At 36.9% G+C, this 1,153,433-nt stretch overlaps 6 protein-coding genes, 3 long non-coding RNA genes and 2 pseudogenes across 23 annotated transcripts; 4 read left to right on the top strand and 7 right to left on the bottom strand.

Moving 5' to 3' along the window:
• The first annotated feature begins 299 nt into the window (after positions 1-299).
• ITGA4 (integrin subunit alpha 4) lies at positions 300-80,519 on the top strand. Of its 2 annotated transcripts, XM_059928265.1 has the most exons (28): positions 300-569; positions 893-1,014; positions 19,085-19,191; positions 19,288-19,417; positions 21,708-21,775; positions 23,076-23,205; positions 24,408-24,493; positions 25,250-25,312; positions 25,404-25,541; positions 28,563-28,674; positions 32,399-32,493; positions 33,712-33,802; positions 34,410-34,455; positions 34,828-34,982; positions 38,106-38,260; positions 49,053-49,202; positions 55,585-55,661; positions 67,118-67,268; positions 68,562-68,657; positions 69,330-69,409; positions 69,812-69,901; positions 71,630-71,720; positions 74,554-74,661; positions 75,478-75,603; positions 76,349-76,468; positions 78,362-78,460; positions 78,837-78,956; positions 79,440-80,519. In XM_059928265.1, exons 1-28 carry the CDS (start codon positions 373-375, stop codon positions 79,536-79,538), a joined length of 3,102 nt encoding a protein of 1,033 aa, XP_059784248.1. In that variant the 5' UTR covers positions 300-372; the 3' UTR covers positions 79,539-80,519. The 2 variants fall into 2 exon arrangements, with proteins under 2 accessions (XP_059784248.1, XP_059784249.1); XM_059928266.1 differs by lacking the exons at positions 300-569; positions 19,288-19,417 and having other exon boundaries at positions 927-1,014.
• A 1,672-nt stretch (positions 80,520-82,191) lies between these two features.
• CERKL (ceramide kinase like) lies at positions 82,192-221,814 on the bottom strand. 4 transcript variants are annotated; one of them, XM_059927282.1, is made up of 15 exons: positions 221,709-221,814; positions 221,333-221,599; positions 220,744-221,024; positions 177,106-177,348; positions 115,445-115,576; positions 107,645-107,708; positions 101,117-101,259; positions 95,770-95,844; positions 94,819-94,996; positions 94,680-94,739; positions 94,075-94,100; positions 93,871-93,979; positions 90,506-90,602; positions 83,169-83,347; positions 82,192-82,337 (listed from the first exon to the last, which is right to left on the bottom strand). In XM_059927282.1, exons 3-15 carry the CDS (start codon positions 220,979-220,981, stop codon positions 82,256-82,258), a joined length of 1,626 nt encoding a protein of 541 aa, XP_059783265.1. In that variant the 5' UTR covers positions 220,982-221,024; positions 221,333-221,599; positions 221,709-221,814; the 3' UTR covers positions 82,192-82,255. The 4 variants fall into 4 exon arrangements, with proteins under 4 accessions (XP_059783265.1, XP_059783264.1, XP_059783266.1 ...); XM_059927281.1 differs by having other exon boundaries at positions 221,333-221,814; XM_059927283.1 differs by lacking the exon at positions 220,744-221,024 and having other exon boundaries at positions 221,333-221,814.
• Positions 221,815-237,236: 15,422 nt separating this feature from the next.
• On the bottom strand, positions 237,237-238,307 carry NEUROD1 (neuronal differentiation 1). The gene has a single exon (XM_059927285.1). It carries the CDS (start codon positions 238,305-238,307, stop codon positions 237,237-237,239), a length of 1,071 nt encoding a protein of 356 aa, XP_059783268.1.
• Positions 238,308-264,636: 26,329 nt separating this feature from the next.
• On the bottom strand, positions 264,637-463,669 carry LOC132369068 (uncharacterized). 3 transcript variants are annotated; one of them, XR_009504241.1, is made up of 8 exons: positions 463,562-463,669; positions 461,156-461,200; positions 460,271-460,339; positions 413,994-414,047; positions 401,279-401,370; positions 392,235-392,387; positions 293,097-293,172; positions 264,637-265,462 (listed from the first exon to the last, which is right to left on the bottom strand). It is a non-coding gene; the product is annotated as an uncharacterized LOC132369068 (long non-coding RNA). The 3 variants fall into 3 exon arrangements; XR_009504239.1 differs by lacking the exon at positions 293,097-293,172; XR_009504240.1 differs by lacking the exons at positions 293,097-293,172; positions 463,562-463,669 and adding an exon at positions 461,484-461,567.
• On the top strand, positions 405,836-463,566 carry LOC132369069 (uncharacterized). Its single transcript, XR_009504242.1, has 3 exons — positions 405,836-405,907; positions 457,974-458,075; positions 463,410-463,566. It is a non-coding gene; the product is annotated as an uncharacterized LOC132369069 (long non-coding RNA).
• A 156-nt stretch (positions 463,670-463,825) lies between the features above and the next one.
• ITPRID2 (ITPR interacting domain containing 2) lies at positions 463,826-502,212 on the top strand. Of its 5 annotated transcripts, none has more exons than XM_059928267.1 (18): positions 463,826-464,347; positions 464,706-464,751; positions 467,714-467,763; positions 468,602-468,658; positions 471,343-471,382; positions 471,468-471,566; positions 472,795-473,003; positions 473,884-474,584; positions 480,268-480,340; positions 483,979-484,067; positions 485,440-486,648; positions 489,129-489,206; positions 489,285-489,412; positions 489,803-489,953; positions 491,024-491,089; positions 491,779-492,240; positions 500,404-500,521; positions 501,127-502,211. In XM_059928267.1, the coding sequence occupies exons 1-17, from the start codon at positions 464,137-464,139 to the stop codon at positions 500,506-500,508; spliced, it is 3,774 nt and encodes a 1,257-aa protein (XP_059784250.1). In that variant the 5' UTR covers positions 463,826-464,136; the 3' UTR covers positions 500,509-500,521; positions 501,127-502,211. The 5 variants fall into 5 exon arrangements, with proteins under 5 accessions (XP_059784250.1, XP_059784251.1, XP_059784253.1 ...); XM_059928268.1 differs by having other exon boundaries at positions 491,024-491,077; XM_059928270.1 differs by having other exon boundaries at positions 489,803-489,914.
• LOC132369067 (uncharacterized) lies at positions 469,323-551,535 on the bottom strand. Its single transcript, XR_009504238.1, has 2 exons — positions 551,437-551,535; positions 469,323-469,761 (listed from the first exon to the last, which is right to left on the bottom strand). It is a non-coding gene; the product is annotated as an uncharacterized LOC132369067 (long non-coding RNA).
• A 4,215-nt stretch (positions 551,536-555,750) lies between these two features.
• On the top strand, positions 555,751-686,143 carry PPP1R1C (protein phosphatase 1 regulatory inhibitor subunit 1C). 2 transcript variants are annotated; one of them, XM_059927286.1, is made up of 6 exons: positions 555,751-555,872; positions 557,546-557,606; positions 624,900-624,937; positions 626,907-626,967; positions 685,513-685,603; positions 686,010-686,143. In XM_059927286.1, exons 1-5 carry the CDS (start codon positions 555,792-555,794, stop codon positions 685,575-685,577), a joined length of 306 nt encoding a protein of 101 aa, XP_059783269.1. In that variant the 5' UTR covers positions 555,751-555,791; the 3' UTR covers positions 685,578-685,603; positions 686,010-686,143. The 2 variants fall into 2 exon arrangements, with proteins under 2 accessions (XP_059783269.1, XP_059783270.1); XM_059927287.1 differs by lacking the exons at positions 685,513-685,603; positions 686,010-686,143 and adding an exon at positions 680,343-680,625.
• Positions 686,144-693,677: 7,534 nt separating this feature from the next.
• PDE1A (phosphodiesterase 1A) lies at positions 693,678-960,520 on the bottom strand. Of its 4 annotated transcripts, none has more exons than XM_059928274.1 (15): positions 960,087-960,520; positions 802,603-802,716; positions 780,825-781,007; positions 775,450-775,516; positions 772,375-772,491; positions 771,389-771,529; positions 763,119-763,219; positions 757,195-757,320; positions 753,036-753,137; positions 752,805-752,925; positions 731,801-731,882; positions 729,659-729,779; positions 728,532-728,677; positions 699,009-699,125; positions 693,678-693,865 (listed from the first exon to the last, which is right to left on the bottom strand). In XM_059928274.1, the coding sequence occupies exons 1-14, from the start codon at positions 960,137-960,139 to the stop codon at positions 699,052-699,054; spliced, it is 1,548 nt and encodes a 515-aa protein (XP_059784257.1). In that variant the 5' UTR covers positions 960,140-960,520; the 3' UTR covers positions 693,678-693,865; positions 699,009-699,051. The 4 variants fall into 4 exon arrangements, with proteins under 4 accessions (XP_059784257.1, XP_059784256.1, XP_059784258.1 ...); XM_059928273.1 differs by lacking the exon at positions 693,678-693,865 and adding an exon at positions 694,577-697,084; XM_059928275.1 differs by lacking the exon at positions 693,678-693,865 and adding an exon at positions 698,642-698,662.
• On the bottom strand, positions 740,831-743,677 carry LOC132368393 (tigger transposable element-derived protein 1-like; annotated as a pseudogene).
• An 86,207-nt stretch (positions 960,521-1,046,727) lies between the features above and the next one.
• On the bottom strand, positions 1,046,728-1,074,478 carry LOC132368785 (transforming acidic coiled-coil-containing protein 3-like; annotated as a pseudogene).
• Positions 1,074,479-1,153,433: the final 78,955 nt, after the last annotated feature.

Raw genomic sequence — 1,153,433 nt, forward strand, 5'->3', positions numbered from 1 at the left:
CGTGGAGACGGCACCGGGTCCTGCGGCTCCGCACTGCGTCCGGGACCCCACCCAGCGGCCCGCGCCCCGGGACCACGTGAGCACCGCACCTCCAGACTGCAGAAACGGGGCGTGGGGGCCGGCGGGCGCGCAGCATCCCCGGCCATCTCTGATCGCTCCGCCCGCCGCGGCCTGACTCCCCCTCCCTCCCTCCCCCTGTCCCTCCCCCCCCCACCCCCGTCCCTCCCGCCCGCCCGCCCGCCCGCCCGCCGGCGCCGGACACGCTGAGCCTCTTCTCTTGGGGCGCTCTTCCCCTTGGCCGACCGTCTCATCCCGCGCAACTCTGGGACGGACAGTGGCCGTTTGGTGTTGAATGTTCCCCTCGGAGAGCGCATGGCTGCGGAAGCGAGGTGCGGGCCGGGCCCCCGAGGGGCCGCCGTGTGGGAGGCGGTGGTGCTCCTGCTGTGCTTGGGAGTCCCGACCGGGCGCCCCTACAACGTGGACACCGAGAGCGCGCTGGTTTTCAAGGGCCCCGCCGACACCCTGTTCGGCTACTCGGTGGTGCTGCACAGCCACGGGGCGAACCGCTGGTGAGTGGGGTCGGAGGCGGCGCCCTCGGCATCTCAGAGCGGCGAGCGAAAGGCGCCTCGGGGATTCCCTGCCCGGTTCAAACTTTCCTCCCTCCGCGGGAGGCAGGAGGGGAACCCTGCGACGGCCAGCTCGCTCGAGGAGTGCTCGGGAAACTAACTTATCTTGGGGTGGCAGCACCCGGGCTGCGTTCTGGCGCCAGGCCCTGGAGTTTGGGGTGGCGGGTTGGGTGCGCGGAGTGGTGGGCGGAGGAGTCCGTGAAGACCCGGAGTTCAGTGGCCAGCACGGCTCACGTCTGCGCGCACGTGCCCATTGCTCACTTTAGGCTCGTAGTCGGGGCGCCCACGGCCAGCTGGCTCGCCAACACTTCAGTGGTCAATCCTGGGGCGATTTACAGATGCAGGATTGGAAAGAACCCAGAGCGGACGTGCGAACAGCTCCAGCTGGGTGAGTTGGACCTGGGGCCGGGAGCTCGTGACCCCCTCCCCCCAACACACACACACACACACACACACACACACACACACACTTGTGAGCCCCACGGTAGCAGAAGTCCTGGAAACACTCGTGTTGCCCATTCTAGTTTAAAGCGAATGATTTTCACTATTAACTCTACGCCATCTTCCCTTCTAAACATAAACGTGGTCTCCTTTCTGTCAATATTGTGCTCCCTTTTGCTTATGACAATGATTGCAGTACTCTGACCAAACTATGTGGAGAAAAATTTCTTATAAAACTTTCTCCTCACATCTCCCCTCCGCGCCCCCCCCCCCGCCCCCGCAAAGTGTAAAACACATCTTAAAGTCTCTCAGCACGTTAAGGACAGGATCCAGCTAAGCCAAGACTTGAGAATTTTATTTCTATCTTTGACCTATCAGCCTTGTTAAAGAACAGGCTAAGGGGCAGATCAGGAATAGCAGTTGGAATTGATCCCATACCCTGTCATTTAGCCCAAGGGCTTTCTGAAAAAGAAAATGATACAGTTTTACTTAGATATGAAATGTAAAAGGAGAGCACAAGAAAAAATTGGCATCTCCACTGTTAATATGATTAAAATGAAGTTTAACATATAATAATTTTTCTTTCCAAAAACTCCGATGTTAAATGGTTACCTCTATTTGAAATCATTTCTTAGTGTCTCTTCTTAGATTTGTGACAGCTTGAAAAATGCGTTCTGATGGGGGAGAGCAGAAAGTTCATGTTTCAAAGCCAAAAGCAAATTTGCTTTGCATAGACACATGGGGGAGGAAAGGGGAACTAATATCAATTCAGACCCTATCTTGCTTCAAACATGGTTAGGAACTGCTATATATGTTGCTTGTTTTCCACAAAACACCACTGGATCATGGTTGGCATTGTTCTTACTTTACACGTGAGGGCTCTGTGACTCAGAGAGTTGCAAGGACTTTTTCTAAAGTTATTCAGCTAGTGAATGGAAGATGGGACCTCAAGTCAAAGTCAGGTCTGCTTGGGTCCAAAGTCCAAGCCCTTTTCTCTCATGTGTGCATCTTCAGTGAAAATAAAATTCAATGACGAGTCCGCTATGTTGTCTGCTGCGCTGATGAGTCATCTGTGAATGGTGAATAAAAGGTCATAATTGGTACCTTTTTCCTATTTATCTTTGCTATCAATGGACTTTTGGGATAAGCTAGTTACTGAATCTTTAACACTCCCCTCCCCCCATTTTTGGTAGTAATCTTTGCTTTTTCTCAAACTGGGAAGCGGCTTCCCTTCATTGAGAATGAAGTCAAATAGAGTATGCACATAATGGAAGTTTATTTTTGACTCAGCATCCGTAAGAGTATAGTAGGAGTTGTCTGCAGTGTGTACAATAGGCCCCAGCCTCTCATTAAGCATCTTCCATCCCCAAAGGCAGACTAGGAAAGCATAACATATTCACAGACCTATCCATTTGGAATAATTCTGCAAAGCATAATTTTCATTGCATGAGAGACTTGTAGGATGAAGAATTAGGGAGCGGAGCAGACAGCCTTGATCTGCCAGAGGATCTTGACAAGGTCTCAGGAGGGAATGTTTTATTTTTGTTGTCCTGTCATAGTTTTCTGATTCATGACATTATAACTACTGGTATTTAGCTCCTACTTCCTTCCTGGAAGGGCACTGAATCTATTTCTAGATGTCTGTATTTAACTGGAAAGATCCTGTCATAATATTATATAAAATTCAAAATTTAAGATAATAATACCTGCCAAAATTGAAGGAAAATCTAAGTTGATTGGGCACGTGGAGCATAGGGGTTGACTACAGAAATATCCACAGAAAAATGTGCACATGGTAGATGTTCAACAAACATGAATTAAGTGAAGATGTACTGGATGGATAAATGAATAAAAGCAAAGTGAAAGTTTGTCATCGACCTGATTGGTGAATAAGAGAATTAATTAGAAATGACAAGCCAAAGGGATATTTTTAACTTTCAAATTTTTGATCAATAAAAAGGTTTCTACTGAGATGAAAGGCAAAAAGGAAGACAAGATTTCTAGTCAGTCAACTGGTTGAAACACTAATAGCTGTAGTAATAGCTATGAACATTTGCAAAAGAGTTGACTGAAATTACTTCTCATATAACATTTCAAACGATATATCTTCTCTTCCTTATATAAAGAAATCGTGTGTTTCAATTCAGCACAGACTCAGAAGTAACTTGAAGCTGTAAAATAAGGGATTGAGGATAATGTCTAGAAAGGAAACACTGAAAACGATACATCGGTAACTAAAGACATTTACAGATTCTCAGGTTTGTGGACTATGTAGTATTCTTTATGAAGAATTTTCAAGGAAAAAATACATACACAATCGTCTATATAAGGTGGCTTCAGTTGTTCTGTCTCAAATATGGGTGACTATAACATATGCAAAATGCTTAGCTCAGTACCTGACATACAACTGACATTCAAAAAATATTTATTTTTTGTCTCTATTTTCTACTTAAATCTATATCTGCATGTTATCTGTTATGGTAGGCAGGTTGAGGTTATAAATAGGGACAGTTAATAGATGAAACCAAAAGTTAAATGTGTAAATGAAAAGGTAACAGTTGAAACACAATGAAAAATATTTTTTGTTGGCCCAACCAAAAAATCTTATAATAACTAAAGATTCAGCTATGACTGCCATGTCATAAAATGTTTTCTTTCATTCATGGCCTAATTTGCTATCAAAGAGATGAAGTTGAAAGATCTCTTAAAATGGTGCCAATCTCCTACACAATTCAAAGTGCTATCTACATGGACTAGTCTTTAGGTCTCAGAATTTCAGATCAAAGTTTGATTCAGACAGACTCCTTCCCTCAGAAGAGGAGTCAATACCCTTCCCCCCTATCTCCTAACCCCTCTTCCCTGCAGTGGCTAATGTTGTCCCATACTATGGTATATTCACTGTAGTCATAATCAGAAGTGAGCAGCAGATGCCTATTTATCTAGAATGTTCAGGGTATGAGATGTTGAGAATCAGATACCCCTTTTAGTGAAGTGAATTGACTGTAGAAGAGGTGCATTTCTTCCTGTGTGCAAACAGGCTTCTTCCACCTTCCTGCCTGACTAAGAAGTGTCTCTCCCCTCACTTCTTGGTACTGCTCTCTGTGAACCAGAGGAAGGTAGTCTCTCCATCAGGAGGGTTTGAATCCAAACTTGTTCATGAAGACTCCGTGTCTGGGGAGGCCATAGTGATTTCCACAGGTTCAGTTGCTTTTTCCACTCAGGTGCTTTGTATCCTTGCTAAGTTTTTTAAAAGGAAACTTTGATCACAGATGGTTGCTAAATTAAGGCATCACAAATAATGACTTCATTAATGTATTTATCCATTTCCAGTATTTGAACAATTAGAACATAATAAAATACATAAATGGCTAAAAAATTATACTAAAAAGATTACCTTTATTTGGTCGTTCAAAAGGCATACTAGATCTTTCATTACTTTGAAGTTGCCACTAGTAGCATTATACATGTGTGTTTGGGCGTGCACATGCGTGCACACACACACACACTTGTCTGGGTAATAGAGGCTAAAATTATACAATTACACTGTCCAGTACAGTAGCCACTAACCACATGTGGCTATTGAGCACATGAAATGTGGCTAGTTTGTAGTGAGAAGTACTGTAGGGCAAATTACATTCTGGATTTTGAAAACTTAGTACCAAAAAAAAAAAAAATACATACACACACACACATACATATACGTAAAATCTCTTAATTTTTTTAAAAAATTTTTTAATTTTATTTATGGCTGTGTTGGGTCTTCGTTTCTGTGCGAGGGCTTTCTCTAGTTGTGGCAAGCGGGGGCCACTCTTCATCGCGGTGCACGGGCCTCTCACTGTCGCGGCCTCTCTTGTTGCGGAGCACAGGCTCCAGACGCGCAGGCTCAGTAATTGTGGCTCACGGGTCTAGTTGCTCCACGGCATGTGGGATCTTCCCAGACCAGGGCTTGAACCCGTGTCCCCTGCATTGGCAGGCAGATTCTCAATCACTGCGCCACCAGGGAAGCCCCTCTTAATTTTTTAGATATGGATCACATGTTGAAATAAATGTTTTGAAACTAATATTGATTACATTTTTAAATGAAAATATTTTGGATGTATTAGGTTAAAGAAAATATATTATTAACATCAGTTTTACTTTTTAATGTGACTACTGTAAAATTATTTCATATGTGACTTGTATTATGTTTCTTTCGGACAGCACTGTTCTAGAGAAACATAACTTCCCTATGTAAAATAACACTAACTTTTTATCAGGTGCCTTCCCAGTGTCTATGCATAAAATGATTGGAATTTTCACTTTTCTAGACCAATGTTGTATAGTTACTAGACCTTTAAGCTCTCTCCTTGTACCTCTTTTTCTTACTAGAAAGAACAGTGGTTTATTAAGTTAGTCATCATTATTCCCCTTCAGATTTCTTTCTGGAAATTATATTGCCTTAGCCAGCCTCCTGGTTTATATTACATAACCTACTTGGAGGAGGTTCAGTTAATTAGCATTTGTGTCATTAAACTAATGATTACCTCACTCTCACTTCTGCCTGATTTGTAGGAATTATTAGCTTAACATTAAAAGGCAAACCTCTCACTGTTGAAACTTCAAATATGTCCTTGATAACTTTCCTTTTCTTTCTCCTTTGTGATACTCTTTAAATTGTAGCTTATGAAGATGACGTTGATACAGACTGGTCATTTTGAAAAATCACCCCTGAACAGAGGTTGTTATGCTAATTATGCACAAAATTAAGACAGAGAGCTTCATGAATAAGCCATCATATTACAAGAATTGTTTCCTTATTTCCAGCAATTTCCCAAACTCCATCTCTAAAAGAATGGTTTCCACCTAATTTAAGAGATGAGATTTTCTAAAATGTATTTTAGTTTTTGCCTAAAGTTTACTTGACCACTGGGTGATATTTCTAATGACTAAAAAATCTCTCCCTTTGGCAGCAGTTCTTGGGCCAGATATGGTAATCCACTGTGCTTGTAGGTCATTTATTGAGGGATGTCAAAGGGTGAGAACCTGGGCATACAAAAGAAACATGGCCCTTGCCCCAAGGGGTTTACAGTCTATAGGTTAGGTTATTATAAGAAAGTATGGTGAGAAGATCTAATCTATTTAGGAGATTAAGGTGATGTCTTCCTAAGAAATTGATGTTCTAGTGGAAAACTGAAAAAAAAAAAAAAAACAACAACAACAAAAAAATCAAGAGTCAGCCAGAGGAAGAGGTTATGGGAAAGGGTGCCAGACAGAGCAAACAGTGTGTATGAAGACCCTGAGGTCTTTGAGAGGGCAGCGTCTTTGGACTGAAAGAAAAAATGCATACAGTTGAACTGTGGAGTGTGAAGTGATGATAGGTTGGAGAAGTAAGCAGGGATTATTTGTGTTACAGCTTGGTAAGCTCTCTGGCAGCTGAAGAAGCCCTGGCTGTCAGCATGCTCATGTGTGGTTTCACACTCTTCCTCGGCGTGTGCACAACGCAGTGGAGGCTGGTGCTGGGTGTGGGGCTGGGGGTAGCAGATGCACAGTTGGAGCTGTTGGCTGCAGATGGGCGTTGTGGTGCTGAGCAACAGAAGGCAGAGCCTGACGCAGGCCCACAGAAACTTACAGGGGCCCCGCTGTCCATGTGCTTCCCCATGGCTGCACACTTTCCCCTGGGCGTGTGCACTGCAGTGAAGCTTGGTGACGGGCAGCGGGCTGGTGGCATGCAGATGCACAGCTGTAGGGCCGAACCCTGAGCCCGGGCGCAATGGTGGGGTCCGCCACAAGGGTCTAGGCTGGTGTCTTGCACTTGGGCTTTGGTGGGTACAGGGAGGGGCTCAAGTGGCTGGCTTCTTATACTAGGGTAGCCATAGAGGCCTGGGATGACTGGTGGTGTGGTTTCTGGGCTTTTCAGTGAGAGAAAAGGAAGTAGGGAGGAGCCCAGGCATCAATTAACACTAACACCTGTGTGGCAAAAGCTGGCAAGATCTGCAGGGGGTCCACAGTGGCTGTACTGGCCTTTGGCTTAGCCAGTGCTGAAATCTGCTCTTGTCTCCGTGAACTGGACTTTGTAATTATTAAATGAGAGAGATGATAAAGAAGGTTTCAAAATGTTACCCAAGGTTCTGACTTGGGCTGTTGGATAGATGATGGTGCCATGTCCTGTGAGATGTGAAAGTAAATATCTGGAAATCAGTTGGATGTATGGGTCTGGAGGGCAGGAGAGGTCTGTAGGGGCAGTTCAGAGTTGAAGGTAATTGGCATAGAGACGGTAATCAAAGCCATGGAGGTTAATGAGTTTAACCTGGGAACTCTCTAGACTGAATAGATCATCAGGCCCAGGAGAGATCCCAGAGGCTTCCTACAGCTTGAGAGGCGACTAGAACACTGTTGCTCAACTCTGGCTGCAAGCTAGATTCTCCTGCAGAGGTTTAAGAATACCAGTGCTGGTGGCCTCCTCCTGAACTAATAAAATCTCTGGGGGTGGGTCTAGGGTAGGATATTGTGATTTGTAATAAGAATATATTGATATATTTGGTCTTCACCCTCATTTCTGGCACAGAGATCCTAAAACCCTTGGAGTTTTCTAGAGATAAAAATATCTTTTGTTATGTCAGTGAGGTGACTTTAGGACCTAAGGATGTGGCTGGTTGCCAGTGGAACCAACCATATGATTAGATGGTTGGAACTTTCATTTCTATCCCCCTGACCTCCAGCAAGAGAAGAGGGGCTGGAGGTTGAACCAGTTGCCAATGGTCAATGGTTTAATCAATCATGCCTATGTAACGAAACCTCCATAAAAACCCACAAGGACAGGGTTGGTGAACACGTGGAGATTTAGGACTAGTGGTGCATTCAGAGAGGACCTGGAAGCTCCCTGCAAGTTCCTCATGCCTTGCCCCATGTGTCTCTTCCATCCGGCTGTTCCTGAGTTACCTCCTTTTATAATAAACTGGTAATCTAGTAAGTAAAATGCTTCTTTGAGTTCTGTTAGCCGCTCTAGCAAATTATTCAAACCAAAGGAAACTTCAATAGCTGGTGGACTTGAGATTGGCATCTGAAGTGTGTGCGTCGGAGGGGGAGCAGGGGTATGGGAGGAAAGCAGTCTTTTTAAATTTTTCATCTATTTTAATCAGCTATTAAACAGATACACCTGGTGCATTTTTACCTTTCAGGTTTCTTTTAAAAGTTCTATTACCCATGAAGGAAGTTTTGTGTTAATTTATTAAAGTTGCCTAAATTTCCTAATACTATAGAAGATAGTCACAAATTACTCAATGATAGTAAGCTATTTTTTGGTGTTGCTCAGTAATGCACTGTATTTATTTATTTTTCTCTTTGTACCTTTTGACTCCCTTCACCCATTTCTCCCTCCCCACCTCCACCTCTAGCAACTACATATCTGTTCTATCTACGAGCTTGTTTTTTTTCTTTCTTTTTTTTTTAGATTCCACATATAAGAGAGATCATACAGTATTTGTCTTTCTCTATCTGACTTATTTCACTTAGCATAATGTCATTTGGGTTCAGTCATGTTGTTGCAAATGACAAGATTACATTATTTTTTATGGCTGAATAATATCCCATTGCATATATGTACCACAATTTCTTCATCCACTCATCCTCAGTGGACACTTAGGTTGTTTCCCATCTTGGCTATTATAAATAATACTGCAATAAATATGGGGGGTACATAATATTTTTTTGAGTTAGTATTTTCATTTTCTTCTGATAAATACCCAGAAGTGGAATTGTTGGATCATATGGTAGTTCTTTTATTTTTTGAGGAACCTCCATACTGTTTCCATAGTGGCTGCACCAATTTACATTCCCACCAACAATGCACATCCTTTTTCTCCACATCCTCACTAACATTTGTTATCTCTTGTCTTTTTGATAATAGCCATTCTGATAGGTGTGAGGTAATAGCTCATTGTGGTTTTGATTTGCATTTCCCTGATGATTAGTGATGTCGAGCATGTTTTTATGTACTTCTGGTCCATCTGTATGTCTTCTTTGGAAAAATGTCTATTCAGGTCTTCCACTCAGATTGTTTGCTTGTTTTGCTATTGAGTTATATGAATTCTTTATATATTTTGGATATTAGCCCCTTATCAGATATGTAATTTGCAAATATTTTTTCTCATTCAGTATGTTGCCTTTTCTGTACAGAAGTTTTTTAGTATAATGTAGTCCCACTTATTTATTTTCGCTTTTGTTGCTTTTGCTTTTGGTGTCAGATTTAAAAAATCATCACTAAGACCTATGTCAAGGAGCATGTAGGACTGAACCCTTAACCTGTGGGATCTGACATTATCTCCAGGTTAGATAGTGTTACAATGGAGTTGAATTGCAGGACACCCACCTGGTATCAGAGAATTGCTTGTTTTTTTTTTTTTTTTTTTTTTTTTTTTTTTTTTTTTTTTTTTTTTTTTATAAATTTATTTATTTATTTTAGCTGTGTTGGGTCTTCATCTCCGCGCGAGGGCTCTCTCCAGTTGCGGCAAGCGGGGGTCACTCTTCATCGCGGTGCGCGGGCCTCTCTTGTTGCGGAGCACAGGCTCCAGACGCGCAGGCTCAGTAGTTGTGGCTCACGGGCCCAGTCGCTCCCCGGCATGTGGGATCCTCCCAGACCAGGGCTCGAACCCATGTCCCCTGCATTGGCAGGCAGATTCTCAACCACTGCGCCACCAGGGAAGCCCAGAATTGCTTGTTGATGATGTGGAAAAACTTCACACACATACGTTGGAATTGGGTGCAGAACCCTTAGTAGTGCATCAGGAATTTCCAAAGGTCCCCACATGATTCCAATATTCATCCATGGTTGAAAACCATTGGAGAAGAAAAAAGAGCCTGAAAAATAGATTGAGAAGGAAAAGCCAAAGAGGTAGCTAGGAAATCAGGTCAATGTGGCACTATGGAAGTAGAGGAATGAGAGATTCTATAAAGAGGTGAGTGGTTGGCATTATCAAAAGTTGCCAAGAGGTCAAGCTAGGTAAGAACTTAGGAGGTTTCGTTGGATTTGGAGAGAATTGGTTCATTAGTAACCTTGGTAAGACCAGTTTTAGTGGTGATACCAGACTTCAGAGGGTTGAGAAGTGAGGAGTGTGAAAATATTGTTGGCAGATGTCAACTCTTAACTGGGTTCTTCCTTTATTTATTAAATAAATTTTATCAATTACTTATGCTGGTACTGGGAATAGAAAGGTGGCTAAGATGGCTAAAGCCCTGAAAGAACTCAGTGACAGGGGAAACAGGGAAACATAATTACCTACAAGAAAATGTAACATGCATAATGATAGAGACACACAGTGGGGAGAAGAAAATGTTTGGATGATGAGAGAAGTTTTCCTGGAAGAGTAATTGAGCCAGTTCTGACCAGTTTTGATGAGCATGTAGTAGAATCTCAGTGAATGTGAAATGGATGGGTGCATTTCTGAGATTTGGGTGGGATCCTCTGGGGTTTGCTGTATATTTCAATATTGTTCCAAAAGGTCTAGGCCAGCCTTGGGTTCCAGACTCTGCCTACTCATACCAGGCAACCTAAAGAATACACACTCCTGAGATAGGAAGCTTGGAACTGACTGTCTTTAAAACAAGGGGATTTTAATTTTGGGAAGAGCTGGAGGTATCAAATTAAATATGGAAGTGGACTTGCAAGTGACAGAACTGGGCTCAGTAATGCAGTGTGTTGGTTCTGATGCTCTCAGTTTATCCCCAGGAATTTTTTTTTAATGATTTGAAATCTTTTTCATATAATTTATATGAAATACTGTAATTCTCAATGAATATGTTCAGAAGTAGTAAGAGTATAGATTTAGTTATCAAATCTCTTTCGCAGGAAATATTTTGTGAAGTGGATTAGACATGTCCTTTTAAAATGATACCCTTTGCAGAAGTCTCTTGTCAATATCTACCCTCTGTGAAATCTTTCTAGGTCTACCTCACCCCAGTGCTATTCTCTGTTTTCTTGTGACCATTTTCTAGTATTTATTAGAATATCATTATTTTGTCTGCAAATCATTGTCTCTGCAACATCTTATCCCACCGTTTAAACTTTGAATGAAACGATGTCCTCTGTTATTGGTAACCCCTCATCTCAGTCGATCCTACATTGATTGGTACAGAATGATGCCATGGACTCCCTGACTGATTTTGACGTTTCTCGCATATTTTTAAACCTTGTTATTAGCCTGACCTCCTCCTCCATCCTACCCTGTGAATTCCAAAACCAGGCTCAGAACTTCAGTATTGACCACTGAGCATTAAGTGAGGGCAGGTTTCCCTGGAGTTTTTTTTCTGTTTACATTTTTGCTTTATTCTTGTTTCAAAGACACTCAAAATGGTATCTATATATTAGTGATACTTTTTCAAATGAACGCATAAGTCTAAGAGATTAGTTGAAAACCATGGAAGTAGAGAATTTTCTTTCCTTATTTTCTAATGCTGGAAGTTAATGTTATATAATAAGTTATTGTAGAAATAGAATTAGAATAGGATTATTAATAATGTTGATACTTGGATTCACTCCCTGATTAACAGTTAAAAGTACTAATAGCAAATCATTGTAAAGTGGTGTAGGGTGGTGGATAACAGTACGGGTTTGAATCCTTCCTTCCCCCCTTATAAGTAGTGTGACTTTGGGCAAGATGCTTAATCTCCCTTTGTATCAGCTTCTCCATCTGTGAAATTGGGATAATGATAATAATACCTGCCTCATAGGGATATAACGAAAATTAAATGACTTAATATACATGTTTACATGTATTAAAAGTGTGCCTGGCACATACAAAGCATATAATGTGTTATTTATTATATAAATAATTATATAATTATTGTAAGACAACATTCCTTCTTTAAATTTTGCACAGCAAATATATCCGTTGCTGTACATTCTTCTGCTGTACTTAGTAAAAATACTTGTATAGGTTTTCTGTAGGAATTTAAAGAAGTTTGGGCCTAAGGCACCTGGAGGAAACCCCAATCTTAGGTTCAAGCTCACAAGCAGGATGGTTTTCTAGGGTTCTGAAGTCTAGTGATGTCTCAGGATCAATTCAGATTCATAAAATTGCAACCATCAAGCTTGCCTCTACTGCCAGAACTTGTTCACCTCTGTGTGGAACTCTCTTCCTAAATACAACACAGTAAAATAAATACAATTATTAAATTAAAAAATGTAATTAAAATAAAATGAAATAGAGGACTTAAATAGCTGGCTTTTTCAGGCCTATGATTATAGGAGCTGTTTCTCACATACATTGAGCATGATTATCAGCCATTATCAGAGTTTTATTAGGAAGTCAGAGAATATGACACTTAAACATATTTTTCCAGAAAAAAAATACTTCGAGAATGGTTTCTAATTTTGATGTTTAATTTGATATTTTGACTTTTGTTTGCCCCTAGATGACTTGGAGGAAGTGGTCTTGGAAGTTTAGTACTTTCATGTCCCATATCTCCTGTAAAACTTGGGTATTTTACTTTTCATTACTCCAAGTTATTGTTATTGCTGTTAAATTCATGAACATCACTGCTACCTTTCAGAAACATCTCCACCACATTTTATTAGATGTGTGGGAAAAGTACACAGTTTAATATAATAAAAATAATATAATGAATTTAATAGTAATTAGTGTTTGATAAGAAACAAAAACAAGGAAGGGGCCATTTGGCTTAAAGAGCTGAAGGCAGGCTGCTGATCCAACCTCACAACATTGTGAGCTCCCTCTGCTGGTGTGTCCACATCAACGCAATGTGGGTACCCTGGGGAGCGGAAGCATTTACCATTTAATGAACACCTACTAGGCGCCAGGCAGTCTTGTATGCACAGGCACAAACTTTCTGTAATTTTTATAACCCTCCAATGGTAGGCCTTGTAATCTGGTCATATTTGAATTGGTTTATTTGCTTTTAATCCCATATATTTTTCTATATTCTGAATCTTGGTAAATGAAGGAATGGTATGATTATTTTCACTCGGTAATTATTGCTTCTACAAATAAAGATATCTTGCATGAATGAACATAGAATCTTCACAGAATCTTTATAGAATCTTTATAGAACATAGAATAGAACAAGGGTCATTTATTTTTCAGGATTATTTAAGAAAACTTTCTAGTGGAAGAGTTTGAAAATACAGGACTCATCTTTCAATGGAATAGAGCTTCACGTTAAAAAAAAAAAATTGGTGAAAGTAAGGTCTTTCACTATTTTTCTGAAACTTGAAAATTATGTCACATCTTTTGAAAGATCAGATAAATGCATGTGTTGTCTTAGTAGCCAGAAGGCCAGTCTGAGAGCCCCAATCAAATGTCTGAACTGATGAAGCCACAGCCCAGTGATGCAGGCAGATAAACCAAACTTGTCATTGCATCCAAAAGTCCCAGGCTCCCCTACCCACAAAGTGTGTCACTCAAGCTGTCAAAAGGTTACAGAAAGAAGACCTTTGAGTCTGGTCTTTCCCCTTGGTCCTTCCTCAGTAGAAATGCCAAAATATTGAGAACTGATCTCAGTTGAGGAAAAGGTCAGGGTAAGATAGGGACCAAGTAAGTAACATTTTTTGTGAACACTAGAAAGTTGACTGTATAGTCTGTGGGCAGACTTGTGATATTTTACACACTTTCAGCTGAAAAAAAGGTTTAGAAAGTAAAATGTATCCAGATATTTCATACGTCTGAAATATATGTACAGTTCTATTGTATATACTCCAGATTAGTGGAAAGTAACTACTTTTAGATCTTCAATTTCTAAAAGTTTTTGATTTCCTTTTTTTAAAAATTCTTTTCCATTATGGTTTATTACAAGATATTGAATATAATTCCCTGTGCTATACAGTAGGACCTTGTTGTTTATTTTATATGTAGTATTTTGTATCTGCTGATCCCAAACTCCTAGTTTATCCCTCCCCGCCCTTTCCCCTTTCGTAACCATGAGTTTGTTTTCTGTGTCTGTGAGTCTGTTTCTGTTTTGTAAAAAGTTCATTTATATCATATTTTAGATTCCACATATAAGTGATATCATATGATATTTGTCTTTCTCTGTCTGGCTTACTTTACTTAGTATGATAATCTCTAGGTCCATCCATGTTGCTGCAAATGGCAGTATTTCATTCTAAAAGGTTTTGATTTTTGATTCTAATCTTTTCTATTTACCAGCCCCATGGATTTGGGCAAATTACTTTACTTCTTTAAGATTCTATTTCCTCACCTGTAAAATGGGATTGATAACACTGTCCTCTGTTGCTACTGTGAGAAATAAATGAGTTAATGTGTATGGTAAGGGCTCGCTGACAGTGATATGCCACAAATATGTCATGGAGGAGGATATATACCATGACATATGCGCAGCTTAATCGTATCTTTAGCTTAATCCTTAAAATAATAATGTCAACATCAGCTAACGTTTGCTTGCTTTCTCTGCCAGGCTCTAGCCCGAGCCCTTCACATATACCTCATTTAGTCCTCAGAATCCTTGCAGAACCCCTCTGAGACAGGCACTTCCTGGAGGCCCAGCTAATTCTCAGTCCTAAATCATCCTACTCACATATCGCACTTTGTAAAGATCTTCAAACCTGCAAACGCTGTTTTCCTTCAGACCATCTGTTACTGTCTTAAAACTTAATGGACTAATATTTTGGAAGTAGGAGAGAATAGTAGAGAAGGAAGAATTCTCCAAAGCTTAGCTCCCTGAGAGTTTGGTGAAAATTTTGTAGTAGTATCCTCTAGTAGAGGATTTTGTGGTGGTATAAGGGGTTTCAGAATTCCCTTCCTCAGCAAATATTTTGTTCCTGCCTACTGCATGTAAGGCCCTGTTCTGTGCTGTGAGAATGCCACAGTCAACAAAATAGTCAGTCTGCCCCCATGGAGATGACAATCAAGAGCAAATATCTAGTCTTCCATAGTCTCTGTCACATTTTGGCACTTGGAAAAATGGCACTAAAACAGATGATGTGAATAAGAGCAAAAAAGACAAAGGGAGGGGGGGGAAGTGGTAAAGAATGTACCTAATTGGCTTTGTACTAACATCCTTTGTATCCATCTATCAAAATTACTGCTTATTCACATTTATATACTCATGTATGCACTGAAACAAAATCAGTAAGTGGAAATAAAAACTGAATAGTAAGCATACATCTTTATATTTTCTTTCCCAAATGAAAATTGAAAGAGAAAAAAAAGGAAAGAGAAAGATGGGCTTAATTTTTAGAATAAGGGGTATGGTTTTTATGTGCTTTATATTTTTAATATCTACTGGGAAAATGCGTTCAACTGTGCTAAGAATTAGTCATTCTAGTTATGTAAAAGCATGGAAAATTATCACATGTTAATTTCTGCTGACGTCTTTTATGTTAAACCATGTAAAGTACTTTTTTCAATTATGAAGCTGATTTGATTTTCTGAGTTTAGATCAGTAATGTATGAGCTGAATTGAAAACCAGATTATAAATCATTTCAGCATGACATTTGGATAAAATATAAAGATAATCTGCATTTATTTATGGTGTTCTGTCAGGGAAATTCATGAGAATTAGCTTTCTCATGACAGTTCTAATAATCATCATTTCTGACCAAATTAGAAATACTGTATTTCCACATGAAGAAAATTGGCTTAATATTTGATATCCTATTACAATATTTAGGTGAAACCAAGGAGGGCAAAAAGGTATTACTACTATTTTTCTAAATGGAGTAGTTCCTTTCAAATATAACACAGGAAATGGTGTAACCATGTACATTGCAGAGCAGTTGCTCACAAGCCCAGCTGCACACTACTGTTACTGAGGAGATGTTTGGAAAATTCTGATGTCTGGCTCTCAACCCAGGCACATCAAATTGGAGCCTCTGGGAGTGGGACCAGGTGTCAGTATTTGTTCCAAACTTTCCCCCCCCACCATCACCCCAGGTGATCCTCATGTCCAGCCAGGGCTGAGAACCACGAGAAAAGGCGTGGCCTCCAGAGCAAGGAGGTTAAGGAAAAGCTCTGGAGGGGCCATGAGCATAAGCTGGTGATGTGAAGGGCTGACCTCGCTGCCAAGATTCTGCAGGCATTACAGAAGTAAAGGTGAAAAGTTGCTAGAAATGAAGACCCAGATCAGTAGTGGGGATTTATAGGCTGTTCTTTGAACTGATTTCGTCTGGTAACCAGTGCTGAAAGTACCTCAGGATTCTCTTTGCTGTTGGGTGCTACTCTGTGGCAGAAGCGGTATTAGAAAGTGGAAAGAAGAAACCTGTATAAGCGTGAGTCTGTATGTCTGTCCACATACTAGAGTTATCTAAGTGTGTGACTCTAAGTGTGAGAATCTGAGCAGTGATGACATTGTGATGTCACCTGGTGAGGCTAAAACTAAAACAGAAAGGATGCAATGGGGAATAATCTGTGGACACAGAAAACAGTTTAATAACATAAGAGTTTCTCTAGTTTTCATTTTAAATTTTTATTTATTTATTTATATTTGGCTGTGTTAGGTCTTCGTTTCTGTGCGAGGGCTTTCTCTAGTTGTGGCAAGCGGGGGCCACTCTTCATCGCGGTGCGCGGGGCTCTCACTATCGCGGCCTCTCTTGTTGCGGAGCACAGGCTCCAGACGCGCAGGCTCAGTAGTTGTGGCTCACGGGCCCAGCTGCTCCGCGGCATGTGGAATCTTCCCAGACCAGGGCTCGAACCCGTGTCCCCTTCATTGGCAGGCAGATTGTCAACCACTGCGCCACCAGGGAAGCCCTAGTTTTCATTTTAAAATCTACAAATAAGAGAGCTCAGCTAAGAAACAGATGACAGTTCACAGCTTTTGTGCATAAGAACTTTTGGGCCATTTTCTTCAGCAATTTACATGGTATTTTTTGGTTCCAAACTGTTGTATGTTTACTACGTACATATTATTAGATGTTTTTAGACATTGGGGTGGCATCTCTAGAACAGTAAATTTGTTTCTAAATATTGGCCGTTATCTTAATGAAACTGTCCATTAAATATACCACATTTTAACAGAGATAATGTGTTATTTGTGAACTCTGTCCTCTCCTGTCCTTAATTTTCCTCCTGCACAATTGCTTACTTAACTGAGTGTTGACTATAATTTTAGAAAGACTTTGGTATTTTCAGAGAAGATACTTTGTTGAAGTATCTATTGGGATAAGTAATAACTTCACCTTCAGGTAGACGAATCTACCATTTATCATCTATTTTTGACATTAGTTAAAAAAAAAAAAGCAACTGGCAATTTTAGTAAAGAGTCAAACTGAAATTTGCATCACAATGAAAATTAAAATTTGTTTGTCATTCTTTCACTTTCTTTCAATTATGTTGGCATTGTGTAGCCACAGTAACAACTTTCTATGTTAGACCTTACCCATTCAGTACTACAATATAATTGTGTTTCCCTTCCTTCTCCCTTATTCCTTCCTTTCTTTATTAACTTGAATATAGAAACCTAATGCTTCCGCCTGGGCCATCGTTGATCAAGGTTTGGGCTGCAGCAATCTCCCCTTCCCATTCCAAGTAGACATTGCTAATCAACCCCAGCATTCTTTTTCCAGACAGATCCTTAGTCGTATTCCTCTGTCTCATGCTCTTGGCGGGCACTACCAATAGGTGGGAGTTGACATTACTATTCTCCAAGAAAATTGGCCAAAAAAAGATTATCCATATACCATCATAACAATGTTCCAGATCATGAGAATCACCTGGGGTAATCAGGGCCTCACCTGGACCAACTAAATCAATCTCCAGAGATGGGGCTGGGAAACTTTCTTCAGTTTAGCTGTGTTGAAGGGTTGGTTTGTCCTGAACAACATTTTAAGAGAGTGAACAAATGTTCATAAAATGTATGCACAAATATCTTTCCACACTCCTTAAAATCTCTCTTAACCCAGGAGACTTACTGCAAATAATTTCACTTTCTAATACTAACCTCATCTATGAAGGTATTCTGAGTTTGCCCAGGAAGCATTATCTAGGGGTCAAGGTTATAAGTGCTTGATGATTTAGAGTGTGGTCCCTATCAGTGTATGAAAACTTGGTACCAAAATTAAGTTAAAAAAAAAAAAGTTCCATGTCCTTATCCAGTCAAATTGATGCAAGTGTATTTATCTGCCTTTGGCACGGAACTGTCATGTGGCAATTGAAGTGGGTGGAAATAGCGAAAGGAATCTCAATATACTGTATCTTATTCTCCCCCAAAATCACTTACTTGAAATCACATTTAATACAGGATCCCAGCTACAAAGCAAATAAGTCACTTTAACAAAAACAAAATTACTGGGATGATCACTTTTTCTTGCACAGTTTAGAAGTATTACCCGTGTGTAATATTTTATTTTTGGCTTTCTGGCTATTCATGCCTTTGTGAAAGTGCCTATTGAAGTTTTTTCTTTACTAAAATAATCCAGTTTTTCAAAGTCTTTTTTTCTTTGTTGAAAACGTCACAATCCACTAAATGTAAACCATAGGGCAGTTTGTTTTAAATGCTGGCATTATTAGTATGTTAATTATACACAGCTGCTTTCCACATGCTCAATCATCACCTCCAGCTTCAACAAACTGTGACTTAAATGCTGAGGACCATATTGTAGTCCTTCTATTCGTAATGTCTCTGTACAAGAAACGTTTAAGAAAAGTTGTCTGGAAATGTTGCTTACATTGCTAGATAAATGATCAAAACAAAGATGACATTCTTTGCCAAGTATTACACAATGCAGTTGGACTTGCACAGCCAATGTTGTTTTAAACTGGTTTCCCCTCTCTTAGTCATGTTGGTCAGCTATCTCCTATATCAAGGCCATCTCTTCCTGGTGTTACCAGTCAGAGGGCATTCCTACAAACAAAAATCACCTGTGAGAGAACAATTATGTTGGCACAGATTAACTGACGGTTACCCCAACAATGTGCACCAAATATATGGTGACAGGGAAGCAGGGAAAGGGGGTATTCCACAGAGCGCTGAAGGAAAAAACACTGGGAATAAGCATGCGTGTTTGTTTGCTCTTGTAGAATAATACTGTTTTCAAGATAACTGATGATAAAATTATTTTCAAATGCTGTAGGTAGCCCTAATGGAGAACCTTGTGGAAAGACTTGTTTGGAAGAAAGAGACAATCAATGGTTGGGGGTCACGCTTTCCAGACAGCCAGGAGAAAATGGCTCCATCGTGGTAGGTTATTGAAATTAGTCCACTGATCACATCGTGAAATCAGATACCCTGGGTGTGACTTTCACATCATGTGGTCTACTTTTATGTTTTATTCAGACTTGTGGGCATAGATGGAAAAATATATTTTACATAAAGAATGAAAATAAGCTCCCCACGGGTGTTTGCTATGGAATGCCCTCTGATTTACGAACAGAGCTGAGTAAAAGAATAGCTCCATGCTATCAAGGTAAGGCATGGTTTTGATATTAACTGGATCAAGAGAAATAAGTGAATGCCTTTAAAAATGTTTCTTCAGTTTTCAATTTTGGATGTTTGGTTTGGGGTGGGAGGATCTTTGAAATAGCTATGTTTCCTTTAACTACTCAGAGTATTATTTCCTTTTTTACCCAATTGCAGTTGTTTTAATTTTCAAAAATGTACTGTGTTTTTAGGACTAGGAATTCTACAATTTAATTTGAATAATTCTAGCATCTAGTTTAGCATTCCCACTTTAGCATTAAGTATATTCTTTATTCAGTATAAGTGAGTCTAATGCCCAGCAAGTGCAGGACACTTAAAATCATGAAATAGATTGAAAAATATGAGCAGAAGCAAGAAAATTGTTTAAGTTTCTTGCTTTACCTTTAGCTTCCAGCAAGATTTAGAAAGATTCAAAGTATAAATGTAAGCAGATCTTTCCCACTCACTGTCTTTTTTATTTCCTCAAATTTACTTGTTTTCCTTGAAATTGCAAGGGATTGGTATCTTAAGTTTGAAAGGTCTTTCCCATAAAAATTTTAGCTCATGGTTAGTGCATGCAGAGCTAGGGCATAAACTGAAATGAGCAAAGTTAGAGGTAAATGTCAACAGAGTATTGAAAAAATGATACCTGCAACAGAACTAAAATTCTGAAAATGTGTCTTTGGAAAGAATAAAATATATATGAATGCCAAGTTCCAGTTTTTCTGACCAAAATGATTATCCCAGTGTCCAAAGGAGATTTCTATTACTTGACAAAACTTGGAGCAAGTATGCAAATTGAGTTGGTTTTATTAATATTGGAGTCTTTCCTCCCTGGAATTTGATATAATAGAAAAGATTATATCATCTATATTCCTAATTTGCCTTTGAATGCCAAGAAGAAAAAAGGTGAATTTTAACTTCTCCATTGCAGTAAAACTTACTCTGGCTATTATCCTCTTTTTCATAATAGTTTATGGTTTACACTTTAAAACATTTCACAGTAGAGGCCTCTCTCCCTGGCTGTAGCGGCCTTCATGGTCATTTGGGGTCTTGCAGTCTCTCCATAATGCAAACGTGACCAGCCTGAGTCATAATCTCCAGTTCAGATGAGGCCTTTTCCCTTGTGAACTTGGTTCCCTTTAAAATCAAGTGTGCAAGTGTTCGACAATAGGAATTAGCTGTATAGGCTGAAGGAAACCTGTCAAAAGACAGTCTAGTAGAGATGCAAGCTAAAGACACCCCTCAACTGCAGCACCCCTTCCCACCTAGCTGGCCCCATGTCTGGGGCTTTTAATTGCCCCAGCAACCACTTCTGACTATTCTACTGGTGTGAAGTGATGCATTTCACCACTTAACGTCCTGCAACTCTTGTCCTGCTGCTGGCTGGTCCCTTCACAAAATGCTGGTGCCTCCCTGGGTGTAGATTTCAGTCCTGTACATTTTCTCATGTGTTCTCTGGGTGACTTTGTACATGGACATCCAATGTCCATGGATGACAATGTGCACCACCCCCAAATAAATATATATATATACATATATATATGTATGTATGAATATATATATATAAATAAATATATGTATAAATATATACCTAGCCGCATTCTATGAAAAAAAAACATGATGGCAGAAACCTAAGACACCTAAAATTATGGTAATATTTTTTAATTTAAAAAATGTGTATAGGACCAGAGAAGATATGAAAAATAATGAAAAAGCATGACAGGGAGTGGTCATTATAAATGACTTAGCAATTTATTTAACATTTCTGGTTAGCACAGCCAAAACGAAGATGTGGTCCTGTATCTTCATAGAGGTTTACTTATGTCAGTTCTTCAGGAAAAGCAAGTTTTGTGCCCTTAGTGAGTTTCACAAAGCAACCATTCATGGGGGCTTTGTAAGAAGAGATCCTCCATCTCCATGCAGATCTTGACTCTGTTATTTTCAGCCAGGCAAAAATCTAGGAAGCCTATTTTAAATGGAAACCTGAACTGGAAGCCACAAATCCTACCTCTGTCTTAGATACTCACCTGACAACTTTTTGAGTGTATGCTGCATGTTCTTCCCATGGAAAAGAGGCTGGGTAGATTTTTCTATTGCTATTTCACAAGGATATTTTGAAGATCAACATGGAAGAGATTTGTGACCTTAAATTTTGCCACTTAACTATTTTTTTAAATAATACTGTAAAAGAGCTCTTGAAAGGTATACTTATAAGGATTTATAAATAAACAAAATTATGCAGATTTTGTCGGTTTTAAAATGAAATCTTGAATTGTTTTTCTACTTTATTTTAGATTATGTGAGAAAATTTGGAGAAAATTTTGCATCATGTCAAGCTGGAATATCTAGTTTTTACACAGAGGTAATTGTCCCAAAATAGCTGCTATGGATGTTTACATATAGAATTTTAATTTGACTTAGAAGATTGATACTGTGCGTTGAAGAAAAAATTTTATAATACCCAAATAATATGTCTCTTAAATTTGAGTGTAATACAACTTAATTTTCACCACTCAATATTCGACATATGTATTGATAAAATATTAATATTTAGATGGCTGTGTCACGCAAGACCAACTAAAAGTCTATACTAAAGAAGGTTACTTTTATGAAGAATTTAATAGAAATCAAAAGTAGCTGTAGTTAATTGTTAATTTAAGCATTGAAAATATCTAGGTATGTTATATATAGTTATTAAATTGGGGGGGGAGGAAGCGTATGAGTTAACACTTTTCATTAGAAGTGTGAGAACTGGGAGATTTAAGAACTTAATAATATCCTCTTAAATGAGATATGGTCCCAAACTCTATTTTTCTTTTTCTAACACTATCACATACACAGTGAAAGATCACAATTGTACTCAACTCCTAAATCTCCCAGTTTCTCTCAACAACCCATTATGAAGTTATAAATGTTTTCTAAATCTTTGTAGACAGGTTGTATCAAGCCTTGGGTTAACAATTTCCATAAATATTGCCTAGTATGGAAAAATAATAATGTTTGCTTACTTTATATTTAAATTGACTTTTTTTTTTCAAAGTTTGGATTGTTTAGGAAATTTAGAAATGTTACATAGCTTTAACTGCTGAAAAGTTTTCATATTTCACCAGACAAGTGTCTGCTCATTCCAATCTTCCCTCTCTTGCCTTTCTTCTAAATTCCTACGTTTATCATCAAGTATGCCCCAATTTCATTTGAGTTGTTTTTTTTCCAAGCTAACATTATTAAGGAACCTATTCATTAGCTTTTTGCAAATTGAAATAAATTAAGTCCATTTTTTACTCTTTGGCAGCACACAATTATCTCTGTAATGAGCACTAATGAGTTACCCAGATAGGGTTTACTTTAATAGAAATCCACATTGCCTTTCTCCCCAAAGCTTACTCTAGAGTTCAGTGATTCTACCTTTGATTTTAAAGTCTGCTGATGAGCATGAAGTGAGAGTTTCAGCGTTTCTTCTCTGAAATTCTCATTTTAGCTGAAAATTCATTAGCTAGCTTCTCTGGCTTTTTTTGATGTGCTTTTAAACTCATAAAATGCTTACATTTCGGAAATTTATAAAAATGTATTTTTGTCACTATTTACTTAAAGCATGTATCTGGAGGAGGTTTCGGGTGGTGAGATTAAACTTTTAAATGATGATAAATTTTTTTTTCTTACAGGACTTAATTGTGATGGGAGCTCCAGGATCCTCCTATTGGACCGGCTCTCTTTTCGTCTACAATATAACTACAAATAAATACAAAGCTTTTTTAGACAAACACAATCAAGTGAAATTCGGAAGTTATTTAGGTACTATAAAAATGGACAAACTCGAATTATCTCTGCCTTACAGATAACTAGTAATTATAAATAAGGGAAACTGTATCTTCAAAAGATCAAAATGGCCAGTAGTAATTAAAAAGCCTTTTCAGAAACTCCCTTTTTAAGGATATAGTCTCTGAAACTTCAGTTAACTTAATATTTTACGTATGTAACTATTATCATCAATATATAATTCTTAGATTGGAACTCCTGGTTTAGCTTCCTCTTTTGCAGTAAATCACTTGTAAGCTTATATCTTTATGCAGTCAACTTGTTATTATAAAGATAGCATCTATTGAGTGCCTGTCATCTCCTAGGAACTTTTGTAAGCACTCTACATGAATTAACTCATTTAATCATGCATGGATGAATAAGTATAGTTTCTTCAAGGACCAACTGAAAGTCAGTGGGACTGCGGACAGCATTCTAGACAATGGGTAACATTATGAAGAACATGGGTCTAAAAACAGCCCATTAACCTTTGCCCCATAAGTTCTTAGAATATTTCCCAGAGCATAACTATTTTTATCATTCTTATTGTAATTATTTCTGAGTATAGGCTGTTCACATTTGAAGTGAACCCCCCCCCCCATTCATACAGAAGGAAGTTATTTTAAAATGGAGGGAATTCATTTACAGTTCAGCATTTACTTGTTTATGGTTGAAGGATATCTTGAAACATTATTTTTAAAATGTAACTTAGTATTATGCCTTTTATCACATAATGAAATAAGAATATTTTACCTTTTGTGTAATCATACAGTTTTATCACAATAGGAAGGTTTCAGGGCAAGAAAAGTTGAAGTTTAAGAAGACTTTTTTTTTTTACTTAAAGTTCAAAATGTTATATTTTATATACGCTAAAATATTTCTGTTGTAATCGTAGAAACTACCATGTCCTAATATACAGAGACTAACAAACCACGTGTAAAGGTGCTATCTTTAGTTTCTAAGACTTAAACATATAAGCCACATTAACACACAGATTAATAATTGCTTAAAGCATGTAATAACCAATTTTGAGTATTGCTATTCTAAATATTCTTAAAACTCTATTTACTGTAGTCATTTTGAATTCAGTCTCATTTAATCATGAATGGATTTATGATCCATTCTATAAGTGGATTTATGATAATGAATTTTACCCATTGCGAATGATGATTCTCATACTTGTCTCCATTTTCTTGAAGGATACTCAGTTGGAGCCGGTCATTTTCGGAGTCGGCACACTACCGAAGTAGTTGGAGGAGCCCCTCAACATGAACAGATTGGTAAAGTAAGAGTTACATTTTTATATTTATTTCTTCGAAAAGGTTCATATAGATTGCATGAGAGGATACGATATTACAGGAGGAACTGCCAAAATTCTAAGCAGTGAAGCTGGAAATGATGAGCAGTGTGCCGCATTTAGTGGTAAAACGGGTGAAAGTCGTATGGCTTTTAGATAAAATTGAGCAGGAAAGATTTCAGGAAGACTACATAAGTCAAATGAGGCTCTTCTTTCCTATGAGTAATTGTTTCTGAGATAGAATTGTCTCAAGATGTCCAAGGAATACTTTTATTGGTTAATAAGTTTATAGCTGAAGGCAAATCAAGGCAGCTACATTCCTGGTACAATTGTGTTAAGACTAGAAAGAACAAAATGTTATTTCTCGTTCTAGTTTTTGTTACATTGCTGCATGAACATTACTTTGAAGACTGAGACAAACAACGTTTTCTTTTTTTTTCTTTTAATTGGAGTATAATTGCTTTACAATGTTGTGGTAGTTTCTGGTGTACAAGGAAGTGAAGCAGCTATATGAATTTTCTGTGCTCTCTAAGGAAACAGTAAGATTGTTCCTGAGAAGGTAGTTTTTCAAGGAAGGCATCTTAATGTGAACTTGGTTCCCTAAACCTTTTGTATCACTCTGAAAAGGATTTTTCAAAAATATATTTGAGCAATTACAAGTTATGAAAATTAATGTTTTGATTGACTGAAACATTTTTAATGTGATAGCAGTCTGACCTTTCCGAATTCTTTTCCCCATTGCAGGCATACATATTCAGCATTGATGCAAAAGAACTAAATATCTTACATGAAATGAAAGGTAAAAAGGTAATATGTCTCTACCTTTGCTATCACTGAGGGCTTTGGTGAGTAATTCTGCTTTTTTCTCAATGACTGGATCTGGTTTGCCTTGGAGCAGCTTGGGTCTTATTTCGGAGCTTCTATCTGTGCCGTGGACCTCAACGCAGATGGCTTCTCAGACCTACTTGTGGGAGCTCCCGTGCAGAGCACCGTCAGGGAGGAAGGAAGAGTGTTTGTGTACATCAACTCTGGCTCTGTAAGTCTGGTTGGCCGCAAATTGGAAGCCATGTATGGGATTTTGATCGAAACTGATGCTTTTCTTATTCCAAAGTTCTGAGACTATAGATTTTAAGGCTTATTTTACTGATGAAAGTAAAAATTGTGGTATTGTACTGATGCTTTAAAAATGAAATGGAATATGGTGATGAATGGGCCACTGTCCCATTCTGATATCTTGCAAGTATGAGATCAATTGTCTGGAGTTTCTCTATGCACAGCTTGTATGTGTTTACTCAAGTAGTTGCAGTTTCTTCCAGTTTTATTATGATGCAACTCTAATTTGAAAGAATGATTTTTATACAGCCCTAAAAATGTGAATGTCCTATTGGTTTGATGGTGAATGTCCCAATGTAATTTGGTAATTATAAAACACTACTAGAAGTAGAAGATAAAGTATGAAATGTTTTTAATTTCTTGATTTGAAAACAATTGGAAACAAGATATGCTTTGATAAGATGTTAATTTGCACAATTTATATAGATTATATTCCTGATAAGAATGTAAAATTGACATAGTTTATTCCAAAGTAGATATAGTAGTTGTAGAAATAGGTGTTTACTTGCTTATGGTTGAGTTTTCAGTTCTGGGGGGTGTTTTGGAATAGAAACTGACCACTTGACAATTCAATTTAAAGAGTTCTGCTGGCCTTATCTTGACAGTCTATCTTCCTGGCATCAAATCAAAAGAAATAATTGATAGGGCCTTAATGGGGTCTTGTTGGCCTGTTTCTTTGATTTAAGACCAAGAACAGGTTTGTGAGACCATTGGTTCATTTCTTAAGTCATAGCATTTTCATTCGGGATTTAACAAAGTAAAATCTGTTTCCAGAAGGTATTTTTTTAAATCAGTTGTTTCAGAGCATTTAGTAAGTATTTACATTAAGCACCAGGCTAAACTCTTTACAATTTAAGAGAGAAAATACTCAGTCTTACAAAGCTGAGAGATTCTTAATGTTCCAAATATAGAGCAGGAAAGTTATTTTCGTGCTGGGAGTTCCTAGACTGTTTAAACCTTAATTTTAATAGTAAAAGCATATCATTTATGAAGTGATCATTCATATCTCATTAGTAGTGAAATCAGGCATTACTTTTTCTTATATAGATATTTCACATTTTCCTATCCATAAATGGTCTTCCTTATGCTAGCTGCATACTTTTCTTTCTCTTTAAAGTTTTTGAGAACAGTTTAAACAGTAGCATATATGCCTAAAGTAAGGCAATAATAGAACCGTTTTTCCCCTTGAAATCTTAAGCAATCCCAATATGAAAAACAGATAAAAGTGAATTGCCTTTGCTTAAAGGGCAAGGGAGGAGATCTACCCATTAGACTATCCTCTTGTTCGCCCCTCACTTCTACATCACTCAAGAGAGGGCATCGCTGTTGAATACTGGGGTTAATTTTATAATTGATTTCAGCTTTTAAAACCTCTTGCGTAAGTTACTCTTCTTTTGTTGCCTTCCAACTTCCTGTTTCTTAACTTTAAAAAGACACTAACCACTACCTGACATTATATTATATATTTATTGGTTTGCTTTGCTGTTGTCTGTCGGTTCTTCCATTGGAGTGTAGACACCGTGTGGAGAGGACTCATCTGTTTTATTTACTACTGTTTCCTCAGGGCTTGAAAGAGCCCTGGACAAGTTGGTGCTCAGTAATTGTTTTTGAATGAACTCAAGAAAGAATGATACTTGAATGAATCTGGCTTCCACCTACTTCTGCTAAAATAGCTCTCAGGGGTCCCCAGTGGACTCTTGGTCACCATTCTGTGCCTGGAGAATACTTGAAGAATAGTGATCACCACTTCTTGAAACTCTCCCCCTGGAACTTCAGTGCCTTTGTGTTGTCTTAGGTCTGCACCTTCGTCCTCGCCTCTTCTGCTTTCTGCTCTTTAAATTAGGCATTTCTCTAGGAGCAAAGCAAGTATAGGAATTTTTTAGTTGGAAAATAAAAGGCAAAGGGCACTTCACAAGGGGAAGAACATGTGTGCTATGGGAATGAATAGACTTGTTTGAGAAGAGGGAAGGATCTGTGACGAGTGGTGCATGGGGTTTGTTTTTGTTTTTGTTTTTAATACAAGGGAGTGACATGATCAGAGTTTGGAAAGAGGTCTGGCAGCTGTTACTGCAACAGCTCCTGTTGAAACATTATTGAGTGTCTAATTGTAATAACTCATCTTCCAACTTCAGAGACAACAGTTGACCAATCCATGCTTCAGTGCTGCTGGAAAAAGATCACCAAGGCCAGCTTCAGTCATGTCACTCCTCAACTCAGAAACCCTCAGTGGCTCTGTCTTGTTTTCTAAATTGAGAGTAAATTTCTCCCAGCCTTCAAAGTCCCACCCCATAAGACTCTAGTCTGACTTTTTTCTGTCTCATTCATCGCACATACTGTTGATTTTAGCCAAATTCTTTGCAATTTGTGTTTTGCTGTTTATTTTCTCTGTATATCAAAACTTTGCCCATCCTTCAGTAGCCACCTTGACCACCACCTCCTTTCTTGAAATCTCTGCTGGCTCTCACAATTAGATATGCTCTCCTTGCTTGTCAATATTGCAAAGCAGTCTGTACTTCTAAGTCATTTACATGCTTGTACTATGCCTTCCCTGTAACTGGGGGCTTCTTCTGGAAAGGGAGCGTCTTATACACACACTGCCTTGTCCCCTTTCACCCATTCAGTCTTTGCACAGTGCATTGCCTTTACTAGGAACTCACTAAATATTTGCTAAATTGAATTATCAAAATGATTTATTGGATTTTCAAAGCTAGGGATCATGAGTTTGACGATTTTTTTTTGTCCTCTGAGCTCTAATCATACTATTATATGTGTTGACATACTTGATAAATATTTATTGAATTGAACTGAGATGTGTGTACTAAAGCTCAGGCTATAGTTTGTCCAACCTGTTTGAAGCATTAAGAAAAAATCCATACCCAATTACAACAGTAAATCATGTGTAAAGTTGTGTGATAATGACACCTTTCTCCCCCTTTCTATCTAGGGAGCAGTAATGAACGAAATGGAAATAGAGCTCATTGGAAGTGACAAATATGCTGCAAGATTTGGGGAATCCATAGTCAATCTTGGCGACATTGATAATGATGGCTTTGAAGGTAATTAAAAGTATCCAATTTGGTATGTGATTTCCACTTTTAAAGTGGCACATGGAAAAGAATATAATTGGAGTTTTATGTTGTTTGCCTTTCTATAGAAAATGGAGGCAGACTGGCATGCTAAATTTTTTTTCTTTAGTGTTATCCCTGATTTCTTCTCAGTTGTCAGCTATTGATTCTTACTACTGTTAATAAAGAATGATATTCAACATACCTTATTTCATTGATTCTAAGGCACCATTGATTATAAGTTGTTTTACTATAAGTCATTATTTTATGTGCCCCTGAAAAAATGGTGCCTCTTAAGCTGCGACTCACTATTTTTCTATTTTAAGAAGGACCCTGATTTCAGGAATATGAAAATGTGGGAAAAAAATGTGCATCATAGATTCACTGGATAACAGTATTTAACTATCAGTGTAGTAAAGACACTGACAAAACCCAACAGAGGCTGGCCACAGAGCTGGAGCCGGGCTCTGAAAGCCCCCCCTGCTGTGCCAGGCTTTCCTTGTTCAGCTGCCCTGTTGTGGGAAGATTTGGGGATCCCAGGAGAGAGTCCTGAGCGGTGGTAAGGGGGCAACTGGCAGACTCATGGACAGTGGATATTTACCACTCGATAGGGGTGCGTTTCAATAATGGAATAGATGGTCTCATCAGAACTGTGACTGTTGCCTAGATATCAGTCCTGCTGTTGAAGTATCTGTCTCTCCACCAGCCTTCCCTCTCAAACTTTGCTTTTTTTTCAATCTAGTTCTAAGTGGTAACTAAGTCTATTAAAACTGTGCCTAAAATGATGAATGGGTTTGAAGGGAGAGTGTATAATTCCTCGAGTTCAGCAAATAAGTATTCGATATTTTCAGGACTCAGAATTGTCTTCTAGATATGGTCATTGGCAATTGGTATATGGTAGAAGTAGGTCAAAACTTACTTGGATACTGGACATAAGTGAGGGAGTACTGTAAATTCTCACTTTCTTAATATCTTCTTATGCCTAAATGCTTCATTCTACTTTAAATGTATAAAATATGTTATTCTACAAGGAGAAAGCTAGTTGGTTATTGAATATATGCTTCCAGTGAGCCCTCTTAAATAAGATTTTTTTGTCAGTTGTACCATGCCAGGTATAGAGTATGTGCCATAATGAATGTAAATGTAGGAAATAGTGGCACTCCTTTTTATAGTTTTACAATCAAATGGAATATAAGATTAAGACATGAAAAAATAAACATTATATAAGTGGTAAATTTAGACCCAACCTAATAAATATCTGTGAAAAAAACATGTTTTTTGCACTTTGATATTTCATATATATTATATAAAATAGTAAAATTCTTTCTTTTAAAAACAAAATCATCATTTAGTAAAATACTTATTTTGTTTACTTATGATTCCTTCCACATCCTCTTTTAATTGACACATCCGAGGAAGAGTATTCACTATTTTGAATGTATTAAAATATTTGAGAATGATTTTTCCATTTCTCATGTGCACATACACAGATGGTTGTTGCATATGACAGGATTTCCTTCTTTTTTATGGCTGAATAGCATTTCTGCTTTGCCCATGGCTATGTGTTTTCTACATTTTAGATATTAGCCAAGACCATGCTGATTTGGAAGTAGGCTCAGTGTGTCCTAGCTCTTTACTGAGGTCTTTAATTCCGCCGTCTCACGCTATCTGCCTGGGTGAGCCAGCAGGGCATCTATGTTTAATTTTTCATTATGTGATTCCCTATTCTTTTTCCCCATCTTCTAACTTAGTTTGTTTTTCTGGGATATGAGTGAAGTTACTTCACGTTCATGGCAGAGTGTGTGGGATTGTGTAGAAAAGAGATGAAAAACCCACGTGTTCTTTTTCTTTCCTTCTCCAGTCTTAGATGCAAATCAGACTTAATGTCCTTTTACTATGCACAGCTTTGTGGTGTTTTGCATAGTAGACCTCAGTAATTTTGGCATTCATGACATCATTTTTTTATTCTTCAAAAGAAAAAAATTAGAATATATTTTCTGTGTCCTTAGAAAAGCAAAACAAGCCATTTTCTAAGAAGATAACCAATCAATTTGGCAAGAGTCCAGTATAAAAATTTCATCAAAAGTATGAGAAAGTTAAATAGGTAATAGACAAACCTATTCAACCAATGTGACCAGACAGACAGATGATAGCATTTTAGCCATGAAATGCTTTTGGCAAGACCACTTATTTTTCGTGTAGGTTTTTTATGTTGAGCCCTGTCATCTGACTTCTGGACTATATGTTTGAATATTTTTTTGAGCAGAACCATAATAAAGTTCTGCAACTGTAAACTATATGCTGTATTATTTTATGTGCTCCTGAAATGCTTATATATTATCAAATCATATATTGAGCACTTCTTTCACACAGAAGAGGAGCAGGTGCTAGGAGGGGAGAATGTTGGTCATAACTTTATTGTTGATGATTTTATAGAACATGGTGATGGAGAGCACAGGTTGTGGAGCCAGACTGCAGGGTTTAAATCCCAACTCTACCACATCCTGGCTCTGCGACCTTGAGTGAGTTACATTCTGTGCCTCAGTTTCCTCATCTATAAAAAGTGAGGATCAAAAAGAATTTGATAGAGCTGTTGTGAGAGTTACACTGGTTACAGTGGGTTATGTGAGAATAACATGAATTACGTATGTAAAGCCTCTAGTGCAATGCCTGCATTGTAAACAGTATATAAATGCTAGGTGATGTTACGATTATTATGATCATACTAATGATAATTGTTACGGTTTAAACTAACAGTGAAATAAATGTTCAAATGGAAAGTAAAAACAGTTGTCAAATATCTCTGTTTATTCTCTATGTTTTGTCCCAATGGTGTTGCTTAGGCATGGAAAAACATTATTATTAATAACGTGTATTCTCCTTATTTCTATAATGATAGCTAGAACTTTAGGATATTATATAATAGATCCAAGTGTCATCTTAGGAAGTAAGAGTTTGGATCTATATATTAGATAGCCAAAGACCGAATATACTTCAATATCTTCTGCTTGGAATTAAATTGAGCTGGGCCTTCTTAATAGTTCAGTACTATATGTACTTTGTATTTATAGCACTTAAGCAACCATGTTATTCATAGTTTCTATTTTCTCTTGGTTTTCTTATGTGAAAACATACCCTTAACAGATACTTTAATTACTTTCATTGGAACAGGAATTAATTCAGAAGTCATTTTGCAAATAAAGTAAAACTTAGAGCTCAAAATAAGGGTTCTTGTGGTTATAGTATTTATAGACGATAATAACTTATTATGTGCTACACACTGCTCTAAGCACTTCACATGAGTTACATCTTTCTATGCCGAGGATGAGTTCTCTTACAATCCTGTGCTGAGGTGAGGGAACTGAGATACAGAGAGGTTAAGAAATGGGCCCAGCATAGCACAGCTGGGCACGAGGGCAGTGCTGGGGTCAGGCCTGGCCATCTGGCTGTAGGACCTGTGTCCTTAACCATTCTGTTAGCCTGCCTCTAAGACCCTAAGACTCTAAGCTGCTTCCACACACAGACTTATCTGTACAATCCACTACATTGTTATGACAGTAACAGTATTTTATAATTTTTTTCTGTCCAGTGAGAAAAGTGTTTTTTGATAAGGAGTTTTCTTATGTGATATTAATTAAAGAGGATGAAGGTTAGTTTTCAGAGTTGCATTCTTTGCATTAAGAATTTATTTTCTGTCATTTACATTCTTGAATAGATGTTGCTATTGGAGCTCCACAGGAAGATGACTTGCGAGGTGCTATTTATATTTACAATGGCCGAGCAGATGGGATCTCGTCAGCCTTCTCACAGGTAGGATAATACTATTCTATTAATACTTTCAAAAGAATTATTGGTAATAAAATCCTTCTTAAAACTTCCAGCGTTAATGTGGACTTATTTTTTTTAATTTAGTCTTTCAAATACTTAATACTGTTTCACCATTTTCTTACAATAACAGTAGATGGCCTCATTTTTAGGGTCATTAATAACTCTTTGAAACCATTTTTTTTCATAAATAAGAGTTCTGGTTCACTTCCATTCTAGCTTGTATTTAACCTATTAAAGACATTCTCTCTGCATTTCATCAAATTTATGTTCTGAGGTAATACCCATACTATTCCAAATAAGCCCATTTGGATTTGATTAACTGTGTCTTGCCCTATGGCTAAAGCCCCATGTTCCATGGAGATTGCACAGGGAGAGCAAAGACTCATATGATACTCTGTGTTCCTTTTAGTGCAGAGCAGTAAGATGAGAGCACTTTAATAAAGTTCCCTGATCTAACTCTGACTTTACTTTCACATGTTGAAAAATCAGGGCATGTCACTGCGTAGAAAAAACTACATACACATGCAGAGAAGAGAAGTTTTTCCGAAGGTACTCTTACGGAAACATTAGCTAGTACTGTTATCTTTGATTAGGCAAAAATAGGTAAATTGTTCTCTAGATAACACGAAAGATATATACTTGTCTAGTAAAGAATACTGATTCTCTTAGAATGGACAACCCTGATACTTGTAAATCAGTATCTGGACATGAAATTAAACACATGGGATAGGAAGCACATATCAGACTTGAGTTGTCCTTGTCAAATACTAGGAAGCAATCTGGCTAAATGAGGTGGTTATTATAAACCTAAGTAGTAGGCTCCACTAAGTGATCATAGATGTCTTATTTTCTTATTATTTGTTTGGTTACTCATGTTGCTCAGGGAAATAAACACAGAGCCTGAAAAAAGACTGGGGAGAGAGTGTCAGGACTGTTTTAGGAGATCTTTACTGCATAATTTTCCCTTTGCTCACAAAGTAAAGAAAGTGATTTTTTTCTTGTCACAAAATAGATGTCAACTTCCCACTTCAAGCTGGAAACTACTTTTTCTCTTAGACATGTGTATTTGACTTAACTACGATGCATTTGTTAATAATGTGCCAGGGCATGTACCAGGACTCATTATTTAACTAAATCATTGTTTCTCCGGGATATTAGGTGTTCAAATCCTGTTTCCCACTCAACTTTACTATTTTTCAGAGAATTGAAGGGCTTCAAATCAGCAAATCATTAAGTATGTTTGGACAGTCTATATCTGGACAAATTGATGCAGATAATAATGGATATGTAGGTGAGTATAAAATTTACCGTATTTTATAAATTGAAGTAAACTCTGTTGTGGATGCTGCTTTATTGTGAAGTACATAAAACTGGTAGAGAAAAGTTCTAATTGACTAATGAGTTTTTTCCTTCATTTTTAAAGCTCTTTTGAATTCAAGGATGGGTCAGAAATAATCAAGTAATTCCTGAGCTTCAAGCTGTTAGTTACTTAACACTTTATTCCTTGTTCCTGAAAACATTAAAAGCATTCATGAAAATAAATCAAACACACAATGATGAAAAAGGAAGAGGGGTTTTTTGGTAATTTAAAAGGAGATTTCTGGGTGAATGTTTATAGTCCAAAAATTGAATCTGTTTCAGTAAGGCTGTCTTTATAGCATATGTTTATATCCTAATGTTTATATTTATACTATAAAGGGATGAATGTCATTGTAAATGAGCAGATTCAGACATATGTGAAATGAATCTTAAGATGTAAGCATACCTCTTCTAATTAATTTTCTGTAAATAGTGTTTTGATATAGTCGAAAGGTGATATGTAGTTAAGTATTTATGGCTGAAAGTAATTCTCTTTGACTAATGATGATCATTAATCTGTACTGTTTTTTATCCTCCAGATGTAGCAGTTGGTGCTTTTCGGTCTGATTCTGCTGTGCTGCTAAGGTAAGGTTGATACATTTCACTGCTTAATGACAGTTGGGCTTAATTTAAATGATGGGAGGCAGTTTTTAAAATCAGCAGGGTGGTGACCTCATAACACTCCTTTTGATACTCTGAAATTTAATTATTGAACTTTAGGATATTTTTCCCACCTTACCTAGATATATACATAAATCATCAAAGTCAATATTTTTAGAAATTTAAATGAAAATTTTTTTGATTCACACATGGAAATGTAATTGGGTATATATACACTTATTATTAAAGAGTTTCATGAAATTACTTGATCACTGGAAACTGACAAAACAAATGTAATTGTCATCTTAAGGAAAAATAATTCTGCAATTAATATTGCTAATTTTATTTCCTTCTTAGGACGAGACCTGTAGTGATTGTCGAAGCCTCTTTAAACCATCCTGAGTCAGTAAATAGAACACATTTTAACTGTATTGAAAATGAATTGCCTTCTGTGTGCATGGATCTAACACTCTGTTTCTCATATAAGGGCAAAGAGGTTCCAGGTTATATCGGTAAGGGTGCCCTTACGAATTAATGCCTGATAGAATGTGCACTTCCCTCATAAATCTCATGGTCATCTTTCGAGCTCTCTCTGTATCTCACCATGGAGGGGTTTTTAGGGCAGGAGAGAGCAGCCATCTGATAACCTTTCCTCTTCATCTTCCGGATTCTCGCTTTGTTCTAACCAATGAGCTGGACCCATTAAGGCTTTAGTTGTTTAGAGATTATGGCAGGAAGTAGAGCAAGAGTATCACTTGCCATCTTATTTAAGGTAAACTAATTGAGCTTAATCTGTAAGATCTCTTTAGAATAAAAAGAACATCACCACAGTTCCTCCTGTTTTACTAGGCTCGCTGAAGTCTTGAGCTGGCTTAAGTTGGAGGCCTGAGAGGGGGAAGATTCTTTTTTTCTTATTCTCTTCTCTTTGAGTAATTGAAGAAGCTTATCTGGAGTCTAGACCCTGATTCTAATTTCCATAAATAACACACATCTCTTAAGGATTTACTATGACTATCGGCTCCTAAGAGCCATGCCCATTTGCCTGTACATAGGCAACTCTCAGTGATCTGCTCTGGAGAAAGTATCTTTGATATGGCTTATCCAACATTGTGGTTAATCTCAAATAATGTATAGGTGACTTCATAATCATTACATTTTTTTCTAGCAGGTTAATGTTCCTAATTATGTTATATTTAAGCTAATATTAGAATAACTACTAATGAAACTAGCCCATGGTAGAAGAGAAGCATAACGGAGCTTACCATTTGGAGATTAATAATTCATATATTTCCTGAGCTCCACAGGCCTATCAAGAGTTGTTTGTTCCCATGACCCTGCAGGGTGTCATCTAAACATCATGAAGGGTAGCAGATACTTACTGAACCAAGCTATAGATATGTAGCAGAGGCCTCAGGCTGAATTAGCCTGTAATAAGAAGTGCAGAATGAGCCTGGTATTTCTATTTTAGATCAGATTAATTTTTTTTTTAATTTTAATTTTATTGGAGTATAGTTGATTTACAATGTTGTATTAGTTTCAGGTGTACAGCAAAGTGATTCAGTTATACACATATGTATATTCATTCTTTTTTAGATTCTTTTCTTACAGATATAGATAAGATTCATTTTTAATGATACTCTGCAGAAGTCCTCATTAAAGATGCAGTGATAGGCCAGTGGGCAAAACCTTCATCCGGTTATTGATTGAAGAAGTAGCAGTTGGAGAGCATGACCCTAGTAACACAGTGACACAGACAAGCTGATGATTATCTGAGAGGCACACGTTAAACAGAACTATTTCCCTTTATGGAAAATCAGTATTTGTCGTACTACCGATTTCATTGTGACCAAATATTTCTTTAAATGATTGAAATCAAATATATGAAAATCATAAATAATCATAACATTGTTACAAAACATGCTTTATAGTTGTCATAAAATGACTCCTTGGGAGAAATAATTCACATAGTAAGCATATTTAATAAAACCAGGACATTTTGCCACTTAACTGTGAACGGATTTTTATTTCCCTTGTTTCATGTGCTCTTGTCTGAGCTCAGGGTGATGAATTTGTAGATAGCTGTTTCAGTTGCAACTCTATCTCTGAGGCATTGAACCTCAGTTATAGTAATTTTGAAGCCAATTGATTTGGACTTTATTTTCTAAATAAAAGGAAGGTTGAAAGATTTATTTGACGTTTGTAGGAGTGATGTAGGTTTTATACTTATGTTTCCTTGAAGTAGATAAAATCCTTCCAGAAGAGTAAGATACTCCTAAAATGTAAATGAACACTTGAGGAATAATATAAATTATTTTAAATATCACTTATGAATTATTTCTCCTATATAATGAATGACCTCTCAGTGGACTACTAGATGTAGCTTGTTTTGCAAAGAAGGCTTTTATTTTTCAATTTTTTAAATTGAGGTATAACTGACAAACAACATTATATTAGTTTCAGGTATAAAACATGAGATGATTCAATATTTGTGTATATTGTGAAATAATCACCAAAATAAGTCTAGTTAACATCCATCATCATATGTAGTTGTAAATATTTTTTTCTTGTGATAAGAAATTTTAAGATCTGCTGTCTTAGCACCTTTCAAGTGTGCAATACAGTATGATTAACTGTAGTCACCATGCTGTACGTTACATCCCCATGACTTTTTTTGTAGCTAGAACTTTGTACCTTTTGATCCCGTCACCCATCCCCCACCCCTCACCTCTGACAACCACCAGTCTGACAAAGAACCCTTTTAGATTCAAGAAATAGCTCTTTCTTTCTTGGTAAGATCGGTCCTGGAATTTTTTTTGGTTGTTGTAAATTTTCCTTAATTTTTTGGTTATTGAAGATCTTCTTTAGCACATCATTTACCATGTCAGATTTGAAATAAGTTCTTACCAAACTGCCAGAATATTTATTGACAGAATGTCTGTATATATTTGTTTATTTTTACATAAATCAACACTGGAAGATCCAACCAGAAACCAATAAAAACAAGGAAGAGAAATCATCAGGGTCTAGGGCTGGAAAGGAGATGTCTGTGAGTCAGCTGTTTATGTAGGTTTGACTTTTAAACCATGTGTTCACTTCACGTTAAGAAAAAAAAATCAAAAGAAAAATAGCAACCCCTCAAATTGGAAACAAATAGAAATAAATGAACCCAACCATATATGAAATTAGTTCTGTAACCACACAAGATAAAATTATTCCAAGTGACATTTGGGTGCCTGTACTTCCTCAGTCAGACGTTCTACGGACAAAAGGACTCGAAGAAATCTGAAACTTTACTCAAGACTTTGATTATTAGTAACAACTTTGGTAGTGTAGCTGTGAAATGTTGATATGTAGGAGGATTAAGCAAGCAACTAAAAATGTTAATTTTAAAAGTAGAAACCTAGAGAAAAGTTTATAATTCTTTTTTTAAAATTTATAAAAATAATTTTTGAAATGTGTATTTTAAGTTGTTCCCTCTTTCATATTTCAGGTTAGTTTTTAGAAAGTTATTTAATGAAGAGAATTTAATATATTTCCAGTATTTTATATAACTTTGACTATTATCACTTTAAAAATAACAAAACAAATGCCTTTAGATAATTATACTAATTGCAATTCTCTCTACATTTTTGCAGTTTTGTTTTATAACATGAGCCTGGATGTGAACCGAAAGGCAGAGTCTCCATCGAGATTTTACTTTTCTTCCAATGGAACTTCTGATGTGATTACAGGAAGCATAAAAGTATCAAGCAGAGTGGCTAACTGTAAAACACATCAAGCATTTATGCGGGTAATGTAAACTTGTTTCTTTTTGTTTTTGTTTTTTTACAGTGCAGTGGTTTTTTTTTTTTTTTTTTAACATCTTTATTGGAGTATAATTGCTTTACAATGGTGTGTGAGTTTCTGCTTTATAACAAAGTGAATCAGTTATACATATACATATGTTCCCATATCTCTTCCCTCTTGCATCTCCCTCCCTCCCGCCCTCCCTATCCCACCCCTCTAGGTGGTCACAAAGCACAGAGCTGATCTCCCTGTGCTATGCGGTTGCTTCCCACTAGCTATCTATTTTACGTTTGGTAGTGTATATATGTCCATGCCACTCTCTCTCTTTGTCACATCTTACCCTTCCCCCTCCCCGTGTCCTCAAGTCCATTCTCTAGTAGGTCTGTGTCTTTATTCCTGTCTTGCCACTAGGTTCTTCATGACTTTTTTTTTTCCTTAGATTCCATATATATGTGTTAGCATACTGTATTTGTATTTCTCTTTCTGACTTACTTCACTCTGTATGAAGTGAATACAGATGGAGTATTCCATGTATGTATGATGGAGTCAGACTCTAACTCCATCCACCTCACTACAAATACCTCCATTTTTTTTCTTTTTATGGCTGAGTAATATTCCATTGTATATATGTGCCACATCTTTATCCATTCATCCGATGATGGACACTTAGGTTGCTTCCATGTCTTGGCTATTGTAAATAGAGCTGCAATGAACATTTTGGTGCATGACTCTTTTTGAATTATGGTTTTCTCAGGGTATATGCCCAGTAGTGGGATTGCTGGGTCGTATGGTAGTTCTCTTTTTAGGTAAATTTGTTTTTATTAACAGATATGTAAACTTCAATATTATCAATACGTTTAAATCTTATTGCATTGGTATCTTTTATAAAACATAGTGAAAAGCAAGTGTTACTTGAACTAGCTGATCTGTTGTTCCAGAGTCAAAATGTTAGATGATCCTGTGACAGACCTAGATAATTCAAACTCTACTTTTTGCCTCTTCCTTATTTCACATTTATCACATTTTACCGCATCACTGTTTTTAAAGATTTGCCTTTCCCTCTTCACAGTTGCTGTTGTCCCTCTCTGTTTATGCACTTGCCTAAAAATGTAAATGTTGAGTAGCTCTGCTGAGCCCTGGATCTATTCCTGGTAGATATTGGAGGGTGGGGGGGAGGCAGGGCAGCTGGTTTATTTTTCATGTGACTTTAAGAAGCAGAATCCAACGTGACTGCTTTTGGATCGTGCCTTTGTCTCCATGCCAGCATTGTCGGTGATGTCAGTGGGAACTTGCACAGTTGTAGCGTGATGGGGATCATCTGTGGGCCAGGATGATAACCTCTCATGATGGTTTGGGGTATATCCTGCCAAAGCACAGCCAATTTCATGTTTCTTTTATTAAACCACTCATTCCCAAACTGATCATCACGTTCCTTGCATTGATCACATTTTATCGTATGAAGCAGTGCCAGGTCTTTTTCATTAGGGAATGGTGTACTTCATCAGAAAAACTACTGTCACAAAAAAGCCAAACTATTCCCAGGAGCCTTTTCTGGGATTTCAAATAGTAGCCTCAGTTTAGAACTTAATTTTTCCTTAGATACTTATTCCAAGCAAATGCAAACAAGCATCAGGACTATTAAATGCTAACAGCAATAGTCCCTATGCTATTTCCTCATTTCCCTTAACAGTTTTTATTGTTGTACTAGAGTAAAGCTATTAGATGGTTGAGAGCCAAGAGTATAGGATGATATTAGTGCAACCATCATTGATGTGGTGGGGATTAAAGAGGGTTTTTTTTTTTAATTCTGCATAGTTGATTTTACTCAGGTTAATCAATTTTAGAGACTAACATTGAGACCATTTTAAAGGGCAATAAAAGGACCAACATCAGGCATTGACAGACATATTGTGTTGAATTTGTATAAATGGCAGCACATTGATCTGATTTATTTAGTCCCGTTTCTTGACATTGTTCCTATGACTACGGGTTCATCAAAATTGTGCACTTTCTTCAGAATAGATTTGTACCAGAAATGACAATTTACCAGAGGTTTCTGTGTTAGTTGCATGTATACTTGTCACTACCATGGTAACACAACAACAGCAGGTTACAGCCATGACTTTGGGCCATACTGTCAATGTCAAAAAAAAGCACTTAGCTCTGGGATTGGTACATAGAGGGACTGTTTTTGAAAAAGTGATTGTTTCTTGCAATATTTTTTTTCCTTCCTAACTTCCCTTGCTTTTGTTTGGGACGTTTTAAAACTCATACATAGAAAGGCAAAAGGCTACTCCAACACTCGCCCTTGCAACAAATCCAAAGGCAGGTGTAAGAACCACAGAAACAGCTGCCCTAACCTTGAGTTTTGTCAAGGACCCCTAGCTGTTATTTAGGAGGAGATGAAAATATAATGAGTGCATTTCCCACCCCCACCAGCATGGTACCCGAGGCTTTCGGAAACATTAACTGGATCGTTCCTTTGTTCTGTAAAGCATGTCCGGTGTCAGGAGTGTTAATATACGTGTGCGTCCTACCTCAGCGCCCCTTACAGTGAAATAAGATGACACTTGTTAATTATGTGCTCAGGGCCACAGCCCCCACCTCTCACAGGACTCCCTGCCTGCTAGCTGGGCATGCTTTCTTTGCATAGCTCCCGTTGGCTGTACCAACTAAGCTCCACTTCTTCCAATTAATAGATATTGAGTACCTACGTAGTGTCAGGTTCTCTTTGAGACATTTATATAGGTCAGTGACTGAAACAAAAAGATTACCACCCTCATAGAGCTTATAGTCTAGTGTGGTGAGACAACGGCACAAAATGTAACAATACACAATAGTAACAAATAGTAACACAATAGCACAATAGTAACAAAATGTAAATTTTATAGTATTTTAGAGCAGCAGACCCCAACCTTTTTGGCACCAGGAACCGGTTTCATGGAAGACAGTTTTTCCACTGGGTGGGGGGGGGGGATGGTTCAGGAGGTAGTGTGAGTGATGGGGAGCGATGGGGAGCAGCAGATGAAGCTTCTCTCGCTCACCCGCTGCTCACCTGCTGTGCGGCCCAGTTCCTAACAGGCCGCAGACCGGTACCGGTCCATGGCCCGGGGATTGGGAACCCCTGTTTTAGAGGATTATATGGGTGACGGAAAAAGGAAAGGAGAGCAGAGCACAGGAAATTATAGAGTGCTGGGGAAGGAGTGAAGAATGCAATTTTAAATAGGGTGGGCAGAGTGGGCCTCATTCAGAAGGTAACATCTGAGCAAAGACTTGAAGGAAGCTAAGAAGTTGCCATGTAGATGTCTGGGGCAGTGGTCCGCAACTTCAGCATGCAACAGCATTGCCTGGGGGGCTTGTTGAAACACAGATTGCTGGGCCCCACCCAGAGTTCTTGATTCAGTGGGTCTTCAACAAGGCCTGAGAATTTGCTTTTCTACAAAGTCCCCAGGTGATGCTGCTGCTGCCAGCTTGAGAGCTGTACTTTGAGAACCCCTGATCCAGGAGGAGAACATTACTGAAAGAAGAGCTAGGTAAAAAAAAGCATCAGGAAAAGAATGAGCCTGGTTGTTTTAGAAAACCATGATGAGGCAAGGATGGCTGGAAGAGTGAGCGAGGGGGAGAGCAGTAGAAAAAGAGTCAAATCACATAAGACCCTGTGACTTTTTCTCCAGGTGACGTGGGGATCTATTGTAGAGTTTGGGGCAGATAATTGACATGATCTGACTGAGTAATAAAAAGCAATACTCTAACTGCTATGTTGAGACTACCCAGTAGGCGACCACAGGTTGACGCGGGAAGAAGAGGACACTGCAATAAGCTTGGTGAGAGATCATGGCTCCAGTGAAGGTGGTAGCAGTGGATATGGTGAGAAGTAGTAGAAGACAGATTCTACAAAATTTACTGACAGATTGGATGTCTAGCATTTGAGAAAGAAAGGCTCCAAGACTACTCCAAAGTCATTAGCCCAAGCAACTAGAAGAATACAGTTTTCATCAGTAGGGCAAGGGAAACAACTTTTGGGTGTAAAATGTTGGAGTTCAGTTGTGGACCTGCTGAGCTGGAGAGACCTATTTTACTTTTAAGTGTAAACAGCAATTAATCATTTGTATTGTATATACTCATCTGGAGTTGGAGAGGGGCATGGAACTAGAAATATAACAATGTGTCTTTGGCATATGAATGGGTTTGAAAGTCATATGAGGTGGTTGAGGTCATCACAGGAGGAGAAAAGAGCTAAGGTCTGCACTCTGGACCCTACAACATGAAGTGGTTAGAGAGAAGAGAAGGCTTACAAAGGAGATGAGAAGGACTAATCAGTCAGGAAGAAAAACAGGAGCTTGTGGCATCCCGGAAGTGAAGTGAATAAAGCAGGGAAAGGAGAAAGGCATGACAGTGTTTTCAGTGCTTTCCTCTTAGTTGAAGAAGATGAGGGCTAAGAACTCACCATTGGGTTTAGCAATGTAGAAGCTATTGGTGATCATGACAACAGCAGTTCAGAGGAATAGTGGAGGAAAAGGAGGAGAGGAATTGGAGACGGAGTGTAGCTTATTCTTTCACAGATTTTTGCTCCAAGGGGAGCTAAAGAAAAGGGGTGGGGAGTCAGTAGCTGACAAGAGAAGTGAAGAGACTTTTTTTTTTCTTTTAAGATGGGAGGAATAGCATGCTTTTATGCTGATGGTGTGTTCCAATAGAGTAAATGAGATAGATAAGAGGAAAGAATCGTTGGCGCAAAGGGGGCAAAAAGGGTGAGATTAATTGTACAAATGAAAGGATTGATTCTAGATGGGCACATGCATAGTTCATTTGTTTATGTGCTTGCAGATGCTGGGCAGATGTGGTTGAGAGGACTGGAAGTTCTCTTCTGATTTCTTTAATATTATCAGCGAAGTAAGAAGCAAAAGCATTAGCTTCCATTGAAATGGGAGAAGTGGTGTTTAGAGTTCGGGAAGAAGATGTGAAGTAGTCTTCTAGGAGAGTGGGAGAGTGAGAAAGTACAGTATGGTCCTGAGATGGAGTTAGGCTCTAAGTTGCATCAGAAAGTGAGACGAGTCAGTATGGTGGTGGTTTTTTCCAGTCATGTTCAACCTTACAGCTGGGAGTAGATGAAGAGTTACAATCAACCATGGTTGTGGTCTGCCAATAGAGTGAAGCAAAGAAGGAACGCACGAGAGAGTGGAGGAGTATGCAAGGGAGTGGTTATATTTTTAGCCATGAAGATTAAGCAGGGTAAGGAGAGGAGAGAGGACAGCAAGAGGGTGTGTGAGGGACAGGGGAACAAAGTTGAATTGGAGGTCCCAGTGGGAGCAGCACATTGTTGGACTTGAGTGTTAAAGAGAATGAGCCAGAAAGATTTCATCAGTATGACAACATGTTAGAGCCACTGGGAACCTGAAGGTGAGGAAAAGAATTGAATTTTATTTCTATTCTTGCTCACAATCCCTTGATGATCTCACATAAATGAAAGTCTTTAAACCTACTTATATTTAAAAAACCCATCACAGTCTTTGATAGTAGAGAATTTGGCTATTTTAGAAAATCCAAATCTTCTCATAAAACTTGGCTTTTATTAAGTCCTTCTCTTTTAATCACTCATTCTCTAGTGTCATGTATTGGATCTTCTTGGAATATAAGAGACATTGTTAGCAATCTAATAAGTATCACATCACTAGCATATACATTTGCTGGTATGTTATTTTTCTGAGACTATATGGTCATTGGTTGGTAAGCACATCAGTTTTCTCAAGTCTACTTCATCCACTCATAATTAAAACAGGTATTACATAAGATTGTTTTATGTGAATGGTCAAAATGTATTCCTCAGAAAATAAGAAGGCAGAAATTATTTTTTTCCTTATAGAACTCCATTTTTTGGTTGTTTATAATTATGCCAAGCTTTAATTTTTACTGTTAGAGCCTTAAAATTATTAGATGTTATGAAAAGAGAATCTAGAATTCAGAGTTGGGAGTTAATAAAAGGTTTCTATGATAGAAGGCAAATGGTTAATTTTTTATGCCTTATAGTGTTTTATCTATTGAAATTCTGTTCTATTGGACCTCGCTTTTCCCTTAATGAAAATGTTTCCCCATCCATGTAAGCATATGAAAATGAATCTTTGTTATCTTCAAAGGTACAACTTGATTAGGTCTTACAGATTTCTTAGGACAAGATTTTAGGACAAAGGATAATTTTGAGGCTGTTTTGATTTAGAGAAATCCATTCAACAATTGGCAACAATTTTTAGAAATGTTGGAGCAGCCATGGTAGTGAGACTTACCTTCAGGTTTTTAGAGATATTTCTTGATTGATCTTGATGGAATCTCTGCGTCAAAATACTCTCTGATGTTTGAGAAGAAAACAAATATTCCCTTCCTGTCTACAGCATTCCATAAAATCTAGAAATATTTAGCTTAGTCATTGGAACAGGAATGCCTGTCTCTACTGGTATCTGAGATCCAGTGAGTTCAGTGGCCTTAGTATGTTGTACAATAATCATGGAATCAACCTGCCTATGTATTTAGTAGATTAGTTTATTCTTTCTTTCCTTTGGTTTCTCTAAATTCTGGATTTTGGATTTCTGAAATAAAGGAATTTTATTTTGTTATCTAAGTCTTTAGGTGACTTATAAAACCCATCATTTTCAGTAATAACTTCAATAAATGAACGTGTATTTGATTACTAAATATATGTATTTGTATTTTATTTGCTTATATTTTTAAGCTATACAAACACATAGTTTAATGAAGTACCATTTGCTCCGAAGTAGTTATATTTTAACCACTGTGGACCAATCCATATATGCATGCATTTCTGCTGAAAATCTAAATGCAGACAAACTATATAACTATACTGATATTATGGTATCCTAGAAGACGATTGATTATTCCAACATATATTAATTCTTTGTTAGATTACAAGGTCTTTGAAGACAGGATATTATCTTTTCCATGTTTGTATTCTTCTTAGAGCTAGCACAACTCATTACATAAGGCCCCCAATCAATCAATATTTAATAAATTTATAGATGATGTGTTCTCAGAGCTTTTTAAAGAATTCTGTGAGGGAAAATCTGTAATGTTCTATTCGTGTAGTGGTGAGGGCACCTGTCTTGGGGGTGTTGTCTTTTCTCAGGAAGTTGTAGTCCCAGATGTTTGACAGTTCACCCTCTGAAACATACTTACTAGATAAAGTGGTTATAATTACATGGGGCCTTGCTGGCTCAGATTCCAGTCTATGCCTCAGTCTTACCTTCTCCCACCCCAACCCATTCCCCACATTGGCACCAGAGAGGCATTTCAAAAACACAAATCTGATCACATTCCTTGCTTAAAATTCTTCTATGTAAGAATTTTCCCACACCCTTTCGAGTGTAGGTTTGGTGGCCCTCCCTCTTCTGTACTTGTGTCTGCATGTATCAGAATGCTCATCCCTCCACCACATGTGTGGATTTATGGCTTTTAAAGTGTAATGTAGGCACCGGCTTTCAGTTTTGTATCCCTAGATCCTGCCTTCTACAGAGTAGACCCATGAATAGATATTTTCACATGTTTATTTATACCTCAACATCATTGTTCATTAAGTAATATTTTATAAATATTTCTGGCTCCACCCTTTAAATAAATTCCCTCACTACATAAACACAATAGGATGACGTGGGCCTACAGCTCAGTTCTCAAGTTGGCCATAATAAAAATTTCTGTGAAAGTCAGACAAGAAGGCAGACTTTGTGTAATTTCAGGCATGTGCTAGTTTGCATGCTGTGGGTGCCCTGTTTTATGTAATTGTCCATAAAAATGTGGCATGGAATCTTCATTATTTTTAATATAGATAGCACATGCCCATCCAAATTAAAAATTTTAAGCAAATCTACTTTTTCCTCCTGTATATTAATTAGTCACTTTAAGAATTTTTGATATTATAGTTTTTGTCCTTAGATGGAGCTGTTAAGGTTAAGTAAGTGTGAATATCTGTCAAATACAGTTCTTGCAAGAGTGCACGTACATTTTATATATTGTGAGAAAGGCATAATTAATAGCTAATTAGGATAATGAAAGTAATATACACCAGATGTAGAGAAGACCTTGTGGAAAATTAGTATGAATTAGATAACATGTGATGTGGTCAAAGCAAGCTTGTTGAGAAGAATTAAAGCAGTGGACATGTGGAGGGACAGTCAGTGGCTGTCTAGCTCCTACACCTAGGGAATAATTTAATCAAGTTTGCTATTGTAATACTCAGGGCTTCAAGCTGTTCCATTTTCACAAGTTGATAACTTGGGATTTGGACCTTGATTTGCAGCATTCCTATATGGTCAAGGTTTCGAGTTGAGATGATCACTTACCAAGTAATCTAATAAAAACATCTCCATGTGTGAGAATGGAAAAGCCCTGAGAGATCTTGAGTACTCTGAGTCATGCTACACATCTTCCAGGTACCACTTAATTAATACAAGTCTAATAGTTTTATTAGTAGAAAACATAGCTCATTTTCTATTTAGTGTTCACTGGTTGGCAATAGACTAATTTTCTTTTTTCTTATTCCTTCCAAATAGTCACCAGAATTTATTATAAGAAATTGAAATTCTGTAATTCCTTGGTTGGCTTATATAGCTACATTTTGCAGTAATATACACATAATAATTATAATATTTAACATCTATTGAGACCTTAATACGTACCAGGCATTGTACTAAGTGTTTTACATATGTTATGTCATTGAATCCTCACAATAAGGTATAGGTGTCATAATCATCATTTTCATTATCATTATTACCAACCATTTTCAGATGAAGTAATTGTTCCATAGACAGATTATGTAAATTGCCCAAGGTTACATATAGATAACAAGTGAAGGACCGGAGGTTTGAACCCCTGTACTCTACCTTCAGACCACTTGCTTTTAACCAATTTATGAATATATATATATTTATATTTATATAATTTATATATAATATTGTAAATGATGAGAAGAAACAATTACATCCTTTTTTATAATTACATAAAAAACATAGAATAGGTGTAGTCTTATGTGAATGTGAAATTTTTATCAAAAGTTACTATAGGCATAAATAGCATAGCAGTAATCTGTATGATAGGTATTTTTTTCTATTCAGTAGGGATTGTTAATTTATGAGCTTTGGAAATCTGCTTTTAGGCAGAAATGTTTAAGCTATATTCCAACTCTGAATTGTCTAGATAAATAGAATTCCACTGACATTATTCAATAGGAGGTCTGTCAATTACAGTGTCATGGATCTACTAAGGAACTCACTAAGTGTAAATATAAACCTCATAAATATAAAACTCAATTATGGTTAAAATCAATATGTCTAGTCCCAATGAAAACATTTGAGTTTCTTTAGTGGGACTTTGATGAATCTATTTTTTTAAAATGAAAAGAAATGTAGCTTGAAACGGGCATATGAAAAGTAGAGTCAAGCCAAGCTTTACATTTAAATTGTTAGTGTGAAAGACCAAGTGTGTGACCAATCCTTTGAATATCTTCTGTGTATAGTAACAATTATAATACCAAAAAAAAAAAAAAGAAAGAAAAAAACTGCATAGTTCCTGTGTAGGTGGACTATATCTGCTGATTGTGAGCTTCTCTCTCAAATCCTGAGATAATATCTACTTTTAACTTTTGGTGTGCATAAGCTACTTGTTCTATATAGATTTGCCATCAACATGTCTTATTTCATGCAGTTTAAATTGTCAACTGAATTCTGTTATAAATTCTCATGGATTACTTTATAGTGGAATCTTATTTGCCCATCCTCTTAGATAGGGAGAGAAATAAATGAGTCTGCTTTGTTCAGTATATTTTGAAAATCTCTTATCTGTCTAGGCAGGGCTGCTCTGAGAAGCACTTTCTAAGAGATGCCATGTTTTTTTAATCTTACTTGACTTCCATATTTTTTTTTTTCACAGACTTGTGATTCTAGAACACCTTTACTATTTAAGGAAGTGTTTCCTTAATTGAATGCCAAACTATTTCAAAGTTATTTTCTTGTCAGTTATTTTAGTGTTTGTGCATGTTTATGTTAGCAAATAATTTTGATAGTAATGTTGTATATTCCCATTTAATGCGGGGGCTATTGAATAATCGAATGAAAAGATGAAATAAATTTTAAGTTCATGGGAAAATGTTTTTAAAAGAGAGAAAAATAATGCCTGCATGTAGAAATAAAGATTAAAATATATGAATTGACAACCAGTGTAATAAACTCAAGAGTCGTTTCTTGGGGGACAGAAGACAATAAATTTTAAAAATCTAATTACTCAAAGACTTTTTGACTACATATAAAGAAGATTAAGAATGATAAATGCTATGTAAAAAATTAGTAAGATATTAAACTTAAAAGAGTGTCATACAGAGCAGAATGGATTCCAAATGGGTTACAATTCCTGTATCATTGATAAATAATTCCAGGAACTCTTTCTTTGTAAAGTGTAAAAGCACAATAAATGTAGAAAAACTGTAACAGCTAATAAGAAAATTGTATGCATAGAAAATAGCATTGAAGAAAATATGCCAAAATGTAGACCTCCATAACTATTATTGGATAGTTATGTTTTTTCATTTTTAATACCTTTTGTCTTTTTCCTAATAAATGTGATTGCTTTTGTAATGTGTGAAAATAGTTCAATTTTTTAACAATTTAGCTTAAAAGGAAAGGATTTTCTTTGACTTCTATATATTGTGTTTGACCTTATGCAGGAAAGGAGGGACTTTATATATTTTTTTTATTTAGATGCTTATTTTTGTTATTAATTCATGTGGTTTTCAATTTCTTTAGAAAGATGTACGGGACATCCTCACCCCAATTCAGATTGAAGCCGCTTACCACCTGGGGCATCATGTCATCAGTAAACGAAGTACAGAGGAATTCCCACCACTTCAGCCAATTCTTCAGCAGAAGAAAGAAAAAGACATCATTGCAAAAACAGTAGGAATTTTTTCCTTTATTTGAAACATCATGTGACATATAACTGATGAAATTTTTTTGAAATAGTACATAGTTCTGAGGAAATGAACTCTCTCTGAATTTTTTTTATATTTTAATGAATTTTTTTATAAAAAAGATTTATGGTATGTCTTGTTTTCCATTTTTCTTTATTTTTTATATTCCCTTTAGGATATTGAACTGAATACTTTTAAATATGCATTTAGTCATAACAGTGGTTTCCCATATACATAAAATGTTAATTTTCTCTCCTCGATGCCTTGCCAGTGAAGAAAATATATTTCCAGAGAGCACTCCTAATGGAAGTGAGTTGCATTCATGAGTTATTCAGCATTGTCATGTGTGTTCAGCTTATCTTTCTCATTTTCTGTCTCCTTCTTTTTCAGTTTGTCTCCCTCTCACTCACCCTACCTACAGATTCACTCATGTCTTGTCAGATTTTACTCATTTATAAACATGTATTTATATTACACAACAGTTTCTCTTTTTAACTTAAATGTGTGTGCATTTTGAGATGGATCCTGCATTCTAACCAGTGAACTGCTTTTTAAAATGTATCCCTAAAGTGATGAAAGGGAAAAACCTACAACCAAGATTACTCTACCCAGCAAGGATCTCATTTAGATTCGATGGAGAAATTAAAAACTTTACAGACAAGCAAAGGCTAAGAGAATTCAGCACCACCAAACCAGCTTTACAACAAATGCTAAAGGGACTTCTCTAGGCAGGAAATACAACAGAAGGAAAAGACCTACAATAACAAACCCAAAACAATTAAGAAAATGGTAATAGGAACATACATATCAATAATTACCTTAAATGTAAATGGATTAAATGCTCCAACCAAAAGACAGAGACTGGCCGAATAGATACAAAAAAAAGCCCCGTATATAGGCTGTCTACAAGAGACCCACCTCACATACAAGGACACATACAGACTGAAAGTGAGGGGATGGAAAAAGATACTCCATGCAAATGGAAATCAAAAGAAAGCTGGAGTAGCAATTCTCATATCAGGCAAAATAGACTTTAAAATAAAGACTATTACAAGAGACAAAGAAGGACACTACACAATGATCAAGGGATCAATCCAAGAAGAAGATATAACAATTGTAAATATTTATGCACCCAACATAGGAGCACCTCAATACATAAGGCAAATACTAACAGCCATAAAAGGGGAAATCGACAGTAACACAATCATAGTAGGGGACTTTAACACCCCACTTTCACCAATGGACAGATCATCCAAAATGAAAATAAATAAGAAAACACAAGCTTTAAATGATACATTAAACAAGATGGACTTAATTGATAGTTATAGGACATTCCATCCAAAAACAACAGAATACACTTTCTTCTCAAGTGCTCGTGGAACATTCTCCAGGATAGATCATATCTTGGGTCACAAATCAAGCCTTGGTAAATTTAAGAAAATTGAAATCGTATCAAGTATCTTTTCTGACCACAACACTATGAGACTAGATACCAATTACAGGAAAAAATCTGTAAAAATTACAAACACATGGAGGCTAAACAATACACTACTTAATAATCAAGAGGTCACTGAAGAAATCAAAGAGGAAATCAAAAAATACCTAGAAACAAATGCCAATGAAAATGACACGAAGACCCAAAACCTATGGGATGCAGCAAAAGCAATTCTAAGAGGGGAGTGTATAGCAATACAAAATCCTACCTCAAGAAACAAGAAACATCTCAAATAAACAACCTAACCTTACACCTAAAGCAATTAGAGAAAGAAGAACAAAAAAACCCAAAGTTAGCAGAAGGAAAGATATCATAAAGATGAGATCAGAAATGAATGAAAAAGAAATGAAGGAAACAATAACAAAGATCAGTAAAACTAAAAGCTGGTTCTTTGACAACATAAGCAAAATTGATAAACCATTAGCCAGACTCATCAAGAAAAAAAGGGAGAAGACTCAGATTAATAGAATTAGAAATGAAAAAGGAGAAGTAACAACTGAGACTGCAGAAATACAAAGGATCATGAGAGATTACTACAAGCAACTATATGCCAATAAAATGGACAACCTGGAAGAAGTGGACAAATTCTTAGAAAAGCAGAACCTTCCGAGACTGACCCAGGAAGAAATAGAAAATACAAACAGACCAATCACAAGCAGTGAAATTGAAACTGTGATTAAAAATCTTCTAACAAACAAAAGCCCAGGACCAGACGGCTTCACAGGCAAATTCTATCAAATATTTATAGAAGAGCTAACACCTATACTTCTCAAACTCTTCCAAAATATAGCAGAGGAAGGAACACTCCCAAACTCATTCTATGAGGCCACCCTGATACCAAAACCAGACAAAGATGTCACAGAGAAGGAAAACTACGGGCCAATATCACTGATGAACATAGATGCAAAAAACCTCGACAAAATACTAGCAAACAGAATCCAACGGCACATTAAAAGGATCATACACCATGATCAAGTGGGGTTTATCCCAGGAATGCAAGGATTCTTCAATATATGCAAATCAATCAATGTGATACACCATATTAACAAACTGAAGGAGAAAAACCATACGATCATCTCAGTAGATGCAGAAAAAGCTTTTGACAAAATTCAGCACACATTTAAGATAAAAACCCTCCAGAAAGTAGGCATAGAAAGAACTTACCTCAACATAATAAAGGCCATATATGACAAACCCACAGCCAACGTCATTCTCAATGGTGAAAAACTGAAAGCATTTCCTCTAAGATCAGGAACAAGACAAGGTTGCCCACTCTCACCACTGTTATTCAACATAGTTTTGGAAGTTTTAGCCACAGCAATCAGAGAAGAAAAAGAAATTAAAGGAATCCAAATCAGAAAAGAAGATGTAAAACTGTCACTGTTTGCAGATGACATGATACTATACATAGAGAATCCTAAAGATGCTACCAAAACTACTAGAGCTAATCAATGAATTTGGTAAACTAGCAGGATACAAAATTAATGCACAGAAATCTCTTGCATTCCTGTACACTAATGATGAAAAATCTGAAAAAGAAATTAAGGAAACACTCCCATTTACCATTGCAACAAAAGAATAAAATACCTAGGAATAAACCTACCTAAGGAGACAAAAGACCTGTATGCAGAAAATTATAAGACACTGATGAAAGAAATTAAAGATGATACAAACAGATGGAGAGATATACCATGTTCTTGGACTGGAAGAATCAACATTGTGAAAGTGACTCTACTACCCAAAGCAATCTACAGATTCAATGCAATCCCTATCAAACTACCAATGGCATTTTTCACAGAACTAGAACAAAAAATTTCACAATTTGTATGCAAACACAAAAGACTCTGATTAGCCAAAGCAATCTTGAGAAAGAAAAACGGAGCTGGAGGAATCAGGCTCCCAGACTTCAGACTATACTACAAAGCTACAGCAATCAAGACAGTATGGTACTGGCACAAAAACAGAAGTATAGATCAATGGAACAGGATAGAAAGCCCAAAGATAAACCCATGCACATATGGTCACCTTATTTTTGATAAAAGAGGCAAGAATATACAGTGGAGAAAAGACAGCCTCTTCAATAAGTGGTGCTGGGAAGACTGGATAGCTACATGTAAAAGAATGAAATTAGAACACTCCCTAACACCATACACAAAAATAAACTCAAAATGGATTAAAGACCTAAATGTAAGACCAGACACTATCAAACTCTTAGAGGAAAACATAGGCAGAACACTCTATGACATAAATCACAGCAAGATCCTTTTTGACCCACCTCCTAGAGAAATGGAAATAAAAACAAAAATAAACAAATGGGACCTAATGAAACTTAAAAGCTTTTGCACAGCAAAGGAAACCATAAGCAAGGCGAAAACACAGCCCTCAGTATGGGAGAAAATATTTGCAAATGAAGAAACTGACAAAGGATTAATCTCCAAAATTTACAAGCAACTCATGCAGCTCAATATCAAAAAAGGAAACAACCCAATCCAAGAATGGGCAGAAGACCTAAATAGACATTTCTCCAAAGAAGATATATGGATTGCCAACAAACACATGAAAAAATGCTCAACATCACTAATCATTAGAGAAATTCAAATCAAAACTACAATCAGGTATCACCTCACACCAGTCAGAATGGCCATCATCAAAAAAATCTACAAACAACAAATGCTGGAGAGGGTTTGGAGAAAAGGGAACCCTCTTGCACTGTTGGTGGGAATGTAAATTAATACAGCCACTATGGAGAACAGTATGGAGGTTCCTTAAAAAACTAAAAATAGAACTACCATACGACTCAGCAATCCCACTACTGGGCATATACCCTGAGAAAACCATAATTCAAAAAGAGTCATGTACCAAAATGTTCATTGCAGCTCTATTTACAATAGCCAGGACATGGAAGCAACCTAAGTGTCCAACGACAGATGAATGGATAAAGAGGATGTGACATATATATACAATGGAATATTACTCAGCCATAAAAAGAAACGAAATTGAGTTATTTGTGGTGAGGTGAATGGACCTAGAGTCTGTCATATAGAGAGAAGTAATTCAGAAAGAGAAAAACAAATACCATATGCTAACACATACATATGGAATCTAAAAAAAAAGGTTATGAAGAACCTAGGGGCAGGGCAGAAATAAAGACGCAGGCGTAGAGAATGGGCTTGAGGATACAGGGAAGGAGAAGGGTAAGCTGGGATGAAGTGAGAGAGTGGCGTGGACTTATATACAACTACCAAATGTAAAATAGATAGCTAGTGGGAAGCAGCCACATAGCACAGGGAGATCAGCTTGGTGCTTTGTGACCACCTAGAGGGGTGGGATAGGGAGGGTGGGAGGGAGACACAGGAGGGAGGAGATATGGGGATATATGTATATGTATAGCTGATTCACTTTGTTATAAAGCACAGACTAACACACCATTGTAAAGCAATTATACTCCCATAAAGATGTTTAAAAAACATTTAAAATAAATACAATAAAATGTATCCCAAAATATATCAGTTTCACTCACTGTGTGTTTATTCCCAGGAGTCCAGTTGTTCAGACTTTTACTGTCCAACAACACAAAGACAGAGTCAACAGGATGTTTGGGGCCATGGTTAAAGCATTCATTAAAACCTTCAGTAATGGCACACAGAATGCAAAAGATGAAAGGGACATTTAAAGGTCTAGTTAATATCCTGTCCAGATAAAATTGCCCCTAAGTCGTTTTAAGATATTTGAGCTTACAATCAGCAGTGTCTGGTCTACAATACTAGATCAAATGAAGATAATAAATTAAGAGCAAAGTCTCTCTATAGCCTTGTATGAAAATATTTATGGAAGTCAGGTTTTTTCACTCTTCTGTTGAACTTCAGTTTTCAATATCAACTACTTTTAAATGTGTTTAATAATGAACATCTCAATATTGTAAGTACATAAGCCCAAACCTTAGCAATTTGTAGTTATATTAGAATGAGCTACAAATGAGCTACATTTTGATTCTTCAAACAACCTGCTTTACGAATAAGAGAAGTAGAAAAAATTATATTAATTATCTAGAGAACGATTTACACTTTCCCTCTGCTCCCGCTGGTATAGGCAGTCTCTGGTCTGACGTGCCATTTGACAACGCTGTACCCACTTCACATTTCATGTGTCTGCCTCCTTCTCTGACTTTCTAGATTTCTTTCTTTTCTGCATCTCTTCTTCTCTCACCTGTTCCTCTCAGCTGCCTTTCTTTTTATATCTCTCTATTTTTCCTTTGTCCAGCTTATACCTCAGGGCTTCCTGTGTACCTTACAGTATCTCTGGGTCCTATTAAAATGCTCAGAATTAAATAAATTCTGGAACCTGTTGATAAACTATCATTTATTTTTATTCACTGTATCCTCAAAGTAAAATTTCTAAATTTCTACATTTTATTATTTTCAACAAGTATAAAATCACTGTTCTGCCATCTGTGAAAATTGTCATGCGTATGCATAATAAGCAGGATCAAACGGCAGCACCAGAAAATCGAGAGGGACTCAACGAAGAAAATCTTGGCAGCACAGGTTCTAAACACTTTCAGAGGTTACTACCACAGTCTGATTAAACTTCTTTTTATACAACTATTATGAAAGAAAGAAATTATTTCTTTCACTTAACAAACTCAGGCTTTAAATTTACCTATTGAAAGAACGTGGTTCCTTTAGCCCTGGAATTGTCATCTGAACCTACTAATACTCAAATTGAACTCTTCAAAAGGTAGAAAGGAGTTATCAATTTGCTATATTAATTTTATTTTTTCATGTATCGTAGATATTTTATCCTTTAAAAAACATAGAAATATACCTACTGATTTGAACTAAGATAAAAAAATACTGTCATATTTTATTTCCAGATAAACTTTGCAAGATTTTGTGCCCATGAAAACTGTTCTGCTGATTTACAGGTTTCTGCAAAAATTGGATTTTTGAAGTAAGTGTAGTTGGCTCTCTGCTTATTTATCAGGATGGGGTAATTGGTGTGTGCATGTGGGTTCTAAAGAGTAAAGGACTAAGAACTAATCCTTGGGGGTTAGCAGCATTTAAAGACCTGGAAAAGAACAGCAGTCTCATTCTGCTGAAAGAGACTAAGTGTTCTGTACAGCGGTCACATAAGTATACACTCAAAGATTACCACTCTTCAAAAGAATGAGAATGTGTGAGCACCATGGTTTTATCAAGCATGATTTTAACCTTTTACTGATAACTCGGAAGATATTTCAGGATTTAAATGTGCTTTGGGTTATCGTTATCATAATTGTAGTTATTTTTCAGACATTTGTAAGTGCCTGTTAATAGAGTTTTGGTTCAAAATGAGCTAACCTTTACTACATCATGCTTAGTGTTTTATCATCCAGAAACTGGTTACATAATTCAGATTGATGTACAAAACAAAGATATCCCTAAATATATGTGTGACCCATTTGAAAGGGAATAAATCATCTTCGTCTTCTAAATTCATAGAAGGGAAACAGGAAAAAGAAAATACATGTAAACGTGCTTAGAATAGTGCACACAGTGCAAACTGGATAACTGTTGATTGCTGTTATTATTTATGTTGGGAAATAAGCCATTGTAATTCTATATCATGTCTATATCGCCTCTGTTGAAATTGTTCTGCATGTCGGAGGGAAGATGTGAAAATGAGGACCAGAGAGATAGAACCCACACTTCAGGTTAAGAGCTGGTTGTGTATGGAGAGTGAAAGAGGGCAAGGAGGCATCACTGATAGGGCAGGAATATGGGAGACTGTTTGGGGGAGGTAGGGATATAGAGGAAGCAGGTTTAAATTGGGGTGTGTTGAATTTGATGAGACTTCTATATGTAGCTCTGCAGTGGAAAATCTAGTTCAGGATTATGTTTGGAGGTCCTCTTCACGTTAGTTATGAGAATGCCTGCGATGGAAATGTGAATTTCACAGAGAACTAAGGATCAAATCTTGAGAGGGGTGGGTAAATTTTATTTAAAGAGCTTAAAAAGAATAAGGACTTACTCCAGGAGACTGAAAAAGTATCTTCATAGAACTAAGAGGAAAACCAACTCCACGGTGAAATAGCCAATGGAGAATGTAAAAAGAGGGACTTAATACTGTGATTTTGTAGCAGTCAGAGAGCATAATGACTGAGGAAAGGTCATGGAAGTTGGCACTTAAAATGTGACTGGTGGGGGAGAAAAAGGATGTCGCTGGCAAATTTTAACAGGAATTTCTGTGCAGTCATAGCTAAATGACAGCATCAGTGATTAAGGGAAGGAGAATTTATTAGGAACAAGTAGGTTCAACTGAATTTTTATGTATTTATCAAATGTTATTTAATTATGGGAAGTTACAAACAAGTATGAGGATCAAAGGCAGGGAAAAGAATAAATTGCACAAAGAAGTAGTCTACTGAAATCCAGGGGACACTTCAGATATTACTTGAACTGTCCTGTGAAGAATTTGACAGCTGTTCACTTCCTTTTTTCCAATGTCTTTTGCTTTAATTTCCGGGATGCCATCCTACTCCCTTTTAGATGCCATCCATATCCTTTTACTTCTCTAGCCCCTCCTTCTCAGTTGTGTTTGGAGGACCACTGAATTTGGCTCTTTTGGCTCCCTTAATAGCCCTCTCTCACTCCTTCTCACACTCCCATATTTTCCCTGGATAATCTTGCCCACAACCATAACCTCACCTGGTCTGCCTCCACTGCTGATGCCCAAATCAGTGTCTCTGAGTTCCACACCCCCCCATCCAGTTGGCTATCAGACATGCAGTCTTGGGTGCCCAGTCACTTTGCACCAGTGACAACCATTAGTTAGTTACCAAAGCCAACAACCTGGAGCTCAACCTGCATTCTTCTCTCTTTCTTATCCCTGACATCAAGTAAATTACCAAGTCTTATAACACTACCAACCCAGATGTTTTTTTTTCCCTCCTTAAATTATTTATTTATTTATTTATTTATTTATTTATTTATGGCTGTGTTGGGTCTTCGTTTCTGTGCGAGGGCTTTCTCTAGTTGCGGCAAGCCGGGGCCACTCTTCATCGCGGTGCGCGGGCCTCTCACTATCACAGCCTCTCTTGTTGCGGAGCACAGGCTCCAGACGCGCAGGCTCAGTAGTCGTGGCTCACGGGCCCAGCTGCTCCGCGGCATGTGGGATCCTCCCGGACCAGGGCTCGAACCCGCGTCCCCTGCATTGGCAGGCAGACCCTCAACCACTGTGCCACCAGGGAAGCCCCAGATGTATTTTTTATCCGTCATACTTCTCCATCTCTACTACTATTGCTCCAAATCAGGCACTCAATATCCTACTGAGCTTTACCACTTTCTGGGCTACTGGCCTCTGATTTTTACATTATTCAAATTCCTCTACCAAGATGTTTCCAGAGTGGGCTTTCTAACTTACACTTCTGATAGCAGGGCTTCAGTAGCTCATTAACATCTAAAGCCCTTAGTGCTCTTCCTCAGCAATTCTACAGGACTTTTTTCCATTGATTGTGGAATAGTTGTGTGGCCATGCCATGCTCTCCTGAGCCTCTGTATCTTTTCACTTTGACTTATCTATCTGATTAATGCTTATTTATCTTATAAATCTCAGCTGTTTCCTAGGTAAAGCCCCCCCCCCCCCACTTTGTCTCCAACTACATAAACCTAGTCCTGCTGTGGCCCTGGTCCCATTGCACCTGTGCTCAGAACTATTATTGTCTGTCTCCACACTATCCTGTACACTGCTTCAAGGTGGGTTCCTGTCTTTTCATCTTTGCGTTCCCCATAGGTAACACAGTGCCTGGAACACTGTAGGTGACAAGTGGATGTTTGCTGAGGATGTAACAGGGTCCTAAAGGAAACAGCATGTACCTGGGATCAGACTCAGGTGGAAGGGTTAGCCTTAGAAAAAAGTTAAGATTCCCCTTATCTTGAGCTAAGAAGCTGTGAATAGATGCTGGCATTGATTAAGAAATTTTAATGTGGAAGGAAGGGAAATAGAATTAATGGATGGCCAGAATAAAAAGTGTGTTTGTATATGGAAGGTGAGGGCTCTGAGGTTGGGTTTGGGACCTTGTGAAGGGAATGGGAAAAGATTCAAAATAGCTGTTAAGATAAATGGGGTAGGGAACCAACCAGGAATGAGTAAAAAGGTTGACAAACAGCACAGAGTACCCTGCTGGGGTGGGATCACATATGGCAGAGAATAAATTAATTCTTTTCACCTAGCCAATGCCAGGATAGCCTTGAGCATCCACAGTTGAGGGCCAAGAAGCCCTAACCTATTTGACTGATAATTGGACTTTATACTTAAATCATCCAGATTGGCTGCTTAGATAGTCCAAAAACAGCAACCGCTAACTGCTTTGTAGTCCAGCATGTAATTGTGGTGCCTTTGTTGAATTATTAGACGAATAATTTATAACCTTCCCATTCATGTATTTATTTTCTTTCTAAAATGCTTAGTCTTCCTGGTGCTTTTGCTCTCATGGGCCTTTGATAAGAAGAAGTATTTTGTGTGGGAAAGATTATCTAAGCTACAAATAAGTGGTGTTTTCATCTTGTCAAATCAGACACTTCCATGGTCACCTTGTCATCTTTCACTGCAATCCCTCTGGCCCGTGAAAAAAATGAGATGTTGAAATTTATATGGAAATATTACTGAGAATGCTTATTTCCTGAAGAATGAAAATATATCTTACTGAATTAAGATATTAAATCATTAATGTAATTGAATTATCAGTTTTTCTTCATTACATATTTCTCACGAGAAATTACATTACCTACATTGCATTTTTAATTTGAAGTGATAATGTTTCCTGTAGTTGAAATATCAAGTCCATTATGATTTTATATGGCAGCCAACAGAAGGTAAGGCAGTTTTTCTCAAGGTGTGGTCTTTGAGTCACCTTCATGAGGATCACCTGGGATGCTTGGTCGAAATGCAGGCTCCTAGGCCCCTGACCATCCAAATCAGAATCCATGGGGACCAGGCCAGAAATGTTCATTATTAAGAAGGCTGTCAGTGGTTCTTATCAAGCTGAAATCTGAGAACCAGTGTTGTGGTGGTTTAGAGTTTAGATTTGAAGTCAGACTAACCTGGTTCAAGTCTGTCTACCATTAACTAGCTGAATGACCTTTTCAGAGAAGCCTTTCAACCTCTGTAAACTTCCTTCCTCATTGGCAAGAAGGTAAAATAGTACTCTGTAAGGTTGTTTTAAAAATAAAATGCAATAATGCAGGCCAGTGCATTGCATAGCACAAAGCCTGGTACATATGAAGATTTGAGAAAAGTTGTTAGTTTTGATAAATTGTCGTTGGAATAGTTATAGACCACGATGAAAATGTTTTCATTTGGATAAAAAAATTAAATATTGCCAGTGAATTCTAAACATTTTCTGCACGTGTACTGGTTATTTGTCCAGAGTTTATTGTTTCTTTATGTCCCGAGAAAGTTGCTGACTGTGCCTGGGTCAGTTGTTTTCAGTTCTGTGAGGTTTGTAGTGGCCTAAAGGCCAGTGTAAAGTATAAGCCCCACATGTTTTGCATCAATTAGGAAGATTACAGGCTATTTCCATTAGGTAAATGACAACTTATTTGAAGAGTTTTCAAATGAAAACTCTTCGAATTAATTTTTAGGCCCACGGGTGAAGGGTTCTGACAAACTACTTTGCATTTTAATAAATGATACTCTCTCAGAGAAGAATCTGCCTCTCCCGCAAAGGAGTCCTCTCTGCCTTCTCGGTCGTGGTAGGCAAATTACAACCATATGTTCTATGCCTTCTCCCGACTGTAACTCCGCTGGCACTAATGGTATTTCTGTGTCTCAGAGCTACATACCTGCTTCAGGTAAATGTAGTTACTCCATCAAATACATGAGTTTCTGATGACTGCACTAACAGACTGCCGACAGCAAACTAAATAGTGTTGGTGCACTCCATCTCATGTTTTCGTTAAGTGGAGGCTTCCTCCTGAATCTCTAAATTCTCAGGACAGTAAACCACATTCAAATGGACTTACAGTGCGAAATGAAAATGAACAAATATGACTTTATCTAAAAGATTACAAGTAGAAGAGCAGGTGTTAACCATCACCTAGGCAATTTAAAATAGAGTCTTCCGCAGAGATGACTGATCTAAATGACACTACTTCTCTTCTGTGCCTCCGTCATGCTTCCAGGGTAAGTGATGGAGGCTTTTCCTGAACAGAAGTGCTTTCATATCAGTGAGGAATGCTTTTAACTGTGAGTAACAGAGTACGGGACTAATAGTAACTTAAACAAAGGTGTTTAATTATTTTGCATCATAAGCAGTCTGGAGAAGGTGGTTGCAGGTTTAGTGAGAAGCTACCAAAATCTGGGCCTTCATGGTTGGTTCATGGGTATCTTTCCAGTTCTCTTGGCTTTTCCCTTGTGGCTGCTGGGGCACCAACGTTCCCAGTAAACCGAAAGGGGCAGGAGCAAAATGCTGTGTCCTCTTGAGGCTGCCTTTCAAGGAAGGGAAGTGTCTGGGCAGACGCCTTATTCTGATTAACCAGAGTGGTGTCGCATGCTCCCCCCCGAACCTATCCTGGTTGAAAGAGGATGGAGTCGTCATGATCATAGTAGATCAATCATAATTCACTCCCTGAAGCTGAGCTGGGGGCTTAGCTTCTGCAGTATCAAGGGGATACTGCCGACTGCCTGGCTAATCCAGGGTTGTGTCAGCAGCTAAGAAGGGACCTCACTGTTGGGTAGACAGTGAGCGGTGTGTAACCGCACTGTGGTTACCCCCAAAAGAGTGAGTGTAACAAAACTGTCCATTTTTAAAATGCAGATAGTAGGAATATATGCCTCACTGATGTCACAGAGTTTGGGGAAGAGGAATTGTATGCTTCATACACTGAACATTCTAATTCCTAGTTCTGTCTTCCAATCCATGTTCTTCTGCTATCCTCCTTGGGATCTTAGTGAATTTGTCTTTATTCAGTAAAATCTTCTTAAATGTCAAGTATCTGATATTTCCCAGTAGATGAGAATTTTCCACTATTTTATTTTTTTCCCCAAAGTCAGTAATAAAAAAAGAGGACAAAATTTTACTTGGGCCTGAGGCCACTTTGCCACAGGCTAGTCTTTTGTCAAATAAATGACTCGTGTTACCTTGACGTGGGTACATATCAATTTCTGTTATATTTTGTTCTAGCATCTTGATTAAAACCATGTTAGCTATGAAGCAGTCATTCATCTTATCAAGGCAAAATGCATTCATTATGTGAAGACTTAGGGAGCATTTCTCACAAAATAGAACAGTAGCGTTCATTCAGGAAAAACATAGAGCCTGGTGCTGAAATACATCATTTTTCTGTTTTTCCTTTCACTTATTAAGTTATGATCCTGTATGTACACAGTATCTTGATTTGTGTAAATTACGTGGCTTCTAGGCTGCTTTGTAAATTTCAAGTCTGCATTATGCATGTTTTAATAAAGAATGAACTGTGATTCCCGGGGAAAGCTCTGGTTCGGCCTTGTCACACTTCCACATGTGCACCTGGTCCTTTATTATGTCTCATGTAAAAAGCTAGTGGGTATCTTTCTGACAGCACCTTGTTAATGAATCGAGATACAGTCAGATGTATACATATATATATATATATATACACACACACATAAGGAGTAGAATTGTAATTATGGTAATGTGGCAAAATAGCTTAAAAATGGAAAACAGACCAGGAGCCTCGCTGTTGAAATGTGAATACTGTGTTTCTCTTTCATTTGCTGTTGTCTTGGAACCTAGCTGTTTATGCAGTGCTTTCACCTTCTGTTGCTTGTCTAAGTGCCAACTTCTTTCCCAAAGGTGTTCAGTGACTAATGCTTTGGTTACAAGCCAGAATATTTTATAAATGTCTATTTCTAGGCAGCTCTTCTACAAGTCTTAATTAAACTTTAATGTCAAGCTGAAGTTTACTTTTAGAACCTCTTAGTTTCCTTTAGTTGTGACATGGTTCTAGAGAAGTAGAGGGGATGTGGGGCAGCTGTGCACCCGCACGTCTTCCCTCTGCCCTTTAACCCAGGGCCACCAAGCAGATGCGTGCTTGTGTAACGCAAAGGTTTACAACACAAGAATGAGTAAGTCACAGCCATCCCCTCAAACGCTGGGAGGAATAGCACGTTACGACTGAGTCAGATTCTTCCACCCTGAAATGATAGCCATGATTCAGAAGAGTTACTGCCTTGTTACTTATCATACATCCTTCCAGAAATATCCAACTTCTCAAACCCGGAGATCAGAGCTAGAAATGCTACAAAGGGACATTTTCTTCATTCCTTTCTCCTCGATGTCTTTAGTACCAGGCAAGGAATTATGAGGTCTGGGGGATCGTTTCCTCTAAGGCAGCATCGGGTGCCATCTGAAATAATGAAGCTTCTGTTATTGTCAGAATAATACAGATTTTAAATATAGTAATATGATGTGGTATGCTTATTTTGAAACTAAGTATGCTCCTCAGTCAGATTGCTCAATGGCAGAGCCAGCAAACTTTTTCCTTGAAGGGACAGACTGTAAATATTTTAGGCTTTGTGGGACAGAGATGTCTCAACTGCTCAGCTCTGCTGTCATAGTGCAAAAGTGGCCACAGACGAAAGAGCATGGCTGTGTTCCAGTAAACCTTTATTTACAAGACCAGGCAGGGTCCCAATTTGGCCTTCAGGCAGCAGTTTTTGAACCCCTCCTCTCTGGTATGCTTGCTTTTATATGATAATCCTGTAGGACATCTTTATTTTTTATTATTTAAATATAGTTCCTTATAGTATATTTTATTTTTTAAACGTAATTTGTTAGTAAAATTTAAGCTGGTTGCCAAAATTATCCAGATTTAGAGGTTGTTTTCGGGAATTAGTCCTGGGTTAATAAACCTTAAGGGCCTGCTCATAGATAGACAAACAGACTGACACAACAGAATTACATATATATGTTTACTGAAAAACTATAAAGGCTCCAAACTGTAATTGCCAAAATTCCCAATGATAGTTGAAAGGATAAATAAAATGTGGCATATTTACAAAAATTAGTATACACACCAATGAGAAGAAACGATTTACAACTCCATGCGTCAATATAGATTAAACTTAAAAACAAAATTTTGAGTAAAGAATGTCGGATACTCCAAGATTACATGCTCAGTGATTCCATTTGTGTGAAATATAAAACTGGGCAAAGCCAGTCTATACTAGTAAAAGCAAGATAGTGGGTAGGGGCAAGAATTGGAAGGGGGCACAAGGGTATTTCTTTGGTGCTGACAATATGTTTTTCTTGATCTGGGTGCTGGTTTCACACATGTATTCAGTTTATAAAAATTTGCTGAGCTCTCTACACTTAGGTTGTGTGCATTTTTCTATATGTATGTCCTACCTTGATAAGAAGGTTTCAAGTGGAAAAACAATTAGGATAAGGGAAGAACTTTTAGGTATTAAGTGAAATGTCCAATTTCTCATAGATATATTATTAGAGGTATCAAAGTGGGGGGAAGTGTTCAAAATTATAATAATTTTGTTTGTACATTCTGAGGTTCATAATAATTTGCTTCTCAAATTCAAACTCAAACAGTATCCATGTTGCCATTAATTTATTGGTCAACTCAATAGTTGTATTGCCACTAAAACATTAGGTTGTATGGGCGGGGTATAGATCACATGAATGTGGTAGTAGTAGATGTTTACTTTATCTTAATGAAACATTTGGAATTTGCATACCATCACAGAACAGATAAGCATGGCTCTAATTTCACAGAATGTATAATGAGTTCATGAACTTTTAACAGTCACTTATCCAGTAATTTCCTCAGTCTTTCAGACTTTTTTTTTTAGTGTTATCCAGCCCTTTTTAATGTTTGATACACTTACGTACCACACATATATTTTGAACACTGTGTTGCTAGCCTCTGAGAAAACAGTGATATTCATGACCCAGCACCTTTTCTCCAAGAGGACTTATTCTAGTGGTGAGAAAAGCCAGACAGTGTGAACATATTGCATTAGAGGGTTGCCCAGTGTGTGGGAAAGTGGCAGAGAGAGAAGCCATTTCTGTTAGGGAGGGGCAATGCTGGGTGAAGGGGCTTAGCAATAAGTATCAGCTGGAAGAACTTCTGAGGACTCTTAACATTGACACTCAAGCTGAGTCTTGAAGAACAAGTGTAAGTTAACCAGATAACATGAAGAGGGAAGAGGTTGAAGGCAGAGGGATGTCTTGAAGTAAGACATAAAACACAGGTGTTTGGACCCATGTTTGTAGGTTAGCATGGCTAAAGGGAAGGAAAGGGTTGTGCAGTGGAAAGTAAGGCACGACCAGCTCTCTCAGGCTGCGTCTGCTGCACTAATCAGAACTCTATCTTGAAAGCACTGGAGGAAAGGAAGCAGACACGTGACATTATCAAGTTTGCTTTCTGCAAAGTGACCACCACTCGCCCCCAGTAGTGTGAAAATTGGAAGAGGACTTGACAAATCAATTAAGAGTATAATCCAAGTTAATGCCGGTTCAATCATGAAATTTTCAGATTTTCTTTATTTAAAAAAAGAAATGTTAATCTTCATTCAGCTCAACCTAAATAACTAGAATAGTACAAAAGCAAGAAGCAACATGCCTTTGCTACTCCCAGGCGAAATGGGTTCCCCACCCTGGTCCCAGAGCCCTTCAGTCATGTCTTTTCAAGTATTTCTAATATGTGTTTACATCTGTTTATAAATCTGCCCTTTATAAGCTCTACAAAGCTGGGAATTCATTACACTATTTTTGTATGTGGGAGTAATAGACGTAACGATTATTATACAGGGGCTTTCAATTAAAATCATTCTTCATCTTCAAGTAATGCTTAAAAGCAGCAATCTTGAAACTTGTTCTTTAACCCTGTCCTTAAACATTCTGTCTTAAATCAACTCACAAATAACTACTAAATGCCTACTATGTGTTTAACATTTCCATAAATAGTTTATTCAAACACAAATACAGATGTTGATTAGAATGATACAATGTAAGCATTTTTTTTTAACATCTTTATTGGAGTATACTTGCTTTACAATGGTGTGTTAGTTTCTGCTTTATAACAAAGTGAATCAGTTTTACATATACATATGTTCCCATATCTCTTCCCTCTTGCATCTCCCTCCCTCCCACCCTCCCCACCCCACACCTCTAGGTGGTCACAAAGCACAGAGCTGACCTCCCTGTGCTATGCGGTTGCTTCCCACTAGCTATCTATTTTACGTTTGGTAGTGTATATATGTCCATGCCACTCTCTCACCCTGTCACATCTTACCCCTCCCCCTCCCCATATCCTCAAGTCCATTTTCTAGTAGGTCTGTGTCTGTAAGCATTATTGAAGAAACTTTTTCTAAACTCTAGTTGCTAGGTGAATGTACCTTTCTTATTGTTATGATTATCCTCATCTGATATTTTGCTTTGGGTCATATTCTTCTCTGGTTGAACTAATTTTTTTTTTAATTTAAATACTTTGATATCTAAGAATGTCTGTTTTTGAGGACAGCTTACAGAACCATGACATTCTGTAGCAGGTTCTGAGCTCTTCTAACCATCTAATCAGTAAAGGGAATGGGTTGCCTTGAGACTTCAGAACATTCTAGCTGTGGTACCTTGAATACATTTCTTAAACCTCAGGTTCCTTGGGGTTTCATGGAGTGTGCATGAGCCAAATCTTCACTGAACAGTAGTTATTATTACAGATGGGGTGACTGAGTCTTTAAAATGCTAAGTGACCTCTCCCCCGGAAGAACGGGGGCCAGAGCCAGAACTTGAACTCACTTATGTGTTTGCATTTGCAGCAGTGTTCTCTTTCCAGTTCACAGGATGGTGAAACGCTTCTGCAATTCTATCTTTAATTTGGTCTAGTTATTGGTAGAGGTGACCAGCCTGCCTTAAGAAATTAATTCTAGTTCAGCAGATTTTAGTGGCACCCACATGCTGGCTGTAGCAGTCCTTTCCCATGCCGTGCTCACTTCCACCAAAGCATTCTCTATTTTGGTGGAAATAGTCTATTCTCCTTTTCTCCCAGTTTCCCCCAGTTCCCCCTTTGGCTTTGGCAGCAGCTAGTTCAATGTCTGCTCAAGGATGAAGAAAGAAAAAAAAAAATCTTTTAGGAAAATATTTTGAAATAATGAGAAAAATATGCTAAAATAATAGAAGCAAGAAGTTAAACAGAAAAACAGAAAGTAGACAAGTTTAATTATAACTAAATTAAAAAACTTTTCCTGTGTAATGACTAACTGAATTTATCTGAAACCTGGGAAACTGAGTTCTTTTTAAAATGGATTTACATCTACTTGCATGGGGTCATCTCCTATGGTTGTGTTTCCAAATTAGTATTTTATGTTCAGGATACATAAATCAAGAGATGGGATTTTTAGTTCCAAATGAAAACTAAATCGTACTTAATTTTTAGGCCACATGAAAATAAAACCTATCTTGCTGTTGGAAGTATGAAGACATTAATGTTGAACGTGTCCTTATTTAATGCCGGAGATGACGCATATGAGACAACTCTGCATATCAGACTACCCACTGGTCTTTACTTCATCAAGATTTTAGACCTGGTAAGGATCGAAAACTACAGTAGCATGATACTACATGATATTTTACTTAACTTTTAAAGAATGTAAATGTATAAGTCACTTTATCATTTGAGGTATAAATATTTGGCGTATGAGTCTTAATATTCAGACTTATCACTCGGGCTTCCAGTGATTTTTTTCCTCTGTGCCCCTAATCAAAATGGCAAGTTCCTTGGGATCTGACTGAGATCAAGAGAGTCAGCTTCCTGCTTACAAATGCTACTGTGAGACTGAAGCGATTGTCCAGTTATCCAAGCAAGCTGCCTGGGTGTCATTGCTTTTCGCACTGGTACAACCTCATCTGGTGCTGTGATGGTGCTCTCCTCATGGTTGGGGTCTCTACATGGGCAATATTGGTCCTTCATGCTGGGCTCCCAGAGTTACTGCTCTGCATTTTAAGTTCACATACACTGTCTCGATCCCAAAGGACCTCCAAAATGCTAGAACCAGCGTCAAATTCCAAAATCCTGGCGTCAACCAGATTGTAGGCAACTTTCCCCTTTCCTGCAAGAGTTTGGAGCATCTGGAGACCTTTTCCTTTTTTTTTTTCCTTTTTACCACTGTGCCTCAGTCATGAGCACTTAAATCCATCAGTGAGGTATTAATAATGTTGAATTTGAAAGAGAAAAGTCTCAATCACTTTCTCCTTGGATGCTCCTCCGCCTCTTAGAAAATTTACCCATCTCTTATCCAGAGACCATTTCTTCACACTAAGGCCACTTAGAAAGGCCTTTGACCTCCTGTAAATATCTACTACCCACTTTCTTTAGAGCTTTGGGAGCCTGTTTGCAGTGGTAAGAGGGAAAACTCAGATATTCAGGGAAATATACATCTGTGAGATGTATATAAATGTATATTTCTCTGAATATTTGAATATATATATATAATTGGGATTACAGTTATAATTAAATACCTTTATCACATTCTCACAACCCAGACAGAAGGCAGCCAGTGAAATATAGACCTTATGAATTCCTTGCTTCATGATTTTTCAAGGAACCTTAGGGAACACAGAAACATGGTTGAAAGCTACAAGTCCAGGAATTATTCTGTGGAGAATTTATGTGAATATTAGAATAAATCTATATTTGTACACACATATTTATGTAGTGTATTTATATTCCTGTTGATTTATCCCCAAAGTAAACAGAAAATAGTCTTCCAAGAAAGTAAAGTCTTCAGGGATGATTTTCTTTTCAAAAACCATCCTTAAACATATGCTATGAACTTCTCATTCCCTACCTACTTAAACCAGTTATTTCATTTTCCTTTTAGGAAGAGAAACAAATAAACTGTGAAGTAACAGACAGCTCTGGCATAGTAAAACTTGACTGCAGGGTTGGTTATATATATGTAGATCACCTATCAAGGGTAAGCATTTAGCATTTATACTTTTTGTTACTGACATGAATATAAAGTATTTTGTTTCCCTATGTTTGTGCTGCATACAAATAATTTGTTGTTGTCGTTTTTATTATTTACTAAGAGTAAGTAGCTAAGTGAAATAAAACCCAAACCAACTGGGCTTGAGATCTTTGAGATTGTGTTTATATTCTTGGCAATGTTCACTGTTTAAAAAAAAGAAAAAGAAGGGGGCACCTGTTTGTGTCAGGACGGGCATGTGAATGTGTCAATTACAATTCTGCTCCCAGCCTCACCCTTCCCCAACACTCCCCCAACTCCACCCCGGGTGGTGTCCTAGCTGCCAGGCATGTTACCTCTGCTCTGCTAAAAGGTGTTTCTGGCAAGAGTGCTCACTCAAGTTGTTAAAGCATCTCTAATTTTGTCAGTCTGGACCTGCCTATCTTTACATTCAGAGGAGGCTTTGTCTCTGAACGTCACTCGTGGAAAAGCTGCTGCTTTAAAATTGCCGCAGACCCGACAGCTTCCCCGTAGTTCTCTGAGTGAGGGTTAGCCTATGCTTCTAGGACATCATTTCATATCTGTATTTCACAGAACATAAATAATGAGAAAAAGTAAAATTCAGATTGTAAAAACAAACTTTAGATTATTTTAAAAATGGGCGTTCCCTGTGTTTTTCAGACAGATGTTAGCTTTCTTCTGGATGCCAGCTCAATCAGCAGAGCAGAAGAGGATCTCAACTTCACAGTGCATGCCGCCTGGTATATTTCGTTATGAAAAAACAATTGTGTTAAAGGAAATGAACCCCTGACTTTTGAGGGGAGAAAGGGGGGTGAGCTTAGGGGAACCGTGGAGCTGTGTTCCATTGTCTGCAGGAGAAAACTTCCTTTATGTGATCTGTTAAACAAACCAAAAAACCTTCTAACATAGGGTTTTATAGCATAGAAGCAAATAACAGTGTAAATAATGAGAGCAAATTTCTGCCAACTCTGACATAAAAATTTCATACTACCTCGTCTACTTTTATCCCCGCTCCTCAAAAAGCATTTTTTAAACCAACCTCCAAGTACATTAGGGTATACATGGGGCGTAATTAGTTCCCTCTGAAGAGAATCTTTGTGCTGACTGGATTCTAAGAGGGTGTTTTCTATTTGCTTCTGTAGTGAAAATGAAGGAGAAACAGGCAACGTGAAGCGTAACAAAGTGACTTTAACGGTACCTCTCAAGTATGAAGTCATGCTAACTGTTCATGGGTGAGTAGATATGGAGGACTGCTGTAAAATTCTGAGCTGATTTTGAATTCTGTTGCTTCTTAAACTACTGGTCAAAAGCATATTTGAAGTTTTTTATGAAAAGATCATGTGCTGTTTCTGTCTCTTAACAATTACCTCGGTGTTGCAGCCCATTGCTTAGGTGTTCGTTATTTTAACCCACTCTGTAGTCATCACCGAGACCACCTCAAACTAATGCCCCAGTGGAGGAGATTTCTTACTGGAAGAGCCCAATAGGAGGCCATGCCCAACTATTCAGCGGTACACCGTGTGGGCCGGGGCCCCAGAGTGCCAGCGTGCGCTTTGTGTGGTCAGGCTCAGTGGCCAGGGCAAGTGTGAAGTTCAGAGAAGTGGAAGGTTGGCCAAATCGCCCTTGTCCAGATCTACCTGCGTGGCAAATGAATTGAGATACAAGAGAGCCGGCTCTCTTGTCCCCTCTTTATATCCGTGAATTACAGAGTTCCTTACCCACAGCCCCACAGCCAGCAGTCACTGATTCCTCACAATTTTAGTACTTGTTTGAATGGACCCTCCTATGACTTAGGAAGGAGATGTGAAGAGAAAGAATTAAAGAGTATCGTGAAAACTTTTCATGATTTTACTGGAAATTATTGAGCCTACTAATCTTTGTTTAAAACCACATTTTTAAAGCAATAGACAATATGAGACACAGAACAAATAGATGAGCTTTTCTAGTTGCCCTAACTATAAAGCATCCCTAGTCACTTGTAACCACCCATAAAGGTGGCATATAGTTATATAAAAATAGTGTCCGAAACTGATGGAACTGATTCTCCAGTTTGTGAGATAAAACCAGCGGAGGAAAAAGGAAGCCATGCAAGGGCGAGTAGTGGGGAGCAAAGAGAAGTCAATTGCACGCTTCCCGGGTTTGAATGCTTACCTCGCCTCGCCTCCTTGATTTTGTTATAAGTGTGTCCTCCTGCTTTTCCATTATCCACATCTTATTTTGAGCAAGGGATGCTCTGCCACTATTAAGCTGCCTAAATCTACAACATTTGAATATTTCTCATTTCTTTCCTTTGTGAAAGAGTCTCTAACATATTACCTCATATTAGCCGCCAAATATGAGCAACCTGAGGAGTCGGGATTTTCCTAGAAAAATATTTCTTAAAGTTCATTACTGACCGTGCATATGTCTCAACTCAGGTAAAGGAATGACAACCTTGTATTCTTAACAAAAATTTGCCCTACTTATTGATGTTTGAATTGTTCCCCAGACTTAGGGTTCATTACAAATAGCCAGCAGGAATTGGGCGTGGTAAGAAATAACTCAAAAATCTGTCAGATAGATTGAAATACAGGAGGATATTGGAGCCCTAGGGAAAAGCTAAGAATTTATCTCATATTTGTCAAGTTTGCATGAATCATTTGAGGGCTGAGAGAGAAGGAATGGTCACTAGAGTGAGCCAGGCAGTATTGGGAAAGCAAGCAAAGGATATTGGCAGGAAGAGAAATTGTCACCCCAGTCAGAGCACGTGGCTCTCTAATTTCATTACATTTTCACTAAAATTCTTATCTTTACAAGAAACCAAAAGTATTCCATGGTACTTTAGAGGCACCTGTAGTCTGAATTATGGCATATTTAAGAGAGATTTAAGAGATACGCTATATTTAGACTATAGAGAAAGACTGTTTCTAATACCTCATCAAATAAGACAGTTAAATTAAATCTGAATTCATTTCTGGCAGGTTTGTAAACCCAACTTCGTTTGTGTATGGACCAAAGGAGGAAAATGAGCCTGAAACGTGCATGGCAGAGAAAATGAACTTCACTTTCCACGTAAGAAAAGTTGATTGTGCTGATATTTGTAACAGACTGAAAGGATGTTACCGATGCATTGCTACAGAGGACATCACGTATGTGTGGTGTCCCTTCAGCTTTGGGCCACCTCAGCTGGCTGAGGGCGAGAAGGGAGCTGCAGCAGGGCTCATGCCCTTGCCTGGTGGCCTCCTGCGCCTTCTCTCCCATTCATCTTGTCCCTGTTACTGAGCCCACTCTCCTTATAGTACCTCTCCTTATAGTAAGTACCTCCTGGGAACACAGGTAATGCCTGAAATAGGCAAAGCTATGGGAGGAACTGAACCTGCTAAAGATGCATGCAGAAATCAGAATAGGTCAAGAAAAGGCATCTTTGGGTGCAAATCAGTGAAACCTCTTCGTGGTCCAAGCTTCATACAAGTCCTAACCTTACCAGGTAAAGGAAGCTTTTACCTCCGCATCTCCATTTAAGGTCTGCTTGGTCAGCCTTTCAAGCCATTGGTATATGACCCATGACGAGTGATGCATCATTTATTAAATAATCTTTTTTAAAAAGGAAAGAGTATTATCATCCAGAAGTATTAACAGACTAATATAAAGCTAAAAATTCATTAAACACTTATTACTGTCAAACTGAAATCTTTGTTACAGCATGGATGTTGATGATGAGCAAATAATTGGAGATAATGTCCACAAAAGCATTTTTTGAACCAAAAGCACTGCTCACACATTCTCAAGAGCTATATAACAATCTACAGACTGTGAGTGAATCTGCATTAGGTACATTATGATATTTAGTAAGGCAAGGCTTTTCAAAATGTGTATCAGAATCACTTGAGGTGCTTATCCAAAATGCAAACTCCTGGGCCACTGCCCCAATCTGTGGAAGAAGAATGACCTCCACAGGTGACCTTTGAGTCCATACTCAAGTTGTTGTTATGCTAGTATACCCTAGTGTTGGAAGAATGTAGCCCTCGACTCCGACGTCCCACAAAATGCTCCTCTCACAGTCCAGTGGGGGTTTGTACTCCTGACAAACAGAAACTGAGTTGGACTCCAGAAGGCCTATTTATTAATTTACAAATAATAGTTAACAAGTATTGTCTAGTTAAATTACAATGGAGTGACGGGGCATGGAGATTCTTTCAGTCTGTAGGCTTGGTGACTTGTCCGAGTATGAAGATGTTCTCGGAGGTCTAAATGTTATTAGGCAAACACGGATAAAGAATATTGTAAGTGAGCTTGGTTATTTGCTGGCGTCAGGAAGACCTTGTCTAAAGGTCTGGGCAGTGCTGGGTCCCCATTGCTGACATTGCCTTTTGCAACTGCCCTGTGCTTCCAAGGCCTGGCAGTTACCACCTGTCCCAAAGCCCAGGGATACTCTCTCTTTATCTACGTCGTATGCATTCAGAAGATTATTGCACGTCTTTGAGTCACGCTATTTCATTTAGATATTGTAGCACATCTTTTTTCTGACTTACTGTATTGGTTTTATAGTTCTCAGGAGGCAATATTTTGGCCCAATTTCCTTCTTCAGGGTTCTGCAAACCCCAGATTTATCAACAATAATGAAATATCTTCCCCTTATGCATTATTAAAAACCTGTTTTTTTTTTTTCTAAAACCCAATAACCTACCCTTTTCTGATTTTCTGAGTGCATCAGCATTATAATTTTCCTGAATTTAAAATATTTTTATTCACTTACTGCTGCTGATTATCCTCTCAGCACAGAGTGACTCTGTGAAAACAACATAGAATTTAGAAGTAGAATACCTGGGTTTTGGCCCCACTTCTTGTCACTTTTTAACTTTCATCTTGATTACAACATTAACACCTCAGCATTTTCCTGAGATGGAAAATAATAAAATGTCAGCCCACCTCATGGGATAGTTATAAGGACAACTGATCATGGTTTTTGTTTTGTTTTGTTTTGTTTTTAATTTTTATTTTATTTTATTTATTTTTGGCTGCGCTTGGTCTTCGTTGCTGCGCGCAGGCTTTCTTTAGTTGCGGTGAGCGGGGGCTACTCTTCGTTGCGGTGCGCGGGCTTCTCACCACGGTGGCTTCTTTTTTGTTGCGGAGCACAGGCTCTAGGCGTGTGGGCTTCAGTAGTTGTGGCATGCAGGCTCAGTAGTTGTGGCTCGTGGGCTCTAGAGGGCAGGCTCAGTAGTTGTGGCACACAGGCTTAGTCGTTCTGCGGCATGTGGGATCTTCCCAGACCAGGGCTCGAACCCGTGTCCCCTGCATTGGCAGGCGGATGCTTAACCACTGCGCCACCAGGGAAGTCCCTGATCATGGTTTTTTTAGATCTATAATGTGCCATACCAAGGTACAGTTGGCCCTTGAACAACACAGGTTTAAACTGCATGGGTCCACTTATATGTGGATTTTTTTCAATAGTAAATACTATAGTACTACACAATCCACGGTTGGTTGAATCTGTGAATACAGAGAAACCACGTATACAGGGGGCCGACTATACATTATATTCGGAGTTTCAACTGTGCTGAGGGTCAGTGACCCTAATCCCCCTGAGTTGTTCAGGGGTCAACTGTATATTATTGATGTCTTTTTCCTCAGACTATTTCTGCAGTAAACCATCAGTGTAGACAGTTTGGTCTCATCGGCACCAAAAGGAGAGGTCTAGGAATAATGACTAGTTATATTATTAACAAACGTTTTAAAGTTCTCACTATGGGTATTCTGTCTCCTTTTGCCGTGCAGCTGCCAACTACAAACGTCCACCATTATAAATGTTGCATGAAATATATGGGTTCACCTGAAAAGTTCATTGGTATCTGTACTTTTATAAAAAGTATTTTTTGAGTGTTTAAATTTTCTTTCTTCTCATCAGGTGATCAACACTGGCCAAAGCATGGCTCCAAATATTAGTGTGGAAATAATGATACCAAATTCTTTTATTCCCCAAACTGATAAACTGTTCAACATTTTGGATGTCCAGGTAAAAATGTGTTCCTTCCTTTATTCTAAGTAATATTGCTAAAATGGAGATTTCTGTTACTTCAGTCACACTTAGTCTAAACTATGAATGCACCATGCATTTATTGTGTACACTTTGAATATTGCATTAGAATGGCAGGATTACAGTGGAACCTCTACATGTGACTTAACACAATAACAGAACTATGCTCTACCATCTTTGGTAGATTTTCTTTGTGATAGGGACCTGTGGAAGTAATTTAATTGGTGGAATTCTCCATAAAGCTTAAGACCACTGTTGAAAAAGCAATACTTCAGCCTTTTATTAATATTCAAATAACTACTTAAGAATCAATATTCTTGTGTTGATGATTCTATCAGAATTGGTTTTACCTTCCCAGTTTTAAGACAGTCGACAAAGAAACCTACTCAGTAGATTTGAGATATAATCCTTAAAAATCTTACTTGAATTCCAGATTTAGATGGTAGGGCATGCTGTTAGAACACTTTGTTGTATGTCTAAAGCCAAAGAAATGTTCAGTATCATGCTAATGTTCAAATGTCCATTTTTCATATTGCCCTAATTTCTGTAAGGTTAAGGCCATTTGATCAATTTAGGACCTATATCCAACCCTCTAAAATTTTTCTGGGTTTTTGTTGCGTTTTTTGCCACAGAGATTTAATCTCTCCCAAATAAATCTATCAAAAAATATTTTCACACAATTTTAGAAGTACTTGATATATTTCAGGAAAGGTAAGCTTTAAAAGGTAAGTTTTAAAGCCATGTAGCTGTTGTTCTTTCCAATATTGGATAAGATTTTTCTTTCTTTCTTTGTAGACTACTGCTGGAGAATGCCATTTTAAGAATTACCAAAGAAAGTGTGCATTAGAGCAGAAAAAAGGCACAATGGAGACCCTGAAAGATATATTCAAATTTTTGTCAAAGACTGATAAGAGGCTACTGGTAAGTTTCAGTTTTTCAGGTTGTAGTTTTTGCTTTCCAACCTACAGAACTGAAACACTTAAACCCATGAACCAAGGGGTTTTGAACTGTCAGTTGAGTATAGGAGAGAAGCCAGTTCAGGTAATGTTCTTGTGTGTGAGAAACAGGCATGATCGGAGAGTTGAGAGACACCCTGGGTTAAATATATACTATATACTTTTATTATTTATGCAACAAGTGCCCAATTTATGCCAACCAGACGTGTGTCAGACCCTTTGCGGGTCAAGATGCTGTCCTCAGCTGAACGACCTTCATGGCATGAAATTAATTTTCACTATTTTCATTTTAGTGAATATATGGGAAAAAAACCCCAAGAAAGCCCTTCAAATGATCCAAGTTTTACAATGAACGTAGAACATGTAACTTAGCAAGACTCTGATTAGGTGTCTTACTTTTTCTATCCCAGAAGATTAAGTTCATAAGAACAATGAAACCATGTGATCTAGTTCGAATACTTTGTTTTTGTTAATTTACTAAACATTTGTGTTTTGTTTAAAACAAGATAATTTTTTAAGTGCCACTAATGAAAGCATATCTTTAATTCCATGTTTATATCAAGATAAATTTTTGCAAAATGCCACTAAGTGGAGCAGATCTTGAATTCCACGTATATTTAGCCATCTAAATATTTAGCCATCTAAATATTTTAGCCATCTTTTTAAAAAATGTTGAAATTTTAACATAGCTCTTTTGTATTCTTTTCAAGTACTGCATGAAAGCTGATCCACATTGTTTAAATTTCTCATGCAATTTTGGGAAAATGGACAGTGGAAAAGAAGCCAGTGTTCACATTCAGTTGGAAGGTCGGCCATCCGTTTTAGAAATGGTAAGTCTATGATACAGTGACAACTTTGTGGATAAGATTTCATATAGAATCTACAAATGCGACCATCTTATACAGGTAGGATGGTATGTAAGGAGGCATTCAACAAATTAAGAAGGTATGAATGAATGTAAAATCTGGAGTGAAACTCCAAAACTGTTTCCATTTATCACTACAAAATACATTGTCTAAATGACATGGCTTTAGTAATTAAACAGATAACTAAGACTGTAAAATAGACTATAATTAAGAGATTTTAGAAAGCATGTCCAACTATTTATGAACCTTGATCAAATTAGCTGCTTTAACATTTCATATATCCTTAAAGTTCTTTCCAAATTACTTTATGCTTAAAAACCTATTGTATATCATATACATTTATTAATATATATTTACTAAAAATTAAGACTTCCAGAAAATCAAACTAAAACATCAAAATTTATCAACAACAGTAAAACACAAACACGCTTTTAAGAAGATGAACTTTGAAAGGTTGAATTAATAATTAACTAAATACACGTTGGACTTCTTCCTAAAAAGCAGTATGCATATTTATGAGAAGTACTTTGAGATCATTGGTTTTATCTGGAGTTCTGTTCTTCAGTTTCCTTATCAGATTAGTATGGGTAATAGCTCTCTTTCAGGGTTGCTGCAGAGTAGATGATTTTCATAAAGCACTTAGTAATAGTGCACAGCACATAATAAGCCAAAGGAAATGAGAGCTATTATGTTTTGTTAAGAGGAGTAGTTGAAATTACCACAAGGTGGTCAAGAGGAAGACGCACCAGACAGGGAAATAAGAGCTGTCTGTTTTAGTTGCAAGTTATTTAAACTTTTGCAGCCTGCCTTCATACTCTCGAGGTTCAGGTTTCTCAACAGTGGGCACTAGTAGCATTTTGGACCAAATACTTCTTTGTTGTCAGGGGCTGTCCTGTGCATTGTAGGATATTTATCAGCATAGCTGGCTTCTCCCCACTAAATGGCAGTACACCCCCTCCCAAGTCCTGCCAGCCAGAAATGTCTCCAGACATAGCTGACTCTCCTCCAGGGTACAGAATCATCCCTGTTGAAAAACACTGCTCCAGATAAAGTATATAATTTAGTTTTAGCCCTAAAATTCTACATGTTCTCTCCAAAATGTTAAATAACCTTTACACAGTAGTTTTAACTTTTGTTGGTCATAGTCCTCTTTAAGAATTTGACAAAAGAATATATTCTCATCTACCCTAATGAACGCACATGTGAAAAATACAAAAAATCTCAATTTTGAATACAACTTCAAAGATCCTTCGAGTCCACAGATGCCCAAGCTCTGGATTCTGGGTGATAAAGCCCTCTGTTTGCTAGACAGTAAAGCTCTGAGTTCATCCACTGATTTTATTTTTGAATGCTATAAATATTTGTACCAGATTTTTTCATTACGATATTTGGTACACTAATCTGTATTTGATCAGAGCAGAAAGAATGACAACACTATTAAGAAAAACAAGCCCAAATAAAATTAATTTGAGGAAATGTTTATCAGACAAAGAAAGTCTTCTTTGGGAATAAAAATTCAACAGCTAAGGTAAAAATACACTGGTAATTATCAAATAGTATTTAAATATTAAATATTATAAGCATTTAAATCAAGTTCTCTGCAAAGCAGCCATGTTTAATAAAAGGATTTCAACAAAATGATGCCATATAAATTAATACCAAGGACATGCCTTTGGAACCAAAGGAAGCATTGCATTGCAATTAACTACAAATGGTGAAACTGGAGAAGATAACTTGTGAAAACCTTTAGAGTAGAAGTAGTTTCTCATGATTCTTATTACCTGCTCTGTGTTTTCATGAAACGAAACGATGTTATCAGGCTACCGTGATCTTTTTTTTTTTTTATTTATTAAACAGGATGAGACTAGAGCCCTGAAGTTTGAAATAAGAGCAACAGCTTTTCCAGAGCCAAATCCAAAAGTTATTGAACTAAACAAGGATGAGAATGTTGCACATGTAAGAAAGATTTTACCTTTTTAACCAAAACATAAACATTGTGGGAAAAAATATTGCTAGTGTTTGGCCAGGAAAATCATGACGAGCCGAAAATACTCTACTGGGGATTGGTATTTTCCACAACTGCCAGGAAGGCATGACATAGCTCTTTCAGGAGGTGATTTTGGTAGGACGGATGGAGGAAGAACCACAGATATGGCCCATTACACTCCCTGTTTCTGCTAAACAATTACCAATGTTTCCTATGGTTTGGGTTAGACCAGCAAGAGAATGGGATGGATTATTCTGAATACTATTGGGGATCATGGAGGGGTTTCAAATGAAATAGAGGCAAGTTTTTAAAGTGGTGTTTCTTTATTTTGGTTAATTTATGTAGGTTCTACTCGAAGGACTACATCATCAAAGACCCAAACGCCATTTCACTATAGCAATTATTTTAAGTAGCTTGCTACTTGGACTTCTTTTACTTTTATTGATTTCATATGTTATGTGGAAGGTAAGCCTTTAATAATTACCATTGTTAAACCACTCAAAATGCCATTCTTGATCTTCTCAAAGCCAACTTGTGACTCCCACGTTACTAGATTTAAGCATTTCAGTATTTTTAATGTTAAGTCTTATACTGATTGATTGCATATTTCTCTTAACTTTAGTACCACAGTCTTTCTAGAAAAATATGCCTTCTTAAAGCTTATCTTCAACAAATGTTCAAACTATAACAACAGTTTTGAAAGATGTTCTTTCTAACTAAGCATTTGGCAAACACTGCACGTTACATGTTGAATTTGTTTTGGAGAGTGTGCATGCATCGCTGAGAAATCCTGCAGTAACAACAAAACAATGCTCTTTAACCCAGTATTTCCCAAACTAATTTTTACTGACTACATTTACTGACTACAATTGGCATTGACTGTTTTATTATACTCATATCAAATATCTAATGTTCATGACTATAGTGATTATGTAATGCTATTTTCAGGCTGGCTTCTTCAAAAGACAGTACAAGTCTATCCTACAAGCAGAAAACAGAAGAGACAGTTGGAGTTACATTAACAGTAAAAGCGATAAAGATGATTGAAGACTTCTTTCAAATTGAGAGAATAACAGACTCAGGTTACAGTATACTAAAAAATTTTAGACATTGTTTACAAGAAACCATGAATTTTGCTCAGACTTCTTCTATGTACTTCTTTTAGTCATGACCTTGTGACATGTTATGTCTTAATGCAGATGAAAAATCCAAGCAATGATTATTCTGAGAGAAAATAACTCCAAAAGTAACATTTTAATATATCCAAAAAGATAATCTTTCAGCTCTTAAATGGATAGAAAAACACTAAAGCATCAGCTTATCCAAGATACGTAATCCCTGGACAATACCTTGAAATGAGTACATCTGCATTAAAATTATGTTTGTTGAGGAAGTAAACAACTCGACTGGAGAAAACTTGGACTTTGAAGTATCATTCCTTTAAGAGGAATACTATTTACCATATGTGCTGGCTTTGGTAAAATTAATTCCTCCAAATAATAGGTAATGACTCATTTCTAATAGATCTTTGAGACTTGTTTGGAATATGTTCTCTCTCTAGAAATATTTAGCAGAATTTTTGAAAGCGCTGTTCCCAAATTTTCTAATGACTAGAAGCAGAGCATTATCATTTTAAAGCATATTTTATCTTTAAAGACCTTGATTTGTAATATATTTCCTATAAGCTTTGATCAACAACCATTTATTCAGCAGTCTGTCTATGAATAATACTATGGCCTGATGAGCAAACTTCAGACTGAAGTTATACACTGGTTTGAGCTTAATGGGATAATTATTGTTTATACAGCTATGGATTTTTTTCTTTCTGTACATATATAAAGTTTTTAAGAGAAAATATATGTTTATATAGGTATAAATCCAGTAAGTCCTTCTATAACAATTTTATCAAGGGAAAGGTACTGAAGAGTAAATTGTAAAAATCCATCTTTAATCAAATTTTTTGTTTATAAAAACAACAGTACTTACTTAGAATTCTAATTTATATTCTAAAACAGAGCGAATGTTGCACTTTAGCTGATATATGTAAAATATGAAAACTGTACCTCACTAATTTTTAAAAATCAAAGCTCTGCAAAGACCATATTGGGGACCAGTATTTCATACAAATTAGATGCTGTTTAAAATGTTAACTATCAATCAATCAAATTCAGCAAATAAACAAAAATTCTTGTTTGGATGTTACTCCTTTCTCCTCAAATGTAAGTATGAAATGTGTTTTCACCAGTACTAGAAGAGCATTCTCTTCTTCATGGAAATAGAGAAGCAAATTTAACTGTAAAATTGAAGAATATAGATTTAGCTTGTATCAGGTAAAAATGTGACATCAAAATTTCCATGTTTTAGTGATGACTGAAGTATTTTAAGTTTTTTGTTGGTGTTTGTTAGACTTCTTTTTTTAATAATGAAGTAGTTTCTTTCTGCGTCTAAAATAATTTATCTTTAAATACCTCTTCACTTGCAAATACAATCAATCACTTTTTGTAATATTTATTCACGCATATGAACTAAATGCTGATAAACGCAGAATATAATTTCATCTGATTTGTCCCTACATCTGTCTTGATATGAAGGTTGTGGCCAAATTTTCAAAATCTGTTATGGGAAGTGATAGGTTAGAGGGCAGTCTTTACCACTATGGAAAAGGATTTCTTCATACGAGGTCACTGCCAACAGCTGTCTTCCTCAGACTACTTAATTCCTGTAAGTTAAGTTATCTGTTCACAAATTGGTGGCTGGAGAATGAAAAATGCACAGAAATTTGTGAAAGACATTTTAGCAGTGGGGCCCAATGAGCACGAAACCTCCTGAACTCGGGGGTGTACCAATAGAAATTAATTCAATTTTAAAGAACCCTTTGAGCAAAAGATACTATGTTTTTTTATTATTAAAAAACAAGTAGTTCTTTCAAGAAGATGTCTAGGCTCATTGGTGGAAAATCAAATCCAAATTTAGAATTGCTTTTCAAGGATGATCCCTGAGGAAATTTAAATTTCAGGTAGCACTGAGTACACTGAAAACGATGTGCTATTATTGTCAGATAAAATGACGTTTAGGAGCAAGAGGAACACAGCTCCCTATTGGGCCAGATTCTAACCAGTTAGATATTTTGCATAGTTTATGTGTATTATGGATTTCAAAACCCTACCACTTTGAGTTTTCAACTTTCAGAGACTATTCACAAGAATGGTACTATAACAACTTAAAAAAAAAAAATCCATCTTTTTTCTTTTTGGCAAGTACTCTAGGTATTAGAGAGCTTTTGAAAAAATAGTACTATTTCTGGTTATATCATTTCCTAGCTGTGTAATTTAATATCGCTGGATTACGTACCTCATCAAGAAATCAGGACAGTCTTTCTTACATGAACTCTGTGGTCTGTTGGCATCAGGCTATAGGAAATTTAACATCGAAATTGATGGACTCAAATCCAGGAAAAAAGAAAAGAATCCAAATTAATTATTTCACTTTGGAATTAATCTAGGTTAAATATTGATATATCATTTTTAAATTTCAAGTATATGAAATATTTACTTTCCATTCCAATAAATACTTTCAAAAAACCAGAATTTAAATTGTTTTGTATATATTTCATGTCTTATTTTTTAAAGCCTAAAAGCTAATTTTTAGTAACATCAAAAATAGCAATTTTAATTTCTTTTAAAAATAGTTTTTTCCTTACTAAAATATCTGTTTAAAACATGACAATATCCCTTCATATTAAAATTCTAATTCGCACATTCCTCTTATAAACAACTACATGTTACTTTGGAATCATTCATTTCTTCCATGCTTTTTCCATAAAGATTGATAAGTCTTGGGTGTACTCTGTAAAGAATATAAGAATATGCATGATTATTTCATCAACCTATCAATCATTCTGTTATTTTTCACACATAACCCCTATCGAATGTGATAATGATAGCCAACGAACATACATTCATGGCAGAGCTGCCATCTAGGAAAAAATGCGGGGCCTAATAAATCAGCAGCAGTAAAGCCCAGTCAGTCACCCGTGCGTGTAGAAAGCTCACATCTAGCAGGCTACTCAGGGAGCCCTGCACACTTCTTCTACCAACTGAGTCATAATGCTTACCAACAATGAGTTTGCATGTTCCCAAGCCTGTTTATAACCCATTGCTCTTGTTAATAAATAATATGTAAAATTGTTCTTATGTAAAGTATGCTTTGGAAAGACGATAAAAGCAAACTGCTGAACACAAAGTGTTACAGTATTTGTTGTGGGTAAAAGGAAATTTTAAACGACTGGGGGATTAAATTGTAACCATCTGCTATTCAGATGGCATCACAAGGTTGGAGATCTTAATCCATTTTTAAAAATTCAAAATGGAAATTGTAGACGTACATTATCTGTATAGTTTGTGAAGAATGGTAATTCAGAATGCCAACGTAGAGACTCATAACCAAAGAAAATGCTTTGGTTCTACATAACAATTAGTGAATAAATACAAAGTTACACTTCTTTATTTATTAAAATTGTACATGTGTCTTTTTATGCTTCCCTGACTTACGAATTTAAAAAATAATTTATCTAGCCAACTGCCTGTTTTGATAGTTATAAGAAGGCAGCTTCCATTTATATGTCTATCAGACACAAAACTGATTGATAGTATAAGATGGTGAAATAATTAGACTTACCTAACATGGACCTCTGATGCAACTTCCATTAAATCACCATCTACATTCCAAGGGAAACTGCTTCCTGTAGCAGTTTCATGTGGTCCATCTTCTTCCTCTGGATTGTGTCCACTGCTGTTACTCCTTGGGTGAACTTTTACTTCTTCAACAGTGTAAGTCTCAACAAATGGAAAATTGAACTAAAAAACAAAAACAAAAAATAAATGCAAATAATCTTGGTACTTGCTTTATCCCTAACTGTAATGCAAACTAGGAAAGTTCACTGTGCTCTCACTTGCAAGTAAATATCAATGTGCATGCTGATGTTTTCATAGCTTTGAAACTCTAATTAGTTCCAATTTCTTTGGAAGAAGGAGCCCCTTTTCTGAAGCTTTCCTAGCTCATTTAGATCTAGAAGCTGGCAAACTTGTTTTATGACAAATAGTATATGTCTATGAAATTGTATACAATAATTTCCAATAAAAACTAAATCTTTAATATTGGTCTATTGTTATAGAGGATTTATATAATCCACTGACTTGATTATTGTCAACTAGTTTAACTGATGTAGAGCAAACTCTAGAATAAGTTTCACATTTGGAATTTAATTAGGAAGAACTAAATTTATGAAGGTAAAAAGAAAGTCCATCCCGTGTGATTTTTACAGGTGTTTGCCTGCCTCATCCTCACTTTATCATGCACCTTGTGTCCATCTTTAATTATGGTTGCTTACTGACCACTCTAGCATGATACAAAGTCAGCTTCATATTTCAGTCTTTCTTGGCCATGCTACCCAAAGCAACCTACAGATTTAATGTGATCCTTATCAAACTACCCATGACATTTTTCACAGATATAGAACAAATAATCCTCAAATTCATATGGAACCATAAAAGACCCAGAATTGCCAAAGCAACCCTGAGGAAAAAGAACAAAGCAGGAGGCATAACCCTCCCAGACTTCAGACAATACTACAAAGCTACAATAATCAAAACAGTGTGGTACTGGCACAAAAACAGACACACAGATCAATGGAACAGAATAGAGAGCCCAGAAATAAGCCCACACACCTATGGACAATTTAATCTTTGACAAAGGAGGCAAGAATATACAATGGGGAAAAGACAGTCTCTTCAGCAAGTGGTGTTGGGAAAATTGGACAGCCGCATGCAGATCAATGAAGTTAGAACATTCCCTCACATCATGGACAAAAACAAACTCAAAATGGCTTAAAGACTTACATATAAGACATGACACCATAAAACTCCTAGAAGAGAATATAGGCAAAACATTCTCTGACATAAATCATACCAATGTTTTCTTAGGTCAGTCTCTCAAGGCAATAGAAATAAAAGCAAAATTAAACAAATGGGACCTAATCACACTTACAAGCTTTTGCCCAGCAAAGGAAACCATAATCAAAATTAAAAGACAACCTAAGGAATGGAAGAAAATATTTCCAAATGATGTGACTGACAAGGGCTTAATTTCAAAAATATACAAACAGCTCATACAATTTAAAAACAAAAAAAAACCCAATCGAAAAATGGGCAGAATACCTAAATAGACACTTCTCCAGAGAAGACATACAGATGGCCCATAGGCACATGTAAAGATGCTCATCGTTGCTAATCATTAGAGAAATGCAAATCAAAACTACAATGAGGTGCACCACCTCACGCTGGTCAGAATGGCCCTCATTAAAAAGTACAAATAACAAATGCTGGAGAGTGTGTGGAGAAAAGAGAACCCTCCTACACTGTTGGTGGGAATGTAAATTGGTGCAGCCACTATGGAAAACAGTATGAAGGTTCCTCAAAAAACTAAAAATAGAGTTTCCATATGTTCCAGCAACCCCATTCCTGGGCATATACCCAGACAAAACCTTAATTCGAAAAGATACATGCACCCAGTGTTCAGAACAGCACTATTTATAATAGCCAAGACATGGAAACAACCTAAATGCCCATCGACAGATGAATGGATAAAGAAGATGTGGTACATATATACAATGGAATATTACTCAGCCATAAAAAGAATGAAATAATGCCATTTGCAGCAACATGGATGAACCTAGACATTATCATACTAAGTGAAGTAAGCCAGACAGAGAAAGACAAATACCATATGGTATCACTTATTCGTGGAATCTAAAATACAACACAAATGAACTTATCTACGAAACAGAAACAGACTCACAGAGAACAGACTTGTGGTTGCCAAGGTGCGGGCAGGGGAGGGAAGGATTGGGAGTTTGGGATTAGCAGATGCCACCTATTATATATAGGATGGATAAACAGCAAGGTCCTACTGTATAGCACAGGGAACTATATTCAATATCCTGCAATAAACCATAATGGAAAAAAATATGAAAAAAATTACATATATGTATAACTGAATCACTTTGCTGTAAGCAGAAATTAACACAACATTGTAAATCAACTATACTTCAGTAAAAATTTTTTTAAAAATTAAAATTTTTCTTACTTGCCAAAGGAAACTATAGTGAAAAAATATGTATTCTCCGAAATAACTAAGATAGCCAAATAACTTTTTAGTAGAAATGCACAACTACTCATTTATTTCAGTTTTCAGATAAATGGCATGAGGTTTATCACAAATATATTATCTACATGTTTTTTCCCTTCTTTCACATAAACCTCGATGAAGCACAGAATTTTAAAAGTTGCCAGAAAACTATTTCCCCCAACACCCTTATTTTGCTATATGTGGAAACATCAAGGTCCAGCAGATCTTACAGTTTATACTGAATAATGCATGGGTTACATGGTGGATAATACTGGGTTACATGATGGCAACAGTTGTTCTATTTGAAGTACAGGGTTAGCAGCCCCCAAGCAACTCTCTGTTGGAAAAAGCAAGGCTCTCTCTAAAACTTCCCAACAGTCACTGCATTAGACTTCCCATCTCAGGTGTAAGGTTTGAGGCCACCCTTCACACTGCACTTGTAAAATGTTCTACATTTTTCATTCATTGTAAAAATAATGTGTTTTAGTTGTTTTTTTAAACATTTTTAAAAATTTTATTTATTTATTTGGTTGTGCCGGGTCTTAGTTGCGGCAGGCAGGCTCCTTAGTTGTGGCATGTGAATTCTCAGTTGCAGCATGCATGTGGGATCTAGTTCCCTGACCAGGGATCGAACCCGGACGCCCTGCTTTGGGAACACGGGGTCTTAACCACTGTGCCACCAGGGAAGTCCCAAAATAATGTGTTTTAAATGAGTCAGTGATCACTGGCCATTATGGGTTAAACTGTGTCCCCCGTAAAGATATCTAGAAGTCCTAACTCTTAGTACATGTGACTGTCACCTTATTTGGAAATAGGGTCTTTGCAAATGTAATCAAGTTAAGATAAGGTCATTTGGGTGGCCCTAGTCCAATATGACTGATGTCCTGGTTAAGAGAGGAGAATGCCATGTGAAGATAGACACTCAGGGAGAATGCCATGTGATGAAGGGGTCAGAGACTTGAGCCATGCAGCTAAAGCCAAGGAGTGTCAGGAACTGATGGCCATCACCAGTAAGTCTATTATCTTACATCATCAGTTTTCATGTGCACACTTCACAAAATGAAGCTCCATTCATCCATGCATGCACATTTATTACCTAGGAAGCCACAGACATTGTTAGATGGGACTTAGGGAAGCCAAGAGTGTGATATCACGTATGAGGGTGTGTTTGGGGCATGAGGAAGGGAAGTTAACAATTAAAGTTGTGATATATATAAGTGCCATGATGGTATAAGCACAGAGAAATGAGAAGAGGCAAACAGGCTCAGGATATTGGGTGAATTGCCCTCTTGAGCTGAGTCTTAACACAGAAGAATTAGCCTGGAGGTGAAGAGAAGCTCTGGAGAGAGGAAATCACGTTTGCAAAAATACAGAGATATGCCATGATCAAGCATAGTGTGATACTGATGGCAACACTGGTATTTTGGCATTTATTTTTCAGAGTATGTTAATGCCTATATTTGATTTTAAAACATAGACATATATGGTGTTATGGGCTGAATTGTGTCCCCCCCCTTCCCAATTTATATGTTGAAGTCCTAACTCCCTGTACCTCAGAATGTAACCATATTTGGAGATAAGGTCTTTAAAAGGTGATTAAGTTAAATGAGTCTTTTAGGGTAGGCCCTAATCCAATATGACTGGTGTCCTTATAAAAGGAGGAAATTGGGACACACAGAGAGACCCCAGGAATGTGCATGCACAGAGAAAAGACCAGGTGAGGACACAGCCAGAAGGCAGCCATCTGTAAGCCAAGGAGACAGGTCTTGGGAGAAACCAAACCTACCCAGTCTGTGGTATTTCTTATGGCAGCCCTAGAAAACGAATTCAATGACCAAAGCATGAGAAATCTGGTAGAGGATGGCAAGAAGCGAGGCTGTGACATAGGCAAGGGCTAGAATACAAGGGGCCATGTATTCCACACTGAGGAAATTTGATGTCATCTTGATGACAATAACACATTGAAGAATTAGGCAGGAGATAAATCAGATACGTATTTTAGAAAAATCCCTCTAGAATGCAGTATGGAAGATAAGACCAGAGAAAAGAAAGATCAGAAGGAGGCTATTGGAAGCAAGAAGGGATTAAGGTTTGAATTAATTGGTGGATTGGTTGTGAGGAATGAGGGAGAGGGATCCAGAGTAACTCCAGGATGGGTAGAGAGTGGTGCCATTGCCCTTTGTAGGGAAACACGGAAGGAGCACCATCGGGGAATAGGACAATAAGGTAAGTAGTGGACATGCTGGACTCAAGATGCCTGTGAGTTTTATAACCTTCTCAGCACACAGGAAGGCACAGTGGTCCTGCAAATCAGAAAGGAAGAGAGAACCCTTGGTAGTGTGCAAAGTTCAGATAGTGGTTCCAGCAATGGGAAGCAGTGAGATCACCCAGGAAAAGGTATCATGAGAAGAAGGTTACAAACAAATCCCTGGGGAATAACAAGGGTTTTTAAACCCCCTAAACAAAAATGATGGTCAAAGCAAACATAGAAATGTTTTCAATATGAACAGAAAACAAAGGCCAGCTACAGGATGGAGTTGAAAGGACTTGAAGAGTAATTTTTACCTCGATCTATTTCACACAGAGATGGGAAACGCAAGATGCGTCACCTACAAATGATGGTTTTCAGTACATTCTACAATTGTTCAGATACATGAACATTCAGTTCAACCTGGAAAGATGGTTCAGAGACCTAGACTGTTGCTCTCCTTAGGCTGAAGTGCCGCACTTCCCTTCCTGGATACCAGAACTGCTACTAATTGACAGTGGATTATATAATCTTATATTTATCTGGTCTTTATAATATTACATAATTTATATAAATTTATATTTTTGAACATGTCACCATGAAGGAAAGAGACTACATACACATGTATATGTGTATATGTATGTCTGTGATTTTTTAACAAATGTATCAGATTAACATTGCTTGAAAGCAGTCACCTTGGGAATCAATCCAATTATTCTTACTATATACCATTATGCAAAACATTTTAGAATTTCTTTGCAAAAAATTACAGAGCAGTAGCATGGACTTGAATTTTTGGAAAGAGCTGAGCCAATCAGTTAAGCCTAATGAACACCACACACACACACACACACACACACACAGGCAATAGTTTTTTTGTATCAAAAGCAAGATATGACTGGTTGAGTACCTGAGAAAAATGGTTATGTCTTCCATAACATGGTCTCCTTTTGAAAAAAATTACTTTCCTATAGATACAGAATTACATTCACTACTATATCTTTGTCTTTATTTTTTATAGTAAGCATCTATTACTTTTAAAGTCAGAAGAAAGCTACTTTAGTAATGAAAAAAGGATGTCTACAAAAATTACCTAAGACATTTGCCCCTTAGGCAATTCCAAAAGAGAACTTCTGTAAGTAATCTGTGCAATCGTGCCTCCCTAAAATAAATATACAGCTTCTCAGGGTAAGTACCTTGAGGTTATTACTCCTTTAAGTTCTCATATTTATTTAATAGAAAAAGAATAGGAAAAGTTTATACCAAGGTAATGGCACTCATTATCTCTTGGAATATAGAATTTCGAGAGCTTTTTATATATATTGTTATCTTGTTTCTATTTTCTGACTTACAAAAAACCAATGAACATGTATTGCTTTGGATTAAGAAAAATAATAAAGTTGCAAACAAAATTAGCAACATCTGAAAAGGCATACATTCCTTTAAAAATCAATAAATCACTGTATTTTCCCAAACACATATACATAAAGTTATTAGTTAGGCTTACAACCTACATTATATCTGCTTTTGTTCACTTTGTCTCCTTAGAGATTTATATTTAAAGAAAATAGGACTGTATATAATTTTATGACATAATTTCCTAAACATTTCATTCAATTGGTTGCTCAATAAACATTGATCAAATAATGTAGTAGGCAGAGGAGAACTGAAACTTCATGAAGCCTGCCTGAGGAAGTTTAAAATTATAAAGAAGCAAAAATGAGAGCCTTGCAGTGGCTACCTATGTAAGCAAGATTCAGCTGCTCGTCACCGGCTGGATTTACTCTCCTCCTCCCATCTGTTCTCCCCCAACTACATCCAGGCACAATTTTATACCTGTAAGAAGGTGTGAGACTGTAGGGTTTTACATGCATACTACATACTTCAAGATTCATAATTTCAGAAATTCACGTATTTCTGGATCAGTTTCCTAATAACTGGCTCAAAATGTCTGCCAAAAGAATATGGCTTATAATAGTTATTGCTTCTCTTTAAAACAAATCCCTTAAGAATGGAAATCCAGTTTTATCTATCTCTACAAATAGCACTACACATCCTAAGTTGAGAATAAAATAAATAACATCTATATAAAAGTAGCGTATTTTAAAATATATTTCTGCAAATCTATTTCAATCAATGTAAGTAGGCTGATCTTAAAGAAACAATAGGAAAATCCAAAGGTCATAACTTTAGAGGGAGTCTGCTGCCATAAAATCAAGAAGGCTAAAAATCTCAGATTTCACTAATCTTCATTCTGAAGAACAGCTGAGTATGTCATTTTATCCTTAATTTACTTCACATTTCAATATAACACTACCTTTTCTATTTTCTCTTTGCACACACACACATAAATGTATATAACCACCAACCCACAATTCAAAAAAGGCCAATCCATATTAATATGGGTGGATACTTTTCAGAATTTGAAGAAAGAACAAATTGAAAAAACAAAAAAAAGGTTAATGCATTCAGAAGAAAATAAAGCCTTCTTACAAGGCAGGACTTGGTGTCAACTCCGGCAGCATCTCTCTCCCCATGATTAATTGCTTTGCACACAGGTAATCCAAATGGTTTACTGTACCTGGTTTTTAACACTTGCATATCTTTTCAGGTGTTTTATAAATTCTGGTCGAGAAGTGTTTCGTGCAATTATAAGAGCCATGCTTCCATTATTTAACCTGAAATTAAATATTTGTATTTGACATTAAAATATTTATTAAGAGAGTACATCAGAAATTACTCTGTATCATTCCTCCTAACAAATAATGTTTACTAGAAGTTGTAGGCAAGCTAGATAAATCACCATCACATTAAATTTACCTAAAATTATTAAATCATATCTTGCTGTGTTGTCTTTTAAATGAAACAGCCTTTCAAATTAGTTTTATTAAACAACTGACTGATTTCCTTCTCACCAAGCACTTACACCAAGCACTTTTTAAAAAATGAATCATCATGCATCCTATTCACATATCAAGACATAATTTGAAATCCAATGTACTTACTTAGGGATTCGAAGTGTGAAACCGTGTATTTTTTTTAAAGATGTGTTGTACGATAGTTAATAAATACAAATGGTCTAACGACTAGTTCAACACTTTTTAAAATCTAAAGTGTGATTTAAATATTTATTTATGGGCAGGTCTAAGTGACATAGGAAACCAAATAAATCAGAGGCTCTTGGATGGATGAACTGGAGTGAACAAATGCTACCACACATGTTCAGTTAAATGACTGAACATTTTAATCTTGCATAACTCTTCAGTTCAATATAAGAGGCTGCAAATTTAGAGGTGTGATTTAGTGCCAAAAAGCCACTCACAGATGCATCTAGCTTTAGAAGGCAGTTTGCAGAAATATGTGCAAATGACTTCTAGGCTCAATTTCAGTGCAAATATAAAGTTATTCCAAGAATAACAATGACGACATAAAAAAGAGCTCTTTAAATCTTATGGAACCTCAGGTTAGAGCTGTAAGGGACCTTGGAGATTTTTCAGTCATTCACTCAGTTTATGTAGAAGGAAAAGAAGCCCCGAAGTTTAAGTGATTGTTTCAAAGACAGAGAAAAACAAAATAATCACTGGAACTAGAGCACTTAATCCAGGGTCCACCATTCCTTTTACCCATTACATCACCTCTTCCCAACTGGAAATAAATAGTACCAAAACATTAGTGTTTTGTGCATTCTTGATTTTTTTTTAAATTACTTAGTTTTTACTGGTAAACATGAAAAGCATTTCATGTGTCTACCTTTCAATACTTATTAGTAATTGAAACACATGCTATGTGCCTGGCACTGTTCTAAATATTTTCCATACATTAATGCATTTAATCTTAGAAAAATTCGAATATAAAAAAATTAGTTCCGGGCTTCCCTGGTGGCGCAGTGGTTGAGAATCTGCCTGCCAGTGCAGGGGACACGGGTTCGAGCCCTGGTCTGGGAGGATCCCACATGCGGCGGAGCAACCACGCCCGTGAGCCACAGTTGCTGAGCCTGCGCGTCTGGAGCCTGTGCTCCGCAACAAGAGAGGTCGCGATAATGAGAGGCCCGCGCACCGCGATGAAGAGTGGCCCCTGCTCGCCGCAACTAGAGAAAGCACTCGCACAGAAACGAAGACCCAACACAGCCAAAAATAAATAAACCTAAAGTTTAAAAAGAAAAAAAAATAGTTCCTATCAGCAACTTGCACTGAGGTATTTTGAAGTAAATTATACTTTCTTGTGAAAAAATAAATAAAGCTGGAAGTTGAAACTCCTTTGCAATTTCCCTGAATCATTCAGAAGCTGAATTTTTGAATACCTTGGTCAGCCGAGGCTCTGATGTAAAGGCCTTTAAAAAAATGGCACGTTTGCTTACAATCCACAGAAGACATCTCTAACTAGTGATCCTCCTCTGAAAAATTCATCAATGCAGATTGAACCTGGAGGGTAAGCAGTGGAATTCCAGGCCAGCTGGAAAACGACTGGAGCAGCTTGGAAGGAGGCATGAATCTACTGCTCCCAGGAGAGCGGGACTACCTCCCATGAAGGTCCTTGAGCAAACACGAGAGTCAGAGATGGCGTAGGGTTAGAGCAGCATTGTGTCAAGTTCTGGAGCTCTAGTCAGCCAGCCAGATCTTCACTTTTCGTGGGGGAAGCTACATTAGGGAGGTGCACAGCTATCTAGGGTTTCTGAGGGAATGGGGAGGAAACAATCAGCCTCAATTTCTAAACCACACAAGCTTCAGCACTAGAGATAATTAATGAGACTCTGACATCTGATTTTTAAAATAGTTTCTCTTCTTGTCTAACTTTGGATATTTCCCTCTTTCTTACCTTCCTATCAATTGCCAAGGAAAACATTTTAAATCAATCCCTTTACCAATTGTTAATCCTTCAGGTTAAATATTTTGCAGGGAAGTTGAAACTAATCATTAAAATGATGTTATGAATTGCCAAAGTACATACATAAGTCATTCTTTTATTCCACTTCTGGGGAAAATCTAGAGGTGACGATATTATGCAACATTCATCACCCTTTCTTCTGTGCTCTACAGGAACGCAAGAGAAATATTTTCAGACCAATGATGGACAACTACATGAAAAGGATGTGCAAGAGATGGAACAGCTATAGCTTGTGGATAAAATGATATATAAAATGTCTCATGAAAATGTGGGCAGTAGATTCAGATGTACGACAATTCACACTAAATATAACTAAAATGTTTCCTTTGAATAAAAGTATCATACACACATATATGCTATTCCTGCTAAGGATGTATACGTCTGCTCTAAAATCGAAAGGCAGAGATGTGCACAAGGAATACCAGAATTAAATATAATATTCTCAATCACTGGTAAATAAATAAATAAAGCAAAGTAGACAAAATAACACAATAAGATCATGTCAATAAAACCCAAGGAATATTATTTTAGCCTCAGTGATATTAAAAAATCAGAGTAAATGATTATTTTTCCAGTATAACAGTTACTCTCAGCCTACTTGAAGACAAATCCCTTAAAATCAACTCAAAAATGACTACCTCTTGATAATATTCTACTTAGCCAAGAGTTAGCAGGGTATTCTGAAAGATAAATGTGGTTTATAGAAAAGTTTCAATGGGGCTTCCCTGGTGGCGCAGTGGTTAAGAATCCACCTATCAATGCAGGGGACACGGGTTTGAGCCCTGGCCCGGGAAGATCCCACATGCCGCGGAGCAACTAAACCCGTGCACCACAACTACTAAGACTGCACTCTAGAGCCCATGAGACACAACTGCTGAAGCCCGCGTACAAGAGAAGCCACCACAATGAGAAGCCCGCCCACCCCAACGAAGAGTAGCCTCTGCTCACCGCAACTAGAGAAAGCCCGCGCACAGCAACAAAGGCCAAAGTCAGCCAAAAATAAATAAATAAATAAATAAATGAATGAAAAGTATCAGTGATTCAATAAAAACGCTTACTAACCTGGTATTAGGTGCCAAGCCTCTAGGTGCCACTGAACACAGGCACGGAATTGCCATAATGCTGACATTCAAGAACTGACCCTGGATCATTTGCCACTGATCATTACAGTCTAAAGGTAATGGAAGGGATTGGTTACTTTCCCCCACCAGAGCAAAATGTCAATACAGCCCTGCTCAGTTCTCAAGGAGGTAACTTCATACTCACCAGATTTCGGAGATCCCTGTGCCCTCCTAAAAGTAAGAAAACAAGACAAAGAAACATCACATCACACACAAAAAAATAGCATCTATTAAACATGAGATGATTAGAGAACCCAACGTTATATATATTAGATTCAGCAGTAAGTAAAAATATGTGAACAATTCTGTCACTGCATTAGTCGTTGATTCATTGATTCATCAGTAATGATGATTTTCAAAATTTCTTTTAAGACTAGAGCACTTCCTTTGTGTGGCTTTGAGTAATATTTTTATTCCACATTAGAAATTCTCATGAGGGCAGAAACTATGAATTTTGTTTGTTTGTAGGCGTATTGTATCCAAGGTGTCTGGCATACAGCAGGTACTTAATAAACAGCTATTGAATGGATGGATGGATGGATGGATGGATGGAGTGAATAGTTGTTTCTGAAGACAGGTGCCAAACTACGTGGCCTAATAGAATCTGTAGGACCCCATGATTCTATATTCTTCACTAATATGATAGAATAACAACCAAAGATCACAAGTCTAATAAATTGTTTATATCAAACTGTTTTATGCTTCAAAGAAAGATATAGACTCCTGTATTACTTTGAGCTTTTCACGTACCTTTCTTCTAAATCCTGAGGGTCGTTAAATGGTAAAAATGATATTTCACATTCCTCTGGCCTAAAATATAATGAAATTTGTTATTAGCACTCATTGACTCTGGGATATGAAATTTGGGGTTTAAGAAAAAAAGACTTACCTAAGTTTTGCCAGTGCCTTAATGACAGCAAAATCCATACGTTGGTTAGGGGACATCCATCGATGTTTTTCTGCCAGAGCCAAAGCTCTTCCACCAAAGCCAAACATGGCTGAGAACCCAAAGCGAAGAAACTTGCCAGTGGTGCTGAAGGTACAGACATCGACCGGTTGTATGTGCCCTTGAATGTTATATTGAATATTAGTCAGTCAGCAAGTAAGTAGAGCCAGGTGTCAAAATGGCAAACATAGGAGAGCATATTTATTTACTCAGAGAAGAAGAAGAAGAAAATGTCAGGCTACTTTATACCATAATATCCTATTTTCTCTTCCACTCTCACTACCTACAACTACTGCAATTGCCATTTATAACTTTTTCAGGTACCAAGGGAAGAGACACAAAGTGGTAAATTTTGCAGCTTACTGCTATTTTAAACAAAACATGGCTAAGGAAGTGAAGTTGAAGTACATGTGCAGAGTAAACTCAGATTTAACAGATTTGCATTTATTAGAGCTTACATGTTTTACATCAGTTGAGATAATAAAAGGTCTAGTGGAAGTACACTGGCTAAAAATTTTTTTCTTGTGCTTTTTCTTTTAATAACTAGTGCTAGAGTTTTGGTAGTCAAACAACAGTACCTGATATATTTAATCAGTATGCATGGATTTTCTTGACCTGGTTATAAAATTGTGATCTTGAACATTATTGTATTATTTTCTATCAAGATTATAATAAAACGTCACTTACTACTCTTCATAGCACCTGTATTCTGAAAAGATCAGCAGTCAAAATAGTGAAGCTTTGCCTAACTGACTTTTGGTTTTTAGTCAAACATTTCTCTGCTTTGAGAGATAAAGAATCTGTCTTAGACAAGCCTGACGGATATAAAATAGCCTTCCTTATATAAATAGAAACTTCCTTATAAAACATAAACTTCTTTGGAAGAATTCTTACCCATTATAATGTGCAAAGTTGCAGTTACCACATGAGAAGTTCCATGAAGAGAATGTGCCAATACATTAGTAGATCCTGCCAAATCAAATTTAAAACATGTATGATCAGTATAGCAAACATTTTAAATTAACCATTTGCTCTTACTTTATAGAGATGTCACTATGTAACGTTCAAATGAAAAATTAAATGGAAGTTTATAAGTTTTTGTTCACATCATAGATGCGCATTGAATGGCTACTGAATTATTATTTAATCTTTAAATAACTTAAAAATTAGGAAACAAGTTATAGTATCTAATTGCTCACAGCTTCTTCCATCATGAATGTCTATTTTCTACCTGAAAAAGTGCTAGTTATATCAAAGTCTGCTCCATTCAACTTTAATAAACAGGCTTCTAACTTCTTTACCAAAATGAGTGCCAACAGCAGAAGGATGGCTCTGGAAAGCAGAGACAAATGCATAAACACAAAAAAGCCAAATAATAACTAAGAAAAATGTATAAAATCACTATAAAATACAAAAGATATGCTTTAAATACATTTTAAAGCTCTCAACCAAATGGAGATCCCTTCTATTATCTGAAAAATGGTACCCTAGATGAAGAAAATTCTTCATCCCATGGTATTTGCCATAGTATGAGAATCTGTATTGAGACATTATAGGTTTCTGATTTCCATAATCACTAAGATAATTTAAGATCCACATGAATTTTTTCCCACCAGCCTACAGAGAAAAAGAGCTTTCTCAAGTCAGGCCCCTATGACATTTGTGTGTGTCTGAGATCTTGGGGTAATGGCCTGGCTTCGAAGGGGAAAATACCAGCTAGCCCCTGCCATTCCCAGGAGGTAAAAAGCATTTAAAATTGAGAAGCTACATTTTTCTTGATTTAAGTCCAGTAATAGCCAAGAACTGTGAAAGCATGGATGTACTGTGTACAATAGCTATCAAAGCAAAGGCCAGCTAATCAGGAACTTTCCTGTGTGGTCATATGTAATCCCATCGATTTGTGTCACTTCGAATGGATGTATTATGCTTGGGCTGCTCAGTTGGAGAAGCTGAGGCAATGAAGCCATTATCAAGCAAGACTGTCATTAAAACAATAGTAATCGTGAGGTACCTATCTAAGCATTCATGATTTCCAGACCTCTAGTGAAACCAATGCAAAGAAACGTCCCCCGTAACCAATTGGTAAACTGGTTTTAACTGATTCATCAAATGGTAGTTTATGTTCTGACCCTTGTTACTCAGAATATGTCCCACAGTCCAGCAGCAATGGCCACACCTCCGTGTTTATTACACTGTTGATTCTCAGGCCCCACTCCAGACCTAACAAGGCATAGTCTGCATTTTGTAAGATCCTCAGGTTATGTATATGGAGAGGGCCTCCTCCAGAACGTATGGGTCAAGGGTCAGCAGCATCAACATTACTTGGGAGCTTGTTAAGAAGGGAAATTTCTGGGTTCCACCTCCAACCAATGGAAAGGGAGTAGCTGGGAGTGGGGCCCAGGTGCCCATGGCTTAGCAAGTCCTCCAGGTGATTTGTATGCACCCTAAGGTCTGAGAAAAAGTGATCCAGAAACCTGTTCCTCAGTGGATCTTTACCAGGAGTCAATTACCTAGGCTTTTCCAATTATTCTTTGACCCTCTACAGCCTGCCCTTTGGCCGTCTAATACTAATTAACTTGGAATCGGTGGGGGGAAAAAAGCAAAAACAAATCAATTTTGCTTCCCAATCAGATTTATGGTAAAGGTTTTGGAGGAGGCCATGTAATTAGAGTGAGATATTTAAGATTATCGATGGATTACAGTACTCCATGAAACACATTTCCTCCATTACCATGGTTAATTAAGAGTAGACCATAAAAGCATTCCTCTAGAAAGACTATTAAAAAACAAAATGTAATGTTGTCATGTGCAATAGAGAATGACACATATCATGACTCAAGAAAATAAAGACCATTTATTCCCTGTGAGTTTGAAGTATGCTAAGTATGCCAAAGCACAAATCCTCTTAGAATGCTAGACGTTGCTTTTTTATTTCTACGTCTTCTCAGGCTTTGCAACTTTGCCACTTTTCTTTAATTCCACTGAACTTGGCAGTGATGACAGACATGACCAGAAATCAGAAAATCATTTTAGTCATCTTCTACTCTGCTTGACCTGTACCTTAATCCTTAAGAACGTTTTTAACACTGAATTTAAAAGGAAAGTTCATGAAGAAAGTAGATGTAAAATTATAAAACTATAGATTGCTCCATATTTTTGTTTGAATAATTTAAAAGAGTACAATTTCCAGAAACAAAATGGGATCCATCCAAAAAGATATCTACATGCCAAAAGAACATGCTGTTCACATAAATAAAAACTATGTAATTTTAGCATTCTCACAAAAGCTATAAATGTTCTACCTCAAGGTAAACATTTTAATTATCCTGAAAAGTTATTTTTCTTAACACTACCAGCAACTTTGCTCACCACTGCCTCCCCAAACCTGCTAAAATGTGCCACATCCAATGAGTAAGGACAGAAGTAGCAGCTCATGTAAAGCATGACTGATAGAAGAACCAGGCAGAAACTACAGAGGCAAAAAGAAAAAAAAATTGTCCTTGGAAGTGCAAGCACTTCTGCAGAACAATTAACTTAATTAACCAGACATCATGAATATTCATAAGGCCATTAATGTCTCCCACATCCAAACAGATAAATGTGATGTAACGACTTCCTAGTCAAGCATATCTAAAATTCTCATGAAAACTGCACCTACACTTTGGTTCTTTGCCTGAAATATGATAGAAATTAACAGTCCCTTGGCAATATTTTATTCTCCTCAAATTAATTGGAAAGCATGAATTTATTTATGTGAATTCTATAGAAATATATGGTTCCCAGTCATCAGTATGTGGATTGAGCCTTGTTTTACAACAATTGGATTGCTTTTTTATTTTTATGTCCTCTCTGGCTTTTTTCTCTATCCTCCCCCTCATCCCTTTAATCCGAATCTCTCTGTATAGTTCCTTAGCACCAGTTCCCATAGCAACAAACACCGTTGCTAATGGCCAGCAGTTCAAATACAGGCTTCCCCACATCTGATCCATCTGAGTCTGACCATAATTCAGCGGCTTAGTCTGTTGGCTCAGTGGAGTAATTTACTAAACACTCTCCCTCTGGGTGTCTCTCTCCAGGAGGCAAATGGTTTCAAAGGCAGACTCTCTTCTGCGTTAGCTTAGAAACTTCCTGCCTAGCTCTTGTTCCCATTCATTATCAAAGCCCTGACCAGAGATAGAGTCCTCATATTAAATACATCCTGCACATGACTTCCTCCTCTTATTAGATGGAATCCACAAGCTAGAACTCTATACAACCACTAAAGTTTTGGCAACAGGCTGTATCTTCTAAACAAAAAGTATTCCAATGGCATTTCTACATATCCACTGTATCTAGAAAATGCTTTCAAACTCAGAAATATGCTTAAAAAGTATAATGCTAATAAAACTCACTGCTGTTCCTTTAAAACATCGGAGTTACATATTAAAATGTAAGCATAACCACCAATTTTTCTAGCTAGCTATTCACTTTATGTCAAATGAAGATCCGTGGGGACACCCATCTTTCCACTTTTGATGCAGAGCAGTGAATGAGTGACTTCAGGGGTGTAAGTACTAAGGAAGAGAAACAGTGACCTAAGCACATCCACTCTGTACAGAGGGAAATGTTGGGAAATTTCCACCATTACAGATGGCACTTCTAAAGTGACACAGAAAGGTCAAAGTGCAGCCCAAATGCATCTTTTTGAGTTGATGCATTTTGTTCTCTTCTACCTAAGGGGGTCTTTCTCACAGATTTTTCTTAACAGGTTTTACAATCATCAGGATATATCCCAATATCCCTCTCCTTTTAAATTCTTGTTTTTATGAAAGACTTTTTTCTCTAGAAGGGCATTGGTATGTCTTTTGCTCTTTGTCAATTAACAATACTAAATATACTGAAATCCATACTAAATGACTCTGGTCATCAAATGGATAGAATGTTGCTTTTTTTTCAACCATGTGCAACCATGTGTCTTCTATTTTCATAGGAAAGAATACAGTTGACCCTTGAACAACACGGGTTTGAACTGAATGGGTCCACTTAGACGTGGATATTTTTCAGTTGTAATTACTATAGTACTTCATGGTCCCCGGATGGTTGAATTCAAGGATGCAGAGGAAAGGAGGGCCAACTGTAAATTGTTCAAGGGTCAACTGTAATTGTTTCTGCTTTTCTTGTAGAGATAATAACGTGTGATGTTTTAAAACGAAAAAAAAGTCACTTTCCTTCACTATTGTTTGTTTCAATAATAATTTGAGAGGAGGGACTCATATAATAAACCTGCAAAAGATACTTTCGTCTTTTCTGGATCCCAGTGTTGCTCTGGCGGCTCTCCCTGGCTCTGATCTCCACTTCCTTTTCCTCCCTTCCCCTAATCAGGAATCTTTCTAGAACAGGCTCCCAGCAGGTTGCTCCCTTGCTCTAAACCTCCCATTGTTCCCTACTGTTCATCAACTGCAACTCAGACCCCTTCCTGTGGCATCCAGGAGCCACCATGATTTGGAACTATTTTGACACCAGTACTACCAAACAAATGGCCTGTTTTCTATTCCTCAACATTCCTGGATTTTGCCTTGCCATTTATTATTTTTGTAGCCAAGAAAATAACTCATTCCCATCTTTCAGGCCAGAAAAAAATTGTCCTACCTATTTTTAAGTGCAATTCAAGTGGTACTTGCTCTATAATGTCTTCTTTCCATTTATTCACTTAAACTTTATTGAGTGTTCACTGTATCACATTCTGTTCTAGCTGTTGGAAATACAGCAGTCAGGATGAATCCTTTTGGCATATCCAAGCTTATCTGTTTACACTTCAACTATGGGAACTGAGTTACCACATTTTACCCCCCAAGAAATTATAAGCAGCTTGACTGGAATGGCCCTGTTTCAAAATTTCACATCTGGGACTGTGTGATCATTAGACCTTTATATGGGAAGGTAGAATAACGGTCCCATTTATTGTTTGCTTAACTATGTATTAAACCCTGCACGTATACTATCTAATTTAATACTATAATAACCTTGTAGTAAGGTGAGTGCCATGTGTGTTATCTCTCTTTTATGAATTAGAAAAATAAGGCTCAAAGAAATTAAATAACTTGGTCAGAGTCTCACACGTGCTAGTGGAGATGCCAAGCGTGGGTCTTTCAAACTCAAAGTCTGTGCGTTTAACTCTGTGTGACACTGCCTAGGTTAGGAAGTAAACCAGGGGAAGATGGGCGAGGGGTTCCATTTGGCAAATCCATGGCCCCTCCCTTGCCTGCTGGTATCACACCAAGTGGAAGCTGGGCTCGGACAGGAGTCAGGATGCTGTCTGTTTCCACCCCGGCGTTCTTCTGGGCACTAAGAAGCAAAGCATGGGCTACTTCACTGGCAGATCCATCTCCACCAACACAGACCACACTAGAAAAGAAGAAATTAAGTCAAAGAACGAACAACATCAGAACAATTGGTGATAATTCGTGAAATTTTGACTTTAAAATATTGGGTTGGCCAAAAAGTTTTCGTAACATCGTATGGAAAAACCCGAACGAACTTTTTGGCCAATCCAATATTAATTTTATATATTCTGTGTGTGTGATTACTCACACCTTCAAACATTTCAACATGTGTCGATGGACAAGAAGACACTAGCACTGCTCTGATAAAGTTTACTTCACAAATATCACACCTAGATGATACCCCATAGGCAAAATATTTTTAAATGGGTTAAGAGGCATTAAACACTTGAACGTGGTAATTCACATCTGACCTGAATTTTGCTCTGTTAATATCCCAAAGCATATTATCCTCATCTTGTTTATGTTAATAATAGTCGTTGCAATTCATTTAACTAACACAAGCCAAAGTCATAAAATCCTGCTAATTTTCAATATAGCTCTGAAAAGACAGACAGCAATAAAAATCATGTAAAATATGAGGCTTTAATTTAAGGAACTGCTAATTATCATTAGTATGTAAATGTTAATTGCAAACCTGAACTAGTTTTCATCTCCTGGACATTACTGCGATATGGCGCTTTTAAAATTAGTGTTACTACCCTTTGACCCTAGGCAGTACTACTAATATTTTTTTAAGACCTCACCATATGTACACTACAGGAGTGATGGGGTGGGAATCCATGAAAGTCATACAAGATATCAGAAGTTTTGTCATAATCATTTGTGTTTAAAAGATGCAAAATAATCTTAAGTATCAAAATTACATCAATTTACCCAAAAGGAAAAGATTTTGTGTTACTGAGAGCAGGTGTCACACCCCAAGGCCTCCAAGGCCCAGCAGGAGCAGAGAGTCTGCTCAGTCTAAAGAAGAGGCAGCTTCTCAGCACCAGCCCACTCCCATCATCCAGGAGGCAGGCTTTAGAGGACCACATCTTCTGATTTTTCTAGGGAAGCCACGGGTCCTGATTTTGGGGAGAGTCTCCTAATTTATAAACACTCACAACTAGCATTCAATATATTTAAAAATTGTATGTGCCAAACAAAACAGCCTATGGGCCATAATCAACAGGGGGTCCTGGTTCCCTAAGTTTAGGAAGCTCCAGAAGTTGGTGAATCCAGAGGCTGAGAATACTTTTTGCATCAACTCCCTCTACCTCTCAGCCTTCCAGCCCTGGCACCTAGGTGGGGTTCAGCGCTAGGGCTGCACATAGCCTGGGTGATCCAGGTCCATCCTAATTAGAAGAAACTCCAGGATATGAGATATGACCCAGGTCATTTTTGGCTGGGGGTATTATTTTGTCTGAACTGATTCCAGGGGCCATCAGTGTGGTCACTGATTCAGAGAAAAGTGATTATACGTACTGAGGACCAACTTCACATCAGGTAATACATTGGCTCTTTTCTGTTAAATTCCCAGAATTCTGTTAAGTAAGCATTAGCCTCCTCCTTATATATGGGGAAGCCAAGGTTTCATTTGAACCTTATCTGTATGATTTCAAAGACCTCTATGAGCAGATTTCCAAACATTCTGTGAATTTAATTATAACTCCCAGTTCCATGCCTGTCTACCAACCGAGGTGTGTGTGGCCTAAAAGGGAACCGTAAAGTCTTCCAACACAGCATCTAACTTAGTACAAAGAACTTGTCTCTTCCATATAGTATGTCAACACGTGAACCCTGGAATCGTGCATCCAGTTATAGCACATGTTAACTCATTGCTAGAGTTAGTAGAAATGGCCTTTCTATGAACATGCTCTGCTACAAAAACCTTTGCAATTTTGTCATAACACATTCTGTGTTAAATATTTTGAAACTATAACTAGTGATAATTACAACAATAAAGTAACATTTAGTGAACAATTACTATGTACCAGACACTGTTGTCAGCACTCTCCATGTATTAGCTTCTTAAATTTGAACAATAACTGTATGCAATAGATACTTTTACTCCCAATTTACAGATTAGGAAACTAAGACGTAAAAAGATTAAGCAACTTTTCCAAGGTCATACTATAGTAAGTTATGGAATGAGACAATTTGGCCTTAGAAACTACACTACACTACTATTTGATATATTAGACTCCTTTCTTATATATAAAACCTAATGAAAATAGCCTTATGAGAGTTTTATTATTTTGGAAATCAGTTTACCAGTTGAATCACTGTGGAATTAAATAAGTGAGAAAGGAATATATTTATTTATCTTGACAACTACTAGATCACTAAGATCATCTCAAGATATAGTTACTCAACCTAGGGAATATGCTTATACAAACACATCGCAAGAGTCTAGATATTACAAGAAAAGGCAAAAAATAAACTTTTTATAATGAGTTAATTTAACCACACTTAAGAGCTACCCTAAAACATAAACCTTTACAAGTGGTACACCTTGTGTTTTCAGAATAAGTAAACTCTTTCTTGCCATGACCCAAAGTAGAGCTTTTCTGTCTAGAAAAGTACAACTGGGGGCTAATATCTTACTTCTCTTTTTTAAAAACTGACAGGAAAATTTTTAAATGTTTGTGTATTTGTCTATCAACCCATATCATTATTGAAATGTTTATTATTGCATTTTTGACTTAAAAATTTTTTTGAAAAGAGATACTTTTTTTAAACCTTATTTAGTAATACAGATATCATGGTGGTGATAAAATGTTAGTGCAAGCCAAATAATGTCTAGATTCTCATGAAATTAAAAGATGGAAAAAACTATAATTCAACAAATTAAAATTTAAAAATGCTGTGAAATAAAACAGGAAAGTATTAGTATATGTATAATTACATAAGAGCTACAGATTAGCTTAACCGTTTTCACATTCATAAATCCAACTGTTATCGCTTCAAGTCTATACACCCAATACTACACTTTTCTTTGCCTTTACAAAACTTCCTATTCATGCCCAGTGTAAAGAGGGGTCAATATGGAAATGGACGCTCCTGCAAGCTCTAGCAGTGAATCTGAGAGTATTTGCTAGAACACACTGGAGCTGCACACAAGCTGTCATGAGAACTGATACACTGTTCCTGTTGGCATTAGGAATATATCACAATGTGTCTTCATAGAAACATACGCAACTCATTAAAAAAACTCCAAAAACTTAACAAATAATCTTCTTAAACATTATTTACTAATCATTTTGCCTTACTGAATAATATATATAGAATTTCTCTTGGATCTTAAAACTCTCTGTCTGGTCTGTGTCTAGAAAGCTTTAGATGATTTCCTAATCACTCCCTACCAACAGCTCCACTAGAGTCGGGCAGAGATGCTTCAGGCTCAAGTTGAGCTCCTCTTTCATCAAAATACCATAGAATCCTGGGGTTACCTTATCCCGTCCTTGAGTCTTTTGTATCAATTTCTCAAAAAGTCCTCCTATAGCCACTCTTTGAACAGATTCAGGAACAGGGAACTCATGAATATAGTGTCTTCCACTTTCAAACAATTCTACTTGTTAGAGAATTGTTCTTTAGAAGTGCCTACAGAAACTGTTTCCGTTGTTCTCCTCATATGTATACTTCTCTATGTAATTCTAAGTAGAGTGACTTAAAATTACTATTTTATTAAGATAGTTATCCCAACCACCACTTTGTCTCCTAACTGGAAAGGCTGGGCTCAAATAAATAAATAAATAAATAAGCTATTTAAAGGATCTTAGAAATATTAGACAACTTGCAATAGAAATTTTAGATTATTATAAGTTCTAATTAATTCAACATGCTGTAGAGCAGTGGTCCCCAACCTTTCTGGCACCAGGGACCTGTTTTGTGGAAGACAGCTTTTCCACGGACGGGGGCCGGTGGAGGTGGGACGTGTTCAGGTGGTAATGCAAACGATGGCGGGGATGGAGAGCGGCAGACGAAGCTGCGCTCGCTTGCCCGCTGCTCACCTCTTGCCGTGTGGCCCAGTTCCTAACAGGCTGCGGACTGGTACCGGTCCTCAGCCCGGGGGCTTGGGGACCCCTGCTATAGAGTTTAGAAACAGTGAACTCACTGGAACTCAATTCACATAATGGTTAGGCCAAACTACTTGGTTTAAAAAAATGTAGGTAATAACTAAAGGATCTATATAACTTGCACCGCCACACTGCAAACTAACAGCACCTGCCGTGTGGAATAAACAAGAAGTAAGTATGTTCAGGTAAAGAGAAAAACATTACTTGTTGTGCCTAAGCTAGAGTCTTTCATCATTCTGCAAAGTTCTTCTTGATCCTTGTATAGTTAATTGCCAATGGAACTTATTTATAGACACCACATTTATCAAAACATTTCATAATGTTGACAGGCAAGACCAGGTCTAATACCTACAATACCTGTTATTCTTATTATTTATATAATCACGTTTTGAAGCAAGGACTTATTTGCAATGCAACATCTCTTATATGCTCACAAGCTGTGCTTCAGGACTATGCAGCATATTAAGGTAGGTAGCTGGTAGGCATGATTCCCCCACTTACTTTTCTTAAATTGTCTACTTGCAAGATAATTTCCTAAATGTAGCCTATTAATCACTCTGTCTAGCTCTAAGTATAAAGCTCTGAAGTAATCTCCTACCTCATATTCTTCATGTTCAGTATTTATACAACGTTGCCATCTAGATTTGCTCTCCTCAATTAAATTCAAATGCTCGAGAGGGTGTGGAGAAAAGGAAACCCTCTTGCACTGTTGGTGGGAATGTAAATTGATACAGCCACTACGGAGAACAGTACGAAGGTTCCTTAAAAAACTAAAACTAGAATTACCATATGACCCAGCAATCCCACTACTGGGCATATACCCAGAGAAAACCATAATTCAAGAAGACACATGCACCCCAATATTCATTGCAGCACTATTTACAATAGCCAGGTCATGGAAGCAACCTGAATGCCCATCGACAGATGAATGGATAAGGAAGATATGGTACATACACACAATGGAATATTACTCAGCCATAAAAAGGAACGAAATTGGGTCATTTGTAGAGACGTGGATGGATCTAGAGACTGTCATACAGAGTGAAGTAAGTCAGAAGGAGAAAAACAAATATCATATATTAAAGCATATATGTGGAACCTAGAAAAATGGTACAGATGAACCGGTTTGCAGGGCAGAAATAGAGACACAAATGTAGAGAACAAACGTATGGACACCAAGGGGGGAAAGCCGCAGGAGGGTGGGGATGGTGGTGTGATGAATTGGGCGATTGCGATTGACATGTATACATTGATGTGTATAAAATGGATGACTAATAAGAACCTGCTGTATAAAAAAATAAAATAAAATTCAAAAATTCCAAAAAAATAAATAAATTCCTTTTTGAAAAATTATGTTTTACTTACCAAACTTTCTTCTTCATCCAATAATACTTTTCTCACCAACAAATATTAAGCATTTCTGAAAAACAACCCTACTAATTCTGATTGCATCACTTTCCTCTCTAACACATTCTAATAATTTTTCAGGAAGAGCAAAGCCTTTCATTTCAGTTGAAAAACCCAAATGCCCTTCCTGATATTGTGAGTCTATTGTTGCCCCCCTGCCCATTACCATGTTACACAAATAATTCACATACCTGCCACCTTTTAAAACTCTGAAATATCCACCCTTGCAAAAAAAATCTTCCCTAAAAGAATATGATTTTAGTCTTGTACATCAATCCAGCACTTTAGCAAACTGATTCACCTAAATTTTAAAAATGTCAATTAAAGTATATGTCACTTGCCTTGTTTCTAATGTTTGCATGCCAGTGAACAATTTCTACACACTCCAGCAATGTATTGCAAACAACAGTTTCTAATGCCTACTGTGAATAACATACTTATTTGGTAGCTACTAAATTATAGAAGATAAGTAAAATTAGCATATTTTTCATCCTGAAAAAAATATATTTGTTTTTACAGAATATTTACACTCAGTCAATCATATCCAAATTAACCAGTGGGTAGCTATTAATACAATCAATAAATTTGCAAAAAAGGATCATAGTATAGTTATATCACACAATCAATATAATATCTTCCATCAATGCTTTTCTATATACTCACAGGGTTAAAGCCAAGAATTAAGGACTACAGAGGCAAATGTATACACATTAGGTAAGAATAAGGTGATACACTGTGATTTCTCAGTACTTATATTTATATCCCTCCTTTTGCTTTCCTATGCCCGATCCTGCGAGGTGGGTGACTATGCCGTAGTACATTATTAGCATTAATTGTTATTACACAGATACAAATGAACTAGAGCCTAATTACATACATCACAAACATTTAAAAATTGTAAGTCTCAAATATGTGGCTAAAAACTAATGAAAACATTTAATAACATACGCCATATGACCTATATAGATTAATAATACAACCTACCCATCAAATCCCTGTAGTTCACATTCTTTTAGCAGTGACACAGCATGCCCTTCATATTCTGTTACTATATGAAAAAAAAAAAACAGAAAAAGATGAAAGTTTTAAACAAATGATCTACACTTTTTAACTTGGTTTGGCAAAATAATATGCTAAACATATGGTCAGGTCGTAAAACAACATTTATTCTTGAATATTTATATTTTAATCATGGGAAAGAGGATTAAGTGTCACTTGCCTGTTGTGTTTTACAGCTTTATGTAAAAGAGGGTCATATATTTGTTCCAACTACATAAGTCATTTGGGGATATCCCATTAGATAATTTATCTTGGTGCCTGTCTGTTTAGTGTTCCCTAAATAAGACACATTTCCTTTAAATCAGAAGCCTAGGAGCAGCAGTATTTTGAAAATAAGGCATATTAGCTGGCACCAAATAGTCAATGTTAAATCACTTTGGCAACCTTACATGAATAAATTAGTTGAAAGGTTAGTGTAAGATTTACATACTAGAAGAATGTGTGTCTGGAACTGCTAGACTAAAAAGAGGAGGAGTTGGATGTGAAAATGTGAAGCAAAGCCAACACCAAGGATAACAGACCCAACGCCAAGGAGGGTGGCACACAGGCCCACCAGAGCCCAGATTCTCTGAGGAAATGAATCTGTCACTCCCTATTGCTGCCTCTACAGTCATGATGCCCTCTGCAGTGTCGCAAATGCCAGAGAAAACAGGATAAACTGGCACACTGCAGATGGCACCAAGCATCCCAACCACATTTAGCATTTTCTAGGGCAGCTTTGCCAGAAGAGACAGCCCAGCTGTACCCACCCATCAAAGATTTCTGCTGACTGACATGACACTGCAGATGGATGTTTTTGTGTAAGAATGTGCATCATTATATGCAAGATTACATTAATCTTTCATGCCTGTCTGTCCCTGGTACCAGCATGGTTCAAGCTTTCCCTACAATGTTTTTAGATATTGTTAAAAATTATCAGTCTTGGTGTCTAAAAGAATCATTCCGTATCCAGCAGCATTACATTGTAATTCTCCCACAGCTTATTCAAATGCTGTTAACATTCACATAAATAAAACCTCTCTCTATTAAATTCTATTCAGAAGAAAGCTACAAGAAAATGAAATATAAAATATTAATATTAATAAATTTAGGTTATCATAAATGATTGCGTGCTGATCATTCATCTATAACTTCAGCAAGTAGTTGCAGCCTTAAAAAGCAAAAATAATAAAATGTCTTACAAACACACATTAAAAATAATTAAGGATATTAGGAAGAAATATTTATGCTGAGAATCAGTTTATCAAGTCTCGCTTTTATTCCAAAGCTTACTTTCGTAAAGCTTTTCGAATCCAAAACAAAATTAGCCTTAAAATTATCTTGTAGCTGAATGCTATTTTTACTTAGGAGAAATTTTGAAACAATAGTCTATTTCTTCCTTTCATCTTGCAGGTGAAATGTGACTATACACTGATGCAAATTATCCAAGAACAGTAATTTTTTTAAGTGACATTGTAAAAGTTAAATAAGATGACTGATCCGGAAAAAACAGACGGAAAAGATGACTGAAACCTGACCACAATATACTAGGACAATGAACAAAGTTTATCAAGTCCTTGGCCTCAGGGAGGTTACATTCTGGAGACAGAGGATATGCACTAGTTTTTTTCAATGAATGTACAATATAAAGTAGTATTAAGTGATTATAAAGAAAAATAATATAGGGGAAAGATAGAGAGTAATCTGAACTACTACTTGGAAGGAGTAGAAGAAATCAAAATATGTGTTTAGACAGTGTATTATGGGCTCTGGAAGCAGAAAGAACCAGATTCAGATCACTCTACTTCACATAGACATCAACAGTGGGCTACTGGGCAGCTGCAGTTTCAAAAGAAAGTTACTAGCCTCTTCTTTCAACTACTTTCCTTTGCCAATGAGACTGACACCCCTCTAACATAGGAAATTTGGAGTTTTCATCGTTTACAACTCTTTGAACACACAGTTCTCACTGCTGGGATCCCCCATGCACCCCAACCTTCAGTTTAAATATTACTACCTTCCTCCAATGTTGTCTTTCTGAGGAAATGTCTTGAGGTTGATACTGAATGTTGAGGAGACAGGCTGAAGTCAAATCAGATGAGTTCTGATTTGAACATAAGGAAACATTTCTTGGTCTGGTGATAAAATTCTATAATGGGATAAGGTACTGAGATGTCATTTTCTTTCCTGTCCCTTAGGTACTTCAAACTTCGTAAGTTCAAAATAGAATCCATCATTTCCACCTTCAAATATACTGCCTTTCAGTTACACTGTTCTTTTTTGTGTTCCATCATCCACTCCCCATTACCCAAGATAAGAAAATGTCTTCTTTCTAGAGTATCCCTTTCTTTTACTCTCCAAAACCGCTCCATGCCCAAAGCCAGTGGTTTCTGTCTTTTAGTTTATGCGACTGCATCCAACATTCCTCAGGCCAATGCCCTAGACCTAGTCACCACCATCTTTAATATGCAAACTACATCAGCCTCTCCTCCAGTCTCCCTCTAACATTTATCCCACTCTAGCCAGAATGACCCTTCTCAAGCACATGTTTAACCACATCTCTTCCCTACATAAACACCACTGATGACTATTCATTGTCCCCAGGGATAAAGCTCCAACTCCCTAACTGAGATCCTATTATTAGAAATGGGATTGGTCATATATATACATAATTATCCTAGGGATAATAAAAAGAACTTTTTACCCATAATTCTCTCCCTCTCTAGCTGGATCTGATTCGTGGAACATTTACGATCCAGATTTTTATTAAAATGTAGGTAAAACTGGAAGTGAGTAATGCCTCCGCGTACTAGCATCTTTTGTAACAGTTTTATCAGATTACCTAGGCTTCTGCTCTGTGAGATCAGGAACAATTAGAGGCATCTCCATGGAAGGGAGGGCTTCAAGTAGAGACATAAAGAGCCAAAGAGAAAGAATTCAAAGAGAAGACTTGGTAAAAGTGTCAAAAGTTAAACACATGGTTCTAGAAGGAGGAAAAAAAGTGAAAATAAACCCCACTCTTCTGAAAACTCTGCCCAGGGTCAGAAAGGAGGTAAAATTATCTGGTGACTAGGCACTCCCATGGGCCCTGAGCTGGCAGAGATCAAGGCTACATTCAGAGAAGTGTCTCTGACCACGATAATGATAATCAGCACGATAAGGTCTAGCAGCTTTGTTACTACCAAGATTGACTGAAGGAGGTGGAATTGCCTGTCTTGAACAAGAGAGATCACGGGCAGACATGAAATCTGTTTTCAAATACCTCAAAGCTCATGGAAAACATATTTCATTTATTTTGTATCACTACTAAAGATAACATCAACACTGAAAGTCACAACGTGGCAAACGTCAGCTCACAAGTTCTCCTTGCAGTTTATGCCTTGCACAAAGGCATTTGGCAAAGGGTCAGGTAGGTTTGCAATCCAGCCAGTACTCCTACTCAGCATGCGAGGTGACCTTGGGCTACATCAGCCCAGAAGAAAGATCACCTTTTTGTAAGTTAGCACAAAGGAGGTGCTCTTTTCTAATATGACCCTGAACTCCAGTTGAGAATATCCATCAGTATCGTCCGGTAACGGCACACACTGACTCCATCACAGGGCGCCCAGGCCGAGGCTGGGTGTTCTTCCACCAAGAGTGCCACGTGACTACACTCCACTGTACGAGGGGAAATGAACTAGATGGCCTCCAAAGTTCTTTCCAGTTTAATTTCTCTGCTGCCTTGACTTTTTCACTTTATCGTTCTATGAATTATCGTATGAATCTATGATGTCCAAAATTCCTCTCACACCTTTAATAGTGTAATTCCGAAAGTCTGCTCTGAGAGGAAGAGAAAGAAATGGTATCATATGCCATTTGATTCACGTATCAAGTTATTAGGAATAAATAACTCTCTTTTTTTTTAGGTTCTTCTGACACCCTGCCCCCCCCAACCTCTGGAAATCTGTTCTCTGTAGCTACATGTTCTGGTTTCTTTGGGGGAATTTTAAAAAAATATTCCACATATAAGTGAGATCATATGACATTTGTCTTTCTCTGACTCATTTCACATAGCATAATGCCCTCAAGGTCCATTTATGTTGTCCCAAATGGCAGGATTTCCTTCCTTTTTATGGCTGAAGAGTATTCTGTGGTATGGCATGCAAATATATATATATATATATACATATATATATATATATATATATATGTATATATATATATATATATACATACATACATACACACACACACACCACATCTTCTGTATCCATTCATCAACTGATGGACACTTAGGTTGATTCCATGTCTTGACTGTTGTAAATAATGCTGCAATCAATATGGGGCACAGATACCTGTTTTGAGTTAGTGTTTTTGTTTCCTTTGGATACATACCCAGAAGTGTGGAATTGCTGGATCATATGGTAGCTCTATTTTTAATTTTTTGAGGGGCCTCCATAGTGGCTGCACCAATTTACATTCCCACCAACAATGCATGAGGGTTCCCTTTTCTCCACATCCTCACCGACACTTGTTATTTCTGGCCTTTTTGAAAATACCCATTCTGACAGGTGTGAGGTGATACCTCATTGTGATTTGATTTGCATTTCCCTAATGATTAGTAATGCTGAGCACCTTTTTATGTACCAGTTGGCTATAGGCATATCTTATTTGGAAAAATGTCTACTCAGATTATCTGTGCACTTTTTAACCAGATTCTTTTGTGGGGGGTTTTGCTATTCATTTTTTTAAGAATGTATAGAAAAATTCTTTATAATGTATTCATCTAGCTATAGTTTTTACATCATGCCTCATTTATACAGCACTCTCTTAATGAATTCATCATCATACAGAATTTATTACATAATTCATATTCCATTTGGACTCGGCAGTGCACAGAAGATATGTTAAAACAATGGTCATACTGGACATGCAGAAAATATGTACTCTTTCTGCTTTACTCTTTCATAGAAAATACTTTTTCAAAGTTTCAGTTGAATCTTACTGTTACATTATTTATGAAACTGAAATCAACTGCATTATGACCATGTTTCTATAGTACTTTATAGTACACAAGGTAGTTTTAAATATACTACCTTATTCAAACTATAAAACTATACTGTGAGATAAGCAGGAAGATTCTAAAACTTTTCAGATACACACATGTTTATTCAGTCCTTCACATAAAACAGAAGACATTTTTAATATAAATATTTAGCCAATATACATATCAAAATGGTTTTATAAGCAAAAGATGCAATTTCATAATTTTGCCTGTAGGAGGAGTGTTAGGCAGCTAATAATTAGCCATGTTGCACAAATATATAAATTCTATATTTGCATTTATGTAATATTCTAATTTTATCTTAAACTAAATATAATAAGCAAAAATATCTAAAATTCAGGGGGAAAAAAGTCCTAGAACATAACATTCTTCTCTCCAATATACTTGTTTTAAGAAGGAAAGCACATTCCTATCATTTCCTCTACCTTAGTTCAGGCCTCATAGGCTGGTTTCCTTTCCTGCAGTCTCTCCCTCTTCTCTTCCAATATTTATTCTGATGACATAATCATCTTTGCTAAACTAGATTGCAACACTATGGTAAAAAATGTACACCACCTCCGAATCAATGCACGATGAGTAAACTCCTGAGCGTAGCATAAAGATTCATCCTTAATCTGGACTCAGACTTCCGCCTGTGCACTTTGTTGGGAGCCTTCCCAACTTCAGTTCAGGTGTCCTCAGCCTTTAGGAGAAGGGAGTCCCACCCTCATCCCATGGGAAGGGTCTTGATGCTTAAGAGAGTAAGTGCTCCAGGTGGGGTATATGTACTACATTAGGATAGTCAAACTGATAGGAAAAAATTTTTAATCCTTGTTCAGGATTAAAACATGTTGAATCTCTTGCATATACACACCTCTCCCCACCTCACTAGATTTGAATAAAGAAGAATTGAATTCACTGGCACCATTTTACGATGATGGAAAGGACCATATTTAAGATAAAGCCAACGTTATGAAAGAACTACCAAAACACTATGGGTACAGCGCACACAGCCACACCCACTTGTATGTGCTGCTAGCGTGCCTGCCTTCTCTCACTTTTCTTTTCTGCTATATATATATAGTAAATATGTATATTTACTATAACAGTAAACCATTATTTGCCTTCTCTGACTTTCTAAAACTGTCCAGTTCAAATTCTTTTCTTGGGTCTTCTGATCAAAATAAATAAGACCCCCGAGACACCATAATTCCTTTATGTATATCCCAATTATATCTACTTTAAATATCTATTTTAACCCCTAATAAATTAACGGTCACTCAAGAGCAGGTAGTAGAACTTATCCATCTTGCATTGTGCATAGTGTTGAACACAAAGCATTCAACAAGAGTTTCTTGAACTGAATGATATGTAGTAATATCCATGTAAAACTGTTTTGGATACTAAATCAATGAAACAACAATTAAATGTTATTGGGTTCACCAATAAGTTTATTCAGCTTTTAATTGGCTCATCCTAATATGAATTTCAAACTTTCCCTTCTTCCAATCCTTGAAAATCTTCAGGGAAAGCAACAATAGATCTGAATCGTTTCTTTTTCTCATAAATCACCTCCAAGTAAGACAAAAGCCACAAAGATGAAAGATTAACTCCTTCACTACAATTTTATTTTAATTCAGAAACTCCTCTTGAGTTTTTCATGGTAGTTTCTCTCCAACCTTCATTGTAGTAGATGCCTTTTGGGGTGGATGACCTTCTCACAAAGATTATTGTTGCTGCTTTTTTTTAAAGGAATTTCCTTCTACCCCATCCATCAAGTCATGAGATGTAGGTTTATAAACCTTATTTACATTGTGAGACCCATCTCCCCTGGTGACAGCTGAGCAAAGCCAGGTCACTCTGAATCCCTTCCCTAGGAACTTATAATTGGGACTAGGAGATTCCAAGTACATTCGGGCCTTGTATCCTGAGTAGGCTTATTATGCAATATTCTTCATCAATTAAAATTTACTACAAATTTACACTGTGTGTTAATGAAGCTACACAGAAATAAAACCAGAAGAACTGAGGGTGTGATTCACTATAACATCAACCCTCCTCACCCCACCCCCGTGGGAAAAATAAGAGTCTCAAGGAAACAAAGGAATCTGGTCACCAAATTTTAAAAGCTGAAAAGAATTTTACTAATCTTCTTTATATGAACTTTAGCATTAGCAAATTTCTGTCTTCCTGGGCACAAACCTAAGCACCCTTCTTATTTTAGACAATGAATTTAAGCTTCTGGCTTCTCTAAATTCATCTAAAATCAGCAGTTAAGTGCTTAGTTTTGACCTAACCAGCAGGGGTCAGAGTCAGAACAAAAACTACCTAATGAAGGATTCCATGGAAAGACATCAAACATTTAAGTGAACAAAAATCAATTGCTGCTGAACTGCAGAGATAATGTTTAAATAGCCAACATCTCAATGAAGGTATCAAAACGTGTGCAGCCCCCTTAAAAATGATACCTAATAATTTTTAAAGTCTGAAAAAAGGTTTAAAGAGAAAATACTGATATTCTAATAAAAATAACACAATTAAAAGAAAACAAAATAATTGAATTATAATCCTGGAGCTGGCTGCAGTAAGTTATCGAAGCACATAAACAAGCTTTAGATATTACAAGTAGCTTCCTAAATTTGACTCAAGAACAAACTCAAGGTTATTTTGCTTCCTCAAGTATGATTTTTTTAGAGATGAAATTATATTCTGAAAATACTTACCTGTTACATCCGTCTTTATTCCCACAATCTTCAACAATGGTTCAACCTTCTCATAATAGACCTGAGTAGCTTCTTTTTTGTGGCTTTGGGGGTTAAGGACTATTTTTAATGACTTCGGTCTGTCTGAAAAACCTAAGAGGAAAATATAAAGACAAAAATTATAGTCTCTGTCAGCATTTATTTTTTCTTTCCCTTTAAAACCATACACTAAGGCCAGTTAGAATGTTATACACCTATTTAATTAGTATTTGCTATTTTTATTTGAAATTCTTCCAAGAGTTTTCCTGAATATGGCATTATTTTAAACCATTTCACAGTTCCTAGCAGTGAAATAAGAATATCCCTCTTAAAGTAAGTCATGAGTTATAACAAAGCATTTAATTTATGAAGGAAGGTGTGAATGAAAGCGACTTCATGAATATTAGGCAATGATTAAGTATATTTACCAAATCACTGATAATATATCCAATGTTCCTTTAGCATTTGTTTCTGGGGAAGAAAGCAATGGACTATAACAGATTAAAAAGTCCGGTTCCTCTCCTTGGATAAATATGCTCATTATTGGAATTGGGCATTCCAGTAACCCCAGGGCTACCCAGGGCTGACCTGCTGATGAGCCCAGAGTGGAGTGGAGGATGCAAGGCCAGGTCAGGGCCAGCACCCAGAGCAATGCACGCTGGAAGCTAAAAAGAGGGCTTAGGTCAGAGTTCAAGCCTGAAAAGGGGCCAAGGGAGAAAGAACTCTTCCCTGGGGAATTGGGAAAGCAACGCCTCTCAGCGGGGATTCAGGAATATAGTGCTGCCTCACAGCTGGGGCTGAGATTTGATACTACAATTTTCTGGGCTTGCAAGATGCTTATCACTTAGAGCCCAGTTGGAGCAGGTGCAAAGCAAATTTTCCGTTGTTAGGAAGGGGCAGGAGGGGACAGAGGAGCCAGAAGAAAGCTGACGACTATTTCTTTCATGGTAAGCTCTTCTCACAGGGCCATGCTTCAAGGTTAGAAAAGCAGTTAGTAGCATCCGTTTTTAATGAAACCGTTACTAAAGCCAAAAGAAAAATGTCCATTACACCCACGTCAGTTTTTGTGCCTCAAGTAGAGACAATATTTTATTTCTTACCATATTTGAAATAATAAAAAATTTTCAACAACACATATTGTTTGAATTCAGGGAGTGTCTTGGCTGAGGACCAGACAGGACAATGCTGAACTCCTTACCTCTTCTGTACTTGGCCCTGGGATCCCATTTTGGTGAGAGACTTCTGCCAGTCTCCTAATCACCCAGTCTTGAAACCTCAAAGCCATACTCAATTCCCTTTTTTTCTTTCAATTCCAACATTCAAATGAGTGCCCAGATTCGTGAGGTGATAACTATTTGCTTCCACGTCTCTGCCCTTCCTGGCTGTCTCACTCTGGCTCGGCGTTCTCCAGGACCACTCACGGGTACCTTGCAGCCCCCCTTCCACCATATCCTCAGACATCACAGCTCCCAGCAGCCCTGCACTGGTCCAAAGCACCGGGGCTCATCACTGCCTGTGGGGCAAGCCCGACCCCTGAAAATGACATGCAGAGCCTCCCCCAACCAACTCCAACCTATCCTCTCTCCTCCCTCTCACACATATTCAAGAAATACTTATTGAGCATTTGCACTGAGTACTGGGAAGAGGTAGAAAGTGATTAACATGTGTTCCTGCTTTACAGGGGGAAGACGTATCCACAAATAGAACCAGTACAAGACAGAACAGATTTGTTAACACGAAGGCACAAAGTGCCCTGGGAGTGGATGAGGGGAGGATGGTTAATTCTTATTAGGGATCCGGAAAAGGCTTCCCAGAGAAGGGAGCATGTGAGCACGGCTTTGGGCTCTGGTTGTTTTCACTACTTGCAATTCCCTCCTGCCTCACACTTCATCTTCCCCTTAGTGAAACAGCAGGGGTAGGGTCAGGGAGGAAACACCAAGCAGTGAGACCAGCACAGAAGATGCTTGAAGCAAACTCAGTGCAGAGGGTTTTCTGTTCCATTTCCACTTCCCCTTCACGACCCAGACCCACTGTATCACTTGCCGAATACCAGCTGCTAGGTCTTCCTCTGTTCAGACAGTTCACTGTTTCCACTCTGCCTCATCTCCAATCCTGTAAAAATCTGACAACTTTTTCAAAGCTCACCTCAAATACCACTTCCTCACTGATCACTTCCTGAGCACCAGCAGAATTCACCTCTCTGGCTTCTTGCTCCTATGTTACTCTCTGTACCTCTATTATCTATTTTTTATATCATTTATACAGAAAACTCTGATAAAGGACTCAGTGTCTCAGGACTCCCACTGGCCAAACCTGGGACAACACAAAATGGAATAAGGACAGTAACATATCATACATACTACAGTGACTTTTTAAAAAACCCAGCTCCGGGAGTCAAACCGACACTAAATACACATAGAAATAAAGGAGGAAAAGGAAAAACGTCATCTTAGAGTAACAATTAATAAATATGGGAAAATTACAGAGTTAGAAAATCACTATTTTCAACCATCATAATAATGATGGATTTAGGCAAGAATCAGCAATGGATGCTAAAACCATCGGTGACAGTCAGTTGGGGAACAAAATATTTACTTATTCTTAAACTCTGGCCTTCCCTATTACTCTATTTACAGAAAGTAAAAAAGGAATATTTACAGTAGGGAAGTCAGGCAGACACGTCCTCAGTCAAGTGGTCAAAGTTAACAACACTCTGAGTGATACAAACCGACACATGTGCCTCATGTACAAGATACACAGCACTAAGGACACACAACTTCTGTGGGATTCCTGCCCCAAGCGCATACATAATGTGGACCTAACAAGATGAAACACTCAGACAAACCCAAGTTGAGGGGCATTCTCAAAATACCTGCCTTAAACTTTTCAAAAATGTCAAGGCCATGAAAGACAAAGAAAAGCTGAAGAACTGTTCCAGATTAAAGGAGACTAAAGAGTAACAACTAAATGTAGTATGTGACTCTGGATCAGGTTCAAACAAAACAAAACTGCCACGAAGGACAGTATTAGTGTCCTTTAACCAGGAAGGACGAAGCAGATTAATCTAGGACTCACTTTTATTAAAACACGAAAAGGACCAGAAACTTGTTCTAAACCCCAGAGTCCAGACAAAAGATCCGTTTAAGTTTCCCTTCCCTGGTAAATTTGTTGGAATACCCTCATTTCTCCAGCAGGGACAGACCCAGTAAGGAAGGTGTCTAGCCACCAAATTGCAGTCCCCCAATGCTGTCATACAAACCAACTTTTATTTCCCCCTTTTCCTGTATCATGACTGTGGAGGAATAGATGTTTGTGGAAATAAGAAACAGTCATTTGGGGTTTGTGTGGATAAGCACATTGCAGTCGAAGGCTTGTAGACCTTAAACATAGGTATAAAAGTGCACGCTATACGTCCCACCCAATCTTTGTGACACAATCTTCTTAAAATGGCAGGAAAGGGGCTAAAATTATTTTTAAAGACTTTCTAAAAGGATTTAAGTAAAATAATTTTATTTTTAAGCCTCAGTTAACAACAACAGCAATGAAAACTAAATTAATCAGAAAGTCCCATTCCTTAGACATTCTGGTCAATCAAGGGGTTTTTAAATACAAGTCAACAAAGCCAATTTTTTTTTCTTTACCAGAGCACGTATTCATTTCCTCATTTCTCTTTTTCTTTTAGATGCATCTAATATGATGACTATGAAGATAGAGTCTAAGTATATATGAATTAGGTAGCAATTTGAAATCAATTTAGAGATCAGGATGGAGATCTCTACTGAATAAAGTAGGATTTTTTAAACGTTCTTAATTAAGTGGAATAAAGAGACATAACAAATCTCCATCCCTCTCTCCTTCCATGCTCCCTCCTCAAGCCTCCTCCTATTCCATTCAGTTTCTTGAACTCCTATGTTCCCTCTACCACAGTGTCCTTGCACCTGCTCTCCCCACTAGCTGCCCACCTACACCAGCTGCCACCATAGCCACTCTGCCCAATTAACCCCTTCTTCTCTTTGTCTTGATCTTACCTCAGTCACTGTTTCTAGGGAAAGCCTACCATGGCTTCCTTGGCTTTGTGACTTCAGCTAGGTCATTTCCCCCTTATCATTTGTTCTCACAAGTCCATACACTTCCCAATCTTGATTCTTACACTGCTGTTATTTTATATCTATTTATTAATTATTCTTCCATATTAGACTGGAAACTCTCTGGGTTTTTCTCCACATTCTATTGCCTTAGTTCAGGACACATAATAGATGATCAAATACTTGATGAGTGAATAAAAGGGCAGTGTTAGCTTTGGGTCATCTAGATAACAATAACATCCATTCATTTATTCACAAATAACTACATTCCTGTTATTTGCCAGGCAGGGCTCTAGAAGCTGAGGTTCTATCAGTGAACAAGAAAAGCCTCTGTCCTCATGAAGCTTCCATTCCAATGGTAGGAGATAGAAATAAACAAGAGAATTCAGAGCATGCTAAGTGGTAAAAAGTTCTAAGGATGAAAGTGAAGCTCAAACTCAGGACCTAATGAAACTTAAAAGCTTTTGCACAACAAAGGAAACCATAAACAAGACGAAAAGACAACCCTCAGAATGGGAGAAAATATTTGCAAATGAAGCAACTGACAAAGAATTAATCTCCAAAATTTACAAGCAGCTCAGGCAGCTCAATATCAAAAAAACCAAACAACCCAATCCAAAAATGGGCAGAAGACCTAAACAGACATTTCTACAAAGAAGATATAGAGATTGCCAACAAACACATGAAAGGATGCTCAACATCACTAATTATTAGAGAAATGCAAATCAAAACTACAATGAGATATCATCTCACACCAGTCAGAATGGCCATCATCAAAAAAATCTACAAACAATAAATGCTGCAGAGGGTGTGGAGAAAAGGGAACCCTCTTGCACTGTTGGTGGGAATGTAAATTGATACAGCCACTATGGAGAACAGTATGGAGGTTCCTTAAGAAACTAAAAATAGAACTACCATACGACCCAGCAATCCCACTACTGGGCATATACCCTGAGAAAACCATAATTCAAAAAGAGTCATGTACCAAAATGTTCATTGCAGCTCTATTTACAATAGCCAGGACATGGAAGCAACCTAAGTGTCCATCGACAGATGAATGGATAAAGATGTGGCACATATATACAATGGAACATTACTCAGCCATAAAAAGAAATGAAATTGAGTTATTTGTAGTGAGGTGGATGGACCTAGAGTCTGTCATACAGAGTGAAGTAAGTCAGGAAGAGAAAAACAAATACTGTATGCTAACACATATATATGGAATCTAAAAAAAAAAAAAAAAAAGTCATGAAGAACCTAGGGGCAGGACAGGAATAAAGACGCAGACCTACTAGAGAATGGACTTGAGGACACGGGGAGGGGGAAGGGTAAGCTGGGAAAAAGTGAGAGAATGGCATGGACATAGCTACACTACCAAATGTAAAATAGATAGCTAGTGGGAAGCAGCCTCATAGCACAGGGAGATCAGCTCAGTGCTTTGTGACCACCCAGAGGGGTGGGATAGGGAGGGTGGGAGGGAGGGAGATGCAAGAGATATGGGGATATATGTATAGCTGATTCACTTTGTTATAAAGCAGAAACTAGCACACCGTATAGTTTATGGTGTATACAAAGCGATTATACTCCAATAAAGATGTTAAAAAAAAAAAGTGAAGCTCAGTTGTGGGAGAGAAGGAGGGCAAAGGTAGAAGAAATGACTTGCTGGCCAGGGAAGGTCAGATCACCCAGAGCTTTGTAGGCATTTACAAGGATTTTAGCTTGGGTTCTGAGTGAGAGAAGAAGCATGGAGAATTTTGAGTAGTGTTTACAGCAACGTAGCCTTAGGTGTTAAAAGGATCACTTCAGCTGCCATATGGAAAGTAGACACAGAGTAAGGACTAACAAAGTAAAGAACACTAGCAATATTCTAACACTGTGTGCTTAGACACAGTGGTTGAAGTGGACATTATAAGAAAAGTCAGATTCTAGATATACCTCCTCATTGAAGTATAATTGACATACACATTATACTAGTTTTGGGTGTACAATATAATGATTCAACATGTGTATCCATTGGGAAATAATCACCACAATAATTCTAGTTACCATCTGTCACCACAGAGTTACAAAAAAATTTTTTTCTTGTGATGAGAACTTCTAAGATTACTTTCTTAGCAACTTTCGAATGTATTTTGAGTATATTTTGATATATTTTGAAGAGAGAATGGACAAGATTTGTTTCCTATTTTGATGTGGTATATGAAAGAGAACAAAGGGTAGTCACATGTGTGGCTGAAAAAGGGAAAAGTAAGGACATAAGAGGGTTAAGGACTAGTGAAAAGTGGCAAAAACAGTAAATTGTGGTCTCAGTGGGGCTGAAGGATTTTAGGGGTTGGGAGAGTTGATCTGGTGAGCTAGGAAGACAGAAGGCAGTAGCCACATGGAGGGTAGGATGATTAAAATTGAGACAGAGAGTTATTGCTAATGACAATAACAAGATCTGATGAACTTCCACATTCAACAGAATCACAAAAAGGAGCTTCTTAAAACAGAGACTTCTGGGTCCCAGCCCCAGAGTTCTGAACTCAGTAGTCTCAGGTGGGGTCTGAGAATTTATATTTATAACTAGTTCCCAGGTGACGCTGATGATGTTGGTCCAGGGGGCCACACTTTGAGAACTACTGTACTAGAAATATGATTATGGGAGAAAATGGGGAAAGTGAAATACAGGTCAAGATCTCTGAAGGAGAAGAGGTAAAAACTGAGAGAAATGTACAAAAAACCACATAGAATTATGACAGCAGTAGTATTGGAGGGAGTGACAGTGAGGCAGGAGCTAAAGTCTTCAAGGACCGGCAGAAGGACGCAGTACGCTGTACAGGACTGTGGGTAATGCTAGCAGGTGGTGTCTGATGGACTGAGCTCCAATGCTGAGGATTTTTAAGAGAGTACGCTGAGAAAATGGTCCCCAAATATCAGTGAGATGCAAGGAAGACTTCAAGATGTCAATAGCATCTCCAGCACCAGTTGTATGAAAGGCATGGCAGAGAAAACAGCTACCACTCGAGAGGACGGCAGGGGACGCTATAAGCTCCTGGAAGAGCTGTGTCTCTCTACTAAAGCAAAAGGGGGATATTTGGACAAGTGGTTGACAATATAGATTTTGCTAATGATGAATCATTCGTTCCACAGGGCAAAAATAAAATGGTGCCTGGAGTTGAGGAGAGTAGGGGATGGTGTCAGGTTAGGCGGTACAAAGAGAGGGCCTTAGAGGGAAGAGAGTCTAGGTGATGAAGGGCCTCAGGCAGCAACACAGTGTGTGTAAGAGATAAAACTTGTGTGCAGCAGTTGGGATTGGAGAGTGGGGTGGTGATGAGTCTTACCCCAAGCACAGAGAGCTCTATGGATTCTGTCTTCCCTCTGGTCAATATCCAAGTTAGGGAAGAAGCAAAGTTGCCCGGAACTACAGTTGTTCCAAAGCCCCTTTCCCCTCTGGTAACCATCCAGTGTTGGAGTCTGAACCCACGTCTGTCTATGGCACTTGGTTACACTCTTCACCAAGTGACCACAATGCAAATGTCTCTATATTTGAGAACCATACACACAATTATTTTCTGTACAAATTAAAATACACACATTGTACAGAATTCAAAAATCTCATTATTCAGCTCATTCCCTGGTATCTAGTTCCCTTCCTAAGGGACAACCACTGGCATCATGTCAAGAATCTATTCTCTGCATATACAAAAATGTAGGTTTATGTTCTGTGACTTTTTTACATAGATGGTAGCATCCTAACCCACTATTCTGTGCCTTGCTTTTCCTTTTACAATATTTTGGAGATAATTCCATATCACTACATAGAGTGCTATCTTACTTTATTTAAAGCTGCCTAGTTTTCTTTGGATGAACCTCAATTTAATTAACTAGTTCCCTGGGGATGGGTATTTAGGTTGTTTCCAATCTTCCTTTACTGCAAACACTGCTGCAATGAATGTCATTTTGCATCTATTTACATAAAACTGCAGGACAAACTTCTAGAAGTAGAAACACTGAGTCAAAGGGTATGTACCCTTGAGAGTGTATATTGCCAAATTACTTGCCATAGAAATTTAGTTGTGACTAAAAAAAAGTAAATGCTAGAGTAAAAGTAATTGATCTTAAATCTTGGCTTTTCCATTGCCAACTGTGTGACTGCGGGTTATTGTTTAACTTCTATGTTCTTCAGTTTCCTCATCTGTAATATGGGGATAATAAGAATGCATCTCACAAATTGTGATGATTAAATAAGTAAGTGTAAAGTACTCAGAAAAGTGCATGGCACATAGTAAGTACTCAGTTTACCTATTATTTTTACTACCAATTTATAAGGGTGTTTTCTTACACCCTTGTAAACCTTGTAAATTTTCAAATTTTTTTTATCTTTGACAATCTGAGGGGTGAAAAACCCCATATCACTCTAATTTCAACTTACATTTCTCTTATTATGAGCCAGGCTGAGAAACTTTGCAAATGTTTAAGAGCTACTTTTATTTTTTCCATGAACTGTCAGTTTATATCATTAGCCAATTCTTTCTTTGTACTGTGTTTGTCACGTTAATTGTAGCAGTGCTCCATACGGTATCAACCTTTTACTTGTTGTGTGAGTTACAAATATTTTTCCCAGTGTGTCATTTAGTGCTTTTAATTTTATTTATGCTGTTTTCTCTATGTCAAACGTTTTCATTTTTATGTGCCTATGGTTGAATTTATCACTTCTTTTATGGTTTCTGGGTTTTGCGTCATATTTAAAAGCTCCCTTTGTGACAAAAAAAAAATCCCCTACATTTTTCTAATAATTTTATGGTCTCAATTTCATATTTTATTTAATACTATCTGAAATTTATTTTGATAGATGATACAAAATTGGGAGTTGACTTTACTTTTTTCCAGGTAGCTATCTATCTGTCCCAACATAATTCATGGCATAATCAGTCTTTCTCCTACAGATTTCAAATGCCACCTTTAGACACACTAAATTTCTGGATGTGTTTGAATCTCTTCTTAAGTGTCTAGTCTGAGATCTATTGATTTATTCATATGCCAGTATCATAATGTCTTAAATATTATAGTTTCATAACATGACTTAGTAGCTGATAGAGTTCCTTACTACTTTTAAGAATTTCCATGTCTATTTTTACACATGATCTTTAAAATCAGTTTGTCTAGTGTGAAAAAATTCTCCTGGTATTTTATTCGGATTACGTTAAATATATATTATCTTAAGGGCTGTAACACTTTTATGAGATTCAGTCTTTCTTTACAGAAACATGGTATGCTTTTCCATTTTAAGTCTCCTGTGTCCCTAAGTACCATGGTAAACATTTTTCAGATAAATGCTGAATAAGTCTAGGTTTTTCACCTTTTTTTGCTGCTGCTGTCAATGTTTCTAACTCCATCTCCCAACTGACTCTTGAAGCCATATATCAAAACCATTGATTTCTACACCTAGCACTTAATTTTCTCATTGTTCATCATAGATTTTCCCTTTATTCTCTTGGATTTTCCAGTCTAATAGTTATTTCATCTTCAAATAATAGTAATTTCACTTTCCTCTTTCCAACTGTCGCACAAATTCATGTTCTTCTCTAGTCTACTTGCATTGGTGGGTTTCACCAGAAGAATGTGACCAACAGGGCTGTTGTCAGTTCCAAAATTTAATGGGACTCCCTCACATGTTTCTCCTATTATAGGCTTTAAAATGAGATATATATTTATCATGTTGATAACACAGCCATCTATTCTTATTTTATTAAGGGTTGTTTGACACTCATAAGTAAAATCAATCTATACTTTTCCTTCTTTGGACTTCATTGTCAGATGTTGGTATTAATTTCATGCAAGCTCTAGAAATAAAATCTGGGAGTTTTCCATATTTTCCTATGCTCCAGAATAATTCAAATAGTATTGAAGTTTTCCTGTTCCTTAAAGGTATGGTGCATATCCCTGTGAAAATATCAGAGTTGGTGATTTTTTTTAGGAGTACCAAAAAGATTTCTGCTTCTTTGGTGATAGCTGGTCTTGAACATTGTCTATGTCTTCTGGAGTCAGTTTGGCCGTTTTTATTTTCCTAGACAATGTGTTCATTCATTTCATCCTGCTCCTAAGAGGCAGCCCAGGTTGCCTGCTGGGTTCTAGATATCATCCTCCTATTGAGTAGTAGTAGCAACACTATTTCCCACTGATAATCAGAACTGATTACCTTTGCCAGCAGAGCAACTTCATTATTATTTTTTCATTTGCTGGTTCAATGATATGGTTCAATAATGTGGCCAAGTAGTTTTCAATGTCCAATTCAATTGAACCACTGTCATGTTCCCATATGAACGTATTCTTTTAAACTAAAAGCTCTAAATCAGCAGAGTTCAAAGTTGTAGAGGCCGGAAGCAAAAATATTATGAGTGGGTCACAAAAGGTGGAGATAAGAAATGACACTTTTACCTTAACTCATTCATTAGTCCATAGACCCATGTATTCTGTTTATGGAACTAAAAACTACTTTAATATCACAAGATTTAGTCTCCCAGGTGGAAGACAATATTATAAAATAGGAAAAATGGTAAGACTAGTGAATCCCATACTTGTCAGCCAACTGTTTCACTATTTTTGATGTGAATGAGTCCCTTGATCAAAAGCAGTATTGTATAGGATGCAAATTCACTGAACACGGCATTTAGTAGGGCCACCAATGGTAGTGTTGGCAGAAACATGGTGGACAAGAAATGCAAATCCATACCAGAAGTAAGCATTCATAGCAATGAGGCCAAGCCACTGACCTTTCACAAAGGACAGGATTCAATGTATCAACCTGCCACCAAGTGGTGGACTGGTTGCCCTGGGATATGGGGGTGTATCCAGGGCTCAAGGCTGATCTGCTTGCAGGCAGAGTACTCAGCAATGGTGGTAGTCAAATCAGCCTTGGTGAGCAGAAGTGCTTATTGCTAAATCCCTGTATTTTTCTCCTTCCTGCTTTAAGGCCACTTTGTTTATATGTTCATTGTGCAAGCCCTGGGTTTGCTCTGAAAAGATGCAGACAAACATCTATAGAATGGAGCATCTTACATACCTGGTTATTTCCTGGTTATTTCTAGAGAATAAATTTTCTTTGGTGAGCATTTACATAAAACACAAATCTCACATTCTGTTCTTATTCTGTGAAAGTCATCCATATACTTTTGCTTTATACATCTTTGCCACCAACACTCCAAATTTTGGCTTCCAACTATTTGGCCAAGCTCTTCACCACTGTTCACGCATTGAGATACTTCAATCCCTGTGGCCATCACTCCTTAACAACTAGTATCAACTGTTTGAAGTTCTGACTACCAGAAGGATCTCCCTTCCCTACTATCTTTTAGGAACACCTTGAGCAGGGCTGTAATGCTTCAGGAGCTCACTTCTATTATACCAGGCAGAGCTGTCTCTGAACTAGGCCCCATTTAGTTCCCTTAGGCAACTGGTCAGAGAAAATGTCTCATGAGGCCATATATGTGGGGTGAGGGGGAAAAAAGCAATCAGCAACAGTTGTAGGCCACCAGCACATTCGATGCCCTAGAACCTTCTCCTCTAGCCCTTTAATAATATTATCTGTATAAAACAGCTTACTATTTAAAATAGCTAGAGTATTTTATGTTTTATATCAACTGAACTTTGATCAATACAAATGTTTAATAGACATCTCAAATTTAACATATTCAAAACTGAAATTCTGCTTTTCCCCACTAAACCTGGTCTGTCTACCCACCATCTTCCCCTTCTCACTAAATGACAACTTTATCCTTCCACTCACTCCAGTCAGAAACTTCACTTTACTTTGAACAACTACTTAAGCATTTATCCTGCCTTTCTAATATGCGCTATACTTCTAGCTAACCAAACAGTACCAGTTACAGAAGCAACATCATTTTTTAAAAAAAGAATAGCACTCATTTAGGAAGAATGGTTGAATTAGAAAATCTCCATGATCTACCCCTAGTTAAATAATCAGTTCAGGCAAGGATAATCAATGCATGTTAAAACCATTAGATGAAATATTTACTGAGGACTAGACATTGCCTTGGTCCCTGAGTACCACCCAACAAATTATCTGCTAGTTTCAAATAGAGACATTACAACAGAGGGATCAAGCTTTTTCACCTCCTTGATTCAGGGATCAGTTTTAGCCTTGGGGAAGTCATCTTGGCCTCATTAACAGTAGGGAAGTCAGACATTCATTATGTACCACCTGAGATGATAAAAAATGAAGTACACATACCACTTATGAAGTATCCTTGCCCAAAATTTATAACATAAATCTAATTAAGTCTTTAGATTGAAAATCCAGTTTATAGTAAATACAGAGAATAGAAGAACAAGTTAAATGATGCCCCCAAGAAGCAATCAGATAGGGGCATAGCAGTACTGCTCAAAGTCTGTGGTCTCCACAATGACACCCCAGTATCACGCAGCAGCTCATTAAAAGGCCCACACCAGATCCATTGAATCATAATTTCTGGGAGTAAGGACCAATAATCTATATTTAAAATTTAAATGGGCTAAATGTTTCTTATGAACACTAAAATGTCTACAGGATAAATAATCCAGTCTCTTCCATAAATCAATGTCCGAGAGAATATAAAAGATGAGAAAGGGCCTGTTGTAGTGTTGTAGTTTAAATGCATTTAATTGACTGGACACTGATGGTTACAAATCAGCTATAAAAGACATTCTGGAAAACGGGGGGAAATTTCAGTGTGGACCAGGTATTAGATGATAATAAATAACTATAGTTCATTCATTTTGTAGGATAATGATATTTTGTTATTTGTAAAATTTCTGTTTTTAGAGATGCATACTGAAATATTTCTGGGGAAAATATAATGATGTTTATAATTTACTTTAAAACACATTGACAGCATAAAATGTTTGAAGTCACTATGGAAAAATCTTAAGAACTGTAGAATCTAGGTAACAGAAATATAGAAAATATAAAAACATTATAATGGGCACCTAGATGTTTGATCATTTTTCATAATAGAGTAAAAAATATCTTGGTGTCATCCTTGAATTTTTTTTTTAATATCCCCCGTATCCACTAAGTCAATAAATCCAGCCAGCTCTATCTTCAAAAACAAATGCAAAGACAAACCACTTCATACCATGTCTCCCGCTCCTACCCTGATTTAAGCCACCATCTCTTGGCCGGACTATACTAATTTCATTTAACCGGTTTCCTGCTGCACCCACTCATCCACTCGCAAAATCTACTCTCTACTTGGCAGCCAGAATAACCATTTTGAAAGTAAGTCAGATCATGTCGCTCCTCTGCTTAAAAGTCCCCAATTAGCCCCCATTCTTCTCAGGATAAAAGTAAAAAATCATACAAATCTTGCAAGATCCTTCATGGCTACTCCCAGCCACCTCTGTGACGTCATTTCCAATTATTTGGCTCCCTGTTGACTCTACTCTGCACATGACTTTCTTGCTCAAGCTTTTGCACTTACTGTTCCCTCTGCTTGGAACATTTCCATATCCATATGGCTCCCTGTTACTTTCAGCTCTTTTCTAACACTTCACAGCCCATGAAGTCTTCCTTAACCACCTGTGTACACTTCACATCATAGAAATATATTTGACTTTTTTTTCAATTCCCTCTTCTTATGAATTAAGTATTTGTGTCCCGCCCCCAAATTTATATGTTGACATCCTAATCCCCAATGTGAGGTATTAGGAGGTGGGGCCTTTGGGAGGTAATTAGGTGATGAGGGTTGAGCCCTTATGAATGGGATTAGTGCTTTTATAAAAGAGACCCCAGAGGGCTCTAGCTTTCTTTCTGCCATGTGAAGACACAAGACGAGGGCTCTCACCAGAACCTGACCATGCTGGCACCCTGAGCTCAGACTTCAAGCCTCCAGGACTGTGAGAAGTAAATTTCTGTTATTTATAAAGCCACCTTCTCTATGGTACTTTGTTATACCATCCCAAACAGACTAAGACACCCCACTACCACTAGAATATAAGCTACCTGAGGTCAAAGACTTTGTGGTTCTGCTCTCTGCTATATTACTAGCCCCTGGAATAGTATGTGGCACACAATAGAAGCCATATGTGTGTGTGTGTGTGTGTGTGTGTGTGTGTGTGTGTATTCTTTTTAAAAATAAACCAAAAATTAAAGAAAAAATAAATTATAAAACTGTAATTCCAATTGCATTAAAGAAAACAAAAGATCAACACTGCAAAAACAATCATTTAAGCAAAAAGCCTTCCTTTTAAAATTGCTGTGATATAAAATAAGTCCAGAAACATAACCACTTACATCAATTCCTAAAGTAAAACAAAAAGACTAAGGCAAATACTTCACAAAGAACCAAAGATTCATCAACAGTAGGTTTTGCAATAGACATTTACATCCTTTGAAAGAAACATTTAGCATGAAAAATCAAACAACCTCTTATTGCTGCCAAGTTAAGCTTTTAAAAAATAAAAAATAATTCAATCACTAACTCATATTTACTTCCTATATATACAAACTTATGACCAGTAGAAGAATTCTTTAAGAGCTGGGGAAATCTTTTCTAAATTAAATTTACAGCAACAATGAAAATAAATACTAACCCTTTTGCTCAGAATTTAAAATAAATCAGTTTGCCTTCTAAAAAAAATCATCAGTTATTAAAAAATCAGAAAGTGGGCCAGAAGGAAACTGCCTTTAGTGCACAGGGTACTAGTTGGTTCTGAAAAACAACCTCAGTTGTCCCATCTTAGGCTTGGACTGGGAGTGCTGTCCTTCAGCCCCATCAGGGCACTTGTGTGCCATCATCTCACATGAAAAAGGACAACGCAGAGAAGCAGGTAGCCAAAGGGATGGCACCACTGTGTAAAGATGATGACATACAGCTGGCCAACAAACACATGAAAAGATGCTCAACATCACTAATTATTAGAGAAATGCAAATCAAAACTACAATGAGATATCACCTCACACCAGTCAGAATGGCCATCATCAAAAAGTCTACAAACAATAACTGCCGGAGAGGGCATGGAGAAAAGGGAACTCTCCTACATGTGTGGTGGGAATGTAAATTGATACAGCCACTATCAATTTACATTGAGGAAAACAGTATGAAGGTTCCTTAAAAAACTAAAAATAGAACTACCATATGATCCAGCAATCCCACTCCTGGCCATATATCCAGAGAAAACCACAATTCAAAAAGACACATGCACCCCAATGTTCAAAGCAGCACTATTTACAATAGCCAGGACATGGAAGCAACCTACATGTCTCAACAGAGGAATGGATAAAGAAGATGTGGTACATATATACAATGGAATATTACTCAGCCATAAAAAGAAATGAAATTGGGTCATTTGTAGAGACGTGGATGGACCTAGAGAGTGTCATACAGAGTAAAGTAAGTCAGAAAGAGAAAAGCAAATATCGTATAAAAATGCATAAATGTGGAATCTAGAAAAATGGTATAGATGATCTATACCAAGACAAAATTCATCAGGTGAGACTGTCAAATAAACCGATAAACCTATCTTCCACAAAAATAACTGTAACGGTTAAGAAAAGAATTTGGAGACTTTGAAAACTAGGTTAGGAAAGTAAAAGAGAGGAGGAAGTTCTCTAAGTTTTATGAAATTTAATTAATTTATTTATTGATAAAGAAAAAGGAGACAGCTTAATTTCGCTTGTGGGAAGACAGACATGCATCCTAGATCTCTTGCCCAAACAATAAACATTCTCATGTACTACAGAAATATAGTTCACTGTAAAGATTTATGTAAATTACTAGCTACAAAGAACTCTACGGAAGACATTTTTAGAATGAGATGATGTGAAGCATCAGGCAGTCACAACCTTGCTCTTCTCTCGTCCAATTATGACAAACTGTTTAATATGAAAGCTGTATAGAGACACATAAATCCCCTGAACTCTTTGAAAAAATGAATCTGAAAGTGATAATTATCATTTATTCATAATTTTACAATAGTATAAGCATACCCCCAAAAGATAATCCAAGATTAAACTATAGATATGATTCAACATTAATATGCAGCTGACTTGGTTCTCAGTCTTTTGGTAGCCTCTCAATTCAGACTCTGGAGTATAGACCTTTTCAGCACGCCAGTTTGCAATGAACAAGCAATGTAAAACAGAATGGCCAACTGTTCCTCCGTTAGTAACAAATGTGCTAATATGTACTAGTTTAAACTTGATCTATCAGTGAGTCAATGAACCATGAAGGGTGGGGGTTAATCAGGGTGTTCTCCAAACAAAGACTCATGAGAGCAGTGGGGACGCCACTCTCAGACTCACATCTGTGCTGTTTTGAGTGCAGCATGATGGAAATGGCATGGTATTCATCAAAATTAAGAGCCCAGAACCTTGTCATAGTCTTGCATATAGTCACAACCATTTTATACAGAAAAGCAACCAAATTGTTGCAAATCAAAAATCCATACACAGGAAATAAAGACCTCAGTTAGCCACAATTCTCAGACACTATTAATATTAAACTATGCCCAGTTAATGTGTAACAGTGATGGTAAAAACCTTTCACACATAAGATTTGACAACTTCCCAGCAGCACTCAGAGTTGGAAGTATTTTATATTACACGATATATATTAAAGTGCATCAATTTCACTTTATTATTAGCAAAAGCTTATTGATGTGCATCTTTACACATACCAATGAAAACAATCTAAATGCTATATAGTCTACTTAAAGTAACAAACAAGCTCAATAACTTCTGAATGCACATGCAGCCCACCAATGTGACATATCTCTATTTCTAAGAGCTGAAATGGACTGAGCAGCAATTAGTAGAAAGAATCACCTGCTGCCAGGAATAATCACCTCAATACTTCAGTATTTAAATAATAAGGGAGTTAAGACTATGTAGACAGAGCAGAACAAACAGAAAGAAGAGAAAAAGAAAGAAAAGTTAATAAAATATATCATCCATTTATTTTTACCAGATTTTTGTAATAATCTTGATAAAATAAATTTTTATTTATTTTGTTCACTATATCACTTTCCCCAATACAAAACCCAGACTGAAAAGAAATACATGTTACTGGCTTCAGGAAAGTTTTTTTATTCCCTTCCTCTGCTTAGAAGTTGACCACAGAATTAGTTAAAATAATTAGCATTTAAATATGACTAACTTTATGAAAATCCGATTTGATGAAATAATTGTACATTTAATCCTTCACAAGCCATGAAATTATGAAAATATTAGAGAATAATATTATAAACTTTTTAATTTTTTCATTGAATTATAACTGACATACAATTTTATTACTTTCATGTGTACAACACAGATATGAGACATTTGTATATACTGCAAAATATTCACTGCAATGAGTCTAGTTATCATATTCAACATAGAGTTAATAAAATATCACTGAATGTATTCTCCATGCTGCACATTATATCCCCATGACATATTTATTTTATAGTTGAAAGTTTGTACTTCCTGCTCCCCTATACTCATTTCACCTTACGCCTTATACCCCTCCCCTCTGGCAATCATCAATCTGTTCTCCATATCTATGAGTCTGGGTTTTGTTTTGTCTGATTTTTTAGATTCCACATATAAGTAAATCACATAGTATTTGTCTTACTAGGACTTATTTCGCCTAGCATAATACCCTCAAGGTCCATCCATGTTTTCGCAAATGGCTAGATTTCATTCTGTTTTTATGACTGAGTAGTATTCTGTTGTATATATGTACCACATCTTCTTTACCCATTCATTCATCAGTGGACACAGGATCTTTCCAAATCTTAACTATTGTAAATAATGCCATAATGAACACAGGGGGGCATATACATTTTCAAATTACTGTTTTTGTTTTCTTTGGATAGATATCCAAAAGTGGAATTGCCGGATCACGTCACAGTTCCATTCTCAATTTTTGAGGTACCTTCATATTGTTTTCCATAGTGGTTGCAACATTTACATTCCCACTAACAGTGCATGAGGGTTCCCTTTTCTCCACATCCTTGCCAACATTTTTTGTCTTTTTGATAATAGCGATTCTGATGGGTGTGAGGTGATTATCTCATTGTGGTTTTGATTTGCATTTTCCTGATTATTAATGATGTTGAGCATCTTTTCATATGTCTGTTGGCCATCTGTATGTCTTCTTTTAAAAAAAAGTCTATTCAGATACTCTGCTCATTTTTTAATCAGAGTGCTTGTTTTTTTGTTACAGTGTGAGTTCCTCATAAATATATTTTGGATATTAACCCTTTATTGGATATAGGATTTGCAAATATCTTCTCCTATTCAGTAGGCTGCCTTTGTATTTGTTGATGGTTTCCTTCACTGTGCAGAAACTTTTTAGTTTGATGTAGTCCCATTTGCTATCTTTGTTTTTCTTGCCCTTGCCTTTGTATTCAGATCAAAAAGAAAAAAAAATATCGCTAAGACCAATGTCCATGAGCTTACTGCATATGTTTTCTTCTAGGATATTTATAGTTTCACGTCTTACATCCAAATCTTTATTCTATTTTGAGTAAATATTTGTATATGGTATAAACAGTGGTCCAGTTTCATTCTTTTGCATGTAGCTGTCCAAGTTTCCAAACAACATTTATTAAAGAGACTGTCCTTTCTCCATTTCATATTCTTGCCTCCTTTGTCATAAATTAATTGACCATATAATGCATAGGTTTATTCCTGGGCTCTCTATTCTGTTCCATTGATCTATGTGTCTGTTTTTACGCCAACAATAGACTGTTTTAATTACTATAGCTTTGTAGTATACCCTTCTAACCTGCAACGTTTACGCTGAAAAATTTGCTGATAGCCTTATGGGGTTTCCCTTGTATGTTACCAGTTGTTTTCTTCTTGCTGCTTTTAAGATTCTCTCTTAACTTTTGAAATTTTAATTATACTGTGTCTTACTGTGGATCTCTTTAGATTCATCTTATTTGTAACTCTCCAGGCTTCCTGGACCTTGATGTCTGTTTTCTTCCCTAGATTAGGAATGTTTTCAGCCATATTTCTTCATATAAGTTTTCTGCTCCTTTCTCTCTCTTCTCCTTCTAGGACCCCTATAATGCAAATGTTATTCCACTTGATGTTGGCCCAAAGGGGGTGTGTGTGTGTGTGTGTGTGTGTGTGTGTGTGTGTGTGTGTATACATGCTCTTTCTGGGTGAGTTCCATTGCTTTGTCTTCCAGCTTGCCGATCTTTTCTTATGCTTCATCCAGTCTGCTGTTGAACCTCTGTAGTGTATGTTTTCAGTTCAGATATTGTATTCTTTAATTCTGTCATTTCTGTTTGGTACTTTCTTGTGGTATTTTCTTATGTTTTCTACCTCTTTATTGAAGTTCCCACTGTGTTCATCTATTCTTTTCTTGAGTTCAGTGAGTATCTTTACAACCATTACTTTGAACTCTTTATCGGGTAGATTCCTGATATCTCCATTTCATTAACATCTTTTTCTGAGGTTTTGTCTTGTTCTTTCATTTGGAACATATTGCTCTGTCTCCTCATTTTTGCCTGACTCCTCTCTGTGTTTGTTTCCATGCATTAGGCAAAACAGCTACTTCTCCCAGTCTTGAAGGAGTGGCTTTTTGTAGGATAAAATCTCTGGGGCCCAGAAGTACAACCGCACCCCCATTGGCCACCAGAGCCAGGTGTTCAAGGGGCATCCCCTGTGTGGGTTGCATGAGCTGTGACACAACTGTGGTGGAGAGAGTCCTGGCAGATTCCTGCCTCTCCAGCAGACGCTTTAAGATTAGTATTCACATGTGGTTTATGCATTTTTCAGACTGATGCTTTTGCATTGGAGTCCCTGAGTCTGCATGCAAGCCCTTCAAGAACAGGTCCTCCATTCCCTACAGTTCTATGGTTCTCCTGGACATATTTCCCATTGTTTTCTAAGGCCAGATGTTTTGGTGGCCCATCTCTCCAGTGCTGTGCCCCTGATGTGGGGCACAAACTGCTTGCTCCTCGGGGAAAAGTTCCATAGTTTTGAGATCCCTCCCAAATGTGGGTTGCTGTACCTGGGTTGGGATTTTGGCAAGACTGTCTCTGCCTCTTCTGTCTCAATGTAGCCCTTTTACCCTTTGTTGTGGAACTGTTATTCATCTAGCTTTCAGGGTGTTTTCAGAGAAAATTATTCCATATGTAGTTGTAGACTTTTTTTGTCCAGAAGAAGAGGCAAGTTCAAGATCTTCTTATGCCACCATCTTGAACTGCCTTCTCATGAACATTTTTTAATTCAATGATTTTATAAGTTAGAAGGCTTTTACAAAGTATCACCTCTGGATCACATATAAGTAAATAGGTATGACTTTTAAGAGAGTTTTTAGTTATCTGCAGGGCTCCAAAAAAATCACATAGTCTTTAACACAGTCCTTGACTTACAATGGTTTGACTTATTATTTTTGTCTTTACGATGGTGTGACAGTGATATACATTCAATAGAAACTGTACTTTGAGTTTTGAATTTTTATCTTTTCCCAGGCTACCAATATGTGGTAAAATATGCTCTCATGATGCTGGGCAGTAGCAGCTCTCAGTCAGCCACATGATTACTAGGGTGAACAATGACACACTTACAACCATTCTGTTTTTTACCTTCTGTACAATATTAAATGAATTACATGAATTATTCAACACTTTAACACCTTGTGTTAGATAATTTTGCCCGACTCTAGGCTAATGTAAGTGTTCTGAGCATGTTTAAGGTAGGCTAGGCTAAGCTATGATGTTTAGTAGGTTAGATGTATTAAATGCATATTTGACTTAAAGATATTTTCAACTTGTGATGGATTTAGGACACATCCCCATCATAAATCCAGGAAGATCTGTATTCCGAGAACATATGTTCCACTGTAAAATGAAGGTTCCTGAAAAAGTTTACGTGCTATAATATATGTTGTCAAAGAAAAACCTGAGCTGAATGGTAGTGGAAGTGGTAAAAACAGATTTTATTCAGAACTATTGCAATAGGAGGAAAGAGACCTCAGTACAGGACAAGTCTTATTTCATTATACAGCATGAGAAACTGGGAGTTTACATCCAAGGAGCAAGATAGGGGTCAGTGGATAGAAAATTACTAAGAGGAAATATCAGAGGTAAAGGGTATTCTGGCTAAACCGACCTAACAGGATTCTTTGCTGAAGACAGGCCAGGATGATCAGATATTACCAGGAAGACGGCAGAGAATGAGAAACCTGATCAGTTACTGTGGGTGATCAGATATGGAGGGTGGGGGGTCCTAGATTAACTGACTTAGCAGGGTCTTGCTAAGAGTGGATTTTACGAGGAAGTGCACAGATGGGCCTAGGAAAAGGTTCAGGAATCTGATACTTACATAAAATTAGCCCTGCATTATAAATGATAATCATAATGTTTTTCCAAAAGCTTAACATTTCAGTATAAGAAAACTGAGAAAGAATTCTGAGGGATACTCTCCATCAAAATGATACTGCTTTGGGATTACCATTTTGGAACACTATAGCAGCTGCCTGAAGCCGAATTTTGCTGCACGAGTTCTGGCCCAAGATGTCAGTTCTTCCTCAGTTTATTTATAAATGTAATGTGCTCTCAATAAAAATATCAATTTTTTTCTAGATCTAGATAAGTTGATACTAAAATATATATCTAAAATTAACTTTCAAAAATAGGTAGGAAACACTGAAAAAAAAAAAAAAGATCTAAGAGAGAAACTAGTCCCACCAAATACTGAAACATACTATTTACAAAGCCTCTTTAAATAAACCACTGGCATATGACTAGACAGACCAACCAATGGAATAGAATAGAAAGCCCAGAAATACACCTGGGTTCATATGGGAATTTAGTGTATGATAAAGGTGTTAACTCAAAACTCTGGGACAAAAATAGACTTTTTAGTAAATGGTATTGGGACAACAGAATAACTATTTAGAAAAAAGGTCCATTTTTTACCACACAAAAATTAACCCCAAATAGATTAGAGATCTAAAATTAAACTATGCAAGTACTAGAAGAAAACATTGATGATTTTCTCTATAACCTGTGTATAAAGAAAGGCTTCCTACTATGATTCAAATACCATATGCAATAAAGAAAAAGAATGGCAAATTTAGCTACATAAAAATTTTAAAATAAAATCTTTGAATCACAAAATCACTATAAGAAAAAGTCAGGAGAAAAATATTTGCAACATATATAACAGCAAAGGGCTAATGTCCCTAATATATAAAGAACATTTACAAATTGAGGGGAAAAAAGACCAAAAGTATTATAGAAAAATGGGCAAATAATATAAACACAATTCACAAGATATTAAAATGGCCATTAGACATATGAAAAGGTACTCAACTTTACTCATAATTTTTTAAAAATGCAAATCAAGACTATATTGACACAACATATCTCACCTATCACACTGGAAGATTTCCAAAGCATGAAAGTACAGTTTGTTGGTGAGGCTGTATGGAAACAGACACTTTCATACATTGCTGGTAAACATGAAAAATGGCACAAATCCTATGGAAGGGAACTTGGCAGTATCTAACAAATCTACAAATCTACCCTTTAATCCAGAAATCTGCTCAAGATACAATATGTACAAAACTACTTATTGCAGAATTATTTGTGATTACAAATATTAGAAACAATCAAAATGCATAAGTATGTAAAAGTATTGAATAAAATATAGTACACACCACACAACAGAGTTTTATACAGATTTAAAAAAAATAATGAAGTTCTCTATGCGGCAACATGGAGTGATTTTCAGCCTATGTAGTTAAGGTGAAAAAAGTAAAGTGCAGAAGACTTCATATTGTATGTTACTTTTTGTGTAACAAAGAATATTTTAAAATATACATACAAGTCCAGAAACAAGATGGTGGAGTAGAAGAATGTGAACACACCTCTTCTTACACAAACACCAAAATCACAAATAACTGCTGAGCAACCTTCGACAAAAGAACTCTGGAAACACCTGCTGCTGCCAGGATGCTCCTCGGCCGGTCATGCCAGCCCAAGGGCTGGTAAGGTCCCCAGGTCTGGCCCGCCACACCCACCCATGGGAGCTGCTGCCACCACCACTCAGGGCCGGCTGTCAGCCCTCAGCCCTGTGGAGTTCCAGGCTCCCTTGTCAGCTGCGCCACCCCACCCTGCCCTGCCCCAATCTGCAGCGCCTGGCTGGCATGCACTCTACCTCCCCTGGTTGAGCCCCCCACTGCCACAGGACCAGTGTGGATGTACAAGGTACTAGGACTAGATGGTAGAGTAGAAGGACATGAGTTCACCTCTTCTTACGAAAACACCAAAATTGTAACTAATTGCTGAAAAACCATTGATAGAAAAATGCAGGAACCTACCAAAAAAGATATCCTACACCCAAAGACAAAGAAGAAGCCACAACAAGACAGTAGAAGGGGCACAGTCATGATAAAATCAAATCCCATACCTGCTGGGTGGCAACCCACAAACTGGAAAATAATTATATCACAGAGGCTCAACCACAGTAGTGAAAGTTCTGAGCCCTATGTCAGGCTCCCCAGCCTGGGGGTCTGGCAGAGGAGGAGAAGCCCCCAAACAACCTGTCTTTGAAGGCCAGGAAGGTTTGACTGCAGGAAGTCCACAGGACTGGGGGAAACAGAAACTCATAATTTTGAAGGGTGCAGACAAGATCTCGTGAGCACCAGGAACCAGGGAGAAAAGCAGTGACCTCATAAGAGCCTGGGCTAGACATACCTGCTGATATTGGAGGGTCTACTGCAGAGGCAGTGGGTGGCTGTGGCTCTCTGGGGGGACAAACACATTGGTGGCAGTAGTTCAGGGGATTACTGATTGGCATGAGCCCTCCTGGGGGCCACCATTTTCTCACCAAGACCTAGCTCCACACAACATCCTGTAAGCCTCCAGTGCTGGGATGCCTCAGGCCAAACAACCAACAGGGTGAGAACACAGCCCCACCCATCAGCACACAGACTGCTTAAAGTCTTCCTGAGCACACAATTTCCCGTTAAACACGTGCCCTGGAAAAGCCCTGCCCACCAGAGGGACAAGACTTCACTCGCCAGTGTGCAGGAACCAGTTGCTCTCACCAGGAAGCCTGCACAGCCTCTTACACAGACTCATCCACCAGGGGGCAGACAGCAGAAGCAAGAAGAACTACAACCTTGGAGTCTGAGCAACAGAAACCACAATCACAGAAAGTTAGGCAAAAATGAGACAGCAGAGGAATATGGCCCAGATGAAGGAACAAGATAAAACCCCAGAAGAACAACTAAGTGAAGTGGAGATGGGCAATCTACCTGAAAAAGAATTCACAGTAATGATACTAAAGATGATCCAAGATCTCAGAAAAAGAATGGAGGCACAGATTGAGAAGATACAAGAAATCTTTAACAAAGAACTAGAAGAACTAAAGAACAAACAAACAGAGATGAACAAGATGACAAGTGAAATGAAAAATACACTAGAAGGAATCAGTAGCATGTTAACTGAGGCAGAAGAATGGATAAGTGAGCTGGAAGACAGAATGGTAGAAATCACTGCCACAGAACAGAATAAAGAAAAAAGAATGAAAATAAAGGAAGACAGTCTAAGAGACCTCTGGAACAACATTAAACATACCAAAGTGTGCATTATAGAGGTCCCAGAAGGAGAAGACAGAGAGAAAGGATGTGAGAAAGTATTTGAAAAGATAATAGATGAAAACTTCCATAACATGGGAAACTAAACAGTCACCCAAGTGCAGGAAGGGCAGAGAGTCCCAGGCAGGATAAAGCCAAGGAGGAACACGCCAAGACACATAGTAATCAAATTGACAAAAATTAGAAACAAAGAAAAAATATTAAGAGCAACAAGGGAAAAACAACAAATAACATACAAGGGAACTCACATAGATTATCAGCTGATTTCTAAGCAGAAAATCTGCAGGCCAGAAGGAAGCGGCATGATACATTTAAAGTGATGAAAGGGAAGGACCTACAATGAAGAACACTGTACCCAGTAGGGCTCTCATTCTGATTCGATGGAGTAATCAAAGCTTTAGAGACAAGCAAAACCTAAGAGAACCCAGCACCACCAGACCAGCTTTGCAACAAATGCTAAAGAAAATTTTCTAGGTGGAAAAGAAAAAGCCACAATTAAAAACTAGAAAATTACGTATGGAAAAGCTCACGGGTAAAGGCAAAAATACAGTAAAGGTAGGAAATTAACCACACACAAATATGATTATCACAACTAGCAATCAGGAGAAGAGGAGAGTACATATGCAGAATATTGGAAATGCATTTGAAATTAAAAGAACATCAACTTGGGGCTTCCCTGGTGGCGCAGTGGCTGAGAGTCTGCCTGCTAATGCAGGGGACACGGGTTCGCGCCCTGGTCTGGGAAGATCCCACATGCCGCGGAGCAATTAGGCCCGTGAGCCACAACTACTGAGCCTGCGCATCTGGAGCCTGTGCTCCGCAACAAGAGAGGTCACGATAGTGAGAGGCCCGCACACCGCGATGAAGAGTGGCCCCCGCTTGCCACAACTAGAGAAAGCCCTAGCACAGAAACGAAGACCCAACATAGCAATCAATCAATCAATCAATAAACCTTTAAAAAAAAAAAAAAAAAAAGAACATCAACTTAAAACAACCTTGTCTCTATGTACACTGCTGAATCAAAATCTCACGGTAACCACAAACTGAATATCTACAAAAGAAATACACACACAAAAGAAAAACGAATCCAAACACAACACTAAAGTTAGTCATCACATCACAAGAGAAGAAAACAAAGGAGAAAGGGAAGAAAAAAGACCTACAAAAACAAATCCAGAGCAGAAGCAAGAAGAACTACAATCCTGCAGACTGTGGAAAAGAAACCACATTCACAGAAAGATAGACAAGATGAAAAGGCAGAGGGCTATGTACCAGGTGGAGGAACAAGATAAAACCCTTGAAAAACAACTAAATGAAGTGGAGATAGGCAATCTTCCAGAAAAAGAATTCAGAATAATGATAGTGAAGATGATCCAGGACCTCGGAATAAGAATGGAGGCAAAGATTGAGAAGATGCAAGAAATGATTAACAAAGACCTAGAAGAATTAAAGAACAAACAAACAGAGATGAACAATACAATAACTGATATAAAAACTACACTAGAAGGAATCATTAGCAGAATAACTGAGGCAGAAGAACGGATAAGTGACCTGGAAGACAGAATGGTGGAATTCACTGCTGTGGAACAGAATAAGAAAAAAAGAATGAAAAGAAATGAAGATAGCCTAAGAGAACTCTGGGACAACATTAACTGCAACAACATTCACATTATAGGGGTCCCAGAAGGAGAAGAGAGAGAAAAAGGACCAGAAAAAATATTTGAAGAGATTATAGCCGAAAACTTCCCTAACATGGGAAAGGAAATACCACCCAAGCCCAGGAATCACAGAGAATCCCATACAGGATAAACACATAGAATCCCATACAGGATAAACCCAAGGAGAAACACGCCGAGACACATAGTAATCAAATTGGCAAAAATTAAAGACAAAGAAAAATTATTGAAAGCAGCAAGGGAAAAACGACAACATACAAGGGAACTCCCATAAGGTTAACAGCTGATTTCTCAGCAGAAACTCTACAAGCCAGAAGGGAGTGGCATGATATACTTAAAGTGATGAAAGGGAAGAACCTACAACCAAGATTATTCTACCAGGCAAGGATCTCATTCAGATTCAATGGAGAAATCAAAATCTTTACAGACAAGGAAAAGCTAAGAGAATTCAGCACCACCAAACCAGCTCTACAACAAATGCTAAAGGAACTTCTCTAAGTGGGAAACACAAGAGAAGAAAAGGATCTACAAAAACAAACCCAAAACAATTAAGAAAATGGTCATAGGAACATACGTATCGACAATTACCTTAAACGTGAATAGATTAAATGCTCCAACCAAAAGACACAGGCTCGCTGAATGGATACAAAAACAAGACCCATATATATGCTGTCTACAAGAGACCCACTTCAGACCTAGGGACACATACAGACTGAAAGTGAGGGGATGGAAAAAGATATTCCATGCAAATGGAAATCAAAAGAAAGCTGGAGTAGCAATACTCATATCAGATAAAATAGACTTTAAAATAAAGAATGTTACAAGAGACAAGGTAGGACACTACACAATGACCAAGGGATCAATCCAAGAAGAAGATATAACAATTATAAATATATATGCACCAAACATAGGAGCACCTCAATACATAAGGCAACTGTTAACAGCTATAAAAGAGGAAATGGACAGTAACACAATAATAGTGAGGGACTTTAACACCTCACTTACACCAATGGACAGATCATCCAAAATGAAAATAAATAAGGAAACAGAAGCTTTAAATGACACAATAGACCAGATAGATTTAATTGATATTTATAGGACAGTCTATCCCAAAACAGCAGATTACTTTTTCTTCTCAACTGCGCACAGAACATTCTCTAGGATACAGCACATCTTGGGTCACAAATCAAGCCTCAGTAAATTTAAGAAAATTGAAATCATACCAAGCATCTTGTCTGACCACAGCTCTATGAGATTAGAAATGAATTACAAGGAAAAAAATGTAAAAAACACAAACACATGGAGGTTAAACAATACGTTACTAAATAACCAAGAGATCACTGAAGAAATCAAAGACAGAATCAAAAGATACCTAGAGACAAATAACAATGAAAACACAACCATCCAAAACCTATAGGATGCAGCAAGAAGTTTATAGCAATACAATCTTACCTCAAGAAACAAGAAAAATCTCAGATAAACAACGACTTAAGGAACACCTAAAGGAACTAGAGAAAGAAGAGCAAAGAAAACCCAATGTTAGTAGAAGGAAAGGAATCATAGAGATCTGAGCAGAAATAAATGAAATAGAAACAAAGAAAACAATAGCAAAGATCAATAAAACTAAAAGCTGGTTCTTTGAGAAGATAAACAAAATTGATAAACCATTAGCCAGACTCATCAAGAAAAAGAGGGAGAGGACTCAAATCAATAAAATTAGAAATGAAAAAGGAGAAGTTACAACAGATACCACAGAAATACAAAGCATCATTAAGAGCCTACTACAAGCAACTCTATGCCAATAAAATGGACAACCTGGAAGAAATGGACAAATTCTTAGAAATGCACAACCTTCCGAGACTGAACCAGGAAGAAACAGAAAATATGAACAGACCAATCACAAGTAATGAGATTGAAACTGTGATTAAAAATCTTCCAACAAACAAAAGTCCAGGACCAGATGGCTTCACAGGTGAATTCTATCAAACATTTAGAGAAGAGCTAACAGCCATCCTTCTCAAACTCTTCCAAAAAATTGCAAAGGAAGGAACACTCCCAAACTCATTCTATGGTGCCACCATCACCCTGGTACCAAAACCAGATAAAGGTACTACAAAAAAAAGAAAATTACAGACCAATACCACTGATCAATATAGATGCAAAAATCCTCAACAAAATACTAGCAAACAGAATCCAACAACACATTAAAAGGGTCATACACCATGATCAAGTGGGATTTATCCCAGGGATGCAAGGATTCTTCAATATACTCAAATCAATCAATGTGACACACCATATTAACAAATTGAAGAATAAAAACCATATGATCATCTCAATAGATGCAGAAAAAGCTTTTGACAAGATTCAACACTCATTTATGACAAAAACTCTCCAGAAAGTGGGCATAGAGGGAACCTACCTCAACATAATAAAGGTCATATACAACAAACCCACAGCAAACATCATTCTCAATGGTGAAAAACTGAAAGCATTTCCTCTAAGATCAGGAACGAGACAAGGATGTCCACTCTCACCACTATTATTCAACGTAGTTTTGAAAGTCCTAGCCACGGCAATCAGAGAAGAAAAAGAAATAAAAGGAATACAAATTGGAAAAGAAGAAGTAAAACTGTCACTGTTTGCAGATGACATGATACTATACAGAGAGAATCCTAAAGATGCTACCAGAAAACTACTAGAGCTAATCAATGAATTTGGTAAAGTTGCAGGATACAAAATTAATGCACAGAAATCTCTTGCATTCTTATACACTAATGATGAAAAATCTGAAAGAGAAATTAAGGAAACACTCCCATTTACCACTGCAGCAAAAAGAATAAAATACCTAGGAATAAACCTACCTAGGGAGACAAAAGACCTGTATGCAGAAAACTATAAGACACTGATGAAAGAAATTAAAGATGATACAAGCAGATGGAGTGACATACCATGTTCTTGGATTAGAAGAATCAATATTGTCAAAATGACTATAAGACGCAAAGCAATCTATAGATTCAATGCAATCCCTATCAAATTACCAATGGCATTTTTTACAGAACTAGAACAAAAAATCTTAAAATCTGTATGGAGACACAGAAGACCCCGAATAGCCAAAGCAGTCTTGAGGGAAAAAAACGGAGCTGGAGGAATCAGACTCCCTGACTTCAGACTATACTACAAAGCTAAAGTAATCAAGACAATATGGTACTGGCACAAAAACAGAAACACAGGTCAATGGAACAAGATAGAAAGCCCAGAGATAAACCCACACACCTATGGTCAACTAATCTACGACAAAGGAGGCAAGGATATACAATGGAGAAAAGACAGTCTCTTCAATAAGTGGTGCTGGGAAAACTGGACAACTACATGTAAAAGAATGAAATTAGAACACTCCTTAACACCATACACAAAAATAAACTCAAAATGGATTTGAGGCCTAAATGTAAGACCAGACACTATAAAACTCTTAGAGGAAAACACAGGAAGAACACTCTTTGACATAAATCACAGCAAGATCTTTTTTGATCCACCTCCTAGAGTAATGGAAATAAAACCAAAAATAAACAAATGGGACCTAATGAAACTTAAAAGCTTTTGCACAGCAAAAGAAACCATAAACAAGACGAAAAGACACCCCTCAGAATGGGAGAAAATATTTGCAAATGAATCAACGGACAAAGGATTAATCTCCAAAATATATAAACAGCTCATGCAGCTCACTATTAAAAAAGCAAACAACCCAATCCAAAAATGGGCAGAAGACCTAAATAGACATTTCTCCAAAGAAGACATACAGATGGCCAAGAAGCACATGAAAAGCTGCTCAACATCACTAATTATTAGAGAAATGCAAATCAAAACTACAGTGAGGTATCACCTCACACCAGTTAGAATGGGCATCATCAGAAAATCTACAAACAACAAATGCTGGAGAGGGTGTAGGGAAAAGGGAACCCTCTTGCACTGTTGGTGGGTATGTCAACTGATACAGCCACTATGGAGAACAGTATGGAGGTTCCTTGAAAAACTAAAACGAGAATTACCATATGATCCAGCAATCCCACTACTGGTCATATACCCAGAGAAAACCATAATTCAAAAAGACACATGCACCCCACTGTTCATTGCAGCACTATTTACAATCGCCAGCTCATGGAAGCAACCTAAATGCCCATCAACAGACGAATGGATAAAGAAGATGTGGTACATATATACAATGGAATATTACTCAGCCAGAAAAAGGAACGAAACTGGGTCATTTGTTGAGACGTGGATGGACTTAGAGACTGTCATACAGAGTGAAGTAAGTCAGAAAGAGAAAAACAAATATCGTATATTAACGCATATATGTGGAACCTAGAAAAATGGTACAGATGAACCAGTTTGCAGGGCAGAAGTTGAGGCACAGATGTAGAGAACAAACGTATGGACACCAAGGGGGGATAGCTGTGGGTGGGTGGGTGTGGGAGTGGTGGTGTTATGAATTGGACGACTGGGATTGACATGTATACACTGATGTGCATAAAATTGATGACTAGTAAGAACCTGCTCTATAAAAATATTAATAAAGTTAAATTATAAAAAAACAAAGAACAAAAAAAAAACCCCAAATCCACAACAAGTGAGAAAATGGCAACAGGAACATACATTTCAATAATTACCTTAAACATAAATGGATTAAATGCTCCAACCAAAACACATAGACAGGCTGAATGCATACAAAAACAAAACCTGTATATATGCTGTCTACAAGAGACCCAATTTAGATCTAGGGACACATACAGACTGAAAGTGAGGGGATGGAAAAAGTTATTACATGCAAATGGAAATCAAAAGAAAGCTGGAGTAGCAATACTCATATGAGACAAAATAGACTTTAAAATAAAGACCGTTACAAGAGACAAAGAATGACACTACATAATGATCAAGTGATCAATCCAAGAAGAAGATATAACAATTATATACCCAATACAGAAGCACCTCAATATATAAGGCAAATGCTAACAATAAAAGGAGAAATCGACAGTAACACAAAAATAGTGGGGGGCTCTAACACCTCACTTTCATCAATGGACAGATCATCCAGACAGAATATCAATAAGGAAACACAGGCCTTCAATGATACATTAGACCAGATGGAATTAATTAATATTTATAGAGCATCCCATCCAAAAGCAGCAGAATACACATTCTTCTCAAGTACACATGAAACATTATCCAGGATTGATAACATGCTGGGCCACAACGGGAGCATTTGGTAAATTTAAGAAAATTGGAATCATATCAAGCATCTTTTCCAACCACAACGCTATGAGATTAGAAATCAACTACAAGAAGAACACTGTAAAAACCAAAAACATGTAGAGGCTAAGCAATATGATACTACACAACCAATGGGTCACTGAAGAAATCAAACAGGAAATCAAAAAATACCTAGAGAAAAATGACTACGAAAACACGATGATCCAAAACCTATGGGACGCGGCAAAAGCAGGTCTAAGAGGGAAGTTTATAGTAATACAATCTTACCTCAGGAAACAAGAAAAATCTCAAACAACCTAAACTTACACCTAAAGCAACTAGAGAAAGAAGAACAAACAAAACCCAAAAGTTGGAAGGAAAGAAATCATAAAGATCAGAGCAGAAATAAGTGAAATAGAGACTAAAAAAATAATAGAAAAGATCAACAAAACTAAAAGCTGCTTCTTTGAAAAGATAAACAAAATTGATAAACCTTGAGCCAGACTCATCAAGAAAAAATGGAAGAGGGCTCAAATCTATAAAATTATAAATGAAAAAGGAGAAGTTACAATGGACACCATAGAAATACAAAGGATCATAAGAGACTACTACAAGCAACTATATGCCAATAAAATGGACAACCTAGAAGAAACGGACAAACGCTTAGAAAGGTACAATCTCCCAAGACTGAACCAGGAAGAAATAGAAAATATGAACAGACCAATAACAAGAGCTGAAATTGAAACTGTTATTAAAAACTCCCAACAAACAAAAGTCCAGGACCAGATGGCCTCACAGGCGAATTCTACCAAACATTTACACAAGAGTTAACATCAATCCTTATGAAACTATTCCAAAAAATTGCAGAGGAAGGAACACTATCAAACTTATTCTACAAGGCCACCATCACCCTGATACCAAAACCAGAAATATATACCACAAAAAGGAAAATTATAGGCCAATATCACTGATAAATAGGCACAAAAATCCTCAACAAAATACTAGCAAACCAAATCCAACAATACATTAAAAGGATCATGCACCATGATCAAGTGGGATTTGCCCCAGGGATGCAGGATTTCTTAATACCCACAAATCAAGCACTGTGATACACCACGTTAACAAATGGAAGAATTAAAAACCATATGATCATCTCAATAGATGCAGAAAACACTTTTGATGAAATTCAACATCCATTTATGACAAAAACTCTCCAGAAAGTGGGCACAGAGGGAACATACCTCAACATAATAAAGGCCATATATGACAAACCTACAGCTAATATCATACTCAATGTTGAAAAGCTAAAAGCATTTCCTCTAAGATCAGGAACAAGACAAGAATGTCCACCTCTGCCACTTTTTCAACATAATACTGGAAGTCCCAACCACAGCAAACAGAGAAGAAAAAGAAATAAAAGGAATCCAAACTGGAAAAGAAGCAGTAAAACTGTCACTGTTTGTAGATGACAGGACACTATACATAGAAAATCCTAAAGATGCCACCAGAAAACTACTAGACCTCATCAATGAATTTGGTAAAGTTGAGTTACAGGATACAAAATTAATATGCAGAAATCTGTTGCATTTCTATACACTAACAACAAAAGATCAGAAAGAGAAATTAAAGAAACTATCCCATTTACCATCACATCAAAAAGAATAAAATACCTAGGAATAAACCCACCTGGGGAGGAAAAGACCTGTACTCTGAAAACTATAAGATGCTGATGAAAGAAATTGAAGATGACACAAACAGATGGAAAGATATACCATGTTCTTGGATTGCAAGAATCAATATTGTCAAAATGACTGTACTACCCAAGGCAATCTACAGATTCAGTGCAATCCCTATCAAATTACCAATTTCATTTTTCACAGAACTAAAACAAAAAAATTTTTAATTTGTATGGAAACACAAAAGACCCTGAATGTCCAAAGCAATCTTGAGAAAGAGAAACAGAGCTGGAAGCGTCAGGCTCCCTGACTTCAGACTATACTACAAAGCTATAGTCAACAAAACAGTATGGTACTGGCACAAAAACAGAAATATAGATCAATGGAACAGGATAGAGAGCCCAGGAATAAACCCATGCACATATGGTCAATTAATCTACAACAAAGGAGGCAAGACTATACAATGGAGAAAACAGAGTCTCTTCAATAAATGGTGATGGGAAAACTAGACATCTACTTGTAAAAGAATGAAATTAGAACATTCTTTAACACCATACACAAGAATACACTCAAAATGGATTAAAGACCTAAATGTAAGACCTGATACTATAAAACTCTTAGAGGAAAACATAGGAAAAACACTCTTTGACATAAATTGCAGCAAGGTCTTTTTTGATCTGACTCCTAGAGTAATGGATATAAAAATGAAAATAAACAAAAGGGATCTAATTAAACTCCAAGGCTTTTGCACAGCAAAGGAAACCATAAACAAAATAAAAAGACAACCCAGTGAATGGATGAAAATATTTGCAAACGACATGACCGACAAGGGATTAATCTCCAAAATCTATAAACAACTCATGCAGCTCAATATCAAAAAAACAAACGACCCAATCAAAAAATGGGCAGAAGACCTAAATAGACATTTCTCCAAAGAAGACATACAGATGGCCAATAGGCACATGAAAAGATGCTCAACATCACTAATTATTAGAGAAATGCAAATCAAAACTACAATGAGGTATCACCTCACACCAGTCAGAATGGCCATCATCAAAAGTCTACAAACAATAAATGCTGGAGAGGGTGTGTGGAAAAGGGAACCCTCCTACACTGTTGGTGGGAATGTACATTGGTATAGCCACAATGGAGAACAGTATGCAGGTTTCTTAAAAAACTAAAAATAGAGCTACCCTATGATCCAGCAATCCCACTCTTGGGCATATATCTGGAGAAAACCATGGTTTGAAAGGATACATGCACCCCAATGTTCACTGCAGTGCTGTTTACAATAGCCAAGGCATGGAAGCAACATAAATGTCCATCGACAGATCAATGGGTAAAGATGTTGTTGTACATATATAGAATGCAATTTTACTCAGCCATTAAAATAATGAAATAATGCCATTTGCAGCAACATGGATGGATTTGGAGATTATTATCCTAAGTGAAGTAAGTAAGACAAAGAAAGACAAATATATGATAATGCTTATATGTGAAATCTAAAAAAAAATGATAGAAATGAACTTATTTACAAAACAGAAACAGACTCACAGTCTTAGAGAAACAAACTTATGGTTACCAAAGGGGAAAGTTGGGGGGGTGGGGAGGGATAAATTGGAAGTTTGGGATTGATATATACACACTACTATATTTAAAATAGATAACCAACAAGGACCTACAGTATAGCACAGGGAACTCTGCTCAATATTCTTTAATAACCTAAATGGGAAAAGAATTTGAAAAAGAATAGATACATGCCTATGTATAATTGAATCACTTTGCTGTGCACCTGAAACTAACACAACATTGTTAATCAACTATACTCCAACATAAAACTTTTTAAAAGCCAAAAACAAAAACAAAAACATACATATATCTGGCAGTTTTGAAAAAAGAAATATAAGTAATACAAACCAGAAATCAAACCTATAAGATGGATGCGGAGTGTTTTTTTTCTTTTGGAAACATGTTTATATTCTACACATTAAAATATATATGTAATTAAATCAATAAAGATGGAGGGGAAAAACGCAAACTGAATACAAACAGGAACAAAGCCAACTGTATTTCAAATTAATAACATATCTATCATGAAGGGGGAAAAGCTAATCCACGTAACTTTTGAACAGAGTACTTGAAATATATACCTTCAATCTAGGGGTCAAAAAAGGAACTGCCAACAAATCCTGAACTCATTTTAGTAGGTTTCCTGTTCATAGTGGTGTGGTTGCAGCTATTCTGAAACTATTTTTTGTATATTATATGATGGAGCAATGGGAAAATGTGTTGCTGTCACTGGGAGTCAGAATTCTTCCTACAGAAGAAGCAAGATGCAGATATAAAAAGGAGAGAACCAAGGAATTAGCCTATAGGATTGGATTAAAGTTATCAATATAAAGTCCTGATTTCTGATCAATGTTTCCTAGCTCTGTCTACTGCAAGAGCCTATATATTATGACATCCTAAGAGCAATGTGTACACCTAGCACCCAGATTTTGGTTTCTCAATACCATTCCCTACCAAAAGGAACCACAACTCCTTGGAGAAGTGGGTCATTCCATGGCTGGGGCAAGGAAGTTATAGTTAAGCCTGGAATATCCTATTGTGCCAAGAAGTGAAGAAATGCTCCAAAATTGATGGAAGAAGTTTGAAAGAATTTTAAGGGGCTCCTTAACATGTCTTCACCTCTGTACCTCAAAGGAAACTCAATTTGTATGAAAGGAAATTCCTTATCCTTCTCCCTAAACCTGCTCCTTTATTTCAGTTCCAGGCACTCAAGTCCACCAACGCAAGAAATCAGAGTCATTTCTTTTTCTCTCTTTCACACACGTGAAGGATTCAGCTGATATCATGACAAAAACATTTACATTTTTTTCTCTTACCTCCTGGGCCTGATAGATCTAAAATCACCAGATCAATTTCAGATATACTAGTCAACAAGAAGAAATAATAACAATTGCATAACATTAATATGACCAGAGCTTACTGCTTTAACTAAAGTCCAAATATTATATGGTATTTTAGAACCAACCAGCCCTCAAACATATAGAACACAGATAACATATGTCAACTATAAACAACTATTGGACTGGCCAAAAGGTTCACTTGTTTTTTTCTGTAAGATGGCCCTAGTGACACTTAGTTTTCTTTAACTTCATTTGAAACAATTTTGTTAGATTGTATGTGACAGCTATCATATCATCATTCATTTTAAAAAATTACTCATCAAAATTGGTGAATTTTTGTGTAGCCATTTTAATATTGAAGATAGAAGAAAAAAAGCAACATTTTCGGCATATTATGCTTTATTATCTCAAGAAAGGTAAAAACGCAACTGAAACAAAAAAAAGATTTGTGCAGTGTATGGAGAAGGTGCTGTGACCGATTGAACATGTCAAAAGTGGTTTGCGAAGTTCTGTGCTAAAGATTTCTTGTTGGACAATGCTGGTCTCAGGTAAACCAGCTGAAGTTGATAGCAATCAAATCGAAACAATAATTGAGAACAATCAACATTATATCATGCGGGAGATAGCTGCCATACTCAAAATATCTAAATCAAGCACTGAAAATCATTTACACCAGCCTGGTTACGTGAATCACTTTGATGTTTGAGTTCCACATAAGTTAAGCAAAAAAGACCTTCTAGACTGTATTTCTGCATGCTATTCTCTACTTAAATGTAATGAAAACGTTCCGTTTTTAAAACAAATTGTGACGGGCGATGAAAAGTGGATACTGTTCAATAATGTGGAATGGAAGAGATCGTGGGGCAAGCGAAATGAACCACCACCAACCACACCAAAGGCTGACCTTCATCCAAAGAAGGTGATGTATATATCGTGAGATTGGAAGGGAGTCCTCTATTATGAGCTCCTTCCGGAAAATCAAATGATTAATTCCAACAAGTACTGCTCCCAACTAGACCAATTGAAAGCAGCACTCGATGAAAAGCATCCGGAATTAGTCAAGAGAAAATGCATAATCTTCCATCAGGATAACGCAAGATCGCATGTATCTTTGATGACCAGGCAAAACCTGTTACAGCTTAGCTGGGAAATTCTGATTCATCTGCCATATTCACCAGACAGTGCACCTTTGGATTTCCATTTATTTTGGTCTTTACAAGATTCTCTTAATGGAAAAAATTTCAATTCCCTGGAAGACTGTAAAAGGCACCTGGAACAGTTCTTAGCTCAAAAAGATAAAAAGTTTTGGGAAGATGGAATTGTGAAGTTGCCTGAAAAATGGCAGAGGTAGTGGAACAAAAGGGTGAATACATTGTTCAAGAAAGTTCTTGGTGAAAATGAAAAGTGTCTTTTACTTTTACTTAAAAACTGAAAGAACTCTTTGGCCAATCAATATTTTGTTGGCATCCATCAGTTTTTGAGTTTTTATATATTTGAGGCCAAATTACACATGCAACCAGGAAAGGAGTTATTAGAATAGCAGATCTGACAAATATACCAAAAATAGCAGCTAATAGACATTACCAGGTTAAAATTAGATTCTCTATGAATCAACATTACAGACTACGGAATATGCCTTCTAACTTAGAGTGTTGAGGTAATACGGTGGGCTAAGAACATAAGCTGTGTACATTTTGCCCAAGTTTGAATCCCTGTTCCACAACTTTACTTATGTGGCCATGTGCAAATTCTTTACCCCTCTATCTCCTTTTCCCCAACTGAAAAATGATAGTAATGATAATAGTACCTGTCTCAGGAATGTTGGGAAAATTAACATCAATTGGTATACGTGAAACACTTGGTACACTCCCTGGCACACCAAGAAATCATGGTGATGATGGTGACAAAGATGAATTCTATTAGTATATATTCTATTAGGGAATTGACAGTTCCCCTCACTCTCCCCTCTGCAAAGATGATGCTTAAATGTAGTATTGAAGGGCTAAAGGGTTTGGAACTGTGAATTCTCAAGAAGTGCAACACTATTTACAATAGCCAAAACATGGAAGCACCTAAATGTTGATCGACAGATGAATGGATAAAGAAGATGTGGTACATGTACACAATGGAATATTACTCAGCCACAAAAAAGAATTTAATACCATTTGCAGCAACATGGATGAACCAAGAAATTATCATACTAAGTGAAGTAAGTCAGAGAAGACAAATATCATGATATCACTTATATGTGGAATCTAAAAAAAAATGATACAAATGAACTTATTTACAGAACAGAAATAGAAAACAAACTTATGGTTACCAAAGAGGAAGGTGGGGAAAGATAAATTAGGATCTTGAGATTAACATATACACACTACTATATATAGATAACCAACAAGGTCCTACTGTATAGCACAGGAACTATACTCAGTATCTTGTGATAATCAATTATGGAAAAGAATCTTAAAAAAAGAATATATATATCTATATATATAGATATATATGGATATATATATGGTGGGCCAAAAAGTGCCTTCGGTTTTTTAAGTAAAAATAAAAGACACATTTTTCATTTTCAAGAACTTTCTTGAACAACGTATTCATCCTTTTGTAGCATTACCTTCTGCCATTTTTCAGGCAACTTCACAATTCCATCTTCCCAAAACTTTTTATCTTTTCGAGCTAAGAACTGTTCCAGGTGCCTTTTACAGTCTTCCAGGGAATTGAAATGTTTTCCATTAAGAGAATTTTGTAAAAACCGAAATAAATGGAAATCCGAAGGTGCACTGTCTGGTGAATATGGCAGTTGAATCAGAATTTCCCAGCTAAGCTGTAACAGGTTTTGCCTGGTCATCAAAGAAACATGTGATCTTGCATTATCCTGATGGAAGATTATGCATTTTCTCTTGACTAATTCCGGACGCTTTTCGTCGAGTGCTGCTTTCAATTGGTCTAGTTGAGAGCAGTACTTGTTGGAATTAATCATTTGGTTTTCCGGAGGAGCTCATAGTAGAGGACTCCCTTCCAATCCCACCATATACACATCACCTTCTTTGGATGAAGACCAGCCTTTAGTGTGGTTGGTGGTGGTTCATTTCGCTTGTCCCACAATCTCTTCTGTTCCACATTGTTGTACAGTATCCACTTTTCATCGCCCGTCACAATTTGTTTTAAAAACGGAATGTTTTCATTACATTTAAGTAAAGAATTGCGTGCGGAAATACAGTCAAGGAGGCTTTTTTCACTAAACTTATGTGGAACCCCTGGACTTCCCTGGTGGCACAGTGGTTAAGAATACACCTGCCAATGCAGGGGACACAGGTTCGATCCCTGGTCCAGGAAGAGCCCACATGCTGTGGAGCAACTAAGCCCATGCGCCACAACTACTGAGCCTGCATGCCACAACTATTGAAGCCTGCACACCTAGAGCCCTTGCTCTGAAACCAGAGCAGTCACTGCAATGAGAAGCCTGCACACCACAACGAAGAGTAGACCCCACTTGCTGCAACTAGAGAAAGCCTACACACAGCAACAAAGACCCAACACAGCCAAAAATAAATTTAAAAAATAAAATTAAATAAATAAAAATAAAAAGTAAACTTATGTGGAACCCAAACATCAAAGCAATTCACATAACCAAGCTGGTGCAAATGATTTTCAATGCTTGATTTGGATATTTTGAGTATGTCAGCTATCTCCCGCATGGTATAACATTGATTGTTCTCAATTATCGTTTCAATTTGAGCGCTATCAACTTCAACTGGTCTACCTGACCATGGAGCATCATCCAGCGAGAAATCTCCAGCACGAAACTTCACAAACCACTTTTGACACGTTCGATTAGTCACAGCAACTTCTCCATACGCTGCACAAATCTTTTTTTTGCATTTCAGTTGCATTTTTACCTTTCTTGAAATAATAAAGCATAATGTGCTGAAAATGTTGCTTTCTTTCTTCCATCTTTAATATTAAAATGGCTACACAAAAATTTACCAATTTTGATAAGTCCTTTTTAAAATTTATTTATTTTTAATTAATTAATTAATTAATTATTTTTTGGCTGTGTTGGGTCTCGTTGCTGTGCGTGGGCTTTCTCTAGTTGCAGTGAGCAGGGGTACTCTTCGTTGCGGTGCGCGGGCTTCTCATTGTCGTGGAGCATGGGCTCTAGGCATGCAGGCTTCAGTAGTTGTGGCACGTGGGCTCACTAGTTGTGGCTTGCAGGCTGTAGACCTCAGGCTCAGTTGTTGTGGCACACAGGCTTAGTTGATCCGTGGCATGTGGGATCTTCCCGGGCCAGGGCTCAAACCCGTGTCCCTTGCATTGGCAGGCAGATTCTTAACCACTGAGCCACCAGGGAAGCCCTAATTTATTTTTTCTAAGTTTTTTTTGATGTGGAACATTTTTAAAGTCTTTATTGAATTTGTTACAATATTGCTTCTGCTCTATGTTTTTGGTTCCTTGGCCAGAGGCATGCGGGATCCTAGTTCCCTGACCAGGGATCAAACCCACACCCCCTGCATTGGAAGGCAAAGTCCCAACCACTGGACCACCAGGGAAGTACTCTGATAAGTCCTTTTTTAAATGCACATTGATATGACTGCTGTCACATACAATCTACCAAAATTGTTTTGAATGAAGTTAAAGACAACTAAATGCTACTAGAGCTTGCAGAAACAAACAGACCAACCTTTTGGCCCACTCAATATATATAACTGAATCACCTTGCTATACACCTGAAAGTAACACAACATTGTAAATCAACTATATTGCAATAAAAATTTTTAAAAAATAAAAAAATTTAAGAAGTGCAACACTAACTTGGAGAGCTATGTGATAGTAAGAAAAGCTACCCTTTATTGAGTGCCTGCTGTTTGATACACATTACATATTTAAGTGTCACAATAATCTTGCAAGATTGGTATCACTGACTTCATTTTAAAAATAGAAAGCCAAAGGCTCAGAGAAGACATGAAGATAAGGTACATAGCTAAGTAAGTAGCAAAACTAGGAACCAAATCCAGATTATCCAAATTAAAAACTCCACGGGTCTTAATAACTCATCCATAAATCCAGCAATGATGGATTTTCCATTCAAGTAAAAGGAGAATAAAAAGAATTGAACCCAGCCATGCTACCCTAGGGTGATGATCCTTTCCACCCTTCTTGGTGGTTAGGACTAAGTCACCTTGTTTCTGACAGATTTAATGGTATCTGTGGTGAGTTGTTTAGGATGTTTCAAAACAATAATATGTGGTGTTTGAACTTGAAAGTCTTTTGATTCTTTATATATTACCAAATGGAAATTTTTATTTTTGATAGGACATTCAGACAAATCAGAAGTTTCTAAAGAATGACACTTTCCTCTCCTTCTAGATAGAAAACCACTGGTAAAAGCTGGGCATGCATCCTGTCAGACTATTTTGAGCCTTCCACTCTTGAAGGTCCAAACTTGGGGAACAGGAAAGCCTTGTCCCGTAAGATCTCAAAGGGACCCTGCCCTTTGCCAATATCAAGATTCAGTACAAGCTGCTTTGCTGGATCACTGATTTCATCAGTGTCTCATCTTCTAGAAATTCTTCAACCACATGGCCCAGTGATGTTATCCTTTCCAGTGCTGCCACAGATTTTTTTTCAATATACTTGATAATAATATATTTAGTTCCAAATACATAACATAATCAGTTATACTCTGCCTTTTAAGAAACTAATACCATTCTTTAAAAATAGATAGACAGATAGGTAGATAGATAGATAGATAGACAGACAGACAGACAGATAGATAGATAGAAAGTTTTCAAACCTTTCTGTTGGGAGGCAGTTTGGCTTAGGAAAAAACAGGTGGATTTTTGAGTTAGAAAAGCCTGAGCTTGAACCTCATTCCACCACTATTTTTTTTTTAACTTTATTTTTTAGTTCTTTTAATCAATTTATTTTTGGCTGCATTGGGTCTTTTTGCTGCATGCGGTTTTTCTCTCGTTGCAGCAATTGGGGTCTACTCCTTGTTACGGTGCACGGGCTTCTCATTGCGGTGGCCCCTCCCGCTGCGGAGCATGGGCTCTAGGCACGCGGGCTTAGTAGTTGTGGCTCGAGGGCTCTAGAGCACAGGCTCAGTAGCTGTGGCACATAGGCTTAGTTCCTCCACGGCATGTGGGATCCTCCCGGACCAGGGCTCGAACCCGTGTCCCCTGCATTGGCAGGCGGATCCTTAACCACTACGCCACCAGGGAAGCCCCCACCACTATTTTTTAACTGCATGACCCAGGAGTCAATCCATCTCTCAGAGTTCTATTTCCATAGCTATTTGTGAAGATTAAAAAAAAAAAATTCTTGACCACAATCAAAGTGTTGTGATTAAGATTCAGTGAGTTGGGGCTTCCCTGGTGGCGCAGTGGTTAAGAATCCACCTGCCAATGCAGGGGACACGGGTTCAAGCCCTGGTCCAGGAAGATCCCACATGCCGCAGAGCAACTAAGCCCGTGCTCCACAACTACTGCGGCTGCACTCTAGAGACTGCAAGCCACAACTACTGAGCCCGTGTGCCACAACTACTGAAGCCCACGCGCCACAACTACTGAAGCCCGCGCACCGCAACTACTGAAGTCTGTGCGCCTAGAGCCCGTGCCCCACAACAAGAGAAGCCACCGCAATGAGAAGCCTGCACACTGCAATGAAGAGTAGCCCCCACTCACCGCAACTAGAGAAAGCCCATGCACAGCAACAAAGATGCAACACAGCCAAAAATAAAATAAATAAATTTATTAAAGAAAAAAGATTCAGTGAGTTGGTTTATATTAAAAGCAGCAAAGACAATGCCTAACACATACTAGATAAGAAATAGATTCAGTTCACTTCACCAACATTGACTGAGCTATGTACTATTAGAAATAAAAAGAATAATAATAACAAACATTTATAGAGTACTTACTATACTTGAAACTCTGTGTGCTTTAAAAAACATCTCTGTGCTCAAGAGAGCTCTCAGTCTAATAAGGTATCATCTATATAAGCCAACAATTAGAATGTAAGCGACTGTGTGTTTTATCAGAGGTATAAGAAGTGGTACAAAAACCTAAAAGAGGAAGTGCCTGGTTTTGCTATGTCAGTTGGCTTTGCAGAGAATTTGGTGGTTACATCAGGCCTTGAACTGCAAAATGGACCTCACTGTGCCAACAGGACATGAGGAGCAGTCCAAACAGATGGCAGTTCCTAGCTTTGCCACTTACTTTGCACATGGGCAGGCAATGAGGGATGAGAGAACAGGGCCCAGCGTTAGATGCTGCAGAGAGCCCAGGAACCCAGCCATGCAAGCAGCTTCATCTTTGCCCATCTCTTCTCTTTTCATTAAAAAAACAACTGAAGTGTATAACTAGTAGAAACAGAAAATACGCTTTACCAAGTTACATAATGTTGCACTTAAGGTATTTTTTTCAAAGAATAAAATTTTTAAAATAGATGTTTTCTCTTTAACAATGACAAATAAGGAGAAAAAAAATGGTTGATCTGAAAAATGTTATCTCAACGCTTCAGCATGTAGTCATTGCAAACATCCACCTACCTGTCTCAAATAGTTAATATATTCATATAAGTTTATAATAAAATTCCTGGAGTTACATTTAATATCTATATAAATACCACAGAATTTCATTACCACTAATGGTAGTCTAATGAATACCAGGGGGCTTAATAATAATTTGTCATAATATGAAATATTATGTATTTACTAGTTATGCATACTGTGAGAATGCTGCTTTATTACTTTTTACTTCATTTCTTTCCAGTGAAAAAGTTGTTAAATGACAATCCATTATACTCTCATCTAAGGATTGATCCAAATTTTAATATCTCCTGTAGGCTAATAGCATTTGTGATTTGCTTAGGGAACTCTGATAAACATAGAGCCTGGAAATCAGTCGCAAACCAGTGTGTTTATATGTGTTTTTAAAATTCCTTTAGGCTAATAGAAATAACTCTTTGCCATCTTTTTCATAGTGCATTCCTAATCCACTCCAAGTCATTTGAGAAATCTCAATTAATAATGGTGACAGTCATGAGGAGGAATTTTTTTAAGGATCGAGAAATGCATTAGTGCATTACTGCTCACGCTGAATGCAGAGGGTTACCTTTAGAACTCAAAGAATCCAGAGTTCTGGATCATCATTTTTGGAAAAGAAGTCTAGAAAGGAATAATCTTCAAACAAGATAATGTAGTTCCTTCCTAACAAGAAAAGTGTTTGAAGTCCTTTTTTCAGGATAGAGTCTAAACTATATAGTGAATATAATATACTTTAAGAATTGTAGAGTATGTATATGACAGACCAGGTAGGCAATAGCACATCAGTCAAAGGTTCATGTTCCAGATTCAGGCAGTTATGAATTTGTTTCCAGATCCTCCACCACACAGTAGGTGTGTAACTTCAGACTAGCCAATTTTTAAACTATTTAAACCTTAGTTTTCTAATGTATAAACTAAGATGAAGAGTATATTAACAAAAATAATTTACTTAATTCTACTATTTGCTAAGTCATGCATTATTTTAACTCAAACCTCGCAACAAAACTCATAAAATAAGCAATATCATTCCCCTTTTCACATGAGAATATATTTATATTTCTTGATGCTATTATTACAAGGATTTAATGAGATAATAAAAATTATTTACAAGAGCGGCACATAGTAAATGCTTAATAAATGTTAGCTATTATCATTAAGATTTAAATAATGATTTCTCTATAATTCAGTAAAGGGAGAAATATTAACTAATTCATTTAACAGCATGAAAACTTAATTCAATATTTTACTGGAAATATTTAGAAAAGTTCTTATTTAGTCTTTGATATCATCACATGATAAAATGTGACAAAGCATACCTAATTTTTTTCTCCAGAGAAGAAATTTATTTACACAAAAGACATAGTCAAAAGAACTTTTATACAGCAAAAGAATTAAAAATATATTAGAAATAACTTGAGAATAAATATATCTCCTAATTTCTTTTCTCAAGGTAGTCTGTAATGACTGAAGCAGGAATATAATTTTCTTCTATAAGGCATCAACAACTTATTTTTAAACATAATTATCATCAATTATATGCAAAATATATCCCGCTCTTAGGATAAAAATGTTACAGAGGCCTGTGAGAAACCCTTGGGAAGGTGGACTTTTGTCACTCATCTCAAGTATAAACAGCATCAATAGCTTCTAAAGAACTAATGCTAGCTTGCCTTCAGCTGAAGGAGTCATGCCTATGAGTTAGAGCTGATGCTAATAAGAAAAGAAACTGGAAGGAACAAGAGAAACTTGGCATGCCTCTGTCGGTCTTTTCCGGGCTCTTGTGAACCAGGCCCAAGGTAATGGTCTTGGAAAATAAGTGATAACCTTACATGACTCAGGAATGGGTATTGGCTAACCTGTAGGAATACTTAACATAACAACAAGAATATAAACTATACCTATAATTAGTCATTGCAGAGATACCTTTGGTAAGTGTGGAGTGCAGAGTTTTACAGATGTTCATCAAATTAAAATTATGTTGTTCAAATCTCCCACATTTGTGGTTCTTGGCCCTGGCAACACATTAGAATCATTGAAGAGACTTCTCAAGGAAGCTCATGCCTGGGTCCATCCAGACCCATTTAATCAAAACCTCTGAATTCTCAGGCTCAGGAACAGCAAGTCCTGGGGAGGATGAATTTTTTAAAGTAACATTCATACATACATATGTCATAGCAAAAATGTTATCCTTTTTTATTATACCCTATTCTTTTATATTTTCAATTTCTCTTTTTGTTTGATAATTTTCAATTTATTTATTTCATATCCTCTGCTTGTTCTATTATGTGCAGTTCTTGGGGATCTACTGCTATAGTGTATGTCTGCAGACTCTTATTCATGGTGATTTCTCACACTGTTAATTTCTGGAATGGAAATGGCTTGAAATGTTAAGCTGGTACTCTCCAGGTTCAAGATAAATAGTATTTTTTCCTTCTCTTTATTAGCAAATTTTGCAAGATAATGATTTTTCCATATATTTATATTTTCAGTTACAAATTTCAGGAAATGGGAGGTTTGGCTTTTAAAAGTTTTATGTACTATCCTTTGAAAAGCTAAGCAGTGTTATTAGTCATTAAGAATTTAATAAAAATTAGTTTACTATCACAGTTTTCCTCTGAATGTCCAGATTAGAAAGCAACAGAAAGTTCAAGGAAGAGAAAAAAGCCAAATCTTTGAAATAATTTAGTTTTTGACTCAATTTCAATCTTTGATAACATAATTTTTCTTATTTGCAAATTGATTTGTATTCAATAATTTACAGTTATAGAAAAGAAAAATACAAAATACATTTAAATATATATTTAATAAGTAACTTCTATTGAAAACAACAAAATTACATGGACACTCAGTTCAAAATATGTGGCTGCCACAGTGACTGTATATTTGGAAGCTTTCTTTAAACAAAGCTTTACTCAGTACTACTGAATATAAAATGTATCAATTAGGAGCTACACTCACTCAAGAGTGAGTGACAGATATGAATTCTGCACAGTGAGGCAACTCCTGGGGGATAGGGTGGTGATAATCTACAGAGCCCAGTTGGAAACCACTACAGGAGGCATACATCACATCATCTTTGTTGGACACAGTGTTTCAAATGGGATTGGACTTTAATATTTATATGTAAATAAGGTAATACATATTTAATCAGTTTCTACATTATTTCAATATATATTGATAGTAAAAATACATTCAACAGTGACACGCATGGTAGAAGGTGGAAGCTCTCAGTGGAGCAGCCGTCCCCCACTGCCTACTCATGCCCACTTCCTCCATGCTGCTCTGCCCCATCCCTGGCATCCCCATCTCCCTCCACAAGTGACTGAGCGTAGAGTGGCCCTAACACCATCCCAGCATGAAGCCTGGGTCCCTGCGGAGGCTGAACTCAGCGTCTCTTCCCTCCACCATCACTGAGCTGCCCCGGAAACCAAGGAGAAAATAGCACGACCACCAACCCCACCCACGACCATAATGCTGCTATACTCATGAGGGACCCCACTGGCTGAAGCCCCATCTGCCCTCAGGTCCGTGCACCAGGAGAGAAGATAAGATGGCAGAGTAGAAGACCTTGAGCTCACCTCCTCCCAAGAGAACACCAAAAACACAACTAACTGCTGAACAACCATCAGTGAAAAAGACTGGAACCTACCAAAAAGAGATATTCTACATCCAAAGACAAAAAAGAAATCACAACAAGATGGTAGGAGGGGCACACTCATGATATAATCAAACCCCATAACCCCCAGGGGTGGGCAACTCACAAACTGGAGAATAATTATATCACAGAAGTTCTCCCATGGGACTGAGAGTTCTGAGCCCTACATCAGGCTCCCAAGTCTGGGGGGTCTGGATGAAGAGCCCCAAGGGCATTTGTCTTTGAAGTCCAGTGGGTCTTGATCACAGGAGCTCCACAGGAATGGGGGAAACAGAGACACCACTCTTGGAGGACACACACAAGGTCTTATGCACAACAGGACCCAGGGCAAAAACAGCGACTTCATATGAGCCTGGGCCAGACCTGCCTGCTGGTCTTGGATGGTCTCCTGGGTTGAAGGGAAGTTGGCTCTGGCTCTCTCTTGGGACATAAAAGCTGGTGACAAACATATCTGGAGTATTCATCTGAAGGCTGACACCTTGCCTGGGATATTAGCACCAAGACCTGGCCCCACCCAACAGCCTGTAGGCTCCAGTGCTTGGATCCCTCAGGCCAAACAACAAACAGGGTGGAACACAGTCCCACTCATCAACAGACAGGCTGCCTAAAGACCTCCTGAGCTCAGAGCCACCTGTAGACATGCCCATTTACATGGCCCTGCCCACCAGAGGACCAAGACCCAACTCCACCCACCAGTGGGCAGGTACTGGTCCCTCCCACCAGGAAGTCTATAAAATCCTCTAGACTAGTCTCACCTACCAGGGGGCAGAAACCAGAAGTAAGAAATATACAGTCCCACAGCTTGTGGAATTGAGTCTACAAACACATCAGAACCTACCCTGGGACCAGCTGGTACCTGAAGATTGGGTGATGAGAGGGGGGTGTACTGCTTGAACACATAGGACATCCCCCACAGAGGGACACTTCTGCCAGGTCAAGAAACATAACTAACCTTCCACATACATAAAAATACAAATAGAAGTTCAGACAAAATGAGATGGCAGAGGAATATGTTCCAGACAAAGGAACAAGATAAAACCCCAGAAGAACAACCAGTGATGTGGAGATAGGCAGTCTACCTGAGAAAGAGTTCACAGTAATGACCGTAAAGATGATTCAATAATTCAGGAAAAGAATGGATGCACAGAGCAAGAAGTTATAAGAAGTTTTTAACAAAGAATTATAAAAAATAAAGAACAACCAATCAGAGTTGAAGAATACAATAACTGCAATGAAAAATACACTAGAAAGAATTAATAGAATAAATGAGGCAGAAGAACAGATAAGTGAGTTGGAAGATAGAATGGTGGAAATAACTGCCTTGGAACAGAATAAAGAATGAAAAGAAATGAGGAAATCTAAGAGACCTTTGGTACAACATCAAATGCACCAGCATTTGCATTATAGGGATCCCAGAAGGAAGAGAGACAGAGGGCCTGAGAAGATATTTCAATAGATAATAGCTGAAAACTTCCCTAACATGGGAAAGGAAGCAGTCACCCAAGTCTAGGAAGTGCAGGGAGTACCATTCAGGATCAACCCAAGGAGGAACATGCTAAGACACACTGTAATCAAACTGACAAAAATTAAAGACAAAGAAAAAAATATTAAAAGCATTGAGAGTAAAGCAACAAAACATACAAAGGAACCCCCATAATGTTATCAGCTGATTTTTCAGCAGAAACTCTGCAGACCAGAAGGGAGTGGCATGATATGCTTAAAGTGATTAAAGGGAAAAACCTACAACCAAGAACACTCAGCAAGGCCCTCATTCAGATTTGACAGAGAAATCAAAAGCTTTACAAACAAGAAAAAGCTAAGAGAATTCAGCAACACCAAACCAGCTTTATAACAAATGCTAAGGAACTTCCCTAGGCATAAAAGAAAAGGCCACAACTAGAAATAAGAAAATTATGAATGGGAAAGCTCACTGATAAAGGAAAAACATCCAGTAAAGGTAGGAAATCATCCAAACACATATGTGATATCTAAATCAATAATCGTGAGAATAGGAGAGTACAAATGCAGGATACTGGAAATGCATTTGAAATTAAGAGATCAGCAAGTTAAACCAATTATGTATATATATAGATTGCTATATCAAAACCTCATGGTAACCGAAAAACAAAATATAGATGTACACACAAATAAGAAAAAGGAATCCAAACACAAAACTAAAAATAGTCATCAAATCACAAGAGAAGAGAACAAAAGAGTAAAGGCAGAAAAAAAGCCCTACAAAAACAAATTCAAAACAGTTAACAAAATGGCAGTAAGTACATACATATCAATAATTACCTAAAACATAAATGGATTAAATGCTCCAACCAAAAGACGTAGACTGGCTGCAGGGATACAAAAACAAGACCCGTATGTATGCTGTCTACAAGAGACCCACTTCAGACCTAGGGACACATACAGACTGAAAGTGAGGGAATGGAAAAAGTTATTCCATGCAAATGGAAATCAAAAGAAAGCTGGAGTAGCAATACTCATATCAGACAAAATAGACTTTAAAATAAAGACTGTTACAAGAGACAAAGAACGACACTACATAATGATCAAGTGATCAATCCAAGAAGGTATAACAATTACATATGCACCCAACATAGGAGCACCTCAATACATAAGGCAAATACTAACAGTCATAAAAAGGGAAATCAACAGTAACACAATCATAGTAGGGGACTTTAACACCTCCCTTTCACCAACGGACAGATCATCCAAAATGAAAATATATAAGAAAACACAAGTTTTAAATGATACATTAAACAAGATGGATGTAATTGATATTTATAGGACATTCCATCCAAAAACAACAGAATACACTTTCTTCTCAAGTGCTCATGGAACATTCTCCAGGATAGATCATATCTTGGGTCACAAATCAAGCCTTGGTAAATTTACGAAAATTGAAATCGTATCGAGTATCTTTTCTGACCACAACGCTATGAGACTAGATATTAATTACAGGAAAAAATCTGTAAAAAATACAAACACATGGAGGCTAAACAATACACTGCTTAATAACCAAAAGATCACTGAAGAAATCAAAGAGGAAATCAAAAAATACCTAGAAACAAATGACAATGAAAACTCGACGACGCAAAGCCTATGGGATGCAGCAAAAGCAGTTCTAAGAGGGAAGTTTATAGCAATACAATCCTACCTTAAGAAACAAGAAACATCTCAAATAAACACCCTAACCTTACACCTAAATCAATTAGAGAAAGAAGAACCAAAAAACCCCAAAGTTAGCAGAAGGAAAGAAATCATAAAGATCAGATCAGAATGAAAAAGAAATGAAGGAAATGATAGCAAAGATCAAAAAAACTAAAAGCTGGTTCTTTGAGAAGATAAACAAAATTGATAAACCATTAGCCAGACTCATCAAGAAAAAAAGGGAGAAGACTCAAATCAATAGAATTAGAAATGAAAAAGAAGTAACAACTGACACTGCAGAAATACAAAGGATCATGAGAGATTACTACAAGCAACTCTATGCCAATAAAATGGACAACCTGGAAGAAATGGACAAATTCTTAGAAATGCACAACCTTCCGAGACTGAATCAGGAAGAAATAGAAAATATGAACAGACGAATCACAAGCACTGAAATTGAAACTGTGATTAAAATCTTCCAACAAACAAAAGCCCAGGAACAGATGGCTTCACAGGCGAATTCTATCAAACATTTAGAGAAGAGCTAACACCTATCCTTCTCAAACTCTTCCAAAATATAGCAGAGGGAGGAACACTCCCAAACTCATTCTATGAGGCCACCATCACCCTGATATGAAAGCCAGACAAAGATGTCACAAAAAAAGAAAACTACAGACCAATATCACTGATGAACAGAGATGCAAAAATCCTCAACAAAATACTAGCAAACAGAAGCAACAGCACATTAAAAGGATCATACACCATGATCAAGTGGGATTTATCCCAGAAATGCAAGGATTCTTCAATATATGCAAATCAATCAGTGTGATAAACCATATTCACAAACTGAAGGAGAAGAAACATATGATCATCTCAATAGATGCAGAAAAAGCTTTTGACCAAATTCAATACCCATTTATGATAAAAAGCCTCCAGAAAGTAGGCATAGAGGGAACTTACCTCAACATAATAAAGGCCATATATGACAAACCCACAACCAACGTTGTTCTCAATGGTGAAAAACTGGAACCATTTCCTCTAAGATCAGGAAGAAGACAAGGTTGTCCACTCTCACCACTATTATTCAACATAGTTTTGGCAGTCCTAGCCATGGCAATCAGACAAGAAAAAGAAATAAAAAGAATACAAATTGGAAAAGAAGAAGTAAAACTGTAACTGTTTACAGATGACATGATACTATACATAGAGAATCCTAAAGATACCACTAGAAAACTACTAGAGCTCATCAATGAATTTGGTAAAGTTACAGGATACAAAATTAATGAACAGAAATCTCTTGCATTCCTATACACTAATGATGAAAAATCTGAAAGAGAAATTAAGGAAACACTCCCATTTACCATTGAAACAAAAAGAATAAAATACCTAGGAATAAACCTACCTAAGGAGACAAAAGACCTGTATGCAGAAAACTATAAGACACTGATGAAAGAAATTAAAGATGATACAGATGGAGAGATATACCATGTTCTTGGATTGGAGGAATCAACATTGTGAAAATGACTATACTACCCAAAGCAATCTACAGTTTCAATGCAATCCCTATCAAACTACCAGTGGCATTTTTCACAGAACTAGAACAAAACATTTCACAATTTGTATGGAAACACAAAAGACTGCGAATAGCCAAAGCAATCTTGAGAAAGAAAAATGGAGCCTGAGGAATCAGGCTCCCAGACTTCAGACTATACTACAAAGCTACAGTAATCAAAACAGTATGGTACTGGCACAAAAACAGAAATATAGATCAATGGAACAGGATAGAAAGCCCAGAGATAAACCCACACACCTATGATCACCTTGTTTTTGGTAAACGAGGCAAGAATATACAATGGAGAAAAGACAGTCTCTTCAATAAGTGGTGCTGTGAAAACTGGGCAGCTACACGTAAAAGAATGAAATTAGAACACTCCCTAACACCATACACAAAAATAAACTCAAAATGGATTAAGGGCCTAAATGTAAGGCAGACACTATCAAACTCTTAGAGGAAAACATAGGCAGACACTCTATGACATAAATCACAGCAAGATCCTTTTTGACCCACCTCCTAGAGAAATAGAAATAAAAACAAAAATAAACAAATGGGACCTAACGAAACTTAAAAGCTTTTTCACAGCAAAGGAAACCATAAACAAGACGAAAAGACAGCCCTCAGAATGGGAGAAAATATTTGCAAATGAAGTAACTGACAAAGGATTAATCTCCAAAATTTACAAGCAGCTCATGCAGCTCAATATCAAAAAAACAAACAACCCAATCCAAAAATGGGCAGAAGACCTAAATAGACATTTCTCCAAAGAAGCTATACAGCTTGCCAACAAACACATGAAAGAATGCTCAACATCATTAATCATTAGAGAAATGCAAATCAAAACTACAATGCCATATCATCTCACACCAGTCAGAATGGCCATCATCAAAAAATCTACAAACAATAAATGCTGGAGAGGGTGTGGAGAAAAGGGAACCCTCCTACACTGTTGGTGGGAATGTAAATTGATACAGCCACTATGGAGAACAGCATGGAGGTTCCTTAAAAAACTAAAAATAGAACTACCATACGACCCAGGAATCCCACTACTGGCCATATACCCCGAGAAGACCATAATTCAAAAAGAGTCATGTACCACAATGTTCATTGCAGCTCTATTTACAACAGCCAGGACATGGAAGCAACCTAAGTGTCCATCGACAGATGAATGGATAAAGAGGATGTGGCACATATATACAATGGAATATTACTCAGCCATAAAAGAAACGAAATTGAGTTATTTGTAGTGAGGTGGATGGACCTAGAGTCTGTCATACAGAGTGAAGTAAGTCAGAAAGAGAAAAACAAATACCGCATGCTAACACATATATATGGAATCTAAAAAAAAAAAAAAATTGGTCATGAAGAACCTAGGGTCAAGATGGGAATAAAGATGCAGACCTACTAGAGAATGGACTTGAGGACATGGGGAGGGCAAAGGGTATGCTGGGACAAAGTGAGAGAGTGGTGGTGTATATATGGACATATATACACTACCAAATGTAAAACAGATAGCTAGTGGGAAGCAGTCACATAACACAGGGAGATCAGCTCAGTGCTTTGTGATCAGCTAGAAGGGTGGGATTGGGAGGGTGGGAGGCAGGGAGATGCAAGAGGGAAGATATGGGGATATATGTATATGTATAACTGATTCACTTTGTTATAAAAACAGAAACTAACACACCATTGTAAAGCAATTATATTCCAATAAAAATGTTAAAAAAAAAATTAAGGTAAAGAACAAGGTGTTAAAAAAAAAAAAAGGACACATGCACCCCAATGTTCATTGCAGCACTATTTACAAGAGCCAGGTGTTGGAAGCAACCTAAATGACCATCGACAGATGAGTGGATAAAGAAGATGTGGTACATATATACAATGGAATATTACTCAGCCATAAAAAGGAACAAACTTTGGTCATTTGTAGAGATGTGGATGCATCTAGAAACTGTCATACAGAGTGAATTTTGTCAGAAAGAGAAAAACAAATATCGTATATTAACGCATATATGTGGAACCTAGAAAATGGTACAGATGAACCGGTTTGCAGAGCAGAAATTGAGACACAGAAGTAGAGAACAAACGTATGGACACCAAGGGGGGAAAGCAGAGGGGGGGTGAGGGTGGTGGTGGTGGGATGAATTGGGAGATTGGGATTGACATGTATACACTGATGTGTATAAAATGGATGACTAATAAGAAAATAAATAAATAAATAAACTTTTTTTTTTTGTTTTAAGTCTATAAACAATAAATCCTGGAGAGGGTGTGGAGAAAAAGGAACCCTCATACACTGTTGGTGCGAATGTAAACTACTATGGAGAACAGTATGGAGGTTCTTGAAAAAACTAAAAACCGAGCTACCATATGATCCTTCAATTTCACTCCTGGGCATATATCTGGAGAAATCCATAATTTGAAAAGATACATGCACCCCAATGTTCATAGCAGTGCTATTTACAATAGCCAAAACATGGAAGCAACCTCAACGTCCATCAACAGATGAATGGATAAAGAAGAAGTGGTATATATATATACAATGGAATATTACTCAGCCATAAAAAAGAATGAAATAATGCTCTTTGCGGCAATATGGATGGACCTAGAGATTATCATACTCAGTGAAATAAGCCAGGCAGAAAAAGACAAATATCATGATATTGCTTATTCATGGAATCTAAAAAAATACATACAAATGAACTTATTCACAAAACATAAATAGACTTACAGACATAGAAAACAAACTTATGGTTACTAAAGGGGGGGGTAAATTAGGATTTGGGGATTAAAATATGCACACTACTATATATAAAATAGATAACCAACAAGGACCTACTGTATTACACAGGGAACTATACTAAATATCTTGTAATAACCTGTAATGTAAGAGAAATTTTAAAAAGAATATATATAAAACTGAACTGCTTTGCTGTATACCTGAACCTAACACAACATTGTAAATTTACCGTATTTCAATAAAAATTTTTTAATTAAAAAATGTTAAAAAATTTTTAAAAATGTTTAAGTGACATTCATAATTTTAACGTCCAACTCAACTGCTCATAAACCAAAGTCTTAAATCATTTTTTTGGTGCTTCAAAAGAAAAACTACCCATACTTCAGACAAAATGTCCTTGCAGAAAATAATTTGTCCCTAGGGAGACAGGTGTTGCTAACTCAAATATTGTACAACGAAATGTCTGAAGCTATCATACTTTTGATATATAACAAACGCTCATCTTAAGATAACCATTATACTGTTGATTTCCAGTTTATTTATCCTTATAAGTACATCATCTGGCAGCATATCCTAGTAAAACTTCACATCATTATGTTCTCCTCCTAAGAAAAATTCTACCTGGTTCATGATAATATAAATCACGATACAGTTTGGATTTTTAAAAACCCCAAAACATATTTCACCATGAATTTCTTACACAAGACAACATGAATATTAAACAAAATATTGTTTAGAAGCCCTGGTTTTTACTACTGAGGAAAGGATCCTATGAAAACCATCATTATTATCACATGGAAAACAGATTTGATGTCTTTGGGAAACTAGGAAAACTTGCTCTTCTTAGGAATAAAAGCCAAATATTTATTTAAGTAATTTTTCTATTTTCTTTGTTTTTCATAACTGAAAACCTGGAGGCTGTTGAACTGGAAGCTAAGAGCAAATTATATTACAAGGACAAAGTGTATTTAATCAAAATGGTTTGTGAAGTTAGCATTTAAAAATGAAACAGAAAAATATGATAACAGAACTAACTCAATCAAATATGGGCTAAAAATACCTTTGTCAATTGTCTCTGGGTAACAATTAAATATTACAAATAAATTAGAAAAACCAAAATATAATCACAAAATTCAATGGTCTTATGATAAAAGGGTTCTTCATTTTTTTTTTTTTCTTTTTACCATTCCTTCTATTTTAGTTCTGGCTTTTGTCTCCTCTGCCTATTTTAATATATGAGTATCCCCCAAGATTCTGTATTTAGCCCTTTGCCTTTTTTTTTTTTTTAACTCTATACTACTTCCCTGCAGTCTTTCATCTATTTCCATCACATCAGCTCTTCTTCCCCTCTTCATGCACTCCTCTCAAACTGCCAGCCTGCTGAACATCTCCAACAGATGTTATACATGCCAAATGTGTCTGCAACAGAACATCTTTCCTTCAAAGCAACCAGTGTCCGGATTTCACTCTGTTTATGACTTTACCATTCTCCAAGTTACTTGGGCATAAGGCTTTAGATTTTTTTAAAATCTTTTTCTTCATTTCCACACCATTCTCATAAGTCCTCCACTGAAGATCAACCAATTCAACTCCTGAAAATCTTTCAGTTTTGAGTGGTCTTAAATGTCACCTTAGGGATACTTTGTTTCGTCCCCCTATATGGGATACCTGTCAGAAAGCCTATGAATATGCTTTAAAGTATAGATTATAGTACCTAGAGAAAAGGTTGGTTCAGGGTCCAGAGAAGCTTGCAATTCACCATTTCCAGGAAACTCAAATATGCAGACTGGATCACACCCTAATTGAATAAAAATTAATGTATCTAGTGTACACACATGCTATAGTTAAAGGTTGTGCGTGTTTATCTTTGCATCACAGGTATAAAAAAAAAGCAGAAAAGACTATGTTAAATGACTTTCACCACAATGACTACATATTAGGCTTATCAGTGACTACATTTCAGCCTCAATTTTTTAAGATTTAAATTTCTGATTCAATGATCAATGGTTATGTTCCCTACTAAATTTTTCATATCTTCATTGTGGCCCTTAACACATTTATAATACGAGTTTTCTTGTCTGTCTCCTAGGGCAAGAGTGTTCTATACAGGATTACATTTCATTCTTTTTTGTATTTCCAGCACCTAACACAGTGCCTGATCCAAAATGTGTGTTGGATGAATTAACTTATATTGACTATTAGCCAATAAAGTTATGGTGACTTTTCTATTACTAAGAATAAAAAGATACTGTGCTCAACTGTGTTATTAAAAATTGGAATGTAAAAGGAGTTAACTTTTTTCCAAATAAAAATAGAAACAGTTCTAAGACTCCTTTTTTATATTTATAAACCCTTTTTAATCTGGCCACTCTTTGTCAATGTCTTAAAACTTCAAGTATCAATATTTGAGAGTTGGCTTCAGCCTCCTTTTAGTACTGCCAATTTGTTCTTTCCTTAAAAATTCATCAAATCTTATTCATTGCTCCAGTTCAAAATATAAATGTGCATATTTGAAATTAACATTTAATATCCAAATATTCTAAAATTATAATTGTTAGACTAATCTCACTAAAAGACCAACTAGTTGAGGTTTTCAATACCTTCTTCATGTTTGTCTTAATAGAAGAATAAAGGAGAAAAAGATGTAAAAGCTTACAGGAAAAAAATCCATTTGTTGATTAAAAACAATATTCAAAATCAATGAAAATATATATTTTTAAAAAATTCACTGTTTTGCCACAGAACCAGTTAAAGCAAGATCTTTGGACTTAAAATAGTAATGTCTAAAATTCAAATGTAGGGCATTTATATTTTTGTGATGTAAACTTCTTTCATCCCCTGAACTTAGGTCTATTTCAAACACAAATTCCTTGGTTGGGGACTTTTAAAGTATTTTTTTGGAAACCAGCAATCACTATCTGCCAAACGTGATGCAGTATATATGGTACAGAATAGGGACAATGAATGTGAGATACAAAGATAATCCACAAATAGACCCAACTCTGCGGAAATAAGAACAAAAGAGGACCAGGAAGAAGTAAACAATCAACCTCATCCCAAAAAGACTGGGAAAGACACAGGCCACCTCCATTTACGGAAAGAGCCTCGAGCCAATTGTATTTGACTCTCAGACAATAGGCATTTTAATAAACACCTGGATTACCTAGCTTTGAAAGTAAAAGAATTATGAACAAAAACGCTCTAAGATTACAAACTTAAAAAAGGAAGTGTCAGTATTATGCAGCATTTGGCAGAGATCTTTGGAGGCTTGAGTGTGCATTTGTGTATGATGAAACTGACCCAGAACTGTCTTTGTGAGGCATGGGGATGAGGAGTTGGCTGCTCCTGTAGGACCTACTGAGTCAGTCTACTGAGAGGCAGAAATGGAACAGCCATTCATTCAGACCATCCTGCTTCGGTTCCTTCATCTTTATTAGATGATTGCAAACCTGTTTTGTTTGTTTGCATTGGTTGATTTCAAAAGTCAATCTATTTGCTTTTAATCAGCAAAATTACTCTGTCCTCCAGGACCATGGCAGAGAATATGATCTCATATATTTCACTACTTCCAACTGTTATCAAAATCAAAGTTACAAAAAGTAACATTCCCAAAGGATGATAGCCTAAAAAATATGTAGTTTATTCATCTCTGTAATTTGCCTAGATTTTAATCCTGGATCAAACCAAAACATCATTCACTAAGCTGAAAAAATATGTGGACAGTATTTTTGTGGTGTGTGTGTGTTTGGACAAGTTGCTCTACTCCAATAAAATTGCTTTTACTGAATTGGGCTGTGTTGTGATGCCCTCTGCTTACTCGCTTTTGGTTTTATGGGTGAGATATATTGCGGAAGTTGTCTCTCACATCACTCAGCCAGCCCTTCATAAGCCCCAAGGGAGATTTCCTCAGCCCCTCAGTGCAAGGAAGAGCTTTGCCTCTCCTAATCAAATGATACATTCTTATTTTATAGACCATTCAAGTCCCACGAGTACCTGCCCATGTAAGGAAATTTATTCAATTAAGTTTTCATTTTAACTTCTTTTATCTCTTCTCAAATGAATTTAAAATAAGAACACTGTAAAAGACTCACCATTAAAGTGGAATGCTTTTAGTTAAATATATATATGTATATATATTCTGTATGTTTCCAGAGAGATGAACCAAACTACGGCCTCTGTAGTTTCCTGCCTTCTTAAAACAATCAGGTCTCCTTGAAGGGACCACTTTGTAACAATTCTCCTAGTTCTAATATTTCACTTCACCTCATCTTTTGTGCATAAAATCGTATCAGTTGGCTGCCCTTGACCAACTTGGGTCCTCAGTCTTCTTGATCAATGATTCCTGGCCTGAAAATTTCTAACATCGCCATGTGCCTGCTCTTTGTCTGGCACCCATCTCTGTCCTGAGTCATCTTACCCCAAGCTGTGCATCAACTACACCAGCTGCCTCTACCTTGATCAATCTGGCAAACAGGAAGAAATGGCCAAAACAAAAAACAAAAAAAAAGAAAGCAAGACTTACAAGTTTATGAGAAAAAAAAAAGTCCTAAAACTCAGTTTGATTATACTTTACCTAGATACCTTTAGAAATCCAATTTGCTTTTGTGTATTCATGCACTTTATTTAAAATGTAAAATATAAATGCCATTCAGAAATTTTAGATACAAATGAATTCATAAGGAGATAATATTCTAGTAAATGCTCTCTTTTCTCTGGATATTACCTTCAGAAAAATCTACCCTGAAATATAGACAATTTAAATATTATCTTCAAAAAACTGTTATCCTCACTGGACAGCCATGTGTAAATCAATGAAGTTAGAACACTCCCTCACACCATACACAAAATATAAACTCAAAATGGCTTAAAGACTTAAATATGAGACATGACACCATAAAACTCCTAGAAGAGAACATAGGCAAAACATTCTCTGACATAAATAGCACTGATGTTTTCTTAGGTCAGTCTCCCAAGGCAATATAAATAAAAGCAAAAATAAACAAATGGGACCTAATCAAACTTATAAGCTTTTGTACAGCAAAGGAAACCATAAACAAACAAAAAAAGACAACCTATAGACTGAGAGAGAATTGCAAATGATGTGACTGACAAGGGCTTAATTTCCAAAATATACAAACAGTTCATACAACTCAATTTCAAAAAACAAACAACCCAATCCAAAAATGGACAGAAGACCTAAATAGACATTTCTCCAAAGAAGACATGCAGATGGACAACAGGCACGTGAAAAGATGCTCACCATGACTAATTATTAGAGAAATGCAAATCAAAACTACAATGAGGTATCACCTCACACCAGTCAGAACGGCCATCATCAAAAAGTCTACAAATAATAAATGCTGGAGAAGATGTGGAGAAAAGGGAACCCTCTTGCACTGTTGGTGGGAATGTAAATTGGTGCAGCCACTATGGAGAACAGTGTGGAGGTTCCTGAAAAAACTAAAAATAGTTACTGTCTGATCCAGCAATGCCACTCCTGAGCATATATCTGGAAAAGATGAAAACTTTAATTCGAAAAGATACATGCACCCCAATATTCATGGAGGCACTTTTTACAATAGCCAGGACATGGAAGCACCCTAAGTGTCCATCCACAGATGAATGGATAAAGAAGATGTGATACACACACACACACACAATGGAATATTAGTCAGCCATAAAAAAGAATGAAATAATGCCATTTTCAGCAACATGTATGTAGAGATCATCATACTAAGTGAAGTAATTCAGACAGAGAAAGATAAATATTATATCACTTTTATGTGGAATCTAAAAAATAATACAGATGAACTTATTTAAAAAACCCAAACTCACAGACATAGAAAACAAACTTATGGTTACCAAAGGGGAAGTGGGGGAGGGATAAATTGGGAGTATGGGATTAACAGACGCACACTACCATATATAAAACAGATAAACAACAAGAATTTACTGTATAACACAGGGAACTATATTCAATATCTTGTAATAAACTGTAACAGAAAAGAATAGAAAAAAGGAATATACATATATACACATATACACACATATATATATATATGTATAACCAAATCACATTGCTGTACACCTGAAACTAACACAATATTGTAAATCAACTATACTCCAATTTAAAAAAAAGCTGTTATTCTCAAGCCACCCAGTACATATATGCATTTGCCATCAATGTGTAGGTGGAAGAGAAGCAAATTCTAATACAAGCTCAAAAGAAACATTAATAGAAAAATAACAAGTGAAAAAAAATATTTAAGAACTGTTTTATTTCAGATTATCAAAGTTTCTTTAAGGAAGCGGTCATTCAACAGTTACTTCCTAAGTCATTCTATAAGGTTAGCATCACCTTGATAGCAAAGTCAGAAAAAAGATAATAAAAGCAGAAAAAACAACTACACACAAATATCTCTCACAAATATCAATGTTAAAATCCTCAACAAAATACTAGCAAACCAAATTCAGTAAAACATTAAAAGAATTATATACCATGACCATGTAGGATTTATTCCTAGAATGCAAGGATGGTTCAACAAATGAAAATCAATCAATGTAATACACCACATTAATAGAATGAAAGGAAAAAGCCATATGATTATTTCAATTGATGTAGAAAAAGCATGTGACCAAATTCAACACCCTTCATGATAAAAACACTTAACAAACTAGCAATAGAAGCAAATGACCTCAACATAATCAAGGGTTATTGTACTGATAAATACAGTGTCATGTTTAGATTAATAATCTACGTCAAGGAAACTAGACTCATTAAAAATCTCCACAAGGAGTACTTACCTGCCAAAATTTTCTTGAACTGTCTAAACCATATGTCACAGTGGTCTTCACTTAAATTAATAAGATCAAGTGTAGAATCCTTTAATTTATTTTGTTCCTTTTTCAAACATATGAAGAGTGTGATTCCTAATAAAGTACCACTTCTCTGCTGTTTAACTGAATAACGCCGTTTCAGTTTGACAGAGAATATGTCTTTGAGTTCAATAAATTCTTCTTTATGTAGAAAATTATACTTGGAATCACCTGAAAAGAAATTAAATTTTCCAATCAAAACCACTGTGTCTATATCTTATATGTATGAATAATAAATAGTGAAAACCCAGAAAATCTTTATCATCTGTTATTTTACTGATTATGCTTTATGTCAAGTCCTGTATGAGATGGGGAGGGGAAAAAAAAAAAGGAAAATTGGGTCAATTTTCCCATAAATAGAAAAAATGGAAGGGAGTCCCTGCCACACAAGGCCTAGGACATTCAGAATCTGAGAATATTCAATGCATGAAGAATTCCAGGAACATAAACAAAGCAACATTTCATTAATAATAAATTAGTATCATGCAAGAGGCTTCCTGGTACTTACAAGGACACAGTAAAGTAATGGAAAGAAGAGAATTCACTAACAGAAGTGAGTTTATAACAGGTTGTTGAAGGCAACATGTAAAGGAAAGAAAATTGACATTCTAGGTAAAGTAACACATGTGCAAAAAGGAAACAGAGCAAGATTACTGTGAGTAGAAAGCATTATGAATTCCTGCTATTCTAAAAAGAAAGATCCACCTGAATCTTACTATAGTCAGACTTTATTTTATAGTGGCATGAAATTTTACTGGTTATGTTTAAACACAGGTCAGAAAATACTTGTTGTGATAATGGATTATTTCAACTGACTCTCAAAGTAGAAGTGTTTTATACTTTAAAAAAAGTACTTTCAAAACTTCCACTCTGGCCAACATGGAATCACAGGGAATGCTTTTACCTTCTGCCTGAAACAACTAAAAGAGCACACCAGAGAGAGGAAACATCAGTTTCAGACATTGGACATTAGGTAGCACAGGACAGTGATCCCTGAGAGAGGGAAAACAAAGAAGCCATATGATTACAAGCCGACTGTCCCAGGCCACAGGTAGGGGAACCCTGCTGGAGCCTGGTTGTCTCCCTGAGTTGAGGAGGATTGAGGAGCCAGGAAAGCCAAGATGACTTAGAGTTCACTTGGAAAATTATTATAAAAAAGAGAGCTGCACAGAAAGAGAACTCTGTAGGTCTGCCCCCTGAATCTTCAGCTGAGCATGGATGAGTATATGTGTGAGGCCAGGGAAAGAATTACCCAAAGGATTAGAGAGAACAACACTCAGAGATCACACAGGTGTTTCCACCAGCCAAAGTGGAAAAATAATGAAATTCGTGGGACTTTGGGGAGAGTACTTAAAAAAGTATTGTCTCGTTAGTGAGCTGACCAAAGGCTGCTCTGATTCCACCTAACAAAGCTTAAGAGCAAGCCTCAAAAGGATTCAAGTGTTTCCAAGTAACTTAACATCCTAGAACAAAGCTCAAGAGTATTTACAGGAGCTGCAATGAACATTGTGGTACATGACTCTTTTTGAATTATGGTTTTCTCAGGGTATATGCCCAGTAGTGGGATTGCTGGGTCATATGGTAGTTCTATTTTTAGTTTCTTAAGGAACCTCCATACTGTTCTCCATAGTGGCTGTATCAATTTACATTCTCACTAACAGTGCAAGAGGGTTCCCTTTTCTCCACACCCTCTCCAGCATTTATTGTTTGTAGATTTTTTGATGATAGCCATTCTGACCGGTGTGAGAGAATATCTCATTGTAGTTTTGATTTGCATTTCTCTAATGATTAATGATGTTGAGCATTCTTTCATGTGTTTGTTGGCAACCTGTATATCTTCTTTGGAGAAATGTCTATTTAGGTCTTCTGCCCATTTTTGGATTGGGTTGTTTGTTTTTTTGATATTGAGCTGCATGAGTTGCTTGTATGTTTTGGAGATTAATCCTTTGTCAGTTGCAGGACATGGAAGCAACCTAAGTGTCCATCAACAGATGAATGGATAAAGAAGATGTGGCACATATATACAATGGAATATTACTCAGCCATAAAAAGCAACAAAACTGAGATATTTGTAGTGAGGTGGATGGACCTAGAGACTGTCATACAGAGTGAAGTAAGTCAGAAAGAGAAAAACAAATACTGTATGCTAACACATATATATGGAATCTAAAAAAAAAAGAAAGGAAATGGTCAGAAGAACCGAGGGGCAAGATGGGAATAAAGATGCAGACCTACTAGAGACTGGACTTGAGGACACGGGGAGGGGGAAGGGTAAGCTGGGACAAAGTGAGAGAGCGGCATGGACATATATATACACTACCAAACGTAAAATAGATAGCTAGTGGGAAGCAACCACATAGCACAGGGAGATCAGCTTGGTGCTTTGTGACCACCTAGAGGGGTGGGATAGGGAGGGTGGGAGGGAGGGAGATGCAAGAGGGAAGAGATATGGAGATATATGTATATGTATAACTGATTCACTTTGTTATAAAGCAGAAACTGACACACCATTGTAAAGCAATGATACTCTAATAAAGATGTTAAAAAAGGAAAAAAAAGAAAAAGAAAAAAAAAAGAGTATTTACAGGAATATGAAAATATTTAGCAACTCTAAATGGTAAAATTCACAATTGCTCTCATTCAATCAAAAATCACTACACATGTAAAAAGGCAGAAAAATACCAGCCATGATAAGAGACAAAGAAATCAATAGAAACAGATGTAGAAATGGTACCAGCGCTAAAATAGCCCCAGGAAGCAGAGGCCCTCTCTCAGCTTTCTTAGCCCTTAAGCAGGCATAAAGATATTCTCAGACTGGAGCAAAAATTTTCAGGTGCTTTAAGAAGTTCTTTCTCTGCATTCTCAGGGAGTTTGGGGGCCTTTCCCAACCATTCTGCAAACAACAGCCCAATTGCTCACAAAGCACATGTACCACTGAAAAAGAAACAAAGACAAGTTCTTCTCTCAGTGTTTATGGCAGTGGGATAGGGTGAACCCAAGGGCATATTTTCAGGCCTGTCATTTCCTCAGAAAGCTCAAGCTTCAGGTCTGCGTATTGTCTACTTCTATTGTCACCCAGTGACCTAAGAATCAATACCCTCAAAGTATCACTTCAGTGGGAAACATTTATATATTCTAGAAAGTAAAACAGTCATCACTATTACTACAATCATCACTTAATCAACAGAGTGAAAATAATGTATCATCAGAAGCCAAAATGTCCCACGTGCCTTCATGAACAGAGTGAGTCAACCCACCCACTTTTCTGTAAGTACTAATGGATTAACCCATGTTGGTAAGATTGACTTTTCTCTAGTTCAATGGCCCTCAATCTCTTTGGTCTCGGAGCCCATTTACATTCTTAAAGACTGAGGGCCCCAAATAGCTTTTGTTTATGTAGGTTATATCTATTGATATTTACTATATTAGACATTAAAACAGAGACTTTTTTAAACACAATAATACAAAGCACACACAGTATTAGCCATCAGGGCAAAGATGTCACCACATATCTCAGCCTCTGGAAAACTCAACTGTACCCTTGAGAGAGAAGAAGAGTGAAAATAACAAGTTCTTAATAAAATTATGAAAATAGCTTTGAACTCACAAACTCCCTGAGAGGGTCCTAGAACACACTTTGAAAATGCAGCTTTAGCATATTTTAGATTGTTTGTTCCCTTTGATCATATAATAAAGTTAGGACCTTTTACAGACTCAACTTTTCAATTAACTAAAATTCTTGTTTCCACTTGAATACTCCAAATTGGTACAGAATGACCAGTGAGAGTTCCTCCAATCTGCCTCCTTTGTTACAATATCCCAATAGCTTTGAAAATAACCTTCCTTTCTTATAACAGCATAGTGTTTCAAGCTCATCTGGTTTCCTCAAGGAGCCCTGGTTCCTTCTCAGGAAGAATATCTTAGAAACTAAAAGCTGGACACTATGTGTTATATACGAGGGAAACCAAGCTCTTTCACAGTAAATCATCATTAAGATATCTGCAGCTGGTGGGCTTAGTACAAGTTATTTGCACTTGTTGAGCAGCTAGGCATATGGCCAGGGTCTCTAGAACAGTTGGGAGGGGCCAGGGAAATCTTACATCCTTCCTCTACCTTCAAGAATGGAATGAAGCAGCCTTTCAAAGGTCCCAGACAAATCCTCACCCTGTGGAATGTACTGTCTGTATGGCAAATGATACCTTGTGAAGTGTAAAGAAACTGGCCTCCCATATATGGGTGCTGCTGGCTGTCTGCTTCATACAGCTAAATGTTATAGATAGGTCATATCACTTACCTACCCTAAAGGAATTTATATTCTTGATTATATCTGTGAGTACTTTTCCAAAAATCAGTTAAACAATTAATAAAGTTGAACATCTTTTATTTTTCATTTGTATTTCTTAAAAGAGTTGCCTCTACAAATGCATTTCCCTATTTCTATTTGGTTGCTTGTCTATTTCTTACTAATTTGTAGGAGTCCTTCAAATATTCTTGAAATTAATCCTTTATTATATATGCATGATACATGTTACAAATAATTTCTTCTAGCCTAATCTTATAATATTCGTTACAACCTTGTGTCTCATATCAATTTGATTATTTACATAGTCAAACATACAGCAAATAAGAGCTCCAAAGGAGGGAAGTAGAAAGGGAGGGAAGGACCACTGAGGGAAAAAAAAAAGAGGGATGAAATATATACTTTTCACTCGAAGTCCTATATTAGTCTGAATTCCTTGCCGTGTGTGCTTTACTTTGGCAGTAAACAATTCAATGACTATTCCTAGTTAAAATCTCTTGTAAACTGCAAATTTAAAGATACTAAACCAACAGCCAAGATCCAACTTAGTAGTAAAAACTAGAAAAATTTATGGAAACAGGGCAAGAATACCTATTATCTTTCTTACTATTCTCAATTATTCTGGACATTCTGGTCACTATCATACATAAGGAAAATGAAATAAAAACAACTGATGGTGAAAGGGGTAGAGGGAGAGCTGAAACTATAACTCTTTATAGATAGTATCACAATATATTCACAAAACTCAAAAGAATCAACTTAAAACCATTAGAACTAATAAGAATAGCCAGTAAGGGGGCTTCCCTGGTGGCGCAGTAGTTGAGAATCTGCCTGCCAATGCAGGGGACACGGGTTCGAGCCCTGGTCTGGGAAGATCCCACATGCCGCGGAGCAACTGGGCCCGTGAGCCACAACTACTGAGCCTGCGCGTCTGGAGCCTGTGCTCCGCAACAAGAGAGGCCGCGATAGTGAGAGGCCCGCGCACCGCGATGAGGAGTGGCCCCCGCTTGCCGCAACTGGAGAAAGCCCTCGCACAAAAACGAAGACCCAACACAGCCAAAAATAAATAAATAAAAAAGAAATTAATGTGTTTAAAAAAAAAAAAGAATAGCCAGTAAGGAAGCTGGTTACAAATATATCAATACCTAGCAAGAAAGCATAATGGAGATAAAGAGATCCTATGCAAATTATTATCCAGGAACAAATTTAGCAAAATGATCCTGGACTTGCTTCGGTGGAAAAGGCCATTCAAAATAAACTGAGAGACAAAGAATTGAATAAATGAAGGCATACCAGGTTCGAAGATTACATATTTTTATGCCAGTATTCTCATTATTAATAACTACTTTAATGCAATTCCAGTCAAAATCTCAATGGTATTTTTTATTTTTTGATGCAAGGGGCAAGGAACCTAATCAAATGGTTTGCAAATTTTCTTGGAATAAATATATTAATGAAGAAAATGTTTTAACAGTAATGAGGGGGAGTACATACCCAGTCAGATAAAATACTATTTTTTAAGGCTATAATAATTTAAACATCTAGGAATAGATAAATGAATGGTCCAAAGAAATACTTGTAAATATTTTAAAACTCACTAATGTGATAATGGTAGTATCCAAGTTCAGTGGGAAATATTCACTAAAAGGTGATTTAGAACTGGTTCATCTTTAAAAAAGAAAAGAAAAACTAGATCTCTATTTCATAATATACACCAATATTCTTAGATTAGAAAGAACTTTATATAACCATAAATTAGTAAAGCCATAGCACGGCAATAAAGGCAGACATTACAGAGACTGAGATACTCAACATAAAAGTTATTTAATGCCAATAAAGTCCTAAAGACCCATAAGCAGAAGTCACAAACAAAGGCCAACTGGGCAGAAATATTTGCAACATATGACAGTTAAATAATCTATTTAATCAAGAAAAGAAACACTTTAGTGGAAAAGTACATAAAAGACCCAGGCAGGCATTTCGCAAAAGAAGAAATGCAAATTGACCAATAAACATATGAGAAAGTTCAATCTAATTAGTAATCAAAGAAATGCAAATTAAAACAACAAGATACCATTTTTTGCCTTTTAGATTGGCACAAGATCAAAAATAATGCTCAGTGATGATGTCGGTAAAGGGAACCAGTCCCAGCACTGGTGGGAATGCAAAAATGGTAACTGCTGGAGAACAAGTTGGGAATACGTATCAAAAGATTTCAAAATGTTAATTGCAGCATTTATAATAGCAAAAATATTTGAAGCAATATTCATGTTCTTCAATAGGAGAATAGTTTTATCATAATCTTCAACTCACAAATGAGCAAATTAGATCTTTGTGTTCTAATCTGGAAAGACACTCGTGTTAAGAGGTATGAATAATAAGTGGAATAAAAGCAAGTGACAAAATAATCTGAGAGATTTGATCTCACTTTCTTTAAAAAGAGAAAAAACCCAAGGGGAAAATAAACAGTGGTTACCCATGAAAAGAGAGATATGAGGGAGTATAAGATTAATTTTTTCTTAAAAACCTCCCTCTCTGTAGTCAGCATTACATTTTATATTTTTTTAAAATGGAGAGAAGGGAAAATGCTTTAAAATATGCATATTTTTGATCCAGCAATTTACTTCCAGGAATTTACCCTAAGGGGATAAGTAACATGCACAATTTAGCTAAAAGAATGCTTACCCAAGCATTATTTGAGTGAAACTTGGAAACAACCTAAATATGAAATAACAGAGTATTGGTTCTGATAAATGAAGTACAGTCATATACCAGAATGCAGTTCAGTCATTAAAATGTAGAAATCTGACTAGAAAAGTGTCTAAAACAGTGCACCACATTTCCATTACTGTTTTGTATATATTTACTGAACACATAATGCATGTGGAATATATTTCCATATGCACATATGTATGAAGATGCATATGAAAACCTGGCAGGAGAATGAGTTTGCGATTTAGTTTGCGTATATGAATTTCTAATTTTCCTACAATGAAAGTATTTCTGTAATTAATTGAAAAAGATGATTTCCTTTGCTCATCCTAAAATAGTTCCTGCTCATAGTTTTAATTGTTAAAATCCCATTTTCTAAAATGTAAGGGTAGCTAATATTTAATGAGCATGTGCTATATCATTGCTATAAGCACTTTACATCTATTATCTCATTTAATCCTTAACCTGTGGATCTACTAACCTGAGGTAGATGCTTTTTCCTAAAAGAGAAGGAATTCAGGCCAGAGTGTTTACATAACTTGTCCACAGTCATACATCTGTTAGGGGCCAGATCCAAGCAATTTGGCTGGTCTTTACCAACATTGCACATTAGTAAGGACCTTCTTCAAGTAAACACACACTGGTCTGACCCTTTGGATCTGTTTTTTATTCTAGTCAAACTTAAAACAGTAGGCAAACCATTGTTCTGTCTCTAACTAGTCTGTAGGAAAACAGCAAACCACCAAGGTGTCTTTTTTATTTATTTTTTAAAATAAATTTATTTATTTATTTTTGGCTGCATTGGGTCTTCATTGTTGTGCATGGGCTTCTCATTGTGGTGGCTTCACTTGTTGCAGAGCACGGGCTCTAGGTGCACGGGCTTCAGTAGTTGTGGTGCATGGGCTTCAGTAGTTGTGGTGCATGGGCTTAGTTGCTCCGTGGCATGTGGGATCTTCCCAGACCAGGGCTCGAACCTGTGTCCCCTGCATTGGCAGGAGAATTCTTAATCACTGCACCACCAGGGAAGCCCCACCAATGTGTCTTAACTGAGTAGTAGAGTTGATCCTTAAACAACTCAGGGCTTAGGGGTGCACCCTCAGTGCTGTCAAAAATCCGCATATAATTTATAGCCGTCCCTCCATATCCACGGTTCCCCCCATTCGTGGTTCCACACCCAAGGATGCAAACAACCACCCACTATTTACTATTAAAAAAAAATCTGCATATATATGGACGCATGCAGTTCAGACCCATGTTGTTCAAGGGTCAACTGTATTTCACATGAAGCTTCAGGGTAACCTTCAAGGAAATGGAAAGTTAGGTTGTAGCAACCAGGAGCTGACAGAAGTGAAAATTCTGAAAATCCCTGTAACTCTCTGAGTGGTATTTCCTGCTTTCCCTGCTCAGGCTTCTAATCTCTTCCCACATTTGCCCACGGATTCAAATTTGGGGTTTTCACCTGACTGGTCTGTTTACCAGGGTGACAACTGGAAACTAAGAGGAAGAACTACAGATTTAGAACAAACATTTTGTTTTTATTTGAAATGAAAATAAAGATAATTGATCTGTGAATAAAATAGTTTTTGTTTGTTTTACAAACTTCTAACAATATGCAAATGTTCTTCAGCACCCTCTTTTTCTCAGCAGCTATAGAGATCTCTCAGGTGCCAATTTCCTACATAGTAATTCTGGTCTATTATTCATTTCTCCAATGTTAATCATTTACATGACATGAGTAAATCTGCCCAGTTCTCTCTAATCACAGGATACACCTGATTTTGAATAAAACTGTTTCCTAACATATGTGAAGATGTGTATACTAGTTTTATAGAAAATTATTTTCTTCTTCTGAATATGGTCTTTAGGATTAAAACTTGTTAGAATTCTGTGAACTTGAATTTAAAATGGTTTTATTTAATGGCTTGGAACTGTCTAAATATTGTTTAATCTATCATCAGATTAGATGGTGCTTGTCTATGTCTTTGTTTTTCGAAGTTCTTACAGCTGTCTCTGAGGGGCAACAGGACATTGGTTTCCAAGACTTGAAAGAGAGCTAAGGCCAAAGGGTCCTCAGGTTTCTAGGTGGAAAGCCCTCAGGCTAACCCCCAGTGAAGGCTGCAGGTTCTAGAGATCATCTGATAGGATAAGCTAAAAATCTAAGAAGGTCATTGTCTCTGCTCAACCCCCATACCAAAACACTTCCCCTTTGGGACACATTTAGAAAATACAAATATTTATGAGAAACATGATTAAAGAGAAAACAAAGAATATAAACCATATTCAGAGTGAAGACTACTGTTTTGGGGTCTATAAAAACTGACCACTTATCTATATCCCTTTACAAGCAATACCTTAAGAATGACTCAGACTCTCTTTATTCTCTACGTGAATCAGAAAAATACTGCTTTTGATTTATAATCTATTTTATTTGTAAATTTATAAATGCTGAAACATATTTAGGTCTTTTATCTCTGCTTACTTTTTCATCTGCAAGATAGCTGCTTCGATCCCCATACCAGCCACCTCTGTTGTAGTATACAACCAGTTTCTGCCATGTATAAAAGCAAATGTTTTCATAATGTGGCAAAAGCCACATTTCCACGCACAACCTAACACATGCAGACAGTATGTAAAAGAGGAGTTAAAAAAATTTTTTTTAATTAAAAAAAAACATACTTTGGGGGGATGTAGTTTAAATATAACTTTAATTTTACCTTAATGTTAAAACATAGCTTTATTGGTGAAAAATATGGTCAAACTTTATCCATAAAATGATATTTGATAATAGTAGATAAAAATATAAGAATCATTTATAGACACTTTCTTAGATTATGAGAATTAAAACCTTACAGATGATATATATTTATATATGTTTTTCTTTGTGGCAAGTGGTTTATTATTTGAAATCCATTGGTTCATTAGGATCATATTGGTGATAGCTAGTTGTTTCAGAACATTAACTGTCCTCTCACATTACCTTACATAGATGCTGGGGACCATCTGTTCCAGCACGGGATTTAAGTATACGTCTATTGGATATCATGCTATTTATTTAATTCAGCACCCACTTCCTATTGTTGTATTTTCTTGGGGGGAAAAGTCAATTTAATTACAAGGAATAAAGATAACCTCTCCTGGCAGGTTACCCTGTCACCATGAGAGCAAAGCAGGACCTGCTTAAAGTAGGTTACAGTGGTTAACAAGAAGAGTGAAACTAACAACACTTAAGAATATTTAGCAAAGGTTTAACAGAAATAGAACAGTGAATGGCACTTTTAAAAATATTACTGTAAGCCCAGGGCTTGTCTAAATCAATCTTGGCACATCTGTCTGATGCAGACCGTAAACAGGATTAGAGATGGATTTATCTGCTTGGCGCTAATTGCGCTCACAGCTCCTGCACATGTCCACTCCTTAAAATACTGCCTGAAAAACAAGCCTGCCTGATAGATGGCTCCCACAACAGAGTGTAGACACACACTTATGGTATATTAGATGGTTAAGCAATGTGATGTCTAACAATTTTTTTTCCAGCTCTTCAGAATTACTTATCTAATCCCCTAATTAAAAATACAAAATTCTGTTTGAATACACCACATACTGAGATAAATCTGTGAAGCAAGGGACCAATAAATTTGAATACACTTTAACTGTAAGAAGAAAACACAATTTAATTGTTAATAATCAGGTTAAAGCAGGGTTTAAACAAATAGGGCTGCGCCAGTAATTTACTGAAAAACCATCACAATGCATTACTATCCTCAAGAATTATGACTTAACAGGTTAGCATAAAAGTTTAAGTTCCTAAGTACATACACTTATCAAGAGTGACAAGAAATAGAATTATCTAGTAAAAGAATTATAGAGGAAATTCTAAACTTATCACTTACTGAGAGATAAATGCCAATCCCATACCAAAAAGTCACATTTTTGTCATGCCAAATAAAAAAATTAATGCTCAATTTCTTATCTGCAATTTTTTTCCCACTTAGTTATTTCTATCATGTGTAAACAGCTTAGGTACTTCTCTTAAGAACTAAGCACCTGGAGATACATAGATACTTTTGCATGAAGTCCAAAATGAACTAATCAGGCAAACAATTAAATATTATTTTTGTTTTGATGATTTGAAATACAGACAATAAATATGTAATTCTTTATTCAAAATAACATTTAATGCCTATGATACAGAGTGACATTAACAATTTTAAATTACATAGTCTGTTTAATCACGAATACCACATAAAATCAGTATTTTAAAAATTAGTGTAATTGAAAATTTAGGTTGACTTCCAATCATAGACAATCTTCTGTTCTAAAGCTCTTTTCTTGATGCATAATTTACTCATGTTCCATATAGCTTAGCGAGCTCTTAGAAATCAGGTTTTTTTTCCTATATCTACCATTAACAAAAGTATATCTATACTTACACTGTTGTTTTATACAGACAAATAATGGAGAAATTGGCAAATTAAGTCAATCAATTAGATATTCTCAATGTGTAGTCTCAGAAGGTATATAGGGTCAAAATGATTTTTATAATAATACTAGAGATGTTATTTGCCTTTTTCACTGTGCTGACATTTGCACGGATGGTGAAAAGGCAATAGTGGTTAAAACTCCTGGTGTCACCATGAATCAAGGCAGTGACACTAAATTCCATTAATAATCGTTGCATCCTTCATCACCTCAAACTCACAGTTTAAAAAAAAAAAAGTTTCACTTAACTGTCCTTGATGAAGCAGTAACACTTTAATTTTTTTTTAAAAATCTCTGCTTTTTAGTATATTTCTTTTTAATATTATGTGTGGTGAAACAGGAAATGTGCAAACAGCATTTCTGCTACAAATGAAAGTGATGGCCCTCTCCAGGAAAAGCACTTATACCCTTCGCATTATGACTAGCTGGATTTTGTGGAAGACCATTTTTGCTTGAAAGATGGACTAACAGACTATGGTATTCAGACATGAGTATTTGGTAAATGTGTTCTGGGAATTGAGCAAAGTGAGCCAGTCACTCAAGCAAAACAACTGAGAATATTTGTTGTCACTGATAAAATTCCAGCCTTCAAGCAAAAATTAGAATTTTGTAAAACTTGTATCTGCCACGGTGAGCTTGACAGCTTCTCAATATTTAAAGAATCTTATGATGAGATTGGCAGTGCTGTTAATGTATCTGATATTTTAAACATATTACATAAAATGTGTCAACATTTGGAAGCTCTATATAACTCAGTAGACCAAATTTTCCAAAAAGTCAATGCAGGATATTATAAAATCATGCATAATGAAAGATTCATTCAAAGTGCAAGACGGACCAATAAATTTTCAAATAGCAGACTACAAAAGGTTAATTGATGTCTTCAGATCCTGCTCTATAACTAACATTTAAGAAATTAGCACTTACCAAGTTTTACTGTAGTATCAAAGAAGGATATCCACAATTACCTGAAAACATTATTAAAATACTTCTCCTTTTCTAAGCAAACATCTGTGTGAAACTGGATTTTCCTTATACACTTTAACAAAAACAAGATATTCAACAAACTGAGTGCAGAAGCAATCTTGAGAATTCAGCTGTCTTTTATCAAGCCTTCTATTAAAGAAGTCTGTATCTTCTATAAAAGAGATTTGCAAACTGTAAAGCAGTCAAGAAAGTGGCATTGATTTTTTATTGTTTTGGAAAATAGTTATTTTTAGTCAAAATATTATTTATGTTAAAATGCAATGGACTTATTACTGTTATTTTTAATGAATTAATATTTTGAATGTTTAATCTTTAATGTGATAAATACCAGTGGGTATAACTTATATAAACAAAAGCTCTTTGTGGTTTTCAATAATTTAAGAGTGTAAAGGGGTCCCAAGACCAAAAAGCTCAAGAACCCCTGGTCTATCTATAATGTTGTAAAGATAGGCCTAACCTTAAGAAAATGCAGCCTAAAGATGTCATGATTCACACATTTTATATTTCATGATCTTGTATCAAACAACTAAGATTATATCATTAATTTTTTTAGACTGTCTATGCAACAAGTCCCTATTACATATGAAGCCTAGTGAAATAAAAGAAAAATTCAAAATTTCATATTCTGTATTTCATATTCTATAGCATGACTTTATCACGCAGTTGATTGGGTTTTGTCATTTTCACTTCAGCAAGAGCACTCACGTGCATCTATTGGGACTATGTATTACTCAATTTTACTATCTACTTATATATTTACCCCTGTCATTTTATACCTCTACTTCCATTTCTATTCCTTAGGAAAAACATTTATAAATGGGGAGTCTCTGAGAACGGCACCAACAGAAAATGACATTAATTGAGTCATCTTAATCTTATAATGTAGTCTTTTTTGGCATTATCAGTTCAGTTATGTATATCAATTCACAGGATTTACAGTTCATATATATCCTACTAGATGACCTTTGCAGATTCCCCATGAACCTCAGAAGTACAGTAATCGGTCTTCCTTTTTCTAGTTTCTCAGTAATTCACTTCAACAATATCTTTACCGTCCTCCTCATCTCTAATCTCTGTATCCCAGCATCTAGCTCAATGCTTCAAACACAGGCTAGGTTTCCAATAAAAGTTTGTTATTGACTGTATTTACCATCAATCAGATAATATCTTAATGATAGTGTATGCATTTCCACCTCTGAACCTTTGCTCCTTCATTACCCAGCAAATGGAAGGCCTTCTTGACTCTAGTCTTTTCAAACATTAACCATCTGTCAAAGCACACTGAGCACCTCCTCCGATAAACATCCTTCATTTTCCAGTCTCTCTGAACTCCTATGGCCCAGTACTACTCAGTTGAAATGCAGTCACATATCAGAAGTTCCTAACTTCAGAGAGGTGAAGGCACAAAGATCCTTCAAAGCCTTTTAAGAACTTATCGATAAGTTACATATATATTTTTTCCCACACTAGTTAAATGGTGGTTTTAAAAAACAGCAATGGGGGAGGGATTAGAGAAAGATCAGACTGTAATAGTTTAGGATAAATCCAAAAGCTTATTTCTTCAACATGTCTGAACACCTAACATTCCAGGCACCTCTGTGTGGATATTAAAATGCTAATATTAACATAGCAATCTCCATGGACAACTGTTTCTAAGAGAACAAAGGTTAAGGAGTTCTTCATCTTTCATGGCCTGGAACTTGCTGGACTGTGGAAATAGGACCAAATCTAAGCTACAACGATGGCTTCTATTGCCAGCATCTAAGGACAATGCCTGCATATGGGCTTCCTGCCTGGTAAAGGCCCTTACATCTCACAGTCCAAGCTGGCTCACTGATACTCTTTTTTCTGAGGACCTCAAAGACAGTCACAATGACTTTGTTTTCACCTCTGCCGTTACTAGCAATCAATGCCCTACCTATGCAGGTCCCACCCCCCCATCACCTCATGGTAGTCACAGTGAAGTTACCACACAGCCCTCCAGATTTTCTAAAGGGTTTTGCTACTGAGAGCCACTAAAAGGTTCACTTTTATACCACTCCCATTCAGTTTTACCTTCAAGACTGTCATTATTTGCTCCTAAGAAGCCAAAAAAGTATTCAGAATAACTACTGTAAATCCGGGGTATCTGAAATTAGCACATGCAGATCCGTGTTGCTGGTAGGAAACAGAACCATTACATGAGAGACTAAAGGAAGTAATAATTTTCACTTGATGAAGATTGATCTTAGTACCAGGAAGGGAAAAGTTCAGCTGAGGAGCCAAGACAGCTAGGAAGAGAATGCCACCATCCTGACCATCCAGAAATGAACTGGAAGAAATTCACCTATCAGCCTCCAGGACACCTGAACTTATCATTAGTCCACCTTCCAGATGCCAGAAATGGCACATCTGTGGTCAAGGAACCACTGTGTGTGTGAAGGAAGCAAGAGGGGAGAATAAAGAGAAATTGCCAGAAGCTACTTTTATACTGAACATACAAAAGTAAACTTAAATACAAACATATTCACAATAGCCAAAATATGGAAACAGCCGAAGTGTCCATTGATGGATAAATGGATATAGAAAATGTCACACACACTCACACACAAACACAGTGGAATATTATTCAACCATAAAAAGAATGAAATCTTGCCTTTGGGATAACATGGATGGAACATTGAGGGCATTATGCTAAGTGAAATGTCAAAGAAAGACAAATACTGTATGATCTCACTTGTATATGGCATCTTAGAAAACAAAAACCACAAGCTCATAGACAGAAAATGGACTGATGGTTGCCAGAGGCAAGGGGTAGGGGGTAGGCAAAATGGGTGAGGAAGGTCAAAAGGTAAGAACGTCCAGCTTTAAAATAAGTCATGGGGATGATGATACAGTCATTCAGCATGGTGACTGTAGCTAATAATATTGTACTGCATATTTGAAAGCTGCTAGTAGAGTAGATCTTAAAAGTTCTTATCACAAAAATTAAAATTTTGTGACTATGGTGATGGATGTTAACTAGACATTGTGGTGATCATTTCAAAATATAAACAAATATTGAATCATCATGTTGTACATCTAAAACTAATATATGTTACACGTCAATTACACCTCAAAAAATACGCATTTGAGATATCCTAAAAATATTTGTAAATCCTTATTAATTTGATGAGGATTTGTAGGCCTAGACTTAGTGGAGACAAAGGAAAAGTGATAAACAATTTTAATGTAGCTGATCATGGTTTTACTAAAAAATTCCAACTTAATAACTTTCAAGACAAAGTTCATGTTTATTTTTAATATGCTAGGCACATGGGCGATGTAGCCCTTTATCTCATTTCTACCATTAAAAGCATATAGTTGACAAACATGTTTAGTTTCTGTTTTGCTTTTGGCATTCAAAAACTCTAGATAAGTAAATTCAGTGAGAATTGATTCACTAAGAAAGAAATATTAAAATGAAGTTACCAATAAAATGTAGTCAAATATCCTAACTTTTAAATTTATTTTCAGTTGGACTTAGGCAAAATGTAAAAAAAAAAAATTACATCTTAATAAACACACATACGAAAACTATAAATTATGCTAGTCAGTTGATACCATTTAGGCTCCTCTTCACACAAAATATGACCTTCTATCTACCTATTTGAAATGAAATTTTAAAAGCCATTTTGGAGTAGAAATTAGAAGTTAATTTTTTTTCTGAAAAAGACTTAAATTGATTCAAAGAGTCTGATATGAAAATAAGCTCAATGTTTGACCTTGATGTTCTACATATATGGTATTTATTCAGTTATGTTCCCAATTAAAGAGTTTTAAAGTAATAGTTTCTTCTCCATGCCTTTCATTATAATATAATTTTTACCACATAATTAGTATTATGATAAAAGGCCAAAATTAAAGGTAAAGGTAAGAAAGTATTACTTTGAAAATGTGAAAATTTTAGAGAAAATTTGAACATTTTAGATCAAGTATATATTTAGTTACACCGTATAGCATGTAATCGAAGCAAAATAGCTTGTAGGACTACAGCAAGCCATCTTCTCCACTGTGCTGTAATACTACTGTCAGTAATTTTTTTAGAAAGATAAATTTGATATCAATACGATGTGACACAACTGCATCAAACCTTAATTTCACTCACAGTAAGAAGTCACAGGATTAAATAACACTGTGCAGTCTTTTAGAAAAGTTTATTGCTTCCAGATGGATTCAAGTTTCCTTTCAGCCCCGATTACATCTAATATGCACAGGGTGCCAACATTATAAAGGACAGAGTCAAAAATATCATTTATATAGATAGCAAGGGGCAGGGTGGAGGAACACTGGCTTCTAAGTAGGTTGTGCTGATCAGGTTTTGACTATTTTTGAGAAATTATAAGAAACATTAAAAAAACAAACAAACGTCATACTATGTAAATGTCTTGAATGATGGCTGTTCCACAGAAAAACACAAATCTACAGCGAAGTATCCATAAGATGACTCCTAGCTCAAGCTGCATGCTCTCTGCCCCCATGTTGGGTTGTGCCATGTGTCACACCACATGAGGCTTACCACCAAGATGTCCACCTGTGCCTCTGTGGCAGAAGAGGCAACTATGTTTATTTCATTTAATAGCACTGTTGAATATAAGCCATGGTGATCACATATAAAGACCTTCAAAAATACTGACTACTTAAAGGCACGTTTGATAAGTTAAAGGATGCAAGTAAGTCAGTACTTATATTTAAAATAGTATTTTCTTAAGCAACTGAAGTATCAGTACCATAATAAATAAAATCCTTTCCATAAAACCCAAACAAAGAAAGCTCTCCCTGTCATGTGGATTAAAAAATAAAATCACATCTGCTCTATCTAGTCTATGAGAGAAAAGCAATAAAAATTCATGATTGAAGAAGGATTTCAGTCTGTACATCAGGAGCCAACTTTTTAAAATACAGTAAAATTCTAGTAACACTCCCATTTTCTTAAATTTAATTTTTCAAATGTTCTGAAAGTGCTATACAAATTAGGAATTTGATTAAATATAAATGTTAAGCAATTTATTATGTATTCTTTAAACCAGATTAGAAATTTAAATACAATTATGGTCTCACAGATCGAAAGAAGAGAAAAATGATTAATTTCTGGAAGGACATAAAATTTTTCTTGTTGGAGAACCACTGGGAAAAGTGGTACTACAATAATTCCTACTCATGCCTAACTATCTCCAGCGGATACTCAACCAAAACTAAGACAAAAACCATTACAGCCCTTTACTACTCACATTTTCTTTAGAGAGAAATAAGTTCATTTATATAAGGGTTATAAATGAATGTTAAGATTTCGGGCGATTTTAATGCAAGTTCTGCACTTTTATTTTCTATTAATTTTATACATGATACTTTAAATGTATATGAGAATTAAAATTTTAAATTTTACTTACATTCAAATAGTGACAATATATCCTTGATCAACTGCATGAAAATGCTCTAAGACACAGGGTGATCAAAAAGGATGAAATTATACTAAAATTTTGACTTAAAGTTACATGCCAAATAACAGATCAATGAAACAGAATCCAACTGATTAGGCTACCAGGCACTAAAGTAGATACTGGGTTTTGTGTCAGCAGATGATTCAGCCATTAAGTATTTCTGATATTTCAAATACTAATACGTGTTTGAGTTAACTATCACTTATCAAAGAGTACTTTATTTTTGATAATGGTTAACTGTTCTTAAACGGGTCACACTGTCTCCTAAATAACATATATTTGAGTGAAAAATGATTTGAGCTTCATTCCTTCTTTCAATAATTGTTAACTAGACACTTTCCACATGCCAGACTTGCTCTTTTAGAGAGAGATCTACCCTGACTACCCAATGATCATTGAATAAAGATTGGAAAAAAAAAAAAATAAGGGAGCAAGCCATGTAGTTACAGGTCCAAAATCTCTCATCTGCAATTCTAAAATCCCCAAAGCTCTGAAAATTGTTTATTTTTTCTTAAATCATTTGGCAACAAAACCTGAGCTGACCTCATTTTGCCCCAAAATTGGACCTGAACTGACCATGAAATGTTAAGTCTTTATTTATGCCACTTATCATAGATATTCTTAATGTTTCATTCAGAAATACTAATGTTTGAATATGCAATGCTACCTGAGGCTAGTTGTGAGTTTTACATACGCATAAACATATGCCCCGTATTAGCTTTCTAAAATCAGTAAATAGCTGAATTTTCACACAGCTGGTTCCAAGCGTTTCCGAACAAAGGGAACAGTAAGTATAAAGGCCCCATGGCAAGAGCATACTTGGTATATTCCAGAAACAGCAAGAGGTGGCTGGAGTTAGTGAGAAAGGGGGGAGGGTAAAACATGAGAATACAAAGGTCGGAAGCAGGCAGACTTTGGGTTTTAGCCTGAAAAAGATGTGAAGTCACTGGAAGTTTTGGAGCAGAAGATGTAATCTGACATACAGTTTAAAAGTATCGATAACATTCTATCTGATACATAGAGAATAGACTGACAGGAGACATGGTTAGAGACAGAGAGACTAGTAAGGAAGCTTATACAATACTCCAAGGGAGAAATGATGGTGTCTCATACTAAGATGGTGGCAGCAATCCTGTTCAATTTTGAATATATTTCAAAGAAAGAGGCAACAGGATTTGTTAGTGGATTGGACGTAGAGTGAAAGAGAGAGTGGAATCTAGCAGATCTCCAGTGTTTTTGGCTTGGGCAATCAGAAGGATGAAGTCTCCATGTACTGAGATCTGAAAATCTATAGGAAGTACCTAGTTGGAGGTTGCAGCAGAGAATGTGGAGTTTATTTTAGAATAAAAAAAGTTTGAGAAATCTGTTAGACCTCTAAGTTGAAATTTAAGTAGGCAGTTAGGTTTATAAATCAGGAATTCTGAGGAGAGGTCTGGACTAGAGATATACATTTGAAGGTCATGGGTATTTAGATAATATTTGAAGCCAGAAACTAGAGGAGGTTAAACCAGAGAGAGAATGGAAACAGCCAATGGGGTCAGAAGACACTCATGGAAAAATGAGGATAGCCAAGAGATTAGTCGGAGAAGGAGCAGGCCAGTGGGGTGGGAGGAGAACCCAAAGAGTGACATCCTAGGAGATACGAAAGTTGTATCAAGGAGCACAGTGTGATTTAGCTGTCAAACCCTGTTCATAGGTGAAGTCAGATGAGGACTGACCTTGACAAGTGAGCTGTGGAGTGATGGGACTCAAAAGCCTGATCATAGAAGATTCAAGAAAGAATGAGAAACAAGGTAAGACCTTGAATGTAAAGTAAGTCTAACTAGACTAAAAAGTTGGTGGTGGGGAGGGCCAAAGAAATGGGACCAAGCACTCTACATGGATTACCTAAATTCATCCTCGTAATAGTTCTACAAGGTAGAAATTTTCTCACTTTACAGATGAGGATGTGGAAGATAAGCAGTGTGCCAATGATTTTAATAAGAATGCTAGAATTTTATCCAAGCATGTCTGATTATCAAAGCACATCCTCTTATAGTACTATACAGCTTCCTATGAATTTATCATATAAAATAAATATTGAGAAAATGACATCATCTTCTCAGAAAGGACACTGGTGTGGGAGTTAGGAGACCTCTGTTTCAGCTCTAGCTCTGTCACCAATCTTGAGGCAAATGCCATTAACTTTTGAGCTTGATAGCTCATTCCTAAAATAAGGGAATTGGAATAGATTCATTCACTCAGTCAGTCAACAAATATGTATTGAGTACTAATTTGCTGGACACAACTCTAGTTGTGAAAGAAACAGTGGTGAAGAAAGCAGGAACTTACCCTTTAGTGAGGAAGATGACAAATATTCAATACAAAGATTTCTTTCAACTCTAAAATGCTACGATAGTTGTTGAATAAATATTAATAATAGACAAAAATTCCATTCCAGGCTAGTGCAAAGAAGTTGAGATTTATTATATCACTGAAAACTCACAGCACTGTAAGCTGGGCACTATTACTATATCCCATTTTACAGGCTGGTGGGGGGCAAGGAGAGACGAGCTTAGAGCTTAAATAGTGTGCCCCACAGTTACATAGGAAGTGGCAAAACCCAAATTCTAACATATAGTATGGCTCAAAAAACCCATCTTTCAATCACTCTCAATAGTAAGTTACTACTGTAATATCTCATTTTACTGGTGTTTGACTCTCCTCTCCTGTTGTTTTTTCTTGATGGGTGTTTGAATGTTCAAAATGGGAAAGAGTGAGGAGTAAGAGAGAAAAAAAGAAAAACGGTGAAAGAGAAACTGCAGAACTATAAGTGAATATTGATATAAAGACAAAAATCAAGAAAACCAAAGCAGTGAAGTAACATGAACAAAAAAGAGGTTTGCGAAGCACATGAAGGAAAGAGAACAGCAGCCCTTGGGGTCCTGCGTCAGGTCAGTAACCCACCAGGTGCCACATGCCTAACTGTACAGGACAACGGACAGGCCTGGTGAACCGGGGCTCCTCCGAGGGGCCTGGCCTCTTCCATTCTATCAAACTCGCTGCCTGCTTATCAACCCTACTGAGAATCGACACTTCTAATGAGCCTAACAGAGTAAATATGCTCTGTAAAATATTTCAGAAAGGAGCTCTGGATACTTTCTCATATTTTTTGGTACAACCATGTTGAAAAGGAAAGCAGTTCTTGAGGGTTCAGAGGTGAAATCCTTACAGAAATCCGAGAAGGACAAAGGAGGCAGAGATGAGTCGCCTGGTCTTAGGACCACTGAGGTCACCCTCTGATTTTCAGCAGACAGCTAGTATCTGGCTCCGCTCTTGGCATCGGGGATGTCCAGCCAGGACCAGGTGCCAGGGACCCTCACAGGCTGGGAGCCATTTTATTTTCCCGAGCTTTCCACATAGAATGGTGATATTAGAATAACTGGATTTTTCACTTTGAGGAACTATTCTTATAGCTGGCATTTTCCCCCAGTATTCTGAAGATTATTTGGAGATCATCTTGCTTTATAAATTGTGGAGACAAGAAATGTATCTCCCATTAATAATCTATCTGGTTCCAAAATTTAAGTGCCTACTATATTTAGGTGTTTTCTGACCTCAATATTGCAGATTTAAGGATGATTAGATATGGTCTTTCCCTCTAGTGGTTCAGTATATTGGGGAATGGAAGCACAGTAGATACTAGCCATCTTGTGGAACTTCACCAGATTCATATTTCCAAATTATTCCTTCACAAAAGGATACTGGAACCCATCAGAGATTTTAAGAAACAACTACCCAATCTATTTCGTCTTTCTGGTTTCTACCCAGAGCGCCTTCTCAACACAGATTCAGATTCATTCAGATGTATCAATACTATAGGCCTCTTATAAAAAATAGTCCTGCATTAAAAGGTGAAATTAGAACTAAATTTCCCTCTGAAAAGTGTGCTTTTGTTTATATTTTCTTTTACATACTCTTCTATATTAGCTAAATTTCTACAAGTACAATTTATATGTATAATCAGGAAAAAAAAATTTTTAAAGCTGTAGTTTTTACTTGCCTGAAATTAGTTCTCTATTCCAACTGCTTCCCTTCCTTCATTAACTTCTATTAAGCATCTAAGAATGACTGACTAAAGAGGAAAATATTGTGTTCAGAAGCTCAGCTCCTTCCCAAGTTATCAGTAGGTATAAAGCTAATACTAAGTAGTAAAGCTTTTCTTTACGTATTTGCCAAATTACCTTACTATACATATATTCCATTAATGGAATGAAAATATGTTTCATATGTATTCCTGGCAAGGAAGCAGTCAGTTTTTTTACTGTAAATGGCACGGCACAGAAACACAGGCAATTGAAAGCCAGATGACATGCCTGCTGAGCTAGGCACTAAATCAGATACTCCATCTCATTTAATCATAAATTATCTTCAGGTTATGGTGACAATGAAAGGAGATAGCATCCCTGTTTCTTGATTTTAGAGAAGACCAAACAGATCCTCAGAGAGGTGAAGGGGCTTATCAATGACAGATGTCAATGGCAGAGCGTAAAACTGAACTTTAAAGCTCATACTCTTTTCCCCTGTTCTACAGACTAGAAGGACTTGCAAAGAACCACCTTGTTATTACAACAATAGTATTATGTGCTTTATAATTAGGCTTTGAGAAGATATGGTTCATTCCATAGCATGGGTTCACACTTCAGCATATCTTCTGCTGTCTTTCTGAAACTCGAAGTTTCAGAAGCAGCAATTCAGGTTTTGTTAAGAAAAAGGTCCCAAAGAGAAGCAGCAGAGATAAGTGATTAAAAGCTATGGCTTCTTATATAAAATAGATAACTAATGAGAACCTACTGTATAGCTCAGGGAACTCTACTCAATGCTCTGTGGTGACCTAAATGGGAAGGAAATCCAAAAAAGAGGGGATATAGATATACGTATAGCTGATTCACTTTGCTGTACAGGCAGAAACTAACACAACATTGTAACTCCATTGAAACACAACACTGTATACTCCAATAAAAATTTTAAAAAAAAGAATTTGGTATTATCCAACCTAAAAAAAAAAAAAAAAAGGTATGGCCTCTTAGAAAAGGGGCTGGAATCTAGGCTCTGCCTCTTACTACCTGTGTGACCTTGGAGAAGTTACTTAAACTCTTTTTTTGCAGTTTTCTCATCTAGAAAATGGGGATTATAATAGCCCTTACCTCTGAGGATTGTTGTGAAGATTTAATGAGTTAATATGTAAGATTCTGGTAACAGTTCCTGGCACGTACAATGTGCTATGTAAGTGTTCACCACTATTATTATTACTACCTGAACTAATTCAACAAATCTTGCAGTCACCACACCAGTAGCTGAACTAGATAAACCATGAAAGTAGCATGTGTGACAGAATGGTACTAGGCAGGAATGATCAGAGGAGACCTCTTCTGTACACTTAGAATACAAAAATGCTCCGGGCTTGTTTTGAATTTATAAAGGTAGCTCCTAATATTAGGGGGGCATCCTGATTGCCTTCCCTAAAGCAGACTTGGAAACACCTCCCTTGTTACAAAGGGTCTACTAAGAAATTTATGGAATAGGTTAGGAGGAGAAAAGTAGGAATTGAGAGAATATAGACAATATAAGGAAGATAAATTAGAAATAATAGTAAGACTTATGTAGACTTTCATCACATAATCAAGACAGAACATCTTTTAATTGGTTCATTATGTATCCACAGTGGTCTCAAATGAAATGCTCAATTTATAGTGGCTTTATCCCATGAGAAATAAGATTGTTATTCCTATTAGTTGACTTAAAAGTCTTTCAAATTAAGCGAAAAGAAAGGGGAAAAAAAAAGAAATAATAATAAAAGGAGAAAATTACCAGAAGTTGACTCACATGTCACTACTACTCTGATTCTAGCTAGGCACAAATATTTTCCCAAATATTTTGGGAAATATATCAAGTTCAGTTTGTATTCATCCTGAAAGGGTTTATGTGCCCCACTCACAATGCAAGTTCTTCATCAATTCCACCCCAGGATGGGACAACAATGTTTCTGACAAACACTAATGATGATGTAGTGTGGAACAGAAATTTGATCACAATCACCTGGTTTCATCACCTTGTGGTATTTTCTTTGGATCCTGGATTTTGTTACGGAAATGCACAGACTGTGCTGAGGAGGAAAATCTTAGCACACTCTATTACTAGCAGGAAAGGCTGTACACATCACTGCCCTGAGTACTGAAACACTAGATGGTGTGAGAACACACCAGCTCTGAACGTTACATTCTCCTTATTCACCATTTCAGTTCCTCAACAGATTTGAAAACTATGCCACAGCAACAGTTTACGGGTGAAGGAGTTGCTAAGAATTTTAGACTAAGTGATGACCTATCTGTAAGCACATCTACGGCAACAAAAACACATGCTAATAACCTAAGATACAGAAAATAAAACCCATAGCATAATTATTCCAGAATATTCTCAAACTATAATGTCTTGTCCTGAAGGTTTCATTTGTGTTCAAAATCTTTTTGGGAAAAAAAAAATGTAAACAACCCTATATTTAGATGATCTTGGTGATAACTTGCTGTTTAGACCATGACTATCAACAAACTCTTATTTAAAAACTTCAGACTCCAAAAACTGACACCATCAACTTCAGAAATTTCTGTAAGAACTTCCACAACTTTGTAGCTCCCTATTTAAGCAATGGTTTATACAGTGCTTCTCAAACTGACCTCCAGATGATTCTAGACCTTCTATGACACGAACCTAATGAGCTCTGCTTTGTTTTATCTACTGGGGAGGGAAGAGAAGGTGTTTTAAGATGCCCTTGGAATGAAGAGATCAAAATTACAGAAACCACTGCTTTAGTACGGTTGTTGGTTCAAGTAACTGTGCTCTCACAGTGCCCAGTGTATTCAGAGATACTAGGATGCTTGAAGATCAGGGATCCATCCATTTGTTTAAAACGCTCTATTTTCAGTGGACATTATATTAAAAAAACAAAGGCAGTAACCTACAGAGACATGCTCAAAAGCCTTAGTATATTAGGATTTGGACTCTTCGAAACATTTTCCAAAAAGTTGTTGAAAGAACTTTCTAAAAAATAAAAGTGAGATCTTCTTCTGCTCTTTAAGGGGATAGATGAGCTAAAATTGACACAAGTTCAATTTCCTTGTAATGTATTTTACAATTACATTATTTTTCCAATACATGCATGCAGTTACTACCAATACAAGATTATTATAATCTATCCCAGGTAATTAGTGCTGAGATCAGCAGTTTAATGCCCTTTGTTTGCCAAATTTTTGTTTTCCCAAGGACCAATCCCACTCTATAAAGATGTGTTTCCAGGATACATATAATTACGCTGGGTATAACATCTGTTGCTTTGCATGTTCAGAGGCTTACCAAACCAAGGTAAGGACACGCTTCTATACCTATTTTAGGAGAATGGCTGAAGTATTAAAAGCTTAAAGATTCAGCAGAAATTTTTTTAAAAAAGGCAGTATTTATCAAAAGTAAAAGCTAATTCTAATTTAAATAGTTCCAAATAGAATTAACTCATTTCAGCCCTCATTTAGCTAAATGTTAACATGGTTATTATATCATTTTTCAATTTATGTTTCCTATGATTTCATATAGGAATCCTAGCGAAGTTTCTACTTCAGATATCTTTCAGAAGCAGACCATCTAACCAAAAACAAACCCCCTTACTCCAGGACAACAGAGAAAATAATAATGGTGACCTCTTTTTTGTATTTCACCCTTTCATAGCACAGTGGATTTAGATAACAGAACAGCATTGCACTTTCAAATGTAGGTCAGTACTCTGATTGTACCACAAAAGTGAATTGTTCAGACTTAAATAAAGCAGAGTAATATCGACCCAAATCACTTCTCTGTGTGGCCTTTTAAGGTTGCCCAATAATATGATAGTCCTAAGAACTTCCAAATATGCAAATATTTATTGGCAAGATTTACCAGGAAGGTACAAAATGAACACTAATTTCAGTACTGAAACCTGAAATAAGCCCTTAATAAACGGGGGGAAAAAATCCGACACAGTCATCTCTCACCAAACATTTGCAGTCATAGACAAAAATATTGAAGTTATGAGTTCATCATGTTTTCAGAAAATTTTAGGACAAGCAAACTCATGAGTATCAGTGTATTCAGATGTATTTTACAATCTTTGAGATCTGCGCTTAACTATTATATAACTAAGATTGCTATTTGGCCTGCATTTAGACAGATTAGATATGCCAAGTTCATACAGATTTAGAGTTGAGGAAACCTACTTAAAATGTTAAAAAAAAATTTTTTTCCAAATCATTTTAATATGTTTTAGCTCACTTGACTCTTCTAACAATTCTTATTTCCTAGCGTTATATATAATTTGATGTAATCAACCATACATTAACTATTCTATTAAAAATCAAAAAGAAACAAACCAAAAAAACCTCACCTGTTAACAGGAATTTGGGGGGAGGGGGTAAAACCCACTTTCAGGATTGGAAAAGATTTAGCTAAAGGAGTACTACAGTAAATCCACTTGTTTTGGACTGAACTGTGTCTCTCCAAAATTCATATGCTGAACTCTAACCCCCAGGGTGACTATATTTGGGCCTTTAAGGACTAATTAAGTTTAAATTAGGTCATAAGGGTGGTCCCTAGTCTGATAGGACTGGTGTCCTTATAAGAAAAGGAAGAAACACCAGAGATCTCTGTCTCCATGTGTGCACAGAAGAAAGGCCATGTGAGGGCACAGTGAGAAGGCGGCCGTCCATAAGCTAAGGAAGCGAGGCCTCACCAGAAGTCAACTCTGACAGCACCTTAATCTTGGACTTCTAGCCTCCAGAACTGTGAGAAAAAAGTAAATTTCTGCTGTTTAAGCCACCTCATCTGTGGTATTTTGTTATGTCAGCCCTAGTAGACTAATATACCTTCCTTCTTTAACTTGTCCTAAGTTTTCATTTCCTCTATAGAATCTAAATTTTCTACACTGGGTGGTGACCTTTTGTCTTATCACAACATCAAGCAAAGTATGGCAAACAGAGAAATGAATCATTTTCCTTTTTTCCCTTCCAGGTTTCAATATTTCCAAATGTGAACACTGAAGACTATTGAATGCCAAATGGAGGAAAAACTTTAAATAATTACTTAGGTTATCATTAATTAGAATGCTAGAGTTATATTAGGAGGACACTAAATTATTTTAGGTGGGAATTAATCAGAATAGCAAGGGACGCAGTGCAGCCCAGAAACGACAGATGAGGGTAACTGAGAAACTTGTGTAAGATTTGAAAGTGCCATTTACAATATTTTTCATTTTGCCTTCATACGGGATCAAATACAAAATCTCTCAAGAGTGCTTGACATTTTTGCTCCCACTGGTTCTTTAAAAGTCTGTACTGGAACTAGAAACACTTCCTCCCTGAGCTTCAAAACTTAGGAGGACCCAGCATGGCTACACCTGAAAAGTTAAGGGTCAAGACTGACTCAGGATTAAGTGGAGAAACAGGTCAGTTTGAAAAGGTTCACCAAAGTCCAAAAGTGACCAACTAGAAAAATGGCCCTTCATCTACCACCACACCTCCCCACCCCCACCCCCACCCCACCCCCAGTCTCCTGCTAATGCTGCTCCTAACACGGCTCTTGCCTGGGAGCTTAAGTTCTGATTTAAGGGGCTGAGGGAGGGCTTTACGAAGGTCCCATATGGAGGAAGAGTTTGCCCCAAGCAAAATGCTCCCCCTTCTTACCACTCACCCTAATGCTTGTCCTCTCCTGCACTCACACATGATTTAAGAGTCTCAGAAAAGGGCTCTGGAGTATGGAAATCAAAAAGGGAAGAGAAAGAAAGGGGGACAGAGCTTATTCTGGGAATTTTTCTAAAAGTAACAACTAGACATTTACATTTTGCTTTTCTCCTATATCATTTTAACCCTAACCATTTTTAAGCTAAACCATCTTCAGGGCATTAAAATACCATTTCATGAAAGCATTTGTCCGACATTAAAAATACGTGGTACTGAATTTAGTACTTTGATGGCAGAGTTGAATAAAATTATACAAATAGTTTATTTATATTTTTTAATAATTTATTGTGAATATCAATATATCATCATTTAAAAAGAAAGTTTCCACAGCTTCTGTTGTTCTTAATTAGCTTCTGTATCTTTGCCTTTCCCAAATCTAAAGTAAGTTCCTGATATTACATTGGTTTCTATATTATCATCTGTAAACTTTGAGAGGCATTATTAAAATTCAGTGGTTAACAGAACTATTTAATTTGGAAATATGTATTAGCCGAAGACACCATTAGATTTATTCTCATATACAGGGATCAGGCAAACAAAGGAAAGAAATCCAATTATTTAAAACAGTAATCCCTTAACACTGGGATTTTGTTTTAATTATAAAGAGTGTGTCTTATTAGAAACAAAACAAAGCCTTGTCCTTTAAGGGAGAAGCCCCATGTTTCTCTAGTGAACATGCATGCAAGATTTCCTAAAGAATGCTTCAACAAATTAATTTTGCTATTCTTCAATTTCCCATGATATAATTGACTTCTTAAAAAGAGCATCAAGTAAACAATTATGAGCCCACCTGTTCATGATATCATACGAGACACCAGACGAAGTTAATGAAAATAGATTTCATTTTGTTTCCCGCTCCACTCCACCATTGATAATATGACAAAATTCTCTGTACTAAAAACTAACAATAAAAAGTACAGGCAGCGATAAGTATTAAAATGATAATTGCTAAATAGTCTTTATCCTTCAAATAGGACTCCAGATATACCCAGTACCTGAAAACCCTTTTCATGAATGTCTTCCCCCATCCCCATGCTTCCTCCAGAGCCTTGCATAGGGTAGAGGTGTCAGAGGGGTAAGAAGCCATGACTTAAAGTAAATGGCCTGCCCTACAAGAGGCAAGAAAAGTCATTAGGGACTTCCCTTAGTTGGATCTACTCCCATGATACACAGAGCAAAACTAAAACACTATTTGAGGAAATTACACCCCCTTTGGGTCCAGCCCACTAACCCACTTAAATGGTTCAGTGTTGAGCCCAGAAGGCTGAGGGAAATCTTTCTTTCTCAAGGGACATTGAGGCTCCTGGTTCTCCTATTTCAGACCTAAGAGAAAGCTATTTAGGTACTCAATACAGCCTCATTTGGGCTTTATCACTGAAACTAAAGCTTTCAGTCATCCTGTCACCCCTCACAGAATTGAGTTTTGGCATGGAAGGCACACAGACATCACCAAGGCCAAAGCTGAACACCAGCAGGTCCAGCACCTAAGGTACCTGGCAAGGGCATCAGCTCAGTTTCAGCCAAGAGATGGTAAGCAGGAGACAGAAGGTTGTCCTAATGACATAAGTTACCCAAGGGACAAAGAGAGAATAAGAGCAGCAAGGGCTACTGAATGAGCATGGAGATATAAATGATGACACGCTTAGAGTCTGAAGGAGTGCAGCAGCTGATACATAGAAAGCAGATGAGTAGAAAATAAAACTGAGTGTTCTATTATCTTAATAACGTAGGCAAGATTAAGGACTATACCTCATGTATATTTACTTTATTGGGTTGAGAGTTGGTATCAAGTATGTAGGTAATACAAAATTTTATAGACAATGTCCTCTGATACAATAAAAGGAGTTGGAAAAATCTATTTATATATTTTCCATTGGAAAACATGGACAGATATTGCTATTCAAAGTCCTGTTTTTCATTTTGTTGATGTTCCAGGTTTGTTTAAGTACCATGAGTACATGGTCACATTGCTTTCTTTGAATAAGTAGCTATGACTTAAGAAAGACATTTGAGGAAACAGAGAGGAAAGCAGGAAAGAAAATGCCAGACAATGGGAATCTGTGACCATTGCTTCTTAGTCAAGGTCATACCAAAGCAAGTAAAAGAAGGGATCCCACCCGTAACATAATCATTGGCTTACGTTCTCTAAAGTTTTTCCAATCTCCTAGAGGAAAGATTTCACAACTTTATTGAAAGTTCATTTTCTTTTCCTTTGTCTGTCCTTACACATCCATTGAAGATTAGCAATTAGCAAAGGATATGAACTGACCAATGATACACCACAACTACTGCACACTTTTGTAAAATTGAAAAAATAATTTCAGAACCATTAGAAAGCAATTTGGGACCTAAAATTTTGGATGCTAAAGGATCCATTAAAAGGGCACTTTTCTATTTTAAAGTATCAGTGACACAATCATGAAAAGAGATTTTTAAAATAATGTGCACAGGCAGTTCAATTACTTTCTGAATTATGTCATAAAGCTGAGTCAAAATGTTGTTAATTAATATCAGTAATAAAAAAACAGAAAGTGAGCGTATTCTAATGAAATACTGTAGATTTCACATTAAAAAGTGACTGACAGGTCAAATTCTAAAAAAGAAACTGTAGATATCACCACAAAACTAGCAGATGTTTCTTGGGGTCATTTGTACAAAAACATAAGCATATGTTAAAGAAATCTGACACTATCATGGAATCAGTTGGTGTCTAAAATAATAGCAGCTCCTTATGGCAATATGGTAATATCCGTATCAAATGCACAACACATTATGTTGCAACAGTATGTGCAGACAAAAGAGCATCAGTGGCAGCAATAATGACCAGTGCTTTCATTAAGGTAAAAAAATAAAATTAGAAGGTTATATCCAGGGCATAATTTTATTTAACAGTAAACTGAACGTGATAGTATGTTGAATTTTCCGAGTTTCCATTTAACTGATTTTATTGAGATTCTCATAAAGGCAGAACATTAACCAAATAAGAATACTAAAGTTTTTCTACGGGCCTCCAACATAGGTTTTCTTCAGTCTACCCTAGAATACTGAAGATAGTTGTTATTTTCAAAGCTAATGATAATACTTGGTTAGTTTAGAATATGACCAAGAATTCTTCACTTCAAAATCAATGGTTTCAACCTGGTGTCCTATACTCAGTAAAGAAATAGGTAACTGCTGAATCTTTTTAATGTAAAGCAGCACATAATTTAGTAAGTGTATTATCAGCTTCAATCTCAGAAGTCTAAGATCCTCTAGAATATTCCTTGTTACTAGTCATATCACCCCGAAGTATACAATGTACACAACGAACGGATGCTAATTAAATGTTAATGAATGAAGGTCTTTGAAAAGTCAAAATGAAAAGGCATTTCATAGCTTTACATTGTTGGGACTCATGTTGCGCTCTAGGAAATTAAGATTTGAAAAAGCACTTAGAATTTCAATGTACATATCTTCCCATGCAGATGAATTGGATGCAAAGTGAGTCTGTATGCACCTAACAAAGTATTCAAGTACCAAGAAGATTTGAGTAAAAGAGGTTCCCCCATAAGATGTTTCCATGGCATGAAGCTCAATAACAGAGTAGGTTTGGTCCCAGTATAAAACATTCAAACAATATGGAAAATGATACATTTGTCTTCCATTCAGAAGCTAGGATATCAAGATATTTTTCCCCAAAATATGAAAAATGCTAATTCAAAGAAATGGAAATAATGATTTTTAGAGAAGGATGTATTTTTACTTTTAAAATGAGTGTATTATAAATCAAATCTCATGACAAAAATGTATCCACATTATTTAGTTTAAATATTTAAATATTATCTAAAATAAGTGGGCTATGAATGGGACTTCAAAAATGCGTTATATTCACCAAGATTTCAACTGTAACAAGTTTTCATCTGTATAATGAAAACCACAACAAAACATACTATCTAGACTTTACACTTTCAGTGCATGAAAACATGCCTAAAATATAAGGAAACCAGTATACTCTAACAGTTGTTCAATTTTATTGATCCTATTCTTCCTGCACAGATGGGCACTAGAAAACACTTTGAATTATGTGTTTGTAACATTTTACTAAGCTTGAAAGTTTAATTTGGAACAAATATTATTTGCATTAGACAAAAAGATTTCATGAAATAAATGAATTTTTTTTAGTTTAAAATGATATAGAAACAGTTTTTATACATATAAAAATTGACATTTAAAATTATTTCACTGTTTTTTTTATATTTCAATAATACCTAAACATTATGGTTGTACAAAGATCATAACTTTATTTACCAATTTTTAATGAATAGTGTTTTCTGAAAATAGCTTTAAACTCTTTTTTCCAAAGTAGCCCCAACCTAGTAAGAAAGGGCACAGAAGGAGAGCCCGAGGCTCATGGAAAACATAGATCTTAAACTTGATAGGGTTCAACTTATAATCTTTCAAGAGCAATTTCTCAAGCTTATGCATTTTTCAAGCTTTCCATTTCCCTTCTGTTTGGACATTTTGCTAGTCCTTGGCATATTTGATTCTTGGTAGAATACATTTTGAGTGAGAAAATTCTTAGATTGGCAAAATAGGAAGCAATTTTAGCTGTGTCCACTATCCATTCCATTGTCCAAGCTAAAAATCTCAGCTTCACCATTGTTTCTTCCCTTTCCCTCAAACCCCACATCCTTCAGGTTCTATCTTTGACAATATCCCTTTGCACCTGGCCTCACCTCTCCTCTCCATTCTCCCTGCCAAATACACACCACCTCCTGGATCTTCTGGGGTACTGGCCACTGAAATTGACTCCATTTATAATCCATCCTACCCCCACGGTTGTCTTTCTAAAACCCAAACTCACTTACTTTAAAAAACAAAAACTTGATATCCTCTGACACTTGGACTTTGCCACCCTTTACTCAACCATCAGTTTAAGACACCAACTTCCTGGCATGATATTCAAGGCCCTACGCAAACTACTGACTTACACAAAGGACTGTCATCTCCTCCCATTAACATACACTCTCCCCACAGGCTATGGTCTTATTTTCCACAAAGTTCAAAGCATTCTTTCCTGATTTTTCCAAAATATTACTTTCTTATAATGGTTTCCTTATTCTTTTGTGCTGCCAACGCCTAATCATGCTTCAAGGCCCACATTCAAGTTTCCCCTCACACCTCTCTGCAGCTTTCCCTGACCTCCCCCCAGCCCACTCAGACAAAATGATTTTCTCCTTTAACTACATTTCCTTGGTTCTTTATAATGCCTTGTAAGTAATACCTCAATTGCACATAAAATAGACTACCTAGTTATTTTGCTGATAAGTCTCCCTGCAGATTGTGAATACTTTGAAGCAGAAATTGTGTCAAATTGATTGCAGCATCCCTGAAACCTATCAGATACCCTAGCACATAATAGTTGCTCCCTAATATTAGGAGGAATAAGCTAAAAAAGTGAATTATTTAAAGAGGAAAATACAAGTTAAAATTATGCCGAGATATCATTTCTTATCTCAGATTGGTTTTTTAAAACAAGGTCTGAAAATATACTCTTTTGAAGAAACTGCACAGAAACAGGTACCCTCATACAATGACAAAAGAAAAGCAAAACAGCACCATCCTTTTGAGGGAACTTGGAAATATTTAGCAAAATTATATAGGCAGAAAGTAGATGGGAAACCTCTGTACCTTTCACTCAATTTTGCTGTGAACCTAAAACTGCTCTAATAAGTAAGTCTATTTAAAAATTATATAGATATTTATTCTTTGAGTCAACAATCCCACTTCTAGGATTTTAGTAGTTTATTCCAAAATAAATTTTAGTAATTTATTCCAAAAATATACTAAAAAAAAGACATGACAAGGTTTTTTTTGTTCACCACTATTTGCAATAGCAAAAATGACTGGAAACAACCCAAGTTCTTCCTATAGAAAGATGGTTCAATAAACTATAGTACACAAATAGATTACTGTGCAGATATAAAAAGAAATGATGACTCTCGCTATATACCTCTATCAAGTGATATACCAGGTATACTGTTAATTCAAAAAGAAATCAAAGCGCAAAAAGTATATATGGTACACTACCAAGCACTTAAGAAGATGGGTAGGGGTGAGATAAGGATAATAATATATGTACATGTTCGCTATATAAGAATAAACCAAAAAAATTTAAAAGGCTTACCAATAATAGGAAGGAAGAAAAAGGGTAGAAGGGGCACAGATAAAAATTATACTTCCCAGAATATAGCTTGTTTAGCGGATTTGATTTTGGAACCATATAAATATTTTACATAATTACAAAACAAAATTGGATTAAAAAGAGCAATGCCCAAAAATAAAAGCAAAAATGAAACAAATAATTCTGCATATTGAGTTGGAGGCATAACATCACAGATAGGAATGATTCCAAGTGTCTTTAAGACATAGTAATTTGACTACACATAGCATATACTCTAAGTGGTATGTCCCTAAGAGCTACAACAAAATATTACAGAATGATCTTAAATGGTTCTGATTAATTATATTATTGATGGTGGCATTGGTGTTGGTATCCTGTGATGTACATTTATTGCAGGATAAGGCAAATCAGTAATGATACTGTTGCAGTCAGAACACAGGATTTTAAGGGTAGGAGCAAGAAGACGAAGTAAAAACCTTTCAGTCTTGAACTTTTACTGGAAATAACAGCATGATTCCATGGTGCATTTTTTTCTTTAGGAACAAAAAGACATACTTCCTAGCTCTGCTTTCAGAAAAACCTAGGAAACAGGACCATATAAGGGAAGTTCTAGCAATGAGCACACAGGTGCTCAAATTGTGGTCTCTAAATACCATTAGTCAATTTTAAAAATTAGGCTTCCTGGATGATAGGCATAAAATGTCCAAGATGAGCCTGGAATATCTTGCCATTCCAGAAAGCAAAGAAGCTAATAGAGACAGCTGAGAGAATGTCAAAAGGTCTCAGAAGTCAGCCTGAAGGGGTTCCCATTGGTCCAAAAATCCAGAATTGGGGCAGCTTGAGAATTAGCAAGAACAGTCATTGCTGTGAATTGAAATATATTTAATATATTTAAATAACTGAGCTCATAATGATAATAATAAACGTTATTGGTCACTGTGGCTGCTGTGATTTCTCCCTTGGAGAACTTGCTTTTCTGCTGCAATGAATGCAGTTAGCTGACAGCCTCCAGATACTGGTGCCTTTAGGATCCACCTCAACTTCACTCTTCCCAGGCAGCCCCCAGTCTATGACTGAACACAACTAGATTTGGCCATTTCTGCCTAAGACAGGACATATAATGAGCAATCTTTTCTCCCAAGCTCTCACCATAGGTAAGCAAAGACTATCAGATAAGCACCATAGACTGAGGTTCTCCCTGACCCTGCCTGCTTCATCCCCTCTTTACAGGTGTCAGACTGGCATCACAGTCTGAAGGTTATCCCTCCCAACCTGCTTCCTGCCCCTTTTATCTTTCACAGACATTCGCCCCCAACAAACCTTTCATTTTCCGATGAAAAACTACAGTCCAGACAACCCAGTTTGTTCAGAAAGTAACTCATAAGGAAAAAATAAAAAATGGAGAGGAATCTGTGGATTCGAAGATATAAAAGACATAGCAACCAACTGCAATATGGACCTTATTTAAACGTTGATTTGTATAAAAGAGAGAAAGAGGGCTTCCCTGGTGGCACAGTGGTTGAGAATCTGCCTGCCAATGCAGGGGACACGGGTTCGAGCCCTGGTCTGGGAAGATCCCACATGCCGCGGAGCAGCTGGGCCCGTGAGCCACAACTACTGAGCCTGCGCATCTGGAGCCTGTGCCCCGCAACAAGAGAGGCCGCGATAGTGAGAGGCCCGCGCACCGCGATGAAGAGTGGCCCCCGCTTGCCGCAACTGGAGAAAGCCCTCGCACAGAGGCGAAGACCCAACACAGCCATAAATAAATAAATAAATAAAAATTAAAAGAAAGAGAAAGAAACAATCAGGAGACAATGAACACTAACTGAATACTTAAGGATACAGAGGATTATTTTAAATTGGAATAGCGGTATAGTGACTATACTGGGTATCATATTGTGTACTCTATTTTTTTAATCCTTATCTCCTAGAGATACATGTAAGATGTTTATAGGTGCCATTATATGATGTCTAGGAATTGCTCCCGATTATTCCAGATAGAGGGAACTGGGTAGGGCATAGACGGAATAAGACTGGCCTTGAAAACTGTTTAAACTCAGCGTGTCACATAGAGCCTCACCACTCATTGGGTTGAACATGGAGGCTTATTATATTATTCTTTCTACATTTGGATATGTTTGGTGTTTCCCACAATAAAAATATTGGGTTTAAAAAACGTTGTCTGTCCCATTTGGTCATTTACTCAGGAAGCAGAAGTGGCAAGAGAAGTGGAACACGCTCTCTACAGTGGAACTGTCATGAAGGCCTGAAAGGAGTCAGGTGATTTTGTTGTATTAAGGTTTATTATCTTGATTTACCCCTTAAATTATCATTTCTCATGTCAAATTTCATGTGCTATTTCTAGAGCAATATTAATAGTGGAGATGGTAGGCATTACTATCTAATTCTTATTCTAGATATGAAAATAAAACTTTTAATGTTTTACCATTAAAAAAAAAAAAGGTTTATTGTTTTGGTTTGGACCATGATGCTACACCGTCAGTAACTGGGACATCACACAGACTCACTCTTGAAGGCATTAGGGAGAACTCTTTCTTACTGGACTGAGGAAACAGCATAACCTCCTGGGTACAGCGTAGACCCTGGAGTCAAGCTGCTTGGCTTGGAATCCCAGCAACTCCATTACTAGCATGACCTTGGACAAGGAAGGTCACCTCTGGGCCCTAGGAATAAAAATCCTATCTGGACTACATAGTCTTGTTGGGAAGATTAAACAAGATAAGACACTTAGCATAGGACCTGGCAGGGTAAATATCAATAAACGTTCACTATTTTCAGCCAAGCACCGGACACCAGTGCATAGCAGCAGCAGTAGTTTCCAGAACACTGTTTCTGATGAAAATCTTGGAATGTACATAGGAATTCCCCGATGCCAGCTGGTACATTATTTTAGACTTATCTCTAGGCTTCCCATAAGTCCATAGCACTACGCCAAATGTTTTTTAATATACACATACCTGCCCGCCTGCTTGTCTCTGGATTCTGGCATCCATTATACTAAGGGTCCTCGACTTCTGGTTCACATGCCAAAAGTCAGCAGAAGGTTTAATTTCCTTCAAACTTCCATTTCCCTCCCTACTTTCCCTTTTAACTCATCACTTACTGATCTTGGAAAACACAAGAGCATATAAAAAGCCATGGCTACCGAGAGTTTCTTCCCTTTGCCCACCACATACACGATCAGAACTCACTTGCTCAGCATACACTACCCCCATCACTGGCATAGTACTTCTAAAACTCGGGCAGGAATACAGTCATATGGAAGGAATTAGAGAGAGGCCTATGCTGAGGACTTTGATGATGTTTGTAGATTTGTCAATATTTGAAATGTAATCTAATAACCTAGTCAACTAATGGACTAGGCAGGATTAGCAATAAGGTTCAAAATGAGCATTCTAGTACTGAGATCACAATGAATTCTATATTCTATATCCCTGGCCCTTTAAACAAGGATGTAATTTCCCAAGTTACAGAGGGCACAAAAATGTCCAGTCTAGGCAATAGCATCCTCCTGTGTACCCAACCTATCTGTCAATCCCTATTATCTACTGCCGTGGCTCTTTGGTTTTTAGCTTCATCATGTTCAGACTTCTGCAGTTTACTTCAGGTCCTCCTGCTATGGCGGATCCCACCTGGATCAGCCTCTACCGACCTTGATCCAGTTTATCTGATTTGCAGTTTGTACGGCCCTTGCCTTCAATGCAAGTACCATTCCCCACTTCTAGGAGGATATTTTTGTGCCAGTTGCAGCCTCAAATACCCCCACGTGGAGGAGACCGAGAGGAAGGGGACACAAAAGTAGACCAGTTTTTAAAAGTGTTTGTCTTCAGATGGTGCCACATGGCTGTGGTATATTTATCAACAACACTGGGATGCAGACTTTCATGGGGTCAAGGTATGCAGGCTAGAACAGTTATTTCAAATTTACTATCCCTATAGTAAGAAACAGATTTTTTGCCAAATTTTAGTTTAAATAAATCATGACCGTGAGGAATAAGGCTATGGTTTTAACAGACAAGACTTCAATTTTACTGTCAGCCAATTAATTCACAATAATAAAAGCATGTTTTTGTACTCACAAAGTATGTTAAAGGGTTCTGCCACTTGGGCATCTCTGGACTCAGTTGTTTTATCTTTAAATCGGCAGCTCAGATTATATGGTCATATCAGTTCTAAGTTGAGATTAATTACTGAAAACTGTACCTTACTATAAAGATACAAACCCATGCCTGGGAATAAAGGGAATAAACATTTTCAACGCTTCATGTGTCTATGCATTAGAGCTACATTGTCCAACGCGATCGCCACTAGCTGCATATGGCTATTAAATTTATTAAAATTAAATAAAATTTAAAATTCAGTTTCTCAGTCACACTAGCCATATTTCAGGTCCTCAGGTGCCCCAAGTGGCTGGTGGCAACCATATTGGACAGAGCAGATTCAGAGCATTCCATTAGTGCAGAGAGTTTAACCAGTCATGCTTAGAGATTTATTTTATATTTTGTTTTCCTGTGTGGACCAATTTAAGAAAAAGCTAATATTTATACAATATGAGCTTTATACAGTATTTATACAGTAGGATAACAGACCTGTAAAAGCATTTAAAAACTTTATAAACATTACATGCAGTTGCTTGTTAAGCTTGATTTTTTGTACCCAGCTTTTAAAAATTCCTTCAAATTTGACAGCTTAGGAATACACTAATAATTTTTTTAAAGAAGTATTTTTCTTCTTCATATGTAGACTGGTGAATCAAAGCATCATGTTTTACTGAGTAATTAGTCCTTCAATAATTCACATGAGTAATGGGTCATTTTGGGGTTTAACCCCTGCTTCCATTATTTCTGACCAACGGTTTACCGACAGATGTCTCACTTTGGATATACACAACAGAAGCCTGGGATCTGTTTCACGTACATCTGTTCCCAAACAGCTTAGGCAGATTAATACTTAGAATGCACCCAGCTCTGCTAAGTCCCATGTAATCACTAACTCTTGTTGTTTTAAAATTGATTGGTTTTTTTCTCATTTTCACATTTTTCCACATTACCTTTCACGTTGCAAAGTCTCCAGCAAATGAATGTCTATATAAACTTAAAGGACAAGAAAATCATGAACTCCCTTATAAAACAAACACTTTCAAGACCTTATTTTGAAGCCCAGCTTTTTCAGATTTTTCTGGTTACTGCTCTAATTAAGCTGAGCTCAAAGTCGTGGTAGGAATAACCCTTTGAAAAAAACACAACATGAAATGGTGTAACCTGAGGTAGTAAGTCTAAGGATAATAAGAGAATTGTAAACCATAACTAAGATTTGAAACCTTCACCGTATTTTTAAAAATATTTAAAACATAACATTCTCATGCTAATCAAACATATTGTAAGTAAAATCCTTGCCCTGAAATTTAATAAGAGGGTACAGGAAATGAAATTGAAGAAAGGATAAGCTAGTCCTTTTGTCCATCATGAAAAATCTGCTCATGACTAGCCTTATCCCACTATTTTCTATCAGAAAGTGGTTTCTTCCTTTCCAATGACAGAACCTGTGCTGAGGTGACTGCCCACCTCTCATTATTGTGTCGTGAAGCTAGGGAAGGGGAGCAAGAAACTTGGCCCGTAATTCCCATGCGGTTCTTCTAATTAGAAATTCATTAGGGCTGTGAAGCTTTGGTGTAAAATACAAGTCTTCCACACACACCTGGCAGCTGATCATTAAAACTTTACTCAGGTTTATTATGATGTCCTAACACCAAAAGTCTATAAAAATAGGTATTTTCTTTAAAATGCAACTTCACAGAGTTGATGGTTCTTAGAGATCATATAATGATCTATAAATGCCTCATTTTGCAGAGAATAAACTGTCACTCAGAGCAGTTAAATGACTTGCCTTAAGTCAGTTACACCCGTTAGTTGTAGACAAGACCTCAGGCCCCTTGGTGCCCACTCCTGAAACCCTTCCTACACCAGATGGGAGATTACAGACAGCCGGAGTGGGGAGCCTGTAAAGGATCCTGTAGTGCTTTTCATACTTCAAGGTGCTATTCATTAGTAAATGATAAAGGTGCCCAGTGTGAGATAACAGAGATTTGTGGGCACTTGGCATTCCAGTCATAGAGATCCCTAAATTAATCATTCTTAAGTGTACTAAAATATGAGCTTAACATAGACTAATGCTATGCATTACTGACTCTCCTTTTCCTTTATGGGAAAATCTCATAACCAGGCCTCACAGTACAGTAAGCAGATTCTGCATTGGGGATACACAAAAATGCTTGTACCTTCTGCTTCCATCTAATGTTTCAAATAGAAGTTTACCACTTGATAAGCGCACGTTCTTAGAAGTCTGTCCTCGGTTGAGATTTAGAACAATGCCAACAGGCCATCAGTGATAATTTTGAAAATGTTGAACTCTGAAAATATCTGATCCAGTAACAAGCTAAGGGCTAAATGACAAAATACACATATTGGTCTATGGCATCTGCCCATACCCCCTTTCTGAGTCTCTTCTCAATTTTTGACACCTTACGCCTGGTCCCAGGCACCATGTAGGGGGCTAACAACACTGTGGTCTGCTCTGCCTAGACAGGGTCCCAGGACCCAGACGTGCCTGACCTTTCTCATTTGGCCTTAAAATCCTCATCTGACCCCTCTCCCATTTCTTCACGGTTTCGCTCTTTCCTAGAGCACAGAGAGCTAACTTGGTAATTAACATGAATAAACTCATACGGTTCCACAAGTAAAATGACTGTAATTTGAGATTCCAATAGAAAGATCATTAGGCACCATAGCAGGCAATAATGAAGATATTTTCTGAATGGATGATGCCCTTTTGTGTATACAGTTTGCTTACAGATGTGACATACTGGTCAATCTATGCCCTGGTCATAGATTGTTTTCTTTTTCCATCTTACAGCTGAGCAAGATGGAACCTTCTCACCATGATGCTAACTAACAACGGAGAAGTAGGCCAACATTAGCTGAAGAATGTTTTGTAAAAAGAGTTCTAATGCTTTAACAAAAGGGGAGGGGGGATACTCTTACAGGTGATGAGAAGTCACTATTAAGTAGCAGTGTAGTAATCAGATTATAATGCAATGGACAAAACTAAAGTTCATGAGACCAGTTAACAAATTCATTCATGTAACAAATGTTTATGTCAGGCACTCTTCAAAGCGCTGAGAGTAAACAAAACAGGTGTCCTGAACATCTTCCCTCTTCTCATGTAGATCCCGTCTCTGGGAGCTACACCATCAGTTCCCCCCAGTTCTCAGGCCTTCAGATTTGGTCTGAATTATACAACCAGCTTTCCTGGTTCTTCACTTTGCAGATGGCATAGAGTAGCATATCTCAGCCTCCATAATCCCATCATCTCCAATTCCCATAATAAATCTCCTCAAATATATATTGTACTGTGTATTTTTCTCAAGGTTCTATTTCTCTGGAGAATCCTACTACATGTCATTATAAATAAGCCAAAACCCATAGAATGCAGAACACCAAGAGTGAACCCTAATGTAAACTATGGACTCCGGATGATAATGATGTGTCAATGTTCATCAGTTTTAACAAAGGTACCACCTTGGTGGGAAATATTTATAATGGGGGAGGCTATGCATGTGTGGGGAGGAGAGGGTATATGTACCCTCTGCTTAATTTTGCTGTGAACCTAAAACTGCTCTAAAAATAAAGCCTATTTAAAAAAAAAAAAAAAAACAGCTACTAAGGCACTATGAGGTTTAAAAACTGAGTGGTCTTGCAAACATCTCATATGATCTAATAATGCCCAGCAATCCGACCCCACCCCTACCCTTTCCTGGAAGATCCAGGCACTGGCCAAGGAGTAACAGACATGGTCTCCTCCACTACATCCTCCCACACCACGTCCTCCCAAGTATGGCAACCTTAATGTAGTTTTTCCTCCATTTTCTGGACCAATTTCATTTGTCTTTCACCACGCACATCCAAGCTAATTCCACATCAGAGAGTATGTCTCACATTTAAACATCTCTCTCAATATCTCCTTTTCTTTTCCCACTCTTATTATTCTACTAAGTAAAACATCTCTTGGTTCCTTCTACAAATAGAAGTGCTTACTAAGGTGCTAGGCTTCTGGACCTCCAATTTTCGGGGCCCAAAGTGGTTTGCATACTAGGTGTTAGTTACAAAGAAAGGGTGGTATATCTAAATGAAGGAAAAGAAAACCAAAGTGTTTTAGGTCAAAATTAAAGATCAACACTTGCAACCTTTAGAGTTATAACTGTCGGGATGTCTTTTTAAACTCTACAGCCAGGAATGCTGATTAAGCCTATTTTTCCTCCATCACCGCTCAGTATATAAAAGAGCATTTCTTGTTTTCATGCCATTATTTGACTTTTCGTGTACCAGTATTGCAACACTGATTTGAATACCTCTCGTTGCACAATGTCTCATTTTATTCCTATAGTATTTCAGCTTCATTGTAGGTTAAATCGACTCTTGCAGGCCAATTTAAACTCTAATGGTAAACTTCTATGTCCCCAAATTCAAACAGACTTAAAAACTAAACAGAATAACTCTACGTCCATATCCCTAGCTTTTAACTCAAAGGTTCTAGAAAATACTCCACACCTTGGTTTTCAACACACCTGAAAACATTTTTAATTAAAGTCAAAGGCAGTTTTAGTTAAGTGGGCCAGCAGGACACCTGCAGCAGAAGCAGAATTCCCACTCAGAACCAGCACTGGGTCCCTGACTAGTCTGTTTTGCTAGGTTTTTGTACACGAAACTTGAAAACAGTGACATTTTTCTATTCTTTAAGGTAAACAGCGCATTGTGTCTTGTTTTCCAACAGGGGAAGGCATTTTTAAAAATTTCATAAGTTAGCATTTAGAGGCGACATGTACCACATCCCAAGGTTTTCCCCTAAATCATCTCTAAGACTTGAAATAGTTCTATTGTACAGAATCATAACCCTTTCTAAATAAAGGTTTAGGTCAAAAGGCAAATGCACGTAAACAACAAGATGATTCTAAAGTCAATATTAAACACCAAAAGTTTCTAGACTGACTTTTAGACTTGATTCTAGACAATGGCAAGAAATGTGAGGGATGGAAAAGTCCAGAGAGACCAAAAGTTGGGGTGAAACTTTCAGAAGTCAGTAAAATGAGAGTTGGATTCGGAACCCACGTGTAGGTATACTCGGTAAAATGCTTATACTTTCAGCGTTACCGTCAGAAGTTGACGGAGTAAAACTTCAACTTGGAGGGGAGGAGTAAGTGACCTTCCCGCATCTGGAAAACACCTCCCCTTGCGGGGCTCAATTCTTTTTTCGGAGTCACAGAGCAGAAGCGGAGTGTGACGCAGGTCCCGGGATGGCACCCCAGGCGGAAAGCCAGCTGGGAGGGGACAGGTAGCGGGAGGCCCCTGGGGGCGGCTCGGGTTCTCCCCCGTCGGGAGGGAGGAGGCGGCGGCTTCTGGACGCGGTAGCCCGCTGTGGCAGAGGCGGAGCTTGCGGAGGGCGGAGGGACGGCGCCGGGAGGAGGGTGTGGGGCCGGGGGAGCGAGGAGGCGCCGCGGGGGGGGGGGCGGGGCGGAGGCGCCGCGGGGGTGGGGGGGGGCGAAGGCGCCGCGGGGGGCGAAGGCGCCGGGACCTTCTAATTGGGACCACTCACCTGTGGGGCGCTCGGGCTGGATGGGCTGCCACCTCAGGGCCCGCTCGCTCAGCACCACGTCGCAGCTGTCCCTCCCGATCTCGAAGATGCCCCGGAGCAGAATCAGCTCGGCCGCCGCCTCCGGCTGCTGCCCGGACGCCCACAGCACCGAGGGCACGGCGTCCGCCGCCGGGGGCGCCTCCTCCTCCCGGCAGCCCTCCAGGGCGCTCACCCGGCCGCCGCGCCTCCCCCGGGGCATGGTGGAGCCACCGGCTGGGGCCGAGCCAGGGGTCCGGGGAGGCCTTTGGGGGAGGAGGTGGAGACCGCGTCAGCCGCGGCTCTGGCTGCGTCCGGCGCTGCCACAGCAACAGCGCGCGGGGCAGAGACCCAAGAGAGAGGCGGGGCGCGCAGGCGGAGCCGCCCTGACCTAGTCCAGCACCTTGGCCCGCCAGCCTCCTGCCTCTGCCACTCACTACAAAAAGACCCCAGTCCAGGAAGAGGAATAAGTGGCTCTCTCCACCTAGTCCCTACAGTGGCTTGAGATTCTGCGCACTGCGTTACCCGCCAAAATATAGGCCAGCGCTTCTCAAACACTGACTTGCATACTCACCCCTTGGCATCTTGTTAGAATGCAGATTCTCATTGAACAAGTCTGGGATGAGGCCCCCGACACTTGTTTCTAGGAAGCTCCCAGGTAATGCCGCTGATCCTCAGAAAGCACTTTGATTTGCAAGGGTATAACCCTCTGTTTTTCCACCTTCTTTCCAGCGGGCTTTCCTGGAGCGCAGAGGTCGTGCTTTATAACCTTGCTTGCATGCCCCCAGTAGTTAGCTGATCTATATGCAGCTGGTAATAGAGAACTCAGTTCCCAAAAGCCCTGAGAGGAAGCCAAAGACAAGTCCCTGGTTTACATAGACAAATTTTCGTTCTGACAAATTTAATGTTAAAGGAAGGTGCCTCCATGCTGTAAGTATTAAGGGTCCTACTTTCCCTCAAGATATCTCCTCTGCAGTCTTGTCTCTGCCTGGATCTGACCTTCCCTGGAGAGAGATCACAAGAAGCAGAGCTTGTTCTCCTGAAGGCTAATGCAGCGTTACCTGGAAATGGAGAAAGCCCGGGCCGGGGCGGGCGTGGGGGGGTGGTCAATCCTTCACTTTCTCGCGATAGCTGAGATTCATGAAATTAGCTGTTAATTTGGAAAGCACAGAGTCTGGAGGCCAATGGTTCTCAATCCCATTAGAGTTACCTGGGGAGTTCGTTTATAAGCCAGATGCCCAGGCTACACTCAAAGACAGTGAAATTGGAATCTCTGGGGGATGGGACCAGACTTCAGGAGTTTTTAAAGCTCTCCAGGTGATTGCAATGTTCAGCCAGAACCGAGTGTCGCTGCTTTAAGCAGTGTATTAACAGGGAGCTGACAACTTGTGAAAGTGAGTTCTCTGGAGGAGGAGCCAGAGTGGGAAGTGAATCAGCAGGCTTATTTTTTATATACATAAGGCCAGAATAATTGTATTGAGAAAAAGTTAGGGAGAGGAAATTAAATTCATAGAGTTGTGAATCGAGTTCCACTATGCTAGTGCCTAACCAGTGACTTCTGATAGGTAACCACTTCTCTTTCTGTCCTCACCCCTCGTCACACTGCAAAGTCAGACAGAAGAGCTAATGGTAGCAGGAGCATCTCAAGGGTCTCTGCTCAAACTTAGATTTCAAAAAACCGAGGATGGAGACCACAGACCTAGCCAAATCCCTTTCAGACATAAAGCGCCTGTGTGCCAGTTAAGCTAGGACTCTTACTGTTTAATGCTCTGAAAACAAATACCCAAGCTTCCAGGTGAAGTGGGGAAGAGCCTCAGTGTGATCTGGTTGCAGCGAGCTGTTTCTTGGAGCAGAAGTGCAGCTGCTGTTAAACCCCACACAGGCTTCAGGTGGCTCAGCTCAGCAGTCATTAGAGGGGAAGGCTGGTGCCCTCCGCAGAATGAGTTGCAGTTCTGGAGTCAGCATCTTGTATTCACAGCTGTCAGGCAATCAACACAATTAGAGCTCGCTGGCATTTTAAAAGCTCACTGAAAGCCAGGGCAGATAGGCCAAGGCAGTGGCTACTTCTTAGGACCTTTGCAAGGGGCAAGTTGCCATTTTTCAAGCTTCAGTCAAGCCAGACAGCCAAAAACATTGGCTTTGGCTTTCTTGAAGATGACAGTACTGGCTATGTTCCATTCTTTCCCTTTGATGATCTGTTCTCTTCCAGGGCTCTAAAGGTTGCAGTGCCCTGGAGCTCTAGCCACAGGATCCATCTACACGAGCATCAGTGCCATGGCTTTACATACTATTCAGGGCTCCTCCAGTGATGTCATCAGCCCCAGTCAGTCCCCTGAACTTCAGACACTATGTCCAACTGCCCACCTGACATTGCTAGTTGGCTGTCCAACAATCATCTGAAACATAACATCTAAAACCAAACTCAAGATTTTCTATCGCAAACGTGTTCCTCCCAGAATGTTGCAAATCTCAGCAAATAGTGTCATCAAAATCCTTGACATCATCCTCGTTTCCTTTCTCTGTAATGAGAAAAAAGAAAAATTCATGACATATTTAATGTCTGCACGTCAATCTATATTTTGGGTGAAGTGAGCTTTAGTTGCATCCATCTCTCAGTCATTTCTGATGCTAAATGAGCACATTGTCAAGCGGTCTGCTTCCCTCTCATGCTGAATGGAGATTTTGTCAGAATGTTCCTGCAACTCGGGCTCCTACTGCCTAAAAGGTAGAGGGTCATATGTCCCTACAAGAATTACAGAGAAGAGAGAAAAAATTGTAGAATCCCACCAAGTCAGAATATGACATCTTCTTCATATGCCAGTTTTTTGCACTCACATTGAAACTCTGTTTAAAATGAATTGCTCACCTGTGTTTTAGGACACATCTCAAACGATTATGGGATGACAATGACCAGGTAATCTCTAGCTTCTCAATAAACAATAACAATAAGTAACAGAGGAAAGAAGAATAGGCACTTCTTTCCTTTCCCTCAAGCTTTTAAAGCCCCATTTACAGGTAGGTACTGATAGTCATCAACTTGGAGCAATTTGAAATGTATTTCAACCAAATAGAGAGCTTGAAACATTCTCACAGTATCTGCTAGCAACACTGTAGTGCAGAATCTTAAGTTAGGTATAACCAGATACGCAAATAAAACAGACAATTTAAATCAGAAACATATTCTCATTTTCTAGAGCTCACACTATTGTAACTGTGAAAAAGGCATTATACCGAGGAGGCAACACCTCTTCCCACTGTTGAAAACAGCCCACTGCTTTCAGACCTCTTACCCATAGGCACCAAAGAGTTTGGCACTGGATTCAGTCTTTGATTATTACATCATTTTCTGTCACCATTTTGGGCGTGTCAGTGTCCTAGTCCCAAATTTCCATGACAGTCTCACCCCAACAATCTATGGTGTCCTCTGTTGCAGGCTCCCATTCTTACGACATCCTCTGGACCTTGTAGAACTTCTTGAATGCTTAAACTCAAAAAGCACTCTTTCAGAACGCAGACTCTTGTTCTTTTCAAACTTGGATATGCTTAAGAATCTTTAGTTTGTTTTAAATGTAAATTCCCAGTCTTTACCCCCCACTGATGCTCTGAGATTTTGAATCTGTAACTGAACTCTTCCTAGAAATATGTGTTTTAAACAGGTACAACAGGTCATTCTGTATGTTTTTGACAACATGCACAACACTTTGACAATCAGTGAGCAGATCCTTCCTCTTTGTCCTGCTCTTGTCCTCTGCCGTTTTACCACAAGGCTTGTCCATGTGTCTATCATTTACAAGTAATGGAATATCCAGCTAAAAGTGTTTCAAAATACAATTTTACTTCTCATGTAAACAGAGCTCTGGAGTCAGGCTGTTCTGGGTTGGCCTTTAAGAAATTGAGGGCTTTTTAACAAATGGGACCTAAGCGAACTTATAAACTTTTGCACAGCAAAGGAAACCATAAACAAAACAAAAGGACAACCCACAGAATGGGAGAAAATATTTGTAAACAATGCAGTGGATAACGGCTTAATCTCCAAAATATACAAACAGCTCATACAGCTCAATATCAAAAAAACAAACAACCCAATCCAAAAATGGGCAGAAGACCTAAATAGACATTCCTCCGAAGAGGACACACATATGGCTACAGGCACATGAAAAGATGTTCAACATAGCTAATTATTAGAGAAATGCAAATCAAAACTACAATGAGCTATCTATCACCTCACACCAGTCAGAATGGCCATCATCAAAAAGTCTACAAATAATAAATGCTAGAAGCGGTGTGGAGAAAAGGGAACCTTCCTACACTGTTGGTGGGAATGTAACTTGGTGCAGCCACTATGGAAAACAGTATGGAGGTTCCTTAAAAAACTAAAAATAAGAGTTGCCATAGATTCCCGCAATCCCACTCCTGGGCATATATCCAGAAAAGACAAAAACTCTAATTTGAAAAGATACATGCAACCCAACATTCATAGCGGCACTATTTACAGTAGCCAAGACATGGAAGCAACCTAAATGTCCATGGACAGATGAATGGATAAAGAAGATGTGACATATACATACAATGGAATGTTAGCCATAAAAAAAATGAAAAAACGCCATTTGCAGCAATATGGATGGACCTAGAGATTACCATACTAGTGAAGTAAGTCAGACCGAGAAAGACAAATATGATATCACTTATGTGTGGAATCTAAAAAAAAATACAAACAAACTTATTTACAAAACAGAAACAGACTCACAGACATAGAAAATAAACTTATGGTTACCAAAGAGGAAAGGGGGTGGGGAGGGATAAATTAGGAGTATGTGATTAACAGATGTACACTACTATATATAAAATAGATAAATAACAAAGATTTACTGTATAGTACAGGGAACTATATTCAATATCTTGTAATAACTTATCATGGAAAAGAATCTGAAAAGGCTTACTTTGTTGTACACCTGAAACTAACACAATATTATAAATTGTTTTTTTAAATTGAAACTATATTTCAATTTTAAAAAACAACAAAAAAGAAATCAGGGGCTTTTCAACTTTCTATTTTGCTATCCCCAGTTATCAACAAGGACCCCACTGGTGTCTCCCAGATGGCTGCATGGTCCCTAATCATATATCATCTCCCCAAAATGTCCAAAAGCAAGTACAGAAGTGGCAAGGGCAGCTTCTATCTGTGCACTTCTATTTCTATCAGGGAAGACCATGTTTTCCAAAATTCCACCCAACAGATTTTCCTCTCAGGTCCCATTGACTAGAATCGGGCAATATGCCTGTGCTCTAGCTTCCAGGGAGCCTCAGAACAGTGTCTTCAGCCTGGAAGAAGTTGTGGATGACTATTGGTTAGGCAACTAACAATGTCACATCTTCCTTTTCTTCCAGGCTGTATCATTTTTGCCTACCAAGACACACACCCCCAACTTATTGACTTAAAGCAATGATTATTTTTTCTTGTGATTCTGTGAGTTGGCTGAGCTCAGCTGGGTAGGTCTTCTCCTCCATGGAGTATCAACTGGATGCACCTGCATTTAGCTGGAAGCTCAGCTGGGGCTGAAACACCCAAGATGGCTTCAGTCACCTGTCTGACATCTCAACTGAGATGGCTGGAATGGCTGGAGCCTAGCCGGGTCTATCTCTTTACATTTGGCTTCTCATTATTTGGTTGTGTTGCCTGAGCTTTTTAAAATGGGGGTGAATCCCACAAAAGCAAAAGCGGAAGCGTCCAGGTCTTTTAAAGCCTAGACCTGGAACTGACATAGCATCACTTTTGCCACTTGCTATCAGTCAAAGCCAGTCACAAAGAGAAAGGGAAATAGAGTACGCCGCTTGGTGGGAGGAGCAGCAGTCACATTGAAAAGGGTACATATATGGGGGCAGAAGTCACCTGAGCTGATAGCCCAACATAGTCCTCCCTCTGGCCACAATGGTTAACATCCCTCCCGTATATAAAATACACTCACTCCCTTTCAAGACTGCTCAAAATCTCACCTTATTACAAAATCAAAGTCCAGAATCTCATATATGAGGTTCTTTGGGTGTGCTTCTCTTATTCTAGGAAACTGTGAACTAAGAATATGTTATCTTCCCACACACATCAACATACAATGATGAGACAGGCAGAGGATAACCACAATAGATGCTCAAAAAGTGGGAGGGGGGAGGGACCAGAAAACACATCACAGTCACTGGTCCATAGCAATTCTGAAATCCAAGCAGATATGTGTTACTAGTTCCCCATACTCTGAGAAAGAGAATGTTCCTTATCTTTCATCCAGTTCTGCTCCTTAGGAGTGGTCCCCTAATTAATTGTTCTCAGCAGCTCTTAGCTCCAGCCTCCGGGCTTTTGGTTCTGCCCTCCATACCATCTTTCTTTTCAGTAAGAAATGGTCTGTGATGGCACCTGAGTAGTTTTTCAGCCTTTTTCTATCCATAAAAATGTGGAGGTCCAGAGGCTTATTTTAATTTGGACTGTTTCTGTCTATTTTAGTCTAAGTGGATATAACTCCTTTAGTTATACTTTGACACAAAGTATTTCTTTTACACAAAGAAGACTTTGTGAACTTTATGTATTGATAGTTCATATATATATATATATATATATATATATGTATATATATATGTAAAATCATATTAGGTCATACCATACGGAAGCCATTCCCACAAATCTCTTCAAGATTGGCCCCTCTGTATTTTGGATTCCAAGTCAGGGTATTAGGGTATAATGTTCCTAATGTTCTTAGAAGTACTTTTGTCCAGGTAAATTGTGTCTTCTAACTACATCCTTGATTAGGGCTTGACCTAAGAGCGTGTTTAACTGGAAGCAGCCTACATTTCATCTTTGCTTTGAGGCCATTTTTTGCTTTGGAATTGTTGTGTCTTTTTTTTTTGCCAGAGTATCTGTCTTGGGCCATCTTTAGTTCCTCTAAATTATGCTGGCTTATTACTCCTTTGTAAAACCCTAAAAGAAGCCAATCATCACTTACGATATTCTGCCAAAAATCTCCTTAGCCAGATTCACAAATTCATTTGGTGCTTTCTATCTAACAAGCCATTGCAAGATTGTTGGGGCCATCTTTGTGCATCTACCAGGTGGATTCACTCTTTGCTTCCCAGGCCCCATGGTGCACCACTTCAACTTCTCTCTTAACAGCACACCCACTTCGTTTATCCAAATGCCATACAATCCTGCAACTATCTTCTGTTTCCACTCTGAAGTGTGGGCTGTTGAGAGATTTCCACTGAAGCATGTGGGTTAAGGGCTACTACAAACTACTGCAGTATTACAGTCTCCAAACTTTGCTTGGCTCTGAGTCCTGCTATGCTACTATTGATTAGTCTTGATGGAGCGTATTCTCCTTATTCCTGGAGAGGCTATTTTAAACCTTCAGTTTTCTCATTCAACTCCCTCTCACTTAGCGTGTCATCATGCCTCCATCTTCACGTGAAAGAACCTGGTGAGAATAAACTCCCACTACTTTCTAATCCTTACTCCTGAAATTCTCTTTCTCTACCCTGACTCCTATCACTAGAAAGAAGTATCTCTCCTGTCCCAAGGAACTGCCTGTGTTCCAGATCTTCTACCCTCCACTCTGCCCAACAACTTCCTCTATCAAACATACCCATATCTCACATCTTATTGAATTTCATCTTCACTATATACACAGTTTTCTCCATCTTTCTGTATAAAAAAGACCAAGCAACAACAAAATCACAGTCTCTTTTGTATCAGGCGATTCTCCTTATGTGACAGAAAAACCCAACTCAAACTGGCTTAAAAAAATGAAACCTAATTAGCGAGGTGGGGTAGCTTATGAAGAGAATAATACAAATAACACAGCGCAAGAACCAGTTCCTCTCCCCTTCCTCACTCTGCCTTCTGTAGTGTATCACTCTCTGCTTGACATGTATCCTTCTACTCCACTCTCCTCTTTCTTCCCAAGAGCCACATGGCTGCCACATTCCAGACCTCTAATCCACGTACCACATTTGTCAGAAGAGGAGCCCATATCTCTGTTGCTACTTCCCACATAAACCAGGGAAGCCTCTCTTTTCCAGTCACAGTAAACTCTTCTTGCATGTCATTTTTTCTTAATAAGGTAACATCTTTATCAGTCAGCAGAGACAGAGTTCTGATGTGGTTTGAAAAAACTCGGTGACTTAAAACAATAAAAGTTTATTTCTTACTGATGCCCGCGTGAGTAACGGTGAGCAGGAAACTAAAACCAGAATAAGCACAAGAGACACGAGTACCAACTGTTCAAAAACAAGAAGAAAAAAAGTTAAAAACAAGATAGTGTCCCAAATCTACGTAAACTAAAACTTCTGATTAATTAAATACCTTCAGAAGAAACAATCACTAACTGGTATTTTGAGCAGTCAAAACAGTCAAATAATGAGATGTATAGCCCTATATAACTAAGGTTGGCATCTTAGCCCCTGGGTTTTAGGTTCACAGAAAGAGTCCTGGCTCAAGGCCCTATATAACCTAGAAGAGACAGAGCTTTTAGAAGTCATGGTACTTACATTCACTTGGATCACAATCATTTTTTTAATTATGTAATTTTACACATCATAAAATTGTGTGTTGAATGCGTGTTTGTGAAACCAAGGAAAATGCTATGTTTGTTTTTTCAGAGGTCTATTTATTAGTATACATATTGCGCCACATAGGGAATAAATATGGCATATTCACATGAAGAATTAATAACAGTCTATAGCCTACGCTTTTTGTGAATTCTATAATCAGGCTTTTAAACAAAATCACCCTTAGTTTATTGGCTGTGTCTATTCACACTTCACTAAATCTGGATGTCAGTTTAAGTTAATTCACAAGAATAAAAACCAATAAAATTTTACATAATTCAGATGCCTATTAAATAGCTATAATTTGTCAGCTTGTTTAAATATCAAACCTGGTACTAACTAAAATATGCTGGTAGTTGTATACAACATTATGTCACTAAAACTTCATGGTAATATTTTTATAAGATTTTAAACGAACACTTTTATATTTACATGTATTTAACATATCTATTCATTGTCAACTTATGTATTAGTTTCTGAGGACCGCCATAACAAATCACAAACAGGGTGGCTTAAAACAACAGAAATGTATTGTTCACAGTTCTGGAGACCAGAAGTCCAAAATCAAGGTGTCTGCAGAGTTGGTTCCCTCTTGGGGTCTCAGAGGGAAAATCTGTTCCATGCCTTTTTCATAGATTCTGGTGGTTGCTGGCAATTTTACAGTCCCTTGGCATATAGACCTGTCACTCTAATCTCTGCCCACATCTTTATTCTCCCCTTGTGTTGTCTGCATGTGTGCATGTTCTGTCCTCTCCTTATAAGGACAACTCTAATCCCATATGACCTCATCTTAATTTACATCTTACATCTTAAGATATATTATTTGGACACTATTCCAGGTAGGATCACATTCTGAGGTTCTGACTGGACATGAATTTTGGGGAGTGGGGGGAAGGCACTATTGAACTCAGTACAGCATATATATTTTTTTTCCTTGAAAATATATTTTAAGTAAGATAAATGCGTTGTTAGTTAATTAAACAAAAATGAAATTTTGGGAAGCAAAATATCTCTTAACATTTGTTATATGCTAATCAGAGTCAAGGAAACATTAAAATAGAGTTTCTTTATCCAAAAATCATATGTTGGGATTTAAAAATATCTAAATAAGTAGCCTTGCCCTGTGTTAACTAAGAAATCCTTTCAGAAAAAAAAAATTTAATAAATATCCCTACTTAGATTCTAGTTATAACTTACATGCAGTTTTTACTACTGTTTATTGTGTACTTAATCATTGGCTGAAATAAAGATTATTCAGTTATCTAGCAATGACAAGTGAGATTATCGCAAGTCTCCTTTTTAGAATTCTACTACTTTTTCTGCTCAATTCTTGGATAGGAACAATTCATGGACACACACTTGCAACCTACCGCAGATTATAAATTTATAATTCCCTGCTATGAGTAGACAAGCACTGAAATCATTAGTGGCACTGGGGGTAATGAATTAACAGTTCTCTTAATCATGGTCATATCCTTTCATGGATGTCATAACTGACATCATCCAGAGAGAACACTAAAGAAATCTTACTGATGTGCTAAGTTTATACAATGAACATTTTGAAGTAGATATTATAGTTAGGTAATTCAGCAACATTTATCTCAACCAATAACAAATTCTGTATATAAATATGATAACTTTAAAGAACACTAGTTATTCTTCAGTTTTCAGTGATTTTATACTAAATCACCTTCCAAGAATATTGATTCTTCCAATGTTTCTATTCCCTAAACAGCTCTCCTAATAATTCACGTGTAGGGCCAAAGTGAATACCTGATGTCACTAAAAATAGTAACTCTATGTTCTTCTTTATTTGTGCTGTATTGACAAGGAAGATCATATTCCCCGTAAACTTATCACATTTCTATTCTATTTGATGTGTTGGAGGAAGATGAATTTAACAACTGTTGTGACTATCAAGTACTCTCTTTCACATTGTGGATTTCTATTTCATTGCCATCATCTAGCTATATGTAGCCTATTTTTACCTTTTAATTTGTCAAATGCTACTCAAATTCTCAAACTTATTGCTGGAGTACATAGTCATGATGGATTAGATTCTGATCTGCTGTAATCTCAACTCCTCAAGGATGATAAGGAAGTTTGGTACAATTTTACATAACACAAACAACAAAACCAGAACTCTTGCTGAAAGAATGATGAACAGAAAGGGAAAAGGTAGCATGCTCTGAGTTCTTAATGAGTGTACAAAAAAATGGCATGGTCTGGAAAGAGCCTATAACATTTTAGTTCTTCTCTTATTCAAATTCCAAATTATATCTAACCAATTGATATCAATAAAAAGAAAAGATGACTGGTAACACATGATTACTGATGCTCAGGGGTGCGGGGAGGGGAGTTTGGTACCATGGTGTCACAGGAAATTAATTTCGATTGTTGTCTTTTTAGAATTAATGCTTATAACGTTCACTGGGCTGAGAATCATTTGTGGCCCTCTCCATTCTCCATACTTGACTTGTAGCATAGTGGTTAAGGAACAGGCTTTGGTATCAGATTAGTATGATTTGATTCCTTTAGAATATCCATACTTATTGAGGACCTGTAGGTCTTCTAAGCACCAGAGAAACAGCAACAAACAAAATAGATAAGGTTCCTGTTCTTGTGAAGCCCACATTCTACTGAGGGAGGTAGATAATTTAAAAATAAACAAAACAAATAAATAAGCAAGATAACGTCAGATAGATAAATGCTCTGAAAAACAGGAGGGAACGTATAATAATGATTCTGGTGAGGTTTAAGGTGGTTGCTACTTTAGATCCGAATCAGGAAAATCTTGAGGAACGTTGCTTTTGAATTAGAACCTGAATGAAGAAAGGAAACCAGTAATGAAGTATCTAGGTATCCCAGCTTCCTGAAGTTTCTCCATCTGTAAAATAAGGCACAGGGCTGCTCTGATGATAGAATGTGGGAATGAATGAAAAAAACTTAGCAATAACCTAGTAAGTGTGTGAAGCCTTCCTTGTGGCTGGCTGTCCTTATGACATCAAAGCATAGAGCAGGGTTTGTTTTAACCTTGTTAACAGCAAAGTTAAGTTACCAAGTTACCTCAAGTATGTGAGGTTAAACTTATTCTCTCATCTCTAGATGTCATTTCACAATCCATCCCTCTGGATTAGTCCATACCTGGGGATCCATAAATATGGTTACTCTCACTATCCATCTACCTCTAAGTTAGCTGGGCAAATAGCACAATAATGTTTAGATGGCCAAATCCACATTTAATGCATCTTAAGATTTAGTCCAGGATTAACATAATACTCTGCATTTTAAGATATTTTAAGGTTAGCAATTTAAACAGAAGTCCCCAGAGGCTGTGGCCTTGTCTTGTTGATGCCACTAGTTTGGTTACACAGCTAATTCCATCAGAGCCATTGAACCAAGTGTTAGTGTGTGTGAAGAGAGTCCATGAGTCAATTGCCAGCACAGAATTCTTCCTGACATAGGAAGGCAGATGATCTCAACTTTTGAGTGTATACAGTGCAGATTTCTGGTTGAATGGTTCTTGACAATAGTGTCCTCTGTAACATAATGCCTGGCCAGGAGCCAGTGATTATGCCACCATACAAATCACCGTGCATCTGACGCCAGAACGCCTCTGTGCGTGGTAACAACAAGAGTTCTCAGTCCTGGTGTTCCACAAGATGTTGCATTGGCTCTTTTATTCTTTATCAGACCCTGGAATTAAAGATTTTATTTAGATGGTTTTCAGGAAATAAGTGATGGCAGTGGAAAAGGAAAAGAGGAGATTTTAGTGTAGTTTAAGAAATAGCTCTGCTATTATGCAATTCCCATTAGGATGAAATCAGCCTATGTTTTGAAACCTAGTTTTATTAATTGTTTAATAGATATTTTCACTTTAAATCTCTTGTTTAATTATAGAACAAAAACAGCTTGGTTCAAACTGTTAGCTAATGATCCATGTATCATTTTAGTAATTGCTAGCTTCTTTCAGAAATGCATTAATTTTGTAAGAATTATAGACTTTCAAATGTGAAAACAGATTTTTTAAGATCAATAAATTAGAACACATAATTCATTTCAAATGTTATTTTACTGTAACATATTATAAACCTAAAGTTAGTAGAACACTCAAGATATTATAATCCTCTAACTTAATTTACATTTAATTGTATTTTTTAGGATTAAAAGTAGATAGATCATACTGTATTTGTCATTGATGATGTAAATGAAATTTAAGTTACGCAGTGTTCTATTCAAAAGGACTTATGCACCAGTTAAAATATTTAAATATTTCATCTCCAGCTATGAAATTGTCTACTGATTTTAAATACCAGGGTATTCTGGAGATAACTCATCAGAGCACTTTCACATTAAATAAGTAGATCTAAACATCTTATTTGATAGCAATAGCAATTATTCAAGATGAGGGAACACACAGAACCCTAAATATTACTCGTAAGTGCAATATGTAACACAAATATTTTTCCCAATGAAGCTATAGTTGCCGATGTTTCTTCTTTTTGGTGGTTTTTCACTTAGTAACACATTTTCTTTTCTTATTAGCTAGATATAAGCATTGGCCAACTACGAAAACTCTAAGAGTCTCTTGGCTAGCCATTCCAAAAGAAAAGAAAAAGGTAATTGAAAAGGTTTCTTGTGGTTTGAAAATGTCTTCCAAATATTCATTAAACATTTAAGTGAGTAAATTTGTAGAATATGTTTCTGACATTGGCACTGGTTCTGTGGTATTTCTCTGATCAGATGGAAGCGCTGTGTGTTATGCAGAGTGCATTCAGTTCATTCATGCATAAACAATATCATTTTCATAAATTAAAACCTCCCCTGCAGAAGGAACATCTGTGCCTGCCTTTGAATAAAAGATGGTGGCATGTGAGTTACTCCTTGACTGACTGAAAGAATCTTTATGTTTAGAATGAAGTTATACATGCAAAATGGGGGGAAGAAAATCAAAACTAACTTGCAGTCTTCTTTCCTACCTTACGAAAAAAATCCACAGTTAGATTTCCCTGCTTGCTGTTTTAAAAGCTGAATTTCTTAAAATGTCATCCTCTCATTTCTTTTGTTCACTACAGCAACAGTTTTTAGTTTGCATGAAGATGTCTCATTTTAATTACAGGTGAAATTGAGCTGCTGAATAGATCACACCAGATCTGAATGTTCACTTCATGGTCTCCTAGGCTGGAAGGTTGTCAGTGTTCAGATATCATATCAGTATTATGTCTCTTAAAGAAAGAACAGTGAAAGCAATCTTGGATATAGGAAGCAACAGCTTGATTCCAAAATAACAACTCTGTTTCACTTGGAATGAGATTATTGCATTTTGGATAAAGTTGGGACTAACTTAAAAGTATTTCTGCCATGTGATGAAGGCTGATGGAAAACATGCTAAAATGATATATTTTAAATTGCACTCAAACATTTTTTTAATGTTGAAATATTCCTTGCTGCTACTGTCACAGCTTGACATAGCCCCATTGGCAATGTTATTAGTATGGCTAATCGTTCCTGTCCATTAGATTACTCACATTTTTCTGGAGCAGCTTGCTAAATGAGGTCAGCTTTCTGGAACCCCTAAATCACCAATGAGAAGGAGATTAAAGGAACAAGCTTGGGAAGGGAGGTAGTCATCCAATGTGGCATCCGAATCAGAGGGAGAACAATGGAGTTACTAATGACAGTAATCAGAGCACCACAGTAGAGCCAGGGCACAAGTGCCAAAATGTTATTCCCTAGAAATTGTTCCTGTCAGTCAATACATCAGAGGGAGAGAAATGCCAAACTTTTTTAGTGGCCTTACCAATGGACAGAATCATCTCTAAGTTTTTCCAGTGAGTTCTGTTTATGAAACAACAGAATACTCCAAAGGGGGTGAGGAAACAATTACACCTTCCAGAAACATATCATAGTACAAACAGTATGTCTTGAGTACAAGTAGTTCATTACTATTTTTTCCTGAAAGAATTATTGAAATCACATTTATATTACAATGATAAAATGCCACTTCTTCGATTCTTTTAATTAAATCATTTCTCCCTGGCATATTCTAAAGGTATATCATTTTCTCTTTGGGATAGGACTGCTTTGCAATAGAGAACATTTCAGTTCAGGAAAAGGTACAGATAACAAAGCACCAAGAAAATGGTAAAAAAATTTTTAATATGTTTTAAAATATGTAGACAAACTAAGCTAGGTTACTTGTGTCTTGCTTGTTAATAATTAACTAAAACCGTCTTTTGAAAAAAATAGAAGAAAACACATAACATAATCATTTAAAGGAATGGAAACCAAAACCAAAACCAAACAAAAATACAACTGTTTGTCTCTCCACAACCCTTACTCCACCCAGCCTCATATTCCAAGTAATGAAATACCAGTGTGGTCCTTTCATTATCTACAAAGAGCTGGTGACTCCCTAAGCAAGATAAACAGACTAGACAGTTTGTGCTAAAGTAAACTTTTCTCTTTTATTTTATTCTACAAATAGAATTTAGTATTTTTTTTTAACTCAGCAAGTAAAGCAACTATCCTGCTTAGGAATTATTTATACTTTTTAAAAAACCACTTTAAGAAGAAATGCAACAATTGCTCTGATTTTCAATACTATTTTATTGCAACCGGATGAGTGTTTTCTAAATTGTGCATTACACCATAATATACAGGATTACAAACAAGATTACAGTACAGATCGATTCCAGTGGTACCAGTATCACATCTCAAACAGCACTTATTCTGGACTGCATTTTACATGCAATAGCTATTGTTCTAATTATGAATTAAATGGTTTGAATTTATTTAAGCTACTGTACTAATTGACTACAATAGATATAAAATCCCAACATCAACAACCTGATTAGATTTAGGCTCAGATTCATTACATGAATATATGACAAACCACCATTTGTGTGACTATGTATAAAATCATGCATTTATATTTTCTGGAAACATCGATAGCTTCAGATTCTCTGTAAAATCATGGAATGCGAAGGAGTAAAAGACTAAAAAGAAACAGTGCAAATTGTATGTGATAGTCAAGCAGCTTTTGATTTAAAGAAGGGTATGTTGGCATTTGTTTATAATATGTATATACAAGCTTGTGCAAGTAATGTATTGAATTGATATGTTTTGATAGGGAATACATCTCTTGTTTTTATTCATCCTCTTAAGAATTATGGATCTGGTTATCATTTTAAGGAGAGGGAAAGACTTTAAAGTGAAATGAATTGCTCAAATTGTGCAATTTTTTTTAACAATTAGAGAAGAAAGAAGTGCTAAGGCAACACAATAACTTTCTAAGCACTTTTCTGCTGGTTTAAATTAGTTAAATTATTTTGTATAAATTAGATATAATTCTACTTTTCTGATATGTATAAAAATTGATGAAGCTGCATGGTTTTAAAATAGGAAATCCACATTATAAAAAGTCATTAAAAATTCTGTACAAAATCACAACAAAATAATTCAGCATGGGAAAGGTAACAAGTAGTAAAATGCTGGTTGAAAAATATATATTTATATATATTTTAATTGGCCCATTACTAGTTTAAAAATTGCATAGATCCTAATTATTGCTTGTGATTTTGTTATCCCGATCAGATAATTAATATGCTCTGAATACAGCTGCACCAAATTTGTGGTGCATTTTTTTTTAACTTTACTGTATTTTTTTTAAAATAGAAGAGCTATAGAAAATAATACATAAAGTGAACAGGAACTTTGATCCCCTGTTTCTACCAAAGGCAGTAACGACAATAAATACATATATCACTTGAAGCTTGGAGTATTTGCACTTTGCAGCAGTAGTACCCAAAGGGCTGCCTTTTGTAAACACGACAGTCACTGTAAGCCAGTGGGGTTCGTTTCCCAGGGACGGTGAAACTGACGTGCCTCTAATCGTGAAAGATGGCATTGAGCTGGGCACTCATGACTCGCTCATGATGTGAATGGCTATCGAAGGACATAATATTGTCTATAGGGATCTCACAGCGAGGGGCAGCGGCGCCCGAGAAGATTGATCCGTGGCTTTGGGCCCCTGCCAGGGTCGCTGCAGGATAGTGCATGGTAAAGGCATAATTTTTCTCAAACTCGGCGGACGGTTCGTGTTTGAAAGAGAAGTTGCCATTGATGCTGAGCGGCGGGCTGAGGGGTCCGTCAAAGGAAGGGCTGGTGCAATCAGTCAGAGGGCTCTCAAAGAAGGGCTCGAGCGCGGCGCTGTAGGCATGCGGCGGCGGCTTGACGTGGAAGACGTGGGAGCTGTCCATGGTGCCGTAGGGCGGGCTGGGCAGCCCCGGAGACTGGTAGGCGTAGGGGTGCACAGGGAAAGAAGCGCTGGCAGTCGGCAGGTGCGGAGGCATGTCCTGGTTCTGCTCAGGCAGGAAAGTCCGAGGATTGAGCTGCAGGCAGCCGGCAACCAGGTTGGTGGTGGGCTGGGATAAGCCCTTGCAGAGCGTCTGTACAAAGGAGACCAGGTCAGGGCTTTTGCCGGAACGCAGAATCTCCGACAGAGCCCAGATGTAGTTTTTGGCCAAGCGCAGTGTCTCGATTTTGGACAGCTTCTGTGTCTTGGAGTAGCAGGGCACTACCTTGCGCAGGTTGTCCAGCGCCGCGTTCAGCCCATGCATGCGGTTCCGCTCCCGGGCGTTAGCTTTCATGCGTCTCAGCTTAAAGCGCTCCAGGCGCGCCTTGGTCATCTTCTTCTTTTTGGGGCCGCGTCTCTTAGGCTTTTGATCATCGTCCTCCTCTTCCTCTTCTTCCTCCTCTTCCAGGTCCTCCTCTTCTTCCTCCTCCTCTCCCCCGTTCCTCAGCGAGTCCTCTTCCGCGTTCATGGCTTCGAGGTCGTCCTCCTTTTTGTCTGTCTCGTGCTCCTCGTCCTGAGAACTAAGACACTCGTCTGTCCAGCTCGGAGGACCCTGCGGCTGAGGCTCTCCCATCAGCCCACTCTCGCTGTACGATTTGGTCATGTTTAGCTTTCCTACATTCAACAGGGGAGAGGGGAAAACAGAAAAGGAGAAAAACGCTACATTCAAAAACTGCATATGCCCTCAGCTCCTATCCACTAACCCTGTGGAAATGCATGTGAAGAGAATTACCAGCTGATTACAAAATGGATGACCCTGAGGAAAAGTTAAATGCAGTTTTATAGTGGCCTGTGTGTGCCCTGCTGGTACGAAGGAGGCTGGACAGGGCTGGGAGGAGGGGAGACAGTACGTGTTATAAGTACACTTCCGGTGTATGTTTCCTTGTGATTAATTTAAGTGTGTTTATGGTGATTACCCGGTAGGATAATGTGTGTGAAAAGGAGTGTACATTTTGGCGACTTCATGTTTATTTGCATGAGTTCAAAGTCACTCACAACTCCACAAAAATGACGAGTTTGAAAATTGCAATCGTTTCCATCTCTGTTCTGGCCTCTGGGTACCCGGCGATTAAAGTTGAAGAGCCATTACGTAATTTACTAACGCTGGCAGTGATTTTTAAGAAGATTATACTGAGTGGGGATTGAAAAGCAAATGCATGGCGGAGGAAAAGTATTTTCCACCAAATTATTTCACCATCAACGAAACATGTGGTAACAAAAGTGGGCAGGGGTTTTCCATCGCACCCTTGCCTTTATTTTCTCGCCTCCCACCCCGCTGGCCCTCTGCTGAATTTCCACCTTGTATAAAAGCGCTTACTAGAGGGCCAGGGCTGGGGGCGCGGCGCAGAGCGCTCTTCCACGCGCCGGGGATCAGGTGCGGAAGGCTCCTCTCTAATAAACAGCCCATTGAAAGGGCCGCCCGCTCTTTATTGGGGCTTTTCAAAGTTCGCCTCAAACCTCCCTTTAAAAGATTGAGTAATTATAATGGTCAGCGATTGGCAATGGCGAAGTTGCCGCTTCTAATAAGGAAAATAAAAAGCCTTTAGTGAGACGACTGAATTTCTGGCACCTGCAGTGGTTGCGGGGGGCTTGGCCGACTCTGGAACAGTAACAGGTAGCAGAAGTGGGTCTCTCTCCCTTTCTCTACATTTTTTCCCCCTCTCACTTAAACTACCTCTCAACTCGGTTTATTTTCCAGGGTGTGTATATTCAAAGTATCAATGCCCCTTTCATTCACTGAAAAAATAAGTTGGCACTCCCAATGTGTATAAAATACACGTACACAAAATAAATCTTGGTAACGTGGGGGTTTTGCCCCCCTTACTGGAGGAAGTGAAATAGTTAAGTAGTTGCTTGCTTTCAGAACTTTGAAATCACCACTAGCAAATAATCACAGAGTTAGTGGGCATTATATTTTTAAAAATCCAAAGATGCTCCTATACTTTCCCCCTTAAAAAAAAAAAAGTAAAACAATTTTTTTTTTTTAATTAGAAAGCCCGCAGTGGGTATTTGACCGATGCGAGGCAAACTGTATGCGTATTCGCCTGCAATTATGGAAAGGAATGCCTGTCTCAACACATACACGCGCTCACAAACGCACACGTACAGAATATGTGTCCATCTTCAATTGCTGCTTTTATTCCCAGCAAAAATGAAAGGATTGTAATTACCTGTAGTTGTTAGTAAGTCCTGAGCAGTGATGGTCTCATAACCCTGGGGCCTCCAGACGCCGTGCCTTCTGCGTGGGGCGAATTCCTCGTGTCCAGGCGGCGCGGGCGCTCAGGTTATATAGCCGAGTTGGTGATGCTGAGCGCGGGCGGGGCCGGGAGCAGAGCGGCGAGCAGGTTCCTGCGCTCCGCGTCTGCGCACGCGTCTGGGCTTTGCGCTCCCTTCCCTTCCGCCCTCCTCCGCCTCCCCCGCCCCCGCCCCCTCCCCCTCAGCCTTGCTCCTCTCCCACCCTCCTCCGACCCAGCTCCCCACTCCCCCACCCCTACCCCCGCCCCATCTCCTTCCTCCCCGGCATGCGCCATATGGTCCTCCCAGTCCAGCCAAGAGCCGGGAACCACGTGACCTGCCCATTTGTATGCCGCGGAGCGCTCCATTCCGGCCCCTTTGTGGCCAGAAGAAAGTGGCCCATCTGTCGCCAGTTAGAGACTCCGCGGACCTGTTTTTACCCGCAGGAGAGATTAACCCTTTCAGGCGGCAGAAGGGGAGAAGGGGCGCGGGGGGGAAGGGGGAAAGGGGAAGGAGTTTGAGAGAAGGGAGCGGGAAAGCTAACACTGACTGGGTTTAGGTCAGACTTAGTGGCCGGCGCTGGCGCGGTAAGTAGGGCACAGGTGAAAGGGGCAGAAGCGGGAGACTTCTTTGGATTCCTCGCCCAGGCACTGGCTTCCCGGGCTCTCCCTGCCCTCTCTGCGGTGTCCATCTCTTGGTTTCTCCCCCTTGGTAGACACTTTGCTCATTGGCGCCAAAGGGTGGCTTCCCCCAATCTCCATCAGCCCCTTAAGCTAACATACACTATTTATGATACGTATAAAGACGGCTTCATCTGTAAACGCATGCGTGAAAGTAGTCCCTAACCTCTTTCACTGGATCCCCCACGCCCGGCCCCAACAGCGTAGAAAATTTCGTAGCTGTCATTCTACTCCACCGTTACGTGGAACCCGGCGCGTCATGACCCTCGGCTACCCATATCCCCTGGAGACTCCTCACTAGGTCGGTACCCCTCTGGCCTGTGGTCCTTGTCCTCAGAGCGCGCTAGTCCTTGGCTTCTTTGGCCTCCGGAGCTCTCTTGCATGAAACCTAGAGGACCTCTCTGAAGCTCGGATTCTGCCTTTTAACCAAGGCCATTGGATCGATGTAAAGCGTGCCCTTACCCTGGTTCCCTAACACAGGCTGCCTTGCCCCCCTTAGTTCCCACTTTCAGACCTGTAAATAGAAACTTGGTTGAGACAAGACTTAAAGGGAGGGTGCAAAGGGCCTGTGCTAAAGGGGTCTTTTTCACTCCTCTTCCTAGAAAGGTCATTAGTACAACTCTGGGAAGGGCTGATGGCCACAACTTCTCCAGACCTCAAAGACTCTGATGTGACCTCCACCTTGCAGGTCAAGCAAAAACCACAGAGCTTCCTGACTAATTCTGAAGGAGCCATATTTGTGTTTAAATGGTGATCATTCACTCGTTCCCACCAAGGCATGTTTCAGAATGATACACTTTTTAAAGTTGGCTCTATCGCTTCCCTGCCCCCTTTTCTCCACCAGATTCGCCTCTAATCCTCCATTAACTAACCCCTTATTCCCTCCCAGACCCGTGTCCCCTTACAATGAAAGCGTTGAACTAGAATTGCTTATTTAAAGGCAATTGCTCTAAAAGCCCCTTGAGTTTGAAAACAGTGTCAGGGTTGAGCGGTGCATCTGGAAACCAGAGGGGGGATACGGAACCGGAGGGGAAGAGAGTCCTAACGTGATAGCTGGTGTCTAGAAGGCTGCGATGCAGGCTTCCCGGTCCAGTGCAAATCTGAAAGAGGAATAAAGGGGTGTGAGACCCGACCCGTTGCCCAAAGTGTGGCATGAACCGTGCTGAGTTTCCAGGGCAGAACTGTACAGAGTTCTGGTTTTTGCGTTCACTCGTCGGTGTACAAACATCACAGAAGAGGATCAAAGAATTCACCCAGGAGCCTAGTCTCAGTATTTACCCCTGTACAGTATATATCTTAAATGAAGGGTTAAAACTCGAGGGGCATCGGAGTAACAGCCTGCAGAGGCCGGTCCACAACTCGGAAGTCCCAGGACACGAGGCGGGTGGACCAAGTGCTGCCACTCTCCCGGCAGCTGCCCCTACGGCCTATAGCCCACCGTGCCCACGGGGACGTAGAACTTGTGCCCTGGCTCTCATTTCTCAGTCTTAGGGGAGCTTCAGAGGAGATGTTGGGGGCAGGGTGGAAGAGGGTTCCAGCTGCCCCGAAGGCCTGGGGGGGCCTAGGGGATTCTCCCCCACCCCCAGAAGCGCAAACTTCCCCAGTTCGCGACACCCTGTGGAACACAGGAGATTCTTGGTGGAGCCAGATGTTCCTGGGCGGGGAAGGAGAGGAAACGCGGGGGTTTCGCCAGCCGAGATTCTAATGCGCAGAGTGCGGGAATTACGACCCTCGTTCCCTCCTTCCCCTCCTGATGAATTCACCCGTATCCCTCTGCTTATCGTTGGCCCAGGCCTGGGGATCTGTACAAAGAAAAGACCACTCCGGGTTGTCCCAGAGACCTAGCGAGGTTCGGTGTCACCCTGGCTCTCAGTGAGCTTCCGGGCCCTCAGCGCTCAGGTGGGGACCCGCCTGCGCGCCGGCAACGTTGACCTCCTGTGCCATCGTGGCTGAGATTGCCCGCGGGCCTCCCGGGAGGCTGCAGCCCGGCAGTCAGACCTGGAAGGGAAAAGCCCAGGTTAGGCCTGGATTGAGATGCTTTTTGTTGCGAGGGGAAGGGGGCGAGGAATTGGGGCCAGAGGATGGTGGCAGCGGAAACGCCGGGAGTGGACGGACTGCCCGCACGGCGGGGCTCAGCACCGCGGATGGTCGCCACGGCACCACCCGGCCGCCTTATTTTCTTCTCCTTCTCTGCACTTTGTTTCGACGGTTGCACACTTTCCCCCTCCCGATTCCCTAAATTCTCTCCCTCTCCCTCTGTCCCCACCGCCCTTGAGCGGTACACCTTCTCCAGCTCCGGTCCCCACTGGGCGCCGCAGGCTGCTGCGCGGCACGCGAACCGCACGCGCGGGCAACAAAAGCCGCTTTCATGACTCACTGCCCTCGAGCAATGGCCCAAATCTGTCGCCCCCCGGGTCCCCGCTTCGAGCGCGCGGCGCAGGCCGGGCGGTCCCGGCCGTTACAGCGGCTGCCAGAGCGCCGGCGGGAAGGGGGGCGGCAGGAGGCGAGTGGCCCGGGGTGGGGAGAGGGGAGTGTGGCCTGGGCGGGGAGGCGGGGGAGGGGGAAGAGGCGTGTGGCACCGCCGGTGGAGGGGAGGGGACGGGGGGGATGGAGGCGTGAGGCCGGGACTTAGGGGGTGGGAAGCGTGTAGCTGGCGGGGGAGGGTGGGTGGTGCGACGCATTCACAGGGCTAAGATAAAGAGCTGGGGCCGGGCCGGCGTCAGCGGCGGTGACCTGTTTCTCGGGGAAACAGATGCTCGCTCTTGCAAAGGGAGGTCTGCGTTCAGTGAAAGAATTAAGTATGGCCAGGGCGGCCCCACCGACCTCGAGCGGCGCCCGCGTCCTCTCTCCACCCCTCCCAGGAGAGGGGTATCCCGGCCTGGGCATGATCGAGGGGCGGGAGGTGGTGGGGGGGCTGAGGGGCGAGCCAGCCCGTAGCGTGCTAGGTCCGCAGGAGGAGGAATGGGAGCTACGCGTTCCTCATAGGCCGGGTAGCTCAGAAGCCCGTGGGAGGCCGGAGGGGGAGGTTGCGGGTTCTGCCCAGACCGCGGGCTCAGCGCGGAGTTTGCGCCCACGCCTCCAGGGAGGCCACTGGGCGCTCGGATCCTGCCCAGAGGCTGGAGCTGCCCGGGCTCGACAGGCGGGCGGAGGGGGAGAGCCGGGAGCAAGAGACAAGCTATTAAAATGCCTCGCCGTCGCCCCGAGCGCAAAACCCGTCCTCCCCAAATCTCCTGGGCTTGCGGCATAATCTTAATTAAGATAATTGATTCATATTGCACCTGCGAGAACGGAAAAAAATTGATTCCAACCCCCAACCCCACAAATCGCTTAGAGCTATTGGATGGAGTACGACGCGGCTGTGATTTGGGGAGTGATTTAGCGCCGGGCTTCCCCAACTCGGCCTGCCTGGGCTCTTTTATTTATTATTTACGAGCTCCTAATCCCTCCGGGGCGTGGGTGGCTCCCCCCACGGCGCCTACAGACCTCGAGGGACTTCATCTCTGATTCCGGGTCAGAAGTGAAGGGCTTTCCTTAAACTATCCCATCCAACACTCGCATCAACAACGCAAAATCAACGCAGCTCCAAGCATTGGCAGGCGCGGGTCACTGACACGATTGTTCAAGGCCTCATAGCTTGGACATGAGCTATGTGTGTGACTGTGTGAGTGTGCTTAAGTGTACAAGTGTGTGTGAATCTGTGAGTATACACGTGTATGAAAGATTGTGTATGAATGTATGAGCTCTATGAACGTGTGTGACTGTTAGTATGTGAATGTATAATTTGTGTCAGTGAGTGTGGATGTGTGTGTAATTTATGTGAGTGTAAGTGTGTGGGGTGTGAGTGTGCATGAGTGATGAGTATGTGTTTGTGGGAGTTCCTGCTCTCAGGTGAGGAGTGTAAACAGAGGGCTCACACCTGTTTCAGTTGGCTTGGGAAACAGCATGCGGTCTAAAGGGGACGGCAGTGCGCGTGGTAACTGACAAACGCCCGGTGTTTGCCAACATTTGCCTTAACAGAAATCAACAGGCCAACAAAAATCCCCGGTAGCTGTTGTTGCTGCTTGTGTGGAGAGCAGAGACACACCGACGGCACTTGAGCTTCTCCTGAACAATGGCTGCTGCAGTGGGTTGGGGGAGAAGATCGAGCAAGTTCCTAAAGGCGAGAAGCCTGGCAAGCCAGGTTTAGAGCCCCAGGCAGCTTGCAGGAGAAATGGCTTCCTCAAGGTATCAGCACCGTGGACAATTCCTACTGCCTTGGCCCTGGAATTTGCAGTATTAAGGTTCAGCAAAACGACTCCCCTTCCAGTGGCTTTCGCTTTTTCCTGTTTGCCTTCTTTCACAACACCACTGACTACCACATCCCGAACTTTTAATCAAAGAGCGCTGTTAATCTGCATTTAATTAGCCACCTTCTTTTCAGAATAGGTTTCCTGGAAAACTAGATATCCAGGTTTAGGGGTGGGGGAAAGCTTAAATTATAATTTGAGCTAGCGAGTCTGAAACAAAGAAATCGTATATTGAATAACTTTCAGAAAGATAGTCATTGTTCTAATATTTGTACTTATTTAGCACACAGCATCGAAACCAAAATGAACTCTTATTTGTTGTCCACAGAAAATAAAATACGTAAAAGTGATTTTGCTTTTGTTTTATTGAGCATACATTTTATTGGTAATAGAATTCTCTTTCCATCACCGTCATCCTATCAACTCTCCAGTTATTTCATATTATAAGCAATTTCTATTACATTAATGGGAAAATAAACCAACCAAAGTTAAATGGCATTATTTGCTCAGATTTGGTGAGCCACAGAATTATCTAAATCATACCAGATTTAGAATATTGCTTTACTACACGTGACATCCAAAATACTGGAAAAGTCCCACAGAGAAGAGCAAGTACCTTTGGTAATTTAAACATCTTAGAAATATACACTATACACCTCCCCCAATTATTGATGTAATTTTCAAATATTATCAGCAATAGGAATCCTTATTAAATATTATTCAGACTTTGCTGAAATGGAAAATATAATTATTTTTAATTCAAAAATTTACCCCTAGAGGCTCATCTTTTTAAAATAAAATGTTTTCTTTCCTCTTTAACTAATACATTTTCACATGAATTATATATTGATAATTTGACCTTTTCTGTCTTGAACTAATCAAAGGGGGAAAATTCCAAATGTAGATCTCAGAGTTTGGCCCTGGTGGGTCTTTCCGCTTGAGTAGGCACTGAGATTAAAGGAGTTGAACTTCCTCTTTCACTGCTCTCTCCTTGCACTAATTGCTTATGCAAAAAATGCAGATTTGTATTAATTAGTAACTCCACTGATTAGTTCTGTGGTATTTTCACATAATAAATCATGCTGCAGACATGAATTTTGGCACATCACCCAGTAGAGGCTCAGGCTGCAATACGGATTTCATATTAAAATAAAATCTCTAACTAAATCTACCTTTCTGATGCAGGTACCATGAGCAGCCACCTGCTGGGAGCACCTGCCATGGGAAATTACTTTCACTCAGTGACAAGCCATTTTGGGGCCCAAATAGGACAATCTGATTATGAGGTTAGGCTCTAATAATAAATAAACAAATAAACAGTTAAACACAAATGTGCCTAAGCTCTAGACGTTTTGCAGACAATGATGTTGAAACAGAGGATCTACTCATAATGGGACCAGATTTTAAAAACAACTTCCCAGGTTATGGATAAATACCTCAGTCTATTTTCCTCCTGTGAGGTGTTTGCTCCTTTGTGAGATGGCCTGATAGTCTGACACTCTTTCATCACTCACCCTCATTGACTCATCTTCTCCCTAGGCAGGCAAGCTAGTTCAGGAAGAAAAAGAGGGACCAGAAAAGCATCAGGGGGACAGGTATGAATGCCAAGAGCCTTCTCGAAGGGAACTGGCCACCCCTGAGATCCTAGCATATGGTAAGAAGCTGTGAGGTCAGACACCCACAGTTGCCTGATACGAGACAAATTCTTCACTCCCCATTGGTAACTGTATGAGCTTCTACACAACTTCTTTTCTGTTCCTTGAAAACTGTTTAATTTGATGAGGCAGATTACAGTCAATATTGCCAAGATTATAAATTAGACCCAGGTGTCTTCTGTGCTCCCCACCAACCCTTTACATTCCCTTGTTTTCTTGCCATTGGTGATACCTTTCCAAGTCCCCTCAGGTGTTCTTGGCACTTTTATGCTCTTTCCTGGTCCATGCCTACTGTGGAAAAATATCCATAAGTTCATGCTTCTTAAGAACTTAAAAGAGAGAGAAATGATGAATCTGATGCCCCTACCTGGAGGGCTTGCAAAGTCACAGGGCACAAAGAAAAAGGAATGAGTGCTTAATATTGGCATTCAGAGATGAATGAAGGCTAAGGGAGGTGTATTCTGGATGGAGGCTGGGGCAACATGCTCTGCTGCAGTTGTGCTATGCAGGTTGCCGCCTCTCTGCCTACCATCGTGACGGGTCCTGAGGCAGCAGCGTATGTGGCCCGGGGTGAGGAGGTTGCAGCCTCTAGGGAGACTGTCTCTCTAACCATCATTTATTGACCCTTTTGATGCTTTGTTGGTGAAAGAAAAGGTCTGCATTTTGTGATCTTTATTTATCTTAGATGTGAATAACTTTTTTTAAGGAACTAAAAAAAAAGTCAGGAGAGCAGATATAATTTAAAGCAGCCCTCTATTAAGTCAAATATACCTTTTTTCTCCTTTGAATTCACTCCTGAATCCCACTTCATATGGCTTGACATGGACAAGATTCATCATCTCTGATGGGAAAACAATTCTATACTTTTCACATTGGTCCACAATGCTGGGGTGTAGAGGCTATGTAGAGAGCCAGGGCTGGGCATAAGCAAAGGCTCTAAAGTTGCTTCTGTTTATTATTGGAGAGCTTGTCTCCTCATTCCCTTCCTTTCAGAAACTGCCTGCTTCATTGAGTAATAAATGTATTCATCAAATCTATATTGAGGGCTACTGTGTGCCAGGCAATGTGCTGATAGTACCAGTCATATGGGGTAAATAGAAACAGACATCGGTCTCTGCTTTCTCAAAACTTTCTATCTAGTGAAAGAGACAGACTTTAATAAGATTCACTCACAAGTGAGTATACACCCATCTGACTTGAGATAAGTACAGGAAAGGAAAACAAACCCCACCAATCCGTAAAAGCTGAGGACAAAGGAACCTGGCAAAGACTGAGGTGGGAGGACTCCCAAGGAAGTGGAGTCCTAAGGTAATGAGAAGGGTGTTATCCAGTGAAGGGGGTTGACCTGGTGAGAGTCTTCCAGGCAATGGGAAGAATATATGTAAAAGTTCTGAGCAAGAGAAGTGTGGAAAGTTTACGAACCTGAAAACATCCAGCGTAGCACTAAGAAGAAGAAGGATAATGGTAAGAGGTGAGGTAACAAAAAGGAAGTCAGGATCCAGAACCTGCTTCCCATTGAGGAGCTTTCAGCTGTTGGGAGGAGTGCGAACAAGACATGAGTAAGATTTGTACTTTTAGAAGATTGTTTTAACCACAGTATAGGAATCTGATTGCAGAGTGGATGAGTTGGGTAAAGGAAGGCTGTTGCAGTTTTCCTAACAAGAGAAGATGGTGCTTGGATTAGGCTGGTTATAGAGGAGATGAACAAAGTTAGAGAACATAGTTCAAGATATTTAGAAAGACTGAAATTATAGCCTAGTTTCACACAAATTACCCAAAGGCCATCAAAAAGGCATGATTCTTTAAAACCTTGGATGAATGGTATTGATTTCCTCAGGAGTAACAGGAATTTAATTTAAATCAACAAGGACTTGTTAACCCATAAAATAACTACAATCTAAAAGTATTGTTGGGTTTCCCTGGTGGCGCAGTGGTTGAGAATCTGCCTGCCAACGCAGGGGACACGGGTTTGAGCCCTGGTCTGGGAAGATCCCACATGCCGCGGAGCAACTGGGCCCGTGAGCCACAACTACTGAGCCTGCGCGTCTGGAGCCTGTGCTCCGCAACAAGAGAGGCTGCGATAGTGAGAGGCCCGTGCACCGCGATGAAGAGTGGCCCCCGCTTGCCACAACTAGAGAAAGCCCTCGCACAGAGGCGAAGACCCAACACAGCCAAAAATAAATATAAAAATAAATAAATAAAAAACATAAACAGCAAATTTTTTAAAAAAATAAAAAATAAAAGTATTGTCTACTTTGCAAAGCAGGTACTAGAACAATAGCACACATTTATTGAGCACTTAAGACATTCCAGGTGCACTGAGTTAACACCTATGATAATTCTCATTTGACAGTTGAGGGAAATTAGGCTTATTCAGGTCAGGTAATATGCCCAATGTCATCTAGCTAATTAATGGCAGAACTGGAACCCAAACTCAGGTCTACTTGACTCCGAAGCTTGAGCCTTTATACTATGTTGTACAGGAAAATGATATGATCAAGATTTGTTTATAAATTATGTTTTATAAAATCACACTTTAATTTTGTTTTAAAGGAATTGTTTAAAAGCTCAATGTTTAGTAGTTCAATTACTCGAAAAATAACATTAATAAATACAACTGTAATATAAATTGCTGAGTCTTTCTGGAAATAAGAATGGGAGAATGGTAACCAATAATTTAGTAAGTTAAATCCATCCGAGTTTTGCAGTAGACTAATTTAATTGATGAGAAGCAATCAGGTTGGAGGAAATAATGCAGATAAATTATTCTACATCATAGAAATAACCTTTCTGATAAAAAGCTCACTATTCAAGAATTACACTAAAGTGTGTTCTCCTTGAATGGTTCAAATTGTTTTGGCTCTGGACATATGTAGTTCAAAATAAGCAATCCTTATTGAGCATGATCCTACATTAGCCTTTGATAAAGAATTGAAGATTTTTGTTTTCATTTGGAAAAACTGTCATATTTAATTATAACTCAGCACTTATTCCTTGGCATATTCATTGCCTAAACATTTATAAAGGAGTGTATTGTCACATGGAGATGGGGAGAGGGCAAAGTGAAAGGTTGGCATCTCTTATTTATATAATTAAATTATTGCTGGGGGAGGGATGGATTGGAAGTTTGGGACTAGCAGATGCAAACTATTATATATAGAATGGATAAACAACAAAGTCCTTTTGTATAGCACAGGGAACTATATTCAATGTCCTGTAATAAACCATAATGGAAAAGAAAAAAAAATAAATTATTGCTGATCTTCTTAGCTTCTAAACATGGGGAGATTCCAATTGTCAACAATACATGCATTTAAATCTGGGTAATAAACAAGTAGATGCATCAACTGCATAATTTAAAAGCAAAAAAATAAAGTTTACTTTTCCTTCTCTGAAGAAAGTCATTGTCAGAGAGGAGACAACATGGCAGAGTAGAAGGATTTGAGCTCACCTCCTCTCACAAAAACACCAATCACAACTGACTGCTGAACAACTATTGACAAGAAAGACTGGAACCTGCCAAAAAAAGATATTCTACATCCAAAGACAAAAAAGAAGCCACAACAAGATGGTAGGGGGGTGCTTTCGCAATATAATAAAATCCCATACCCACTGGGTAGGTGACCCACAAACTGGAAAATAATTATATCACAGAGCTTCCCCCACAGGAGTGAGAGTTTGGAGTCCCACATCAGGCTCCCCAGCCTAGGGATCTGGCATTGGGAGGAGGAGCCCCCAGAGCCTTTGGCTTTGAAGGCCAGCGGGGCTTGAGTGCAGGAGCTCCACAGGACTGGAGGAAGGAGAGACTCCACTCTTGGAGGACATGCACAAGGTTTCACAATCTACCAGGGCAAAGCAATGACTCCATAGGAGCCTGGGCCAGACCCCCCTGTGGGTCTTGGAGGGTTTCCTGGGGAGGCAGGGGTTGGCTGTGGCTCACTGTGGGGCAAGGACACTGGTGGTGGAGGTCCAAGGGAATATCCATCAGTGTGAGCTCTCCCAGAGGTCACCATTTTGGCACTGAGACCTGACCCCACCTGACAGCCTGCAGGCTCAAGTGCTGGGACACCTCAGGCCAAACAACCAACAGAGTGGGAACACAGCCCCACCCATTAGCAGACAGGCTGCCTAAAGTCATCCTGAGTGCACAGATGCCTCTAAACACACCCCCTGACACGGCCCTACCCACCAGAAGGACAAGACCCATCTCCACGCACCAGTGGGCAGGCACCAGTCCCTCCCACCACAAAGCCTGCACAAGCCCCTGGACCAACCTCACCCACCAGGGGGCAGACACCAGAAGCAAGAAGAACTACAAACCTGCAGCCTGAGAAACGGAGACCACAGACACAGAAAGTTAGACAAAATGAGATGGCAGAGAAATATTTCCAGATGAAGGAACAAGATAAAACCCCAGAAGAACAACTATGTGAAGTGGAGATAAGCAATCTACCTAAAAAAGAATTCAGAGTAATGATAGTAAAGATGACCCAAGATCTCGGAAAAAGAACGGATGCACAGACTGAGAAGATACAAGAAATATTTAACAAAGAGCTAGAAGATTTAAAGAACAAACAAACAGAGATGAACAATACAATAACTGAAATGAAAAATGCACTAGAAGGAATCAATAGCAGATTAAATGAGGCAGAAGAATGAATACGTGGGCTGGATACAGAATGGTGGAAATCACTGCTGCAGAACAGAATAAACAAAAAAGAATGAAAAGAAATAAGGACAGTCTAAGAGACCTCTGGGACAACATTAAATGTACCAACATTTGCATTATAGGGGTCCCACAAAGAGAAGAGAGAGAGAAAGGACCTGAGAAAATACTTGAAGAGATAACAGCCTAAAACTAACATGGGAAAGGAAATACTCACTCAAGTCCAGGAAGCACAGAGAGTCCCATACAGGAAAAAGCCAAGGAGGAACATGCCAAGAAACTTATTAATCAAATTGATAAAAATTAAAGACAAAGAGAAAATATTAAAAGCAACAAGGGAAGAGCAACAAATGGCATACAAGGGAATCCCATAAGGTTATGAGCTGATTTTTTCAGCAGAAACTCTGCAGGCCAGGAGGGAGTGGCATGATATATTTAAAATGATGAAAGGGAAAAACCTAAAACCAAGAATACTCTACCCAGCAAGGCTCTCGTTCAGATTTGATGGAGAAATCAAAAGCTCTACAGGCAAGCAAAAGCTAAGAGAATTCAGCACCACCAAACCAGCTTTACAACAAGTGCTAAGGAAGTTCCCTAGGTGTAAAAGAAAAGGCCACAACTAGAAACAAGAAAATTATGAATGGGAAAGCTCACCGGTAAAGGCAAACATATAGTAAAGGTAGGAAATCATCCACACACAAATATGATATCACAACCAGCAATCATGAGAAGAGGAGAGTACAAATGCAGGATACTGGAAACACATTGGAAATTAAGAGACCAGCAACTTAAAACAATCTTGTATATATATAGACTGCTATATCAAAACCTCATGGTAACTGCAAACCAAAAATCTACAATAGATACGCAAAATAAATGAAGAAAATCATTGTCAGTTTTATGGAAACCATGTTGTAAAAGTTGTATATTTCAGAAAGCACACTGAATGTGGTCTTCAAGAATATATGGTACATTAAATGCCAGTATTCTTTAGTTCTACATGCACACATATAGGCCCAGTAATATCCTCTATCCACTAGCCTCCCCCCACACATATGTGTGTGTCTTATCTTGTAATCTTTTTCCCACTTATCCACTGATCTGGTCAATAAAGGCTTGCCTTCCCTCAATTCAAGTATAACTTCTCTAGCTATTCTTGAGTGTTTGAATAAACCACAAGTTTAGAAAAAGTTTTGTCTATTTAAAATACCTAGGCTATGGGAACTTACTGGTTGTTTTTTTGTTTTTGTTTTTTTTTACATTCATAATTGAACTGACAATCGTTTGTGTTTCAATGCAATGAATGGAATTCTTTCATTGACAATAACCAGATATGTGACAGGAATATTTTTCTATTTGAAGATTATAAACCCATGTTTATAAATATTTTAAAATGAGTTTTAACGATTGGATTTTGACAGTTGTGGCTTCTTTGATTTCTTATTTTTTATTATATGAGTATCTACAAACCACTGTACTAAACCATCAACATTAGTACACAGGAGAGTCCTAGAAACTACTAATTTTGAAGCATTGTGATCTGAGCTATACCAGAGACCATGAAAAAAGAGAGTCCTGACAAATCTAGCCCAGATCAGCAGAAGCATTCAGCTGACCCACAGAGACATGAGAAATAATAAATGTTACTTTAACACACTAAATTTTGGAGTGGTTTGACATGCAGTAATAGCTAAACGATATACTGCTATGAAAAAATGCAATTTCCTCCAGGTTGCTTAGGGATTTAGACGTTGTAATTAACCAAAAAATACCTGTTCAAGTGAGATATCAATATCCTACACTTATAAGTGTTTCAAGAATTTTAAGACTGTAACTACACCTGCTAGTAAGCATTAAACCCATGTTTATGTGCTAGGGATTGTGCTCAATAATATAGAAAAGTTCTGTCATTTAATCGTCAAAACAGCTCTATGAATATGCATTATTGTTTTCTTTATTATTGACATTCTATAGATGAGGAAAGAGAGAAGGTAAGTAACTTGTTCCAAATTACACATCCAGAAAGGGGCGGAGTCTTTCACTTTTATTCAGATTACCTGACTACCAATTTGATTAAGAATGAAGAATAGCAAATATTTGGGGAAACGCTGTGGCCCACCACATTCTGGGTGCACTTTCCTTTTCAGCAAGATGATCCTCTCAATTCTGCACTGTTTTCGGCAGCCATGCACAATCATAATGCACTTTCTACCTGTAGCAGATACTATGGATTGCTTTACTCAGCACCCAACTCATTCCCTTCTTGCAAGCTTTTCTAGAGGGAAAAGGCTGGAAAGCTACCACAAGGAATAAATTTACAATGTTTTCTATATGCCCTAGATATGGTACATGTTTTGCTAATCAGATGCATTAGGTTTTTATTTAGAACCAAGTTACAAGGAGGAGTCAGAAGACAGGGGACTTATTCGGCTGGCAAAAATTCTGGTGCAAGATACTGAAGCCTGCAGATGTGGGGATAACTTTCTGATTTGTCAATTTCCTGACTCTAGAAAGGCAGTAGTTTTCTTAATAGCCTACCTCTATGATATAGTTTTTGATATCACACCTGGAATCTCAGGCTAGAGTCTGTTTCTTCAGGCCTCCTAACATTTCTGTGAGTTGTCTATACCCATCATGAAATCCATTTGTACAGATTCCAGCTAGAGTTGATTATACTGTCTGTAATTAAGAACTCCTTCCTGTTTGGTAATTGGTACCAGAAGGGTTTGTGGGCAACAGAACATGAAGAAAATGGAAATAAGTGATCAGTTGATTTTTTAAAAAATATGATTGGGTTAAAGCTATTAAAGGAGGAGATGACAGTAATCCATGACACCCAGCAATGGATTAGTTGATTATAACCTATCACCTGTGGTCACCTGGAATGAAGTACCACACTGACTGGCTGCTGCAATGGACCATTATGGGAGCACAGGAATATAAGGGATGTAGAGGTGGGCTGTCTGCCACGAGCTACACTGAGTAACTTCAAGAAAGAACATGACTTACACAAGACACAGTCAAGAAGCTAAGGAATTTCTGATATCTCTAAAAAAATTCCATCACTTATAACTACAGAATTGATATAGCCAGACATCACACAGAGGTTGCTAAATTACAAGGGAGTACAGTGGTGCTCCAAATGTGGTCCCTGGGTCAGCAGCAGCAGCAACAGCTGGGAACTTGCTGGAAAAGGAAATTCTTGGGCCTCATCCTAGAAATACAAAAACAGAAAACTGGGAATGGGGCCCGGAAATCTAAGAAGCCCTCCATGTGATTCTGATGCATAATAACTTTTGAGAACCATTAACGGTTCCCAATACTCCACCACAACCACCTGCAGAGTTCTTTTGTAAAGGAGCAAAACAGAATTATAATGGCAACATTTGGGAGAATTTAGATGGCTCCAAGTACTCTAAATACTCAAACTACACTGAGATCCTCCTTGGCCAACTTATGTCCAACTTATAGCACCTCCTCCTGCCATATCCAGCGAGGCTGGTCTGGGTTTACTTGAAGGTTTGCCTGAAGTACTCAACTTGCAACAAATGGAAATTCTCTTCATGCTCCATTCCTCCCACTTGTCACTGCTTCCAGCTATGACTGGTGTCAGACCCCAGCAGGGCTCCGTTGAGGCAAGAGCAATGCCATTCTCAGGAGAAGGCTAGTAAATAATTGCAAGGGTTTTGCTCATTAGTTCCCTAAATAAGGGGCAAATGCATAGAAATAAATTCTGAACATACTAGTCTAGGCAGGATAGAATATTACCTTAGATCAGGCTGGATTTATGGATACTGTTATAATTATTAATAATTTTCAATTCAAATTGCTGCTGAAGCCCCTGGGGACAGTTCTCATTGTTTGCTCTAAGGTTGACTAAAATGTACATTCAAAAATGATCTACATAGCATGAAGCTGAAATACACAAAAATTCTTGATGTGATATAGAAAAATCAATCTCAAGTTTTAAGCAGAAAAAGAATGAATTCATTATGTGCAACATTCTTGCTCACCTCCTGACTATGCCTACCTATGCCTAACACGTGTGCATTGCTTTGGGATCAACAGCATCTTCAAAAAAATCTTCTTTCCAGGCTGGGAAGGAAGGAGGGGGGATGTTACTTTTGGAACTGAGATTCCTGACAATGTTTGTGATCATGGGTTTCTAGGGTGACAGGCCATGGAACATCATATAAGAATCAGAGGCAAAGTGAAACTTTTACCATAATGTAAAATTCTAGCAGCGGAGTTAGAGTGGTGATAGGGATGATTTAAAAGAGAAATCTGGGGTAGTAGCTTAACCCTTCAGGGGATTCCAAGGAATGAGTTAGAGCAAAATGATAATAACACATGAGTGATAAAACCCAATGGTGGGGGCTTCCTTGGTGGCGCAGTGGTTGAGAATCTGCCTGCCAATGCAGGGGACACGGGTTCGGGCCCTGGTCTGGGAAGATCCCACATGCCGCGGAGCAACTGGGCCCGTGAGCCACAACTACTGAGCCCGCGGGTCTGGAGCCTGTGCTCCGCAACAAGAGAGGCCGCGAAAGTGAGAGGCCCGCGCACCGCGATGAAGAGTGGCCCCCGCTTGCCGCAGCTAGACGAAGCCCTCGCACAGAAACGAAGACCCAACACAGCCATAAATAAAAATAAAAATAATTAATTAAAAAAAATAAAACCCAATGGTGGCATAACACAAGTCACAATGATGTCATCATGGCTGCTCACCCAATTCCCAAACTTGAGTCCGTCCTAAACCCACAGTTCTTTGTATATAGAGGAAGCCAGCCAACCTTGAAGAAAGACCTTGTGGTATCACAAGCATATACTATAAATCTTTCTCTCAGCCTCCTTTAAGAGTAGCTTTGACTATTTACCAAGGTAACTGTGCAGCTGTAAAAGGGAAATAGCTGGATCTTTCAGGAATTATTGGCCCCTGACTCTAAAGTAACACAGTCCAGGATGTCACAATTATATACCCAGCAGAATAGGGACATATTAAAGCAAGATGACAATTGAATTTTGGGGTCTAATTCTGCTACAGTGGTACCCGTGGGTCTGCAAACCCATACTGTGGTTGTTTCCACATTTTCTGCTTATAGAGTTGACTGAATGTCCATGTTGTCTCCCTGATCCCCGGAATGAGAGTTATTATGCAACAGAGGGCTCAACAAAACATCTTGAGCTTCCTGTCCTTATCCAAGGTAAAGCTGCACGCTGGGGGAATTGCAGAGGCTAGTCCAGCATCACAGGTTTGAAATGTGTAAGGTGTTGTGGCAGTAGCTACTACTTGTCTCCCAGTGGCTGTGCTCCCTTTTCTCTCATAGAAGTAATATCTCCAACTTTTAACTATGAAAATAGCCACTCAGAAAAAAGGTTACATTTTCCTGCCATACATATTGTACCTAGGTACAATCTGACTAAGTTTGGGCCAATGGGATGTGAATGAGAATGATGAGAGCAATTTCTGGATCTTGCCTTTATAATGAAGTGATGCATCTTTCCCTTCTCCTTTTCCCCTTTGTGCCAGCTGAAATGCACACCAAGATACCACCTGAGTGACAGTGTAAGAACAAGATAGGAGTTAGGTCAGGGATAGTACCACTATGCCAGCTCTAGTCTGGTTATACCAGGACTTTCATTTAGTGAGAAATAAATTTTCATCTTGTTTGTGCCTGTATCATTCTGGATCTCTTTCCAGCAAATGAACTCATATGCTTACAAACACAGGTAGTGACTCCTGTCATATCCCCATAAAAAACAGCAGCAGCAACAACAACGAAACCTTTCTTTGGTTTGTGCAGATGACCGCTGGGTCTTGGAGAATGTCAGTGGATTACTGTAAGTTTAAACAAGTGATGATTTTAAATGCAGGTGCTATTCAATATGATCTCTTTAGTTGAGTAAGTCAACACAACCCTGCTATCTGGTATTCAGCTTTGTTCTCACAAGTGTCTTGTTTTTTTCTTCACCCCAATAAACAGAGAGCACCCAAAGGAGCTTGCTTTGACACATTCTATTTCAGGTGTATGCAATAATTTAGCCTTCAAGGATTTGATCATCTCACCCTTCTACAGAACATCATGCTGGTCCACTACATCAATGGCGTCATGCTGATAGATGTTGAATGTAGGAAGTGACAGACTCTAGACGCATTGAAGAGATTTATGCATGCCAGAGGATAGGAAGTATATCCAAGAAAAATTTAGGAGCCTGACACCTCAGTGAACCTTCTGGGGGTCCAGTGAAGTGGAGAACACTAAGATACTTCTTTCAAAGTGAAACGCCATTTGCTTCACTTTGCACCACCTACCACAAGATTATTATGAAGATTGTTTATCCCAAAAGTATTGAACTGGATTAAATAAATTTAATTGAAGAGAAAGGGAAGGTAAATAAAGTCAGGGTTCTTATCCATATTAAATCAACTTTGGAAATGTTTTGGGTGGTTATAAACAGCTTGGACAAATATGTGAGAGACCTTATGCTCTGCATAGTTTAAATTAATTGCATACAGTATGGGATAAGAAAGCCATCAGTCACTTGCAGTATGAAGAAAATTTATTATTTGCCTAGTTAGAAGGTAACTTTATCAAATGTAGGATATGGAAGTCAAAGATGCAAGGAGGAAATGTGCTTGGTGAGATGAGAAACTAGACATGCAGAATGAGAAGAAATATGCATATATAAGCCTTTTTTTAAAAAAGAACTGAAAGAACCCTCACACTTTGCTTGGAAGATAAAATGGTGGAAATGGTCTGGTGGTTTCTCAAGAAGTTAGAGTTACCATATGGCCCAGCAATTCTATTCCTAGGTATATCCCCAGGAAAATTGAAAACATATGTTCACACAAAAACTTTTACACAAATATTCGTCACAACATTACTCATAATACCCCAAAGGTAGAAACAACTCAAATTTCCATCACCTGATGAATGGATAAATAAATATGGTATGTTCACACAACAGAATATTATTCAACCACAAAAAGTAATAAGTACTGATAGATGCTACAACACAGAAAAACCTTGAAGATATTACGACAGAAATCAGATGCAAAAGGGCATATGCTGTATAATTCCACTTATATAAAATGTCCAGAATAGGTAAATCCATATAGACATAAAGTAGATCAGTAGTTTCCAGGGGTTGGAAAGAGGAGAGAATGGGTAGTGATTGCTAATGGGTATAGGATTTCTTTTTGGGGTGATCAGAATATTTAGGAATTAGATAATGACGATGGTTGCACAACTGTGTGAATATACTAAAAACTACTGAATTGTACACTTGAAAATGGTGAATTTTATGGGATGAAAGTTTTATCTCAATTTAAAGAAGTGGCAAATGCGATTGCAATCTCTTTTCTTGCCTTGTGTGATATCACGTGCTTCTGGTTTTCCTACTACTTCTTTGGCCACTCTTTATAAGTTATTGTACACGTTTCTCTTCTTTTGCCATCCATTAAATATTGGTTTTCCTCAGGATTCTCTCCTAGGCTTTCTTCCCTTCTTTTGTTTTCTCTTATACAATCTCTGTTGGGTAGTAAGGAAGTCATTGCTTTGAAGAGTTTTGACATGCACCAATGTCATTGACCACAATTTAGTTAGGTAACCTAGTCCCCCAATAACATGCTTCAGATTTCAGTTACACAGTATATTAACTGTAAGTAATTGCATAAAATATAAACTTCACGGCTAGCTCCACAAAGCCCCACGTAAATAACAGACATGCTTCATAATCAGTGACCAACCACATCACTTCTTTCAAAGTCTGTTGGTGATTGCCATTGTACATCATTTATTCAGTTCATGCACAGACAGCAAAGCCTGTAGTTGGGTTGTCTCCTTGCCTCTCAGTGATAAACTCGTATGACATTTAACAAAAATGAATAATAGAAAAAAATGAAAGTTCAGCAAAGAAAATAAAAGTGATAATGCAGAAGTGAAATTGGATGTGATTAGATTTGAAAATGGAGACAGCAGAATAAAGCCAGGATGAGACCTGGGCTGCACGAAGCCACTGAATGAACAATATTGAAAAAGTCTGATAAATCAAAAACAAGGTAAAGTGGCTTCAATATTGTTTAGTTTAAGTTGCCTTCAGAACAAGAAGCCGCTAATGGTGGAAATAGAGAATTTACTTCTACTTTGGATTGAAGACTGTAATGAAAAAATCCAAACAGTTTAACTAGCATTTAGGCCAAACATTAAAGTTGGGTGCTGCGTTGAAAAAGACGTAATTACAAGAAGACTGAAGAAGAACCTTTTACTGACAGTAAAGGCTGATTTCATTGTTTCAGAAATTGACATGATTTTGCAGAATTCGAACTGAAAGCAAATGGAGTTACAAGAGAAATAGCTGACTGTGGGAATGTTGAGCCTGTCACTGTTCCAGGGGCTCTAGACATGCAGTCACAGAAATTTCATAAAGGGGACATATTAATATAAATGAGGAAAGTGGCTGTTGACAAAAAGAATGATGTCCCAGAGGAAGTGACACTGGCAAAAAAAAACAAAACAAAAACAAAAAAACCTTCATATTAAAGGAAATCATGGAGATATTTCACAGCACTGAAAGTACAAAAGACAAAATATTGGAAGCTGTCTAATTGGGACCAACCACGGTGTTCTGTAGGTTTGTGTTTTAGACTACCTGAGTCCTAACTGAGATCTCCATCAGCAGCTAGAATCAACCAACTGTTGTATAAGTGACAGTTTTTGAGGAGACATTAGTTCCAGTCACCATCTAACTGCAACTGTATGACAGACTTCCAAGGAGATTTGCTTAGTCAAGCCCTAGAGCTGTGAAGGACAAGATTAAATATCTGTTTTTTTACAGTATTAAGTTTTGGTTATATTTGTAATTCAACAGCAGATAACAAACACCATCTCGGGTTCTGTTCTTTCTGAGTTTTCTTCCCTTAATTTCTAGCTGCTCTGTTTACCCTAAACCCTGACCTCTGATTCTTCAAGTCAGTAAAACTGCAGGTTTCTATGCAACTTTAGCTGCTCTTCATGGTGCCAATTACAGCCTGCTTTCAGGTCAAAGACCATGACCCATCAAGTGTCTTTCCTTTCTTTCGAGTGTAGAACCTTCTCCAGATTCTGCCCATTTTTGTTGTTGTTTTTGTTCATTTTATAATAGCTTCAGGTAGTTGTTTTGTTTTGGTTTTATTCAGAATTTATAGTGTTTCCCATGTCCAATAGAAGCATCTGTGTCATTGCCAGAAGTAGAGTCACCGATATCAATAGATCTTTGAACACACTAATTTGTCAAGTTTGTATTTTATATTATTTCAGATATACAAAGAAATATATGTTCTAATATACCTTACACATATATAGCCCCCATTTCAGTTTATCAAGTCTTAACAGGTTTATTAAATCCAAGTTGCGTTGAAAAAAAAAAAAAAAAAAAAAAAAATATTGGAAGCTGATCCAAACTTAGTAAGGAGTATGATAATTTGCCAAGGCATAGAAAAGATGCTCACTCTGTATCTTTTTTTAAAATTAATTAATTAATTTTTATTTTTAGCTGCGTTGGGTCTTCATTGCTGCACGTGGGCTTTCTCTAGTTGCGGCGAGTGGGGGCTACTCTTCGTTTGGGTGCACGGGCTTCCCATTGCGGTTGCTTCTCTTGTTGTGAAGCACAGGCTCTAGGTGCGCGGGCTTCAGTAGCTGCAGCACGCGGGCTCAGTAGTTGTGGCTCGTGGGCTCTAGAGCGCAGGCTCAGTAGTTGTGGCACAGGGGCTTAGTTGTTCCGTGGCATGTGGGATCTTCCAGGGCCAGGGATGGAACCCATGTCCCCTGCACTGGCAGGTGGATTCTTAACCACTGCACCACCAGGGAAGTCCCTCACTCTGTATCTTAAGTTATATGATAAGAAGGCAAAGACTATTTAAACTCCTTTTGATAAGTTTTGTACAAAGAAATAAAACACTTCAATTCTCAATATTTCTAATGTTTTAAATTTTCATGTACTAAATATTATAAAACTAATTTTTTTCAATTCCCCCAAATAGAGTTTTTAATGTTTTGATTAAAACATTTTAAAGGTCATAGACCAATTGTAATTCTTCCTATTGATTATTAAGATCACTGCATGGTTTCAGCTTGCAAAGTCATTTTTATGGTCCTGAACTACCATGCAAAGTGAGGACTGCCTGTATTCATTATGACACAGATACCGAAAACTCAACTCAATCTAGCTTAAGGTAAAAAAGGCATTTTTTTTAGCTCACATTTTGAAATGTCCAGGGTAGGTCTTATTTCAGCCATGGCTGGATTCATGGCTGAAATGACATAAAAAGAACTCAGTTTTTCTTCACCTCAAATCTATGTGTTGGTTTTCTTCTCAGGCTCTATGTGATGACCTCCAGTGACTGTCACTTGCATGGTAGCAAGATGGCTGCTAGCTCTAGTTTCTTATTTTTCCAGGTTCTAGTCCAATGGGATCAAACAGAGTATGCCTTCTTTACCAGTAGCTCCTGTACAAGTTTTTAGGTTCCCACTTATTTTACTAGCTTAGGCTGCCACTCCTATACCCCAATCACTGTGGCCAAGAGTATGAGATCTTCTACTTGACTTAGATCTGGGTTTCCTATTCTATCCTTGGGGCCAGAGAGGGACCCCTACTCAAATCACACAGACTGTTGGTGAGGAAGTGCAAAGTACTCAAAAGAAAACCAAATGTGTTGGCAGACAACATAAACGTGCAGGGCATACTCCTTGGACATCATCCACTCCTACAGCTTTCATTATCCTCCATTTGAGAGTGGCTCTAAGATCTGTCTCCAGAAATTATGACCTATATTCCCAACTCCTTGCTAGACAGTTCCCCTTGGGTTCATTGCAAGCAACTGAAAATCCATGTATCTGAAGGTGAACCCATTTCTCCTCACCCCCAGCCCCAGCCAAATCTATGTCTCCTCTTGGTTTCCTGTCTCAACCAGTATCATCACTCTCCACACCAGTTTTTCACGCTAGAAATCTGGGACATAGCTTGCCTCCTGACTCTCCCTTACACTTGATTAAAATCCATCACCAATAAATTCTTGTTAATTGTACCCCTAATATCCTTGAAATCAACCCACTTCTTTCTGTCCATATTTCTCTTACCCCATTTCAGCTCCCATCTTTACCTCTTGACTGCACCACAGTGTTACCATATTTTAACTTGATGTCCAGCCACTTTTTTATTGTGGTAAAATACACATAACATAAAATGTATCATCTTAGTCTTTTTCAAGTGTTCAATCCAGTGGCATTTAAGTACATTTATATTGTTGTGCAACCATCACCACAATCAATCTCCAGAACTCTTTTCATCTTGCAAAACTGAAATTCCACGCACATTAAACAATACCTCCGTATTCTCCCCACCCTGCCCCTGGCAACCACCATTCTACTTTCTGTCTCTATGATTTTGACTACTCAAGATGCCTCCTGTGAGTGGAATCATATAGTATTTGTCTTTTTGTGATTGTTTTATTTCACTGAGCATAATGTCCTCAAGTTTCATCCATGCTGTAGCATGTGTTAGAATTTCCTTACTTTTTAAGACCTAATAATATTCCACTGTAGATCTATCACATTTTGCTTATCCACTCATCCATCAGTGAATGAGCAACTTGGGTTGCTTCCATATTTTAGCTTTTGTGAATAATGCTGCTATGAACATGAGTGCACAAATAGCTCTTCGAGAGCTGCTTTCCATACTTTGGGGTATATGCTTCTAATTTAATTTTTAATGAACTTCCATACTCTCTCCCATAGTGGTGGCACCAATTTACATTCCTACCAACAAAGCACAAGGGTGCAAACTTTTCCAACTCCTCACCAACACTTGTTATTTTCTGTTTTTTGATAGTAGCCGTCCTGATGGGCATGAGGTGCCAGCCATGGTTTCTGTCTTCTAAACTTTTTTCATACTGTAGCCAGAATGACCTTTAATAAGCATATGGTGATCATGTCACTACCCTGTTTAAATCCTTCAGTGGCTCCTCCTTGCCTTCTGGATAGTCTGGCCCCGTTCACATGTGTCACAAAACCTCTCATGATTTCCTCCCTTGCTTACTTGTCTAGCCTCCCTCTCAACTGCTCCCTTTTCCACGTCTTCCTTTCTAACACATTTTCCACTTGTTACACACACATGTACCCTCTGCATTTGTCGCTCTGAAACATGCTCAGGTCTGTGAAAATGCTACTTTTCCCCTCATCCAGCACCATTTCTTCCGTCAGACGCTCTTTCCTCTTTATCACCTACTAGCTCCTTCGTATCCTTGAGATCTCAGAACAGACAGCATTTTCTCCAGGAAAATCCCCTTCATAAATTCCGCCTGCCCAAGCTATGTCAGCACCCCTACTATGTGCTCCCAGAGCACTCTATTCTTGTCCTAACGTAGCATTTCATCACATTCTATAATTGTCCGCTTACTCATATTTTTCTCTGGTCCTGTGCTGTCCAATATGTGGCTGTTAAACACTAAAAATAACTAGCGTGACTGAGGAAGTTAACTCCTAATTTTATTTAATTTTAATAAATTTAAATTTTAAAATGATTGGGTCATTGATTGAAAAATTATTAAGTATATTTAGAACAACTTGGATATGTGTCTACTTTTTCAACTGTAAGTTTATTCAATCTAAATACAGTTTCAGTAACAGATGAAAATTAAGCATGTGAATTGAGATGTGCTGTAAGTATAAAACAGTCTCTGGATTTCAAAGACTTATACAAAATAAAAAAATGCAAAGTATCTCATTAATAACTTAAGAAATTGATTACATGTTAAAATGATAATATTTTGATGTGTTAGTTTAAATAAATTCTTAAAATTAATTTAAATTGTAATCTAATCACTTTTAATCTGGCTACCAGAAAATTTTAAATTATATATGTGGCTCACCTTATATTTCTATTGGACAGCACTGACCTCTACTGTAAGTTCTGTGGGGACAGGAATCATGACTGTCTTATTTACTTATTTAAAAAACATTTGTAACATTTATCATGTGCCAGGTATTACTCTATGCATTACTTACAATTATAAGCATTAACTTTTAAAATTCTTATTACAGTCTTTTTAGTATTATCTACATTTTACGTATGAGGAAATTTGCACAAAGAGATTAACTTAGCTAGTTGAAGGTCACAGAGCTGACCTTGTGGAGATGGTCTGTAAGGATCCAGACTCCACACTCCGTAATTTTGTTATGCTGTCTCTTGTTCATTCTTTTATTACAGGTGTCTACCTAATTAACAACAATATGCAAGTATTCTTCTTCAATTAATCAACCTGTTATTCAATAAGCATTAACAGAATGCTTATGTGCCAGGTATCGTGCTGGGTGGTACGGACCCGGCTGTGAATGAAACAAAAGCTTTAATTTTAAAGAAACTCTATTCAGTAGCAATGACAACGATATGAGACAATAATAATACAGAATTGTATTAAACAGAACAATTATACAATACAAATACACTATTTGAGAACACATGAAGTTGCACCTACCTTAGCTGAGAGATGAGCGATGTGATGGGAAGAGTGAGAGAAAACCTTAAAGGATAACTAGGAATTAGCTACACGTGGGTAAGTGGGCGTGGTTGGTGAAGTGGTTGGTCCCAACCAAGTGGTTGGTCCCCCCCCTACTACGCAGGGGGGACCAGATGAGCAGAGGAAAGAAATAGCCTGGTGTTTGCCGCTGAAGTGGTTTAAGCCAAATGAATAACAAGTTCAGATTTAACTCCATGAAAGATCACACTGGATAAAGTTGGAGAAGAAATTGGAAGGAAGAAACAGTATTATACAGCAGAGAAACAATGAAGAGTCTGATGGTCTGATCCTGAGCATAGATGATAGTAATTTAGGTTAAAGTGGGGGTAGTGATAAATGAGCCGCATTTTAGAGATATTTAAGGGCTAGAGTAGACTTAACCTGATGTCTGATTGGAAGGAGGATGGTGTTTGTTGCAGATGTTGCAAATTACTTAATCAATATCTGTTTTCACTTTCTTCTTGGTTTTTTGAGGTGCCAATGTGCCCATCTCGAGTCAATGGATCTTGATGGGGTAATACAATCATAGCGATCCTGTTCCCCACTTTCTGGTCTCCCCTGCAGCTGGGTCAGTCATCTGGCTTGTCTGACAAATGAGCCGTACAGAGAAGTCTGCTCGGAAGTTCTTCAGGGAAAGCTTTGTTTCCTGGTGGACTCATGGTTGCTCCTGCTTTTTTCTGTTTTCCTGAAAGAGAAAATGATGCAGCTCTATCTTGATTCCATTGGGCAATGCCAAGTGAATTGCAAAAATATTGTTAGGCATTTTAAAGTTATTGAATCAACACCACAGCCGCCTACCTTGAATCTACATGTTATGTGAGAAACATAAAGCAATAGCACTTAAGCTGCTGTTAATAAAGGATGTGTAAACTGAGTTGTTTACTGCTTGTAGCTGAACACATGTCTCTTTGATAATGGGTTAAATGAGAGTTGTCAAGGCTTTTCCCTGGTTTCTGACTTAAGCAACTGGGTGCATCACTGGAAAGCCTGGGGGCAGAACAGGATTAAAAGGAAATTTCTTGAGCTAAAGATTGCTTATGCTAAATGTGATGGGAGTGGGTATATCCAAGTGACAAGTAGGCCATTCAATATACATGTGCAAAAATCGAGAGAGAGAGACAGAGAGAGGGAACGAGCTCTGGCCTGGAGACACAGACTTACGAATCATTAACGTATTAGTATAACAGGTCAATTTACCTAGGGAGATAAATATATAATAAAAGAAAAATATATTGCTAATGAGATCATACCTTTCTAGTATAAATATGACTTCTAATTCTCAGCCTTGCCCTAAAATGTTTAGGGATCCAGGATGCTGGAGCTGGGATGTTATCTGGCTGGTAGTTTGAACATAGAGTATGACATCACTTAAATATAGGATGAAAGCACATAAGAAAAGAATACTGACAGTGGCAGTATCTTGATTAAGGTTTCCCAAAAGCAGGCCCTGGGACAACAAACCAAGTAGTTCTTTGGGAGGTTATCCCAGAAAACATAAGTTAGCGGAATGGTGAAGTGATACAGGAAAATAAAGGAAGTGAATAAAGGATGTGTTATCAGGGAATTACCACTGTGGGTACCTGGAGCTTAAAACTGCCAGAGAAATCATGAAGCCACTGTAGAACATATACCTCAGAGTTATTCCACTGAGTGCGAGGGAGCTGGGAGCTGGGTATGTATACACCAATTTCCTTTCTTTTCCACTCAGCTTTACTGAGGTATCAGACAGATAAAACCATAAGATAGATCAAGTTGTGTCCACCAATTTCTGTCAGCCATTGATGAGGGCTGCTCCCATGCACATGGGCAGAGCGGGCTCTACAATGAGATGCATGTGCTGGCAGCTGAAAGTCTGGTCAGCATGCGCTAAATGGCAAGGTCCTAGGGGCTATGGGAAGGGTGTCAACAGCATCTAAGATGGAGCATAATTAAAGCCAAGAAGGCCATGGGATACAATGGAGGCAGCCAGAAAGGAGTAAGAAGAGTTGAAAGAGGAGACGAGACAGAACCTGATGGAATTTTCTGAGCTAAACAAGGTGTCTGCAGTCACTTGAGCATTCCAGCAACCTTGGGCACCAGCAAAAGGGGATATTAAAAGTGCTCACCAGCTCTAAACATAAGGGATGCTATGTTATAGAAGGGCCATTTTAGTGGTATTTGAAGAGCAACTCCTGCTTTTACTACTAACTCTTAATTCTGAGTAAACTAAAAATGCATTTTCCCCTCTTAACAAAAAATAACCCTTGGGACTTCCCTTGGTGGCGCAGTGGTTAAGAATCCGCCTGCCAACTCAGGGGACACAGGTTCGAGCCCTGGTCCGGGAAGATCCCACATGCCGCGGAGCAACTAAGCCCGTGCGCCACAACTACTGAAGCCCGTGCGCCTAGAGACCGTGCTCCGCAACAAGAGAGGCCACTGCAATGGGAAGCCCGTGCACTGCAATGAAGAGTAGCCCCAGCTCGCTGCAACTAGAGAAAGCCCACCCAGCAACGAAGACCCAACGCAGCCAAAAATAAATAAGTTAATTTATTTATTTTAAAAGATTTATTTAAAAAAGTAACCCTTGAGAGAAAATGAAACAAAGCAACCGAAAAACTGCCCGCTGCTAAAATATTTTGCTCCATCTGTTTCAATGGAAGGAAAATTTTTTAATAAGAATTCTCTGGAGACTTTGAAAAGTGAACAGAAAATATTCATATTTTTTGGTGATAATTTGTCAGTGGGTGACTTCTTAGGTTCAATGACTATCTATTGATGATCTTGAATGTAAATGACCTTCCTAGGCCAGAAAATGCTGTGAAATCCCTGGAAGGACTAGTGCGTTGTGATGTGAATTATAAGGAGCCAAAGGGGTGTCCCATCTGTAATCAGAAATGAAAATATCCTGCAGGCAGTCTTGTTTTTCACAGTTTGCTTGGAAATGTTTTTTTTAAGAACCAGAGAGTCTATACGCAGTCATATTTATTTCTCATTGTGTTGGAGCTTTCACCATGTAGGAATCCAGAAGAGGATTATGTTAAAGGGCGGCTCATGTGCCCTGGGGATTTAGAATTCATCAGGCCCAAATGACCTTGCACTTTATACAGTGTGTCCAGCGTCAGGGTCAAGCTTTCCTGCTCACTTCTCAGAGGCTTTCTATGAATGCAAATGACCCCTGAATATGACAGAGAACTGAGAGTTGGTTGATCCAAGAATATTTTCTTCCAGAGAGACTATATTCTGTTAGATCTGGTTATAAAACACAAAGAAATTTAATTGGCTGTTCTGGAACATTTTACATTTTTCTTGTAATAGCCCATCTGGCATGGTGATGTTTGAAATGCCATTGTAGGATAACATGGTACTGGTCCTTGAAGTAGCATAAAACCTGATGTATGTGGAACATGCTGTAAACACCACAGAGAAAGACTTTTTTTTCATGGAAAAGCTTAGTTTCCTGTAGCACAATGACCTGAGTGCCTAGGACACATAACCTTTTTTTTTTTTTTTTTAAGAAAGCAAATACAAAAACCCCTAGTTCATTCTCTCTGAATAACTTTCCCCAAATGGTGATGAGAACATAGCAAAATCATGTACAAGTTAAATAACTGTGGTAGCAGCTTCTAGAAAGTTGTGACTCAAGTAAAAGCATTAGAATATGCATGGTTTTCAAGCAGAAACTGTTATAATTGAAAGAATTATTGAGCCATACTTACTATAAACCTCCCAGTTTCCTGCTTAAAAAAACAAAAACACGTAAAACAAACAAAACAACCACAGACACCAGACTAGCAAGACTGGCATTCAGCAGAGTCGGGAAGTGTAAGGATAAAGCCTTGGCTTCTGCTTATCCTGTTGGGGCCCCTTGAAAAATGTCCTCAAGGGATGAAGAGTTTGTTTTGAAAACATTTGCCCAATAGCCTGAAAGTTCCTCTCCTGTTCTGCTAAATGATGCTGACTCAAGCCTCCTCTAAAAAAAACTAATATCCAGATTTTTACCTACTCATTTGGTGGGACTGACAAATTTGCAGTTCAGAAGGAAAAAGAAGACATTTAAGAGAGAAGAAAGGGGCAAGATAAGCATTTCGGTAATTCATTTAACACATAAATTCTGGCCCAAAGTACTGTATTTGGGGAGAGGATGAGAGGAAAAAGGAGGACTCATCACTACAGTGCTTCTGTTTTGCCTCTTCTGCCCACACACGATTTTAATCCCAGGACCTTTCCAAACTTATAGCCCACCCTCCACTTCTCATCAGAGGCCAACTCCCTCTTCAAATCTCCTCCATGTTAAGGTATTAATCTAAGTTAAAGCATTAATATATTCATGTACCACACCTCCAGGTAATGTGTTTGCATTTTAATAGGAAACTTCTGGAAAAAATGCATTTTACCAATGGAATCATTCAAATGGTGGGAATTGTGGGTAGCATAGCAGGCCATTGAAAAAGATGCATCTGGGGTGGGGTGGTGGGCAAGTCTTTCTGCAGCCAAGGAATTCTCCTCTGAGCTTGGGGAATCTCCCTCTTCTCTAGCAAGTCTGCTCCTGTCCCAGAGGGAGACTTTACCTCCTTCCTCAAGGTTGCATGCTGCAAGTTGCTCACTGAAACCCAGCCATGACAAATGGGCCAGGAAAAGAGTGATCAGAGTCTGCGTCCTGTACATATTTCACCAAGACCTGCATCAGTATTCTTAAAATAGGGTTTCCCAAGGTATGTGTTGCAAAATTATATAGGAGAATGAATTTACATGATCAAATAAGTTTGGGAAATGATTTGTACCATGCCATCTCCTTGGACGGTTGTCCTAAGAAATCCTATAGTAAGTGTCAGGGTCAGGGATTTTACCTCCCTTCCAACTAACAAGATAGCTTGTCCCCTTTTTATGGACGCTGGGGGAAGACATGAAACTCCTGGGTCAGAGACAAAGACCTTTATTACAGCAAGTAGCATGAGTAGCGTGTTTGCCTTTGTTCCCCTCGTCCCCCAAAGCCTGGAAGGAAATGCAGAGGGGACCCAGGGGATGCTGTGCATCAGTGGATTTGTGTTACAGCTGAGGAATTCACCTAAGAACTTGGGGAGTCTACCCCTTTTCTCAAGTCTGTTCCCAGAGGGAGACTTTACCTCCTTCCTTGAGGCTGCGTGTTGCAAAGCCTCTCACTGCAATACAACCATGACAAATGGCCCAGGAAAGGAATGATCAGGGTCTTGCAATGTTGGCACAGCCAGGAAGAATGTACAGGGATGCCCAAGGACTAGAGCAGGTTGCTTCTCCTAATAGTAACTAAACTTGCTTAATTCTGTTAAACCCAGAAATTCCCAATGTGTATGACCAGACAACAGCACTCAGTGGAACATATTTTGAGAGAGTTGATTTCTATTTGTTCACACTTTTGGACTCCACATGGTGGAAGTGGGTCAGAGTGTTTCATTTTAGGTTCCTCCATGGGGTTAAAAAAATTTATTTTAATAGTATCAATATAAGGGAGAGGTTTTCCAATATGGGACCAGGCAGGTATTTTATTTTCAGGATTTACCATCTCCTTCCAATCAGTTTTCCTTTGAACCAAATCTGGGACTCACATACACTATTTTTTTCTGATCAAGATAATCACTTCCAAGACCAAATAGGAATGGCTGTAGATTTCTCTATTATTAATCATAGTCCTAGTTCTATCATTTAGGCTTCTGTTGAGCAGAATCTCCTCTGGAATTTTAAGGAACACTTCTTTTCCAGAAGGTCTATTCCATTATGTTTGGGCTTCATCTCTCTGTTAATTTGAAGAATCTTTGAAAATATAATCCCTTTAACAAATTTTGATGATCAGTCTTTTGGAAAGGAAGACACTTATACAGCTTAGTTTTTGTAACTTTATTCATTCCTTGGCCACTTTTTTTCATTCTTACTTGTGAATGCTGACCATGCCTCTGCTCTTTCACCCTTATCTCTCCCAATTATGGGGAATTCTTCTGGAAGTTATCTTTTCTCATTCCACATCTCTCTCTCATTCTCCTCCATTTCTGCTGGTCTGGATGCCTATTTTAATTAAATTACCATGTAGACTTTTTCTTTTCTGCTGAACTTCACTCCAGGAACATGCAATTGATGACTACTATTCTCTAGCTTCTTTCCTCAAACTTTATCTTGACCATTTACAGACTAAGTGTCACCCAAATCCTCACAAAGGTGACTAAATAGCAGCCTCTTCAGCCCCCTTTTCTCATTGTACCCACATGATTTCCTTTTTGCTGGCAAGACTTTTGCTATTTTGTAATGGGGAAAAAACATGAGCTGCTTTTTCAAATCTTGTGTTTATATTCTCAACCAAACATAGCACTAAACGTTCTCTTTCCTTTGGCTTTAATTAACTGGAATCTTTGTCTTCTGTCAAAAATTCAAATTTTGGTATAAGAGACTTTCTTTCACTCCTATTTTGTATTATAAATGATCATTCTCAGTTTTCTCTGTAACAATATTTCACATGTTCATATAGAAACTGGGCTTAATTGCAGTTGCAATATGATATTCCCTTGAAATCAGAGAGTGGTAAGCATCTGTTTACTCATAACTCTGAAAATGGAAGCCGAATCAAACATCCGTGATAAATCATTAGCCATGAATCAGCCTAACATATTGTGAGAATGAATGCCTGGAGTTGCTGATCATTGCAAGGTGTTAAAATATTACAAAATGACTATGTACCCATATTGCAGTCATTTAACCTGATTCTTCTTTGCCATTTCCTGCTCAGGAAATTGGGCTCCATCTAACTGCACAGCTGGTTTGGCTTTAGAAACCTCACATTTCGACCCAAATGATCAGGCTGGTTGTACAGCTAGGCAAATCCATGGGATTCAACATAAAAATCTTTAGCATGTGCCCCAGTGATGTGAGGGAATCAGAGTTTTTCTGAGTGTCTCGTCAATTAACAGAAAGATAAGGAACCACCACCCTAGGAGCTGTTCAGGAGGAGATGTTTTTAACAAGACTGGTAGATCTGGCCTCACACCGAATGTTCTCCTAGTTTTCAGGAAATTATTATTTGGAAACAACTGAAACTTAAAGGACATCAGTACATTTCTACTTTTATATTTTCATGGGAAGACATTTTTAGTTCTGATTCCTCTGACCCCCACCAGAAAGACATACTACTTCTGAAAGTGGGAAGCTAAAGGAATCAGGAAGAGGGAAGACTTTCGGGGTGAAGATAAAATTCCTCCCACCCATAAATTAGAATGACTTCGTACCAAAAAATATGAAAAAACTTAGTTTATGAAATCACGAGGGCAGGACTAGGATGAAGAGTTCCACTGACTACTTTGTGCTGGGCACAGCTCTAGGTGCTGGAGATTCAGTAAGGAAGCAGAGAGACAAAAGTCCCTGTCTTCACAGAGTTTACATCCTAGTGGAGGGAGGTGGATAATAAACCATGAAAGTATATTAGACAGTGACAGAGCTAAGGAGAACAATAAAGGCAGGAGAGGGACTGGAATGTTGGGGGGGGCGGGGTGTGATACACTGGGTGGTCAGAGAAGACTCCACTGAGAATGTGGCCTTTGAATAAAAGTCTGAAGCAGGTTCGGGACAGAGCCACACACAGAACTGGAGCAAGTGCATCCTAGGTGGAGGGGGAGCAAGGCCTTGAGGCAGGATCGTGCCTCTAACATTAGAGGAGCAGCAGAGAGGCCAACCATGGGGAGCGGCAGAGAGGAACAAGCAAGGAGGTTGAAGCAAAGAAACGAGGCAGAACTGCAGGCAACCAGGGCAGGAGATAAGGTGACAGAGGCGGATGGTGAAAGGCCTCAGCGGTCATTGTAAGGATGTTGCTTAGGGACAGACACTGCTCCTGCTTTCTCAGAATGTATCATCTGGCGGGGGAAAAATACATGGATGATGATGATGAAATGAGATGACTATTAAAGGTTGGAAAGAACAGGGTGTTACAGAATCATAGCGTGCTGGGTCCTAATGTACTGGATGGGTCTCTCCCATGAGGAAAGTGTGTTTGTGCTGAGACCAACAGGAAGAGCATGAGTTAGATGCCTGGAGGTGGTGATGACTCCGGGTGTGAGCTGCAGCTGTTTCTGGGGCCACAAGCAGCAGCAGTGGGAAGAAAGAGCCCTGAAGCGAACACATCAGGAACCGAGAAGACATCTGTTAGGACGAAGGCCGAAGAACAAGCGGGATGGTGTTGCAAGATGAAGCTGGGGAAGGGGGGCCATGGCAGGAGGCAACTGGATTATAAAAAGGGTTTGGATTTTACCTGAGAGCACTAGGGAGCTGTGGAATATTGTGAACAGGGAGATTACGTGATTGGGTCTGTCTTTTGAAAGATCACTCTAGGTCGAGGGTAGAGAGCAGACTGAGAAGAGCAAGCTGTGAGAAAGGGGAAACAGCTAACATTCTCCTGCAGTGGCACAGGGAGGAGGGGACTTGGGACTTTCGGACTTTGCTGGTGGTAGAAGGAATGGAGAGATGGGAAACACCTGAGAGACATTTACGGACTAGAATAGATAGGACTGGGTGATATTGGATGCGGGGTTGCTGGTGGGGAAGTTTAAAGTGGAGAGAAGGATCAAAGATGTCATTCAAGTTTCTGGCTCTGGCAACTTGAGAGATGGTGGTGCCACTGACTGCAAAGAGGGGACAAAAGAGAAGGAACAAGGTCAGAGATGGATTTTGGCTTTCGGAATGTGCCATTCGTGTAACCCAAATAGCATTTGCTGTATTTTTTCCTGTAACTCCTTTACCTAACTGAAAATTTTAAAAAGATCTGTTCAGATTATTCCTTGAGTGACTTAGATTAATCTTTATGTTTTACTATAGGAATATCATTTCAAGGTAGCATTTCCTACAGATCTTTCTGTAAATCTGTATAGCTATTAGGGACTTGGTTTCAGGCGGAATCACACAATGACGCAGGTTGTAACATAGCTAAGCATGTGGCGCCATCTTCAGGACAGTTATTAAAAAGTTATAAAACCAAACAGATTGAAAGGCAAGCCTCTGCCCCAGAATTCTTTTCTAGGGAGCGAGTATGACTCCATCTTGTTTGGTAATAAGGAGCTAAAAAAACGTTTCTTCCAAATCCAATTGTATGCCTAAATTCTTGTCTTCCTGAGAATTATAGTTCATCACAGGATATAGGAAAGACGGTGACCATTTTTCCTTTGAAATCATTCCAGTTTGAAAGTGTCTGTGAGCTAGACAACTGAGCTTTGCTGTGGAAAAGCCTGGAGAGGGAAATTAAGGCAGTATCCCTTCAGGTTTTCTACCTTGGTGCCCAGATTCTCTGGGGCTTTTCCAATTTCATGTCATATATTTATGTTCTCCACTAGGTGCCTCATTAAATGTATAGCCAAGGGAATTTAATTCTTATGCATTTGTAACAGTGACAGTTTGCATGAATATAAAAATTAGAAAACAATTGTTAGTCTTTGCACCTAAATTTTTTGGATAGGAAATGTAGTAATAGAGTAATATAATCTACACTTTAAAAATATAAGGTTGTAAATAAAACTCAATATTGTACCATAGCTAAGCACAATGAGGAGGAATAATATAGCTCACGAGATGACTTTTATTTTTAAAATCCTCTCAGCCTTTACTTATTCTATTTGAAGAGGCTCCGCCCTTTCTTTTTGCAGGGTTTGGTTATGAAAACATGCATATATGTGTTTCTCAGAATGTATCTGCCACCTTCATGTACAGGATATACTGTTTAACCTACACCGAGCATTTAGCACAGTCTCATGAATAACTGGGAGATAAACAGGTTGGCTTTTACGTGGAGGCAAGTGGTTTCTACCATCTTGTGGTACCCTGCTTGCAAATGGGCTTTCTTCCTAGACTGCTCTCATTAAAAATGCATATCAATTTACATTCCCACCAACAGTGTAAGAGGGTTCCCTTTTCACCACACCCTTTCCAGCATTTATTGTTTCTAGCTTTTTTGATAATGGCCATTCTGACCAGCGTGAGGTGATACCTCATTGTAGTTTTGATTTGCATTTCTCTAATAATTAGTGATGTTGAGCATTTTTTCATGTGCCTCCTGGCCATCTGTATGTCTTCCTTGGTGAAATGTCTATTTAGGTCTTCCACCCATTTGTTAACTGGATTGTTTGGTTTTTTTTGATATTGAGCTCCATGAGCTGTTTGTATATTTTGGAGATTAATCCTCTGTCTGTTGTTTCATTTGCAAATATTTTACAACCACTATGGAAAACAGTATGGAGGTTCCTTAAAACTAAAAATAGAACTACCATATGACCCAGCAATCCCACTACTGGGCATATACCCTGAGAAAACCATAATTCAAAAAGAGTCATGTACCACAATGTTCATTGCAGCACTATTTACAGTAGCCAGGGCATGGAACCAACCTAAATGTCCAGCGAAAGATGAATGGATAAAGAAGATGTGGCACATATATACAATGGAATATTACTCAGCCATAAAAAGAAATGAAATTGAATTATTTGTAGTGAGGTGGATGGACCTAGAATCTGTCATACAGAGTTAAGTAAGTCAGAAAGAGAAAAACAAATACCGTATGCTAACACATATATATGGAATCTAAAAAAAAAAAAAAAAAAAGGTACTGATGAACCTAGTTGCAGGGCAGGAATAAAGAGGTAGAAATAGAGAATGGACTTGAGGACACGGGGTGGGAGGGGGAAGCTGGGGCAAAGTGAGAGTAGCATCAACATATATACACTACCGAATGTAAAATAGTTGGCTGGTGGGAAGCAGCAGCACAGCACAGGGAGATTGGCTCGGTGCTTTGCAATGACCTAGGGTGATGGGTTAGGGAGGATGGGAGGGAGGCTCAAGAGGGAGGGGATATGGGAACATGTGTATGCATATCGCTGATTCGCTTTGTTGTGCAACAGAAACTAATACAGTATTGTGAAGCAATTATACTGCAATAAAGATTTATTTTAAAAAAAATGGGGCTTCCCTGGTGGCACAGTGGTTGAGAATCTGCCTGCCAATGCAGGGGACACGGGTTCGAGCCCTGGTCTGGGAAGATCCCACATGCCGTGGAGCAACTGGGCCCGTGAGCCACGACTACTGAGCCTGCGCGTCTGGAGCCTGTGCTCTGCAACAAGAGAGGCCGCGACAGTGAGAGGCCCGCGCACCGCGATGAAGAGTGGCCCCCACTTGCCACAACTAGAGAAAGCCCTCGCACAGAAACGAAGACCCAACACAGCCAAAAATAAATAAATTAATTAATTAATTTTTAAAAAAATGCATGTCTTTCCATTAAGGAATTGTGAGTCCCAGAGTTCCTGTTAATCTTGAAAGAGAACACACTAATCTAAACTCAGTTTCTCGATAAATGGGGGCCCAGACCACCCCATCAGTGACAGGTTTGGGTTTCCTGGGGTTCAAACTAGGCTTATAGCGGGGGGAGGGGAAGGGTGGGACATACAAAACATGTGTCCAATAATAGTATCTACTAGTATTTACGTGTTTACAATGTGCCGAGTGCTCTTATGTGGACTATCTCACTTAATCCTCATAACCTATGGATACTTTTTTTTAATGAGTGGGTACTTTCATTATCACCTGTGTTCTACAGATCAGGATACTGAAACTGAGAGAGAATTTAAAATAATTTGCTCAAGGCTCACACTCAGTGTTTAGTAAAGCTAAGGAAATAAATTCTAATCTAGGCGTTCTTTCTCCAGAGGCAACAAGCTTGACCAAAACCTCATACTACCCCTTAAAGGGAAAATATTTCACCAAAAGGAAAACAGCCCTAACCAAGAGCCATGCGAATAGTCTGAGCAAAACATTCAGAGAGCAGAAGGGCAGGGATTGAGGGCAAGGGCAGAGTCTGGAGTGATGCTCTGAGGTACAGAAGTTTCTCTTCCCTTCTTGATTGTTCCAGAATCTTGGCACTGCCTGGGTAGGGGAGCCCTGGGCAGGATGCAATAACATAGGGCCTTGAGACTTCTGAGGGTGAGTCTGGGAGACACTGGGACTTGCAGAGATGAGAGGGTGGGGAGCCAAGGAATTCACTGTTGTCTTCTTTCCATTTTGTTTTAGGATCAAGGCTCGAGACAAAGGGCCACAGTCCCTGATAATAGAAGCCACTGCGTGAGGTTAGTAACACACACTTAGCCCACTGAAAAGGAGCAGAAATGAATAACATCTTCACCCTCTTCAGTCAGGCAGAGGTTGGTGCGCAGAGCACGGCGTGGGCATAGCTGAGGTCTGCTGAGAGGCCAGCAGGCAAGTCAATGGGATGATGATGACCCGCACAGCAGCGCCAGCTACAGGGATGAGAGCATAGGGCTTGGAGTCTAAAGCCCTGGTTCCAGGCTGAACACGGCCACTAACTGTGTGACTTTGGGCAATTCATTAAAATTATTTGATCTTTAATTTGCTCATCTGAAAAACAGCAGCAAGAGCTACTGAATAGGATTGTTGGGATATCAAAGAAACAATGTATGAAACACTGTACGCTATAATACTACTGAGTGCCTTGTATGTGCTAGACATTGGGGATAGAAAATTAAGCTACAATCTTTGCTCTCAAGGAGTTCACAATCTAATGAAATAAATATTGGTTATCTTTAGTATCTTGAACCCCTCCCTTCTTTCTAATTATCCCTTTTACCCCACCATTTGGATATTGTCTTAGTTTGGACAATGATTTGAGTGCAAAAGGTTTATTTGGAGGTGCAAGGAAACAGAGGAGAGGTGTGGAAAGTGATACAGGAGAGGAAAGATCCTCAGCACAGGGGGCCAGCTACCACCTTAAGCCACTCTGGAAAATGCTGCAAAACACACAGCTCAGAGGTTTCCCACCTAAGGAATGGGGGAGCCAGAGCAATTTAACACCAACTTTTAACAATTATTGGTTGAAGATTTCTTTTAGTGGGTGTTAATTTCTTGGCACCTGCCAGGGGTCCAGGCAGAGTGTCTCACAGCAGCTTCAGAAAAAGGCCTGGGGCAGAGAAATGGAGACACTGGCAGTTGGAAGATGGCTGGCGCACATTGAAGTCATCGAGCCAAAGATGTGGGCAGGGCACTGACAGCATCTGCAAAAGGTGGTCCATGTCTGAGGGTGCCTGGGTGGGCTCCCTCTCTCCCAGGACCCAAGGCAAAACCAGGAGAGAGGACTCTTCCCAACACTTAGCACTGTAGATGAAGGGGAGAAGGAGGCTAAAGATATGCTAACACTTTCTAAAGGCAGAATTTACCCTTGAACTGTTGTACATTTGCAGAAATTTGGCACAGGTGTGCAGCTCAATAGAATAATTGCTCTGCTGTTGAACTTTCTGTGATGGTGGGAATATTCTATAGCTTCACTGTCCAGTGCAGTAGCCAACAGTCCCACGTGAGTTGCTGAGCACCTGAAATGTGGTGGGTGTGACTGAGGAACTACATTTTTACTTTTTTTAAATTTTAATTAATTTGAATAATCCCATGTGGCTAATGGTTACCATGTTAGACAACATAACTTTAGAGCAGTTTAATTATATTTTATTATTCATAAGAAATTGTTCAGAAATCATCCTAATCATTTTCTTCATTAAGGATAGAGGTAAATCAAAGATGTCATATGGCTAACTGTTAAAATCAATATTAATTTTGAATTGAGCACAACTGAATATCACCACCAACTTAATAGAAACTTCTGGGAAATGGGAATAAACGTGAAGTCTTACCAACATTTGTTAGAAAAATGTATTATAAAAAGTTTAGTGGTCAGATTTCTAAAGTTTGACACAACAGTCCAGAAACAATAGTATCTCAGCAGCTCTAGTGCATATGATGATTTTAAATGATGGACTGTACTGAAGTTGGTGGAGAAGCAAGACATTTTGGGGTACATGATTTTTCTTTACATTTATTTCTTCATATATATATAATTTTCATTAATTATACTTCATATTATTGTTTATATTTCTATAAGTATTTATGGACTCAAATTCCATATAACGTGCTTTACAAAATTAATTAGTTAATACATCCTCTAAATCAGATTAATTATTATCTCTTTTTCCCTTTTTTTTTTTAAACTGTTTAAAAGTTTTTCCATCAACAGAGGAATGGATAAGGAAGATGTGGTACATATATACAGTGGAATATTACTCAGACATAAAAAAGAATGAAATAATGCCATTTGCAACATGGATGGATCTAGAGATTGTCATACTAAGTGAAGTAAGTCAGACAGAGAAAGACAAATATCATATATCACTTATATGTGGAATCTTAAAAAAGGGTACAAATGAACTTATCTACAAAACAGAAATATAGTTACAGATGTAGAAAACAAACTTATGGTTACCAGGGGTAAGGGGGGGAGGGATAAAGTGGGAGACTGGGATTGACATATACACACTACTATATATAAAATAGATAACTAATAAGAACCTACTGTAGAGCACAGGGAACTCTGCTCAATACTCTGTAATGGCCTATATGGGAAAAGAATCTAAAAAAGAGTGAATATATGTATATGTATAACTGATTTACTTTGCTGTACACCTGAAACTAACACGACACTGTAAATTAACTATACTCTAATAAAAATGTTTTTAAAAGTTTTTAATAATTGTTTTTGTACATAACCAATAGCTTCCAGAATCATCATTTTCATTGTTCTTGACAGTTTTTCTGCTTTAATGTATGTTCTGCAGTGTGACTCAGCTCCTGTGTAACTGGGATCGGGAATTGACGTTAGCTTGGAGGTTGTGTTGGTTCAAGTGTGATTTTTCCCCAGCATGTTAGTGCTTTGTACCACTGTGTAACAGCAGCTGAATGCAAAGTGCACTAGGACAGCTGAATGCAAAGTGCACTAGGACAGCTGAACATCTTGGGCTGGGCTGGCCTGTGCTGTGCCAGATCATCCACTGTCCTCTTGGTGCCATCTGGTCTCCTGCTCTCCTGGAGGTGCTCATGGCATGGTGCTCCCTGACCTTTGTGCTCTTGGTCCTCATCTCCATTACTCAGCAGCCCCAGCACTTCTATAAGCTACCTTTAGTTTTTCGTTTTTTATTTTTTTTATGTAAGTGTTTTTCTAACTTTTATGCAAGGACCTATTTATACAGTAGTATTTTTTAATTTATTAACTATGTAATAGTTTTTTTAAACTGTGCTGTATTTTTATTAGAAATACCATTCTTTTTGTTAGCTCATATTGTAAAGTTTTGTATGTTTTGAGTGGAAATTGCTTATGTTTTGAGTGGCTTGATGCTGATACTAATTTGCCAATAAACCCTATTATGTTTAGCGTGTGATTTTGCAGATTTGAGTAGGCTTTTCTTTTTTCAGGAATATACATGTTGTATTCAGGCAAAACCACCTGTACATTGATTTTGCAATTGAATGAGAGAATAACCACAACAAAACAAACCCACAAAGAGATTCTGACTCCAAATTGCTTTTAGAATGATTAGCTATGTTTGGAAGTGAATATTCTCATATGAACAGTATTCCAAGCAATATGCGTTGTTGCTTTGTTTATATTACGGATTTTGCTAAACCAGTGATATATGATGGTAACTTTGTGACAATCACTGGTCACACACAAGTCCTGGGATGTCAGAAATGACAATAAAGGTGGTTATTTGATCTTCCAAAGACCTAGGCCAAAGACAAAGGAAAGTATAGATTTTGGCTGAATAGCCAGACCAAAGATGAAGTTCCATGTCTATACTAGAAAGAAGACATGTACATTGACCTATATAAATCATATAATTAATTTCTTTGAGATTTTGGTGTGTGTGTTCTTCAGGTCCTAAAAAGCCTGAAGAACATGGCACACTGCTTTCTACCCTCATCTCTTCTTTGACCCAATATAATACTCCTTAGAATATATGTAGGAAAAGGGTTCATGAATGTCATGTCTACATTCTGGAGCTAGGCTACTTCTCTCTCATGTAAAAGAAGTCAGCTACCAAGTGGTACTTATGGAGAAGTTGCTCCTGATTGTGTGTTTGTAGAGAGGGAGTATAAAGATCAATTCATATATACCCACCCCAGCTTAGTGCCCTTAAAGTATTTGTTTCTTAAAGAAAGCTATAATAAATTACATCTCTTAAAATATATGTGCATTCTATTTACAATAGCCAAAATATGGAAGCAACCTAAATGTCCATCAACAAAGGAATGCATAAAGAAGATGTGGTATATATATATATACACACAATGGAATATTAGCCATAAAAAAGAATGAAATAATGCCACTTGCAACAACATGGATGGATCTAGAGATTATCATACTAAGTGAAGTATGTCAGACAGAGAAAGACAAATATCATATGATATCACTTACATAGGGAATCTAAAAAATGATACAAATGAACTTTTTTGCAAAACTGAAACAGAGTCACAGACACAGAAAACAAACTTACGGTTACCAAAGGGGAAAGCAGGGGGAGGAATAAATTAGGAATTTGGGATTGACAGATACACACACTACTGAATATAAAATAGGTAAACAACAAGGTCCTACTATATAGCACAGGGAACTATATTCAATATCTTGTAATAACCTATAATGGAAAAGAACCTGAAAAAGAATAGATATATGTACTTGTATAACTGAATCACTGTTGTACACCTGAAACATTATAAATCAACTATACTTTAAGTAAAAAAAACACTCTGGCTCTTAGATAGCTTCATCCACCAGAGGGCAGACAGCAGAAGCAAGAAGAACTACTATCTTGCAGCCAGTGGAACAAAAACCACATTCACAGAAAGACAGACAAAATGAAAAGGCAGAGGATTAAGTACCAGATGAAGGAACAAGGTAAAACCCCAGAAAAACAACTAAATGAAGTGGACATAGGCAACCTTACAGAAAAAGAATTCAGAATAATGATAGTGAAATTGATCCAGGACCTTGGAAAAAGAATGGAGGCAAAGATCGAGAAGATGCAGGGAATGGTTAACAAAGACCTAGAAGAACAAAAGAAAAAACACCTAGAAGAATTAAAGAAGAAACAAACAGATGAACAATACAATAAGTGAAATGAAAAATACACTAGAAGCAATCAATAGCAGAATAACTGAGGCAGGAGAACGGATAAGTGACCTGGAAGACAGAATGGTGGAATTCACTGCCATGGAACAGAATAAAGAAAAAAGAATGAAAAGAAATGAACACAGCCCAAGAGACCTCTGGGACAACATTAAATGCTCCAACATTCGCATTACAGGGGTCCCAGAAGGAGAAGAGAGAGAGAAAGGACCAAAGAAAATATTTGAAAAGATTATAGTCAAAAACATCCCTAACATGGGAAAGGAAATAGCCACCCAGGTCCAGGAAGGGCAGAGAGTCCCAGGCAGGATAAACCCAAGGAGAAAAATGCTGAGACACATAGTAATCAAACTGACAAAAATTAAAGAAAAAGAAAAATTATTAAAAGCAACAAGGGAAAAACAACAAATAACATACAAGGGAACTCCCATAAGGTTAACAGCTGATTTCTCAGCCAAAACTCTATAAGCCAGAAGGGAGTGGTACGATATATTTAAAGTAATGAAAGGGAGGAACCTACAAGCAAGATTACTCTACATGGCAAGGATCTCGTTCAGATTTGACGAAGAAATCAAAAGCTTTTCAGACAAGCAAAAGCTAAGAGAATTCAGCACCACCAAACCAGCTCTACAAGAAATGCTAAAGGAACTTCTCTAAGTGGGAAACACAAGAGAAGAAAAGGACCTATAAAAACAAACCGAAAACAACTAAGAAAATGGTAATAGGAACATACATATCGATAGTTACCTTAATGTGAATGGATTAAATGCTCCAACCAAAAGACACAGGCTCGCTGAATGGATACAAAAACAAGACCCATATATATGCTGTCTACAAGAGACCCACTTCAGACCTAGGGACACATACAAACTGAAAGTGAGGGGATGGAAAAAGATATTCCATGCAAATGGAAATCAAAAGAAAGCTGGAGTAGCAATTCTCATATCAGACAAAATAGACTTTAAAATAAAGAATGTTACAAGAGACAAGGAAGGACACTACATAATGATCAAGGGATCAATCCAAAAAGAAGATATAACAATTATAAATATATATGCACCCAACACAGGAGCACCTCAATACATAAGGTAACTGCTAACAGCTATAAAAGAGGAAATGGACAGTAATACAGTAATAGTGGGGGATTTTAACATCTCACTTACACCAATGGACAGATAATCCAAAATGAAAATTAACAAGAAAACACATGCTTTAAATGACACAATAGACCAGCTAGATCTAATTGATATTTATAGGACATTCCATCCAAAAACAGCAGATTACACTTTCTTCTCAAGTGCGCATGGAATGTTCTCCAAGATAGATTACATCTTGGGTCACATATCAAGCCTCAGTAAATTTAAGAAAATTGAAATCATATCAAGCACCTTTTCTGACCACAACGCTATGAGATTAGAAATGAATTACAGGGGGAAAAACGTAAAGAACACAAACACATGGAGGCTAAACAATATGTTACTAAATAACCAAGAGATCACTGAAGAAATCAAAGACAGAACCAAAAAATACCTAGAGACAAATGACAATGAAAACACAACGATCCAAAACCTATAGGATGCAGCAAAAGAAGTTCTAAGAGGGAAGTTTATAGCAATACAATCCTACCTCAAGAAACAAGAAAAATCTCAGATAAACAACGACTTAAGGAACACCTAAAGGAACTAGAGAAAGAAGAGCAAAGAAAACCCAAAGTTAGTAGAAGGAAAGGAATCATAGAGATCTGAGCAGAAATAAATGAAATAGAAACAAAGAAAACAATAGCAAAGGTCAATAAAACTAAAAGCTGGTTCTTTGAGAAGATAAACAAAATTGATAAACCATTAGCCAGACTCATCAAGAAAAACAGGGAGAGGACTCAAATCAATAAAATTAGAAATGAAAAAGGAGAAGTTACAACAGACACCGCAGAAATACAAAGCATCTTAAGAGACTACTACAAGCAACTCTACGCCAATAAAATGGACAACCTGGAAGAAATGGACAAATTCTTAGAAAGGTATAACCTTCCAAGACTGAACCAGGAAGAAACAGAAAATATGAACAGACCAATCACAAGTAATGAAATTGAAACTGTGATTAAAAATCTTCCAACAAACAAAAGTCCAGGACCAGATGGCTTCACAGGTGAATTCTATCAAACATTTAGAGAAGAGCTAACACTCATCCTTCTCAACCTCTTCCAAAAAATTGCAGAGGAAGGAACACTCCTAAACTCATTCTGTGATGCCACCATCACCCTGGTACCAAAACCAGATAAAGGTACTACAAAAAAAAAGAAAATTACAGACCAATATCACTGATGAATATAGATGCAAAAATCCTCAACAAAATACTAGCAAACAGAATCCAACAACACATTAAAAGGGTCATACACCTTGATCAAGTGGGATTTATCCCAGGGATGCAAGGATTCTTCAATATACGCAAATCAATCAATGTGACACACCATATTAACATATTGATGAATAAAAACCATATGATCATCTCAATAGATGCAGAAAAAGCTTCTGGCAAAATTCAACACCCATTTATGATAAAAGCTCTCCAGAAAGTGAGCATAGAGGGAACCTACCTCAACATAATAAAGGCCATATATGACAAACCCACAGCAAACATCATTCTCAATGGTGAAAAACTGAAAGCATTTCCTCTAAGATCAGGAACAAGACAAGGATGTCCACCCTTGCCACTTTTATTCAACATAGTTTTGGAAGCCCTAGCCATGGCAATCAGAGAAGAAAAAGAAATAAAAGGAATACAAACTGGAAAAGAAGAAGTAAATCTGTCAGTGTTTGCAGATGACATGATACTATACATAGAGAATCCTAAAGATGTCACCAGAAAACTACTAGAGCAAATCAATGAATTTGGTAAAGTTGCAGGATACAAAATTAATGCACAGAAATCTCTTGCATTCCTATACACTAACAACAAAAGATCAGAAAGATAAATTAAGGAAAGAATCCCATTCACCACTGCAACAAAAAGAATAAAATACCAAGGAATAAACCTACCTAAGGAGGTAAAAGACCTGTACTCAGAAAACTATAAGACACTGATGAAAGAAATCAAACATGACACAGACAGATGGAGAGATATACCATGTTCTTGGATGGGAAGAATCAATATTGTGAAAATGACTATACTACCCAAAGCAATCTACAGATTCAATGCAATCCCTATCAAATTACCAATGGCATTTTTTACAGAACTAGAACAAAAAATCTTAAAATTTGTATGGAGACACAAAAGACCCCAAATAGCCAAAGAAATCTTGAGGGAAAAAAAATGGAGCTGGAGGAATCAGACTCCCTGACTTCAGACTATACTACAAAGCTACAGTAATCAAGACAATATGGTACTGGCACAAAAACAGAAATATAGATCAATGGAACAGGATAGAAAGCCCAGAGAGAAACCCACACACCTATGGTCAACTAATCTATGACAAAGGAGGCAAGGATATACAATGGAGAAAAGATGCCCTCTTCAATAAGTGGTGCTGGGAAAACTGGACAGCTATATGTAAAAGAATGGAAGTAGAATACTCCCTGACACCATACACAAAAATAAACTCAAAATGGATTAAAGACCTAAAAGTAAGACTGGACACTTTAAAACTCTTAGAGGAAAACACAGGAAGAACACTCTTTGACATAAATCACAGTAAGATCTTTTTTGATCCACCTCTTAGAGTAATGAAAATAAAAACAAAAATAAACAAATGGGACCTAATGAAACTTAAATGCTTTTGCACAGCAAAGGAAGCTATAAACAAGACGAAAAGACAATACTCAGAATGGGAGAAAATATTTGCAAATGAAGCAACGGAGAAAGGATTAATCTCCAAAATATATAAACAGCTCATGCAGCTCAATATTAAAAGAACAAACAACCCAATCCAAAAATGGGCAGAAGACCTAAATAGACATCTCTCTGAAGAAGACATACAGATGGCCAAGAGGCACATGAAAAGCTGCTAAACATCACTAATTATTAGAGAACTGCAAATCAAAACATTGAGGTATCACCTCACACCGTTTCGAATGGGCATCATCAGAAAATCTACAAACAACAAATGCTGGAGAGGGTGTGGAGAAAAGGGAACCCTCTTGCACTGTTGGTGGGAATGTCAATTGATACAGCCACCATGGAGAACAGTATGGAGGTTCCTTAAAAAACTAAACATAGAATTACCATATGACCCAGCAATCCCACTACTGGGCATATACCCAGGGAAAACCATAATTCAAAGAGACACATGCACCCCAATGTTCATTGCAGCACTATTTACAATAGCCAGGTCATGGAAGCAACCTAAATGCCCAATGACAGACGAATGGATAAAGAAGTTGTGGTACATATATACAATGGAATATTACTCAGCCATAAAAAGGAACGAAATTGGGTCATTTGTAGAGATGTGGGTGGACCTAGAGACTGTCATACAGAGTGAAGTAAGTCAGAAAGAGAAAAACAAATATCGTATATTAACGCATATATGTGGAACCTAGAAAAATGGTACAAATGAACTGGTTTGCAAGGCAGAAACAGAGACGCAGATGTAGGGGGAAACTGGGGGTAGGGGGTGGTGGTGGTGGGATGAATTGGGAGATTGGGATTGACATGTATACACTAATATGTATAAAATAGATAACTAATAAGAAACTGCGGTATAAAAAAATTAAATTAAATTAAAAAAATAAAAAACATTCAGATTCAATAACTTTCAGGAATTAGTTAAAAATGAAATATGCAATGAAAACAATAAATTCTCCCTCAAAAATATATGTGCATTAATTTGAGTTATATGCTTTTCAATGCTTCCATCAAATTTGTGCTTTCTCACTGCCATTATAACCTAGGAGTGCTGGCCAGTGACAAACAGAAGAGTCCAAGACACCCTCACAGCTTAATACAAAATGTTTTCCAGGTTGGCATCCACTGCTCCAGGTGCCAGCCACTCCAGGTGCCTCCTGCAGATCAGGTGTTTGGACATTGCACTCCGTGTTTTTGCATTGTTGGGAAGGCAGGCTCTGGTGCCAGACTCTAAGTTCAAAGCTGGGTTATATTACTTCCTTACTGTGTGACCTTGGTAAATTACGTAGTGTCTTTGCTTCAGTTTTCTCATTTTTAAAAGTAGGGATAAAATAATTCCAAACATATGGGGTTACTGGAAGGATTAAATGTAATATATGTAATCAGTATAGTGCCTGGCACATAATAAGTGCTTGATGCAAGTTAGCCTTCATGATGATGTTTTCTCAGTGGCTTTTGTTTCTAAATTATAAGTAAAATTATCACTGTAAAATAGCTAACATTGCAAGGAGGCTTCCAGCTGAAAAAGCAGAGACTGCTTTTGGCATTGGAGAACTGAGGTAATCAGTCACGCTGAAAAGGGCTAACTGATGACCAGAATGCGTTGGCTGCTTCTCTTTCTCTGAAGCAGAGTGTCTGTCTCTACAGACAAGAGGACATTACACATTACCGAGTGAGAATCCTCATCAAAGAGAGCATGGGAAATCATGCAACTAATGGCTGTAGGCTAATGTCTAATATGCAATTGGATATTGCCAGGGACTTTTGGTCTATCTCATGAACAAGCGCTTTTATATTCTTTTTTCCATAACCTATTTTCCATACACTTCCATGCAGTACACCGTAAAAGAACATGGTGCCTATGACCAAATGCTGAGAAGCCATGGAGGTTATAATCAAGAGTACAGGCTCTAGCTTCATGTTTTCTGTCTCTTCCATAAACCAGCTCTGTGACTTTGGCAAGTTGCCAAATGCCCTGTGTGTTGGTTTTCTCATCTGTACAATGGAGATCATAACCATACCTACCAGACAGGTAGGCCAATACAATTTAATTGACATAAAATACTTACCTAGTGTCTTGTGTGTAAAATAAGTATTCACTAAATGATAGCTATTACTTACTCAAATTTTTTATTTATGTTTAACCATTTAAGAATAATCCACCATTTTACAGAAAAGTAAGCATCACCTGTATCCAGAGACCCTGCTATGAGTAAAAAAGAATGGAAATGGCAATAAAGAAGGAGAGGAAAGGTAAGTTTCTATTTCCATTTAATTGGAGGAAGCTCACTGGGGAAGAATCTCTGTAGCTCTTAAGGAGGGAAGGTATATAACTTGGTGGCTTTGGGGGAAACAAAGTAGAGAGAGAGAGAAGAATGCACAATTGAGAAGGGAAATAATGAATGAAATAAAAGGTGATTAGGTTTACTTTTGTGGAAAAGAAGGCTGGATAGTGGGGGCAGTGAAATAATAAGATAAATGATGCTGGGCTATCACAAGAATACCATTAAAACTATTAGTTACGATAATAGTAGCTGCTATAATACAAAAATGCTGAACTACCAATGGTTTAACACAAAAGAAGTATTTCTAGCTCACGTCACAGCCCAGTAAAGTAGTTTCTGGTTGGGCAGCCCTCCTCTAGTGCTGTTTTGGGATCCAATCCCCTCCCATCTGCGGATCCACTATCTTTATACATGGATCCCAAGGGTTACCCTGTAGGGACCTCTGTTCCAACCAACTGGAAGGTGAAATCATGTGGAATATTAGAGGTGGGAGGTTTTTATGGGCCAGGCCTAGAAGCGGTGGTTATTTTGGCCAACATCCCACTAGCCAGAGTTAAGTCTCAGGGCCAAACCTACATCTAACTGTATGCTCAAGAGGAAAGGACATACATGGGTTTTGAAACTCATCACAGCCTCTGCCCCAGACACTTTCATGCAAAATGACCATGACACCTTTCCTAATACAAACCAATACAAGTTCATAACCTAACTGGGAACAAGATAAAACTGAACTGTACCTGGAGATTCAGGGACAAATGAAATGAACCTATCTCATGGCTACAAAATAAAAATCTATGAATTAATTTTTACGCAAGTCAAAATCATCTTCTTCAGAAATCCCTTCCATGATTATTTTATAAGAACAATAGCCAGTACTGAGTCCTTAATTTGTATGAGGCACTGAGCTGCATTGTATTTACCTTTACCATACTACTGTGAAGTAGGAATGATCATTTCTATATTATAGATTGAGAAAGTGAATCCCAAGAAAGGTCCTGACTTACCAAAGATTGTAAAGATAGTAAGTGGTGGGGGTAGAGGTTCAAACATAGGTTTTACTACTAAAACTGTCAGACTCTACTGCCTCCTATGACTTCTCATTACTCCTTAATTCAGAATTCCTTGCATGTACTCGTTTTGTTGCTCTCACATGGCTCTCTGCAAATGTTGGCGTGTATGTTGATTTGTAAGTTGTATCAGTTAACTATTGCTGTGTAACAAATTCCACCACCCCCAGCCATATAGGGGTTTACAACACAAATAACTTGCTCTTTCTCACAATTCTGTAGGTTGACTAGATGGTTCTTTTGTTTCACTTGGTATTCACTGGAGTCACTCAGGAAGCTGCACCCAGCTGGTGGCTGGGGTGGCCAGAAGGTCCAGGAAGGCCTCTCTCACCTGCCTGGGGCCCTGGTGCTGTCAGCTGTGGTGCCCCACTTCTCCTTCATGTGGCCTCATTCTCAGTGGTTTTTCCTCCTCCAGGACCTCTCCACACGGCCTCTTTCTAAAGGGACAGACTGGACTTCCTTAGAGCATGGGAACTGTCTTCCTAAAGGAAGAAAGCAGAGGCTCCCAGTCCTCTTAAGGGCTAGCCTAGAACTGGCTCAGCATCACTTCTGCCACATTCTGTTGGCAAAAGAAGCCACAAGACCTGCCCAGATTAAAGGAGTGAGGAGAGAGACTTCACTCCTTGGTGGGAGGAGCAACAAAGAATTTGTGGCCATTCACAATCCACCACACTGCATTCTTTTTGTCTGTCTGGCACTGTCATCCCAGCGAAACTCCTGAAAGCAAGATCTGGGTCTTCTTGATTTTGTAATTGGTTTTTAGCACCTAGGACTATGCTCTGCATACAATGGGTTTCAAAAATGTCAATTGACAGAGTGTAGAGAAATCATAACCTATAAAAGTTAGGTGGGAGAAAAAGCAACCTGGAACACAACAGAACACAGGCCCTCAGGGCATCTTAGGCTCCCCACTAGTGAAATTTGGTAACTCTTTCCAACCATTTTCTTACGAGAGAAACTCTGGCAATGCGCTGACATCTCTTTACAAGCTCTCTGCTTCTGTGCTCACTTATTTTCAGATGCTTACCCACCTGTCTGAGCTGAAATATGGAGTCTTTATGCTGATTTGTATCTAAAAGCCATGACAAATGGTACATTTGGGATTCAGGGCAAATGATGATTTAACGTTGTTCAACAAATTAACAATTGTATAAAAAGATTCTGCCAAAATAAGATCTGTGTCCATTTTTGGGGGGTGTGTTTTAGAAAATGAATTTGCCTCAGGCATACGTAAACAGTATCTTGGTTCTCATAACACGTTTTGCGAAGCATAGGTGCTATAGGTCTCACCCTAGGCATACACAGAGGCATCACCATGTACGTGTTCACTACTTTAGAAGAGGATTTCGCTAGGTAAGGTGCATGTACACATGCACACACACGCCTGTACAAGCCAATAAACAAGACGAAAAATGAAAGATAAAATTGTACAAGCATAAAAGAATGAGACTGATTAGAAATCAGCTGTTAGGTGATCTTATCAGTAGAATACAAGGATGGCTCTAGGGAAGGTGAAATAGCTCAGTTAAATTTACCCTGCCTTTCTTTGTAATAGATATCCTGAAACAGACACTCGTATTTGTTTACTGTACTAAAAGTAACATCTTTTTCTTCCATTCAGGCCTCTTTCTCTGCCAAGATCCCTCTAAGTAGGAAATGACAAAAATTTATGAGGGTTACATCCAAAAACAAAGGCCTAGGGTATATTGTGGGAAAGATAAAGACTGTTCGTTTGGGAGTTCTCTGTTCCTTTATTATCTGAGAAAAGATGGAGTAGTAATTGACATGTGGTTCTTGACAGATGTTGACAAGGGAAAAACATGTAACTGAGCCCCTTGGAGTTTTTGCAAAGCATGATTATGATGCTTGTCTCCATGTTCTGTAACCTCAAGAGCACAATCAAATTTCCCCCCTTACCCTAAATGCCAAGCAGACATCCAGGCAGATGTTATAGGACTATATCAGCATCTGGCCAAAGAATAGAATTCTCTCATCTCACATCAAGGGCATGCACGATAGAGACCATTGAACGTGGAGTGAGTGCTTTGGTATATTCTATTGTTAATCTCTCTTGAAATAGATTGATTGCTGTGGAGAAAGAATTCACCAAAAAAATTTCCTTTACAACTATCAGAGCTTGTATGTGGGCATGCACCATAACATTAAACAATTCATGCTCCAAAACTGTATCCATATTTTATTTGATAACATAATAGGATGATAAGAATATTTACAAATATGCTTTTAGAGTAGCATTGCAGAAGAATAAGAATTAGATTTAGAAAGGAAGTATTTTCTCTGTATTTGCCAAACATCCAGATGAAAAGTTGAAAGATTGTCAGTTGTGCAGATGTTCTATATATCCAGGTGTTATGTAGAGAAGATATTTGGCAACAAATGAAACTTTCTTTTATCATCCATATGTTTCATTCTAGTTTCATTTTGTATAAAATTGTAGAATAATGGAAATTACCAGCATATTTTAGTTTTTAAAAATAAAAGTAGAGCAAAATCTTAGAATACTGTTTCTATGTTTCTTTTAAGTACATCTACAGTAGTAAACTGAGAATTCCTAGAGCTTTAATGAAATAGAATTGCTCATGACAAGCAAAATATACACTGATCTGATTTCAGTACACCCTGCATTCTTTTCTCACTTGATATTACTCCGTACTTTAAGAGTATGGCTACATAATAATTTGAGATTTGTTTGTTTTCCACTTATATTTTCCAGTCCTCCTGGTACATTCACTTCAGCAACAGTCTCTGTGGGTTGTTAGCAGAGAGGGGTGCATATCAGAGTAAAAAGCACAAATAGCCCTAAGGCTTCTTAAATTTGGTTTCCAAAAGCTTAAGCTTCAAGAAAGGAGTCCAGTTAATATACAGAAAATAAAGACACATGCTCTTTCTTGCACACCCAAGTTTGTGGACTGATACACACACTGAAGTTGAACAGTGCACTTAGACAATATGCTATTGTGATTGGATCAGTCAGCTTAGGTGGGCTCAGGTAGACTTTAGGAATAATCAAGTGCAAAATCTTTTTGCAACACCGAAGGGTTATTTCTCTTTCACATGGTATGTCTGCCATGGGTTCTCTTTACTGGATACCCAAGCTGAAGGAGAAGCCCCTATGTGGCACACTGGCTTTCTCAAGTCAAATGAGGAGCGCAATGGTGGATCACACAATGGTTCTTCAAGCTTCTTCCTAGAAGAGGCTTATGTCACTTCTACTAATATATCATTGGATAAAGCGAGCCTTGTGGCCAAGCCTGATATCTTTGGGTAGGAAATATAATCCTGTCACTGGGAGGGGCTTCACTGGGAAGACCCAGCAGTGAGGGGCAGTAAATGTTTTTAGCTCAATACAACTTACCACAATTATCATTTAAGCATGCGTCATGGGCTTAATTGTGCAGATCACTGGGTTAGATGTGTGTCAAAATAATTATTCATTTTGGGTATTTTCTTTTTGAAAGATTATAAAACATGAGAGAAAACACCAATTCAGACAGAAAACAGAAGGAGAATAGTGAAGCAATTTTGGATGTTTCCAGATAGGTGTGCAGTATTGTGCTTATAATCATATAGAGAATGAGAGTAAATTCATGTTCTGAGTGGAAAACAAAGAATTGAGGAGATTGATCTCCATCTAGTCAAACTGGGAAAAGTTTGTGGTTTAGGATCTGTTTGAATGGGGAGGAAGTAATAAATAATGATGACTAATATTTGTGTGTCCTTTTATAATTTATAATTATAAATTATAATTATTATATATAATTATAATATATATAATTATAATTATTATATAAAATTATATAATTATAAAGTTATAATTTATAATTATAACTTATAATTTATAAGTTATAATTTATAACTTAATATTTTTAACAACCACCTGATACTTTTAACTACCATAATTTATAAGTTATAATTTATAACTTAATACTTGTAACAACCACCTGATACTTTTAACCATCACTTCCATTTAGCAATAAGGACACTAGGCTCAGGTTAACTGAGTGGCCTATGTTTTCAGAATAAGTGTCAGAGCCAGGATTTAAGCAGTCTGCTCTAATTCTATACACTGTATGCCTTACATGTGGAAAAGAGCAAGTGAGGAACAGCACTGAGTACCTTGTGAGAGGCTCCAAAATGAAGGGCCAGACCGGATGCAGGTAGCCTGAGCGCAATGTAGGAATCTGTTGTCCTCCTATGGAAAATAAATGAAGGAAGTGCAGTCGCCTGGCACATGCCACCTCGAGTACTTTGAAGCCCTTAACTGATGATACGAGCAGAAGCACAAGAAATATTTATTGATGACCTACAAGTTGGATGATAGAAGAGGATGGACATTGCTGATACAGACTGTGGATATAAAAGAACTTACTTGGGCCTAAAAGTTAGATGTAAAACCAGCTTAACTATTTACTCATATCTTCCATCTCCCACACTGAACTCCCTTAGGCTAGGAGGATATTAAGTGGAAAATGGGTTCTTGGTTCTCTTTGGAGAAGGATCTATTGTTCCCATCATTGGTGGAACGGGGCATTGTTGAAAAACATTGTGATGCGGCCCACTTCTGGTCAGAGATGACAGTGAGGGATACTGCAATGATTTTGGTTTCTATGTTAGTTCAGGTCTTCTGAGAAGCAGTCACCAAGGTGAGACTAGATAGGCAAGAGATTTATTCCCTGAAAAAGCTATGAAGGATAAAGGGGAGGGAGCAGGAGAGGATAGAGAGAGCATCAGACTATGATGCAGGTCTTCTACCTGTGAAGGATTGCGGGGAAGGAAGGAGGATTGGGTAGAAAGAGTCTCAGGTTGAAATATAGTTCTGATATCACTTATATGTAGAAACTAAAAAAAAGATATAAATGAACTTATTTACAAAACAGAAATAGACTCACAGACATAGAAAACAAACTTATGGTTACCAAAGAGGAAAAAGGGGGGATAAATTAGGAGTTTGGGATTAAAATATACACACTACTACACATAAAATAGGTAAACAACAAGGACCCACTGTATAGCACAGGGAACTATACTCAATGTCTTGTAATAACCTATAAGGGAAAAGTATCTAAAAATAGCTGTACCCCTGAAACTAACACACCATTCTAAATCAACTGTATTTCAATAAAATTTTTTAAAATGTAGTTCTAGGAAAGTTTTAGCCTCGCTTGAGGACTTGGGGAATTTTCAGACTCAAATGGCCAGTCCTAGGAATTCTGTGTTTGGTAGGAATGGGCTGGGAATAGTCCCCTCATTGTCCTCAGCCATTGGCTGAGAGCACCCTGTGGAGTCTGGCCTTGGTGTGAACACTGTAACGGATCCAGAGGAGCAGGAACTGAAGGGGCCACAGTCAACTCTGCTCCCCACAGCAGGAGATCTGTGCCACCACAGCCCACCCCTTGTACCACCCAGATCTACTTCTCCATTCAGGTTTGGGCAAAGTTCCTCCATGGGTCCCAGGGGGCCTCTCTTCATGAGGGGGAACTTACAGAGAAGCTAATGGGATGAATGAGAGTTCTTATCACCGCAGCTGATCTCAGGACCGGCACCCTCCATAGGCATCCTAAATTCCCGTCACTCTCAACTACCACCTTGGAATGTCTAAGTGCCTTACCTAGTAGTGTTACCTGAATCTTTATTCCTTAAATGTCTCAGGCTTTGGCAATCACACGTTTTTCAGACCAGGTTGCTGCACACATCTGTTAACCATTACAGTGGAGCAAGGAGGTATCAGTTGGTGCCCAAATGGATCACCTGGGTTCCACACATATTCCTCTCTGACCCTATTATATACAAGCAGCTCTACCTCCTCCTGTTGATCAAGGTAAATTACCCTGCCGGGGACCTGCCGTGGCCTTCTTCTGGCCTGCTGGTCCATGGTGCCCCGTTGGCAGCCATAGCTAATAGTTCAATGGGACCCTTTCATTGTTCCCTGAAAAGAGTGTTCTCTCTCTGGGGACCAGTACCTCTAACCTTGCAGAGTTGATAGTTGTGGGAAGCACAAAATCCCCCAGTATGTCACTAGGAGGGATGAAAAGTCAGTCCTGCTTCCAGTCCTTTGTTCCCAGATCCAGGTATTCTTCCTATCAGGAACACAGCACCATGCAGAAGGTTCTGATTCAATGCACTGACTGCATCCTGAAGGAGGGAACCCTCTCCTTGCAGAGGACTGCCTCTGAGCTGAAGTTTCAACTGTGCCCTGAGAAAGCTGTTCCAGCACTCTCTGAGGCTGGTTGCTTCTGGATGGTGTAGTAGATGATAAGAACAGTGAATCCCATGGTTATGTCCTGTACCTCCTTTGCTTTGAACTGGTTCCCCTGGTCAGATGCTATGTTGTTCAGAAACCATGCCTGTGGATCAAGGCACTTCGTAAGTCCCAAAATAGCAGCGCTGGCTGAGACTCTGCAGGCAGAAAAGGCAAACCTATACTTGGAACAGGTATCTATCTCAGTGATGACGAACCACTGACCTTTCTAGGCTAGAAGGGGCCCAATGTAGCCAACTTGCTATGAAGTGACCAGTTGGCCTCATTGAGGAATAGTATCATTCAGTGTTGAAATTCAGAGGCAGCAGCAGTTACCCATGCTGCTGGGCTCATATACAGTCTCCATGACAACCACTATAGCCACTCTACTCCAGTACCCACATGCTGGTTCTAAGGTGGCCAGTGACAAAGAATGGCTGACATCAATCAGGCAAGTCATTCTGTTGATTTGGTTGTTCAATGCCTCTTCAGGGGTAGATGTTTTCCAGTGGCCATTAACATGTAATACAAAAATGTCACACTTTTTCCCACTCCCTTATGTCCATCCACATGCTACTCCTCACACCTTCTTGCCTCTAATTTTCTAGTCCGTTTCCTTGCAAGCCCCTGACAATGGGCCACTGCCCATGAGTCTCTATCTATCTTCACCTCTGGTCATTTCCTGTTGCTCAATAAAAGGCTGGTCAAGTGCACTGCTCTCAGCTCTGCCCATTGGGAAGGTTTCTCCTCTCCACTATCTTTTAAGGCTACCCCTGCCATTTCCATTTTCAGTTTGCTCCCCCGTATCAAACTATGTCATACTTTGGCTCCAAGCTATATGGTTCCCTCAGTCTCGGGCCTATCTATACCATACGCCTTAACTATGAAAGAAGTGTTGAAAGCCATAAGTTATGCTTTATGAGAGCAGCTCTTATCCTCATCTTTTACATTTATTTGATGCCTCAACAACTAGAATCATATATTCTAATCAATACACAGGACAAATACATGTCTTCTTCCAAGATGCCAAACATGGCAGGATTCAGGAATATCTTATTTGCATGCACATTTGCATTTGTTCTGAATTTTTAAAAAAGTAAATATATACAAGCCCAATCCTTGCTTGCATCAATATCTTTCTCATTAATTGTTTTCCAATAAACTACTTCCATCCATAAAAGCAGGTAACTGAAATCATATTCTCTGGTTAGTAAAGGGACATCATTGTTATATTTTTCATTACACAACAAACCATGATTAGAAATCAACAATTTCTGTAATACAGGAATGTTTTTAAGAATTAGGGATGTTGAAGCATGGCAATCCAGTTACCTTCATATATTTCGAAGATTGTTGTTTGTATGAGCAATTAGACTTGTTCTAGGTTGTCCCAGGGTGCAGAAACAGGAAAGAGCAGAGGTTACAGGGAGGCAAATTTTGACAATAGAAATAAAAGTTTTATGAAAAAGCTATACAAAATTGGAATGGGTTCTATCTAAAGGTAGTGAGTATTCAATGGAGGGTTAAACACTGGTGTGTCTAACAAGAGGCTACTTGACTAAATTTAGGGATGTTTTAGAGAGAATTCATGGACTAGACGTGGAGAGATTACCTCTGAAATAATCTAAGAAAGCAGCACAACACAGTGAAAAGAACATAGGTTTAAACCAAAATCTGATAGCAATGTCAAATTTGTCAAATTACATAATTTTCTCCTCTATAAATAGGAGTAATAATACTACCTACCTTGCAGGGTTTTGTGAAGCTCTAACATAATAAAGATGTGTCTAATAGAATGTCTAGCACATAGCTGTGTTCAATGAAATTTCTTATTATGCTCTGATTTTATGTAGTTAAACCTTATGAAGTTGCCAACATTTTACCTTTATAATGTATAAAAATGGTAATTACATGTGATTTAAACTGATACGACTAACAAAATTAGATATAATTAAATCCCAATTCCTAAAATGTCTAAGATTATAAGATTCAGATTTAGGATCTGTTATTTACAAATTCTTTGATTTCTAAATATTACTTATTGCTTAATCAAAAAAAAAAGTATAGCATGATGATTTAGAGGTGAGAATTTGTTTTGTTTTGTTTTGGTTCCATGCAGTTCCAAATGACTAGGTTGACCTCTGATCTATGGTTCATACCTTGGGTGCAAAATTGCTGGATTAGATAGAATTCCAAAATCCATGTAGCCTGGAAGCCTGTCACAAATTTATGGGGTGGGGGAGCATGTATGGATTAACAAGTCATTATATCTTCCATACCTTACAGATATGCTCTGACAATTAAAGCAGATTACCAAGGAGACATTAGGCAGACATGTTAACTGGTGATGTTCTTATCAACTTGCTCTCTGGAAGCAGCTGAGAACAAGGAGGGGAATTAATTGACATTTCTATAAATCAGAGAATCTCTATAAGTTGTGTCATAATTTTAGCAAGTGTTAGAGCCTTAGTATTTCTACTTCACCATAGTTTAGAACTGCAATTTTCTATTATAAGTACTTTCTGCTACTGAAGTCACATGAGTCCTCTTCAGGCATATTCATAGGTATATTTTAAGGCAATCTATTTCCTGACATAAGTAAGCGTTGGTACTTTAATTATAACTCATCAAGAAAGACCATCTATTTACCTGTCTGTTGATCAAAATTTCTAAATTATAGAGGGAGGAAACATGTGAATGCCAGCTGTACTTAAAAGAAATAACAATAATTTACTTAGGCAAGAAAATTATAGAGTATACATAATAAGTTATGATGACTAATGCCGTAGTAAACCAATTAAACCAATTGGATATATCAGTTATATGATTATTCTAGAACCTATATTTCTAACCACTCATATTAAAACAAACCAAAAAATCCCACTACCACAATTCTTTGGGAAAAAAAAAAAAAGCATAATTAGTAAAAGAAAAAAAAAACCCTTACCTGCAAAAGTGACTACTGTAATAATAACTAATAACTTACGGTTTAAATGATAATTTAAACTATATTACTTCAGCAGAGATATCACTGTTATTGTAATGATTCCTTTATATTTAGAATGGCAAAAGAAAAATAGGTTTCCACATGACAAATACTTAGGTACAGGTTTGAAAACTAGAAAAAGGTTTTGTCCCAGCAGAGCTGAGCAGATTAAGCCTGAAACAATTTTTTTAAATTATCCCCTAAATCAAAGCAAAGGTTAGGACAAAGTTCTACAAGTCAACATCAAGGTCATAGCCTAGGTCTAGGAGAGGAAAAAAAAAAAAAGCCAGGAAACCCAAAACAGTGCAGCCAGTTGTCAGTCTAGGAACAAGGCAGGTGGTTAAAGTCGGAAGTCACATAAGTAACTGAAAGAGCCAAGGTCCAAACCACAAGGCAGAAGTTATGAGAATAAGACAGCTGGTCTCCGATCCCCACGCTGGGAATGGCAGCCAAGCAGAGGTGCCTAGTCACAGAACCCAAAGGGCAGTTGCTGAAACAACAGAGCTTTTATGTTTCCTGCCCTTTAAAAAAGGCAACAGAAGATAATTAATGTCTGTGCCTCTCTGGCATGGTCCGATTAGAGGCAAGTTTGGGCTGATTGAGAGTTTGCACCTGTCCAACAAGATCAGAAAACATTCTGATTCCCTGAAGGTCATTGTCACGGAGCATGAGGAGGCAGACAAGTCAGAGGAAATCAGACAGACTGAATGCTCTTGAACTAACTCACCTTGGCCAGGTGACTTTTTCTGCATTAGTTCCTTATTTCAGGACAGGAGAAAGAGAACCCGGAATTTGAACTGTTCTAACTAGCAAGCGTGACTTCTTTTAAACAACATCTCCTGTGTTATGTCTAGTTAATGGCATGAAGGACTGGAATTCAGTTGTCTCCTCAGAGAAGTAGAGTACTGGGCCTGTTTACCTCCTTGATTCAAACCAATGGGAGAGAAACAGCAAGTGAAGGGGGAGAAATGGTTTCATTGGGTAGTTTGCAATTTTGAAACACTCCATAATCTATGTCCACGTTACAGTAAGAACACACTTGCTTTTCCTTGACCCCTTCTTGTGGTGATTTTCCATTCCTATCCTTAGCATTGGCAGAGTGTAAATGAGAGGCTGAGAGGGGTCCAGCCCATTGTCCTCCTGGGGGACTAAAAATACACACCCCAGAGCTCCAGTCAGTGGGTTCCCAACAGAGCAACCAGTGGAAAGTCTAATGTTTTCCTTGAGTAATGGTATTAAGTTAATGATGTCCTCTGACAGGAAGCTTTCTTTCTGATACTGCTAAATTTTCCTCTTCCTAACTCCACTTACTGCTCACTCCCATGGTTATCTCTATGTGTCCTGGAAAACAATACCAACCCCCTCATCAATGTTCTATTCTTAGGCCTGGTTTAGTCCCTCTATATAGGCAGATGGTTTATATTTAGCTCCTCTTAAGTTTCTCCCATTAGTCATTCAAACTCATCATTGTCTTAGTCATTTTTGTTTGATTGGCTGGCCTTCAGTTTATGATGCTTGGCCTAAGAATGAAAACAGCATTTCCAGGGACAGCTCACATGGGTGGGGTCAGATACTTTAGTCTATAGATTGACTTTACATTATTTCTTGGAAACTGATCTAATTTTTCATTCTTTTACAACCCATGTCTCCTTTAGCCTCACACAGTTTTGAGTTCCTTCCATCATTGATACTCTCCCTACTGGGAGAATAGTTTCTAAGATATGCTGTTATCCCTAGAACTTAGTACCATGCCTGGCACATCACTGGAAATCAAGATACACTTAATATATGAATGAATGAATAAATGTTTTAAACATTACTTGTAAGAATTATTTCTAAATTAACTTTTTCTGGAGTTAGGAGATATTTCTATTTTTCATTTTTTTTGGTAATACCTCAGTGTTTTACTTCAATTTATAGATGTTATTAATTAGACTATTAGAGTACAATCCCATTCTATACAAGAATTTATATGCATATCTTTGCATAAAATTTGTTGAGCCACATACTTGGAAGTGATTCTTGCCACAGGATTTCTGGCCTGGTAAGTCACTTAGAAATCATCTAGTCTGATTCAAAAATTTTGTAGATGTGTAAACTGACCCCCAGAGAGGATAACAGACTTCTCAGATTATAGGAGACGAACTTTAAAAGTTCTGTACAATAATTTTCTCTTTTGTTCACACTTAATTCTTCATGCTGGGAGCTGACACCATCTTGTATGTAATGGTCAACTCTTTCCCATCACTCTAGCATACATTTTTTTTCTTACATTTGAAAATGGAACTCCTGTTTAAGGGACTAATCTCCATCTGTGATTCAAGTTCTGCAAATTGCAGGCCCTCTGGCAACCCACTGCTGATTTGTAGTGGTTTCCCAGCTGAACCTTGTAATTCGAGAGAGCTGGAAGTTGATTTCGTAGCGTTTTGAGACTCATTACAGGTCAATACCAGCATCTATCTGAGGTTTTTACTGTGGTCTCTTTTTTACGCATACCTATTTTCCTTGGTGTATTTGCACTTTTGCTTCTACATGGAATTTTGAGGTTGGCCACGTGGTGGCGCTGTAGTTAACAGCTTGATTTTCTTGTGTATTTTTCCGTTGCCTTTTTAGCTTTGTTTTTAAATTGAAGTTATGTGAAATATGCACATCTTGTAAACTCTGCTGCAGGTGAAATGACTTAATGGCTCGTGACTTCTAGATTAATTTAAACATTAGAAACATTGTAAAAACAGACTCTTGCTAATAATGATCATTATCTTAATGGCTTGAGGCATAATCGTTTACCAACATTGACCAAGTGAATAAAATGCATCATGAGTTGAATTTGAAAAGATTTAAGTTCCTTTGCAATAAATGGCCAATGCTATTAGCTTAATCTTTGTGAGGCCTAAATTTGTCATTATATGACTTAGTATTTCCACTGCTAGACAGAAAGGAAACCCACTCTTGTTAACACAGGCCACATTATGCCTACTGTTTACCAAGCACGTGGCATTCCCTATATTAGTACTGAATTGGGCCATGTGGTGCACCACGTACAGGCAATCGTCACTTTTTTATTGCCTTGCTATTTGATAATTTATTATTTGACAAGGCAAGTGACCTTAACAGATGTCTAGATTAATTTCCATGGTCAGTAAAACCTGTAAGGAAAGAGAAACTAGTTTCATCAAAACTAGGTATGATCTTTATAACAATCAGATCTTTTTTTGATATAATATTTTCATAACTTTTTATTAATGTCTTTAAAAAGTGTCTTATCCAAAATTTAGCAATAATCATCCAGAAATATTCTGTCTCAACTGACAGAGAGAAGAAAAAAAAAAAGATTCAGCACCAAAATTTTTTCCACAAAGAACCTGCCTCTGGACTTTAAGTTTTGTCACCTCCTCATTATTTCTTTTGATGAGTCATGAACAAAATCTTGACCTGCTACCCAGCAGCTACCCCACGAGGATAATGATCTTACTTCCAAAACTCTGTAAGAAAATTAGAAGGAGAAAAAATAAACCCACAATAAACAACAATCCAAAAAAACAAACTTTGGCAACCTTGGAAGGAAAAAACCCATATTAATAATGGGTACTGTTTCATTTCCAGAAGCTTTCCCCAAAGGAAACAACCAAGTAAATAACTCTCACTGACTGATGTTAGAGATTAGACTTCCACAGGCTTACTGATGAATTTTGATCTTTATGGCTTGTTAGCTGTTTCCTCCTCAAAATAGGTCAACGTCGTTATTCCCAGTTTTCAAATATTCCCAGAGACCCAAGATGGAGAATTGACGTGCCCAAGATCCTTTAGTGAGTGGGTAGAAGGCATGTCCGCTGGGCAATAAAATGCTAATATGAAAAGTAAATTTCTGCTTTCTAATTAGTTTCTTTCAACTGTTTCAAAACTCCATTTCTTTAGAATGCTAGTCTGTGGGTAGGCCAGAAGGTTTGGATAGGTAAGGAGTTAAAAAATTTCCCAAGGAAAATCAGGTAATTTAAAACTCATGCATAGAATTTGCTACAATATTTTAATGAAGTAAAAATCACAGATTTTCAGTCAAATAACTGAAAGCTTTGGTAGCTTCACCAAGTTTAAACTATTCATTCATTCATTCACTCATTTATTTAAAATGGCTGTGGAGCACCTACTCTAGATAAGTTGCTGGGCATAAGGCATCCTAAAAAAAGTTAGTATCTCAGGATGAACCCTCTAATGATTCACAGTACTGCCATTCCCACCCCTGCCAAGTACATGTGTTACATCCTTAAATAACATGTCTTTTAGTTAAGAGTAAAGACAAACTATGAAATTTAGCATAGAATATTAAAATGGAAGCAACCATAAGAGAGAACCTAGATAAGGAAACAGAATCCCCAAAAGTAAAATTACTTATTCAAGATCTCATGGTTAGACAGTGGCAAAGAAGCTGAAAACAGGATTTTGGAGATCATGCCATTATAGGTTTTGCCTCTCAAAACCCTTTTAAACATCTCCTTTGTATACCCAAAATAGGAATTTTAATTCCCCAAACCTAAATACAATAACTGTGTGCTGAGATACGCATGGTTTGGGTTTTTGTTTTTGTTTTTGTTTTGATATCTGAGAGATAACATAGTAGAATATAATAGTGATTTATGTTTGTATTTATGTCCATACCGACTATCCAGTGAAATTTTCTGACTTAAAGACATGAAAATTGTGCTCCCTAGGTTTCATGGAGATTCAATAATAATTCTAGTGCTTTTATGGACTGAATTTTTTCTCTTTTCAAATACAGAAAGGGGAGATAATACATCCTTCTACAATAATTAATGGGTATAAATTTGTGCTGTAGTTTACAGATATATTATCCCTAATAATCCTTTTTTTTTTTTTTTAAAGTGCTTTAGTTGTTGTTGCTATGGTTTGAAAATTCCTTGCTGTAGTTATTTAGCACCTTTTGGCCAATAAAAGTTTACAAGTTCCACATTTGAAGTTGTGTAATATTTCTCTCTCCTTGCTTGCTAAGCTGTTTTTAATAGTTATTTTAATATTTTATAATGATTTAAATATTTTAAAGTAATTAAAATAATATGTAATGATGATATGAAAATGGTACTAAGACAAAATCTAGAGTCTGTGCAGCAAAATAGAGGATCATGTACAGGAAGCTAGGTATCCAGCTGCCGGTCCATTACAGCTTGCGTGTAATGGTCTGACCACTTATCTGCTTAATTTCCTGCTAGCTAGACATGATCACATCAATTTCCTTTACAAGCAACTATTACATAATTACAACTTTGAGGGGGAGCAAAGTCATTTTAGCCTTTCAACACACCAGGACCATGAGTTAATTGAGCCCCTTCATTGGGAAGAAATAATAACGCCTACCATGTTTAGAAAATTTAATTGTGAAGAGTGTGGGGCAAGCTACATGGTAGAAGGCACCTCATAAAAACCTCAGAAACCTCAAATTAAACCATGTCTTTTTGTCTTGTTTTGTTTTGGTATTTTATAGAGAGAAATTTTGCCAATGGAAGAGAATTTAAGAATTTTTTTTAATCCTCAAACAGAAAGGTCAGCCCTTGTCCTTATGGCCATACTATTGATACTTACCTCAGCCTGGGGTAACAATTACACTGTTATGTTCATTGTTATTATTTATTTATTTATTTATTTATTTTTGAATTCTTAATTTAGTTTTTTATACAACAGGTCCTTATTAGTCATCCATTTTATACACATCAGTGTATACATGTCAATCCCAATTGCCCAATTCATCACACCCCCACCCCCAACCCCCGCCGCTTTCCCCCCATGGTGTCCATACGTTTGTCCTCTACTTCTGTGTCTCTATTTCTGCCCTGCAAACCTGTTCATCTGTACCATTTTTCTAGGTTCCACATATATGCGTTAATATACGATATTTGTTTTTCTCTTTCTGACTTACTTCACTCTGTATGACAGTCTCTAGGTCCATCCACGTCTCTACAAATGACCCAATTTCGTTCCTTTTTATGGCTGAGTAATAGTCCACTGTATATATGTACCACATCTTCTTTATCCATTTGTCTGTCGATGGGCATTTAGGTTGCTTCCATGACCTGGCTATTGTAAATAGTGCTGCAATGAACATTGGGGTGCATGTGTCTCTTTGAATTATGGTTTTCTCTGGGTATATGCCCAGTAGTGGGATTGCTGGGTCATATGGTAATTCTATTTTTAGTTTTTTAAGGAACCTCCATACTGTTCTCCATAGTGGCTGTATCAATTGACATTCCCACCAACAGTGCAAGAGGGTTCCCTTTTCTCCACACCCTCTCCAGCATTTGTTGTTTGTAGATTTTCTGATGATGCCCATTCTAACTGGTGTGAAGTGATATCTCATTGTAGTTTTGATTTGCATTTCTCTAATAATTAGTGATGTTTAGCAGCTTTTCATGTGCTTCTTGGCCATCTGTATGTCTTCTTTGGAGAAATGTGTATTTAGGTCTTCTGCCCATTTTTGAATTGGGTTGTTTGTTTTTTTAATATTGAGCTGCTTGAGCTGCTTATATATTTTGGAGATTAATCCTTTCTCCATTGATTTGTTTGCAAATATTTTCTCCCATTCTGAGGGTTGTCTTTTCGTCTTGTTTATGGTTTCCTTTGCTGTGCAAATGCTTTGAAGTTTCATTAGGACCCATTTGTTTATTTTGGTTTTTATTTCCATTAATCTAAGAGGTAGATCAAAAAAGATTTTGCTGTGATTTATGTCAAAGAGTGTTCTTCCTATGTTTTCCTCTAAGAGTCTTATAGTGTCCAGTCTTACATTTAGGTCTCTAATCCATTTTGAGTTTATTTTTGCGTATGGTGTTAGGGAGTGTTCTAATTTCATTCTTTTACATGTAGTTGTCCAGTTTTCCCAGCACCACTTATTGAAGAGACTGTCTTTTCTCCACTGTGTATCCTTGCCTCCTTTGTCATAGATTAGTTGACCATAGGTGCGTGGGTTTATCTCTAGGCTTTCCATCTCGTTCCATTGATCTGTTTCTGTTTTTGTGCCAGTACCATAGTGTCTTGATTACTGTAACTTTGTAGTATAGTCTGAAGTCAGGGAGTCTGCTTCCTCCAGCTCCGTTTTTTTCTCTCAAGACTGCTTTGGCTATTCGGGGTCTTTTGTGTCTCCATACAAATTTTAAGATTTTTTGTTCTAGTTCTGTAAAAAATGCCATTGGTAATTTGATAGGGATTGCATTGAATCTGTAGATTGCTTTGGGTAGTATACTCATTTTCACAATATTGATTCTACCAATCCAAGAACATGGTATATCTCGCCATCTGTTGGTATCATCTTTAATTTCTTTCATCAATGTCTTATAGTTTTCTGCATACAGGTCTTTTGTCTGCTTAGGTAGGTTTATTCCTAGGTATTTTATTCTTTTTGATGCAATGGTAAATGGGAGTGTTTCCTTAATTTCTCTTTCACATTTTTCATCATTAGTGTATAGGAATGCAAGAGATTTCTGTGCATTAATTTTGTAACCTGCAACTTTACCAAATTCATTGATTAGATCTAGTAGTTTTCTGGTGGCATCTTTAGGATTCTCTATGTATAGTATCATGTCATCTGCAAACAGTGACAGTTTTACTTCTTCTTTTCCAATTTGTATTCCTTTCATTTCTGTTTATTCTCTGATTGCCATGGCTAGGACTTCCAAAACTATGTTGAATAATAGTGGTGAGAGTGGACATCCTTGTCTTGTTCCTGATCGTAGAGGAAATGCTTTCAGTTTTTCACCATTGAGAATGATGTTTGCTGTGGGTTTGTCATATATGGCCTTTATTATGTTGAGGTAGTTTCCCTCAATGCCCACTTTCTGGTGAGTTTTTATCATAAATGGGTGTTGAATTTTGTCAAGATTTTTCTGCATCTATTGAGATGATCATATGGTTTTTATTCTTCAATTTGTTAATATGGTGTATCACATTGATTGATTTACGTATATTGGAGAATCCTTGCATCCCTGGGATAAATCCCACTTGATCATGGTGTATGATCCTTTTAATGTGTTGTTGGATTCTCTTTGCTAGTTTTTTGTTGAGGATTTTTGCATCTATATTCATCAGTGATATTGGTCTGTAATTTTCTTTTTTTTGTAGTATCTTTGTCTGGTTTTGGTATCAGGGTGATGGTGGCCTCATAAAATGAGTTTGGGAGTGTTCCTTCCTCTGCAATTTTTTGGAAGAGTTTGAGAAGGATGGGTGTTAGCTCTTCTCTAAATGTTTGATAGAATTCACCTGTGAAGCCATCTGGTCCTGGACTTTTGTTTGTTGGAAGATTTTTCCTCACAGTTTCAATTTCATTACTTGTGATTGGTCTGTTCATATTTTCCATTTCTTCCTCGTTCAGTCTTGGAAGGTTATACCTTTCTAAGAATTTGTCCATTTCTTCCAGGTTATACATTTTATTGGCATAGAGTTGCTTGTAGTAGTCTCTTAGGATGCTTTGTATTTCTGTGGTGTCTGTTGTAACTTCTTTTTCATTTCTAATTTTATTGATTTGAGTCCTCTCCCTCTTTTTCTTGATGAGTCTGGCTAATGGTTTATCAGTTTTGTTTATCTTCTCAAAGAATGAGCTTTTAGTTTCATTGATCCTTGCTATTGTTTTCTTTGTTTCTATTTCATTTATTTCTGCTCTGATCTTTATGATTTCTTTCCTTCTGCTAACTTTGGGTTTTGTTTGTTCTTCTTTCTCTAGTTCCTTTAGGTGTAAGGTTAGATTGTTTATTTTAGATGTTTCTTGTTTCTTGAGGTAGGCTTGTATAGCTATAAACTTCCCTCTTAGAACTGCTTTTGCTGCATCCCATAGGTTTGGGTCGTCGTGTTTTCATTGTCATTTTTCTCTAGGTATTTTTTGATTTCCTCTTTGATTTCTTCAGTGATCTCTTGGTTATTTAGTAACGTACTGTATAGCCTCCATGTGTTTGTGTTTTTTACGTTTTTTTCCCTGTAATTCGTTTCTAATCTCCTAGCGTTGTGGTCAGAAAAGATGCTTGATATGATTTCAATTTTGTTAAGTTTACCAAGGCTTGATTCTTGACCCAAGATGTGATCTATCCTGGAGAATGTTCCGTGCACACTTGGGAAGAAAGTGTTATCTGCTGTTTTTGGATGGAATGTCCTATAAATATCAATTAAATCTATCTGGTCTATTGTGTCATTTAAAGCTTGCGTTTCCTTATTAATTTTCATTTTGGATGATCTGTCCATTGGTGTAAGTGAGGTGTTAAAGTCCCCCACTATTACTGTGTTACTGTCGATTTCCTCTTTTAGAGCTGTTAGCAGTTGTCTTATGTATTGACATGCTCCTATGTTGGATGCATATATATTTATAACTGTTATATCTTCTTCTTGGATTGATCCCTTGATCATTATGCAGTGTCCTTCCTTGTCTCTTGTAACATTCCTTATTTTAAAGTCTATTTTATCTGATACGAGTACTGCCACTCCAGCTTTCTTTTGATTTCCATTTGCATGGAATATCTTTTTCCATCCCCTCACTTTCAGTCTGTATGTGTCCCTAGGTCTGAAGTGGGTCTCTTGTAGACAGCATATAGATGGGTCTTGTTTTTGTACCCATTCAGCAAGCTTGTGTCTTTTGGTTGGAGCATTTAATCCATTCACGTTTAAGGTAATTATCGATATGTATGTTCCTATGACCATTTTCTTAATTGTTTTGGGTTTGTTTTTGTAGGTCCCTTTCTTCTCTTGTGTTTCCCACTTAGAGAAGTTCCTTTAGCATTTGTTCTAGAGCTGGTTTTGTGGTGCTGAATTCTCTTAGCTTTTGCTTGTCTGTAAAGCTTTTGATTTCTTCATCAAATCTGAATGAGATACTTGCCGGGTAGAGTAATCTTGGTTGTAGGGTCTTCCCTTTCATCACTTTAAGTATATCATGCCACTCCCTTCTGGCTTGTAGAGTGTCTGCTGAGAAATCAGCTGTTAACCTTATGGGAGTTCCCTTGTATGTTATTTGTCATTTTTCCCTTGCTGCTTTCAATCATTTTTCTTTGTCTTTAATTTTTGCCAGTTTGATTACTATGTGTCTTGGCGTGTTTCTCCTTGGGTTTACCCTGTATGGGACTCTCTGCCCTTCCTGGACTTGGGTGGCTATTTCCTTTCCCATGTTAGGGAAGTTTTTGACCATAATCTCTTCAAATATTTTCTCGGGTCCTTTCTCTGTCTCTTCTCCTTCTGGGACCCCTATAATGTGAATGTTGTTGCGTTTAATGTTGTCCCAGAGGTCTCTTAGGCTGTCTTCATTTCTTTTGATTCTGTTTTCTTTAGTCTGTTCCACAGCAGTGAATTCCACCATTCTGTCTTCTGTCACTTATCCGTTCTTCTGCCTCAGTTATTCTGCTATTGATTCCTTCTAGTGTAGTTTTCGTTTCAGTTATTGTAGTGTTCATCTCTTTTGTTTGTTCATTAATTCTTCTAGGTCTTTGTTAAACATTTCTTGCATCTTCTCGATCTTTGCCTCCATTCTTTTCCCGAGGTCCTGGATCATCTTTGCTATCATTTTTCTGAATTCTTTTTCTGGAAGGTTGCCTATCTCCACTTCATTTAGTTGTTTTTCTGGGGTTTTATCTTGTTCCTTCATCTGGTACATAGCCCTCTGCCTTTTCATCTTGTCTATCTTTCTGTGAATGTGGTTTTTGTTCCACAGGCTGCAGGATTGTAGTTCTTCTTGCTTCTGCTGTCTGCCCTCTGGTGGATGAGGCTATCTAAGAGGCTTGTGCAAGTTCCCTGATGGGAGGGACTTGTGGTGGGTAGAGCTGACTGTTGCTCTGGTGGGCAGATCTCAGTAAAACTTTTATCCGCTTGACTGCTGATGGGTGGGGCTGGGTTCCCTCCTTGTTGGTTGTTTGGCCTGAGGCGACCCAACACTGGAGCCTACCCGGGCTCTTTGGTGGGACTAATGGCGGACTCAGGGAGGGCTCACGCCAAGGAGTACTTCCCAGAACTTCTGACGCCAGTGTCCTTGTCCACACGGTGAGCCACAGCCACCCCCCGCCTCTGCAGGAGACCCTCCAACACTAGCAGGTAGGTCTGGTTCAGTCTCCCCTGGGGTCACTGCTCCTTCCCCTGGGTCCCCATGCACACACTACTTTGTGTGTGCCCTCCAAGAGTGGAGTCTCTGTTTCCCCCAGTCCTGTCGAAGTTCTGCAATCAAATCCCACTAGCCTTCAAAGTCTGATTCTCTAGGAATTCCCCCTCCCGTTGCTGGACTCCCAGGTTGGGAACCTGATGTGGGGCTCAGAACCTTCACTCCAATGGGTGGACTTCTGTGGTATAAGTGTTCTCCAGTCTGTGAGTCACCCACCCAGCAGTTATGGGATTTGATTTTACTGTGATTGTGCCCCTCCTACCATCTCATTGTAGCTTCTCCTTTGTCTTTGGATGTGGGGTATCTTTTTTGGTGAGTTCCAGTGTCTTCCTGTCGATGACTGTCCAGCAGCTAGTTGTGATTCTGGTGTTCTCGCATGAGGGAGTGAGAGCACATCCTTCTACTCCGCCATCTTCGTTCCTAATAATCTGTTCATTTTTATTAACAGTTCATTGCTTTTCTTGATCACTTTGCTACATCTCTAGAGAAATTACTACTTCAGTTTGCCTGGATTTGAACACTATTTTAATAAATTCACACACTCTCTTCTGTGATTTCCTTCCTTCACTCAGCATTGTATTTCTAAGGTTCATCCAGGCTGACACGTGAAGTGTGGGTCTTCCCTTGCATTGTGGTACAGTATAGTTTTCCATTGTGTGACTCCAGTAAAATTCATTTTTCCCTTCTATGATTAATGTATATTTGAGTTGTTTCCAGCATTTTGTTGTTGTGGGAAAAACTTCTATATTGCATTCTTGTACATGTCTCTAGATATACATGTGCAACAGTTTTTCTAAGGTATATACCTAAGAGTGAAATTGTTGGGCCAGAGGTATTTTTTTCTAAAGTAGTTGTACCAGTTACCCACCCACAAGCGATGGATGAGAGCTCTGTTGCTCCAAACTTGCCAAGACTTGATGTTTTCCAACTTTAAAAAATTTTGGCCAAACTGAAAAGTAAAAAATGGTATTTCCTTGTGGTTTTAATATGCATGTCTTTGATTTATAACAAGGTTATTTATTTATGGTTTTTTGCCCACTTTTGTATTGCCTTATTCGTTTTTTTCTATTAATTATAGATTCTCTTTAAATATTTTGGATTCTAATCCTCTGTTGGATATATATATATATATATATAAATATAAATATCTTCTGCCAGTTTGTGACTTGGACTTTTTCTTTTTTTTAAAGGTATACATTATGAATAGATGCTCTTAATTTTAATACAGTCAAAGTTACCAACCTGATCCTTTATAATTTGTAATTTTTCTGTCTTGTTTAAGAAATTTTTCCTTATCTGGAATTTTAAAATAAATTCTTTTTTTTTTTTTTTAATTCTAAATTTTCACTTTCACTTCCAAATCCTTAATCCATTTGGAATTTATTTTTTGGTACAAGGTAAGGAAGAGATACATTTTAAAATTTATATGGATAAGAAACTATCTGACTTTGTTCTACAGCTTTGTGTCTTTTTGATATTAAGGGAATAATGTGTAGGATGAGAGACTAAAAGAAATCTGATTTGTTGGGATTCAGCTCTTTCAATCCTAGGCAAATTTAGGAATAAGAGAAGCTGGGGAAAGGGAATAAAATTACTTTATTGAATAATTCATCCTTTCCCCACTAACCTGTATTGCCAACTTGGTCATATTTTAGATGTCCTTATATGTGTGAATCTGTGTCTGTGTATTCAAAACTATTGCATCCAATTACATTAAAATATATTGAGTAATTATTATATAATAGGTGGCATTGTATACCCTGGGGATAAAGCAGTGAATAACAATAGGAAATCTCTGCTTTTGTGTAGTTTATGGGAGACAGATGATAAAGAGATACACAAGTAAAATATATAGTATGTCAAAGGGTTATAAGTTGCTGTGGAGAAACTAAAATAGAGAAGGGGAATAAGAAGGGGGCAGGGGTGGAGAGAGCAGACATTGCTAGTTTTCAAAGGAAGCTTCACTATTAGGATGGCATTTGAGCATTGACCTGAAGGAGGTGAGGTGAGGTAGTGAGCTCTGTTGATAGACACTATACCAATGATATGCCATTTGCTATTGGTCTTCTTGTCTATTCCTGTGTGAATTACTGTCTGAATTCCAATATCCTGACTTCTAATACCACGTGTTCTTGAAATTTACAAAAACGGAATCATATTGTATGTACTTTTTTTAATGTGAGCTTTTTTTTTTGCTCAATAAATGTAAGATCCATTTAAATTGTTGCTTGCAATTGTAGTTTATTCCTCATTACTGTACAGTATACATTTTATATATTCATTTTACTGTTGATAGGCATTTAGGTGGTTTCCAGTTTGGAGTTATAGCAAATAGTGCTGCTATGAATATTTATGTACATTTCCTTTAGTGAACATACATACTTATTTCTGTAGGTATATACCTAGGAGTAGAATAACTGGATCATAAGTTATATACATGATCAGCAGTGGTATATATTGCCAAAAGTGTTCCAAAGGATTTGCCTGGAAAACAGTTTTACTCCTTCTCTGAATTATAAAGAGAGTAACACTCTAATGACAATTTCAGGTTCTATAACAGGCAATTGGAGGTTGTTAGGGATGTGGTATATTTCTGAACAAGGGGCCTTTCTAACCCAACCTCAATCATACCTGTTCATAGAATCAGCCATGATTAAAGCTCTACCAATTTTTGTTATTGTTTTTGATCTTTACGTGGTAAATTACTGAAAAATAGGTGAACTATAAACAAATGGTAAGATCTTTATGAAAATTTACAGTCAATTCTATAATATGGGGTATGTTTTTATATTAAAGGAAGTAAACTATGCATATCAAACAACCGTTTGATTTTTAAGATATTCCATTCTTTCAAGGCCAAGCAAATCTATATAGGAACAAAAGAAGATGGAAAAAGAAGAATTCATGAACTGGTTCTTGCCTATATCTGTAGTCTTATCTCACTTACCACTCCCCTGGTGGCCCCGACACTCCTGCAAATTCTGAACTCCTTTCATTTGCCCCAAAGTTGCCATGTCTCTTTTGCTTTTATGCCTTTGTACAGATTGCTTCGCCTCCACCTGTAATGCTCTCTTGTCCTCTTCCTCTTTCACCTAACTCAGGCTCACCTTCCAGCCCTGGTTTCAGCCTCATCACCTTGGGGAAGCCATTCCTAACAAAGATACCTATTCTCTGTTGCCCCTAAATTCTAATTTTAGTCATTGCTCCAGCCTGTGCTATAACTGCCTTTTAAAAGTCTTTGGATTTTTTATACACCCTGGTATCACTGTGATGATGACTATCTATTGCCAAGTTAAGAAGAGTTGTCCTGGAGCCCCAAGTACTCGGAGTTCTTGGGAGTTTTCCTCTTTCCATGCTGGACTCACTGGCACCTCTGAGGTTGCCACTCCTTAAAGCTTTTAGTATATTCTGCCAACTTCTGGTCAAATTACCATAGGGTGCCCCACCCTGTGCTCAGGAAGCTAAGGGTTAAAATAAGAAGAAATTCTGTATCCAGAGATGTGTGCTTCTGGAAATCTTGCTACATTTCTGAGACTCTGAAACCTATTTAGGTAGATGTGAAGGATGGAAGGTTCCTTAATTAGGGAAGCTTTCATGGGTCATGTTTACTGTCATACCTTATTGCTGATAAAGATGAGAATATCCTGAGGTAAAATTTTGTGCATTGTAGAATGACTATGATAAAATAGCTTTCTTTTTTCTGCCGAGTCACATGGTAGAATCTGAAATTTCACTTCTTAGCATTTCTGCCTTATATTAAAGCAACACTCCCTCTCCAAAAGATGCAGACACATTTTTGCTTGTCTTTGCAGGGAGCTAGTATAGTTTGCATAGTTTTCTCTGTTTCTTCCTGATCAGTAGCTGGCATCTGAATGCCTTCTTTGGACTCCTTATCACTGCTGCAATGCTTTCTTTCACCAGCATCTTGCAACTTTGATTTTTCTTGCCTCCCTAGAGTGTGTGATTTGGTGGAACCGTATCAGCAATATCACCACCACATTTGCTTTGGTGGTTGACGTCTTAGGTTATCAATGGAAGCATTGTGAAAAACCATATGGGGCAAGACCCATTTAGTTCAAGACCCATTTAGTTCAGAGAGTTTGTATAATACAAGGGTTGAGAATTCTCAAAGACCATGCTTCACTGGATGTAAAGAGAACCTCAAATATTATGTCCTTAAACTCAGTACTTAAGCCTCTCTGTTATTTCTCCTTGGGGGTTGGGGTTGAGAAGGAATTGATATAAAAACAAAGATAAATGATGGAATACATTCTCTTTAATGATGTGTTACATCAGATAAAACAACCTGAGAACTAATTGTTCTCAATCTTGGCAGGCCACTGAGTTTCAAATACACCTATTGAAATGATGTGAATGAAACAGCCTTGAAAGTATTGGTAGCTGCTTTTGATGCAGTGGAATGTATTTGTTTCTTATACAGCTCTGCCTATACTTTCAGACAAGGCTATCTTCAGAAACTGACTAGGGATCATAATTCTATAAAACCTCAGAGGTACCTTTTAATCTTAACTTTGATAAATCACTCTGTATCTTTATCAAACTTTGTTCAGAGATTTTCCTCATGGCTTTGTAAAATACCAGACAATAAGTTTAATTATGAATGGGTAAGGAACTACCTAAATATTTACATATGGAAATGGATACAAGACCCACCTGCTTTGAAATACCTCCTTCATCATATGCTGAAAAGAGCCTGGAATTCCCAGCCTTTAAAACATTTCTTTGAGTCCAGATACAGTCTCTCAATGTTCCCACAAGAGGTTCCCCCTAAAGCACGGTGATAGAGAGGAGAAGACATCAGGCCTAGCCCTCTCACATCAAACTTATTAATAATCAGAATATATCAATGTATTGGTTTTGGTTCAGTTTGGTTTGGTTTTAGTTTTATGTGTAATTTATTGGAATCACTAGTTGTTATCTTGGAAATCAGGGAAGAATACATGTAACAGAACAGATAAGGATGAGTTCTTCCACTGCTTAGAAACTTGTTCCACTTCTTAGGGTTGCACTAACACCAACAAAACAATATTGAAACAGGAAGATACGTGGTATCCACAGATTAGTACCCCAGATATGCCCTTATAAGGAAGCACATGAGGACACGTGTGCTGGAAATGTGATCTAGAAGCCAACTGAAATCAACACTACAATCATTTGGGGAAAAGAAACCAAAGAGAAATAGCACATCCCTAAATTGGATTGTAGGACCTCAGACAAGACACTAAATTTGGTTTCTTTGTATTGTTGTTGAAATGGCTTCCATGACCCACCAACTTTAAGGTGAAACTTGAGCTCTTAGTATGCTGGATGTTGAGTACCTCCTCATTTTTCTGAGGAGGGTTTTTGTTGGTTCCACTGCCCCAGGCATTTTAAACAAATGTTTTAATTTTGAATTTAGGCTCTGATCAAGCATCTACCAATATTACAGCTATCTTTAAGACAACTATCTTTCCCTGTCTCTTTACTTTTACGTAAAAGTATTAATCAAACTTGCAAAGTCAGGCACAGAGGTGTGCTATACACCATGACCGTGAATTCAGATGCTAAGTCTATAAAGTGGGTTGCTGGAACTCTTCAAAGCCTTAACATTATCTCTGGGGTAGATCTTTACTTTTATATAGGCAGGAATATGTGTAGAGGCAAAAATGGGGTGTTTCCATCCAGAGTCTGTTATCTTGCTTCACCTCCTTGCTAGATACATTTCTAATCTGTTGACCATGGCATGGCTCATGTTTCATTTGAAGGAGTTGCTTTTTCCTGAGAGGGAGGGACAATCCTTTTTCCCTGAGCACAAGTTATAAATCTTGTTTTTTCTTGTTACATTTTGCAATTTTATTTGAATCTTTATACAAGGGATTTTACAGTAGTACCAATTAAATCCACATAAGGAAAAAAGAAACCACGTTTAACTCTATGACTCCTAAAAGATAAGAAGTATCTAGTTAACACAATTTTGCTTCTTTCAAATAAACATAGTCACAACTGCACCCTAGTTCTTTGGGGTAAGCCACTGAATAAATCCAATAAAGCTTAAAGTTCATAACCGTGTCCATTTTATGCATGGTTTGTAAAGCTTTAAATGTTTCTGATGGTCTGTTTGTTCCATACTTACAAATCAACCTCCCCCCATAAAAGAATCCCAAAACTAAGGTTAATTCATTCCAGGGGAAAAAGCAAGAAACCTAAATAAGACATTTGTGGTTAAAAAAAAAAAAAAAAAATACATGTCAAATTTGATACATTCAAAGGGGAAAATTGCAATTGATAGACAGAGATTTCTGAAGTCTAATAGATACATGCATCCAATTAAAACAGCAACTAATTTTAGCAATACACTAAATTCCTAATTCTGTTTTTCTATGTATCTATGAACATAATTGTCTAGCGTAACCGAGTATGAAGAAGGAAACAGAAGCAAAAGATCAAGACCTCAACTAACTTCTTAAATACTGACTCTAGTGTTTTCTTGAAGACTGTACATAAGAAGTGCTGATTTAAAAAGTGATGACTGAAAAGTAAAAGCCATGCTGAGATCCTCCTCTAGCCTGAGGTGTTTGAATGCACATGCATATAAGAGAAAAACTTCACCACAGACCGCATGTGAAGATGCATCTACTTGTGGGAATGTCAACATGAAAGTGCTGTCATCTATGATTGCTGGCAGCTTAGGGGTCATGCCGTGATTCATTACATTGGTGTCCACTGCCATTTTGCAGTCATCCCTACATAACAGAATGAAGGCTTTTCTTGAGAAAATGTGGCCAAACAACCCATCAGTTATGACTTTCAGAGGTAGAAAGTGAAGCATGCAGCATTTTGGCATGATGAGACAGGTCAAACGACTTCTACAAAGTAACGATGACAATAACTTAGATTATACACCTCAGCCTTTACCCTCTATCCTTTCACTATTCTATCTGAAGTCACATTTTCACACTATAACTCTGGACTCACAATATTTTGCATTTTTGGATAGATGCATAAAATGAAATGCCAGGGCTCTCTGTATTCCCAGAGCTGATAATAGGGTTCTGAAGAAAACGTAATTTATCATATGGCCCTGAGAATGGCACAGCCATTGGTCAAAGAAGGTTAATTTAATATGATCTACCAGTCATAGCGTATCGGATCCCTTCTTAAATGATTCTCACTTCCAGTCTGTAAAACCCTGCAGGGGAGTTTGTTGGACAAGTTTACAATGTTATACCTCTTTTAGTTATATTAAGACTATCCCCTTCAGGCACCAGGGAAGACTCATTAGCCTCAAATTCCAAGACAGAATGAACAAGTCTATCTCAACCTGTTGTTATCCTTCTGAAATAATTTCAGAGATGTCAATGATCTCATGCTCCCTACTCCATGGAGACTTGAGTTGAACGCTCTTTCTTCTCCTCTCTGGCTCTCCATCAACCAGAGCACTGCACCAATGACCATTTAATCAGCCAAATCAGTTCAATGTATGCAAGACACAAAATACATACAATTTAGCTTTCTGCAAAAATTTTATAGGTATTCCTTCTTAGAAAGGGGTGCTGACAGTGGAATAGGAGGAAGATGGAAGGTAAAACATGAGAAGGGGAGAGGAAAAGGGGACTTGGAAAGCTGGTGGGAGAAGAGCAAGAACACAGATCTGGAGAGAGTGGAGAGCACGATCGGGTGTGCAGAGTAAAGAGAAAGGTACAGAAGGTCAAAACTAGGAAAGTAGGGAGTTGGAGGGCCAAGTTGTGTTCTTAAGGGCCTGGTGTGAAAGGAGAGAAAAAGCACAAACATTTTCAGTCATTCTTCTCTTGAGGGCTGAGTAGGTTTCAGAATATTGATTAGTGCCCCATCTCAGCTGGGTGCAGACATATTTGTCTCCAAAATGTGTCATGGAACTTCCTGGATGAAGGGAACTACAGCCCCTATCATGACAGCCTCTTGCCCTGAGCTCCCACTGGCATTTTAATTGGGACAGGGGAGGGAGGTATGTGTTCAGTGTCCACATTTTTAACTATTTGAGGACCATACAATGGAACGGGAACCGTCAGATTCTCCCACAAAACAACCTCCAGTGATAGATTCGATACAATGGGTTTGGATTATAATAGCTAATGTTAACTGAGCCCTATGAGCCGGGTACTATGCTTTCCTCTTCACAGAGAAGATCTCATTTAATTCTCAGACCTAGAGACGATGTACAGTTTTACAGCCCTCCATTCTACAGATCAGGAAACGAAGTCTTAGAGAGCTTAAGTAACGTCTCCCAGCTGGCAAGTGCTGAAGCCAGATTTTTCTCTCTTAAAATGTAGACTCGATAAAGCGTATGTATTTGATTGTCTAAGCCCTAGTACTGCATCAAGAACGAAGGCCCAGCCAACAAATGTTTAACAATTTTGTAATTAAATTGGCCATCTGTTCATTATTAGAAAGAGGTTTGGAATCTTTTTAATTATGCAGTGATCATGTCTACTGACACATTAACATTTTAATGAAACCAGTGGATTTCCTGACCCTTCTGAAGCAGTGTATGAACTATCTTTCAGAAGTCACTGGAGAATAAAAAAGCAGAGTGTCATCTCTAACAAGGGCTTCTCTATAAAAGGGCCAGTTGAGACCCATACTTTCAGGCCTCCCTTGAATCCCTCCCTTGAGTCCTTCCTAATGTCATCATCTAAAGACAACTGAAAACTCCATTCTTCATTGTAGGACTGTCCCTTTTCTCACTCCGTTTCATGAAGCCTGGCCTGGCGTAGTGTTCCCATTGAATTCAAGAGAGGCTTAATGCTTAGATTATTCTAAAGGGTGCAGAGTAAGATTATGAGCTGACCATGATTCGATAAGCAGATAAACAGGAAGAGTAAGAGTCTTAATCAGAAAAGTCTGCCATATTCTTTCACACTCAAACCTGTGCACAGCACTTGTACACTGAAAAAATATCCTATGGATGTTTTAATTCCATGATAGTAATACTGTGCTCAATCTTTGCAAATGAAAAAAGAAAAATTTTAAATGCCCAAATGTTTTGCCTTTAACAAACAACTTAAAGTGCCACTATGAGGGCATTATGCTAAGTGAAATACACCAGACAGAGAAAGACACATACTGCGTGGTGTCACTAATACCATGAGTTGAAAAGTGGTTGCCAGGGGACCTGGAGGGTGGTGGGGGAAATAAGGAGAGGTTGGTAAAAGGATACAGATGTTTATCTATAAGATAAATAAAGTCTAAGAATCTAATGTAAAACATGGCAACTATAGTTGATAACACAGTATTGTATAATTGAAATTTGCTAAGAGGGTAGAAAATGTCCTCCAACAAAAAAAGGTTAAATATGTGATGGATGTGTTAATTAACTAGGTGGTGGGAATCTTTTCACCGTGTACATGTATACCAAATCACTACAATGTATGCTTTAAATATCTTACAATTTTATATGTCAATTATGCCTCAATAAAGCTGAAAAAAATAAAGTTCCACTATGTTAACGTTGTACTTTTTGGATCTGGATTTTATCATAATGTCTCTGTTGCTAGATAAAAATTTTCAAGATGACGCATATAAGAAACAATGCCCTTTCCTTTAGTGAAATCTTAACGTAAAGTCAATAGTAACTTGCATTTCAACTTTTCTGTATGTCTGGTCTCTGCTGAAACTGGTCACTACAGTTCTGAATATCTTATTAGTTTGAATTTTGCTCATGTTTTTTAAACACTTCCTATATGCCATTGTACTAAATGCTTTTGATTAATCCTTAGTCTTTCTTTAGTCTCCACACCAGTGCCATATGCTAAGAAGCACCTTCTCCCATATTTTGTAGGTGAGGAAACCACAGCTTACACGTCACAGCAGTTAGCACAGGGTGGGGGTGAGATCTGAGTCACCAGTCTGAGCCAGAGCCCATATTCTCACCCACCATGTGAGGTGATCTTCCTGGGTTAGCCACCTTATTAGATTTTTCAAGCCAAAGAGCACTGCAATCTTGCGAAGATCTGAGGAGCCCTGTACCATGCAGCCAACAGAGAGCCTGTGTGTGCTAGAGAATTCGGGAGGTAATATACTAAGTGATTTGTCATTATTCCTGGTATGGTGTCGTCACCTTCCCTAGAATATCTCATCACAAAATCATAATCAAGTTGGTAAAATTGTTATCAACTGAACCCAAAGGACTGCTTAATCCCAGTTCTCTCTCTAGAGTAGAACAGCTGACACAGAACAATTGGGGTGAGTTTTCCTTGGGTCTGAAAAACAGTATGATTTAAGGCAAGAACATTGGGCCACAGGGGATCAGGGTGTTAATGCCCATAAAGTAGATGTGTCAGGCCTCTTTACTTCTCTGGACCCAATTCTGTTCATCTCTGTACCAAAGGAATTATTCATTCATTCATTCAAGACAGATTTATTAAATGCTTATTATGAACCAAGCCCTGTGCTAGATGTTGGGGTATCCAGACTGTAAGAGACAGTCCTTCCCATCTAGAAGCTTGTAATTTAGTCAGGGGAAAAAAGACAAATTCGTAATTCTGGGTGATGAGTACAATGATGGAAGTATACAGAATGTTCTGTGGTTGACACCTATTAAAGGAACCCAGCCTAGGCCTGGGTGGGAGTGTTCAGGCATAGCTTCCTGGAGGAGATGAGTGAGAACCAACATGAGTCCTGGAAGGATGAGAACAAGTTATCCAGATACAGAGAGGAGGGAAGGAGTGGGTGAGAAGGAAGGGGCAAAGGCATTTTAGGAGGAAGGAACAATGTACAGAGCTTAGGGATGAGAAGGAGCCCATAGTGTACCTGCAGAACTGAAAGGAGATCAGAATGGCTGAAGCTTTGTGGGTGTGCAGGTTGTGGAGGTATGTACCTGTGTGTGCACGTGGGCTGGCAGGTGAGGGGGGTGGAGTGATCAGGGGAGGTGGGGAGAGCCGCAGAGCTAATTAGGGACCAGGGGGTGAAGAACTTTGAATACCATGAATATCCTGACCCAAGAGCGATGGGGAATTGGGAAAGAGTTTTAAAGAAGGGGCTGGCATGATTGATGAGTATTTTTAAAGGACATTCTGGAGACAGTGTGGAGAATAATTTTTGGGAAGCAAGTCTAGAGATAAGCAGGTTGGATAGGAGGCTGCTGTACTGATCTAAGCCAGTGGTTCTCAACCTTGACTGGGCAATAGAATCACTTGAAGGGCTTGTTAAAATACAGATTGCAGGGCTCCAGCCCCAGAGTTCCTGAATAGGCAGGTCGTTAGTGTGTCCTGAGAATGTGCATTTCTAACAAGTTCCTAAGTGACGCTGATGTTTCTTATCCAGGGACCACACTTTGAGAACCACTGTTTGAAGCACTGTTGATTGCTAATTGTAAAATTCTGGGATTCTTCCTTACCAAAAAGAAGCTTTTCTTTCATGAATATATATTTTGTACAACACACTCATTCTATGCAAAAGCATTTTTCATTTTTCATAGACCTGATAAACCAAATTCATTATCATTGTCCTAGATATTCTCACTTGTTTCCATTTCATCTCTTCTATTTTCTCAAGTTGAATTTTATTTGATACAACAGAGAAAAATCTCATGGTACATCCAGTAATTTGCAACGGGATTAAAAAGCTTAAATGTCACTGCAGTTGACTAAATCCTTTGTCTGACTGAAATACAATAGACCAATTGAAGGCTGTAATATTTGGGCTCAAATTTTAGAAATGAAACCTTGTAGAGGAAAAAAAAAGTCTTATCTGCTTTACATGGATTTAAAAACCCACTCCTCCCATTCTGAGACTGGGGGAAAAAAGAGGTTATAACTGCAAACTGCATACAAACCCATAATTACAAATTCCTTTTCTTATCAAGTATCTAGAAAGAACATTATATCAAGGAGAAACAATGCCTCTTCAGAAAGGAAAAAAAAGGAGCTCTGTTACTTTAGAACAAGGCCTGCATGTCCTAAGAATCAGTATAATTGAAACAAAAAAGTTCTGTGTTAAATTTTTTCATCTAAATGACAGTGAATCTGAAAAACTATCAGGCAGCTGCGACTTAATGGTGGACTATTCATGCTGCAGAATTATTTTAGCAACACACTGAGTCTGTTAGTGTTGAAACATACACCCACGTCGTAAGAAAGATGTGGTCAAAATTGTCCACATGTAATGATTTACTGACACCATCTCTTAGGAGTTTACTTCCAGTGATTCTGCGTGGACTCTCTTTCCTTCATTAAGATAACACCTGAGGTGCGACTTTACCAATTCTTTTATCTCTCAGTATCAGCTATTTTCTTCAGAAAGCCCTGCCTCATTATGCTTGTCCGGAGTGTCCCCGTTACAGTTTGGTATCATCAAAGTTGCCTTGAAAATGTAAGGATGCCTCCTTATTACTGAAGAATGTTAATCACCTGAATCTTAACAGAAGGCTAAGAACAGCCAGAATCGCCACTAAAAGGGACAAATGAAGCTGATTCTATCAATTCAGGCATTCTCTCTTTGCTAAGTAACTCTGTGAACTCGCAATTGGTTTCACTAGAAAGGATTACAGCACCTCAAGCTGTGGGCCATAATTATAATTACAGGTGTGGCGCAGACTGCAGGAGCAGATGAGCTCATAAGAAACAAAGATTTGCTCTGCTGGATGATCTATCTTCACTCAAGAACAAAGAGCAGCAGCATAAATGAGTTACCATGTAAACAAATTGAGCAATCGCTAACAGACATCAGAGCGCGCATCTGTCAGCCGATATACACACCTCTGTTATGTTGAACCTCTCTCCACCACCTCCGTCCTTTTCCCTGTTGGAGGTGAGTTTTGCTTCTCTGTCCTTTCCAGACCGCCTATTGGTGGGCAGGGGCTGACTGGGTAACAGTAACAAAGCTTTGCTCCCTTCATCTTTCACCACCTGCCCCCAACCTCAGTCTATTCTGCTACCACCACAAGAGGACAACACAGCCAGTGACCCTGAATGAGAATATTAAGGCTTTATTTCTATCTCAGCTAGAAGGAGGACAGTCAACCAAACTTTTCTTTAGGGATTGAATACTAAAGTGATAGGCACTGATTTTATCTGTCTTTACAAAGTCCTCTTTGGGTCCAACAGTGAATTAGGTTGGATTTACAGCTAATTGGAGCCACATGCTTTACTTCTTGACTTCCAGATTTATATGAAAGCAATTTACAGGGCTAGCAGCCAAGTCTCCACCGGCAAAGTGAATCAGAGGAGAACTGCAATTATGCAAATGAGCAAGAAAAGAAAAATAGAAAAGAGAAGAAGAGCTACAAGATCTAGTTTGCCTAATTGAGGTGGGGCAATTGTATCCCTTTTCCCTGCTTTGCTTGACTGCGCTCTCAAAGACTGGTCTAATCTGTGTGGGCTGGATGGCGAAGGGCAGTGTTGTGGCCCACAGGGATTAGGGTTTCAGTATGGCCTTTCAGAAGATCATGAAGTGGATTAAAAGCGTTTTCAGCCAATCAAGGATTTTAACTTGGTATTTATAAGCCAACATAGGGCAAGGCTGAGGGGTGTGGGCACGATTAAGGAAACTTAAGGGATGACATTTTAAAGTAAGAGTCTTTCATCTTTCCTCAACTATTTTTATTGTTGTATGTGAATCAAAGTCTTACAACAACTTTCTTCATATCAGAAGTTTGGCTTTGGATACAGAACTGCTAACCTGGAGGGTGACAGCTGGTAAAAGGGCGTGTGTGTGTGTGTATGTGGGGGGGTGTCATTTGTTAAAGTAATGAAAACATTTTCAAATGATGGGCAGCACTTTCTTAGGACTGTGTAGGGTGGGGAGGATCCTGAAAACATGCATAGAACGAGACTATGTCTTTTTCTACGTAGACTGTAGAACATATGATAGTCTATTTCTATGTCTTTAGTGGCTAAAATTGCATGCCCTGTACTACTTTGCAGACATTGGTTTGGCAACTTGGGACTTCGGGGTTAGAGGAGAAAGTTCAGTGTGTACCGAGTATGGCTGATCAAAAGCGGATGGCAGCAAGCACGGCCTTGGCATTGTAACGAAAACAATCGCAGCATTTTCCCCTCAAGCCCGCGAGACAGAGACGAATGAGAGGGTCAAGCCCCTTAAACGTTATTAAAGTTTAGAGTCACTGACAGGCAAGCTCTTTTTCAATAGTGACCTCTGTTGTTTGCCAGGACTAGCCGTCCGGTTTTCTGATCACAGCGTGCTCAGGGGCCTGCAGAAAAGGGGCTGAGGTCGCGGGGCTGCGCCTGGAGCCCCGCACAAAGCCGGGTCTGATGTGCGTGTCATGTGAGGCGGAGGCCGGGCAACAGCGCGACACGTGCGGCGCGTCTCCCCGGGAATGTCAAGGCTCCGGGTTCGGTTTCAGCCTCTGTGTGGGCGGAGAGGGCAGAGACAGGCCCCGCTCGGCACTTTGAAACCTTTATCCTTCCTAGCTGTTTGCTTGACTGCGAGGTGCTGTGAAAAGCAGGCGCCCTGTGGATTCGCTGCCGGTCATTTAAGGGGGCGGTTGCGGGACGGAGGCGGGGGAAGGCGCGATCCCCACCCCATCCTTCCCCCCGCCCCCCGCCGACCGACCTGGTCTGTGTGTCTCACGTATAATGCCACGCGGGGCCGTGGAGACGGTGTTTTGATGCCGGGTAGAAAATCAGATAAGGCATTCAGACATGGCGGCAAATGGTTCATCCAGATCTTCTGCAAGTGATGCCTGGGTGGGATTTTTGCCTAGCCCACGTTAGCTGGAGATGAATTACCAGGAAGTGTTTCTGAAAGGGCTATAATAGTATTGCCCTGTGGAAAGTATAAACTAGAAGCCAAAAGCACAGAAAGTCAGGGTTGCCCTTAATTTAACCGCTGGCACTAAATAAATAGCCGTGGTGAAGGTGGTTCCATATGCAATGTTTATTTCTAGTGCTTTGTTGACAGTGAGCAATAAAAGGCCTACGTAGGTGAGAATCATGGTATTTTTTCAGATACGTACACTTGTACAAGTATGGATTTGGGAGAACAGCCCTTTAAAAAGAGGCTTTCTTGATTTCTAGATAGGTATAACCTACAGTTCAGCATCAGGGTTAAGGAGGGAAGAGTTAATTTACGTGGCCATGAGAGTCCCTCTCACTTCTGAGATTCCTTGAGGCCAAGGATTAATGTGAATTTCATAAGGACCTATTTCTTTTCATTTTCAGTGTTTTCCCTTTTGCATCTTTGTACTCCCTTTTCACTGGCCTTGGTGCCCTAAGCACTTCATAATCAAGGTTAGAATAAAGTAACTTTGCTGCGCGGACATTACAAAACACAATACTTCTCAACAGCAGGTGGGTCCCCTCTTATCTACAATAACCAGTACTTACTATGTACTCATTAAACAGAGCACCATAAACATGAAATGAAACTACCTTTATTTATTGTCTTTAGTTATTGCTAATGGTTAACGTACCAAGTATTTATTTCTTTCATTTCTTACAACTCTGAGGTTCAATGCTATTATAAGTATCCACTTTAGAGATGAGGAAATGGAGGCAAGAAGAGGAGATAAAGCCATAGAATTAATAACGGGGGGAGGAGGGGTTAAGATTTGAAGCTAGCCAGATCTGTGAGTGTTATGACATAAGAAAATGCTTTCCCTTCCACAGAATTTTCCTCTCAAACTCACCCCTTCTCCCATCTACCACTTTCCCCTATTAAAAAAGTTTATATTTACTAGGAAGTGATATTTTAAACTAGAGTTAGTTTTACTTTCTAATTGTAGCCATAATGCCATCAGACCTTGTGTGAATAGCTTTACAGTATCTTTGGTGCAACATAAAGAATGCTGCAATTATACTGTTTACACGCTTGTGTTGCCCAAGATACTGGATCTGCTCCCTGAGCAATCTGCATGTGACGTCAAACTTCCAGAGGCAGCAACTATACAACACTTGGAGAATGAGTCACAACTTAATGGGAAGGGTGGGAATGAAGTGTTTTTATGTTGCCTTGATTTTACAACTAATTCCTCTCTTCTGATGTTTTCAAGGAAGTCAGGCCCACCCAAGAGGAGGAAGAAGTAAAGCCTTTTAGAAATGAGCCAGTAGGCTTTATGTCTCTAAAAGATATATCATGACACCTTTTCAATTGGTTATCTAACTGATTCTAAGTGTTTAGCAGAGGGAGAAGATATACATCTCTCTATTTAGGTGATGAGATAGTTAAGGATTAATAGAGTTAAATAACTTAAGTCCTATGAGGAGAAAAAAAAATGTCATTATCTATCCCTCTATCTATAGTTTCTAGGCAGAAACATAAAAATATCTTCCTATATTTCTGAAACCACTAGGTTTTCTTACCCCTCTAGAGACCGTGAAGTTTTGTGCTCAAAGTCTTTTAGTTTAAATGGACAATTATAAGATTGTTGAAGGCATCCTATTTCTTTAAGGCATCAAAGGCCTTCTTGTATTAAAAATTGCTTTATACAAATAGTAAATAATAGAGCACCAAGGGAAGCCATTGAAGGTCTTGGTTTTTATTCTTGAATCTCCTTCTACTTTATGTGTGGAAGAATATAGTAGTATTTCTCAAATAATAAAGAAGTTCTTTTTAAAATCCCTTCAATGTTGTGAGAGTCTGCACAGGTCTTTAATAATAGACATAGGTGGTTGATGGTAAGAGGCCTTTAGGCACATACCTAACAGGGCCTTCAGCCTTTCTCTGTTCCCTAATCTCATAGGATCTGTCATGTTTTATTGGCTTCTCATTGGTTAGTCATTGTATGGTGTGGCACCATAGTGAAACTTCACATATTTGGAAACAATAGTGTGAACAAAGACCAGCTTTTTCTCTCTGTTATATGTCATTTAATTTGCTCTGAGTGCTTATAAAAACCCCTACATATTCAGCCAATTATATATTCTCTCCTATACTACTTCAGTCTTTTGATCAGGGAAATTATAATCATGACTTCTATTTGAGGGCTTCGGGGTGGGAGGAGAGGTGTCACTGAAGTCACGGGGGGAATAAGGCCGAGCTAGTAGCTTGGAGAAGAGAAGGGACAAGGGCGTTCATCAGAGGGAGCAGAAAACTGATTAGAATGATTTGGCAGGTCTATTATATGCTGTAGCTAGGTATGTGTGTGTGCTGCGTGTGGCATGGCCTATTAATTCTTTAGCATGTAAGCTGTAGGCACTGGTGTATTGGTATAGGCAATGCGTTTAGCACAAAATAGAGCCTTAAAAAAAGTTAGGAATCCCAACTTAGATTGTTTTTAATATGAAATTTTCTCTCTTTTTTTTTTTCTAGGTAGTCAGCTGAAGATTTATTCTTTCCCTCACTTCAAAGAAAGGACCATCATAAAAATGTTCCACTCTTCTTATACCTTCCCAAAGAAAACTTTCAAGAATAATGGTCTGTTGTTTTCTTTTTTTTTTTTTAATTTTAATTTTAATTTTTGGCTGCGTTGGGTTTTTGTTGCTGCGCATGGGCTTTCTCTAGTTGTGGCGAGCGGGGGCTACTCTTCGTTGCAGTGCATGGGCTTCTCATTGCAGTGGCTTCTCTTGTTGCAGAGCATGGGCTCTAGGCTCGAGGGCTTCAGTAGTTGTGGCACACGGGCTCAGTAGTTGTGGCTCGTGGGCTCTAGAGCGCAGGCTCAGTAGTTGTGGCGCACGGGCTTAGTTGCTCTGTGGCATGTGGGATCTTCCCAGACCAGGGCTCGAACCCATGTCCCCTGCATTGGCAGGCGGATTCTTAACCACTGCGCCATCAGGGAAGTCCTTCTTTTTTTTTTTTTAATGGTCTGCTGCTTTCTAGTTCTCTCTGACTTTAGGCAAGGACATTTCTATTTCAATTTTTTTTTTAACATATTTATTGGAGTATAATTGCTTTACAATAGTGTGTTAGTTTCCGGTTTATAACAAAGTGAATCAGTTATACATATACATATGTCCCCATATCTCTTCCCTCTTGTGTCTCCCTCCCTCCCTATCCCACTCCTCTAGGTGGTCACAAAGCACTGAGCTGATCTCCCTGTGCTATGCGGCTACTTCCCACTAGCTATCTATTTTACGTTTGGTAGTGTATATATGTCCATGCCACTCTCTCACTTTGTCCCAGCTTACCCTTCCCCCTCCCCATCTCCTCAAGTCCATTCTCTAGTAGGTCTGTGTCTTTATTCCTGTCCTGCCCCTAGGTTCTTTATGAGCATTTTTTTTTTTTTTTTTTTTTAGATTCCATATATATGTGTTAGCATACGGTATTTGGTTTTCTCTTTCTGACTTACTTCACTCTGTATAACAGACTCTAGGTCCATCCACCTCACTACAAATAACTCAATTTCGTTTCTTTTTATGGCTGAGTAATATTCCATTGTGTATATGTGCCACATCTTCTTTATCCATTCATCTGATGATGGACACTTAGGTTGCTTCCATGTCCTGGCTATTGTAAATAGAGCTGCAGTGAACATTGTGGTACATGACTCTTTTTGAATTATGGTTTTCTCAGGGTATATGCCCAGTAGTGGGGTTGCTGAGTCGTATGGTAGTTCTATTTTTAGTTTTTTAAGGAAACTCCATACTGTTCTCCATAGTGGCTGAATCAATTTACATTCCCACCAGCAGTGCAAGAGGGTTCCCTTTTCTCCACACCCTCTCCAGCATTTATTGTCTGTAGATTTTTTGATGATTTAAAAATGTTTTAATTTAGCATCTACTATGTACCAAACAATGGAACAGAGAAAAATGTCCCCTGGTTTACAAAACTTGCCATCTCAGTACTGGACAAGATAGGGTTTTTTTTTATTTTTTGATATTATAAATCATATTTAAAATTTAAGCTTAAGTGTTATAAATTTTAGATTTAATTCTTTTGTTATCTTGGACATATTATATAGGTTTCTAGAAAAGGGACAAATAAGGTCTGAGGAATCCAGTGCTCCTATTTTTTTATCGTGTCAATAAACAACTATAGTTATTGTATGTAATTATTTCTTCTTAGTTAATATTTGTTGATTAGTTTTTCCAGGCTATAAACAAAGATGAATGTGACTTGTTGTGAAACTCAGTGTTTTAGTTTCTTTGGTTTTTAACAAAGTAGCTCTAATGCTAAACATCAGAAGCTGCAGCGTCCTCCCAGAACTTAGAAACAGCAAACATTACATTCCCAGGGCTGATGTTTTGAAACCTTTAACAAGTGTCCAATGTTTCATTGAGCTATTCAGGATCTCAGCTACCATTGTCAGCTATGAAACAAGTGGCTCAGGACCCCAGGAGAGAAGGAGCTTCCATCTCAACTTAGAGTCTAGGAAGCAACTTGAATGTTTCTCAGCACGTTCATCTGGAGGCTTTTCGTAGTTGCCTTGATGGTTTTGAGTAAAGAGAACTTGCTGATTTATACGTAAATCATGATTTCCTAGAAATCATGGCTAACTTCAGGCTATATTAGGGTGCCTAAATAGTAGCTGAGCAAGCTTTTGGGGGGAGGCACTAGGAAGGAGACAGGCACGCCTGGTGAAATTCCCTGATATACTTGGGTAGAAGTTTAATAGGTGAGGAAACTACAGAGAGGTTCATTATTGATGCTCATTGGTATGCATTTAGTGTAGGTCTTCTTCACTAGATCTAAATTCATTTTTACCACTGTCCATCTTTTGAACTATCTTTCAAAATCAAAGAAAAGATCTAAGTACTGCCACTCCCTTCTAGAAACCACCAGGAAAACAACATTTCTAGCCTTATATTGTATATTCTCTTCAGTTTGCTAATTGTATTTTGATTTGTAGCTGAATTTGTCACTGATCGATTTCTGTGTCCACAACTGAGCATTACTGGGTTTTTTAAAGTTTATGGATATTCTACCTTTCCCCCCAAAAGAATTTAAGGCAGCTTGTAAAAATAAATCTAATAAAAATTCTCTACTTCAAGGCTGTGTCCAAAATACAAGAAGTCCTTAGGGTTTATTTTTCAATTATTATGCAAAATGTGAAATAACCAATAAGCAGCAAAAGCGCATTTTACTTTCTGTGTTGATTTTGTCTCCATATTAGCATCGCAGTAATAATCAAGAGGAGCCTGCCACCTGAAACTAGGCAGAGCTCTTGGGCTCGCCAAAGTCAGTACAACATGCCCAGGAGTGTTCTCAGAACACCTTTGATTTCACCACCCCTGGGTCTTCACAGAGAAGGGATGACACTAAAAGGTATGCAGCCAAATGGTAATTGTTAGGTGTCATCTTCTGCTGGGAAATAAGATAATTAAGTAATTGCTTTCATGCCACCACTTACAGATACCGCAGCCTCTCTCTGGAAAATAATAACCCTTTAAGTGGACCAAGCCCATACGTTATAGCATATGACTTTTTCGGGTTCTGCAGCGTTTAGCATTTGAGATTGTAGTTTGGATACATTTCAGAGGAGCACAGCCAACTTGGCATTACTCCGTGTCTGACCAGCCAACCTGGACCCCTTCAGAAGGTGATTTTCCAGTCTGAATTTTTCAGGGCCTTGTTTTCCCCCTCCTATTTCCTTCTCCATTATGTTGCTTGCATTCATGGCTTATTAGCAGTGCCAGCAGAAATGTTGGCTGCAAAAGTCAGGAAAAGTACAATCAGTCCAAATTGAAGGTCGCTAGGCATATAGATGAAAGATTTAGTGGGGAAGAAATATGGTTTTAAACGAATTTTTTGAATGCTTTCAGATTTTATTAATCTATCATATCTTTGATGTTACTTATCAAAGGAAATGGATCTTTCTGTGTTCCTCTCAATCTATGAATGTGCTCAAGTGAATCCCATTTATTTTCCTGTTTTTTTTGCTTTTTTTTTTTTTTTTTTACGACCAGTAGGCAAAAACCCACTTTCCTCTCAGTTTTCCTGTGGTACCATCATGGATTTATACCTCTCTGAAGAAGTTTCTCCACTTGCTTCCTCCCCATTGACTTCTCAGCCCTCTTCATCTGACATGCTCTTCCATCACTTTGATGCTTCTGCTCTCTGCAGTGTCACCGATGTCTTACTGATTGCTACATCCAGTGGATGCTGTCAGTCCTTATCTTGCCGAGCCCCTACTACATTTGGTGCTGTGGGTCATTCTTTACTTCTTGAAGCTCTCTTCTCCTGTAAGATCCATGAGGCTATATCCCTCTAGCTGTTCTTGTAACATTCTGACCATCCCCTTTCTGGCACCTCTTCCTCCATCCACACAACAAATGTTGCCATAGCCCTGGGTTATGTTCTTTGTAAGCTGCTTTTCTCACTCTATATGTTTCACCTGAGTAAAATTCCCCATTTTGATTGAACAGATACCTACTTGCTAATGACTCTATTTCTCTCTCTCTCCAGTCTCAACTCTCATTCAAGATTTGGATTTGCACATCCAGTTTCCTGTTTGTGGTTGCCACCTACATAGTTCATTGGGCTCTCAAACGGAATTGACTATGTTGAATTTTTGTCTTTCCTCTTTCATTGGCTCCTCTTAGTGTATTCTTTTTCCTTTAGTGTCTTTCACCATTTACCCAAATTAGAAATCCAGAATTTCACTTTACATCCCTTACTCTATCAGTTGTCTAGACTGGCTAGATTTGCCTCCAAATACTTCTTGAATAAATCCCTTTTCTCCATTCCTATCTTGACCTTAGTTCTAGTCTTTGTCATCCCTTGCTTGGATTTTTTTTTTAAATTTATTTATTTTATTTGATTTTTGGCTGTGTTGGGTCTTCGTTGCTGCGCACAGGCTTTCTCTAATTGCAGCCAGCAGGGGCTACTCTTTGTTGTGGCATGCGGGCCTTTCATTGCAGTGGCTTCTCTTGCCACAGAGCACAGGCTCCAGGTACACGGGCTTCAGTAGTTGTGGCACGTGGGCTCAGTAGTTGTGGCTCACGGGCTCTAGAGCACAGGCTCAGCAGTTGTGGCATATGGGCTTAGTTGCTCCGCAGCACGTGGGATCCTCCCAGACCAGGGTTCGAACCCGTGTCCCCTGCATTGGCAGGCGGATTCTCAACCACTGCGCCACCAGGGAAGTCCTCTTGCTTGGATTAATGCAACAGTTATTCTAATTGTTCTTTCTCCCACTAATTGTTTCTCCTTCTCAAATCTATCCTCCACAATACTACCCAAAGTATAATAAATCTTATCTGAAGTAAAATGCAAATTTGACCCCTGTTACTCCCTTGCTTAAATCTCTTCAACTCTTCATTATCTACACTATCCTATAGGCCCTAAAGGTTTGCATTTAAGATTCTTAATTTATGAAAATATTTCCATTACTCTAGGAGATGTATCCAAAAAGATATTGCTATGATTTATGTCAAGGAGTGTTCTGCCTACGTTTTCCTCTAGGAGAGGAAATAAAAACAAAAATAAACAAATGGTCAATTAATCTACATCAAAGGAGGCAAGAATATGCAATGGAGAAAAGATAGTCTCTTCAATGAGCAGTGCTGGGAAGACTGGACAGCTACATGTAAAAAAATGAAACTGGAACATTCTCTAACAACATATATGAAAATAAACTCAAAATGGATTAAAGACCTAAATGTAAGACCAGATACTATAAAATTCCTAGAGGAAAACATAGGCAGAACACTCTTTGACATAAATCACAGAAATATTTTTTTGGATCCATCCCCTGGAGTAATGGAAACAAAAGCAAAAATAAACAAATGGGACCTAATTAAACTTAAAAGCTTTTGCACAACAAAGGAAACCATAAACAAAGCAAAAAGACAACCTATGGAATGGGAGAAAATATTTGCAAACAAAACAATGAACAAGGGCTTAATTTTCAAAATATACAAATGGCTTATATAGCTCAATATTTAAAAAAAAACAACCCAATCAAAAAATGGGCAGAAGATCTACAGAGAACATTTCTCCAAAGAAGACATACAGATGCCAACAGGCACATGAAAAGATGCTCAGCATTGTAATTATTAGAGAAATGCAAATCAAAACTACAATGACGTACCACTTCACACCGGTCAGAATGGCCATCAACAAAAAGTCTACAAATAATAAGTGCTGGAGAGGGTGTGGAGAAAAGGGAACCTTCCTATACTGTTGGTGGGAATGTAAATTGGTGCAGCCACTATGGAAATCAGTATGGAGGTTCCTGAAAAAAACTAAAAATAGAGCTGCCATATGATCTAGCAATCCCACTCCTGGGCGTATATCCAGAGAAAACCATAATTCGAAAAGACACATGCACCTCAATGTTCACTGCAGCACTATTCACAATAGCCGAGACATAGAATCAGCCTAAATGTCCATTGACAGATGAATGGATAAAAATGTGGTATGTATATGTATATACAATGGAATATTAGTCATAAAAAGAATGAAATAATGCCATTTGCAGCAACATGAATGGACCTAGAGATTATCATACTAAGTGAAGTAAGTCAGACAGAGAAAAACAAGTATCATATGATATTACTGATATGTGGAATCTAAAAAAAAAAAAACAAATGAACTTATATACAAAATGGAGACAGACCCACAGAAATAGAAAACAAACTTATGGTTACCAAAGGGGAAAGGGGCAGGGAGTGATAAATTAGGAGTTTGGGATTAACATATACACACTACTATATAAAAAATAGATAGCCAACAGATATACCTACTGTATAGCACAGAGAACTATACTCAATATTTTATAATTTATAAGGGAAAAGAATCTGAAAAATTATATATATATATATATATATATATATATATATGAGCTATTTTGCTGTGCACCTGAAATTAACACAACTCTGTAAATCAACTGTACTTCAATTTTAAAAAAAGATTCTTAATATGAAAATAATATCCTCCACAAATTGCATCCTGCTCTTCTTTCTCACCACCCTCTGCCATACTCTAAGCTTCTGTACTGACTAGTTTTTGTTCCCTGCACGTGCTGTATTTCACCTCTAACACTTTTTCATATGGGCTCACATTCTTGGAATGACATTTCCTTCCTTTTTTACCAGTGGCTAACTCCTTTAAGACTCAGATCCAGTGTTATATCTACCAGGAATCCTTCTCCAATAACTCCCAAACAAGATTATGTGCCCTCCCTTAGTGATCCTATAACACTATGTCCACAAATGTGACTGTTTTACTGCATTACAAAATCATTAATCTTTAATGTGTCTGTGTCCACCACTATAGACTCTAAAGACAGTTCCATACTAGTGTATTCCATGCGGCTTCTGTAGTACCTTGCACATAATAGCTACTTAGCAAATGTTGACTGCATGAAGGTTGTGTTGACTGGATATTGAAGTTTGCCTCACCTAAGACTCTTAGGTACCAGTATCTCTTGATTTATCATTGCTAGATCTTTCAGTTCTTTATGATTTCTTCCCAAGTGCTATGTATTTAAAATACCTTAACAATTACAGTTCCTTTAATGGAACTTTATAATAATAGTTCTTGGAAGGTTTAACTCTTTCTTCTCACAAGGGCTTTAAGTTATACTTTTGTAAAAAGTTGTATGTTCTCTGCCAGCACCCTGGAAACCCCTGGGGTGGGAAGGGGGAACACAAGGAAAGCAAGCTCAACACACATCTCTAGTTCATGGACATGCCAAGTTCCTTCTGGGATGATAAAGTTGCCAAGCACCAAAGTACTGTAACTCGTCATCCTCAGTGAATGAGAGGAAGAGGTGGTGTGGAAAGAACATCCTGTTTTGCAGAACCTCAGTGACTAAAATGCTGTCATCTCACGTTATTTTCTTCTTTCTCATTAGTGCATCTGTTTAATCTTGTACAGCCCCCAATACTAACATGGTTGATTTAGGTCATTAAAGTCTAGTTTATGCAAAGAAGATAGAGAATAAGAAAAGCAGGACAGTGAATCCGTTGTTTCACAGCCCTAAGAGGTAACAGTAGCATAAAAGATTTCACAAGCACCGTCTTCTCGTTTCTGGAGATCTTTGAATGATGTGATGCCAATCATGATGACTTTTCATTAGCCCTCCTACCTGAATCATTGTATTACCAGAAGCAATTTATTTCTATTTTATAAGGATACTTAGTTTGAAAACATCCACCAGTATAGTGAAGTTCTCATTAACAACAATATTGGGGTTATACAAGAAGAGAGTTCTACTATATCAAGAATGTAGTAAATGCTTTATGTATGTTCTCTTACTTAGCCTGAACAATTACATTCTGAAATAAGATCCATTATCTGATTTTTAATGTGTAGAAACTAAGTTCAGGGGGCATAAGTAACTGTCTTGAGGTTTTACAGTTGGTAAGTACCTGAACTTTGATGAAACATCAGTCTGTTTTTGTCTCAGTTTAGGTACTCTAAAAAACTCCTTGTTCTTTTTGCTAAAATATAGCTTGTTTAATTTGACTCTAACAGCTATTTTGGATGTTTTTAGCTTTAATAAGCTATGTATTGAAAGCAGTGGATGTGTCATTTCAAATTCTTGAGTGATGAGTACATTTATTACTATTGGAGGCTCAAATGCCAGAACTTGACAAATGTCAGCAATAATTGTTAGTATTTGTTACTTGTTATTTAAGATATGAGCTACAGCAGTATTTTTATTCACAAGGAAGGATGAGAAATATCTCTTGCTTTCATGGGTCACGTAACCTGTTCAGGTTAGTTAGTCCCTATGTTTGTGACGACAGCTTAACAAGTTGATAGCACTTGTCCTTATGGCTCTTCAGTCGAACTTGATTTTGATCTTTGAAATGAAAGGATTAGAGGAGTACTAACTTCACATTGCATGCTTACTCATGAAACATGATTTTATCAAACATATGAGGAAAACTACTTAAAAATGACATTTCTCTTTAAGACCATTTGAAAATTCTGTATAATTTTAAAGTCTGCAGGTTGCTTACCTCTTCAGAAAGTCACTCAGAGGAAGCAAGTCTTGAATTAGAGACAAATATTGCTAATTAGGAACTCCTACCCGAAGGTTCCAAATCCTTAAATCTTTCTAATAAAAGGAGATACACACTCTCAATATGAAATTCAATTGTTTTTCTTTTCTAGTAAGGGCAGAGATGGTTTTACCATGTTTGAGAAAGTATTTTGGATTTCATCACTTTAATTAAAACATCTGGCTAAATCCCTTCTTTGCCATTTTCTGAAGTTCATCTTTGGGTGTGTAAGATTATCTTCTAAAATGTTAGATTAAAATGTGATTAACTGCACTCTCCTACATATTATAATCTTTAAAAAAAAATCAGAGAAGAAGAGAAATGAGCTATGTCATTTCCCTTTTAAAAATAAAACGTATGTTCTTTATTATGGGAAATACCATAGTGTCACACCCTTCTAGAATTGTGTCAGGATTATATTTCAGATTGCCAAGAAAATATCATATCAGCTTAATACTTAGATCCAATCAAGTAGGCAAATACAATTTTATGGGATAAAATAATAACAAGTTATACAGCTCAAGAATGGCTTTCGAATTCACGTACACCAAGCTGTGCTATATAAAAGCCAAAGGAGGCGGTGAGAACTTAGCTGGGTTCAAACCCATAAAGCCAGCTCTCAGTAGCATGAGTCACTCAGAGATAAAGGCATCCAGTGATTTACTTGAATTATTCACTGCCAGCCTGGAAAAGATTTGGGAAATAAGCAGTGTACTCACTTTTTTGATGGCATGGCAAAAGAAAGGCTAATTCATAAAAAGGAGAAGCCCCTTTCATTTGACATTGGATTTCCTCCTAGCTCAAACACAAATGGCATTGCTAATAACAAAGCAATGTGCTGGGAGGCTAGATGGAGACTGTGGGACTTAAAAGAATTGGCTACCAGGCTTCCCTGGTGGCACAGTGGTTAAGAACCCGCCTGCCAATGCAGGGGACACAGGTTCGAACCCTGGTCTGGGAAGATCCCACATGCCACGGAGCAACTAAGCCCGTGTGCCACAACTGCTGAGCCTGCACTCTAGAGCCCGCGAGTCGCAACTACTGAGCCCATGTGCCGCAACTACTGAAGCCTGCGCACCTAGAGCCCGTGCTCTGCAACAAGAGAAGCCACTGCAGTCAGAAGCCCACGCATTGCAACGAAGAGTAGCCCCCGCTCACAACTAGAGAAAGCCCGCACGCAGCAACGAAGACCCAACGCAGCCAAAAATAAATAAATAAATAAATAAATAAATAAAGATTTTTAAAAAAAGAATTGGCTACCATCTTTTGAGCATAATAAAGGCAACCTGGGTAATTTTCAGTCCACAAATGGTCTCATTTCACAGATTTATTTCTCCTTCTCCTCCTTATTCTTTGAACATCAATAAGAGTTCATTAATTTCCCAAGCAGCTGGGCTTTGTAATAAACTTGACAGTCACCATTTTTACCCTGTGAATGATTTCTTGGCCTGGTTAGTATGATTCAGGTACATGCAGATTCTTTATGGAGCTTTAGGATGATGAAGTTTGCTTACAATGAGAAAGTACATTATCCACCATCTTTTCTCTTGGAAGATATTGACAGTCTGGTTATATAATCTGGCCCAGCTGAGAAATTGGGCCATGCTAAATTAACCACAAACTCATCATCATGACACTAGATGGTATTTGAGTCTCTTCCCCAGTGCTGGCATTGCCTCTTCTAAATTCAGGAAAGGGGTCAGGGCTCATGAGAACAGCAATCCATGGTTCAGCCAGGCCCATACAGGGTGTCCTCGCCAGTAAAGGAATGACATAAATTGTTTGCTGGGAACTCCTTAGAGATGGAATAAAAGAAACAGGAAACGGTTTCTTAATACCAAGAAATTGTTTATCCCAGGCTTCAGGAAAGTCCAGAAGGTGATCAGTCATTTTCTGTAACCTGAATGCATGAATTTGTCAGGTTATATCTGTAATAGCTGCAGCCATGCTTTTTGGCTTCTTTGTCTGATTCCTTATTCAGAAAGCACAATCTTTCTGATAGCTGCTTTTGCCCGCCATGGTTGCTTCATGGCTGAAACTTGAATGTGTTTCACTGTGTCCTTAAAAGCAGCTTTTGCTTCTGTCTTCTAGCTGCCCACTTTCACAGCCTGGGCAGCAGTTGTTACCGCTCCTTCTCCATGTCCCTGCCCAAGGGACACTGATTCTCCAGGAGGACGATTCCAATTCTGGCTTTGGTTTCCCTCCCACATAAAGTGTCTCTCTGTTTAACTGGCATAGTCTCCTGATACTTGGATTGGAGGAAACTCATTTTACAACCTTGTTTCTGCTAGTGTGCTCATATCATTCCTAGTTTAATAATAAAACTTTTTTGTTCTCGCTCTTAGCATAATTTGTAAATTACTTCCCAGAGCCGCCATTACTAAATGTCTATGACCTTATTGTCCAGAAAGGCTTGACAAGCAGAAGCTGCTGCCTGGGGGCTGGAATGTACCACTTCCTGTTCTTTCTCTCCAAGCTGAAGCATTCTATCCAAACAAAAACTCAAGTCCCTGCACATGTGACCCAGAGTTAGTTTGAAACGAAACTCTCGGAAGATGAAAAACTTTACACATTAACTTCTGGTTTCACTCCATCTACTTAACAGTGCCTAAGACCACAAAGAGGGCCTTTTTAAAAGAACCAAAATAAAGAAAAGGATGGCTCAAGCTGTGGACTAAGGCAAACAAGCAAGCAGCAGCCACAGATAGCATCAGATTAATTGCTTCTGAGTCCTGACAAAATGTAAGAATCCAGGACAATGGCGTTGTCGCCTTTGAGTCAATGACCCCACAGCCCTGACAGGACACTCCTTATTCCTCCTAGGGTATTTCAGTGTAAAGAAAATTAGTACTTGGACCCCAACCCAGGGTGTTTATGACCAGAAGGAGCAGAAGAATCCCACGTCTTACTACAAAAAAACCATGACAACAGTATGGTCCTTCTGTTATAAAAATCTGGGATTCATTTTTATGTGTTCCTTATAGCCATGTTCCCAGTGTTTCTATCAATAATTTACTCAAGGTACAATGTGAGCCCTACCAAAAGGGACATACAGCCAGATAGTGCACTGACGGCTGCTTTTTTTCTTTAGGAGATGAATTAACAATAGGTCATAACATGAATGGAGACGGGAAATCACCAGCCAATCACTGAGGTGCCTTCCCTTAAAAGGGCAGATGTAAGGGGAGAAAATTCATTTTATCAAAGAGGAGATGCCTTTGCAGGGCAGAAATAGAGACACAGATGTAGAAAACAAACGTATGGACACCCAAGGGGGGAAAATGGCGGGGGGGTGGGGGGGTGGCGTGATGAATTGGGAGATTGGGATTGACATGTATACACTGATGTGAATAAAATGGATGACTAATAAGAACCTGCTGTATAAAGAAATAAATTAAATTAAATTCAAAAATTCAAAATAAATAAATAAATAAATAAAAAAGAGGAGATGCCACCCAGGAGAGGGAAGCCATTGGGAAGAGGGCAGGAGTTGGAAAGATGGTGATTCTGGGTCTCGGAGGTGACAGTAAGTACCTAGCAGATGGCTGTGGGGAGAACTGAGAAGGCTGAGCACCAACCAGAGTTATACATGCTTTGGGTTCTGGACAGGCAGGGCATGAAGACTCATGAATGAGTGTGACAGCGGTGGGAGGCTGTCTTTCCCCTAAGGACTTCCATGGCAGGCTTCTGCTCCAGCTCTCGTGGTGGCCACTGGAACAATGGACCTTGCTTCTGCCCGGTTCTGGGCCAAACTTTAGGATGGTTGATTTTGTGGCATGGGCAGCACTTCTCCTTTCTTAAGCCCATGTCTCTCCCCTGGTGAGATCCCTAGCGCCCACATTCATGAGATGTCTGATGGCTAGTGAGCAGCATAGCAGTGTCCAGCAGAACAAGTACAATACAGCCTTAATTTGTACTGCTTAACATCTCTGGGGTGACCAAGACTTGAAAGAGCTGTAACTCACAGGCCTGGCCTGCTCAACTGCAAGAATCCACTGGGATATCCCCACGTATCCCTGGGGGGTGGGGAAGTCCCCATTCCTCACCCTGAATATTTGCTCCCACAGAGGAGGATGCCATCTTGGCCCCTCTGGTTGCTACAGAAGCCAGGGTTTGCTCTCAGATCATATCGTTCACTCACAACTCTCCAAGGCCACATTCTTAAGCCACTAGCATGACTCTCACTGTCAGGGCTTTGCAAGAGACAAAGCCAGGCAATATTCCCCCTCCCCTGACTCCACCATTTTCATGTGCATTAGGGAACCCTGCATATACAATCAGGAAGGAATGGGAGCCTTGGATGAGGCATGGAAAGGATTTTCTTGCAGGTGGAAGGAACATCAAGAACATTAGTTGTACGCTGGGGTGATTAACTAACTGAGGGGTCCTCATGATATGGAACTTTTTGGTGCTAAGACTACAAAAGTCTCAGGCCAAAGAAGATAAAATAAATTGGTCACCCTATTGCACACAAAACTGTATAGGGAATCACCTCATTTTCCCTTATATGACAAAACTTTAATTTGGATTCTGTTAATTTGGAACTTGTTCCAAAGGCTGAAAAATGCATGCTTGACAAATTATTATAATAGGCATATATGTAGAACACAATCAATTTTAGAGCAATTTTTTAAAGAAGTCTTCTGCAAGCACTTACATATTGATATAGATCTGTCAACTTAACACTGTCCTTAAGTTGTACTTTAAAGTGAGATTCAAGGCCTTCAACTGGATATTGCTGTTAGAATAATGGTGCTAATTATAACTAGGATTTATATAGTACTGTGTAATTTGGAAAAATTTTTAAATCCATTTTCGTGTTTGATCCCTGCACCAATTTTGGGAATGTTACTTTCATTCACATTTTTTTTTAACGCAGAAAGCGAGGCTTAGAGAAGTTCAAAGACTGGCAAAAGGCCACACAGCTCATAAACAGAATAGGATGTCAAATGCAGTACAAAGCCTGTGCTTTTAAGTTCTTAAGCAATATACCAGGCAAAGGGAATAGCATGTGTGAAGGCCCTGAGGTAGGTTAGAGAGAGATTGATACCGTCAAGGAACACAGCTTTGTAGAATGTGTGTAGTAAGAGATGAAGCTACAGAGTTTTGTGGGGTCCAGAAGGCAGTGTGCCATGAGGGCCTTGGTAAAGAGTTTAGCCTCTAAAATAAAGGAATGGGATGATACTGAAACAGATGAGTGAAATGATCAATCTTGCATTTAGAAAAGCTTCTGCTGTTGCTTTGTGAAAGATTTATCTGGGGAGGTCAGTTAGGAAACTATTGAGGTTGTTCAAGCAGACAAAGATGATGGTTTGGATTAGGGTTCTGGTAGTGAAGGTGGAGAGGAGTAGATGGATTGGAAAGATATGTAGAAGGTAGAATCAGTGGACTTGATTGGATGTAGGGTATGAGGGGGAAGGTGATGTCAAGGATGACCTTGGACCGACAAGGTTCCTGGGAAGACCAGCAGGACAGCTGTCAGAATGCTGATCTTTCAAACGCATTACAACTCCACTGGGTAACTTAGCAAACTATAAACACAGCCCACTATATACAGTGCTGAGGTGTACAGTGCCCATGAGTGGAAAATGAAAAATAGAAATGCCTTCTCCTACTGCAGCCTCTTTCTGAACCTATTTTCAGAGCAGTCAGTTGAAAATTAGCCCTTAGATCCAGTTAAAATCTTTAAACCAACTAGGCCTAATGCTATTTACTGGAACATGTTGTTTGTTTGTTTAATTATAAGAATTTAAATATTTTGTCATCCACCAAAATAATAAATCATTAAGTTTGGAGCAAAGGAAAATAAAACAGCTGAGGAGAACTAAAACTGAAGAAACGTGAGAAGGGGGTTTTGTCATTTTCCCCCCAAAACATTTTCTTGCTTTGGCCAGTGGAAGTGAATTAATAAGTGAATATGTTCCTATCTATATTTTTTGAGTTATGAAATTTGTTCCTCTCCATTCCCCTGGTAGTAAGTTTCATAGTATCCCCAGAAATTCATGTCCATTCAGAACTTCAGAATGTGACCTTATTCAGAAACAGGGTTTTTGCAGATGTGATTAGTTAAGGATTTGGAGATGAAATCATCCTGGATTTAGAGTGGGCCCTAAATCCAATGACTGTGTTCTTATAAGAGACAAAAGGGAAGACCATGTGAAGACAGAGGCAGGACTAGTTATAAAGCCACAAGCCAAGGAATGCCTGGGTCCACCAGAAGCTGGAAGAGGTAGGAAGACGCAACTCAACCCATAACAACCTGAAGCTTTCAAAGGGAGGATGGCCTTGTTGACACCTTGATTTCAGACATCTCGCTTCCAGAACTATGAGAGAATAAATTTCTGTTGTTTTCAGCCACCAAGTTTGTGGTAATTTGTTATGGCGGCGCTAGGAGACTAATACACTCACTAAATAATGTTGAACAATTGGTTTGTTGTTGTCTGTGTTTTGGTCCAACCTAGTTCCCTGGTTTCTGGCAGGAGCAACAAGGAGTATGTGATGCACATTTCAAAAGGAAACACTGGCAGAAAGGAGGTTTAGCTGGGAAAATGAATTCAAACTCAGACATGTTGAGTTTCAGTTGTCTGTGCCATATCTAAGTGGAGATGTTAAACCGTCAATTGGTTATATGGTTCTGGATTTCAGAATGGTGGTTTGGGCTGGGTTATATATGCTGGGAGTTATCTGTGCACAAGTGGTACATGACTCATAGGAGTGCTCGAGATTGCCGAGGATGTGAGTGTTGTGAAAGAGAAAAGAGGAATGCTTCAAACACTTCCCTGAGAACTTCCATCATTTAAACATGAGTAGAAAATAATAAATGCTGGAGAGGGTGTGGAGAAAAGGGAACCGTCCTACACTGTTGGTGGGAATGTAAATTGGTGCAGCCACTATGGAAAACAGTATGGAGGTTCCTGAAAAAACTAAAAGAAGTAGAGTTACCATATGATTCTGCAATCCCACTCCTGGGCATATATCTGGAGAAAACTATAATTCGAAAAGATACATGCACCCCAATGTTCATTGCAGCACTATTTACAATAGCCAAGACATGGCAACAACCTAAATGTCCATCGACAGATGAATGGATAAAGAAGATGTGGTAAATATATATGATAGACTATTAGCCATAAGAATGAAATAATGCCATTTGCAGCAACATGGATGAACCTAGAGATTATCATACTAAGTGAAGTAAGTCAGACAGGGAAAGACAAATATCTATGGTATCACTTATATGTGGAATCTGGAAAAAAAAGATATAAATAAACTTATTTACAAAATAGAAATAGACTCACAGACATAGAAAACAAACGGGAAGGGGGGGATAAATTAGGAGTTTGGGATTAAAATATACACACTACAATATGTAAAAGAGATAAACAACAAGGACCTACTGTATAGCACAGGGAACTATACTCAATTATCTTGTAATAACCTATAATGGAAAAGAATCTAAAAAAGAATAGGTATACAAATATATGTATAACTGAATCACCCTGCTGTATACCTGAAACTATAGCTGATTGTAAATCAACTATATTTCAATAAAAATTAAAAAAAATAAACATGAGTAGAGGAGGAAGAGATGAGAAGAGATGCTAAAGGAGACGGGGAGGGAAGAGTAGAGAAGATGGAAAAGAAACAGGAGAGGAGGGTGGCCTATCTGCCAGGGGAGGAGACTACCTGCCTGTGTTGGATACTGAGATGTCAGACAAGACACAGAGTGAACACGGCCATTGGATTAGCAACGCGAAGGTCATTGGTCACCTCAGCAAGCATATTTAGGCAGAATGGGATTCAGACTGGAGCAGCTTGGGAAGCATGGACAGACTTGAAATATTCTAATACATTTTCTAAAAGGAAGCAAGTGAATGGGAAATGAGAAAATCAAGATAGCAGGGTTCACAAAGCTTGGCTGTGAAGGACAGTGGACTAAGAGAGTGCTCTGTGTGTGTGTGTTTTAAGATAAAAATGTCTTAGGCATAGTTAAACGCTGTTGAAAGGGAAAGCTGAGGGGGAGAATTGTTTGTAGGGAATGAGTTTGAGAATACGCAGTGGAGAGAGGAGATAATCACTAGTGCCAATTTCCACAGGAGGGGATTGGAGATGGGATTGGTAGGGCACGTGGAAGAAGTTGGCTTTAGATAGGAGGTGTGATCTTTCTTCTGTTGTGACAGCAGGGAAGGTGAGGACAGGTGGGCAGAGCTGTGGATGGGCAGGTATAGATGTTGTGGTGGGAAGCTCAGGTTGGGAGTTATCATCTAATATATGTCTTTTCCCAGAAAGTTAAAAGTTCATGACTTAATTTTTTTCTAGTTCAGATGCTACTTTACACAGAGATCCTCTTCAATATCTACAATTAAGCCAAATAAGTGACATTTTGGGATTGTGGTTTCTCTAAAACTTTAGACCACATGACTGTATTTGGCTACAGGGTCAGGACACTGTACTGTTCTTATAAAGTCTTGCAATTATTTTTGGTTATTAACATCTCCAGAAAATGGCACACATATCCATAGAAATATAATGTTTTGTTACTTTCCTGAGAGAGACAAATTACAACAGTTTCCAAGAGGAAAAAAATATGGCATATTCATGAAAAAATTGCTTTGGATATTTCCTAATGGATTCAACAAAACTTTAAAAAATGTAAGCAGTCATATATATAATAGCATAACTGCTGTTTTGTCATTATTCTCAAAGGTAAAACTGACTAAATACTGGAATGTCATACATTTGTCATACATACAAATGCTCATACAACTACCCACAGTATACAGCAAGTGGATAGACAGACATGTAGAGAAGTGATTTGGTAGATGGGTTGGTAGTGAAACCACTTAACTATTCTATTGCTCCTATTACCAGGCACATAATAATCTGAATTTAGCAGCTGGCTCTTAACTTTACCTTTGAGTTTTCTGGCTCTTGGCATGTAAGAATTCTAATATCATGCCTGAGCAACACTGAATAATAAACCAGATGCTACCTTGAAAATGTGTGTGGTCCTTTGCATATCCTTTTCTTTCCAATGAGCTGTTTTTCTTCTGAACTTAATCCTTTTGTCCCTTGTTAAATTCCTTATGGCATATTTACCCTTGGGAATGGCAAGAGGTACGGAGCATCCCCACTGTTTTCTCTGACGTAGCAATTATTGCCTGATAATGATGTGGTAGAAATAGCAGCATACTTGGAAATAAAGCCTGAACTACTAATGGATATTAATTCACTATTTAATCTAGTACATTGTTTAGTTGCTGTACATGTTAGCTTTCTGATCTATGGTTAATAAGCCATTCTAATCAAGCATATTACTGTTGGAGCTAGGGGAATTGGCATTCCATCAGCAAAGTTAAGTACGTCTTGCCACACTTTATGTCTTGCTTTATAGATCACGGCAGGTACCATAATTCATTCCATGAATGTATTCATAGGGCAATTATATGGCTATAAATATAATAGTAATAAAGGTTTTCTTTTAAAGCCTAAGAACTATTCATTTAAAAATATTCTAGATTTCATCAGTCTTCTAATTAACGCCTCCTTGGCCAGAAGTAACTTTCTTTTTTTTTTTTGGCTGCGTTGCGTCTTCATTGCTGTGCACGGGCTTTCTCTAGTTGCGGCGAGCGGGGGCTACTCTTCGTTGTGGTGCACGGGCTTCTCAATGCGGTGGCTTCTCTTGTTGCGGAGCACAGGCTCTAGGCATGCGGGCTTCAGTGGTTGCGGCGTGTGGGCTTCAGTAGTTGTGGTGCACGGGCTCAGTAGTTGTGGCTCAGGGGCTCTAGAGTGCAGGCTCAGTAGTTGTGGCGCACGGGTTTAGTTGCTCCGAGTCATTAGGATCTTCCCGGACCAGGGATCAAACTCGTGTCCCCTGCATTGGCAGGCGGATTCTTAACCACTGCACCACCAGGGAAGTCCCTCATCAGTCTTCTGATAATAGCAAAGTTACTTTTCATTTACTTGTGAAAAGTGATACTCCATTTGTATATATTTTTTTCAGTTTCTGAATTTTTAGTTGAGGACTTATAATTCAGTTTTTACACTGTTATTTAGAGAACATTGGGTTTCACTGTTGAGACAGAAAGGTTAAAAAATGGTGATACACAGAACATTATAAATTAAAATTTTCAGGATTGGCAAATTGGGTTCATACTATAGATCCCTAAAAATTTTTGTGAAGACAAACGAGCAAACAAAAACCAGAATAAGAATTTGGAAAACAAGTGTTTGGGGTTCTGTCCAGCTCACTGCAAGGCCTTCAGCAAGTCACTTAATTCCTCTGAACTTCTGTTTCCTGATCATAAAATGAGAGTATCAGACTAGATGTTCTCTCCAATGTCTTTTTTAGCTCTAACAGTCCCAGGACAACCACACGTTATGGGTCAGAGTATAATAACTATAAATAATGATGTATTTCTTCTGGAAAAAAAAGCAGGCACACTAAATTACTGTATTACAAAATACGGGAAATAATACAGGCATAACAAAATGGACATGGAATGAATCAGACTGAGGGTCAGATCCTAGCTTCACCATCACTGGCCTTAAACAGTTCACGCAATGCTCTCTGCACGTTCCCTCACTTCTAAAATGGGAGTGATCGCTCTTCCTCGATGGGGCCATGACAGCAAATAACCAGACAGATGTACAGAGCTTAGCACAGTGCCAGGCACAGTAAGTACTCAATAGAGGCTAGTTATTACTTTTGTTGTTTTTGTCACAGAGGATTGCTACAAGGAAAAAGGCGTCCAGTACAATAGGTGCTCAATAGGTAGTACCTATCCTTGACTCCTTTGAAAAAGTATCAGAATTTAGGCAGTAGTCATCTAGGGGTATAAACTAGTCATACCGTATGAGAAAAGAAGCATTAAAAATGGTCAGAAAAATTCCCGTCATGAGAAGGAAGCAAGGAGTTTCTCGGTAAAGTCAGTAATCCTATACTGGGGAAGTGGACTAATGATGTTGACTCAAAGTAGAAATTCATCATGGTTACCATTAAAAAATACACCAGTTTAGAAAATTAAGTAAGGGGAATCAAAGGAAATAAAAACACCTCTGACAGCCAGGAAGCCAATTCACTCATCAGCAAAAATCAGTGAGGTGGGAAGAGCTATTGAGGAAAATCAATGAAGCGAGAATTCTTCCTTGCATCCGGGTTCCAGCAAGATGCTGTGCTGAGCTCTCATTAATACGCCCGCCCTGAACTTCCTTTACCTCCTCTGGCTGCTTCTCCTCAGTATATCTTGTCACAGAAGATGCTTGACTTGTAAACCGAATGCTCACTCTGCCGTGCTGTAGAAATGTGACTGTGGAAGCCTCTTAACCCCTTAGGAGTTTGTTTTCTCCCAGCTGGGGGATGCATTGTAATGCAAGAATTATGCAACGTAACCTGTTCCTATGTAATCTATCTCAAAAGATACACCCCTTTATTTCCAAATTATAATTTTACAGTTGAACCTTCCAATGGCTAATTTGCGTGAAATGAGCCCCTCTCAGTGTCACCCCACCTATTTCTGAGAGTTGCTCAGGGGTCTTGTGATCTCTGGCAGGATCCTTTTAGTTTTTTCTGTTCTGATCTCTCTCTCTCCCCTGCTCCTCCTCCCCCTCGCTCCCTTCCTCCCTCCCTTCTTTTCCTCTCTTTTTGGATCTCACTGTTGATCTTCCTGCTTCTAACGCATACAATGTTGCCATTTGGGAAAACTGTCATTTACTGGCATTCCTGCTCTTAGAACTGGGCAAGGCACCTGCTTTGACCTACCTCCAGCCATGCTCCACCCCATGGGGTTGGGGAATCCACTGGGCCGACCTACCCTTTTCTAGACCATGTTCTGGGTCCCAGGGACTCCAGAATCTCCTGCCCAGAGCAATTTCAGGCTGCAACCCTGGCCCTTCATCCTGAAGCCTGAACATGCAATGGGCACACCCTCTAGGCTCCAGGAGACCACTAAGGGTGGCTGTTTGCTGTGGGAGGGCGTATGGAGATTGGAAATGCGGCCTGGGATATCCAGCCATGGATGAGGAGGATGGGTCATATTCTGGACAGTTAGGTAGCTTGATTCATGATGTTTAAATATTCAGGCGTGGGTGTGCACGTTTCCTGTGCATTCCTGCCTGGCCCGAGGATGTTGGGGTAGGCCTGTCTGAGTGAGGTGATCCCACTGATACCTCTTCGTCAGCTCTAAGGAGGGCTCTGCCCTTGCTAACTCTACTCAGCACAAGTGATACCAGTCAGTGACTTTAACATCAATAAGATGTCACTGAAGTCTAATGCAGAGTAGCCAACAGCTGCATTCAGTGCTGGTTATTTTTAGGACCCACAAACACAGTTGCACTGCAGGGTCCCTGACCAGCTCCCACAGCCTCTGGTATCATGGAGACCAGCTCAGTCCTACCAGTGAGAATCTCCAAGCAGCTCCAAACTCCAGTCTAAGCCCAACTATTAGGTGTTTTTCTTGTTCTTGTTTTAAATGAAATCAGACTTGTTTTAGTGACGCCAGAATGATAGACAGTAACACTACCTGTTTCCTTGAGATAAGATCCCACCTACCCATCCAGCCCCCACTTGTGTGTAATTGGACCACAATGGCCTGGAGAGTTCATCACAATTGTTCCCTCTATTTCTCAAAATCCTGATTGTTCTGTCTTAGCCAGCACATGTTCGGGTTACCAATCGATCAGTCCAGGCAGCAGAGCATAAGCCCCAGGTCAACTTCCCATCACAGCTCAACCCGCACTAGGAGGAGGAGCAGGGTGGCGGAAGTGTGAGACTTGTAAGTCCCTCTGTCGTAACCTTGACTCAGCTCCCAGAATCCTGTGAATAACTATCTAGACAAAAAAAAAAACCACAAACCTTCTAAGAACAAGGCATTCTTGATTTTAAGGCAGTCTAAATCAAGACTGGGGGCAGAGTCCTGCTAATATTCCCAATTATAGGATTGGATTTATAGCATTATAGCATTCCCAAATATAGAATTATAGAATTAAATAGAACTCAACATATCAGTTGGAAGTAGCAGCATTTGGGTTAAATTTTTATAATCCAGGGATTTCTAAAAATATGGGTCTCCATCTATATCTGTATCTGCAAGATTTAAAAGGCTGACCAAAGTCAATTCTCCCAGAAGAAAGTGTAAACCACTTGCTACCCCCGACTTGGCAGTTTTCAGTTTTCAAAATTATTAGAATCAAATCTCTAACAAACATTATCAAGTACGTTTACTACTAAACAGATTAGTGTTTACTACTAAAAATGAATAATAAATCTGTCCTATCTAAATCATGGACTATTGTGAAGACTGGAAGAGAAGAAGGACGGTGAGCTAGGGTAACACAGTAGCACCTTTAAACACCATAGAGTAGGAGTGGCTTGGTGGCATTACCGTTAGCTGCTCCACAAGCTATATGTATGCGTGGGTTTCAAAAGCAGACTGCAAAGCATAAAATTATAATCCAAAGGTTAGGTAATTCTGTTACCCTTCCCTTCATACTGAGGCTAGCTGTTCTGGTGAACATATTTAGATTCAATTCAATGTCTTATTGAGTGTCTTCTAAATATAAGCCAGTATGATAGGCACTGAAACTCAAACCACATTCTCTTGGCTCAAAGCAATATTTCAACTACTCAGCTGTGTTTATACCCACCCTAGAAAACCTGTAAGAGCTCCCCTGCTGCTGAAGACCAAGGATTTCTTTTGTTTTTCTCCACTTTCCTCCTTAATCATTTTACATGACCAGGGAGAGAGAATGTTAAGACCTACCTTCATCTAACAAGTGAATCACTGTGTTTTGTTTCATTAGCATGAACACAATGTGTAAGACACAACTATCACAGTGAAGACCAGATTCCAGAATCAGCAGACCTGCTTTTAAACTCTAAGTGGTAGAGTTATTTAACATGATCAAATCAGACTTTGATCATATGTCAAACTGGATTAAGAACAGTACCTACTTCACAGGAGTGTTGTGAGGATTAAAGGGGATAATGAATATAAAGCATTTAGCCTAGTAGACCCAAATGTTAATAATTTTAAAATAGTAATTATATTATTTCTGAACTTGGTGCTAAAGAGAATACACAGATTATAAATTGAGACCCCTAATGCCAAGCATAGAATCCTGACAAAGGCAATAAACTACTACACATCAATAATGTGGTTTACAATAAGAGACAGGGCAGAACACTTTGTTATCCAGAATTCCATCTATGCAAAATGTATCTGAGAATGGGAAGTAGAAAATGAACCCATTAGGTATCACAGCTAAATTAGGTATCACAAAGTACATATATACCCTGTACAATAATGAGCACAAAATAAATCATGAGCAGCTGGCAACAGATTGTTATTGTAATATTCTACAGTGGTAATCATGAATTTTCTCACAAAGCTCTATTCTATTATTGATCTTTCATACAGAGGGTTATATTTTCCATGTTCATGGGCAGTGGGAAAAGCTATTCCAACTTGATCCTATTCTAGAAGTTACATTTTAGAAGTTATTCCTGAGGTCAGCATGCAGTACATAATCAAAGAGATACACAGATTTCAAGGCCACACAAGCAGACCAGCCATTCCCAGACAATCACTAACTCCCTGCCCCCTTCAGTACAGAACATTGAAGGAAAGCAAACTCCTTCCTGAGAAGACAGCTTTTACAGTCTAACACTGAGCACTTGTAGACTGAGATAGAGAATGTCCTGGAAAATAGCAATAGAGGCCCTGATGAAAGAAACATGAGTTAATACACATAAGGAATTTAGAACAGTTCTGCAAATGTGGTATGTCCTTAAAGAAAGTTAGTTTGGGGACCTCCCTGGTGGTGCAGTGGTTGAGAATCTGCCTGCTAATGCAAGGGGACACGGGTTCGAGCCCTGGTCCGGGAGGATCCCACATGCGCGGAGCAACTAAGCCCGTGAGCCACAACTACTGAGCCTGCGCTCTAGAGCCCGTGAGCCACAACTACTGAGCCTGCGCTCTAGAGCCCGCGGGCCACAGCTACTGAGCCCGCATGCCACAACTACTGAAGCCCGCGCACCTGGAGCCTGTGCTCCACAACAAAGAGAGGCCACCGCAATGAGAAGCCCGTGCACCACAATGAAGGGTAGCCCCCACTCGCTGCACCTAGAGAAAGCCCGCATACAGCAACGAAGACCCAACGCAGCCAAAAATAAATATTTAAATAAATTAAAAAAAAAAAAAAGTTAGTTTGTATTATTTTTTTGTCCAGGAAAAGAACAACTTGGACACACAAAAGAGTATCAGTAGAACCTAGACAGTTTGAAAATGTATAAAACAACTTAGAAATTTAGACCCCAAAAGCATATAAGGATGTTTTGTTTATTTGTTTAAAAGCATTAATTCCTTAGTAGGTAAGGGAACACATAATCCTATTGAAAACCTTTTGTAGTTGGTCTCATGTAAGTTAACTCTGTAGTAATCTACATATATATTTATTTCTGAGTTTTAAATTTGTCATATCCATAAAGTTCCAATCTAAAACCATGCCAAGGGACTTCCCTGGTGGTGCAGTGGTTAAGAATCCGCCTGCCAATGCAGGGGACACAGCTTCCAGCCCTGGTCTGGGAAGATCCCACATGCCATGGAGCAACTAAGGCCGTGCGCCACAACTAATGAGCCTGCGTACTGCAACTACTGAAGCCCGCGTGCCTAGAGTCCGTGCTCTGCAACAAGAGAAGCCACTGCAATGAGAAGCCCGCGCACCACAACGAAGAGTAGCCCCCACTCACCGCAACTAGAGAAAGCCTGCGCGCAGTAACGAAGACCCAATGCAGCCAAAAATAAATAAATAAAATTTTAAAAATTGTTTAAAAAAAAATAAAACCATGCCAAGTATTATGACATCTGACAGTATCTGGACCTACTACAGCTGCTGGAGTTCTAGGGCCCACCCAGAGTAGGCAGATGAGATAAGCATGCCACCTCACATAAAGCCACCTTAAGATGTTTGTTGGGACATGCTTGTGGTATCAGTCACACATTTTACTCGAGGCTGAGACCTCCTACGCCCTTATTCAAAGCCTATGTACTTTTCTTTTTTTCTAATTCAATGGTAAACATGTACTGAATTTCATATATCCACAAGGCCATGAATACATGTCTGGACAGCCAGAGTAAGGTCAATTTCCTAGGGGATAAATTAAATGGCAAACGTGTTAGGGAGCACAATGAACACCTTCAAGCCCCTGACTTGAGACCTGTGCTTCAAGATCTGTGCGAGAGTGAAAAAAACAGTACAGTTGCTCATTAGAGAAAGTTTTATTTTTCTGGTTTGGAATATACAATGCCTAGGTTTGTAAAGGAGGAAATGCTGCTTTCCTGTTACCTATCACTTGACTTACCTGAACTTTCAAAAGCACTCACTCATATACATTCTCTGCTAGTAAACTGACTCTGAACGCACAGTCTCTGCTAGAACATTGATTTGATGACTCACAAGGCAATCTGTGTGACTTAAACACAATGGCAACCCATGCAGGTGATTGCTGTGTGTCACATACTGTTTCTACTGGGTATTTTTTTTCTAATTAGTCCTACATCCTGAAGCAGTTAAGGATGTCTGTGGGAAGAAATATGAGTTATACTAGCACTGCTCTTAGCCTGACCTATAGTGAACTTGAATGAGTAGAATACTCCTTGGAGAGAGAATTTCTCCCTGTATAAGGTAGGTGTATTCGTTTCTTTCAAGGCAACAGGATACATTTAGCAGCAAGGAAAAGAGAGTTTATCAAATATATCCTGAGTAAGACTGTTTGGTGGTTTGTTATTTTTCAGGCTCAATTTCTTGGCTTCTAAAATGTGTCCCTTATAAAGAGAGCAGTCCAAAAGCTGAAATTGATCAAGAACCCAAATTCTGTTCACGGAGTCTTCCCAGTGAAGGAATAAAAAGGAATTTAATTTAGATTTTAGTAAGCAGTCTAGGATAATTTTTACATAAACTATAAGGCCATCGACTTGTATTTAATTTGCCCTGATAAAATTTAATTACTCTCAAACAAAGCAAGTTCTTTCTAATTAGACTTGATATGAAAAAATGAAAACACAGCAAATTAACAAAGGAAAGTAATCTCCAGATAATAAAAGCCAACAAAATTACATGTTGTATTTAAGGAGTGGTCTGCAAAAGGTACTAACAACTAAACAGAGGAGCTTTAGTGTGGGAACGGTAGGAGGAAGGTAGCCAAAGAAAAGAATACTGTGGCAATGAGACTCTGGTCAGTGCCTGACACTCTAGGGGAGTAAAGAATAAAACCAGACTGTTAAAAGAGACCCTTGGTTATCTACAATCAAGCCATTATACACAGATGAGGATGCTGAGGGCTCACATATTAAAGTGACTTGTCCAAGGACACAGAACATGACTATGTGATAATTGGGGCAGATGTTGGTCCTCTCCTTCATTGTTAGGTAATATATACTGTTGGGCACTGTCTTCCTTCTTGGATGCAGAAAGAGGAAGTTTTTAATTGTACAAATATTTAAGATTATTATGTAGAGTGGCAATAAAATAACTTACTAAACATGCATAATAGTCATTTAAAATAGACTCCTTCTACAAACAATGTCAAAATTGGTAATGTATGGGGGATATATGTCTGTGTAATCCAAAGCCAGAAATTTTAGGAAATTTTCTTGGGTGAGAACATCTAATACATAAATTGAAAAACTAGATAATATTGTGATCCTACTTCAACAATCAAATTATCTAAGTATTTAAAAATGTATTGGGGGACAAGCATGTGAGAAGATACTCAACATCATTTTTCACTAAGTAATTAAAAATTAATCAATAATGAGTTTCTTCTACCCACCTATTAGAATGACTAAAATCCAAAAAACTAACAATACTAATTGCTGGTGAGGATGTAGAAAAAGGAGCTCTCATTGATTGCTGGTACAAATGCAAAATGGTTCAGCCATTTTGGAAGGCAATTTCTTACAAAGTTAAACATAGTTGTACCATATGATCCAGCAGTTATGCTCCACGGTATTTACTCAGCTGATTTGAAAATGTACATCCACCTAAAAATCTACATGCAAATATTTGGAGAAGATTTACTCATAATTGACAAAAAATGGAACCAACCAAGACATTCTTCAATAGTTGAATGTATAAACAAACAGTATACTTCCAAAGAGTGCATGATAGAAAGGGGGGATAAAAGAATAACCTCACAGTGGAGACACCTGACAAACACCATCTCAGCCAGGTGATCCAGGTCAACATCAAGAGTGATTTCAGTGTACTGCTATGTTGATAGCATACACTCAATGTGATGTGATGAAAATGGCACTTTATCTGGGTGGTCTTCCTCCTCACAATTATAACCCCAGTCTACTCATGAGAGGAACATCAGTCTAATCCCAATTGAGGACATTCTACAAAATACCTGACCAGTACTCCTCATAACTGTCAAGGTCACCAAAACACGGAAAGTCTGAGAAACTGTCACAGCCAAGGGGAGCCTAAAGAAATGTAATGACTAATTGAAATGTGGTATTTTGCATGGGACTCTGAAACAGAAAAAGGACATTAGGTAAAAACTAAGGAAATCTCAATAATGTATGGACTTTACTAGTTAATAATAATGTGTCCATATTAGTTCATTAATTGTAACAAGTGTACAATATTAATGTTAGATGTTAATAATAGGGGAAACTGAGTATGGGGTATATGGAAACTTTCTGTACCATCTTTGCAATTTTTCTTTAAAACTGTTCTAAAACAAACAAAATAAGTTTATTTTAAAAAATGTGTTGAGCAGAGTTTCAGAATGGTAGTGAATTTTGCATGTTTTTAGGAGAAATAATGAGATAGGTTTTCCACAATGTCCAGAATCATCTTGATCTTGTCAAAAGTTTTTAAGTAAGTTTTTAGAGGTGAAAGTGTAGGAATTGTTTCAATAGGAACACACAACGGTTTTTTTTTAAAAATGCAATGAATTGGGAAACACTGTTTATTTTACCTTAATTTTGGAAGATATTTATATCATAAAAAGTAACATTTTTAACACACGCTTTAAATTTTTTCAGGTTTCCACTTCACACTGATAACTAACTAGCAACCATGGAGCAGATTAAAGTAGAAGAATCTTGATGCTCTCTAAAATGCTAAATACTGAAGATAGGGTCTCTCTCTTTAGGGTTTTTCCACACTAAAACTCTATCTGAAATGCATATATTTTCAATGCATTCAATTGTTCAGGGTCAGATCATCCAGTTTGTAAATTCTTCATTTCTTTTGCTTCTCTCGCCCTCTTTCTCCCCGCCAATCTCTCAGTAGATGGAAAAAAAATTATTTTTATGGGGTGGAAAGAAAAAGTATAGAATATCAAAAGTATTGTCCAAAATGTGCCTTTTTGATTATCTGTAGATTTGATTTTTATATGATGCTTTGTCTCCTACTTAATGCAGTAACACCCAGCCATATTATATATTTCCAGAAGTTCAGAACTGAGAAGAATAAAGATTGTTAGCAGCAAGTAGTCTTGGCAAGTAGACTGCATGGTCAGATGTCTCCTGTCCTGTGTTTCCTTCTGAGTCACAGGCTTGCTCATGGCCTTGGGTTTGTCAGCATTCCCAAAGATCTGTCTTAGCTGTGTGCTCAGAACTGAGGCTGACTTCCAATGTGACCTGGTCACTGGGTTGCTGTATCCAATAAAGGATTTTATCACCTTAGAGGAGGATTAATCATCAGTACTATTTCCTCCCACACCTGAGTCCTGCTTAGAGGCCTTGGCCCCAAACACTCCCTTTATAAGCTCTTGCAAGAGTGTGAGAATCAGCAGCAAAGCCTTGGGCCATTTATTGAATTTACAATGTATTTGAGAGCAAGAGAAACAAAGAGGTTTTTACAAAAGCTGGACCAATCTGTAAGAACAGTTCTGGTCAAATTGCAGCACACCTAAACTAGATGGCACACATACTAATTATCCTGTAGTTTTGATACTCTCAATCAACAAGGAACAGAGTTCCTGCTGAGTGCACAACAAAACAAAATTATCTTTTACTTTCTGTTCTCTCTGTATTTACTATGCATCTGATATATGTCAGTCTTACAAATACATTATTCTTCAAAGACGTGTGCTAGCCTGTTCACATATCACTTTCTCAGCATCTTCTAGACCACCAATTACACTCCCATGCACTGTAAAGTTTGCTATAGTGTTTGTATGTGTGTGTATTAAAAGGGGGCAGTTTATTTCATAAGTCAACATAAAGGAAAGGCTCTTATTTTTGTTGAGAGAATTTCAGCCCTTTTGGTTAAAGGTGGGGGCAGTTGCTAGGGTAAGGGGCCCATTCCCGTCTAAAATGAGAACCCTAACTTCCCAACTAAGTCAGAAAGGAAAAGTTATGATGAAGGGCTGGCTTATTATAGGCAGATAGCCAATGGGGCTCACCTGGAAGGCTGGCTATGCTTTCCCTCTGTAGAGGGCCTGAGCTGAGAAAGGCAGCAGTAGTTTTCTTGTGGAAATCATCTCTGTGCTATGATGACAAGGAGTCTGGGTATGTTGGAGGGTCAGAGGGTAAGGGCAGTGGAGTGAATGAGACATGTCATGCTTCTTCTTCATGATTTTTCTTTACCTGGTCTGACATTCTTGTGACATTTGAAAAGGGGAGCAAAACTGAGAAGAGTAAAAAAACAAAAAAATTGATACCTATATTACTTCGCTAGGGCTGCCATAACAAAGCATCACAAATGAGGTGGCTTAGAACAAGAGAAGCTTATTGTCTCACAGTTCTGGAGACCAGATGTCTGAAATCAAAGTGTCAGTAGGGCCATGCTCCCCATGAAGGTGCTAGGGGAGAATCTGTTCCAGCCCTTTCTCCTACCTTCTAGTAGTTCCTTAGCTTATGGTTATATAACTCTGATCTTCACATGGTATTCCCCTACGTGCCTGTCTCTGTCCAACTTTCCTCTTTTTATAGGGGTACCAATCATATTGGATTTTTATAAAGACCAGTCATTTTAGGGGCCCACCCTACTCCAGTATGACTTCATCTTAACTAATTACACCTGCAACAACCCTATCTCCAAATAAGGTCACGTTCTGAAATACTAGTGATTAGGACTCCAATGTATGAATTTGGGGAGGGAACACAATTTGACTCATAACAACATGAAACTATATACAAGGATTTGGCAATTGTTATGAAAAGAGCTATTCTTGATGCGCCCTGTGCTGGGAGCTTTCCCTTTGATTTGTGAAATAATTCAACTGGTCTTCCAGCCTAGAACATGTTGAAATCATAACAATGGCATGGACTGGACTGCATTCATTACAAATATTTTCAGAGGTAAAATATTTATTAATAAATATTTTAATATTTCTTTTTAGAAATAACTCATTTGTTGATCAAAATGCTCATCTTATTTCGATGTGCCTGCCATTTCCTTTAGTGTACTTCCAATATGCTTTCTGTATAATTCTCCATCCTGGTTTTCCCTCTAACTTAGTAAAATCCTTGAGGAATGGTCAGTGGAAGAGACTAGGTACATGGTAATTTTAAAATCAGTAAAGGCATTTAGAATTATCTTTTTTTTTTTTGATGCTTTTATCTTTGTGGAATTCCTACATTTCTTAAAACATGAGTAAAAATAATAAGTTTAGTTGTGTGATACAAGACAGAGAACATTTCTGAATTAATCTTGGATTGAATTAGAAGTTCAAGAGATGCTACTACATGGGATAAACTCCAAATCTCTGATTCCATACAGGTTTTAATAGTACCAAGTTATTTTTATCCTGATAAATGAATCCATCAAAGATTTCCCCTAGTGAACATTCTTATTGTTAATTAACAATAGAATGTAGCACACAAAAAGGAAAGTAAGGGCTGGGAAAAAGCGTTCGACTGTTATTTTTTAAATAGAAGGGAATAACGTGTTTTAATTTTTAAACCTCACAATAAACCCAGGATTCTATACTTTACCTCACTGACAGAAGGAGTCTGAGAACCTTGATATTCTCCAGATCATATAACAGATGCAGTGAGAATTTTAAGCCTTAGACATCTGGCATAGTTGAGGTTTTATGACAAGGTATTCTGGCAGAAGAGAAGACCCTAATTAGCAAAATATCCTTGATAACCTTTTAAGTATTGTCCTTTTGGATCCCATGAGGTTTTTCTGATAGATGCATCAGTTGTTTAGATCATTTCAGTTCTATGACTTGACGTATTTCCAAAACTGCCTTCAAGGCCTTACTTATTTATCTTCCAAATGAGCCTAGCAGAGAAGAAACATAACTGCATTATGGAAAGTCTTTTGTTGTTTGCAAACCTTCTCTGTGTTCCTTTCTATAAGAAACTACAGTCGTCCCTCCATATCCAGGGCAGTTTGGTTCCAGGATCCCCCATGGACACAAAAATCCACGGATTCTCAAGTTCCTTATATAAAATGGTGTAGTACAGGCCCTCCAAATCCAAGGATTCAACTAAGGGACTGACTACACTTAGTAGCTAAGGTTTTTCTTTCCATAATATATCACTGTCCATCAATGCCACATTTCCTTTTGGAGGTTCTGAATATGGGGTGGCTGCGTGGAATAAGATGGTATCTGACCATCTGTCCTGGACTTGCCCTTTCCTGGTTTTTGCACAGTTGAGAGGCTGAGAGTTAAACAAAGGGAAGATGGCGATGAAGGCCTGGAGAGGGCTGGTTAAGTCTGGTCTGACCTTGGCTGCCCAAAGTTTTCAGGGCCTTCGTGTGACCTACTCCATTCCAGGTCTGAGGGGAGTCTGGCATCTACCTGCCTCAGATATAGACATCAGACATGGAGAGAAGAGGGCTTGAATTTGGCCAGGGCATTTGCCCAGAGTGTTCCCCTTACATTCTGAGATGAGATAAATGGAGGTCCTAGTCAACTCGAATCACAGTGGGTGCCAGAGGGAAAGCAAGGATTTGGTAGCTCTTAGGAGTTTCATTGTTACTATAAGGGAGCTGTTAAGCTCGGTGCCCTTACGCTTGGCAGTCAGGACTGAGCACTCTTTCCTCCTGTGGCCAGCTTGTCCAAGGAGGCCCTGAGCTGCAGACCACTAAGTAACAGTTTGCCAAATATACTAATTTCCTTTCAGCTATTTGTTCTCTAGGAGCTTGGCATTTCTGAAATCACTAAAACTTCACAATCTGGAAACTATTACATGCATTTTAAATTTTTGCCTCTTTCTTCATTACAGGGATAAGAAAGCAGTATACCGGGAGGGTTTTACCTCTGTGGCATTCGCGGCTCAGAGCCCATTATGTAGTAAAAGCAGAGAATATAGGCAGAAGGAAGTATCAAGAGAGAGAACAACAATATTATTAGGTATTAGCCTTTCCTGAAGGTTTCCTCTGTACCAGACATTGAGTTAAGCATTGTACAGGTATTATTTTATTTAGCTCTTATAATAGCCCGAGAAGGTAGGTTTGAGAGGTTAGGTGTCTATAAGGTCATACAGCTCTTTCGTTGTAGAATGGGATTCAGACCTAGGTCTGTCTAATTACAGAGTCAAGTTCATGAGAATTGTGCTACACTGGCTGCCATACTTTGCCTCCCCTATTCAGTTTAGGATGGAAATAGAAGTATGGGAAGAAAATGAATGATTACAAATCATCGAGGCAAGTAAAAAGTGGTTATAATGTGTATACCTTCTACTTATTGGCTGTAAACTGTTATTTGCTACAGTCCTAGTTTGTGACTGCTCACTACCATGGTTCATGAGTACACAACTACTAACACTGATAAATCTAGCCTGGAGAATGTAGCTTTCTTTCTTTTTTTCTGGTCCAACACTCATTTTATTAGTTATCTATTTTATACATCTTAGTGTATATATGTCAATCCCAATCTCCCAATTCATCCCACCACCCCCACCCCACTTTCCCCCCTTGGTGTTCATACATTTGTTCTCTACATCTGTGTCTCTATTTCTGCCCTGCAAACTGGTTCACCTGTACCATTTTTCTAGATACCACATATATGTGTTAATATACGATATTTGTTTTTCTCTTTCTGACTTACTTCACTCTGTATGACAGTCTCTAGGTCCATCTGCATCTCTACAAATGACCTAATTTCATTCTTTTTTATGGCTGAGTAATATTCCATTGTATATATGTACCACATCTTCTTTATCCATTCGTCTCTTGATGGGCATTTAGGGAGAATGTAGCTTTTGATGAATGAAAATGTGTGAGACAGAGACCTCAGGCTGTTTTCCTGGCTCAAGACTCTTCCTGAGATATGCAACCTGAAACACTTGGTCAACTTCCCCCCTATGCATTTCCAGACTGAAGCCCACGGGACTCCTATGCAGAATGGGCTGGTTCATATTAGCATCTGCTCATGGCTGTAGGTTTGGGTGCTTATGCTCTGCCCTATAGCATCCACAACTGATTTTCTACCCTGAAGCCTGGGGTCCTGAAGACGTGAGTTGGTATTGAACTCAGGCAGTGAAATCTGACCCAATCTGGCTATAAGGACAAAAATAAATTTACAATTGGGGAAATGAATACTGTGCAATAGGATTGATTAGCCACTATATTACAAGTGGGAAATGAAACTTGGATGCCCTGAGATTATTTGGACCTCTGTATTGCCTCAAAGAAAAGGGATCTGTACATGTGCTTTATAGAAGTACACTTACCATTGCATCCAAAAAACAAAATACCTGGGAATAAACCTACCTAAGGTGCCAAAAGACCTGTACTCTGAAAACTATAAGACACTGATGAAAGAAACTGAAGACCACACAAACAGATGGAAGATATACCATGTTCTTGGGTTAGAAGAATCAATATCGTTAAAATGACCATACTACCCCAGGTGATCTATAGATTTAATGCAATCCCTATCAAATTACCAATGGCATTTTTCACAGAACTAGAACAAAGATTTTTTCATTTTCATGGAAACACAAAAGAAGCCGAATAACCAAAACAATCTTGAGAAAGAAGAATGGAGCTGAAGGAATCATGCTCCCGGACTTCAGATTATACTACAAAGCTACAGTAATCAAAACAGTATGGTACTGACACAAAAACAGACATATGGATCAATGGAACAGGATAGAAAGCCCAGAAATAAACCCACGCACTTATGGTCAATTAATCTATGACAAAGGAGGCAAGAATATACAATGGAGAAAAGACAGTCTCTTCAATAAGTGGTGCTGGGAAGACTGGACAGCTACATGTAAAAGAATGAAATTAGAACATTCTCTAACATCATATACAAAAATAAACTCAAAATAGATGAAAGACCTAAATGTAAGACCAGATACTATAAAACTCCTAGAGGAAAACACAGGCAGAACTCTTGACATAAATCACAGCAATGTTTTTTTGGATTCATCTCTTAGAGTAATGGAAACAAAAGCAAAAATAAATAAATGGGACCTAATTAAACTTAAAAGCTTCTGCACAACAAAGGAAACCATAAAGAAAACAAAAAGACAACCTACGGAATGGGAGAGAATATTTGCAAATGATTAAGCCCTGACAAGGGCTTAATTTCCAAAATGTACAAACAGCTTATATAGCTCAATATCAAAAAACAAACAATGCAATCAAAAAATGGGCAGAAGATCTAAATAGAACACTTCTCCAAAGAAGACATACAGATGGCCAACAGGCACATGAAAAGATGCTCAACATCGCTAATTATTAGAGAAATGGAAATCAAAACCACAATGAGGTAGCACCTCACACCAGTCAGAATGGCCATCATCAAAAAGTCTACAAATAGTAAATGCTGGAGAGGGTGTGGAGAAAAGGGAACCCTCCTACACTGTTGGTAGGAATGTAAATTGGTACAGCCACTATGGAGAACAGTATGGACGTTCCTTAAAAAACTAAAAATAGAGTTATCATATGATCCTGCAATCCCACCCCTGGGCATATATCCTGAGAAAAGTCTAACTCGAAAAGATACATGTACCTCTATGTTCACTGCAGCACTATTTACAATAGCCAAGACATGGAAGCAACCTAAATGTCCATTGACAGATGAATGGATAAAGAAGATGTGGTGTGTATATAGAGAGATATATATATATATATACACACACACACACACACATACACACAATGGAATATTACTCAGCCATAAGAAAGACTGAAATAATGCCATTTGCAGCAACATGAATGGACCTGGAGACTGTCACACTAAGTGAAGTAAGTCAGACAGAGAAAGACAAATATCATATGATATCACTTATATGTGGAATCTAAAAAAAATGATACAAAAAGAACTTATTTACAAAACAGAAGTAGACTCACAGACATAGAAAACAAACTATGGTTACCAAAGGGGAAGGTGGGGAGGGATAAATTGGGAATTTGGAATTAACAGATAAACACTACTGTATATGAAACACATAAACAACAAGAACCTACTGTATAGCACAGGGAACTATATTCAGTATCTTGTAATAACCTATAAGGGAAAAGAATCTGAAAAAGAATATATATTTATGTATGTATATATATATGAATCGCTTTGTTAAAACACTGTAAATCAACTATACTTAAAAAATAATAATAATAAAAGAAGTATACTTTTATTAGATAGTAACAAATATATGCTTTTAAAATACAGAATGAAAAAGACAAACCATAGTTCCCTTACCCAAAGGCAAATACTGCAACAGGTATATTAATATCTAGTCTTTTTTCTAATTTTACTGGAAAGTGGTGGGTATGTTTTTGTGCTTTATGTAAAAAAATTAATATTTGTGCCCCAAATAAATAAAATTAATAAATATTTGTTGAGTAAATTTAAAAATAACATTTAATTAGTTTCTGAGAGCTATTTTTTCAGAGGGCTTTTTAAATGAACAATTATAGTGTTATCCCCATAATGAGATATAAATTTATAATAAAATGATTGACTTTGAATCCAAATGCCATCATGAGAGTAATCTGGCATTGAAAACTCCACATTATTGAAAGAAAATTTATATGGTCAGTTCAGTCAGGTGTGGTTTGTTCCTTAGGACTTCTCTGATGTGGTGAATATTTGGCGTGTTGATGATAAGAATAATAATAATTGCTCACATTTACTGAATGCTTTGTATATGTCAGGAAAAAAGTTCTAATTGCTCTCCATTTTTTAATTCATTTAACACTCAACACAGCACTAGTATTATCGACATGTTACAGAGGAAGAAACTAAAGTATTTTTCCCTGGTCACACAGTTAATAAGTAGTGGAATTGGGTTATAAACCCAGGTCCAAAGACTTTGAGTTCGACTATTACACTTAACCAGGACAATCATTCAGTCTTAGTATACCATGACTTCCCTTTTTGAATTTTTCACTTTAATTAATCATAAGTCAACTTGAGCATACTTACAAGAGATCTTTTCAACATGTATATGATTGATATAAATTTACTAATCTATGTGTTATGTTTAATATATTTTGCCTGCAATTAACAGAAAATATGACAAACTGGCTTAAATCAGTGGTTCTCAAACTTTAGCCTGCATCAGAATCATCTGGGGGCTTCTTAAAGCACAGACTGCTGAGCCACACCCCAAGTTTCTGGTTCCACAGGTTCAGCATGGGGCTCTAGAATTTGCATTTCTAACAAGTTCCCAGGTGAGACTGATGCTCCTGGTCTTGGACCAAACCTGAGAAAAATTCATTGACCTTAGAAGTCAAGATTCAGGCCTTACATTGGCTTAATCCAACTTCTCCAGTTCTGCTTCTCTGTGTCTTTCTTAGTTATTATCTCCTCTGTGTATCTGCCTACTCCTCAAACAGTACCAAGATGACTGCAGCAGTTTTAAGCCTTGAATCTATGCACAAAAAATATCCAAGAGAACACAGCTCTTTCAGCAATTTTCATAAGAACAAGGAAATTTCTTTACCAAAGCTTCAGAAAATTTCTCTGAATCTTGACCAAAATTAGATCACCTCTTCATTCTTGACCAAGTTCTAATAGATAAGGGAGCACTGTTTGCAGATTGGCTTAGTTAGGCCTGTGCTCCTTAACCAGTCATAATCTTAGAGGCACGCTTCTTGATTCATCAAGAACTACTACGAAAGTGCAGGAACTGTAGTCTTTAGATGGAGGAAGAGAACTTTGCTTTGGTGTCTGCATTCCCACAAGGTGAAGAAAGGTTTAAATTTATTTTCTCGCTACCTCTTTCTCTCTCTCCCTGTCTTTGCATAGGAGAATGTCAGACTTTCTGAAATTACTGTTTCTGTTTTAAATTGAATTTTGTTTTTCTTTACACTGACTTTGAACTGAGTTCTTTTTGAAAGAATAACATAATAAAATGCAGGATCTTTGTATCAAAAAAAAAAAAAGAAGGAAGAGAACTTTGTTATTTTACCTTCCTTTCCATTGTTTTGGCTCAAAGTACAAAATAAGATATTAAAAAAAGTCTTCTTTCAGGAGAAATCTTCAGAATCTATCTTTGGAAACTTGTAGACAATAAACTTTTACCTTCCCAACTCAACCTTAAAGCTACTATTTTAAATTTACATATTAATAACAATTTAACAATGTTTACAATGATAGAACAAGTGTACATATTTTTAAACAGTGCCTTAAACACATAATACTGGCCAAGATTTTTCTCCTAAATAGAAGTCTCATTGTAGTTATGAAGAGGATGTCATTAATTTATAGAGGGCCTGAGATATGCCAGAAGCTATATTTCACATGTATTATCTAATTTTATCTACTTGGCAGCCCTAATAATTAGGTAATATTATTATCTATGCTTTGCAGATAAGAATTAAACAGCATCTATACTATAGTTGTAAATAACAATATATGTTGTCTATTCCAGTTTAAGTGAGTATAATAATGTATTTTTGATAACTGTATAATGCATACCCCTGTATAATACATACTACTCATTTGTTTTGAGAAACTATCTCTACTTATCAAAAGTAATAACTAATTGTTAAGGAAGCCATGGTGATGTATGTGGTTATTTCCATGTCTGACTTAATTAAATTTGAGGGTATATTTAAGTGTTTATTATGTATAAGACATTATGCAAAAAAAAATACACATAGTGTATCCATATTTAGATATATATATAAATTATATATTTAGATATATCTATGTCTGCCTATATCTATCTATATATATATATAGAGAGAGAGAAATAAAGATAATTCTCATAAAGCTCTTAATATAATGCCTGGCTCATAGTAAGTACCCTATAATAATCTTAGCTTTTATTGGTATTTTTATTTAAACTCAATATAATAGATCTTTGTTGAGGAAGTATTAGCTGTGAAGCATTGTTCAAGGAAATGAGAACATTACTCACTTATACAGACATTAAACACCAACTCCTTTAACATAGGCTGCTCTTAATATACTCATTACAGAGGTAATTTCTCAAGCAAATTAGTCAAGTAACTTGTTTCTTGATAACAGCACAGGGAATTACTAAGACTGCCAAAATCAACAGTGTATTTCAGAGGCTTCCAGGTTCTCTGTAACAAAGGCTGAGTAAGCCATGATTCATAATCGGGAAACTTCTATTTGAGGGCCTTATTATCCCTCTTCTTATCTAGGGTGTGGGAAAGACTGGTAGCAGTGGGCAGCAGGCAGGGGAGGAGTTCCCTTCCGTTTCCAGTGCCACAAAGTGAGTGAGAAGCACATAGAGAAAGTTTCCCTGGAGTAGTATTTTCTTATTCAATAGAGCCCCCAAGATGTGTATACAGGGCTCTGAGAATGTATTTGGGACAATGGAGCTGTGTTAGAATTTATGATCTAGGCCAGTGTCTGTGGTTGAGTCAGTCATGCTTCATCACCCAGGAGCAAACTAAACTCTGTCTTAATCTTGCCACTCTGGATTGCTTGCTGCTTCAGTCCGTGTGTTTTATTTATTTATTGTGGGTGGAGGGGAATATGTTTTTAAGGCTCAATTTTGAACCTGCACATAATGTAACTGAAAGAGAAGGTGTTTTTCAATTGCCTAGAATATGTTTAAATTGTGGCTGTCGTGTACTGGTTGCGTGGCCATAAGCAATGCCTTAGTATTTCTACACCATAATTTCCTGTCTTTTAGAAGAGTGATATCTACCTAGTGTCTTTGTTGTGAAAAATAAATTAGATTGCAAATGAAAAAGAGTCATCACAACTGGCACACAGTAGGCTTTCAAAAAGAAAAAAATGAAGAATTACCAAAAAAACCCACAAAACCTATCAAGTTGGTGTTATGCTAAATGCCCATTATTTTTAGGAAAACCACATAACATAATGTACATCCCAAAGACATTTTTGAGAGTGAAAGGGTCATTAATAATTAGCCCAGGACAGCAGGCCAAACAAGGACTATTCTCAGCAAATCTGAAGGTATGCATTCGAGTTATAATCATGTTGCTTTGTTGATGGGGCTCAAGGGAGAAGTCAGAGCTCCTTATCTCTTAATATCAATTTTGCAATCATTTAAATTTTTTATTGTTGTTGGCATGAAAGGCCAAGTTTCCTCTGAGACACTTCATGGTTATTTATCACTGAATCAAGCATATACAACACTGTCTGTGGTCAGTGGTAGAGTAGAACAAGGAAACTCTATGACCCCGTTTTCTTCTTCCCCTATTCTACCCACTTTTCCCCCTAAGCTGAAGGAAACCAAGGTCTTCTTATCCAAGCAACCACTGCAATGCTTAGAACCCACAAGAACGGCACTCACCCCACACATCACAGAACTGCCCTTGGGGTTAGTGGGTTAAGAGTAGGGAGGGGACTTTTCATAAATTTTGTTTTGGAATTCTGTAATTTAAATTTGTTATGATCTGGAAAGAATGTCCTCCTTTCTGTTCTTCTTTAATCCAATATATACTTTGATGATATACTTGATGACATTCAAGACACTGACTAAATTTAGAGGCTGTGGAATGTGGTTATACACCCTGCTTTAAATTCCTAGTTGATAAGGAACAAATAATAGTCCTGTTATTCACCTAAGGAAAGATACTTTTTTAAACTGAGGATAAAAAGGAGAAATGTAACCATTTTAAATGCTTTATAAAATTCCAATTTGTAAACATGGAAGATGTGTAATGTATAACACATGCGTGAAAAGTCTGACATTGCCTATTTTTTATTTTGAAGACTAATTCTGAACTGTCTTAATGTTTGCTGTTAAATCTGGACTTTTCTAAGAAACCAAAGGCAGGCACTTTGAGCCCTGATCCAAGAAATTGTCTAGTTTCTACCATGTACATATTGGGAAAGAGGTCCAGAAGGAGTTAACTCCAGACCTTCAATGACAAAAGGCTGAGGGCTGCTTCACTGACAACTGGCAAGTTTCTTGCTCACAAAAGAGCATCTGGGCAGATTCTTTATTTGTTTATTTATTCATAAGAGTCTATTATGTTCCTACTAAGTGCCATGTTCAAGGCCAGATGCTGGGGATTCAAGCACTGTCACTGTTATCCCAGGCTTAAAGTCCAGTGAGGCAGATAGCATTGCTATACATAATTACTATAAATTGAAACAAGTATTAATGATAGAGGAAGCTCAAGGCACTATGGGAACCTATAGTGATCTAGAGGTCAGGGAAGCCTTTGTGGTTTGTTAAGCTGAATAGGAATGGCCATGTTATAATGGAAATGATGTCCAAGGTAGGAGGGACAATCTGTGAAGGATGGGAAGAGAGAGCTTGGAGTGAGGGTCTGAAAATAGACTAGCATGGCTAAAATAAAGATAATTAGTCAATATTATGGAGGCTTTGTAAGTCATATTAGGAATTCAGACTTTATCTAGTACGTAGGTGGGAAGCCATTGAGAGGTTTTATGAAAAGGTTCACATGATGCATTTTATAGAGATAATTCTGGCTGCAGGAGACCAGTTAGAGAATGATATAATGGTCAAGATCAAAATAAATAGCATTTTCTACAAAGATGTTGGCAGTGGACATGGGGAAATTTAGGAAGGAGTATTAATAGAACTTGGTAATTAATTGGATATGGAGAGTGAAGTAAAAGATGCCTAGGTTTTTGGCTTAGGAACCTGAATGGATGGCGATGCCCTTAAATGGTTATGGGGAGTATTTAAGGAGAAAAGGGGGATTTGCAGGGTGGTGATATTGAGTTCCATTTTGGACAAGCTGAGTTTGAAATACCCTTGATATATTCAAGTAGAGATGTCAAACAGAAAGCTGACTGCATGAATCAGGAGCTCAGGAGGGAGCATGGTGAAACTTATTTAGAGATCTTTGGTTCATTAGCATATAACTGATCTTTGAAGCCCTGGGATGAGACACCCTGAAGAAATTTGCTAGAATGACAGAAGAGGGGGTGGTCAAGGATAGGCTCCTAAGAAACATCATCTTATAAAGGAAGAGGAGGGCTGCTCTTAGATTTCTCTGGCAAGAAAATGAGGTTTCAACAGGCTTCAGGAAACGGGCAGCATGTGACCACAATCTAACTTGTGATGATAAGATAAAGTGTATGGGTTAGAGTGTCAGTTGATATCTAAATATAGTTTTCAAGTCAGATTCCAACTCAAGAAAAACATCTCTTGAGCTTCTCTGGATGTGAAGAGCACTCACAGCCTATCTCACTAATGTTATTACAGTTTCTTTGCTTTTCCTTCCCTTCTTTGGTAATGCTCTATCCAGGATATGCTTCCCTGGTAACATGCCAGGCAGGAGCAACTTGAAGACTGCCCTCATTTTATTCTTAGATAATATTCTCACTCATATTATAGAAAAAGGAAGTTTTATGATAGGGGTAGTTGGAAAATAAAGTATCTGCTTACTCCAGCCGTAAGCTATAATTAGAAAGGCCAGAAATACCCTGAGTAGTAATTCAACACTCATTTTTCTCAAGAATCTCATAAAACTTAATCAAGGAATGCAAAGATCCTGATAAAAATTTTTAAATGTACACTGACAATGAAATAGATGCTCTTGTTTTCTTCTCTGTGTTTCCAGTCTGCATCACATCCACTTACACGTGCTGTCTCTTCATTTTAAGAGATAAATCTTAGAATCATGGCATAGTAGATCTGAAATGATCTCAAAGAGAAGCCCTCTCTCCACCGGCCCCTTGCCCACTTTATAGATGAGGAAAGTGAGGTGCAGGATGAGGGCACTTAGAACTTACACTTGCATGTTGCTATGTACTTAAATAACAATGTTTACATTCAAGAGAATATCAATTGATTACACTGGTTAAGATCCCAAGCTCTTGGAACTGACTGTCTGGGTTTGAATCCAGCTCCACACAAGCCTTGGGGCAATTTACTTAGTCTCTCACTTCCTTAGTTTCTTAGTTGATTATAGTTATCTACTTATGGGCGTTGGTAGACAATTCTCCATAGGTTTCTCACGTTTCTGCCTATCTTTCAAACAGAGACACTGACTACCTTTGTTCTGGACTATCTTTTCCAAGATGTTTGTGTAGATAACAGCCTTGAAAGACAGAGATAGTGTCTGCCTCCAGAGCAAAGGGCAGGTTTGCTTACTGTCCAGCAAAATAAAGACAATGTCTCCCTGTGGAGCAATGGTGACGTATGCTTACTGTCTAGGCTAAAAGATTTGGGTTCCCTAATCTCAGGATTCCTCTCTTGTAACACAATCTATATCATGTATAGGCACTACCTGGCTCTCAGAGAACTCCAAATGCTGATACTCTGAGTGTTAATATTGATGTGAGTATAAAGACCTTGGTCTCTGACCAAGGAGTCTCATATCTGCTGTAAACATCCATGCAATTGTGGCAGCCACATTTATTAGCCTCCAAGTAGGGTAAAATCTCAGACCCTTCACAGTTCTTAACAACAGATTTCTGTAAGAAGTGAGTAAAGCAGATAAACATAAAGAGCTTAAAAGAGTGTCTGGCACATAAAGACTAAAAACTGAGTAAATGTTGGTTGTTAATATTATTATATAATTATACTTGCCAAATGTCTGTGGTTTATTAGTGGCAAAGCCAGGACTAGAATCTAGATCTATAAAAACTCAGTCGAATGTTCTTTTCACCTCTCCGTTCTATCAACATTATATTTTTTGCGTATTTAACTTACAAATAACGTTTAAAATAATTATAATCTAAGAGAAATAACTAAAAATCTTATAGCAACTTATTTGGTGTATACTTTAAAAGTATTATGAGAAAGGCAATAAACCTGGTAGTCCCAGATCCATATATAAAGCATTAAAGTGTTATTTTAGGAGAAGAGTGGCCTAAATCATGGCAAGCTCTAACACACAGAAAAAATATAATTTGCTCAGAAATACAATATGAGCAAAATATTATAAAGTTTGAAAATTACCCAATGATAATCGACATTTTAGTGTCTACTTTAATTTCTGAAAATCCACTACTGTTTTCTGATACAGGCTCAAAGTAAATTTCTAAAATGTATATGTTACAGATAGAATCTCTGAAAAGAATGGTTCCCTAGTGCTAACTGTTGGATTTTGAAACATTTCACTAAGACATTTTCTACAAGTCATAGTTCAAGATTTGGTACCTGTACTACCACAGGAATAAAAGCAACTAATATCAATCAAATACTGGATTTACAGCTGACCCACACTTAGTATTTTACATGTTTTCATTCACTGAATCCTTACAACAATCCTATGTGGTACAAATTATTAGTAACTTAGTTTATTGATGAAAAAATGATTCAAAGAGAAGTTATCCAAATTTACACAGCTAGTAAGATTTAACAGACCAAAGTGAACTAAAGTCTGATGGCTAGCGACCCTGCTTTATTAAATCCTAGTTATACGGCCATAAATCTATAGCTGGATTTACCAAGTATATGAATACGGTAAGATGAAACACTAAAATAAAGAAACTAGACTTTTCACTCCAACAGTAAAACAATTCAATAGTATTCATTATAGTCCAATAATTGCAAATCACAAATCAGTCCTATCCCTTTAATAAGCTATTCATGGACAGCCTGGTTCTAACTGTATGCTCTTGGATGGAATGTGAAGTTTTTGAATATGTATTTATTCATATTATTATGTAACTCAATATTAAAAGAAAAACAATTTTATAAATCAATCAGTCTTCTTCCAGAGATCCTTGAAGATTGCAATTTTACTGTAAATACAAATATTACATGAAAATAATCAACTTTTACAATTTTCTTTATTTCCCTCACTCAAACTCTCCCTGCTTCACTACTCACATACCCGAACATCGTTTCCAACTGTGAGAAGGTTAAGATCAGTGAGTAGTTTGACTAATGTTTGAGTTAGAATGTTTCCAAAAATTCAAAGTTTTCTCCAGCATTGTCAGTTCATTTTTAGTTACTTCTCTTTCTGATTCACTCAGTTCATGAGCTCTTTAAAAACACTGGGGTCTTTTTTTCTCTATGTGTCTTCTATGCTATTTCCGGAGTTCTGTTTTCTCTCCTTAAGTCTGTCAAACATAGCAGCTCCATTTTTAAAAAAAATAACATTTCACCTGTTCTTTTTCTTTTCTACAGTGCACTTTATACTTTTGAAAAGTAGCATGACCTTCTATATTCTGATCAACACTTGCTATAACAGCTTTCCCTGAAGCAAAAGGAAGTAACTAGTACAGACAACATGCTGAATGAGCGAAGTGGGGACTAAATCTAGCCTGATGCCCAGCTGGTGTACTTGGATACCTACGGTATGTAATTTTAGTTAATTTTTATTTAATTTTAGGGATTTCAAAATGATCTACATGTCTCCAGATCTTTTGAACACTGATTTGCCATGATCCTTGTTCACTGTAGTTTAGAGAGACAGGGCCTTGTCTTTGGTTGGCTGTTGGTAATACCCCGTAATTATGGTATCAACTTGGGCTCTGAGGACAGAGTATTTTACTATGTAGCAAGGAAAGAACATATCAGGGATGAAATCTCTAGAGAAGCCAAACACAGGAGGGGATCATGCTAGGGAAGTCTAGAGTTCTGCAGGGCATAGGAACTTGGAAGATGTATTTGTCTCCCTATGTGTCCATCATTGGGACAAGCACTGAGGGGATGATAAAAATGATAAGATGTAGACTCTGCTTTTAAAACACTTTCCATCTAAAGGGGAGATTAGGCCCACACAACCTAAGTAGAACACTGTATATAATCACTATATTATGTTGTATAGATAAGAATGTTAAGAGTTCAAAGAAGGGACACATTAAATACTTCAGGATTATTAACAACATTCTTTAGAGATGATAATGATGAATTAAAGAGGAGAGTGAGAGCGAAGGGTAAGGAGAGTGGTCAAAGAAGGAAATAGCAATGTATCAGCAGCACACTCCACTCACTGATAGAGGGGTTGCGTGGAAGCAGTTCTTAAAAGATTGGGCAAAACTATTTTTCAGCACAATGTGGCTCTGAGCTGGGGACATCTTAGAAGGGAGACTTGGAGTCCATGTGTGGCCATGATGCATACAAAGTATTCGATGTCTATATTTGTAAAAGCAAATTAAATGGAATTTGCTTATTTCCCTCCTAATTCATGATGTGTTTGGCTCCATTCAATTATAGCAGGTAGTATCTAAAAGTATATATTAAGTGTCAAGGTTAGCATGGAATTAAGGACTGAATTAAAAGAAACACATAAATGCTGTTCTTGCCCTGTAGATCATTATAATATTATGCTGTAATCTAAGGAAACACTGATAATGGGGATATCATCAGCACATTTGTTGTAAGATAACTGAAAAGGAGTGGCTTAAGCTGAAACATTTGTGTTTTCAGTGACTTTTTTTTTTGTCTCTCACCCTTCTCAAAGTTTTTATCTCTTCTCAAACTTCCTGAGCGAATCTTGGCAGAAAGTTTAGCAAGCTATATCTAAGAGGTGGTAAAAGAGTGGCATTTAGTGATGTGGGAAATCTTGAGTTTGGCTTTTTGGAATCCTGAAGAGATACTACTTTAAGGAGGAAAGGCCAACTCTATTCTTGGAAACATTTCACAGATAAATGCCAATGGCATTTATGTTACAACAGAACCAGAGTATTCAATATGGAATAACTCAATTGGTTAGAAGGAGTATTTCAAAAAGAATAAGAACTAAAGGATTTAGGGAATTTTGACCTTTTTCTCTCTTAGAGAAGTTACTGCCAACATTGCTATGTAGAGGAATCTACTCTTAATCAAAAAAAAAATTTAGCTTCGTATCACGGGTTGAAAAATTACAAGAACCAGAGCTGGCTCCTCTCAAATTTGACTTCTTATTTTGATGTTTAATGTAGAATTTTGGATAACCCCTGGATTCAGTGTAATGAAGAATCATCTGGTGTAGTGAAATCTAAGAGAACAAACTTGACTTGGAAATAACTTACTGGTTTATATGGAGTCATCTACAACTATAACTTTGGATGTAAATAAGGTATGATGTTATTGCTTGTTCTATTTGTTATCCCAGTTTTTTGTTAATGAAAACTGATGTTGAATAAGAATTCCTTTATCATGAAAGCTTTGGTATTATTAATATAATTGACTGGGACTTGGAATTTTATGAAAACACCCTTTCACCTACTCTTGCTTTGAATATGTGTATTCATTTAATGTTTAGTTGAGAAAATAGGATCTTGTTCACTATTGTTCTTTAGGGTGCTTCGAAGAAAATTTCATTGTATGAATCCATGAAAGGTATTAACAACTAATATCTTGGCTGTTTTATGAATACTTATGTTTTATGAATATGCAAGGTTGTTTGAAATTTATTTTTTCCATTTTATTTTCTTAAGTAGAGATTTCCATATTGAAAAGTATAAGACTACAAAGATTAGAGAAACATATCAAGGGAGAAGGATGTCCCAGTGACTCAGTAGATATTTTCTCTAGACATTAAAGAGATGATGTGCTAGACAGTTCCTGGAACATGGCTAGAGCTTTGACATATTATTTTCAGTTGATGACATGGATGTGAAACATAGGATGTGAAAAGTAAATAAAGTCTGAAAGAGCAGCTTGTGCTGTAGCATTTAATAGTCTTTCTCTGTCAGCACTGACCCAGCTTGTTTTCTAAAGGCCTACAGCATGGTGAAGCATCAGAAGGAGGGAATAATGGAGTGTCTGAGCATGGGAAAAGAGAAAAGAAAGATGAGATCTGAAGTGGGAGTGAGGCTCAGAGTTGGAAGCAAAAGTGTACTTTTGTCAGTTAACTACTTGGGGAAAGTGGTATAATCTGTGGGACTAAAAGAAAAAGATATAAAAAAAGAAGAGCTGGAATCTAGGGATTTGGATGCAAATTGTATATACCATTGGTTTCTCCAATATCAGCTCTGTGTTCCCAGCTCATGGCTGGGAAGAGGGCTGTGAGGGCATCTGATCATTACTTACTCACCTTGAAATAGCTGGGTCTCCGAGGATGAAAAGCAGTGACTGTCTCCTGATACTATATAACCCTACACTCTTTGCTTTTATTTTTGGGGGGGGGGGGTTTCTGGTATGGTGGAGGGGCCATTTCTGTGGTATGGTTAGTTCTTCTAGGATTACTACAAATTGCTAATTATTGTTATAAACTATCATCAAAAGCTAATAAAGAATTCCTTTGGGCTGAGCTTTTGGAAAACCAGATTCTAATATCAATCTCATGACTAATGGGATATGTGAAATATTAGATAATAGCCTATGTACATCTCAATTGACTCTTTTAGTAAATAAATCAATCTCTACTGATGTCCTGCTGTTAAGACTAAATGAGACCAAGTATACACAACACTCTGAGAGGAATAAGGCATACAATCTGTATCTGAGCTGTATAACTTATTTTATGCTAAGCATGGAAAGAGCCTCAGCCAAGGCACCTATGTGAAGCATATCCCAAGAGAAAAATAAATCTTAAGGCTTGGTGCCTATATTTATTTGTGGGTGCAAGGGAGGGAGGAGGAGTACAAAAAATGGGAACAGAACTAAGTGAAGTGAAATAATGGCAAAGAAGACCACAGACTCTTCTTATGTGAGTCTCTTAAACATTACATTGGATTGTACTTCTGTTTTCTACATTAAAACAAAATGGATCCAGTCCTAACCACTGGACTTCCCTGGCAGTCCGGTGGTTAAGACTTTGCCTTCCAATGCAGGGGGTGAGGGTTCAATCCCTGGTCAGGGAGCTAAGATCCCACATGCCTTGCAGCCAAAAACCCAAAACATAAAAGGAAGCAATATTATAACAAATTCAATAAAGACTTTAAAACAGGTCCACATTAAAAAAAAAAAAGACTAAATGCCTTTAATAAAAAAATAAAATGGATCTTTAAGGGGACCTTTCTTCCTTATGAAATAGATATTTGTATAAATGTTTCTTCCCCCTTATTTACTTACAAACTCCTTGAGGGTAGAAGCCATGTCTCATATTTTCTACCTGTGTAATACACAGCATAGAGCTTTGCACACAAAGAAAAAAAAAATCTAGTGAGCAGACACTATTTGTTGATTTTCCAACTGTTATATGGAGATGAAGCTCTGTTTACATGTTATTAATGACATGTGTCACAGCAGATAATAAAAGAGACTGGATAAGTAGTTCAGAGGGGTATGGCTTCCATTTCCAAAGAAGTGCTTTGAAAGGCAAAAAAGAAATAATAACTGCCTACATATCCATTATTTATATTTGGCCATCAGCCAAGTTTCTGGGAATTAAAAAAAAAGTCATTCACAAAGTACATACTCCTTAACAAGGAAGCCTAAATTTCATCATCTGCAAGACACAGAATGCCAGTTTTTAAAAATGTTTTTGAAATACAGCCTGTGATATAATTATAGATGTAAAATTATATCTCCTAGCTCAAAGAGAACTGTTGAAAGAACAGCAGCTGCTTTGTTTGTCGAGAATGTCAGTATCACTATTTTTATGTGATGCTTTTAAGAAACACTAATTTGTGAAAGAAAAGCATCCCAGAAGGCAAATTTGACAGTTTAAATTCTAGCGCCTAAAGTGTTCCAAGGATCATCATTAATTGAAAGATAATGAAAGGCTGAATACAGCTTTGTTTAACTTCTTCAAAGAGTCAGTGAAGTGATTCGGGATTAAATTTTCAAAATCTGAAAGAAGAAAGTGTGCTATGCTTTAGACAGAAAAACACAAGCTGGTTGAGAGATTATGAAATGCTGATGGGCATCTAAACAGCATTCCAGTATAGTTTCAACTGGGTCTAGACTGTCAAAATAAGCAAAATCCCTTCCCACACTGATAAACACATACTTGTATATGGCATTCCATTTCTTAGGCAGACTTAAATAGTATGCTAGTTTATTATTGTCTGGAAAGTGAAGCCAAGGAAAAACTGCCAATTTGGCCCTTTTAAAAAAATCAACACCTAATCTTGTCTCAAAGTTAATCATTTTTGCTAGGTTTAATAACTAAACAAATTTGTGGACAAAACTTAAGAAATGGAACCTTTTACACTGTGGAGGAGTTTCAAGTAAAAAAAAGTGCAGCTGCAATTAAAATCAAGGAAGAACAGAGACAGCCTCATCCGCCAGAGGGCAGACAGCAGTAGCAAGAAGAACTACAATCCTGCAGCCTGTGGAACGAAAACCACATTCACAGAAAGACAGACAAAATGAAAAGGCAGGGAACTATGTACCAGATGAAGGAACAAGATAAAACCCCAGAAAAACAATTAAATGAAGTGGAGATCTGCAACTTTCCAGAAAAAGAATTCAGAATAATGATAGTGAAGATGATCCAGGACCTCGGAAAAAGAATGGAGGCAAAGAACGAGAAGATGTAACAAATGTTTAACAAAGACCTAGAAGAATTAAAGAAAAAACACCTAGAAGAAGAAAGAACAAACAAACAGAGATGAACAATACAATAACTGAAATGAAAAATACACTAGAAGCAAACAATACCAGAATAACTGAGGCAGGAGAACGGATAAGGGACCTGGAAGACAGAATGGTGGAATTCACTGCTGCAGAACAGAATAAAGAAAAAAGAATGAAAACAAATGAAGACAGCCTAAGAGACCTCTGGGGCAACATTAAATGCACAAACATTCACATTACAGGGGTCCCAGAAGGAGAAGAGAGAGAGAAAGGACCTGAGAAAATATCTGAAGAGATTACAGTCAAGAATTTCCCTAACATGGGAAAGGAAATAGCCACCCAAGTCCAGGAAGAGCAGAGAGTATCAGGAAGGATAAACCCAAGGAGAAACATGCTGAGACACATACTAACCAAATTTACAAAAATTAAAGACAAAGAAAAATTATTAAAAGCAACAAGGGAAACATGACAAATAACATACAAGGGAACTCCGTAAGGTTAACAGCTGACTTCTCAGCAAAAACTCTACAAGCCAGAAGGGAGTGGCTTGATATATTTAAAGTGATAAAAGGGAAGACCCTACAACCAAGATTACTCTACCTGGCAACGATCTGATTCAGATTTGATGGAGAAATCAAAAGCTTTTCAGACAAGCAAAAGCTAAGAGAATTCAGCACCACCAAACCAGCTCTACAACAAATGCTAAAGGAACTTCCCTAAGTGGGAAAGAAGAGAAGAAAAGGACCTACTAAAACAAACCTAAAACAAGTAAGAAAATGGTAATAGGAACATACATATTGATAATTACCTTAAACGTGAATGGATTAAATGCTCCAACCAAAAGACACAGGCTTGCTGAATGGATACAAAAACAAGACCCATATATATGCTGTCCACAAGAGACCCACTTCAGACCTAGGGACACATACAGACTGAAAGTGAGGGGATGGAAAAAGATGTTCCATGCAAATGGAAATCAAAAGAAAGCTAGAGTTGCAATACTCATATCAGATAAAATAGACTTCAAAACAAAGAATGTTACAAGAGACAAGGAAGGACACTACATAATGATCAAGGGATCAATCCAAGAAGAAGATATATCAATTATAAATATATATGCACCCAACATAGGAGCACCTCAATACATAAGGCAACTGCTAACAGTGCTAAAAGAGGAAATCGACAGTGACCCAATAACAGTGGGGGACTTTAACTCCTCATTTACACCAATGTACAGATAACCCAAAATGAAAATTAATAAGGAAACATAAGCTTTAAATGACACAATACACCAGATAGATTTACTTGATATTTATAGGACATTCCATCCGAAAACAACAGATTACACTTTCTTCTCAAGTGTACACGGAATATTCTCCAGGATAGATCACATCTTGGGTCACAAATCAACCCTTGGTAAATTTAAGAAAAATGAAATCATATCAAACATCTTTTCCGACCACAACACTATGAGATTAGGTATCAATTACAGGGAAAAAATGTAGAAAACACAAACACATGGAGGCTAAAAAATACATTAGTAAATAACCAAGAGATCACTGAAGAAATCAAAGAGGAAATGAAAAAATACCTAGAGACAAATGACAATGAAAACATGATGATCCAAAACCTATGGGATGCAGCAAAAGCAGTTCTAAGAGGCAAGTTTATAGGAATACAATCCTACCTCAAAACAAGAAAAACCTCAAATAAATAATCTAACCTTACTCCTAAGGGAACTAGTGAATGAAGAGCAAACAAAACACAAAGTTAGTAGAAGGAAAGAAATCATAAAGATCACAGCAGAAATAAATGAAATAGAAACAAAGAAAACAATAGCAAAGATCAATAAAACTAAAAGCTGGTTCTTTGACAAGATAAACAAAATTGATAACACTTTAGACAGACTCGTCAAGAAAAAGAGGGAGAGGATTCAAATCAATAAAATTAGATATGAAAAAGGAGAAGTTAAAATGGACACCACAGAAATACAAAGCATCCTAAGAGACTACCACAAGCAACTCTATGCCAATAAAATGGACAACCTGGAAGAAATGGAAAATTTTTAGAAAGGTATAACCTTCCAAGAATGAACCAGGAAGAAATAGAAAATATGAACAGACCAATCACAAGTAAGGAAGTTGAAACTGTGATTAAAAACCTTCCAACAAACAAAAGCCCAGGACCAGATGGCTTCACAGGTGAATTCTATCAAACATTTAGAGAAGAGCTAACACCCGTCCTTCTCAAACTCTTCCAAAAATTTGCAGAGGAAGGAACACTCCCAAATTCATTCTATGAGGCCAGCATCAGCCTGATACCAAAACCAGACAAAGGTACTACAAAAAATGAAAATTACAGACCAATATCACTCATGAATATAGATGTAAAAATCCTGAACAAAATAGTAGCAAACAGAATCCAGCAACACATTAAAAGGATCATACACCATGATCAAGTGGGATTTATCCCAGGGATGCAAAGATTCTTCAATATACGCAAATCAATCAATGTGATACACCATATTAAACAACTGAAGAAGAAAAATCATATGATCATCTCAATAGATGCAGAAAAAGCTTTTCACAAAATTCAACACCCATTTATGATAAAAACTCTCCAGAGAGTGGGCATAGAGGAACCTACCTCAACATAATAAAGGCCATATATGACAAACCCACAGCAAACATCACTCTCAATGGTGAAAAACTGAAAGCATTTCCTCTAAGATCAGGAACAAGACAAGGATGTCCACTCCCACCACTATTACTAAACATAGTTTTGGAAGTCCTAGCCACGGCAATCAGAGAAGAAAAAGAAATAAAAGGAATCCAGATCAGAAAAGAAGAAGTTAAACTGTCACTCTCTGCAGATGACATGATACTATACAAACAGAAATCTAAAGATGCCACCAGAAAACTACTAGAGCTAATCAATGAATTTGGTAAAGTAGCAGGATACAAAATTAATACACAGACATCTCTTGTATTCCTACACACTAACAACGAAAGATCAGAAAGAGTAATTAAATCCCATTCACCATTGCAACAGAAAGAATAAAATACCTAGGAATAAACCTACCTAAGGAGGTAAAGGCGTGTACTCAGAAAATTATAAGACACTGATGAAAGAAATCAAAGATGACACAAACAGAGGGAGAGATATACCATGTTCAATAAGTGGTGCTGGAAAAACTGGACAGCTACATGTAAAAGAATGAAATTAGAACACTCCCTAACACCATACACAAAAATAAACTCAAATGGATTAAAGATCTAAATGTAAGAACAGACACTATAAAACTCTTAGAGGAAAACACAGGAAGAACACAGTTTCACATAAATCACAGCAAGATCTTTTTTGACCCACCTCCTAGAGTAATGGAAATAAAAGCAAAAATAAACAAATGGGACCTAATGAAACTTCAAAGCTTTTGCACAGCAAAGGAAACTACACACAACACGAAAAGACAACCCTCAGAAAGGGAGAAAATATTTGCAAACAAATCAATAGACAAAGGATTAATCTCCAAAATATATAAACAACTCATGCAGCTCAATATTAAAAAAACAAACAACCCAATCCAAAAATGGGCAGAAGACCTAAATAGACATTTCTCCAAAGAAGACATACAGATGGCCAAGAAGCACATGAAAAGCTGCTCAGCATCACTAATTATTAGAGAAATGCAAGTCAAAACTACAATGAGGTATCACCTCACACCAGTTAGAATGGGCATCATCAGAAAATCTACAAACAACAAATGCTGGAGCAGGTGTGGAGAAAAGGGAACCCTCTTGCACCGTTGGTGGGCATGTCAATTGATACAGCCACTATAGAGAACAGTATGAAGGTTCCTTCAAAAACTAAAATTAGAATTACCATACGACCCAGCAATCCCACTACTGGGCATATTCCCAGAGAAAACCACATTTCAAAAAGATACATGCACCCCAGTGTTCATTGCAGCACTATTTACAATAGCCAGGTCATGGAAGCAACTTAAATGCCCACTGACAGACGAATGGATAAAGAAGTTGTGGTACATATGTAAATGGAATATTACTCAGCCATAAAAAGGAACAAAATTGGGTCATTTGTAGAGACGTAGATGGAAATAGAGACTGTCATACAGAATGAAGTAAGTCAGAAAGAGAAAAACAAATATCATATATTAATGCATATATGTGGAATCTAGAAAAATGGTACAGATGAACTGGTTTGCAAGGCAGAAACAGAGACACAGATGTACAGAACAAATGTATGGACACCAAGGGGGGAAAGTGGCAGCGGGGGTGGTGGTGGGATGTATTGGGAGATTGGGATTGACATATATACACTAATATGTATAAAATAGATAACTAATAAGAACCTGCTGTGTAAAAAATAAATAAATAAATAAAGTTCAAAAAAAATTTAACAAAACTAAGCCAACTGATTAAATATATCATTACAAGAAATGATTTTGGTGAGTAAATGAACAATAAAGACGTAAAAAATAAAATTAGGAAGAGTGGTGAACTTCAGAACCTAGATTCCATAATACTATCAGGATAATTTATCTTTGAGGGCTTTTTGCAGGGAAGGAGTATTGGGGTTTCACTCTTCTTTTGCTGTCATTGGCCCTTGCTTCTTACCCCACTGATGCCAGTAAAAAAGTGTAGTACTTTCTTGGAGATATTTAACTTGGGTGAGAAATTAAAGCTGAATTATCGGGGCTTCCCTGGTGGCGCAGTGGTTGAGAATCTGCCTGCCAATGCAGGGGACATGGGTTCGAGCCCTGGTCTGGGAAGATCCCACATGCCGTGGAGCAGCTGGGCCCGTGAGCCACAATTACTGAGCCTGCACGTCTGGAGCCTGTGCTCCGCAACAAGAGAGGCCGTGATAGTGAGAGGCCCACGCACCGCGATGAAGAGTGGCCCCCGCTTGCCACAACTAGAGAAAGCCCTTGCACAGAAACGAAGACCCACCACAGCCATAAATAAATAAACAAATACTTTAAAAAAAAATTTTGAGAGTATGAATTATAAAAAAAAAAAAAGCTGAATTATCTTATGTGGATAAAGATGGAGGTAGGCAGAAAATTAGTAGTAAAAATATTGTCAGTAGAAAATTATCAGGAGAAACCAGCTTGAATCTGAGAAATATCCCCGTGTGTAGGCTTTGCTAAAGCCATGGAACTATTTCCAATGTTAGGAGGTGAGGAGGTCTAAAAGGCTACCACCTGACATGTTAGGCGGTGGGCACTGGGGTTGGGGGGAATGTCTTGGTATTTCACTTAGAGCTTCAGTGTGAGAGGATTTCATGAATCTGAGTATATTCTCCTGAAGGAAATTATCACCTATACATACCTAGTAGCTGGCAACAAAAGGTGATGGAAAATAATAAGTTCAGTGCATGAGTAGGTAATGAAGAGAGATATTCCATCCCTCCTCCATGAGAGTTCAATCTTTTTTATTAAGACAATTTTATGTAGTCAATCTAGGTGTAGAATGTAATTTATATTTACTAACTTTCTATCTGTTCTCTAATATGGTCTGGGAATTAATTCATCCAGTATGGATAACATTGTAAAGGGAAACCATTTTGAGTTTTAAATAACTGATTTAAAATGGGATTTCATAAATATTAATAATTGTAATAACTGGCACTTGAATACTTACTAAGTCTCTTATGCTCTGCCATGCCTTGTACATGTGTCACCTCTTTTTGGGCTTACAAAGAACCAACAAGGTTACTATTAGCGTTCCCATTTTATACAGGAAACAGAGGCTCAGAATGTTAAATCACATGCTCATAATTACACAGCTAGTAAAAGGCAGAACCAGGAGTCATACTCAGTCTGATTCTAAGGCATAACTTCTTAACCTCTAAATTGTCTTATGAACAGCCAATGAACATTTTAAACTTTGAGACATAAAACACCTTTCAGAATATAGGTCTCCTCCTGAGACTAAATATAAATATGTACATTGACAGATAATTTCCAGGACATGTAGGCATACATGCTGCCAACCCCCATTCCCATTATTAATCCCATGTTTACTCATATAAATACTAGAATTGAGAAGCCAGAAAACTGGCCAAATCCTGTAGAGAATTAGGAAGAAATATGAAAATTGCAATAAAAAGACTTCTAAGGGCTTATCACAAAAAAAAACAAGTATTAAAAGAAAAAAGGTGGGGTACTGAATTTTTGAAAGTAATCATACATTCTGTAACAAGAAGTATGGAGTTCAATGCAACAAAACTTCAAATACAGTACCTATCATTAAACGTCACCAAAATTTTATTGTGAAAGATTTCTCTTCCCCTTAATCTTCTCCCCGTCCCACCTCACCCCATTCATCCCTTCCCTTGCCTCCTTCCTTTAGTGCCTCAAATACTTATTTAGTGCATACTATGTCCCCTGCACTGTTTTGGCTGTTTGTGATATACCAGGAAAAAAAAAAAGAAACCAAAAAACAGAACACCAGGACAAAATGAAAATCACTGTCCTCAAGGAGCCTATATTTTAGTGGGAGGACACAGATGATAAAAATGATATAACAGAAAGTGATAAATGCTATTAAAAAAATAGGGCAAGTATGGAGCTATGTGAATGACAGAGGCAGGTTGTCATTTTAAATGGGATAGTCAGGATAGCCCTCATTGAGAAAAGCATACTTAAGCAAAGCTTTAAAGGAGGTGAGGGAGTTAACCAAGTAGCTTTCAGAGGAAAGACTGTTCTAGACAGAGGAACAACCAGTGAATAGGCCCAAGACAGGAGTGTGCTTGATGAGCTTAAAGCAAGGAAGGAGACTGTGTGGCTGAATGGAGTGAGTGAGGGGGTAGAAACAGGAGATAAGGTCAAAGAGATAATGGAAGCCAAAACATATAGGGTCAAGTTGGCCTCATAAGGTCTTTGATGTTTACACTGAGAAAAATGGATAGCCAATGTAAGCTTTTGAGAGTGACATGATCCGACAGGATTTTTTTTTTAACATCTTTCTTGGAATATAATTGCTTTACAATGGTGTGTTAGTTTCTGCTGTATAACAAAGTGAATCAGCTGTACATATACATATATCCCAATATCTCCTCCCTCTTGTGTCTCCCTCCCACCCTCCTTATACCACCCCTCTAGGTGGTGACAAAGCACCGAGCTGATTTCCCTGTACTATGTGGCTGCTTCCCACTAGCTATCTACTTTACATTTGGTAGTGTATATATGTCCATGCCACTCTCTCACTTTGTCCCAGCTTACACTTCCCCCTCCCCGTGTCATCAAGTCCATTCTCTAGGTCTCCATCTTTATTCCTGTCCTGTACCTAAGTTCATCAGAACTTTTTTTTTTTTTTTTAGATTCCATATATATGTGTTAGCATACGGTATTTGTTTTTCTCTTTCTGACTCACTTCACTCTGTATGACAGACTCTAGGTCAATCCACCTTACTACAAATAGTTGAATTTCACTTCTTTTTATGGCTAATATTCCACTGTATTTATGTGCCACATCTTCTTTATCCATTCATCGGTCAATGGACACTTAGGTTGCTTCCATATCCTGGCTATTGTAAATAGTCCTGCAAAGAACACTGTGGTACATGACTCCTTTTGAATTATGGTTTTCTCAGGGTATATACCCAGTAGTGGGATTGCTGGGTCATATGGTACTTCTATTTTTACTTTTTTAAGGAACCTCCATACTGTTCTCCATAGTGGCTGTATCAATTTACATTCCCACCAACAGTGTAAGAGGGTTCCCTTTTCTCCACACTCTCTCCAGCATTTATTGTTTGTAGATTTTTAGAGGATGGCCATTCTGACGGGTGTGAGGTGATACCTCATTGTAGTTTTGATTTGCATTTCTCTAATGATTAGTGATGTTGAGCATCCTTTCATGTGTTTGTTGGCAATCTCTATATCTTCTTTGGAGAAATGTCTATTTAGGTCTTCTGCCCATTTTTGGATTGGGTTGTTTGTTTTCTTGATATTGAGCTGCATGAGCTGCTTGTATATTTTGGAGATTAATCCTTTGTCAGTTGCTTTGTTTACAAATATTTTCTCCATATCTGAGGGTTGTCTTTTCGTCTTGTTTATGGGTTCATTTGCCGTGCAAAAGCTTTTAAGTTTCATTAGGTCCCATTTGTTTATTTTTGTTTTTATTTCCATTTCTCTAGGAGGTGGGTCAAAAAGGACCTTGTTGTGATTTATGTCATAGAGTGTTCTGCTTATGTTTTCCTGTAAGCATTTTATAGTGTCTGCCCTTACATTTAGGTCTTTAATCCATTTTGAGTTTATTTTTGTGTATGGTGTTAAGGAGTGTTCTAATTTCATTCTTTTACATGTAGCAGTCCAGTCTTCCCAGCACCATTTATTGAAGAGACTGTCTTTTCTCCATTGTATATTCTTGCCTCCTTTATCAAAGATAAGGTGACCATATGTGTGTGGGTTTATCTCTGGGCTTTCTATCCTGTTCCATTGATCTATATTTCTGTTTTTGTGCCAGTACCATACTCTCTTGATTACTGTAGCTTTGTAATATAGTCTTATGTCCAGGAGCCTGATTCCTCCAGCTGCATTTTTCTTTCTCAAGGTTGCTTTGGCTGGGCTTCCCTGGTGGCACAGTGGTTAAGAATCTGCCTGCCAATGCAAGGGATACAGGTTTGAGCCCTGGCCCGGGAAGATCCCACATGCTGTGGAGCAACTAAGCCCGTGCACCACAGGCTGAGCTCTAGAGCTTGCAAGCCACAACTACTAAGCCCACATGCCACAACTACTGAAGCCTGCACGCTTAGAGTCTGTGCTCTGCAACAAGCCACGACAATGAGAAGCCCGTGCACTGCAACAAAGAGTAGCCCCTGCTCACCACAACTAGAGAAAGCCTGCGCACAGTAACAAAGACACAACACAGCCAAATATAAATAAATAAATAAATAAATAAATAAATTTACTAAAAAAAAAAAAAGACTGCTTTGGCTATTCAGGGTCTTTTGTGTTTCCATACAAATTGTGAATTTTGTTCCAGTTCTGTGAAAAATGCCATTGGTAGTTTCATAGGGATTGCACTGAATCTGTAGATTGCTTTGGGTAGTATAGTCATTTCCACAATGTTGATTCTTCCAATCCAAAAAAGTGGTATATCTTTCCATCTGTTTGTATCATCTTTAATTTCTTTCATCAGTGTCATAGTTTCTGCATACAGGTCTTTTGTCTCCCTAGGTAGGTTTATTCCTAGGTATTTTATTCTTTTTGTTGCAATGGTAAATGGGAGTGTTTCCTTAATTTCTCTTTCACATTTTTCATCACTAGTGTATAGGAATGGAAGAGACTTCTGTGCATTAATTTTGTATCCTGCTACTTTACCAAATTCATTGATCAGCTCTAGTAGTTTTCTGATAGCATCTTTAGGATTCTCCATATATAGTTATCATGTCATCTCCAGAGTGACAGTTTTACTTCTTCTTTTCCGATTTGGATTCCTTTTATTTCTTCTTCTTTTCTGATTGTCATGGCTAAAACTTCCAAAACTATGTTGAATAATAGCGGTGAGAGTGGGCAACCTTGTCTTGTTCCTGATCTTGCAGGAAATGGTTTCAGTTTTTTACCATTGAGAACGATGTTGGCTGTAGGTTTGTCATATATGTCCTTTATTATGTTGAGGTAGGTGACCTGATAGGATTAAATGAATTACCCTTACTCTGGCTGCTCTGCTAAGACCATACTGCAGTGGACAAGGGTAGAATCAAGGAAATAAGTTAGGCTTTACAATAGTCCAGGTGAGAAAGAGTGACAGATCGTAAGTAGGACTGAGAAATAGTTAAATTCTGAAAGTACTTTGTAATATAAGCATTTAATTCTATATATTTCCCTCTAAGCACTGCTTTAGCTGTATCCCATAAATTGATGTGCTGTGTATTGTTTTCATTGAATTCAAAATGATTGCTGATTTCCTCTGTGATTTTCTCTTTTGACCCATGGGTTATTTAGAAATAATTAGTTTTATTTTCTAATATTTAGGAACTTTCTAGATATCCTTCTGTTCATGATTTCTAGTTTAATTCTGTTAAAGTCCCAAACATACTTTATACAATTTCAGTTCATTTAAATGTATTAAGGTTGTATGACCCAGAAGATGATCTATCTTGGAGATAGACTCATCCACCAGAGGGCAGACAGCAGATGCAATAAGAACTACAGTTCTAGAGCCTGTGGAATGAAAACCACGTTCACAGAAAGACAGACAAAATGAAAAGGCAGAGGACTTTGTACCAGATGAAGGAACAAGATAAAACCCCAGAAAAACAACTAAATGAAGTGGAGATAGGCAACCTTCCAGAAAAAGGCAACCTTCCAGAAAAAGATTCAGAATAATGACAGTGAAGATGATCCAGGACATCGGAAAAAGAATGGAGGCAAAGATCTAGAAGATGTAAGAACTGTTTAACAAAGAACTAGAAGAATTAAAGAAAAAACAAACAGAGATGAACAATACAGTAAGTGAAATGAAAACAACACTAGAAGGAATCAATAGCAGAATAACTGAGGCAGAAGAACGGATAAGTGACCTGGAAGACAGAATGGTGGAATTCACTGCTGCAGAACAGAGTAAAGAAAAAAGAATGAAAACAAATGAAGACAGCCTAAGAGACCTCTGGGGCAACACTGAAAGCAACAACATACGCATTATAGGGGTCCCAGAAGGAGAAGAGAGAGAGAAAGGACCAGAGAAAATATTTGAAGAGATTATAGTCGAAAACTTCCCTAACATGGGAAAGGAAATAGCCACCCAAGTACAGGAAGAGTAGAGAGTCTCAGGAAGGATAAACCAAAGGAGAAACACGCCGAGACACATAGTAATCAAATTTACAAAAATTAAAGACAAAGAAAAATCATTAAAAGCAACAAGGTAAACATGACAAATAACATACAAGGGAATTCCCACAAGGTTAACAGCTGATTTCTCAGCAGAAACTCTACAAGACAGAAGGGAAAGGCATGACATATTTAAAGTGATGAAAGGGAAGACCCTACAACAAGGATTACTCTACCTGGCAACGATCTGATTCAGATTTGATGGAGAAATCAAAAGCTTTTCAGACAAGCAAAAGCTAAGAGAATTCAGCACCACCAAACCAGCTCTACAACAAATGCTAAAGGAACTTCCCTAAGTGGGAAAGAAGAGAAGAAAAGGACCTACAAAAACAAACCTAAAACAAGTAAGAAAATGGTAATAGGAATGTACATATTGATAATTACCTTAAACGTGAATGGATTAAATGCTCCAACCAAAAGACACAGGCTTGCTGTATGGATACAAAAACAAGACCCATATATATGCTGTCTACAAGAGACCCACTTCAGACCTAGGGACACATACACACTGAGAATGAGGGAATGGAAAAAGATGATCCATGCAAATGGAAATCAAAAGAAAGCTGGAGTAGCAATACTCATATCAGATAAAATGGACTTCAAAACAAAGAATGTTACAAGAGACAAGGAAGGACACTACATAATGATCAAGGGATCAATCCAAGAAGAAGATATAACAATTATAAATATATATGCACCCAACATAGGGGCACCTCAATACATAAGGCAACTGCTAACAGCTCTAAAAGAGGAAATCGACAGTAACACAACAATAGTGAGGGACTTTAACACCTCACTTACACCAATGGACAGATCACCCAAAATGAAAATTAATAAGGAAACATAAGCTTTAAATGACACAATAGACCAGATAGATTTAATTGATATTTATAGGACATTCCATCCAAAAACAGCAGATAACATTTTCTTCTCAAGTGCGCATGGAACATTCACCAGGATAGATCACATCTTGGATCAACAATCAAGCCTTGGTAAATTTAAGAAAACTGAAATCATATCAAGCATCTTTTCCAACCACAACATTGTGAGATTAGAACTAAATAACAGGGGGAAAAAAACGTAAAAAACACAAACACATGGAGGCTAAACAATACATCAGTAAATAACCAAGAGATCACTGAAGAAGTCAAAGAGGAAATCAAAAAATACCTAGAGACAAATGACAATGAAAACACAACGATCCAAAACCTATGGGATGCAGTAAAAGCAGTTCTAAGAGGCAAGTCTATAGAAATACAAGCCAACCTCAAGAAAAAAAAAACATCTCAAATAAACAATCTAACCTTCCAACTAAAGGAACTAGAGAAAGAAGAACAAACAAAACCCAAAGTTAGCAGAAGGAAAGAATCCATGAAGATCAGAGCAGAAATAAATGAAATAGAAACAAAGAAAACAATAGCAAAGATCAATAAAACTAAAAGCTGGTTCTTTGAGAAGATAAACAAAATTGATAAACCATTAGCCAGACTCATCAAGAAAAAGAGAAGGACTCAAATCAATAACATTAGAAATGTAAAAGAAGTTACAACAGACACCACAGAAATACAAAGCATGCTAAGAGACTACTACTAGTAACTCTATGCCAATAAAATGGACAACCTGGAAGAAATGGACATATCCTTAGAAAGGTATAACCTTCCAAGAATGAACCAGGAAGAAATAGAAAATATGAACAGACCAATCACAGGTAATGAAATTGAAACTGTGATTAAAAACCTTCCAACAAACAAAAGTCCAGAACCAGATGGCTTCACAGGTGAATTCTATCAAACATTTAGAGAAGAGCTAACACCCATCCTTCTCAAACTCTTCCAAAAATTGCAGACAAGGAAAACTCCCAAACTCATTTTATGAGGCCACAATCACCCTGATACCAAAACCAGACAAAGATACTTCAAAAAAAGAAAATTACAGACCAATATCACTGATGAATATAGATGCAAAAATCCTCAACAAAATACTAGCAAACAGAATACAACAACACATTAAAAGGATCATACACCATGATCAAGTGGGATTTATCCCAGGGATGCAAGGATTCTTCAGTATAGTCAAATCAATCAATGTGATACACCATATTAACAAACTGAAGAAGAAAAACCATATGATCATCTCAATAGATGCAGAAAAAGCTTCTGACAAAATTCAACCCCAATTTATGATAAAAACTCTCTAGAAAGTGGGCATAGAGGGAACCTACCTCAACATAATAAAGGCCATATACAACAAACCCACAGCAAACATCATTCTCAATGGTGAAAAACTGAAAGCATTTCCTCTAAGATCAGGAACAAGACAAGGATGTCCACTCTCACCACTATTAGTCAACATAGTTTTGGAAGTCCTAGCCATGGCAATTAGAGGAGAAACAGAAATAAAAGGAATACAGATTGGAATAGAAGAAGTAAAACTGTCAGTTTGCAGATGACATGATACTGTACATAGAGAATCCTAAAGGTGCCACCAGAAAAGTACTAGAGCTAATCAATGAATTTGGTAAAGTAGCAGGATACAAAATTAACGCACAGAAATCTCTTGCATTCCTAAACAGTAATGATGAAAAATGTGAAAGAGAAATTAAGGAAACACTCCCATTTACCACTGCAACAAAAAGAATAAAATACCTAGGAATAAATCTACCTAGGGAGACAAAAGACCTGTATGCAGAAAAGTATAAGACACTGAGGAAAGAAATTAAAGATGATACAAACAATGGAGAGATATACCATGTTCTTGGATTGGAAGAATCAACATTGTGAAAATGATTATACTACACAAAGCAATCTACAGGTTCAATGCAATCCCTATCAAATTACCAATGGCATTTTTTACAGAACTAGAACAAAAAAATCTTGAAATTTGTATGGAGACACAAAAGACCCCGAATAGCCGAAGAAGTCTTGAGGGAAAAAAACGGAGCTGGAGGAATCAGACTCCCTGACTTCAGACTATACTACAAAGCTACAGTCATCAAGACAGTATGGTACTGGCACAAAAACAGAAATATAGATCAATGGAACAGGATAGAAAGCCCAGAGATAAACCCACGCACCTATAGTCAACTAATCTATGACAAAGGAGGCAAGGATATACAATGGAGAAAAGACAGTCTCTTCAATAAGTGGTGCTGGGAAAACTGGATAGCTACATGTAAATGAATGAAATTAGAACACTCCCTAACACCATACCCAAAAATAAACTCAAAATGGATTAAAGACCTAAATGTAAGACTGGACAGTATAAAACTCTTAGAGGAAAACATAGGAAGAACACTCTTTGACATAAATCATAGCAAGATCTTTTTTGATCCACCTCCTAGAGTAACGGAAATAAAACCAAAAATAAACAAATGGGACCTAATGAAACTTAAAAGCTTTTGCAAAGCAAAGGAAACTACAAACAAGATGAAAAGACAACCCTCAGAATGGGAGAAAATATTTGCAAACAAATCAATGCACAAAGGAGTAATCTCTAAAATATATAAACAGCTCATGCAGCTCAATATTAAAAGAACAAACAACCCAATCCAAAAATGGGCAGAAGACCTAAATAGACTTTTCTCCAAAGAAGACATACAGATGGCCAAGAAGCACATGAAAAGCTGCTCAACATCACTAATTATTAGAGAAAGGCAAATCAAAACTATAATGAGGTATCACCTCACAGTAGTTAGAATGGGCACCATCAGAAAACCTACAAACAAGAAATGCTGGAGAGGGTGTGGAGAAAAAGGAACCCTCTTGCACTGTTAGTGGGAATGTAAATTGATACAGCCACTGTGGAGAACAGTATGGAGGTTCCTTAAAAAACTAAAAATAGAATTAGCATATGACCCAGCAATCCCACTACTGGGCATATACCCAGAGAAAACCATAATTCAAAAAATGTCATGTACCACAATGTTCACTGCAGCACTATTTACAATAGCCAGGTCGTGGAAGCAACCTAAATGCCCATCGACAGATGAATGGATAAGGAAGATGTGGTACATATATACAATGGAATATTAGCCATAAAAAGGAACGAAATTGGGTCATTTGTAGAGAGAGACGTGGATGAATCTAGAGACCGTCATACAGAGTGAAGTAAGTCAGAAAGAGAAAAACAAATATCGTATATTAACTCATATATGTGGAACCTAGAAAAATGGTACAGGTGAACTGGTTTGCAGGGTAGAAATTGAGACACTGATATAGAGAACAAACGTATGGACACCAAGGGGGGAAAGCAGCTGGGGTGGGGGTGGGGGTGTGGTGTGATGAATTGGGAGATTGGGATTGACATGGATACACTAACATGTATAAAATGGATAACTAATAAGAAACTGCTGTATAAAAAAATAAATAAAATAAAATGCAAAAATTCAAAAAACCGAAAAAACACTGGTAAAAAAGATGGTCTATCTTAGTGAATGTTCCTTTTGAACTGAAAAACAATGTCTATTCTACAGTTGTTGGGTGGAGTGTCCTATAATTACTAATTAAGTCAAGTTGTCAGTAATGTTTAGGTCTTTTATATCCTGAACATACTTTCTATTTGCCCTATCAATTGCTGAGAGAGGAGTGTTGATCTCCAACCATAATTGTGATTTTTTTCCTTTCTTTCTATCAATTTTTACTTCATGTAGTTTGAAGGTCTGTTGCTAGATACATACACATGTAGGATTATAATGCTTTCCTGGAGAACTGACCCTTTTATCATTATGTAATGCTCCTCTTTATCTCTGGTAATATTTATTATTCTAAAGTCTACTTTGTCAGTTATAAACATAGCTACTCAGCTTTCTTTTGATTAATATTTTCATAGCATATATTTTCCCATCTCTTTACTTTTAACTTATCTGTGTTCTATATTTAAAATGGGTTTCTTGGAGACAGCGTATAGTTGAGTCTTGCTTTCTTAGCCAATCTGGTATTCTGGGCTTTTAGATGGTGTGTTTATTTCATTTACATTTAATATAATTATTCCATGGTTAAATCAAACTCTTTCTTGCTAGCTGTTTTCTAATGTTTTATCCGTTCTTTGTTTCTTTTTTCCTTTTTCTGCCTTCTTTTGAATTCAGAGTGTTGTTTTTATTCTAGTTTATTTCTACTATGGGCTTTTACCTTTTTATAAAAAAGTCTGTCGTTGCTATATGTTTTAAAATATATGTTTAATTAATCACGTAATCATGATCTAGCTTAAAACCATATTACATCACTTCAAATGTAGTGTAAGGACCTTAAAATAGTATATGCCCAATATTTAAAAAAGAATATATACAATGTATATGTATAACAATCACTTTGCTGGACAGCAGAAATTAATACAACATTGTAAATCAACTATACTTCAATAAAAGTACTGAAAAAAATAGTATATGCCCAATTGCTCCCTCGCATCTGCTTTTGTCAGACTTATGTTTACATTTGCAATAAATATATAATACATTACTACTGTTTTTGCTTTAGATAGTTATCTCTTGAAGGAACTAAAATAAGAAAAATTAATTTTATATTACCTTGTTTTACTCCATTTCCCATACTCTTCATTTCTTGATGTAGATCCAGGTTTATGGTTGGTCTCATATTCCTTTTTGCCTGAGGAACTTCCTGAATTCTGAATATATTTTGAAGGTAGAGCCAATGAGGTTTCCAGACGTACTGGATATAGCCTTTGAGAGAAAGCAAAGTCAAGTATGACCTCAATGCTGATAAATCAAAATAACAGCACCAAATAATTTTTCAAAAATGCATTTAGGGGGACGTCCCTGGTGGTCCAGTGGGTAAGACTCCAAGCTCCCATTGCAGGAGTCCCGGGTTTGAACCCTGGTCGGGGAACTAGATCTCTCATGCATGCCACAAGCTAAGAAGCCCACGTGCCACAACGAAGACATGGCGCAGCCTAGTATTTTTTAAAAATTAAAAAAAAACTTTAAAAAATGCATTTAGGAAGAGATACTAGTGTGAAAACAAATTCAACTCTAAAAGAATACAACTTGATACACCTAATGTATTTTATAATCTGATATCTGCCATGGATTTTTCTGCCTCTCAAAGTTCCAGTTTCAAAGACCTGTAGAAGTTCTGGTGGGGGGGGAACCACAGATCCTGTCTGTGTGACTCCTGTATATATATATATATGCCTACTTTCTTTCCTCCTTGTCAACCTGGATGCAAAACTCAATCCCTTCACCAGTTTCAACAAGAAATCTACTCCTCCCACATTTACCAGGTTTCCTCATCTTTCTTTCACTTTCTCATGTGGTCTTTGTTCCCTCTCTATGAAATTGCTTCCTGTGAATTTTGAATTCCTCTTATTTTGTGTAGAATATAAAGATCTCCTACACTCAGCATTATATACACGAAACTGCTTAGGGAGGTTATCAGAATAAAGGAGGCTTCAGGAGCTGCCTTTCTTAGAAATTTAGGTATATAAATACACCATACTGTTCTAGGTAAAGTTCACCTGGAATTTGCATGCAGGAGGTTTATCAGAAGTGCTCTTGAAAACAGAAGTGCTCTTTGAAGGAGCAAGGGAAGCTAGATTGAGTAAAGGTAGAATTTGAAATGAGATACAGTTGAAACAGTAGTCTCAGTGAATGCCACAGAGATCCCTCAAGAATGAGATGATCCTACAAAGATGTCCCACATTAAGGAATGTACCCCACAACAATCAATCATCAGATATGGCTGCCCCCAGGAACTAGAGCTGAGACTTGAGCATGGCAGTTTCCTTCAGCTGAGGGCAATTCCCAGAGTTGGATGCAACTGTAAGTAATCAGTAGTCAAAACTCCCAGCATCTGGGACCATGAAGCCTTAATCAGGAAGGGGAATCTAGGAGGTCTCCAAATGCATCCACTACAATCCATCCCATGCCATTTAGTTCCACTTGCTTTGCACAGTATATTCCCTCCACAAGGAAACAACTCCTCCAGGATTATAATTCTCCTCCTTTCCTCGGAAAGCTTTTAGAGGAAGTTTAGTGGGACAAACTAGTGTTGGCCTCCTTCTCCCTTTCTCCTTCCTCCCCCACCCTCAGCGGCCCTCACCCCTCCAACTATTATCTAGGCTGCACCTGATATTTATAGTCTCCCTCATCTATTAACCTCATCTACTAGAGTTCACCCACCCTTGACAATCAATGGGTAGTTAGCTGGTCTCCAGCACTTACTTGGTGGATGACCCAGGCCCCTTTCCCTGAGGGGGTCTGGGCCCATAGTTGCTGTGCCCTTTTCAGGTTGTGGCTTCTGCACATGTCCATTTACCATTAAAACTGGTTAGATCAATACCAGGAACCCCCTTCCCTTCACCCTCTTCTCTAAGCAGATCACTTGTGTGCCAAGTGTATTATATTTAATGTGCCATTAAAAACCTACAGGATGTAGAGTTGTGGGGATGGGAAGAACAAGTTCCCCAAATGGGCCATTGGAAGTGATAATAAGCATAGTCCCTTCTCCTTGCAACCCTTAGTTCCCAGATCCACGTATTTTCCCTTGGGGAATACAGCAGCACATAATGGTTGATGATTTAGGGTGTGCTCTTGATTCCGTAGGCTGAAGGTATATACCACATTCTTGCACAGTATAATTTCCAACTTTCCACCTTAGGTGTACACCTTCAAAAAGCCATTCCATCACTATCAGGCCAGCAGAATCAGGGTGGTAAAATGTGATAGGACCAGTGAATCTCATGGTCAGATGCCTACTGTCACACCTCATTTGACATAAAGTGCATTGCTTGGGCCAATGAAATTTATGTAGGATCACATATTGGTAGATCAAACATTTTGTTTGCTCATGGATAATGGTGCAGCCTATGAGTCTAATGAGCAGGAAAGGCAATCATATAGAGAATACCACTCAAAATAAATTTCTGCCTCTCGAGATTTCACAGACACAGTGTCATCAACTTTGTCTAGTTGGTCCCCTCAAGGTACGGTGCCATATTAGAGGGCAGCATTAGTCTTGCTGCTGGTAGGTTAGATGATCGGCAGCAGCAGTATTAGGTCTGCTCTGGTGAGTCCACGTTGTTGGGCTCATGCCCAGCCTCCATCCTTGTCTCCATAGTTTCTCCTGTATAAACCCTTTGTGCAACACTGGAGTGACTTTCAACAAAGACTGGCTAAGTTATTCTACATGGTTATTTAGTGCCCCTTCAACAGATTCTCTCTGGTGGGCATTTTGATGTGAATCAAAGATATCCACACTTTATGCCCATGTTTATATGTCAATTCACATACCTCTTCTCAAAAACTCTCACTCTTCTTTCTCATTCCAAGCCCCTGAACAATTAACCAAACCGTTTGTCACTGCTAATGAGTCCATGTATAATTTTATATCAACCTGCTTCTCTTCTGACACAAAATAGATAATCATGCACACACCCAAACCTCCGCCAATGGTGAGAGACTGTCCCTCACTGCTGTCTTTCAAGGCTACCCTGAGTGAGGCTTTTGGGCGAAAGTCCAAATTGTGTATCAGTTGTCTACTGTTGTGTAACAAACTACCCCAAAACCAAGTGGTTTAAAACAACAACAGTTTATTATTTCTTAAAGTGAGATGACAAACATGGCCAAGGATGGAGACAAATGAAATGGAACGAAGGTGAGTCATAAAATGAGGACGTCTAGTACAGTGATCGTGATACCACCATCAACAAACAATGGCATGACGGGGGATAGAGACTGAGCTAGACAATAAAGTTTTAAGTAAACATAGGAGATAAAGAAGAAATCTTTATGCTTCCTACTAAACAAAACCAGAATTCCTTACCTTTGTCTTCAGGCCTCTCCTCACTTTAGACTCTCTTTTCCTGTTAAATATTCTCCTCCGGTGCCAATTTTAAAAGACCCTATCAGAAACCATTGTGAGGAAACGGCCTTCTACCTACTGCCTTCATGTTATCCCTTCATCCTGGAGTTTCCCTTCTACTCCATCACACTCCAACCCTTTGTGAAATACTTAATTACTTTTTCTGATCCAACTCAAATTCTTTTTCCGAAGTAAGCCACGACATATGTAAACAAACAAATGGAGCCTCCATGAAGAAACTCCTGTTAAGAATAAACCTTCCCTCCCCTGAACCCACTGAAATCCTTAAAAGCAGCGTCTAACCCTTACTGACCTTTATTCTGCTGCACAAAGCACGTACAGGTGTTTACGGTTTAATGATTGAATGACTCAGCACCTTCATGCTTAGGCCGTACAGCCTTGTATGATACTTTGGAGTCATTTATCATTTCTGTAAGTTAAAATCCCTTTGAAGTCAGAGACCAGGTCATAATTTTGACTTTCTTAGCATGTAGCAAAGTGTCGCGACACTTAGTATCAAAATGTTTAAGTTAATTTGTTATGGGAATTACTGCTAATCAAGGACACGTGAAAAGGGAAGGTGCTCTGTTATAAGAACAGCCTCAGTGGATTCCATGAATCCACTTTTGAAGGTGGAATGGCCCTTTAGAGATGTCTTGAGAATCAAGGTAAGGGGGACGAATCTTTGTATTCTGTATGACCCAGGCATTGAATGTGTGCTGCATCCCAGGAAGAGGGCATAACTTTGAGTGAAGCCGCTTCCTTGAGCCAGGGGCAGTGCCTGAAGAAGAACACAGCTGTGAGCTGTCAGCATCCAAAATTCCAGTCAACTTGGAGAGAACTTGGTTCTAGAAGGGGATGTGGGTGTGCACAATAGCATCAAATACAGCATCCTGAGGGGGAAATGGAGCCTCTCGCTCACCTTCTGTACAAATCCTCTTCTGAGGCATGCGTGAAAAAACAGGACTGAATTTACTTTTGGCACCTAAGCCTCAAACTCCTTTGTGAGCCCAAACAACTCTTTTTTTTTTTTTTTCCCTTTGAGGATTTGAATTGGCACCTGAGCGACTTATTTCTGACTCTGCCCTGTCACTTGGATACTGGGAAGGTTTTTCACACTCACCTACACAGTGCTAGTCACTTGTGCCAATACCGCTGCTGCCCCAGCCTAATCAGGCAGGGTCTTCCTGCATCAGCAGCCATCTCTGTGGCATATTGCTTTCTGGGTGTTATACAGTTGTCCCTAGCCTGAAAATCACAGCTTTAGAGAATATGGGCCTGAAAAAAAAATTCCCACCAGCGTCCTCTATCATCTTTTCCACTCTCAGAATCAAGGCTGACTTTTGGGTTAATGACTTCTACATACAAGGAAGGAGCATCAGCTTCTGTTGTCTTCAGCCCTTACATGCACGATCTCTGCCTCCTACAAGAAGAAGGAGCCAGAGTATCTATTGGGCAATTTTGCTTGCAGGGATTAGCTGTCTCCTTGGTTCCTCCTTGTTTTCTGCTCTTAGTTTCTGGATGGCTAAGGAAAGTCTCCCATAGCAAGTGTTGTTTGCTTAGAAATACCCATCTTTTCTATAACAACATTTTAAAAGGGGTGGGGAGGAAGATACTTCCACCTGGCAACCTATGCATTAAAAATGTACCATATAAATGAGTAGCTCCTAAGTTAAAGGTGGATGGTCCCAGCTGTTCTCTCTGAGATCAGGCTTCATACACTAAGTTAATGGACACAGTCTCTCACCAGGTTTTCTGAGTTTTAGACCCGAGCTGGAAGTTGGAAACAACTTCCTGGGACCTTACTTACAGGGAAGTTGATTTTACTGGGAAGGCTGTTAAACCAGCATCCTCGGCTGCAACTCCCCAAATCTCTACTAAGGTCTCCAGTTCAAGTCTGCCATTTGGTTGGGTTCCATCAAGACAGCATCTGTCACCTTTCTCTCTCCTCTTCTTGAATAAATCTTTACTAACAAGGTGAATTTAGATCTCCCATTCTAAAGCTTCTCCAATAATGCCTTACTGTATGTCGCTCTTGTAATAACATGCTTTGACTGAATCTGATTTTCCAAACTGTTCAATAGCACCTTGTCATATGGCTCATTGCAAAAGACTCTCTAGCATTAACACATTTCCAGAGAACTTTTCTCCTTCCTGTTGGTGCATGGTAGGGGAGCAGATGTACCAGTCTCTGCAACTTTCAACATTATCAAGTACACCTGTCGATGCTGTCAAGTATTTCGTCACAGAGGTTAAGCTCTGGCAGGACTGAAAACACGTGTACCTCCTAATGCCAAGCCTGTAAATTTTCTTTTAATCTCCCTCACATCTCTGCCTCTGAAACCTGCCACTATTGCAACACAGCATGCTCTCTTCAAACTCACAATCCCGCTGTCTGTTCCCTAAAATTGGACTGCTTGAGAATGCAAGCTAGTGTATGGTTAACAAATTAGCAGCCTCTGATGGGGATTCCAAAGCTTGCTGACAAATGATTCAACAGTAGATGTCCTACATCTGGGGGACTCTGTCTCAACAAATGGAGGTTGGTAGGGGACTTTGGTCAGGCAAACTCACAATGGCCATGTACACACTTCCCCTTCCAAACGGAATGTTATATTTTAGAGTCTGTTGAGGTAAACTTCAAAGAAAAAATCCTCATTTGAAACTTGGGTTGGTTTTGGCTTATGTAATGGTATGATAGCTTGCTTTTTGTTTAAAATATTCAATCTTGTACAGTGTATCCCTATACAAAAACTGAAAATTTGACCTAAGAGCAGACCTCTACTTTGGGTTCCCTATGAGACTGTTTAAAATTCTCAGAAGGGCTGTTGCTCAACTGAAAATAGAGATGCCGTGAGGCACATCCTAAAAATCCATAGAAGGCTTTTGAAAGGGTCTCTGAGAAATCACCTTAAATCTTTCTATGTCTTAAGAAAGGATTTTACAGTTATACATTTTGCTTCATATTTACCCTAAGACCATGTTTCCTGATAGCACCCTGGATTTACTCTTTGCCCTGAGGCTCTTCTTTACTTTTGAGAGTCTTCTTCTGGGAGAGACTAGGGATGAGAATTGGTTTTATTTTTAAACCTAGCAAAGCAAGGGCCATTTGTACTTGTTCTACATTCTGCTTGAAAATGGAATAATTTCTATTTTAACTTATATCTCTTTATCTTCATTTTATGATAGTAGCTAGAAAACCTTAATTGTCACTTTCAACATTTAGCCTAGAAATATCCTTATCCAGATCAATTAGTTCACTAGGTGCAGTTCTATATTCTGCAGTGATAGTTTTCATAAACTTCCCACCACTACATATCCAAGGTCTTCTATCTTCCAGCCCCCAATAACATTTCACTCACTCTCCTTCAGGCCTTCATTGACAGTCACTTTGATGCTCACTGGTCCTGGTAACACCCTAGTTCCAGGTAACAAAATCTGTTACTTTTGCTACATAGCAAATCCACCTAAAACCTACTTATATAAAACATGCATTTCATTTTGCTCATGATTTTGTCTGACAGGAATTTTAGGAAGGGTTCAGCTGGGCAAATCCTGCCTGCAGTCTTTCATGCAGTTGTTGTCAAATGTTGGCCAGGGCTACAGTCATCTGAAGGCTCAGCTGGGCTGGATGTCCACGAAGGCTCCCTCTCACGGCTGGCAGTCGACACTAGCTGTCAACTGGGAGCTGAGCTCTGCTCTCCACTGAAGCACATACAGGTGGCCCCTACATCTGGCTTAGTTTCCTCACATCTTGGAAGCTTTGGGTAGGTGGAATTCTAACACAGCAACTCAGGGCTTCAAGTGTGAGTGTTCACTGAGGTTGGATGAGTTTCTGTAAATGCACTTTTTACATATCATACAAAGTTACAGACTGGAAAAAGGCCTTAAAAGCCTTCATTATTGTCCCTTAACACCCCTACCTAACAAGTTACCATATTTACAAGTAGAAATATCTTCTGAGAAATGTCAGGCATCTTGTTTGAATCCTCTGAAACAAAACAATTTCTGTGATGCGTGTAGAGTTATGCCAAGAAGTCCATCTGCCAGCCAGAATTTCATCCTTTAAATACCTTGTTATGGCAGCACAAAAGAACACAATGAGCTTTGTTTAGAGTGTCAGTCTTCCATCTCCGGGCTAAAAGGATTAGGTCTAAATTGCACATCATTACATAAGACCACATGAAAATGTTTGCTTCTTTTGTCCTTAAAAGTACTTCATGGTGTTTTATAAAAAGCCAAAAAAAATGTTAATTGAACTAAAGAAATCTATTCAGAAGGTCATAAGCAGTAGATTTGCCAGGCATTCTAATTTATGTTATTATTTGTTTAACACACAAAAGTCAGGGGAATTTTCAAATATAATCATTTGTTGGATATGGCAGGGGGTTGAGGAGAGCTCATATAGCGTGATGATTCAAAGTAAGCATTTTGGAGTCAGATCTGGTTTTAGCCTCTCTGGTTAAAAAGTATGACTAGAAAATTTACTTAACCTCTCTGTGGCTCATTTCCCTCATTTGTAACATGGAGATAAAAGTATTCACCTTCTAAGGTTGTTTTAAGGGTTAAATTAAATAACACATGTAATTTACTTACCAGGGCTTGGCACACAGTAGATATATAGTTAACAAGTCAGATAAGAGTGAGCATACACTTTCAATAGGTCGTGTGTGTGTGTGTGTGTGTGTGTGTGTGTGTGTGTATGAAAGAGAGAGAGGGAGAAGGGAGAAGTGGAGAAGGAGAGGGAGGCAGGAAGGCAGAGAAAGAGAATGAGGGAAATTGAGGGAGAGGGAGGGAGAATATTTTGGGAAGGGCATATAGATAACATTGTTGGAAATGCAGTATACATGTGATGGTTATTTGTTAATGCTAATTTACTTGTTGAAGAGATTTTGAATTTTGAAGATGTTGGAATGGAAAAGGAACGGAATGTCAGGAAGTATTTGGAGATTATCTGACTTTGAGAGAGTCACTTGTCTCCTGTACACAGGACAAAGCAGGAAGTTGGAAACATTTCTCACCTCCTCCTCCTCCTTCTGTTCTCATGTCAGTTCTAATTTTGTACCCAGCCCCTCTCCCAGCACTTCTATGCACCTGCAGTCAGAGGTTGTCCTTTGAACAAGACTCAGCTGTCTACTAGGTGAAACAGTTGGAAAGCCACTAGGCCATTACAATGTCACTGCAAATAACTTAGAGGTATTTTCATATTATTATGGGAGAAAAGCCCAGTCTAATATACAAACAAAAGCGAACTTTCCTAAGGAACAAGAGTTGCAGAAGGAGTGAAAGAAAGATTTTGAGGTAGGCAAGGCCTTGCCTCGCTTTTCAGATGAACTGGTGAGGTCATTCCTGTTTTAATCTGTTGAGTTAGGCCATTTGGAAGAAATGCACTCTGCAATATAATGCGGTAATCTTGCCATTATTAATTAGAATAATAAGTTCCATTGCTTAAGGCTTATTTCTATAGTGGTTTTGCTCAAAAAGTAATATTCAGCTTAGCCATGTAAGTAAAAAAAAAATAGGGTATCAGTGGCCAGTTTCCAGGTTTTTCAAAAAAAATAGAATTTTTATTTTACATTAATACAGGTCTGTTCAAAAGCAATTCTGTTAACACCCTTCAAATAACCTTTTAAAATATTACTTATGAATCTATGCACCTTGATAAAATGTTTCCTGTTTTTCATTTCCCCAAGGCTAAAGTGACACAATTATTAGCTTTTGATAGGGTTAAACAATAACTACCCATGCTTACCTCTGTGAAAGAATGGAAAATAAATACACCTTGAAGCGTTGTAATGGTTGAAAAGATTCCCATACTTCAGTTCCTTCTTATGTTTCTTTTTCCTAGAACAGCACAGGGAGATTTAAATGAATCTTTTAAATAATTTTCTCCTCTACTTCTCATGCTGAGTAAAGTCCTTTCTGTCTCTAAATGTTAACAATATCATCCTTTTTAATGGGGACCCTCTTTAATCCTGTGTAGTAGTAGTTATAGTGTACCAGGAACATTCTATCAATAGATGCTGGGGATATACCAGTAAACAAAACAGATAAAAATTCCTGCCATTATAGAGTCTATGGTCTAGTGGGGCAGGGGGGGTGGTGGGGAGACAGAAAATGAACACTATAAGTATCGAATGTGGTAATAAATGATAGAAAATTAAGGCAGGAAGGGAATAGGGAGTGTCAGTGGGGTTGGGCAGGGGTTGTGGTTTCAGATAGGGTGGTCAGAGAAGGGTTCTTGAGAAGATGACATTTAAGGAAAGATGTGCAGGAAGTAGAGGAGATGCTGTGTTTTAAAGAATAGTTGGCAGGCCAAGTAGAGTCAGTTAAGGGGAGAACAGTAAGAAATGAGAGGTAAGAGGGGCCCAGTCTGGTAGTCTATTGTAAGGACTTTGACTTTTATTACATTAAATGTCGTTACAAGTAGGAAATGGGAAGCCATTACAGGTATGTCTACATCTTCTGCCTCTCAAGATTCATTCTTCACCCTGCTCTATCCTATTCTCTGGCTCAGGGAAGCTGAGTTGTATTTTCCTATTTTTCCTCAGGACCAATCACATTTCTCCCTTTCGGTTACCTTCCTCCTCTTTCAATTATCCAAGTGTTCCCTCTGTCAGAGAAGCAGAGACCCAACTACCTGTATTTCTCAACAGCAGCCCTAAGCCCACTGTTGCCAGTGCCGGGAGCCTACCTAAAATACATATCTCTTGGCTTCCCTCAAGACGTTCAATCAGTATCTCTGGGATTGGGGTCCAAGAATCTGCATGTTTAACAAGTTTCCCAGGTCAGTTCTTTCTTACTGGAGGCTTAAAAACTAGAATCCTGGATTATGGAAACCTTACCCTTCTGATGGGAATTTGGGCAAGTTCCTTATACTGGCCTCAATTTTTTTCTTAGCTCCAAAAATGAGAACTCAGAAATATTCAGTTTGACTGACTGTACTCTGCTAAACTTTTATTTCTATTTTCAGTCAATGCTTATAAAATACTTTATTTTGTAAAATATTTCATCATTACTGTCCGTAAAAATTATTTTGCAGAGTCCTCATCAACCTGTGTCATATGAGATTTAGTGTCTTGCTTGCAAATTTATAAGCTGTAGAAGGATTACCTGTGACTTCTATATTTTTTGTGTAAGAGCATTGATTTTATTTTTATTTAAATTTTAGTATTTCCCATGATGAATCATTTTTCAACATTATATTGCATTAGAAATAAAGGTACTCGAAAGTTACTAATAAATGCTATATATCATGCTATGTTTTGTGTTGTTTGAATTGGTAGCACTGAACTTTGAGGACTTTCTCAGAGTTACGGAAGGGAAATGACTCTATGACTTAGACTGTTATAGAATTTGTGATGAGGAATTCACACTTCCCAGTAGCTTATGCAGCACTGTTTTCACATTACATCCAATCTTCTGTGAAGAGAGACACTAGATTGATGTTTTCCAGAGTATTTCTGTTACTCTCCAGAGTTAGGTACTTTTAAACAAATATTGGCCTTTCAGTTTGTTTGCACATTTCATAGGTAATTTCCCCTATGCCAGAATTTGCTATTTCAAGATACTGAGGCAAACAAGACTGCTAGAAATAAAAAACAAGGGAGGCACTTTCATGTACCAAGCATACGATGGTAAATATCTACTCGAGTAGCTGAATCCAATCCCTCCAAAGAAGGTTGGTTCATTTGGCCTCTTAGAATAATGTTGAACCTTTTCCTAGCAGAGATATGGCGTGGTATTCGATTGAGGAAGCTGCACAGTGCATTTGGCCAAGACCTAAGGTTAAGCCTGCCTTTTAAGCTGGAGAGGATCAGATGGAGTCTTTATGGCCACTCTGGATGGACTGTGTTTACAGCGAATACTGAAAAGCATGCATTTCCTCTCAAATACTAGGATCTGCAGCTGCTGGTTAAAAATACATCCAAATGGATGCCAAAAGCTGAAGCAATGGTCCATACATTTTAAGAATATAAGAAGAAAAGCTTGTGATTCTTTTATAATTGCATTGCACATAATAAATGTCTTAGAAAAGATTCTTGCAGAATTTCTGCTTCTCTATGCATTTGGTTAAATTAAATCAATCTGTTTAACAGGAATGAATTTTTCAGAAAGATAAAGAGATTTTTAACTTTTCAAAATAATTGTGCATTTTTCTTTGTTAGTGAAAAAGGCATACAAAAGCTCTAAATATTAGACATATTAGATGATAAATGAGGTTTTATCTATAAAAAAAGAAGAAGAGTAATTTTATATTATATGCCTCAAGAGCCTTTTTTTTACATTACTTTAGATTTTTATGTAAGGATTACATAGGAGTTTGGAAATCCTAAATCTGAAAAGGACCTTGAAAGTTATTTAGTTCAGAAATGTTAACAACAACAACAATGATGTTAATAATATAGCTAACCTTTGAGCACTTACCATTTGCTGGGCACTGTTTTAAGAAGCTTTACATATGTAATCTTAGTCAATCCTCAAAATAACCCTATGATGTAAATATTATTAACTTCATTTGACAGATAAGAGAACTGAGACACAAAATGTTTAACAAATCTGCCTGAGGTCATGGAGATAGCAAGTGGACGAGTCAGTTAGAAAGCTGAAGAAACACTTACAAAATTATCCCAGCCAGTTCTGTCCATGGAAAGTGTACACAGCTGTCAAGGAATGTGATCTGAAGGTGCCAGAAGGTCTACCCAAATACATCACCTTCAACAGTTTACGACACTGCCTCAAGTTCTCACCAACAGAGAAAGTGCTTCGTGTGAAGATAATCCCTCCAAAAGGTTATATTTTAAAAAATATTACCTAAGAAGAATTGCCCATAAATGATAGCATGACCAGATTGACACATTTTAGGGAGAATTGGATGATAAAAGGAAAAAAGAAAAGAGCTGCTGAAAGTAAACACCATAACAGACACTCTTGGTCAATCTTGGCAAAATGGCGGGCGTGGGGGGAGGGAATGAAGACAAAATTCATCCAATTTGGCTTTAGTTGGATAGTTCGATATGGAAATTATCTATCTTAAAATGTCTTCTCATTTGGGAGATAGTCATACTTGATAGTTAAAACTTTACCATTTGCACTGCTAAAGTCTGATTAACAGCAAAAATTATCTCTGTATAACATATTTTCCTTACCACTGCCTTTTTGAACAGAGATTCTTAAATAAGTGTCCCACATACAGACCCCTATTAATATATTAAACTTCAAGTATGTATGGAAGAATGCAAAGCACCCTAAGAAGATTATCCAAAGAGTTCATCAGATTCTCACAAGTACAGTTGGTCCTCCATATCTGTGGGTTCTGCATCCATAGATGCAACCAGCCACGGGTCAAAAATATTTGAAGAAAAAAATTCCAGAAAGTTCCAAAAAGCAAAACTTGAATTTGCTACATGCCTGGCAACTATTTACACAGCATTTACGTTGTACTTCCAACTATTTCCAGAGTATTTATATTGTATTAGGTATTATAAGTAATCTAGAGAAGATTTAAAGTATACGGAAAGATGTGCATAGGTTGTGTGCAAATACTATGCCATTTTACATAAGGGACTTAAGCATCCATGGAGTTTGTTATTCTCAGTGGGGGGTGGGGGGTAGGGGGCTGGAACAAACCCCCCCAAGGACGACTGTATATATGAATCACCCAAAATAGTTAAATCAGCACAAAATTAACCTACCCCAGCGGCACTTCCTACCTATCACCTAAAATTAATGCCTGCTGGAGGTGGTCTTTAACAACGGAGAGACTATAGCATACAACTGTTTTGAATTATGTATCCTAGTGAGTATCCAGGGCTACATTCAAGCTGATGTTTTAGGAAGCAACATATGGTATGCAAAATGGTAGGCAGGATAACATTACATACCACTGGTTTGCTAGAATTATCTTTCACCTTTTCACTAGGTTGCTGCAACAATAAATGCAACTCTTCAGGACTGGGGTTTTAGGTAAATAACGCAACAAGGAAGTGAGAAAGGTAGGTCAATGAAAGTTCTTAGCAAAGGGTTAGGCAAATAGAATGGGCAGTCAATTAATTAAAATGCTTTTCAAAATGAACAGACTGACCTGGCTTTCTTGGTGAGCTATCACCAGGTTCTTTTGAGTTCTTAAAACATTTTCTTTACTCTCTGTTTCACAACAAACGTGGGCCAATTGCTGTGAGTTAATTGAAAAGGATTGTTTCCTAGTTGCCAAGAAACGGCGCTTTCTTACATTATGCAGGCCATTATGTGCACAGATCAAGCTTCCTGATTTTTCTTTCAGGGTTTAAGAATATTGGCTGCTGTGATTTAGTTGTCCCTTGAGCAGAGGAGCGCAAGTCAAGAAGGATTTCAGGGGTATTGTTCCATTTCAATTTACCAGGTAAGATTTGGATTTATTTGAAAGTGCTATCTTCTCCCTTATGCTTAACTTTTCCTAAATCACTTAAATGCTTTTATGAGTGAATGGGTGAATATGAAATGATGATTTTACTTGGGATAGCTTCAAGTAAAATCGTGCTAAATTGATTTTCTTCCAGCTGAAGGTTCTGAGGGAAAAAAATTTTTTTTAAAGAGGTAGCCCTAATAATTGAGGTCTGTGAGACAGGCTCTAGAGTTTGTTTCTCATTGTTTTCAGAGTAGTAGATACAGGTAAACCAAGAAGTTGTGAGTGAATTTAGGGTTGAAATTCTAAAATCATTGCTATGGAAGCAAATATCATTATTTCTATTTGGAGAAAAGATTTCAAATCTGACTGGTTCCAGCTGAGACATGGACTTTATATTTGTTAACTTCAAAAGGAAGACTTGTTGATCTTATAACTTGGTTACCTGTCTCTCTTAAAAACAAAGCCTCTCTGTTGGCTATTTTCCTCATGTTTTTGTCTTAAAGATGAAGATAAAATCAGGGTCCTGTACTCAGTGTAGCTTACTAATACATATGATACAAACAAAAACTGCACCCTTCTTTCTCAGGAAGGAAAATATCATTTCTTGATTCAAGGTTAGTTGCTCCCAGGCAAAATAGTGCTCACTGTGGGTAATAATGTGGGATAAGTGTTGGACAAGGACCCTGTGTATTGAGTTTGTTAAGTCAATTCATCCTCCCACTCTTAAAGAGTTCACACTTTCACCGGGTTAGGTTGAACCCTGTAATCCTGTGAACTTACACTCACAACATCACACAGTTTACACAGACTCTACGTTGAAAATAAGTTTTGTCAAATTTGCAGGGAACCTAGTTGAGCGCTGTTATTGATCCTCTCTTTCAAAGTCATATTTTACCTCCTCTGCTGCATGGCTCTGGATTTCCTAGGAATATATTTCCTTTACAAGGAAGATCACTGTAATGGATACAAGTCAGGTCAAATATTTGTTGTCTCATTAAGTAAGTTTCCATTTGTTCAGAGTTTGAAGACACCTGAGTATAAAGATGACCTGTGCAATATGAACCCTAGCTGATGCTGGAAAGAAAGCATTGCAGCATGCCTTTAATGATAATATGATTTGGGTTTTCCACCAGTGAACCAATACTCTGGTTAGGAAACTATTTTGTGCAATAATGTGAATCATTATCAATGAAGGGATAGTTGAATATGACATTCAAACCATCCATTTATTTTTAACTTGCCAAATTGGAGTCTCCTTTCTTGAATTTCTATACATTTTAAACTAAAATAACAAATCACAGTATCATCAGTTATCACAAATTCATTACACTGTATTTTTTATTTACATAATAGTAAAATTAAGCAGCTGATTTAAATAAATGCATGGTTTGTAGTTATGTATATTTGGTGTGACTTAGTACCATTTTTGGAACAGTGCATTTCTTTCCAGGTAAGATGTAATTAAACAATTCCATTCTAGCTTACATTCCCTTTTTTACCTTGTCAAAAAGTTCTCTTTGCCCTGACAATATACTTTTGATATTATTGGTATTATGGTGCTTAAAATATCTATGCTGGTAAAATTTTTGCCTAGTCATTTTGTATTTATTGGAGCAGGATGACAGATGAATATGTAGAATGGGTGGAGTAGAGCAGAAGTCAGACTGATAAAATATCTTACAGGCAGATTTCTTCCCACCTAGCTCACCTAGTTCTTCTTTGTCAGTATAACAGAGTGATTGTGACATTAATAAACTATTAAATATATTTATTAGTGTAACAATAAATCTTGTTTTTATTTCTGAGTGGTATTTTTTTAAATTAAATATTAACTGATATTGATTTGCTTCTCTGTGGATTAAGAATTTTACAAAAAGAGTGATGTCCACCTAGGCTGGGATGGGAATCAGTCTATAAAATTTTTGTTCAACCTTAATTAAGAAGAGACTGAATTGCACTGATAATTTGTAGATCACAGTGACTGAAATACCATAAAATGATAGACTTCGAAAGGCACTTATTGATTATTGAGTCTAATGGCTTTGAAACTTTATTTTGAGGAGTCCTACATATTCCCAAAAAGCATTATAACAGGTGAGCCTATGAAGGTAGGAGGAATAGTTAGCTGGTGGTGTAGGGAAAACAAACTGTATTATCAATCAGCCCATGCTTTTCCAGTTTGTCTGCAAGAACACAGATAGCCTAAGGGTATTTCACAAACCCTTTGTGGAAATCAAGATACATTGCATTTATAGCATTACTCTGATCTACAGTTCAAGAAACTCAGTCAAATATGAGATTAATTTGACATATCTCATACCGTGCACTCAAGATTTTTGACAGTCAATTCTTCTATTACAGGCACTCAGCATGTCTTTGATTGTTCTAGAATTATTTCAGGGATCCTTACTAAGTAGCTTATCAATTTTTTTTAACACCACCTATTTTTAAATTTTTCTGAAAATTGGGATTGTTTATTTTATGGTACAACTCAAAATAATTTCAAAGATTTCTAAAAACATTATTGTGCCTTTGATAATTTTCCCATACTCTTTTGATATGAAATTTACCTAACTTTAGAAATCCAGAATAATGTATAAAGTATTACAGTGCTTTCTTACTGTTACCTAAAAATGGTCTGTTTGTAATATCAGAAGATTATTTGTCTAAATGGAGAAGATTATGCAAAATATTTCAGTAATTTTAATGGTCCTATTGTTTATCTATACACAATCAGCACCAAACTTTATCTTGCTCCAATAAGCCAGAGGAGACATTTCTTTCTTTTGCTCTTAATTTTTTTTTTTAAACTGGGATTTTAAATTTCTCAACTGCAATGATATGATTTTTGAATCACTCTTATAAGTTCCTTTTTCCATGTTTGCTTTTAAGTATTTCTTTCTTTTTTTTTCATTCTTATCAATTTATTTGGCAGAGATTTAAAACAAAGTTTGACAAAACAAGCTATTTTTGTGGAAACTAAATTTCTATTAGGAGAGGAAAACAGAATAACCCCCATGGAGAGCAATCAGTCAACGTCACAAAAATTACAAATGTCACTCCAGCAATTGCTACCTGTTTATAAAACTAAAGGATTGAAAACAATTTAAATGTCCATCAATAGAAAACTCATTATTTAAATTATGAAATATTTATATAATAAAATAGTATGCATCCCTATAAAGGAATGAAGAAACTCTATATGTGTAGTTGAAGAATCTTCAAGATATGCCGTTAAATGAAAAAAATCAAAGTGCAGAACAAGTGTGTGGTGTACAACCATTTATACTAAAAATAGATTTTAAATATGTGATTTTATCTTCATAAAATACCTTTGATAGAACACACAAGAAACTGGTAATGGTGGTTGTCTCTGAGAAGGGGAACAGAATAGCTGGGTGTTCCAGTTATCTATAACCCAGAACTTAGCAGCACAAAACCACATCTATTTTATCACACTCACAGATTCTGTGGGTCAAGAATTTGGCTAGGGCACAGTGCAGGGGATGGGGGCAACTTATCTCTGGTCATTGATGTCTGGAGCTCCAGCTGTGAAGAACTGATTGGCAGCATGTGACTTGAATGGCCGGAGCCTGACACATCTGAAGACTCTTCACTCCTTGTCTGGCACCCAGGCTGCCGACTCAGCTGGCACTGTTAACCAGGGTGCCTACAAGCAATCTCTCCAAGTGACTGGAGCTCCCTCACAGCATGGTGGCCTCAGAGTAATTAGACCGCCTATGTGGCCACTCAGGGCTCCAAGAGCAAGTGTTCCAACAAGCAAGGCACACGCTGCATGGCCTTTATGACTAGCCTCCAAAATCATATCCACTGTCCTCTATTGGTTGAAGCAGTCACAAACCGTATTTGGTTTATCCATTCATCTCTCGGTGTGCTTATAAGTATTTCTAAAACCTGAGAATACTGTCTATCTTTTCTTCCTTCCTTTTGAGCAGTTATTCTCAATTTGGCAATGTCTGAAGATATTTTTTGGTTGCACAACAGAGGGGGTGTGGTACTCCCAACATCTAGTGGGTAGAGGCCAGGGTTGCTGCTAAACGTCTCACAATGTACAGGATACTCCCTAGAACAAAGAGGTATCAGATTCCAAATGTCAATAATGCTGAGACTGAGACTGGCTAAATACATGATTATGGGTTAGAGTTTTTGTTTTCAAAAATCTGAAATCTCATGTGCCTTCATTCCTTTTATTTATAATATTGGCCTACAGGATCACACCTAATTTTTAATTGAACTTTCTGGAATCTGCCTATATAAAGTCTAGGAATCATGATCTAACTGGATTGTCCAGTTTTCCCTTCCTTGATTATTACCAGAATAAACATGACAATGGTCACATTATCTTTAAACTCATGTCACGTCCATATTACTGAATAGTGCTTTGTCTGAATGACTTGTACAATATTTCCCTCATTGCTTCTACTTGTGAATAAAGAAGGACTCATTAAGGCAAGACAATAATATCATCTGTTTAACTGTTGTGCTCCTGATTTCATGTCCAAAGTCACTCTTCAATAATCATTCATTCATTCTATAGATACTTACTGAGCACCTATCATGTTCCAGAAACTGTTCTGGTTGGGAATTCAGTAATGAATAAAATAAAAATCCCATTTTTGTTGTGATTACATTCTATTGGAAATCAGAAGATCCAAAATCCCCCTTTCTTCAACCATTTTTGATCCTGGTCTATTACGTGTTCAAAACAAAATAACAGAATCTGATGCATTATAACTATATAAATAGTTGCAAAAGTTTGTTCATACTTTTTTAAATTTTTTTTTTCATGTAAACTCTCTGCTTCTTGGGGACTGCCAAGAACCTTTTCATTCATTTTTGAATTTCACTTTCAGGCAGATGTCTCTCTTTTCAACTTGCTTGATGTGTATTCTAGAGAAGACTGACTTTTGAAGTAAATTTTGAATGAAGGGAAATATAATGTTTGATGAGTTGAAATAATGTTAGTAAGAAAAGTCAACCTGGCATTTAGGAAAAAAAGACATAAAAGTAAAGATGGAAAATTGTGAGTGGAAAGAGGCTAGTCATGCCTGAAATTTATTTTATTTGCTATGCCAAGAAAAAAGGGAAAAGAAAAGAAAAAAAAGGATAAAAGAAAAAGAGCTGTAATGTATCTTTCCAGTGTAACCATAACTCAGAGTAATTCATTTTCTTGGGTGGATATTTCTATCCCTGGTGAATTCTTCAGAATTTCTTACCTATGTCATAGTTTATTCCTCAGTAGCCACTGATGAAGTTATTGGTTTCTTCTTTGGATAAGGAATGAGAAACATAAATGAAGCAAGGTATTATAATTTTAATATTCTGATCCAGACATTTCTTTTGATTTTACTTTGTAGTTTCTTTCCTTCCCGAATGCTTTTTTTTCTTAGTGTATGCAGAATTGTTTTCTTAGTATATATAGGAGTTAAAAGTTCTGCTAATATGTTAAAATGTGAAAAAAGGGATTTGATGCTCTAAAATTCTCAGACTTTGTAAAGTTATCAGTTTTAAGTAATCAGTTAGCTTATGGAAGTTCTGCTTACCAAAAGCTATGATTCTCACCTTCTTCTGCTCTTCTATTTAAAAATAGAGATCATACCCAAGTAGGAGGTTATTAGTATAAAAAAATTCCAAAGAAACAATATAAATGTAGCTACAAAAAATGTTTAAAAATTAAGTGAGTATATTTTCTGGAGTTTACTGAAAATGAGAGAAATTCTAATATTATGCCTTACAACTAGTTTTCTAGCAATAAATTTGAAAAAAAAATTTTTATAAATTTTTATCTTAAAAGTCTTAGTGGTACTGACAGATTACAGCGAAATTACCTTTGTTGTGTGAGCGAAACAAAAAGGCATCTTTTCATCTTTGTCCAAGTCCAGGCTTTGCCATCTATAAGTGTGCTGAATGCGGGCAAGAACCTAGATTGTCTCAACCATAAACTCGGTAAAAACACTTATCTCGTAGTGTCATTATGGAAACTAAATGAGATATTACAGTTTAGTACTTGTCACAGAGGAATTATGTGGTAATACGATGTTCCCCTTTCTTTGCAACTCCTAGACTATCATAATTCAATTCATAGAAAAGATTCTTAAGGAACCTTAACAATCATCTAGTTTGTCACACATCTGATGCTTGAATTGTTTATGTTTTCCTGGTCACTGGCCTATGCTTTATTGTTCTATTAAAATAAGATTTACCTCCTAGGACAACAGACATTTATAAATATTGTGCTGAAACGTATAAAATTGTCACTTTTATAGGTCAAACAGTCTAATACTGGCAAATTTCTTATGTCCCAATCTAATACATATAATATAAAAAGCAAATTTTATTTCTCAAAATATAATTTTATATGATAAAGTCTGACATAACTTGATAATGCTAGAATGTAAATATAGTTCTATTAGCTGTTTTAAAAAAAATTATAAAAAGACACTACTAGAAAAATAGTCCTTAAGAGCTTTATGCACAGATCGACAAACTAGTCTGTGGGCCAAATCCAGACTGTCTTGTGGTTTTGTACAGCCCACGGGGTAAGAATTGTTTTTACATTTTGAAACAGTTGAAAAAAAATTCAAAGAAGGATAATACTTTGTGACACATGAAAACTATATGAAATTCAAATTTCAGGGTCCATAAATAAAGTTTTCTTGGAATAACCCATACTCACTCATTTACATGTTGTCTTAGGCTGCTATTGTTCTGCAAAGACAGAGTTGAGTAGTTGCAACATAGGTGTTATGGCTTGAAAAGCCTACAATATTTATTATCTGGCCCTTTACAGAAAAAGTTTGACTACCCCTGTCTTAGAGTCAAGCTGCCTACATTCGAATGCCATCGCCACCACTTCTTGGCTCTGTGATTTAGATAAGTTAATTAATCTTTGTGAGTCTTGGTTTCCACATTTTAAAATAGGCATCCTAACAGTACTTACCTCACAGGATAATTATGAGTACCTAGTACATCATAAGTACTCTCTAAATGTTAGTATAATTATTAATATTCTTCCAGGGTGCTATTGTAAATGATTAGGGGGAAAAACTACAGAAGCTTGAAAGTGCAGGTAGGTGACAATTGTTGCATCATCATATCATGATATAACACCAGTTGTCAGCATTCTATGGACCTAATAGTAAAATGTAACCACTTGCTCATAGGAATGATTTTAATACTTACATCTCACTCATACCACATGGACCATATCAAGTTAAAAATATTTAAGTTTCTAAATTTGCAAGTGCTAAGCTGCAAAGTAGGGGCTGCTTTCTCCCTGGGACAATGAACATCTGCTGAAACAATTTGTCCAACAGAGCTTTTGCCTCTGCCAGCCTTTTTTTTTTTTTTTTTTTTTAAAGAAATGGAAAAAGGATCATTGTTTAACTTCAATTCTTCTCATCTTCTAAACCAAGAAACAATTTCTCTCAGGACTAGATGTTTCTAGGATTTGGAAAAGTAAAGGGGCCTCAGCTTTTTATTTATTTTTTCCTATTTTCAAGTAAGGCTAAGTAGAATTTTACTTAGAGCACCATATTATCTTTTCCTTCTTATTTGAGTATTGTTTGAAAGACCACAGGCTTTTCTAGATGATTTAAGATTTCTGTAGTGAATTGAGCTCCACAGCACTTTCTAAGTCTGAGAGAGACTGGGGGGTGGGGTAGTGGTTATCACACAGCAGAAAAGGGGTCAAGCTTTAAATTAGAAAGGCTTTTAAGAAGCTCATATCTTATTACTTTTTGTATGCAAAGTCAGAGTGGTCTGAAGGGAAGATGATCCAAAATCTTGAAAATAAATTAAATGTTCCCAAAGCTAAAATCCAATAGCATCCTAGAGATAATGGATGGTTAAGTAGAACTGCTGATAAACTTCAAGTCTAAGACTTATCAGTCAGGTTACCTCTCCAGCTTTTCTGCATTGGTTTCCCCAGGGAAAGGTGGAGAGAGGACACTTCAAGCACTCAGCTTTATAATGCACACTTAAGAAGGCAGTGAATAATAACCATTAGAGTTCTCTGGGTAAACCAGGTTGAATTAAAGGTGCTTCTTTTGTTACTTACTTTAAAGTAGAGCTTCTGGTCCTTGGGGATTACACCAAGAGCAATGAGTCATATCTGAAATGAGGAAGGGAAAGTGTTGTCAAATTTCATGTTGATTCATAAGAATAAGCATGAAAGGTTGTTCACAGTATTTTGGTGGGGGCAGGGAGACACAAGGGGAGACCAGAGAATCAAATACTTGAGCACTGAAGAGTTTCTATTTGCTATAAAAGATTGAAGAACCTTGCTGTTTTCAAATAGAGGACTTCATCATATATAAATTATTCCTGATTTTTTAAAAATTTATTTTATTCAAGTATAGTTGATTTACAATGTTGTGTTAATTTCCACTATACAGCTAAGTGATTCAGTTCTCTCTCTCTCTCTCTCTCTATACACACACACACACACACACATTCTTTTTCATATTCTTTTCCATTATGGTTTATCACAGGATATTGAATATAGTTCCCTATTCCTGATTTCTTATTGTTTTCTAATTATTATTGTTATTTATAAAATGGTCAAGTATGTAAAGAAAAAGAAAATGTTTTAGCTACCAAGTCAAAAATATTTTGCCACCTGCTATGTATTTTGCCAGCCAGTTAAAATCTTTAGCATTCTTTGGTACAAAGCCTTAAGATGATTGTGGGGTGGACAGAAATTTTCCTCTGTTAGAATCTTTTGGATGATAGTCAAACACTTCTGTAATTTCCTTCACCACTTTTAGCTCCTTTTGGCATCACTTATTTCAAGTATGCCTCTGGAATGTCAAGAAAATTGCCAGATACTATTTTGAATGTTGTATTTTAATATAATATCAGGCTAAAGTTGTTCCTAGAGACTTCAGAAATAAAGGTAGAGTGCTTCTTTCTTATCTTTTAGCAAAATGGAAAACTTTAATTAAGACCCCATGGAGCTTTTGGTCAGTCTCCTACCTGTGAAAGTAGATTAGAAAAGAATTTTTATCCTCTGGCAGTAACAGATTTACTTTGGGGGGATGAGGGGAGAAGGAATTGAGTAGAAGGAAAACCAGAAGCTAGACTTGTCACTTAAGTTATCAAATGGTCCAAATATTTGTTCCAAAGCCACTGATTTCACTGGAGTTGTTTTGTCCTGGATATTGGCATTTGAGCCCTCCTCAGTTAAACCTTTTAGAATAATGACTCTGGCAATACTTTGGAATAAACTTTCCATGGTTATTTCCTCAGTTGAATAAGTTTACAACTAGAAATTCTATCATTTCTGGCTACTCTAACTCCCGATACAAGTATGTGAGGTTTGTTGTCCTGGCACCAATAGGGAAAGAATGGTAGAGCAGGGAGAGACCTCATGGGATCATCTAATCCATACTAAAATCATTCAAAACAGATGGTTCTTTAGTCAAAAGTTTTCCAAGGAAATCGTTACACTGGCAATTGCAGTATGACTAGGCTCATAACAATAAAAGAGGCTTGCTTGCCTTTCTGATCAAGAATCATTGCAATATCAAACAAAGGGTGAATTCTTTCCTAAGAAGCTTATGAGTAATTCAGGTCTCTACAAGCATTCCAGGAACAAGATTCTTTTTGGTTACTAAGATTGTAAGTGTGATTTTAGCCCTAAGGCTTAAAACCAAAGCACATATGCTATGTCTCACTTGTTCTGTGGACCACTTCCCTTTTCATTCCTCTAGATATTTTTTTTTCTTCTATCTTTGTTATGTTGAGAAACAATAAGTATTTTTAGCCGGCTCACCTGAATTAATCTCTTACAGGGCTAACGTATTTGAACTAACAACCACAAAAAATAATTTACGGGGAAAACTCTTCCCTGCTCTATATTTTCTAGCTCTTATCCCATTATTTTTAGCTTTGAGACCTTGGGCAAGTCATTTAAATTCTCTGGGTCTCAGTTTCCTCTTCTGTATAAAATAAGAACGTGAATCTAGATGACTGAAAGAGTCTCTTTTAGCTCCAACAGTCTATAACCCAACCTATCATAAAGCAAAATTGTGACCTTTATCACGAAGAAAGGACAGTGGGAGGGAAACGCGTGAGGAATTTTTTCTCATTTCTCTCACTCCTACAAATGCTGCAAATGGCTGAAGTTGGAGACTCAAAACTTTATTAGGTATGTTAATTGTCTGGGTAAAGTTCTGCACAAAGTTTTAGAAGCTGAAGGGGTGAGAGATTTTAAGCTACAATCTTTTATTTTTCCCATTTTTGACTAATTTCAAGACTTGAAACCTGTTGTATTTTAGAATACTGAATAACATATCATGTGTTAGTTTCTTGGGAAATAACAGCTAACTGAATTTAATAGTTCACATTAGTATTGACATCTTCCTTCTAATTAACAAAATATAACTTTTTATTTTTCCCCCCAATTTTTGTGATAAATGTGCTTACTTCTGCAAATGGCCAATATTTCCTTCTAATACTCCTTTGCTGAAATCCTCCAAAAAAGTTCAAAATACTTATACTCCAGGGAGAAAATACTGCTAAAAATTTACTTTTAATGATTCCATTCCATACATGCAAATAGACTCTTTTAGAATCCAACTCTATCTATGGCACTGAGGGTCAGAGGGGAGAAGAATATGTTAATAAACCTCCTATTGCTCTTGAGATTTCCTCAAATGGCAGAGAGAACTAAAACTATGAGAAAATTACTGGAGAGCTCTAACTAATAAAAATAATAAAATATCCAATTTTGGTTATGCAATTTAATTAACATACTGGGGAAAGGAGCTAAAATAAAAGGACTAGTTATGTTTCATTTCCTGAATTATTTCCAAAAACAGAAACATTTTGTCCACTTCCCAATTTGTGGAGCTATTGCAAAAATTTTCTGCCATCACAAATCTTAGAGACAGTGAATCTTACTTAAAGTTGTATGTGGACAGCCTACTGCCAAAGTGCCAAAGTAGACTTGGTTTCCTGTGAAAGATCTAGGAGCATAGCTGTTCTATTAGATGATGTTAGGAACCAGCCTTGGTGACAAGTTAAGTCTTTCAAAGATTAAAAAATACTTCATTTTAACTGTCACCTGCTTAGTATGTCAGGCTGATTAAGGTTAGGTTAGCTCAGTGACACCACTGAGCGTTACCAAACACTACAAATAATTGTGCATGGAGAGATAATAGCTGCAAGAAGAGCCGGTGACCAACTACAATGCTTATGTTTGTATTTTTCTATCACTGCTGAAAAAGTAAATAAATTTAATTTAAAAATTTCCACAGAATTTATAAAACCTGATTTATTCAAAGTTTAAAAATTGATCCATATTACAGAACCAAAATAATGTAAATAGTTTTATACCTTTTATTGGTAGACTATACAAACTCAGAGAACCAAGAACCTGCGACTTTCAACTTTAAAAAACCCTCATTTTCCAGTGTGTTTTCATGCTAAATTCTATTAGATCTTCTTTGAAAATGAAAAGTACTCTACTACAGATTGCACTGATCTCAACAGGAGGAGAAAACAATCTATTTTTCATTAGAGTTCCTGATGGTAACAACAGAGAGAGCCAGTAATTTGTTAAGTGCAATAACGTCTCCATGAAAATCATGAATGAGGGACTTTCCTGGTGGAACAGTGGTTAAGAATCTGCCCGCCAACGCAGGGGACACGGGTTCGAGCCCTGGTCCAGGAAGATCCCACATGCTGCAGAGCAACTAAGCCCGTGCACCACAACTACTGTGCCTACACTCTAGAGCCCACAGGCCACAACTACTGAGCCTGCGTGCCACAACTACTGAAGCCCACAGGCCTAGAGCCCGTGCTCCGCAAAGAAAATCCACCTCAATGAGAAGCCCACGCACCGCAATGAAGAGTAGCCCCCGCTCACTGCAACTAGAGAAGGCCCATGCACAGCAACGAAGACCCAACGCAGCCAAAAAAAAAAAACCACAGGAAAAAAAAAAAGAAAAGAAAATCATGAATGAAGGACATGATTTTTAAAAGATTAACTCATGAGGATAATTCCCAGGTACATAATTTTTTTTCTAAGCTGCCTTGCTTCAAGGAGGCCTCTCCAGAGAATAATTGAAACAATAAGAAAATAAACTTTAAAACATTATATAAGACATTCAATATATTTTTCTTCAAAATACATTTCACTGACTTAGTAGATATTCCAGGTAAGAAGGCACTAGTTTTATACTGGAATTTAGACATTTTCATTGGTTCAGAAGTCTTCATTAAGAAAAACCTATATCTCGCTGAAGCACTGAGTCATAAGATTAATAACTGTCCAATATTATTTTCTGCTCCAGACAATATTATCTTTTGTGTTCCAACACTCAGCTCTTCCACCTAGTTGGTACGTCTCATATGTGATATAGATAACAGCTCTTTTAATACTCCGAACCATTAGTTGTGTGTCCAAGATAACCTACATTCACAAATAGAGAAGTACTTTCAATTTTGCATAGAAATGAAGAATGAGGAAATTTAGAAGTTAGATTTCTGAGAAGATAATTTAAAAGGCTCTCATTTAGCTATTTATCCATGTATCAGCAGCCTGGTGGCCCTAGTCACCCCCTTTGCTCAGAGTTGCCTACAAGGGCTGACTGGAAATGGCCCCGCTTTTGCCCCTTCCCTGGGTCTCACATATAGTGTGAACCATAATTTTCTTGTTTTTTTTTTTTTTTGCAGCCACCCCCGCTTCCCACCCTACTTCCCATTAGATGTGGTAAAGGTCAGGGGGTTCATCCTCCCCACTTTACTCTTTGTTTTCAGTTCCTACTAATGCTGAATTATCTCTTTCACATCCTTCCTCCTATGGCTATCCTCTTCTATCCATTTTGCATAAACACAAATGTAAAACATGTGTTTTCATTTATTTCCCTGAAACACAATCACACCAGGCAGTTGGGTTAAAGGTTTGGGTGGATATCTTGGTATACGAGGGCATTATATCACAGCACAGCATGGCAAATAATGTGAAACTGAATGTCAGACATCTCTGTTCATTGGCAGTACTTGCCACTAACCAGCACCTTTTCTCAGGACCTAGCTCCTGATGTCTTGCAGCCATCTTCCCTACCTCCTATTATCCTCCACTACTTTTCCTGGTTTTGGAACACTTGCTTCATCCACCTCTGGCTAAAGCAAAACATAACATTCTTCTTACTTTATTATGCAGGTGATGTTTTCTTTGTCCAATTTTTAGCTCATTTTAGACAAGCCCCAAATGCAGAATCAAAGATGGCTCACCAAAATGCTTTTGCTAAATAAGACATTTTTCTCCATGAGGAATTCCTTTTGTTTTAAATACATTTATTTATTTTATTTATTTATTTTTGGCTGCGTTGGCTCTTCGTTGCTGCGTGCAGGTTTTCTCTAGCTGTGGTGAGCGGGGGCTACTCTTTGTTGCGGTGAGTGGGCTTCTCATTGCAGTGGCTTCTCTTGTTGCGGAGCATGGGCTCTAGGCATGTGGGCTTCAGTAGTTGTGGCATGTGGGCTCAGCAGTTGTGGCTCACGGGCTCTAGAGAGCAGGCTCAGTAGTTGTGGCACATGGGCTTAGCTGCTCTGCGGCATGTGGGATCTTCCCGGATCAGGGCTCAAACCCATGTCCCCTGCATTGGCAGGCGGATTCTTAACCACTGCGCCACCAGGGAAGTCTCCATGAGGAATTCTGTTACCTGCTTTTGAGCTGCCCACCCACCCACACGCACACAAGTTTTGTGGCACACTCTACATTTTAAAGGCCATTCAGCTAGCAAGGTATTAAGTTTTTGAAGGGCCCTGGGAAGAAACCTAGGGTTCATTCCCATGTTCTTCCTATTCCCTCCTGACCATAACCAAATCCCAAGCCCTGTTGATTCTGCTGGAAACATCTCTCTTCCTTCTACTGCTACCCTTATCCAACACAGCACTGTCTTTTCACCAGTATTAGTTAAACAGCCTCCTAACCCATTGTTGGGAGGAGAAACTTATCCTCTACCAACTTAAGTCCAAGTGGTTGGGAGCCTACAAATTAATTGATGACAGATAGATTAACAGGAGAAAAGTTAATTTTCACATACAAGTGAGAGGACCCCTTATGAAGTGGCTCCCCAAACATTTAGGAGTAAGGGTTTATATACAAGCTTAATGAAGGGGGGTGGATGAGTTTAGGAATTCAAAGGATGGAAGGTTCTGATGAGGCTTGTGCATACAATTTTCTGGAATGTCCCAGTGCCTAAGGCCAGTCACCTTCCTTACTAGAGACTTCCCCAGAGACTGGGTCTGGGGCAGCTGACTCTCATAAAGCCCTGCTTTAGTCAGATAAGGGAAGTCCTGATAAGATTACTTTCTGCAGACGTTTTCATTTTGAAGTAATCCGCATACCATTTTGGTGGGTTGATGATCCCTACACTATCTCCCTACATCCAGTCTTGTTTCCACACATCTGTTCACATTGCAGCCAGAATGATATTTCTAAAACACCTGATCATGACACTCCCTTTCTTAAAAATACTTCAGTGGCTTTTCACTGCCAAGGATTATGATTTATAATCCTAGATTTACCAGTTACCTACTAAAGCTTAAAGAACCAAAGAGTAAAATTGTGTAAATCTACAAAGTTGATTTACATGGTAGGAAAGGTAAGGCAAGGTGGGTAAATTATGATATACTAAAACATTAGTATTTAGTGCCATGCCACATTTTGCATCTATGTTTCTCAGATTTTACTTCTGAAATTCCTACTTGGGGCAGTGTGCCAGGTACCAAATCTTTTTCTCTTTCCTCCGATTTTGATTAACATTTAATTCCTTTAGGGCCTTACTGAAACGCCTGGCTAAGTTAGTTCATAAGCTTATTCTTATTAGTGTTAATAAGTTAATGTACTATGCATTTCCACATACAGTGTTTCTATTTTAATAAGGTCATTCATGACTTATACCACGGGATGACCTATAAAAGGCATTTCAGACCCTGAAGCAACAAGCTGAGGAGAAAATCTGAGCAAATGGGCTTTGAATACCTCTTAAACCCAAGGTTCTTGCTCTGCTTATGAATAGAACTGGCCCTGAAGGGAAGAATTCTATTGCCTTTGTATAATCTGTACCCCTCAGGAGAAGGGTTCATGCTACTCTGTATTACTCTATTATGTAGCACAACCTCAGTGTACCAAATGGGATATTTTGCTATCCAGCTGTGATTCCTACATACTTGAATTGTCCATATGTATTTTTTAATAGCTTTATTTAGATATAATTTACTTGCCACAAAATTCACCCTTATTTAAAGTGTACAGTTGAGTAATTTTTAGTATATTCTTAGGGCTGTGCGACCAACACCACTATCTAATTTTCAAACATTCTCATCGTCCCCAAAAGAAACACTGTACACATCAGCAGTCATTCCCTATTCCCACCCCCATTACCTCAACCTAGCACTAGGTCACAATCTATTTTCTGGCTCTACAGATTTGTCTATTCTGGACTTTTTGTACAAATGGAATCATACATTATGTGACCTTTTGTGAATGGCATCCTTCACCTAGCATAATGTTTTCAAGATTCCTCCATGTTGTAGCATATATCAGTACTTCCTTCCTTTTTGTTGCCAAATAATATTCCATTATATGGATGTGCCACCATTGTTTATCCATTCATCAGTTGATGGACATTTGGGTTGTTCCCACTTTTTGTCTATTGTGAATAATGCTGCTATGAACATTAGTGTACACATTTTTGTGTGGGTATATGTTTTCAATTCTCTTGCTTGTATACCTTGCTGTAGAATTGTTGGTCATAGGGTAATTCTCTGTTTAACATTTTGAGAAACTGCCAAACTATTTCCAAAGTGGCTACAGCAGTTTATATTCCCATCAGCAAGTATAAGCATTCCAATTTCTCTGCATCTTTGCCAACCCTTGTTATTGCCATCTGGTGGGTATGAAGTAGTATCTCATTATAGTTTTGATTTGCCTTTCCCTAAGGACTACTGATGTTGATCATCTTTTCATGAGCTTATTGGCCATTTGTATATCTTCCCTGGAGAGATGTCTATTCACATCCTTTGACCATTTTTTATTGTGTTATTTGTTTTTTTTTTATTATTGAGTTGTAAGAGTTATTTATATATTCTAGATATAAATTGTTTGTCAGATATATGATTTACAAATATTTTCTCCCACTCTGTGGGTTGTCTCTTCACTTTTTTGTCAGCTTCTTTTGAAGCACAAAATTTTTAAATTTTGAGGAAGTCTAATTTGTCTATTTTGTCTTTTGTTGCTTATTCTTTTGGAATCATATCCAAGAAAATATTGCTTAAGCTAAGGTTACAAAGGTTTGCTTTTATGTTTTTTTTCTAAGAGTTTTATAATTTTAGCTTTTAACTTTAGGTCTAGGATCCATTTTTGATTAATGTTTGTATATGGTGTGAAGTGGGTATCTAACTCATTCTTTTTCATGTAGGTATCCAGTTATCCCAGCACCATTTGTTGAAATTGCATATACTTTTAAACCATATACTAGGAAGCTGTTGAGTTAACAGTTCTGTTAGCCATCTGTTACTGAGTAACCTAGTAAGCAAATTCAACTCTGAGAGACTTCAGGTATCAGTATTTGGTTCTGTAGATTTGTATATACTGTATATCTCTTCTTGCTTTTGAGTATTTTGTGAGTTTTGTTCTGTTGAATATTTCAGGTATTTGGATGCATTTCTCTTCCCTAAAGTAAATATATGATTTACTATATTTAAATAGTGATTTACCATATTTAATAGTGGGAACTGCTACATGTAATTAATCTTGACCTGCAAAGACCTAGCAATTCATCCATTTATTTCCTCAAGAAAAGTTTGTTGAGTACCTATGTGCCATGGATATAATGCTGGGAATATAGTAATAAACAAAACATAGTCCTTGCCCTCAAAGAACATATTCTAGAGAGAAGAAGCAAACAAACAAACAGAAACCAAAAAAAAAAAAAAATATGTGAGGTATGGATGTTGATACATGTTAAGAAGAAAATAACAGCCAGAGGAAGAGGGTAAAGAGTGATGCAAAAGTGTTGCTCGTTTGTATAGTCAGCGGTCTCTTTGATGAAGGCAACATTTAGTCAGAAACTGGAAGGCTGCATCGAACTATCTATGGCCGATATCCTAAGGATGAGTGTTCCATGCAGTGGTAAGAGCAAGTGCAGTGACCTGAGATGGGACATGCTTGGCTCAGCTCAAATTTTCTCCCTCCCTCTGTAATTCTAATGCCAACAGCATAATTTCTGTACACATCCCAATTTCACCATAGTTTCTCTTCTAAAAACATTTTGCCATAATTGATTATATATTGTACCGTACCTAAGAAGATTCAGTTTGGATGTTTCAAAATTAGATAAATTTAAACAAAATAACAAAACAACAAAAAACCCCAAACCTTTTCCTGCATTACATTTTGCATCCTTGCTGAAGCACGATTTCTGATGTTGCAACTTCAGTTCAATTCAGCAAACTTAACTGAATGCCTACAGTGATATTTCCCAAATCGTAATTTGTGGACCATATTTGTGGTTCAGAACTTTCACTAGGACTTGACAATGGTTTGAATAATTAAAATTAGGCCTCAGTAATTTATAACAATGCCTGTATGCTTGTTTTCTGACAATATGGAATGTAGTGAATGCCACCAGGGTGACAATTCCAAGGAGCTCTATGTTGAGGAATCTTATGACTTATGCATAGCCTACCTTGAGCGTCATCAGCTATGACACACCAGGTGTGTATTATGGGGTCAGTTTGTCACTTATGCCACATATGGCTGTAGTAATTTAATGACTCACTGGAGTTACTGTTAGAAAATCAGATGTTGTTGCCTGTACGCCACTGAATATCAATAACCAAAGAGAAGATACATTTGCCATGAAAATTTCAATGCATTTTACAGTACTTTTCTTAAAAAGTCATCATTTTTTGACAGTAATACCCTGAAAATCAATGCCCCACCTTTCTCTTTTCCTCCTTGCCTATGTTCGTGATCTCTGTTTCAGACTACTTTAGGCAGTTGGTAAATCTTAAGTGGCCTGGATACGTGAAAGCAAGGTGCTTTGATATTTTCAATATTTAAACTCAGAATATTCCAGAATGCCCTAAATTAAAATGCAATTATGAAATGCCCTTTTGCCTTTTCACCAAATATATTCAATTCCTACCCACTGACTAAGGTAAAATAATCCTTTCTGCCCCTTAACTCACATTAAAACTCTTTCCTCTTGCCTAGCATTTCTTTTTGTTTGTTTGTTTGTTTTCCAACTGGCAAATAACATGTACATTTTATTTTTAAAGAAAAATATGGCCTAATATAAAATAAAATTGGGATCAAGCAGTTTTTTTTTTTAAACATCTTTATTGGAGTATAATTGCTTTACAATGGTGTGTTAGTTTCTGCTTTATAACAAAGTTAATCAGCTATACATATACATATATCCCAATATCTCCTCCCTCTTGTGTCTTCCTCCCTCCCACCCTCCCTATTCCACCCCTCTAGGTGGTCATAAAGCACCGAGCTGATCTACCTGTGCTATGCAGCTGCTTCCCACTAGCTATCCGTTTTACATTTGGTAGTGTATATATGTACATGCCACTCTCTCACTTTGTCCCAGCTTATCCTTCTCCCTCCCCGTGTCCTCAAGTCCATTCTCTAGTAGGTCTGCGTGTTTATTCCCGTCTTGCCCCTAGGTTCTTCATGACCTTTTTTTTTTTTTTTTAGATTCCATATATATGTGTTAGCATACAGTATTTGTTTTTCTCTTTCTGACTTACTTCACTCTGTATGACAGATTCTAGGTCCACCTGCCTCACTACAAATAACTCAATTTCGTTTCTTTTTATGGCTGAGTAATATACCATTGTATATATGTGCCACATCTTCTTTATCCATTCATCTGTCGATGGACACTTAGGTTGCTTCCATGTCCTGGCTATTGTAAATAGAGCTGCAATGAACATTGTGGTACATGACTCTTTTTGAATTATGGTTTTCTCAGGGTATATGCCCAGTAGTGGGATTGCTGGGTTGTATGGTAGTTCTATTTTTAGTTTTTTAAGGAGTCTCCATACTGTTCTCCATAGTGGCTGTATCAATTTACATTCCCACCCACAGTGCAAGAAGGTTCTCTTTTCTCCACACCCTCTCCAGCATTTATTGTTTGTAGATTTTTTGATGATGGCCATTCTGACTGGTGTGAGATGACATCTCACTATAGTTTTGATTTGCATTTCTCTAATGATTAATGATGTTGAGCATTCTTTCATGTGTTTGTTGGCAATCTCTATATCTTCTTTGGAGAAATGTCTATTTAGGTCTTCTGCCCATTTTTGGATTGGGTTGTTTGTTTTTTTGTTATTGAGCTGCATGAGCTGCTTGTAAATTTTGGAGATTTAATCCTTTGTCAACTGCTTCATTTGCAAATATTTTCTCCCATTCTGAGGGTTGTCTTTTCATCTTGTTTATGGTTTCCTTTGCTGTGAAAAAGCTTTTAAGTTTCATTAGGTCCTTTGTTTATTTTTGTTTTTATTTCCATTTCTCTAGGAGGTGGGTCAAAAAGGATCTTGCTGTGATTTATGTCATAGAGTGTTCTGCCTATGTTTTCCTCGAAGAGTTTTATAGTGTCTGGCCTTACATTTAGGTCTTTAATCCATTTTGAGTTTATTTTTGTGTATGGTGTTAGAGAGCGTTCTAATTTCATTCTTTTACATGTAGCTGTCCAGTTTTCCCAGCACCAGTTATTGAAGATTGCCTAGCATTTCTTATGCCGTATTTTCCACACTGTGTTATACATACGTCCCTTGACTGCCATCACCTAGGAGCATACCCTAGGGCTGTAGAGGGTTCTCAGTAAATATTTACGAATGTGTTATTATTATGGCCTGGAAGTATTAGGGAGATAAATATCAGAATGATCCCATGGGGTTCAACTTTGTTTCTATTTTGGTTTCTTAGTTTTGTTTCTTTAATTTGAAAAGCTTTGATTTTAAAAAAAAAAAACAGGAGAGAATGAGTGGGAAGAAAATTTTAAAGTATGTCATTCCTTTAGGGATATTTTTTTTCATTGCTTCTACCTGCCCAGTGGTTAGATATAGAATTCAAGTTAAAAAACAAAATGAAACAAATGTTGTATTGAGTCCTAATGGCTAGTTCCTTTGAATGTGGCTGGAATGATGGTCTTTAAAGGGTGTTACCAGATTACATCTTTGCCAAGTAAGGAAGGTGGAGCTGTGTGGGAATGACGCTTTGTTTAGTCAGGTTGTATAATGTTTTGCTGAGACATGTTGGGAAAAGCAATCCAAAGTAATGTGGACTCACTATGAAGTCACAGTCTGAAGCACACCTTATAAAGTTTAGAGATTTTTTTGCGATCCTCTTGGAAATTTGCATACCATAAATGTTAGAGAAAATTAACTCTAATATATGTGTGTGTATGTATATACAGTCCCTTTCCCTAACATTTGTGGGACTTGAAGAAGAGTACAAATAAAGGCCCATATACAACACATCAAGTTATAAATCATAGTATCTTCAAATAAAGTAAGTTATTTCCTCCCACCTTAAAAATATGTCTTCAGACAAAGTTAAAATTTAAAACTCTTCGATAACCTTGGAGCTTCATGTTTAAAAAGTGGAGATCCTGGAAGAGCCTGGTCTACAGCCCACAGCCCAGCTCCCCCACCCTTCTCTTCCCATCCCCAGCTCCATCCCACAAGGTGAGAGGTCTCAAGAGGATGCAGGTGGCCACATCTACTCACACATCCATATCAGATCCATAGCAAACAGCTGCCTCTTGGGCCTCCCTTGGGCCTAGGGGTGCGGAACAATCCATGCCTAGGGACTGGGGAAGAAGCTGAAGCAGGCTCAGGGCCTTTTGGGTGGAGAAGTCTGGAATTCCAGGTAACCAGAGAAGGCATAGGGGCATGGTTCAGGCTCTGGGTAGGCACAGTCGTTTAGTTCCTGGATTCTTTGTCTTGTGCAAAGGGCTGTAGTCAGAGGAAGGGCAGAGAGATTCTCTGAAACAGAAGGCACAGAACAGATGCCCTTCTTGCCTGAGTCAAAGAGCCATACCGTGTGTATATAGATTTGTGTGTGTGTGTACGCCAAGCTCTGATGCCTATATATCTTTTAAAGATATAGAAAATTTGACATATACTCATGTATCGAGGGAGAGATATAACCTTATGGATGATCTGAAAGGATGAACAATACAACATACTTGTCATTGGGTACACTACAACAATTAATTGACTGTGGACATCTAAATACTTCAAATAATGATACGTTATAAAATGAGATTGAAGCCCCTTTCAGAAAGGCCTAGAAAGCTGTCATTTCTCTCACCCATGTACTGAAGGATCAACTTCATCTCACTCCCTACTGTACAGCTCTGCCCTAGGGAAAATGAGGATTATCTCTTGCTGAGCAGAGCCCAGCAGGGGACTAATGTGAGAAGCCTCCTTCAGCTAGGCTCCCCTCATCCACCCCCCCAACCTCCAACCCTTTTGGTATCTTCACAACCTCTTACCTTGAGCTCCCTTGCTCCTCTTTTATGCACTTTGGAAGGGATTTTCTTAAAATTTCATAGCCCTTTAACCTCATGAGCTGCTGAGTATCTTAAGCAATAGAGAGAGTTGAAGCTCAATCTTTAGTCTTTTGAACAAAAAATACTGAAGCCCTAACTATATTTACTTTTGTGGTATGGGGATAGTGAAAGGAGATATTCAACAAAATGAAGCATGTGAATAAGAAAACATTACTTTTTGTATGTGAATGTGGCTTTTAATTTTTCTGAGAGGCAATTTTTCAGCTAGTGTCTGTATTTCAGAAATGGAGAAGTCAAAGACTTGCTTCTAGGTAATAGGAGAAGCCACCAAGGTATATAAAATGCAGTAAAGTAGTTCTTAATAAAATGAATCAGACGTTTGAGCAGATATTGCAAATACACATATATGAACCACTGAGGTTTAACACTGTATTTAATAGTCTTGGATAACTTGAAGTAGTGAATTTAATCTGCCATGATCTGATTTATCAGAATTTGAAATGAGACAAGGTATTTTTCTGATATTTTAAGTGATCTACACCAAGGATCATGACTATTTGTAGGTTTCTTTACTACCATGTTCTCAAATATGTTATTACTCTGCAAAGAAGAAAGTGGGTAATTGTCCTATGTAAATAAACAGAGGGAGGGGGCGAGCTTGCACGCTGCCTGAGGACAAGGACATCTTGCTGGCTCACCACCCTTTCCAGAATTTAGAATCCAGATGGCCCATAGTAAGGTCCTTGTAAGTATCTGGTGGCTAACAAAAGAATAACTGAATTAATGTAAGTAATTTATATCAAGTATTGACCATGGCCCAGAGATTAGTGTTTTAGTTTGATTAGTGTTTGGTATATCGTATGGCATTAAATCTTGCGTTGTAAGTAAAGAAAAAGAGAATCAACAAGGTTACATAACCTGCCCAAGATAACACAACTTGTGAAATGATGGACTCACCTACCAACTATACTGTGATTGCATTATTTTTATTTCCTCATAATATTTATACATATCACAGATTTAAATCTTGTTAGCTGTGATTGGCATATCAAGAATATGATAGTTATACAGAGTCAGTAACTTCCTTTCAAGGCTACCAGTATAGTTTGAAAGAGGGAAGCCAGTAATCTGTGGTCTAACATGGCAAAATTCTGTGCACTAAGTAATCCTGGCTCCTCTACCTCAGGGAGAGGCAGAATTCCTGAGCAGACTTCTGACCTCTTTCTAGTGGCAATCAATAATCAGGGACTTCTGATGGCCACACATAGCAGGAAGAACAAAGTATTACTTGTTCTCCAGAGCCTTTCTTTTCAACTTGCTCTGACTTCCTGGACTCTGGGTCTTGATTACCTAGAACCATGGCTCTTGCCATCTGTGCTTGGCCTTACCTGACTTCCCTGGACTCCAGCCTAATGTATAACAACCCTGTGCCCCTCCCAGCCTTGTGTCTACCTCCCCTGGCCTACCTGAAGCTCTCGAAGGATGGTATCTGCCAGAACCTACCTGGCTCCTCTGCATGTTCTCTTGGCCTGTGTAACCTCATAACCACCTAAGCAGTGAACTGCAGAAAATCTTAGGAGTCCTAAAAAATAACTGGAAAATAAATTAGCTCTTATTCTAAACTGTCTTCTTTGTTACTATAACACTTATGTGGGACTTCCCTCTGTTCAGATAGGCCTGAGAGATGAATCTTCGAGAATATAACGAGTATTGGGTGACTATTTTCTTCTATCTGCAGGTATCCAACATTTGCAAAAGGACTGCAGTGTGTGTGTGTGTGTGTGTGTGTGTGTGTGTGTGTGTGTGTGTTGTGGATATGTATTGGATCAAATTTGGGTTGTTTTGCTAAGATGTTGTTCAATGTTAGTTTGAACTGAAATGAAATGGTCTTGTGAAAAATAAAATGAAATCTAAACTGTAAATACTGATGAAAACCAAACCCATATCAGATAGTGTTCCTGCCATTAGCAGTAAGCATCTTTGTATGGGATGACTTAGTGGCTGCCACGGTTTACAGAGCAGTTAAAAAACTGTCACATGTTATGTCTTTAGGGAATTGTTTTACTTGTCAAGGACAAAGATGGAGAGGGAGACAGATAGAAAATGGTAATTGCCTTTCCCTAACAAGAACTTGAGCTAATGTTACCTATACTGTCTCACTGTAAAATGATGTGTATTAAAAAAATATTCATTCTTAAATGTGAATTGTATTAATCATTAAAGTCATTTCAAAGTCCTCATGGGAAAGGTAAAGTGTTTTCTAGTTTCTAACCCGTGAAACTGAACAACAGGCAGATAAAGTCCGGGAAGTTGTTCAACTGAACTAATTTGTTTTAAACACCTGATGTTAAATATTTGATTAAAATTTTCCTTACCAAGACTCAGTCTGGAATATAGAAAATGTTCATTTCAGAACGTCTCAGACACTAAAGGTACTTGCATGTTGTAACCAGATTGGTGTATACAGAAAAAAGGTATTTTTAGACTATGTCAGAGCTAAAACCGTTGGCAACTGGGAGTTTTGTGAATTCATGTGAAGGCGGCATGGCTTATAAAATGAGGGCACTGGGAAAAAGAATTACACTTGCTTTCTGGTTCTAGCTTTGCCAATAACTAGGTTTGGTGAGCTTGGGCAGGTCATTTGACTTCCTTTGGCGTTAAATTTTTCTCACTGTAAATGAAGGACTGGGCTCTGATTTCTAAGGTCAATTAAAGGTATGAAATCATGTGATTTTTTTAGAAGTTTCTTTCAAAATACACATTGCCTTTTTAAAAAAATATCTCTATTGGAGTATAATTGCTTTACAAGGGTGTGCTAGTTTCTGCTTTATAACAAAGTGAGTCAGCTATACATATACATATATCCCCATATCTCCTCCCTCTTGCGTCTCCCTCCCACCCTCCCTATCCCACCCCTCTAGGTGGACACAAAGCACCGAGCTGATCTCCCTGTGCTATGCGGCTGCTTCCCACTAGCTATCTATTTTACATTTGGTAGTGTATATAAGTCCATGCCACTCTCTCACTTCGTCCCAGCTTACGCTTCTCCCTCCCTGTGTCCTCAAGTCCATTCTCTACGTCTGCATCTTTATTCCTGTCCTGCCCCTAGGTTCTTGAGAACCATTTGTTTTTTTTAGATTCCATATATTTGTGTTAGCATACGGTATTTCTTTTTCTCTTTCTGACTTACTTCACTCTGTATGACAGTCTCTAGTTCCATCCACCTCATTACAAATAACTCAATTTCGTTTCCTTTTATGGCTGGGTAATATTCCATTGTATATATGTGCCACATCTTCTTTATCCATTCATCTGTCGATGGACACTTAGGTTGCTTCCATGTCCTGGCTACTGTAAATAGAGCAGCAATGAACATTGTGGTACATGACTCTTTTTGAATTATGGTTTTCTCAGGGTATATGCCCAGTAGTGGGATTGCTGGGTCATATGGTAGTTCTATTTTTAGTTTTTTAAGGAACCTCCATGCTGTTCTCCATAGTGGCTGTATCAATTTATATTCCCACCAACAGTGCAAGAGGGTTCCCTTTTCTCCACACCCTCTCCAGCATTTATTGTTTGTAGATTTTTTGATGATGGCCATTCTGACTGGTGTGAGATGACGTCTCACTGTAGTTTTGATTTGCATTTCTCTAATGATTAATGATGTTGAGCATCCCTTCATGTGTTTGTTGGCATAAAATACACATTGCCTTTTTACTGGACCTATCCTAAAGGTATTACTGGACCTTATCCAATCATAGCTTCGGCAAACAATACGGCCACTGAAAAGCTACTTGCGTCACTTGATTTTATTTTTTCACACTCAAACAATACCTGGCAAATAAAGAAAGGTTCCTGAATTGTGATTGGCACAATGATACATGGTCAGCTGCACTGAGAATTTAAGCAAACTATATATATCATCAGGGTGCAGAATGAAGGTGAGGGCTGATCTGCAATTACCGGCATTTGTGAATCAAACCAACGTTGTAAATTGTGGGTGTGGAACAAATGCCAAAAGCCCAACTGTGTCACACACTTTCTTTATGCCTGTATCCAGTGTTGTTTTTAGCACAATTTCCATCCTCTCCTACTCACTGGCTTTTCCACTAGAATGCACACACAGCAATTTTTTCTAGCCCTCCTCCTCCCAGATCTTCTATCGCAGCGGTCCCCAAACTTTTTGGCACCAGGGACCAGTTTTATGGAAGACAATTTTTCCACGGACCGGTTGGGGCGGGGGATGGTTTTGGGGTGATTCAAGTGCATTACATTTATTGTGCATTTTATTTCTATTATTATTACATTGTAATATATAACGAAATAATTACACAACTCACCATAATGCAGAATCAGTGGGAGCCCTGAGCTTGTTTTCACTTGCCACTCACTGATAGGGTTTTGTTTTTTGTTTTTTTAATATTTATTCGGTTGCTTGGGGTCTTAGTTGCAGCAGGCGGGCTCCTTAGTTGTGGCATGTGAACTCTTAGCTGCAGCATGCATGTGCGATCTAGTTCCCTGACCAGGGATCAAACCTGGGCCCCCTGCATTGGGAGCGTGGAGTCCACTGTGCCACCAGGGAAGTCCCCTCACTGATAGGGTTTTGATATGAGTCTGCAAGCAATGGATTTATTATGGTCTCTGTGCAGTTAAACCTCTCTTCTAATGATAATCTGTATTTGCAGCTGCTCCCCAGTGCTAGCATCACGGCCTCAGCTCCACCTCAAATCATCAGGCATTAGATTCTCATAAGGAGCGCACAACCTAGATCCCTCGCATGCACAGTTCACAATAGGGTTCACACTCCTATGAGAATCTGATGCCGCTGCTGATCTGACAGGAGGCGGAGCTCAGGCAGTAATGCGAGCAATGGGGAGCAGCTGTAAATACAGATGAAGCTTCACTCACTCACCCGCGCTCATCTCCTACTGTGCTGCCCATTTCCTAACAGGCCACGGACTGTTATCAGTCTCATTTCTGTGACACTACCCAACCTTCTTCCTTGGCTCTCACTCTTCTCTCTATACCTTAAATTTGGCTGTAATACAAGATATATTCCTAGACCCTGTGCTCTTCTGTATTGGTTCTCACTCCCTCAGAGTTTTTCTTGACTAATTGTCACTAATATGTGGATAGCTCCAAAGTTGACATCTTTATTTTTGGTCACCTTTATACAGTTTAAAAATAACTGCCCACTAGCTATATATTCTTATTCATTCATTCATTCATTCATTCACTAGGCAGAGAACATACTTTGAAAGGACTATTTCAAGGCAAATGGAGCATTTGAGGGATCATTTGTTAAACATGTCATTTCTAGAAAGAAGTGTTATGCTAAGTGTCTCAATATTTGCTGGATATTCAAAAAGCATTTTCAGTTTTCTTATATGACTAAATTAGATGTCCTAGTTTTAAAAAAATAACGACTCGTGTTTTTTATGATTTGGAAATTACTTAGGAGAAACAGAATTTAAGAATAAGACTTTCAGGGCGGGGGACTTCCCTGGAAGTCCAGTGGTTAAGACTTCGCCTTCCAATGCAGGGGGTGCAGGTTCGATCCTGGTCAGGGAACTAAGATCCCACATGCCTCACAGCCAAAACAAACACCAGAAGGTAAAACAGAAGCAATATTGTAACAAATTCAATAAAGACTTTAAAAAATGGTCCACATCAAAAAAAAAAAATTTCTTTGAAAAAAAAAAAGAATAAGACTTTGGGGTTTTTAGAATATATTAATTTTCAACTCAAAAAGAATCTTATATATAACATATAAGATGCATATGTAATGCCCTTACATGAAACAGTCTGTAGTTGAATTACTCATCCTCCTCCTCATCTCCTGTCTAGCACCCTAAACCACTTCCCATACCTGCTGCCCAAATCAGCTCTCCCCATCTCTGTTTATATCATCCTTTCTTTGGTTTTACAACAGAGAAACCCCTTGCTCTTCCTGTTCCCTCTTCCCCTGGATTCCTTTATCTTGTCAGACAGTCCATGGATTCTTGCCTCACAGTCTTTTTCAAAAGCAGCCCTCTGTGTTCTCTCTGCCCCTCCCCAAGTGAGAACAAACTACATCTGCAATATTGCAACTATCTGTTCCTGTGCAGTCTCAATTCTCTTAACTCTCTTCTAAATCCCTCCTAAAACCTGCCAGCTAGATCTTCATAAAGCATTTTATACCATGCTTCTGTATCATCAGTAGCTTTCCAGTGACTACAGGATGAAGTCTAAACCCTGCACATTCAAGACCCACCACAACTCTCTGATCCCTTCAAGAAAAGTTAAATTGCTATGTTTTGAAATAGAAGAGGGAATGTTTAGAACTAAGAATTTTAATGTAAGAGGAGTTTTGATTCTTAGCAGAGTTTGTTTAATCTCTTATCTGTAGATCTGTTGGGAGATAATCTTTTTCTGCAAACAGAAATAAGAACAAACAACTCTGGACATAGATTTTTAGAGAAAATATATTGACGAAGGGAATAAAGAGGGCTGAAAGCAGAGGGATTTGGCTTCCTGTCTGAGTAAGGTTGGGGCCTCCTAGACACACTAGGATGCTTTCGAAGCCTAGGGAGGTAATATCTCACATGAGACCATTTAGTACCAAAGTCAGACCAGAAGTGAAGCAAGAATTTGATATGTTTATGTATTAAGGCCTTTAAGAAAGACAGGTTAAGGCAAGAATCTGTAATTATTCTGAATATTTAATATTGTTCTTTAAATTGGAATAACATACTTTGAAAACACATTTTAAGAAGGACTTGTCCTTATTACAATAGTTTTTGAATCTATACAATTTACTTTAAATATACTCTAAATAGAAAGCAGAAGTACTGCCTTGTGAGACTTTCTGAAAGCTGAAAATACATGCAGATGAAGATCTTCAAATACAACCCTTATGTTATCTAGTAGAATTGGCAACTCAATCCAGTTACTTGAACCACACTCCAGAAGTTATGAAAGAAAGTGAAATGCAGTACAGAGCTTATAAGTGTTCTGGAGTCAGACTGCCCAGGTTCAAATCCGGGCTATGCCCTTATTAGCCAGGTATTTGTGGGTAAGTTACTTAATCTTTCTATTGATATGTTTCAGTTTCCTTAACTATAGAATATGAATAATAACACTACCTACCTCATTGGGTTGTGCTGAGGAATAAATGAAATGATGCATGTAAAGTGCTTAAAAACGGCACCAAGTACATATTAGAGTACTTATTAAGAATGCTGCAAAGTAGACAGTATTATATGTTTTACAGATTATGAAACCAAGCCATAGAGAAATCTCTCTAAACTTGCCTAAAGTAACACTAATTCTAAACTCTACAGCCTCAACAACTCCAAAATCTTAGCTCTTCCTCCATGCTGCCTGCCTCCTTGCTTTTGTATTGCTGGAGGTATGATAATGAATCAGACACTGGTCCTGTCATCAAGAGTGACACTGTTAAAAGGGAGAAAAACAAGAAGTGAATGGACAATTCTGCACAGGTTCTCCAGGAGCACTGATAAAAGGACACAACTCAGTCTGGAAGGGCTGCGGATGGCTTCTATAGCAGTTTCCAGCTAAATCAGGTCTTGAAGTGTGGACAGGAATTAGATCATGGGCTTCCATGGGTGGGAGACTGTCCTAAGGAGAGGAAACAGCAAACAAAGGAGTGGAGAGGACTCTCTGCAGGCAAAGGTACAAAAAGGCTATGAGAGAGGACACAAAACATTCAGTATTTACAATAGATCAGCTCAGCTGGAATGTGGAATTTGGGGTAGGGCTGGGGCCTGGTTTTAAGGGGAAGAAGTTGAAGCAGTTCTCTTCTACCAGCCATGAAAATACAAGTCAAGAAGAGGCAGCACAAATGCTTGTACACAATGCACAGGCCCCAAACAATAAGTACCCTTAGATGGACAGGCTGGTACTCATTTACTTTGAGGCATAAGTCAAAATACTTCTAAATATAATGTATGCCTCAGGCCTGGAGAGGTCCGACATGTCTATAGGTAGTGTATATTTTATACGGAAAATAACCACATTAACAATTGAGAGAAATCTCCACTTCCCTCTTCCAGGTATTCTTTCTTAAAGAAACTTATCTGCATTAGAATTATATGTTAAAACTCCTTTGTTTCTAAAGGAAAAACATCTTCATGGCTTCTTGTGTGAAAAATACTATCTTTGGTGTTTTAATCTAACCATTCTCACAGCAGTAGATCATCTATAGAACATCTTAATGCCCCATAGATGGGCTACAGAGAAGTGATGGTTTAAGGACCTTTTAAATTTTTTTTTTCTAGTTGTTACTTTTATATTTTCTTAACTCTGAAATTGAACATATTTACATATATTTATGGTATATTTTGAATTAAAAACTTAATATAAACATATTGATATCCTTTACCAATTTTTAGTTGTTTTGATATTCTTCTTAAGAGTTGTAGAACTTTATTTTTTTAATTTTTATTGAAGTATAGATGATTTACAGTGTTGTATTAGTTTCAGGTGTATAGCGAAGTGAATCAGTATACACATACATATATCCACTCTTTTTTTTTTTAGATTCTTTTCCCATATACACCATTACAGAGTATTGAGTAGAGTTCCCTGTGCTATACGGCAAGTTCTTATTAGTTATCTATTTTATATATAATAGTGTGTATGTCAATCCTAATTTCCCAATTTATCCCTCCCCCCCTTATGTCCTGGTAACCATAAGTTTGTTTTCAACATCTGTGACTCTACTTCTGTTCTGTAAATAAGTTCATTTGTACCCTTTTTTTAGATTCCACATATAAGTGATATCATATATTTGTCTTTCTGTGTCTGATTTACTTCACTCAGTATGACAATTTCTAGGTCCATCCATGTTGCTGCAAATGGCATTATTTTGTTCTTTTTTATGGCTGAGTAATATTCCATTGTATAAATGTACCACATCTTCTTTATCCATTCCTCTGTTGGACATTTAAGTTTCTTCCATGTCCTGACTGTTGTAAATAGTGCTGCAGTGAATATTGGGGTGCATGTATCTTTTTGAATTATGGTTTTCTCTGGGTATATGCCCAGGAGTGGGATTGCTGGGTCACATGGTAGTTCTATTTTTAGTTTCTTAAGGAACCTCCATACTGTTCTCCATAGCAGCTGTACCAATTTATATTCTCACCAACAGTGTAAAAGGGTTTCCTTTTTTCCGCACACTCTCCAGCATCTCTACTGTTTGTAGATTTTTTGACGATGGCCGTTCTGACCAGTGTGAGGTGATACCTCATTGTAGTTGATTTGCATTTCTCTGATAATTAGTGATGTTGAGTATCTTTTCATGTGCTTTTTGGCCATCTTATATCTTCGTTGGAGAAATGTCTATTTAGATCTTCTGCCCATTTTTTAATTGGGTTGTTTGTTTTTTTGATATTGAGCTGCATGAGCTGTTTGTATATTTTGTAGATTAATCCTTTGTCGGTTGCTTCATTTGCAAATATTTTCTCCCATTCTGAGGGTTATCTTTTAGTTTTGTTTATGGTTTCCTTTGCTGTGCAAAAACTTTTTAAGTTTCATTAGGTCCCATTTGTTTATTTTTGTTTTTATTTCCATTTCTCTAGGAGGTGGGTCAAAAAGGATCTTGCTGTGATTTATGTCATAGAGTGGTCTGCCTATGTTTTCCTCTAAGAGTTTGATGGTCTCTGGCCGTACATTTAGGTATTTAATCCATTTTGAGTTTATTTTTGTGTATGGTGTTAGGGAGTGTTCTAATTGCATTCTTTTACATGTAGCTGTCCAGTTTCCCCAGCACCATTATTGAAGCGGCTGTCTTCACTCCACTGTATATTCTTGCCTCCTTTATCAAAGATAAGGTGACCATATGTGTGTGGGTTTATCTCTGGGCTTTCTATCCTGTTCCATTGATCTATATTTCTGTTTTTGTGCCAGTACCATACTGCCTTGATTACTGTAGCTTTGTAGTATAGTCTGAAGTCAGGGAGCCTGATTCCTCCAGCTCCGTTTTTCTTTCTCAAGATTGCTTTGGCTATTCGGGGTCTTTTGTGTCTCCATACAAGTTGTGAAACTTTTTTTTCTAGTTTTGTGAAAAATGCCAGTGGTAGTTTGATAGGGATTGCATTGACTCTGTAGATTGCTTTGGATAGTAGAGTCATTTTCACAATGTTGATTCTTCCAATCCAAGAACATGGTATATCTCTCCATCTATTTGTATCATCTTTAATTTCTTTCATCAGTATCTTATAATTTTCTGCATACAGGCCTTTTGTCTCCCTAGGTAGGTTTATTCCTAGATATTTTATTCTTTTTGTTGCAATGGTAAATGGGAGTGTTTTCTTAATTTCACTTTCATATTTTTCATCATTAGTGTAGAGGAATGCAAGAGATTTCTGTGCATTAATTTTATATCCTGCTACTTTACCAAATTCATTGATTAGCTCTAGTAGTTTTCTGGTAGCATCTTTAGGATTCTCTATGTATAGTATCATGTCATCTGCAAACAGTGACAGCTTTACTTCTTCTCTTCCAATTTGGATTCCTTTTATTTCTTTTTCTTCTCTGATTGCTGTGGCTAAAACTTCCAAAACTATGTTGAATAATAGTGGTGACAATGGGCAACCTTGTCTTATTCCTGATCTTAGTGGAAATGGTTTCAGTTTTTCACCACTGAGGACGATGTTGGCTGTGGATTTGTCATATATGGCCTTTATTATATTGAGGAAAGTTCCCTCTATGCCTACTTTCTGGATGGTTTTTATCATAAATGGGTGTTGAATTTTGTCGAAAGCTTTCTCTGCATCTATTGAGATGATCATATGGTTTTTCTCCTTCAATTTGTTAATATGGTGTATCACATTGACTGATTTGAGTATATTGAAGAATCCTTGCATTCCCGGGATAAACCCCACTTGATCATAATGTATGATCCTTTTAATGTGCTGTTGGATTCTCTTTGCTAGTATTTTGTTGAGGATTTTTGCATCTATGTTCATCAGTGATATTGGCCTGTAGTTTTCTTTGTTTGTGACATCTTTGTCTGGTTTTGGTATCAGAGTGATGGTGGCCTTGCCTTGTAGAATGAGTTTGGGAGTGTTCCTCTCTCTGATATATTTTGGAAGAGTTTGAGAAGGATAGATGTTAGCTCTTCTCTAAATGTTTGATAGAATTCGCCTGTGAAGCCATCTGGTCCTGGGCTTTTGTTTGTTGGCAGATTTTTAATCACAGTTTCAATTTCAGTGCTTGTGATTGGTCTCTTCATATTTTCTATTTCTTCCTGGTTCAGTCTCGGAAGGTTGTGCATTGCTAAGAATTTGTCCATTTCTTCCAGGTTGTCCATTTTATTGGCATAGAGTTGCTTGTAGTACTCTCTCATGATCCTTTTTATTTCTGCAGTGTCAGTTGTTACTTCTCCTTTTTCATTTCTAATTCTATTGACTTGAGTCTTCTCCCTTTTTTTCTTGATAAGTCTGGCTAATGGTTTATCAATTTTGTTTATCTTCTCAAAGAACCAGCTTTTAGTTTTATTGATATTTGCTATCGTTTCCTTCATTTCTTTTTCATTTATTTCTGATCTAATCTTTATGATTTCTTTCCTTCTACTAACTTTGGGGTTTTTCTGTTCTTTCTCTAATTGCTTTAGGTGTAAGGTTAGGTTGTTTATTTGAGACGTTTCTTGTTTCTTAAGGTAGGCTTGTATAGCTATAAAGTTCCCTCTGAGAACTGCTTTTGCTGCATCCCATACATTTTGGGTCATTGTGTTTTCATTGTCATTTGTTTCTAGGTATTTTTTGATTTCCTCTTTGATTTCTTCAGTGATCTCTTGGTTATTAAGTAATGTGTTGTTTAGCCTCCATGTGTTTGAATTTCTTACAGATTTTTCCTGTAATTGATTCTAGTCTCATAGTGTTGTGGTCGGAAAAGATACTTGACACGATTTCAATTTTCGTAAATTTACCAAGGCTTGATTTGTGACCCAAGATATGATCTATCCTGGAGAATGTTCCATGAGCACTTGAGAAGAATGTGTATTCTGTTGTTTTTGGATGGAATGTCCTATAAATATCAATTAAGTCCATCTTGTTTAATGTATCATTTAAAGCTTGTGTTTCCTTTTTCATTTTCATTTTGGATGATCTGTCCATTGGTAAAAGTGGGGTGTTAAAGTCCCCTACTATGATTGTGTTACTGTCTATTTCCCCTTTTATGGTAGTTAGTATTTGCCTTATGTATTGAGGTGCTCCTATGTTGGGTGCATAAATATTTACAATTGTTATATCTTCTTCTTGGATTGATCCCTTGATCATTATGTAGTGTCCTTCTTTGTCTCTTGTAATAGTCTTTGTTTTAAAGTCTATTTTGTCTGATATGAGAATTGCTACTCCAGCTTCCTTTTGATTTCCATTTGCATGGAATATCTTTTTCCATCCCCTCACCTTCAGTCTGTCTGTGTCCCTAGGTCTGAAGTGGGTCTCTTGTAGATAGCATATATATGGGTCTTGTTTTTGTATCCATTCAGCCAGTCTATGTCTTTTGGTTGGAGCATTTAATCCATTTACATTTAAGGTAATTATCAATATGTATGTTCCTATTGCCATTTTCTTAAATGTTTTGGGTTTGTTATCGTAGGTCTTTTCCTTCTCTTGTGTTTCCTGCCTAGAGAAGTTCCTTTAGCATTTGTTGTAAAGCTGTTTTGGTGGTGCTGAATTCTCTTAGCTTTTGCTTGTCTGTAAAGTTTTAATTTCTCCGTCAAATCTGAATCAGATCCTTGCTGGGTAGAGTAATCTTGGTTGTAGGTTTTTCTCTTTCATCACTTTAAATATGTCCTGCCACTTCCTTCTGGCTTGCAGAGTTTCTGCTGAAAGATCAGCTGTTAACCTTATGGGGGTTCCCTTATGTGTTACTTGTTGTTTTTCCCTTGCTGCTTTTAATATTTTTTCTTTGTATTTAATTTTTGATAGTTTGATTAATATGTGTCTTGGTGTGTTTCTCCTTGGATTTATCCTGTATGGGACTCTCTGTGCTTCCTGGACTTGATTAACTATTTCCTTTCCCATATTAGGGAAGTTTTCAACTATAATCTCTTCAAATATTTTCTCATTCCCTTTCTTTTTCTCTTCTTCTTCTGGGACCCTTATAATTCGAATGTTGGTGCGTTTAATGTAGTCCCAGAGGTCTCTGAGACTGTTCTCAATTCCTTTCATTCTTCTTTCTTTATTCTGCTCTGCAGTAGTTATTTCCACTATTTTATCTTCCAGTTCACTTATCTGTTCTTCTGCCTCAATTATTTTGCTATTGATCCCTTCTAGAGAATTTTTAATTTCATTTATTGTGTTGTTCATCATTGTTTGTTTGCTCTTTAGTTCTTCTAGGTCCTTGTTAAACGTTTCTTGTATTTTGTCCATTCTATTTCCACGATTTTGGATCATCGTTACTATCATTATTTTGAATTCTTTTTCAGGTAGACTGCCTATTTCCTCTTCATTTGTTAGGTCTGCTGGGTTTTTGCCTTGCTCCTTTATCTGCTGTGTGTTTCTCTGTCTTCTCATTTTGCTTAACTTACTGTATTTGGGGGTCTCCTTTTCGCAGGCTGCAGGTTCGTAGTTTCTGTTGTTTTTGGTGTCTCTCCCCAGTGGCTAAGGTTGGTTCAGTGGGTTGTGTAGGCTTCCTGGTGGAGGGGACTAGTGCCTGTGTTCTGGTGGATGAGGCTGGACCTTGTCTTTCTGGTGGGCAGGTCCACATCTGGTGGTGTGTTTTGGGGTGTCTGTGGTCTTATTATGATTTTAGGCAGCCTCTGTGCTAATGGATGGGGTTGTGTTCCTGTCTTGCTAGTTGTTTGGCATAGGGTGTCCAGCACTGTAGCTTGCTGGTCGTTGAGTGGAGCTGGGTCTTGGTGTTGAGATGGAGATCTCTGGGAGATTTTCACTGTTTGATATTATGTGGAGCTGGTAGGTCTCTTGTGGACCAGTGTCCTGAACTTGGCTCTCCCACCTCAGTGGCACAGCCCTGACACTTGGCTGGAGCACCAAGAGCCTGTCTTCCACACGGCTCAGAATAAAAGGGAGAAAAAAAAGAAAGAACGAAAGAAGAAGATAAAATAAAATAAAGTAAAATAAAATAAAATAAAGTTATTAAAATGAAAAGTAAAAAATAATTATTAAGAAAAGAAAATATTTTTAAGTAATAAAAAAAAAACAAAAACGGACAGACAGAACCCTAGGACAAATGGTAAAAGCAAAGCTACACAGACAAAGTCACACACAGAAGCATATACATACACACTCACAAAAAGAGAAAAAGGGGGAAAAAAACATATATCATTGCTCCTAAAGTCCACCTCCTCAATTTAGGATGATTCGTTGTCTATTCAGGTATTCCACAGATGCAGGGTACATCAAGTTGATTATGGAGATTTAATCCGCTGCTCCTGAGGCTGCTGGGAGAGATTTCCCTTTCTCTTCTTTGTTGGCACAGCTCCAGGGGTTCAGCTTTGGATTTGGACCTGCCTCTGAGTGCAGGTCGCCTGAGGGCGTCTGTTCTTCGCTCAGACAGGACGGGGTTAAAGGAGCAGCTGATACGGGGGCTCTGGCTCACTCAGGCCGGGGGGAGGGAGGGGTACGGATGCAGATCAAGCCTGTGGCGGCAGAGGCCAGCATGACGTTGCACCAGCCTGAGGCGAGCCGTGCGTTCTCCCGGGGAAGTTGTCCCTGGATCATGGGACCCTGGCAGTGGCGGGCTGCACAGGCTCCCGGGAGGGGAGGTGTGGAGAGTGACTTGTGCTTGCACACAGGCTTCTTGGTGGCTGCAGCAGCACCCTTAGCATCCCACGCCCATCTATGGGGCCTGCGCTGATAGCTGCAGCTTGCGCCCGTCTCTGGAGCTCCTTTAAGTGGCGCTCTGAATCCCCTCTCCTCGCGCACCAGGAAACAAAGAGGGAAGAAAAAGTCTCTTGCGTCTTTGGCAGGTCCAGACTTTTTCTCGGACTCCCTCCCGGCTAGCTGTGGCGCACTAGCCCCTTCAGGCTGTGTTCACGCCGCCAACTCCAGTCCTCTCCCTGGGATCTGACCTCCGAAGCCGGGGCCTCAGCTCCCAGCCCCCGCCTGCCCCGGCAGGTGAGCAGACAAGCCTCTCGGGCTGGTGAGTGCTGGTCGGCACTGATCCTCTGTGTGGGAATCTCTCCGCTTTGCCCTCTGCACCCCTGTGGCTGCGCTCTCCTCCATGGCTCCGAAGCTTCCCCCCTCTGCCACCCGCAATCTCTGCCCGCGAAGGGGCTTCCTAGTGTGTGGAAACCTTTCCTCCTTCACAGCTCCCTTCCACTGGTGCAGGTCCCGTCCCTATTCTTTGTCTCTGTTTTTTCTTTTTTCTTTTGCTCTACCCAAGTACGTGGGGAGTTTCTTGCCTTTTGGGAGGTCTGAGGTCTTCTGCCGGCGTTTAGTAGGTGTTCTGTAGGAGTTGTTCCACATGTAGATGTATTTCTGATGTATTTGTGGGGAGGAAGGTGATCTCCGCATCTTACTCTTCCGCCATCTTGAAGCTCCTCAAAACGTATTTCTCTAAAACTCTGAAGCAATTTTTTTGTTGCCTTTGAAGCAGAAATATTTTCATGTAATAAATCTGTGAGCTATTTGTCATGGTAATCTGAATTCTACAATCTATTATGGATAATTTATTATGGATAAATCACAATTTTTAATATGAACAGTCTTCACGTTAAAATAATTTAAAGGAATGTCTTTGTCTAGCCTGGGTCAGAACTTATATTTCCCACTTTACATGGAGAATTTCAGATTTAATACTTCCTCTGCTTTTCCATGTGAGGGTGATATCAGCTTCCCTTGTCAACAGTGCTGTTACCGTTCTTTAGCTCATTTCTTTTTATCCTAATTTCCTCATCCCCAATAATCATATGGCAGTCATACCAATTTTAATATACTAATGGGATTTATATTTCATTTAAAAAAATTAGTGCCTTCCTATTTTTTAGGTGTAGAAGAAGAGAAAAGATATAGTGCTGGTTCCATGTATTTGAAATACAGTGCCCAAGTATACCAAATTAGTTTCAAACAAAATTCCTATTTATTATAGAATTAACTATAATAGAGGATCATAAATAATAGATATTTCCAAATCTCCCCAACTGTTAGAAACATGAAATAATTCTTGCTGACTATATTAGAAAAGGTATCCTGATATGTTTGCAGGTAGATAATGCCCATTTAACATATGAATATTTGAACATTTCCAGTTTATAATCATAATGCGTTTCACTTATAGATGGAAATGCTTCTAGTTTTTTTTTCACCCCCCAGATTTATTGAGATATAATTGACGTATAACATTGTATAAGTTTAAAGTGTACAACATGTTGATTTGGTACTTAGAGTATATTGCAAAATAATTACCACCCATAGTGTTAGCTAACACCTCTATCATGTCACATAGTCACCATTTTTTTGTGGTAAGTACATTTAAGATCTACTCAATTAGCAACTTGCAAATATATAGTACAGTATTATTAACTATAATCACCATTCCATATATTAGGTCCCCAGAACTTATTCATCTTTAACTAGACGTTTGTACCCTTTGATCAATACTTCTAGTTTTTAAAGTCCTTTCCCATGTGTTTGTTTGGTTCTCACAAATCTCAATATATATCGATATATATAACAATATATTATATATTAACTATATATATAAACTATAGAGAGTGAGAAGTGTGGTTCAGTTATCTTTGTTAAACAGAGAAAATGTAAAATGTTTATATGTTCTATAACAGTGGTCAGCAGACTATGGCTCAGAGGCCAAACCTGACCCACCACCTGCTTTTGAAAATAAAGTTTTATTGGAAGACAGCCCTGCTCATTCATTTATGTATTGCCTATGGCTGCTTTTGTGGTGCAATGGCAGAACTGAGTAGTGACAGAGACCATTAGGCTCATAAAGCTTTAAAACATTTACTATCTGGCCTCTTAATGAAAAAAAAATTTCTAATCCTGTTCTACAGCAATTTTTCCTTAAGAACCATATTTAAATAACCAATTTAAAAGTTTTTCCAACTTTATGATATCAAAATTAATAGTGTCCAATACATGGCATATACATTTTCTATGGGAACTCTGCATACCACAAGCAGTGAAATACGGAATTTCACAGCATTTAATGCTACTATTTTATAATGTAGGAAGCAGCATATCAAGATATGCATGTTAATAATAAAATAATTAGGGGAATTTTGACTTATTGATATTGATGTGACTAGACTGAACCAGAGAAGTTCAGAAAAAGTCTCCTCTTAAAAGTGAAACTAATACAGTTCTAATTTAGTATGGTGTGCAAGTCCATTCCTATCAATATTTCAGCTTAGCTTGCGTGTAGCTAGCTCTTAACAGAAGCAATTATCAAATAATTCTTATAGTCTTAAAATAAACACTAAGGCTGATTTAACCTTACCTTTGAACATCATTTCCTACTATGGAGTTTTACACTTGAGCACAAATATCTGGCTCTTTCTTTAGAAACATCGTCTTCAGACAAGATGCGCTCTAATTCTATGATATGTAATGTAAAAATGTACCAATGATAATAGATTCTCACCAGTTGAACATACAAATGAACTAAATACAGATTCTCTGGAAGGCATACATAACTTCAAATTATCGCCTACCTCTTGTCTTTCTACTCTTAAGATATTTAACTTGGGAGAAATGGGAAAAACCAGACTCCCGTTTATTACTGCTAGAAATTTGAGGGAAATTTATTTCGGAACATAAAATAAAGAACTGGTGTAGATAAATGAAACACAAATGTATAGTAAAGTTAGAAGTTGTTTTTAAAAATGAAACAACATTTTAACTGTCAGAATGCTTTCCTTTGGGGTTTTATTTTGATGTATTTCAGCTATCGAAAAATAATGGGATCTTTCCCTTAAAGACCCAAAACTCAACATCTTTCTAAGAAGAAATATGCAACCAACTTTCAAGTGTCTTTTCATGGCTATACTATACTTCTTGTGGGTCTTATCAGTAGCAGTTATATTCAAGTGCTTATGGGTGGCATCTATTCCAAAAACGTATTTCATAATATATCTTCTGAGCATTACCTTTATTTACCCATTTTCCATTGTAACTTATAGCTTAATTAAACCAAATTAAGGGACTTCCCTGGTGGTCCAGTGGTAAAGAATCTGCCTTACAATGCAGGGGACGTGGGTTTGATCCCTGGTCAGGGAACTAAGATCCCACATGCCACAGGGCAACTAAGCCCGCGCCACAACTACTGAGCTCGCATGCCTCAATGAGAGAGCCTGCATGCTGCAAACTACATAGCCCACATACCCTGGCGCCTGTGCACCACAGCTAGAGAAGAGAAAACCCGCACACCACAACTAGAGAGAAGCCCACACACCACGACGAAAAGCCCGTGCACCGCAAAAAAAAAAAAATCCCACATGCTTCTATGAAGATCCTGCGTGCCACAACTAAGACCCGACGCAGCCAAAAAAAACCCAAACAAACAAATTAAAAACACTGATGATCTACTAAATTCAAGGAATGAATACAGTTTGAAAGAAAATCTTATTTAACATTCTCTATTAGTTTGGGGCTAGATACTCTTCCCTCAAGGACTGGTCAACTGCAACAAAGTTGAATAGAGCCAAGATAAAAAAATTCTATTCTATTTGTTCATTTTCCATTCCTGCTTATACCTCAGTGGTTTCAATAGCTTTCTAGCTGGTTTCTTTTAAGAAGAAACATAATGTCATAATAGACATAAAAGTTCAATTGCTAAGTACTCAGTGAATGTTCGTTCCCTTTCTTTCTTATCTTACTTCTTTACCCTTCCCCTCTCCATCAGGATTTCCCAAGTCAAAATCACTCTCCTCACCCTTGCCAGAAATTTTTTTCCTTTTTTAATAACAGTGTTTTTAAAGCTGGTTGATGTTGGTTCTACAGGAAAAGGGAAAGAAAGTGTGAACAGGAATCTCTCACTGCTTCTCCAGGCAAAAAAGTTTCCCTTTGATTCATTTTCTGACCTTACTTGCTTTTCAACATTTTTTTTAAGTGACATTTTAAAGCACTTGCCTGTACCACTAAGATGATAATAACCTTATACTGAAGTTCCTCATTATGACCCTCATTAGTTTGCAAGTTTCTGAGTATCAGAAACTAAATCTTAGTACTTAATTCCTATCTGGGTCAAGTAAATCTCCTTGTACAAAAGCATGACACAACTATTAATTGAATTAAAAAAAGTGTACATGGATTGAATGATTCTTACTTTAAGTATATTTAAAGTTTTATATAATTTGTCAGTAACAAGGGCACTCCAGTCAAAAAATTAAATTTGCAGTAAGTTTTATAAAGGTATTACTTTTATTTGCAAAGTTTAATTCACTAGAATAACTTTACTTAGCAATAAATATTTCTAAAATTATGTCTATTCATATATATATATATATATATACATATATACACACACACACACACTCACACATGCACATAGATGAACTGGGTTTTTCACTGAGATTTTCACATTATAAATCAATTTTGTAAAATGAAGAGTTTTGGTAAAAAGATTAGTAGTATAAAAAGTTGTTTTGATCAAGCCAAATTGACAGCTAAGTCACTTTTATATTGATAGCTGAGTCAAGTTTGTCTGATGGAGAAACCAGGAATTCTAAAAAAATTATAGACTTTGGCAGTCACATTTAAGTACTTTGCAGTTAAAAGCAGCAACGGTTTATTTAACAGGTTGCTCGGAATCAAGTGGAACTTACTGTTTTGGTGTTTTGCCCGACTTTTTTTCCATTTACAAGTGAATCAATGCCCCGTAGAAATAGTTTTTTAAATACAGCCAAAATGAAATGGCTAATTTCACCAATATATTTTATTAACTGGAATGATAGTACTCTTTAATGGCATTTGTCTGACACCAGGTTTGTGTATTTCTTCACACATTCTGTTAAATGAACACCTGCCAAAGCAAATATCTGACTGATATTTATACCAGACTGTTTCTATGTAGGAACACTATGTTACACTGCTTGCTTCCTTGAAGGAATACAGAAGATTAGAAGTTGTGAATGTTGAATACAAACTTTGGTTTCTTTTTTTGAAATGCTAACTCAAAGTAGAATTTTCAAAACTGAAATTTACTGACAATAAAAGGTACTCACAAACCAGAATCTAAATAACTCCCCCCAAATTGTTCAAATCTTTAATCAATCCTCGATACTAATTTTTATCAAACATCAACCAATTTTTTTCATAAGAAAGTTTCTAAAAATATTGACTCAATACAACAATAGAACACCAAAATAGTCTAGGTGTGAATCTTTTTTGATTCACTTGAGTACTGCTTGCATTATGAGGCTTTGTAGTTTATACGAATGGTCTCTGATGATCAAATTCATTGTTTTTAAGGTTGAGGAGACTCAAGCGCAAGTCTGAACAGAGAAAAGAGAGCAGAGCCAAGGTCAGGTTTTCTCCTGTTTCTACACTGTGCCTCCAGAATTCCTCCAAGGAGCCCTAGGAGCTACTGGTGGGGCTGTGGAAGGGCCAAGCAGGCAGGACCCCTCACTTTCCCCTCACACACTGCACTCTCTTTAATAAGGGTTATTCTGCTGCACCTCTTTTACATATTTGAAATTCTAGGTAAGAATGAGTTTGAAAAAAAAAATCTGTCCCTAAAAAACAAATTTGAAAACCACTGTATTACCTTGTGCACCATAAGGAAGAGGGGGAATATCAGACCCAAATTTGAAATGACGTCCCTGTTGGTAGCCAGCATGAGAAACACTTAGAAATTGCATTCCAAAATAAGGGAAAAGGGATCCTGAATGTAGTTTTTTTGTACAAGTAAAGCCCTGTTTTATTATTATTTTTTCTTGTACATCGGTTGTTGACTTAGTGTTTCTAGAAATTTGAATTATACAAAAATGAACAATGAATAAACAAAGTTTGGTAGAGAAACTTCCAATGTGTTTCAGAATGCAAGAACAGGTGAAGCTTACAGAAAAGCATAAGAATAAACTGGTTAACAGAAATCAGAACAATGGAAAGTTAAATGACAGTAAGAGCACCATACGGACTAAAAGACTCAGGAAGAGCTTTCTGGAAAAGAGGCACTCAAGTCAGAGTAGAAGATAAGGGAGATGGCATTCCTGGTGGCAAGAACAACAGAGATGAAGGGGGGGAAAAATCATATTTATTGAAGAGAAAGAAGATACAACCAAACGGAGAGGACTGTTTGTGTCAATGGGATATGAGCTTGAATTGGTAAAATGGGGTTTTATTGAAGAAGCACCTGGAAGGTAATTGAGGACTGTACATTTAAAGTATGCATAAGGACAATATGGTACTACCTTTGGTACTCAACAGAAGATGTGCTTTAGTGCTAGCAGGCTGGCAGTGCATTTTGAATATTCAAGGAAGTTTCTTTTATTGTGTTAAATTACTGGTGGTGGAAAAAATGTAGGTGGTACTTCAAAAGATGCTAGATTGTTTTTAGAGATTTAAAATCACATATGCAATAGTAGACACACAGGGACATTTTATACTGCTCTCACAACTGTGTTGTCTGGAAAAAAAAAGCTTAGGAAGTGTACACCATGACCTAATTTATACCTTTCATGTCATATTTATGTAATATGAATAATTTAAAAATTTTATCATCCCTTTAAAATAATTTGTAAAATAAATTAAGAAATTTTGCTTAATGGTAAGCACTACGTGTTTGAGAAATGATATTTGAAATAAACTTGTTTCTCATAGAGTAGAAATACTATTGGATATAGTAGAAAAACAATGGCTATTACTAGATAATTAAAACTGAAGAAAGAACTTCCCTTAAAAAGATTTGAATTAAATGACCCTGGAGAAGTGTTCTTTTCCATTTATAGCTTTTATTTCTGTTTCTTCATTATGCAAGACATGGAGACAAAATTTTACCTAGCATAAATGAATAATATAAAGGAGGAATCAATGGACCAGAAATATCCTTCCAAGGTCAATTCAGTGAATGGTCCCTATATTGCATGACTATTAATTTTTAGGCGGAAGCAGATAAACCATCATTTTTTATAAGCAACACATCCTGTTATATAGGTTAAAATCAATCTCAAATGAAAATTATCCTACAAAAATATTTTTAACCTCTAAATATATTTCTTCAATCTCCAGTGTCTCTGGACCACCCAACTGAATGTTAAATGTTTCCATTCTTCTTTTCTTTTTCTTTTACCAAGTCCACTATGGAGGTGTGTGGCTATGCATGCATGTACCAAGGTTCTCCTTTGCTAAAGTCTGATATGGAGAAAATTATTTTTCTAAGGAGAAAAAAATTTTCCTTCTTGGGAATTACCTGGTTTTGCTGGATACTTTGATATTCTTATTGAGGGGTGTGCATGGGAAGTACATCAAAAGGTAGGTTTGAGTGAGAATAGTGGTAACTGGACAGTTTTCTAAAATGAATGGCTTCTATAATGCAGTGTTTTAGTTTTTAGTTTTTAGTTTTTAGAAGGCAAGCTTGGAAAGAGAGCGGAATTGCATTTAAATAAAACTGTGTTAAGAAAGGGAGGGGAGAAGAGTGATGAGATGGCTAGTTTCAGATAAGAGCATAATTTTGAAGAGTACTGATATGCCAGATAACAATGTTGATTATAATCTTCTCCTTGGTAGTCCCCCTCCATTTTCCAGCCCTGTAAATCTTAGTAGAATTGACTTCACCTGCTCTGGTATTGTGTGGGTGGACCTGCCTTGAGGATGGGCGTTGGGGAAAGAGCAGAGGCTTCTTGATGTAATAACCTCTGGATGGCTCACAAGCATAAGGACACATACACATTCACAGACATGCACACACGCAGACCTGTGCATACATGCACACAAATGTATATCGCCACGTAAAAAGCACCTGTCAGCTTAAGCCATTTGCACACTGACCGGGCGAGGTCAGTTCAGGTAAAACTTACACTGGTTTTGAATCACTGTGGTTGTACTCATGGTAGAAAATAGAACTTTAAGAGCATTCATAAACTAATTTGGCCCTTTGATAAATCTTTGGAAATGGACAGAAAATTCAGAACTTTTGGTACTTCCAGGGCCACACAGCCTGTGATTATAATCATTTAGACATTTTCCATCATTTATCTTGTTTTCTTTTGCTGGAGGTTATTTTGTACTTTGGGGATATTAAGAATCAAAACTATGCATTTATATGGATAAAGGACTTCATTCTAATTCATATTCATAACTCAAGAAACTCCATGTCAGAGTTGTTGAATTACTGCTTTTCATCATGTCTCCCTCTGCACAGTTTAGCTGGATTGGATGTTCTCTAAGACCTATTCTAGTTCAGAAAATATTAGTTATTATAGGACCTCTTAGTATTATGTGTAGATGCTAATATCCAGTGGCATAAAAAGGATTCTGTTGGTAAGGAAGAAGATGGAGCAGTGATGGTTTGGCAGGTAACCAACAGTATAGGTCACCAAGGCAAATCTGAATTTTTGTTGACTAAAACATAATTTCCTCTAATATTAAGTACTTAGTTCTATAACAGTATGTAATTTAGCCTGCCTTCTGATTCAGGGATAGGATTTTTTTTCTATAAACATTTATTTTTTGTTTCTGAGGCTCTTAACATTGTTAGAACAGGGAAAGCACATACCAATGCATGTGAAATTACTAACATAATTTTTATTGAGTATTCTGAACTAAGAGAAGGAGATAGCTCGTTTGCACATTTCCCCTTTTCTACATCATTCCTAGGGCACATGTTAGAGGTTCTCCATGTACATGGTTGCTGGCTCTTTCTCCTTTATATTAGTTGTTCACATTACCCATGGCCAAAACCTCAATTTCCTGTGTTCCCTTCCTCCTTCCACTTTCCCACATTTTAAAACATATCCATATCCTTGGGGCCCTATTTGTACTTACGTGATAATGGTTTTATATGGGCTAGATTAACTGTGCTAATATTTACTTTGCTAACGTGTTGGACCTCTAAGGTAATTTAAGGCTTTAATCATTTCAAAAGTTCAACCCCTTTAAAAAGCTCTTCAGGAATGCTGCCAGTTTACACATCTTGATGGAATGGCCATTTTGGCTTCCCTATCACACTCACAGAAGCAGGTGGCTACAAGAAAGGTTGGTTGGCCTGTATGACTCCACTGTCTGGAGTCTGTTCGTTATGTCAGCCTGATCTCTCATCTTACGCCATCTCTCATTCCCTCATCAAACTCACATTGCAAATTGCTGGTTTCTGCGCCATTTTCTCCACCCTGTTTCCTGTGTCATCTTGAGTGATTCATATGTGACTTCAATATTTATAGAGATGCCCCACCCAACACCCTGAACTCATTATTTCTTGACCTCCTCTGCTGCTCAGGCCTTTTAACTCCTTTGGACCTCAGTGATCTACTACCAGTGCTATACCCCAGTGCTACCTTGTCTTCCCCAGAAACTCCTCATCTCTCTTAATTACATTTCATAATCATACTGTCTTAATCTGAGCTCCTGCTTCTTCCAACTATCCCTCTTCCTTACTTCTAGCAAACTAACTCTTTGGCTTCATAAAGAATCTAAAACCTTAGGAAAACAGCAAAGATTCAAGTCTCTGAGCCCCTCTATGACCCTGCTTCTTTATCTTCTGCCCTATCTCTTCCATCCAGTCTGCATTCTGTGGTTTATCTCATCAACTAATCTCTCTATACTATCATCACACTCAAGCTCTGAGCTCCTCTCCTGGAGGAATCTAAAATTTTGTCTCTTGAAATTCCACACCTATGTACCTAAGCCTGCCAAATAAAGTTATATCATTGCCATCAGCATTGTAAAGTGGTTAAGAGCATGGACTCTGGAGCCTGACCACGAAAACTCAGTTCCTGGCTCCTCCACTTACTAGCTGGGTGCCCTTAGCAAAACAGCGTGACCACTTTGTGCCTCACTTTCTTCATCTGTAAGAAGGGAATAATAACTGAACACATCTCATACAGATGCTATGATGAATAAATAAGCTAATATTTATAAGGTGCTTAGAGAGGTATGTAACTGTTAAATAAACAAGTATTCTACTTCTCCCTTGTAGTTTTTATTCCATTTTTAATAACAGCTATTTCAAACCTTCACTCTCTTTAATTCTCCAAAAAGCTCACTCTCCATCACTTCAACAGATGATCTGGCCTCATTCTCAGAGTACATATAGGACAGTAGGTGTGAATTCCTTTAAATTATCTTACCCTGGAAATTTAACTACATTGGTGCATTTATATCTCTTTCCAATCTAAAAGAAAGAAATCACCTTCTAAAATTAAGTTTCCTCCCTTCAAATACCTAAGCTTTTCTGTGTATATTTAACCTTTCTCTGTCTACTTGTTCCTGTCTTTAACCAGTAAACATGTTTTAATTCCCATGCATTCCCCTCAAAAAATAACCAAAAATCCTTCAACTCTACATTTCCTTTTAGCTATTTTCCTATCTTCGTCTTTCTCTTCATCAGATGCCTACATTTCCTGTTTCTACCTTTACCTCTTTCATGACTATGTTACTCAGAAATGACAGTAATTGTAAGAAGGTCTAATATTAAAATCAAGTGGGAATAAACTGCAAGGGATCAAAACTTTAGAACTTGGCTTTTTCCCAACCTTAACCAGACATAGATATTCATGATCTTGAATGCTCGTATATTTATATAACGGCTTTCCTGCTCTTTTGTTCTATCATAACGAATTAATTGTTATCATTTGACTACCCCTGCTATTTCCTGTTTCCCTCTTCTAAAAGGAATTAGCCCTACAGACTCCCACTACAATCAAGGCTTCACTCTTCACCATTCCACCACAATTACTGTCAAGGTCAGCAATAACATCTCGATTTCCAAATCCAGAGGTCAATTCTCAGTGTTCATCTTAATCAACTTCTCAGGAAGTTGGTAGAATTTACCATTTCCTCTTCTTTAAAACCTTTTTTCTTCAGTTGCCTTCTCGATACCACTTTCAGTTCTCTTCCTACCTTGCTAGTTGATCTTTCTTAGCCTCCTCTGATGGATGCTTCTCAATTATCTGCCTCTAAAATGTGAAGTACCCCAAGACACTATCCTTAGATAGCTCATCTTAACATTCTTCACCAATTCCCCCATGGTGGCCCCAGCTAATTTTTTAGCTTTAGATACCACCTATATGCTGATGACTCCAAAACTTATGTTCTAGTCCAGATTTTCCCCTTGAACTCTACACTCATATATCCAAATGCCTACTCAATATATCCACTTAGATGTCCAACAGGCTTTTCAAACTTAACGCACTGAACAAACTTTTATTTCTCCTCCACCTTCAATCTTCCTCATTTCAGTCAGAGAGAGTGTATGAACTTAATAGTTTATACTGGTAAAAATATGAAAGCTGGTGAAGGAGACTGGGAAGTAGTAAAATATGCAAATGTAAGATCAAGAAAGAAATGTGAGGCATAATCAATCCTGACAAGAGCTATAAAGATACCTATAAAATGAGGGCTGAAAGGATCCACTAGACTTGGCATTTTAGAAGTCATTGATGACTACTGCCTCAATAGGCTTAGAATAGCTTACTTGGGAAACAGGAAGAAGGCTGACCAGAATCATATAGAAAAAATGGCTGTCTGATGTTAATGATCACACACACACACACACACACACACACACACGCTTATAATATTTAAGCCAAACTTTCATCCAGAGTTCCACCTTTGTACTGTAATTTCTCTTTTTTTTTTTTGATGTGGACCATTTTTAAAGTCTTTATTGAATTTGTTACAATATTGCTTCTGTTTTACGTTTTGGTTTTTCGGCCATGAGGCGTGTGGGATCTTAGCTCCCCGACCGGGGATCGAACCCATACCCCCTGCATTGGAAGGCGAAGTCTTAACCACTGGACTGCCAGGGAAGTCCCTGTACTGTATTTCTGACTGCTTGGGGCTATATCTCTTATATGTATCATAAGTACCTCATATCTAATATGTCCAATAATGAACTCATTTCCTTTCTTCTCTGTTCTCCTTACTCTCAAATTAATGCCTAATCATTCTAAATTCTCTATCATGTTGAATGACACCAATATCTATCCATTACCTAAAGTACAAAGCAAACTTGGGGATCATTCTATTTCTTCCTCCCCACCCACTTCTAATCTGTCAAATCTGATTGCAGCCCTTATCTCCACTGGTCTAACTCAAGTCTTTATAAACCTCGGTCCTCCAACCCCTGTCACCAAACTAATAAGCCTCCTAAATGGTTCCCTTGCCTGACGCTTTCCCATGCACTCTTCTTTCAACTGTATAGTTACAGTTATCTTTCAGTAAAGCACTTTAGTTAAAAACTGAAAGCTGCTTCTAACTTCACACTGGCAGTAATACATTCCCTTAAAATAGCACACCAAGGCCTTGAAAATTTGGCTCCCGCCTACCATTTCAACCTCAGTTTATGACAGTTCCTCACTTGCCTTAACATAATCAAACTGAAAAATACACTGCATGGGGTCAGACACATACTTCCCACACTTCTATCTCTGGAATACCTAGAGCTTTCAAAGTTCAAATAAGTTTTTATCCTTAAATTGTAAATACAATTTTAAAAAGTTTGAAAAATAAAAGAAAAAAAATTAGCCATAATATTGTAATTTAACAGAACATCTTTGTTTCCCTCCTAACGTTCCTCTCTGAATGTACATATTTGTATAGTAAACATATAATTTTGCTTAAGATTCTCACATATTTTGTTTAGCTATTCCTTGTTATGTTGCAGAAAAGAAACAACAAAAATTATAAAATTTATTTTGATAAAAAGAAATAAATGAGAGAAAAAAGAGAAAAAAAACAAGGGTGGGGACAGAATCGAGCCATGAATAAAGTTTAAGATGCATTCCATGATGACCTACTCATCTACCATGAGTGAGCCACACATTTGGCTCTCACTTTTCTAGCTGCCAATGTGAAAAGAGAAACTTTGTCAGTTATCTAACTCCCAGTGCCCGTGAGGTTAACCAAAAATGTCCTGGTAATTTTAACTCTTCTTGGAACAAATATTGTAAAAAGATATTTCTCCTGAGGTTCTCCTGAAGGGAATACAGGGTGATATACTTAACAACCTCTGGGAAGATTCTTTATTGGAGATGGTACATCTCATTTCATGTCACTGCTCAAATCAAGAATCAATATAGGCAGATGCTATTGCACAAATCATAGAGTAATTCTGTAGAAACCATCTTCTTGGAAATCACTTGATACTATCAAGGCACCCAGCTCTTTGCTGGTCTGCTTTAAGTCATGAGTAAATATAATATATTGAAATACTGACATATCATATGTGTTAGTCACAGTAGTGACTGAAGTTTATCCTTTAGAAAAACTTTCTGAATATTGTTTCTCTTCAAGATAGAGTTTAAAATAGTTCTTAGGTGAAATCTTAAAAAGTCATGTCCCATACTGGGCAGTTGAAGCTTGCTTGGAAGACCAGATTTTAGGTTGAGAAGCAAAAACTCCCTCTTTTTGATCAGTAACATTGTTCCCTTTGAGAAAGTCCTCTGAGTGCAAGAATGTGGCTAGGCCAGGGATGTTACAGTCTTGGGCTTTTGCATCTAATAGAGAACAGAATGTTATCCTAGAAGGACTCAAACATAACCTGAATAACATACTTGTTTGCAGAGATTCTCACTGTCTCCAACCTTGAGTCCTCTCCAGAAATATGGATAGGTGGAGCTACAGATTTTAGGCCATAAGTATCAACTTTACTTCTGTAATATTACGTGCTAGTAAGAAACCTGAATATTCAAATCTTTGTTTTTACATTCTCTGAGTTTTTCAGAAGATTTGGTGAGATAAAAGCAATTTTTCTACCTTTGCCTTTGTGTTTGCAGGACTGTTGAGTTATGGATTCTCGTCCCTCAATAATTCTGTCACTAAGATGGCTGACCTTAGGCAGGCTTCTTAAAATTTCTGAGCTTAGTTTTCCTACCTTGTGAAATGAGGGAGTCTTAGTAGGTAATCGCCTCCCTTGAATTCCCTCTGCCCATCAGCTGTAAGTGAAGAATCCCCTCAGCCCATCAGCTGTAAGTGAAGAATCCCCTCAGCCCATCAGCTGTAAGTGAAGAATCCCCTCAGCCCATCAGCTGTAAGTGAAGAATCCCCTCAGCCCATAAGCTGTAAGTGAAGAATCTCCTCAGCCCATCAGCTGTAAGTGAAGAATCCCCTCAGTTTGATGACAGTAAGTGGTTGCTCATGTTTCTCTAACAGCGGACCTGGAGTATCTAAGACAGTCACACATCTTGGCTAAGAGCATGGGCTTTGCAGGGGAAAAGTCCTGGTTCCACTCTGCCCCTTACTAGTATGTGGCCTGGGGCAAGTATTAACCTCTCTGAAGCTCAGTTTCCCTATCTGTAAAGTGAAAGTAATATAAGCTCTTATAGAGTTGTATTAAATGAGACACTATAAATCCAGGTATAAATACTGTGTCTGGAACAAAGCAAGTGCTCAATCCAAACTATCCATTTTCAATATTATTTCCCTGGGTCCACTGAAATAATTGCCCTTCTAACAGCATTTCTCCAAGTTGAATATCAGCACTAGTGTAATTACAGTGTTTAAAGGTTTTAAGGTGCCAACTTGAGTTGACTTGTTTTAAAAAAAATTGGAAAGACGTAGGCTCAGGGAAATTTTTAAAAATTAAGCAAAACAACCTGTGTGCTGACCTTTACCCTGTAGTTCTTTTATTTAATAACAATCTGTTAGCAAACACCACTTTAAGCTGTTTGATTAGTCCTAATGTAATCCAGGCCAAATATGCTACCTAACAGCAATAATAAACTTTTTTGCCTCAAAGAAATTTTAATGGCGTTTGCTTTACTTTTCTGTTTGTTTTGAAACAAGATTGTGAAGAAGTTCTTAGTTTGGGGTTCCCATCAATAGATGTTTAGTCCTTTTAACCTTTGATCGTATGTAGATTATATTTCAATATAACTAAGTACAATAAAATCATTTTTAGATAGCAGAGATAAGCTTTGAAGGCTAAGTACTTATTTTATAATTTTAAAGCAATTGTTTACCCACAAAAGAAAAGGAAAAAAATTCCCCCAAATGTGGGAAACCGGAGTTCTTTGCTGTGCTCTTAACTACAGCAGGAAATATGTGTTTGTTTATTATGACCCTAGTGCTTCCATAGCCAGATTAACATTCAAACACAGAGTTTTCATTCCTCTTAACCAACAATTGTCACCCTGACTGTGGAAACTGATAATTTGCAGGGAGTTTGAGAAGAATATTTGTATAATTACATCCACTAGAGCCTGGCTTGTACCCACAACTAGGCAATAAATTCTTTGTGAACAGGGAACACTTCTAAGAGTAGGTCCCCCTACAGGGTGTATTAATTAACACGCAGTAATATGCTGGGTCAATCTTTGTCAAACATGACTTTCAGGGACTATCAAATTTTATAGCAAAAGAGTTCAGAATTACCATTATATGTTAAGGAAGTCTCCTTGTTGATTCTAGGTTTTTCCTCATTCATGAGATGTGAGCCTCAACTGATTTGTAACCGGTTGTGAAACAGTAATCACTTGTATTGCTGCCAGAAAGTTCTCTGCAGGATAAAAGGTGAGTAATATGTTTTTTTTTTTTTTAATAAATCTCAGCTAATTATTTTTTTTTTAATTATTAGCACTTTAATTATTATTTATTTATTTGGCTGTGTTGGGTCTTTGTTTCTGTGCGAGGGCTTCCTCTACTTGCGGCAAGCGGGGGCCACTCTTCATCGCGGTGCGCGGGCCTCTCACTATCGTGGCCTTTCTTGTTGCGGAGCACAGGCTCCAGACGCGCAGGCTCAGTAGTTGTGGCTCACGGGCCTAGCTGCTCCGCGGCATGTGGGATCTTCCCAGACCAGGGCTCGAACCCGTGTCCCCTGCATTAGCAGGCAGATTCTCAACCACTGCGCCACCAGGGAAGCCTGAGTAATATGTTTTATAGATAGATAAATAAGACTCTATACTGATGCATAAGTCCTGAATACCTGCATGTTAAAACCCCAAATTTATCAAGCCATTGTAGAGACATATTAATTCAATTTTAAAAGTTCTTAAGAACTAGCTTATTATTTTCTGTCTCTATAGCTGTTATTTCCTTCAATATTTTATTATTGGATTAACTCTCATAGAACTTCACTTATTTTAAAAGCAATTTTAAAGGATTGCTTACTGAATTTATACACAACTTTCTTTTTTTTATACACAACTTTCTAAAAATTGCTTATAATCATTATTTATTTGCCAAAATGATTTAATCAGAGGAAAGAGATTATTAAGTGGATACATCTTATAGCTTCTGAATTAAGGGAGACACAAAGGGGGATTTTAAACTGTCACTAAGCTCTAAGGGATCTACTGGCCCTGCCCACCAATACAGTGCTGGTTGAAATTGAGTGTCCTTGTTTTGATGGCCTACCTGCTCAATCTTGTACTTTTTGGTTAGTGATGGTAAGGAAAGTTGGTGGAGCTGAATGTAAAGAATAGCCAAAAATGGTTTAGCAGAATTCTGTCTGAATCTGGCAGAAACCCCGCTTTCTCCCCATTTTGTCCACCCTCAAACTTGCCAAGCCTTGTTCACTTTGGCTTTATTTTAAAAATGCATTTCTGGTGAGTGAGGAAAGGTTTTGTACTGTGTTTTCAATGACTCACCCAAAATAACTCCATTCAACTTGTAAACGGTCCTGTTCTGAATGCAGATTGTGTTTGTTCTGTGATGGGCATGAAGGGGCTGCAGAAGGGAGATTAGCGAGGGGAAATGTGGCGGGAGAGGCCAGTGCAGTTTATATTTATTCAGGTTCAGGAATACATCAGAATTACTTTTTTAAAAGACATTGTGTGTGTGTGTGTGTGTGTGTGTGTGTGTGTGTGTGTGTGTGTGTGTGGTGTGTTTTAAAAAAACATTTATGAGGTCTGTACCCTTTAAAGCTTTTAAAGATACATCGTATTACATAGATACGTGGTTCATCTAGTTACCAACCTCTTTTTCTGATCCTCATAAAATGTGGAAGGGGAGATTTACATGTAAATATATAATTCCAAATACATGCATAGTGAAATCATTTTTTTAAAGTTCTAAATGCCTTCAAATAGGAAGAATCACATAGGTAACATAAGAGCTAGAAATTAATCTTAAATTAGGAAAAAAACGTGTATCAATAAACTGATCACACAAAAGTAGTGTTAAAACTAGAAAATGCAATAATGACTCCCTCCTGTTTTGTTGTGTACCGCAGAAAAATGTTTTATATAAAGTGGCATAGATTGAGCATCTGATATCAATAAATATACCTTTTCCAAAGCTTTTATGATTCAAAATATCAGAGACCTTTAAAAACAATATTTTAGGGCAGGACTGAAAAGAAAATGAAGAAAAGGACTGATCTAAACATGAACATTAAAGCTTCACAGATGAATTAAAAACATTTTGGCTTTCCCATGTGTTACTATGTCCAGTTATGAGGATTTCAAAACCTCCTTTGAGTTGTTTCATGAATTTATGAAACAGACCAAATAAAGCTTATTCTGTTATATAATCTTGCTTCACTCCATTGTTGATGAAGAATAGATGAGCCATTCTTACCTGTTGCTCAGAAACACCAGAGAATTGAGCCACTGAAAAGAAAACAAGCAGTCTAACAAGGTTTTACCATGGAGAGGGTAAATTTAGTACTATGTGGCAAACTGAAGAAATTGTGATCTGGGAACGGTGAAATGAATGATAAACGACAAGTTTTAGCGCCCACAAAATCAGAAAGTATATAAACTTACCCAGATTATGTAAATAATTTGCAAGGCAAAGTTCCAGTGGTATTAACACCTGCTTCTTCCGATGTGTACCTGGGAGAATGAAGGAAATCAAAATAGATTGTTTTGCTATGTTAATGCTTACTTATGAGGACAATGAACTAGTATAATAAGAGTTTTTGCTACTGTGGAAAAACCCAAAGTATAGGTAATAGATTTATAGACCTTAAATATTCAATTTTATTACTTTAAAATATACACAATAACCAGAAATACTTTAATGGTTAATAATGACAAAGAAATATGTCAAAAAATCAGTCTAAGTCAGACTAACCACCTTTCCTCATAGTTCAATTACATGATTTGTAAATAAACCTTTGAAAGTTTATGAAGAATTCATTCATTAACATTTTCCTTTTATCCTCTTTTATCCTATTGTAAATCATCCCACTGGTATCCCTGGAAATGTTAACAGTTATGTTGAGGGGGCCCAAAACATTACATGTTGACATGAATTTTAGAAATGCTGGGTTAAGCAAAGTTAAACAGTTTTATTTAAAAAAAAATAAATCTTGAAAACTTCGCAAGTCTTTAACATTCACTGCGACTGGGATGGGGCTGGGGGAGGCGAGAAAATGCAGAGTTTACCGAACTTACTTTATCCAGAATTCTTTCCTCCAGGCAATTCTATTATTAAGACAAAAGGGATCTCGGAGGTGTAAGGTAAATAGAATGGCAGATTAAATAAAAAGTGTAGCATTTTATATTTCAATTTGGTAAACTGCAGCACTATACCACTCTCTGATCAGATTCCTAATTACTAAGATTTTGATGCACAAAATAAAATTTTTAATTACATAAATACTAAAGAAACAATACCTTAACTAGAACCAAAATGCCTTAGCTTACCTGGTAGTAAATCTTGTTTTGTAATTTGGAGGCATGTGTTAAGGCCTAGAAAAGCAAAAAATAAGTAATTAATTAAACTGAGCATAATGTTTCACTTCTGATACATGCTTTACCATTTAAAATTGCCTAATTTAACTAGAGTCTGTTTTCTGTCCTAGCCTGAATTTATGCCATTTAAAAAATTCAGCTGCATAAGCGTGAAGATAGATGCCATTTACTATAAGAATAATCCCCCCATATGAAATTAACTGATTTTTGTCTGCTGCGATATAATAATGCCAAGAGCTATATTGAGCAACCACTTTATTTCATATAATCCTCACATCACCTTGGGAAGGTAGTTATCATGATTGCAACTTCACAGATGAGGAATGTGATGGCCAGAGATATTAGCTGTCTTACCCTAGGCCACACAACTAGAAAGAGACAGAAACAGATTTCAAACTTCAGTCTGACACCAAAGACCCTACTGTTCCCACTACATCATGCTGGATGGGATTATCCACATCTAACATAAATGTATTTCTTCCTCCACCTTGTAGGCTTTAGTAACTTAGACATTATTCTTTATGTAGAACTTCTGCAACGTTGATTGGCAGTAGGTCTACAATACAGTACTTGTTTGGAAAAAAAAAAATCCTTGAAGAAGCAAGCAAACAACCAGACTCTCCTCAGGTGTAGTATGGCATTCATTTCTGAATAAATTAAACACCTTGAGCAGTTTTTTAAAATCTCAAAGTTGAGAATACAATTAAAACCCCTTACTTTTCAAAACAGCTTGCTGTTTCAAGGATTTCCTTCTTTATTAGTTCTGTATCCTCAACGTTTTACATTAAAAATTATCATGTAGAAGAAAACATATGATTGTGCTATTGGTGATTCAAGAATTGCTGTACTCTATTCTAATGTTACCTGCTGGCAATTTTTCCCCCTTTCTTTATTATTTGACTTGGTGGTTTGGTTTTTAAATATAAAATTGTGGTTCATTATTCTCAAAGATTCTTTATTGTCTGAAAGTATTTAAACAACAAAACTAAGTAAAAGATAATAGGCCATAGAGAAACAACATAAAGCAAGTAAATATTTCATCCATTTGACTGTCCATTCTGAAGAATGTAAAGCATAGAAAATTTACCTCAAGAGAACTCAATGTTCCTTGTGGGATTAGCACTGTACTAAAAGTGTAAGGTGTGCAAGAAGAATATAGAATAATGTTCTTTAGTCTCCATTTACAGTCTGCCTAGGAAGTCAAACATACCCTCAGAAGCCAGTCATATTATTTACTGCACAGTTCAGCCCCAAAATAAATGAGACAGACATTCAGTTATATACCAGGGAATTGTGGAAAAGATGTGACCAGAGGTGGTGGAAAGATGTCGTCCAGGCAAAGTTCTGCATCAGCTGGATCTTGAAGATCATTAAGGTATTGGACAGAAAGAACAGGAATGAAATGAGAGGCTAGGATAGAGGGTCAGCAACAGCATGTGGAAATGATGGAACTGGGTAGGGTGGGATCCATCAGGGCCCTGAATGAAACTGAAGACAGCATACTTTGTTTTCTGTGGCTTCTGACCAGCCCTTTCAGTGTCTTTTCTCCAGGTACCTCCCTCACTTGCTTTCCTGCTCACCTTTCCTACAGGCAGCTAGACTCTGGCCTATGTTGAAGGACCATTAAACTGTTAGCTGCATTTTGCTATAGGACTCTTGAAGGCTGGAAAGTTTTTCAGATTCAAAGAAAACATTTTTAAGATTCAAAGAAAAAATAGTGAAAATTCAAGGCAATGAGCTACCAGTATCCCTGTTCTAGCTCTCCCTCACATTTCACAGTATAAGGCCCAGAATGATATTATGATGGTTCTGGGAAGTTAGTCTGGATCTTGGATATGATGTTGAATAGGATTTTATAGTCTTTCTGCTAATAAGATTTTAAAAATAACAAAAGGGACTGCTCAAACTCATTTTTAAAATGTTCTAAACCTTGACATCATTTGTATCTTGTAGCACCAAAATCCAAGCAAATATTTCTACTTTTTCCCAGCTGTTCCCTGCTGTATTTTCCTTCACCTCCCTATGTCCAATTTCAATGTGGAATTTCCAAATTAAATCTTTCATACATAACACGACCACAATAAATAACTTTCTTAAGCGTGAAAGGAGCACTCCACGAAGCTTAGTCTTTTCCAGTTTTGATATTTTGACAAGAAATACCAATTACGCGCCTTTCTCCCATCTTTCTCCACCATTTCTTGGACAGAATTCTTTGGACTCCTCGAAGAATAACTTCCAGCGAGCCCAAGCAGACACTCGTTTGGACGCAGTGAAGAAGGGCGTTGAGTGAAACTTGGCCTTTCCACATTCCTTCTGTTTTGGGGTGAGAGGGGAAGTTAATAAGCAAAGATTACTAACCAACAAGCAACCAAACCTCTCCTGCTCCGCCGGCCGCGGCGGGGGACGGGGGACAGTGGGCGGGGGGCAGGGGGCGGGTCTTTCCACTTCGTGCTCGCCGCGCCCCGCCCCGCGCGCCCCCGGCCGGAAGGGGGCGTGGAACGCCGCTGAGGGAGGGGCGCGCTGACGCGCGGCTGCCGGCCAGGCCCCTGGCGCGTCAGGCTGAGGCGGGAGGCGGGAGGCGGGAGGCGGGAGGCGGGAGGCGGGGCGGGGGCCGCGGGGAGGGCGGGGCGGTGAGCCGGGACTGGGGCTGGCCGGCGCTCGGCTCCCAGCCGCGCTCGCTCGAGTCGCTCGCGCTCCCGCGCCGCGCCCGGCCGGCTTCATGTGAAACGCTGGCCCTCCGCCCCCTCCCTCCCCTTCCTTCCCTCCCTTCCTCCCTCCCGTCCCCTCCTCCTCCTCCTCCTCCTCCCCCCGCGCCTGCTCCAGCTCCCCGGGGCCCCCAGCCCGGCCGGGCGCTGACCGCAGGGGCTGGGGTCCCAGCCGCCGCCGTGTCTCTCACAGGCTCCAGCTGGGGCTGCGGAGCCCCCGGTGCAGCCATGGACCAGCCCCTGGTGGCGTCGGCGGAGGCGGAGGAGGAACTGGAGTGGCAAGTGGCGAGTTGCAGGAGGAAGGCCTGGGCCAAGTGCCGCGGCTCCTGGCAGGCGTCGGAGACGGAGGACCTGTCCACAGAAGCGACGACGCAGGACGAGGACGAGGACGACGAGGAGGACCTCTCTGGAGCGAAGCTGCCGGCGGCCGCGGGGAGAGGTCCGTGCGCCCCGCGGGGCAGCGGCGGGCGGGGAGCTCGGGGAAGTTCGGGCGGGCGGGGAAAAGTCTCGTGCGCTTTGGGCGACTGCTGTGAGTTCTGGAAGATCCTCCTGGGCTCGAGAGGCCGAGGGGAGAGGGGACACTTCCGACCTTTAAACGTGCGTGCTTGGTAAGGCGTCTCCAGCGTCAACAGAGACACCCCGGTGCTATCTTTTCCCTTCAGATGGTCTCTAAGCCGTGTTGCTTAGGCTGCATTTTGCCCCCAGTAGATTTTCCTACCTGGGGGTATCCAGGGTGACCCCGCAGTCGGAGTCCTCCTGGGGTCGGTAACGAGCTGTCCCCTCGCTCTGCCCCGCAGGAAACGTGCCCAACGAGAAGATCGCGATATGGCTCAAGGACTGCCGGTGAGTCCTCGGTTGCGCCGCTCGCGTCCCGGGGGAAGATCAGCGCTAATGGGACGCCTGGGCGGAGTGACTCGGGCCGCCGTCCTTGCGGGTCCCTTGGACCTCGTAAGCCATAAACCGGAAAGTGAGCCGGCGGATAGCTTCCTCCTTTAAGCGATTAGAAATGGAAGTGCTGTGACCGCCGATTATTTGGTGACCAACAGTTATTAGGACTTCAGCTCCGGTGCGTGATGTTAGCATCAGAGATCAGAAATCTGAAACAGATAATCATGCCATGTTATTATGCTTGCCCTGTTTTTCTTTGAAAGGATTGTCACATTTCACACAGTATTTTATTTTGCTTTTGTTTTGACATGTGTATATCTGGCAGAAGAGTCATTTCCCTTTCAGATGTGTTTTAGATGAATGTAATTTACTTAACTACACTAACCGGGCTTTATGTTGGTGCCTTAATTCTGTTTGGAGAGCTGTTAAAACTAGCTAACTACTTTGTTCTAGCTTACTTCTTGGACATGCATTTGTCAGATGGCCCTGGAATTCACAGAAGGGAAATAGAGCTTTGAAGACATTCAGGCTGCATAAATCTGTTTAATTACACGCTTTGGTAGCTGGTACAGAAATGTTTGATAAAGTACAGAGGAGATTAATCGTATCTTACTACAGTAAAATGTACTTGTTTCATATTTTAATTATTTTTTTCCAACTTATTTGCTACTTATAAAATCTCATATGAAGAATGTTGGCTTTTTAACTTTTGTTAAGGTGTTTGCTTCTGTACATATTTTTTGCCATCTCAATTTGGGCTTTTCTTAATCTTTTGTCCAAGTACCAGAGTTTGAGAAGTCTTTTCTGGTGGGGAGAGAGAAATGATTCTTACATATGCCAGTTTATTTTTCTTTCTTAAAGACATAAAATATTGGCCATTACTCTGTTGCTATCCTGTTTTGGTGAATTGCCTGGAGCCTTACTGAACACTCTTTATTATAGAACTCTTTAACCTTTAATGAGAATGTCATAGACCTTTCTGAGATATGATGAAATATATGGACCTTTTCTCTAAAGATTCACAAAAAAATGTTTAAGAGCAAGAGAAGAATCATGTTATGTTTATTTTATGGTGTATGGGAGTTAAGATTATATAAGAGATATATCAAGTAGACAGTAAATAAGTGCATCTTTTAAGATAAATGCAGTGGGCAAATGTTAACATTCACCAGGACACATGATCTTTGAAAATTCCAGGAGTTTTGTTGCTAATCTTGATTTATGTAGGTAGATTCTATAGTCTGTTGCGGATTTCCTACATAGGTTTCTTTCTTGTTCCCTGCAGTTTCACCTATTCTGTACAAAAGGGACATTCATTTATACTCTGGAGAGCTAGAACAAACAGTCTTTTATTGTTAGTTTTATTATCACAGATTTGACTGCTAGGATATATGCAAGTTTTTTTTTTTTTTCTATAACAGTTTAGGGTCCTTCCCAGAGTCAGGCATCTGTCTACTTTGTATGTTATGTACAATGATCTGAAGACAGCATCCCCCCCCAACTCCCGTGATAAGTTCTCAAATATTCTTTGTTTTCTTATTGCTTTCCATATCCTGAATAAAGATACCATGTAGTTTTTCCTTAAAGGGAGTCTTTATTTTGGTAATTTTTTTTTTTTTTTTTTTTTTTGTGGCTAAGCAGAAACAAATTGCTTGAATAAGTAGCATCTAAGAAGGGATAGAGTTTTTGATAAGATTTGTAAGAGGGCAATTATAAGAGTGAGAAGCTTGTTTTTGAAGGAGAATGCCAGTTATATTCTGCTCATTTGCCATTTTCTGTTGGTGCCCAGGCCAGTTGAGACATTTACAGAAGGAGTAATGCAATGTTTTGTCCTACAAAAGTAACCACCAGGGAAGAGGAATGACTTTTTTGAGGGCATAAAGTATAGTTTTATTAAAATATATGCAAAAACTTAGAGGTTTTATTATCTTTATGGTCATGGCTTATTCTTTTTCATTTCAAAAGCACTAATTTTTAAAGAACTGCCATTGCTTGTATATTTGTTTGTAGAAACTTTTAACGTTTAAGTGGCATTTCAGTAATATTTCTTTGAAACTGATATTTTTATGATTGATCCCATTTCTGATGTGAATTTATAACAGGTATAAATTGTTGCTGATGAAAGGCTTATAACACAAAGTAGAACTTTTATAATAAAACAACCTGTTTCTTTCTTAACTTAGTTTTGAGAAAGAAATGAAAAACATTTTGCATTAAAAAGATTTCTAAGTTATGTGTGTTTGAACAACAAGAACGTGAAAGAATCTTAGTAATGGCTAGTTCTTAGGGTTGATTCTCAAGCCAACTTTTTAGTAATTTTCTTTTCAGAGTTAAATGAAGAATACATGTATTTTTTTAGTTTAAAAGCCTAAAATAAATTCCAAATTTCTCCATTGTATCAGAAAAGATAATAGTTGGGGTAAGGGAGGCATTGAGTGGTGCTCTATAATGCTTGATGGGATTTGAGAAAACTGTTGAGCCTTATTTCTTACTATACTCTGACTTTTTAATTTTATTGAGATAAAGATTTGTTTTCTCTTAATTCTCTTTCCTGTTTCTAGGGAAGGGATTGAGGGGAGCAGACATTTTCTTAAGGCCTGTTGTCGTTCTCTTTTCTTTTTCTGTTTTTGTAAAGAAAATGCCAATTCATATCATTTGTAGTTGCCATTCTTGCTCTTAATTGCTGGCAGATCAGACGTGTGATTAAATCATTCCTGGTGAGCTGACTTGATGATAGGTATTTGCTTAGTAGGATACTACTTATGTAATTCACTTGCATTCCATGTGCGTTTGGGAGGAAAGTTCAACTGTAATTAGAAGCTTGCTTAGCTATAACCCTTTAAAGTGTAAGGCTGTGCAGTGACAGCTTTCCAGACAGCTTTTCAAGACTAAGGTTTATATGTTTATGTGGTTTCAGTACCCCTTTGGGAGCCTCACTGGATGAGCAAAGCAGTAGTACACTCAAGGGTAAGAGAAAGTTGCCTTTCTAAATCTGTTCTTTATGAGGGTCCTACTTTATATGTCCTCTGAGTGAAAGAGTGTGTGTGTGTATAAATTATAAAAGTGATGTTCATGTTTATAAAATACGGTGTTTTAAGATAAAAGCCTAAAGGGAGAAACCTTGTCATGAACCATAAAACAGTGATGAGTTTAAACAAATTACCAAACCTTTCCACAATGTGAAACTCATTTCTTTTTATTGTCCAGTTAGATATTATAAAGACTAATTAAATACAGAAATATGATATGTAAACATAAGGAAAATATATATTGAGTGAATCAGGTCAGCTTTAGTGTAGCATTTCTTTGCTTACATTAACTGAGATTGCCACACCTGTGCAAGGCAAAATTCTGAAGTTCAAAGTACAACAAGAATGTGCAGGTAGTGGCAAGGCATATGAAAAACATTTATAGTATCAGGAAAATCTAGCTTGAGCTCCTGACTTAATATAAGGGGGTAAAAGGAATGATTGCGCTGGGATCTGGTTTTCCATGAAACTGTTGGGTAAGATATGTTATCTCACTGAACATCTTAAAGGCTTATTAAGTATAAAATAGCCTGTAGATTGGGGCTTCTAATAACTTTACCTGGCTGCAAATCATGGTTTCCTTTACAATAAAGTGAAAACTTATATTTTCTTCCTGAAATTATATAATCAGAATAATCTGTGAGTACATTCAGGTCTGAAATGCTTTACTGTGTCTTATATTTTGCTTGGTCAGTTTGTTTTAATTAAAACAGTGATTTTCTCTGGGGGTCAGGAAGAACAGAATACCAGGATGAATCTTCTAATGTTTCTTTCAGGTGTGCTTGTGAGAAATGGAGGAAGTTTTGAGGATGATTTGTCCTTGGGAGCTGAAGGTATGTTTGGAAGAACTGTACCTTCATATAGTTTTTTTTTTTTTTTCTTTTTTTTTTTCATATAGTTTTAAATTTAAAAAAAAAGAGAGAGAAAGTCACATGCCTTCATGTTTATGATCCTCAGAGCTAAATTTAAAGTTCTTGAAAGTGGCTCAGACACATTTTACAGAACCTTTTATGTGTTAATAATCTAGTAAGAGCCTATAGGAGACCTGTAGGAATGGCTCTGGAAAACCACTGTGCAATGTCCAAAGGTCTTCCTTGGACTTTGAAGGTTACAGGAACTATTTGGGGGCAAACAATGGTCATATAACTGAGGGAAGAATTGTCCCTCAAAAGGAAGGAAACTTAAATATTTATACGTGAGAAAACTAAAGTGAAGCTTATTTTAGTGTGAGGTAGCCTTATGTCAGACTTAACAGCTGCAGCTTGTCTTTCTCTTTGCATTCAAGTGCCTCCTGTCTTTCCCGCTTCCTCTTTTTCCAGATTTTTAGAAGATTAAAGGACAAAGACAAAATAGAGTTACGAGAAGTTAATTAGAAAGCATTATGCTGATGTCTGTTCGAGGCTTCATTAGGATTTTAAAAGTGTATTGTGCCATGTTTAAATTTTCACAGATTATATAATCTTTTCCTGTGGATTCATAATAAAGCTTTCCACAATGTAAAATTAAGAATTTTTTATTGTTTTACTGGTATTTTAAAATTATTGGTAACTGTATAGCTGGGTTATTAATGTGTGCTTATTTTTAAAAAAATTAATTTATTTATTTTTGGCTGTGTTGGGTCTTCGTTGCTGCCTGTGGGCTTTCTCTAGTTGCGGCGAGCAGGGGCTACTGTTCGTTGTGATGCGCAGGCTTCTCATCGCGGTGGCTTCTCTTGTTGTGGAGCACGGGCTCTAGGCGCGTGGGCTTCAGTAGTTGTGCACATGGGCTCAGTAGTTGTGGCTCGCGGGCTTTAGAGCGCAGGCTCTGTAGTTGTGACTCACGGGCTTAGTTGCTTCATGGCATGTGGGATCTTCCCGGACCAGGGCTCGAAGCCGTGTCCCCTGCAGTGGCAGGCAGGTTCTTAACCACTGTGCCACCAGGGAAGTCCCAATGTGTGCTATTTATAAAAAAAAAAGAATTAAGGATTTTATTAAATCTTTTTGAATTGTAAGTTGATGAATAGTGAATTTATCCACTGAATTTAATATCCTTGATCTTTTGCAGTTTGAAGTCAATCTGTATGATAAGATTACTTATTTAGAGCCTTCTAACATTGAACACTCTAGAATATGTGTATATGTTAGTTTTTATATTTCTGTTAATATGCTTTTAAGGAATAAACTCTATAAAATAAACTCAAACTTACTGCTTCCCCATCAGGATAGTTGAACATACTGTTAACCCCTTATTAAAATTCATTTTATTGTTATTGTAAATAGCACTTTTGATATCTGCCTTAGTAGTTTCACAATATAGAATTTTTTTTAAAAGACTTAATTTTTTTAGAGCAGTTTTGTTCACAGAAAAATTGAGGGGAAGGTACAGAGATTTCCCACATACTTTCTGCCCCACACGTGCACAGCCTCCCCCATTGTCAACATCCCCCAGCAGAATAGTACATTTGTTACAATTGATGAACCTAGGATAAGGCATCATAGTTACCCAAGGTCCATAGTGTATGCTAGGGTTCACTCTTGGTCTTATACATTCTGTGGGTTTAGACAAATGTGTAATGACACGTATCCATCATTATGCTATCATGTAGCGTATTTTCACTGCCCTAAATATCCTCCGTGCTCTGCCTGTTCATCCATAGTGAATGATTTTATTGGAAGCCAGACCCAAAAAGGAAGTCTCAGAGAAGAATGGAGCTATTATGTTGTTTTACTGAAAATTGTTTCAAGATTATTTTCATTCATTCAGTAAATATTTATTGAATGCTATGTGTTAGACACCTTTCTGGTTGATAAGAAATTGCCATGGCTCTGCAGATCAGAAGTGAAAAAAGAAAAAAGTCTGGTGTGCAGAAAAAGATGTGTTTTTAATTAATTTCATTCTTTATGTTTGTCTATAAAATTTAAATGCAGTAAATTTAACTCACTGTAAACTTAACGTTAACAACATTTATTTGTTTAGAATTTGTAAATCTAGGATAAACTTGAAAGGCAACTTTTGAAAGAAAACTTATGTTGAAATGCGTAGGAATTTTCAAAGTAGGTGCATGAAAAATTGGTTGTAACTGGAGTGAATTACCAGCCTTAAAAAAACCACATGTTAGGAATAGATATTGCCACACTTAAGTAATGCTAAATCATGTTTTTGCTTTTGAGGTATTCTTTATTAACAGTTTTTAAATTTACTAATTAGAAGCACATATACCACGTATCTTCTTACTACTTATTTCAAACTGTTAAATTTAATTGGTTATTTATACATCTTTTTATTTTAAACATTCAGTGGAGGTAGTTTTACATTGCTAACAAACAAAACCTAAAACACCCTCCAAAAGCTGCTGACTCTGTTCTTATCTATCTGTATATTACCTTTAATGGTGCAGATTTAATGAGCCAGGACAGGAGTTTGGCATATTAGGCATTTAGCTATAATAATGTGGTTAATTTGCTTTCTTGTTGATTGTATCATAGTAGTTATTGTCCTACTAACAGCTGTGCTTTGCATATATTCTTTTTACCTTTAGCCAACCACCTCCATGAAACTGATGCTCAAATTGAAAACTGGTACGTAGCTGTTTGTTTTTTTCCTTTCTAAAAATGAAGAACAGTTATGGAAATAAGGTTTTATATAATCTAATTTTGTTTATAGCAATAATATCTTGGCCAAAGAGAGAAGACTACAGTTTCATCAGAAGGGGAGAAGTATGAATTCCACTGGATCCGGGAAAAGTAGTGGAACAGTCTCAAGGTAACTTATTCTGAAGTTATACTGCAACTACACTGTGTTGTAGATGACCTACTCTTATCCCTTTTCAGCCTTGGATTTGACTTGGTATGAAGTCAAAAGGAATCCACAGTGTTTTGTGGATCAGCATAACTGAGAGAAGTGTCTTCTTTTTTTTTTAATTAAGATTAAATAAAAATTAACAGATATGTTAAAAATGCTGCTGGAATCCATTAATGAGTATTTTGAGTCCTATCAACAGCTTGAAAGAGGAACTCCATAGTGGAATAATTTCTCCTTCCCAAATTCTCCATTCTGCTAGGGTCTTGAGTTACTCTGACATAAAAATCAGAATAAACCTTTATAATTTAAAGCTTGATATTTAAGTGTAGATTTATCTTCATATAAAACCAAAGATCTTTAAACTATATATTAAAATAAGCAAATACATGTGCATAATGAACCAGTTTAAACTATTATCCAAATTATTGTTTTGGAATTTGAACATTTTCTCTGAAACAAATTGAAATTTCCTTCTGCTCAAGTTCTGTCTCTAACATTCCTATTTTCCCCAGTGAGTCTCAGCTTGGATTATCACTGGTATGAGAGATAAGGGTTAATAAATGTTCAATGCACAATAGAATTAGAGCAAGAATTTACCTTTGTGTAACCCATACTCTCATTACTTTACTCCTCCTACTTCCTGAGTGCAAGTGGTTAGAGGGAGGTTGAAAGTAAGCTCCTCCTTCACTTTTCTGAGATCAGTTGTTACCTGTATTGCCTCTTCTAGGACAGCCAAAGATAGCAGAAAAACTCAAGCTCTGCAGAATGTCCCTTGGTACCAAAGTTGTACCAACTTCCTAGTGCATTTTCCCTTTTCATTTTTTCCTAATCTGTTTACTCCTTATTCTCCCTTATCTGTCCTCAAATTGTTTAGCTGCTTTACTGGAAATCTCTTTAAAATGACAAGGAAAATAAGGTGAGGAATCAGAGTTTCTTACTGAGGGTGTTCTTAGGGCTTAGCTCTTTTTCCCAAAACTAGCTTGAGAGAATGGACCCTTTTTAAGGGTTATTTATTGCATTTGGTACCCAACGTATAAAGATGCTGAAATAAATAATGGGTTAAACAGCAGAAGCTGTAGAAGACTTTTTCACAGGAAAGCAGAAATATGAATTCATTTATAATGTGATATGGACTATTATAAACTTATTTTACATCTTGCTGTTTCTTTTTTTTTTTTTTTCTTTTTAGTGTTTCAGAATTGTTGGAACTTTATGAGGAAGATCCTGAAGAAATCCTTTATAATCTTGGATTTGGACGAGATGAACCAGATATTGCTTCTAAAATTCCTTCCAGATTTTTTAATTCATCATCATTTGCCAGAGGAATAGATATTAAAGTATTTTTGAGTGCGCAAATGCAACGGATGGAAGTAGAAAATCCAAATTATGCTTTAACAAGTAAGGTTTTTAAATGTTAGCATATTATTTTTAAAATTATGGCATCTACAGCAAGATGGTCTTGTTTTTAAAGCCTTATTAATTTCTAGGAATAGCGGTGGCAGTTTAATTATTGAGGTTAACACAATAGCTGTTTTGCATATTATAAAGTTTTATTATTCTATTTATAGAAGTTAATTTACCTATTCCCCCACCCGCCCACCCCATTCTCCACTTACTTAAGTGTTACATCCGTAGAATGTAACTTGTAGAACCTTATACTTATCTCCAGATTGCTTTTGTTCCAAAAGGAAAGAAGTAGAGGAGGGGCCTTGTTACTATTAGTTGAAGTCAGTCAATTTCAGATGCTTTCATGTAAATCTACAATGGAAAGGCTAATTTGATGATTTTTCAAGTTAAATCTTGCTTATTTTTCTCTGCTGACCAGAAATCCCCAAAATGGCATCCCTAGGTGGTCCTTGGATTAGCTTTAAGAGATCTATAAATCCAACCTCCCGCCCATTAGGTATAAAATATGTACTTACATATACTTCACATTAGGAAGAGTTCAAGACCTAAAAACAGATCGCAACTATAGATCAATAGCTAGTCCTTTCTGTTTTATTCAGCGTTGTCATTATGCTTTGTCCTTGCTTTTGATTTTTTAAAATGTAAATTCTAGTGCTTAAGAGTGAAAAATCTTTCTCCCTCTCCACAGTAGAGAAGTTTTAAGTGATAGATAAGGAAAAAAATCTGGTTTCATAATCTTTGTGATTTAAGTAGTCCAGTAATTGAAATTCTGAACAGTACTAATGGTTTAATTAATGTATGTGTGTGTATATGTGTGTATATACACATATAAATATAAATATATATAATTCATGTTTTTTTCCTTTTATAGGCCGTTTTCGTCAAATTGAAGTGCTTACTACTGTGGCCAATGCATTTTCTTCTTTATATTCCCAAGTCTCTGGGACTCCCCTGCAGAGAATTGGGAGTCTGTCCTCGGTGACCTCTAACAGGGAGGCAGACTCGCCTCCACCTTTAACCCGAAGTAACACTGCAAATCGTTTAATGAAAACACTATCAAAACTAAATTTATGTGTTGATAAAACAGAGAAAGGAGAAGGTAGTACTCCTTCCCCAGCAGCTGACAAAGGAAAGACTCTAAATGTTTCAGTGATGGAAGAAATTGGCAATAAAAATGATCAAAAGTCTCAAAAAATTGTGAAGAAGAAAGATTCATCTTCTATGTTGGCTACAGTTAAAGAAGAAGTATCAGGTAGTTCAGCAGCTGTTATGGAGAATGCTGACATTGATAGACTTTCTGATGAAGCAAACAGTAATTTTAACGAAGAAACTGAAAGTGGACAAAGTAAAGAAACTCAAAGTCATGAGAATAAACTGGGTGAGGAAGCTGGTATTATAAAAACTCATTTAGATAGTGATTTCAACGTGTCCAGCCACAGTGAGCTGGAAAATAGCAGGGAGCTGAAAAATGTCCCTTTGTCCACACCTGAAAAAGAGCCATGTGCACCGTTGACAATCCCATCCATAAGAAATATAATGGCACAGCAGAAGGACTCCTTTGAAATGGAAGAGGTAGGTAGAAAATTACTGAGAACTGTTTTAAACAGTGAGTTAGGGGAAAAAGTGCCAAAAAATGTTTTTAAAATGAAAGGTGGTGAATAGATTTATACTAGAAAAAAATCATCCTGATTTTGACTTTCCAGGTTTTTTGTTTTATGTTTCACAAACCAAGAAGTCCCAGGACTATGGGATGTCAAGATAATGGCCCCTCTAGATCTTCTGTAATCCATTGCTCATACTTGAACTTTAACCCCTTTTCTCTCTCAATTTAAGATTTTGATTCTCTGAGAAAGCCCTGAGACAATATATCCAAACTCAGATCTATATTGCATAATAGTTAAAAATACAGGCTTTGAAATCAAACAGGTTTGAGTTCTGTTTGGGCCACTGAATTGCTGTGTGCCTTTGGGCAAGCTTTTCTTAATGTATCTGAGTGGAAGGGTAGATGTGAAGAAGGCTTTGAGGGTAGGTCTGGGAACATGAACATGAAGATATTTCCTGAAGGGGGGAGGATAGGGAATCTCGAGGAAGAAGGTTTGAAAGGCCACTGAAAGGATTTCTGCAACCCCAGAAGACCAGTGTTTGGTTACTTTTTTTTTTAACCTAGTGATATTCTTACTAGTTTACATCAATTTCAAATTGGACAAGATAAAAATATTCTTTTTGATGAGGTTCACCTAAAACTGCTTTTGAATAGTCAGAGGGTAACTTATGCATTGGAGCTATATACCTTGGGGCAGGAAACTGAACATTATCAAGCACCTACCTTGTGGCAGTCACTGTACTAGGCCCTTGAAGTACTGTTCTCTCTTCAGTGTGTGAGGCCAGCAGTGCTGGTCTTATTTTACATCTGAGGAAACAGTCACATATGTACTGCTAACGATTTGTGGCTATAAATTATACAATGTGCAATTTTTCTTTTTAAAATTTATTACAGAGTAGTTTTAGTAATAGCTCACAGCTGTTTTAGAATCACTCGCCATTGTTTTAGGGAACTAGGAAACAGGATAATTGATTCTGCCCATAAAATGTCCTCTTAGGTGCGTGTGTATCTCTCACATCAGTTAAGATTTTTCATTTATTGCAAAATTTCAATTGCTGATACAGCTTTTTTTGTGGTCTTTGAATGCACCTTTTAATACTTTAATTCTGACTAAAAAGTGAAATAAAAAGGGAGCAAGAGCAGCCCTTTGAAATATTTTACAATTTTTGTAAGCTTCTTTATTTCTCATTATAATGAGTTCAGAAAATGACAACTTTAATTAGAACCTTTTTGTTCCATTTCACTGTTCGATTCTTTTTTTGGCTTTGTTTTGGTCTAAACTTGTCCTAGCATTCATAATTAAAGTGTAACCTCTTGCCTTCCTTTAGGGCCCCTCTTCTGATAATTGGATAGAGTGCAGATACTTGTTAGACACTTGCAGACCTGATTTGGGGACTCAGCTGAGAAGACACTCATATTTTGCTTTTTAATTTCTAGAATTCCTGAATTCGAAGCCAGAGTTGTGTTTTTGTTTTTTAAGTTACTGATGCCATACACGAAAGTTCTTTACAACATTTATAAAGTGCTAGATAGATGTACTTTGGCAGCAGGTGAACATTTAATAATAGGCTGGTGTTTTGGTTTTTTTTCTTTTTTTTTTTTTTTTTTTGCTCCCTCTGCTGGCAAAAGCAGTTAGTGAAGAAAGTAACAACACTGAAGTGAATATTTTTTTGAAGTACAAAATTATAGGCATTGGTGGTTTAAGGATAATGGAAGATTTTTGTTTTCAAAAAAAGAATATATGGTCAACCATAGCTACATTGTAAATAATAGGGAATTTTAAGGATAATCCTTATTCTTCAGACATATTTCAAATATGGATAAAAACCTCCTAGAATTGTGTTTTTAATCCCTTTGGGAACTTTAAAGAAAGCTTGTAGAACAATGGATAAAGAAAGGAAATAATGTGTTTCTTTAATTTCCTCTTCTCCCAAGCTTGTTGAATCATACTGACAAATGAAGAGAACAATCTTATTAAAGCAAACTTTTAGATCCCATTCAAAGTAGGTCATTACTATTTTTCTTTTGCACTCCTTTCCCTTGAGGTTTGATTCCTATTGGGAACTTTCTTCCTTTTGTAAAAATAGCAAATAAATATAAGCCAGAGCACGCACACGCTGTCAGTAAGCCAGTTTTTAAACAGATTAACTGAATGCCCACTGCTTTGGGTAACTAGGTAGGAGAAAATGTTGCAGATGTGGCTCTGTGCATGAAGCTGCCTAGTCCCTCTGAAGCAGAAGGTAAGATCTGACAGTCACCGGGAGCAGAGAGAACTATTTAAATGTAAAAAGAGTTAAATATATGACAAGACTGACCCAGGCCTTGGAGAGTGAAAGTGACTATCTCTTACGATCAGCAAAAAAGGCCAGACATTATTTTCAATTAAAAGTCAGTTTGCCATATAAAAAATATCTTGCAGACTGTTTTGGTGTATCTAAAAGTTGTAAAACCCCACTCTTGAGTTTTCTAATTCTTAGTGACTTGCTTGGATAATTCTTGTGTTCTTCTTGAAATGATTTATTTTGAATAAATACATCATGGTAACTCTCTAGAGCCATAAATTAGTAGCATGAATGATTCACAGTTAAACCAGAATGATTTTACTCAGTAAGCAATTGTTCATCTTTTAGGTGTAAAGGAAAATTTTCTCATGCTTAAACGCTAGAGGAAGGAGAACTTTTATCTGTGTGTTTCTGTAAATAGGTTGTCCTGTGTCTCTTACTCTATAAATAAATTTATATTTAAATGAAGATATTATTGGCAGCATATACAATTTTTTAAGCTACCGAAGTGTTAGTAAATGTTTCTAATCCTGTCTTCACACTGATTGTTGATTTAACTAATATACCTCATTACTTACTTTTAGCCATTAAGTTTCAGGATTCTTTTTATTCTATTTACTGGCCTGAGTTAAAGTAATCCCAAATCAGTCAAATACCTGACAGGTAGTTAAGTTGTTCTGTTGGCCTTTCAGAATGAGACTTGAATTTGAGTCTTTTTATAAACCTGCTCCTTTTGATTACACCATAAAACTTGGTATGGTCCGACTGGTCGATAGGGTCAGACATTGGACAAGAACTCAAGTCATCCCATGCCCAGCCCCCTGCCCCTTTTTGGAAAAATAATGCTTTCCTTTGAATTTTTTTGAGGTATCATTAAAAATTAGACAGAATTGTAATTTTTGAAGCTCCAGTTTTGGATTTCTGCTGTATAGGTCTCTTTAAACCTTAGAGGAAGGGTGATTTGAGTTAGAACATTCTATGGTGTTGCTGCTCTATAAAACATAGTACAATAGTATCGTGCCTAGAAGATATGTCTTAGTCAAGATAAATGTGACAGATTTTGAAAAATCAAACTAGGTATCTGCGTGGTAGCAGGACATTGATTCAGAAAGATACAATCTTTGTTTGATTAAAATATTTTTAAAATGTAGTAACTCAAATGTGTGAATTATTCTAAAGCTGTTTTCCTACAGCTTTAAATCCCAAAACACTGAGACCAAGTGATTTTATCATTTTGGTTTACTGACTTGTTTTGTTTTGTAATTTTTATTATGAAAAGTTTCAAACTTACCAGCGTTTAGAGAAAATAGTATAATGAACGCCCATTATCCATCACTCAATTCGGTTATCAATATTCAGCTATAGTTAATTTAATAAAAGACCAACTTGTAGCAAATGACCAGAATTCCACTGAGGATTTGAAACCATGGAATAGGAAAAATCCTGCCACATAAATCTAAGTTCTGTGTTTGCATTATAATTTTCTGTGGTGCACCCCATCTTGAATTTGATGGCTTTCCTCTGCACAACTGTAGCCAATAATGAAACCTAATAAGCTATGAAATTCAACCATTAACACTAGCAAGTCTATTTCTGTCTTCAGCAAGTGATTGATGACTTTGCTGAGTAAGTAGGAGGAAGGATCCTAACTTTAGTAGCTTTATTAGTAAAATATGATCCTGTCAGCTCATTTTTAAGGGTCCTGTTCTTCTTTTCTTTCAGTTAATGATGGAGTTTGTAGTAGAGGGAGAGAGAGAGTTGTTTTTTTTTTTATTGTCCATGGAGTAGCAGCATCTTGAAGGATAGTATACTGAGGACACATATTCATCAAAGTCGTGTTACCCTGTGACTAATTTTATAAATCTAAAGAATAGAGTATGTGATAATTCTACATTTAAAAATGAGAGATCATAATCTTTTGCCTAAGCTGAGATTCCTAGAATAAAATTAAAGAGACATTTAGATTTCTGTTATACTTTTTCTGGTCTGTTTGATATTTGGTTTACAGAAAACTCTTTGAAGTAGGCTAGGCCTGAATAGAGGCTAATAATAGACCTCCTGTTGACTATAAAAAGAAAATGCATTTTGTTTCTTTGCACACAAAACAATGGTTTTCCTGTTGAACTTATGTCTGCTGCTTTGAAGAAAACGATTTTTCAATAAAAACAAAGATAGTAGAAACCATTTTATATATGATTTATAGGTGATGGTTTTAAATGACCAGTATGCGTTCAGTTTTCAAAAGATACATAAACTTGGATTCACGTTCAACTATGTAGAACAAAGATATCACAAATCAGAGCAATTTCTAAATTGGGTAATAGTATCTTTAACCTTCAAAGTTTTTTTTCATGTTGGCTATTCCACTTTCACTCCTATGGAATTTTTCTTACTCTGGAATGGAGTCATAGCTCAGAACTGCGAGGGTTCTATCTAAAACCTGTTTGCTATTTGCTCTCCAGCTTGTTCAAGGCTGAAAGCCCAAATGTTTGGCTAATTTGCCCACTTTACTAGGAAGTTATTTATTATTTTAAGTACTAATCATTATAGGGTAAAGTGTGGGGCGTTAGTAGCATACCCCCGCAAATATTTACTCTTAGTATAGGGTTAGTTATGTTAGGGTAGATATAGTAAGAGTATTTGGGGAGTGAGTGTGATGAGTAAAGAATCTGGAAATTGCTAAATTATGTAGTTGTTTAGGTAGGGAAAAAAAAGACAGCATAAAAGGACAAATTCTGTGGGTTTGGTATCTTTTTGAGCATAATTTTCAGGGAGGATTTATGACTAAGATCTTTCAACATTTTAATCCTATAATGAAACCTGCTTTTCTACTTACAACTCCCAAGTTATGTCTTAAAAGAACATTTGTGTCAGGACAAAGCAGTCTTCCACATGAGTGGTTTTTGATACCTGAAAATTTGTGGACTTTTATAAGATTTTGCAGAGGGAGCATGACTGCCGTTTTTCAAGATACAAGATTTGTAATTGCTTCAAGTGTGTGCCAGTGTGCTGCAGTGAGTGTATTAGCATTTCTCCTGGGATTGACCTTACACTTTGAAGCTTAACATTTAGAGAAGAACTTTTAATTTTGGATCTGTTTTTCATTTAATGGTAACTTTTTTTAATGAAGTAGTTTACACATGTACTTATTTTTCGTTGCTAGCTATAAGCTTGCAGTCCTGTTGTTAACTGAAAAATAGATCATAAAATTGAGATGTGGGACATTATAACGATTTTGAGATAGGATGCACCTTTTAAATATATAAAGCATTGGTACCTTCTTAGGTTGGTTGTTTAGTAAATGATTATTAAGAGGTGTTCTTCTTTGCCATAGATTCTTAAGTTTTAACTACTTAAAACTCTTCTTTAGGTTCAAAGTACAGAAGGAGAAGCTCCTCATGTTCCAACCACTTACCAGCTAGGTCTTAACAAGTCAAAAAAAGGTAAGTAAACCAGTAGCCACTAGTTCCCGAGCACATTACGAAAGTGTCTTTGGGGGATTTGGAAAAGGTATTTTTTTTTATCTATCAGTATTTGTAGTACCTGTAAGTGTAAAAAGAAGATTAAGAACACAGGTGTGCCTGCTTCATTATGGTTTGGTTATAGAATTTTTTGTATCTTCCTGAAGACTTTTGTGCTCATAAAGTAATTTTAGTTTGCTTATCTTGTAATGACCTCCTTACGCAATTCTGTGTATTCTAAATATTTTTTCAGTTCTGCGCAAGGGCTAGATGGGAAGTGATAGAGCAACAGAGTCAGGCCTACTTCTTACATGGTTGGGATTGAAATATACACTTGTATTACCCACCTCTGGGTTTTTATTATTTAAATGCGACTCCTAGGTGTAATAAATGAATGTGCCTCTGGCAGAAAACACCAGTCAGTCTCTCAGCAGTAGGTAAAGCTAGTTAAATTCAAACTGTAAATCAAAGGTCAGTGGCTCAGACATTGTTCTTCTCTTGAATTATTAATTATTGACCAAAGAACCTTTGAATCCATTTCCTTCACTTTTAACTTACAACAGAAAAACATGTCTGATCATCTTTAAAGTCACAAAGCTTTTGAGATTTAGAGGAAAGGAGAGAGGAAGTTAAAATGACCACTGAAGGTAGGAGTGTTTATTTTTAAAACTTTACACATGCTGAACCACCCCTTTTTTTTTAAGCAAAGATTCATATGTATGTTCCTAGAATAGGAAATTACATGTTTGTTCTCTTCTGATCTCTGAAGTGACTTCATATGAGACAATTTGCATATAATTTTTCTTTTATTGCAGTATGGTACTGAGAAACAAGAGCTCCACTCTCACTAGGTCATCACAGTTCTGGTCAGACACAAAATGAACTTTCCTGCTTAATTTTCTTCCCTTTGTGAGTCCATGAATTTATGTATGTGTTCCTGAGCTGTAAGGCAGAGTTCACAGCCATCCAGGAATCTTTGCTTTAGATAGGTAGACAAGGGATGCATTGGAAAAAGCAGCTTGCCCTGTGTCAAAAAGAGGATAAAAACAGCATAATTACTTTAAGATCTTTGAAGAGTAAGCTTCCTGTGGTGGGAAAGATGGAATGTGGTTTGTATTCACATCTGGGTTTCTTCCTCTTATCTATGGAGGAGCACTTATTTCTGGTGGCATAAGTAAAAATGGTAACTTTTTTTTGAATCACATCTTTATAAAGTAACAGTAAAATGGTTTTGTGTGTGTGCATGAGAGAGAGGGAGTGAGAACAGCACAGTGTTTTAGTCATTTTTTGAAGGTAGCCTGTCAAATTTTGATAATGTGATATGCAGATATCTTAAACTAATCATAGTGGCAGAATTAGAATCGCTGGTATAATATATTCATTTCACAAAGTTAGTAAAAATGCATACAGTGCATGTATAAAAATACTTCACACGTTAGTAATAGAATTTTTGAAGTTACAGTGATCTTAATCTCAAATCCAGTCCTGGGATTTACATACTGAAGAAGAGAGGTTTAGTGACTCAACTCGTGTCACAAGCTAACATTCAGTAGGTATATTAAGAGCAGTCCCAACATTTTTCTAATTACTGAAGACGTTCAATATTCTCTTTAGTCTAGCAGAGTATATGGGTGTCCTGTTTACGTTTCTCTGCAATACTGGATAAATAGAATTTCCACATTTTGTTTTGTTCTCACTTTAATGTTTGCTCTAACTTCCTGGTTTTTAATTAGAAATAATGTCTTATCTCTTCAGTTAGGACAGAGGTCTATTTCTTTTTAGTTGTATCTTTTTCTTTGGTGAACTGTGTTTTTTGTAAAACTGAAACGTCTGACTAAAGAACCTCAGTTGTGATTTATAGTTTACAAAACAGTTTCACCTATGTTCTACTTAGTTTCTGAAGTAACCCTGTGAGGTAGAATGATTATCCCATTTTTTGGAGGAGAGAAGTTATTGCTTATGATGATAAAGCCGAAACTTGAACCCAGGCTTCCTTGTTCTTTTCCACTGCCTGACACCTGCTCTGAAGCCTGAGCAGTCTACACTTGACCTGATGTGTGTGAATTCAGGCAGGGCTCACCGCGGAGAGGTGCATTCGGCACAGGCTGTAGTACGCTGCGGATAAAACAGATCTTAGCAGAGAGAACCTGAACGGAGCTGGTCAGGGCTTCCTGGGCTCTTTTGCAACTGCCCTTTGCCCAAGCAGATGGGGCAGTTTCACTTGTAAATCCTTTAAGAAACTGTTTAATTCTGTTTTTGCTTTAAGGAGATAGTTATCGTTGATTCATTCAGCAAACATTTTTTATTGTTGGCTTGGTCTAGGTACTTGGGATACAAAAAAGAATAAATAAGGTTCCTGTCTTCAGAACGCTGACAATCTAGTTTTTTTTTAGAAAAAAGACATGCAAACACGTAATTATGGTGATGACTCCTATGACATGTTAATCATTTTCTCAAATAATAAAATGCATAATCAGTACCTATGGTAACAGCTTATTCCAATTCACTTTCACAATTATTACAATTTACCTAGATTTATCAAGGATATGGATCATTTCCATATATTTCATTATGCAGTTTTGTTAATTTCACAACAACCTTACAGAATTATTTTAAATTTTTAATGGGAAAAAAATTATTCTGTTTCATGTTGCTCCAGATTGAACCTAAGGTTATTATAATATTTTTCAAAGTCAGGCAACCTGTAATTAATTTTGGATTTTATTGAAACATGAAGTACTTTCTATCATTCAAGTCTTAAATGAATGTGGACTTGGTAAACACACTTTATTTAGCCTGTTGCTTTTTAAGTTCTGTGGAACTTGACTATCTCATGAAGTGTCTCCCTCAGTAAATGTAATAGCTGTAAAGTCTCCGCCACTGTGGTACTTGTAGTGTGGTTGGGCGTGTGATCAGACCAGCTGTGTTTAGTTGGTCTTTTTAGTTACTTTAAAAAAAAAATTTCTAGGTTATACTAACCAGGAATTAGAGTTTTGAGGCCAAAAAACAAACAAGTTTATTGCAAAATTAACAATATTACCTACTAGTTGAACCTATGTGATTGAGTTTCATTCAGTTGTTAAGAAATAATTGTTTCATAACTTACAAATGTTTGCATCATTTGAAACATCAGAGACATGTAAGTACTCTGTGTACAACTTATTTAATTTGTTGGCCTTAATTGTATGTTTATTTTCTTATTAGGAAGGTAATAGAAGTTTTTACACACTACATTTAAACTTCTGATTTCACCTACTATGTGTCTTCACATATTTACATAATGAAAATGGTTTACTTTGGGACTTTATTTTTATTAGAGCCATTTTTCATTTCAGCCTCTTGTCCTCCAAGGATAAGACATTAATTGGATTTACCAAAATACTTTATAATTAGAGCTTAAGTAGCAACTGAACACTGAAGATTTCTGATCTGATTCAGTTTTGTTTGAATTCAAGTTACTTCCTGTGCTTTGAAGCCACAATTTTGCATAAGTGATGCATACTTTTCTAAGAAAGAATCACTGTTGTGTATCATATATCTTTTGGGAATCATATATCTGTAATACTGTACTCATTGAAGTCCTATTTAGCAGTTTTGTATAACTAAATTTCTTTTGTTAGATCAACTATTACGTACTGCAAGTCAGCACTCTGATAGCAGTGGTTTTGCTGAAGATTCGACAGACTGCCTCTCCCTTAATCATCTTCAGGTAAAATTTCCTATTGTAGTAGGCACTGTGATTAACTTCTGTATATTTAGGTGGTTTTTCACTGGCTGTATATTTCAAGACCATCTGTGTAATCTTTATTTTTCAAATGACAATAAGACTAAAATTCTAGGATGCAGATGTTATCTGAGCATTTGACTGCAAATTTTAGGTTTCACTAATTCTTCATTTCTCTCTGAGAAACAACAAAAAAAGCTTCTCCTTTATTTTTGCACCACCAGTAAAGAGATTATTTTAATCCTTAACCTATTCTGTTATTTAAAAATTTTTTTTACCGTCATTGTATTTCAGTATTTTACAATAATTGTTTAATAACTAACTAAAACTGTGGATCCATAGCTTGCTGAATATTATCTGACTGTTATGCTATAGTGTGTTAGATAACCCAGAAAATGGCACATCTTTATCCCCAACGAGCTTATAGTTTATGTGTGCAGTACACAGAATGTACATGAAAAGTGTTTAAAACATCTGTAAGGAAATTTTAAAGAAAATTGGAATAAGAGAAAAAGAGAAGCTAAAAAAACCCTTTAGAAACATAGCGTTTAAGGAGTAGACAGACAAGAAGTTTCTAAGGAAACTAGAATAATCCAGCAGGCATAAAAATTGGGAGATGGAGGAGAAACTTTTAAAAGGAAAGCTATGGCCATTGGAGTGAAAAGATGAGAATTTGTTTATTCTGAAATTGAGTAGTTGAGCAAATAGTTCTGATGCATTAAATGATGCAAAAGCATGACTGGAGAGTAGATCAGTGATGAAGAGAAGATATGAATGTTAACTTTTTTCAAATAAGAATGATAGCTTAAGAGTTATAGGTCTTTTTGTCTTTTTCATACAGTAATGACTTAGGGAAATTGTTTGGCTAAGGGAAAGGGCTCTTAAGAGAAAGAGAGCTTGATGCAGAAAAATCTGGGATGAAACTGGAGAAATACCCTAGCCCTGGAGAGGATGTGATCAGAATACAGGTTGGAGGGATTAGCTTTGAAAAGAGATACAGTTTTCTTTCAGAATGGAGAGGAGGGAATGATGAGGAAAGGTATGGGGAAATTTGTAGGTGTTGGGAAAGAAGTTAAGAAATTTCTGTCCATTTTCTTTGTGTCAGTGTCATATGTTAGTAGAAAAGGAGATGGGTATTGAAAAGGGATGTAAGGAAAATAGTAAAGATCTGGAATAATCTTTGTGAGAAAGTGGAGGGGTTGTTGATCAGGGTCACTGAAAGCAGTTTAGAACAGCACCAGAGCCAAAACCAAGGTGGGAGACCCCAAAAGTATAGAAGCATCGTATCAATTTGGTATTTTGTTAATGCTACTACTTATTTGAATCCTCCATCCTTCTACCTGTTTTCTTTTCACAGGTTCACGAGTCCTTGCAAGCCATGGGGAGTAGTGCTGACAGTTGTGACAGTGAGACAACAGTCACATCATTTGGTGAAGACCTCGTCACACCAACAGCACAAGACCAGCCTTATTTTAATGAATCAGAAGAGGAGTCTCTTACCTGCCCTCAGATGGGAAGAGAGAAGGCAGCAACAATTGCTGACAAACGGTCAGATGGCCAGGATTTCCCCCAGTGTGAGACTGTTGAGAATACAGGACATCAACACTCCACCTGGAGTGCAGGGGATCACGTTACTGAAATTACTGAAAGGAAAGAGGATGTGTCTCCAGCACAGCCAGTGGGACTACTGAGGGAAGCAAGTGCTGAAAGTGATGTGGATAAAAGCAGTGAATGTGAATTTGCCCAGTATACCACCCACCATATTCTTAAATCATTGGCTTCTGTTGAAGCTAAATGCAATGAGAAGGGCGCTGAAAATACAACTGGGCCTCCCTCTTCTGTGGACAGAGTTAATACAGCTTTGCAAAGAGCGCAAATGAAGGTTTGCACTCTGTCTAATCAAAGAGTGGGGCGTAGCTTGATAAAGTCAAAAGATTTGTTAAAACAGAGGTACTTGTTTGCAAAAGCTGGCTATCCTCTAAGAAGGTCTCAGTCTTTACCAACCACCTTGCTGAGCCCAGTAAGGGTTGTGTCCTCTGTCAATGTCCGGTTATCCCCTGGAAAAGAGACCAGATGCAGTCCACCTTCCTTCACTTACAAGTACACACCAGAAGAGGAACAGAAATTAGAAAGAGAGGCGATTGAGCATGATGGTCAGTCTTTAGTTAAATCCACTATTTTCATCTCTCCATCATTCGTGAAGAAAGAAGCAGCCGCCCAGAGTGAGGTGAACCGGTTGGAGGAGTGCCATCAGCGAAGGACTCCGGCTTGTTCGCTGTATGCCCCGGCACCTGTATCTCAGTCCACCTGCGCCCTTCACCCTGTCCACTCCGAGTGGCAGGAAGGGCCCCTGTGTGAGCACATGAGAACTCTGAGCACTCACAGCATTCCCAACATACCAGGCACCGCCTGTAGTGCCTTCACTTCCCCTCTCGGGTGTCCTTACTCACACAGACACGCTGCCTACCCTTACCGAGTGTGCTCTCTGAACCCTCCTTCTGCCATCGAAATGCAGTTGCGAAGAGTGTTGCATGATATTAGAAACTCACTGCAGAATCTTTCACAGGTATGAGAAAAAGTTTATCTTTCTTACCTTTTTTTCTTTTATTGGTCTGAGTATCTCTTAATTTTCAGGGAAGCTGGGACCCATCAGGCATGAACCACCTCAGCCTTCATTTCCTACATGCCTAAACTTATCTGTACCTGCCCCCCTCCCAGCGTCTTCCCTCCTAGCTCAAGGGAAAAGCTGTAACTAATTCTGAACAAGGTGAATTTCTCTGCTCACAATCTCCCTCCTTTCTAGAGAAGAGATTTTGCTCATTAGGTCTCCCTTCTTTAGCCTCTCTTGCACTGTCGTTGTCTTAGTCAAGTTGTCTCTGTTATTAAAAGAACTTCCCTCTCAAGTACCGTCTGTCCTTTTCTTTTCCATCTGACAGTGTTCACCATCTCTTCTTTCTAAGTTTTCCTCCCCTTGGCTTCTGTGTCGCCGTATATTCTCCTGGTTCCACTCGTTGCTCTCTGACTAAGCTTTCCCTTCATCTGCTGACTCCTGATGCTGGTCGCCTGGCACAGAATTAGTCTGCTTCCTCTGAGTTAAAAGGCTGGGACCACCCCAGAAGAGAAAAAATCAGGTAAAGTGTGAATTTGAATAAAAACGGTCTATGTGTCTTGTCACTTTTAAAGTCATTGCTCTCAGATTTGTTAGTGGGCTGGAAATAATTTCCAAAATAAGCTTTGGAAAGAAGTAAATTGTCTCTTGGTTTGCCTTTCACGTTTCCTTTCTTTTTTAAAATAATTAATTAATTTATTTATTTATTTATTTATTTTTGGCTGTGTTGGGTCTTTGTTGCTGCGTGCAGGCTTTCTCTAGTTGGGGCAAGAGGGGGCTACTCTTCGTCGTAGTGCGCGGGCTTCTTGTGTTGTGGAGCACGGGTTCTAGGCGCTTGGGCTTCAGTAGTTGTGACGTGTGGGCTCAGTAATTGTGGCTCGTGGGCTCTAGAGTGCAGGCTCAGTAGTTGTGGCTCGTGGGTTCTAGAGTGCAGGCTCAGTAGTTGTGGCACACGGGCTTAATTGCTCTGCAGCATGTGGGATCTTCCTGGACCAGGGCTCGAACCCGTGTCCTCTGTATTGGCAGGCAGATTCTTAACCACTGCACCACCAGGGAAGCCCCACATTTCCTTTCTAAATCTCTTTCTAAACTACTTATACTTAGACAGTTGAGGAAATGAAGAAAATGACAGTGTAATGTAATGATCGGGTTATTCAGTTAAGAGTCGAGAGGCATAGAGTGTGTATGATAGATCCCTTATCATGGTGACATAGTAGACAGGCAGCCACTTTGACAGTAAAAATGAAAGTTGGAACTTCTCAAGCTATGTAGTAAAATACACCTTCTTTTAAGTATAGATTTTATCCTCATGATGATTGTCTCCTAATGATTTTCAGTCTAACCAGAAAGTGGGTGTTTCTCCTTCCTCCTTACAAAATGAAGTTCTATCTACATGTGAGACATTTAACCTTTCAGCTGCAATTATATGAAGCTGGGGATTCCCAGGGTCCTGTCCACCTGCACCCTCAAGTGCACCTGTCTAGGCCAGCTTGTTCTGCTCTAAATGTGGTCTTCTCTTCAGTGTCCCATCAGTAACTCAGCTAATTAATTTCCCCACCCTCACCCCACCCCACCTCAGTAGACAGATGCTCTTCATGACCCGGCCTCTGCCTGTCTCTCCAGGCCCATTCCCTGTGTGTGTGCTCCAGCCACGCTGGACTGCACGCAAGCCTCTCCATAGGCGTGTGTCCCTAGGTGTCTGTTTCTTTACGCATTCTACTTTTTTTTTTTACCTGGAACACCCCGCTCTTGCTTTTCTTCACCTGACCAAGTCCCTTTTACTCTTAAGGCTCAGCTCGGGGGTCACCACTGTCAGGAACACGTACCTAATCTGGATTTTTGCTTGTTCCTATCATAGCACTCCCCATGCTGCCCCCAGCCAATATTATATATATGTTTTTTTACTTCTGTTTGCTCTTTCTTCTTTTTTACACTGTGAGAACACTTGAAGGCTGGAAATCACTTTTACTTCCTTTTATCTTTTTCACTGCCTAAAATAGTGAAGCATAGTAGATACTCAGATGTCTAAGAATGAGTGTGATGATTGCTTGCTACTTTCTCCAGCCAAGTTAGTAGTTTCTGTAATCTCAGAATGATATTTGCTATTGCTTCTACATTTCTGAGTTTTGTTTTTATTTTTTTGCTTTCTCAAGGCAAGAGAGAGGTCCTGTAAGACACAGGTTTGAACTATTGTGTTCCTTTGCCTCTTTCCCGTTCCAATTACCCTGACTTATACCTTAAACAGATAGGAGTAGTGGGTAACACTGGGGACTGATTTATTTGGTTCCTGCTTATAACATGAAGTGGTTTTTGTTTTTGTTTTTTGCCTCAAAGAGAAAAATATGTAGACCCCCAAATTCTGCCTTTTTAACACCTTAGATAATTTGGAAGTAGTCACTTTAGCATTGATTTCTAATCATACTTTGCCTCTTTTGAAGCACCCTGTGATGAGAGGACCTGATCTTGCTGCTGTTCCCTGTAGTACTCAGAAATCATCTGTTCTACCTCTTTATGAAGTAAGTTCTTACTTAAATCTCTGTGTTACAAAATAATTTATGTGATTTAGAAGCTAATGCTGTTGTATTGTATTTTAGAATACTTTTCAGGAGCTCCAAGTAATGAGGCGGAGCCTGAATTTGTTTAGAACGCAAATGATGGATTTAGAATTGGCAGTGCTGCGTCAGCAAACCATGGTTTATCATCATATGACTGAGGACGAAAGGTAAAAGTTCATTTGACTCAAAATATTTTTCTTTCTAAAAAGCATTGTTAACTTTTTTTTTGAAGCTGGGTTTTATTTCTACTGTTGTGTACCCTTTATGTAGTCTGTGAACCAGTATAAATAAAATTGGGCATAGTGTTCTGCTAGGTAAACTTCTCTGCCTTTGGTGGACTGAGGAAGATAGTGGTTGCAATCTGTTTTTTATTGTTTGGGATATTTGTAATCGAGGATAGAGGAAGAAAAACCAATTCTCCCAGTGGTTACACCTATTGCAGTCGCTGTTGTGCTAATTTATAGAACTTGGAGTTCAGTACCTTCTGAAAGCTTGTGAGAGAGTTGTGAACACTGAATCTCCAAACTGCTTTTTTCAAACTTTGTGCCTACTGATAGATATGAAGTTGATCAGCTCCAGAGCTTGAGAAATTCAGTCCGAATGGAACTTCAGGACCTGGAGATGCAGCTGGAGGAGCGTCTGCTGGGGCTGGAGGAGCAGCTTCACGCTGTGAGTGTGCCTTCGCCCTTCCGCTCCTCAGCACTCATGGTACGCTACCTTGGGTTGTGCATAGGTTTTTCACTCAGGACTTGTTTATAATGTTCCACACAATTTAGGACAAATGCCTTAATTTAAAAACACTTATTTTAATGGCATTAGAGACATGCAGAGTTTTTAAGGAGCCTTTCCCACAAATCAGTGGAATGTGCAAGTTGTAATTATTTTCTTAAATGTTTAGTATATTTAGAAATACATTGAAAAATCATAACTTTTAATAATAGAAAATAAGGCGCAATACAAAAGTTTAGGGATTTTAAAGGGAAAATGATAGTGGGTTAACCTATGACTGATTTAGATGTTAATCATTGCATGTAACTGTGAAGAACACAGATATATGTAATATATATATTTCACTTAGCCTTCTTTTCCCCCTTTCTTGCCTTTGAAAAAAAAACTATTTCCTTTAAACGTTTCCTTTATTCTGGATTCTTTTCCATTCTTTATGTTTTTTAAGGAATTAAATGAGATCTTTGTAAAAGCAGAAAAACATGTATACAACCAAGAGAATAGAAAGAAACACTGTTTCTCTTTATTTTGTACCACTATTCTTACTCCTAATGTTCCTTTCCATGCAATTTGAACTCCAACAGTTGTATTCTTATTTTTGCCAAATCTTTCAGTTGTAGAATATACAGTTTTGAAATGTTGAAATACTGAATTTTCTCTTTGTTAATTGAACAACATACCTGATTTTGTTAAAAATAAATGCATGAATACACACACATATATATGCACACATATGGAGTAGAATAAGAATGTGTGTATACACATATATATGTATAGCACAGACTAAGAATATCCTGTGTTGTCAATGAATATCCTTTTCCATAAAAGGTTTTGATCCATTATTCTGAGAAATGTGTGTTGGTGAGAGCAAAGAATCAGAACATCTTCTATGCAAACTTCAGTCACAGTAACACATTTTATAGGATCCTGTGACAGTTTAGGCTGACCTTTGTGACATAAAGGACTGCTTCAGAGCAATAATTAGTTCATTATAAAACACTTGCAATTTGAAAAAATACACACACACACATATATTGTTCTTACTTTTTCAGGGAATGTGTGGCAGTAGAAGCGCTGATAACTTGTCATGCCCTTCTCCATTGAATGTAATGGAACCAGTAAGCCTCTTTCCTTTTAAATCACTGGGGAAGGGAATGATATAATATTTCATAAACACACAGTTTACCTAATATAGATGAAATTTTTTTAAAATGCAGAATTTGATAAGTTAGTTAGTTAAATTGATTAGAAGTGACTTGGGCACTTCTGAAAGTCCACTGCCATCTTTGGCCAGTAAAGAGCCAGTTAATTACAACAGTGATTTATCTTTGTGGCCTAAAGGAAATAATGCATCATAAAAAGTAATTCATTCTCCAGGAAATGTGCTTTCACAGTCTGATTCCAGGTCCTTTTGGTAATTGGATCTGTAAGATGACTACTTTTTGAACAAAAGTATGATTTTTATTATTTTTTAAGCAAATCAGTTCATTTGGGGGGCATTATGAGTAGCTATTTTATTTTTTACAAGTTACTCTTCTTGATATGTAATTTGGACCCCTGTATGGGACCAAGTAAAATTTCATCCAGCTATAGTTTAGTTAGACATTTTATGGCTTGATCTCTGTGAATTTAAATTTTCCTTGCTATTTTTGCAAATGAAATTGAGTAGTAACTAAATGAATGCATTAGAATCATGTCTTTACAAGTTAAGTGATTTGGGGCAGTAATCACACCTAGGATTTTAATCTTCTTTTAACTACCAATCTTAATTTCAAGAGAGAAGAATTACAATTTTTCTCATCTCCAGGTCACTGAACTGATGCGGGAACAGTCATATCTGAGGTCTGAATTGGGCCTGGGCCTTGGAGAAATGGGATTTGAAGTTCCTCCTGGAGAAAGCTTAGAATCTGTTTTCTCCCAAGCAACATCAGAGTCATCTTCTGTATGTTCTGGTCCCTCTCATGCCAATAGAACTGGAGTACCTTCTAGTGACTCAGTGGGCAGACCCAAAACCCATCTGGTACCAAGCAAGAAGGTATTCCGAGCGTCGGTGGCCTTAACACCAACTGCTCCTTCTAGAACAGGCTCTGTGCAGACACCTCCAGATATGGAAAGTTCTGAGGAAGTTGTTGCAGCTGAAGAAGGCTCAGAGGCTGTAGGACCTAAATCTGAAGTGGAGAAAGAGCATGGAAAAATCTCATTATCGCCAGCTGCTGAGGAAATGCATAAAAATGTGGAGCAAGATGAGTTACAGCAAGTCATAAGGGAGGTGAGTAAAACCTATGCTTAGTTTATTTGGAGTAGGTTTTGTTTGAACATTAATTATTTATAAGCTATTCCTTTGATTCACTGTACTCAGTAATTTTCCCATTGATCCAACTCGTGTCTATTAAGATATGTTTATAATGCCGTTTCTGCATATTTCATACTCCAGTGTGAAATAATTGCAATTCTCTATATATTCACTCTGGTGAAGAAGGCATATGTAGGGTTCAAATAAGTGAACACGTGACAAACTCTCTAGACCTCTGTTTCCACCTTTGTAAAATTAGGGATTATAATTTAGATCTCTTCCAGGATTAAAAGCTGTCATTTAATAATGTCAATTGACATAAAAAAATGGTGTTGAGATTTTTAAGAAGTAAAAAAAATTTGAGCTATTTGGCTTAGTGGGTGGAGAAATGTGGAAATTATATAAGTTGTTCAAAGATAGAAATACAAAATGAAAAGAAGGTTTACCCTGTGTGATTAGCAGTATGCAGACCTGAAATATTTAACCATAGTTCTAGGTTACCAAAAAGACTGCAGAAACTTAGGAAGATTAGTAATCAAGGGCAAAAATTAATTGAGAAAATTAGTAAAATAGTTGCTTTTGGCACTAGGATCAGGTAGTAAGGAATAATATGTATATCATTTAAAAAGGGAGACTGCTATAGATACATGTTTATGATGACTTTTTTTTCCTTTTCTTCTCAAATCACATTGTGTCTTTGGGTGCAAAATCCAATAGAGTGCATGGAATAAAAATTAGACATGTTGAATTTATTTTTTTCATTCTGTTCCCTGTATTAAGAGTAACTCTAAAGAAGAACCATAATTACTCATAATTCTTTCCAAATGAGATACTAAAATCCATGATAAAAAAGGATCATTCATTCTTTCCAATAGTTTAAAAAGAAGAATCTCCTATAAGTTGGAAAAAAAAAAAAAAAAGGTTTATAAGTGTCTTAATGAGTACCTGCTCTGTAAGGATAAAAGAAAAATAGATATGAGACATGAATCCTTAAGCTTAAAGTCTAGTAGGAAGGTAAATAAGACTAACTCAGGAAACAACTGAAAAATCATACAGAAATCATTTGGTATAATGTATTGGGAACTAAGAATTTAGAACTGGAAAAAATCAAAATGAGCCAGAGAAATTAGTGTCAGTGACTCCCTCTTTTTAATCTGTGTAGTTCCAATAAATTCGGTAATGTGAACTTAACATAGTTTTAGAATTAACTCATGAGTAGCATAAAACAAATTTTTAGTGGTTATAGGTCAATAATGGTGGCAACAGACCAAAATGTTCCTTCAAATGGGCCATTGATCCTCTGGGTCCAAAGATTAGTTCATGTGTATTAGGTGCCACCATTTATAGCTGCATGATAGTAGCTTGAGAAGTATACTGAAAATAGTTTTGTTATCGTATGATATATCCATTCCTAAAAATCGTTGTGTTATGCAAATTTGTATAATAAAAACACAGAGCTTATGGGGAAAATAGTATTAGAAGCATAACACTCAAAACTTAGTGACATGTTTTTAAAAAGGTAAAAACCTAATAAAAACAGTAACACTATTTTATAAATGTTAAATGGTTAAGAAATACATAAATACTGCAATAATGTGACACTTTACCTTGAAAAAGACCTGAAATTTGCTTGTGGAATTGGACTTTGGAAGGGTTGCAGCTTGTGAGTTATTGTGAAGTGGTGGAGGAGGGTGACATGAAATTCAGCAGAAAGTTTTAATGCCAGATGCAGATGATAGGTGTGCTTCATAACACAGTGAACTGACATAGCTGGTAGGTGTTTAATGTTTGTACAGTTTGGGTACTCTGTTCCCAGGTTAAGCTGACATTCAGACAAATTCACATTTACAAAACAAGCATTCTAGCAGATGAGACTGCATGTATGTAATTTCTTTTCATGACATGAATTACCAACTTAAAGTTTAAAAGGTCTTAATTCTATAAATTTATTTGTCCTACAAATGTAATTACTTTTGTAGGTTGGTTGTGGCTGGCAGATATTTAGCAGGGTCTGTACGTCTACCTTGCTCAGTTAGTTAGGTGTGACTGATTATAATCCATTCTTATTTATGTGTTTCACATCAAAGATCAATTTTTGAGTAGAATTGAGTTTTACTCAAAAAATTATTTTTCCTCCACAATATATATGTTAACCGAGGAAATAAGTTTTAAGGTACTCTCCCCCCGCCCAGAAATGTGATATTTTTGTTCCCTTTAGCTTGTTTTGGTTTGAAAATTTTCCTTGGAAACTGGACTTTTATGTACTCATTTAGCACAAATATTCCCTTAATGCACAGTTGAGTCCTCATTTTTAAAGTTGTTAACGGATGGCCTGATGTGTGCTGTAAGTAATTTCCTGGGGGTAAAGCATCCCTAAGCCAGAACATTGATTTTTTGGCTGCTAGAACATAGCAGACATGTAGAAAAGTTGGTTGTTCCCATCATAATGTGGTGGTGCTACAGAATTAATCGTTTATAAGAACCTCCCATCAAATATGGAAGATTTTATAATTTGAAAACTGATATGCAAGGCAAATGTTTGAAGAATTTTTCAGAATTTGTTATTAAACCTGTTAATTAGAAACTCCCTAATTCAGAATTTGGCATAGTTTGGACAAACTTTGGCTTAGTACTGACCCTTTCAACTGTCTACAAAGAAGGACTTAGCAAGCAAAATACATAGTAGATCAAACAAGGCATAAGAAGGAATACTAAAAAAATGAAAAAGAAAAAAGAAAACTACAGACCAATATCACTGATGAACAGAGATGCAAACATCCTCAACAAAATACTAGCAAACAGAATCCAACAGCACATTAAAAGGATCATACACCATGATCAAGTGGGGTTTACCCCAGGGATGCAAGGATTCTTCAATATATGCAAATCAATCATCAGTGTGATACACCATATTAACGAATTGAAGGAGGAAAACCATATGATCATCTCCATAGATGCAGAGAAAGCTTTCGACAAAATTCAACACCCATTTATGATAAAAACCCTCCAGAAAGTAGGCAAAGAAGGAACTTACCTCAACATAATAAAGGCCATATATGACAAACCCAGAGCCAACACTGTCCTCAATGGTGAAAAACTGAAACCATTTCCACTAAGATCAGGAACAAGACAAGGTTGCCCACTCTCACCACTATTGTTCCACACAGTTTTGGAAGTTTTAGCCACAGCAAGCAGAGAAGAAAAAAGAAAGAAAAGGAATCCAAATTGGAAAAAAAGAAGTAAAGCTGTCACTTTTTGTAGATGACATGATACTACTATACATAGAGAATCCTAAAGATGCTACCAGAAAACTACTAGAGCTAATCAATGAATTTGGTAAAGTAGCAGGATACAAAATTAATGCACAGAAATCTCTTGCATTCCTATACACTAATGATGAAAAATCTGAAAGTGAAATTAAGGAAACACTCCCATTTACCATTGCAACAAAAAGACTAAAATACCTAGGAATAAACCTACCTAAGGAGACAAAAGACCTGTATGCAGAAAACTATAAGACACTGATGGAAGTAATTAAAGATGATACCAACAGATGGAGAGATATACCATGTTCTTGGATTGGAAGAATCAACATTGTGAAAATGACTATACTACCCAAAGCAATCTACAGATTCAGTGCAATCCCTATCAAACTACCACTGGCATTTTTCACAGAACTAGAACAGAAAATTTCACAATCTGTATGGAAACACAAAAGACCCCGACTAGCCAAAGCAATCTTGAGAACGAAAAATGGAGCTGGAGGAATCAGACATTTCTCCAAAGAAGATATACAGATTGCCAACAAACACATGAAAGAATGCTCAACATCATTAATCATTAGAGAAATGCAAATCAAAACTACAATGCCATATCATCTCACACCAGTCAGAATGGCCATCATCAAAAAATCTACAAACAATAAATGCTGGAGAGGGTGTGGAGAAAACGCAACCCTCATACACTGTTGGTGGGAATGTAAATTGATACAGCCACTATGGAGAACAGTATGGAGGTTCCTTAAAAAACTAAAAATAGAACTACCATAAGACCCAGCAATCCCACTACTGGGCATATACCCTGAGAAAACCATAATTCAAAAAGAGTCATGTACCACAATGTTCATTGCAGCTCTATTTACAATAGCCAGGACATGGAAGCAACCTAAGTGTCCATCATCGGATGAATGGATAAAGAAGATGTGGCACATATATACAATGGAATATTACTCAGCCATAAAAAGAAATGAAATGGAGGTATTTGTAATGAGGTGGATGGAGTTAGAGTCTGTCATACAGAGTGAAGTAAGTCAGAAAGAGAAAAACAAATACTGTATGCTAACACATATATATGGAATCTAAAAAAAAAAAAAAAAAAAAAAAAATGGTCGTGGAGAACCTAGGGGCAAGACGGGAATAAAGACACAGACCTACTAGAGAATGGACTTGAGGACACGGGGAGGGGAAAGGGTAAGCTGGGACAAAGTGAGAGAGTGGTAGTGTATATGGACATATATACACTATCAAATGTAAAATAGGTTGCTAGTGGGAAGCAGTTGCCTAGCACAGCGAGATCAGCTCTGTGCTTTGTGACCAGCTAGAAGGGTTGGATAGGGAGGGTGGGAGGGAGGGAGACACAAGAGGGAGGAGATATGGGGATATATGTATATGTATAACTGATTCACTTTGTTATAAAGCAGAAACTAACACACCATTGTAAAGCAATTATACTCCAATAAAAATGTTTAGAAAAATAAATAAAGCATCAGAGAACCAGGTTTAAAAAAAAAAAAAAAAAAAGAAGGAATACTGATGTCCTTAAGAAAATAAACTCTTCTGAAGCAGTTTAAAAGCATGTGTTAACAGATAAGTTAGTCTAATGCCATTTACAATTTAAACAAATAATTTGGGTTTTTATCATCTTAGCTCAGTTACAATGGTGTTCTGTTAAACTTTGTTTACAAAATATTTAAAATTCAGATTAGTCTTGATTCTGTTCATTTAAAATTGGTAATCTTTTTACTTAAATATATATGGTACTGAATTCCAATTTTTTTTTAAGCTTATTGTATCAGCTACCAAGAAAATTAGATTGTCTTCCCAGTAAATTATGGGTCTCTAACCCCATTAACAAAGCCACTATTCATGAAGGCAAGATTTAAGCTTGGGTTAAACAGTTTTGTAGATGAGGATTAAACATGTTTGGCAGACACTTTCAGGGAAGTTTTCTTATTGCAGTCATGGGTGCGTGAAACAATTATGTCTATCAGGCCTTTGCTTCCATTATTTCACCATATGTGAACTTTTTTAAAAGAATGCTTTCATTATTTATAATGTGTTAATGCAGTAGAATTCTTTTGAAGGAAAACACTGGAAGTTCTTGCAAATATTCAATACACTCATTTAATAACTAAGCTTTTGTCAGATGAAAGATACCCCATTCCTGTGCAGATTGCATATGTTGTAGTGGGGACATGTACACACTCTTGGAATTTGCCCAGGTGGTCTGTGATGTATGTAATCAGTGGCCTGAGACTGTTTATAGTTACTTTTAAAAAAAAATTAAGTAAGAAGATTACTTAATAGAATAAATGAGCATCTGCCCACAGAAGCAAATGGAACAGAATTACATATCAAAGCATAAACACAGATTGCTCTGTGTAGAGAGTACTTTGTTTATTGAAGTTCCTAGGCTTGGTTCATGCCTTTTTGTATCTATTACATTTCATCTGGCAAGCTTTAACATGTATTTTGGTAAATACACAGCTTGCATGTGTTCTTATTACAGTTGTATTAGTGATCACTTGATATAATGGCTGCCACACAGGAAGCACTCAGTAACTCAGTAGATGCGTAATAAATGGACATGTTGCCCCACACTTCAGGCTTGCTGTCAGCCTGTTTATTTGCCAATGTGCATTCCTTCCTTAATCTCAAGTAGTCTGTCTTCAGCCTGTCTTACTTTTTGAAAGTTATAAAGGTGACTTCACCATCCATCCCACTGATTTTCTCACTACTAATCCTTCCCACCTCTCTGTAGCGTGGGAGACTTTGGAACTAATTTATTTGTTCATACGTTTATTACTTCAATAAATTATCAAAGGTGTTTTGTCATTTTCAGTGCAGTCTGTAGTCCTTTGTTTTTCTACTTTCTGTTCCTTTTTGTGTCTGATACTGTCTCTCTCAGGCATGTGCCGTCTCACTCTCTCATTGATGCATTTATTCAAACATTCATTGAGCACTTAACTGTGTGCCAGGATACATTGATTAATTTCCATTTGAGCTCCCCGTTTCTATTCTAATTCCCTTGTACTCTTTACCTAGTAAGAACTGTCTTGTTGGCTAGGCTTCTTTTTGCTGTGTCTCCAAGGTGCTCTTGCTACAGTTTTCATCCTCACTATTGTCTGAAATTTTCGTTTCTTTTTCATTACTATGTTAAAGACTGCTATTCTCTGAGAATTTATTTTTTTCCTCTTCTAGCCCATACTAGTCTCTCATTTTTAAAAATTTGTTCTTATGTCATTAATGAATTAATAAATAATTTTCTCCTTTCAATATTTCATGAAACAATATTCATTTTGTGCCCATCTAGATTATAACATCCTTGGTAGAGACTCTTTTATGCTTTACTCCAGTAATATCTGTACCCCACACCCCCCCCCCCCAAATGTTGGCACACATTTTGGTTTGTAGAGAATACTTTCTAGCTAGTTTGTTTTTGAATGATGAAGTACGATGAGATGTGCATTGGACAACAGGACTGAAAGACTCTGCTACTCACTGTCTTTTGTAAATATAGATTTACAGAGGATCTGATTCAACACACTGCATTTGCACTTGTATATTGTGGCAAAGAGATTCTGGTTTTCATAATATTTGTATCCAATACATATTTGTTTAAAAAATGAATCTGAAGTACTATGAACTTAAGAAACTTGATGTTTTGTTGTTTATAGCTTAGAAATATTGGTAGAAGGTAAGATGAGAAGCTTCTATTTATTTAAATATGTTTCAGTACAGATGGCTGGTAGCTAAGGAGCATTTGTTTCTCTGAATACTTATGTATAAATATGTATTGTGTACCAATTTTGCATGACATTAATACAGAGCCATTTTTGGAAAGACTTCAATTGAGATGTGTTCAGGATGTACTTAGGAACATTTAAGGAAACAGATCAGGCTGACAGGAAACTGGAAATGTAGAATTTTTAAAAGCTGGTTGAGAGTGTCTCAAGTGCTAATTCGGGAAGGTGTTATCAGCTTATTTCAGGAAATACACATTTAAAGCCTTCACAAAGGGCTATTTGGAGGTGATGCTATATCATTAGAGAGAAAAAGGCATAGATAGGCATGTGTAGTGTTTGGGCATCTGGAGAAGAAAATCTTGATGGAATTGTCATTGCCCCTAGGTCTGTTTGCCTTTTCCAACAATAAAATGACGTGTAAATCCTTGTCCGAAGCAAAATTTTCAGACAGGTGACAAATGTACCATACAACTAAATAAAAATTTATTTCTTTAGAGTTTATGGTTGATTAGAGGATTTTTTTTTCATGTTTTAAACTAAATTTTACTAAATGATCATTTCTTCTTTTCACTTAAAATGCACATGTTAGGTTAGAATAATATGTAACTTCTTTAGATACTTTGCTTTCAGTTAGTATAAACAGGCAATACACCTGTATATTATTTTGCCACTAATAGGTTTTCTTAACAATGAGAACACTTGAGTATCCTGCTGGTTACCAAACAAAGATAGACATTAACAAAAAACATAAAAGTGAACCTAACATTTAATCAGTTCTTTCAGGTTATTTTGTGTCATGGGGCAAATTATCTAATGAAGTTTTAAAATCTAACGTTTGTTAATGTTCTCAACTTGAGAATTGTGATATTTTATAATGGAGCTATCTGAGTTGTGCTAGATAAGACCTCAGAATGTGATCTGAGTTTGAGGATAGATGGATGTGATTCCCTACTTGCTCTCTGTATTTCATGAAGGGTTTACATGAAGGTTGTAGTTTTCTCTATAGTTTAGCTGACTGCAGGAATTAAATGCTATTTATTTATTTTTCTGAAAATAGAATAAAATGGATTATAGTCATATTGTTAAATTCTTATTTTCCTCTTCTTCCATTCTAGATTAAAGAGTCTATTGTTGGGGAAATCAGACGGGAAATTGTAAGTGGACTTCTGGCAGCAGTATCTTCAAGTAAAGCATCTAATTCTAAGCAAGATAGTCATTAAATGGAATTTATAGGTAAAATTTTCTGAATTTCTTTGTTTAGCTAAATGTAAATTAGTACTTAGTTTTTAATACTTTTTTTTTTTTAGTATACAGGTCTGTTTCTCTAGCTAAATTTTGATTTATAGAAAGTATGTAATATGTTATACTGCAGTGTGAAAACCTCTTACAACCTCATTTGAAGTGTAAGCATGTCAAATCTCATAATCTCAAACCTCCAAGGGATTATTGATATTTTGTCATTTTATTGAAATTTCATTGTAGTAAATAAATTCTGGAATTGGGGAAATTGGGACCTTCAAACCTGAGTTTTATTTTGATAGCACTGGTTTTAATGTTATTTCAAATGTACAATTTATGGATCAAGATTTCAAGCCTTAATCATAAATTTTTAGTATCTTTGTCTTTTAAAGAAACATATCCCATAGGTCCCATATCTAATCATGTCATAATTTATAAAGGAGGATCATATATATATATATATATATATATATATATATATATAAATACATATGTATTTATATATATATTTTTTTACAGAATATTCTCATCCTCCCTTTTAAAGACCTTTCAGTAGTAATTGAAAAATGTTTAATGTTCACTTCTCTTTCTTTTTTAAGATTGGCATGGGTCCTATTAGCTGTGTGATATTGGAGTTATCAATGATATACACTGGTGGAGGTGTCATTTGTGCTTCAGAAGATACTTGCTGCTGAGCTGGGCTACTGTATACAGTGTACAATGTTTATTTCTTCTGTGCATATCTTTTTAAAAAACATAGAAACTTAGGCACTTTGCTGACTTTCTTTTCTAAACTATCAAAACTGTAGCCATTTGAAAAGCCTAATATTTATTTGTATGTCAATATTTTCCAATTGATTCCCTAGGAAGAATTAATTTTAAAACTTGAAAACTTCCAGACTTAACCAACTTATAAATAACATATTTCTTCAGACTAGCTTCTTAAAACACTGACCTCTATGAGGTATTTACTGTGCAATAACTGATTCATTTTTTGAGAGCTTGAAACAACCAATGATTTTTCCCTCCACTGCTGTTAATTAGTGTCACTTCCAAGAAGAAAAATTGTTCTCTTGTAAAAATTGCTCTTAATTCTTGAGGAGGTTACTAATAGCAGTAGGATAGAATTTATATGTTACCTAAAACTACTTAATGTTCTTACACTGTAAAGCTACTTTACCCAAGACAATTGTAATTTTATTATAGCTTATGTAGTGTTTTTTTTTTTTTTTTTGGAAACATGCCTTAGGTTAAACACTATGTACTTATTGCATTGTCCAGACTTCTTTATTATAAGGAGATGTTTCTTCTTTTAGACTAAATAGTGGAGTATTGCCAAAATAATGGGGCCTGTGACTTGAATGGATAGAAATGAATAAGCTGGTTTTGTTTTTTCAAAATGGAAGTAATTTAGATTTGTTTTTCTCATAATAGATGGTTTTAATTCATTTTTAACCAGTGAGAACTGTTTGTTTTATGGGAAAAAAAGGAAGGTAGTTTCATATTTGGTTTTATATATGTTAAATAAATGTGTAAAGTAACAACCAAATGTTATTAGAGTTATTCTTTAGCATTTATAATTTTCAACTCCTATCATATTTCTTTGTGTGAAATTTTAATCAAAAGTGGTTGAGATGTTAACAGTATACTTTGAAAGAATATCTAAAAGGTTTTTAAATGTTTGAATTATCACACAAAGGCTGATTTCTAAAAAAAAAACTTAATAAAGTATTTATTTTGCCTAACATGTTTTTAGTGATTTCTTTTCTTGAACCACAACATGAAGAATTTGGATTAGATTTGATGAGTAACAAATAAGGTCCAAAAGAATTGGAGCATATAACCTAACAGGCTAAAATTCTCTTTTCCTCAAGAGGCCTCTATGATGCTTTCAAAAATGGTTAAGACTAGACCACCCTGGAGAAAGAGTGCACACTGATGCCTCTTGGTCTCATCCAGTTCTGTGGTCCTAATGATTACCATCTGAGGCAAAATAAAACTTCCCTTTAAAATGCACTGTTAAACTACAAAGAACAGACATTAAAATATTACCTTAGTCTTTGGCCAAATTATTCAGCAATTTGACTACTTGATTCTCATAATTGCAATGATACGTATAAGCCAAACACCCAACATTAATAGTTTTATACAGATATCAATGATTTTTAACTAATCAGCTTTGTAGCCACTTATAGTTCATTTCTGACAATACAAGATACCCAGAATTTGACAATCAAAATGAGAGGTAATACAACTGGAATAACAGCCTGAGTCAATGGGCAAATCCCTTACACAGTTTATAAGTCAAATAAAATGAACTTCATCTCCTCTTTCCATTCTAAATCTTTTGTGTACTTGAACATTTGAAAGCTACTATATTCATGCCACCATGCTAGCTGCTGAAATGAATGAGAGAGGGTCTAGATGGAAGGACAGGACATTTTTTTTTCCTAATGGGTAAGTTTAAAGTATCAAATGAAAAATATGAAGATCATAAAAAGAATCTGCAAAAGTGTAGCCTGGGGTGGTTGGAGAAGTAAGTCTTCACTGAGAAGATTCGGTTTGTGTAAAGTCTTGAAGAATGGGAAGTGGAAAGGATAGGGTTTATTAAGAATATTAGCAAAGGTTATAAATCGAGTTTGAATTACTATATGATTGGCGAAGGCATGTTTTTAAGAGCCCAAGCTGTGTATAGCTTGTACCTATTGTGCTAAGAGCCTGAATGAAGAAGGCATAGAAGGAAAAAGGAACTTGAAATGGTGATATGGAAGTTGGGAGCCACTGTGAATGATGTACCATTGACAAAAATGGGCAGCTTCTCAGACTTGAAGTAAGTACTGTTCCTCTAAGAACATTAGGTTGAATTTCTGTAACATTTAAAATAATTGTCTTACACCAATTAAGACAATAATAAATTGTCTTACACTAATTAAGACAATTAAGCTCAGCTGGATGTCTCACCTCTTTTTTTTTTTTTTTTAAAGACATTATTTTTAGAGCAGTTTTAGGTTTACAACATTTAACTTGTTGTAGAGGAAAATAAGAATGCAGTAAAGTCCATGTAAAATAATGTAAAAAAAGTATGTTTCGGGGATTCCTGAGGAGATGGTGTACTGCCCATTCTCCTGACCTGTCCAAATGGGAGTGTAGTGCTAGTTGGGAGAATAAAGCAGAACTGAAGCACAGTTTCTTGTGTTTTTTTTTTTTTTTTACCCTTTCCTGGAAAGGAAGCATTGATAGCACTTAGGAAGTGGGAAGACACAACATTCTATCTTAAATTAAGGATCTAAGTTGTAGTAGGTTAGGTATGGCTGTTAGAATCATTTATGAATATTGAAAGCATTTAGTTAACACTCTAGCTGCATTCTTAATGTACAAAGTTAAGATGTCTTACCTAATTAATAGCTCTCTCCTATACAGTTTTTTATTTCCATTTATTACTGTTAGGTCAGGCCCTTCACCTTTTTTTGTTCTCATTTTCACAACTGATGCTCTGTTTCTCCTAATGAATAAGTAATGGCTTGTGTACAGAATGTTGGTGTGCCCAGCAACAAATCAGAAATGTACTCAAAGATAAACATGTCAAACAAATGCCAGGGGCCATTTCCTCCAGTAGGATATCCCAACGGAGGCTAAATCTTTTGTGTACAATGATTAACTAGTTTACGTGTTCACTCTGTTCACTCAAAAGGTTGCTGGATACCCACACTTTTTAAGGTTCTGAGTTTGGGAAAATGGAAATATAAAGAATGAGTTAAGAGCATGTTTTAAGGAAAGTTAATAAAGTACATTGTTTAGACCTTTGAAAGAATCAATACACTTAGGAATTATATTGTCTCTTTTTGTCCATTTTTTAAAAAAAATCTAAAGCGTTCTTTAATGGATAGAAAAGCATATTAAATGTAGGTAACATGAAGTTGGAATGAATAGGAAAGCAATTTGAAGAGCAGACTTCAGAATGACTTAGAAGTGGAACTGAGAAAAGAATGTTGCTTTATTTTAGAAATAAAAATATTTGAAGTGATGACAAAATATCTTAAATAAACTGATTAACCTCTAGGCTTAGGAGAAAAAAAATTGAAGGAAACTTGAGAAGTTACCTTATATATACTACTTAAGAGGAGATCACACAACTATAGATAAAACATGCATTTTGTAAATATTTCTATGTTCTTGTGGTTTTATAGAACCTACATTCTATACTTTTGATGCCCCTATTGATTTAGATTTACAAAAATGTCCCTTGAATCAGCCTTGATGTCATAAACACACTTTTATGGAATTAATAAAAGTAGTATTGAATGACAAGTGTACTCAATTTGAACATTCAAATGATATGCAAGAATATAATATTTTAAAACAGAGATTCATGTTTTATACTAAATTATTTTTGGTTCTTGATTCTAATGTGCATAAATCTCTTAATTTTCCTAAGAGAGCAACTTGACAGTGTAATACACTTTACAAAATATACTTCTTTATAATTTTAAGGCTTTAAAAACATTGGGACTTTCCTGGTGGTGCAGTGGTTAAGAATCCAGCTGCCAATGCAGGGGACACGGGTTCAATCCCTGGTCCGAGAAGATCCCACATGCCACGGAGCAACTAAGCCCATGCGCCACAACTACTGAGCCTGTGCTCTAGAGCCTGCAAGCCACAACTACTGAGCCTACATGTCACAACTACTGACGCCTGCGCGCCTAGAGCTCGTGCTCCACGAGAAGCCACCACACTGAGAAGCCCGCGCACCGCAACAAAGAGTAACCCCCACTCGCCGCAACTGGAGAAAGCCCACACCCAGCAACCAAGACCCAACATAGCCAAAAATAAATAAATAAATTTATAAAAAATATTATTAAATGTCATATGTTTGGCTTCATGAAATATAGAAATGTAAATGCTACTTTTTGTTCATAAATACATGCACATTTTAATAGAATACCTATTTTTTCCAGTGTAATTATGCTTATAGCTAGTCATAGTAGTGTTTTTGTTAAATAAAAGTGGTTAAGTATCACTTTATTTCTACAGGTACTTTCTCAGAAAGCGACGTACTAGATCACTAGAAAGGGTAACAAAATATTTAAAGTAAGAGGGCTAGTATATATGAGATTCATGCAGTCATTGACTTGACAAGGTTGTTCATGTTTGTAGTGGTTAAGGCTCAAGCTGGGTTCAGATGTCTGCTATGTAGAACTGGGATGGTAATAATAGTACCTCTTTCATAGAGTTGTTAGTATGAATATAAATGCACTTGGCACAGCTCAGTAAGATTTGTGGTGGTGGTGGTAATGATGATGGGTAGACACAGGGTAACATGTAGATGAGGTATGGCAAATTAGGCATTATGTGGAAGATAGAACCTGAACTTCTAGATCCAGGTCTGAATCATTTGTCTTCATTGTGGTCTTTCAAGCAATAGAACTAGGGACTGGCAAAGGACCCTGACTCTCCTGTTACGTGAAAGGTGGACATTACTGAGTTCCAATTTTCAACAAAGAAATTTAGTTCTTTGGAACAAAAAAATTTTCTAATGGAATACCACTTAGAGTAATGCTTCTCAAACTTTAATATGCATAGAAATCAAATGACCTGAGATTTTGTGGAAATGAAGATTCTGATTGAGTAGGTCTGGGTCCTACTTTCTGGGGTCCAAATTTCTGCATTTCTAGAAGCACTCAGGTGAAGTTGATGTTTCTAGTCCATGAACTGTACTTTTAGTAGCAAGGATTTAGATTAGTAGGTCTTACTACCCGTCTGCCAGTTACTTCAAAGGGAGAAATTTGGTAAGCAGGAAAAGGAATTTTTATCTCCAAGGAGATGTCACCTTGGAGGCCCCCTTCAGGAAACTTTTCATTACAGCCCAAAGTTAAAAATTAAGAACAAATGTATATGAAAACCAGAGAAAGATACTACCAAAAAAGAAAATTACAGGCCAGTATCTTTGATGAATATAGATGCAGAAATTCTCAACAAAATATTAGCAAACCAAATCCAACAACACATAAAAAAGATCATACACCATGACCAAGTTGGATTCAACCCAGGATCACAAGGATGGTTCAACATACACAAATTAATGTGATGCACCACATCAACAAAAAAGACAAACACCACATGATCATCTCAATAGATAAGAAAAGGCATTTGATAAAATTCAATATCCATCATGATAAAAACTCAGTGGGTATAGAGGGAACATATCTCAACATAATAAAAACTATTTATGACAAACACACAGCCAATATAATACTCAACGGTGAAAAGCTAAAAGCCTTCCTGCTAAAATCTGGAACAAGACAAGGCTGCCCACTCTCACCACTTCTATTCAGCATAGTATTAGAAGTCCTAACCATAGCAATCAGGCAAGAAAAAGAAATAAAAGGTATCCAAATTGGAAGGGAAGAGGTAAAATTGTCATTATATGCAGAAGACATGATACTCTCTATATAAAACTCTAAAGATTCCACACACAAACTACTAGAACTGATAAATGGATTCGGCAAAGTAGCAGGATACAAGATTAACATACAGAAATCTGTTGCATTTCTTTACACTAGCAACAAAATTTCAGAAAGGGAATGAACAAAAACAACCCCTTTTTAAGTCACATCCAAAAAAAAAAAATACTTAGGAATAAACCTGACCAAGGAGGTGAAAGACTTAATGCTGAGAACTATAAAACATTAAAAAGGAAACTGAAGATGATTCAAAGAAATGGAAAGATATCCCATGTTCTTGGATTGGAAGAATTAATGTTGTTAAAATGGCCATACTGCCCAAAGCAATCTACAGATTTAATGCAATCCCTATCAAATTACCCATGACATTTTTCACAGAAGTAGAACAAATAATCCTAAAATTCATATGGAACCATAAAAGACCCAGAATTGCCAAAGCAATCCTCAGGAAAAAGAACAAATCAGGAGGCATAACCCTCCCAGACTCCAGACAATACCACAAAGCTACAGTAATCACATCAGCATGGTACTGGCACAAAAACAGACATATGGATCAATGGAACAGAACAGAGAGCCCAGAAATAAACCCACACACCTACGGTCAATTAACCTTTGACAAAGGAGGCACGAATATACAATGGGAAAAAGACAGCCTCTTCAGCAAGTGGGTTGGGAAAGTTGGACAGCCATATGTAAATCAGTGAAGTTAGAACACACTCTCGTACCATAAACAGAAATAAACTCAAAATGGCTTAAAGACATAAACATAAGACATGACATCATAAAACTCCTAGAAGAGATCATAGGCAAAACATTCTCTGACATAAATCATACAAATGTTTTCTTATGTCAATCTCCCAAAGCAACAGAAATAAAAACAAAAATAAACAAATGGGGCCTAATCAAACTTAAAAGCTTTTGTACAGCAAAGGAAACCATAAACAAAAAGACAACTTACAGAATGGGAGAAAATATTTGCAAATGATGAGACAGACAAGGGCTTAATTTCCAAAATATAAAAACATCTCATACAGCTCAACCCCCAAAAATAAACAACTAAATTGAAAAATGGGCAGGGGCTTCCCTGGTGGCACAGTGGTTAAGAATCCACCTGCCAATGCAGGGGACACGGGTTCGAGCCCTGGTTCAGGAAGATCCCACATGCCATGGAGCAACTAAGCATGCGCGCCACAACTACTGAAGCATGCGCGCCTCAACTACTGAAGCCTGCACGCCTAGAGCCCGTGCAACAAGAGAAGCCACGACAATGAGAAGCCTGCACACCACAACAAAGAGTAGCCCCCGCTCACTGCAACTAGAGAAAGCCTGCGTGCAGCAAGAAAGACCCAATGCAGCCAAAAATAAAATAAATTAAAAAAAAGAAAAGAAAAGAAAAATGGGCAGAAGACCTAAATAGACATTTCTCCGAAGAAGACATACAGATGGCCAACAGGCACAAGAAAAGATGCTCAACATCGCTAATTACTACAGAAATGCAAATCAAAATTACAATGAGGTACCACCTCACGCCAGTCAGAATGGCCATCATTAAAAAAATCTACAAATAACAAATGCTAGAGAGGGTGTGTAGAACAGGGAACCCTCCTACACTGTTGATGGGAATGCAAATTGGTACAGCCACTAAGGAACACAGTATGGAGGTTCCTCAGAAAACTAAAACTAGAATTACCATATGATCCAGCAATCCCACTTCTGGGCATATATCCAGACAAAACTATAATTCAAAAAGATACATGCACCCCTATGTTCGTAGCAGCACTATTCACAATAACCAAGACATGGAAACAACCTAAATGTCCATCAACAGATGAATGGATAAAGAAGATGTGGTGCATCTATACAATGTAATACTACTCAGCCATAAAAAGAATGAAATAATGCCATTTGCAGAAACATGGATGAAACTAGAGGTTATCATACTGAGTGAAGTAAGTCAAAAAGAGACAGACAAATACCACATGATATCACTTATATGTGGAATCTAAAATATGACACAAATGAAGCTATCTATGAAACAGAGACAGAATCACAGACATAGAGAACAGACTGGTGGTTGCCAAGGGTTGAGGCAGGGATGGAGTGGGAAGTTGGGGTTAGCAGATGTAAGCATTTATGTATAGAATGGATAAACAACAAGATCCTACTCTATAGCACAGGGAACTATATTCAATATCCTATGATAAACCATAATGGAAAAGAATATAAAAAAGAATATATATATGAAACTGAATCACTTTGCTGTACAGCAGTAATTAACACAACATTGTAAATCAACTATATTTCAATACAATACATTTTTAAAAATTGAGAACAAATGTAAGCAGAGCACATAGGAAGGAAACCATGAGGGAACCCACCCAAGGACTCATAGAAATGTGCAATGTTCAAGAGAGTCTTATGTGGCAGCAATCACAGCATGAGCTAGGAGCTATTTTACTGTTAATGATAGCAGCTAATAAGTCTATATACTGTGTTGACTGTACAATGAGAAAACGCAAAGATAGTCTGAGTCCTTCTAGAGTCAACCAGTCAAGAAACAGAATGAGACTCAAAAAGGAAAGAACTAGCCCTGGAGATCCTGCAGAAAGAGGAGATGAGCTCTAGTGTGGAGTTTGTTCCAGTAATTGGTGTTTGGAGGAGTTTACCATTGCTTTTGGGAAGGGATTAGTGATTTAAAACAATTACACCTGTGTTGAACCATTGTAATATGTTGTGTTCTTGAATAAATTGTTTAATAAACCCATCCACAGATGATTCATGGTTTTATTTTGGTATATGTCATATAACTCCTTTTATTATTTTTCCAGTCCCAAGGTTAAAAACCCCTGAGGTCTTGCAAAGTAGGTATTATGTGATGAGTTGATTCTGAAACACCTATCACACTCCTGTGCCTGGGCAGAAAAAAAAAAAAAAAAAAAGAAATCCAAAAGCAAAAAAAAAAAAAATTTGTTTTTTTTTTTTGCTCTTGATTGAATCACAGGCTCATGAGATAAATCTCAGCTGTGAATGTTCTGTGTTTGGTTAGAAAGTATTCATACCATTTTTAACCTATTGAGATATGTAAAATAAACTTATTTATATAAGCATTTGAAGAAAAAATGTAATGTGTTTACCCGGGCCTCCTCAGACTGTGAGGACAAATAGGATTGCATTAATGGTGATAGACATTTTAAAAAGTCTTTTTTCCATCACCTGCTGAGGCATATCCTCTTCCAAATCTCGTTCATTTATACTGAGAGTCTGAAGAGTTATTCATATATCTTCACAACAGTCCTTATCAATCAATTCCAGCTGATTTCCTCTTCTCTTGCTTCCCTGCTCTTCCACTGGGGTCCTCAATAGGCCAAAGCTGTGATGGTATCATGCTGTTTGGAAGTGGAGAGAGAGCTTCTCGTGCCGTTATTACCACTTACTACATTGGCAGAAAAGCAGCACTTCTTAAAATCCAGCCTTCTCCCCCTTGTGAATACAACTTTGTTCCTTTATGCTTTTACTACCATCTCCTTGGGGCTTGACCACGGGTGAAAAGCACTTGAGATAAACACTTTGCTGCCCTTCCCATCCCCTGTCCTCCAGTTCTGGCAAGCGCTCTTGCTCTCTGCCAAAACACCATCCTGCAAATCACCTAATTCAAATCAACAGTGGCTGAATATTTATCAGGAGCACAGTGTAGGTACAAATTCGTTCCCTCTTACTCTTAGGAACAGACAAGCGTTTTAATGACAAATGTTAAGCATTCATATTTTTATTATTTTTTCACTCTGAAATATCATCATAATTAGATTCATCTAATACACAGCTAATGAATAACTGTTGAGTACAAAGCACTAATTACAAAGTTAATTTTCTGTGCTCTTATTTTACTATTGGCTAAAATGTTAATTTTGCTAGCATTTGGATCAAGTTTCTCAAGATTCACAAAAGAGAATTTTTATTTTGGTACAATTTATTATTGTTGTTGTCGTTATCTTTCAACTGCAGTACAAGAAGCCAAAAGCAGGGCTTCCCTGGTGGCGCAGTGGTTGAGAATCTGCCTGGCGATGCAGGGGACACGGGTTCGAGCCCTGGTCCGGGAGGATCCCACATGCCGCGGAGCGACTGGGCCCGTGCGCCACAACTACTGAGCCTGTGCTCTGGAGCCTATGAGACACAACTACTGAAGCCCGCGTGCCTAGAGCCCATGCTCCACAACAAGAGAAGCCACCGCAATGAGGAAGCCTGCGCACCACAACGACGGGCAGCCCCCACTCGACGCAACTAGAGAGAGCCCGCGTGCAGCAGCGAAGACCCAACGCAGCCAAAAATAAATAAATAAAATAAATTAAAAAAAAAAAAAAAAGAAGAAGCCAAAAGCAGAATACAAATAACTTCACCAATTCTGTCAGGTATAATCCTAAACCATTTTTTAGAGAAGATATTAATTTCCTAGAAGAGTCTTTGCTTGGTCCATTCTGCCTGTAATGCCCATGATGGAAAGGGAAGGGAGTGAAACAGCTCACCTCTTGTGAGATGTTCTACTTCTTTAGACTCTAGATACACATTTGACAGAACTTATTTGTAAAAAGGCACAGTAGCAGTGAAGGAAACTTCATCCATGATCAGAAATTATGTGAGTATAGAACACAGTTGTACTTATCACTCCTGATTTTGGGGACAGTTCCCCCAAAACAGGCTTACCTTCCAAAGATTTTGAATTGTGTCTATTCTAGATAAATCATCATTTTTTAGAAATCCAAGTGACAGAATGCTTGGCTTTATAAGTAAAACCTGGAACTCAACACGGACTATCAGTGAAACTGATAACCGTTCATTTACAACATGTCTCGGTTTATGGATTAGCTGAATTATAGCAAAGTTGGCAGCAAACCAAATTCTTTAAAGTACTCTATACTTTCCAATTAATAACAAGAATAAGGAAGCACAGGAGGCAGTTGGGGCAATCAGTAATAGCCTGAACTTAAATTGTTTGGTGAGGAAATACTTCTATGACTGAAAAACCCTAACCACAGGTATCATAGAGTAATATGTATTTCTTTTATAGTGTGTTCTCAACTTCAGCATTTCCTTTCTGCTCTTTTCTTACCTCTTGCCCTTCAAGACCTAGAAATTACTTCCTCACCCAGGGATTTCTTTTTTTTTAAATTTATTTTATTTATTTATTTTTGGCTGCGTTGGGTCTTAGTTGCAGCACGTGGGATCTTCGTTGAGGCATGTGGGATCTTTCGTTGCGGCGCGTGGGCTTCTCTCTAGTTGTGGCGTGTGGGTTTTCTCTCTCTAGTTGTGGTGCGCAGGCTCCAGGGCACGTGGGCTCTGTAGTTTGTGGCGTGTGGACTCTAGTTGAGGCACGCGAGCTCAGAAGTTGTGGCACACGGGCTTAGTTGCCCCGCGGCATGTGGGATCTTAGTTCCCCAACCATGGATCGAACCCGCATCTCCTGCATTGTAAGGTGGATTCTTTACCACTGGACCACCAGGGAAGTCCCACCGAGGGATTTCTTGAACCTCACTTTTCTGCTCTGAGAACATTGTTTTCTTTTTCAAATCTGTGCATTAGCATATCTGGTTATGGATTTAAATATCATAACTGGATTAAAATATAACATTTTGTCAACAAATGTTCCTTTCAATGTCATTCTAGCCTGAACACTGAGTTTGAGACTTCAGGTTATGTAAAACAAATTAGTTCTTCATGTGATCTGGCCTACATGTTTGAGTCTGTACTGAGTTTGCTAAAAAAACAAAGACATCTATGTTCACTTTTTTTTTTTTAATTTTATTTATATATATATATATATTTTTTTTTTTTTTTTTTTTTGGCTGTGTTGGGTCTTCGTTTCTGTGCGAGGGCTTTCTCTAGTTGCAGCAAGCGGGGGCCACTCTTCATCGCGGTGCGCGGGCCTCTCACTGTTGCGGCCTCTCTTTTGTTGCGGAGCACAAGCTCCAGACGCGCAGGCTCAGTAGCTGTGGCTCACGGGCCCAGCTGCTCCGCGGCATATGGGATCTTCCCAGACCAGGGCTCGAACCCGTGTCCCCTGCATTGGCAGGCAGATTCTCAACCGCTGCGCCACCAGGGAAGCCCCACTTTTCTTTTTACAAGAAAATATTGTTGAAAATATATATAACTGAAGGGAGTAGCTGAATGTAAGCATTAAGAGGCCCAATCTAGAAGCAGATAGACCTCAGTTCCAGGCTTAGCTCTGCCACTTTCTTACTCAATCTCCTGGAAATAACAATAGCACCTTCCTCTTTGGTTTACTGGGAGAGATTAATAAGGTGTAATAACATAAGGACATTTAGGATACTGTCTAGCATATGATAAGAGCTCAATAAATATTAGCTATTAGCAAGAAGTAGTAATAACAACAGTAGAAGAGAAAGCAAAAATACACAGCATTGTATTAAATATCAAGATGATACACTGTATTGATTATCTGAGTCAAATATGAGTAAAAATACAGTTGACATTATCCTAATTTTATGTTAAATGAACCACAATCAAAATTGTGTGATTTGTCCTGCTTAACCTTTATTTAATTCAGGAAAAGCTCAACATTAGGTACATTTGTCAGAAGTTTATCTTTTCTGTTATTTATAATACACTTAATTGGCACCACAGTAAATGATTTGGATAATTGCCAATGATGAGATGCTTTACTCTGTATCATTTATTCAAAGGCTTTGGGGTTTCAGAAAACTGGAATCCTTAGTTTTGGCTATTTGCAACCATTTATTGTTTTTTATAAGAATGCGCTTGACAACAACATTCTCTTAGCATAATCCTCCTGTTTCTTTTCTTTTTCTCATTTTAAAAAAATGAATTAATGAACCACTGAGTTGAGCTTTTAAAAATCCTCTAAGCACAGAGATTCTCAGTTGGGCAAAGGCAATTATGAGGATACATGTTGTGTGTGTGAGTATGTGCATATAGTGTGTGTGTTTATGCATATATGCATGGGTATGTTGTTTTTATTCAGTTTTATAATTTTATATTTGAAGAAATATTCCTTTGAAATACAAGTCTTTAAAACACAGCCTTTCAAAATCTCAACTGGTGAGGTGTGGGTTTTAAAAAGTTGAGAAAAACTAACAAATTAAGCCAATTTATTATCAACATAGAAACACTGCAAATAATATAGTACAAATAGTCTGTACTATATCCAGAGTGTTTACTTGATATGTAACTGTCAAATGATTTTCAAGCTGATATAATTCTGAAAGACATACAATCTAAAGTTGAATAAATATTCAACTGGTAGAAATTGCAAATAATTTCAACAACAAATGTTTAAGTCACTACAATGGAGCAGTCAGCATCTTCTCTCTAGAGGGAAGAATTTACAGCTCTGGGTGATGAAGTTTGCTAAGGGAGTAATACTTACCTAACCATGACTTCTATATCTTAGAGACTGAAAATCAAGAAGTGTGGACATCAGTCTTTCATGACCTTGACATCTCATTACAGGCAAGAAAAAAAGAGGCTCTTTTGAGAAGTGATGTTCACTGCCAACTTCCTGGTTTCTTCTTCAAACAGAGAACATTTAGACCTCTCCAAAGCCCTCTGGCACAATGCTAGAGAAACATCCCGTATCAGCAGGTGCTTCTGCCCAGTCCACCGATTTTTATGGTTGCTGGTACAAAACTTCACAGTTATTCTCAAACATTTGGGACTTCTAATTAATGATGACACTAATTTGCAAAAATAACTCTAAAAAGAACTTCCCAATATCTAAAATAAGCCTCTGGTTTAGTGGTTATGTAGTTATTAAAATATATATTTGACTTCTCCTTGAGGAGCATGTGTAAACAATTTTATATATTTGAGCCCACCTTTACAGATTCCAAGCATATAAAAATACATTTCTAGGCTGTGCCATATATCATTTCTTTCCCTTCAAGGGAATATTACAGGCAAAGATTATGTCATTTGAAGCATTAGCCATTTCAGATTACTTTTTACATTTTTCCCTCATTGAAATAGCAAATAAAAGCCCCACCAAATTCTGGTTTTGCTTAGCAAATATTGTCTTTTTTTGCTAGGTACCTTGCTTCTTTACAAGTCCTGAGAGTCTAACTCCTTCATATCTAATCATTTCCACTGCTAGTATCTTAGTTCAGACCCTCTTACTTCTTGCCTGAGTTATGGCACTATATACCACGTAGGCCATTCTGCTTATAGCAATTCATCTACAGTCCATATTCCTCCATATTGTTTGAGTTATTACTCTGAATGCAAATATGATCCCATTGCCTTTGTCCATTTGCTCAAAGCCTTCCAACGACTCTCCACTGTTCTGGAGTTAAAGTCCAAATGCATCCCTTTTTACATCTCCAAGCCTCATTCCTTGAAAGCCCTCAGCATGCTGCCGTGCTTCAGCTACACTCAACCATGCTGCTCCACCCTTCCCTGTATTTGCATGTTCTATTCTCTCTGCTTGGAAGTCCTTTCCTTCTTCTCCAGTGCCACCCACTTTAAGCATATCTTCCTCCAAGAAGCCCTCTGGGATCCACCAAGTTGAGATCACCACTTTGCCTTTGACTCCACTTTACATAGTACATACTTTTATGTGTGTGTATCAGCTTTATTAAAATATAATTCACATACCATACAGTTTACCTATTTAATGTGTACAATTCCATGGTTTTTAGTAGATTCACAGAGTTGTGCAATCATCATCACAATTAACTTTAGAACATTTTCATTATGTCCCAAAATATCCAGTATCACTTAGCAGTCACTCTCCATTTCTCCCCAACCCACTCCCATCCTCTACAACTACTAATCCACTTTCTGTCTCTATAGATTTGCCTATTCTGGACATTTCAGATAAACAGAATAATACAATATATAAACTTGTGTGACTGGCTTCTTTCATTTAGTGAAATGTTTTCAAAGTTCATCCATGTGTATCATGTATCAATTCATCATTCCTTTTTATTGTTGAATAATATTCCATTGTATGGATATACCACATTTTGTTTATCCATCATTATTTGATGGACATCTGGACTGTTTTCACTTTTTGTCTATTAATAATGCTGCTAAGAACTTTCATGTGCAAGTTTTTGTGCGGACATATATTTTTATTTCTTTTGGGTAGATATCTAGAAGTGGATTTTATGTTTAACCTTTTGAAGAACTGCCAGACTGTTTTCCATAGTGGCTGGTTAGACAGAGTTATCAAAGGTTGAATAGAGTTACCTTGTGAACCATTTTACATTTCTACTAGCAGTGTGACGTAGAGGTCCAACTTCATTAATTTTCATGTGGATATAGTACATACCTTTAATATTTTTACATTTATCTTACTATGGTATAATTAACTAGTGTATACCTTTCAAACTACACAAAGAGAGGAACATGTCTTATTTACCATAGTATACCTAGCACAGTGCTTGGCATCTAATAGATGTTCAAAATATACTTGTTAAATGGAACTTAACTGGATTGTAAATATAGACCATTTTTTTCTTGTTACTAAAAAACAATAAGTTATTTTGATTGAAACATGCAGTATTACTTGATTTTTAGGATAGTTATATTTTATGAGGATATGTCCATTTTAGATGGGCATAAAAAGATTCCTAAACTGGGTTAGATCTATAATCCACCTAGACAGATTTTATTTACTTGCAAAGGAACAAGAGCTATATTATAAAGTGTTTAATTCTTCTTCATAGTTTTGGCATCAGTGATAAGAAATATACCCCCCAAATATTAATTTTTTATGCAAATTTTTTTAACTTAAGGTAGCAGATTATATTTTCTAAAGATGGGTCCAGGAATATCTCCTGTCCCACCCACATACTCTTCTAAAACCTTGCCACTTCCCCATCAAGAGCTGTAGTCTATATCCTTTCCCCTTGCAATTGGTTGAAACTTTATGACTGCTTCAAACAATAGAGTCTAGTAAAAAACGATGATCGCTACTTTTAAGGCTAGAACATAAAAATGTTATGCATGTCATTCTGGTTGTTTTGGGATGCTTGGTTTTGGAACCCAGCCACCATTCTGTAAGGAAGGCCAAAACACCTTGGAAGAAGAGGTCTATGTGGAGAAAAACAGAAGCTTCTGGCTTTTGGCTTTGGCTGAACTCCCAGCCAATCGATAGCACCAAATTGCCAAATATGTGAATGAGTTGTCATGAATGTGGATTCTCCAGTTGCCAGGAAACTCACCCCAGATGATGCCATGTAGAGATGAGACAAGTTGTCCCTGCTAAATCCTGCCCAAATTGCAGATTTATGAACGAAACAAATGATGGTTGTTGCTTTACACCACTAAGTTTGGGGGCTAGCTTGTATATCAATAGGTAACTACTGCTAATTTGGGTACCTAAAAAAGGGATGTTGTCATAACGAAATCTACTACATGTGGCATTGGCTTTGGAACTGGACTGTGGGGAGAAGTTGGAATGGTATTGAGGAGACTGTTAGTGAAACCAAAGGGGTCTTAAGTAGAGGGGTTGTGGAAGACCTACAAGGCTTTGAGGAAGCTGTCAGCAAAGCATTAAAAAAAGAGAGGAAAGTATTATTGGAAGCTGAAAGAAAGGGAACCTTTGTTAGGTGACGGCAGAGAGCTTGCCAACACAGTCATCTAGAATAATGTGGCAAGGAGAAAATGTACCTAATAAACTCAATGATCTAGCTAAGGAGATTTCTAGGAATAATATTCAAAATGCCACCTGATTTTTTTTCTCACTGCCTAAGATGAAATGTGAGGAGAGAGAAACGAGCTAAAGAATAGACTATTAAATATAAAAGAGCTCAAACTTGCTGTGTTTGAAATAAAACCATTTTTCATACCCACATTCTGTAAAACAATTACTAAATTCTAAAAAACGGCTCTGGAAAAGATCAAATCCAAGATGAGTCTGTAAGATCTTTGTTAATACCTCAGAAGGATTTAAGACAGTTGTTCATAAAACATTTCAAGAGAGGAAAGGTCTTTTAGGAATCTTAATATCTACCTGGCCACATCATTTCAGTTAAATAATAGGACTTCTAAGATTTTTTTTTTAAATTAATTAATTTTATTTATTTATTTTTGGCTGTGTTGGGTCTTCATTGCTGCGCGCGGGCTTTCTCTAGTTGCGGCGAGCAGGGGCTACTCTTAGTTGCGGTGTGTGGGCTTCTCATTGAGGTGGCTTCTCTTGTTGCAGAGCACGGGCTCTAGGCGTGCAGGCTTCAGTAGTTGTGGTACATGGGCTTAGCTGCTCCGTGGCATGTGGGATCTTCCTGGACCAGGGCTTGAACCCATGTCCCCTGCATTGGCAGGTGGATTCTTAACCACTTCGCCACCAAGGAAGCCCTAAGATTCTTAAAAGAATTCTCCCACAGCAGTCTCAAAAGAATCCCAACTATACAAGTGTTTGTCTTCAAGAGTTTTGTGGATTTGGCTTTTGTTTAATGGAGTTGGTTATAAATTGATACACAAGAAACCCACAAGAATTTTTAACAAATTATATCTGTTTAGACTGAAAGCAGGAGATATAATATAAAATGAAGAGGACCCTGGATCCCCAGATTTTTAGAGGCAGGCCTTTTCAATTCACACTACATTTGTGCTAGATCAGATTATTTATTGCCTTGCTTGGGTGATGTATTTTACTTCATGTGTCTTAAATTTTCAGGTTTCTGTTTTTGAAGGGCATTTTCTTATTTCTAATATTACTGGAATTTTAAAAACAAGATGTTGTCCTCAATCCATTAATTTAGTAAGTTTTAGAGGCTTCAAATAAACTATCACACTGACTTTCAGATTGAGAAACACTACAGTTGGTTTTTTTTTTTTTCCTCTCAAAATGTAGTCTCCTCCCACCCACTACCCACCATCTACTTTCCTTCAATAGTTTATGATTTCCTTTTGTCTATTTCATGGATTTGCTCTTTCTTAAAGTCTATTGGCCAGAACTACACTAATATTTCAGGGCAGATATACGCAGTCTTTGTCAAAGATCAGGACAAGGTTATATCTTTTGTTTACTACAATACTTTTCTTGATGATCATGGAGATGATATTTGTCTTACTAGATTTGGTGTGATTGAAAAATTACTTAAATATCTTTAGCTATAAATCCCAGAGCAAGGAGATTACATTGTTAACTGCCTCTATTAGGAACAGTTCATGGATTACGGAAAAAAATGTAGGAAGCAAATATCACACCAAAATATTGTCAGTAGAAACATGAAATATTGGCAGGATCCTGTTTGAAAAGCAACAGAGGATGATTCCATGTGTTTCCTTTTATTCATTCAATTATGTTAAGTTTAAGGGGGTGAATTGAAGTTAGGTATATGTAAAATACTTCCCTTTGCATTAGGCATTTGGGGAATGGAAATCAGTGTTACAGCAGGTACATATTTGGGATTGTCTCAGACCGGGTGTGAAGTATGTCTCTCCCTGAGCAGCCTGTACTGGCAGTATCAACAGTAACTAAGCAAGTACCAGCCGAGCTGCACTCCTTGTAAAACAATCCAGTTATGGTGAGCATGAAGACCTTAGCCCTGGTGATAATTTCCAGAATGAAATGTTCACAGGATGAAATGGAAAAACATCAGCAGCTCATCCTTTTCCCTGTCATCCTTGTTTATGGAAAGCTAAAAATGTGAAGGAGCTTCCCTTGTTTGTGTTTCCCAAGCTTCATAGAGACATATATGGAATTTGGCCTAATGAGTTAGCATTTCTAGGCAAGTTCTATACAAATGGTTTTCTACTGTTTGAACAACTAGTCACTTATTCTGGATTCAAAGTCACTTACTTAGAAAGAAATACACCAATTTAATCAAGTCATTAACTCAAGACAATGTTGAGTGATGGTAGAATCTCACTTTTTAGTTGTTTATCATTTGATTAGTCTAGTTTTGTATAGTTTAACAGAGTCAATGTCTGTCAGGTCTTTATGCCTAATTTGCTCTGGCAGGATAGTTTTTTATATTAATTTATGCTTATTTCCTTAGTATTCTTCTCACTGCAATTAGAAGATACTAGTCAAGATTTATAATCCCTTGTTTCAGGATTGTGATGCAGGGCTGATTATCCAACACTAAAAAGAACCAGCTGCTCTCCTGGACCCCACCCTTGAGAGGGCTCCACTTTGGCCCTCATCTTTGGACTGTTTTGTGAGCAAACCCACCACCACCACAAGACAGCAACTACAACCTTTCCATGGCAGGATACCTGGAGAATGGGTATGGTGCAGACCAGGCACCCACAGTTCAACTCTGATGACTTATATAGAACATGGGCTAAGAAGAAGGACTTCTGTAGAACAAAGACCACATACCCTTTCTTTAGGATTATTTTCAGGAAGAGGAGGGACAACCTCTGTGGACTTCAAAGTTCATGTAAAAGTAAACAATCTGATAGAACTTCCTATCACTGGGTCAAAAGGAAATTAAGGACTCTGCAAAGGATGATGACTAAAAGAATTTGGAGGGTCTTAAATTTGTAGTTTTCCCAATGTTTTTTTAATTTTTCATGTCCATCTGTTTTCCTAAAATGAACGTTAGTGACACACATAAAAGATCTGTGTACTTATCGTGAGGGTCAGCTAGTGAGATTGTGCCTAGTGCTTCGACATTCTTGGGAGATTAGCCTAAGGAATAGTGTGGGAAAAGGCTGATCTCTTGAAAATAGAAATTCCCATGCAGGTTGACTAATCCCATGACACAACTGAGGTGAGTTTTTAATTCATTCATTGTGAATTAAATGTACAGAAATGTAGATTTTTACTTTAAAGCTGAGTTTGTTCACCATTTGCATTTGACGCTCATCAAAACAAAATCTTCAAAAAAAAAATTAAAAACACGACTCTGACAAATATAAAATCAGCAGTGTCAAAGATTAATTTAGTTAATTATTTAAGGGAACCAGAGGGATAATAAAGCTAATTTTAAAATGTGCTGATCTACAGATTTAATGTGATCCCTATCAAATAACCCATGACATTTTCCACAGAAGTAGAATAAATAATCCTCAAATTCATATGGAACCATAAAAGACCCAGAATTGCCAAAGCAATCCTGAGGAAAAAGAACAAAGCAAGAGGCATAACCCTCTCAGACTCCAGACAATTCTACAAAGCCACAGTAATCACATCAGCATGATACTGGCACAAAAACAGACATATGGATCAATGGAACAGAACAGAGAGCCCAGAAATAAACCCACACACCTACGGTCAATTAACCTTCGACAAAGGAGGCAAGGATATACAATGGGAAAAAGACAGTCTCTTCAGCAAGTGGTGTTGGGAAAATTGGACAACTACATATAAGTCAATGAAGTTATAACACACCCTCTCACTGTACACAAAATAAACTCAAAATGGCTTAAAGACTTAAACATAAGACATGACATCATAAAACTCCTAGAAGAGATCATAGGCAAACATTCTCTGACATAAATCATACCAATGTTTTCTTAGGTCAGTCTCCCAAAGCAATAGAAATAAAAACAATCAAACTTACAAGCTTTTGCAAAGCAAAGGAAACCATAAACAAAATGAAAAGACAAGCTATACAACGGGAGAAAATATTTGCAAATGATGTGACTGACAAGGGATTAATTTCCAAAATATAACAGCTCATATAACTCAATTAAAAAAACAAACAACCTAATCGAAAAATGGGCAGAAGACCTAAATAGACATTTCTCCAAATAAGACATATAGATGGCCAACAGATACATGAAAAGATGCTCAACAGTGCTAATTATTATAGAAATGCAAATCAAAATCACAATCAGGTACCACCTCACACCAGTCAGAATGGCCATCATTAAAAAGTCTACAAATGACAAATGCTGGAGAGGGTGTGGAGAAGAGGGAACCCTCCTACACTGTTGGTGGGAATGTAAATTGGTACAGCCACTAAGGAACACAGTATGGAGGTTCCTCAGAAAACCAAAACTAGAATTACCATATGATCCAGCAATCCCACTTCTGGGCATATATCCAGACAAAACTATAATTCAAAAAGATACATGCACCCCCATGTTCATAGCAGCACTACTCACCAGAGCCAAGACATGGAAGCAACCTAAATGTCCACTGACATGGACAGATGAATGGATAAAGAAGATGTGGTGCATCTATACAATGTAATACTACTCAGCCATAAAAAGAATGAAATAATGCCATTTGCAGAAACATGGATGCAACTAGAGGTTATCATACTGAGTGAAGTAAGTCAGAAAGAGAAAGACAAATACCACATGATATCACTTATATGTGGAATCTAAAATATGACACAAATGAACCTATCTATGAAACAGAGACAGAATCACGGACATAGAGAAAGACTGGTGGTTGCCAAGGGTTGAGGGAGGGATGGAGTGGGAGGTTGGGGTTAGCAGATGTAAGCTATTACATATAGAATGGATAAACAACAAGGTCCTTCTGTATAGCACAGAGAACTATATTCAGTATCCTATGATAAACCATAATGGAAAAGAATATAGAAAAGAATATATATATATATGTACAACTGAATCACTTTGCTGTACAGCTGTGATCAACACAACATTGTAAATCAACTATACTTCAATTAAAAAATTGATTTAAAAATGTGCTGGACAGGCAGAAATATTATAATTTTTAAAAAAGCATACCAAATTAAGATTGTTAAATTTTAAAATCTTGTGTTTTAATCTTTTCTACTAGACAGAAACCATTTACATTTCTATAGGAAAAATTCATTTGCAATGCTATGGACAAAATAATTTGAATTGCTATCAGTTTTCTATAAGTTAACATTTACTTTCTTACAGTTGTAAGATACCCTAATTAATGGGAATATTAAGTCAAAACAAACTATATACCCTTAAAGAATCAATCCCACTTTGGGATTTTTCTTTTTACTGTCCTGATATAATTAATTATATTTTCCCTCAAAATGAGAAATACAGAGTGATTCCTCCTGAGCTGTGATTCTAATAAGGGAGTGAAATTATGACACAAAAATTTCAATATTTATTTTATGTAAAACTAAAAACCAGTATTGATTTTTTAAAATTTTAAACGTGTTTTCAGAAGTCAAAACAAAATAGTTAATAAAACTAAATAAAAAATTTATGAAAAATTACAAATTGCAAAATAAATTTATAAAATATGTATCAAATATTTTGTCACTCTACTATAAATTAACATAAAATGTAAGGATAATAAAAATATTAAATCAGACTCATAAAATGCTGAAACTTTAATTAATCATAAAAAATACTATTCAATTTTTAATAACAATTAAGAAAAATAAAGCCCTTGAATACTGGTATAGTTAAGTGGCAAGGTTGCTTTTGTGTAAATTGTTACAGATACTGAAAAAGGTTTTTTGACTTTAATTAGTCAGGGTAATGTGAAGCGTTAACTCCAAACTCAGGATTGCGGCAGTATAAAAGGATCCTTTCTAAATGAGGGCACCATTGCTTAATGCAAAATTTTAAAGGAGTATAATTACTCTCTGGGAATACATCAAGATATAAATGATACCAATTCTATTCCCTATCCCTCAGTGCTGGCTACTTTTAAGATTTTCTCTTTAATACTGGTTTGCAGCAATTTGATTACAATTTGCCTTGGTGTGGTTTGAGTTTCTTGGATGAAATTCTTAGATCTGTGGGTTTATACTTTCATCAAATTTGGAATTTTTTTAATCATTATTTCTTCAGTTTTTTTTTTTTTTTTTCCTGTCCTCCCACCCCTCCTTTCCTTCTGCAACTCCAACTGCCTGTATGTTAAACTTTTATATTGTTCCTCAGGTCACCGAGGATCTGTTCTTCCCCCTTAGCCCCCCCTCTTTCTCTCTGTTTCATTTTGAGTATTTCTATTTCTTGTTTTTTAAATTAATTTATTATTTTTTTTTAATTTTTGAATTTTATTTTTTTTATACAGCAGGTTCTTATTAGTCATCAATTTTATACACATCAGTGTATACATGTCAATCCCAATCTCCCAATTCATCACACCCCCACCCCCACCCCTCCACGGCTTTCCCCCCTTGGTGTCCATATGTTTGTTCTTTACATCTGTCTCTCAACTTCTGCCCTGCAAACCGATTCATCTGTACCATTTTTATAGGTTCCACATACATGTGTTAATATACGATATTTGTTTTTCTCTTTCTGATTTTCACACTGTATGACAGTCTCTAGATTCGTCAACGTCTCAACAAATGACCCAATTTCGTTCCTTTTTATGGCTGAGTAATATTCCATTGTATATATGTACCACATCTTCTTTATCCATTCGTCTGTCGATGGGCATTTAGGTTGCTTCCATGACCTGGCTATTGTAAATAGTGCTGCGATGAACATTGGGGTGCATGTGTCTTTTTGAATTATGGTTTTCCCTCGGTATATGCCCAGTAGTGGGATTGCTGGATCATATGCTAATTCTATTTTGTTTTTTAAGGAACATCAATACTGTTCTCCATAGTGGCTGTATCAATTTACATTCCCACCAACAATGCGAGAGGGTTACCTTTTCTCCACACCCTCTCCAGCATTTGTTGTTTGTAGATTTTCTGATGATGCCCATTCTAACTGGTGTGAGGTGATACCTCATGGTAGTTTTGATTTGCATTTCTCTAATAATTAGTGATGTTGAACAGCTTTCATGTGCTTCTTGGCCATCTGTATGTCTTCTTTGGAGAAATGTCTATTTAGGTCTTCTGCCCATTTTTGGATTGGGTTGTTTGTTTTTTTAATATTGAGCTGCATGAGCTGTCTATATATTTTGGAGACTAATCCTTTGTCCGTTGATTTGTTTGCAAATATTTTCTCCCATTCTGAGGGTGGTCTTTTCGTCTTGTTTATGGTTTCCTTTGCTGTGCAAAAGCTTTGAAGGTTCATTAGGTGCCATTTGTTTATTTTTGTTTTTATTTCCATTACTCTAGGAGGTGGATCAAAAAAGATCTTGCTGTGATTTATGTCAAAGAGTGGTCTTCCTATGTTTTCCTCAAAGTGATTTATAATGTCCAGTCTTACATTTAGGTCTCTAATCCATTTTGAGTTTATTTTTGTGTATGGTGCTAGGGAGTGTTCTAATTTCATTCTTTTACATGTAGCTGTCCAGTTTTCCCAGCATCACTTATTGAAGAGACTGTCTTTTCTCCATTGTATATCCTTGCCTCCTTTGTCACAGATTAGTTGACCACAGGTGTGTGGGTTTATCTCTGGGCTTTCTATCTTGTTCCATTGATCTATGTTTCTGTTTTTGTGCCAGTACCATATTGTCTTGATTACTTTAGCTTTGTAGTATAGTCTGAAGTCAGGGAGTCTGATTCCTCCAGCTCTGTTTTTTTCCCTCAACTCTGCTTTGGCTATTCGGGGTCTTTTGTGTCTCCATACAAATTTTAACATCTTTTGTTCTAGTTCCATAAAAAATGCCATTGGTAATTTGATAGGGATTGCATTGAATTTGTAGATTGCTTTGGGTAGTATACTCATTTTCACAGTATTGATTCTTCCAATCCAAGAACATGGTATATCTCTCCATCTGTTGGTATCATCTTTAATTTCTTTCCTCAGTGTCTTATAGTTTTCTGCATACAGGTCTTTTGTCTCCCTAGGTAGGTTTATTCCCAGGTATTTTATTCTTTTTGTTGCAATGATAAATGGGAGGGTTTCCTTAATTTCTGTTTCAGATTTTTCTTCATTAGTGTATAGGAATGCAAGAGATTTCTGTGCATTAATTTTGTATCCTGCAACTTTACCAAATTCATTGATTAGCTCTAGTAGTTTTCTGGTGACATCTTTAGGATTCTCTATGTATAGTATCATGTCATCTGCAAAAAGTGACAGTTTTACTTCTTCTTTTCCAATTTGTATTCCTTTTATTTCTTTTTCTTCTCTGATTGCCATGGCTAGGACTTCCAAAACTACGTTGAATAATAGTGGTGAGAGTGGACATCCTTGTCTTGTTCCTGATCTTAGAGGAAATGCCTTCAGTTTTTCACCATTGAGAATGTTTGCTGTGGGTTTGTCGTATATGGCCTTTATTATGTTGAGGTAGGTTCCCTCTATGCTCACTTTCTGGAGAGTTTTTATCATAAATGTGTGTTGAATTTTGTCAAAAGCTTTTTCTGCATCTATTGAGATGATCATATAGTTTTTATTCTTCAATTTGTTAATATGGTGTATCACATTGATTGATTTGTGTATATTGAAGAATCCTTGCATCCCTGGGATAAATCCTACTTGATCATGGTGTATGATCCTTTTAATGTGTTATTGGATTCAATTCGCTAGTATTTTGCTGAGGATTTTTGCATCTATATTCATCAGTTATGTTGGTTGGTAATTTTCTTTTTTTGTAGCATCTTTGTCTAGTTTTGGTATCAGGGTGATGGTGGCCTCACAGAATGAGTTTGGGAGTGTTCCTTCCTCTGCAATTTTTTGGAAGAGTTTGAGAAGGATGGGTGTTAGCTCTTCTCTAAATGTTTGATAGAATTCACCTGTGAAGCCATCTGGTCCTGGACTTTTTGTTTGTTGGAAGATTTTTAATCACAGTTCCAATTTCATTACTTGTGATTGGTCTGTTCATATTTTCTATTTCTTCCTGGTTCAGTCTTGGAAGTTATACCTTTCTCAGAATTTGTCCATATCTTCCAGGATGTCCATTTTATTGGTATAGAGTTGCTTGTAGTAGTCTCTTAGGATGCTTTGAATTTTGGCGGTGTCTGTTGTAACTTCTCCTTTTTCATTTCTAATTTTATTGATTTGAGTCCTCTCCCTCTTTTTCTTGATGAGTCTGGCTAATGGTTTATCAATTTTGTTTATCTTCTCAAAGAACCAGCTTTTAGTTTTATTGATCTTTGCTATTGTTTTCTCTGTTTCTATTTCATTTATTTCTGCTCTGATCTTTATGATTTCTTTCCTTCTACTAACTTTGGGTTTTGTTTGCTCTTCTTTCACTAGTTCCTTTAGGTGTAAGGTTAGATTCTTTATTTGAGATTTTTCTTGTTTTGAGGTAGGACTGTATTGCTACAAACTTCGCTCTTAGAACTGCTCTTGCTGCATCCCATAGGTTTTGGATCATCGTGTTTTCATTGTCATTTGTCTCTAGGTATTTTTTGATTTCCTCTTTGATTTCTTCAGTGATCTCCTGGTTTTTTAGTAACATACTGTATAGCCTCCATGTGTTTGTGTTTCTTACGTTTTTTCCCCTGTAATTCATTTCTAATCTCATAGCATTGTGGTCACAAAAGATGCTTGATATGATTTCAATTTTCTTAAATTTACTGAGGCTTGATTTGTGACCCAAGATGTGATCTATCCTGGAGAATGTTCCCTGCGCACTTGAGAAGAAAGTGTAATCTGCTGTTTTGGGGTGGAATGTCCCATAAATATCAATTAAATCTGGCTGGTCTATTGTGTCATTTAAAGCTTCTGTTTTCTTATTTATTTTCATTTTGGATGATCTGTCCATTGGTATAAGTGAGGTGTTAAAGTCCCCCACTATTATTGTGTTACTGTCGATTTCCTCTTTTAGAGCTGTTAGCAGTTGCCTTATGTATTGAGGTGCTCCTATGTTGGGTGCATACATATTTATAATTGTTATATCTTCTTCTTGGATTGATCCCTTGATAGTTATGTAGTGTCTTTCCTTGTCTCTTGTAACATTCTTTAAAGTCTATTTTATCTGATATGAGTATTGCTACTCCAGCTTTCTTTTGATTTCCATTTGCATGGAATATCTTTTTCTATCCCTTCACTTTCAGTCTATATGTGTCCCTAGGTCTGAAGTGGGTCTCTTGTAGACAGCATATAGATGGGTCTTGTTTTTGTATCCATTCAGCAAGCCTGTGTCTTTTGGTTGGAGCATTTAATCCATTCATTTTTAAGGTAATTATCGATATATATGTTCCTATGACCATTTTCTTAATTGTTTTGGGTTTGTTTTTGTAGGTCCTTTTCCTCTCTTGTGTTTCCCACTTAGAGAAGTTCCTTTAGCATTTGTTGTAGAGCTGGTTTGGTGGTGCCGAATTCTCTTAGCTTTTGCTTGTCTGTAAAGCTTTTGATTTCTCCATCAAATCTAAATGATATCCTTGCCGGGTAGAGTAATCTTGGTTGTAGGTTCTTCCCTTTCATCACTTTAAGTATATCATGCCACTCCCTTCTGGCTTGTAGAGTTTCTGCTGAGAAATCAGCTGTTAACCTTATGGGAGTTCCCTTGTATGTTATTTGTCGTTTTTCCCTTGCTGCTTTCAATAGTTTTTCTTTGTCTTTAATTTTTGCCAATTTGATTACTATGTGTCTCCATGTGTTTCTCCTTGGGTTTATCCTGTATGTGACTCTCTGTGCTTCCTGTACTTGGGTAGCTATTTCCTTTCCCATGTTAGGGAAGTTTTCGAATATAATCTCTTCAAATATTTTCTCTGGTTCTTTCTCTCTCTCTTCTCCTTCTGGGACCTCTATAATGCGAATATTGTTGCGTTCAATGTTGTCCCAGAGGTCTCTTAGGCTGTCTTCATTTCTTTTCATTCTTTTTTCTTTATTCTGTTCCACAGAAGTGAATTCCACCATTCTGTCTTCCAGGTCACTTATCTGTTCTTCTGCCTCAGTTATTCCGCTATTGATCCCTTCTAGTGTAGTTTTCATTTCAATTATTGTATTGTTCATCTCTGTTTGTTTGTTCTTTAATTCTTCTAGGTCTTTGTTAAACGTTCCTTGCATCTTCTCGATCTTTGCCTCCATTCTTTTTCTGAGGTCCTGGATCATCTTTGCTATCATTATTCTGAATTCTTTTTCTGGAAGGTTGCCTATCTCCACTTCATTCAGTTGTTTTTCTGGGGTTTTATCTTGTTCCTTCATCTGGTACATAGCCCGCTGCCTTTTCATCTTGTCTGTCTTTCTGTGAATGTGGTTTTTGTTCCACAGGCTGCAGGATTGTAGTTCTTCTTGCTTCTGCTGTCTGCCCTCTGGTGGATGAGGCTATCTAAGAGGCTTGTGAGTATTTCTATATCTTCAGGTTTATGGATTTTTTTCTTTAGTATTTAATACGCTGTTAATATCATTCAATGAAATCTTCAATTCCAATATTATTTTTTAGCTATAGAAATTTTATTTGGTTCTTTTTATATCTTCCATTTCTCTCTTCATTGTGTTTCTGTTTTTCTTAGAATCTTTTAACATATTTATAATAGCTGTTTTAAAGTGCCTGTTTGTTAATTCTATGTTTGTCATTTGGGGGACTCTTTCTATTAACTGAGTTATCTCTTGGTTATGAGGCATATTTCCTTGCTTATTCACATGACCAGTAATTTTTTAATTATATGCTGGACACTGTGATTTTGTGTCATTTAGTGCTGGATTTTGTGGTATTCCTTTAACAAGTTTTGGATATTGCTTTGGCAGGGTAAGCTGCTTGCAGATCAGCGTGATCCTTTCAAGGCTTGCCTTTCAGTTTTTCATATGGGTCTATAGTAGCCCTTAATCCCACAGCTCACCCTGAACCTTCTGGTTTCTCTAATGAAATGACAAGTGTATTCAAGATTTCTCCACTCTGACTGATGTTAACTCAAATGATTCCCAGGTTCACATGAGTTCTGCGGATAGTTCAATTTACAGCTCCCTAGTAACTATCTTCTCTCAGCAGCTGTTATTTGTCTGGCCATGTTAAATTTCCCCTTACCCACCAAGGACCAAAGACCACCAAAGACCTCTATGCAGACTTCTAGAGCTCATTCTCTGCACAGCTCCCTCCTCTCTGGTAATCTTCCTTGCAAATTCTAGTTGCCTCAGCCTCCCTCATCAGCTCTGTCTTCTCAACTCTTTGCAACTGCTAGGGTCTGTTTGGATTTGCCCCCCCTGTGCTGCAGTCCAGAAATTGCTGGGGCAAACACAGGGCTCATCTTGTTGAGTTTCCTTCTCTCAGAGAGTAGTTATTCAATGTATAAAAACAGCTGTTTCATCTATTTTGTCCAGTTTTCTAGTTGTTTGCAGTAGGAAGGTAAGTTCCACAAGCAATTGTGCTCTCATAGAAGGATGCATCAATTTAAAAATATTCTAGAATAAAAATACTATGCCAACAAAAATATTGTGTTTTCTTACCATGGTATATTGGAATACTAGAATGCCAACAAATGGTATAGCAGCCACTATGTCTGAAGAAAGTAGACCAACTTCCCAGAGTTGAATAGAGCCCACTTTGGCTCTTGCTAGTATTTCGGATCCGATGAGATTTTTCTGGGATTTCCATTCAATGTCTGGCTTAGTGGACTCTTCCTTACAGCCCACTGCTAAGGGCTGCGGCAACTCCAAATTGAGCATGTGGAAATTTCTGCAGATGGAGATGAAGGGGCTGCACACAAGGTGCTATCACAGGTCTGCTTGGTCTGAATGTGCCCTATTGCTTTCCACTTTATGGCACCCATGCCAGTTTGGCATGAAACACTCTTAGAGGCTGCCTCCATTTAGAATTCCAGGCCCCAAACAAGTGAAAGTTCCTTTCTGCCCATAGAACTGAGCTACTTGAGAGTTTTCTGCCATCTAGTTTATTGTCCAACCCACCTTCTCTCCACAGGGGGAGGAGGCAGGGCAGGGCCCGGTTTGGAAACTCATCTATGATTCACTTACTTGCTGTACTACCTTCAGGATCCTTTCTACATGCTTTGGACTGAATTATGTACCCCCAAATTCATATGCTGAAGCCCTATCCCCCAGGGCAGCTGTGTTTGGAATAAGAAAGTAACTAACCAATTACAAGTACGGAAATTGAATCTGTGATTTAAAAACTCCCAACAAGCAAAAGTCCAGGACCATATGGCTTCACAGATGAATTATATTAAACATTTAGAGACTAGTTAACGCCTATCCTTCTGAAACTATTACCAAAAGTTGCAGAGGAACACTTCCAAACTCATTCTACAAGGCCACAATCATCACGATACCAAGACCAGACAAAGATACCACAAAAAAAGAAAATTACATGCCAATATCACCAATGAACATAGATGCAAAAATCCTAAACAAAATACTAGCAAACTGAATCCAACAATATATTAAAAGGATCATACACCATGGACAGCTACATGTAAAAGAATGAAATTAGAACATTCTCTAACACCACGCACAAAAATAAAGATGGATAAAGATCTAAGTGTAAGACCAGATACTATAAAACTCCTAGAGGAAAACATAGGCAGGACACTCTTTGACATAAATCACAGCAATATGTTTTTGGATCTGTCTCCTAGAGTAATGGAAATAAGAACAAAAGTAAACAAATGGGACCTAATTAAACTGAAAATCTTTTGTACAACAAAGGAATCCATAAAGATGAAAAGACAACCCTCAGAATGGGAGAAAATATTTGTAAATGATGCAACTGACAGGGATTAATCTCCAAAATAAGGAAATAGCTCATACAGCTCAGTATCAAATAAAACAAACAACCCAATAAAAAAAATGGGCAGAAGATCTAAACAGACACTTCTCCAAAGAAGACATACAGATGGGCAACAGGCACATGAAAATGTGCTTAATATTGCTAATTATTAGAGAAATGCAAATCATAATCACAATGAGTTATCACCTCACACCTGTCAGAATGGCCATCATCAAAAAGTCTACAAATAATAAATGCTGCAGAGGGTATGGAGAAAAAGGAACCATCCTACACCACTGGTGGGAATGTAAATTGGTTCAACCACTATGGAAAACAGTATGGAGGTTCCCTAAAAAACTAAAAACAGAGTTACCATATGACCCTACAAGCCCACTTTGGGGCATATATCTGGAGAAAACCTTAATTCGAAAAGATACATGCACCCCAGTGTTCACTGCAGCACTATTTACAACAGCCAAGACGTGGAAGCAACATAAATGTCCAACAGAGGAATGGATAAAGAAGATGTGGCATACACACACACACACAATTAATATTAGCCATAAAAAAGAATGAAATAATGTCATTTGCAGCAACATGAGTAGACCTAGAGATGATCATACTAAGTGAAGTAAGACAGAGAAAGACAAATATCGTATGATATCACTTATATGTGGAATATAAAAAAATGATACAAATGAACTTATTTACAAAACAGAAAGAGACTCACAGACATAGAAAACAAACTCATGGTTACCAAAGGGGAAAGGGGGGGTCAGGGAGAGATATATTAGGAGGTTGGGATTAACATATACACAGTACTATATAGAAAATAGATAACCAACAAGGACCTACTGTATAGCACTGGCAACTGTACACAATATTTTATAATAAGGGAAAAGAATCTTAAAAGGAATATAAATATATATTACTGAATCACTATGCTGTATACCTGAAACTAACATGATAGATATTCTAAATCAACTATACTTCAAAAAAAAAAAAAAAAGAAAACCCAGGGGAAAAAAGTAACTAACATAAGAGTGGAGCCCTGATCTGATAAAATTAGCATATTTATAAGGAGACACCCATATCCTTGTTCTCTCTGCCACATGAGGACACAAAGAGAAGGCAACCACCTGCAAGCCAGGAGGGAAGGCCTCACCAAGAACTCAGTTAGCGGGCACCATGATCTTGGACTTCCCAGCTCAGAACTATGAGAAATAAATTTCTGTTGTTTAGCCACCCGGTCTGTGGTATTTTGTTATAGCAACCCAAGCAGTCTAAGACACCACACCTAAGGAAAGCTTTGTTACTTTTTTGTTTCCTTTCTTTAGACTTGAAAACTGCCCTCCCGTCATCTCCTGTATCCTTCATATTTAAAGGTTTTTAGTAAAAATACTTTTCTCAGCTTTCTAGGCTTTTTTTCTTGACACTTAAAGGAGAGATTATGAAATTAAAAACAGAAACAAAACAAAGACAAAAACCTTCTCTATCTCAATCTCTTGCCAGCTCTTGAAATTGAAAACTAAATTCAAAACTGTCTTTACTGAAATTGATTTTAGGAACGTAATTTTGGAAGCCAAAAGCCAAACTCTGACTACTGACCCTTTTCTTTTTTAATTATATAATCTTAACCCCCCCAGAGGTAATGAAAGCTCTTGTTGAATAGGGGTAAGATTTTTTTTAAAAAATACAAAGAAGTGCTGAAAACTATAGTAATGTATTTCAAAATATTATTTCACTACACAAATATAATACAAGATTTTCTAACCATGCATAAAAAAATAATAGAGAAGAACTAGGTAACACCAAACAATAGTTTTTTTAAAAAAGTAGTATTCTGTTCTAAGCTACTTGTCCCCTCTCTCTCTAGCCCACTGATACTGCTAGACCTTAGATTACAAAATACTTTTCTTTCTTGGCAGAGTCTCTGGTATGGAGTTCTTATGGGCAGTACATGCTTGGCCTCCACACTGGTCTCAGGATTGCTGCCTGTCTGACATTTTCCATGTCTTACTTGGAAGTGTAAATGTTACACTAGGATTTGCCGAGGTCTCCACGTCTCCTCTTGGTCCTGGGTCCTGGTGTGCAGGGGCTCCTCTAGGTGAGTCTACTAATGGTGGTAGAAAGTCTATTCCCCCTCAACAGTATTATTATTTTATGTGGTGTCTAGTGAGAGTAGCCTTTATAGTTTTCTCAGGTCCTATTTGTAGCACCAGATGTTATATGCTTCTTGATATCCTCTTCAATTTCTTGAGAGAATCAGAACAATATCTTCCATGAGCAGTTTCGGGACAATCCATATGACATCCCATCGGGTCACCTGGAAATATCACCTTTTACTACAAGATTAGCCAGTTTCCTACAATTCAATTCAAGCATCTTCCTACTCCTTTCCCTAAGTTTTTTTTATATATCCACTATTTCCCTGAGAGATTCTAAGATTGCTTTTATCCTCTTCTTTGAGGAGAGATTTAATTCTTGATTCCTTTTTTTCTAGAGTCCGTGTACAACTTCCCCTCAGAGAACAACAGACTCTTTTGCAAATATACTTACTGTTTGTCCTGACATGTTAGAATTTTGGATGAACATGCAAATTAGGTCTTTAACAAGTTGGTTAAAATGACGGAGAGGATTCATCAGCTCACATAACTGGAAATTGACATATAAGTTGGCTTCAGGGTTGGTTTGATCAGCTTCTCAATCGTGTCTTCAAGGATTCAGTTTCCTTTTATCTCCTGTCTCTTGCAGGTTCAGCTTTTTCTTAAGCCTGGTTCTACTCTGTGGTCACAAGATGGTTGTGTCAACTCCCATGGCAATGTGTTTCTCCATGCACATCTAAGGAAGACGAGGGGATCGTTTCCAAGAGTGCTCTCAGAAGAGGGAGGACACTTTTTCTACAGAAACCACTGGAAAGGCTCTCCTCTGATCTCCTCAGCCTGAGATCAGTCATCCTGGAACAAATAACTGTGACCAAGGAGGGGCATTAGGTTCATTAGTTGGGCTTCAGCCACTTGCTCCATGGCTAGTGTGAGATGCCCAGGGGAGGTGAAGATATCTGAATGAAAATTCGAGTAGTGACTAAGGAAAGGGAGAGTAATTTGGAGAGCTAACCACAATGTCTGCTCTAACTCCTCAGAAGAGAATAAATGTCTTGAAAGGGCAGAAAAACATGCTAAGTATTTACTTATGCCAGGCCTTGTGGCAGCAATATATGTATTTCTCACACTGTTGGGGAGCATCTACCTAGCCTATTACCTCCTTTCTTTGAGAATTTCCTTGGCCTCAGGGACGGGCTCTGATAGCCTGCTTGTTGAACAAAGGTCACTGGAGTAGGGAGAGACATTTGGTCTAGACCTGGCCAATTGCCTTTTTTCTTTAGGAATTTTGAAATGAGATTCAAACTAGTTAGTCTCTGTGGCCTGTGGGAGCAAACATATAACATTGGAAGCTGTGGGGTAGCTGTTTTTTGTATGTACATAGAGAAACCAAGAAAGAGAGTTTGGACCGAGAAAGGAGAATGAAATAGATTATGAGCAGGGAGAAGCAGAGTTAAGGTAGTTGTTTGACTCTAAAGAGTGAAAGACAAAGAAAAGTCTCCTTGGTTCTTGAGGACTTTCACATTCATGGTTCAGTTACTCCTTAAGCCCATTATCTGTGGAACAGGTTGCTAAATGGAGCCCAAAGACTAATATAATAGATTCCAAAGAATAATTCCACCCCCACCCCACCCAATGATCTAGACACTGAAGTGAAGTGCTATGCATAATGGTAAGGGATAACAAGATGGCTCTGCCAGCTTGATCAGGTACCCCAGCTGGTATAAGGATGAAAAGTTTGCAGAGTAGAGAGATTTCTCTGTGTGAGCTTTGTATTCTCTTCTCCATCCTCACAGACATAGAAAGATACTTTATTTTCACCTCAGGCCAATAAGCGAAGACAATGGGGAGATTTTGATATTTGTGTCCTGGATATTGAGGGAGACAGACAATGGTGCTTGACTTAAGTCTGGGAAGTTAAAGTCAAGAGCTGTAAAGAGACTCCACTGTGATGGTATGCATTTCCACTCCAAATGGCTCGTGGGGACAAAATGAGACCCCTTACAAAAGTGAGCTGACCTGGGCCATCTTAAAAAGGAATCTCTTCCAAAAGATCAGCCTCAGTGGGTTATGATACACGAAGAAATGGTGAGTTCCTGGATGCTCAAAACAGAACTATCCAGAGGAGAGCATTGCCAGCCATGGTCCCTTTCCTCTAGTCGCTCTTTTCCCAGGCTGACTTGGGAGAGGACAGAAACGTGGCTTACACTGTGGGAGAGGAGACAGAGGATGAGTTGCTTCCAAAGCTAACTTTGGAGGGCACCCCTCCCCTTCTTGCCTGGACCTCCTTTCTGGGACTGGGGAGAACTTGACACTGAATAAGATTTCAGATAATTTATTTCTTTACTGAACTGGACTTAATCTTTGCAATTATTAGACTAGACTGGAGCTTTTAATGCCAAAACATAATCTAAGAGTGAGTATAAAAGCTATGGACCTACTAAAGTTTGATCTTTAACAGTGAGAAATAATACATTTACTTTCTCTTTACGTTTTATTACTGATGGAGGTGTCATAAGCATCATTTAAATGATGCTGCCAGGTAGACATGATTATCTCAGTAGGAATTCTTTTCTCCACTCTGTGATTGAGGAAACTGAGGCTCAAAGAGCCTCATGGGACGGGAGTGACTCATGAAATGGACTTTACAGGATGAATAGGTTTTCAGTAAGCAGAGTGGAGAGGAAGGGTACTGTAGGAGAGAAAAGAATGAAGAAGCTGAGGCTGGATAGGGTGTATCCCAGGAACTGTGGGAATCCAGTTTGGGTACAATATAAGGTCTGGGCAGGGGCAATGTAAGATAAGTCTGGAAACATTTTAGAGCAATAGAGCGGCAGTTCTTTAACCCCACTTTCCCTCCATCCCTCCTCTACAATTGCCTCCTTCTCATTCTCTGAAGAAAAATGAAAATATCCCTTCCATTTGATCTATGTGAGAATGTACAATTCGGAAAGTAGGGATTATGTGCTAGAATCCCATAAGGTATAGGGGAAAATTTCAAGAGCTTTTGAGATAGGTAGACCTAGTTTCAAATCCATTACGACTGTAAGAACACACTTTCTCTGAAACTATTTTCTAGTCTGTAGAGCAAGGAAATTACCCTAGAGGACTACTGTGAGGGATAAATAAAATACAGTAAGATGAAAACAAGGCAGAGACATAAAATAACTGCGTGATCTTAAGTAAATCATAGATGTTGTAGGTCTCAGTCCCTCTGTTTGCCCATCCCATTGTGTTGTCAATAACACTTCATGTCAGTGTTTGAAGTACCTAACAGTCAAGATTGTTTTTTTTAGGCAAAGCAAGGTATTCATTTCTTGTAAATGTCAAGTCTAACTTTTTCTGTGTCCAAAATTAAACCTTTTCTTTTAGTTACATAAGAAAGGTCCTTTTGGGGATGGTAATAAGGACATTTAAACTGAAAGTTATATATATTGGGCCTGAAAAATTTTTAATGGCCTTATTTAAAATGAATGGAAAGGTACTTAAGGAAGGTAGCAATTGTAAGCTTTCTTTTCTTAGGAAATCAATACTCATAAAATTCAAGGTTGGAATTGAGAATTAAAACCCACAGTGAGTTTATTTTAAAACATGCAGTCTGTCATCTTTATTTTCCCTTTGGATAACATAGTGTTTATACCCTGAGGTCTATTTACGTTACTGCAACTCTTTCCTTGACTTTGAAGTGAATTTCGTTTGGTGCTAGAATCAGAACCTTAGGGCTTAGAGATCATGTAGTCCAACCCCCTCATTTAAAAAGAGTAAATTGAGGTCAGAGAGGAAAGTGAATTGCCCAGACACCTCCTCCATTTCCTCTGAGTTGAGCTGTAAAATGGAACCTCCTGTTGTTCTTAACCACAAGGCCCAGCTCTGAAAGGGCAGGAATCGTCTTCCCCCTGCTCATCCCCCACCTCAGGACTTGATCTTCCATAAACCTAGACAGTGCCTGGCGCTTAGCAGGCACTCTGTCTACAGTTTGTAAAAAGAGGGATTGTATTTAACTATGAACAGAGCATTTCGTCTCAACCGAGCCTGATTAGGAACTCTCTGGCATTCTTGGTGTGACTTAGGAGAATCACTAATTACTGGTTAAAACAAACAAAAATCCCTGCTGCTCTTCTCCCAAATGCATGCTTCATGGAGTTGCCTGTGTGACAATCAGTTCCCGAGCCAATCAATGCCTGCAACTGAAAGCCCCCTATTCTTGAAACTTCTCATCTGCAGGTTCATTTAAAACCACCATCTCCTCTGTCCAGGGCATCTTAAAGCATCCAGCACCTCTCATCCAACTGGCAAGCACACAGATTTGTTATCACAACTCATTGTCAGGTCCGAAAACTGCCCAGTTCTTTGGGCTGTCCCTTCAGGGTTCCAGAAAACAAATTTCATTTATGCTTATATTTTAAATCTGGCTGTCCCAAACAAAGCTTCAGTATTTACAAGAAGTCTGTTTATTTCTTTTGGTGTGATTCAGATACAAACAGAGACTGATTTTATTTACATAGTTATTTTTAAGGTTACGTGGATTGTAGAATGAGTTATAGACAACGAAAAAGTAAAATGAGTAGAACCAACCAACTTAGAGGGTTTGTAATTGTGCAGGTTTTGTCTGATGAGGAGATAGCTAAATCTGCGCTAGCAGTAGGCTTCCTGTGTGCTCTGTGTAGGAGAGACCCACTGTTCCCCTCTTTACTAGGGTGGGCACGCTAGTCATCAGGCTTGAAAGGCAGCAATAGGCACTTTTACCTGGAGTTCCTATAATGAGAGAAAGATACCTCCATGGAGTCCCTTTTCAAATTCCCCCAAGGCCAGTTCTGCCCCTCGCGCCACCTCGTTCACAGATGGTCTAGAGCGGTGCGTCCCTAACTGAGTCCAGGTGCCCAGGAGTCCCCAGGGGAGAATGTTGTCGAGGAAAGCACAGCGCCGTCTGTTGGACATCACGCCAACTACTATTATTAGTTGTTCAGACCAAACTACTTAATAAATGGAACTCTTAGGTATTTCTTTTGCCTTAGGGGCCCAGTGAAAAATTTACTGAGACCTCAGGGAATTACGAACCAAGAAAGTTTGGGAACCTCTGAACAAAGGTTAAGAGATGTCAGGAAGATCACAACTGACAAAGGAGCTAGGAAAAAAAATCCCAAGCCTTCCACCTTTCTATTTATTGCTTACAGACTCCCCCATTTTGTTCTCAGCTACGTAAACAAACGTAGATGTTCGTGGTCAGGAGCCAGGCTCCACCTTCAATGCCTGTTATCAATTTACTGCTACTTTACTGGTTATGAACCCTTTCTATGTATATCTTAGTATCTATATTTATAGGTAGATGATATTTATCTGTATGTGTGCATATATAGAGATTTTTTTCCTAGAGACGTCTCCTTAAAAATTATCTTTAAAAGTTAAAGACATGGGTTTCATGTTACAGAGTGTTCTACAGTTGAAGCTGTAGAGTTCTCAAACCCTAACTGAGGGCCATCACCAGGAGAGGTACTGATATAGAATCAATCTCATCCTAGGTGACTGTCAACTTTACAAGCTCTTTGATGACTTATTAGTCCATTTCTAAAGCAAAAAATATTGCAGGTGTTACTGAAGTTTTGTGTTTATAAAATATTCTAAGATGCTCAGATAAAAGGTGTGACTCACAGGAAATGCCAAGTATGAAATAAACAGTCCCATGGGTTCACATCTGATCCCATTCAATGTGATGGAAACTTGTTAATTGAAAACTCCCTCGATAAGAATTCTGTTCTCATCAGCTATGCTTTTTCTCTGAAATGTGTTCCTTTTTTTTCTTTTACCATGCCTTGAAATTGGCTGGTATTTATAACCTGCAAGGGAGTCACTGAGCAGTTACTTAAGGGAGACCTGCACAAATATACTTTCCTTTCTACCAGGTAAAGGTCATGTGAGTGTGTGTTTACATGTGCTTATCCCCTCGCTTTTAGTATTTGTCCATCAAGGAAATAGATGTTAGGAAAATGGCTGATTGTTTAATCTCACCACTACCAACAAAAACAGTTCTATTTTGGTCTGCAATGCTCCCTTATTTTGGAATGTTTTCTAGGTAGTATATGGTAATTCAAAGAGATCAAAGTAAATCTCTCTACCTAATTCACACAAGCCTTCATAATAATGTGCTTTCATAGCATGCCTATGCCTAGGTGACAGTCACCCACTAAGCCTTTATTTCAGGTAACTTTGAATTGGAGAGAGGACCTTACACATCATGTTTCTCATAAACAACACTTTTCCTGATGAAGAAAATAAAATGATCCTCAATCCTAGCAAACAGATAAACACTACTGAAATGTTGGCATGCTTCAGTCTAGGCTTTGTCTATGCATATTGTTGTTTATACATTTTTTGTTTTGTTCATTGCCTTTTGTCACAGGTTCTTTTGGTAACTTTAATTACCATTCACTCCAATTCAGTCAACACTTAATAATGAACACTTTTCTTTTTTGCATAAACTGTTTAAAAGGCCAATTTAAGATAATTTTAGATATAAGTAAATTGAAATTGTGAGAGTATAGATTTAAAATATTTTTGAAATTTCCATCTGATATGTTAGATAATTTTATGATTATTGACTCACTCGGTAATTAATTCTAAAGCTCATACCACCAGCTGTTCATATTGCTAAACCTTAAGATGGATTTTGGGCCAAATAAATTTTGATCAGCTGTTTGAGTTAGAATAATTAGAATTGATGTGTTTTTCCATTGGATAACTGTGCTCTTACCAAGCAAGCTCTTGAAATCTCAATTCATGAAGCCTTACTGGTTTCATCTGGGACAGGTAGTCATTTTCCCCATTCTCAACCACTTAAAAATATTATAAGTCCCCTGATTTATTAAATCACAACATGCATTCATACACAGAATTAATAAATATTAGTTCAGGGCTAGTCCTAGATGAAATTCATGAAGTTAGATTGTCTTCTGCTCAAAATTGTTTCTGTTTTGAGTCTTCCTTTCCTGTGCCCAGGTGACTGAAATCTAATATTGCTGCTTGTAGCCTGAGGAATGTCTCTCATGCCCCACTCAGCTCTCCTTTCCAGGCAAGGCTTGTGCTTTGGACCTTTTCTGAACATGATTCCTGGCACCCACAATCACCAGCCAGTGGTGGGTCTCCTACTGGCTGAGGGTCCTGTCAGATGACTGCATTGCTAATCTTATTGCATTTTGCTAAAATGCAAATCATTGATAAATGCTTCACGAGAAGTTGGCAGGTTAAGATGACATAGAAAGACCCTGAGCTCACCTCCTCTCACCAACACACCAAAATCACAACTATACGCAGAACAACCATCAATGAAAAAGACAGTATCTTTTACAACTAAAGACATAAAGAAGGAACCTCAATGAGATGAGTAGGAGGGGCACACCCGCGATATAATCAAATCCCATTACCCCTCCCCCATAGTGGGCAACCCACAAACTGGCGAATAATTATACTGCAGAGATTCTCCCACAGGAGTGAGAGTTCCTGAGCCTCATGTCAGACTCCTCAGCCCGGGAGTTCGGCACAAGAGCATCTGGCTCTGAAGGCCAGTGGGACTTGATTGCAAGAGCCCCGCAAGACTGAGGGAAATAGAGACTTCACGCTTAAAGGACGCACACAAAATCTCACACGCACCCAGACCCAGGGCAAAAGCAGTAATCTGATAGGCGCCTGGGCCAGACCTACCTGCTGGTCTTGGAGAGTCTCCTGGAGAGGCGGGGGTGAGGCGTGGCTGCGGCTCACCCCGGGGACATGAACACTGGACAGCCAGCTGCTTGAATACTCCTGGTGGCTCTTTAGTGCCAAGACCTAGCACCATCCAACAGCCTGCAGACGCCAGCGCTGAGACGGCTCAGGCCAAACAACTGGGCGGAGCCACAGCCTCACCATCAGCAGACAGGCTTCCTAAAGCCTAAGAGCCACAGCTGTCTCTGGACATGCCTCTAGACACATCCCAGCCCACCAGAGGGCCAAGACCCAGCTCCACCCACCAGGGGGCAGACACCAGAAGCAAGACACTGCAATGCAGGCTAGACCCACCCCTGGGACCAGCGGGGCCCTGGCCCTGCTCACTAGCAGGCCAACGCAAGCTTTACCCTGGAGCCTGTAACCAACTGTATCAGGAACCATGCCCCTGCCCCCTTAACGATCTGAACCAAGCTCTGGGATCCTGGGCCCTGCAGTTTAGACTCCAGGAACCATCTCTGCCTGCAAGTAGTCTGTCACCAACCCCAGAATCTGGCTTCACCTGCCAGTGGTGGGGAGCAACAGCCCCAGAGCCTTTGGGACCCTGACTCCACCCACCAGTGAGCCAGCACTAGCCCAGGGCCCCCTAGGGTTCTACAGGCCCACCTCATGACCAGACCCTGCTAAACAGCAGCCAGCTGCATCCACACAGGCAGGGCCTGGCAATCAACCAGACTAGGAACCAACCAAGCCTACCAGACCACCCACGTAGTCAGTCCACCATGCAGCGCTCTTAGGAGGAATCCCTAGAGCATACACCTTGGGCGATACGAGGGGAGTGCGCTGCTGGGTTGCACAGGACGTCTCCTACAGAGGGCCACTTCTCCAAGGTCAGCAAACGTAAGTAACCTACCATACATAAAAATACAAATAGCATCTTAGACAAAATGAGGCAGCAGAGGAACATGTTTCAGACAAAGGAACAAGATAAAACCGCAGAAGAACTAAGTGAAGTGGAGACAGGCAATCTACCCAAGAAAGACTTCACAGCAATGATCGTAAAGATGATCCAAGAACTCGGGAGGAGAATGAATGCTTCATGAGTCATGCCACCTGAATTAGTCTCCATTTAATTCATAGAAGCCTTTCAGGACCTTAATCCCTGAAACAGATTGTTTGGGGTATAAACTCTAGGCAATAAGGAAGGAAGTGTTAAGTATTTCGAAGGGGAATGGGGGAGAGAAAGCTACATTCATGTGATACTGGATTTCCAATATGGCTGTTTGGGGTCCAATTCTTAGAGGATGAACTTGACATGAGAATCTGTGGGCAAGAGATTTGTTAAGGCAGAACTCACAGGAAAAGCCAGTAGAGGTGTAGCAGAAGCTAGACAGGTAGGGGAAAGAAGCTAAGGAAGGGAACAGTTTTAGGTCAAGTCACAGTCCTAGTCTAACCCTATAGGTAGTTGTGCAGAGAGTTTGTCTTGTCTTGAGGGAAAAGAGCTGGGCTTTCACTCTTCCACACCAGTTCGCCAGTGGCCACAGGCTGCCCTGTGGCGGATATAAGCTCCCTGGCGCTTCCTGCTCCATGCAGGTACAGCCAAAGGGGCTCCAGTAAGCAAAGGTCACCGATGTCTATGCAGCCAGACCTTGGGCAGGCTCGTAGCCTTTGTCCCAGGGGTAGTCACAAACCACAACAAGATATGGAATAATACAAGCACCCTAGAATTATTCCTTGTGCCTCCTCCTAGTCAATAGATCCTTTAAAAAGATAACTTGTTCCCTGATTATAGTTTTGCTTGCTTTTTAGCCTTATATAAATGAATTGTACAGTATGTATTCTTGTGTGTCAGACTTTTGTATTCAACTTATTGTGAGATTCATCCATGTCGTAGCATCTAACGGCAGTTCATTCTTTTTCATTGCTCTGGAGTATTCCTTTATACAGCTGTTTCACAATTTATTTTGGCGCTGATGGGCAATTGGATTGTTTCCAGTTTGGGGCTATTATAAGTAATGCTATTTTACATTTCTTGTAAGTGTATTTTGAGGCCCAAATATCTGCATTTCTGGGAGGTATCTTGGATACATACCTGAGAGTAGAGTTGATTGCATAGACTATGCATATATTATACTTTTTTAGATATTGCCATATATATAGTTTCCCAAAGTGATTATGTCATTTTAGCTCACACCAGCTGTGTATGAGAATGTCAGTTGCTCTACATCCTGAAAAATACTTGGTAGTCTCAGTCTGTAATTTTTAGCCATTCTGGGTGTGTTGGTTGTTTTTTAAATGGTCATTAAATTGAAAATTCAAAACTAAAAATTTTGCAGAAACTTTCCTTGGATCTAGTAACCGCATTTTGAGAAATGTTGATATTGGTGAATAACTACTCTTCCCACACATAAAATAAATGCTAAATATTACTATTTATTTGTTCAGCTGATAAACTTGTTTTTTAAATTTTTAAGTCATATGTATCTGAATCAACAAGATTTCTCTTATATTGTCCATTCCTGTATCTGTTTGAATTTGCTCTATATAGAGCAAATTTAATGCTATCAACTGAACCCACATCTTTTACAAAAAATATTTTATGTTGGCTAGTCTTCAGCCTAGAATTTTCTAGCTCCAATTTAAGATAGAGGCACCTGGTAGAAGTATGTGGAGATATTTTGACATCTGTGTGAATGTAAAGAATTAGAAATGAGTTATTTTAGTGTCAAATGGGGGAAAAGAAACACATTATCAGTGAAGATGTATAAGACTATAAAAAAAGTTATATTTTTCTGTAGGCTGAACCTGATGGCGAGCAGGAGGGAGGTGGCTGCTATAATCTGAGAAGGCTTTGAGCAGTGCCCTTCCTCAAATATCAGTGTCGCTATGTATCATTTTACTGGTATGACTCTATCTTTTTAAATGTTTAGAACTTCTACAGTAGCCAATTAATTGCTTTTAATTTAGGTAATCATGCTATAGAATCAGAGGCCATTGTAGGTGGCGCCCCTAACCCCCACGTTGTTCAACCATATGATCTGTACGTTAACTTTTCTCCTTACAACTGAAAAAAAAATCTTGAAAAATAAAGATAATGCTTTTTATTAAGTGCTGCCTCAAAAAATTGTATATAATTCTATAAAGCATCTTACCTCAGTCCTTATCAGCCAATACTTTTCTTATCAGAGATTTGTAGAATCAGCCAGAGTAAATCATTGGGAAATTGGTGGTTGAAAGAGAGAGAACCAAGGATAACAGTGGAGGATTGTGTGAAGGGAAAAGAGCGCTTCTCATAAACCACACAAAAAAGAATAATACAAAGAATAATTTCCTCACTATTTCACCAAAGTCTGGTCCTACTCATTTTAGGATGAGTGCAAACCATATGGCTTCTATCTGTAGGATGCTGTGAGAAGATCAGTGGTCTGGTAAGGTCTATTGATTTCCAATATCTAATTCATGGAACCACAAAGTGATTAAACAGGAAAAGCATCTTGGGCATCTTGTAGCCATGTTCTCTTTCCCAAATGGAAGAACTGGGGCTCAGAAAAGAGTCAAGAACAACCTCACTATCACACAAAAAATTTCCATCTCTCTCTCCTCACCAGTTTCTCTAGGTTTTTTTTCCACTAACAGAACAGTCAGAATTCTCTCTTCCATATAAGCCTTTCTGTTTTTCAATTTCTGTGCCCTTGTTCACGCAGTCTCCCCACTTACAGACAACTGGGCTCACAATGGGGATTGCCAAGGTCACTTTCTAGTGGGGAGACTTATGTAAACAGAGAACAATTACTCTAGTGTACAATCAATATATTCATGAAAAGTATGAATCTAGCTCTAGCTCCCCGTCTGTGCCTTTTGGAATTGCAGGAATTCTATTGAAATACATAGAAATACATAGAAATGATTATCTATCTATTATAATAGATAATAAATCCATTGTACACCCTAAGTAAAAAAGATGAACTCACAGACCAGCAATTGTGAGGGATTTTTTTGATGGTAAAGAGCAAGCAGGATGATCTTGCTGGAGACATCAGAAAAGAGAGAGCTGTAATGTAAGGGCTGTTGCTGGAGAAGGCAGGCTCTACATTGTCTTAGCATTTCCTGAAGAAGCTCGGAGAACCACCGTGCTCAGACTGAACAAATCAAAGAGAGGGAGGGACCCCTAGGAGCAGGTGGGGCAATTAATTAAAGACTTCATTTGGACAATCTGGGACAGCTGGCTTGCTCCTCCCTCCCATCCTCCACCCTCTGTACAAAAGCAGTTGGCAGCAGCAGTATTTGCCCCAGGACGAAGCCTGCAAGACTGTTTCATATACAAAGTGAGTTACCTCCCTAGGGGAGTCCCTTGTATGAAGGATGGGGCTAAAGATGAAGGGAAGCAGAGCCTGAGCTAACTTGGAACTTCCAAATCCACAAAGAGGGAGAAGGAAGGAGAACCACTGATTCCTTTCATCCACAGGACAAATTTGGGGGTGGGGCACTCTGAAATGGGAGTTCTGACACAGGATACTCCCAGAGTGGGCAGTGTGCCAGATAACATACAACAACCAGCAGGGCTGGGGAGCCCCCAGACCCTAAATAAAAGTTATTTGTATACCTTGCAAATTTTCCCAGCCTGACCCTCCTCCCAAACATCTAAGGCATCTTCTATATTCAGAATTTAACATAAAACAATAAAAGAGGTTCTCATTTGATCTGATGAAATACACTCTAACAATCCTGTTTGATAAAGATGCTCAACTATAAATATAAATAGCAACCCCGAAGAACAAACTAATTGAAGAAACTTAACCATGAAAGTGAGTCATTCAAAATGTTGAAAGGATCCAAAAAGTTTCTGAGTAGCATGAATAGAAAAACACTACCCACATTTAGACACACCCTAATGTAACCTTAGGATGCCAAACATACACATAATATCCTAAGAGTTTCTCAAGAGAAAAAGTCAGACAGCCTATGAGAGAGTCCTCTCCCGATTAAAATCAGTAACACTGGATACAAGTCGACAATGGAGAAATATTATCAGAGTTCTGAAAGAAACAAAAAAATTAAACTGGAGTTCCTTACCCAGCCAAACTCACTCATGTGGGAGGGCAAAATAAACATTTGCATTTTTAGATATGCAAAGACTTAGAAAGTTTACTACCTATGAATCATTTCTAAAAAATTTACCGAAGAACACAGTTCAGCAAAACGGAATGAATCCAAGATGAAGTGGGATATAAGAACAATGGTGGCGAAATAAAGCAGTAAAACGAAATAACATGTCATAATACAATGCGAAGGGAAAAATCCCTGAGATTAAGATAAAAGATTGTTTCACCATGTCAGGTGAGTAAAGTCTGGGGAAAGGGACATGGTGTCTTGTTTGAGGGCAGATACAGACAATGAATATTATTCATCTATGACACTAATTATTAGTATAATTAGTTTTTAATAGGGCAGAAAACAATGCCTGAACAAAACCTCTGAAAGCTCAGAGGATTCTGAGAAGATATTTCAGAGGAGGGGGCACCTGAACTCCCTCCTAAATGAAGAGGTATTTGTCAAGTAACAAAGGTGGGGTAAAAGGACATTCTGAGCAAGTGTCCTCGTGTACAAAGGGTGCAGTGTTGTGTAAGGGATTGGGTTATTCAAGATAAAAGAAGAAGTTCAGTGGTGCTGGAGGGTGTGTGGCCTGAGATGTGCTTGGAAAATGAGATTTTTAAATTTCTTCTCTAAAGGGCCAGGTGATGATCTAAGCTGACTTCCTTATCATACTTTCTTAACTAACTACTCCTAATCATCCATTTTGCTCCATGACTCATCATTTGCACCGGAAAGTAAGGCTTAGCACATGACAACCTGCTGAAATTTCATTCTTTCTGAATTAAGAATGATCTCTTTGCTTTCAGAATCATTGTGCATATCTTACACAAGCAGTGTGATGAGTCATATACTTTTAAAACTAGGTGGCTAGGGAATCATAAAAAAAAGGTTTATAAGATTTTAAACTCTCAAGAAACACATACTATGGGACCGTACTGATGATCCCCATAACAGGTTGCTGTGAAATAAATGTGATCAATAGGCAACTCTGACTTACAGACCAGACCAGAGTCACTACAGACCAACATGACCAAGAAGCTATGGCAAACACCCTGAGAAATACAATACAGGTTTCATGTTCTTACAAAGAGGTTTGCTTTTACTGGAAATGACTCATCTTAATCAGTAAATTATTCTAGTTTTTTTTTTTTTTTTTTTTTTTTTTAATTTTTTTATAGCTACTTTATTTATTTTATTTATTTATTATTTATTTTTGGCTGTGTTGGGTCTTCGGTTCGTGCGAGGGCTTTCTCCAGTTGCGGCAAGCGGGGGCCACTCTCCACCGCGGTGCGGGGACCGCTCTTCATCGCGGTGCGCGGGCCTTTCACTATCGCGGCCCCTCCCGTTGCGGGGCACAGGCTCCGGACGCGCAGGCTCAGTAGTTGTGGCTCACGGGCCCAGCTGCTCCGTGGCATGTGGGATCTTCCCAGACCAGGGCTCGAACCCGTGTCCCCTGCATTAACAGGCAGACTCTCAACCACTGCGCCACCAGGGAAGCCCCTATTCTAGTTTTTAATGTTCCATTATTTAAGATTATTTGTGGATATGAATAAGCCTAAGTTGCACATAGAAACTTGGGCAAACACTCAAGAATGGATCACATTCCTTTTTAGAGTCTACTTAGAACCAGAAGATTGCTAATTGCAACAACATGAAGCTGAAAGTTGCAGTCATCTCATAAAGAACCTATTTTTGCTTAAATGGAAGTTGGAACAAAAAGAACATATATAAAATACTAAATATGTAAATGCATTTTACACAGTAAGTGTGCAGGTGAGCAGGAGGTGAGCAGAAAAAGTAAAGAAGAGCATTTGTCAAGTTTTATAATGATGATAAAAAAGGCAAAATGATGAGTGTTAAAGTGCCAGTTTAAACTAATCATTCCTTGAGGTGTAAGTCAGAAGAAAAGGGTTTTTTGGCAAAGCAGATCTTTTTCTGACATTGAGAGTATAGAAAATAATTGGCTTCCTTCTAGAGATGTTCTAATCAAATATATTTCTTGAAAAATTAAAAATACACTCAATATGAATATAGTATTCATTCATATAATATCATAGTCTCACTGACATTTATATTGTATAAAACTTACAAATCACATGCATACTTCATTTAAAATCATACCCCGTTTTCGTTAAAAAAGATTTTGAGAAGCTTGTCAAATCAATTACTATGAGCACCAGCTTTCTGTTTCTGGGGATTGATGAATCAATTTGTGTCTTATGTAGACATTTGCCTCCGGTCTTCCCTGTATCTTGCCTTTTAAGCAATCTCCTAAATATTAGCATTTTACCAAAGGCAGGAAGATTTAGGGATAAGGGATGAAACAAATTAGTCAATTATGCCACCTTGGAGTATTTCTAATGCAAGGTTTATACATGCATGCATAGACAGTTTAAGGTAAAAAAAAAAAAAAAAAGTCATAAAGTTAAAAAAAAAAAGGAACCGATCTCTGGAGTTGATTTATGTGGTCATGTATGTACTGTTTGTCACTCTTTCCCACAGAAATCCAAGAGACTGGATTTCTGTGGGAAAGGGCTAATATTGGACAATCCAAGGTTGTCTAATATTAATTAAAATAACATACGTACCATTACACTCTGAGAATATTTCTTACTTGATATGACTCAGCTGTACACAGGTTTACCCCACCACCTGAAAGATCGCTTTTATACCACTCTGCTTTTCTTCAAGACCTACAATAGTATTATACATGTTTTTGATAACCAAAAGAAATCCAAAGAGGATTTTCGCTTCTACGAAAATAGGCGAAAAGCGAAATCAAGAGTTCAACGTTTGTTTTGCAGAGTACCATCACAGCAGCAGCGCGCACCCTGAGCAGAGAGAATGACGCCAAGCTCCTTCCCCAGGAACTACACTCAGCAACTCAGGATCAAGCCTCCGTAGCTTTGAACTGTGTTTGAGCATCTGTGTTTTATCTCAATTTATTTTGTGCATCCCTTAGCAAAACGTGTCCTAAGATATCACAAAAGCCTAAGGGAGCTCACAGGGGTGTTACGCTTAGCATAAAAATGGATGTAATTAAGCACTTCAATCGTAGTGCATGAAATAAAATTTTTTATGCGTTATTTGGTATGATTTAATAGGTTATTTTGGGGGTCTGGGAATGCTCAAAAATGTTCTTATATAAATTGATGGTAACTGCTTCTTTACTTTAGATCATTTCAGCTTATGAAGACTTTCATAGGAACACTCTACTTTCCAATAGTGGGGGAAACAAGTATACATTTCAAATTGGATTACTCTGAGAATCTTTGCAGGTACAAATGAGTTGAGCAGAAGATGCTATTAAAACATTTCCCAGAACAACCAAACATTAAATGAAAAATCTTATCTGCTTTTCTACATCATCACAGAAGTTAGGTGAAAAAACAACTTCTATTTTTGTCACAAATTGTAATTGGAGAAGACTGTGGTCATAAAGATTTTCTGTCCACTCTGAGATGGGATTCTGGCATAAAGATTTCCTGTCCACTCTGAGATGGGATTCTTGCATAAAGATTTGTTGTCCACTCTGAGATGGGATTCTTCTAGAATTAAGATAAACCTGAAGCATCTCAATCACAACCTTAACACACAGGGTGGCCCTTCCTGGAATTTCTCTGGGGAACTCATATTTTCTGTTTGTGCCCCAGGGTTTTAAGAAACTATCTGAGACAGCCCAAGTATGAAGGAGTGAGGGGGAGATAGACCAAAGCACCAACAGAAGGTCAGTGTTGGGTTGGAAGAAGCCCCTAATCTGAGAACAATGAAACAGAATTCTCACTGGTCCCCAGGGGTCAGAATTAGGGTGGTGGCAGCAGCTGGCTGGGATCTACCTGGTAATCTTCCACTAGCTATGCCTGAGTACCCTTTAAAAGGTTACACGTGTTTTAAAGTAAAGTGCTTCATTGTAATAGGAGTGTAGTCTTTTCCTGTGTTCTTCAATCATTTAAAATAGTCTCTCAATAAGGTAGTACACAAAATGCTTTTCCTGATATCTGTAATATGGATGAAAGGGTTTAGAAGTCTACCAAAATTTTGATGACTATCAAATTGTGTCTGACATCAATTATATAACATCACAAGTCACCAATCTTAGGTGACTCACCAAACCCTGTTTCGAAAAATTCTGTATCTAAAATCTTGGGGGTAACGGAGGTTGATTGCTCTCTATCTGGCATTTGATGACAGAGTTTAAAGAACTAAACTACAGTTGGGCTATTAGCTGGAGAGTTATTTGTTGCCTATTTTGTTTTCTTCAAAATGTGTTGTCTATTCAAGTTTCTTTTTTGAAAAACATCTAAAAAAGTAAGACTGGGAAGGACTTGGAAAGAACTTGTTCCTTCAAGTCTTATCTGATTGACAAGTATTACAATAACCTACTTCATACTTTGCCTGATCACATTTTGTAGTACTTAATACCATTTATATTTTGAACCTTTCTCCTGAGTAAAAGACGTGAGGTTCCTTAAAGTTTAAGGAGCTTCATTTTCTGCCCTGTTAATTCCCTCTCTTTCTCTCACCTTCCTTTCATGCTGTTTTAATTATGTAACAGTAAAAGTAAGGCTATATTTCATTTGTCATCCATGGCTTAGAGAATCAATAAGGCTACCAAGAAAATAATAGCTGTTTTTCAAGGAAATTCCAAGAAAACAAAGATTCTCCTGATTTTTTCCAATTATTATTGTAGCGTCTATGCATTATATTGCGTATATCAGCCAAGTATATTGAAAGGCTCTTTGTGTACTTGCAGTCTTTCCTGTAATAATGTTGTTATAGGTAAATATAAGAGTGTTACGTAGTGTTTTTTTGCATTTAATAGGTGAGGTAAATTCAATATTTTTTTGAAAATAATGATCTCATCCAAAGAAGACTGTCCTTAATTAAAAGATAAAACATGTTCTTTAAAAAACTGTTCTATTTCAATCTCTCTAATTTAAGGGAGAGTGAAAACAATCTTTTTATGTGTGAAAATTAAGAACTTTTACAGAAAGTATTACTTAAAAAATTCTCTTTGTTATTCTGGAAGCTACTTTTTTATTACAAACTGAACACCTGCCTGTTGTATAAAATAGAAAAGCGTAAAGAGTGAAGATGTGACATATAATCCTACTTCCCAGAGATAATCCCTAGCAACACCTCAGAACAGATTCTTCCAAACAGTTTTCTCACATCACGTACAAAAATATAAATGTCGACCAGAGCGCTTACATGTATCCTCCCTGCGGCTTTGGTTTCTTCACAGCGTGGTGGCTGGTGTCTAGGTGGAAGCGTTCCCAGATGGAGGCACAAGACAGTAAGTGTTGCAAGAGAACTAAGCAGAATTAGTACAGCCTTTTATGATCTCGACTGCGCAGTCATGTATCATCATGTCCTCTGTATTCTATTGGTTACAGACTCCAGACTGTAAGAAATAATGTTTTTTGTTTATAAGACACCCAGTCTCTGGTATTTTGTTATAGCAGCCTGAATGGACTGAGGCAAGTGACAATTTTAAAAATGACTGTTGGTACTCATCAGACAAAAACTTTAAAACAGTTAATAAGTACTATGTATCTATGGAATTTGCAGCCAATTAAGATAGCAAGAAATATCAATAGCTTCAGATGGCATCTCTGTATATCACAGAGTACAACAGCTGTTGTTTATATGAATGCTAAAAAGTAAGGAAAAAGGACAACTTATGTTTGATATATACTCCTTTAAAAGGCATGAAAATATGGAATACATTTTTAAGTGCCCCTTAAAATATTCAAATAAAAGCAAGGTGTAGTGCTTAAAAGAATGAGCTATAGACCAGGGAAAATTCAAATATATTGCAACACCTTGTTTCCTGACAATATGACAGATGAAGCCTAAGTGGAGTTATTTAGAAGCTACTAGATCCCCAACATCTTGCTTGTGCTGTTTATATTAAGACAGGATACAAAAGGACTTGCTGTCTAGGAGGGGAGGCCAAAGGAACACAAAGGAAATTTGTAGAGAATAACATAAAACTACATATAATTAAATACCAGGAGAGGAAAAAAGGGAGTGATTCCTCTTGTCTGGAGAATTTGAGGGTGCCTTTTTAAGGAGGTGGAGTTAGAGTATGAATCAATTTGGATAAAAGGAGAGTTTCCCAGGAAGGCAGAGGAGGCCACAGAAAGGCTGGCTGTGGGGTAAAGTGTAGCCAAATGGGGGTCTTGAGGAGCTGTGGAAAATAGGGTCAGACAGATATTATAGCGTAAAATTAGGAAGGCCTAATGGCCTATTGTCCTGATGTTTTACCTTCTCTACTCATAGTATCACTTATCTTGAAGAGAGACTGTAATTATCGCTTATTCTAGAAAGCTTTTTAAATCTTTAATGATAGCACCCATTACGTTAAGAAAAAGAAAAGAAAAGCTGCCTTCTTTCAAGTCAGCTTGGTGACATAACATCGAACTCTAGATTCTCAATTCTATGTTGATTTATAATTTGAAATATAAGATCATGATTATTTGTATCCTGTAATCATGCTACCTCCTTTCCTTTTATTCATATGTCATGTCATCTTAAGGTCTTTTACCATGGGACACTTGCGGTTAGAACATCTAACCACTGTAGAGATTCTGGTGCCTTCCATGGACTTCTCTCTGGGCCCTTATATGATAGTAGCCATCATAATTAAAGCCCAGGCTTGATGCAAAATTGCCTGCATTTGAATGCTGGCTCTGCCACATGTTAGCTGGATGACGCTGGGCAAATTACCTAAATTCTCTGATTCTCAGTTTCTTCATTTCAAATTAGGGATGGCAGTAGTACCTACCTCAAAGGGTTGTTATGAATACTGTATTCAATAAGTTAATGCAGATAAAGCATTTAGAATTGTGCCTGGCACATAGTGTCATGTAAGGTTAATTATTACAATTATCTCTAACAGGGAGAAAAAATATACACCTAATATTTACCATAATTATACTCCCTGTAGAAAAATGTTTAGATTATTTCAAATTCAAGTTACATTTTAAGTGATTCTCAGAATAACAATTTAGCTTTAAAAGAACCTCAGATGCCTTTAACACAATCTCTCCTCCAATGCCATAGCAAAAGGCCTGGCATGGAGTAGGTTGTAGTATCTTCTCAACAAACACTTGCTGTGTGAATGAGTGGCACTGAAAATGCTAAACAGTTAAAAGACAGACCGGTAGTTATTGCACTAAGTAGAGGTATTCTGGGTGCTTTGGGAACGCAGAAGAGGTGGCTGTAAACCCAACGTGGGTGGGAGGAGATCTGTGAAAGCTACCCAGAGGCAGTGACACTCAGCTGAGGCCTGAAGTATGCACAGGAGCTGGCCTGATGAAGAAAGGGTCTAGACAGTCAATACTATTTACGATATTATTTCTCGCCGAACTATTCAAAACAGAGAATTAGTTAATGAGAATCATTTTATTGGCGTTTATACCATAATGCATATGTGGAATTTCACTTTATCACCTATTGTTCTAACTGGTATCCAATTATTCTAAATAGGTAGAGATTCCTTGTAAGCTGGATTAAAATTGTATTTTCAGCCTTTTGAAAAACCTAGCTATCTTTTACTTAGTGGTTATGATGTGCTGGCCTTGTAATGAGCTCTTTTAAAGAATTCATTTTAAATAAATTCATTTTAATTCATCTAAACTTCACAAGAAGGAAATTCTCTTACTGCTCACCTTCATAAACTAAGTAGCAGAGCCAGGATTTGAACCCAAGGCTGCAAAGTGCATGCTCTTAATTACTACACTAAATGAAGTTTTGGATTAATTGCTCACTAGAAGTGGTCTTGTTTTCCTTACATGTTATTTGAAGAAATATTTAGAGAAATAACTCCTTTAATGATACCAATTCAGATTTTCATTCTGAGAACTTCTATAAACTGTTACATGAAATGTAATTTATAAGTTTCCTTTTGACACTACAAAGATGAACCCATCACAAGATTTCTTGCTGGTCAGCACTGTGCTCCAACTGAAAGTGCTTTCACATCCACATTTTCATTTGCTTTTTCCCCAGAGGGTATAGAAAACTATTTGAATAATGCATATTACTTTCTATACTCTTTCAACAGAACGTTGCATACTTAAATCATTAAAATGGATTCTTGGGTATGGACTCAAAATTAAAAAAAAAAAAAGAAAGAAAACTTTATTTGTAAATACCTGGAACAGTAGTCAATGTCTAAATGTATTAGCTAAATCCAAAAACATATTAAAAAGTCTAGCATTCATCAAACACTATCTTTCAAATAAAGAAGTTCTTTCTCCTATTAAAGCAGCTTCATTTTCAGCCTTCCTTTGCAAAAGGAGTTGAATGCATGAAGCCATCTGGCTGTGCTATTGCTTCTCCTTAGATATTAACAGATGTGAAGAGCAGGCCAGTGGCCCCCTCTACCTTCACCACTAGCCAATATAACCATCATCCTCTATCATTCTGAAGATTTCCCCTTTTACACTTCTTTTCCCTAAGACCTTTTGTTTACATATATCCCCATTATTGGCAACAAATCACAATGCTGGATCCCATTAGGTTTCCACTAATGTCTTCTAGTCACTTCTGTATTCTTCCAAATCAGAGGATATAACTGGCTCCACCAGGAAACAAAATAGAGGTCATTGCAGCAGCCGTGACTTTCAAGCCATTTGCTAAATTTAGCTGTCCAATACTTTCCACTCTAATGAAAACTGTGGACTGCAATTATAGAATGCTGGAACAGAACAGGAGCTTAAAGGTCACTAAGTCCAATCTCCTTGTTTGTCTGAGGAAGGTATGGCGGCCTAGATATAGCCTCTGATTTGCTTGAGGCCACAGAGCTTGTTAGTGGTAGGGATGGAACCTGAACTGAGATCTGCTCAGTCCTGAAGGCAATGTTGTCCTCACTCCACCACAGACGCTCTGCATCCCATGATCAGTCTTACCTAACCAGGTCTCACAGCATAAATATAGCTGATATTATTGGTTGTGGCTTATCCTCCGTGGCAATCATCAATTTGGTAGCTGGATGTGAAATAACAAAGGTGTCTGATGGATTAGTTTCTCCAAGAGAAATGAAATGATCCTATATCCAAACCCTTCCCCCAACTCTAAAAACTTACAGCTTTATGTTCATCAATAATGAATGGCCCATCCCTGCAATACTCAGAGGGAGCTTACATTGCACTTTTGAGCAGCCGGTTAGTAATGTACAGTGGATAGAGCCTTTCTTTCAAATCCCGGGGCAGCAGGTCCTTCAAGGCTAGCATTACATTTTCAATTAGCTGCTGAGTGAATGCTTGGCATGTGTATATTAGTGAAGAGGCACACTATTAGCTTACAGTTCCTTTCTGTATTGTGCTGAGAGGATCTAAGGGATTGGTGGGGGAACAGGCAAGCCAGGCATCACTGTGGATGTTGAAGAAGGGAGTTACTCAGACCTCGGCATCTTCACTTGCTTTCTCTAGAATTACAGCTATTTATTACGAAGCACTCTGTGTAGCAGGGTGGAGTGCGCCTGAGGAAACACATCCCAGACACCACCTGGGGTTAGTCTTTCTGAGCCCTTCACATCTCTAATTCTCATCATTGTCATGGAGCCCAACAGTCCCAAAAAGATACAATTTGCTGTGCCTTTATTCCAGAGTCAGATTGCACCTGAAGCAGCTGAACAGGTAAGTGGAACCGGGTGGGGACCAGCTCCTGTATGTAAGTAATACAGACGTATATTCTTGTTATTAATTGAAAGCTTCTCCACCTCTTGAATTTGCCTAACTTTGTGACTTCCCAGGATATGTAAATGAGAAATAATTTCATTTCCACATGCACTTGTATTTGAGTTGCATTGGGGGAACTACTGGCTAAAATGCAGCATTTCATGTGATACAAGTTAGCACCCATTAAAGAAAAATGGTTATATTAGCAGTTTAGATTTGGATCCAAAAATCTGTTTGCTTTTGCTTATTAAAATAACAGGTTCAACACTTAGAGAAACTTCAAATTTTTTTTTCAAAATTAGCAAGCTTTTATTTTATTATTTATAAAATCAAAAGATTCATTTAACAATGAAAGCATTAAACCTTGGAATAATTTCAGATTACAGGTTTAATGTTTTATTTTAATGTTTTCATTGTGTATCCAAAGCAGTAATTATAAGTATATGTAATATAGGATCGTAGGTATATGTATCATTTAAAAAACATTTTATTCAGATATTAAAAATGGTATTTTAACACAACCTGGATTTTTTCCAAGTCTAATACGTCTATATATCTTTACTTCTATCTCTGTCTCTCTCTCATGTGAGATTGGTTTACTGTATCACCTTTCATATTCAGATTTACTTAGACTCTTGATTCAATGGAACCACTTAAAAGATCATTTGTGGTAAAATTACAACAGTGAGGAGGCAAAAACAAATTTATGGGGTCTTCTACCTAATTCATTAATTTCTTAAAACCTAAATTATTCCTGAATCCTCTTCCAAATATTATATACAAAGTCTTAAAAGTAATTATTGAATCTGAGACTCTCAACTTCCTAGGATGTTTTGATAATCTGAAGTAGATTGACCCAAACTCAAGCCAGATAAATACAACCTTGAACATGTATCTATGTTGAATGGAGCATTGGTTCTATCCTGGACAAGATATCACTGTTTAAAATTTATCCACTATCCTACTGATTTGGGAATTTACTTATATATTTAAAAGATCAAGGATACATTAGAAATTCTAATCATAAAATGTTCCTGTAACTCCGAAAATAAAGGAAAAAAACCCCACACCAAACCTATTAGTTTTAAGTGAATTATATACTTTTGCAAGATCCATATTCATTCTTTATGTGTTAATTTGTTCTAAATAATAATATAGAAAATAAGAAAAATTTATAATATTAATTGAAGTTAAGAACGTATGCTGTTAAATTTAACCTGCTGGAAATTTGAGTTTTCTAAGCTTCTCTTACCCTGTTTAGAAATGAGTGTAATGGATCTTGAAAGCTTCATCAATTTATGAGGCTCCAAGAGAGCCACTAAAATTAGCAAGTCATCCCTGTACCTTCACTGCATATTGGTATTCAGTGGTATCATTTGGTTACATACAACTATTTCTTTTCTGTGGAAATGTAGCTTTTTGATCAAAGAAGGTGATACTAATATCTGACAGTTCTACTGTCTGGCTTTCTATTATTCAAAATAAAATTAGTGAGCGCCTACCGTGTGCCCCCCAGAAATTTGCTCTTTATGTTAGGAAAAGATGAGGATGGGACAGACTTGCAAGCTGTAGAGTAACCTAGAACAGAGTCTGACAGTCTCTGACCTTAGCTGGGCCTTTGTTGTTCACAGATCAGGAAAAGAAGACCTACACCAGCATCACTTGTGATTCTCAATGAACATAACCCCCCAGGTAAAGAAGCATGATGTCTTATGTACTGATGTAACAGAACAGAATTGTTTGAGGAACATCAAAGAGCATGCCATTGCCAACAGGCTTCAATTCGGTATTTCAGTTAGCAATAATCTAATAAGCTAGTCTATACAATGGATCATAAACAAAATCAGAAATAGATATTATGAAAACTGTCTCAGCCAACTGCCTGCTTTTCCTCTAGAATGACTTACTGGTGACAATATGCTATGAAATGTTTTGTTAGCAATCACTGCTATGTGTTCAGGTGTTTGCATAGAATCTGGTTCAGTGCTTATTAATGAGCCTGGTAGAAAGTTGTTTAATTAGGTTTCATAGCTCAAATTGCAGCCCTGGAGATGCTGACATCTTTACAGAGTTGTTTTTTTATCAAAGGTTATCATGGGGTGGGCAATGAGCCAGCACTGGCTACAGCTTTGATGCTGATGTAATCTCTGAATAATGCAATTGACAAGTAACCAGATCAATTTTCAGCACTGCCCATTTGAGAGCCATTCTAAAGAGTTGTATCCATTTGTTGAGGTTTTATTCTCCATTTCCCATAAAAAGTAAAGCTGCATTATTATTCCTGATAAAGGACTATGATCTGCAATACACAAACATTATGTACTTACTGAATGGGGGTGATTTTAATTTCACATTTAAGCTCTGTTTCTAGAAATACAAGTAGGACAGCAAAGGTCACGGCACTAATTTGTATCCAGGCAGGACTTGTTGGATTTTTTGCAGGTATAAACAATAAGGGTGGCTAAAAAGAGTTTAATGGAAACATAGTAAGTGTAATTACATATTGTAGTGAATGATTTGTTTTAAGAATACCCGGGCAAAACAGTCTGACTTTTTCAGATTCCTTTCTAATTAGAGAAACATACATAAGATAAGAAAGTAAAATTCTAATAGAATATTAGTCATGGAGCCCAAATACAGAAAGATGTTCAGTTGTTGGGAAACAAATAAGCAAATTTATTCCTGCTGAAAACAAAGAATTATAATTTGATCCTGTATCTTTAAAGTGCTATAGCATTTTAAAATCATTTTCAAATATATTATTTCACTTAATAAATATAACTTATATTTGGTTGAATAAGAGATGCAACTGGTAAGAGGTGCAAATAAATACAAGTAAATAAACATAATAATGAAATCTTTTCATATTGGAGGTAATTTTAGAGCAATTTTCCATCACAGCCTTTTGCTCATAGTGGCAGACCTCTCCACAGTGTCCTAGAACTTACCTCTCTATGCTAACCTTGAAAAGTGTTGCCCAAAGATATAACAAGAAGAACAGAATCTTCATAATTTCATCTGTACTAAATATTTCTTCCCTATCCAACAATTCTTTATGTTTCAAATATTATCTGAACATTCTCTATCAAACAAAACAAAACAAATAACAGCAACAACAAAAGAACTTAATTGTTAAATGACCTTGTTAAAGCAATTGTTGCTTTTAGCCCTCAAAAGCAATGTGTTCTTTGACAAATAAAAATCGGGTGCAGCTTTAAAACCTGGTAAATAAACAAATCTCTTCAATTTATTGAAATTGCCCAGGACACATATGAGTATTCTTGGAATCACCTATCATTAATGCTCTTTAAAATTCAAATCCCTGAAAATCTTTCTTGTCAATTAATGAAGCAAAGAAAATTAAATTTTCCATTACAGAGACATAATTAACAAACCTTTCCAATTCATATGATAAGATCGGTATATTGTAATCATTGTTAAATGAATTAGACATGGCTTACTTTAAAAAAAAAATCTTTTCAGGAGTTTGCAGAAATAGTCTGTTATAAAAGAATATTTGAAAGAATGATTTAATTTTAGATTAGAAATAAAGGAAATAGAAAGATATTTCAACATGTAAATCCAGACTGTTTGCTAGTTCATCTTTGCCTGTGTAAACGTAGAGATGAGGAGGGCACCTGATTGGTAAGAGTCCAGGGGCAACAAAATGTCACATCACTCCCTTTCTAACAGCCTAGAATTCTCAGCAGTAGAAACGCTAGGGAAACAGTTACATAACCTGTTAAGGATATACCCTCCGGCATAGATTAATCAATTTAATTCAAAATAATGGGACACAAGACTAAAAATGTTAAATTGAAGGCATCATACCTGAAAAAATTTAAAAGCAAAGGGTGTGTCTTTATGGTGGAGAGGGCAGAAACTACGTTTGCTTCTTGGAATGACTCTAAACAGCCAACGGCAGTAAAAAGGTACTAGAAGCCGGAGATGCGGGGGTAGAGGTGCACCAAAGACAAATTTCATCTTTTTCAAATGTTTTCTAGGGCTACCAATTTTAGTGACCTTGTAGCAAACTGCTTATCTTTCAGAATTTTTAATCTTCTGAGTAAGTGCCTATTTATGATAACCTCTCTCAGGTTATACAGTAAGAGTCTCATTGTCTCGTCTTGTACTATTTGCTTTTACTCTTGTACAATATGTAGTTAACTGGTTTGGTTTCTATATTTTTATTTAAAGGGATGACTATATATAAATCTTCTCTATTTAGAAGTAAATGGCAATGTCACTTTCTGCAATTTATTTCATCACATTTCTAGATTTACTTAAACATTACTTGTATTTACAATAGTAGGCTTACGAGAAGACTGTATATTTATTTGGCTACCAGTATTAGAAACCTAGAATTGGGAAAGAACTTCAGAAAATACCTAATCTAACCACACTTCTTCATGAAAGATACAGAAATCGACCCAAGTCCCTGAGACTTGCTCCATTTTGTATATATCAGAGAAGAATCCATAGTTACAACTAGTTTTCAGTATGAGATCAAATTATTTTACGAGTTAGAAAATACAGTTTCTTGTGAAAAACGAGTGATGCCCCACTTTATTCTAACTCTTCATTTACTCTTGTCAATAAAAGTTCATTTACTCACCTTTTTAAAAAATTATTTATTTATTTACTTACTTATTTATTCGGCTGCACTTGCGCGGCTTGTGGGATCTCAGTTCCCCAGGGACTGAACCCAGGCCACGGCAGTGAAGGCCCAGAATCCTAACCACTAGGTCACCAGGGAAGTCCCTATTCACCTTTTTAAATACATATGGCAATTCTTCATTACTTTCTTTTCTGGATTGAATGTTCCCAGTACCCAATAAGGGCCTTAATGAGCTCTATCCAAATTCTCCTTGTCTCTAGGCCTTTGGAGCCTAAAGCTGGACAAAGTCTTCCAGTAAAAAGCCAGATTAGAACAGACCTTCCGAATATTAAAGTTTGTGGCATCCATTCTTTTCCACTTACTGTTAAGCAGAGACAATATGGTTACAACTAAGTTTAATGGACCTGATGCCTATTAAACATGAGTGAACTGTAAGAGGCCAGGAGCTTACTGAAGATTTGGGTAAGTACACAGGAGTTTTGGCATCATTTAGAAGGTTGTTGTACATCTTATAAGTGGGACCAGACATATAATGTAAAATGGGGGATATTTACGGAACTTCCTATCACAGCCAAATTTGGGGGAGACTGACTTTCTCTTCGACACTTTTCGCTCCAAATATTCTTAGAAATGAGGAATAAAAACAAAGCATTTTCACACATGGGCCATGTTCCTAAAAATTACTTAATAATGAGACATATGAATTCAATATCTCACCATCTCCTTTCAACCTTGAGAGTAAGTCTAGTCAGTAAAGAGAACTGGGGTTTCCAATTGATTGGGCTATTTGGCTCCACACACTGAAAAAGAAGCCACAGTCCGTTCTGGAAGTAGCATGTGACTTTCTAAATGAGGCTTGCATTTTAGGAATTTGACAGTAAGTTGACTAGTAAGATTTTCAAGGCTCTGTATTTAAAATCCTGAGACACTGGATGACAGAAAATATTGCTAGACTCAGACTGAGCTGTTCAAAGCAGAGAGGCTCCAGAAATTTTCAATGATGTGAGGTTTTGCAGGGTCATCAAGTTAAAGTGGACATTTATTTCTAGTGTTAGGGCATTCATATACAAATAGTCTCTCTTCATGGAGACCCTCTATTTTACAAAATGAGTGACTGGTAGGCAATGGGCACCCTGAGTACAAGTTCCAGGAATCTCACTGAGGATTTTCCTGGGATTCTTAAGGATGGGTAAGACATCATCAGCCCCACACCTGGAGGGGCTGTCACCCCCAGGGACCTCCAATCAAATGTGTTCAAGTAAAAGCTGTACTGGACCTATAGTCCGTACAGTTTTGTTTCATTCTTTTTCCTCATCTTCTTTGGGAATGTGGCTGTAATTCATTCTGATCCACAATTGTCGTTGATTGTTCAGCATTTATTTTGCCTTCTGAACATTAATGACAGTACAAAAGAAAGAAAGGTCCAGTGTTTGAAGACTCTTCAAGGTTTAACTGGTATTAATTTGTCAGAAAAGCCTATTTTTTTCTCCTCAGCATTTATTTCTATAAGTTATTGAATGCCAAACTATGCTGAATGAGTTAAAGATAAGTAATGCAGGGACTTTCCTGGCGGTCCAGTGGTTAAGACTCTGTGCTCCCAATGCAGGGGGCACAGATTCTATCCCTGGTCGGGGAACTAAGATCTCACATGCTGCATGGTGCAGCCAAAAAAAAAAAAAATTCAAAGATAAGTGATGCATGTGGCTTTCAGAGATTCACGTACTGTACAACTGATTGACTTATTTTCCTATAACTATTCAGTCTGTGCAGCCAAATAGCCCGATCAATAGGAATAATTGTGAGCCAAAGATAAGGTTCCAGTTCTTAGTCATGCCAAAGTTTGCTATACTATAAGTGCTCAAAGGACTAGTGTCATCTTCAAATTGAATGGAAGAAAAATGAAAGGGCAAATTATAAAACTGTGAAATAGTTCTGTTTTATTTCAGCAAGATTACTACTTTTGTTCATTTTGAGCAATAGTATATACTGCTCACCTTCTACACTGATTTTAATAAGAAATAGCTTAGTGAAATATGACAGAATTATGGTAGGTTCAATTCACTTCCTTTTTCTTGGTCTCTGTTTTCCTACTTGTGGGTATTATAGCAGGTGAAAATAACCCTAAGGTACTTCTGCACGATGTAGAAAGGCAGTGTTTGTAGAAGGTAAAGCACTGCCTTTGGAGTAAGACTTGGGTTTGAATCCCAGCTTTGCCGGTTCCTGGTAGTGAGACATTGGGTGTGCAGTTGACCTCTGTGGGCTCAGTTTCCCCCTTTTTAAAAGAGGACATCGAGGTGTAAGAAAATGCATAGCACAGTGTCTGCAACCAAATAGATAGTGAAGACATGCGATCCCCCTGCGTCATTATATCCATGCTGAGAAAAGCTGAGTTCTCCTAAAACCTGCATTTCTTATCAGAAGATGGCCCAGCTCTTTTCCCATCCTGACTGCATTAGGCAGTGTCCCCACGAGGCATTGGTTCTTGATAAGAGAAAAGATGTACCATAACTCCTAATTCATCAGGATAAGAATACACAATTATGGAATTGTTATGGATCTTATACTGTGGTATTTGTTCAACTGACCACGTCTGGTTTACAAACATAATTGTCATGAAATATGAGTCCTTGGGAATATTTTAAAAATAAGCATGCTACTGATGTCTATAAAGTTATGAAAAAATATATTGCAAGCAAGAGATCTTTGTGAAAGATTGTATCCAATCAAAAATGCAATTCATGGGAATTCCTTGGTGGTTCAGTGATTAGGACTCTGTGCTTTCACTGCTGAGGGCCCGGGTTCGATGCCTGATCAGGGAACTGAGCTCCTGCAAACCACTTGGCGCAATCAAAAAAAAAAAAAAAAAAATGCAATCATATCCTAATAGTATGTGGAAAGAAAGAAGATTGAATATGGAGTATAAAAATCCTTTAGTGATATCTATTAAACTCTCATTTGATTGCTCACATTTGATTCCACTCCATTTGCTCTCACTTCCTTCCATACACCATTCCTGTGCTATATTCTGGGTAAGCTTTCTTCCTTTGGTTCCTTTGCCAACTCTTAAGACAGCCTAGACTGACTCATTTGTGTAAATCACTCTCCATGTTTTCCAATTAATCTTATTTAAATTGCAGCCTGAGACTCATTTAAATCTCAAAACTTTCCCCTAACTAATCTGAGTCATTGTCTGGCTCTGTTATTCCAATACTCTCCTCTCACCTGCAACTCTTGAAGGTATTTATTGATTTATACATTCAATTCAATTAAGTATTTACTGAGTCCTTATTCTAAATCCTCGAGGAACATGTGGACTAGGTAACAGAGAATAATACATCTGGATGAACCAGGATACAATTGTAATAACAGAAATTCCAACAGCTCAGACCACAGTAAGATTAATTCTGGCCAAGACATAGAGGCATTTATTTATCATGCTCACTATTCTATGAAACATTTGTAAAACTTGTCTTGATCTTTTGGCTTTAAGCTTTTAAGAACTGGCATCAGAGCTAACATTTTACTATTTATTCCAAACTAGTAGCATAGATATAGCTACTCAAACTAGTCGTATATCTAGTAGATATTAGATGCCCATGGTCTATTCAATTTAAGTGGATAAAAAAATATATTCTCAAATCCAATGGCAATCTATCAAACTTTCTGGGCACTTATTCTGGCTAAGGCACAGTGTTAGCTGCTCTAGGGGATAAAATAGGTAAGTCACCATCCCTGACCTCATGGAGAAACCTACCTGAGGCATAATTTGACACATGTATATTGGTAGTAAGATCAACAACATGTAGCAAAATACGAAATATATTTCAATTCAGTACAGAAATGTTTACCATAGGATGTTTTGGGTGATTAGGTTATAATGTTGTAAAATACGGTACAGAGACTAGATGCTTGATAAATGGTAACTCTTATTTTGGAGAGGCCGGCATGTACTCTTTAGGAATAGAGGTGTTGGAATCACTCAGGCTTGAATCTGGCTCTCAGATGGCTGCTTACTGCCTGTGTTACCCCAAAAAAGTGGCTCATCCTTTTAAGGCCCATTAAAAGTGAGGAAGCTGGGTTCACGAGGCTCTGAAAAGCTTGGTTTTTTCCAACACTACCAAATTTTACTCAATATAAAATATATTCATTAGAAATAAGGCTATTCTGCATCCATTGAATAAACAGACGTGCATTTTTGTGTCTATGTAATAGTACACATGGACAACATTGTAATCAGCTGTTCTGGGGAGCTTAAGGGCACATTCAATTTCAAATTTAAGCTAGAAAAAGTTTCTAACAGCTCTTTCTAATTGTTTCTATTTCGTAATCATATTCAAGGAGAACAGTAAATTACCAAACCTCTAACAAAAAATCTAACCAAGCTATGTAGTTAACAGAGAAGGATTATTTATGCATTTATTTTAGAATTGTTCTGGAGCAAGCTTTCAAGCTTTGGGATTTTCTATCCTTTCTCCCACCATTTTCTATTCATGACTTTGACCAAGTAGTGATCTGATGCTGTTCCAGCAATACCAGACACAATTTGGTAGCAGAACTTACCAGGGGCTAAAGCTGAAATGCCCACACAGGGTCCGGACAGGTGACATAGATGCCTGCCTGGGCTCCGTGTAGGATGCTGTGAAGGGTACCGTGGTCTACTTGGAGGATGCAAGCTCCATTCAAGGCTGTCAAACTAAACAGATAAAACTACAAAGAAAGAAAAAAACACTGTAAGGGATGGAGGCACCTAAGTGGTAAGATTTTAGAGATGCTGGAAAATATCTCCCTAAATCCGTTTCCATACTACCTGAAATTCTACCTTTTGAAGTTGTTAATACTGTTACTATAATCTATCTTTTGAAACACGAGTACTCTGACCAGATGTAACATATTGTCCTGGCAAGTAGTCTACCTGGAGCTCAAAAAGCCTGAGGTAGAAAGAAAGGAAGGTCCTGGAGCAAACGTCCCAGCTGCAAGGATTAGGGCCCTCCGAATTCACCTCTTCCCTCCCAGTCTGTTTGCTCTTATTGTCTTCTCCATACTCGTCCCCCTTCATATCTTCCTTAGCATTTCAGGGGCCCCTGAACGTGCTGGGAAATTTAAAATCTATATCTATGAGTCTTTTCTGTGTTATGGATAGAAGATTATCTTTGAATTGAACTCAATGATTTTGTATCACTTAGGGTAATTTGATATAGTAATTATAGCGCTTAACAAGGCTATTTGTGAAATAAGTTGCCAAAACCTGCATCATCAAAGGGAGATATCTTGACAGTCTGGCTAGAATACAATTACAGTGCAACCTTGGCAATAATGCTGAGAAAAAAGTACTGTGAGAACTAAGAAAAGCTAGGAAATTTGTAATCTTTCTGGGCTTTTTGTTGCTGTTGTTTCATTCTCTGGGAGCAATTTTCCTTCATTATGGGAAACAATTTTCATAATCACACTCTTTACATATAAATACATATTGACCTGCTCATAAAAATAGAACTGAATGCACAAAATGGAAGAATGAGAACAGTTATTTTGGAATCCAATTTTTAGAATAATTTGCCTCAATGTAACATCAGTTTATGCTTTTTTTCCCTGTCTGTTGAAGAACAGACTATTAGAACACATACACACAATAGATATTTCCATGCACAAACACATGTACACATGCTTATATAAGCCAAATACACAACTGTGTGTAAAAATATCACAGACTATTTATCCATGTAATAAAATCCACCTGCACTAGTGACCTGATTTTAAAAAGGCCAGCACCTACCAAAGTATCTAGAAAAGCTTCATGAATTCAGGTTACAAATGGAATAAAGCTAATAGTTATTATTTAAATTTCTAACCCTTTGAACTTGAAACAAATAAATCAAAAACTAATCACATTTGAAAACCCATGAATAAAAAACATTGAAATTACTGGCATAGATTCAAATGGTGAGATTTGTTAAATTATTTTTTAAATCAGAAGAATATTTTAAAAAATAAGTTACACTTATTGAATATTAGTTATTTTAAGACTATTCTCTCATTTTGGAGGTTTCCTGTGCCCATTTTCATAATTCACGAATACAGGGAGAAGTATTTTAATTAGAAACAGAAAGTGAGCTCCTCTGACTAACACCTGAAAATCAATGTCTAGCTGAAATGTGTCCCCTAAATTGAAATCAACATTTAAACTTTTGACCTCAACATTTCTGTTAATGGTACCTCCATTCCTCTAATTGCTGAACCACACAACCTTGGAATCAGCTCTGACCCCTCTCTCTCTCCCTTGCCCCTTGAACCTATCAATGCTCTTCTGCTAATGCTTCTGTACAGGTTGAATCTATCTCACTATATTTTTATTTTCTCTGCTCAGTCTAGACACTTATGGCTTTATTCCAAAAGAATACAGTAACTTCCAAACTGCTTTTCCATGGCTTTAACACTGGGAGGTGGTTTTGTGTAGAGTTAAGAGCCCTAATTTCAGAATCAATGAACATGGCATGACTTAGAATCAAATCATGTCATGACTGAATATCTGAGTCTTAGTTTCCAATTCTATGAAGCACAGATCATGGCAACTCCAACCCTGGTCGTGTTGCTGGAATCAAGCAAGATGACACATGCTAGCAACGCGACTGATGGGAGATTTATTCTTTCCCCATTCTGATTTGCGTGAAAGGGTTTTGGCAGAGAATTATACAATGGGTGATTGGCTAGGCCAGCTTTACTTTTCAAAATGAATTTGTTATGAGCTCTAATTTGTATACTACAATATAATTTACCTGTCCTAGTTTTTAATTAGCCATAGCTAAGAAGAAGAAGAAGAGTAAGGCACGTAAAGTTGTCTTATGACGAGCTCATTATGTTTCAACATAATGTGCACATTATTCCTACTTCTTGCTTTAAGTAAGTCAGTCAATCGACAGATGAATGGATAAAGAAGATGTGGCACATATATACAAGGGAATATTACTCAGCCATAAAAAGAAATGAAATTGTGTTATTTGTAGTGAGATAGATGGACCTAGAGTCTCATACAGAGTGAAGTAAGTCAGAAAGATAAAAACAAATACTGTATGCTAACGCATATATATGGAATCTAAAAAAAAAAAAGTTCTGAAGAACCTAGGGGTAGGGCAGGAATAAAGATGCAGATGTAGAGAATAGACTTGAGGACAGGGGGAGGGGGAAGGGTAAGCTGGGATGAAGTGAGAGAGTGGCATGGACATTTATACACTACCAAATGTAAAATAGATAGCTAGTGGGAAGCAGCCGCATAGCACAGGATCAGCTCGGTGCTTTGTGACCACCTAGAGGGGTGGGATAGGGAGGGTGGGAGGGAGGTGCAAGAGGGAGGGGATATGGGGATATATGTATATGTATAGCTGATTCACTTTGTTATAAAGCAGAAACTAACACACCATTATAAAGCAATTATACTCCAATAAAGATGTTAAAATAAATAAATAAATAAATAAATAAATCAGTCATTTCCACCATAGACTATGGAGTCTTTATTACACAATTTGCTGATAATTGTACTAAAGTTGAGATTTAAAAAATGAACAGAAGAAAGGAAAATAATTGTGTTAGATTATGGCTGGCACTGCAGCTTTATATCTATTTCCTTCTTTATTTTTGGTGGAGGGCTTGAAGGTTGAACAGGAACTTTGTTCATTTGCCATAGGTACCTTCCTATTGAAAATGGGCAGCGATTTCCGATTAAGCAGGACAGACTCAGACTCTATTTGCTTTTCAAAGCACTCTAAGGATTATCCACTTTCCCTTCATGGATCCTAAATACAGCTCACCTGCCCCCAACGATTAAAATGTTTTCAAGAAATAATGCCAGAGACCCACTCACCATCACATTTCAGTGAAGTAAAATGTCATGAATGATTGAACTAAAATGTCTCATCTCAAATTCTACCACAGGTCATTTTACTTTGTGAATAGCCCAGAATTCCTGCTTTACTTAGCCAATGAAGGGCACCTTTTTGCTCAAGGTCTTGGAGACAGCTGAAGATATTTTCATACCCTAATTCTGCGGTCCACTGACATCATTAGAATCAAAGCAAACAACAGCTGTAATGTTTATATGGACAGTTACAGTATAAGGGGCATGTGTAAAATACATTTTGAAGTACATTTAGGACCTAAAAGACAAAATTACCTCTAAGCTACAAATAAAATAATTTTTAAAAACCATATAAGCTCAAAGGCAAATTTAAAGAGGTTGATAGTAATGTATCTCACCTTTGGTAGTTTTCTAATTTGCAAACCTATTTCACTTATATATATCCTCAACAACTCTGTGAGATGAATATTATAACCTCCATTTTAGAAAAAGGGTGATAGATGAGTTGCTCCATGTCAAAGAAGCTAGTACATTAGTGGGTCTGAAATTTAAACACACACTGTCTATCCAAGGTCAGTGTGATTTCCACTACATTAATAACACTTTTCTCTCTACAAATAGCAACATCATACCCTTCCTATTTTATTTCTGTCTTCCTCATGGAAACAATTATAAGCAAGTTCTTCATTGTAGCTTGGCTAAGTGAGATTCTGTTTGATATGACACCAGAATGTACTTCTTTCCATTCCAACATGAGTTTGTTTTGGAGTGGTAATTCTACACCTTTTTTTTCCTTTTCTTGGATAATTTATTAGATAAGAGGACTTCAGAGTTGTTAATACTAGATTTTTTATTATATAAGCAAAAAATCAGATTACCAAACAGAAATATAAATCTTACCCATTATTCCATTCTTAGAGTTAGACCTTGTAATTTATGCATGTGTCCATTTGCCTATTTATCTGTACTTATTAAGAAAAATAATTGTCTTAACTTAAAACATTAGTTGGAGGGCCAACGGTTTACATTTGGATCCTAGTTGACCAAGAACATGACCAATTTGTACACATGCTGGGGTGTCATCTTCCCTTCCCGTCAACTGTAGTTCTTATCCTCCTAGACTCAAATCAAACCCCCCTTCTTATATGAAACCTTCATTTACCACTCCAGCTGGAAGGCTTTATTCCAGGAGAAGTAACAAGTCACTGGATCCATTAACTCATTTGCTCCCTGCTCCCACTGATTGTTGATGACTTTCTGTCACCTAGTAATGCCCTGAAGAAATGAATTATAGAATTAATAAATTTTTTTTTGGCTGTGTCGGGTCTTAGTTGTGGCAAGCAGGACCTTTTGTTGCAGTGCACGGGCTATTCGTTGCAGCACGCAGGCTTCTCTCTAGTTGTGGCACGTGGGCTCCAGAGTGTGTGGGCTCTGTAGTTGTAGCTCGGGGGCTCAGTAGTTGTGGCGCATGGGCTTAGTTGCCCCAAGGCATGTGGGATCTTAGTTCCCCGACCAGGGATCGAATCTGCGTCCCCTGCATTGGAAGGCAGATTCTTAACCACTGGACCACCAGGGAAGTCCCAGAATTAATAAATTTTGATGTGAGTCAGAAGAAAAAAGATTGGGTCACAAGACCCTTCCATGTGTATCAGACTTTAGTTAAGTACTCTCTGGGTATCAGGGCTGCAGAAAAGGGCTCTGAGGATCTGGGAGAATGACTGGAAAGATGCCTTACTATGGAAGGAAAATAGAGACCATTTAAAACTAACCTGATTATTTCACAAGGTTTATCCCCATCCTAACATCTCACAAGTACCTACAAATGATGACTCACTGGATCGTCATGAGTTCTTACATTAAACATTTATGGAAATAACTTAAAGTGGCCTTTGCTCTGTAACACACAGGATGACCAAATTTTTGGAATCATCTCAGCAAGGATACATTTTAGTAGTAGAGGACTTGAGCTAGTTGTGTTATTGTTTTTGTATAGACATGCTTTGAATTAAACAACACAGGCAACCGGTGACTGTGGATACATAGGCAATTTTGCATAATGATGACTTTGGGATTTCTTATGTTTTACAGGACAATTTAAAGCCTGGGTATGTTTTGCCTAATGACTAATTTTATTCTTTGGCTGTCTTTAAATTATTTGAAACTGATTTTAAAATGTCAGTAAAATGGTGATGGTGGAAAAGTGAATATATAATCAATTTGTCTGCTTTCTTAGAAAAATATAGGGGTTCAAGAGTTCAATTCAATACCATCAAACAGCAGCAGTCTTTATGCACTGAATGAATGGCCAGATACTTTCCTTCTATGCTAACATATGTGACCAGATAAATAGGGGCTAGGTCTTCTTTTCATTTTCTTTGAATAGTGAAATAAATATTTTACCTGGTAATTTTCCTTCAACTATTTTCTTTTCTTTAGCAATAAGCTATCAGGGAATAGTTAGTAACCTGCAGTCAATACTGGAAAGCAAACAGTTCATTACTTATCAAAAGCATTTAAAATTATACAGCTTCACTGAAAAATCCATTTGACTGGTTTGTAAGATTTGTACGTAAGTGAAACTTAATGACTGCACGAAAAATAATTTTAGAGTGGACCTTGTACCTTATTGTTCTTTTCCCTCACTTTTTACACAAAGAAACCATAGAAACAAATTACTTTTGGTCCCAGTGAATTATCTGCAAACGTATCTGTATTTAGCTTCACATTACAGCATTCCAGCTGCTTTATTATTTTCTGACTGAGTCAGATAAAATTTGTGTTTTACGTATTCCTGTTATCTGGATACGTATTAACATGTCTATCATTATGGACTACTGCTGGTACATCACGCCAAAGTGAGCTCATTACAGGCATCAGCTCCATTTCCTCATTTCTAACTTAGTTTGACATTCTTCTTGGCAAATTTTCCAGACATACCACAATCCATTTTCTGTTGAGATTTTTTCTCTTTTAATATTAAATTTTTCTGTGTAGCAGCTAGAAAATGAGGAATCGACCTCATTTTTTTTTTTAAGCTACAGACTTACATTTCACTGCAGTGAAAAATCTGAAAGGCTTTACATTCAAACTCCTTATGAGAAAACAGCTTTCTTAGATAATGAAGTAAACTTGAAACTTTGACACAAAATAAATCGAGAAGAAATAGAATATGATTTCCTACTCCAAATCTTACATGCTAAGGAAACAAAGACACAAATATGCAAACTGAAACAAAACAAGACAAAATAATAAACACTTAAAACATCATTTGTATGTAAGTCATCAGATTTATGTTTTTATTAATAATGTAATTATTATGTAAAAATTAATGATTCCTTGCTCTTAAAGTAGAGTACTTAGACTTTGCTTTTTATTAATAACTTCGGTTCAATGTTTTGATGAAGAAAAAAAGTTACTAAGACAAAAAAAGCACCAAAATGATATTTCAAAGAACTAAAAACTAAAATATTTGTTTTTTTAACAGTTTATTAATGTGCTTCATGATCTAATCTGATTTACATGCTTTAAACACTCCAAATCCAAATTAAAAATATAGAAATATACTAATTGCCACCAAACATTTGGTAGCTGGAAGCATATATGAAAAATACTCTGTTTATAAGCTCACTCTGAGTATCTGTACATAACCCCAAAATATGCCATTAATCATCTTATTGGACAGGACTGACCTGTATTTTGTCCTATGGGACAAAAATAGTAAGGAGCTTCCTTTGGAGAGAAGGCTGGTGGTTAATAACATTGCAACAACTATCAACACATCAGAATTAAAAAGAAGTACCTAAATTGTCAACACTTTAAACTACTGTGATAAAGTCCTCTGTAATTTGTGCTTATATTTGAGATCTATGCTACATATTCTTGCCTCATCTTTTCCAAACAGTACTCTTGTATTTCACTGCATTTGCTCCTCTCTGCTCCTTATGGAATAACACTTAGATCCCTTAGCCTGATATACAAGATCCTTGACAGTCTGGATTGAACCAAATTCTCCAACTCTACTTTATTCCCAGGCCTGAACCTGTGTCTCTGACAAGACTGGCTACTTGTTCTCTAAAAATTTCCACCTTAAATCTTTGAATAGAAAATTTTTTCCTGGGCTTCCCTGGTGGCGCAGTGGTTAAGAATCCACCTGCCAATGCAGGGGACACGGGTTCGAGCCCTGGTCTGAAGATCCCACATGCTGCGGAGCAACTAAGCCCATGCGCCACAACTACTGAGCCTGCACTCTAGAGTTCGTGAGCCACAACTACTGAGCCCGTGTGCCACAACTACTGAAGCCCACATGCCTAGAGCTTGTGCTCTGCAACAAGAGAAGCCACTGCAATGAGAAGCCCGCACACCACAACGAAGAGTAGCCCCTGCTCACTGTAACTAGAGAAACCCCGCAAGCAGCAACAAAGACCCAACACAGCCAAAAATTAATAAATAAATATATTTAAAAAAAAAAAAAGAAAATTTTTTCCTACTTAGAATGCCCTCACCACTACTTTATTTTACTAAATACTTACACTTTTTAAGATGCTCAGATCTATCTCATTTCATTCATTTCTGGACATGGACATTTATCAAAAATATAGCTTCTAGCAGCTCAGAGCTGAAAAAGTACTACTAAGTAGAGTTCAGTTAGGTAGTAGTTTAAATTCACAAGTTTCTTATATTCTGCTACAGCTGGACATTGATTCAGTCTGTGACATCTTCAACCTAATAAACTCAAGTCAACCTCTATGATTTTTGTTGAATTGCCACTTTTTTTTTCTGAAACTAAACCTTATCATTTGGACTTGATAAAAGAGTAATTAATCATTGAAAAAAGGAATGCTCAATAGCCACCCTAATTTCCACTGAAACCATCCTCTTCCATTAATTTTGTTTGAAAGGATTATTTTTGACAAGCAAAGGAAACATGCAGTAAAATGGGTAAAAGCCATGATATTGGTTCTATTTTGGTCTCAACTCTATGCAGGATTACTTTCTCTAGGGATCCCAGCTGATGATTAGTCAGATTCCACTTGACCATTTCCAGTGATACGTTTAGCTCTTTTTGAAGCATCATGGTTATGATTGGACAGCTCTATTTGTTAGAAAGTTATGCCTTATATCTAGTTGGAATATCCTTCTTGAATCTTTCAATTACTGATCTTGATATGTTCTTCCAAAGGATTTCAGAAAAAGTGTAATACTTCTTCCAACTGAGGACACTTCATATGTTTGGGGACAGACATCTCGTTTACCCTCAGTTCTCTCTTGACTAAAATTTACAGTTACATTTATCTTTTTAAAATTGAAATATAGTTGATTTACAATATTGTGTTAGTTTCAGGTGTACAGCAAAGTGATTCAGTTACATATATATATTTTTTCAGATTCTTTTCCATTATAGGTTATTACAAGATATTGAATATTGTCCCCTGTGCTATACAGTAAATCCTTATTGCTTATCTATTTTAGTATAGTAGTTTGTATCTGTTAATCCTATACTCACATTTATCTTTATGATTGTGATATGGTTTTCAGAAATCTCACCATTTTGCTCCCTAGTGATACTCATATTTTTTAGCATAGTACCCAAATTTCACTCATTTAACTGTTAGTTACTGAACATCTACTACAGGCCAATGCCACATATATATCTAAAGAATGCGAGGATTCACAATGAAAGGTGATGGGGTTTGTGGTAGCAGAAATACAGGATACTTCAGAAGCACACAGAACACATAGCCCAGTCAGTAAAGGCTTAATGGAGGAAGGATGTTTGTGCTGAAGCCTGAAGGAAAAAGCAGGGGAGACTATTCAAGACAGAGGGGAAAACAGGGACAAAGTCTCAGAAGTAGGGCAAGGCACTGCAGATTCAAGGAAGTGAGGCGTCCAGTACGATGCAGCGTGGAGTGGTGTCGGGTAGGGGTGGAGATTAGGCAGGCACGACGTTGGGAGCATCATGAACATTTTAAAGGAGTTATGATTAGGACCCACCAAATGGTTTTAAGCAGGAGAGCTCACATGCTCAAATTTTATTCTGAAATGGTCCCTGTGGCTGCAGATAAATAATGGATAGGAGGCAGAAGGTCTGAGTGCATGGGAAGTCAGTGGACTTGATTAATCGGATGGCAGAGGGGGAGATGGTAATAACAAAGAAGTTTGAGTTAAGGCTATAGATGCTGGAGCGTTTCCTAAAAAGGCAGTGCACATTTGGAGGGGAGTGGGGAAAGGTGATGAGTTCAGAATGGAACACATTACTTTGGATACAGTGGATAAAAGAGACAGCTCTCATTCAAATTCCATATGAAATATTCATAACATTCCTCGAAGTAATGCCTCAATAACGGAGCCACTAGTATTAAAAACCAATTTTCTAGAGCCTTTTAAGAGTAAACACAATGTTCTTGTAAAAAGGAAATGTTTACTTAGTAATTATTACCTTAATAATGTTGGCAATATATCTACTTTAGGCTCAGTATAACTACCTGAAAAACAATAATTGCTCTTAATCATTAAAGATCTCCAATTAAACACATACATTATTAGCCAAGCAATTCTGCTCAGCTACTCACATCTACTTACCTGCTGAGTCACTAACCTGCTGCCAGACAATCCGGGGCATGGGTGTTATCCGAGGTCTGACGACTGTTCCGTATAAATGGGCTCCAAGGAATAGCTAATCCTAAACTGTATGGCCTCAGTTCAACACATCTATTTAAATTCAAAGTCCAACTGGAGCAAAATCTTAAATTCTTCTTTGATGAATTATATACACTTCTCATTTTCAATATTTAGCAAAGTGAGCATGTGTGGCTGAACAAGTTATCTAAGTATGGACCTTGGAAGTTTTTAAGACTTACAAAGTTAGAAGCAGCAAATTGTTTCAATCTGTAAGTGTATTTGTTATTCGCCATATAACTACACGTAATTTCTGTCATTTCTGTTATTTATGCCATTATTTTCTTTTTTTTTAGAGGATTATTTTTTTGACTCTATTTATTTATTTATGGCTGCGTTGGGTCTGTTGCTGTGTGCAGGCTTTCTCTAGTTGCGGTGAGCAGGGGCTACTCTTCGTTGTGGTGCACTGGCTTTTCTTTGTTGCGGAGCATGGGTTCTAGGTGTGCGGGCTCTGTAGTTGTAGCACGTGGGCTCAGTAGTTGTGGCTCACGGGCTCTAGAGCACAGGCTCAGTAGTTGTGGCGCAGGGGCTTAGTTGCTCTGCGGCATGTGGGATCTTCAGACCAGGGCTCGAACCCGTGTGCCCTGCATTGGCAGGCAGATTGTTAACCACTGTGCCACCAGGGAAGTCCCTATGCCATTATTTTCAAGTCTCAAACAAATGCCTGACTATACTATCTACTTTGTCATTCTTTTGTTCTCAGTCCTTTCCACCTCAATCTTAGAAAAACTGTATTCTAGTAGTATGGTATAATCAAAAGGTATAACCTTTGGAACCAGAGAGACCTAGGCCTGAATCCCAACTCTGCCACTTATTAGTTCTGTGACTTTAAGCAAGTCACCCATCCTCTTTGAGCTTCAGTTTGCTCACATACAAAATGTAACTAATAGTATCTACTTCACTGAGTTGTTTTAAAGATGAAAATAATGGATGAAAATGTCTTACATTATATAGCATCTCAGAGCCAATAGCAGCAATAGTAAAATATTAATATTTTGGAAATTGTTGAAGCAAAGAGTATGTGCTCTTTTCCTTCCTCAACTGGAAATCTTGCCAATCTAGTCATTGCACTTATTGATTATGTCTGATGGTCATTTTATTGATTTGGGGAGGAAGTGTCCCCAAAGACCACTGGTTAAAATTAAGGTACTGGCAATTTAAAAATCATTGAAAGGAAATCTGGCCTAATATCTGCTTTATTACCTAAGATTTTACTAAACAAAATAAAAACAACGATATTTGGAAGTAAGGCTTTGGTTATGAAAGATTAAAGACATTTACTTTGATCTTCACTGGAACATTCTGAAGACTTAAAAAACATTGTCTTTTAATTTCTTAGCTAGAAAATAAGGATTAGATGAGAGAGACTAAAAGTGGATTTCAAGTTAATTAGATCTGTACAGATGGTCTAGAGCATTGCTGGAACAAGAAGATTTAAAGTTAAAAAAAAAAAAAAAGGTGGTGCTTTAGCCAGTTTGTCTACATCTGCTGGTGACGCCCATTGGTTCTCAGGACTGAAGGATAAACGTTATTGTTGAATGTGGTTACAGTTTTGAACAAAATTGCATGGACAAATTTTAAAATCATCTTTAAAATTTCCTGGCATCCTTTCTGTCTAATCTTTTCTTTTATTAACAGTGGCCTTGAGTTTTAAGTAGTTTCCTCTTATAAGGCAGATGTGTTGAAACAAGCACATGGAGCCATGTGCCATTATGAGTGAAACACAAAGAAGTTGAAACCCAACCCTACAATTGAGGCATTACTGAAATATTTGACATATTACAATAAAGTAATAAGCTTAAAGTTTTGAGCAACGATCAAAGTGAAAACCATGGGCTGAAGAAACACTGCAATATCAGGATGTGAACTGCTTAACCTGGCTTCTCACTGCTGGTTAATGGTTTTCAGAGTACTTATCATGGTGGTCTTCCAAATGAGGAATTTCCTTGTCTACAAGGAATACTGGTTAGGTGATTGCCTATATTACTGTGTTCCATCTATAGAAATTGTTTGCTTTTTGTTACCTTATTTATGCGGTAGCAACATGGGAAAAATTAAAACAAACAAATAAACAAAAAAGCCCCACAATAACCTGTGTACTGGAAGTCAGGAAGTCTGGATTTTAATTTCCAGCCTGCCATGATTTGGCTATATGGAAGGATTAATCACCTCATGTCTTTGAGTGTCATTTTCTGTATCTATGAAATGAAGAGATTTGATGAAATGACATCTTTAATCCTTTCCCTGTATTGAAATTTAACAATTTTTATAGTTATTGTTGGATTTATACACACACACACACAGTCTATCTACATATATATTCTAACACAATGCATAATTGAATGCTCATGGTATTCCATTATCCTCTGACTGCATATTATGGCTTCTTTATTTTAGAAAATACCAGTACCAGTACTAATACTACTAATACCTTAGTTACATTTCCTTTAAAATCCAAATGTCATTTAATACCCAATTAAAATTCCACTCAAAGCCTGAATTTCACAGGAGAGACCACTTAACATAGACCCCCAAATCTGCCTTGTACATAATGCTTTGTATAGAATTCTATGCTTTTGAAAATAATGCCACATTGAGGCATATGATGATGGAAATAAAAGAACCCTAGGTAATAGGGGGTTTTGTCCTGACTTCCACTAACCAGCTGAGGTTGGTAAAGCATGTTTCCTTTCTTTTCTCAGTGCCATTTTTTTCTCCATTAGTCAGTAAACACATATTGCCCTAGGACTATGAATTTTATCTGGACCTACTGAAAAATGTAGGGCTGAAAATTCTAAGTGGATTTAGTGTATTTATAAATATTTCAAAATATAAATCAATGTATTTGCATAAATGTCTATAAAATATAGTGTCAGCTAGTTATTTGCAACTCAAAGAATGTAGTTATAAACAAATCATATTTGATGTGAGCTGAGTGCATTATGATATGCTTGGTATATATTATGACATAGGATAGGCCCTCCAAGTCAATGCCTATGCCTTTGGTAAAGAGGGACAGACTCAATGTTTTCAAAGGACACTCTCATCTCTAACATTTTACAATTACATATGTTCACTGTTTTTAAAAAATGCTTTTATTAAATTCTTGACGGTTTTCAATCAAAAACAACTTAGAAAATGTACTTCTGTGATAAGTTTACCTTTGAAGTTAGTAGAGCAAAGCATAAGGGTTTTGGAGTAAGGTAGTTGTGGATTTGTATCTTAGCTTTACCACTCAACAGTTAAGGTATCCAACAAAAGTGACAATATTTTTCAAACCCAGTTTCTTCCTCTGGAAAATAGTACAGGGCTATTCATCTTATGTGAATATTAGATGAGGGTTAAATGAAATTATACAGTTATTGGGACATGGGAGTTTCTTAATGAAATGTTAGTTTCCTTTCCTTTTCTTGTTTTGTTTTTTTAAATTTTTTTATAAAAAAATGTTTTTAGATTTCACATATGAGAGAAATCATCCACTATTTGTCTTTCTCTGTCTGACTTATTTCACTTAGTATAATGTCTTCAAGGTCCATCCATGTTGTCCCAAATGGTAGGATTTCTCATTTTTTTAATAATAGAATAATAGTCCATTATGTATAATATAATATAAAATATAATATATAATGGAATGAGATATATATATATATATATATCTCTCACACAACTTCTTTATCCATTCATCCATCAGTGGACACTTGGGTTGTTTCCATGTCTTGGCTATAGTAAACAATGCTGCTATGAACATGGGGGTGCAGATGTCTTTTGGAGTTAGTATTTTTATTACCTCTGGATATATTCCCAAAAGTGAGATTGTTGGATCATATGGTAGTCCTATTTTTAATTTTTTGAGGATCCTTCATACTGTTTTTCATAGTGGCTGTACCAATTTACAATCCCACCAACAGTGCACAAGAGTTCCCTTTTCTCCACATCCATGCCAGCATTTGTTATCTCATATTTTTGATGATGGCCATTCTAACAGGTGTGATGTGATATCTCATTATGGTTTTAATTGACATTTCCTTAATGACCAGTGATATTGAACATTTTTTTCTTGTACATGTTGGCCTTTTGTATCTTCTTTAGAGAAATGTCTATTCAGGTCCTTAGCCCATTTTTTAATTGGGTTATTTATCTTTTTGCTATTGAGTTGCATGAGTTCTTTACATGTTTTGGATATTAACTCCTTATCAGATATATGGTTTGCATTTTTCTTTTTATTTTAAACAAAATTTGATTGATTTGGCATTTTTAAGGAGATACATATACATATGTGAAGGAGAAACTGAAAACTATTTTTACAGCTAAAACATGTTAACAGTCTAGCTTCTTTAACCATAGGCATCATTTAGTCAAAGTATCTAATTTTGTCTTTGTTTCTGATAACTAACTGTAAGAATCTGGGTTTCTGATTATATCATCAATTGCACTTCTCCTTTTATTAACTACTTAAAAGTAGTTAGACATCTCTTAACTTTTGTGTCATTTAGTAGGCTGGGCCCTAAAATATTAAGTTTGTGTGATTCATAGCCAAATTTCCAATTATAAAACTGAAGTTTTAATCTCACTTTCATCCATGATCCAAAAAGAATCTTTGCTTGTCATCACAAATACATGATAGTATATAGCTCACCCATCTTTGAAGAGGTTTAGCCATCTTTGAAGTCTTTGCCAAATACCTGGTAGGCTAACAGATTTTATGTTTCCACTAAAGGTTGATGTTCCAAGTGGACTAACTTCATCTTTAGGTTATTTATTTATTTATTCATTTAGTATGAATTTAGCCATAAATTAATAAGCTAAGAAAGCTACATTTCTGGGAGCCATATATATACAAATATATGTACATATCATATACAAATATATATGTACATATACGTATATAAATATATGTAATCAAGATATGTCAACACATTCTGGAGTTAATATTTTACATTTTCTGAACAATACAATCAACAGAATTCTAGTCTATGTCTGTTTCCAATTTGCTGTGGTTCTTAACATGTTGATAAACATTTCTAGGCATTTGTTTGCTCATACATAAAATGAAGGAGTGTCCTATCTATCCTTGAGGAGATGAGACCAGCATGGGCTTTCAGAGTCAAGGCTAAGTACAAATCATGGTCTGGCTAGGGTTTAGATGCTAGGAGAGTATAAGGATGATACTGGAAGTTTGTTCAACAGAGCAGATCTGAGGTATGACCAACGTCGGAAGGGAAAAGCAAAACCTTTGTGAATGTTTGGAATCAAGGATAAAACGTTCAGGTCTGTGTGTGTGCACGCATATATCATCATTCACATTCAGGGGAACGGAGGATGGAAATGAAGAAATTTTATTTGTCAATTATACTTTAATAAAGCTGGGGGGGGAGAGAAAAAGGCAACTGAAAAAAAAAGAAGAAAGCTGGGGGCCTGGGTGGAGGTTATCATAAGTCTTAGGTAGACCCCTAAAGTGGAAATTGCTCATTGTTTCATTGGAGCACTTCTTAGTGTTCTATTTGGCAAAATACATTCATTCACCTCCATGTATTTAATAGTAGTTTACTATGGAACACGTTTTCCTCGAAACTATCATACTGCAGTCCCTTTGTAGTCTCAAAATAGATGTGTGACACTAAAATTCTAAATTTCTGGGATGTCAACAGAGGAAGAAAAACCATGCTCTTTTGTTTTGCACTGTAAAACAATGTGCTATTTATGTTGATGAATGGTCATTATTCTAAATTGTCAGTAAAAGAACATGGTTATAGTTTAAGTTTTTTGAGAATTTATGTCCATTCAGACTAATCAATTGATTTCCCTCAAATTTTATCTTTGTGATCCTGTTTTCTTAAATAGTTAAAGAAAAAAGTGACAACAATGTGATAAAAGGACTTAACACTATACCTCTTGGCTATAATGATCTATCTAAATTAAGGTAAAATAAAAATATTGAGAACGTAATTACTGAGCCCAGGTTTTGTATTAGGTGTGCTACATAAAATAGATTGCAAGGATCTGATTTGTGAGCTTATAATCTAGTTTTCGGAAACAAGACAAGGAAATGAGAACCGTTAATAGAGGCAAGAAAAAACAGAAAGGAATTACAGTGAGACAGAAGATGATTCATTATTGAATGATGTCAGCAGTAAATGCTCTAAGAGTTCAGAGGAGTGAGAACTCTCAGAAGACTATGTTTGTAGAATTGACTTTATAGAGGAGTTGGAGTTTCATTACAGACATAGCTTGTGGAAAATCATGGAGGTAGAACATGTGAAGATGATCACTCAGGTCAATTGGATTGGAACTGATGGTTATAGGAGACCAATGAAAATTTAGGTATGTGGAAGCCAGTATGTGGAGGGGCGGGATGAGAAATTCTGAAGTTTACTGGCATTGTATGAGCTAGAGCATGATGTGATCAAATAAAGCTCAGTCCTGCAGTATGCAGTATGGAATGAGGAATGGCAGGAAGGTCAGCTGGGAGACCAATGGAAGAGTCTAGGAATAAGCGAGAAGGATCTAAACTGAAGGATGGCGAAGTAATGGACTATAAAAGACAAATGTAAGACATTGAGAAAAATGAATCAACTGCCTGAACTGATTGCCTGGATGGGTGTCAGATGATGAAACTAAGAGAGTAAAGCAGGACTCCAGGTGTGGGTAGTAGAGGGACTGGGAAATCTGGAGGAAGGAAATAATTTTGTGATCAAAATGAAGTTAGTCATAAATGTAAAAGTAACGGTTATGTAGCTACTTTATAATACGTTACACAAATTTATATAGTGTATGCAACATATACATTACTGATACATTGTTATTATATATTATAGTTATAACCATATTTATGCCATGATAATATGTTTATACACAAAAACCCAACTTCAAAAATAAAACCAAATGATAGACTCTATTTAAAAATGAGATTCCTTAATAGAGTACAGGTTTATACCATCATAGATGCAACTTGTATTTTCCTAGGTCTTGCCAGCCTGTGGCTATAGATATGATCTTATTTATAACAATTCTTAAATTCCCTTGTGTGGTAGCCATTATCTACTAATGTGGTCCCTCAAGCCCCATGCAAAGTGCTGTCCCCAATCAAATATTCCACCCTTGGGTGAAGCATCACATGTGTAGCACTTCTCATTATTTTTACTGCTCCACTGGGCACAGCTGCTACTACTTTGAGCTGTTTCAACCACCAGGCACATCTTTTTTCAGTTTGTAGTCACCCTCAGTCCCAAGCCTCTAGGTGATTCAACGGCACCATGCTTTGTTTAGTCAACATTGTCTCTCTCTTTTCTTGGTATTAACCTAATATTGGGCCTCCAAAATACTTGGGAGCAAGTTCATTACAGAGTATGGTAATGTGTCTCTTTCAGGTTTCAGTTACAGCTCCTTTCCCCATTTTTGGATGAGGAGATGAATTCAGTGAGATTGAGCAATGTGGCAGATACCATATGACAAATCAATGGCAGACCTGGGATTCGAACTCAGATCAGACTACATACCCTGTACTCTTAACCACAGAGTTTTTAATAATTATAAGTGTCATGCAGTCTCATCAAACAGCACTGAAATAAGCTCTGGGGATCAGATCCAGAGGTTTATCAAATCAACAAGATGGAAACAGAAATCCCTATACCAAAACCAAGCTTAGTAACTAATTTGGTAAAGTAGGCACTAATTTCAAAGTAGGCAGTGGCTTACAAGTACATCTCTATAACAGCAGCTTAGCAATATCAGATATATTAAACAATTGAGATGCTTAAGAAATTAGTTCCCTGAAAATATGAACATGCTGAAACTGGTTTAAACAAGTTAGATGTTTGTTTGACATTTAATATTGAAGATTCATGAGAAACATAATTAGTTCTCAGATTGGAGCATATTACAGACAACTGAAGGAAAGATTAAAAGGACTACAATACCCTATATGTATTTAAATTAAAATAGCATTATTTTTGATTTGATAAATTGTTTTAATGTATTTATGAATATTCATACTGTGAATCTTGATAGGAAAAATCTGAGGTAAGTAGATTATATGTTTTAATTTTCATATTATCATTGCACAGAATTAGAGGAAAGAAGAATATCTTAAGTAATAAAATATTACTGTATTCTAGGTTTGGGGATTAAGAATGAGAAAGACTATACAACCTTTACTTTTCTCTTTTTCTCCTCTGAGAATGACATGAGGGTTCTTCTTGACCGCAGGGGATCTAAGGGTAAAAGAAAATGTTTGAAGAAAGCTAAAGTAGAATGAGTGGTCCCTTGGGGTCCTTCCTGCCCTGAACACTATTTTGCATGTTTCCCTGACAGCTTCAGAAGAAATCACAACTCTTTTCAACATGTAGTTTCTCCTTCTATCCTTGGATTCTTTTCTTCTTTTTCCATTAAAATTCTTTCTCCCCATTCTCTCTGCTATCTTTATCTTTCTTGTTTCTGCCTTGTAACATGAATAGGAGTCTATATCTTAAGAAGAAAATTCTTGTCTTGACCTTTGCCAGCCCCTTTCTATATGCTACTTGATTCTCTCTGTTTATAACTCGACTTTTCAAGGGTTAGTCTGCCCTTGCTTTTAGAATCTCATTAGTCACACAACCCACTTTACTTTGGCTTTCACTAAATCTCCTCTCTCAAAGGTCACTTTATCCAAACACAGTTGTCTATTTTCTGTGCTTACCTTTCTTGACCTCTCAGCTGCTTTTGAAACTGCTAACAACTCCCTTCTTGAAATTCTTTCCACCTCTGGCTCTTGTGATTCCATGTCCTTTTCTCTCACAGCCAGGGTGACTTCTCTTTCTCTGTTGACTGGTGGCTCTCTGTCCCCACTACCCTCAATAAAGGGTGATTTTCCCAGGGCTCAAATATTTACCCCTTACTCTGCTTCAGAATTAGTGCCACCAGCTGCTTGTCTGGCAGCTATCTCTTTATAGTTTATCCCCTGTACTTAGCATCTCTTCTGCATTTACTGACATAAATAACAATTATCTTTCATATTGTAATACAAACAACTACACAAATATGTTTTTATATTTATTAAACTCACTGCAATTCCCCAAGGTATTTTAATGCCTGTTTTGCAGATTTGTATACTGAATTTCAGAGGATAGTACAAGGTCTGTGAAATGAACTTAGGTTTATCTGACTCTACATCTTATACTGCTCTTGCTTTACCAAGATGTTTTTCTTTAATTTTCATTTGCATGCAAAACACTTCTATATGCATCTTCTCACTTGCTTCTTTTAACAGTGCTATCAGATAGATAAATCATATGTTCTTATAATTTGTTTTAAAGATAAGGAAACCTGTTCTTGGAGACCTAAATGAATTTCCTTATTGGTAGACACTAGAGTCGCTTCTCAAACCCAACTATTCTGATTCCAAATCAACTTTTCTTTCTGTTTATCACTCTGGGACACGGATATATTTTTTTATAATTTCCCATGAGTTGTTTCATGAAGGTGTGTTTTGTATACTCCAGTAAATAGATTTATAGGGTGAGATTGCTCTATATATGGCAGAGAGCTAATCAATGTTATTGACTGAATTTCCACTTTAAAATAATTTTAGTTATTGTGAAATCTGAATTTTCCAAACATATTATTCATTTAGAGTTTTGTAAATGGAAAGTTAAAATTCTAATTGTTTTTATCTAAAAACTTTCTGTGATATTTCTGTATGAGAGATATGCCTGAACTTGAATGGTGCCCCCGAACTCATAAATAGTCACAAAATATTTTTTTAAACTAATTAAAAACAAAACATAAACAACCTCCTAAATACATTTACATCATAGACATAACAGAACTGCATAACTACTTTGACAATTTTCCAACAGTGGCAGTAAAGATTTTGTTCTAATAAGACCACTACAATCTCTTAATTTTCCAATTGATGAAAAAAAATGTCTTAAGGAAAGGGTGAAGTAGAAACTGGCAATGGCCCTGGAAAGAGAAAACAAACAAATAAAAAAAAAAAAGCTAAAGGGAGCTCTTCTAATAATCCCAAATACGTATAATTTATAATAGTGTAAGCAAAGTACATAATTTTGATGCAGACCAATATGGGTTGCGATTATAGGGACACATATTTTAATACAATTTAAAGCATTACATTATGACAATCAAAGTCACCACCATGGGAAAGATGAGCTGAAATATGAATAAATGAACCTTCTGCAACTCAGGCGGAATCTCTATGATAGTCTCTTCAGAGGTGTGGTAGAAGAGTCCTGCACTGTTCCAGGAGGAGGTGGGGAGTAGACTCTTGAAAGGTTTCTTCTAACTGTAAGAATCAATTAATATGTCCCAAGCCATCTAAGCCTTATTTATTGAATGAATGTTTGTTATTTTTCTAAAATTTTAGAATTTTTACTATAGGAAAGCAGATGTTAGTCATTTACCTTTGCTTGTTTTAAGCTTCTCTGGGGAAAAAGAACAGAGGGGAGCTAATGAGGTAAAAAGAAGGCAGATAGGGCTTCCCTGGTGGCGCAGTGGTTGAGAATCTGCCTGCCAATGCAGGGGACACGGGTTCGAGCCCTGGTCTGGGAAGATCCCACATGCCGCGGAGCAACTGGGCCCGTGAGCCACAACTACTGAGCCTGCGCGTCTGGAGCCTGTGCTCCGCAACAAGAGAGGCCGCGACAGTGAGAGTCCCGCGCACCGCGATGAAGAGTCGCCCCCACTTGCCGCAACTAGAGAAAGCCCTCGCACAGAAACGAAGACCCAACACAGCCAAAAATAAAAAAATAACAAAAAATTAAAAAAAAAAAAGGCAGATAAAAGGACAATTAATAAAATAAACTCTAAAAAGTCTCAAGAAGGTGTTTACTCCTTCCCAGAAAAAACAGAAAGTGGTCATTGCAAAAAAATGGACCACTACCTTAGACATCAGAGCTACTCACCTGGCATACTGTAAGTGATCTTTAGTTACCTGTAAATGAGATGGTCAGAAACAGCAAGAGGAGAAGAGACCACAGTTGAAAAGCCATAAATTAATGGATTACAATCTGGGTTAGACGACAAGACAGATCCTACAATGGGTTGTCAATGAATAACTTGTAAGGAGATGTTTCTTTTAGTCTTGATCTAAATTGTATGTTCTTAAGAAATGTGTTTAGTTAATTTACGCTATTATTTAAAAGAAACAAATAATTTAATTAAGAAATCCCACCACATATTTTAGGAAACAAATTGATAAAAAAAAATTTGGTTAATACAATCTTCACACTCAAGTCAATTTACATTTTCAATTAAATTCAAAAGGTATTTTGAACCACTGTGCTGGGCTCTAGGGGAAAATCAGAGATAAATAAAGCATAACTCATAAATTTTGGTAAATACAATTTAATGGAGCTTTATTACAGACTCTCCCTCCTCAGTTCTTCATAAAAATTTTTTTAAAAAGTAAACCCAGCAAGAATATAATAAGATAAAAACATGCAAAACCCAAAAGAGCACAAGGGAAAAATCACGTCATGAACTTTATTTATTTTTTAATTAATTAATTAATTTGTTTTTATTTTTGGCTGCGTTGGGTCTTCGTTGCTGTGTGCAGGCTTTCTCTAGTTGCGGCGAGCAGGGGCTACTCTTTGTTGAGGTGCGCAGGCTTCTCATTGCGGTGGCTTCTTGTTGCAGAGCACGGGCTCTAGGCACGGGGGCTTCAGTAGTTGTGGCTCGCGGGCTGTAGAGCACAGGCTTGGTAGTTGTGGCGCATGGGCTTAGTTGCTCCACAGCATGTGGGATCTTCCTGGACCAGGGCTTGAACCCGTGTCTCCTGCATTGGCAGGCAGATTCTTGTTTTTTTTTTATTTTATTTTAATGATATATTTTAATTATTTATTTATTTATGGCTGTGTTGGGTCTTCGTTTCTGTGCGAGGGATTTCTCTAGTTGTGGCAAGCGGGGGCCACTCTTCATCGCGGTGCGCGGGCCTCTCACTATCGCGGCCTCTCTTGCTGTGGAGCACAGGCTCTAGACACGCAGGCTCAGTAATTGTGGCTCATGGGCCTAGTTGCTCCGTGGCATGTGGGATCTTCCCAGACCAGGGCTCGAACCCGTGTCCCCTGCATTGGCAGGCAGATTCTCAACCACTGCGCCACCAAGGAAGCCCCTGGCAGGCAGATTCTTAAGCACTGCACCACCAGGGAAGTCCATCATGAACTTTAAAAAGTGTCAGCCAAGGAAATTACAATTCTGTCCCAACTCAGAAAAGCTCCTTAGTCCTCCCCTATCCTCACCCCCGCCCCCATAAGTAGTACAATATATCCTATGAATTTTTACTTAAAACCTTATGCTTGGAGAGACCTCTATTCAGGGGCATCCAATAAAAATCATGGAGGAGAAAATAAAACTGTGAAGTGTAGAAGCTGTCATCTACCAGTTTAAAATCTTAGGTTCTCAGTAGAAGCTTCGAAAACCCATTAGAGATCATCATATCCAGGCTTCCAAACTTAATGGGAAGAATAAGGGTATCCCTCTTATGAATAGTATACACTGCTAACTGGTGGAGCGAACCCTAACGTAGGGAATTTAATAAGATGTTGAAGAAATAGAAGAGCCAAGACCAATGGAGCTCTCCTTCCTCACTCCTCCCCTACTAAGTCCTTAGGTTATACAAAAGTGGACACACACAATGAAAACCAGTCTTCAACTGTAACCGGACAAGAAAGTAAATAAGTCAAATATAAAGTGGTGATTGTATTAAGAAGAATTTTCCATAGCTTATCCTATGAAAAAAACTGAATGGCAATTTTGTAAATATAACACAAAGAAAAAAGAAAAACTACAATGCAGCTTGCTAAATACAGACCAAGAAGGCAGTATACAACAAGCTATGCAAGAAACAGAAGAAAATTTACTCAACAGTACTTAATAATACAAAAAATGCTTATCATATCATAGTCTCATAGCTAAAACTTGAGATAAGAGAGAATGAAACAAAAGGCAGACTACAGACCAAAATGACACCACTATAGGATCAATGAATACATTACAAACAAAAATGAAATGTAATAGGCAAACTAAAACTGTAGTTTCTGATATAGAAGAAAAGCTTGAGATAATTAGGATTCATCCAAAGGGAAAAGACAGATTGAAACAATTAGAAAAAAAGAGAGGGCAAAGACAATCCAACTAAGGACAATTGGTCTCACCCCACCCCCACCAAAGGAAAGAAACCCAAAGTTATAGTATCAAATTTTTAATTATAATAATGAAAGAAATAACTGAAGACTGAAAGAACATCTGATGATCCAATAAAACCTTGTGTAATATAACCAAGATAAAATAATATTAGTATTAAATTATTAAAATCCAATAATAAATTATTTTTCAGATGTGCAGGCATAAAAAGAAAATTATTCCTTCTCATAATACACTAGGTTACAGAAGATGATAGGGACAGTAGCTACACAGCTCTAGAGGAAAGTGTAACCCAACATATTTACACCGACAAATTATCTTTGTATCTCAAAGTACAGATATCCTCAAACATGCAAGAATTCAGAAAAGAGTTTCTATTAGGCCCTCTGAAAAAAAAATTAATAGTGATATCCAGCTAATTGAAAGGGAAATTAAAACAAAAAGGATACAGGATGAAGACATTGTGATATATCTGTAAGCATTCTCACAATTAAGATTAAACAACTATGTTTTAGAAGAGAATATAAATATTACAAGTCTTGAAATATAACAATAAGAACAAAAATGCTTACATTTGTAAGCATTCTCACAATTAAGATTAAACAACTATGTTTTAGAAGAGAATATAAATATTACAAGTCTTGAAATATAACAATAAGAACCAAAAAGTTCAGGACTTAGGGAAGAAGTTTGAGGAAAAATAAAAGTACAAATTTCTTCATTTTTCATAGGGTAGTCAATTAATAATATATTTGAAATATTTGTTAAAAATAGTGTTCTCTATTACCTTTTTAAAAAATCATGATAAGAGTGATCTTTATCGAGCTGTTACCTCTTTGGTGAAGAAAAATTTATTTGAACTTAATCAATTTCTGAAATTTTACCTCAGTGTTTTTTTCTCCCATTACATTACAGAAATATTATAGTACTCTTAACAACTAGACAACTGTCAATCATATACTGATGACTTCTAAATCAGTTACTTGAGCCTAAAATATTGCCTGATCTTTAAATATCTATGTTTAAAAGTTGTCTGGACATTTTATTTTGGGTGTCCCAGAGGTGTATCAAAATATGTCAAAAAATGAATTTATCATTTTCTTTCACTTGCCCAGATTTGCCCCTTCTCATGTATTCTTTAACATCCAACCAATCCCCAACTACTGCCAATTTTATCTTCTAAATATTTCCCAAATGTAGCCCACAACTTCATTGCTACCACTTCTTAACTCAGGCTCTTATCATCACTGTTCTTTTCCAATAACCTGCCTGACTCATTGTACCAACTTCAATTTTATCCTTCTCTTTTCCAACAGAGCGATATTCCTAAAATACATATCTGACCAGATGCATGCCCTACTTAAACACTTTTTAAAATACCCCCAAGAAATGTAGGAAAAGGTCCAAGTTCAGCTGCACGACATTAATGGCTCCCTATGACGTATCTTTTCATTATCATCCCTGCTCTAAATCATTCTAGGTACCAGGACACAGCATACTATTGTATAAATGTATCCTTTTATTCATGCTTTCTGTGTTCCTGCAAGGCTCTTCTGATCTTCTTCCAGTAGCTCACTCTTTCTTCTTTGTCAAGATTCAGATTTGGAATCAAGAAGCTTTTTTAAAACTCCAGGCTAGACTGTGTATATTTTTCAGGTTTCTTTGACTCTGTGTACACATCATTATATACTTTTAATCATTGATTTATTCTTTCAGTGAAACATTTTTAAGTGCCTACTATATGTCTAGGAAACTGTCCTACTTGGGATAGAGATAAAGTCCTTTTTCTTATAGTGTGTGCTATTTAGGAAGGGAACACAAATATTAAATAAATCAGTACACAAATGATTAATTTATTATAACATAATAAATGCTATAAAGGAGGATTAACAGGTGACATCAGAATATATAAGAAGACAGATGCAGTCTAGTCTGTGAAGTCAACCACTGCGCCACCAGGGAAGCCCCCTCATTTTTTTCCAGATATACACCTAGGAGTGAGGGTAGGACTGGTCTGACTGATCTTTAAATTACTCATACCGATTAGAGTACTTTCATTTTAAGCAACAGAAACCAATTCAGGCCAATTTAAAGAAAAAGTTCAAGTTGGAAGAATACAAGGAAATCACAGACATGATGGGAATGCTGATAAAAGGGCTGGATTCAAGTAGATCCTGGGGTATAGAAGGCAATTGTCATCTCTCTGAATTATCCAAAGAGGAAAAACAGAATGCCTCAAAATTTATCACGTTGTTGTTGGGAAAGAAAATGAGATGCTTGGTCACCAGAATCAACACTAAACCATAGTCCCTGGCACATGTTAGGAGTGCAATGAAAGTTTATTGGATTGAACTGCATTCTCATGGCCCCTTACACCACTTTAACATACTAATTATAGCACTACACTGTCAATTTTTTATCTGTGTCTTCTTGAGATAGGACTGCATCTTATTTCACTTTGTATTCCCAGTACCTAGCTCAGTGCCAGGAACCTAGTTGTTGCTCAGTAAATACTTGGAGAGGAAATGAGAGTGACCATACACTCTCATGTATGTACCATACATGTACATGTCTGTTAAATAGCTCAGCAGTCTGACTGAGAATCTGGGCTCTTCATCATGACATCACGTCTTGTTCCCATCCCTAGCATGGAGCAGAGTACCTGATTAACAGAGAAAGTTTACTGCATGAATGAGTGAGTGAGTAAATGAAGAAATGGTTGTTGTAATGCAAAACTAGGTTTTAAAATCAAATGCCTAAGTAAAATATTTTCACAATATTTCATTAGCTTTTAATAAATGCTCAACTTGTTTTTTGAAGAATAAACCTCTAACAAGACATGTAAGTGCCTTAGTTATAAAATTAATTGCCATGAGGAATTATGTATAATTTTTTTCTACACAGACTTTACTTCTTGGCATTCTTGCTGCCAACTCTAAATACGCTAGGGGGGAAAAAAGAAGCTTAATTTGTTTCTGACTAATCCAACAATGGTTTTACTATAGAGACCCATGCTGTACTTATTCATTTCATTGTGCTTTTAAACACCATTTTTTGCTTATTCTTGTACAAGGAGTGTGACTAGGTGGTGAAAGGGAAAAGAGATTCTCCAAAACAAGTCCTTTCAAGAAAAAGAGTTAGAAGGCTGGAACTACAAATTCAATGCAAATTGAGTTTACATTTATTTGGTAGCAGAAGAGCCTCTTATCCCCCTTACAGTCTGTGTAACAATCTCTCCTCTTAAGGACTCAGTGGGTCTGCTTAGACCTGGTTTCAAAACCCGATTTTACCATTCACTGTTTGATTTGTCTCCTTTTTTTGCCTATAAATGGGGGAGAATAAAAACTATAAAATAGTGTTGTTGACAGGATTAAATAGAATAACATATGTTAAAAGTCTTAGCACAGTCCTGATACAAAGTAAGTACTCATTAAAGAGTAGTTATTGGATTATTAGTATTATTTACTGCTCATTTCTATATGCATGTTTAAATTCACAAACATTTTAAACATGAAATTGCTACCAAGTCTTTTAATACTTAATTCTGCTTCTCAGTATAAATATAATTTTTAATATTTGGACAACTGTAATAACTAGCTAGAACATATTCATCTAGAAAATGGTCCCTAAGATATTTCTATGCAGTGCACTATTCACTATCAACATTTCATTATTCTAAATTTATTGAGAACAAAGACAGTGTAATAATTACAACATACACTGCCTGACAAAGTTTTTGGCATAGTGTCATAACATACATTATCAAAACATTGTTTTAAAAAGATTATCATTATGTGTGTACATGTGTTTGTATATACTTAAAAGTTGCATTTTCAAGGTTAACTTACTAGAGGCCTGGATTTGTATCCTATCCTTCTGTTATATTAATGTGTTTTAATAAGAATAAAGTCTTACATGTTCCGTTTTCAGAAATAACACAAAGATGACAGACGAAGCGTACAGCCACACATACATTTCAAAGAGTTTTGTGGATGTGTAAGAATTATATTACAGTGCTCAGTACCAGAACAAATTGAGCATTGAAAATAAACCACCTTAAAACATACACGTAAAATAGTTTTTAGATCCTTTAGGAGCAAGAACACGGACATCCCCAGCTGTTTAAGATGCTGTAATCTAAGCTTAAAAACAAGAGCAAACAAACAAAAAGATAGAGGTCTTCAACTTTTATATTTCTTTCATCTTTTTCTACAAGGAGGATTCTCATCCAAGTGAGGATGTACTGTGAGCATTGTTAAAAGAGACTTGAACATAAGTTTAGTAACAAAATAAGGGAAGTAACAAAATAAGAGCTTAAGTTCAGGTTCCCAGGCTCAGAAAAAAGTATATAACAAGATACCAAAAGAATAGCAATTATGATCAAACAGCTATAGATATCAACATTTAAAGATGTAAAATAAGTTTCTTGAAATAAACATCTCATTTTGTCAAAAAAAAAATTAAAAAAGATGTAAAATAAGTGAACTGCCAGAAGACTGTAGGGATTCCTGATGTTTATGGTGGGGGAAACATTTGAGTTTAGAAACTATAAACTGCTAATCTGACCTTAATTTGAAGGAAAATCTATTACAGACTTCTAAATAATCTAAAATGTTGATTCCTAGAAATACAAGTAGGTTCATTAGAAACAAATCATGTCCTCACAACTTTAGTTCTACTTTTTAAAATTAAATTACTACATTGACTGATCAAGGGAATGCTGAAGTTGCATGTATATTGATATTTGGCAAAATCTGATATTCATATATATAGGATAAAAATGATCTTGGATTATAATGCACTGAGACAATTCATAAGTTTTTAACTAACCATACCTAAAGATCAGTAGATATATGTGGGACCTGGAGTAAACTATGTTAGTGACTTGCCTTTTCTTGAGCCGTTTTGTTTGATGTTTTTTATTAATGACTCTAAGTCTTGCTAATGCTCCAAAGCTGGAAAGATATATGTAGGCATTGGATGGCAGAATCAAAGTGAAAGACATTCTGACAAGGTATTTAGATGGACTGAAAGCTTTCGAGATTAAATATATCAGGGAAGAATGTAAGATCCTGTATTTAACAATTTAAAGTTGAATATGTGAAGAAGAAAGAAAAAGAGTTTATTTGAATAAAATCCATGCATTTAAAGGGACAATAGGCTGTGTGAGCCTATTGTTTATGACAGCTGATACAGTCTTTTGCAGCCTTAAGAGAATAATGATGTACCCTCATTTGGAACACAGTGCTTAGTTCTGAAAATCATCTATTAAGAGGGTCACCAACTGACAAGAGTAATGAGGATGTGGGCTGAAGCTCCATGAAGGTAGATTTTAGCTCAGAACAGAAAATGATTCCCTAATAGTTTGGTTTTACAATGGATTACATAAAAATTCCTTAATTAATTCCTTTTTACTGAAATTGTTTAAACTGATGTTGAAGGACAGTGTGCTAGGACTCACAGAAAGGATTCTTGCTTTGAGTAGGATTTTTTCCCCCCAGCTTTATTTAGATATAATTGATACATAACATTATGTCAGTTTAATACAACTGTGATGATTTGATACACATATATATTGCAAAGTGATTACCACAAATCCATCAACTCACATAATTACCTTTGTGTGTATGTGTGTGTGTGGTGAGAACATATAGTATCTGCTCTCTTAGCAGCTTTACAGTATATAATATTGTAGTACAAGCCCTGATTTTGGGCTTGTTGGCTTTTCTTTTTGTAATGCAAGTGCCTAACTTAAGCTTTGACTGCCGATTGGCAAGGCATCTGCTTCAAAGAGGCATCCACTAACAGGGATGGCTATCTCAAATTAACATATTGCTAGCCACGTGATTAAGTAAAGAACAAGGCTGTCCATCCCTTCCCCCAGCCATCCCACAGGCTCCTTTGGAGTTATTGGTTGATTTTGATAACGGACCATTTGAGCCACTTGTTTTTTCTTTTCCTACAATAAATAGTGACCCCTTGAAATCTTAGGTCCCCACCCTCAATCCCAATAAAAAGCAAAACCCCACGCTGGAGTGCGCTTGCTCTTTATCTCTACCTGCAACCTCGCTGTGTGGCCACAGGTGTGCCATGTATTTCCAGAACTTGTAAGTATCAGTAATAAACCTTTTTTTTTTTTTTCAAAGTTTTTTTTCTGGTGGTTATTGCTGAAGGCCATCTTGCAATCATAATAAGAACCACAAGGGCCTGTCTAGCCACAACACTGGTTATCAATAGGCTGAAACAGCACAAAAAATATCATATCGTTAACTACAGTTACCATACTGTACATTAGATTCCCCGAATTTATTCATCTTACCACCGGAAATTTGTATCCTTTGACAACATCTCCCCATTTCCCCCACCTCTAGCCCCTGACAACCACCATTCTACTCTCTGTTTCTATGAGTTCGGCTTTTTAAGATTCCACAGATAAGTGAGATCATACAATATTTGTCATTCTCTGTCTGATTTATTTCACTTAAGCACAGCCCCTAAAGTTCTATCCATGTTGTCACAAATAGCAGAATGTCCTTCTTTTTATGGCTGAATTGTACCACTGTATCAAATGGTCCCCAACTTACAATGGTTCAACTTATAATTTTTCAACTTTATGATGGTGCTATAGCAATACTTATTCAGTAGAAACGTACTCTGAATTTTGATGTTTTCCTCAGCTGGCGATATTTGTTACCACACTCTACCGTGACGCTGGGCAGCAGCAGCTAGCTGCAGCTCCGAGTGAGCCATGTGATCATGAGGGTAAATACACTTACAACCATTCTGGTTTTCACTTTCAGTACAGTATTCAATAAATTACATGAGATATTCAATACTTTATTATAAACTAGTCTTTGTGTTAGATGATTTTGCCCAACTGTAGGCTAATACAAGTGTTCTGAGCACGTTCAAGGTAGGCTAGGCTAAACTGTGATGATCAGTAGGTTAGGTACATTAAATGCATTTTCAACTTACAGTATTTTCAGTTTATTATGGGATTATCAGGACATAACCCCAACATAAGTTAAGGAAGATCTGTATATATATCACATTTTCTTTATTCATTCATCCATTAATGGACAATTGGTTGTTTCCATTTCTTGGCTATTGTAAATGAGGCTTTAATGAATATAGGTGTTTTATTTTCTTTGGATAATTACCCAGACGCAGAATTGCTGGATCATAGGGTAGTTCTATTTTTAATTTTTTAAGAAACCTTCACACTGTTTTCCATAGTGGCTGGGTATTATATTCTTGCTTGACAGGTTTTTTTTTGTTTTTTGCTTTTTTTTCTTTCAGCATTTTGAATATATCATTCTACTCTCTCCTGGACAGCAAGGTTTCTGCTGAGGAAACCAATCATAGTCTCATGGAAGTTCTCTTGTATGTGAGGATTTTTTTTCTCTTGCTGCTTTAAAAATTCTCCCTTTGTTCTTGACTTTAGACAGTTTTATTATAATGTGTCTTGGGAGAATATATTATTGAAATGAAATTTTTTGGAGATCTATAAACTTTATGTATTTGGATGCCCAAATCTCACCCCAGATTTAGGAAATTCTCATTTTTTAAAATAGTAAACTTTCTGTCCCCTTTTCCCTCTTCTCCTTCTGGGATGCATAGCTTGTTTCTTTTAATGGTTTCCTATAGTTCACTTAGGCTTTCTTCACTCTGTTTCATTCTTTATTTCTTGCTCTCCTCTGACTGGATGATTTCAAATGACCTGCTTTCTACTTTGCTGATTCTTTCTATCCCTTGATCAAGTCTGCTGTTGCTCTCTATTGCATTTTTCATTTCATTCATTGTATTATTCAGCTCCAGAATTTCTATTTGGTACATATACATGTATACACAGAAAGACAGTTCAACAAATCAGGTGTTTCTGATTTCTGATTTTTTTGAATTGTCTCTTGTTTGTTGAATTGTTTTTTGTTGAATCTTGTAGCTCACTGAGATTTCTTAAAACAACTGTTAAATTTTTTATGGGACAAACTGCAGATCTCCATTTCTGTGGGGTCAGGTACCAGAAAATTATTGTGTACCTTTGGTGTGTCATGTCTTTAATGTCTTGCATTGCTCTCTTCACATTTGAAGAGCAGTTACCTAAACCAGTCTTTACTGACTGACTTCAGGAGAGAAATACCTCTGTCAGCCCTCTTAGGGATCCTGAGGCTTTCTCAACCCTTTTCTATGGATATGCCTGTTCCACACTTCTTGTTCCCTCTTGGGGGAATGGGATTCTTAAGATTGTATACATTCTCTAGATTCTGCAAAGCCAGGCTGAATGCTGACAGTCTCCCATTTGCTTTCCCTAGGGCAATGCTGAATGCTCAAGTTTGTGTGCTTTCTTTCAGTCCCACAGAGTTGAGCCAGCTTTTGTGTTTGCTCACTAGTCTACTGCAAAAGCTTGCTCCCTCTGCCCTTGAGGGCAATGCAGGACCTAGCACAAAGTGGGAGTGTGTATGGGTGACGTGTGCAGTGTTGGGGGTCAATCGGGAGGATCTGCAGGCAGGGGACCCCTGGTAGCTTGTGGGTGGGCTTCCTGATACAGTCTGTAACATGGTCTCTTTAATGCCCACTGAAAGCCTTGGCTGCTGGTCTGTCTCCCAGCACTTCAGTATTCTGGATAGGTTGAGAAAGAAGTGGGTCTCTTTAGCAGCATCCCACACAACTGGGGAAGCTGGGTACACACTCACAGGCTCTCTCCATTCCCTGTGGGAGAAACAGTGGGCAAATAAGGTCTCTCTTGGCACTGAGCTATGCTGCCTTGGGGGAGGAGTGATGTGGGTAAAGTGAAACTGTTCTTATGCCATTTAATGTGTACACTCTCAGAATTTTTTTTGCTCCAACAGTATGCTGGAACTTCTACACTAGACTTCTGAACTTTCACAAAGGCACTCTCATCTGTGAGATTGTCAATATCAGTGTTCTTTAGGGGCAAGAGGGTGGAAAACTTCTATTTCACCATTTTGATGATGTAACTCTCCTTGAGTAAGAATTTGGAGTAGATATTAAGTTCTCCCACACAATTCTAAATTTCTATGTTTTTTATTTGTCCATAATATTGGAAAATTTACTTTTCTATCTATACAAGTATTGATCTACTTTTCTATTGTTCCTATTGAGCAGAATAAATATTACCACTAGGATTAGAAACATGAACTAGTTACTAGCCTAGTTTGAAATCCTCTCTTATGTTGCTGTCTTACATTATTTCATCATAATTTTTGTTGAAAGTGTCTCAGAAGTGATCTTCAAATGGTCCTGCTCAAACTAGCCCTCTGTTAGAGATTTCTCATTTTTCCTGGATTGGCTATTTCAATCTTTCAGCAAATTAGAAGTCTTTGTCATATTTTGAAAAATTTAAAGCACATGTGCAATATTTAAATAGTAGTACAGTGATATACTAAAGATTTTTTAAAAAGAAAATAGCTACTCTTTACCTAAAGTTTTCCAAAATTTCTAAAAATAGAATGTCAATCATCAACATTAGAAAAAAACTTTATACAAAGCTCTTATCTTATTAAAAAGTTTTCCAAATGTAGCCATCAGTAGTAAATAAAGTGTATGAGCCAAGAAAATGTAATAAAAGATTAAAAAAAAGAAAAAAAATTCTCATAAGTAGACCAAATTGTTCATGTATTAATCTAGTTACCCTCATTCATGTGTTAATTCATGTGTTAATCTAGTTACCCTCACCCTACAAAATCTGTTTTATTATTTGTTTCTTCCCTTAGATTGAGAATATACGAGTATGTTTATTTCTGTCTTTGGTAGCTTCACAGTGCTTACAATTTAATTTACAGCATATTTATCTACATTCCTTTGATATGATGTATAGTTATTTCATATGTGTTTGTATACCATTTTTCCAATTATTTTGTGAACTTCTGGTAGTCAGGGTCAGTGGTTACTTTTTTCTTTTCTATCTATGTAATTCTTTTCCATTTACATGTCAACATATACTGTAGTTAACACAAAATATTACTCATAATCAATTGGACTATGTAGTTTTATTCACTGAAAAGGAACTGCTGAACCAGAATAAAAAGTTATGACTCATTTTTTTGCCCTATACATTTGGTGAAAGCTCAATGAAAAAATAGGAAACAATGTTTCTTGATCTTTGTTCAATTAAGTCCAAGTATATACTATTCCATGTTATAGGTAAAATGCTAAATATAAGCAACTTAGTTTGGATTCTCTGGAATGCAGAGTCTGAGAAAAGGATTGAGATGGAAGTACTTTAACTAGAATGTAATCTCAGAAAACAAGAATGAGTGAAACAAGGAAGAAGGAAAAAGGAAAAGACTCATTATCAAGGTCATTGCTGTGGAATGGAGGCTCGATTGTGTTGTGATCTCCTGAGAAGCACCTAGACAGCCTTTCTAGTGCTGCCCACCTGAAGAATAAGAAGCTGGAACTTCTATCCACTGTCTTCACTCCCCGCACTGGTTACAAACTGTCCCCCAGGAACACTAACTCCACCTGTGGTTAGTTCTCCTCTAGTCAGAGAATGGCTAGGGAGAAAGAGGAAAGATAAATGTGGCATTTCTCTTTTGAGGTGGTGAAAAGGATTTCCAGACCCAGTTCCAGCATGGGTGTGTGGAGGCTTCCCCACACCAACACACAATTCTCAGGACACCAGCAGGGTGTCCAAGAATTCAACTCAATTCTAACACTATCTACCCAGAGATAGCATCAGGTTTCACAGGTTGAGGACTCAGTTCTACAAGACCATCCTCTGCTTCAGATGCTAGTTGCTAGCCCAGGTTGTTACCTGTGCTACTAACCCACTGGCTACAAACTGGAGGTTCTGATGACTCCCTCTTTGGGTCTGATTAATTTGCTAGAATGGCTCACAGAACTCAGGAAAAGCCATTTACCCCCTAGATTACCAGTTTATTATAAAAGGATTTTAAAGGATTTGAATCAACATCCAGATGAACAGATATACAGGGCAATGTCATATTCAATCTCAAACCCTTCTCCTTTTCCCTGGAAATCAGGAGGGGAGACAAAGTTCCAACCCTCTAATCACATAGTTGGTTCTCTTGGTAACCAGCCCTCACCCTTGGGTGGGATCCAAAAGTCACCTTCCCTGAAGTGTTTTTAAGAACTGAGGACAAGAGTCCAAATATTATCCCATTGCTCTTATCTCAGGAAATTCCAAGGGTTTGGGGAGCTGTAATCCAGGAATTGTGGATGAAGGCCAAATTCAGATAACCAAATATACATTTTTCCTATAAATCACAATATTGCAGGTGGGATGCAGAGAACAAAAGCATTATAGTCCTTTACTACAATGACACTATTATAATGTCTCGTGCCTTGATCTGGAGTCTTGTTTCAGTTCTGCACACCAGCTTTTAAGAGGGGGCATCACATGATAAGAACAAACAGGATAACATGGGTTATGGAAACCAAGTCACATGGAAAAGCACTGAAGAAGCTGGAGGTGGCAGCTTGAAGAGAAGATAGGAGAAAAAGATAGGTTCACCCAGCTAGAGGGGAATCTGAGCTTTTCTGGAGCTGTTTACTGCAGCTGTGACTGAAACCAGGATGGGCTGAGGGGATAAGACACAGGACATCTGAAGCATCTGTTACAATAAGTAACCTTTAAGAAAACTTTAACAAGAATATTTATTTTAAAACTCTTTTGAACCTTAAAATTGGGTATGCAACTCCAGTGAGGCACCAGAGAAATCAAAGAAAAACTGACTGGTAAAGGGTGATGGCTAAATATTAGAAGAGCAAGAGAAAACACAAATCAGCATTTTTTCAATTCACTATTCATAGAGTTATATTTAGATGAGTACAAAATGCATTTGGTCAACCGCTTCATATCCAAAATCATGTGTGTGGAAATAAATTTGATCCATCTGTTTCTGAATTATTTTTTAAACCACCAACATTTTCTTTTACAAGAACTGATTTCCAAGGAGTCTTATGATATCCCCAACCTCCTGCCAAGCCTGCTCAAAAAGTCTGAAATGTGGATGTTGTACTGAACCTCCTCAAATATACTGGTTTTTAAATCAAAATACGCAATAAACAAGCAAAAGAATATCTGATTTATCTGCTACAATGCCATTCGTGTTGAAATGAAGCATAAAAGAGAGTAAAGAAGGAGAAAGTTCTATACAGTATCTATTTTTAGCACATATATGCTCAGATATGGTATAATGCAAATAATCAACCTACACAAGAAGCCATGTGTAAGCAGTTTACGTATGAGCCACTAGTTTAAATGTGGAATGGATGACCCAGGACAAATTTATGCTTACTCTGAAGAATGACTTAAGTCATATAGGTTACCAATGGGGTTTCCCCATCTACCCCTTGGTTACTCCCTTGCCTCCTTACAGGCTTCTCTGCCTCAGTCTATCCCTTAACTATCACTATTACTCAGGGTTTCCACCTAGGTCCTTTGCTTCTTTAGTTCACCATGCTCTTCCTGGGCAATGTAATCCTTTCTCAAGGCATCACTGACCATCTAGATGCTGATGACTTTCAGACCTGTATCTTCAGTTCGGCTTTCACTTTTGAGAAAGACTATTCCTGAAATCTTCCCACTTAGATAGTCAATAAGTACCTCAAAGCCAACAATTCCATAAGTATTCATTTTATAACCCAGAAACTGGATATAATCTTTGACTCCCTTTTCCTTCTTTGTCACTCCCCTCCCATCTCCAGTCAGCCTCCAAGTCCAGTCCATTCTTTCTCTTAAACATCTCTCCTAATCTAGTTCAATCATCATTTCCCACCACCTCAATTACTGCAATACCTCCCTAACTGAACTAACTATACCCAGGATGGCTTCCTCCAAACCATTCTCCACATAACTGTCAGAAGGGTCTTTCTACAAGAGAAAACTGATCATGCCTCTTTCTGCTTAAAATCCTTTAGTGGTTTCCCATGACTTTTAGAATAAAGTCTAAACTTCTCAATGTAGTTACAAAGCCCTAAATTATCCAGCTTATTAAGTCTTCAACCTCTTCTCTCTGAATTCACCCCTGGCATTCTAGTGTCCAAATATTTGAGGGTTTTGTTTTTAATTTCTAAAAAATTGTCATGTTCTCTCACACATCAGGGACATTCAAACAAGCAGCTTCTTCTGATTAAAATCTGTTCTCCTCCCCAGTCCTATCCCATCCAACTTCCTTGTCTCATCAACTTTCCTGTCCCATCCACTTTCGCTGGACCATGCCAGCTTAAATGTCCTTTCTTCCAGGAAGCCTTTCTGGCTCTGCCAAGGCTGTTTGATGCCCCACCACACCTTGTACTTCCTCTGTTACAGCCCTTATTTATCACATTGTACTGTAGCTGTTTCTTTAATTGTTAGTCTGTTTCAATACAGTTTAAACTCTCTAGGAGGGTTAAACCCCACTTCCTAGCAGGACTCCCAATACATATTATACATGCAATAAATTATTGTTAAAATACAGGATGCATTTTAGATCCATGGTGACAGCCTTACATACGAAACAGACTATCATAGGTGCTAACTTACAAACTGCATGTAAGTATGTGTTCTCATTTAATTTTCCTCTTGTATCATCATTCATAGGAAAAATGTTTTAAGACTTATACAAATATAAAGCTTTTTTCCCTGTTGATGTGTATACACACACACACACACACACACACACTTTTTTTTTCTGTTTTCGTATCTGACCTTGGTGCTAAACATATTAAATGAATATCCAATTACAGTACTTTGTCCTTTAATAGTTCTTTTATATACCTATTATAGTAATCATTGCTTTTTAGAGCATACTGTAAAATTCTCAAGTATTACATTTGAGACAAGAAAACTGAGAGACTGTATGAAGGTTAAGAGTTGTAGGACAGATAAAATACTAAGATTTGGAAAGAGAACTTCATTACAGAGATATTTAATCTTTTACTCCTTAAAACTGAATAAAGCATCTTTTTTTGAGAAATATTACTTAGAATGTCAAGCAAATGTTTATAGATGTTCTAAGACAAAAGTTAACTTCTGTATTTTTCAAGTCTACAAAAAGTTATATAAAGTGGGGTAGGATTTTAAAGATACAGTTCCACTGACCTTTCTGTTACTAACAAAAACATATTTGCCATCGATGATGGGATGCCTTTAGTTAATTAGGCTATGAAAATATTACATGTTTACAGGGACCTACATGTATTTAATGTGTAGATACCTTGTGATTTTTAGGAATATACATTTCATCTATAGCTTAAAAAGAGTATTTTGCCTCTCGTTATAGAGAATTCTGGTTAAAAGGAAATTGTTACTTTATTTTATGTCATTTTACAATAGTTTGTTCACGATAGAGTTACTCAGATAAAATTATTTTGAAATTCACAGTGGTATGTCTACACAGTCGAAAATGCAAAAGGATTTTGAAAAAAACTTAAAGTATTTTTCAGTGGAGGATTTCAAATAATATGATTAAGAAATAAGAATTTGACTTAAACAAGAAATCCTTTAGTTTAGCAGTTTGATGAAGGTACAGAAGCTCCAAAATTGTCAAATGTCCACTTATATTTGACTTTGTAAGAATACATTTAAACCTAATTTTCAGTGTAGTTTTGCTTCCCAGTTTTCTTGCATAAATTGTAGCCCCCAAAACTGGTCTTCAAAAATTATGAACTAACAATTCAAATTAGAAGTACACTGATCATACTTTCAGCTTGAACAATCGTGTGAAGTAATTAAATTTATGAGATATAAAGAAACATTTTAGAAATTTATCTTTATATTCCATTATCTTTGTTTAGAAATGGAAACTATTCCATTTTCTCTGATGGACTGGTGCAGGTTGTAAATCAGATTTAATAAGTCCCTGTCAATTTTAGAAGCCAATGAAAAAAGAGAAAGCATTCTATGGAGTGGAAAGAGTACTAAATATTCCAAATTTTGGTAAGCAGCTAACTCTATTCTTACACCAATGCCTTTCAGACCTATGTCTAAAGTAGGTTTTCTCAAAATTCCTTATCATCACCATTCTAATGATTTAACCTCTGAATAATTTTCTCATGCTCACCTCAATCGTTTCCCCTACTCTTACTTATAAGGCACCTAGTTATGGGTCTTTATTTGGGGACTCTGCTAAGAATACCTTTGTGGTATCCTATGTGATAAAATAGTGAGGTTTTAGTGTTTTAAATTGGTTAAAACCTAAATTATTCATACCGTAACTATTAAAGGAAAGGTTGGGCTTCCCTGGTGGCGCAGTGGTTGAGAATCTGCCTGCCAATGCGGGGGACATGGGTTCGAGCCCTGGTCTGGGAGGATCCCACATGCCGCGGAGCAGCTGGGCCCGTGAGCCACAATTGCTGAGCCTGCGCGTCTGGAGCCTGTGCTCCACAATAAGAGAGGCCATGATAGTGAGAGGCCCGCGCACGGCGATGAAGAGTGGTCCCCACTTGCCGCAGCTAGAGAAAGCCCTCGCACAGAAACGAAGACTCAACACAGTCATAAGTAAATAAATAAATAAATAAAAAAGAACGTGAATTTCTTAAAAAAAAAAAAAGGAAAGGTTTATTAGGTCAAAATGACAGCACACTGCTAAGAAGATAATAAGTGCTTGTTAAATAATTACTTAATTGGTAGTCCACATGACCTGAAACATCTGATAATTATTTTTTCAAAGATCTATAAAATTGATGTAAAAAGTATGATTTATAATCTGTTTTCCAGGTAATTCTATGAAAAGGAGATGGATTTTTTAAAAATTAGAATTACTGGAATGAGTGTGGCTGTTTAAACAGATGTCATCCCCCCAAAAAACCCATGCATTAAGTGAATCAATTTATTTTCCTGGAGCAAATGTGGGAAATCCAAACGCCAAAAAAGAAGAAAAACTTTACCAAAGATTGAAAATTACAACTGATAAGATGATGCAACAGTTCTTTGGCCTTCACATAAGCTGGTTCTGTGGTAGGATAAAAAATGTTGTATAAGAGAAACCAAGTTCATAAAAATCGAGAATACTAATGAAAAACAGACTTTTGAGGTTTTAAATGATCTGACTTTCTGTTCTTCTTTTACTGTGTTTGGAAGTAGCAGCAGAAATCATGAAATACAAGTATAAAGGTAGTTTGGAATATTTCTAACCTCTATCATAAGACAATTACTGGTTGAGAGTTCTTTCTTAGTAAACCAACATAATCCATCTTGTGTTTTCCTTGTCATCTCCTTCACTATTTCCACATAGAATACTTTGTACCTGGTTCTTATTGGCTGCCACTAAAATGAATCATTTTTGTGGGGGGCTCTGAGAGAGAAAAATCTATTTGGTAATGAGGTTATATCCCTACTTTCGTCAATTAAAAGTGGAAAGCTATAAATAATATAAAAAGAAAAACACAGCTGTGTGAATCTTGGCATAAGAGGGTGAAACTATCCCTACTGTTTGCTTCTTTTCCCCACATCCCCCTTTCCAGTGCATATAAATTCATTGCTCTGGTGGTTTCAATTTGGGCCCCAGTTTTCACTAAATCTAACAGCTGAAAGAAAAACACAGCTGAAACCACTGCCTGGTGGCTCAACTCACAGCCCCAAATGATAGGCCTCCAACAGAGCCCAGCAGGTTTTCAGCAAGAAGGCTCATGAATAGAGCTCATTTTGGAAAGTGAAGAGTTTGATAATAAGTCAAAAACAGAGGCTTTACCATAGCTGTCTTAGGAGATTTTACAAAGCCCTACTAGAAAGAAACAGGGCATATTCTAGTCACCTATCGTAAGAAATACCTGATAGAGTTCTCTGGCACTTTAAACTGACTGATTCTATGTTAGAATGCTAAAACCACAAGGAAATGACAAATTTACATGCAAAATGAAGAGCTGAGCTGTGCACAGCAATTTCTTTCATTTGTATTTGATTCATTCTCATTCAGTTCTGAAGGCTTGTGGGTCAGTGATCATTCTTGAACTAGTAAACCTAAAGCCTTTATGGAAATTTTGTCCTTGACTCTGCCCCTCCCTGTATGGCTCAACTGTTGATTATCTCGTCAATAGTTGTAATCCAAGGGCCTCTGAAAAAAATGTATTCAAACATAGTAGATACAAACATAGAAAATCAGCCAAAATGTGATAATTTAGATTTTGCTGCTGTTTTCAGAGATCTGATGGCAAATTCCTTCTGAGACTGTCAAAGATGGCACCAATGTCGTGATTAAATCTCTAGAGCACCTCAGAAAGAGGACTAAATTGCTTTTCTATGTTGCTACTCCTCTGTGGAACAGAATTAATTTTTTTCCCACAGAGTAGTACTAGAAAAAATTTAAAAGACTGCTGAGTGAATATATAATTATACTTAGGATAGTATCTCAGTTTTCTGCCGAAGTAGATAAGTCCATTTTTTTAAAAAAATTTTATTTATTTATTTATATATTTTTGGCTGTGCTGGGTCTTCGTTTCTGTGCGAGGGCTTTCTCTAGTTGCGGAGAGCGGGGGCCACTCTTCATCGCGGTGCGCGGGCCTCTCACTGTCGCGGCCTCTCTTGTTGCGGAGCACAGGCTCCAGACGCGCAGGCTCAGTAGTTGTGGCTCAGGGGCCTAGTTGCTCTGCGGGATGTGGGATCTTACCAGACCAGGGCTCGAACCCGTGTCCCCTGCATTGGCAGGCAGATTCTCAACCACTGCGCCACCAGGGAAGCCCTGATAAATCCATTTTTTAAACAGAGTGGAACATATAACTGAAAGATATGCTGAGCATTCTTAATGGTGTTATGAAAATAAAGATACGACAAACTTTTCTTATTAGAAATATTTCAGGACCCATATCGCCATAATTACACTCAAAGGGAAATTAGAAAAATTTTTAATTTTCAATACCTTAAAATTAGAAATTACCCAAGGAGCTTTACTACTTCAGTTTTGACCCAAAGAAAGAAATATATTTTTTAAGAAAACCAAACCTGTGTCTTAGAGCAGGCATGATTTGATATCTCAGCTTCACTGTGGAAGGATAATTTCACTGCATGTTAAATTCTGGGTTGACGTACTTTTAAATGTTACCATCTAATTCTATTGTTTTGTTGTTTTGGTCCACCTTATTGCTTTCTGAAGACTTTTTTTTTTACTTGGCTGCTTTTAAGATTTTCTCTTTTATCTTTGGCCGTCAAAAGTATTGCTATCATATGGCTATACACAATTTTCCTTTTTCTCCTTTTGCTTTTCCTGTTTCTGTTTGGGGTTTGTTAAGCTTCTTATATCAGTGTCATCTGGTGTTTTTTCTTTGTTTTTTAATTCTTGACCATTATCTCTCCCATTCTCTCCCTCTTCTACTTTTCGGACTCCAATTACTCTTATTTTACACATTTTTTACTGTGTCTCAAATGTTGGTTATTCTCTGTTCTGTTTTTTCCATTCTTTTTTTTAAAAATAAATTTATTTATCTATTTATTTTTGGCTTATTTATCTATTTATTTTTGGCTACGTTGGGTCTTCGTTGCTGCGCGTGGGCTTTCTCTAGTTGCGGTGAGCGGGGGACTACTCTTCGTTGCAGTGTGCGGGCTTCTCACTGCTGTGGCTTCTCTTGCTGCGGAGCACGGGCTCTATGTGTGTGGACTTCAGTAGTTGTGGCACACGGGCTCAGGAGTTGCGGTGCACTGGCTCTACAGCACAGGCTCAGTAGTTGTGGCGCACGGGCTTAGTTGCTCCGCAGCATGTGGGATCTTCCCGGACTGGGCCTCGAATTCCCTGTATTGGCAGGCGGATTCTTAACTACTGTGCTACCAGGGAAGTCCCTCATTTGTTTTTCTCTGTGTACTTCAGTTTGGATAATTCTACTGACCTGTCTCCTGGTTCATTAACTTATTTGTATCTTCTGCTAGATCCAAAATGCCCTTAAAACAATCCTTTGGACTCTTAAATTGAGATCTCCTCTGTGGAACAGAATTAATTTTTTTCCCCACAGAGTAGTGCTGACATTCATGAAGTTGTTTCTTTTCATGGATTCTATATCTGTGTTAAAATTATTTATCTTTAAATCTATTTTGCTCCCTTCTATTTTCATTGAATGTATTAATCATAGTCTTAGATTGTGAACTTCAATAGCTGAATCACCTGTCTTCTATATTCTCATTTTCTCTTAGTTATTATTCTCTTTTTTATCTAGTAATTTTTATTGAATGCTGGACATTTGTATTTTAGAGGCTCCAAGATGTTTAAAAAAATTTTTTTTAATGTTTAAAGGATTCACCTTTCTTCTTCTAGGCAGATAGAGTAGGGGACTGATCACTTAATCCAATCTAAACATAAACTAAGCTAAGGTGAGGCCAGATTTTAGTTTTGGTATGGCTCAGTTTACGTATGTTTTGCGTTGGTTCTTGTCCTTTCAATTAAGAGCCTGCAGGTCTTTGTCTTGTTGGAATTTATGTTCTGTGTTTAAGAGTTTTTTGAATTACTTATTCACCTACCCTGTACAGCTTCAAAATATCTCAAATGTTTTAAGGGGAAGACAGATTGTACGTTTGAAGCCCCTCAAGTCTTCAATTTTGTTAGTCCCACATAGTTGCCAAAATCTCCTCTGGCTTTTCTGTTCTCCTGCAGTTGCACTCTGCCAGGGACCAAATATGACTTGTCAGCTTCTCACTCTGAAATGTCTCTGATCTCTATAGTTTTCTTTGCTTCTGCAGGTCTTGATGCCTTGCTTTTCTAATTTTGGTAAGTGAAATCATTGGTCTGCCATGAACTGGTTCATACTACCCCAAACAAAACCTCACATTTAATATTAAGGCAGTTCCCCCTCCTAACCCCCGCCTTGTTTCCTTTCCTAGCTCTGTAACTAGCCCATGTAATTTCTACCCAGTCAGTCTTTTAGTATCCATTTTCTCATGGCCCAGGCTCTCAGTGGCTGTGTGCTTGGTCTTAATGTTTGGTTTCATGAAAGTTGATCTTCATCACCTAGTCATATGACCCTGCGGGCTTGTCAAATTCTTGAAATTCTAATTCTGGTCTTTAGGACTGAACTGCCTCTCAGAATCCCACTCTATCTGCTGACCATTGTTTCAGTTTGGTCTTCTGGATACAAAATTGCTGCCTCTACCACCCACTATTGACTCTACAAGTCTCTGCTTGTACATGTGTTAACTCTTAACAGCATTGTGGGACTACTTGCTCCAATGCCACCCTTACCTGGTTCTCTGATGTATCATACTTTGGCATTCATTGATCCCATAGTCAATTTAAATTATTTTATTCTTCTAGACCCTTGCCACAATAAATACTAGTATTGCTTCACTTAGTAATATCTGGCCACCTCTCATCCATAAACCAGTACTTGTATTTTTTCAATAAAGTGGAGTGTAAATCAACTGCAAAGCTGAGAGAAAATTTAAAAGAGAAACATTTTAATGTTGAAGACTTTTTTTCCACTTTATCAATTTGGGTATGCTTTACCTACCTTTCCTAGAGTATGGGTCCTAGGACACATTTGACTGCAATTTCAACCAACCTGTATTACAATAGTCAAACATGTTCTCCTGACTAACTTTAAAAAAAAGGGAATCAAAAACATTCTCTCTGAATGTCTCAGAGAAGCTTCCCATAGAGAAGGGAGTACATTTTGCTTTTAAACAAAACCAAAACTGTAGCTAAGCCTTTCATAATCCAGGAAAACACAAAGGTTAGATGCGAAAATAAAGTTATCTTCACCTGAATACTTTGAATTTTACTGAGGAAATTGATGGGGACAGATGCAGCATTTGTTTCAAGCGCTAGCTCAACTGGATAGAAAAATAAATGGAGGAAGAATCTGTACATGATTGAGACTTATTCTGCAATGTTATTGATATTTTCTGTGCAGAATGTGTTAGTAGCATCTCCTGAAGGAAGAAAGAATAATTTAGATGCTGCCTAGTGTGTAAAGGCTGTGATATTGTAGTGTTTACTTTCTTGTTTGTAGATTAAGGGAAGTGAAGAGGTGAAGAATCAACCTCTAGTAATAGTAACGATGGCAACTGGAATATTGTGGTTTAATGAGGAACTTTTTCAGTGCATATGGGAAAGTGGTAATATTCGTAAGGGTTAGTCCTGGTCTTTCTTGATAACTAAATATCACAACCCAACAGTTGCAATATTTCCATTGACGGACATTTAAAAAAATAAAAACCAGTCAATACATTGTCATTTTCTCATCATGCTTCATAAACTTACATGGCCTCTATTTTCCAGTTCAAGCTTTGGTATGAAAGCATGTGGAATTCTTACAGCTATACCAGATGAGTCTCACTGCCTTAGAAAACGCTTTGGAAATATTTTTTATTCAAAAATTTGACTAGCTAACTAAATAATGATCTCTCCATATTTATTCCCACTCTTGGAATATACTTAAACCATTTGATTTTGGATATAAAGGTGGATATGAGATGTTTTAGGTTTAGTGGAGATGGATGGTTGATATTTTATAAAACTGTTTAAAAATGTGATAATACAGTAATTCACAATATATATTTTTCTTACATTTTTTAAAAGATTGCAAAGCATCAGTAGTAGACTGATGATTTTTTAATGCTAAATCTGGTAGAAAAGGTATTAAATGAAATAAACATTTTAGCAATATAAAAATTTTACCTTTTTTTTTCTTTTTAATTCAAGTAATTCAGGAAATTAGTCTGATCATTTTTCCAAGATTTGTCTTAAGGGATGGTTTTGAATAATTACAGTTTAAGTGTAAAGGTGTCAGTGTCCTCTGCTTTTGCAATCACTGCCTTGAGAAGGATCTGTCTGCAGAGGCACTGTCTTAGATTGCTTAATACGGGATGGATGCAATAATTTTTTCAGTTATTAATAAAAACATAAAAATTACGGAAAGTGCTTTAAGTTAATGTATTGAATGCTTAATTCCACACACAATAAAAAGCTTAATTGGCAGGAAATTAAAGAGCCTTGAATCAATTTTCACTCTGTTTTTTGTTAATTGTGGTACAAGTCAGTTTATCATATGAAGTGAGCCTACACAGCCAAGAGCCTGGTGGTGTCTTAGCATGTTGGTCAACTAGAATATAGGTGTTCCATATACAAAATTTTCTTAGATTTTAGAATTTATTTCACTTGGTTTTCTTATTATTTCCTTAAGTAGGCTTTGATATGTACTATTATAGCATGAAGGAAGTGGGTGACCATCTCAAGTATTTCTATAAAGAGACAATCCAATAGAAACCTTAATATGGATGGCAAAGAGGCATTTAAAAGAGGCCATTCCAGTGTTCATTCCTAAACTTTCCTATGGTCGTGATTAAATCATGGTTTTTATGACAACTACTGCAAGGAAGAAAAGTTATGCAAACTGAGTTGATCACACTGCAGTTAAATGATGGCATGGACAAGTAGGTTCAAATGAGTGCCACTGACCACAAAAGCAATTAAACAGGATATTTATAATAACATTTTGCATATGTTTTAGGTGACCAGAGTCTTGGATCCATGCTGAAGTGGTCAGAAAAAACAAGTATCACCTAAAACAAACCTATAGTCTCCGTCATAGAACGAAAAAAATATTGGGAAATCTCTTTCCTTCCTCTTGTTAGATCAGGCATACTTGGCACTCACCCTATCAGCTAGTAGTAACATTTAGACAATGCCAAAGGAATGCCTTGATAAATGAAATAATCTAGCTGGTTTCTTTTGTGTGACTTGTCATTACACACTATGATGGTAGTTTTGTGAAATTCAATCCTACTGAATTCAATTCTAGTGCATTCCGCCGAACTGGTTTATGATTGGCCGCACTACCTTCTCCTTTGACAGTCCCCTCACAGTGACAAATGTGATATCACTGCAGCAACAAAGCAAGATGTTACTTTGCTGTTTCAACCTGCCATTCTGTAAATTGAGGAAAAGAAATTAGTCACTGCACATAGAGATCAGACTTGTGGTTGCCAAGGAGGAGAGGGAGAAAGAGAGGGATGGACTGGGAGTTTGGGGTTGGTAGATGCAAACTATTACATTTAGAATGGATAAACAACAAGGCCCTACTGTATATCACAGGAAACTATATCCAATCTCCTGGGATAAACCATAATGGAAAAGAATATAAAAAAAAAAAAGAATGTATATATGTGTATAACTGAGTCACCTTGCTATACAGCAGAGACTGGCATAACATTGTAAATCAACTATACTTCAATTTAAAAAAATATGTACAAATAAAAAAAAGAAATGAGTCACTGCATTTTGGGATTAGTATTTGTTTGGTCTAACTGAAATCACAAAACATGAAGTTTTTCTTAATGAGTTCTAATATTTTCAGTAAAATAAAATGATTACATTATTATAAAACAAACACGTATGATTATAATTTGTTGACAGGTGACTAAAATAGACTAAATTCCTGTCAGCTAATTAGAACAGCTCCCAAATGAGTGAACTGGAAAAGTCGTATGTTTGAATCCTAAATAAAATGTAACATGTTTCCTTTTTCTTTGGATACTTTCCAAACCTTCAGAATAGGGAAGAAATAGAAGTTATTTTGGAATCATACAAAGCAAGCTTCCCTTTACTCAGTTTCCCCCATCTTATGTAACTGTAGTACAATAATAAAATCATGAAATTGACATTGTTACAATCTGTGTTTATAGTTCTATGCCACTTTTCATGTGTAGATTCCTACCACTGCAGCTGAGAAACAGATTTATTCCATGACCATAAAGATCTCCCTCTTGCTAGAGCTTTATGGTGATACTCACCCCTTTCTCTCCCATGATCCCCAATCCCTAGCAACCACTAATCTGTTCTCCATCTCTACAACTGTCATTCAAGAATGTTATATAAATTGAATCATACAGTGCGTGACCTTTTGAAATTGATCATTTTTCACTCCACATATTGCCCTTGTATATAATTAGGTCATTTCGATTTTTTATCCACTGTGCCAATCTTTATCTTTTAATTAGTATATTTAGGTCAAATTTAAATTTAACGTAGTTATTCATTAAGTTAGGGCTTGGTTTTTGTTTTCTGTTTTCTCTGTTTTTGGATTTTTTTTTTTATATCTCCCTCTAGTTTACTTGAACATTTTTTATAATTCCATTTTGATTTATCTACAGTGATTTCTGACTGTACACCTTTGTACAGATTTTTTAGTGATTGCTCTACTGTATGTAAATAATTTATCACAGTCTCTTCAGTTTTAATGAAGAATACAAACTATTTCTCTTTAAGTCTCTACTTTCTCTCATTTAAAATATTTTCTTAAGTATTTTCTCTACATACACTGAGAACCATATCAGGTAATGTTAAAATTATTCTATCAATTGTCAAACGTAATGTAGAAAACTCAGAAGGAGAAATAAGGTGTCATTTCTCTCAGGCTGCCTCATTACAACTAGATGGTTGTGAAAGTGCCACCTTCTCATTTGGCTTTCTCAAACAGGAAGGAAGAAGAGCAGTTAATGCCTAAAAGTTTTCAGTATTTTAGAAAGTAGGTGTCCCTTTCCTGGTCCTTTGGTTAGAAAGTATGCTTTCTTGAGCATTTTCTTTGTTTGTTTTTGTCTGTTACTATTAGCGTTTCTGGACTGCCAGTTTCTCCAGCATCTAACCCAGGATATGAGTCAAAAGGAGACCTAGGGAATTGCTGCTATGTTGTTCCTTAGGTTCGAAGTCCCTGGTTGGTCTGTTTTCTTCTCTCTGCCTTTTAGAGACTCCTTATGTTTGTTTTATATATAATGCCCAAGGTTTTTAAGTTATATTTAGCAGTCTAGAGATTTTCACCTTTATTGAGTTTATAATTTCCATGATTAAACTTATATTTCTAACTGTTTCTTTTTATATCCATCTGTTCTTGTTTCAATTTAGCCTAATCTTGTTTCAACATTTTTTGATGTTTAAGAAATAGATATTCTTTCTCTCTTTGTGGGTACCAAATATATTCATTTTAAAGACGTTTTCAAATTGCTCTGAAGTTTTCATTTCATCTGGAGGGAATTCATCTTCCAGTTGCTTTTTTGGCAGTCATTCTTAAATGTGTCTTTTCTTCTTGTGTTTTGAGATTTTAATTTTCAATTCATCATGAGTGAAAATTTCCCCCTCTCTGTGTTCACCTTTCCTTGTTAATGTTCTTGAGTCTTTCCCCACTGAACACTACAAATTTTTAATCTGGAATTAGGTCTTAATTTGGACCTTAAGACTCTTGTTCCATGGTGAAATTAGAAACAGAGCAGATAAAGTCACTGAGCCCACAGTGGCTTGTCCCAAATTGTCTGCTTTCTTGTTTCCCTGGATACACAGATCAGTGTTTTTTCTCAGCATAGGTGAGAGAGCCCTGCTTCTGGTTCCAATCAACAAGCCTAGCTTTTGTCCCTTCCTTCACATGAAGTCAATCTCTTTTCTCAAGGGTAAAGAACTCTGAGCTGTCTCTGCCTCCTCCTAGATCTAAAAAGTTTTTCAGGGCTTCCCTGGTGGTGTAGTGGATAAGAATCTGCCTGCCAATGCAGGGGAAACAGGTTCGATCCCTGGTCCGGGAAGATCCCACATGCCGTGGAGCAACTAAGCCCGTGTGCCACAACTACTGAGCCTGCATGCCACAACTACTGAAGAAAGCGTGCCTAGAGCCCGTGCTCCGCAACAAGAGAAGCCCGTGCAATGAGAAGCCCACACACTGCAACAAAGAGTAGCCCCCACTCGCCAAAACTAAAGAAAGCCCGTGTGCAGCAACGAAGGCCCAACTCAGCCAAAAAAAAAATTAAAAAAAAAAAAAAAGTCTTTCAGGCCCATGGTTTCTTACCTGCTTGTTGCATTTTTCTATTCTTATATTTAGAGTCCATAGAGATGTTTGACTAATTCTGAACTGTGACTGCATCATTTTAGTTATCTCTTTTTATATTTAATCTGTCATTGTTATTGCTTTTGAGCCCAGAAGTCTTCAAAGCATAAACTTATAACACTCTTTTTATTGGAAGGACTCTTTAAACTGACTTTTCCCTTCACACCCTCTATTATCTAAATTCATCAAAAGTCTGTATCTTTTGGTTTTACTCTAAGAAATTTTATCTCTTTTTACCAAAGCATTCTATATATGGGTCAGTGCTCTTCTGCAGCCAATATCCTGAGTAAATTATGCATTTCCATAGTTTTAGTTATTGTCTGAGGCTGACATCTATAAAAGAACATATTAAATTTGACTTTATCTATCACCTAAAAAAATTTTCTCTTATGATATATATTATCCTTGACCTAGATATATATCTGTTGTCTTCTCAACCTCTAAAAACCAACAGAACAAAGACATATATCCTTGTTTTTCCTCCAAGATTCCCTTTTGGTTTTTTGTTTGTTTGGTTTTTAGTATATATGATCCCATTTTTTTTTACATTAATTTTTATTAGAGTGTAGTTGATTTACAATGTTGTGTTAGTTTCTGCTGCACAGCAAAGTGAATCAGTTATACATATACATATATCCACTCTTCTTTAGATTCTTTTCCCATATAGGTTATTACAGAGTATTGAGTAGAGTTCCCTGTGCTATACAGTAGGTTCCTCTTAGTTATCTATTTTATATATAATACTATGTATATGTCAATCCTAATCTCCCAATTTATCTCTCCCCCACTTCCCCCTTGGAAACCATAGGTTTGTTTTCTACACCTGTGACTCTCTTTCTGTTTTGTAAATAAGTTCATTTGTACCATTTTTTTAGATTCCACATACAAGTGATATATATTTATCTTTCTATGTCTGACTTACTTCACTCAGTATGACAATCTCTAGGTCAACAACTTAGGTGATATTTATAAGAATTTGAGTGTCTGTACCATTGTCTTAGTAATGACCTAATAAATTGATTTAAAGAAATAGAAGGTATGGCCTCTACCTTAACAAGTTTTCAAACCAAATACTTATTTGTTAAAACTATTTATTTAGCACCTAGTATGAGTAAGTAATTGTGCTACAATTTTATTTTGTATTTTATTTTGTAGACAAGCAGCAAACAGAGGGTCTGTTTTATAAAATGTAGGCACTAGGTATATTTATTTGACAAGCTGTTATGTGTCAGCCATGCTACTGTGCTAAGAGCTGTGGAAGAATCAAGCGTGGAGACTAATCTCCATTCCTTTATAGGTTATTGGAGGAGATAAAACACTAATGACCATAGTGTAAGGTATATAATGATGAATACAATGATACAGGTATAGAGGAAGTGCTGTGAGTACTGGGTGAAGGAGATGACTTCCAGTTGGGAATAAGGGAGGCATGAATTGGGAAAGATTTCCCAGAAGAGATACCATCTGAAGAGAACTTTGAGGGATGGCAGTATTTGGTTTGAGGGAAGGAGAATTCTGGATATGAAGAACAAACACACAAAAGCAGCAAACTGGGGGATATGTATAATCAAAAAGGTACTATCAGTATTTTTAAAATATATTTTGGTCCTTCTCTCTCCATATCTAATCAATAAATAAACCAAAGTAAAGAGCTGTTATTATCATTGGTCTTGTTTGAAAATCATTTCACTCCTCTTTATCTCCACTAACATATCCTAGCTTGCATCAGCTTTTAACAACTTTAACTGAAGTTTAAAATATTCTCTTCATTTCCTTAACCATACCTTTTTTCTCTGTATCTTTAATTAGCCCCATATAAAATATCTTAAATTATATTTTTTTCATGAACTTCTTTTTATAGTTACATTACTTACTTTCTAATAATGACTATCTGGTGTTCTTCAAATCACATACAGAATCCTGACAGTAATAACAAAAATATTTTCAGGGGGTAATTTTTGTTTGTGTTTAGTACTTTTACTTTTTATCCTTTTGTTTAAGTTTTTTTTATTGATAGACAGTTTTTTAAGATGAGTTTTAGATTTACAGAAAAATTGAACAGAGGTCCCCTATTATTGTATTAACACCTTACATTAGTCATTAAAGTGCAACATTATTACAATTAATGACCCAATATTGATATATTATTATTAACTGAAGTTCATAGTTTATTTAGATTTCCTTCATTTTTAACCCAATGCCCTTTCTCGGTTTTAGGTTCTCATCCAGGATACACCATTACATTTAGTTCTCATGTCTCCTTAGGCTCTTCTTGGCTATGACAGTTTCTCAGACTTTCTTTTTTTGAAGATTATATTAGTCAGGGTTCTCCAGAGAAACAGAAACAATAAAATATATAAAAAGAGATTTACTATGAGGGGTTGGTTTATATGAGTACAGAGGCTGAGAAGTCCCATAATCTGTCATCTGCAAGCTAGAGTCCCAGAAAGCCAATGGTATAGCTTCAGTCCAAATCTGATGGCCTGAGAAATAGGGGGTGCAATGGTGTAAGTTCTGGCTCAAGTCCAAAGGCCCAATGGACTTGAACCACAACTTAGACCATCAGCCTCCCTGGTTCTCAGGTTTTCAGATTTGGATTTATTGTTCTTTTCCTTCTAGTTCTGTAAGTTGTAAAGTTAGGTTGCTGATTTGAAATCTTTCTTGACTTTTAATGTGAGCAGTTACAGCTCTTTTTCTCTTAGCACTGCTATCACTGTGTCCCTTAAGTTTTGGTAAGTTGTGTTTATGACTTCTTCTTTGATTCATTGGTTGTTTAAGAGTGTGTTGTTTAATGTCCACAAATTTGTGAATTTCCCAGTTTTATCTGTACTCATTTCTAACTTCATCTCATTGTGGTTGGAGAAGTCACTTTAGGATACCTTTTAAAATCTATTAAGACTTAATTTGCAGGCAGCGTGTCTAAAGGACAGCCTCTGGAGTGTGGAGTTCTGGAGTTTGGAGGTACCCAGTGTTCTGCCTATGCCTCTGGATGGTCTCAAGCTCAGCACTGCATCTCCTCATTCAGTTGTCTCACTATCCCCACTGGTGTTCAAGGGCCCATGCTGATTTCCACAGTGCAGTGTTAACCATGGCAAGATGTGGCCGAACTGGTCTGCTAATGACACCCTATTCTCATGTGTCAAGGTCCTGAATGCTCTTCCTGCTACCTTGTGCATTTGTGGATTCTCTGGAGATGCCTCATAGCTGCCGTGTGGATGACAGGCTCTTGGTGCTCCAGCCAGGCATCAGGGCTGTGCCTCTGAGGTCGGAGAGCCAAGTCCAGGACAATGGTCCACCACAGACCTCCCAGCTCCACGTAATATCAAACGGCGAAACTCTCCCTGAGATCTCCATCTCAACGGCAAGACCCAGCTCCACTCAACGACCAGCAAGCTACAGTGCTGGACACCCTATGCTAAACAACTAACAAAACAGGTACACAACCCCACCCATTAGCACAGAGGCTGCCTAAAATCATAATAAAGTCACAGACACCCCAAAACACACCACCAGACGTGGACCTGCCCACCAGAAAGACAAGATCCAGCCTCATCCACGAGAACACAGGCACTAGTCCCCTCCACCAGGAAGCCTACACAACCCAAAGAACCAACCTTAACCACTGGGGGCAGACACCAAAAACAATGGGAACTATGAACCTACAGCCTGCGAAGAGGAAACCCCAAACACTGTAAGTTAAGCAAAATGAGAAGACAAAGAAACACACAGCAGATGAAGGAGCAAGGTAAAAACCCACCAGAGCTAACAAATGAAGAGGAAACAGGCAGTCTACCTGAAAAAGAATTCAGAATAATGATAGTAAAAATTATCCAAAATCTTGGAAATAGAATGGAGAAAATACAAGAAACGTTTAACAAGGACTCAGAAGAACTAAAGAGCAAACAAACAATCATGAACAACACAATAAATGAAATGAAAAAATTCTCTAGAAGGGATCAATAGCAGAATAACTGAGGCAGAAGAACGGATAAATGACCCGGAAGATAAAATAGTGGACATAACTATTGCAGAGCAAATAAAGAAAAAAGAATGAAAAGAATTGAGGACAGTCTCAGAGACATCTGGGACAATATTAAATGCACCAACATTCGAATTATAGGGGTCCCAGAAGAAGAGAAAAAGAAAGGGACTGAGAAAATATTTGAAGAGATTATAGTTGAAAACTTCCCTAACATGGGAAAGGAAATAGCCACCCAAGTCAGGAAGCAAAGAGAGTCCCATACAGGATAAATCCAAGGAGAAACACACCAAGACACATATTAATCAAACTATCAAAAATTAAATACAAAGAAAAAATATTAAAAGCAGCAAGGGAAAAACAACAAATAACATACAAGGGAATCCCCATAAGGTTAACAGCTGATCTTTCAGCAGAAACTCTGCAGGCCAGAAGGGAGTGGCAGGACGTATTTAAAGTGATGAAAGGGGAAAACCTACAACCAAGATTACTCTACCCAGCAAGGATCTGATTCAGATTAGACGGAGAAATTAAAACCTTTACAGACAAGCAAAAGCTAAGAGAATTCAGCACCACCAAAACAGCTTTACAACAAATGCTAAAGGAACTTCCCTAGGCAGGAAACACAAGGGAAGGAAAGACCTACAATAACAAACCCAAAACAATTAAGAAAATGGTAATAGGAACATACATATCGATAATTACCTTAAATGTAAATGGATTAAATGCTCCAACCAAAAGACATAGACTGGCTGAATGGATACAAAAACAAGACCCGTATATATGCTGTCTACAAGAGACCTACTTCAGACCTAGGGACACAGACAGACTGAAAGTGAGGGGATGGAAAAAGATATTCTATGCAAATGGAAATCAAAAGAAAGCTGGAGTAGCAATACTCATATCAGACAAAATAGACTTTAAAACAAAGACTATTACAAGAGACAAAGAAGGACACTACATAATGATCAAGGGATCAATCCAAGAAGATATAACAATTGTAAATATTTATGCACCCAACATAGGAGCACCTCAATACATAAGGCAAATACTAACAGCCATAAAAGGGGAAATCGACAGTAACACAATCATAGTAAGGGACTTTAACACCCCACTTTCACCAATGGACAGATCATCCAAAATGGAAATAAATAAGGAAACACAAGCTTTGAATGATACATTAAACAAGATGGACTTAATTGAAAATTATAGGACATTCCATCCAAAAACAACAAAATATACTTTCTTCTCAAGTGCTCATGGAAGATTCTCCAGGATAGATCATATCTTGGGTCACAAATCAAGCCTTGGTAAATTTAAGAAAATTGAAATCGTATCAAGTATCTCTTCTGACCACAACGCTATGAGACTAGATATCAATTACAGGAAAAAATCTGTAAAAATTACAAACACATGGAGGCTAAACAATACACTAGTTAATAACCAAGAGATCACTGAAGAAATCAAAGAGGATATCAAAAAATACCTAGAAACAAATGACAATGAAAACACGACGACCCAAGACCTATGGGATGCAGCAAAAGCAGTTCTAAGAGGGAAGTTTATAGCAATGCAATCCTACCTTAAGAAACAAGAAAAATCTCAAATAAACAACCTAAGCTTACACCTAAAGCAATTAGAGAAAGAAGAAAAGAAAACCCCAAAGTTAGCAGAAGGAAAGAAATCATAAAGATCAGATCAGAAATAAATGAAAAAGAAATGAAGGAAACAATATCAAAGATCAATAAAACTAAAAGGTGGTTCTTTGAGAAGATAAACAAAATTGATAAACCATTAGCCAGACTCATCAAGAAAAAAAGGGAGAAGACTCAAGTCAATAGAATTAGGAATGAAAAAGGAACAGTAACAACTGACACTGCAGAAATACAAAGGATCATGAGAGATTACTACAAGCAACTATATGCCAATAAAATGGACAATCTGGAAGAAATGGACAAATTCTTAGAAATGCACAACCTTCCAAGATTGAACCAGGAAGAAATAGAAAATATGAACAGACAAATCACAAGCACTGAAATTGAAACTGTGATTAAAAATCTTCTGACAAACAGAAGCCAAGGACCAGATGGCTTCACAGGCGAATTCTATCAAACATTTAGAGAAGAGCTAACACCTATCCTTCTCAATCTCTTCCAAAATATAGCAGAGGGAGGAACATTCCCAAACTCATTCTACAAGGCCACCATCACCCTGACACCAAAACCAGACAAAGATGTCACAAAAAAAGAAAACTACAGACCAATATCACTGATGAACATAGATGCAAAAATCCTCAACAAAATACTAGCAAACAGAATCCAACAGCACATTAAAAGGATCATACACCATTATCAAGTGGGGTTTATCCCAGGAATGCAAGGATTCTTCAATATATGCAAATCAATCAATGTGATACACCATATTAACTAATTGAAGGAGAAAAAACATATGATCATCTCAGTAGATGTAGGAAAAGCTTTCGACAAAATTCAACACCCATTTATGATAAAAGCCCTCCAGAAAGTAGGCATAGAGGGAACGTACCTCAACATAATAAAGGCCATATATGACAAACCCACTGCCAACATCGTCCTCAATGGTGAAAAACTGAAACCACTTCCACTAAGATCAGGAACAAGACAAGGTGGCCCACTCTCACCACTATCATTCAACATAGTTTTGGAAGTTTTAGCCACAGTAATCAGAGAAGAAAAAGAAATAAAAGGAATCCAAATCAGAAAAGAAGAAGTAAAGCTGTCACTGTTTGCAGATGACATGATACTATACATAGAGAATCCTAAAGATGCTGCCAGAAAACTACTAGATCTAATCAATGAATCTGGTAAAGTAGCAGGATACAAAATTAATGCACAGAAATCTCTTGCATTTCTACACACTAATGATGAAAAATCTGAAAGTAAAATTAAGAAAACACCCCCATTTACCATTGCAAGAAAAAGAATAAAATACCTAGGAATAAACCTACCTAAGGAGACAAAAGACCTGCATGCAGAAAATTATAAGACACTGATGAAAGAAATTAAAGATGATACAAATAGATGGAGAGATATACCATGTTCTTGGATTGGAAGAATCAACATTGTGAAAATGACTCTACTACCCAAAGCAATCTACAGATTCAATGCAATCCCTATCAAACTACCACTGGCATTTTTCACAGAACTAGAACAAAAAATTTCATTATTTGTATGGAAACATAAAAGACCCCGAATAGCCAAAGCAATCTGAGAAAGAAACATGGATCTGGAGGAATCAGGCTCCCGGACTTCAGATTATACTACAAAGCTACAGTAATCAAGACAGTATGGTACTGGCACAAAAACAGAAATATAGATCAATGGAACAGGATAGAAGGCCCAGAGATAAACCCACGCACATATGGTCCCCTTATCTTTGATAAAGGAGGCAAGAATATACAATGGAGAAAAGACAGCCTCTTCAATAAGTGGTGCTGGGAAAACTGGACAGCTACATGTAAGAGAAAGAAATTAGAACACTCCCTAACACCATACACAAAAGTAAACTCAAAATGGATGAAAGACTTAAATGTAAGGCCAGACACTATCAAACTCTTAGAAGAAAACATAAGCAGAACACTCTATGACATAAATCACAGCAAGATCCTTTTTGACCCACCTCCTAGAGAAATGGAAATAAAACCAAAAATAAACAAATGGGACCTAATGAAAAAAGCTTTTGCACAGCAAAGGAAACCATAAACAAGACGAAAAGACAACCCTCAGAATGGGAGAAAATATTTGCCAATGAAGCAACTGACAAAGGATTAATCTCCAAAATTTACAAGCAGCTCAGGTAGCGCAATATCAAAAAAACAAACAACCCAATCCAAAAATGGGCAGAAGACCTAAATAGACATTTCTCCAAAAAAGATATACAGATTGCCAACAAACACATGAAAGGATGCTCAACATCATTAATCGTTAGAGAAATGCAAATCAAAACTACAATGCGATATCATCTCACACCAGTCAGAATGGCCATCATCAAAAAATCTACAAACAATAAACGCTGGACAGGGTGTGGAGAAAACGCAACCCTCATACACTGTTGGTGGGAATGTAAATTGATACAGCCACTATGGAGAACAGTATGGAGGTTCCTTAAAAAACTAAAAATAGAACTACCATAAGATCCAGCAATCCCACTACTGGGCATATACCCTGAGAAAACCATAATTCAAAAAGAGTCATGTATCACAATGTTCATTGCAGCCCTATTTACAATAGCCAGGACATGGAAGCAACCTAAGTGTCCATCAACAGATGAATGGATAAAGAAGATGTGGCACATATATACAATGGAATATTACTCAGCCATAAAAAGAAACGAAATTGAGTTATTTGTAGTGAGGTGGATGGACCTAGAGTCTGTCATACAGAGTGAAGTAAGTCAGAAAGAGAAAAACAAATACAGTATGCTAACACATATATATGGAATCTAAAAAAAAAAAAAAAAATGGTCGTGAAGAACCTAGGGGCAAGACGGGAATAAAGACACAGACCTACTAGAGAATGGACTTGAGGACACAGGGAGGGGAAAGGGTAAGCTGGGACAAAGTGAGACAGTGGTAGTGTATAAATGGACATATATACACTATCAAATGTAAAATAGATTGCTAGTGGGAAGCAGTTGCCTAGCACAGGGAGATCAGCTCTGTGCTTTGTGACCAGCTAGAAGGGTTGGATAGGGATGGTGGGAGGGAGGGAGACGCAAGAGGGAGGAGATATGGGGATATATGTATATGTATAACTGATTCACTTTGTTATAAAGCAGAAACTAACACACCATTGTAAAGCAATTATACTCCAATAAAAATGTTAAAAAAAAAAAACAGACTTAATTTGTGTTCTTACATATGGTCTCTCCTGGAAAAAGTTCCCATGTACACTTGAGAAGACTATGCATGTGATTGTAATTGGTAGAATCTTTTATATATGTCTATTAGATATATTTGATTTATTAAGTTGTTTAAGTCTTCTGTTTCCCTACTTATCTTCTTTCTGGTTGCTCTACCCATTATTGAGAGTGGGGTATTGAAGTCTCCAACTATTACTGCAGAACAGTTTATTTCTCTGTTCAATTCTGTGAGTTTTGCCTCAGATACTTTGATAGTCTGTTGTTAGGTATAGAAATGTTTATAATTTTTGTATCTTCTTTCTGTATTGAAACTTTTCTTAATATATAATGTCTTCTTTGCTTCATAACTTTTTTTGATTTGAAGTCTATTTTGTCTATTAGTATAGTCACCCTGCTCTCTTTTGGTTTCTATTTGCATAGAATTGTTTTTTCTATCCTTTGACTTTTACCCTATTTGTATATTTGGATCTAAAGTGAGTCTCTTGTAGGTAGTACATATTGGATCATACGTTCTTATCCATTTTGCTAATCTTGGTCTTTTGAAGATTTTAATCTGTTTACATTTAAAGTAACTGATAAGACTTCCTTCTGTCATTTTGCTATTTGTTTCCTATATGACTTATAGCTTTTTTGTCCATTTCCTGAATTCCTGTCTTCCTTTATGCTTACTTTTTAAAAATATTTATTTATTTATTTTAATTTTGGCTGTGTCATGTCTTAGTTGTCACACACGGGATCTTTCATTGTGGCATGCAGGCTTCTCTCTAGTTGTGGTATGCGGGCTCTCTAGCTGTGGCTTGCGTGCTCAGTAATTGCGGTGCGCAGGCTTAGTTGCCCCATGGTATGTGGGATCTTAGTTCCCCGATCCGGGATATACCTGTATGCCCTGCATTGGAAGGCGGATTCTTCACCACTGGACCACCAGGGAAGCCCCATGTTTAGTTAATTTTTTATAGTGAATTGTTTACATTTCTTTCTCATTTCCTTTTGTGTACATTCTATAGCTGTTTTCTTTGTAGTTACAATGGGGATTACATTTAAAACCCTAAGGTTATAACACTTTAATTTGAATTTATACTAGTTTAACTTCAATAACATACAAACACTCTTCTTTTACACCTCTGTCCCAACTCCTTATGGTTATTTATATCACAAAATTACATCCTTATACATTATGTACCCCAAAACATAAACTAATAATTCTTTAAATTCACTAGCCTCTTAAATTATGCAGAGAACAAAATGCAGAGTTACAAACCAAAGTTACAATTATACTCGCTTTTAGACATTCTTTGATGAATGTCTTGTTCAGTATTTAAACCACGGCATCAATCTCTCAGCTTTGGGACTAACCTAAAAGTGAGGAACGGTCAACTGGGTCTAGAAGCCAAGAGGCAGAATCCATGCAAAGTAGGTGAGGAGGTAGGAAAGAAGCCCAGCCCAGAATGTCCTCGCTCTGTGGAAGGGGAGTATGTGAGCACCTCTTCCTCCTCTCTCCCCTTCCTCGCAACTGTTTTTTTACACAGACTATGTGGAAGTTGCCCTAGAAGTTCACAAGAAATATTTCTGACAAAGTTACTGATTCTTTCCAGGGGCATATAGAAAAGAGGGTGCCTCTTTTAGAGTCAGTGATTGGGCTGAGCGGAAAAGTAGGTTTGTTCTGCTTACTGGCAAACTTAAGGAAAATTGACAGAGGCTACAGTTAATAGACAGGGCTGCAAAATCCAAGAGGAGAGGAGGTTGTTTACGCCTTAGCACTGTGAGGTTGATGATGCCAACAGTTCTTCTAGGAGGCATTTCTCTGGTCCCCCTTCCGGACTGCTGGAAGGCGGGCAATTTGGAATTTCAGGAGGGATGCTTTTTTATTGCCTTTTTTAAACCTGTGGGAGAGGGTTATCTAAGAAGGAAACTATTTCTTTCTGCCTCCCCCTGCCCTCTCAGCCACTAGACTAAGCCATGGATATTGTATGAGCATAAGGCAATTATTAAATCATTCTGTTCCATGTTATTGAAAATTTAATGTGCATATGACAAGGAAAAATATCACCTTTCTAATAATTACACCTACTTCTCTTGCAGAAATAGATGACAAGAGAGTGACCAACACACAAGCAAAAGTAAGTTTTCTTATACTCTGTATAAATGTGTCCAACCAACTAAAAACACAACCAGTTTGATTTGATGTGATATAAAATATGATATGACTATAACTGTGCTATAAAAACTATTTAATTTGCTTTCCCTGACTGAACAAACAGTAAAATGGTGTCATTAAATCTCCACCTCTAGGTTACCCTTGATTCTCCACCTATGAAATACTAACCCCTGGAAAAACTTCTAAAATAAACTACTGATTTTAGAGGCAAGATATGGTATTGATAATTTCAATTTAGTGACTGGTTGTGTATGACCATCACAGGTTGGGACAGCCAATGTTGGAACCCTGGAACTAGAAGGTGGGGGACAGACACCTCTTAAGGGTCCTCTGGTGTGTGGAGCTAAGAGCAGATCCTGAGGCCAGTCTCCACATACACATGTAGGAGTTCAGATTGAAAGTATGAACCAGGGACAGGGGGGCTAGGGGAGATGATAACATAGGATACACAGAATACAAGAAAATGAGCAAACTTGTGCCCAGAAATGGAACAAATATTGAGTAGGACTCATGCAGACTTGATACTCAATTCCCATGGCCACATGAGTAGGCATCTAGCAAAAAGTGGAAAATGTAGAAAGAACAAGATACCAGAAAGTATCTCTCAAGACTTTCCTAAAAATTTAATGAGATTGTAAATGTGAAATGCTTTGAAAACTAAACTCTTACATAAATATAGTTTTTATTAGTTAATAAGTTTTACCACTGTTACTAAACAAACCAACTTTTCTGTAGAATTAATTTTCTACTTAATCTTTGAATATGTATATGGAAATAAACATATAAGAAAACCTGGAAGTGAATGCTTCTTAAAATCAACCAAATGTGACAGAATACAGCAGAGGTACAACAGAAGGCTCAATCATCCACACACTTATACTAATGTAGAGTTGCCCTGCCTGCATCTGTGCATAATAGACTAGTATCAAAACACTCTATTTTGGAGAAATTTGCTTGTACCATTTGCTTTGGTTGATATGGATTTGGTAACTATTTGGTTGAATTTTTTACTTTTTAATAGGTTGTTTTTGCATCAGCTAAATACCAACATCTTGATGACTCCTTTGAGGGCAATTAAGCTTTAGTATGTATGAGTAAAGATGCCTCAAGCTCTATTTACAACTTCGTGAAACAGTTTCTAGTTTTCTTCAGACTCTGTACATTATGTTCTTTCTAATATGCACGGAAAGCCTAGAACAATTCTCAAAAAGTATCTTGTAACTATTTATACTTGAACTTTTCAAAGCAAAAATAATTGCTCCAGACACTTAAACTCCTGCCTTTGACACACTGAAATATAAGTAGACATGCCATTAAAAAGGAGTCTTTGACATAATCTGATTGAGGTGTAGACCACATATATATATATAATTTATTATAATAAGTAATGCCTTATACATAAATATCTATTTCTATCTAAACTTTAAATATTATTGTGGTTCTGACCCTGAAATATGTTCCTCTGTTCCAATTTGTATCATTTTTAGTGCAAAAATTTCTGCCTCAATAAACTAATTCTGATCCAGTGTGCTTAAGAGTGTTAAGCAGCAGTTTTGTTAGGAAAGAGCTTTTGAACATGTAAAAGAATATTACCTCAACATTGTAATTCCAAGTAAATGGAGCTATTAGATTGAACATCTCAATTCCATAGGGTTATAGACTGATATTACTTAGCAAGGACTCTCATTAACCCTCCAGAACCACTGACAATCCTATGAACCGATATAATTATACCATGGACATAGCTTTTGGAGTATATTTTGTCCTGGCACTTATGCTTTTCTCTAAAATGGAAAGGATTAGTACTATCTCTTTCTTTCTTTCTTTTTAAAATAAACTAATGTTACTAGGTGTTTATTTCCCTCAAAGGGCTGATGACATTGTACTTTTTATCCAAATATCAGACTTATTACTTTTTTCTCTTTATCCAGTCACAGAATGCATCCCCTAAGCAAAGGAAGCAGAGCGTGTACACACCACCTGCCATGAAAGGTACTGTTCAGGTACTGTTTCCGGTTGTTGTGAGTGCTGAGTTCATGGATGGCAGGCAGGCTGTTCTCAGGCGCCTTATACCTGCTTATAAGCTAGATCTATCTTACTGAAAGTCACATTACTGACTTTCAGTAACATATGTTATTTGAAACCTAGTTTCACCAAGAGTGAAATAGGTGAAGAAGGGACAACTAGAGATGTCTCAAAATCTCAGTCTGGAAATTCAGATTTTCCAAAATAATGACAAAAGTTTTCTTTTACCTTTCCTCACATGTTCTCCCTGAAGAGATTTTTCTAGAATCCCTAATTACTCTTGCCAGTGTTGGCAGATGATTACTTTTCCTTGGCTTAAGCAAAGTATGTCTTGAATTTCAGACAGATACAGTGTAAAGTGTTGCTTCACTGCCCTGTGTCAGAAGCAGTTCTAAGAAACCCAGTCAAACAGCTATTAGCTGTACATGTTACAGCTGTTGAAATAACAACTAAGAATGCTAGCTCAGATTCTGGCGTTCTCCCAGAATTTCCACCCCTACCCGCCCCCCCCAAATTAGAACTGCTAAAAGAACATCTAAGTGTATCAGAATTTTGACCAACATCAATCCCAGGGAAGGTTTCTTTTATTTCTCACACAACAGTATTCCTGACATGAGGCAGAGTGTGTCCAATCCAGTAGCTCGTGTTCCAGCCTGGCACTTGGGCTGTTGGCCCAGTGACTCATCATGCAGTCGTACAGCTCGGTTTCAACTACAGGAGAGGCCAGCTGAACAGCTTCCTCTGGAGTCTAGAGAGATGTCTAAATTGGGAGTGAAATTTTCCACTCTGTATTCTCTCTAGATTTGGGGCTTCTCTCTGAAAGAGAGGTGGGACATAAAGGGACACATTAATAGCTACTTTCCATAAACTTCCTTCCTGTGCAGCTATAAAATACAATGTTTGCTTGTTCATAAGACTGCAGTAAATAATGCAATCATCAGCATTGTAGTTAACTCTGGGGTAATTATTGAAGCTATCAGGCATCCCTTTCTCAAGATCAGTGTAATCATTTTTGAAGATATTTTCCCTATTGTAAGTCATCGTGTACTTTTAAGACACATCAGTTTTGGCATGAATGGGTCCCAAAGAAAGATATATGTTCACTCATTTAATAATTTCCTCTGTTCTATTTCGGGTTAGCTTAACTAAAGACTGTTCTCATGTCCTTAGAGAATAACAGCATTATTTTTAAAGGAAAAATCTTAAAATCAAGGCCCCAAAGGCTCATGGTTTTTATATTTAGCTCTCAAATATCATAAGAATGTGGGATGCTAACGTTTAGGGAAGTTAGTTATATTGTACATTTTTACCCATAACCTTACTACTGTTGAGCCCTCTAAGATGGTCATTCAATGATAATCATTTTTGGTAATGAGTTAAAGGCTTGAGAAAGCACGGTATTTCTTTCATGAGGCTATTCGGGTATAATTACAAGCCACTTAGGTCCTCATTTATTACCCGTAAATACTTAGCAAAGTCTCCTGCTACTGATAAAAGAGAAGAGAGAGCTAAATCCACATATTTTATTCAGTCTACTTGTCCCTTAGAGCTAGAAATGAATATTTTGGGACAAAATTAAGCAATGGTAACATATGGTGCATTGCAAGCACATTAAGAAGCTTCCATCATAAAAAAGATGAATTAGAAAGGAAATGTTATTGAAATGCAAAATCAATAATAACAACTGCTCTGAAATGTATAATTCTTCAAACTGCAGTGGAACATGCAATTATTGAATGTAAAAAATGTTTGCTAGGAGAGCAGAGTAGCACCAGATATGATTAATAGTTCTGAAAGAAATCACTCTGACCAAATGGCCAACTAGGGCTTCATGAATGATCCAGTGAGTAGCTGATTAGTAAAACAAAACAAAACAAACTAGCTAGACTCCTTCCCTCTTCTCTTGTATTAGGTAGTGAGGAGTTACTGGATATAGAGGCCTAAGTGGCAGGAGAGAGATGCTACATTCTGCCTACACCATTTCAATAAATGCCCAGACAGACTAGTCTCCCAGCTCCTACATTCATTTATTTTTCCCTCTTTGTTACTATGGTATTTATGGCTCCACCAGGTCTCAGAAAACAGAGACATGTCCAGATCACCTCTTGTGATGAAGGCTTTATGAAGGTGCATGGGTAGGTAGGGGGTAAGAAACAGAGCAGAGGAAACCATTTTAACAGGCACACTGTCAGGACTGATATGCTGATGACCTCCAAATTCATATCTGCAGCCCTAACTTACCTCCTGAACCTCAGACTCCCATTTCTAACTAGCTACCAAATTTCTTCACCTGAATGAATGACAGTCATTGAAACTTCTCAAATTTAATATGTCCAAAACCAAACTCATTGGTTCCTTTTTGGTTTTTCCCCATCTCAATAAATCTTATCCAGCTCTTGAGAACAAAAATCTTTGCATAATCCTGCTCCCCCTTACCCAATCCATCATCTACTCTTTTTGGTGCTAATTTCAAGATGTACCCCTTCTCTATTTTCCGTATCTTCCACTGCTACTACCTTGTGCGACCACCATTGTTTCTTGCCTGGGCTGCTGAAGTAGCCTCCTTACTGCTCTCCTGCTTCTGCTCTTGACCCTCTACAACTGAGTCTCCACACACAAACCAGAGTAATTCCTCTAACACACAAATGTGATCATGCCACCCCCTTGATCAAAATCCTCAAAAACTTCCTGTTGCATTCAGAATAAAATGAAAAATCCAATCATGGCTTACAAGTCCCTGAATGAGCTGCACTGTCCTTTCTCCTTGATCTTACCTCCTTTCACGCTGCCCCTTGTTCATCGGGGTTCAATGTCATGGACTTTTTCGGTTTATAAACATCTCAAACACACTTCTGTATCAGAGCATTTGTACTTTCCACTTTCTCTGCTTGAGAAGCTCTTTACCCAGTGGCCTCACAGGTGGCTCAGCTAATGTTCCCTCCTCAGAAAGGTCTTCATTTCCTGATAACTGCCCATCCTACCATCACTATCCATGTTCTTATAACACTACCTTAATTTTTTCCATGGCACTCATCATTATGTACCTAGAATGAGGTGTCCATGACAACAGTTTTGTTCATTTGATATTCCCAGCACCTAGTACAGTTTCTGGCACACAATAGGTGCTCAATAAAAACTTGTTGAATAAATGAACTGTAATGAACTGGGGAATCCAGTCACATTGTCATCTGCTGGGAAGAGGATGTCCCTTAAACCTTGTTCTACTAATTGTCATACTTGTGACTCTGCTTCTGTTTCTCTTTGTTTCTCTCTCTGCTTGATCCCCCTTTAACTCTTACATTCTTACTTATCCGTACGCTTCTGTTTATCTAGTTTTACTTTTCCCCACTCCCTTCCCCTCTAGTCAAAGAGAAAATCTGATTTGGAAAATTAGTTACCATACAGAATGATGCATCGATTTGGCTGGATTCTTAAGAAAGGTTATCTCATGGACTACTGGAACCATTAGGTGGCTGCCTCTGACTAGAGCCTGGTTCCTCCAACAATTAGTTTCTGGCCAAGATGGCAGCATCTTGGGAAACAAACTTAGCAATGTAAATAGGAGAATCTGGATATGGCTCTCTTCCTTCAGAGATGTTTCATGACTTGATCAGAACATTTACTCTTAGAAAGTAATAAGTAAACTTAGTTCTTGGTCTTGCCATCTTTCTAGTCATAACATTATAGTCATTCAAAGTTGTCAAGTTTAAAGATTAACTAGTACAACTATCTAGTGATGCATCAAACACCACTTCCATTTTTTCCACTGTATCTAACCTCAGGGTATTAGATTGGCTATGTTCTCTTGAAGGTTCTAATATACTAGGCTTGGGCTGTAGCCAAATAATCAAAAGTTCCAGGTGATTCTGCTGTAGCAAGTCTAAAAATTGACCAGACTCCAGATATCCAATCATCTACCTAACATGTCTTTCTTATGTCATAGGTTGAATAAATGAAATGAAATCTCATGGAAATCAAAGATCATGAGATCAAAATTAGCATGTTCAAAACTGACCTTCTGCTCTCCACAGCAAATCAATTTGTCCTTCATGTTCCCCTTCTCAGGAAGGTGCTTATTCCTGAGTTCTGGGGGTCTCCAACGACTCTCCCTCTCTCCTTCACTCTCCTCATTAGTAGAGCATCAGGTCTTGTGGATTGCACCCCATTAGTACCTCTCCCACCTTCCCCTCTTCTATCTCCAATGTCACCATCACAATTCAAGTCACATTCATTTCTTTGCCAGGATATAAAAGGTTACTCTCCATTCAGTCTCTTTCCTCTACTTCCCATCTGTTTTCTATACTGTAACCAAAGTGAACTTCTTAAAAACCAGATGTGATTATGTCACTTCCTTGGTTAAAACTCTTCAATAGCTCCTCACTGCCCTTAGATAAAATTCCTATTCCAGAGCAAAGTTTAGAAAGCTTTCTGCCCTGTGGCTCCAATATGCCTCTCCTCTCCTTACCCACTAGGTCCCAGCCACACTGGCATTCTGTCAGCTTCTAAATGCACCAAGCTCTTGCCTGAAGAGTTTGCATACATTCTTCATCTAGAATATTCTCCCTTGCCTCCTTCTTGTCCTCATTCTTTATTTGGTTAGTTCCTACTTATCATTCAAGCCCTGTCCTTAAAGGTCAGATCCTGAAAGGAGCTTTCCCTAACCCTCCATTCTAAATTATGTGTAGCTATGAACTCTCTATTAATAGTTACACATTCTCTATAGTTCTTTCATTACAAGTAATCACAATATTCAATTATTTATTAAGTGTCTGTCTCTCCAACTACACCAGAAGTGACCTACATGGCAGCAGTGACAGTGCCTATTTTAGGTCTATTACCTTATCTGCAGGGCTTAACAAAATGCTTGAGACATAAGCAGTGCTTATACATACACTTTTAAATAATTTTTTAAATGTACCCAACACTACTGTTGGTGAATGAATCATTTCCTTAGGGTGTTTACCTTCTCTCTGGTCTATTAGAAAGATCTTTACTCTATTGAAATTTATATTCATGGATTCTTTTCTATATCTTGTTGCTATTTGTGATAAATTTAAAAATGACAACTATCTGAATATTTCAAGACATCTATCAGGTCCTTGCCTCACCCCTAATTTCTCTCTTTCCAGGTCAAAACATTTCAATGTCAATTATGCCTGTCCTTTCACATTCACTCCTGATCTCCTAATAAGCTTCACTTTGCCTATATCACTCTAGAAGTACATCATTCAAAATCAACTTATATTTAAGGAGTGGTCTGACCAGAACAGAATGGAGACTTCAATTATGCCTGTCACCTCCTTCATTCCAGATAATTTAATTCCATTAATGCGACCCCAAATTGTATTAGCTTTTTCTGGCAGCCATATACATTGGTGACAAATAGTGAGCTTACCATAAATTCAAAACTTCCAAGCCTTTTTCATGTACTGCTTTAAAGCCATATTATTTATAATGTATAGCTCATTTAAAAATTACGTCTTTTCTTAACCAAAAAGCAAGACAGTGCTGTCATCCCAATTGACTTTCATCTTCTTAGAGTCAGACTGTCACATGAACATGTCATATTTCATATCATGATTCCATCATCTATTTTATTTTCCATTATCTCAATTGTTTGTCACCCATAGGTTATATAAATTTATCTCTGATATTTTTATCCACATCTGTAATAGACGTATCACACAGAACGGGGCCTGCAGCACACGTATCTCCCTCTAGTTGACACTGGTCCCCCTGAAGGCCATCATTCAACCAGTTATAAAACAGACTTATTATGTCAAGATTACATCCCTTAAAACTAGAGGATATTATTAACCCTCATTAGATACATTATTATATTTCAGATATGGTGTGCTGACATTTTTTCATCTCTATAGATGAGTCATAAATTTGTAATGTATATTATGCATAAAAAATCACAGGTTGAAGGTTGCATAGAAAACAGACTTACTTTTCCATTACCCTGTGTGATATAGTGCTTTATAATTATGTAAATAGAAAGTTCTGAAGATTATCAGAAAAATGATAGCCGACCACTGAATACCCATGTGATTTCTCTGGTGTTTATATGGTGGTCAGCCCTGTAATTTACAGAACAGCCAATTAAATTATTGTTGGATAGCTTGAATCATGTTTTCAGAAAAGCAAAGTAGGTTTGAATCTTGGGGCAGGAAATGGCTGACTCATTTCCACACCCATTTTGTGTGTGTGTGTGTTTTACTGGAAGGCAAATGCCTTCAACTGAAGACAGCAAAGCATGGGCTATCGATTTAAAAGGAAATCTGAATATGAAACAAAGCAGCTGACTGAAAAACAGCTTTGTAGAGCAGGTCTATTAGTATTACATTACCATTCTTAATGTATCACAAGTCAGATTTTTCATGGACTTCTGAAAAACATCTTCCTCTCATTCTTCATAATTTCTTTAAAAGAAAAGCTTAGTTACTTCAGTGTCCAGAGATTGTTCTTCTGACATGCCCAGTAGGTCTTCTCTGAATGCTTACAGCATTGTAACTCCTACCTTTTTTTCCTCCAAGGATGGTGTGATCTTGATATTTTATCTCAATTTAGCCTCTTTTCATAATAAAGCAATAAATGCAAATAAGGAAGAGCCCAGGGAAGGAAATAAATCAAACTGGCCCAATAAAAAGTCTAACATGGATTTTGGAGGATGGTAGGTGACAGTGACAAAGATGTGCCATGTAGTATTAACTGAAGGATAATCTTCAAATCAGGGAAAGCTGTTGATTGTAGTAATTTAATGGGACCCAGCAGGAAAAGACGTGGACATTGTGGGGGAAGCAATCAGTGTTCAAACCTCAGTGACACCACTTGTTAACTGTTCAACTTCAGCAAGTCAATGATTTTAACCTGTCTCTTCTCTCATTAGTTAAATGGAGGTGATACCCACCACACAGGCCTGTTGTGGGGACAAAATGAAACAATCTGTGTAAAGAGTGTGCTTAGAAAAGGCACACAATATGTAAGATCTATTTTGAGTAATTATTTGAACCCTGGATTAAGAGGCAGGTACACCCCTCCTCGTTTCCCCTGAGCCTGCAGAAAGGAGGAATGAAGCCCTGGGGAGAGACCAAGGAGGGATGGAAGGTCTTGGAGATGAATAAAATCCCTGCCAGAGCTTTGCTCTCATCCCAGTAGGAACTGAAGAGTCAGGGCTAAAGGTGCCTGATTCTAATAAGCATGTGGACAACCAAACCTTGCAACACTCACTCCACTTTTATTTGTACCAATCTCAGGTAGATTTGTGGAGTTGATCTTTGACCTTTCACTTCCTTTGTAACAAAACCCTGCTTTGCTTCATTCACCTGCCTCCTCCTCTCAGACATCACGTCCCTCTTTTCCCAGCTAACTAACAGCCCTCTCAGAGGTATTGATATTTAAATTAATCAATCTCATATTTCAAAAAAGCCTAAGAACAAAGTGATGTTTAATGGTAAATTTGGGGGTGCCAAAGAAGATCATACAATAAACATTTCTAGCCAGAGGGATGTGTAGGAAATCATATAAATTCAGCCTATAATTAGGCAATGTAGGTAGGTTAACAATGATTATATAGAACTATGATCAAATCACTCTTCCTGAGTTTGAAACCTCTTATAATTGTGCTGGAAAAAAAATTCTCAAAAGGAATAGACTAGCCATAGTATCCTGTTTTCATCACCCCCTGCATGTTGAAAAGTCAGGGAGAGAAGGTAGCAAGATCTTTTAGCTTCGCATCAGGCCGTCTCCACATTGCATTCCTTTTTTTTTTATAAGATTACTGTCCCTCTGTGGTTGTTCTTCAGGTATTCATCACATTTGCCTTTCTATATCTTGGCTTTTATGTTTGTGCTGGCCTGGTTTATTTACTGTGTAGGGTGGGGTTTATTTATGCAACTCAAGAAACATTTTAACAGATTTCTAGATAACAAAGAACATTCTAAATATATACAAGTCTTGCCTTAAAAAAAAAAAAAAAAAAACCAACCAAATATGCTTCTATTTCCAGATCCACTTCCTTCACTTCTCTTCAATTTCTTTCACTAAGTTCTATGTTCATCTTTCCTCATATCTTTGAATTCAGAAGGTGGGGTCAGATTGGAGAACTGATCTGAGAATATATCTTTCTTTTTTTTTTTTGGATTGTATTGTATGTGCATTATATATATATAACATATATATATATTTAATAGATCTTCATTGGAGTATAATTGCTTCACAATACTGTGTTAGTTTCTGTCGTACACCAAAGTGAATCAGCCATATGCATACACATGTCCCCATGTGGTGCCAATTAAACTTTGAAAAGGAGAAGACCACTGTTCATCAATATGGTTCCATTCAGGTGTCTGTATATATTTACACCTATTTTAAGCTTAATCTTTTAAATGTATCAATACATTCCTCTGTTTAAATAACATACAACTTTTAAAATTGCTTCCTATCTTAGAAGTAGGGGAAGAGATGAACTTTTGTATTTGGTTGGAACAGATAAATCAAGACCCAGTGTCTCTAGGTTTCTCCCAAGTCTGCAAATGGTAAAACTCAGTTGCATAAGCACTAAAAATGTACTGCCACACATCACACATGAGCCTCCACTGTGTATCGAGCATGGCCTTAAAGTGGTGTGGCTGCAGAGATGAAAGGCAAAATCCGCACCTTCTGGGAGACCAGTCTGGAGGAAGCGGCACACAAGTGGACAGGTAGAGCACACCATGGTAAGTCCTTGTACAGAGCTATCAGGGGACGTGAGGGAACCCACGCTGTCTGGGGGACCAGAAGGTAAGGCCTTTTAGATCACCGAAGGAAGAGTCATGTTTACACGTGTCTGCAGAGTTAAATGGACTGGGTCATGGGAAAGTGGAACACACATCTCACCATTTTCATTCCTCCTGCTCATACAAACTTCCAAAGCATTTAAGATGATACCATAATGTAGACAGGTAAATCCTACATGGGTCATCACCAAGTACTTCGCTGCCATGCAAAGTCTAAAAAGGCCCCACTAATGGACTACATAGACATCACTTTCCAATGCGTTTGGAAATCCTTGTGCATTTGATTCCATTTTTAAAAGTCTGATTCATGTCTTTGTCTTTCCTCTTATTAATATTACTTTTAACAGAGTAAGTTCCAACTCAAATTATGCTATTTTAAAAATTAAATTTATATTTTAGAACAGTTTTAGATTTACAGGAAAATTGTGATAATACAGAGTTTCCATATACGCTATATCCAGTTTTTTCTATGATATATATCTTATATTAATATGGTACAGTTGTTACTTACCAAACCAATATTGATCCATTATTGTTAACTAAAGTCCATGTTTTATTCATGTTTGTTTAGTTTTTGCCTAATGTCCTTTTTCTGATCTAGGAACACATCCAGGATACCACCTTACATTTAGTTATCACATTTCCTTAGGCTTCTCTTGCTTCTGACAGTTTCTCAGACTTTCCTTGTTTTTGATGACCTTGACAGTTTTGAGGAGTACTAGTATTTTCTGGAATATCCCTCTATTGGGATTTGTCTGATGTTTTTCTCATGACTAGACTGGGGTTGTGGGTTCTGGGGAGAAAGACTATAGATATAAAGTGACCATTTCATCACATGGTATCAAGGGTACATGCTATCACCCTATCACTGTTGATGTTGACCTTGATCACCTGGTTGAGGGAGTGTTCGCCAGTTCTCCCCACTGCAGAGTTACTGTTTTTTTACCCCCTTTCCATATTTCATTCTCTGGGAGGAAGTCACCATGTGTAGCTCACGCTCAAGGAGTGGGAAGTTAAACTCCACCTCCTTGAAAAAAATGTATCTACATAAAATTATTTTGTAAATATATTATAAATTTTTTGGAATAAATTCCAATAAATAACTACTTGGAATTCATTTTGCACAGAACATTCGTCTCTGCTCCTCCATTTCTTTACATTTATTCAATCATTTATTTTTATCAGTATGGACTCATGGATATTTATTTAATACTCTGGGTTGTAACTCAGTACTACTTTATTTTGTTGCTCACACCATTACTGTGGGGTTTTTTGTTTGTTTGTTTTAGCATATTCTTACTTTCTGGTGCTACAAGATACTCCAGGCTCATTTGTATATCTTCTACCCCAGTCTTACAGAATCAGACATTTCTCCAAGCAGCCCTCAAATTACAATTTTTATTTTTATTTGAGCCAGTAAACTGTAAAACGTATGTTTGCATCAGTATATAGTTACTAAAAATAGAGAAATCTATCGCTTGCTCTGCTGAAATGTATGTGCATTATATCCATTAGTGTTTAGGAGGGTTAATGCCACACTATCGGCATACTAAGACGTACACACTCCACTCTTATGAACGCTAATGGGAGTCCAGGAAGAAAAAACAATGCCTGTAAGTAGAATAGGCAGATGTTGTCTGTATGGGCTTGCCTTCCTTCATTTAATACCTAATACAGTGTTCCCTTATGTTTTCTGGGATGAGATATGTATTGCCTCTTTACAGATGCTGAATTGGGAATAGGTTTGCAGCCTTCTTGGAGATTGGCTATTTGCTTTACTTAAAGATTTTAAAAAGTAATGTGTAAACACCTTATATTTGTGTAGTGCTTCAACAGAAGCAATGTGTTTTTGTATAGCTAATTTGTTTTTTACAGGAAACTATGTAAGGTAAGCAGAATCTTTCATTTTAGAGGAAAGTGAGGCTCACAGAAGACAGCAGGGTTTCCATGTTTAATGTCATGCTCCTTTACAAGGCCAAATTGTGACATGAGCTTTTTTTGCTTTTTTGTTGGAATAGTCAGTATTTTTCCCATTTACCCATCTATCCTATTTGCCCTAATTAAAATCTAAAGATCCTTCAGCCTTATAACTTAATGAAGTCTTTACAAAATCTTTTATACAAAAGTTCCTACAAGATGCTTAGTACTCGTTTTTAATAATTTTTATATTTTGAACTCACATTATAGGTCCATATGTAATAACAATGGACTTAAACAATGGATTAAGTCTGCCTTAATCTTCTCTCTCTCCAATCTGCCTTTCCCCACCTCCGACAGCTGACCACACAAATCTGACCCTGTGACTTTTTGTTTACAACCCTTCAAATGTGCACCCATTCCTTTATGACAAGGCCCTGGAAATAATTTGCAGGGCTGTGTAAGATCTGGCCCCTCCTACCTGTCTAGCCCCACCTCCTACCACAGCTTCCTTTAATCTCAGGCTGCAGCAATGCAGAGCTGCATTAAGTTCCTCAAAAACAATGCGTGGTTTCTTGCCTCCACATTTGTTCTGTAGCTTCATTTGCATAGATGTCCTCTCTCTGAGCCCCCTACTTCAAAATCCTTTGAGCTGTGCTCCTTTGAGACTCAGAATGCATTATACCTACCTATCTGTGTGTAGGGGTAATCCCTTCTAGCTAGACTGAATTCCTTGGAAACAGGGCCAATGTCTTATTTGTCTTTCAGGAGTATTCTTATGTCTTCCATTTGTATTGCTGAGGACTCTTAGTAAAAACACTGAATCAGTGACTGAATAACCTTCCTGATTTAAAAATGAATGTCAGTTTAACGGTTTAATTTTAGCCATACTGAAAAAAGTTACAAATTGCTGATGTGTATTTCAGTCACTCATTCATTTACTCACTCACCCTTACTCATTCATTCTACAAACATTTACAAAATGCTTACTATCTGCCAGGCAGGTCACGTATTAGGCTCTTTTGGTTGAGGATCAGCTAAACACAGTCCTCGTCCACAGGAAACAACGTAGTCAAATGGAAAAGAAAGCTGTGTAAAACAATAATAAGTTCCGTAAGATTGATGTGGACAATGTTATTTGAGCACGGAAGAGGAACCCACTAGCTCTCCTTGTCACACATAGCGAAGACTTCGCAGGAGAAATGAACTTCATCTGTCAGTTGAGGGATGAGTAACATTTTCATAGAGAAGCCCGTGGCGTGGATTCCAGACAAAGGGTTGAGCAGCTGCAGAGGCACAGAAGCCAAAGCGCAGGTGAACCCGGAACACTGTGGCTGGGGGTGAAGCCTGTGGAGGGGGGAACACGGAGAGATGCTGGGGACTGGTCAGAGGTCCTGTGTGCCATGTGCTCAGGAGCTGAAATTCTGTCTTGAGAAAACAGAGCACTTTTGGACAATTTTTAAGATTACTTGGCATGTTACCTTGTTCTCTTGAGTGTTTTGAAAATATTAGGAAGAGGGAAAAGGATTAAGAAGTTGATTCACAGAGTTAATTTTTAAAAATTAGTCTACCCTAGATTTTATTTGCCTCAGTTCATCTGCCTGTTTCCACTGCTCTTATTTATAGAAGATGGCTAACAACTAGCACCAACTTCTTTTTCTCTTGCTTTAATCCAGTTTGACTTTCTAAATAATATTTATGAGCTGTGAGAAGTTGAAATACTCATCAGATTATCTTCCAAAATAAATTAATGGAAATCCAATTAGGAATGTGTTATAAAATAAAAATGTCAAGATAAATGGAAGAACTGGTTCTTAGTGGGGCAAATTTAAGGTAGGATTACATTCTTACAAACTTGTACTGGCTTATGAAACTTTTCTAAACATTCTCCCTTTTAAAATCTTATATTCTTGTCTGATCACAAGACAGCTTTAAGAACAGTTTCATTAATTCCTTTCTCAACAGGTCCTCATGACAAAATACCCCACGTTTCAGTTGTCAGAACAGGCTGCATTCTTTCTGTGGAGTGTGTATTTTTGGATCAGTAAAGATAACAGCATTGCTGCCAATCAGTATACAAATACTTATTAAACTTGAACTCTATGCAAAGCTCTGAGCCATGTGTTAAATAAATGAACTATCAAGTTTTAAAACACTCTAGGTCAAATTCTGAGAAATTTCAGTTTTTTCATTAAGAGACAAAAACACCAAATAGAAGTAAGAGTGTCCAAAGATTAGTTTCAGGAAATTACTAGGCCCACATGATAAAAATTACATGATAAGCACTGCATTAATGACCTGTGTTCTATATCTCTTTCTGGTGTAATTACCAACAGGAGCCATGCTGTGCTTTCCTTACCTTTGATAGGAAGCCGAAGCCACCTTTTTTTTTTTCTTGACAGAAATTTTATTCACTGCATTCTTGAGTAAGTTTGTAAGATTTTATTCTCAAGACTAAACTTAAAATGATCTTATTGACTTTCAACAAGCTATCTTAGAGCAAGGTTCTTGTATGTTTCCCTCAATATAACAACAAGACAATCTCAGCTTTACATACAGATGGACTAGAACTGATAAAGGACTCTGGGAGTTGGAAATGGCATCATTTTGCCCCTTCTGGATCCGAGGCCATTGCTCAGTCTATTATTAAGTATTTAATTCTTAAAAGCATATTGGTCCTCCTAGGCCCTGGCAGTCTGGAGGGAAGAAGCAGAAACACTATAAATTTACATAGTTACATCACTGTGAAGGACAAGATGACCAAAACACTGACCTGGAATCACTCAGAAAAAATGTTGTACTATTTTTAATGTAACATGCATTTTAAAAGGCAGGAAACTGAAAGTATACAATGAAAGATTTTAAATCCCACCTTTTTTTTTTTTTTTTTTTTAAGAGTTCCTACTCAGTGCAGTATGTACTTCACAGTGCATGAAAATACAAGTGTGAATGCCCTCTCGTTCTTTTTCTGAAGACTTTAAAAAAATTTTTTTTGGAGTATAGTTGCTTTACAATGTTGTGTCAGTTTCTACTGTACAGCAAAATGAATCAGCTATACGTATATATATATCCCCACTTTTTTGGATGTCCTTCACATTTAGGTCACCACAGAGCAATGAGTAAAGTTCCCTGTGCTCTACAGTAGGTTCTCATTAGTTATCTATTTTATACATAGTATCAACAGTGTTTATATGTCAATCCCAATCTCCCAGTTAATCCCACCTCCCTCCCTACCCCACTGGTATCCAAATGTTTGTTCTCTACGTCTGTGTCTCTATTTCTACCTTGTAAATAAGATCGTTGATACCAGTTTTTTTAGATTCCACATATATGCGTTAATATACGATATTTGTTTTTCTCTTTCTGACTTACTTCACTCTGTATGACAGTCTCTGGGTCCATCCATGTATCTACAAATAATCCAATTTCATTCCTTTTTATGGCTGAGTAATATTCCATTGTATATATGTACTACATCTTCTTTATCCATTCCTCTGTTGATGGACATTTAGGTTTCTTCCATGACCTCGATATTGTAAATAGTGCTGCAGTGAACACTGGGGTGCATGTGTCTTTTTGAATTATGGTTTTCTGAGGGTATATGCCCAGTAGTGGGATTGCTGGGTCACATGGTAGTTCTATTTTTAGTTTTTTAAGGAACCTCCATACTGTTCTCCATAGTGGCTGTATCATTTATATTCCCACCAACAGTGCAAGAGGGTTCCCTTTTCTCCACACCCTCTCCAGCATTTACTGTTTGTAGATTTTGTGGTGATGGCCACTCTGACCGGTGTGAGGTGATATCTCATTGTAGTTTTGATTTGCATTTCTCTAATAATTAGTGATGTTGAGCATTTTTTCATGTTTGTTGGCCATCTTTATGTCTTCTTTGGAGAAATGTCTATTTAGGTCTTCTGCCCATTTTTGAATTGGGTTGTTTGTTTTTTTGATATTGAGCTGCACGAGCTGTTTGTATATTTTGGAGATTAATCCTTTGTCAGTTGCTTCATTTGCAAATATTTTCTCCCATTCTGAGGGTTGTCTTTGCAAAAGCAATGATGTCCACTCTTACAATCTTCTACAGTGGCCAAAGGGTTAGGGAGGGTGTGAACGATGGGAAATGGGAAAAGGTCTCAAGCTCAGTGGCTCATAAACTGGTGTTCCAGTCATTCAAGAACATTAGGAAGGATGTGAAAACAAACTTGGCCTATTTAGCAGTTTTGCCTAAGTCAGTACCTTGCCTCCTAACATGTAGTGGAGATTTCCTTAAAAATCTTTCTCAGAAATCTAAAGATGAAGACTGGCTTCTGATTTCTTCCAGTCCCTACAAAACATTTCATCATGTTTGGAAAGTTGAAAGGATTATATTGAAACATTAAAAAGTATTTTGATTTTTCATTTTGGAATGGTGAACTCCTGAGCCAAATTACCAACACCATAGCGATTCATTGTCACAAATAACCACACTGAGGACTTCCCTGGTGACGCATCTGCCTGCCAGTGCAGAGGACATGGGTTCAATCCCTGGTTCAGGAAGATCCCACATGTTGCGGAGCAACTCAGCCTATGAGCCACAACTACTGAGCCTGCGCTCTACAACCCATGAGCCACAACTACTGAGCCCATGTGCCACAACTACTGAAGCCCACGCACCTAGAGCCTGTGCTCCACAACAAGAGAAGCCACTGCAATGAGAAGCCCGCACACCGCAGTGAAGAGTACCCCCTGCTCACCGCAACTACAGAAAGCCCACACGCAGCAACAAAGACCCAATACAGCCATAAATAAATAAATAAATAAATAAATAAATAAAATGTACTGGGAAAAATAAAAGGGGAAAATTCTTTAAAAACAAAACAAAACAAATAACCACACTGAAATGCTTTTCTTTGTGGACTATTCAGAAACTAATGAATAATTAGAGTAATAATAAATTATTCTTCCATACTATGATACTTGGAGAAATATTTCATCTAATTTAAAATTCTTGTTGACTCTTCACCCTATGTAAGACCCTATTGTCCATTTCATGTGAGACTATGAAGTCTAATGATCCTAGTTCAAATTCTGAAGAGAGCTTCCATTTTGAGTTCATTTGATGACCACCAGATTATCAGTTTTGCCTCTTAACCTCCAGTAGTTCAGTGAAAAATAAATATATTTCAGGTATTGAAAATTACCTATGGATGACTATTATTGAACAAGGGCTCATGTGCCTGTGCAGCAGAAAGCCAAACTCAGACAGTGGGTGTTTGCAGCAAAGTAAGGGTTTATTTACAGGGCGCCAAGCAAGGAGATTGGACAGCTCATGCTTAAAAGACCCTAACTCCTTGACGGCTTTCAGGCAAGGGTTTTTAAAGACAGTGTTAGGGGGCTTCCCTGGTGGCGCAGTGGTTGAGAATCCGCCTGCCAATGCAGGGGACACGTGTTCGAGCCCTGGCCTGGGAAGATCCCACATGCCGCGGAGCAGCTGGGCCCGTGAGCCACAACTACTGAACCTGCGCATCTGGAGCCTGTGCTCCGCAACAAGAGAGGCTGCGATAGTGAGAGGCCTGCGCACCGCAATGAAGAGTGGCCCCCACTTGCCGCAACTAGAGAAAGCCCTCGCACAGAAACGGAGACCCAACACAGCCATAAAATAAATAAATTAATTAGTTAATTAAAAAGAATAAAAAAGACAGTGTTAGGGGAGAGGGTCATGGGATGTGTGATCAGCTCGTGGACCTTTTGATTGGTTGGCGGTGAGGTAACAAAGTGATGTTTTGGGAATCTCAGCCTTCTGGTTCCAACCATTCTGAGTTCTATGTGCTTGTGATCAGCATGTAGCCACCATCCTCTACCTGGGTGGGGGGGGTCTTAGTTTTGGTAGAATAATAATTCAAACACATGCATCAGACTGTTATCTATATCCCTTCAGGAGGAACTAGGAATCCTGTGTTTCTACTGTCCTAATCATTAACTGCTTGAACCTGCTTTTTGGAACTTAGGAAAGGCTTACAAGACTAAAGCCTTTTTTTCTACAAACAAGAAATGAAGGACATGGAGGGGCTTTTGTACCTGGGAAGGCCCCACAGGGTCCTGCTTGGTTTCAAAATCTCCTTTTCTTTGATACTCCTCAATCCTCAGGGGAACAGGAGCAGGATAAGAAAGAGAACAAAGTTTTACATAGGTTAATCATAAACTCAGCAGGGAACTTGGTTTCATGATCATGCTAACCTTATATAACTATAGATCTCAATATAAATTTTTATATGGCCAAAAAAAGTTTTTAAAAGTATTAAAAATACATTTTATTTTTAGGTGTGTATTTATAACAAGTGTTATTTTATATTTAGTTTTTAAATTTAGTTTCACTATTATTTTAATGTTTGCCTTGAACAAAACTATTCTATTATTGTGGGAATTAGTCTGGATCTTTCGGGACAGTTCTTAGTATCTCTAAAGGATTCTGAACTTCTAAAAGAATGGGGCAAGAAGGGAAGTCCTCTTCTTCCATCTGTTCAGGTAAAAGGTAACTGTCCCTACCTTTGATGTTATGGAAGGAATACTGGAGAATAGAAGGAAGAAGTATTGGATCTGAGATTTCCTACACTTTCCCCTTCCATGCTTTAAGCCCTGATGGTTAATGTAGTCAATCAGAGCTCTCCTAAATCTTCTAACCCTACTATTACTCCTTGACATAATTCCCCCTCTAAACAATAAATTAGCACTTGTGCGATAATTACTTCCAAAATATTTTTCTATTAATCTTTCCCAATTATGTATGCCTGTGGTATCTTGTTTATGCTATTTTCTTTGACACTGCAATTTTTCTATTAAGTAACTCAACTGGATTTTAAATAACATACCTGTAAATCCTAGCGTGAAGAAATATGGGAGAGAGATTCGTTTGCCAAAGATTCTTAGGCTATGTGATAATGTTGATCTCTACATACTCCTTTGTACTAATCTTACTCATCCTAAACTTTGTGAAAAACAATAATAGAATTAATTTTACTTTGGGCTTTCTTAGACAGTAGTAGGCAAAGTATCATTTTATTATTATTTAATTAACCTTTTATAATTACCTGGGCATACAAATGCATTCTAGAATTAATGAAAACAAACAAAAAAATCTAGTCTATTTTCAAATTTTTAAAGAAGTACAACATGAATACATGCTTCATAAAATGAAAACTAAAACTCTCCTTACTTCAAAGTAGCCCAAAGCATGGCAAAACACATTTCAAGTTTCTTGAAATAACTTAAACATTGCTACAATATGCTATTTTTTTTTTTAATAACTTGAAATGTCATGAACTTACATTTTTTTTTTTTTGGTTAAGTTACATTTTCTAAGAGCTGAACCAAGATAAACTGGAGAAACACCCGCATAGTCTTAATTTTAATGCAAATTAATTTTAATTAGCATATCAATTTATTGAAATTAGTGATGGAAATTATTCCAAAAGTAAATATCACAGGTCCCTGTTGTCAATGCCAAAGTCTTCTTTCATCTTATCATGATTAATTGTTGAATCACCACAGGTCCTCTGTTTTACCTGTAAAGCCAAAGCAAAGAATTCTTTGCATTTATATCAGCATCCTTTGTCTTCCAGACAGGCATTTTAATCCCTTCTGATCTCTGAGATAAATATATTTTTTCATGTAATTATATAATTACGTGGTAGGCCAGAACAGATCCCATGGAGCCACTCCAGTGTGTGCCATGTAAATAATGTTCTGTTCTACCCCTGATAATTGGCCAATAGATCTCCCTAGGAGTGTTTTGATCCCTTAAATAAACACTATGTGGGCAAAGGGGGTTGTATTTTCTCACTGGCAATGAAACCAGAAAGAACAGCTTCACATTTGGTGCTTATTACATCATTTTAAAAAGAACTGCTTGTGACCCTACAGCTCCCTCTCCTGGTTCAGGAAGTTAAAAAAGGACAAGTGGAAAATAGTGTTCATGAACTAGAGCCTCTTAGGCAAAAGTGTTATTTTAGGTATGCAATGGCGTTAAACTAAAGAAATAAGCAACAGAAAGACTTCTCATTTTTATTTTTCTTAAGTTGTGAGCCACCCTCCTCACCATCTCTCTTTATTTTACCATTTTGTGTGCCTGTACTATGTTACTTTTTGCAATAAAAAGCAAGCTCTAGAACAATGGTAATTTTTCTGAACAACTACAACCAAAGTAAGCTTCATGAGTCTATCAGTTCCACTTTAATAGTTCCATCCCTCCATTAGGCAGGCGGTTATTCATAAGAGCCTTAAGTTACCTCCATCTATGGGGGTGGCAAACAAAAGATGTAAAGAAATGAACCTCTTTTTCAAACTGAACAATTAAAATCCTGTGCATCTCATCTTTATGGTATTGGTGACCACCTTTACTTGGTACAGGCAAAATGTAGCTGAAAAAGAGAGAGGATGAGAATCGGAGAAACATGGGCTTGAATCTCAGCTCTGGTGATTAAAATCTGTGTGGTATTCTTCAAGTTATTTATCCTTTTTGCTCTCTCTTGTTCCCATCAATAATTTGGAGATAAAATTCTCAGAGTCCTTGTGAGGGATAAATAAAGTAATGCATATATGTATAGTGCCTGGCATGTAGCAGATGCATATTAATCGTAGTTAACATAATTCTAAGAAATATGGGGTTTTTGCCCCAATGATCCAGAGAGTGCAGAAGAGAACTTCCCTTCTAAAAATTCTGAAAGTATGGCCACAAAACGTGTTCAATCATACAAAACATAATTTTTATTGAAAGAAATCAATAGTTACAGAATCTACAATCCAAACCCATTCATTTTTTAATATGGAGACAAGATAAGAAATATAGTTGACCCTACAGAATCATGGGTCCCAGAAACCTATTAAATCAGGCTGTAAAAGAAGCTAGGTAAATAGCATATTCTGCTGAAGAGGATTTAGATAATCAGTTACAGATGTTGTCACAGATTATTACAAATAAATGCATGTCTTTGATAGCTCTCTTTTACTATATATATAGTAAATGTGTTTATTTTAGTATACTAGGTTTTGACAAGACAGTAAACAATGGTTTTATAATCAAATAGCTAGATAGGAAAACGTGGTTTAAGCCTAACATTTATCTATTCTGAGCGACTGTCTGCCTCCAGGGAATACTGTGCTATCTCTAGTTCTATGTACACAGGCTAGGTCACTCTTTACTATTAGGTAATAAAAAATAATAGAGGCAGTATAGGTAGTGGTTAAGTGCAAATGTCTGAAGCCAGAAAATCTGGGTTTGAATTCTAGCTCTGCTTGAAAGACCTTGAGAGAGTACATGGGATGCCTCATCTGTGCTTCACTTCCTTCACTTATAAAATTGTGGTATAAAAGTGTACACTTAGTATCAGTTTCCTAGGGCTGCCTTAATAAATTACCACACACTTAGTGGCTTAAAAGACCAGAAGTTTATTTTCTCACAGTTTGAGAGCCTGGAAGTCTGAAATCAAATTATCAGCAGGGCCATGTTCCCACCAAAGGCTCTAGGGAAGAATCCTTCCTTTTTGCTACCAGCTTCTGGTGGCCCCAGCTGTTCCTTAGCATATGGCAGCATAACTCCAATCCCTGTCTTTGTCTTCACGTGGCCTGCCCTCTGTGTGTCTGTCTGTCCTCTCCTCTTCTTATGAGGATGAACAACGCAATAACTGAAATTAAAAATACACTAGAAGGAATCTATAGCAGAATAACTGAGGCAGAAGAACGGACAACTGAGCTGGAAGATAGAATGGTGGAAATAACTGCCACAGGGCAGAATAAAGAAAAAAGAATGAAAAGAAATGAGGACAGTCTCAGAGACCTCTGGGACAACATTAAACGTACCAACATTCAAATTATAGGGGTCCCAGAAGAAGAAGAGAAAGAAAAAGGATCTGAGAAAATATCTGAAGAGATTATAGTTGAAAACTTCCCTAACATGGGAAAGGAAATAGCCACACAAGTCCAGGAAGCAAAGAGAGTCCCATAGAGGATAAACCCAAGAAGAAACATGCAGAAACACATATTAATCAACTAACAAAAATTAAATACAAAGAAAAAACATTAAAAGCAACAAGGGAAAAGCAACAAAAAACCTACAAGGGAAGCCCCATAAGGTTATCAGCTGACTTTTCAGCAGAAACTCTGCAAGTCAGAAGGGAGTGGCAGCATATATTTAGTGAGGAAAGAGAAAAACCTACAACCAAGATAACTCACCCAGCAAGGATCTCACTCAAATTCAATGGAGAAATCAAAAGCTTTACAGATAAGCAAAAGCTAATAGAATTTAGCACCACCAAACTAGCTTTACAACAAATGCTAAAGGAATTTCTCTAGGCAGGAAACATAAGAGAAGGGAAAAAACCTACAAAAACAAACCCAAAACAATTAAGAAAATGGTAATAGGAACATACATGTCAATAATCACCTTAAATGTGAATGGATTAAATGCTCCAACCAAAAGACACAGACTGGCTGAATGGATACAAAAACAAGAGCCGTATATATGCTGTCTACAAGAGACCCACTTCAAACCTAGGGACACATACAGACTGAAAGTGAGGGGATGGAAAAAGATATTCTATGCAAATGGAAATCAAAAGAAAGCTGGAGTAGCAATCATCATATCAGACAAAATAGACTTTAAAATAAAGACTGTTACAAGAGACAAGGAAGGACACTACATAATGATCAAGGGACCAATCCAAGAAGAAGATATAACAATTGTAAATATTTATGCACCCAACATAGGAGCACCTCAATACATAAGGCAAATGCTAACAGCCAGAAAAGGGAAAATCAACAATAACACAAAAATAGTGGGGGACTTTAACTCCCCACTTACAGCAATGGACAGATCATCCAGGCAGAAAATTAATAAGGAAACACAAGCCTTAAATGACACATTAGACCAGATAGACTTGATATTTATAGGACAGTCCATCTGAAAGCAGCAAATACACTTCCTTCTCAAGTGCACACAAAACATTCTCCAGGATAGGTCACATCTTGGGTCACAAATCAAGCCTCAGTCAATATAAGAAAACTGAAATTGTAACAAGCATCTCTTCCGGCCACAATGCTATGAGATTAGAAATCAGTTACAGGAAAAAACTAAAAAACACAAACACATGGAGGCTAAACAATATGCTAGTAAACAATTAAGAGATCACTGAGGAAATCAAAAATACCTACAGACAAATGACAACGAAAACACGATGACTCAAAACCTATGGAATGCAGCAAAAGCAGTTCTAAGAGAGAAGTTTATAGCAATACAATCCTACCTCAAGAAACAAGAAAAACCTCAAATAAACAACCTAAACTTACACCTAAAGCAGCTAGAGAAAGAAGAACAAAAAAACCCAAAGTTAGTAGAAGGAAAGAAATCATAAAGATCAGAGCAGAAATAAATGAAATAGAAATGAAGAAAACAATAGCAAAGATCAATAAAACTAAAAGCTGATTCTTTGAGAAGATAAACAAAACTGATAAACTTTTAGCCAGACTCATCAAGAAAAAAAGAGAGAGGACTCAAATCAATAAAATGAGAAATGAAAAAGGAGAAGTTACAACAGACACCACAGAAATGCAAAGCATCCCAAGAGACTACTACAAGTAACTCTATGCTAATAAGATGGACAACCTGGAAGAAATGGACAAGTACTTAGAAAGGTATAACCTTCCAAGAATGAACCAGGAAGAAATAGAAAATACAAAGACAAATCACAGCTAATGAAATTGAAACTGTGATTAAAAATCTTCCAACAAACAAAAGTCCAGGACCAGATGGCTTTACAGGTGAATTCTATCAAACATTTCGAGAAGAACTAACACCCATCCTTCTCAAACTCTTCCAAAAAATTGCAGAGGAAGGAACACTCCCAAACTCATTCTATAGGCCACCATCACCCTGATACCAAAACCAGATAAATATACTACAAAAAAAGAAAATTACAGACCAATATCACTCATGAATATAGATGCAAAAATCGTCAACAAAATACTAGCAAACAGAATCCAGCAGCACATTAAAAGGATCATACACCATGATCAAGTGGGATTTATCCCAGGGATGCAAGGATTCTTCAGTATACACATATCAATCAATGTGATACACCATATTAACAAATTGAAGAAGAAAAACCACATGATCATCTCAACAGATGCAGAAAAAACGTTTTGACAAAATTCAACACCCATTTATGATAAAAACTCTCCAGAAAGTGGGCATAGAGGGAAGCTACCTCAACATAATAAAGGCCATATATGACAAACCCACAGCAAACATCATTCTCAATGGTGAAAAACTGAAAGCATTTCCTCTAAGATCAGGAATAAGGCAAGGATGTCCCCTCTCACCACTATTATTCAACATAGCTTTGGAAGTCCTAGCCACGGCAATCAGAGAAGAAAAAGAAATAAAAGGAATACAAACTGGAAAAGAAGAAGTAACACTGTCACTGTTTGCAGATGACATGATACTATACATAGAGAATCCTAAAGATGCCACCAGAAAACTACTAGAGCTAATCAATGAATTTGGTAAAGTAGCAGGATACAAAATTAATGCACAGAAATCTCTTGCATTCCTATACACTAATGATGAAAAATCTGAAACAGAAATTAAGGAAACACTCCCATTTACCATTGCAACAAAAAGAATAAAATACCTAGGAATAAACCTACCTAGGGAGACAAAAGACCTCTATGCAGAAAACTATAAGACACTGATGAAAGAAATTAAAGATGAAACAAACAGATGGAAAGATATACCATGTTCCTGGATTGGAAGAATCAATATTGTGGAAATGACTATACTATCCAAAGCAATCTACAGATTCAATGCAATCCCTTTCAAACTACCACTGGCATTTTTCACAGAACTAGAACAGAAAATTTCACAATTTGTATGGAAACACAAAAGACCCTGAATAGCCAAAGCAATCTTGAGAAAGAAAAACTGAGCTGGAGTAGTCAAGCTCCCTTACTGCAGACTATACTACACAGCTACAGTAATCAAGACACTATGGTACTGGCACAAAAACAGAAATATACATCAATGGAACAGGATAGAAAGCCCAGAGATTAACCCAAGCACCTATGGTCACCTAATCTATGACAAAGGAGGCAAAAATATACAATGGAGGAAATACAGCCCCTTCAATAAGTGGTGTTGGGAAACTGGACAGCTACATGTAAAGGAATGAAATTAGAACACTCCCTAACACCATACACAAAAATAAACTCAAAATGGATTAAAGACCTGAATGTGAGGCCAGACACTATAAAACTCTTAGATGAAAACATACGAAGAACACTCTTTGACATAAATCACAGCAAGATCTTTTTTGAACCACCTCCTGAAGTAATGAAAGTAAAAAAAATTAACAAATGGGACCTAGTTAAACTTAAAATCTTTTGCACAGAAAAGGAAACCATAAACAAAACAAAAAGACAACCTTCAGAATGGGAGAAAATATTTGCAAATGAAGCAACTGACACAGGATTAATCTCCAAAATATACAAACAGCTCATGCAGCTCAATATTTAAAAAAAAATCCCAATCAAAAAATTGGCAGAAGACGTAAATAGACATTTCTCCAAAACAGACATATAGATGGTCAACAAACACATGAAAAGATGCTCAACATCACTAATTATTAGAGAAATGTAAATCAAAACTACAATGAGGTATCACCTCACACTGGTCAGAATGGCCATCATCACAAAATCTACAAACAATAAATGCTGGAGAGGGTGTGGAGAAAAGGGAACCCTCTTACGCTGCTGGTGGGAATGTAAATTGGTATGCCCACTATGGAAAACATTATAGAGGTTCCTTAAAAAACTAAAAATAGAACTACCATGTGACCCAGAAATCCCACTACTGGGCATATACTCAGAAAAAAACATAATTGAAAAAGACACATGCACCCCAATGTTCATTGCAGCACTATTTACAGTAGCCAGGTCATGGATGCAACCTAAATGTCCAACAATAGAGGAATGGATAAAGAAGATGTGGTACATATATACAATGGAATATTACTCAGCCATAAAAAGGAATGAAATTGGGTCGTTTGTAGAGACGTGGATGGACCTAGAGAATGTCATACAGAGTGAAGTAAGTCAGAAAGAGAAAAACAAATATCATATATTAACACATATATGTGGAATCTGAAAAAATTGGTATAAATGACCTTATTTACAAAGCAGAAATAGAGACACAGACGTAGAGAGCAAACGTATGGATACCAAGGGGGGCAAGGAGGGTTAGGATGAACTGGGTGATTGCGAGTGACATATAAACACCATTGATACTATGTATAAAATAGATAACTAATGAGAACCTACTGTATAGCTCAGGGAACTCTACTCAGTGTTCTTTGGTGACCTAAATGGGAAGGAAATCCAAAAAAGAGGGGATATATGTATTTGTATAGCTGATTCACTTTGCTGTACAGTAGAAACTAACACAACATTGTAAAGCAACTATACTCCCATAAAAATTAAAAAAATAAAAAATAAAATAAAATAAAATTGAACGTCTGGCTATTTAAAAAGAAAAAAAAACCCAAAAGAACAAAAAAGATGATGCATTCCATTATGGTGCAGAGGTTATATAAGGTATCTGGACAGAAAGCATTAGAGCATTGTGATAGAAACTTGAAATTCTTACATTTCTAATGCTAGAATAATCAGCATATATTCAGCAACTATTGAATTTTGAGATTCTGAAGAGTGTTGGATCACATGAAAGTGGTCATTCAGTTAAGCCTTAATTCTGAGATACAACTTGCAGGGTTAATATAGTGGTGAGCTTTCATGACTTCCGAATGGCTTTCTGCTCTGTCTTTATTGGCCCATGTCTAAATCCTAGAAGAATATGGGCTCAATAAGTGCTGAATATATGCTGACTATGCTAGCTATAGAAACATTAGGGAGACTAAGAGAAACTAAGAGACTGAATGATTTGTTTTAGTAAAGGCACTGTCGGACATTGAAGGCCTAAGCAATATTACTAGGGAACTCCTCTAATCAACTGCAACAGGAGGGCAGAAAGCACATTCTATCCTGCTTTATCCCAGATCTCCCTCTGCCTTGGTGTCAGAAGGACCCTAGTTGACATACTTTACGGAGCAAAGCTGTACCAGATTGGAAACTGAAGCACTGAGTGGAGTCTGGTGACACCCAGTGGGAGACTACGGTACCTGGAGGAACAGAAACAAGACAGCCTGACTGGAATACATTCCTTTGTGAATACTGCTACATACTATATCCTAGCAAAGTCCTGAACACCTTGGGGCAGGCTCAGGGCAGAGTGGATTTTTAAAGAGGCCTGAAGTGGGTCCAAGAGTGAAAAGAGATTTGAAATATTACTGATTTTAAGATCTCATTAATTCCTCAGATTGCTAAAGTCTAGGAAAAATCAAATTATAAAAGTAAGATTGAATTTTCATATTTCCTACTGTTTGTTTTTGGTTTGAGCCTTCTAATTGACAGAGATGAATAATTAGAGGTAAAATTAATTTTTTCTTATCTATTTTATTTTGCAAGCTTTCTCTTATACACACTTTTCATCTCCATGCACACAAACACACACATCTCTTTCCAATAAAAGTAACACATTCTGAATATTTATCCTTTAATTGTAGGAAATGGATAGCTACTAAATTGTTTCCTAAAATGTTCATCAGTATTTTATGTAGTTTTACCCTCCAGCCCCCATTGGAATATAAACATGAATATAGGTGCCAAAGATGATACTTCTAAGAGGTATTTAAATTCTGGTTTAATTCACTTCAGACAAAATGGGAAATGCCTTGTATTTTATTGCCTCTAGCTTCTCACACTAAAAACAATCCCTAAAGAATTTGCTGTGTGGAATGTTTTTGCTGCCTAAGGCAACTGTCTCCTTTGACTACATGACAGAATAGACCTCACTTATATTTGTTGAAGTTCAAATATTTGGTGCTTCTTCAATGAAAAACTACACTGCAACGTGCCTGAAGGGAAACTGTTCCAAAACAGAGAAGGGACAGATAAGAGAGCTGATCACATAACATGCATGTTTGGTCTACTTTGCCCTCCAGTATATTTTAGTGTTTTGGTCAAATGAACGTGTATTGATAAATACATCAAAAATAAACCCTAAAAAAAAAATAAATAAATAAAAATAAAATAAAATAAAATAAAATAAACCCTAGGTAGATCATAGAATAAAAAATTTAAATGATAGTGTAAAATGACCTAGAAAACAATGTGGATACATGCATTCGATGGATACATATGAAATATTGAGTCTGGAAATATAAATATATTTACAAAATACATCTAAGACATAAATGAAAAGTTAAGAAGTTACAAAGAAAAAAAAGTGAGAGAGTACTATAGAAATAAATTTTTAAAAAATTCTGAGAGCCAAGACATTATTGAAAGATAAACTGCAGACTGGAAAACATGGCAGACAAAATATTATCATCATTATATCAAGAGCTCTCTTAATCAAGAAAAAATCATGCTAATACTTTAAAAGAAAAATAAAGATGTGAACAATTTGTAGAAAAATATTAGTGCCCTCAAAAAGCAAAGCTGTCTCTTTCATAATTGGAGAAAAGTAAAATAAAACCACCTATACATTTAAAATTCTCTCTGAAAAGATAATATTCACACTTTATGAGAGTGTGGGAAAAGAAACATTTATACGTATCACTAAGACAGTCTCTTAAGAATGGTCTTTCATGATTTTAATCATATTTTTAATGATTTTTTTTGTCTTTCCCTTACTATGCTAAATCTTGTGATGGAATCTTGCCACACGATTTACTTGGCAGGATTTGACACAGTTGATCACTTTCTCCTCCATGGTGTACTTTCTCTCCTTGGCCCCTGTGCACCACACCTCCCAGGTTTCCTCCTACCTCACTGGTTGCTCCTTCTCTGTTCCTCTTGTTTTTTCATCCTCCTTGCTCAGACCTCTCAATAGTGGTGTGACCCAGGGATTAGTCTGGGTCCTCATCTCTAACCATATTCGCCCCCTTGGTAATTTCATCCAGTCTAGTGGTTCCACATACCTTTACGTACAAATGATTTCCAAATTTATAGCCTTTTAATTCCATATTCACATATCAAACTACCTTGGAAATATAAAGGATATTCCCTTGGGTATGTAACAGACATCTTGAACTTAACATGTCCCTTACAAAAACCATGATCGTCTCCTGTCCCCTACTAACTCCCTCACTAAAGGAAAAAAAAATGCTTCTCCTGCAATCTTCTTTCTCTCAGTTAAAGATACCTCCATTCTTCCAGTTGCTTAGACCAAAAACTTTAGTCTTCCTTGACTTCTTTTTAACTCTCACATTTGATACCCAATCTATCAGGGAATCCCATTGGTTCTGCTCTCAAAAGATATTTAACCACCTCTCACAACCCCTACTGTTATCACTCTTGTTTGAGCCATCAGTATTCTTCACCTGGATTACTGCAATTATCTCTTAATGGGTCTGCTTACTTTGTACACTACAGTATATTCTTAATACATCAACAAGAGTGACTCTTTATAGCCCTTATAAGGACTGCAAGGCTCAGAATCTGGATCCCTGTTACCTCTCTGATCTTTCTGCCTGCTACTCCCCCACTAGCTCATTATGTTTGAAGCACAATGGCTTCTTTTTTTGTTCCCTGAAAATGCCAGTCATCCCTTTGCCTTATGGCCTTTGTGCTTTCTGTTCCCACTGCCCTAATACTTTCTTCCTCTAGATGTCTGCATGGCCAACTCCCTAGTTCCTTCAAGCCTTTTCTCAAATGTGTCAGCTTCTTAAGTGGACCACTGTATTTAAATTACCACCACTCAAACTGAACTCCTGCTCCCTTCCCCTGCTCTATACTTTCACATGATACTTTTATCTTCCTAGTATATTTTATCACTTAACTTATTTATCATGTTTGGTGCTTATTATCTGGACTTTCCCACTAAGAAGAAGCTCCACAAGGTCAGGATTTTTTCTTTTTTGTTTACTTGCATATTCCATTACAGAAGAATGTCTGGCATACAGCAGCACTGAAGAAATATCTATTGAGTTAATTAATGAACTCAATAACTATAAACTTCATGAAACAGTGATCATATCTATGTTGGTCACTACTGGACCCCCAGAGCCTAGCAGACTATTTAGCACTTAGCATACTACATGAGTACTTGCTGGCTGAATGAATGAATGAGAATGAGAAGTGGATTTATTAATCATGGCACAATCTTTGGTCACAAGTCCATAGTTTACAATAGTAGATATTTTTCTTTGTTGCTCAAAATTAGAAATACTTACAATTTATAAGCTACACAAAGGTACTAAGTATTTAGTGAGCTCCCATAGGGATAACAATAGACTAGGAAATGGAGCGATGACAATCACCTGCTGCTGCAAACTTTGCCATTAAAATGACCTGGTCCAGATGCCAACACCATACTCAGGGAGCAGAGTGATCGCTTTTTGGCTATCTTTTAAGTAATAACATTATTTCTAGTAGTTCTCAGTAATTGTTTTTAACTTTGTGCAGGTTTCCCCCTAACTTTTATTTTGAAAATTTAAAAAGCAACATGCATTCTCTGATTGTAAACTGACACAGCACAGAAGATTTATAAAACTTTACAGATAGATCTCTTAGGCAACTGCCTTGAACATTTATTCCGTGTGCTTTATTGGGATAACAATTAAAGTGGCATCAATAACCTCCCACTTTCTACTCAGGGATTTTACTATCAGTCGATTCTAACATGCTTTAGACTATTAAAAACAGATACTTCACACGTTTTGGGATTCATATATTGAGGGACTCCACATGGACTCAATACAAATTTTCTAGTCCACGTAAGTTTCAATAGACTTCTAAACTGGAAACCAGTTTGATGAAGTTTGGAGGAGGGTTACTGATATTCATCCATAGCAGCCCCGTGGTGGTGTTTTCTGCCTGTTTGGTCATCAGAGTTCATGGGTAGCAGTCAAGGTGACAGGGACACAGAGTGAGGCTCTAACCAAGGAACAAGTGATTTCCCATGACTACGCAGAGACTGACAATCAGGCAAGGCTGACTCAGCGTTTGGCAGTTTTCTTATCACTTGATTCCTCTTGCCCTGAAAAGTTTCATGGATATTTCAACTACACTGATTATTTCTTTGTCTCTGCTCCTCAGTAATGTGTTCTTTCCTTAGCTCTACATGTTTGGTTTAATGTAATCAAGACTAAGACAAACAATTTCACTAATAGAGTTTCTAGTAGCAAGAATGGGATAAACACGCTTGACCTAAATGAGTCAGAATCATTCTTTGGTGCACACAACATCTCTTATTTAAATTCATTTATACTACTTAACAAAATCCCACTAGGACCTAGACCTCTAGGCCTTTTTAATAGAGTGAGACAATCTCAAATGCTAGAGGAAAGGAAAGAACAAGCAGTTGGAGTTTCTTCTCTCTAGCCAACTAAGTCAAACGAGCTCCGTGCAGGAACACCATTTATGTCTTGGTTTTGTAAACTAAATTCTGTGATTACAGTGAAAACCCAGCTCTGAACAAAAGGGTTTTTTTTTTTTTTTAAAGGCATGTCCAGCTGGAGCCAGACACTTCTGAAATAGATCCCAGCTGTTTACATTATCTCAACACAAGAACAACTAAATACTACCACAGAAAGGACTATCAGTAGTCAATTCTTGTTTAAAGTTGTAGGTAGATAGAAAGCCAAATCCTTCAAGACCACTCCCACTCAGCAGTAGCTTAGAAAGGGTAGTAAAAGGAAGACATTAATTCTCACTTGCAGTTTTAACTGGCCCAGCTATCAATACTATAAGTCTTTTGGTGTCTCAAATTGTTCCAAGCATAAGCATGAGCATTTGCTACAATGTGTATTTCCAAGTTGGAAAAGCTAGCCCTTTTCCAGGAACTTCAAAAATCTGCCAGTTTTGAGATAAATGTTTCATGTATTTCTTCCATAATCGTAATTGTTTGTGGATTGTGTATTTTGTCTCACATTTAGTTTTTTTGCCTTTTTATAAATGCAAGCAGGTATAGATATTTCTATAAAGTCTCATTTTCATTACACAGCACAAAGCAAGTACTATTTAAAGTATAAAAAAAGTACTCAAAGAGTAACATAACCAGATGGCAATTTCCTTTAACCACAATAATCATCACTATATTGCTAATTAATTTGGTAGTATTCTTTTTTTTTTTTTTTTCCTTAAATTTTATTTATTTATTTATTTATGGCTGCGTTGGGTCTTCGTTTCTGCGCGAGGGCTTTCTCTAGCTGCGGCGAGCGGGGGCCACTCTTCATCGCGGTGCGCGGGCCTCTCACTGTCGCGGCCTCTCTCGTTGCGGAGCACAGGCCCCAGATGCGCAGGCTCAGTAGTTGTGGCTCACGGGCCTAGTCGCTCTGCGGCATGTGGGATCTTCCCAGACCAGGGCTCGAACCCGTGTCCCCTGCATCGGCAGGCAGATTCTCAACCACTGCGCCACCAGGGAAGCCCTGGTAGTATTCTTAATTATATGCTTTGTTACCAGTAAAATGAAAAATAGTACATATCTAAAATTTAGATTGAATAATGTTATTTTCTAGGTAAATAAATCTCCTGTTTTACTCTGTGCCCAGCATTATCTTCCAAGAGCACATGTATTTTTAAACAATTTATATTTATATTCCATTTTACATGCTTATAGTATATTCTCTCTTAATACTCATATTTATAAATTATACATTTGAATTTGGTTTTCATTTCAACACCTGACCAAAAGCAAAACATTTCAAGTATAAATATTTAGTCTCTCAAGATGAAATGGATTCATTTTCCTTTAGTATATGTGCATAGTATGTATGTTTTGTTTGGATATTCTTGTCTACGGAGACCTAACAAACCTATCCAATAATACTTTATATAAAGATAAATGCTAATTCTGATTGGGTAGCAGTTCAGAATCAAAGCCAAAGTTCATTTTCTCACCTGATGTTATGTCAATGTACTGTTAAACAGTACTCTTGAACTATAAATTTGTGTGTGTGTGTATATGTGCATCTGTGATGAAGCTATGTAGTTGAATATACTTTCTGAAAATAAGGCTGCAGGGAGTGAATGGTGAAGGATGTCTTTCTCAACCTTACACAAGTAGTAAATTGGGTGACATTTGCTATTTATAACAGATGAAAACCAGATGAGAATTTTTTTCTGCCCTAACCTCTGATGATTAGATAAGCTCAGTTTGTTTAAATGCTGTGCTTAATATTTAAATTGAATCTTATTTAAAAAGATAGTCTAGGATGAACTGATAAAAACATTCCAGATGCAATCTTCCAGAAATGACAATATAAACTTAATTTCTTGAAGAATAAATTTAGGCAATATGCCAGATTTTGAAAGTCAAATGCTTTCAGATGATAACTAGTAAGTTTCTCATAACACATAATGTTTAATTTTTTATACCCAAATTCTCTATTCACACATGCAATCTTCACAGTTACATGAGAATATAAACCATTATTTTAAAAAATAAAAACTTTAAAATTTGAAAATAAAAATAAGCAACCTATTTCCCAGGGCAGATGAAATGATCCAAAAGTTTTACCTTCTTTTTGCAGAAACAAATACTGAAAGCAGTTAACCAAGACCAGTTAACCAAGACTAAAAGAGAATAAATGAGTGTATAGTTTTGGATATGTTGAGGTTCTGATGCCTGTGTTAGTGAAGGAGTTCCTAGCCTTAAAGAAGTAATAATTACCTTGCCGGAATACTAACATTTAAGAAGAAGGTAGTAAGCAGAAAAATAAAACACGAAGGAGACAGAAGAAGGAGTAATTAAATGCAGCAGGGAGGTCACTGGTAGAATGATATCTCAGAAGCCAAGAGAAGTTGAATCCTCAAGAAAGAGTAAACATTTAACAATGGCAAAGACTGAGGAACGGTGAAATAAGATTAAAGCTTAAGAAACACCAAGTTGGTGTTTGGATGAGGCCAATCAAAGGTCATCTATAAACAGTTTTGGTAAGGAGACTGGAGTGGAAGTCATATCAGAGTAGGCTGCAGAGTGAACAGGATGTGAGAAAGTGGGACCAGCAGTTTAGACAGCTCCTTTCTTAAAGGATGAGATACAAGCAAGAAGAATATGCATGGTTAAAGGAGTTTTTTATTTGTTTGTTTATTTTTAGGATAGAAGATACTTGACTACATTTGAGTACATTTATAAACTGAGGGGAAGAAGGCACTAGAGAAAGGATAAAATGAAGTTCTAGATATGAGAGCAGAGGCAGACCCTAAGAATTCTGGAATTGGAGATGTGTGTGGAAATCCTTCTAAGACCATCAGCACTCCCAACGCCCCCCCCATCCTGCTCTATTCCTCTCTTCTCCACAGCATCGAGACCTTCATAACACTATATAATTCACATTTTGTTACCTTTACCATTTGTCTTCTTCACCTCTCCACCTCAATCTCCTTTGTGACCTCTTCATTTCCTGCTATTCCCACTTATCCTTTAAATCTAAGTGTCCTCCCAGGACTATAAAGTTCACAGGGGCAGAGATCTTTATCTTTTGTTCATTCATATATTTCAAGCACCTACAACATGGTGGGCACTCAACAAATACTTGCTGAATGAAAAGATGTTGGAGTGTAGAAATTAAAATTTGCTGGGGTTAGCTTGAAAGATTTTATTCCTTTACCTGCAAAGTAGGAATAATTAAGCTGTAATTTATAAGGAAAGTAAGCTCAGGAGAGATTTCATATATACTGAAAGGTAAACATTCACTGTATAGATCAGAGGTTATTTATGGTAGTCCGAGAGCCCCATTTAAGTTCATGATTTGTCTATCCCACATACTGATTTATTTTTCCTTTTAATTAGCTACCATCGTTTAAACGTTAGATTTAATGCAGCAATTCAGATGTACTGCTTGTCTTGGAAAGCAGGAGGATGTGGCAATACTTGACTCATATTTCAGCATGACAACAATCACCTGGATCTGATTTGAGGCTGTCCCTTCACCACCACCACCCAGGACACAGGTTCACAAGATGAAGCATGTGATCTTCATTTGTCAAAGTCCTCATCATTCACTATGGTATCCTTAACCCCTAAGTCTACTGACAATTTCCATTTATTTTTGAACTTGAGCTAATGTTTTGTATAGTATGGTTGCTTCATCTCTCCTGGCCTTTTAGGCAAATGTGGCTGCAATCCATGACATTGATAGTATTCAACTAACAAGTAATTTGTGTTCCAATGGGGTTTTCTTTTATCCTTAGAAACAGATTAAACTCCTCACCGTGGCTAATTAGATCCTATATGACCTGGCTGCTCCAATCTACTGAACTCCCTTCACAACTCTCCACTTGGCTTTAAATGCACTCCTACTTTCTGTCCTCAATGGCCCTCTTCCTTTTTCTTAAATGTATCAAGCTCCCTCCAGACTCTATGCCTTTATATTTTCAGTTTTCTTTACCACAATTTCTTTCCTTCAGACAATCAGCATGGCTGGCTTCTAATTCTGTCACACATGCAAATATTTGTTAACAAGCAGCTCCCTCCGTCAGTACTATACAAGTTGCTCTGAAATCTCAATGCAACTCAGCCCTCTGTCCTTTTAAGATCTCCAACAAGCGACTTGCATAAAAGGTTTACTCAAGGCAAAGGGGACAATTTTCTAGGGGCAGGGTGAATTTAAACTTCTAGTCAGAATCAAGTGACAAAGACCGCACACAGAACAGACTGGAATTCCAAAACTACGTTCCACTTTGAAGAATGTACACTATGAGGTTTACTAGATTCTTAAACCCTGTTCATGCAAATGCAATGAATGTATCCATTCAATGTATCTAGCCAGTAGAGGTATCTTGAACACCAGTTATTTCCCTGAAGAAAAATTGTTTCTAACATATTATATGCTAATGTAAAACTTTCTGGTATTGATCGGAGTTACAAACGGTGCTCTTCTTATGTTAAGTTTTCCATTAGTGTCCTTCAAATGCTAACTCACTCCCTGGAGTGTTAGTCCTGATTAGTGTACCTGAAATATTAATAAACCCTCCCTAAGGGTCGATAAAATTAACACATATTCATTCCTGTACATGTACACCACATACTCCATGACGTGTTTTAAAGTACATCACGAGAAACATAATAATTAGGAATCAATCACTCATACATAGAACAAATACTGAGAATCCTCTCCTCCCTTCCCCTCCCCACACCTTAAAGCAATTTTGAGTGAATTGACAAGAAAATAAAAAGTTGGCTTACTGTGGGGCTATGAGTGACTGCTTTACTCCTTAATTCTTTCCATGGAACTGACGGGATTTGAAGAAATTGTTTCTGGCACCTCCCATCGTAACTTGAAATGTTTTTGGTCACAGAAACAACGCCAGTGTTGATCTGGCCCTTAAAAGGACGCTCCGCAGCCCGGAGAACAGGCCGAATACGGCGAACAAGGCGAACATGGCGTACGCGGCACGTGGTGCTGCGCACAGCGTGGTGCAGAGCGCGTGGCCTGAGGTCTGCATTCTGTGCGCCTGCGCAGCGTCTCTGCGCCGGGGTCGGAGGCTGCAGGGTTGCCGTGTCGGCCCAGGGCTCTGGAGCCTGAGGGCTGGCGGCTGGTGGACGCCTTCCAGGCGCTGCGCACCGGCCCACCTCCGTTCTCCGAGCGTAATTAACAGACACCCTTGAATGGATAACAACAGAAAACGCTGTTGGAACAGTGTGGGGATCGGCAATTTTGCACATGAAGCTTTGGAGCTGTTGTTTACTGTAGTTTGCGTGAAGCTGGGACACAACTGAACATACAAGGAATTCGGTGCTTTGGAAAGTGCGAAAGCTGCTAGTGAATGCTAGTCTCCTCTCTCAGGAGAAGTAACTGAAATGAATGCAGCTCTAGCAGAAAATCCAGGACTTGTCAACATATCTTGTTATGAAGATGCTTGGCTGATCAAGATGACACTCAGTAACGCTTCAGAACTAGATGAGTGAAGAAGCATTTGAGAGATACATAAAATGTATTGAGGAGTGAAGATGGAACCCCTAAATAAACTAGTTTGAAACAACTTAATCTAGCATAGTTGTCTTAAATTAGTGGTGGAGAGATTTTTAAAAAGCAACTTACAGCAAAAGGAACTACTTGCCACGTTACCTGAAGAAAATACCCCTTAACTTCCTAATGACTTCACGTAAACACTATGCATCTTTTTCACAGTACCCTATGATTTTTAGGATAGGCTCCAGTTATAATATTCAGAATTCCTGAAACTGGTAAAACTAGTTATAAAAAATATGTAATTCAAAGATAACATTGTTATCTTAAGCCTTATATAATACTGTAACTTGCTTACAGCCATCCCTGGATTTGGGTCAAAATACCTAATGATCTTCCCATTAAAAATAACTGGCGGGCTTCCCTGGTGGCGCAGTGGTTGAGAGTCTGCCTGCCAATGCAGGGGACATGGGTTTGAGCCCTGGTCTGGGAAGATCCCACGTGCCGCGGAGCAACTGGGCCCGTGAGCCACAACTACTGAGCCTGCGCGTCTGGAGCCTGTGCTCCGCAACGAGAGAGGCCGCGATAGTGAGAGGGCCGCGCACCGCGATGAAGAGTGGCCCCCGCTTGCCACAGCTAGAGAAAGCCCTCGCACAGAAACGAAGACCCAACACAGCCATAAATAAATTAATTAATTAATTTTTTAAAAAAAAGAAAAAAAAAAAAGAAATAACTGGCAGTGGAGAAGAGTTTTTGTTAGTTATACAGTGTCAGATAAAGAACAATACTGTCTTAATTTTGCAATATACTGTGTTTGCTGGTGCTATTTTTATACACTGAAGCAACAATCTTGCAGGAAAATAAAGTTTAATAACATATTCAACTTCTTAATTAAAAAAAATGGAACCGTTGCTTCTGCATTTCTGTATCTTTATGGGTTAAATAGGCACTGAAGGCTTCCCTGAATAACTATCATGAAACCTGAACTATGTTCTTCCCATTTTTCTCTTCCTGCTTCTTGGAGTATATTTATTGCACACAGATGTAAACAGCAATGTAGAATTTACCAACAATTTCATAAGATAAAATGAGGGGAGGGTTTAATATCAGATATTCCAAAGTAAACTCTCTTAAAATCTTCGTGAGTGATCTCTCTTCTTTCAGGTCTGTCTTCCAGGTCCCTCCTGCCTCTCTTGTGATCCAGCAGATGTCCTCTCTACTCTCCCTTCCCTCAGATGCTGCCCAGCTCCTGCGGATTCCAACCCTTCTCTTCCAAAAGCAAACGTGTTTCTTTTCTTTCACATGCATAATAACCTACCTTTTTTTTTTTTTTTCCTTCTGAATCCTTGGTGCCAGTGATGGCACAGGCCCCATAGCCCAGCATCCATTGAATGAATGAATGCTCACCAAAATAGCAAATGTAGGTCCTCTGGAGGATTTGTATGTCAGCAGTCTTGAAAAATAAAACAAAATTCCCCACATTTTACATCTCTCTTTATAGAAGAATAGATTGAGTTCTAAACACCTTACAATCATGTTTGTGGAACACAAGCTCTTCTTAATTTGGAGACTTCATAAGTACAAGAAATAGAAAAAACAATGCTCATTAAGTTTGGATTTTCTTCAAGTATGACGGTTGTGGCTTCTTATGATGATATTTAGTATGTAGCAAAAAAGATACAAGCTGTTCTGTCTCAACACACACCAATCTACACTTATTTGTGTACAGAGTATTAACCTAAGAACAGATATCTAAAAATAATTGGGCTATCATAATAAGTGCCCTAAAATAACTTTGTTAAAAAATAAAACCTGAAAAATTTGGTTCAGTAATTGACTCTTCAACAGATATATTCTGTCTTTCTACATTCTTTTGGCGATTACATTTTGTAGGAAAAAAAAAATCAGGGCTAAGTTCATTTGCAGTTTTGCAGTAATATTGGTGCAGGAAGTAGTTCAGGAGGAGTAGGACATTTCCATAATTTATGGAAAAAGTACTTCAGAATATCTGAAATTAGTACAGTCGTGGAAAAATATCTGCCTTATTCCTAAGTAGCATCAGCTCTACGAATAGAGAACAAGCAGCTGTCTAAATATTATGATGTAAGGAGAATTACAAAGTCCTAATTTTCTGAATCATCTCCATCTATTATTGTCTTTCTTGACACCTGGATTAAAATTGCCATCACTTGAAACTTTCTTCGGACTCTGAGAAAAGAAGCCATATTCTTCAGGAAAAAAAAAAATTGTTAAAATGTTTATCATATTATACTGCAAGGGAATGGAGGTAAATCTTCAATTAGGAATACATTGTGACTAGAAGAATGAGATCTTGGCCCAATAGGAATGAGAAATTGGATGTCATAGTGGGAAAAGAACTACAGTTGACCATTGAACAACATAGGTTTGAACTGCTTAGTTCCACTTACACATGGATTTTTTTTCAGTAAATACGTACTACTGCTGTCAAACCCAAGTTTGTGTGCCTGACACATGGTGAGGCCAAACAAACCAAAACGCCGGCGTTTGGAGTGGAGAAAGGATTATTTATTGCAGGGCCATGCAAGGAGAACAGGATGGCTCATGCTCAAAAGACCTGAACTCCCCGATGGGTTTCAGGGAAGAAGTTTTTATAGGCAAGATTTGGAGGGAGGTCTGCAGGGTGTGTGACTTTCCTCTGATTGGCTTGTGGTGAGGTAACAGTGTGGTGTTCCAGAAATCTCAACCATCAGCCTTCTGGTTCCAACCAGCCTGGGGTCCACATTCTTTGCTCAGCCTGAAGTTACCATCCTCAACCTGGGTGGGGGCCTTACTTCCTGTAGAAGAACTCAGAGATATGTGTCAAACTGATATGCACATCCCCCTAGGAGGAACCAGGATCAGGCCCCATGGCTGCACTGTTGTTTCTTTCTGCATTCCCTCACTCTCCTAATTAGGAACTGTTTGAATCTGATCTTTGGGACTCAGGGAAGGTCCAGGAGGCCAAAAGCCTTTACTTACAAACAAGAAATGGGGGACATGGAAAGACTTTTATGCTTGGGAGGTCCCTATAGGGCCCTGCTCATTTTCACTAGTGTACTACACAATCTGTGGTTGGTTGAATCCGCAGGTGCAGAATTGCAAATATAGAGGGCTGACTGTAAAGTTATATGTGGATTTTTGACTCTCTGTGTGTGTGTGTGTGTGTGTGTGTGTGTGTGTGTGTGTGTGCTGGGGGTGGGGATGGGGGTTGGTGCCCTTAACCTCCGTGTTGTTCAAGGGTCAACTGTAGAGTCAAATTCAGGAATTTTGGGTTCTGATATTGACTTGCCAAGCCATCTTGGGCAACTCATTTAATTATTGGCAGACACAACTTTCCAGCTGTGAAATGGGAATAATAACAGTAGCCCATTCCATGTTACAGTGTAATGTTGAGACTAGAATGATATATATATTTTTTTGCCCTGAAAAATTGAAAAGTGCTGTAATAATATGTTATTACTATTATTACACATGATGATAGAATTAGAATCAGGAGAATAATAGGGGCAACAGAAGGGAGCCCCACTGTAGTTTAGATAGTATTAATTATAAATATTGGTAATATAGGATAAAGGTGCAAAGGAAGGAAAGAGGATGAAACTTCCAAAGTAATCCTCCAGTCCAAGACAGATTGGATGCCCCACGAAGAGGTTGGGGTAAGTCATGCTTAAACTGAACCTCACTTTTATCTAGAATTAACTATGATCATAGTACAAGGATCAATTAGGTGAGTGGGAAAATATAGATGAACAAAAACAACAAAATAAATGGTATCAAGAATTATAGATTCTGTTTACTTGTATTTTCAAAACCAAATTGAAATAATGATGAGGAGGAGCTCAAGAGCTAATTTTTGGGGGAATTTTTAAAAAGTTTTTCTTTGCTTTGTTTTCCTAGAGTCTTCAGGAGATTGCTTTTAATGTGTTATGATATCATGTGTGTCAATATCTGGTATGTCTTCTCCACAATTCACTGAAGTAAGTGTTTACTCTGAGAAAACTGACAAATTTTAAGCATTCTGAAACCTAGGTTGTGACAATTCTAGGCAAAATACTTCTTTTATAATCACTCAAATTCTGTCATCTGGTTATTTACAGATCCACACAATGAGAGCTGACCATGAATGCTCAAGGCTTTGTAGTAATAAAATTATTGCCTCAGGAACCAAAGAAAGCATGAAACCAGTTGTGATGATTTTGACCCCTGACCTGAAAGTCTGATATTCATTCTTCAAAAGATGCCTTGCCTGTGGGGAGACAATTACTGTCTTTGTAAAAAATGTCCTAAATGTTTTTCATTACTTTAGTTCCAATCATTAGTGTAAGGTTTAGATTTAACTTGAAGGTCACTCATTGAGACATAATGGAATATTTTCCATTTTTGTCTGGTTCTCAGCACATCATAAGTTGCATTCAAAGATGGAGGTATAGGGGGGAAAAAGGAATACTCCAGTTGCCTTTCATTTTCCTTTTCTGTCTTCCATCCCAGAAGGAGATCACAGGGAAGACATAAGAAAGAGAGAATAGACTATTCAGGACACTTTGGGTTTCACATGTCAAAACTCAAATCTAATTAGCTTAGGCAATAGGGAAATTTATTGAAAGATTACTTGGTTACTTTATGCTATTAAGGGAAAACAAACTACTAGGAAAGAAAGGAAAGGAAGCTGAGCCTCAGGAAACAAAGAGAATCAAAGTCTGCCATCTCTTCCATTTCCTTTATTTTACCTGTCAACTTCATCCTCCCTACGGTCCACTGCAGACCAGCTATCTCCTTAAGCAGGAAACCTGGCCATCAAGAGCAAACAAGTTTAACATTGTACACCATCCATAAATTAAAAACTCTCTTATAATGACTTGGTTTCCAACAGTAAGATCATGGGGGAAGGATCATACTTAACCCAGCATGGGTCAGATACCCCTGGCTTTGGCACAGTGGCCAGAGGACAAGATAATATAAGAAACAGGCAGTGCTGATTGTTACCTGGTGTTTGGAGTGGGGAGAAGAGTGGTTCCTGAAGGAAAGTGAGTGGGGAGAATAGTCATTCCCTATAAGCAGGGCAGAGTAGAGAAAAGACTAAACAGTAGACACTCATTATAAAGAATAAATCAGGACTATCTGGGGGATAATGTTACTTGTTGAGAAGTAAATCTTTCTTAGAAACTTAGAAAATTATACCTCTTATTTCCACCAACTTCTAATTATATTCTGGTAGTACTGTTGGTGAATTTCCAGAACATGCAGCCTCCAATTATAAAAAAGGATTGTGCTCAGAAACTTGATTTGTAAGGGATTTGGAACTGAGAATACATAGAATCAATGCCATTTTTTATTTCAGGCCAATTTATAGAAACACGATCTATGATATTTCCTAAATTATTATACTAACAGTCCATTTCAATCTCACAAAACATCCATTAGAGAATCTTCCTAGAGCGTTCAGCTTCCACATACCATGGAAGACATTTTACCTCTTAGTGGTTTTGCATGGACATCAGGCAGCCAGGTTGTGGTTGGGTAAGAGAAGGCGGGAAGGGAAGTCCCCTGGGACTCCCAGGCACCAGCATTTTTGTCACTTCCTGTATCTGGTGTGGCACAAGGCAGAGGATAGAGAATAAAAGTCCGAAAAACTGTGTTCTGGATTGAATGATAGCTCTTCACTGTGGGACTTCAGAAAACAGGCCTTGGTTCACATCTTAATATGATGGTGGTGGTGGTGACAGTGTGTGTGTGTGTGTGTGTGTGTGTGTGTGTGTGTGTATGTATATATGTTAAGAGGCAGTTGGACTGTCCTTTGAACTCAAGACTGCTTTTTAAAGTTCTTTCGACCCTGAAAGGTCATGCTTCTATGATTGAGAAAAAGCTCTTTTCTCAATCTAGGTCTCTAGGCTAATATAGTTTGTGGGGAGGAGACTAGAAGGGATTAGAACAGGAGCACAGGCTATTCTTCTTCCATGTCCATTGGTTTATATGGCTCCCTTACTAAAGCCTTCTGGAGGATAAAGGGGTCTGGTCATGCTCTTTTCTTGAGGTTCCCTATATTAACAAATGAAGAGATGCCAAAACAGGATTGCAAAAATGATGGAATTGTCAATATTTTCATTTGACAACAAAATTTACAATATGATATAATTGAACTACTCATAATTATAATATTTATAAAAAAAGAATAAGTCATGGTACGATCCAGGTAGTATGGTCCAGTAATCAGATGTATGTGCGAAGTTTTATGAGTGGTACTTTAAAAAAGTATTGTCAATAAACTTGTCAATAAATATGTCAATAACTATATCTGTTATTGTCTATATGAACATTTGGAGATAATATCAAAAGTCTAAATCATGGCCAGTTTTGCATAAGAGGCCCTAGCCAAATGGCCCTTCTGGTATCTTCTCTGAGAGGCCCAGCTACCTTGTGTTAGCAAATTGGACACTGTTTCTAGTTAGTGTATCAAGCCAGAAATAATAGTGCTGTTCATTCTCAATAATTTCATTTTATCTCTAAAAATCTGATGGTTACTCTCAGTTTTATATATATATTTATTTTATTTATATATTATATATTTATATTTATATATATATTTTTTCACTCAGAGTAGTGTCTATTATTTGAGGAAGAAATGAAATAAATATCTAAGAAAAGGTAAATAGACTAGATACACAGTAAGTTAAGGGAACAAACTGAAAAAATTTCAAATAATTTTGGATGTGCTAAGCCATAAACATACTTTAAGAGAATTTTGCCTCTGAAACAATGAAATTCAACAAGCGTTTTTGAAAAAGCTTACATTAATTTTTATTAATAATTTTAGAATTTTTCTAATACAAAGGTGATTGTAAATTGAATGCAATGTATGTATACTAAAAGTAAGATTGTTTTTGCTTTCAAGAGAAGAATTTGGAAATTCAAAAGCCGTGGTTTTAGGGCAATTAATTTATAATGTCTGAGCAGGGTTGGAGTGTTCTAATTTTGGTATTGAAAAAATTTCCCCTGGTAACTGATACTCATGTGTTGAGAAACAGTAGATTAGGTAAGTAAATACATAGTTTTCCTAATTATTACATTTGAATATTATAGAGCAGAAATAACAGAAAATTGCCATTTTAAGCAAAAATGTTATTACTAATATTCCTTCTTCATGTAAACAATATAAAATTGCTACTCACTATAGAATTTGAGTATATAATTGCTCCTTTGCATCAAGTATTCTTAATAAAATCAAAATTTGAAAAGAAATAAAAAGAAATAAAAGAAGTGGTATCAGCTCATCCAAGGAGAGTTTGTTAAAGATCTATGTAAAAAGAAGAGAGACTGTGATTTTACACGTGGGAGACAAGTAAAATAGACCAACTGTAGGGCAGCAAATCAAAGAAGAAAGTAGGTCAGTGAGCCCCATGGTGATACAATGAATTGCTATTATTTAAAGGGATGGTCAGAGAGTAAAACTGCCTGTGCACAAGAATGCCTATGAGAACAATGGTAAATCTGAACAAAAAAAGCAGGGTCAGAGCAAGAGTTGCAAAGCTCAGCGTGTGAACTGCAAGTCCTTGGGTCAGGCGGAGGATAAAACAGAACAATCTCATCATTCAGAAGCTTCCGGGCAGCCAGGGCCAGCAAGCTGTGTAATGAGAAACAAACTGAGCTGAGGCCCTCCGCAGAGAAAGGGGAGGAAAACAGCCTCAGGATACGGAGAGAACTGAGCTGATTTTGAGACTGCATGTAACTATCAACTCATCAGGATTAGCACTTTCCCATAAAAGAAAATTTTAAGTAACAGGAGAATCACTGAGGAGACCAAAATACTTAATCAAATCCATTTACATTACTTATATTGTGAAAGCCATGTACCCAGTGGGATTAATTAACTGTGTTTGGTGATCAGAACAACATTATATACTGGGGAAAGTACCATTTCTCCTTTCCATCTTTGTTAAGATTTACTGCCTATTTTCTTGGACTAGGTGGAGTTTCAGAATCATAATTGCTAAGTGAGTCTAGATTGGTAATCTAAAATACTATAGGAGACAGAGAAGAACAAACTAACTCCAGGCCAAAAATAATCTACCTTTCTATTTATTATAGGAGATGTGACTTAAAGGGATTGGGCAGAAGTTCATTTATCTGAAAAAAAATTTGGCTACGTTGAAAAGTCTTTATATGTTGAATAGGGAATATTTTTAAAGAAAGTGAGATTGAAGTTAGTCATTTCTTTACTTAAAATGCACTGAGCATCTATAATGTTCAGGCATTGTTCTGGGCTCTGCTGATCAGTCAGCGAACAAAACAGAGTATTGACTCTGATTTCATGGTGCTGATATTCTAGCGGGAGGCATACCAGAACTCCATAAATAAAGACATATGACACCAGGGAGTGATTAATGCTCTAAAGGAAGGAAAAAATAAGATAAATCACCATAAGTGGACTGAAAGTAAAGGAAAGAAAGAGATGGGATGTTTTAGATGGGACGGTCAGTGGTCTTCTCTGAAATGATGACATCTCAGCAGAGACCTGATTGGCCAACTGTGGTGAAGAAAAAAAATATGTGGGTCCCTCAGAAGAAGAGAAGTCCAGTAAAGAGAGCAAGGAAGACAGGCCTGAGGCTGTTTGAGGTCTGTGTAAAATACCAATGTAGGCAAGCAAGTGAGGGAGGGTTGGAAGGAGATAAGTACAGAAGGAGACAGAACCTAATCATGAAGCATCTTAATGATTATAAGTTTATGGTGAGGCATTTGAATTTCATTCTTAAGATAATGAGAAGTCATCAAAGATTTTCATTGGAAGAAAAATGTAATTTTTTAAAAGATTATTCTGTAAATTGTTTGGAGAATTAACTGTAGGGTAGAAGGAGAGAAAGTGAGGAAACAAGTTAGAAGGCTATTGAAGTCCTCTAGGTAGAGATTAGTGATGCATGGGACTAAGGTAGTAGTGCTGGAACTGATGAAAAATGATTAGACTTGGGATACAATTTTGCATGTAGAGCCTTCAAAATTTGGTCATGCATTGGAAGAGGAGTATGAAAGGAACAAGAGGAGGCAAAGAATACACTGGGCCTGAGAATATTCTGTTAACTAAGATGGAAAAGATTTGGAAAAGAGAAGGTTGGTAGGGGCCAGGTGCTTGTTTCTCTTTGTTTGAAGATTGGGGACAGAATCAAGATCATGTTTTGGATATACTAAATTTGGAATGCCTATTAAACACTTAAAAGTCAGAATACAGTTAGGCTGTTGGTTTTATGAATCTGAACTCAGATGAGGGATTGGGACTGATAATATACAATTGGAAATCATCAATTTATACATTATATTTAAAGCAATAGTATTGGATGAGATCACCTAGGAAGTGAGTACAAATAGAGAAAACATTCAATAACCAAGTCCTGGAACTGTTTGGCATGTAGGGTGAGAGTGAGTAGGACTGTCTAGCTGAAAAGACCAAGAAGGAGTAGTCAATAAGGTAAGTGGAAAAACAGGTGTGTTTGGTCATCTTGAGGTCAAATTAGTGTTTCAACAAAAAGAAGTGACCAATTATGTTAAATGCTGCCAAGATTTTGTCTAAAATGGTGTGAAACTGACCACTGGATTTCCTCAGATGGAGTTTGTTGGGGAAACTTGACAAGAACTATTAATGGAGTGATGAACATAGAAGTCTGATTGGAGTATGTTAAGGAGAGGTTATAACGTGATGCAGTCTATTTATTATACTATAATGAGTTTTGCTCTAAAGTTTTCTAAAGAAGAGAGAAGGGGCAGTGACTAGAGGTGGAGTGCAGTCAAGAGACAGTTTCTTGAAATGGAAGAAATTAAAACCTGTTTTTGTGGTTATGGGACTATTTTAGTAGAATGGAAGAAACTGATGATGCAGGAAAGAGAGGTTATAATTTTAGGAGAATTCTTTGAAAGGGTAAGAGATATTGTGAAAAAGAGGGGTGGAAAAAAATGAGACGTGAGGCTTATGAGAGGAGGCAGAGATATGGGCACTGATTCAAATATCTTGGTAGATTTGGCCATGCTGTTGTCAATTCATTAATGATTACTTCAATTATCCCTGAAAAAATCAGCTGAGTGTGAAGAGAGTATGGGGTTACTGGAGATTTGAGTGAAAAATCTTACAATCTGACAATCTCTGATGCATTTAGACCAGTGATGTTCAAAGTGATTCTTGATACAGGTGGCTTAATTAATACCATAAGGCTGACTGCCCCCCCTGACAATCAGTGGGAAAGAGCTTTTATAGGTGGAGGGAAGGGGCTACATGCAGAAATAGCACAGTCATCTCTGACAGTCATCTTGAAACTGGCCATGTGGTGGACTGATCAGTGTCATCTTGATTGTTTGAAGTACAGTTAGTCTTCAGTTCCAGGGTCGGTTTGTTCCCATTTCTTTGAGGCCAATTCTCAGAATTGTGGCAGCTTATGTCATGGCTACAGTCTGATTCATCATGTAGTTAACTTCTTCCACCTGGTGGGGGTTTCAGTATCTACAAAACAGCTCAAAGGATATGGTTCAGAATATTATCTATAGCCTTTGAGGAGAAACTAAAGGTCCTTGGCTTTGCTTGATGACTAAACTATTATTATTTGGTCTTCTTTGAGTGCCTTCCTTTACTTCTGCATTTTTTTCACTTCTCCGATTAAACTTATTCTTTGGCTAAAGTTTTTCTACAGACAAAATGCAGGCTGAGGACATGGGGGAAGGACCATAGGGTCCTGCTGCATTTCAAGGCTATGGTAGCCTATAGTGACCATTGTTGCTTCAATAGGAAGGTACCCTCCTTAGAAGACAGAGACTTCTAAAATGCCAGTACAGGACATCCTTCTGTGGATACACTTAAAAAACATAGGCATCATTTGTTCTGTGGCTTTAAATGCAACTCTCCTTTTGTTATTTTATTTTTAGTGCTTTCAAGGCTAACCACAGACTCCTGCTGATTGATGCATTCTTTATTTTAGATATGCTATTGTGTTCAATCAATGGCAGTCAAGAACGGCAGGTGAGGGAGCCATTCTGTCTCTTTCTAAAGTGAAATTGCCCAACACTGTTTAGCTCCATTATGTGTAGGCTTAAAAATTTAATTTTACTTCTGAGTTCATGGACTGCATTAGCTTTGAAGAGAAAGGGGGTATTAGAGGGGCACTTGGCTGTAGAGAGCAAAAGAGGCACTCGGTCTATCAAAGTGATTCTCACCCTAAGCTGAATAGCAGGATCCTTGCAAAATTAAAAAACATATTCTTGCCTGGCTCCAACCTCAGACTTACTGATAAAGATGTGGGCACTTTACATTTTGATAAGTGAGACTAGATTACTCTCCAAAATTACTCTTTGAATTCACACTTCTAATGATAGCAGGTAAGTATACCTCCTCCCCTATCTTCTCCTCAGCATTTCCTGCTAAATCTTTCACCTAGGTTTTACTCTTGGGCAACAGCTTTGGTAAAATATACGATAGGTAAAATATACATAAATATATAATACTTAGGAATACATATGAATACCATATAAACGTGCTGCCCCTATTCCCATGTATGATGAAGAGAGAAGCATATTACACATTTATTCTTCTGCAGAGAAATGCTTCTCTAAGTAATGGGTGGTTAAGTGAAACGATCCTGTGTTGATTTGCAGTTTATATTAACTGAACAGTCATCGTATTAGAGCAGAGATCAACTGTGCTGTTTATATGTAATTTACTCCAAATGAAGTAGAAAGGGATAGATTTAAGATGAGTTCAGGACATGATGTGTGTTTAGCTTTGGGATGAAATCAATATGTCACTCGATCTCTGTGACCCTCAGTATATTAATGTATAGCTATTTATTATAAATGAATGACAAGAAGATTAAACAAAATACACGTGAAAGCATTTTGGGAAATGCAAAGCATATTTTCAATCAGAGATGGTGGGCCTTTACTGAGGAGACTTGATGTCCCATATTATAGCTCTACTGAACTCACTCTTTTGTACATAGTAGGCCTTCAGAAAACTAATGCTTGTTAAATGTATTTTGCAAATAGTTTTCTCATACAGAAATCAGACTTGCTGCTTCCCTTAATCTAACCAGTGTATTGCTCAGTCAACAGCTGTCCAAATTACTATCTCCTGAGTTGGAGCTCTTCTTTCCCACATCAGAACTCTCCAAATGCTTTATTTCTACATGTCTTCATTAAATTAACTTCATTTATGTGCATGCCATCACCCCTGACCTACATCCCCATCTGATTTTTAGTTGTGCCTCTCTCCTGCTCAACACACAGTAGGAACTTTATTATATTTAACTCCTATTGCTTCTTTTCTAATAACGTGTACATTATTTGTAACTTGGTCCCATTCTGGGAATGTTGCTGGGCAAAGTTAAATTGTACATCTTCCTGTTTACGAACTCTATTAAAAACACTAACAGCAATGATGACAAAAATGACTGAAAAGTTACGTCTAAATCTATCAGTTACAAGTTGAAAGAATTTGATAATGAAAAAAGTCTTATGATCTTGAGTCACCACATTTTCCTTCAGGTTTTAACTTTGGAAAAGATCAATAACAGTGGTGGAAGACTGAGTCCTGGTGGCCCAGGTGAAGAGCCCCCAGTAGGAATTAGCGGCCCAGGTTTGTGTCCCAGTCCAGCCTATGATTGCAGTGTGAATTTAAGCAAGTCATGTTGCCATCTGAAATTGTCCTTTCATCTTTAAAGTGAAGAGATTAGACTAGGATTCATATTCACAACTATTTGTGAGTCAGAGACCCCTCTGAGATTCTGCTGAAAACTATGGACCTTCTTCCCTGAAGAGGCACAGAAACAAGTATAAATAGAATTCCAAGAGGGTCAGAGGCTCTCAAAATACATCCACAAATTCCCCAGAGGACTTTAGAATGATTTCAAACTTCTAAAGTATGTGGTTGAAAAAGAAAATGAATCCATTTACATTTGCTACTCCTGATGTGAATTGTTTTAAAATGTGGATTTGGGCCACTTATGTCATTTAAAGTTAGAATTACTTTTTTGTAACTTATAGTACTCACAGCAAAGTAAAATTTTCAGTAGGAAAGCAGATCTCCTTTGTATATGAATAGCATCTCAGGGTTGGTGAGCTTGTTAGCCTTCCCTGCTACTCAATCAAGGGTTCTTTCTCGCCTGAGATGGAAATTTAGCTTTGACTTGAACACACACAGTGACGGGGAGCTCACTCACGTGCTTATTGCTGGGCAAACATAAAGAGTTTAGAAATTTTCTTCTTTATATTGAGCCATACAATTGTCCCTGACTTAACAATGGTTTGATTTAAGATTTTTTGCCTTTACCATGGTGCAAAAGCAATATACATTCAGAAGAAACCGTATTTCGAATTTTGAATTTTGATCTTTTCCTGGGCTAGTGACATGCAGTAGGATATGGTCTCGTGATGCTGGGCGGGGCAGTGAGCCCAGCTCCCAGGTACAACCAGCTCCCACTTACAACCATTCTGTACCCATACTACCATTCTGTTTTTCACTTTCAGTATGGTAGCCAATAAATCACATGAGATATGCCACACTTTGTTATAAAATAAGCTTTGTGTTAGATGATTTTGCCCAACCACAGGCTAACATAAGTGTTCTGAGCACGTTTAAGATAGGCTAGGCTAAGCTATGATGTCCGGTAGGGTAGGTGTATTAAACGCATTTTCCACTTATGATATCTTCAATGGGTTTGTTGGGATGTAACTCCATTGTAAATCTAGGAAGATCTGTACTCTGCCCTCACCACATGAATGTCAGCTATTGACACTATTGCTGCTCTCAGTCGCCACTTAGATAAATTTTATTTCTTTTTCCAGGCTTTTAGGAATTCAATGGCAGCCTCTTTTGTCCTCTCTTAATTTTGCTAAACAGTGCAGTTTCATATCCAATTCTTCCGGAAAAGATTTCATAAAACTGCTTTTAATCTCAATTACTTCCTTCAATGGAACTCTTGAAATGCAGAATCCAGAATTGGGCAGCATAATCCAGAAAAGTCTGACCAACACATGGTTAGAGAGAAGTTTCCTCTCTTAAACTGCTGACTCTCCTGTTAGAAATGCCACCCACACTGCCAAGAGCTCTGTTCCTACAAACAGGTGACTCTGCTGGGTCATGTTGAAATTGTGGTCACCTGAATCCCTAACTATACTCAATCTAGGTTGCCCTCATTCTCTATCTTTTAGAACCAAAATAACCTTCCTAAAAACAAAACTCCCTTTGACCTCTACCTTAACTGCTTAGGCCATCTTTCCAGCTCTTTGGAATACTAGTTTTTCATTCATCGTGTCATCTTTTCTTCCAAGTTTCATGTCATCTACAAATGTGATAAACCTGCCTTTTTCCCCTCTGAATTAATCGATAAACATATTGATGTGTGGTTTGCCAAATGTAAGCCTCCCTTTATGGGTTAATTATTCATAATTCTTCACTTAGTCACTTTACAACTTCATCCAACTCACATTTAACCTCCTGATCTACAGAATGGAGAAGAGCACGAGTAGAACGTTCTGTGCAGGGGCAACATTTCTTTCTTTTCCTTTCCTTCTTTTACTCAGTCTACTTTCTTTTCCTCAAACTCTATTTTCTTCACTCCTTCATGTATTCCTACTGCATATCCTTGTCTTATATATGGCTCCTTTTCTTGCATGTTCATTTTGTTATGGAGAAAAGAGCCTCTGTGCATTTTGGGGATCCCTCTGCCTTCTGCCCGAGTGCAGGGCTGGCTGTGTCTTTCTTGCTCCAGGAGGCCCTTTACCACATGCTGGGAATCAGTTCGTGTGCAGGTGAGGTGTTTTCCTGCGTGTTCATTAGCACTTGGCAGAAGAGGAGGGTCTGAGAATTTCACCAACACCTCCAGAGCAAGTTACTTTCTTCCACCTCCAGAATTACTCAAATATTGAATGAGGCTTCAAAGAAAATTTAAATACAAAGCATATGTGTGTTTGGGGATAGGAGGAGGGGCGTGGGGAGAAAAATTATTAGACAGTTCTCACAGACTTCACACATTAATCTCAGCATTTATTGCATCTATAACCAAACAAACAGTGCTGAAAGGAAAAAAGAAAAATTCAAAACACAAATTAATCAACCATCCATTATCCAGTGGAAAGATGACATTAGTGTAAACTGCTTTGGGAACCAAAGAATCTGTGGTTTTGTAGAGAGGTTCGGCAGAACAGATCTGTGATGTCACCTACTCCTGCCTCATCAAAATCTTTCACCTGGCAATAGTTAATGCCACACTCCAATAAGACCGAGAAAAGGCCGTTCCGAGGTTTGCTCAAGTGAGTGATTTTACTTTAAAGAAGGCTTTCTCGTATAACTTTGTGGCCATTATCATTATAAAATAAATAAGTGAGTAGACCTATAGTCAAGTATGGGAAGTGGATGATTAATGGTTTAATAAGTTGGACATTTGGTTACCAATTTTTTTTAATGTTTGACTCCCTCATATAGACAAATCAATGTTGGCATTAAGTTAACCCTAATTTAAGGAAAATTGTCTGAACACAACTTCATTACTCTGTAGTTACTTTGAGGATAAAAGGGATGAGCCCTGGAGGCAGTAGAACCTTTGCAAATCCTGGGAGGTGCAGACAATTTTAGCTCAGGAAAGAGTGGCAGGTGGCTGAATGATTACTGTGCTTTAATTCTTCAAAAGGAATGCCAAGATGGTTTGAACCAGGTTAGTAGGTACTGTAAACCTACAATAAATCCTAGAGATTGATAGGTTAGCATCCAAAAAGCTAAAGGTGAAAATGAGTTGGGGTCTCCTGACAATGGAACTTTATGTTTCATTCACTCAGTCAGTGAGTCAGTGAGTCAGTGAGTCAGTCAGTGAGTGAGTCAGTCAGTATATATTGAGGGCCTATGATGTGTCAGAACTTCTTTTAGAACCACACTATCCTTGTAAACTTGAACAAATCATTTATCTTCTTGAAGTCTAGATTTCACCATCCAGGTATTTATCTCCTGGAGGTGTGAGGTTTAGTGACTCAGGTATGTAAGACTCCAGCTGAGTGACTGATTGGCTGCTCATTGAACTCCCTTTCCTTCTTAGCATTTAGACCTCTTTTTCTCCTGTATAATCTACAGCATGATGAAATAAGTTCCATTTGTTAACAACAAATTTCTCTCTATGGTGACTGTGAGTGATCTGTGTTTGCAGATGAAATTACAGTATTTAAATATTATTACAACTTATCAAATATTTTTGCAAGATAAACAACCAAGCCCAGGGGTGTCATTCCTTGCCAAATGGCACTCTGAGGTTGCTGACTGCAATACATGCAAATCCACTCTTTTTTTTTTTCCTTTTTTTAGTTTCTTTGTTTCATAGTAAACATGAGCAGTGACTTCCTTTCATTTATCAATTCTAACGGCAATGTTTTTCAGTAATATTTAGAAAAATCTCATAAACCAATTTACTAAAATATAAAAATCTATAAACTTTTCCATGTTACGCATCACTATATGCAGAGTGTCAGCTAGTAGGATGTTTTAACAGAATAGACCCAAGTGAAATGAAAGATAATTTTGTAATGATTGTAGTAGTCGCCTTATGATTTATACTCCAAATTTGAGTTAATTTTGAAAAAAATCTGAATATACATTATTGTGGAAATGCCAAAGACATATACCAAAGTGTCACCTCATTAATTCCATCAATCATTTATGCAATCAATATTAATGAGCACCTACTGTTTGCCAGGCTCTGTGCCTGGGATCCCAAAGTGAAACCCCATAATCCTGACATCAGCAAGTTTGTCCTCATGAGAAAAATATGTAAACAAATACAGTTCTATAAAGTAATTGATACAAGAGAAAGTGATCCAAGAGCAGGGGGAAATATGAGAAAGACCCAGCTAGGTCTACTTGGGGAACTGGGGGAGCCTTCACAGAGGAGGCAAGCTGCTATCAGGATGAGTGGGAGGTTATCAGGTGGGTGAGTAGGAAGAAGCTATTGGGCCGAGAGAATAGAATGAGAAAGACATGGAGGCTTGAGGGAGCCTGGAGTGACCTGTAATGTGGAAGGGCAGGTTAGTATTGTTAAAGCATACATTACTGTGAAAGGGGGAAGCAGGAAAGGCTGGTGGAAATGAGGCCAGATAGGTAGGTAGAGGCCAGATCACATAGCCTATATATCAGGCAAAGGTGTGCCAACGGTTTTCCTCTGTGTAGGTTTTGGGGGAAATGATTGAAGAATTTTTAATACAAAAGTTTCAGAATCAAATCTGTATGTTTTGATTCCTAAAGAAGACTAACAATATTCTGATTCTTTTGTTGTTTGAAAGTTACAGAAATGGCACACACACACCTCCTTGCTCCTGAGGAGGAACAGTAAGAGCCTGTGAGCAGATTTTTAGTTAACAGGTTTTTAATAGGCAGTGATGCAATTCTTAATGGAGAAGGTGTAATTACTATAAAAGACATTCTGTTTCGAATGGAAATTGGGCTGGGTGTGTTTTTATTCCTCAGTGAATTAAAAAGGTTTATATATGATTAGATTGTTGAGATTCTTGGAGAAAACACATATACACCAGTGAAAACGTTCCACTCATTTTCTTTACCTCTTGCAGCAAAGCAGTGAATTTGCCAGAAATAAATTGAGCATAATTTTTATAATTTCAGGGGTTAAGCATATGAAAGGCCAGAATGAATCAGCATTCCCTGAAGAAGAAGAAGGCGTGAACGAGAGAGAAGAGCAGCGGGACCATTAATAATGGGTCTGCAGCAAGAAGGCTTCTTGGGAATAACTGAACTATTAACTTTTCTGAATATCCCATGGAACACCACTGCTTGACTTCCATCTCTGCTCTCCACACTCACAAAGTAGTAATACACCTCCTGGGAAGGGCCCCTTGATGGAACTTTAGAACTACCTACAGATCGTTCCATATTACTTACAATTAAAAAATAAGTATTTATTTTACAACAGTGATTTTCTTTTTTTTTTTTTTAATTAATTAATTTATTTATTTATGCTGTGTTGGGTCTTCGTTTCTGTGCGAGAGCTTTCTCTAGTTGCAGCGAGCAGGGGCCACTCTTCATCGCGGTGCGCGGGCCTCTCACTATCGCGGCCTCTGTTGTTGCAAACAGGCTCCAGACACGCAGGCTCAGTAGTTGTGGCTCACGGGCCTAGTTGCTCCGCAGCATGTGGGATCTTCCCAGACCAGGGCTCGAACCCATGTCCCCTGCATTGGCAGGCAGATTCTCAACCACTGCGCCACCAGGGAAGCCCGTGATTTTCTTTTTAACAACATAGAAATTTGCAAGCATGTGAGTGTTCTAACTTTAATACTGCCCAGCTTAATCCCTGATGTCCTACTGATACGATTTGCCTTCTAATGTCAAATGTAAATAGCATCACTTTAAAAGTAAAAAATAAATATTAAATACATTTAGACATGAGTGTGTGTCTGGGTTTAACTTACAGAGGAATGTTTAATGAAACTTTTAAGATCTGCATTTATCCTGTTGCTGTATACGGAATGGTACATGGTATTTATTTCAGAATGATGGAGAAATGCCAGATTTCTTGATTCAAAAGATCAAAATGTATTACTCTTTAGAATTAAACATCTTTTTCCCACCAACAACACGCTAATGATTAAATAACCACAGATTTCTCTTCATTTTTTAAGCTGTGAGAGATGTATTTTCCATCATTTCCACTAGTTATTAAGAAAGAAAAATTATAAATCTAAAATAAAATATGCCAAATTTCCCGTCACTTATTTTTGGCTATTACTGGAAATATGGGGTGTTTCCTATTGCATTTTAATGAATCATTAGATTTTATAAATCTCCTATTATCATAAGATAAGAAATTTCATTAATTCATGAATTCATTAATTCAACAACTATTTTTTACTGGTTCATCTCTAGGAAGGCACTTTACTGGGTGTTATGAAAATAAAGGAGAGATAATTTCTCCCCTACAGAACTGGCAGAGAAGATAAGCATCAGTACAAAGCAAGGTTTTCCAAGACCGTATGTATTTACTGAATATGGCTTTTGATAATTCAAAGTTCTGGCATCCTGAACAATTATTTATTGCATTTCAATGTAAAGTATCTACACCACATAATTTAGTGGAGGTGGAGGAATGCCCAATTTGCTTTCCACATTAATGATATTAGTGAAGTTCAAATGTTTCATGGATTAAAAAACTAAAGATGAAAAGATTTCTCAAAAGTCAATGAAGAGGTAAATTAAGATAGGAAGAAGATAATCAAATGCAAAATCCACTGTGGGATCGTAATATCAGGATTCAAAGAAGTAAAAGTACTGTTTTTAATTTTGACTGTGAGTTTTATAATATAGAGATTAAAAGAAATGCGTGAATCTATAAGCCAATACAATAGAGATAATGGTAATTTTCCTTTAGTATATTTTCCCCAAGAAAATAAATGCAAAACTCATTGATAAGTAGTATCTCAAGTATGTATGAGTACTTGTTCCAAGTTTCCTTCCTTTTTCCTTTCTTCCTTCTTTGCTTCTTTCCTTCCTCTCATCCTCCCTGCCTTCCTTTCTCTTCTCCCTTCCTTGCCCTGGCCTTTTTTGTTTTGTTTTGTTTTTTTAAACCAGTTTCACCAAAAATTTCTGGAGTTTCTAGACCACCTGCTGTGACTGTTTATTTGATTTTCTAAGTTTCTCCCTACTTAAAATCTGATTAAGACACATATTTGTTTTAAGTGATTTTGAATTATTTGTGTTTGTAAAACATCCCGATACCCCTTGAGATTATTTGAGATACCCTGAGGCCCTAAAAAATAAAATTGCCCTTCCCTTCCCATGAACAGACATTTTTATAAATGTTTTTTCAAAAGGATTCAGACAAACAAAAGAAACAAAAGCTTTTGCTGATTTTGTAACAGCAAAAAACACATGGGGAAATAAACACAATGGCTTCTGGATTCTTCTATCCTGTTCTCCATTCTTAAAAATGAAAAGGGATGAAAATTAAAAGAGTACGTTTTCCTTCAGAAATGTTGGTTTCTTTTATTCTGTTCTCCACTCTCAAAACACAGAGATCACAATTAAAAGCATAAGTTTTCCTTTGGAAAAGTGTTGACTTTCTCAGAAATTTGAAGGAAACCAGCTGAGATAATGGCTTTTCAGTTTCCTTTTCACACAATTACAGTTTACAACAAAATTTTTTTCATGATGACAACTTGGCTTCAGTTTGGCTGAATGGGCAAAGAGAGTTTCTGACCAAAACAAAACAAAACCAAACCTTTATCTTTTCCAGACAACATTTATAATATAATATTATAGTTAGTAGATGGGGTTTGAGGCACTCTGACTTGGGTTCGAATTCAACACCCACCAAATTTTTAGACTCAGTCTCTCAGTCTGTAAAATGAGTACGATCATACCTACCCGTATTGCATTATTGTGAAAATTAAACAAGAAAAGACGTATAAAATGCTTAGCCCAGCATAATGAGCATTTAATAACTGGTGCAATTATTATTACTGGAATGAGAAAGGACTTGAGACTATCTATCCAAACCTTCTCTAGTTCATGATCCTCTCCAACAGCACAGACAAGTGATTGATTGCTTCTCTAATTCTTGAATAGCTCCAGCTGAACCCCAAACCCAGCCAAGGAGCTCTAAGTGTTCTTTTGTGTGTTAAACTCTCTCTCCTCCTATACTTTACCTCCTTTCCTATGGCACAGCTGTTCAGATACTGAAGAACACTCTGATGTCATCTCCTAAGTGGTCTCCTCTCTGTGATAAAATATCACCAGTTCTTCCCAATCTTTTCTCATCATCCTGGCCACTCGCTCTTGGATCTCTTCAATTGTGTACGCTGAATCTGAGAAAGATTAAGTCAGGTGGATAAGTTTGAGACAGGCTGGGACCTGGGACCCTTTGCTGCAGTGCCTGCACCTGGACACACCTCTCCTCCAGCAACAAAATACAAAGAAACTGTATGGGACTAAAAACAACTGCATGTATGGGCAGTTGGGGCAAATTCTGAACAAAAGATACAAAGAGACCAAAAAACCCAACTGCCACTTTTGAAAAGCCTGGAGCAAAAGCGGGGTACTGCACATGCCCCCTGCACACAACACCACTTAAGGGGTGGGCAAAACACCTAAGCCACCCCTCTGGCCCGACCCCTGGACACACCCCTACCCTCATTCCATATAAGGAACAAGCCCGACCCCCTCCGTAGCCAGCAAGCAAGGGAACCTGTTGTTTGTTCTCGCTGCACCCTGCTGCAGCAGGTGGCCCAATAAAGCCTTGCCTGAATTTCTTGTCTGGCCTCTGATCAATTTCTATTGATGAAGGAGGCCAAGAATCCTGGTCAGTAACAAGCTGAGTGTTTTTTTTGTCCCCCTAAATATGAGAAACTGAAGCAGAGAGTGTAGAAGGGCAGAGCAGGATTCTAGGTCAGAGTTCTTTCTATTAAACAGTGATTTTGTAGCCCCAGAGTTGTGCAAGGTAAGCATCTTTATAAAAAACAAAATTCTCAAGACTATTTTCTGTTCTTAAAAAAGTTTACACCATCCATTTTAAATTTTAATTCAATTATACCAATGCTTTCTATATTGTGGAAACATTATTTTAGGTTAGCCACGGACAAATTATTTTTATGTTTATATTTTATTTTTATATTTATAAATACTATTATATATTAGAAAAGATACATAATCACCAACCCCTAAGTTATTGTTGCTTAGGATGAGACAAGCTTAAAGTGTTAGTGTATTTTAAATCAATTTTTTAAAAAATGTTAAATAACCATAGTAGAAGTGGTACCTCAAAATCACAAAAGTGATACACCATTGAGTGAAGTTTTGGAAACACCGGTATGGAGTATTGTCATAGCAAATAACTTAAGTGCAAGTATTGCAGAGTTTATTTAGTCACAATATGGGTTTATGAATTCATAAATAAACCAGTTATATTGTATTGATTTAAAAACTCTGTTTCTTTACCCACATCTAAAAGCAAACAGTGTAAAGTGCAAACTGATAATAGAAAAGCATGTCTAACTACATTAAAGTGTTTATGCTTACATGTAATTTTGAGCATTTGATTTCTCTGAAGGAGGATGGGGAAGAAATGTCCTTAGTTTTCCAAGTCTTTGATTCCAAAAACCAGTCTTCAAAGCTCCAGCAGATATATTAATCATTAAAAATGTCTATGTTACTGAAATGTGAAATCTGTTAAAGAAATTAAATTATTAGATTTTATATGTTATTATCATAACATTCTGAAGAACTAAATTTCAGAGGAAGAAGAGCTTTAGGAAAATAATGGAGGGCATCTTTTCACTGCTGTGTGAATTAGAACAAGTCAGACATCCTAATTATTCTATACTATTTTCCATGGGATAATTTGGTGTAGTTTATAAAAGTGTACATTGGAAACAAGAAACCAGTATTCTAGTTTATTATTCAATAAATATGTATGAATGCCTATAACATGCTAGACATTAAGTATTGAGGACACAGGTGTTAACAAGATAGTTAAGGTCCTTAAATTCATGGATGAATATTCTAGTATTTGAAGACTGTCAATAGATATGTAAATTAATAAGTGAATTAGATCATTTCAGATAGTGATAAACTCCTAGAAGGAAATAGAAAGAGGTGATGTAGCAGAGCGTGTCATTTCCTCTTTGTCATAACTGTGTGACACTGGGAAAGTTCTTTAATTACTCTTGGACCCAGTTTCCTATTCAGTAAAATGTGGAGAATGATATGGGGGAGGGATAACCAAATGATCATGTGAGGCTCCTTCTAAATCTAAGATCTTTGTTTCTCCCTCTGACTCTTTCAGGAACTGCAGGCAAGCAGCAAAGGAGAGAAGAAGAGGTGGGAACAGACAGAAAGCAGCAGCATTAAGGGAAGATGGAATCAGAAGAGAAAAGGTGTATCTTTGCATGCTTGTCTGACAGCCAACAGAACAAAACTGAGTTAGAAATACTCATACACGTATGTATGCATGTATAGTATGCATGTAGGTAACAACCTTAGCATTGTAACCAATTGTTTTCTTTTACAACTTATCCTTAGAAAATGATCTAAAAAATGGTGATCAGTTTTTTTTGTTTGTTTGTTTTTGTTTTAAGATTTAAAAGGAAAACTTTCCAGGAAAAATTTCCTGCTGCAAATGACTAATTGGATAATTTACTCTAAGCATACAAGTTTGTTGCCATTAAGTGATGCTGTAACAGATTTTTCCCTTTGCAGAGATTTACATGACATGGTATTAAATTCTCTGGAATGTTTCCACTGTGTTCTGAAGTAGTTAGTTATTTTCTTTTTCTCCTCCAGGTGAAAAATGAGTTGATAACAAAGAGAAGCTAACTTGTCATTGCTGTGTTCCTACTTGAGCTTGGAAAAATACCAACACAAACTAATACCATCACCACCATCACCTCCAGCTCCATCATCATGTGTTATTTTCTTTCTCCAGGATTGCTTTCTGAAGCACTTTAGATATGTTATACATAAATATTGACATATTTTTCAGAAATTGTTCCTTCTTTTTTTTTTGCTAATCATTGATGCTGCACTATTTGCCAAATTCTTCCTTTTCATTTTAATTTATTTCTCTCTATAACCAAAAGTGTGATCTTGAATTTGAGTAAATTTTAAGTGATTCATTTTTAGTTTTTCTAAGTTCTGGAATACAAGTTTTCTCTTACAATAAGGAGGCTTTTAAATATGTTTTCTTTCTTGCTTTTCAAATTCCATTGTATTTTTTTTATTCCTTTGTTTCTTTTTCAAATTCTATTGGTCTTGATTCAATTTAGTTCCACAAATACATATATATAGATAGTCTACTACATACCAACTACTGATTCAAATGTTAGAGTTATAAAAACAAGAAGGCTAGTATTGTTGCCATCTTTCTAGTAACTCTTTGTTTAGTTCTTTACAATTAATAAAGTGGCCTCACCTATGTTTCTCAGCTAATAATCACATTAAATATGTATGACAAGTAGGATTCATTTCATGGATCAGGAAACTAGAGTCCAAAGAAAGTGGCCCTAAATGAACCCATAGGCCAACAAACTCTTCCACTAGCTTATGATTTGTTTGAGAAGTTGTAATAGTTTTTAGGATGAAAAAGCACATCCTCCTTAGGAACAATAGGGTTTTATGTTTTCTTATAGTGCTTTATAGATCCACTTAGAAGTAAGCTTTCTACATTTCATACACGAAGCACATGGGGATAATTTTGCTAATGAGGCTGGATGGGAAGAGGAATCTGAGTTTAATTCTTTGGCATCGACTTCAAACTAAAATGACCCATGGCCAATAAAAAATCAAATTTGAAACTCTTTTTGAAGTATTTGGTTCATTTAAAAAATCTTTTCTATGTTTAAATCTATATTTAAAATAAACTTTAATATCTTAAAAAAAAAGAATTGCCAAATTTATGACAATCTTATGTATGATATCTTAGAGAGCAAGACATCAATCTTTTTAAGTTGTTTCTTTTTCTTGATTTCTAATAAATTGTAAAATAAAAATAATTTCACAAATTGCTATTTTTTATTATTACCTTTCATCTTCTCTGCACTCCCCAACCCCCAGAATTTGAGGAATGATAATTTTCACGTACCATCTCCCAGATTTTGTATTGCTGAGAAAGTAAAAATAATGTAAATGAGCATAATTACCTCAGACCTAAATGCTTAATTGCAGAATATACTATATATATCATGGTATTAAAAAAACAACATGCTGCTTAAGGAGGAACCAAAGAGAACATTCTAACTGATACTCTCCTCAAGCTAACTGAGGAATGAGTTTCCCTGGAATTTAAAAATCTTTTTTTCTCAAAAGTAGTGATGGGATTCAGGACACGCTACTCCAAAATATGGCACGTTGGCATAGTGAATATTTTAAGTTGGAGGAGTTTGAGAAAACAGAAGCGGGAGGCTCACTGTGACCTTCCCACTGTCCTTCTCCACTGAAACAGGCTATAAAACCCTCACATGAAAGGTGTCCTCCCTATACTGGGAGGAAAAGAGCATCTTTGTCTCTGAAGACAAAGGGACTGAGAAGAATCCAAACAAAGAGGCCTTGCTAGGTTTCCCCCAGTTTACTATACTTACCTTATACTCCTTAACCTGTCATATTCCTCCACAGCTGTCCATACTTCATCAATACTAGCACAAAGACACTCAGATCTGTTTCTTCGGATCTTCATTTCCTTATGAAGATTCCTGTGTCATGTAAAACTTATATTAAATACATTTGCATACTTATTTCCTATTAATCTGCCTCTGTCAGTTTAATTTTTAGACCCAACCAGGAGCCCTAAGAGGTGAGAATAACTTTCCTCCGTCACAGTACAGCTACAGTAGCAAAGGTATAACATGGCTTTGTATGAATCAAAGCAGTGGAACAATAAGAACTTTACAAAAATTACTTGGAGATGGTTGAACATCTCTTAAAGAATTATAGGAGAATATCTTCTCTCTCTTCTTTATATTTTAGAGGCTAGCACTTGCCACGGCATTGCAGTAAATGGGTGGTTTCCCATTACATTTCCCCTGCAGAGTAAATCCTGTGGATGTGTTTCCCTAATCGTACTAATTACGTTACCAGATGTTGCTCTCACTTTCTTCTTTTGCCCTAATGGGACATAGATTTCCTATTTTGAAATTGTCACTTATTTGATATATTTGTCCAGTGTTTTAAACATTATGTGGGTCCTTTATTTGCTTTTGAAAACACTCAACAGTCTAAAGATTAAACTTTGACATGAAGGCCAATTATGACTAAGATAGGAATTATATTACTCATTACACTACTACTAACCATGCTATACTAGTATAGTTACCCTGGACTTCTGTATGATACTAACCTTGAGCTATCCATTTTCATTGTCAGTATAAATGAAGTTTTCATAGGAAGTAGTTTATTGGAACTGGTTGATATCTAAATGAAATTAAAAAAAATTTTTTTTCATAATATGGGCAGAAAAGTATTAAAAATTAGACATTATCATCATAAACCACCAAAAGCTGTATTGGTATAAAATAATTTAATGCAATATTTTGAGAAAAATACAATTGTCAAAATCAATAAATTTTTACTTAAATCATAAAAATCTTTTTTTCATTGTGTAATGTGGAGTCAAAATTTTTTTCTATTGAGGTATATGTGTGTGGAGAATCTATATGTATGTATATAAAATATGTATATGTGTACAAATATATATGTACATATATATAATGTAACCATACTGAAATAAAAAAGGAAACTTTTTTTTAAAGAGCGAGAAGAGATTTAACCCATTTGCTATTAAGCACAGAGAATTAAAACTTTTTAAAATAAATACATCCCTATGTTATCATTTCCATGTTATTTTCTATTAAGGGAAAGCTAGGTGGGAAAGCTAGAACAAACTAGACGAAAGAAAGAAAGAGAGGCTATCTCAACGGAAAGGTGAAGGGCTATGGCGCCAGGGGAGATGGAAAGAGAAAGGAGCCGGAGGGAGAGAGCCCCAGGAAAAGGCGAGGCCAGCTCCTTCTCTCTCCCCATCCCTGGCCACACAACTTGCTCTTAATAAGTTCCTGCCCACGGCTGCCAAGTCATCTCCATCTGAATGTGCCTTTTGCACCAGGGTTATTTCTAGCAGCCCTCTTGTCTCTGGTGGCTTGGAAGATTACTGTTTCAATGTCGACCCACTTGGCTTCTAGATGGCATCTGACTTACCACATGCATCTGCTCTTCTCACACGGTTTCCACATTATCAAAGTTCCTCTCTGTTTTTGTTTCTGCCAAAGGAAGGCTTTTTTATTTTGCTAATGAGGACTCTGTGAAATGTTGGGGTTTGCTGGGGTGTGTGCCTGCAGTTTTTGTTGTTGTTGTTGTTGTTGTTTTATTTATTTTTTTGAGAAACTGCTATTGTTGCTTCTAAGTGCACCTGGGTTGTCTAATCATGTGTTTTAACATGTCATCCAGGAAGTCTAGAGGTTATTGTTATTTTATCTTTATGCTAATATTTTTCTTTTTAATATTTGCATTTAAAAAATTTCCCTAAAATCGAATGTCTACATATATATCAATATAGCTATCTGTCTCTCTATATATATCATACATATCGATATGTATTTCAATATATCTATATCTATATGTAGTTTTGTCTTTCTAAAGCAAGGACATAAATGCTGAAGTCAATGATATGATCTCTGTTATAAAACAGCTGGACTACTCTTTACATGGGACAACCTCCCCATCATGTGGACTTTAGGATATTGCTACCAAAGTCAAAACCGTGCAACAATAAGCATGAGTTAATTTTAAAGGAAGAAGGTGGAGCTCCTGGTAGATTCTTATTTTTATAGTTCATACTATTTCAGTTTTTCCAATGTGTCAGTCAATATTCTCAGCACCTTACATGGGCCATTTCATTTAATCATTCTAATAATCCTATAAAATAGGTACTCTTACTATCTCCATTTCATAGGTGAGAAAATTGAGGCTTGTCCAAGATCACAGAAACCATTACCAACAAAGTCTGAAACTGAACTAAGGGCCAAATTCAGTCCTTGGGTGAGATATTTCTTGCCTCAGGTCTTCCACAGAAGAACTCAACGAGAAATAACAGCATCTGGATAAATATAAAATATAAATATAAAATATAAAATAATATTGTTAACTTATGTTAACTGAGAACCAACAATGCGTCAAGTACTGTCTAGATCCTTTAAATATTCTTCATTATTATTTTATCACTCTATCAGTCTTTGTGGTGAGAGGTTAGGTTAAGCTTAACAACTACCAACTACCAAGGACAACTGAGGTCATTGTTGCTCCAAAGCTTGTATGGTCCCCACTATTAATCATCAAGGCTATAGGAAGTCAACCAGGAAATGTGAGCTTTTCTCCTTAGCAAAGTTGGTAAGGTAAGATTAGTTACAGTTAATATATCTCTGCACCAGCAGACCCATCTTCCAAGGGTAGACATGAGACAGATGGGGAGACCTTAATGTTTTTCTCGTATAATTCAGGTTTGCTTTTATCATGCTATTAAGAATTAATTAAGAATTGATGCACTCCCCATTTGTCTGCTCTGAGAAAAAACACAAATGGTTTCTTGGAATTATGTAGATCTAAAGTGCTTGAAAAGTGAGTCTCATTTTGATTGAATTAACTAGAGATGTTCTCTGAAACGATTAACTCAATCATATATCAAACATTTAGGACAAACAAGAATAAACTTTTCCTTCCTGCCTTCATTTATTTATTCATATTCATTTATTCAACAAATATTTACTGAGTACCTACTATGTGTAAGGCTAAGTGCTTCTTTACCTTAAAATCTGGCAGCAAACGTATGACGTGGGGAGCTGCAAGGTTCCAGCATGGAGGGGTATGAGATGTGTTCATCCAGAAAAGAGGATCTGAGAGTTCTGACCAGAGTGATGTGAAGAGGCTTTCTGGGAGAGCTGGCATGTGCTCAGGTCCTTGGAGGAAGGGGAGACAGTGACAGGTAAAGATGGCAAAGGGAGCAGCAAGATCCAAGCAGAGGAGGCGTCCTGTGCAGAGGCATAGCAGAGATCCAGGAGTAGTGAGTGGTGTAGTGAAAGCTACGGCAAAAAAGATAGCTGGGGTTAGACTGTGAAGGGCTTTGAGTATTATGCTAAAGGGTTTAAACCTTACTCACATGTAGGCCAGTGGTTCTCAAAGTGAGATCCCCAGTCCAATAGAATCAGCATCGCTTCAGGCTCTACCCCGGACTTATCGCATCAGAATCTCTGAGAGGTGGGGCTTAGCATCTGCAGTTTAACAGACCCTCCAAGTGATGTTGATGCCTGCTAAAGGTTGAGAACCAGTGCTGTAGTCAGCCTTGCTAAACTGCTCTGTGGGCAGTGAATGGGGGACAGGGGTACTGGAAATCATCATCTCCCTTATCCTCAGGGTAGCTACACAGGCCCTGGGGAAGCTAGAGCTCCTAGCGATGACGGCCACTTGCACTAGCAACCTCTCTCTTTCATGCTAGGGTACAAACTCCTTGATCTGAAAAGGAAACAGGTGTCGGGCCACGGGCCAAATCTGCCAGATGGCCTGTTTTTGTGTGCCACTCCCATCCCCCAAGTTAAGAATGGCTTTTACATTGTTTTTATGTCTGGCTTTTACATTTTTACAGAGTTGTAAAAAAAAGAAAAGAAGAAGAAAATGAAGAGGAAGAAGGAGGTGGACGAAAAGAAGGAGAGGAGAGAGAGTGATGCAATGTGGCCTGCAAAACCTGAAATATCTACTTCCTGATTCTTTATAGAAAAGGTTTACTGACCCCTGGTGTAGACAGGGAGAAACTGTTTTTGAGAAGAAGAGTGATAGGTCCAAAGAATGAATTAAGGATATTTAATATAATAACAGTATGCAGAAAAGAAAAAGTGAAAAGAGCTGGAAGCAGAGAAGCCAAATGTGGAACACAAGTGAGATGGTAAAGATCTAAACCACGCAATGCTCTTTGAGCAGAAAAAAGGAAATGGGTCTTTAATGCTTATAGAAACAATATAACTTAACTTTCAGTTGACCCAAATGCTATGCCATAGCAAGGTTCTCAACAACTGGAGAAATCATAGACTGTGTCCAGTTCAGCAATTTCTTGGGGTTTGGTTTGGTTTAGTTTTGAGGGAGTAGGACAGTGTTGAAAGCATGAACTCTGGAGCTCTTGTCTAGTGTAGAGGAAAAAACCTAATCTCTAAGTGTTTAGTGGGTGTTTCGGATTATCTCCATAATATTTAATTATTTCATAGAACAGTGATATGTATAGAAATCAACCAGTTATCTTCTTAAAGGGCCAATTCCAGTTCAAAAGTTCTGGATGGAGCCTGAGATTCTTCATTTCTAAGACGTTCCCAAGTAGGGACCACACTTTCAGTAGCAAAGTTCTAGACTGAACACCAGTGGTTATTTGAAAAGCAAACTTTTAAGGTCACATATTAAGCATGGGAAATAATTCCTCCATCCACAGAAATCAAAGGCACCTTTTCTGCTGTAATACATGATTTAATTGGTCACCAAAGCACACTTGCCCCTGCAGTTTGTCACTGGAAATTCTGTCCTCTCAGAGTGGTAGTTTTTAGGGACAAGTGCCTGGATAGAGAATAAAGCGTAGGATGGAATAAAGGTTAGAAAAGGAAGATAATGGATACAGTGGGTGGAGAAGACAGGACTGATCCTCCCACAGTGGCCAGGGACAGTCTATCTAGTGGTTTGGGGAGCCACACTCCGACTTCGAATCCAGGGTCCTCAGCTTAATAGCTGTGTGATCTTACACAAATTATTTACCTTCTTCTGCCATGGTTTCTCACCTATAGATGGGGATAACAAATCCTCAAAGAGCAGTTAGTTACAGGGAGTAAAAGAGATAATGTCAGAAAATAATGTAATGCAGTAGTAAGACTGTAATAAGAACTAAATAATTGAATCTTTAATTATCAGAGATAAAAACATATCAGCTTGAGATGCAAAGGAAGCTCTCCAACCATCACAACTGGTAAGGAAATAACCTAGAAATTTATTAATGTTACTAAAGGACAAATAGCCCCCAAAAGAGCTTTAAATATACATGTTGGTCCATACATGGGATTTGTATCTTAAGTGTTTGGAACTCCCTCCAAAGAAATTGCATGTATGTAATGTGGGACATCATTAGGTGTTTGTTTTTTGACACTAAAATGTATGTTTTCATTGTAGTTTAAGGCTTGTACTAAAGGATGGATAAACTTTGTGATATTTAGGAAAGCAATTAAACAGAAGACACAAGGCTTAACGTAGCTTCCAAAGGAAATATGTGTTTTATATCTACATTAAACAAAATTAAATTATTTTCAAAATTAAAATATGGCTTTTGAAAGCTTTTTGATATTAGGTGAAAACTTATCATGGAATCACATTTAAAGTAAAAAGTTCAGTTAAGTGTCATGTATCTGCTGACTAGATAAATTTTTACATTTTCATCAGATGCTTTAGCATCACAGAGACACAGCCTGAGAGGTGACAATATTGTGCCGATTACTCTTAATTCCGTTAATTAAAACTCTCTAGGTCTTCACCTTGACTTGACACTCTTTGCTTCTTTATTATTCTCTGGTATTACCTTATTCACATTGTCCTTCTCCACAGAGCTGTCCTTTCCACTGCGCTTCTGTCCCATCCTACACAGATGTAGTAGAAAGAAAAAGAGGTCTTTGGTGTCAGCGTTCTAGGACCAATTCCAGTCTGGAATCTGCAGCTTGAGACCCACATGGCTTTAGACAAGGCTCTTTCTCTGAGACTTCGTTTCCTTACTCATATTGATACCCACTTTGCTGGATTATTGAGGATTAGAGATAATATTTGTTAAGTGTTTACCTGGAGCCTGTACATAGAAAATAGGCAATGAATATGAGCTTTTGTTTATTATTTGTTACTGAAACATCAACTCATGTGCCATCCATTCCAAGAAGTCTTCTTGGAAGCCCTGAAGATGGAGGCAGGTTTTACCTCCTTTAATACCCGGAGGTGCATTTTACTTGCACCTGGTTACTTTCATATGTGGCATTTTAGTTATTCATGTGTATAGATTATCTCCTTTATAAAATAGGAAATTTCTAGAGGAAAGATTCAGGTTTCCAGAATCCTATATGTGCCATGCATCTAGCCAGGAGTATGCAAATAATAGGTGCAATAATAAATGCTCAGTGAACATTTCTTTCATAGAGCAAAAATCACTTTCTGATTGAACTCATATCAACTTTCAAGATGGTGTACTCCTGGTTTTCCCTGATTTTGCCAACTTTTCAATGCCCCACCAAATTGAATTACATCAGGCACCAAATGGTTCATGATATTTTCCCTCAAGTATGATTTATTTAACAATCATATACAATAGGAAATACAGAGAATTACAGCAGAATAAAAACACAAGAATTGTAGCTTGTCATGTTAGAAATTAAATAAAAGAGATACCAGCTAAATAAAAAGGCATATGAAATTGTTAGATATATGTTGAGTAGCTGAGGATACAAATGCAAAGCAGGCCATTTAAGGCTCAGCAGCCGAATTCATCCATCCCTCTCTTTAGGATGGATTCAACATTGATGTTGGCAGCAGGGATGGGCACTGGTACCCTCTGCTCTGACTTCCCGCTAATTAACATGAGTTAGTGCCTGTCTTAGAGAGAGAGAGGAAGGAAGGAATAAGGATGATACAAAGGAGAGCAGGAGAGAAGGGAGGAGAAGGAGCAAAAGAGGGAGTGAGGGAGGGAGATTAGGGAAAAAAAAGTGCATCAATAGCGTGACAACTCTTCTGAAGAGATGGAGCGAGTTTTCTCCACTCCCCTGGAAGTTCTGTCACAGCGCTTTATAAATTACATAACCTGGAAAATTAGGTTAAACCCCATATACAGAAAATAATGACTTCATTATATTCCTCTATTTTTTTAGTAATAGTCTATATATCTTAAAGTATTAATAGGAACAAAGTGGACATGTTTCTTATGACAATTAAGAAGCAGTGTTTCAATTTATTTCTCTGTTGAGAGACTCTATAGCTTTACTGAGAGACACCTGGCTCAAATAGGAACAATAGTAATTAGACTTCCCTGACAGTCATATTCTAATCTTAAATGCAGAATATTTTCTAGCTTGTAAATAGCTACCTTAAAAAAGACATTAAAAGCAGTAGTTGTAGTTTCTCCATAAATAGAAATAAGAAATCCATTGTAGGACAAAAAGTCACCATGATGTACATATCTATAAATTTCCCCCAACACATCATTATAGATCAATCTTTACTGCTTACATTTAAAATATCAATTGCATTATAATGTCTATGATACAATTCAATTATTTAGCTGTGTTCTACATATGCTTCAGGTGAAACAAAATCTAAGGAACTTATTCACAGAACATTTAAAAGCATCTTATACACAGTCTATGCACAAATATATCTTAAATTAAAATGCATACCTAATATGCATATAGAATATGGCTTACACATGAAAAGAGATCTAAGTTGTGAGTTCTAAAATCCCACTACTTAGACTTAAAAGCTTGTGATTGCATCCATTTCTAAAATATTGCTTAGCATTGTGGAACCCAGGGAAGAAGCATGTGCAACAGAAAACTCATTAGAATGGACAACCCACCTTCACTTTATTCTTTAATTGATGGCTACCCTTAATTTTTTCCACCCAATTCTACCATTCACAAAGACAAATTTGTTTAGTCTCACAATCATTGAAGAGTTTGTACAGTGAAAAGTTACAACACCTACTTGTGCTTGACCTTTCTTGTCAGCTAATAATAAATAAAGGTAGCTCTTCAGTTTGGAGCAAAGGCAAGGCTCTGCACATGCTCAGGCAAAACATGACAAGGAAGCAGAGTCTCCAAGGGTTGCAGTTTGTTTCTGTGTGGTAAAATTATAAACTCACGTCAAATAACATTATCTGTACAGAAAAGTGTGGGATTCCATTTTCATAGACATTTTTGAATACACACACAGACACGCACGCACACACACTTCTTGTCACTTATCCCTTGGCCTGTGATATATTTTCTTACATCCTGATGGGATCAACACCCCAGAAGGCAAATTCCATTCTCAGTTCTAGTGTCTGTCTCCAACAATGGGTGGAGGTTCTTGTCATCTTGGATCGTAGGTAGTGTGTGACTTGCATTGTGATGACACCCATGTAGGTGATGCATTAGTGCTTTGAAATCACAGGGATGGATGCAGGCTGGTCCACTGCTTTCAGGGGCAGGTTTCACTGTGGTTTCCCAGCTTGAGAGTTACAATGAAGAGTTCATCAGGTCACAGAGCCAGGGCTCTGATGCTCCATTGTTGTCATAGGACTTCAACCACAGCTTCTGAGCAGCCCCGGCTCTCACTTTGTTCCCATGTATTTAAAATAACAAGGACAATCTAAATAGCCTCAGAGCTGCAAAAATATTTTTCTATAATTTTGTTTTTGCTTTCCTTTTACTTAACATCTTGAAAAATTTACTGTAGTTACACCACTCTGTATAAAACAAGCAAGAAAGTAAAATTTTAAAATGCCTCATCTTCTGCACATATATTGCATAGTTGCCTATGCAATAACTGGGTTCAAACTGATGAAAAATTAAAACTGTCCAACTTCTGTCTTAAAAATTTCTCTGGCTTGATTGAAGAAGGCCAAATTGTGGAGGAAGAGCAATGGCAGAAGCACTGGCCAAAATCTCTGGTAGCAACTTTGAGTGTATTTATTTGGTTAGAATTACTAGTTCAGAATTTATGTTCTTCTCTTATATGAGTCCATAAAATGGCCTGTTTCCCAGTGTGTGTTGAAAGAGGAGAATATAGGTTTGTGGAAAATTGAGGATTTAGGATATTTTAGTGCTGTTCTCATTATCCTGAAATAAAATCCAAATGAAAATGAAGATCATGTTTTAGTCATATATAGGCATCAATCACTGAATGGCAATTTCATGTTGGACTTTATATAGCTTGTGAAAATAAGGGATTTGTCAGTAGATAATAGATATTCTTTATATCAGTTGGGATTCTTCCTGTCTCTTCTGTGTGTGCGTGCGTGCGTGCATGTGTGTGTATATGTATCTTTAAAGTTTGGGTGGAGGGTATGCAGAAAAAATGCTGTAGCTAATATGAGACAATATCTTTAAATTGTTTAATACAGAGCTGGTTTTTAAAATTTCCATCAACTTTATGGCTTGATTTCTATTTACAATTCCTATGTAAAATAGTAATCACAGTCACTAACTCTGGAATTGTTGATAGGACTAAATGAGATAATACGTATGAGATGTTCATCACAGTGCCTGACACTGATAGTTGCTATTAATGAAACTATTATTATCAATTAAAGAGTCTTACAACTAACTCAAGAATACTGAGAAATGAATCATCTTAAAAGCTAATCACATTTTAACTGTGTCATATCTAAAACAACATTTAAGGAGCTACTGATAGTATCTCAAAGGCTTGACGTGGTACCTGCAGCATTTTCTCTTGTCCCTACCATCAAGGGACAAGATAGCAGGACTCATTTTTATATATTTTTTAAGGAGATACTAAGACATCTCTACTATAAGAAACACATTCCTCCCTTCTAACTCCCTTCTAACTGCCTGCACCTTCTCTGTTGGTCCAAGACAATGGTTCTCAAATTTAGTGTACAGAAATAGCAATAGACTGAATTATTAAAAATTCGATTCCTAAGGCATCACTCCCAGAGTTGGTAATTTGGTAGATCAAAGGTGAGCCCTAGAAGCTGAATTTTTTTTTTAAACATCTTTATTGGAGTATAATTGCTTTACAATGGTGTGTTAGTTTCTGCTGTATAACAAAATGAATCAGCTATACATATACATATATCCCCATATCTCCTCCCTCTTGGGTCTCCCTCCCACCCTCCCTATCCCACCCCTCTAGGTGGACACAAAGCACCGAGCTGATCTCCCTGTGCTATGCAGCTGCTTCCCACTAGCTATCTATTTTACATTTGGTAGTGTATATATGTCCATGCCTCTCTCTCACTTCGTCCCAGCTTACCCTTCCCCCTCCCCGTGTCCCCAAGTCCATTCTCTACGTCTGCGTCTTTATTCCTATCCTGCCCCTGGGTTCTTCAGAACAATTTTTTTTTTTTAAGATTCCATATATATGTGTTAGCATACGGTATTTGTTTTTCTCTTTCTGACTTACTTCACTCTGTATGACAATCTCTAGGTCCATCCACCTCACTACAAATAACTCAATTTCGTTTCTTTTTATGGCTGAGTTATATTCCATTGTATATATGTGCCACATCTTCTTTATCCATTCATCTGTTGATGGACACTTAAGTTGTAGAAGCTGAATTTTTAAAAAGGGAATCATTGATGCAAATGTCCACGGATTTTAGCAAATATTGATGTTGTTTCATAATATGTACTTGCTTTGTTATTATCACTCAGTGTAAACATTCATATTTCCTACATGATGTAGAAAAGGAAATTGGTATAAAACATTCATATTTCTTTTATGGAATAGTGGAAGAAACCAGGATTAAACCTCCCCATAGGATATAGCTTATTATTTTTAAAGGACAAAAAGGCCTCAGTAAATATAATTTTTATGGATGAATAAGTCAAGAATCCTTTGAAAAGGTAAATTTAAAAGTTAAATATTTAAAGCTTACCTGTTAATGTTTTGCTCCAGAAAATAGAGATTTAAAAGAAGAATCCAGGAGGACATTTAAGTAAGATAACTTTGTTTCTAATGATATTCTACAAACCACCCACTTCAGAAATAAATTTCTCAACTAAAAAATAAAATTACCTCTCATGTTTAAAATGACAGAAGCCTTTAAGTTGTTTCAAACCTATGAATGTGTCTCAGCATGTTTTTCTTCAGCACTTACTAGATCTTCTGAGTTCTTATGAAGATCAGGCTCACCTAAAAAATAAGCAAACAAATAAATAAACAAAAACAAAATAGGTCTGAGAAAAAAACCTAATAAGGTCAGGAAACTAAAGCAATTAGGAAAGTGTTGAAGACTGGATTTTACAATGGATCTGTGGCATATTTCTCCAAAGATACCAGACATTTTCTTTTCAGCCTGTGGATTTATAGAGTATAACAAATCATCTTCTGGTGGTTATACAAATTTGTAAAGTTGCAATTTAATCTGGGAATACAGAAAGGAAACAGATGAAACATGTTTAAATCTGCATTAAATCAAACATAAAAATTATGCATGTTTTCCCCAAATATTTTTAATTGAAACAAATTCTTTTAAACAAACCCTCTGATGTTCAGTGTCTTTTACCACACATTGCTTAGTTGCTATGAATTTAAAACAAATGAGCATAAGAGAATGTAATGTTTAAGATAAGACATCATCTGCCAAAACAAACTATTGGAATTTATAATCTTAGAATCATTCAGCTTCTATATAAACCTTGAAAAAAATTAGCATGGAAAATGTTCCAACATTTCTAGAGAGGTTGCAGAGAATCTAACAAAAATAGAAACGTAAAGCAAAATATACAGATAAAAGAGTCTTATTATATAAGAAAGTTAAAAAATGAGCAGAAATTAATTTTTGAGTCAATTACTCAAAATACCTTGATATTTCAGAAAACAGTCATATATGATAGAATGTTCTCTCTATCTGAAATTTGATTGAAAATATACTAAAAATTAAACTTTGCAGTTTGATTTTGAGATCATTTCTCCAACAATTATATAATTATAAAATTAGTGAACATATAGAACTTAGGGAGTATTATCACAAAGCAAAATTATTTTGTCCCTTACTTTCTCTTTAAAATATATTCAGTGGGAGAAACTTATCTTCTGTCCCAAGTTCAATCTTTCAGAGAGTATCAGGACTTTTCCAATCATTCTTAGATAATAAAAACATCGTGTGATAACATTAAAATGCCGGTGTCTTAGGTCTGGTCACGTATAACACACATCAATCTTAAAACAAAGATAAAATTTCTTCCCAACCTTGGGTTTGTTGCAGAGCTTAGAAAGGGTGGTGATGGGGGGAGGGCATGATTGATGTTTCTTTCACTTCTTGTTTGCCCTCCCTCAACTGGCTACCTTGGACTCCTGAGCTGGAGCAAGGGAGAGAAGAAGACTAAGAATAGCAGCAAAGTTCCTCTTTGACTAGTACTACTGTAGGATGGCTTTGCACTCACTAGACCAGGCAGGTGTTTAGAGCTGACTCTATTCTGTGAGCACATTCATGGGCTCTCCAGGGACCTCTTGCCAAGACCATGGCTGGAGACTTCGCACACCCTTGGTATGGACATATGAAACTCTGGTTCCTTTACAAGGTCCACAGCCCCTGGAAATTTGTTGGTACATCTCCAGCTTCTGTTTCCTGAGGTCCTGTCATGCTTACAAATATAGGTAGGTTACACTTGGTTCACATGGAACATTCACTAGGCCTTTATTCCTATAAATTACTTGAGAAAAGGCTGAAACCTATACAGCTTCCTCTCCTTCGGCTTATCTGTCACCTTCTAACCTTTTAGACCTCTCACATAAGAACTAGATTCCATTCCCAATATACCCCTAACTTCAAGCTCTCCAAGGGTGAAGCTATCTTCCTTTGATCTGAGGTGAAGAGGGAAGCATTTCTACATCTTTCCCAATAGCAGAGAACTCATTAAAGAAATCTTCCTCACAAATCCTATTCTAACCATCAACAACCTGGCCCTTTCAATTGTTTGAATTGGGCGAAGGTTACAAGCATCCTATTATTGACTTTTGGATCGTCTGTGAAATTTCTGCTTCCCAGGTCAATTTGTTTCTGACATTTATCATCTAGTCTTGGCTTAAACTTCTGATTTAATATCGTGTTACTTATAACTAGATTATAACAGAACAAAATAGACTAGAATAGAACAGAACAGAACAGAGTGGAAAAAAATAGATTCAATTAGAAAGAAAGGAATATAAGTAATTAATTCTCTGTTTCTCAAAATTTTTGAGAATCTTTTACAATGGACAAAGGACACTGAGCTTTACCAATAATCGAATGCTCTTACTTCTAGTGGATAAAGAACTCACCAATAACAAAACAGTGGAAGAGGAGCAAAATAGCAAATGGTTAAAATGCAACAATTACAAAAAACAAATCCTTAAATGTTACGTAGACTACATCCAAGAGTAATTCCATACATGCAATTAGAAAAGTAGCAATTTAAAACTATGACCAACTCAAGACAAGATTTTTGTAGCACTGGAAAAAATATATATTCTTTGAAACTGTAAAATTCCAGGTGTTTTCAGGGGCAGGTACACAACATTGCCAATCAATCGCATGGCAGCCAGAATGCTTAGGAAAATACTGAATTAGCAAATTCAAATTCAAATCACATTACTTTTAGTTAATAAATCTTTAGTTGTAGAAGCCTTTACAACTAACTTGGATTACTTGGAAGTAACCCTTAGGCTTTCATAAAAAAGGGTTACTTGGAAGGGTTACTTGAAAGTAACGCTTAGGCTTTAATAAAAAAAGAAAGCCATATCATTCTGATATATCATTCTGACAGAAAAGAAGAACGGATTTGCATTTTTCAATTCATTACAGATCATCTTAGATAATCTTCACGACCCAAGAGTGGTCTGTGTAAAAGACCTTCTTGAGAAGCATCTCTATAATCCAAGGTTCCAAACATTTTTGAATCAGAGTCTCCTCTTTTAGTCTGATGAAACCTATGACCTCCTTAAAGTAAAATTCATAAATAAATGAAATGAAATACATGGGATTACAAGGGACTTCATTTTTATTAAAATACAATTATCCACATCTTAAAATAATCCTTAACATGTTAAACAGTAATATATGTGCTTCTTTATCAATGAGTTAAATAACAAGGTCTAGCTGCAGGTCTGTCAGCTGAGTAATTTTGAAATAATAATATCAAATAATACTTCAAGGTATCCCCATGAATTTAAATATGTTATGAAAATATTGATGATTTCTATTGGTGACAAACACAAATACCCCAAATGTTACTCTGTGTATTTTTGCCGGCACATGAAGGAAATACTAAATTTTAGTTAAAGGTTAGTAAAAAAAATCACTCTCCAAGTGTACAGGCTCTATCTATACAACCTGGGTTAAAACCTTTGATCTAGCCTAACTTTATTTTATGGGTAAGAAACAGGCCCAGAATAATCAAGTGATTTCCTTCAGTGTAGATCACAAATAGATAACCTGAAGTAAAAATTATTGGCTTTTAAGTCACTATTATTTCAACAAGACCCATAGTGACCTAGGAATTTCATTTTACTGAAGAGATTTGCAAGTTCCCATACATAGGAAGCTACACCTTAGGAATGAATGCAATGGGTTTGTTCAAAGCAGGTGCATAGAAGCTTGGTTGATAGCCAGGAAAAAGGCAGCGAAAGTAGGGAAACTTGGATAATTCTGTTCATCTCAAAGAGCTTTTAGGTGTTCATCTAAATGTTGAAATTTGAAAAAAGTAATTTGTAAAATGATGGAAATATGGTTTTTGCTTTATAAACACAGTGTAAAATCAGAGGGGTGCAAGGAGGGGATAGAGGTCATAGGAGGGGCAGATCTACACAAATAAACAGAAATCCTTTAAATTTAGCTAATCTAAATCTTAGCCTGCAATTTGAGCTCACTATTATTATATTAGAATCATAGTATGTTAGCTTTGTAGATGATATAAATAATACTTGCAGGGAATAATGTAAGGCACACGATCAGCTGGGTATTAGAGACTCCAGCTGTCCAGTTATGGTCTTGTTGAACTAGTATTTAAAAAATAATCTGCTAGGATAAATTATTATACAATTGAAAATATATCAGTAATAACACTTTGTGAACAACTGCTAGGTGGCGGGCACCATTTTAAGTGCTTCACTTATCTTAATTACCTGAATCTTCACGGCAAAGTGTAGAAACTGATACGTAGGTTAAGTCATCTGCCCAAGGTTTCAAGGCTGTCTAGTGGCTGAATCTCTCTGACAAAGTCCAACCAGAATCTTGCCCTCTAGCTTCACCATTTCCCAAACTACAATTATTTGCATACCATCTTCACCATTCCTGCCATATCTATATGCCATTTATTCTATTAGTTACTAATATTTTTCTTCACACAACTTTAAATCTATTCTCTTTTCAAAGATTAGTTTTGTCCTAAATAGTAATATCCAAGATATACGATTTGATGTGCTTGTTGTGTTTTCCTAACATGTAGAATTCATAATTAACAAAAAGATAATTTCTTCTATAAACACAATAATTGATTTAATTTAATGGTTTATATTTGCCCTCATACATTTCTCACTTATCTGACCCAACAATCCCTGCATGGAGTAGTAAAACTATCACCATAATTTCCATTTTAGAAATGAGGAACACATGGTCAGAAGGAATGACTGACTACTCCAAGGCACCATGGCCTGGGAGAGTTTGGGAGACAGACCCCCATATTATCCCTTAAAAAATACTCCAGTTAATTTTCCATATTTAGTAGAAGCAGCAAATAGTGTTTGAAAAATACTTGGCAAAAATTGGTTTGTGTAGTCTTTTCAGCAGAAATACTAGTTCTGAGTTATACTGCATTATCATTTCTTCATAAGAAAAACATTACCTTTGCTATGTATAGCAGTATTTCCTCACACAGGCAGATCTGTCTAGGTTGATTCAGTTCTATTTTTGGTCCATTTGTGTAGCTTATGTTGCCAATAACTAGAAAGAATTGATGATCTAGGATTGAAAGTTATAGTCACTGGAGAAACGTAATGTCGGATAAATTGGAGCTTCTGATTCTAAACGGTGTTTTGACATCTGTATAATATGATTTGCCTTGTAGGTTGGGAATAAGAAATCTTCACATCAGGAGAAAATACTCTTCATTTAAATGCCTCTCGAGAGGAATCTGTTGTGTATTTTCTGCCTGAGAATAAATTTTGCTGTGTGCATGAAGATAACAGTAAGCAAAGGAAGGAGTGAACACTAAATACCAAGAGAGATGAGAAGAAAAAAAGAGGTGAGGCTACTGAAGAAAAATTCCACCTCTTTCCAAATGTGCTAGTTTCAACCCTGTAAAGTTAGAGGAAGTAATGCCTTATTTCATAAAGTGTTATATAAGATACAAATCAAGAAATGGCCAGATTATTTTTTGGTCAACTAAAGCAGTACAAAACACACCGATTCACGTTAGCAATGTGAATGAATCCCAATACGCATGTATTAAGCACCTAAAGATGTGGTGAGTTCTGCACAGAGATGATCAAAGGTGATCTGTGGAAAATGAATGCACGATCTCTATGTATATTCATCTGCCATTCTGTAACATTTCACTCCATTTGGGGAGTAAAAAGCACATTAAACAGCCAGAAGTCTTAAAGTTCCATAGAAACTAGAGTTTAAACAATGAAGAGAGGTAGTGAGATGTCTTCTTAAAAGAGTTCAGTGTAAAACTGGGTCTATAGGATGTATGTGTTTTGGTGGCATGAGGATAGGAATATTCTCCTGATGAGGGGAGTGAGGAGGTGAGATGGAAGAGCGGAATGGAATATGAGCAAAGGCAGCAGATTGGAAAGAAAAAGATGCGCCAAGAAGGAAGTGAAGCCCAGTTGCAAAAACTTGACTCAGAGTTCCTGCCCACTGACTAAAGTAATGGTTTCTCCTTCAGTGTCATTCTTTTAGAGGAAAGCTCTCACACCTATTGAAATGCTCTTATTCTCAGATGGAATTTGTCTGATTGAATCACAGATCTTTTTTTAAGCAGTCTCTGGTGGCAGGGAGATGGTGAGAAAGTAAGGGCATTGATTGTCTTTGAAGGTAGGGAAGTTGGGAGGGTAGCAATGGAGAAAGAAGGTCTAGGGTAGTGAAATGAAGGCCACTCAAATCATACTTTGTCTGCTGTAAAGAGTGGTGGGAATGGTTGTGGAAATTTTAAGATTTGGTTCTTAGAACCAATTTAACGTGAGTGGCAGTATGGGTCTTCTCTACTTTCTCAATCAGGGAAAAGATGGGATGAAAATTGAATCTGAGAAGTGCAGCAAAAATTCACATTTTCTTTATCTTTTATAAGCAAAAAAATACATAAAGAGTACTAATTTTAGGTAATCTAAACTAGTTTTAAAAGTTAAAACTTGGAAAAAAATTGTAAAATGATAGAAACACTTTGGCTTTGCTTTTAGTATTCTAGTTAATTGGGTTTTCTATTTAAAGCTAGATTAAGAAAAAAAAAGATTTCAATTGCTTTCAGTAAAAATGTTTAAGTATGTCAATATGTAAACCTACTTTTGTGCCTAAATGGAGAATACTGAACATAACTGAACTTGTTTTAATGATAGATAATCCTGCAAAAAACCTGAGGGTTATTGTTCTAAACATAAGCCATTAATTCTCACTCCCTTATACATGTAGAATAGAGTATCATTCATGTTTAGTGGCTCTAGGTAACTACTAAAAAGATCAATTCTTGATTTTACTGCTTTGTCACCAATTCTACTCAATTTGAAAGTTAAAAAAATAGTTGAAAGTTCTACTTTCAACGTGAGATTTTATAACATAATGCTACTACTATCAGAAAATTATTTCTCAAATTGCTCAATTTTCATAATGTCAGAAAGAAAAATCAATGAGGCATGTACATGATATATCTTCCCACTTATCCACAATCTCTGGCCTACAATTTTCCATAAGGTTCTGAGCTCTTGTGTTTTAAAATGGGTCCAAACATGGACGTGAAGAAGGTGTGATCAGATTTTAGACTGTAGATCTTTACATAAAACCTTTAAAAAGGATACAATACATAAACAACTTTAAATTTCAAAATCTTATTATAATCTGTCTACATGTATTTTAACATGAATATGCTGTTACATATTGATTTATTAAATCATAAGTGATCTGTTAGAAAGAATATAGATTAATGAGTAAAAATTGCAAAGTTTATTACTATTAATAATATTAGCAGCAACAGCAAAAACAGTAGTTAATATTAAGGGAATAGTTACCATGTGCCAAGAACTATGCCAGGTGCTTCTTATATTTTATCATTTAATCCTGCCAACAATTTCTATTGCCCGAGATCACACACCATCTAAGGAGCAGAGCTGAGCCTTCAACCTCAATGTACTAAGCTGAATAGTTTGGTCACCTAGTACTAACTCCCTGACCCAAAGGGGCAAGTTTCTATTGGATCTGAAAGAGTGAATGCATTTTGTGTTGCCTGGAGAAATGCAATTGCAAAGATTCAAGTTGAAAAAACATGGCATTTTTAATCTTCCTGTTCTGACAAGCTACTAAAATTCAAAATTCAGTTTTTCAGAGAAGAATGAGTAGTTTGATAGTAAGCAGCCCTCCCTACAAAACAAAACTCACTTTTTACTATTACTTCCTGTAGTAACACCTGCAGTAGAAGACAGGCTAAGAAAGACTCAATCCCAAGACCCACACAGGCCTATACTCAGGAGGATTTCAAAGTGAAGGGCTGCAAGAAGGACCCAGATGTTCTCTTGCCATGTTCTCATACCGTGGAGAAGAAATAATAGAAATTTCTGACTCCAGGAATAATGAGAAGTTATTCAATTTAAAATCCAGCATAAATATATGACTGAGGTAAACATCTATGCTTAAAAAAATCAAAAGGTGTAAATGTGAAAACTCCACCATCATTTTTGTCTCGATGATTTCTGACTAGCCATCCTGCAATTCCATAGCCAACCAACCACTCTAGATCTTAGGGATTGCAAACTGCACACACTGTTTACCTTGCATATTCATGCATAGCAAGAGCAATGAATTGTTTCTAATCTAAGATGGCAAACATCACAAATTACTAATTTTTTAGTGTTTATGATCAAATTCTTCAGTGGAGAGAGCACTTTTTTTTGGTATGAGTTTCCATCTAGGGAAGGTGAGAGAAGAAAGAATCAGGAAAGTATGTCTCCTTTGAATTTGTTCATCATTTTCCCCTTGGAGACAAAAACCACTTAAAATCGTCATCAAGTTGAATACATAATTTTCAGCAAGTAGGTACTTACTACAGAAAAAAGATTCATAAAATATTGGGGGCATGCATAATCCAAAATTCTAGGAGGCTTTAGATGTCCCTGATGATATTCTATACATATTGTTTGACAAATGCATAAACTAAATTGACTTGGTGATACCAAATTCCCAAACAATTAATTGTTTTGTCCATCTTATTCAGCTTTAGTCACCAAATCTTAGAGGGCTTAGTTGGTAACTACATTAATTAAGGTCTAAGAATCAGCCAAAATAGAAATCAATCTCACATAATCATCTATCCTTTAACCTGGAATGAGAAAGACTAGTGTTCTTACAAAATGCCTTCCATGCTATTTTTTCTCTCCTTTGTACATGTTCCTGTCTGACTTACACTGGTTATGCTGAGGGGCTATTTTGAAGAAAGGTGTGGAGAAAGCCTTATCTACTTATAGTTGTTGAAGTTAGTAGTGGAATAAATTGCTTCTCTTGGTCATGTATGCAATACTTGTATTACAGTACTCCTTTATAAATTGTAAATCCATGCTTTAAAATAAAAGCACTTTAAGCAATTAGTCACAAAGCACTTTACTAATCTACAACATTTAGCCAGGGTTGTGGGAGCAGTGCTATCTCTAATCTATAATGGCTAATACAACAGGATTATTCTCATGATGAACTCATTTAAAATAAATTGTAGGTGCTCTACTATCTCTACATCGAAGAAAACATCAAAACTATTGCCTTATTTTTGTTGAACTTCTTTTATTTGATGAGATTTCTATTTCTTACTGATGACTCTGGGTTTTCTGTAACCAACAGACCTGCACAGAAGCTTAGTCCAGATGGAAGGGTGATATGGAAACATAGACGCCTTCTGAAAGAATCCCATGTCCAGAGTAATGAGATAATATTATTGTGTGGGTTCTTGTGCTGAACTTCTCTCTTAACCTTCACAAAAGTTTCCTGATACAAATCACAATTAGTCCAAGTCTTCAAAGATCATTCACTACAAGTTGTTTTGCTAAAAATTAGCCTATCTTGGGTTTTGAAGAATGATATAGAAATAAAGTTTGAGCATCAGATTCTTGAAGGTTTTCATCATTTTCCCTAGAGGGCTTATATACTAACCCTCACCTGAAGAGATTTCTTGGATCACTTTTCCTTTCCCCTTCATTTTTCATAATTTCTTCGGAGGAATTAAATATATCTAAGAAAGGTCAAAGACTTCAGCTATAAACATTTTTTGCATGATTTCTGGGAATTTCCTAGATTCCTATAGTTAACAAGGGAAAATTATGTTATGCAAAGTATGAACAACAGTCCTAGAAGGAGTAAACTCAGAACTGAAAAGTTTGGGCTGTATAGAAGGTCTAAATCTAGGCATACTTTAGGGGATAATAACTACGATGGTAAAATATTCTTTTGGGAAAGAAGTGAATTGCCACAAACCAAATTTGCTGGATTAGCTAAAATTTCTTCTTTTTGAGAGCATTTAGGTCTACAGAATACTCTTTTTTAGAATTGTTCTCTTTTCCTAAAGGGTTCTATGCCAAGAAAAAGTAAAGGCAAGTATCTTAAGTGGCAGAGTCCTCAACAGAAAGTATTTAGATAAAGGTGGTTTATTTCAGCTCTATAAATTGGGTAACTCTACCAGCTATCCAGAATAAGCCAATTCCATTCCTTCATTCACTCATGCAGAAAACTGTATGGATCTGAGAGATATTTGGGAGATATACTCTATAGGCTATCTTGATGGATTAAGCTAAGAATGAAAGTTGATAGAAGAGTTACGATCAACTTACCGTACAGCAATTCACTCAGTTGATTGATGGAATTGATCCACTGCGTATTTTCTCATGAGCATAAACTCATATCAAAATTTTTATGAGCAGGTAGTGTTTTTCCACAGTATATTTCTTTAAGGAAGCCTTCTATAAGATCTCCATATAGTTTGGAGACATATATGTGAGCGCAGGAGAATAATAAGAATTATAGTAGAAAACACTAAATTCTAAAAACTTGACATGTATTTACTCATTTAATTCTCACAGCAGCTATTTTTATGATCCTCACTTTAGAAATCAGCAAACTGAAACAGATTAAATAACTTGTTTGTGCAAATAAGTGATGGGAACAGGATCAAATAAAGTAGTCCACTTCCAGGGTTCTATAATCTATACTATGCAGCCTTCTTAGGTGTAATTTAATGCCTGCTATGTTTTTCTGTCTTTCCTCAGTATAATTAGCTGCCTTATCTTTGAAATTACATCCGATTGGTAAATGATAGCCTTTTTTTTTTCTTTTTTTTCCTGAAGGCAGAGCCAGAGAGTAAGAATAAATAAACTTTGTGAAAATACATTCTTCAATATTAGACACCGGCCAGTCTCAGCTAATTAGTTATTGGGGTGTTCCTACTAGTCTAGTACCATAACCATTAGGTCAACTATTAGGGGATCACAGTAAAGAAGGGGTAGAAGAGCAATTCTCAAAAAAATAAACTTTTCAGGAGGAAAATACCTTGGCTAACCTTAAACTGAATTATACATTGGACAAGTCATTCTCAAATCTCACATAAAACAATATATTAAGCCATTTTTCCCCTGCTGTTCACACTTACTAAAATATAGACATTTTTTCAAAGATATCTGTCCCTTAAAACTTTTATAAATCATTTTTTAATGGCAGAAAATTATTAAAGAATTTGCTCAGCAAGACAAATGGTAGAATTAATATAAAAGATAAATTAAGTTTATGAAAGTCACATTACCTTTTTGGTGTTTTGGAAAGGGGACATCCAAAGTGAAAATGTATGGATAAACTTTATTGCAGAAATGAAAAAATTAGGGATTAGCTGCTCAAAGAAAATTTATTGACACTCACCATGTTAGTAAAGAGAAATGCTACAAAATGCCACTTAAACAGATATTTGAAAACATAAAGATGCTGATGTTGTCATAGCAGCTGAGCCAGGTCAACCAAGGATTTTGTAGCTGTTACTTATGTGGTTTGCGACACCAATTAAACAATCTGCAGAAATGGATCTCCTTTCTCTCACAGGGCCCCATAGATTTCCAGCAAGTAGACTGAAATCTCCAGGTCTTTTGGTCAAATTAGAGCTGTTACCATGCATGAGGTTTTACTTAAAGATGTTTACTGATCAGTTAACATTTCTGTGAACTGGTTTTTGCTTCTGAAAAAAAAGGTACTTATTTTAACAATCTAGAGAATAGGCTATAAAAAAAAGTTGTGAAAAACTAAATTGTAATCAGCATTTATAATCAGCCATGTTTGTAGGAATTATTGTGGTAAAATTATCAAGATAAATATAGTTGATACATTTTTCTTAATTTTTAATATATTTTGTTTTGTTCCTGAAAACTTTTGTGAATTTTTTTATTCATCAGTGGTGATCCTGAGATGATTCCTCTTTTTTCTAATTCAATTTATTTTTTTCTGCATTTGAATTGTTGCCTAAAAAGCCTGGATTCCCGGGGAGCTCAATTCTAGTTGATTTCAACTAAAGTAGACACTCTCAGAATCTAATAGGGTGTATTTTTTTAAGTGAGGTATAATTTACATATATATTAGTTTATATATTAGTTTCGGGTATGTAACATAATAATTCAATATGTGTATACACTGCAAAATGATCACCAAAATAAGATGGATGGAGAGGAGCAGTAGAATCTTCTGGAAATAACTTCTTATATCCTGACTACCTCCAACTATGAACAAAATCTCAAAGTTGCCCCAAGATAAGTCAGCTTCAGAGACCACCTTCACTTCCAAGTTGAGTAAGGACCACCTCTTCCTTCCACTCATCTTCTTACCAGCCCAGATTTCTGCTTGTTGCAGTCCTCCCACCCTCGGGGAAAACATTTCTTCATCATCACTGAGCTGACCAATAATCACTAGGGAAAGCAAGCCTGCCTCTTCACATTCTTCCCAAGCTTTATTGTCCATGCAAATATAGGTGAGGAATTCACACACACTGGAGAAATATCATTTAAAATGCCCCTAAGTTCTGCAATTGTTACAAGTTCATCAACAAACAGTTCCAGCAAGCCTTCTGCTCTGGGATAGTTTGGAAAATGTAAATAAACCAACCAGTCACAAATAACTTCTAGAAGATGATCTAGAAACTATCCAGAAGGTTACTGGCTTTGAATTCACGCAAACTAGGCACAAATTCCAGCCTTTTCAAAGACTGATTGTGTGAATTTGGAACAATAATTTAGCTTCATTGAGCCTCAGTTTTATCAGACTACAATTCTTCCCTTGTAGATTTGCTATAATAAATGTTTGTATAAATGACCAATGGGCAAATCAATAAATGCTGTAAAATTTCACTCCCAAATTCATAATTTTTCAACATTTTAAAAGAATAATGTCTATAGGATATAACTTGAATATTTGAAAGCTCATAGGATCAGTTATGTTGGGATTAGACAGAAGGTTTGATAAAGCAATTATGCTAGTCTTGAGTAAGGTTTCAAAGAAATTTTTTCCTCTTTATGGGTTTGCTCCTAGCATGTTGCTATTTTCAGCGTATTACATGAAACTGTGAAAAGAAATAAGAAAGATTCATTTGTAGCACATGTGCAAACCTTTGATTTGGGTGGCTTACTTACCTCCCCTAGACCTCAGTTTTCACAGTGGTAAATGGTGATAATACCTACATCATAAAGTTGTTTGGCTAATTAAATAGGATAATGACTGTGACAGAACCCAGCACATTGCCTGGCAAATAAATATGTACTTAGTGGAATATGAATTTGCATTCTGTTTAGCATTAATACCAACATAATTACAAAAATCACTTATTATACGTAATACACAATACTGCATTTTAAGATAGTTCAAATACAAATAACAACATATAAGATTTAATTAGTGAACTTATCACAATCTATTAAAATGTTATGCTAATTATAATGTAAATTTGATCTTTTAAAATTTTAATGCTTTTCATCAATTTTAAACGTTTCCTTTACTTCTGGTGGGAAAGACTTCCAGTTTAGTTTTTTTATTTTTGAAGCAGTGATACAAGACCTATTTTTAGAAAACTTTTGTTTCCTTTTGAGAAAATCTATAAGGTTTTCTATCGATAAATGATTTTAAATAAATCTGTTTGACTATATTATTATGTATTCAATAATTTCAAATAAATTATGTTAAAAATAAGAAAGCATCTATCTTATCAGTAACTCAGATGATGATTTTCTTATTACAAAGGTAGGTTGTAGGTTCAGTGATGAAGTTTTTAAAAAATATCCTGATGGTAGTAGAAAATTAAAATTTTTATAAGAATTTTAATGAAGGTGAAAATAATAACCAAACCATGATCATTCCAGAGACTCCAAAGCATGCTTGAAGAACTGTAGATATCATTTTAGGCCAATTGTTAGGCTTTTGTTTTGTTGAATGGATTAAATTTGAGGCCAGAACTAAATTGCTCTGTGCAACTGAGGGGATTTTAGAGGCAGAGAGAGGAAAGAGAGGAGAGATCTGAAGTCAAGAGAAATGAAAGATTAGAGGTTTTGGAGCGAGAACAGAGGTGAGTGGTGAAAAATGATGATTTAAATTTTGCTCTGCAGCATAATGTTAAGACAATAAATCTTCCAATGTACTTGGAACTGAGTTTATTATTGGGGGAAACTGACAAAGTCTTGAACCTAGCTGAGTGTGAGCAATGTGAAGGACTCAGTCAAATTCTGGGTACAAAGTCTGGTTACACTTGCTGGAGGAGAGTAGGACCTGAGAGGGAGAACTGTCTCAAAGAGCTGTTCCCTACCTCATGCCCCAACTCTTCAGTCTTCCTCTGCCCCCATCATCTCCGCTCAGCAGTGCAGCATCCTGTCCACAACTCGCTTCCCCATCGCCAGCTCCTCCACTCCCCAAATATCCACTGTGACACTCCTTACCCCAGAGTTTTCAGAGGCGACAAAACTCCTGTGAGCTCTTGTACTTATTTATTGCAGTTTATTGCAAAGTAGAATTAGAGCTAGGGACCAGGTTTTGGGTGCCTGAAAATGTAGCAAGTGCAGGCATTGAAGAAAGCGAGGAGCTTTGGGGGAATGTCCCCCCACATTTAGTTTTCTCTTTTGCCATTTATCTGTAGATTTATTTTAGATCTTTTAGCTAACAGAGAAAAATATGGTACAATATAGTGGGTAATACCATTTCATTTATATGAATTCACCATTAAAATGAGACTTCCCTAGAATCAAGTCAACTCTCCCCTACTCAACACTGACAGAGCTCTTACCCAGACATGAGCAGGAACCATCAAAGATCTAAAGCTGAACATCCCATGAGTTCAGCTCTCAAAAAAATCTACAGGCATTTGTTTTGCACACAGTAGGCCTCTGTAAATATTTTTGGAATGACCTCATTAGTAGTTCTCAATATTTTGTCAGACTCTGTAGTTATAGCATGTGTAACACATTCTGATTGTAATTTCTCATCATATGCAGTGGTTCTCATTGGGTGGAGGAGGGTGCACATCTCCAAAGGGAAATGTCAGAATCTTAAGGCATGTGTAATTGGAATCATATTCTAAATCTCCCCCAATCCCACTCCTATACCAACACTGATTTTGGTACACCCCTTTTGAATACATTTTTCTCTTCCCATTCTGGGACTTGCAAGGCAGAACATAAGTATTCCAACTGCAGTACGAATAAGATGGCTATGCATATTATGTAAGTGATAGGCTTCTTGGAGAAAGCATTTTAATGAAGTTTTGGAAGATAGGTAGGATTTTAGTAAGCAAAGTGCAGGAGGGGGTGCAAAAAGTGCATTCCATGAGGAGGACAGAACAAGGATAAAGGTAGAGAGAAAGTCCACTGACTTTTCCAGGAGAAGGCAAATGTTCCAGGGTAGGGACATGTGACCCAAGACAGATATTTTAAGGGACAGCATCATCAAGGTACGTACTTCTGTTTTCTGAGTACAGCTTGCCAGGGTGAAGCTGGGTCAGACCCTAATCTGTACTTGGCTTGTCTTGACCATGAGCTGATCAAGTTTCCTGCTCTCCCTTTCATGTCCTCTGCATTCATTTAAATGCACAGAAGTGTTCTATTTTTGACCTACTTCTGTGAACTGGAGATAAGCCATGCAGAACTTTTAAAAAATAAAGTAGTCCCGATGATGTTAATATGCTGACAGGGTTGAAAACTATTGAGTAATACCTTTACAATAAATGAGCGAGTGAATGAATGAAAAACACACAAGCACGTACTCATTGTGTGAATTGTCACTTAAGCTCTTCTAGGGTTAAGCGACTTTGGTGGATGCCACCTCTTAGAACTTTATAACTCTGATCTTCCAAATGTTCCATTCCATCAAATGCATATTTCTGCTCTACTGCACTAATAATATAATGTAGATTGCTAGCTGAGGAGATTAAATTAGAAATAGGAACAATACAATAAATATATAATAGAATATATAATTTAATTTACTAATAATTTAAAATATGATTTAAAAATTAGTATCAAGATCTCATTTAAACTGTTAAATTACATTTTTGAACCATAATTAGAAAATGAGTGAGCTCTAGTTTTTATCTCTGAAAGGCTTTGCTTCTCTGTTTTATTACTTGTCTCTTCTGAAATATAAAAGTATGCAAATATTTTCTCAAAAATATGCTTAAGATTCACAGTCCTGGGAGTTTAGGGGTTGTAACATAAAATGCATTATGTTTGGGGACTTCCCTGGTGGCACAGTGGTTAAGAGTCCACCTGCCAATACAGGGGACATGGGTTCGATCCCTGGTGCAGGAAGATCCGACATGCCACGGAGCAGCTGGGCCCGTGTGCCACAATTACTGAGCCTGTGCTCTAGAGCCTGTCAGCCACAACTACTGAGCCCATGCGCCAGGACTACTGAAGCCCGCATGCCTGGAGCCCGTGCTCCGCAACGGGAGAAGCCACGCAATGAGAAGGCAGCTCATGGCAACGAAGAGTGGCCCCTGCTTGCTGCAACTAGAGAGAGCCTGCGTGCAGCAACAAAAGAGCCAACACAGCCAAAAAAATAAAAATAAATAAATAAATAAATGCATTATGTTTTATTAAAAGATAATGGAAAGGAGTAACTGAAATATTTTGTGAACAAATATTTATAAACATAACCTTTTAAAGTAATTCAATACAAAGTAACATGGCATGTTTTGTTCTTTTCAAAAAATCTATTTTTATTTTCTCTAAGCAACAGACATAAGAGTGAGGTGCACTATTAGGGACTAATAGGGATTGCTGCCAAATAAAGCAAAAAAAGTCTAGCAAAGCTCTAGGAGATAAAGAGTGCAGAGTGATACAGGTCTGTGGGAGTGAAAGTACTGCTGTGTAACTGGTTTGGGTGTGATGCTTGGGCTAAAAATTTATTCTTCCCGAGCAGTTTATCATCTATCAGCTCTAAAGATGATTTACTGAGGAAGCCTCTCTAAGTGTCCTAAAGGTTTTGGGAATAGAGTCTGAAGCCCCTCAGCCTTGTTTCCTGATGACGCCCAAGGACACAGATCCAGGTTTCCCCCAGAGAAGCAAAGGAGGAAGAGAAGGGTGGCATTCAGATGGGATTACTCCTGATGGCTCCAGTGGTAACTCTCTCACACAGTGTTGAAACCGAAAGGAAGAATCAGCCCGATTTAAATAGTGGAACTTTCAAAACGGACAGGACAATCTGTGGGAGTCAGTGTGTGTGTGTGTGTGTGTGTGTGTGTGTGACAACAGTTTCTTGCATTTGTCCCTAAAGTTCCCTAAGTTAAACATTGAGTGAAAATGAGAATAAATTGGCTGTTTGTTATAGCACTCAATTTTTAAAAGAGGCCTTTAGGATCCTGTAAGTATTTTCTTGGAAAAAAATAGTTTAACTGAATTCAAGTTCCTAAACATGTCTTAAGATTGCCCTGGACCTTGGTAGAAAACAGAGAAGGTCATCTCATTTTTTTTTTATTTTTTGTTTTTAAAACAGATTTCTCTATGATCAAAAATGTCAGTTTCCCTCTGAAACATTTTTAAAAATATTAACCACGCTGAAAAACCTCAAAGAACTTAAAGTTATTTTAATTTGTATTACATGATTCAGTTAGTTTTAAATCATTCACATTAAAAGAAAAATGAACTTCCAATCTTTTTTTTTCTTGCAAAGTAGTGAAAAACACTTGATAAATGTTAATTGAGTAATATTGTTTTAAATAAAGGCAATTTAACAATCACACTTTATTTTTAATTTCTCTTCTGAAACAACTGCAAAAGCTGTTTGTCTTGTTGAGCTGATGCTGTGAACTGTTACCTTATCTGGTTTTGTTCCCACTGGTCACCATGGTCCATGCCCATTCAGACAAGTAGACATAGATATTACTAGTGAAGTACCCAGAAACAATGCATACACTCTTAGTCTTCAGATTCATAAGCCACACCCATCAATGGAACAAAGTTTCTTGGAAAATATTTAGTCAAGTTCTGTACTTCCCCTTTCATACCTCCAGAAGATATCTAGGTTTCTCATTTCCTGGATATGGACTGAGGTTTTTACCAAGAGTAGCAAGAAGGATAAGGGTAGCCTTCAGAATGGAGGTGGCAAAGGTCTGACTCATTGTTCCAGTGGCAATTTTTTCCATTCCTATGGAACCAGAGGAAGATGGGAGAGAGAGAAGAGAGTTGGAAGATACAAGAGAGCTAGAAACTTACAGCCTCTGAGACAGGACCCTGGCTTTAGCCAGACCTGTCACATTTTAGGTTATTTCTAAGTGGGAAAGTATGAAAGATTTTAGAGATAAATTCAGGGATCTAGGAGTAGAGGAGACCTTGTCTCCTCAGAATTCCCATATCTGGAATTCTGAAAGGTGGCAGCAAGGTAGGTGCTCTCAGGTACAAGGACTAGAGTAGAGGTGGCTATATGGAAGGTCAGGGTAATGAGCCTGAGAGAACCCTGCAGTCTTCAGTCCTATGTAAGGAAGAACAGCCTGTTCTCAGGCCCTGAGAAGCATCAAGAGGAAAGAAGAATGAGAGAGAGTAAGCAGGCTGGGGAGAGCAAAGTTTTGACAGCCTATAATGGTAGAAACAAGGGGTCCCGTGTCAGAAGCAGGAGCTGATAATAGCCAGAAGCAGATGAGAGGGTATAGGTCTGGGAAGATGAGAGGGAGAGTGTCCAGAAGTCAAACAAGGACTGGTACTTATCCCAAATGCATAACACCTCATTAGTCCCTGGGGACTTTGATGTTTTCTAAAGAAGAAGGAAAAGGAGGTTAAAAAATCCTAATTTTTCCTCCCCAGTATCCTAAATTGACCAGGCTTACTCTGATTCAGTTAAAACATTTGACTGATAAGCTTATGCTTTCTACAAACATGTAACAAAGGGGACTTCAGCTGCAAACTATGTTTGGTCGCAGAAAAATAATGGAAGTTACATTATCTGTGCACCTGATTTGTGGCCTAAGAAATAGTATAGTTATACACTATTTGAAAAACTTAAATACTTAATAGTTTTTAAAAATCTACACAGTATTTGGATACATTTTCTTCTGTCTCATGTTTTCTGTCAGGATCCAAGAAAAAAATCTCTGCTGAAATAGACAACAGCTATTTGGGTCATCATGGATAATTCTCAAAAAACATGGCATTGAGTGGAAAGCTAAACATAAATGAATATATATATGACATGATTCCATTTTCACCAAGTTTTAAAATAAGCAAAACTAAGCTATATATTGTTTAAGGTTATACAAAGGTATAATTATCACAAAATTCAGGGTAGTGATTAGATCATGGAAGGAAGAGAAGGAAAGAAATGATTAGAGAAGGACGTATAGAACTACTAAGGCATGGCACAATATTCTATTTCTTGGCCTAGATGGTAGGTTTCCTCCCTCCCTCCCTTTCTCTTTTGTTCCTTCTTCCTTTCCTCTGTTCCTCCCTCTTTCCCTCTCTCCCTCTCTCCCCCTCTGTCTCTCCTATTTTTTTTTCAACATATAATTGTTTGAATTTCGAATTCGTGACAGTCACTGTTCTAGGAGCTTGGAATACATCAGTGATCAAAACAAACATCCTTGTTCTCATGAACCTTATTTTTAATGGGGTAAGAGAGACAATAAAAATTAAGGCTAATAAGGCAATTATTTATAGACTAGAGAGTGTTGTGTTATGGGGAAATAGTTGGTGGCGGTCATCGGGGGCAAGGGAGGAACATGGGTGGAATTTGAAAATTTTTTCCAGGGGAGGAGTCATTCATTGACAAGGTGACAGCTGAAGCTGACTTGAAAGCAGAGACGGAGGCAGCTATGTTGTATTTGGGGGAGGGGCGTTTCTAACAATGATGCTGGTACAAAGCTCTTAAAGCAGAAAGGTATCTGACATGTTGTAAGACAGGAAACAAAAGAACAGTGTGGAGGTCAGTGTGTCTGGAGTAAGGCAAGCAGGTGAGGAGAAGAGAAATGCAAATTGACTCAGCAAGATAAGGGAGGTGAGGGTGGATCTCAGAAAGCTTTATGGGCAGCAGTATGTTGCACCAAGATCCAACTGTTACATTTCAGAAATTTTACAAACTATTTGTTAAAACTACTTCTTAAAAGTAAAATTATATAAACTTACAATTAAATAAACTGTATTCAAAACAAAGGTGATAAGTACTCAGAACTCATCATTGCCTAATTATTTTGATACATTTTACTATTATCTATGTTGCGAGGTTATTTCTACCATATCTGTGTACTGCAAATATATAACATGCACCTTTTCCCAGCTCCATGTTTAGAGAAATTATATGGATAGCTTGAAACTGGCCATGGTGGGAATATTCACACCATGGATATCATCGAACTTTCCGAATCAGGGCTCAAATTATTGTTTTATTGCTGTCTAAAATGGTGGAGATAATGATAAAAATAGAGATTGAATTTAAAACTGTGTCATGGCTATAGCTGCTACATTATAAATAGCACAAAAATTGAGGGAATTTTCTTCCAGTATTCAAATGCCATTATCCAATTAAATGACCAAGAAATCATTTGCATCTTTGATGAACAAGTGAAGTTGATATATGCCTTCTATGTTTTCTAAGTTCTGACATATATTTCTGTACTTTCATCCTACTCCTTGATAGAAATGAAAATATCAGTCTGAATGACACCCATTTGTCTGTTGCAACCATAAGTCGACAATGGACACAAGAGTTTGTCAAAAATCAGTGAAAGCATTCTGTGATAATCAATTAGCTGTATAGAATTTATAATAGACTATTGTATATTTTATTATTACTTATAAATTATGTACTACACATTCTTTATATTAATAAACCTGTATAATAATAATAAACCTGTATATATAGGTACATATATATACATATATATGTGTGTGTATATATACATACTTTTTTTGAGCTAGTTGCTAAACTTTGCCAGCATACTACTGCTTGTAGGCCACTATAATTGATTGTCTATTATAAGAATGTATACTTTATTATTTACTTATAAATAGTGCATATATATTTTTATGTATTCCTTTTCAGTATGCTATATTTCACAGTTAAAAAAACCGTAAAAAACTAAATAACTTTAAAAATCCTATGTAAACACTAAGGAAATTGAATCAGCAGATAAAAATTATCCCACAAATAAAACACTAGGCTTAATGATTTTTAAAGGTAGTTCTACCAATTTCACATAAGCTCAAGAATTTTAAAACTCCAACTCATTTTATGAGGCTAGTATAACCTCAATACTAAGATTAGACAAGGTCAGTATGAGAAAGAAAAATAACAGCTAATCTCACCCACAAATATAAATTTTATAATGCCAGCCAAAGTAATACATACACTTTTACAAAGTTAATATGTAACAATTAAGTTGGGTTTATCCAAGGAATGCAAGATAGTTCAACATTAGAAAATCTATTAATATAATTCACTGTATGAACCAATTAAAAAGAAAAATCATGTGAATTATTTTAAAAAGCTACAGAAAAGACATTTGTTAAAACTGAACATTTTATTTTAAATTTATTTTCTTAATATTGATGGGAATGTAATTAACTTCATAAAGAGCAGATCAAAGAAAGTAAGAAATATCACACTTATGCTGAGACATTAAGCATCTTCCCTTTAAATTCAGAGACAAGCTGAATGCCATTATCACTTCCATTTCAGATCATTCTGGATAAATTTGCTAGTGCAGTTGACTCAAGAAAAACAATTATAAAAGATTCACATTTGGGAAAGAAAAAAACTCATTATTTACAGAAGATAAGTATTCAAAGGCAAATTGTATTTCTATACACCTGCAAGAAATACTCATTCACAAAATCAATAAAAAATATTAAATACTGATGGAAAATCCAACAAAATATATTCAGAAATTTAAAGTATAGTTTTGTTGGGCTTCCCTGGTGGCGCAGTGGTTGAGAATCTGCCTGCCAATGCAGGGTACACGGGTTCGAGCCCTGGTCTGGGAAGATCCCACATGCCGCGGAGCAGCTAGGCCTGTGAGCCACAACTACTGAGCCTGCGTGTCTGGAGCCTGTGCTCCGCAACAAGAGAGGCCGCGATAGTGAGAGGCCTGCGCACCGCGATGAAGAGTGGCCCCTGCTCGCCGCAACTAGAGAAAGCCCTCGCACAGAAACGAAGACCCAACACAGCCAAAAATAAGTGAATAAATAAATTAATTTAAAAAAAATATATATAGTTTTGTTAATTATAAATATTAAGTGATTACATAATATATTATATGCTTAGTATGGTGCCTAACATCTAATATCACTAAAATATTTTCCATCATCATTACTATTGTTATTATTATCAAAGAAAAATGAGCTTTCTGAGAAACATGAAAGAAGACATGGTAATGATAAGATATATATGAATAGGATGACTCAATACCATAAAGATGACAATTCTCCCCAAACTGATATCAAAGAAATTCTAATCAAAATCCTATTTTTTTCCTTCTTTTTTGGTGGAACAGATAAGCTACTAAGCCAAAAGCAGGTCTCAAAATGCTCAAATGAATAATATTATATTGAACATATTCTATGACTCTCGAGCAATTATGTAGGAAGTAAGTCACAAAAAGAAACTAGAAAACACTGCTATGTTTGAGATTTTTAATACATATTCTAAAATGTCAAGCTTGCCTTAAGCTAGCTCTAGGTTTCCTTCTGGTTCTAAACAGCTGTGATTTGTGCACAGTGCAACTCCGGTAGCTTCTCAGTTCCCACGTTGCTTCCTTTTCTCACTTCTTAATCATCCTTGAGCCTAGTATTTTGGGGTTTGAATCAATATCAAATAAATCAGAAAATTACTCAGTACAGTTAAGAAACAGTGCATTCCATTCCAGACTGACCACCCAGATTTCATTCTGGGACATAACTAGTTTTCTCAAGTACACATTCTCTTTGAGAAGATGGAAAAGAAAACAGATCTGGGATTGATTTATGGTTTTTGTTCCAATCTAGGTGGATTTGGTGGACCTGGGTCAATTTGGAATTCTTGTGTCTAAAGAGGAACCAGTCTCTCAGGTGACTTACAAAAGCAACTCTTCTGCTTCAAGGGAGAACAGATATTCGTGTTTGCCATTCGGGTACTGTTCTAAACAAAACCTAATCTACTCCATCTCAGCTTCAGACCCAGGTGTTGCTCATGACGCAGGATGGCAGGCCACCAGTGAAAATGAGTTACTTTTATATGGCACTCTAAAATGTATACATTTCTTTCCTGTATAGGACTTCCTTGGTTGTTAATTGGGGGCATCTCTCACCCACTGGCCATCAGTATAGGCAAATGTACTCTTTTATTTTTTCTCATTTCCTTGGTGCCTTGTTCTCAAAGCTGCATCACAGACATTCAAAACTCTGGAGCATAAATGCAGATAGGTCAGAATTTTGGGGAATGTCTGCTCCTTCATTAGGACAAATAGGATTTTCCCGATAATAACATGTACTGAGGGTAAGAAAAGTTATGTGATTTGCCTGAGACTCCATAGGTAGAAATAGAAAAGTGACTTTCCTCACCATTTCCCTCCACCTGCCTCACTAGAGGACAGTCACACACCCTCGTAAAATCTCCTGTTTGCTCTTAAGTAGTACAGAAAAACATAGAGACTGGGCAGAGACTTAAGATGCTGAGGAAAGCTGAATAGATAATGAAGGCATTTTCCTCACTCTAAATGGATAAATTTAACCAAAAACAGTTTGGGTTGGAGGAAAGAATTTTTTCCTTTTTGTGTTTGCCATTCACGGGCTTTACTTTTTGAAAACACACTGTATCAAAAAGGAATGCATTTACATACAACATTCTTAAACAGATTGTTCTCAGATCCTTAATAGAAGGCTTACTGAATGAAATGACTCTTTAAAAAAGTGTTTTGTTTTATTGATGACCTAGGAGCTACATACCTTGGGGCCTAAGCATCCATACCTTCTACTGCTCTAGGATTAGTGGGATGTTTTTGAGACAACTATGAAATATAGTTTCAGAGCTGGCATGATGATGACCAAACATCTGGGATTCTGCTCAGAACCTTGATGTTTAATTAAGCATCATATAATCTGCTTATTTTCATCTCAATGCAATAAGGAAAACTTCATCTTCAGTATATTTAAGACCAGAGGTGATGGCAATGGGAAATTACAATGGCAGTATCTGATACACACTGATTTTAAAATAGATGACTATTCTAGTTGATGTGCTTTCACAGCAGATCACATTTAAAAATCTTTTATTATGAAATATTCTATTCATAAAAAATGGATTATATTTACATATATAAAGCATATATGTTAGGTATAACCATAACCACCAAATGAACATGTATGTCTAGAACCCAACCAAAGAAGTAAAATATTACTAACTCCTAAATAAATTCTCCATCCTTTCCCTAGAACCATTCTGAATATTTTCCCCTATCATTCTTTAGTTTTATCATGTGTGTACTCTAAAACCTATTATTCAGTTTTTAGTTTTTTTAAACTTTCTATAAATGGTATCTTGCTATATTACAGCAGCTTGCATATTTTGCTTAATATTATTTGTGTCTTTCATCTCTGTTGATATTCACAGTGAAGGTTTATTTTTCTTAACAGCTGTATGCTGGTTCATAACATGAATCACAGCTTATGAATTCATTTTACTGTTGTTTGCAGGTTTTTTGCACTCATGAACAATGTTGCAATGAATGTTTTGTTCATGTCTTCTGATGCACATGAGCAAAAGTCTCTCTAAGGTAAAAATATAGAAGTGAGATTTTGGGAAATATGGCACGTGCATCTTCAGCTTTGCTAGAGAATGCCAGTGTTCTGCAAAATGACTATAGAAATTTACACATACACAATTAATGTGTAAGAAAACTGAAAACTCTGGCATCGTTCTTGACTCTTCTCTAGATTTCATATCTCACTTCTAATCTACTAACAAATTCTATCAGTTCTACTTTCAAAATATGTCCAGAATCCAATCTCTCTTTGTTATCCCTTCCTACTCATGCTTACTTGGATCATGTATCCAGAATTTTGACACTCTCCCTCCACCACTACCACCTGATCTGAGCCCGCATCTTTGTTCTGGGTTATTAACAACAGCCTCTTCCTTGCCTCCTTTTTTTTTTTTTTTCTTCCATTTTTGCCTACGAAACATAATATTTTCCATTCTGTAGCCAGAGTAATCCCTTTAAAATTTCATTTCATTTCATTTTCATTTTTCTTCTTCAAAATCATACATAAGGTTTTCCTATCTCTCTTGGACCCAAACCAATGATGTGACATCATGTTACCCATCTAACACATTGCCTACATTATTCCCACTTGCCCAATTTCCCTGTTTCACTTGCCTCCTGTTATTTCTTGCACGTCAGCCAAGCTCCACATCCCAGATATTGTGCTAGTCATTTCCTCTTTCTGAAAACTTATTCCCCCACCTCTTATGCCAGACCTCCCCATAAGTCTTTCTAACCTCCTTCATGTATTTATTTACATTATCACTTTCTCAGTAAAGCCTTTCCTAGCCACCTTATTTAAAACTTCAATCCTGCTCCTAACTCCCATTCTTTCATGAAGGTAGGTATTATTGTCTCTTTAGTTTTTTTACTGTATCCCAGAAGCATAGTAAATTATAATTACAATAATAAAAGCCAACTCAGGTAGTGGCTACTATTTTAGGTACTTGTAAGCAGATTACATAAATCAACTCGTTTAATTCTCCCAAAAACCGATGTGGAGAGAGAGGACTTCCTGTTAGAGTGATGTAAAGAGGCCGAGGGTTTCCTCTCCACAGAAAACAAGTATACAGTTGGAAAACATTAACAAAAACAACTATTCCATCACACCGGAAATCAATCAAGGCAACACAACACTCTGAGAAGCATTTATTCTTGAAAAATTTCTGGAGATTCAGGTAAGAACAAGAGGAACCTGTGACGTCCTTGCCTGGAGCTACTCCCAACCTCCTCCACCAACCCCAGCTTGAGTGGAAACCAGCTTTGCTCCCAGAGGAGGTAGACTCAGTTTGGGTTGGGACAAGAGGGAAACAAAACCCTGTTTTCTCCAACATAAAGTGGTGGATTTAGTTTAGAATAAATGGGGAAAACCCACAACTTTGCAAGCCTGAGATTGTGGTCCAAGTTTGGGGTAATTGGTAGACCAGCAGGATTTAACAGAAAAATCCTAGCAATCAAAGAGCCCTGGAAGGGCTGAGATAGCTCTCCACTGATTACCTGAGGAACATCTCTGACTGGCTGAGGAAGCACCTTGAGAGGGTCTTCCTGCACTAGTTTGATTTTTCAAAACAGTGTTAAAAAGCAGTCTCATATTCTTGAATTTCAAGAAGATGTTTTAAATGTTAATTATTAAATATAAAGTCTGTATGTCTAAAACTTCTAAAAAATATCTGTTACAAAATTTTCTAAGGTTTTTGTGTTATTTGGTGGAAAGGTAAAACTGTTGGTTAACCTCTTTGTTATTTACTATTGATTATACATTTAAAATCTTCTAATTAATTATGAGAATAATAGGAATAGATCTAGTGCAAATGTTTCAAACCATAAAGGAAATAAATTGGGATAGAATAAAAACTTAAGCAGTAAAAATGAAGGCAAGAAAAGTGGGGAAAAAAAATAGTAGATTAGGACTATCCCTCTGAATTTAAAAAATAGACGGACATTGAATTTTCTTGAATGCTCTTTCTGCATCTTTTGAGATGCATTTTTCACCTTTTATCATTAATATGGTGAATTGCAGTAATAGAATTTTTAAATGTAAGACCAAATTTGCACTTCTGGCATAAACCCGATGTGGTAATAAATTCAGTCTGCAAACCCATGACTTCAGTAGAGAGGTAAACAGGTGCCCTCAGGAGAGATTCTGGCTCCAAAGTTTCCTTATTTCTCTGAATTTCTGTTTTAGCTTTATTTGGACAGGTCCTAAGGGTGTCAATTTCTTTTCAACAATATTTCATCTAGCATTGTTAGTTGTTTTTACCATATTTCTTTAAGTTTATCTAGATCACCATTGCATTGGAAATAGAAACCAAGTGTACAATTTTATAAATAATGAAAATTGGACATTATTTGCTTTATTCAAACTATGTGTACTCTACACAAGTACCCCTTGGAAATTATATTATCAAAATATTTTATAATTTTAATTTGCTTAAAGCCAGACTTCCTGTGCTCAAATCTTGGTTCTACATTTTCTAACTGCAGGACTGAGTTATTATTACTCAATTCCAGAAATGTAAGTTGAGAACTTTATGGAAATCTAAAATTTACCTCTGTGTGCAACACAACATTCAATAGAGCACAGTGCCAGAAAGTTTATTAGAAAGGGAGCAATTGTAGTCCTAATCCAATTTTGACACAGTGTTTTCTTTTATGACAAATAGGTTCCAGGTGATGGGTTGATATTTGGGGTTCACTGTTGTTCATTTTAGTTAAAACTTTCTTAGAGGAGAGTGTATCTTGGTCAATTGGATTCTTTGGATTCGTTGAAGATAAATATTTCAAGTCAATTTTTTCAAACTTTCTTGAAAGATATGGGACAGTAAAATAGGAGGGAGTGGGAAAAACTTTGGGGTAAAGAATCAGTTTTGACTCTAGTGCTTAGAAGCTGTGTGATCCTCAGTTTCCAAACGTATAAAATGGGCATAATACTTTCTACTTCACAAGGTTGTAGGAGAAAATAGGACAATACGTCTAAAATGCCTGATACATAGGAGGGGTTTCAGAAATCTTGTTTCCCTCCTCTCTTCCCTTCATTGCTGAAAATCTAATATATTCATTCATTTTCCTTTCTGAATGAATATATTCAAAGTGAAGTTTAAGTATTCATTCATTCTTTCATTCAAAACCACATTCAGTAAATAATTTTACAGCACCTGTAGTATGCCAGGGACATGCCAGCTCTGAGAAAATAATGACAATACAATAGATATTGTTCCTGTTTTCAAACAGCTTATGGTCTAGCGATTTATATCTTATAATGCTTCAGGGTCAATATCATGAGTATAATTTGTCCATATAGAGGGGAAATTCTAGTCACTTGAAATCTCCAGTTAGATGGGTTTGACAATGTTTTAGTATGGTCATCTGGGTCTTGTATTGTGTGATGTTTTTTACTGAGTGACAATAATGTATCATTACAAAGACCCTTCGTAAGGGCCAGGAATAGCTATATAATTGCAGGGCCCAGTGCCAAATAAAAATAAGGCACCTGGCTCCAAATTTTTTAAGAATTTCAAGATGATGATACTAGAGTATTTAATTATGCATAAGGCCATTCTGAGTGGGGGGTGGGGGAGGAACTGTGTGATCACACAGGTTATACATCCAGGAAGTGGTCCTTGTAATGGCTATATAGAGCCACAAATGTTTGGGAAATTCTATTTCCTTTCAACTAAGATCAGACTTAAGTGGCTGGGAGAACATGAGTTACAGACTCAGATGAAGGCATTAGATTGGTATTTTTAAAAGTTTTCTAACAGCAGAGGTGGAGAAATAATGCAGCCCCATCCAGGATTAACTAACTATTTAATTAAACAAATATTTACTGAGTGCCTGTGATATGCCCAGCACTGTACCAGGAGCTGAGGACACCCTGGGAAACACAGTAGACCACGACCCGGCTTTTGAGGATTGTACATTCCCATGTGGAAGACAGAGGATATGGAAAGGAATAAATCAACATCATTGATTATGGACTAGTGATACCACTTTGAAATGACTAAACTGGGTTTGAATAGGGGAAACCAGGACAGAGGACATTACTTTTAGTGGTCAAGGAGGGTCTCTTTGGTGGGCGGCCTAGCATGGGATTTTAGGGCACTGCATTTGCAGAGAAAGAATGAATTTCAGCTCCTTCACTTACTAGTTGTGGGATTTGAGGCCAGTCACATAACTGTCCTCTGCCTCAGTTTCCTTATCTGTAAAATGGGAATGATAACAGTAAGATCCGTGTGAGAATTAAAAAAGTTATTAAGTACTGCATTTTTCAAATTAGAAATAAAATACAGATTGCAGAGGGAGGAAGAGGAACACTCCAACCAAGGAATGAATCAGCCAGCCAAGAAGGAATCAGCCTTGCAAAAAGCTCCAAGAGGAGAATTCCTGGCTGAAGAAACAATCATTGCAAAGGCCCTGGGGTATTATAAGAACCTGCCAGAATGCCACTGTGCAGGGAGTATAATGCGTGAGAGAGACAGGGCTATGGGATGCAGCGTGAAAGGAGACAGGGGCCAGATGTGGAATTTGAAAGCTAATTTCCTGCATGAAGGATAATGACTGATACTAACTCACATGCCTTGGAAACCAAATAGACTAATTAATCTGAATAAAAAACATGTCAGAAATAGAGCTAGCTTCCCATTTGTTTTCTTTGGTAGCCGATTACAAACGATTCTCCCAACTCATGCATGAACCTGTCAGCCAAAGAAGTAACTCAGCAAAACTGAAAAAAACATATACTCAAATCTCTAACACTAAGTGTTGCATTCCTAATGCAACACAAAACTACTTGGAAAGCTTAACACACAGGATCAAAAGCACCTCTAGAAATGAACAGGACGTTACTGTGCCACATAAAGTCTTGTCGCTCTTTTATTGTCCCATCCTTCACATCCACTTCACTGCCACCCATGTCAATACTTCTGCAGCCCACATGGCACAAACAGAGCAGAATATCTTTTTATTTAACAGACAAACCAATTTTCTTATGAGTAGTCAAAGGGTAGCCAAATTCTAAACACCTCCAAGGGCTTGCATATTTTATAAAAGAAGAAATCTAGGGGGAAAAAAATCCAACATCTCAGAGGAGGAGTTAGGACAGAGAGAGATGGCAGTAAGCCGTCATAAACAACTGTACCTTGAGCAGCTAACTCTTTCCACCTCTCTTTGTTCTGCTGGATAATGTCCACCAGGTTGTTTTTGAAGCTCTTCAGGTCCACGCTTGCAAGGGAGTAGTCTGGGGAATAGGTTCCATCATTCACGGTGCCTTTCATATTTGATCGTCTAGAGGAATGAGCAAGATGTGATAACATACAGGTGCTTGAGCTAATAGTAACCACCAAAGAAAACAGGAAATACCAAGGGCAGGATATGGGATGAGGAAGCAAAGCCTGAAACACTTTACAAAACCAGCTACAGAAGCAGGAAGGCAGCTGCTCAGGCCCAGTTTTGAGCACCTGCCAGGGCCCACATGTATTATGGGGTGGGGGTGGGTGAGGCCTAATTAGAGCAGCAGAACCTTGAGATGAGCTGACTTAGTGGTGAGTCCACTGGCGAGCAGAACAGCGGCATCACCGTTCTGGAGCTAAAAGTGGGGTAATGGTCCCTGCCCTTCCATCACCATTTAATCCCTAGGATAACATGGATCTCTCTCAGGTAGAACATTCCCTCAGTTTCCTCATTAGGGCAACATTTAGGAAATGTTGGTATGTTATTTGGAAAAACTATGTGTTCAGATGGGCAAGAATTTAGCATAATTTTTCTGCAACTGGAAGTTTTAAATAACATCCCTTAACACATTTATCATCGAAAAAAATCTAGATTGAAATATTTTAAGTTACACGTTATACAGATCCACTGTATTCATGTCATCTAAAAGGCTAACTTTGATGTAGGCATCTTTCTAGACCTACAAGTGGGCTGTGATTGATTTGTTAGCAAGCCAACACAATGCCTGTCTCCCAACTGCCCACCACTACCAGACATGCTACTATATCCAGGACATAATTCATACATTTCAATGAAAATTAAAATAATATTTATTCTCCTGAGTATTGAATACAATTCTGTTATACTCCTTAGTACTTTGATATTTTTTGTAGTGGACATCAAGTTCCTAATTTCAAAGGCAGATGCAATATATTGCAGAGCCATTAGGTGGCAATACTACCTAATAATTCTTCTAAGAATTTCCTGCCTAATGTAAGGAATAATAAAGATAATCATAAGTAAAAGGGAAAAGAGGCAAAAAAGAAAACATCAAACCTGCTTGCTCCATAGGAAGGAGTTTTGGTTTTTGAGTCTTCCTCTATAAGAGGAATAATAATTTTCTCTGTTGAGTCCGTCAGAAGAGAAAATGTTGGCTCTACTATGAAATCAATGAAACCTACAAAAGCAAAAACATAAATAAATATATTCGTGTTACAATTTCCTGAATTCTAAAATTAGTAATAATGCAGAGATTCTGATGCTCCTGATAACAAGTTTCAACTACAACATTGGTTCAGCTTACCCCTTGCAACTATTTTTAATCCAATAACACAATCTTTAGAGAGAGTTTAACTGTTCTACAAAATCATCTCTCAAGCAGTGGAAGTGATACAATTTAAGCTTGCTAACTCAAGTGTATTGGGTTTCCTACTTAATATTCAGCCTCATCTTATTGTTAACAATAATTTCAGATCAAACCAGAGTCAATCTATTTTCCTCTGTTAATGAGAGGGATCACTCTTCTTTCTGAAAGGTCTTCACTTGTTTGTTGAATTTTATTATTGACTAACAAGAAATAATATGTAAGCTCCAAAGAAACTAAATAATTGAAGTTTTTTTCTCAAGCCACAGGAAGGCAACCACTTTTTTTTTCTCACACTGTATCAGTCAGAGCTTTCTGCCAGTGTGTTAATATTTCAAATTGCTGTTTATTATTCTCAGGATGTAAAGCTTTAAGTTCGCAGCGTGTGGGCGTATTCTGTTAAATCAGAACAGAGAACAGCATTAATCCCACCACTTTGAGATGACAGGATTGAATAAAGAATTTAACATTGAAATCAAACTAGAAAATGACACACACAGAGAATGGGGCACGGTCCTTTAGGGAGCATTTACTACCTGTGTTTAGGTGGAGGAGGAGACAAGCTCTGTGTACATTCAACACCCGAGGTCCCAGGAGAGGTGTGGTGCTGGAAATCAAGCGCTTGTTGCCTTAAACACAACTGGGAGCAATAGCCTACCATCTGAATATAAGAGAACACTGCGGGGATGCTTTTTAAATGATAGTGTCCTGGGAAATATCTATATTTAAAAAGTATCCTATCCATCAGAAACTTGGATAAAGTAATTCACATTTCAAGTAATTGTATTCACCATAGCATACATTAAGATGCATTTTTAATTCAAAAAATTTCAATAGTTATGTGTTTGAATTGATGACTTCAAGTTGAGTCAATGTTAATTGACCACCAGGGTGTTCTTTCACGTTTTGTCTATGGTTTTAAATGCCTGGGATCTAGAGACTATCAAATGAGTCACCTCTACTAACATGGCAGCAATTTATATTATAGCAATAAGCCTCAGACACTTCTATTCTTCTCAGCTTGCCCAAGGAGGTCCTTAACCTGACATATTCACAACTTCTAAACGATGAAAGTCACCTGTGTTATGGTAGCTAGGAAAACAGCTGTTGGAACATGGGTAGGAAGGGGAAAGGTGAGAGCAAGAAGCTTTCTGACAGCTGACCACCACTTTGTAGGAGGTGGTACCAGACCAACTAGAGAGGTAAGGCAGTCATCCTTATATTTATTGATCATATAGGTCAGTAATGAAGATGCTGGCCCAGGGAATAACTATTACAAATATATGAACCATGCAGCATAGCAATAATATGTTTTAATCATGGGCTGGACTTGAAGTCTCCAATATAAGCACAAATAAAAAGGATAAATATGGTTGGGAGCAATATCATTTTACAGATTTCCTGTTGGCTTCCCTATTCATATCATAAGAACTTTTTCCCAAAAGAATATGAGCTAGTATATTAAGAATATTATACAAACAGTGATAACAGATATATTAATATTTTCATTGGATTGTCCTAAATACAAAGGATTAAATTACAGAAAATAATCAGCAACAAAACAACAAGAAATGCTGTCTCTTGCAAAAGAAGAAAGTCCTCTATTTTGTAAAAGGATTACAAAGAGAATAACAATTATTTACTAATACTGCTTTATTGAGTTCATTTTGTGAGAATGTTTCAAAATTCTTCATTCACCACCGTATAGATCAGTCTAAAGATCAAATTTATCATGAATATGGAGTGAGGGTTTCATGGGTGAACAACATCGTGTATCCATTTGAAAACTGACAGGCACACACCCGCTCTCCACAACCACCAATCCTCAGTATTACCTATTTGGGACTGGGCCACCATCGTTGACTTCCGATCACAAAGTGGGGAAAATGGAAGCCCTAATTCAGCTTCTTTATCTCCCTGCGGAAAGGAAAGCCCATTAGTACAGACTTGGTGTGGAGAAACTAAAAGCAGCTTAGATAAAAAGGCTTAAAAAGCTGCATCTTTTATTTCTTAATTAGCATTGTGTATTTATCACAAAACAAAAAGCTGTTGTTCAAGTTCATATAATTTTACTCATATGGTCTCCTTTTGGGGATATGTTGCATATGGCACACATTGCAGAAGTAAAAAAACATGAACATTTTCAGCACCTAGAGACTCCACATTGGTATTACAACCCCTTGATTATAAAGAGACACCTTTGCTCTTTGGAATTTTCTAAAGTCACCATAAAATAGTCATCTCGGTGTGTTATTTGGCATTTAATTAACAATCCAACTCATGGATTTTTCTACTTCATTTTTCCATGCCAAATACATCAGCAGACCTTCAGTATCAAGAATTCATGATTGGATGGCTTTTTAAATTTAAAAGTGTATGAGCATTTTGAAACATCTTTTTACTTATTAACCAAGTTTTACTGAATCTCCTACAGCAAGTAATGAGGAATATCTTCAACATTCTTACATTCTGTGTGCATAAATTTTATTTTAATGTATTCTTCTCAGAGAAAATTGAAATGTCAATGATTTTTTATTATTTGATCTTATCAATTGTAGATTAATTGAGCACAAAGGTTAAAGAATTCCATTTTTGTTTGGGTTTAACATCATAATTAGATTTTCGTTTCCTGAAATAAAGGTGGCTGCTCTGGACAAAGCTTTATTATGATAAGGTTTATCAAACATTGGTTCTTTGCATTCAAGGAGATGTGCTCACAAAGAAAAAGGAGGTAGGATACTTCACTTGCCCCATTCACTTCAACTGCCCGGACATTTGAAAGAATGCTTTGGGCTCTATTTTCTCCTAATCTGTTGGTTGTATACCTTCATGGGGTACACTGGCCTTGCATAAGACCACAACTTAGAATATATGGTCTGGTTCTGAGATCAGGGGACAAAAGGGAGTGGCCTTTACTTTGTAGCAGAGCCCATATTACAAGGCAAACCTGTCTGAGAACTTCAGTTTCCTTTGCTTCCTCTAGCAGCTTTTCATCATGACCTTTACAACTTTATGTCAACATGTGGCTTTAAAGTTTTTATTGATGATGTTTTCTAGTGCATTTACGCTAAACTATGCCTCTGATTAGAAGGGACAGAAAGTTTGAAATGAGAATTGCTCGGAAAAATCTAGATACAGTCACCAAAGAAGTAGGCAAAGTAGCTACAAATAGGAATGTTTCACTATGTCATGACTTAAAGAAAATAGGGAAAGAATTTCTGTGACCTCTCCCAGAAAGCCTCACCATTCCCCAAGAGAATAACATCCATTCCATTTGGAATTAATATTTATACTTGACTTAAGGGACAGATTGGGGGGGGCAGAAATTATTGTGTCATTAGCCTTGGAGTCACAAGACACAGAGCTGAATCACTGCTGTTCAACGGGCTGTCTCTGTTACTTCAGACACATCACAGACTTTGCCGAAATGAATTCTCTGTTACCCAACTCGGTGATTCCGGTTGACTTGTTTTAAGAATAAGGATATAATAGTATCTACCTAATAGGGTTATCCTGAGGTTATCTAAGATAATTTATGTGAAGCCTAAGGACACTGCCTAATATATAGTCAACAGTCATTAAATGTTAGCTAATAAGAATCATAATTCATAATACTAGCTAAAACACAGAGCTGTGCAAATTAGAGGTATTTATGAAGTCTGATGCACATCTTGGATGGTATTAAACCACAAGGAAAAGGATTACTACTTAATTTACATGTAATGGAGAGGCATTGGCTTTTCCCCTTCTTTATTCTATATGGAATTGACATAAGAGGAATTCTACTTTTGAAACACTAATTTGTCGGCAGTGTGGGAGATGGCTTGGGGTAAGTTAAGGGTGAGCCTTGTGCTTCAAACCTGAATGAAAAGGAGACTTTGGGGCCACTAAAAGAAATAAGATGATCTGGATGAGGGCTTGATTTAAAGACTATTATGAATTTGATTTTAACATGTTGAGAATAAAGTGAAAGAATAATATTAATAGCTTGCTAAAATATACATGATATTACTATTATTAAAGTAGAAATAAGGCTACTCATAGACTTCATGGGAAATGTGATATTGGGGATTCCTTTTATTTTAAATTTAATTAATTTATTTTTTTATACAGCAGGTTCTTATTAGTCATCTATTTTATACATATTAGTGTATACATGTCAATCCCAATCTCCCATTTCATCCCCCCCACCCCACCCCGCGCATTCCCCCTTGGCATCCATATGTTTGTTCTCTACATCTATGTCTCATTTCTGCCTTGCAAAACAGTTCATCTGCACCATTTTTCTAGATTCCACATATATGCGTTAGTATATGATATTTGTTTTTCTCTTTCTGACTTACTTCACTCTGTATGACAGTCTCTAGGTCCATCCACGTCTCTACAAATGACCCAATATCATTCCTTTTTATGGCTGAGTAATATTCCATTGTATACATGTACCATATCTTCTTTATCCATTCATCTGTCTATGGGCATTTAGGTTGCTTCCATGACCTGGCTATTGTAAATAGTGCTGCAGTGAACATTGGGGTTCATGTGTCTTTTTGGATTATAGTTTTCTCTGGGTATATGCCCAGTAGTGGGATTGCTGTGTTATATGGCAACTCTATTTTTAGTTTTTTAAGGAATCTCTATACTGTTCTCCATAGTGGCTGTATCAATTGACATTCCAAACAGTGCAAGAGGGTTCCCTTTTCTCCACACTCTCTCCAGAATTTGTTGTTTGTACATTTTCTGATGATGCCCATTCTAACTGGTGTGAGGTGATACCTCACTGGAGTTTTGATTTGGATTTCTCGAATAATTATGATGCTGAGCAGCTTTTCATGTGCCTCTTGGCCATCTGTATGTCTTCTTTGGAGAAATGTCTGTTTAGGTCTTCTGCCCATTTTTGGATTGGGTTGTTTGTTTTTCTAATATTGAGCTCTATGAACTGTTTATATATTTTGGACATTAATCCTTTGTCCATTGATTCGGTTGCAAATATTTTCTCCCATTCTGAGAGTTGTCTTTTCGTCTTGTTTATGGTTTCCTTTGCTCTGCAAAAGCTTTTAAGTTTCATTAGGTCCCATTTGTTTATTTTTGTTTGTATTTCCATCACTCTAGGAGGTGGGTCAAAAAAAATCTTGTGTGATTTATGTCAGAGTGTTCTTCCTATGTTTTCCTCTAAGAGTTTTATAGTGTCCAGTCTTACATTTAGGTCTCTAAGCCATTTTGAGTTAATTTTTGTGTATGGTGTTAGGGAGTGTTCTAATTTCATTCTTTTACATGTAGCTGTTCACTTTTCCCAGCACCAGTTATTGAAGAGAGTCTTTTCTCCATTGTATATCCTTGCCTCCTTTGTCATAGATTAATTGACCATAGGTGCATGGGTTTATCTCTGGGCTCTCTATCCTGTTCCATTGATCTATATTTCTGTTTTTGTGCCAGTACCATGTTGTCTCGGTTACTGTAGCTTTGTAGAATAGTCTGAAGTCAGGGAGTCTGATTCCTACAGCTCCGTTTTTTTTTTTTTTCTCTCAAGATTGCTTTGGCTATTTGAGGTCTTTTGTGTTTCCATACATATTTTAAGAGATTTTTGTTCTAGTTCTGTAAAAAATGCCATTGGTAATTTGATAGGGATTGCATTGAATCTGTAGATTGCTTTGGGTAGTATAGTCATTTTCACAATATTGATTCTTCCAATCTAAGAACATGGTATATCTCTCCATCTGTTTGTGTCATCTTTGATTTCTTTCATCTGTGTCTTATAGTTTTCTGAGTACAAGTCTTTACCTCCTTAGGTAGGTTTATTCCTAGGTATTTTATTCTTTTTGTTGCAATGGTGAATGGGATTATTTCCTTAATTTATCTTTCTGATCTTTTGTTGTTAGTTTATAGGAATGCGAGAGATTTCTGTGCATTTTGTTTCCTGCAACTTTACCAAATTCATTGATTAGCTCTAGTAGTTTTCTGGTGGCATCTTTAGATTTCTGTATGTATAGTATCATGTCATCTGCAAAGAGTGACAGCTTTACTTCTTCTTTTCTGATTTGGATTCCTTTTCTTTTTCTTCTCTGATTGCCATGGCTAGGACTTCCAAAACTATGTTGAATAAGAGTGGTGAGAGGGGACATCCTTGTCTTGTTCCTGATCTAGAGGAAATGCTTTCAGTTTTTCACCATTGAGAATGCTGTTTGCTGTGGATTTGTTGTATATGACCTTTATTATGTTGAGGTAGGTTCCCTCTATGCCCACTTTCTGGAGAGTTTTTATCATAAATGGGTGTTGAATTATGTCAAAAGCTTTTTCTGTGTCTATTGAGATTGTCATATGGTTTTTATTCTTGAATTTGTTAATGTGGTGTATCACATTGATTGATTTGTGTATGCTGACGAATCCTTGCATCCCTGGGATAACTCCCACTTGATCATGGTGAATGATCCTTTTAATGCGTTGTTGGATTCTGTTTGCTAGTATTTGTTGAGGACTTTTGCATCTGTATTCATCAGTGATATTGGTCTGTAATTTTCTTTTTCTGTAGTACCTTTGTCTAGTTTTGGTATCAGGGTGATGGTGGCCTTGTAGAATGAGTTTGGGAGTGTTCCATCCTCTACAATTTTTTGGAAGAGTTTGAGAAGGATGGGTGTTAGCTCTTCTAAATATTTGATAGAATTCACCTGTGAAGCCATCTGGTCCTGGACTTTGTTTGTTGTAAGATTTTTAATCACAGTTTCAATTTCATTACTTGTGATTGGTCTGTTCATATTTTCTATTTCTTCCTGGTTCAGTCTTGGAAGCTTATACCTTTCTAAGAATTTGTCCATTTCTTCCAGGTTGTCCATTTTATTGGCACAGAGTTGCTTGTATTAGTCTCTTATGAGGCTGTGTATTTCTGAGGTGTCTGTTGTAACTTCTCCGTTTTCATTTCTAATTTTATTGATTTGAGTCTTCCTCTTTTTCTTGATGAGTCTGGCTAAAGGTTTATCAATTTTGCTTACCTTCGCAAAGAACCAGCTTTTAGTTTTATTGATCTTTGCTATTGTTTTCTTTGTATCTATTTCATTTATTTCTGCTCTGATCTTTATGATTTCTTCCCTTCTACTAACTTTGGGTTTTGTTTGTTGTTCTTTCTCTAGTTCCTTTAGGTGTAAGGTTAGATTGTTTGAGATTTTTTTTGTTTCTTGAGGTGAGATTGAATTGCTATAAACTTCCCTAGTAGAATTGCTTTTGCTACATCCCATAGGTTTTTGTTCGTCTTGTTTTCATTGTCATTTATCTCTAGGTATTTTTTGATTTCCTCTTTGATTTCTTCAGTGATCTCTTGGTTATTCAGTAAGGTATTGTTTAGCCTCCATGTGTTTGTGTTTTTTATGTTTTTTTCCCTGTAATTGATTTCTAATCTCATAGCGTTGTGGTCAGAAAAGATGCTTGATATGGTTTCAATTTTCTTAAACTTACCGAGGCTTGATTTGTGACCCAAGATGTGATCTATCCTGGAGAATGTTCCATGTGCACTCGAGAAGAAAGTGTAATCTGCTCTTTGCAGATGGAATGTCCTATAAATATCAATTAAATCTATCTGGTCTATTGTGTCATTTAAAGTTTGTGTTTCCTTATTAATTTTCTGTCTGGATGATCTGTCCATTGGTATAAGTGAGGTGTTAAAGTCTCCCACTATTATTGTGTTACTGTCGATTTCCTCTTTTATAGTTGTTAGCATTTGCATTATGTATTGAGGTGGTCCTATGTTGGGTGCGTATATATTTATAATTGTTATGTCTTCTTCTTGGATCGATCCCTTGATCATTATGCAGTGTCCTTCCTTGTCTCTTGTTACATTCTTTATTTTTAAAGTCTAATTTATCTGATATGAGTATTGCTACTCCAGCTTTCTTTTGATTTCCATTTGCATGGAATAACTTTTTCCATCCCTTCACTTTCAGTCTGTAGGTGTCTCTAGGTCTGAAGTGGGTCTCTTGTAGACAGTGTATATATGGGTCTTGTTTTTGTATCCATTCAGCAAGCCTGTGTCTTTTGGTTGGAGCATTTAATCCATTCACATTTAAGGTAATTATCGATATGTATGTTCCTATTACAATTTTCTTAATTGTTTTGGGTTTGTTTTTGTAGGTCCTTTTCTTCTTTTGTGGTTCCCACTTAGAGAAGTTCCTTTAACATTTGTTGTAGAGCTGGTTTGGTGGTGCTGAGTTCTCTTAGCTTTTGCTTCTCTGTAAAGCTTTTGATTTCTCCATCGAATATGAATGAGATCCTTGCCAGGTAGAGTAATCTTAGCTGTAGGTTCTTTCCTTTCATCACTTAAAATATGTCGTGCCACTCCCTTCTAGCTTATAGAATTTCTGCTGAGAAATCAGCTGTTAACCTTACGGGAGTTCCCTTGTATGTTATTTGTCGGTTTTCCCTTGTTGCTTTTCATAATTTTTCTTTATCTTTAATTTTTGTCAATTTGATTACTATGTGTCTCAGCATGTTTCTCTTTGGATTTATCCTGCCTGGGACTCTCTGCACTTTCTGGACTTGGGTGGCTATTTCCTTTCCCATGTTAGGGAAGCTTTTGACTACAATCTCTTCAAATATATTCTCTGGTTCTTTCTCTCTCTCTTCTCCTTCTGAGACCCCTATAATGCGAATGTTGGTGCATTTAACATTGTTCCAGAGGTCTCTTAGACTGTCTTCATTTCTTTTCATTCTCTTTTCTTTATTCTGTTCTGCAGCAGTGAATTCCGCCATTCTGTCTTCCAGGTCACTTATCCATTCTTCTGCCTCAGTTATTCTGCTATTGATTCCTTCTAGTATATTTTTCATTTCAGTTATTGTACTGTTCATCTCTGTTTGTTCTTTAATTCTTCCAGTTCTTTATTAAACATTTCTTTCATCTTCTCTATCTTTGCATCCATTCTTTTTCTGTGGTCCTGGATCATCTTCACTATCATTATTCTGAATTCTTTTTCTGGAAGGTTGCCTATCTCGCCTTCATTTAGTTGATTTTCTGGGGTTTTATCTTGTTCCTTCATCTTGTACATAGTCCTCTGCCTTTTCATTTTGTCTCTCTTTCTGTGAACGTGATTTTCGTTCCATAGGTTGCAGCATTGTAGTTCTTCTTGCTTTTGCTGTCTGCCCTCTGGTGGATGAGGCTATCTAAGGGGCTTGTATAAGCTTCCTGATGGCAGGGACTGGTGGCGGGTAGAGCTGGGTGTTGCTCTGGTGGGCAGAGCTCAGTAAAACTTTAATCCACTTGTTTGCTGTTGGGTGGGGCTGAGTTCCCTCCCTGTTCATTGTTTGGCCTGAGGCAACCCAGCACTGGAGCCTACAGGCTCTTTGGTGTGGCTAATGGTGGACTCTGGGAGGGCTCACACCAAGGAGTACTTCCCATAACTTCTGCTGTCAGTGTCTTTTCCCCCCAGTGAGCCACAATCGCCCCCCCCCCCTCTGCAGGAGACCCTGCAACACTAGCAGATAGGTCTGGTTCAGTCTCCTAAGGGATCACTGCTCCATCCCTCTGGGTCCTGATGTGCAAACTACTTTGTATGGGCCCTCCAAGAGTGGAGTCTCTGTTTCCCGAAGTCCTGTCGAAGTCCTGCAATCAAATCCCGCTAGCCTTCAAAGTCTGATTCTCTGGGAATTCCTCCTCCCATTGCCAGACCCCCAGGTTGGGAAGCCTGACGTGGGGCTCAGAACCTTCGCTCCAGTGGGTGGACTTCTGTGGTATAATTGTTCTCCAGTTTGTGAGTCACCTACCCAGCAGTTATGGGATTTGATTTTATTGTGATTGTGCCCCTCCTACCATCTCATTTTGGCTTTTCCTTTGTCTTTGGATGTGGGGTATCTTTTTTGGTGAGTTCCAGTGTCTTCCTGTTGATGATTGTTCAGCAGTTAGTTGTGATTCCGGTGCCCTCGAAAGAGGTAGTGAGCGCACATCCTTCTACTCTGCCATCTTGAACCACAATTTGTCTGAAGCAAAGTCCTGGAGTGACACCCCACTGTGTGCAGCAGATGGCAGGCAGGACACCAGGGCAAGACAGAGCAGCAGTCTTCAGTCAGGGATTCTTAATTGATGTATGCAAAGATGATCCATTGATTTTATTAGTTAAGGTGTTGGTGATATTTTAAAAGATGTAGTTTTATATCACTTAACTTCTTTGACCTGAAAATTATCATTTGGGCCTGAAAAAGGCATTGTGATGATTTACCTTCCATGAGCTAAATTTCATGGAATGCTGGATGGCAACATTTTTATATAGGACTTAGGCATATGACAGACATATGCAGGGTTGATCTTCCTACAGATGAAGTGGGAGATTCTATATTCTATTTGCTTCTTGTACTCCACAATTGATTTAGAATATTAAGTTTCCATTGCTAAGCACATTGAATGCTATAGTACAGTAATTATTTAACTTATTTATAAATATTTCAAAGTGTCATTTATTCTTTAGGGTGAATAAAGACCATGAGTGCAAGATTAGTAGGGGGCCCTGTAGCCAGACTATGAGGGAATCAGAAACCCAACAGGACAAGGGAGGTTCTCCTAAGGGAGGGGGAAAGATATGTAAAGGGAGAGTCAGGAAACCTGAATATAAGTTTGACAAACTTTACAATTTTCCTTACTCTCTCCCATTTACTTTTCATCAAGATGAAATCAGAGGTCAAAAGCAAGAGACATTGTGTACATCAACTAGTTTATATTTTTCTTGGAGGTTGTTCTTTCATTTGAGGGTGCTGCTCATAGGAGGTCAAAAATATACTTTTAAAAATCAATAACTTACTGAATACACATATGTTCTGGTGTATTGAATCGTACAAGTGGTTGGAGCAAAATTATAGGTTCCTAGGCCACTAAACTCAATTAATTAACCAACCACTTAATTATGCCCCTGGATCTCTGCATCTTTTCTTGGGGATATGCCTGCAGATAGAGAAGCAGAGAAAGTGGTTTCATCAACTTGGAAACACAAGATAGCCTGATGTGCTCAGGCCTGATAGTTTTTGCCCGTCTTAGCAATTCCCTTGGGACTTGTTGGGGTTTCTTATTTGAAAGGCCATAGCAAAGAACTAGTACAGGCATATCTTGGAGATTTTGTAGGTTTGGTTTCAGACCACCACAATAAAGCAAACATTGCAATAAAGTGAGTTGTATGAGATTTTTGTTTCCTAGTGCATATAAAAGTTATGTTTACACCATACTGTAGTCTAATAAGTGTGCACTAGCATTGTGTCTAAAAAAGCAATGAACATATCTTAGTTAAAAAGATACTTTATTGCTAAAAAATACTAGCCATCATTTGAGCCTTCAGTGAGTTGTAATCTTTTTGCTGGTGGAGGGTTTTGCCTCAATGTTGATGGCTGCTTACTGATCAGGGTGGTGGTTGCTGAAGGTTGGGTGGCTGTGGCCATTTCTTAAGGTAAGACAACAATGAAGTTTGCCACATCAGTTGACTCTTCCTTTCATGAACGCTTTCTCTGTAACATGCAATGCTGTTTGACAGCATTTTACCCACAGTAGAATTCTTTCAAAATTGAAGTCAACCCTCTAGAACTCTGCTGCTCCTTTATCAACTAAGTTTATGTAATATTCTAAATCCTTTGTTGTCATTTCAACAATCTTCACAGAATCTTCACCATGAATAAATTTCATGTCAAGAAACCACTTTTTTTTTTTTTGCTTATCCATAAGAAGAAATTCCTCATGAATTAAAGTTTTATTATGAGATTGCAGCAGTTCAGTCACATTTTCAGGCTCCTCTTCTAATTCTAGTTCTCCTGCTATTTCCACATCTGCAGTTACTTCCTCCACTGAAATCTTGAACCCCTAAGTCATCCATGTGGGTTAGAATCAACTTTTACTAAACTCCTGTTATGTTGATATTTTGACTTCTTCCCGTGAATCACAAATGTTCTTAATGGCATCTGAAATGGTGAATCCTTTCCAGAAGGTTTCCAGAAGGTTGCTTTGCTCAGACCCATCAGAGGTATCACTATCTATGGCATGTATAGTCTTATAAAATGTATTTCTTACATAATAAGACTTGAAAGTTGAAATTACTCCTTGATCCATGGCTGCAGAATGGATGTTGTGATAGCAGGCATGAAAACAACATGAATCTTGTTGTCCATCTCCATCAGAGCTTTCAGGTGACCAAGTGCAATGTCAATGAGCAGTAATATTTTAAAAGGAATCTTTTTCTGAGCAATAGGTCTGAACAGTGGGCTCAAAATATTCAGTAGGACTTCCCTGGTGGTGCAGTGGTTAAGAATCCACCTGCCAGTGCAGGGGACACGGGTTCGATCCCTGGTCTGGGAAGATCCCACATGCACCAGAGCAACTAAGCCCATGTTCCGCAACTACTGAGCCTGCGCTCTAGAGCCTGTGAGCCACAACTACTGAGCCCACGTGCACAACCACTGAGGCCAGCACGCCTAGAGCGCATGTTCCACAATAAGAGAAGCCACCACAATGAGAAGCCTGCGCACCACAGCAAAGAGTAGCTCCTGCTCTCTGCAACTAGAGAAAGCCTGCACACACCAATGAAGACCCAATGCAGCCAAAAATAAATAAATAAATAAAATATTCAGTAAGCCGTGTTGTCAACAGATGTGCAGTCATCCAGGCTTTATTGTTCCATTTATAGAGTACAGGTAGAGTGGATTTAGCATATTTCTTAAGGGCCCTAGGATTTTCAGAATGGTAAATGAGCACTGGCTTCAACTTTAAGTCACCAGTTGCATTAGTCCCTAACAAGTGAGTCAGCCTGTCCTTTGAAACCAGGTATTGACTTCTCCTCTCTATCTATGAAAGTCCTAGATGGTATCTTTTCCAATAGAAAGGCATTTTCTTGCATTGAAAATCTGTTGTTTAGTGAAGCCACCTTCATTAATTATCTTAGTTAGAGCTTCTGGATAACTTGCTGCAGGTTCTACATCAGCACTTGCTTCTTCACCTTGCACTTTTAGGTTATGGTGATGGCTTCTTTCCTTAAATCTCATGAACCAACCTCTGCTAGCTTCAAAATTTCTTCTGCAGCTTCCTCACCTCTCTCAGCCTTCATAGAATTAAAGAGAGTTAGGGCCTTGCTCTGGATTAGGCTTTGGCTTAAGGGAATGTTGTGGCTTTTTTTTTTTTTTAAACTTTTTTTGGGTTTATTTATTTATTTATTTATTTATGGCTGAGTTGGGTCTTCGTTTCTGTGCAAGGGCTTTCTCTAGTTGCGGCAAGTGGGGGCCACTCTTCATCGCGGTGCGCGGGCATCTCATTATCGCGGCCTCCCCTGTTGCGGAGCATAGGCTCCAGACGCGCAGGCTCAGTAATTGTGGCTCACGGGCCTAGTTGCTCCGCGGCATGTGGGATCTTCCCACACCAGGGCTCGAACCTGTGTCCCCTGCATTAGCAGGCAGACTCTCAACCACTGCGCCACCAGGGAAGCCCCTGTTGTGGCTTTTTTGATCTTCTAACTACACCACTAAAACTTTCTCCATATCAACAATAAGACTATTTTGCTTTCTTATTCATGTATTCACTGGAGTAGCACCTTTCATTTTCTTCAAGAACTTTTTCTTTGCATCCACAACTTGGCTAATTGGCAAAAGAGGCCTAGCTTTCAGCCTATCTCAGCTTTTGATGTGCTTTCTTCATTAAGCTTAATCATTTCTAGCTTTTGATTTAAACTGAGAGATGTGCAATTCTTCCTTTCACTTGAACACTTGGAGGCCATTAAAGGATTATTATTGGCCTAATTTCAATATTGTCCTGTCTCAGGGAATAGGGAGGCCTGAGGAGAAGGAGAGAGAGAGGGGAATGGCCAGCTGGTCAGTGAACGGTCAGAATACAAATAACATTTATCAGTTAAGTTCGCCTTCTTGTATAGGCGTGGTTTGTGGCACCCCAAAACAATTACAATAGTAACTTCAAAGATCACTGATCAGAGATCACTATAACAAATACATATAATAATAATGAAAAAGTGTGAAATATTGTGAGAATTACCAAAATGTGGCACAGAGACATGAAGTAAGCAAATACGGTTGGAAAAATGGCACTGATAGACTTGCTTTATGCAGGATTGCCACAAACCTTCAATTTGTAAAAAACACAGTATCTGAGAAGCACAATAGAGTGAAGCACAATAAATGAGTTATGCCTGTAATTGTTTTTATGCTTTTCTAAATGGTGTGAAATACTCTGATAGCTGTCAACAAGGTGTCAAATCCAGTGATTTAGTGGCACAGTTTTTTCTTTTTTCCTTTTTGTATTTTCTGTGAAGCCAAAACAATTTCTATAGTTTTACTTTTTGAATTTATATCCAGTCTCTAATTTTGCTCAAAACCCATTGAATGGACTTCAAGTCTAGTGCTATATTCTCCATAGCAAAAGAAAAATGCTTCTCTTAACTGGCTGCTTTTTAAGCTTCATGGTTGTATCGGGAATGTGTTTTAAAACCTGTGTTCAGTCAAAGGCTTTAAGTGACTGTCAAATAAAATATTTCATAGTCAATGGCTCTCTGATACTTGACCTTGGAAAAATATGGAACTTAACATAGACCTGGAGGATAACAAATAATACCAATTCCTCACATTTGTATCATGTCTATAATGTAAAAAGACCTCTCACATTCATTGTATCATTTTGTTTCTCATAGCCATCCTGGGGAGGAGACAGAATGGGTATTAATCCCTTATTATAGGTAAAAGGTGAAGGCTCATATCCACCACTGCTGGAAAGATAGAAAGCTAATGTTTACACTTGGGTTTTCTGAAGCCAAGTCCAATTATCACTTACTTGGCATTATTAGACTTCTTATGTTTGCCCAATGTATATCAAATACTTTCTTTAACAAGAAACATAAATGTTTACATTTTTACTGCAGCTGAGGGAAGCGATGAGTTCTGGACAGACCTTGTCTGATTTGCCTCAAATTCCCTAGAATAACCAGTAGATTGTGTGACATATTACATGATTTAGATTCTTAGTACATTCTAAAGGAATGAAGGAATATATTTTCAAATGTCTTTATAAACGTGATGTTTCAACTGAGATAAAAAACCTGTCATGGATAAACAATAAGGTCCTAGTGTATAGCACAGGGAACTATATTCAATATCCTGTGATAAACCATAATGGAAAAGAATATTTTAAAAGGGATGTATATATATATAACTGAATCACTTTGCTGTACAGCAGAGATTAATACAACATTGTAAACCAGCTATACTTTAATTTTAAAAATCCCTGTTATCTTGGCTAGATCCATAGCAAGAAGTTATTTATTAGCACTGTGGGTTCTACAAAGTGATAGTTTCAGGTGGTTATGTGAGGATGAGCAAGAATAAGAAGAAGCATGGAAAAACCATTGCAGTCTTGTCAATTTCTAGGGCATCTGCATAGATACATAGATCCAGTTAAATAGCTTATGTCAAAAACATTCAGAGCAAAGCATAAACCAAGGGGTTTCAGACTCATTGCTGTATCTACCTCTAAAAGGCTAAAATATGTGGTATGGCTAAGATAATTAAGGGTACTGAGAGATTCATTTAGTTAGTTGAAAGCGTAAAAAATGGATTCCTGCTGGAATCAATGTCATATTTTAGTATGTCTCGTAAAAATAAACTTGTTTTGTTTGTAAAACATAATCGTTGTTAGTGCAAACTCACTTATTTTGACATTTAACTCTACATTCTCCTGTTTTGCTAAATATATTTCTGAAGGGGATTTAAAAGCCAATTGGATGAAGGTAATAAAAAGGTACAAACTTCCAGTTGTAAGACAAATAAGTACTAGGGATTTAATGTACAACATGTTAAATATGGTTAACACTTCTGTAAGTTATATATGAAAATTGTTAAGAGAGTAAATCCTAAGAGTTCTCATCACAAGAAAAAAAATTTTTATTTCTTTAATTTTTGTATCTATATGAGATGATGGGTGTTTACTAAACTTACTTCGGTAATCATTTCATGATGTATGTAAGTCAAGTCATTATGGTGTACACCTTAAAATTATACAGTGCTGGATGTCAATTATATCTCAATAAAACTGGAAGAAAAAGTCATTTACTTTTAAAAATCCAGAGAAAATCTAAGATTCCATTATTAAATATGATTCCATTTTAAAACTCAGTCCTATATTAATTTGTTATGATCTGAGAGGATTTTCACAGTTGAAGAGATGAGGCAATGCAAGCAGAGATGTTTTGATTTTATAATAGCCCATATTAACACATATACTTTCCTCTCCTTTGGGCTGTAAGTATCTTGCCTTATATGTTAAGGTCATTCAAGCAAAGACTGTCATTTCTGAATATTTTGGGGTTACATAAATGCCTATTATTGCCAAGAGTCCTATCAAAGAACAAAACAAAATGAAAACCTGACACCTCCTCACTCTAACACACTCTGAAAAATGAAGATCACAAAAACATTCCAAGCAGCATGATGCTATACCTATTCCAAGACTTGACCTTTTGTGTTGGATGTATTTTAATCTCTAGTAGTCAGATATCTGAGTCACTGTCTACCAGGCTCTGAGAATGACAGAGGAGCTAAGTAGCCTCACAAAACAAAGTGCCTCTTCCCTGAAATTCAGATGTCAAAAATCACTGCATTCCAGGAGTTTCATTAACAGTTATCAGTCACCTTTCTAGAAAATTCAAGAATAAGGTAGTGAACTTCAAAAACATCAGGCCTCAATTTCATTAAATTCATGATAGTCTTTGGTTTTAAATCAATAAAAGACGGGTAATACAAGTCATGGTATTATTTGGAGATCTAACAGTAATTTTCAAGAGTTTCTGGGATTTATTAGAGTTTTTTTTTTTAGAGATTTTTGTTTAAGTCACTAGTGAAGCACCTTCATTCTGATATATTCCTTTTTTAAATTAAGGAAACATTTATGTACAAATCTTAACAGTATAAATCATGAACACACTTGTGTAACTAACACTCAATAAAGATAAAGAACACTTCCATCACCCCCAAAAGGTTCCTTTACCCTCTTCTAGTGAATCCTACCCCATATAGGCAGGCCCCCATTGTTCAGATTTCAATCACCATGGATTAATTTTGCCAGTTTTTGAACTTCATATAAAGGGAATCATATAGTATCCATTTTTTTGAGGTTCACTGTGGTTCATATCATTGGTCCATTTCTTATTGTATGACATTCTTTTGTATGACTATACTATGATTTACTTATGCATTTCTATTTTTGATGCACATTTGGACTTTTTCTAATATCGGGCTATCATAAGTAATACCATTACAACTACTCCTACATAAGACATTTGGTGAGCATAAGCACTAATTTATGTAGGTTATACATCTATGGGTGGACACGCTGGGTCATAGGGGATATTAAGTTTAACTTTAATAGATGCCAACCAGTAGTTTTCCAGATGGATTGTAATGATTTATACTCCCACCATCAATGCCTGAGACTTCCAGTGGCTCCACATCCTCAGTAACACTTAATATTGTCAGTCCTTTTAATTATAGCCATTCTGGTGAGGACGTAGTGGTATCTCATTGTGCTTTTAATTCGCAATTCTTTGATAAGTAATGAAAATGAGCATACTTGTACGTACTTACTACCCATTTGTGTGTTTTCTTTTATGAGGTGTCTGATCAAATTGGGCTGCTTTTCTTTTTATTACTGATTTGTAGCAATTCTTTATGCAATACGGTACAAGCCTGTAGCCAGATATTTGTAGTACAAATATTTTCTCTCAGTCTATGGCTTGCCTTTTCTTAATAGTATCTTTGGAAGAGCAGAAGTTTTGAATTTTGCTTTTGTCCACTTCACAAATTTTTTCTTTTATAGGTAGTGCTATATGTGTCTTCACTAAGAAATATTTGCTTACACCTAAGATTAGAGAGACATTCTCTTGAGTTTTCCTGTAGTAACTTTATAGTTTTGTGTTAAGCCTGTGGTTAATCTTGAATTTAATTTTTATACATGGTACAGGTAGAGGACAGGTAGGTTCCTTTTCTTCCATACATATAATGTGTTGTTCCACTGCTATTTGTGGACTTCCCTTTCCCCATTTAGCTGTTTTGGTGCTTTTGTGGAAAACCAAATGATCGTCTAAGTATGGAACTATTTCTGGAATCACTATTCTATTTTATTGCCTATTTGTCTGTCCCTATGTCAGTAACACACTGCCTTGATTACTGTAGCTTTATACCAAGTTGTGTAATAAGGAAGTATAAGTCCTTCAACTCTTAGTCTTTTTCAAAATTATTTTGGCTATTTTAGATTCTTTTCCATGTAGATTTTAGGATCAGCTTTTCTTTCAGCTTCTATAAAGAAGACTATTGTAATATTTAATAAGGATTGTGTTAAATATATTAAACAATTTTGGAAGAATTGACATCTTGGCAATATTAGATCTTTCAATCCATTAACATAGTATATCGCTCCATTTATATAGGTCTTTAAAATTTTTTTCTCAGCAATATTCTGTGGTTTTCTGTATCAAGGTTTTATATGCATTTAATTAATATATTCCCAAATAGTTTACTATTTTTATGCTATTATAAATAATATTGTTTTTAAATTTTCATTTTCAAATTTTTTGCTGCTAGCATACAGAAATACAATTGATTCAACAACCCTGATAAACTCATTTATCAGTTCAAGTAGCTTTTAACAGATTCTTTAAGATTTTCTGTGTAGATGCTCATGTTTCTGGAAATAAGACAGTTTTATTTATTTTTATCCAATCTATTCTTTATTTCCTTTTATTACCTTATTGCACTACCTAGAATTTCAAATGCAATGTTGAATGGAAGTGGTAAGAGTAGACATCCAAATCTTAGAATGAAAGTGTTCAATATTTCACCATGAAGTATTGTTAACTATAGGCACCTTTTGCCAGGTTGAGAGAGGTCTCCTATTTCTAGTTTGCTGAAAGTTTTTATAATAAATGTCTTCTGAATTTTGTCAAATGCTTTTTCTGCAAGTATTGAGATGATAATAGGATATTTTCCCCCCTTTTTTCCTCTTAATATGGTAAAGTACCTAAATGATTTTTGAGTACTAAGTCAATGGAGGTCATGATGTGTACCCTTTTACTATATTGCTGAGTTGGATTTGCTAATATTTTAAGGAATTTTACATCTAGGTTAATGACAGATATGGGTGTACAATTTTCTTAATTTGCAAAGGCTTTGTTAGTTTTTGTCAGGGGTTATATTGACAATTTTCCCTCTTCTTCCATGTCATGAAAGAATTTGTGTAAGACTGGAATTATTTTTTCCTGAAAAGTTTGAGAGAATTCACCCTCTCTCAGCTGAACTGAGAATTAAGAATTGAAATGAGAATTAAGAACTGAAGCCATTTAAGCCTGGAATTTTCTTCATGGGAAGAGTTTAAACTACAGTGTTTAAAAACAGATACATGGATATTCAGATTACAATTTTTTTCTTGTATCTGTTTTGGTAATTTGCATCTTTGAAATAATTTGGTAATTTCATCTGAGTCATTAAATTTATATTGTGTATAACATTCTTTATCCTTTTGATATATATAGATCTATAACGATATCTCTTCTTTCCTTTACAATTTATGCTTTTTTTTTCTCTTTTTGATCCTGCTGGTAATTTTATTTTATTTTTTTTAGAGAACCAACTGTTGCTTTTGTTAATTTTTGCTATTGTTTGTCTTGTTCTATTTCACCGATTTCTGCTTTTGTATTTATTACCTCCTTCCATCAACTTATTTTGGTTTAATTTTCTTAACTTTTCTTAGCTTACTTAGTAAGGTAGAAACATAGATAATTGATTTATACGTTCTTTTCTAATATAAACATCTAAAGCCATAAAATTTTCTCTTAGCATTGCTTCAGCTGCATCCCACAAATTTTCATATGTGGTGTTTTCATGGTCATTCAATTAAAAATATTTTAATATTTCTTCTTAACCCAAGAAAAGTCATTTTATCTTTTCCTGGTTCTGCTTTTTTCATCTCTAATGTGAGAATGTTGTTATTAAAGATCTCTAAGTCTATTTTATATTTACCATTGTCTGATGATTGGTTGAGTAACTAAAATTATAATTTTCAATTGGCCATAGCATGCAGCTTGCCTTTAGAATAGAACAGATTTTAACATTTGGTCTTTTATTTTTAAGCACAAAATGTATTAAAATATTTTTTAAAGACATTTTTAATGTGAAAATATTTGAATTTCGAAGATGTTACTTAGTAACTTTCTCTAGGACTATGCAACGTTATTTCAAAGTGAAACCATATACCTATTGACGATAGGAGATGAAAACCATAGTCATCTAACTACAGTAATGTATTTGGTCTTTATGTTTTCAGAATAAGTAAAACATTAAAAAATAAAGATTAAAAATAAAGAACAATGTTGAGAAATCAAATAATCTGAAAATACAGAAGTTAAAAAAGAGCTTCTCTAAACGGGACTGTGGCATCATAAATAATGTATCTGATCTTTGTTCCTAGTTCCTGGCACAAAGGTTCAAAAACCCATGAAATTTCCTGAGTGATAGGAGACTCTTTGTTATGCTAATTATGTGACTCATGGCATAAGACCCCTTAGATTGCTTCAGGATAGGGCTGCTCACCAGAGAGACCAATCACATGATTAGAGGGTTGGAATATTGGGGCAGTGTCATCTGGGAGGAAAGGAGGGCTGGAAGTTGAGTTCAATCATATGGGCAATTATTTAATCAGTCATGCCTATGTAATGAATCCCCATAAAAACTCCTGACACCAAAACTCAGTGGCACGTTTTGGTTGGTGAACACATTGATGTGCCAGGAAGGTGACACACCCTGACTCTATGGGGAGAGAGCGTGGAAGCTTCATGTCTGGGACCCTTCCAGACCTTGGTCTATGCACTTCTTCATTTGGCTGTTCCTGAGTTGTATTCTTTATAATAAAACTATAATTGTAAGTAGAGCACTTTCCTGACTTACTTGGCTCATTTTACTGTAGTACCCCCAGTGGGAGTAGAAACAGAATAAGGACACCATAGAGAAAAAAAACATATACTTGTTGTAGAGAACACTGGTCATTCTCCATATTGATGAAATAAAAATTCACATTTTAAGGCAAGACAAGAAAAATTTAAACATAGTTTTTTGCTCTGCCCATCTGGGCCTCTTCCTTCCCCTCTAGTGTCCATTGTGCATCTGCATTATGCATTAACCAAACCTCCCCAATGGCAGAAATACCTGCTCAATCATAAAGATCAATTTTTTTCCTTCTGGCACCAGCCATGTAACTCTTTAGAAACTAACATTGCTTTTTGCAATCTTGTAAGGGGTCAAGAAGACACACTGCTCACCTTGTATGTGCAGACGTCTTTGGTGCACTTTATGTACAATGCCAATGCATCATTTCCCTTAAAGATAGCGATTGGTGCAAAACAGACTGGTCAGATGACCTGGAGAGGTACTGGGTCACACCTAATGGAAGTTCTTAACTTAAGTACTCACTTATGACCTTAGTACTTGTATTCTGCCTATTTTACAAGATTATTGTTTCTTGCATTACCAAATGTGTGACTGTGATAAAATTAATGATGATTAGGCAACTTGAAACAATTGACCAAATATACAGTTCTATAAGATCAATGATTATAATAGTGTAACTCTAGATATGGGAAGAAGCAACAAGAGGGAACCATTTCCTGAACCATAAGAGACTAGTTTGACAGGCGTTCCAGAGGTTTTTGGCCACTGTTAACAGGGTTTAGTCCAGTAATAGTACATTGAGTGGCCTAACAATGAAATTCTTACCTAACCTGGGAATGAGTATTCCTAGCGCCATGGACCAAATTGGTCATGAAATGCCTCCCAAATCTTGGTCGAAATTAAGACCTAAAGGTAAGGGATTGTAAAATAAAGAATGTTGCCCACCATGCAGTTCTACAAGAATCAAGTCATTAGGCACTGAAGTTGCTGACTTACAATACACCCTGAAAGGAATTCAGGGTGAAGATCAGGATGTGGTGCTTTGTGCTGGGGGAAAGCTGACAGAACTGGCCTCCAGATAGTTAGATATTTTCAGGAGAAATTTCTTGTGAACTTGGATTCTTGCATCTTCCCATACTTAGAAAAGCACTAAAACCATTAACTAAGATGTCTGTTCCTTGTGACTAGCAGCAACCTTCTACTGAGATGTGTACTTGATTGCATGTACCCCTTTTGCCGAAATCACATATATACTGGCCTCCCCCTTTACCTCTTCAGAACAGTTCTCAGAACTCTCTGAGAGACTGTCTCCCAGGTTATAATTTTTATTTTGGCTCAAATAAAATTCTCCATTTCTTTCTTAGATTGGCTATTGATTAATTTTTTGACAATATCCAGCCTTGCTTTTTCACATAGCAATAGATTTTTGCAGTTAGGTACATGTTCACCCAGCTAAAAACTATATTTCTCAGCCATCCTTGCAACTATGCATGTATAACTAAATTCTAACCAGCAAGATGTATGCAAAAGTGTTATAAATCCTCCCTTTCTCTTTTTATGATGAAAGCTATTTGCTACCTCTGCAAACCCTAACCCTAACCCTAACCCTAGCATTTTACCTTTTAACAGCAGATAGCAACTCATTTGTTAATTTCTTTCTCTCCTGAGATTGGCATCTGAGGTCCAAGACTTGACCCTCTTTAAAACATGTATTATACTGCATAGAATTATTTAATACATTTATTTGAAATAATAAATTCTGCCTGAAGTCCCAAGAATGTGTTGTGGCCAAGTTGGTAATAGCAAGTCACAAGGCCTGGATTCTTTACAGAGAAGATGTATGTCGATATGCACAGTCACTATTTCCAAAAACATTTGCATAGACACAGAACATGAAAGAGGCACCTGTAAGAAAAACTCCTCCATCAGGGCCATGGTCCATCGGTGGTGCAGCTGCCAGGATTTGGCTGGGTGACTGATGTCTGCTGCGTGGAGAATCAGGGACATGGTTTTGGCTTTGTCAAGCCTGTCAAAACAAGGACATGCTCAAATTATCAGAACAAAGTAACCAATTACAGTCTCCTCTGAGTCCAAGCCCACATACCTTTAACATGAAAAAAAAAAACAAAAACCTACCCTTCAGGCTGCTGCAAACTGTTTCTTATATTTTTAATTTGCTGGAAGTGACCGGACATGTCTGTAGACAAAACCATTTCAATCACTAGGTTCCGAAGATCCCTGTGGAGTCATCAAAAGCAGAAAGGTTTGTTTGGCCCCTTTTTGTTCTCAAGTGAAATATTTCCTTAATATTGCGAATTACATTTTATTTTTTCTGATGGTATGAGCACAAAAGATGCTACATTTTAAATGTAAAAGAGCTTACAAAAGTTTGGCTTTAGGATGTTGCCAGGAGAGTGATTTGTGAATGATGCTGTGCAACATCTCCTTTTAAAGAACTGGATGCTTTCCCTCCCACACCTACATCCCTCCCCCACTCATAATTTCTAAATTTTATTTTTAGAAATAATAATTAATATCAGAAAGAATCCTAACCAATTTTAAAGAAAAAACTATTCTAAAGGCAGAATTTGTAATTAAGAAAACCACCACCATTTATTCAGTATTTATTCAATCAAGGCAGTGTTCTAGGTGCTTTTATGTGAGGGAGCACTATTATTTCCCACCAGAGGGGATTGAGTTGTTTGCTAAGTCACACAGCTAGTACATAGCAGAGATAAGACTCACCCCCAAGAGTTCCAACTAGCAAAGCTGACACTTGGATCACTCCACTGTACCAAGCTTCCATCATGAGAACTCCAGAGAAACCAAGGCTATAAGTGAGCGGGAATTCTCTGTTTAAGCCCTGGGGACCCCAATCCTACATATCATAGACAGAGCTACTGGTACTGTTAAAATTTTAACCAAGACCCTGCAAATACGGTGAACATATCACAAAGCCTATGAATGAATAACTCATTCTCACAGTAAGCAGGAGATGAGTAATGCCAGTAAAGCCTTGCATGTTCTACAATTCATTGCTTGCTCAGTACAGATAGGTAAAAAGGTCACTTATACTGGAAATATTTTATTTCATTCTGTGGCCAGTAGAGTAAGCTAAATTACAGGTGTATGGTAAACTTGAATTATGATCTTGTGTCAAAGATATTTTACCTAAAGATGGTATGATTGAATGATTTGTTTTTAAGAACAACCACATATTGGAGATTCTTGCTGAAAATTATGGGTGCTCAATTCAGTTGGATTTTTAGATAGGAGCAATGAGAAAACAATACTCTGATTACTGTTCATGATATTGGACAGCTTGCTTAGAATTCTTTTACCCAAATATTAAGGGAATGGAAGCTATCACAGATAGTTAATACTTATTCTCAATTACATTTTTTCTTCTAAATTACGAGATACCCATGTTACAATACCAACTGTACCAAAATATTCATGTTAACTAGGAAAAATGAGATAAAAGTTTTATGAAATCTATAAAATTTAATAAATACTTTGTACTTTGCAGATGTGATGTTATAAAAGAGACAACAGACCCAAAATGGAGTCCTTGTGCTAAGCCCACATCACCAAACCAAGACTTAATACCTCCCCCAGGATTGGAAACTTAAACCAATCAATGTGGAATTACCTGGTCAGCACTAGTGAGGTAATCCACCTTATAGACCCCTGTCATCCCCCAAAGGAAGGTGACTTTGCCTGAAACAATCAGCTCCTTGATAGAATAACTTCCTTGTCTTCCTCTTTCTGCTTATAAAAGTCTGCCATTTTGTACAGTTATTTGGAGCTCCTTTTTATTTGCTAGATGGGATGCTGCCCAATTCATGAACTGGGTTGAATAAAGCCAATAAGATTTTTTAAATTTACTCAGTTGAACTTTGTTTTTTAACAGTAATCAATAAATGTTAGATATTATCAATAATCAACTAATATCAATAGGCAAACTAGTACACAAAGGAAATGTTACTTTATTTGTACATTTTTCTTGCCAAAATTTAAAAATTACTGCATTTATAGTTACTAAAGTTACTTTAAAAAATAGATTTGCAAACAGAAAACCTACAAACCCTTAAAAAGCTACCTATATTTTATTTTTTTATTTTTAATTAATTAATTTATTTATTTATTTATTTTTGGCTGTGTTGGGTCTTTGTTGCTGCGTGTGGGCTTTCTCTAGTTGCAGTGAGGGGGGGGTTACTCTTCGTTGCAGTGTGCGGGCTTCTCATTGCCGTGGCTTTTCTTGTTGTAGAGCATGGGCTCTAGACGCACAGGCTTCAGTAGTTGCAGCACGTGGGCTCAGTAGTTGTGGCACACGGGCTTAGTTGCTCTGCTGCATGTGGGATCTTCCCAGACCAGGACTTGAACCCCTGTCTCCTGAATTGGCAGGTGGAATCTTAATCATTGAGCCACCAGAGAAGTCCCGCTATCCACATTTTAATTCTTGGTAAAATAGTATCAAGTTTATACTAGCAAATAAATCTTTTACAGCTTTTTGGGAACAGTGTTAAATCATATGATAAATCAAATCATAAATCATGTGATATTATAGTATGTGTTAAAAAAATTTGGGAATTCCCTGGCAGTCCAGTGGTTAGGACTTGGTGCTCTCACTGCCGGGGCCATGGGTTCTATCCCTGGTTGGGGAACTAAGATCCTGCAAGCCTTGTGGAGCGACTGAAAAAAAAATTCTATAAAAACACTCAATTAGGATGTTTTGTACAGTAACTTCTTAGCTACTGTACAAAAATATAAAATATTAGAGGAGTAAATTATGAGAATAAATAATAAAGATGTTAAAGAACAGTGTAATAGAAAAAAATCACACTGAAATAGCAACAGAATAACTTTGAGAAGAAAATAGTTAATTCAAAGGAATAATAAAATTAATAATACAAATGTTACCTCTTGGAATGATAATCACTGATGAAGAAATAAATTAAGACTCTAGATGTAAACAGTCAATCTCTCGGACCTTAGGAAACACCTCTGCACTTGTGTCCCTGTTTCTACCTTTGCCCTTCTATTTTCCACATACCCAGCAGTGGTGGCTTCACAATTAGATCCTGGCCTTCCTAGGTTGGTGACCCAACTGTGCTATTGTTTCCTGTGGAGTAAAATGAGAGGCCTGAATTGGGTTCCCAAAACAAAATGCCTCCTTCTCCTGACTTCAGAGCTTTTTCTACAGTTGCAAAAGTGAGCCCATATTTTTTCCAGCCTTGAAAATCCAGGAAGTTTTAATATTTGGAGAAGTAACCATGGGAAATTAGGGCTTGTTTTAAACCCCGAAATAAACTTTTATTTATTTATTTTAAGGCAGATCTTAATTCCAGGTTACTTCTTTGGACATTTCTTTTCACCTTGATTTAAAGAAAAAAACAAAAACAGAAACAAACCTAAACAACACTTTGATATTTGAATTTGAATAGGAATTTTTTTCAGACCATTAACTGACTTTTAACAAGATCTTAGTTAAAGATAAAGGCTTCCTGTTTTTTTTTTTTTTCAGTGTAAGTAGGTCCCACAGAAAATTAGGGATATACTTACACTAAAAAATGTCTATGTTTATCTGAAATTTATATTTAACTGGATGTCCTTTATTTTTATTTGCTACATCTGGCAAGCCTATAGTCAAATGAAGGGGATGATGATGACCTGAGGATCAAGAAGAAAGGAGGGAATGTTATGCTGAGTAGTAGGGGTGCATCTTGTTATTTTTCCCTGCATGGCAATAAGCAATACCATTTCACATAATTTTTTTTTTCTAAGAAGACAGATGCCTTGGAGAAACATGTAAGATTACCCTTTGCATCTAGGTCATTTTAGTATGTTATATTCATAATTTTTTCCCCAAATAGTGAGTTCTTTGATTTTTAGAAAATCTAAACACATATAGAAAAGTAATATATGAAGGAATCAGTGTGATGCTAAAATTTTGAATTCATGTAGGACCACATATTGGTACAACTGAGCAGAGCTCCACTCCCGGGAGTATGTAGTTATGTATCTTAAGGTTTTTCTTATGTGGTACATAATCTTATGGATTGGCTATGATGCATATAGATGTTGAATTGGCCTTGAAATAGTTCAGCTCCATGTAACAGAGCCTGGCTCCTGCACCGTCTTCTAGGCACTAATCATCCTCAGAATCATCCAGTCAAAGGGAACTGAGTTTGTTGTGTGAGTAAAGGATTGACTTTCATCTGTTTTCTTCAGTTTACATCACTTAACTTTTTCCCTAAGATTAAATTTCCTCTAGGTTTCCTCTGAAACTCACCTCCAGTCATCTTTGGATAAATTTACCAGGACATTCATTTCTTCTTCTTGCATAAGTCGATAAGCTGCACTCACATGGTGATTTTCAAGGACGGAGCGATCATTATACAAAATGGCAACATCTGACCTAAGAATTAAAAACAAAATGCCAAGTAGAGGATTTCTTTAGACCTCATGAGTGTCTTTGAAAACTACTCAAGTCATAAGACAAAATAACATCCGTAAAAATCCTATAATTAAACACCTAGACTTATGGAAGTACTTAGTTTCCTTTCTTTTTGTTTTTTACTGTATGATAATTAAAAAAAAATAGCATTTATTTTTTAGAGCAGTTTTAGGTTCACAGCAAAATTGAGCAGAAGGTACAGAGATTCACCATATACCCCCCTGGTCCCCACACATGCATAGCCTCCCCCATTATTAACATCCCCAATCACAGTGGTACACTTGTTGAAACTGATGAATCTACATTGAACATCATTATCACCCAGAGTCCATAGTTTACCTTAAGGGTTTACTCTTAGTGGTGTACATTCTATGGGTTTGGACAAATGTATAACGACATACATCTACCATTGTTGTATCATACAGAGTATTTTCACTGCCCTAGAAATCCTTTGTGATCTGCCAATTCATCCTTCCCTTTCCATCGCCTGAACCCTTGGCAACCCCTGATCTTTTTATTGTTTTCACAGTTTTGCCATTTCCAGAATGTCATATGGTTGGACTCATACAGTATGTAGCCTTTTCAGATTGAATTCTTGAATCTTTTAGTATGCATGTGAGCTACCTTTATATCTTTTCATGGCTTGATAGCTCAATTCTTTTGAGCACTAAATAATATTACATTATCTGGATGTATCACAGTTTATTTATCCACTCACCTACTGAATGACATCTTGGTTGCTTTTAAGTTTTGGCAATTATGAATAAAGCTGCTATAAACACCTCTGTGCAGGTTTTCGTGTGGACATAAGTTTTCAGCTCTGTTGGGTAAATACCAAGGAGAGTGATTGCTGGCTCACATGGTAAGAGCATGCTTAGTTTTTTAAGAAACCACCAAACTGACTTCCAATATGGCTGTACCATTTTGCATTCTCATCAGCAATGCATGAGAGTTCCTGTTGATCTACATCCTTACTAGCATTTGGTGTTGTCAATGTTCTGGATTTTGGCCTTTCTAAAAGATGTGTAGTGATATCTCATTGTTTAATTTGCATTTCCCTGATGACATATAATATGGAGCATCTTTGCGTAAGCTAATTTGCCATCTGTATATCTTCTTTGGTGAGGTATCTGTTAAGGACCATTTTTAAATCAGTTTCTTTATTTTCTTATTGTTGAGTGTTAAGACTTCTTTATATATTTTGCACAATAGTCCTTTATCAGATGTATCTTTTGCAAATATTTTCTCCTACTCTTCGGTTGATCTTGTAATTCTCTTGATATTGCCTTTCATAAAGCATAAATTTTTAATTTTAATGAGGTCCAGCTTATCAGTTATTTCTTTCAAGAACTGTGCTTTGGTGTTGTATTGAAAAAGTCATTGCCACGCCTAAGATCAACTAGATTTTCTCCTATGTTACCTTCTAGAAGTTTTAGAGTTTTGCATTTTACATTTAGGTCTATCATACATTTTGAGTTAATTTTTATGAAGAGTGTAAGGTTTGTGTCCAGATTCATTTTTTTGCATGTGGATGTCTAGTTGTTCCAGCACCATTTGTTGAAGAGACTATCTTTGCTCCATTGTATGGCATTTGCTTGTTTGTTAAAGATCAGTTGAATGTATTTATGTAAGTGCATTCCTGAGCTCTCTATTCTGCTGCATTGACATATTTGTCTGTTCTTTTGCCAGAACCATACTGTCTTGTTTACTGTAGACTTATAGTAAATCTAGAAGTTGGATTGTGTCAATTCTCCAGCTTTGTTCTCTCCTTCATTGTTGAGTTGGCTGTTCTGGGTCTTTTTGCCTCTCCATATAAACATTAAATCTGCTTGCTGATAGACACAAAATAACTTGCTGGTATTTTTATTGGGATTGCATTAAGTCTATAGATCAAGTTGAGAAGAACTGACTTCTTGACAATATTGAGTTTTCCTATCCATGAACATGGAATATCTCTTCATTTATGTAGTTCTTCTTTGAATTCTTTCATCAGAGTTTTGTACAGCAACAAGCAAAGATGTGTTTTTTAACCAGATTTAATTGTAGCAAATTATGTGTGATTTTGTCTCATAAATCCAATAGGACGCTGAGAATACAGAATGGTCTTAATGTTTGAGATAATCTTTGACTGCTATGGAAAGAACAAGATTCTAAGCAATACCCAGTGTCCATGGTTACATGTAGCTTGGCATTTTCTTTTCACAAAGAGGAAATTATTTCTATTTATTTACACTTTCAAGGATTGTATGAATTATAATGTCTGTATTGAACTCAAATCTAGCCTTGCACTATGTTTTAAATTATTTTTCAGTCATTTTGCATTATCCAGTAAGTAGGTTTCCATATTAGAAAAGCAACTCTAAATCCAAGTAATAATGAATAATATAAAATATGATAGAATTATTGATATCAGTAACATAAAACCAATATATCCTTGGACAAAATGTGAAGCCAATAATTTCAAAAAGCACATCATATTGTTGCATTTGTGATCATTACAACTTTTTTGTTCATAAAATGTTCAAGTTCTTGTAGAATTAATCCATTAAATAATTGACCCTGATAGACAATATATAAGAAAATAAGTAAAATACTAGACCTTCCCCCAGTTTTTATACAGAGCTTCTTAATATAAAATAGTAAAAAGTGTATTCTTCTTCATTCTCCTCCTCTCTCTCCTCTTTCTCCTCCTTCTTTTCTCCATCTCCTTTTCCTTCTCTGCAGTCTAAAGTATAAAGTAGATTAGGACTCTTCATCCAGTTGTAAATAAATGGTAAAAGGAGAAATCTAGAAGTGATAATTTAATGTTGCTGCTGGAGGCCAGTCCATTGCCTTTACTTTTCAAAATAGAAAGAGCAAGAAATATTTATTGGAAGCAAATCACTTGCTCCCTTCTCCAATTCCTAAAACTGTGGTCCTACACTGGGCCCAGCTCAGTAATGAGCTGTCTTTAATTAAAATCCCACTTATTATGAATTTGGTGGATATAGAAGAGCCTTTGCTAAGCAAAAATGATCTGCATAGTTTACCTTTCCTTTGATGTTTAACAGGACATCTCTATACTCTACAAATGTGTAGGCTAATAACATCCCTGCTGTACAACCAGACTTCAAGGTCTTCCTTTTCACTTTATGCTCTGTCAATCTGGGAGACTCTAGGAATAGACAGAATGCTTTCCCCAACATTTCATTGTTTGAATTTCAACTCTCCCTCTGTCTCTGTCAAGGGGCCATAATTTTCAAGTCCATCCATTTAAGGCTGTAAAAGATTGACTGTTATATGTCTGTCTCTGCCCATGGGAGCAGAGTTATGTAAATAGACTGGATTGAGAGTAAGTGTCCCTTATCTCAGCTTCTCAGCCCTGCTATTGCCATCAGCTGACTATGTGCATATAGTTAGGTAATTTCACCTATTAAGATCTTTGTTTTCTTTTCTTAGACTGTGAGGCTTAGACCAGATGATCTATAATGTGGATCTCAGTCACTGTAGGATCCCTTGAAGCTCTAAAATGTCCAGTATTTTAATAAAATGTTCCACGCTCCCCACATCAAAACAACAAATTCCTATAGCTGGAAAATCAATTTTTAGAAATATTGCTCTTAAAATACAAATGAACAGACCACACAAAAACCTGCACGTGAACATTTATGGCAGCTTTTTCATAAATGCCAAAATTTGGAGGAAACCCAGACATCCTTCAATAGTTGAATACGTGAACTTTGGTACATCCATGCAATGGAATATTATTCAGCAGTAAAGAGAAATGAGCTATCAAGTCATGAAAAGACATAGAGGAACCTTAAATGCATATTGTTGAGTGGAAGAAGCCAGTTTGAAAAGGCTTCACACTGCATGATTTTGAATACATGACATTTTGGGAAAGGCAAAACTAGAGATCTTAACCAGATCAGTGATTGCCATGGGTAAAGGGAGAAGGAGGGAGGGAGGAATGAAAAGATGAAGCTCAGGGGACTTTTTAGGGCAGTGAAACTATTGCGGATGATACTATAATGGTGGATACATGGCATTATACATTTGTAAAGCTCATAAAATGTATAACACAAACAGTAAACCAAAATGCAGGCTATAGATTTTAGCTAAAAATAATGTATCAAGGGGCTTCCCTGGTGGCGCAGTGGTTAAGAATCCACCTGCCAATGCAAGGGACACAGGTTTGAGCCCTGGTCCGGGAGGATCCCACATGCCATGGAGCAACTAAGCCCGTGCGCCACAGCTACTGAGCCTGCACTCTAGAGCCCGCGAGCCACAACTACTGAAGCCTGCGCACTTAGAGCCTGTGTTCCACAACAAGAGAAGCCCCCGCAATGAGAAGCCCGCGCACCGCAATGAAGAGTGGCCCCTGCTCGCCGCAGCTAGAGAAAGCCCACGCGCAGCAATGAAGACCCAACACGGCCAAAAATAAATAAGTAAAATAAATAAATTTTTTAAAAAAAGTATCAATATTGGTTCATCGATTGTAACAAATGTACCACACCTGATGCAAGATGTTAACACTAGGTGAAACTGTGGGGTTGGGGAAGGAGTATGTGGAAACTCTGTACTTTCTGTTCAATTTTTATGTAAACCTAAATCTACTCTAAGGAATAAAGTCTATTAATTAAAAAAAAATGAGCAAACAAAAAATAACTGGGTTTAGTTTTCCCTCAACAAGAATAGAGAGCTCTACAGTAGTTCCAGAAAGAAACCAGTCTCTCGACTTACATGTCCATCTTAAGCATCTCTGACTAGTGAAAGACAGAAATTCAGGATCCTATGTAAACAAGTGAATTGGATCCTGATGGGTCTTAAACCAAATTCTGTTTGCCGGGTGCTGAAATCTCTTTGCAGTCAAAAAGAGCTTAGAGCCCCTTTCTATTATGGACTGAATCGTGTTCCCCCAAATTTATATGTTTATAGTCCTAACCCCAGTACCTTAGAATGTGACTGTATTTGGAGATAAGGCCTTTAAAGAGATAATTAATGTTAAAAGAGGTCAAAGGGTGGGCCCTAATCCAATATGACTGATGCCTTATAAGAAGAGGAGGAGACCCTGAGGTATGTTCAAGCACAGAAAAAGGTCATGTGAGGCCACAGCAAGAAGTCAGCCATCTGCAAGCCAAGGGGAGAGACCTCAGAAGAAACCAAACTTGCTAACACTTTGATCTTGCATGTCCAGTCTTCAGAACTGTGAGAAAATGTCTGTTATTTAAACCACCCAATCTGTAGTATTATGTAATATTCCTAACAGACTAATACACCTCTACTCTGGTATTTTGATTCTAATAACTGCCATTATCATCATAATTAAAAATCCAATTTTCTAATTATTTTAAATTTAATATTGCATGCTAACCTGGAAATTAGATTTCTTTGATCTTTAGATTATTTTCAGAAGTGGAACTTCATTACTTTCAAATATATAATGACACCAGACTGATGCCGTGAACAATAATGTTGTAAGATTTGTCCCAGTGAATAAATGTCAGACTTGTGTGATAGTTTAGTGCAAGTTCTGGGCAAAGAAAAATTATCTTATACATTTTTATGTTCTTTAAATTGTTAAATATGCCACCAAAATACAAGATTCTTGATAAATAAGAGTTGCTGATTGAGGTGTTTCAAGCTTAAGGCATTTTGCTAAAATCCATTCTTATTAGACATCTTCATTATTATTTTGAAATCCTCTTAAAAATAAGTAACATTCAGAAAAATAAATTTCAAGTTTTAACTTAGAAAAGTTAATCCTTTATCTAACTTACCTTGTCTGAATATGAAAATTGTTTGTAGTTCCTGTATGCTCATAATCATGAATGGCAGCGGCAAAGACCATTGCTAAAATTTCCAGTTCAGTGAGCCAGTGCTATTAAATTAAACAAAGATTCCATCATATCAAAAAGCAGAGTCAATGTTGTCTTTCTACAAAATAAATATTTTCATTGTATACAGTATAAATCAATATATAAAATTGTTATATGAATTTTAAATAATTTTTTCCCTATTTTACCTCCATTAATTGTGCATAATGGATTCTTCATGAGGCTGATGATTGTTTCATGGCTTGTTAATTTAAAAATTCAGACATTATAATTTTCCTTGCTAATTGGAAAAGAAGTAATTTTCTATGATTTAAAAGGTGAACTCTAAATGGATTTTGAATTTACAGCCTTACCAATTTGGGTTCTCATGAAATCATTTCAGTTTAGTGATTTTTAACATATTAACTCATACAACACTAAAATGTCTTTTAGCACAACTTTTGTAGAAGACCCTACTATTAGAAAATTTTCCACCTGTGAGTTGAAAATATTCACTTTGGTCATTAGAGAAACTGAACTTAGTTTTTATATTTAGAGATTTAGAAGAGTTTCCAAGAATTTATCAAGTTTATTCTTCATGATACATATATTCTATGACTATACAATTAAACTTAATAACAATGAAAGAATAAATGCTTTCACATAAAATCCAGAGCACTGATTCATATACATTGATTTTTTTGTTGTTGTTATCAAGTGGATGGTTTTAATAAAATTTCTCTACTGTTATAAGTCCATTTAGGTAATTTGATAGTTTATTCATTACTCACATTTTGCATAACACTTTAACTGCATTGTTCAATATGATAATCACATATGACTATTTAAATTAAAAATAAATAAAATTAAGGTCACTTTTTCAGTTGCAGTAGCCACATTTGAACTGCTCAGTAGTGGCAAGTGGTTATCTTATAGAACAGTACAGATACAAAATATTTCCATCACCACAGGAAGTTCTATTGGAGAGTGTTGTAAGTAGGTGGTACTTGATGGTAAGAATGGAGGATTCAAAGTGATGTGGAACTTGCTCTTAGTGGTTTTATGCCATACACTTGAAACAAAGACCTTGCACAAAGCAGCAGAAAAATATAAAGTACATGCATACTTAATGAAAACTCACAGAATAGAAGGGCAGATAGGACATCTATTTGGTGGCAGTGGATCTTGGAAGAAGGATGGACAAAGATTGGTAGCTAAATGCAAGGCTGGGAACAGAGAGATTCTAAATAGAAAGAGTAAATATGGAATGATACTATAGAGGCCTGTACGGAAATTGAATTGCTAATAGTACAATTGTGTTGGAGAGTCAAGTGAAGTGAGATTGAAGGTAGAGTATGGGAAAGAATTGATAAGCTACCTTGATTAGAGCTGATGAATTAAGATTTTGAATAAAAGGCAACAGGAAGACACTGTAGGTCCATGGGTCTAACAGTGGAGGTGACACTGTTGAGTCTCATGGTTGCTAAAGGCACAGTCTTATTCATCTTTGCTCCTTTCATATAACCCATCATGGTACTTGGCACATAGTAGGAACTTGACATTTGTCTGTTGAATTGAATTTCACTAGTTTTGCATTTGGAGGAGGTAATAGGGAATAGTGGAAAGAGACTGTGGAATCAGAGAATCCTGATTTTAAGCCTTTGTTAATCCTCAGGCAAACAAGCTATTTACCCTCTTAGGCACAGTTTCCATGAAAATAGAATTAGTGATCATTCCCATGTGGACTTTAAAAGAAATTTAAAGTTTATGTATGTGCTGTGCCTATTACAAGTCTTAATATACAGTAAAATACAGAATAAATGGCATTTTACTGAACTTATTACTTTAAATACATTGTTTAAGGTATTGAATCTGGAAAATAATAATGAGTTAACATATCTTTAGTGATTGCAATTCAAGAATAAATGCCTCACAGTTGGATGACTGAAGCAGAAATAATTTTTAGAACTAAGGAGAGTTGATATAACTAGCTGCACTGTGTTTATAGGTGCATTTAATGGTGAGTCATTAAAAGGAAGGAAATTACCTCATTAAAGGCCTATATTACGGCTGAACTGGGACTGAGCCTCCAATGTCCCCACTGAGACTGTGGAATTAAACACCATGAACTGAATAGCAATTGAAGTTAAACCAGATTTTGTAACCCCAGAAATCCATTGTTTTAATAAAGAAAATTGTTATTAGAAAAAAAATCACCTATTTTCTTAAGTATTTCCTATTGGTTATATTTAAGATTTACAGACTTACCTGTGATTTTTAAAAAGCAATATTCTATATCTACTATGATAATATAGAATATGAAGCTGCAATTGTAAAATAATTAAATTAGGAAATAAGAGATGAATTTTTTTTTTTTTTTTTAAATCAACTCCCTACCACTGTGGTTCTGTTGTCATTCCTGAGTTTGTGGCACATGGTTAGTACTTTTTTTTTTTTTTTTTTTAATTTTATAGCTACTTTATTTATTTATTTATATTTGGCTGTGTTGGGTCTTCAGTTCGTGCGAGGGCTTTCTCTAGTTGCGGCAAGCGGGGGCCACTCTTCATCGCGGTGCGCGGGCCTTTCACTATCGCGGCCCCTCCCGTTGCGGGGCACAGGCTCCAGATGCGCAGGCTCAGTAGTTGTGGCTCACGGGCCCAGCTGCTCCGTGGCATGTGGGATCTTCCCAGACCAGGGCTCGAACCCGTGTCCCCTGCATTAGCAGGCAGATTCTCAACCACTGCGCCACCAGGGAAGCCCAAGAGATGAATTTTAATTATAGATTATCTCATAAGTATTTAAAATTATTATCTTCATAACTGTCAAAATTGATTATACATGTTTCCTGTTTTTAGTCTCATTAATCTCTGCCTCCTATAAATAGTACTTCCTTCATCAATTCATCTTAATTATTGTCACAGTATAGTCTTAACAATTAAGTTTACATTATAAACTAGTTTGGGAAGAGAGAAACATTGAACATTCACACTTAATTGAAAAATACATCTATTTCATATTAGTGAAAGTAGAATTGGGAGCTGATTTTTATGTCCTTAGTTGACAATTCATTTTACACTGGTGTTGAATGAGAATTCTAACTCAGAAAATGGTCGTTTAAATTCATGAATTTTGTAAATGACTCATGATGACAAGTCAGAGAGAATAAGTCTGAATCATATCATTCTTCCCAACTAGAACAGTGGTCAGTACATAACCTAAGTTCTTCTGATTCCTAATGGGCAGAAATAAAGGGTTAAAATGAAGAGTCATGAGCAGTGTAGACATTGTGCTTCATCTAAACTGCATTTTGCCTAGAGAATTGCTCAGGTAGACATACTGTAAAATGCGCAGTCCTCAAATTATACCAGAGAGAGGTATTGACTGCCATTAATAGCATGTACAATGTTGATGGAAAGAAAGGAGGAGGAACGAACATTAACTGGACTTTTTAGGTAGCTGGTTTCATTTAATTTTTATAATCACCCTATTTACCATTTACTAGGTAAATGTTTTAAATCTTATTTGGCAAATAACACAGCTGAATCCTAAAGAATTGAATCAACCTGCCAAAGGTCACATAGCTCTCAAGGGGCAGAGCAGGAATTCCAACTAAAATCTGTCTGATTCCAAAATTTCTGTTCTTTCCACAGATCGCAATATTCCTTCCTTCTACAGATGACAATAGCCTTCATTATTCCAGGGTGGTAATATGCTGAATACATTCGTCCAAGGTTTCAAAAGCAGAATTTCTAGATAATTTAACTAAATATACTGATAGGTAGAGAAGCTAACAAAGCTTTTAGACTTAGGATGTAATTTTCATATCTGAATTATTTAATGTGTGTGTGTGTGTGTGTGTGTGTGTGTGTGTACGATAGAGAATGTATATGTGTATATGTATAGGCCTGGGAGAATTTTAGGTCAGAAAATCACATTGACATATTAGCTCCCGGTGTGTCTAAAACGGTGTAATTAACAACCCCTTTAGCTTACATGATAGGTAAGGTTGGACCTTTTTTTCTCTATCCCTTTGAATAGACTGAGGTACTTTACTATAACTTACTCAATATGGAAAGCGAGTATATTATAATAATATTAACATATAATACACATAAGTTAATATATAATATATAAATTAATAATAATTTTTACTAATAGCTATTATGCTTCAGGAACTAGGTTAGGATTACACATATGATATCGTTACTCCTCACTGTTGTACTACAAGGTAGTTAGTATTATTAACCACATTTTAGTGACAAGGGAACAGATATGGAGAGCAAGTGAGCTAGGAAGTGGGGAAGTAGGGTTTTAAATCTGTGTTTGCTTGCCTTGAAAGCCCACACTCTTCCTACTCTTCCAAACACTGTTGTATTGGAAGCCATTTACAAGAACAGAATTTCCATGTAGTTTGCAGAACAGAGACATAGTGGCGAATTTCTGTAGATTGGAGAAAAATAAAGTAATTTCAGAGTGTGAGGGGCTATTTCTGGGTGTAGTCAGTGGACTACAAGTTCCAAAGGAATAGTTTTCAAGTTATCTCTTTTTCTTCTACTCTCAGTATTAGAGGGAACACAGTGCCAGGAGCCCTCAAATACAAGTGCTCCCTTGCCAAGGCCATCAGATGATTTCATATTCAAAGAGACATTTGGAAGTGGCTTGGCAGCATTCGGTGAAGCATTTGCTCTTTAGCAAAGGGATCGAGCTACCACACCCCCCTATCACCGTGGCACTACACGTGGCTACAAATTAATTAAGTGACAAAAGGAGAGAGAGGGAGACAGAGGGTGTTCTAGCATCCTCTCTGCACTGCCTACTCCCAGGCCTGAGAGTGTCCCAATATGACATTAACAAACTGAAGGATGATCGCTTCATCCCAATCCCTTTCAGGCAATGGTCCTGCGAACATTTTGCAGGTGACAGGCTGCACTAGTCATCTGACAGTGCTGGGCTGCTACTGGAGTGCTCCATAAATGTCATGCTGATAAGACCATCTTGAAACAGCAGGAGATAGACTAAAACACTAAAGTAAGTGACCCTGTCTACTCCATATCAAATCCTAGGGGTTTCAGTTAAATGGATATTTCTGTAATGCTTTGTTTTTTGTTTCAAAGAACCAACACATTCATATGTATGAAAATTAACACTCTCCTACTACCATTTTTTTAATCCAAAGAAAAGCTTATTAAAATAACTTGCAAAAAACTCTCAAGCTGGCAATGTAACCTAGTTTTGACAAAATAGTCAATAAACTGAAAATTCATTTTGCCTTTCCTTTCATCATCAATCACAAAATTTCTCATTAGTTTAAATGTATTTTCCCGATCCTGGGCAACACTGACAGTCTCCCACCCGACTATTTTTGTAATGGCCAAACTAAGGGATAAGTAAAGAGTCCATCGACACTTTTTTTGGTAAAGGATGAATAAATTTAGAAATGTTTCTAAACCAAACCTGCTAAAGTAGAGTGAAGTTACATATCTCAAAAAGTGACTATGTGATCTTTACTAACAACTTTAACTTTCTAAGAGTCATGCCAGGCTGGGCCAGATTTCCCCAGTCTTCCAGAGAAGTTGGAATGACTTGTTAGATCCTGGAACAAGTCTTCCTTGCAAGTCTGAGGGTAAATGCACATTGTAGATTTGCATTTCTCTATTTACCCACCAATATAACATCCCTCATCTGTTCAATGTCACCTTCAGAACAGAGGTTCTGAAGCTGAACTAGGAGTCTTTTATTTGGTTCCCTTTACACTTGTGGTACTTAAGCAAAAATGTATTTCAAAACAAAATCCTCGTTTCCTACCAGCCTGGAATGGCATATATCTTCTGGTTGTACTTCATAATTAAAGCAGAGATATTTTTTTATACCAAAGTAGGCATTATTTTTCCACTCCCTTTTGTTCTGAAGAAACTTAATTAGTTCAGTTTCTGTTCCAGACTAACACTTAAATATTTCATTTTTCAGTTAACTTTTCAAAGCCACGGAATTCAGGAAAGAGGAAATGCCAAACACTTGAAATGAAAACCACCTCACTATCAGATTTAATTCCAAGGCCTTAGAAAGGAAAAGCAACTCTAACCAGGAAGATGTTAAAGAAACTTTTTCAAGTGTTAACAGCATCTGCAGCTGTTTGTCAGGAGGCACTTTGTTTTTCACTCTAATTGCCATGTATATCAAACCAAATGAAAACATAGAGTTCAAGAAACAGCTCTGACAATGAAGACTTATTAAACCAACAGAGCTTTAAAATAATTTGTGTGTATGTGTGTGTGCACACGCACACATGCTAGAAAGAGAAACAGATAGAAAGTTACATATACTACTTTAAAAAATCTTACAATATTCCGAAGCTACATCTTTGAAAGTTTGAGTTTCTACTTATTATTGCTAAGTTCTACTTCCTCCCTTTAAATGTCAAATCAGACTCCTGGAATGAATGGTGAGTAAACTTCAACCAAGGACCAAGTTCAGCCATGACTGCATTTGACTTGGCTCGATGGGCACATTTATATCTTAACTGGGTGATACCCACATTTACATCTTAAAAAGAGAAAACAAAGGTATAAGGTTAACATCACATATAATTCAGCCTTCTAGAAGGTCACAAGAGAGTCATGCATCAGTGAAGGTTTTTGAGATTTTAACCTCCCCATAGTAGGGATTAACTCCAAAGCAGGTTATATTACTTAGTGATCCTGCCAATATAATGCATATTTCTATTGAATTGGCAGTGATATTCCAAGAAAATTCTTCATTAAAAGCCCAGCTGAGCTCCCAGCTATTAGCCATTATCAACTGCCAGCCATGTGAGTGAACCACTGTGGATGTCTTGCCCAGTGATGTCCTCAGATGTCTTTGACCATAGTTGCTAGCTGGTCACAATCACACAAGAGACCCCAAATGAGAACCTTCTAGTTGGGACCCTTCTAACTACAGACACCCATGAGAAACAATGATAAATTATTGTTTTAAGCCACTGAGTTTAGAGTAGTTTGTTTTGGAGAAAACAGATAATTGGAACACGGGGCAGGAGTAGAATCTGAGCCCAAGGCATTGATGGATCTGCAACATCTTGGAGGCAAAAAAGACGGAGAAGTAAAATAGATAATTTCTTCATTCATCACGTGAGACACCTTTGGATGAATCATAGCAAAGGGATCTTATGTGTAGTAAACCACACACTGGATTCTGGGGGAAAATGTATACAATTATCATCTGTATACAATAAACTTGGGAGAATCATGTACCTGCTACAAGTTTTCAAGATCTTCAGGACTCTACACTGTGGCCCTAAGGGCTTTGTGTGGGACCAGGTAAGGAACACAGTCTCTGGGGCAGAATGATGAGATATGGAGGAGTACTAGTTACACAGATCTGAATGCCAATGAGACTTACCAATAAAAAGAATGTGACTTTTGAAATCTAAACAGGTAGGCAATGTAAATTATGGGGTTTGGTGGACCATTCTACTTATATGCATTTTATGGTACTGCTTCAGCCTAGGTTGATACATGAGGAATCAAAAATGTACTCAGATTCTGGGGATCTCACATGGCTCATACCCTTTTGAACCCATCCCAGTTTGGAATCTTCAGAAGGAAGGACTTCCCGTCCCTTTTTATCTCTTGGAAGTAATCCTATGCTCTAAGACACTACAGAAATTCTAGGCAGTCCCGGACTTCCCAACATCTACTCATTTTTGTCCCAGGATTTGCACTGCTGAACCATTTATTCACTCATCAACTGATTCATTCAAATACAAAGAGGAGGAAGAAGAATTCGGAAAAATCCAAATGAATAATTTCCAAAAACCCCTATTAGGATTTGATTGTAATTAGCAATGCAAACATGTAAAAGAAAAAAAGCTACTGAGGTCAGCTTGGGTGATGAAAGGAGGGGAGAGCACTACAACTAACTTTGATTCCAAAGACTTTTTCTCTAGGTCACTTTTCTGGGGGTTGATACCTATGGGAAAAGGAATTTACAAATGAAAAATGTTACACAGTCCAAATTTTGAAAAATTTGTGGTCTATTTTCATTTGCTTCTGGAGATCTTTTTTCACTGAGTTAAAATATTTTTTGAAAAATGAATATTATAAATAACTCATTAACCCTCAAAAATCCAGAAGATTATTACTTATAATACTTTTTTGAGTATTAAAGAGACAGTGAGAAGGGAACGGAATTTGATGTTGCAAACTAACAAACTTCAGTTACAAAGACTTTCTTACCATGATACCTGTATGAAGCATTATGTAATGCACAGTTTGAGTGACATCAGCTGCATGGATCAAATTGTGATACGGATTTTTGTACTTGCTGTAACCAACTTCTAAAGCTTCTGCGAAGGCAATTAGGCAAGAAACAGGAATCTGCAGAAAGTAACAATTATGATTATATTTTGACCAAAAGAGTGGCACTAAATCAACATGAGCACAAAGATGTTTGGGAATGGGATACATTAGTGAGTCAGATGTGGGCAGTAGTTTCTTGAAGTTAAATGTGGATTGTTCTGAAAAAACACTTCATTAACCTGTCAGTTTTCAATGCTGAGAAGGATTATAACCCCCAAGTGTTTAGTTAAGATAGATGAAATAACAGTCTTACCCATACAGCAATCTTTAAATTTTGTATCTTCCGGAGTCAGATAAGAAGGCTAGTTCTTAAAGGGGTAAAATTTTCCAATTACAACTGTTGAAGTCTAGTTTTTCTATCGGTAATTCAAGGGGGTTAAAATAAATGACCTCCCAGTAAATTCTAACTCTAAAAATAAACACGATTCCATAGATACAGGCTCAGAAATCTGAATCAAATCTGTTGCTGAGATGGCTCTAAGTGAAGTTAATTAGAAACCCTTTCATTTCAATTTAAGAAAAGCTGCCAATAATGGTTCATTCTGCATTTTAGCAAAATCATATTTCTTTAAGACATAGATTCCAATCTTTACATGAGTGTTCTGTGAATAATTCAGGGGGATGTTTGTATCTTGTTGGAATGAGTCTATCATGGCCTTATGATACCCCAGTGGATATATAGAAATGTCAGTGATTTGTAGAGAATGGCTATATCAAGTGGTGAACTCGTCCCCTTAGTTCTGTGATCTGACAACCCAGAAACATTTTTAAATGAATTGATTAATGACCCAATGTTCTGCATTTTCATTCCTATTCAGATAACTCATTCTAAGAGCATTTTACTTTTGTTCCATGTTTCTGACCTTGAAACGGTTGATAAGATCATATCTGGTAAATAGTTCATAAATCATAAACTTCAGACTATGTTCTCCACTTGCTTCATTCAAGGCAAATACATCAAAAGACCATTTATCAACATCCTGTAGGAAAAAAAGTAAATATTTTAGTTGGCAATATCATATGATTCTGTTTCTTTCTATGAAAAAATTCTTGGAAAGCTCAGGCATTGTACATCCAGCAGGTCAGATTTCAATTCAGCACATCAAACTTCATTTTTACCAGTGTCTGATGTGACAGGGACACTTGGTATCTATGGATCCACAAAAGTGAGGTCAATAATGCTTAAGATCTTCCCCTTAATCCCAAGGTTATCCAATTTGATGCAGTAAACCTGATAACTCTATAACACTGCCCATATTCTTAGTGTCTCTCCAAATGCATGCCATAAATCATTTTCCCAGAGTGGGCCTCATTTCAAGGTGGAATTGCAGGTTATGTGGGTGGTGTAATTGAGAAAGAGGGGGAAGATAGCCCCAATTTATCTTTCCCACCCACCCACCTGCTACACTGCTTGAAATTCTACCATTTAAAAGTTACTAATTTGGTTTAAAGATTTGATATTTTATGTCTTTTTTTTTTTTTTTAAGATGAAGATGCCCTAGAGAGACAGAGTTCTGTCTCTCGGTAGAGTACTACTCCCTTATTACTCACTCTAACAATGGCTGATTCATTTTTACTTTCTACCAGGGCCAGATTGTAAGATGAAGGAAGTGGGTCTCTTGATTGAGGGGGAGGTTAGGAATTTCGGCATTTCAGGCAATTCCCGGGGGAAGTGGTCAGGCCTGTAGGGAAATAGATACCCTAGGAAAGTACCCCCTAACTGTGGGAAAGAGGGCAATGAGCAGGTATATCCAACCACTCCAGCCACCTCAGGATTTTGAGTCAGGTAATTCCAGGACAAAAACTTGCAGAGGGGTCCACAAAATGGACTTGTAGCAAGTGGTATCAGTACATTAAGGAGGTATTAAGTACATCAGTACATTAAGGTGAAGTTTGAGTTGTAATAGTAAATAAATCACTGAAACTTAAAAATCTACAGAAATACAGCAGAATCAGTTCTAATGATTATCATAAATTATTAGTAAAGAAGGTCTAGTGTTTGCATACACACAACAGGTTTAGTATTGAAGAGTAATTGGACAACCTTAAAGCTATACATTAATTTTGAATTTGAGCAGGCCCTGTTTAGAACTTCATTCATTTAACACATTTCACAGAGGCCAACAGTACATGCTGTAACATGCTGAAACTAAACTGAAAATCTGATAAAAAGTATCCAAACCATCTCTTAAAACTATTTCTTTCGACAAATAGTAACAATAACATCAAACGTGTTTTTAATCATTTCAAAACACCAGTGAAATATTTTTTGGTTTCCTTGTGTACCTTTGTTAAATTCCTTGCCTTTAGCCCTAATTTGATCCCGAAATACTTGCTTGATGGGTTTGTAAATTTAAAAATCTCTCAAAGTTCTGTTAGAAGGCATTTAGCATCAATAAAGCTCAAAGGAGACCAACAAATCTCATCAAATTCCAAAACTAACACAGAAGAATTAGTTCAGACTGTTAACAGGCTGCTATTTACAGTTCCCACTAGGGGTTTCCCACTGAGTAAAAGCTTTGCTCTCCATTTTGGGGGATTTTTTTAATCAACAAGGGTGATTTACATCTGTAAACTACTGCAGATGCTTGGCTTTTACTTTGTCATATTGAGAACAAACAAGACAAGGAAGTATCTCAGTAAATTAGAATTATTAAAACATTCTTAACTTAGTGATAATTCTCTTCAAGCTGTTAGTTCATGTTTCCCCTACACTACATTTTAGAAAAATGTTTACATTCTCTCATACCACAATACTCTGTTAGCTGGTTTCTAAGAAAAATAAATAAAAATAAGTAATTTTCTTGCACACAGTTCAGGAAATAATGAGGAAATCAAAATCTCTCAAGAGCCAAGGAGTAATTAATATCTGATAATGTGACATTTCAGTTATATACTTGCCTCTATTATCGCTTTAGAAACATGAATATAAAAAAGTTTCTAAGAAAAACAAACTACCTTTTTAAATGAATAAGATTAAAATCTAATATGCAGCAGAGAAAAAAACAAATGCAAAGGGATGCTTTAAAGGAAATTAAAGAACAAAAGAAAGCAATATAGATTTAAACTAGGAAAGGAGTTTAATAAATCAAAAATAAAATAACCCAGTATATTCTGTTGCTAGTATTCTTTAAATTTGTGGTTAATACAGGAAAACCACCATAAAACTGTTAGAGGAGACAAAGTTGAATTTTCTACCCAAATTAAGTGATGGAATGAAATAAGGAATGTAGAATGATGAGCCTACAAAATGCCTCTTTAGTAATAAAGTCTAGGAATAGTGTGTGCGTGCACACACACACACATGCAATGGGAACAAGCAAGTCAAAAACTTTCACCACTTCAGATTTTCAACTCTAGTTATTTCTAACACATATAATACTGCAGTTGGGCCTCAGACTAGGGCAGCCACAGGGAAAGCCAGAGACAAAAGATATGAACTTCTTTTTTGTTTCCTTTCTTAATTTTATCTTACTTTTTATATTTTCTTGGACCTAAAATTCTAAACAATTTTACTCCATATAAGTTTTGCCTTTAACCATATTTGACTGAAATATCTTTTTATTTATAAAGCATTCAACTCTTTCATAATATATAGTAACAAAATATGTGTATTCTGACAAGTGCTGGTTCCATCTCAAAACTGAATTCAAGATCCACCTAAATAAAGCATGAAGAAGAAAACATAACACACACACGTGTGTGTGTGTGTGTGTGTATATGTATGTATTGATATAGTTTGTTAGTGTAAATTGATCCTCATTTAAATCTACGAGTCATGACTTGAAACACATGACATTTTGTAAATGGTTAAAATATTTTTTACATTCCAACATGTAAGCTGCAGCAAAGACCTGTTCTCATTTTCTCCTAGTCCTTTTAGGGAGATTAGAAAAAATGACTATTTGAAAAACTAAAATAATTGAAATTTTTTTTACCTTTAATGTTACTATGACAGCTTCTGGATATGCCAACCCAACCATGTGATAGGATTTTCTGTACATTCTGAAAAAGAAAAATAAGTGTATACGTAAAAATCAGTTACTCAAAGTTTTCAGCTATTTCTTAAGAACAAAGAAAAAATTACCTTTGATTTGTTTACCTTGTATCATGTTACAGTCTCCCTTTGTGGCAACAATGATAACTATTTTCACCGCTTATTAAGCATCTACAATGTGACAGATGCAAATAGTACATTTGCATCACAACCACAAAGTCAGTGTGATTTTAGATTCTATGTGAATAGGTCTTTCCCTAAACGTCATCTTATTAAAAACAGAGACTGGCCTTTGCACGGGCAGCAACAACACCTTTCAGCATGCCACCACGTGCATGACAGCACAGTAGTCTCGTTTTGTGTCTATTTGTGTTCCAAAATTTTCAGTCTGGAAGCTGAATGTCATGGAAATGTTTCCTTTACAGGTGTTTTTTTTCCACAAAATAAAAATTACAGGAGGGAATATGCACTATCATCAGAATTTACAGAGCCTTTTTTTTTAAGTTAAAAATATTGGAGGAGAACATATTGACAAAAATTGCTTAAGTTTGTTCAAATTGTCATTTAATATTGTTTAATAAAGATTATCCAGAAAGAACAGGGTGTTTCTATTTTTATAATAGCATCAAAAACAAAAATATTTTTTATTAATCAGTAATTTGTTGGAGTTTTCCAGCTTCCAATGGACAACCAAGATGACTTAAACCAAATATAAGAAACTCCTCCATTGATTCATGCAAAAATAGAATCAACATGATACCCTAATGGGTAGAAATAGCAATAGGTTTCTAATCAGGACTGAAAGAAACATGGCTCCGCCACAAAGTCCTGTGAAGAAAGCATTTAACTGATTATTAATCATGTCCCTTAATTTTTATATTGTTAGTCCACAAGCAAGCTGCCTTCCTAGACTATACTGCAGTAAACTCTCTTCCCAAGATGCTTGGACAAAACCATAATTTAATGATTATATCTTTAATTTATATTGGGGGTCAATATAAGAAATATTAGAACATAAGAAAATATTCTGCATCTTTTATAAAACCACTATGGGAGATACTAACCTTTTGATTCAATGTACCTTATATTAAAAATCCTTAAGATATTACTCAGTTTCTATGTAAAAGCTATCATTTTTTTCAAGATAAGAAAAGCCAAGTAATTCTTCATGTTTTCCTTTTTAATCTTCACTTCTTGGAAGCTCAGAAGTAAAATATTGTATTTACTTACATAGAGACTAGACTTCCTTGATAAAGTATCTTCCCATTTTATTACAGAGACCTTGTTACTTTATTTCCATGTTCCCATTTTATGTTTATCTTAAATGACCTTAAATAATTTTTAGGTATGGCAATCAGTTATCATAAAAATTTATCCTTATCCTCTATCTCAATTGGAAGATTTCTTATAAGAAAAACACCTGTGTTAATTACTCCACTGAGATAGGTATAATTATTCTAATAATGCAGGGCAAGGAAACTATTTAATCACACTACAAAAGGCCCAGAAAATAATTGCTGTCAGTAATGATATTTAGTTCCTTTTTTTTTTTTTTAAGGAAACAAGTAGTCTTTTCTATCTATTTGTTGAATCATTACTAAAAAATGGAAGTATGGGGAAAATGGAAGGATGATGGGCAAGGAAATAAAAAGGTCAGGAATAAGAAACCTTAAAAATTAAGTAACTAAATCAGTGTGACTTCATGGCACAAAAGGCAGTATGATGGAGCAAAGAACACACATGCTTTGGATCGCAGGTTAGCCAATCACTAGTGTGACCTCTGGAAAGCTATTTAATGTCAGTCATCTGTAAAATGAGGATAATTACATGCTTTTTATGAAGAGTAAATGATATAAAGGCCTAGCATAATATTATAAGTACTTGATACAAGAAAGCCGTTATTATCAGTGTTACTGTTCTCATCAATACCATTGGCTCCAATTCTGACGTCCTTCAAGGCTCTTTGGACTCAGTGAGAACTTTGATGTTTCTTAGACTTGGATCAGGTTGAGAAATGAATATCCCTGTATATTCTCATTATATGCAATGTAAAGAAAGACAAGAAAGAAGGTTACTCATCCAAGGAGAAGGAGAAACTTCCCCATTATCATTTTCTAACCCTATAATTGGGAATAGCATATTAGGATGAAAACTTAGAAATAGAAAATTAGGATGGAAAATTAGGACTACTCATTCTGGAATCAAATGAATGTGGGAGAAACCTTAATACAGTGGCCTCACACTTGAGTAAATAGTCACTACATTACAAGTTGCTGAAAAAGAATAATGGATTTCCTGTTCTCCTACAGGTGGTTAAAGTCCAGCTGGAAATACGGTAGATTATTTTAGGAAGGTTTTTACTACAGTTACAAAATATAATTCAAAAACTTAAAAAAAAAAACCCCACTATCTTATGCCAGACACAGTGCTAAGCAAGAGACTATTCAGTGAAGAACAAGAAAAATATAAGTGCTGCTTTCATGGGGTTTATTCAGTGGCAAAGAGGGACAATAAATAAGAAATAATATATGATTAAAAACAGCACTAAATGCTATGAGGGAAACCACTGGTTGGGAGAGAGAAAGTGATGAACAGTATACAGAGTAACCAGGAAAGGCCTCTGGAAAGATAGAAAGGGCTAGCCAGAGTGAAGGGTGGGGAAAATCATTTCTGATAGAGGGAATAGCAGGATTACTGGTCCCAAGGGAAGCAAGAGTTTAGGGATATTCATGGAGTTGAAATCACACTAGTGTAGATATTCAGGTAAGGGTGAAGTAGCATTAGATGAGTCTAGAAGGTAAGGGGGCCTAGTCATGCAAAGCCACGATACAGAAGTTGCCATTAATACCAAGTGTAATGGTATATCAAGTGAAATGGTAGAAACAATCAGATGGTTTTAAGCTTAAGAATGACAGGAACTGGGGCTTCCCTGGTGGCGCAGTGGTTGAGAGTCTGCCTGCCAACGCAGGGGACACGGGTTCGAGCCCTGGTCTGGGAGGATCCCGCATGCTGCGGAGCGACTGGGCCCGTGAGCCACAGTTGCTGAGCCTGCGCGTCTGGAGCCTGTGCTCCGCAACAAGAGAGGCCGCGACAGTGAGAGGCCCGCGCACCGCGATGAAGAGTGGCCCCCGCTCGCCGCAACTAGAGAAAGCCCTCGCACAGAAACGAAGACCCAATGCAGCCAAAAATAAATAAATAAATAAATAAATTAATTAATTAAAAGAAAAAAAAATTTTTAAAAAAAAAGAATGACGGGAACTCATTTATATTTTAAAAATCACTATAGAATGACTTGTTTGGAGAGGGCAAGTGAGGAAGAGGGGAGCCTAGTTGAAAGCTATTGTCATATTTCTGATGGCAGGTGACAAAGGCTTAGTTTGGGGTTGCAGGAGTGGAGTTGAGAAAGTGAGTAGGCTCAGGATACACTGGGGTAAGCAAATTGCCTGGACTTGCTGAGGTATTGATTCTTGGGAGGCGCTGCTTGAGAGGACTCAAAAAGACTTTCTAAGTTTCAAGATTGAAGATGATTGTTTTTGAAAATTCAACATAAACATATCTCACTCTGTTTACACACTTACTAATGGGGATTCAAAAGTAATTTAAAAATTTCATTTCCATGTGTTTTTAGCACATTGATTTCTTCAAGACTGCTTGCTAATTTAGTTACCTTAGGTACGTTTTGATATTTCTGCGTAGCATATAAAAAAAATGAAAGTTTAACGTGTCAATATATTTCACAGAATTTGTCTTGATTTTTCTATTTAATGGGAATGGAAATTTAGTTGGTTTACTTTTATAATTTACACTTCTTTTCAGTTTGCCAAGTTCTGCAATATTTTCTTAAAAAAGACAAAATATACATTCCTTCATTAAAGCAAACATGCTCTCTTTTTTCTCTGATTCTCTCACTGACTTTCTGAACTATGATTTAGATGTTTTCGAATTGATATTAAGGAAAATCAATAATGTCATACACTTGCCTAAGTTGTTTTAAAAAATAGGAACATAATTACAAAAATTATTTCTCTCCAGCCCTCTCTACCTCTCTGTTTCAGATTTCTGGTCCCACCTGGCAGAGTTGGGAGCAGTTTATGCACTAGGGGTGGGGGGGTTGTCATCTCACCTAACTCATCATGATTATTATGCTCATAATGCTTATTATGAGTGTTCTTTTATCAAAGCCAACTAGATATAGTCAAGAAATAGTCAAAATAATTTGAATAATCACTGAGTGGTTGTTATTTTGGGTAATATAGTCATAAACCAAGATCCTAGATGCTTCATGTCTTATGGTTATAATACATCTTTAAATCACATCGAATACTTCCTGCAATGCATTGTCATTTAGATTTTTAGAAACCCAAGAGTGCTTCTCATTGTTCTGTTAGCAGAAGAAAACGAAAGTTTATAAAGTTCATTAGAGGTAATGACTAGCGATGTCTGAAGATAAAAAATGATGTGGTCTCCCTTAAATTTAATTTTAGATACATGGATAAAAAATTTCTCTGTTCCTCGATTTTGTCTCAAAAATGTTAAAATAACCTTTTTATGTATAATTTAATGTAATGTAATTGTTTTTTAATCCAAGGGATTTCTAAGAACTAGTTTTCAACATTGTCAGATATAAGATGTTATTTCAAGTCTTTTTGTAGTTTTAGTTCTGAAACATCTTGTTTCCAGACAGAAAAATAAGCTGTGTTCTTAAAGGCTAAAGAATGTAAAGTTGGGTCATATTAACATGTATTTCACTTTAGAAACTCTGGTGTTTCTAGGGGCCAGCAAGTGACAGAAATGCTTCAGTGACAGAAAGGTTGAAAAGCTCTTCAAGTAAAGTGGACATGAGAGAGCTTTCTTCCACAATGGTAAGAGAATGGTCTTTTCTTTTTAGTGCCAAGAAAAGGCCTGCTTGATTTTGGTATGTAGTACAGAACTTATTTTATTGGGAGTTACATTGTATTTGGGTAAAATTAGATGTAAAGCATATAAATGTATTATTAGGTGTAAAGCATATAAATGTGTTTATAAATATATTATAAACAGTTATTCACAAAAGTTCATTTGAGGAGAATGGTCATTCAAAAGTCTTTGCTTTTAGTCTTTATGTCAATTTAAAAATAAATGAAAATAATAAATCCAGGACAAGATATTTTTGTTATAGGTAAATTCATCCTAAAGTCCTAAATCTGTTCATTCCAATTATACTTATGATTACAGTTTTCCTCAATAAATAAAATACAGGACTCTCATAACTTTGACATAGTAAGTATATTTGCTGCCTTTTAAATTTTGTCTTGAGATACCAACAACTTCACTTACCTTTCCACAAAAATTCCAGCTTGAACAGCATGCACAATGCTTCGAAATCTTGGTTTTTCCTCAGATTTCTTTTTCATCATCCCCATTTTCCGTGTAAAGGTGGAAGCCAACCAGTCCCGGACTTCCGATGGGACCGAATCCGACTGAATGTCACTGAGCTCATCATCAGTATCCAGCAGTCTTCTACAAAAATTTATAGTGGTTAAACTTTAGGAAAAAGTGAAGAAAAACTAATAACAAAACAAGCATGGCAATAGGATTTAAAGTGTAGCAAGTCACTCTCTGATCATCTTTTAATATGAACTGTCTTAAAAAATGATTGGGTTAATGTTTTGAAATCTCTGAATTTCTCAAATTGGTCATCTTCTGAGGGCAAAGACTAATGGACTTGAACATTTGAGCATTCCCAAACATTTAAGTACAATGATATCAGTCTGGAGATATCGATTGTATTAATATATTTATAATATATTAATATATAATAATATATTATTCCAATAATGAATGAAACTAAGATAAGATAGGGAAGAGAGTTCATAAACAGAGGTCTATTAAAGGAAGCAATTGGAGTGGAAAGAAAAAGGGGAGTCGAAGCTATAAAAGTTGTCTTATATTTAATAAGCTTGTGTATATTGAGTACAGAAAGTACATGCTATTTGAATAAGGCCTTGGAGTTTACAGAAGTCATTCACATGTGTTATTTTATTTGATGGGTATCCCTAAATTTTAGGAAAATAATAACTTGAAAAACAAAGATGAAAACAAGTGGATTATTTTGAAAGCAAATTTTAAGTGATTTAGCCAGTGTCAGGTGGAAAAGTTAAAGCAAATGCTGTCTTGAGGGTGGAGATCTGATGGGCTTAGAACTGCTGGCTGAGGAAATCAGCTGTGTGAGGAGGAAGTGACCAGGAGCTGAAAGCACTGCCCTGCCACTCTCCAGTATAAGCTCCGGGTAGATGATGTGGACAGGACTGACCAGTAACAATAGCTGCATTAAGCCTGGGCAGCGCCAGTGATCCAGAACTTCCTACATGTCTGAACTGGCAAGATAGTGTGAAAGGCTCCCCACAAAATACAAAAGGGACTTTACAGAGCAATTGAGCTTTGCCTTCAGGAAGAATACAGGCCAGCTCTGCCCGTTGCTTGACTAGGTTTTTTCCTTGTTGGCACACCAATTTAATAACTCAGAGCTATTTTGGGCACACTTTAGCTTTGACCTTTGGGTTCCATTCGCGCTGGTAAATTTCTTTGCACCGAGTGAGGCCTAAGGATTATGAGCCGATGGAAGGAAGGTAGCCAGAGATGACAGCGAGCGCTACAGCCTTCAGAACAAGTCACACATCATCTCCAGAGAGCAAAAACTACCAAAAAGAGACTCAAAAGATAATATGATTTCCTCTATATGCTACTGTTTATAAGCATATAGATGTCAGTCATTTGCCAATATTTATTTTTCATAGTATTAAATAAGTGTGAATGCATTTATGAAATGCCTTATGAAAAAATATACACAACTTAAGTGCTAGAGTTATAAAATTATATGTATACATATGAAGATAAAAAAGACATAGTTGGAAGTTAATATTGAAGCTGGGACGAAGTGAGAGAGTAGCATGGACATATATACACTACCAAATGTAAAATAGATAGCTAGTGGGAAGCTGTTGCATAGCACAGGGAGATCAGCTCGGTGATTTATGTCCAACTAGAGGGGTGGGATAGGGAGGGTGGGAGGGAGACCCAGGAGGGAGGGGATATGGGGATATATGAATACATACAGCTGATTCACTTTGTTTGTTGTACAGCAGAAACTAACACAACATTGCAAAGCAATTATACTCCAATAAAGATATTAAAAAATATTGATTAATACTTACCCTAAATCATATTTAATTCTCATTCGGCTCTTACGTTTGGATGATTTTCGTTTATACTTAACACATCGTAATTCAAAGCAAGATATTTTTTTTCTCCTTTTGACCATTTAAAATTAGATTCCTTAGCCAATTACAGCAAATCACTGCACTACATGCTTTGAAAATTTCAGGACTTATGCCATTTCTATTATTATTGAATATGCCGTTTCTATTATTCCTTATGCAGTGATCAAATAAAACCACAGAGCAGGACAGATGGAATCATTGTGGTGTAATCCTGTGATGTCACCATGCTCCAGGAATTCTACTGCTGTCTTGTTTTATTAGCTACTCTAAGTAGAATGACAGACACATAGTAGTGGTTGCCAATTGCTCCTTTGCAAATCGGATGTGGATGACTTTAGGGCTATATGTCCTAAAATCATAAATTATCCATGACAGATCATCAAATATGACAAAATCAGCATATGGAAATGAGAGTTCATATAGGGATGTGGTACCCAGGAGTCTGGCAATCCCTTAGTCATGATGCATGATGTCATTTATTGAGAATGAAATAAGATATAGTTTCAGGGAAAAAAGAGTGATATAGATTAATGAGTGAATATAGAAATAAAGGAAGAGAGTACATAAAGAGAAAAGCATGAAATATTCTATTGTATAACTAAAAAAGGAAATCTTGAAAAAGCAAAAAATACTTCTGTGATGGTTAATTTTATATGTTCACATGGCTAGGTTATGATGCTCAGCTGTCTGGTCAAACACCAGTCTAGATGTTGCTGTGAAGGTATATTTTAGATGTGATTAACATTTAAATCAATAGACTGAGTAGAGCAGACTACCCTCCATAATGTGAGTGGGCCTGATCCAATCAATTAAACGCCTTAAGTGGTAAGGCAGAAGTCCCCCAAAGAAGAAGGAATCCTGCCTCCAGACTACTTTCAGACTCAAGGTTGCAACATTTACTGCTGTCAGAATTTCCAGCCAGTGTCAGCCTCCTTTAAAGTATAAGTCAGACCATGTCAATGCCTAATTCATACAGCCCTATGTAGCTCATCACAAGCTATGTCTCTACCTTTATCTTTTAACAATTTCCACCTTATTCATTTTGCTTCAGCAATGCTGGCCTCCTTGGTATACTCAAACCTGCCAAGCTTGCTTCTGCTCAGGGTCTTTGCACTTGCCATTCCCTCTGCTTAGAATCTCTTTTTCAAGATGTGTGGATCATTTCCTCACTGCATTTAGGTAGAAAGGGCTTCCTTGACCCCCCTACTCAAATAGTAAACACTTTTATTCTCTTTATCCTTCTATAGAGTTCTTAGCACTTACCACTGCTGATGTCATGCCATATGTTTATTAGTTTGTTCATTCATTTTATGATTTATCCACTAGACTGTAAAGACCTCGAGATCAGAGAGTCGGTCTGTTCTTGTGCACTGTTATATAACCAGCATGTACAACAGTGCATGGCACAGATTGGGGGGATCAACAACTAGAAATATTTACACTAAACTATTACAAGTGACTATCTTTGAGGAGTGGAGTGAGAATGGAGATGGTATAAGAAATTTTAGTCTTTTAGAGTCCCATATTATCTGATTGATAAGAGCAGCACCATCCTGGGAGTAGTTCACTATCGTCAATCATCTCTTCATTGCCTTTAGGTTAATTTGCCCTTGAACAATCTCTTTACAATTTTTGAGGCAAATTATAGGGAAATGTATATTTGACATGGAAAAGATATTAGACATTTTTCTGGATTAAAGACTTAAATGTAAGACTGGATACTATAAAACCCCTAGAGGAAAACACAGGCAGAACACTTCTTGACATAAATTGCAGCAATATCTTTTTGTCTCCATCTCCTAGAGTATGGAAATAAGAACACACACACACACACAAACAAATGGGACCTAATTAAACTTAAAAGTTTTGCACGGCAAAGGAAACCATAAACAAAACAAAAAGACAACCTACAGAATGGGAGAAAATATTTGCAAATGATGTAACTGACAAGGGATTAATCTCCAAGATATACAAACAGCACATACAGCTCAATAAAAAGCAAAACAAAACAAAACAAAACAATCAAAAACTGGGCAGAAGATCTAAATAGACATTTCCCCAAAGAAGGCATTCGGATGGCCAAAAGGCACACGGATGGCCAAAAGGCACATGAAAAGATGCTCAACATTACTAATTATTAGAGAAATGCAAATCAAAACTACAGTGAGGTAACAGCTCACACCGGTCAGAATGGCCACCATCAAAAAGTCTGCAAATAATAAATGCTGGAGGGGGTGTGGAGAAAAAGGAACCCTCCTACACTGTTGGTGGGAATGTAAATTGATGCAGCCACTATTCAGAACAGTATGGAGGTTTTTTAAAGAACTAAAACTAGAGCTACCATATGATCCTGCAATCCCACTCCTGGGCATATATCTGGAGAAAACTGTAATTTGAAAAGATGCCTACACCCCAATGTTCTTTACAGCCCTGTTTACAACAGCCAAGACATGGAAACAACCTAAGTGTCCATCAGCAGATGAATGGATAAAAAAGATGTGTTATATTTATACAATGGAATATTACTCAGCTATATAAAAGAACCTATAAGGGAAAAGAATCTGAAAAAAAAAGATATATATGTATGTATTACTGAATCACTTTGCTGTACATCTGAAACTAAAACAACATTGTGTATCAACTATACTTCAATAAAAAAATGTAAAAAAAGAAAAGATATTAAACATTTCTAATAGCATTTTGAATTAATGGCCCAGGAAAGAAACATTTTTAAAATTGTATGCACTGTTTACATGCCTTCAGCCAAGGACCTCAGTATCTCCGTTAAGTATCAGTTATCAGAACTAACTCTTTTAGGCTCATCTATCAAGTAGAGTATGGTAAGAAATTCCTAATAAAGACACAAATAATTTGTATCAAACTATTTAAGATAATTTTTCAAGTTTGGATAGAAGAAAGTTGAAAGGCAGGTAGATAAAACTTAAATTTAAATGAATTTAAAAAATAAACCGACACACCTAATGGCACATATTTCTCCTCTCTCTCCCTTATTTATTTTCCCTTTCCCTGGCACCTGCCCTGTATACTGTTTCTTCTTCTGAGCACCACAAGGAGCTCTTCAGATTTCATTTGACCATGCTAGATAGGGCAGGAATGAAAACTATAGTATAATATCAAATAGTAATCCTGGGCTTTTGTTAGAGAATTATCAGAAACAATTTTTCTATACATTTATCTAAAATGTGAAGATATCTAAATACTTATATAAGATTATGTCACATGTAAAACATATGACTACCTCTGCCTTCATTTCATTTTTGACATAAATTTGTGCAAGTAGCTTGATAAAATGAGATCTCAAATACTATAATGAATCTTGCTTACAAAACATCCAACAGCTCAATTGCTCTTCATCCTAGGGCTGGATGGCAGGGTGAGCAGAATTGCTTACTCCATGAAGGCTCTTAAAAATGAAGACTTTGTGTTTAAGAAACTTACAACATGAAAAAAAAAATCATTGGTACATTTTCCTTGGGAATTCTTAAAATGCACTATACAGAAAAGAACGATAGGAGTATGTGTGTAAAATGTTAACACTATGAACCTCTGAAAAATGCTTCAACTGGTGTTTGATGCAACTCTTTTTTTTTAGTCCCAATGGAGTCAATAAAGCAGAAAGTGAGGGGTCCCTAAACATAAGCTGTGGGTTGATGGGGGGGCTGGCAAGCTGTGAAGACTGACCCTGCATCCAATCAGCGCTGTACTGATCTTTGGGAGCTATTTATACTCCAAATTTTCTCTTGAAATCAGATGACACAACTCCCAAAGGGCTTATATTTTGAACTAGAAAGTTTGTAGGAAAAGGGAATAAAGAAAGGCGGCCACGGAAGGAGAGGTCATGGGATTTTGACTCTTACAGTGATATCAGTGAGAATATTTCTGTCCACAGTAGACTCTTGGAAAATGGTTACACTCGTGTACCCACACAGTTATTTCCAGGCAATTGGTGCCCACATTTACACCTATTAAGTACTAAAATTCATCTGCCGGATGCATAATTGCCGGAAACTGGCTTCTCAAGTTTGAAATTTTCTTTTTCCTGCTGTATTATTCTTATAAAGGAACACATTTCAACAAGAAACTAACTCATTCAACTCTGCCTCTAATATTTGCTGGGCTCAGGGTAGGAGCACATTTCTCCGAAATACCACATTAAATATTTAAAAGTTATATATCAAGTGAACAAACATGATATTTGTTCTATCCTTCTACCTTTTAATGTTTCATAAAAGTCTGACAAGTTGTGTTGGAAATGAGAATTCTCAGCTCTTCGTGTGACAGGGCTGGGCCAGTGGGCTATGGCTGGCTCTCCGCACCTGCCTGCCTCCTGCTCAGGCCCTCACCATATGAGTAGGTGGACGTCATGGCCCCAATACAATCTCCATCAACCCATCCAGCCTTGAAAGCAGCTGCTTCTTGGTCACTCTTTAGGGGTGGAGGGGTGCACACACCAACAGTGTCCTGAGCCCCCTCAGGAGGAAAGACCTAAGGAGGAGACCCATTAAGACTTAGGAGACCTTTGGGTAGAGAGTGCCCAGGATATGGGATGCTTACCTACTATGAACCAGGCAAGGAGCCAAGGTTTACTTCATTTAATCTTCCAAGCTTTACTTCATTCCTTCCTCACTATGTGGAAGACACAATTATTATCAGTACCCCTATTTTACTGATGAATAAATTGAGGCACAGATACCCTAAGTGATTTGCTCAAATCATATAACCAGAAGTGGCCACGCCATTTTTTGAACTCAAGTCTCTCTGATTTCAGGGTCTGAGTTTTTAACTGCTGAGCTATCCCTCACCTCAAATGTGTGTTTTGCTTACTAAGTGCCCAGACTACCTTCACATTCAAACAATAAAAAATATCAGTAATCATTATTCTCCATCCCATCTCTACCTTGAAATTCAGGGTTAAAAATAATTGATGTTAAAGGAGTTTGGTCCACCAGAGTTTTGGTTGGAGGAAGCTTAAATTTATTTTCTATGATTGGTATGTTGAATCATTTTCTCAGAGAGAAATATATCTGGATGGTAGAATTTCACAGTACTTTGAAGTGCAATAAATTAAATGTCAGGATGGAAAGAGGTAATACATTTGAAAAGCCGTATCAACTTGTCTTGTAACCTACTTCCTGAGTACTAAATACATTTGAATTAATTTTTCCAGGCCACCACCCACGCACGTTTATTTATTTATTATTTATTATTTGCCTTGTTTCAAAAGAGACATAAGATGGCAGGCTCACAGATTTATTTCAACAGTTTTTTGTTTCTTTGTGTCTTTTTTGGGGGGGTCAGTTTTCTTTTTCTGTCTACCTGATAGCTTTTGTTCAATGTTTCCTTTGGTTTTATTAATCTTTTTCTTTTTAACTATGAGAAGATGAGTATTATATCTGAGTGACTGAAGACTGAACATTTGGGTAGATAAGTCAGTTATGCTGACCTTAGCTCAATTCCAAGAGGCAAATTTAGCCAAAATTAAGTTGACAAAGGAGAGTGTTAAAGTTAGAATGTGGCTTTCTCCAAGCTAATGCCTACAGAGAGCTCTGCACCTCTTCTGTATCCAGCCGAGGAAGCAGAAGTCCAGCAGAGAAGGGTCGTCCCCCAAGACAGGCAGGAAGGTCCAAGAAATGTTGGGGGAGGGCTCTGTGAAGGGGTTAGGATCTCAGAAAGTTAGCATCAAGATTTTGGGAGTCAGTTCGGAGATGGAAGTGGAGGGAACGGGTGAAGCAGAAACTGCCCTAGGCCTCTCTGATGGTTCTTGGCTTCCCACCAGGAAGTCCTTTTGGCTCAAAAATATCTTTGAAAATATTCCTTTAGGCTCAAAGCCTGACATTCCACTAATTATCGATTTTTTTTTTTGATTAGTAAGCATCCTCTGTGGTTAGGAGAACTGCCTCAGGAGTTGGAATCCTGGCTTCATCACCTATTAGTTGTGTGGTCTTGGAAAAAATACTTCATCTGTCTGAATCTGTTTCTTTGTCAATAAAATAGAGATGATAATAATAGTATTCCTAGTGGTGGGGCTGGAGGATGAAATGGGTAAATGCACAGAAAGCATTTAGAACAGTGTCTGACACAAAGCAAGCCCTCAGTAAACTCCCAGCCATTTACACATCCATATGAATTAGTCTAAGCAGATCTCCTATTTCTGAGGTGTAGTAAAAGGAATGTGTCTGGGGATGGAAGTGTTTCAGACATTACGGGAAGAAATTGGTCAAAGTGGACTTGGGGGAGCCAAAGAACAACTTAACGCATTCTATGGGTTCTGAGGAGGCAGCGGGAGGAACCTCCAAAAATATTTTTTACCTACTTTAAAATTTTACTGAGTAGAATAGGAAAATTCATAGAGACAGAAAGTAGAATAGAGGTTACGAGGGGCTGAGGGGGAGGGGGGGACTGGGACTTATTGTTTAATAGGTACAGAGTTTCTTTTTTTGGATAATGAAGTTTGTGGAAATGGATAGTGGGATGGTTGTACAACACTGTAAATATACTTAATTCCACTGAATTGTACACTGAAAATTGTTAAAATGGTACATTTATATCTTATGACAATACTATCAATACAATATCTACCATCTTCTCCCTGCCCTACTTTTCAGGAATGATATTTTGCCTCTTCTAATCAAGGGAATGAGACATAGAGGAGGGTATTCCAGGCTCCACCTCAGTAAGTGTTGTTCCAAGGATCACTGAGTTGCAGGCTGAAGACAAAGGTTGGGGCTGCAGCCCAGAGATGAAGCCTAAGGGCTATGGTGTCCCAGGTCTGGGAGAGGTGACCATGTCAGGGACTAAAGGATAGGGCTCCCTCTTCTGTGCCCAAGAGTTGTTGCTTGAGGCGTTGCTAACCTCCAGCGCCCCTTGCTTATTGCTCCCTGTACGTGGTGAAGTTTCCTGACTCGGGGAGGCATTTCAGCTACCAAGGTCATTTCATATACAACTTGGGGCAATATTTGGGCCACACTCCTTTGGTAAGACCTTAAAATTCTAACCATTAGGTTTCTAACATTCTCCGTACATCTCTCCTTTTGTAGCCTCATTTTGACATCCTCTATAAGTGTGGTCCCTGGACCGGCAGAATCAGAAACAACTGGGAACTTGATAGAACTGGAACTTCAAGGGCTCTACTCCAGACCTGTTGAATTAACAAGCCCTCCAGGAGATTCTTGTGAACACTTTGAGAACTGCTCTTATCCATTCATGACGTGTCAATTAATGGAAGAGCTCTGCCAAGAAAGTAAGTTTTAATCCTTTTCTATAATGTGGACTTGGCAGTACTGCTTATTTCCATTTGCCCGTTATTTCACTGTCAGAGGTAGTGTTGGTGAACAATACAGGAAGGGATTGGCAGAAGAATCTCAGTAAAAGTATCTTAATTAGTGAATCTTTTATACTCATTTTATGAATAAAAATGATCTGTATGTTACTGAATTGAAAAATAGAAGAGTCAATCTCTCAATTTTTAAGATCTGCTTTTAGCAACTCTTAAAAATGCGTTGTAGTATTATTAACTATAGTGACCATGTTATACAGAAGTGTCAAAGTCTCGGGGTGGGGAGCAGAGAAGGGGTACTAAGAAGAACTGGGGTATATTTGAAGGACATGGGTGTGAGTGAAGACAAGAAATATATTTCTTTCTAAACCAATGAAGCTAAAAGAGTAGGCGCAATGACAAGAAGGAGTTAACAAGGGCCAAACAGAATAGCAAAATAATTATCAATGTATATAGTGTCCTTCATAAATATCTGTTGAATAAGTGAATAAATGTATAAAAACATAGGCAGAGAGTCTCTGGTCTTAGAGGTTATAAAATATTAAGATATTTACAGTGGTTTGGTGAGGAATAAAGTAATTTTTAGTCAGGTCTGCTTCATGGGTGCAAAGATGATATCACAATTAAAAAAAAAATTCCTGTTACCCTGGCCCTTTGTCCGTATAGTCAGCCATGGCTTCATTCATTGACTAGTGTATGACACAGAATAACCTGGGGAAGGAAAAACTTCTGTTCCTGGATTTGACTTTCAAAATCTAGGTCCCAGGGAAGGAGAAAAGGCCCAAGACAATGGAAGAGTATGTGATGAGCCAGAGCAGAGTTTCCATTCCTATTATTATCCAAAGATGCCCTAGGTTAATCCAGAGGAGTCAGAAAGGAAGACAGAAGAGATTTTGAGAAGGGGCACTGAATCCAACCTGAAATTCTCCAAACCAAGACAAACACTGAGTGGGGAAATGGAACACCCAGTACATTTCTAGGATCCTGGAGCAGAAGGATGCTGGATGCCCACTCCACCCCCTAACCCCACCCTTTTATTTAATAAGAAAAAACTTAAGTCTCTGACATCCAGTACCTGATACTTGCCTAAGAACCACCTATGCTGTTTAACTGTATCATGGGATCAATATGTTTTATGAGCTGCCTTGGAGACTCAATCAACCTCTTACCTTGTTTTATGGGAAAATAGATTCTAAGTAGCTATCTTAGATAACAAGCATTTGTGTTAGGATTTCTTATTAGGATAATGTGACTACCTACAAGGATTAGAAATTAAGAACATGGGCTTTGGAGCAAGGCAGACATATGTGGCTAGAAGGATGCTCTCAATAGCAAGTGATATCAAACCTAACCCAAAGTCGCTTAAATAACAGAGGACTTTATTATTTTTCTTAACAAGAAAGTTAAAGGTAGGTAGACTCCAGCAGGGATTTATGTTTTTTAAATCAGCAGGTCAACAATATCATCAAGGACTCAGGTTTCCTCCATCTTTCTATGCTGCCAACTTTAGTGTTAGGTTTAGCTCTAAGCTTGTAGCCAGATGGTTGTATCATTTTCAAGCATGGTACCCAGATACAATCCCCAGACACACAGGACTCCTTTTCTATGGAGAGGAAATCTTTTGCAGAACCCCCATTAGTCTCATTGGCCAGAATTGTAACATATGTCCACATCCAAACTCATTGGTTAGGAAATTGGGAACTAATTACTGGTTTAGGTCAATTAGGATACACTCATTCTGAGCCTGGTGCTAGGACTGGTCTCCCCTGAATCACTTGGCTTTGCAGAGAAGAGTGAATAATTGAAAAAAAAAAAAAAGGGTTCTATTGCCAAGGAAGAAAAGAATTGATGTTGGGTATGCTCCATCTCAGTTTGAACTTGTCTCTGATACATAATGATTATATGGTTCTAAGCAAGTGAATTATTTTCTTTATGTCTCAAATTTTTTAACTTTATAGTGAAACTAATACATTTCTAATTCATAGAATTTTGGAGACTTACTTGTAATCATATATGCAAATTGCATAATGTTGCCTTGGATATAATTAACTGTCAAATAATCTTGTTATTAATATCATCGTTAGAAAAGAATAATATTAAAATTTTTATCTTTTTCAAATCCAGGACATATTCATTTATATTTTATTGATCCAAAATATCACAACAGTAAGAGCTTACATAATATGTGGAGCTTTTTATGTCAGTTATCTCTCAAAAGATCTGGTCAGGTTATTTTTTCCCCCTTTCACTAGGGAGGCTGTGTTTGAAAGTTTGCAGAAAGTAACACACCACAGATGGCAGAAAATATGAAAATCAACCAAAATGTATTGCAACTTTTTCTAAGCCTGGTTTTCACACTCAATCTACAGGGTGAGAACAGCCTACAAACACAGCACTCCAAACAGCCACCCCTCCCTACAACTCACACCATAAAAATGGAATTCATAAAAACCATAATTTGCTTTTTAATGATTCACTGATCTCTAGCAATGTCTTAGCACATGCCCTTCAAATTGATTTCCTCAGGGACTCCTCCAAATGGAAACAACTCTAAAAAATACAGGAGCCCAAATTTATAAATGCTCCCCAACTAAGCATATGATAAGCAATAGGCTCTGTCACCCTCCTGGGGGCCAGGGTAGTTTAGGCATAAGCAAGTCTTTACAAGGGACTTCGGGACCGTGGATAAAACCACAGAATTCCAGAACAGGAAGGGACTGGTGACTTCATCTCTGTGTAGAAAACTAATGACTAGAGAAAAAAAATCTCTTGCCCATAGGCTTGTCATTAGTAGGAGCAAACCTAGGACAGGAGTTGCTCAATATCCTGCACAGACCCTGTTCCAGGTCCCACTGCATGCAGTACTAACATAAACATTTTAGTTTTCACTCTAGAGAAGACATAGTTGTTGTTTAGGAAAGCACTCTCTTCCACTCAATTCTTAGGCATGTGATTCAAATAAAATTGACCTCCTACCTGCCTCATGAGATGCTTGACCAATGAACTTGCACATTCAGTTCTTCTGGGCATGATAGTTTGAGGGATAAGCATATGACCTAACTAGAGCCAATGAAACAGAAAAGTTGTGTTTGTTAGAGCCTCTGGGAAGGAAAGCCTCTCTTATTCCCACTGGATTTGAAGGTGTGAGGATGTAACGCTTGGATACACTGCCCGTCTTGTTTTGCTACCCTCAAAGCATCAGGAGGTCATTCCAGAGTAATCGAAACAGAGAGATTGATCCCTTGACATCATTTTTGTCCTGATTCACCTATGATTATAGTCAGCACTAGCCATCAACGTTTCAGCAATGAGAGTTTAAGATGGTTTGGTTGGGCTTCCTGTCACTTACAACTGAAATGTTAATGAAAGGTGTTCATTAGTCCAGCTCTTTTCTTTTTTCCTTCTTCCCTACTCTTGCTCTAAATGTTTAAGGAGTACACGTGTGTCAGTGCCATTATGACTTGCCACTTGTAGTGATTAACCACCCAGGGTTTACTCTCTACATCACATTGATCCATGAGTTTTAGAGCCCATGGTCTATATTTTGGTAAAAATTATTGTCACACTCTTACCCCTGCTGAGCAACTGAGTTTAAAATCAATGCTTACTACTCTTTTTGATTTTACAGTGCTACGCAAGTTTTGCTTATTTGAAGACCCTTAGCTGTGCTCTAGTTAGCTCCATCTTCACCCACATTTCCCACCTATGCTTGGCTATTTGTCTCTTTTCCTAGATAACTTAAGAATAACTTCTTTTTTACTGACGTATAGTTGATTTACAATGTTGTGTTAATTACTGCTGTACAGCAAAGTGATTAAGTTATACATATATATATATTTTATATTCTTTTCCATTATGGTTTATCATAGAATATTGAATATAATTCTCTGTACTGTACAGTAGGACCTTGTTGTTTATCCATTCTATATATAGTAGCTTACATCTGCTACTCCCACTTACATCCCAACCTCCCACTCTATCTCCCCTCTCAACCGCTTCCCCCTTGGTAACCAACAGTCTGTTCTGTATGTCCATGATTCTGTTTCTGTTTCCTAGATAGGTTCATTTGTGTCATATTTTAGATTCCACATATAAGTGATATCATATGGTATTTATCTCTTTCTGACTTATTTCACTTAGTATGATAATCTCTAGTTGCATCCATGTTGCTGCAAATTATTTTGTTCTTTTTTATGGCTGAGTAGTATTCCATTGTATATATGTACCACATCTTCTTTATCCATTCATCTGTCTATGGACATTTAGGTTGTTTCCATGTCTTGGCTATTGTGAATAGTGCTGCTATAAACATAGGGGTGCGTGTATATTTTTGAATTATAGTTTTGTCTGGATACATGCCCAGGAGCGGGGATTGATGGATCATACGGTAATTCTAGTTTTAGTTTTCTGAGGAACCTTCATACTGTTTTCCACAGTGGCTGCACCAACTTACAAGGAATAATTTCTTGACCTAATCTTTCTATGGTTATTATTTCTCTTTAACCAGAATCTCTTTTTAAACTCTATCTCAAGGCTAACAGAAGGTTTCCACTCTAAAAAAAAGTATGAAAAAAATATGTCCCCATTAATAGACTGTTCTATTGCTGCTCTTTCCTACTAGAAAATTCTTGAAAAATAGTCTACATTGCTTTCTTCCAGAGCCATTTCACTTCAGTTCCTCATACTTCCATAATCTGGCAGGTAGCTTTTTCTCTTTGTGAAACTCCACTTCAGAGGCATCAGGAATCTCCTAACTGCATCCAGTGGTTCTCCCTGTGGCATGTGATTTACAATATTTAGTAACCCCACTCTCTGCTGGCTTTTGCTACTCCATATTTTACAGATATGCCTCCAGCTTCTATGTCTATACTTCCTGAGCATCCTCTTCAGTAGCTCCATGCCTAACTTTAAATGCTGTGTTCCCACATCCCTCCCTAACCACCCTCTCACTCCACATCTCTGTTTGGCATTTTCATCCTCTCCCTTGACTTCAGTTACTAGGATAACATGTTGACCATTTTGAGATGGAACTCCAAGAGTTTTTGAAAACGTTAATAGTAGGAGGTGAGAAAAACTGACATTTGAAAAGTCAAAAAATAATTTGTTTTATTCTGCAGAGGCTTTATTTTACCTTCAGAGGCAGACTGCTCTTTTGTCTTATGAAAAAATCTTTTAAATAGGTCTTTAAATTACACAAAAATAAAGTGACATCTCAACTCTGGCACATAGAAGATGGAGACAATGTGACTGCAAGAGACTAGACAACTCTGAACAGTAATGTGCACAATTATCTTCATTGTGAGCACAGCTACATCACTGCAGATTCTGTGTCTTTTGGAAAAATGTCATTCTTTTTCTAAATATGGATTTAGACTGCATAGTCCTTGAGCATAGGTGTTGATCCTGGAGATGAATGCACACCTTCACATTAATTTTGATAGCCCACTTCCTTTTTATTGGCCTTGTAGCTGGAGATCCTGAATTCAGGGTAGGAAAACATGTTGAAAGACAGTTCCATAGGAGATGGTAAGGTGGCTTTACAAGATGGGTTTAGACCTTAGAGGATGCAGAGAAATGCCTGGTAGGGGACCTCTATGGAAGGGGTTGAGTTGTGGGTTCTGAGAGGTCTTGTAGCAGTTATAGTGAGCCTAGCTGATGCTAGCTTCAGTTTGGGGAGCTGGAGGAAGAGATTGAGCTCATGCTTGGGAGCAGTACCAGCCTGTGGATTGCTGGACTTGAGGGGGAAATAGGTGACCTGCAGAGGAACAAATCAGCAGTTTGAAGGCAGAGAGCTGGCTGTAGAGGAAAGTGACAGCCAGGACATATTGGTTAAATAAGTAAACATTCACTGGGCATTCTTAAAAACTCTGCACTGAGAAACATATTGAATTAGTGTAGGAGCTCTGAATATTGAAATCGAAATAAAGCATTAAAAAAAAAAACCCTGAGACTCCTGGATTATAATCCCCAAATTCACATCTGTAATATGGCACCATATTTCTGAGCTCTAGGGCCCATATATCTAGCGCTTCCAGACCTTTTTTTTTTTTTTTTTTAACCTTAAGTTCTTTTGTTAGAAGCCATGTCTTTGAGAATGGGCATAGGGAACTTTGCCAGGGAATGAAACTCTTTAACATTCAGCAAGTCCAGCCATGTCTGGTTTGGAATCTTGACTCTACAGTTTTTATCCCATGCTATACCCATGTTCTGGTTATAATTTACTGAGGCTACTTAGTGTTTCCTCTTGTAATCTGTCAATGTGCTTGTGTTTCTCTCTCTAACTCTGAACATCCCTGTTTCTTGTTTGTGGTATTAGTCCTTGTTCCTCCATTTATCTTCCCAGCTCTTGACTCATTTCTAACCACCAGCTATCTGCACGGTTGTAGTCTGGATTCTGATGACCAGTGTGCCTGATATTCACTTCACATACTCAATGGATATTTGTGTCATGAGTGAATGTTCCTTAGTAAATTCCAGTACTGATGATTTCAAGGGACTTAGACTTCAAGGAGCCCTGGATTTCACTCAGTTGATAGCAGACTAACTTCTTGAAGTACTGATTGACATCCATGCATTCTCACTCAAGACAATCTCTCAAAATTAAGGACCTTTAGATGTAGTAAGACATAGGAGTCAACTGAAGATTTTTTTTTTTTTTTAATCAAGATGTGTATATTATTAAGGTTTGTTTCCAACAGTTTGCACTTTGCTTTCACTTCCTGGTTAACTTGAGCCCACCTGACTTCATTTTTACAGGATCAAAAATTTCTCTCAATAAATTATTTGATATTTTTCTATAAATTATACATCTTTATTATGTTATGTACCCAGAAGTATCTGCATTTTATTAGTACAACAAAAATTGGTTATTATTTAACTTTTACTCTGTCAGATATGGTGCTACATTTAATCCTCAAATCAACCCTGTGAGGTTAGCATGTCATTATTGTTAATTTACAGATGATAAAGCTAGAAAATAAGCGTTGTCATTATTGTTAATTTACAGATGATAAAGCTAGAAAGTACAGAAGTTGAGTCACTTGCTTAAAGAAAGAGAGTACTGAGTGGAGCATCCAGACTTTGAACACCTCATTCTTTCTGAATCCAGAGTCTGTGATCAAACTGTGGTAATCATAAGACTTAGATTGGTTCATATTAAGAAAATAAAGTTATAAATTGTGTTGTAGGGTGGTATTAGTAAGCATAATATCCATCACTGAAAGTATACCTCCCAGTCAGCTGCCTACGCTCACGAATAGCAATTCATGAGGCCGAGGATGCTACTTTTCCTGGCATCATCCAAATCCAAATAAGGATGATCAAAAAGAATTTTTTTTTTAAAGTCACATGTTTCTGGATTATAACTGTGCTGCTTTGAAAAACAATAGCCTCTAGGGACACATCTGAAAGCAGAACTCATAAAATGTTGGCATTTGCATTTGAAAGTGTTTTCTCAAAAAACCAATAGTTATATTCATTAGGGAATTGTGCTATCATCCCTCAAAGAAGGTCAGAATTCAAATTCTATCAGAAATTCTTTTTTATTTTTCTTACTCATATCATATTTCAAGAGACATTTTGTGTTTTGATTTGTTTTCTTAATTGAAATCCTGCCGTCGCTAAGGCTTAGTGGGAAAAGATATATGTGTGTGTGTGTGTAGGGGGGGGGATTTAAACCAATTCATAATTTCTGTTTTATTCTGCTTTATTATGTTTTAACCTATTTTCTTGTAGTCCAGCTCCCCCCCCAAAAAAATGCCTCTCTTGAATACTTACTGAAACATTTTATCTAAAAAGAGAATTTTCCATTAAAATATCTCAAAAGTCAGCAGTTTTTTAATTTAAAGTTTAAAAGAAACTAAATGCTTATTCATCCCTCCTCATTCTAAATTATCTCTGTTTTACTAATATTTCTAAGGCAAATGCAATTTTAATAATTATATATACAACTCAACAAAAATATCCTCAGTTTACTGCTGTGTTTTACTAAGTCTATAGGAAATCAAACCACATCAAGTAATTTTGCTTTAAAATTTCTTAAGCTGATATTTTAATCATAAAATCACAGTCTTAGAAGATATGTACAAGGTAATCTTGGGTCTAACCAGTGGCATGATGACAATATTTAATCACAGGCTCTCCAGAATAAAAACAAATCCTGATTTGTAGCATTTGCCAATTTCCATGGTATAAATACTCTCCCTATAGCCAATTTCAAGCTAACGATATGACATCACTGAAGGAAGAGCTGGGAAAAGATGTAACCACAGTCCACACACCACTGGGTCCCACAACCCTGACATCATGTGAGCTTTCATCAAAACCTCCAATAAGTCTCTGAAATCACCTTTTGGTCAGAAGTGGCTAAAGGGATGCAGATGAGAATTGTGCTTAAAAGCCAGGCTCTAGAGTCGGGCTGCCAAGACCCTAACTCCACTCTTTAAGTTACCCTCTGTGTTACCTTGCATAAGCCATCTAACTTTCCTGTGACTCTCTTTGCTTATATGTAAAATGGTAATAATAAAGTTTCTATCTCATTAGAATTGCTGTGATGATTAAATAAAATAATGCATTAAAATGCCTAGGAGAGTTCTTGGCACATAGCTATAATAATAGGCTATTAGTAATAAATGTTAGGGATTGTTTTTTCGAGAATTCACAATTCCACTTATCAGAATGTTTTACACATTGTCATCTAAATCTTTCAGAGGTCATTGAAACCCATCCTGTTTGATAGCAATACTCTGAGAGGAGCCAGTTATAGAGGGAAGAGCATTAAGAAGTCATACCTTAATAAAGAAGATGTGGTACATATATACAACGGAATATTACTCAGCCATAAAAAGAAATGAAATGGAGGTATTTGTAATGAGGTGGATGGAGTTAGAGTCTGTCATACAGAGTGAAGTAAGTCAGAAAGAGAAAAACAAATACAGTATGCTAACACATATATACGGAATCTAAGGGGAAAAAAAAAAAAAAAAAAAAAGGCCATGAAGAACCTAGTGGCAAGACGGGAATAAAGACACAGACCTACTAGAGAATGGACTTGAGGATATGGGGAGGGGGTGGGGTGAGATGTGACAGGGTAAGAGAGTGGTCATGGACATATATACACTGCCAAATGTAAAATAGATAACTAGTGGGAAGCAGCCGCATAGCACAGGGAGATCAGCTCGGTGCTTTGTGACCACCTAGAGGGGTGGGATGGGGAGGGTGGGAGGGAGGGAGATGCAAGAGGGAAGAGAAATGGGAACACATTGTATATGTATAACTGATTCACTTTGTTATAAAGCAGAAGCTAACACACCATTGTAAGGCAATTATACTTCAATAAAGATGTTTAAAAAAAAAAAAAAGAAACGAAATTGAGTTATTTGTAGTGAGGTGGATGGACCTAGAGACTATCATAGAGAGTGAAGTAAGTCAGAAAGAGAAAAACAAATACCGTATGCTAACACATATACATGGAATCTAAAAAAAAAAAAAGATTCTGAAGAACCTAGGGGCAGGACAGGAATAAAGATGCAGACGTAGAGAATGGACTTGAGGACACAGGGAGGGGGAAGGGTAAGCTGGGATGAAGTAAGAGAGTGGCATGGACATATATACACTACCAAATGTAAAATAGATAGTTAGTGGGAAGCTAGTGGGAGATCAGCTCGGTGCTTTGTGACCACCTAGAGGGGTGGGGTAGGGAGGGTGGGAGGGAGATGCAAGAGGGAGGAGATATGGGGATATATGTATATGTATAGCTGATTCACTTTGTTATACAGCAGAAACTAACACACCATTATAAAGCAATTATACTCCAATAAAGATGTTAAAAAAAAAAAAAAAAAAAGAAGTCATACCTTAGTTACTAGTCCCAGTTTTGCCAAAGTCTAGGTTTGTTACCTTTGCCAAACCAGTTTACTTCAAGAACTTTGGTTCTCTCATTAGTAAAATACAGAAAGTAATGACCACCCTGCCAACTGCACAGGATTGTGGTGAGATTAATATGAGATAATGAAGCTAAGAGCTCTTGGAAGATGGTACAAATGTGGGGTATTATCATTAATCCAATTTAAAATTCATGATGCCATGGAGGCATTAAAATAAAAGAGTGAAAAATTTTGTGTCGTTTGAGTGAAAATTGGGAATGATGTGTTGTTAACAGCTGGGATGTTTTGCTGTAAAGAGGAAAAACCCCACATTATATCATGAAGCAGTTAAGCATTTTTTTCTTCCCACAAAAGAGCAAGTTTCAAAAGAAAAGGAACTATACTTTGAAATGTAACATATGTTTAAGTGAATTAGGGATCTTGGGAAACTAAGTTAAGAAATATCTATGAAATCATAATTTTCTGGAAAAGGAAATACAACAGAGAAATTAATAGATAAAGCATATAATAGTCTATCAAATGAAAGATGAGACACTTAAGCTAAATGGATAGTTCACATTATGTCATTACAAGATGTATAGTGTAAATCTCCGAATAATTATTAAAGGTAAAAGATCTTCAGTTTTATAAATAACTATAAAAAATGAAATGTCCAGGACAGATTGAAGAAATCTTAAATAAATTAAGTTCAGTCAACTTGTGAACAAGAAACAGCACACACAAAAATGAAGGCAAGGAAATTATAGGAAAAATACCTGATTTTTAAAAAATTTACACTTTGAATCTCTGTTCACATAGAAGAATCATATACATTTATATATATTCAGTGAAAGTTAACCAAAAAATCATTCTAAAAGTATACCTATGATTTTTTTTTCTTAAGTTATGACTTCATACTGTGCTTTAACAGAGGAGTTCTGTTCTGGGGACAAAGAATCACCTGTGCAACATGGTCCTCACCACACACTTTTCTGTCAGTTGCCAGTAAAAATTCTTATTGTCTAAAATTTAAATGTCAGTCCATGATATAGGAAGATCAAGTTTCCTTGTTGAGGGGGAAAAAAATCAGAATGAAAGTTATGAATAGTATGTTACCTTCTATGAAAGGCAGAGGGAAAATATGAAATAAAAATTTATAATAAATCACTGAAAATATACATAAGAAATTTATGACTTGGGGAACTTGAGTAGACTGGGAAAGAGGTGGAGACAAGACTTTCATAAGGTACCTTTTCACATTGTTTTGATTTTTGAGTCGTGAATTTTTAAACTATTAAATAAATTATTGTATGTGTGTGTGTCTGTAAGTCCAGTACACATTGATATATAAAAACCTGTCTCACATCTGACTTAACCTCTCTCACCTGCCCATGCTCAGGCCTGACACAGGCAGGGACACCTGTGGAAGAGAAGGGGCATGATGAATGTCTTCACTCTCCATGCCCCGTCCCCTGTGCCACCCACTTTGCTGCTTCTCCTTGCTCAGCAATGTGGAGGGGAGGCAGGGGTCAAAGGGTCTTACAAGACTGGTGGGTTTGTTGTCATCTGTGTGACAAATACCCAAATGTTGGTTATTTTTTTCTCCTGGGGAGCTTTTGTGCGTCCCTCAGAGACAGCTTACTACACCAAGAGGGTACTTTGTTCTCTGATATTTGGGCTGAAGTTTTACGATTCCTACCCTGGCTTCTATATCAACAATCACCCCATGAAGGCTGTTTTCCACCCTCTGAAGTCGGTATCTTTGGTCAATACCTTTAAAAGACCTCTCTACTCCACCTGCCTCATGACTTTGAAAAAACTCAGTACCTTTTCTGTGCTGAAGTCTGGAAGTGCATGTCTCTCCCTCCACAGGGCCCCTCTTACAGTCCTCCCTTTAGGCCAAGTTTTCTTAACCTCCATGCTATTGACATTTGGGGCTAGATAATTCTTTGTTGTGGGGGATTTTCCTGTGCATTTTAGGATGTTTAGTGGCATCCTTGGCCTCTAACCGTTATTTAACAGTAGCACGCCCCCATCAACCAAAACAAGAATGTCTCCAGAACTTGCCCGATGACCCCTGGAAGGCAAATGGCCTGGTTGAGAGCCACAGCACTAGGCTAACAGCACTCTTCAAATGAATTGCCATTTCCTAATCTCCTTACCATTCTGCTAATTATCAGGCTGCGTGATGGGGTTTAGGTGATAATCAAATACACATTGGAGACTGCCCCTTAGCAAGCCCTGCACAGAGGGTCTGATAGATAAATATCATGAGAATATGTGGGCATGTGACACCCATTTTTTCAGAAGGAACTCTGCAATCTTGAGATAATAGGAAAATTCTTACATCAATGAAAATCAGTGTAAGCCTACACTGTCTCCGACATTTAAAAATCTGGGCCTAAGGAGAGTGAGAGTAGGGTTAAAGGAGACTTTAATTTGTTTATTTTTTGACTTTATTATTGACTATATTTTATTATTCAAGCTTTTGGATTAAAATTTGTATTTTTTAAAGAAAGAATCATAATTCTTCCATAGCTACATGAAGAAGAACATTTTAAGTTTTTGTAAGATTTTGATTTTGGTTTCATGGCTAAGATATGAAAGGAGGGTCAAGAAAAAGGGAAAAAAAGAGAGAGGCAAAAAGTTAAAAGGGAGAGGAGGTTAAAACTTACCTTGTTTCATCGATATAAACTGCTTCCAGCACAGATGCTGCATATTCAATATTCTTCTTTAAGTCTACGATGTTAACATCACCTTTTTCCAGCTGCTTCACTAAGCATCTTAGTCTGTTTCCAAAAGTTAGCCAAAAAGAAAGAAAAATAAAAAGAGATTTATCATAACTGTATGGAAAATAGTCCAATATTAAATATACAAATTGGGTTAAACTTTCAGTATATCTTTCCAGGTCATTAAATAGAAATATTTTTAGGTATATTTGGGGTATAATTAAGATCAGTCTTTATCACTTAAATGACTCAGAAATTATATTCACCTCTTAATAATACTAGGGCTATAGGTTGCTAGTTTAGGTACCATATTTCAAACATAGTTTTTCTGAAAATTCAAAACAATATAGGTATTTTCATAAAAGTATTTCTAACAGTAGAATTTACTTTATGGCTGTTTTGCTTCTTCAGAGTTGGCACTAAGAGAATATTTAAAGTCTACTCTTTTGACTACCACTGTAGCAATTATTCACTGTATATAGCAGTAAAAACAAAAATAAAAGGCAAAAGATTCAAGAAAATATAATTAAGATGAGAAAAAAATATATGTATGCATGCTTAGTATTTTTACTGCAATGGTTTTTCACTTGAAGGAAAACTGTAAAATATTTTCTCTTGTTTTTGCCCATGGGATGATGTATCCCAATTGTTTGAGAAATTTTAAAACATGCCTGGACTTCTGACTCACAGAAACTGTGATGTAATTAATACTATTGTTTTAAGTCACTAAATTTTGGGATAATTTTTTATGCAGCAATAGATATCTCATGGAGTGAGATAATACAAATTACCTCAATAAGTTTCTAACACTTTAAAAAACTTCTATGCATTAATTATAAATCCAGTGTTTCTGAAGATACTGCCCTTTACTAGGCAGAAAAAGAGAATATATTCTTTAGTCAGTACACACTATAAATAAACATTGTGAAGACAATTTACCCATTTTCCTAAATCAGCAGACAGAATTTAATTCCATTCCTAAGAAAATGTATTTCAGAGAGAATGGAGTGTATCTACTTTTAGGCACTGTCTTAAAGATAGTGTAACGGATTTTCAGAAAATTTACTTTGGGTGATTTCCAATATCAAGGTTTAGGGTATAAAGGCAAGTTAAAAATTTCAGCAAGGGTATTTGACATTTCTCCATCCATAAGAAATACTTTATTTCTCCATGAAAGAAAGCCACACCTAGATTAAAACTTCTTATTCAGGAAGCTACAAAGAATTATTTTTTGTACCATATACTTTTGTATGATAAAATATTAGCAGACAATAACATTGCCAAATAAATTACATGTATCAATAAACAAGTCTTATTTGTACAGAGTCAGCAAACTAAAACAAAACAAAAATAATAACTAAAACAGGTTACTTAGAAAGAAAAAATTAAGCCTGGCTTTGAGGTTTGTGTAAAACACCGAATGTGATGATAAAGGAGCAACACATAGAATTTTGAGGGATTTTTGTAATGCTTATGACCCAAGCACATTATACTTAGTGAAATTATGTTTTATGTGGGAAGCAAAAGAAAAAGTGCCATACTTTGCAATGGCTTAAAAATATTCCACTCACGTATCCTTCTTGTGAAAAGTGTTTGGTATAGCTCGGTTGTACGGCTTTGCTGTATTTGGTTGTATGATGTGGTCTTAAAAACCATGTGAACTTCAGATGGTTGCCTTTCATTCTCTCTGAATAACTGAACTCTTTTATTATTTAAGTTAGCAATTTTCACTACTAAAAAACTACATTTTCCAGGTTGTCTCAAAGCTACGTATGGTCAAATGACTGCATTCTGGTTAAGGAGAATAAGAAGGTCATTGAGTAAGACTTTCAGAACAATTATTTTGAAGAGGGCTAACTCAGCTATAAGGGATTCTCTTTTACCCTTGCCTGTTACTTACTGCCTGGAATGCAGTGGAACTGTCTGAATGTCCAGGAGCTATATAGGATCATAAAGTGATCTGACTAAAGGAAGCTACCCACTAAGAATGGCAGAGAAGGAAGAAGGAATTGGTCTGGGTCCCATGCTGTGAATCCACCTGAATGAAATCACCTACATCTGAACTTAGTTCATGAGAGAACAAAAAAAAAATGTTGTGTTCAAGCCACTATTATTTTGAGTTTTCTTTTTTCTTTTTAATTTTTGAATTTTATTTTATTTATTTTTTTATACAGCAGGTTCTTATTAGTCATCAATTTTATACACATCAGTGTATACATGTCAATCCCAATCTCCCAATTCATCACACCACCACACCCACCCCCCGCCGTTTTCCCCCCTTGGTGCCCATACATTTGTTCTCTACATCTGTGTCTCAACTTCTGCCCTGCAAACCGGTTCATCTGTACCATTTTTCTAGGTTCCACATACATATGTTAATATACGATATTTGTTTTTCTCTTTCTGACTTCCTTCCTTCCTCTGCAATTTTTTGGAAGTGTTTGAGAAGGATGGGTGTTAGCTCTTCTCTAAATGTTTGATAGAAATCACCTGTGAAGCCATCTGGTCCTGGACTTTTGTTTGTTGGAATATTTTTAATCACAGTTTCAATTTCATTACTTGTGATTGGTCTGTTCATATTTTCTATTTCTTCCTGGTTCAGTCTTGGAAGGTTATACCTTTCTAAGAATTCATCCATTTCTTCCAGGTTGTCCATTTTATTGGCATAGAGTTGCTTGTAGTCATCTCTTAAGAGGCTTTGCATTTCTGCAGTGTCTGTTGTAACTTCTCCTTTTTCATATCTAATTTTATTGATTTGAGTCCTCCCTGTCTTTTTCTTGATGAGTCTGGCTAATGGTTTATCAATTTTGTTTATCTTCTCAAAGAACCAGCTTTTAGTTTTATTGACCTTTGCTATTGTTTTCTTTGTATCTATTTCATTTATTTCTGCTCTGATCTTTATGATTTCTTCTCTTCTACTAACTTTGGGTTGTGTTTGTTCTTCTTCCTCTAGTTCCTTTAGGTGTAAGGTTAGATTGTTTATTTAAGATTTTTCTTGTTTCTTGAGGTAGGCTTGTATAGCTATAAACCTCCCTCTTAGAACTGCTTTTGCTGCATCCCATAGGTTTTGGATCGTTGTGTTTTCATTATCATTTGTCTCTAGGTATTTTTTTATTTCCTCTTTGATTTCTTCAGTGATCTCTTGGTTATTTAGTAACGTATTGTTTAGCCTCCATGTGTTTGTGTTTTTTACGTTTTTTTCCCTGTAATTCATTTCTAACCTCATAGTGTTGTGGTCAGAAAAGATGCTTGATATGATTTCAATTTTCTTAAATTTACTGAGGCTTGATTTGTGACCCAAGATGTGATCTATCCTGGAGAATGTTCCATGCGCACTTGAGAAGAAAGTGTAATCTGCTGTTTTTGGATGGAATGTCCTATAAATATCAATTAAATCTATCTGGTCTATTGTGTCATTTAAAGCTTCTGTTTCCTTATTAATTTTCTGTCTGGATGATCTGTCCATTGGCTTAAGTGAGGTGTTAAAGTCCCCCACTATTATTGTGTTACTCTCAATTTCCTCTTTTATAGCTGTTAGCAGTTGCCTTATGTATTGAGGTGCTCCTATTTTGGGTGCATACATATTTATATTGTTATATCATCTTCTTGTGTTGATCTTTTGATCATTATGTAGTGTCCTTCCTTGTCTCTTGTAACATTCTTTATTTTAAAGTCTATTTTATCTGATATGAGTATTGCTACTCCAGCTTTCTTTTGATTTCCCCTTGCGTGGAATATCTTTTTCCATCCCCTCACTTTCAGTCTGAATGTGTCCCTAGGTCTGAAGTGGGTCTCTTGTAGACAGCATATAGATGGGTCTTGTTTTTGTATCCATTCAGCAAGCCTGTGTCTTTTGGTTGGAGCATTTAATCCATTCATTTTTAAGGTAATTATCGATATATATGTTCCTATGACCATTTTCTTAATTGTTTTGGGTTTGTTTTTGTAGGCCATTTTCTTCTCTTGTATTTCCCACTTAGAGAAGTTCCTTTAGCATTTGTTGTAGAGCTGGTTTGGTGGTGCTGAATTCTCTTAGCTTTTGCTTGTCTGTAAAGCTTTTGATTTCTCCATCGAATCTGAATGAGATCCTTGCTGGGTAGAGTAATCTTGGTTGTAGTTTCTTCCCTTTCATCACTTTAAGTATATCATGCCACTCCCTTCTGGTTTGTAGAGTTTCTGCTGAGAAATCAGCTGTTAACCTTATGGGAGTTCCCTTATATGTTATATGTCATTTTTCCCTTGCTGCTTTCAGTAATTTTTCTTTGTCTTTAATTTTTGCCAATTTGATTACTATGTGTCTTAGCATGTTTCTCCTTGGTTTTATCCCGTATGGGACTCTCTGTGCTTCCTGGACTTGGGTGGCTATTTCCTTTCCCATGTTAGGGAAGTTTTCGACTATAATCTCTTCAAATATTTTCTTGGGTCCTTTCTCTCTCTCCTCTCCTTCTGGGACCCCTATAATGCGAATGTTGTTGCGTTTAATGTTGTCCCAGAGGTCTCTTAGGCTGTCTTCATTTCTTTTCATTCTTTTTTCTTTATTCTGTTCCACAGCAGTGAATTCCACCATTCTGTCTTCCAGGTCATTTATCCATTCTTCTGCCTCAGTTATTCTGCTATTGATTCCTTCTAGTGTAGTTTTCATTTCAGTTATTGTGTTGTTCATCTCTGTTTGTTTGTTCTTTAATTCTTCTAGATCTTATTAAACATTTCTTGCATCTTCTCGATCTTTGCCTCCATTCTTTTTCCGAGGTCCTGGATCATCTTCATTATCATTATTCTGAATTCTTTTTCTGGAAGGTTGCCTATCTCCACTTCATTTAGTTGTTTTTCTGGGGTTTTATCTTGTTCCTTCATCTGGTACATAGTCCTCTGCCTTTTCATCTTGTCTATCTTTCTGTGAATGTCGTTTTTGTTCCACAGGCTGCAGGATTGTAGTTTTTCTTGCTTCTGCTGTCTGCCCTTTGGTGGATGAGGCTACCTAAGAGGCTTGTGCAAGTTTTCTGATGGGAGGGACTGGTCTTGAGATTTCTTTTAAATGCAGCTGAACCCAATCCTAACTGATAAATCAAATGAATAAGAAATGAATCAAATTATGGTCTTTTCTGGGTATATGCCCAGTAGTGGGATTACTGGGTCATATGGTAGTTCTATTTTTAGTTTTTTAAGGAACCTCCATACTATTTTCCATAATACATTCACCCTAATGTTCCTAGCAGCACTATTTGCAATAGCCAGAACAAGGAAGCAACTTAATGTCCATCGACAGAGAAATGGATAAAGAAGATGTGGTATATATATACAATGGAATATTACTCAGCCATTAAAAGGAATGAAATCAGGTCATTTGTAGAGATGTGGATGGACCTAGAGCCTGTCATACAGAGTGAAGTAAATCAGAAAGAGAAAAACAAATATTGTATATTAATGCATACGTGTGGAACCTAGAAAAATGGTATAGATGATCCTATTTGCAAAGCAGAAATAGAGACACAGACATAGAGAACAAATTTATAGAAACCAAGGGGGAAAGGGGGGTGGGTGGGAGGAATTAGGAGATTGGGATTGACACATATATACTATTGATACTATGTATAAAATAGATAACTAATGAGACCATACTCTGTAGCACAGGGAAGTCTACTTAATGCACTGTGGTGACCTGAATGGGAAGGGGGTCCAAAAGGGAGGGGATATATGTATATGCATGGCTGATTCATTTTGCTGTACAGTAGAAACTAACACAACATTGTAAAGCAACTCTACTCCAATAAAAATTAATTTAAAAAAAATGAATCAAAATAAGGAACTCAAGAATAGAGAAATTTTTATATAAAACGAGAGAGGACACTCCTGGTAAACTATACTCAGGTTCACTCCCTAACTCATGACAGCCTGCAGTTGTTCCCAGGGAGTCATCCATCAGCAGATCACACGTGATGAAACCTGGGACATCAAAAGGCTCTAATACTTACACAATGAACATGCTTTTTCACAGAGATATCTTGATGTAGTTTAAAACCAACAAACATTATAAATTGTTATATGTTAATAGGGGTAATAACGTGTAATCTGACACAAAAAATAGCTTTGAAAAATCTTAATAGGGGTATAAACCTAGAATCTAACACAAGAAATAGCTTTGAAAAAAATACTCCAAAAAAGTTTTACCACCCAACTAGAAAAACTAATTAGATATGGTTATAACTGTGTAAAACAATAGCCACCTATACACAGACACACACAGACACACACGCAGACACACACACACTCTCATACACACACCTCTAAACTCACTATGTCAACACCAAAAAACCAGAAATATATTTTGGAGGGTTACTAGGACTTCCTTTATCTCCTTTGCCTGTATGCACAAAATTTCCTTTAGTGAGTACACATTTCTATTTACATAAAAAGAAAAACCTTTGTATTGTAAAAAGATTATAATTAAAACAGATGTTAAGGAAACAATTTATATATTTGTTATTTCAATTGTGAATTTGCTTTTGTAATCAATTTATGCATACAGTAATCCCCAACAATCTTATTTAGGCTTTAGTTTCCCTTTGTAGATAATACAAGGCCAAACATTATCATGAATCATTTTCAAATGATCATACATTCTAAACTGGTGGGTTCCAAAGCATTAAGGCTTTACTGAATATACCTGTACATATTTTTTATTTTTTTTAAGAAGATATAGACTATTTGCCTAATTACTAAACTATCCTATGAGCAAATTCTCAGAACTGAAGAAGAAATCACAAAGTCATATGATAAAATAAATAAGTTCCCTAAATTTAGTAAAAACTCTTTTAAATAATGATTTGGTTTCTTTCATCAGAGTAAGCAAGCCGAGTGAAAAACAGTATAGTAATACCAGGACTAGGTATATTCTACTGGTTCCCAAAGCTTAAGATAAGTATATGTACTTTATGTTCTAACTTGAGCAGTTTCTGGCCCAGCAATTCAGCAATCTGTGGATAGAGACTCCACTGGCTACCCTGCACGGTAGCAAACAAGAGCTGTTCTATCAAACAGCATAGACCAGCTGTTCATAAGCAGATAATATTGCCAAGAAGGTATTAAAACCCAAGTCTGTTAAATAAATAATTATTTAGTATTTATTACTGTACCTGGGGCTGTGTTAGAAAAATTGTGTATATGAATACATATAAGAATGCATATATATGGATACACACACGTAATGCACCACAGTACCTGTCTTCAAGATACGTGCAATCTCTGGGAATGGCATGACTTATGCAAATAATGTTGTGAAATGTTGGAATACATACACTTCCCATTACTTCTTTTCCCTAATTTCCAAGCAAACTGATTTATTCACTGTGCCTCAAACACTCTCACATCATCCTAGATTCAAGTTCTTACTTCTTACTGAAATCCCTCTCTCCCATATCCCATCTTTAACTGTCTGAATCATGTTTAATTACCAGGCATATCTGGGATGCTATCTATATCATAGGTACTTAGAAGATTTCTATCCACTGTGATCTCTCGACTTAGAAACTAAACCACACTTCATTTATCCCTCACTTATGAAATTGATATTTCTCTGGCTTTCACTATAATTTTAATATTTTGTGCATGATGTTTTCCCAACTGATTTTTCAGCCAATAAAAAAATTGCAAGGCCTGCAAAGAAGGAACACTGATCCATAATGAGGATAAAAATCAGTCAGTCAAAACTGACCCAAAAACTACAAAGATGATAGAATAAGTAAGCAAGGATGTTAAAAGTTACAATTAAAACAATAACATACTACTCAATGCTCTGTAATGGCCTGTATGGGAAAAGAACCTAAAAAAAGAGTAGATACACACACACACACATATATATATATATATGTATAACTGATTCACTTTGTTGTACACCTGAAACTAACAAAACATTGTAAATCAACTATACTCCAATAAAAGTTTTAAAAAAATAACATAAACAAAATTATGCCAATAAATTCAACAACTCAGACAAAATAAACAATTTCCTTAAAAGACGCAAGCTACTAAATTTCAAAAAGAAATTAATAAACTGAATTTGTAGTTAAAAACTTTCACACAAAGAAAACTTCAGGCCCAAATGACTTCATTGGCGAATTCCTACGAACATTTAATGAAGTAATAATACCTATTCCCTACAGACTTTTCCAGAAAAAGAATCCCAACTCATTCTAGGAGTACAAAATTACCCTTATAACAAAACCAGATGAAAACATTAAAAGAAGAAAAAGCAGCAGCAGTAACATATTAATGAATATGCCTCATGAACATAAATGTAAACATTTCTTAACATTTTAAGAAATCATGTCCACCAGTACATAAAAGAATACTGCATCATAAAAGAGATTTATCTCAGGAATGAAAAGTTGTTATAAAATTGAAAAATTAATCAATGTAATTCACTATATTAAGAGACTAAGAAAAGCCATATGATCATCTTAATAAATACTCAAACAGTATTGGACAAAATCCAACATCAATTGCTGATTGAAACTCTTAGCATTTTAGGAATAGAGGGGAGCCTACAGAAATCTACAGCTAATGTCATAAATAATGTTAAATGACTGAATGCTTTCCTTCAAAAATCAGGAACAAGGCTCTAGTCTCACCACAGATATTCATAATTTCATCGGATCTTTCAGCCAAAGCTATAAGGCAAGAATAAAAGCTATCCAGACTGGAAAGAAAGAAATAAAGCTGTCTTTGTTCACAGACAACATGATTGTCTAAGTAGAAAATCTGATGAAATATAACAAAAAGTTACTAGAAGTAATAAAAAGTAATAAATGATTGTAACAAGTTTACAATATAAAAAAGATACAAAAATAATATCATTCTATATAATAATAATGAACAATCTGAAATTAAAATGAAAAGCAATACCATTTACAATAGTACTGAAATGTAAAATTCTTAGATATAAATCTGACAAAGTATGTGCAAGCCCTATACACTGAAAACTATAGAACATTGCTGAATGGAATAAAGGTAGACCTAAATAAATGAAGAGATGCACCATGTTTATGGATTGAAAGACCCAATATTGTTAACATGTCATTTCTCCACAAATCTATCTATAGATTCAATACAACACCAGTAAATATCCCAGCAGGCTTTTTGTTTTTGTATATATTGACATGCTGATTCTGAAATTCACATAGAATCAAGGAGCTAAAATAGTCAAAACAAATTTTACAAAAACAACAAAGTTGGGGGATTTACACTACTTCAAGACTTATAAGACTTCAAGACATTTTAAAGCTACAGTAATCAGTACAGTATAAATGGCATAATATAGTACATTATTAACAAAAAGATAGTACAACAGATCAATGGAACAGAATATAAAGTCTAAAAATAGACCCCCAATATATAGTCAATTTATTTCAGAAAAAGATGCAATGATAATCTAGAGGAAAAAGGATAACCTTTACAACAAATTGTGCTGGATCATTAAAAATGTCCATGTGTAAAAGGAACTTTGATCCATACATGCACCACAGATTTAAATGTATATCTTAAAACTATAAACCTAGAAGAAAACATAGGAGAAAATCTTTTTGATCTTGAGTCATTCAAAGATGTCTTAGGTACAACACCTACGAAAAAAAAATAAGTTGAACTTCACCAATATTAAGAACTTCTGTTCTTCAAAAACTTTGTTTCAAGAATTAAAAGACAAGCCACAGACTGGGAGAAAATATTTACAAACCACATATCTGATAAAGGATTTTCAGAAAGCATATAAAGAACTTGCAAAACTCAATAATAACAAGATAAGCAATCCAATACAAAATCTGCCAATGATTTTTTTCTATCACCAAAAAAGATATATTCATGGCAAACATGAAAAGATGCCCAAAATTACTGGTCACCAGAAAAAATTCAACCTAAAATAAGTGAGATATAATCAAATACCTATTGGAATGACTAAAATTAAAATAACTGATCATACCAAATATTGGCAAAGATGTGAAGCAAGTTAAACTACATACACAGCTGTTGGGAATGTAAATAAGTACAATCACTTTGGAAAACTTTTTCTCAAAAAGTTACACAAGTATCTACCATGTGACTCAACCACTCTATTCTTTGATGGAGAGAAAAAGAAATATATGTCCTTACACATACTTGTACATAAACATCATAGCAGCTTTATTTGTAATAGCCCCAAACTGGAAACATCCCAAATGTTCATCCACAAGTAAATGGAAAAACAAATTGGGGCATATCCATCCAAAGAAGTTCTACTCAGCAATAAAAGGAATGAACTATTGATACACATAATGACAGGAGTGAATCTCAAATAATTATGCTGAGTGAAATACGATAGATGCATATGTATGATTCGATTTATATAAAATTTTTAAAATATAAGCTATTCTTACAGTGACAGGAAGCAGATCAGAGGTTGCCTGGGAGTGAGGAGATGAAGGAGGAAAGGAGGGGAAGGGTTACAAAGGAGCTGGAGGAAGTTTTGAGGGTAATGGAAATGTTCATTTTCTTCATTGTGGTGATGGTTTCATAGGTGTACACAGATGTTCATACTTGTCAAATTATAAATTACACAGTGAAATATGTAATTTGAGATAGAAAAAGCATATATGCTAAATAGATGCTTCTGTTACATATCTTTATTTTTCATCAATTTTATTAAAATGCTTAAATTTTTAATATATACTATCATGAAAGGCATGATAAAAAATCAAAAGTAGCATTAAACTGTTAATGATCTTTCTCCAAGGAGAATGACACTAATTTTGATAATTCATAAGGCTTTTAAAATCAGCCTGAATATTAGGTGCTGAACAGGCTTTGATGTTCGCAGCTTTTTGGTGGGACTTCCTTACCTTCTAATGATCAGAACATTTAAAAGAAGATAGAAATGAAAATAGAAACCATCTTTGAAAATAATTGATTGGATCTGTGATTCAATCAAGCAGTTGCAGAAGAAAAATAATTTCTACCCTTGATCAGAGTACTGAGCTGTAGAAAATGATTATTTTTTTTATTCAAATATAGAACCAACACTTTCTAAATGAAAAAATACTCAGTATAAAGGGATGTAGTTTTCAGAATCAAGCACTTCATAAACTCTAAACTTACCTTCTGAGATTGCTACATGACCCTGTCTTGCAAAAGGACCACCTACATGACTAAGAATATTATACTAAAAAATCCCGTGTGTCTATGCATGTCTTCATTAATTCTAGGATAAAAATGTCCAGGATATCCCTAATGCTGTAAAGCATGAATGATATGTACATTAATAATTTAAATTTAAAAGAGAATTGATACTCATCATATTTCTGTCAATGTCCCCATTTTTCACCTAACTGAACAAAAGTGAGAAGGATATGGCTGTAAGAATGTCATCTTAAGAAGCAGAAAAGGTAAAGCTAAAAGAATATCTATAGTGATATTAACATTAACTTTAAATATGGCCATACGCAGGAGTGCACAGAAACACAAATAGGTACTGCCAGAATTAGAAGCTGCTATGTCATTTTCTAAGTCCTGCATGCCTCTAATCCTAACATGATAAAAAATGATGATAAGAAGCCATTAAATAATGAAGTTGTGTTGTCTACTCTGTAGGTCAATGCTTAGGAAATTAAATTCTAACCTTAGTGTAAGAAGCAAGGCTTATAGATTTAAAGTCTTGTTAGTCTTTTTTCCCCCACAGAGGCCAATGTTATAATTGTAAAGCTCCTTGATACCTTTATTTTATAGAATAAATAATTCCCCCCAAAATTGGTATCATTGAAAAAAATGGGAACAATTGTATGGCAAACATTATTGCTCTTTAAAATATATTTACATTCTACATTTAAAGGAGCAAAATAACTCCACTGGAGAATATATAATGAAAAAGTATTTTTTTTAACATCTTTATTGGAGTATAGTTGCTTTACAATGTAAACAATGTAAACAACGTTTACCTCACTACAAATAACTCAATTTCATTTCTTTTTATGGCTGAGTAATATTCCATTGTATATATGTGCCACATCTTCTTTATCCATTCATCTGTCGATGGACACTTAGGTTGCCTCTATGTCTTGGATATTGTAAATAGAGTTGCAATGAACATTGTGGTACATGACCCTTTTTTAAAAATTTTTAATTAATTTATTTATTTTTGGCTGCATTGGGTCTTCGTTGTTGCGCACGGGCTTTTCTCTAGTTGTGGTGAGCGGGGGCTACTCTTGTTTGCAGTGCACAGGCTTCTCATTGCAGTGGCTTCTCGTTGCAGAGCACGGGCTCTAGACACACAGGCTTCTGTAGTTGTGGCACATGGGCTCAGTAGTTGTGGCTCGTGGGCTCTAGAGCACAGGCTCAGTAGCTGGGGCACACGGGCTCAGTTGCTCCACAGCATGTGGGATCTTCCCGGACCAGGGCTCAAAGCCATGTCTCCTGCACTGGCAGGCGGATTCTTAATCACTGCACCACCAGGGAAGTCCCACATGACCCTTTTTGCATTATGGTTTTCTCAGGGTATATGCCCAGTAGTGGGATTGCTGGGTCATATGGTAGTTCTATTTTTATTTTTTTAGGAACTTCCATACTGTTCTCCATAGTGGCTGTATCAATTTACATTCCCACCAACAGTGCAAGAGCGTTCCCTTTTCTCCACACCCTCTCCAGCATTTATTGTTTGTAGATTTTTTATGATGGCCATTCTGACCAGTGTGAGGTGATACCTCACTGTAGTTTTGATTTGCATTTCTCTAATGATTAGTGATGTTGAGCATCCTTTCATGTGTTTGTTGGCAATCTGTCTATCTTCTTTGGAGAAATGCCTATTTAGGTCTTCTGCCCATTTTTGGATTGGGTTGTTTGTTTTTTTGATATTGAGCTGCATGAGCTGCTTATATATTTTGGAGATTAATCCTTTGTCAGTTGCTTCATTTGCAAATATTTTCTCCCATTCTGAGGGTTGTCTTTTCATCTTGTTTATGGTTTCCTTTGCTGTGCAAAAGCTTTGAAGTTTCATTAGGTCCCATTTGTTTATTTTTGTTTTTATTTCCATTTCTCTAGGAGGTGGGTCAAAAAGGATCTTGTTGTGATTTATGTCATAGAGTGTTCTGCCTATGTTTTCCTCTAAGAGTTTGACAGTGTCTGGCCTTACATTTAGGGCTTTAATCCATTTTGAGTTTATTTTTGTGTATGATGTTAGGAAGTGTTCTAATTTCATTCTTTTACATGTAGCTGACCAGTTTTCCCAGCACCACTTATTGAAGAGGCTGTCTTTTCTCCACTGTATATTCTTGCCTCCTTTATCAAAGATAAGGTGACCGTATGTGTCTGGGTTTATCTCTGGCCTTTCTATCCTGTTCCATTGATCTATATTTCTGTTTTTGTGCCAGCACCATACTGTCTTGATTACTTTAGCTTTGTAGTATAGTCTGAAGTCAGGGAGCCTGATTCCTCCAGCTCCGTTTTTCTTTCTCAGGATTACTTTGGGTATTTGGGGTCTTTTTGTTTCCATACAAATTGTGAAACTTTTTGTTCTAGTTCTGTAAACAATGTCATTGGTAATTTGATAGAGATTGCATTGAATCTGTAGATTGCTTTGGGTAATATAGTCATTTTCACAATGTTGATTCTTCCAATCCAGGAACATGGTATATCTCTCCATCTGTTTGTATCATCTTTAATTTCTTTCATCAGTGTCTTATAGTTTTCTGCATGCAGGTCTTTTGTCTCCTTAGGTAGGTTTATCCCTAGGTGGCCATATCAATTTACATTCCCACCAGCAGTGCAAAAGGGTTCCCTTGTCTCCACACCCTCTACAGCATTTATTGTTTGTAGATTTTTTGATGATGGCAATTCTGACCAGTGTGATGTGATACCTCATTGTAGTTTTGATTTGCATTTCTCTAATGATTAGCGATGTTGACCATCTGTATGTCTTCTTTGGTGAAATGTCTATTTAGGTCTTCTACCACACTGTCTTTAGGCTCAAAACAAAAGGGTGAAAATCTTCTTAGTACTTTCAGATTACTTTCTCCACCCCAAGTAACAGGAGACTACCCTTACCTATTCCTATAGCAAACCTGGAAAGGAGGCAGGACTGCCAGTTTGAAAACAGAGAGATTAAACAAAAGTCAGCATGTTGAGTGATGATACCCCAGGTTCCTTTCTCCCACCTGTTTACAGGATGAAGACTGAGGGATTCACTGCAGGAAAGACTGAAAAGACCCAGAGAAATGAAATTTTGGAAACAAACAGTTTGTACTTGCTGAAGCCCAGAAGGTGACAAGCACCAAGTATGACAAAGAGATTCTAATCACTTTTCAGAGCCACACTCTTTAATATTAATGGCCTGTCATCAATTTGCAAGCCTTGAAGGAAAACCTCAAACATGAAAGACATAGATATATTTAAACAAATAAAGAAACTTGAAGGAAACAGAAACAATACAGAGACCAAAGGAAAACATAAAAAAAAAACCAACCCGAATTGACCACAATGAGATATCACCTCACTCCTGTCAGAATGGCTGTCATCTGTTGGCAAGGATGTGGAGAAAGGGAACCCTAGTTCACTGATGGTGGGAATGTAAATTGGTACAGCCACTATGGAAAACAGTATGGAAGTTCCTGGGTATTTATCCAAAGAAAATGAAAACACATATTTGAAAAGATATATGCACCTCAATGTTTATAGCAGCATTATTTATAATAGCCAAGATACGGAAGTTGCCTAAGTGCCCATCAACAGATGAATGGATAAAGAAGATGTGGTACATATATGCAATGGAATATTACTCAGCCATGAAAAAGAATGAAATTTTGTCATTTGCAACAACATGGATGGACCCGGAGAGTATTATGTTTAGTGAAATAAGTTGAACAGAGAAAGGCAAACACTGTGTTTTCACTTATATGTGGAATCTAAAAAATAAAACAGATGAATGAATATAACAAAACAGAAACAGACTCATAGATACAGAGAACTATTGGGTTGGCCAAAAAGTTCGTTTGGAAAGCCCAAACGAACTTTTTGGCCAACCCAATATTTTATAATAACTTTAAATGGTGTATAATCTATAAAGATATTGAATCACTATGTGGTACACCTGAAACTAATATAACATTGTAAATTAACTATACTTCAATTTAAAAAAACTGAGAAAAGTAAGGGAAGATTTATCCGTGAAACGAGAACATGATGGTACTTTTTAAAAATAGAATAAATGGTGATGAAATAGTTCTTGGAAATTGAAACTGATGATTTATTACATACAAATGTCAACAGAAGAGGTAGAGGATAAAGTTTAATATGCCATAAAGTGGACAAAAAGACAGCAAAATGAATAATAGAATAATAATGATAAGAAAATTAGAATGCTGGTTCAGGAGGTGTAATATCTAGCTAACTAAAGTTCTAGAAATCAGGAATGGAGGAAATTCTCAAAAAAAACCACCCAATTTTCTAGAACTAAGAATCTCCATTTTGAAAGAGCCTACTGGGGTCAGTCTCATGAGCATGAAACCTGATAGTCATAGAGGACCTTGAGCTTAGAAGGACTTCCCCACACTTAGCTTAGTGCTCTGCTGTCATCATCCTGAAATTCTTAATAATTTTTGAACAAGAAGCCCCGCATTTTCATTTTGCACTGGGCCCTGGACATAATATAGCTGGTCCTAGGGTCAACCTACAATTCTATACTCAGCCAAACTATCAATCAAGTTTGAAGAAAGAATAAAGGCATTTTCAGATACTCAATGAGTCTAAAAATTTGACTTTCTATGCATTCTATTTCAGGAAGCCACTGGGAGATACATTTGACCAAAACAAGAACATACACTAACTCTAATACAGATAAGTGAAGAAGGGAAGCCTCCAAAGGAGAGATATGTGCCCATCCTAGGAATTAACTAGTCTAGATTGAAGTAGGAGTACAAAGGAAAGGAAGTAGGGGGGAAGTCTCTGGGGGTGAAAATGGAACTGACGAACAATGGAACTGATGGTATGTTTGGAACTTTGTTTTGACAGATCAGTTGAGCATAAAATTATAAAAATACAATGATTATGAAATCAAGGAGAAAGAAAAAAGTTATACAAGATAGAAGTCATTTGATTGACACTATTTGATTGAGAAGTGAATAATATTTAGAAATTACACTGCTATAAACAGTAGTGACTTAAAAACAAAATAAGGTACAATAAAACTCTTTTGAGAAGATGAGGGTAGGGAAGTTGGTGAAATTAATGTACAAGAGCTATTCCTCTATTAACATTACAGATGTCAGTTGGTAAAGTTTGAAATTGATAAATCAAAAAATAGTAAAAGATATTATTTGGAAATATGTTAAAGAACAAATAACTAAACCGAACTAAACCATTGAGATTATTTAATTCTGGGAAATTGACTGCTGTTTTTTGATAATAATAAAAAGAGTTTTAATGAAATAATCCCCTATTAAAGTAGAATATTTGATATACTGCTCACAAAACAAGTGACAACTTAGAAGTCAGGTCCTATACTTGGTAATTTTGGAACCACTGACCATGACAAATTTAAAGGACTGAAAAATAACAAGATGTCAAAATTCATCTTGAATTGGAAGCAAAGCAAGACTTTAAAAGGGTACAAAATATTCCAATCATGAGTTGATGGTTATGTTGAACTCTAGTCGTTCTAGCCTCTTTTGGATGCATAGTGAAGCCAAAGGAAAGAAGATTATACACGATAATTAAATATATACCTGTTCATCACATGTTCCAGGCTCATGGACTAAACTGACTGAAAACAGGCATGTATGTTTTAGATTTGAGGTAGACACAGAAAAGGAAATATATATGTGAAAAAGAGAAAGGGAGATATGGGGAAATATCAATAGTATAAAATATTAGAGTAGAGTGAACTATGATGGCTGAATTTATTACATATTTTTTGCAGAATCAGAGAAAGGGGAAAAGTATATTGAGCAATGTTACAAAAATCAAATTAGAATGTAGTTTAAAAAGAATTAAAGTGAGTAGACAAGAGGTTGGGCATAAAAAGAACATGATGAATCTGGGGTGCTCCTAAAGCAATAAGGGGCTAGAAACCAGAAAAGTCTATGACTGTATTGGCCGAGTAAAGCAACTTCAGCACCAGTTCCACCAAAAATAAAAAAGGAATGTTCAAAAATGCGCTTGGGACATTTACTCCTAATTAATGCAGTACTTGTACCAACATGCTTCAAAAATACACTACCAGAGAAGGAAAATCATATTAAAATAGATTTTTAAAGAAATGTGCTTACAAAAATATAAAACTATGGAAAGAAAAGTCAACATGGAATTTTTCCAATTACAATAAATCATAAACATCAGAAAACCTAAGAAGCAGAAATATTTCCATGGCAAATACCATCAAAATCCTATCAGCGTGCAGAGAAGTAGAGAAATCCTTCTGTTACTCTTGACACTCAGAGATAGAAAAATTGGGATCAATGAAAGAAGAGTGTCTTGAAAGAGCAGTCCTTCTGTTGGGATGAAATTGGTGGCATAATAAGTGACCAAACTGACTTCTAATTAATTGATTGAGAAGATGGCTTTTATTGTGAAGGTTGCTGTATGTATTAGAAAAATTATTTTAGGCTTATTTGAATAATTCTCTCTCTCTCCTTCCCCCCCTTCTTCCCCTCCCCCTTTTCCTGTCCCTAACACTCTCCCTTTACCACCCTCCCTCCCTCCCAATCTCCCCCCCACCCATCTCTCTCCATGTTGTATATGAATACTCTGGATTTCAAGACACCACTAAAATTGGAGGACAAAAATTCATGTTTGATTTTGCTGAGTTTTCCTTGCCTCCATAGAAATGTAACTTTTATATACATGATCTCTCAGGATTGTTGGAAATAATTCTTTCCTTATGAGATCTTAGGAATGTTATATTGACATTGACAGAAGCAGTTCTGAGAATGCATCTTCACTTGTATAAATTACTGAGTCCCAAATTTAGTATAGCTTAACAATAGGAATAAAAAAATAAACAAAAGACTCTCAAATGAATTAGTCACATTCTAACTAGGAAATAAAACAACTGTGAACATTTAAAACTGAGAATTCAGTTCTTGAAATTGATTACTGGGATGATGCAAGATGGTAAGACAACCAGGAGAATAGTGTAGGCCCCTCTAAATAAGCAACTACAGGAAGCTTTTGGAGGATCAAAGGAAAGAGGCAGTGTCCTCAGATCCTAGCACCTTTGGGGGTTCCTGCAGAAGAACGGAGCACCAGTGGTCCTGTCCAGAAGGGGCATCTGGAACCACAGAAGAGACACAGCTGATGCAAGAAGGTTTTCCTAAGTGCAGAGAGGGAGGGAGAAATGCACTGGCTTTTCTCTTCCTCCTCACTTATCCTGTAATCTCCTGGCAGTGTCTGCCTTTGGCCAAATCCAGCCAGATGCCAGTTGACACAGGAGGCTGGGAAATTCAGCTGTGATGATACAGAGCAGAGCAGGGATAAAACAAGGAATAAATCCAAGGGCAAAGAGGTCAAGAACCCAAATACACAGTAACCAGAATTTGTCAAAAATTTTTTCTGAGATTTGGAAATAAGGCAGAAAGGTGAGTGGCATGTCTTCTCTCTAACATTGGGACAAATCCAGTGAAGGGTTATCTAAAGGAATGTATGTAGGTCAGTTTGCTATTGATTAAAGGATCCAGATTTAATGAAACTATTTGTTCATTGTACTTGGAGATTTCTGTCTGGTAGAAATGATAAAACTTTTTATTCAGTGGAACAAACAACCTCACAGGTTTAAGACCTTGTTAGACATTAGCCAGTTGTGCATCTACCCCAGCAGTCTTATCAGAATATTGCTTATATACACCTAGCTTCTTAAATGCCTTTTGAGCAAGTCATAACTTGTCACTGATTTCCTTACTATGGATTTAAGCAAAAATTTGGTACATGTTTAATTTGTATTTGCATGATTCATGATTTTACCTTTTTGAAAAGTATATTTTAACAAAAGTACTAAAAATTTTTGTACAATTTATACCAATACTCTGAACATGTAAAACAATTAAAAATGCAGCTAAATCCAGAGCTGAAGGATGAATATAATAACAAGAAAATATTTCCTCTCTCCATTCCATTCTCTCTGTTTCTTTCTTTTCTTCCTTCCTTCCTTCTTTTCCTTCCTTCCTTCTTTCCCTTCCTTCCTTTCTTTCTTTCTTTCTTTCTCTTTCTTAACTAATAAAGACATGGCTCTCATGAGTTCCTAGAATGTAGGTGAAAAATTTTTTAAATTGGCCCTAGAAGAGATGCTCCAAATAGCAACTCTTTGAAGAAACCACACCTTCCTAGCAGATCCACACAGAGGTAGTGCTATGCTCACCTGTATGCATTTTTTGTTATCGAAAATACAGACCAAGCACTGATCCTGTCCCAGGAGACTACCATAGTCTCACTACACAGTCACAGATAGAAATCTCCACATAATTTTGCTTCTAAGGCCTTTGCTCCTAATTGAGGCAAACAAGGCAAGTAATTCAGCAAGACAGATTTCTGATTTTAAACATGAAACATATTTCTGATTTTAAACATGACATGCTAAACAATAAGAAACTGCCCTAGGTCAATTTTTCCTATGACTTGTTTTCAGGGAATTCTCAGTGGTCTGGATTTTCTTGCTAGAGAGTTGTTAGATGCTAGAGTCACACCTCACATTAGGTGCTTTTCTGCAAATTCCTCCAACACGATCGAGGTAAATGCAGCCCCAACTGTATTAAGATGCACTGCTCTGGAGTTTCAGCAGGCATTTCAAATAAAATTGAATGGCCCTGTGAGACAATAATGTGGTGTGAGACACTATCAGAAAGCTCTTCACCTGGAATGATTCACAAAATCAAAAAGGGTCCTTATCCAACTCTTTTGAATCTCTGCCATGACTAGGTTACAGTGAGTGCCTGGCAATTTTATATTGTTACACCCTTAGTTACAGTCTATTTAAGGTCAATCAGTCCACAGCACTAGACCTATGTCAAATCCATGTCCCCTGTGACATATATACCATATGTGTCTGGCCAAAAGGACATGATGACTTCTAGATCTTGATCTTTCTGGAAGATCATGATTTCTTCAGAAAACATCTTTAATATGGTGATTAAACAGGTCATTTTCTTGAGAAAATCTTGAATTCTTAGTCTTTTCTTTCATCCCCACAAAGATTCCAACTTGCATCAAGACAAAGGCTAATTAGGAAATGGGCCTGGTTAAAAATGTGATTTAATATGCTTAAATAATTAAGTCAAGCTTCTAATTTCAAAGTTTCTAGTGGTTATGCCACAAACACTCCACAATTTGCAGGGGCAAATAACCTAAGGCATAAAATTTTAGCATTGTTTTTTCCAGATCTTTAACCAGAAATGCTGACTCAAAGCCTTCAATTCTATGTTTTGGTAGCCTTAGACAGACAGAAGATTTAGTATTAGAATGGGGTCCTCAAAGAAGCAGTGATCAGTAAAATTGACAGTCATATCAGAGGGATTTATGAATCACTTTGATTCTTTAGCAGTTTTACACATTTTTGTCTGGGGTATATAGGTAAGTGGAGACATTGTTTATGCATTATGGGCAGTATTTCAAGATCATACAGATTCTTGTCAATACTCAAAATAAATAAAAATGAAACAGTATTTCATGCAGATCCAAACGTAAGAGTCGGCTTAGAAGTCAATACCTGCTTGACTTTCCAGAAAGAGTCCTCACCCTGGTAAATGCAATCCCATTCTCTATAGTAGCTCAGCAATGGTTAATGTGTGGTGGGGGGAGAAAAATCTGGTAGAATTGACCAACCCAAGAAGGCTTGAAGTTCCTTTATTTTATTTTTAATTTTTTAAAGTAAGCCAAATGCAGTTTAAACAGATTTGCTCAGAATGGTAGGAACACAAGCATTACGTGAAAGCTTAAGGTTGAAATTCCAAGGTTCAACTTCATTTCTTTATTTTTTTTCTACTCAGACCATTTGTATTGGCAAATAACAAAGACTTTCATAGTTTCTTAGAGATTCTTCATAAATTATCTTCTATTAAACAATAACTAGGGTATAATGAAAATAAGGTATCTAGGCAGTATTCTTAAAAAGTAGATTTTCATTTTTTTTAGCTTGGTTTTTTTATATAAATCATATTTATTATATATATTATTATATAGGCAATGATTATTCACTGTCAGTAGGCAGAGGACAAGCAGATTTTCAACACTTGCTTGTAGTAGGAGAAAAAACACCATCCTATAATTCTTAGCAAGCACAACCTAAATCATTATAATCTATAGGATCTCACAAAGCATGCCACCACAACAGAACCAGAGAGCTCTTTAAGATATATAATAAGGTAAAAAGGTTATTCTCTCTTTGTTTCCTTATTTATTTAAGGTCCATACCCCTTTGGGCTTAACAGCTATGCCTGTTTTTCAACTTCCAGAATAATCTCACAGTATAGAAATTGGGCCTGTCTTTTGTGTTCTCAGAGTTAGAAAGCAATAGCCAAATAGCAAAGATCAAAGCCCCATTTGCTTTCATTCTTCCTCAGGGTTGGATTCATGGGGAGCCTATGACCAACCAAAACAAAGTAGTTTTGGTTGCAGGGGAAGAGTAACCTTCCTTATAGATTGTACATTCATGGATCTGACTTCTAGAAATCCTGCTTTCCTCTTCTTTCCATAGTGAATCAATCCTGGTTTCCTACCCTGTAGCTTTTGGGGCTTCAGATTTATAGCACTGACCTATTTTAAGGAGAAGATTTTTGTAAGATTTCAAATATGGAAGTTTTTCTTTTTTCTTCTTTCTTGTTTTTTGGCCTTTACTTTTTACCAGAGTAAATCATGCACAAAATTAAATACATCTATTTAATTTTTAAATATATAACTAAATATTATATATTTGAAATCCTTTCCTAAAAATTAGCAGTTTCTTCACCCACCCAGCCTCACTCTATGCTCTGTTCACAGAAGACATCTACTTTAAAATATTTTGTCTGTTTCTTGTGGGATTTTTCTCCCTATTTTTTAATGATATACTTATTTTTCTATTTCTTGATTTATCAATATTGGATGCTACCTATCAGTTTCCTGTTATGGTAGTTGAAGATTTAGGTGTTTTACATGTCTGACTGACCATTTTACCTTATTCTAAATTCCCAATACTGCTCTATACAACTCTTAATCAATAATCAATGTCTACATTTTATGATTATGTATATAATGCTCATTACATGGCCAAATGGTGTATAATGATTACATTTCCATTCCTGGATTACTAAAAACTTCCTGAATTATTAAGCACTTTATTTTTTACTATCATTGTTTTTTTTTTATGTCTATTCTAAATTCCACCTCCCCCAAATCCCATTTATATCTGCTAAATATCAATCAGCAATTCCCCCTTTTATTCTGGAGACGTCTGTCTTAGAGCTCTTTATCTTCTGGTTCAAATCTGGATGAGTTGTTTTCCAGATCTGAAACACAGCTGTCATTCTGAGACCTCCTTTGGCCACACTCCCTCACTCTAAACAGGGTATAGAGCCCCTGTTTCTGGATTCTATGACTTCCTCGTTTCTAAATTCTCCCATTTTGTTGGAAAGAGCACAGTCTCCAGTAGTTACCAAGAAAATGTATATGTGACATAAATCTTTGAATCTCTGCTAAAAATCTTTGTTCTTTCTTCTCATTTGATTGACAGCTTGACAGACTATTCTAGATTGATAAGCATTTTCTCTCAAAATTTGAAAATTTTGCTTCATTTCTTCTGCTAAAGGGCGTCATGTGCTTGGTCCCTCTGTTCTGTTCTGACAGTCCTTCTGTTTCCATATTTCAAAAATTCATTAAAATATCCTACTCTCTAATGCCACCTTTTTTCTTCTCTTTGATTTTGTAAGTTTATAAAATTTTACTCTTCTAGTATCATTTTAGGGGAGGTCTCAAGTAGGAAAAAAATAGACACATGTGACCACCCACTATCTTTATTCAAAAGTAAGCATTTTCTTTTCTTGCTGCCTAACTAAATTAACAAAAAGAAGATGATAAGGTATAGCTAAGATGAAAACTAATTTTTGATGAAGTACCTCAATAATTAAAAAAATATTAATAATGAAGCAGGAAACAGAAGGCTGGTGCAAATGGGCATAACCCATTTGGTATAGAAAAAATTACAGAGTGTTTTTCACAAACAGGAGAAAATTTGTCTTTTCTGGGGCAGAAAAAATGACTGGAGAAACAAGGAATAGATCAGCTCAATGCTTTGTGATGACCTAGAGGGGTGGGATAGGGAGGATGGGAGGGAGGCTCAAGAGGGAGGGGATATGGGGATATATGTATACTTATAGTTGATTCACTTTGTTGTAAAACAGAAACTGACACAACATTGTAAAGAAATTATACTCCAATAAAGACAAAAAGAAAAAAGAAAGAATTATAGCTGAAAGTCCATTGGGATAGTAGGGAGAATTGAGTTTGTTATAGAAAAGAGAAACTCAGTATCTTGATTGGCATGCAATTCAATGGTTTTCCACTTTGTTACTCCCATCCACCCCCATGACTCTACAACTATAAAGGCTCAAGGAGACATATTCTAAGGGAGTCTGTGTACTCTAAAATGCATGAGTCATTTTCATTTGTTAATTTTAGCATTAATTTTCTGTCTTCAACAGTTACTTTAGAATTTTTATTTAAAGGTGTGATATGCTCTCAAGTTCTGTAACACATATGCTGGCTTTCTACTGCAATTTGGTTTTAAAATGTCCCATGAAAAAATCATGCTGAAGAATGTTATAATGAGTGCTTTGTCTTAGTGGTATTTAAAAGGACATTACTTTTCAAAGAAGCTACTTAAAACAAGCCTGCGGAACAAACAGTCATGCAGCTTTGAGACGATAGCGATAAAATAGCAAAGTAATGTCAGGAAACCTATCTGAATGCTAACCATATGGACTAGAAGACTTGATCTAAACTCCAGTAAACAACTGCCCCATGAAAGAGCCAGATGTTGAGCAAATGCTGCTGCTGCTACTGCTGCTAAGAAAGGGAAAATAACTATTCACACTCAATGTACATTACATTCACCATGTGCTTTTACAACCAGAAGAGAACTGAAGAGAGCAGAGGAGTGTGACAAATGTCAGTATGTTCAAGAAATGAGGTTGTAAACATGTTATTATTTTTTAAAGCTACCTCTCTCAATGGCCGCTTAGACTGTTGTACACTCAATCTGATTCAGCAAATGAGTATTGATTGAAAGGGGAAAATATTTTTTAATGCAGCGAACAAGCAAGTGGTTAATTCAGCTTCTACAGCCACATGTTTTTGAGTTTAATATTAAATGCAGTTAAGATATTTTAAAGAAATAAACCTTGGACTAAAATGTTGAAGATAAGAAAACAATACATTACCAATGTAGTTTTGTATGCTTTTTTTATTGACCATCTAGATCATTCCACCAGTACCTGTGACTTTCCATCATCTGAAACCATGTCACACTCAACACAGTGATGGTATTATTGCAGACAGGATGTTAGTACTATCTAGTTTAATCTTGAAATTGGAGTAGACCCATCCAGTTAACTCCGATGATTCAACTCACTCACCCCATAGAGAAGATTTTTAACCATAATCTTAACCTCTCTACCACTCTTCCCCTCACTTGTCCTCATTATCTTCTTGCTCTTGAGCTCCCTCCTTTAATCATTCCCTGTTATGTAAACCTTCCTCTATTACCCATGCTCAACTAGGTCTTGGCTATTCCTCTACTCCCAGAGGAGATGGTCACTGTCAAGGGAAGTCACTGCATCCTTTTTTTAAAAAACACCATTACTGAGATACATTTAACATATAAAAATTGTATATATGTAAGGTATGCAACTTGATGTTTTGATATCAGTATGCATTGTGAAAAGATCACAATTAAGCTAAATAACTTATCCATCATCTGTACATAGTTATTTGGGTGTCAGTGTGTGTGTCTGTGTGTGATAAGATTTACTTTAACAGCTATCCTTTTAGCAAATTTCAAGTATAAAATACAGCATTGTTAACAGTCAACTTGATATACATTTTTCAAGTTGGTAACCCTTCCTCCAATCTCTAAGCTTGACTTTATCAATCGTTTTCCCTAAGAAAACTTTCTGTGTAGATGAAATTCACCCCTTTGAACTAATTAGGTTCATAAGTGTCCGTGTTACTGCTATACAGCCTCCAGCAACCTTAACTCAAGCATCTAAAAACTCAGCACAAAGGCATCACTTCTCATCAAATTTCAACTCTCAGTTCCATTGCATACAACATACCCCAGGATCCAAGTACTGACATCCCCTTACACCCATATCATATCTCATATCTTAATACTGAAGTTTTGTGTTAGTTGTGTATGTGTATGTATTTATACATATACATAAGCTTCCAAACTGGCATTATTTCCCTACATATACCAATAATTTAATTGAATATTTTGAAATTATAAATGATTAATCCAATATATGAATATATAGTCTACATGTATGTGTCTTGTGGCATAATAAGTCTCTTAGTCCTAAATTACCATTGGCAGTCCTGTTTATTCAAAAAACTATTTAAAATCTACCTAAAGATCATAAAACTTATTTAATTCTCACAAAAACCTTAATGAATTATTCGCAATTTTAAAATGAGGGCACTGAGGCTCAGAGTTTTAACTAAACTGTTCACATCTACACAATTAAATAGTGGAAGAGGTAAATCTGAAACTAGTATATATTTCTCAAAAATCCATGCCTTTTCCTTCTATACCAAGCTAAATATAAGACTAAGATTATGTTTGGCAAATACCTGAAACAACCAAGCTAAATATAAGACTAAGATTATACTTAGCAAATACCTGAAACAACCAAGCTAAATATAAGACTAAGATTATACTTAGCAAATACCTGAAATATTGATCAATGTCAATAAGCAATAGGGAAGAAATGTTTTCTTCTCAAATCCTTACATTCTAAACTGTCAACTTTTGATGTAATCATTCCTAAGGATTGGTAAAAGTGATAGCAAAGTAAATAGTACTGGACATCTTTTGAGTGTCCACATATGTACAGCCAGGTAAGTCCTATAGTTAGTAGTAAATGGTCACCTATACGGCATAATTACAGTGGTTCTTATGGAATTTTTCAACCAACAAATCTTTCTGAGAATAACACAACACATTGCTTAAACTGTTCTCCTTTGAGGAGTCTACCTTATCAATATGGGAACATGGTTTTGGTATGAACGGTACCTGAGTTTCACACACACACACACACCATACACACTTTATAACTCAGTGGCAGCCTTCCTTAAATGCTGTACAATATAAACTCTTAGATTTGAGAAAATGATAAAACAATATGGGGCTCTGTTTGGGCTTTTGATTTTATTTCTGAAGCTGTTTTTTTATTTAATCTTTTCAACTATTAACTCAGAACAAATCATGAGTGACCATTAGTTTAACAAGGAAAGACACATATCTGAAGATTTTCTGAAAGGAAACAAAAAAACACTTCCTTTCAGAAGAAAATAAATCATTCTTAGGAACTGCAGTCCTGATCCCCAAACAGAAGACACAAAGGAGCATCACTCTAACTTGGTGTTTTTTGACACACATTTAAAGATTATAAAGTGAAAGCCAGACAAGGGAGAATGCTTTTGATTAAATTAGTGATTAGCTAGAACTCCATGGCAACACACCAACACTTGTGAAAAGCATTGTGTCTTAAAAATTGTACATTATCAAACTCCATTTTAACATCTTGTTCTAAGGATGGAGTAAAATGTCAACGACACCTGACACTTAACGGCATTTAGGATAACTGGGGCATTAGAAGCTCAAGGAGGCTGTTCTGTAATAGTAAAAGTTACTATTATCAAGTACATACCTTCTTTTTCTCCCAGGTACAACTGAATTAGGTCCCAGTTTTCAAGTAGCTAGTGACCTGATAGCTCTTACCTGTCCTATTGCAGGAAAGCATATATGAGTTTGGGAATTCAATAGGCAGTAAGGTAAGGAGATGGCCTATATGGAAGAACACAGGGATGTGCTACTGGCAAGAAGGGATAAGGCCCCACTGAAGCCCCATTACCTATGATTTTAAATTCTAGTAAGGAGTCTGGACCTTACACTACATGAAGGAATTTAGGAAATGGTCATGATGAAAGCAGTTTTGTTTTTTTTTTTTAACATCTTTGTTGGAGTATAATTGCTTTACAATGGTGTGCTAGTTTCTGCTGTATAACAAAGTGAATCAGCTATACATATACATACATCCCCATATCTCCTCCCTCTTGCCTTTCCCTCCCACCCTCCCTATCCCACCCCTCTAGGTGGTCACAAAGCACCGAGCTGATCTCCCTGTGCTATGCGGCTGCTTCCCACTAGCTATCTATTTTACATTTGGTAGTGTATATATGTCCATGCCACTCTCTCGCTTTGTCCCAGCTTACCCTTCCCCCTCCCCATGTCCTCTAAAAGCAGTTTTTGATAGGTTTATCTGGCTTAGTTTTTAGCTAGAAAGAATCTTAAATCCAAAGTAATATTTATACTTATAGGTAAATAGCTGCGTTAGAGGATTTTATCAACTGATGTATCATCAAGAGTTTAATTAGATGACTAAGAATTATAATACAAAATTAGTGCACAAAATCAAATTGAGCAAACTCACAAACTTGAAGAATCATTGGCTAATTTTTTATTTTCACTATCTTTGCTACAGAGTAATAAAAATATATTTTGAATGGAAATGATTATAGATTGAATTTCATTATAATGTTATTAACTGTCAGATATGCAACAAATTGGTGTTGCTTTAAGGGACATGTTGGCTAAAATTATTCAGAAGAAAAAAAATCAGATTTCCTTCATCTAAGTCAATAGAAAATATAGATGAGTGGTGATTTTTAAAATAAAAACATAAAATTAAATCCTCTCTTTCCTAGGTTTTTAATCATTCCTTTATACAAATTTCTGTCATCAGTATATAAACATGCTGAATATTTTCCCATAAAATAACTGCTAACACTTATTAAGCACTTACATTGTGTCAGAAACTCTTTTAAGTGCTTTACACTTATTAACTCATTTGATCTTACATCAATCCTTTTGGGTGATTTACGTTTATCTTGATTTTATAATGAAGAATCTGAGATAGCAGGATATTAAGTAGCTTGCCCTAGATCACACATAACTAGTAAGTAGTTTCTTAGATAGGTAGCCAGCCAGTCTTAAATATTATACTAATTACCATGTTATCCTTAGTCCTTTCTAGCTACTATTCTTGTACTATTTTGCTTTCCCTTCATTACCAAACTTCCCCCAAAATAGTCACAGTCTTACCTCTGATTCACTCTTCAGGGCCCACCTTCCACCTCTGCCATGGCACTGAAACCAGTCTTGCCTATACCATCATGATTTCTTCATGGCTACATCCAAGGATACTCCTTGGTCCTATGCTTCTCACTCTCTGCAGCATGTATCACTTCTGAACATTTTTGGAATGTTTTTCTTTCTTGTTTTCTCTGGCATCATCTTATATTTATTTGGTGTGCTAAAGTTTTTTCTCAGTTTTTCTTCTTTTTCTCTAATTGCCCTTGCAGTACAATAGAGTGAGTAGAGTATAACTCTCCCCTCCTAAACATTTGCTACATTGGTGGTGACCTTGACCATGTGAGTTGCTTTGACCAAGGCAATGTGTGTCTTGAAACAAATGGCAGTCTTGAATGTATTTGCAGTTCTGCTTGTTCTCTGGGATCCTGAGATCCACCAGGAGAAAAACATACACCAAATAGTAGCTGGCTAATGACAATGAGGAAACACATGGAGCAGACCTGAATCTAGCCTACAGCCTGGAGACAAGCTGAGATGATCCCAGATGAGTTAAGCAGAAAAACAGCAGACTTGCAGACCCATGAATAAGAAATCAAAGGTTTAAAATCAAATGTTGTAAACCATTGGGAAGTCATAGGTTCAGACACACTATCAAAGTGTGAGACTGCGATAAACGGCAAATAAGTTACCATACACGACTCTTAGTGTTTTCATTTGCAAAGTTGGGGGAAAAAAACCAGTGTATGCTTTGCTTGGGTTGTTGAGGAAGTGAAGCATATGAAATAATGCATGTGAAGTGCTTAGCACAGTGACTGAATAACTGACATATAATATGAGCCCAATTAATGCTTGATATTATTATTATTACACCAAAGAATGTTATCCTCATCTCCAGACTCAACTATGCTACTAAAAAGCTGCTCTGGGAGGTTACTTAGAGACCTTAAAATCTACAGGTGCCATCATGAGCTCATTGTATTCCTCCTCCTATGGTACCTAACACTGAAAATGACAATCAGTTTCACACAGCTCACAAGCAAGCAGACTAAGTGTCCCCTCTGCCTTCTCCTTCATTAACCCTTTTGTCCATTTTTTTTTTTTCAATTTACCTCCAATATATGTCATTTACTCATCTCCTCTCCTTACTGCTACCACCTTAATTCACTTATTTTACTGCATTAGTCCCTATTTTAGTTAAAGTATTGCTAACTATTATAAGAGATAAAACTCCAGCCTAGTAGCTTAACACAATCACAGTTTATTTCTCACTCATAAAAAGTTGTGAGTTTCTGGTTAATAAATGATTTAGGACCTAAGTTCTTTCCTTCATATGGTGCCACTATTTTCAATACATGGCTTCCATGATCATTGGACTCACGCATATCAAGCCAATGGAGTGGGAAAGAGCATAGATTGTTGCATGTAGAAGGCTTTATGTTAAGAGATCAAAGTGGTGCTCATAACTTCCATTCATCTTACACTGCGGAGAAATCAGTTACATGGTCACATCTCACTTTATGGGAGACTGGGAAGGGCAATTCAACTGTGTGCCAAGGAAAGAGAGTGATGGGTGTGATGGACAGTTAGCCATATGTTGCCCCACTTCCCTTACTGGCCTCTGTGCTTCCAGCGCTGGTCCTTCTGCCATCCATTTCCTGGCAGGAGCCAGAGGGATTTTTTGGTTAAACAAAATTTTTACCTTTCTGAACTTGTCTCATGCCTATCTCTTCATCGTGCACTAGGATCTACTCACGTTGATTTTTTTTTGGTTCCTTGACCATCCAAACAAATTCCTTCCTGGAGTATTTGTACTGGCCCTTCTCTCTTCCTAGAACACTCTTCTATAATCTTCACATGGCTGGCACCCTTCCTCTCACTAAGACTTCAGCTTAAATGACACCTCTTCAGAGAAGCCCTCCCTGACAACCCAATCTAAAATAGTCATCCAGTCACTTTCTAGCACATCCATCTATTGTAATGTTCTGCATAGAACTTATGACAATTTGATATGTTACTTTCCATCAGGAATCTACTTAGTATTTCTGCCTATCTATCTATCTATCTATCTATCATCTATCATCTATCTAATCTATGTATCTATGTAACTATTCACTTATCTATCTATTCGTCCCACAGTCCCACAGTATAAGTAGGCAGAGATCTTTGTATGTTTTATGTACTACCCTACTACCCAGCAGGCTAGCATTGTTTAATACATCGTTAGTGTTCAGTAAATTTGACTCATTAATGAAGTGTGTTGAAATTTCTACGCAATGAGCTAGGGACACTTTAATGCCCCAACCAACTCTACTGAGCTGAAAAAGACAAAGCAAGTTTGTTGCTTAAATTAACATTGCAAAAGATAGCTGTAGCTGAAGGCTAAATTTACTAGGAAACAAACTGGTCAAATTACACCTAAAGAAAGGCTTAGCTGACCAACTTGTGTCCTCTTCTCTTTCCACTGAGCCTAAAAATCTGAGTGGAATATCTGGGGATAGAAAACATAATATGTTTTTCTCTACTTATTCAGGACTTTTTTCCCCAAATAAAATTTATTTTTACACGCAGTGAAACCACTAAACTTTAGAGTCTGGGACAGAATAGCTTCTTCAATTTAATGAATTAAATTATTCTCCCTGTTTACATCAGAAAATCTTAGTGTAAAGATAGAACAAACTTATAATGTGGTATTTAAAAGTTAAAAAGCACAGTAGAAAGCCAAATTCTTTTTTTTAAATTGGGGTAGAGTTGTTTTACAATGTTGTGTTAGTTTCTTCTGTACAGGGAAGTGGAGTTCCTGTGCTATACAGCAGGTTCTCATTAGTAATCTATTGTATACATATTCGTGTATATATGTCAATCCCAATCTCCCAATTCATCCTACACCCCCTTTCCCCCCTTGGTGTCCATAAGTTTGTTCTCTACATCTGTGTCTCTATTTCTTCCTGGCAAACCGGTTCATCTGTACCATTTTTCTAGTTTCCACATATATGTGTTAATATATGATATTTGTTTTTCTCTTTCTGACTTGCTTTACTCTGTATGACAGACTCTAGGTCCATCAACATCTCTACAAATGACCTAATTTCATTCCTTTTTATGGCTGAGTAATATTCCATTGTATACACGTACCATATCTTCTTTATCCATTCATCTGTCTATGGGCATTTAGGTTGCTTCCATGACCTGGCTATTGTAAATAGAGCTGCAATGAACATTGGGGTGCATGTGTCTTTTTGAATTACAGTTTTCTCTGGGTATATGCCCAGTAGTGGGATTGCTGGGTCATATGGTAATTCTATTTTCATTTATTTATTTAAAAAATTTTTTAAAAAACATTTTTTATTTCTATTTTAATGTTGTATCTGTTTTATTTATTTATTTTTAGCTGCATTGGGTCTTCTTCACGGCTTTCTCTAGTTGAGCCAAGTGGGGGCTACTCATTGTGGTGTGTGGCCTTCTCATTGTGGTGGCTTCTCTTGTTGGGGAGCACGGGCTCTAGGCACGCAGGCTTCAGTAGTTGTGGCACATGGGCTCAGTAGTTGTGGCTTGTGGGCTCTAGAGCACAGGCTCAGTAGTTGTGGCACACAGGCTTAGTTGCTCTGTGGCATGTGGGATCTTCCCAGACCAGGGCTCAAACCCGTGTCCCCTGCATTGGCAGGTGGATTCTTAACAACTGTGCCACCAGGGAAGCCCAAATTTTTAGTTTTTTAAGGAACCTCCATACTGTTCTCCATAGTGGCTGTATCAATTGACATTCCCACCAACAGTGCAAGAGGCTTGCCTTTGCTCTACACCCTCTCCAGCATTTGATGTTTGTAAATTTTCTGATGATGGCTATTCTGACCTGTGTGAGGTGATACCTCATTGTGGTTTTGATTTGCATTTCTCTAATAATTAGCGATGTTGGGCAGCTTTTCATATGCCTCTTGGCCATCTGTATGTCTTCTTTGGAGAAATGTCTATTTAGGGCTTCTGCCCATTTTAGGATTGGGTTGTTTGCTTTTTTAATGTTGAGCTGCAAGAGCTGTTTATATATTTTGGAGATTGATCCTTTGTCCGTTGATTCATTTGCAAATATTTTCTTCCATTCTGATGGTTGCCTTTTTGTCTTGTTTGTAGTTTCCTTTGCTGTGCAAAAGCTTTTAAGTTTCATTAGGTCCCTTTTTTTAATTTTTGTTTTTATTTCCATTACTGTAGGAGGTGGGTCTAAAAAGATCTTGCTGTGATTTATGTTAAAAAGTGTTCTTCCTATGTTTTCCTCTAAGAGTTTTATAGTGTCTGGCCTTACATTTAGGTATTTAATCCATTTTGAGTTTATTTTTGTGTATGGTGTTAGGGAGTGTTCTAATTTCATTCTTTTACATGTAGACGTCCAGTTTTCCCAGCACCACTTATTGAAGAGACTGTCTTTTCTCCATTGTATATCCTTGCCTCCTTTGTCATATATTAGTTGACTTGGGTAGGTTTATTCCTAGGTATTTTATTCTTTTTGTTGCAATGGTGAATGGGATTGTTTCCTTAATTTATCTTTCTGATCTTTTGTTGTTAGTTTATAGGAATGCAAGAGATTTCTGTGCATTAATTTTGTTTCCTGCAACTTTACCAAATTCATTGATTAGCTCTAGTAGTTTTCTGGTGGCATCTTTAGGATTCTCTATGTATAGTATCATGTCATCTGCAAACAGTGACAGTTTTACTTCTTCTTTTCCAATTTGTATTACTTTCATTTCTTTTTCTTCTCTGATTGCCATGGCTAGGACTTCCAAAACTATGTTGAATAATAGTGGCGAAAGTGGACATCCTTGTCTTGTTCCTGATCTTAGAGTAAATGCTTTCAATTTTTCACCATTGAGAATGATGTTTGCTGTGGGTTTGTTGCATATGGTCTTTATTATCTTGAGGTAGGTTCCCTCTATGCCCACTTTCAGGAGAGTTTTTATTATAAATGGGTGTTGAATTGTGTCAAAAGCTTTTTCTGCATTTATTGAGGTGATCATATGGTTTTTATTCTTCAATGTATTAATATGGTTTATCACATTGACTGATTTGCGTATACTGAAGAATCATTACATCCCTGGGATAAATCCCACTTGATCATGGTGTATGATCCTTTTAATGTGTTGTTGGATTCTGTTTGCTAGTATTTTGTTGAGGATTTTTGCATCTATATTCATCAGTGTTATTGGTCTGTAATTTTCTTTTTTTGCAGTAATTTTGTCTGGTTTTGGTATCAGGGTGATGGTGGCCTCGTAGAATGAGTTTGAGAGTGTTCCTTCCTCTGCAATTTTTTGGAAGAGTTTGAGAAGGATGGGTGTTAGCTCTTCTAAATATTTGATAGAATTCACCTGTGAAGCCATCTGGTCCTGGACGTTTGTTTGCTGGAAGATTTTCATCACAGTTTCCATTTCATTACTTGTGATTGGTCTTTTCATATTTTCTATTTCTTCCTGGTTCCGTCTCAGAAGGTTTTACCTTTCTAAGATATTGTCCATTTCTTCCAGGTTGTCTATTTTATTGGCATAGAGTTGCTTGTAGTAGTCTCTTAGGATGCTTTGTATTTCTGCGGTGTCTGTTGTAACTTCCCCGTTTTCATTTCTAATTTTATTGATTTGAGTCCTCCCCTTCTTTTTCTTGATGAGTCTGGCTAAAGATTTATCAATTTTGTTTATCTTCTCAAAGAACCAGATTTTAGCTTTATTGATCTTTGCTATTGTTTTCTTTGTTTCTATTTCATTTATTTCTGCTCTGATCTTTATGATTTCTTTCCTTCTGCTAATTTTGGGTTGTGTTTGTTCTTCTTTCTCTAGTTCCTTTAGGTGTAAGTTTAGATGTTTGTATGAAATTTTCTTGTTTCTTGAGGTAGGATTGTATTGCTATAAACTTCTCTTTTAGAATTGCTTTTGCTGCATCCCATAGGTTTTGGATCATCGTGTTTTTGTTGTCATTTGTCTCTAGGTTCTTTCTGACTTCCTCTTGATTTCTTCAGTGATCTCTTGGTTATTTAGTAACATATTGTTTAGCCTCCATGTATTTGTGTTTTTTACATTTTTTCCCCTGTAATTGATTTCTAATCTCATAGCTTTGTTGTAGGAAAAGATGCTTGATATGATTTCAATTTTCTTAATTTGCTGAGGCTTGATTTGTGACCCAAGATGTGATCTATCCTGGAGAATGTTCCATGTGCCTTTGAGAAGAAAGTGTAATCTGCTGTTTTTGGATGGAATGCCCTATAAATATCAATTAAATCTATCTGGTCTATTGTGTCATTTAAAGCTTCTGTTTCCTTATTAATTTTCTGTCTGGATGATCTGTCCATTGGTGTAAGTGAGATGTTAAAGTCCCCCCTATTATTGTGTTACTGTCGATTTCCTCTTTTATAAACTGTTAGTATTTGCCTTATGTACTGAGGTGCTCCTATGTTGGGTGCATATATATTTATAATTGTAATATCTTCTTCTTGTTTTGATCCCTGGATCATTATGTAGTGTCCTTCCTTGTCTCTTGTAACATTCTTTATTTTAAAGTCTAATTTATCTGATATGAGTATTGCTACTCCAGCTTTCTTTTGATTTCCATTTGCATGGAATATCTTTTTCCATCCCCTCACTTTCAGTCTGTATGTATCCCTAGGTCTGAAGTGGGTCTCTTGTAGACAGCATATAGATGGGTCTTGTTTTTGCATCCATTCAGCAAGACTGTGTCTTTTGTTTGGAGCATTTAATACATTCACATTTAAGTAATTATCGATATGTATGTTCCTATGACCATTTTCTTAATTGTTTTGGGTTTGTTTTTGTAGGTCCTTTTCTTCTTTTGTGGTTCCCACTTAGAGAAGTTCCTTTAGCATTTGTTGTAGAGCTGGTTTGGTGGTGTTGAATTCTCTTAGCCTTTGCTTGTCTGTAAAGCTTTTGATTTCCCCATCGAATATGAATGAGATCTTTGCCAGGTAGAGTAATCTTAGCTGTAGGTTCTTCCCTTTCAGCACTTTAAATATATCGTGCCACTCCCTTCTGGCTTGTAGAGTTTCTGCTGAGAAATCAGCTGTTAACCTTATGGGAGTTCCCTTGTATGTTATTTGTCATTTTTCCCTTGTTTTTTTTAGTAATTTTTCTTTGTCTTTAATTTTTGTCAATTTGATTACTCTGTGTCTCGGCATGTTTCTCCCTGGGTTTATCCTGCCTAGGACTCTCTATGCTTCCTGGACTTGGGTGGCTATTTCCTTTCCCATATTAGGGAACTTTTCAACTATAATCTCTTCAAATATTTTCTCTGGTTCTTTCTCTCTCTCTTCTCCTTCTGAGACCCCTATAATGTGAACGTTGGTGTATTTAATGTTGTCCCAGAGGTCTTTTAGGCTGTCTTCTTTTCTTTTCGTTCTTTTTTCTTTTTTCTGTTCTGTGGCAGTGAATGCCACCATTCTGTCTTGCAGGTCACTTATCCTTTCTTCTGCCTCATTTATTCTGCTGTTGATTCCTTCTAGTGTATTTTTCCTTTCAGTTATTGTATTGTTCATCTCTGTTTGTTTGTTCTTTAATTCTTCTAGGTGCTTTTTCTTTAATTCTTCTAGGTCTTTGTTAAACATTTCTTTCATCTTCTTGATGTTTGTCTCCATTCTTTTTCTGAGGTCCTGGATCTTCCTCAGTATCATTATTATGAATTCTTTTTCTGGAAGGTTGCCTATCTCCACTTCATTTAATTGTTTTTCTGGGGTTTTATCTTGTTCCTTCATCTGGTACATAGTCCTCTGCCTTTTCATTTTGTCTATCTTTCTGTGAATGTGGTTTTCGTTCCACAGGCTGCAGGGTTGTAGTTCTTCATGCTTCTGTGTTTTTCTCTTTCTGATTTACCTCACTCTGTATGCCAGTCTCTAGGTCCGTCCACATCTCTACGAATAACCTAATTTCGTTCTTTTTTATGGCTGAATAATATTCCATTTTACATAGGTACCACATCTTCTTTATCCATTTGTCTGTCAATGGACATTTAGGTTGCTTCCATTACCTGGCTATTGTAAATAGTGCTGCAATGAACATTGGGGTACATGTGTCTTTTGAATTATGGTTTTATCTGTGTATATGCCCAGTAGTGGGATTGATGGATCATATGGTAGTTCTATTTTTAGTTTTGTAAGGAACCTCCATACTGTTCTCCATAGTGGCTGTATCAATTGACATTCCCACCAACAGGGCAAGAGGGTTCCTTTTTCTCCACACCCTCTCCAGTATTTATTGTTTGTAGATTTTCTGATGCTGCCATTCTAACTGGTGTGAGGTAATACCTCACTGTAGTTTTGATTTGCATTTCTCTAATAATTAGCGATGTTGAGCATCTTTTCATGTGCCTCTTGGCCATCTGTATGTCTTCTTTGGAGAAATGTCTATTTAGGTTTTCTGCCCATTTTTTGAATGGGCTCTTTGTTTTTTTGATATTGGGCTGCCTGAGCTGTTTATATATTTTGGAGATTAATCCTTTGTCCATTGCTTCATTTGCAAATATTTTCTCCCATTCTGAGGGTTGTCTTTTCTTCTTGTTTATGGTTTCCTTTGCTGAGCAAAAGCTTTTAAGTTTCATTAGGTCCCATTTTTTTGTTTGTTTGTTTTTATTTCCATTACTCTAGGAGGTGGGTGACAAAAGATGTTGTGTGGTTTATGTCAAAGAGTGTTCTTCCTATGTTTTCCTCTAAGAGTTTTATAGTGTCTGGCCTTATATTTAGGTCTCTAAGCCATTTTGAGTTAGTTTTTGTGTATGGTGTTAGGGAGTGTTCTAATTTCATTCTTTTACAAGTAGTTGTTCAGTTTTCCCGGCACCACTTACTGAAGAGACTGTCTTTTCTCCATTGTATATCCTTGCCTCCTTTGTCATAGATTAGTTGACCATAGGTACATGGGTTTATCCCTGGGCTCTCTAACCTGTTCCACTGATCTGTATTTCTGTTTTTGTGTCAGTGACATATTGTCTTGATTACTGTAGCTTTGTAGTATAGTCTGAAGTCAGGGAGTCTGATTCCTCCAGCTCCATTTTTTTTTTTCCCAAGATTGCTTGGGTATTCGGGGTCTTTTGTGTCTCCATACAAATATTAAGATTTTTTGTGCTAGTTCTGTAAAAAATGCCATTGGTAATTTGATAGGGATTGCATTGAATTTGTGGATGGCTTTGGGTAGTATAGACGTTTTCACAATATTGATTCTTCCACTCCAAGAACATGATATATCTCTCCATCTGTTTTTGTCATCTTTGATTTCTTTCATCAGTCTTATAGTTTTCTGAATACAGGTCTTTTACCTCCTTAGGTAGGTTTATTCCTAGGTATTTTATTCTTTTTGTTGCAATGGTGAATGGGGTTGAGAAAGCCAAATTCTTGATGCTTAAAACAATGAAGGACATTTTTAATATTTAATAATTTTAACAATATAACTTAGTTTGATTAAATGTGAAATTAAGAGTTTTTATTTTGTTTCTTCTGAATAGAAAGTTTGTAGTGATAAATTCATAGCAGTTAATAGTTGCTGGGAACTTTTGATGTGCCAGTCAGTGTATATGCATACTTTATAAGAACTGTATGAGTTTGCAAAACTGAGGCAAAAGACGTTGTTACTTTCCTGAAATCAGAAAGCTATTGAGAGTAACCACTATACACAGTGCAAGTAGGATTTGCAAATCTCAATGTAATAGCTATGTCCTGAACTACTAAAAAACTGCAGTCAGTGTGCTTTGCTGTGTTAACAGTCATGTTATCTGAATTTTGAATATTAACACTTTACTAAAACGACCTTTTATTTATACTTCTTGCCTAGATGTGAGGCATAGCAGATTCTGAGAAATCTACCCAGAATTTCCTTCATGGCCAGCAAGTCAATACATGCCCCCAAAGCTACCTGTAGTATTAGTTTCTGCATTTATGAGACACATAGAGGGTAAATACACCTAGCTTGCAGGAAACTTGAAATCTAAAACAAAAGCACTGATGCAGTATAAATGCCAGACCTGTTATCTACAAGGAGTGGCTAAATTTTGCTTCTAGCATTTCTGTGGATCACTAGGCTTGCTTTCCTTTCTGACTTTGCTACTTCACCACTTCCCCAACCCCATTCCTGCTTAAGCAATAGAATATTAGAACTGGATGCTACATTAAAAGTTTAAAAATCATCAAGTTTCAGAATTTCAGATATTGAAGGATGTTTTTATATTAATTTGGTTTAAAATCTTTATTTTGTCAATGAAACAAATCAGTTCAGAGAAGTCTGCCATTAGGGGCAGTGAGGACTGGAACTCCAGCCTCTGTTCCTGGATTCGCTGTCCTTCTGCCATAGCACACTTCCTCCTCTTACTGTTTCTGGTTGTCCGTAGCTCCTTAGGGTTCCTTGGACCTGTGTAACTCCCAAAGACATTATTTTTCCTAGCTAATTCCCAAAGACCACTATGCTTTCTTCCTTCTCTGATTTTGCTACTTTATTACTCTCCCACTCCCATTACAGCACCAATATTTTTCTATCCTATTACGCTTATTTTCTGTGCTCTCTATTTGCTTAGATATTAGAACAGTGGATAAATGTATCCTAATGCATATATTAATGGAGGCTAAAACCTGAAATATTTCTTTCTCTTTCATAGCAAAAATTTTGTTTATTTAAAAACATACCTTCTGAAGTCTCCAATGTTTGGGATTTTGGGAAATTAAGCAGAACAAAACAAATGATATCTTATGCAGTTATTTTAGAGCCCATTAAGTCACTTGGGGCATAGTGCCAGCTTCATATAGAAGGATACAGAGGCAAAAGAGTAATGGTAACGTAACAGCCAGAACAAATGAAATTAACATGTGTATAAATATTTAAACTGGGATAGACATCACTCCCTGGTTTTAATATTTTTATCTCTTCTCTAATCACAAACAATTCTTTGTTTAGTTTCTTTTCTGGTTTCAAGAGAAAGCAGATTTCAAGAGGGGCCATTTTAACATTTAACAATAAGGACATTTTCCACAGTTACTTTTTCAAATGTAACAGTTTGTTCAATTTCTTTTACTGGATTTCCAGACCTGAAATTTATTATTGCCTTTTGTCTACTAAAGGCAAATGTACTTAATTCTAAAATTCTTCCCTTCACCTTTGATTCTATTATTAGTTTTAATCTACATTAATGACAAAGCTCTAGGAAAAAAAAGTATATAGAATATGTATGTACTTGCATGTTTGTGTGCATCTTGTGGGTAAGTTGTTTTTTGGTTTTTTTTTTTAACAAAGTGAGTATCCAGCCTAGCCAACATTCAAAACAAAATAAAATATTTTATAATCTCTAAATCCCTTGGTGGAAAGATTAGTTTAACTTAAAGTCACACAATTAAAATTGTTCAACTCAATGTTTACTTATTTCCCCAAAGCTGAAGACTGTTGTCTAGCAACACCAACTAGGAATAAAATGAGAGAAACAAGGGTAGAGTGAGTAGTAAGTTTGGTTTAATCTTAAAATATGTAAAAACTAATGGCAGATGAGTCTCTACCTTATATATAAAGAGTATAGACTCCAGTCTCCCTTGCCTGCTTTGATGAACCTCACCATGGTCTCGTCTTTGAAATTCTGTATTCCCATGGCTCCTGTGACACTCAATGACTTCTCATTTTGCTCCAATCTGGTCCCACCTTATAGCCTCTTACTAGTTCCTTTCTCATCCTGCTGCTTAAATGTTAGTGTTGCCCAGCTTTATATACTTGCTTCTCTTCTCATTTTAGTCTACGTGACCCCAAATTCTCCTGTCAACTACATGCTGACAGCATAAATCTATATTTCCTGCCCCTCCTCAAGGTTCCAACCTATATACAGCACTTCCTACCTGTGTTCCTTTTTCAGATGTCCCCAGTGGCCTCAACCTCCCATAACCCCAGATTGGAGCTTACTAACCTTCCCCAAAACCTGCTCTTTCCTCTCTACACTGTATTTTAGATAATGGCACCACCATCCACCAAGTCCTGCAAGCTAGAAATGTGGTTATTAGCCTTATCTCAGACTTCACACTTAACATTAACCCATGATATTCAATTAGTCGTTAAAGGCCACTGATTCTCCATCATACCTCATATATTTAACCTCTCTTCTTTTCTACAGCCATGACTTTAGTTCAAATCCTGATCATCTCTTGCTTGGACTGTCAGTTCAGTCTAGTAACTGTTCTACCTGCCTATAGATCCTCCTACCCGTTTGCCCTAGACAATCCTTCATTTACACTACCACTGAGGTAATGTTAATAAACCACATATTCAAGCCAGGTAAAACTCTTCAGGATCCCTATTGCCTTCAGAAATTCTGAAAGGAAATTCCTCAGCATACCTATGCCTAGAAGACGACAAACTACTGGTCAACATACAAGAATTAAATAAAATGTTTTCTCCTTTGTGAGATTCTTCTTGACCTACTGAAGCAGAATTAACCAACTCCTTCTGCTAATGTTAACGTATATACTACGTATCTCTGTTTTTGTATTTACCACATTGTACTTTGATTATGTGTTTACATGACTATACTGCCTCTGGATTGTAAGTTCTTTGAGGCCTTGCATTGTGGCTATTTATCTTTGTGGACAGTGAACATAAGTTTTCAGTAGAAAAATACACAAATTTTCTCTGGGAACGTTGAAGAATAAAAGAATTTTTAAATTTTGGATTATAACCCAACAACAATTTAGAGCATAAATTGGAATGGGTAGAAAATGGTGACCAGGAAAAAAGTAGAAAACTGGTTGCAATAATACAAACACAGAAAAAATGACAAAGTCCTAAATAAAGACAGAGCTGGAGGTCTGCAGGAAGGGTACTGCTGAATTTGGAAGAAAACTATTATTTATCTATTTACAGAACTTAAATTCTGACATTCAGAAGATTTTTCTTAAAATTTCTTTAGTCACATTTCTGTATGCAATCTGAAGTACAAATATATTCATTGTGTTCTCCCTTCTGCAAATCTTCTTTTGAATTACTACCATGTAAAACATGCTTGGGAACCCTGACTGTGTAACTTATAGTTTCAAAAATGACATATTTCTTGATTTTTAAAAATAAAACTAATACTAAAGTATGATCTATGAAAATGTATCAGTAATTTGGAAATAAATATCTGTACACTAAAAGTGGGAGTATTTTCTCTCTTTTTCTTTAATTCTTAAATTATCAGATATGCTTTGTGTATGTGAGTGGCTTCACAAATGTTATCCATATAAACTTCTGAATGACCAGAAGCTTTCTCTAATAATCCTATCATCAAGTAATACTGCAGATATTTTGGAGAGCTTTTCCCTTGGTTACTAGTATTGACCTGTATTTTATGCCTAACTTTTCAACAAATGAACATGAGAATCTCATGTTCAGATGCCTACAGATCTGATGATGTTTCTATGATGATGTCTACAGATCTGGTGATGTTTCTATGATGTTCACAAAGAATTATTTCACTAGCTCCTTATTTTTTCCTTAATGTTATATATTTATTAATTTTTAATTAAATAAAATTTAACCCTTTAGGCCTAGTTTCTGTTTAAGTTGTCTGTGCCATAATTTTTATAAGGATTTCTTTTAAAAATATATATTCTATAATAGTAAGAATATTCAATATTCATAGTATAGTCCCATCATACTATATTCAGAGTATATTCTCAACAACTCTGTATTACTGAATAATAATACAAAATACAGTATTTTAATTTTAATTTTTTTTAATGCAGAAAACACACAAAGAAAGAAAATAGAAACCACACGTACTCTAACTATGTTATTTAGAAGAATATAAAGAGGTAAAACTCTTGTCCTTTTAAATTAAAAGCTTGATGCTTCTCATTCCAAAATTTCCCCCATGGTTATAACAATATGCCTACCTACAGATATCTATCTATCTTTCTATATATCTATATGGAAAAACTTTTTGTTATAAAAGTGAGATCATATTCTACACACTATTCTGCAATTAAAAAAAATTTATTCATGTTTCAGCACTGGGCTTTCAATTCAGTATGTTGTACATATAGATAGAACTCCTTTAAACATTTAAAAAATAACATATAATTTACTTACAGTGAAATACATAAATCTTAAGTGTACAGTTCAATGAATTTCAACAAATATATGCACGAGTGTAAACAGATACTCCTCTCAAGATTTACAATATTTCCATCACTCCAGAAAGATCTCTTACATCCTTTCCCATCAATTACTGTACCATCCACCTTCACCTCAGGCAACCACTGTTCTGATTTCTTGCACCCTAGATTAATTTTATCTTTTATAGAACTTTATATAAATATAATCGTACAGCATCATACCTCATTTCAAAAATATTTAACTATTCTCATGTTAATAGATTGATAAGGTGTTTCAAGTATTTTGTTTAAAATTACTTCATAAGTGTGTGTATTTAATTTTTAGATCTTTAATGACTCTGAACTTTATTTTTTTTGAAAGACAACCAGTTTTATTTGTTTAAATAATATTTGAGGGCAAAAAGAACACTGAGAAGAACATGAACTGGAGAGGCTCACTGCTTGTGGAAGATGCTCTAATGAGAATAATGAAAAAAAGGAGAGAGAAGAGTTTCTCAGTTCACATTTAACCCATATTATTTAAAATGGACAGTGATCATTTTGAAATGTACAGGAATATTGAACCACTATGTTGTGTAACAGGAACTAACATAGTGTTGTAGGTCAATTATACTTCAAAAACAAACAAACAAACAAACAAACTCATAGAAAAAGAGATCAGATTTGTGGTTACCAGAGACGGGGGGCGGGGGGGGGGGAATTGGTTGAAGGCAGTCAAAAGGCACAAACTTCCAGATAAGATAAATAAGTACTCAGGATGTAATGTACAACATGATTAATATAATTAACACTGCTGTATGTTATATATGAAAGTTGTTAAGAGAGTTAATCTTAAGATGAACTTTATTTTTAATATGTTGTGAAATATGGCATAAATTAATTTTATTGCAAAATGATTACTGGTATCCCCAAATCATTTACATAATAGTCTACATTTCCCACACTAGTTTGAAAGCTCACATTTATCATGTATTAAAATCTCACATATACTACTTGGATATACTTTTAACCTCTTTTTTTCTGATCTATTTTTCTATTCTTGTGATATAGTATTGCCTCTTAATTATAGCAGTATTACATTACATTTTATTTTCTGACAGAGAAACCATCTCCTCATTTTACTTGTTTCTCAAAACAACTTGGCTGTATTCCACTTATATATAAATATATAGAACAGTGTCTGACATGTTAAATACCCAATAAATATTATCTATTACCATTTTATCTAAGAAATATTCAGCTTCACTCTAAAAAAATAATATGTAAAAGAACATGTTCAAGAATACTTTTTAGTAGAACTCAAAGTTAGAAATCTTTTTTTAAATCTTCAATCTTTTTACCTCAATTCATATTACTAGCTTTGCCCCCTTACTTTATTCCTGTATGATTTTCAGTTTTTGCTTGTAAAACGTCAAAGCAGTAAATACACCTTCTTCCCCATAATATGAATTATGAGTGGAACACAAACCTCAGGAAGAGAAAGAGGAAATTTAGTCATTCTTTAGAGTACAGGAAAGCACAAGAATGGGTGTGTAGTTATCTGCACCCATAGATGTCTGTTTCCTATTATTTGTTTTTGAAGGAATCCTTAGAATATAAGGTAAATCTGTGCTCTCAGCAGAATATCTACCCATCCATTTTTTTTTTTACAACAAAAAATGATTTATTTGCAACACAGCCCAGTCCCCATCATTTCAATACAGCACAGGAGTAGGAAAGAGTCACACTGCAAGAATCATTTAGTCCAAGGCAGAGCTCCATTTGCTACTGAGGTATTTCTGAGCTTATGGGCCAGTAAGCACATTACCCCTTCTGCTCCATTCATTCACTGTATTAATCATGTATTATATTTCTAGGGAATCATCTTTATAAATGTCACTGTGCCAGGTGTTCAAGGGATTATGAAGAAGTCTAAGAACTTCCCATGTACTTAAGAAATGTGCTATTTATTTGGAAGGATCACATGCAATTTTTTGAATAGGCAAACGACAATGATTATCTATCTATTTATCTATCTATCATCTAACTACATATCATCTCTCCATATAAATAGACAGCTAAAGAGCAAATAAGTAATAACTCAAATAAGTGTGCACTTCTTCTAGTTATAAAATCTTAACATATGCTTATTTGATCCTAAATCCATTCCATGGGGCAGACTTAATCCTCAAACTGACCATTTGTCCTTGCTCACTCATCTCAGTGTCCATGCTGGGAAGACAGATGGGATGGTGAGGGAAAAGATGGAGAGGGTATTCCAGGCTGAGTGCACAAGCTACTCAGTTTATAAGTATTATTAAAATGTCAGTCTTTATCCAATATATACCATTTTCCCCTAAATTTCACACACTGCCTTAAAAATATTAATTCTAAATAGATGGTAATAAAAAATGGGATAAATATAAAAAGATGAGCCATAGAAGTTGCATACATTGGGCAATCAAGTTTGTTAATGTCAGCTATTAAGGACATCTAACCATCTCCCCTGACTTGATAAGCTTCCATGACCCTCAAGACTCCTGATTACAATTTAGTTTCTCATGAATGTAGAGTGTGCTGGGACACAGCACACTGATGAATAATACAAGGCTCCAGACCTCTTGATAATTATATTTCTTATTGGATTGTAATAAACTAGCTACCTGTTATTTTATTTTATTTTTTAATATATTTTTTCATTTTTCTTTTATTTATTTTTTTATACAGCAGGTTCTTATTAGTCATCCATTTTATACACATCAGTGTATACATGTCAATCCCAATCTCCCAATTCATCACACCACCACCAACCACCCCCCCCACTTTCTCCCCTTTGTGTCCATATATTTGTTCTCTACATCTGTGTCTCAATTCATGCCCTGCAAACTGCTTCATCTGTACCATTTTTCTAGGTTGCACAAATATGCATTAATATGATATTTGTTTTTCTCTTTCTGACTTACTTCACTCTGTATGACAGTCTCTAGATTCATCCACGTCACTACAAATGACTCAATTTCATTCCTTTTTATGGCTGAGTACTACTCCATTGTATATATGTACCACATCTTCTTTATCCATTCGTCTGTCGATGGGCATTTAGGCTGCTTCCATGACCTGGCTATTGTAAATAGAGCTGCAATGAACATTGTGGTGCATGCGTCTTTTTGAATTATGGTTTTCTCTGGGTATATGCCCATTAGTGGGATTGCTGGGTCATATGGTAATTCTATTTTTAGTTTTTTAAGGAACCTCCGTACTGTTCTCCATAGTGGCTGTATCAATTTACATTCCCACCAACAGTGCAAGAGGGTTCCCTTTTCTCCACACCCTCTCCAGCATTTGTTGTTTGTACATATTTCTGATAATGCCCATTCTAACTGGTGTGAGGTGATACCTCATTGTAGTTTTGATTTGCATTTCTCTAATAATTAGTGATGTTGAGCAGCTTTTCATGTGCTTCTCGGCCACCTGTATGTCCTCTTTGGAGAAATGTCTATTTAGGTCGTCTGCCCATTTTTGGATTGGGTTGTTTGTTTTTTTAATATTGAGCTATATGAACAGTTTATATATTTTGGAGATTAATCCTTTGTCCTTTGATTCGTTGGCAAATATTTTCTCCCATTCTGAGGGTTGTCTTTTCATCTTGTTTGTAGTTTCCTTTGCTTTGAAAAAGTTTTAAGTTTCATTAGGTCTCATTTGTTTAGTTTTGTTTTTATTTCCATTTCTCTAGGAGGTGGGTCAAAAAAGATCTTGCTGTGATTTAAAGAGTGTTCTTCCTATGTTTTACTCTAAGAGTGTTATAGTGTCCAGTCTTATATTTAGTTCTCTAATCCATTTTGAGTTTATTTTTGTGTATGGTGTTAAGGAGTGTTCTAATTTCATTCTTTTACATGTAGTTGTCCAGTTTTCCCAGCACCACTTATTGAAGAGACTATCTTTTCACCATTGTATATCCTTGCCTCCTTTGTCATAGATTAGTTGACCATAGGTGCGTGGATTTAACTTTGGGCTTTCTATCCTGTTCCATTGATCTATATTTCTGGTTTTGTGCCAGTACCATATTGTCTTGATTACTGTATCTTTGTAGAATAATCTGAAGTCAGGGACTCTGATTCCTCCAGCTCTGTTTTTTTCCCTCAAGACTGCTTTGGCTATTCGGGGCCTTTTGTGTCTCCATACAAATTTTAAGATTTTTTGTTCTAGTTCTGTAAAAAATGCCATTGGTAATTTGATAGGGATTGCATTGAATCTGTAGATTGCTTTGGGTAGAATAGTCATTTTCACAATATTGAGTCTTCAAATCCAAGAACATGGCATATCTCTCCATCTGTTGGTATCATCTTTAATTTCTTTCAACAGTGTCTTATACTTTTCTGCATACAGGTCTTTTGTCTCCCTAGGTAGGTTTATTCCTAGGTATTTTATTCTTTTTGTTGCAATGGTAAATGGGAGTGTTTCCTTAATTTCTGTTTCAGATTTTTCATCATTAGTGTAGAGGAATGCAAGAGATTTCTGTGCATTAATTTTGTTTCCTGCAACTTTACCAAATTCATTGATTAGCTCTCATAGTTTTCTGGTAGCATCTTTAGGATTCTCTATGTAGAGTATCATGTCATCTGCAAACAGTGACAGTTTACTTCTTCTTTTCCAATTTGTATTCCTTTTATTTCTGTTTCTTCTCTGATTGCCGTGGCTAGGGCTTCCAAAACTATGTTGAATAATAGTGATGAAAGCGGACATTCTTGTCTTGTTCCTGATCTTAGAGGAAATGCTTTCAGTTTTTCAACGTTGAGAATGATGTTTGTTGTAGGTTTGTCATATATGGCCTTTATTACGTTGAGGTAGCTTCCCTCTATGCCCACTTTCTGGAGAGTTTTTATCATAAATGGGTGTTCAATTTTGTCAAAAGCTTTTTCTGCACCTATTGAGATGATCATATGGTTTTTATTCTTCAATTTGTTAATATGGTGTATCACATTGATTGATTTGCATATATTGAAGAATCCTTGCATCCCTGGGATAAATCCCACTTGATCCTGGTGTATGATCCTTTTAATGTGTTGTTGGATTCTCTTTGCTAGTATTTTGTTGAGGATTTTTACATCTATATTCATCAGTGATATTGGTCTGTAAAATTCTTTTTTTGTAGTATCTTTGTCTGGTTTTGGTATCAGGGTGATGGTGGCCTCATAGAATGAGTTTGGGAGTGTTCCTTCCTCTGCAATATTTTGGAAGAGTTTGGGAAGGATGGGTGTTAGCTCTTCTCTAAATGTTTGATAGAATTCACCTGTGAAGCCATCTGGTCCTGGACTTTTGTTTGTTGGAAGATTTTTAATCACAGTTTCAATTTCATTACTTGTGATTGGTCTGTTCATATTTTCTATTTCTTCCTGGTTCAGCCTCGGAAGGTTATACATTTCTAAGAATTTGTCCATTTCTTCCAGGTTGTCCATTTTATTGGCATAGAGTTGCTTGTAGTAGTCTCTTAGGATGCTTTGTATTTCTGTGGTGTCCGTTGTAACTTCTCCTTTTTCATTTCTAATTTTATTGATTTGAGTCCTCCCTGTCTTTTTCTTGATGAGTCTGGCTAATGGTTTATCAAATTTGTTTATCTTCTCAAAGAACCAGCTTTTAGTTTTATTGATCTGTGTTATTGTTTTCTTTGTTTCTCTTTCATTTATTTCTGCTCTGATCTTTATGATTTCTTTCCTTCTGCTAACTTTGGGTTTTGTTTGTTCTTCTTTCTCTAGTTCCTTTAGGTGTAAGGTTAGATTGTTTATATTAGATTTTTCTTGTTTCTTTAGGTAGGCTTATACAGCTATAAACCTCCCTCTTAGAATTGCTTTTGCTGCATCCCATAGGTTTTGGATCGTTGTGTTTTCATTATCATTTGTCTCTAGGTATTTTTTGATTTCCTCTTTGATTTCTTAGCCTCCATGTGTTTGTGATATTTACGTTTTTTTTCCCTGTAATTCATTTCTAATCTCATAGCGTTGTGGTCAGAAAAGATGCTTGATATGATTTCAGTTTTCTTAAATTTACTGAGGCTTGATTTGTGACCCAAGATGTGATCTATTCTGGAGAATGTTCTGTGCGCACTTGAGAAGAAAGTGTAATCTGCTGTTTTTGGATGGAATGTCCTATAAATCTATCTGGTCTATTGTGTCATTTAAAGCTTCTGTTTCCTTATTTATTTTCATTTTGGATGATCTGTGCATTGGTGTAAGTGAGGTGTTAAAGTCCCCCACTATTATTGTGTTACTGTCGATTTTCTCTTTTATAGCTGTTAGCAGTTGCCTTATGTATTGAGGTGCTCCTGTGTTGGGTGCATATATATTTATAATTGCTATATCTTCTTCTTGGATTGATCCCTGGATCATTATGTAGTGTCCTTCCTTGTCTCTTGTAACATTCTTTATTTTAATGTCTATTTTATCTGATATGAGTATTGCTACTCCAGCTTTCTTTTGATTTCCATTTGCATGGAATATCTTTTTCCATCCCCTCACTTTCAGTCTGTATGTGTCCCTAGGTCTGAAGTGGGTCTCTTGTAGACAGCATATAGATGGGTCTTGTTTTTGCATCCATTCAGCAAGCCTGTGTCTTTTGGTTTGAGCATTTAATGCATTCACGTTTTTTTTTTAATGTTTGTTTATTTATTTATGGCTGTGTTGGGTCTTCGTTTCTGTGCGAGGGCTTTCTCTAGTTGTGGCAAGTGGGGGCCACCCTTCATCGCGGTGCGCGTGCCTCTCACTGTCGCGGCCTCTCTTGCTGCAGAGCACAGGCTCCAGACGCGCAGGCTCAGCAATTGTGGCTCACGGGCTTAGTCGCTCCGTGGCATGTGGGATCTTCCCAGACCAGGGCTCGAACCCGTGTCCCCTGCATTGGCAGGCAGATGCTCAACCACTGCGCCACCAGGGAAGCCCGCATTCACGTTTAAGGTAATTATCTATATTCACGTTCTTATTACCATTTTCTTAATTGTTTTGGGTTTGTTTTTGCAGGTCCTTTTCTTCTCTTGTGATTCTCACTTAGAGAAGTTCCTTTAGCATTTGTTGTAGAGTTGGTTTGGTGGTGCTGAATTCTCTTAGCTTTTGCTAGTCTGTAAAGCTTTTGATTTCCCCATTGAATCTGAATGAGATCTTTGCCAGGTAGAGCAATCTTGGTTGTTGGTTCTTCCCTTTCAGCACTTTAAGTATATCATGCCACTCCCTTCTGGCTTGTAGAATTTCTGCTGAGAGATCAGCTGTTAACCTTATGGGAGTTTCCTTGTATGTTACTTGTCATTTTTCCCTTGCCGCTTCCAATAATTTTTCTTTGTCTTAATTTTTGCCAGTTTGATTACTATGTGTCTCGGCATGTTTCTCCCTGGGTTTATCCTGTATGGGATTTGTTGTGCTTCCTGGACTTGGGTGGCTATTTCCTTTCCCATGTTAGGGAAGTTTTTGACTATAATCTCTTCAAATATTTTCTCTGGTCCTTTCTCTCTCTCTTCTCCTTCTGGGACCCCTATAATGCAAATGTTGGTGCATTTAATGTTGTCCCAGAGGTCTCTTAGGCTGTCTTCATTTCTTTTCATTCTTTTTTCTTTAATCTGTTCCACAGCAGTGAATTCCACCATTCTGTCTTCCAGGTCACTTATCCATTCTTCTGCCTCAGTTATTCTGCTATTGATTCCTTCTAGTGTAGTTTTCATTTCAGTTATTGTGTTGTTCATCTCTGTTTGTTTGTTCTTCAATTCTTCTAGATCTTATTAAACATTTCTTGCATCTTCTCGATCTTTGCCTCCATTCTTTTTCCAAGGTCCTGGATCATCTTCACTATCATTATTCTGAATTCTTTTTCTGGAAGGTTTCCTGTCTCCACTTCATTTAGTTGTTTTTCTGGGGTTTTATTTTATTCCTTCATCTGGTACATAGCTCTCTGCCTTTTCATCTTGTCTATCTTTCTGTGAATGTGGTTTTTGTTCCAGAGGCTGCAGAATTGTAGTTCTTTTGCTTCTGCTGTCTGCCCTCTGGTGGATGAGGCTATCTAAGAGGTTTGTGCAAGTTTCCTAATGGCGGGACTGGTGGTGGGTAGAGCTGGCTGTTGCTTTGGTGTTCAGAGTTCAATACAACTTCAATCCACTTGTCTGCTGGTGGGTGGGGCTGGGTTCCCTCCCTGTTGATTGTTTGGCCTGAGGCGACCCAACACTGTAGCCTACCAGGGCTCTTTACTGTGGCTAATGGCAGACTCTGGGAGGGCTTACGCCAAGGAGCACTTCCCAGAACTTCTGGTGCTAGTGTCCTTGTCCTCACAGTGAGACACAGCTACCTCCCACCTCTGCAGGAGGCCCTCCAACTCTAGCAGGTAGGTCCGGTTCAGTCTCCTATGGGGTCACTGCTCCTTCCCCTGGGTCCCAGTGCACACACTACTTTCTGTGTGCCCTCCAAGAGTGGAGTCTCTGTTTCCCCCAGTCCTGTCGAAGTCCTGCATCAAATCCTGATAGACTTCAAAGTCTGATTCTCTAGGAATTCCTCCTCCTGTTGCCAGACCCCCAGATTGGGAAGCCTGACATGGGGCTCAGAACCTTCACTCCAGTTGGTGGACTTCTATGGTATAAGTGTTCTCCAGTTTGTGAGTCACCCACCCAGCAGTTATGGGATTTGATTTTATTGTGATTGCGCCCCTCCTACCATCTCATTGTGGCTTCTCCTTTGTCTTTGGATGTGGGGTATCTTTTTTGGTGAGTTCCAGTGTCTTCCTCTCAATGACTGTTCAGCAGTTAGTTGTGATTCTTGTGTTCTTGCAAGAGGGAGTGAAAGCATGTCCTTCTACTCTGCCATCTTGAACCGATCTCCTGTTATTTTAAATTTATACCCTAGAATGATAGTCATTAGATAGTCTTTTAAGAACTACTAACTAAGAGTTGAAGACTCTGGATCCTCTACAAAGCAAGCTGCATCAAATCCCTCCTCTGAGGTTCAGAGATTTGAATGTAAGATAGAATTTGCTGACAATAAAAAAAGCTAGAGCTCTCATATCATTAATAAATGCCTTCAAGAAAACTTTCAGGATTTATTTTGACTAAATAAATATAAAATAAATTAGAAGAAAACTAGCATTTACATTTAAAAAAATATATATCAACAAAGGATAGTGGTTCAACAACAACATTATTACTTTGAACATTTTAGTTACTTCAATATTAATGGCTTGTATTTTTTTCCTCTCACCTGGTACTAAAAGCGTTTATCTGCTAACATTTTTAAGCAAAACAAACAAACAAACAAAAAAGTTTTTAATGAAGTAATGATGACACACAACTTCCAAGTAAATTGTGAGTGTATGAATAATACAACATAAATAAACATGTGATAGATAAATGTTAATCAGAGAGCTGTTCATCTGGGTTCATTAATGTGAATTTAAAAAAAAAACTTCAACTAACAAAGTATTTTTTCATTTACTTTTGGCTTTTATAGAACACATGTTTCCCTGCTGTAGTTATGTTTTTAATAATAATGGGATTAATAACACATATATGGTTAGAATTTTATAATTCACAAGGTACTTTCATCTACACGATCTCAATTAAGCATGATAACATCCTTGTGACATACATGTGGTAGGTAGATATCGACAATGTTGCTCACACATTCTGTTTTAAGGGTAGATCCTAAGTCTCTTCTACAGGATACACTTTAGGCAGTCATATTTAATATCACATCACTCTGTGCCTTTCGGCAATAATTAACTAGGCAAAAGGTGAGCACTGGTCCAAGGGCAGGCAGTTTACAGAGTATCTAGATGTAGCCTGGCACAAAAAGTTAAGCTGGAATCAATAGATTCTCTCTTAAAAATGCAAATTGGGAAACAAGAAGAAGCAAGCAGTGCTAGGTGAAGATGATTATCCTTTAAACTGCCTCCACATGAGCTTTGGGATTGCTTCAGAATGCATGTACAGGCTATCTGGCTGCTGTACACCAATCCCACCATGAAGATTTTCACTGCCTTTCTCTTAATATTGTTACTTCACCACACTGTCATAGATACAGGAAGATGGAAGTGAGGTTATGTAACAGGGAAGAGCGAAATCTGACTACATGTTGGATCTGTTTCTTTTTCTTTAACCTTTGCTTTCAGCTGCTTTTGTTCACTAAAAGGATACTATCTATACATAATGGCCTGCCTCGAGGAACCCTCCCCCTCTGCCTGAATGTTGAACCAAAGTGCCTTTGTTCAGGGAAACATCCGGAACCTGTCCACCTGTGGATGGCTACAAGAAAGAAGAAATTAACACTTCTCTTCCTGAGGCTGGCCATTCCAGGTGATATTTGCAAAACTTACGGCCTTTTTACTTTACTTCCTCATCTCCTCCTCCTCTCTGTGCTGTAAAAGAAACTGGCATCTAAACCCCGATAAGATAGTTGTTTTGAGACTTTAGTCTGCCATCTTCTCTGTCTGCCGGCTTTCCGAATAAAGTCGTATTCCTTGCCTCAACGCCTCTTGTCCAATTCATTGGCCTGTCGTGAGGCAAGCAGAGAGAGCTTGGACTTGGTAAGAGTTAGGCACACATGTGCTTGCTTACTAACAGAGGTGCACTGAAGAAAGAGAGCACCTTTGGTTTTGCAAGCATGTGGATGTGTCAGTGTGTGCGTGGCTGCTCCTAGAACCCTTTCTATATCTCTCTGTTCTTTCCTTAAGGGTGTACAGTGGGTGGCCCTGGACCTCTTTCCCAAGAGAAATGAAGCCAAGTAATGAAGAGGACACTCATCTTCAAGTAAGGAATACCCTGCAAAATTGTTTTTATAGGCTCTAAAATCTAACCTGCAAGCCAGTGGATATGTTAAGATTTATATTCTACCACTGCCTTAGTTAACTATAAAGTAAATTTTGGCTATCCCTGGGTTACAAAAACTATTACCTATTGCATCAAGCATCCAATGTCTTTTTTTTGTTTGTTTTGATTTCTTCCATTAGTGGAAAAAAATCTTACTTATCCTCTTCCTCTCTCCTCCTCCCACTGGCGTAAGAGCATTGTCCTTGCTTAGTAAACTCCATTTCCTGAGCTCAGAGGAGAAAAGACAAGAGCTATTATTCTCTTTTCCTTGGGCTGACAACAAAGAGAAGATTTACTCATTAAATTTGATTGGGAGTCATTTTTATATATGCCACACTCAAGTACAAACTAGACAACATTCTTGGAATGTTGAAATGAATGTGAAAGAAACAGCTTAGTGTAGGTTCACCAGAACAGGAGTCTGAAAGCCCATGTTCTTGTTTCCATTCTACTGTGTATAGACTCTGAGATGTTAGGCCAGTCATTTACAGCAGATGCTATTTATTTAGGCTTTATTACTTTAACCCAGGCTTCCTACACTTCCAATATCAGCACCTACACATCTTTACCTGAGACTTTCTCTGGATGCCACTGAGTACTCTGTCAGATCTGATTCTGGAAGTAACCTCAACCAGTAACTGGCAACAGCAATGGTTGCCATAATAATACCCCATTACCCTCACCGCTTGCATGGCATCACTCTGAGACATGTGTTCTACATTGCTTCCTAGAGTTCCCCAGTAAGTTCCAGTTTCCCACACTAGAAACTTGCTTGATAACACATTCTTCCATGTATCACTTCCCCACTTCCTTACCACTGTTTGCAGAGATCAACAGGTCAGCATTTGGGAGACCATAAACAAAGACAGTGTTTTTATATATTAAAAAGCAGATACACAAGCTAGTGGAATTGGATAACTTGCCAGCCAGATGGCAAGAAGAATCCCATTGCTGGTTGTAATTGCAATGGTGATAATCTGTGGTGTGCTCCAGCCCCACAGTTGCTAGCTCACTTGTGAAGAAATGGGATAAAAGACAGATGGAAGGAAGTACTTATGCATAGCATTCAAGAGCTGTGGGATCAATGGTAATTAAAGGAGCGATGGAATTGAATGGTTATTGTTAACTGTCATTGCAGTGCTTAAGGAAAGAAAATGACAGAGTTAGTTGAGCCCACTCTCAACTCAGGGGAAGGTGTGAGGGCCAGAAAGTCTTCATGGCAGCATTTAAATAGACACTTATACTCTATAACTAGAGGAATATGTTGTAAATCAGGCCCAAGACTTTATTGTGAGAAAGACTGAAACACAGAACTGAAAAGTCCCTTATGCTACAGTAAGGTCCTCTTAAGAAAGGAATGTGACCATAGGATGTGGAGTGGATGCACTTGGTAACACAATCTCCAAATTCCCTTGAACCCTAACAGAGGTGTATCACTCTTCTGTTAAAGTATAGCAGTCTTTTCTTCCCTGGAGTCTATGCAGATGGCTCAGAAACTGATCTTGCCTCACTTTACTTCACTACTTCCAGACCGACAGCTAGGGTCAAGTCTTAGCTTGACCTGGCTTGAGAAGTACAGTCCCTTTTATCAGAGGAGAGAGATTATTCACAGAGAACTGTAGGAGCTTGATATTACATACCAGCAAAAACTGAGAGAACATGTCTGAGAATTGATCTTAAGGGATACTGGAATATAAGGGCTGAAATACAAGGAGTGGGCTCTAAGGTTGGTATGCATACGCACACACACGCGTGCGCACATACACGTACACACTCAAAAAACTATTAATATCAGGTGAACAGAAGGTTGATATTTGCTGCCATAATAGAAATTTTAAAACTCTTAGCCAGTTTCCAGAGCAGAACTAGTTCTAGACTCAAAACCATCAATTAGGAAAACAGGGTCCCCTTGTGGAAGAAGCCTGCAACAGCACAACAAATATATTGAGTAAAAATTCCCTAATATTTCCCCCCAAATACCAGGGTTTCTGTGCACTGGAAAAAATACTCACATTTTTGAGGGGTGTTGGATACCAGGGGACCTTAACTACCATCATGGACAGGCTTCTTTAGAGTATATAGATGGCAGGTGATAAATGGAGTCCTGGCTCAGATCTATATCATGGTGGAACTATTGTGTCCATGGATCCATCCTATGATTATTTCCGCAGTCCCTGAATGCAGAATCTGGATAGATATACTTATCAACTGGCAAAATCTTTGAACTGATTTCCAAATCTTTACAGTAAGAAGCATTATGGCAAGAAAGACCAAGTACAAGTCCTTAAAACTGCTTCTTCCCCTCTGGCAGGGAATGTAAATCAAATGCAATATGACATTCTGGGTGTAATGGCAGATATTAGCACACCACGGAAGACTTAAAGGTACAGAGATGGTCATTTCCATCATATCTCCAATTAATTCATCATTCTGGCCCTGCAAAACCAGGCTAGATCATGACAGATGATGGTCAACTAACCGCAAATGAATTAAATAATAGCTCCATTTGCAATTGCTGTACTAAATGTGTTATCATTTCTAGAGCAGATTAACAAAGCTTCTGTTACCTGATATGCACCTACTGAAGTGGAGAATGTTTTCTTTTCAATACCCATCAGAAAGGAGGATCAGAAGCAGTTTAGATTCATGTGGCTGGATAGCAGCACATGTTCATGATCATGGCCCAGGACTGTTAATCCTCCTGCTCTCTGACACAACACAGGGACCTTGATCATTTGGACATTCTGCAGAACATCACACTAATCTACTATATTAATGACAGCATGTTACTCAGACTTGAGCAGCAAGTGAAAAGGAAACCCATACTGTGACATATGTCTGATAGAGGGTAGGAGATAAATCCTATAATGATTCAAGGGTGATTCAAGCAACCTAAGGAGTCTGGTTGCTGGGAACATGATAGAATACATGCCACAAGGTAAAGAACAAGTTATTGTACTTTGCACCTCCAGCACTAAGAAACAAACACAGATTTTTGAAGACATTTAGTTTATAACACATTAGGAAATGTTATGTATGGGATGAAGCCTAATATACTGAGTATACTGAGAAAGTAAGTTTCAGGAAAAAGGTAGACTAGACTTCTGTGTTGCAGTGACACCTTTCTCTCAGCTCACTCCTATGGCTTCATGGGGGGATTCTGTTTGACCAGCTGATGGAGCTGGAGAAAAATCTGGGCTTGTTTCATTGATAACACATTGCAATAAACCACTGGGAGCTGAAAATGTCACACTACATCCTCACTCAGTGACAGCCCTGAAAGACAATAGTATGGGGAAATCCTCCCAGTGGGCAGGGCTTTAAGTAGTGTATCTAGTCATCAACTGTGTGGATGGAGAATTGGCTCAAGGTAAGGATATGTATGGAATACTGAGCAGCAGTAAATGATTTGACTGTGTGGTTAAGAGCTTTGGAAAGACCAGGATTGGAAGACTGGAGACAATAGTGTCTAGAGAAGAAATAGTGGAAGGAATTATTGGAGGTAGTCACAAAGTGTGTAGAGCTTTGCTTCTTGTACAGCTTGCAGTATAAACACTGAACAACGAAATGAATAGAATTACCTGTCTTGTGGAACAAGTTTTCCCCTGTGGCTACTACACTTATTGTATAATGGCCCATTGGAGGAATAGTTATTGTGGTGCAGATGTAGACTATGCATGGGCTCTCTCTTCTGAGGCAGATCTAGCTATTGCCTCTGTTGAATGACTGACTCGTCATAATAAAAAACCAACAATGATCACTTGGTATGATACAATCCCTTGAGGAAACCAACCAGTCATCTGGTTGCAAGCTGGTAATATCTGACCCTTTCCTTCCTGGAAAGGGCAATGAATTGTCATTACTAGGATTGATAAATATTTTGGTATGGATTTGCCTTTTCTGCCCAAGTGTCTCATCCAGCAATACTATCTAAGGGCTCAGAGAATGAGAGATTTATTGTCATGGGATCCTGTATAACTCCTTTTTGAATGAAATAATAAAATGGCCCATATTACAGCAAAGGAAAGGTGACAAAAAGTACATGACTATGAGATATCACTCATTTTACTATATATTGCATTACCCCAAATCTGCTGGCCTGATATAATGCTGGATTAGTCTCTTAGAGGCACAAGTAAACCACTAGTTTATGGATGACACTGTTACTCTGTGGGATTGGGGTACTATCCTTTAAGAGACAGTGGCTATTGTGTGGTGCTATGTCTCTAAGTAGCTAGAACACATGGATCTGAGAACCAAGAGTCAAACTAGAAGTAGCCCCTTGTACTGTCTCTCCTAGTGACCCACTTGGGTGATTAGTGCTTTCCATACTCAACTTTCAATTCTGCTGTATAATAGATACTGTTCCCCAGGACATGGGGTAGGGGATGATTTACAAGGGGGTAGCTGTGTTCCAATAAAACTTCATTTACAAAAAGAGACTACTGGCCAGATTTAATCCATGGGTTGTAGTTTGCTTATCCTTGCTCTAAATTACTTCTAAGTTTCCTTCATGGTCTAAAGTTCTGTATGGTATGTCTCTATATACAAGAAACACTTTGGAAAGTCCTCCAAGTCACAAGAGATTACCAATATCTCTATGAAGAGATTATAAAGTTTATAAAAATCATACATAATATAAAATTATTGCCAAGATTTTATAATTCAAAATCAGTCCTCTTATAGTAAAAACAATGCATTCGTAATAGACCATCTTTAAAAGTGAACTTTTTTGAACATTTAGCATTAAGGCATTGACAGTTTTATTGAAAACATAATTTGAAAAATAATATCCACTGGGGAAATTATTCCTTTTTTCAGATGACAGGACTTGCTGACAATATTATTCTGAACAAGTTTAATAATTGTAGCCTAAATCAGAAAAGAATCATTTCCATGTTAGAGCACTCAGGAAGAAACACCGCATGTAACATATGTAATAATTTAGAAGCATGAAAATGTTGTTGTTTAAAGCATAATGCTATAATTAAATCAATTATGTAGTAATGTAAGAGAAATTTCTTGACTCCAATAAAAATGAATGTGGTTTATGTAAATCATCACTTTTAAATTGCTAAAAATAAATTAGAGATTGAAGTGCTAAATAAAATACCTTGAAATAAATCTTTAATAAAGAACCTGAAATGTAAGTTCAAGTCATTGAGAACTTTAAAAAGCAAATCTCTGCATAATAAGCAATTGTAAATTAACTAAATTTATATGCTATGTATATCATTTTACCTCCCCTTTTCTTTTCAAACAGGCAGAATACTTGAAAGGATGAAATAAAATAGAACAATTCAGAAATTAACAGAAATAGCTATGGAACAAATAAATAATTATAATATAAGAAGTAAACTTTGGCCAAGTACAGTTTTAAAACTTTAAACAATACTGATAATATAAATGTGACTAATTGGGGGGAAACATACATATTTGGAATCACTGCCTCCTCCCTCTTTACATCCATAAATTGTTCAACAGAAAATTTTCATTTTCATCCAATTGTACATCTATGTATTTTTTTTTCAGATATAGCATGAGTTACATCATAAAGAATTAAAAATGTAAGAAACAACCCAACTAATTTCTTTTATTCAGTCAAAGGCAAAACGTATGTGGTTTTTTTCTCTGTAGTTAAGAAGCGCAGTCTCTATCCCATAAAAGGCTATTAGAATTTATTAAAAACCAGCTTAGTGCTACCACTTATCCATGATCTGCCATGTTTGTTTTTCCTTTTTAGATTTAAATAGTATTTTCTTTGTCCTTACTTCTTATTTCTACTATTTGTCATAAATGCCACATAAACATCTGTTAGTAGGTTTATAAGGTAGGCCTTAATCTTGTTTTTTAAAAAAAAAAAGTGACAAAGAGGGCTTGCAAATTACTCTCTAAGAACTTCATGAAACCCAGGTTTTCCTTTCAGGTGAAAAATTGGATATGATTTTATGTTTACTTAAGAGACTCAATTTGCTATTAATTCTGAAGAGAGACAACCGATAAACTATATCTTTATTTAATATAAATAGATATGTTTTTACTTCAAATGTTATAAAATTAGATAAAGAAAAACCAGCATTTTATGTTTATATCAAGATTTTGTTGTGTAGAGTACAGAGTAATATTGACTATAATACTATTATTATAATTGCATAATTATGGGTAATCACAATGAAAGATCACTTATTCCTCTTCTGCCTAACTAAAACTTTAAAACATTTCCATTTCTAGTAATGAAATGTGGGGTCTAGAAAGCAGAAAAACAAATATGTACCCAGGGTGACAGGAGAAAGACAGAGGGCCCAGTGATGGAATCACAATTATCCTCTAAGATTATAAAGTGTTTGCTGTGTTCATGTTTGGTGGACTCTGATAAGAAAATATAAAAGATGAGAAAGGATAAATTACTCAATTTGAATATCAAATCAGTCATTTCAGTTAAAATCTCATTCAAAAAATGAGCAGTTGTTTGAAAGTTGAAAAGAGTGAATTGATAAAGAAAAACTTATTTTGCAGATATATGCAGCCAGATAAAAATATGCATGAAAATACAGTTGGGGAAAATATCAAAAGGACAATTTTAAGAGTGTTTGTTGCATAACAATACAGAGGTGAAATAACTACAAGTGATGGATGTGACTAGCTCAGGAATGGTGGAAAAATTGTCCTGTAACTCAGTAAAATAGTTAAAATTGGATTCAAAGGTATTGAGAAGGTAATTTAAAAAGAAAGGGAGAGAGAATGCCAATGTAATGAACAAAATTGGTTTTAGAAGTGATCAGTTGGCCCATAGCCCTAGGGAGAGAAGCCGACTTATCAGGGTAATTGAGGCAGGGCACAATGAACATACTAAAGATAAAAGAAAAATACAAATAATGCAAAAGTGAAATCTGCAGAAAGAAGAAACAAAACAGGAACTTAATTTCATTTTTTGAAATAATAATTTATTATTCTGCATTTCAACATTATTTGTGCACATTATTGTTATTTTTTTTATAGATCTTTACTGGAGTATAATTGCTTCACAATACTGTGTTAGTTTCTGTCGTACAACAAAGTAAATCAGACATATGCATACATATGTCCCCATATCCCCTCCCTCTTGAGCCTCCCTCCCATCCTCCCTATCCTACCCCTCTAGGTCATCGCAAAGCACCGAGCTGATCTCCTTGTGCTATGCTGCTGCTTCCCACTAGCTAACTATTTTACATTTGGTAGTGTATATATGTCGCTGCTACTTTCACTTCGCCCCAGCATCCCCCTCCCCGCTGTGTCCTCAAGTCCATTCTCTATGTCTACGTCTTTATTCCTGCCCTTCCACTAGGTTCATCAGTACCATTCTTTTCTTTTTTTTTAAGATTCCATATATATGCGTTAGCATACGGTATTTGTTTTTCTCTTTCTGACTTACTTCACTCTGTATGACAGACACTAGGTCCATCCACCTCACTACAAATAACTCAATTTCGTTTCTTTTTATGGCTGAGTAATATTCCATTGTATATATGTGCCACATCTTCTTTAACCATTCATCTGTTGATGGACATTTAGGTTGCTTCCATGTCCTGGCTACTGTAAACAGTGCTTCAATGAACATTGTGGTACATGTCTCTTTTTGAATTATGGTTTTCTCAGGGTATATGCCCAGTAGTGGGATTGCTGGGTCATATGGTAGTTCTATTTTTAGTTTTTTAAGGAACCTCCATACTGTTCTCCATAGTTTTTGTATCAATTTACATTCCCACCAACAGTGCAGGAGGGTTCCCTTTTCACCACACCTTTTCCAGCATTTATTTTTTCTAGATTTTTTGATCATGGCCATTCTGACCAGGGTGAGGTGATACCTCATTGTAGTTTTGATTTGCATTTCTCTAATAAATAGTGATGTTGAGCATCTTTTCACGTGCCTCTTGGCCATCTGTATATCTTCTTTAGTGAATTGTTTTTTGTTTGTTTGTTTTGTTTTGTTTTTTGTTTGTTTTTTATTGTTATTTTTATTAGCACAGATGGTAATACTATATCCTTAGCCACAACACAACAGGATTGCAAAGAAGAGAAGTGTTCTAAGAAATCCTCTGGTTTCCTTTCCTTTACAGTTAATAATTTATTAATATCTTTTATTCAGAGAGGAATAAGATAGGCAAAGGAAATAATTATTCCTTTGGGGGGTATGGAGGGAATAATTAGCAAAGTTCAAAAGTTGCTGAAAAACTGCACTTTCCAGGGAAAGTCATTGAATATAGAAATTGTTTTGCAATTGTGTTGCAATTGTAGAAACTTAGAAGTAATACATAATATGTCATATGCTCATTCAGTGCTTTATAAACCTTGAAAGACAGCTTCAGTATATTATCTCCTTCCATCCTCAGTATGCCTTTGAGTGATAGGCAAATATCATCCTATTTTATTGATACAAAGACATCTTTGGCCAGTTACTGCCCCAAAGACAATATAAACTTCTTAATCTTGGTGTTCAGTGTACTCCTCTAGTTCCTCCCACATTCCCTTACAAATGTTACCAGCTTCCTAAATCTAAATGGATTCCTGAACACTCTATGACTGCACATCTCATTTTCGCTCATCCATACCTGTGGCAGAAACACTACTCTGTACTCACCAAACTTGTATCCTTTTCCTCCTAGGAACCCAGCTTAAACTACATTTCCCAATGTTTTTGCAGATAAATGAGGCCATGTGATCATATTCTGGTTAATGGAGTTCAGGAAGAAATGATATACACAACTTCCATGCCTGATTTCTAAAATCTCCCATACAGTTTGTCATGCAAGTGCTCTACTTCTTTATCTTCCTTCCCTGATACGGAAGATATAGTGGAAGATTCCAAGGACCTAGACCCTCTAGGACCCGGGTTCCTACATCACCCCTTGAAGACTGCCTCTTGAATATGGTGGACTACCATGTGAGCAGGAAATATACCATTACTATGTTACGCTATTAAGATTAGGGTTACTGTTACTGTAGTAAGTCTGCCCTAACTAATATTATAACTGCATTCTTTTCTTCACCCATTCAGATAGGAACTCTATTTTCCAACCAAGTTCAAGTTAACCTACTCCAGGAAAATGTTCCTGCCCACTCTGGCACTTCCTAATTTTCTCTACAAATTCATCAATGCTGTTTACTGTTTAGTGTGTGTATAACTCCATTTTGTAAGTCAGGTTTATTGACATATAACTTATGCAATTTAAAAAGTCATTCTTAGGTACACAGATCAATGAGTTTTAACAAATATATACAGCCATGCAACAATCACTACAATAAAGATCTAGAATATTTTCATCACCCCTAAAAGTTGCATCATTGCCCTTTTCCATCAATTCTCTTCTTACCACTAGTCCTTGGCAACATCTGATGTGTTTTTTTGTCCCTATAGTTCTTCTTTTCTAAAATGTTATGTAAGTGGAAACATAAAGTCTATAGCTTTTTTGGCTGGCTTCTTTCACTAAACACAATTATTTCAAGACTCACTCAGGCTGTTGAATATATCAGAAGTATGTTTCTTTTTAAAGGAATAATATTCCACTGAATGGATAAGCCAAAATTTCTTTATCCATTCCCCAGCTGATGGACATTCACATGGAAGTCTCTGTACCGATGTATGATTTCACTTCTCTCATATCAATGCCTAGGAATGGAATGGTTGTATTATATACAGGTATAAGTTTAAATTTTTAAGAAACTGCTCAACTTTTTTCCAGAGTGACTGTACCATTTTGCATTCTCAAGAGCAGTGTATGAATTCCAGTACACCCACATCAAACAAATACTTTATCATCAAGCAAATACTTTATATAGTTATTCCTCATAATTTTAGCCATTTTGATAGTTATGTAGTGATATCTCATTGTGGTTTTAATTTGCATTTCACTAATGATGAATGCTTCTACTGCTATAAGTATCTTTTCATGTGCTTACTTGTCATTTGTATATCTTTTTTGGTGAAGTGTTTTCAATTTTTTTCCCATTTTTTTAACCGGGTTATTTTTCTTTTCTTTTTTTAAATAAAGTTTTGAGAATTCCTTATATATTCTTGATATAAGTTCTTTTTCACATTGATGATTTGCAGATATTTTTTCCCTGTCCATGGCATCTTTTCATTCTCTTAACAGTGTCTTTCAAGAGCAGAAGTTTTTTTGTTTTTTTTTAAAGTTTTGATGATGTCCAATTTATCATTTTAAAAAATGCTCTGGATTATATACTTTGTGCCATATCTAAGAAATATTTGCCTAATTAAAATCACTAAGCTTTTCTGCTATGATATCTTTAAGACATTTTATAGTTTTAGGTTTTACATTTAGGTCTATGATCCATTTTGACTTATTTTACATATATTGTGAGGTACTGATGGGAGTTTCTTTTATTTTTGTATATAGATATCTAACTTTGGGGAGCATCATTTGTTGAAAAGCCTATTATTTCTCCACTGAATTGCCTTTGTAGCCTTGTTTCAAAAGTCAATTTTCCAGGGGCTTCCCTGGTGGTCCAGTGGTTAAGGCTCCATGCTCCTAATGCAAGGGGTACAGGTTTGATCCCTGGTTGGGGAACTAAGATCCCACATGCTGTGCGACAGAGCCAAAAAAATAAAATTAAATTAAAATAAAACAACAAAAAAGTCAATTTTCCACATACATGTGGGTCAATTTATAAACTCTATTCTATCGCATTTTTCTATTTTTCTACCTAACACTAATACATACCATACTGTCTTGATTACTGTGGTTTTTAATAACTCCTGAAAACAGGTAGTATTAGTCATCCAAATTTATTCTTCTTTCGAAAAGTTGTTTTAACTAGTTTAGGTTCTTCACATTTCCATATGAATTTTAAAATGAACTTTTTATATTCCACACACACAAAAGAAAGCCTGCTGGGATTATGATGGGAATTGTATTAAGTCTATAAGACAATTTTGAGTGAATTAACATCTTAACAGTTTTCTGACCCACAAACCTGATATACTTATAAACATGGCATGCCTCTCCAGTTATTAATGACTCCTTCAACTTCTCTCTGCTGTTTCATAGTTTTAAATGTATAAACCTTGCACGTTACCAGATTTATCCTAAGTATTTTGTAATGTTTTGTTGCTATCATAAATATTATGTATCCTACTGCATTACTAAACTTATTAGTTCTAGGAGTCTTTTAAAATAAGTTCCATCAGTTTCTACACAGATGACTATCTGTTCTGCTAATAACAGATTTGGTTCTTTCTTTTCAACCTAGATATATTTTCTTTCTTTTTCTTGTCTTGCTGCATTTGCTAGAATTTCCAGTACCACATTGAATAGAAGCAGTGAGAGTAAACATCTTCATTTTGTTCCAGTTGGCAGTTTATTTTCTTTCCATATTTGGCTTCTTTTTGTACACTTTCATATCCCACCTTGATCTTCATTGATGGGCACATTGAGAATTGGTAGAAAGCATGAAGCTTCTACTGTTATGAGTATCTAATAGGGAATACTATATTGTTTACTGGTTGACTTATTATAGATCTACTTTAAATACAGGATAAAAGATTAGTAGATTGTGAAGAAGAGATATTATAAGCAGTCTCCTTAAGAAATCATTTTAATAATTATATAAATATTTAGTTAATCAAATATTAAGGGCTAACTTATCTAAAAAGACTAAGAAAACCTAGTGCTGGCAATGAGGTGGAATAACTTGAAACTCACATATTGTAGGAATACAAAATGATAGACTTAGTGTGGAAAACAGTTCAGCACTTTCTTATGAAGTGATGCTCTCCATGCCCAAATTCAAGGACTGATCCCATTAGAGAGAAAGATTACACAGCTGGGAAACTATTTTCATGAGGGTCTTTATGGGATAGACTCAGAGGCACAAGTAGGATGCCATAAGTGTTCAGGCAGTTAAGTATGACACAGAGTAGAGGAGAGAAGTTTATTCCCACAGTTTCAAGGACTACCATGTGGTTTCAGCAGAGAGGATTCTGGGAAATGCAGTGTTGGAAGAACCACCAGAGAGCACCTCCCAGCAAACACATTATCATTTCCACTGTGGATACTGGCAATAGGGCCTTGGCAAAGCTCTGCTCACAAGTGACTTCACAAGCAGTGAAAATTGACCAAGGAATCAATTTTTCAGAACCAGAAGAATCTGCAAGGTGTTTGTGAGTTCAGAGGGGACATCCTGATGTTTCCCAGCACTAATTGCATAAGGCTCTAAATGTGGCTGGAGGACCTATGCTAGGCAGGTGCATCTAAGACTCAATATTATACACAGGTTATCAAGAAATAAAGATGCAATGTCAGATTATCCTGATTCATCCTCATGAACAACAGGGTAACAGATTACCCTCATATAAAAATGAGGTAACGTATGTGGTCAAACTTTGAAAAAATGCATTATTTTTTTCAAGTTGCAATGCATTACTCATATTGATACATTAGTTTATATGCATTTAAAATTTTACAAACAGCTTTCATATATTTATATCATTTGAGTAAATAAATAAATTATTAAGTAAGCTAATAGGAATTATTGTTTCTATTTTACAAAGGAATGAACTGAGATTCAAAGGGGATGAGTGATTTGTCTAAGGCTACACATTTGGTAAGTGGCTCAGACAAGACTGGGTCTTCTGAATTCTAATCTAAAGTTCTTTACATTCTATTAAGCTCATCATGTTAAGAATAAATTTGCAATACCAACTTTAATATTAATAGCTAACAATATTTGGAAAAAGGTTGCTGGAGTCTTCACTTTGGATTGAAAAGAGGATATTCAGAGAATCAGGAATGCAGTTTACTTTTAAATTTTTATTCTCTTTTTAAACTGTATTTCAATAGATTATTACATACTGTACTTTTACTTCCAAATATGCATTACGTAGACTACACACTCTAAATACATTAAAACATTTCAGGGGCTTCCCTGGTGGCTCAGTGGTTAAGAATCTGCCTGCCAATGCAGGGGACACGGGTTCGAGCCCTGGTCTGGGAAGATCCCACATGCCGCGGAGCAACTAAGCCCGTGAGCCACAACTACTGAGCCTGCGCGTCTGGAGCCTGTGCTCCGCAACAAGAGAGGCCGCGACAGTGAGAGGCCCGCGCACCACGATGAAGAGTGACCCCCGCTCGGCGCAACTGGAGAAAGCCGTCGCACAGAAACGAAGACCCAACACAGCCAAAGATAAATAAATAAATAAAACAAAAAAAACAAAAAAACATTTCAAAGTTATCCGAATTGGATATAATTGTTTAAAATCAGAGGTAAAAACATGGATGTTTCTTTCATTTCTGATACATGTTGGCTTAAAATTAAGTGAAGAAAATCTGCCAAATTCCTGTTGGAATGCAGCAGTCATTAAAAAAAGTGAAAAATTACTTATATCCTTTTGCAAGACACTAAGAATGGACATGTTTTCATTGTTCTTCCTCTGACCAGGCTGTGTTTAGGTTTAAAAGGTTTATATTTTGGTTTCATTTTGCTTCCAAATAATAAATTTCTGGTTTGGAGTTTAGACTAGTTCAGTTATGCAATGCATTTTAATACCCACACTTAAACATATTTCCAGGCTAAGCAGATGTTAATACTCTCATGCATTCATGCCGTATGACACTTGTGGATCCAGAATTAAGTTTTAAATATTTGTGTTTAATTTTTTTTAAGAAAACAGATGATATTTGAACATTTATCACAAAATTTTTTTAAAATGTAAGATAAATAAATCATGGGGATGTAATGTACAGCATAGTGAATATAGTCAATAATATTGTAATAACTGTACGGTGACAGTTGGTAACTAGATTCATTGTGGTGATCATTTCATAATGTATAGAAATGTTGAATCACTATGTCATATGCCTGAAACTAATATAATATTAGAAGTCAACTATACGTCAATAAAAAAAGAAAAAAAGTGTTATTTGATATAACCATGACTCACTGAGCTAAGACATCCTAAATAGTATCTTTCTTTCCACTCACAGTGCCATCATCATCCATCTAAAAGAACCATTAGTTCACAAGCCAATACATTAACAAACATGTATCAGTTGAATACCTACTATGTGCTAGGTACTGTGCATGGTGTGGCAGAGTTTTAATTGAAAGGTGCTAGTCTCATTCTCACAGACTAGAAGTACACACAGACAAGTGCTCTGATGATCAGCACATAAGATGACTAATGCTGTGACAAAGGAAAGCACAGATTGTTATGAAACAAATAAACAAACCAAGTATGTGTATCTTTCAATCCAGATGATGTAGGAAGTTTCCTGAGGGGATCTTTGGGGTTTATCCTTGAAATAAGTACTGAAGCTATAGTATGAGTTTGTCAGGTGAAGGAGGAATCCCAGGCATAAAGAACATGTTCAAAGGTTTGAAGGCAGGTAAGAGTAGGAAGCCTGCAGTAAACTGCAAATCATTAAACACAAGGGTTCTTAGGGCCCCTGTGTGAGGTGTGGCAGCTAAGGATCTTAGAAGGCAGGCAGGGGACATATGCACTATTAAGAGGTTTGGAACATATTCAGAGGCTTGTGGGGGAGCTAGCGACAAAATAGAGTAGGGAATACTACTCCTGACATATTACAGTATGATGGAGGACAAATCTAAGAGAGATGGGACTATGGCAGGGAAACTGAGGCTATTTTGTTACCCAAGTATAAAACACAAGAAGGCAGTGAGGGTGGAAAGGAGGAGCTTGATGACTGATGAGATGTGATGATGAAAGAGAGGGAGATGCTAGGATTTAGGAAACTGGGGGAGATTAATGAGCATCTCCATGATAGTGGCCATGGCAGGTTAGGCTGAGAGTAATGAACAGTTCAGTTCTGAGCACCCCAAACATGTGGTGCTTATAGGACATCCAAGCAAAAATGCCCAGAAGGAGCAGGGCACTTAGTCTGGAACCAAGATCTCTCTGAGGTGGTGACATGCACTTGAAATTCATCAGAATGCAGGCAGAGGAGGGTCTGGTCGAGCCTCAGATTTTCACTTCTTCTAAGTGTTCATAAGTGATTCCAAAACACATTGTTCAGAGACTACATATGTAGTAATGAAGAGTAGTTGAAGTTACTGATATGAACAAACATCTCTAGAAGACTTTGTAAACAGAAGGAAAGGATATTAAAGATGGAATCATGAAAATGACAATATTTACATGATGGGCAAGAAAAGATGAACATTATAAGGAGAGATTGAAAAGAACTGGCAGTGAGGAAGCTGAGGGAGAAAACATCAAGGAAGTATGCATCAGAATAGTTATATTGTTGGTACTCCTGAAGTTATAACGTCGGTATAATATTGGTACTCCTGAAGATAAGGTCCAGAAAGAAAATCCTGAAAACTACTGATTAAATTTGGCAACTGAGGGAACTGGGGATGTTAATGGGACCAGTTATAGTGGACTGATGGAGATCAAAGTCAGTTGCAAAGGGTGGAGGCTCGACCGGACAGTGGGAAGGTGGAGACAGTGAATGTGGACCAAGAAGTGGTAATGTGAACGGAAGAAGAGAGCCAGAGCGTTAACAAGGTGGGGACCTAAGAACAACAGAAGTGGTACTCTTTTTACTTTTTCATTAGTTCTTGAGTATGCTTATATGGTAGGTGGGAAAAAAATAGAGATGGGAAAGCCAGAAAGACAGCAAGAGCAAATGTTAGAGGGAGAGGAAAACCGGCAGAGAGGGGGAGAGCCTGCATTACCATTTGGTTAGTCCATGTGCCAGGCACCATAAATAGTTTAACTTTTTTTAATATGTAGATATGATTGTCTAACTCTATGTGTGGATATGATTATCTCCCATTTACAGATCTATGAAATGAGGCTCAGAGAGTAGAAACAGATGCTCTAGGCCACACAACAAACAGGGCTGGGAACGCAGTACAGGATTTTCTGGCTACAATATGCATTTTCTTTTAATTACACCAGTTTCTCCAGCTTTTAAAACCTCCCTCTGCCTTTCACAAACATGAAAATCTCACCCCACACTTCCAGCTGATATAATATGTCCCCTCAATATAAATCACTATTATCTGTATATTTTCACTAGCCAGGAATTTCAATCCCTCTGGTGTATAATATAAATCCAGTAATATTTTTTTGTTTCCAAATACAAAATTACAATGCCAACTATGTTCTTTTCAACCTACATGCACTCTCCTACCCCAGTTGTCCCCTACTGAAAATCACTAAACCACACCAAGCTATCCCCTGGCCTAACCCATCCTAATGTTGTTGCACGTGAAGAAATGAGCCCTGCCATTTGCCATTCTTAGTATACTCCGTTTTGAAAGACTGACAACATCATATACATAAATCTATATAATCAAGAAACAAGTTTTCACAGAAAGCATTGAAAGAGGTAGGAAGGCTCTTTCCCAGAAAATTCAGTGCTGCAGTAATAGCATGCTGGTTTCACACCCTCCCTGGCACTCACATCTTGATCCCATATGACAACCATGTAAATGAAAAGAACTTCACCCACAGGATCGAGGCTGCTGCCAAATGCTCACTTCAATGTCATAGAGACTCCACGGGGAAAGCAATACCTTTGTAACAACGTGATAATTCTGTGGCTTCTAAAATTTCGTAGAACACCAGTGGTCCTAATTTTCTCTGGAGCTACACCTAATTCCGTTCCACATGATATGGGCTCTTCTGTATTCTGTTCATTTTTATAACCTTTAAGAAGATTCTGTTAAGCCCACATTAATTTCAATGTCTTAGCATTCTCAACATGAATTACTCATTATCCTATTTTCTTAGTCACTCTCCCCAAGTATATATAATGCGTTCAGAATTGCCTTTGAGATGAATATTTCCTTTTTACTCCATTGCTCCCTCTCTCATTTTACCCTTCATGCTTTTATGTCCTGAAAGTGCAAGGTTATTTCTCCTCATGTATTGATTTTCCTGCTTTGGTAATTTCTGGTTTTGCCAAAAAAAAAAATCATGCAATATGCTTCTTATCCAAGGATAAACTGATTTTTTTTTTGGTTTTTGTAAGGAGATTTGCTGGCTCAAATCTCAACAGATTTATGTGGGGTTAGGAGAAAAACTAACACTTAATCTTTATATAGCCTAAACATATTCTACCAAGTCTAATTGATATTATTAAAACAAACACTTATCTATGACCTTGATGATGAAAGTCTTAGTTATTAAAGAAGATTATTTTTAAAGATTCTACAATAAATTAATCCTAATCCTAGTTTAACTTTTCTTTTCTGGCTTTAAATTAATCAACAAATTTAAAAATGCTCACTATGGTTTTGCCCTTAAATTTGCATTTTAAATCTGCTCATATTTAGCAGTAATGTATTTTTATTTACTCCAATACTTCTATATCAGAGCTCCTTTGCTTAAACAATTAGAATAAATGCATTAAAAGGGTGTATCATTATATGGACTTTATTTACTTCTGTGGTAACCAACCTAAGAGATAATTTTGCCTAGATAGATTTTCTGATGGCTCAAAGGAACAATATGAGAAGTGAGAAGTATGCATAAGCCCTCTGCCTTTTTCTCTTAGCTGAGTCATCCATATCTGTACAGCTGTTCTTTAGAAGCTGCCAGAATGACTTCAGCCCCTGCTGACAAGCACAGCAACCCATCAAGGAACACAAAAAGATGTAGTTCCTCTGAAAATTGGCATGACAAAGCAAAAAAATGTGATGCACATTGTTTAATTGTCATACAATGGGATTATTTTCTTCAGTGTTAGACCATAAGATTCTGAATATTTATTCAGTCTCTAGTGGATTCTGAGGCTATGTCAAATCAGAAAGCAGCTTTCCACTTTCAAGTTTCTTTCTTCTGCAAAAGAATGCAAACTATGCCTGTGGTCTGCATCTCTTGGACTGAACAACTGATAGGCTCTGTATTGCCTATCTTCAGTGACTGTCATTCACTAAGATCTATAAAATAAGGGCCAGCTGGAAGGTATACAAGTTGTCTTGGCTCATAGTGAAGACAGGAAAAATATAGTAATTGTTTAATTAATAAATATTCAAAGTCATGAATGAAGCTTGGTATGACACTGAAATTAATGACAAACAAGCTCAACAGGGGAGGCTCCTGCCTGTTTTCTTTGTTATTATATCCACAAAGCCAAGAATGTGCTAGGTTGGTTTAGTAGGTTGTCTGTGTGGATGAAAGTATGCAGATCATGGCACCTATGTGTTCACGTAGCAGGTACCTATTGTAATATGCCAGACCCTCTGCAAGGTGCTGGGATGCAAGGTTTCTGTTTTCATGCAGGCCACGTTGACCAGTAGGAAATTGGCAGAAGGAAACTTGAGAGAAAAATACAGCTTTACACAGGCTTAAGAAATATTTTAAATAACTATTATGTTGTAAAGGTGTATTAGCTTAAGAAATATTTTAAATAACTATTAGGTTGTAAAGGTGTATTATAAATCCAAATAAGAGAACAATATTTTCTAGAACTAAAGAAATGTATTTTTTTAAATTTATGTTTATCTTTGTTACCTCAATAAGTAGATATTATTAACCATAAGTAGGAATTTGTTTTGAATTTACTCTTTTGAGGACTCAGGAAAACTAGCTTTTTAAAAATTAACTGTTAATCTTCAGTATCAAATCACTTTTCCTATATTCTTAGCTAAGTTCAATTGAACAATTTGCAAATGGGCTACTTATTACAAAGGCTCCTGTTAAATATAAAGTTACACATATAATTTGACAGAGTATCTTGAAGGTTCAGAATAGCAGATTCACTATTACTGATTTTGTGACTCCTTTGTCCCCGTGGGATCTGACCTCAAAGTTACTACCCTAAATGAGAAATATCCTGCCTGTAAAATATTACATATCTGCAAAATATTTTGTCCTATATCACTAGCAGGAATACAATTAATTAAATACCAATTTATCTTAATATTTACACATTAAATCTCTTTTAATGGGTGATAATAAAGTGTTTTGAGGAAAATAAATCTTGTTTCAATGAGAAGCAAAAAATACTATTTAGGGCAAATGACTGCTAATGACTTCTGTATGACTATTAATTTAAAGCAGATAGATGTTTTTCATGTTGAATGAGATATAAAACCAAAATGGTCATTAAAAACAGCAGTAATGGCATTTTCCACTAAGAACATTTACTGATGCCCTCTGACTGTATTCCAATTCATGACATCACAGCCAGAATTTCCCAGCTCTCCTGGAGTTCCAACTGACATATTTCTCCATTTCTTGCATATTTCTCTGTGAGGGGACATGGTGTCCCATTTTTAATAGTTCACAAGCTCTCCCCAAGGCAATATGTTAGAACAAGCCTGAAGATTTTAGTTATGGATCAACATGTGGCTATAAACATTACTTTTTTTCCCCAAGTCTTAGCACACATACACACACACACACACACACACACACACACACACACACACAAATATTTTTAAGAAAGTTATCTTGCGCATTTATTCTTTAATTTATTTACACAAAAACGATGAGTTCCTCTTAGGTGCCAGGCACTCTGCTAGTAATGGGTTTCAGTGATAAAAAGAAGAAGAAAAAAAATGTGGTCAGTGTCCTGCCATATGGATCTGCAATGAGAAATAAGGCATAAAGAAGGGAGACTTTATTACTTTGAAAACGTTTCTTTCGTTTTAACTATAGTACTGAAAATTTGTTTTTTCATTTATGGAATGAAGACTCTTGGACTTTACAGTGGTTTTTCAAATTTCTCCCCTAGGACTTGATTCTGGGAAGATTCTTTGGGACTCCCTCAGAAAGCACCTTGAACTGAGAAATGCACAAGGCTACCCTCTGCCCTTAATCTCTTTGACAGAGCTCTCTAAACATATTTGAGCTGCCAGTTAATTTTTTAGTTGCAGGAAGAGTTCCAAGGCTAAGAACCAATTTATAAGCCACTAGGCTAGATAATCTTTTAAGTTCTCTTCCAACTTCACCATTCAAGGGTTCTAGGAAATGTTGTCTACTCTGGCTTTATGATTTCAAAGTAATTGTTTTTAGAATTAAAGTTTGTTGGTCTGTCACTAATCACTGGAAATGAGAGCCCCCAAATTACACTGGACTTTAAATCCCACCCTGCCACTTACCAGCTATGTGATCTTGGGCAAGTTAGGTTTTTTTCCCTAGACTTCTTTTATAAAAGGAAATGAGAGTAGAATCTACATCCCCAGGATTAAATGCAATATTGTATTGGAAATTTCTTACTATTGTGTTGGGCAAATAATAAGCCAAAGAATCAATCCCAGACTTCACAGTTTCTTGGATATTAGAAGCTGAATTCATTTCTCATGATGCAGAATCTCTGCTACACAAGTAAAAGGTTATGTGATTCACCAATATTTTTCATTTTCATCTTGATGGAATTTTCATTTGAGACATTCAGAATACTTTATGAAGTTTAGTGAAAACATTTGTAGAACACTCCAGTGGAGTAGATAGGTAAAACTATATTTTTTATTATTTTTTTTATTTTATAAAAGAAATAATAAAGTAGAGAAATTAAGTGGCTTCTCAGAAATGAATAAATAACTAGGCTTTAGACCCAGAAATAAAATCAGAGATGATGTTCCATGAAAATAATACTATAACTACATGAGTTAGTAAAATTTTAAACACATTTAGTTCCCACAAAATGAATTCTAGTTGAATGCCCAAGAATACTCAATATTCTGAGTGTTATGTATAATACAACTATTTTATAAAAAATTGTGTCTTTTCTAATTTATTACAAAATAAAGCAAATATTATTTTACCTTGATGAGTTTTAACAAACATCTAAAATAAATGGCTTTGTAAGGAACTTTGGATTTGTAAACAAGTTAAAGCAGTGGGAAAAAAGGATATTCCAAGAAGATATATCCAAGTAAAGGACAGGAAAACACACTCAGTTTCTCTCTTCTTTGTTTAATAATTAAAAATATTCATTTATTGTCAATGCCGGTAAACATGTCTTATGATTTTAACAAGGGGGAAAAAACTCCGACTTTTCCTCCCCAAATAAGAAATTAGCTTTTCTTTGGTAGAGATTCAGTCACAAAAGTTATATAGAGAAGTTCTCTACTAGGGAAGTAATAACTAAAATAATGAGCATTTTTCTAAGAAGAAAGATAGGGACAATTGGAAAATTGAACGCAGGCTGAAAGCAGACCAAAAACTTTTTTTTTTTAAAACATTTCTACTGCTGCCCTAATGTCTAGCAATTGGAGCTAAACATTTCTTTTAAGTCTATGAAAAAAAGGGGGAATTCTTTGGAAGACATTAGTGTCTGTCAGAAGAGAACTGGAAAAATTCATTTCCAATGTAAGCCCTACTTGTAGGGTCCTTGCCTGGGGAAGTAGGTCCAACTGTCATCAGTGAACAGAGCCAGGAAGTTCCCATGGACCACAAGGAGGATGGTATAGAAAAGTACAGCAACTTAGGAGCTTTGAGAGCAGCCATCTGAGGGCCCTACTTCTTCCAGTAGTGAGAGGCTACATCAGTTTCAAGGGGCTTCTGACAGGAGCCTTATATCTGGCAGACTAGGCCAATGTGTATCCCCAACATCCTACACACAGCTACAGAGCCTGGCACTGAAGTGATGCTCTGCAGATTTCTAGAGCAACAAATAACTTTTTCAGGCACAGCACAGATTTTCTTAGTGAGCCAGGGAATCAGTCAGAGACTCACTACAGCCAGGAGAGAAGACATCCCTGTTTTGAGATACAGTAGGAGACTGGAAGATAGGGCCATAAATATTACTCGTGCTATTAATTTTTATTGTCCATTTTCTAGCCTAGTGCCTGGAAAAAATACTCATTACAAGTTTATATGCTTCATTTCATTTAAACCTCATGATAATACTGTGAGGGAGATAAGGTAAGAAATATTATTTCAGTTTTATTGAGGAGGGAATAAACTAAAATTTCTATGTCTCAGTGGTTAGGTAGCAGGGAGCAGAAGCTATCCAACCTTAATTTCCTCACCAGATCTTGACTACCTTACATTAATCCTCTTTATTAAGCTCCATTTGGGGATCATTCATTTGGGGATCAATGTATACAATTTTAGGCGTATTTTTAAATTATAATATGCTAATTATAAAATGATATGCATAAAATATTTTAATGCCTAAATTTGGGGGATTTCAAAATATAACAACTTACTTTTCATAATTACCTGTATGTGAGAAAATTTAAAAGAGATGGAAATCAGAGAGCTCCCATGTGATCTTAAAAATTTAGACTTTCTACCCAATTCCAAGCACTTTAGACTTTCTACCTAATACCAAGCATTTTTCTATTTTAGAGGTCAAATTTGTTACTGCCATTACTTTTTGCTTGAAATTTTATATTTTGTCCCAAATCTATAAGGCAATAAAAGCACTGCTCTGTGGGTACCTATTGCAGCAAGCATGTTCACTCCACATCTACACTCCTCTGTGATATCCCTTGGCCCCTGTCCTTTTTAATTCCAGTGTGGGTGGCTTGTCCTCTCCACCCTCTGTCTACTGCACGGTTGACTGCCCTCGACACAAGTCAGCTGAAACTAGTCATTCAGAAAAAATTAGTCGTTCAGTGTTGGGCAATAGATTCAGCAAACATTAAAGTGTTTATTATGTGCCAGTGGCTTTAACAGAGGTTATCACAACAAACTCCGAGGTAGGTACTATCACTCCTGCAGCTCAGAAATGTTTAATGACTTGCTCAGGGTCATAGAAATAGTTATTGCTAGGACTTAATCCAAGTTTTGGACTTTGAATTCATTGCTCTTTTTCCTACACAAACAACACATCCGGCTAAAATCTTAGGGTATGAATGAACATTTGTTAACAGAAGCAAAAAGTGTAATAAAGGATGACCATGCTGAAAAATTAGAAATAGGAAGATATAAGTCTCAAGTATGATAATGATTGGCAAATATAGACTCTTTGGTTAGTAATTAATTTAGTGACACATAGATATTGTCCCAACATATGACACCAAATGTGACTGAAAAGTATACATGTGCTCTTACCTTATACGCTATACAAAAACTAACTCAACAAGGATCACAGATGTAACATAAGAGCTTAAACTATAAAACTGTTAGAAGAAAATGGGAAAAGCTTCATGACACTGGATTTGTCAATGATTTCTTGGACATGACACCAAAAGCTCAGGCAACAAAAGAGAAAAGAGAAAAATTTGGCTTTCTCAAAATTAAAAACCTTGGTGCATCAAAAGACACTATCAAAAAGAAAAAAAAAAGAAGAGAAAAGGCAACACACAGAAGGGAGAAAATATTCACAAATCATCTATCTGATAAGGAATTCATAACCAGAATTTACAAAGAACTTTTATAACTCAATAACAACAAAAACCCAAACAACCCAATTAAAAAATGGGCAAAGGACTGGAATAGACAGCTCTTCAAAGAAGACATACAAATGGTCTGGCCAATAAGCACATGAAAAGATACTCAGCATCACTAATAATTAGAAAAATGCAAATCAAAACCACAGTGAGATGTCAATTCACACCCATTAGAATGGTTAGCATAAAAACACAAAGAAACAGAAAATAAGCAGCATTGGCAAGGATGTGGAAAAATTGAAACCCTTGTGAATTGCTGATAGGAATATAAAATGATGCAACCATTGTGGAAAATAGTATGACAACTCCTCAAAAATTTAAAGAGTTACCATATGATCCGGTAATTCCACTTCTAGGTATATACCCAAAAGAACTGAAAGCAGGAACTCAAACAGATAATTGTACACCAATGTTTATAGAATCATTATTCACGATAGCCAAAGATAGAAATAATCCAAATGCCTATTGATGAATGAATGGATAAACAAAACGTGGCATATGCATATAATAGAATATAATTTACCTTAAAAGGGGAGAAATTCTGGTATATGCTACAGCATGAATAAAATTTGAAAATGTTATGCTAAGTAATATAAACCAGTTGCAAAAAGACAAATATGCTATGATTCCACTTACATGAAGTACTTAGATTACTCAGATTCATAGAAACAGAAAGTAGAACAGTAGTTACCAGGAACGGGGAATGGTTTAATGGGTATAAGGTTTCAGTTTGGGATGACAATGATCAAAAAGTTCTGGAGATGGATAATAGTGATGATTGCACAGCAATGTGAATGTAATTAATGCCATGGAACTGTAGACTTAAAAATGGTTAAAATAGTAAATTTTATATTATGTGTATTTTACCACAATTAAAAACAATATGCCTGCAGTTACTTGAGAAGGTGAGTACACAGCCCTTTAAAAACTGTGTGTGTGTGAATTGGGATCAAAGATTGAGGGGAGGCACGCAACATTACTTTTCTCTGAATATTGGCAATGCAGTTTTTTGTTTAATTTATTCAACATTTTACAATTGTATATTAAGGTTTTTATTCACTTATTTATAACATAAGCAAGTCATGGCTCCTGTCCTTGAAAAATTCACAGGCTATTTTGAGTAAACAGTACGTCACACACAAACCTGTTATGCTAAGTCAGTTCCTTATCTCTCATTCATTCAACAAATAATTATTGAATGTCTAGCACACGCCAAGAATTATCCTAGGCTTCAGGGACACTATGGTGTATAAAACAAAGTTCCTGTCCTAATGTAGCTGACATATTTGAGGAGAGACAGACAATAAACAATTGAATAAATATGTAATGTTAGATGGTGATCAATACTGCGGGAAGATAAAGCAGTGTAAGGAGGAGAGGGAGGGACTGACTTGGTGAGAGCAGGGTGAGGGATATTTTATAAAGTGGCCAGTGGCCTGTCTGAAAAAAAAAAAAAAAAAAGAGATTAAAGTGATATTAGAGTAGAGAACTGAGTGAAAGGGAAAATAAGCAATGCGGATTTCTGCAGGGAGAGCATTCCGGGCAGAGGAAAATTGAATTGCTGAAGCCCTGAGATAAGGACATGCTTAGGCATTCAAGGAGTACGGAGGTCAAAGTATTAAAAATACTCCAAATTTTAAAGGTGAGAAGATGAGAGAGAATCAACAAAGGTCACAGAGACGGAGTGGCCAACAGAGTGGTGGAACCAAGGGAAGAAATTATCTCAAGAAGGAGGGGGCATTTAGTTAACACAAGTGCTGCTGATTGTTCCCCTGAGCAGACAGAGATAGGACCACTGCGTTTAGCAACATGAGGTCACCGAAGACAAGAGCCATTTTAGTGGCGATGTGGGGACAAAGCCTGATTCAAGTGAGTTTAAGAAATATGGAAAAAGAGGAAGTAGAGAAAGCACATACAGATAACACATTGGGATTTTGCTATAAATGGTAAAGAAGAATGGGGAGAAAGCTGGAGAAAAATGTGGGTTGAGGAAGGTTTTTTTCTAAGTGGAAAAAATAACAGTATGCTTTTATGCTGAAAGCACTGATCCAGTAGGACAAATTGATGTGGGGTAAAGAGGGAGCAATGGATAAAGTCTTCAAGAAGGTGAGAAGGAATGCAGTTTAAGGTATAAATAGAAGTGATGGCTTTCATGGGCAGGCTTATCCACATTTATAGGAGTGAAGGCAGAATATGTAAACATGGGTGCAGTTAGGTGGGTAGATGTGCTATCAATGTTGCCCAAGTACTGGTGCAATAGTTTGAAAGTTGAATTTAACAGTGTTGGGGTTTCGCCAGAAGAATAATATAGAGAGTAATGGAACAAGGACATTGAGAGTGTAAGGAAGGTCATGAATGCAATTATGGGTCATTGAGTATGACCTGTGTGGGGAGAGAAATAAGGACACAGTTCAGAGACAGGGCAAAATGAAAAGGTGGCAGGATTAATGGATAGTAGATTCCATTTGGATCAAAGTTTCTGGAATTGGGACACTGGAGGAAGTGAACTGGAAAGACAGGAGGTAGTTGTTAGAAACTGAGATTGTGGAAGGGCTGCAGTTATTAGGTCTAGAGTATGACCATGGCAGCAGGTGATTGAGAATGACTGGAATGGGATCAAGGAACTGAGATTCCAGGGTTCTACGCGGAAACACGATTGCAGAGACAGTGAGCTGGATGATAAACTCTTTAAGGACAAGTGAGCGAGGGTCTCTGCATTATTTAAATCAAAGTAACATTGAAGAAAATTTTGGAAAGCATTTCACCAATTCTTCCTCTAGAGCAAGAATTCTTAACCTAGAGTCTATGGAAGGGATTGTAGAATTCCCAGAATCCTCTGAAATTGTAAGCAACTTCTTTTCTTTGCGTAAATATGTGCTTTTTTAAAAAGAAAATCCATGGTTTTCATTAGGTTCTCAAACTGGTCTAATATCTCCAAATACAAAAACTACTACCGAGGCATAAGAAACTGTATATAATAAAAGTAAAATAATAATTCAAAAGTAATCCATTCCTAGGGCTGTCTTTACCTATAGGCATAGCGACTCCTGTTTATAAGGTTGTACAATTTAAATTTGCCAAGCTCCCATCACCATCTTTGCTCATTCCACTGCAGCCATAGTGGTCTTGTAGTTATTCCTTGAATTTGCGAAATCTTTGCACTTGTAGCCTGTCGCACTCACTGTTCATCTGTCTGAAATGTTTTCTCACCATATATTGATAAAATTCAGATTCTCGTTGCTTCGGATTTCCACTCAAATGTCTCCTCGTCAAATAAGCCTTCCTACTCCCTGCCTACAACAGCAGCCCCATCCCTCCAGGGGCCATTTCTACCCTTTACTCCAATCTGGTTTTCTTCATAGCACTTATCTCCACCGGACATACTTTCTATCCGTTCATTTGCATGTTTCTTGTTTATTTTAAACAGACTCTACAATGAAAGTGTCGTAAGAGCAAAATGTTGCCTGTTTTATCTTTGCTATTCTTGTGGCATTCCCAGCACTTAAAATGGTATCAGATGTGTAGTGACAACTTAGTAAATATTAGTTGTTGAATGGATCTCAAATTCTCATCAGTTACGTCTTGGGCAACAGCACTGAAGAAATTGTTAAAATGCAAATGTTTTCAGAAGGCCTATAGGCTTGTTTCTCTTGAATCGTACTTTATTGCTCTTCCTCTTCTCAGTCTCTCCCTGTTCTTCCTCTGATCTTTAAATGTTATGTAGAAACACTCATAGATGGGCCCTATCCACCAGCTCTTCTCTCAGCACTGCTTTCTCTCTGGCTGCAGCCCTCTCTTCACGCCAAACTGCTTGGACAGTCACTCTCCACTCTGCCTCTGCCTCCTGCTCTCCCTCCGCCTCCTGCTCTCCCTCCTCAGAATCTACTGCAACCCCACTTCCACTGCTGCAGCTCTAGGAAGGCGTCTCTCCAAAGGTCAGTGATGACCTCATCACCAAACATAATGACATGGCTTTAAATATAAAAAGTTATCTTTGGCCTTGTTGGCCAGTTCCCTGGCTTCTCTAGCATCACTCAGTGCTGCTGTAGCCTCTCTAATCTCCCTCCCACACTCTCCTTTTCATCCTTTGGTACCCAGGTCAGACTGCCCTTTCCCTTGACCCCATAGGGTCCTGCCTCGGTAATCTTAGTGCGTTCTTCCTGAAAGTCTCATTACCTCTTAGGGCTTCCCTGCCTGCTTTACATGGCTGGTCTCCAGACTTTGTGCTCTACCTTTCCTCTTGAATTCCAGAGGCACTCAACATCTCTACCAAGAAGACTGTAAACTCTTTGAAGCTTATATGTTTATTTTATATTTCCACTGCCCTCCTTTACAGATGAGCAGATGGAAGCACAGAGAGGTTTAGTAACTTAGTGGAAGTCACACAGTTATGGAGCAGCTGATCAGAAGCATCATAGTTCAGTAACTGGGTAAGTTACTGAACTTTTCTGTACCTTAGTTCCCACATCTATAGAAGGGGATGAAAGAATAGTCCCTATGCCACAAGTTGGCTATGAGTATTAAAATGTAATAAAAGTATGGGTACCTGATACATCGTAAATGGCAAGTACGTGTTAGGTGTTATTTTCCTTATTTGGGGTTTGAATAGTTTCCCTTTGAATTATATGTCATAGTGTAAAGTGTAAAACCTCAAAAGTAGGGAAAGCATTTGAGCAGAGAAAGATAGAAAGAAAGAAAGGTTGTGAACTTTTACATGAAAAATATGCAAAAGAAAAAATATTAGTACACTAAATGGAAAGAAAGAAAGTCTCCTACATGTTAGGAGTTTCACAGTTAATTTCACTTTAACAGTATTTGGAATATATTCAGTTCATGACATCATAATACTGAGTTACACTGACTTTACCATCTAAATGGGAGATTGTGTGTGGAATCTTTGACAGAATAATGAATAATTCTGTCATTTTCAAAGTCATAAAATTATTAATTAACTGAAGCTTTTGGTAAATAACATGTCACTTTATCTCCTCAGCTGTAAAAATTAGCCCCTGGAGTCTGGAAATTAGCTTTCACCAGTGTTTCCACTGTTAAAAATAAGACAACAGACTCAGAGTGGAGTCATGCTAAGCCCCATACCACCAAACTGAGACGTAAATTAATTACAGTTTTGGTCTTTCCCAGAAATGGAATCTTAAGCCCGTCAATCAGGAATCCCTAGATCAGCACTAGTGAGGTAGTCTGATAGACCCCTGCCATGCCCTAAAGGAAAGTGACCTTGATACAACCAATCCACCTTTTACTAGTATAACTTCCTCATTCCTGCTCCCTTCTGCTTGAAAAAGTCTTTCATTTTGTACAGCTCCTCAGAGTTCCTTTCTGTCTGCTAGATCAAATGCTGCCCAATTCATGAACTGTTGAATAAAGCCAATAAGATCTTTAAAATTTACTCAGATGAATATTTTTTAATCCCAAGTATGAGGAATGGCCTTGTTTTGTACTTTCAGATGCCCAGGCACTTAGGAGGAAACAGAAGTTCATCAAAAAGTGGTCTTGTTTAGGTTGCTTCCATGTCCTGGCTATTGTAAAGAGTGCTGCAATGAGCATTGGGGTGCATGTATCTTTTCAAATTATGGTTTTCTCCAGGTGTATGCCCAGGAGTGGGAAGCCACTTAAATACCCATCGACAGAGGAATGAATAAATAAGATGTGGTACATACATACAATGGAATATTACTCAGCCATAAAAAAAGAACGAAATAATGCCATTTGCAGCAACATGGATGGACCTAGAGATTGTCATACTGAGTGAACTAAGTCAGACAGAGAAGGACAAATATCGTATGATATTGCTTATATAAATAAGCTTATATGTGGAATCTAAAAAAATTGTACAAATGAACTTATCTACAAAACAGAAATAGAGTCACAGATGTAGAAAGCAATCTTATGATTACCAGGGGGGAAAAGGGTGGGAGGAATAAATTGGGAGGTTGGGATTCACATATACACACTATTCTATATAAAATAGATAACTAATAAGGCCCTACTGTATAGCACAGGGAGCTCTACACAATACTCTTTAATGACCTATACAGGAAAAGAATCTTAAAAAGAGTTGATATACATATATGTATAACTGATTCACTTTGCTGTACACCTGAAACTAACACAACATTGTAAATCAACTATACTCTAATAAAAATTTTTTAAAAAAAGGTCTTGCTTTCCTTTTCCAATACATGGTTGATAGGTTTGTTCCTAATCCAAAAAGGTCACCTGTTGTAATAATTATCACAGGATAGAGTTTTGTTAAACTGGACTAAATGTATGTTTCTGCCTCTTGGGCAAAAAACCAGGATGATCTATTTCAGTATGTTAAAGATAAAGATAGATTTTTTTTTTTTTTCCTCAAAGAAAAGACTGATATCCCACTATCATTGGTAGTGTCTACGATAAAATATCAGACACTAACCAAAACCTTCTTTGTCAGTTTTGGTCCTCTAAGTGCTACCTGTCATTTGAAGTTCTAGAGCCTTTATACCTATATCATTTTTGACTTTTAGTTATATTTCTCCTACTGGATGCCCCATCTTGGTATGTCCATCAGCAGTACCTACACACTGTCAGCACAGTGGACTGATTGATATGTTCTAACACCATCATTCTAGAAGTAATGCTGCAGACATGAGAAGTCATTCAAATATATATGACACTCTGGATCCACTGAGTTCATTCTCTTCCTGTCTCAAATGGGGCAAGGGTAGAAGGGAGAGTGCTGGCACCAGAAACACCTGCACTTGAACTCTGACTCTACCACCCAGTATTTTATGTGGGGTTACTTGGGCCTCTCAGGGCCTCAGTTTCCTCATCTGTAAAATGGGGATAATACCACTTACCTCACAAGGAATTAAAGAATTGAGCATGTAAAATGCTTTCAATCAATGTTAGTTCACTTACTTGAACTAACATGAGAGCCCTTTTCTTGATGTTTGAGCACTTAGAATGTTAACTGACATAAGCACCTATGTGATCAAAACCATTTTCATTCTTCACAATAGTCCCTGTCACCTCTGCTAAGCATATGGTTTCATTTGTAAACAGGAGACAAGGGCTGAAATGACAGGCAGGTAACTCAACTGTTTTCTCTTGCATGACTGCACCAATGGCAATAATCAATATTTCAGTGGTAACTAGATTGCATTTAATGAGCTATTTGAAACCATTACTTAACTTTGTTTTCATCTGGTGCTTATTAGTGCCTTACTGAAGAACATGAATTTTAATTAAAGTCTTCTTCATGAATTTGGGAAGATATTTTTTCCATATATCTGTGAAAGGATAACCTTGCTCAAACCTCAAAGGCATGTTTCCTTTTCTTTGAATCATTGCACAAAAGAAAATTTTATAGGCCTTCTTTTGTAGAACTAAAAGAAGCACAAGAGACAGCTTTTTACACTTGCTTAATAGATGGTGAAATCTTTCAATGTAATTTGTACTTCTCAATGATGCATTTATCTTACCATGCCCTTTTCATATTATCTTCTTATTTCTTAGTTACCTAAGGAAATGTTTAGTATAAACTAGATGTTTTATCCATGAAATATCCATGAATTTCCATTTTACAAATGAAAAATATGGCAATAAAAATCTAGTCCTTGAGGGGACTTCCCTTCCCTGGTGGTACAGTGGTTAGGAATCCGCCTGCCAATGCAGGGGACACTGGTTTGATCCCTGGTCCGGGAAGATCCCACATGCCGCAGAGCGACTAATCCCGCACGCCACAACTACTGAGCCTGTGCTCTAGAGCCCGTGAGCCACAACTACTGAGCCCACATGCCACAACTACTGAAGCCTGTGCCCCTAGAGCCTGTGCTCTGCAACAAGAGAAGCCACCGCAATGAGAAGCCCACACACTGCAACGAAGAGTAGCCCTGGCTCGCCACAACTAGAGAAAGTCCCCGCGCAGCAGTAAAGACCCAGTGCAGCCAAAAAAAAAAAAAAAAAATCTAGTCCTTGAAAAGCACTTTTAAGAGAGCTCTAAAATGCAAACATAATCTGGATTCAACAAAAATTAAATTTATTTAATTTGAATAATATGTTTTCATTAATAATATGTAGTCTTGAATAATCATCAGAATGTAATTGTTTTGAAAAATGACTCAATCCAATTCTCTGGGTAAAAATGCTCACATAAAAGTGCCCCAAGTTCTAAGTGTTCTGTTCAATCTAGGGGAAACGTATGCATTTTAAACTCTTGAACAACTGGGAATTATAAGGCAAGGGCTGATCGCACTTTCAGGGAAAAGTAAATATTCTACTTCCATCTATGACAAAAGTTCACGAAAATGTTGAATCATAATCACCTGCAGAACTTTTCAAAAATTAATAACACTCCATGAGATTTTGATTGAGCAGGTCTACTTCATGTGAATTTCATAATGTGAATCATAATGCAATTATGTTTATGTTTTGTGAAAGAAGGAAAATAATGTTTATTTTCTAAAGTCCTTAACCCGATTTACTTGGGGTAGAGGGGGTGATAACTATATATTCATTATCTTACTTCATTGTAAAGATATAAACCTGCCTTCAAGTGAGGAACCTCCTGTTTCATAGCTTGGGCATAGATCACTGAGATTATACCATAAAATGCAACTTTTATTGAAGAACAATTTATGGGGATTGTTGAATTATGATAAAGCCAAGATAAAAAGCAAAATGAAGTATATACAGTCTGCAGGATTTACAGAATTGTCAAAAGTAGTTTCAAAATAAGCAAATAGATACTTTTAAGGCCATTTATTAAATATACAATTTGTGTTTCCATTTGCTTTCAGACATACTATATCAAATTTAAATGTTGTTCTTCAGAAAGTTTGTCTAATAAAATACACTACCATAACTTCTGCATGGCTAACGTCTGCTCTCATCATTGACGACTACCTTGCTGTCAAACTTTCAGAGAGCTTCCAAGTGGAATGAATTCTGAAGAACAAAATTTCTGAAGCATATTTTTGTCCCCCACTCCCCCCTTTTCTTTTGACCATTAATCTAAGCCAAAAACACCTTGTGCCATAAAACTCACTTCATAAAATACCCCTTGTAAAACAGCAGAAAATGGAAACTTTGAAACTAGAAACAGAATACCAAAAAAAAAAAAAAAAAAGCTACCTCGTAGCTAGATCTAGCATCTTCATACTTTCAAGTAGGAAAAGTTTTTAAGGAAGATTTTACCCTAAAAATTATATGGTTATGTTGCCTCATTAAAATAGCTAGAATGTCAGAGATGATAGCTCTGATGTTAATACAGGAAGAAATTCACTGAAATATGGGAATTGAAAATAGTTCAATAATTTATTAAAGATGATGAATATTTTCACATGTCAAATGGGTTAACTGTAGAGAAGTTTTTTTAGTTTTATTTAGAAATCTTTTGGAATAGCATAAATATTATATTTCCTTGAATCAGGAATAAGACATGGCAGAAAGTAGACTTCCATTAAGAACATAAACACATTCTTGTTCTCTAGGCTTTTTTGTAAGAAACACAAGGGAAAATGATTTTTAAAAATAAAAATTTTTAAAGATATATTTTCTCTCTATTGAGACCCTAAAATCTCATTGTTAAATGGATGGAAGATACCGTAAAAGGTTAAAGAGGCTCCAAAGTGTGGTCAGTAACTCCCTTTTCAACAAGAGCAGGCCCATTCCACAGCACCTGGCACACAAGTTATTAAATTTTTGAAATATAAATACATGTTATTTGATGAACACATTACCAATTTTATGTAATCCAATTCAAATTCTAAACAAGCATTTCATTACATATTTACATACATTAGATTAATATATATGTTCAACTTTAACATGAATATTTAGAAATGTCACACAAGGAATAAGATGTTATTAATGGCATACCTTCCCCTTCTTACTAACCAATGTAATGCTATGGTAGGACCACCTTAGAGTAATAAAGCCTGGTTTTGCCAGGCTTACTAGTTGTGGAACCATGGACAAGTCAAACAGATCTTTCTATGTCTTAGAATCCTCATTTGTAAATTGGAGAGTTTGGTTATGTAACTTAATTTCTAATGTCCCTTTGAGTTCTTAGGACTCTGACTTAAAGCACTATTTCCTCCTAGAATTTTCCAAAGTATACATTGTTTTTTGTGGGGGGGGCGGTGATCAGTAACCGTATTTCTCTGGCATCCTCTGGCACTGCTTAATGTGGGCACTTGGCTATTCATTAATAATAAAATCTAAATCTTTAATAGTACTTTACAGTCTAAAATCTCTTTTTCAAACACCATTACTTTTGGTCCCAATTCTCACAATGTCTTGAGAGGAGGGGCAAGAGTAATTCTTCCCATTTCACTAAGGAGAGAACCGAAATTCAAGGGGATTAGAGTCGTTCCTAGATTTTAAATCCAAGGAGTAGCTAATCTGACGCCAAACTCCAGTTTTCTGATCCCCCATCCAGTGCACTCTATTAATGAAGTCATTTCTGAGTCATGCTTGTTGTAGAGGTAGGTTACTTTTCTAAGTTTCTAACTATGAAAGATATAGAAATATTTGTGGCTATAACTCTTGCATGTCCGTTAATGACATATTTGAAGATGTCACATTTCTATCATTAGTGTGTACCCATATGGTGGACTCATATGGGAACTCTACAGTCTGCCTTCTAGTTACCCTCCCTGAGATTCAGCATCCCCAGAAACACCATCCTGACCTAGTCAGATATTTCAATACACAAGTATGAGATGCAGTTTTGTCTTAGCCATTATTCATAGTATAAGCCCTTAGCTATAAAACTTTCTTTGTAATTTCACTGAATGAGCAACTAATAGGAAGAAAATTGTTCTTATTCTAGAGTTTTATTGTGTTTATATAAACTCTTATTATAGAGTTTGATATGGTACACTTTCTTTGAAAAAACTTTAAATTTGTTACATTCTTTTCTTTAGTTATCTGCTATATATTAGCAGACTTTGCTCACATTTGCTGCTGGGAATCTGGATTATAAAGCAAATCTCAAAGACTTGGAAACATAGAGTGTGTTCGCTGTTCACTGATAGAAATCAACAACGAAAATATAACTAGAAAATCCCCCATATGCTTGGAAATTAAGAAATACCTTTGTGATTAATCCATGGATCAGAGAATATCCATGGATTAATCATATTATATAAGCTATTTTTGAGCTGAATTATAAACAAAAATACATCATATCAAAGCATTAAATGCAGATAAGACAAAATAGAGGAAAATGCATATAGCATTAAATGTAGATATTAGACATGAAGAAAGGCTAACAATGAGCAAAGTATTCATTTCAAGAAATTAGAAAAAGAGCAGCAAAGTAACTATTGCTTTTCTCATATGGTCTATGGTTTGAAAGTGAAATTTTTAATACAGTAAACATCTTTATATGATGATATCATGAGAAACAATCAGAAAATATAGGCTGATTTATAAATTAAATTCAATAATCATATTTAATGCCTATTGTGCAAGCATATGGTATTCATTTGGTAATTTTATTATTGGATGGATATACAACACTATACAAAATCAACCACTTTATAGCATACATACATTTTTTAAACATGAAAGAGGTCTGAAGGTGTTCAGTATAATGTCATAGGCAGTAGACCAAACTAGGTGATCTTCTTTTGAATTTTATCCTTTAGAAACTGTAGAATACTATGTTTCTTCTAAGACAAAAAGCTAGAAAATCTGTCATTAAAATTGCCCCAATCTTTAAAAATTATTACTCTTAAAATTTTTTGCAGCCTAATTGACAAGGCTGGCATTTTACACAGATCTACATCTTCAGACAATTAAAGAGTTTTGTGATATAGTTATCAAAATCATCATGATTAAATTGAGCACCAAACTGGGAGAATTAGTATATTATCACTATGATTTCTCATTTTTAGGAATTAAAATAGTAAATGTCATCTTTGACAGGAATATCCATAGGCTATATTTAATAGTTCTCCTGAATTATATAACAACATGTAAGACATAGTAGTCACTTAATGTTTTTGATACCATCATTGGTATTTATTGAAAAATACTATTATATCTTGCATTATGCTGCAAAATATATAAATATGAGGAAGCTTTCAAATATGCAATAAAATATTTACAAAGAAAAAAGAACAAAGCTTTAAAACCCCCCAAGAACATCAGCATACACAAATGCATTGCATGGTTACTTTTACGATTCTTAGCAATGACTGCAAATTGGCTTCAATCTTCTTAGCTATTATAACTTAGTTATACATAATTTAATTGTCTCCAGACTTTACCACCCTGAGTGTATGAATGAAATTACATTCATATGTATGCCAAGATTCTACTAGCTTCGGCCTCCAAAAGGAGCCTCATTTTGGTGTTTCCTCCAACCTTAAGCGTAACTGGAAGCCCAAGCTGTAAATATATTATTTTCCCAGTTCCGATGAGCACTGCATTATTGCTTCCCTCAGGTCACCCTTGTAGTTCACTTACAGTTGTTCTGGGCACTTGACACTGGCCTGGGGACCTGCTACTCTCATACTGTGACCTAAATGGCCAAAGTGTGGACAGCAAACAAATCCCACAACACAACTGAGCTCAGGCTTTAATATTAAACCAATCTCTGATAAAGACCAAAAAAAGGAAACGTGGTCTCTAGCGGTATAACATCCCCAAATCCACACCATTGTGTACACAATCACTCAGAGCATTCAGCTCATTGCTGCCTTGGCTTCTTAAACACCTCCACTTCCAGCCATGGCTTTTGCTTTACAATGATGTCATCACTTTTGTGCTTTCCTCTGGACAAAGAAATATTTTGCATGAAAGGTGTCTTCACCTTTGCAAGGCAGAAAACTGTTTGCATCTTTAAAGTAATAGTGTTTGTGTGTGTGCAGTTTTCTTTACTTGTTTTTCTCATTTCCTCTCTCTCTCTCTCGCTCCTCTCTCTCTCTCTCTCTTCCTCTCTCTCTCTGTCTCTCTCTCCCTCTCTCTCTCTCTCACTCACACACACACACACACACACACACACAAGATTTCAAAGATTTTAGGAGGATTTTTTTTATCCAGAGATCAGGTTCAAAGTGCCGGCTACGGTTATTTGTCTTCCCTGAAAGAAGCCTCTGCAGAAAAAAAAAAAAAAAAGAGCTCATCCCAAACACAGTATACAGAAATGGGCACCTCATTCTAAAGCAACTACAGACACAACTGCGTGCTCTACATTCCAATTCAGTGATCACTGCCTTTTCCCTTGGCTTTCTAGGTCTAAATTCTCTGCTTTTAGGATCAACCAGGATATCCTTTACAGGTAGATAGATCCCTGAACTTATTTTTTGGGCTGGAGGAGGTGACTAATTTCAGAGTCTTTATTTAGACTGGTGACTACCACATTTATATCTTCAGCCTGAACCTCTCTGCCTCATTGCCATCTCCACTTAGGTATTTAATAGACATCTCATGTTTAATATGTTCAAAAATGAGCTGCCAATATTGCCCCCTTCATTTTCGATCCTCTCTTTGTTATCCCCATCTCAGTTAATGGAGAGGCCATTCTTCCAGGTACTCTGCCTACATAGCTTCAAGTTGTTTGGGGCTTTGTTCGTCAACCATACCCCATATCAAATCCAGCACCTCCACTCTGGACACAATTCCTTGCCTACAGTACAGGGATAAATACTAGTTCTTGCTTCCTCTCTTGCCTTCCTATAGTCTACTCTGAACGGAACAGCCAGAGTGATCCTTTTAAAATCTCTGCCCCAAGCCCTCTATGCCTCCTTATCTCACTCAGAGTAAAAGCTGGCCTCTCTTTAATACATCTTACAAGACTCTACATGATCTTAACCTATTAACCCCCAAACCTCCTCTCTTACCACACCTCCGCTTGCTCATTCCTTCTGCATACATCCACTTGCTAATCCTTGAACACTCAGGCATGCTTCTGTTTAGAGTCTAAAATGGTTGTTCCCTCTGCTCTTCCCCCAGGAATCTGTGCAGTTTTATTCTCTCATCTACTTCTAAGTCTTGGCTCAAGTCTCTTTCTCAAAAGGTCACCCTAACCACTGTAGTTAAAGTCACGACAAATCCTGGCACTCTCATTTTTCCTTATCTCGATCTTCTTTGTCTTATTTCCATGGCAAATTCCACCTCCTAACATACTAAATAATTTGCTTATTCATCATGTTTATTGTTTATCGTCTGTCTCCTGTAATGTAAATTCGGCAAGGAGAAGGATATTTATCTGTCTTGTTCAAGAGTCTAGAATAGTGTCTGACACATCCACAGCAGACAATATAAATATCTCTTAGAGGAATGAATGAGGTATCATCAGGTTTTTAGATATATATGTCTTACATGAAAGGATGACAAGCTAAGTCATCACAATTTGAATTTCCTAAAAATATCAGTATCTTTAAATTTATCCATTTTAGTTGAAATAATCTAAAAGACTTAACTTTCTAAAATATATTAGCCCTACCCACAAGAAGTGAAAAACAAAAACAAAAAACTTGACCTTTTTCAAATTAATCTTGAATTTTAACTTACTCTGTGGTCATATACAATTGAAAGAGTAAAACCTAAGACTTCCTCTAGTGAAACACAGAGATGAATTGAGATAACAAAGAGTAGAATTAAAATTTCCATAGAAGAGTGGGTATATTTTCCATGAATACCAGCTCAGAGAAAGTTAGAGGATGAAATAGAAAAGGTAGAAACAATAATATTTATTGAATACCATGTCAGGAACTGGGTTCAAATTTTTACTTTATACTTTATTGGTTTTTTTAATCAAGCAATTTACTTTTGAAAGGGTAATACATGTAACAGTACAATGTTCTAAAGGTGTAAAAGGGTATACCATAAAAAGTACATCTCTCATCCATCCCTGATACCTGGAAGGCACCTAATTTCTCTTCTGGAGGGAAAGACTGTAACTGTTTCTTTTATAGCCTTCTAGAAGTGATCTACACACATATGAATGTATGCATATTGACACATTTTTATACAAGTAATGGTTGAGTCCTGTTTTAAAAATGAGAAAAATCACCTCAGAGAGTCTGAATGGCAATCCCACGATCATTCAGAAAATAAATGGCAGAGCTGGCATTTGAACTCCTACCTGTCTCACTCTAAAGCCCACACCAAGAATATTTTCAAATATTTCACCAAAAGACAGCTGAAAAAATTGACTTGTCCTCCATAGAAGCACTTTTCCTTCATTTGACAGCTAGTTAAGAAGTAAGTGGTTAAGACCCTCTTTTCTTTTCCAAGAAATTTCTTTGAAACGAAATCTGAGATAAAGGCTTGTAAAGGCAGATCTGAGTATTAATGCTTAAATCCTCATCCATGTGAGGAAAAAAAAGAATATAGCAAGAAGCTGAGTTTTGCTTTTCCCTCTGGCCTAAATGTGAAAGCTATTTGGTCAGAAAATTCTTGATTTAAATACTGATAAGGAATTTTTTTTAATTGTAATTTTGTTTAAAGCTCCAGATATCCCTTTAATAGATAATCAGCCCTATCTCACATTAATAACCCAGGGGGAGGGAGTGTACACAGACTGCTACAAAGAAAACAATTTGCCTAACTTCAACTATTAATCTAATTTAGGGTTGTAAACTCTAAAATTAATACTAAAACCTTTGGAGTCTGCAGTGTAATAGTTAACTTGTGCTATGTTTCTGTGTAAGTCATCTATTCAGTATCAATATAAATGAACTTGGGTATCCATTTCATTTTGTTAAAATTATGTTTCCCTCATGATCTTAATAACTTATTACTTCCTTTGCCTCTGATACAATCATGGATTGAAAACTTTGTTAACTGTAGCATGAATTCAGCCCTTGGGAAATTGCTTTTTATCCATAATGTAGTAAAACTTTCTCCAACATACATCAAGTGCTTAATTTAAGACAGGTGCCATGTTAGATACCGTGCAATAAGAATAAATAGGGCATGTTCTCCATTCTCAAAGAGATTCCCATCTGGTGGGAAATACAGGGATGCACATAAACAATCATAAGGCAAAGCCATTAACAAAGAGATATAAGCTAAGTACAATGAGAGCACTTAGGAGAAAGTATTCATTTTGACAGAGAGGATCAGAAATAGCTTCATGGGGGCTCCCCTGGTGGCGCAGTGGCTAAGAATCCACCTACCAATGCAGGGGACACAGGTTCGATCCCTGGTCCGGGAAGATCCCACATGCCGTGGAGCAACTAAGCCCGTGTGCCACAACACTAAACCTGTGCTCTAGAGCCCACGAGCCACAACTACTGAGCCTGTGTGCCACAACTACTGAAGCCCGCGTGCCTAGAGCCGGTGCTCTGCAAGAGAAGCCACAGCAATGAGAAGCCCGCACAATGAAGAGTAGTCCCGCAACTAGAGAAAGCCTGTGCACAGCAATGAAGACCCAACGCAGCCAAAAAAGAAAAAAAAAAATTAAAAAAAGAAAAAAAAAGCTTCATGAAGGAGGGACATGAAAGTTGAAAATTTAAAGATATTTATGTTAGATGAGGGAAAAAGCACAAGAAAAAGGTATAGAGTTATGGTGGTACATGGTCATCTATAAAGGAAGCAGCAAGTACTTTTATGGGAAAAAAATTAATGCCAGCCACAAATGCAATAAATCCACCCCTGGAGATTTGAAGACATTATTGAACTCAAACTACCTCATGCTATGATGATGTAAAGCCAATCAGTATGTTTGTTATTTGTTTGGGATCTACTTTTTCTCTGTAAACCCAAATCTTTAAAGAAAAATAATGTACCTATTAAATTATAAACTGATTTTACATCAATAGCCTGAAGAAGCCAGGGTGGGCAAAGGAAAGTATACAAAAGGCAGAAAGGGATCGTTTCTCCACTCTGTGTATGTTGATGAGAATCTTCAGGAATTCAGGGAGATTGTTAGACCCTTCCAGTAAAAAAGGGAAATGATCAGAGTTAAGAGGAAAGGAGTCGACAGACAAGGTGAATGAGGCCAAGAACATGCAAAGAACCCTTCAGTATTCTGTGGTCGCTGGCATTTGGGGGTCTATATTTCCCATAAAAATCAGCTCAGACCACCTAGCAGTGGACCACAGATTCCCTAGAAAAGTTTCCTCCTATGTTCTCACATGGCTAAGGGGATTTCTCCTCATTCCTTACACATGTTCCAGCTATATTTCCTCTCTTTGGCACATTTTACTGAGGTGTGTGGATCACATCTATCCATCTGCCTCTTTGGACCCAACATGATCCTACCCATTCCATTTCTTCAATACACAGAGCAGTCCGTAGTTCACCTTAGCTCTGTGTCCAGCTACACTCTTAGTTCTAGCCCTGAATCTCAAAATCTTACCTTGTGCCAGAGCTTTGGACTACTACATGCCTGGGACAGTAATTGTACCTTATTATAAATTGGGGGCTCAAATTGTGCTATACTTTTCCCTAGTAAAACAGATAGAGCTCGATGATTTTGTGAACAGAGGAAAGAAATCAAGACAGAAAAGGCTGTGCAAAGGAGGAGGGATAGTTTGAATTCCTGTAAAAAGTGTTATTATAACACCAAAATAAACTAATCTGTTCTGATAAATGGTATATTAATAGGCATCTCCAATAAGGAGGTAGGTAGAATAAAATGTCATTGCTATGGTGATTTTAGTCTCAGGAGAACTGAAAATAACCCAAGTGAGTGTACAGACCAGACCTTTGACTGCTAAGGTTTTTTGTCAGAAAGCTCTTTGCTGTGGATGCCAGGAGCAGGATTTTGGTGTACTCAAGTCCAGATTACAAAATGGAGCTTACCGAGGAAAAGGGAAGCATCTGTGGGTGAACAATTTAATTTTTTAAAATATCATAAGTAAACAGGATAAACATAGAATCTGCCTGAAAAAGACACACTTTCCATTTCTCTTTGCCAAAATCACGTACTGACCTCCAACGGAGCCAGTACAGGTCAGTAAAATAATATGGCCATTGAGTCCTTGGGATCTTAACTACAACAACAAATTGAATGGGAAGGCTTTTCAGTGACAGGCATTTATGTTTAGATTTTCTGTGATGTTTTTTGTTGTTCTTGGTCAGAGACCAGGTTGGTGGAATTTTTAGTAGTATTTCTGACATTGAAAGGCACTTGAAATTTCTGTGAACCATCAATTTTCTGATTAGGAAGTTTAAGATTTGTCAAACTGCATTGTTTTCCAAAGCCATAGGCTTCTAGATATGGTACTTAATCTGAAAATTAAAACACCAACACAAACACACACACATACATTCAAAAGGAAAGATATTTGAAATCTCTGGAGGGTAACAGTAGGAGAATATTTTGTCATGCTGTGGTTATATAGTGGAAGCAGAATGGAATTTCAAACAGTTAACTGCCTCTTCTCAGAAGCAGTCTGGGACCAGGTTAGGAGCAAACTGTGAAGGGCACTGTGGACTAAATTAAGTAAACTGGATCTTATTCAAAAGGTAATAGGAAGTCAAATAAGCTTGTAACTACAAGATTAATATTACCAGATTTGGTTTTGAAGAAACTAACTTGTGATAGAAAGGAAGCTGAACTGTCTAAAGAGACCATTGGCAGAGACACCATACAGGAATCCGCTGATATGGTAGGGACAGATAATAATAAGTTAGCTAAATATTCTGTGATTAGACATTTATTTTTCTATTATTGTTCATCCTTCATGGATTTGAAGTTATTGGACAAATAATGGGAAAGTAGAGAATATTAATTATTTTAAATATTCTACAATTCTTACATTTTTGTAAGATATTGCATTTGTCTAATCCTCTCCAATTTGTCAAAATTTATACAAAGTTTTCACTGCTCCTATGAGGAAACTGTTTGAGGATATTTGAAAACTGCCTCAATTAATTGCTCATAAATCAATATTGACAATAAAGAAAAAAGAGAGGAAAAAACATAATTAGACTGAGTCAACAAGAGTACATTCCTCTTATACACCCATTTGTAGTTTAATTACAAAAACACATTGCTTTAACCTCACCAAGGATGGTTCTAATTCCTGAACTATACTCCATAGGACATCTCTCAAAATGTCACCCCTTCCAAGTCATTGCCAATTGCTGTCTAGGGGGACTTTTGTGATAGAAATATATTTTGCCTCTTGTTATTCCTTCTAATTTTACAAAGTCTTAATCAAAAACAATGGTTTCTTCTTTATTTACATACCCTATAACTCTAGCATAAAAAAGAAAATAAATTCATTTTGCTATATTAGTTCTTCCACTGAACTTCACATTAACACAGAATTAAGGTCATACTCTATAGTAGCAGTGAATAGAAGAATGGAGGATATTTCATGCTATATTTTTCAACTTTTGATTGACGTATAACACACTTAACAGAAAAGTGCACAAATGTTAAGTTACAACTTGATAAATTTTCACAAATGAACATATCATTGACACCAGGACCAAGATTGAGAAGTAAAATATTATCAGGACCTCAGAAGTTCCACTTACGCCTTCGTTTTGTACTTATCCAACCCCCCAACAAGAGTAACTATTATCCTAACTTCTAAAACCATAGATCAGTCGTGCCTGTTTTTGAATTTATATAAATGGAATTCTACTGTATGTACTCTTCTGTATTTGGTTTCTTTCATTCATCATGATCTTTGTGGATTCCTTAGTACATTGTTCCTTTTAGATATAATCTGTTTCCACAATTTATTGGGCATTTGGATAGCTTTCAGGTTAGGACTATGAGAGATAGTGCTTCTATGAATAGTCTTGTGCATGTCTTTAGATGAATATATTATGTATTTCTATTAGGTATTTCCCTAGGAGTTGAATTGCTAGGTTTTAAAGGATGTTCTGTTCTGCATTAGTGTGCTGGCTGTTGTATCCTTATTTGAGGAAAAGCAGCAGTGTTTTCTCACAAAGAATGTCTACATACGGGCCGGCTACCTAATTTGCAGGGCACAGTACAAAATAAAAATACAAGGTCCCATTTTTAAAAAGCAGGAAAAAGTGCAGTTAGAAGTATAATTTTTTTTCCTCTTTCTTATGGTCTTTCTCTTGACTTAGTACATAATTAGATTCCCAGGAAAGAAAAATTAAAAAGTTAAAATTATTAGCAGGAATTTTACCCTTTATATCTATGTTGTAAAATATCAGTTTTAAATGCAACTATAACAGCATTCAGCTTGTATGTGGAATCACCAAAGTTGCATAGTTCTTATTTCACGAGCTGTCTCTAGCTGGCCAGAACCAACACAATCCAGACTCAACAAGGTTGGAAGAAGAGAGGGGACCCCTGGCACAGATCTGGCCAAAGAAACTCTCTCACTGGAGCATGGGATTCTCACAGTTGCCTTCAGACCCTCACAAGGAATCAGGAGCCCCTCTGTAGCTGGGTCAGGTCTGAGGGAGGCCAGGTTCCTCCTTCCACCAGCCGCTGGAGCGACATGCCAGGCCCCAGCTCAGGGTGGGCTCTAGGGAAATTGAGGCAGGCATCTCCCCTTTCCTTGAGCCCCCTGTCCCAAGCTACAGCCATCCCTAGGTACGTACAAAAATGGCCATTCATCACCAGGGGACTCCTATAAAAGAAATGTTTGTGGTAAATCCCTTATACATGCTTATACCTTTCTGCAACATTTGCAATTATATTTGAAATACTAAAATCAGAAACAAAAGCATCTTTGAGCTGAAAAAGGAGATGATGTAAAAGACAATATCCAGAGAGAATTGAATGATAGTGAAAAGAAAGAGAAAGTACCATGGCTTAACCAAAGAGAGACCAGGACAGGAAACTCTCTGAAAAGGAGAGAGCTGAAAAGTAGCAAAAACAAACAAGCAAGGAGTCAAGTTCAGGAGGTCAGCTAAGGTAAGAAGGAGCAGGAAATTTCCAGAGCTCTTGGAAGTCAAGCATGTCCTTAGAGAGAACACACACAATGCATACTTGTGAATTAAAGTTCTACAAGTAAGATTCAGACAAGAGAAATAATCACAGTAACACTGGTGAGCTCTCAATGGAGACCACTTGCAATATAATTATTTACAGTGTTTGATGATAGTAAGTAGGTGAAGTTAGACCTATAGATATTAGCTACAGAATTTTAAGACATTTAGGTGAAATCTGCCTCTACCTGAGGGAGAAGTTCTGAGATCACATGAGAATCAATTGAAGTAAAATATATGTGAAGGAAATCATATCATAGCAGAGGAAGTAAATGATATATTATTACCAACAGGCCAGCCCACCCTCAGGAAGATGGACTTGGGGAAGAAGCTCATGCAGGGCCTAGAATCAGATTCTAATCGACTTGGGCATGGAATTCTGGCATTCCAAGTTCCTCAAAAGTGGTCAAGAAGAGAGGCTTGTACAGGACATTTCCAGTTGTCTCTGTGGACTCCTCTATCTGTGAGGTGGATATGGCCAGAGGAGGCCAGAGCAGGGACCAGGGTAGAGGCCCCCAGTACTCAGCTGTAAGGATGTTTGACTCCCACCGTGACTACCACCATTATTACCCTCACCAGCTGACTCACCCACCTGTCTTTACTCCCTGCCCTATAATATTCTGATCCCTGATTTTCCTTATCCCAAGGAATGGCTCTGGTTGTCACAACTCTGTAACTTGTATAGTTTCTTTTTATTTTTATGAATTATGACAAATTCAAGGCTGGCTTGTAGCGAAGGATGGCCATTTGGCTTTTCCTTGTTTCAGGAATGTTAACAAAAAGCACACTGAGCAACAGAACATATTCTTCTTGGGATAATTTAAAGAAAAAGTGCATTTGAAATAGGCAGGTCCTGACTTCTAAGGATTTTAGAAATAATTTCGTTAAACTCTGACATCTAGCACTACTTGAGTACTATAGACAATTTTGCCCTCTTAGTTCACTGCTTCTACAATTTAACCTGCTGTTTCTCAAAGTAGTCATCAAAATTTCAATTTTTTTCAATAGCTATAAATGCAGATAACTGCTCAAATCTTCTAATACATTAACAATGGCCACAGTTAAGGGTAGTTTCTAGATGTTTGTTTTCCTCTAAATATCTCAAACTGATGAAATCCAATTTCTTGGAGAATAACTTAAAGTTGTCATGTGATTGCCCACATCTGGAAGATAGTTTTTAGGATCTGATTATCAATAGAAGTTTGGAGTATAAAAGCTAAACAGTGAATATGACATGAAAATATCCCACAGGGTCATATCAGAGAATGTCATTTTTCTTCACAAATTTGGAAGGCTTTTCCATGCATGTCACAAACTAATCATTTCATTTGAAGTATTTCAGGTGTCAGCATTGGCTCTTTACACTGACATTTTATGATCAGTCACAGCAGTCTACTTTAGCTTCCGAATGTAAAATCACAGTCCGGACCCTGTCACCTCTGTTCTGTTGTGTGCATATAAATTTTACTGAATCTTATAAGTTTATTTTTTTAAAACAATGAACCTGAACCATTACTAGTTAGTGTTGATAATTTACTTGATGCTAATATTCTAGGACCTAATCTGGATTAAGAAGTGAACTGGTAAATACGTAGTTTGTCATATACATGTTCAGTTAGTCATATACCAAAAAATGCGAGAAATATGCACACATACCTACCTAAAATAGGGTTATGCATGTGAAAGCATTTACAATATCCATACATAAGGGTGTTATGTGATAGAGTCCTCCATGGGTCTCTAGCACTCCTGTATGTCCTGCTGGGTGTGCCGAGACTGCGGGACAATGGCTGCTTTTTACCCAGACCATTTTTCAGGTTGTGTTTGCAGTAAACAACCTTGAGGGATGAGGTAACAATGTCTCCCTTTGGGACAAAGAGAAGCCTTGTCTACAATTTGCTATAAAAAGGTGGGTTCCTCAAGCTCAATGTTCCTCAGCTGTGATATAAAGTCACTGCATAGACAGTGTCCATCTGAATCCATATTAAGTTGCCCCTGTGGGAACTGGGGGCAAGGGTAGCAGATACACATGCTTATACTCAGGCTGCTTGCAGGGCCCTGAGTAATAAAGTTTTTTGCTTCTGATCTAGGAGTCTTGTGTCTTCTGCCAGCATCTACGAAGTAGTAGTAGGTTAATTTATTTGCTTGTAAGTAGGGTTAAATCTATTCCAAGACAAAGGGACACAAATATAAAATACTGAAATGAAATTAAAATGGGATATCCAAATAGTTCAACTTTATGTTTAATTTCCAAGGAAAATGGAAAGAACGAAATAAACTAAGGAAGAAAGAAAAGAAAGAAACTGTTTCATAGATATCAAGACAAGGACATTTAACTTACTGTAAACTAATGCTCATCCCCTTAAAAATGTTAATTTTCCTTTTAATTGTGTGGGTGTTCTGCCCAATTGCCAGCTGGACTAAGGGACTTGCCTACAAGAGCTGACTTGATATAAGGCAGAAAGCATTTATTTTAGATAAGATTTTGTAAACAAAACACAGCTGCTGCATTCATTTAAGCAGTAAATACATTTCATCTTGAGTCAAGGAAACCATTTAGCTAATCTGCTTCTAAAGTGAGAATTTTAAAATCATAAGAAATAAAATCAGCAACTTATAGTGTATCTCAAATATGTGAGGCACATAAATCAAAATTCAATACTTGAACAGCACATTTCATTTGGGCTGGACCTTAAAGTTCCAATGAAATAACTACAAAGTAATGGTAGTTAAATATGAGCATATGGATAGGCAAAAATGTGCCTTGACAACTAGTATCATAAGTACATATGGAAAAGTCACACCTATTTTACAGTTGAAAACTTAAAAAACAAACCAAAAAAACCACTTACTAATGGCCATAGTAGACAGGCACACTGAGTTCAATTATGCTTCTATTTTACCTGTTTTCTAAAAATTAATCAGCTAATTAAATATTTAGATGGTCAGCATTTATCAAAAGTAGCAGCCTAGTAGCATTTGCTAAATCCAGAATTCTTTGGTGTGAAATGCATATTATGAAAATTACTCATGGAATGTGAATATAGGCTTACTTACTGATCACTCCACATCTGAATATGCATGTTCTAACTCTTGCCTTTCTGAACTTAAGTATAAATAAAAAATACAGTTTACTAACTTGTTAATGCACTTGGTAAAGTAAATACACAAACCAAACTTGGAGAACAAGGAGGATAAGTAAAGGTCTTGTGTTTTAACTCACATGAATATTTACTATTAGCCACTATTTCTCATACACACAAGAAAAGTAATTAAATGCAAATGAAATATGTGGATGTGAATACTCTACTGCCAGTTATATCAATAGGTTAATTACAGTAAAATAAATATGGATATTTCTATCTTTAAGACATAGTAACATATCCCCATCAACAATTAAATTAATCAATTTCTGAATTTGACTTGGTACTCATAGTACAGGGAAGATGATAAATGTAAGTATATAAGTATTATAAAATTTTAGGCCAAAATGGTTGTCATTTTAAAAAGTAAATTTTATTCCAATTTTTCTCATTCTTATAAGTCTAGATTTGCAAATAAAATTATAAAACTAAGAAACATTCAAAAGAATACTTCAATCATCTCTGAATGACTGGATTTCATGTCTACATGGTTTATGTGGCTTTTATTATAAGCATATATCATCCTCATCTGAATTTTACATGTATCCATTAATACTAAACTCATTGCTATCAAATTAAAACTGCCTAAGTCATTTATTTCTTAAAAATAACTTCATGGTAACTTTTTAAAATGATTTTAATTAAGGTAGAGTTTTGGTAGCAATGCTATTTCTATGACAAATGATTTCGGTGTAGTTCTTTCAATGTAATGTTCAAAGTGAACAATTCTAATTGAGAACACATTTAATGAAATTTTAGGCTTTTGATTTCAAATGACTCTCCCCCTTAAAATGACTTGTTTGCAATGTTTTCAAGTCACATTGAGTTATAGGGATTTGCAGAGAAACTAATTTTACCAACAATTTTATGAGTTGTTTATATTACAGGATAGGAAAGTCCAAGTTGGATAATATCTAACATTTAAGAGCTGCACAATTTGAAAACAGCTAAAGGTCAGTTTGATTGTAACAAGAGCTTTTAAACTACCTTGCTGAGTGTTGAAATTAAGAAACAATTGAACCATACAAAAATGCAAAGATATTTTACAAAATTGCTGAAATTCCAAAGACAGAAGACTTTAATAGTAACTAAGGAATGCTTTGATAGCATAATAGGCTACAGAGAAAAAAAAAAGAAAAAGCAAGAGATTTCATGGCCTTGGGGATATATCCTATATTAAATACCTTTTTTGATCTAATTAAAAATGAAAAATAATATCTTTAGAATTTTTATTACACTAATTAATAATTTATTGACACAAACAGAACTTTCTCATTGACTTCTTATGATCTAATCATTTTATGATAAATGGGGTCTTATGAAATGATGGATAAAGAAAGAGAGCAAGAAAGAAATTTTTTAAAGAGAGAAATGAGAAAAGGAAGACCAGAGAGGAGAACTAGCTGTCTAAACACTTACCTGACATCAATACTTTCATCATCCCTGAAATCAGTTCATTGCTTTAAATTATTTAATGTGTGTGAAATAAAATTGATATTTTATGGCAAGACAAGAAAAATTTAAACAAAAAATTTTCTCTGCCTTTTGGCCTCCTCTCTCCCTGCACTGTGCATTGTGTATCTACATTATGCATTGACCAAACCTCTCCCATCAGCAGAAATACCTGCTCAACCATAAAGAGCAACATTCTTCTAGCATCAACAAGTCCTTAAAAGATAACATTCCTTCTTCAGCTTATAAGGGGCCACGATGACGCTTAGCTCTGGATTGTGTAAACTGTCAATAACACGTCATTTAATATACTGCCCTGTCTCAAAAAACTTTACAACTGTGCTTTGACTTCCTACTGGTGGAACAGTTCTCAGAGCTTTCTGAGATGCTCTTCCTGGGTTATAATCCTCAAATTTGGTTTGAATAAAATTTTCTATTTCTTTCTTAGATTAATTAATTTAACTGATTAATAATTTGTTGCCATGTATATAGGGAAAAATCTTAAAGAACAAATAATACATTAATTATCACAAATTCACCGGCCTTTCTTTAAAATAAGAAGTCAAACTACAATACTAAAAAATTAAGTTTTACTGAATTATACTGCCAACAAGCTTTTGAGAGTTGCAGAAAATTTGCTTATTTCTTTGGCTAAATCATTATGATTTATAAGAATATTACTACCTCATATGTATCAAATCTCAGCAGAAATAATTAACATTAATAACGCCCTGGGTAAAAGACTTATGAGAAATTTAAATGTTTGTAAAAAATACCTCTTAATGTTTTCTGAAATTGAAATAATTCAACTTAAAAAGACAAAAGTACAAAATAATATTACCTTCAAATTCACATTAAACATCCAAAAACCACTCAAGACACTTTCTCCAAAGAAAAGCTGTAAGAGTCTTTAATATGTTTCTGCACTATCCATGAGCTTTTCAAAAACACTTGGCATCTAAAGAGATAATAAATACTTAGACCACAAAGTTTACTCTTTTCCATAGAGCCTCATAATAATGCTTTATTCAAAATCTAAGCAATAATGTAATCCCTAAGAGTAAGAATACAATACTACTGTGTCCATTTTGTATTTTAGTATTAAATTGCTTTGGATGGAGTCTGGAAGAAACTAGCTTTATAACTAACTCTGTTTTGTCTAAGTAATGTTAGGTTCCATGATTTTAATTTCAATTGTCCCATTATGCATTTTAAAGGAAGCTCCTTTGAGTTAAATACATGCCTCAAAGAAATAAATTGTTATCAGTAGATCATGAAATAATTAGATTTCCAAGCAGTTTGTCCCAAGGTAGCATTTGGTCCTACTGATGCCTGAGCTCTAGAATTCTAGATCAAGGGAGATGGAAGTGGGATAGGCAGTGGGCACCCCTTTCACTGTGATGAGCACTGTTGTAGTTCTTACCTCTAGTGGATGGACATTTGTTGGTCACCTTTCAACCATTTCTTAGCCACCTTCTCTTTTTTTCATAATTACTTGAATTTCCCAGCTTCATGCTTTGAGTGTACATGACTCCACTCTTCTACACTCAGAGTTATCTTTTCAAGGACAGATACAATGGTATCACCTTTTCATGTAAATCCTTTAAGGGCTTTCTGATGTTCATATGCTCATCAGAAGCTATGGACAGCCTGATTCTCACTTTCCAGACTCATCTCCCTCAACTCAGCCACTCCCTCCCTCAGGGGACACCTAACCACTCGACATTTCTTAAGTCAACTTATATTTTTATACCCCCAATCCTTTGTTCATGCTCTTTCATCTGCATGCTTTCTAAAATCTTAATATGCTTTCAGGCAACCACCTCTATGAAGTTTGGTCTGACTCACTAATCAGAATTGATCTTTCCTCCTTTGTGTTATCCAATGATGTTTTTTAATCCCTTGTCATCTCCATTGCCTAATCACATTTTTCCTTTGGAATCATCTCTGTGCCTCCTCTAGCACTTTGTTCAGATTTATAACATAGCATTTATTGCATTGTAATATATGGTACACCTGCATTTGTATTTTGCTGTTTTCTTGAAACACTATGAGTTTCTTGGCAGCAGCGATCTTCAGTTAATGGCTAACATTTATTGAGTGCTTACTCAATAATCTAAGCACTTAAAATGCATAAACCCATTTGATCCTTATAACAACCTTAGGAGGTTAGACTATTATCATTCCCATGCTAAAGATGAGGAAACTAAGGCAGAGAGAAGTAACTTCCTCAAGGCTTTGTTTCTTGTTATTGGAAGAGATAGTATTCAAACAGAGGCCATCTGAATCCATAACCCCCACTGTTAACCAATTTTCTACACTGCCTTTTTCCTTTCTTTCTTTCGTCCTTTCATTCTTCCTTTGTTTTTTTTTTTTTTTTTTTTTTTTTACTTTTCAGTGCCTATTAGTTTCTAACATGTAGCTCTGTATGTTTCTTGAACAAATTAATTAACATTGTTTGAACACACATGAGTGGGTCTTGGGGAAAGGTAGGCACAGTGTCTTCCCAAACAAACTCTTAAAAAGTGTAACAAATCTAAGTTAAATTATATATAAACAGTTCTGTTTCCTTAGTTTGAAACTGATGATAATCAGAATCCATTTGAAGAAAAATTTAAGTACACTCTTTCAGAGCACACTAACTCATTTAATTGTTTTTTTTTAAGGGCAAAACAAAAATGATCATGTTAAAACTTGTAATAAATAATGGCAATAAACCCCTCCATCCTATACTTGAGGGGTTTTATTTGAGTGACTTTATAACGTAAAACCTCTTTTAGAGATGACAAATTTACAACCTTTCAGCTGACACCTCAGTGATTAATGTAAATGACTTTTTCAGTTTGAGATCAGTTGCTGGGTCTAAGCATTCAGATGCCTAAGTTTATATCTGAACTAATACATTTCCTTCAGTTTGAAACATCATTTTTATGCATCAGAAAGAATACTGATGTCATTTTAGTAAAGTTTTTTTTGTTGTTTGACGTCCATGTCAGCATAATAATTGAGTAGTTAAAATCTGCACAGGATTGTATGTCATAGACACACTTTATGCTGCTGAGAATAAAGCTCCCAGAAGTCAAGAAAAGTAACAGGGAAAAGGTTACAGAAGGCATTTTCCCATGAGCTTTTATCCCCTGCATTCATAAACCTTCCTGTCTGGGGAAACTTAGATGGTCAAGCCACACCAAAATATACCCAGCAAAGAAGGGTAGGCTTATCCCGAGATTACCCAGCAATGACTTGTTTATTTATCTTTGTTTCTTGAAGATGGTCCGATGATTTTATCAGTTCAAACCGTCAATTCCTAAATTCTATAGTCTTCAAAGTGGAACCCAATATCACGTAGGACATGCTATAGAAGTTTCAATGTAGTGTTCTTCTTCTTCACAGGAATTATCATAGGACATCTACAGATTTAAAATGCATGACTCTGGGCTCCTTTTCCTTCCTGTTTACATTGACTCCAGACACTGACTCTGACACTGTTTGGAAACACTCAACATACATGCTACTTCTGGAGAACAAATGATGAATTACTACATTTCCTAGCGAGCATTTTTTGTGATTAATCTTAGATTATATTATCTCACGTGGAAGAATTGTTGTATTTTACATTTTAAAATATTAACTTCTTTATCATGATCTTTTAAATTTGTATAATGCCGTCTATCACTCATAGAGAGTGAAAGAATAGGATTTGGCCAATATCCTAGTTTTACCTAACTTGGTTCAGAAGCTAACTATAGCATACTTTGTGAGGCTCTGTGGGGGCAGCTTAAAGACCTCACTAGAACACTCTCTGAATTGCAAGACCAAACATGGGGATAGAAGGATCCATTACTTTTATTGTTTGTTCCGGTATCAAGCAGTTTTTTTTCTAACTTAGGGTTGATTTAACCATTAGGCACAGTGAGTACAGTGTCTAGGGTCCATGATATATTTAGAGACCCATGGAAATGTTCTAATTTTAATTTCCTTTAAAATATGAAGACAAAGTGAATATAATAGTAATGCATATATTGTAATGAATCTCACCTGGATTTATTTTTTTCCTATGGTGAAAGGAACCCATGAAAGCAAAGTGTCCATAGTCCAAGAAAGTCATAATGCAGCCTTGAACTTAGTTGATCTTTTGTTGAGTGGACACTTGACAAGCTTCAAAATATTACTGCGGTTCTCAGAGGAAAATCCCTAGACTAGTAAACAAGTCCTGGTTCCACAAGTTAGGAGTTTTGTCAATTGGAAAAATCACTTAACCTCCTCTACCCTCAGTTTCTTTCTCTATAAACAGGAGTAATATTAATAATGTCTATGACTAGGGAGAACAGTAAGGAGATTCCTTAAAAAACTAAAAATAGAGCTACCATATGATCCAGCAACCCCACTCCTGGGCATATATCTGGAGAAACCCATAATTAAAAAGGATACATGCACCCTCATGTTCACTGAAGCACTACTTACAATAGCCAGGATATGGAAGCAACCTAAATGTCCATAGACGGAGGAATGGATAAAGAATAAGTGGTACATATATATAATGGAATATTACTCAGCCATAAAAAAAATGAAATAATGCCATTTGAAGTGACATGGATGGACTTAGAGATTATCATACCAAGTGAAGTAAGTGAGCCAGAGAAAGACAAATATCATATGATATTGCTTATATGTGGAATCTAAAAAAATGGTACAAATGAACCTATTTACAAAAAAGAAAATTGAGTCACAGATGTAGAAAAGAAACTTATGGTTACCAAGGCGGAAGGGGGGAGGGTTAAATTGGGAGACTGGGATTGACATATACCCACTACTATATATAAAATAGATAACTAATAAGAACCTACTGTATAGCACAGGGAACTCTATTCAATACTCTCTAATGACCTATATGGGAATAGAATCTAAAAAAAGAGTGGATATATGTACATGTATAACTGATTCACTTTGCTGTACACCTGAAACTAACACAACATTGTAAATCAACTATACTCCAATAAAAAATAATTTAAAAAAATAATCATGGCTATGTATTTAACACTCTCTTAGGTACATAACTTCATTTAGTCCTACAAGAACTTAGAAAAGGTTAAGCTGAATGAGGCAGACATTCCAATCACCATTATACACCTGCCTATACCAAGGATCAGAGGGCTGACTTGATTCCCCCAAGTACCTACAAAAATTTAGTGAGTGGTAGAGCAAACATCTGAAGCCAATCTCATTTGAACACCTGCTCTCGTTCCAGTCAGTATGAAGATCCATAGACAAATGAAGTGATTTCTAAATACCAAAGAATCATTTAAATGTAAAGAATTTAATTGCAAATGATGACATTCGCTTTTGCTAACATTTTTTTCCCCATTTTTGATCCAAATATGAGAGCTGTTTATAGATGAAACTACTTGTTTGTCATCTAGGTTTTAGTCAAACTCATAAAACTACAGTATAAACCTAATAAATATGTGGGGTATAAGGAAAATATAGTAAGTGTCAGGTTTCCTTTAATCTATTCTATACACACAAATACACAATTCAATCTCACAGATGTGTATGTATTATTTCAGTCATACATAGATGTGTATTATGAGGAAATTGCTGGTAAATTATTAAATTCAAATAAAGTTTTAAATTGTTCAAAAGACAGTTGGGTCCTTTAAAAAACAAATTAATTCAGCAGGAAACAAAGCCACTTTACAAGCAAAATGTTTTTGAACCACACCACACTTTTCATGTGGAAATCTTAGTTGGAAAGGGCAAGTAAGGCTCTAACATAGAGAAGGTAAAGAAACTAAAGTTTTTTCAACATTTTGTGGTCCAAGAAGGCTCCTGCTTTTCCCCAAGTGCCAAATTTTCCAGTTGAGAGGGTAACAGTGGCTAAGCCATCTCCCGAGCAAAAGGAACAGATTCAATTGCAGGTCAGAAGGAATACCACAGACTAGAACCCTAGGATGTTAGTGGTAAAAAGGATGTGGTTTAACATCTGTTCTCTCTTCACTTTATGAAAGAAAAAAATTGAGGCCAGGGTGGTGAGATGATTTGAGCAAATTAGTGGCAGAATTTGTTTACTAGTCTTGTAGTTCCTTCATAATAACAAGAGAAGTACTGGTGAGAGGAACATGCATTCATCCTGCAAACCAAGCCAGAAGACAAAGAAATGACAATTTAGAAATTTATCAGTTAAAGGAGGAAGCTCCCCAGGCCATTTGTGGGGTAGACATATACAATCTTATTAAGAATTATTAGAAACATAGTGGTCAGCAGTGGCATAGCCATCTCACACCAAGACAGAAATAGGTGATAAAAACATTAAACAATGATAGGTAATCACAAGAATAAAAGGTGACCCACTGTCCTGGTTTGCTAAGGGTTGAGAGGGTTCCCAAGACACAGGATTTTTAGTGCTAAAACTGACAACATCCCAGACAAACCAGAATAAGATGCCAAAAATGTTTTTCTTTAAATTTTCAAGTTACATTTTTATCTTCCTTTTATTTTCAAATTTGTCTGTCGAGAATGTGGTTGTTGATATTTAATAACCATACAGATATATGCACATATATCGCCATACAGAAGGAAGAAAACAAGACAAAGACGTTATGCCCTAATGGGGGAAGAGAGATAGAAAATAAACACAAAAAATAAATGAAGTATGTAATACATTACAAAATTCTAAGTGTTGTTTAAAAAGCTAGAACAGAGGAGAGGGATTGATCCAGGGAAGCAACCTTAAGTAAGATGTTCAGGGAAAAAGCTTACTAAGAAGATGACATTTGAACATAGACTTCAGGGAGGTAAAAGTCAGCAACGTGGATCACTGGGGAGAAGTGTGCATTCCTGGCAGAGGGAACAACACATATGGAGACTCTAAGCAGGGAGCAAGCTTTATGTATCTGAGGAAAAGTGAAAGTCCAGGGTGGGGCTGGGAACAGAGTAGGAAGAGATGAAGTCAGAAAGGAAATTCAAATTCTCCTAGACTATTTAGCTGCAGTATGCAACACTTACTAGAACAACAATATTAACCATTGGGTGGTTTTATCAGGAGGGATTAGAAACGAATGCCTCTAGAGACCAACAAGGCAATGGTCTCACTAAGAGATGTTTACCGCAAACTACACATACAAGATTTGAGAGACTTAGAGCTCTGATGAGCATGAGTTTTATAGATTGAGGAGAGATAGAGTCAGTACTTATTATGTTTAAAAATGAGCATGGGGGCTTCCCTGGTGGTGCAGTGGCTGAGAATCTGCCTGTCAATACAGGGGACACGGGTTCGAGCCCTGGTCTGGGAAGATCCCACATGCCGCGGAGCAACTGGGCCCGTGAGCCACAATTACTGAGCCTGCGCATCTGGAGCCTGTGCTCCGCAACAAGAGAGGCCGCGACAGTGAGAGGCCCGCGCACCGCGATGAAGAGTGGCCCCCGCTCACCACAACTAGAGAAAGCCCTCGCACAGAAACGAAGACCCAACACAGCCAAATAAATAAATAAATAAATAAATAAAATTTATTAAAAAAAAAAATGAGCATAAATAACTTTGGAAAATATTCTATATAACACGAATAACATTTTATATTTGTAGTAGTTTGCTTTGTATCTTAATAAGAGGCAACAGTGATATTAACTACACTGATATTAATAAAGAAAACTAGTTGCATTTCACAAATATGTGTGAACTTCATCAGTTTTAAATTTCATAACAGGGAACTAAGCTTGGAGAAAACATTTCTGATGCAACAAGTGAAATGACTGAGAAGCCAACACACATCTTCTAAAATTGAAGTGCAAGCCAAAAGATATTTTACAGATGTGTATGCTATTAGCCAGTATCTCCTCTGTGGTGGTGGTGATATGAAGAGCTAGAAATAGTACTGGGCTATTTAGAAGTCAGGAGATGTGGTCTAATCCTCAGTAGCTAACTAAATAACTTAAGAATCTCCTCCACTCCTTATACCAGCTCTTTTTCTATTTGGACTGCTATCATGGGCTATTAATCAATCGAAGCTTTCTCCTCTCCATTCTTCTCTTCCAAAGTTATCTTTTCAATTGCAAACATGATCACATGATTATGCTATTCTCTTAAAATTCTTCAGACACTCTTTCTCAGCTTCAGAGTAAATTCTAATCTTTATTTCATAACATGAAAACTATTCATAACCAGATTTGTCTTGGTCTCATTTCCTGATAATTCTGTGCCTGGAATCTACATTTGTTTTCCCTTTATGCCCTCAATAATGCCATTTCCTCTATCTACTAGTGTGTTTCTCTTATCCTCATTCCAATTAGTTCCTCACCTCCATTAATTCTTGCTCAATCTTCAATTACTCTATGAAGCTTTCCTTTACAGTGCCTCCCCACTCCACTCCTCCTCTGCATCTCCAAAGCAGACCCCTTTAAAAGTGTTATCACATTGCATTTTAACAGATTCTTTATTCTCTGTCTTCTCTGCCAGGATGAATTATTTGAGCACAGGAGATGAGACTTATTCATCTTTGTATCATTAACTCTTGGGACAGTGTCTGGCATCTAAATAATACTTGTTAGAAAGATGGAAAAATGGATAGTTTGATAAATGAATGAAATGATGACTATGATTTGGGACAACTTTATTTAAACCACAGCTTTTCATCTATGAAGGTATTTTTATTTTGCTAACATTCACTTTAAACATGAAATCTGATTTCTGGCAAATTTCTACCACTAGCATTTTCATTTCGACCCCCAACAATGTTTCAATCATGCATTTTAAAATTCCATTTATAATTATGGAATTACTAATCAAACCTAAATATTAAATAATAAAGTAAATAACCTTATGTAGCATTGATTTTAAGATTCTTTTATTAGCATCATTAAGTCACACAAGATCTTGTACAGAATACACAAAATAGTAAAAGTACAAATCATAGCTATTCAAGTTGAAGCTGAACTGGAGACATCCAGCCTTTTCACCCTTATTTTCCTCTCCTACTTTCCTCCTGTGGGACTGCAATGTGTATTTGCCATATTATTTAAGAATACTCAATTCTGCTTTGTAGAAAACAAGAAAACAAAATGGAATGAATGAAACTCTCAAGAAATATTAAGTAGAGACAGTGAGCAAGCAGTTGGTTTCAGAGGCATAGGTAAAATTCATGTGTTACGTATAGATAGAAAGTAAATTAGTAACTTGTAAGATATGGATATCTATATTATAGATAGAGAGAGTAAATGGAATATATGATTAAAAGTGAATGGAATAAACAGGAGTATCACAGATGGAAACAGAAAGACCAAGTCACAAGATATAAATCATGCCACCCTCAGATTGAAAGGTACATCATCACTAAGTCAGCCACCCATTTGTGACACACATTATGGGTCCATTTTTGTCCCATGTATGTTCTGCCCAACATGTGCAGAGAAAAGTCAAGGCTATTCAACAGGTCATGTGAAAGTGACAGCAATTGACTAGGTCCGCCTCTTAAATAGAACAAGAATGTGTTGGTAACAAGTACCTACCTTCCCTGAGCCCTCTTGTTCAATGTAATGTTTAATCACATTTTCAGTAAGAAAGTCTGATGTAGCAGAGAGAGAGGCAGGACATATAAACATTCTGCAATACAGGATTCAGGTTGGTGGTACTTTCACACCTCTTGTACTATATCCCAAGTATGTTAACTTATCCTCAACTCTTTCCCCTGCTTATTGCTGTGCGTTTTCATTTGGTTCAATAAACCATTTGATTCAAGCACCTTAGTTTGGGTCTGTGAGTCTTTCTGTCCTTTGACTCCTGCGAATGTCTGTCAGTCAATATGCTTAGAGGCAACGATTGCCTCAATGCAATTTCCCACATAAAAGGGGCGCCTGAGACTGTTATCTGTTGGAAAACACCATTATAAAGTAATCTTACAAATCAATAAATATTAGTCTACTTTTTTAAGCCTTTCACTAATCTTAACTGTTATCAATCATGACTTAATTTAACATGGCTTTTACAGCATTCCCAGACTACATTAGAACACTGTTTTTAAAAAACGTACTCTGAATTCTTTTCTAGGAATCTTATCCCTTACAGGAAGTGCTAGTATAGAGCTCTGACATTTCATGACAGCTTGGCATCAAAATACATCCAACTTTTCTCTCAGCTTTCAACGCTGTCCCTCTGACTTATACACTTTATTATTCTATTAAGGGCATAGCAAATAAAGGGATAGTTTAATTTTTATTATTCCTGATGAAGTTTTAAGATTTCAAAATCAAACAATTTGTAGGTTACTTTTCAAATAGACATAGACAATATGTCTATATCTTTTCAAAGAGACTGTAAACATAATACAGACTCTTAGAGTTAGACAGACATTATGTTAGGTTGAACTATATGAAATTAACATTTTTGCAAGTCTAAAAGAACTAAATATTGGCACCTTTATGTAATTCACATTAATAGATCTGCTGCTCTAAACATTATCTGGTTTAGGTCCTCTTAATTAATAATTTTTCAGCATCTGATTGAGAACTTCTAATGTTTCAATTGGCTCTTAAAGCAATTCCTTCCATTATTGAACAATTTTAACTTATGGAAAATTCTTCCTAAATTTGAATTAAAAATCTATACCACTATAACTTCAGTATATGAATAGGGTGTTTATATTCTTTATCATGCAAGCCAGAACATTTCTGAGAATGAAATAGGACACCCTTAGTAAATATAGGGAGACAGCAAGTATAAACGGAGACAATGCCAGGCAAATAAGCAGATACAATCATCCTATGTATGGGTCGCAATGAATTTATATGATTCCTGCTTTACAAGCTATCCTTTAAAATAACTGGTGATTTCTACAATAGCTGTTTTCTCCTGTCTTCATGAAATTAAACACAGCTATTTTTTTTAGATCATCCCTCTGCTGGCATGACTTTAAGCATTATACATTTAACGCAGTTTAGTATAAATATATTAAATATGTATTACAAAGCAAGGAGAAACATATTAAACTAAATCTGCTAAACTAAAACTTCTCAATCACAAAATGGACAAATTGTAAAACTAATGGAAATGCACATTCCTAAGTTAATTCTTGGTTGTAAATCACTGGCTCCTTGTATGCTCTATCTTTCCTTCTTCCTGTTTATATTCTTCTCCTTAACCTCCCTTTCTCTTACCAATATCTTGGGCCTGAAATGACAGAATTAATATTGTTTAGATTTGTATTTTTTTCTCAATATTAAAAATGTGCTGACTCGTCCTAGAATCCTTTTGATTGAATATAATACAAATATCCACTTGCTAGCTTCCTTGCGTAGAAATCTATTCCTCATTTTGTATAGCCATCTATGGAACTGAACTCAAAGTAGGAGATGAAAAGAGTGCATGGAACTTATCACAGGGCTTTGCACCTGGTAAACACTTAATAAATCAGTGGTTCTCACCTCTGCTATTTACCACATTCTTCCTAGGTGTGTAGCCAAATGTTGAAAGATGCTAAAGTGTCTGCAACATGCAGGAATTTGCCTCCTAAGTACTAAGAGTTGTTCATGTGACAATAAACAGCTATATTCAGTGACACACTGTTGAAAGGTGATGACGTGAATTCTGTGCAGTTGTGATTGCTTTTATAGGAATAGACACTGAGAAGTATCTCTACTAGAGTAGTTTTGAAAATTTAATTATTCCTTCTGTGTTTAGTGCTATTTTGACTTTTTAAAAAATCCCTTCAAGGGTGACTCCAAAATTTCTAGTGTGAAAGAGTTGGCCTCAAACATGAAAAGTATGAAATCCACTGTAATAAATATTTATTTGCAGAGTTGGGAATGACCAATATAAGTAAAAAGATGAGAAAAAAGAAATAGAATGAGAGGTGTTTTCCTATGAGCCTTTATGGGTTAAGTGGCATTTCTGTTAATGCCGAATCTAAAATCATAATAATCTATTGCCTATGATTTGCCTTCTGTTTTTCTTAAAATTTATCACATAACCTTAAAAATCCTAAACTACCTCTATATAAAATAATTTTATCTTCTCCCCCAATTAACTTAATAATCTATCAGTCTTAAATTTTTTAAATGAATTAAGTATTAACAGAATTTTTTAAGTACTATGATGACAGTGAGAAGTATGGACAGTATGAAATTGGAAGCTCTTTTCACATTAAGAGACATTTCAAGTATGAGAAGTCAATCTGTTTATGTAAAGCTTTATTTTTGGACATTATCTGTCCCTTTAATAGACCATCATTTCCTCAGACTCCATGGGTTACTATGGCATCCTGCTTATATTTGCTCCTAATGTTCTTGAGCCCATTAATGTTCAATTGTAAAACTGTTTTGACTAGTAGACTTGGCAGTCATGGCTAATGTGGGACAAAGAATAATCAGAGTGGTATAGAAATAGAGTAAAGCATCATTGTCACAAGCCCATGTTAAGTCATCACAGGCTTTTTTACTATGACAAGATAACCATAAACCTGACAAAACACCACAGACTATGAAAGCAAGTTTCAAGTATTTGTTGACCATCTTTCTTCAAATTCTTGTTGGTCACTATGACAAAAAATAGACCGCTTCTTTTGGTCAAGAATATTTAATAGTCTATAAAATTTGCAACTTAAAAAAAATAAACAAGCCAGTTTTATTGATTTCTTTGATTTGGAAATCACATGAAAAAGATGAAAAAATCTATATGCCAGCTGAGTGTGAATATTAAGGTTCCTTAAGATAAAAGCCATCTCATTGATTTATTATTAATCTTTTTAACTATTTTGTCTCCTATGACTTCAATCAGATGTAAAATAATTTGCTCCTTTGTTCACAGGGCATGATATACGTATTACATGATACAATTGGCAAATTTGCTCACCGTAGTTCCTGGAATCCTTTTATCTCCTTATATTTCTATTTCAAATATGTGTTAAAATTTTAGAATCTGTATTAAACATTGGAAAGACCACTCTTAATAAATTTTAAATTCTTATGATGAGAAATTGTTTTCCCAGCAAAATCAGTGAGTTGGAACTAAAGAATGTTCCTGCATCCCGGATACTTAATTTCTTGATAGAAGAGGCCTGACAAATTAATTTAGCAAAGCCAATTTAGGTGTGAACTGCATGTGGCGGAAAGAGTGGCATTTATGGGTTAAGGTGAGTTTTAAAAATCCAATTATTCTTTAATACCTTAAAAATAATAGAAAGAATAAAATTATACTTTGCCAGACACAAATGCTATAATAGATAATAATAATAAAAATGTTATATCTGATTTCTTCATGATTCATTCTTATATCTGAAAGTAAACTTTCAGATATAAGAATGAATATCTGTCTCACCATTCTTATTTCTTGTCTTTTTTTTTTAACTTTTTAATTATGGAAAATTTAAAACACATACAAAAGAAGAGCAATTAGTAGATGCTGACTTTTTCTCATCTATCTCCACCTCACTTATATATATATATATATTTTTTTTTTAATTTTTATTTATTTATTTATTTATTTATTTATTTATTTATTTATGGCTGTGTTGGGTCTTTGTTTCTGTGTGAGGGCTTTCTCTAGTTGTGGCAAGCGGGGGCCACTCTTCATCGCGATGCACGGGCCTCTCACTATCGCGGCCTCTCTTTTTTTTTTTTTTTTTTTTAAAGAATTTCACTTTTATTTATTTATTTATTTTGGCTGTGTTGGGTCTTCGTTTCTGTGCGAGGGCTTTCTCTAGTTGAGGCAAGTGGGGGCCACTCTTCATCGCGGTGCGCGGGCCTCTCACTATCGCGGCCTCTCCTATTGTGGAGCACAGGCTCCAGACGCGCAGGCTCAGTAGTTGTGGCTCACGGGCTTAGTTGCTCCGCGGCATGTGGGATCTTCCCAGACCAGGGCTCGAACCCGTGTCCCCTGCATTGGCAGGCAGATTCTCAACCACTGCGCCACCAGGGAAGCCCTCCACCTCACTTATATTTAAAGCAAATCTCACACTTAGTAACACTTCCACTATTTACCCTTTTGTATGTATCATTAACAGGTAACACTTTTTCCATAACATTTCCTAATATCATTATCACATGTTACAATATTATTAATAATTTCTTAATATCATCAAACACCTAGTTCATGTTCAAATTTTATGATTTTCTCATACTTTTTTTCAGTTTGTTGTTTAAATCAGGAACAGCCCCATCCCCCAGCTCCAATATGTCTGTTAAATCTCTTTTAATCTACAACAATAGTTCCCCTCCTCATTCCTCTTTATTCATGTCAAGAATTTGTTGAAAAAATCATATCATTTGTCCTGTAAAATTCCCACACTTCGGATTTGGCTGATTTTCTCCTTCTTATCACCTTTTTTTTACAGAAAACTGTACTGGGGCTGAAAGAGATTAAATGACTCATCTGTGCACAATTAAATAACAGAAGCATAGGACTGGAACTCAGATTCTCCGCTGTTGAATCTAGAGCCTTATACAGTATGAGGAAGAGGAAGAGCAAGAAGTCTAGAGATTGACAACTTGGGCTAGGTGCCCAGTTCTATCACTGAGTGACCTTAGGCCTATTACCTAAACTCTCTAAGTCTCATTTTCCATATCTGAAAAGTGAGGATAATAAATTCCTTCTTGGCCCATAAAATATTCGTTAAATGGTAGCTGCTTTTAAATTATTATTTCAAGCTATAGTATTTGTATCTTTGGAAAATGCCATGTTGGTTTTGATCTAAAATAGCAGCATATTTTGGTTTCTTTACAGGCCTAGTGGAAAAAGGCACTAAATTTTGTGACTGTCGAATCAAACAGGGGTCATTGTCTACTAACTTTGGTTCTTTCCCCATCTTTCTTCCCAGATTTTATCCATCTTAGCAAGCCTGATTTGGTAAGATGTTTAGTATTCCTCTTTAGCTCTGCATTCTGTCTGTCTCTACACTAACCTACACCCCAAAAGGAACCTAGTGTCCCTAACTCAGTGACTCCATTTTCTCCTCTCGCCACCCAGAACAATGTACAACATTATTAAGCTAATCATCTTGATACACTATTTTAATACAATATCTTCTTATCACACATGTTCAGTAATTGTTTAATTTTGCTAAAATCTATTTAAATTTGGGGGACATAAAATTAAGGTCAGCCTATTTACAATAAAATTGTTTAATTGCTTAAAATGTAGCTGCAGTAATAATATAAGTAAAGTGATCCCTTTTCAGTTTAATAAAGGTTTTATTGGGAAAAGGGAGGGATGCCTTGAGGTAGCTGCATCTTCACCAAGATTAACTAAAGTGGATTTCAAGTCTCTGAAGTGTTATAAAAGCAAAGAAGCAGAACATTTGGTAAAGACATGATTAGCAGTGATAAATCCTGCAGCATGGTCAAGGAAGTTGAGAAGGAAAGGAGACTCAGAAACCAAACATGGGCCATCAGGTCATAACCTCAAGACCTTGGAGCAGTTCCACTGATATGGTAAGAACTAAAGCTAAATTGTAGTGGCATAAGGAATGAATTAGAAACCATGAATTTAAATTAAGTTTGATGGCAAATGAAAGACTAGAGATGGATTCATAACTTAAAATGAAGGTAAGTGTGAAGAAAGTCTTGGAAAGAAGGTTCAGATTTTCCTTTCAGAAAAGAGGAGAAAAAGTGGCTGATTAATCAGATTAACTTTGAAATTGAGATGGATGAAATTAATAGGGACCATACCTAATGGACTCCAGTTTCTTAAAAATTCAATAAATGGTAGCTTGTTGAGTGCTGAGTTTTTGAGAAAAGTTGTAAAGATTTCCAGGAGTTCATGAACTAATGTGAATGAGACCAATTAGAAATCAAGAAGGGCTGACTGTGACTGGAAATTTTCTTTAAGGATGACTAGAAACGATGTCAGACAATCTTTCCTGAGCACCACTTGGACCAGGAACAGGCACAGAGGAAACTGATGATTGACTCTAGAAGGCAGGACCCAAAGAATGTGATGAGACTGCTGTTACTGGAGAGACTGCTGTTAAAGAGATTAAAACATTCTTCAATCAGGGTAGGAAGAGAAAGAAGGCCAAGAGTAAGTGAGAAACTGAAGAATTATGAACAGCTTTATGGAAGGATAGGAAGAAGACTGTGGTCAGAAAGGGAGCTTTCAAAATTCAAGATCTCAAAAATAGGACTATGGGAGTATGCTGCTGAAACAGTGAGGAAGTCATTGGATTAGAGAATTCTTAAGAGTTTGTTAAATGGACTATCATTGAGGATACTGAAATTATGGTCTTTCAGAAGCCTTCAGGGACCTTCCAGCAAAAACAAAGAAAAGAAGAAAGAGAAAAAAACTGCAAAGAGAAGCTTTATAAAGTTTACCATGAGATGGAGAAGAAGAAAGGGAGAATGAATCAAATGGGATAAATTAACATGTCTGAGAATTACAAGAGAAAAAACTTTCCTAGAGGTACAGGCTAGGCAGAGAGTCTTTGCCTATCTAAAGTAGCAGCTGGGTGGAATCACAACTTAATGTCACACAATTCTAAAATCATTGAAAAACGTTAGAACAACAGTCCCAAAAAAGATCATGGCAAAAGTGGTTATAAAATATGCATTATAAACCCTTCTTAAATATAGATTTCTTCCACATTAAATTACTCTTTTAATACCTACAAGCATCAGTTTCTATTTAAGATCAAGATCCTGACAAATTTTGTTTTGTTAAGGAAAGAAAACCAGAAGAAACTTCTCCAAGCGATATTTTATTTGAAATGTTATTTTTAAATAAGACCATCAGGTCTCTTGACATGAAAACTTATTCTGATAAATGTTTACTGTTAACAGGATTGAGGGAGCTGAGTGAAGGGAAAGGATTGTACTGAGATAAGATGCCAATAGCTGCAAATAAAAGTATGAGAAAACTCTCCCCACTCTGTCTCAGCAGACACTGAAATGTTTGAAACAGTGATGATGTGAAAATAGTAATGCAAAGAATTAAACAGGTAACATTGTTATACACCAGTATCATAGCACTTCCTTAAGTACAAAGGAAACAACATTCTGAATTAGTGAGGAATCCAGGGCTAGGAAGGGTGGAGACGGGAGACACACACTTCAACCCAGGTCTGGCTCTGGAGAGTGAGAATGTGCAATGTCTAAGAAGGTGCAATGCCACAACCTTTACTCCAAATTCAGAAGTTATTCATACTGGATAACCAATCTGAGAATACTGGAGTACACACTAGAGAACCAAACAGAGAAATTCAGGACCGTGTCAAACGTTAAAGAATAAGGCAGACCAGTGGTTATCACCTGGGGAGCATTCCCATAAGAAGAAAATGTCCAAACATCAACCTGAAGCATAATACAAGACTATTTCCTGGATAGAGGAAAGACTGGACACGACAGCTCAGAAGCAGGGATGTCATAAGCACAGGGATTGAGGGTGGCAATAATGTACAGGTGAGGTATCTACTCAATACTTGTGAAACGGGACTAAGACAAAAGCCCAAGCCCTATGGACTAGGATACCATATAGTGACAAGGCAGAATCGTTGAGGCTCGGCTGTTTCATGACCTCATAGAATGCCAGTTCTCACCTGTGGTTGTCTGTGAAGAAGACTTGAAGGAAAAAGGCATCAGAGGAGCTTGGCTGATTGACTTGGATCATGCATCTTGAGTATGAGAGTTTAGTATCAAATATGGCATCACAGCAATAATGGAGGGGGGCAGTTACTATCTAAGCTGACTCTTTCTGAACGGGCCTAAGAATGGCCAAGTCTGATGTGGGTACTGTTAAGAGATCAATTTCCAATTTTAATAAAATGGTGGAAGGCAAAGCCAAATGACAAGGGATTGATAAAGGAAGGAGGGAAGAAGAGGGCAAAGAGATCAACAGTGCAAATGACTTCTCCCACAATCTATTAGTAAAGCCACATTCCTTGTTTGAGAACTTGAACAGACTTATCATTAGGTTATCATTTGGTCACGGTGGAATTATAAACACAAATTCCAAGGGCAGTTCTAAATCTGTGGTAGAACTTGATTTTAAGATAATCACCCAGATGAACCAGAATAGGAAGGCTATTTCATAGATTTTCCTTAAAGTGAAACCCAAATTTCTCATGGGAAGAGTCACAGACTTCTCACAGTATATGAGAGCATCCCATGTAAGAAACAAAGAAGTAAAGGAATGAAGAAAGATAAAAGATGGTACCTGATGAGCAGCAAAATTGAAAACTGGGTAGTGAGGTTTTTTTGTTTTGTTTTTTAATGCTTGAGCTTGTTTAAAGGCAGTGAAGAAGGAATTAAGGAAGAGACAAAGTTTTAAAACACATGGAAAAGGGAATATTTGGAGGAGAAATATGATAAGAAAGAAAGTAGAAATATTAATAGCACAGGAAAATAAAAGACTTTTACTTATGACTGCATTGAGTCACCAAATCATGTGCACCATTTTTTTTAATACATTTATTTATTTTATTTATTTATTTTTGCCTGCATTGGGTCTTCATTGCTGCGCTTGGGCTTTCTCTAGTTGTGGCAAGCAGGGGCTACTCTTGGTTGTGGTGCGTGGGCTTCTCATTGCAGTGGTTTCTCTTGTTGTGGAGCATGGGCTCTAGGCACACGGACTTCAGTAGTTGTGGCACACAGGCTCAGCAGTTGTGGCTCGTGGGCTCTAGAGTGCAAGCTCAGTAGTTGTGGGACATGGGCTTACTTGCTCCGCGGCACGTGGGATCTTCCTGGACCAGGGCTAAAACCCGTGTCCCCTGCAGTGGATTCTTAACCACTGTGCCACCAGGGAAGTTCCCCATGTGCAACTACTTAAAAGTATTCACAGATATGTAGTAACTAGAAAAGGACAAAAGGACCTACTGTATAGCACAGGGAACCCTACTCAATATTATGTAATAACCTGTATGGGAAAAGAATCTGAAAAAGAATCATATATATATATATATGTATATCTGAATCACTTTGCTGTAAACCTGAAACTAACACAGTATTGTAAATCAACTATATTCCAATATGAAATAGAAATTAAATTTTAAAAATAAATTAAAAAGATGATACAAACAGATGGAGAGATATACCATGTTCTTGGACTGGAAGAATCAACATTGTGAAAATGACTATACTACCCAAAGCAATCTACAGATTCAGTGCAATCCCTATCAAACTACCAATGGCATTTTTCACAGAACTAGAACAAAAAATTTCACTATTTGTATGGAAACACAAAAGACCCCAAATAACCAAAGCAATCTTGAGAAAGAAATATGGAGCTTGAGGAATCAGGCACCCGGACTTCAGACTATACTACAAAGCTACAGTAATCAAGACACTATGGTACTGGCACAAAAACAGAAATATAAATCAATGGAACAGGTTAGAAAGCCCAGAGATAAACCCACGCACATATGGTCACCTTATCTTTGATAAAGGAGGCAAGACTATACAATGGAGAAAAGACAGCCTCTTCAATAAGTGGTGCTGGGAAAACTGGACAGCTACATGTAAAAGAAGGAAATTAGAACACTCCCTAACACCATACACAAAAATAAACTCAAAATGGATTAAAGACCTAAATGTAAGGCCAGACAGTATAAAACTCTTAGAGGAAAACATAGACAGAACACTCTATGACATAAATCACAGCAAGATCCTTTTTGACCCACCTCTTAGAGAAATGGAAATAAAAACAAAAATAAACAAATGGGACCTAATGAAACTTAAAAGCTTTTGCACAGCAAAGAACACCATAAACAAGACGAAAAGACAACGCTCAGAATGGGAAAAAATATTTGTAAATGAATCATTGGACAAAAGATTAATCTCCAAAATATACAAGCAGCTCATGCAGCTCAATATCAAGAAAACAAACAACCCAATCCAAAAACGGGCAGAAGACCTAAATAGACATTTCTCCAAAGAAGCTATACAGCTTGCCAACAAACACATGAAAGAATGTTCAACATCACTAATCATTTGAGAAATGCAAGTCAAAAGTACAATGAGGTGTCACCTCACACCAGTCATAATGGCCATCATCAAAAAAATCAACAAACAATAAATGCTGGAGAGGGTGTGGAGAAAAGGGATCGCTCTTGCACTGTTGGTGGGAATGTAAATTGATACAGCCACTATCAAGAACAGTATGGAGGTTCCTTAAAAAACTAAAAATAGAACTACCATACGACCCAACAATCCCACTACTGGGCATATACCCTGAGAAAACCATAATTCAAAAAGAGTCATGTACCAAAATGTTCACTGCAGCTCTATTTACAATAGCCAGGACATGGAAGTAACCTAAGTGTCCATCGACAGATGAATGGATAAAGAACATGTGGCATATATATATATAAAATGGAATATTGCTCAGCCATAAAAAGAAATGATATTGAGCTATTTGTAGTGAGGTGGATGGACCTAGTGTCTGTCATACAGAGCGAAGTAAGTCAGAAAGAGAAAAACAAATACTGTATGCTAACACATATATATGGAATCTTAAAAAAATGGTTCTGAAGAACCTACGGGCAGGACAGGAATAAAGACGCAGACGTAGAGAATGGACTTGAGGACATGGGGAGTGGGAAGGGTAAGCTGGGACAAAGTGAGAGAGTGGCATGGACATATATATGCTACCAAATGTAAAATAGATAGCTAGTGGGAAGCAGCCACATAGCACAGGGAGATCAGCTCGGTGCTTTGTGACCACCTAGAGGGGTGGGATAGGGAGGGTGGGAGGGAGATGCAGGAGGGAGGAGATATGGGGATATATGTATATGTATAGCTGGTTCACTTTGTTATAAAGCAGAAACTAACACACCATTGTAAAGCAATTATACTCCAATAAAGATGTTTAAAAAAAAAAACTAATAAATATTAATTGATTCTCCACCCCAATAATCCAATCATCCAATCAATAAATATTCACTAAGAATTTGGGGAATGATGGGGGAAAAATATTAGCCAGGGTACAAATGTGTTCAAAAATTTTAAATTTTGTTAGGTAGATAAATCCACATAAAAGATAAGTGATTGTAGCATATACTTAATATTATTTTTCTATGTGATGTTTAAAAATTTGTATGTGCATTTATTCATGCATCAAATTAAAATAGAAAACTCTTGAAGATTGATATAATAGACGCTTGATGAATATCATCAGGAATACCTACATACGCATACGGAAAAAATAAATTTTATCCTCTACCTCACATCATAAACAAAAATTGATTTCAGGATGAATCAAAGACCTACACATGAACGATAAAATTATTAAGCTTAGAGAAAAAACAGAAAAATATCCTTGTGTAAGCAAAAATTTCTTGGGACACAAAAAGCACTAACTGTAAAAGAAAATTAAAAGTTAACTTCATTGAAATTAAACTTCCACTCTTCAAAAGACACCATTAAAAATACCACTAAGGGAATGAAAAGTCAAGTCACAAGCTAGACAAAAATATTCATCAGACCTATATCTGGCAAAAGACTCACACGCAGAACACTTAAAGAACTCCTACAAATCTATAATCAACAGAAAACAACCCGATAAATATGGACAAAATACCTGATTAAACACTTCATAAAAGAAGATATGCAAATGGTCAATAAAAACATAAAAAGATGTTCAATGTGATTATAGTCATTATAATAGTAAGGGAAATACAAATTAAATCTAATGAGTTACCACTTTGAACCCACAAGAATGGAATAAAATATTTTTTGTCAAGTGTTGCTAAGAAATTGAAGCAAGTAGACCTCTCCTACATTGCTGGTGAGAGAGAAAAATTTTATTACCACTGCAGAAATTAGATTGGCAGTTTTTCTTAAAGTTAAATGTACAGCCTCTTTATGACCCAGCAAATCTACTCCTTGGTATTTACCCAAAAGAAATGAAAATGTTTGTTCACAAAAAGATCTGGGTAAGAAGGTTTATAGTAAATTTATTCATAATGTTCCTAAAATGGAAATAACCCACATGTCCACACAGGATAACTGATAAACAAATTATGGCATTTTTATACAATGAAATATTATACTACTCAGAAATAATTAATAATAATAATAATAATCAAGTACTGATACACAAAACAACATGATTGAAGCTCAAAAATATTATGTTGAGCTAAAGTAGCCATATACAAAAGAGTGCATAATGAATGATTCGATTTAAATGAAGTTCTGGAGCAGGCAAAACCAAGGTAAAGTAAGAGAAATTACAACAAAGGTTGCCTCTGTGTGATGGGAGGGTGTGAATATTGACTGGGCCATGAGGAAATTTTTGGAGAGATGAAAATACTCAATATTTTAGTTGGAGTTTTAGTTACATGTGTCAACAACTCTCAAATTTCATTGGACTAAACACACATAATCTGTGTTTTACTATATGTAAATTATGCCTCAATTAATTAAACAGAACTGATTGGACCAAAAGATTTCTATGAGTCCCTTCCTATTCTAATATTTTTGTTAAAACTATAAGAATTTTCCAAGTATTAGCTTTCATGAAAATAATTATGGAAGGAACTCTATACATTATATAATACTTAGAGCCATTTGCATGTTACTATTTTAAAAGTTTAACATTACATAGATTTTCAATTAGTTTCAAATTGCAATTAATGAACTGTGACTCAGATGTCATTCACTGTATTATTCAAAGGCTCTCAGTCTTCCAGCCTTCTCACTTCATCTCCAATCAGAATTACATTACTATTAACATCTTGCTTTTTTGTTATTACAACTCTTTACTATGAAATATTTTTATTATCCAATATTTTCATATTTTTAAAAGCCAATACTATTCTAGCATAGCTTCATCTGCATCAAAACTGGATAGTTTCTAATCTGATCATAGCATTTGCTTAGACTTTCAACATGCTTCACAAAGGTACATGCAACAAGTGGAAATTTATTTTTGACAAAACTTTTTAAATTAGTTTTTATGAATACTAAGCCATTAAAAATGAGAAGAGAGAAGAAACCATTTTGTTTAAATTCCATTTATAACTACTTTCAGAATTTAAAATAACAAACTCCATTCTTTTTTAATAGTGTAAAGAACACTTTTTGAAACCTACTTAATCTTTGAGATAAATCTCACATGCTACACCAACACCAGTTTTTCTTAATTATCTTCTACTTAGTGATCTAAGTTGAACATGGTGAATCTCAACCCCTTTCAAAAAAAATTATTCTAGAGCTACTTAAGTCCATACTTCATGCCAAATGACTTCACAAGATAGAATAATGGTATAATTACAATTTTCTAAAGTGAGTTTAATAAAGCAATCACAAATGACCTGAAATGTTAAAAGCCAGGTATTAGACACAATTCCTTTTCACTCTCTCTTCCATCTAGGCACAAATTACAGATGTTAGTCTTTTCCAAGTGAAACTGTGTGAATATAAAGCTACTGAGAGAGATCATGAGAGCTCATGCTCTTGCTGACATGAGCTCTACAGATCCTTTCCTTCAAACTCAGAAACTACACAATCCCAGCTGTTCAAATATCTGACAGAAATAAGGGCTTGGAAGAGTTCCATCTGGCTGAACTTTAACAGCATAAACAGGAATAAAGCAATGCTCACAGGCAAGGATTTTGCAGGAGTAAATAATCCTGCAAATGGAGGAAAAAAATGCATCATTCTGTAAAGTTTAGGTGGAAAGAAATGTATAATAACATAATACAAAATAAAAGTTTAAGTATAAAGTGTTAACAGGGCTGTTCTTACTTTGAAGCAAAGATAGCCATGAATTATTTATAAAATATCTTTTCTTTTCAAAAGTGGATATTTGTCAGGATCATCTTACTTGGCTTAAAGTAGTAGGTGTGGATTCTGTCAAGATGAAATATTTTCTGTTCTGTTTATTCATGATGGTCCAGACTCTTGAATGAGCACCTTACTTTACAGCAACTCATAGGCAAAGCTGAAGAATCTGGACCACCATCATTATGACACACTTCTAAGCATCATAGACCAGATCCACCAAAATCTTATTCTCTTCTTTTCTTTTCTTTTCTTTTCCTACACTCTCTCCTTTAGGCTCTCTACTATAGTCCCCTGCTCTATCATGTCCCTCTGCCTTTATTCATGCTTGCCCTGATCTCCTCTCCAAAACCAGTTCATCTTAGAAAACTCAGCTGCTCTTTAAACTTTCCAAGTTTTCTTTCTCTCCTGTCTTGGTAGAGTACACCATTCCCTCCACCCATTCATATCAATGTGATACATCTCCTTGTTCATTTTGACAACAATGGCATGTATGCTAGTTTTACACCAAATTAAAAAGTTATTTAAAAGATCTCATACAAAACAAGTCTCAATAAATTCAAGAAGATTTAAATCATATCAAGCATCTTTTCCCAAAATAATGGTATGACACTAGAAAGCAATCACAAGAAGAAAGCAGGAAAAACCACAAAATATAGAGATTAAAAAACAGGCTACTAAACAACAAATGGGTCATCAAAGAAGTCAAAGGAGAAATTAAAAAATACCTAGGACTTCCTTGGTGGCGCAGTGGATAAGGGGACTTCCCTGGTGGCACAGTGGATAAAGGAACCTGTGTCCCCTGCCAATGCAGGGGACACAGTTTCAAGCCCTGGTCCGGGAAGATCTCACTTGTCGCAGAGCAACTAAGCCCACGAGCCACAACTACTGAGCCCACGTACCACAACTATTGAAGCCCACGCACCTAGAGCCTGTGCTCCCTGACGAGAGAAGCCACTGCAATGAGAAGCCCACACACTGCAATGAAGAGTAGCTCCCGCACACTGCAACTAGAGAAAAGCCTGTGCGCAGCAACGAAGACCCAACACAGACAAAAATAAATAAATAACTAAAATATATTGTAAAAAATACCTAGAGACAAATTAAAACAATATACCAAAATCTATGGAATGGAGCAAAAGCAGTTCTGGGAGGAAAGTTCATAGCGATACAGGACTACCTCAAGAAAATTTTAAAAATCCCAAATAAACAATCTAATTTACACCTAAAGGAACTAGAAAAAAAAAAAGATGGTCAAAATTAGAAGGAAGGAAATAATAAAAATCAGAGTAGAAATAAATGAAATAGAGACAAAAAAAAAAAAAGATCAATGAAACTAAGAGCTGGTTCTTGAAAAGATAAACAAAATCAATAAGCCTTTAACTAGACTAACAAGAAAAAAGAGACAGGGCCTAAATAAATAAAATCAGAGATGAAAGAGAAGAAGTTACAACTGATACCACAGAAATAGAAAGGACAATAAAAGACTACTATGAACAATTACACACCAACAAATTGGACAAGCTAGAAGAAATGGATAAATTCCTAGAAATATAAATCCTCCAAGACTGAACCATGAAGAAACAGAAAATCTGATTAGACTGATTACTAGTAGAGAGATTAAAACAGTAATCAAAAATCTCTCTAACAGTGGAGAAAAGACAGCCTCTTCAATAAGTGGGGCTGGGAAAACTGGACAGCTACATGTAAAAGAATGAAATTAGAACACTCCCTAACACCATACACAAAAATAAACTCAAAATGGATTAAAGACCTAAATGTAAGGCCAGACAGTATAAAACTCTTAGAGGAAAACATAGACAGAACACTCTATGACATAAATCACAGCAAGATCCTTTTTGACCCACCTCCTAGAGAAATGGAAATAAAAACAAAAATAAACAAATGGGACCTAATGAAACTTAAAAGCTTTTGCACAGCAAAGGAAACCATAAATAAGACGAAAAGACCACCCTCAGAATGGGAGAAAATATTTGCAAATGAAGCAACTGACAAAGGATTAATCTGCAAAATTTACAAGCAGCTCATGCAGCTCAATATCAAAAGAACAAGCAACCCAATCCAAAAACGGGCAGAAGACCTAAACAGACATTTCTCCCAAGAAGCTATACAGCTTGCCAACAAACACATGAAAGAATGCTCAATATCATTAATCATTAGAGAAATGCAAATCAAAACTACAATGAGATATCATCTCACACCATTCAGAATGGTTATCATCAAAAAATCTACAAACAATAAATCCTGGAGAGGGTATGCAGAAAAGGGAACCCTCTTGCACTGTTGGTGGGAATGTAAATTGATACAGCCACTATGGAGAACAGTATGGAGGTTCCTTAAAAAACTAAAAATAGAACCACCATACAACCCAGCAATCCCACTACTGGGCATATACCCTGAGAAAACCATAATTCAAAAAGAATCATGTACCACAATGTTCATTGCAGCTCTATTTACAATAACCAGGACATGGAAGTAACCTAAGTGTCCATCGACAGATGAATGGATAAAGAACATGTAGCATATATATATATAATGGAATATTACTCAGCCATAAAAAGAAATGGAATTGAGTTATTTGTAATGAGGTAGATGGAGTTAGAGTCTGTCATATAGAGTGAAGTAGGTCAGAAAGAGAAAAACAAATACCGTATGCTAACACATATATATATGGAATCTAAAAAAAAAAATATGGTCATGAAGAACCTAGGGGCAAGACAGGAATAAAGATGCAGACCTACTAGAGAATGGACCTGAGGATATGGGGAGGGGGAAGGGTAAGCTGGGACAAAGTAAGAGAGTGGCATGGACATATATATGCTACCAAATGTAAAATAGATAGCTAGTGGGAAGCAGCCGCATAGCACAGGGAGATCAGCTCTGTGCTTTGTGACCACCTAGAGGGGTGGGATAGGGAGGGTGGGAGGGAGGGAGATGCAAGAGGGAAGAGATATGGGGATATGTGTATATGTATAACTGATTCACTTTGTTATAAAGCAGAAACTAACACACCATTGTAAAGGAATTATACTCCAATAAAGATGTTAAAAAAAAAAAACAACTCCCCAAAAATAAAGCCCAGGACTCGAGAGATTCACTGGCTAATTCCACCGAATATTCAAAGAAGATTTAATATCCATCCTTCTCAAACTCTTCGAAAAAATTGAAGCGGAAGGAAACCTTCTAAACACATTTTACAAAGCCAGCATTACCTATTACCAAAACCAGACAAGGACACCACAAAGACAGAAAATTACAGGCCAATATTACTGATGAACATAGATGCAAAAATCCTCAACAAAATACTAGCAAACCAAATCCAACAATACATTAAAAAGATCATACAACACAAGCAAGTGGGATTTATTCCACAGATGCAAGGATGGTTCAACATCCACAAGTCAATCAACATGATATTTCACATTAACAAAATGATGAATAAAAATTATACAATCATCTCAGCAGATGCAGTAAAAGCACTTGACAAGATTCATCATCCATTTACAATAAAACTCCCAACAAAGTGGGAATAGAAATAAAGTACCTCAATATAATAAAGGCCATATATGACAAACCCACAGTTAACATATACTCAGTGATTAAAAGCTGAAAGCTTTCCCTCTAAGGTTGGGAACAAGACAAGGATGCCCACTCTCACCACTTTTATTCAACATAGTATTCAAAGTTCTAGCCACAGCAATTAAGCAAGAAAAAGAAATAAAAGGCATGCAAATTGGAAAGGAACAAGTAAAACTGTCACCATTTGCAGATGACATAATACTATATATAGAAAACCCTAAAGATGGCACCAAAAACTGTTAAAACTATTAAATGAAATCAGTAAAGTCACAGGATACAAGATAAATATACAGAAATCTGTGGCATTTCTATACACTAATAACAAACCATCAGAAAGAAATATTAAGAAAATCCCATTTACAATTGCATCAAAAAGAACAAAATACCTAGGAATTATTCTAACCAAGAAGGTAAAAGACTCATACAGTAAGTCCCCAACATACAAACCTTCAAGTTGTAAACTTTCAAAAATGCGAACGTGAGTTCAAATGTCCAGTCACGTAAGTTAGTTCACGTGTCTGGCATACATTGTCACGTGTGTGCATCCTCTACAAGTGGGGTGCTTTTGTGTAGTTTACTGTATAGTACTGTACACAAAAGCACAACCACTTGTAGAGGAGATCATATCATAAATATAGGAAATGATTAGTATATGACAGTTTACTTGAATTTTTATAAATATAAAGAAACTTTTGAAATAGAACTTATGTCTAATACAACACAAAGGAGAAGTAAATGAAATCACATTTTAGCCTTGACTGGATAAAAAAGAAGATATGCTAATTGAGCATTCTCCAAAAGCTTATAGTCATTTGAAGAGTCTGTTTCTTTATAGCATAATTTGTGTAAACAACTTTTAAAAAGTTTTGCAAGAAAGAACAAATATCTAAATTATTCAATCTCACTGAATCCAAAACACTGTAAGACACTAAAAAGACCAAAATTGTCATTAAACTATAACCAAATGCTTTTACAATATTCCTGCATGACACTAATTGTCACTTTGGCACACTTATCATCACTTGGGCATTTATTTCATCAATCCAGGTGATTTTGCAACTACTATTACTTCTAGTTGTATTGGTTGGCGAGTAAAAGCAATGTTTGTGCATATATATAAGGAACAACATAGCACAGCTTTATCTACCTGTGAGTTTCTCACTTTTGAGATCTCTTCAAGCATTTTGTTTTTGCATTGCAAGAAAATGGATAATTAAGGTCATTTACCCCATAGTAAATATCTGCTCCAATGTCAAATATAGGCCCCATTGCTCTGTTTTCATGCCTTTCTTTATGCGCAATTAATGAACTCAACATGTGTAGTAACAGTAATATAATTAACATCACCTGAGGTGATGAGAAGATGAACAGAAATAACAAAATTTATAAATGGGCTGACAATGTAAAATTTTATATTGTCATATAAAATTGCTGCTTTTGTAGGTCAAAAACTGTTGAATATTAATTTCATATTGCTTAACCTAATATGTCATGATTGCCATCTCCTCAAAAGGCATTGTGAGACATCATTTATTAAAAGACACAACCTAATTTCAGGCACATTGTAATACAGGGGATTGTACATCATTGTAATGAATCAGAAAAAAAGGGTATTTTTCAATAAATTCTTTCCCAGAAAAAAAGGTATATATAATTTTTAAAATTATTAGTGTTAGTGTCAGACATAAGGGAAAATATCTGGGATAAGAAACCAGAATAGGATAGTAGTTTCACTAAATATTTCAAAAATCAGTCAGAAAAAAATGTCTTCCACCAATTGTACCAATACTGCGGTGTCTTTTTGTCTCTTTTTTCAACACTTTGTACCAAATAATGTCTAGTATTGGAGTAACATGCACAACAAGTTTTATATCTCCTACTGAATGATAAATTCTTTAAAATCAAGACAAGTTTTAGGTCATCTTTGTATCTCCTTCCCAAGCTAGCATGGTGCCTTGAGCAGAGAAGGTGATCAGTAACTACTTATTGCTTGAATGAATGGATGCTAGGGAAATGTCAAAGGAGCATGATATAGTCTCTGCACTTAAGTTACTCACAATCTGTTCAGAGAGATGAAATTAACTTGCACTGAACAAAAAATACTAAGTATTTAATTCTAATTATAGTAAGATTTCAGAAAATAAAAAGTGTTACTTCCAAAGAGGTTTACATGAAAATTTTCAATTGAGCTTAGAAAGGATGGACATGGTTTAGATAGAAGAGGCAAAAATTAAAAACAGTGTTTGACACTGAAAAAGAAAAACAAAAGGAAATTCTAAAATACAAAATTAAAAATCTTGAGTTGGATGAAGTCAATGAGGAAATTTCTATTTCACTCTTGTAAACCAGTTTATATTTAAAATGTGCTATCTTGAACTATGATCACTTAAAAGACAGATATTTAATATTCACTATTATTACTGGAAATGAACATATCCATGAATTACAATGCAAACTGTCAACCTTATCTATGCAACTCTGATCTCTTTTGCTGCTTTACTCCTATTAACATGAAAACACAGGGTTCAACATTGTCATAAGATATGAATGTAGCACTACCAAACAGATTTCAAATTCATTATACTTCTTTTTTACTACAATGACCCCATGTTAAATTATTTACCATTGACTCCTTATCCTCTACTATTTCACTTTTTAATGGATTGTTGCAAGTGTGTAGGTCAAGTTCTTTAGCAGAGTTGAATTAAGATTCTTTATAAAAATATTATATTACTTTATTTTCAGCATCCTGGAACTATACACTTAGATGATTCCAATAATTTGTAATCACTATATCCACAGATCCTGCAGGAGTGCCTGGGTAGACATGGGCTATGAGTAACTACTATGTCTAAGGTCTGTTTTATTACTCTTACTGTAAAGGAGTAGTATATTTCTATCTCAAATCGTGCTAGATTTTTCATTACTAACTTATTATAGTTAATTCATACAAATAGTTTGTATCCTGTGTATTTCTCACTTTTAGAAATCTTGACCTTTTTTTCCCAAAGTTTGGATTTCAACTTGAAGTCCTATTAACTGTGTAGCTCTGGGTAAATTACTAAACTGTCCTAGCTTCAGCTTTAGTTTAGCTATTTATAAAACTCGGTGAGTAATACCTATTGACCTACCTTATCGATTAACTGACTTACTCTCCTGACCATCAATGACTATGTGGGCTCAAATTGGAAAATAACCCTAAAACTTTCAACATAATAGCATAGTTTTCTCTTGGGAAAAAAATTCTTTTAGTCTAGTCTATAATTAGTAGATTTTGGAGGACTATTTTTTATTACCCATTTCTCAACATTTAAAAACAATTCATTATTTTTTCCTAACTGATTTTTATAGTTTCTTACAAACTCACATACAATAAAATGTGCTTTTTTGATGTAAAATTCTATGAATTTTGGCACATGCACAGATTCATGTATCATCACTTACCATCACACTTATAATACAGAACAGTTCCTGAGCCAAAAAACTCCCTCATGTTGCCCTTTTGAGTCAAACCCTCCTCCAAATCTTAATCCCCAGAAACTACTGATATGCTCTCAATTTTATACATTTTTAATAATAAAATTAATATATGCTTAAAGAGTTAAAAATTATATACATTAGTACATAAATTTAAAAGCTAGTGTGTTCCCATTCTTTTTACCAATACCATTGATTCTAAGCTAATCAACATTATAGTATGGTATGCACCCTTCTACAACTTTCTCCATGCTCAGTTTACAAATCATTTATACATATATTTAAACTTATAGAGTCCCATTCTTTTTTTTAGTGAAACCATTTGAAGGTAGAATTTACAAGCTTACTTTTTCAGTATTAATATATTTTGGGAATGTTTCCAGACTAATATAGACCTGTATTTCATTTTTTTAATAGCTGCTGAATAGTTTGATCATAATATAATATGATTCACAATAATTAGTAATAACTGATTATAATCTTTCTTTGTTCATGTCATTGAACACTTTTCTATTAAGGCATTTGTGTCTTTCCCATGACTAAATGAAGAGTAAGTGTCCTTGATATATAGCAGATACTGAGCAAACTAAATTAAAATTTTCCTTTCTCTTTTCCCAAGCGTTGTTTCAAGTTAGCAACCTCTCTGACATGGAGGCAATAGATTTTACAATTTAAAATATACTTCTATTAAGTGAGAAATGCTTGCTTCATCTATATTATAATAATTTTAGATAAACCCCTTAGGAATAATGCTCCCAGACGACATGACTTTGTTTATGGCAGCAGAAAGAGCTTTCAGAGCATGCATATCATGACTGTCCTACCTCTTTACAGCTTTACTTGTAGGAGTCTCTGAATGTCTCCTTAGGTGCTTTAGCCCTAATTAGCTTTTCAGATGACTCTGAAGGGTAACCCTGAGGGGAATTTTCAAATTAAGCATAGCAGTGTTTTTATTCAAAGGAATCATTCTCTTATGGCAAGAGGAGAAGGTGAAATTATATTTTGAGTTTAATATAATGAAGGGAAGGACCGATGGGGGAAAAGGTTAGAAAATTGAGGCCAAAACAGCAGGCAAGAGAAGGACCACTTGCTGGGATGAATAATGGCAGCGCTATCTTGGTCAACCTGCTCTAAACCTGTCACAGAGATTTCTTTTTCCACAAAGCTTAGTAGAAAATACCACCTTTGTCAAAATGTCAGAGCATTTCTGGCCTTCAAGTCCAGTGCAAAACATAAACAACTCCTACTAAAGGGGAGGTTTTATTAATACACTGGTGTTTACTTTTTGTTATAAGTCCTTACGTATGAATTATAAGTGTACATGAAAAAAACTGTCTATCCCCCAAGGCTTTTCTTCACAGAATAAGACAAAAGCCTTGTTTTAATCTGGGGTATCACATGTCAGTAAGAATAAATTTTTTTAAAAATTCATATTCTATTAGAAGAAAAGTATGCTTTGAAAATAGCTTCAGTGAATATGTTCCATGCTACAGATAGACTGGAAGTTCATCCAAGCTCCAAACCTGGTAGTTCCCACCTTTTTCTGTCTTGGATACCTTTTGACTAATGGCCCAGGAGAAGAGCAGAGGGAAATCACTATGAGAAATATGTAAAATTCGTTATATCCCACAGACCAAGTTTCAAGAGAAATGACTTACCCTTTGGCAAGCAAAAGAACATCCCAAGAAGACCTTCTATATCAGAAAGGAGAACGGAAGTCCAGCTTTTTCTCTCACCTGAGAGTTGCAATTTTTCCTAACAATTCACTTTTAGTCAATTTTTCAAGTGCCCCATATCCAGAAAAAAAGGTCAAATACAGAACGGAACAGATCCATTTTTATTGCTGTTGTTCAACTTTATTGACTAGAAGTTATTAGCCTTTTGAGAGAGTCTTAATTAAATCATATTTTAATTAATTAATACTTAATAAAATTATAATTAATAATTAAGTAATATATTAGACAAAAAATAGTGTCTTTACCCTTTTGACCTTACATCTGACAATTTCAGACCAGGAAAATGGGCATGGTGGATGTGGAGACCAGAGATAGAGAATAGATGGGGAGATTCAAGATGAGGTGCTAAACAAAAAGTAAGAGTTAGCTATTCTTGAAGATATCAGGAAGACAGCATTAGAACATTGAAAGGTGGGCAATCCCACAGGCATCAAAGAATAGCCTAGCAGAACTGATCCCAAAAAAGTAATGAGGAAGAAACCAGGAGTGAGATGATAAAACCAAGCCTAACAAATGTCAGAAACTACATGAAGGGCAGGAAGACAGAAACTAGAACCAGAACATCTTGAAACTATGGCAGTATCAAGCCTCATCTATGTGTAAGTTCTAATTAACTTTTCCAAGCGAAAATGCCAAGTGAAGGGTTAGAGAGAAAATCTAACACTCCACTGGTTAAGTGTGGTCCAGGAACAGCAGCAACAGCATCACTGCATCAGCATCTAAGTGAACCTTCAGGAAGTCACTCTGTGACTTCGGCAGTCAAAGAGATAGGAAAACACAAACTTGTATTGTAACAGATTATTTGAAGCTACAGATATCTATCCAGTCCAATGCTAAATGATTTTTAAATTGTCAATCTAATCCATTTGGTTACAGAGTAACGTCTGTAGGTGGGAATAGCATTTTTCTGTCATCGATCTGTTTTGGCTTCTGGCTATCAACACATGTTAGCTTTATCTCATCTCCCATATATACTTTATAGAGTAACATCCTGCCCTCTGCTTACCATTACCTCCTCTTCTGGATAAATTTCTCAGCCCTCAGGTAGTTTATAGTAAATTACTAAATTAAGTACCCATAGTTGGAGAAAAAGGAGAGAAAGAGTGAGTATTTACTTTTACTTTGGCCTCAGTTTCCTCCTCTGTGACTTGAGAGGTCAGAGTGGGGTGATCTCTGATCCCCTCCCCAGTGCTGGGCTGGAGCCAGCCCCTGGCAGCTCTTGAGAGCTCACTGTGCTATGTCTTCCCAATTCCAAGTCCATGAAGGAAATATTTACACCATGGAAACTGGCTAATGCTAGAAATAAAGGCATTTATATTTATTTTTATAGAGGCAATGTACCAGCACACCACTATTTCTAGCTCTATTTAAGAAAAAAATGGAGTTCAATAAATTGCAAGCAATGGGAAATTTTGAATTTCAGTGCACCACATAGTAAAGGGTTATTATAAGAAGTTTAGGTTAGTGGGCAGGGACTGAAGTCAAGAGAAAATGAACTGCTTAGTCTCACAATGTTTATAAATGAAAATAACAGAAGACTGCTTGTCAAGATTTAGATTTGGGCATAAATCTCTATTGATTGCTGCTTTACTGGTGGCCAACTTGTCCACTATCCTCAAAGTTACAGAAGTACAACAATGGTGAAAATGAGTCACACAAATTGTTCCTTCAGAGTTGCTTAGTAACCACTTGTGGAATTACTATTGTAATAACAATGCAACCACTCCCTTAACATGATTATTTATTTGTTCAATAGAAATTTTGAACATGGTTTCGAAATAAAATTCAAATTTCTAATTAGCTTTTATCAACTTATATTGCAGCTTCTCAATCCAATACTGTTTTGCTACAAACAGTAGTTTCACTGCAAACTTCTATCAAAAACTGTAAGGTGCTCTTGATGGGAATTCACTACTTACTAAACATGTAACTCCTGACTCTGCACTTATCGTCTCCAACCCATAATCATCTCATTTGTAATACGTGTAGGAAGAATAATAAATGCTACCTCTTCCCCCAGCATTTGTGTCAGATTTAAATTTAAAACAGTAGAACAGGAATGTAAATGAACTATAGAAATACACTAGATAACTTAGCTATATTATTTCTGTAGTGGCCCAAAGGAAAAATGTGAGAGAGGACTATTGCTTTTACCAAAACAAGCAGGCAATAAAGAGCGTCTACTATGGGTCAATAACATCCAAATGACAACAGAATGAATCACACAAAATGGTGTACACTCAGTGGCAGTCAAGGCACATGTTGGCAGATGGCATGACCGAGAACAGAATTTTGAAACTATATAAATATATAAAATTCAGTGGTACAGCCCTATCTCAGGATAAAATGAGGAGTACACAGGAAATTAAAGATATAAATGAATTGTTACTCTTCTACTTCTCCAGTATCATTTATACAAGGAGAACAAGAAGACAGAGCTGATATTGAAACGGAGCCTACTGCTTCCCTAAACTGCAGGATGCCACCAGGGTCAGTGGAACCTTGCATCTCATGAGCCTGAATTCTAGATAGGATTTTGTTAAATGGTCTGACATAAACTTAGCTTGCAGAAAGCTGTAAATATGTCTCTCAGAGAAGATATAATTTCTTTCTCTCACTTTATGTTTTTTGTTCCTTTCTCATTTTTGTCATTTTCTGGCTTTCACTTAATTCTGACAAAAACTATAGTCACCAAATCCTAGTGTCCTAAAATTTGTTAAAGAAAAAAACATTGACACACAAATATTTTCTCCTCAAATGGAAAGGCTTATGGACTCATTTTAGGTCAGAGTAAATTTACCAAAAAATATTAAGTTTCTATGTCATGATAGCTCATGACATATAGATCATGATAGCTATAATTTATCAAATTAGACTATTTTGAGCACTGTTAAGTCCTCTCTATTATCTCATTTTACTCTCATTTCAAACCTATATGGCATTACTATTATTATTATTCTCACTTCACAGATGAAAAAACAAAAGGTCAATCCAGGACTGAAATTCCAAAACCTTTTACAGAGTATTTTTAGGGAATCAGGCTTTAAAAATTCTGAAGTTTACTGCATTTATTTAGGACTTTTCATCTTCAGCCATAAACCTAAAGGAGTACTTTTGATTAGCAGTCAAATTATTTTTAGGATCTTGGGCTCAGAGTAAAAATGTAGATTTCCAGTAATGCTAGCAGACCAAACATGGCTTATTTTAAGTATTTGTTTATTATTCATTCATCATTTGTCTTTTCATTCAATAAGTATGTATTATCAACTGCTATACTCAGATCTCTGGTGAAGACAAAGCAATAAAAAGCTGTTTCCCACAATCATTCAAGATTTTATAAAATAACTCTTAGTTTTAGCTAGTGGCATACCTAGCATACTGGATACCCAGAGTGGATCATTTTTTAATACTCCCCTTATATATATGAAAAAATTATTCTCAGAAATAATCATGGAGTGAGACCAATAATTATAATGGCCAGAAAGGAAATGCAGAGAGTAAACATTTTCTCTAGTTGAATTGTGCTGGTATGCCCATACACAAAATAAATAATTTAAAAAATATATTATAGATGTTACAGAAAAATGAAAAAGCAACAGATTGATTTTTTAATTATAAAAAACAACAAAAATATATCTACATGGTGTTCTATTAAAGAAATCAATAATATTACAGTTCTTGTTTTGAGACTTTGGCATATTTTTCAACAAAGTTGTCAAAATTGATCTCCTTCACATATTCATCTTCAGTAGACAGTATAGCCAGATTTGTCAATCTATCTTTGCTCAGAGTAATTAAAAAAGCACTTTATATTAATTTTACTCTAAAAATGTTTCCTTCACATGAAGCAACAGATACAAAAATATATAGGAAAAGTATTAAAGTTATAGTTTGGCAGAGATTTATGAAATCCCATTTCACAAAATACTGTTCATATCTTTGCTTCTTCAGGATTGAGTCTAATAGCTTTCAAATGCCTCTTTGATCAAAAAATTGCCACTAAAATAACTTCACCAGAAAAGTCTGCATAAATTTGTACTATACTTGGTAAACTTTTCCAAAGTTTATAATTGCTCAGAATTGTTTGTGTCCGATTTAAGTACAGTTTTTGCTTCCTTCAACATATTTTAAACAGTACATTTGAAATAAATGACAGTCCAGTGACCAAAAAACAACACTTGGCTGACTGCTTACTCTTGAAACAAATGTATGTAGCTGAGTCTGCATGTGCTGGGAGACTACTGAATAACTGGAATTTCCCCCAAAGTATCTCCCATGTAGAACACAATGTTTATTAAAGAATAAGTAATATATGTATGTATATATAAAATATTGGGTTGGCCAAAAAGTTCATTCAGGTTTTTCATAAAGTTTTATGGAAAAACCTGAACGAACTTTTTGGCCAACCCAATATATGTATACACATAGACACATACTATATATACACATGATATATACATGTATGTATAATAATGTATATAGATATGTAGATAATTAAAACTCAGTACCATGGCAATTATTTGGAGTTATACCAATTATTTAGGAGTTAGGAGGAGTTAGAGCTGTTTGTTTAGCATTGCTGGCACACGGTAATAATAAAAAGCAGACTGACTTATAGCAGGTTATTATTGTTTTTAAATTCTCTATGGAAAATATCAGTCACAGTGCCTGCACCTAAGGACAACTGCCTCCCTGCCCCACAAGGCACTGCTACTGGTTTGAGCCAATGGGATTTAGTCAATTAATTTATGTAAAAATAATAATTTTTAAAGTCCTTGTCAGTAAAAAAAAAATGGCTACCCAATCTTCCCTCCATATTTTATTCCTCCACGCTATGACTCCCAGCTATTTGAGACAGTACAGTATTTAGACTTTGCATGGATTGTGTAGTCTGGCAGATGTGAGTTTGAATTCTGGCTCTGCTACTTCCTAGCTTCCTAGCTGTGTGGTTTTAAGCAAGTTAGCTACCCTTCTGAGCTTCACTTTTAATCTTTCAACTTTAAAAAATACTCACTAGCATGACATAACTTACATACATACCAAACAAAAGGCACTTTTACGTCTTAGGTGTTCATTCAACGTAACTATCATGATTATCCCTTCGCCTTGGCGCTGAACCTGCCATCTGCTGCAGACTCCTAACTATTTCAAATATCTTGGGCAGCAATTACTTGTGATAACTGGTGGACTAAATATAGGGTTTATTTTATTTTCCTAAAATACATTTAAAATTAATTGTGATATCTTTCCTGCTAAAAATCTACTTTCTTATAAACTATTTATATAAATGATCTATACTCATTGCCCCTTCTTTAGTACTACGTAGTTTCCTGCTTTCTTCCATTCTTCTAAAGGTCTCACTTAAATGTTATCAACAGAGATCAACTCTATGGCCTTTGCTCATTCTCACAAAGGTGTTCACAAAATTCAGGAGCTGCAAAATCCACTTGAGGCCAATTCACTCACCTTTCAGAGAGAAAACTGAAGCTCAGAATGGTGAAGTGATTTGTCTCACCAGCTAGAGGCTGGGCAGAGACACAGATCTGTTTCAAAGCAAGACTTTTTGCTCCATCTTCGTTACTGGTTGGTTGCTGCTCTGCGGCTCTCTGGTGACTTCCTCCATTCCTCTCTAATTCTCCTCTCTCCTCCTAACACTGGCCATGTCTCTTGTTTCCATATGACATCTCCTAATGAATGGTTTCTAAATTTATACTTTCTAAGAATAAATTTGTGAAAAAATTAAAAATTGTATGATAAACAATTCAACTAATTTACCATTTTAAAATGCACCCACAGTTTGAAACCGTGAATAAACATTTATTAGAGTATAATTTATCTTATATAGGGTCTGTATCTTGATATGACTTGTTCCCAACTATAAAACAATGATTGGCAATCTAAATATGAATGTGGGAATATCTCTCTAATGAACATATAAAAATTGCAATACAAGTAATACATGGGTATATAATAGAATAATATAACTGGGATCACATGGTCTGTGTCATTATGTGTAAAGCATTTCCATTTCTCAAACTCTGTTTCATGAGACTAGTATAATCACTTTCATTAATAATGTAGAATAATAAAACTTGCAAGATATGTGGATAAACATAAAAAATTTAAAAATTAAATGTATGCCCATCAACTTCTAATTGTCCTCTACATTTATTAATAATTTCTTTGACAGGTTTCCATTAACAGGGCACAGAAGAGAAGCATTGTTCATTCCTTTTATGCCCACCCACACCATGCAAAGTCATTTGCAAAGTGTATACCCCTCAAAGCTGTTCTAGCACCACCACCAGGTTTTCTCTGAAGCTTCATCTGCAGTCAGTTAATATGGAATGTGTAAGTCTTTCCCCAAACAGAAAATGCTCCAGTTTTTTTTTTCTAACTTCTTAGTAAATTATAACATTCATACTGAAAATTACACAAATCATAAGTGTTAGCTTGATGAATTTTTGAAAATTAAATATACCCATATAACCAGAAGCCACATTAAAAAAACAAAAAACAAAAAACAAATGTCGCCAAGGCCCAGAATCTTCTCTCATGCTCCCTTCAAGGGATTCCAAAGGTAATCACTTTTTTGACTTTTAATACCTATATTAGTTTTGCCTGTTCCTAAACCTTGAATGGAATCATACAATATGTACTCTTTTGTGTCTGGCTTCTTTCATTCAATAGATCTTTGAGATATTAGCCCATATTATTACATGTATTTTTGGTTCATTGTTTCTCATTGCTTTATAGTATTCCACACAATGTACTTATGCTCTCTACTGTTGAAGAGCACCTGATGGTATTTTATTTTAGTTTATTACAAATAGTGCTTTTAAGAACATGCTTGTACAGGTCTTTGATGGATATATGATATATATGTGCTTGTCTTGGGTAAACACCTAGGAGTGAAATTTCTGGGTGTACATATGTTGAGCTTCAGTAGATGCTGCAAACAGTTTTCCAAAGCTGTACTTATTTTCAGTCCCACCAATCATGTATGAGAGTTTTGATTTCTCTAAATCAATGGATTCTCAGTTGGGCATGATTTTATACTACAAGGAATATTTGTTAATGCCTGGAAACCTATTTCTCATCACAACTGGGGGGATATTACTGCCATCATGTGGGTAGGGGCCAGGGATGTTGCTCAACGTCCTATAATGCACAAGACAGTCCCTTGCAACAAAGATTTGATCTAGCATTGAGGTTGAGAAACTCCGCTCTAAAGCCTCACTAGCCCTGGGTAAATTTTTGGTTTTCACATTTAGCCATTCCAGAAGGCACATTATTGCATTTTCTTATGATTTTAATTTGCATTATATGACAACAAAATACAGTCATTTTAAAGTTTGAGACTTGGTCCTTAGGTGGCAGTCCAATTCAGATTCCCAAGAAAGCTACTTCAAACTCCCACCCTAAACTAAATAGCCCTCTTTATTTACTAAATCTTTGACCCTAGAGCATAGGCTCTGGAGTCAGGTGGACCTGGCTTTGATTCCAAACTTTTCTACCTAAGAAAGTTATTTAACCTCACTGAACTTCAGTTTCTTTATCTGTAGCATCAGGGTATTAATGCCCACATTCTAGTGTTACTCTTACTATTAGATACAATAGGTAGGTAAAATCCCTGGTTCACAGTAGATGCTCAATAGGGATTATTACCTTGGGCTAGAAGCATAAGAGATGCAAAGAAATTAGATTAGAAAGAACACTGGATTGAGAGTTAAGACTTGTGTTCTAGTCCTGATTCTGACCTGACTCTGTAATTGTGAGAACTTGGTCAAAACATTTAATGTCTTAAAGTTTTTTGTTTATTCATCTATGAAATAAGAGAGTTGCACTAGACATAAGGTTTTTTCAACCTGATCATTTTATAATTCTATAAACATGACAAAGCCTCAGTCATCAATAAGTTTATACTAAGGGAAGATAGGATATGAACTAAATAATAAATTATTATACCAATTTCTTACAAATATGCTCAGAAATACAGAGCTACGAGAAAAAAATGTGTTACTATCATTAAAGCACAAAAGAAGAGAAGCTTATTTTTGCTGGAAAAATCAGGGAACACTTCATGAAGACAGTAGCATTTGAATTAGGACTTGAAGCATGGACTTGAAGAGGATAGAGAGTAAATTCAGACAGGAGATGGAGGAGAGGCACTGAAGTAGAGGAAGCAGAGTGGACATAAGCTCAAGAAGGGAAGTATAAGACAGTCCTAGGGGACAATGAGTCATCCAAAATGAATGTAGCATGGGAATTTGTGAAAGGAGGAAGGAGATGAGGTAAACGAAGAGTAGGTATAAAGTGTCTGGAATGCCAGAAGAGTCAATATGTCACTTAGTTGAAAATGAAGGGTCACTGAAAATTATGGAAGAAGGCAGTGACATAACCATGACAAAGCTCTAAAGACTAATCTGATAACTCTAGAAACAAGGAACTGTGAAAGGAAGGGGTGGAGATTAGAAGGTCAGTTTGGAAAATATAACATTTTAGATGAGGGGGAAAATGTTTTGAAGTAAAAAGTCACAAAGAAAAGAGGAGGGAAATGTGTAATTTTCTAAGGACATAACTGAAAGGACTTGATATTTGTTTTGTTATGGAAGATAAGAAGTAGGGAGGCATCAAAAATAACTGAGATTTCAAGTCTAAATGGCAAGAGGGAAACATTTTATGCTTTCCTTAATAGCTGTCAACAAAGTAGCTGGGCTTAGGCTGTTCATCTAAGCAATATTTCTCAAACGACAGTTTACTGGAGACTTTAATATCTTTGTAGATATTTAACACAAAGATTTCCACTATCAATTTAGGAAACACTAAATATCATATCATCCTCTTAAATATTTACATTTTACATAAACATAATAAAGTTCTAGGAAATAGTGTAGTAATGTGTGTGTGTGTACATGTGTGTAAAACTATTAACTCTCATGGGGCACTAATGTTGCAAGAGACAAGCACACATATGCTCCTGAACTTACTCTTTTAGAGTAAGTATGTGTTATAATAAATCTCTTTGTGACAGATTAGTATCAGGTATCAGGAGGTCATTCAGGTGAAACATGTCTGAGATGGGAAGATATTGTCACTCTGGATACAGCTGAGATCTACAAATGTAGATTTAGGAATCACCTAACAGAGAAGATAATTGAGATTATGAAAGGAGATAGTTTTGCAAGAGACTGGAGAAAGTAATGAGAGGATGTGGAAGCAACAGGCAGTCTACATTTTAAAAACTAATGAATGGAAGAAAGAGAGATTGAACAGTAACTTGACGGAGTAGAAAACCTAGGGGAAAATTATTTTAGAATGAGCTCTTCAAGTTACTCAATAAGTTATGGAGATGTCACCTAAACATTCTAGTCTAAGACAAGTCTTAAACATGGAATTCCAGATCCTTCCCTTGGCATCTCAATCTTTAAGGGAAAATTCAGAACTAATACTCCACCTGGAAGTCCTAAGGCCATTGTCTCCTCAGAGTTAAACTCACAGCTTTAAGGTGGCCTTAAATGTTCTAATGTTTACACTCGGAGGTAGAACACCTCAGGATAACACACTAATAGGCATAACCATTAGTTTTCTGAGTAATGCTAGGCATTCTGGGGTCTGGCAACAGAGGAGGAGGAAAGAAAAGAGCAGAGAGTGGGAAGGAGCAACAATCATATTTCTATCTAGACATTTATGAGAGAAACAAGTTAAAAAATTAGACGTAAGCTAGAGTCCTTCACCAGCGCAGCATTGACATAGCCTCCATTAAATGGGGCTAAATTCCCAACTGCGCTAATAAGAGAGAGGAAAACAATGTGTTGGTAGGTAAGAAGAAGGATTAAGCAGAGCAAATTATCCTGATGATATACATCGATGAAAATTATTCAACTTTAACAACTCAACTTCCACATGAGTTTGTCTAAAAGCTGGTATACAGAATTAATAAGAATTTTTATATAAAGTCTAGGTCAATGGTTATTTAGTAACAACAGCTGTTTAAAATGTAGTCAGAATGTAGTCAGAAAGTGTTTTTCATTATTTAAATAAACAAATACCAAGAAATAATGAATCTACTCTAGAAATGGAATGTATTTTAAACAAATTGTGTCTTTACCACCCTGTACCACAAAACCAAATATCTTTTTTTAAATTTTTTAAATATTTGATTCTTAAGACAGAGAAAATAGCCTTATAAGGGCACTGTATCGTTTCCCTAATAGAATGTGGGATTTATTTTCCCTCTAAAAAATAGATTCTTAGTATAATATTTTAGAAAAACTATCACAATAAAGAAAAAAACTTTTAAATAACAAAACATGGGAGTTTTATGGCGCTCAAGAACGATCTTAAATACATTAAAATAAAACACCATCAAACAGTAAATTTCAAGCATTTTGTGTATTAGGATATTTACCGAAAGTAAAGCCTGAAAAAAAAAGATTAATAAGGTGGCAACTGTCAAATTAGATTTTAATCGTTTCTATTAATGAATTCATAATGAAGTCACAATGAAATTTAGTTCTAGTCTTACACAATCTAGAAGCCACATCCTTCAGTATCTGCAAGGGTCTTTCCGCTACCTTGGAAAATGCAGTTTATATTATGGTAGAAACAAATCTCTTCTGTTTAGAAACACTTTCAAAGTAACTGCCTGAACTTTACCTTTCTATTCCCTCCTCTTTCTTTACTTCTTCTAGAGACAGTATTTTATATCCTAAAATTCCTAGTAAGGGCCTAATATATGACATGTCAAACCTATGTTTGTAAAGTCCTCACAGTAAATCATATGGCTCAGAGGACACATAGTAATTTACTTTTGCTCATTTTTTTCCCCTTGCTTCACCTCCAGAAAAGAAAATTTTCATGTATATCGTGTGTATTAAATAATTCTGAGTAGCTAAAAATTTTTTAAATGATTCAGGTGACTTCGTTGGCAAGTGCAAATGTGTTATACCTTAAGGAATGATTGTATAGCTGCCCTGACATACACATTAAGGTCTCCTAACATAATTTGTTAGGAAGGTGCAATATGTAATAGAAGCCACACTTAACTGCTTGTTCTTAATGTCAGTACTCTTCAATGTTTCTTCCTCTGACTTGCTGTGACCCCTTGAGCCTCAATTTCTTTCTTCACCTATGAAATAGGGATCTATATAGTTTTCATTCTATTTCATAAGGATATCATGTGAACAGATAGTATAACAGATGTAAAAATAATTTTTTAAACCCTTGATATGGGATTCTACACAAGCAGAAGCCATCATTATTCAAAATGGAGTTATTTGTAGATTGAACAGTCTACATTTCACTAAGCATGAATTTAAGGGCAATGCTTTTTTAAAAAAAGCAAAAGAGTTGGGTAAAATGCTGCCAAACTTGTGTGTACAGTGATACCTGGGTGTGATAATCCACACATAGCTCCCATCTGTTATTTCTTAATTTGCCCTCAGCTGTTTCAATAATGTGACTTTGTTCATCACTTCTCAATCTTTTCAAAATATTTCTTTTCCTTTTTTTAAACTCACACCATCACAGTTATGTAATAGAACATTAACTATTCTCTGAACTAGGCAACATTTTTTTGCCTAAGCTTCTCTAAGAGTAGATAAAAAATGTTAACTATGGAGAAATTTCTTGGGGTCAGACTATATTCTAGGTAACATAAGAAAAGAAATAATTAAAGGATGAAAACAAGACTACCTGAGAACAAAATGAATTTCAGAAAAATAAAGGAGACATTTTCTGAAAATATTTAGGGGAACAAAAATGTGTACTTTGAAACATTAATTTCTGGAGATATTAATATGCATTATATAGAAATAGAATATGATTTGGGAAATACTGGAGTAAACAATCTTATTTTACTGCACGAATTCTAATATTCCTTGTAAATCTCTAAGAGGAGAATGAGTATGACAGGCAGTATTTTCCAAACTTATTTGATGTTTTGTTCAGAGTATCTCAGGGGAATAGTGCCCTATGATGAAAAAGCATTTTGGAAATTCCGAGCTCAGGAGTTTGGTTCATCAGGTTTGTCGGTTTTAACAACAGACCAGATGGGTGACAGCACATATTTACAAAATAAATGCAGTATGGCCCTTGACTTGCTAGCCCTAACCAAGCTTTCAGCTACACATCTTTTCCACACACAGAAGCTCAGCTCTATGCTGGCCATTCAGGAATTCTCCCTATTGGCAGAACTCTCCCAAACACTTCACGCACTTTTGTATTCCCATGTCTTTGTGTATGCTATGCCATCTTTTTGATGTCCTTTCTTTCTGCTACTTGCCTGTCAAAAGCCTATGTACCCTTCAATGTTCATCCTCAAATGTTCCTCCCTCTTCTGTCATTGTCTTTCATGTGTGCTTCTCGTTAAGGCAGTAGTTCTCAAACTTGGCTATACATTAGAAATACCCAGAGAGTTTTAAAAAAACACTGATTCCTGAGTCTCATCCAGCAATTTTGATATAATAGGTCTGAGATACAACCCTGGTATTGGGATTTTCAATTCCCCAGTGATTGTAAGACAGCCAATGCTGAGAACAATTGCTCTGGAGTCCATGATAATTTGTCTCTGTACTTTATAGACCTACATCCTAAAAAAGGGTTTAAGATTTTTTAGAGGAGAAACTTACCCCTCTTCATATGCACAGATCCCTGTACCCATAGACATTTTTGAATGAAAAAAGAAAGTACTGTATGATCTCACCTATATGTGGAATCTAAAACAAAACAAAACAAAAAACAAGCTCATAGATACAGAGCACAGACTGGTGGTTGCCAGAGGTGGGAGAGTAAGGGGAGGTGATATACTGCTTCACATAGAATATATTTTACCTGTTTATTAAATTAACAAAATTCATTTCACCTGAAAAAAATTATTGGGCTTACATTTCCAATGTTGATGCTAATTTTATTAAAAGGTTTTCCAAACTACTCTGCTTTTCCATTCCTATTGTATGTAAATTATATCATTAAGGAAAGTGGCTCCCAATCTAGCTGTCAATCAGCATAGAACCGGGAGCATGAAGAAATAATCAAAGCTTTCTACTCCCAGACCTACTGAAGCAGAATCCCTGAGGTTAATTTCTGAAGTTTATTTTGTTTTGTTTTAGTTTGGTGTAGTTTAGTTTAGTTTAGTTCAGTTTAGTTCTGTAAGCTGCAATTCTAATGTCAGTAGCAAACATTCATTTTGTGAATCAATGATTTAAAAGAGAAATTTTAAAATTTGTGGCTTTTATGAAAACATTTACTCATTATGGTAGTGTTTGGGAGGGTTCAGTAATAGAAAACAATATCATAAATCTATCCCATAAAAATAAATCATTTTTAAAAGATAATAATCATAAATCCCTAGAGAATACACATTATGGATGAGACGAATATTATTCAAATGCATAAGAAAGTATTATTTTATTTTACTATTTACAAGGCCTTCTTTCCATGTCTTAGTTTTAATGGAATTGGAATCGAATTGCCCAAAATTATGTAATTAACTATATTCAGCTTTTATTAAAATAACTAATTTTCTCAAGTCTGTTAGCATGACACTTGGTAAAAATCAATTCTCCAAGAGGAATTAGGAAAGTATAGGTCATTATGGGTGTAATAGCTCATGTTTTGAGCAATTAGGGGAAACTTTTTTAACTTTAAACTTTTTTTAACTTTTTAAACCAGGAATCTCAGGCATGCTATAACCCTGGAGTCAGGTAAGGCACATTTGACCCATCAGCCACCGAAGGGTCAACTAGACTTCACTATTCTGTTACCATATATTTTTTCCTATTCTCCCTGGTCACTCAGATAACTTTAACAGCATGAAAGAAAAATTCAAATTATGGCTGTATCTTCAATGACTGAATGAACTATGGCTGAACTAAAGGAAAGAAGAATCAGAAAGAGCATAAGAGCTTTCGAAGAGCATTAATTGTATTAATTAATGTGTTTCCTTTTATTAATGCCCTCCCCCACCAATTCTGGTCTTGGTCTTGTAACTTTCTGATTTTTCCAATGAGAAGTAGCAACTTGACTCAATGAGAGACTTGAAAAAGTGTAAGTTTATCCTTCTTTTCATGAATTCCTGTTATTACCGTGAGAACATGTCCAGTCTAACCTCCTGGAGGGATAAGAGGTACACATGGAAGAAACCCAAGTTGTATAACCAAGGTCCTCCTAGACCAGCCAGCTCACAGCAAACCCACCATCTGGCCACAGTTGCATGAGAAAGCTTCATTGAGATCAACCAACTTTGGCACAGATCACAGAACCACTCAGCTAATCTATAGACTCATGTCATTTTAAGTCGCTATGCTTTAGGGAGATTTAAAAACAGCGATAGCTGACACAATTGTCTTCAGTGTTTGAAAGGCTGTCCTGTGAAAGAGAACATTTGGATCCTTCTTGTGCCAGTTCTACTAAGAGAGAAAAATTTGTATTGATAGAAAGACAGATTTCCTTTTGAGAAAGTACTTTCTAACAAGTCATAGTTGTTCAAGGATATCAGCGTTGAATTCCCTGATTCTAGGATAATTCAAGTTGGGGCTAAAATGAATGCATTTTATTCATTCAACAATTATATATTTCTTCATCTATTCCTTTAATGCTACAAAATTATATACAGATGATCAGTATAAGTATGTTGTGGAGTATATTGGTTTTCTCATTCTTTAACTGGTATTAGAAACAAGAGCCAAGTACCCACTCCTCTAGTAATCCTCTTGGATGTAGCTGCCAGAATTTTCATCCAAGATTCATTGGCCATCATTCACCCTGAAAATGGAGAGATGACCACTATGTGGACCTAAGGAAACAAATTATTCATTCTATCATTCATTCGTTTTAAGGGTCACCAGCTAACAGGCTTCAGTTGGAGTTTGTTCAGTCTATCAGTGTTTTTAAAAATGTGAAACCAAATGTTTCGTGTTTTCCATCTATCACAGTTCCCAGCACTTCCTATTTCAAACATTTACAGTGCTGACCTGGTCCCTTTAGGTATTTAAGTTTAAAGACTTGGTAAGTTCTTACTTATGACTCACATTCTACCAAAAGTTATAGGAAATACAGAGATTCAATATGGATTCCAGCCTTAGGAATCCTACAGTTTTGGAGGAGAGTTGATCCCCTTAAGTAATTATAATAGACTGGAGTGAAACGTGCAGTAAAAGAGATGAAGATAAAATGACATGGGATCGCAGAATTAGAAACAATTGGATGCAGCTGGACTGAGAAGCCAATGCTTAATTAGTGGGCACAGAAATTACAGAGTCTCTGTTTTTCTATTAGTTGTTTCTCAAAGATGTCAACACTGGAATGGTAATAAGCATTTGAAATCTTCCTTAGCGATCTCCAACAGACACGTGGTCCAGATTATCACGTCCCTAATTTCATCCAAATTTTAATTTAATGATACAATTTAAAAGTGACTTGACCTACTACAATTTTCTTTTCCTTCTTTAATTAGGACTCAAAAAATCGCCACATTTGTATGTTAAAGATACAACCCTACTGTTCTTCATTACCACAGGTCTTCAAACAACTTGTTCCAAGCTCTTTGATCCTTAAAAATGTCAAATTAAATATTAATATTTTTAAAGCTGAAGCGATGATTTTCATAATAAAAGCTCATGACTTTCAATGCCTAAAAACAATTTGTTAATGAGTATATAATTAACATTTAAATATCTGTTTTGATGTAATAAACAACACTTCTAAAAATAACATCCTAAGATCCTAAAAGCTAGAGTCACCAAAACACCAAAAATAGACACAAATTTGACTCAGAATTAACACTTCTCCATAACAAAAAATATGACTCTAATGGAGCAGGCTTGGGATGTTACAAAGATAACTCTGGAAGCTTTATCATCTGTTCCTTCAAATGCACTGTGACTTGCCCCCTACACTTCCAGCAGCTCCAATTCAGGAAACGTTGGATGTTCCTCAATTAGAGATCAGGTCCAAGTGGCCTTAATCAAATACGTAAATAAACTGAAGCTTTCCCATGAGAACTATCAAAATTATGTCATGTTGAGTCACAGAACCAAAGAGACTAGGTTTATAAATACTGCAGACTTCTTTAACCTTATTCTCTATAAACCTACAGGTCATCTTTAACCTTACTATTATTTTTTCATTGCTATTATTATTATTTTTCATTGCTTTTTACCTAAAACTATAGGTAACAGGCTGATTATTCCAAATATAAAATTTTCCATATGGTATAAAACCGTATAATTATCCCCATTAGATCATTTTACCTGCATAATCTTGATTTTCCTCATTTCAAACATTTCAGATCTTTGAAAAGCAGTTTCTAAATCATACCGATGTCCTAGATGAACGCAAACAGCACCAAGCACCTCTAGCTTAGAAAACAAAATTTGCATAGCTCCTGAGTGAGAGATGCTTTCCCATGTTTTAATCTATTTCTTTTTCCTGGATCCATACCCCAAATTATTAATTATGAATTTAATACTTCCTCATGAAGTTGCCCTGAAGAATATATGCTTGTACCTTGTCTAAAAATATGCTAAGATTTTGATGAAGAGTAGCTCTTGGTATTGTTACCACCTACTGCTATTGCTGCCACTAGTGATGATAAGTTTATTGGAAATAATTGAAATTTTTGTGAATTGTGGGTGAAATAATATCAGAAGGAGTGAATTACTCACTTCCTGACTTTAAAATGTATGATAAATTACAGTTTATCTATTTGTGATGACCATTTAAAAATTAGAGCTACTTTTATCACAACTGGGGGAAAAAAAGGCACCACAATGTCTGATAGTTTTTTCCTTGATAAACATTTCCTGTCTTACATTCAAATGTATTTGTTGTTTTACCCTGATCTTCGTAATTTATTTTAAAGATCAATTGTGTCTATTCCTTCCCTATAAGTCATACAGTGACCTTTGACCAGCAGCAACAACATCTTGACCTAGGCAACTAAAAGTTTAATTTGTAATGAATATGTCTGTTATAAAATATATTTGTTCTTCTATTAATTAGCATTGTGTCTGATAATGTCACAGACTTTAAATTCATATCATTATGTCTATTTTCCAGAAGTTTTTTTTTTTTAACATCTTTATTGGAGTATAATTGCTTTACAATGGTGTGTTAGTTTCTGCTTTATAACAAAGTGAATCAGTTATACATATACATATATCCCCATATCTCTTCCCTCTTGCGTCTCCCTCCCTCCCACCTCCAGAAGTATTTTTCACTCTCATAGCAAGTGGAAATAACTTAAATGTTAATTATTTTGTTCTATCAATCAATTAATTGTCACTTACGTAAAAATTATCATTTAAAACAAAACCCTGAAACTAAATTTCCAGTATACAACTATGTAGCCATTGCAAGTCAATTCATTTTCCTTCTTCTCCCTTTTTTAAATAAATGAATTCACAATCACTTAGAAACAAAAACTGGCAAAATATTTTCATAAATATAGAGTTATATTTTGGATTTGATTTACATAGAGCTTTTTCTTATGAGGAAATACATTTCATAAAAGAAAAGGTCTTTAATATACCATTCTAGGGCTTCCCTGGTGGGGCAGTGGTTGAGAATCTGCCTGCCAATGCAGGGGACACGGGTTCGAGCCCTGGTCTGGGAAGATCCCGCGTGCCACGGAGCGACTGGGCCCGTGCGCCACAACTACTGAGCCTGCGCATCTGGAGCTTGTGCTCCGCAGGAAGAGAGGCTGCGATAGTGAGAGGCCCGCGCACCGCGATGAAGAGTGGCCCCCGCTCGCCACAACTAGAGAAAGCCCTCGCACAGAAACGAAGACCCAACACAGCCAAATAAATAAATAAATAAATAAATAAATAAATAAATTAGAAACAAAAACAAACAAAAAAATATATACCATTCTACTTCAACAGTTCACACTTTTTTTTCCATGTAATTACTTTTCACTTTGATGACTTTATACTAAATACATTTCTCTCTAAAGTACACATTTTTTTGTGAGAAGGTGTTAAGAAGAGACTTAAAGCACAGAATGTCATAAATACTTAAATATTTATGAGACAAAAATACCAATGTCCTATAATGTATTACAATTTCTTTAAATTTTGAAGTGATTTTGCATTTTATATTATTTGTTCACGTTTTCTATTGTTCCCAAAACACTGAAGGAAATGGGTCTGAAACATGGAATAATCAACACCTAGAAAACTACTGTAAATCGGCAAAGCAGTCAGGTGCTCCACCTTATTACTGTCTAAAAATCAGTAATATTACTGATTACTTATTACTGTCTAAAAATCAGAAATGTGGTGTCATCCCTGCATATTGGCAACTTCTGATCTAGCTTTGACACTGATGTTAATACACTTAGCATAAAGTGGGACTAAATAAAAATGATTACACTCCGAAAGGTATATGATTTTAAATATGTAACAGATATTTTATGCTATTTCTCTATAAAGAATAGATCACAACCTAGAAATTAGAATTCAGACCCAGCAATAGGGTACTAACCATCCCCAGTAGGTCCACAAACAAACAAAATTAGGACCGCTTTTCTTTTCCTAGGCATCTCACTGCTTTCTACATCTTCATGTGAAGAGAATATGCCTGCCAAAAACACACTCAGAATTCCTCTGCTAACAGACACTTGTAAAAATAAAACTTTGAAAAGACATAAAGAGAAGAAACAGCATGTTCTAAATGCTATGAAGAACCCAGCATGATTTTCATTGGTCTTGGGCCCTGGCAGCCATTCGACTTGCACTTTACTGTCTCAGCTCTAGGATGCATAGACCAGTTCTCAATTCTAGGGCTGATGAAGAACTATTTGTATGATTTCATTTGTATCTTTTTAGTGCTACTTCTAATGAGAAGTCACCCCAAAAATAACTTAACCACTTTTGAATTCTGAAAGAGGTTCAAAATGTTGTTGGTTCTAAAAAACACTAAATAAGGCTTAACATGTAAGAAGAGTTTCAATTTATTTTTTAAATTCATTTTTCTACCTACTTTCAGAAAGAATTTGAAGCAACAAACAGAAAAAGAAAAGATGCACATACAATAGAATTTGATAAAATAAAATATCAAATCAAGTGGGAGGAGATAATTACAACAAAAACCCAGACTTAAACACTTCATGGCAGTGAAATTCAGATAGGAATTATTTTCACTGATGCAATTTTATTAGGAGAAACAGATTTTTCGTGTATCAAAGTCTAAGATTGATTCATCCGCTGGGAATATAGAAAGTTCACTAAGCAATATGAGTATGCAGTAAGATGGAAGTGTCTTCAGCAATTGTTTTACTGAAGTTACATAAAGGTACTTCATCTGAAATGTGCTGTAAATTGATGAATCTTTTTATATAAAGAGATTAATTATGATTACTAGAGATAAAGCTCTGTGGTAATACAGGAAAAGAAGTTTTTAAAGGTCTAAAGAATGTGTGTATCAGAGGGCTTTCATATCACGTTGATTCATATCTTGGATTTTAAAGATCTATACAATTTTATTTTCTAAGTGCTGAGGAACAAACTCAGTGTTGTTGATGGAAAACACATTAATACATGTTTTGTAATAGTGTTTCCTTCCTGGAAAATTACAATATAAAGCCTAAAGTGTTTCTCTTGAGTAAAGGGAGAACCATCTCTTCTCGGTACAAGTCTGAGCTGCAAGAACATCTGCAGGAAGAACCACAAAATATGTCTGAGATGCATCATTTATATATGCTCAGGGCTGAATAGTCTCATTGATCCCAAAGTAACATGTGAAATGCATGAAAGAGATCATATATACTCCCGCCTCGGCCATAAGAGAAACTCTGCCTTTGTTCCTTGCTTCACAGGTCTGACATGAAAATGTATATCTAAAATTTCCATGATAGACTTTTAAAACATAGATTTAATAACCTAACTATGTGAAATGGTTTGGGAATCAGCACTGTAGGAGACACATTCTTAGAGGCAGTTTCTTAATAGCATGTAAGATTCCTCCCAGCCTTCCCAATAGCATACCAGCCATGGAATTTCAATATTCATCATCTCCTCTAAAAACCTCTCAACTAATTTTTTACACTTGATGGATGACTTTTACTATCTGAAATTTAGGGAGATCATGCTGATGAAAAATTGATATTAATTCAGTCTCAAAAATTAAATTTAAAAAATCTTGCTCTTATCTTTCTCAATTCACTTAGGTACCAGATTAGTCTGAAATCTGTCTTTTCCATTATAATTTCCCACGATGTTGTTACCTCTTTTTTGGCACCCATCATCGGCCTGTGCCATGGTTACTTAGATATATACTAGATGATCTGCCTTGTGAGGGCAGGTAAGGTTTGTTTTTTGTTATCATGTCTGGCCTCCCCAGTGCCATATCCCAGATTATGGACACGTCTAGTCAACCAGAGAATGCCAGGTGAATTGAATTAAAGCTGTGGGTTCAACTCCAGAAGAAAGTAGCATGTATATAGAAATTTGAATGGTGTCAATATGTCAGATGTTCCTAAAATAAATTCTGGGCTGATCTCTCTTAAAGACTAAAATTTTAAATGAATTATTTATAAAAAGCAAAGATACTTCACAAAATTTCTGTTAAACTTGTAAACTAGCACATATGAAACATTCTAGCACAGATTTGCTTACCATGTGGATTGAGAACCAGTGTGCAAAGCCCTTAGGAAGTGGGGTGCACACAAGTACATACTGAGAAGGAAAAGTCTGGTACATGGGTCTCTGACCAGAAAGGTCAGGCCTAGAAGGATGTCTCAGTGTGAAAGCCTGGACAGCCCAGGAAGAGACCAAGAGGACAAGGGAGCTGTGAAAGGAGGCTGACAAGAAAATGAAGTGAGACATGGGATATGGGCCAAAGATGCCAAAGCCAAGCTTAAACCACTTCCCATCTTGCCCAAAAGCACAACTAGCTATTAGAAAGCCCATGCTGCATTTTACTAAAGAATAGTCTAAAACTTTCTCTGAGGAATTACATCTAGTCATTTGGATCTTTTAAGATACTCTCCACCTCCCTTTTCCCTCATCACAATCACATCCTGATTAAAGCAAAGTCAGCTGTCAACATGCCAGTTGACCAATCAATCCCACCCCACATCTAGCCTTAACCTGTTTTCAGTCAGGGACCCATTTCAACACTTACTTGAAATAATTGCCTGGGTGAAAGTATGTCCTCTTTGGTAGCTGTGTTTTCTGTTCTAGGTCATCAGGATGATGAAGCAATCATTTGAATTTACCAAATTTTATTCTAATTATCTGGACAAAGAATCCCACCTTCCACAAAGGATCTGCTCTTCATATGAAAAATAACAGAAGCACAGTCGAATTGCAATTCCCCTGCGAGTGGCACCTTAGCATATAATTTATCAGGAGGAGACAAGGATTTGGCATAAACCAATGAAAGATCACCTGCCACAAATCGCAACAGCTCCACAATGGAGTAATACACTAAAGTTGATGGCTAAGTGGATCTGATTTTATCCAACTTAACCTTGCCCTCCTGAACTTCTGAAGGTGCCCTCTTCAAGTGATGCCTCAGTGCGGTTGAGTTTGGAATTATCTGTGCAACTCTCATACCTCTTTGAAGTCACACATGCACTTGAGAGAAAATAGAAGTGAATTACGTAGGGACTGGAAGATCTTTTCCAGTTCCTGACATAAGAAATATGGCCGGCGAATACACATCTTGTGGGGGTCATTTTGGATTTTTGGTTAAATTTACAAATGCATATTTAAGTAGACACATTATATGAAATCCATAATATAGATTTAAAAATATTTATCTTCAAAAGGTTTTAAAACAGATTTGGGCTAACATTTTGTTTTAAGCATTGCAAGAGTATATTATTTGCTACCAATAATATTGTTGTAATGCTTAATCAATACATAAAATGGAAACATTTTATAAAACTATACTCCTTGAGGCCCACTCTTATTCATTATTTAACAACCACGGAATGTCAGGAATTCCACCCATAAACTTCTATCATCCTGTTGTTAATTCAAGATCAACAACTAGTGGCTGCAAATTGACTTTAAAATTTAGTATTGTTAACATGTAGTATCTCTGCTATATTTAAGATATTATCTGGGGGGAAACACAAATTTGTTATCTAATTAACTTTTTTTAATTGTCTGTTTTAAGAGGCAGAAATTGTTTGTGTTCATTTTCTAGCTACTTTAAAATTCTTAATTCCCAATTCTGGATTCTAAAGCACGTAACAGGTAACTAAAGAATCAAGAGTTATAGAGTCAATGAAGAAATTGCTGCTCTCTTAGAAAAAGAGTGTCTCTCCCCTCAAAATAAAACCTTAGCCCAATCCATTATACTAGATCTACATTCTGCCTGGCCCAAAATTCCACCCCAGTGTAAAATATCTCCTATTGCCCTACTGTTTCTTTAACTGCTATACAGATACTCCTGAACTAGCTGTAAGATGTACACACTCTAGTATAATAGCCATCAAGTTCAAATTTGTCTCCCCATATATTACTTCAAAAAAGTGTAGCATTCACAGCACTGAAATACTACTTCTGAGCGAAATCAGTTGAAAGAACCAAGCACAACATTTCCCATTTACAGGGCTATGCAACCACTAGAAACAGGGAGGGATTGCATAATGTTTCAGAAGTTTTTCCAGTGCTATGTCATTCATGTGCATAAAAAGCTAATGCAATGCATTTCTAAAATACATTTTGAAGAATTAATAAAAGCTTGGGCATAGGGTTTCAGAAAATAGAAAATAAAAGGACTCCTTCAGTATGCATGAAGTTAAACTTTAGGCACACTCTTTATTGCTTTGCTGTAGCTTAGTGCCAGAATTCCCAAGTTAAGTATGAAAAAGAGAAAATACTTTTCCTGATAGCCCTGGAGCCACCTAGGATGTAGCATGACTTACCTAAAGATGGGTCTTTGGAGATGTTTCCTCCTGATTGTGACATGGTCATCCATTTAAAGGTGAAAGTTTAACTTGTTCCTGGAAACCACTCCAGAAATCCAGGGAGAGAATGTGGAAGCTTATCCTGATCTATTGTGCTGCAAGGAGCCCAGAAGGAAAAAGTAGTTTTCTCTTTCTCTTTTTGGGTGCTCGAGAAAACTTCCCTGCTCTCTGCCAGCTGAGCAGTGTGTCCATAGAGGCCACATAAGACAGGCACGTTGGGGCACTCCCCCACGGAGCAGGGTGTGCAAAAACACCGAGTCACGTTGACATGGACAAGAGAAGTGCACAGGACCCTCAGAAACAGAACAAAACAAACAGAAACCTTCCTACCCCCGTGGCACCCAGGTAGGAGCTCCCTAGGTTATTGCAGCCATGAGAGCACTCCTTCCACATGCTGGTCAAGCTCGGAAAAGCTAAGTCCCTCCCTGTCTTTAAAACAGCCCGTTCTGAGGCTCAACTTTTTTCTTCAAAATAAAAGTTGTACAGCTGGTTCAGCAGTCCCATGTGAGTACCCTCTGAAAGTTTGTTCTGTTAAAATAAGAACTGTATACAAATTAATGAAGAAAGATGGACTCAGGCTGCATAGCTGGCTTGGATTCAAGAGATTATAATTATTTTACAATCTTGCTTTTATTCTCGCTGGATGAAGTGTGGAGACGACTCAACATTTTTGGCACTCATAACCTAATAACCTACACTTGGCTGAAGTCGAAGATGCCATTTCAACTGATAGAAACCCCTGTGAAGCTAGCCGGAGCTACAAAAGTTAGAAAAACAAAAATTTCTTAATTCCATCAGAGACATTGTACCCAGATATCTGTACCCAAGTGTAGTTTTCCAACTAAGAGGGGACACTGCAAAAAAGATATGGAAATACACACACACATAGAAACACAATTTTTTAAGCCCCCCAAAACTCCCTGGGAACATAAGGTTTTTATATTATACAATCAAATTTTAATTTATGAAAATAAAAAGAAAGAAAAGTAGATATAAGAAGTTGTGAACAGCTGAAAATAAATGACATTAAAAATCGTTTTACTTGGAAGACTTAGACTCACACTGCAGGGACTTTTGTTCAAGATACAGATAAGGCGAATCCCCATATTTTAATATAACTTATTTTGGAGACATTCCTATATCTAAATCACTAAAAAAATTTCTACTCAATCGATAATGTCATGAGATTCCAGGCCAGAGGTATGTTATGTAATAAAATAAACCATCTCAAAGCATGATTAAAATGTTTTTAAAATATACATGTAATAAAAGGTGAAAAAACTGAGAAACACACATGCTTTAGTTGAATAATCCATACAAATAAGGATCAAATGTCACAGAGGGGGATATGATCTATATGGTGACAATCTGTAGCTCTTAGCACCCTCTAAATATGTCCACAGGAGCAAGAACACCTTTTTTTTTTTTTTCCTCCCAGAGGAGAGACAAAGAAGAAGAGAATTAAAAATAAATCATTGATCATATTGAGCAGTTCTAATCCACACTAGGAAATGGAATCAGTCTGAGAATGCATTGAACTAAAAATAAAATAAGTGGGTTCTAGTCCTAGTTCTATTATTAACTTTCGTTTTGTCTACTTTGATTTTAGAAAACTGAGATGACTTCTTCATTAACATGATGGAAGGAACTCAACAGGAATACTAATAAACATCTAACCAAGGTACAGTTCAAATGACAAGCAAGTATACAATCTTACTTGAGGCTCAAAGGCTTGATTATCAACTGCAGAATCTGAACGTTGTTAAACTAATTACAGAAAATCCATAAAATAACATCATTGCTTGCATTAGGTTTATATTCTTTTTGCTCTGAAGTTAAGGTAGAAAACTTAGATTCCCACTTATATCATGCACTATATTTATTTTTAAATCCAATCTTAGAACTTAAGGAGCCATAAGAAGATAACTGTAAGTTAGTCACTTGGCACAAAGAAAAATATGTATTTCTTAAATGTTTTCATTAACTTTTTCTCTAACAGCATTTAAACTTAATATTTGAGAGAAAAGTTTGCTTTGCTAACTTATTCAAATTTAATGTAGTATTCAATAAGATGAAAGAACCTCACTATTGTGGCTTAAATTGCAAAAATATAGTCTTTAAATTAACAACTGTACTGTGCAAAATACTAAAATTTATCATAAAAATAAACAGGCTAAATCTCCTATTAAAATATACTAAAGATAATTTATTTTGAATAGTTTTTTTCTGGGGGTGGGGATTAGAAACGATTTTTGTATTTTTCCTATTATGGTGAACTCTTTTTCAGTATGACTTAGCCTAACCCTTTCACTCCTACCCCCTACACACACGTACAGGCACCAAGAACAAATTCTCCCAGGCAAAGCTATTGGCAGGAGCTGTGAAGCATAAGAGCTCAGAGAGGGACAACAGTGTGAAAAGACTGTCATCGGCCCCTGACCCAGATGACAAGAATCAAGAAGCCCCATCCTGCGGGTCTCTTGGAAGCACATCCCTGAGTGGCACCTCCATCCACTGCTCGCTGCCGTCTGTATCTGCATCCACCCAGGCTTGGGCGCCTACTGCGGGGGCAGCGACTCTGAGTCCAGCTCAGACAGCGAAGGCATCATCAACACCACCGGCAAGATCTCGTCTCCTCCATCTTCCGAACCTTCCTCGAGGCCCCCTAGCTCCTCTGTTCCCACGGCCCTGAGCTCCTCCCCAAGAGGAGACCGGACAGTTCATTCTGCCTACAGGCATTACCTCCCACAGAAAACTCCTTTGACTGTTCACACCGTGAACCTCACCTAAAAATGTGCCAGAACTCAAACCAAACCAAACAACAACAAAAACTCAGCACTGTTAGAGACAGCACTTGATCCATTTTTTTATTTAAAAAACTTTCCTGCTACAAGGTTCCCAACTGATTATGAAGCTAGTTGATAGGTGGTAGAGCTGGGATTTGAACCCAGATGCCTCATTCCTGAGCCCTCGCTTTTACCCCTACTGAGTAGGTTGTCACCTTGGTGGACACTCTGCCTCTGAGGTTGCTTGGGCCTTTTCTGGGCTATCATTCACATGCTAAAGAGAAACAGAAGAAACTAGCCCCTCTAATGAGTGTCTACCCTACTTGAACATCATTGCATGGCCCATTGTGTTCCCCATACTCATAAGAGCCTGCCCAAGAAAGGGCCTATTGATATCAAGGTGAAATAATCAATGAATATGTTCTACTAAGATCTGAATGGAAGCTCTGTTCCATTATAAAGAGCCCTGGACTAATGTCAAGGAACATATATTTAAATCCCAACTCTAGCAGTGATTGTATCTTCAGTTCTTTGCACATCTGTTTCCTTACCAGTCAAACTAAGATGTCAGGCTGGATGACCTCTAAGATCCTTTCCAGCCCCATATTTTTGTGACTCTATGACTGACTGCATGTTAAGATGTCAAGTTATTTAAAGTTAGTGTCCAAGCAGGAATAAACTCTGTAATAATTTTTAGCTCTTCTTAATCACAGCAAGGTCATGCATACCACCAGAATACTTTTCATCCCCACTGTTGTGGAATTAAAGATATATAACACACTACTATTGAATGTGAAAATAAATTGTCCCATCTTTATTTTTCTAATTAGGTGTTTTCTTTTTTCTAATTATGTGTTTTCTGTTTTCTTTTTTTCTATAGTTTCAACTGGGAACTACTCTCACTAGAATGTAAGCTCCAGGAGGACAAGGGTTAATGTCTGTTGTATTCCCTGTGCATGATAAATAAGACACACTCAATGGTTATTATTGAATGAATTAACACAAAGTGCTAATTAATGCTACCTCATCATACTCTTGTATATTCTTTTTCTAAAATCTTAGTCATATCTGGTAAATGTTCAGTTTTATGTATTTCCTCCAACCCACAGTTTTTCTTCAAGGAGGTATCTGAGTTTATAGACAGGTGGGCTTCTATGACCTTGTAGTGGCAGGAAAAAGGTAGCCTCAGACCCAAACCAGCAGGTTCCTGCTCTCCTTTGTGCTCTATGGAATCTGCAACGTGTCCCTTATCTGTCTGGTCACTTGGTTCCCTGCTGACATCTATTGCTGAAATCCCTGGCTTGTTTGTTCAGTTGGCTCAGTTTGGGAACTATGATCATCTCCTTCTAATTGAGCCCAATCTCAGTCTTTACTGGAGCTGCAAGACTCTCTAAGTCTTAGTCACATCTGTAGGGAAGCCAAGTTTGCCAAGCCAAAATGTGTCTCTTTGGCATGAGGATTATTTTAGGCTGATTATTTTTAAGAAACAGATAACTTAGGAAGTCTTTCTTTTTTACCTCCTTAACTGCCCAAAAAAATTTAGATAAAGGGCCTGATCCAGGAAGAGCATTATCACCATAGATATCTATGAAGAATATGGGCTAGCTGTGGTAGGGAGAACTCCTGGACCTGGAGACCAAAGTCCATTCTGTGTCCCATTGTCTCTGCATAGCATAGCAAACATTTATATACCAAACATTTATTTTTCCATCTCCATGTGAATTGCCTTCCTCCCCTTTGAAGTCCCAAACTCTACTCCTTCTCCTTCTCTCAGATGGCATATAAGCCATCTTATATAATTGCCTAACTTCTCCTTGAGTCTCATTTTTCTTAATGCGGTCCCATTACGTATGTAGTTAAATTTGATTTTAACCTGTTAATCTGTCTCATGTCAATTTAATTCTTAGACCAGCCAGAAGAACCTAAAAAGCATAAAGGGAAATTTTTTCCTTCCCCTATACATCCTTCATCTGGATCTTTGCCAAGGCTGTTAACACTTGACTTCTTTGTGGGACCTCCAGACCCCTTGCTGTGAGCATGGCAGGAGCATGGCAGATACACTGGCCCATCTCAGCTGACTTCTGAATTCCCCACTGGTCAAGCAGAACTTTCTGAGCCCTCAATCCCACACAAGCACTGAGGAAGTCTTGGGATTGACCATACCATACCACCATTTTTATTCTGCTGTAGTCTACTCACTAAGTCACTGGAAAACTGTGCTGTAAGCTTTCACTTTCAACGAAACATGCTCCACACCCTGGGATTTCAGCTCAGAGGTAAGAGGTCAAAATACTTTGTCTGACCATTTGCATAAATTGCCTTCTTTCAGGGTTCCCATTTCTATCCTTTACCAGGGCAGAAGAGGTATGCTTTCCCCATCTCATATGGCAGAAAATCCCTTACTTTATCTCTTGAGTGTCTTTTGTCCATGGTTTATAATAAACTCAGTGTTCAAGTCTATGAGCCTGGATCACAGGAATTTAGGAAACCCTTTTTGGTGCGAACAAAGCCTGGCTTTCAGCACTATTGTCTTATTGAGGGCTCAAAATTTCCATTTAGGTATTCAAAGCTGGGCTTCTTATTTGTCTTTCACTTCGATAACATTAACCCCACTCTCCACACTGCATGAAGAAGATGGATGCCTGGCTGACTGCAAAAAGGAAAGATCATATTCATCAAAATGGAAGAGAGAAAAGCACATTGTTCCCATTATGTTATGAAGCTTTTTATTCATTCATTTCTGTGGGTACATAGTGAGTAGCTATACCACAATATTAACCTTCCGCCCTATCTGGCCCTCATCTACCTGTACTTCCATCTCAAAACCCTGACCCTTTGGCTCATTCCACACTAGCCACACTGGCATTTTGTTCCATCGACACTGGCACTCTTTCCTGCCTCTTCTCCATGTACCACTCCCTCTGCCTAAAATGATCTTCCTCCTGCCCATTGCTCATATGCAGCTGCCGTTTCCCCTCCTCACAGAGGTGACTCCTCTGACAAGCCCATTTGAATTTTGTGTACCTTCAGCACTCTGTTTCCCTCATAGCAATATCATAATTTGTGCAATTATTTGTGTACACATCCATCTGTTCAGTGAATGAATACATCCATTCTGCAGGATGCAATAAACTAAGGGAAAGATCAGAATATCTAACTGTTCCTGACTACCTTAAATAAGAATAAATCTAGTCAAGTTATCCCAAAAATGTGTTTTCCCTCATGTGTTGTCTGTAATAACCTAAAAATAGACTCTCACTGATCTCTTGCAATGCTTCAAAACATTTTCTAATAATTACGTATGTGTTTCATCTTAAAATATTTGTCATTACACTTCTTCAAAGCAGGAACTCTACTTATCTGAGAATAAATACAATGGGGATATTAAAATTGACAAGGCATCTAAAAATCACTTTGGAAATGGTTCTCAATTTGACTAAAAATGTTTTCTGCCTTGGGGCAAAAAGTACATTCTACCTAGTTAATGGATTTAAACTAGATTTTCTTGTTTGTGTGTCAGACTTAAAGTTTATTGTCTATTTATTCAATAAAAATTACATCAGAATTATTTTCTAAAATTAATAAGGAAGACCAGGTTTATAGCTTCAAGTGGCAAGGAAAATCTGTCCCCCAAATTGGCTAACTCTTCAGCCAGGTATGAGAGCTGAGCCTTTCCACTTCACAAAGTAGGAGGAATTCCTCTTTGTCATTGAAGTGTAGAAACAGGTCAGTTAGAATTTGATTGGTTCCACTTAGCACTCCCACAAGTTCTGACAGCCTTTAGTGCTGGCAGTCAAACAACTTCCTTTGAATGAGTGTGACATTCTGTGAAAACATCAACAACAAAGAGAATCATTTAAAAACTATTCTCATAACCAAACACCAACCCACCGCTCAATGTGTATCAAGCAACATTAAATCTACTATAAAAGGAAGTGGCTTTTGCATAGTGAGTAGTTAAATAAACATACAAAAAAAGAGACCTCTGGGCTTCCCTGGTGGTGCAGTGGTTGGGAGTCTGCCTGCTAATGCAGGTGACACGGGTTCGAGCCCTGGTCTGGGAAGATCCCGCATGCCGTAGAGCAGCTAGGCCCGTGAGCCACAACTACTGAGCCTGCACATCTGGAGCCTGTGCTCCGCAACAAGAGAGGCCGCGATAATGAGAGACCCGCGCACCGCGATGAAGAATGGCCCCCGCTTGCCGCAACTAGAGAAAGCCCTCGCACAGAGACGAGGACCCAACACAGCAATCAATCAATCAATCAATAATAAATCCTCCTTAATGTAAAATCCCCTTTGAGTCAGAGGACTAAGAAAGAGATGGTTGGACAGGGCCTTGAAGGATGAATAGATATTCAGCGAACAGGCTAAGAGGAAAGGCAAGCAATGTTCTATCAGCCCTAAGCACCAGGCAACAACACATGATTTGGAGGGCACATTGTTACTGAAGCAGTGTGGAGTGGTTCCCATCACATTAGCCTGCAGAATCACGGAGGCTGCACCATCACATAAGAAGAGGGGTTGCAATTAGGAAAATAATCAATGTGATATCACGGTTTAAAAGCATTTGATTCAAAGGATTCCATTACTCTCGAAACATGCCAAAAATGTTCTTATCTGCAATTCTTCAGTCAGTGAAAGTTGTCCAAAGGTAGTTGCACGCTGAGACTGGTTCAGTTTCTCTGCAGATCTGAAATTCATCACTAAATCATTAACTTAGCTTCCGTAATGAGTCATCAATCTCATCTCTGGAAGTATGATCTTATTTTTCAGATCAATACATCATTCCTATCAATTGTTCCATGACATATTATAGTTACCATAATTTATTTGTACATTCATTTAATTAAACTCTAAATTTAAATCCATAGCGGATTTAAGCTGGTCATTGAACATTTTCCCAAGCCCAGCACCAAACACATTTTCTACTGCATCATCTAACACAAGGCCCAATACCTGACAAAATATTGGAAACCAAGTCTATCTTAGAAATTCTGTATCTTTTTTAAACATTATTAACTTTAATCCTGCTCTATAGTCCTAGAAAATGACAGTCTTCCCTCATCTATTCTTTTCTCCACCTGGCCCAATGGAAAGTATGGGAGCAAGGGAGTTGATATGTGCTTATCAGTCATTTACTCTATGTTAGACAGAATACCTTATATGCACTATTTCAGTTAATTCTACATAACACACCTAGAAAGTATATTTTCTTACTTTCAAGGAACACTGAAGGAAACTAGAATTGAGAAAAATTATATAAGCTGCCAAAGGCTGCATGTCTTGTATGTTATAGTAATAGGATTTGAATCCAGTTCTATCTGATGCTGATATCTTTATTCTTACTAACATTGCCTCCCCATAATCACACTAGAATATGTTTTAATAGCAGACTTCCCTCTGCTATTAATTGTTTCAGATGAATTTCAGATCTGCAAGAAAAAGGCATCTTGGTTTACTATCACATCTTGGAAAATATAATACTCTGATCATTTGAATTAGGTACAACCCTAGCAAGAATTCAGGCTTGATTTCAGAGACATATTAGTTTGATTTGGGTCATTCTCACAATGTAAGCGTTACACATGCATGGGTAAGTGAACCAAAAAAAGCAGAAGATTAAATATGGAGGTCTTAAATTTTAAGTTTTACTATTTGTTTGCTGTATAATCCTTACTGAATAAGAGTGGATAAATAAAACTTTTGGTCAAAATATCATTGACAAACTCTAAGAAAAAAACAAGTCAGATTGAATATATAAATGAAGTTGTGGTTCTATCCTCAATATACAGAATAGCTCTGCAATGCTGAGGTGTATGTCTATAATGCAATCCCCTTTTTAAAATTATGCTCACCAGCAACCCAAATCATTAAAAAATTAATTCATTAATTAGAATTCCCTACCCTCTTTCAAAATCACATTATTAGATACTTAACCTTCACCAAAAAACCTGGATGGGTCCCATTCATAGACTTGTAAAGTTCAGAGTTACCTATGTGGTTACCCACCCACTATATTCCACTACAAGGATAATATTGACAACTGTTGCATTCACTAAGCACATACTATGAGCCAGGCACTTCTGAATACTCTACAGACCCTATTACATTGAAATCTCCTGACAACAACTTGGCACAGGAGTTAGAATCCTTATTTTAGATATAGTTAATATTGCACAACTGGGACTGGCCAAGCAAAGATTTGAGCCCAGGACTGCTTTCCTCCATTGCCCGTGCATTTAACCACTAGTGCCTCCAATGATTAGGGCCATCTAATATGATTCACTTTGATTCCCTTTCTCTGTTTCTCACAGTCATTTTGCATTTTTATCTTCTCCCTCTTCTTTTTCTCCTGTTTCATTAACAATTCCCTTTTCCAATGATGAGCTCCAAGTATCATTATTAATTGGTTCTAACCTTCTTAAAATTGTGGAGATTGTGAACTCACTTTCCTCAGTTGTTCAACAAATACAGAACACTGCTGTTGTTTTAAATGTATACATTGTTTCAGTATAGGAGCTCATGGATGTCCATTTTTGGCCTTGAGAGAGTGAGTTATTTGTTATAAATAGAATCATAGACTCCTGGAATCTGAAGGAACCTTCACTGTCAAGTTTTTCACCTTCCCAACCTCTCCAGAATTCCTCTTGCTTTTCATCTCAGAAAGGGCTTACTCACAAGTGCCCCTGAGCTGGAAGAAGTAAATCTGCTGTTTCCTTGATCTCCATCCCCAAGAATCTCTCATAATATGAGAATTTCATTTGTTGCATGCTACTTGTATTTCAAGATAGGGACTTTTTTTTATACTAACTTCTTCACCTGGTATACAGTCAAAGAAACAACAATCTCTTCCAACTACGAAGAGAAAACAGGCTGTGTTGGGAGTATGGAAAAGGAGTATTTAGTCTCCAATGTAGCACGTTGTTTATGCACATTGAAAAGTAAATTTTGGTTTTAGGTAAATTTTTGCCTTTTATACATTACCTTTAAAAATAACATGGCTTAATTTCACTGGCCAGTGTGACAAAAGATGTACCAGGGGTTAGGACAACAATGATTTTTAAAACACAGGCGCTTTCCTCGGGGAGCTCAAGTTTAAAAGGAAAAAAATAATCCACTTTTAAAAGTAATTTCAATCCAATTCAATACATGGATTCATAAAATAAATAAAAAGGACAAAAGAAACTCAGAAGGGAGAGAAATAAAGACTCAGAGAGGAATTTATTATGTTTTAGCAAGGTTTAGCCAGGAAGTAGAAGTTCAGCAGGGGAGAATTGTTTACTAGGAAGATGAAATGGAGAAAGTCCAGGCAAAGGAAGGTGAAAAACAACATAGAAGCATGAAATACCATAGTTTTAAGGAACTGACAGGTATCTTCCTATGACTGAGGGTAAAAGTGTGTGGGAGAGTGGCAGAAAGTAAAGCTGGAAAATCAGACAGATGACAAATCATATGTGCCAAATGGGGAGCTTAGACTATATTCAACAAGCAATGGGTAGTCACTGGTGGGCTACAGTCAGGAAAATGGCATCTTTGGCTTTACAGTTTTGGAAGACTTCACTGATAAACACGTGGAAGACATTTTTGAGAAGAACAAGTCTGGGTGTAGGGATATCAGTAAAAAGTCTGTTAGAGTAATTATTCTTGGTGAGAGATGATACTGACCTGAAGTAAGGCAAAGGCATTAACTGGAAAAGAAAGCCTATTCGAGATACTATAAGGTATAAAGCATAGGGCTTAGTGAATAATTTGGTATATTGAATGAGAAAGAAAAGGATTTTAAGACAATACTTTCATTTCTGGTTTATTATCTGGGTGGATGGTACCACCACCAACTGGGAAGAATCAGATAGTAAGAAGAATAATAATGAAATAAAAAGAAAAATAAGTATGATCAAAAGTTCATTGATGGGGCTGGGGGTGGTGGTGGTGGGATGAATTAGGAGATTGGGATTGACATATATGCACTAATATGTATAAAATAGATAACTAATAAGAACCTGCTGTATAAAAAATTAAAAAAATTAAAAAGTTCACTGATGGGGCATAGTGAGTTTGCAACACCAAAGGATAGCCCAAATGGAGATGTTTCATGGGCAATTAGGTGTTTAAATTACAGGGAGAGTGGGAAGAAATCAGTTATAGAGATAAAATGTGTGTGTGGAAGGTGGAGGTATTGCAACATAAATATAAAACTATGAATGTGGATGGTATAGCTCAGAGAGAACATGTAGGTTAGAGGAGTGAAGACCCAAGAACAAAATCCTGGCAATTGAAAGGATAGAGAGGGAAGCGTTATCAGTGAAGATGTCAGAGAGACCGGAGAGTTGGAGGGAAAGTTTTCCCTACAACAAAATTGGGGGGAATGTCAAGTAAGAGAAAGGTGTCACTTGTGCCAAATGTGCACAGCAATTAAAAAGAGAACAAATTAAAACTTTAAAGAGTAAAAAGAGAACAGAAATGCTTCTTTTAAAGTTATCAATATGGAAGCCACTGATGGTCTTAATGAAAGCAATTTCTGTGCTGGAACAATCACATGTTCAGTAAGACAAAAGTTCTGAAACCAGTAAACCATGGAGGTTAGGTAATTTTTCTGATTAGGTACACCAAACTCACTTCAATTAATGCTGCCTATGGAAATAACTAGAAAAGGAAGATATGGGCTAACTGTACAAAATTTTGGGGTCACAGAAAGAAGAAATATGACCATCTTTCTACATGACAACACTTCAAGGAATTATTCTGGGGTTTTTTTCCTTCCCTATTTTAATGCCTTGATTTAAAATTTCCAAGGAATGTCTTCTTTGGGGAAGACATGTGTGGGAACTCAATAGAGATATGAATCCAAGAAAAGATCGAGACAAATTTGCTCTATGTCTTCTTCAGCTTGGCATTCACTTGGATAACCTTTTTTTGTGGTTATCTTATACATAGAAAGAGTGACATTCTGCTGGCCCTAGGCATATTATTTAAGTAGTCAGAGTCTGTCTCTTATGTCTCTTCAACTTTCTCTCAGGGTTCACTTCTAGGATCCCAGCACTTACATTTTGATTTCTCTATGTTCACCTCTTGAACTACATCAGTCATCTAGAGTCAACATTCTGTGTATTTTCTTCTCATACTGATTTCTGTAAAAACTTAACTATTTTGTGTTTCATTGCTTAAAATGACACTGTGAGCCAGATGACCTGACAAAGAAAGAAAATCTGCTAATGTATTAGCAGATGATAAATACTTGCAATTAAATTCCAGGACATGATTATCAAGAACTCTAAAGTTAAGTAATTATGGTAGGTTGGTTAAAAGCTATTTAGTTATAGGTGCCTTTTAAATTTTACCACATAGTCAACTATCTATTCTTCCTAATTATATGCAGGCATTATATATTCCCATTCAATTCTAATAAATGCCTATGTTTCTTTATTCATGCAAAAGAAAAATAAATTCTTGACATATTTTCTGCATCATTTAAAAAATAATTCAGATAAAAATAGGGTTCTTTTGGGAAATGAATTAACAGTATCTAAAATTTAAGGCATATTCTCAGTATGATACGGTTTGATTTTTCCAGATTACCCAAATTACCTATTATCCCAATACTATTTCTTAAAAATATTGTTTATTTTTTCCTTTAGTTTAAAATGTCACTTTTATCAAATATTCAATTTTCATGTTTATTTGGCCCAGTCTATCTTCTGTTCTGTTGATTTTTGTGTTCCAATATCATACTGGTTTAGTTAATGTAGCTTTTAGTATGCTTAAACACTGGGTAATACCAGCCCTCCTTCAGTTTTTTCCCCTTCCCACAAATTTTTTTTTCACTACACATGCATGTTATTCTTTTATAAAAATGTATTCTTCTATATGAATTTTTTCATCTTTTATCAAAAATAAAAAGTTCTATTGACTTGAGCAAAGGATTATTAAGGATATCAAGAGCCAGTTTTCTCATGATTAGAGAAGGGAACTCCACATATGAGAAAGGAGAAGACTAGAATATATCCTCTGGTGTTGCACAGAAGTTGGAGGTACTGGCATGAACTATAGATAATGAATATAATATATATAAGTCTAGCTATGTCCATTGAGAAGGCTGAGAAGCAATGAGACACCATTAGCAATGATAACACCAAGCACCCAAATTTTGTTTTCTATATACCACTCACTACTAAAAGAAATCAGAATTCCTTATAAAATAGGCTGAAGCTAGGGCTGGGGAGGGAAAGTATAAGATAAACTTAAAAGGAAACATTCAAAGAATAAAGGGGACATATCAAAGAAATATAGGAAACAGCTTAAAGAGGCTACATTGATCAAATATGGGACAATTTGAGCACCAAATTAAATAATGATTATAATCTATTGTTACCCATTGAATAAAATAAGAATTTTACATATATACATATATATATATATATATATAGAGAGAGAGAGAGAGAGAGAGGGAGAACGAATGATAAATGGAGCAAAATATAAACAATTGTTCCTGGAGTTCCTTGCACTATTCCTGCAATTTTTCTTTAACTTTAAAATCATATTAAAATAAAACTTTTTTTAAAGATTGTTACAACTTTAGTTTTTAACTTTGTTTTGAAATCTTAGACATTGAAAAATCAATGTACAATTGACTTTTCATTGTAATTTATAATTCAGCATTATCTTTACATTTTGTATCTTACAATAAATTTTACAATAAAATTTGCCAGATCAAAACATGACATCATTTTTCAGAAGCAAGGTTAACTTTAGGAGAATGACACCTGTGTATTATTTATATTCACAATTATTTTTTTAAAGACAAAATGATCAGTAATAAATGAGTAGTCTACAACCCTGCCTGAGTTGTAAGCCCAACCAAAATGTTCTCCCTTCACAGAGATTTCCCTTAGCTCTTCAAGTAGAAATAATTTTCCAACTCTTACCTTACATTCCATTGTTTCTCTAACTTTCCTGGGATATATAAAAGCTTCTGTCTTAGATAATAATTATTTACATGCATACTATCTCTGACAATGGACGAAATAAAACTCTTTAAAGGTAGAATTCCTATTTGCTTAAAATCTTTCAATGACTCCCAGACACCCTCAAGATGTTTAAACCCTTTAATATCATATTATATAAAATGATACATTATACGATATTATATGTTTCATATATAACATATATATTCTAGCTACATGTCTCAAAATCTCCCCACCCACTACACACTACATAGACATACATTCTGGGCTTCAACCATATTGAATTACTTTCAGTTCACATAGATCATTATGTTCTCTCTCTAGAAATTTACAGTTTCTAAGTTCTTCTGCCTAGAATATACTTCCTTCACTTCTTCTCCCAGCCATTTCCCACTTACTGTTCAACCCTCAGTGTGTATATCCTTTGCTTCTGGAAGCCTTCCCTGAGAACCAACTCTGATATAGATGTCCCTTCTCTGCCTGTTGAGCATCCTTACTTCCACTTCTAAGAAATCTACAGCATAATTGCAATATCTTTTTTACTACTTTTGGTCCATCATTAACTTTCCTGTCTTATTTGATGTTGAGGAAATAACATTTTTTTATTCCATACATCTCTTTAACACTGCCTTGCATAAAATAGGTTGGCAATGACTAAATGCATGTCTATACCATACTGTTGCAAAATGCTATCTGCGAATTTTGAGTTTGGAGAGAAATCTATCTATTTCCTTGTTCTGTCCACTGACAGGCTTGCAAGCAGTGACAGTTCAGTAGAAATAGGCATACCTAGCACCCAGAGCTTGGCTTCTATATGCCACCCTCTACTAAAAGAAATTTATCTATCTATCTATCTATCTATCTATCATCTATTCACACATACATGCATGCATATATAATTATATAATTATAATTTTCCTAGAGATTGGCTTCAGTACTTAATTTAGTACTCTTATCTCCTTTACAAGAACAAGGAAAAAAGAGTGGAAAAGATAGCTAACCCTTTGGGGTTTAGTATGCTAAAACAGTCCTGTAATACACAAGTTAAACTTGGCATACTTTGGACCTGGTCCAAAAAATTGTTTTTACTGGCTGTGGAAAATGGAATTTTAGACTATGTTAGGCCATACTATAATTGTGTTTGGAAATGTATAATGTGATGTGTGAGCATTCAGTGCAACTAAATGAGCTTATGTATGCTGAAAAGTGAATGACTGTATTTTTCTCAGCATTTAAGGCTAATGCAGACAAAAAGCAATGGAGTTCAACTTCTTAAGACCATTTACTGAAGATATAGAAATATAAATATTTGCAAAAGACAGTGAGGAAATATAAAGGAACTTCCTTCTAAATATAAATATTAAGACCTCAACAGGGTTGATAGAATGGCCTAAAGTCAGCTTTTTATTGGTATAAAAACAACAGGAAAACAAATTATTTAGAGTAAGTAGTTTATACCTTGAGTTATCTCCTCAAAATAAACATTCCATTTCCCATCTGACATAGAATCAAATGACACTGTTTTGCTTCTAAACAAGATTATTTTTTCTAGGGTCCATGAATGTTGGTGATTCTGTTCAGGAGAGTTGAAACCTATAAATATTGTTTTAGGGAGCTGATCTGGGAGTTTAAAGGAAAATATCTTCTGCCAATAAAAATCAAATTAGCTTCAATGTGAAAGCTATACAAACAGGAAGGTCTATAGCACAAGAATATATTTCAACCATTCAGGCAATATTAAGGGACAAAATATTGTATAACTTTTAATACCATTACTTACATAAGTTTCTGCTTAAGGCAATAACAATTTAAACATTTCCTGTTTCATTCCTGCCCAGTATTGTTGTTTTTTCCATTATTGCAGCTCAAAAATACTTGGGCTGTTTTAAAGATTAGTGTGTTGGCATAAAATCACTCATGCCTCTTAAGAGTATTTTCTTTAACCCTCAATCATGACTTAGTATTTTTAAATGTTTGATATGGTCAAAGGTCTTTACCATCAAAACAAAATTTCATCAAACCTTATTAGGCAATTAGTTATGATAGAAATGACAGCATGCTGGGACATGAATATTCAATATTTATCACTATTTAAAATGGCTAATATGCAAGATAAAAGTACAAGTATGTTTTTCAATTCATTTCAGTTTAAATGGTAGTCATGGCATCATGTTGACATCATCTCAGCTTTTATTATTATATTAATATTTTAAATTTAATAGTTAGAATAAATTAAATAAAAAGTAAAATGGTTAGCAATGGTTTCTCAGGAATATTTTATGGTATCTTAAAATGCTTACTAGATAAAAAACTTGTACAGGTACCAAACCTCCTGCCTGGAAGAGATGGTGGACCACTCCACTCTGTTAGTACAGCATACCAGTGACGTGAATACTCTCACTAGTTTCAGTTAACATAGGACAAAGATAAATTTATCTTAGTCACTAATCACATAAAGGCAGGCTGTTTACTACAAATAAAATCAGGTCAGAGGGTGGAAAGAAATATTATTGACACTAAATATTTGTTAAATTAAGTACAGTCTCCTGTTTTGGTCAGGAGTTATTACGACAATATACCTCATCTGAGACCAATAATTCTCTGAAAGGTCAGATTTAAGAACTGACAACCAATGTCCATTTACTGTGAAGCAAAGAGTAATTATTCGATGGATAAATTGCTTTGTACATAGAAATGGAAGGAGAAGGATATAAGTAACAAATTCATTGGTTTTGCTGTTTGCTTATTAACTGACCTACATCACACATGTGACATGTTAAATTCAAATGATTAAATACTTGCATAAATACTCTTACGCACATTTAAATGATAACTTCTTTGATATAAAGAGCATCAAATCTCCAAAAAGACCTACTTTGCTTAGAATCCCAGCTCCTTCTCTAACAAGGTGTATGATCTTTGGAAAGTTATTTTTTAAATTTAAGTTTCAATTTCCTCATCTGCAAAGAAGGAATAATAGTTGTGACCACCTCATGGGAGTTTTGTGTTTTTAAAATGAGATAATATATATACATGGTAAATGCACATAATGTTTTGTTTTTCATCTTAATCTGTACATAAAAGTGTAGAATTACAATTTGATTAGGTTCAGAAGGACAACCATGGGAAAAATGTTTACCTTGAAGATTTTTTCTTTATATCACAGTTCCTAAATGCTGAATGAAGCATAATTTTCATATGCGTGTGTATGTGTGTGTGTGTGTCCCTATGAAGATGGTATATAAGCTCTCAACTCTCAATGCTGTTTTGAGTTTTAGCTTTTTCTCTTGTTATGCCCTCCTGAAAGTAATATTAAAAATTAATAAATTTACATACCTTTTCTCCTGTTAATCTACCTGTTGTTAGTTTATTTTATATAACCAGCTATCAAAACTAGGAAGGTAGAAGGAAAGTCTTTCCACCCCTATGATACATATACATGCATACTCTGTTCATACTTCACATACCATGCTTTATTACAAGGTACCTCTCCCTCATTAATTTTAGCAGTTCTCAGTTACCAAATATTACTAGATAATATTGCACTTAGTTTTGATGTCCTAATATCTCTTGTCATCTATGATGTGAAAGAGATATGGCCATCTAAAGAGACGATATCAGAATCAGCTGGGGTCTTTATAGACATCAGATGTACCCTGACCACCCCCCCCCACAACTTCTTCCCATTACAACCAAATTCCAATACCTTTCACCAATCCTCCCTACCATCAGTTCAGTTCATAAAGATTCCTCTTTGCTGATGGGAGTATATATCAGGAAAAGGAGATACATGCTGGAGATAACCACCAAAGAGTCCTTACACTTCCCAGTAAGGATCATAACTTATGCAGTCTTGGATACTAAAGGAGCCATTCTATGAGGCACCCAAGCCTACCCTGTGAGGTCCAGCTCAAAGGCTATCTGTTCAATGATGTTTTCCCTGGTGGCCCCTACTCTCTCTGAAAAAGCACAAACCTGACCTATACTTTCTTATGACATGACTCACTTTCTACTATGTATTGTAATTCCTTATGGCCATGACATCTGGCTGTCCTAGGCTTTTGTGCATTGTAGATAATAACTTAATGAATGGATGGATGAATGAATGAATGACTGAATATCAACTATCACCTTTTGAACTTTGTCTAAACTCTTTAAACAAATTTGTGCTTCATAGCTCTGTCCATATTCTGTTAGAAGGATGTTTGCTGATGAGCATTGACATTGAACAACTTTTTTACATTATGGGGCTAGAACACAAGCTTTTCTTGGAGCCCTGGCTTTATCTCCTTGGAAGCCCTTATTCCATGTCCCTGAATGTCACTGCTGTTTTCACAGATCCCAGGCACTCCATATGACCAGAAGCTGCATTTTAGCACTACATTATGAAGTCACTGACTCTTCTAATTATGCAAATCTTTGGCTTTCCTAACACTTCAAGCTCCTGACACTCATGCTTGGCACATAGGGTATGCTCAATAACTTTTGATTTTCTTCCTTCCTTTCTTATTTTAAACCATTTGAACCATGTTGGAGCATATGTTTCACATAAAAAATTTTAAACCATGTGATTTGCTCAATCTTATCACTTAGATTGTTTTTACTTTTCATATTAAAAGCAGCCTTTAAAGACATGGAATTTAGAGTTACCTTCGAATTACTCTTTTCAACTTATGAGTTTTTCTTATTGAAGTCTGATTTATAAGTACCCTGAAAATCCATGACCATAAAGCATATGTGACTTTTTAAGACCCAGGAAAAATTATACAGCATTCTGCTTTGAAAAATGTAAAGAATCTCAGATATTTAGAACTGGAAGAAAAAACTTCAAAGGCATTCCAAAACAGCTCTCTGTTCTTTCCATGTTACATCCAAAAGAACTATCACCCACTGCTAATGACTGTGCATGCCAGCCAGTTTTCATCTATCAACAAAGGTATTCACTTACAGTTCCTTTCAGCAGAGTTTGAAGTTAGTTTAATTTAGTGTGGCTTAATGGTTGAAGTCTAAATGATTTTTTTAATTTAAAGGTTGTGTGTACTACAGAGGTTGTCATAATCTATTCCGATTCCATTCAATGGCAGATGCAAACATATATTATGGTTCCAGTGTGGAGAAGTACTATAGAGAACATCTAGTTCAGACCCTGTATTTTTGCCTGGGGAAACTGAGGCCACAAGACACACTAAAGCGATTTCCTTTTCCTCTAGTTCACAAATTTGAAGTTAATTCCTCTCTGTATTTTCAAATATAATTTTAAATTTAAAATAAATAACTATTGGAGATTGATAGAATTATACTAACTACAGGAACACACACATACACACACACACACACAGACCCGGAATCCTTCAAGATCTTAGGATACTAGTCTTGTCAGTTCTTGTAACAAGCCTGTAAATAAAAGGTATTACAAAATGACAACATACCCAAATATGGGAGTGTCCCTGCCAAATATACAGACTGACCCATGAAACATTAAAAAAAAAGCAAATGAAAAGATCATCAACTTAGCTTTACAAAGAAAAAAAACAAGTGAAACCTCAATGAAAAATTCATCCAATGCCATCAATAGTGAAAAGAATAAAAAAAAAAAAAAACCCTCCTTCCCCTCATTACCTCTACCCTACTCCTTCAGCAAAGAAGGAGTGTATTTGAGGTTTAAATATTGCCAACAGCAATTCAAGTTGAAAGGAGAAAGTGTATCTGTCTGATTTTTATTTCATTCAGGTATGTTTTCCACAGTCACTGAGAGGCGCACAGCACTCACTCTTTGGCATTTTCATCTTTATTTCTATTGCTGAGCATAATCATAAAGTGCAAATATTCATAAAATCTGATGTGAAAAAGACCTGGGTTTGAATGCTGGCTTTGCCATCTACTAGTTATTTGACCTTGGAAAATTTTTTCATCTCTATGCCTCAGTTTTCACATTTGTAAAATAGACTTGAGACTAATAAACCCTTTATAGGATTGTAGGATGTGGTCACAATAGATTTTTACACCTCTATAATGTGTGTAGCATTTAAATTTTAAAAAATGTTTAGACTTCATAAGATTGTTGTCAAGATTAAATAAGATAATGCAAATATATACATTTCTGAGCACAGTGCCTGGCACACAGTTAGCGCTCAATAAATATTGGCTTTTTCATTATCATCATCATTACTATCATTGGCATTATCTTTAATTATTCCTGCTGCCAACTGCCTTCTCTTTTTTTCCCCCATCAAAGGAAATAAATGCATCCTCAACCAGATATCATGTCTTCAAAAGACTGGCATTCGTAAAAATTTAGTAATTAGAGAGAATAATGGAATGGATGAAAGAAGAAATGGGATGTAAAGTGTCAAACTGAGCCAGAAAGTTTCCATTTGGAGAAACAAGCTATAAAATCTTCCATTAGTAGAATTCAGGACTGACCAATTTATGACTACCTCAGTTCATGTGCCTCTGTTAGCCTAGGGGCCAAAAACTAAGTATTTACCCATGAAAGCGAATTTATTGGCTCATGGAAGGAAACAATATACCAATGACATCAAGCTAGCTCTCAAAGATTTTTTTTTAATAAAATAAACAACATTACTATGGAAATGAAAATCCCCTGCAGTTTGATTAAATCAAGAACTGTTAAGATCAAATCAGGCTCATTCCTTTTAACGCTATTGTTTTGTTTTTCAAATTTCCAAGGAGTCATGTTTTGGAAATTATAATTTATTCATCAGAGATATTACATTAATGTTACAGTGTGTGAACTGCTAGCTTTTCACTATGTGTAAAAAGATGCAAAGCACACACAAAAAGAATTGCTTACATTTGTAAAAAGTTATGTATCTTTACAAAGGGGGAAGAATAGATATCTACAACTGGTACTGTTGGGTGTATCAGTTTCTGAAAATAATAGAGAATGTCAAGAGTACATGAATCACCATATGCAAGTGCCTTCCTCTGACAAATTTAATTTACAAATAATGTATGCCTGTGTTCTGTAACTGCCATTGAACTTAATAGAGGCTGGGTTCCTAATTATATTTCAATGACCAATACTATAGATATATGTACTTGAAAGATATTTTTCTCCTTGTAAAAATATTTTAAATATATAGTAATATATTAGCATATATATAGAAATGTGAAAATGCATAAACACACACTCTCCCCAAATGTATTTCTGTTGGCAACTGGCACAATCAGAAAATACTGTATCTTATTTAATTGTTTAAGTAACTGAAGCTGGATTCTTTAAGCCTTTTTAAAATGTTTAACCACTTTTTATAAAAATCACACTGAAATGTGTTAAACACTCCTCACCTTAAATAAGGAATCATCAATCAGTGGGGATTCTGCTCCTCTTTCAACCCAGGGTCAGGGACTTGAGGTCACATGTCAGTGTGACCTTGCACAGTGCACAACTTATCCTCTGGCTGCTTGAACTCTTGATGGTACAAGGAACGTGGAAAGAGAAAAAGAATAACCTGAGGAGGCTCAGAATTGCGCAGTGCTGCTGTCTCCACTGCCAGCTCAGAACAGCCTTTCTTTTTAACTTCATGAAGAACATTTACTCTCTCCTGCCCTCTTTACTGCTTTGTCTCCCTGACTACTTCTGCTCTGTACTGCTTGTTTCAAGCATCTCTCCTTTCAGTCAGTGCCAACTGTGAGCTAGAAATTCTCTTGAGCACTGGTTATACAGCAGTAAACAGGACAGACACATTCTGCCCTTACGAAGATTAAATTCCTGCCTGTTGCATATGTCATTGAAGCCTTTTTTCCCCCATGATTCTCCTGTTTAACTTATGGCAACTTTGATTCTAAAAATGTAATCACTTCTATATAAGAATTTATTTATGACTTGTGTTGAGCAAAGCAAAATTTAGGCTATGTTATGTTCGAGCCAAAATTCCATATATTTTTCTATTGATAAAGGAAACACTCATCTATAAGGCACCAATATTATCAAATGAACACAATATAAGATATTGAGATATTTACTTAAAAATAAAAAACAGCTACAGCAAATAGTGTGCATAAAAACTTCAGGAAGACGCAGTCAAGTCAATCTCATCTTGAGATAACCCGGAAGAAGAGCAGTACAATGGAAAATAGAAAGATAAGATCATCAATCAAATATAAAGAAACTCCCTTGAATCAATCAAATATGAAAAAACTCCCTTGAATCAAAGTCTTTGGGCCTAATCCCCAATCAGAGACAAGCTTCCCAAGAAAGGCTTTCACAATAGTAATATTTTTATTCACTGTTAGCCAATCAAATTTTATTCAGAACCTGCTCTGTGTCAGGCACCACTCCGTGCTTTTGGAATAAAGCAGTGAACAAAACTCGTGAAGTCCCCATGTTCACGAAGCTTCCATTCTAGCTCAGGAAGAGAATAATTTGGTGAGCAAATATGACAGGTATAAGAGGAATTATAAGAATAGACAAGCAGTGTAAGGGGATAGAGGGTGATGGGAGTGGTATTCTCTATCTGGCATTAATTTAATCTTCACAATAACACTCTGAAGCAAATAAAGGGGGTGCAATAGAGTCTTATATTAAGATGAGAAAACTATGGCCCAGAGAGAATAACAGGACGTAGCAGATCCAGGACTATCTTGGAATTCCCAACTCAGTCTTTACTCATATTATTATATCACCTGAATCTTATCAGTAGAAATTATGCTGGTTTGAAGAACTTTTCTTAACAAAGCAAAATGAGAGGGAAGCCAGAACTGATGTGTAGGCAACCGCATTTTAAAAACACTAGGGAGGGACTTTTGTGGTGGCGCAGTGGTTAAGAATCCGCCTGCCAATGCAGGGGACACAGGTTCGATCCCTGGTCCGGGAAGATCCCACATGCCGCGGAGCAACTAAGCCCGTGCACCACAGCTACTGAGCCTGTGCTCTAGAGCCCGCGAGCCACAACTACTGGGCCCACGTGCCACAACTACTGAAGCCCGTGCACCTAGAGCCCACGCACCTAGAGCCCGTGCTCCGCAACAAGAGAAGCCACTGCAATGAGAAGCGCAACGAAGAGTAGCCCCCGCTTGCGGCAACTAGAGAAAGCCCGTGAGCAGCAACGAAGACTCAACGCAGCCAAAAATAAATAAATAAATAAATAATAAATAAATTTATAAAAAAAAAAACACTAGGGAGCAAAAACAACATTATAAATTTGCACTAATTAAAATGATGCTAAGTGCTCTCATTGCACAGATAACTATACCAGTCTACTCTTCTGTTTATTAGTGGTCCAACTTCTGAGCTATCATATTTTAAAAATCAATCTTTAAGCTTAATATCTTCCCTCTTTTTCCATTTTAATACAATATAGTAAAAAAAAAATAAGCATAATAAATCCATTTGCAATCTGTTCCCTGAACTCATGAGATTTTATGTTTTTTAATACACTTGGTTTGTCACAATTTTCATTCATCCCTAAAATGAACAATACATACACCTATTATTTGCTATTAAAATATTTTTTCGAGCTTTGTTGAGGTATAATTGACAAATAAAAGTGTAAGATATTTAAACTATAAATGTGATGATTTGATATATGTATACACTGTGAAAGAATTCCTCCCATTAAACTAATTAATACATCTATCACCTCACACCTTTACCTTTTTTTGTGTGTTTGAGAACATTTAAGTTCTCCTCTTTTAGAAAATTTTAATTATAGTGTATCCACTATAGTCACCATGTTATAGAGTCTCAGACCTTATTCATCATATAACTGAAAGTTTGAATCCTTTTACCAACCCCTCCCTATTTCCCCCACCCCCCCCCCAGCCACCATTTTTCTACCCCCTGCTTCTAGGAGTTCATTTTTTTAAAGACTCCGCATATAGGTGACACCATGTGGTATTTGTCTTTTGCTGTCTGGCTTATTTCACTTATATTTGCTATTAAACTAATCCTAACAAACATGTAGATATTCCCTATGTAAGCTGTCAATATGCCTTTAATGAAAGTTTGATACACCATTGCCAAAGACGGAAGTCCTTATACAATTCTAAATCCTTAACATCTTAAAGAGTTCAGGGCTCCTCTGTAAGCTAAGCTCTCAGAGGAGGGAATGTTATAATCATGCCCCTTGAGAAGGCTCTTCTCAGTGCATATTAGAAGGAAGGTGGACTGAATTTCTTTCAGTACTGACGGCACACTTTAAAGGTCTCTCTCTTTCCTAGTCCAACAAATCGTATTTTGTGTCCTGTCTTGTAATGTCTGTATTTGTACCTCTGCAGTCAAACTCGGCCACAAAAGGAACTTACTGGAAGGATACTAGGTAGCTGGACTCTCACCCTAACTGATCTCCAACTACCCAATGTCTTTGCATCAATAACTCCAAATTCTGAGCTTGGTCAAGAACATCCCTTTGGCTGATCTTGGGTCCCCTAGAGGAATAACTTTCAGGGAGAAGGGAGAGGAAATGTCTGGCCACCTTTGGCCTCCATAATGGGAGATAAACAACTCTTTTACCCACACTCTATGGGGTAGTCTACAAAAGGGGTTGAATGTGAGCAAACAAAAATAAATAATTTTAAACCCTAGCAAATATCCACAGTAGCATGTATTTTTTCCTCATAACTCTTGAGCTTCTAGAGAATAGTAATCTTCCCCACGGTGCCTAGTGTCACCATACCTGGCACAAAAAGGGCCCAATAAATATTTAGTTGGTCTCAGCACACTACTCAACTTTAAACTCTTTAAGGCCAAAGAGTCTATTTCTCAGGCACCTCATTCTCCATTCACTGACAACCACCAAGTCATCTTTTGTTCCTGCTTCTTCCTCATTCTTGTTATTTAGTTGGTGATCACATCCATTGATACTATCCTCCTTTAACATATTTCCTGCTCATTCCAACCCATCTTCCTACCTACCACCAGAGTGATTTTTCTAAAATATAAACCTGCCTAAAATCCGTCAGTAATTAGCTGCTACTATACAAGGGTTACCTGTGTCAAAGACACAGGAGAATATCTCACACCTTGATGCCTTAACTAACAGCTCTACCTCCTTACAGTCCCTCCAGCCTCCTGTAACAGATGAACATTCATTTTCTGAGACAGTTTGAGCCTCACTTCAGCAATGCTGCTTTCCCATCCCCAGTTCCACCTTCCAATCAAGAGCAGTAAAAGCCTCTGATCTCATAGAATTTGGAAACCTGTAGCTGTCAGTTAGCCAAAACTTCTGGTTAAAGCAGGAAAGCATTAAAATATGATTAACAACTTTGTAATTTAACTTGAAATTTGTGAAAATGCTTTTATTTGCCAACCATTTGTTGTAGGAGCAAAGCTTTTTCTTTGCACGAGTCTGTTAACTGGAGTTTCAATTCATTTTGTAGTATAAACCACAATCAAATTGCCTCTCTGTGATTTTTAGTTTCTTTTAACTGGAATGAGAATTTAAGATATCTTCAAAGCAAACTAAGCTCAAAATCATACTATTGTAGTTTTGTTTAATTCTTCCAAACTCTTGTTCTTGTCTTGCTCATTTTAAATTAGATACCTTTTTAGTATGACTTAATTTTGATGAGTCTTTTCAAAATATTAAGCTTAGTTTTGGTATATTCAATAAATTTCTTTTCATACTTATATTTTATTAATTTAATATTTAATTAATTTGTAGATTTACTGTATAAAGCACAACTGGCTTAAACGAGTTTAGGAAGAAACAGATTCTTGGCAAACATACTGTTCAACTCGTGGGAACAGAGGGCATTACATGTAACAGAGATTAGCCTATCTGCTATGAGGGCTCAGTGGGCCAAGGGCATCCTCTATATTCCAAGTAACAAAAACTGAGCTCAACTGACTTAAAGAAAAATAGGAAATATGCAGACTCATAAAATGAAGATTCAGGGCTAGTGCTTCTTTCAGCTGTGATTTGACCCAGAGTCTGAAATAACGTCATCAAGATTTGGTTTCTCTGTGTGTCTCAGCTGTGCTTTCCTCTGTGAGTGAGCTTCATCCTCGTGGTGAATCCCTTTTGCTAGCAAAAAGGCCACACAGCTCTAACCCTCGTGTCTTCACACTCCCACATTTAGTAGAAGGAAGACCCCAGCTATTTTTTCTTAGAGGCTCCAAAAATATTCTCTTGTATCTGATAGTTCTGATTGGGTTACATGCCCATCTGTGAACCAGTCTCAGGACCAGGAAGGTAGACCATGCTTATTGGATTAAGTCAACTGGGGCTTCCCCTGTCCTCCTGTCCATCCTGTGCTAGGAATGACGTCAATTCTATCAACCAATAATAATGGCTTTCAAAAGAAATTTTGATCTGTTATTAAAAGAAAGAGAGACTAGGTTCTGATCAGCAACCTCAAATTCAAAATCTTGGGATTTAGTACTCAGTTAGGCTTAGGCCTGATTGGAGAAAGTGATGGTTGACAGGGACTGCCCTCAGTAGGCTTAATCTACTCAATGTGTGCATGAAGAAGTAGGAGAGGGGAACTGGGCATAGCTCCTGCCTTTTAGCTTGCAGTACTTCTGCCCAATTTTCCCAGACACTGACTAGCCAGATTACCAATATCTCCACCTTTGAGGGGAGCAGGAGGAAAAAGGGATAGGCAAGGAGCTGGTGGAAGCAGTAGTGGAGTGGAGAGTGGGGCAAACACCCCCACCCACCACCCCCAATAATAAATCCTTATATTATTTTTCTCTGTTTATTTTTTAATTAAAAATAAAAATATCAACACTTTGAAATATTTTCCTTTATTTGTTGAAATTTTAAAGTGAAAATAACATGAGATTATGGGGTTTTTTAATTAAGACTTTATTTTTTTAGAGCACTTAAAGGTTCACAGCAAAATTGAGAGGAAGGCACAAAGATTTCCCATATACTCCCTGCCCAACACATGCATAGCCTCCCCTATTATCAACATCCCCCACCATAGTGGGTCATTTGTTACAACTGTTGAACTTACATTGACACATCATAATCATCCAAAGTCCATAGTTTACATTATGGCTTACTCTCGATGTTGCCCATCCTATAGGTTTGGACTAATATGTAATGACCTGTATTCAACATTATGGTCTCATACAGAGTATTTTCACTGCCCTAAAAATCCTCTGTGCTCTACCTACCCATCCTTCCCCTTCCCTCTCAACCCCTGCCAACCACTGATCTTACTGTCTCTATAGTCTTGCCTTCTCCAGAATGTAATATAATTGGAATTATACAGTATATAGCCTTTTCAGATGAGCTTCTTTCATTTAGTAATATGCATTTAAGATTCCTCCATGTCTTTTCATGACTTGATAGCTCATTTCTTTTTAGCACTAAATAATATTCTGTAGTCTGGATATACCACAGTCTATCAATTCAGCGTCTATATTTTTCACAATACGTTTTATATTTATGAGCTTTAAATCAGATGTTAAGTATATCTTTCCTGTAACTAATCTTCTGCACCTTATTAATAAAATGACCCAAAATTTAAGGATCTCAATATATCTAAAAATAGTAGTTTATTAAAAAAATAAATTATTACAAAACTAACCTATATCTCATCCCCATGAATCCTACAGCATTCACATCACAAGGAGTATACTCTGCACATTTTATCTCTTGGTCTTTAACCTTTAGATATAGGAAGCAAATTTACTCTGATTTAGCTGTTTTATGCAAAAGAAGAGAATATTTATGCTGCATTGTATCGAACTAGAAAAGAAGCCACCTGCTGGCATTTTGATAGCCTCAGATAACACTGGCTACCATAAGAAAATGGTTGTGAAAGACATACTTTTATTTTCCTCTGGCAAAAATAAGCAGGAACAATTCAAGAATCTTCCCACACACATACTGCTCTATACAAGGAAGAAAAAGTGCATTTCACAAGGCAAAAATTTTGTTTTGTTAAAATGAACAAATACATAAAAGATAATGTCCAAGTCCCTATAGAGTTCAGATAATATGCAAATATGAAAAATTTATTAAAAATTCATAGATAATTTTTCAAAAAACACAGACAAGCACAAGCTGAAGAAAAGCATAAGCATGAAATCAAACTCTAGATTCACTCAGAGCTGCTAAGGAACACTTCTGGGAGCCCTTGGTAACCAAGCTATCTCCTGGCAAGGAAACTCCTGGCAAGGAGACTAAGCTGGTAATGACGTGGAAAGAATTGCTTCTATGCCAGCCCAATCTCTCACTTTATCTGTTTGACAAGTGAATAGGAGTTGAGAGCCCCAGTGATGTCTATGCTGACTCTACTAAAGCTCTCTTCTGCATCCTGATCTGGCCGCTTATATCACACAACACCAAGGATCCAGAACTCCAGAAACTTCTTGTGTTTTCTTTAGGTTACTGGTATCATGGAGACTAGAAGAATTTCTCACCCCTTAAAACTCTGAGTGGGTATTCCAAAACCATCAGTTTTTTATTTGATTCTACAGAGAAAGGCTCTCATGCCAGAAATGGGCTGTCAAAGGAGAACTTAACATTTTCTTATAAAAAGATTTTTTAAAAAAAGAAGAGAATGAGCATCTATCTAGAACAATTTAATAACTGTTCTACCTAAGACTGAAAATTAGGGCCTTCTTTGAACAAAGTGAATCTAAGAAATTCTGGGGAGAAAGAGAGAGAGAGAGAGATAATATTTGTGTGTTGGGGAGTGGGAAAAGTTTTGACAAATAATTTAGGCATTGTAAAACCACTTTAGCTTTGTGAATCCATTAAGTACTTCAGGATGCTTTATGAGTACACTCAACTTCCCTTTTAATCAAATAGCAAAGATGCTTATAAAAGTGAGTACTATTATTTTCCACTGATATAACTTCTTCCCAGTCATAGTAAGTTATCATAGAAACAGCAAATTTCCACTCAGCTCAGAAGATGTACAATGGTCAGAACAACTAGGTAGAATAGGAAGCAAAAGGAGCCATTTATTTTTAAAGCCAAATATCAAAAAAGTTTAATGATACGTGAATACTAGATTCAGAATCATTCTTCAAATCCAGAAGATAATTTTTAGTTGTAAAAATAATATTTGAAAGGAAAACAATGTAAAGACCAAACTTTATTATTACCTTCAGAAATATTGTTCTCCATTTTTCTTGTTCTTACTGTCTTTTGAAAGTCTGTCATACAGGTAGGGAAGGTGTCAAAACTGAAATGTCATCCTGGATGCAGAGGAAAAGCTACTTCCTTTCATACCCTAGCCTTTTATAAAGGGTTGATTTATTTTGTGCATGATACAAAGCTAAGTCCATTCTCCTGCATCCAATTTTGTGAACCAGTTAAATTCTAATTCTTCCACAGGTCAGCTCAAGTAATACTACTCAGTAGGGCTTTTTGTTGGTCCCCTATTATAAAGCAGACCCACTAGCTTCTTATTTCCTATTCCATAGCTTGTTTATTTCTTTCAAGTCACTTTTCATTTTCTGAAAGTATCCTGTTTACTTATTTGCTAACTTTTTAATATCTGTCTTTACTACCTAGAAGGGAAGCACTATTAGGCATGGACCCTTCTGCCTTCTTTACCTGTGTATTCCTCTTGCAAAGTGCAAAGACTGACACATGGTGAGCACTCAATATGTTGACTGAATGTTAAATTAAAGAGTAAGACTTAAAGACTACTAAACAGAAGTAGTCAGAATGTTTACTTTTTTCTGCCTTTCATTTTTGTTTCATTTTTCTTAGAGAATCATGTTGGGTTGGTTAACTTGGTGTTGCCTCATTTTCTTTGCCTTCATACTAAGACAATGATAAAAAAAAAAATGGTGAGAGCCAGAGGAAGAGGCAATGCCTCTGGTTAATAAAGATTCTACTACTAATAATTTAACAGGCATTTAGGCCCGTTATATATTTCAAATTTAACCTTAAGTTTACTAGTCAAATAATAATGGAGTGACCAGTTTTGTATTTAGCCAAAAATACTGTAAATGTCTATACCGAAGAATTTTTACACTTTTCCTTTCCAAATTTACATACAACAGAATTGTGATTTGAGAAACTGAAGTATACTTTTATAAAAAATTTAAAGCAGTGTCTCAAAAATTTTTAATTGCATATACTGATACATTGAGGAGCTGTGTACCTCCTAACAAACCACAGGAATTACAAGTATTTTTTTTAAGAGTAAAAAAGATTCTCTTCAGTTTAGAAAGCATTTCCTTTATTCTATTCTTTGTCAAGTACGGTATTTGGGAATAGCATTACCCAAATTATTCCATTAACATTAAGCTTAAAACCTGTTTGATGCAAGTTAAAACAATAATTTTTGTCCTCATTAAACAAATATACACATATTCTGCTTTCATGCCTACTGAATGGTGTTATCCACAGGCAAACTTGAAATCTATTTCTAAGTATTCCCAGATTCAGGATTATGACTTCCTCTTTTAAAAAATAACTGCAGATTGGTTCAAGATGGTGGAGTGGAAAGACGTGCGTTCACTCCCTCTTGCGAGAGCATCGAAATCACAACTAACTTTTGGACAATCATTGACAGGAAGACACTGGAACTCACCAAAAAAGATACCCCACATCCAAAGACAAAAGAGAAGCCACAGTGAGACAGTAGGAGGGGCAATCACAATAAAATCAAATCCCATAACTGCTGGGTGGGTGACTCACAAACTGGAGAACACTTATACCACAGAAGTCCACCCACTGGAGTGAAGGTTCTGAACTATACATCAGGCTTCCCAACCTGTGGGTCCGGCAACGGGAGGAGGAATTCCTAGAGAATCAGACTTTGAGGGCTAGTGGGATTTCATTGCAGGACTTCAACAGGACTGGGGGAAACAGAGACTCCACTCTTGGAGGGCACACACAAAGTAGTGTGTGCATCGGGACCCAGGAGAAAGAGCAGTGACCCCATAGGAGACTGAACAAGACTACATGCTAGTGTTGGAGGGCCTCCTGCAGAGGTGGTGGGGGGGGGGCTGTGGCTCACCATGGGGTCAAGGACACTGGAAGCAGAAGTTCTAGGAAGTACTCCTTGGCAAGAGCCCTCCCAGAGTCTGCCATTAGCCCCACCAAAGAGCTGGGTAGACTCCAGTGTTGGGTCGCCTCAGGCCAAACAACCAACAGGGAGGGAACCCAGCCCCACCCAGCAGCAGACAAGTGGATTAAACTTTTATTGAGCTCTGCCCACCAGAGCAACACTCAGCTCTACCCACCACCAGTCCCTCCCATCAGGAAACTTGCACAAGCCTCTTAGATAGCCTCATCCACCAGAGGGCAGACAGCAGAAGCAAGAAAAACTATAATCCTGCAGCCTGTGGAACAAAAATCACATTCACAGAAAGATAGACAAGATGAAAAGGCAGAGGGCTATGTACCAGGTGGAGGAACAAGGTAAAACCCCAGAAAAACAATTAAATGAAGTGGAGATAAGCAAGCTTCCAGAAAAAGAATTCAGAATAACGATAGTGAAGATGATCCAGGACCTCGGAAAAAGAATGGAGGCAAAGATCAAGAAGATGCAAGAAATGTTTAACAAAGACCTAGAAGAATTAAAGAACAAACAAACAGAGATGAACAATACAATAACTGAAATGAAAACTACACTAGAAGGAATCAATAGCAGAATAACTGAGGCAGAAGAACGGCTAAGTGACCTGGAAGACAGAATGGTGGGATTCACTGCTGTGGAACAGACTAAAGAAAAAAGAATGAAAAGAAATGAAGACAGCCTAAGAGACCTCTGGGACAACATTAAACGCAACAACATTCACATTATAGGGGTCCCAGAAGGAGAAGAGAGAGAGAAAGGACCAGAGAAAATATTTGAAGAGATTATAGTCGAAAACTTCCCTAACATGGGAAAGGAAATAGCCACCCAAGTCCAGGAAGAACAGAGAGTCTCAGGGAGGATAAACCCAAGGAGAAACATGCCAAGACACATAGTAATCAAATTGGCAAAAATTAAAGACAAAGAAAAATGATTGAAAGCAGCAAGGGAAAAATGACAAATAACATAAAAGGGAACTCCCATAGGGTTAACAGCTGATTTCTCAGCAGAAACTCTACAAGCCAGAAGGGAGTGGCATGATATATTTAAAGTGCTGAAAGGGAAGAACCTACAGCTAAGATTACTCTATCCGGCAAGGATCTCATTCATAATCGATGGAGAAATCAAAAGCTTTACAACAAGCAAGAGCAAAGAGAATTGAGCACCACCAAACCAGCTCTACAACAAATGCTAAAGGAACTTCTCTAAGTGGGAAACACAAGAGAAGAAAAGGACCTACAAAAACAAACCCAAAACAATTAAGAAAATGGTAGTAGGAACATACATATAGATAATTATCTTAAGCGTGAATGGATTAAATGCTTCAACCAAAAGACACAGGCTCGCTGAATGGACACAAAAATAAGACCCATATATATGCTGTCTACAAGAGACCCACTTCAGACCTAGGGACACATACAGACTGAAAGTGAGGGGATGGAAAAAGATATTCCATGCAAATGGAAATCAAAAGAAAGCTGGAGTAGCAATACTCATATCAGATAAATTAGACTTTAAAATAAAGAATGTTACAAGAGACAAGGAAGGACACTACATAATGATCACGGGATCAATCCAAGAAGAAGATATAACAATTATAATATATATGCACCTAACATAGGAGCACCTCAATACGTAAGGCAACCGTTAGCAGCTATAAAAGAGGAAATTGACAGTAACACAATAATAGTGGGGGACTTTTAAAACCTAACTTACACCAATGGACAGATCATCCAAAATGAAAATATATAAGGAAACAGAAGATTTAAATGACACAACATACCAGATAGATTTAATTGACATTTATAAGACATTCCATTCTAAAACAGATTACACTGTCTTCTCAAGTGTACATGGAACATTCACCAGGAGAGGTCACATCTTGGGTCACAAATCAAGCCTCGGTAAATTTAAGAAAACTGAAATCATATCAAGCATCTTTTCTGACCACAACGCTATGAGGTTAGAAATCAATAACAGGGAAAAAACCGTAAAAAACACAAACACACGGAGGCTAAACAATACATTACTAAATAACCAAGAGATCACTGAAGAAATCAAAGAGGAAGTCAAAAAATACCTAGAGACAAATGACAATGAAAACACGACGATCCGAAACCTATGGGATGCAGCAAAAGCAGTTCTAAGAGGGAGGTTTACAGCAATACAAGCCTACCTCAAGAAACAAGAAAAATCTCAAACAATCTAACCTTACACCTAAAGGAACTAGAGAAAGAAGAAGAAACAAAACCCAAAGTTAGCAGAAGGAAAGAAATCATAAAGATCAGAGCAGAAATAAATGAAATAGAGACAAAGAAAACAATAGCAAAGATCAATAAAACTAAAAACTGGTTCTTTGAGAAGATAAACAAAATTGATAAACCTTTGGCCAGACTCATCAAGAAAAAGAGGGAGAGGACTCAAATCAATAAAATTAGAAATGAAAAAGGAGAAGTTACAACACACACCACAGAAATACAAAGCATCCTAAGAGACTACTACAAACAACTCTATGCCAATAAAATGGACAACCTGGAAGAAATGGACAAATTCTTAGAAATGTATAACCTTCCAAGACTGAACCAAGAAGAAATAGAAAATATGAAAAGACCAATCACAAGTAATGAAAGAAATGTATAACCTTCCAAGACTGAACCAAGAAGAAATAGAAAATATGAAAAGACCAATCACAAGTAATGAAATTGAAACTGTGATTAAAAATCTTCCAACAAACAAAAATCCAGGACCAGATGGCTTTACAGGTGAATTCTATCAAACATTTAGAGAAGAGCTAACACCCATCCTTCTCAAACTCTTCCAAAAAATTGCAGAGGAAGGAACACTCGCAAACTCATTCTATGAGGCCACCATCACCCTGATACCAGAACCAAAGACATCACAAAAAAAGAAAATTACAGACCAATATCTCTGATGAATATAGATGCAAAAATCCTCAACAAAATACTAGCAAACAGAATCCACCAACACATTAAAAGGATCATACACCAGGATCAAGTGGAATTTATCCCAGGGATGCAAGGATTCTTCACTATGTGCAAAGCAATCAATGTAATACACGATATTAACAAATTGAGGAATAAAAACCATATGATCATCTCAATAGATGCAGAAAAAGCTTTTCACAAAATTCAACACCCATTTATGATAAAAACACTCCAGAAAGTGGGCATAGAGGGAACCTACCTCAACATAATAAAGGCCATATACAACAAACCCACAGCAAACATCATTCTCAATGGTGAAAAACTGAAAGCGTTTCCTCTAAGATCAGGAATAAGACAAGGATGTCCATGCTCACCACTACTATTCAACATTGTTTTCGAAGTCCTAGCCATGGAAATCTGAGAAGAAACAGAAATAAAAGGAATACAAATTGGCAAAGAGGAAGTAAAACTGTCACTGTTTGCAGATGACATGATACTACACATAGAGAATCCTAAAGATGCCACCAGAAAAGTACTAGACCTAATCAATGAATGTGGTAAAGTTGCAGGATACAAAATTAATGCACAGAAATCATTTGATTTCCTATACACTAATGATGAAAAATCAGAAAGAGAAATTAAGGAAACACTCCCATTTACCATTGCAACAAAAAGAATAAAATACCTAGGAATAAACTTACTTAGAGAGACAAAAGACCTGTATGCAGAAAACTATAAGACACTGATGAAAGAAATTAAAGATGATACAAATAGATGGAGAGATACACCATGTTCTCGGATTGGAAGAATCAATATTGTGAAAATGACTATACTACCCAAAGCAATCTACAGATTCAATCAATCCCTATCAAATTACCAATGACATTTTTTACAGAACTAAAACAAAAAATCTTAAAATTTGTATGGAGACACAAAAGACCCCGAATAGCCAAAGCAGTCTTGAGAAAGAAAAATGGAGCTGGAGGAATCAGGCTCCCTGACTTCAGACTATACTATAAAGCTATAGTAATCAAGAGAGTACGGTACTGGCACAAAAACAGAAATATAGATCAATGGAATAGGATAGAAAGCCCAGAGATAAACCCACACACATATGGTCACCTTATTTTTGATAAAGGAGGCAAGAATATATAATGGAGAAAAGACAGCCTCTTCAATAAGTGGGGCTGGGAAAACTGGACAGCTACATGTAAAAGAATAAAATTAGAACACTCCCTAACACCATACACAAAAATAAGCTCAAAATGGATTAGAGACCTAAACATAAGGCCAGACACTATAAAACTCTTAGAGGAAAACATAGGAAAAACACTCCATGACATAAATCACAGCAAGATCCTTTTTGACCCATCTCCTAGAGAAATGGAAATAAAAACAAAAATAAACAAATGGGACCTAATGAAACTTAAAAGTTTTTGCACAGCAAAGGAAACCATAAACAAGATGGAAAGACAACCATCAGAATGGGAGAAAATGTTTGCAAATGAAGCAACTGACAAAGGATTAATCTCCCAAATTTACAAGTGGCTCATGCAGCTCAGTATCAAAAAAACAAATAACCCAATCCAAAAATGAGCAGTAGACCTACATAGACATTTCTCTAAAGAAGACATACAGATGGCCAAGAAGCACATGAAAAGCTGCTCTACATCACTAATTATTAGAGAAATGCAAATCAAAATACAATGAGGCATCACCTCATACCAGTTAGAATGGGCATCATCAGAAAATCTACAAACAACAAATGCTGGAGAGGGTGTGGAGAAAAGGGAACCCTCTTGCAGTGTTGGTGGGAATGTCAATTGATACAGCACTATGGAGAACAGTATGGAGGTTCCTTAAAAAACTAAACATAGAAGTACCATATGATCCAGCAATCCCACTACTGGGCATATACCCAGAGAAAACCATAATTCAAAAAGACACATGCACCCCAGTGTTCATTGCAGCACTATTTCCAATAGCCAGGACATGGAAGCAACCTAAGTGTTCATCAACAGATGAATGGATAAAGAAGATGTGGTACATATATACAATGGAATATTACTCAGCCATAAAAAGGAACGAAATTGGGTCATTTGTAGAGACGTGGATGGATCTAGAGACTGTCATACAGAGTGAAGTAAGTCAGAAAGTGAAAAACAAATATATATTAACGCATATGTGTGGAACCTAGAAAAATGGTACAGATAAACCGGTTTGCACGGCAGAAATAAAGACACAGATGTAGAGAACAAACATATGGACACCAAGGGGGGAAAGTGGTGGGGCCGGGGGGTGGTGGTGTGATGAATTGGGAGATTGGGATTGACATGTATACACTAATATGTATAAAATGGATAACTAATAAGAACCTGCTGTATAAAAAAATAAAATAAAATTCAAAAAAAAAGATAGAATATATGCATTATGTATAAGGAATGAAAAAAGAATATCACTAGAGATCTACATCATTAGAAGGATTAAGAGAATACAAAAAATAACTTTATGCTTAAAAAAAAGAAAAAGAACTGCAGAATCAAAAAATATTTTCAACAACCTTAATAAAACTTTGGCATATGTATTTTGATGGTGAGATCATGCATTCATTAAATAAATGATTCAATCTTGTGTCCCCAGAGTCTAGAACAATGCCTGGAAAGAGCAGATGGTAAAAACAGTTTATGTAAATAAATAAAATACACAAATATTTATTATACCAAAAGTAATATGATAAGGTTTATGGTAATGTAGAGAAAGAATTTTAAGGAGGCGCCCAATCCTATTTCTTTTGTATCCTGCCAGTTCTTCCTTCCCAGGGTCTTGTTATGTGTTGTCACTGTTTTCTTCACAATATCTTTAAATCCATAACTTTCGGTTTGTCTGGTAACCTTTAACCTCACCTGTATCCTCTGGGATACCTCCAGCTTCTTGGCTCTTGTGCCTGTCACATTTTCATCTTGCTTCCTTCACTTTAAAGATATCAGGTTTATCTTTCTTAGACCACATTTTCTTTCCATGAGTTATCTTCCTAGGAACCTAAAAGGCTCCCTATTTCTTACCACATAAAATCCAAACCCTTCAGACCAAGATAGAAAAATTCTAAATCTGAGTTCTTATTCCAATTCTCTCTTAAGTGTTTGACATTGATCAATTCATGCCACCTCTCTGGACCTCAGTTATCCTAGAGAACTGAGAAAAATCAAGGAACAAGTCAGTCCTACAACAGTGAAGGCAAAGAAGCAGAAACCCACTGGCTATGTTGGTGGAATAAACAGTAAACCATGTTGTTTGGAATGAGAGGTAAGGATGAAAACATAACAAAATAATAAGTTAGAAGGTTGGAAAAACCAGGGAGAAAGCTTAGACTACTAGACAGAGACTTATGTACCTTGTTTTGTCAAACAATAAGAAAGCATTCAATGTTTTTGAGGAAGAGGTGTTATTCATATTCTTCCCTCAATTTTCAGGAAGGTATTCTTGATAAATAAAGCATCCAAAAAGTACATACAATTGGATCATGCCACAGGAGGTAAAACTTTTGGTTTAGAGTTGTAAATCAGCTCAATTTGTGAGTTTGAAATCGATCAATTAAATTTGTAATTTAATTTTATTTAAATCAACTTATATGCTGTTACTAATCTAATATTTACTTAGAGTCATAAATCTAACTCTTTTTTTGGTGGGAGGGGGTCATCCACGCATTGAGTTTATTGTAGAGAAAGGTAAGAGAAAATAGAGTTGGAGAAATAAAAGAGATGGAGACACAAGTAGATAAGGGTTTTCACACTGGGCCTCAGTAACCCTGCCAGGGATCCTCCAAATTCTTGCAAATCAAGAAGTCGATCTTGCCAGCCATTTCCACGTTATAAATCCTCTGGCAGGGTTCATAGCTTTCCATACATTGTAAATCAAAGTTCTATTCTTCATCCTAACCAGTTCATTCTTTCTGCTCATGGGAACACTTATTCCTGAAATGCCAACAGAGCATATACACAGTTTTGATGAACATAACCTTAGAGAAAAACTGACTGCCCCGGCTGTAAGGGAAAAAAGAAGAGGAATTCTGAGGGTTTGTCTATTGAGAGAGTAGGCTCCCCAGGCTAAAGGGCAGACACAAGAATTATTTTAAAATTTTAGCAAATCAAATTGGGCATTATGAAAAAACATAATATATCATAACCAAGAGGTGTTTATCTCAGGGATGCAAGGTTAATTTAACATCTGAAAATCAATATAATTCACCATATTAATTGATTAAAGGAAGAAACCATATAATTATTTCAGTAGATGCAGTGAAAGCATTTGACAAAATTGACCACCATCTCATGATTAAAAATTCTCAGAAAACTAGAACTAAAAAGGAATGTCCCTAACCCGATTAAGAGCTCCTATGAAAAAACTCCAGCTAACATCAAACTCAGTGATATAAGGCTCAGTGCTTTCCAGCTAAGATCACGAACAAGGGATCTATGCTCTCTCCATTTTAATATTGTACCTTAAATCCAAGACAGTGCAACAAGATACAAAAAAGAGATAAAAGTCATGAAGAATAGACAAGAAGTAAAAAATGTTTTTATTGCAGACAACATGGTAGCATATGTAGAAAACCCTAAGGATCCACAAGAAAGCTATGAAAACTAATAAGTGAATTCAACAGGGTTGCGATACCCAAGGCCATTATTATAAAAATCAAGTGCATTTCTATTTCTTAGGAATCAAAAATATGAAATGAAATTTAGAAAATAACTGCATTCACAAAAACATAAAAAATATAGAAAAATTTTAAAGAAAGAGTTACAAGATTACATTGCTGAAAAAAAATGAAACTAGACCTAAACAAATGGAGCAATACACCACGCTCATAGATTGGAAGACCCAGTATTGTTAAGATGTTAATCCTCTCCAAACCGATCCCTAGATTCAATGCATTCTTAATCATAATCCTAACTGGGACTTTTAAAGCAAATTGACAATATAAATGTAACATATCAAAAGTCAAAAGACCTAGAATAACCAAAGCAATATTGTTGAAGAGAATAAAATTGTAGTACTTAGACTACCTCATTTCAAAATTTAATATAAAGCTATATTAATCAAGACAGTGAGGTACTGGCATAAGGATAGACATACAGATCAATGGAACAGAATAGAGACTATACAGACTCATACTTACATGGTCAACTGACTTTTGGCAAAGTTTCCAAGGTAATTTAATTGGGAAATGATAGTCTTTTCAACAAAGTGGGATGGAAAAAATGACTAACTATATAGGGGGAAAATGAATATCAACCGTTATCTTACATCATACACAAGAAAAATCAGCTCAGAATGGTGGTTCCTAAATAAAGGAACTAAAACTGTTACACTCCTATTGGAAAAACAGAAGAAAATTTTTGTGGCATTGGGTGAGCCCCAAAGCACAAACTGTAAAAGAAAATCATAGATAAAATAGATTTCATCAAGAGTAAAAACATTTGCTCTTCAAAGTCATAGTTAATAAAACAAAACGTTAGTCACAGACTGGGAAAAATTTTGTTTTGCAATCTATATATTCAACTAAGGGCTTGTGTCCAGACTATATGTTTTTCAAACTCAATAATAATAAGATCAATCATCAAAACTACGAAAAAATATTTAAACAGACACTTCATAAAAGAAGACATTCGAATGGCTCATAAGCACATGAAAAGATTCTCAATGATCACTAATCATTAGGGAAATGCAAGTTAAAACCACAATGTGATACTACTACACATCCATCAGAAGGATTAAAATTTAAAAGATTGAGGGACTTCCCTGGCAGTCCCGTGGTTAAGACTTCACCTTCCAACGCAGGGGGTGTGGGTTTGATCCCTGGTCGGGGAGCTAACCTTGCGGCCAAAAAACCAAAACATAAAAGAGAAGCAATATTGTAACAAATTCAATAAAGCCTTTAAAAATGGTCCACATCAAAAAAATCTTTAAAAAAATAAATAAATAAAACTAAAATATTGAAAATAACAAGTGTGGCAAGGATATGGAACATGTGGAACTCTATATTGCTGCTGGAAATGGAAATAATACAGCCACTTTGGAAAGTTATATGTATCTCATAAAGTTAAACAAATATTAACCATGTAGCTGAGTAACTTCACTCTTAGGTATTTACAAAAGAAAAATGGATACATGTGTCCACACAAAACCTATCTGTAAGTGTCATAGAAGCATTATTCATAACAGCTAAAAAGTATAAGCAATCCAAATGTCCATCAACTTATGAGTGGATAAGAAAATGTTATTATATCATACCATGATATACTACAGGCCAATAAAAAAAGAATCAACTACGAATACACACAATAACATGGATGAATCTCAAAAACATTACGCTAAGTAAAAAAGTCAAAGCAGGAGACTATGTTCTGTATAATTCCATTTATAGAAAATTTTAGAAAATGCAAAACTATAAGGACAGAAAGCAGATCTGATGTTACTTGTGGTCAGGGGCAGGGAGAGAACAGGTCTGTTGGCCCTGTTCAAGGGCAACAGGGCACAAGAAAATTATTTAAGGTGAGGGAACTATTGTACATCTTGATGTTGTGATGATTTCATGATTGAAGACAATTACCAAGCTTCAACAAACTATGCGCTTAAAATTGGTAAATTTTATTATAGGTAAATCATATCTTACAAACAAAAAGAAGAGAGGAAAAAAATCTATACTAAGTTTAACATCACAGTATTTTGTCATAGGTCCTAATCATGGCCTCCCCTCTCTCTCCACGAAGAAGAGCCATTTATACATATCAGGAATAAAAATGAAGTTACCCCCTCCATTCTCAACACACTTCAAATGGGTCTTGCAAGACCCTTCCCTGACCTCGCCCACACATACTTTTTTTTCCCCCAAAGGTTCTGAATCTGTAGTTGACACCATGATACCAGTCAGACCTAAATTCACAGCTCTAAGGACATTTGCTAGCCTTTACTCCCCAAGCCCACCAAAATCGTAATTAGACAACTGAAAAAATAGTGAAAATTTTAGGTTCTGCCTAAATTGCAAAAACTTTATCTCTCAGAGTCTGTGGATTTTACCTGACAGCAAATAATTCTCTTCAAGAATCTTGGCTAGTGAGACCAATGTCTCATTTACCTTCATACCTAATACAATGTTTAGCTCAGTTCCTCACAAGGAGTAGGTTCCCAGGAAATGTTTTGTTCAAGTTCTCCTTAACATGATAGTTTTAGAACCTGAGCTTCAATAGGAAAAAAAAGTACTGCATATTTATTATTTCTAAATCTCAGAAAAAGCATAAATACAAGTTACTTGTTTTCAAGTGTTGGTGTGCATTTAGAAAGATGTTCGACAACCAGAGAGGTGCTGGTCTACATAGCCTAGGTGAAACAGGATGATGCTCAGAAAACTTTCAGTGGACCGGGGTAACCTTATTTACATACAAATTACAGGTCGTAGCACTATAATCAATCTAGCTATGCATAATTAGGCACTTAGGTATTTTTATGCTATTGCTTGTAATTCTCATCATGAACTGTGTCAGGGTAATAAATTTCTCAATATCAAATTTTAAATGTTCAGTTAAATTCAACTCTCTCTGCTCAATATTAATTGAGCAGTTACTGTCTGTTAGCAATTATTATAGGAATAGCTATTTAACAGTTAATGAGAAGATAGTCCCTCTCTCTGAGAACTTAAGAGTTTAGTGAAAGAGGAAAAGAAAAAATTTCAATAAAAGCATGATAAACATTGTTATGTTGCTAAATATAGGATGCTGTAAAGTCACAGCAGTCACACTGGAGGTGCTCCTGACCCAGTCTTGCAGTCCAGGAAGCCTTCAGAAAGAGGGCTGATGTCAAGTTAGACACTAAGGATGAGGAGTTGGCCTGCAGGAGTGAGTGTAGCTGCAAGAGAGAATATGCACTATTCATGGAATTGCAAGTAGGAAATATAAATGGATATATTCACAGAGTGAAGAGAGCCTCTATTGTATTAGAGAACACTTAGAATAAAAGGTTTTGCACATGGCACATTAGGCTCGATCCAGTGGGAGATGACATTTGACTTCACATTTTTACAGTGATACTATGACTATTTTGATAAAGTGATTTGTTTTTCATGAATTACCTTGTCTGTGTTCTAAGTGACTTTTGTACTTGAGTGCTGCATGTAGGTGGAATAACATTTGAATCAGTTAAAATTATGTACATTTATCTAAAACACAGAGGGTAGGCAAATGACAATCTTCACAATTTAGTGAACTAAATTTTCTAAGTAGTTTCACGGAAATCATGAAATCTCTTTACAGATCAATATATTTAGATCCAGAGGAAAAATATTCTCTAAAACCACCAGCATAATCCTTAGTCATGTGGCTTTAAAACACTTATAAAAATTATATTGAAGAGATACATTTCAATAATTATTCATTGAATGAAAGGGATGACATAACACAAAGGTAATAATTATCAGGCAGATGAAATAATATGAAGAAGCTTTCCCTATGCCCACCAAAGAATTGAATATCTAGTCCCACAACCACTAGAAATACCCAGGACTCTTTTATAAACAGTACAATTTTTGGCTGTTATCACAGGAAGCCCAATTGAAATAAAACAGAACAAAGAGATCTCTTTCGATCTGAATTTTGACTTCTGAAATCTGGGCTAATGTGAGAATCGCCTTTGAGTATAGGATGGAAAGTAAGGTAAAAGTCTCCTAAGTGTCTCTTCTCCAAGATATGTCAACCCAATTCTTTATACACATTGAGATGCTATGCACTGCTCACTACTAGGTTATGTTGAACTCTGAGAAGAAAAGTTTTTAGGGTGGCATTTGCTTCTTTTTTAAGAACACTTTTTTGCTGAAATTTTTTTCAACAGGAAATAAATTATCACACTGTTCAGTGTGATAATTGAATATCAATAAGAAAGTCAATGGCTCAGCAACGTGATTGCAAAAAGAGTTTCATGAGATACTCTTCTTCTCAAACTTTCTAACCTTAAAATCCGTTTAAGACCTGAGAAGTACTTCTTTAATATTAAAGACCTACCTTTAGTATCCAGATTCATAAGCTTCCCTCAATATAAGCAATTAATTAATGCATATATATTGTATATCTATTTTGTGTAAAATGATAAATAAACATAAAGATACGTATTTACTTGGATCTAGGTATTTTACTACCATGAAAATTTTACTCTTTCACTTAAGACAGGGTCTTTTCTGAGTGGGGAAATATGTCTTTGTAAACATTTTTATCAGAGGAAAGGAACAATAGGAATGTTTCACATAATGTATGGCAGCAAGGCAAGCTATTCAATTCTCTAAAGGTCTGAGGAGTAAATCTGCTGGAGGTCACATGCTGCCCTAGATGTGGTCAGAGCACAGACATTGGAGTCCAACAAAATGCACTAGAATTGAATTTTGATTCCATTCATAATTAGCCATGTGATCTTGAGTGTGCTACTTAACTCTGAATCTTGGTTTCTTTACCCATAAAATGTACATTCCTATTGTCATGGATCTTGTGAAAATTCAATGAGATTATTGTGAAGCACGTACTAGTTGCTTAATTGGGTTACTTCTTTTGGTGACATAGAGGGGGCCTATAAAGTTGCTGCTTTTCCTCAATAAGATAGAAAAAGGAAACTACAGAATATGAAAACAATTATATATACATATACTTTGATGGGACTCCTTAGTTTACTCTTTTAAAAAAAAAATGGGAGAGGAGGACCGAAACTCTCAATTGCCTAAGCTGACACTAAAAAGTCCTACTTATAGAAGATAATAAAGAATTCCAGATGCAAGAGGGAAGAGAAATGGGAACATATTGTATATGTATAACTGATTCACTTTGTTATAAAGCAGAAGCTAACACACTATTGTAAGGCAATTATACTTCAATAAAGATGTTTAAAAAAAAAAAAAAAAAAAAGAATTCCAAGAGAAGAATACAATGATGTGGACAACTGAGTTCAGATGTACAGAAATTAAGACTCCCTCACAAAAGTGAAGACACATACCTCTGCAATCTCTCCCATGTCCAATGGGAAATGGACAGTCTCTGAAAGAGAAGAGTCAGTGTGGCTGAACTCTGGGTATCATTCTAGGTACCTCTTGGAACAGCACTTTTAGATGTAGTTCTTTGTGACTGCCCTTGGATGACTTCTTCTCTAGCTGAAAGGACTTGAGTGTAGCTTCTTTAAAGAAAAAAAAGAAAGAAAGCTTAAACCCTTTGAGGAGCCAAAGGAGAAGACAGAACCTTCTCCTATTTCAAGGTGTGTGACAACAATGGGATGACTTCCACATCAAAAATGTCAAGGTGAGACCCCAGATAAAAACCAAGATCAGTGCTGTTTACAGCAGCAGCAAAAGATGCAGATGGAGGCCATCAGGTGATAAGAGCATTGATTAGTTGATTAGCACCACTGATGGAGGCAAGACAGGGAAAGAGACATGAACTAACACTAAATGAGCCTCCTGCTTCCTCTGCCCCTACCCCAACCCCAAACAGGCTGGATGTTTTACTAAGTGTAGCTCACTAAGGAGAAAAAAATGTGCAAAATGAGAAGGGATCTGCAACCCAAGCAACTCCAAGGGAAAGGAATTTGGGGTCAGACTGCATTGTTTTACCATCTCCATTATTACATTGATATATTACTAATACATTCTGGAAAAGCTAGGGTTACATTTTTTGTGACTGAAATTATTTTATAACTTTTAGGAAAAAATAGTGACTAATCACTCTTTCTTCCATCATTAAACAAGTACCACAAAATACTTCTCAAATACAACATCTTTTTTTCAGCTCTCTTGCCTTTAATGAAAATAAGGAACAACTCAATTTTATGTCACTTATCCAAAGTGTTTTATTGTTTCCTCAGACTATGTACTTAACAAAAAGTACTATGAATGGAAGTAGAGTTTTTTGAATCCTTAAATGTTTACTTCCTTAGATGTTATATAATAATATTACAGTTAATTCAGTTTTGCCCTTAAAATAACATAGTAAAAGTAATGAGAAGGTAAGATGCTAATAAAGAACTTGGTACATTTAAGGTACAGGAGGAAAAAATAAATTTTCTTATTTTGTCACCAAAAGACCACTAAAAGTTAAATTTCATCCATGTGCTTACAAAAATCATGTTAATATGAAAGGGCTACTCTAATATTGTGACCCATTTTCTTTTAAAGGAAATACCGGGACAATAAAAATGCATTTTTTATATCTACAGATTAACTGTTAATTAGCATAAATTATATTTATTATAATTAGTGTTACCTATTTTAAGGCTGAATTCATAATGCACACATTTTGTCAATAATATACAGCACATTGCTTTGCTGACTGGGACATTTTATTTAATTAAGTCTCAAAATTAAGCTTGATTTAATAAAATTAATTCAGAATGTTGCAAGATAGCAAAGGTGGAATCAAAGTTTATCAGAATTTAGTATATATATATATATATATATATATATATATATATTTTTTTTTTTTTTTTTTTTTTTTTTTTTTTGGCCACACCCTGCGGCATGTGGGATCTTAGTTTCATGACCAGGGATCAAACCCATGCCCCCTGCATTCGAAGCACAGAGTCTTAACCACTGAACAGCCAGGGAAGTCCCGGTAGCTTATGTTTTTCTAATTTTCAATGATCCATCTACTTAAAAAGAGACTTGGGCCAGTTTACAAAAAATAATGAAGTTATAGAACTGGAATACTTTAACATAAAAATGAAAAGATCAATAATATAATTGATCAGGGAGCAATAACTATATAAGGAAGTTTCAATTCTTAATATGATTAAAGCTTTTGTGAACAAAACATAGCTCTAAGTTTCCTTGCAGCCAAGGTAAAAAGGGAAATGTTATGCATTATATACAACTTATTTCACCTCATAAAAGGAAATATACCAGTAAAGCAGAAGAAACTTTTTTAATATTTAAATTCTGTTAGGAGTTTGTTACATGGGTTGTTATATAAGGACACCAAAGAACAAAATAAACAGCATAATAATTCAAAGGCATTCATGTATTTTCATGACTTTAAAAGAACATCAATACAAAGCCAGTTACAGAATGTTGATGTTCTATAGTGATAATTGTAGTGCAGGATAATATGAAACAATTCATATGTGTAGCTTTCTGATGATCTGACACATGTGGAGAATAAAAAATGTAGAGTGGGTAGCATTTCTCTGATTATAATTTTCATTACATCAACTAGTATTTATTGATTATAATAGCTGTTGTTAGACATAAAGAACAGACTTGTGGTTGCCAAGGGGGAGGTGGGGTGAGGAGAGATGGATTGGGAGTTTGGGATTAGCAGATGCAAACTATTATATACAGAATGGATAAACAACAAGGTCCTACTGTATAGCACAGAGAACCATATTCAATACCCTTTGATAAACCATAATGGAAAAGAGTATGAAAAAGAATGTATATATATGTATAACCGAATCAGTTTGCTGTACAGCAGAAACTAACACACATTGTAAATCAACTAAACTTCAATAAAATAAATTTTTAAAATAAAACAATAAAAAATAATAGCTGTTGTTAATTGACTATTTACTAGGCACTAGCGAGGTGCCAACTGCTTTAAACACGTGACAATTTAATCCTCATAACAGTCTGCTTTCTTCTAGACAAATGAAGAAAATGAGACTCAGAGGGGTCAAGAAATGCACCTTGAGTCACAGAGTTAGTAAATGGGGAAACTGAGATGTGAACCCCGATGTGTTTGGTTTCAAAGACAATGCTTTCGACTCTCACATTATCCTGTCTCCCCATTTGTTAAGTGCCATGTTCTAAAAGACACAGTGCACAGCCTGAACATTAACTGACACTTGTTTAAAACTTTATAAGCGTTTTTACACATGTACTTTCATTTCACAAAACCACTCCTAGAAGTAGATAGCACTATTATAGTAATGTCCTTTCTATAGATAAGAAAACTGAAGTCATATAAAGCCCAAGATTGCATAGTTAGCATATTTGAGAAAATACTCAAAACCTGAAAACCCAAAGCCCTTCCATGCTTTTGACAGAAGCTGTATGGCATAGTTCAAAATCCAATCACAAAAAGATCATTCACGCAACGTCCTCTGTAGAGGACCAAAGGATCTCCGTTCTCTAGATGCCTGGCACGTAGGAAGAAAAGGGGAGGTTTTGTTGCAGAAGCCTTGGAACCTGCCTCATATTCTTGCCATGATAAAGGACAGCTTACCTTCCACATGAAGCGGAGTGAAAGAGTATCTGCAAGCAGGGTTGAAGTTAATCTCAAAAAGAAGCTGCTCAAACCAGTATAAACTGAATCATAAAAATTATCCATTACTAAATTTTTTGTGTGTTTCTTTTGAGAAGTGTTTTTCTTGACTAGAAGTTTGAAAATAAACAACTCCAAAGAGAAATTTCTTTGTTGGTCTGTATTTGCCACAATTCATAAAACACTAAAAGAATTTTATAAATTCTGAACAATCTTGTTCAGTTCATTATGAAACAAATATCCATTAGGTACTACCGTGAGTACTGAGTCTGTTACTCCTGTGTACACAAACACACACACACAAGTTCTTTCTCACTCTAACAGATTGAGAGTGGATTCCTGGAGCACTGTGTTGAGGTTCATGTCCAGCCTCAATGGGAAGGGGTGCTATGATAAATAACAATGTCTGACGTTGGCAGAGAAGGGGAAAGTACATGTGCATGCCACATGTATACAACTCTCATTTCAGGAGCATTCCTATGTGTCTTGATTTTCCCCCATGTCATATATCTCTGCAAATACCTTCAAACCAGGTTAGGATTGGAAAATCACAACACAGGTGCCAAATATTGTACCTGAACTCAGCATGTCTGGATACCATTGCCAGTGCATTTGTCCTACTGCCTGGAAAAAATGGTGTAACTCCTTGTCCAAGACAAACTCTTTTCTTAGTTTAGAAAAGCTGAACTTTTTCTGTATAACTTCTCATGCCTCAGTTCCCATTTGGAGGCTAATACAGTGAACACCTCACATCTCTCATCATGTAAGAAAACAATGATCATGAATTTAGCATACCACTTTTAAACAGTTACTGACCCCTCGTCTTGCCTTTGATGGCTTGACTACCAAAACATTCTCTTGTCCAAACTAAAAGTATAATGTCACAATGTCTGATAAATGACTTCTTTCCTGTTGTATTATTTTATAACAGAAAATATACACCATCTTACACCAGAACACATTGGATTTGATTGATGATGCTTCCTTTAACTTGAAGTTACTGAAATTGCACATATGTATTACTTCCTACTGATCCCATTTAGTTAGAAATGGTAAAAGATGAAAGCCGTAAGTATTTCAAATGCAAAAAGATGTCAGTGTTAATTCTAGCAAGGGATAATCCTTTCAGAACATGTTTATAGGACAGTCTACATAGGAAGTGTTAAAATTTTCTTAGACAAACCCAAAGCATGAAAAGCAAACTTCGTTTCTATAAAAATCAGCAATCGTAGGCAATCGTAAGAATACATGAAAGCAATATTCCTGTTTTTACATTTACTCCCACTTCAATGTTCATCCAAAAGATAATTATGGTGACAGCTTACCATGCTGGCACTCATAACAATTCTTAGATAAATTTGGGGTTTACAACTTATAATGAAAATGTGAAAGCTCTAATTCAACCTCTAATTAACAAAATCATTAGTGTCAAGTTTGCAGATATAATTTTACCCTTTTCTTCATTAAAAAAAAAGAAAAAAACAGGAGAAGAAGGAAAGAAGGGAGAAAGACTGGCAAGCTTAGGACATATGGCTGATTTAGATCTAGTCTCAAAAGATGAAAATGCCTTAAAATGCAGATTGGCACAACACTAAAGACTATCAAAAGGGTTTAAAGAAAAGATAAATACACACTGCATTTCAGTTTTTATTATACTCTGCATTTATTTAATAAATATTTATTGAACACATAATAAAGTATAAATCATTCTTAGAAATATTATTTAATATATATCATATCTTGCATCACAATTTCTTATTTGTACTTATTACATCATCAGACATCCTTGTAAAAGGCTTTTATTGCAGAAATCATTTGATTCCTTTATGTACATAGGGAAGAAAGGCAATGTAACCTTCTATAGGAAATTAACAGAGTTGACTAAATATGAATTCTGTCCTATTGTCATTGGTAAACTGGTGAAGATGATTCTACCACACCTGTTTCACATGAAGAATAGAACTTCTTAAAAATCATACTGTAAATTATTTTCCCCTTTCAATTACAAGGAACTTTTGCAATTAAACATTCAGCACCATTATGCTGAAGAATAACTCCAAAAAAAATAAATAAATAAAAGACTTTCACTAGTTAGATCATCAGTAATATTTATATGTATGACAGCTAAGGCAAAGAAAAATTTGTTTATAAAAAAAATCAGTAATTTTCCACCAAAGAGAATCCAATATATTCTCTCCCAATGGCAAAAATCTACTACCAACACGTGTATGGTCAAGTAACACTAATTTTATTTAACACCTAAGAACAGAGTGGTGCTAGGTGCTGGAAGCTGCACATGATGATTAAAGCCCATTGCTGTGAGCAAAAGCACCAATTATAAGGAACATATTTAGCGGCTGGAGAGCTTCCTCTGTTAGAGATAACCACCTGCCTAAAGGGTTTTCTGAAAAAGGTCCAGTTAGCAGAATCAGAAGTACTTACATACACGCATGCACGCACACACACACACAGCTCCTACTATAAAAGAATGGTTGATGGGAAGAAGGAGGTCACCTTTTAGGAAAGGCTGCTGCATTTGTGGAGAGGATATTGCCTCCCCTCCTTCTCTGCTAGAGCCATCATCTGTACTTTGTAGTAACTTGGGGACGCTTTGCCTGTCCTGCCCTATCCCCAGGTTCAACATCACAGCGTCCAGTGCTGGGAAGGAAGATGGGGTAAGCAGTTGCCTAAATAGAGAAAGCCATTCCTTCCACTCTTGCACTTAGGGTTAAGGGAGGGATAAGGAGAGTTTTAAGTTGGATATAAGACTGATAATTTAAAATAAACAGGACCAAGTCTTACAGTATGGTACTGGCACAAAAACAGAAATATAGATCAATGGAACAGAATAGAAAGCCCAGAGATAAACCCACACACATATGGTCACCTTATCTTTGATAAAGGAGGCAAGAATATACAGTGGAGAAAAGACAGCCTCTTCAATAAGTGGGGCTGGGAAAACTGGACAGCTACATGTAAAAGAATGAAATTAGAACACTCCCTAACACCATGCACAAAAATAAACTCAAAATGGATTAAAGACCTAAATGTAAGGCCAGACACCATCAAACTCTTAGAGGAAAACATAGGCAGAACACTCTATGACATAAATCACAGCAAGATCCTTTTTGATCCACCTCCTAGAGAAATGGAAATAAAAACAAAAATAAACAAATGGGACCTAATGAAACTTAAAAGCTTTTGCACAGCAAAGGAAACCATAAACAAGACGAAAAGACCACCGTCAGAATGGGAGAAAATATTTGCAAATGAAGCAACTGACAAAGGATTAATCTCCAAAATTTACAAGCAGCTGATGCAGCTCAATATCAAAAAAAAACAAACCACCCAATCCAAAAATGGGCAGAAGACCTAAATAGACATTTCTCCAAAGATATACAGATGGCCAACAAACACATGAAAGAATGCTCAACATCATTAATCATTAGAGAAGTGCAAATCAAAACTACAATGAGATATCATCTCACACCGGTCAAGATGGCCATCATCAAAAAATCTACAAACAATAAATGCTGGAGAGGGTGTGGAGAAAAGGGAACCCTCTTGCACTGTTGGTGGGAATGTAAATTGATACAGCCACTATGGAGGACAGTATGGAGGTTCCTTAAAAAACTAAAAATAGAACTACCATGCGACCCAGCAATCCCACTACTGGGCATATACCCTGAGAAAACCATAATTCAAAGAGTCATGTACCAAAATGTTCATTGCAGCCCTATTTACAATAGCCAGGACATGGAAGCAACCTAAGTGTCAATCAACAGATGAATGGATAAAGAAGATGTGGCACATATATATACAATGGAATATTACTCAGCCATAAAAAGGAACAAAACTGAGTTATTTGTAGTGAGGTGGATGGACATAGAGACTGTCATACAGAGTGAAGTAAGTCAGAAAGAGAAAAACAAATACTGTATGCTAACACATATATAAGGAATCTAATAAAAGAAAAGAAAAAAAAATGGTCAGAAGAACCTAGGGGCAAGACGGGAATAAAGATGCAGACCTACTAGAGAATGGACTTGAGGATACGGGGAGGGGGAAGGGTAAGCTGGGACAAAGTGAGAGAGTGGCATGGACATATATACACTACCAAACATAAAATAGATAGCTAGTGGGAAGCAGCCACATAGCACAGAGAGATCAGCTCGGTGCTTTGTGACCACCTAGAGGGGTGGGATAGGGAGGGTGGGAGGGAGGGAGATGCAAGAGGGAAGAGATATGGGGACATATGTATACGTATAACTGATTCACTTTGTTATAAAGCAGAAACTAACACGCCATTGTAAAGCTATTATATTCCAATAAAGATGTTAAAATAAATAAATAAAATAAAATAAAACAAAACAGGACCAAGTCTTAAAGAAACAAAAGGTATTAATTTAACTGAAAGTGATCGAGAAGTTTTAAAATGAGTCTGATATTTTGTTAAGGAGGCCACTACTTTGTGTGAAAAGGAAGTGATTAATGGTATAATCAGGGACGATTGTAAAATATTTTGTTTAGACCTCAAGAAATACATATCCCTTATTACTAAAATTATAATAGTACTTATAATGGCCTCTCATGTGTTTATACATATGTATGTATATCTATCCATCTAGACTTTTTCCACTAGAATATAATCTCCATGAAAACCAAAATGTGTGTGTTTACTGCTTTAAACTGCTTTTTTGTGTATTACTGTTTATATTCCCCAAATCTAGTGCAGTATCTGGCATGTAGTAGGTACTCAGCAAATATCTGTTGAATTGACTTAATGAATAAATAGTAACCACCATTTATCAAATGTTTACTAATTTTCAAGTACTGTTTTAAGTGCTTGGCATATGTTGTTTTATTTATCACTTATAAAAAAGTGATATCAACCCAATTTACAGATTATCAACCCAACTTACAGATGAGGACATTAAGACTAGGGATAAACTATCTTTTCTTGGTCACTCAGCCCTACCAAGGGGTGGAGCAGATTCACACCCAAGTCTGCCCGATTCTAAAGTCAATGCTCTTACCCACCAAAGAGATACTTCCTATTACTCAGATGAGACTTTCTCCTTCCCATCCACCCGAACATAACAGAGTACAGGCAGGGGCCATGTGTTACCTGCTCTGCAGGGGCAAAATCTAAACTAGACAAGAGATTGGACTAAAAGCCAATGTGAATGCTTTTCTGGGCCTTCCCCCTCATACCCACCTTTCTTGCATCCCAGGATCCCCCTCAGTCACTAGCTATGCCCACAATCTTTGATGCTTGCACTAGGCTTTAAATCAGGTCCTTCCTTCACAAAAAGGGAAACTTTCGTACCATAAATTCCTTTATGTTTCTCCATGATGATCAAATCAGCCCTTAGCATTTTGAGTTCGTGGAAATTCTTTTCTTTTCTCAGTAGTTAGAAAAAAAATATTTGTGGCATTTAGGAGGTCTCTTTTCTTTTTTACCTATTTCATTTTAGGTTTGATAGTTAAATGTTAAAGCTATCCCCCCCCAAATTGGACTCCATCAGGATGCTAGTGAGCTCCTCATAAATGGAATTATTCAAGCAGAGGTTGGATGACAGTTATTCAAATGGATATTCCTATCTCAGCTACAGATGTGGGGTATCTTTCTACCCTGAGATCCCCTAAAATCTAAGAAATAGTCTTTGTCTTTTCCTTGCTTTTGTTACTTATTCGCAAGAAAGTGGAATTTACACAGAGTCACTCCATTTTCTTATTAATACTTTGTATACCTTTAGCTACAATTTAGAGTCTGACAAGACCAAAAGTATAAGCACAGTGACAAAATAAAGTCTCCCAAAAGTAACTGTAGGAAGCTAAAAGTATAGATTTTAAAAATAAATCTTAGGCTTTATAAAATTTATGTAATGTTTAGGTCATCAGCTTTTCTTTAGACCACTGTAAGATCAAACCATATATCAGTATTGAGGATAACTTTTATTTCCCAAGACCATTATCTCAACTTTAACAATCTAATCAAAGTATAAGAAAAAGAGTGTAAATATAGGTTTTTTTAAGTTACCACTTTTTATTTGTTAGAAAAATAAAGCCCACATGTTTCATCAAAACGTTCCATCAAATCCAAAATGTTGGGGACTTCTGGCTATGGAGGAGTGAAAATCAAAAATATTCTGCATTAAAAAACTGTATACAACTGGCCAAATCAATCATTCAGGACTCTAGAAATCAACCAAAGGCAAAAAAAAAATTTTAAAGCATATATTCACCAAAAACTCTGACCATGAGTTAATGGTGAGAGTCCATGGCGTTCTGACCTAGAGCTACACCCCATCCACCACCCCATGTTGCTGGGTCAACATGATAGTTTTACCATAGTGAGGCTGGCCTTGAAAACCAGGAACTTCATTGCTAGAGGTGACTGACTTGATTTAGAGCAGAATATGGAGGGCAGAAGGCATATGACATAAAGAAAACAACCAGCAAAATGACAGATATCAATCCAACCATATTAATTCTATTAAATGTGATTTGATTAAAAATTCTAATCAAAAGGTAGAGGTTGTCAGACTGCACCAAAAGGCAAGACACAACCATATGCTATCTATAAGAGACATGCTTTAGACATAAAGATAGAAGTAGGTTCAAAGTAAAAGGTTGGGAAAAGATATGCCATGCAATTGTAAGAGAGATAAAGTGGCTCTATTTATATCATACAATAGAAACTTTGAGATAAGAAATGTAACTATAGACAAAGAGGAGCATTCATAATGATAAGAGGGTCAATGCATTAGGAAGATAAAACACTTAGAAATGTATACCAAACAGAGGCCCCAAAAACCTGAAGCAAAACTGACCAAATTAAAAGGAAAATGGAAAATTAAACAAATATAGTTGCATATTTCAACACTGCACTTTCAATAGTTGATAGAAAAACTGAACAGAAAATATACAGGGGTATAGAAAACTTGAAAAACACAATCAATCAATTAGACCTGATATTTAGAGAACATGCCACCCAAAAACAACAGAATATATATTCTTTTCAAGTGCACAAATAATATTCTCCAGAATTGACCATATGCTAGCCCGTAAAATATGTCTCAATAAATTTAAAATGATTGGGATCATCCAAGTATGGTCTCCCATCAACTACAATTATATTAAATTAGAAATCAAAAACAGAAAGAAATTTGTTATATTCACAAATATATAGAAAATAACATACTGTAAATAACTCATGGATAGATGTAACTGCAATGGAAATTAAGACATATTTTGAACCTAACAGAAATGAAAACACAACATACCAAAGTGTATGAGACACATATAAATCAGGGTTAAAAAGGAAATGTATGTCTCTCAATGCTTATATTAGGAAAAAAATAAAAGTTTCAAAAAATAATCCAAGTTTCCAATTTAACAACTTAAAAAAGAAAAGCAAATTACATCTTAAGTGAGCAAAAGGCGAAATATTAAAGATTCAGAAATCTATGATGTAGATAACATAAAACAATACAGAAAAATCAATGAAACCAAAAGTTGGCTCTTTGAAAAGATCAAAATTTGTCACTCCTATAGCTAGATTAATCAGGAAGAGAGAAGACACAAATCATCAAAATCAAGGAAAATAACATGAACATCACTATCAACCCTTCAGAAATTAAAGGACAATAGAGGAATAATTTTATCAACTCCACAACAAAAAATTAGACAACTTAGATTAAATGGACAAATTCATAGAAAGACATAAATCACCAGAACTGACTCTAATAAATAGAAATTCTGAGTAAGTCTATAACAAGTAAATAAACTGAATTAGGAATTAAAAATCTTCCCACAAAGGAAAACTCAGGCCCAAATGGCTTTCCTAGTAAATTGTAGAATTTTTTTTTTTTAAAAGAAATAATACTCTTTCATCTAATAGAGGTTGGAAGTACACTTGGCAACTTATTCTATAAATCCAAACTCAGACAAAACATCACAAGAAAAGAAAATTACAAAACAATATCCCTCAGGAACACTTACAAAAAATTCTTAACAAAATAGTAACAAACCAAATCCAAAAATATATAAGAGGATTATATATAATATCTAAGTAGGATTTATCCTAGGAACGCAAGGTTGGTTTAAAATATGGAAATTAATTAATATAATATACCATATTAACAGAATAAAAGACAGAAGCATATCATCATCCCAATAGATGCAGAAAAAATTTCACAAAATGTAATACATATTCATGATAAAAATATTCAACAAACAAGGCATAAAAAGGAATTTCATCAACTTAAAGGGCATCTTTAGTTGAAAAGAGAAACGCTGAATGCTCTCCACCTAAGAACTAGGCAAGGATATCGGTACTCATCACTTCTATTCATCATCATACTGGAGGATTTACCCAGGGCATTAAGGCAACTAAGAGCAATTATAAGCATACAAATTGGAAACAAAGAAGTAAAACTGCCTTTATTCACAGCCTACATGATCTTGTATGTAGAAAATTCTAAATCAATTTTTAAAAAACGACTAGAAGTTAATAAGTTTAGCAAGTTTTGGGGATACATGATCAACATAAAAATTAAATTACGTTTCTTCTTTTTAATTTTTATTTATTTTTTATTATAGCTTTCCATTTTTTATTGTTCTACCTTTTATATTGTAAATGTGTTTTTTCTGGTTTTAGTGAGATATAATTGACATACAGCACTAAGTTTAAGGTGTATAGTAAAATGGTTTGACTTACATGTATTGTGAAATGATAACCACATTAATTTTAGTTAACATTCAATTATATTTCTCTATAATAACAACTAACTATTCGAAATGAAAAATAAAACAAATTCCACTCAAAATATCAAAAGAACAAAATACTAAGGAATAAATTTAATAAAAGAAGTGTAAGATTTGTACAGAGATAACTATAAAAATATTACTGAGAGAAATTAAAGAAAATAAAAATTAATGAACTTTCCATGTTTATGAGCTGATGACTTGATATTGTTAACATGACAGTTCCCTAGGACGGATTTATAGATGCAATAAAATCCCTATCAGAATCCCACCAGGCTTTTTTTGTACCAATTGGAAAGCTGATTCTAAAATTGATATGAAATTACAAAGGATATAGAATAGCCAAAACAATTTTTTAAAAGAAGAACAAAGGTGGAAGATTTACACTGTGTGATTTGAAACTTACTATAAAGCTACAGTAATCAAGACAGTTGGTATTGGTATAAACTGGCATGTAGATAAACAGAACAGAATTAAAAGACCAGAAATAAATCCTTACATTTTTATCAATTGATTTTTAATAAAGGTACCAGTGGGAATCAGATGGGCTTTTCAACAAATGTTGACAAGTCAGCTGGTTTTCCACATGCAAAAATATGAACTTAGACCCTTACTTCAACCCATACATAGAAATTAACTCAAATAGGATAATAGACTTAAATGTAAGAACTAAGACTACAAAAACTTCTAATAGAAAACAGGAGAAAAATCCTGTGACCTTGGATTAGGCAAAGATTTTTTTAGATATAATACTAAAAGCACAATCCCTAAGAGAAAAAATAAAATTTTACTCTTCAAAAGACACCATTAAGAAAATGAAAGATGGTGCTTTGTGACCACCTAGAGGGGTGGGAGGGAGACACAAGAGGGAGGAGATATGGGGATATATGTATATGTATAGCTGGTTCACTTTGTTATAAAGCAGAAACTAATAAACCATTGTAAAGCAATTATACTATAATAAAGATGTTAAAAAAAAAAAAAGGAGTAACCACAGAACATGAAAGGCCCATTTCAAAGGTCTGACCTATATTTGATAGGCCAGGTGGATGGAAGGAGCAGAAAAGCTACATTGAGGAGGTTGCTGTGGCCAACAGCAGGTAGGTAGGTGACTGCCCCCCCCAGGGCTCCTACAGAAAGGATGCATATATATACACTGCCACTTCTGGAGGTGTGCGGAGTGGGTAGGGGGATGTCAGGGCTTGTCTGCCATCTGGCTCAATCACCACAAAGATTATGATCCCTTCCCCACCCCCATCTTTGTATGTATTTCAAAATTAAAATATTTCTTCCCCCCCCCAAAAAAATGAAAGATAAGCAATAGATAGAGAAAAAATATATTTGTAGGTCATATATCAGATATGATAAAGGACTTGCAACCAAAGTATATAAAGAACACTTAAAATTCAAAATAAGTTAAACAAACCATTTTAAAAATGGGCCAAAGATTTGAGTATACATTCTATCAAAGAAACTATACAAGTGACTAATGAAAAGGTGTTCATAATTATCAGTCATTAGAGAAATGCAAATTAAAACCACAATGAGATAGAATTACAATTACACTCCCACTAGAATGATTCTAATCAAAAAGACTACCATACCAGGTGTTAGTGAAAATGTGAAGAAAATACAACTATTATACATTGTTGGTAGCAATATAAAATTGTACAACCTCTTTGGAAGTTTAGCAGTTTATTAAAGGGTTAAACATAGATTTACCATTGGATCCAACGATTCCAAAACAATTGAAACCATATGTTCACACAAAGTCTTGTACATGAATGTTCATAGTGGCATTATTTGTGATAGCCAAACCTGTCCATCAACTGGTGAGTGAATAAACAAAATGTGGTATATCCATAAAATCAAATACTATTCAGCAGTAAATAGGAATGAACTTCTGATATCCACTACAAAAAATTAGACTTCATATTGCATGATTCCATTTATATGACATTTCAAAAAAAGGATAAATCTATAGAGACAGAAAACAAATCAACATTTGCCAGGACTGGAAGTAGGTGGGGCTGTGAGTCGGGAATGACTGAAAACTGAAACAAGAAAACTTTTTGAAGTCATAGAAATGTTTCAGAACAGGATCATGGTATGGGTTGCATAACCCTATAAATTTACTAAAACAATCATTGAGTTGTATACTTAAAATGGATGAATTATTTGATATGTAAATTATACCTTAATAAAGCTGTTTAAAACTGTCATTATTAAATCAAAAACTTTTATCTGAAGCCAGCTTCCTCAGAACGTTTATAATGAAAAATATTCTGTAGCAGAAAGGCTCATGAATAATACGTTCAAAGAGGTTTCCTTAAATTAATGTCAGAAAAAAAAATCAAATAATTATTCAATTCATGTGTCAAGATCTGAATATGCCATTTGATTTTTCATTTATCATAAGTAAATCTTACCACAGTGGCTTACAATATTGAACAAAAATAAAGTGTAAGTTGAATACAACATACATAATTTTGGATTTACACAATGCATTTAGTTTCACAGTTATTATCAACCCTTATGTTTTGTTCTGCAAATTACTCAAAACAAGTTCCATCACATTTATCTGTTTTAACAAGTCAGAAAGCTATAACTAGGGTGTATTTCACCATTTACAATTTGTCAGTATTAAAATATGATGAAGCATTTGGTTCAGTTATGATTACTACAGCATTGAAGTACGTCTCCATTTTTTCCTATGTCAAAATTTAATTTAACAAAAACTACAGTGGATTCTTCACAACTGTATACTTTTGAATATATAGACTCAAGGAAAAATCAAATAGCTGGTCACAAATAAACCAGATAATGATTATCTAAGAGGCAATACATGAAGAGAAAATAATATATTAGAAGTACAAATAGCCACCTTATTTGGCAGATTACATAGTCCAAAAAGTGTTTTGTTTTGTTTTGTTTCTATTAGATATGGTACTGTGCTAACCCATCTAATTTATATATTAACATTATACCATTAATAAAATAACAATAAATTCATGTCTACCTACTATATACTTATGGAAAATCAACCGTTTTTGAAAGTTATAAATACATGAGATATGAAAATAAAAAATAGAATATAGAAGTAATCAGAAACATGTAATTTTATTTTTCTCACTAAATAAGCAAGAATTAAAAATAATATCCAATACCTATAAGTGTGCAATAACCCTCACAGAAATTATGTAATACACAATTTGATAATATGATTCAACAATTTGAATGTAAAAATGCTATTGATTCATCCATTCAACAAAAAAAATGGTAGGTGTTAACGAGGTTGCAGGCATGACCCAGGCCGTGGAGAGAGAATGATCAAAATAAAAAGAAAGGTGGCTGCTTTCATGAAGTTTGGACTCTAAAGGGAGATAAACAATTAAGCAAGTAAATAATATGTCTGATGGTAAGTGTTACAAGGACAACTGAAATAGCGGAAAGGGTTACAGAGTGATGTTGGGAGTACTGTTTAATAAAAGGTGGTTAAAGAAAGCCTGTTGGAGAAGGTGACATTTGAGTAGTGCCCTAAAGGAAGTGAGGGAGTGCACCATGTGTGCATCTGAGGCAAGTGTAACCATCAGAGCAAAGGGCAGATGAAAAGATCCTGAGCATGCCTCAAGTTTAGGAAAAGCAAGGAAGCCAGTGTAAATGGGGCTGGATGAGGAAAGAGAAGAGTGGTAGGACATGAAGTTAAAGAGGTGGAGGAGGAGGAGGTACAAATCAGAAAGGATAAGGACTTTTAATTTTATCTGAGATAAAGAGCCAATGAAAATTCTTTAGCAAAGAAGTGACATGACCCAGCTTCCTTTTTTAAAGGATGACTCCAACATTGTGTGAAGAATGGCAGAGATGCAAGAGTGGTGGCGGGAAGAGAGCAGCTGTGGCAGGTGGGAGTATTCCTGGTGAGAGATGATAGTGACTTGGACGAGGGAGGTTGCATTAGAGGTGGTGAATGGTGGTTGAATTTCAGATATATTTTGAGGTGGATTCTACAGGATTTTCTCATGAATTAGATGTGGTTGTGAGGAAAAAGTTAAGAATGATTCTAAACCTTCCGGCCTGAGAAGATGACAGAATGGAGTTACCATGGACCTAGATTAGAAAGTCTACAGGAAGAGACAGTTTTACAGAGGGATAAAAGTGGGGAATCAAGTTTGGTTTTGGAAATGTTAAATTTGAGCAATAAGAGATGTTGAATAGAATGTGGATTTTGAAGTCTGGAGAGGTCAAGGCTGGAGATATTAATTTGGCACTAATCAATAGATTGATGGAATATTATACTATGACACTGGCTGTTATCAATGTGGCAGGAGCACAGACAGAGAAAACAACAAATCTGAGAATTGAGTTCTGGGACACTCCAAAATTCAAATGTTGGAAAATAAGGAGAAGCTAGCAAAGAAAACTGAGAAGGGGAATAATCAGCAAAGTAGACAAAGAAGCAAGAGACTTCTTAGAACATTCTCTAACACCATAGACAAAAATAAACTCAAAATGGATTAAAGACCTAAATGTAAGACCAGAAACTATAAAACTCCTAGAAGAAAGCATAAGTGGAACACTCTGTGACATAAATCGTAGCAATGCTTTTTGGATCTATCTCCTAAAACAAAGGAAATAAAAGCAAAAATAAACAAATGGGACCTAATTAAACTTAAAAGCTTTTGCACAGCAAAGGAAAACATCAACAAAATGAAAAGACAACCTACTGAACGGGAGAAAATATTTGCAAATGATATGACCTCTAAGGGCTTAACATCCAAAATACATAAAGAGCTCATACAACTCAACATCAAAAAAAAAAAAAAAAAAAAAAACCACCTGATTTAAAAATGGGCAGAAAATCTGAAAAAACATTTTTCCCAAGAAGACATATGGATGGCCAACAGGCACATGAAAAGATATGGAACACCACTAATCATCAGAGCAACGCACATTAAGCCACAATGAGATATCACCTCACACCTGTCAGAATGGCTATCATCAAAAAGATCTCAAATAACAAATGTTGGCAAGGATGTGGAGAAAAGGGAACCCTTGTGCACTCTTGTTGGGAATGTAAATAGGTGCAACCACTATGGAAAACAGTATGGAAGTTTCTCAAAAAACTAAAAATAGAACTACGATATGACCCAGCACTTCCATTCCTAGGTATTTGTCTGAAAAAAAATGAAAGCACTAATTTAAAAAAAATACATGCCCCCAATGTTCACATAAGTAATATTTATAATTGCCAAGACATGGAAGCAACCTAAGTGCCCATCAACAGATGAATGGATCAAGAAGATGTGGCATATGTGTGTGTGTGTATATATATATATACATATGTATATATACACACACACACACACACACACACAATGGAGTACTAGTCAGCCACAAAAAAGAATGAAATTTTGCCATTTGCAACAACATGGATGGACTTGGAGGGTATTATGCTAAGTGAAATAAGTCAGACAGAGAAAGACAAATACCGTACAATATCACTTATATATGGAATCTAAAAAATACAACAAACCAGTGAATATAACAAAAAAGAAACAGACTCACAGCTATAGAGTACAAACTAGTGGTTACCAGTGGGGAGGGGGGAAGGGCAAGATAAAAGTAGGGGATTAAGAGGTACAAACTACTATGTATAAAATAAATAAGCTACAAGGGTATATATTACAACACAGGGAATATAGCCAATATTTCACAGTAATGGAATATAACATTTAAAAACTATAAATCACTGTGTTGTACACTTGAAACTCATATAATATTGTATATCAACTATACCTCAATGTTAAAAATGCAATTAAAACAAAAAAAAATAAAATAAATTATTATTTTTTTTAAAAAGAGATTATTCTGGGAACAGTAAAGAAAGTGTTTCAAAAAGGAACATTAGGCCAATGAAATATATGTTAATGAACCAAGAGAGGTGAAGACTGAGAAGTGAACAGTCAATTTGGTGATATGAAAGCCTTTGATGATTTTTAACAAAAGTAGTTGCATTGGAAAAGGGAAATATAAAAAATTATTAGGGTGGATTCAAGAACAAGTAGAAGAATAGGTAGAAACAGTACGAGCAGACTACTCTTTTGAAAAGTTTTACTGTAAAGGGGAAATTTGACTTAGATGGAAGGTGACATAGTTAAAAGTGTTTTTATTTTTTTGACTTGGAATTACTACAATATACTTTTATGCTGATATAATTATATATTAGAAAGGGGGGAAATGCAATCTAAAGCAGGTGTAATTATAGGAATGTTGTCCTTGAGTGACAATTACACTTTAGAACACAAGTAGGGGTGTGGCCTTGAACAGGAGCACTGACAGTTCATTCATTGTAACAGAAGGGCAGGCAAAGTATGAGTGAGGAGAGACACATGGGGTTGTTGACATGATCAGGGAGGGCTCTTGGTAGTAATACATTTGCTCAGTGAAGTAGGAAGCAAGGAGAAAGGAAGCATCTGAGGTTCGAGGAGACAGGAGAAGGCCTAGAACAGTCATTCATGGTTACAGGGAACACAGTGTATTTGCGGACAATTAAGGTACACTTGAGGTTCCTAGCCATGCATTTAAAGTAAAATCAGTTAGCATAGTGGTGTGTTTTTCTCCAGCCAGACTCACCTACGTGAATGCAGGCATAAATGATCAGCAAGTGTAATTAACAAGAAGTAGGATTTTTCTGGAAGTGTATCCCAAGGGGAACAAGGGAGTTAATGAGCACGCAAGCAAGGGATATGAGAATGGACTCATTCATCTAAAGCTTGTTGGGGAAACATGAGCACATGAGGGGAGCAAAGGGAAGACAGTGTAAAGGGATAATGAATTGGAGGTCCCAGTAGGGTGAAAAAACTCCTGGATTTAAGGTGCTGGGAGGAGTGGGCTTAAAATAAGAGGAGATGATTGAAAGTTGGTCACTTGAAATTTAGATTTCACCCAGCATACCTACTTCTGGAAATGTGTCCTAAAAAATACATAAACTATAGGAAAGGTGTTTCCTAGTGTTATCTATACAACAGCCCTAAATTAGAAACAACACAGTTGTCTAGCAACAGAGAAACAGTAAGGTAAACACCATGTTACCAATTAAAACATATAAAGAAAATGAAGCAGCAATGAATAAAACGTAACAAAAACAAATAAGTCAGACACCAAGTTGTATGCACACCACATTGTGTGTGTATATATACATATATAAATATTTATGTGCTTACATACATTAATACGTAACATACATTACAAATATATAAATATATCTACATCTGATTATTTTTGCCAATGTCAAATTCTTTTATTAGCTTTTAAGTGTCCCACTTCCTAAGGTTTACAATTATTCTTTTATTCATCTAAAAAGCAGGCTTTCCACCTGGTAGAAGATCAGTACATTTTATTGAATGAGTGGATGAGTGAGCTAGTGACTTAGTGAGTGAATAAATGGATGGATGATGAATGGATAAATGAAGATCTGTGTATATTTTTTGAATTTCAATTCTAAACCTCGCATAAATTTTCTAATAGCAAGATTCTATCAAACTTCCTGGAACTGAGTTTAACTGTCTGACCTATTGATGTAAATGTTTTAGGGTTATAAAATCATCACCTACATTAGAACCTTTGCCTATATAATCTTAAAATGGACCATGGATCAAAAGAAAAATATTCATCTTGTGAATTAGTTTCATTTAGGAGAGAAGCAATTTTCCTATTATGTGCTTTTGTGAACCACGAACTGTTGTTTATTGTTACACTTTAAAACAATGCTAAATGAATTTTATTTTTGATCCAGTGAAACATGTTTTTAAATAAAGCCTGATTCTCAAAGAGATTCTGTGACAAGAGATATCCACATGCCAAAAAGTCATTAGTGCTGCCTTTGTTACTCACGTACTTAATTTGTGTGGGGAAACACAAACAATTTCCAGGCTCAGAATGAGTGTCAGACAGTGCAATGCCCACGTGTTCTATTGTGTGACAGCAAATGGACAAGGGACCAGCAGGTTTTTCAACCATACTTTCTTTATTGGTTAAAACATCTACTCTGTGCTAACCTCATCCTAATCATTGCAGAAGCTACACAGCCCAAAACAACAAAACACTAACAGGAACTCAAAGAGAACAAAAACATTAACCATTAGCCAAAGCATTCCTTGCTCTACATAGCACAAATTCCCCCTTAACAATTTGCAATCAGCAAGAGGTCTTTCCAGACTATCTTTTGCAATGCATTTTATACCAGTATTTGAACAAATTCCAGATGATGGCACTTCAGGAGTTATGTAATCAGAGAATGCTCTGATTTGGTGATTTTGTTAAAACTTTGAGAAATGTACATCTTAAAAAATCAATTGCAGTAGCCTCCAGAGGAGCACACGTAATCATTTACTGAGTCTTCAGTGAGTAATGTATTATCATTTGAAGAAAGCTGAATGATCTTTATTGGGCTATCTCCTAAGCTGAGGTAAGCATTTACCATCAACATGTCTAAAAGCAGTAGCACTGTCAATTTTGTTCATTCATCTAAATGTGAAGTAAGGACCTTACAAGGTCATGTGGAGTCTACGATGAAAGAAAAAAGACAAAACAGAATGTTGACTATTTATACAGAAAGCTTTACAATCTTTTATTACTTAATGTTATTGATTATACATTTTCCACCCCGTGCTTGCTCCCCATCCCCAACCCAACTGTCTTTCTCTATCCCAGAGATTGCAAATGGAGACACACAGTTTTGGCTCGCAGACACGTGTCTTGCAGACATATGTTGAAGAAACATGCTAGAGTCAGTAAGGAAGCTTTTATTCTTTTCCCCCATTGTCCCTTCACACCCACCCTCTGAATTTCTTTGTTTCCACTACCAGATGAAGTCCAGTTCCCACAGATTTTCTGTTCCCTTTCAGTTACAAGATGAGTTTCACTTCAGAAGTCAAAATGTCCAACATACAGTGTAATAATCAGAACTACATGTTTTTTTTCAAGTGAAGCATTTTCCAGCCTCACCTTCCCACCCTCAAGCTCAAACCTGCTTCAGGTTAGAATTTCCTTCCTCCCCAGCTCTCTAAGTTACTAGGCCAGAGGAGAAAGGGAACTAGGAGGAATGGCACAGTTTTATACAGCAGGTACAACTGCTCTCCTATGTTGGTTCCTTCCAGATGCTGACTTTTTCTCTGGTGGGATCCCCCCACACACAGGATTTTTGGAAATTTTCCCTCTGTGCTCTTCTGACTGCAGTTCCTAGGGCAAGTGATGCTTTGTCCTCTATCTGACCGCTAAGGACTCCCTCCTTCATCCCTAGCTCCACTGGTTCACTCTGCAGAGGCTTTCCCTGTTAGGGTTGATTCCATGCAATCACCTTCAGTAGGATCCCCTTTGAACTGACCAAGATGGGCTTCTTTCTAAGAGTCCACTTGACATATAGGAAGATGCATGCCTCCTTGCCCTGATGTTGGTGGCAAGCCCAGTGGACCCTCTTTTTCCTTGCTGACGAAGGTAGCCCCATCCACAGTCTCTCACTCTTGGACTTTTTCTTGGAGGTGATGAGGATATCAGCACATGGACAGCTCTCCTTCCAAATAAGTCCTAAAATCCTCTCTTTCAATATCCCATCAATAGAGACCGGAGGAGGGCTGTCTCTAATGCCAAAGATTCTATTTTTCACTTACTTAGTTTTCCTGTATGGGTGGTCCAGCATGTAGTACATGAATTTGGTTGGCACATTTTGCATTGTCCTTGGCCTTCAGTGCCTCAGCCAAAGCTAAATGGAAAGATTCCATTTTAACCTTCTGTAACCTACCCTGGGTGTTACTTGATCTTGACAGTGTTGACCCAATCAGTTATTCTCAAAGCTTTGATTTATTTCCTAGCATTTAAAAATAATAAGACTATACATTAAAAGTATGGATTTTGACTTTTCTCTGAAAATCAGAACTGACCACTGTGTGGTGATACAACAAATAAAAAGAAGCTGAGCTAAGAGGCTGCTGACTCAAGAGGCAACAAGTATCCTCTGAGTTGCCACAGTCACCATGCAATCCACCTTCCTCAATTATGGCCTCTTATGGGATTTGACTCAATTATGACCTACCCCTCTCTCCATCCATATCCAATTATTTCATCCAGGTTCATCTCAAATCTCAAGAGGGAGCCTGACATAAAAAAAAGAGTAGAATATTTAAATCTTTCTCCATAGTCCAATGTCAGCATAATTTGGTGAGTTCTCTAACCTTCTTGAGTGGCAATTTACTGCTCTCTAAAATGAATGGCAATTTTAACTTACACGGTTTGTATGAAGATTTAATGAGATAAAAAAATATAGTTCCCAACATACAACAGATATGTGAGTCTTTTTCTCACCCACAAAGAAAATATTTATCTTCCATATTTTATCATGTACTACCAACTGATACAAGTTAGTTTTATCTACCCAGTTAGAGGAAAGACTAAGCCTTTTATTTCTATATCCCTCAAGTGGCCTAGTATAATGTTCAGCATGTAATATAGGTCCATGTGTTCTATGCAATGAAAATCAAAATATTATCTTGCATTTCAATATTACCAAATACTGCTGGGTTCAAAAGCCTGAAAATAAAAACATGCCAATTACACTTACTGTATTTTTACTCATTTCATTTGGGAAACAAATTTAATGTGATTTTTATTCTTTTTTTTTTTTTTTTTTTTTTTTTTTTTTTTTTTTTAATGTCTGAAACATTTATATTAACATATTTCCATACATATTTCCATACAAATACAAATATGATTTTTAGAAATTTCATGTAATGTCTGAAACATTTATATTAACATATTTCCATACATATTTCCATACAAATACAAATATAAGATTTTTAGAAATTTCATGTAATGTCTGAAACATTTATATTAACATGTTTCCATACAAATAACCCAATGAAAGTTTAGTATTAGTTGTTTTGTTTGTTTTTTTATACTGCAGGTTCTTATTAGGCATCAGTTTTATACACATCAGTGTATACATGTCAATCCCAATCGCCCAATTCAGCACACCACCATCCCCACCCCACCGCAGTTTTCCCCCCTTGGTGTCCATATGTCCATTCTCTACATCTGTGTCTCAACTTCTGCCCTGGAAACTGGCTCATCTGTACCATTCTTCTAGGTTCTGCATACATGCATTAATATACGATATTTGTTTTTCTCTTTCTGACTTACTTCACTCTGTATGACAGTCTCTAGATCCATCCACGTCTCAACAAATGACTCAATTTCGTTCCTTTTTATGGCTGAGTAATATTCCATTGTATATATGTACCACATCTTCTTTATCCATTCGTCTGTTGATGGGCATTTAGGTTGCTTCCATGACCTGGCTATTGTAAATAGTGCTGCAATGAACATTCGGGTGCATGTGTCTTTTTGAATTACGGTTTTCTCTGGGTATATGCCCAGTAGTGGGATTGCTGGGTCATACGGTAATTCTATTTTTAGTTTTTTAAGGAACCTCCATATTGTTCTCCATAGTGGCTGTATCAATTTACATTCCCACCAACAGTGCAAGAGGGTTCCCTTTTCACCACACCCTCTCCAGCATTTGTTGTTTGTAGATTTTCTGATGATGCCCATTCTAACAGGAGTGAGGTGATACCTCATTGTAGTTTTGATTTGCATTTCTCTAATAATTAGTGATGTTGAGCATCTTTTCATGTGCTTCGTGGCCATCTGTATGTCTTCTTTGGAGAAATGTCTATTTAGGTCTTCTGCCCATTTTTGGATTGGGGTGTTTGTTTCTTTGATATTGAGCTGAATGAGCTGTTTATATATTTTGGAGATTAATCCTTTGTCCGTTGATTCATTTGCAAATATTTTCTCCCATTCTGAGGGTTGTCTTTTCGTCTTGTTTATGGTTTCCTTTGCTGTGCAAAAGCTTTGAAGTTTCATTAGGTCCCATTTGTTTATTTTTGTTTTTATTTCCATTACTCTAGGAGGTGGATCAAAAAAGATCTTGCTGTGATTTATGTCAAAGAGTGTTCTTCCTATGTTTTCCTCTAAGAGTTTTATAGTGTCCACTCTTATATTTAGGTCTCTAATCCATTTTGAGTTTATTTTTGTGTATGGTGTTAGGGAGTATTCTAATTTCATTCTTTTACATGTAGCTGTCCAGTTTTCCCAGCACCACTTATTGAAGAGACTGTCTTTTCTCCATTGTATATCTTTGCCTCCTTTGTCATAGATTAGTTGACCATAGGTGCGTGGGTTAATCTCTGGGCTTTCTATCTTGTTCCATTGATCTATGTTTCTGTTTTTGTGCCAGTACCATATTGTCTTGATTACTGTAGCTTTGTAGTATAGTCTGAAGTCAGGGAGTCTGATTCCTCCAGCTCCATTTTTTTGCCTCAAGACTGCTTTGCCTATTCGGGGTCTTTTGTGTCTCCATACAAATTTTAAGATGATTTGTTCTAGCTCCGTAAAAAATGCCATTGGTAATTTGATAGGGATTGCATTGAATCTGTAGATTGCTTTGGGTAGTATACTCATTTTCACAATGTTGATTCTTCCAATCCAAGAACATGGTATATCTCTCCATCTGTTGGTATCATCTTTAATTTCTTTCATCAGTGTCTTATAGTTTTCTGCATACAGGTCTTTTGTCTCCCTAGGTAGGTTTATTCCTAGGTATTTTATTCTTTTTGTTGCAATGGTAAATGGGAGTGTTTCCATAATTTCTCTTTCAGATTTTTCATCATTAGTGTATAGGAATGCAAGAGATTTCTGTGCATTAATTTTGTATCCTGCAACTTTACCATATTCATTAATTAGCTCTAGCAGTTTTCTGGTGGCAGTTTTAGGATTCTCTATGTATAGTATCATGTCATCCGCAAACAGTGACAGTTTTACTTCTTCTTTTCCAATTTGGATTCCTTTTATTTCTTTTTCTTCTCTGATTGCCGTGGCTAGGACTTCCAAAACTATGTTGAATAATAGTGGTGAGAGTGGACATCCTTGTCTCGTTCCTGATCTTAGAGGAAATGCTTTCAGTTTTTCACCATTGAGAATGATGTTTGCTGTGGGTTTGTCATATATGGCCTTTATTATGTTGAGGTAGGTTCCCTCTATGCCCACTTTCTGGAGAGTTTTTATCAGAAATGGGTGTTGAATTTTGTCAAAAGCTTTTTCTGCATCTATTGAGATGATCATATGGTTTTTATTCTTTAATTTGTTAATATGGTGTATCACATTGATTGATTTGCGTATATTGAAGAATCCTTGCATCCCTGGGATAAATCCCACTTGATCGTGGTGTATGATCCTTTTAATGTGTTGTTGGATTCTGTTTGCTAGTATTTTGTTGAGGATTTTTGCATCTATATTCATCAGTGATATTGGTCTGTAATTTTCTTTTTTTGTAGTGTCTTTGTCTGGTTTTGGTATCAGGGTGATGGTGGCCTCATAGAATGAGTTTGGGAGTGTTCCTTCCTCTGCAATTTTTTGGAAGAGTTTGAGAAGGATGGGTGTTAGCTCTTCTCTAAATGTTTGATAGAATTCACCTGTGAAGCCATCTGGTCCTGGACTTTTGTTTGTTGGAAGATTTTTAATCACAGTTTCAATTTCATTACTTGTGATTGGTCTGTTCATATTTTCTATTTCTTCCTGGTTCAGTCTTGGAAGGTTATACCTTTCTAAGAATTTGTCCATTTCTTCCAGGTTGTCCATTTTATTGGCATAAAGTTGCTTGTAGTAGTCTCTTAGGATGCTTTGTATTTCTGCAGTGTCTGTTGTAACTTCTCCTTTTTCATTTCTGATTTTATTGATTTGAGTCCTCTCCCTCTTTTTCTTGATGAGTCTGGCTAATGGTTTATCAATTTTGTTTATCTTCTCAAAGAACCAACTTTTAGTTTTATTGATCTTTGCTATTGTTTTCTTTGTTTCTATTTCATTTATTTCTGCTCTGATCTTTATGATTTCTTTCCTTCTGCTAACTTTGGGTTTTGTTTGTTCTTCTTTCTCTAGTTTCTTTAAGTGTAAGGTTAGATTGTTTACTTGAGCTTTTTCTTGTTTCTTTAGGTAGGCTTGTATAGCTATAAACTTCCCTCTTAGAACTGCTTTTGCTGCATCCCATAAGTTTTGGGTCGTCGTGTTTTCATTGTCATTTGTCTCTAGGTATTTTTTGATTTCCTCTTTGATTTCTTCAGTGATCTCTTGGTTATTTAGTAACGTATTGTTTAGCCTCCATGTGTTTGTCCTTTTTACGTTTTTTTCCCTGTAATTCATTTCTAATCTCATAGCGTTGTGGTCAGAAAAGATGCTTGATATGATTTCAATTTTCTTAAATTTACTGAGGCTTGATTTGTGACCCAAGATGTGATCTACCTTGGAGAATGTTCCGTGCGCACTTGAGAAGAACGTGTAATCTGCTGTTTTTGGATGGAATGTCCGATATATATCAATTAAATCTATCTGGTCTATTGTGTCATTTAAAGCTTCTGTTTCCTTATTTATTTTCATTTTGGATGATCTGTCCATTGGTGTAAGTGAGGTGTTAAAGTCCCCCACTATTATTGTGTTACTGTCGATTTCCTCTTTTATAGCTGTTAGCAGTTGCCTTATGTATTGAGGTGCTCCTATGTTGGGTGCATATATATTTATAATTGTTATATCTTCTTCTTGGATTGATCCCTGGATCATTATGTAGTGTCCTTCCTTGTCTCTTGTAACATTCTTTAATTTAAAGTCTATTTTATCTGATATGAGTATAGCTACTCCAGCTTTCTTTTGATTTCCATTTGCATGGAATATCTTTTTCCATCCCATCACTTTCAGTCTGTATGTGTCCCTAGGTCTAAAGTGGGTCTCTTGTAGACAGCATATATATGGGTCTTGTTTTTGTATCCATTCAGCCAGTCTATGTCTTTTGGTTGGGGCATTTAATCCATTCACGTTTAAGGTAATTATCGATATGTATGTTCCTATGACCATTTTCTTAATTGTTTTGGGTTTGTTTTTGTAGGTCCTTTTCTTCTCTTGTGTTTCCCACTTAGAGAAGTTCCTTTAGCATTTGTTGTAGAGCTGGTTTGGTGGTGCTGAATTCTCTTAGCTTTTGCTTGTCTGTAAAGCTTTTGATTTCTCCATCAAATCTAAATGAGATCCTTGCCGGGTAGAGTAATCTTGGTTGTAGGTTCTTCCCTTTCATCACTTTAAGTATATCATGCCACTCCCTTCTGGCTTGCAGAGTTTCTGCTGAGAAATCAGCTGTTAACCTTATGGGAGTTCCCTTGTATGTTATTTGTCGTTTTTCCCTTGCTGCTTTCAATAACTTTTCTTTGTCTTTAATTTTTGCCACTTTGATTACTATGTGTCTCGGCGTGTTTCTCCTTGGGTTTATCCTGTATGGGACTCTCTGCGCTTCCTGGACTTGGGTGGCTATTTCCTTTCCCATGTTAGGGAAGTTTTCGACTATAATCTCTTCAAATATTTTCTCTGGTCCTTTCTCTCTCTCTTCTCCTTCTGGGACCCCTATAATGCGAATGTTGTTGCGTTTAATGTTATCCCAGAGGTCTCTTAGGCTGTCTTCATTTCTTTTCATTCTTTTTTCTTTAGTCTGTTCCGCAGCAGTGAATTCCATCATTCTGTCTTCCAGGTCACTTATCCGTTCTTCTGCCTCAGTTATTCTGCTATTGATTCCTTCTAGTGTAGTTTTCATTTCAGTTATTGTATTGGTCATCTCTGTTTGTTTGTTCTTTAATTCTTCTAGGTCTTTGTTAATCATTTCTTGCATCTTCTCAATCTTTGCCTCCATTCTTATTCCAAGGTCCTGGATCATCTTCACTATCATTATTCTGAATTCTTTTTCTGGAAGGTTGCCTATCTCCACTTCATTTAGTTGTTTTTCTGGGGTTTTTTCTTGTTCCTTCATCTGGTACATAGCCCTCTGCCTTTTCATCTTCTCTATCTTTCTGTAACTGTGGTTTTTGGTCCACAGGCTGCAGGATTATAGTTTTTCTTGCTTCTGTTGTCTGCCCTCTGGTGGTTGAGGCTATCTAAGAGGCTTGATGGGAGGCTCTGGTGGTGGGTAGAGCTGACTGTTGCTGTGGCGGTCAGAGCTCAGTAAAACCTTAATCCACTTGACTGTTGATGGGTGGGGCTGGGTTCCCTCCCTGTTGCTGTGGCGGTCAGAGCTCAGTAAAACCTTAATCCACTTGACTGTTGATGGGTGGGGCTGGGTTCCCTCCCTGTTGGCTGTTTTGCCTGAGGCAACCCAACACTGGAGCCTACCCGTGCTCTTTGGTGGGGTTAATGGCAGACTCTGGGAGGGCTCACGCCAAGGAGAACTTCCCAGAACCTCTGCTGCCAGTGTCCTTATCCCCACGGTGAAACAGAGCCACCACTCGCCTCTGCAGGAGACCCCCCAACACCAGCAGGTAGGTCTGGTTCAGTCTCCCCCAGGCTCACTGCTCCTTCCCCTGGGTCCTGATGCACACATTATTTTGTGTGTGCCCTCCAAGAGTGGGGTCTCTGTTTCCCCCAGTCCCGTCAAAGTCCTGCAATCCAATTCCCACTAGGCTTCAAAGTCTGATTCTCTAGGAATTCCTCCTCCCGTTGCCTGACCCCCAGGTTGGGAAGCCTGACGTGGGGCTCAGAACCTTTACTCCAGTGGGTGGACTTCTGTGGTATAAGTGTTCGCCAGTCTGTGAGTCACCCACCCAGCAGTTACGGGGTTTGATTTTACTCTGCTTGCGCCCCTCCTACCGTCTCACTGTGGCTTCTCCTCTGTCCTTGGACGTGGGGTATCCTCCTTGGTGAAGTCCAGGGTCTTCCTGTCAATGATGGTCCAGCAGTCAGTTGTGATTCTGGTGCTCTCGCAAGAGGGAGTGACCTGTGATTTTTATTCTTTTATAATTAAATATTTATATTTTATTATATTCTTTTCCATTGTGTTTTTTTTTTTTTAATGGAAGGAAGCAATAGAAAGAAAAATGCTGGAAATCACAAAAACTGGGACCCAGTTGTAGCTCTGTAGCAAACCAGCTGTATTACTGTAGTAGATACATTACACTGACTCATTTTATTTGGAGAGATTTTAAAGCTAAAATTTACATTCCCAGGCCATTTTAGCTAAGGTTCTAGACATGCATTAGGTAGTACCAATTAAAAGTGATCTCAAAGCATTTGGAAGGCAAGGTTAGGAAAAGCCATCTTTCTCCTACTGTTTTTGGCTGACAAACAAGACCATGAGACAGTGCTATTGGCTGGATTCCATCTTCCATAACCAGCCACTGGCTCCAAAGGTGTCTAGAGGCAGTGGGGTGGTAGCACTAGTTACCGCAGCCCAGCTGTAGTATCTTCCTTCCTGTGAATCACAGTTAAGGTGATAAGCTTTCAATTTGCCACTCCTGTGGTGGCCCCTGACTTCCAGCTCCTGCAAACATTCCTATGATTTTGTAAACATCTAATTCCTGTATTGGATCCCCTTCTGTTTCAAATACCAGCATGGTTTCTGTTTCCTACACTGAACCCTTTGTAATATAATTACTACTTTAAGAAGATCACCTCTTTTTGCCTCCTTGTATGATAAAAGGAGTTAGTACATGGTCTTACCTCACAGGTTTTCAAGAGAATTAAAGTGAAAAAGAAAATCTGAATTAATTTTCAAAGTATTGAGAAACTTGAGTACATCTCTTTATAAACATGCTAATTGAACATGCATTTACCATTGCTTACTCTTAAAACTCCACTAACACAACAGAAAGACATAAAAATGTTGTAAATCTCCCAGAATGATAAAGTAAATGGGAAAAAAATGAACAAGACACAAGAGAATCAACTCTTTTTTTTTTTTTTTTTTAGAAATTTGGAAAGTGGATGGAGGAGCGGAAATCTTAGCAAAGAACAGCAGTTAGAAACAAATGTTTCACCCTAACAACCCTGAAAAGATGCAGCAATTGAAGGCACCAACTTGCAGAAGTCATAGAATTAGGGTTTTGTTTGAAAGCCTATATGTAGAAAAGATAGACTTTCATTTTCCTCCTCAGTATGTGGCAACTACTGCTCCCACATCACTATGGAAGATTAGATGCTTATCTAATCTGATGTTTATCTAGTTACATGTTTATCTTCTGGTGAAATTAAGTCACAGAGATGAGAGAGGTGAGCTGCTATATTGCAAAAAAGGAAACTAAGTAAAAACTACATAATGAATTGTATGACCCCAACTCTTTTCCTCACTCAGTTCTAGAATGGGGACAACAAGGTTTTAACATCCTAGACTGGTGGTTAGATTATCTTCCAGTACAGAAAATAAGGAGATCCAAAGAAAAGACCTGTGGATAATGGCATTTTGTAATCACCTAACTAAGTAGCTGAGTACTTCCCACCCCATTATGAAGCCCACACATCAACAAACCCTATCCATTCACACTAAGCATCAATCAGCTTTTCAGTGTCTCTCTTTTACAAGTGAGCAGACAGCCAAGAATCACCATACCTTTAAGGAGAGTCTTTAACATGAAAGACAAACTGAAATAAACACACAGAAAACAGCAACTCAGTAGAATCTATTCAAGTAGAGGAAGGAAAATGTTAATCAACAAAAATGAATTTCAGAGCCATAAAAAGTGTTATTAAATGTGTAAAAAAAAGAATGGAATGCTACAAATAGAAATCAATCAAAATAAGAATGAGATCAGGTCTTGGAAAGTGCTGGGGGTGTTGAAAGATAAGCATCAAATTTTTTAGTTTTTTAAAAAGGGTAAAAATGACTATATAGTCAAAATAACTATATGGTGGTGAGCACGCTGTAATGTAAACACAAGTTGAAATATAATGTCATGTGAAACTTGTTATAAGTCAGTTACATCAATAAACAAAAAATAAATAAAAATAAAAGGGTAAAAATGGACAAGAGGAGAGAAAATAGAAAATTTGAGGCTTAATACAGAAGGAGAAACATATGAATCCCTGAAAGATTAAATGAAGGAAATGGAAAGAAGAAAATTATCAAACCAAAAAATGGAGAAATTTTCCCCAAACTGAAGGGCATGCATTTCTAGACTGAAAGGACCAACCAATTTCCCATTATAAAAATCTCACATGTTATCATGAAATTTCTGAAGAAAAAGGAATATGGAGAAATTTCTGGCTCATGGGGGTTGGGGAGAATATCACATAAAAAGATCAGGGCTAAATGACATCAAACTTCTTGGTAGCAGCAATAAAAGTTAAGATACAATGAAGCCATACTTTCAAAATTCTGAGAAAAAAATTATTTTAACTTATTATTTCAGAGCCAATCAAGCTGTATCAAAATAGAAAAATATATTTTCATATATGAATGTACATTAAAAGCATGTATTTCTCAAGTGTCTTATTGCAGGAAGCTATTAGAGAAGCTCATCCCCTAAAGGAGAGTAAACCAAGAAAGAATGGGACCCAGGAAAAAAAGACACAACTCATGAAGGTGTTGAAGGGATTTCCCAGAATGAAGGCAATGAGAAGTCCCAGGGGATAACTGTGCCTTGGGCATGGAAAGCCCCAGAAGGAGCTGGGGACAAAGGCTCAAAGAACAATGTCTTCAAGAAAAAGAGTGGGACAGAAAAAGCACATGATGTGCTTGGAAATGTAGGAAATATATTGAAAAGTGTCTTATAACCTCTTTTTATGAATTGGAAAGAATTAGTGATAGTTATGCAGTAATCGAGGCCAACAAACTAACAACTAAGATGAAATAATTATTAATTCCAAGAAAAAATAAAGGGTTGTAGTCTTCAGGAAATATATTCATATCTCATTTCTTGGCTCAGAAGTAAAGACAATTCAATCATAAACTATGAACACCAAATACTGATTCACTGGAATGGTAATAGAACCACAGTAGGAGAATGATGGGAGAGTAAGTCAAGTGGGGAGTGGTTAGAACTTGGTCTAAGAGTGCTAAATTTTCATCCACTGCTATATGAAGTCGGTAGGTAATGCTCAAAATAGATAAATCCAGAAACAACTACATAAAATTATTATTTTAAAACATGGATGATTTATAGGAAGAAAGAATTAAAAGATGAAAGTCAATGTCTCAGGAAGCAGACCTGGGTAGTATCAAGGGGTAGGGAAGAAAACTTCTGTTTTCACTGTCTTATGGTATTACTTTATTACTTTAATAAAAATGAGAATTAATTTTTTTTAAAAAATAAACTTATTTATTTATTTATTTATGACTGTGTTGGGTCTTCGTTTCTGTGCGAGGGCTTTCTCTAGTTGCGGCAAGTGGGGACCACTCTTCATCGCGGTGCGCGGGCCTCTCACTATCGCGGCCTCTCCTGCTGCAGAGCACAGGCTCCAGAAGCACAGGCTCAGCAGTTGTGGCTCACGGGCCCAGTTGCTCCGCGGCATGTGGGATCCTCCCAGACCAGGGCTCGGACCCGTGTCCCCTGCATTGGCAGGCAGATTCCCAACCACTGCGCCACCAGGGAAGCCCCGAGAATTAATTTTTGAAAGTAGAAGTGTTATACAATGTACAGGGTAAGAACCAAGGAAGCCAAATTTGTATTTCTCTGAAGACCCAGTCAAAGCATATGACTGTCAATTTTAGACATTCAAGTACAGCTTTGATGGCAGAATAACCAGGAGTCATGTAGTCTCAGATCATATTCAGGCCAGTCCTCAAAAGGAGGAAAATCAGGAGGGAAGACCTCTGAGCTGAGAAGGAAAGTCAATTTTCCAACCATAAAATGCACAGCATTACCTATGGGGACATCCCACCAGGGGGCCAAGAATTATAAGAATTACTTTAGGGTAAGCAACCTGGTACCAAACTTCAAACAAGATCAACCCTGAAATGCCAAATAGAAAATACAGCAACCACTTCAGAAGAATAATTTTCAAATACTCACATATGAGTATCCCCAAATTAGTATATTTCACAAAACCAGAAGATTAAATTTCCTGGGAAAAGTGAACATAAAATCTATCCACAAGTGACCTTTATATTGAAGTCTTATAAATCTTTAATACCATGACCCACCAAATATAATGACATCATAATAAAAATCAAAAGGGAATTCCCTGGCAGTCTGGTGGTTAGGACTCGGTGCTTTCAATGCTGGGGCCAGGTTCGATCCCTGGTTGGGAAACTAAGATCCCACAAGCCATGCGACGTGGCCACAAATATATAAACAAATAAATAAGTAAATAAATAAAAATCAAAAGAAACAATGACTTTTAATTCACTTTACACCTGGTCAGCACAATATTATGTATAGTTACTGAATGGAAGTTGCATTTTTACCAAAGTACATAATTAAATATCATTATTTTGTGTGAATATGTGTGTATGTGTGTGTAATGGCTTTATTATAAAATTTAAACCAAGCAAGCTTCACTCTTGGTAATAAAATCATCAAAGAAAGAGACAGGTAGTTGCTCACTTAGCATGTACAGACTCACAACATGATTTGGCTCTCAAGGGGGAACTTAAAGTCTGAATTATTTAGGCCACCTAAGCTACCATTAATGTAAAGAGGAACAACAACCCTTATGTAGTGAAACAATCTCCATATTCTTGTGGTTAAAACCATATTTCACAGCAGTCCTTCATTGCATGCTTGGCCTGTTTTACTGACACATATATTGAAATTTGTCATCCACCACCAAGAACACCATAAACAGTAAAACTTCAGTCACTGAAGCAAGCTAAAGAGAAAGCACTATTATGTGTTCTCATGACACTGTGAAAAGTTCAAGTGTAAAAGTGAATTGAACTTCTTTGACCAAATGCAGTCTCATTAATTTGTGGAGCCAATTTTTACTGTTGTATAAGCAATATTTAAAAGGCTGTTGTCAAGGAAAAGCAACCTAAAATTAGATCTGCCAGCTTTGTTTTCTTTGCAGGAATGGCCACACTCCTAACAGCCTCTTCTGTTTTGAAGAGAAAGCCTGGTAACAAAATGTAAAGGAACTCACAGCAGACTTCTGTAAAAAGGGGGAAAATAAAATTACCTACCATAGATTCATTTCATAAATTGTATTTCTTGTATAGGCTTGTCTACACATAATATGTGTTTATTATATCATTTTGTGTCTTTGAGAAGAGAAAAAGTTCACTGATCCTAGAATCTCATTCCAGAAATTCATTATCCCTTTCTCTACATCCAATCTACTGACCTTATCCACTTTTTCACTGGCCAGCATTCTCCCCATGCCCTCATCTCTCCCCTTACCTTTCACCTTGAAGAGGCCCTCAACACCAGCTTCCCCTTCATCCATTGCATTGACATTTTCTGACAAAATAAGAACTCTGTAAACCCAGTTCTGCATCTGCTCTGACCCTGCATGGGAGCAGCTAAACTGAATGTAGCGGGGCAAAAAAGGACACAGGGATGCAGAGTGAGCTCCCTTTAGATACACCGTTGAAGTGGATGCTCAGCACTGCCTGTCAATTCCGCCTTAGTCACGCCGCCTTCTGAGGTGACTGTTTCATATGTTCTCCTCAGATCTCCACTCCCTCTCTCCCCTTCTCAGTCTCTGCAAATAGCCTCTTATTTCATTTCACTGAGGAAATAAAGTAAGCAGAGAGGACCATCACCATGTTTACACCTACCTACTTGCCAATGTTCCCAAACATTGCCTTCCCTCCTGTTGCCATGGATGAGCCACGCTTGCTCCTAGATCCAATCTCTGCACTTAAGCAATCCTTACCTCTCACCTACTCAAGGGGCTGGAGATCTCTCTCTCTCTCCATTGATTTCTCACTCTCTACAAAATCATTTCTATCATCATTCCCATCATAATCCTCTAATAATATCTTCTACATTTCATAAACTCCTTTACCCTTAACCCCCCCTCTAGCTATCACCCTACCTCTATGATCGCCTTTAGAGAAAATTCTTTAAAGAGTTAACTGTTCATACTGCCCCCACTTCTCCACCTCGTCTTCTCTTCTACCCAGTCCTGTTAGGATTTTGTCCCACCACTTCACTGAAAGTGTTTTGCCAAGATTGCCAAAGATCTCTACAATGCAAAAACCAATAGTCAAGGCACAGTTCATGTTACATGACCTCTCAGCAACATTTGACATTTGACACTGACTTTCTTAAAAAATAGACTTCCCTTGGCTTCCAAGATGCCATGGCGTAATGGCTACTCCTCAGTCTCCTTTACTGTCTTCTCTCCCAACCTTTAAATATTGGGGTGGCTGAGGGCTCAACCCTTGATTCTCTTCTCATTTATACCAATTTTAACTCCCCAGAAGATCTCATTTAGCGCCTTTAAATATATCCATATATTGATGACTCCCAAATTTATATTTTCAGCCTTGACTTCTCATTTGTCCAGCTGTTTATTTGTAAGACCACTTGAGTGCCTAATAGGCATCTCAAAATTCATGGATCCAAAGAGCTTTTTGTTTTCACCACCAACTTCCCCATTTCAGGAAATGGAACAGGTTAATAATCCCTTATCCACAGCTATGAAAATCCTAAGGCTCTAAAAACCAGACATTTTCATTTGGCAGTAAAATCTGATCTGACCTGAACTCATCTGGCACCAAAACCTGAACTGAATACAGACCATTTTTGTCTTTATTAAGTGAATATTTACATGTTTTGTTGCAGAAATATTCATTGGGAGGTACCCTAGATCCCACTGGGAATATTTAGTAATTTTTGGAATAGGCACCTTACTACATTTTTAAAATCTGAAAAGTTATGAATTCAGGTCACATTTCGGCCCAAGGATTTCAGACAAGGGACCATAGACCCAGTTGTTCAGGATCACACATACACACACGCACAAAATAAGGAGTTATATCTCATTCTTTTCAAACCTTACACTCACACATCCAATTCATCATGAGTCTTACCAGTTTGAATTTTAAATATGTCCTAAATCTGAATACTTCTTACCAATTCCATAAGTACCAGTGTCACCAAAGCTACCAGTTCTCCAACTGGACAACTGCCATAACCTCTTAACATATCCTCCTATTTCCAATCTTGTTCTTCCCTGCCTTCCCCCTCCTCAGTGTTAGTTTCCACAAAATGACCAGAGAATTCCTCTTAAAACCTAAGTCTTAACACTCCACTTCACTTCTTCAAAGCTCCAAGAGCTCTCTACCAGGCTCAGAATAAAATCCTAATTTCTTATCATAACCTGTTGGGTCTTAGATGATCTGGCTTCTGCCTTTCTCTCCACACACAATTCTTTCACTCTTTCCCTCACCTGCTGTGATCCGGGCCTCCTGGTCTTGTTATTTTTCCTCAAACACGCCACATGCATCCTGCCTTGGGGGCTGTGCCCTTGGTTCCCTCTGTCTGGGATGCCATTACTTCAGGTAATGGCATAGCTAACTCCTCACTTCATTAAGGTCCCTCTTCATGAGTCACTGTCATGGAAGCCCTTCCCTGACCGCTCTTCTAAATAGCCACATCTGAACCTCCCAGACACATTGCCATCTTATTCTATTTGCTTTTGTTCAAATTACATTGTATATTTTTTGTTTGCTTGTCTATCATCCATCCTCACTATCAAAATGTAATTCCATGAAGATAGAGGTCATGACTGTATTGTTTATCATTGTATCCCTGGTGCCTAGAATGATGCTGGAACTCTCTGTGTGCACCATGATGAATAGTCATTGAATGAATAAATAAATTAAATTGTATTAACAAGTCAGCTGAATTGGGTTAATGAAATAATGCTAGTCTTACTTTCCAAAGCACCTCAATATTTTTACAAGTGTCAGTACAGTCCTGATGAATTTAAGCTACAACTTTATTTCTTAATGACTCCCATTCTTAATATAGTTCTAATCAATGACTAAGGTTACCGTAGTTTGACTCACACTGTGTAAATTAGTGTTTACTTTTATACCCATAAGACATACACTTAACAAAACAATTTGAGTTTAGCAGGGAGAGGATTTTCTTAATTCCTTATTTCTGAACTTAAACATTTCCTCTTTCTAGGGAACTAAGATTACTTGGCAACATGTTTCCAATTCCAAAATGCTCTAAAGTGATTCCATGTTATTTCTTATTCTCCATGTGATATAGCTATCAGTGGATCAACCAACTTGTCTAACAACAGAACATGGATGTTATGCTAATTTATTATAGACATAAATCAAAGAAATATCAGAATAATGGTAAACAAAATAATTTTTAGCATTGTATTTGATCATTTTTTATTTAGAAAACTAAAACAATTTTGGTAATGAATCAAAAAATTTGTTATAATGCCTTGTGTAAAACAGAGGGAAAGTATATATAATAAAGTCATTTGGGGACTAATGCCAGGTATAGTTTAATCCTTTAAACTGTATGTTAATAGTTTGGTTGTGAATTTCATTTTGGAATATTCTCAGTCATGAAGTATACGTGATCTCTCCTTAATTCATTACTCTATTAATGGTAGACAGGCTTGCTCTTAGAGACATCTTTTGATACACATTTTGATACAGTTTTTGCAAATATTTATCCTGCATTGAAATATGATTCACATGAAGGATGAAGTCAGAGAACACAAATATTAAATGACAGCTTGAAAATTATGACTTTAGTTCAAGCCATGTCACACACCTCGGACTTGAATGTCTGGTAAAAATAAACCTCAAAAACTGTTAAAATTGCTCAGTCACATTGTGACATTTCAAGACTACCTTGCAAAGTTTCTCTTTGAGGAACTGTACAAAGAAAGGATTAGTTAGTCTTCTTCAACTCAGTAGCAGACAAGTACCTGCAGCCCAGAAGCTAATATAAAGTATTTAACCTGATCTCCTACAAGTTTGGTCAGCTTATCTCCATTTGTCTGACTCATTACATTTTGGAAGCTTCAGCAGGCAACTAACTCTCACAGGATACACAGCGATCTTCACTCACCAAGAGTTCTGGGCCACAAGGTCATGTGAACACAGAATACTCCCTAATCACTGAACGATGTTCTCAACATAATCCCAACTATTCAACTACATAACGAAACAGAAATTTGAGTTTTCCTAGGATACGATTGGTATAGAACTTAAGAAATTAGAATTTTGGAGTAGGAAGCTCACTCCATGTTGAATCTCCTCTGCCTCTACCCATCAGACAGTTATTAGGGTCAACTTTTATCTCAGTCTATATTTGGCAGAGGAATGGGCAAAAACAAACACACTGTCTTACACATAGCTGTGCCACAAAACTAATTTACAATTGCAGATACTTTGATACTCCCTCTTCCTTTTTTTCCTATCATTTACTCCTTTGACCCAATCAAAAATTAGCAAATGTTTCAGAGCTTATGAATGTAAAAATTGAGATCACTATTTTCTTACCCTCTCCTACATCTTGAAAGATAATCTTATACTGGAGTGATACAGATAATAGAAGAAATATGTAGGTGGGGAGGGACAAGATGCAAAATCCCTTTCTCCTTTTTCTTTGTGGTTGAAAAGAAAAGGCCTAGAAGAGTGGAAACTGGGCCTTCCCATGCCCTGCCTGACCTGTTGTCAGGGCAACAGGATGTGTGGGGAGCCCTGGCCTTCCCAGTGCCTGTTGCCAGGGTAACAGGATACGAACCATCTTCTCTTATGAAACTGTGCAGTTTCCCTGCCTTATTCTATGTTTCTCTGCTATTTGGTGGAAAATTATATTTGTTTAAAGAAACCTAAGAGCAACACAACTTCAATATACAGGCTACTGAGTGATCATGTTTTGCAAGAAATACTGTAAGTGGGTATGTACCATTGATATTGTTACTTGTGGAAATAATGTGGAAGAGAATTTCATTGGACTGACTTTCTGAAAATAGGGACCTCAGTTTTTATTTTTATAATCTTTGAAATATTTCCTAATTTTTGATTGGGTAAAAGAAATAAATGATAGGAGATGATGAGGGAGAGAAGAAGAGTGTTAATGGGAAAAAACTGTGGAAGCCAGAGAAGAACTATATGAAAAATTTAGAGGCTAAGAGCTTATATCAGTTGGCATTTTTTTGTGTGTAACAAACCATCTTGCAACTCAGTAGCTGAAAACAAGAAACATTTACTATTTTGTCATGATTTTGAGGAAGCTGGATAATCCAGGATGACCTCACTCACATGTCTGGTGGCTGATGGTCTGGTTGGTCTAGAGGGGCCTCAGCTGGAATGGTTTATATCTGCTCCACATTCTCATCCTCCAGTAGGCTTAACCAGGCTTCTTTCAGTACTGGTATGGGGGTTCCAAAGAGCAGCAGGAGAGAGTAAACCCCAATACATAAGCCCTTCGCAAGCCTTTGCTTGTGTCACATTTGCTAACATCCCATTGGCCAAAGCAAGTTAGCCAACATTCTGGCCAAGCTCAGAGTCAGTATGGGAGGGATTATACAAGAGTGGATGCAGGAAGTCATGAACAAATTGGACCGTACTGTAACAGTAAACAACAGCATAAAAGAATTTCTGGAAAATAGAGGGCTCCTTGGAAAACTTGAGATATTAAAACAGAGATTTGCTAGGGGATGAAATATCAAGAGGGTCACACATATAAAGACACTTTTTCATATTGGGACCAGTAGGAGGTACTGAAGATTTTGAGAGTTCTTAGAGTTCAAAAGAGCTCCTTAACCCATCTAGTAACCATTTCCAAATACAGACTAAGAAATGATGAGGAAAATACTGCACGCCTTTAAGGAGTTTATATTCTCTGCTGGCAATAAAGTAGAATAAACTCCATTTGGATGATTTTTCTAAAAATAAACAAAAGGAGAAATGCTCACTTTACTTTAAAAAAGAACCTTATCATATGCTTAAAATCTGTTATAACATGAAAAGAAGAGAAAGCACAGCAAGAATAAAATACCTTGTTTTAATCATTAAAACTCCTGGCTTTATTTTCATTGGTAAATAAAAATCTTCAGGGACAGACATCCAGACATTTCTACTATGCAGCGTTATTTTTCTCTGTTGTTTGGCATACTAAAGGCCAAATAAATTAGAATAATTTTGTAAGTGTCCAAACTCTAAAGGGGCAAGAGAGTTTAGGAAAAGTCAAATTCCTTTGCAAATTCTAGCTAGGATCATTGTTTAAATAAATTAATTAAAGGGGTAATGGTAATGCATGCCCTAGAAAAGGAGAGAAATAAAACTAGGGAGTTTCTGACATCTAAAGCATATGCCAAGAGATAACTCTCCTTAGTATTCATCTTTGAGTATGCAGAATTAGGCAAACAGATGGCAGGATTGTGGAAACATCAAAATAAGAGAGCAGTTTTTAACTCCTGAAATGTCAGGTTTTATAGTGAGTCTCGACTGTTAGAATTATCTAAGTCAGTGTTCAAGGGAATAAGTATGGGCCTAGGAATCTGGCTCTCCCCCTACTAATAGGGGAACATTAGTCAAGATATTTAATGTCTTTGGGGCTCAGTTTTCTCATCAGAAAAACAGGATAATTATGCTGAACCATACACATCAAAAGAAAAATATTTTAGAAAGAATAAGGCATAAAAGAATTAAAAAGTGTGATTACTACTATGCAATTTTAAGGTGATTTTAAATAGCTTAAGCTAATCAAAAACATGATTGATGCCCAAGTCATTCAGTTTTTTCTTAGCTTGCTCCAAATGCTGTTTATTTTTAACCAAGTTTTAGAAAGTCCAGTTTTAAGTGGACCAGAGTCATCATACTGTTGCTTTGCTGATAAGAAGTCTATTGTGATTTTCTTCTAAGTTATCAAGGACCTGATTCATGTACAAAATTCCAAGAATCCTTTGATGCTCCATGATTATGCAGAGTTTAATTCAGGTTGACCTCTGTTTTGCCGTCCTGTGGACACTGTTGCTTAAGAGATTTTACTACTCTTTCATGACTCTTTATAAACTTACTTAAATAGCTACAAATATCAAAATTTTACCTACCAGAAATTATTTGCTTTGAGCATTTTCTGGGCCTATTTAATAAAAATTTGTTTTTAAATATTTTATAAGGTATTAAATAGAATATAATCTCTTTAAACAACCTCAAGAAATTGTAGCTTAAAGGAGGAACCAAAAGAGTCAAAATGTTTCATTTATATGCCTCTAATAACCTGTTATAATTTTTATGTCCTTTCTTAACAATAAATAGTTATTCTTGCCCAATACTTGTTCAGATCAGGTATGTGAAATACTAGGATTCTCATAAGCCCTTAACACTATCATCTGTTTAATGATGCTGATGAACAGTTCCTTTCATATCCAAATGGATTACAGCACAGTCCTTTTGGATGGGAATCAGACTTGCTCAAATATTTACGTTTGATTAACTGACTGAAATATGTTAGAATAAAGGACAAAATCTAATAACGTAATGGTGATTTGGTATTTTCTATAATGAATTGACAAAAGGAATGACCATGGCACATGAAAATAATTACTTGGAAATCAACTCTCTTATGAGCCCGACCTAGACAGGGATAAGAAAAAACCTAACAAATGATTTTCAAGCCCGAGTGACTCAGGAAATTAGATTAGCCCTAGGTCATACATGATTACAGAGACCTAAAATCCATTCTAAGACCACTACAAGACGCTGAACAAAAGACACTGAATCCATCAAGGCAATTCTTCTATCAGTGAAACTCTCAAGGCCAGCCCACTTTTCCTCAGCTCTCTCTTCCCACGTAACACACTCTTGCCTCAGGGAAAGGTAAATTCTTGAGTATAACTGTTCTGGTAAATAGAAACCTGGGGATTTTGGTGAGACCACTTCCACCCAGCTAAAAGAAAGCCTTCTTTTCTCATCTTGACAATCCTGCTCTGTCTACTGATTCTAAGAAAATTACCTGAAAAAAAAAAATAGAATTCTGCTTCTGCATGTATTATCAGTAATAATAATGATACTGTTAGCATTACTTGAATTCTAGACACTGTTCTTAGCAGTTTATAAGCATTAATTCATTTAATATTCCCAACACCTATGAGATTGGTAAGGATATTGTTCCCATTTTCAGTTAAGAAACCAAGACATTGAAAAATGAATCAACTTACCATATAGCTGTTAAACAGTAGAGTTGGAATACACATAAGAATGGACAAGATTATGGGAATATTAATAATTACAATGTTTTAAGAGCTTACTGTGTGCCAGGTACTCAGTTATATTTCTTATATACATTATTTTATTTAATTTTCACTATCTTGACTCTGGCAACATCCAGATTCCCAGATCCTAATGCTTCCTTCTAAGAGGAAGGACCTTCCATTGGAAAAGCCTTCCAGGCCTCTCTTTGCCACTTCTCACATTCTTTCACAGAGGAGGAGAAGCAACATTTGGTTGGTGAATTGTGGAGAAGGAATTAGACTTTGGGATGTAAGCTGTCCTTTTCAAGGGGCGTGGAAGGGATATTCTACTTGTAGAAAGCATACCTCATCTACCAGAGGTTATGAGGTAAATTTAGGAGAAGAGACTTTGTCTCTGTTTGGGCAAGTCTACAGTTTTGGGGAGTAAGTTGAATTCAGAGATGTTTTGGCTTATTTAGCTGCAAACCAAAAACCTTACTCTCCATTACAAATTTAGTCTTTCAATAAAGCTGACATTTTATCTCCATCTACTGGACTCTTATATCTGTCCTTCACTTAATTCTGAATTTGGGCAAAGATTATGTGACATTCCTTAACCTCTCTCTCATCCCAAGATCTAATGAGATAGGTATCAATTTTTGTGTGTCTCAGCTCCTGAGAGAAGTCATCCCTGACTAGCCAAAATACCTTCTCCAAGTGACTCTTGATCACATGACCTAGTACATTTTTTTCAGGTCACTTCTTACTCCATTTTAACTTACTTTTTGTAATTTACTTTTTGGTCATTTGTTTCCTCTAGAATGTAAGTTCCTGTGCCTAAAATAGTACCTGACATACTACACAATCAGTAAGTATGATTGAATGAATAACGAATGAAATAATTGGATTTCACAGAAAAGCTAATAACTTTTCCACAGTCACTCGGTTAAATGATAGATGGTATTAGAAAATATCTGACTGTTTCCGAGTTCAATTTCTTCATCTCTAAGGTATTTCATCTCAACAATGTCCATTCTAGAAAGCATAACATAATGTTATGTAAGAACTGAGATTTATATTAATATTATATCTGTATACCAATATAGGCTTCTTGAGATGCTTTTCTTCAAATCAGTTTTATGACTAAAAAACTGATTTTTTTAAACTGATTTGCTGTATTAATCCATCAAAAGAGTCACATACACATCCATATGAGAACAGAGACTGAGATTTATCAGCAATTTCCAAGAAAGATAGCATAAACATTCTTTGACATTTGAAATGAATCCACTATATATTTTCAATATCAGAGCTTGGTAAGAAAACTGGGGTTCTGGGCATGTATCCAGTGTTAGATGGAGGACAGTGAGTTATTTAATGGCTAAGGATAATGAGTATCTAACTCCAGTGTGCCATAGAGGGACCTAGGCTGGACCCCACCTCTAGGCATCATGTCTGTGTCTGTGTGTGTCTATGTGGGTGTGAGTGAGAGTGTATGTGTGTGTTGGGAGAGGATAGGAGTGGTCATGTTGGTTAAATACTCTACTATTCTGTTACAGGAGAAATGTATTCATTTCTTATTGCTACTGCAACAAATGTACCACAAACTGAGTAGCTTGAAACAACGCAAATGTATTATCTTCAGTTCCATGGGTCAGAAATTTGATGCAAGTTTCACTGAGCTAAAATCAAGGTGTTGGTAGGGATACATTCTTTTTAGAGGCTCTAGAGAGAGATTCTGTTTTCTTTCGTTTTCAAGCTTCTAGAGGTTCCCACATTCCTTGGCTTATAGCCTGTTTCCTCCACCTTTGATGTTGGCAAAGACAAGTTGAGTCCTTCTCACATTATGGCACTATGACCTCCTTCTGCCTCCTTCTTCCATTTTTAAGAACGCTTGTGATTACATGGGCCCATCTGGATAATCTAGACAAATCTCCATATTTTAAGGTCAGCTGGTTAGCAACCTTAACTCCGTCTGCCTCCTTAATTCCCCTTTGACATATAAGGTAACATTTTCACAGGTTCTGGGGATTAGGACATGGACATCTCTTGGGGTCAATTAGTCTGCCTACCACAAGGCTCATGGACTAAGTTTTAAGAAGCACCACTCTAGATCCTTTTCTGGTGATCTTTCTAGGTAACCATTGTGAGAATGTCTTCTTTTGTGTTTTTTTTTGTATTGGGAGCAAGATGAAAAAGAGGTTTAGAACTAGGCTGATCTGTGTTTAAATCCAAGTTCCATCAGACACTGGATGTTTAACTAACTTAGGATACTTACCTCTTGAAATCATTGAAAGGAGTAAATGAGAATACAGATATGTTATATCTGGAAAGTTCTGACAACTAGTAGACGATAAGCAAACATTATTTCCTTCCATCTTCTTTATCCCTATTCCAGCTATGAATCTATCGCCACTCCTCCAACCTGGCTTTAAGCCCTATATTGACAGCCTGACTGATCTTCTAATTTTGTAGTTAGACCCACTATAAGATTCAGAATTTTATTCATTGATGGATTGATTTAACAGTATTTACTGCATTATGTCCAATATGCCAGTTATTATGCTACGGGCTGGAGATCCACAAGCAATCACAGAGAACATAGCTCTTTTTCTCAATAGCTTGTGGGGAAGGTAGATTTTGTTATGAAAATGGAAGCCCAGGTTACTTAATGAGCCAAATATAGGAAACTAATCTAGTATGGAAGGTCAGGAAGGATTTCTTTTGCAAGTGAAATTTAAGAAGAGATCTTCGAGCATTTCTTAATAGGCTCTCAATTAAAATTTTGAGTAGGACAATTCTTCCTGATAAGAGAATGTCCTAAGCTCTGGAGGACAGTTATCATGCCTGAACCTTGCTGCCCACTGAATACAGAAACACTCTCAGGCACTGAAACAACCAGAAACATCCCCACACATCTCTAAAAGCCTCATGGGAAGCAAGAGCAACTCTGACTGAGAGAGGAGAAAGGAGTGGTTCCCTCTGGAAGAGAGAAAAAGATGAGCAAAGGCAGATGGGAAGTAAGCAGCATTTCTTCTGTGCAATGCTGGGTTTGGGTGGGAGGGGGCCACAGAGGAAGAGGCATGAGGGCAGGCTCCAAAAGTTGAACAGGTATGGTGAGATCTGGGAAGGATGCTGAACTTTGTGGGTTTTTTCTTGAATTTTATTTATTTTTTTATACAGCAGGTTCTTATTAGTTATCTATTTTATACATATGGATGCTGAACTTTGAAGGGAGGGCACTAGAAGCCTTTAAAGGTTTGAAGCAGGAGAGTAAAAGGATCAGGTTTATTTGCTTCTAATCTATAATGTTGCTCCTTCCTAAAGTATAATTCTAGTTTGGTAATATGGTGCTAATAACGCCTGTCATTTTACCTTCTGCCAATTTTTATTCTAAATATGTATTTCTGCTACATCTTCCTGGTGATAAAGTTTTGGGCTACTTCATCAGAGAACCGTACAACACACTGCCCTCTAAAATAACAGCTAATTGAAATTAGTTATAGGGTTATTATACAGTTTCTGCTTTCTCCTTCACTTTCTGCTCCTCTACATTTTATTCTTCTACTACTGAAGATCATGTGTACCACCAATCAAAGAGAAAAAAATGAGACAAGAAGTTTAAGTCTTTCCACTGTTGCATTCACAATTCCAGATCTTAAAATCTGTATATTTGTATGGATTAGGACAGATAAAGAGGTATGTGTCTCTACATATAAAATCAATTATCATATATTAAGTTAGGTTCTAACAGCGAAATTCTCACAGTCTTACATCTATAAAAACTGAAGGTATTGGCAGTAAGTACTATGGAGTGGTGAGTCTCACTTTTTTGTCAATAGTTTATGGCTTTGAGCAGTTCAAACTTTCCTCTTCTCTGTTGAAAAACTGAGTAGGATAACACTCTGATTTAGTTTTACTCTAACACCTTGTGGTTTTCACTGGAATTTTAACTTGATCACAGTTTTCTGGAAATGCTATAACCTCTTAGATCAAATTCTTAGAACAGTAGCACTGATGGGAAAGAGAAGTACCAATGTTTTAAAACATATTTGATTTTTAAAAAAATCCACAGTGGGAGAGCCCTTTTTACACTTAAAGACCAAAAACCAGTATCATGACACAAAAAAAGATTCTTTTTAAATTGAAAAAAACTACTATGTATAAATGAAAACAAATATAAAATCTTCAAATCAACTTTCTTCATGGAAATCAATAAACTTAACAATCTTTGCAAAGACTAGTGTTAGAAAAATGTTCTCAGTATGTAGGAAGTAGCATAGGTCCCAGAGTCACAGGAAACTTCTGAACCAGAAATTTCAACAGGTTTCAAGATGGCAAAAGAAACAGGAACTGTTTTCCAAATCCTAAATGGTTGGTAACTTATGGACAAGTATATGATTCTTTTTAAATGTAGTTTATGAAGGACATGATGCCATAGTCACTTGCTAACATTTCTACCATCAGAGATGGTGAGTCATTGTGTAGAATCTGAATTGTCATACTGAGTGACAAATTAGTGGTCGAAGATGGATTGAAGAAAGCTAAAGAAAAGAGCCGCAACTATAAAATTAATAGAACAAAGCATACAAGTCTACATCAGAAATGGGAAGAGAAAACTGTTTTACCTTTGTTCCCACAAATGAATAAGAGATTTCTTAGCACATTACTGAATATGCTGTCTCGATTAAATATTATATGAAGGAGATTTAAAAGGAGTTCAATGAAAGAAATCAACAAAATGATAGAGAAGAACTGATATTTTAATTAGTTTACCAACATTTTCACATGTGCTTCAAAATATAAAAATTACTTCTATGGACTGAAAAAAAAGTGTTCTAAAATATGTTATATGAAAGTGCCTATAAAATATTTTCTGTAAATATCTACCTGTAGTGGTTCATGTTTTCCATTTTTAAGGTATACTGGAATAAACCTTATTTTACTTTAACCTTTGTCTCTATTTTTATTTAACCTCAAAAATGTACTTATTTCAATATCCTGTTGAAATAAATAAATGCATTTGTAAAGTTTGCAGTTAAAGATCAAAAAATCACTTTCTAAACAAGTATCTAAAGGCCTTCATTGAGTCTTTTTTGCCAAACTAAGAAAATTATTGTGAAATTATTTGATAGCTTTCATGAGCAACATGATTTTAATTGCCATTACTTAAAAGTGGAATTCTAGCACTAGACATTTTGATAAGCTAAAATTCTGTTTGAGTCAATATAACATTTTAAATAGGCAAGACAATCTCAGCAATGGAATAGGGAGTCCCTCATATCATTGCTTTGAATTTAGACTACACAAAAGACCATAATTAAACAATTTGGTTGTCATTAGTCATGCAGATTTTAGATTTAGAGCTTCTTGTTTTGACAATTCTGAACCTAGAATACTGGAAATGTCTTCAAGTACAAGTTAAAATAGTAGTACCAAAATGAAAATTCTTTCTTGTTTTAATGCAAAAGCATTCAGTCATTTCCATCACTTTAGCAATAATTATTTTAAAAAACCTAGTTATCAGTAATTTGGTCATTCAGTGTCTCTATGTGGTCATTCAGTGGTGCTATATAGACACAATTCAAAATTTATATAGGTACATATATAATTATATCCTACATCCATGTTGAATATCGTCATGAAGCTCTACTGCTGAATGACTCTATCACCCTCTCCTGAAAAAATATGACAGTTGATCTTTGAGATCAACTGATAGTGTGAAAGTTGGATAACTGCCGTAAAATGTTAGGTAAACACAAATTCACTTTTCAAATTTTTTAAAGACATATGCATACACTCACTACCATACATCTTCATACATTCAAATAACTGCAGAAAAATAGAACAAAGACAAACTGAACAAAACAAACAAACCAAAACCATCCTGTCCTGCTAAAGGGAAGAAAATCTAAAATAGGTTGTAATATGAAATATAATTTTTCCGGTACAGATGTTCATCCACTCATTAGGTTAGGATACAAATCAGCTGATGACTGCCAATGTTTAATTTTCATCTATGCTGATTAATTTTGTAAGCTGTTATTTGCTTTTATAGGATTATCTGTTTCCCTAGAGAACCAAAAAACTGTGATTTCTAAATCTTCAATGAATCTTGTAAACATATTTCTCTAATTCATTCAAATGATGTAAAGATGGCTTCCTTTTTAAAAGTTATTCTCTGGTAAACGTTGTTTGCATTATTAGTGTGCTCTTAAACCAGTGCACTGTAATGCCATGTATTACTTCAAGTGTAAGAAAATATACAGAGAACACTAATTATATAAACATCATTGAATACATTCAAATGGAAGAAAGTAGAAGGAATTTTTACCTAACAAAGTTTGATATCATTTTTCTTTTAAAAAAATCATAGATTTTGATAAACAGCAACATTAAATTTACTCAAATGTTGCATTTTATACAACAACATGTGTACACAACATTAGAAATACAAATCCTAGAAAATCTGTGTTTCTCATGGTATAGGATTCCTTTAGCTATTATTATAGAAAAGCAAACATATTTTCATTTGAAGTCTGCAAATATACTAAGCAATTGCAATGGCCTGTAAATATTCATATTTCATATTTTTAAAAAATTAAATCTGATTTTAAAATTATGACATAATTAAAATAAAGCATGTAAACATAGTGTGCTGGAACACTAAACAGGAATTAGTTACATACACAGAAAAAAACCTAGATGCTGTTTAAACAGCAAGGTAAACAGCACTGCAGTTAAAGTTTGACTCAGGTACTTACATTTCATGCTTGACATAAGCACACTTCTTGACCCATCTTACTAAAGTCTAGTTTACACCATGAGCTATTCTGTACTCTCAGAAGTGAATTGGTTAATTTAAGCCAAAACTCTCAAGCAAGTTTGGTATGCTGCTAGTAATTTTACCACATAAACATTTTTTTCTTAAAAAAAATATTATTAAGACATAATGAATAAGCACAATGGAGTATAGTTATTTATTATCATATTAATCCTGTCCTTTTTATTCAAAATCTAATCACAAAGAAATAAGTATTAGTAGTAATCTGTCTTTTTACCTGAGAGAAATTTTATTTCTGCAAGTACCCAGACAAGCAGCTTTTCTAACTACTTTTCTGCATATCTAAACCACATATCTAAGTAACACATACAGAATGTCTAAAAGAAGCCATGTAGTCTAATAGTGAAGTGAATTCTCAGGGAGTTACCTTACTTTACATAAAACATACCTGTGCAAAAAAACTATACAGCCTTCAAGCAAGTTGTTAGCTAAGACTGACACGTTTTATTATTTTTTTTAAAGAAAATCTTTCTAAAGGAAACACTAATCCACAAAGTCAGAAAGTACCAACAATTCATCATGTTAATAGTCAAAATTTTTTTTGGTCAGAGAGGTGGATAAAAACACAGACCAAGCAAAGGGCTTACTCACATTCCTTTCAGGCGTTGCCACATTTTTTCAGTCTGTTCTCCTATGAGATACTTAAAAGTGGTGTTTTCCAATTCTTCAGTTTCTGTAGCAGTAGACCCCATGATGATACTCCTAGGGCAATATAGTTAGTCAGTTTCAGCAGCTAGAACAAGCATTCCTCAGTCCACTACAAACAGTTATACAGTAGCATCTCTTATCTATCAAAACATTGCAGATTTACAGAGCGGACGGCAGCTTCTGCCAGAATTGCTATTGACTTTGACAGGCATATCCATTGCTCACCACATCACCTCCCTTCAAGCAGACAGCAGTATAAACAGATCCTCTGACCTCACAGAAACAATCGACACATGTGAGCCTTCTACTGTACTACTGACCGACTGAGTGCTCCAGCTCTCCCCCAAAGCAGCTCATTTGTTACTGTTCTGTGCACTGAAGCACATCAGAATTCCTACAGTTTCTGAGATCTATTATGCACAAGAGAAACGTGAATGACTTTAGCACACCAGAAGAAGCTGAATTCCTCTCTACCAATGGAAGGAGGGCAGGATGTAATAAGAAAACAGATGGTAGGAACCAGTACCAGCAGCACCGCCCTGAGAAAAAAGTGGCTGTTTTAAATGCCAAGGTTTTTGTCTCCTAATTGATCTGGAACCAAGAGTTAAAAATATACCAGGTTCTAACAATAAATTCAACAAATACTAATGACAACAATGAGAAAATAACATAAGAGCCATACAGAAGACAGACCACAGAGCTCCACAGGTTGTTATTGAAAAATATGTACAACGATGATGCTGTAATCATGCTTATTCACCTTCTCCTAGCAACTCCACACAGTAGGTAACTGCCAATTTAACCAGTGGAAAACACGGCAGCTGCACACAGACTGCTCTGTGAATCCTTTGGGGATTAAAAAAATAAATAAAATGAAACTAGTGTGTATGCTTGTGTGCGTGTGTTGAAGGAAAAGGAGTGTGGGGGGAGGAGAGGAGGAAGAGAGGGAGATGGAGGAGAAGAGAGAAATTGATGCTGTGCTGCTTGTGCATTTTAGAAGAAAAATGAGAGAAAGTGGACATAAAAGGAATCAGAACTGAGTCATCTGCCAAGCTCCCAACACATGGTGAGCTTTCTTTGAAACAAGCACAGACCTTGAGTATGAGCTTCATAACAGCTATTGCTATCTGCAAGCTGCTAAGAAAAATATACTTAAAAGCAATATCTCTTGTTGTTTGTTTGGAGACACAAATGTAGTTTTATTCCTCCCTGCAAGAAGCTTGCCTGTTATCTTGAGGTTTAAGGTAGAGATATTCATAGACAGTAGACAGGTAACAATATTTAATATTTATTGAGTGCTCACTATGTGTCAGACACTGTTCCCAGTACCTAATAGTATTATTTTTTAAAATTCTTACAAAAAGCCCATGAGGTAGGTAATATTCCTGATTAACAGTTGAGACAATTGAGAAATAAAGACAGTCCTCAGATTTAAATCCAGTCCTTTAAAATAAACACTATGATTTTACTGACAAGAAATCTTCCAGGGGCTTCCCTGGTGGTGTAGTAGTTAAGAATCTGCCTGCCAATGCAGGGTACACGGGTTTGAGCCCTGGTCCGGGAAGATCCCACATGCCGCAGAGTAACTAAGCCCGTGCGCCACAACTACTGAGCCTGCGCTCTAGAGCTCGCGTGCCACAACTACTGAGCCCATGTGCCACAACTACTGAAGCCCACGCGCCTGGAGCCCATGCTCCGCAACAAGAGAAGCCACTATAATGAAAAGCCTGCTCACTTCAAGGAAGAGTAGCCCCCGCTCGCAGCAACCAGAGAAAGCCCGCGCGCAGCGACAAAGACCCAACGCAGCCAAAAAAAATTTTAAATGAATTTAAAATAAATAAATAAACTTTTAAAAAAAGAAATCTTCCACTATAAAGTTACTATGTCTATCTAAACAACACTGACTGCATCTAGTCAAAGTTGTAATATGTACAGTTGACCCTTTAACAACCCGGGAACTAGAAGCGCTCACCCAGCCCTCAGTGGAAAATCTGCATATAAATTACAGTCAGCCCTCCATATACATTGTTCCCCAGTATCCGCTATTCTTCAGTATCCACATTTCCCTGTCAGCATATTCAACCAACCACAGATCAGGTGGTACTACAGTATTTACTATTGAAAAAAATCCATGTATAAGCAGATCCACACAGGTTCAAACCTGTGTTGTTCAAGGGTCAAATGTAGAAAAAAATCTTTGCAAAATTTTCTAGAAAGTGCCTTCTGATTTACAAGTTAGAAGAGGTTAGTTTTTCTGTGCTACCCATAGGGAAAGGGATCCACATATCTCCTCTGGGTTCCTGTGGAAACTTAAAGGGAAATTTTCTCAATGACCTGAGTCTCTAACGTCCTGCAAATGAAGGAGGAGGCTGTCCTCAAATTTCTTGCAGCTGGAACCCATTTAGTGGGCAACAACCTTGATTTCCAAATGGAATGAGCATCTACAAAAGCAAAATGGCATCTACCTCATAAATCTGAGAACAGGGGAGACGCTTCTTCCAGCAGCTTGTGCCATTGTTGCTGTTGAACACCGGCTGATTCCAGCATCATATCCTCCAGGAATACCGGCCAGCAAGCTGTGGTGAAGTTTGCTGCTGCCACCAGGGCCACTCCTATTACTGACCACCTCACTGCTGGAACCTTCACTAATCAGATCCAGGCAGCCTTTCACGAGCCGCGGCTTCTGGCGGCTACCGTTCCCAGGGCTCACCACCGGCCTCTCACAGAGGCTCTTATGTGAACCCGCCCACCATCGCCCTGTGCGACAGACTCTCCTCTGCGCCCTGTGGACACTGCCAAAATCCCGAGACAACAACAGGGGAGCCCACTTGGGGTTCTGACGTGGTGGACGCTGGCCCGGAATGTTCTGCGCATGCGCGGCACCGTCTCCCGCGATCACCCCTGGGAGATCAGCCCCATCTCCACTTCCGGAAGAGACAGACAGGAAGAGCACGCTGCTGCTGGAAAGGCTGTGACCGAGGGGGACTTTCAGGGTGAATGGTCTGCTCCAGCTCCCAAACTCACTGCTACTGCACCCGAGGTCACAGACGGGTCTGAAGGCGCAGGTGCCCTCTGTGCCCACCCAGCAGTTCCCCACTGGAGACCGAGCCTCAGCCGCCAGCGAGGACTGTCTGCGGCCCCCACTGCTCTGGCCACTGAATGGGTAGGAACAACTACTGAGTGGGCTTAAGCTGTTCTCCCACAGACTCAAACACAAAACGGAAATAAGGTTGACTGACAATAAACCGTTTCTAGAAAAAAAAAAAAAGAGGTTAAATCAAGTGAAGCCTCAGTTTTCCTCTCTCCAACAAGCTATTTCCTGAACTCCATCTGAATTTAATGTCTTTAGCTAGCAGACAGCTTTACACAATCACAGCCTCACTTTTTTGAGCAGTTACCGGAATTGTCAGAAATAAGTTAGTCTTTGCTCTGAAAGTACTGATTTTACCTTCACTGTGCCTTCATTGATAATCCTAGCTACATCCACTTAATAATCTCTTACCTGACTTTGTTGTTATGAGATAGTCAACTAACATCTGAATTCTGTTCTCAAAGATAAACCACAGGGAAAAAAATCTCCATAAAAAGCAAGTACTCCACCACTACTGTTTTATGAGCCAAGATACCAAAGTCTTTGAGGCCACAATGATTTTCTAATTATGCCATGAAATTTCAAGCCCTCACATTGGCCAGCTTACAAATGATATTGCAATGTAAAGAATGAGGTCTATTCTACTTAAGTGTGTGTTGGTGAATGTTATCTCCTCATTAAAACTCATTTGCCCTTTGCTTTCAGTATGTCCCTTCTATCATATATTGAATTGATCTTTAAGAACTCACAGTATACTGATTACACACTTAATACACAAAAATGCTTAATTATTGCATTATATGTTTCATAAAATAAAATAAAAATTTGAACAAGCTACCTAAAGCTTATTATTAAAATCCTTGGCCAAGACAATCTTCAGCCTTAAGCAGTATCAAAAAGTTATTTCTGTCAATGTAGAGAATTCAAAGCAGTTTTCTTTTCTAATTTATAACCAATGTCTGCAAGATACATTAATAAAATAAAAAATAAAATAAATCACATTAAAGAGAACAGAGTAGAACTTAGGGAATAGCATACAACTTTTTTTTCTAATTAATAATGTTGAGAAAATTTTGAAATGTTGCTCTCATAAAATTAAACTAAACCAAAAAATTTTGACATGAGAAAGAGAAATAAGACAACAAGAATGGATTCTAAGGAATTAAAATACGCTTCCCAAAACAAAACATTCAATGTTAGTTCTGAGGGGAATTGAGAAAATAGTCCTGAGTATAGGGCAAAAGTGATCCAATATGTCTCATCTCTCAGATGTTCCATCTCTTTTGCTTTAACTCTATATTCAGGTAAATTATCTCTATTATAATAGGTAGTTCCTTTATTCTTATTACCTAATATTAAATTGGAATGTTAACAAAAATTTATAGAATGATTTTTCAGTATCTATTAATGACAGAATATAATACAGCATAAACTCTGGATCCAGACTACCTGAGTTTGAATCCCTGTTCTTTGACCTAGAGAACTATATGATCTTTTTAAGTTACTATTATGTGTCTGTCTTCTCATGTGTAGAGGAGCATAATAATATCACCTTCCTCATAAGGTTTATATAAGGATTAAATGAGTTACTATACATAAAGAATTTAGAACAGCATCTGGCACATGGTAACCGCTCCATTAAATTGTTAGCATTTATTGTTATTGATACAGTTGCATGACTTTTCTCCTTTAGATTGTAATATATTGATAATTATTTATTTCTGTTGGTTCACTGATCATGAACTAGTATTTCCCAAATGATTTTTCATAGAGTGTTATTGTTTTTAATGCATTGCTGATGTTCATTTTGTTTAGAAAGTTTATATCCTGATCCATAAGTGAAATTGTTCTAAATATTTGTGGCACTAACTTTATTGGTTTTTATATTAAGGTTATACTGGCACCATGTAATGAATTAAAGGGCAAATAGTTTTAAACTCAGAATTCCACACCCAGCAAACTATAACAAAATGACAAAGATAAATGATGACATGTTCAGAAGCACCAAATTCAAAGAACATATCACTCAAATACTCTTCTAAAATAATTACATGAGTCAGTACACCTCAAAATCAAAAAAGTAATTAGTGACTAAAATCAGAGGCATGTACCTAACCTAGCCATGGAGATTAAAAACAAAATCCAAGGTTTACATCTGTGAAGAAGGGTTAAGAAGAAATTAGTTCAAATTAAAACAAGAAACCAAAGGGATCCAAAAGGATGACTTCAAGAAAAAAAATTGGATTAAATTTATCAAGAACCTCAACAAACTAAAAACATTAATTATTTTATTGATTAAATAAGAGCACATTATATTTTAATTGACAAGAAAAAAATCCAGAAAAGATGTAAATTTTTAATAATATGGCAAATTAGATATTCTGAAAATTTCCAGGCTAAAAAAATTTTCAAATATTGGGAAAATAATAATAAATATATTTTTGAATGCACAGGAATGCCTATATAAAATGAAGGTGTCAAAATGAAGATGCACATAATAACAGAGCTTCAAATACATGAAGCAAACATAATGCAACTCTAAGGAGAAGTACACAAATTCACAATTACAGTCAAATGGTCAGATATTTGATACTCCTCACTTTAAAAAACTGATAAAACAAGTAGAGAGAAACCCATTAAGGATATAAAAGATCTGAACAACACTATCAATAGACTTGAATAATTGACATTTATAGTATACTCTACACAGCAAAATACACATTATTTTAAAGTGCACACATTGAATATTTACCAAGGGAAACCCCATTCTGGGCCATAAAACAAGTCTCAGTAATATTAAAAGGATTCAAATCATACCAAGTATGTTCTCTGACCCCAGTGGAATTAAATTAGAGATCACTAACAAAGATCTCTGGAAAATTCCCAAATACTTGGAAACTAAATAATACACTTTTAAATAATCCACAGGTCAAAGAAGAAAATAAAAGGGACATTAGAAAGTATTCTGAACTGAATGAGGATGAAAACACAACATATTAAAATCTGTGAGATGTAGCCAAAGCAGTACCTATGGGGAAATTTACAGCACTATATTACTGTTTTAAAAATAAACAAAGATCTCCTATTAATGACCTCAGGATCCACATTAAAAAACTTGAAGAGGATGAGCAAATTAAACACAAAATAAGTTAAAAATAAGAAAATAAATATCAGAGCAGAAATCAATGAAATAGAAAACAGAAAAACAATAGAGACAACCAATGAAATAAAAGGTTGGCTCTTTGAAAAGGTCAATAAAATTGATATACATTATTAATAAATAAAATAAGATGTTAAGAACTGTGGTGGTTCTGAGATTTCACCTTTTATACAAGCTATCAGGTCAGCCTTCTACAGTTTCCTGGATGCTGATAGAAAACATTCTTGGGTCAGTGACAAAGAATGATTATAGTGCCCCCACCCAAAAAATAAATAAAATTTAACTAGTTAACTTCCAATTAACTGAAAAATGGGTAAATGTTGGCATATTCACAAAATGGAATATAACATGGTAATGAAAATGTATGACTTTCAGTAAAAACAAAAAACTATACATGTAGGTAAATCTCACAAAATTAAATGTTGAGAAAAAATCAGGTCCAGTAGGAATTTAAACAGCATAAATATTTGTTTGTTTGTTTTTTTAACTAATTGAGAAATACATATACAGTTAGTAAAAGGTTTTTTTTTAAATGCATAAAGATGATAAACTCTGGATAATGGTAATCTCTGGAAAGAAGAGAGGGAGATGCTACTGAGGTGAAATCCATAAGGCTCCTCAAGTGTTCTGGAAGTATTTTATTTCTTAAGCAGGGTGTAAATATGCAGGTTTGTGGGTAATATCTTTATACCTTTTAGTATTTTTGACATATTAATTTAAAAATTAAATCTCTAGAGGGAAAAAAATCTGAACAAAAAAGCCGAGGTTAGACTGTAAAATATGGAATGATTCAAAGTAATTAATGACATATAGGAAAAAAAAAACTCCAGATGTTCTTGATAATTGGGACATTTTCCTTTGTGTAGATTGGTGTAGAAAAATACAAAATTAGATTTCCTAGGTATCAACCTAAGAGAAATAAAAAACATAAGCTCACACAAATACCTGCACACAAATGTTCATAGCAGAGTTATTCATAATATCCAAAAAATGTAAACACCTCAAATGTCCATCAACTGATGAATGACTAACAAAATATGGTAAATCAAAACAAAGGAATACTATCTAACAATAAAAAGGAATGAAATAGTGGCACATGCTACCGCATGTATAAATCTTTTTATTTATTTGTTTGTTTGTTTGTTTGTTTGTTTATTTATGGCTCATTGGGTCTTCCATGCTACACACAGGCTTTCTCTAGTTGCGGCCCACAGGGGCTACTCTTCGTTGCGGTGCATGGGTTTCTCATTGCAGTGGCTTCTCTTGTTGCGGAGCACGGGCTCTAGGCACGCAGGCTTCAGTAGTTGTGGCTCACGGGCTTTAGAGCACAGGTTCAGTAGTTGTGGCGCATGGACTTAGCTGCTCCGCGGCATGTGGGATCTTCCCAGACCAGGGCTCGAACCTGTGTCCCCTGCATTGGCAGGCAGATTCTTAACCACTGCACCAGCAGGGAAGTCCCAACAACATGTATAAATCTTAAACCATTTTTCTAAGAGAAAAAAACCAGACAAGGCAAATCTATAGTCAGAAAGTAGATTAATGTTTACCTGAGGCTGGCAGGTAGGAAAGGGGATTAATTGTAAATGGACATGAGGGACCTTACTGGGGTGATGAAAATATTGGTGGGTTATGATGAAGACTGCATCACTTGGTAAGTTTACTAAATATCTTGAAATGGTATAGTTAAAAGGGATGAATTTTATGGTGTGCAAGTTATATCTCAATAAAGTTGTTTAAAAAGCAAAGAAAAAGGAATTCTATTTCTCTCTCAATGGGTCCTAAATATGCAGTATATTCTACATCAATAATAGTTACATAATTATAAAATTATCAAATGCTATTTATCATTTTAAGTTTTCAGAATTCAACCTCTAGGCAAAATATGAATTATTTTATTATATTTACAGAATAAAATATAAATGTTCTAAACCTTAATAAAAGTGATAGTATAGCCTCCAGATATTAGGAGAAAAACAGGGGGATGAGAGGTGGAGGAGAGTTTATAATCACTGATACACTCAGTTTCTATTGAGGGATTTCAACAATATTGTCTGAAGCTGATCAATCAAGACGTAGAAGTTTAAGTGTAAACTTCTTACAGAAGTGTACATATAATATGTTACAATTATTACCAATAGGATCCAAAAGTAATAATTCAACTTAAGAAAATTAGGAAGAGAGGCCAAGTTCCTGGTCTCTCAAAGTATGAAGACATCAAGTAATATTTGATGTTGATAGATCAAAATATTGAGGTTTGAGTTCCACGAATATGGAATTGATCACCAGAGGAAGTAAATGAGAATTCAAGGTGGCTACTAATGAAGAGTAGGACTTGTAGTAGTTATAGGAAAGTAGTGGGAAATTTGATATTGTGTAACTTTCTCTCCTATTCGATCTTCTTTTTTTTTTTACTATGCTCATATATTACATAATAAAAACTAAGGAAGATATTTGAATATATCTTTAATACCCTGTTGGCACACATTCAACTCAAGTTTAAAAATTAACTTATCATCTATTTCAAACCAGCTTTTCCTCCAAATTTCCATGTAAACTGGCACTTTCATTTTTAAAAAACAACTTTTTTATTTTGCTTTTTTGGATTTTTTTGTATTCTTTTAAATTTTATACAATAGTTGTATGTATTTTTTAATATTCAGGAAATTTTGTTCTTGGCTCCTACTTGGCCTTCATGTCCCTCTCCCACTCTCCAAGTACGTTCAGTTCTATCCCTGGTAATAACTCAATATTAACCCCTTCTTGCCATTCTCTCTACCACAACCTTTCCCCAACAGCTGTTAGAACCCTCTCTATTTCTTAAGATAAATTTGTATAGAAAAAATATTGTGTCAAGGATTATAAATCTAGTAGTAGTTCCTTAACATTTACTCAAATTTATTCCCTCATCTGCAATCTGTGAATGCTCCAATCTCAGGGTACACTAACTAATAATGAATATTACCTATTTTTCTTTCAAATTATTTACCAATATGATAAGCAAAAATGTGTTTCTAAATTGGTTATTGAGATTTTTTCGTATTAACTTTTTTTTTGGCTCTTTGTACCACTTTAACAAAATACTTGCTCCACTTTTTGTTCATTTTTCTCTTACAGGGTTTACAATTTTTATTACTGATTTGTAAATGTTCTTTAGGTATTTATATTAACCTTTGGCTTATCATGAATGATGAAAGTATTTTTCTTGTTTACCATTTATAATTTACTTTTCATAATATTTTTTTGGTGTCATTTAGACCTAATTTTTATGTAGTCAAATCTATTTATTCTCTGTTGTTCTGCTATTGTTCTTTTGTCTTGGAGGCTTTTCCCCATGTTGATATCCAATACTTAATGACTTCAATTTTATTCTAATTGATTAACAGTTATTTTATTTATTTAATGATCTAATTTATATGGAATTTATATGAAAAGTACACATCTAGCTAATTTTTCCCAAAGATTTCACCCAAAGTCCGGAACCATTTGTTGAAATTTTTCTTCTGCCCTCACTGATTTGTATTGCAGCCTTTATCAAACAATATATTTTTATATATACTGGTATTTTGTCCCTGAAGCATCTGTGCTGTTTTATTGCTCCATCTGTCTGTTATGTAAGTCCCACAGTTTTACTAATAAGATTTTGATGCATTTTAAACTATATTTAATGGACATTATTTTCAAGTGCTTTTTCCAGACATACATTGTCTGTCAATCTTGCATCAGTATTTCAATAATTGTACACATTTTATCAGTAAGGAAGCTGACGTAGGAGAGATTGAGCTCTACAGCTAGTACATGACAGAGTTAGGATTTAAACCTAGTGTGTAATTCCAAAGCTAGTACACTTAAATTCTTTTTTTTTTTTTAACTAAAGGGAAACTTTCTTTAGTTTTTTTTTAATTGAAATATAGTTGATCTACAATGTTGTGTTAGTTTCAGGTGTACAGCAAGGTGAGTTAGTTATACATATATATTGTTTTTTTACATTCTCTTCCATTATAGGTTATTACAAGATATTGAGCATAGTTTCCTGTGTTATACAGTAGGTTCTTTTTGGTTATCTGTTTTATACATAGTATGTGTATATTTTAATCCCAAACCCTAATTTATCCCTCCCCTATCCCTTTCCCCTTTGGTAACCATGAGTTTGTTTTCTATGTCTGTGAGTCTATTTCTGTTTTGTAAATAAGTTCATTTGTATCATTTTTTTAGATTTCATACATAAGCAATATCATATGATATTTGTCTTTCTCTGTCTGGCTTACTTCACTTAGTATGATAATCTCTAGGTCCATCCTCTTTAGTCTTCTTTTTAAAGCAATCTGATTTAAAAACAAGTTGAGGTCAAGAGAGAAGAAAGAACATGAAATTGTCTAACAGAGAGTCAGACAGACTGACAGACAGGAGGGAGAGATGGACACTGGTCAGAAACTTCCACGTCAGATTTTTACATCCTGGAAATGAGGTGGACAAGAGATTCTGGTCAATTCATCATTTTTTTTTTTTTGTCTTCTGCTCAATGTTCTTCTCCAGTGAGCAGATGCTCTTTCCTCAGGCTACTTGGAAGGTCAATGCCTTTGCCTGGGCCTTACTCCAGACCTGGGCAATCTCCTCATTTGTGAGCTTGAGTTTCTCTCCTGAATGGGCCTCCAGCGCCTGGTATTTCTGACCTTCCTTTTCAATTCTTTCTATGTAATCCTCAACACACTTCTTCAGTGCTTCTTCATATGTGTGGTAGCCTCTGATCAAATCCTTCTGTTTCTCAAACCACCTGAAAAGGTTAAAGAGAGAGATTTTTCCATGTAGTTCAGTCTGCAATAAGTTGATCTTTTTCTTTCAGAACCTTCTGGATTTCAGCTTTTGGTAAGTGCCTTCTGCTTCTGAGCCGCCTCCACTGCCTGGTACACAATCTCCTCAAACCCGTCCATGATCTTCCCCATCTCCAGCTTCTTCTCGGAGAGCCCCTCACCTCTGCTCTTCAGCAACAGGTTCTCCTTTTGTGTGGCTTCACCGTAGCGTCCAGGTCCATGCTGCGCTGCAGCATATCCACGATGGGCACGTACCCCCGGCCCGAGGACACACAGGGCCAACCTGGCACAGGAGCATCCCGAGCTCGGAAGAAATCAAATTCCACCAGCTTGGCCTCAGGCGGACTTCCTGAGGAAGGGGCGTCGGCCTCGCCCGCCCTGCCTGTCTCAGGGGTCACAGGCGTCGGTCTCTGAGGGCTGTCTTTCAGGAGTGGGTCAAACTTGCCGTATACGGACTGTTTCCTCAAGGGTGACTCCTTGAACGAGACAGTCCCAATCGGCTCCACATAATCCACCTCGGGTCCCGGAAATGCTCACCACTCAGGTCCGGAAGTGCTCCTCACTCCAGCCCGAAGCAGCTCGCGCGGGCCGCTGGGTCAGCGGGCGAGGCAGTGGCTTTTTCCGGGGCTGCTGGTGGGAGCCAAGGAGCCGGAAGAATTCGCCGTTCCTTCAGCCCGCGGCTCCCACGCGGTGTGCACCACAGGCGCCATCCACTGAGGAGAGCCCTCCGCAGCCACAGGCCCCACGCTCAGCCGCTCGGCCGCAGGGCCCAGCGGCTCCTTCGGGAGCCATCTGGGGGCCGGACCTCTCCACGGCCTCGGAACAGGTTAAAGTTTGGGTCGTCCAGCGTGTACCAAGAAAATGCCCCGAGGGTAGTAAGGACCCTCGGGGCATTTCCCCACCTCAGCCTCCGGCCTCCTCGATGCCGGTTTGAGGCCGGTTCTCTCCCCCAGTTTCCTAGGTGAGGAAAGCCTTTTGCTGGTGGCAGCATCAGAGAAGACAAATTCTAGCGTCATTGGCCACTCCTGGCACGGTCGGCCATTTGGCCTCTTCCTTATGAGGCCTTCTGAGGGCCGGCGGCCGCGTTCTCAGGGGCAGAAGCCTCGAGCAGGGAACGGGCCAGCCTGGTGGGTCTGTGAGGGGCCCTTCTTCTCCGCTGGCCTCTGAGGACCCTCCGTTCTGTCTTGGGACGCCATCCCTGAAGGGTCTTCCACAGTTTTGGAGGAGGATGTGATGCTTTTATGGAAGGAATGTCTGAAGAATAAGAACCAAACGTTGGTCCTGGAGGTGCCATTTGTTTTGAAGACGCCCCCGGCGTGGGAGAGCTTGACGCGTCCAGGCGATGCAGGTTAGCCCAGCCGGGAGGCGGGAACCCTGTCTTCAAAGGCTGGTTTCATGTACCCTGAAGGGGGGTCGGCCCCACCAATGTTTGTTTCTGGAGAATTCCTTTGGTCATTTTGGTGTCCACTTCCTTGGTGTTTTCTGCGTCCAGATTTGAGGATAGTTTTCTAACCCGATGGTGTCATCTGGAGCAAAACAAGCCTCAGGTTCACTGCGCAAGCTGGGACTTAAAATCCTGTGCATCTGTACCCCGCAGAGGAGACTGAAAAGTCCCCTTCATAGCTTTTCCGACGTTCTTGGGTGGCACAAACTCTTACTGCATCAGACGGAGAACAGATGAGATTCCAGTAAGTGCCGGTGGTTAAAACTGCAGTTTTGCGTACTTTTGTCAGCAGTGACTGTTTTGTCATTTGAGATCTACGGACCCAGTCAGCCCGCCCGCCGAGGGGCGGAGTACAGAGCAGGGCCGAGCTCCTTAAATTTATTGCACTGTCTCTGTTTCTTCTTAGCTTGTCGCCAGTCCTAAGTGTTTTATATTTTGTTGCTCTTATGCTTTCGTATTTTCCCATTATGTCTTCTAATCGCTGCTGTTTATAAGAAAACTGTTGATTTTTTATAATATATTCTGTCCAAATAACGATGAATTTTATATTAGTTCTGATTTTTTAGTTAATTATCTTGGAGTTTTAGTTAGGTAATCTTGCCAGCTATGAAAAATTATCTTTTGCTTTCTCTTTTGCAACATCTTTTTAAATGCCTTTACATTAACATGTGGTATATAATTAATTTATCAACTGTTCTTGGTGAGCATTTAGGTTGTTTTAAATTCGAATGAAAAAGCACCTATTTTTCCTGTTGGTATAGTGAGTCTCATGTCCTTGAGGCTTATTATTAAAATGTCAACCTTAAGGCACATTCCTATGTCTGTATTACAAACCACTACAGTGACCCTTATGGAGAATGAATTTCAAACATATATTTCTTGGCTTCAAAGAATTACAGTTTTTTCAGTAAAGATCCAAGAAATACTTTCCTTCTGGAAGTCAACAATCTGCCTTTTAAAAGAAGCAGAAATTAACACAACATTGTAAATCAACTATACGTCAATTTAAAAAAAAAAAAAGCAGAAATTTAGGCCCATTGAAAACGGTAAAGTGAACAGTCAAAACTAGAGAATAAAGGACCCTGCTCATCTTCATTGATATTAGTAAGAGCTAAATGATGGCATTTGTATAGCTGTGACTGAAAGATTAATGTGCTATTTGCAATGTTATAATCTGTACACATAAGCAGATTACAACCTAAATTAATACTTCTCATACTATTGTGATTTGTAGCAACTGAGAAGTTAGTAAGTATAATGTCATTAAAAAGTCGTAGTTTTTCCAAAATATTATAAAAGAAGCATTTATTTTTCTGTTTAGGCACACATGAAAACCAACTCATTTTTAGGATAATTTTAGTATAGTCTCTTCTCTTACTACATTTCTGGAACAGTTTACAGAATATTATAAAAAATTTTCCATCTCTGAAACACTAGTGCTTAATAGATCATTGATTCAGGAAATATTTATTCAACAATAGAAAATGTTAAGTGCCTGCTATGTGCTAATCATTGATTTGGGTAGTAAAAAAAGATTGACCAGCAGCAAAGAGGACCGTCAAGAGTCCTGTCTTTGTAGGGCTTATATCCTAATGTGGGAAACAGGCAATAAACAGAGTGAAAACTACTTTGGAGAAAAAATAAAGGAATGTGAGATTTTATTTTCCAAACATTGGAGAATATATATATCTCAATCCCACATGTTCTTCTTACAATATTATATTGACACTTCTCCATCAAGAGACAAGAGCTACATCCCCCCTCCTCCCTTGAGGAGGTAACTGCCTCAACAGGTAACTGCCCCAACCAATAGAATGCCCCAGAAGTGATATTGCCTGATTTCCCAAGGCTATGCCATAAATGGTGATAAGGCTTATGCCTCACTCTCTCTCAGGACATTTGCCTTTGGAGCCTTGAGGCATCATGTAAGAATTCTGACTACCCTGAAGCCACTATGCTGGAGAGACCTTATAGAGAAAGAGAAAGGTCACTTAGGAACCCCCCAGTCCCCAGCCTTTTGAGTCTTCCCAGACCAGGTGCCAGTCATGTGAATGAAGGCTGACAGGTGACCCCAGACACAGCTGTCTGACTGCAACTTCATAAGAGACCCCAAGCCAGAATTGCCCAGCTAAACTACTCTCAAGTTCCTGACCTACAGACACTATGAAAGATAACAAATGATTATTGTTATTTTAAACAATTAACTTTTGATGTAATTTCTTATGCAGCCATAGCAACTGGAAGAAGCAGGGTAAAGGAAAAGAGAGGGATAGGAGGGGATTAGATTTTACTGATAATCATGGAAGGCTTCCCCAAGGTTGTAACAATTGAGCAGAGAATGAAAATGAAATGAATGAAAACATGAAGCCATGTACATATCCATAGAAAGAAAATTCCAAGCAGAGGGAACAGCAATAAAAGCATCCTGAGGCTAGGGATACTTGGCACACTGGATGACCAGCAAGGTGGGGTGTTGCTGGTGGGACATAAACTAGAGGATGAGTGGTTGGATTGATGGCAGGAGTTATATCTGTGTGGAACCTTGGAGGCCTTTGAAAATTTGGAGGATTTTGTTCTGTGTGTAATGGGACACTTTTGAAGGATTGTCAGCAAGAGAGTGATGGGCTCTGATTTATGTATTAAAAGCACCCTTCTGGATGACTTACCCTGATGTTGTCTCTCTCACTGACTTTGCTCCAGTCACACTGGTCTTTTTTCTATTGAATAAACATGCAAAGCTCTTTCCTCACTTAGGGCTTTTGAGATTCCTCTCCCCTTCACCAGCACCTGTCTTCTCATGTCTTCAAATGTGTGCTGCTGTCAGGATCCTTGGTCTCTCCATCCAACCAAAACTACAGTCCACTTCTGGTGACACTTTAAATCACATCATCCTGTACTTACTTGTTTGTGGTGTGTTGCTCTTTCTCACATGTAAGCTCCATGAAAACAGGGACCATGTCTCTCTTGCTTGCTGATATACCTACAGCACTTAGAACAGGGCTTGGAATAAAGTAGGTGCTCCACCAATATTAGTTAAATTAATGCATGAACAACCATATCTTCCATAGATATTGTGAAGAGTAAGTGGTATAATGTATGAAAAGATACTGGCCTGTAGTTGGTTCTTCATGAGTTGTTAATTCAGAGAATTTAGGGGATTTTTTTCCCAGTTTTTTAAACTCTTTTTTTTAACTGAACTTCATCTCTATTCTTATTTGCTTTGTGCAATATAAGCAAAATAGCTTAAATTATTTGGCTCCTTCCAAATGTTCTGCTTTTAATTCCAAAATTAATCTAGTAGTTATCTTACAAGTAGACTACACAAGAGAAAATCTTCACTACATGTGAACAGAGATTTTTAAATCTAAATATTTGTTGGAAGTACTTTTGGAATAGTACTGGGTTCAGCTTCTGACCCTGCCCCTTTCTAGTAATCTAAACTTGCTAGTCATCTTAAGCTTTTTAATATTTCAATTTCTTCATCTATAATAAGAAGCCAAAAGTGGTAAAGATAAGGCTGTATCTATTTCCAGCCTCACCATTTACCAATTCAGTAATCTTCAGGGAAACTACTTAATATTTACAGTTTCCTCAGCTATAAAGTATCACTAATCATAGAACTTGCTTCATTAGGTTGTCATGAAGTCACAGGGAGATAATGCATGTAACATAGTCACCATGGTCCTTCATTGAAGGAAAGAGTCAATAAATCAGAGTTATCGTTACAAAATAAAGAGATGTTAGGAAAAGCCGCCCTGCCAACCTTGGACTGTTCTTGTGAGGCTCAACCTCTAATGTTTATGAAAAACTATTACACATCTAAATTACTTTTAAAACCATTCTTGACTGACCATTAGGCCTGTATTTGTTCATATTTAATTAATTTGACTGATAATGGAGTATTAATGCAGTGAACATAGAAGAAAATCTGAAAGTATTTTGTTACTTAGTCATGAATATTTATAGGCAAATCTGCTCTGACTTAATTACCATCACATGTTAGAAAAGGAAATATTAATTAAGTTTTAAAATCCGAAACTAACTATTGTAAATGAAGCTTTATGTGACTAGAGCAGGAAATGACTGGCTTAAGGCTGTGCCTGAATATTAAAATTCCTTTTCCAACTAATAAACCTATCAATTCTAAGTCCAAAGCATCAAAATTAAAATCAATTTGAGAATTTTATGTTGGGCATTTAGAAACATTTACTGAAAATATGTTAAAACCTAGTTTAATTTATGTAATTATGAAATACATTGCTTTTATTAGATAATTTTTAAATTAGGTATTGCCTTTTCAAATTAGTTTATCATTTTATAATATCTAAACCTATATAATTTCACGAAAATGTATAAAGTTAAAAACTCAACCTTAACTATTTCAAAATATGTTAACATATATTCTGTGATTATTTTTAACTATGCTCAATTTAACAAAAAATAGATACATTTTTATCCTTTATTTAACAGATGTATCTATGTATGTGCTTTAAGACCAAATTACTTTTTAACGCTAGAGAAAATGCCAAATTTTTTGAACTGCTACCAAGTGATTTTATCAAGTAAATTTGGGGTAAAAAAATCACTGGAAATGTATGAAAATATCTAACATTCTGTATGAATTAAACTTTTTTGTAAGGTCAATGTAAATGCTACATATAGTATGTAATATGTTAGTCATTCATTCTCTCAGCTAGAATCATGTTAGTATCTGCTTCCACATATTTATTCTTCAATAAATGTTTACTGAGTACCATGCTAGTTGGTTGCTACATGGAACTAATTTATAGTCCAAATAATAAGGCTGACATAACTTTGGAATCAGGAAAGAAAAACTAAATATAGTTTATGTATTTATTGTATGCCATTTTTTTCAAATTTTATAACTTGTTTGCTTATAATAATGACCTCATTAAGAGACTGTTAATGTTCACATTGTTACTATTTATTAACTAGAATATTTGATTTGCTGGTCTCATTCTCTCATTTTGCTCAAACCATATGAATTAAATTATATAATACCTCATATATTCTAAGCGTAAAACTTGTTTAAATTCGTTTACTCTTTGTATTTTTTAGTATTTATGATTATTATGAATCTCATTTTTATTCTTTATAGCATATTCTATTATTCTATTAAGAATAAAATAACAATACCTATTTTTGGTAATAGAAATCTCTTGATTCCATGGTATGTCTTTAGAATTTCTACACCATGGATTTATGTCAATGGATGATAAATCTTTGATTCTTAAAGATGTCCAAGTAGTGCATAAAAGCCAATTGTCAAGATAATAATCCATTTCTCAATTTTCATTGAATTCTCTGACAAAGCCCCATATTTGTCTTTTAGGGGGAAATCATGCAAATGAAAATAAGCACATGTCTCCAGATTCAAAAGCCAGAACTTACAGGACAATGATAAAGGAGATCAGAGGGTGAGTACCTTTGTAAAAATTATCATTGATGTGCATTGCTTCCATATATCCTTTTCCCTTTGGCTTTTGTAGGAGCCTGTGTTTTTGTGAGTGTGCTCTGAGTGAGCCTATTCAAGGCAGCTGCTCTGTTTCATTAAGTTACAAATCCAGGAAGCAGTGGACAGTAGAAGTATAGCTGTAAGAGGACAGGGTGGCCCTCTTACACTGATACAGTCAGTGCGAATATTGAAGACTACCAAATGTTTTTGTAACTGAATATATATGAAAGTGTTGATAGTGTAAATAGCTCAGATATAAAAATATCAATAAGATTATAGAAAATAAAGTCATTACCTTTAATTATATTTATTTATGTTTTCCAAAATTTGTCCTGAAAATTTAAATAGAACTTACAGGTTGGTATGGCTAATTCCAAGCAGCACATTACTGACTGTAAGATTAGTCCCTAATAGGTCACTGACTATTGTTGTGAGTCACTACAAGTTGCTCTTGTAGCTATATCTCATCAGATAAACTAAATTACAAGATTCTAAAGGTCAGGGACTGTGATTTCTTTTGAGTAGTTCATCTCCAGGGTTTAAAATTAGGACTTACACCTTCATACAACAAGCTACAGGAGGAACAGGCCATGCCTCCATGATGGACAATAAAGTGTGGGGGTATTTTGGGGGGTGGGGGGTATTTTGGGGGTGGGGATTATTTGTTATATTTTGTTTTGTATTATTTTGTTCATGACAATAAAATTGCACTTAACCTTATTTTAATCAAAGACATATAATTTGTAATTTTTAAATAGTGGAAACACCTTTCAGAAATAAGTATATTTTTTCATTAAAAAATAGATGTCTCAATTTATCTTTCAAGGTCAGTCTATATTAAACTCAAAACACTCCTCCTGAAAACTTCTTGTAAATTATAATATGAGATTTATAATTTATCTGAAATGTCTTCTTAATAGAGTTTATTTTTAATAGGATGTAGACTAAAACTATATGGCAATTGAGCAGAGCATTATGAAGCACCATATGGGCTTCTAAACTAAGAAGATGATACACACAGGTCCTGCCAACTACTCTGTCTCCTTCTCCACCTGCCAGTCTCCCACCACATCCTGAATTCTGTCATGATATTGGGTGCCTTGGTATAAATTACTTAACAGTGGTCTGTATGTTCTTCAGTAAGTATCTCTTAATCATGAAAGGCAGAAAATAAAAAGAACCCTAACCTTATTAAAAATTGGTGACCTGTTTAAAGTTACAGGACTATCAACATATAAACATTTTCAAGTGGAGATAAGAGGTGAAAAACAATTACCTGACCATAATTGGAGACAAGAGCTAGGTGATGAATAGAAACTGACAAAGTTAAAGCAGAGCAAATTGCTCAGAGTGGCAGCTAGACTAGCCCTGACAGTAACGAGTAAACGAAAAGAACTGAACCACAATATGGTTGTCTGGTTTCTCTCCCCTGTTTATGGTCAACTTTTAAGCATTTTCTCTTCTATAGGAAGATAGATGCTTCCTTTTACTGTTTATGCTTCTTTCTGCTATCCAAACTTAGACCCTTGAGTCTAGATGAGTTTAAGTCATAGGAAAAAACATTGTGTACAGTATTCATTAAAACATACTACTAGCTCAGAAAATTAAACATCTGTGGAACCTACTCTGGTGGCAAGAAATCAAGGTCGGCCGAAAATAATGCAGTAGGGGGTGGGTTTGTTTGATATATATTCTTTCCCATTCCCAATTCCTTCTCCTTCTTCTCATTTAAGTGGGGAGAATGTCCATTAAAATGCTGTACGTGTAGTATTGTTTCAACATTTTAATCTATAACTGCAGTTACTAGCCTTGCTTTTCTGCCTGTATTGTCTGTGCCTTCTTGATTCTCACCACATTTGTCTCTCTGATGATTCCCATCCCCTCTTCTCTTTCCGGTTCTTCTTCCTCTTTATTTTTCTCCCTTTCCTGTAATAGGAAAAAACGAAGAGGTATAATTACAGTAAAAGGTGAGATGAGGATAAAACAGAATAAATGGCACAATGACCATGTCTAATTTTATCATTTACTATTTGTGTAATATTTATTTTTCCTCAGAACTTATTTATCTTACAACTGGAACTTTGTACCCTTTGACCAATATCTCCCCATTTCCCCACCCTCCAGTGCCTGACAGTCACTGCTCTACTCTCTGTTTCTAGGAGTCCAGCTTTTTTAGATTCTACATATAAGTGATATCATATCATATTTGTCTTTCTCTACCTGACTTATTTCACTTAGCATGGTGCGCTGAAGGTTCATTCATGTTGTTGCAAATGGCAAGATTTCCTTCTTTTTATAGCTGAATAATATCCCATTGTGTGTGTGTGTGTGTGTGTGTGTGTGTGTGTATATATATATATATATATATATATATATATGTATGCACACCACATTATCTTTATCCATTTATCCACCCATCAATGGACACTTAGGTTGTTTCCGTGTTTTGGCTATTGTGAATAATATAATATTTATTGTTTATATAATAATTAAGTATTACTAATTATCTTACTGGGAGTTTGCTTCTTTTTAACCCTTTAACTATGCCACTTTAGAACTATGTTATTAGACATGCCATGTTTTTTCTTAGTTCATAGCTACATATTTCCCTAAGTAATATTATCAGGATTACCACATACCTATTTCCAAAAAAGCAAATATCAGAAAAGGGAGGAGAGGTACAAGTAGAAGAATGAAGGATAGGATGAAGGAAGGAGCCAGATATGTCTCTCTCTGCCTTGGTTGGCTTCTCTGATAAATGGCTGCACCTTTTCCATGACTCCAGCACCCATGTCTGTGATCCCCGCTTCTGCTGAGCAACCCCTGCCCTAGCCATAGCCCTCACCACATGGGCTCTGGTAACAGATCTAGCTCTAGAAATGGTAGCACCTCCCTGAGATTGCTATCCTCTCAGTTGTTTCACTCTTCCCTGTTCACTGTCTTGTCTCTTTCATGGCTAATGTAAACAGGTTTCCTCTAATAAATCATTCTGTTTGAAAGATCTAGAATGATTTCTATTTTCCTGACTGAACCCTAATGGATGCAAGTATTATAGTAAAAAGAGCCCTGCAAATAAAGTCAGAAGATCTGATTTCATGTCCTAATGATGACTAATTAGCTGGAAAGTTTGGATCAGGCCATTCAACCTCAGGTTCATAAAGTTGCTTTATGATGCAAATATCATACTTTACAGTGAAAGCTCCCTAACTCACCTCCATTAACAGACTTGTCAGATTCATAAAAGCTTTGCATTCCTCCATAAAACATACTGACTGACACCTATGGCACAGTGAAAGGTCAGAGCTAGTAGTCCTCTTTCCAGGAATCAATGCTTCTTTCCCTACACTCCAATTTATGTTCTTACCAAGAGTTGATTGTATTTATTCTAAGACCAGTTTATGCCAGTTATTAGTGTAATTACATAATGTAGTTAGTGAGTGGCAGAGACCATGCTAGTTTGGTGACTTTTACCACATAGAGATATAAAGGAAGGACTGGAAGCAAGTAACAGTTGACCGTTTGGAGCGCTACAGAGTTGGTGGAAAACAACCATTCCTCCCCACATCCTTCCTGTGGCTGAGGAAAGTCATTAGAATTGGTCCTCTGGCTCTATCTTTCCAATAAGAAAGGAGTATTCAAACTGTCTTCTGTTGCTACTAAAGCAAGAACTGGTACTCATCTCTTATCTGACAGTGGCTGAGCTCCTGAGAAGCAAAGCACCTGGGGTATAGAGAAGGGGCAGGAGAGAAGTGGAAGATCAGAGGCCGGAAGTGCCAGGACAGCTTGCATTCCCATCAAGTCTGTTGCAAGAATGCCCAAGGATCTCTGCAGTATAGCAAGACAAGGGAGAAGGTGACACAGTAAAACCATTTTGCTGATCCCCCCTCCAACAGGTACACCTATCCACAGAGTGTGCCAGAAGCAAGGCATTATAGGTTGTCCACCTGCTTTGAGAGGTAAGAAGAGGTTGTGCCTATGACAGTTATTCCATATTAGCGGGCAGCACATCAGGAGGCTATTATCAGGCCCTGTGAAGAACCAACAACTGGACATCCCACAAGAGTGCCAGCACTCAAAAGCCCACCATATAGATGGAAGTCACAGCCAGCAATAGACAAATGTGTAATTTCACCACCATACATAAGGGGTGGTTCTCATCTAGAAGCAAAAGTTACAATCAACCAAGGAGCATATAACCAACTTGCTGTGCACGGTTGCTATAAGGACAAATCTCTTCCCTTTCCCTCCTCACCAAACCAATACCAGAGGAACAAGTGTGGAGAAGAAAGGTGTGTTAATAACCAAAATGAAATGTTTTATTAACTGTAAATGACAGAATGTTATGTAATTTAACTGAAATGTTATCAAGGAAGCCCACTAACCAGCAAGAAAAATGGGTGACTTGAAAGAACTGCTATTGAAAGAGTAGTAGAAGTTATTGAAAAATTTATCCATTTCATGTTTTTACCCCCAAATTGAGATTCCACCAATATGGTTACTTGCACATCACTTTTATGATCACATCTTTAACAGATACTTTCAACTAACTATAGTCGGGACTTCTTCTGTAGGTGAACTCACATTGTAAAATTAAGGGGAAAAAAGCACGTTGAAAGTACATTATGAGAGATTATTGGGAGTAAATAGATGTGAAAATAGGATTTAACAAAAAAGGCCTCATAGACAGCCCTGGTCAATAATTGCATTTGAAAAATATAAAGGCATTTGTACGTCAAGCACTAGGGTTTCCATCCCATTGTAAATCTTTTCTAAATGTCCAGCCTACACTTTGTAATCTAGCACCTCTTGTTGTCCATATCTGCCTAGTAGGACTGTCATCTCCTAAAATGGATCTCTCCTCCAAAAAAGAAGAGAAAAGCAAAGTCACAGGAAACCAACTGAAGTTGATATGATTTAACCCTCCATCTTATGTCTTCCTGACTTTGACGATGAGCATAGGATATTTGCTTAATGAAAGGACTCTAGGCAAGAACTAATTAATCAAGAATATTAGAATTTATTTCATGTAAGATGTTTTTATCAACCAGGCCTGCTCTACCTACAGCACCCAGGAAGGGCTAACTAAAATACATAATCCATACAGACACTTGTCAGACTTTTTAGACTGCACAGGAAGTGTGCCTAGACAAACATCCTGAAAAAAAACAAATAGGTCTACATTCATTTGCATGTAAGCAGATTAAGGCTGTTGCCTATGCAATGTGATTTGACTGCTATGGGAAGACCCACTCTGACCAAAAAGACCCTCAGAAATGACCTGTCACAGATCCCAAAATTTCTATGATTAGGATAAAGGGCATCAGTGTTGCTTATTTAAAATTAAAAGCTAATACATTTATCAGTTACTCTTCAATACTTTGCATGAATTAGTTGATCAGCTAATGAGTTCCAGTTCTCTTAGATGTTAGTCATAGGTTAAGTAAGTTTTGAAGAAGAGGGACCTTCAAGAAAGTTAAATAACAATGCTTGTCTCAGCAGTATTTGAGGATCAGGGAAGTGGGGACTGAGTGAGGGATGTAGAAATGGGAATGGCTTGCCCTAAAACAAATATCACAATTTCTCCTAGGATCAGGCTTCTGTACCATTTAATTCTCGTCTCAAATTTAAAATAAAGTTATCGCCTTTCCTAATCTTATGTTTTTCCCAAAGAACTTTCCTGAAATTTGGAAAGGGAATTTGCTTTTATTCTCATCTTAAGTCAATTGATATGATATTTGCTCAGACATCAGAGGAGAAATAATGGACAGAAGATGAGACCAGAGCCTGAAGAAACCTATGTTCCACATTCAACTCATTAACAGGAAATAGCTGGCTTTGCCTTCTTTCCCAAGACCTCCTATATAGTTTGTTGCTTTTCAATTTTTGTTTTTGAAGTACCTGAGCCAAAACAACGGCAAGCTTGATTTTTAAAATAGGATGAGTGACAAATGCTGAAATGCCAAGCTGAAGTGCACAGGATACGACCAAGCAAAATGCAAGAAGGAATTTGGAAGGCAGATTAGGAAAATGTGGGCCCAAATCTGTGCCTGCCAACTGCTCTCAGTAAACTGTGCTGAGGTCAAAGATACACTAGGGAGCTTATTCAAAAGCACACACAGACCAAGGAGGCAGATGCTGCTTCTCTTTGAATTTTTAGGGATTTTTAAAAATAAGGGTGCTAGAGCATTTCCCCAAAATTAAGGATTTCCACCTTTGTGGATGAAATTATTTTTCCCGGTGACTAAACTTCCATCTGGGATAGCTTAGGACTCTTTGGTAATTTTCCTAGTTCATGCACACTATTATAAGATATTTTTCCCACTTGGAACCAGATTCCACTTGTGGTTCTGGGTTCCCTCAGATAGGTCATGCTAAGGTCAAATAGCAACTCCACAATGGAAAAACTGACCAGTACATGTTCTCTAAATGTTTGCAGACCACTCCTGCAGTGGAGGGTTGTTCCATGGGGATAACCAACTAAACATTTCCTAAAATCACAATTTACAAGACTTACAAGAGATGTGTTAAAGATCTTAAACCCAGCCTATACAGCTTATAATATACAGTGAAGATAATTGTATACTAATATACATTATAAAAGAAATTAATATTTATAAGCTACTTTGAAGTTTTCAAATATAATACACTTTGGATTATAGAAGTTTTGAATCCTTAAATAATCAATGTTTCATAATACCTTGAAAAATGTATTCTTTTGGGGGAAAAGTATTTCAAAAAGCATTAGAAATATATTTGAATAGCCTTTTCAAGAAAAATCTTGAAAAAATTATAACACCAAACACAATCAATTTTTATTGATTTCCAAAGATTTTCTAAAATTGATTTTCTAAAATTGATTTTCTAAAATTGAATCTAAATCAATTCTTATTGATTTCTAAAGATTTTTTAAAATCTAAAGATTTTCTAATCCTGAAAAAATTATAACACCAAACCCAAGGTAGTCTTCTACTTTAACTTGCAAACCAGAGCTATGTTTCTATTAATTCAGATTTTGCTTATTTAAAATTATAAATATTACTAATAATCTAAAAAGACACAAAACAAATAGTTCTGAAAGAACACAGGGTATTTAAAAGTCATCTGTTAAACATAAGTCAGGAATTAATGGTAATATAATCAGCAACATGTATTGTATTATACATAGAATGTATAGCATGTGGCAGAAGAAAAGAGTGAATTAGGAAATCAAAATATGATTTGCAGATCTCTGGCAAATGTCTCTAAATATGATCAAATTGTCTACTTAAATAGAAAAACAAATGCCTTTTTCAGTTTAGATTTATATTATTGCTACGAATAATTCAGTATAGTCAAGGGCAAAACTGAGGAACTCTGTTTCAATTTAAATAGACGTATAATACAGAAAAGAGAAGCAACAATAGTATTTCTAGGATATATTATTTTCCTTTATTCCCCAAGTTATTAGGGTTCTTTCAATGAGATGTTTCTTGACGTATTTGTATGTGTGGGTTCATGCTATTTATGGGCAGGGTTATTAAACAGTTTGTGCTGTCTGTGTTATATAATTTCATTAGGGCAAATAATAACATTTGGTTAAGGTAAGTTGCTGTACACATGAAATCAGACAGAAAGCCTTATATTATGAATTTAGGTATTATCTTTATATCTTGGTTGGCTTTTTCCTGGCAACTTTTTTTTTTTTTTTAAACAGTGCTGGGGTGGGGCAAATTTGACCGACTGATATAAAAGTGATCCTGATTCTAATAAAGGTGAGTCCTTTTTTTAAAAAATTTATTTATTTATTTATTTATTTGTTTTTGGCTGTGTTGGGTCTTCGTTTCTGTGCGAGGGCTTTCTCTAGTTGCGGCAAGCGGGGGCCACTCTTCATCGCGGTGCGCGGGCCTTTCACTATCGCGGCCTCTCGTTGCGGAGCACAGGCTCCAGACGCGCAGGCTCAGTAGTTGTGGCTCACGGGCCCAGTTGCTCCGCGGTATGTGGGATCTTCCCAGACCAGGGCTCGAACCCGTGTCCCCTGCATTGGCAGGCGGATTCTCAACCACTGCACCACCAGGGAAGCCCCTGGCAACTTTTTATTTATACGTTCAAAGTCATCAGATTTTTCATCCATTTGTGAATAAAAAGAGAAAAATTTTTGGTAAATCTTGGAGATTCCTAGAAAAGAAGCAGTATTTTTCTGACCTCAAATATCTCAGAGAATCATAAGATGGCATTAAAATAGGGCTTCAACTCTGTTTGGCATATAAAGAACTTGTACTATAAATAAAGAAAGTAAATGTGAGAATGATGAATAACCAGTTGAATTGGTCTTTCCCAGTACATCAGAAATGTCTTGAGCACTAAACAAAGGTTTTAAGCACCAAGAAATAAATAAATAAATAACTTAGTCTGGAATAGATTAGTTCACAGAGTATTTCACTAGCATTTCTATTCTGTTGTTACAGCTAGAGTAAGACCTGGTTTTCCAGGGAAATAATGTCCTGGGCAACTGCTGTCTTGGCATAGCTCATCAGAATTCAGGGCAGTTCTAGCCAAGCTATACTGTCTGTTAAGCTTAGTATGTAACTAGTTTTGAAATACTAGCTAAGCAGGTACTAGTGATTTTGAGGTCTTTAATTCCATTATATTGAAGAATAAAGGAAAAATGCATCTGTTAATGAACAACTACCATGCTTCAGTCACAATCCAGGTGCTTGAAATATATCATTGTATGATTCAGAATAGCTATTACTGCTGCAACAAACAACCTAACAATTTTCAAGGCTTAACACAATAGAACCCTACTTCTATGTCAGGTAAAAGATCAGTGAGTATGTTTGGTGAGCTGCCATCAGGAGGTGATTCAGGAACCCAGGTTATTACCGTCTTGTGGCTCCACTACCCTAGAGAGAGCATCAGTCATTGATTGGATTCTCTGTATCCACAGAGCAGATGGGGGAAGAAAGAGAACATGGAGGTTAGGACTTGAAATGGTGCTTATCACTTCATTCAAGTTTCATTAGCCAAAAACAAATCATAAGGGTAGTTGGGAAATATAGTGTACCTGTGTTCCCAGGGAAGAAGAAAGATTTGAAAAATAACTAGCCAGTATTTCCTGCGATCAGTTTTTTAAAAAATCTCTGGTCTTGAGGAATTTACATTCTACCTGGGCGAAAACCAAAAAAAAGCATAATAAATTAAATTGCATAGTCTTTCATAAGGTGATAAATAACACAGTTGCAGCTGGGGATGGAGGGGAGAAGAGGAGAGAAAACGCAGAGCAGGATAAGAGGGAGAAGAGTCTTTAGACAATGGCTGTAGGTGGCTGAAGTAGTGTGGAGGATAGATCATTGGAGAAGAGATGATCAAAGAAATGGGAGGCCAATTATTGGGGTCTTCATCTTTACCAATAATGTCACAGTGTTAGGGAAAGTGATGGTGAGCCAGAAACTAAAATAATAGAGAATAGGGGGTTGGGGGTGTCCTATGAATTAGTTAATAACAGCAATAAGGAGAAGCAGTGGGCAATTTGGTATGGAATTCAGAGTTTTAGAGAGGATAGGAAAAGAATGATCTGAAAACAGCAATGAGGGACAAAGAGGATGTCCATCCCCGTCTTCAAGTCCATCTGTATAAGAACTGTAGAATAAAAAGCAACCATCACATGAGAAGGCTGTAGGGAAGACCTGCAGGGAGGCCCTTTTGGGAGAGGCCAATTTCCACTAGAGCAAGAAGGTAAAGGGACCATTCCAGAGGTCAATAATATCAGGATTTGGCTGAAGATCGATTGGCCCAGAAATCCGGGGCTTTCTGTGGTGACTGACATGAACAGGGACGAATGGCACATTGAGATTAGTCTCAGGCAGGGAGACCAGTGGAGAAGGAACTTCAACATTTAGATGAGATACAAAGGCCTGAAGCAAGGCATCTCTCAAAGGCATTGCACCATTTTTCTTTGACTAAATTTAACCCACAGTTTGAAGAGAACATTTGTTTTGGAACCAAGTTTTCTAAACTATTTCATATTCCTTTTTAGTGTTTTAAATTAAAACTGATTTTAAATCCATCTTTGATGAAACTCTAGTCACGATTCTTCTTCTGAAGTTTAAAGGTACATAAAAATACATTTCTTACTGATATAAACATAGAATCACAGATTCTCAGGGTTTGAAAGTTTTAATTCACTTGGTTCAACCATCCAGCTGATATTGGAAGCCTTTCTAGCATATCCTTGCCAAGCCATCTTCTGGACTAGGCTTGAACATCTCCAGGGATGATGTATCTAGCGAGGTGGTTAAGAGCGTGGGCTCTGGAATTAAGCAGACCTAGATTTAAATTCCTATTCCACTCATATGAACTTTGGCAAGTTATTTAACTTTTTTCTCAGAGTTTCAGAGTCTTAATCTATAAAATGGAAATAATATTACTGCTTAATGCATGGTGTTATAGTAATGAAATAAGTCATGTGCAGCACTTGGCACAGTGCTCAACACATAGTAACTCCTCAATAAATGATTGATAGTATTATTATTTTTATTCATGCCGTTATTATTATTACCTTCCAAGGTATCATCTTTCAATGTTGGATAGCTGCCTTAGAAGTCTTCTTTCTGCCATCTCATAAAAAAATCTGGTTTCAGGATGTAATTTGGCAAAATAAATGTTCCATTAGCCATAATTCATCATAAAATTTGAAAGAAATTCCTTGCAAAGAATGTGCATAATCTCATAGATATCCTGTTAGGATTTCAAGATATCCTTTAAAAAGTATAAACAGAGAAACACTTGAAATATTAAATAATCTGTAAAGCCTTGTCAATGCTATCTGTTTCGTAACACTCATGTAAAGTAAAGAAACGTGAACAAATGTCATCTGTTACCTGACATCACAACTGGGCAATGACTTGTATGGCAAATTTAATTTCAGTAATGCTCACAGTAATTGTTTCCCTGACTTCAGAGCTTTTAGTTTATACAAAGCCCTCTAGACAATAAACTGAACCTTAACCAAAGGTATTTGTGAAGCTTCTTTCAAATCACAGGAAACAAATTTCCATGCTAACTGAGTTCATTACATTATTCAGACACGCTGCTGGTGAATGTTTTGTCAAGGTGCTCAGAGGATTTGATAATAGAAGTAAGATAATAGAATCAAGATTTCAAGAACTACAATAAAATAAATTATTTCTAATCCATGTGGATGCCACTTACCATAACTAGTAAATTCTTATATATGTAAATTAACTCTTTTTTCATGCAAATTATCCATTTAAAAAAAATAAATTTATTTATTTTGGCTGCATTGGGTCTTTGTTGCTGTGCACGGGCTTTCTCTAGTTGCGGCGAGCGGGGGGGGCTACTCTTTGTTTTGGTGCGTGGGCTTCTCATTGCGGTGGCTTCTCTCGTTACAGAGCACGGCCTCTAGGTGCACGGGCTTCAGTAGTTGCAGCACACAGGCTCAGTAGTTGTGGCCAGCAGCCTCTAGAGCACAGGCTCAGTAGTTGTGGCGCACGGGCTTAGTTGCTCTGTGGCATGTGGGATCTTCCCGGACCAGGGCTTGAACCCGTGTCCCCTACATTGGCAGGCGGATTCTTAACCACTGTGCCACCAGGGAAGTCCCATCCAATTCTTTTTTAAAATGTCTTCTATGTTATAGTGCAGTGGGAAAAATATGACTATCTTAAAAATCATATAACCCTTTCTTTACCATTTAAAAACATGCATGTATTGAGAATTAATATACTTTGCACTGAGAAAATATTTGCCAAAATATGTTCAAAACAAAGGAAGTGTTTGAAATGTCATTATTAATTACCAGGAATTTTTTAAAGGTAATATTCTTTGAGTATAGCATTGTTTTGACTTAAAAATAAGGCAGTGTACTCTCAGCTAGATATTGAATAACTGAAAGACAGAAGCACTGGAAAGTTAAAGAGGGAAAAAAATTAAAACTAACTTATTGGAAGGAAATCAAATAGGGGGTTGACATACATTTGATGTAAAAATCCTTTCCAACTATAAAATTGTTATTCCTTTAAATAAAGGAAATCAGAACTGACTACATTAAAATTATTTGAAATAGTAGCTACAAACATAGAGTAAGGGAAACCTTGGGAAATAAGTATCTTTTAAAATCATCTTAAAGGTTCCCACCAAAGACCATAACCAAAAGAAAGCATGGTAATGAGGTTGAGCTCTAAAGATAATTTGGCTTTGGGTAGTGAGAGAGGAACAGAATCTCAAGCCACCAGAATATTTTAACCCTTCATAGTTTACTTGTAAACAGTTAAATTGATTTGTAGATTATTTTATAGTGTTAACTGAATCATTCTCGGAAAATGTAGAAATGGCTTAAAAATATTCCTGTAAATAAATTAAAGATTAATAATATAATATTAATGCAAGCAAAAGCAAACAGTAAGAAATGGAGGAAGTTGACCCTTCTCCTATTAGGAAGTGCTCTTCAATAGCCACAGTAGGAATTTGAAATGATGACAGTCTAATCAGCCCTTTGAAAATTTGAAATTATGAAGACTATTTATAAGATGGATTTACATTAACTTTTATTTATGATGAATGCATTGCCCTAATTTTATTTCTTAAAATATTACCTAATGATATTAGGAAACCATGATAATTAGCTGACATTTAAAAATATTTTTTATATCATCTTTAACTCAGCCTTTTTAAATTTCCATTTCTCTGTTCATTTTGTAATACACTTAATTTACTATGTACTTAATATTGTAGGCCTAGTACTTAAAATCCTCAGACTATTAGTACATGCATATCATTAATGAATATATAAATACTGGTGGCACAGTAAATATATGTTTTCTCAAAGCTGAGTGTTAGAATTAATATTCACTCAAAGCCAAATATCATCATCATGAAAAAAGCATCTGTATATAAGAATAAATAAAATTTTATCAAAAATATTTACTACTTTAGGTTATTTAAAAATCTAGCCATCAGTTTCCTAAATTTTTATATTATTGTCTGAGAATAATTTCTCAGCACTGTCATCTCTAGATTGTTCCTGCAGTCAGTATACATAGAGTCTTACTTCAACGTGTCCACTTAATAATGTATCTAAACTTCTCTATGCACTGAAGAATATAATTCAGGAAACAGTTTTTCAGTAGTGTATTTCCTAGAGAGAATTTTATGCTAACGTTTCATAGCTTAAGCAAATCTTTAAAAGGCTTCATTATCAACTACTGAAAATGGCTGGCAGTCTGTAGCAATCATTTCAACACAATTTCTATTGAAATTCTTAACTGCCATAGCCACAAAACTTTGAGCTTTTCTTTTTAAATTGTTTTAAAATCTGTTGTTTTGAAGTTTCATTAGTAAGTACAAAATGTGTTTTGGATGTCCCATTTTTCTCTAACACTCTTCTTAATATTTTTATGTTCGAGTTGAAGATAATTTATCATTGATGTTTTATATAATTTTGTAGGATTTTTCTTCCTTGTAAATTTTGAAGAGACAAGGTCAGCATCCTTCTGTTAATTCATTCTCACTAGATGCGAAGAGTTTTCAAAGAAACATGAAACAGTTTGACAACTATTTTTTATGAGGCAAGCACACCAAATGAGTCTACAAGGGTTAGAATTATAATATAATCTAATATCTATTATTGTTTTATAATTTAGATTTTATTAATATTTGTTGACTCAAAAAGAATATATTGGTCTTTCCAAACTTACATACCTAATGTGCTTATTTAATATTTGTATTACTTGCCACTCTCTTTCCTTATTTAACTCTTTACTAGTTCTTAATAATACAAAAAACACAAAGATTTAAGCTTTTATAATCATTAATTATTATACTTCTAGCATAATAAATAATACTACAGTCATAATTGCCTTAAATCCCTGTAAAACCAGTACTGTTATAAGAAGTAAAAGGTGCAAGAGCTTGTCAATCTTTTCTTTTCAACAAATATATAATCAATTAAAATTTCAGAATGCTGACAGAGAAAATAGTAGAAGTGAAGTGGCCAGCGGTTCTTTCATAGTGCATGACAAGAATGATTTATAAGAGCCATGCTGAAGAGAAAGGATTTCCAAAAATGATAGATGTGCTTTCCATTTCTCAGTAAATCACAGTTTACAATATTTAAACTGTCAATGCTCATACCATGTAGTCTTCCACAGAGGAAAATGCACTCTTCCTCCTATCTCTGTTTGGAAAAGAAATTTATGCAGATCAGAAAGTAGGCTTGAGTCAATATCAGCACTTCTAACTCCAGTGACTCCAAAAGGCTGTTGAAGAGAGTTTTCTCTTCTCCTTGCTTGGGCAACACATTCTGATTGATTCTCACTGACAACAAATCCTAAGCCTAAATCCAGAGGGAAAACAAAATTGTGATTTTAGATCTCACTTTTCCCAAACTTTGATGCTATACCCCAATCAAAGTGAGCTTTTCAAATCATGTTTGGTCTCCTTATTTCTGCCTAAATAATCAGCTTTTTAAAAATTATAACATTAGAATTAAAATATCAATAAACTGGATAAGTAAAAATCTGGGATTAAAACCTTGTGTAAAATTCTAAAGTGGGACATAGTTTGTAATTTTCAAAAGACAGAATAAAATCTATGAGTCTAGAATCTTGAGAAAAAGGGAGATTGTGATATAAAATGAAATCAGAGATGGGCAGGGATTAGATCATTCAGAGGTCTATAAGCCGCAACAAGGTTGGATTTTATTCTAGGTGAAATTAGAAGGCACTGAAGGGCTGTTCAAGAAGGGAAGAGATGTAATCTTATTTATGGTTTTAAGAAGATCACTCTGGTCAGAAAGAAAAACAAATACCATATGCTAACACATATATATGGAATCTAAAAAAAAAAAAAAAAATGGTTCTGAAGAACCTAGGCAGGCAGGACAGGAATAAAGATGCAGACGTAGAGAATGGACTTGAGGACACGGGGAGGGGGAAGGGTAAGCTGGGACGAAGTGAGAGAGTGGCATGGACTTATATATACTACCAAATGTAAAATAGATAACTAGTGGGAAGCAGCCGCATAGCACAGGGAGATCAGCTCAGTGCTTTGTGACCACCTAGAGGGGTGGGATAGGGAGGGTGGGAAGGTGACAGAAGAGGGAGGAGATATGGGGATATATGTATATGTATAGCTGATTCACTTTGTTATAAAGCAGAAACTAACACAGCATTGTAAAGCAATTATACTCCAATAAAGATGTTAAAAAAATTAAAAAATTTTAATAGTGTTAGTTTTATGAGAAGAAAATAAAAAATAAAAAAATAAAAAGATCACTCTGACTACAAAACATCCATTAGCACAGCTAAAGTTACAAATACTGACAGTAATAAATGTTTGCAAAGATACAGAGCAACCAGAATTCTCAGACATGCTGGTGAGAGTGTAAACTGATACAATCACTTTGGCAAACTATGTCGCAGTGTCTGCTTCAGCTGAACATACTTATACTCCTTGACCCAGCAAGCCCCTCCTAGGTATATTCTCAATAGAAATGCATGCATATGTTCAACAACAACAAAACTTTAATGGAATGATCATTAAAACATTATTCAAACAGCCCCAAACTGGAAACTACACAAATTCCTGTCAACAGTACAATAGATAAAGTATAGACTATTCACACAATGAAACCCTGTACTGGAATTAGAATGAATAATCTACAACATGAATGAATCTCACAAATATCATTGGGCAAAAGCCAAACACAAAAGAGTTCATATTATTCCATTTAGATGTTTTTTAAACAGGCAAATCTAATCTATATTTTTAAGAAACAAAATAGTGGTTACCCTTTGTGCAAGTAGGGGGTGGCCAGTGACTGGAAAGTAGCCTGTAGGTGGAGAGAAGTAGTAACACATTAGCATTGAGACCATAGCCTGGTGGCAAAGAGGGGTGATGAGGAAATGATAGGGATTCTTATACTGACTGTTGATATACAGTATACATTAAAAGCACAGCATCAAAGACTCATACTCAACAGCCATCTGTTACAATCTGCCTTCTATATGCCTGGTTTAACCACTCTTGGTGATGAGAAACTCACTATTTATAAGGGAGACTGTTCTTCTTTTGAAAAAAAAATCTGATGGTTCAAATGTTATTTATAATAGTCAAAATCTCATTTATTATTCTAGTTATTTCTCTCTGAAACAACATGGAACAATCCATTTGAATATTAGTAAAAGCTCTTCAAGGAGTTGAAGACAGCTGACATATTTTCACCTTAGTCTTCCTTTCTCCCAGTGAAACAAGTCAGCAACATGATCCACTCTTTGTAGAAAGTGCGTTCCAGCCACCACTTCACCCCAGTAACCACCCTCTGAGAAGCCCTCATTTGCAAATGTCACTAATGAAAAGAAGAGAGAGGGAGGAAGTTGGGTCAGCCCTGCAGATGTAGGATACACAAATGTAGAATTGTGAGTACAGGGTGCTTCAGAGCTCAGTGATTTGAGTGAGCTGTAAGAGTATTATAAGGATGGTTCAAGGTAGCTTCCAGATCTTCTACTTGACATTCTTACTTTAATTTAAACTTAAAGTTTAAAAATACTGACTTGTTTTTTACACAGGCCGTTAATTCTCTTCCATCCACAAATTTTCCTTTATATCCCACTTCTACATTCTCCCTTCTTTGGATCATAACCAATCTTGGTCAGAACCTTTTGTTAAATTTCTCCTGTTTTAAATCAATTCATTTCCAATAGCTATTTATCTGCTACAGTTTTGTCCCAACACTTTCTAATAATGTAATTTTTGAAGTTATATTTCGTGTAAATCTGGGAAACTTCCTAGTTGTCAATATTTCTATACACAAAGATTAAAAGGAAAAGAAAGAAGCAAGATAGGAAATAATAGGAGAGGACAAAAATTTCTGTTTATTTTACATTCCAAATATATATTATTTTGTACAATAACATATGCCATGTATAAATGCTATGATACAAGGAATAAGAGGTGAATTATGGGTACTTCATTTTAAATATTTCTTTCCAGTTACTCAAGGTATGAGTTCTAGCATGAAACTGGATAAAGCATCACTTTTAGGTATTTATCTTGATAATATGTCTTTAAAGTTTTGAAGTTTATATTTGAGCAAAAACTTCTATAAATATGGAAAGCTGATTTATAGTGATTTTGCCAAGTCTTTTCTTCCTTTCTTAAGTCTAAGACCATCTACCAGTTATGAGTTTGTTTTACATCTTCTCTAAATAGCAGCACTGCTATGCAAATATTTTTTATAAACTTGACCTTTGCATAACAATTTCAAGCAATCAAATTTTAAATTTGTTTTTGTGAACACCTAGATTTGGCTTAGCATTTATTCTTGCTTTGCAACATAGAAAAATCCATAATAACCTTATACATTTTGTTCCTTATATGATCATGATTTAGAGTGAATAATTTTAACTGTTAAAAGCCCTAGAAGAGTCTAGCTTGGTAATTAATTAAGTAAGTAATTAGGAATTAGTTATAACACTCTTTTAAATGAAGAAACATTCTTTTCTCCTGTAACCAATTTTAGCTGTACGATATTCTTAATCACTCCCACTGATGCCATTTCACAAGTTTGCTGCAATATTATCATGAGAAGTCAAGAATTAGGAAATTAGTAAGAAAATTACCTGATCACCACAAAAGTCTTGGTTCCAACTGTAATCATCGAGTTAGTTGGATGACTAAGAAACTTTATTTTTTTGTTAGCTGATACATAACTGTTCTTGGTATCTCTGCCAGCTGGTGATCTGATGCTCTAAGGTAATTTTCCAGCAAGTGGAAGGGAATTTTACAGGAGTACTATTAATTTACTTTTGTGGTACCTGCATAAGAAACCTGGAATGTGTTACACCCGGCTTCCAAACTAAGGGTCAAACAGTTGTGAAAAATAAAATTTGTACTTATTTAGACATGAAATACCACCAAATTGGAAGATTTCAAAGGCATATATTTTCTCATCTTCCTTGCATTTCTTTAATAGGGTTTCAAAGCAAGTACAGTGATTCCTCAATTTACACAGGTTTGAAGATGCAAAGACCAAGAAAAATGTTTTAAGGGACTAGTTGTAAATCTCAGCTTGCAAAATTGGATAATGAAAAAATAATATTCATCTTGATATTGATTACATTCTTAATTAAAAAAAAATCTAAGTCCTCTTATAATGAGTTTTCAATGTCTTTTACGTAATAAATTATTGTAATACTTAAGTTTTATAAACAATTTTTTGTACAGCAGTTTTATGTAGTTACTTTTAGTTAGATTTTCAATTTCAGTTAATACTGTTGTATTTTTATTCTATTTTTATTGTCATTAAAAATGAGTTATGAAACTGAAGTTAGTATTTATAAACTTAAGAAAAAATATTTTTTATTGAACTCATATTCCTGATTTCCTTAGCTGCTATTAAAACTTTAAGCACATTTAAAAATTATTCTAAATGTGTCTTCTGTCCTTTTATAAAATGTTTTTATAGTGACAGTAGATACAAACTAGGTATATATTTCTATATTTCCCACTGGTATAAAACATGTAATTTCACTTAGAAAATTAGTTCATACAAGTTTAATTAACTGAATAAAACAGCTTAGAAACTTTTCCTTGAAAGTTCACATACAATCAAATTTTTTTTCAGTAATAAAGCCCATATTTGTTTGCTGGATATTAGCTCTGACACAATTTTTGATTATGCTTAATACAAATTCCCTACTCTAGCCAAATGGTTTTCTCAAGGAGGAATTGCATTTAGCATGAGTCAGAGCAACTTGGAAAAGATCCCCTTCAAATTCACCAGGCTTTAGTCTCTCGCATAAAAGAATCTGGAGGTGGTTAGACCGGGGCTGTCTGACAGCTGCTAGAAGGCATCAGGGGCCCAAGCTGCTCTCAGCTCTCTTCTCCTGCATGCTTGTGTGGCCCTTATCCTCAGGATCTAAGATCCCCACTTGAGCTCCAACTGTTCTTTGGCCTTCCGGGCAGTAGGGTGGTAGATGGAGAGAAGAAGGACCTGCTCCTTTAAGGAGATCTTCCAAAAGTCCCACGCAGTGCTTACATTTCACTGCCAAAAACTTAATACTTAGCTGAACTTGGTTTCAAAGTGGAGATGGAAAACATAGATTTTTGTTTTTTTGTTTTTTTATAGTAATACAGTGTATTTATTTTTTTAACATCTTTATTAGAGTATAATTGCTTTACAGTGGTGTGTCAGTTTCTGTTTTTATAACAAAGTGAATCAGTTATACATATACACATGTCCCCATATCTCATCCCTCTTGCATCTCCCTCCCTCCCACCCTCCCTATCCCACCCCTCTTGGTGGTCACAAAGCACCGAGCTGATCTCCCTGTGCTATGCGGCTGCTTCCCACTAGCTATCTGTTTTACGTTTGGTAGTGTGTATATGTCCATGCCACTCTCTCACTTTGTCCCAGCTTACCCTTCCCCCTCCCCGTGTCCTCAAGTCCATTCTCTAGTAGGTCTGCATCTTTATTCCCATCTTGCCCCTAGGTTCTTCTGACCATTTTTTTTCTTTTCTTTTATTAGATTCCATATATATGTGTTAGCATACAGTATTTGTTTTTCTCTTTCTGACTTACTTCACTCTGTATGACAGTCTCTAAGTCCATCCACGTCTCTACAAATGACCCAATTTCATTCATTTTTATGGCTGAGTAATATTCCATTGTATACATGTACCATATCTTCTTTATCCATTCATCTGTCTATGGGCATTTAGGTTGCTTCCATGACCTGGCTATTGTAAATAGTGCTGCAGTGAACATTGGGGTTCATGTGTCTTTTTGAATTATAGTTTTCTCTGGGTATATACACAGTAGTGGGATTGCTGCGTTATATGGCAACTCAATTTTTAGTTTTTTAAGGAATCTCTATACTGTTCTCCATAGTGGCTGTATCAATTGACATTCCCACCAACAGTGCAAGAGGGTTTCCTTTTCTCCACACCCTCTCCAAGATTTATTGTTTGTAGATTTTTTGATGATGGCCATTCTGACCGGTGTGAGATGATATCTCATTGTAGTTTTGATTTGCATTTCTCTAATGATTAATGATGTTCAGCATTCTTTCATGTGTTTGTTGGCAATCTGTATAGCTTCTTTGGAGAAATGTCTATTTATGTCTTCTGCCCAGTTTTGGATTGGGTTGTTTGTTTTTTTTTATTGAGCTGCATGAGTTGCTTGTATGTTTTGGAGATTAATCCTTTGTCAGTTGCTTCATTTGCAAATATTTTCTCCCATTCTGAGGGTTGTCTTTTCATCTTGTTTATGGTTTCCTTTGCTGTGCAAAAGCTTTTAAGTTTCATTAGGTCCCATTTGTTTATTTTTGTTTTTATTTCCATTTCTTGAGGAGGTGGGTCAAAAAGGATCTTGCTGTGATTTATGTCATAGAGTGTTCTGCCTATGTTTTCCTCTAAGAGTTTGATGGTGTCTGGCCTTACATTTAGGTCTTTAATCCATTTTGAGTTTATTTTTGTGTATGGTGTTAGGGAGTGTTCTAATTTCATTCTTTTACATGTAGCTGTCCAGTTTTCCCAGCACCACTTATTGAAGAGGCTGTCTTTTCTCCACTGTATATTCTTGCCTCCTAGAAAACATAGTTTTTTAAATCTGGTTACATGGTTGCTCTGAAATAAAATTAAGGTTCAGCAATTGAGGGGAAGCAGGAGAATGAATATTGGAGTAGGGAGCTAATACTCTTCTGCCATACTTATATATCCATTGTCATTTGAATAAAACATATTTCCATTTCTATTTCTTGGTTCAGCAAACTTTCCTTTCCTAAAAAGTCTTCCTCTCTTCCCATATTCTTATTGAAGTTCTAGCCTTTCTTCAGTGGCCAACTTAGTTTCTCTTTCTTTCTGTTTTTTCCAACTTCCTTGGACTTCCCTCAAAATTCAGTTAGTATTTTTTAATCTATACCACTCATTTGGGACTCATAGTATGTTCGATCTCAATAATTTGTTTCTGTGTCTATGTGCTATATTCCCAATGATGTGATGTCTGATCTTATGAAGCTCAGACACCATGCCTTTTGCTTCTTTGCATCGCTGGGGCCTAGGGGACATGAGATTGTATCTGTCTTATTCATGACAGATTTGAGATAGCTTACATAAAATGTTCAAAAGTGATAATAATGTGCATTAAAATCTGGAACAGGGAAAATATAAGCTAAAATGGGAAGCCAAGACATAAAGAGGAAAGAAGTACAAAGTATAAAATGTAAAAATGAATGTTATAAGAAACTACTCTTAAAAATTTTAATGTTGTCTACATATTTAACTAAAATACATATTTGACTAAGCTACACATGCTATTCCTGGTAACCAAATGGAAAAGGGAAATATGACCGATTGTAAATTACTATTGAAAAGGAGGGGCGGGAATTATCATTGAAAGCAAATCCCTTTCCTACCACTAAGTTATAAAAGAAATTTCTCACTCAGGACTTTATAATGCAGGACTAAGTAATATAGTAGAGAATGTCCTTAGTATCATTCCCATATCAAATACAGTGATAGGCTTATGAGGCTGTTTCTTATAGCATTCATCAATAAAAGGCATGACATCAAACACAGCAGTGCAGGTTGTTTTATAGAGGGTCAAGGTTTAATATTAATTTTCTTATTGTTTGAAATGAAGAATAAAAATTAAAATAATAATAATAATCAAAGCAATAAAATACCTGGAGCATATCCTTCAGTCATTAATACCTTACACTCTCTTAACCTCATTTCTGAGCTAGGCCAGATGATGGAGAGTTTAAGGTGAATATATCCATATATTTGACATGTGAGGCTGTGTGAGGAAGTGGCACAAGATAGAGATAAAAGCACAGCTCTGCCACTTAATTGGCTGTAGAGCACTGGGTAAGTTACTTAAGCTTTCTTTGCTTTAATTTCCTCATCTACAAAATGACAATAATAAAAGTACCTATCCCATTGAATTGATATGAGCATTATAACAGTAATGTGAATAAGGTCTTAGAACAAAAGCTGTCATATGATAACTGCTATTAAAGTAGTTGCTGGGAATTCCCTGGCAGTCCAGTGGTTAGGACTCCGCGCTTCCGCTGCAGGGGGCGTGGGTTTGATCCCTGGTCGGGGAACTAAGATCCCGCATGCCGCGCAGCCCAAAAGAAAAGAAAAGAAAAGAAAAAAGTAGTTGCTAATTCATGTTAAGTAGATAGTAATGTTGAAATACTTATATGAAAACTGAGAAGGCAGGCCAAGGTTTTTACCTCAATGGATGCCCACAATTCATTCATTCACTTCTTCCTGATTATGAAGAGAATGACAGAAGCTATTATCATGGATGAAACTGAAGGTTTTACTTTACAATTCAAAATTTTAGAATAATGTTTTTCATGTGCTTTGTTTTAAAATTTGGGTCATTGAAGTCTTACCAAGCTGAAAAGAATGGAAAAGGAAAATGCAAACATGCTCAGTATTATTCTACAAATCAAATCATAGAGAAGTTCGTATGACCAGCCTAAAAGAAGTACAAGAAAATGGCATAAAATGGTCATCTATGAATTTTGAGATTTTGCAGATTCATTTAGCCGCTTATTTTAATTTCTTTACCTAAAATGAGTATAGAACAGTAAAAGCAAATGTCATGAGTTATAAGGAGGATAATCTCTTTCTGTCATTGTCAAAATGAAAAATCTTGGTAAAATGCAAGAACTACTTATTACTGGATTAAAAGTAGTATGAAATGGTACTTTTCTTTTACGTTAGGGCAAAATAATGTACTAAATACTAAATAGACCATAAATTTATATTTAAAAAACAAAAATAATATTAATCATAGAAAATGTTTTACATGCCAGTAAACTTGATTTTTGAGAGTGGCATCAAAGGTTGAGCAATTTTTAGGTCTCCAATGTAATAGCAAATTTTTGGGAAGGAGATCATGACCCATTATGCCAACAGAATTCTAAATCTTCAACATAGCAACAGCTCAACACTGTTTCATTATCCAGAAAATGTCCTTTTTAAAATTGACATTTTTCTATGTTCACTTCCTAAGAAAGGCTAACTGTCATCTTTGTAATGACCTCCTGATTGTCCACAGCTTATTTCTTTTATACTTGAAGCATCAGCTAATTCCTCTTCAAAAGATAGCTGCAGAATGAATCATAAGCTCCTGAAAGACAAGGGCAATGCTTTTTATCTCTTTGTAGATTCAGAAATTGACTCTATGCCTGACATTAAGCACCTGTTCAGTAATTGTTGTTTAAAGAATGGAAATCAGCAGAATGTCTTCCCAGGAGTAGGTTTTATGTGCTTGTAAGAAGCCCTTTTTGTATGAACAGAAGAGGGAGAAGAAAAAGGAATAAAGAGCATTCACTAAAGAAGAATGAGGGAGAGATTCATACAGTAATCTCTACTCTCAGCCAAGGGGAATAATTTGGTGATGTAACTCTGGAGGGATCTGGTAAAGGAGAAAGGCAAGAGAAGAAGGTTGTTTAAACCTCTGTTGGTCTTAGTTCAGAGTTTGTTACCGTAAATCATTACCACTATAACCCATTTTTTAAAAGTATGGCAAGATATCAGCTGTGGACTTAAGAATTGTTTACTTTGTTCTAAAATCCATTGCTATACATTTATATGCCCTACAGTGTTTGAAAAGTGAAAGACAAATCTCATTTGCCACCACTGAAAGAGACAGCTATTTCCCAACTTTCACTCTGAAAATTGATAATTAAAGGGAAAGAATTCAATATCTAACTTGCTTTCTTTTAGAGGAATTCTAATTCATCACCATTTTAAAACTCCCAATGAAATACTAATTTAATCAAAGATCAAAGAATGCTAAAGCCATGTGCAGTAAGTTTGGTGGGATGAGGCTCTACACATGTATGTCACACATTGCTTTGCAATCACTTTGTATCCTCTACAACATAGAGATTTGACAACCCTCTCTTAACCCAGTGATCTATAGCAAACTCATGCAAGCAAAGCCTGCCTTTATGTGCCTATTGGGAGTTAATATAAAGACATCACTGGTCAAAAAAGGTCTCATCTTATATACTTGAAATTTTCTAAGAGGATAGATCTTAAATTTACTCACCACACACACACACACACCCCACACAATGGTAACTATGTAGAGGTGATGGATAAGATATTTAGCTTGATTGTGGTGATCTTTCCACAGGGTATACATATATTAAAACATGAAATTGCACACCTTAAATATATATAGTTTTTATATGTCAAAGATATCTCAATGAAGTTATTTTTTAAATATTTCATCTGAATATCATCAAGGTTTTAGACGTAACTTCCAGCTTTACAGAAATAGAGGATATAGAAGAACAAGCTGAACCATATCATAAGGAAATCATTTTTTTAAAAAAATCTAGAATGTGTGACATCCCTCAAAGCAGCTAGAATGGTCTCTTCAAAAAGCCAGTGTCACAGGGAAAAACAAACATGGGACTGAACTAGAATAGAGTCTAAAGAGACATAATAACCAAATGTAATGCATAAATCTTGAAGGGATCCTGGTTTGAAAAAAATTATCTGTTAAAAACATTTTGGAGACAACTAGATATATTTGTATATGAATGAGTGATACATGACATTAGGGAATAGATATTAATTTTCCTAGTTATAATGGTATTATGATTATGTAGTTTATTCTTATTAAGAAATGCATGCTAAAATATTTAGTAAAGTGTGATGATTTCTTCAATTTATTTTAAATAGATGGCTTAAATGGTTCAGTAAAAATATATTTTACATAATATATAAAATTCTAATAACACATCAATCAAATAGATACAAATATATGTATATAAATGTACATACATGCATAAACATATGGATAGATGGATGTAAAACATGACAAATGTTAATTTTGCTGAATCTTGGCTAAGGATCTATAGGTGTTTATTGAGCTATTTCACCTTTTCTGTATGTTTGAAAACTTACATACATAAAAGTGTTTTTTAATTAAAAATAAAACAAGCCAGGGAAAAGTAGTAACCCAGTGAGATTAAACGTTATCACTGTTATTAGTAATAACTATTTATTGATCATCTGCTATAACTAGAAACCATACTAATTGCTATACATACATTACCTGATGAACTTTTTTCAAAATACACATAAAATTTACTATCTTAATCATTTTTAAGTATACAGTTTAGTGGCATTAAGTACATTCACATTGTTGTGCAACCATCACCACCATCCATCTTCAGAACTCTTTTCAGCTTGAAAACCTGAAACTCTATACCCATTAGACAATAACTCCTCATACCCACAATCCTGCAGCCTCTGACAATCACCATTGTACTCTCTGTCCCTATGAATTTGACTACTCTAGGTACCTCATTAAGTGGAATCATATGGCATTTGTCTTTTCGTGACCAGTTTATTTCACTTAGCAAAACGTCCTCAAGATTCATCCATGATGTATCATGTGTCAAAATCTTCCTTTTTAAGGCCGAATAATTTTCCATTGTATGCCTATACCAAATTTTATTTATCCATTCATCCATTGATGGATACTCGTGTTACTTCCACCTTTCAGCTATTGTGAGTAATGCTGCTATGAACATGGGTGTACAAATGTCTCTTCAAGGTCCTGCTTTCAAATCTTTTGGGTATATACTCAGAAGTGTAATTGCTGAATCATATGGTACTACTAATTTAAATTTTTTGAGGCTAGTGGGTGCACCATTTTACATTCCTACCAACAGTGCACTGGGATTCCAATTTTTCCATACCCTTGCCAACATTTGTTATTTTCTGGGTTTTTGATAGTAGCCATCCTAATAGGTATGAGGTTATATCAGTGATTTTGTGGTTTTGATTTGCATTTCTCTAATGCTCAGTGATGTTCAGTATCTTTTCATGTGCTTATTGGCCATTTGTATATCTTCTTCGGAGAAATGTCTATTCAAGTCCTTTCCTCATTTTTAAATTGGAGTGTTTGTTTCATTGTTGTTGAGTTGTAGGAGTTCTTTATGTATTCTGGATATTAACCCTTTATCAGATATATGATTTGCAAATATTTTCTCCTATTCTATGGCTTGCTTTTTCACACTATTGATTATGCCAATTGATGCACAGAAGTTTTTAATTTTGATACAGATTAAACTATAAACTATAGTTTATAAGCTAGTTTATAAATTATAAATTAAATCATCTATTTTTTGTTGTTGTTGTTACTATCTGATTTCCTTTTTATATCACCCTGAGAGGTTGGTGTTATAGCCCAGTTTTATACCTGAAGAAACTAAAGCTTGGAGAACATAATTAACTCAGCCAAGTTCATACAACCACTACAAAGTGAAGTTGAGTTTCAAATTCAGTTACATTGTTCTGCTAAACCATGCTGCAGTACTGATTTAAATATTTATATCGTTACAAAATTAAGAATTAATTAGAATAAACTTTCTGTCCCATCTTGAATGTGCAAATTTGTCAGTTCTACAAACAGAATCTGATTAGATTGATTAAGAGACACTCTTCCCCAGATGGCAGCTTGGACAGCCAAATGTCACATATTATCTTCATTGACATGCGGAGTGCTTAGAATCAGGGAAAGATAAACTGTCACACACAACTTCCGGCAGACTGTCAGTTTTCAGAATAACTAAGCCAACAATTGTAGGGTCCAAACATTACGATAGTGAGGGAATGTTTTAATGTGGCAGCAGGTCCATTGTCTGAGATCTCTAAAATTGCATTCAGTGGTTTATAGAATTGCTAAAGAGAGTTGGATGCACAGCCTTCTCAGTAAATAAGAATGAGGAAGAATTTAGTTAAAATTAAAAGTATCTTTGCACAGGGACCATAAAGAAAGCTTCCCCCCCGCCCCCTATTTTCTGAACCATGAGCTTTGGTCTAGAAGGAACCCAAGGTCATGAGCCAACCTAATTCATGGAACCCTCATAACAAAACACAACCTGGATCTATTTTCTTCCAAACTCTTTTCTACTCTTTGGAAGGAACAGGAAGCAAGTTCAAGAGTCCTCCTTTAGATGTATATATCTATTGAGCATATCATCTGAGTTTCTTATGAGTTTTATTCTGTAGAGGAGACAAGTAAAACATTGCAATAGAGATTTAAAAGCTCCCAACATATATAAAAGGCAATACTGTCTGATTTCAAAAAGAAAAGTCTACATTATAAACGGTTAAAGTAGTAAATTTGGGTAATGTAATCTGGCAACATCTATTTTTAAATCTACATGTACTTTGACCGACAAACTCACTTTTCGTAAGCTTGTTATTTAACAACAAAGGGGACAGGGGACCTGAAAACCATTCTAATGCCCATCACTAAGGAAATGGTTGAATCAGTGCATTTATACAATGGAAAATTATACTGTTATTTTAAAAAATAAATATTTGTGAACTTGAGGGGATGATATTTCTGCTCAATAAAAACAGCAAGTTGTAGAAATGTATATATTTTGATCCTATCAGGAGCTTGGAATGAGGTGTGGAAGGGTGGACAGTTGGATGTAAACCTGAATTACTTTAGGACTGGAGGAAGAGTTGAAGGAGATACCAGTCTCTTTAGATCTCATATTGCAATCTTATTACAACAGCTAAGTACTGCTCTGTATTTTTTAATTTAGTAAAGAAAAAATTTAAAGTTCTGCTCAGACCTCAAAAAATACAATTTCTAAAATTAAATTCTAGGCAATGGAATTGTTTCCCTTTCCTTTTCCTAAAAGGCACTTAGTTATCTAATCACATAAAAGGGAAAACTGTTTTTACTTTGAGTGAAATAAATAAATAACTTGAAAACAGATTTTCAAGATCATGGACACTTAACTTTAACTTGATTATGAGAGTGAAACAATAAGCCTAATGAATCCCAAGATAAACACCCTACTGTGAATTTAAGAAATGTATTTATTGGTTAGCCATCTATGTAGGAAGGCAGAACTACTAAATGGAGCTGACCCCAGCCCTGCAGTCAGACTGCCTGGATTCAAATCCTGTCTGACACTCTTGGTGTGGAGTATTTGATTCATTACTTAACCTCTCTTTAGGCCTCCCATCTGCTTATCTATAAAATAAAAGATGATTCCCTTAGAATAGTGCCAGGAACATAGTAAGTTTTCAATAAATTAGTTAGGTGCTCTGCTATATGATTCAGTTTTACCTTCAAGTAGCTCCTAGTGAAGCAGGGACACAAACTTCTAAAAATTAGCAAGAACCCAGCTAATGAAAATTTCTTCTGCAAAGGATAACAAATATTTTTAATTCCTCCCAAGTGGTATAGTCTATAGCAGCTTGGAGATCAGCCAAGAGCTATGAGTATATATAACCACTTAGACTGTCATTGTTGGCATAAGTCTGAAAAGACTGCAAGTTTTAGAAGAGGAAGAGGACTGTTTTCCTTCATACCTGGAAGCAAACACATGGTATGTTCAGAAAAGGAGAAATTAGCTTTTAAATCTAAATTACTGTTATATAAATTATTATAATAAATCAATATAAACTGGTATGATTTTAACAAAAGGATGATGACTCTGGGTCTAGAATGAATATAGAGGGCATTAATTCCACAAGAAGAGCAAGTAATGAGAAAATTTCTGGCAAGCCTTCTTAGTTCTCATTATGCCATCAGCACATACTTCATTAACGGCTAACAATAAGCAATATGACTTAATTAAAGGCAGATAAATATCCAGACTATTTCCAGTCCATTCAGGCTAATGGCATCTGCAAAACAAACCATATATAACTGCTCTTTTGATTACTAACAATAAATAAACAACCATTTGAATTTCCTAAATTTGCCTTTCCTGTAGCAAGGAATTCACGATATCCTAAAGGACCTGTTATGGGTTGAATTGTGTCGTGCTAAAAGACATGTTGACATCTTACCTGTACCTCAGAATGTGACATTATTTTGAAATAAAGTCATAGCAGATGCAATTAATTAAGTTAAGATGAGGTCATACTGGAGTAGGATAGACCCCTAATCCAATACGTCTGGTCCTGATAAGAGGAGAAGAGACACAGATAGACACAGGGAGAATGGCCCACAGTAATTGAGGCAGAGGTTGGGGTTATACAGCTGCTGCAAGTCAAGGAAGATCAACAATTGCCAGACAACCACTAGAAGCTAGGAAGAGGCAGGGAAGAATTTTCCTGTAGGTTTCAGAAAGAGCATGACCCGCTAACATCTTGATTTTGGGCTTTCAGCGTCCAGAACTATGAAATAAGAAATTTCTGTTTTAAGTCACCAGTTTGTTACTTGTTACAGCCACCCTAGGAAACATATACATTGTACTTTCATTATGGATGTAATCCTTTACCAGGCCAGTTGTAGTGAATTGCAGTACACCTAAAATGCTTAGGAGCCTCTAATTTTAAACTTGATATAAAATCTTTATTTCCTGTAAGTGACATAAAAATAATAATAAACTCTTTTTCCTATCATAAAATCAGAGCAAGATCCATCATTCAGAAGCTACTGAATTCTAGCCTCAAGTACTATATTAGTTTCCTAGGGCTGCCATGACAAAGTACCACAGACTGGGCGGGTGGCTTAAACAACAGAATTTATTTTCCCACAGTTCTGGAGGCTAGTGTCTGAGATAAAGGTGTTGATGGGGTTAGTTTCTTCTGAGGCCTCTCTCCTTGGCTTGTAGATAGCCATCTTCTCCTTGTGTCTTCATATTGTCTTCTCACTGTGCCTGTTTGTGTCCAGATTTCCTCATTTTATAAGGATGCCAGTCATTTGGATTAGGGCCCACCCTCATGCTTCATTTTAACTTAATCACCTCTTTAAAGACCCTATCTCCAAATACAGTCACATGCTGAGGTACTGGGGTTTAGAACTTTAATATATGAATTTGGGGGACATAATTCAGCCCATAACAAGGTCAAAGAAAAGATTTTACTATGACCTTAATGAAAGACTGCTCTCAACCAACTCACTCAATGTATTTAGTGCCACTGTAACTACCAGGAATAATGTATAGTAAAGTTTTTAATAAAAGAGCATTACTAAAATCCAAGAGATCTTCAACAAAGGGAGAACTTCTTTTCAACAGCCTTTATAAACATTCTTTGCCTAACACCTGCTCAACAAAGGCTTTAGCCTTGTATAACTTCATTGTTTATCTTTTTTTGGAGTAATTAAATATTCACTGAACTTATTCAGAGAATATTTAAACTTTTCTTTTTTTCCCCATTGTTCCATGTAAATTGTATGCCTTGTAAAAATGAACTCCAATTGTAAAATTAAATATGCCTTTTCTGTATCTTGTCAATCTTATTCTCTCAGTCTAAAGTATGTCACCCCATTCCTACTGCTTTCAGTTCGGGTTACAATATTAGATAATATCCAGTAAAATAACCACACAAGCAGTCATAATTTCCTTCACAAATTGAGCCTTATGACAATAAAAAAATGATTAGAGAAAATTTAGTAACTTAAAACTGTACCCACTAGCTGGTTTTAATTATACCAAAGCAAATTTTAGTCCTGGGAAAAATACCTGTTTTCATAGGTGTTACACACTCAGTGAACAAGACTATCCTATCCTCCCCCAAAAATACCTGGTAAAGTAAAAATAAGGATTGTTGGAATATTCTCATTGGTTTAATTCTTAGAGAGTAGACTCAGAAAAGGACAGAATAGCATAAAAACCTCAAATGGCTTCATGGAAATTCTCTTTTCCCAAAGGAAGAGTCTACAGACTCAGTCAGCATTCAGAAGGGGTTGTGGGTTTGAAAGATAGGCAGTACTAGCTAAGCAAACATGTTCTGCAATTGAAGAGACTTAATACAAGAATTCCATTATGTGTGAACACCTATAGCAATTTTTTTCTTTTTACCTAAAGTAGTGATTGAATTATGCACCAAAGTAAACAAATAGTTTTCTTATGTAATAGAATTTTAAGAGATCTAGTCTACTATTGAAGAAAGGCAAATTACTCAACTGCCCCCTTCACTCTAACTTGCAACTCACACCTCAAGATTTCACAATATAGGCTTTCCTGGCCTTAAATGCAAAGGTGGCAAGGATCAAAATGTCCAGTTAGATGGACTGTTCCACAGAGTTGGAAATATAAAGCAAGGAATTGGACAGGAATCTTCAAAGTTATGTCAGTTGACATGAAGATGTGGGTATTCTCTAAAGAGACATAAAAATTGATCAATGTAATTTAACAAAAAGCTATTGAGTGCCTACTATATGCTTGTGACTATGCTAGATGTGGTTGGTCATTAAGACACAGTCCCTATCTCCAAGGAATTCAGACGTAACAAAGGGGATAGATACAGAACCAAATAACACGGTAAAAGTGAAATTTTAAGATAAACAGGAAAGCAGTTAATTTTGCAGGAATCTAGAACACTAAGAAGTGATAAATGAGTGGGCCGTCAAGAAGGAGTGAAGATATATGGACAAAAGATATGGGAGGGTGCCTTTCCTGGCCAGGGGCATAGCTTGTACAATGATGCAGAAGAGTTCAGATGTCTGTAGGGAAGAGAATGCTCTAGTGGAGCTAGAGTCTATATCACAGAATGCATGCAAGAAAGCTTGAGTTGAGATTGGAGGGAGAGACCCAGTTGTGAGAGACTTATTACCAGAGTAGTGGACAGAGCCTGGAGACTGGGAAAAATGACTAGTTAATCATAGGATCAGCAACCTACACTATGTCAGCCAGATTGTTTTTACACTTCATACATTTTTCTGTGCTTGTATCTTTATTGTTATGGTTTTGTGTTTGGTTAATATTTGAAAATTCCATGCTGTAGTAATTGTAATAAAGATAACTAAAAGATGGGGTTCCTTTCTGTGCTTGAATCAGACCTTTAAAGGAACTGCAGAATAGCCCTGGAGAATGGTTTGATGATAGTGAGAGTGATTGGAATAAGAGAACCCCAAGATAAAGATAAATTCAGGACAACAAAGAAGGAGCTACTTGTTCATTTGCTCTCCTCTTCCGAGATGATCTCCTTCCAGTGGCAAAATCCATGGAGGTCTGGTTTTGTTTTTAATTAGGGAAACTGTTCTTCCAGCAGCTAACATTATATGATTCAGCTATCACATATTTAATAATAATTGAAGGAGAACAGAAAAATCTCTGTAGTCAAAGAAATTTAATAATTAAGGAAATTATCAGAATAATATATGCAAATTGGCCACTTAGATTGAGTTATTATAAAGATATTATGGAGATCTGTTTGACTGTTTACCCAAAATATCTGTGTTTTCTTTCTTTATCTGCAGACTTAAAAGCAATATGATTATTTAGAGCCTGTAGATCTTTGGGAGACAAGTAGTGCCAGCTCCCAAATAGTCATAGTAATATATAACAAACACAATGCTAATTTTAGGCTTTGGTAAAGCCTTATTGTTAATGACTAAGATGACCTCTACGTTCCCTTCAGCTTGACTAAACTTTAGATAGGTTTGTTCCTAATCATAGTCCCTTTTCTTAGAGCATTTGCTTTACAAAACTTATAATCACAAATTCTTTCTCTGTTCTCTTTGAAATGTATACAGATCTCCTTAGAAGCCTCTTGCTAGTTTTATAACCTAGGGAATGTCTTTCCCAAAGACCTGACAATCATCATGTTGAAACATATTCATCAAGGAAGATAGTGCCCCTATCTCTCAGAGTCTGTGGGAGATTAGAGCCTAACTTCAGTGGATGCCTTGTTACAAGATTTAAAACTTCCTTCTGTCATGAAGATGTGAGAAAGTTTACTTTTTCTTTGGGTTAGGACAATTAGGAGATACAGGTGGTTTATGATTCCCCTCATCCCAACTCTTAAAAACTCTGTAGCCCTTTGTTTCAGTGAAATTGAGCTCAGTCTCTCTCCCCTATTGCAGTAGTCTTGAGGAAAAGCCTTCCCTACCCTTTTGACTTTGTCCAGTGCAATCTTTCTTTGAGATTAATGACATCAAAAGCTATTGATATATTCCTGCTATTCTATGTTCCCAATCAGTGATGACTCTTTGCCTTCATCATGTGATGTTTCATGGTAGAAATTTAAAAATCATCCATTAAGTTTTCCACAGAACTCCTGTATGAAATAACAGATTGTGGTGATGAATTTTTTTGCACAAAAAAAGCCAAAATTGAGATTATTCAAAGTTAACAATAGAATTGGGTCAAGATTCCAATTAAGAGATTCTAGAATATTATTAAATTCTTTAATCTCTGATTGCCAGATTAGAAAACAAAGGTTCTATGTGATCTGACTCAGAAAAATGACCAATGCTACTTCCTCTTTTAGTTAGAAAGGCAGCTCTGGAGAACTTGCAAGGAGCCACAAGGAGTTGTGGAGAGAGAACACAGCAGTGTTGGGGTTAGAGAGACCTCAGTTTGAAATGTAGCTCTACCACTGATTATATGTGTGACTTTGGGCAAATTACTTCCTTGTCTTTAAGAAAGAAGATAAACATACTCCCTTGGCCAGGGGGTTGTGTGAGTTGTATGTGAGAAAATGTGTGTGAGGCAAATGATGGCTTTTACCACCATCTCAGGCCACTAGAGTGTTAGATGGCTGTGCAATGCTGCAATGCTTAACTTCTAAAAGGGCATTGACAAGATGTGCTAGGGCAGAGACAGAGACTCCTCCAGAGGGAACTCTGCCCTCACCACCTCCCTGTCTTCTTAGAGTGATAGGAGTCTCTTGCCAGCATCCTGCCAGCATTTGCAGTTGCGACTTACCTCTTAGCAGGGAGCCTGACTGGAGCACCTGCCTGGCTGCACCAGGTAATTGGCTCCTCTGTCTTCACCCCGGAGAACAAGTGCTTTAAACTGTCTTGAGCATAGGGGAAGAATCCAACCCAACCATTTAACTACATAGACAGAATACACTCAATCCACTGTGAAAGGTGATATAAGAAAAACTTTGTTTTTCAGCTGATTCTATGCAAAAAACCAAAACACACAAAACAAAATCAAACAAAAAACCTGATGTAAACAAATAGTTTTTCAACTCCTTGATTTTTTTAAAAGAACTATATAGATTATAAAACTTTTAAACCAAAATAGAGGAACGCATCAATCTTTTAACTTCAGTAGAGAGATAAGAGGTGTATGTGGGGTGGTAGAAATTGCATTTCAGCCTTAATTCTCATATAAATTCCATTTATTCTTTAATATCTGGTGAGAATCACCTGGAAAGTATTGATATCTTTCAGGAAATCTCATCAAGCTGTAGATCCTGATGAAAACCAGATTCATGATATCAGCATGGCTCATAGGACATCTCATTTAAAACTTAATGGAATATTATTTTTATGATATGTATTTTGGGAGTCTCTTCCCAGTTTGGTTAATTTTTATTCTTCCATATTCTTAATCTTAAAGATTTTCTATTAAAATTTGCTTATAAAACTGTACAGAAAGTGGTCATATTTATGAGTCAGGTCACAGACTTGACTTAGAAACCACCTAGGTTTGGACATTTTTTATTTCCTGATTCAGAAAGCAATTCAGAAATCCCAATTAATTGATAGTATACAATTTTCTTTAAGGCATCTTCAATCCATTTTCTTAATCTTATATCTTTTGATTTCCACCCCCATGACTTTGCTTTTCTTGTGATAAAATAGGTAATAACACAAGGTTAACAGGAGGGCAACATCTGTGCTGATTATTCAGAGAAGCAAAGTATTTTTCATCTTTGTACATCTGTTGGAAGCAGAAGTAATTTTCCCTTTGTTTCCATAGATACAGTAAACAAGAAATACACTTTCTTGTTTACTAATTGGTTCCATTTTTGTTATACTGATTATGATTTTTTTTTTAACTTTGGGTTTATTTATTTATTTATTTATTTCTGGCTGGGTTGGGTCTTCGTTTCTGTGCGAGGGCTTTCTCTAGTTGCGGCAAGTGGGGGCCAGTCTTCATCGCGGTGCACGGGCCTCTCATTATCGCGACCTCTCTTGTTGCGGAGCACAGGCTCCAGATGCGCAGGCTCAGTAGTTGTGGCTCACGGGCCTAGTTGCTCCACAGCATGTGGGATCTTCCCAGACCAGGGCTCGAACCCGTGTCCCCTGCATTGACAGGCAGATTCTCAACCACTGCGCCACCAGGGAAGCCCCTGATTATGATTTTAAAGGCCAATTTTATTTAACTTTGTATTAGATGTATTTCAAATCTATATGTAGAAAAAAAGGGTCTTACTATGTTTAACTTTAGACAAAATGTGATCAAAGAAAGATGTAATATAGAGCTTATAAGATAATATATCCCTATTTCTAAGAAGATAGGCCAGAAATACAATGTTTTTTTTTATTCCTATATAGGAAGCACTTAAGGTTCTATCTCCTCCAACTTTCTCCTATAAATTATGGGGAATTCATTTTCAGTTTTTCCTCCCCAGTATACAATCTGAAACATTCAAAGAGAATATATTTTTTTAAAACTTGAAAATTCAGTGACAAATATTTGATGGATGGTAGGAGGAAATTAAGGCAACACAAAAGAGCAGTAACTATAAGGGATAAGAAAAGAATAACAAACATATTAGAGAGCACATCGAAGCCTGAAACTTTTGGACTTCTCTACTCAACCCACCACACACAGCACCACTAACAGAGGAAGGTTGGTCCCTATTGCTCTCCATGACCTTGGTTTTGAACAACTCTCCTTGTACCTCAGTTTGAAAGGTACAAGTTTCTAAACATGCCAGTTATTTCCTTTGCCACCCACTTTTTTCTACTACTTACCCCTGAGGACACCTTTGTATTACCTGGTACAATAAACGTAGTATTATTTACCCCAGAGTTCCTCAGTCTTGACACTATTGACATTTTGGATCAGATAATACTTTGTTATGGGAGGCTGACCTGTGCACTATAGGGTTTTTAGCAGCATACCTGGCATCTACCCACTAAATGATATAGCACCACCTCTCCTAAATCTTAATTTAAATGTCTTCAGAAATTGCCAAATGTCCCCTGGTAAGCAAGATCAAGCGCCCCATTTGAAAACCACTGGTTTACACTAACATTTGTTTATTTATGCATCAATTCATTCAATTAGTTTCTCTCAGATGCATGCTGTGTCAAGCACTGGAATACAAAAGTAAGAAAGATATAGTGCTTGCCCTCTCCTATCCTCAAGTCTAGTTATAGATGTGGACAAGAAAACTGTCAATTACAATTTAGTGTATAAAATATTACCACAGAGGTAAAAACAAAATGCTACTAGAGCATAATGAAAGGACACCTAACCCAGTTTGGGGGATCAAGACTTTCACAAAGGAAGAGGCACTTAAGGGGACATCAAAAAGGTGAGTGGGAATTAGCTCAGTGAAAAATATAAAAGGGACAGAGTGTTCCAGGCAAAGAGGATAATTAAGCAAAAGCCTGTAGGTGAGAAAGCAGGTCAGCATTACTGGGGCACTGAAAACTACAAGCAAGGAGCAGGTTACATGAGGTCTTATGTTTCATATTAAAGAGTTTTGACATTATTCTAAGGATAGTGGTGAGTTATGATCTTGCTCTTCAAGACGATGACTCTGGGTAAGGGAGCCATGACTTTTGTAAATTCAAATAACTGTTCTTCTGCTGTCAGTCAGTCAGTCAGTCCTTGAATGCTTCTATGCCAGCCCAAAACTTCTCCAGTTTCTCCACTCTTTTACCAGGTACAAGACAGAAACCATCAATCTTCCAGGTCTATCCATAAAAGAATGAAAACTTATCTCTGTAATTAAAACTAAAACTATCCTACATTTTTTTCACTGTTACGTAAGTAAGTCTAAACTCTAAAGATATTCTGTGTGGTTGTCATCAAATAGGTACCAAGTTTTTGTACACTAATTCAAGTAATGCTCCAAAAAGTTCTTTAAGAAAATAAGGCAAATGCATAGTTAATTTGCCATTTATAGATGAAACTAAGAAAGAAGCAAATCAAAAGCCAGTTTGGAAAAAGCCTACTGACTTCCCCTCTCCAAGAGTTGATGTTACATCTTGTTATATTTTTCTAAAATTCAATTGGAAAGTTCTGAATTATAAGGACATAAATTTTTAAAAATTGTGTCTAATACATCCACTACATAAGCACTGAATTTGGTTCTTTGTATGAATTAAAAACATTAAATAGTCAGGTGATGTTTGTTCAATATACCACACTACTAAAGAAGACATTTAGCATGAGAGAGAAAACAACTTGATGTGACTCTAAGTAATATCTGAGTCACTAACAAGAAAGTCAAATGAATGCTCAACATATTGGGAGAATGTTTTTTGCCAAGGAGTAACTGTGTTTAACAGAATGTGTTTTTGATTGAATCAATTTGGAATTTGAAAGATGAAAAATTGGTAGCACTACTTTGCTATTAACTATCCTTACTCAAAGCAAAGCTTTGTAGAATATGTCTATTTGCAAGTAAATAAATTTGAATTCATTTCCTCCTTATCATCTGTTCACTATAGTACGAAACAAGGGAAAAGAGAGCTCTGGGGAAAATAAAGCAGAGATGAACTTTTCCCTCCAGCTCTATAGAGAATCATCTTTATATCTAGAGAAGTGGGTCAGAGACCTTTATCTTTGACCGTAGCACACTTCAAAGCAATTCTTGTCAATTGGTTTTTCTCTTACAGGTAAAAAAGTTCCTGAAGTTTTCTTTCATTTTCTCATGAAAAATGCTCTTCCTTTCAGGGAGATAGATACATCACACTGAAGAAATTTGTGTCAATCTCAGTGCTCTGACTCCGATTCCAGATAGATGTGCCTGCAGGTCAAGAATACTTTGATTATGCCAACACTCATGAATATTGGTATATTAACATTTGTATTCTGTTCATCAATCTCATGAGTCTGGTTACTGGGAGTCCATCACATCAGTGGTTAGCACATCCACTCTCAGAGTGACTACACTAGATTTAGGATTACATACTTACCAAGATAATAACACCTGTGAGTCCTCTTGGCTGATAATCAACCAGCCTTTCTCAAGTGGACATCTTGACCATGGTATTGGCTATTTGCTCTTTCCATTCAAATTTTCTACAACTAAAGTTCACCTATTTCTTGTGATCATTAAATAATATGTGGAAACCATAAATAGAAATATTATGTATGCTTTCTGGATATAGGAATAAGTGATGATATCAGTTTACTCATTCATCTGTTCCATAAACATAACTCCCTCTGTGCACCAGTTTCTTTGGTAAGTACTGGAAATGTGCCATTACCACCTTGAAACAGTTCACAAACTAGCAGGGGAGATGGAAATGTCCATAAACTTGATATAGTATGAAAAACACAGGATAGGGGGGGGTCAAGATGGTGGACAAAGAGGACATGGAACTCACCTCCCCCCACAAACACATCAAAAATACATCTACATGTGGAACAATTCTCACGGGAAACTAACTGGAAACTGGAAGAAGAAATCCTATACAACCAAGGCTGCAAGAAAGATTCCCATGTAATCAGGTACACTGGGAAGGAAAGCATTGGGTTGGGATCTGTGCCCCTGGGATGGGACTAAGTGGAAAAAGGAGAACTCGTGGGTGGACATGGGAAGTGAGTGGGGTAAAACCACAGACTAGGTGTCCCAATCCTGGGGTCCAGCGGGGAGAAGACAAGCCCCTTGGCTGCTTGGAAAACTACTGAGACAGATAGAAAGACTGAAGAAACCTAGACTCCATTCATGAGGAATACACAGATTCTGGCTTGCCACCAGACCGGGCAGAGAAAGGTCTGCCCTAGCGGCTGCTGCTTCACCACACTTCCCAATATGAGTTTGAGTGAACTCTCTGGCCCCACTCACTCCATGTCACAGCTTGGCACTGGATGTAGGGCAACCAGGTCTGGGGAAAGACTCGAGTTAAGGACACAGAGGCAACCCAGGGGCCCAGAGTGTGGTCCAGGTGGAGCAGCAGTGGCCACTGTTCATGCTTTCTCAAATGCCAAGCAGCTCAGACTTCTGACAGCAGCACAGCCTCTTCAATTCCTGCATCCACAATGCCACAATCCCCAGCATCAGCTGAGTGAATGCTCTGGCCCCACTTACTCAGTGCCAAACCCTTGCACTAGATCTGGGACAATAGGGGAAGAGACCACGACCTTGGGCTGTGTCTAAATGGAGCTTGCAGATGCCTCTGCTTACAGAGGTGTATCAGACCTCTGTAAGCACTTGATCCCTGCTTACTACAGCATTCCCCCAACTTTGGGGCAAAGGCCCCAGTGTGGGGAGAAAGAAAAACAAACACTTAAAAGGAACAGAGCCAGTTCAAGCCTGACCCTCAGGGTATCTGCTCCAGCAACTTGAGCAGCCCCCAACCTTGAAAGGGCTGTGACTGCCACTGAGCATAGAGGAAGTCCCTCCTCATACCCTGAGCAGGCTCTAGCTACTCCAATACCAGCCACACACCCTACCAAGGTGATGGCTGCCAGTACACCCTGAGGAAAGACATGACTGGCATCCACATCAAATCCAGCCCTCCCACCAAGGGCACTGGGCACATGCAGTCTGCATAGGGGTGCTCCCACATAAGAACACCCCTTCAAGACCACAATAAGTAACTGTTTCACCTAAATTCACAGAGATAGGGAAAGGAAAGTAAAATGAAAAGGCAGAGGAACTACTCTTAATTGAAAGAGCAAGAGAAAACCCCTGAAAAAATAAATAATAAAACAGAGAAAATCAGTCTACCAGGTAGCGAGTTTAAAAAATCAGTAAAAAAAAAAAAAAAAAAAAAATCAGTAATAAAAATGCTAACTGAATTAAAGAAAGAGAATCAATCTAAGCACAGATCACATTAACAAGGAACTAGAAACTATAAAGAAGACTCAATCAAAAATAAATAATTCAATTTTTGAGATAAAAGCAATCTAGAAGCAATAAATAGCAGACTAAGTGACACAGAAGAATGCATAAGTGATCTGGAAAATAGAATAAATGGAAATCACTCAACAGCAGACAGAAAGACAAATGAAAAGAAATGAAAGCAACATATGAGATCTATGGGATAATATAAAGCATGCCAACCTAAGCATAATAGAGATTCCAGAAGGAGGAGAGAGAGAAGGGGACTGAAAATGTATCTGAAGAAATTATGGCTGAAAACTTCCCAAGTCTAAAAAGGGAAACAAATATCCAGGTACAAGAAGCACAGGGTCCCAAACAAGACGAACCAAAACAGACCCACACCAAGATATATCATAATTAAAATGGCAAAAGTTAAATGTAAAGAGAGAATTCTAAAGGCAGCAAGAGAAAACAAAGAGTCATATAAAGGGAACCCCCATAAGGCTATCAGCTGATTTCTCTGAAGCTAGAATAGAGTGGCATATACTTAAAGTCCTGAAAGAGAAAAACCTGCAACCTAGGATACTCTACACAGCAAGATTATAAGCATAGAAGGAGAGATAAAGAATTTCTCAGATAAGCAAAAACTTAAAGAATTCAGCAATACTAAACCTACCCTAAGAGAAATGTTGAAGGGTATTCTCTAAATGGAAAAGAATCTATAGAAAAGGGAAAATCCCAATAGGAAAGGAAAATATATACTAAGGATTGAAGATCCTTAAATAAACCAGTGATTGAAGGTCACTTAAATAAGCCAGTACATAGATTAAAAAACAAGGAAAAATTGTAAAAGTAATTATAACTACAATAAACAGTAAAAAAGAAGTATGAAGATGTAAAATAGGAAATCAAAATCACAAAATATGGGGAGGGAAGTAAAAACATATAGATCTTTTAAAATGCGTTTGAATTTGAATGACAGTTTAAAGCAAGTAGATATAGTCACTAGTCAACATACATGAATTCCATGGTAACCACAAATAAAAACATACAATAGAGTCACAAAAATTAGAACAAAAGGAAATCAAGCATACTCCAAAAGAAAATCATCAGCCCACAAAAGGAAAAAACAAAAAGAAAAAATGAGCAAAGAATGACTACAAAAGCAACTGGAAAACAAGGATTAAAATGGCAATAAGTACATATCTATCAATAATTACTTTAAATGTCAATGGACTAAATACTCCAATTGAAAGACATAAAGTGGCTGACTGGATAAAAAAAAAGAACCTGCAATATGCTGCCGAAAAGAGTCTCATTTCAGGATGATGGACACACAGAATGAAAGTGAGAGGGTGGAAAAGGTATTTCATGAAGATGGAAACAACAGAAAAGATGGGGAAGCAATACTCATATCAGACAAAATAGACTTTAAAACAAAGACCATAAAGAAAGACAAAGAAGGGCATTATATAATGATAAAGGGATCAATACACGAAGATGTTACCCTTATTGACATATACACACCCAATATAGGAGCACCTAACTACATAAAGCAAACACTAACAGACATAAAGGGAGAAACTGACAATAATACAATGATAGTAGGAGACTTTAACACCCCACAGATATCAATGGACAGATCATCCAGACAGAAAATCAGTAAGGCAACAGAGGTCCTAAATGACACAGTATACCTGTTGGACTTAATTGATATCTACAGGACATCACATCCAAAAACAAACAATACACATTCTTTTCAAGTGTGCAGGGAAGCATGGAACGTTCTCCAGGATGGATCACATTCTAGGTCACAAAATAAGCCTCAGTAAATTTAAGAGGATAGAAACTATATCAAGCATCTTTTTCAACCACAGCAGTATGAAACTAGAAATGAACTATAGAAAGAAAAACAGGAAAAGAACAAACACATGGAAACTAAACAACATGCTACTAAAAAACCAATGGGTCAACAATGAACTCAAAGAGGAAATCAGAAAATACGTTGAGACAAATGAAAATGAAAACACAACTTTCCAAAATCTATGAGATGCAGCAAAAGCTCTTCTAAGAGGAAAGTTTATAGTAATACATGCCTTCCTCAAGAAACAAGAAAAATCTCAAATAAACAACCTAACTTACCACCTAAAAGAATTAGAAAAAGAAGAACAAACAAAGCCCAAAGTCAGCAGAAGGAAGGAAATAATAAAGATCAGAGACAAAATAAGTAAAATGATATCCTCCCCTCAAAAAATAGAAACGATCAATAAAACCAAGAGCTGGTATTTTGAAAAGATAAACAAAATGGATAAACCTTTAGCCAAGCTCACCAAAAAGAAGAGAGAACACAAATAAACAAAATAAGAAACAAAAGAGGAGAAATAACAACCAACACAACAGAGATACAAAAAAATTGTAAGAGAATACTGTGAACAGTTGTATGCCAACAAATTGGACAACCTGGAAGAAATGGACAAATTTCTAGAAAAAAGACAGCTTGCCAAGACTGAGGCAAGAAGAAACAGACAATTTGAACAGAAAGAGCACTAGAAGTGAAACTGAATCTGTAATTTAAAAAACTCCCAGCAAACAAAAGTCCAGGACCAAACACCTTTACAGGGGAATTCTACCACACATATAAAGAACTTATACCTGTCCCTCTCAAACTATCCTAAAAAATTGAAGAGGCAGAAACACTCCCAAATTCATTATACAAGACCACTATTATCCTGATACCAAAACCAAAGACGCTACAAAAAAAACAAAAAACAAAAACTACAGGCCAGTAACTTTGATGAATAGAAATGCAAAAACCTTCAACAAAATATTACCAAACTGAATCCAACAATACATTAAAAGGATCATACACCATGATCAAGTTGGATTTACTCCAAGGTCACAAGGATGGTTCAACATACACAAATCAATCAATGTGATAGACCACATTAAGAAAAGGAAAGACAAAAATCACATGATCGTTTCAATAGATGCAGAAAAAGTATTTGACAAAATTCAACATCCATTCATGATAAAAACTCTCATCAAACTGGGTTTAGAGGGAACCTATATCAACATAATAAAGGCTATTTATGACAAACCCACAGCCAACATAATACTCAAAGGTGAAAACCTTAAAGCCTTCCTGCTAAGTTCAAGAACAAGACAAGGATGCCCACTCTCACCATTTCTAGTCAACATAGCATTGGAAATCCTAGCCCCAGCAATCAGACAAGAAAAAGAAATAAAAGGTATCCAAATTGGAAGGGAAGAGGTGAAACTGTCACTCTTTTCAGATGACATGATACTCCATATAGAGAACCCTAAAGTCTCCACCCCAAAGCTATTAGACCTAATAAATGAATTCATGAAGGTTGTAGGATAAAGATTACTATACAGAAATCTGTTGTGTTTCTATACACTAAAAATGAAATATCAGAAAGTAAAAAATCCTATATCAAATCACAAGAGAACAAAAGAGGAAAGGAAGAAAAAAGAACTACAAAAACAAACCCAAAACAATTAACAAAATGGCAGTAAGAACATAGATATCGATAATTACCTTAAATGTAAGCAGACTAAATGCTCCAACCAAAAGACATAGACTGGCTGAATGGATACAAAAACAAGACCTGTATACATGCTGTCAACAAGAGACAGATCTAGAGACACATACAGACTGAAAGTGAGGGGATGCAAAAAGGTACACCATTCAAATGGAAATCAAAAGAAAGCTGGAGGGGCTTCCCTGGTGGTGCAGTGGTTAAGAGTCTGCCTGCTAATGCAGGGGACACGGGTTCGAGCCCTGGTCTGGGAAGATCCCACATGCCGCGGAGCAACTAGGCCCGTGAGCCAAAACTACTGAGCCTGCGCGTCTGGAGCCTGTGCTCTGCAACAAGAGAGGCCACAATAGTGAGAGGCCCGCATACCACGATGAAGAGTGGCTCCCGCTTGCCGCAACTAGAGAAAGCCCTCACACAGAAACGAAGACCCAACATAGCAATCAATCAATCAATAAATAAATAAATCTTTAAAAAAAAAAAAAGCTGGAGTAGCAATACTCATATCAGACAAAATAGATACTAAAATAAAGACTGTTACAAGAGACAAGGAAGGACACTACATTAATGATTAAGGGATCAATCCAAGAGGAAGATATAACAATTGTAAATATTTATGCACCCAACATAGAAGCACCTCAGTATATAAGGCAAATGTTGTCAGACATAAAAGGAGAAATTGACAGTAGCACAATAATAGTGGGGGACTTTAACACCCCACTTACATCAATGAACAGATCATTCAGACAGAAAATCAATAAGGAAACATAGGCCTAAAATGACACATTAGACCAGATTGACTTAATTGATATTTATAGAGCATTCCATCCAAAGGCAGCAGAATTCACATTCTTTTCAAGTGCCCATGGAACATTCTCCAGGATAGATCACATGCTGGGCCACAAAGGAAGTCTTAATAAACTTAAGAAAATTGAAATCATATCAAGCATCTTTTCCAACCATAATGCTATGAGATTAGAAATCAACCACAAGAAAAAAAAATTGTAAAAAACACAAACACATGGAGGCTAAACAATATGCTACTAACAACCAGTGGATCACTGAAGAAATCAAAGAGAAAATTAAAAAATACCTAGAGACAAATTAAAGCAAAATCACGATGATCCAAACCCTATGGGATGCAGCAAAAGCAGTTCTAAGAGGGAAGTTTATGGTGCTACAAGCTTATCTTAGGAAACAAGGAAAATCTCAAATAAGCAACCTAACTTTACACCTAAAGCAACTAGAGAAAGAAGAGCAAACACAACCCAAAGTTAGTAGAAGGAAAGATATAAAGATCAGAGCAGAAATAAATGAAATAGAGACTAAGAAAACAACAGAAAAGATCAATGAAACTAAAAGATTGTTCTTTGAGAAGATAAACAAAATTGATAACCCTTTAGCCAGGCTCATCAATAAAAAAGGGGGGGAGAGGGCCCAAACAAATAAAATTAGAAATGAAAATGGAGAAGTTACAACTGACACCAAAGAATTACAGAAGACCATAAAAGACTACTACAAGCAACTATATGCCAATAAAGTGGACAATCTAGAAGAAATGGACAAATTCTTAGAAAGGTACAATCTCCCAGGAAGAAATAGAAAATATGAGCAGACCATTGACAAGTACTGAAATTGAATCTGAGATTTAAAAACTCCCAATAGGGAGCAGTTCTCTCAGGGTTACTTGAGATGATGCCTCCTGGGCTTGAAGTCCTAAAAATTCCTGCCAAATAAAACATAACTCTCAACTTTTAAGTTGTGCATAATTTTTTAGTCAACAGTTATAGCCGACCAATGAAGGGACTAGAGCAGATTCCTCTCCTTCACCTGAACTCTGTGAGGATCTGGACCCTTGGTACCAGAAGAGGCTTCTTGTGCCCATCCGCCTCTGCAGGGAGTCCAGATGAATGTGGGTGAGTCTCTCCTGGTTCTAGGATCTCCCATTATTGGTTGATAATCCTAAATTTTATTCAGTGGGGGAATAGGTTATCCTTGAGACTTAGTTTCAAGAAGAGGTAACTGGGTTATCCTCAGTCAAAGGACTGGGAAGATTTTGCTCAGTTTAGACACTGAGTGGGTTATTCGCAGTGAAAGGCACTGGGAAGACCCAGTTTAGATACTGAATGGGTATCCTCAGTTTAAAGACTGGGAAGAGTTTGCTCAGTTAAACACGGAGTAGGGTGGGACTGAGTAATTAGGGAGAAGACTGGCCTGTCATTTTTCCTTGAATTGTCTACCTTAATAGAGTTTGTCAAAGTAAAAAACCAAAATCTTATGAGAGCTTCTGAGCTCCAAAGAAGGGATTCTCTCCTCCAGGCCAGCAACAGCTTTCTCAGGCAACTGAGAAACTTGCAGGAGTGGTGGAGGCAAGACCTCATGCTGTGCAGCTGTCCCTACAGGGAAACACTCATTTAATTAACAAACTGCTCAACCAGGGACGTGAATAAGAACTGACCATTCCACAATTGGAGCACCTGTGGTAGTCTTATACACCACCAGGAGAACCCGAGACACATAAGAGGGGGCTAAAACAACTCTGGGGCAAAACCTAGAGGAGTGAAGCTCTCAAGCAGCACCACACGATTGTCACTAGCAATTTTATTTCAACAAACTGACCTCAGAATGGGAAATAAATCTTTTAAAACAAAAGAAAAAGGAACAGCAGATTGCCAGCTCCAACTAATACCCTAGTCAGGTTTACTTATGTACAAAACTTACAAGTACTTACTTAATTGGAAATTAAAGGAAATCTTGCCTTAAAAATGAGGGGGCTTTTTTATTGTGTACACAGTTAAGTTAAATTAAGCTTAAAAAGCCAGCTTGATAAAAATATTTTTCCAGAATTCTGACTTTAAACAAAGGCCTTCTAGGGGGACTTGCATTTCTCTTCCTATTCTTTGAGATGTAAATGTTCTACCGGATCTTCCTAGGACTTTCTATGTGTGTGAACGTGAGTGTATGTGTTTTAAAAACATGACCTCTGCCATACTATTTTTGAGAATAAACTCTCGGGATTTTACTTAGGTGACATCCCCTCCCACTCTTATGGGGAAGCCTCTTGCATCTTATTTGTTCGAATCACTATTAATATGTATTTTATTAATGGCCAAATGATGGATCCTTTTAAATTGGAGAAACTAATAAATTGGTGAATCTGGAGTGCTGTCATTAAAAAATTAAAATTAAATAAATAAATAAATAAAAATTCCCAACAAACAAAAATCCAGGACCAGATGGCTGTACAGGCTAATTCTACCAAATATTTAGAGAAGAGTTAACACCTGTCCTTCTGCAACTGTTCCAAAAAAATTGCAGAGGAAGGAACATTTCCAAACTCATTCTATGAGGCCACCATCACGCTGATACCAAAACCAGACAAAGATACCACACACAAAAAAGAAAATTACAGATTACTGATGAACATAGATACAAAAATCCTCCCTCAGCAAAATACTAGCAAACTGAATCCAACAATACATTAAAAGGATCATACGCCATGATCAAGTGGGATTTATCCCACGGATGCCAGAATTTTTCAATATCCACAAATCAATCATTGTGATATACCACATTAACAAACTGAAGAATAAAAACCATACGATCATCTCAATAGATGCAGAAAAACCTTTTGATAAAATTCAACATCCATTTATGTTAAAAACTCTCCAGAATATGGGCATAGAAGGAAGTTACCTCAACATAATAAAGGCCATATATGACAAAACCATAGCTAACATCATACTCAACAGTTGAAAAGCTGAAAACATTTCCTCTAAGATCAGTAACAAGACAAGAATGTGCACTCTCTCCACTTTTATTCGGCATAGTTTTGGAAGTCCTAGCCACAACAATCAGAGAAGAAAAAGAAATAAAAGGAATCCAAATTGGAAAAGAAGTAAAATTGTCACTGTTTACAGATGACATTATATTATATATAGAAAATCCTAAAGATGCTACCAGAAAACTACTAGAGCTCATCAATGATTTTGGTAAAGTCACAGGATACAAAATTAATACACAGAAATCTGTTGCATTTCTACACACTAACAATGAAAGATCAGAAAGGAAAATTAAAGAAACAATCCCATCTGACATCACGTCAAAAAGAATAAAATACCTAGGAATAAACCTATCTAAGGAGCAAAAGACCTAAACTCAGAAAACTATAAGACACTGATGAAAGCGAAGATGACACAAACAGATGGAAAGATATACCATGTTCTTGGATTGAAAGAATCAAGATTGCCCAAATGACTATACTACCTAAGGCAATCTCCATAGATTGCAGATTCACTGCAATCCCTATCAAATTACCAATGGCATTTCTCATAGAACTAGAACAAAAAAACTTTAATTGAATGGAAACACAAAAGACCCCAAATAGCCAAAACAATCTTGAGGAAAAAAAAGGCGGAGCTGGAGGAATCAGGCTCCCTGACTTCAGACTATACTACAAAACTACATTTACCAAAACAGACATATAGATCAATGGAACAGATAGAAAGCCCAGAAATAAACCCATGCACCTATGATCAACTAATCTACGACAAAGGAGGCAAGACTATACAATGGAGAAAAGACAATCTCTTCAGTAAGTGGTACTGGAAAAACTGGACAGCTATACATAAAAGAATGAAATTAGAACAATGTCTAACACCAAACACAAAAATAAACTCAAAATGGATTAAAGACCAAAATGTAAGACCAGATACTATAAATCTCCTAGAGGAAAACACAGGCAGAACACTCTTTGACATAAATTGTAGCAATATCTTTTTGGATGTCTCCTAAATTAATGGAAATAAAAACAAAAATAAACAAATGGGACCTAATTAAACTTAAAAGCTTTTGCATAGCAAAGGAAACTATAAACAAAATGAAAAGAATGGGAGAAAATATTTGCAAATGGTGTGACCAACAAGGGATTAATCTCCAAAATATACAAACAGCTTATACAGCTCAATATCAAAAAACAAACGAACAACCCAGTCAAAAAATTGGCAGAAGATCTAAATAGACATTTCTCCAAAGAAGACATATAGACAGCCAAAAGACACATGAAAAGATGCTCAGCATCACTAATTATTAGAGACATGCAAATCAAAACTACAATGAGGTATCACCTCACACCAGTCAGAATGGCCATCATCAAAAAGTCTACAAATAATAAATACTGGAGAAGGTGTGGAGAAAAAAGGGAACCCTCCTACACAGTTGGCAGGAATGTAAATTGGTACAGCCACTATGGAGAACAGTGTGGAGGGTCCTTAAAAAACTAAAAATAGAACTACCATATGATCCAGCAATACCACTCCTGGGTACATATCTGGAGAAAACCATAATTCGAAAAGATACATGCACCAAAATGTTCATTGCAGCACCATTTACAATAGCCAAGATATGGAAGCAACCTAAATGTCCATCAACAGATGAATGAATAAAGAAGATGTGGCATATTTATACAGTGGAATATTACTCAGCCATAAAAAAGAATGAAATAATACCATTTGCAGCAACATGAAAGATTATCATACTAAGTAAGCCAGACAAAGATCATATAATATCACTTATATTTGGGCTCTAATAAAATGATACAAATGAACTTATCTACAAAACAGAGACTCACAGACATGGATAACAAACTCATGGTTACCAGAGGGAAAAGGGGGAGGGATAAAATAGGAGTTTGGGATTGACATTTACATACTACTATATATAAAATAGATAACCAACAAGGAAATACTGTATAGCACAGGGAACTATACTCCGTATCTTATAATAACCTGTAAGGGAAAAGAATCTGAAAAAATATATATATATATGTGTAACCGAATCACTTTGCTGTACACCTGAAACTAACACAACATTGCAAATCAACTATACTTCAATGAAATAAATAAATAAATAAAATCACATTAAAAAAAAAAAAAAAAAAACCTAGGAATAATCTTAACCAAGGATTTGAAAGACCTATATGCTGAAGCTATAAAACATTGATGAAGGAATTTGAGAATGACTCAGAAAAATGGAAATACACCCTGTACTCTGGAGTTGGAAGAATTAATATTATTAAAATGGCCATACTACCCAAAGCAATGCAATCTCTATCAAAATACCCAGAACAATTTTCACAGAACTAGAACAAGTCATCCTAAAATTTATATAGAACCACAAAAGACCCTGAATTGCCAAAGCAATCCTGAAAAAAAAAAGAACAAAGCTGGAGGTATAACCCTTCCAGACTTCAGACAATACTACAAAGCTACAGTAATAAAAACAACATGGGATTGCCACAAAAACAGATGCATAGATAGGTCAGTGGAACAGAATAGAGAGCCCAGAAATAAACCCATGCATCTGGGGTCAATTAATCAACAAAGGAGGCAAGAATATACAATGGAAAAAATTCTCTTGGACAAGTGGTGCTGGGAAAACTGGACAGCCATATATAAATCAATGAGATTAGAATATTCCTTCACACCATATACGAAAATAAACTCAAAGTAGTTTAAAGACCTAAATGTAAGACATGAAACCATAAAACTCCTAAAAGAGAGCATAGGCAGAAACACTCTTTGACATAAATCATAGGAATATTTTCTTGCATCAATTGCCTAAGGCAAAAGAAATAAAAGCAAAAATAAATGGGACCTAATTAAAAGCTTTTGCACAGCAAAGGAAACCACTGACAAAATGAGAAGACAACCTACAGAATGGGAGAAAATATTTGCAAATGATGTGACCGACAAGGGGTTAATAACCAAAACATACAAACAACTCATACAATTCAATATTTAAAAATCCAATCAAGACTTCCCTTGTGGCACAGTGGTTAAGAATCCGCCTGCCATTGTAGGGGCATGGGTTCCGGCCCTGGTCCAGGAAGATCCCACATGCTGCGGAGCAACTAAGCCGGTGCACCACAACTACTGAGCCTGTGCTCTAAAGCCTGCGAGCCACAACTACTGAGCCCGTCTGCCACAACTACTGAAGCCCACGTGCCTAGAGCCTGTGCTCTAGGCAACAAGAGAAGCCACCGCAATGAGAAGCCCACTGCAACAAAGAGTAGCCCCTGCTCGCCGCAACTAGAGAAAGCCCGTGCACAGCAATGAAGACCCAACGCAGCCAAAAATAAATAAATAAATAAAAACTAAAACTTAAAAACAATAATAAAAATAAAAATCCAATCAAAAATCAGCAGAGAACTTGAATAGATATTTTTCCAAAGAAGACATACAGAGGGCTAACAGGCACGTGAAAAGATGCTCAACATTAATTATTAGAGAAATGCAAATCAAAACTACAATGAGATATCACCTTACACCTGTTAGAATGGCTATCATCAAAAAGAACACAAATAACATATGTCCGGGAGTATGTGCAGAAAAGGGAACCCTTGCACACTATAGGTAAATTGGTGCAGCCACTATGGTAAACAGAATGGAGGTCTTTAAAAACTAAAAATAGAACTACCATATGATCCAACAATTTCACTCCTGGGTATATATCTGAAAAAAAAAGAATACACTAATTTAAGAAGATATTAATACATGCACCGTAATGTTCATAGCAGCACTATTTACAATAGCCAAGATATGGAAGCACCCTAAGTACCAATCAACAGATGATTGGCTTAAGAAGATGTGGTATATACATACATTGGAATACTACTCAGCCATAAAAAAAGAATGTAATATTGCCACTTTCAGCAACATGGATTGACCTAGAGAATATTAGGCTTAGTGAAATAAGTCAGACTGAAAAAGATGAATACTATATGATTTCACTCATATATGGCATCTAAAAAATAATACAGTAATACAAATGAATGTATAATGCAAAACAGAAATAGACTCACAGATATAGAAACCAAAGGTAACCAAAGGGGAGAGGGAAGTGGGGAGGAAGAAATTAGGGGTGTGAGATTAACAAACTACTATGTATAAAATAGGTAAGTAACAAAGATATACTATATATTGTAGAGCACAGGGAATTATACTCATTATCTTGTAATAACCTATAATGGAATATAATCTGCAAAAATACTGAATCATTATGCTGTACACATGAAACTAACACAATATTGTAAATCTACTATACTTTAGAAATAAATAAATGATTTTTAAGAAAGAAAAATACTATAATGGTGATTTATAGAAGTGAAATTGAAGCAAGGGGAAGGAGGACTTTTCTGCATGTGAAGGAGAGGGATCAGTCCTATAATTTAAAATAACCCAGAGACTTTACCAAATATTCTTTCTTATTTTCTCTCTCATGTAGCAATGATTTGTAGAAACTATACTTACAGATTCTCTTAATTTATGAGTGATTAGCCCAGGTATTTTATATGCAAAGATTTTCATAAAAATTGAGGGGAAAACTTGTTCTGAGGGTAATATTTATCTGTTAGTGTAAAATTGACAATAGCCTGTGACCCCCCCCCCACTCTCACACTTATTTACATCCACTAATTTGCCTTGTAAATAATTTGCTACTAGCCAAAGAATTCAGCTGTGCTCACAATTGGAACTCAGACATATTTCTAATATAATCCACAGGAAAGTAAGCTTGTTGCCCATTTTGTTCATCATTATATCCATAGGAACTATAACAGTGCCTGGTATATAGAAGGTATTCAATATAATCTATTGAATATATGCACAAATATTTGAGCATGTCAGCACTTCAAGCTACTGAGTAGTCAGTGTGATAGAAGGTTGAAGCTGTACCTTGCCTTTTGGAAACTTATTGAAGCAAAATTAGTTATACACAATTATTAGGTTATTTTGATAAAAGTAAATAGACTCTAATTATGAGAGGTAGGTAAAAGCCATAGGCCTTTGCTCTCAAAATCTCTGTAAAATCCTAATTTACAAATGCTTGAGAAAACAAAATACTTTTGATTAATTTAATGTCAACTTATTATCCTACCATCTAAATAGCATAGACATTGTAACTATAGTCACAAAAAATAAAAATCCATTGGAAGGGAAGCCTAAAAAAAAAAAATCTCTTGATCTGTCAGGTGTTCCATTACAATGAGAGTAAGTTTCAGATTGAATTCTGCAACATATCGAAACATATATTAACAAGCAGGCACAAAAATAGTTAAGTCCCAGTTCTCTGACCTGTTATGAACTCCAGCTAGCACCTTCCATGAAAGGTTTACTTGAGGGAATTGTAGCAATATTCTGGCAGCAGGTGTCAGCTAAATTTCTAATCAAAAGCAGAAGACAAAATCCTCAGTTAATGGCTACACATAGAGACAAATAGAGCCCTAGACCTAGGGCACCACCCTGAAGAGTCTGGGCTAGGGTTTCTCAACCTTGACACTACCAGTATTTTGGGCCAGATAATTCTTGTTGGGGTGATGGGGGTGGGAAGGTTCTGTACATTATAGCATTTTAAGCAACATCCCTAGCATCTACCCACAAGATGTCAGTAGCAGCCCCTCCTTCCAATTGAGACAACCAAAAATGTTAACATTGCCAAACTGAAAAATTGCCCCCTAGTCAAGAACCACTGGTCCAGGCTGCTTGGCTCACTGGACACCTAGTCTTTTTTTATGTATGTCAAAGGTGCCTATGTAGTATTTCTAACCAACCCATATATCTTGAACACTCATTTCACCAGTGAAAAATCAACATCCCATATGCTATAATTAGGACACCTACTAGTATTGATTTAGATGGAGATAGTGAAAGTGCTAGTAGCAGTGCCTCTGAAGAGCAGGTGCCTCTCCTGATTAGATTCTTTCAAATGCTAACTAACTGTATGTTGAGAGAGTATGCCTCGTTAGAGTATTTCAAATGCTAACTAACCATCCTTCTGACTTCAAATAAAATTAACACTTGTCTAATTTAGACCCCAGGTTGGTAGTACCTACAGGCTCTTTATGGAGGCAGACACTGGGAAACTTAAAGGCTGAACTCTCAGGGCAAAAGTAATAAGCTGATAACAATAATGCAAACTCGTTGAACAATAAAAGCACACATGCTGTAATTCTATTGGGAGAACAGCTGAGATGTAGCCCGTTTTACCTCTTCTCTCCCTGAGTCCTGCCCAATTAAAATGATTTTGCTGGTGCACAAACATATTCATTATAGCAGGTTTTGAGTTCAAGGAATTATGGGTAAAAAATTTTTGCAAATATATTAAGTAAATTTTTGGACAGTGAGATTTGAATAGTGAAGAATATCTGAAGTATATGGGATCCCTTTAACCTGAGGACTGATAAATATCTTCCCATCACCAGCCTAAATAAGTCGAAATTGAGAGAAGGTTTTAGATTATTCTGATTTCAGTCTTAGTTATGTCAGACCTGAGTAAAATGATGATTATGCTTATAAAAACCGGCTAGTCACCATCCAAGGTTAGATATTCTTGGGGACACTTTCTTGTGTACAAAACACAGGCAAAAAATAGGACAGGCCAAATCAAGTGAATCCAATTAAATAATCACAGCCCCATAGAGATGTTTTAGATAAATTATACCCCTGGTCAGGGTGGCAGAGATTTTATGCCTGACATGCTGAGAAAAAGAAAGAGGGCATCAGGAAATGAGACAAGGAGGGAAAAGAGCACAACTGATACATTTATCAAGGCGGGCACCCCTTCCACACATACTGTTCTCCATCCCTGGACGGTGTACTGAGACCGTCCAATCCACCCAGGAAGGAACTAAAATTGTAAAAGATCTAGGTGACCCAGAGTCCTTATCCCTGAGGATGTGCCAGTCTATGAACAACAGAGGCAGCACCCACCCAGAAAAAGATCCAGTTGAAACCTCAGGAGAAACTGGAACAAATTCTGCCCAATAGCTAAGCTTATCTACACACAACACCATTAATGTATACTAACAGCTTAGAATGTAGGAAGAGTTATATGCCCCAGGGAAAAGACTACAACATTATTTCTTCCAAGGAAAAATTCTTTGGTGAGAGTGGAAGTCTGTGCAGGAACTACAAAGAATCTGCTCAGAGGAGATTGTAACAAGGGAGCTAGAGGTGTGGTACCTATGGCATGTGGAATAGGGGAATCCCTCCCATATACTCCTAATACTATTTTCATTGATTTAAATGAGAGGAAGAACTTCTTGTCCATGATTAGAAATCACACATCCCTATAATTTGGTGAGGGGGAGAGGAGGGAATGTTATTCCTTGTCTTATGTTTTCCTGATGTCTCTCAATTCCCTCATTACTCACTCCCTCTATAAGAAAAGGAATGACTTACCTAATTAATGCATCTGGGAAAAGAAATGAGTTTGCTTGACTTAGCATGTTTTGGGTTTTCTCTTTTGGATCCTCCTGCCAGCAGAGAGGAAGGGAACACTCTAAGCTATTCTCCACACTATGGGAAACATATAGTGCTAAATTGCCATTGTCTAAATGTGTCACTTCCTGGATGGTTAAGTCAGGGGTGATGTGTTAAGAAATGCATTATGGCAGTACATCTACACTACAGTCTCCAGTCCAGTTTTCACCTCTTATGAAGACAAGGGCAACTCCCAGCTGACACCTAGGAAGTAGGGACCCCAATCCTACAACTACATGGAACTGAATTCTGCCAACGACACAAATAGCCTGGGAGCAGATTCTCCCTCAGAGCCTTCAGAAGGGTTTGCAGACCAGCTGGCACTTTGATTCCAGCCTTGTGGGACTTGAAGCAGAGGAAACATCCAAGCCACTCTGTGCCCAAACTTTTGACCTACAGACTGTTAGATAATAAATTTTTATTGTTTTAAGCTGCTAAATTTGTGATAATGTATTACAGCAACAGTAGAAAAATATTATAATATTCCTTGAAGATTGGGACAGACATATGAAGTAAACAATTTGGTGATTTGACAAGGAGTATCAGTGAAAAACACTCAAAACCTTAATGGTTTAATGTCAAAGAATCATTTATTTTAGGTAGGAATACAGATATTTCCTGTGCTTTGAGGAAACTCTAAAATTTTGTGGATTTAAGAGTCTTGGGGAGGCACAAAGTAAGATATAACTAAAAGGCAGCCAAGCAGGACTTCCATTTCTAGTCAGGAAGGAGTTACAGGGATAGAACTTACCCTCCTGCCTAAAACATCCAGTAAATGGACAAAATATCTGAAATAATTGTTTTCAAGACACTGACCAAGTTTGTCACATTCACACTTTTACATACTTCTATTTAATCAAATACAAGTTTGATTATTCAAGCAAGAGTTATACAATTTCTAGCTTCCATGTACTGTTCAGTTAGGAAATACAGGAGTTCTTCTTTCAGTAACTTCATTACCATATGTCTTGGTGGTGGTCATTTGGGTCAATATCCTCAGGTTCATGATGTGCTCTTCCAAAATATAGTTTCAGATACATATTTTATAAATTCAGGAAATTTTTCTTAAATTTCATATTTTTGTATTTATTTTCTTTCATTGCTTTGGTTATTCTTCTTAAATGACTTCTGTTATCCTTACATTAGAGTCTCTTTGTCTATTTTCAATATCTATCACTTTCTCTCAAATCCTTATTTTTTTCTTTTTAATTTTTACAACTTTTCTCTTCTTTGCTTTATATTTCTCTTAAAGCATTATATGTTGTACTTATTCACTCTTGTATTCCTTTTTATTTAATTTCTAATTCTCACATTCAGTCACGTACTTTCTTAGAGTTTCTAATTCTGACTATATTATTTCTCATAATTTGTATCATTTTCTTAATGTCTATTAACTTATTTTGAAGTAGAAGGTTTTATGGCTTTTACATGTTTTAGGAACAGGTCTTTCTAACAAACTTGTGTTATCTGTAAAAATGTTATTCTCATTTTTATTCTCTTTTATTCTTGTAACAAATATTTCTGAGATTTGACCTCAATAGTTTCTGGGGTTTTTGTTTATATAAAATTGGTTTTCATGAATTTTTAGGACATTAAATTCAGCATTTTTTAACTTCAGGACTCCCTGTTCTGTTGTTTTTTTATATAGTGTTAAATAATAAGGCAACTTGCTGAGATTTCCTGTCTCTTGTCTCCTTCCCCAGTCTCACCTAAACATTGTCCTTTGGTCCTCTGGTTGTCCCTTTATTGGCTAATTTTTAATTCACTCCAAACACTTTCTCCTTGGGGTGGGATCCTGTCTTGAAAAGGAATCCTAGCTGGTCAATTTAAGAGTCCATAGGCCCTAGATTTCTCTAGCCTTTTCAGGCCTTACTGAAGGCCCCTGCATTCACCACTTTTGCAGTGGGCAAAACTCATTTCCAGTTTCAGCTGCTATTCTAAAATTGCCTGCACTATATTTTCCAGTGAATATTTGTTGATTATTTTAAGTTCTCCTGTTCTCAGGCCCTTTAGACTCTCCATTGTTTTTCCTCTGCTTTCTTCTGAACATATGCTAATACCTTGCATGTCTTGTAGCTCTTGATGGCTTGATCCTACTTTTGAAATTCAAGAGAATTCATGTCACCTAATTTTATTATAAATGTTGTCCATGAATATTTCTGGTTTTGCTATCTAGTTACTATGTTTACTTTTGTGGGGATTTGAGAATATTCAAAAGCCACCTCCATCTTCCCACCAAATGAATTTTAAACAATGTAATTTATGATAAAGACACATTGGAGTTCAAAAAAGAAATATTATTTCAGACTTTAACACCACATGCCTAATGCCAGATATTCTGTGTATCAAATATATTGATTGCAATAGCTAAAAACAGCTAACTTTATTTCCTAACATTAACTTTTTAAATGTTAAAATTTTACCAAAAGAAAATAGCTTCTAATTCTAATTTCCAGATATTATATTTATTCCTCTAATGATTACATAGATTATCAAGAAAGAATCATTTGTCATGACCATTTTCATTACTTCATTGAGATAGAGTAGCCACTGAAATCAAGAAAATATTCGTTATACAAAAGAAACAAAAGTTAGAAAAGAAATACCTTCATTAACTAAGAAATATACGTAAAGGAATGAATTATCTCAGAATGCTTCCTAAAAAACAAAGAAGTTCTTCTGAAATAAACATACCCTTTTAAAATAATTTCTCTTCAGAATAATTCATGGAGATATTTGGCACAAAGTATGTTTAAAATGCAATCTTACAGGCCCTACATACTATGTATTAGAAAGTTTGCCAGTTAAGGGAAATTAGCTTGATGTTCTACTTCTAATTAGCCTTTCTTTCCTTTACTCTTAAACTTGTACATGCAGGGACTTGTATAAAATTATTTGGGAAAAAAGGGACCAAAAATGAATCTTAGGTGTCTGATGTTTGTTCACTTCTTTCCATGTCACACAGGATGCTAAAGGACCTTGAGTGTCCCGGGGTGACATGCCAAATGCAATTGAGTGTTCCAAAGACCTGTGCATCACAATGGTCAGTTAAACCCCTGTCCTTTTTGGTTCACTTGCAGAATAAGAAATGAAATAAAGAAAATAGATATCTAGACTTTCAGATTTTTTTATTCTAGAAAGAAAACTTTACTAGATATTGTATTAACACATATTAATTCTGTTTTCAGACTTTAAAATAGTATTCCTCTTAAATATAAAGACTATGGCTACTTTGGGTAAGCTTTAATAAGCCAAATCAATACACATTCACACAGTATTCTTTAATAATAGTGATAATTCTGTTGTTTGAAATTCTAAGAAACTAAAAATGTAATTCAAAAAATCCACAAATTTTTTGTCAAATAAAGTAAGCAAGAACAATATCTACAAGTGTTATTATAAACGTAGAAGATGTTATTTATCCAGTAGTGTCAAAATCATTACTGTATTGTGGTCTCAGCCCAAAACCATTATAAACAGGTTTACTCTGTTTGACTTCCCTACCACCTGCTGGTGGAATTTGGGATTAAACCTAGGGATTAAAGCGGGCAAGTGTGCACTTGAATCCAATTATGGCTAAGTTTTCTTTCATTACGAAAGAAGCAGAGAACAGATATTATTTGTCTCAGAAATGTGGGCAGAAGAGCACTATAGCTGGACCAGAAAAATGGGAGAGATTGGCAGAGATCAAATGGAATCCCCATTGCTGCACTGTTGTACACATTAAGTACTCAGGGAATCTGGGCTCCAAGATAGCATGATGTGGTTCCATTTAACACTGGAAGGAATACTCTCTCCTGATGAGTCACACCCGTGGGAGAGAATCTGTGTTGGGTTTGAAAACTCCTTTGGAGTTTCTGCCAAGCAGCATCTTATACTAAAAAGATATATAATTATATAGAGGTGACTAATTCATTTCTACAAACCACTTACATGCTATATTGAATGGAGCTATTATTTACCTGTTTGTCTCCACCACTGGGACTGTGCCCTTTAGGACAGGGACTATGTCATCTTCATTCTTTCATATCAGTAGTCTAATACAATGCCTGGAATATATTAAGTACTCAGTAAAGGTTTTTTTGAGTCCTGAATGAATAGGCAGATTTTTACTCAGAAAAGCTATTGGCATCTGTAAATTTGAGTATTCCCATGGGTGGTTTCAGGCCATTTGTGAGTCTTCAAATAAACCTGCCTTGCAAATGTATGGGGGTCACTTTTTTCTACCCAAAAGTACCTTTCACCTCTTCCCTTTGTTGCTTATTTTTATCTGTTTATTAATAATTACATTACCAAAGGGTCTTTGAATCTATAAATATAGTATAACCATAGATTCTTTTCAGTTTACAAATAAAATATCTGTGAAAATAATAAGGTGAGGTTATTCTTTTCAAAGATTATGCTGTGTTTTATGTTCTAAAGTGAGCTTATATATTTTAAACAACTTAGTCTTAAATTAATTTTTCATTTACTTTCAGCACTCATGTGCATCAAATCTGATCCAAATGATTTATTCATTCCTAGGTTGCCAAATTATGCAGAGAATGCCCTGAGCTTATATTCTTTAATCTAAAGTGTGGATCATCTCTAGATAGAGTTTAAGTATAGCACTTTCCCAAATGTATTTCTTGGTAAAGATTTAAGTGATTGTTGAATATCTGTGCTATCTCCTTTCTAGCCCTCATAGCAACTCCTACACAATGACTGTTGAGTAGTGTACTTCTTTGTGTTAGCAGCTGGCTTCCTTCTTTGAATATATTTTAAGAACCATCCTAGTTGCAAATAAAAGCTCTATTAAGATATTCCTCAAATCCTTTTTGACTGAGCTAAGATCTGGTTTCTATATGACATGACTTTTCTTAGTCATACATAAACCAGATATTAAATGGGCCCAAAACAGATTTCCAAAAATAATTTCTAAAAGAGGTTGGATTTTTTTATAGTGTCACCTGTGTAAAAATATTTTATTAAACATTTAGTCATCTTACCTATGATATATAACTACAGAATTTTTTAAGTTGTTTTTGAGCAAGGTTGATATTCAACATATTTAATAACTCATTTAGCACAGATATTGACCAATCAGAATGGATGCTCGTGGCCACTGCACTGAAACAGGGTTCTGGAGGGCCCCCTGGTGTACCAGATGTTACCTTGCTAGGGGTTGGATCATGGGGGGCATCAGTAAGCTTCAGGGGAACAACCGGGTTAGATGGAATGGTAGTATGGGGTACTTGGGAGCTTGAGGCAATGGCTATTTTACCAACAGGTAGAGTAGTACTTCAGTAATTTAGCAACTTTACATGGTTAGTGGCACATATTGGCTTAAAATAAGCCCATTTTTTTCTAATAGAAAAGAAAATGAAAGATAAAGACATTGAAATAAGAACCATTTCACTTTGGCACGATTCTCAAGGATTCCACATAATCAGGTTAAGGGAGGTCTGAAGCTTTTGCAGTTTGGGGAAGGAGACCTTTCTTAAGAAAAAAAAAACTTTCTTATGCAAATTTTACAAAAATATGATTATAGGGACACATTTCTAGAGCCCTCCAGAGACCCTAAAGTTTCAACTTCATTATCATCACTAAATCCACCTCTGCAGATTATTCAGAGAAAATTGCATAACTGATTGACTCTTCAAATGATTCGCCTGTGCTCAGTATAAATTGTGACCCTGGGAAACTGAGAAACCTATCAAAATCCAGAATTAATATTATATGTGACATTAACTGTGTTCCCATATATTGAACAGAAAAATCAAATAGGTTAAAGATGAAAATGAGGTAATTCATGCTCATTTTTGTATCCTAGTCAATCTTTTTCAAAACTGGGCCAAAGATTTTTCTGATTACTTAAAATGGGGAAACCTCCAACACCAGTTAAGTCTTTTTCTCCGCCAGACATCTGTGCTTGGAATTCTTCCCTTATAAAAACTGCTGTGGACTCTTATTTTAAGCACCAAACTAAAATTCAGACTTCTCTCACTATCAGGTAGGTGCTTCGAGATGATTTGCTGAAGGGCGAGGGCTATTTGTTTTGATGCAAAGGAGGAGGAACACTATTTTGAAAGCACCTGGAATAAAAACCGGGAGGAGATGAGCACTGTGTCAGCCTCCTGTCAGTGCCTATAAACCAGAGATGCTCAACCCTCACAGCACAGTAGAATCACCTAATGTTGGTTCCATCCCAGATGGATTAAATCAGAATCGCTGGGGGGTGGGGGGGACATCAGCATTTTTAAATGGATGATTTAAATAGGTGATTCTAATGCACATTCAAGGTTGGGAACCACTGCTAAAAACCTATAGCACAAGCAAATTAAATGAAAAGATGTAAAAACTTTTTGTTTGTTTCATGAGGTAATATCTGAGATAGGACAGGCATCAGGGGTGTTACTTAAGTCTCCAAGACAAAAGTCTAACCGAGTAGCTTGCATTCTTTCCTACCCTGGGATTTGGAAACTATGGAAATTCAAAGATAATGAACACTTGGCACGAGCATGGGTGTTTTCACAGGAGGTACCTGCAGATAGAGCACTGACAAGCAGCCCCTCAGGCAAAGGAGGTTGAGAAGCTCATGGAGCAACATAGGAAAACCAGGATAGACGATGTACAGTGACTGAACCTAACACTCTTTTGAGGCACGTACAAGACACCACCACCCCCCCCCCCACATTCAGGGAGAGTGAAGTCTTAATTGGGTGAAAATTTGCAGAGGCTTAAAGGTACCACATCCTTAGAGGAGAGCAAGGGCCAGTGAAATTTGTGCTGTTAGTACCTGATGATTCTGTTACCAAAGTCTGGGGATGCTTTATAAAAATTGTCTTGTATTTTAAGTATTTTTATTTCCTTAACATAATGTGCCAGGAAATAAATTGTGCCAGGTAACTAAATTGAAAAAGAAATAAAGGTATCAAAGTCGAGAGCCACAAGTAACTGTGAAGCTATGGTATAATATGAGCTGTTTACATGAATAGTAAACTGGAAGGATGGATAGATGGGTGGATGAGAAAATGCCAGAACTTGGGCAAGGACAAAGAGAGTAAAGCAAATGCCAATGTCTCTAATGAAAACTGTAGAGTAACCAGAAAACTGATTTTTTTTTTTTTAAATAGAGTCAATGAGGGGTGGAGGATAAGAATCTTTGACACAAGGAATCTAAACACATGATGTAAAAGGATTTGGGGTCCCTCTTAGATTTGAGCAAAGTTCTCTTATTTATTTATTTATTTTCCTTACTTTTATGGCTGCATTGGGTCCTAGTTGTGGCACACGGGATCTACGTTGAGGCATGTGGGATCTTTCATTACGGCACATGGTCTCTTTGTTGCAGCTTGTGGGCTTCTCTCTAGTTGTGGCTGTGGGTTTTCTCTTTCTAGTTGTGGCACATGGGCTCCAGAGCACGTGGGCTCTGTAGTTTGCAGCACACGGGCTCTCTTGTTGAGGCACGAGCTCAATAGTTGTGGCGTGCCTGCTTAGTTGCCCCGTGGCATGTGGGATCTTAGTTCCCCAACTAGACTGAACCCACGCCCTCTGCTTTGGAAGGCTTATTCTTTACCACTGGGCCACCGGGGAAGTCCCAGATTTGAGTGAAGTTCTGAGACATATAGTTTGAATATAAAAATGTTGGGATTTCTGAGGAATTTCAATATATGGAGACAATGGGATTGTTTGTGTACTATCTATCCTGGAAAACCCAGGTTGTGGTATGTGGTTGCCACGCCTCACTAAGGGAAGGTACATTTGGATGGACATGTGTGGAGACATTGATAGCGTCAAAGCATACCTTGGAGGAAATTCAGAGAAATGAGTACTGTAGACTGTAGTGGAGAAAGGGAGGAGCTAATAGGTCAGACACAGCATGAGAACTGAGGGGTTCTGGGAAGGTCCAGAAAGGTGTGAGGAAAGGGGAGTAAAGAGAGTAAAGAATACAGTAAGAGGAAGGAAGCTGTTTCAGCAACACCTACCTCAATATTTTGCTCAAAGTCCACTCCTAAAACAGAAAGTATACTACTGTATTTGTACATAGAAATCTCTAGGTTTTAGCTTTGAGGAGTGTACAAATATCCTTTACATTATAAACATCTCCTGACATTATAAAGTTTTCAAAGAAAAGGATTCAGCCTTTAGTATCTTACCCCACAATATCTGCACATGGTAGCTCTCAAAAAATCTTGCCACAAATAAAGGCAAAAATATTCTTTTTTGCTTTTATCTTTGATCGTTCAGCAGTTTGGAGACTTCCTCAGAGGCATTAAAGCATGAAGAAAAGTCTCTTTTCATCAAATTGCTTTGCTCTCCCATGAAACTCTTCTGTTCTTTTAAAAGAACACTTAAGAATGCCCTTGTTTCAGAATTTTAAAGAAACGTGAAATTTAAGTGATTAAGTCAGCCTGGTGGGTCACCAATCCAAAATTACTGCAATCTCTTTCTCAGTTTATCAGTCTCCCTAAAGACTATTAAGTCCTATACACAGTCATAATAGCTTTATCTTTAAACACTCAGAAGCATAACCCATGAATGAAGATGGGAGTTTAATTTATTCCTTCTCCATTCAACCCTTCATCTTCTTTCCAGTGCTTCATAAGCTGATTTATTTTAAATTCCAATTATTCTAAGAGAAGAACTTTAAAGGAAAGAGAACAGAGATCTTTGCCATTAAATCCACTTTCACACTTTCCTTTTCTCATTGTCCATGTCCTATACTTCCTATAAAGCTATGCATTTCAAGTGTGGGAGTAGAGTCAAGAAGGGGAGCCTCACCCCCACCCAAGCTTTTGGTGACTTCTTCCTCCCTTAAACTCCTGAATCACAGATTGTTAACCATACACTTTGTACTTAACATGTGTATTACAGTTAGTATTACTGCATAACAAATTACCCCAAAACTTAGTTGCTTAAAACAACCACTTTTTTATGCTCTCAGATGATGTAGGTCAAGAATTCAGATAGGACACAGCAGGAATAGCTTATCTCTGTTCCACAATGTCTGGGTTTCATCTGGGAGTTACTCAGTGGCTGGGGTCTTGAATCATCTGGAGATGACTTCACTCATATGCCTAGTGGTTGATGTTGGCTCTAAGCTGCTACCTCAGTGGGACTTAAGCTGGGGCTGTTGGCTAAAGCAGCTACTTGAGCCTTTCTCTGTGACCTGGGCTTCCTTACAGCATGGTGGCCTCAGGGTAGTTAGTCTTCTTACCTGGTGGCTCAGTGCTTCAACAGTGAGTGTCTGCACACACCTTTTATGACCCAGGCTTGGTAGGCATGGAGTGGCATCTCCTCTGCATTCTATTGAATACTAGCAAATCCCTAAATCCAAACCAGATTCAAAGAAAGGGACATAGTCCCCATCTCTCAATGAAGGAGTGCCAAAGAATTTGTAGCTATACGTGTTAAATCCACCACAATGTATTTCCTTTTGTTAGTACTTTTTATGTATATGTCCTGACTCTTAAGCCTCCTGTTGTCCTAAGCTGACAAGGTTGCCAGAAATAGCAAATAGAAACACAGAATTCCCCATTAAATTTGAATTTCAGATCAATTTTTAGCATAGATAGATAGATATCTCCAATGCAATATTTAGGGCATACTTATACAAAAAATTATTTGTTGTTTATCTGAAATTCAAATTTAATTGGATGTCCCATATTTTATCAGATCACCCTACTCAAGCACATATCCTAGTGATATAGGTGTCAAAGAGGTTCAGTTATGCCTGTTATTGATCCAAATATGATAATCTGATTGTATTTCTGAATAACTACATATATCAGAGCACTAATCTCTACTCCTATAGGAATCATAAAGTGAAATCACATATTCTACACCCAGATCAGGTTGCTACCTCAGCATGACAGGGAAGTTCCTTAGATCCTGGTCTAGGTCACAACTCTGCTTCTCTCCCAGGAATAAAATAAGTCACTAAGTAAACTGTTTCAGCTTTTAAAGTTACTGTCACTGATAATTAGATTTGAAAACTGCAGCAAATTTCTCTTAGGTTTTTAAAATAAAATCGGGCACTTTCATACAACTCGATTTAAAAAAAATACTATTTCAAAATGTTCATGCTTCCTTCTGTCAGCATCAGCACAGTTCTCTTTTTGTACCAGTCTGTCTTGCAATATCCATTTTCTGAAAGGTTTTTCCAAATGTGCTGTAAAATTTTCAACTACAAAGGCCCCCTAGAGGGGCCCCAAAACTATCTTAAGTGGTTTATAAATCCAAAGCCTTGTTTATACACTGAATACATAAGAGTACTATTACTATTTTGTGAGAATTCACATTTTCATCTTCATATTTGTATAACTGTTAGGAAAAGATTGAGTTGTACACTGAATTTCTATCATAGAGAGAGCCATTTTACTTATACAGTAAATATACCTCATCAGTAGGTTTGTTTACAAAAATTTGGTCTTTGGAGGTCGGATTTAGATGACATAGGAAAAGAGGTTAAAAAGAGCTAAAGTAGAGGAGTGGCCAAGATGGCAGAGTAGGAAGACCCTCAGCTCACTTCATCCCACAAGCACATCAAAATTACAACTATTTAAAGAGCAACTATCAATGAGAAAGACCTGAAGACTGGCAGAAAAAAACTTCTACTGCTAAAAAATATAAAGAAGGAACCACAATGAGATGGGTAGGATGGGCGGAGACACAGTATAGTCAAGACCCATACAGGAGGATAATTATAATTGCAGAGGTTCTCCTCAAGGAGTGAAGGATCTGAGCTCCACATCCCCAGCCTAGGGGTCCTGCACTGGGAAGATGATCCCCTAAAACATGTTGTTTTTCTAAAACACTGGTTTTTGAAGACCAGTGGGGCTTACTTCGGGGAGAGCCAGATAACTGTGGGAAATACAGACTTCACTCTTAAAGGGTGTGCACAAAATTTTACACTCTTTGAGACCCAGGGCAGAAGCAGTAATTTGAACGGAGCCTGGACCAGACCCACTTCCTGATCTTGGAGAGTCTCTGGGAGAGGCAGGAGGCAATTGGGACTCACCCTGGGGACATAAACACTGGCAGCAGCCATTTTGGGGAGCTTATCCACCGGTGCTGGCAAGTGCCATTTTGGAATCCTCCCTCTAACTTATTAGTGCTAGGACTTGGTCCTATCCACCAGCTGGTCAGCACCAGCCCTGGGACACCTCAGGCCAAACAGCTAACTGGGAGGGGACATAGCTCCACCCACCAGCAGGCTGGATTCCTGAGCTCCCAGCTACCCCTGGACCCAGCCCCACCAGCAAAGAGCCCAGAACACAGCCCCATCTGCCATGGCCTGGAACTAGCCCTGGGAACCCAATAGACCCCAGCCCTATCCACCAGTGTGCTGATACCAACCCTGGACCCCCAAGATCCCCACAGCTAGAGACCCCAGGACCTCGCTTCACCCTTCAGTGAGCTGGCATGAGTCCCAACACTTGGTCTCACCCACTGCTGGGTGGGCACCAGCCTGGGGACCTCCTGGGCCCTGGTCTTGCACAGCAGTGGGCCAACACCAGCCCCAGGACCACAGTAGTCCCACATCCAGCTATGTCAAGACCTGGCCCACCCACTAGCAGGCCATCAGCACCCCAGGACACACTGGGCCTCAGCCCTTCACAACAGCAGGCCAATACCAGTTCTAAAACACCTTGGGTCCCTCAGGAAGTTGCCCTGAGATCTGGGGCCACCCACTAGTGGATGGTCACCAGCTCTGGAACAGCCTGGACCCTGCAGCTAGCCATGTCAGGAATCAGTCCCACCTACCAACAGACTGACATCAGCCCTGGGACCCTCCTGGGTCATGGTCCTGCCCATCATCAGGTCAACACTAGTTCCGGGACCCCAAGTCTCACAGCTGGCCGCCCCAGGACCTGGTTCCACGCACCAGTGGGCCAGCCATAGCCATAGCTCCACTTGGAGCTCCATAACCAGCTGCTTCATGAGCCATCCCTGCCCACCAGTGGGCTGGCACTAAGACCTGGACTTCCCTGGCCATAACAACCACTGGGTGAGGTCCCAGTCCCACCATCAGTGGCCAGCAGCCTCCACACAAGGCTGGGCCTGACAACCAACCAAATTCAAGGACCAGCTACACCTAGCATGCCCACAATAGTTAGCCTGCCACAACAGAAAAACCCACATAGAGGGTACACCTAAAGCACCTAGCTCTGGTGACCAAAGGAGAGTGTGCTGCTGGGCCCCATAGGACATTTCTTACACAAAGCCACTTTTGAAATTGAAGTGGAGATAAGCAATCTACTCAATAAAGAGTTCAAGGTAATGATCATAAAGATGCTCAAAGAACTCGGGAGAAGAATGGATGAACACAGTGAGAAGTTATAAGTTTTTAACAAAGAATTAGAATATATAAAGAAGAAACAAATAGAGCTGAAAAACACAATAACTGAAATTTTTAAAATACACTAGAAAGAATCAACAGTATGATGATGATGATACAGAGTAACAGATCAGCAAGCTGGAAGACAGAGTAGTGGAAATCCCTCAAGATGAATAGAAAAAAGAAAAAGAATTTTAAAAATGAAGACAGTTTAAGAGACCTCTGAGACAACATCAAGCCTACTAACATTCACATTATGGGGGTCCCAGAAGGAGAAGAAAGAAAGGAAGAGGAAAAGAACATATTTGAACATATAATAGCTGAAAACTTCCCTAAGCTGGGAAAGGAAATAGATATCCAGGTCTAGGAAACACAGACATTCCCAAACAGGATCAACCCAAAGAGAACCACACCAAGACACATTGTAATTAAAATGGCAAAAGTTAAAAATAAAGAGAGAGTATTAAAAACAGTAAGGGAAAAGCAACAGATAACATACAAAGGAACTCCAATAAGGCTATCAGCTGACTTTTTAGCAGAAACTCTACCAGTCAGAAGGGAGTTGCATGATACAGTTAAAGAGATAAAAGGAAAAACCTACAACCAAGAATACTAACTTGGCAAGGCTTTCATTCAGATTTGAAGTGGAAATCAAACGTTTTGCAGACTAGCAAAAGCTAAAAGAGGTCAGCACTACCAAACCAGCTTTATAAGAAATATTAAGGGACTTCTCTAGGTGGAAAATGCTACAACTAGAGATGAAAACTATGAAAGGAAAAATGTCATTGGTAAAGGCAAATATACAGTAAAGTTAATAGATCAACCACTTATAAAGCTAGTAGGAAGGTTAAAAGACAAAAGTAGTAATTCATCTATATCCACAATAAGTAGTTAAGGGATACAAAAAACAAAAGAATAAAAAAATATGATGTCAAAAACTGTAAACACTGCAGGGGCAGGTAAAATGCAGGGTTGTTAAAATACATTTGAACTTAAGAGATCAGCAACTTAAAATAATCAGAGATGATAGATAGATACACAGATACATAGATAGATACACAGATACATAGATAGATAGATGATAGATAGATAGATAGATAGATAGATAGATAGTTAGATTGCTATGTATAAACCTCATGGTAACCACAAACCAAGAATCTATAATAGATAAACACACACAAAAGAGAAAGGAATCCAAACATAACACTAAAGAGAGTCATCAAATCATAAGGGAGGAGAGCAAAAGAAAAAAGGAACAAAGAGAACTACAAAACCCAAAACAACTAACAAAATGGCAATAAGTACGTACCTATCAATAATTACTTTCAACATAAATGTACTAAATGCTCCAGTAAAAAGACTTAGAGTGGCTGAATGGATTTTAAAAAAGACCCGTATATATGCTGCCTACGAGAGACTCATTTCAGATCTAAAGGCACATATAGACTGGATGTGAGAAGATGTAAAAAGGTATTTCATACAAGTGGAAATGAAAAGAAAGCCAGGGTAGCAATACTTATATCAGACAAAATAATCTTTAAAACAAAGATTCTAACAAGGGGCAAAGAAGGAAATTACATAATGATCAAGGGATCAATCCAAGAAGAAGATGTAACAACTGTAAATATATGCATCCAACATGGGAGAACCTAAATACATAAAGCAAATATTAATAGACATGAAATGAGAAATTGACAGTAACACAATAATAGTAGGGAACTTTTACCACCCCACTGACATCAATGGACAGATCATCCAGACAAAAAAATCAATAAGGAAACACTGGCCTTAAAGACACAGTAGACCAGATGGACTTAATAGATAGGTATATATAGAACATACCATTCAAAAGCAGCAGAATATATATTCTTTTCAAGTGCACATGGAACATTCTTCAGGATAGATCAGATGCTAGGCTGAAAAGCAAGTCTCAGCAAATTTAAGAAGACTGAAATCATATCAAGCATCTTTTCCAACCACAATGCTGAGACTATTGATCAATTACAAGGAAGAAAACTGCAAAAAACACAAACACGTAGAAGGTAAACAACATGCTACTAAACAACAAATGGGTCACTGAAGAAAATGAAGAGGAAATTTAAAAATATCTAGAAACAAATGAAAACAGAAACACAACAATTCAAAATCTATGGGACACAGCAATGTGGTTGGATGTAAGTGCCTTATAAGAAAAGATGAACAATAAAAATATAAATGATAAAAAAGTTAAACAATGTTGGGCAGATTGTTTACAAATTGGCTTAATAATTCTCCTTCTCTTATCCTTGCCCTTGAGTATTTACCTCCCACACTGATTCTGAGTTTTGCCATATGCCTTGCTTTGGTCAATGGCAAACCTGACAGAAACAGAGATTTAGAAAGTATTTGTGTATTAAAGGCTTGTCTCTTGCTAACTCTTCAAAATTATGTTGCTGCTACCATGTTAAAAGACAAGGCTAGTCCACTGGATGGGAAAAGACACATGGCCCAGTCATCCCTACTGCCCCAGCCCAACAGCCAACACTACTTCCCAATATATGGGAGAAACAATCCTAGATCAATCAGCCCTCAGATGGCTGTAGAACTGCATAATCAACCACAGACTCAGAAGCAGTAATAAAATTGTTGTTAGCTTACCATTTTGAAGTGGTTTTTTATGGAGCAAAATCTAACATATACAAATATCTATTATCTGATTTTAAGTGATATGTTGTCCTGCGATGTAAACTTTTTTTGGCCCTAAGTATCCAATAAAATTTTCCAGAGAATCAGCCTGCATTGATGGTAATTTGGAAGCAGAATTAAACTGGGCAAAGCTGGTAATTTAGAAACAGAATAATGGGACAACATGGTATGGGAAAGGAATTAATATAGGCAGAAGATAAATGAGATAAATGGTACAGTAGACAAAGAGGATAAAACAACATCAGGAACTCAAGCCAATAGTAACTGGCTATCAAGAAACTGAAGATAAAAAAAGGGACACTGGGTTGGAAGTTGAAACTAATTATATCAAATCTAAGAGTACAAGATAACCCAGTAGACTTACTGAGCATCTAAGGAGTTGACGCTTGGATTGTACTAAAAAAATAAACAATGCCATGGTGAGGGAGATTGAAATACTCTCTCTGTCTACTCATCTTTGACATTAATTTGAAAGGCAACTTGGTGAGGTCTAAAGATAAACCAAATCCATAGAAGGAATAAGATCATGGCTATAACTAAGGTGTACTATGTCTTTTCTTGCTTCTAGATGTTCTTTCACATTTCCTGTCAGTAAGTAGTTGTTGAGAAATTTATCATTGGGTTTTCTGATATTCACTCCATGAAATTGTATTAACTATAACCATACTGGTTACCAGAGAAGGGTGAAAGAGGAGGAGTAAGTTAAAGTTTATTAACAGTTGAAGAATGCAGGTAAGGTACTCAAGTAAAATGCAGACTGTGAGAATAGCAAAATAGAAAGATAATTTGTCTATATTAAACAAGTCACTGAAGGTTTATTTTGTTCAACAAGATGTGGCCTTAAGTTAAATTCATTTTTAAAGACAAAATTCATGCCAACAAGAAACATCATCCAAAAATGTGAATTCCATACCAAGAAAGAGCCAGAGTATTAATAATAGTTAAAACTGCAGCAATTTAAACTCCTGTAATTTCAGAGTGATATCTACATTCCTATTTCACTCTGAAATATCTCAAACCACTAATACTTCATTGGGTTAAAAATAGGTATTAATATTTTATAAAATAAACTACATATTATTTCTAAAAATGTAGTTTTTAGCAAAAGAATTTATACACTGTTCGTAAACTATACATTTTGGAGAATTGCAATAATACTACAGAATAAGATTTTAAAATCCATATTTGAAAGTAATTCTAATTAAATATTATAATCAAATTTTATATTAATTTTTTATTTGGAATAATTTTGGTTAACTTGTGGTGTCTGTGCATTAAAGTAGATATTCCACTTATATTTATCAGTGTTTGGATAACCAGTCTAATTATTTCAAAGCGTTATCATCTTTTTTGAGCCACTATTAAACTAGCAATAGCAAATTTAAGACATTAAACAAGAAATTTCAAGGGGAAATTTGCTAATTTTTGAAAATTGCCTAGAATACTAACTGAATGATCTTTATTTTAAACATGTCAATCATTTTCATTATCACAGAAGAAAGTCATGTTCAGGGAAAAGAAAAAAAGCATTTCCTATGAAGAACCATTTAAAATGAAAAATGTAGTCATTCGCTCAGTCCAAGAATATGGAGAACATGGGGAGTTAAGGGGGAAAAGACAATCAATGAGAGAAGTTATAGTTTTCAAAAACAAAGTTGTTGGTTTTTTTTACTTTATTCTTTAGAGCAGTTTTAAGTTCACAGTGAAATTGAGAGGAAGGTGTAAGGATTTCTCATATACCACTTGCCCCCACACATGCATATTATCAACATGTCCCACCAGAGTGTTACACTTGTTACAACTGATGAATGTACATTGACCCATCATAATCACCCCAAAGTCATAGTCTACATTACGATTCACTCTTGGTGTTTTACATTCTATGGGCTTGAACAAATGTATAATCATATATATCTATCATTATGATCTCATATGGAGCATTCTCACTGCTCTAAAAGTCTTCTGTGTGTCACCTATTTATCCTTCTCTCACCCCAACTCTTGACCCAGATCTAAACCACTGATATTTTTACTGTCTCCATAGTTTTTCCATAATGTCATATAGTTGGAATCATACGGTATGTGGCCTTTTCAGGTTTGCTTCTTTCACTTAGTAATATGTGTGTAATTTGCTGGGATAGGGAGGGTGGGAGGGAGACGCAAGAGGGAGGAGGTATGGGGATATAGGTATAGCTGATTCACTTTGTTATAAAGCAGAAACTAACACACCATTGTAAAGCAATTATACTCCAATAAAGATGTTAAAAAAAATTCATTTCTTGTTAACTCTAAATAATATTACATTGTCTAGATGTACCACAGTTTATTTATTCTTCACCTACTAAAGGACTTCTGGGGTTGCCTCCAAGTGTTGGCAAATACGTATAAAGCTGCTGTAAATATCCATCTGTAGGTTTTTGTGTGGACATACATTTTCAACTCTGCATAAATACCAAGGAGTGCAATTGGTGGATTGTATGGTGAGAGTATATTTAGTTTAGTAAGAAACAACAAAACTGTCTTCCAAAGTGGCTGTAGCATTTTGTATTCTCACCAGCAATGTATGAGAGTTCCTGTTGCTCCACAACCTTGCCAACACTTATTGTTGTCAGTGTTCTGGATTTTAGCCATTCTAACAGGTATGTAATGGTATCTCATTGTTTGAATTTGCACTTTCCTGATAACACATGATGAGGAGCATCTTTTAATATACTTATTTGCTATCTGTATCTCTTCTTTGGTGAAGTGTCTATTAAGGTCTTTGGCCCGGTTTTAACTATGATTATTTGTTTTCTTACTGTTGAGTTTTAAGAGTTCTTTGTACATTTTGGATAACAGTCCTTTATCAGATATGTCTTTTGCAAATATTTCCTCCTAGGTTGTGGCTTGTCTTCCCATTCTCTTGACATTGTCTTTCACGGAGCAGAAATTTTTAATTTTAATGAAGTTCAGCCTAGCAATTATTTCTTTCATAGATTGTGCCTTTGATGATGTATCTAAAAGGCATGAACATACCCAAGGTCATCTGAGTTTTCTGCCATGTTATACTGTAGCAGTTTTCTAGTTTTGCATTTTACGTTTAGGCCCATGATCCATTTTGAGTTAATTTCTGAGAACAGTGTAAAGTCTGTGTCTAATTCATTTTTTTTGCATGTGAATGTCCAGTTGTTTGACCACCATTTGTTGAAGGGATTATTTTTGCTCCATTGTATGACCTTTGCTCCTTTACCAAAAATCAGTTGATCATATTTACAAGAGTCTATTTCTGGGTTCTGCGTTATATTCCATTGATCTATTTGTCTATTTTTTCACCAATACCACACTCTCTTAATTACTGTAACTTTTACTAAGTCTTGAATTTGGGTAGCATCAGCCTCTAACTTTGTTCTTCTTCTTCAATATTTTGTTGGTTATTCTGGGTCTATTGCCCCTTCATATAAACTTTAGGATCAGTTTGTCAATATCCACACAGTAACTTGCTTCAATTTTGATTGGAATTGCATTGAAGCTATAGATCAAGTTGGGAAGAACTAATATGTTGACAATATTGAGTCTTTCTATATATGAACATGGAATATTTCTTCACTTTTTAAGTTCTTCTTTGACTTGTATTAGCAAGGACTTTCAGTACAATGTTGAAAAAGATTGGTAAGAGGGGACATCCTTGCTTTGTACCTGATCTTAGTTGAAGAGCTTTGAGTTATAATGTCTGTGTTATATCATGATGAATATATGTCATTATACTTTTTTCGAAACCCATAGAATGTACAACACCAAGAGTAAGCCCTAATGTAAACTACGGACTTTGAGTGATTATGATGTGTCAGTGTAGGTTCATCCTTGGCAAGAAAATGTACTATTCTGGTGAGTAATGTTGATAATGGGAGGCTATGCATGTGTGGGGGTGGGAGCTATGCAGGAAATCTCTGTACCTTCCCTTCAGTTGTGCTGTGAACCTAAAACTATTCTAAAAATAATTGTCTTAATTTATTTAAACATAAGACAAAACCAACATCTCAAAATTTAGTAGTGTTAGATAAAACAGCTCAAAATTTAATAGTGTTGGATACATTATAAGAAAGTTATAAAACTATTATTTTTAAAAAAGAGCAAGAAGATAAATTGAAAAGCAAAAGTAAAATAAAGTATCTTAAAAATAAAAAAAAGGAAAATATACACTCTTAATTAAGAATATGAGCTATTATTGCTATAAACACTAAGAGAATAAAATATATAAAAGCTGTTACAAAGGATTTCATAGACAAAAGATAAGGAAAGCAAATTCAAATTTAGTGCAAAATGTGGCAAGGGTTTCTGCTTTTTTGACTGCTTACTTGTCATCTAAAGATACAAATTCCTTTGAAAAAGTCTCCAAGTAAAGTCTTTTCTTTTAATTGAAATATAGTTGACTTATAATATTATATTAGTTTCAAGTGTACAACATAGTAATTTGATAAATTTATAGATTACACTCCATATAAAGTCATTATAAAATATTGGCTGTATTCCCTGTGCTGTAATTTACATACTTGTAACTTATCTATTTTATACCCAGTAGTTTGTTTCTCTTAATCCCCCTCACCCTTTTTGCCCCTAGCCCCACCCCTTTCCCCTCTGGCAACTGCCAGTCTGTTCTCTGTATCTGTGAGTCTGTTTCTGTTTTGTTATACTTGTTCAGTTGTTTTATTTTTTAGATTCCGCATATAAGTGAAAACATACAGTACTTTTCTTTCTCTGTCTGACTTACTTCTCTAAACATAATATCCTCCAGGTCCATCCATGTTGTTGTAAATAGCAAAATTTCATTCTTTTCTATGGCTTAGTAATATTCCACTATATATACCACAATACCACATCTTCTTTATCCATTCATATGTTGATGGACACTTAAGTTGCTTCCATATCTTGGCTATTGTAAATAATGCTGCTATGAACATTGGAATGGATGTATCTTTTTTCAAATTAACGTTTTTCTTTTCTTCTGATAAATACCCAGGTGTGGAATTGCTAAATTAATCCACAACATAGGAAGCAAGAATATACAATGGGGAAAAGACAGTCTCTTCAGAAGTGGTTTTGGGAAAACTGGACAGCTACATGTAAAAGAATAAAATTAGGACATTTTCTCATATCATATACAAAAATAAACTCAAAGTGGATTAAAGACCTTTTAAATGTAAAACTGGAAACCATAAAACTAGAAGAAAACATAGGCAGTGTTCTCTTTGACATCAGTCTTAGAAATACTTTTTTGGATCTCTCTCCTCAGGCAAGGGAAACAAAAGCAAAAATAAACAAATGGGACCTAATAAAACTTAAAAGCTTTTGCACAGTGAAAGAAACCATCAGTAAAATGAAAAGGCCACCTACTGAATGGGAGAAGATATTTGCAAATGATATATCTGATTAGGGGTTAATATCCAAAATATATAAAGAACTCATACAAATCAATATCAAAAACCAAACAAGCCAATTAAAAAGTGGGCAGAGGATCTGAATAGACATTTTTCCAAAGAAGACATACAGATGGTCAATAGGCATATAGGAAGATGCTCAACATCACTAATCATCAGGGAATGCACATCAAAACCAAAATGAGGTATCACCACACACAGGTCAGAGTGACTATCATCAAAAAGACAAGAAATAATAAGTGTTGGCTAGGAGGTGGAGAAAAGAGAACCTTAGTACACTGTTGGTGGCTCTGTAAATTGGTACAGCCACTATGAAAAACAGTATGAAGATTCCTCAAAAAATTAAAAATAGAGAACTACCGTATGATCCAAGTAAAGCCCTTAAGCCTAAAAAGCAGAATGTGAGGTTATCAGAGCCTGTAGGGAATGGCCTTTGTCATCTCTGTCCCTCCTTCCCCTCACTCATCCCTCCTGGACACACCCAACATTCAGGCAGTGAATGTGTGCTCTACCCTTATAATGCCCAATTTTCTTTGTGTCTCCCTGGACCTCCAGTTCCCTGACCTCCATACCTAGAGTGTGCAATTAACTGATTCAGCCCACTGCTAATTCCACATACTGCCATTGTGAGGTGCTATATAACATAAAATTACTCAACATCTAAGCCACACGGAATTTCAAACTATTCACCACCTATAGTGTGGATATGTGGGGGCTTAGAAGTGGGGAAAAACGAGGAATAATAAGCCTCAAAATAGCACTAAAGTGATTTCAAAGAAAAGAAACACTCCCCCCCCAAATGTATCTAAATGTATATGCCAAATGATAGATTCAACATAAAGTAATGCATGACATAGTATTCCCTTTCTGCTATACTTTTCATTGATCTAATCTTCTCAACCAGTACCAGTGATCAGTAAATTTAAATCTCAATTCATCTTTCATTTTGCTTGACATAGCATTAGATTCCAGAACCCTAAGGCTAGCAGACTCTGAAAATTATACAAATTTATCCCTCTGTCTAACCTATGGCCTAAAATAACCCTAGAAAATCTATCTTGTTGTTAAAGATTTCCAAAGATGGTGATTTTATAGCTTCCCTTAGTAATTATTTTTAAATTTAACATTTTATACTGTCATGAGCTATATATTGGGAAAGAATGAGGAAAAAAGAAAAAATCAGGTCTATTTGAAAGCAAAAGAATTGCAAAGTACAAAAGTAAGCAAATATTAAGAAATGTAATGTCTGAAACTGATAATTGACTTCAAGTAACAAAGTTAAATATAAATGAAAGATGATGTTTGGCCAAATCACAACTCTAATCAAAACAAGAATGACTAGGCTTGCTGCTCAGACACTTTCTGTGTCCTGCTAACAAAGTCTCTGTCTCAACACTGAACTGTATCAAATCAACCACTTGTAATGGGGCCACAAAGAGTCAACTCAAATATACTTTGCTTCACAAAAGACTTCAGCCCAGTACTAATTTCACCCAAAATAAATATGTACAGTATGTTAGTATTCAGAACAAGCTATACATTTTTCTGTCAATCTCATTTATAGGAATTCTATATTCTTAGTGAACATGGTTAATATTTAACTATTTAGTCCTTGTAAGTTGTGTGTTATCAGGTTGCTTAGACAGAGACATCAATTTCACAGGTATTCAAGACAGGAAAATAACAGAAAGAAAGGAGTTTGCTATTGTGAAACAGTACATAATGTATGTAAAAGTATCTAAAATAATGACCATAGAAACTTTATGAATTTTAATTCTCTATCTTCCTGAATGATTGATTGAATTTTTTATTTTTGCAGTACAGTGAGTCCCCTACATACGAACCTTCAAGTTGCGAACTTTCAAAGGTGTGAACGTGCGTCTGCATGTCCAGTCACATAAGTTAGTTAAGGTGTCTGGCATACATTGTCATGTGCATGTATCCTCTACAACTGGTTGTGCTTTTGTGTACTTTACTGTACAGTACTGTATAGAGTACAGTAGTACAGTATCTTTATTTCAAGCCCAGGATGTCCCAGAAGCAAGCATAAAAGCAGCGGTGATGTAGCTGGTACTGCTAAGAAGCGCCAAGTGATAACAATGGAAACAAAAGTGGAAATGATTGAGAGAGTGGAGTGAGGCGAAAAGATGGTAGATGTCGCTCATTCTTATAACATGAATCGTTCAACCATTGACACGATTCTAAAGAACAAAAACAAGGTCATGGAACATGTGAAGTCTGCTGTGCCAATGATGTCGACAATAATATCGAAGAAGTGTGGAAAAGTGATGGAGGAGATGGAGAAACTTATCAGTGTGTGGATGCAGGATCAGCATCAGTGTCGAGTCCCGCTCAGCTTAATGCTGATTCAAGAGAAAGCTAAAAGCCTTTATGAAGGCTTGAAGAAGAAACACAGTGAAGAATCAGAGGGAGCATCTTTCAATGCCAGCCACGGCTGGTTTCATCGGTTCAAGGCTAGAGCCAACCTTCACAATGTAAAAGTAAGTGGTGAGGCAGCGAGTGCAGATACGGTAGCTGCCCAGGAATTTCCTGAAATGCTTTGAGAAATTATTGATGAAGGCGCAAATTTACCCAAGCAGGTTTTTAATATGGATGAGACAGGACTGTACTGGAAGAGGATGCCATACGAAGTTACATCAGTAAGGAGGAAAAGTCGATGCCAAGCTATAAAGCAGCAAAGGATAGGCTAACTGTATTGTTTGGTGGCAATGCTTCCAGCACAATATGAAGCTGAAGCCTCTCTTAGTTTATCATTCAGAGAACCCAAGAGCCCTTAAAAACGTAGCCAAGGGCTCTCTTCCTGTTGTGTGGAAGAGTAACCCCAAAGCCTGGCTTACACAGGCCATTTTCCAGGACTGGTTTTTCCACCACTTTATCCTGGAGGTAGAGAACTATTGCTTGGAGAAGGACGCCCCATTCAACATTCTTTCGCTGCTTGATAATGCTCCGGGCCACCTCCCTTTCATGGATGAATTTCATCCCAACATCAAAGCAGTGCATCTGTCACCAAATACTATGTCACTCATTCAACCTATGGACCAGGGAAGTTATAGTGACTTTCAAGAAATATTATTCACGTCACACTTTTTGTCAGGCAGTAAAGGTGAATGACGAGTCAGGAACAACCTTGTGACAATTTTGGAAGGACTATCTATAACATCTACAAGGCCATAAAAAACATTGACTTTGCTTGGCATGAGGTTATAGCTGTCACCATGAATGGGGTTTGGAAGAACCTTTGCCTGCAGTTTGTTCACAATTTTTGTGGATTTGAGAAGGTGGATGAGGAGTCAAAAGAGGTCTTCAGCAACTTAGTGACTCTCAGGGAGAAGCTGGAGCTAGATCTGCAAGAGGACGACTTCATTGAACTCCTTGCTGTGCAATAAGAGGAGCTTACTAATGAAGACCTGATGGAATTGGAGGCCCAGAGAAAGGATGAAGAGAGACAAGATGAAGAAGTAACTGAAGAACTGAAGAGATTCACGACACAGGAAATGACAAGGGGATTTTCTTTATTTGAGGAGGCACTGTTAGTTTTTGAGGAGGCACTATTAGTACCAGAGAATTGTCCCCGAAGGTTGCAGCAGCTGTTCAGAATGCAACAGTGCTACCATGTCATCTATGAAGAGAAAAAAAGAGCTACTACCCAGACATCACATCACTGGATCATTTTTTTCAAGAGGGTAGATGTAATTGAACCCAGCAAGGAAACAGAACCTGTGCCATCAACGTCAGGTGTGAGTGAAATTGCAGCTTGCCCTCCGTCTCCTATTGCTGATGATCCTTCAGCTCTACCATCTCCCACCTCCTCTCCCTCCTCCAGTCAGTAACTCTTCTTGCCTGTTCACTCGATGCCAGCCCCTGTATGCCAGCTGTTGTACTGTACTACGGTACTTTTCAAGGTACTGTACTGTAAGATTAAAAATGTTTTCTCTATTTTTTGTGTTTGTTTTTTTATGTATTATTTGTGTGAAAAGTATTATAAACCTATTACAGTACAGTAGTATGTAGCCGATTGTATTAGTTGGGTACCTAGGCTAACTTTGTTGGACTTACGAACAAATTGGACTTACGAATGAGCTCTTGGAACTGAACTCGTTCGTATGTAGGGGTCTTTATTATTATATGAAAACTTTTTCTTTGCTACTTTTATAAAGTTACTTTATTACATAATATTTAAAATAATTTAGTTTATCTATTCAGTTTTACCTGAAATGATGCTACTGTGGTCCTAAACCATAGCAAGAAACTTTTATGAATCATCAAACATAAAGTATGATATGTGCTTCATAGTTTTAACATAACGGGATTTTTAAAATAGATAATTCATATGTGACATATATAGAAAGTCTTCATTAACCAGAATATTTGATTAACTAGAATACTCTATTTTCCTGAAAATTCATTTGTAATTGAATTTAGAATCATGCCATTTTCACTATCTCCAAAACCACGTAGTTATGGCAGATGATTTGAGAATGTGTGGAATTGTTACATAACTTTCTCTTCTGTTTCCATGGGCGTAAGGTTCAGTGAAATCCTCCTGAAAAAAAGCCAGTAGATTGCGGTTCTACTTCCACTCCAATGAGTAACTTCAAATCATTTGACCTCCCCAGGTATCAATTTGGTTCTCTTTAACATGATAGGATCACTTCTCCTCCTGCTCCAAGAGCAGTAAGGGATGCAAACAAAATATAAGAGTTGGTCACTTGTATATTATATCTTATTGGGAAGATATAATCTTATGGGGAATATAAAACTTATAATCTCATTGGAAAGATAAAACTACAACACTTGGAAAAATTCAAAAGCAAAAATTCAAAAGCAGTAGAAAACCATATATCATCAGATGCTAGATAAACAACTTCTTTATTAGTAAATTAAGTATATTTATCCCAATAAACTAGTTTTATTAGTAGCATTATTAATGAAATAAGCCATGAACAATATTGAACAAATTATTTAATTTTAATAAGTCCTAGTTTCTCAGCTATCAAATGAAAGTTATAATGGCATTATTCCATAGAGCTGTTACAAAAATTAAATAAGTTAATTTATGTATTAAGCTAAACAATTTGGCACAGTAGAATAAGGTTTTGATGATTTAATCTTAGAACACTGTATGAGGTATCTACTATTATCTACATTTTACCAATGAGATAGCTGGAGCTTTAAGGATTACCTAACCTGCCCCAGGAAGTAAGAGGCAGCAGCCAGAGTATTAGGTAAACTCATTCAAATTGCACAGCACAAGCACAGATAACCTCTGATGGTAGATGACCACTCTAAGGATAACAAAACGTACAGAAAACCAGATTAGCAGTGGTAGAGTAGGGTCTCATGAGAATTGTCATGTCTCTTTGGATATCTCAGCAACTCCAGTAGAAAACCATTCTCGTGACTCAGCATCTCTCTTTATGCTTCTTCTCCTGAGGCTGCATCTTTATCTATACCCACTGCCAGAGGCAACTTTTTCTTTTATTCTGATACCTCAACAGAGAGCCATCATGCTCCTGAGAGTATCTTTACCAGGCAGAATTCTCCCAGCTACTTCATGTAGTGAGTGGTTCACAATCTTGACCACAAATTGAAATCCCCTGGAGAACATTAAAAACATACCAATCCTAGACCTGTCACAGACAAATTAAATCATAATCTCTTAATCAGGGGATACAGACTTAAACATCAACAATGTTAAGTGCTCCTAAGTAAGCTCAATGTGTAGCCAGTGTTGAGATCCACCAGGTCTCAATGGATATGACCCCTGGTCCAATGAGAGATACCTGATGTCAGGCTTCCTCTGAAGGAAATATGGGTGGAATTTCAGAGTTTTCTGGTGTGCGATAAGGGATTAACCTTGCCCAAAGAGAGGTTTGGCCTTTGCCCTCAGATCCTGGGAGGTAACCTCTATGCCTTTGAAGTGTTCTGCCTGATAAGAGTGTTTATGTTTATTTGAGAACATTGGACCTTGTCAGATAGTCTGTGCTAATAATGTAATTTATGGTTGGGGAGCCTTGAGACACATGGTGTCAGATTGACGTCTGGAGGGGTTGAAGACTAAGGTCAGCCATGTGGGTAGTCAGACATGTCTACATGACCAAGCCCCAATACAAACTCTGGACACCAAGGCTCAAGTAAGCTTCCCTGGTTGGCAATACTCCATGAATGTTGTCACACATTGTTGCTGGGAAAAGTTAGTGCTGTTCTCAAGATTCCTCTGGGAAAGGATAACTGGGAGCTCATGCCTAGGACCTTCATGGACCCTTCCCTGTGCACTTCCTCCCTTATATCATTTAAATCTATCTTTTGCTGTAATAAACTGTAACCATGAGTATAATGGCTTTGCTGAGTTCTGTGAGTTCTTCTAGTGAGTTATTAAACCTGAGAGTGGTCTTAGGGACCCTCCAATTTCCAGTTGACATCAGAAATGAGGGTGATCTTGGGAATTTCATGTACTTTTCATGTGGCCTATTCAGTTCACCCAGCTCAGATTGTCTCCTCTGTGAAGAACCTAATGGTCACCATCCTGAGTAATTCTCCATTTGAGTTGCAGCAGCATCCTTTCTCATTTCTCCATGTCTTTACATCAGCTTTTCCTTTTCTGGAAATGTCTTTACTCATATTCGTCAATGACTCAATCCTTCTCATTTGTCATAAATTGTTTCAGGTGTCATTTGCTTCCAGAAACCTCCACACTCCATCTATATTACATGTGTGCCCTTCTCATAGGACTTTGTACTTATGTCTAACGTACATTTACCAGATTATAAACATCTGAAGCTTGTTATTTTTATTTTCTTTCAACCTCAAATGTCCTTGGTAAGACTTTGACCAGGCTCCAATTTTAGCAGCAGAGGAACTTCAATATATCATACTCAGCTTGCTTGCTTTGCTTTCTCATTTCTATTGTGCTCCCTCTCTAAGGTCATGGATATTGTGTTATTATGTTTGACTTTTTTAATTTGTGAGAAATTACTGGAAAACCAAAAATAAGTGCAACCAAAAGAAGGAATAAGAATAGGGAAAAAAAGAGGGAAAAGACTACAAAAGAACTAATTGATTCCAAGCGAAAGTTGAAGCAGTGAAAGAGTGGTGAGGAAGGCAAGCAATACAATAATAGTCAAAGAGAAATGGAGTCAAAGA

This window comes from Balaenoptera ricei, chromosome 7 (assembly GCF_028023285.1).
Source record: "Balaenoptera ricei isolate mBalRic1 chromosome 7, mBalRic1.hap2, whole genome shotgun sequence".
Classification (NCBI taxonomy): Eukaryota; Metazoa; Chordata; class Mammalia; order Artiodactyla; family Balaenopteridae; genus Balaenoptera; species Balaenoptera ricei.

Excerpts from the sequence above, each read along its gene's own strand:
- ITGA4 (XM_059928265.1), top strand. The coding sequence starts at position 373 with ATGGCTGCGGAAGCGAGGTGCGGGCCGGGCCCCCGAGGGGCCGCCGTG. Across the intron at positions 1,015-19,084 it reads GTGCGAACAGCTCCAGCTGG|GTAGCCCTAATGGAGAACCT; the intron begins GTGAGTTGGACC and ends CAAATGCTGTAG. Across the intron at positions 38,261-49,052 it reads CACATCAAGCATTTATGCGG|AAAGATGTACGGGACATCCT; the intron begins GTAATGTAAACT and ends CAATTTCTTTAG.
- CERKL (XM_059927282.1), bottom strand. The coding sequence starts at position 220,981 with ATGCCCCGGGGGAGGCGCGGCGGCCGGGTGAGCGCCCTGGAGGGCTGC. Across the intron at positions 101,260-107,644 it reads GAACTACAGGGATTTGATGG|TGTGGTCTGTGTTGGTGGAG; the intron begins GTAGGTTGTATT and ends CTTCTTTTCTAG. Across the intron at positions 90,603-93,870 it reads GGCTTGGCACCTAATACCAG|GTTAAATAATGGAAGCATGG; the intron begins GTTAGTAAGCGT and ends ATTTAATTTCAG.
- PDE1A (XM_059928274.1), bottom strand. The coding sequence starts at position 960,139 with ATGGATGACCATGTCACAATCAGGAGGAAACATCTCCAAAGACCCATC. Across the intron at positions 729,780-731,800 it reads GGTGGCCCAGTCCCAAATAG|GTTTCATTGATTTCATAGTA; the intron begins GTAATACTGAGG and ends TTGCTTTTGTAG. Across the intron at positions 699,126-728,531 it reads GAAAGAGTTAGCTGCTCAAG|GTGAGCCTGATCTTCATAAG; the intron begins GTACAGTTGTTT and ends CTTATTTTTTAG.
- PPP1R1C (XM_059927287.1), top strand. The coding sequence starts at position 555,792 with ATGGAGCCCAACAGTCCCAAAAAGATACAATTTGCTGTGCCTTTATTC. Across the intron at positions 555,873-557,545 it reads CACCTGAAGCAGCTGAACAG|ATCAGGAAAAGAAGACCTAC; the intron begins GTAAGTGGAACC and ends TGTTGTTCACAG. Across the intron at positions 624,938-626,906 it reads TGACCAACACACAAGCAAAA|TCACAGAATGCATCCCCTAA; the intron begins GTAAGTTTTCTT and ends CTCTTTATCCAG.
- NEUROD1 (XM_059927285.1), bottom strand. The coding sequence starts at position 238,307 with ATGACCAAATCGTACAGCGAGAGTGGGCTGATGGGAGAGCCTCAGCCG.
- ITPRID2 (XM_059928267.1), top strand. The coding sequence starts at position 464,137 with ATGGACCAGCCCCTGGTGGCGTCGGCGGAGGCGGAGGAGGAACTGGAG. Across the intron at positions 464,752-467,713 it reads ATATGGCTCAAGGACTGCCG|TACCCCTTTGGGAGCCTCAC; the intron begins GTGAGTCCTCGG and ends ATGTGGTTTCAG. Across the intron at positions 491,090-491,778 it reads CATTGAATGTAATGGAACCA|GTCACTGAACTGATGCGGGA; the intron begins GTAAGCCTCTTT and ends TCTCATCTCCAG.